This window comes from Meleagris gallopavo, chromosome 23 (genome assembly GCF_905368555.1).
Source record: "Meleagris gallopavo chromosome 23, MGAL_WU_HG_1.1, whole genome shotgun sequence".
NCBI classification, from domain to species: domain Eukaryota; kingdom Metazoa; phylum Chordata; class Aves; order Galliformes; family Phasianidae; genus Meleagris; species Meleagris gallopavo.
In genome coordinates, this window is record NC_139426.1 from 3,016,201 (window position 1) to 4,071,142 (window position 1,054,942).

Below are 1,054,942 nucleotides of genomic sequence, written 5' to 3' on the forward strand. Positions count from 1 at the left end.
CCCACCCTTCCCCTCCGTGGATGCTCCACTTAATTCTACAATTAAGGCCAGTCTGCAAATATTTCTTCTTCTCCCACTGTTGCTAGACACACACACTTACTGTGTGCTCTTCTGCTCCCATAGGATGGTGTTGTTCTTCACCATCCAGCAGACAGCCCTCCCCATACATACCCTGCTCATCCCATCACTAGCCCTTTTCTTGCCCCAGACATTTTGGTGGCAAATGGTTTTCCTACAGGAAAAGGTCTCCTGAAGGGCACCTTGCTGGGAAGGTCTTCTCTCTGACATCCACTCACGAAGCTCTACGACTTCCTAAGGTATGAATGGCTCCAGTGCTGCAAAATGCTTTTATTTCTTATGTGAATTTAATGTCTTTGGGAAAGAGCCAACCTAATAGAACTGAATGTAAAAGCTTTATAGGTACCAAACGGGTGCAGCAAAGTCTGGCAGAATATCTGTACATTGTCTTAACTGGAAGGCAAAAGCTCTGGGGGTCAGAGGGTCTTCATTTCCCAAGCAAGGAAGTCACCAGCTTTATGGACGAAGAGAGAAGCTTCTCCCTCTCCTCCCATCCTCATCTTCCTTTAGCAATTCTCTCCCTTTCTTTCCCTCACCGAGAGCTTTTGCTTCGCTACTCACTGTGTGCAGAATGCAATAATGTGATTAGAAGCTCCTGGCTGGCTGGTCACCCATCATTTTCATCTCTCTGCACTGCTTGGGTTTCTTTTCCTACCCAAACTGTGGGAGCTGGCCCAGCTTCGTGCCTGACCTGCAGTGCCACTGACGACGTGAGGTTTGTTTTGCCTTTGTTGGAAACGACTGCAATATTTGCTGTAGCAGACTGACTGTCAGTTCACGTGTCCCTCAGTGGTGCCACTGACCGCAGCCCTCCAGTTCTCTTGGCAGAAACGGTGAGGGGGGGAAGAAAAACCTAAAACAAACACATTTGTCTTAGATAAGCTGCTTGCACATGTGTTTTTCAAAAACAGAACGGTCTAGACAGGACCGGCAGTACAAATTTACTTTTCATCTTGCAAATGTTTCAAGACGCTCTGCACAATGTTGCCTGCATGGCTGCCTGTGAGCAGAGCATCGGTGCACACCGTGCTCAGAGCATTCCTGCTCTTGCAGTTTCCAGGTGCAAGGTCGTCCTCTGAGCTGGGAACACAACAACCTGCTCAGAATGAATCAATCTCCACAACCAGATCTAAGTTTCTAGGTGTATCTGTATCAGAGACACACTTGGAAGACCACATTTAAAAAAAAAAAAAGGGTAGACAAGAAAGCAGTGTGTGGGAAGGATGGATGCCTCGAGTCCGTGTGGCACAACCAGCCTCAAAAATGAGGTGCTGGACAGTGCTGCAATGAGCACAAATTCAGCCCCTTCTGCTCCATGCTTCCCCATGTGCCCCTTTGGCAAGTTGAGCACTGGCTGATGAAAATCAAGCTCTTCATCTCCTGTGCTGCAGCCCCACATTTGCAAAATCCACCTTTCAAAGAGTTGTTAAGATCTGGGATGAAAGCTGCTATTATGCCTTACAGTTAATTAGGTAATCATTATTATTTATTATCACGGGAGCGTCTGGAGAAATGGTATGAAAGCAGAATAGCAAGCTTGACCTTCTGTACTCACATCTCAATCTGGCTGGATATACAGACATTATTTATCACATGTTCCTTTGCTACCTGGAAAGTTCCTCACGAGAGGAGTCTGTTTGTTCTGCAAGAAGTTTGCAACAATCCAGAATGCCACAGCACAAATTCTGTGACGATGTATTACCATCATCAATAATAATTATCAGAAATCATGATAATTACCAGCAAAGCTGCCTGCTGCAGATAGCGACATCCATCTCAGAAGGACAGCTGTGCACAGAGGCTTGTCTGCTTGAGAGGAGTCCACCCGTTCACTCTGGAGGGTGGAAAACATCCAATGCAGGGCTCTGTGATGCTCCTGCTTACAGCAGATTTATGTCAGTGCAGCTCCTCTGACAGCAGCAGGATTGCTCTTCTGCACCAGGATCAGGGCCAGCTTCTCTGCAGGGGAAAAGAGAAGAGAAGCAAGCTGAACTGTCTGCGTTTGTGTCTGTGCCTCACACTGTGCCCTGTTCAAAGCAAGGCAGCACAGGGATGCTTCCCCCTTCCGTCAGCAGGGCCTGATGAGGGCAGGAAGAATTGCTCATGGCTCCATCCTTCATGTGGGCACATGGCAGCACAGACACTTCTCAGTTGAACACTCGTTCCTGTCGGGCAGGTAGGGATGCTGTCCCCATCCTTCAGGTGCACAGAGGCCCACAGCTGGAGAAGCTGGGAATACAGTCAAGAAAGCCCGGCTTCATAAGCCCTCAATACAGCTTGCAGATGGCACCCATAAACCACAGCAGTGAGGCCAGTCAGGCTGGTCATTTTGATGAACGAGTTCACACGCAGCCCCAAAGATCAGCATAGCAACACCCAAGCACAAAGGGAGCCTGATCCACAACTGCCCAGCGACCATTCTACAGGCTTCACCCCCAGCACACACCAGCAGGGCCCACCAGAATCGGACCCACGGGAGCAAGGAGGAGGCCCTGCTGTCTTATCCTGGACCAGGAATCCATTCTCAGAGGATTAATTATTTGTACTGTTTAAGCAAACACGAGCGCTTGTGGCGCAGGCTGAGTAGGGCTGCTCCTAATCGAAAACAGCCTGCTTGTTTATTTCCATTATTTTTTTTTCCCCATTGTCTATTTTGATGCTTGTAAAAAGCAAAGCTGGCAGCTGCGTGGCCGTGGTCTCCTTGCAGCAGCCTGCAAAGCCCCCATCAGCCAGGAAGGCACAGCAGAGACGCTGTGCACTCCCAGATCTCTCCCGTGCAAGGACTGCACGGCCAGACAGGTTACAGGGGAGAGTTATTAAAACCATCTGAACTTGAGCAATACTGGGCAGCTTGTAATATTATTTTTGTTAATGTAGCTGCTTATAGGCCCCAGTTTTTCTTTTATTTTTTTGGCACAGGACCGACCACATACCTAATGCTTGAACAAAAGTGGGAATACTGGAGGATTAGGAATACCTAAATTTATGGCAGGATTAGCTGGAGTTTTATCCTGCCTGACAAAGAACTAAAAAGCACAACCAAGAAGACATTCCAACCCCATTATCTCCTACCCCTGCTGTGAAGAATGCAGAAAAATCACACCCAAAAAATGAGTTTATGACATCCACTGGAGGTATGTCAGTCTGTGACCAGAAATCAGCATGTTAGTTGAATAATCCTACAGCAAAAACAGTAATAATTCTGTAAGAATTAGACAAAAAAAATTATTTCTTCGCTTGCTTACATCACTTCTGCATAAAACAAAGCTAATGAAAAGAGAACCAAGCCCAAAGAAAATATTTGGTTAGATCTCATTCCTCTGCCAAAGAAATTTACTGCTCAGCTTAATGGAGTAGGACCAGCACCAGAAATACCTGCGTCCTCCACGCAGCCCTATCACTCAGGGCTCTGTTTGGATGTTGGCTGAGAAATCAGCATGTCTGTGACCAGAACAAACCATCCAGGTGTTAATCCAGCACACATTTCCTAGGGCATGCTTCAACTTCCTTGCTCCTGAGCAGGGACATCAGCTGCATGCACCTCCTGGGGGTCTGGTGGCTCTCGGAGGGGGGGGGAGACAGGGACAGAAGTTGGGCTGGAGCCAGGCAAGAACAAGGGACAGAGCAGAAGGGGGAGGATGGGGAAGAACTGGGAGCTGATTTTTATATGGGAAGGTTCTCGGCACTGCTGCAAGCCACACACATGCACTTACAAAGCGTTTTCTCTTTAGAATTCCATATTTTTGAGACTTTGCTCATTTTAAACACACAGATCTTGCAATCCAGAGGAATGGGGGGGGGTAGGGGGGGTGGGAAGCACCAACAGTGCTATTTTTCAGCAGTAAACACTGGCTCACTGCAAGCCTGTGTAAAAGCATTTGAGAAGCACTAGCAGAGCAGAATAAAGCCCTCCTCCCCAGACCCAAAGCTTGGCTGGGGCAGCTCCAGCTCAGCCCCCCCCCAGCTCTGCCCATGGCTGCTGGGGGCAGCAGTGGGACCCCCAAGGACGGCCGCCCACCCACCACAGCTGGCAGCCAAAGGCACAGCCACGGAGCCAGCAGCAGTTCCAGACAGCACAGGAATGGGGGCAGCTTCCTGGAAAGAGACCCAGGGATGGTGGGGAACGATGGGGAGTTTTTGCCATCTCACCTCCCCATTTCTCTTTCCAGCAAACCAGCACAGTCCCTCTTTTGTGATAAGAGAGAGACAGTGGTGGAAGGTGCTAGGGGAGCTCATTCCACCTCGATATTTAAGGAGATAAAGTTGATTTCTTGCTATCTTTTTGTTTTTATTACTCCTGCAAAATGGTTGAAAACATTTAACAGTCTAGCTGTGACATAATGAGGGAGAGGAAAGGTTTCATATGGAGTGTTGATAATGGCTGAAGAACTGTGTCTTAGCAGAACTGTGTCTGCTCCAGCAGGTTAAATGTGACAATTATTCCTTATTTTCAAAAGCAGAGCTGGTTGGTTCAATGCTACATGAGGCTTAGACATGCAAGAAGAATGAGAAACACCGTGTATGTGAAGCCTGAACTAGAAAGTTTACCATGATCAAGACTATTCTGCACTACAAACCATACCCTACCCTCCCAACCTCCAGATCCTCTGATACAGGCTGCTTTCACCAAATTGCAACACTAGTGAGAAGAGCTGAGCTGTGCTGGAGAACATATTTATCATCTGAAATCTCTTGCCACCAGCACCCGAGCTGAACAATTACACTCTTAATAACAACTTCCAGGTAATAATTCAATAGATAGAAACTGAGCATTAATGGTTGTTCATCCCAACCTGCTGTGTTCTGCCTCTTGCATGGTGTTCCATAATTCATATGATCACACAATCCCTCTGCTGACCCATGGAGGCAGGAATTCACTCTCTGATATGGCCTGTAAGAAAAAACATTCGGATGCTTCAGCTTTTAAACATGCCACAGATGGAAAGTATTGTTGGTGGGGCGTTAACAGAAACTCTGCTGCCTCCTTCCTGAGTGCTGGCCACTGCTGGCAATAGCCTGACAGCACTCAGATAAGAGCTGAAAATTACAGGTTTGGATGATTAACTCCATTTCACCCGCAGATGTTCTGTATTGTAATGACTGAAAAAGAGACTGTCGTGATCATTGGGTCAGTGCTCCATGGTTTTACTTAGTTTGCATCTGCCTCTTGAAGAAGTTGGGCTCTGCAAGGTAGATGATGTGCCCATGTTGTGACAGCATCTGCTGAGCAGCACAAAGGACTCAGCTCTGGGAAATCATGAGCACAAGGACCGTGAGCTCTGGTAGGCTGAAAGAAAAAGGATTTAGCAAGTAATAAGGATGGGCATGTGCCCACATCCCAGTGACTTCAGTGGAGACCACTCACCTGTGTTAAGGGGCAGCTTTCCCCTCTGCTGTTCGTTAGCTCCAGCTGAAAGGAGGTTAGGAGGCATTGGGTTAGTGCACGTTTTCATAGCCACAGCGGGGTTAGCTGTGGGAGTTCCTTGTTTATTAGCTGCGTATTAAATATGCATGACAGTAAAAAGAAAACACTGAACGTGAATATAAATCCCTCTTCCATGCCAGACAGCCGTGCAGCTGAACTGTGGGCACTGAGACAGCATCTCCAAGCTGAGTCACATCCGTGCTATGCACCGTGCTGCTTCCCACCAAGGGAATGGCTGCAAAGGTTGACTGGAGGAGCAGAAGGAGCTCCAGCCCCTCTAACAGCCCACTGCCCAAATCCCTGGTGCTGGCAGCCTCGCTCTGGGCTCTGCCAATGGTCCCCGTGCTCCTGCATCCCCCCAGGGCTGCACCCATCCCAGTGCTGCCGTGCCTCCTGGTTGAAGGAGAGGCCTAAAATGGACACAGCTGAGGTCTTTTCTTGCTGTGCCTTCCCCTGGAAAGGCTGTCAAAGTCAACACGCTGCTGTGAGCTCCCAGTCTCACACTCAGTCGATCATTTCACAATCACTGTTACTCAGAGCCTCCGCCAAGAGCACCCAGCTCTGTGTGGCCAATCTGAGGTCACTCCTTTTGCATTTTAATTGACCACAGGAGCATTCCCCTTTGCTGTTACGATTACCATACAGATGAATTAATCGCCATCACCCCACACGGAATGTATTGTTTTTTTACATTATAGTACCTTTCTCTTTCACCTTTGCAGCCATCACCTCTGGTCACTCCTTCCCACTTTTGCTCTCCGTGAGTGTGCAGAGTTACAGCTGTGATGGAAAGCAGTCCTACATGGAAACAGAAGGGAAGGGCGTACGGGCTGTGATTAGAAAAGCACACACACATGTGCATGGAGCAGGCAGGGAGGTGATAAACCCCACCTATCTGTGGGGAAGGAAGGACTACATTAAGCATAAAAAAAGAAAAATACAGATATTGACCCAGTCCCCCCAACAAACTTGGTCTCCACCAAGCCTGCAGCTATAGGAAGAGCTGCCTGCTGTCTGTGCCAGACATGTGCAGCACCTTCTGCCTCGCTGAGTATTTTTCATTTTGGAAAAATTAACAAAAAAAATAATGATAATGAGAACCCTCTGTGGCTTTCTCAGCTCCGCTGCAAGGAATGGGATCCAGACAAACCGCTGGAGGGGAGGAAGGCTTTTGGATTCTGTGTTTTATTTTATTAGGTGTAAGTGAGTTATTTTGATGATGTTGGCAAGAAGTGGGAATAAAAAAGCCTTATGTAGCAGCAGCGCTGTCCCTTCTCAACCCACCTCCCCATGCACACGTGCACAGCTCAGCACCCACTGCCATGCAGCATGGGCAGCAAAGGCCCAGGGAGGCAAACTGACAGCCATGCCTCTGCATCCCGCAGTGCTCTGCTTTGCTGGGAGGCAGAAATGCTTTAAATTGAGTGGACCGGGCGGGGGGAAGGGTTGTTGTTGATTTAAACTGAAGCACGGAGGTAGGGAAGGAACAACAACACGTGCAAAGCCTCCAAGTTTTTTCCCCCCACCGCTGGGGATTGCACTCAGGGGATTTCCCATGAATGAGTGGCATTCCTTTCAAGCTGCCACGGAGCTCTCTGTGTGTGGTGACATCGTGGCTGAGCTGCACCACAGTGACAATGATGGGCAGCATCTGCCAGGCGTGAGGCCCCAGGGAAATCAGTGCTCCTTCCTGACACCTCTTACCTGCCGGCGGGGGGAGCGGGCTCCATCCTCTGCCCCTGAGCTTTGTGTGATCCTCGCAATCAGTCCTCCTGCTCATCAGTTCCCTGATCTGCAAAATATTCAGCGAGGTCACTGCCAGCTGGGACTTTACAACTATGGCCACATTTTACGCTGTAGCCAATCGGAGCTAAATGGAGACATGGGCTTGGATGCTACAGCTTAAAAAACACGGGAAGAAATAAAAAAGCTGTCTCTCCTTCAGCACTGTCAGTGCAAGGAGCAGATGCCTAAGATGTGAAGTACAATGCTGGGATAATTCGGAATATTTCACATTCTTTATGGCTGACATTGTACCCCCAGAGCAGGTCTCCCTGTGCAACCAAAAGCAGGCAGCACGCTTTGCAAGTCTGATGCTGAGTGAACACTTAAATGGGAAACACGAGAGGCAGATTCAAGGCCATTCAGAATTGCATTAAAGCATATCAGGGCTCCAGCTGCCCGTGTAGCAGCAGTGTCATCCTCCCGGGCACACTCCCTATGACAGGGATGTCTGTGTGGTCCAGAATGCCAGCAGGCTCCTCCCCTACCAGAGAAATCAGGGAAATCTGAGATCTGCTGTCTTCACGCTGCCAGGAAGGACCCAGAGCATGCCACAGAGTTTAAGTCATTTACAACCTAATTTGTGCAAAGATCTCAGTGATTGACCTGACTGCCTGCATGGGAGGGTGGTCCTGCGTGGTTGCTTGCGTGCGTACACATGTACATTCATGCAAACATATATATACATATATTAACATAAGGAACAGTTGGAATGAGCAGCAATTAAAATGAAATAAAAGCCAATCAGAGGCAAATACCTGTCTGCCAGTCCCTCCTTGCCAAGCTGGAGCTGGAACCATTCAACGAGGGAAGACAGGAGTGCTGCAGATCAGATGGGGTTTATTTTTAACTTCAGGGAAATATGGGCCATGTGTTTTTCAACTCACATTCTAAAATGCTCCTGAAGGACGAGCAGCATCTCACCACAGCTTCACTGGGTCTCAGCTCAGCATCAGTGCTGTGGGTCTTTCACTTCTGCACAGCCATCCTGCCCTTATATTTCAGCAGAAATACAAACTGTGGCACCATGCAAGGACTCGCAGCAATGTGGGCCTTGACTAACGTGTGGCACAGCAAGGACATCTGTCTGCAGGGGAAGGAGGGCACGAGGCCACTGCAGCAGAGATGCTGTGTGTGCTGGCAGCATCATCAGCTGAAGGAGAAGAGTTTCTACACCAGAAAATGTGAGTTTGAACTAAGCTTGAACAGGAACATTTCACTGGAACAGGTTGCCCAAGGAGGCTGTGGATGCCCCATCCCTGCAGGCATTCAAGGCCAGGCTGGATGTGGCTCTGGGCAGCCTGGGATGCTGGTCTGGCAACCTGCACATAGCAGGGGGTTGGGACTGGACAATCGTTGTGGTCCTTTTCAACCCAGGTCATTCTATGATTCTATGACTGAAGCAACAGCTCAGGTGAAAGAAAAGCAGGGTGTAACTCCAGCACAAAAACCAGAGGAGCTAAGGAGCTCAGAGCACTGCTTGCACCTTCGCTGCCTACAGAATGAGCGAGGAAGGGTCCTCACTGTGCTACAGAGCCCAGCTCCTCCCCTCCAGGACTTCTGATAAGGAGACATGTTGAGGGGGGATGTTTAATGAGCAGCCCTTTGTTTCTACTGCAATGCTTAATTAACGGGAGAGGTTCACACGTACAGCCAGAGTTAGAAATTCAAAGGAAGAAATAAATCAGTAACAGGTGCACATTCACCCAGGCATTTTAAGAAGAGGCCCATCAGACAGAGCCCTGCTATGCCCTTACACCCAAGCATTTTGCTCGCATGCCTCCCTGTCCTTTTCCATTCACCAGATTTTCACCATCTCCACTGATGAAGCTCCATGCTGCTCTAGCATCAGAAATATCTGGCCATCAATTCTGTTTTTACATTTGCTTTGAGCAGCTACACGCACTGTTATTAATCTTCCTGCCTCACAGACTGTGCCCTTAGGACCACCTGTGCTCTGGCTTTGCCCTCACACACTGCCCAGCCTGGGATGCATCCCAGTCCCCCTGCCCTGCTTTTCACTTCGTTTGAGGGAATCAAAGCTGAATGTCAGCTCTGTCTGTGCAGGTCAGGTGTTGGCTGGGGACCCACGGCACTCATTAATCAATGCTTACACTGAAATTGGTGCATGGTAATGCTGGGGGGGTGGGAAGGGGGTGGGGAGGTGCAGCGATACACCTGGAAAATACTCTTCCAGATGGGATCTCAGAATGGGACGTCTCAAGCCCTGGGCAAAGCCATCCAAGTAGGGGGTGCCTGATTTCCATCAGCCTTTCTTTGGGCTCCCAAGGACTGAAAGCAGAAAACAAAACACAGAGAAACAACACAAAAAGAATCAAAGCAAGAAAGGCATCGGCATCTCCAAAAACAAAACAAAACAAAACAAAAAAAAAAAGGAAAAGGGTGGGGAAACCTCCTCAGCATTGACAGCAGCGCTTTTTGAACTTCATTGGTGGCACAGTCTCACATTTCCAAGGCTCTTGACACAGGCGTTGGCTCCAGGGGTGAGACCATCTGCATCTCTGTTTTGCTGGGACTGCTTTCATGCCGAGGGCCGGGAAAGGGATGGAAAAGGATTCCATGAGAACGGCGTCTGAAGCTCCCACCCTCTTTCCCTGCTCCACCCCTCGCCCAGAGGGAGGGAGGGGAGGGCGAATGGAGAACTCCAACCCCATCCTGCTGCTTTCCAGTAGCAGCCAACAGCTGCACCACGCAGCGCTCACCCGACAGCCCCCACCCAGCCTGCAGGGACGTGTGGGGACATTCAGGATGGGAAGATCTAACCTGGTTATTGAGGAACACTTCCTACCAAAAGCAAACATCTCAGTGAAGGAAAATGCCGTCTCTCCGTTGAAGACATGGAAGATCACTGAGGTGAATGACTGCAGGACTGCAGGAAAGCCCCCCCCAGAGCATCCCTGCATTTGGGGAGTGATGCCAGGATGCGTTGCGGCGGTGCTGGCCTTCATTTTAGAGATGAAGCAACACGTGAAGAGAGGCAACAGACACAGGGCTCAGCTCCCAGCAAGCAGTGGCATTCAGCTCCAAGCAGCTGCCACTGAGCGAGGCGGGCTCTTGTCTCCATCAAAGCAACGTCTGCAGGGTCTGGAAGAGTCGGGGTGGGAGCTGCCTCACTGCTGGGGTAGGACTGGGAAGGGAGGCAGAGGCTAGCACAGTAACACTGGGAAAAATCTGCATTTCATTGTATTGAGAACTATTCTCACACTCCTAGAGCCAGCAGCTCTGCTCCATAGGCGTGCTAATCATCCGAGAGTCACTGGGGGAACCACTAGTGCCTGCCTCTGCTCGGGGGAACATGCAGACAGCTTTTCATTCCTGAGTTCCGTTTCCTCTCTACCCTTCCCTTTCCATTCTGGCTGGCCATGCAGATCACCCAAGCCTCCCTCCTGCCACGGTTGCTGCAGCAGCCCCTTCCTGAAACACTCTATGGGTGTAAAGCACTTAATTTTGCCCTGCCCGTGGGGCACCCTGCAGCACACAGTCTGCAGCCACATCAGCTGTGCTGACAGGACAGCATGCAGAGCTCTCAGCATTGCCAATGCAGTGCACGAGCCAAACCCTCCGAGCACCAACCACCCAAGCTCCGAGCACACCTTGCCCCTCTCTGGTCCTCCATGAAGCCTCCCTGCCCCACTGCTCACTCCATCCATCTTCATCCCCAAGCTCAGACTCCCTTACCTCTCACTGCTGGCAGCCCCACTCTGCAACCTCACCACTCTGCATCTTCTATTTCCACACACCGCATCCCACAGACCTCTCCCCTGCAGCTGTCACACACTGCTTTTCATTCCACACGTCGTTCAGACACCCCTCTCTTCCCCAGGTTCCTATCAATCAGTCCTGCCATACCTTTTTTACAAACCTTCCTGCCTATGCTTGCTCAGTCGCACTAATTAACGGCTCTCACTCACTCTTCCCCACGCTCTTCACCTGCAGCCTTGCACAAAGCCTTTTGCACAGCCCTGGCTGGCAGGGCCAGGTTGTCACTGTTCCTGGGATCCAAACAGCTGGGAACTGCCCCTCTGGAAGAATCCCTCAGCCCTTCTGAAGGCTGGAGGATGGATGCGTGACATCAGCCAGGCTGCTCGGGGAAGCGGTGCAGTCACCATCCCTGAAGGCATTCAAGAAACACACAGATGTGGCACTTGGGGACGTGGTGGGGACGGGTTGTTGGTCGGACGTGATGCTCCTGGAGGTCTTTTCCAGCCCTAATGATTGATTGTGTGATCTCGATGTATTTTTGCTGCCAGCCTCCCCGCTCACACACACTGTAACACCCCATGGCCCTCCCAACACCTCTGCACTCCGACCAGTGCTGCTGACTCTGTGGCCAACATGCCCCATTCCTGGCTGCTCAGAGCCCCACACTGAGGGACGCGGGGTCTCCTGGTTGCTGACCCCCTCACCAGAGGGAAATGTACATTTTACAGAGACAAAAGCGGGGGGGAAGAGAAAGCAGCACGTGGCAACAGCACAGAAAAAGGAAGGAGCTGGGCGAGATGCTCTGCGAGTGCCACCCCATCTCACTTTCCACCCGCAGCCCCCAGCATTTCGGTTTCAGTGCTGGGCTTTCCCCTTCCTCAGCCCACCCCGGGGAGGACTCCCAGCCCTCCAACACGCATTTTGTGCCGCAGAAACCCCCCCTGCCCTCCCACGCTCCATCTGGTTACGGTTTGCACCGTGACGCGTTTCCTCTGCGGTCTGTTTGCTTTTTTTAGCCAAACCCGAGAGAGGGAGCGAAACACCCTGTTTGCTTTGGGGATGTACCACCCCCACACACACACACGTTTGTTATGGAAGCTCTGCGTGGTGGGCTGGAGGAAGGTTGGCTCTTGTTTTTGTTATTTCTTTCCCCCCCCCCACCCCCGGTGAAGCGAATTACCGGAGTCCTGACGGCATCTGCTGTAGATTAGCAAAAGCTTTATGAGGCTGTTGATGTTGAAAAACATTGTCAGGTGATGATAAGGCAATGTGATTGGAGTGGTTTGGGTGGAAGGGAGCACCTCGGTGCCCTCGTGCCCAACAGCACTGAGCAGAGCCCGCTCCACACGCACCACGTCCTGGTGATGCCACGTGTGCTCAGCCCTTACAGCCCTGCATTACTTAGCAGGCACAGAAAATCAGAGCCTCCCAGCTCCTCACTCAAGTAGGTTAGTAACACACATGGATCTTAAGGCTGAAGGGAGTCCTGGGGACTGCTTTCCCAGCCCAGCTTAGCTCAGAGCCCACAGAGCCTGTGCCCGCTGTGAGCACAGCAGGAAGGAGACCTGAGCCCCCCAACTCCCAGCCCCAGGCAAACACAAGCTCTGGGATTTGTTGTGTCCCGTGCTTTGGCAGCTGACGGCTGCAACAGCCAAACATTCCCACTCAGTTCATGCTGCAAGTCTCTGCTCTTACCCAGCCCGCTATTTCAGCAGGAACAACACAGATGCTGTTGGCCTTCATTAAATATGTTTACAGTTTAAGCAGTCATTTACTAGAAGCTCTCCTCCTCCAAGGCTTACCCCACCTACACCGGGCCCTTATCCTCCCCAGAGATAAACTCTTACGTAGCTCAGATTCCTCCAGGAGCCATCTCCACCATGGCTGGGTGGGAGCTGCACTCTGTGCAGGGATGCAAAGCCCAGCAGCCGTCCCCAGCCCACCCTGTGATTGGCTCCATCAGCTCCAGCATGCATTTCAAACCTCCCTGGGTCACGGCCTCTTTGCCAAACGTGTGCATGTGCGCGCACAGCCCATTAATCCTCTTTACTCCAAGTTTGATTTAATTTATCATTAGGTTTGGATGAGTAATTTTATCCCGCGACACAATTCAAGGTGATAGATGAGACCTCGAGCAGGTGATGGCTCTGCTTCTCCCCCCCCTGCTCCCCCTCCAGAGAAAGCAGAGCCTGCAGGAGGAGATTCAGTGCTGCTCCGCTGCCCAGAGCTGAAGAGCACAGCCCTCAGCACCCAGCTGCCATGCATCATGCTGTATCCCAGCGTGCTGCACCACGCAGGTGAGCACTGCAGGTGCTGAGCGTAGCATGTAGTCGTGCTGTCTCAAGAGAGTGCTCATTCAAACCAAATTAGCCAACCTGCCTGCCTTCCTCAACCTGAATGATACTCCAAGGAGAAAACATTGCCTCTGCAGCAAGACCCTTGGTACGCTCAAATCCAAACATCGATAATGATGCATTCAGCTGTTCTGTTTTATTAAATTCCTTTAAGGACATGCCTTAGACTGTCGTGGTTTCCAAGCAGGTTGCCTTACTGCCACGCTACTTACAAGTCCTGTTTGACTGCACACTCCAAAATGCAAGGACCCAGGGGTACTCCTGTGTGCACTCTGGCACCCACTCATCCACGCAGAGAGGCGAGCACATGCACACACCTGTCTGCTGCAATACAGATGTGCAGTACGCACATGCACCGACACACACCACACCTTGAGGTGCACATTTTCATTCACCTCAACACACACATCCTTCCATTTGCTTCGTGGTTCTGTTGCAAAGCTCTTTTCAGGTCCCCTCTGCACCCACAGACACACACAAACATGCCTCAAAAGCCCAGCCATGGGCATGGCTCTCACCCAGCTGAGAGCTGCTCCATTTTATGGTTGCAGGGACTGCTGTGCCCCATGGCATCCCGTGAAGCCAGACATCCTTGGGGCAGCGTGGGTGCCCCCATTCCTTACCCTGCAGTGCCCCTCATGGCCACCTTGGGAAAGAATCACAAGTTGGAGTTGCGCAAGGACTGCAGCACGCGATGGTGATGTGCCACTTTGGATTCCCAATTACCAGAACCAAACACTTCCATGATCCATGCAGAGCCAGCAAATCGTGAGGCCTTGCTGCGTTAATGGACGCACATCAGAGGTTGCACAGTTGAGGAACGAAAGTGCAGAGAGACCCAGGGATGGTACTGAAAGGTACCCGAGGAGCTGAGCATGTTGGAAGTCCCTGGGATCTGGACTTGAATGACAGTATTGATATTACGATGCATAAAAAACGGAGGGATCTAAACAAGGCAGACTGCTCCCAGAAAAGAGCAGGAGATCTACGGACTGGGGATTGCAGCTCAGGGAAGCAGGAGGAGCATCCCACAGCAGTGCTGGCTGCAGGCGGAGCTGTGCTGGGTTTGCACAGAGGAAGGGGTTAATGAGAACAGACGAGAGAACAGCACAAAGAAAATGAGAAGTGACATTCTGGCCAACGGAGCATCTCCAGGCAGAGGAAAGGCCCAGAGAACTCAGTGCTTCTATTTTCTGCCCTGCCTGAGGATGAGCTCTGCGTTGAAGCTTCGCCTTTCATCTCCTTCCTGCATCTGAACAGAGCTGTGATGCCACAGTGAGGGTTCGTCTGAAAGCCTCTGACTGAACCCACACTTCTTGAGAGCTGCCCACCATCACACAGGGGAAGTGCTGTGGTTAAATCACCATAGGAAGGACTGCCTTCCACCTGCTGCCTTCCTGGGCAATTCCTCTGCCTGGCAAGGAGCAAGAAAGCACAGGGCAATTTGTAGGGCTTTTTGGTTTTCTGTTGGGAAGGAGCAAACCCCAAAGCCACAGTGCTGACCAGAGAGTCACCCTGGCTGCTGCAATGGACACCGGTGTGTGTGAGTTTCAGGGAAGGCAGGACAAAGTCAGGACGGCTCAGAAAAGAAGCATAACATTTTCCCAGCATCCCTGAGAAAGGCAGCTGCCCCCCTTAAGGTGTGGGACACTGGAATACAGTCCGTGCCATGAGGCTCAAATGGGAAATTAGAGTCAGTAGTAAGAAAATATGAGAAGAAACATATCTAGCAATAAAGACTCTTGTGAGCCAGAAGGATACACAACTAAGAAGGATGTATGCATGCTTATAAGCCTTTAGTCCACTTCAAGCAGTAAGAAAATTAACTGTGTACCTTCTCTTCTCCTTTGCCATGGAGGACAAGGGAGAGGCTCCTATTCAGAAAGCCCTTTCCAGAGGCAATCAGAACACAGCCTCAGCAGACACCAGAATCTCCATGGGAGAAGTTATGACTGGCTTATTGAAGGCCTGCTTAAGGGTAGAACAGCACAACATCGATAACCCAATGCTGCTAATTCAGCAAGACATCTTTAAGGGATGCAGTTTGCTGCTGAACAATGAACTATTTACAGTTCTCATTAAGCCCTATCAGCTTGAGAGCTTCACCTCAGCCCTTTACATAGTGGTGAATTTGATTCTTGCATACACACCCAAAATAAAAGCAAGAATAGCAAGAGCTGTGTATCAGTTAGCTGACAGCACGGGGTGATTGGAGCTGAGCAAAAAGGGCTCTGAGGAACCAAGCAGGTGCAGGGCCAGGGATGGCGAGGAGCATCCCAGAGGTGATGCTAACAGTGCATGTCAGGTACTGGTGTGAGTCAGGATGGATTTGTATCCTTTCCCATTCTCTCTCCACGGACAGAACGTCCAGCTAGAAAGAAAGCAGCAGTGTGACTTTCACTTCCCCAACAGCAATGCCAGAGCCCAGGGAGAACACAGCTCCACTCTGCTGCTGCTTGCCATGCAATCACATGGCTCTCCTGGGAGCACTTTTCATGCAGCCTTCACTCCTGCATGTCCAAGCCCCCCATCCTTCTCACTCCAAAGGAAAGGACCCCCGGATCCTTCTCTGCAGAGCTCCTCTCCAGCACCCAACCTGCACTGGTGCATGCAGTTATTCCCCCCCAGGTGCACAACTCTACCCTTGCTCTTGCTAAACCTCACCAGCTTCCTCCCTGTCCCACTCTCCAACCTGTTCAGGTCTTGTTGAGCAGCATCACAGCTTCCAGGTGCATCCTCCCTTCTAAAGAGGAGATGGAAAAGGATGGACAACCACAAGAACAGACTCGGGGGATGCAGGGTGTGAGCAGGTGGAATTTGGGAATGTCTCCTTCAGGTGGAGGCTTTTGGCCTGCATGCTCTGTAATTTAATTCTGAAAAGCATATTGTAAAGCAATGCGTTAGAGGGTGGTGGGCTGATGGTTGGGGTTTTTTTTGGAAGGAAATATTGACACTGCCTGCCGACAGCTTCCCAGAGGGGTGCAGTGTCAAAGCACATTAGCCTATTGCAAATGAAAAAACAGATGCAAAGTCTGAGGCCTGGGAGCAGCAACGGCAGCCCAAGCTTTGTGCATGCTAATTCAGCTTAAAGGAACACTCTTGTGTTCTTTGCTTGTAAGGCTTTTTTTTCCATCTCTTAGCTCTTTGTAGGAGCAACTTAGAAACGAACACCTCACACAGAGTCACAACCCAACACTGGAAACTGTACAGAGAGCCCAGGGAGAGAACAGAGCCACCTGAAGGCAGTAAGGCAGCACCAGGTCCTGCCCAGCACTGCACCACCCACCTGAGCTCAGACACTGCATGCATCACGTTGGGGAAAAGAGCAACAAGGCAGCTCCTCCTGCCCACCTGCATGGATAGAGAAAGCATTTTTCTGCCCAGCGCCAAAAGTCTGGATGGATACAGCATTGCCTTTACCTCAGGTTTAGCTCTGAAATGGAACTTGAGGAGTAAAATGGCACAACAGGCAGCTCCAATCTTGGAACTTCATCTCGGAAGGAGACAAGGAGCAGCAGTCTCTCGCAGGCAGGATGCACCAGGGAGCTCCAGCTCTGGCTCTGCTGCTCATGCACAGAGGTGGGCAGAGCTGACAAGGCTCCAGGCAGAGCCCAGCCAGCTGCAGCACAGCCATCCTGCCCTTCCATCTGCTAGGACAGGCTGCCAGCAGCCCTGGGAGCCTTCCCCCCATCGCTGGATAATGCAATGCAGGTGACACAGCACAGTAATAAAAATCCCAAGAGGAGCATCCCGAGGAGCCCTCCGTCCCCACTACACCCACACTCTGTAGGCAGTGCAGGACTGGTTTCCATGATGGTGCTGACAAGAAAGGAGGGCAGGGAAGCCCCTCACCAGGGTCTGTGGCTGCCTGGCTGTGCCTCCCCGCTGCTCCTGCCGTCCTCACGGTGATGGATGGCTATTGGTTCTGGCTTCACCCGACACAGAAATCTGTCACCTCATGCCAGGGAGACGTGACAGCAAATCCATCAACACGGAGCCAGCAGGCGCTGGCAGATCGCTTTCAAGGCCACCGGGGGCTGGAACCTTCCTCCCCCCCCCTCATTTCCACAAGTCTCAGTAAATCACCATCTGAACAAACCCATTACAGCACGCATCCAAACTCCAACAGCTCTGAATTTGTGTATTACTGCCTTGCTTTTGCAAGTGAAGTTATTTTTTCCACGAGTGAGTCGCTATCAGAGCTTCACACGTGGCTCTTTTTGTTACTACCAAAGCCTGGGTGCAAACTCCAGCAGGACATCACACGTACAAACGTTTTCCCTTCTGCTCCAAACGCACTGAGACACGATGACTGCCCGCGTGCCAATGCTGCTTCCAGCTCTCCAAGCTCCCCATGCTGGGGGGTCTGAAGCTGCTTAGCATTCCCCCTTCCTGAGGGCAGCCAGGGGCATCAGCATAATGAAGAGCAGCTTCTGCTCTTGCTCTGCCTCCTTGCAAAGGCACGAGGGGACACGCTGGTTGATTAAGAATTGCTTCTGACAAGCACGTTTCTGCCCAGGATGCAAAAAGGAGGAGGGTTGTGCTGGCCATGCCCCATTGCCCCACATCCCCACTGCACCACCTAATCCAGCACTGCTGCACAGCCACAAACGCTGCTCTGGGATGGGACACCCCAGAGGACATCCCAGGCACGGGATGATGAATGGGTTTGCAGATGCCGTGATCCAGCCAGAGGGCTGCTGGCCCAACGAACAGCACCTTCTGCTTCCTCCCAGGGACAGCCCAGCCCCAGCGCTGCTAACTTGCTGTAAATTTGACTGCCTTGCAGATTTAATATTTTAAATGCTGACCTCCTCATTGATTGCGTTCAGCCTTTAAAATCTTTAATTTACTTATTTATTTGGGTTTTCAGCCTCGCTTGCATTTGCAGCTAATTAAAAAGCTCATTAGTCTGCACCCCGAGCCAATTCCCTGGGCTTTATGTACTGTACACCATCCCTCCTGCAAGTCCAAGCCCCGGCTGTGCCTGCTCGCCTTGCTTCCTACCTCCCCAGCTTTATGAGGTGTTCCATATTTTGAATGCCAGTCCTCCTTCCCCTGATTATTTTGGGTTTTTTAAGTTACCATTTGCAGCAGCCTTCAGGAAACCCAGCAGCCGTGCTGGCCATACACAGGAACTGTGTCTCATATTCACTCACAGACCCAAGACATCGCCGTGCCAATCCGTGCCAGCACGCTCCTCGTGTTTGCATTCCACAAGGTTAAAACCAAAACCACTGCTGGTTTGGCTTCTGCAGCCATGCCTACAGAAAACACGGCAGGATTTCAGACTTTGCAGCCTCCCCGCTTCCCCACATCCACACCCCCTGTCTGAAACCGCCACCTCCTCCCCTACTTCTCACCCTGCAGGCTCTCTTCGCACCTACAAACCCATTTTGGTGCCAGGCAGCAGATTCCCAGCATCTGTCTGCCAGGGGATGGGTCCCACACCCACATCCCCCCCCCCCACGCACTGCAGTGCCGTGTCAGCAGCAGGTTATGCATTGCTGCAGGCATCACTAAGCCTGAAAAAGGCCAAAAGGGCTGCGGGTCCAACCTCTTATTCCCCACTGCTTTGCTTCTTTTCTTTCTTTCCTTGCTGGAACAGAGCCGTTCATCAGCCTGGCCTCGCACAGCTCTTCCTGGCGGTCACGGGCCCTGGCCCTCAGCCAAGGTCTATCCCAGGGGATGTTGGGAACGCTTTGAAAATTAAATCTCCCCAGCAGTCACGAGGCTGCAAATGCCACCAGGTTGCCTGACCTTCGGGTGCAACGCGGCAGGAGAAATGCAGAAGCGGCGGCAGCCGTTGGCCTGGGGCTGCCCTTGGGTAACTGCTGGGGAGAGCAACGCCGTGGGGAGCCGGGGCGTGGGGAGATGGGCTGCAAGCTGCATTTCAGGATCCTGTACCTGGGAGAAACTTTGCTTCAGGAGCGTTTCTGAGCGCTGCTGTCAGCCCAGGCAGCTGCAGCCAGTGGGAAAAGCAGAGAGAGCAGCCTGGAGGCAGCAGGCAGCTGCAGGTGCCTTCGTGCACTTTGTGATGGATACCCTGCAGGTCTCCAAAGTCTGCAATGGAGATGCTCCAGCTAATGCAACCTCTTCAGCTTGCCTCCTCCCTGCAGGGAGCCAAGCAGCCAAGCAGGAGGTTCTGGAGGGATTGATGGATGCAGGATGGACAGGAGATGCTTTGCGACTGGGTCCATCTGCCCTCTCCAGTTCAGAGCTCCCAGGGCTGAATGAGGCAAAGCACACATCTCAGAGCTCTGCAGCCCCAAGCCCTGCAGTGTGGACTATTTTGGTCTGGGGCTGGAGGCCTGGACGCTTCTGAGCATCACATTTGTGCAGCATTTCTCCTACGCTCCCTCCCTTTTCAGTCCCCCCAGAGCAGACCCAGATGGAACTCCCAGCCAGGGTGATTTGTAATTAGGACTCGATGGCTATTATTCCCTGACAGCTGAGAGCGGTATCCAGGCAGCCTGGTGGCCGCAGAAGGAATGTGGGGGGTTTAGGGAAGGAGGGATGATGTGAGTGCTTTTCAACCGTGCCATATTGCTCTAGCCTCAGTGACAGCATCCCACCTGCCAGGCCCGACTCCAAGGGCAGCGTCAGTGCAAAAGGGCAGAGCTGGGGAGCAGACTGGGGGGGGCAGAGAGCTCCCACCCAGCTAGGGCAGCCAGGACAGGACAGGCTGCTGAGCACGAGGTGCCAGCTCTGATTTCAGAGCTCATCCCCGGGCCGGCGCCAGCTGGGCTTCGTGTTGGAATTCCTCTGGGTGACGCACGGCTCCGGAGCGCAGCCCGAGATGGAGCAGGTGCCTGCATTTGCTGCGTGCACAGCTAGGCTTCCCAAAACAGAGCCTTCCTGCTTTAAAAAGCAACGCCTGGATCAAGGGGTCCATCCACATGTCTGCTGCAGCCCCTGCTCGGATTCTTCCCTGCCTGCTGCCACCAGAGCTGCGCTCCCTCCTGCTGGCAGGGAGTTTGGGTTAGGGGCCTGGCTGCCCCAGGTCCAGGCAGCTCCCACCAGCCCAACCCTGGGAGTTTCCCTCAAGATGGGAAAATCAGTTTGACTTTCCTAGCAAGCCAGCAATGCCCTGAGATGCTCCAGCCTTGCCCTTCGAGACTGCGCTCCTTCGCAGCACATCAGGCTTTGAAACGAGCACTAAATCTGTTAGACAAGCCGTAAGAAAAAGGTAAAACCCAACGCAAGCCATCACACAGGCAGCCTTCACCATCCAAGGACTCAGAACATTAACAGGGGCCAACGAGGGATACGAGTGCACCCCAGAAGACGGGCTGCATCCAGCAGCCATCCCCACGCTGTGCGCTGCACACCCCACGCAGCACCAACACTCCCCTTTTCCCAGCGCAGTCTGCACCCTGCTGGCTCAATACAATGTCAGATTTATTCCTGCTTGGAGACCTTTGGGCGGCCTCCCCTGCAGATCACACACTGCAGCCTCGGCACAGACGTTGGGTGGGGGGGGGAACGGAGGTTCTGTGCCCTCCTACACCGAGCGCTGCCAAGGCTGGAGGAAGTGAGTCAGGCTGGGGTGGGGGCTGTGGAGCTGGCGGACCCCCCCTGAGCGGCGGCTGGGCTCTGCCTAGGGATCAGTTCCTGTTTGTGTCCCAAGTGAATCATTCCCAGCAGCTGTCACCGTGCCTGCTGCACTCCTCATGTGCTTTCTATTAGCTGAGAAAACAAGCTGGGCTGCTCCCCAGCGTGTGGGGCTTGGCTGGGGGGGTGTGGGGGGGACCTGGGACAGCTGCCGTGCTGCTCCCCTTGCACCAGGCACTGCCAGCCCCAGGTCACCGTGCAGAGCACAGCCCTGCTCTGCCTGCTGCCCCAAACGCATTCACAGGCAGGATGACAGCCCGCGGTGTGCTGGGAGAAAAGGGGCTGAGGGTGCGCAGAGCGTGGCCAGGGACTGAAAGAGCACAAAGAGAACAGCTCAGGCTTCAGTCCCCTCCGGCGTGGGTGGCTCCCCTATGGGAAAAATGCTACGGCTGTGCTTTCCATCCTCAGCCAAAAATAATCAGCGAGCTGCGGGGGGCAGAGGGCCTGGGGGGGAGGGGGATTTCTCCTCTCAGGCTGCAGCTCATAATGAGAAACGCGTTCCTTCCCTCCCCACCTCTTCCCATACAGGCGCAGGGCCGGCTCCAGGAGACACGCAGTGTGAAGCCCAGACCAGCACTGCTCTGCTTGTCTTACAGACAGTCTGCAAGCTAAAATAGTATCTTGGTGCCTTCCTCCCATTGCTGCTCTCATTCCGGCCCCGTCGCATGTAGCACGAGGTAAATGAAAGACCCACAGGTATGGAGATGGAGGGAAGGGATGCTGTGCCACCAGCAAGGTGGGACCTGGACCGTCCTGACCACAGAGTGCCAAACTGAATACAAGCTCGTGTTACGCGGTGGCCGATGCACGCAGGTACATCACGGCTTCCAGCTTCTCCTCTCCAGGAGGCACTGCTGGGGCTGCTCCAGCACAGCACCTCTGCTTTCCCCGCAGTCCCACTGCTGACCCTGTGCTGTGATTGCTGTGTTTCCAACCACGGCACCTCCCAGCCAGCAGCTCGGCCTCTCTCCAGAGGATGCTCAGAGGAAAAGGCAGGTCAGAATAACCTTTCACCCTAAGCTCCTCAGCATCTCCCAGTCCGTGTCATTAGCTGCAGGATGCCAGGCTAATTGCCACCGTGCCAGGGATCTAACCGCTGTCCCCGGGGAGCAGCAGCAGAGCAGCACAGCTCTTCCTTAGCAGCAGAATTTCTCCATTTCCTTGGCTTCAAACCGTGCCTCTGTTCTACCCGCTCTCCACTGCGGCTCCAGCCGTGACTTCTAGGGAAGCCCAGCTGCCTCAGCAGGTCCGGGCTCGTTAATGAGCAATTAGCTCCTAGCCTAATTGGGCAGCAGAATGGCTAATGAGCCCAGCCACGGTTGTCTGTGCCCTCATTATCCCGTGCTCAGCCAGTGGTAACACTGAACTTCTGTCCCATTTCCGTCATGCCACGATCAGAGCAGTGCCTGGAAGCTCAGACGTGCCGGCGCTCGCTGCTCTGGGTGTCTTTGCTGCTTCCTGGAGCAGCTCCTCACCACCTTCCCCCAGCCCCTGTTCCTCCACCCAACAGGTCTTACACCTCTTTTGGTGTATTTCTATTTGCGATAAACAGACATCACGTATTTGCATCTGTGTAAATACAGATGGACACGTGCACGCACACCGGTGACAATGAATTCCTGCCTGAGGAACACGAGTGCTCAGAACAGCCACAGTGCAATGCACAACACCAACGTGCCCCGCTCCAGCACGTGCCAGCAAGGAGGGCCACCACCTTCCCCAGCTGCCAGGTTTTGGACAATCCAACTCACATCACCACGCTGCCAAACGCTTCATCACTGAACCGCTCTCCTTCTGGGACTGATGATTCCATCCTTCCTGCTCTGCTCTTGATAAGGCTTTCCAATGGCTGCTGATGGTTTCAAACGTGGCCCCTTCTGCCTCCAGGGTACCTTTTCATATTAGATTATCTCAACACATCACACCCACTTTTTAGTCGCTTCGCTGCCTCCCTGTTAAGAACCAAAATGAGTTTTCAACTGCTCTTTTGCCCTCGGAGGACTCGTGTGACCTTGCTTTTCCCCACCTAGCGGCTCTCCTCTTAGGTGCTCCATGGAATCAGTCTGTGTGAGAGCTCCCATCGCCTCCAAACAGCTGCACACGACGAGAATGTCACACCTCCATCTGAAACTTACTTCCATCAAACCATGTATTTTGGAACATCCTCACATCTTTCTTTGCCAGTGGGAAAAGAGAAGCACGGTGATGTGCACGGGTCTGACAGCAGCCCAAGGCTCCACGGGGCACTCAGCAAGCACAGCACGGTGTGTGCTTCCAAGTTTCTCCTTTTACTATGGGCTCCCCTTTCTCAGAAAGCTTTTGTGCAGCCCCGTTTGTCCCTCCTGGCTCCCCACCTCCTCTAGTTAATATTTTATTTATTGCATCCCACTGCTCACAAGTGAGCTCCTTCCCCAGTGGCTGCTAATTGGAGTGGGTGCCTTTCCAGAGCTTGTGGATGCAGGCAGAACACAGACATTGCAATTCACAGCCCTCAATACAGACTGCCCAAAGACACCACCTGAATGGATGCATTTTACCCCACAAGTCCAGGTATCAGCAAGCAAAATTAATATCACAATTTAACCTAGCAAACTCAGTCTCTAAACAGAATTAACAGCAGCCATCTCTCATCCCCTGCAGAAGGTGAGGACAGGCTGCCCAGCCCCATGCAGCATCACAGAAGAGGCAACTCAAAGCAGGCTCTGCTAAGGACGTGAATTTCCTCCCCCCACTCCAGCAGTGACTGCAAAGGTTGGTGCTCAGCTCCCCAGGGAAAGCTCCAAGCAGTTGCAACAGCTCTCCCAGTCCTGGGGACACAGCCTGCAGAGAACCCAGCACCAAACACCAACAAAATGAGCACCAAGTTCTGCCTGAATAAGCAGGGCAACCAACTGGGACAAAAAAGCATTTCACTGCTTGGATTCAACACCAAGACCGGACCCAAATGCACGTCCTGCTGGCAGATTTGCATGCACAAGTGGCACCAGGCACCAATTCAGCACACACATATACACACACTCACTGCGTTCACAGACACCACAGGTGCTGGCTGCTGCTTCCCCCTGCATCACTCCATGCTCCAGCACAGAGTGCTCTCTGCAGCACTGACAAAACACAGCTGGTATTCCCAGCACAGACAAGGCTCTGCTCCAACCCCCAAGAGTTTGCCACCGATAATTAGAGATATTGTAAAACACAGCTAATTACAACCGTCATTAATTTACTTTAAACCATTCTTTCTGACCGACTGCTGTGAGACCCTCAGCTCCTCCTGGAAACAGCCCACGGGTGGAGAGGGCTGCAGTCCTTTCCTGAGCATCTGCTGCCATCAGGTGGAGAACCTCACCCCGGCACCCAAGGCAGGGAAACAGGAACCAGGATTTAGGGCGAGTCGGCCTCTTTCCCTCTGTTTTATCCACAGGGAGAGCAGAACGTGGCTGGAATGTGCGGCAGAACCAGACAGAACCTGCATGGACTGGGGAAACCACTGACCCAAGCCCTGTGCACGTCAGGGGGCTCCTAGGGAGGCCTGGGGCCATGGACTGGTCCTCTCTCCAGTGACCTCTATACAAAAGCCAAGGACCAAAACCGAATCCAAGAGCCTGAGCTGTGCCCACCCCACGCAGCCTCACACCATTTTCCTCTTCTATTTCTCATTCCAGCAGAAGCACCAGCTTACAAAACAAACGTGGCCCTATTACCCCAGAACAATACGTTTGCAGTAAGCATATAAAAGACCATTTCTTGATAGGGATGAATTGATTGGGAGCATTAACTTGTAGCCACTTCTGACAGGCAGCCCGAGGCAGGGAACCAACATTTACATTTAGATGAAGGTGTTCCCAACAGCTCCTGTCCCCAGGTTTGTCTCCAGAAGGAATGAGTGAAACCAGGAGCTCTGCTGTCAGCAGCACAGAAGGACAACAAAGGAAAACAGCCCTGTGAGCACCACTGCTAGCACAGCGAGCTCTGAAGTCACAGCATCTGCAGCAAAGCAATGCCCAGCAGTGACACAAGAGCACCAGCACCAACTGCCCGAGGCCCCATTGGGTACAGCAGGGTTTGACGTGCAGGCTGAGAACGGTTGGCACTGCACAGACTCAGCGCTCCTGCAGAGCACCAACATCCCCCACCAGTGACCAAGAGCAGGCAGTGGTGCTGGCATTGAGAGGCTCCTTCACACCAGGACTATGCAATGCTTGAACGAATAAAAGCAACAGGTGCAAGAATAACCGATGCAATTATGCTTTACTGCTTTATCTGTCAGAAAGGTGTATGCATCCTGCCATCAGTCAGCTTCAGTCCAGTTTCCAGTTGGAAACCGAGCCACCAGAACAGGGTAGAAAAGGAATTATTTTCACCTGGGTAATCAATACCACCTGCAATAAAACTCAGAGCAGGGCAGGCCTCAACGCAGCAGCTTGATGGATAGAGGAGAGCAGAAAAAGGCAAATATCATGAAGCTGTGGCTGCACGTTCTCATGGCACGCATTCAGCAGCGCTACCAGGCCACAAACATTCGACTCCCTGACTTGAAATTGCCTGCGCTTTGCCATGAAGTTCCATTCAATCAATCTGCAATGGCAGACTTGCATCTCACACACCAGCAAATCCTCATGCAATGTGAAACGCAGCACTGCTATCACACAAAGCTCTTTTCCAAAGCCAATGCCCCAAGCCTCCCCATGCACACGGTTCCCAGTGCAGGATGCAGCCCTGCAGCTCCACGCTGTGAGCCAAGCAAGGCTGTGCAGAGCCCTTATGCTGGCATTCCCACATTGCACAAAGCAGCACCCAGGAGCAGAAAACACCCAGCAAAGCCATCCGCAGCAACGAGACCCATTTGTAAGACTCGCACCAAGCCAGCTGTGCATCTGCGCTGTGCTCTGGTGCAAGGAAAAGCCACTTGTTAACGACAGAGCTGTGCGTGCTCGCAGCAAAGCAGGGCGCGCTTGCAGATTCCCTCCCCCACTGCACACCTGTTGGCACTGCACGAACGGGGCTGTCCGTGGGGGTCCATCGCAGCAATGCAGGGTCGTCGGCTGCCTGAAGGACACTAAGGGACGCTGCCCGGTGCCGCGTTCCCCTCCATAAGCATGCAATACGCCGACGTTTCCTCCCAGCCCGGCGGTCCGCATGGCAGCTGGGCACGGCTCCTGCCCGCCCGCGCACTCTAGAACGTTCCAGGCCCTCCACAGCTAGGCCACCAGGTGGCGCACGCGAGCGTACACGCGCGCTGATTCCCGCCCGTGCCGTCAGATGGCGCTCGCGAGAGCACGTCTGGTAGTTCCCGCCCGTGCCGCCAGGTGGCGCTCGCGAGAGCACAACGCCTGGTAACTCCCACCCCTGCCGCCAGGTGGCGCTGGTGAGCGGCTCGCGCCCGCTGCTTCCCGGCTGCTCCTCAATGCAACGCCTCACAGCATTCACTTCACCGGCACAAAGTAACGCCTCTTAGAAAACGAAGCACGAAAATACCCCGTTCCTTCTGCATATAGAGCGTACCATTAACCCTACGTGAAGGCTGCCCGTCTTCATGAGTCATCAGGGCTGGCTTTCCGTTCCGTATCCTCCAACACCTTTGTTTCATATGCAAAACGAAAGGGAGATGACAGCACGCAGCCTTCTCCGCTCTGTGAATGAGAGCAGAACTGAAGGACCGCCCTGTTTTTCTACTCTTTACCACCTGATGCAGTGAGAGCTTCTCGCACAGCCCTCACTTTACCCCCCCGTGCTCACACCGTGCTTACAATGCATGACCACTGCAGACCACCCAACATCCCTGCACATCCACTCCTTCCCATGTGCCTTCCCCACTCGTGGCTGCACAGCACGCAGCAGCCCTGGGCAGGCTCTGAACTCTGGAGCTGGACGTGGTGCTGCTGTGTTGTGTGATAGAAATAAAATCATCTCCAAAGAGGAAAAAGTCAAGCTAAGGAAGAGGTGAGATGAGCTCTGAAACAGCAAGAACGGCCGTCCCACATTTCTCTGGATGGAAACAATCTCCTCCTACCCACAGCAATCAACAGACACATCTGCTTGCAGGCAGAACCTGGCTGCTGTAGTGTAGCTTGGTTTTATTTATGTCCACAAATATTTCAAAAAAATTACAAAATACTCAAATGGAGAGAACACAGAAGTCACGATTTCTGGGTTTCTACTCTGTTTACACTGTGTTATCCCATGGCAAACTACTCATATATACATTAAGCTTCAAGATATATATAAATGTAGCAGTCAGAATGTACACTCTGCTGTAACGGTGCAGTGAAACAAGCTCAACCATGACGACACAGAACAAGAGAGACTTCTCAAAAACACGAAAGCAAAATTGAAAACTTAAAACTTTCAAAACTGAGGAAAAACAAAAGAGAGATTTCTGAAAGAAAACCAGGTCTGGGTTGTTTGAACAGGGCATCCAACACCAGGATGGCTTCAAACGCCACTGCAGAGTAAAGCTGTAGTTAATCACAGGTCTAAAATGGAAGTTTCAGTGCTTTTTTGCTGAATGACGTGAACAAAAAAACCAACAAAATATTGGTGTTCATCTAAAAAAAGCTAAAAGCAAAAGGTAAAAACGCTGCTCAGAAGAAAGGAGTAATTCCCTTTCGGATGCCAGCACAGCAGTGCCCAAAGGAAGCCCACCATGCTGGGTGCCACACTGACCTCACAGCCTCCACATGCCAACACTGGCTGCTCCTGCTAACACCTTCAGAGCTCGTGCACAGGGCATGGAACTGATTACATGCTACTGCAGTTCCTTAGCATTGCGAAATCTGCAACAGAGGACACAAGAGGTCGGCAACTGAAATCACCCTCCTCTCCCTCCCTTCTATTCTTGCTGTACGTGGGCCCAGAAAACCCTGATGCAAGGTTTGAATTTGTCACTGGTGTTACAGAACACCTTTGGGCACTGATGCTGACGTTGGTCTGAGCGGTGGATAAAGCACTGTGCATGCCTTCCATCACAACGTGTCATTAACCACAACTTCAGCACACGTGGCTCAGTACAGTCCTATGACACAACCATCACATTTATAACAGTCTACAACAGCAGAGAGAGAGTGCTCGTGAGTTGAGAGAGGAAATGGGAAGCAGATGGCCAGCAGATTCAGATGTCCATTGGCTGCACCACCCTCTGCCCTGGCAAAAAAAAATAAAGAGAACAACCGAAAAACCAAACCAACCAAACATATGGAACAGTAAGAACACATAAAACCTCTCTGCCTAGGCAGCAAGCAGAGCTGTCTCTAAAATAATGCTCCCTGGCCTCCTGCGTGCCCCTCTCCTCTTCCCACCCACATGGGAACCAGCCAACAGGAGTTCTGCACGGACCTGTTGTGTTGGAGGCAGTAAATATTACTGTCCATGTATTATTATCTGAAGCCCAAAGCAGTAAGTTCCTGAGATACAGAACGTTTGTGGCAGTTAAAAAGTTTTTGCTTATAAAAACAGAATTCAAACGAAATGCAGACTGCTCTTTGCAAAACAGCTTAAAAACACTGAGTTGTCCACTCCTCCTTTCTTAAGAATGCATCAAACACAAGAGGCCAGGGAGAGCAAACCTCCAAAAATATGCACGGTATGAAGTTCTGGCTGTACTACTTTGAGCCATGGAGCATTTTAAAATAGAGATTTTAGAACGTGTTATTTCTTTGAACTCTTAGTTATCCTATGAGGGATAGCCTAAAACCAACGCAGTTAGATTTAAGTTCCAAAGGGTAAAGGGAAAGAGGTGTACGATGGCCATGCTGAAGACGAACCCCTGAAGTAGGGTAAGTGAGCTCCAAGGGACACCTGCACTGCTGAGAAACCCAACTCAACAGAAATCAGCTGCAGAAACAGAGATGTAACACTAACAGAAGAAACAAAAAACCAAGAACAGTCATTTGCAACATTATCCCTGCATCTCCCTTTAATGCTTATTGTTGATAACAAGCCAAATTTCAAGCTTTTACCCATTTGAAATTATTGATACCCATTGTTCCCTTTAATTAAAGGGATAACTATATATATTTTTTTTTATTAAAAAATCAACTCTGTATTCTGTCAATACCAGGTAGGAATTCACAACGTGTGATGTTACTGAAAATCAACATAAACGTTTCTGGAGTTTCGTTTTGTTTCGTTTCTCCCCTCTACCCAAAAAAGTTATTTACAGACTTAAAAAGCCATGCTGCAGAACTGAGCTCTCTTGAAAATTATGAAGATTCCCTACAATGTATTAAAATAAAAGTAATTTTTTTTTATTATTATAGCACTTGGATTCAGAGCTTGTTATGTCACCTACTTGCAATCCTTGTTTTTTTTTTTTTTTTGAAGTAGCTATGGATGCACTGAGTGTCTCTTCACGCACAGTGACTTGTGTTGTGAACCCAATCCTAGCACCTACTCAAAACAAACTAGGAAGAAAAAAAAAAAAAACCAAGGTTGCAGGAAGTTCTCTGAATATTCCACACAGTCCTGTATTTTCAATAGGCTTCTGAATACGTTGTCATGCAGGGAGACCCACACCAGTCTTGAGAAATCTTCTCTACAAATGAACGCTATGCTGATAAGTCTCTACTTGTTGGGCGGTTGTTTCTGTTTTAAATATATAAAGAAATCTTTATAAGATATTCTTTTCCTTTTGTAGCTCTTATTGTATGTAAAAATGTTCCACTCCTTCCCAAGGACTGGGGTTTCCATAGCCAGCATTACAAATAAATAATTTATTACAACTGTTTGTCGCCTTCTTTCTTCAGCCGACTGAAAGAGAAAGAAAACTCATTTTAACAAACCAAGGAGGTGTCATGACACTTCAGTGACAGCATGCCTTCCTGCCAACCTCACCTGGGCGCCCTGAAGGGAACAGAGGCTGCAGGATGGGCTTCTGAGCTCTCAGCACTAAATGAGGAGCGCTGTAACAGCAGCGATAACAGTGGCTGCTGTGGGAGGAAGCGATGACCTTTCGCTCCTTACAAGTGTGTGAGATCACTCGTGCCAGCTCATCAAGCTCCAGCTTGATCTGCAGTTGCAAGTGAAATGTCACTCAGCTCCAGGCAGAGCGGCTGCCCTCGTGGCATAAGGCCAGCGGGTGATTTTGGATAGCAGGAGCAAGTACAGAAACATCAGAGCGAAGCAGTGCGAGGCAGGTATTTAACATGCTGCTTCCTACACAGCCTTGCTACCTGCAGACACGTGGAATGACCTTTGCTAGGTGCTGAAGGCTTCCTCTTCTTAGCTGACATACCATTCAGTAGTCATTGCCCAAGAGGAAATAAGGTGCTGTGAGACAAGGCAGGCTGAGAAGAGAACCACTCCACTACCAACACTCTACAGCACTGTGGGGAGTAGTGGGCACTCTCAAATGTTAATTCAGGGTTTACATTACTCACACACACCCAATCTCCTTTTCCCTTTAGTCATTTCTTAAGATTCACTGATTTATGGAACTCCTTATCGCTTCTTGTTCATAAAGCTCTCACCCACCTTCCTCCTCCACTGCTCTCAAGGAAGACAAAGCAATGCAGCAGCAATCGTAACAAGAATCACGCTACAAAGCCCTGCAATGCATGACTCAATTCACTCAAGCCTCGTGCCAGCAGTGCGGGCCCAGCTTTCAACCTGCCCTATCATCAATGCCCTAATTAGGTCTAAGGGCCCTAATTAGCTTTAAGGGCAGCTTCACCAACCTTTCTAAGTGCATCAGGCCAATATCTCAGCACACGAGAAGAAAGGCATTCGTTCACAAGAAAAATCAGATGGAACGCAGAGAAAGATGAAGGAACCCTTAAGTCTCCACAAGCCCCCGGGGCACCTCTCACCTGTAATAATCTTCCTGACTTGGTAGATGACCACCATGCATGTGAGGATGCCCGTGCAACCACTGCTGCTCCATTGCCAGTCTCTGCAGCTCTGCTGACTGTGCATGCATGGCCTGCAGCTGGTGGGCTGCGGACATCGGAGGTGGAATGGCACCAGGCAGATCCCGAGGGTAAGGGGTACCTACAACACAGAGTTGTGCACTTGTACACTCTTTTGCTGTGAGGTCTGCAGAGAGCTGCCTCACAAAGCCTTTTTTTTTTTTTTCCTTTTTTTTTTTTCTTTTTTAACCTCCCCTAAAACGGAGACAGCAAACAAAACAAGGCAAATAAAAACCGACTTCAGTTGTAACTGAAGTTACAGCTCAACCCCACTGCCACACCTCCCAGGAAACAACGCTCCCAGCCAGAAGAAAAGCTGACAGCTCAGATCAAAGGGCAGCCTCCAACAAGGACCATAAAATGCTCTCACCAAAGACTGGATGTCGGAGCATTTCATGCTCATGAGGTGGCTGTCCTAGCAATGGGTTGGGGATGGTCCCAGGTGGGTAGGGGAAACGTGCCAAATGGGGTCCAGCTGCTAACGGATCCACCAGCGGGTGAACAGGTCCTGCTGAACCTTTAGAAGAAGGAAAGAAAGAAAGCAATCAACTGCTTGGGGAAGCATCACTCACTGCTGGGAGATCAAAAGCCCTGTTACCACTTGAGCTGGATCGGCATTTGGCCTAATTGGCGTGTAATTACCGGGAGCTTAGCTCCATCCAATTTGAAACCCACTTTTCTATCTTGAAGTGTTTGAAGTGACATCTGCTTGCCAAACAGTCTTAATTGTTAAAGCAACAACCCGAGGCTTTCAATTTCTACAAGAACAAGAAATCCACCAAGTGACAAAAAATAAAGTAACAAAACCACCCAAGCTTTCCTTCCATCATCCCCATGTGCACTGCAGCACAGCTTGCTTGCTGACCAGCCCTGCTCAGACTAGTGCAGGTGAACTGAGAAAAGTGAAATCTGTTCAATCCCGAGAACTTAAAAAAAAATGTCTGCTCTTACCTTTATTTGGTATTGCAATTTCTCTCCCCTGTATGTATACACAGATACATACTTAAATTGCTTATATAATTACCTTTCCCCCAGCTCAGAGTGCACTGTTATTCAGCAAACACCTTAAGCTGCCTGTCTCTGAACACAATAAACCTGCTCTTCAGTCCCTTCTTCTCAGCCACTTGCTCCACCTTCCACTGCACTGCTCCAGAACAAATAACAGGACAGTATCCAGACTTACCTGCACAGAGGCTGAACGACTTACCTGACAACAGCACAGACACCATCTATGACAAATCTCTTCTGCTATCAAGGGGCTATCAAAAACCTGCCTGAAACTGAGCCAGCCCATAATTTGTGCATTCTCAAGCAATGTTCACAGCTTTAGAAATGCTGACCCTCAGTGCTATCATCTCCTACCTGAAACACTCTCACCGCTTAATCTCACAAGACACTGCTGATTTCTTGCTACACAAATTGGCTTCTGCAACAGCATTCAAATTCTTCCCCTACTCAGAAAGAAGGGAAGGAAGCCGTGTTTAATGCATATGCTCCAAGGCAAAGCATGCTATATTTGCTTGCACAAACAGTACATTTGTTCCCAGAAGCACCAGGAGCTGCACTGTCAGTACTTGGACTTCTCTCGTTTTCCTTTCTTGGCTGCTCCTGCACCTGGTGCCCTGCTTGCAATGTTCTCTGTGATCTACTACCAGAAAAATTCTGCTTAGTGCCAGACTCACGATACCTCAGAGGAGCAACTGTGTAGCTTACTTTAGAAATGAACAAGGCACCAATTCATCCTGACACTACTGAATACCTTGGGAAAAACTTTTCCATATGTAAGAATACACTGTAACTAGAAAGATGCCAACCCATCAATTTAGATATTTCTTAGGAGAGTCGTGACAGGGAACTTCAGCTCAACTAAAGCCATGCGGTTGGCACGACAAACGGCTGAAGAGATCAAGTTCTCCTTGCTGCTTTCTTAAAAGCTCTTAAATACGTCTCACAGTGACAGTGCAGAGTCTAAACGGTATCACTGGAACAGGTTGCCCAAGGAGGCTGAGGATGCCCCATCCCTGCAGGCATTCAAGCCAGGCTGGATGTGGCTCTGGGCAGCCTGGGCTGGTGGCTGGCGACCTGCACACAGCAGGGGGTTGGAAATGGATGATCACTGTGGCCTTTTTCAACCCAGCCCACTCTACAATTCTACGATTCTATGATCACTGTACTGCTACTAGCATTTTCTTTATTACTGCCCTGCACCCTTTCATTAAAAAATAATGGTTTGCATTTCAGGTATCGCAATCTTATACTGCCCAAAAGCCACAGTTATATACAGGAAAACAAAGGACTCCTAACTCCAGGTTTTCGGGCAGAGGATCCAAGCAAACTGCTCAGCCAGCTGCCGGGCTCACCTTGATGGAGGGGATCCTGCTGATGTAGGTGTAAATGCGAATGTATGTGCGAATGTTGGTGATGGTGAGGCGTGACGTTGAACATCTGGAGCCGTGCCAATGGGTCGTTTGTCAGCGATGCCATCCGCTCCGCGTGTATTCTCTCAGCTGCCAGTCTGTCAGGGTAGCTCATTTCAGGCCGTAACTGCGGGCCTGCCAGTGCGAGTCTCTCTCTTTCGAGCGGGTTCAAACCCGGGTGGAAGGAAGCAAACGGGTGAGGTCCTGCCGTTGGGGGAATAGTCAGTGCACCGTGCCTGGCAAAATGCTCCATGGGGTTGGTGGCCGGGTGCAGCGCATCGAGCTCCGGGGGCTTCACCTCGAAGCCAGGTTTCATCCTCTCTCTCAGCTCCCTCTCCCGGATTTCTCGCTCCCGGATCTCCCTCTCCCGCAGCTCTCGTTCCCGGATGGTGGGATCCACGTTGTAGAGGCCGGGCATGTGGTAGGCCAGGAGGGGGTCGGTGGGGTTCAGGGGGACGAAGAAGGGATGGTTACGGTTTGTTGGAGACATGACGTGAGGACGGGCGTACTCGCTCAGCGTTCGTAGAGCAGGTGTGTCTGGGCCAATGTAAGGAGGGACGGCAGCGATGGTCGTCGGTGGGGGTTCAAAGGAAGGTCTCATGTGTGCTGGCCCACTGAGCTGCGACTCTCCGAGGCGGCCTTCGTGGGAGGAGCTGGATACTTTCTGCTGCACAAAGCGGGGAAGAGATGTTTAAGTTCAAGTCCTTTGGCTTACCAGCACTGGCATGCATTTCCCTCCTTGTGCTTTAAGTAACGCACTAGCAACCTCCCTGCCCTGTGGGCCCAAAGGTCATCGTTCCTTTCCAACGGAGTACCAGAACAAAAAACAAAGAATTAACTGTGCTCATTTTCTACAGTGAGACCGGAGCTTGGGAATTCCCATCATAAAAAATAAACAAGTTGTTTGTCTTTAATCAAGGTGCCTTCGGATTTAAAACCTTCGTATCCCTTTTTCAGCAATGATTTTGTGCCTGCACTGCAAAGGTAGTGGAAGTTACAGAGGATAATTCATTGTATCTACACCTACAGAGTGTTTTTCATATCTGAGCTTCTACTGCAAGTAATGTAAACACTTGGCCCAGTTATCCCCAGCTGCACTGGCTTCCCACATACAATTATAGGCCGGGAATAGAAACTCTCCACTTCCTTTAGAGAAGAAAGTGACAGGCAGGCTGGGAATGCCCAGAGCGGGTTGGCATTCACTTAACACACAGCTCCCATATTCACAGATACCTGGTTACACGTGTATTTAGGCACCTGTGGGGACGTGCACTTTGCAGTCACTATCCATGTCAACCCTCCTAAGCAGCTTTTAGCTACAAATAAACCTACCGCAGCTCTTTCTGCTTCTCTCTCACGCTCACGTTCTCTCTCTCTTTCCTTCTCTTTTTCCTTCTCTCTCTCCCTCTCTTCTCTGGCTTTCTGCTCCGCTTCCCTTTTGGCCTTTTCAATGGCCTCTTCTCTCTTCTTGGCCAGTTTGGATCCTGCCAGAGGCATGAAGTACAAATCTGCTCTCGAGCACGAATTGTAGCCACGGTCCAGGTGCTTATAAAACCTGAGGGAAACAAAACAGAAAGAGGTCAGCTCTGGGAAGGTAGAAGTCCGAAGTTTAAGAGCTGTATGTCAAGGAGGAAAAGTTATCACCGTACACTTGCAACAGCACTACCTGCTTCCCTGAAAGGGAATGAAAGGAAATAATTGTGCCAGGAGACAAAACAGACAAGCAAAGTACAATACTCCTCTCACAAGTACAACCTCTAATACCCTGCCTGAAGAAGCACCTTTACAGAGAAAAACAGCAAAGCCCTGATTAAAACAAGAGCTGACAAGACGCATGTGTAGGACACATTCACATCTCACTGAAGCTGATTTCTCACACGCATTCAGAAGCCTTCTTTTACAGTGTAAGGAGCCAACGTTTCAGTTGACTTCAATAAAAACTGATCCGCCAACATAAGGACAACAATTATGAGAGAAAGGAGAACTCTACCATGCAACATTCTCACTTCAGCTCAGCAAGCATTCCTCCAAGAACCAGGCATGGGAGGCAGGAAGATTCACTGATTTCCCTTAGCTATCTTTGGGAAGGGTGAAAGGGAACAGAGTCACTGCTCAATGCAGGGTCTGTACATCAGCAGAGGGAAGCCCTTAACAAGATCTTGACAAAAAGGAAAGCAATTCCACTGTGAGATGCAAGCTTTTGGGTCCTGCTGAAGAAGTGCACGTGCTGCCAACCTCCATACCTGGCGGACTGGCTGGCATGACTCGGTGTATCCACCACAGTTGGTTCTGGCGATGGACTCCGTGGTGGAGGCGGAGGGCTTTCTGGTTCCTCAGCCTCATCGGGAACCTCCTCTTTGATCTGGACAGGTGGCAGCGTGCAGGACGTCACCACCGGCACGCTCCCACTAGAAGCTGCTGACGTGGAGATGGAGGTCTGAAGCGGGATGCCGGGCACTGCAGGCGGCGTGGAAGTGGAGGGGCACGAAGGAGAGGTGATGGACGGTGGGGCTCCGGGGACAAAGGGATGCTGAGAAAAGGGGGGCTGCGAGGATACCTGGTGGAGTCCGGATGGGGGGTGAGCGGCGGATGGGGGAAGGCTCTGACTCTGGGTCAGGACGGGAGGCTGGGCTTGCGAGGACTGCAGCGGCTGGCTCTGAGGCATCAGCTGCAGGGGAGGAGGGTGCGCAGATGGAGGGTGGTGAGTGGAGAGGGAGCTCAGGGGTTTTAGAGCTGGTGGCGGAGGCAGGTTGGAGTTCATCGAGAACGGAGAAGGGCCGGAGAGATGAGGAGGGTGCTTGTGGGATGGAGGGGTGGGAAGCTGCGGGATGGGGGTGGTGGGGGGAGGCTTGATGTGAGGCATGGCCATGGGGGCGGGGGGCAGCGGCTGCTCCCGCGGAGGCTGGGCCTGCTGCAGCGGGGCTGCGGCTGGCAGGGAGGGCTGAGACACCTGCAGTGCAGAGTGGGAGTGAGACGGCGCTTGTGTCTGAAGGGGAACCTGAGACTGAGGAGACTGCGTGGGGAGCGAGAACGGCTGGGGGGGTACGGGATGAGGCAGCAGGGGCTGCGCCTGCAGGCTGTGCGGGGCAGGCTGGGGCTGAGCGTGCAGCGGAGGCTGCGAGTGGGGCTGCGACGAGGCTGGGGCGGGCTGGCTCTGCGATGCATTCAGAGGCTGCAGGGGCGGGTGAGGCGATGGCAGTCTCTGCGGGTGCAAAGCGGGGGCTTGCTGGATGTGGGAATGAGAAGGAGGTGGCGCGGGGGCCTGGGGCTGGCTGGGGGCCTGGGATGCTGGTGGTGAAACCTGCGGTGGAGCTGCAGAAGCACTCGTGGCCGCAGGCAGCGGTGCTGGCAGCTGAGCTGGGATAGGGGGCATGGGAGGAGGAGCCTGGCCGGAGCTGCTGGATGCCTGCAGCACTTGGGGCTGCGCCTGCAGCACTTGCTGCTGAGCGGATGAATCTGAGTCGCTCTCATTGTCTTGAGGGCTGGGGATGCTGGGTGACGTGCTCCGGTTATCCTGGTCGATGTCCTTGGGGTCGCTGCTCCCTTCGTCATTGACGCTGCGGCTGTCAGAGCTCTCACCTTCACCCTCACCCTCCGAGGGAGAGTTCGGCCTGCTGATCTCCTGCAGGAGAAGGGGAGAGCAACCAGTGAGTGTGAGGAACTGCATGCAGCGTGCCACAGAGAATCACCATGCACATGTGCTGGAGTGTCAGTAACACTCTCCAAATCTCATGGGACAAAGCAGCACAGGTGGTGCCACTACAGCACACCCAGTTCCAGGCCCCCCAGAACCAGAGATGGACACATGGGGAGAACCCAATGAAGGGCCCTGAGGCGAGTGCAGGGCTGGAGCAGATGCAAGGAGAGCTGGGGTGTCCCAGCCCGGAGAAGAGAAAGCTCAGCCCAGATACCATTAGATTTCAACAACTCCAGTGTTGTTCTAACTTGTCAAAGAAAAGGTAAAGCCAAATTTCAATTAAAAAAAAAAAAGAACTGAGGCGTGTGTGTGTGGGGAAATAAACTAAGTATGTTCCTCCTATATTGCTTAAGTATAAAACAAACAAACGGACTCCTGAACTTACCCTATGTTGTTCCACTGCTTTCCAACAGACGGAACACATTATAATATGGGTTGCTTTCTAGCCACAGATTAAGTTAAAATTTGCTGTGGCCTAAATTGGTTTTGTGTTTTGGGTTTGTTAGTGGATTTGCACTCCCTCCCACACTCAAATTGTTTCCAAAAATGAAAGTATTTCTCTGTGGGACTCACTTGAGTTTTGGATTTTTTGGCACTGGACCTTTCGGGCTCCTCTGTGTCCGACGCTGCCTTCTCCCGCTGCCTCTTGGAATTCTTCAGAGGAGAAGAAACCTCTTCTTTTATTTTCTGCCACAAATGAAGCAGAAGAGAACAGTTACCAGTGATGTAAACACAGAAGTAAATGAAACACAAGTCCCCGCTATCACGTTGAACACAAATTAACGAGAAGGGTTCCTATGGAGCAGGAGAACTTATCAGAAGTTGGGATCTCCAGAATTTAACACCAAGCCAAGTCAGCATTTGCTCAACTTCTTATTTTTTCCCGTCTTACAGAAAGGGCATGGATGGAGCACTCCTGCTAAGAGCCTGAAATAATAAATACTTATCTTTAACTCGCTGCTTTTCAATTTACAGTGCTTAATGCAAGCTTCCTTGTTCATCTGCCTTTGTTTTGTCAGTGCTCTCTTGGAAAAGCACTTAGTGAAACAGACTAAAGTGTCAGCTAGCTCTGAACATCAAGCAAACTGCATACAGCAAAACAGTAACAGAAGTAGTCTCAATTACTGCGCATTCATATTCCTTTATAAATAAAGATTAAGTACTGCTTAAGAAACCAAAACTGTCTACTTGTCTTGGATGTAGCATTTCTGATAGGTATTACTTCCATAAGCCTAACGCTTGCATTTGCATCTGAAAATGAAGGATTAATTTATCACAAGAGCAGTAAGGTTATGTGGGGATACTTTAATGGCTTTTATCACATCTATATGCACGGGAATAAAGCATCAGTGAGATGCATTATTAAATGTTTTGCACAGCTACACAAGTAGGGATTTCTGTGTCACTGAGAGATCCCCCGGCCCCCTCGAATCTGCATCTTATCAAGCTGATGGAAGAGGCCTCAGGTGCCCAGTTCTGACACAAAAGAAAGATGGGGAGATTTTACCTTGGTGGACTTCTTCACTGAATCTGCTTTGCTGTCATTACTGGAGGTGCTGGCAGCACTGGGAGAGTTGCGGCCGCTGGAACGGATGTCTTCATTAATGGGTGAGGCTCTACCATCAGGGCTGGCTGGCTGCTTTTTACGACCACTACGTAGTGTAGACATCTATTTGTGTAACAGACATAAAAGTTTATCCGAGTCAGCATTTGTTCAACTGATTTTTTCCTGCCTTACAAAAAGGGCATGGACAGAGCATTCCTGCTAAGAGCTCGAAAGAAGGAATAAATAAGAATACTTCATTCTTTTTTTTTTTTTTTTTTATAATTCTTCCTTGAAAGTTCATCTCAGCTTAAAAGTGAGGCAAATACTTACTGTGCCCACACCAAAACACTGAGTGTGGTGTACCTGAAGTACTGTCTGCTAGAAATGAGTGATGCTCCCTAAGCTGCTACTGTCTACATACTGAATTTTCTCTAAAAAAAAAAAGGAAAAAAATGTTTTTAAGTGTGCATACACACACAGGGGGTGAGGTGGGTGGAGACCTACAGTTCCATTAAAAAAATTATATATGTGTATGTACATATATATGTCTGTGGGCATGCAAAACAATCGAGGACCATCTAAGGCAACACCTCCCTTCTACAGAACAAGCAGAAATGTGGAAGAACCAACAGTGTGAAGCCTACCGAGCCTCGACTCCTCCTTGTCCTCATGCTATGCTTTCCACTAAGTCCATCATCTTCCTCTTTGACAGGCTTAAACATAAAGGGTGGAGGGTCTACGGGCTTCTCAATGGGTGGCAGCTCTCCGTACTTTTTGAAGTGAATACGACAATCTGTGCACAGTAGGATGTTTTCTCGACCGCCGTGGTGCCAGTCCTTGGAGGCTTGGGGCAGAAAAAGGAACAGCTTAGAAATATGCAATCTGCTAGATGGTCAGCATAAGGGTATTGCATTATTACAAAAACAAAGCAAAAAAAAAAACCCCAACCCACCAGGAAATCCACAGAACTACGGAAGTATCTGCTTTTCTACTTGCAGCTAATTGTGAAATCTCCACAAACTTTGCCCTGTTCCAAGCTTAATCTGCCTTTCAGTGCACAGCTTCTTCAACGTTCAATTTAAAAAATATTTGTTTACTTAAGCAACTTGAGCTCTGAAAATAACAGAGGAAGAAGTCTCATCTGCTCTACCTGGGAAGTGAGAGGCAGCTATTATTTTCCAAAGCTGTGGTTTCTTAAAAGAGAAGTGAACCGTGCACTTCTCATTTCCTTCCCTTACCATGGGGCTCCCACCACGCCACGCATGCACCCAAATGCAAGGCAGCCTCCATGTTGGTGCCCTATGAAGAAGTTTTGCATGGGACAGTCGCTGCTCAATGCTGATTTGTTGAGCACAAATGCATTACATCAAGAACTTTGTTTAGATTTGTAGATTTTACTGCATGGATGGTTACCTCCCAGGACACCCCACTGTCTCAGCAATAGTAATTTGCAGCCATAAGTCATTACCAACTCTGCTCTGAGTGCTGCATGTTTTAGCTGATTCAACCCCACGTTTTCTGAACAGTTGCACACACACAAGCACATGCTTGGATGAACCTGTGTAGAAAAGGCAGCAGCAGAGGGAGGGAAGCACAGCAAGAATCAGGCACATACTGGTTGTGAAGCAGTGACGGCAGGCGTAGCCCTTCAGCTCCTGTTCACTGTCCTCACTGTCGAAGTCATCTTCACTGGCCGAGCTCAAGTCCACTGAATAAGCAAAGAAAAAGAGGAGAAGAGGAAAAGAAAAAACAAAAATTCAGCAGGAATTTCTGTTTCTGCTTACCTGGCTGCAATAACCATCAGCAGTGAGGTTCTTGCTTAAATTCTGTGACTTCCTACAACCACCCTGCCTTGGCTGCCCATCGTATCAGATTCCGCAAACTAAACAAGACCTGCCCTGGTGAATCTACAGATGAAAAAAAAAAAGCATTCCAGGAATGTACAAAGTGATCCAATTATCCAATTCACGGAACTTTTGGTTTGGTAGATGATACCTGTCCAATTAAGCTGTTGTTCACCACTGTGCTAGCAAGAGAGGCAGTGTTCCTACAGAACAATTTAGGAGAGAAAGGAGCGTTGTGTCTAGAACCTGGTCAAATTTAGAAGAGGATCCTATTAGCTTTCCAGTCCTTACTGCGAGGCTCCTTGAGTTGCAACCTGTAGCAACATTACATCTTAAGAATGTCCCATTTCAAAGAAGCAGAGAACATGGCCCCAGCCACTTTCCTTTGCTGCAAGCAGTAACACATTATCTAACCATGATGCTGAGAGCTAAAAAGCACCACTTAAACCACAGAAAATCTGCAGACACCACAAACTTTACCCTTCCTTGTCTTCTAAAACAACTCTCGACCAAATCCTTCCTCGTTGAGAGCACTGCACTTTTCTAACTACTAATTATGAACTGACAATGTAATGGATCTGTAAATTGTCACAAGCAGAAAACTCTGTTGAGGGTATCACTCTGATGTGTGGCATCTTTTCTTCACATCTTTAATTAGAAAGAAACCTTTGATGCGAGACCACTGAATTTCTCAAGGTTCTGGGAGGCTGTTTTGTCATACATGCAGGTTACAGAGCGTTACAGCACTTGCCACTGGCACCTGCCATCAACTCATTGCTCTTCTAATCAACGCAGGGTCCTGTTTAACAACAGTAGCTGCTGGCACCACCACCACTTCTGCCTTAATTCTCATGAGTGTTTAAACCTCAACTGCACAGCTAACATCAGGCTACAACTTTGTTTCTTTGAGTAAGCTGATTTTTACTCTCATCTTGCAGTCAGATCCATACCCACCCTTCCAGCCACATCAACTCAGATGAGCTGTCTTGGACTGAGCTGTACAGCCAAGATCTGCACTTCTTGTGCACAAAGGAATGGCCACAAATCCTATCAATCTCAGCACGGAGCAGCTAGCAGTCCTTGCTATCTCACTAATACTCTCCCCACAATTCTCAGTCCTTCCCTACTTAACATACTCTCTACTACCCCCATATTAATAACGCTGTGTAAAATTCTGCCTTCCACACAGTGCCTTTTCTTTAAAAGGCACACAAAACGTGCTGTGTTTAGTCCACGGATGCCATCAGCCTTTGACAGAAACGTTTACATAAATGCACAACCACATTACTAACCATAACCTCTTACAACACAGCACATCTCGCTGGTTCGGGCAATTATTCTTTCTTTAGACTCTTCTGCTTCAATCAAGGCCAAAGCACTTCTATGATAAATGAAGACACAGGAGCACTGCCTGCAGCACCACATTGTGATAAAGCAGATGGAATGGTCACTGTGTAAAGATGAAAGGACTTCTCTTCTCTCCTTTTGCATTTTCTCATTCCCATTACAGTAATAAGCCTGGAGAAAGTGCCACACGAAACCAAGACAATTCAGCACCAGGGCAATGTTTCCATCCTAACACGATGCTTTTAACAACTACACACAGCACTGCTGATCAAAGATGCCTACCACATTCCAGCATAATGGTACAAGAACAGCAGAGGGCAGCTGCCTGAACTCCATTTCCTTGCCATATTCACTCGAAGGTACAGCACCACTATGTTACTGTCTCTCCATGTACCTAAACAAAGATAAATGCGTTGCTTTCAGCTTCCACTTACGGAATTCGCTGGAGGGGGGCCTGGAGGGAGTGTTGACTGGAGTGGAAGCAGTTCGAGTTTTAATTCTCCGAAACACAGCCTGCCTTCGATGCCTACGGTGGGCTCGAGAACTTGCTGCTTCAGGGGTTTTCTTCCAATAGTAATAGAAGGTGATTAGTTCTCCCTGCAAATACAGAAGGAATTTGTTAGAGGGGCAAGCAATTCTGACTTGTCAGCTTTTCTCCTCCCTCTTGCTCTATATATGTGCACACATGTTTTTACATGAAGCTTCACGATGCGTTTCAGCCAGAGAAAAGAATCCTTTAGATAGCACAGAAAAACTGCCGTTTGCTTTTGGGGGGGGGAGGGAGGCACAGAAGCAGCCAAAGGCCTTCTGCTGCCCTCCACCTTCACGGGAACAGAGGGCTGAAGTCTCCAGCCTGGCACTGCAGAGCCCCCAGGAGCCCCTGCTCTGCAGCTGCACAGCGTGTGGCTTTAATCTCCTTTCTCTTACTTTGAAAGCCCATCATTTCCTGGCAACTTGTCTGCCTCCAAGGGAGAAGGTGCTGCTCCTTTCAAGCTGCAAGAGGAAACGGAGGAACTCTGAGCAACCCCTTGGAAACTGGCATCAGCACCAACGCACCTGGGCTGCCCACAGAGAGGCTGAACTGCACTGTGTGCAACCAGAGCCCATAACCCCAGTGGGGCACATCACTCAATCTGAGGCTAATAAAGACACACCCTTAATCCAACCTCTCCCAAGGGCCTCAAACAAGCAATTACAGCTGTAACTAACATCTGCACCGCCGAAACACTTGTAAGACAAAAGGAGGATGTTGTTCTAGACATTAACCGCTGACATCTGAGACACTTGAAGGGTTTTATCCGTGCCTCATTCAAAAATAGAAACGCCAGGAAAAGAGCACAACCACGACTCTGGTTACTGGCAGAGGCAGCTGAGATGTGTTTCTGGAGGAACACAGAGCCCTGCTGCGTTGGCAGTGCCATTCCAGCTCCTGAGCAGCACGCTCCATGTCTGCCCGGTGCTGCTTGCTGGGCTGGGGCACCATTGGCACCAGGAGGCACACGGGGCTCTGCAGAGAAGCGTGGGCAATGCTGATCTGCACACAAAGCCTCTTACAAACGATGCCTATAAATTCATTGAGAGCAAACCTCAGGTGCCAGCACCAAGGAACAAGTCAGTAAATCGTCCGTCTGGATGTCGGTGAATTGACGTGTCCTCTGACATATGGCAATGGCAGGGTGGAATCCAATCTGTTTTCCTCCCATCATAAAAGAGGAAACGGGAACCTATTTGAGCTCTATTTACACACGGCGAACCCATCGGGTCCCAGGGGAAGTTTAACAACTCACGCCTGCACTCCATCATAAAAAAAGCTCGTTTAAGGAATGAAGAAATGGTGCGTGGTTATGAAAAACACCATTCTTGTGATCACAGCACTTTTCTTTTCCCTGAGAACCTCTCAGAACTGCACTCACAACCGAGCAGATAAAGCTGAAAGCAAAGTTTATTCAACAATGAACTGTGCCACCACTGCAATCCCTTTATCAGCGAGTGACTCAACTTCCCCACAGACAGCAGCTGAAGGCACAGGGGAAGCACAAACAGAAGATGCCAATGCTGCACGCACACACACTGCGCTGCAAAAATTCCACGCCAGATCTTATTAGCTGCCTGGCTATCCAATGCTGTATTGTCTACCTGGGGGATTAAAGCAGCCTGGAAGGATTAGAAGCAGCGCGCTGGGGCTGCACGGGTGGCAGCAGCTCAGCACAAAGGGAACCGTCGGGAAAGCCTCGGTTCTATCGACGGGAGGAAAACAGCTCCCAGCTTGGCTGCAAGAGAAGTCAAATGAACTTTAATCAAACATGCAGAGCGTGCGCTGCCGAACCCCGGCGCACATCAATTCAGGGAACAAAAGCTGCTGCAGAAATCAATAGCCTACTGAAACATTAACACAGGCGGGCATTGATCAAAAGGCCCGCTTACAAAAGGCAGCCTTGCAAATTAGCCCGTGTTTTTGCTTGCAAGCAAACAGAGAAGCACAAACATGAATGGCCTGTAACAATCATTTTGTTGTGGTGCTCTCAGCTCACCTCACCATGAGGCCCTGCAGCCGCACATCGCCCTGCAGCTCAGCTTGCACCCATCCCACAAGCTGCCAGCAGCTCACCCTCTTCCTATCTCCTGCCATGGCCATGCCACGCCACCCCACGCTGCAGGGACACAGAAAAAAGCCACGCTTCATATCCCTCTCCCTCAGTTCCAGGCTTTGAGTCTAAAGGGAAAGGAATGCTGCGGACCCACCGGCCAGGAGGTTCCCAACAGCCTCCATCCTCCCCAGCAGCACGCTGCCATCTATCAGCACTGAACCCCTCAGCCTTTCTCTTACATCTCCCCCCAGTCTCAGCTCCTGGCGCTCAGCCCACTTGTCCCAGCCACACTGCACAAGCCCAGGGCAGCCCTTATTGCCTCCTCCCCGCCTTGAACAAACTGCCAGCAGTGCAGCATGCCCTGCTCTCTCACTTATCACTGCTTTGCAAACGCACAGCACACAGTACAAGCTGTGCCCTGTGTTTGTGTTTAGTCTTGCCTTGGGTACACAAAGGCTCAGCCCTGCTGCAGCACCGCTCCCCGTCGCACAAATGCACCAACTTACCTTCAAGTATCTGTTGTGCTTTAACAGAGTGAGCAAACATCCTAATTGCTCTTTAATTTCCCCAGAGCCTAGCTCTGTCGGGAGAAAAAATATCAGGGGGGCAGCGAGGCTGTAATTAAACAGAAAAGGTAAACAACAACTCCCCCAAACAGCCCTACCACCAGCCGCAGCGGAGCAGAGGGGAACAGACTGTCCAGCTGTGGTCTTAATGAATTCACATCGGGATGTCACTGAGCCATTTCAGCTAATGCTGCACCTCTCCTGGACTGAACAGCCCCAGCATCACCACCAGCATCACCACCAGCATCACCACCAGCCCCAGTGGTGCCCACCCGGGCACATGGGCTGCACAACCATAGTGCTCAGCCTGGTCTACGTGGCTCTGTCAGCTGTGACAAATAGGTTTGCATATGTTCTAATTAAGCAGTAAGTCTCTGCAGCCTGTTCAGGAGCACTGATTAATGCCTGCATCGGAGTACTGCATAACCTAAAACATTACTGGAATGTTAAGAGAGGCTTTTAAAACCAAGCAATACCTTACTAATGCTACAAAAACCGAATTAAAAATCACACAGTGCTTTCTAAGGAATACCACGCAGGTCTCAGTGTATTTTGAGGGGCTCAGTATTTATCCAGCAGTCCCTCCAACCACTCACTATCTCCTGAACAGCTGCTCTCCTGCTCCCAACTCTCCCTGTTCTCATCGTGTCTCCCTGTCCTGCAAACAGCAAGGTAAGCCCCTGGTTTCATTTTGTACCTCCTGGCAAAACCATCTGGCTGAGTGAGAAGCAAAAGAGGTCGGTATGTGAGCACCCAGGCTAAGCCTCTGGGATTTCATGCCAAATTGTCAATGCACCCCCAATACTCATAGAGCTCCCTGGGAACCCAGCTGAGGCTCCATCTGTAATTTTTGGGTTTCCTTTTGGTATGGAAAAACCTGCCATCCAATACAGCTTCGTGCTTTCTCAGTGCTTTTGCCAGCTGAGCACTTCTGCCCTGCTCAGCCCTCACAGACACAGCAAGAGCTTCCACCTCCCCCAAATTACACCTTTACAGAAGCAAAGTACAACCACAGTGACCCCCCTCAAGCCACAGAACAGCCCACTGGTGACAGCCAGGCTCTAAAATTCCTCCAGCCATCACCACCAGGTTTACTGGGCTGGGCTCATCCCTGCCAAGGGCTGTTCCCCAGCAGCTCCTCTTCTGCCCTCAATACGAGCTGCTTTTCTCCTGGGTCAGTATCCCTGTTTCATTCCTACCACTTGGCTGTAGGGTTTCAGCAAACCACAGAGGAATCCAAATGTTATTGTGCACAGCCTGAAAGAACGTCTGTGTCAGGGCCCAGTGCCACACTTAACTGATGACTTCCACGCAGCCTATTTGCTAACTTTCTCCACTGTTTGCAATTAAGGTTGCAATATCCCAGCAGGAAATAAGATAACGAGCACGTCCCAGAAGGGACCCTTTGCTAACTTTTCTGGGTGAGCAGTTCTCGTTCCTCGTTTCTAGGGCTGGAAGCACCAGTTTGAGCAGCTCTGCACAACCAGCACAGAGCAAGGCACTGCTTTGTTCTGAGCCTCCGCCGCAGCTGGAAGCTGTTGACCCTCTCTCTCCAGCTGTATGTCATGCCAGAAGGAAAAGCAAGCTTTGTAATTACGGCTTCTTCCTCCAGAGACTCCTCTTTGTTAATCAGAGGCCCTGAGATCCCCAGGGGACTCGCAGGCTGCTGGCTGCATCCATGACTAATTATTAGATCCTCTCTAGATAGCATCGCAGCAGTTCCCCAGCACTGCCACCAGGTATGCCAGGCAGGGCTCTCTCTGGAGCTGGATCAATTAAGAGGTTATCAAAACAGCCCAAGAGTTAAGCACCTGCTCGCCTTACCCACATCTGTTAAGGACTTCTTTTCTACTCACTGCCCCTTCGCAGCTTCTCTTACCCAAATTTCTGGGAACTCTCACTCGCCCCATCCCAGCAATGCACGATCCAAGGCGAAGGTGTTGGCTGTGGCTCACGTGGGTGCACACATGAGAGAGCAGGCGTGCATCAGCAAGCCATAAAGCTGTTAAAGCGACCGCACTCCATCCCGTAAACATCCTTCTATTTATCTGTCCTTCATTACATGCGCAATCTTATTATCTCTGCGCATCCTCAAAGCGACAGCCGTCAGGGTCACCCCATAAAATATACATCGGCAGCGTTACATTTAATGACTGGAGCGGGAAGAAAAACGAAGGGTGGGAGGGGTGGAGGACTGCAGCTGCTTTAAAGGGATCATCAGTTAGATCTGTGCATTTCCTGAGGTGATAATTGAATGACAGTGGCTGGAGAGGAATCCATTTTTGAGCTTAAGAAAAGACTGTTAAGAAAAAAATGTTTTTGTACTGCAGCACATAATGGCTGCCGGAAAATGAGAACGGTTCCCTCGACCACAGCAGCTCCTCTGCTTTATGGCTTTTATGGGGCTGAACGTCACTGAGCTCACTCAGCAGCTCACACCGACCCCGAACACCGGCAGACTTTGGTAATTCTAGCTCAGAGCAGACTACGTTCTGTTGTGGCTCGCGTGCCAACTTCAATTCATTTAAATGAAAGCTCAATTTGCAAATGGGCACACGGGCACAAAGTGACATCTCGAGTGAAGGGACAGCAGCGTCCCGCGCTCTCCTTCAACTAAGTATTAAAAAATTAACTGTCATATTGTAATATTCAGCAAGGAGATTAATGCCCCTGCGTCTCAGCGAGGTGCTCACGCTCTCGCTTGTGTCTTCATTACTGCATGATGGCAATTGGACAAACAGAACCTTATGAAAACATGTCCTGAGATATGATTTCATCCCACTTGTTCCATCGCTGACTGCCTCACAGGAAGCACTGCAGACCTGTAATAAGGTACAGTGCTCCCAGCTGAGGGTCTGCACAAGGAGTGTGGCAGCTCACTGTCATCCCCCACCTGAGCAGCAGATGGATGGTCTGGAAAGCACCTCCCAACCACCAGGGTTTTCTCTTAGCTCCTCTGCAGGCAGATATGTGGGCCCAGTGGCTCTGCAGGTCCCCAGCTGTCCCAGCAATGATCCCAGCATGCTGCCCAGTCCTGGCTTCAGTGCTTCCCTGGGCAAGGCAACAGAAGCAACCAAAGTAAAAAGATGGAAACTCTGTCAGTTCCATCAGATTTTCCCCTTTTAACAGGACAAGAAGAGCTGAAAGGTAAATAAGGAATTAGTCATTTGTGTACTGAGTGTCAAACGCTGTAATTGCTTTCATTTCAATACAGCAATGAGAAACAAGGCCTGCTGCTGGGAGCCGCCAGCTCTGCTGCAGCCCCTGGTGTGCTGCACACTGCTGCGCTCCCATCTCTACGGAGCAGATGTTTCAGGTTTCCCAGACACATCTGTGATGAATCACACAAGGCTTGGCTTGTCAAACGTGAGCGTTATCTGCACTGACATGCAGCTTCCGCCCTTTGCAGCTCACCGCCCATAGGGGAGCTGCCGAGTTTCGACATTTATTGAAGCCGTATTTAAACAGACAGTGCTCAGAAAAATACCAAAAAATGACACAAGAGGCAACAAACTACATGAAATAACCCTCTTTGCTAATGAGGAAAGTGAAAATGAAATCATGCAAGCAGAGCAGAACCCGCTGTCTCTTTTTTACTGCAGCTGAAACCATTGCAACCAGTTGCTTTGTGATGAAAACTGCCCGAGCCCTGACTCCGTGCTGGAGACAGCTCAACCTGACCTCTATCCAAAGCCTTTGGGGCAGCCAAGCAGCACCTTAACAGGCCAATAAACCCTATTTTGCACCTGGAAGCGCTGAAGGAGCTGGTGCAGCCACTGCACTGGGACAGAGGGGCTCCTGCTCTCCTGCTCAGTCTGTTACGCACAAAGGAACAAACTTCCCACAAACAAAAGCTCTCTGACAGCCACCCCCGTCATTAAGCCTTGATTTTAAACAGACTCCGTCCGCTCGGATCCGATCCCTGCACAGCTGTTTTCCTTTTACTGCTCTCCAAGAACATTCCTCCAAAGCAGGAGATTTTCTAGATGAAGTGCAGAGGGCGCGGGGTGCTCCCAGCTCTTCCTGTTTATGGCAGCGATAGTGGAAATACGGCTCTCGAGGCAGGACATCAAACACAAAAAGGTGCCACATAAGCAGCTTATCCCTGGGTTACTGCTGTTCCTTCTGTCTCAAATTCTTTCTGTCAAGAAAAGAAGTCCGTAGCAAGGAAAACCCAACTAAAAGACAACAGTAAGAGTTACAAAGCTTTATGAGAAAGACCAATTCATTGCAGCTTACTGTAATGCCTACACATGAGTTCAGAAGTGAAAGGCATTGCTAATTCTCAGCAGCACAGAACTCAGAGGCAGGGGCAGAACTCAAGATTCCCACCAGTGGGAAAGCTCACCTTCTGATGGCTCTTTCTCCCAGTTTGGGCAGATTTCTGACCCAGTGATGACTGTGGTGCTAAAAAAGGTACCTTCACATATATGGAGATGGAAAAGCTGCTAACACAGAGGGCAGTGCTGGCAGAGCAAATGGCCACAGACCTTGTGGGCTTTGACACGGACTGTGATCAGCTCCTGAAGGGGTTTGGGAGATGGCTGCTGCCTCTCTCTGCACCTCACCCCATCCAGCACAAGCAGACCCTGCTGCGTGTGCCCAACAGCTCCCATCACCCTGTGCCCTGCCCTGGCCTTCTGGCACTGCCCATCCCTCATTACCAGCTCATTAACAAGCAGCTGTATCAGTAAGGGCCCCAGATTTCTTTGCTGTTACGTCCAGGCTGTGCCAACGTGCCTTGAAAGCCCAGGGAGGTCCCAGTCAGGTATTCCACGCACACCGAGCACTGCAGTCCTTATCCCTGCTCACACAGCGTGGTGATGCTTCCCAGGAGGCAGTGAGTGAGTTTAATTAGTGGCTTGTATTCACGTGGCAATCAAGGTGTCAGAAAGCAAAGGAGAAGCACTTACAATTGAGAACTTCAAAAGAACAACAACAACCAAGAGGTTACAACAACACTTGCTGGCCTCCTTCATAAACACGGAGCCTACTGGAGCACGTTTGTTCTTATGCACGTCCCAAAAGGATATTCTCCTTTTAAGTGATAAGCTGTAGCCACAACATTTCTAAAATTGTTGAGAGATGAATATTTCCAAGTTTGCCAGAGGGCAAGCTGCACTATTTGCAATAAAAGACAAACAGCTGCTCACAGCAGCACCCTGAGCTTCCAACAAGACAAAATGCTGACATTCTATCTTTCATCCCTATTTGCCACCAAGCTTCCCCACTGCACTTCTTCCCTCACTTTTGCTTCTCAGGAGCCATCTGCCCTCCTCTGTGGCCTTCTAGCAGACCTGTGGGCTCATACAGCAATGCCAGCACGACTCTTCAAAGACACAGCCCCAACGGGAGAGCTCTGTGCCACCAACACCTCGTGCTGGGTGTTCAGCACATGCCAGTCTGAGACGGGGGCTGCCAGACACCCACATGGGGGGGACACGTTCTGCTTCCAGCTGCGGAAGATTTCCCTTTGTGAAGCAACATTTATTAAGGCAGCGCTTGGGCTCAGGGCCAAACACACCAGGAGAACACATGTATTGCACAAGCGAATGTTTCCTTCAGCAATGGGTTTTCTCTGTGTGCTGCACATCCAGCTTGCAGGACGAAGGCTGGCTCAGAAAGGCCGTGCTGGCATCACGCTGCAAACCACTGGTGGGTGACATGGAAGAGCAGCAGCTTAGGGATCAGCAAGGCTGTGCAGCACACACACACAGAGCAGGACAGAAGTGATTCCAGGCAGGCCAGCCCAGCAGGCATAAAGAAAGACTGTGCTCTAAAACAAAGTGTTGGAAGGAGATCCTTGGTGGCTGACATCCTTCCAGTCTCTCTGAACGTGGAATCTCTGTGTTTTCCATATGAAATATTCAATAACCTAAGAATGCTCTCAGCTTTACGTGCAGTTCTCCATTAATTAGGAGCAAATCACAGCAGTGACAGCCATCTCAGCCCCTAAATGCAACTGCTGCTTCAAACAATTCATCACCTCAAGTTATTCAACAGCAACACTATTACCCTGCAACAGCTTTTCTGTTCAGCTTAACTCTTCCCTACCTGCTTGTCCAGCTTTTGGGCTGGCAGCACCATGTTATGCCAACCACAACCCCCAACCTCTGCCAATTCCACCCCTAATCTTGCCAGCTTAGGAAAGTCCAAAGAAACAGAAAACCAAGGACTGGAGACATAAGCTCCATGCAAATGGTATGAACAACAAAAACAAGAGGAGAAATACAGAAAACGATGCATTAGACAAATGGAATCACCTTCTGGTGTTATTAGCATCTCTCTCAAACATTCCATGAATCTTTCATGCACAAACAGGCAGCAGAGGCCCAAGGAACACCTGGTATTTCACTCAGGCGCGTAAAAATTTTTGCATTGGATATTTTACACCACATAAAAGCATCTGCAACTGCTCCGGGTCTGAGCACACCAAGCTATGGGCAGCAGCTGAGTGCCACAGCTCAGCTCTGCAGCAGGATGGATTCCAGGAGCCAAATGCCCATCGCTTTATCCTTTGGTGTTCAAGACACACAAACACCAGGTGAGGAAAAGAATGGGCAGCTCTCCTGGACATGAATAAGCTGCGACCATGCTGAGCTGCTTTGGGTTCTCCCCTTGGGTTCCCCCATTGGGCTCTGCAGGGTCATGGAGGAGAGAACACAGCAGTGCTCCGGGCCTGGAGAGATGGGCAGCTGTCACCCAACGCTAAGCAAGAGAAGCACTAAAGCAGAAAAAAAATGAGATCCCCAAGTTTCTAAACAGCTCAGCCATCTTGTTGGGAGAATTATAAACTCTGGAGTGATGTTTGCCATTAAAGTTTCAGCCATTGGCAGGACAGCTTTCTGACTGACACAAGTGACAGAACAACGCTGCTGTATGGTGTAACACAGTGTTTTTTTCCATTTTCCTCCAGGATTTCTGCTGCACAAGGATCCACTGCACCGTCGTCCAGATGGCATGGTGTGGAAGCATGCGTTATGCAGGGCTGGATAAATACCCCATTTTAAGCCACGTACAAAGGAAAACAAAAAAGCAACATCAACCCATGAAAAACTGAAGCAAACAAACAAGAAAAGCCAGCGACTTCTCAAGCATTCTTTTCATGCAGGGTGGGGATGGCCTGGCAGGTCTCACTTGTTAAGTGCAGAATGACTTCTCAGAAAGGGAGCAGCACATCTTTACACCCAGCACTCCTCTCACTGTCAGCATTGCTGTTAAACACATTAACACCACGCTCTGCACTCGGAGGAAGTCTCTGCCCGTGGCTGTGCACCCCAATGCTCAATCTTTGTTCATCTCCTATGAGCCAAACTTTCACAGCAGAGCTCAGCCCACCAGGCAATACTCCTCCTGAAAGACATTTTTATCTTCAAAAGCAACAGCATCAGAACCAAGGTAGGTTTGCCTATGAGAGAAATGTGGCACAGGACGTGCCAGAGAGAGAACCATGGAACCTGGAGCTAACTGGCCCCACACTTAAACATTAAAAGCAACTCTTACCAATATAAAGGAGTTGGGCTGCCCATAGGGCATCAGTGTGTGATCTCCAAAGGCTGACATTAACCGTACCCTTGAAAACTAATTTTTGGGAACAGCAGTGCTGTCACACGGCTGGGAGACCCTTCGTGCAAGCCTGCAGTGTTAGCAGACACAGGCAACGAATTTGGAACGATGGAGTTTTGTGCGTGTGTTGACTGTTGCTATAGCTTCGTTTTGTGGGGGAGTTGATTTATTTGCTTACAATTCGAAACAACAGTGTGACTTCCCCATGTTCCCATCAATCCCTCCCAACCTCCATGGCCCAAGGCGAGGAGGAACCAGAGAACAGTGGGGCACACGCAGTGCAATGGCCAGGTCCATGAGCAGGCACATTATGCTGCACATCAGTTTAACTTTCTGTAACCAAATGACATTTTTTCTGAACAAGTGTGCTAGCCAATCTTCCCACGTGGAAAAGCTGAAAGTGAGACCACAGCGCTTAAAAGCAAAATTAACTGCAATTTGAATGCTGCAAAGAGATACCTATGTGTATGATTGCTTTCCATTGAAGAAGGAACAATCAGAAAGAACAGTTATTTACTGCACGGATATAAAGACTTCTAAGGACGTTTGAATTACTGAATAGATTACACGTGGGGAAAGGTGAAAGCGCTACGAGGCACAGCATGGGTCACTCGTTTTGATCCATTACCTGCAGCACTCTGCAAATGACAACCCAACGCCCAACAAAACCCAGCAAAGCCTCAGTTAACACAGATTCATTCTCTTACAGTCACTCCTAGCAGATGATTACGCTGGATGCAGTAACACCCACAAGCAGAGCTCGACGAGGCACCAATTCCCATAGGACACTTTAAATTCAAAGTCCCCAAAGCATCCAAAGCTGTACCATATACAATTCCAAACTCAAACAGAGTTCTTATACTGGTTGTGTGTATTCACTTTGGGCTTTGATTTGTTTCTAAAAAGCACTGCAGGCCTTCTTCCTTTGCATTTCCCTCCTCAGAAGAAAGCTGCTGCTAACCCACCAGCTCTGCCCGCTCCCTGCAGAAAGCACTTGGGACACTGCAAGCAATAAGACAGGTTTTCCATTACTCATGTTCCTCTAACTCATCCACACTACCAGCAAAGCAGTCTCCAAACTGCATCCGTTCTCACTGTCACACACACAAAGGGAGCCTTTCTTGGTTCACCATCCAGTTTTCTCTGCAGTTTGCTTACTCATCAGGACCAAACCAGGCACCCAGAGGAGCCCCAGCAGGTGCACAGCCTGCAGCGTGCCAGCACCGACTGCTCGCCCCACACCCTGCCCATGCAGACTTTCAGAAGTGCTTCCAAGCGAACCAATACGAGCATCCTTACAAAAGGGCTCTTTAACCCACTGAAGGATGTAATTGAAGGGTGCACACTGGTTCTGTTCAGCAGACACAGGTGCCCACAGCCCGGGTTCTCAGTGCTGCAGCAGGCGTGCATCCCTGATGGATCCTGGAGCTGCCAGGAAGCCAGCAGCCTCCAAGCAGGCAACGTCAACATGAATTATAGTGACAAGAGGAAATAATGCAGAGGCAAGCAAGCTCTGGCAGCATCTAACTTACTTTCCTACCGCCCTTCAAGAACTCTTCTAATGGAACAAAATGGAAAGCACAGCCACCAACAGCCATGCACGAGCAGGGAGAGCCGCGTCGTCCCCTGCAAAGACTTCAACTGCAGACATTATCCCCATTAAAGGAATTACTTCTACCTAAGAGCCTTCCTTTGGCCAAGGGATTGTTACCACCCCAGGAAAGCTGCAAATGCTGGAGGCTGCTGAGCAGAGCGTTTGGAAGTAAGCTACACAATGGACTCTTTCAGCACTGGAGAAAAGATGATGCATTCCTGGAGAGAGAACAAAGCAAAAACACCCCAAAATCAGTAGCCCAGAGAACTTATTCCTCAGATAAGAAGTCCCAGCCACTCTCTTTTCTTCTTCCACTCCAACATGACCTTTAGGAAGGATGGGCTCAAAGAGCAGCATGCCAGGATGGCTGTTTATCTGCAGCCTGCAGGGCTCCTTCCCCATTCTCGGCACGAGATGGCAACTACAGAAATCATACACAATGTGAAGCCTGAGTTTAAGAATTTCCCATATCTTTTGTATGGAAGTTCATTTGAAAAGGTTAAAGCTATGCTTCAGTAATTCGAAAGAACAAAAAGTTAAGGCTGGTTTGGCAAAGGCAGACATATATAAAACTAAGCACTGAGTGGCAGTTCATGTGAATTTATTACGTATCATTTAAGTGCTCAAGCAATGAAAACTTGTGCAGCACAATTCCTAAATGTCAGCAGGGTGGGTTTTTTTTGAAGAGTGATGACTCAAGATTGTGTAAACACAGGATAAGCACTATGGGAGTAAATGGAGGAGGAGGGAAAATGCTAGAGCAATTTTCACTTAAATACTTAACAACCCCATTCATTTGTCTTTGGCAGCACTATTAATATGCTCTAAGGAGAAACATTCTGAAGATACGCAGAGCCAAGTGGGGTCACTCGTAATGACCAGCACCAGCAGCTTACAGTCTCCTTCTGCCTCTTTACAGCAGACACATGCCTATTAAACACAACTTGCAAAAGCAAATCCTGCCATGGTTCCATGGTTTCCTTCTGGCATGTTTCATTTCAACGCTTTGATTCCAAATACATCTCGGACAACTACGGGTTAAAACTCTCTGTTCAAGTCTAACCAAGACTTCAGGTCCCTCCTTTTCGTTCTGTATCTGAAAGCCATTTGCAGCATTTCTGAAAGGCTGCAAGTGCAAGACAGATAGAGATTCTTCTGAAACAAAAACATTACTCACCTTACGAGGATATAAATAATGGAGCGATAGGAAGGAGACCTATGCACCCACACTGAGCAGACAAATTCTTTTTAGAAGCTCTCACGCTCACAACAAAAGAATGTTCTAAAGCCAGGCAACAAAAATCCATCACATCAAATGGCACAGAATAAGAACATGAGCAGGAATTGTTAAATCAATACAACTTTAACACAGCACCGAAGGTGGAAAGCCTTTGTCCATGCCACTTCATCCTAACAAGGCGAAAGTCTAGATATGCAACCCACTGAGTTATTCTACATGCCAGATCTAATGCAACAGTGGGAATGGGGATGAATGCATTTTTCCATATCCTCTTTAAGCAAGCAGAATGTGCAAGGTTTATGGCACGTTTTTAATCACTTCTGCATCTGCAAGTTTATTAAATCCCTCAGAACAAAACTGAGGTCAAGATCAAAAAACCACTTATCTCTGCAAATTACCTTCTTCCATTATCTAAGCCATTATACGTTGCAAATATATTGCTCTAACGCAGTGAAAGGAAACCTAAGCAGAAAGCACAGTCCTTGTTGACATCCAAGCTGCAGAGCACACTGAAACGCGAGTGGATGTGAAGAATGCTGTGCAGGCCAGAAAGCTTACTGCACCAGGCAGCCAACGCTCAACTGATGGAGCCATGGTGCTTAGATGGTGTGCCCTCTCCTTCACAGGCAACATATAAAGCATATTTGAGGCTTTGAAAAACAATACGCAAGCACTGATAGTGGCAGAATCTCTCTTTTCCCCATCTTGGGCTGCTAAATTGAAACGATAGAGCATCATTTCCGAGTATCAAAACTGTTAGCTGGCAAAATCTGTAACAAGAGAGGCTAATGTTAAGGTACAGAGGACACCTATAGACTTAAAGGAAGGAAAAAGAACAGATGGGAAGCAACAGTAGTAAGGGTGCAAGAAGAAGAAAATAAAAAGGATTGGTTTTATGGCTCAGTGGATTTTCTTTTTTAGTTGGCAAGCTTTACTTCTCCAGCTCTCCCTACAGCAATTCAGGTTATCACGCTTTGGCAAGGATCACCTTCTGAGCCGTAACAAGAAAAAAAAGAGCCATAATTAAGCTTACCAAAAACAAAGCCATTCAGACAAAGTAACAAAAAGCAACACACGCATGTTCCCTGTACCACATCTTCCTTGCTGGCCAAAAGCCATGAGTTTTCATGACTTATTTCCCCCTCCCACCCCCTGGAATCTCGCAACAGTGCTCCCAGGGCCTGGCCAGAACACCTAGCTCCTCTCCGAGCTGAGTTTGTGTGAGGTCAGCTTTTCATGAGGTCAAAAACACAGCATGTGGAAAGCGTTACGGCTGTTATGTAGCAGAGGAGGTTCTTATAACTACTACTGTTCAACTCAGAAATCCTGGAGCTTCACAGATCATTAGAGGTTTCTGAACCGCAGAGAAGGGCAGAGTTAGCAGAATCAATCAGGAGTTCCTATGGGATGCACTGGTGCTCACATAACAAGGAGCACAGGGCACAACGCAGCCTCAGGAACCAAACAGGAGGACTTCTGCAACTGCACCAGGAAGGAGCTGGTTGCACTCTCCTTCAACATCAGGGTCTAGAGGCACTGCACAAAATAACTCAGCTTGTGTCAGGGAAACTGGCAGGAAGGGAAAAGGACAGAAAAGAGCTTGGGGTGGGAAGAGAGGAGGGGCAGCAAACTGGTCCAGCTTCTATTGACCAGGGGACCAGAACCAACATGGAGTTGCATTAGCACTGCTCACACCTTTCATCTTGTCATCAATCTTGTAGCACCTCAACTCCCAAGTGCTAAAATCCAGTAATTACAAGAGAATCGTGCTGCCTTTCCTGCGAGTTCCTAAGTTCATATTTGCAAAGAAATGGGGAACTGACAAATTTCATCTTGAAAGACAGAAACCAAAAGGAACTCCATCCCAACCTCTTACGACCTTTAAAAATGCGGGATTTCAAAAGCAGAAGGTTTCGTGGGGAACCTGCTTTGGTGACCTGACGTTCAAGCAATAGCTCAGCTCCAGCTGCACCACGCACTGCTGATCTCAGCCATGTGCTGCTGAGATGAGAGCCGTGGGTGCTTACCCCAAGAAGACATCATTTGCCTCTTTACACCCTGACAAGTTGAGTTCTCTCATACTCCTCAGTACTCTCCTTTCAGGAATATGAAGTAGAAATGGAAACACACCAGGTTTCAGCTTGTGATGTTAGATGTTGATGTTCCAGGCTTACAGGGTTCAGTATCACCTCCACTTTCCTTAAGCCACGGCCCCTACCTACAGAAGCCACTACTCTTAACTGCTTGTTCTCAGTTTGTTCCATGATCTGCATGATTCCAAGGAGCATTCCCTGGCAAGGGGAAATAAGAAAAGAAAAGAGCAATCAAGCACTGCTTCTTTTTTTACAGCTGGTTTGAAACAAAACTGACAAAATGAGTGCATCTGTCTACAGAAGTTACTATTGCCTTGCTCTCACAGTACACTTACAGCAGCATACTATGGGATATTTAGGCCTGAATGATGTATTTGGAGGCTGACGTTTTGCCAAGAGAAGCCTGCAGACAAACATAGCTCTTACGGTGCTATCTGGGGCACGAAGCAACCATTAACACACAGTGCTCTTCCAACCTGAGGCCTACATTGTGCTGTCTCCTTTGTTTCTTTTTCCTCCAGAAAGGACAACACCATCTCAGAATGCCATATTAATGCATGAAAAATAGTCTAACTTGTGATAAAACAGAGCCACGTATGTCTCCCATAGAATAAATGTCTCCCTTTCTCTATTAAGCCAGCTCAAGAAGCGGGCATCAGGCAGAATAAACGGACAAATTTCTTCCTGAAGTTACCCAAATTTTATAACTCTAACACTGCCCGAGGACAGGATGTTCCACAAACATCACTGTTGCTTCATACGACTTTTCTATTTCTGCCTTCTGAAGTTTTAATACCTTCAGTCACTAACTGGATGGGAAACAAACAAGAGATTGTTTGGTGCACAGCGCCCATGGAAAAGAACTTTGCCAAAGTGAAAGACTCAGCCACGAAAACGAGGGGTATGAACTCTCAGACAGACACCTATTTTTTGTAGCTGAGACTCATAGGACCTCAGGATCAGTATCTGAGGGTCTGACACGATCTGACTACAGCTGCAAAACAGAACATCTAAAGCCTTTTCTCACAGGGAAAGATAAACACAGAACTGAAGGTATGTAATTGCTGATGAACAAAAGCATTTTGGCCAGACTCTCATGCTCAAAAAGGAAAATTTACAATAAGAAAATAAACAAAACGATAAAAATGCCCTGCAATGGTGAGTTATGAACAGAGGTAAGGAAAAGTGCAGCACAAGGATGAGGAAGAGGCAGAGCAGCATTGTTCCCTCTCTGTAGAGAGAAAGACTGAGATAATACTGTATCAATTTCCCAAATCACCTTGGCTTAAGTCTTCCAACACATACTTTTCCCTACAAAGCAGAAATTGTCCTTGCTGGCTCTCTGACAGAACACAATGCAATCGCCTAATGGCCGCCTTTTGCTTGCGACAATCTTTCTCCTCCACCTCCCTCCAAACCTTCAGAGAAAAATAAACAATGGGTTTCAATCTTGTAAAGTAGGAGACAAAAACACAGTGCAAACAGAGCTGATTTATTACCCCTGCTGAATGCAACCTGAGAGCCCCACAGGCATGGTGAGCACACCTCTGTTCTGCTCCTCACCAACACAGGGCCCAGCACCAACAGCACCGCCGGGCTCCTCGTGGTGCTGTGAATTACCTTCAGAACACAGAAGTCAAATCACACGACGGAAAATGAAGTGCAAACCTCGAGAGACTTCACATGAATAAAAACAAAGCACAGGGAGTAATGTCCATCTTTGGCTCTCCTTGCTCTGAAATGGAGAGAGGCACAAAGGTTTGGGAAAGGCGCTGGGGCTCAGAAGATGGAAGCTGAGCCCTCAGTCACACAGCCAGCAATGCAGTGCTGCCCTTCCCACAGCACGGCTTGAAGGAGAGAAGAATATTTACCTCCAGAATACGTTGTGTTGAAAAAAGAAATGAGAGAAACAAGGGAGTACCCAGGCCAGCTTTCCAGATGGAGACAACACGGTGTGCACCAGAGGGAAACCACAACGCTTATGTCTCTTTAAGACCTCTCAAAGCCTTCTGGTTTATTATCCAATAAAACGGTGACATTTGCAATAGATTTAACAGTTAAACTCGAGAAAACAAGCCAAGGCGCAGTGAACACACAGACTGAACCCCATTTACGGCTGATCTGCTTTTAGCTTACCACTCAAATCCATGCACACCTCTGTCTGAGCTCAGCACCTCATGCAATGCTCTGCCTCGCTCCTTCTGCTCCCGGTGAGCAGTGAGAGCCGGGCTGTGTGTGCTGCATCACCTTAAAGCCAAACGGACCCAATCAGTTTGGCTGAAAAAATAACAACCAAAAATGAAAGCCCGTTCCCTGCAGAAGAGTTAGTTATGCAAACAACCCGGTGGTTTTACTTGCACAGGAAAAGAGAGCAACCAGGGCTTGGACCTGTGTTTGGGGCTGAGGCCCAGCAGGACATCGGCCATCCTCTTTAACACGCCAAGCCCAGGCCCTGCTGTAAGAACAAAACCCTCTATCTGCATCATCCCTGCGATGGAAGCACCAGCAGCAGTGAGCAGAGCAGGAATGAAAAGGAGCGGTGGCTGTTTATGTTGGCAGTCATTTCAAACTCTAATGGAAAATTTCAGCTCTGCCCGTGCTGAGGCGAAAGCAAGTTATTAAGGAAAAAGGTTCAGCTTTCAAGCAGAAAAGGCTTACACAGCTCGTCCCTTTCTGAACGCTTCTGCAGCAAGGAAAAGTCAGAAAATAATATGCCTGGACCAGGCAGTGTATTAACATCCCATCGTTTGGGGAATGTACCATCAAACAGAAAATATTTCCTCTGGGAAAGGAGAACGGTGATAACGCCCATGCTACAGACACCATTAAATTCAGCTGCTGTAAGTCATACCATGAAGAGTAAACACTAAGAAGCCAATGTAGGGCTAACTAATCACTTCGTACTCAGGGATTTCACCTAATTATCCCACTATCAAAGGAGAAAGGCATCTCTGCCATGTGTTTGCCCCCAGCACTTTGCAGGGCACTGTGCTGCCAGGAGCACGTGCACCCCACAAGCCCCACACACATGCACTGCACTGAAGAGCCACTCAGGAAGCCAATATTGTGGATTATGTAACACAAGATTAAGCATTAATGAGGCAAGAATAAAACTGTTTATCTAAACTCCAATCTAAAATTAAACAGAAGTTTATGCTGAAAGCTCACAGCGCTCACGATGCCTCCTAACACTAACAGTGGACAGCTTATTTAGTCTCAGAAATAAATCCCAACTGCATTTAATTTTGACAGAGGGATTTTACTACTGTAACAGGGAATGCTCTTCCTAAAGAATAAATTGATGTGTGTTTAGTCATTACATACAGAACAGAGCACACTGCAGGTATTTTGATCTAAGGAAAGCAGTCGATAGTCACTATTTTCCCTGACACTTTCAAGGCTAAATGCCCAACACCAAGCCGGAGGTGCAACTTTCTGATCTGCTGCTGCCTCCTGCTAAGGACATGACCAAGTCAGTGTGTCCACACAAGGGCTCCCTGTTCTCCTCTCACATCTGCCACCAGGCTCACCCAGGTCTTCAGCCTGCCCAGAAGACACAAGCAGACAAGGAGACCACGTGCACAGCCCCATACCATAGATCTTCACCAGTGAATGCAGGAGGAGCCATCAGAAAACATCAAGGCATTCAAGGAGGTGCCATCCCTTGATTTTTAAAATCTCTATTTTAAAAATAGGCTAGAATAAAAAAGGTTAGAAGTACTTCGGCCCATTCCCATGAAAAGTTTGGTGTTTCCTTAGCCTTATTCAACTGCAGCAATTGTGACAGCCACCTACTGACACACATCATTAGCCTGAAACTCACACAGAGCTGCTTGAAGAGACACACACATATGCCCCTCCACTTCTAGAGGCTAAAGAGTTGGACCTCTGCTGGCCAGAGACACATTGACTCCAAATGGGACTACAGAACTCCAATGAGAGAACAATCAGATCCTTTCTTCTGGGACTGCGGCCTCCAACAGCTCAGGCAACCTGTGACACCGACCCTAGGAGCCTACAGCCCTGCATTGGGGGACAGGCCTGGGATGAGAGCAGGAGCCAGCCCTGACCCTGAGCGAGCCAACAGTGTGACTCAGCCTCCTCCTCCCACAGCATCCAGGCTTCTGCTTACCTTGTGCACGTCCCTGGCACGGAGTTAAGCTATTTACAAGAACACAAAAAGTCAAGTCCCAACCTTGTAGGCATGTAAGCCCACTTAGCAAAGGTCTATCGCTGCTGGTCCTTCTGAAATGCTCAAATTCAAGTAGCTCACTGTAATCACCTGAGGAATTCAGAGCGGAGAACTGTTAACACTTTGAGAATCCCATACCACCAAGTTTTAGCAAATTAGCCCAAAACAGGAAGAAAAAGCATACACAAAACCAACTGGGATGATTACGAAACCTTGCTGCTAGCTGTTTAGCTTGCATCTCACAACACAGGAATCTAGATGGAAGTTATTAATGAAGACCGGTCACGTCACAACGACGTCTCCTCAAGTTCCTGGCATACCATGTGGAAGAATCAGGAGGGCTGCTAAGAGAGCAGGCTATTTCCCCAGCAGTGCCATTCAACTATGGCAGGAGCCACAACCAGAGGAAACTATCTGGGAGCATGGGGAAGGACGGAGACAAGAGGGCAGAGTTCAGCAGAAACCCAGCAAGTTTCAGATGCTGTATTTAAGCACCTTTTCTCCACTACATCCCCACTTAACACCGATGCAGCCTCAAAGCCATCCGCTTTCCTTAATCAACTTCAGCACTCCTGTTTCAGCAGGGGGCACGCTCAGATAAGAGCTGCTTTAGTTCCTGCGTCTCTTGCTCATAAAAGCTTGAAGAGAAAGAATGCTACAGCTGTTTACCCCCATGCCCACTGGGAACCTCCCTTCCACATAACTGCTTTGAAATAAACTGGGCTAGCGAAGACCTCAACAAAAATACTGCTTTGATACACAGTTGGTATTTTTTTTCATAAAGATCTTTTCTTGCTGGCTATTCATTTAGAATTAACTGTGTTTAAAAATATTGGAAAAACGTGTTAAGTTAGTTAAAATACACATAGGAACATAGGGTTCTTAACATGTTGACTGCAGAGAGAAAAAAAGCACAGGTGTAACTCAAATAGGACATCCCTCACTGTTTGTGAGGACGTGTACAGCGTGGCCTAATTCTCTTTGCTCACCACAGCTGCTGTGTACCTCCTGGTATTATGAAAGAAACACCGTCATGTTAATCCTCAGACTTCCTTTACGGTAACATCAACTTGTTTTAATACACGACAGGCCTACCTCCTGTATAATTTTGTATAATTTTGTATTTCTATCTTCTGCTAATGCAATAGTCTGAGTGCCGGGCTTAAGGAGGCATTAGGAGGAGTTCTTCCAGCATTAAAAGGAAAGCACTAGGGAAAAGCATGAAAATAAGGAAACTTTACTTTCAGTGGGTTTTCCAGAGAGTGAGAATCCCTGCCTGCCCTCCCTGCAGGCTGCAGGGACTAGTTAGGTAAAGCCTAACAGAAGAGAAGCGTGCAGGCTGTACTGACCCATAACCTGGTTTCCATTTAGGGCAAGTCACTTCAAGAATGTCCCCGTCTCATTTTCAAGCAGCTTCTGCAGGACGGAGGAGTTGCTGCAGCTCTCCTGTGAGCGTATAAATGACTTTACAGATTTACCTCATGTTAATACGCGGGCTAAACAGGAAAAGAAGGCCTTTTTTCCAGCATTTCTGGAATTGCTAAGGGGTTGCTTCATGCTGCAACAGAAGAACAACAAGCAAAGTATCTGAAATTATTCTGGGGATGAAAAAAAGTGCAGAGAAATTCATTCCACAGCCTTGTAATTTGCAATATTCCACATAATGAGGAAAAGCAAAGCTGGGTAGTCAGATATTATTTACTGCTGTCTTTATTCTGGGCGTCTTGCGATAGAAAAACTGCAGCAAGTTTTGTTTAGGGGAAAAAAAAAAAAAAAAAGTGGGAATTAAAAGAGCGCAGAAGGGGACCTGCAGGCAAAAATAGGAAACAGAGATTAAACAATCTGCTGCTGGTCAAAGGTTACTTGTAGATCAGTTACCACCAGGGGCTACAGCAGCCTGCTCCAAGCCACCAGCACACGGCTCCCAGTTGCTCCGAGTTAATATTTAGTCTTCCTTGAGCTAAAAATGGAGGCTTAACGAAACAAAAATCTAACACTTGAGCAATAACAGCCTGGATCACATTTCACACCACTTGCAAACCTTTTGCAGAGCCTTAGGCCTGATACCCCAGTGCAAGCAGCAGAAGCAGGGTCAGGCGCGTGCCCCCAGTTCTCAGCTTTAGTCTTCCTTTTCTCCTGCAGGCTCCTTTTCCCCACCGCAAAAAGGCACGTTATATTTAAAACCTATTTCAGTTCTCATTCAAACTTTAAAAGAGCACTCAGACCGTCAGTAACTTTACTATCAGCAGAATACCTTCTGACGTACATATTGATCTGTCCTAAATAAATGGTTAAGTATTACTGCAAAGAGGAAAGGAGTGCTGAAGCTGAAGGTGCGCTGCTAAGAAGCATTCTATTTCAGCTGTCCCCCTCCCCAAACCAGGCCTTCCTGCCCCAACCCGGACCAAATACCAAAGCTGAGTCTACCCACACTTGTTTGGCAATTAGATTTTCCTATCATTCTCAACGTAATCAGAGACCAACCGAGGCACCCCAGGAACCACTGCCCCCTCCCCTTCAATCTGATTCACCGCTCTCATTAACCATTTACTGACGCACGGCTGTGATATCACAGCACCACGTCACAAGAAGAGAACTGACACATCCTATGGTCTGTCAGAACCTTAAAAATGTTTTCACGGGGATGCTCTTTCCTACCAAACCTCCAGGTTCCACCAAAAAAAAAACCACAAAAAACACAAAGAACATTCTGAACATCCTCATCTCCATCATGCTCTAAATAAACAGCATCGCTAACGTAAATGCACTGACACTGCTAAAATACAGTCACTCTGCCCTGGTTTTTACCCACCGCTATCTGAATTCAGAACAAACACGAGCACTGCTCTCCCAAACCCTCCCGGCAGCTAAATGACACCTGCAGCACAGAAACCGAAGCTTCTAGAGACGCCGGGCGAGCAGCACTTGTGGGAAGCAAACCGCATTCCCCGGGCTTCCCAAAGCCTCTCTCTGCCCCCAAAGAAGCCTCGCTCTGCTCCCTGCCCACCCCGGGGTTTGCAGCAGAGCCGGGCAGCCGTGGAGCCGTGTGAAGTTGGAGGCACAGAGCAGTTCTGCAGCTGAAGTTCCACATTCGCTGCCCGCACGCTGCAGGAGACGAAGAGTTAAACGCGAGCACGGAGCGCGCAGGTCGGGGAGCAGCAGCACATACCTCATTCTTCCAGATTCAATTAGATTCTGTTTTGGTTTAGGCTTGCTTTAATTACCCGCTGCCATTTGAGCCCGACTCGGCGACATAAACGTATTATCCCCTCATAATGTCAGAATTTAAAATTAGATTTGCTCTCCAGAAATACACTCCGCGCTGCCTGAACGACTCCGTCCAGCACCGACGCCTTTACGTAACGCCTTTCACGCCCCAAAACCCCACAAACAGCCCCAAAAATCACAGCCACCTTCCCGCAGCTGTGCGCTCCTCTTCCCTCGGTGCCAGCAGAATTCAGTCGGGGTGGGAAGGGAACAGTAAGAGCGAGCACCGAAACAGCAGCAGAAAGGCGAATGACACAAAGTCTGGGTGTACTCACGGTCTCCTTATTCGGAAGCAACTCCTTTCGGATCCTGAAGAAGTTCTTGCCGTACTGCCTCAGCCCCTTAATGAACCGTTTCTGCGATAAAAGATAACAAAAAGGGCACGTCAGCAGGGGAAGGCAGAGCGCTCCCGGAGCGGCACGGCAGCCCGGGCACCGGGCGAGAGGGAGAGAGAGAAGTGCACACGTACGCAGGCGGGGAGGGACGGCGCCGCGCAGACACGGCCGAAATCACATCGGATTCCCTTCGGCGTCCGATCTCCGACGGCCGCGGCTCTGAGCGCAGTCGGTGCCGCAGCCAGCGCCGAGCCGAACCCGGCGGAGCTCCGCGCGGCCCCGAGCCGCTTCCCAACTCGGCAGAAGCGGAGAACGGCGAATGCGCGGCGGCGATTTCCCGGGGAGAAAAGTGATCCGAGCCCGCGGCGCGAGGGCCGGCAGCCCCACCGGCACAACCCGCGGCTCCCGAGGAGCCCCCCGAGCGCAGCCCCGGGGCCGAAGGAGGAGGAGGAGGGGAAGGAGGGGGATCCGGCGGTGCGGGGAGGGGGAGCGCGGCGATGGCGGGCGGCGGCGGAGCGGAGGGCCGGGCCGGGCGGGAGGCGGCCGCGGGCGCCCAGCATGTGATCGCGGCGGGGCTGGGCGGGTGCGCCGCAAAAGGCGGCCTGGATCGGCCCGGCCCCCCCGGCCCCGGCCCCGCGGAGCCGGGAAGCGGCGGCCGTGCTCGGATCGGGGCTGCGCCGCCTCCGCCCGAGGAGCCCCGAGCCGGGCCGGGGGCGGCTGGCCGCGCCCCAACGGTGTGCGGGATAGCAGAACGGCCGGGGGCGGAAGGGACCCTAACGATCCACATCTGGCCACGCCGGAGCGCAACCGCGACATTAAAACGCAGCACCGCGTGCCCCTGTCCTGAAGGGCCGGAGCTCGGCGTGCCCTTGCCCTAATAGCAATGCACACGCTGGCACGCACCAACTTCTGCCTACAGGGATGGCGGTAGGCGTCCCGGCCCCAACGTGCCAGGGAACGGTAATGCCCGAAGCAGAAACGCAGCTCTGGGGTCGGTTTAGTGCACGTTGGACCACATCTCTGTGCACACAGGCAGGTGCCACGGTGTGCGAGGGCAACGCGACTGAACAGGGCCCTCCTGAGCTCCCGGCACTGCCACCTCACCTCTATCATTCTGCTGATCTGCTCCCAAAGGGATCTGTCCTTACCTAACCCTGACCCTCCAAACCAGTAGGGCTGCAGGGTGAGCCAGGAACACGCCTGGTGCACGTGTGTGCTGGGAGCTTCCAGCCCTGCCAGCCTCTGCTCACAGCCACCAGCTGCATGTGCATGAAGGCTGCAGGAGAAAAGACTGGCAGCAAGGAAGCAGCCCAGCACAGGCAGAGAGCCGCAGAGCAACGTAAGAGCATCGTGCAGCAGGCAGTGCTCCGTACCTCTGGGCATTTAGCATGTGAAAGGCCTGCAGCTTCCAGGGCACTGAGGGGGAGGTCGCTCCATGGCTGGACCTCTACTGCTTCGTGCTTCCGGGCCAGCAAAGACGGCAGCAGCCCCTGGGAAAGCCAAGGAGCCCTCCTGCCTTTCCCCCAAAACAGCAAGGGGATCCCTGGCTGTGGCTCACTACGTCTTAACAACCACACACAAGCAGCAGCTCCCATCAACTTCAATAGAAAATCTACAACTTAGCAAGGCCTGGCTTTTGTTACTGCCTTTTTAAGAAGGAGTTTATTGTATTGTCCAATACTTCCTGTTCCAGTCCTCCATTAACTTGGGCATGGTGTTCAGTTCTGCCCCCACCTGCAGCAGGAACTACTTTTCTGCAGGTCAGGCACAACAGTGTGCCCCAAAGCGCTTTTAAATATTGAAGAAACAAATCGTTACCACATCAGTGACCTGTGGCTCTCCCGTGTGCCATCAAACAGGCTGCCTGGCAGCTGAGATTTTTTCCTCTCTGCACAAGTGATGTGCAACAAATGGCAGCACAATCGTGCGCTGGCAGAAGGCATCTGGCAACACCAGCACTGCCCTGTAGAACCAAGAGCCTTACAGCTACAGCTGCACAGGAGGGCAGCTCTGGTCAAACAGAAGGGGCTCTAAAGCACAACCATATGAAAATCCAAATTCTGTACTTTGAAAAATTAAGTGAAGCATTTCAATGCCGCCACTTAAGTGTTACTTGAAAATATTACTTATGACAGAACACTGTCAGCTTTACTGTTTGTGCTGTGGCTGAAGGCCATCCGTAACGCAGCTGACAAAAATGCTGTGGATAATTATTATTGTGAAGCAGCATTAGGAAATCCCATGGCTCGCTGGGCCAGTCAATACTGACAGCCCACAGAGATGTTTATGGAGTGGTTACCATGGCTATTGACCAGCCAGAACACGAGCTCTCCTCCTGCCATTTTATAATTTCAGTGGCCCCAGTAAAATTTATTAGATTCTACAGTATCCTGCTCCAATGTCTAAACAGGGAGCTATAAATAACCGGGGAAGAACAAGGAACAAGTATGCTAATGTTTGCATATGCGCTCCGTGCAGGTCCCATATTTTATCCCAAGAAACAAATATCATGACAAGATACACAAAGCCATTATGTTCTGACTAACAGAGCTCAGATGGCATGTTTATCAATGTGATGATAATGCCACTGCAAAGCTGCAGTTAAGGTTATGCGTCAGGGTTTCCATTATCAAGAGATTACAGCCTGGCAGGAAAAATGTGCTGCTGCGTGCTGAAATGCAGCACCCCGGGTTTAGCTGGGAACTGGGGCTCCCGCTTTGGTTTTCTTGTTTGCTGCAGAAATCTGAAGTTTAGCTGGCTCCAAAAGCACACGAGAACAACTCCTAGTGAAAAATAACCCCCTTAATCAATTTAAGAACTTCAAGCAGAAACCTCACGGGCTTCAGATGGGAAGGACAGGAGATAAAACTGTGAATTTTTAAGTGCTACTTATGCCTCTTCTGAGGTAATGCTTCAGTTGGGTTTAGATCAAATAAATTCTCCTTAAGAGGCTCCATGTGTTATTCCATTCCCTTCCCACGACTCCCACCTGGTTAATTAATGAAAAACACATTGTAATGCCACATATTTGCAAACACACAAACAGAGCTTGTGCTGTTCCTCCTTAATCCAACAAATACGGATTTCTTTCAATTTTTCTAAAAAAAAAAAAACATTTTTTTTAAAATCCCGTCTTTAGACCACATCCAAGAACAACAAGTTCTTCTCTCAAACCTTTCCTTAAATTATGAGTTTATAAAAAGGGAAGTTAGAATGGAAAACAGCACTTTTGTTTTATGACCACGGAAGCAATAGGTGCAGTGCACACTCTGAAGGGCCTAAGATTTGCAAGGCAGACAGCAGCTGAAGTTGTCACCATCTCCCACATTTAATGCACCTTATTAAGTTTTATGGCAAATGCAGTAAGAAGATTTACAGGGCTTTAATAGTTAACAGCAAATAAACACTAAATGCGTAAAAGCATCTTTATTTCCTAAATTTCCCAGGATGAGAAATTATGGCAGTTCTGAAAAGAAAATGAGATTTGGTCTCATCTGCAAAACTCAAAACGTGCAGCACGTTTATAGATGGCCCCAAACAATTTTTAGCATGCAGACATCGCATACGCACGCTGGCTGCATTTCAGCACGCAGAGTACATTTTATTAAAAGCTTGGCTGGGTTTTAACATTATATTTCGCTTATGTGTGTACAGCACAAATAAAGACATTTGCTGATAAGGTTAAATGACACATACTGTCCTCTAGGAACAGAAGTACCCCCATAGCTTCCATAAGATCCATAAGACAAGGTTCAGCCTGAAGATGCCAGCTCTCTTACAAAATTAACTTGCGTTATTCTTTTTTTTCCTCACCACATTAACTTGGCTATAGCCAAAAGTGATGCTAATGTTAGTGGTGTTCTCCCCTCCAAGGAGCTCTGTGCACTCAGAAGCAGGCAGGACCAGTGGGTAAGCTGCCTGGCACTGGGGGAGGACTCGTATCCCAAGGTAATGGGATATTCTGGGTTATGACAGAGTACAGAATGAGTACTGTAACCCTGCAAAGCTCACCTCAAACTCTGTGAAATCAGCCCATTGGGAAAGAACTGTCAAGGAAAACCTATATTCAGGCCTGCTGTGTTCCTTTAATACACCCCGCTGCTGGGAGAACAGGATATGCTTCAACCTCATCTGAACTTCCTTTGTTTTATTGTTTCCTGTCACTACCGTAACTCTGCTTAATGCTTTTTTAAATTTAATTTTGAAGTAGCCAGCACTTTTACCCTTAGCATTACATACTTGTGCTGCTGTTGATTACACCAGTTCACAGCAAGCTTGAAGGAATCACCCAGCTGGCAAACTTGTTTAATGCAAAGACTCCACGAGACTTCCCCAGGTGCCTCTGCAGTTCCCCTGGCTGTGGCGCTGCCTCAGGGACATGCACACATCTCACACCGACCAGCAGAGGCAGCTCAGATCTTTGGGGGAAGATCTGCCTTCAGCCTACAGCACCCAGGGGCTCTCAGGTTGGGGTGAGACTGCTCCGTCCCATGGGCAACATGCAGGTGATCACTTTGCAAAGCAGCAGAAGAGGACAGCTATATAAAAGCATGTGTGCATATTGTTTTTTGTAACTAAGATCATCCTTTGCCTCCTGATTATTTTATTCATTGAGCAGATTGCGACTTTAGTTCATACTACATACTAAAACCAAATTCACTCCTATTACATAGTGGTCCGCTTATTTTTCTTGTCAATTTATTACAACAATTGTATTACCGAGACAAAAAAAAGCATCCTTTAAGTTTTATAATATTTTGAAAATAAAAGGTCTTTTTTACTAAGTTAATTTACATCAAGATTTTACAGAAAACCCAACACACCGATGGTGCTCATTAGTAGCAACCTACAGAGGCTCTGATGTTCTCACTGGATTTTCATGTCACCTCTGAGCGTGCATTGCTGGTCATAGAGACATCATAAAAATCAGAGACATCATAAAAATCAGACACCCCTTAGGCCAGAAGAACACCCAGTCCTTTATAAGCAGTAACATGCAAGAAATACATCAGTGGAAAGGCTTTAAAGTGATAAACAACTAGCTGTCCTCCCATTTGGACCCACCTGAACGTGGAGCACTCAGCAGAGGGGCACCATGGAAGTGCAGAGGCGCCCAGCAGCCACCAGAGCCCGTTCCACACATCCCCGCCGTACACAGACTGAAAGTCATTAAGCAGAGTCCCTCAAGGGAATGCCAAAAGATCCTGAAATGATAATGATCCCCCTGCCATGGTGCTGCTCTGGTAGCTTTTGTTTTGAACAATAGATCTCCCATGATACCTCTCGCTTGCTGAAAATATTGGTATTAAGTGAGCGTGAGCACAGCTGTGTGTAAATTACATATATAAACAGATTAGATTTGTATATTTATACTGGATGCAAACACATTAATAGCACATTTGCATACACAGTTGGCTAAATGAGACTGCATGCAGAGCAGGATTACTAGTTACAAACACATTTACTTAGAATTCTCAATAAAGTATTTATGCAGCCATTCTGGAGGTCAGAGTGGATTCATCATCCCATCTCTCCTCCTTACAGTGATGTGCAAATGCTGCCCTGGAGGTGCCAGTCCCCCCCATGCTGGCCTGCAGATAAGACCATCCTGCAGGCAGCACAGCACAGCCTGACTGCTCACCTGAAGGTCCCCCAGATTTGCTCCTCTTTTATTTTCTCAGAAGTGATCTTTTAAGGGGTGAGAGAAACAAAACCGAGCAGGGTGTGAACTGCAGCCCAAACACCAGTTTTGCCCAGCTTGTCCTTCCCCTCTCTGCTTCACATCAAGGACCAATGCCAAACCCTGTAACAAAGGCAGCACACTCTGGGAGGTGACTGAAGCTTTCCCTGAGCTGGGCAGGATCCAACCATTCCTTTTTGAGATCCGGGCTGCTGGGATGCTGCTGACCCCACCACTATCCCTTGCTGTTTTACCAGCCACACTGTGATAGCTATTGCTAGAAAGCCAGGTCTACAATTTCCCCCAACCTGCTGGCAAGGCTTTTATTCTCTTGCAAGTACTGCACCTGTTTCTGTGAGAAGATGAGAAAGAAAACAAACCAACCGAAAAAAATAAATCAGTTACACATAAACAACAAGCACTCATTTTTGCTCTCCCTGTGGTCCCGCTGACAGCCAGCACTGGGTGTCTCATTGCACACCCCAACACCAAGGGCTGCCAGGCCATGGCCGCACTGCTGTACCGCACACAGCTGCGTGGCATGGCAGGGCCAAAGCTCCCACACAGTGCTGCCACGCAATGGGAATCAAAGGGCTGCTGTGAGGAACACGCGGCTCCTGCCTGCTCGCTAATTGCTGGGGAGCTGCGGGGAGGCCGCGCTCACACGGCGGGATCTGGTAAATGAGATCAAGTCTGCAGCGCGCCGAGAAAACCAACCTGAGAGCGGCCTGCAGCACACGTCATGCTGACGTACAGATCAGGACTCGGCTGGGTACGAATGCAGCAGCAGAACAGAAAAACCTGACTTTGCTTTCCCACCTTCCAGGAAAGCTGCTCGACAAACAGCCGTGACTTGCTCCCCTCGCAGCCCCCACACTCAGGCCAGCACCCAGAGCGCAGGCTGAGGGCCGCCAACTCAAGCCTGGCCCTGCAGAGCAGAAGCGACATGTAACACGTGCAGGCATTCCCCCGTGCTGCTGAGTGTAATCACTGCCACAGCACAAAACTGGGCACGCCAGCTTGCCCACGTCAGTAAGGAGCCGTGCCAGACAGCAGGGCCCACCTCCTGCAGGCCGCAGAGCTTCCCCAGCCACTGGCTCTGTTCTCATCCTCAGGAAGCGATCTCAACGTCACATCCCTGGTTCACCCCGAGCCACAGCCCAGTCCTCCCTGGGGGCAGAAGCCTTGAAAAACCACCAAACATGGGACTAGCACAGAAAGGGCCGGCTGTGACACGGCAGCTGACATTCCTGGTCCCCAAACACCCACCCACCCACCCTTCTACAGAGGCATTTTCAGAATTAAAGAGAATGTCCCATATTTTTTGTGACCCAGGCAAACAAAACCATTTGCTGCTGCCAAAAGACAACAGCAAGCTTCTGATTATACCTCAGATTACGGTTTCCTGCACACTGAGTCCCCTCTGATTACTTTAAGCTGCTGTTACAAAGTTGTCACACAACAAAGCCTTCTTGCACATCACATAAATAAACAGAGTTTAAAAAGAGTGGGACAGAGTTACTTCCCAAGGACATGCCTCCTTTCCCACTGGACATCTGAGAGGATCTCTCAAGATAGATAAGTAGCAGAAAGTCAGCACTTAACCTGCAAACTTCTATAAAAAAGGGTTGTTTTTTTGTTTCTTAAAGACTAATGCTCACCCACAAATGGTGAAAACGCACTTTCTTAACAAATATAAAAATATAAAAATAACAGTTCCAATGGTAATTTGTTTTGAGCAGGATGAAACAAGATGAAAGACAGAATCCAGCAGCAGAGATCCAAACAACACGTCTAACAGCATGTGCAACGTGAGCCAAAACCCAGCTGCACTCCTCACGCATCGCTTTGGAGCATCAGCCTTCTTCCTCCCCTTCTCCAAATCTCAATCACACGGAATACTGTAGGAAGCACCTCTGTCTGCTCACACAAAGCAGATCTCCATTAAATCTCCAACACTTAACACCCCGGCTCCAGGCACTAGCATGGGTGGGCACCAGGCCACAAAGCCAACAGCCAACCCGGGGCTTAACACAAAGTAAGCATAGCTTAAACATCCAAGTATTTCCATTTCCTTCCCTCTTTCATAGTGTCATTGCTGTCCTCCTGCACAGCGACACCGTGCACAAAAAGCTGCGCTCAGGCTACCTGCAATGTGCTGTATGATCCTTTCAAGATCCCATCACACTATTTCTAGTGGAAGTTCCCTATTGTGGAAATATTGCTCCTCTGGGATTTCGAGCGTTATTGTCAATTATTCTGGAGGCTGCATTTCTGCTGTCAAACAGCGACTTTCTGCAAATGACAGGAGGAAATGAACAAAACCATTTCAAGAACTCCCATGCTTTAGAGCAACGAACAGATCCAAGAATAATGAGACAAAATGGTGGCAAGAATCCCCAAGGAAATTACCCATATAGAGAGGCAAATATTTCTGCAGATGACTTGACCAAGTAAATAATTAAACAGCGGGGCTGTTTGCAGTTACAGTGCCCACATCTGAGTCCAAGCACCAAGACAGACCCCTGCAAACCTCCCAGATGTCTCAGGATACAACTACCGCTCACTGCAGAGTGATTGAGACAGCACAGCTGGCTGTAAGAAATACTAGCCACGACAAAAGTCAAATTCCAAGCTAGGAGATATTGTGAGAGCATTTCCTGTATTGAGCAGAAAGCAAACTCCATCCTGAACAGCAGTCCTGCATCCCGCTGCACTGCTCACAACAAAAATGGGATTGATGTTTCAAGAATTTGATAAGTTTGTATTTCGAGAAGTGAAAATTCAGTAATTTGCACTCCCACTTCGGATGGTACACTATCACAAAACCTGCAACACCTGAGACCAGAATGGGCATATCCAGAACAATCCAAATTTCATATAGCTCTTCAGTCATCTCAGATGTCTCAAAGTCCAAGATTACCACTCATTTTTGAACCCGTGTTTTTCAACCATCCCTGAAACCTCTATTATATGAAAATTCTGCTAGTCAAAATGTTAGAACGAGCAGTCTCTGGGGAGCCTAGGGACACAGCACTGTCCCCATGGAAAGGCAGCAGATTTAGCAAGTCAGCAAGCCCCCAGATCTATCAGCCGACCAGACAGCACAGCTTGCAGCTCCTGCTGGTGTGGGTGCAATCAGCAGGCAGCCTGGGCACCACAATCTGCATGAAGATGCTCCCGTCAAGGCTTATACACTGGTAGCTGAATTATCAGGACTGATTCTTTTCCTCCCTTTAGAACTACAAACCCTTTGCACTGGGAATTGAGTTCCTTGCAAGCTCCTGTGACACAAGAACCCACACTACAACCTGCATTGTTCAATTATCCATTCCATTTTTGTCCCAGGTATGTAAGATCACAGTGAGTGACTGATGCACTTCTGCTACACAGCCATCCAATTACTGAGGAAGACGTTGGCTCACACGGTGATCTTGGCGCTAACGTATAAGAGTAGCTTAAAAAAGCTGCAGATGATTCATAAGTTCCCTTTTTCTTTTGTGTAAGGGCCTCTGAATAAAAACATCTAGCGGGGGGAGAGGGAGGGAGACAACATGGTGCCAAATACGAAAAAATAATCCATGAATAAAAGAGGAAAGAAAAAAAGAATTGGAAACAAAGGACCAGGAACACACACATAACAAAGGGAAAGGTGTCAAAGGAACCACGAAGGGGGGGGTGGTGGTGGAGAAGCAGTGCTGAGATGCTGAAATTACTTCCCAGAGTAAATCTGGACAGTATCCTCCAAAACAGATTGAGTCCTTTGAACAGCCTGCACCCCAATAAAACAGAGGTGCCCCCTTTTCTTTCTCCTGTTCGTAACAAATGCAGGGGTTGATTTCAGGGCTTGACATTTCTGCAGTCTGGGTGGGGGCAGTGTGCCGGGATGCTTACTTGTCTCTTCAAAACACATAAGCCCCCGTCTGGTCAATCTCTCCACGTGGCCTAAAAGCTATATAAATCTGAGAGGATACCATGAATAGGGGCTGAGGGGAAAGAGTAAGGAAAGGAACAAAAGAGGAAGATGGTGGCTCGCAGACAAGAGGATGGGGGAGCAAGTGAGATAACAAGGGGCCAGTACAAGCTGAAGCAAAACCACAAACCCAGGCGTGATGCACACCGAGTTCTCACCACAGTATCTTCAAAACCACAGCTCATGAAAGTACAAAAGCAAGGCTGAAAAAGGAGCACGGAGTGGCAGCTTCTGATTGCACCCTCACCAGCAAAATGTGGCCTTTACGCAGCACTGAGAGGAGGAAGGAAGAGCAGAGCCAACTGCACCAAACCGCTGCAGGAGCGCACTTTATTTACCAGCTGCCCAGGGACTGCCTGGTCAGCTTCCTCTCTGCTGATGATACAAACATTTAAAAGGTACTTGGCTGCTATGAAACGGGAGACAGCATTCTTCCAAGGGGGCATTTCCACTCTCCAACCTATGCAGCTCCCCCAGCACTGGCAGGCGCTCAGCATCCCGCTGGATCAGCTCCTTATTTGCTGTCACATTCTCTTTATGGCAGTATAATCATTAGCTTTACTGGCGCTGTTACCCTTCTAACTAATTAGGAATCTTGGACGGATGCAGAAAATGATTAATATTTAGTCTCTACGCGCCTGCTACAGAAGCAGCCTATTATCAAACAAGTGACACCTCCACAAACTTAAATAAAATAATGGCTCCCATAGAGGGTTCAGAGCTGCTGACAGAATGGCAAGTGATTTAAGTAACAGAAAGCTGAGCAACTGGTGATGGATCACAGTTTTCTCTCGCACTCTGTTACAGCCTGTAATAGAACAAATGATCATTTTTCAGCCTAATTGAATATGGCCACCCCGCTTATGTGCAAAAGGAGACAAAGCTATCTAATTTGCTTCATTAAAATGCGTTTTTTTATGTCATCTGAAAGATTTAAAAAAAAAAAAACCGGTGCTGTTGATAGAGAAGATTAGAAAAATAAAATTTATCATGCAAACAGAACTTGCAAATGAGGTGTATCTTGGCATTCACACTGCTTATGCTTGTGTGGGAAAGATAAGTCCTGAGCGCTAAAGCACACAGAGCATCCATGTTGTGACAGTAATCACAGCTCCTTAAATAAGAACTATGTCACTATAGCAATTTGATGAAGAATTTTGTCATTTTCTGCTGTACCAGCCACTGGTCCCTACTAAATACGTCTGAGCTGAGCTGCCAGGCAGGATCATAGCAATTCCAGTGACAGTTGAGAAGTTACTCCAGTTTTGCAGTCGGGGTTTTTTTGGATAGCTATTAGAAAAATGAAAATAGCTGTTAAAAATCAGTCTTTTCTGACATCAAAATCAGAACTTAAGCAAGAGCAGCGTGTTTCAAAACCAACCTTACCTATGCTCAGACGTCCCTTTTCCATAAGTCACAACCACACGGTTTGGATTCTGCGCTGCAGTGGGAGCCTCGTCACAGCTCCCAGGGACACCGAGTCCCCAGCACAGAGGGCAGTGCTTCTGCTGCTCCTCCAGTGCCATTTTTGAAGGAGTTTTCTCTGTAAGTGACTAAGCCAGCACTTATGCCTCCCTTTTTTTTTTGTGAGCTAACACCTTCCATCAGCTCTAACAAGTTGCCACTTTCACAATTAAAATCCATTAGGAACGTGGTGGAGCCCATGGCAGCACACAGCAGGTGCCTGCATCCATCTCCTCTCCCCCTAAATTCTGTGCAACCACACATTTTCCCAATCCTGCACTCACATAAGACAAACACGAGGGCACAGCCCATCCTTCTGCCAAGCTGCAGTGCTTTTTGCTTTGGAGAACAAAGACAAAGAAGCAACATATGAAAACCTCTGCATCCTTTACAGCAAAAGGTGCTGCATCAGACACACCACACCAGAGGGCTTTTCACAGGGAAAGTCAAGGCTATGACAGCATGCCAAGGTTTCAAGAGGAAAAAAAAAAACAGCAAAGAAGTCATCTTGCTACGTCGGTGACAGTGTTATTCCTTAGGTTTTGGAGTTTCTTGGTGCATTTTCAAAGCAAATTCTTGGAGCAGCAAATTGCTGCTTCCCACAGCTCCCTCAGCACAAAGCAGAGATCTGCAGCTGCCTGTAAGCCCTGCGCTCCGGGCACTCACTGACACAGCTCTGCCAAAGGCAAGGTGTGCAGAGATGCTGGACGTGTCCACCACATGGAAAACCTCAGAGCACTCAGTGTAGTAATACGTATCCATGGAAAGTGCAGTTGGGTATTAAGGAGGTAAGGATCCCTTAGATTTCCATTTAACGCCTTAACTCTACCAAATCACTGACACGACAGGGCCACTGAAAGTATCTGAAATCAGCACCAGGACTGCAGGCTGTCACCACCCCCTGTGAGCCAGCAGACTTCCATAACCCACCTCTCCAAAGCGTTAAAAAGGTGAAGTTGAATTTAATTCACGCTCCTTAGAGCTGAATGAAAAAAATCTTCTGAAAACAGAGAGCTCAACGATATATTTAAATTAATACATTCTTTTCAAAGCCACAGAAAACCCTCACGCTATCCCAAACGCTGGGTTAACGCACAGCAAGGAGATGAGTCGGACAGCAACCCAAGGCCCATTCTTAAATTAGCATTCAGAAGGGGAAGCAAATTGAAACGTATCCTGTTAAGATTACCAAACCTAAAAGTTAACCGTGCTATTAACAAATACAGGTCGTCATTACAAAAATATAAACTTCAGAATTTGGGAATTAAGTGCATGTACAAAGAAGCAGAGAACAGACAGATCAGCGAGATGTAAGCAAGACAGCTTTGCTATGTGGTATCTTTTAGAAATTAAGTTAAAAAAAAACACCTGATAAAGGGGAAATCTACTCTGATTTCAATCAGTCCCATGGTTCTGCTTGCTGTGGTGAAAGCACCAACCCTACAGCCCTGCAGAAGGGCTCCCCGTCCCCTCCTGATGCTCTTGCTGCCAATGCTGTGCCTCAGTTTCCTCCTAGAGAAGAAGGGATGTAAGATGACGTTCCATTGGAAGCAGATTCTGGATCTCTCAGCAGGCAGAAGTCTGCATACGAGTGCGGAGCATGCAGACAGCCCTGATGGGGAGAAGCAGAAGCTGAGCCCCACGGCATGCAGGCAGCACCAGAGGCACTGTGTGCCCCACAGCACTGGGCAGCACGCTTTGTTCCAGCCCAGCCATGGGCTCACACCTCTGCACGACCCTGCTTGACGCGTGCGGACACCGAGCACTGCTCCAGCTCCGTTGCTAAGAAACTACCAGGATAGCTTTTTGGGCCCTCTTCATCTATAAAATAACCACTCTGCCCTATGGGAGAACAAATGCAATCTCTCAAGTCCCCCCAGTGTCTTGTTCTCGTTTTTAAATGAACACAGAAGGATGATGGAGGACGCCAGGCGGTGTAAGCCATCTCCATTTTTAAGACGCCCTTGAAAATGAGATGAAAAACATGGTTTCAACAATCAACCGCCGTCGTATTTATTAATCTTCCAAGCAGCAGATTCTTTCCCTGTGGCAACAGTGAGCTGCATGCACGTCTTCTGCCTATTACAGACCTTCCTGTAGGAAACAAAGCACAATACCAACTTCTGCGAGCACCTACCAGGTACTGAGCTTACAGCAGAGCTCAGAGCGTGGCTTCCCATCCCTGCACTCAAACAGCTTTCTAAGCCGTGGCAAGTGGCCAGTGTAAATATTTGCTGTGTTATTTTGGGGGATCAGCAGTATGGTAAGCACTTAATAGATAAAAATATTCCGCACCAAGGCAGAAAGACGACGAATCAAGAAACATATGGCAGCTAAAGCAAACAAAAAACCATAATGGTATTGTTAAGAAAAGGCTAACTTATGTGGCAGCTGTGGAAAGATCAAGATTAAGGAAAGCAGTGAAATCGCCCATTTTGAAGCCAAGGTCACCGATGGGATTTATAGATTTATCCCCGAAGGCAGTCTTTGCTGAACATGAAATGCTGAAATTATTATTATTTTTTTTTAACCTACCCCCACTCCGTTCGGGCTATCTCATTTGCTGGAGGCTTTTAAAATTCATTCCTCTTCACAGCTGGTTAAACAATGGAATCTTTCTGCAAACTAAAAGGACAAAATTGATTGCCCTACACAAACTTTTCTGCACGTATAATTGATTTTTAATTCACTGTCTCATTTCCGAAAGGACTTGACAATAAACTCGGTGCTGCATGTGCAAGATCGATCCCTTTAAACAATGGCTCGGATCAAATTCTGATGCAAGTTAATCACAACCAAAGAGATGGATACCCTTTGTCTAAAAAGCTGGTTTTAAGCTCAATTCACCTTCTCTCACCACATTATTTTCTGGCTGGATTACAGCACATCATTTCACATCTCCTTCAGCTGCAAGCTAACTGTAATTTATGCAACTTTTAAATAACCATTCTGTTTCTCAAGCAGAAAAGCCTGATCCTTCCTCAGTTACTTTTTACTGTTTTTTTTCTTCAGCTACAACTTCCTTCATTCTTACCTAAACAGAGCCCTTACTGGCCTGTGGCTTATCTGTAGTTTTGGGTGTTTGCAATATCAATCCTCCATTGAAAATTCTCGATTAATGCAGCAGCAGAAAGCACCATATGAGTCCTGAAGTCAGAGAGCATTCCTAGGAACTGCTACTACGAAGCCTTGCTTTCTGCTCTTGGTGGATAAAAAATTAAAGCTGAGAGGTAAGTGATATCTTAACCTCCTGGGCCCACCCATTACTCATGCCCTGCAATGCCAGCCTCCTTTGCACACATCCCTTTGGTTTCTTCTTCTTGCTATTTAGAGGCTCAGTTCCCATTTTGCTATGAATTACATTTTCTATATCTGCCACATAAACAGTAAATAAAATTCATGGTATTTTTGCCCCAGTAAGCAGCTCTGTCTTCCAGTGCCTCTGAAAAGCCTGGCTTCAAAGGAGCGAGCAAAGGAAACAAGGTTTTCCCGAGCAGATATTCCAAAAAGGGCAGATGAGAGACATCTGAAGATGATTTGAGGCAAAGAAGCCAGGCAAATAAATACGTATATTTTGCATAAGTAATGTCTTGACCAGCTCCACTGGATTACAAATACTCACACACACGTTTGGGAATTAGTTTGCCGTACCTCGTCATATTTGGCAGAAGGATCTCCACTTGTATTTTATGACAAATGAGCTTTAAGCTGAAGCCAGGTGTGGATATTTTAAAATTTATGAACGTGTAAATCCATGTACATGGCCAATTAAGGTTTATCACCAGCAAGGATTAACCATCCCTGCACATAAATGTAAGGGGCTGTTGGAATCTGGGTTGTTTACCTCAACTGCTCTACATCAAAAGCAACGTAAAATATTTAAAGGGCAGCATATTTCATGATAAAAGCCAGTTATCAAGGATGTCACAGCGTGTCATTGGCAGTTCTGCACGGAGATACACAAGTAAAACCTCCTTCCCATGGAACACTTTGCATTTTGAGAACTGAACATGGGACCGAGGGGAGGAGAAAAGGGAGGAAGAATCCAAGCAATAATGCAGAGCTGCCGCCTCCCCTGGCCTCCCTTAACTTTGGAACACCATCCTGAGTTGTAAAGGCCTCGTCAGTGTTCTTCATCATCAACATCTCCATGCTAATGAGGAGCACTGTTCCATGCAGCAAAAGCCTCCCTGCGCAATAACTGCAACACGCAGCAGCAGTGAACTCTGCCTTCAGCAAGCATGCATAAATAAACAGAATTAATAACTACCCAAGTGTGGACGGGTGACTTAATCTGTTTCGATTAGATGCAGCTCAGCCTGAGGCTTTTGTGTTATTTAAAATGTGTTCATCATGTTTAATTAAAAACCTAATAAACTAGAGGTTCTTTTAGTTCTGATTTGTATTTCTCTCTCCCCTAAGCCATATTGATTTGGTGCTACTTTTGATAAAAAGACAGAAAAAAGCACATTCTGGATATAAACAAAAACAGGAGAGAGAATCAGCAGAACAGCTGCACAAAGAACTGGGCTATTTCTGCCACCATCCCCAGTACGTAAGGCACAGCAGAATCGAGCACCATAAAATTAACAGAATTTAAGATGAACATTGTGCTCTTTGTAAGGACAGTCATTGGATAGGTTACCTATGGGCACATAAAGCTCACTTATGGACCTGGAGCAAGGGTGGGCTCAGCACTGTACCAAACAGCTCTGAAATGATGAAAGCCGCTTTCAGAGCACATTTAGCCTCACAAGGGTGGAAATCCTATTAGGACATGTTTTCTTGTGAAATATTTCCACTGAAACCACTTCAGAAAACACGGGTGTTTCAATCCCACCTAAACCAAAAGCACCAAATGACTGTGGTTCCAGGCCTGACATCTGGGAAAGGAAAGCAGCACATCCTTGAGACAAGCTCCAGAGTTTAAATAGAGGTGCTCACAGTTTCAGGCTCACTGTAGCCATTCTCCAAAGACAAAAAGCTCTGAATTCAATGTTTCAAAATACATTTTCAATGTCATTTTTGAAACGTTTCCAACTGGAGAAGACGAATTGCCCAGCACCACGCTATTCCTAATAGGGATTTTCTGACTGCTCCTATCAAGAACGCCTGGATTCCATCAAAGATGCACACTGAGCCATTTTTAGAGGTGCAAATGAGATGCAGGTAGAGTTCATTTCTCCTGCCATCAGCTCTGGCCCAAGCACTGCACCTACCTCATACTGCACTGCCTCCTGCTTGCAGCTCAGCACTACCAGGTCTGACGGCTGCTCTGCAGGGCACTGATGTTAGAAGCCAAGCTCTGCTCACCCAGCCACTGCTGGGATGGATGCTGTATGGTGGAGCAGCAGCTTTGCAAACAGGAAGCAGCTGCTGCCCGGGCTGCTCATAGATGCATCAGAGCAGAAGTTGTTTCAGCCGGTTCGATGAGGCAGCAGGGAAGACTGGTTTTCACAGCACACCCCTGAATTTACATACTGGAATGAGGAAGGTTAAAAATAGCCAAAGGTTTAGAAACCCAAGGGAGACAGCAAGCCTCCATCTTCATATTTACTGAGCCTTCCATTTAATTCAATCACTGGTAAATTTTATCCTCTATTTAATTTGATCTAAAGATCTGTAACCACTTCATCAGTAGCAAAAATAACTTCCATCCTTTATTTTAATCAGTCCCGATCACCGCGAGGCAGCTCTGACAGAATACTTTGGTCGCAGGCAGCAAAGTAGGCTTCATTAACAAGAAAGGCTGAGTCTTTAGGCAACACGTGGTCCACAGAAACAGTTAAAAGCTGATGGCAATAAATGTGAGCCGTTGGTACGGTGTTATATCATAAATACTATTAAGTACTGTGGAAAGCCATGCTGGACAAAGCCAGGCTATCACACGCACAACCAAATGAGCCTGGGGAGGGAAGGAGGGTACCAGAGGAGTCACACAGCACTGAGCTCCCTTCCCAGCCTCAGTTAAGGACATTAACCTGTCAGAGCTCGGTACTGATGCAGTACCTTCCTGCTTAAGACAAGTTACAGCAATTAACTGGGCAGTTCCCTACTGGGCCACGGGAAAAGATTAAACCCAACACGAACAGGGACACAGTTTGGATCCGGGTCTTCCACTTTCCTTCTGCAAAATACTCTGGCGTAGAGTCACCATGCAGCTGTAGCACTCTGCGTGTCACACAGGAAGAGCTTTCCTCAGGTTTGCAGAGCCAGCAGCAAGGAAACTTGCCTTGCAAGCCCCAGGAAGGCTCAGGAGTGCAGTACAGCTGCTTTAATCTGGAGTTTTCTACCAACTGCCAGGGACAAACAAGCTATGAAGTTCTGCAGGTGGAGCTTAGCCGTCTATAAATAAGAGCACAGTTTGATCTTTGGCTCTGCTGAGGCTGGAGGGCTGCCAAACGTTTCTGGAAACTTGGAAGGAACAGAACAGGAACAAATATGATAAAATGAGCTGCAACTGACAATGATTTATAGAGTTAATGATCATTATTCTGTACTCACAGGGTCTGCACTTTCAGAGTCATGTTTCACTTCTCAATAAACTACGCTTTTTCTTATTTGTAAGGTTTTATTCCTATCATTTAACGTTGATCAAAATCCCTGAGCTGCAGCAGCTCTGACATTCTCCGCATAGTGCAGCTGATGGAAAACACAAGGAGAGTGAAAAATACTCTGCACAGAAAAAAAGGAGTTGGCAGCGCACAATTCAACCGCTCTACGGAAAGAATGTGTGCAGAGAGCACAGGGAAGAGCAGTGCGAGTACAAACACACCAAACACAGGGCAGAGCACTTGAGGTATTTGTTCCAGCAGTCCTGCCCCAAACAAAATGCCCTGTGGTGACAAGATGACCGACAGCCTTATTAGGAAGCTGTGTTCAGCTTTTTTACTCCTCCTCTCCTCTGCCGCGCTGCTCTGCTGGCACACCATCCTCTTCCACTCCACCACTTCAGGCGCTCTCCTAACCACAAAGGCTCTTTGTTGGATTTCAGAGTAAGCCTGCTTCAAGACGGTTGGTTATGCAGCCCTGCCTACCCTCGTCTAGCTCTTACAGAACAGCGTGTCTAAGGGGAGAGTTGCTTTCCTATTTTACTGCACACCACAGCCTAATTACTGACCTACGAAACAACATTTCTCCATTTTCACAGGTTGTGCACACTGTGTGCAGCGTGCTGGGGAGGCACATTTCCTTACAGGTTACATCTCACACAAACCCACTGCGTTAAACACATTCAACATCAGCATCAGCATGCAAAATATTTTTAGGCTGCAATCCAAGTGAACTTGTTCAGCACTTTTCTACTGACGGGCAGCAACAAATGCACAAGCATTTCTCTGCTCACAATCAGACACGGAAGTGCTAGCTTAAGCCACAAGGTGTGATAAAATGGACTCCAAATGCTGCCAGAAAATGCAGCTTTTGCGAGAGATGCAGCAAATATTGCTATTTAGTCCGCAGAAATAAGAACCTGTTTGTTAACAAGCTGCCAGCAGCTTAACAATCGACTACTTGCTCCCAACTTCACGTGATTTATTGTTGTTTACAAGCCTACCAAACACTTCTATAAGCACAGTTGCATTATATCATACCTATAAAAATTAAGCCAGCAGCAAACTCACAACCGCAGCAATTAAACTGCAGAACAAACCAACCACAAGGAGAAGCTCCTTTGCCCTCTTAATTCCTGCACAGATACCATCTCCCCCACATTCCAGAAAAAGACAACCTCAAACCAATACCCCAGAGGGTATGCAACAACCTGCAAGTGCTGTAGAAAAGAACCAGCACTGGATGGGTGCAAATCCCCCAGCAATTTCAGCTCCCAACCATGAGAACGTAACACTGCACTGGGTATTTGCCCCAAATCCATCCTGTCCGTACATTATTTCAGACGTATCTTTGGATAAGATGGCTGCACTCTTTTCAGCAGAGTTTTGGGGCCTGACAGCTTCTACATACTTCAATGTAAATAGTGATGGTGTGATCCCACCTTTTGTCTTATCTTCTTTTGTTCTGTCCGTTGGCAAAGGCTCATTCATCAAGTACTACGCCAGTAAACAATTTCTAATATCTCATATGAGGGGGAAGGAGGGACTTAACCTCTGTGCAGGGGAAATCCTGCTATCTAACCTCCTTTTCGCCAGCCTGTGCTGGCACTACTGTAAGCCTCCTCCAATACCAGCAGGTCCAAATCAGGGATTTGTAATTGTCCTACTTTAATTAATGAACGGGGCCAGCCTGCCTGGAGGTGAAAGCAGAAGTTAAACTGAGAGCCCAGAGGTTTTCCAGCTGTTCTCCTACCCTACAGAGTCCTCACAAGTCGCTCAACCTTCTCCCCTCCTACTAACTCTCCTCCTCCCCTAACTCAGATTCGTGCAAAACTATCCTGCGTGACAAATTATTTGCCTTATTTCCCATAAAAATAACTTTAAAAAAAATTAAAGAGAAGGAAACACGAACTATAAGGCTGAGGGGAATATAATTCATTTCCCTACCACTTCATCTTCAGTCCAACACTTCTCAATCAGTTTGGGCACAGGCTTCTTCACCAAGCGCTGCAGGGCTTTTCCAGCATCGTAGTTACTTTCATGTAGCTAAAAAATAAAGACAAACAGAACGTTCAGTGGCATTAGCAGTGATCTGATATAGGAGAAAAACACTCAAAGGGGCCACATGAGATGTTCTACACCTCATTATTTCTACTGTTGATATATGAACTGAAATTTAAACAACCTGAAGGTAATTAGCATTTTATTAGTAGAAGAGAGAGCATTAAAACAAGTATGTTTTCCTCTCCCTTCCTGGATTTCTCCCAGATGACATTTGAGGCTGCTGAAGATCTGTGGTTGACTTTTAAAAATGTATCTTTTACATCAGAAACTCCAAGGAAATCTTAAACAGCTCCATCACGTTCCTTCCCAAAAGGAGCTGCCTTTTATGCAGCAACATTTTGTTTAGATCAGTGCAGCCAACTGGAAGGACCAACACACAGGAGGGATTAGAAGCCACGCAATGTCAAGTTTACCATCCAGAAAGATCTTCTGACAGATTTGTATTGCATTGCAAAGACCAATGTGTGGTTAAAAGACATATATGGAAAAGAAACGATCGCTACAGATGAGTACAGGAGTACATAAAGGCAACTAGGGATGTCTAAGTTGACATTACCATTTCAGATGGTCACAGCCTACAGCGTACCTTATTTTCTACCATAAAGTAGATATCTATTTGATCAAAAGCTGTCTGAAGCAGACAGCAGGCATTTAAATCAGGGTGAAGTAGAAAAAACAACCACACTGGGGGAAAAAAACATTCAGCAGTGAACCATGAGAATCTCCAGCTCTGAACTTGTGATAGAAAACACATAGCAGGCTCCTGATTTATTGCCTGTCCTATCCTCCAAGTACAGTGGGATTTAAGAAACCCAGAGGACAAGTCAGGAGCCTGCTCTACATCTTCTGAAAGTGATCTAAAAGAAAAAGACACATTGCTGGGATGACAGAAACTGAGTTATCTCCCCCCACCCGGAAGAATGATTTGCATGCAAACTTCCCTATAAAGACAAGCTAGTTTTTCTAACCAAGGTTATTGACCCTCAGACTTTTATAGACCCTGAAAAATGCATTCGCAATATGGGCAACCAAAATATGACTCCATACACTGATTACCTCCTGCTATTACTCTTGTCCAGAACTTATTCCAAGCCCTTTGCATCCCACTCTTCAAAAGCATCCATGCTGCTATTCCTGCAGCCCACTGCCCTCAGGAAACATTTCAACAAGTACAGCTCCTGAACTTTTCCCAAGACTGGAGAACTGAACAGGGATGGAGATAAAACTACTGAACAGTGGGGAGCTATTAACTACTTTGTCACTATTGATGCAGCTACACCAAAACCTGATTGCAGGAGCAGAAAAAAAACCTCACTTTTCTCATGTCAAAAGGCTCAAATCTTAGACCTGAATTCTGCTTCGAATAGAAATAGCATGAGATTGCTTTCTTACTGCTCACTTCAGCTCCCCGTACCTCAGCCAATTCAGAAATAGTGATTATGAACATCTGACAGCACTTGGAGCCCTTCCACCCAGGGCCACCTCCAAGCACACCGGTGTGATCTCCTATTTCCCTTTGTTTCAGCTCACACCATAAGCTCGTGGGGCACAACAACTTTTCCATACCAAGTCTTCATACTGAATGCAGTGGTGTGGTTCAGGGACTCCTGAAAGCTGCAATAAGTAAATTATGCCAACTAATTACCATCAAGTCTAGGTGATTCCTATCAAGAAAAGGAAAGAATTGTGAATCAGGATAGATAGGAGGGGAAAAGCAAATCACTCACCCTACAAGGTTTTGATTTTATTGAGACTAATAATAACAATTAATTTCCACTGAAAACCAGTTTTGAACAGTTGTCACAGTAAATAATGTCTGAGAAAGGTTTGTGCATTGACTCTGAAGGTCACTATACAAAAGTTGCAGAAGGAATGAAGCCAAATGGCAACTTAGTTCACTGAGAGGACATACACAGCAAAATATGGGCATGATGGACGTATGCAAAATGCTTCCTTAAGCAGAACCCCCCAGTTCTGAGCCACAGAGCAGAAGACTCAGCAGCTGAGCAGGGCTCTGCAGCTGTGGGAACAAAGCACATCTGTGCAGTGCCCACTTCTGCACCCTGCCTCGTCCGCTCACACCGCTGCAGGCTTTTATTAGCTGGTACAACTGTTAACACCCTTTTTTATTGAGAAAGTGAACTTATTGCAAAAAAAAAAAAAAAAAAAAGCCATAAGTGGGCAGGAAATTTCCCAGGCTGCAGTGCCCATCTCACACCAGGCACTGCAGTCTGTTGCAATGGGGCACTTTGCAAAGCGGTGGCATTGTGGGCCACAACACGATTGTCCCTGTTACTTCATCAGCATCTCAGCGTTCTGCCCACGGATGCCACAGAACAGACTGTGCCATTCTGCAGAGCCAATCCACCTGCAGTACAAAGCACACTAGGAATTACTTTTCCTTGTGAAGTCTCAATGTTATATTGGAAATAACAGCTAATTTATTCTATTCGCTGTGAAATTTCAGTTCCGAGTAATTTTGTGCTCCTCTGTAACACCTGCAAGCTGAGTTTCCAGAAAACAACTCAATAAACAATCCCTCCTGAACACCTGAAAGAGGCTCAAAGCCACACAAGACAGCAGTCAGCTGCAAAATCAGAAGCATCCTCCTGCATGCACAGCTCCTGCGGGGGGGATGGAAGCCTCATCAGCAAAGAATCAATTAGCACACAGTGGGCTGTACTCTGCACAGACTGGCTCAGATCTTCTAGTAACAGTAGGAACAGCTCTTGAACTGATAAGGTGTTCTCACCTCCAGCAAGTCACCGAGGCGTTCAGAATTTGCTTATACTTGAGGGACTCTTCTAAAGAAAGTTACGTGCTTCTAAGAATGAAAGGTCACTGCTGGCAAAGACCTCTGACAGCGATATGGAATGTGGGTTTAGAACAAACAAGCTGCACTTGGTCGCCTGAACTTTCTTCCCTTACCACCAGCTGAAATCAGGCTCACATTTGGAGCCGAGACCAATACTGCACTGATACTGGTGCCAGGTAACATCATGGGAACAAGGAAGAAAACTAGATCAGAATCATTTCCTACTTACTTGAGCATTTGATTTGGCACCTGTACAACTTGTACTCCATGCAGCAGATGCAACCGTATGCAGCATCACAGAAGGACCAGCTGCCAGAAGTCATTTCATGGCACACCAGGCCACCAGCAGCACATCCCATTGCCAGCCACTGCCTGAGAGTGCTTCATGGAGCCCACTTCCTCCAAACCCACTGCCACAGGTGACATTTCCCAGTGTACAACAGAGCATCCCAACACACAGCCTGTATGTATGTACACAACACTGGCTCCATGCAATTGGAGCAGGGATGTACCCCTGCATAAGCCCCAGTGATAAGAGCAGGCAGCCAAGGCAATGCCAACACACAGCACAAATATTCAAACAACACTATTTTAAACAGCTTTTATAACCTTTCTTTTTTCAAGCCTCCTGTGGTATGCACTACCTACCTGAAGACACAAAAATAAAGTCTTTTCTATAAAGCATGCACTGATTTTTCTCCTCATCTTCACTCCAGCACTGGGAGCACATCCATCCCAACATCAGGAGGACTGTTTGCTTTGCCAGCTCACCTTGCAAATGTTTTTTTTCCCAGCACACGCCACCACCTAAGAGATTTTTCACCTCGGAAATTCAGCAGTGTTTTGATAACAGTGCTTCTGTTCCCTCCCCCTCAAAAAACACACAGCGATGCCAAAGCCTCTGCGTATCCAGGAGGGGATCTTTGCTCTGCCAGCAGCACCTCCCTGAAAATGTGACTTTTACAGAGGGGAAAAATGCTTTAGGAAGCACCAGGACAATGCAGCAAAAGGAGACGTACATTTCTGGGCAAGAGCCAGAGTTAAATCTGCTTCCTTCAGCCTCGCTGACGGATCCTTCTCTGCTGATTGCCTTTGGTCATTTCATATATATGAGCGCTTTATTGGCAAGCAACTTGAACATATAAATAACAGCTAATGATGACTGCCTATGGTTTAATTAACTTCTGGTTGAACTTGTCAAGTATTGCTATAAACACGAGATTACCATCCTGTCACCAAGAGAATTACTGTTTTCGGTGTTAAAAATCTGCCATCTGAATTTCGAACCGCTGTGCTGTGATGTATGTACACAACTGCAACAAAAGGAATCAACACAAACGTACTCACACCTTAAAACAGAAAATAAAGCCATTTCTGCATCGCTGGGCCAGATTTTAGATTAAAGGCATTCTGAAAATGCACATATTCTGAAAGCCCATTTATATTCCAACAGCCATTAAACAACTCTGGATCACAGGGAAGCCTTATTAGCATCAGAGCTGCACATTACCACAAGGCTTCAAGTTTCCACCGCCGCCTCTCAGCTCAGCTGCCATTTTCTGTCTGTGTGATGTTGCAAATAAATTCTCCTCTTGGCATGGCTCAGCTGTCAGGCACCTCTGTTCAGTAATGAACCCATGAATTACATCTTGCAGCTCTGACATCTCTGGTCTCACTCATCAAAATATTGTTCTTCAATTGTAATTTATAACTTAATTTAAATGTCCCTTTTACTGTGACCTTTTTAGATCAGAATGGCATTGCATCTGGCAGCTTCTCCTTCGGCAAGGCATCCCATTGCAATTACAGTCATTATGATCCCCGTTGAAAAGCCCATCTGAGTTAGGCTGCATTCATGCTACAATATTAAATAATTGCAGTCCATTAAATATACCGTTAGATTCCAGAGGCCTTTTCTCCAAGGAAAAATTGCTACCATACAGTAATACTGTATTGCTGAGCTGCTTTCAAATAAACCCAGAACAGCCAATAAAGCAGAAGGGATTGTTCAGGCAGAACACATCTGTGGGGATGCAGACCTGTCCCCCCTTTCCAGGGCAGCACGAGAAGTCAGGGATCCTCAGCAGCCATGCACAAATCATCACTCATTGGGCACAGACACAAAGCCTGACCTGCACACACGAGGTAAATGCTACCAATGCTGCAAGAGCATTTTCAGCCTCGAGTCATACAGTTGAGTCGAAAGACATTTTTCACTGCTGTCAAGCAGGATACGGCAGCAGAATTGCAAAAGGGAACAGTATTTGTCTGGTACTGCATGGAAATATTTACATAACAGCCTGACTTAAGCACCAGCCATCTACGCAGGCTTCAGAATGTTGTGATTATTAAGGAGGGATTCGCTTCTCTCCCTGAAGCAGACAGTGGTCAGGATGCGCAGCTCTGTGCAGCCACAGCCAGCGTAACAAGGTAGGAAATAAAGAGGAGAGAAACAAAAAAGGCAACAAGGGAAGAGGAAAGAATGACTGCTTTGTGGCTTGAGCAGCCAGACCTGGATAAAGAACTCTGTGGGGGCTCCCTCTGGTGCCCAAGGACAACAGAAGCCTGGAGCCCCCAGGTACCCAACCTCCCACCTGCAGCCCGGGGACCTTGCTTGGCCACGGTGCCATCCCAGCTCTGGGATCTTACATGGACTTTCTCCCTAAGTGCAAGGCTAAGGAAGAGCATAACTCACACACCAGGCACTGCACAGCATCAGCCCAGCAGCTGGGAACACGGACTCATCCAAAAGAAAAACTAATAATAAGAAGAAATGCTAACATATATTTAAGTAATTTTTAATGCTTTCAACCTTGTCTGTAGTTAATGAACAAGAAAATCTTGTCCAAGGGCAAGTTGAAGCAGGGAGTAATTTGTCTGGGTGACATCTTGCTTCGAACTGTATTTCCTACCACTGATATTACACTGTCATATTTGTCACTCATAATGACGTGCTCCCATGTAACACAGTGTTACGAGAAGCCAGAACAACATTATTAACAAAGAGATGTGCACAGCACCAGCTGATGATTGCTTCATCTTCCTTCCACGCAGCAGGACACAAACCCAGGTGCTGGTACCTTCCTATCCTGTGAGCACAGAGCTGCTGGATCTTTGATTTTCCCAGCAAAAATAACATGCACTGAGAAATGACACAAACTCTGACTCACTCCTAGGGACAGCCTGCATAATGATATTCCCAGTTGTTTTTCTAGAGTCCATAGAACTGATTCCCTCACTACTTCCTGCTCTAATGCCACTCATTTCCCCACCACAGGAGTAAAGCACAGGGACAGAGGACCCATAGCATCAGGAGACAAGCCAGGCTGAGCTGCCCAAAGCCACGGAGCATGTGATGTGTGCCCCCAGTCACAGCAGCAGTGAAGGCAGAACCCTGAGAATGAATTATGATCTGGAATTCTGCATGACAGGTGGGCCAGGCTACATGCGTGTGTTCGGAGACATGGATCCATAAGTAAAACTTGCTGGCATCACAGCTGGCCATTTAAGAAGCCAATTCCACAACGTTTTCTTCCTTGTGCAGTGGAGAACCAAGCAGCACCAGATGCTTTGCCACAACAAACACACCGTTAGGGTGGGCCATGCACTTGCAAACAGAACATTGAGCAAAATAAGACAGTTAATTAAACTGGCCTGACTTGGAAAGGGGATGATTGCTAAGGAGTTCCTCATTTCAGTTAGCGTGGAACTGATAAAGCAAACAAAAAGCAATTGGCTCATTAAGTCCTGGCCATCCTGCATGATTTTCATCAATGATCCCCACAGATTTCTCATGCAGGTGGGGTTCCTGGGGGCTTTCTGATGGTGCTGTGATGCTATGATGGGTGATGCCTATCCACATTCCGAGTCCAGAAGGACTAAAGGAGACAAACTGCATTACTAAAGGGTATTAATTACAAAACTTTCACACTAACCATGCTGGCTCTGACAACACAATATGTTGCCCACAGTGACTCAAAGCAAGGCTTGAGAAAAACTCAAATTACCATTTCCATTTCACTTATTTAGGAGGGTTCTGGCTCAAAGCAAGGTGGTTCTGCAGATCTCAAGGTAAGGGGAACTGAGAAGTTATTAAAAAAAAGTTTCCACCATCTAACATTTCACCAATAAAAATGGTTTCATGCATTATTAGTTCAATTCTGAAACTGGAAAACAAGAAGCTTACAGAACATGCACTTTAGGTGACTAACATATTAGGGTTTAGTAGATCAAAAAAATTTATGAGCATAAATAAAAGATAAACATACACATTATAAAGTCCACATTCAGCTGACTGGTCTATGGCTGTGCAATAAAAAAGCCCACACTCTTGATACAAGGAAATCCAAGTCCTCCACCTGGTGTGTCCACCAGCACCCACCAGGAGGGCAAGAAACCCCAAAGGAAAACCTCCTCCCCAAGGGCTACAAAATCCCAACAGCCAAACCACGGAGCAGGAGTTGGAGCCTACCTGGAACATTAAGAATCATCACCTCAACGAGCTGATATATGCACATATACATTGCACTGTGCCTTCCGTGATCTTCATTTCTATCTGCTATAATTAATGATAAATCATTCCAGGGGCTACTGCAGCTGTTATTACAGGAATAAAACACTACCAAAGTAGCTTGTCAAGATTGATTTATATGAAGTGCTGCTCTGAAGTTTATTGGATTTCCATAATAAGAAATCATACCGTATCAATTTGTTTCCATTAATCTGCTGGGTTACACACCATAATTTCTAAACAAAAACACAACTTAGTGCAGGGTAATTTTCTCAGAAGTTATTTATCAGATACACCTGATATTTGTTTTAAAGAGAACAGAAAGACAGAAAAGGTACCATTTTGTCAGAACAACAAACTGCCCACCTAAACCATTCTGTTGGCAAAAGAGTGGACTCTGAGCAATCGCTGACTTCCATAAATATTCTCCCTACAAGACTATCACCCATAGGAAAGCACTTCTCCAGAAGAATTTAATGTGAGGAAGGGAATGTATTAACACCACTCGTGCACAGACCAGAAGCAAGATTAAATCAAACATCACACAAGCCTAAGGACTTTGCTGTTCAGATTAACATGAGGTGACTAGAAAACCACTACAGCGTAAGCCTTACTGCTATACATGAAGATGTGATGTGTGAGGGAAGCCATAATAGAGTCAAAAGAATTCTGCCAAAAGACAATCTAGCTCCTTAAATGAGTTACACTGCCAGTCTATGTAATGCTTTTACTTCAGAAGTGTGAAACTCCCCCATTCCTAAGATGAATCAGCACAGGTTTTCTAAAATAGATGTGCACCAGAAATACAGAGAGAAAAGGATCAGAAGAACAGAAATAAAATCTATCAGGATGAATGGAAGACTCAGATGAAGAAGTCTACAAGTGCAACTACAGCTCCACAGCTCCCAAGGGATTAAGGGGGCTAATTAAACTCGATAGTGAAGCAGTGAAGTTAAATGAATTTTCTGCAGTAGTCTTTTATTATAGATGACAAGGGGAAAGAAATTCCAATTCCGAAAGCTCTTTGATGATTATTGGCCTTAACAGAGATTTGAGTCTCTAAGAAGGATGTTAGGGAACAACTCAGAATGCTTGGGAGCAGTAAGCCACCAGAACCAGATGGCACCCATCCCAAGGGGAAGGAAGGAAACAAAATGTAAAGCAGATGAGAAACCGAAGAGGAGGCAGAACACAGACTTAACAGCAATTCCTCTCAAGCAGCATGGCAATCTCTAACACGCTGGCTGTCTCAAGTAAAGGAGCAAAGGACTGAGATTTACGTATTTGTCTCAGTTCTGAAGTGCACTCGGAAGAAATAAGACTCGACTCTGCAGATCTAGAAGTGAGAACAAAAAAGCATTTAATTGGGGTACAAAAATTCATCTTAGATTTCAGCTGGTTACACATGAGTGTATTGATTGTATTTAAATAATTTTGCAGAATAAGAATTAAAGTGCCGTTGCCTTTTATGAACACTACAGAAGTATATTTTAGATATTCTCTTCCACCCTCATCTGTTGCAAAAACCCAAACTGATGCACTCCATGAAATGCATGCAATTAAGTGCAAAGAAATAAAATCTAAACAAAGCAAGTGTTTTTAGTAAGCCAATCTTACACAAGCAATGACACATTAAGAATACAGCATTTTAACAAGTGTGGATATTGAGTTGTGTACACCTAATCACAGACCTGACATCCTCATCATGGAGCTGAGCACTTGGAAGCTGGCATACAGCTTGCACAGACTAACCTTGTTTTGATGTTCTGAATACAAGTCTCATGTACTGAGATGCTTTACTGAAAGAAGCAGTAAAGAATATTTAACAGCAGTGATTAATTTGATATATTCAGCTCCAGTCACTTTAATAAAAGCAAAGACCAACATGCTTACAATACCCTTTCTCTAAGCAAACAGATTATTTGGTCTCTGTTGCAATGATCATCGCTCAATTCCTGATGGGCATCACACCTGTCTGCAAGCTTTTAAGAATCTCATAAATTAACAGCTAAAATGATGCAACTGTAAATAATTAAACCCCAGCAAACAGAGGCAGACATAACAGTACTCAACATCAGCCACTATGCAGGAGGACAGCATCACTGGGTTTGGTTGGTATCACTAGGTGCTTTATTTTCACCTAATTAAAATAATTTATTTGAGCCACAGACATTGTGAGCAAAGTGACATATGAGTCACAGTGCTGGACACTGAGACAGAATATGCTTCAAACTATTTTTAGGAAAGGATGGCTTTAAAAACAAATCTGAAGCCACACATCATATCCTCCCTTGGCACTTCCACAAAAAACATGCTGAACTGAAGCTGCTCCCAGCCCTACCAGCTGTACATGGGCTCTGTACATTTCCACTGCCACTACCCTTAAAATGCTCTACAGATTTAGGTAGAAACTCATTCAGCACCAGGCACATCCCATCCTCTCCACAGTTTTCACAAGTGCACGTGATGAGAGATGTAACCCTTAACCACGAAAACAGGACAGAATTCAGCTGGCCAAGCCCAAGAGAAGGAAAAAATCTCTTACAGTGAGGGTGAGGAGGCACTGGAAGAGGTTGCCCAGAGACGTTGGTTGATGCCCCATCCCTGAAGACCTTCAAAGCAAGGCTGATTAAGACCCTGGGCAACCTGATGGGGCTGTGGTATCTCTGTTCACTGCAAGGCAGTTGGACTGGATGGCTTCAGAGGTCCCTTCCAACTCTGAGAGTTCTATGATTCTGTGAAATAACCTTTGTTCTCCTACAGCTAGAAGCTGAATGAACAACAGCCAGGGCAAGGGTTAGCTGGGTGAGCAGCCGCTCCAGCTGGTGTAATTGGCTCCAGTAGCTTCCCATAATGAGCATCCACATGCTCATCTTAAAGGCACCACCCAACAGTTTGTCGCTGTAGGTTAAGGTCTTTGAAACGTAGCTTGCATTTGAAAAAAGTTCAGTGTTAAGCCAATATCACACTCATATATTGTGATCCCCAAATCTACTTTAGCCACTAAATATTTCATGCATTACTCGCTTAAAGTACTCAAGAAATAAATGGGAAGACTGCTCTTCCTGACAGGAGCTCTGTATACTTACTGTATTGAGTGCATTAAGTGTAGTGTCATCACGGGAGGCTGCAACACAACCATCTTCTGTGGATCCTCCATCACACATGCCTGCAAAAGCTGCCATGCTCCTTTACAGTTTGAGGGGGAAAAAATTGAAATTTTCTTCAGCTTCTCTATGATGTACATGCCATGCAATACATAAGCAGTATATTTACACCTTAAATCACAAATTTCAAGGACTTGACGTACTGCAGAAACAATTAAGTAAAACAAGGCATCACACGAACATTTGGTATGCAGATCCATGTCACCTCAGCGTAGGAAATAACTCCAATGTAAAGTGGGTTTTATTAATTAGAGAATCTCCATTGCACTAGTACCACAGACTGATCAGAATTATGAGAGATACAAGCTATAGGCATGAGGGCATGGTCTCAAAGACAGCAAACTTGCTGTTGCTAATTTAGTTGTATTATGTTAAGAAGCCGACTTCAATTGCACATTCCTGACATCTCTAAATTCTTGCAAATGAATAATTCATTTACTCACATTCTGAATTATGAGGCCCCCTAACATTAGAGGTCTAGTATTTATTTATTTGATAAATCTAGCAGGCATGTCAGAGGTCTGCATAAGACTGAAACACAAATTAAGGCTCATTCAAAGAAAATAACCTTTGAGGGATCCTACCTATGCTGTCACAGTTAATCCACAATTAGCAGGTACTTCCTTTGTGCTATAGCATGTGTTTTCTCTATCATGCTGCACATGCTGCTGGCTGTGGGTTTACAATCCAAAAGCCACAGCAAACAGCAAGATTCTGGGTTGGCCGATCACCAAACCAGCACATCCTTGTATTGCACAGTTAACATCCACACTGAACCAAATCCTAACAAAAAGGAATGGCCACAGCCAACTGTTGCAGAGATGTGGCAGCCCACAGGTCCATCCTAAAGACATGGGAATCTCTTGGCTGTAATTACCTTGCTGCCCTAAGGTACATAAGTAAGTCACAGTCGTTGACTCCTGGCATCCACACAAGTTCTTCATGCTGTGTCACTGTGTCACCATCTGGGGAAGGAAAGGGCTGCAGATCAGGAAGCTTAGCCTGGGAGGAAAAAAAAAAGAATTCATACAGACATTACAGTTGTTAGCAATGTGTATCACATATGTAATCCTCTGCTATACAAGCTCAAATGCTGTTTAACAGTTCACTGGGAAAGATAGCTTTGTCTTGTCCAAAAGGTGCTGTTGCAACTCTGCTTGCCAGACTACAAGGTACCAGCCTGAAATAAGGCAAGAACATGGCTACCATATGTTTTACTTTAATACCTCAGTCAAAAATACGCCACACATCTGACATGGAGTTGAAAACAAAGTCCTCAGTCCTTAACAAGAACTCAAAGTGAAAAAGAAATTCTCTGAAAGTGAGATAGCTCAGTGAAACGAACTCTGCCACTAAGCATTACACTGCATGCAGAGACTCAATTAGCATCTTTAGTCATCTACTGCAATGGGATGAGATAGCTGAGAGCCTCCTCAGAAACAGCTTTTAAGCCCTATAATTACCTCCTATACTTACAGCACTAAACATATTTGAGAAGCAACATTTACACATAACCAGTAATTACAAGTCACAGGTTCAGATGTCTTTCATGTTCTGCTCTTTAATCTGTACTTTATTTTACTTCTTCCTTGGGCAAGTGGGCACGTCACTGACCTTCTCTTCTGGAAGAGATGCATTACAAACAAGCATTATATCAGCACGAGGCTGATTTCTGAGAGCTCTGCATGCTGGCAACTGCCTTCCAGCACCAAGGTGCTTCCACCAACACTTGCTCATCCTTCTGTGCCCTCGGAACAAGCTGAACGTAGAGATGCTCCTAAGAGAGGCTTCCTTGTGAACACCTCTGGTTAGCTGCTAGCCAGAGGTTTTCTCAGAACACTGAGTGGAGATCCACCACCCCTCTCCTCCCCTTCACAAAACTCAGATCGACACAGCACTCTGAAGCCTTTATGTGCATCCCTGCCTGCTGCCATGATATGAGCATAAGGTATCTGCATGCTGTGTGTCAAAAGGAGCAGCACCCTACCCTCTGCACCACCATGTAAGGAGAAGGAAGGCAGAATCCACTCCTAGGACCTCAGGTTTGGTTATGGATGCTTCTGGATACATACGAAGCCAAATCCAACCACCAGCCACTACTATCCTGAAGATTAAACTTCTTACTAAGGAACAGCTGAAGAACCTCCTGGAGGTGACAGTACCCAGCAACACTCAGAACAGGAATAAAAGAAGTATGGAAGTTTAAAATACTGAGCCCAGCAGAAGTATTCTGTATCAGTGGACCTTCCTTCTACATATTTTTCCATCCATACCTGCACTTGATAATTACACCTCACAGCATGCCTGATTGCTACCTGCCAAAATATTACATGAAATTTGAAATCGGAGTCGTTTTGGAGGTATCGTTTACAGCACTCCTGTTATGAGTGATGAAAATAATAATACAGATTCAATTGCCCAGAACTCTTCTCCTCTTACAAAGCACCCTGGAGGATGTCACATGAGTTATACAAACGTTTCCTATCAATAGTTGTTAAGAAAGATTGAAAATGAATACTAAACACGTGGATGCAAAAATACAACATTTGAACAGTGCTTTTTTTTTTTAATAATTACATAGAAAGTTTCTGATAAATACAAGTAAGATATAAAATGTGGCTTTCTATTGAGTGTGCATGTAAGAAACATTGCAGCGATCCCCCAGAATCGCCATGCCTCCCAGCTGGAAAGAATTTAGGCTCTCCTACATCCAAATGATGAGGGCAAAGCAGTGGGCAGCAGCAAACCTCCTGCCTAAAGGAGGAGGCAGCAGCATGGTGCTGCTAGCACACGGGGCCTGTTTGGAAAGAGGTCTACCCCTGGCAGCTGCCACACTGCTCTCTTGAAATACACAACAGTCCCACTGATCTCTGTGCTGAAGCACCACGGTTGCTCAATCTGTGCTGGCCATGCAGACAAATGAAGGGAGCATGCACAGGCTGCAAACAAAAGCACAGGTCAAGGAGGAGATGCAAAGCCACAGGCAGCCCTGCACGGAGCACAGCCACACACACAGCAGGGAGAACAAATGCACAGGGAATTCTGCACTAGGGCAGCTCTAACAACGGGTACGCCTGGGTCCTGTGTTGGTAGATGGACACATCAGGTATGCAGGTGTATCTCAACACACTCATGGTTCAGGAAAATCTTCAGCAGGTTTAGAGTCTCCCAACCCTGTAAATTCATCATGTGTTTCTCAAAAACCTGCTCTCTCTTTATTCGCTTCTAATAGAACTTCATTTTGTTCTCCACTGACTCCAGAGAAGAACTTCAAATGTCACAGGCAGCATTCTCCTAACTCAGCTATGTGCTGTGCAAATGAAAATTAAAAGAACTACTTTAAATATAATTAGAAACCAATACTAAAACATTTTTCAGTAATTTACTAACATACTGCTTGGTGGAAGTTAGCTGAGAATGCATTCTCTCCTATCTCCATGATGTGCCCACGATAGCTGCTTTCTGCTGTCTTTTCTTCCTGACTTCCAGTAGCCATTTAGATCCCTTCAATCTGATTCTGGAATCGATCCAACAACACTTTCACTAGTAAAAAAACCACGTAAGTAGCAACATTTGACATTGAATAATCTCGTTAGCTACGGAGTTCTAAGGAACTCCTGATTAACCTCAGAAGCTCGTTGTCTTTGAGTGTATACAATTCTAAGTAAGTGTGCACTAACAGGGTAAGTGCCTAGCAGCATGTCCTGCAGCTATTCAAGTACAAACAAAATCCCTTACCTGATGACTGGGTCCAACTCTGATTTCACCTTGGGTACTGTTTAGCCTCCTAATATAAAAAGAAAAACCAGTAATGAGAAAGAATTATGATTAATGAAACCTGGGATAATGGCCTGCATTTCTGTCATTGTATTTCCAATGCAAATGGAAAAGAAGCAAAAATAATACATTCTTTAAAGAGAAAAAAAAAAGATATACTCAGGAACATGACAGGCCACACTGCAAATGGCAAACAGCAACTGGAACTTTTAGTCCAACTGTTAGGGCAAGATGGAGGTAACTCCCAAGCACGACGTGACACCACAGCAGCAGGAAAGCATCGGGCAGTGATGCTGCAACACACATCTCCTCCTTTCTGATGTTTCCATGCAGTATAGAAATAACACTGATATCAGAGAGCCTCTACAAGCCCTCCCAGTGCCCCAGTGCCCAGCCAGCACCTCACCTCTGCTACAGCTACAACCCATGAACTGCCCATTGCAATGCCAAATCCGAACGCAGACGACATGCAAAGCACAAGCTATCAACAAGCACACAGGGATGGATGCCTTCCTTATGAACACCTTTATGGACATTTTCTTTCTAAATAATCTGTTAAGGAGTAATTTGGCTTATTCATGTTTGAAGAGCAGAGTTTTGTGTTAGCGGAATCTGCAAAAAATAATTCCTCTTCCAGATGAGCTCTGGAAAAACATTCAAGAGTTATTCTGTCATTCAGGATAATAAAACACATGTTTCCTCCTATGTTTTGTACAGAATTACCAGGGAACCGAGGATGAATAGAACTTTATCAGCGAAGTCTGCCCTTTATTACCATACAGACAGCAGGAAAGCACACCACCAGCGTTTCTTATTCACCCTGCTATGTTCATGGTGATGCAAAGTGATGAAGAGAAATGGTTTACTTTAAACCACAGAAATTCAAACCCACGACCAGAAAGTGCCAGCCCTGCACCAGGCTAACCACCCACAGCAGCAAACACTGCTACACATTAAAACCAGAGGGTTTTCTGACATGGATAGCTGCATGCCTTTATGAACACCTGCAATGTACTCCGACATTTTGAGATGAAAGTGTGCACTAAGCTTCACCTCACTGATCATTCTGACATCTTATTCCCAAGTGGGGAAACTACAGCAGTGCATGTGAACGGACCTTATCGAGGAGAACAGGACAGGAGGACCTGCCAGGCAGGAATTGAAACTGGTTCTGCAACACTCAGTCCTATGCTCGGGTGTCTGCAAGATGCTGCCTTCCTGGTACACCAATCTGCTCTCCAGCAGCACTTGCCAGAAGGCTCCTGAAAAGAACCTTCTCCAATGGACACTTCTGTGAGATGTGATCTGACACTGTCCTCTCATTTTCAGGTTATGCAGAGAAATTATTGAATTCAGAGCAGGGTTTGTATTTACAGCCAAGTTATAAATGAAATACGCACTTTCACGGCTGTAATGTGTCAGAATTCTTCCCTGTAAGGCACGAAAGGAAAGGCAACAACAAATGCTGATGCTCTTGCTTTACTCCCAAAGCACAGGTTCTAAAGCCATACACATCTATGCTAGTTGCTGCAAGTCAGGCTTGAGACATGTCTGTGCAGTTCCTGCCAGCTGCCATCCTTCACCCAAGCCAAAGGCTGTTGAAAAACAGAATGTATTTGTGCAAAGTTCACAATTTTTGGTTTAGGTAGGGGGAAAAAAGAAACAACACTCCAAATTCTCCCCCAACTCCCAGTTCCTTCGTTTGCATGACAGTGAATATTAATAATACAGCATCTCAGAATCAAGACTGCACATGCCCTAGCACCCTACAAGGAACAGCAAAGATAAAACAAAATCTTGGATGGGGTGATTCTTGTAACCGTGACAATACCGTGGCAGGGGAGAAATGGCCCTGTGTGCCCCCATCATCCAACTCAGCATCTGCTGGTGGCATTCCCACCCCCAGGGAACCCCAGGTAGGTAAGGGCTGTGCAGAACAGTGAGCACTGGGCAGGGGGTGGTCAGACCACGGGAGCTGCTTGCTCCAAGGGCACACAACATGTCGAATACTTTCAGACAGTTTCCATCTCCCCAGGAATGGATTTGCAAACGGAAAGAAACATTCTTGCTATGGAAACTGAAACGTACCGTAGAGTTGCAAGCCAAATTACATTGGTGGAGCACAATTACAATAATAATGGCGAGGCGATCCGTGTTTATTCTATGGGAAGGAAAAAAGGAGACCCAACACGGTATATGAAATCTGACACAAAAGAAACTGATGTAACAAAGCAGTATCCATAGCAACAACAACTTAATATTTCAGTCCTCTTCAGCTGCAGTGGATTAAATATAATGACAAGATGTTCCCTTTGAAAAGTAACCTGTTGCCATGGCAACGTTGTATTCTGAAAAGTAAACAGGGGCTGGTCAGGGAGAGATGGAAGCCTGCGACGGAATATCAAAGAGGCAGAAACCTCTCTAGCAGAGCAGGGCAGCACCAGCACCCACTGATCCCAGCAGAGCACAGCGAGGTGGGTCAGCTCCAAAGGCTTCGTCCCTGTGGTTCCAAGGAAAGGGGAGGGTGGAGGGTCGGGGCCGAGAGCAGCACTGCAGAGAGCAGTTCAGAGGTGAAGAGGAGAAAGGAGCAGGAGGAAGGCTGCCAACAACAGGTCCTGCAGTGAAGGAACGTGCCTATCCCCTGTTTGGTCACCTGCCTTCATCACGCAGGGAAGGACCACGGCATGGTGAGCAAAGGGGCTGAGCTGCCAGGGAGCAGCCAGGCCATCAGTGAGGATGGCTCAGGATCAGGCACTGCAGCACCAGCCGCTCTTACTGCACTGCCACAGCCATATGGAATTTCATGCTGCATATCTGCTGCAAAATCCCAGAGTTCAGAGGCAGAACCTAAGTGCTTTTGTGGGTTTTTTTTGCACAGCACTTCTCTGCACAGCCCCAGCTTTGAGCTGCCCTTGATGTGAGCACAAGGCAGTGCCCCAACGCAGCACACCCCATGGGCTCTGTGCTGGGCAGCCCGGCTTCTGAGAGCCAGCAGGCAGGGAGCAGACCTCCCAGGTCAGGGGTCACACGTACCAAGGGAAGCCTCTGAAACAGCACTGCTGCTGCTTTCATGCTTTCCCTTTTACCACTGAAGTACAGCAAGGAACGTGCCACGCACTAATTGCACTGCTCTGCCCTGCGATGGAGCAGTATCCTGTGCCATTCTTGGTGTAATCATTCTGATTCCACGCACTGAGGTGCTCCGTAATTATGCTTAGAAGGATACTTCAGAATGAAGATTTAAACGCATTCATTATTCTCATCTTCTGCACAGCTCTCTAAGGGTTTTCAAAACCTACTTTCTAAAACCCATTCCCTATTGCAACAGGTCCATATCACTTATGCAAAAGTACCTAGAAAACAAAAAAAGAAGTTTAAGATGGGAAACCAGGAGTGCCACCAGCCTCAGCAGCAGCTCTCCCCACCCCAACGCTCTTCAGAGGGATGAAAAAATGACTGCAGTCCAACCATAGTGATCATGAATGAGCTTATGAGGGCTTGAAGTATGACTGCATCCCCCCCAGAGCCCCACCTGGCAGGATGTTCTGCCTCACACTGCCCTGAGCAGCACAGCCAGGCCTCACACCGCAGCACCAGTCTTTGCCTGCTGAGCATTAGTGGTGCAGAATGCACAGGCACTGCTGCTCTGCAGCACCAGCACTCGTGGGATGTCAGCAGTGCTGCAAAGCAGACAGCCTCCAGCACAGCTCTGTCCCACGTCACAGCCCTGCTGCCTTCTCCAGACATCTGCTGAGAGACTGAACTACAGCTTGCTAACTTCTTTCTACAGTTATTTCCTACCATCAGAAATTTCTGCAATGTTGAGTTGCATAACTCCATGCGTCCAGCCTGCTCCGGTCTTAACACAGGGTTTGTTTGAAGGCACATTTTTCTAGAAGACCCACAACGCTCAGAAAATACTCTGGTCAGCCATGGGAAGTCAAGTTTACTTTAGAACCTGTTTGTAGCAGAGCATGATATAATAAAAAGTTGCATAAGCAATTTTCTGTTCCAACTGAAAAAAAAAAATCAGACCTGTGTTGCAGCCAAACCAACTCTTATGGGAACGCCTCTGGTGATTGCTCAATCCAAAGCAGGAATGAATATGCCTGCACCAACGTTTGCATCTCCTGCACGAGCTCAGACCTGCCTGCTGACTGTAGAGGGAGAGCCTGGGGGAGGCAGAGGGCTGAGCTTCCTGCTGCTCTCTGGGGAAGGAAGTGACTGCAGATGTTTGAGTCTGACAGGGAAGGCTTTTGCACAGTGTTATTTCAGCATCGGGTTTCTCCTTGAGAATTAAGGTTTTACATGGTCCTTAGAAGTACCATCCTCATGCAAAAAAGCAGGATGGAAGCAATCATGGCACAGCCAGGCCAAGAGCAAGTCAATGGGAGGAAACCAGCCCTCTCTCCATAGAGGAATCACTTACATGGGTAATGCTGAGCTTGCAGCCTCCACTGATCACCTCTTTCACGTGCCTACTTCCAAATAAAGACAACATCAGTACTTTGATCACAAGGCCAGAACAATTAGTCGGTGGAAACCCCTATTTCAACCATACTGGTTGGGAATACAAAGCCCTAATTAAAACAAATCACAGCCCAGAGAGCTGGAAGGCAGGAGGAAGAGGTAATCATACTGATGAAGAGTTTTGAAAGAACAAGAAATAAAGCCCAGAAATAATTTAAAAAAAAAAAAACAAGAACAAAAACAGGGCTATCAAGAACTTGGTCAGTATTTCTTCACCTGAAGAATGCAATACAAGCAGCAACCCAGAGAAATGGGCAACCTCAGAGAGCACTGTGGAGCTGCAGCTTCCAGCACACCTCTGCCAACAGGCTCTGCTGGCAGCACAGGGGCATCTGAGCAAGGACAGAGGGCCTCTGCAGCACAGCCACACCACTGGCAGCCCAGAGCAGGCAGGCTGAGCAAACCTCAGGAGCTCTGACACTAGAGGCAGGGAGCTGGTGGAGCTGACACCACCACGTCGTACCCACGAGTTCCCATGTGTGTGCAATTAAGCAAAGAATGCCTTATTTGGCAGATTATTCCAGCAGCGCTCGCTTTGCCCAATGCCATACTTGAACATGACAAACAGATTTGGTTTTGTAACAGCCTAGAGGTGCTTTCATCTTTGTCCACCTGTGCTATTTTAACTTAACCTGCAACCTGTAAAAATAAGCAGGACCAAATTCTTGTTTCAAGTTAAAAGTGGCATTTTTCTTCCAATCCTTTTTAAATGCATGTGCTGCTCATCAGTGAGTGCATGCTCTAAGCAGACCACTTGGTAACCCCCATCCCTCGCGTATTTCCCTTCTGCACACAAGAGAACATAAAAATGAAACGTAAGGACCAAGATGCCACAAGATCCCTGTGCAGCTGCAGAGCGGCGTTGTGTTTCTGGATGTATTTGAGTGGCTCCTTTATTAGGAATAAGAATGCTTCCCAGGCATACGGAGGGAACACAACTCTGCAGCGATTTAGTCAGGCTGAAGTTTAGGGGAGCATCATTTCTATAATTATTAGCACAGCTCTGCTTCAGCCAGTAACAAATATCAGCAGTGACCCACACCGTGTGAAGCACTCTGGATTTCTGCACTCCAATAGGTGCAAACAGTAAAGGGAACGTTATTTCAGACAGCATACAGAGCACCAGTGCAGGTGAAACCTAGCAGCCCTGCTCATCAGTCACTGCCTGCCCTCCAACACAAGGCAGGCAGTCCAGCAGTGACTACAGGTGGAGCAGTGACAGGTCAGCCTGCAGCTCGACATCACAGCACAGCCCTCCCTGCTCGCCCTACCCCAGCCCTCCTGCTTGCACCTGCTGCAGAGCTGAGCTTGCTCCTGCTCACCTGCCTCTCAGACCACATCCCATTTAGCAGCAACAAGTTGCTGTTGCCGGCCCCACACAAACCTCACAGCCAGCTGCAGGCACATTATCATTGCATGTACAGAGCCAGAGTCCTCTCCTTTATTCAGGAGGCTACAAATTCAACTAGCCTTCTAAGGTGCAGCTTGTCCAGCTGCCACAAGCCAAGCACCTCACTGCATACAACATTACCACATTTAGGATGCACAAGTGTTATTTGCATGCGGCTGACAGGCGAGCAGAACCACGCTGCTACTGGGATTTCTGATCCCCCGAGGAACAGCAGGATGGCTGCAGGGCCGACACCCCCCGGAATGCTGCAGGCCCCGGGCATCTCCTTTTGGGCAGCTCCCAGCATAGATGCCAAGAGGCTGGCATGCAGACAGCACGGCCAGAATGCAAACTGCACCACCGAGGGAGGGGGGGAAGGAAAATGGAAGAGGGGGGGGGGGGAAAAAGACGTCAGCGCAGACAGCTCCAGCATTTCGCTACATGCACCCCTGCGCCAGCAGATCCCCTGCTCCGTGCCCTCATGCAGAGCTGTGCAGCAAAGCTGGTGGGATTACAAGCTTCTGAGGAGCATGCAATAAGAAGGACATGATTTCATAAACATTGCAGAAGTCACAAATAACAGCAAAAATCAGCATTGCTTAGGGGAGGCCAGAGTGATGCAGCCTACCTGCAGGGGCTGAATGGATCATCCATGACTATGACAGGCTCTGGTGGGTTTAGATGTATTCCTGAACCTCCTACTTAACAGCTCAAACTCTGCCTTTTCCACTCTACCAACTCAAAATGGAGGCACATGCAGGCTGAGAGACCTCAGCGAGCTTTCACTGAGCTTGTGCTATGACCTAAGCCTGCACGCAGAACGCAGAAACTTCGCCCTCGGACTGCCGGCACTGAGCATGTGCTGTGACCCTCCCTCGGCCGCACGCCGCTCCCCACGCAATCAATCTCAGCCCGCTGGTGCCGTGCATACAGCAGGAGAAGGCTGCAGCTCCGCCAGCCAAGCTAGTGTGCAGTGTGCAGGGAAGTGGGGCCTTCGCCAGGGGCTCTGGGACAGCCAACGCGCTGAGCCCGAGACGCGCCTCAAGAGCTTTCTTTTTTCTTTCTTTTTTTTTTTTTTTTAATTCGAGTTCGTGATTGGCTTTTGAAAAATAGCAGTGGTTAAAAAGCTTAAAGGCTTTTGGAGATATGAGCGACAGAAGCTTCACATCGTGACACACAGCGTAAATGCAGCAGCACATTGATTCCCCTTCTCTCCTCCTCGTTCTGCCCTTATTTCTCTTCGTTCTGCCTTTGCTCTCTCCCTGCCCCTGCAGCTGTGACAGCCTGGGAGCAGCACTGCATGCCATGCCATGACCCCAGGAGCTGCCCAGCCTGGCTCTCTGCTGACACTTCCTCCTGCATGCTTCCATTCCTGCTCATTAGAATGATTATGAGCAACTTTCTTAGCTATGTATGTGCAAGAAATTAATCGTACCCCTCTCCCCTATGGCATAAAATGCTCTCATGAGAATCCCTGCCTCCACTTCAGACCAGATGCTTGAGTTTTACTTCCAGACTACAAAGGGACAAAAAGTTTGGTGATTACAAACTTGAGAAACAAAACAACACAGACCAAGCAAAGAGAACCAGGCCACGAACAATCACAGATTTCCTCTCCCAGGTGGATACACCTGTGGGTCTTCCCACCCTGCTGCCATCCCAAGCTTCCCTCTGCCCACCCTGTGCCCCTGCCCCATTCTGGGGATGCAGAACCAGTCCAAGCAAACCAAGCATCAGCTACCATGCGCCTACAGGACCTGCTGGACCCTCCCTGAGCTCACTCATCTGCCCAAAGATCTGTGTCCTGGCATACAGGAAAGATGGACTTAGCTCAAACGCAGGCTCTGTCAAAAAGGAGAAAGGCAGCAAACTCACAGGCAGACTGAGCACACTTCCCCACCTACTGACAAGAACAACATAACTACCCCATACATTCTGCACAGCCCCTACCTGCAGAGCACTTCTAAGTCAGAAGATTTAGGAGCACAGAAGTACCTAACCTCCATTCCAACAAAAGCTGAAAGGCACTTCTGGATTCCTTTCTTCTCATTCTAGACTGCTTTACTGTGCTTGAGGTGACAACATGTACTTGAGAAAAAGTTGTCTGCCATTATTTCATCCAGAGATAACCTCACAGACACAAGGAGCCAACGTGCAGCACGGGCCATCAGTCGGGGTGCTGTGAGCCAGCAGGCACAGTGAGCACAGGGCACAGGAGCTCAGCACCTCCTGCTTCCTGCCCTCTTTCATACCATACACACAGACCTTCATTTCATATACCTTCTTGATGGTATTTAAAATTGCTAAACTCTTTTCTTTTTCTAAATTGCACTTAATATATGCTGCAGAAATTGTCTTGTTTAAATAAACCACGACACAAACTGTCATAATGTTCTACTAAGTGTAGGCATAATGGGAACTCATTTCAAGGCTGTGCTTTGAGACATAAGGACGGATAGGGGTGACTATCTCACCCTCTCTCACTGCCCTAGGCACCGCAATACACATAGAATCAGAATATTCTGACTGCTAAAATGTAACCAGACAAAGGAATGAAAACACAAGAGCTCCCTACTCCTTTTTAGTCTGTTCACATTTTGGTTGTAGGTGTAAATTTCTTCTTGAACTTCAGTTATTTTCTAAAGGAGGGCATTCAGTAAATCCCACTTGCACACAACTGCATATTGGCTTCTTAAGACACACTTTTCTTATCTGTTCCTAGGCCTGAAACTTGTATTCCATTTGCCGTGTTTCCCATTGACAGGAGAAGGAACAAAAACTTGATTCAGACTTCTAATAGAATTCTCCTTGCAGACAAGGATGGAAGTAATCAGATTTATAGGTCCTCTCACTCAGCTCCCTTTTCTAATATCCCCCTTGTCTAGCAAACAAATTATTTTAAAGACTGAGTGTAAAAAAAAAAACATTCTTTCCCAGCTGGTTGCCCCTTCAGAGGAGATATTCCACAATGGAGAGCCTGAACACAGCTCACACCTGCCTGCAAGCCGATGAACACTCAGCTCAAGGTGTCAACACTCATTTTGACTTTTATATTCAACCACTGAACCGACGTGAGGATTACTGAAGGGTGTAAGCTTTCACCAAAATCCACAGCACAAAACCAGCTTCCCATCGCCTGTGAAGAAAAGTTACCCACACACACGCAGGGCTTCCTTCACATGCAGGCCTTGGGACATCTGTGAGCACACCAAAGCACTGGAAGTAGCTGGATTCCCAACACACCGAGAGGCCTGACAGAAACATCAGCACCTTGTGTGGAACACAAACTGAAAGCACTCAAAGGGAAATACAGCTTTGTAATGCAATCCAAACTCAAGGCAGCTTAGCCTAAGAATGCACCCTGTCCCACACTGCTACAGTCCAGCTGGGAGGGATTTATGGCCATATCCTGAGCTGTGCCTGTAACACATCCATGCTTCAAGGCACAAAAAGAGTCTTCCATGTTTACCATGTGACAATGAACACCAGAGTAGAAAGTCAGATCAAGTTCAAGACAAAGTTTTGTTGTCGTGGTAGGACACTTCCACCTCCAAAAGCCAAATACAGCTAGAAGAAGGTAGCAGCACATGTTGTAATGCAGTAGCAAACAGTTCAACAATGGGCCAAAGCAGCCCAAACTCAGGCCTTAAACTGAACATCCTGAGCCCAAAACAAGCTTAATAAGGCATGGCTGCAACCAAAGAGAAGACACAGAGCTGGCTGCCCTGAGTAATCAGCTGGGCACTAAGTGCAATGCTTTGTCACTTCATTGATCTCAGACTTTCTCTACGTAGAAATACTTGGAAGAATTAACAGCTATTTCCACATAAAGTGAGTTTAGAATTGCCTGACAGTTCTAGCACAAATGGCATTTTGCAATTATTAAACAGCAAACTCCAACACCAGTACAAATAGTTCATTTACTGTTCTCTGCCTCAAAATCAAAATGCACCGAAAAGTGAGGAAGTTAAAACAGGGGTCGAGCGTGACGCTGAGCATCAGAGATGTACCACAACAAACTTGGCCTTTTTGGACTTCTCCAAGAAAACACACAAACAGCATTACAAAAGCAATTTAACATAATATATTGCAAGATATTAATGGACTCTATGTGCTTTTTTCTCCCCGGAGCTCAGCAGCATACACTAGCAAGATTGCCTCCTAGAGACCTATACTGCCAAAACTTGCTATCAACATAGACTGAATCAATTCAAGGATTACACTTAATCCAATATCCTGCCTCAGACATACCGACAGCTTAAGACACTTCAGAGTAAGGTACAGGAAACCTCAGAAATAGGCAATTATGTAATAACACACACACAGTTTCTTCACAACTGCAAGCAGTTAGTGGTAGGCTATGCCTTGGAGCAAGAGGATTTACATTCCATTAAAAATTGTCCATCTATAATGTAACAATGCATTTATTTATTACTTGTATGCCTATCTAATTAAAGTAACTGTTGTTCTCGACAACATCCCGAGAAATAGATCCCTGTGTTGAAACTATACAGCATTCAGCCAGCACAGGCCTTCACCAATCTCCATCGATCTTACAGGCAAGCACTCAGAAAATGCCCCTAGCTAGCAAACTCTTTAGGACCGGGCTTGTAAGGTTGCTCTGAGTTGCAGAACTAAGCAGATGAAAATGACCTAAGCATCTGGACTCGAGAATAAGGAAGGTGTGAACCTAGCTGATAAAGGCAGCTCAGACAACACCCAGCAAGACTGCAAGGACCAGAAGAGTGTGCTGAACACACCTCCTTCATAGAAGCTTTAATTGCTAGAAAAGTTCCTCTCTATCTCAACTACACTCAAGGCCAGCAAAGCATCAAGTAGCTACTGGTAAGGAATCCCATAGGGGCAATTACATATGAATGCACATCTTCCACATTTAAAAACTCTCTGTATGATTTCTTAGAAGTGAAAGCTCCAGCACTGCTTACTAGAAGATGCATACGTATCTTACGAGCATTTTCCACAATGTGCACTTACTCAACAAGACACCTAACAATTCCTGCTACTGCTTGCACCCTCTAAAAATAAATCCACAGATCTAAATTGGGTACTTAAGCATTTATCAGGCACTATTTATATATATACACACACATACATATAAAATTTTATATATATATTAAATTCTACTTGTATAAAAAAAACATAGCAGGAACAGGCAGTTTCTCCTTCACATTCCCTCTACCCCACTTTCCTATCAGCATCCTGTTTGATTTCAGCTTTTCTCCCCTTTGAAAGGTTTCCTGTTCCTGCAGGTTCAAATCTGTGGTAAAGGTTGCCTTGAAAAGTCACTTCTCTTACCTCGTCTCTGGATTATAGCCCAGTATGTAGAAAAATGAATCCACTCTCGCTTTAAACTCTCTAGCAGCAAAAATGTCAGAGAAATGGGAGATGTTACACTTTCCCCTGAAAGAAAGAGGGAAGATGGTATTAGAGTTCTGTTGTAAATAAGTTCTTTTAATTAAACACCATGGTAATCTGTGCATGAGTCACAGTTCTCATATGCAAAATCCACATACAAGCCTGTTTTAACAAGACCCATGCAGTTTCCTCCCGTGGTGGCAATGGAAGACACAGCATGTCAGACTACATAGCACAAACACTCATTAACTCCCATTCAGCCAACAGGCTCCTGAAGAGTCCCACCTCCACCTGGTAGAGAAACAAACAGTGCCTGCCCTTGCAACACAATCATGAAAATGCCTTCTCTTTAAGGTTTATGCAGTCCTGCTATAGCTTTTTTCTTCTTACAATTAAGTCTTTAAGGAAGCTTCTAAAGTTCTACTGCCCACATGGCTTGGGAAGTTGGCCTTTTATTCAGAAAGCCATACAAGCTTCCAGTTCAGAACATTTTCAGCCAACTTCAAAATTGGTTTGATCCTTTCAAGTACAGAAAACAAACCACAGAACAGCAAGAACAGCAAACTGCTTCATAACAAACTCTCCCACACAACCTCAAGTACTGAAAGTGAGGGAAAAACACCAGGAGGACCAGCAAGGTGAGCAGGACAGAATCCACATGGCTATCCTGAGAGCTGGGGCTGCACACCACTGTCCCTGTGATGGCCTATAATTCTCAGCCAATTACCTTTCTGGCAAAGGGCAAAGTAGCAGTGAATGCTGCATGTGCCAAGCCATGCTGCAGTGGAATGTTAGCAGGGTGGAGATCTCCCACAGAGAAACACTGAAAAACAAACTTGCTCACTAGCATTTATTTTATCCCTCATGTCTGAATCTAGTTCCCCAGTTTGCTCCTAGTAAGGGATATTCCTTTTGGTATTTCACATGAAAGGTAAAGTTTAAGTTTCCTTCCAATAATTTACCTGACAGTCAATAATAACTGCTGGCCAAATAAGCTTGTATTATCTACATTCAGGAAAGCAAGACACAGTACTTCAGACAAGTAGCACTACACATTACTGGAGGGGATCCACGAGCATCCTCTAGCTCTTTCTGCTGGTTAGAGCAGAAGATTGGAAGTTACAGTCACTGGTTTTATTTCCTAGTTTGTCATCAACTCATTGTGTGACCCATTTGTTTGCAGAGAGCACAGAAATAATCTCATTTCATAGAAAATAAACTAGAATTTCAACTTAACCTCACTTCCAGGCATCCCAATGCACTCTGCTGCTGTTTGCTCTCCAACTGTAAGAGCCCCGGGTGCAATTACCCTCATGTGCTTTGTACACCAAAACTTACTTACAAGCATTAATTACAATTTGCTAAATAAAATCAAGAGAAGTAAATCTTTATCCTGCAGAGGTACATGATGCCATCTACAAGCCATGTAAAATTAACAAAAGAATGGAAAATGCAGAAGAGCATCCTTCACTTTTTTCAGAAAGGAAGAAGAAGAGGTTATTTTCCAAGTTTCCCTGGTATACAAACACTCCATCTTTTTCTTTAAGCAAGAAAACAGCAGGAACATAGAACTGAAGCTAGAATATCCCCATGAAAATTCCCCATACACAGCTCACTCTCTCTGTAGTTCAGTGACAATCAGGTTCCCAAGGCTGGTTCCTTCAGGCCAGCCCACCTCCTGCAACTCCTTTCCAAGCCCACTGACTTAACACAGGATGGCTGCATTCTGCAACACAAGGGCTGTGCTGTGGCATCAGATGGGATTACAGCACATCACTGGAATGTTTCAAGTTTATCAAACATCTTCTAATATACAAATCAAATATTTCTTCCCACCCTTGCAACAGAATTTTCTGCAAGTTTGTCTTTTAGCAGCTTCAGCAAAGTGACTCTGAACAAAGAAAATGTCTCCAGATGGTCCTGGTGAAACACCATCTGAGCATTATTATCAGAGAGATTATTCAATTTGCATTCTGACAATATCCATGCATGTTTGGCACGTTGAAAATCTGCTAAAATTAATGCCTCATGATTCCTATTTGGAAACATTAAGTAATGGTGCATCCCTCTGCTCAGCCAAAGGTCAGCAACTTCAGTTCAGCTCTCAGTGGGCAAAGAGGGCAGCAACCCCGTGGGAAGGAGAGCGTGCAGGGAACAATGCAGGAGCCCATTACCTCCTGTCTGTGCAGCCAGCTTTTAATGGAGCTCTCAGCTGAGCTTCGACAATGACAAGCGCCTCAGAGCAAAAGTCTTTAATGCAATTTATCAGGGCTGCATGCTAACAGTCACTTTCCAAAGAGAAGCTATTGTTAATGGTGAAATCAAACACGGAGGAGGGAAGGGTAGTATTTCTGCAGGAGCTGGCAATAATCTAAATTTGCAATGATGGGAAACAATATCTTCTGAGCAACATTGATTAACTGGGATTAAAATGAGATTGTAGAATTACAGCTCCTTCTTGAACGAGAACAGATAACACAAGTTAATTACTGCAGGAGACGAGGAGAAAGCTGAGCAGTATGCTAATGATCCCCAACCAAACCAGGAAAGGCTCCTCTCTCTCAGTAAGGTTTTTCTCATCCAGCTCAGAGATGCTGCACCACATCCTCTGCAGCTTACCTGAGGGCAGCAGCGTGGTAAGTGTCGACGTAGTCTGAAATGAAGAGCTCTCGGTTCTTGATAACTGGGTCTGTAATAACAAGCTCTCGTCCAGAGTCTGCCAGAAAGCAAAAACAAGAAACCTCAACACATCAGCTACAAACTGAAAGCATCCACCTTTACCATCTTGCAGGTGTTTCTCACAGCTCAAGGTCAGAGGATGCGTCTCAGACAGAACTCTCGGTGTTATGATGGCAAACACTCAAATTGCTCTACATAGCCTGCAAGGTAGGGAAATAATGTGGTACCCATTTTTGCAAGCCAATTTCCCTGCTGTATCTGAACTGCTGAAGGGAAGTTATGTTCACTTTTTGACAACGTGTTTATAATCCCCATGTATAAAGTTTTAAAGAAATTAGCGAGTTAGGTTTGTGCAGCTTTTGCTTAAAGCACAGGCCAAATATCCTTAATGCCTCCAGAAAGGAGAAGATATGCTCAGTTTTACATTGTCATGTAGCAAGAAGATGCTGTGTTGCACATTTTAAGCATCAATTTTGTCATCACTATTCACCTAAGAGTATCTTCAGAACCTTAACTGTTGCCTCAAGGAAATTCACCAATTACAGTAGAAATGTTATGTCTCCCCTAGAGGCAAGAGATAAATGACGCTGGAATATGTACTTAAGTTTCCTCCCCTGCTGCTATTAAACCAAAGAACACAATTGTTTTTGCAGAGAGAAAAGGAAGAAATTCAGCTAAGGTGCTACAAAGGTTCCAATGCTATTTTTGTTTTCTATTCTCTAGGACTTTAGCATAGGACCAAACAATTCAAGTATACGTGAAACACATCCGATTATAGCTGTGGTTACAAGACTTACATTGGTCGGAACAAACAAGGCAAGTAAATGCCATCACCCAATGCCTTGTCCTCATCAACAGTCCTTGCTTCACATCCATATGCAAAAGCATCACTGCTTTTCAGACTGCTAAAATTCAGAGAACAAATAAAGGCCTTACTCTAGAGAGCCTAACTTACCATTCTCATTGTGTCTGTCCTGAACCAAATGCTGATAGACTGAATCTGGGACTTCAGACTGGCGATAGTACCATTTGACATTCATAAGGAGATGGTCCCGTTTACTCTGAAAAAGAAGGTCTAAAGGCATTACTAAAAAGGAAATCAGGCTGCATCTGAGACAGTCTTCCAAAGTACAACATTTCTTTTTTCACTGAAGAAAGTCTGAGGTGAGGCTCAAAAGGGAGGAAAGTAGATTTCTATGGCCAGGAGACAAGGGCAACGTGCTAATGATAGACTGAATTTCAGAAGACAGGAACCTACTCCATTCTCACACAGCTGTATCTCTGTATCAGACCAGAAATACAATGGATACATTCACAAAAACTAAAAAGAAAAGAAAGGGATCAGGAAAAAGGCTGGAACTTGTGGCCTCACACAGCACGATCCCAGTCAGCTTGTTCCTACCAACCAGCCATACAGCCCGACACAGAACACCATCACCAGCACAATTCAATGACACCATACTTTACAGCTGCAACCAACAGACACTGAGGACAGACTGTTTCAGACACCATCGTAAAAGTTCCTTATTACACTCTCAGACACCAACGAACAGGAAACAGGATGCTGTACTTCAACCCCAATAATTACAGGCTCCGACACCCTGTAACACAAGTGGTACCAGACAGCCAACAGCAAAACTTACATAAAACCGTATCTTCCCCAGGAGCACCTTCTGCTTTTGAGCAACCAGTTATTACTTCATTGTTCTTAGGAGGAACCAAGCCTAAGTACCACTTCAAAGGAATGTTTAAATCCAGTTACGACAGTTTGCTTCAGTTCATCTCTGATGCCCTTGGTAGTCACTTCTTCCTGCTAATCCCAAACACCCAATGAGTCGGAGGAAGGCCTAAAGAGAAAGGAGCATCCCCAAAGGAAAGGAGGCAGCTGCACCACCACTGGGCCCTGAGCCACAGCTCTCTGCATCACCCTGTTCTCACCCCTGGCTCTCCATTTAATGGTTTGCTAATAGGTTACTGGGCCAGAAAGCTCCTACTGTCGCTCCTGTCCACATCAGCCTTGTTAGTGCAATATTTCCACCAATTACGCTCAATAAACACCACAAAAAATCTTTCCACTACGTCCACATTCCTCGAAGCCTTTCATAAAAGCACGTGTAATGCCACACAAGAACTGCTAGTGGCAGCATTGTGCCAGACAAAAGTGCATTACTCCAGCACATGTGCTGTTGTGCACAAAAATGCTCCGGATCACACGCGATGCACTGAGGAAACCCAAACTTACTGCTGGGTGTTTAACAGCACATTTGTAGGCAAAGATAAAAAAAAAAAACTTGCCTAATGCACGGAAGAAATCAAACAGGCAAAGTCTGGAAGGCAGAAATGGTGCTGCACACCGAGGCTGAACAGAGCAGGGTAGGCAGGGACAGCTTACACTGAGCAGGAGGACCCCAAGCTTCCATTCACCCCACTGCAGCCCACTGCCTTTCAACAGCAGGCACTGGGAAGCACTGCAGAGAAGCCCCAAACACCTGTGCATATGCAACCATGATGAAGGAAGACTACAAAATTCAATTTTGTTGGGTTCTCTCCTAGCCAACAAGCATTGTTTTGCCTTCTTAAACCCACAACCTGAGCCTCCCTCAGCACACAGAGGTCTGTGGGTGCTGCCCTGAGGTGTCAGGCTGGTTACTTCACAAGGACGTGCACAGAAAAGAGCAGGCGGGCCCTCACTCATCGAGTGTGACTGTTGGTGTTATTAATGCCATTACCGAGACTGCAGATAGCTGCACGTCAAATCCGGAATAGCAGAAACCACAAACAGCAAAGCTTTCTGGTGTCTCTTTCAGCCCAAAATAGATTCCTGGTGCTACAGAACTCCAACCTGAATGAAAATAGTGCCCACTGCTGCAGTTCTCCACAAGAACGTTGATTCTATGATTCTAACTCACCTGGGGTTCTATTGCTGCTGCTTTTGGCCTTTTTCCCTTCCCTCCCACCTCCCTTTTTCTGTTTTAAGTATGAAGCAGTTCTGGACATCCAACAAGATCAAGGCAAATCTGTAAATGGATTAAGGTATCCCTGTGCACAAACATCTGCTCAACCATTTACAAATCAAGGCCTCCTTTAAGGGCGTGGAGTGGAACAAAATCTTGCAGGTCCCCTTTAAAACCACACACGTACGGATTTCCACAGCATTTGCAACACCTCCAAGGTGCCAGTTTTCTTATAAAACACTTCAAAACAGAGCTCTGACACACTGCAGTTCACATCTGAAGAGATTTCATGTCCTCTCCCTGGTGTTATGAGAAACCAAAGCGTGCAAATGGTCGCAGATGTCCTGCAGATTCTCTCAGAGGGATTTGAACAGCATCCTTCATTACTTGCCCTATTTAGCTACCATGCTCAATCACAACTAGCTTTGGAAGCAATACACCAAATGCTGGAGCTGACAGATGGGCGCGCTGGGGCCGGTGAGCAGGAGCTATTTCAAAGAAACCAACAGCAAAATGGAAACACGGAAAAGAACATCTTTCCCTTCAAACGTGTTTTCAACAACCATTTTTTAACATAGGAAAAAAAAAACAAAACAGGATTCTAAGCTACCAAGGGTCTTCATGTTATTGTAATAGATGTTAAATATTTTAACAGCAGCTTCACTGATCAAAATAAATGTCTCATGCATTGTAGCAAAGAAGCTCTCATAGAACCCCCACTCAAAACCAGCTGAAATGAACAATTTAATGCATTTTTAACACTGCAGATTAACTCACTCCCTCTGGGACAGTGTTTGCCCTCCCAGAAAACTATTTTCCTCCATGCAAACAGCTCCAGTTACGCCTCAAGACGCAGCACTGGCCTGCTCCAATCCCAGTGTAATTTGACTTCCTCCACTTATCGACCCATGCAGCTGTCCCTGCTGAATCACTGCCTGCATTTCTGCTCCTGCTATACAAGTATTTCAACACTTACTCAATTCTGACATTTATGAATTTTCAGGAGGAGGGTGCGTGGTGGGGAATGGGGAGCAGTGGTGCCAGATCCCCTGGGCAGAGAGAGCGAGGGAACAGAGGTGAGAATGCTGGGCAATGAGGAGCTGCAGAAATACAGCTAGGGTCCCTTTCCTTCCCACTTTGCCTCAGCCTGTGTAATGCCACATTATCAGGATATCTTCTTCTAGGCTGCTTTCTAATTAAATAATAAGAAACCTGAACAGCTGTTTGTAAGCCAAGGAAATTCAGCTTGAAAATACAAAGGTCATTACTACAGATGAATGTTATTTTTGCAGCTTGATTATTTAATTTAGATGCATGCACATTAACAACTATCTCAATTACTTCTTGCAAGCACAGGAGAAATGTCAAAAAGGGAGAGCCACCAGCATGCTGCAAGAAACAAATGCTGAATAGGAGCACTAAGCACGGCAACACGCTCCTCCATCCCCCAAACACGGGGACCCCAGACGGCAGCCCCGCTCCGTTCCTGCCCTCTTAACCTGAACCAACACAAAGCCCCTCAACCTTTAAACCCCTGAGTGTTACCTAATGACTATTCCATCTACAAGAGCTTTTCTAATAGAAACATGCCTTGATGGCTTATCTCTGTGCACAAGGCAGGCCACAAAGCACGTCGGCTTGATTGAGCGCAGTAATGGCAGGCAGGAAATGAGAAGGCTTGGTTAAGCCGCGGATAATCGATCAGTATTCAGTGAAGTGTGAGCTGAGAATAAGCTGCCTGGGGTATCAAATATTGCTGTTTCCAGGGTAAGGTCCCATTTCTGTGATCTATGTAGGAGAAAGAATAATTTATTGACAAAACAATATAGGATTTTTTTTCCCCACAATGTCTTGCTCCTGACATTTTGCTATTGTTTACAGCAGGAATTTCTCTCCCGTCTCTTTTATTCACAAGTTGAACAGACAAAACAGCTTCTAGGATTCATAAAGTCACCTCAGCACTCTGGAAATTAATCCAGTCTTGTATACAAATAACTGTGAGACAGAGAACAGGTCTCACGCTCTCCTTCCCTGCATCCTGTCTGTTCCACTCAGCTGTGTACTGCACATGCAGCCCTGCAGCAGGGAACACAGGTCTGAGGCTCCGAGCCGCTCTGCTTTCCTGGGAATGCTATTTGGTCCATCAAGTTTGAAGCAGAACTGTTTGCAGTCGTGTAAAGCAGTATGGACAGGTTATTTGTAGGCAGGTGATTCCTGCAGAAGGAAGGAGGGGGGAGCAGACAGGTCCAGACGCACACCTGTAAATCTCAGACTGCACGTATACCTTATGCATGCATGTAAGTACAAACCAGGCATTATCTTGCCTACATCTTTTTACAATAGCAAATCAGAGACTTTTTGTAAAGCCAAAAACAGCCTTAAAACATAACTCGTAACAGCCTGCAAGGCTGTGCTTAGTGCCCTGCAGGAGGTGGACGTGTGGCCAGAACCTCCACACCCAGCTACCAGGGCTGGAGCCTTTGTGAAAACACCAGGTGATGTGTTACTTAGCTGCATGCTAATTCACGGGAGCTGCCATATGTTGTCTCCTAGTGTGGGTGGTTTGGCATTATAGTTGCTAGACTGTCTTAAAAAAAAATAGAAAAATAAAAAAAGCTACAGCCTTCAAAAGAAGCATGAAAGAAGCATACCATCACAACTCACTGTGATACAACAGGTTCTGTGGGTTGGCTATAGTAGTCACGAGGCAGGAATGCCAGGACATCAACGACAGACAGAAGATGAGAAAGAGCCATCAGAAACAGCCTGACAAATAGCACTGGAAGATGGCATTGGCCTTAGTGAGTTAAGCGGTGAAATCTGTCTCCTAAGGATGTAGGTCAGCGCAGCATTTCACGGCGCTTCAGCTAGATGTGCTTTTAAGACAAAGCTCGGCAAATTGAGCTCTCTGAAAGCATTTCCTCTTCCCTCTTCTGTCTGCTCATCACAGCCCTGCCTCCCCTCCACCCAAAACTTTTACTGAAAAAAATCAATACAGAATTGAAGTTATCAATCTCTCTTAATTTTATTTAGTGCTGCTCATAAATCATCCCACCCCCCCCACACACACACACAATTTCTGCTTTCCAGACGTCCAAAGCATCCTGAAACAATTACGCCAAAAATCAACCCCAGTCAGTCAAGAGCCAATACAGAGTTAATACTAAACCAAAACATAACCAGCATCATGCAAAACCAGCTTCTTCAGACATCCCTCACAGTGAAGTTGGCACATGGCCCTGTGCAAACCCCAGGCACTCGCCTGCTGGGCAGCTCCCCAGGTGCTTGAAATCACCCTGATAGAAACAGGACCACAAAGGAAAAGCCCTGAACTCCTAACATTGCACTTCTCTAAGATAATCCTCTCTAGTCTATCGATAAGAGCTTCATGCTCCAAGAGCCAGAAGCAGACCTGGAGAGCATCATCCTCCACGTACCTTCATCTCTTCTCCTGCTAATTATTTTCTCCCCATTTTGAAAACAATGTTCTGTAATCATCTGCTTACGCATGAATGCCAAAGGGTGCATATCAGCAATTCCCCCTAACACTGGGGCTGACATCGATCATGCTGAATGCCAATAACAGGATAGCCTCTGTGGATTAGGTGCCATATGAAAGGGAAACAAGGAACAGATGAGAATACCACGAAGCAAATTGCTGTTCCTTGCCAGGACCAAAGCCCAAGCAGAACAATAGCTCTAATAAGATATGTGCCACGAGCCAAGTAAAAGTTATGCCTGTCTGTGTAATCTTGGAAAAACAGCAAAAAAACAAGTCTGAAACAGCAAACGGAAACATTGTGCTTACACTTCACTATTTAAAGTGTGGTTAAAGAATAGGTAACTATCTAAAATCATACCCTCTGATAACACTTCTTAAAGGTACAGGACCGTTAAAATAAAACAAAGCGTCTTGCTGTCTACTGAGGCTCAAGACCAAAGAGAAATATGCCAAAAAATCAACTGTGTAAGTTACTGGTCCATGTTAGCTAATTACTTTCAGAACAACATAGATTAGCATGTGTAAAAACAATCTGTGCAGTTATATTCTAACACATGCAAACCAGAACTGGCCGAAATGAGACTGTGGGTACCTGAAAACTGGGACCAGATGGCCAGCGGGGCCCAAACAAGAACCTTAATTTGCACTTGCATTTCTTCCTCACCTTCACCTCTCAAAATTAATACCATCATCCCTACTTCCAGCTGGTGGCCAAAGCAGAGGATCAGAAACCAGCACGCCTACATTCCCCAACGCATCAAGCTTCAGAGATTAAATACACACTATTAAATATATATTTGTTCATAAGCTTTCAAGAGGTGAACAATCCAGAAAATCAAACTGCCTCATCCAGGTTTTCAAGGAGAAAAGAACATGACTCACCTCAGGTAATGACCACAAGCCATTTGTGCATCTTAAACAAACTGCAGTATTTTATCCACAAACTTCTGTGCTTTACTGGAAACAAAGCTGCTTACTGTGGCAAGACCTAGCAAGTTCCCTGTTTACATATAAAGGGAACACACTTATGGACACCACCACCATTAAAACCTCAGAGCAATTCTAACTGAGGAAAGATAATTTTGTCTTGTGGGGAAAAAAAAAAAAGAAGTAGTTACACATGGAAACTCACATGCTTAAAATAAAACTATCATAAGATCTTCCGTGAAGGTTCTGGGTCACTGCTTACTACCTCATTTAATCCCTTTGTGGTATCTTTCTGCTCCGTTTCCCTTTTATGTTCTCTGAATCCCATCTGTGGTTCATGGTGTCAGATGAGCTGAGAAGGGCATCAGTAACCGCCCTGTTACAGCACAGCTCCCCACAAACAGCCTGCCAGGGCTGGATGACGGCGTGTCCGCGTGGCTTTTCCCCTTCATAAAAGCTTCTTTGGGTCAAAACACTTCTTTCCCACACTGACTGCTCCTTTTTGGGGAAAAGGAGTGGCCGTCTATGCCAGTGATTCCAGGCCAGCCAAGCGTGTGTGTGGTTTGTGAAGGCTGTGTGGATGAACGTGGAGCATCACAGAGCCACGTGGCACAGCATAGCATTGAGCTCCCGGAGCCCAGGGGGGACCTGTTGGGCCTGCTGGGCCTCCCTGGTCTGCTCCCAGCTTGCTGGGCCTCCTCCCAGGCCTGCTGGTCCTGCTCACCCACAGAACATCATACCACACTCACACTGAACACACCTCAGCTGTTAATTCTACACACAGCGTGAAAACTCCGTACCAAACAAACAGCCACAAACAGGGGTGTGAATTCATTAATGGGCCATAATAAAAAGCAGCCACTGCAGAAAGCAGCGAGCACAGGTTTTGACAGCAGCATCTGTTTGCTGCTTCCACAAAGCAATGTGTTTCTTGCAGCAGATCTGGCAGCGGATTGATGGCAACCCTCCTTACCACACGGCCCTTTAGCACTGCCATTGCTGCACATCAAATACTCTGTGTCAGACGTAACAAGCAAACAGTTACCTGACAACTAATGGCATTACAAATGCATTTAACTAATCGTTGAATATATGCTGTGGTAATTAAATGCCATTAAGGATTTTTTTTTTTTTGAGCATTATCCTAAAGAAAAGCAATATTGAAATGAAGATAGCACTCGGAGCGTGCCTGACATTTGCCATTAAATGTCATTGATAGTGGATGGTTCACACCTAATTGCTGAGCACCACCAGCCGCAGCATCTTTCACTTCCATTAAAAGAAGCACCATGCAGCCGTGGGACTGTTTGATGTCATCGTATACAGTTTAAACAGATTTCTCACCTTTTAAATATCAAGGGGCCACATTTTCTTTAACACCTCTCTCTAAGGGGTTTTGCCTTTCAACTGGGAGATACCAAGAGCTGAAAGGATAGAACAATCAGAAGACAGTTTACTCTGCAAACCCAGCACAGGGCAGGAACAGTCACAGGGCTGTTAAAATATCACCTCGCTGTCTGGGGAATGTTATGACAGAGGAAACATTAAAACACCTCTGCAATCCAGCTCACCGTGGCAGTAGGTTGGCTTTTAAAATTAAATAAAACACAGTAAAAAAGGGGCTGATCAGCAGAATCTTGCGGTGACTATTTCACCACACAATCAAATGCTGCTACGGAGAAAAAACAGTGTGTTTGGAACATAAATGCATGAAAGTAAATGTTTCTTTGTGCAGATTCTGGGAGGATGCAAACATTTGTTTATGAAATGGTCAGTTACTTCAGTGCTTACATCCCCTAGGAAGCTGCACCTAACGTATGCTGTTCTAGAAAAAGCTGACATTTTAGACCAGAAAAAAAAAAAACCCACAATTTTCCACATATTTCATGTATTAGTGTGTTCAGAGATCGGCTGATAAACAAGGTCACGCCATCACCTTAATGAAAATCACAGTGTCAGGAATGACTGTGAAATAAAGCAGAGCAGCTATTCAGGAGAGAAGAACAGCAGCCTTAAAGGATGTCCATGGTGCAGAAGACATGACTGTACCTCTCTGCCACGGAGTTACAACAGACAGCTGCTATCTGCCACTCCATCAGTACCTAGCATTAGCAACACAATACATCATATTTTTTTCTTTGTATTTGTATGTAAATCAGTACTAAACAAATACACCCCAAGCCAGATCCACAGGCTACAATCTAATCTAAACCAGTAGATTGGAAAGATGCCCTCCATTCATCTGGAAATAGCTCGATATTGAAAATGCTAAAATCAGACATAACTACACCAGAGGACAAATGGATGTGTTTACCTGCTACGAGAGGAAAATGCTCAAAGGAAAAGTTGGGAGAGGGATACAAAGCAGAAAACCTTTTCTCGGGTGCTGAAAGTCACGTGTGACCAGACAGACAGATGAACCAAGATAGGAGTTATCTGAAATAAGAGGCTTCTTTTTAAACACACCGTACCAGAGACACCATCTGCACCCTCATTTGAGCTAAGATTAAAGTGAACGCAGACAGCCAAGCTAATAAACTATTCTAAAGCTAATAATTCGTCTTGGGCAATATAATCTGTAGAGCACTATAACAACCAAAGCTGCTAACAGCTTCCTTTTTAAAACAGTCAAGGTACTATTTCAAAAGGGAAGTGCTTTGAGAACTACCAGCAGTTCCATAAACCATTCCGTCCCCCTACAGAACTCAAACCAATTTGTACCAGAGCCATTAGACACAACCCATCTTCCTCAGACCCAAATACCCTTGACTCAGAAATCAGCACATATTGTTACTGTTAGTTTACACCTCTCACATTTTTCTAGGCACAAGGATTTATATAAAGCATACCATCCCTGCCCGCTTCTGTTAAGAAATGACACTGAAAACAACAGGACACCTGATAAAGAATTCCGTGCACAGCATTGCCTACAATTGCAGAAACTGGCAGAGTAGTTTACAAAAAGAAAAGTCACATAAAAATCAAATAAACCACCCCTACCAATTAATACTAAAACTTATTAAGGAAGTGAACATAAAGCCTTATTTGACTGTTTTGGAGATGGCTCATCATTTAGATCACTTTCCTTTGATCAAACACAATTTTCTCAGCACGCCTCACAAAATCGTTTTGGAAAGGCACCACCAGCTCAGCTCTTCCAATCGCATAACAGGAGTCTCACCTGAAAAAGGAACCAGAGATCACACAGCAAAACTGGATGCCCTCCCCCTCTTTGAGGCATACATTAGAGGGCAAAGCCTATTTAAAAACAATATTAAAGAATATATTTGAGAAACTTGTGCAACTGCTCTCTGCTTCGGCCATTTCACCTCTCTGCTTTGTACTTATTTGCTTGTACCAGGTACCAGGGCACATGCCACATGCCCTAAGGCTCAGAGATCTGCAGGAATGCTGCTGGGGCCTCCTGTGCTACTTGCAAAGAGAGGGAAAGGAAAGTCCCTGCTCACCAGGAGCCTGACCTAAAAGGCCTGCAGCCACCTGAGCGCTCCTTACCTCGGCGAAGAGAAATAAAATATTCATGCCCTGCCTCCAACTACACTGTGACAAGCCATTTTCCAACACTTACATTCCTGTGAACTACAGCACCCGTCCTACAAGTGATTTTCAATGAGCACGGTAATAAATGGATCTTTAATATGGTGCAATATTAGCTCAGATTTAAATATTTACTATGCAGTTTGCATATTTTATGTGTGAGCATGCTCAAGAGACTCCCTCAGCTGCTTGTTTTCCTCGTCCACCATCTTTGGTGACAAACAGCACCCATGGCTTCATTGCTTCAATGCACCCAACACCAAAAGGCACCAGCACCAAGCTGAGCCCCTGCCCAGCCCTGGGAGCAAGGGGATGCCCTGATAGGTGACACACAGCTGCACCATGACAGCTGCAGTGGACAGATGAAAGATTCACAGTGGTGTTTTACCGCAGCTCGTGGAATTTTGTACTTTGGGGCACGAAGGTTTTTGCTTCCAGGCTCAAACTGCTTCCCAAGTCCAACACTGGAAGGATGTTCTGTGGGCTCAGCAAACAGCGTCTGAATTCAGGACACCATTCTGAAAGAATTCCTTACAATTTGCCATAACGAATGCAGGGAAGCACTCGATCACAGTCTGCACAGCCCATAATAACATCCTTTGATCAGAAGCACAGCACTGGGAGCAAGAACTCCTATGCTTTTGAGCAATTTTGCAATACAAATATGCAAAACATTACAACCCATCAGGGCCAGAACGCCAACACCTTGAAATAATAGCTTCTTTTCAAACAACAGTTCTCAATCCTTCCAGCACCAAGGGAATGCCTTCCTGCTATGCACTGCACACACTGTGTGCTATTACATATCGTGCACCTTCTCTCTGCCTTGCTAGGTCCTAAGGTTCAGACATATCAAAGCACCTAAAGGACCTAATTGCCTCTTTTTTCCCTTTTCCTTTTTTTTTTTTTTTTTTTTTCCTTAAACAAGAAGAATATGAAAGCAGATTCTGAAGCTGGTCCTTGTTAGCAAGCCCATTTTCATCTCTTTAAACTCAAAGAGAGTAATTCCCTTGAAAATTGTCACAGCATTTTGGCAATCCATAAAGAGGAAGTTCAACAGCCTTAGGTCACTAATCATAACTACAGCAGATACAGAGCATAAATTACGTCTTAATATTTCACAGTAGTGAATCGTGTATATTCTTTTATCTTAATTACTCGATTCTTTCTATAAATCAAATATTCCAGACGGGTTTGCAGCCAGTAGGGTGTAAACAGCTACAATTCCTTTCTCTTGAGCGTTCCTGCTCCATCCCCTTCCTTTGGTGCAAGTGCCACATTAATTGTTCTTCCTACCACACTGTTTTATGGTGCAAGTGGCCTCACTCTACCCAGGACACTTTCCACCCGTGAAGCTGCCTACAATTTATGCAGCAGATAGAGCTGCTCTAGCATTTCTTAGATCCTCCAAGCACTTCATGAAGACACACGTTACCCTCACTCATGCACACAGGATGCAGATTTCCTAAGATGATTGCACTCACTATAATGCAGGCACTTGGGTGTTACTAAGCTATTGGAGCAAAGTTCATCTGAATCAGACATCACTGGCATTGTGACTGCAAGTCACAGCAGAAAGGATGGATCATTTCCTCCCCCAGTCATCAGTATGAGACATTGCCAGCAACAGCACCTTTAAAATTCAGTGTTGCGAGGAACTAAATTCATTATTTGACCTGCCAAAACCCTCACGCTGGCTGTGACTGGTAATGAATCCACTTCACAAACCTTAACTGTAAAAGAGAGCAAACAACACTGCACAAATACTGGCTGCAAAAGTTCCAAGAGCAGGACCCTGAAGTTCAACAGCCCTACTGATGTGTCTTACAGAAAAAGATCTGTAAACAGAACAAGCCTCCTTACAGCTGCAAGTCAGGTCTTATTTACAGCACCCCAGAACACAGCCTGCTGTGCTGCTCCTATTAATTGCTTCCAGCAAGGATCCCACGTGCACACCAAGATCAGGACACGGGGTTTCCTCCTGGAGTGAGGCTTGTCACCTTTTCCTGTGAGCTCTGAGAACTTCCAGACAGCTCCAGGACATCAGGGGGCACTTGATGCTCCTGCAGACAACTTCTGAGCATAGCATCACTTACAGCTCTCACAGTGCCTTACCTTGAAAGATGCCCTTACATTTAGACAGGTTTCTGCTCTCTTTGATGCTGTAATTACAATCAGCATTTTACTACTTGAAAAAAGGAAGTTCTCCAACTAAAAGGAAAACATTTTGTTTTGCACAGCGTCCCTTGGGTGTATCAACAGTACCTCCAGGTGCATGGATTAAGAGAAGCTTTACAGAACACAGCTTGTGTATTTTCCAAAAGGGAAAGAGCTCAAATTTAAGATTCACTCAGCAACAACTTTTTTTTTTTGGTTGTTTATTTTAATACTTTTGCATCGCTTTTATCTTTAAACTGTGCCAATAAACAGAACCTTGAAGGGATGGGTTAAAGAAAAGAAAAGCAAAACAAACCAGAAGTTCCGCTTCGACAGCAGAGCAGGATACTTTACGTGCTGCTAATTTAATTAAGAGGTTTTTTTCCTTTTAAATACCCTCCAATGGCCCAAAACGAACACAGACTGATTTAAAAATCAATCATTTTAATCAAAATTACAAGTTCAAATTCTCCCTGGATTGGTGTTCAGTGACTACAGAGTCAAAAACGCACATCCATCACATGCCTTCCTCTTCCTTGCTTCAAGTCCCAGGCTGGGAGAAGAACGGGTTGCCTCATTTATACAGCACACGAGCATTTCAGGCTGTGCAGTCAGGCAGCCATCCCCTGCACCCCATTTATGCTCTCCATACGGCCCCCAGGTGGAATTTTCCAGGCTCACCAGGCAGAGCTGACCTGGTGCATCCCACAGGTGCTGCACGAGGGGAGAGCTGCTGCCTCCTGCCACCCAGAGCAGCCATACAGAGAGCATCTCTGCTGTTCTCCTTCCATGTGCCAGCATTTCTGCACCTCTCACCAGCAGCCCGATGCAGGCCCATCTGAAGACCTTCCCCAGTGTTTTCTAACTGTACTAAATCAACGCCCTCTGACACAGCGCGGCGTGCCAACCTTAAATCTACAGAACACAGCCCAAATGATCACTGCCTGTGAGAAGAGACTCACTGCACAACAATCACCCAGCAAGAGTGGGGCAGCACCTGGGAACAGCCCCTCACAGCAGGGATGGGAAGGAAGCAGTGGGGAACACAGAGCAGGTGCCCAGTGCATACCTGCTGCCGAGCAACGCCCAGCACAGGGACCACAAACCAGATCCTTGTGGGCACAGACAGCAGCCACCAGCACACAGAGCCATAAAAACAAAGCTGTGCTACCAGGGCTGGAGGGGAACACAGCAGATCTTCGTGTCCCCCAGCAACAGCCAAGCAAGCAGCGAGGGATGGGATGCACTAAGATGTAGCCATCACAGTGACATCTCCCTTTCCCTACGGAAAACCGTTTTGAAAGTGGGAAAACAAATTTCCCTTAATGAATTATCTTCACGGGCTCATGAAGCATAACAGTGTACCTTTGGAGACTGAGCAGGGACACAGTGCTCAAGTACCCCCAAATGACCAGAGAGAAAATTTCCAACTGCGATAATCCTAAAGGTCAGAAGCGTTATTAAACATGACAGATGCCCTCGCTGTTCAACACCAGAGGACACGGCTGAATTTGTTCTAGTTCCATCTTCTCTTGCTACACGTAAAGCAGCAAATGAACCATTTAATGCATATTTAAAAAAAAAAAATAGAAATAACGTTTTGTCTCTCTCCATGTTTTAAGATGACAACTGCTGATTTATTTAGCAGACAATTATTTCACTCTCAGGTGTAGGAAATAAGCTTCACTCTGCTACAAGGGAACTAGGCAGTGCAAAAGAGAAGGTGCTGAGGACTGCAGCATTGTGAGAAATGCCTTAAAAATCTGAAAGCGTGGGCAAGTCAGATGCACAGGGGAACCACTTCTATCCTTCTACCTCCAGCCAAGCCACTGCTTTCATACGATGCATAACGTTGTAGGGAATGGGGGCATGGGGAGCATTAATGGGATTTATTTCAATCGTTCCTTCCTTCTTCCCTTTCTACTTTTAAATTAAGAAAAATAACAACAGCAATTTTGCAAGATGAGCATGGCATTCCACTACGACATTCAATCCTATTTTCGTCCCTGCTGTTCTCACAACTGCCCTTCCTGCTCTACACAGGAGTCAGCTCTCAAAAGCCAACAGCTTCACCCTGTCAGGCAGCAATCCATGGCACCATTGGTTTGCTCTGAGCACCACGTCCTCCCTCGGGAGGTACCTGGAGCCTGTGCCCTCAGCTGCCCGCTGGTGCAGAACATGCAGGGTGAGTGCATGAAAAAAAAAAATGCATTACGGGTTATTCTCCAGGATTATTTTTTTTTCCCCATATGTAACCCATATAAATGGTACAGCCTGGATTTCAGTTGTACGGAGCGTGGGCAGATGGAGGGGAATGGTGGAAGAGCTGGATTCGAGCCCTAAAACCACGTACAGACAGTCCTCACTCCCAGCTGTTTAATCCTTGTTCTCAACAGTGTTCCCATCTGCCTGAAACCCCAGATGTGAAGGCTGTCTCCCTTTCCAAAAGGCAATGATGCTGTTGTGACATAGGACACCATGCCATAGGAAATGAATTTGGTTGCAATGGGGCACTGCACCGTGAAATCTATGCAGGAAAAAAACCCAACACAACAGAAAACCCCCAAAAATCCTCAACGCTCTTGACTTGACAGTATAATGCCATGGATGGAGATAGAGATGGCTGCCAGCACAGCACAGCTCTGTGAGCAGCTTTGCAGCCCAAGACACGCTGGCTCAGCTCCTGCAGGAGAGCCAGGCTCTGCCCTGCCTTCAGAAAGCAGACAACAGGAGCAAGAACGCTGCTTTATTTTTCTATCAAGTTCAGTGCACATTAACCCCCAAACCCAGAGCAGCCTCGCTCTTCTTCCTACAGCTCAACCCCAGCTGAAAGGCATTCCCAACAGCTTGCTAATTTAACACACCAAAGGCAAGCAAATCAATTTGGCACTTAAGAACAGCCTGATGCTCCACACACACGTTTTGTTACACGGACGTGAGGAGCCCTCATCCTATTGCACAGCACAGTTCCAACCTGTGCAAAAATTCCAAGTGTCATCTGGGTAAAAGCAAATCACAAATCTATCGAGAAGCATTTTAAAAGGGAAGGGAATTATCAAAATGGATTCATATGCATCTGGAATGATTTAAATACAAAATGCCCAGCAAATCTCCCCGCTCCGCTGACAAATCACCAGCTGAGGTAAATCCCAGATAATGAAACATTGCAAGAAAGGCTCTATTTAATAATTTAGCTCCTGTCAAGGAGTTTGTATTGATTCTTGTTTTCAGCACAGGGAGAGAATGTTATCTTCAGCCTTACAGCTCAATGACAGCATCAGTGAATTTAATCACTGTGCAGCTCCTGCCATGCAATCCTTAAACTGTCACCTCTGATTCTCCATCATTCCTCGCTGCTCCCCTCCGAGCCCCCCACGCCCACATTTTCATACTAATCTCCTGCCCCACGCGTGCCCCTCTGTAATCACAGCAGCATTTCAATCTGCTCCACATTAGACGTAACAGCCAATCTCATTTGCAGTCTAAATTCTGGAGCTTAAATAATTCAGTGCTCCTTCAAACGTCTCACCCATCCGTCCGCCTCCCGGCAGCGCGCAGCCCGGTGTCCTGCAGCGCCCAGGGTGGGTGCAGGATGGGAACTGGGGGAGAAAGGACATCTTTCAGCCGGTCCCGGCTGCGAAGGAGAGACCCACCTGGAGAAGGCAGAATCTATATTCATCAGCAGTTTTTTTCCCCACACCAAAATGGAAAGGTCAGGCCGTCTCGTAACCGGCCAGGAAAAATTAGCCGCAAATTAATTCAGCCATGGTTCGGGAACAGAACATCAATTCATCTACAAACAGAGCGAGGCTTTTAAATACATCAACGCTTGTGGCTACAGCATCCTCACCCAGATATTTGCATTCAAAGCATCAGCGCCTATACAAGCACAGAGAGTGCCAGATCCCCGCTGTAACTGCTGCTAACACACGGGGCTGGATGTAGGAAGAATACAAAGGAGAGGAAGCACACACCGCATAATTTAGAAAAACAGATTTCTTTTCTTCTTTCCTCTTTATTCCCAGTGAGATGCAATCCTTTCCATTTTATAACCCTTTGGATCACAGTAAAACGATCCCAGAGGCCCTCACAGACAAGGTCATCATACACAGATTTTCTATTACAGGGCACTGGCGGCTCTTCACAACTGTCTTTTTATGCACTTCTGCCTTTCCATCCCGACTATAAATTGCTACAAGGCCCTGGGGCAATCCAGCTGCACGCTCCATTCAAATCAGGCTTCAAGGAGAAAGCAGCGCCGTCAAGATGCTTCAATCAAGTAAACACACAGGCACAAAGGGCAACCGCATCACAAATAATAATGTTTTCTTTCATAAGGCAAATTCACCATTTTTCTGTTTTAAAAGCACCGCAAGTTTCTCTCTGATGCTCAGATTCAAAGTGGAGCCCATTAGCATTTTAAATGTGACACCAAATTAAGTTGAAACATGATAAATCAGAAGCATGCTGCTAAAACCCATTTGCCGGTTGGGCTCTCGGAGGAAAAAAGGAAAACCTGAAAAAGGAAATCTGGGCTCATTTATCAAACACTGGAAATTCATATCAAGAAAGGTTTAAACAGGACAGGATTAGAGAGCAGATTTATCATCACTATTACTAGCAGAGGGCAAGGAGCATCAGCCCGTGGCACGGATGCAGGCAGCTCGTTAGCAGTGCCAGCAGCCGCTCAGTGCTGGGCTTTGGGGCACAGCCATGGGTGGCTGCTGCTGACCAACCTGCTGCTCCTTCTCCTGCCGTTCCCCTTCTGCAGAACCCAGTTACCCAACCAGCACCAGGTGCTGCAGCAGGAGCAAAGCTTTCAGTCCGATGTGAGGTCACACAGGTTTGCAAGCTCTCAGCACCCAAGGGCTGTGCTGTCAGCAGTGCACAGCACTGCTAGGCACAAACCGGAGCATCCCCAGCATGAAGCTTAAATCACACTGAAATCAGTGCTACCTCAACAAAGCTAAATTAACAAAAAAAAGCCCATTAGTGAAGACATCTGGTAGAGTAAAAAAAAAAAAGTTCAAGTAATAACACTGTCTGGAAACCTGTATTTTTTTTTTTTCCCCTCCTCCTGCAGCTCTATTACTGCACTGTATTAGATCTGTGCCTCTCTGGAACTTAATAGATCTGCACAGAGGAAGCTCTGCCAACTAGATCTGGTTCAGATCAGGCTACAGCAGGCTTGGCAGCGTTCTTGGCCTCTACAGAACAATCAATAACATCCCCTTTTATGCTGGGTTCTGCTGACTGTCAAAGAGCTACCAGGCTTCCTAGAGATGCCCCAGAGATACCACAGGCATGCTTTGCCTTGACCACCACACCTCTGTCCCCAGCACAGTATCTGAGAGATGTGGCAATCTTCTGGAGATGCTGTCATATGGAACAAACGCAAAGTTTGTCAAAATCCATGCAGCCACTGAAGGTCGCTATCAATGCAGCTAGTGCCCACCAGTGATGCAGGAAGTGCAAGTAAACTCTTAATCATGCAAAGGCAAAATGGATTAGAAGGCAAAAGCTGAGAAGTATGACCTAAGAAAAGAGATTTTAATCTCTTGGTCAAATGGAATAAGGAAGGACACAGAGCTCAAGAGAAACTGGACCAACCTTACTCTTGTTATTTGACCAGAAAATGAAGATAGACAAATTTCTGCATGTTTTCCCTGCCACCCTTCCCCCACCCATCCCCACATCCTACAACTTCTAAAGCCAAAAGGCCCCTGCACCGGGCAGCTGCTTTCTGAACCCAGCACTCAGATCTCAGCATGCAGCCAGAAGCTGCAACGTGCGCAACAGTTCTCTGCCCCCAGCTCCTGCATACCATCAGCTTTCTAAAGCAAAGCTCACGCAGATGAAAATAGCAGAACAGACCCGAGACATTATACCTTCAGAACACTGTTTCCTTACTCCTGACTCCCTTTGCTTGATTCCTAAACAAGCACAGGGTTTGCTTGGATCCTAAAGTAAGACTGTGCTAGAAAGGATTTGTATATTCAGAAGGGGAGCTTTTCACAGCAATTGTCATGGAGTGGCAAGGCTAAGTAAAAGCAAGTGGATTTGTACCTGCTGTGTCATCTTCCACCAAAAAAGACAAATGAAAGCTCCCCTAAGGGCACATTAGTTTGTACCCTGCAGAACCTTTCATATCACACTGCTCTGAACAACAAAAAAACCTTGAAAATTTGACTATCACACCTTTTCCTTCTAAAACGCAAGCTTACATTTCTCCTAAGTGGGGGAAAAAAGATGTAAAAATCCACTTTTGCACCTGAACAGCATGTAGAGCAATAGGAAAGGGAGGCTGAGTCGTACACACAGCCAAAATCTTCTGCTTTACCATAACCCAAATGATAACATACTTAATTAGCAGGCGACATTTCAAAGCTGTTGACTTTTTCTTCCCTGCTCCACTTGACACACTGAGCTGAAGGCAAAACAGGGCTGTGTTCCTGTTGCTATCTGGCACTAAGAGAGGAGAAATCAAGTGTCCTTTCCACTGTACATCTTTCTTCTCCCCAACAGTAAAATCAACAGTGACAAATGCACTGAAGACTCATCTTTGCAAGCACCATCAGCATCAAAGGGCTTCGGTGGCTTTTTGTTCTTTTTTTGGTTTTATCATTTCTGCAAGATTTTTTTTTTTTTTTTTTAACATATTATGTCAGTAAGAAAAACCCAGCAGGAAAATTGAAGAAATGGGAGTAGGCAAAGGAAAACAAAGGAATGATACTATTTCCATGTGAAAATGCACAAAATTGCCAGCAACACTGATGTCATATCCTTTGCATACTGAAAACTAAAAGATGGTGCAAAATGCCCGCACAGCTCTGCAAACAGCTGTAACTGCTGCATTAGACCAACTGTGACAAGGAGAAACTTTGGCTTTTGCTGCTGTTAACACCCCGGGGAACTAATGCAACTCAGCAAGACCTGCCCAGAACAGCAACCACTGCTTCATAATTCCATCCCAGCACAAAGGGACCTGGGAGGGCTGTCCAAGCAGGGCTGAGCTCTGAAGGCAAGGCAGTGGGACATCCAGCTGCAGGCCACACACTGATGGTACACACAGCTCAGCGCAGCCTGTGCTCCCCCAAACCCACCAGCAGCCACTGCTGCCCCATCCCAACCACTGCTCCCACCACAGAGCTGGATCTCCCATGAGTTACAAACCCTCATCACGAAGCAGAGCACAACTTGAACTCTACAGCCTGATTAACTACAGCTGCACGAGCACAGATCTCAGCCTTAAGAGCAGAATGACTCTTTCAGAAGCTAGTGGGATGACTGAGGAGCTACGGGACGAGGCACGGACCACCAGGCATTGCACCTCACTGCAGAAGGGGTGGGGAAAAGGAGGAGGAGGAGGAGGAGATGTGAAAATGTTTCTTACCAGTTTGAAGTCTTGAATGCTGCAGATGAAATACGGCGTATTCGGCCGGCGGCTTTCAATATATACGCAATCTTTAAAAAAACAAGATTTTAAAATAATGGAAATTAACTTCTGTACCTCAAAGAAAGAACATGAAAACAGGATAAATTAAAAACAGCCTATGCTTGGAAAGAGCCACCATTTCATTTGCATAACATAATTTATTCCAAGTGTGATCCATAAATAGAAACTAGATGCTTTATGATGATAAATAAGGAAATTAGCTGCATCATTTTGATTCGAGCAGACATTTTGCTAAGAAGACAAAAGAAAGTCATACGAGGCCCATTCTGAACCTGGTTAATAAAATGACCACGTCACAGCCTATGAACCAAAGTAAGATGGGAAACTAATCGAATCTTTTGTGGTTAACCTGGTATTAAGGACCCAGCACCAACATATTTTCTCTAATTGTAAAGAAAACCAAGGCAACCCATCGCAGATGAAATGCAGCACACTGAATTAGGTTTACCTCGGGGAAGAGCTGTGCTTTCTCCAATTACATTTGACACGACAGAAAGTGAGTCATTATTTTGGCTTGCTTTTGACAACCGGAGACCCTACAAGGTTGCCGCAAAATAAGGTATTTAAAAAAGCCTCAGCAATAACTGCTCCAGAAGCAGTGCCTCAGAATGAACCTACCCACAGAGGAGAAAGAACTGCTTCATTAAGGATAACGACCTGAGAAATCCATGCTCCCCCAGCCAAGCAGCCATCCAAGGGCAGCCCTGCTGGTATCTGCTGCCCTCAGAAGACACAAAGAACCCCTGCTGTTCTGTGAGGGATTCCCCCTGAACCTCAAGATTTCTACAGAGAAATATTCAAGTCCTTAGAGTATCAGAAGATGCATTTGGAAGCACAGCTAACACCCTGCTTCACCTCTGGGAAACCCTGGAAATTCTGCTTACACCACAGACACCCATTTCTGCCACAGAGGCAGGACCAGGAGGAAGAGCACAAAATGGCTCCAGCTTCTCTACCGCTCACTTCACATCTATGTATGGAATCATTTTTCCTTCATCTTCCTTTTCTGTATCCTCACCTTCCTCAATTCTCAGTCCCAATGTAAGTGTGCAAAACTGGGACAGCTCAGTTTGCACACCCAGAGGAAGGAACTGCAACACAGAGGCGTTCTGGTTTTACTGACCCAGGCTTTCCGTGCCGCCCTGGAGAGATGCTGGTCTGCAGGAGGTTACAAATCAGGTTGGTGTCAGAGCACATGAGCATCAAAGCCAGGCAGAAGGTCACCTTGATTTCTGCACTGCAAGGAGCTCCTCGCTGACAGCCCCAGCTTGCCTCAGCCCCATCCCCAGAGAGCCAGCAAACAGCTAAAAGCAATCACTTCAGCTGTCACCCAAACCCTGCTGCGACAGCTCAAATAGCTCGGGCTTTTAACAGAGAAATGGGAAAAGGTTACCCAGGCCTTCCTGTTCTTCAAAAGAAAATCCCCTTAACGCAACTACTATTTAGTGGTAGGCAATTCCTTGAATTAAAAAGCCTAAAGCCACGGAGGAGCACAAGTTCCCAGAAGAGATCTCATCTCACACAAGCACCCAGACCACGGGAGAGCATCCTCCTCTCCTCCCTCCAGCAACCAATCCCCACTGCCCATCTCAGCCACGGCAGCAGCTAAGCAAACCTGCAAGTGCCAAATTCCTGCATGCAACACCATCCAACGGGCTTCTTCACCAGGCCAGCCTCCATCTATCAACAAACGCCCTGCTCATCGTTTCACAGCAGCATTTAATAAAGTTAAATGAGCTTGACAAAATGAGTTTCTTTTTTAAGCTGGAAATACATTGCTTATTTTACAATAAGAATCAAAGATACAGGGTTAGGATCTGGATTATTCATTGCACCAATGTCAGCAACAGAGGGCACACACCTAACAGCTCAGGCTCTCCCCATCACCCTCGAGCAGGCCAACTGCATGCTTGTGCTGCTGCTTTTTACCACCTGCAATGTGACAAACCAAACATCTAACAGCAAGTCTCTAAAGAAACAGCAACTCTGTGGATGCTAAACGCACTAAAATTTTGAGGTTTTTTCATTTTTAATAGGAGAATTACAAACGTTTTTAAACAACAACCTCCAGTGTCTCTGTACAATTACGCAGAATTACACCCATTCAGATAGAGCAAAATTTGCCTCTCCCAAATGACCAATTTCAAGCTCCATATTTTCAAGCTAGGATAGTAGCAGCTGTTGCAACAGCATGCATATGTGCATTTTAAAAGCTTCAAATATCATATATGTAATCAACCATCAACACCAGAAGAACTGTAAGCTACTTAACTCATAACTCACATAGTACTTTTTACCCCAAATCCTCCAGCTCCCACGAAGACTCACAGCCTCCTGGGAGCTGAGACCAAACACAGCTTCTGTGCCTCCTCGTACTGACCCTGTGTGCTTCAGCTCAGCTTCTCCACAGCCCCAGGACCACACCACCCTGCAGCACTTTGCCACCCAGCACTCCCCAGCTCACCAGTGTGCACACAAAGCCCTGCTTGCTCCAACCAGAGGGTGATTCGGCTGTGTGGCGAAATGGATTCTCACTCCTTTGTAGGAAATTCTGCTGCATTCACTGGGGATAAAGAACTACAAGGTGGCAGATAAAAGAAAGTTCCGTGACCTTATTTTTCTTAATATCAGTCCTGCAGGCCTTGTGCCCGGATGCTGCCAGGCAGCACGCTGAGCAGGGACAAGCATCGCTTTGCAACGGCCCCACAAAGCCAAGGAACACAACCTGGCAGCAGCCATGGGCAGAGCAAACCCTGACTCATGAGTTCAAGGAAGAGAAGCACACCTGGCTGCCCGCCAGCAGCAGAAACAAAGATGACATCCCATTCAGATGCCTGCAAAGCAATCGAGGCTGTGCAGATAAGAGAACAAGTTAATTCAGGTGTAAAGCAATGCTACAAAAGATAGAAGCTGGAAGAATGCCAGAAGGGGAACAGTTATGGATGTGTCCACATTAGCCACTCAAAGCTCACCATAAAATGCAATTACTTGCATTTACCAGAGATCCAAACCACAAATACATCATTTTGAAGAAGAGCTCTGTGGACCAGGTGACAAAGGAAAGCTGCACATCGTTTCCTAAAGGCAACAAACCCCCATGGCTAAGGCTAATGCCCACAAAACACCTAACATGGGTCAGCAGCAGCTGCTCCCTACCTGACTGCACTGCCACGTGCTGCAGCACCTTTGCTCTACTCACCACAAATTGTGTAACACCTGAGCTCCAAACAGCTGCAGAGAGCTTGTGCACAGACATGGATCACATCAGCCAACTCCCAGCACTGCTGCTCAGGCTGCTTTGGGTTTGGGCATCTCTTACATCCTCAGTGCCCCATTTATCCAAGAGAAGCATCTGAAAGACTTGAAATCAGTTATCTCAACACTTCTCATTCCAGGGTGGGATTCACAACATTGGTGTATTTCAGACACATACTATTAATATTTGCCCCTAATAACATTCAGTGCTTTCCACTTCATAAAGCCCAATAAAAGCCAATCTGACCATAAACACCTTGCTATACATTTCTGCATTTGAACACACCTGAGTGGCACGTTCACAGAGGTTGCTCAACAGCAATACATAATGCCACAACCACTGATTTGCCACAGATACTGCCTCCCCCCCTGCAAGGAAAAGAGAGAGCAAGAAATCCCATGTTTCCTGCACAGCCAGTGGGTCTCACTGCCTGTCTCCATTTGCTTTCTATCCTATGCTGTGTAAAACCTGCCACTGGAGGCAAAGGATTTCTGTGACACATGGCAGGGAGTCATTACGCCTTTGGGCTTGTGACATTCACCAGATGTGCCCTGGTTCTGAAGGGTTACTTTAATATTCCCACACTAAAAGCTGCTTTTAAAATTAGAGCTGGCATACGCAGATTGAAAGATCTTTTGCTTTAAAAAAAAAAACAAAAAACAACCTCACTGAGCACAGGAACATTTATCAGCTTAAACGCAGCAGCTTACGTTGCAGCCATCTCCACAATTAATCCTGTTGGGTTTCAGCTAATTAGTGAGCACTTGCGCCATCCAAGTCAGAACACTGCAGGTGCCCTGCAGCAAACTTCCAGGAGATTCCTCAAAAGCCACTGGCAAGGCATCACCCACAGCCTCAGAAGGAAGTTTTTCACTCAGGGTGGTGAGGCACTGGAACAGGTTGCCCAAGAAGGCTGTGGATGCCCCATCCTTGGAGGCATTCAAGGCCAGGCTGGATGTGGCTCTGGGCAGCCTGGGCTGCTGGTTGGTGACCCTGCACATAGCAGGGGGTTGGAACCAGATGATCATTGTGGTCGTTTTCAACCCAGGTCATTCTGTGATTCTGTGCTTCTCACACTGCAAGCACGCAGACTGGTGCACACACACCTCCCAGTTCTGCCATCCCAGCAGCTCTCTGGGTCACACATCCCCTCCCTCACTTTGCTTTCCTTGGATATTCCACATTAGAGTCACACGTTCTGAAAGACAACGCACCAGATGCGCAGTCACTGCGCTAAGCACAACATGAAATGAGACAGAGCCGTGCAGGCACCAAGTTCCACGAGTCCATGCATCCACTAACAGCAACTAGCAGAGGCAGCAGGTCCAGCAAAGCAGTGCAAGCACCTGTTCCGCAGTCAGCCATCCAGCCAGCAAGCTGAAGCCACACTCTGTGTGCTTGCCTGTCCTGCTCTACCTCCATTAACACAGCCATAGGGAGGGGAGCGTTCCTTTACAAGCCCTGTGCAGCAGCTCTGCTCCGCCAGCACCACCCTGGGCTTGGGAGAAAAAAAAAAGAACGGAAGAAATGAAAAGGAAAAACCTCAACTGCTCCTCAGTGTTCTAATCATAGATTCCCAAATGCCTGAAAACAAAGGTCAGTAATGGAAACAGAGCTCTCACTGCAGCACACCTTGGGCACAATGCTTTAATGCCAGCCACAGAAATACAACGAAAAAACACATCGGGAACACCAGATACGTGGTTTTATCTAGAAAAATATTGCAGCTGACAGGTCGGGAGCTGTGCAGTTGCCTCTCTTCCCCCGTATGGCTGACAGCAAACAAATTGCAGTGCTGATCTCGCACTGTCACTTCCTGCTGAGCAGATTTCAAGCAGTGCTGCTCGCTCCCCGGCGCAGCACCACGCGCCGAGCTCTGCTCTGCAATAAATGGCTCGAGCAATTTACTGTGCTCATTTGAGGCTCGCAGGAGTATTCCTGATGCCTGGACTGTAGTTCTTATTTGGCAAATGATTTTATTATAAACTGGTATCATAGCGAATCCATTTTCTTTAAAGGGTTTCTGCTGCTGTTTAATGGACTGTCAGTATAATTTAGATTTCATCTATTTAAACTCATTCAAGCCTGGCCCCTGATTGTACAATAAATGGAACATATTTCTATTCAACAAAATTAATGACAGTTAATTGTAGGCTGCAGTCCCCAGCTTTATAAAGGCACGGGCTGCAGCACCTCCCACACCACTGAATTCTCCCCACAACAAAAGCAAAGGAGCTGTAGGTGCTCAGCCACCGGCTCAGCCCTGGGGATCCTCCCACCTGAGAATGGGCTTTTCTTCCTCCCAGCACCTGAAAAGGGAGGAAGGGAGCCATTAACAGTGCAGTCTGCTCCACAGTGGCCCCAAATCAAATCCCATGACAAGTCATTCCAATCCATTTCTTCCTGCTAAGTGTAAAATTCCAATTTTACAATTCCGCAGGAAAAAGGAAAAAAAACATCTTTTCCAACTTCTTAACAGATCTCAACAAGACTTGCCAGAACTTCAAGGTTTACAGAAGATACATATTCATAACACTTCTATTTTTATACTTGAATTCTGGCATGCCCACCTCTCTCAGCTGGTAAAGCTGTCAGAATAAATAGGAGGCAGCACCTGGAAGGCTGACAAGCACCCGAGCCATGTCAGACAGGAGCCAGTCACTGTCAAGGAGCGAGCCAAATCCCTGCACTTCCATCCTGCTGACACTCAGCAACCCAAATACCACCGAGCTGCTTATCACAAAGTGCTTCCTCCCCCTCCCTCTGTTTACTCTGTTACAAAACTGGCCGGTTGTCTGATAAAGCTGGTGGGGGTTTCCAGATTAAAACAACTATGTCAGCAATTTCCTCAGTTATAACAATGCCAAACATGCAGGGAACAATTCACAAGACAGAGCCAGGAGTGAAACAAAGCTCTGGAATTTGGAGGCCTGAACTGCTGCTGCTATGGAGGCAGGCGGGGGACGGAGAGGCAGCAGGAGGTCATCCTTGTCTCACCGGACCCCAGAGATGCATCACTGCTCCACTGCAGCTGGAAGCAGTGCTGGCCGCGCTCCATGGGATGGAGCTGAGCACCAGGGCTGCACGCCGGCCCCAAACGTGACCCTGGTGCCTCTCGATGTGACAGCACAACAACATCACGCTGTGGGCTCCGTGCCCGGCTGCTGACATGGACACAGACTTCAGAGTCCAAGCGTTCCCTTTGGAAAAGGGCCAAACACTGTAACTCAGAACATATCCAAGTGAAAACCATGTAAGAACTCCCTTGGATACCTTTGGTGACAAGTCAGCAGTGGTATTTTGCAACAGTATCTGACCTGCAAATCCAGCCTGCTCCATTCTCTGACAACAGCTCATGGAGTCAGGGACAGAAACACACAGGAATCCCAAAGTGACACCAACCTGCAGCTCTAGAAAAGTCCATACACATGTTCAGTTCTATCTTCCAGCAGCAATATCTGAACTATCCCCAGCATCGGGCCGTACCCACACGAAATATCCCACGGAGCAGCCTGGAACACCTGTGGCATACGAAGGGAAGTGCTGCAGTGCCACATGTGTTCTTACAGCCACAGCAAGAGGAAGGGCTGAGTGCTCAGACAGGCACTGCCAACACTGAACTGCACCTCACCGACTGCACTGCTTCCAGGTCCACCTGCAGGCTTTCTGCTCCTTAACATGGACTCACACACCTCTGCCACGTACAGATGAGGGAAAATAAAACACCTGGCTACTGCACTCACTGCAAAGGCTATGGCTAAACAAAGGCCAATATCACGTTATCACTGAACTACAGAGCTGGATATTCTAACTGGACACAGGAGCAGATGCTAGAAGACTGCCAGCCCACGTGGAGAAACACACGGCACAACCACGGATGGATGCTACTTAGAGACATCCTCTCACTGTACTCACGCTGCACTGAGCACAGATGAGGTGCAGCTCCTTCGCCTCGGTGCCCTCCCAGCTGCACAGAGCACTCGCATCACTTCAGCAGTCATCCTGGCCTAGGGAAAGATGCAGTCAGCTAACGCCTGGCTCTCCCAGCAGCAGCATTTCACCTTCCATTACCTCACATCAGCTCCTCTTGCTGAGGTGTTGTTTACATAGCTACTGATGTCACTGCAGAAACAGATCCTCATCAATCCTTTTAATCCCCGCAGATCCCTTTAAATGTTCCTACACAGGCAGAGCAAACAGTGCTGTCCTGGTCCACGGGTGACACACCAAGCCACCTGCTTCCCAAACCAGCCCAGACCTCCACCCAGCTCAGCTTTCCCAGTGCAGACTCACAGTGCCACCACAGTAATGTCACGACAGCAGTGGCACCAGCAGAGCCATTAGGTGCACTTGGGGAGCACTGCTCAACACCAAACCTCAATTCACTCTGTGCAACAAGAGTGACTTCCTTACCGTGACAAGAACAAGGTGAGAACTGCCAAGCAAATTAAAACCAGAGATGCAAAAGGAAGCGGAAGGGAGGTTGTGGAAATGGAGGGGGCAGATGGGGATGTGGGCCAGCAGCTTTCAGGACAGATCCATGTGAGTGCCAACACAACTAAGGAGATTAATTGCACAGTGTCATCTCTAAGCTCTACTCAAATTTAGATGCATGGTTTAAAGCTGTGCATATGTTCATTACGTCCATGCAAATTAATAAGAACAGTATTTGCACATTAACACAGCAGCATAACATGTTTGAAAAAAAAAAAATCTAAGGATCTTGATGATCTATTTATTTACAGTTACTGTTACTCAAATACAGGTGCTGAGTTTAGCACTAAGAAAATCAAGTGCTGGATTAAACACTGCGCAGCAGACAGAGGGAGACTGCAACTGAGGGCTTCACGGTACAAAACACAGACCTTCAGCATTCCTGATCACATCAGAGTATTTAAGAGATGGAATCAGACAAATGGAGAAGATTTCCCTTCCCTGAAGCCCTAAAGATGTAAGCTGGTGACAGCTATCCATTCCGCACACACCTTTAACATTCATCTTTCTACTCCTTGCTGGGTGAGTCTCATTGAGACTCTTCATCTCTCCCAAATTGTATGTAATTTATACCTTTAATTATACGCACATCTCCCTATATATAGCCTCCTAGCCAGAAGATGTAAGATTTTCTTCTGCAATATGCACTATAGTTCTTTTAGAATATATATTATGTGCTGAAGTGTGAATTCAGAAGCTTGCTCCTGTTAGGAAGTTATTCTTTAAGTTTTAAGAAGTATTAAAAATCTCAAACAGGTCCATGATGGTCCTATCCTTGCTCACACCCCTGCAGCACTGCACTACCAAGCACATGCTCACATTGCTCCTGCAGACCAATGTTAAAGCACAACGAGCAATGGGACAGTGGTACAGTACAGCTCCTGGGCTGGTTCCTACTGAAATAAGGTAACACCAGCAGAGAAAATGCAGAAAGAAAACGCAGACCTTTAATTCATCCATATGAGAGCTTCGTATCCCAGAGACAGAATCACACACATGGAAAGGGTGCACAGCCACCGCCTCCCCCACACGGGCAGCTACACCCCACACACAGGGCTCCAGCTATGTCTGTACATGGAGCTTTCTCCTCTGAATGGATTCTTGTGTGGGGAAACAACAAATGCTATCTGCTGCCTCCTTCCACAACCCTCCTGCAAAGGTGCAAGCTGTGCTTCCTGCTGCCCTGCAGACAAACCTCCAGCCAAGTGCCACTGCATCAGTGGTACACAGAGCACCGCAGCTCCTGAACAAAGCACTCATTCTCCTCCAATCTGCTACAGAATGAAATTGAGAGCACTGTGATTTTCCATCTTAATTTTACGCCAAGTCTTTCCGCGATGAAAGCCAGCATATCGCATTGTACTGCTGGGCCCACACAACAGCTGTTCCTAACATACTTGTATTTTTCATCCTCTGACACTGAAAATAAGATTGCTCCAAAGCTGATCCTTAGGCAGGCTCCCTATTGCTACTGCTCAAGCAACAGCTACCACTCAGCAACGAGCCCTGATGGAGAGGAAAAGACCGTTTCCAACTGTTCCAAAGATGCCACTGAAGCATTTCAGCAGGTGAGCTGTTCTGACAAACCTTTGTAGTTTGCTTCCACGTAGAATGACCAACTTCTGCACCCAAGTACACACAGGCCTATTTCTAGCACCCACCTGCAGCTTGTGCTGCACGAGTACAAGGGGCACTTGAGAGCATCTCCTGCAGCCACATCTGGATGGAGCACTTCAACCACTCACATTATTCACACAATGACATTTTAGTACTTGAGATACGCAGCTCATAGAAAATCAGACAAGCTTTTACCTCTGTAGTTTCATGGATTTTATTTGGAATTCATCTGATTTACTCCAGCAGCATTACTGTACCACAGCAATCATTTGACAAAGAGCAATATAAAACTGGCAGAGCCCCTTGCACTCTGAACAGTACAGTCCAAGATAATATTCCTCGTGGTGAAACAAACAACTGCAATTAACTACTAAAACGCAGCACGAATGAACACGGACTTTTTTGCTCAAAGAAGTACTACAACCAGGTGAATAGTCTCTGCAATTTTACTTTCAGGAACAAGTTAGCTGGCAGCAGCCACAGGTTACACCTCGAAACCTTACACGAGACTGAAAACCTCATGTGAACTTTGCAGCAACTGCATGGCACGTCCATGCATACATCCAGAGCATAATGCAAGCTGCTCACTGCTGTCCTCACACCAGACACCTTCTGACACCAGTGGGTTTGCTCAGTACACATCTTGCTGTGCACAAGCATTAGCTAGCTACTGGGAGGGCAGGGAAAGCAAATGAGATAATGGGTGAGAGATCTTACCTCACCTAATTTACTCCTCAAGGAGAAGAGATGAGGATTTCAACAAACAAAATGGATTTGCAGAACAGCTCAGAAATGGGGGGAAAATACCACCTCATCCAACCTCTAGCTCAGAAAATGTCTAGTTTCAAGTTCAGACCAATGTGCACAGCACACGGTCCAGTTCAACTTAAAATTTTTGGACACAGTTAACGGAGTAGAAAGTGAAAAAGGTGGCTCATTCTTAAAGGAAAGCTCACTTCCATCTCAACAAACGGGATATTATGACACGTATCTGTAAAGCTTTGTGTGCGCACCCATAATTGTCTCCAACGGGAACGTGACAACCTGCCCCCATACAAACACAGCTTGGAGCAGGAAGAGAGCAGAGCACAGCGTGTGCTGCAGCCAGCTAAGTGCACAAATAGCTGCAAGGCAAACGTAACACAGGAGCTTCTTACCTCCAGGCCTGTACACAACGTCATCCTCCGTGATGAAAGACGTGATTTCACCGTTGTCTGTTCTCTCGTATCGGGATTTCTTCTTGGGTGGTTTCTTTTTGCTCTTCTTCGTGGACTCCTCCGTGGTGGCACTGTTGTTGTCATTGTCCTCATCTTCGCTGTGGTCACTCTCTGCGTAATTCTTGGCACCTCCTTCCAACGTGCAGCTCCGCCGAGGACGCGAGTTCTCGCTCTCCCTCACCTTATCTCTCTTGTCTCGCTCCTTGTCCCGGTCTCTATCCCTGTCCTTCTCTTTGTCTTTGTCTTTTTCTTTGTCCGCTGTCATGATTCGCCACGTGCCTTCTTCTGTCCTCTCACGGCTGGGCCTCCGTGAAAGGTAGACAGTGAGCCTGGGCTTCAGTCTTCTGAATTTCTCACTCAAATCCAGGAAAAATTCAACCACTCCAACAACCCCAGCGTTTTAAAAAGGTTCTTGAAGGAGGAAGGGGGAGGAAAGAGGGGAAAAAGCCCGTGTTAATATTCGACATTCTTTCGATTTCTGAAAATACCCATTAAAACAAGAGGAACCCACACCCCAGAGTTACTTAGTACAGAAAATACAACGCTGCAAATACAAGACGGCCCTTTAAAGTACTTGTGGAAAGACAGCTTCACCCACCTTCCCAAAACCAGAGCGAGTGGTTTTACAACCAAGTTGTAACCCAGAGAGCACAGGAATGAATGAACTCAAAATAAAACAGTACTTAGAAAATTTGCTTCTCCACACATCATGCTTGCTTTACCACTAACAGAAGACAGGGAGGTGGATTTTATAAGCCACCAGCTTCACACACTCAGCTTCCTGCTGGGGAATAGAATGGGAAGAGATAATCCTATGCTTTTACCTCCTTGATCATTTAATCAATACACTTAAAATCAACTGCATTATTTTTTCCTTCAGTGCAAGCCTAGAGTAAGCAAGCCTGGATCCAGGATCCCCAAAGCACAGCCAAGAGCACAGAGGGGCTGCCCACCCAGCTCCCCCCACTGCCATCCCCAGCAGCCAAACTGCAGGCCAAACAGCACTGGCCCTGTGCAGCCACGTCTCATTATTCTTTTCACTCAAAATGGAGTTTCCTTCAAACGCCCTCTCTGTTGCTCAGATCAAAACGACCGTGCCTGCACTCTGCACGCTGCACCTCGCAGCAGCAGCCAGCAGCACTTTCTGTCTCCAGAGAGCCTTCTAGCAGCTAAGATATCTATCTTCCCATAGTCATCAATCCAGGGTAAGAGCTGGGAAACCCATCATTTTGCTTTGCAGAGAACAAAAAAAAAAAAAAACAAAACACACAAACCAAGAACAAGCAGAGAAGTACTCAAAACACTTCACACCTCTTCAGAAAAGATACCTGATACTCAGTACAAGAGAATGCCAACGCAGCTAGTCACAGCAGCATCTTACAATTACGGTTTGTCCTCCTGCAGCCTCTATTACTCCTCCCAGGAGTTCACACTGCTATCCTAAAACACAGTCCAGTCCCATCTTACACTGCACATTCTGTACCATTCATAAAAATAGAGCAGCTGTAACTCGAATTTGCGTACTAATTGTGTACCAGCCCCATTTCACCAGCACCCAACACACAACTCCCCAGGATGCTGCACTGCGACCAGGAACGACTGCGCTGAGCAGAAGGCTGCAGCACCTTCAGCACAAAACATGGGACCTAATGGGGCTGAATGCTGCATGTTAAGTGCCTGGAAGCACACTGAGGAAAGTAAAGGACTATTTTGATTTTTAAGGAGGCAGTGAAGCTGTGGATTTGAAGCCTACGACGTATTCCTGGCCCTGCAGACTATTGCTTCCAGCAATGGAAACAGTCACAGAGACAAATTGCTGTTACTGATACAGTTCAGGCTGGAGCTCGAATCTCTCGGGCATTTCCTGAATGAACCAATCATCCAGGTAAGAAACGATTCTATTTGCTTTCCTCCTCACAGCAGCTGCCGTCGTTCTGCCAACACACAGGGGAACCCAGAGCAGCTCCAGGAGAGACGGCCACAATGAACCTGTCAATTGCCAGGGAAGTTGCAGGGATAGTGATAGCAACAGTCCGTGGAGACTCAATAAGAAATGTCTTCCATTCCTAGAGGCTAGGAAACTCCTCAATAGCAAGCTTGAGGATTCGTTGTTTTCCCTCCCCCAACCCCTTACTGTTGTTACAACATAATTAAGAGAGCAAATAATCATTTATTTGGAATGAAAACAAATTACTTCCCCGGGGCTATCTAAAATTCCAAGCAGTGGTGTCTCAACCCGTGTACAGGAGATCTCTCTTGGAGACTAGAAACTGCAGGATACACAGGATGCCCCAAAGTTTTACTCAGTGGCCTCCAGGAATGGGTAAAAGCCAGCTGTGTGGGGCTGCAGCTCACAGGGGCTCAACTTCTGGGTTAGGAACAACACCAAGACACTGAATCCTAACAAAGAAGTTCTCCTTTCAGAGCCTCTCCTGTTGCTTCTCATTGTGCCTGTTATACTCATCATCTTCATCATATATGACTACACTCTGCAGTTATTAAAACTAGAATGCTGTTTACAGATTGATTTGGGAGAACATAAAGAAACAACAGAAGGAAGAGAAGAGTCACAGTGCCAGTCCTTTTGTCTTGTTCTTAGTGACATCAAGAATGAGGGAGAAATAAACCCAGAGCTGATGGTAACTGACAGATCATTCATCCGTATTAATTCAGCTGCATCTTGAAACATCCTGAGGTCTCTCTCAGATTCTTGAAATCTCAAGGAACCAGGAGGAGTTGTGCAAAGAATCTGAACGAGCAGCCACCACTGCACTGCAAGCTGCTCCTGCTCATCTTGGTTGTGAAAGCAGATTTCAGCTTTATGGAGCAGAGCATGCACGAGGATGCCAGAAGAGCAAAGAAAAGCTTCTTTCAGCTTCTAATTAAGCCAGTATTACCATAGAAAATATTCAGTAATCTTTCATCCAAGCGATGACCCAAACATGTTTTGAAGATTCCCGGATATATTTTGCCCCTCCAGTGAAATACAGCCCGTACACACCACAAATAACTGCACAGCATTACTGCCAGAGAAGCTCTGAGAAAAACGAGGCCAGCTCTGGGCACCGAGCTGCTGACCTGGCCCAACCACAGGCAGCTCGGTGGTCATTTCATGTCTGCACCTGGAAACCATCACCGGAGCCAAAGCACTGCAGCTCAGTGCACGTTAACACCAGCTAAGAGGTTTAAATACCTGAGGATTCGGGTTTTAAAGATAACGTGGAAGCAAGTCCAACAGAAATGCCATGAGGCCAGAACAGGGAGGCAACCAACCAGACACAGAAACCAAAAACATGAGAAGAGCTCCTTCTTGCTCTTTAAGCATGCCAGGCAGATAAATCTTTTGACAAGACTTGCTTGGTGACGTGTTAGCAGCCTTCATAAACACAACAGGACCATTCTTCTCTGAGTTCTCAGTCTCGTATTGCAAGATAGAAAGGCACTGTATTCCACTAATATCAGATTAAAGAAGTATGCTCTGCAACTGCCAGAATTTCAAGTCTTTCCAAGGAGTTTTTCTTATTTTTACATCCAGGAAGAATTCTGTAAGTTTATACACTTGTTTTTACTGCAAAGGACTAAACAACAAGAATTGGCCCATAAAGGCTCCCCCACACGTTATTGAGGTATGAAGAGCTGCCTTAAGAAAACCTTCAAGATCCTTGGTGAGAAGGGAACCTAACAGCGCTGAGGAGAGGAAATCTCAGCTCCATCAGCCACAGCACAGCGCTGAGCTGCAAGCATCCAAACACCTCCAGTGCTGTGTGTCAGAATGCACCCTCCTGCCTCAATCACACCCCAGGGCTGCCTGCACAGCTCTGCCTTCCTAACATCCCACTCCTGAGGCAGAGCTCATTAGCAGCACCAAGGGCTGACCTCTCTGCTGAGGCATGCAGTTTAACCTTTCTGTTCCAGAAAAGGCTGAGAGCATCTGTTATCAGCTTTCCCCCACATTCTTCCCCTATCTTCTGTTTGCTGTTGAAAACAGGAGTCGCAGGCATTCAGGTGACCAAGTATTTTGGGAGCTCATTCCACTAATAATGTGGTCAGCAATGAGCTCATTCTCTTCTTGCTTTCCTCTCCATCCCAAATCAACTATAAGAGACTCACTTTAAGACGTACCTCTTAGCAGTGGCCTTCCCCATCTCATTCATTGTGCTGGGAGCTCACAGCACAAACACAGCTCTGGAACACTTGGCCCAGCAGTGGTCATTACGAGTTCCATATTTACAGTTCAGAGCTCTTGTGAGCCATCTAAGCATGCACAGGTGTGTTCATTCACCTGGAACTGCTCCCCACTCGCCATCCCATCAGCACACAGCAGAACAGAGGCCCTCCCCGGTTGCAGCTCACAGCTCCAGAGGAAAGGCAGAAACCCACCATGTATCTCACGGCTGACCACAGCCTTATGTTTTCCCCTCCCTACCTGCAAGAGGACCTAAACTCAGTGAGCAGTGAGAACAAAACACAACAGCATGAAGCACAGAGGCAGATTGGAAGGCCAGGGATAAAACTAAGGTGCAATTACCAGCTATCACCTCCCCCCCAGAACTGCTGGCCCATATTCACAACAGTGACTGAGATGAGAACACCTACTTCTGGGCAGTTTTACACCCTGGCTTCCGTAAAAAGTAATGCAATCCCTAATGAACCCTGGGAGAAATGAGACTTGTTTAAGAGCAGCTACATACAAGTCAATAGTCTTAGGAAGTTTCTGTACAACCAACACTTCCCCAGATAAGTTAGCCAGAGTTGCAAGCTCCTCAGAACCCCTCAGGTGATTTCAGAGGGTGCTCTAATGGCCTCTCTAGTTGTAATTAGTGGGAGGGAGCAAGCAAGGAGCAACAGACAGTAAACACAACACCAGGGATTACTTCCTTGTCTCTGAAGCCAGTCAGGCTCATGTAAATGATTACAGCAATATAGGTCTGAGTAACACAAAGCAACAGTCCCACAGCACCACTTACAAACAAAGTTAAGACTTGTTAAAGCGTTCCTATAGTGCAGCAATGGGCTGTGGGGGAGGAAGGCCCACGGGGCTGCACAGAGCTGCTACTGCACTCAGAGCTGTTATCTGGGGAGCATCACATCACCTGGAGCCCAGACAACACCTGGCTGCTTAACAATACTTACAAAACAAAATTAGCAATTACTCTGTGACACACATTTATTTATTTATTAACACTATAGTTTTATCAGTCACGACTCCGCTTGCCTTCCAACAACTGCATCAAGCCAGCAGTGGGCCAGAGGACAGCTCAGCCAAGCAAGCACAAATAACAAGAGACAGCAAGTGAGAGGCAGGAGGAAAGCTCATGCCAGCAGCAGCCAACCTCTGTGCCAAGCCATGCACCAAGAGCTCCGTCACAGCTCCCAGTACATCACGTACCGCCAGAGATTCATCTGCTGAGAGAGGCACTGGAAGACAGATTTGTCAGATGTAAAAAGGAAGAGCTTGGTGCCATCCATGCAGATTCCTTGCAAGGCAAGTCTGTGGCAAAAAGATGATCTGTAACATGCTTAGTCAATGGGAAAAACACAAACATTAACAAATACTGCCCATTCCAACCAGGGAAACACCAACAAAGAAATCAAAGCAGCAAGAGAAATTCCTGGCACAACAGCAATGCTGAAGGGCACTGACATAAAGCGCAGTCATACATCCACTGCACAACAGCCCTGGCTTCAGCAGGAACACGTGATTATCAGTTCTGAGTACATCACACACCTAATGCCTGCCTGTGAAGCCTCAAGAAAGGAGCTCAGTGTAACATGAAAGCTTTCCCTCATGTGTACTTGGGCGAGACCAGAGCTGCAAAGGTCACACAAAGACCATGCAGATCTCTACCTGCTGTAACCAACTGCTGGGAATGTCCATCCTGTGTTTTACTTTGGCACTTCCACGTCTACATCTGAACAGCCATCTATTGTCATTCTCAGTACATACAGCTACGCCTTTGCATTTTCTTCTTAAATATCTGCCCTTTCAAACAAGCCTTTCATCTTCTAGAAAGCCTCAAAAATATCTTCATTTAAAGCACTCAAACTAAAACTAGACTGGGTTATTTTTGGGAAAGCCTTTCTTGGAGCAGCAAACAAAGGCCCAAGTCCTGCTCTTCAGCCACATTAGCAGTTTCATTCAACTCCACGCAACTGCTGACTTCAATTACCCAAAATGGAAGAACTGCAGGGTGGGCTCCTGGGCCAGGCTGAGCGACCAGACGTGGCCACAAACACAGCCATAATTCAATTTGGTGGTGTGGCTTCAACTTTCACAACAGTGGAAACGCAAAGAAATGCTGCTCTTCTAGCCTTACAACAAGGGGGAAAAAAAGAGTACAAAGTTACCGAAGGGCAACGGACATTCACAAGCCCTGGTTTTGTTGTCTACTGTTTTAACATGCTTTCACATAAGCAGTGATAGGAGGAATGCCTTTGATTTCAGAGCTGGTCTCACTTCCTTGGAGCAGCAGCTTGCTCCGAGTGACAGAGCAGTCAGCAGAGCTGCCCTACAAAGCCTCTCCCCAGCACAGAAGCCCTGTTGTAATCAGGAGATTAAGTGTGCTTATTCGTGTGTGAAATACTGACTTGATCTCTGTCTCACATTAGAGGCTGTCTACAGCAACCGGTCAGCAGATTCTTCATAATTTCCTAATGCTTCACAACTGCAATGTATTAAATTACATCTCACTTCCTTTAGTGCATTTACAGAATACAGTTAACAAGTGCCAGTATTTAAAGCAGCAAAACCTCACTGGTGGCAGTGTGATATGCATGGTGCCCACTCTCCAGCTCTGGGCAGAGGAATATCATTCCAAGAGCAAACACAAGAGCAACAAGTGTGGGCACAGAAAGCAGAGACCGAAGCACACCTGCAGTCCCAACCCACAGCACAGCTCATGGCCTCGCTGTATCCCATGCTGAAGATTATCCCATGTCCCTGACTTTATCTTCTTGCCTCTCCCAATAGCAAGGACTTGAATCACCCCGTAACATTAAGCCATGTTTCCCTCATTCACTGCACAGTCTTGTGCAATTGTAATTATTTCACTTGAATCAGAGGGGCAGTTTCCTCCCACACCATCATCGGCTGCGGCTGAACGTTGAAGATAACAAATGGTGGTGAACGGCTCGTTAGGAAATAGACCACCTCCTTATGTTGTAAGATTTTAGCACAAGAAGGGAACCACAGAAATCCCACAGACCATCTAAGCTAACAACAAGGGAAATGAGCAGACATAGCTTGTCTTAACATGGGACCATCCAGCAAACAGAAAACACTGTCTATGGCCACTTTCAGATCATAAATCTAAATCTCTACTACTTATAAACCTCCACTGCAACTCTCTCCCTGTCCAGCTGCCAGCTTCCACAGCACACACAAACACCAGATTTCTATTTATCCCATGGAATCCAACACAGTTTCTCACCTTGCAAGCCAGCGGATGGCTTTTCCCTCTGGTCTCATTCACTTCTCTCAAAGTCAGTGAACAAGCTTCCTTTTTTTTTTTTTTAAACCTTAAAATACCTCTTCCATGTGTATGTAGCACCAAACGTAACACAGAAATCCACTTACACAGTAACCATGTTATTGCTCCGAGCTGCTGATCAGCTCTGAAGAACCCCAGTTCAGAGCAATGCCCTTCCCAACCTCCTGCAGCCTTTCCCCACCCCAAGAAGAATTGCATCAGCAACCTGCTGACCACTGCTAATAAATCCACTTAAAAGCAGTTCATAACTGGCTGCGTTTTTCATGAGAAAAGGGAAGAAAATATTAAGAAACGCTTCAAATGATTAGTCTGCCTCTAATCTAAACCAAGAGGAAGTGTTTTAAGACTGCATGAAATAACTTCTGACTTCGGTCACACTTCAGACATTAAATTCTACTTCCAGTAGTCTCAGTGCAGACTCTTAACTATTGTATGACTGAAGTGATGGCATCTAATGTAACAGGATGAGGCAATATAGCTGGATTAATGTATTTAGGTCTGATCTTGTAAGCTGCTGAGCACAGTGATTTGCAAAATTAGACCATAAACCATTAAGTGTCGAACAAGTGATGCAAAGCGTTATTAAGCCGCACAAGAAGCGCGCTGGCCTCGTTCACACTGCAGCACTGCCACCCCCAGCAGCAGGGCTGTGCCACACACTGCCCTCTGCATCCCTGCACCCACACTTCTATCACACGCTTCTATCACAGCAGCCCCAGAGCAGAGCTCAGCAGCCTCCTGGCATGCAACCAAGTTCCCTCCTGCCACCCCGGCCCAGCCAGGAGCTGGCCAAGCACTGCTTCCCAGCACAGCAGGAGCAGAGGCACCCAGTGCCAGCTGCCCAGCAGTTGGAGCCCAATTAAACGTACCCAGCATTTCAGCCTGTTGTCTCCTGCAGTCCTGCGGCCTCTCCCAGGAGATAACTTATACAGCTTAGGTGAGATTTATTACCCGCTGACGAGCTCTTAACATATGCTGAATTATGATCTGGCCTCTGAATCAGAATGAACTTTGGTATGAGCAGGTATTTCAAAATGCAACTGCACTGAAGAAGGAATACGAAACATTTTCCAATGCAGTTTTAGTATCAAATTGCGTTGGTAAGCCATGAGAGAACAAGGGAACCTCCTACAAAAGAAATTCAGTTTTGTAGAAAACGACACCAGTGTTCATGGAGCAAGTCTGGTCTGGCTGGAGTTTCCTCAAGCTGTAAGCTATCCATGAGAGCAATGCAAAAAACACATTGCAGAACCTCATGCTTGAACTTCCAATGGTTATTTCAGCTGTGTCAGCAGCACTCAGCACCTTAATGAAGATGCAGGAACGCAGCACAGGCAGCCCTGTGTCTGGGAACCGCTGGAAGACACACAAGGCAGAACAGCACCCCGAGGTCAGCAACCCCCAGTTGTGCTTTGGAGCCCACAGCTGTACCTATTTCTCACATCAACAGTGTTTTAATCATAGCTTGGACCACTCATAACTCTCCATTCCAGAATGCACCTCTCCAACAACAGCAGCACGTACCACTGTAAAGGAGAACAGACCCAAGGTGAAGGATTACCAAACCTCACCGAAACCTATCCAAACAGATGGCATCATTTGTTTTTTTTAAATGCTCTTTAGCATTTACAGCTGGAAGTGACAAATAACCAACGTGCTTGGAATATGCAAATTGTAGGAACAACACAAAAGAGGACAATGTAATTTCTTTTAAAGACAGGCAGTCATAATGTTGAAACAGACTGCAACCAATTTTCATACACTATTCATAATTACTTTATTACACTGTGAAAGGGTAATCAGTTTCCAAATGATCTAATAACCTTGGGCTGCTCTTAACTCTTTTATATCAGTCTTAACTACAAACACAGGCTAGGTCTCCAGCTTGAAGGCAATTACAATGATCTAATATTAAACATGCAGGATAGTGATGTTCTTCCTCTCGTGCTCTCACACAAACCAGCACACGAGATTACCTAAGAGCATTCAATTAATAAGCAGGAACCGCTATATAGAAAAATCCATTCCCAGCTCTAATCTCAAAGGAATAGCTTTATTATCGGGAAAGGGAAATCTGATTTTTGGCTGCTTTGTTAGATTTCAGTAGGAAATGGAGCAAATGCAGTATGTTTTGACTGCCTGTAACAAGGGAGTTCTACGGGGTCCGTCACTATGGCAGACCTAAGGACGCGGGCTTTGTTCCACCCCATAAGTGCCTGAGTTGTGCTGACTCGTGCCACGGCTCAGTCATTTTCATAGCCGTGCGTGATCTAAGTTAACTACATGCCAATGCCACGTCCCATCAGCAGGCACTGACTCAACCTGAGAGCCCTCAAAGCACAGCAAACCACAGCTCCCTGCACTGCCAGGCCTCGTGCTGGGCTGCTGCAGTGCACCTGGGGAGGGCACCAGCAGCACGGAGCTCCAAGGGCAGAGGAAGTGGCATGTTGGTTCTATCAGAAGTAAACACATTAATTGCGCAGGCTGATTAGATTAAGAGGCTGAAACCTCCACGATGGAGAATGAGGGAACCTGAAGCTCCAACATCATGTTTATGTTACTGCTATCATTTTACAGCCCAGATAAACGAGCTGTGACGGAGCAATGCGTTACATTACCAATACAGTGGTTGAACTCTGAACTTCCTCCAGGCCCTAACAGCCACCAAAACAGCCCCCAACCTTCTGAAACAACATCAGCTCACACACAGAACCCAACATTCCATCTACCCAATGCCCTTCATTCTGAACAAGCTTATCAGACCCCAGATGCTGCAGAAACACTTACTGCGTATTAACAGGATCTCAGCTTTATCTCAAGACCAAGTCATTTTATCTCTCTAAATAAGTTCGAGAAGAAAACAGTACCAGAAGCAAAGCACACAGGGTTTTGCATGTTTCAAGAAGATTCAAATCAGCACCTGAGACAAAGCTAGTTACCCGTACCAAACCAGCATTACAGACACAAGGGTTCCCCCTCCTAAGCTTGGCAGGTTTGAGCACACCTTTACCCACCAAACAGGTCTTCAATTAAGCATTTTAAAAGAGAGTTGGGAAAATCTGCCAATACCTACCATCTAGTACCACTGCCACATTCCAAGACTGCTATTTCACACTGTATTCTTGTCTGAACTAAATCCATTCCTAGAGAAACCTAACCAGGCCAAAAGTTGCTATGAATTCCCCAACCATACAGATACACCATGAGCACCAAATTTACTGCCTCTGTTTATCTCGTGCTTTTGCTAACATTAGGAAAAAAGCACATTTCTAAACCCACCGTTGTAGAAAAACACATGCTTAGAATTACGAGCAAATGTACAAATCACAACCAAATTCTATTCCAGTAGCAAAATGTTTATCCAGTCACAGAGGCCTTTTCTTGGCAAAACTTGAAAATAAGTTTCCTAAAGAAGGCCAGCTGCCTTTAATTATTTACATTTGTCAGTGCTATTTGTTCACACCTTGCATCCAAGCAAGGGTCAGAACTCCAATCACAACCCCAGGCAAAGCTCAGTATAAATATTACTTTTGTCCTTTCTTCTGGAAAGAATTCCAGCTTTGTTATGGAATTTAAGTACAGAAAACAGGTAAACCTCTGATCCATTTACAGAGGTTTCATAAACAAAGCTAACCAGCTTACAAGAAGCTCCTCATGGTGCCTATCCTCTATTACTTAACCCAGCCTGACACATCAATAGCTGTTCTGCGTTCCCATAAATCACTGGCTGGCTCTTACTGAGCAGAGCCTTATGCCACAGGTTACACACAACTTCTGCTTCCTGAGCACCTGAGCTGCAGAGCTGCTTCTGCTTTCTGCTGCTGCACTCGGCTGAGCCTCAGTTGTGTCTTGTTTCACTAACAGCAGCAGGTCAGAAAGAAGTTCTGCTTACAAGCCAGCTACCCCTGCCCTGCAGCAGGGATGGGAACGGCCAGCAGAGAATCAGGCCAACAGCTGGGGCCTGTAACAAGCCCAGCCACCACGTTTAATCCGTTCATCTGTCAGAGGCTAGACTAATGCTGCAAAGAAACATCCTTAATTTGAAAATCCCTTGGGGAAAAACAGCATTTCGTGCACGACGATCATCAACACGTATCCATTTCTGCACCCTCTGTCTTCCTAATTGTTTTTGTTTCTTTGTAAACCAGTCAGCAGACCTCAGGTGAAACACCACATTAGCAGCACGTACCAACAGACTGCAAAAACATTGGTTTTTGCTGTTTCCCAATCCCATTTTACTCCTCTTGGAGCATACACAGCATCAACACAACTTCTCTCTATCTGCTTAAGGAATCCCAGAACCAAGAAACATCAGCACACACATGCTGACCTAGCAGCCAGGGGCAGCCCTATAAAGCTGTGTGCTCAGTGAAGAGCACATCTCCACAAGAGCAACCTCCTCACAGCCTGCAGCACCCCATGCCCCAGATAGCTGCTTTCTGCAGCTACAAACCCCAATCATACCTATCATCAGCAGTTAATAGGGACGCTCAGTGTGGCATTTCTGGACCAGAAGCTGTGCATCGGGCTAGATTTGCAGTCAGTCTGACTCGGTGGGGATGTGCCCTCTGTTCACCTGCTGCATGTGACCCATTCCATCTGCATTTCAGCAGCAGGAAGACTAATCTCAGCAGCCAACATGGAATGGCTCTGTTTCTATAGAGCTTTTCTATAGGTGTTGAATACAACAACCCTGTGAAGTGCTCCACCCACAGAGGTCCATCCCTGTGGCAGTAACAGCACAACCAGAAGCTGCAGCAGCTGCTGGGACCTCTGGGCTGTGCGTACGGGTTGGTGAAGGCTATGCTATCTAAAAACAAAGCCTTAGGATTAAAATTCAGTAACAAATAGCTTATATCTTCACGTGAAGTACAAACAGAAGCCCTCTGGGATGCGCTATTAAGCACACACACACAAGAAAACAAAAGTCCCACCTCATCACCTCTACGTAAAGAAGAGCTGAGACACCAAGAGAATCCCCACAACCTGCGGTAAAGCTGCAGACAGCCAACGCAGGCAGAACAGCTGCGTGCAGCACTGTGGTAATTACAATTAAGGGCTCATCCACTTCACATAGAAGCAGCTCACAGAGGCACAACAGAACCAACCGCCTGCCTGCACCGAGGGCCACAGCAACAGAGCTACAGGGGGATTCGAGGCACAGCCGCGGCTATTTGAAGTAAAACAAAGCACTATCAACTCTAACACACACTCATTCACACACACACAAAGGAAGCGGGAGGATACATGACGTCAGCCCTCGCCTCAATTCATAAATCCCAACCACAAGAAAAGATAAATTCTTCACTGCCTTTCTCTGGAAAGCTGCTCACACACAGCCCGAGTCTCACGGTGCACCAGAGTAACGCTGCTCCCCAGCAGGAGGGAGGAATGGTGGAATCCTCCCAGCACAGCCACATCCAACAGCTCATGCCACCTTCTGCTGCTCCCACTGAGCTCGATAAAAATAGTTGAAACGCTGCTAAATTACAGGGCTGGAAACACAAATAAGGGCTTTTAAACGCTGCTCCCACACGCTTCTCAACTTGCTGCTAAGCGCATGAAATGTCTGTCTTGTGATATTTACTAGGCTCTCTAAGTCCTGAAATACGCCGTCGTCTGTAAGAACAAAAAACTGACAAAAACACCGAGCTGGCTGCGCGGCTGGAACTAATTGCCTGCAGATTAATGGCTTTACATCGGCATAGCGCTCCTCTGTGTGCCGGGCTTTAAGTCCTGTTTACTTCCAGCTCCCAGAAGGTACATTGCTGGATATCTGAGAGTCCCTCAACCCAGCCGTGCTGCCTCACGTTGGGCTCCAACCAGGCCAGGGTGCCGTCGCAGGGGAGCACCGTGGGCACACAGCAGCCCGGCAGCCGCACGGGGAGCTCAGGTTGCGGTGCTTTGCTGCTCCAAAGGCTTTCTGTGTGGGGCGAGAGTGCTCCGTCCGGGCCAGCCCCAGCCCCTATCTCCTTATCCCATCTGCTTCAAGCAAGAAATTAAACACCGCACATCCGTTTAGCTTGTTGGATTTACAACAGAGAAGCGAAGCGAAACGGTCCGCACGCATCCTGAACTCCTCAGCCACCGAGTTGACCCAACTTTTCCCATAGGGTGAAACAACGCCCGGACAACAGCACGGCCCCAAATGCAAGGAGCCCCCGCGCTGCCTCCGGGGACGGAGCGGCCGCGGTCCCCCCTCGGCACAGCCGCGCCCCGGCACTCACCCGCTGGCGGCGGCGTCTCCCGAGGAGCGGCGAACAAAAGGAGGCCCCTCCGCCGGCCGCCCGGCGTGCAGGCAGCTGGGCCGGGAGCGGAGAGGCGGCGGAGCGAGCCTCGTCCCCCCGGGCCCGCCGCCACCCGCCCGGCAGCGGCAGGAGGCGGGCACGGAGCGCGGCCCGGCGGGCGGCGAGGGGGAAAACCCGGCGCGGAGCGCGGCCCCTCCGAACCGCCCGCACGGCGCGGGGGCCTGCCGGGAGCTCGGGGCTCCGGTCCGGCGGGTTCGTTCGAGCCGTTCTGCCGGAAAGCCTGCCTTCCTCCCCCCGCGTGAATTCGTCTGCTCGGGAAAAGCCGTTCGCCTTCATCGTACGTTTAAATCGGCCTTTCTGTTTTTTTTAATAGCGAGCGTTTACCTGCGGCCGTGCGGCGCGGCACGTAAGGTGCGCTGTGCGGTCGGCACGGAGCAGCGCACACTTCTGCCCTGCACGGCAAATCCAAGCGAAGATCTTACCAATAAGTAAATCGCAGCTGGAGCCCGGCCTGGAGGAACTGCCTCGGGATCAGCTCCAGCACCAAAGAGCTGCGAGAGAGCTGCAAACCTGCCCGGGCTGAAACCCAACCCTTGGGTCAGCACAAAGCAACCACGCGGCATCCATCCTCACTGCAATTTCCTAATCAAATGTGGCCCGACATCTGGCAAGCCACTGAAATTAACTGACTGCTCTAGCGTGTGCTGGAGGAAGTATCAGCTTCCCATGACTTCCAAAAGAGCTTCCCAGCAGAAAGTTCATTCAGGCCAAGTACCATTTATTTGCAAAAATACTATTTGATGGGATCTATTAAAACTGCCTTATCACTTTAGGACAGAGCTCCCTGCCACTCTGAACAACTACTCCTAGCAGACGGTGCGTGCTGGCAAAGCGCAATCGAAAAAACATAAACCTGTAGAACTTGTGTATCCCATTAGAACGCATACTGTTGGTGCACAGGTCGAGCACAGCAGAGCTGGAGAGCACTGCAGCCTCAGGTGCTGCCTGCAGAGCAGGGTGAACGAGGTGGGGCTTTGACAGTAGAGCCATCTGAAGTCCCATCTGGTTGTATGCAGCACATGGGAGGTTCCTGAATGAACGCAACCACTCCAGCATCCATCACTGCCATGGGGAGCAACTCAGCTTGCACTAATCGGCCTTCCTCCAGACACGTCATCTGCCCCCATTTCACACAGTAAAACAAAACCACACACCAAGTGCAGCCTCGAGCTCCATTTGCAACGGGCACTTTTCATCTTGCCTTTCAAAAATGGGTTGAACAAATATTTTCTTGGTCATTAAATCCATATTTGCCGCTTCCCAACACACCACGGCCGCATCCACTGCTTCTCACAAGCGTCCTTCCCAACCTGAGGCCTATCTCACCCGTGCTCAGGCCCAAGTCTGCCACGTACCGTGCTGACAGCGCTGCACAGATCCCACAGCTTCAAGGTGATGCCCACCAGCAGCACTGACAGAATTACACAGTATTTCACTCATCAGAGGAACAGCTCAAGGCCTACCAGATGTATATGCTCAAAACAGGCTGTAAACAGACTGAATGAGATTAGACTGACAGGATGGGAACTCATTTTCTCTTTAAAAGAGACATCCAGGGCAAAGAGCTCCACAAACACCCGCCAGCAGCTCACTGTGCCATCCAGCTCACTGGTTTAAAGCAGGTTCAAGTACACCACCTGCCTCGCACACACTGTACCAAAGCAATAAAGTAACTTAAATTCATTTTAAGAACACACGGAGATGTGATTGTGACAAGTGCTTTCTAACGTCACTTCCCAACTCAGGCAAGCAACAAGTGTCACACATTAAACCCCTGCTAAGCCAAACCTATTTTTAAAAGGAGACTTAATGCTGTTCTCAGCTTCACGTAAATCAAGCTCTCCCTTCAGGTTTAGAAACCGGGTGGAAGGAAGAGGAAGGGAATAGGTTCAAGGAGAACCAGCTAACAGCATTGCACTGCCGCAGCTCTGCTTCTCTTCTGTCACTTAATCCCAGTCCTCAGCACAAGTTTCCATACCATCACCGGCTGCGCACACATTCCCAGCCAGAACAGCAAGGCATTTCAGTCAAATGAGAAGCTTCAAGAAGGTGGTTTAAGCTCTGAAATCAGCCAGAGAACTCCCTGGGGGCAACGGTTACCTGGAGGCTCCTCTGCAGAGAGCAGCTCCAACCTGCTCACACCGTGCTATATATCCCAAACAAAACCTTTCATGAAGCAGAGGTGATATTTTGTTCCTTTGCAGATATGGACTGTTTTATCAGTACCAACGCAGCTAAGCATCACCCAGCTCCCAACAAAACAGCTCCTGCCACCTACAGAGTCCTTCAGACCTGCGTGAGCAGCACATGCACCTACACTTGTGTGGCAGTGTACACCTGGACACCCCATGGAAACACAAATCCATGTCCATGCAGCTTCGTGCCCAGCTCAGCTGCAGCAGCCCCAGTTAGGAGGGTGCTTTTCCACACTACCCAAAAGTCATCTCTCAGAGGAAATTCAGTGTAACATTACTATTGCTTCAGCACGATCCAAAGGCCAGCATTCATTCTGTAATCCAAACCAAAGGAGAATGTAAACTCTGCGGAGTTAAACACAGCACCTTGCCTGCTTCCTCTCCCACACGTTTCCATCTCTAGCAGCAACAGAGGCACCAAGTCAGCAGGTACAACTACTTCAATCTACTTCAGAAACGCCGTAATTTGGAACTGCCATTTTTTTAACCATTCCAGATCTCCCTAACAGAATCTGTATTCCTTCTGGACCAGGAACCTTCAGATTTTGGGGAGGCTGTTAGGTGGTTCTGTTCTAAGCCTCTGTTTACGCAGCACCAAACACAGATCCCGCTGAAGTGAACCAGTTCCTACTCCATCATGCATTTCATGGCTCAAAAGCCCCAATTTCCACTCTGTACTTACACAGCACTTGTATTCAGAAGACCTCACATCCACCTGCGAGCCCTTAGGAATCAACACTAAAATCCACCCCCAGGTCAGTGCTGGGGGCAGGACCCACTAACAGGACCACAGCACCGTCCACATCCAACTGCCCCAACTGCTGCCCCCCACAATTCCAGGCGCTGCTCCAACTGCCACCAGCCATCCTCTGGGCAGCCAGTACCACCTTCGGGCCCCACTCTTGATCTCTTGATTCCATCAGGAGCAAAGCATTGACATCCCTCTGAAAAACAAAGCAAATCGGTGTGCTGGCAGTACTCACTGCCAGCCCATACAACTGCTTGTGATTAAGTCACCTCGGGTTCGTTCTCAGCCCATCTGAAACCTGTGACGCAGCCCAAGGAAGGCTGCTGGTACAGTCAGCACATCACCTCAGCTGCAGAGTGGTGATAGAGACTTCAAGGACATGAAGGGAGCCCTGCAGAACTCCGCTCTGCACGCCTGAAAGAAATCCGCTGGGTTATTTTTATACAGCATCTTGGATGCATGCAGCATTTCTGTCACAGTAGGGAAGAGAGAAAACAAAAGTTGCTCCCCCAGGGAGCTGTGAAGACTGCTAAAGCAATTTCACATGCTGGAAATCTCCGGATTTTACAGAAAGACCGAGCTGAGGAAGTGTTGAGGAAAAAATGAAAAAATAAACAGTTGTTGTGGAGCCCACTAGGAGCTCTTTGTGATCTCAAGTCCCCACACAATTAAGTGAGCATTCAGAGCAGTGCCAGCCCGCAGCCTCCCCCTCCAAATGCCAAGAAGCCAAACTCCTGAGGCAGACAGACAGTGGGTGGGGAATGGAGCACCCTGCCTGTCCTGCTCAACTCAGGGCACAACTCAAGCACCAGGTCCAGTCCCAGACCCCAGCACCAGGGAGATGGGCACACAAGGAGAGCCCAAAGGGCCTTGAGGCTGAGCACAGGGCTGGAGCATCTGCCAGGACAGCTGGGAGCTGGGGCTGCTCTGCCTGGGGGAGAGGAACCGGACTGGGGGATCCCACCCCCATCTAGGAACACCTGGAAGGAACAGGGTCAGGCTCTGCCAAATGGTACCCAGGAAGAGGACACGGGTACAAAACGGAGCACGGGAGCTCCTCCAGAACACCAGAATACATCCTCACTGTGCTGGTGACCAAGCATTGGTACAGCCTGCCTGGAAAGTTGCTGGGGCTCCTTGCTGGGATCCTGTGGCTTCAACACAGCTACCGGAAAAGATGAACACAAGGAAGGGGCAGGGGACAGCTTTTTCCTTTCATGTTTTAAGCTGACTCTGGGACAGTGCTCCAAAGTAGCTGCACCTCCAGGAGGAGGAAAGCCAGCATGCTCACTTGGGGAAGAGCTGAGCAAAAAGTGATGAAAGGTCATTCAGATGACTGAGGTGAGGAACTTGGTGACTTGGCAGGATGTTTACAACAAAAGCTTTTATGTACTTTATCTAAGTATGTACGTACAAAACATAATCAATTCAGTTGGGATACTGTGACCAAGCTGCTAGAGAACAAGGAGCGAGACAAGCAACTTGAAACCCAGCTACAGCTCTGCATAGCAGGAAACCAAAACAAGGCAGGAGAGGCAGACACTGAAGCACAAAAAGTTCTGTCATCTGACATCTGTCAGAAAAATCCCTGCCCTGGAAAACTCCAAATTGCAGAATGATGCTGAGTAAACCAAAAACATCACAACAAAATCCAATTCTATCCACCAGATTGTGGTATGCATACAGCAATACCTCAACCTGCTCAGCAACTCCTTGAATTTAACTCTAAGGTGATGCACTGTTTATGTCTGAAGGTATGAAAGTAAAAAGGAAAACAAAAAGGACATTTGCTGAAAGCCACAACATAACAGGAAAAATTTACTTATGTGAAAATATAATACATTGATTGAAAAAGGTAATTAAATGTTAATTATCACAAGAAGCAGCAAGTTGAAACCTTCTGTAGGCAGCAGTGCTGTGGGTTGTACAAAAACCCATGGCAGGGGTATGCAGCTCAAGCACAGAAGGGAAGGAAGAAGCAAGCAAACATCTTTTCAACTCTATCAAAGCAGCTGTACAAGAGTGGAAACTTGCCCATTCTTCCCTCCAGTTTCAACTAAAAGTTACTTTGGGAATGGAAAATTTGATACCTCTATCAACAGCCTGTGGTATGTTTAAACTATTATAACACAAAGCATGCTCAGACTCACAAGCGAAAGGAAATGACTGCCAAATGCTTCCTTTACAACCTCTCCAAAATAAGACAGATTCCTTACCAAGAGATTTTCTCAACACACCACAAATAGCAGCCATGAGCACACAGACACACCAAGTTAGCTGTGGATTTACAGGCTCTCACTGAAGGCACGGCAGAGATAGAAAACATGACTGCAGCTCCTCACATTTTTCATATAATAATCATTTTCACATTCAAAAGCTTCAGAAATTCAATAGTTCTCCTTAAGTTACAATAAGCACAGGATGTGACTATAGCTATAACAATCTGTCCCTCCAGATGCACAGATACAACCTACAAACAGGAAATTTCTACTATGATCTTGAAGAAATGTTAACAGTTTGGAACCACGTGAGTGCAGTTCCGTTACAGGGGAAGAAACCCTTCAGTTCCCAAATCTATGGGAAAACATAGCAGGTATGGCAGTAACTCAGGCTCTGTTCCACACACCCCCGCTGCGTGGAATGAGGTGAGGGTGCTGAGCTCATTCCTGATCCCATTCCCTTCCACAAACTCATCTGTAAGAGCCAACAAGAGGCCAGCTTTCATCTCAGACATCAAAAACTGATTCTTCCTCCAATGGATGTCCCATCCCTGGAGGCATTCAAGGCCAGGCTGGATGTGGCTCTGGGCAGCCTGGGCTGCTGGTTGGTGACCCTGCACACAGCAGGGGGTTGGAACTGGATGAGTATTGTGGTCCTTTTCAACCCAGGCCATTCTGATTCTACATCCAAGAGCCTAGAGAAGCACACAGAGGTAAGAATCTCAACCAGATGTTAGCACGTGCCTATCTGCTACAGCTACAGCATCCTGCCTTAGGGAAGACCTTTTGTCCTACTGAATAATGTCTCTCTACACTTAGCAACACTCTGGAAAGAAATTTACAACTGTACAGCTCACGGAGCACTGTGAGCTCCCTTACATCATACACATTACATCAGCAGCTTGCTGGACTCATCTTTGTTTGCTGCTAGGACAGACAGAGGCTTACTGAAATAGGAACATCTCACACATAGCAGGCTTCAATGGAACAAAAGGCAGCAGAGCATTTGGATAGCCTTTATCAGCCAATTAGCAGGCAAAAAGGCCCTCCCAAATTATTCCCATACTATAGATGAAGAGGTGGCAATGAGTTAAGCATGCTTTACACTCCCTTGTTAAACACCCACCGCTGCAAACAGAGCCTGCTGTAAATGTTAATGTACATCAGCTCTGTGCTACTTGTCAAAACAAGGCACGTTTTCCTACCAGCACTGAACACAAGGGCTCACAAATGCTGCTTACATGACTGTTTGACATCCAGCTTCCTCCATGCAAAGGGCACATAGTTTGGCCACCCAGCTGCCCTCAGCTTCCCCATGTGCCATGGGGCTCTCCCCAGACCCACAGGCGTGTGTCAGCCTCGAGATGGAGGAAGGCTGCAGGGGAACGAGCCAATCTCTCCCTAACACCGCTCTTCCAATGAACCAACAGAATAAGAATTAACAGCAAAGGCATCCCAGGTCTTCTATTCAGGTTCTCTCCATACGACCTGGCAAGAAATCACAGCAATCCACAGGAAACACCGCTAAGAAAAGCAGAATACGTCATCTCCATCAGAGCAGGCAAACAAGCAATTTGGAGGGAAGTTGGTTCACCAGGTGAGAGCTATCTGCACAACTGTTTCAAAGCACATGCAGAAGTCTGCCAACATCAAAGTACCCCCCCCAAAAAAATCCAAATTGTGTTCCAGAAATGACATCTCTGATTAAATCAACTGCCTGCAGACTGCAAACCAAGCCCGAACTGAAATGCACACGCAGGTACCTATCAAAAGGCACTTCTATAAAACAAACATTCACTTAAGAAAATATTCACATGTTCTACATTAAACTTGCATGAAAAGCAAACATGCCTGGACAAAAGGAGAGCTTCACATGATGTGATGCAGGTTTCTGGAGTAACAACAAACAAGCAGCTTCACAGGCCCTGCATGGAGGCATAAGAAACCTCTTAAAACAAGCAGGGCTCCAAAGCAATCCATCTGTGACCGCCGCTGCTTCAATCAGGTCAGGCTGCAGCATGCCACCTAGTGTCAGTCTCCTTACACGAGTGGTGCTCAGGAAAAACAAAAACATCAAAACACTGGAAGCCCAAAGGAGCCACCGGGACCACACGCAGGTTTGGTTTTGCAGTTGTAAGTTTTAGGTCTTTAGGTCTCCCTTTGAGTTCCGACAACCGCCCAACCAAAAGGATGACAAAAGCCATAACTCGGGGATGTAAGCAGCACCACAGGCAGTTCTTCAGTAGACATATTTCCACTCCAACTAGCAATTCAATTCACCCAGACATGAGCTGCAGAGCAACAAAAACACTGTGCCATGAGCTTGGAAATGCCGAGGAGCACAGGCTGGTCCCCTGACATGCGATGCAAGGAATGTTAGAGGTGTTCTCTGTTTGGCCTATGAGCCATTATTCCATTCTGTTCTGAGCATCACGTCTATCCTTTCATTAGGTTAGCTACAGAACTGCTGAATTTTAATGCCAGTGGTTTATCAGTACCAAGGATACACGTACACCTCACGAGTTCATTAATAATCCATTAAGACGACTTGTATTAGAGCATGGCAGGCAACTTCCTCATGAAATGAAATCTGTTTCTTTGCCTTTTAAGATCTGAATGTGCCAAAGGTGGCATATCAAGATGTGAACGCAATTCAAGGGCTACACTTGCTGTTTCAATTTCCCTAACAAGTCATTAGGCAGTCACAGAACACGCGCTCTGTCATCCATTTCTTCCCTGTTTGTAACCTCCAGTCATTGCTTTAGAATGGAAGTGTTCAGAATACGTCCACAGCAATGTGTGCCTGTCTGTAACACGGACAGACGAGGGGAAAGGGTGAGTTCCCCCCAGATCAATGGCTGAAGACAGGAGGATGCCAACATGCAGCATGACACATGGCTGAAAGATGGCCTCAACAGGGCATTAATTGTCAGCAGTAAACATGAAAAAAGTCAGCTAGATTTGTAGAGAAGAAAGGGAACTGGAGAGCTCACTATTTCCATTCCCACGGGGATAAAGCACAGTTGTGAGTTGTGGTTAAATATTAACAGTGAATGCCAATTCAAGAAAGCAACACAGGAGCTGACTCCCTCACCTCCTCATGCAGGTGTGTAAGCAGTGGCTGCTTAGGCCTTGGCCCATTACCCAGTTTACAGGCTCAAAGGACACCAATCCCAGATCAAATCGAATTCCACTCCCAGCACCAGCCATACATTTTCAAAGGACGAGCAAAAGAACATGCAGGTGTCACAGTGCTGCTGTGGTTCCCTTTTGCTGCCTTCTCAATAAAATCCATACTTTGGAACGCCAGATGTGCAAGAGATGTATTTTGTCCACTGCAGTCCGCTCGTGTAAATGAGGTCAGCAGTAAGGCAGGCAGTGCTGCACGACTCCATCCCTGGAGCAAATGCACACAGTGCCTTTCGCGGCTTCCTCGATGAAGAAACCCATAATTAGATCTCATTTTTGTCAGCTCACTCAGTATGAAGATCCATACAACTGAGGGAGGGCTCTTAGACTCAGAAATCAAGCAGCTCCTAAGAATACCACTGCACCCGTTTCAGATTAAAGCCTTCAAAGCCTCCCCTCCATTAATCTACCCAAAGGCAGGAAGCACTGCGCTTTGCTCTTCAGTTTCAGAGCTTGGGTGGTGGTGGTTTTTCTTTTTTTTTCCTCCTTTTTTTCCTCTTTTTTTTTTTTTAAATAACCTTTAAGATTGCTCTCTGTTGATTAAACCATTTTCATGCTTCAGCGAGTTTGATTCCTATTAGTTCAGACTGCAGAGAGCGCATTGATTTTTACTATAGTCAGGATCAAGAGCAGTAACAGCTTTGCAAATTAAGCAACTGCTCACAACGTTAACTAGAAAAATACATCCAGGGCAATAACACACAAGCGTCCAGAGCACTCTTCTGTACCAACAAATGCTAGCAAACAAGCTTATAACAACTTTAACCTTAACACTTGAGAAAGGAGGCACTCCATGCACTGCAGCCTGCTCAGATCCTGTTAGCTCTGCTGATAAGGAGCCAGAACACTGAAAAAGGCTCTAAATTACCAACAGCTCGTCTTCCAGCTCCGAGTTGCCATCATCACACCATCCGAATCGCCACACTGGGCTTCAGCCCACTGAGCAGACATCACAACTGGAGTGCTCCGGTAGGCTGCTTGTTCTTCTCATCCTAAATGAAGCTTTTACACAAACAGATCTATGCAGTTCTTGTGTTACAGCCTTTCACAGAGCTGCACTGTAAATCAAATATTTTATTCCACAGCCTGCAGCTATTCCCACATTTAATAACTGACATGGGAGACAAGTTTTAATCTTCCATCAGCCTGAAACAATTACTATCCTCAAAACCACTCGAGTTGCAAGTAAAGATTACCAGTTCTGTATTACCTGAATGAATATTCAGGAGAAACATTTGCTTTTCCATAGGACACACTTGAAGAGCTCTCAGTACAACATCACAACACCACCCAGCATCCCCACACCAATTCCTGGCTTTGGTACCTGGACGGCCCAGCACTCCCAGCAGTCACACTTGACCTGGAAGGCAAGAAGCAAAGCTGTCCTGCTGCACAGGAGAAAGCCTCCAGCCAGGCTGCAAGGTGAGCCTTCTCCAGCCAGGAGCAGGAACTGCAACTTTATGTAATACCTTAAACTAGAGTGCAATTTTATTTTTAGATATTAGAGAAATAGTTCTCATGCTCGGAGAAAAATCTATTGAAAAGCTGTGTGTGACCCGCAAGCACGTCCTATTTTTTATGCAATTACTGCCAGCGGTCTTCTCGGGTTTTAAATTGCTTGTCAGGAGGAGATCAGCTTTTAATTTAGGACGTTACTCTGAGGGTCAGAGCAGTACTGCCAGCTCCATACCATGCTCAACACCAGGGCCACACAGGCAGCCCCTCACAGCCACCCAGGGCACAAAGGGATGGGTGCACAGCCGCTGCCTGCTGGAGCTGACAGCCATCCACCCTTGCTTCGGTGCAAGGAGGAACCATCCCTCCCCAGGATGACTCCTGTCAGATGTTTTGCTACCAGTTATTATGAGCTGCTAGAAAGGCACATTAACAACCACAGCAGGTCAAATCACCTCTTCTTGCTTTTGACTACCTTGAGGCAATAAAAAACCCTGCAATATTTCATCTCTTATCCAAGAAAGGAAAAAAAAAAATAAAAAAAAAGAATTATAGAAAACTAAACCACCATCCAGTCCGAGCCACTCATCCTTTTATTTATGCTCTATAAAAGCCTGAATGGCGCCCTCGGCCCCCCCCGGGGCTCTCATCACGTGACAGCGGTGGGCGGGGCGCTCCCTCCAGGCTCTCGTCACGTGATAGAAGTGGGCGGGGCGATTCCTCAAGGTTCTCATCACGTGACAGCGATAGGCGGGGCGTTCCCTCAAGGCTCTCCTCACGTGACGGCAGTGGGCGGGGCGCTCCCTCAGCACAGCGCAGGCCGGGAGCCGCGCGGTGCTGGAGCGCAGGGCGTTACGCGGAGCGCCCTCTGCAGCGGGACTGCAGGGCGGGCTGAACACGCAGCAGACGGATGTTTTTACAACACGCAGCAGCTTCACAAGACTAGAAGTTCCACTGGAAGGATGGTCTGCCTGCAAAGTTTTACAGTTTGACTATAACAAGTTTCTGATCCAACTATTGCTAAGTAAGAGCAGACAGCAAGCAGCCAAGCTTCTCATTCAGTATGCGTGCGCACTTTGCACCTTGTCTTCCACCCACTGCTGGTGTTTGGATAAAGCTTTCCTTCGCCCCAGCAGCAGCAGTTATGCTTCTCCTCAGAAGAGCAATGCCCAGGGGGGTGCTGGGGCTGTGCAGACAGGCGGCAGACAAACAGCCCTCACAAGTCTCCACTTATTTACAGCCCACAACAACAGCCCTACCTTCATAATACAAAATCCCTATAATGCACTTAATCCATTAAGGGAAAAATACCAACATACCCAGCTTAAAAAATGCTGAATTTTTCATGTTACGCGTCTATTAATTTTCTGCATCTCGACAGCTCATGTGAAAACCTGCTCCTGTTTGCCGACAAACCCATCACTTCACCAGTGCGAGGCCATTCCGAGAAGGCACGCCCTGCTCTGTAGCAGCTCAGTATGCAAACAACCTGAAGCACTGAGGCTCTCAGCTCTGCCCCAAGCACAAGTCAGCCTTGGGAAATGCAGCTGTTTTTAGCACTCCCAATTCATCACTTACAGAAACGTGGCTTGCTGTCCTTATCAGCCTTTTACCCAAATGCAGAGAGGCACGAGCTACTAGTTTTCATGTCCAAAAAGCACTAGAAGACTTACAAAAAGGTATATACTGTCTAACATGAGATTTCTACCTGAAACCTTGAGGGCACGAGCATCCTGACCTGAGCTTCCCTGGGCACAAACCCTTGCAAAGGCAGGCAGGCACGTAGTCTCAGGAGGTGACTCCTGAATGAAGACCTCAGCAGCATTACAACCTCAGATTTGATCGAGTGACAAGGTGTCCATGTCAGAGTGGTTCTTCCTTTAGATGTAGACGTTGAATAGATCTGCTACCATCCCTAAATAAACAGCAAGAAACAGATCCTCCCCTTACCAACCTCACACTGGTGGCAGCTCCAGCAGTGTCCCTTGCTGGGAGATGGGAGCCAGCAGCTACGTCAGGGAACACTGAGATGTCAGCAGAAAAAAAGAGATCTTTCCCCAAAATCCGCTTTGACAAAGCAAGCTATACCTCCAATTAAGATACCAAGCTATTCAAAAAAATCACTACGCCTCTCACTTTGAAGGAGGCTGAACTCGCTCGCATTGAATAAAGATTACATTTTGTTTTCTAAGACTTCACGCCTTGCTGCCTAATGAAGGGAAGAGGGAAGCTGCTACTGCCTGGGCTCACTGCGTCAGCCCAGCTGGGGATGAAGGGGCCATCCCTGAGTCCTTCAACATCAGCCACATCTCCAAGATTACCTCGCAGCCACACGAATGCCAGTTTTTAATTACTATTTTTAAGTAAAAGAGTCTAACGCATAAGACGTTAGTTACTTAATTAAAAATCCACTTAGTTATTAAACTACTATTAGAAGGCCCAATTGAATCTCAAATGAGGATAAGTTACTGTTGTGTGAAATACATCATTAAATTCTTGCTCATTGATTAGAAAGGATTTGCTCAAAGCAGGTACATGCAAAAGATAACAAAGGTACAAGAAAGGAGCTATGCAGACAGCATCTGACAAGTAACTGCTTATCAGTGCACAATTCTGTGTCCTATTCCATCCCAACCTGAATCCAGGGCAGCAGGGGGACACGACAAAGAACAGACCATAGAATTTAATGATGCCTTTGTGTTTTAGTACTACAAATCAAGCGGTTCCTGCTAGAGGCTTGGCTGCTGGCAGCGAGTTCCCTGATGCAAGCCATTTCTAGGGGGCTGCAAAAGCAATCTCAGCTCATAAGCACGGCTCATAACCCCCCGCTCCGTCCTGCAGTCTGAGGACCACATCATCATCTCTGGTGGAAAAGCAGGTAAACACACAAGGTCGTGCTCTTGAGCTTTGCTCACATATCTCATACAGCAGACACATCTCCTGTTTCAGAAAAATCTATGATTATCCTTCTAATCTTCCTTTGAAGGGGATATTCATCCTCCATCTAAAGGGATTCAGAAGGATCTCCTGAAAACTCTGCTTTTAGGCGCAGGCAGCAACTCTAAGAACTGTAAGGGCTGTAAGAATTCAGGGCTATCTTCAAACAGCCATTTCCTTGAAAATAAATCACAGGAGAAATGAGGAGTTAAAGCAAGGTGAGCTTTTTTGAACGAGCTCAACAAAGCCAGAAGGCTCAACAAGGCAGAAGATGCTTTGTCTCTCCATGCACTGCTAGGAAAATAAAGGAAAACCTCCACCACCCATGGAACCCATCTTCCATAGAGATGCTTAGTGAGAGGGAAGTGAACAAGGCCAAACCTCAGCTTGCAGCCATCACAGCCAACAGACCCAGGCTGAGCTGCTGGCACCACAAGGAGCAGCACCCAGAAACCCAAATACACGTTTTGTGTAATCAAAAGATGAGGCTGTGTCTGCCTTTAGAATTCTATGTGTGCTTCTTCTTAGCTTTCATCAATATAACTCAACTATCCCATATGCCCTTAAGAAATAGGAAAATACATCTGCGTGGGTAACCAATACACAAGAAAAGCAGATTGTTTACACCAGTTCAAACGAAGTTCCCAAACTTTCGCTGCCATCATCCTGCATGTCATTCATCTCTGGCAATATTCTGATGGAAACAAGTGACAAACAGCCCAAAACACCGCTGGGTTCATCATTTAATTTCTAAAGATGCTGGCTTCTGAGCCACGACAGCAATAAAAACACAGCTTCAAGATCTGAATTAAATGTCACACACAACTCACATGCCTATGCATTTCCTGTTCACTGCTCCCAAGTTTTGCACACATGAGGCTTGCAGCTTTATAGCAGTCGTTAACCCAAGAAGCAATTCAGGGTTTGAAACCAGTGGCCAACAACAGCATCCATCGGAGGACACGCACAGCCAGAGCTGTTAATAGCTACAAATCTTAAGCACATCTCTCAATACCAATTTCTCCTCCCAAGAGGATCGATAGCGTTGCCACAGTTCTTAGCATAAAGCATTTTTTTTTCCCTGTGAAGCCACTAGAAACAAGCAAAGCCCTGTTCATACAAAGCAGTACCTGAGATTCACCCAGCAGATCCGTGCTGTCAGTGGTTCTCCTCCTTTGCTAGAGGGCATTTCCTCACACCTCTCCTTTCCCTTTCACCTGACCAAAATAGAACGATGAAGGCAAGCCATTTACAGCTAGGAGAACTACCACTTATTAGCTGCTATTTTTAAACCAGCTACGCTGAAATTAAAAACGTATTCAAGAACTATGCCACAGCTTTCAGCAGCAACATTTATGCCTCCCACCGCCAAGTCTGCGCATCTTCCCCTCCTTCCCATTAATGTGTTTATCCAACCATAATTCCATTAGCATTATGTAACAGACAAGCTTCTTAGGTGTTTCATCACCACCTCACACCAAAGCCAGCCTGCTGCACATGAAGCCTGGCCCAAATGACTGCTGCCTTCCTGGGCTTTGCTGACCTACAAAAGTCTGGCTGATGTAGAACTGAAGTGACACCTTCAATTACAGTGCAGAACTGCCTGGACCCACAGCAGCCCTGCACGGTGCAGGATTGGGGCTCGTTGCCCAGCACTCCCTTCTTGCTCAGTCGTGCTCACTGCATGCCAGTGTGATCTGCGACAGCTCTGCTTCTTCCCTTAAGGAGAAGAATATCCAAAAAAATACTCCGTGTTTGTCAATTGTCCACCAGCTCTCATGCAGCACATACTATTTGCAGTTATGTCTGTAATTTGACATTAATTCCTTAATCTTCTTAAGCCAAGACAAGCTTGTGTATCATTATGAGGTTATTTAGAAGAGCACATTTCGAGTATTACATGATACATTTTATTAAGATAATCAGTTAACTCAAGGTCTGCTTTTTGTCATTCATACACCTAAAAAATAAATCAACCATCTTCGGAGAGCAATAAAAGATACATAAGAGCTATTGCTGCTATGTAATCCTCTTTCCTGCACTGTAGTATCTGGTAACAAGATTGTGGAGCTTTCACATTGGATCAGCAAGACTGTGACCTCTACTGACAGTTATTATAACCAGTGTTAATGCTCCAGCGATGGGCAGTGCAGCAATGCACACATTTCTGCTCTGCGGTGCAGATCCCACGCAGATCAGCTTCCCTCGCCCATCACTGCTGGCTTCTTGCTTGCATCAAAAAGCACGTGGATCAGATCCAGCAGTTTTAACGCTGCCTGCACAGCAGCACGCAACGCGAGGAGCGGGCTTCACCCAACCAACCTCCACTTCAGCAGCCTTTATTGCACCGCACCTCTGTCAGAGGTCAGAGCAAAGCAGGCCTTGCAGTCATCACGGGGCCCCTCAGGGCACTGATGGGGCCTTCTGCCATTCTGACTGCCAGATGACCATTTCTAATTAAATCATTCCTCTTCAAATACACACCAACAGCAGAAGCAACTCCCTCTAGCTAAAACAATCCGACAGTGAACGGCTGGCAACAGCATTAGCAGGCGTGCATTGCCTTCTTCAATGCCAAGTAAATAGAGACACACAGTAATAAAAACTGCACTTACATATAGTAAAATCTGACCTACAACTCATGCACTAACTGCTACAGCTAGCTTGCAATGAAAGCAAACCTAAATTAACCCAGCAGCAGCATACTTCTTGCTAGGTTTCCCATCATAATGCATTTTGTAGTTCCATGGGTAATGTTTCAGAACGTAGTTTTAGTCAAATATACACATAATTACATTAATCGATGACCCTGTAATTGCATTTTGCAATTTGATTTTTGACTCGTAAAGCTTTAATGGGTGAATTTGATAAACAGATACTCCCCGTTTTGAGTTCTTGGAAGGAGAATAAAGCTGAAAATCAATACCATTACAAAAAAAAGCCTGAATTATTTTAAATTTCAATATGTTTTCCAATTAAGGCTTACCTAGAAGACACAACCACTCGACAGAAAATGATTCTGCTGCGTCAATGAGGCAGCAAGTTCACCTCTGAATGAGACGACAAGAGCTGAGCACAGACCCAGACCTTCAGTGAGGGACGTTCTGCTCTTCAGAGTGGGACAGAACCCACATGGCTGCTTGTGGCAAAACACACTGAAAGGGGAAAAGGATGGCTCCTGCACTGCAGCACCCTGTTTCGAGAGCTTCTGAATCAAAGAGAGCTTCCCAGCAGCTCATCCTGCCTTGGAACGGCTTCTTCTCAAATGATTACAGTCATTTCCAGGAGAGGTCAACTACCAAAACCAAAGGAAATGCTATTTTAGAAAATTGTTTGCACCTCGTGCTCATCTAGTGGGCACAGGAACATTTCAATGCCTGCTCCTTCAAAACACCAAGAGAAACCACAGCACAGGGAATGCTGTGCCTCAGCACTTCTGCCTCTTTAAAAACACACTCACACCTCAACATGTGATTATTCTGCTGTTGTTTGGGGTACTGGAACCAAAAGCAAACGCTTAGCCCAGCACTGACTATAAGCTTCATTCTCTAACATGCAATTAGATAACTTCAAGAGATCCCTTTCAGGAATAGCTACTTCCCAGCCATTGCAGCCCAGGTCTGTTGCATAGCGTCTCCTGAACTACTACTGGAGACCTGGAAAACAGATTCCCTACAAACACAGGTTATCATGCCTTGCCCGGTGGCTTAACTGGCCAGCTGTAGGTGCTCACCTAACATGGACATCTCTGCCTTTCCCATAGCTTGGCCACTGGCTGCACCATGGTTAGAAAAGTGGTGTATTGACTGTGCTCTTGCCACATTACCATGTTATTTTGATACCTGTGAAAATCAGAGCCTTGTACTGCGAGCATCTCCCACCCACGGCGGGTGGGATTCAGACAGCAGCATTAGGCACAGCACTGTGAGGCAGTGTTTCTATATGCCATGCCAGCCAAGGCTGTGTAGATACCAAACACACTGCAAATGGAGCAAGTATTTCTTTTAATAAACCGCCACGGAAAGACTATGGAAAAAAAAAAAAAAAAACCCACAACGATTCAAGCTGAGGACATATTGATGGGTACAGAATCCTCCAGGCATTATGCAGCTCGCGCAGGCTCATGGATCAGTATTATTGCAGCAACCAGTGCCCGTCAGAGCCAATTACCCCGGGGACGTCCCTGCGTGAGGAGCGGGCTCTGCTGCTGCTGCGGAGCTGTCAGGGCTGCACACAGCGCCGAGGAGGGAGAGCTGAAGATCTGTCACAACCAATTACTGCCAATGTTTTATTTATGTCAGGATGCACCTGATCAGCGAACAATAAAGCCATTTTATACAAAGCGATTACAAAAGCAGAATGCAAAATGGCAACAACTGGTAGTGAAATTGCACGTAAACGCGGCACGTCCGCTAGCCACACAGCAACATGTGCAATAAATTCTGCAGGCTGAAGCTGTAACACGCAGATTTTAAAGCCTTTGACTCAAAATGTGGACTGCTTTTGTCCCCTGGGCTGCTTTAGTGGTTTTGTGGGCAAAAAGATGCAAGTCCATCCATGGAAATGGATGTGAGGAACGACAGGAAAGCAGAAAGGGAGAAACACACAGACGCAAGATGGGATCGAGTCCACAGAAGACGTTCTCTGTGCCATGTCAGCTTTTATTTCAGCTGCCCAACTCAAGTGACAGAAGAAGATGAGAGCAAGAGATCTGTGTTTTCAGTTCAGCCTGAAAGCTATCTCTGCTATTTACCAGCTGGAGATGGTCAACATTTCCAGCACCATTTCTCTGACCTCAGACTGCCTCAGTTCCCAGCAGAACTATGAGGGAAACATCCAAACTAATAAGGTGTTCTGAAATGCCAGAACTGAGTGATCTAATTAAGCCAAGTTCCCTTCATGCACCATCTGGAAGCCAAAGTTTTTCTTAGAAAGATCCCTTTCTAAACAATTGCAAATAAAAAACAGATTTATTAGATTCAAACCATTTCCTAAGCTCATGGACAGCTAAAAATTGATAGCACTTACTGCAAAGAGCTATCTCAATGTTGGCTTCTGCTCCTACTTGCTCTTGGATTTCACAGGCAGCAGCAGATCAGCCCACAGCCTTCAAGTACCTTCAGCCCAGACGTGCACATAATTAAACAGCACTCTGCAACAGCCTGGAGGGAGAGCAGCACACCAGCAGCCCAACAGTCCTGTTGGCCATGTCACATCCCCCATTGTGACAGCCACCTGGAGGGCATAAGAAGCCTAAAAATCATATTTTACAGCTACAAACCAAAATAAATAATACAAAAATCAAGATGACATAACAGCAATTACCTCGACTGCTATCAACACGGACAAAATGCAACAGCGTTTGAGTATGGTTTGTCGTGGAGGGGGTTGGCAAGAGTGCACGTAATTGGCATTGCTGACCTGCAATGAAAGTGGAGAGGAATGGCTGCTGGGTGCCAAGCAGGGGATTGGAGTGGGATTCCCCTTCTCTCTGCATCTTCTACGTGCAACAATTTTCACATGGTCCTTTGTTCACAGGTTACGTTCTGCACAAGCAGAGCTACACGATAAGATATTCATCTCAGAAACACAGCCTCTGTTGAGAGAGTTGTGTATATTTTGGTATAATACATTTTTTAAAATAATCTATCCTGCAGCAAAGATGTAGCTTATTGTTATAGAGCTAAATGAAAGGAGATCAATATTATTTTAATTTTTAAAGGTCTGTTTATGAAATGCAATCATCCTTCATTAAAAATGCAAGCTGTGCTTCACAAGAGGTTAGTGTAAATGATTCATAGTTTGATATCTTTCCAGTATGATCATCCTCTCACAGGAGGGCCCATCAGATGCTCCAGCACATCACAAGCTGCTATTATTAAGAAAATAGTCGTCCACGACAAAGAAGCTAACACGGTTTCAAACCCCATCCCACACTTCCTTACTGTCTGTGACCCACACACAGCCCCCAACCCGCTACCTGCCCCAGCTCCATGCTCGCAACGGAGCCAATGCTGCAGCCACAGCTCATCCTTCAACACCTCTGAAAAAACCCAAACGCTGACCACAATAAAGGAGAACCCAGACACACGCATTGCATCCAGGAAACGGCTTTTGCTTGAAGGAAAAAAACCCACACAACCCAAACCCACCCCACCACACACTGCATCGCATTACAGAAATAAATCAAATAGTTCAAACTCACTGAGCTGGACGTTGCAGTGGAGTTCTGCCCTGCCTTAGAATGAAAAGGAAATCTACACCTTCAACACTGGACTTCAATGAGTCCCAAAGAATGAAATCTTCAAAGTCAAAGCTGCACAGCATTAAACGAAAGAGCCTTCCATTTAGAAACCCCAATTGCAGCTCACCATTTCAAAATAGCAGCACTGGCTAATTATAACAGGAGGTTTTAACGAATAAATTCTTCATTACTAAACTCCAGTGTTCAATTTCCTTCACACGGATAAAGCACTGCTATGTTACAGCAATTACAAACACTGTGGATATACCAGTCACACACAAAAAGCTTGGTATCACAGAAATCCCCTTGAAAAAGCTCACCAGCTGCTACATTAAAGCACAGAATATAATGCTTATATTACAATAATGTCTGTAGAAGAAGTGTCCTTATGGTCCATTATACACAGATGCATGCAGCCTTTATCTGGCTCACAGATATTTCACCTTGCTATCTCCTCATGCATAACACACAGCAGCTCTGTTTGTGCCCATTACAAGACTATAGGCCAATAATTTTCATCTTTATTCTTTTCTCTCCAAAAGCACATCTGAGTTTAATATAACCGTGCTACCCTCACCCAGCATATTTATGTATGTGCTGCTGGAAATATACTTAATTAAGGGGATATTACACACTGTGGTGTCCGAGCTCCGGGTGCTCCCTAGAGAAGGCATCAGGTTTAGCCTTTCATACTTGACTGGGACACCTCTCCCCTACAAAAATATATTAAAATAAATATAAATATATAAATACAGCCAGTTCTGACAGAATGTTTTACAATGGAGTTGCAGAGGATATGCATTCAATCGCTCCATTTCCCAGAAGATTCATTACAGTTACATTAGAAAGTCAAATCAGGCAATTCTGCAGTCTGGTGAAAGCTAGCATATGAAAGCAGGTTAATACAAAAGAATTTCATTTTAAATAGAGGACATTTAGGACTTTTAAAAGCACCATTATGATAAAAATTTTAGGGTGTTTGTTCTGGCTTTAGAGCACGCTTTTCAAGCCTTGATTCAATGATGTCGCTGATTTCCAAAGGAATGAGGGAGGGGATGTTACATCTCCAAGGTTTGCCATCTTAATTATCCGCCTGCTTCCACACATCAGGGGGAATCACACTGCAGATGCCCTTCTCCGCTCAGCAGCCAGCACACAGCTAGCAGCTCCAGCTCTGCACCTGCCGTGCTGTGCACTGCACACCAGCAGGGACTGCAATCCAGGCCAAGGTGTTACTGACCACAAAACATGCCCTATTTGAGGCTTTCTTACAACAGAATTATTATATATAATTCTTGTGATTTGCAAACGCTGCATTCCGCCAAATGAACTGCTGACAGGGAATGCAATTTCTCATTAAACTAATAGAGATTGACACAAAGGAACCAAACATTTTTTGTTCAAAGCATTATTAGCTTACAAATATTGGCTTATCTGAAGGCAGTCAACTACATTTAGAACAATTCTCAATCACAAACAAGACACCTTCTACCAGAGCACAGGCACTGCCACATAAGCCATACACAGTGAGAAATCAACACCAGGAAAACAACTCAAGGCCACAGGACACAAAACCGCACATTTAAGGCCATGCAAGTCCTAAACAAAGCTAAGGAATCACAGAATGGCCAGGGTTGGAAGGGACCTCAAGGATCACAAATCTCCAACCCCCTGCCACATGCAGGGCCACCAACCTCCACATTTAACACCAGCCCAGGCTGCCCAGGGCCCCAACCAACCTGACCTTGAACACCTCAGGGATGGACAGGGCATCCACAGCCTCTCTGGCAGCTGTTCCAGCACCTCACCACTCTCATAGTAAAGAGCTTCCCCTTGATATCCAACCTAAATCTTCCCTCCCAATGGAGCTCCCATCTCTGCTACAGCGCTATGCACAGGGCCGGTTATGTGCTGTTTCAAGGCAAATGCACATCGGGTACAAATACACTGCATCCAACTAAGAGCCACGTCTGCCTTCAGTTTCACACATTTCAACTCAAGAGCTGTACAAAAAGTTATTAAAATTAATGCATCAAACTATCATAACTCAGTCTCTTTTATTACCGGTAATATTCCTTCTAAAATATTAGTCTGCTTGGCTGAACCAGCGTGTCTTTTTGAAAGTTGTCTTTGAAGATCAGAATCTCTTTAGCATAAGAAGTGAAACATGCCATCATGTTAATTTGACAAGGTAAAGGTGGGGGTGGAACACATCACTTCGAGTTAGTATTTCTGAAACCCAGACTGGTCTATTAATTTAAAATTTTTTAAAAAGAGCATTTTTCTCCCCTGGTTTCCACGTGATAATGGCAGTGAGGAGGTAAAGGAAAGACTGCATTACTCAGAGTACTTGAAAAATGAGGAAAGGATCAAGCTTGGCAAGTGACCCAAGAAAACACTTTCCATCTTAAACAGAACTAGGGGGTGAGGATAAACTGCTGCAGCACAAACGTTTCAGAATGATCCAGAGAGTATTCGTTTGCCCTTGTTTGCACAATAAATACATATATGTACACACACACAAAAGGTGGGGGTGCGAGCGTATGAAGCTGTGTTTTACCAACAAGAAATGCACAGCTGGGACATCTCAGTCCCTCCTGCGGCACAGATCACATGTGTAGCCACAACGTCGTGTTACCCAACACTGCTTTATCAAAGTGCAAAACAGAACACCCACACACACCAAGTTATCATACAGCGCAAAACAGCTCCAGGCCCTCATCAGCTGGCAGGAGTGTCACAGCCTTCTGATCTTTTATAACTGTTTATGATAACCTCACACATGCATATGCTGTACTGTCTAATCACCTGTTGCTGGCCCACCTGCTTTACACCAGGAAAAACAGGTACTGCACTTGAAAGACCTGGGGCTGCTCCACGTACCACTGTGCTTCAGGCAACCCAAGTTACCAGTCCTGCTGGTAAGCACTGACAGCCAGCCAAGCAGGGCTCCAGACTGCAGTTCCAACCTGTGCTGCTGTGCTCAGGAGCCTGGAGAGCAGCTCACTTCTTGGTCACCTTCCTAGCCAAGCTGGAAGCCAGAACACAAAAATCGAGGAGGTGATGGTACAGAACATGTCTAACATTACTCTTGGCAGCGGTAATCCCTTTGAAATCAGAAGCTCCATCTCCATACATATGTTAAGCTTCCTTCAGGACAAACACCCACATCTTACAGACATTCAAATGAACGCGTGCCAAATCTGAAGTCACAAAGTAAATAAAGTCACAGGAATTCTGCAATTACCACAGCCCCTGACTCCCCCAACACCAGATACAACCCTCCAACAAAAAGAACCATTTCAACAAGTAGCAGATAGCCTCCTTTTCATAATATTCACTCCATTTTTGAAAGCACATTCCTGCCCCTTACAGTTACAGAACAACTTCAAAAGCACAAACCCACTACACCATTTGCTTCAGTCTGCCCTCACCAATAACCTCCGAGTGCCAACTCCTCATCTGATCCCCAAGAGGCCCTGTAGGTGCTGCTGCTACTGGCTGAGCATCTTCTTTGTGCTGCTCCAGAACAGCACAGCCTGTCATGGAGCCAGCAGGACACACAGCAGCCGTATGGATATATTCCCTTTCTTGCTTCTTTGCAGAGACTTCTTCACCGTGGTTGCTCACAGCCCAGCACACTCCTCTATCCCAGCAGAGATCTTTGATGGCCAAGATATAAAACAATCCCACTCGGTTCAGAATAAGGCCCACCCTGCTTTATACCACAAGCCTCTATCAAGCATATCGCTGGGGTACAAGGCAATAAAATGGAAGTGCTCACAAGCCTTCCAATTGCACTCGTGTTCCTCAAAGGCATGTGTGGGAGGTCAGCCAACATACACTCAGTTGCACTGCAACCATTTCCTACAGTTCAATTCAAGAGATAATGGTATCAAAACACAATTGAAGAGAGAACCAAATGGGGCCCTTCTTATGTTTTATTTCTTATGTTCCATCTTCAAGGCCCAAAGTTTCCTTTAAGAGACAGTCAACCTGTGATGGTCATCATCTGGCCAGTCCTTTCCCTTTTAAAGACATCTTTCCATTCATTTCCCTTTCTCTTTTTCCCAGATCTCTTAACTATTAGCCAGGTAGATAAAACACTCTAAACAAAAACAATGCTTTCAGTATTGACCTTAATTTACCTTCTGAAAGGCTAAGTGCTCCAGGAAGCCAACAGGCACTTGAGCAGACTGTGACTGCAGCAGAGATTCAGGCTGCCCAGCATCCACTTTCCTGCTGCCAGAAGAAAAGGGAACAGAAAAACACACTGAGTGGGAAGGGGGAAAATGTTCACAACAAAGCCAGGTGCTGGTGTCATTCAATTCTACACGGCCACTGAGCACAACACACACAGAATGAGCAATCTTCAGTGCATCTCAGAAACCCTGAACTACTCGCTTTGAGATAAAGCTGCCAAAACACACCAGTATGCAAACACGAGAGTCAAACAACACATCAGAAGAGAAAGCTCTGTGCTCTCAGTCATGTCATCTTACTGTGTGTTTAACCTGGGGTTGACAACTGAAGCATGAGGCTTGCTGCATTCTTCTCTAGGAAAATAAAAAGGCTCTATAACTTGCAGACAGAAAGTTGGCTGGGGTTACTCTAGGGCAGCATGGACCAGTCCTAGAACACATTTCCTTCTGGTTTAAATCTTTCACAACAAGAACGCAAACACAGCAGAATTTAGCAGTCTATATGTTTTATAAACAAAATCCAGAGCTTGCAGTTGGACCTAAAACCACGTGGGGAGCTGCATGAAGCCCCTTGGTCTCAGCAGTGACACAGCAGGATCCTCCATCCCCAGCTATCCACACGCTGCCATTGGGGCAGGAGATCTGTCACAGTGACTGCTCTGTGTCCTGCTCAATTCAAATGTTTCCTGTCCTAGGAGGACACTCTGACAGCCTTGTAAATCTCCTCTTTACCCCTCTGCTTCCCTAATCCTCAGGAGAAAGTATAAGAACATGTTTTTTTAGTATCCTGAACTGTTCCAGTGATACATAACTCACATTTGAGAGCTAACATATGGTTCAAACAAGCATCAGATTGTTACATGCTTTTCATACCAGCCCTGGATAATCCCTGGGTTCCCAACATCTGTCTTGCATTTGTGATATAATTACACATTTATTTTGCCTTTTACTAGCTAAGTTTCATATATTGTTTACTTGATCCTAGGAATGGCTTTGCAGCAGCCAAGGGACATCCTACTCCTTATCACAGGCTTCGTTGGAGCTTACAGACGTCGGCAATTCTCCTGCTCACAGATTCAACTAATCACAGAATACAACTCCTCATAGCATCTCCCTACCTAAACAAACTCACTCTTCATACTCCATATAGGTCTAGACAAAAACAAATAAACAAAAAAAAACATAGCAGCATGAACAGTTGTTCTATAAAAACTTTTTAGAACTGCAAGAGAATGAAGAGTGCACTGGAAGGTGAGGAGGAGAACAAGGCATCAGTTTTTAATGTACCACTAAGAATTCAGTGTCAAAGCAGTGTCTGGGTGACACAACGTTGCAGCTGGTTTCATTTTCCTGTTCTTATGTTCAGAAAAGAAATTTTCCTTTTACGCTGTATTAAATACAGTACTTATTTTAGAATCTCAACAAATCTCTAGATCTTGCTAAACTTTAACGATTGAGAAGTTGTATTTAACGTTTTACAGGCTGGAGACACGTGATACACTAAATGCAGACAGAGCTGATGCTAATTTTGTTTCTATGTTCCCTTCTGACACACTCTTCTCAAAGCTGCTCCATTTGGAAGACAGAATGACCAATACAACCAGCACGACTAAGTTCAGGCATGTTTCTCCATGCTCAATTCAAAGTTAAGCTTCCCATCCACACTTCCTTCACTGAGCAAATTGCCACCAGGAAGCACGTCTGTGTTTTGCCCATCTGCATGAACAGGAAAAAAAGTTCTGGTTCTAAACAGTGATGCATTCACCACAAGTCGTGTGATGAAAGCCTGCTTTTGGAGGAGGCTTTGTTTTTTAAACAGACAGGGATTGTGCTTTCCCAGCACCAAGCAGAACACCACAAACGACGGCTGCTGTGTGAGCTGTCGCAGTGAGCCCACACACACCTCTCTCAATACAGGACTTCTCAACGCAGTCACAGCAAACAAGCCCCCATTCAGCAAGCTGGGCACGTGCCTCAGCCACCAGCAAACAGCAACCGCCATCGTGGGATGGAGAAGAGGCCGGACAAAGCTGAACTGGACGTGCTGTTAACACATCAGTTAGAACTGCCAGTCATCTCACGTGCCTCCAAACCTGAGGTGAGTGTATCAGCACACTGGGGACTCGGTGCTGACCTCGAGTTTCAGAATCATCATTTTGGAACAGTGGCCGTCAGCTCACGAACGAGGCACTGACCGCATGTGATGCATTTCTACAGCACCGCATCCCACTGCATGCTGTGGTTTTAATATATCCATTAATGACTTACCTGACTTGCAAGAACTCACCCCGTACGTTACCTTTATGTACCAGCATAAAGAGGCCATAAAACTCAGCAGATCCTTGTCTTCTGTGTTTGTTTTCCCCTTGTTGTAGCTCCAAGTTCCACAGCCTGCCTGGTACCCATTATTAAAAGCTAAACAGATGTTTACCCAAACTACCACCACTGTTAGTGAAGCATGCAGGAGCTGTTTATATCAGCACAGAATGGGTGCCATTTACTTATACTGCTTTAGGATGAATGGGAACCCCTAACAACGAAAGGCATTCAAGCGCAGCAACACTTGTTAATGTGTTTTGATAAGAAGAACCCACTGCATACCACTGTATGTCACAGCTCATTCTGAACAGATCTGGATGTGTACCATCACACCCAGCATCCAATGCTGACACATTATCTTAGCCCAGGATTCTTCTGCCTTCTCCATGAGGTCTGGCCCCAGCGCTGAGGATTTATGGGCCTGCTGTAATTGAAGCAATCTTCCCCAGAATACGTTCATTAGCTCTCCACACTCATTTGTGCCCTCTGTGCCTTACGTAGGACAAGGTTTGCCATTCCTGAATACTTTCCCAATTGCACCATTAAGACAATCACCACAAAACACAGAAACACCAAAACCTGAACTGCTTTAGAAAAACTGAAAGGGAAAACAACTAAATATCCTTTATTATTATTATTTTTAAGAGACAATCATTCCCAAACACAGCTTGGTTTGCTCAGCTACATCAGACTGAGAATTCAGATGCTTGCATTTTGCTTGCCTGCCATTACTGGCAAATTGAAGCTGAGAACAAACGCTGCGTAAGCAACAAATAATTTGACCAACATGCCAACAATCGCTTTAATCTCTTCCACTTCACCACTGATGAACCTTTTATGAACGTAATCTTCTAGAAGGTAACTGGTAATACGAGATAATCCCAGTACAAGTTTAATTAAAAATACAAACTACGTATAGCTCTGTGCTTACCAGCTCTCATTGCGAAAAGGCGAGAGCAGCAATTATTAATAGCTCTGTTAATCTGGCAAACTGAAGTGCACAGAAACGAGCTGGAGCAGCATTCAACAGAGCATTTCACACTGAAAAATTAGTTTCCACAAATTATAATTTGCCTTAGTTTAAGCATCAGAGCAGCTATTTTTAAACTGCTGAACTGAAGCGTGCTTACAGAGTTACAGATGCGGGTCTCCCACAGAAAACCCAGCACAAGATTGCTCATTGTTGCAAGCCACCACAGAATGTAAGGGGGGGAAGGAGGAAAGCAATTTTCCTGCCCAAGTAACACAGGATCTGAGCTGTAAGATGCAAGTCAACACAGATTTCATTCAAGTTTGGAATGCCAAGAGCTTTATTTGACCAGACACAAAATACATTTGCTATTTTTAAAGATACCTCACGCCATCATTTAACCAGAGCCTGCAATTCATGGGGACCTTTCACATCAAAAAAGACAGTCCCATACACATTCAAGCGCCAGCTCTTCAAATATCAACCACGAGCTCCCAAACTCCCCCAGGAATCACCCCACAGTTCTGCCCTGTCCTTCCAAACCCAGGCAGAGGCATTTCAAGCAGTGTGAAAGCCTCCAGAAAGCTTTTCCTCCACTGATTTTTAGCACACATGGTGCTAGCCACTAAGCCTGCTACTGATACAGAAACAGCCCCTCTCCTAACACCAACCCTGAACCCTTTTCTCATCTTCAACTCCCTAACTCTGAGCTTCATAACCATTGCAATAACACCAGAAATTCCTTTGAAAAGCACAAATGCCTCTAACGAACAAAGCCAACACACACAGGATAAAGGTACCCATAGGTGAGCTGTGACATCCTTCCCACTGAGGAGAAAACTTTCCAAACCAGTACATTTCTTCCATCAGCTTCTTTTGGATTAGACTCTGCCATGACCAAAGGCCCCGTGTGGACTCTTTGCACACCGTGAAAAAGAAGCCCCATCCTAGAGGGGAAAAATGACGTGTGGACAAGCTAGCCGAATTAAACCTGGTGATCTAATGCACGGTTCTTTAAGCTGTGACACTTCACTGAGAACTAAATGCATTGTAAATATTTCTCCCTCCTACAAGAGAGCATCGAGTTTCAGACAGCCGAGTTAGCAAAACAGAAGTGTGGGCAGCAGTACTGTCAAAAAAAAAAATGCAAGACTGTAACAGGCTTTGCCTTTCCAGGAATAGAGGCAACAAACAGTAACAGCCAAGTGCAACTGATGGCAACACAGCTGCTGGAGGGGCTGGGAGCAGAGCTGCAGGCATAGGGAGATCTTCAGGTGCTTCTCTTAGAGGATGGGATGCATTTCATTACCCAGTGCTGCCCGCTAATGTCAGGCGTTTTGCACACCCTTATCTCTATGCAGCTCCTCACTAATGTCAGAACCTCCAGCAGAAGCCTCTACAGTGCTCATTCCCCAGAGAAGCAGAGGTTTGTTTTGATACCAGCTTAAACAAAAATAAAAAAAAGAACACAGTAGAGACAGCACTTACAGCCCACCCTGACAGCCAATTTATCCAAATTCAGAAGTAATCAAATCACTACAGCAGGCGTATCAGCCACACACCACGCTCTGCAAGTTCCTCTGACAAACCTTTCCAGCAGCTACAGCCCTTCTGAACAGAGGTTCAGCTGCCACAGCTGCAGGAATCACAGTGCTATGGATGGCCACCCCTCAGTCTGATCTGTGCAAGCAGGAATGGGTGACCATGAGAATTGTCTGCACCAAGGAACTAAGCAGCAACCATCAGAGGGATGTGCATGAGATGCGGCTCAAATAAATCTCCCCACGTTGATCTTGCTAAATTTACAGTACGTTTTATTACGAAAGCACAGCCTGGAGAGAAAGGCTGCCCAAGCTCAGGAGCACATCCAGCCACGCAGAGAACAGACCTGGCTGGACTTCAAACAGAAAATCTGAGATCACAGAAGGATCAATCAGTTTTCTGCACTGCAAGTATTAATCTCTTCTGCTTAACCTTCGCCTCTGAAGCCCTTCCCTTCCTCTTCCCCAGGAATAAAAGGACTATTTCAGCCTTTTGCACACACCCACTGAACCACGTACTGCTTGGTAAGAGCTACATTTAAATGAGATTCTGCTTACTTTCCTACTACTTGCTGAAGAAACATTTTCAACAAAAGCAAACACATACATGGCAAACAACCTTTCCCAGGCTGACTGATGGGGGACATCACCTCTTACCATCTCGAAAAGCTCATTCAACATTTATGCCTTTACCTCTGTGTACCTGAAAGCAAAATCCCAATTTCATTCTCTGTATGGAGGTGGAGAGAACGTTACTCAGGATATATCCCCTGTATTGATTCAGAGCCTCTCTGAATGAGCAAGCAGTCAATTAGTAACAAGAGGGGGACTAAGTACAGGAGCTCTCCATTAGCAATACCTAAGAGACAACCTGTTATTACAAAGCATAACACTGCCTATTTTCTGCTAAAAACCCAGACAAGAAAACCAGGGAGCATCTCCTTTGAAATGGAGAAGTACCAAACAAGTATCAAAGACACATCACAACACAGCAGATGCAAAAAGCCTAACTCCCCGTGCTTCGTCATTATTTCAGAGTTCCTTTATATAAAAATTAACATCATCCCATGGAAGCTCTGCCACAGCACTGGTGTTCTGGGCCACCACCACCATCTAAACTCTTCTTAAGGACTGCCATGCAAGCCTTCCAGCCTCTCTTGTCTACTTACAGCAGCATGACCATTTACCATCTTCAGGAACTGAATACATGACCTAATTGAAATATCTGTGGGATTTGATACAGGAAACATGTTTAATTTCCAACAGGATGTTACAAACAAGAGGCATCATTCATTAATAATCTTCCCGGCCCTTCTTTTCAAGGATATCTAACATGCATTAGGGCATCGGAAAATCCCAGCATGGAAAAATGTGAATGTAATTTATCAGGACTCAGAAGGCTTTGCTACACATACACACGAGTAATTACCTTCCACATCATACTTACTAAACTTGTACTTTGGGACAAAAAGCTACGGAAGTAGTTATTGCATGAATAATTAGTTTAGGAAAGAGTGCAGGGCTCTCATGAATTGAAGTAAGCCTGCATGGAGAGAAGTGACACATAATGAGAACACCAGCAGGGCCACTTTCATTTGTTTCATAGATTACAAAGTGAGACAACAAAATTCAACAATAAAAGGCCGCATCGATTCAACACGAAGAGAAGCAGGAAATCATCAAATGACTTTTTCCCTCCACAAAATTAGGATTTACAATCACTGCACTACCTGCACCATCACCTTGTTGCTCCTACATCATCTGAAAGCTTTGATGGGAATGGCCAAACAGCAGCCACAAGTGCTCCAGCAGGTCAGAAGAGCAGCTGGATCCTACCTAGCTCTTCTTTCAAGAGCATATGGTAACATTTGTCTCAGACCTCCACTAATCCAAATATTATTCAGACCATCATCCAGAACCACGCATCGCAAAATCCCCCCAATTCCAAGAGACTGCATATAAACAGAAAAGCCCTAAATCTATTTTCTCTTTATTCAGACACTAGGCTGTTTTATTTTCCTCTGGGGCTTAGCAGAACTACTTGCATTACCATACTCCAGCCCACATTTCTTCAAAGCACTCTCGCCTTCCTTGGGTTATCCACATTTCACCCTTTTCTCTCAACTCCTTTGATTTAAGGCTTAACCTCTGGAACAATCTCCCACTCTACACTGGCCAGCCAACACTACATCAGCCATAAACCATCTCTCCACTGTCATCAGCTGAAAGCCCTCCGTGGCTCCTGCCCAGAGTTTAGCTGAATCAAGCAGGGAATATCAAGTTTACCATGGAAACTGCTCTGGAGAACAAGGGGGAGATTTCCTTCATTAACCACAGATACAGGGGGCAGATCACAGCAAGCTTAAGAACCAGAGCACCATAAACCAGCCTGTGTGTGCAATAATAAACAACTGCCATTTAAGTTTTAAAAATAAAAGCCATCAGAAATCAAACACTCAGCTCCAAACAGCCCTCTGGTAAGCCACGTTATCCCTGCTACCTCTTACCAGCTGGGCATTTGACTCTCAGATCTCCAAATGCTCTGGTACCTTTAGGTTCACGCACTGCCTGAACCTCACCTGAAGGGCTCACGCTGCAGGGCAAGCAGTGTAATTCAGTGGTCAGAGGCAGGTCTATTAAGTTTCATCAAGTGAAAATGAATGACCTTGAAGACATAAATTAGATTTCTGCATCTCGCTCCCAGTTTGTAAAAATGAGGATTAAGCGTTTAAGTCTCCTGCACCGACCTCATTAGCAGATCTCTAATGGAGGCACTGCGTTCATTTTTATGTAAGATGTGCCATTTTGGCACACAGAGAACATGGAACAGAAGAGTTGGGAACTCGACTACTGCTCTGCATTTTGATCACCTTCACAGCCCCTGGTTGATCCTCACTCCTAAATGAACCAAATCATGCGTGCACTTTTTTGAAGACATATAATTCTTAAACAAAAATATTTAATAACATCCAGCACAAAGCTTTTGATACCCCAACACCCTGTTAGTAGTTCATTAATAACTGAACTTGTCATCTCTCTTCAAACCAGAGCAGTAACTGCTCGCCTGCAATGCAGGGCAATCTCAGAAATACAGAGAATACTCGATACTCAGACACGGAGACCACCATACACAATTTCATTGTCTCTTCCATCACCCCGCATCACACAGCAGTGCAGCCATATGACTATGGGAGCCCTCAGGTCTAAAACAGCTCAGCCATGAGCTGGTGCTGCAGCACAGCAGTTCCAGAAGCAGCACAGAACAGACCCACCTCAGGCACAACTCTGCCCCAGTGCCTCCAACAGCAGCTCCAACACCACGAGTTCAATGCTCACATTTTGCCTCTCCTATCTCCATGCTTTCACCAGTTTCTCACTTAAAGAAACTGACAGCCTCTCTTCACTAGTGCACTGCCCAAATCCCAGGCAGCTCTGGTTAAGGCAACACCCAAGCCAGTCTGTCAACTCAGCAAGGCCCAGGCAGAACAGCACACACTGCTGACTCAAAGTACAGATGTTGAGGTGAGGTCCCAGGGGTTACAGGCACTCTGTGCTGAGTGCCCAGAGCTGTTTACCAAAGGAGGGAAGTAAGCAGGCTGCCCGAGTTGGATGTCAGGGGGAAATTCTTTACAGAGAGAGCGGTGAGGTGTTGGAACAGCTGCCCAGAGAGGCTGTGGATGCCCCATCCATCCCTGAGGTGTTCAAGGCCAGGTTGGATGGGGCCCTGGGCAGCCTGGGCTGGTGTTAAATGTGGAGGTTGGTGGCCCTGTCTGTGGCAGGGAGGTTGGAGATTTGTGATCCTTGAGTTCCTTTCCAACCCTGGCCATTCTGTGATTCTGAGAATTCAACATCCCTCATCCCTTGGAGACAGATGGCACCTTGCATACACTGCCTTTAGGGGCTCACCTTTACCATAGAGCTGCTAGCACTCATTGAGCTGCACTGCAACTTACTCTGCATTAACTCACATACAAGCCCTCACTGCATTTGAGGCACAAATAGGTACAGGTTAAGTGCACAGTGTGTGTGGCCAGCAAACCCCCAAATAGATTTCCCCCCCTCCATTCCCCTGCATTCAGTCAGCCTGCCACAGCTCCACGTACAGAAATCTGACTGCAGGATCAAGAGCTCACTACATAATATCTGCTTAAGAATTTAATATATGGCTCACAAGGAATCTGAGATCAAATAAGATCCATCAACTCTAAATTTCAGTCCCTTCAGATCAATTAGCCTTACTATAGGCACGGCACTTGTTGGAGACTCAGAATAAAACCCACCAAGAGCCATGCAGAGGAAAGTATCTATGAGCACGAGGTGACAGAACTTCCTTTCTCCTCCTTTAACCTGGTTTCTCACAGGGAAAACAAAACAAAAAGTCCCTGCTTCCCTCACTTCCTCCCCCCCCCCCACACCAGGAACTGCTGGTGCATAAATGAATTCCAACCTAGCCTACCACGACAGTCATCTCAGCAATAACCGACATTCCTGAAAGTTTTGTGCAGACCAGCAAACGGATGGGAAAAAACCACCTAATTACATCCCCACTAAGGGATGGCCAGACAGAACCCAGCATTTACACTGGCTGGGCAGCCACCAAAGCAGTGCATCCCTGCCTGCTCAGCTGCTACAAGGGCAGGGGAAGGAAGAAGGAACCAGATGCAGAAGGCAAACTTCAGGGCTCACGAGCTCTGCCTCTTGTAGAGAATTACTGGAACAGAAGCTTCATTAGCACTGCTGGTCAGGGAAATAAACACTCCCTACAAGCTTCATTGCAAGCACCAGAACGCACCACCCAACGCTCTGCACTGTGAATTGGAAACCTGGCTGCATAGTTAAACAGGCCTGACCTGTCGGGATCAGGGTTAAAAATAACACCACAGTAACATTTTTTAAATATACGCAAGTAAAACACATTAAGTAGGAGCTCAAAACAAACCAGCCATCACTTTCTGCCATTTTCCTTTGGATTTTACTGCCTCTCTCATTTCAGTTCTGCGAGAACAAAAGGCAGAGTTACAACAGTTACCTGGTTTGCAATAACTCCATCACAAGTTTGTTTGGGATCTAACAGAAGCACGCACTAAGCTGACCTGCATTTCCCAAGCTGCCCTTTTAACAGAAAAAAGGTACTGAGCACAAACACAACCCTTTATGCACACATCCAGAGCAGCACCAGCAGCTCCCACACGGCACACTGCACAGCCAAGAAAAGCCACCATCCCCATGAGCACAGAGGGCAGGAAGCCTGCTGCAGGCACCCACATCACTGCCACCTCACCATTCTGGATGCTCGGTGAGCTAAGCAGACACAGGCATTCAGAAAAAAGCCAACTACTGAGATGGGGAACGGGCAGCTAATATGTCCACCTGTTTGGGTTGTTTGTTTTTTTTTTGCCTTGGTAGAATCCTAAATCAAAAGGAGCCGACGTAGCATTCATATCTTGTTTGCTCCTTTGTTCATACATCAGCCTCTCTGAAAAGAGCAGCTGGGCACAGCCACCAGTGCTACAAAAGCTCGTGTACAACACCACAGGCAATTCAGCCTAAGGAGCACAAACCACACCGGGGTCCCTTTGCCCAGCAGCTCCATCAGCCCAAGGCTCAGCAGGACCTTCTGCCCAGCACCTTGCTGGCACCCAACGCCACCCAGCCCTGCAGAGGGACAGACCGTGCACCCCCTGCATCCCTGCTGCAGCTGAGCCACCTCACATTGGTGGAGAACAAGATCCCTTTCCAGAAGCTTTCAGAAAACAAACTCAGTGAACAAAGTTTGAGAAGGTTTTTTCCTTGTAACAGCTTTTACAATCCTGCTCTCCCCTTGTTGCTCGCTCACCGTATTTCAGGATGCTGTTCAGGATAACATCACAATGCAGTGTTTTCTACTCAGCATTATTTCCTTATAATCTGGAAATTAGCTACAAATCAAGCCCTGTGCCAGCACCACAGAGCACAGTGTGCTTCTGGAGCTTACGGTGTCCTTAAATATGGCAGGTAATGAAATCAAAGCCACCCTCAGGCAATCTTAATGTACCAACAGCTCTGCTGAGAAGATAACACAGGTTCTGCTGTGCTATTACAGAGCCTCTAACACATACTTGCAAAATTCTGTATGCTCAGAGCACATTTTTTCCTCCCACTCCCAAAAGTGAAATAACTTCTTTATGGGCAGAACAACGGCCCAGTATGGCTGGAACAGAGAGATGCATTCTGGAGCTATGATAGTACATTTAAAAATAGGATGTTATTTTAAATACCAACTAAACAGCAACATCAAAATAGCGTTTTTCTTACCTAAGCTGTAACCAGCATTAAGAATTACACATACAATCTCTGCTTGCAACTGTGAACTCTGTCAGTTATTGGCCTCGTGCTGCAGCAGCACTGAGCCCATTCCCAGAGCTCCACAAGACAGACTTCTGCAGCAACCAAAAACCCATCGAGGCACAACAAACTCCTGGATGCAAGGAAATAACCATCAGTTAACCCAGCTATGGAACTGTTACTGAAGGCAGCTCTGTCTCTCCAAGCTCCACTTACTTTTCCTGCTGGAGAACTGCACACTATTTAGCACAGGGACAGCAGGGCTCTGCCCAGATGGGAGCTCTCTCCCCTGGTCACACCACAGCACAAACTTAATGCCACTGGACTCAAAGCCACAAGAAGGCTGCACAAGTTCTGCACTGTGCTTCCTTCCACGTGCACTCAAATCACAGCATTTGTGCTGACAATGGCTTACAACGCTAAAAATATTGCTAGCCACAACAAAGCCTTCAATCCACGGGCAATCCCTTATTTGATCCAGGTAGGGAAGCTGAAGGAGAAAGCCACCTAGCTGGCTATAGCCAGGGCAGAGTTGGAAACGACTTGGAAAGCTCACGGTGCAGTCATTGCCCCACTCAGCTGTGACAGCCCTGCTGCCTCCTCTCCAGGCTTTACGCAGAGGACCCAACAGCCCAGCACTCACCATTTCATTCCCTCTTTGCACACCTGCCTGGTTCCCATTACCCCCCATTGCCCAGGACAGCCCCATGCTGCCCACACCTGACCCACGGCAGCTCCAACCCTCCCCTTCCACAGCCTCAGCATACGCTGCAGTTGTTGTTTCTAGAGATGCTGCCAAAAAACAAGCAGCATTAAGCAATCAAGAAAGGAAACTGTCTACACTGAAACCACCTTCTGGCCTCTGTGCACTTCCTTCAACTCCCATCATCCCAATGTGTTTATGGGAAGTGTTCTCCCCCCCAGACCCACACCCAGAGCTCAGGAGGAGCAGTTTCCCATTTCAGGGCTCTCTCTGGGGACAGGGGACATGGCAGAGCATGAGAAGAAGTTGAGAGGGGTTGAAAGGAGCACTCTGAGCCTCACCTCGCGTGCTCCCTCCTCTCTTCATGCTCACTCACAGAGAACGGAGCCAGCACCAGGAGGGAAGGAGGGAAAGCACACACAGTTTTGGCATCCTTCAGCTTCTCATTAGCTATTTTGGCTTTTCACAAGGTTACCGAAAGGCCATTCTAGAGAAGGAGGAAGGAGGTAGGAAATGCTCCCTGCTCTCTGTCTCCGCTCAAAGGAGAGGAGCTCTGTCTGTGCGAGCACAGTCCCAAACACAGCAGTGCACCGCACAGAACAATGAGCTCCAGCCCGGGCATTGTGTGCATCCACCTCCCTCCTCCCCTCCGGCACTCAGTAACCAACAACACGAGCCCTAAGATCGCCCTCATCTCCACCAGCCCCAGCCATAATCCTCCAGGACCAACTCAGGGAGAGAGGCCGAGGGAAGATGTATTTACCAGAAGTGCTTTTATTATTATAGAAACACTGCCACCCCTCTCAGCCACCACGGATTTCTCAATCCTAAGGGAGCAGCGCACATAAAACCAATGTTTGCCTAGTAATGCTAGAACTACAGAAAGCATTACACATCACCCATCCATCCGAGTGTTTGATGGGAGCCTTTTACAACGCATATTTCTTTTGACACAATGTTTGCTTTTATCCGGATGAAAGCTGTATTTAAGGCCATGCTACGTGAATGATGTCACCTAGGTTTGCTATGGGTAAGCCGGACTGGAGCAACGAGCTGAGGACGGGGCTGCCGGCACACGCACAGCACCGATCCGAGGCAGCGGTCAGCGCTGCGGGACGGCAGTGGGGCACGGCAATAGGGCACGTAATGGGGCACGGCAGAGGGGCGGCTCAAACCCCACGGCCGGGCAGGGAAAACTCCGCGTGCCAAATCCGTAACCCGGCACGAACTGCACCCGGCGTGCGAACGCAAACCCGAAGGAAGGCGCCCAACAATGAATCACATTGTTTTCCTCCGGCGGCCGCTTCTAGCGACGAACCCCCCCCTCCCCCCCAGAGCCGCCCGCATCCCGCTACTTCTGATCCCCGGCGGCTCCCGTCGCACTTCGGAAAGAGAACAACGGGAATACGAGGCCCGGGGAAGGGCGGCTCTCCCCCCGTTGCGGGACGTGCGTCTCGCCCGCTCGCTTCGCTCCCCGCAGCGCTCCGCGGCACCCCGCGCCTTCCTTTGTCTCCCCTCCCCTCGCACCGCCGGGCAACTCCGGCCTCTCCCAGGGAGCCGTTCCTCCGCTCGCTACGCCCGGTGGCGAAACAAAACAGAAAAAAAATGCACCAAAAAATAAAAAATTAAAATTAAAATAAAAAAAATTTTTAAAAAATTAGAAAATAAAACAAAAGAAAAGCAAAAGGCAGCCGGCGGAGCACCGCGTTGCCCCCAGCCCAGCAGCCCCACCGCCGGCCCTCCCCGCGCCCTCCTACCTCGGCGGGGTTACACCATCCGCGGCGGCTCCGGGTCGCTGCCGGGACAAAGCGGCGGCGGCAGCGGGGGCCGCTGCGAGGGGAGGAGGAGGAGAGGAGAGGAGAAGGCGGCGGGGAGCGGCTCCCCTCCGGCTGTGGGGCGGCGGTCGGTGGGGTCCCCGCGCGGTGCCTCAGCGGCGGCAGCCCAGGGGCATCGTCACGGGGAGAGCGGGAGCGGGGCGGGGGCCGGGCGGCGGGCTGGGGGCGCACAGCCGAGCGCTGCCTCCGCCTCTGCCTTCCTTCCCTCACACACGCACGCACGCACGCAGCAAGCGGGCACCCAGCAACGCAGCCAGGCCAGAGCCGCCTGCCAGTATGCCGCGTTCCTATTGGTGAAGAGGATGCAACACGTGACCCGGCAGGAAACCGGGACCAATCACGGGAGTGGATGGAAGTGATTTAAAAGAATAGGGGGAAGGCGGCGCGGGGGGGCGCCGGGCCGGGCAGAGCGGATCGGAGCGGGCGGAGCGCCACAAAGCCGGCCTGTCCCCGCCCGGCACCGGGACTGCGGACCGGGCCTCGGGACCTCGCAGCTCCCCGCCCTGCCCCGAGCCGCCTTCACGTTAAACGCCTCGAGCGCCGTGCAAGGTCTGCGCGGCAGTATGGGGAGCCGCGGTTAGGCCGCCCCGGTGCAGCAGCGGGGTTCAGAACGGGAGGGAGCGCTGCCCGGCCCCGAGCCCGACCGGCCTGACTGCGGGCATGAGGTGTGAGCGGGGCGAGGCCTCACCGCCCTCACAGTCCCAGCACGGCACCGCCGGCGCTGCCCGGGTCGTTCTTCGAATGTACGAACGGTTCTCAGCTTTGCGAGTAAAGGCTTTTCGAGCGCCTTCAGTGAACGCTGAACCGGCACGGAGCGAGGTGTCAGAGCTCTGCCACGTGCCTTTGTCTGGCAGAGGCTGCAGCCTGCCAGACCTCGTGGGCTGCACTGCTGGAAAGCTGAGGTTGCGTGTAATACAGCACTGGGTGCAGCAGTGATGGTGCTTCTCGTGGTGCTGTGCTTCTCGTGCTGTGGTTGCAGCAAGGAAGCTGTCAGAGCAATTCCCAATTACTGCGCAGCAATTAATAAAGCACCCGGTTGTGCAGGAGGCGCTCAGGCTTCTTTGGCTCTGAGCTATCACGCTGTCACAAAAGATAGCTACCTGTGCCATCAATAGAGCAAACTTGTTGTTTAACCTTAGCCTTAGCTTTCATCTGCAGGATGCAGGCCAGCAAAATAAATCACATGGCAGTAAAGGAAGTCACGCATTCTTCCCGGGGAGCTGAGAAATTTCATGTGGAATTACATCTCCTTTTCGAAAAAGTGTCAGGATCTGTCAGGATGGGTTTTGCCCTCAATTACACTCATGTAACCCCAACTGTTTGCTGTCTCTGTAAACTGCCTTCATGGCTGATTCCAGCGGTATCGCAGGAGAGACGTTTGAGGCTGTTAATGTTATTGCCTTTAGCAGAGGAAACTCTTTTTACTGAGGAGAAAGGCACATGCAAGAAGATCTGAGGTCTGCACATCAGAGGAATTTAGCTCGTCACTCTGGGCAAACAGGACAAATTTATTCCTGGTATAACTTCAGGGACATTTCCACCAGAGGTTGAGACACAGAGTTGATTGTGTTCTAATAACTAATTTAGATAAGCGTCTAAAAATGCACATCAGTTAAATGTCTGACACAGCCATTTTGGAAGCTGTGCTTTAGCTGTCCTTGATAGAGGCTGATTCCATCTCTCCTATTTTCTCTGCTAATTACAATTTCACGTTCCTCGGTCTCTGGATGTACACCTTAAGAGCTGTACAAATTGCCACAACGGCAGGCTTGCTTTCAGCTCTCTGCAGCCACCATCTCTGTGAAAGCAAAAATTCTCCACAGCAGTCCCTCCTCCCCCCTGCTGACCTCCGGGTGATCATTTGGATGATATATTTTGTTGTTAAACAAAAATAATCACGTTTGGGGGGGATTTCCTCTTATGTGGATGTTGTGTAACTAACATCTGTGTCCTCCTGAAATCCTCACAGGCAGCTGAAGTGCAGGAGCAGGTGATTATTCACAGCCAGTTACAGCAGGCAGCCCCACATCCTCATACCACGCACAACTGATCCAATTATAAGTTTGCTTCTTAGCCAGAGGATTGTTGCAGGAATAGCACTTGGAGAGTTTTCTTTGGCAAAGACGCAGCCCTCCCCGTGGACAATAATAAACAAAGCCACAGACCTTGTCCTGTAATCTTCTACCAGCTAAAGTGGCACGAGGTTTTAGTCAACATGGATGATCAAGGAAGATCCAAACATTGAAGAGAGATCATTGTCTCCCTATCTGGTGGCTGCAGGCTTGCATGGTTCACATCCCTCTGGAGAGAGACTGATGATGAAATTGCCAGGCATATCCTACATGTAAAATACTTTCAACACATATGGATTGTCTGTGTGAGACCCTAACAGGTCTCTAACAAGGCATTTTTTGACATCCTTGCAACGTTTCGTGTGTCTATCCCCTGGCACTCCTGGGAGGTACAGAAGTGCTGATGCAGAGGAAGGCTAATTGGCTAAATCCACACAGAGACTTAAATTCCAACATGCTACATAAGGTACCTACACAGAAAATTGTTAATCCTCAAAATCCTGTTCCTCACCCCTAAAGATCTGATGCAGCAACATTTCTGCTCCCTGAGTGCGCCGGATCCGAAGCACTGCTTCAGCGGCCAGCTGGAAATGCCTCTGTCTCAACTGCAGGCAAGGTCACACCACCATCCCATTGGCATTCCCAGCCCCACGGGGGCTGCCTGGCCCTGCTGCCTATTCAGGGGGCCGTGCAGCCTCTGTCTTGTGAGGACATTTGGCCAGGAAAAGGCTGGAGTGTGCCCTGCCTCGTCTGCTGCTTTTTCATCTTCCACGCTTTCACAAACCCGTCCCCCATCGCTGTGCCAGCTCCTTCAGCCTCTCAATGCACAGCCCTGCTCTGCCAGTCCTGCCTTCAGCATCCATTGAGGAAAAGATGCAGTAGAAACCACATATGATATCGTTACATTATGGAAAAATCATGCTGGGTTTTGTCTGTTACTTATCTGTATTCCTAAACACACATCTTCTTCATTAGGGGGAAAAAAAACAAATAAAGAGCCAGTGGCAAAATACCACTTTGTGAAGGGACAGAAAGCAAAACTGATGCAAAAGGAAAATCACTTTCAGACAAAATAGGTCAGCAATGCGTGAAGAGTTAAAGTGTTTCATGACAATTTCGCTGCCAAATCCAGATAACATTCACATGGGTGGAGAAAAGTACCTGTAGTGCAGCCAGCAGACCTGAGAATCACTCTGGAAGGGAATAAATACATTTACATAATAATGATGCGAAGCACTTCTGGTTTTATTAGAGTGATGCAAGAAGAACTCTCACCCTGGGCAAAGGAGGTTTCTGCACACAACTTTTGTCCCCTTTCAGATGCTGATCTGTTTCCTGCATGTGCATAAAACTTTCCTGACACTTCCCTTTTACTGTCAGCATATTGCACAGACCATGAACTTATCTGTTCAGTCAGTAGCCATGGAGGTTTATTACATGGATAATTGACTTAGTTCTGGCCTGGGTTGTTTTTTCTTTGCAGTTTTAGATTACATTTCTTTCCTCCTCCCTTTGCAAGCCCTTATAGCTGACATCCATACGTCAGCGTATGCGGTATATTTAACTTCTTTAAAGTATCTCCTTACAACTGTGTTCTAACACAGCTCTTTTTTTTTTTTTTAATAAGTGTTACTGAATGAAATAAAAATCTCTGAGAAAAATATCTGACAAGGAGCCATGAATAAAAATATACCAGAGCTGGGAAATCTGCAAACACCACCTCACCCCAACCAGCGAAAAGGAGAGACAGGGAGAGATTTTTTATGCCACAGTCATGAAATTCCAAACCATCTTGACCATGACAGATGAGCCAGGTTCCAACCTCAGCAATGCAGTAAAAACTCTGCTCTAATGAAACAGGCAAATGTCAATACACCGATTAGCAGGGAAGATAATATTCGGAGAGGCTTTTACAGATGACCTAACTCCACTCACAAACAGGATTATATTCTTTCTTTCCCTTTTGTAATATCTGAAAACCTGCCTTTAAAATGAAAACCATTCGCTGTGGGGCTTTTTCTGTTTTGTGTTGCTTACCGTAGAAATCTCAGGAATTTCAGATCTCATTTTCACTCATATTACAGGGGAGCTTTTTGGACTGCTTTAAGGACAATGCTCTGGGTGGATGGGAACCCTTCCCAGACACAGTTATCTCCATATACAACTGGCTGCATGGGTTGCAGTGAAAGCAAAAGTCATGTAAATGAGATTTGCATCAATTTGAGCACATTCCCACACATTCAAGCATGCAGAAAATTATAGTAGCTCAACGGAATCGGTTTAAAAGAATGGTGTTATTTGTTAGTCTGACACAACTTTCTAGAGACAGGTTGTGATTGTGCATTTCTCCAACTGTTTGCAGGAGGCAGTGATGTGTGCTCAGTTACCTGCTGTCCCTGGGTGTGAGTTCTCTGGGACTATAGCTTTGATTCAGAAACAATCCTTCTGAATATGGATGAATCAGGGTCTGCATCCCTCTCGGTCTTTGTCGAAGCTTTTACTGTAACAACTGACAAAGTGCTCCCAAAATATTTGGCTGTTGGCAAAATAAAGAGCTGACAACAAACTGCTCAGACTCCACGCTTCCCACCCAGCTCTCCTCATGTGCCTCGGATGCCAGCGCTCTGTGAACTCACCGTGGGAGGAAAGGAGGAAGGCACAGCCCTGGTGGCACACAGCACATCCCCACTTGGGTGTCTTCCTTTCCACTGTGCCACACTGGGTTCCCACATCACCTCCGTGCTCCTTCTCCCAGGGCCTGCTCTGTGTCTCAGCACGTGGCTCAGTCCCTGTAACCCTGCTGCGAAGTTTTGGATGCGCTGACAGCACACACAGCTCTGAAATGTCTATTTTTAAATATTCTGAAACATCTCTAGAAATGTTAAGTGTTATAAATTAGTTTCCTCGGGGAAATATATATATATATATTTCTTTTTATCTTTTAAAGGTTTTCCATTTCCCTGACTCAGACCATTTCCTGGTGGGTTCTGCATAATGAATATTAGCAGAGGTTGGCTTACCACAGTGTCTAGTGAGACTCATTTATCAAAGCCCAGGATGTGCGCCATGCAAAGGGGAAAAAAAATCCCATTGAAAATGAACAAAAAATTTCAGCCCTAACAATCTCTCCTCTCATTTCTGTATCCTTGGGTATGTTCCAGTGCACGCAGCGAGGAGGCAAAATGGCCATCTGCAGAACATGGGATGTATCTAAAGAGAGATTTGTACACCTTGAAAGTCACCGGTGCCGAAGCTGCGAGTGAATAATGGCACCGAGCGGGATTAATTGCATCAGCCCTCAGGGCACACTGCTGTGTCCTCTGCAAACCAGGGCACGGCCACAAGGCAATCCACGCAGCCGTTACTCTCGTTACAAGACCTGGTAAATAAAGAAAATACAACCAACTGACTTTGCACACCAGTAACACTCCAAACTGGAAGTAATCCTTTCAGAGTACTGCTAAGAGGATCCTAAGCAGCGTCTTCTGGAGTGTGTATTTGTGGTGTGTTAATGCACCTTTTTACTCCAAGCACCCCAGCCTTGTGTACAAGAGGCAGCTGAGCATGTGCACATAAACACACAAACACATGGGCATTTTTAGATCTGTTCCCACAGCCACGTGCAGGAAGGACAGAGGTAGGCTCATCCTCTTCCTACAAGCAGAACAGTGCCCGTTTTGCACAAGGTCACCATGAGCAGATGGGGAGCACAGGGAGATGTGGTGCTGGCAGCTCCATGCCTGGAGCAGGGCAGCACAGAGGCCAGCTCCTCTTCGCTGCCTGCTGCATCCAAGGCTTGCTCTTTGCTCAAAGGTTTACTCCAATGTTTTTGAGCCATCCTCTATTGCTAATGTGGAACACCTCATCCATGCACTTACTGCATTTCCACTGTAAATTCACTGCTTATCCGTTAGTGCAGAAAGCAGTAAATGGATTTACAAGCTTCTTTTCTTGTCCTCAGCGACTGACTTCACTTTAAACTGTTATAAATGGCCAAAGTGCAAGAGGCAGAGAGATGGATTGATTTCAGATTTGCATTTTTGTCCTTCCCTCTGCAAATGTGCTCCTCCAGGAGGAGGGTTCTGGCTCTTGCCTTCCCATTGTAGCTGCTCTTTCCCTGGCGTTGCAGGGATGTTACCTTTGATGATACATTTCAATATAGTTTTCTAAAGGGAGAGAAAAAATAGCGATGGAAATGGGAAAATTTCCATTTCAAGCACCGTTTCTGCTGCTACCACCTCCTTTTTCCCTTCAGCACTTGATGTCTTCAAAGCGCTACACAAAACCGAGCGAGGAATTCTGCCCACCTCTGCAACGAGTCGTCCATCCCCTGGGGCAGGTGGGCCACGGAGAGATGACACAACCCCAGGTCCCAGCACAGCTCCACAGCCAGGAGCCCACGAGCCACTGTCACCCACCTGGGGAGCACAGCCCTGTTCTTCTTTATCTCAAACAAGAGGATTTAGGTCTTGTTAATTAGTAGAGAAGTTGCCTAACAGCAGGGTCTGCCTATGGACATACACCTCTCCTGTTCAGGCTGCACATGCCTAGAAACACCTGCTTTCCAGATGCTGATGTGACAATGGGTTTTTCAGCTCTGAATTCAGGTAGTCCCACTGCCAGTGGTTTTACAGCCCATGGAGAAGGCACAATTTGCTCCTTTCAATCGCTGTTATTGTGGTAGAAGAGGAGAAGCAGGCTACAGAGCACAAAACCCATCGGCTGGGACTTGTTTGAGGTACCACAGCAAAAGGGACCGGTCAGCTTTGCAACAGAAGAGCAGGGCAGCAGCCTGGGAGCTTTTCTTTCTCAGCTTTTGTTTGCCTCAGTGACAGAAATAAACACTAAGAAACTGTGGAGGAAGGAGCACAGCCTGGAACCTGCCTCCACAGCAGCCCTGCAGCTCTGTTCTGATTAGTGAGCAGGACTTAGCAGGGATTACCCTCCAAAGTATTGCCTTAAGAGCTTCAGCATACCCTGCTTTTTTTTTATCCATTTGATTTTGCATGTAACTCACAACATGACGACTTCTCGTCACACTGAGAGAGAAGCAAAAAGACAACACAGATGTCTCAACCTGCATTTTGGTTTTAACAGCTGCCCAGCTAGCTGAATTAGCAGTGTCAGCCCTCTTGTTTTTCAGCACTGGACGCCTTCTAAATGCAATATATATTATTCAAGAACCTTCTGCAAAATTTCAGGGAGCGAGGACAAGCACGTATGATGAGACAGAGATAATGTCCACAGCAACCAGCCAAGGCACATTGGCATCTTGATGTATGGAGTTCTCAGTGCCCTTTGCTTTGAATAATGCAGCTGCTGCAGGACATCAGTGCCTCAGCCAGGCATTTTGCAGCTGGTGGGCCAGGATGACTCCTCAGCTTAAAGCACACCACAAAACGCTCACAGTGAGCACAGAGACTCAGCAACAAAGGTGCACGTTGGTTTCATGGGGTGAGGTGGTCAGGCAGCTCACGAGCTAAATGCACACAAAATGCAAGCTTCTGTCTCCCTGTGTGCACACACACCTCATCGGGTCACCCTGAAACAGAGACATTCAGCAATGTGGAACATCAGCAAAGAAAATGTTTTGCCTGGCAGGAAGCGTTTAGTTTCCTTGTTAGTTTGTTTTGAAAGCTTTCCTTAGGAGTTTTCAAAAGCAACATCTCTTGAAAACAAAGAGAGGGCAAATGTTTTGTTCTCAAAATGCTGACACAGAACACAGCATCACAGGAATAATACTTCGAGTTCAAATCATTTTTTGCCAAGTCTGTAAGCAGTTCCAGGTGGGCAGCAGCCAGCTTTGCCATCACTGCTGCCAGCAGGAGTGGAGCTGGCTGAAGGGATGCTCTGGGCAAGGAAGGAAACACTGCTCCTGAAAAATCCTCTCTATTCAGCACAGAGCAATGCTTGCTAGGACAGCCATCTGTGCAAAGGAACCACAGAGAGCATCTCTGCTGCTTGCAGAATGCCCCAGCTGGGGTGGTGCCCTCAGTCACTGCCAGAGGGAACGCCGTTCTCCACCACAGGACTCCTTTTCTCCAATTATTCTTTGGACAACCTTATGCATCTTGTTGCACTGAGAAGAACTACAAGGGCAGCGGCTGGGCTGCAAGGATGGGCAAGGGGAGGGCAGCATGCCTGCTACAGACACTGCTGTCAGCAAGGTGTCATTTTGCCTGGGCTTCGTCCCAGCTCTTTGTTTGGCAGGACTGGTTTGTGTTGCTTTTCTCCCCTGTAACTTAAGCCTGTAACTGCCAACCTAGATGATTAAAAGCACTTCTTAACAGAGCTAAGCTTGTGCATTGTATTAGAGACAGGAAGTTTTTCCCACACGCACAGTTCAAACATCAGGATGGCACAAGGAGATGATCTGGAGCTGGTGGTTTTCTTCCTAACAGTTCCCACCTGCTCAGAGAGGAATGCTGTAGCAGCAAGGCTTCTGGCATTTCACTCCCACACCCACCCGCTGCTCCTATCTACAAGGAAATCATCTCACCCAACAATACAAAGAGAGCAGTAATAAACACTTTCCAAGGGAGTGGTGGGACTACACTGGCGCCTGGCATGGCTTTTAAACCCAACTGTGAGAGGGAGCACGAGGCTGCAGCAGGCAGGCCGAGCTGGCTACTGCCTGCACAATCCACTCCCTGCATCCACCTTGAACCCCTGCAGCACAAACAGCAGCAGGACAGCAAAGCATCCTCCACACAAGGCAGAATATGGCTGTTGAGCTCCCATTTTGCATGCTCCTGCTGCTCACTGTACTGCAGCTTCTCCTGCAGCTGCTGGCTGAGGGTGCTGACACGTGTTTTTATGGCTGCAAATGCAGCCAGCAAGCTCCTTTCAAAGAAACATGGCTCGTCCCCAAAAGCCCTGCACCAAGCTGGGGAGACAAAGCAGGGCAGGCCAAGGCCCATTTCCAGGGATGCAGCAGGGCATGGTGGGGGCAGCGCTCACCGCAGAATCCCCAGGGATGCTTGCACTGCAGCTGGGCATGCAGAGTGAGACAGAGACATCATTGTGGGAGGGATGCTGGGGAGCATCCTGCCAGGTGCAAGCAGGAAGTGAAAAAACACTTGTTTGTGCTAGAGGCAATAAAATCAGAGCAAGCCCCAGGATTCAACTGAGCCAAGCAGCTCCTGGAGGAAGCAGAATCAATCGGCTGTTCAATTATAATTTTATTTCTTTTTAAAATCAATGATCTGGGAAGAAAGTCTCACATTTTTGAATAGCAAAGGAAAAAAAAAAAAAGGGGCATAAAAGGTAACAGGGATGGAGCATAGGCACTGAGCAATCCAGGATATCACCCTAGCCAATATTGTGTTCTGAACACGTAATAAAGCCAGGTCCCTGCTCTAGGGATAGAGCTGTTCCTGCAGGATGGCAGTTGGATAGTCAGCACCCTGCAGCAGCTCCACCAGAAGCAATTACGTGATTCACAGGCAAAATTACATGCAAAACAGAAGTGAGAAACAAGAAAAATCAGAAAACCAGAGAAGCAGAAAACATGCCTTGCCCTGACAGCTCCAGTTTCTGAATGATGTGCTGACTCCCCACCAGGGGCTAATGCCTTGGGAGAAAGCCTTGACACATTCAGCTTGCTATCAATTAGAGCAGGAGGGACCATTCCTTTCTGTCCACAACAAGCTCTCTGCTACAGGGCCAGTACAGGAACTAGAACTCACGATTTCTGGATTTCTGGAGGAAAATGATTAATAAGAGCTGGGCAGTTACCTCTGTGAACCTAGAAATAGAGCCAGAGGGAAATGGGAGATCTTTCCCACCCCAGCTCTTTGCATCACTCCATTATGTATCCTGTTACCTGAATAGCTCCCTGAAGTGCCACCTGCCTCTCCCTTCTGCTCATCAGTCATCTCTTCTGCCTGCTTCTCACTGCAGATCCGCTTTTGAGGCTGCCTGCTATTCTCAGAATAGCCTCCCAGTCCATGTTTGCTAAGCTGACGCCTCCTCCTCCTCCTCCATAGAGTGCCAGCCCTGCAAATTATTACAGTAATAAAGACACTGGCTGTGCTACATTTGCACTCTGTTATAAAGAACAGCCTTTCGAGCAGGAGCTCTGTGGGGACAGCACGGAGCAGTGAGGAGCTATGCAGCAGGACTGAGCCCTGATTAAGGAGCAGTCACAGCTTTCCTCCTCTCCAGCACTGCAGGTTTAGATTTTGATTTTCTGCTATCAAATCATGCTCCCTGTTCACTTATTCCCCTCACTCCAAAAACACACACACACACACACACACACACACACACACACACACAAAATTACCAATCATTCACATTTCTCCAACACACTTTAAATTCTTATCTACAAACCACAGTCCCACGTTCCAGCACTTTGCTATTCTGGTCTCTTTTCTTCCTTCAGAAGTAACTCCTTTCAATGCCATAGCCTCATTAGGTGCAGTTTGAATTGCCTGCAGCTGGAAGCACCTTGCTGATCTGGCCCAAATACTCTCTGATTTAACTTGAAAGCTTTATATAGCTCTGGTCTGATGGGACAGGGCAAGCACAGCCTTTGACATTGTGAGATTGTGTTGCTAGTGCAGAAAAGAGGATACGGCTCAACAGCATCTGACTTCATAGTGTTTGACATTAGAATCCAAGCAATGTTCTCCTAACCTTGCCCTTTTACATGTAAATTCCTGGTTGCTTTTTTTTTTTTTTTAATAATGACAAAACACTCAGTAATTGCATCTATAACTGTCCTCCATCTCCAACTGATATCAAAGTGTGAATGATGATGAATTAATACCTGGACTTTGATTCCAGTGTGGTTAATCAATACAAGTCTCATTTGACAGAGCTGGGTCCAACCCATGCACCTGAACAGAGGAACATTCCAGCTCTGGGAACTCACTCTTTCTCCCCCAGATTTCTATAACCATACACAAGTACAAAAGACCAGCCAGTGCTTGTGTGCATTTTCTCATCACTGATGTACTGCCAGGCAGGGTTTTGTCACCTCAGAGCAGCTGGTGAGCTGCTTTCCTAACTGTAATTTCTGGCTTTCTGTTGCTTATGAAGAGAAAACCTCCAGGTGTAAACACTGAGGCCAGGTAAGGTGGGCTGGGAATTGAGAATCCACTTTCAGGAGCAGCAGGTGAAAAACAACCACAGTTGCTGCTTCCTAACACAGTTATGCTAAAAAGCTTTCTAAACCATTCTGCATACATTACAAGCTTGCTGCTTTGACAGAAGAAATAAAATCCCTTGATAGGATTTGTGTGTAATTAGCTGGTATATTCATTTAACAGGTCTAATTCAGAGATCAGCTGTGTGTGAAAAGTGCACCAGGTTTCAAATCTGCATGGAGTGCAACCAGCTTAGACCAATGCCTCATGAAAGGACAATTTTGCACAGGAGGAAGCATTTACCATGGACTGAGCTACAGCTGGTAAATTTGGTATTTATAGCAAAGCTCTTCTTAAGAAGGGCTTGACAGAGGAGACAAATCTCATAAGGAGAAGCAGTTGCCAGCCATCCAACAAAGCAGGCATGTTGTCACTGCACAGTTATTGTCTTTGCTGCTTTGTTGCAGCAGCCAGCTGTGCCTGCATTTGCTCTCAAAGCCCAGCTGCTGAGCTGGCTGCAGGGCCAGGGCAAGTCAAAGCCATGGCTGGGGATGGAATGTACCTCAGTCCCCACAAGTGCTGCTCTGCACTCACTGCAACTCTGCAAAACACAGCTCTGGCTCCAAACAAACACAACCTGGACCAAAAGAGCTCAAACATCAAGGCTCTCCCTACTGTCAAAGTGAGCAGGTGGTAGGGCTATGGGCCACACTGCCCTCTGAGCCCAGCTTTGACAGGGGCTACTTGTGTCAGGAAAAAACTGCATCATACAAGACATCATTTTCCTCCCTCCATAGTTCTCCTTAGAGGAAAGATGCCAAGAACTCTTTTTTTCCTGAGGGGTGTTTAGCATTCTCTGCAACTTGCAGTTTCTCCAGTCTTCCTATCAAATAAAGTATTTTACAAGTGCCAACAACAGATGAGTCTTTCTAGTAAGAAAACATAGATCAATAGACACTATAGAAGCCTGGCCTGCCCATGAACAGCCCGCTGTGTGCTAAATCCTGTCACAGCCATTACTCATGCTAGCATGAGGCACAGCTAACATCTCTGGCAACTCACAGCTGTCTGTTTGGCTCTGTACTGGCAGGCCTGTACCCTTCTTCCCATCCTCTGCTGCACCTTGGTTTAGGGATGTTACAGCCCTCACAAATCATTTGGTAGCATTGTACTCTTCATAATGATTTCTGAAATCAAATCTATTTTCCCCAATCTTAACCTGAAGATGTTTAAATCAAGGTTTTGGAAGCAAGCACCTTGCAACATCAGGAGCATTAAGTGTCCATTTCCCTCCTTACTGATTTAAACTATAGAAGGTATAGAATTATTTGCAACCAAATGAAGCACTGCAACACAGGCAATGGCCACAATGGGGCACTGCTGTGCTCCTGACAACACTGATTTCCAGCCGTGGGTGCTTTGATTATTTGGACTTGAATAGCAGTCATTGAAGTGAATCAAATTCATCTCTTCCTCATAAATCAGTCATTATGGAAAAGATCATAAGCCCTAAGAGTTGGCTTTAACAACCCCTCCCTCAATTATGCACCATTTTCCCTGTCTGATAAGGTTTTACTATTCTAACTCCTCCCTGCTAAAGGCTCACCCGAACAGCACTGGTGGCACACTCTTCAGACAAAAAGGTATTCTTCATCTCCAAGATCAGCACTGACTGGGAACGAGCTGTACTTTGCAACTTCTCTCCCCACTGAAGCAGCAGAGCTGTGACCTGAACAAAGCTTTTGGAAATATAAGTATTAGCTCCTATGTCTTTGTTTACAGCCATCTGTTTTCCAACAGCTGGAAAGCCCCTGAAGTCTTCCTCCCTCCCCCCCGTGTGAAATGCAGTACCTAGCTGCTAATAGGGTAAAAATTAAGTGCAGCCATCACATCCATTTTCAATTATAACTAGTATTACAATGCTATTAATGAACATAAAACCAATTGCTGTATTTAACTAAGGTTTTAATTCAATATGGCACCCCACTCTTATTGGACTTTCTTGTGCTGTTAGATAAAAATCTTTACAAACTACACAACAATCTTCCAGAATCATTGCATTAACTTATTTGATGTATAGCTTTTCCCTTACCCCCCCCCCCCTTCAAGGGGCAAGGTTTTGCAACAGTACTGCTCCACAATTCAACTGAGGCTGCAAAATTCACTTGCAATATCACTGTCAGCTTCTTGCTATGCACCAAGGCTATCACTGAATTTCTTCACTACTGAAGAGATGAACAAGCAGACATCTGCAGCAGCCTATTGTAAATGTCAGTCACAGCACTCGCTAGGACACAACTCACCCTCTGCTATGTCAAGGAAGTCCTGAGCTTTCCTCTTCCCCTCCAGGATTATAATTGATCTCTTAGTTAGAAACCTACTCCTAGTCCTACTTCTACACAGCTAAATATATCCTTAAGGCTACTTCTTGATTACAGACATACATTCAACTAATTGTCTATTGGTCACAAAGAATTTAAATCCACCTCCCAGCCACAGTCCATCTCAGTCAGCACAACTTTAAACAGGACATGTTTAACAGAAGGTATCCATCTTCCTCAGCCTCTTCCAAAACAACTCAAGTCACACCTTGTTGGGTTGTTGGATGCTTTTATTTGTCACATGTAAAAACACTACTATTTGTGTTTGCAGGTACCTCTTACTGCATTGCAAGTCACAGCTCCAAACACTGAAGAACAGAGAAGAGTTTATGCCCAGTGTTAGAAGGTCGTGGCTCCAGAGATGTTTACCACACAAAATCCCACTGGGACTGTTCTAGAAAAGCAGTAGAGCATTGCAAGTAACAGATCAGAGCTGGTGAGAACACTAGGTAAAGGGGTCATCTAGGGGGAAGGGAGAGGACCTGCAAACTTAACTTCTTCCTTCAGCTGCCCTTATCTTTCTAATACAGGAAACTGTGATCTAAACAGGTGACTAGTGCTTTAAATCAGAACAGGGTTGTATGATCCAAACAGCTTAGTTGATACGAGGGTTCCTGAAGTTTCTTCCAGCAAAGCGGGCCTTGCTGCCAAGCTCCTCTTCAATTCTGATGGAAAGGCAACAAAATGCTGGTATGAGCAGTCAGTGTAGAGCTGCATTCGCACAACTGCGAGCCTTACACTGGACTACTTGATCTGCCTGGTGCTAACAATAATACAATACTACTAACAATACACAGTCACAAGTCCATTCCCTCCAGGTAGCTTCAGAACTCACAAATACTCCGCTACATTGGTTGCTACTCCTAAGTAATCCTGCTCAAACACTTCAAACTCTCATCCAAGGGAAATATCTCATGCAGAGAGGAGGACAATTTCTCAGAGAGATAATATCACAGGATGCTTTGTATAACATTCCTATTTTATCTCCACTTTGATAATAACTAATCCAACTCACCATTGAGCCAACCACCAACCCAGAAACATCTCTGCCGGTGTCAGTTTATGTACTTCTGCATCTCAGAAACCAAGCAGCTTAAGAGCAAGCTGGATCCAAATGCATTAATGCAGACCTATTTCATGTCCTAACTCACAATCTTTTTCCCACTGAGAGTCTCACCTCAACAGCTGGTTGTACTTGGCCAGGCGCTCAGATCGGCAAGGGGCACCAGTTTTGATCTGAAAGGGAAACCAAAATTCATCAGTAACTACAGCAGAAGCAAGGCCACAGATGCAAATAGAGCTACTCTATTCAGATCAATCAACACAATGGCAAGCTTTATTTCAGCATCAGTCTATGAATTCCTGTACACTCAACCAAGATAGAGTTTGGGAGAAGTAACCATTGTTCATTCACTAACAGATTCACTGCCTGGAAATCCTGACACACCTAATGGCATTTACTCAGATTTTTTTTTTTTTTTAATTCCTGGTTAAAGGTGAGTTTACACAAGATAGTATGTTCCAGTGTCACATTCCCATGAAGCAGATGATCTTCCTGCATATAGAAGCAGGAACTCTTCATGCCTTAAGTCACAGAATAGCCCACCTGCAATGCATCATGGCTTCATCATCACATTATCTAATCAAGCAAGAAGGCAAGTTACAGCAGCTACAGACACAAACCTGACCAGTGCAGAGACCAACCACCAGATCAGCAATGAAGGTATCTTCTGTTTCTCCAGAGCGGTGACTCACCATCACACCCCAGCCATTGGATTGGGCAAGCTTGCAACTGGAAGAGATAAGCAAAGTGTCACATCATCCTCATTTGCATAGCAGCCTTTGCTCTGGTGAGACTGCCAAACACTGGGTATTCCCAGATTTGGCAAGGCAGAACTGCTCTTCAGTACATGTGAAAGCTTAATGCCGCAGAGCTGCTTTTACACGTGCTTACACCTGGTGTCTGACATGCCTATATGATTTGAAGGATGTGAAGGTACAGGTTTTACTTGCCAATACTCTGAGTTAACAATTGTTCATCCCTTCACAAATGCCTCATCATCAGATTTCTATTCCATTAGACTCTGTTCAGCCCCCTCAGCTATACAATTTCTTATGCAACACAGGATCCCTTACCCTAGCATGGTAGAAAAGGGAGAACTTACGCTTGCAGAGACTCTGTCACAGAGCCAATCTGGTTGACCTTAAGGAGCAGGCAGTTGCAAGATTTCTCCTCCACAGCCTTGGCAATACGCTTTGGGTTGGTCACAGTCAGATCATCGCCAACCACCTGAATGCCAACACTGGCAGTGAACTTCTTCCAGGCAGCCCAGTCATCCTGGTCAAAAGGGTCTTCAATGGACACCACTGCAGAGGGACAGAAAGAGCTTTAGGGCACAGGCTGCTTTCAAACAAGTACTACCCACTCCAACTTCCAGGAAGCTCACTATTCTTGATCTGCACATAAGGGAGGCTGCACCTCAACTCTTCCTTCAGCAATCAATCCTTATTATCTGCTACTAATACGGGCCTGGAACTTTGGAACTTACATGGGTAGTTCTTCACAAAGCCCTTGTACAGATCAGCCAGCTGGTCAGGAGAAATGTATCTGCTGGGATCATCAGGGGATTTGAAGTCCAGGTCATATTTTCCATCACGGTAGAACTCTGAGGCAGCCACATCCATGCCAATGACAACCTTGTCAGAGTAGCCAGCCTTGCCAATAGCAGTCTTCAGCAACTCCAAAGCTGAAACATTGGAAGATAACTTTGAGATCTTGTTGAACACCTTAACACAAAGCTGTTCTTTTGCTAGGAGAACATTCACTTGGGCAAGAATTTCCACTACTCCCTACAAAAAGCCTGAAGGCCACACAGAAAAGGATCTTCTGAAATAACTGGAACAGGATACTACTTGAATACTGTACTCAAATTTTAATACCCCCAAGACAGCAATTGCTAGTCTCTTTAGGCAGGACTACAGTCCAAAAAGCTGAAGACTAGATGATACTACATCATCTTTCAGCTTTATGAATGTGGGCAGAAAGCAGTGACCATACTTAAATCCCTTTAAACCCCAGATCAGGTGCTGTTTGTAACAGAAAGTTACACCTAAATACTGACATACAATGCAATGCACAGCTTGCTACTGCACAGGGCACCTCCTCTTCACATCTGCTGTTCTCCTCTTGTACTGAGGAGTTAGATTGCCATTCCTGTACAAGTATCTACATACTACCCACTATGCTACTCTGCTTTAAGCAGAATCCAAGCAATGAAATCCAATACGTTCACAACCTGGAAGACTCTTTAAGCATTCCCAACTCCAAGCCTAACTGTCAGGTCAGCCAAGCTATTTACAGTAGGAAGCTTACATGAAGTGTTTTTAAAAGATACTAATATGTCATACAAGCTGCAAGAGCAGCTGCTGCCAGTAACACAGATTCCTTGGACTGTAATAGTCATCCAAAGTCATCTTCATTGAGGTCTGCTAGTGTACAGACCTTGTAAAAGCTGCATACTCCTGCAGGACTCAAACACACCAATTTCCAGTACTGGCTCCTCACCTTCGGTATCAGAAAAGGCAACTGCAGCTCAGAGGCCAACAATATAACTAGCAGCTTTAAACCACGCAAGTGATTACGGAGTTGTAGTACTGTACTGGCCTTACTATCACCTCCACACAGAAAGCAGAAAATAAGCCCTTTCTGGTGCACACTTTTTTGGTAGGAACAAGCATTTGACTTCCCATAAGACAGACTGTGTCCCCACTTCCCTGAAGGCCTCTGAACAGAGCTGTCTGGCTGTGGAGGCAGTGAATGCTTCAGCCTCCCAAGTTGACCTGAATGCAACCTCACACATTACCTATTACAGTTAAAATGTTCTTCTTTGTCAGCAAAAAGAAAACCACAGCAATTCCACTAAACTGTGACTACTGACATTAGAAAACCTCAACGACACACTGACATGCCCACACCACCCTTTTCAAGTGCTAAGTGCAAAGATTGCTTAAAGCCAGTACAGAAGTGGTAAGGAAGGCACACCACCTAGATTGGACTACATCCATATAAGATCTTAGAAATCTCCAGAGCAGAAGCAGAGCAAAGAAACAGCAGCAACTGGTTAGGTCTCCTCCCACACTAAGATCATTTTTACCTTCTTTATTTTCAAGGATATTGGGGGCAAAGCCACCCTCATCACCCACGTTGGTTGCATCCTTGCCATACTTCTCCTTGATAACATTCTTGAGATTGTGATAGACCTCTGCACCAATGCGCATTGCCTCCTTGAAGTTGTCAGCACCCACAGGGAGGATCATGAACTCCTGCATAGCCAGCTTGTTGCCAGCGTGGGAGCCACCGTTGATGACATTGAAAGCCTTGGAGAAATCCAAAGGAAAAGTCATTTAACATATTTCATTGTGAGCAGACAACAGCAAGAGATACTTCACTATCAAGATAATTTAACCCAAGACCAAATGGCATTGCAAGCACTTGGTCAGATCATGCCTCTAGCTAGTCTTATAAGGAAACTTACAGGAACAGGCAGAATGACTTCGGGGTTTCCAGCAAGGTCAGCAATGTGGCGGTACAGGGGGACACCCTTCTCAGCAGCACCAGCTTTGCAAACAGCCAGAGACACACCCAAGATGGCATTGGCACCAAATTTAGCTGAAATAGGAACAGATCGTATACAGAAATATTACATTCTCCTGAAGAGATTCAGCAATATCAGCACAATCATGGTCTCTGTTAGCTAAGTGCACAGCATAAGCCATTTACCTTACCAGAAGCAGTGTGCAGTACATTAGAACTATTCAACAGCTTTAATTTTTCATGCCTCAATACAACACAAAACCCACTTACATTTGTTCTCTGTTCCATCCATTTCCAGCATCAGTTTGTCTATCTTTTCTTGCTCCACCACATTGACATTCTGCAGAGAGAAACAGGCAAAACACTGTGTGAAGAGCAACATGGCTCAGAGAACTCCCACCTACCCACTGCAGCTTTATTTCCCTGGCAGGCATTAGGAACTGCTTAAGCACAACTACCAACAGTAATCTAGTTCTTACTGCTATCAAACAGCAGCTTCTTCTGGTCACTTCCAACACATCACAAGGCTGACCTAAGCTTGACACATCAAAAGCTTCTTTTATTCTTTGCATTCAGAGCTGTAAGGCCAGGCTCTCACTGTGGACAGAGTTACACTACTATGAGCCTGACCTGGGGGAAAGCTCCCATCTGTGAGCTCTGCTCCCTTACTGCAGGCTCAAAGACAACTGGCTTACAAGCCCATCTGTAACTCAATACATACTGTTAGGAATTGTAGCTGAGGATGTGCACTTTATGCATTATCACCATCTTGCCCCGTCATTTGCAGCTAAGGCTTAGTGCTCACAAAAGGCACAAGTGTCTCTCAAGTCAACTGCACGATGATTCATTTAAGACTACCTTCCAAATTAGCCTGGACAAAACCCAGCCACCATCATTGTGCCCCTCCTCTCACCCCCCTCCCCATTCAGCCACCCTTTCAAACAGAACGCAGGTTGCATCTTAAATGCACTGCACTGAGACTTCCAGGTGCTAAAGTGCTGCTGCACACTGCTGGAGATTCTTTTGATTAAGTGTTAGAGATGCAATCATTAAGGGAAGCAATTACTGTTGGTCAGTTTTTTCTCATGCACTCCAATACACAGGCTAACATCCCCCAGGTAATGCAGTTCCTGTAACTACTTCTAGAGAGAAAACACATCTGCTAGGATGCACTGGACTGGCATTAACTGATGTTAGCAGAAGACAGATTGCTCCTACCTTGCTAATCAGTGCAGGTGCAATTGTTTTATTGACGTGCTCAACAGCTTTTGAGACACCTGGAAAGAACAAGCAAATCAGACACTGGTCAACCACACTTGTTATGCAGGCATTAGTAGATGATCTCAATACCATCTCAATCTCATGCTATTCAAATCCCAGTTCAACCTGAGCTCACTGCTGAACATGTAAAGACACCACCTCAACTGAATGAAGTTGCATGAAGTAATCATCTAGAAATGCCTGCTGCAATGTTAGTTGCAAAACCATGCACTGGAGAAGTCTGTCCAAGTGACAAGGTTGCACTAAAAGCACATCCATTACCTGTGTGCACAATGCTGTCGCCAGGAACTCGTTAACATATTTAACAGCTCTGGATACACCTGACAGAAGCGAAATGGACAAGAGAATCAAGGAAGAGATGAAGGCTCACAGCCAAAGACAAAAAAAAAGTCAATCATGCAAGAAAAAGCAAAGGTCACAAATAGAGAAACAGACCTACAGGTCCCCAAGTGTCTGACACTGAGCAGTAGTCCAGAAACAAAAGAGTTCAGAGGGCAGAGAAAGTTGTGCAGCAGTCAGCCAGGCTGTGTTTTTGTTCTTCCCACCATGGTTTGATACTGCAGAATCAAATGCAGACCCAAACCTTGAGTGGCCAAATGACAGCATTTAGAGCAGGTTTTAGGATAGCCTACCATTGGCAGATTCTATGAGTGGGGGAAAGGAAAAAGGTTTTCCTGGAAGTTAGGCATCCAACAGCTCAGGCATTTATTTGCCATCGTTTTGTAGCACTACTGAAGCATCACCTTAGCACATGTATTTCACACTTGATGCAATGCCAAAGAAAATACAATGTCTGTACCCAGATGTAAGAATTCAAGTGGGCTGCTACCACAGCAAGGAAGAGCATGTGAACACAGCACCTTTTTAGTCTTTGTGGATCATTGCTAGGTAAAAACAAGAGCTCCAGCATCAACTTCTTTCCCATAAGCACAGATCAGTTGCCAGCTACCAACATCAGCCTAAGGAATGCTGTCATCCCTGCAGAGCATTTAAATATCCCTGGAAACCTAAGCTTCAGAACCTAATAAATGCTGATTAAGCATACCCTGAACTGCATTAATTGCCTTTCAGACATTTAAGTCTAGAAATTTATATTACAGAAGATCTTCCAGCTATCTATAACTCATTCCATATGGTGAGGTGTTTCTCAACTCGTTATTTGCCAGGTGATACAAAACCCTGAGCTGTGACAGCCTACTGAGGAAATTCAGACTATGCTGTCTAGTTAACTGCCCATGAAGAAGTGGCTACAGGATCAGGTTTAGCAGCTCTAAGCACACACACATTTAGCACACTGAGCTAAGTACACATTTATATTGCTCAGGGAAAAGATGCCTTAAGTGGATAGCAGAAGCTCTTCTGTTCTTTGGTATATTCAGTCATCTGCAGTTTATTTTGTACTGCAGCAGTAGTCATCATGGATCTTAAGCAGTAATTACCACTCTGACTGCTCTTAATAGGCACAAAATATTTCAGCTTACTTTCATCTGCCTGGCAAGGAAAGTTTGGAGTAAAGACAATTAACCTTACAACTGAGAGAACTGACTGTATAGAGTTGGAAACTATCACCAATACTTTTACATCAGCAAGTTAAAGTGGGGTCCTGCTGTCCAAGTCCTAAAAGTAACTGAAGAATTGCTACTAGGAAGTTTATTAATGTCCTCTTCGACACTGTTACTCGTTTCCCTCTGTGCTACTTTCTACACCAGTCTGTTGACTGGTTAGTTACTTTCCAGGACATCAGTCCACAGGCAATTAAAATATAATAACTAAAAACAAACTTCAGTATTATGACTATCCACAGTGAAAGACAAAGGTCAAATGGCTTTAGCTATGATGCAGCCTGAAATGGAAGCATTTCAGTGGTTCCTCTTGTAGTGTTGCATGTTTCCCATTGCCAGCAGTTGGCATGAACTACAGATTCAGGACTCTGCATGTTGGGATCTAATGAGTGTCTACTGTGACCACTGTAAAACATTTAACAATAGTGGTTTGAATTTTTTCTATTATGAGATCTGGTGACTAGCTGCAGTGAAGCACTCTTTGTACCTTACAGCAACATGTAAGGCAACAAAAAGTGCAACAGCTAAGTATGTCTCAGCATGCAGTACTACAGACACACTCAGCCAGCTGGCACACTTGAATTCCACATGCACTGCTGGAAGCAGTCACTCTGCCCAGGCCTCTGGGGAAACCCTGCAGTTTGTGCCTTACCTTCATTCCAGTTGCACAGCCTATGTGCAGGTATGCATATCTTACCTTTCATCACTTTCACCTCATTGCCATGCCTTGTACAGGCTATGGGAGGCAGTAAAGGAGCCCAGGTTTCTTCTAATGCAATCTAGCCTAACTTCAGCAGCAACGCTTCCACTGTAACTAGCCAAGCCGGGCACCCATATTCAGGTTTACCTTTTCCCAAGTAGCGTGTCTTGTCATTGTCACGAAGCTCCAGAGCTTCATAGATTCCAGTTGAGGCACCGCTGGGAACAGCAGCTCTGAACAGACCTGTTTATAACAAAAAACAATTGCCTTAGCACATGGAAAACCACCAAGCATGCTTCACCCACATCATCCCAACCTACTGCGTGCTTCCACCCACAGAGATAGGGGAGGTCATAGCTAAATCAGATCTTAGTGACCCTACACAATTTGTCTGCTCCATTAGTGTCACCAATTCTACAATGTCTCCCCACAGCAAGCTTTCACTCCCTCAGACAAATATATATTCTCTTCCTGTGTGAATTTCAACTGCGTGTTTGGAAAGCTACCCATTCACCTTCCAATACAGCAGGTTTATTCTACTTTTTCTACTATATCTACTTTTAAGGCCAGTCTAGCCACTGAGCTCTTAAGCTCTTGTGAGATGTGGCACATGAGACAATTCAGGGACCTGTTTTGCTCATCTGAGCTCTTCAGACCACTCATTCTTCCAATTAAGGGTGCTGAACTTCAAGAGCAAATTGGAGTCTGTTTGGCCTGTTGTTCAAAGATGCCAGCCTTCCATCTCCTGCCTTTCCCTTATCCCACTTAGGCCAAGAGCTTAGCAGGGGAAATCTCATTAAATGACTGCATTAATCTTTTGAGGCAAAAAGATCAGCTATTTAGTTAGTGTATTACTGCCATTGTATTTGCTCATTCCACTGAACCACACTGGTCTGTGTCTGTATAATGCCTCTGTCAGATCCTATCAAATATGGTACAAACAACTAACAGAAGCCAAGGAAAAATCATAATAATCAGAAATATAAGATGTTATATGTGAAAACCCAATTAGAGAAGATGCTGGGTCCTGCCTAATTACCTGTGCAGAGAAGAAAACCTTACCCAAGATTCAATTCCACAGCAGAAGACCTTCATTACAGAGCTTGAGAATTTAAACATGCTTAAGTGCAGTCAAACAGACTCAAACGAACATAGAAAAACTAAGTCCATTAGGAACTCCTTAGGGACAGGAAGAAGGTGTTAACTAAGTTGGCCAATGCTATCCAAGTTAAGCTCAGGACAAGGGGAGGGAGGCACATGGCACTGTTTGCATTAACACTTGTGCAACATAGAGAAACATTTACTAAGGACTCACCCTTGTTGGTGTAGAGGTCTACCTCAACAGTGGGATTTCCACGAGAATCAAAGATTTCACGGGCTTGGATCTTAAGAATGGACATCTTGAACACCTGCCAAAAGAGCTGAGCATTAATTCATAAACAGCAGTGACACCAGCAGTCACTGGAACAACTCAGAAACACTGCTTTACACTTTAAGTAAGAAAACATTTAGTACTTGACTGGAGCATTACACAAGGAGGAGAGGAACCTCGACCTAAGCAGGAAGAACCATCTAAAACCAGAAGTTTATATGCTCAGCATATAAAAGTAATCAGTCAAGTAATCCCAATACAGGAAATTTCTGCAGCTAGTTAGAATTCTTTTTGCTAAAAGACTCGAGGGCAACAGCTCTTAGTCTGCACAGCAGCTGTCCAGAGCCCAACGTAACCTGTCCTGAAATAGAAACAGACACCCACAGCTCTAACTAAGCACCAGCAGTTTTGCCCTTTCTTAAAAGGAACATATACAGGAATAGCCTTTCCTCTCACAGGGAAGACAGACCACCACAGCCTTTGAGAACTTCCTCCTGCCCCCATCTCACATCCCTACTTAAGAAAGGAATAAGTAAGGAATGCCTTATGTAAGCTTAGATAGTACTTTAAGAATCAAGTCAGATGAATGCCTGCAAGCCATGGACCAGCACCAAAACTAGTTCATCTGCAGAGAAAGCTCAGCTTCAGAACCATCTGGAAGCCACCTTCTGGCATGCCCGTGTGGGTGGCAGCTCTGTATGACAAAATGGTCACGAATCTCCCCTCAGTTACTGAGACGAGGCTCTCAGCAGTACTGCTGCTTGTACCAACACAGGAGGAAGGCAGTTTCACCACCTTTCTTCCTTCACAGGAAAGTTTTCCTCCCCCACATTAAAAGACAGGTAGCCATTCAGTTTGTCCCCCTGGAACAAACTGCCCTTCAAACTGCCTTGCCTCTGAGCTGTATAAGGCAGCTCAGATATTTTAGACACCCTCTGCCTTACTGTAAGGCTCACACCCTGACAGACGATACAACTGTCCTAAGAAGCAGAGCAGCTGGCTCCAACTGCCCTCCACGCAGTCTCTACTTAACTTCAATCAGTGAACATACAAGCTAGAGACAAATCCCTGCAACTTCCATGTTAGGAGTCTCATCTATGCAGATAGAGCTTTCTGCTACATTCTCCAAGCAACCACTAAGAAGAACAATCCCCACTTATCTGTGATCAGAAAAATGCTTTTGCAGCTTCTTCTACTGGCACCTGGTTCTGAAAAGGAAGGCAAGGCACAGCAGATCTGCTACAAGACATAAGGTGCTCTGTTCTCTGAGAGCACAGGCAGCTCACAAGGAAGTCTCACTGCAATGCAAGAACTGCCTGTTCACCTTCACAAAGGTGTCACCCCAGCAATACATGCTGGAGCTTCCACTGGTACCCCAGATCTGACATTACTCAAATGTCCTTGGAAATGACCTCCCCAATAGTCCCTCCCTGTTTCTTTCATAAGGAGGCATTTCACAGCACTGCACCATTCCAAGAATTCCCTGCGCTTTGCACTGCTGTATTCAAGAAACTGTTTTCCTACTGAGTTTTCCCCTGGGTAAAGCTGGTAGCATTCAGCTCACCACAAGCTATGGAGATGTGTTCTGCCTCCATCTGTGCAGATAGATGAAGGACCCACACACAGGCCTAGCTGCAGGAAGGCTAACTGTACACAAGTTTGGACAGTTGTGCGGCCTCTCCAGACCTTTGTACTTTGTGAAGGAGCTAGCCAAACACGCTGATAGCAGAGGGGTCGTTTATGCACATATTGCCTTAAACCTTGTTTTGTACTCTAATCTGCTAGCAAGGTCAGCGCCTCCCGTTGGCTTCCCAGGCCTCGCTGGCAGCAGCCATGTTGTTACCTCCTCCAAGGCCACATTACAGCCAAGGCATCAAGTCCTATCAGTCACCACCTACTCCCTGATGCTGTGCTCTGCACAGGGAATGCAGTACTCCAACAATAGAGCAGGCTCTAATTAAAGTTACAGTGATTTGCAAGCTCACTGCCAATTTTATTACCAAGAGATTAATGCATGAAAGCTGTTTTGCAGCCACGTTTCTCTTAACACGTGCATTTCTCTTCACACATCACTGCAAGAACCAGTACGGAGAATAAAAACCAGTAGTAGTTTGGCCACAGAACTAGCCTAATTAATTGAGAGTGCTTATCACAGAGCTGCCATGCAGTTATCAGTGACGCTTACACGCTTTAAGTCTGCAACTCTCATACGACCACCCTGAAAAAAAAAATAACCTTACTGCTCATTAATCCTTTACCTCACTGGCTTAAATCCTAGCCAACGCTCTGCCTGGACCAAACCCGGCACCTCCTGCTCTCATTCCCGCGTCCCACGTGGTTTCGGCTCACCAACGCAGCACGCTGTAAGGCAATTTAACACCGTGCGGCACGGGACGACTCAAAGCCTCACCGACTCCTTTCTCCCTCATCAAGATGGAGGCCTGGATCCGCAGCCTCGTGCTGCGTGCACCGCCTGCACCGCTTCCTGCCGCAGCCCTGCCCCGTGACTCAGCCGCGTGTAACGGCACACAGGCCAAGATCCCCTCGGCAGCCGCGGTTTTTCCGTACACGAATGCCCGCAGATAGGCATCGCTTTACGGGGGGCCGCGCCCCGCAGTGCCGCCTGCAGATAAACGGGATTGAATCCCGCCCGGAGAGCCCAAGCACCCAGATTTAGGCGCTGACGTAAGACATTCAGTATTTGACATGAAGCTGAAGGACATCCAGCGCCGCTAAAGAGGGGATAGGTCCAAAGCGCGACGTGCTGTTTAATCATTAAGAGACAGATGTTAATCGCCGCCGGGACGCACCGCGCTGCCGCCCCCCGCAGCCCAGCAGTTAGGCACGGGGCCCGCAGGCCCACCGACCGCCCAGCTCCGATCTGAGAGGAGCGGCGCTTGTGCTTCACCCAGCCGGGCAGCAGCACGCAGCTCTGCACAGCTCAGCTCAGTTCCCCCCACCGCCGCCCTCTTCCCAGCCCACCGCTCACCTCTCCACACCCGGCTCAACGCTAACTGAGAACGGGCAGCTGAGCGCACGCCAGCCTATACCCACCTCATGCAGATTAGTTGCCCACCTCCCACCTTCTATTGGCCAGCTCGGCCACCTACGGCTTCTCTATTGGGCGATTCTAACGCATGCTGATCTTCCATTGGTCGGCACCGCCTCGAGCCAGCGGCGATTCAGAGGGCGTGCGCTACGTGCCGAGGCTGCCTGCCCGGTTGTGCACACGGCGCGTGGAAAATCCCACTGTGGGGGGGGGGGGAGGCAGGAGGCGGGTTCACGGCGGGTGGCGGGAGCGCGCGCTGAGCGCGGGAAGCGGCGGTGCTGCGGTGCTGCGTGGAGTGGGGTGCGTGCAAGGAACGGGAGTTGGGTGTGCAGAAAGGTTTTTTTTTCTCCTTGCGCACCGAACCACTGCAGGTCTGCACAGAAAGCCAGGGACATCGACGCACAGGGTTTTTCTGCAGCTTTATGCGTGAAAAGGAATTGATTCTCGCGCGCGTGTGCGTGGGTATTGGGACGTTTATTTTGCTTGCAGTCTATGCAAAACCCAAACCTTTTGCAAGGACTCAGCTCGGTGCTGCAGTGCCCCTGAAATCACTGGCTGGGTGTAAAGGTAAAGGCATGCATGCACAGGAGGGGGTCCAGCCCAGCCCCCGGGCTGTAGGGAACAAAAGGTTCTGGCTGTGCACAAGGAACTGATGCCCCAAAGGCACGTGCTTGGGGACCAGTAAATGCATCAGAACAGGGCCCAACAGCAAGCCCTGGCGTTAGGAATTTGCCCAGAGAATATTGCACACAGCAGTATTGGCCAGGAAGTTAAAAAAAAAAACAACAAGAAAAGAACCCCAAACTGGAGCTGAACTGCTGCTTTATAGTCACATCTCTTGTTGCATGCCAACCCCCACAGCTGTGTGTCACGGCCTTTGTGTCACAGCCTTTGTGTCCCGCTCAGTGCAGAGCAAGCAAGCAGCGAGCACAGCATCCTCCTGCTTGCAGCAGCCGAGAGGTGAAGCTGCACCGTGCCACGTGGAGGCAAGCAGAGGTCCGGGCTGCTCTCAGCCATTACCCGGCCTGGCTCTGCTTTCCCTCTGTAGGGAAGAAATGAGAGCATCCCCGAGGCTATGAGCTGTCTGGCTGGCAGCTGTTCCTGTGGCAGTCCGGGCTTGTTACTGCTTAATGCTATCCTGAGCAGAATTTTTGGCAGGGGGGCACGTGGCTAATGGGCCACACTGGGAAGGAACACATTTTGGCATCTTAAAGATGTGCAGCTGTAATCTGCCCTGACAGCCCAGCAGCCCCACACCAACATACAGTGCTGGGCACCGATGGGGCGGAGGGAGAACATTTCTGGGCACCCACACAGCACTGCAAAACCTACCTGTGCTGCAAGGCCGGGTTGCACGATGTGCTATATGCAGTGCATGCAGCTTATTCCACTGCTTGCAAGTTGCTCATGGTTCCAACCACCAGGATGCTTGGGGAATGGAACCTCTGCAGGCCAGGGCTTGTTCCCCAGCTCAGTCATACACCCCAGCAGCTCCATGCAGAACAGGCTGCTTGCCAGGGCGTGAGCTTTTGCTCTGTGCATGTGTTTCCTTAAGACTGCGGGGATCTCTCTTCCTTCTTCAGTGCACAGCTGAAGGGCAAGTGCTCCTCAGCTCAGCTCTGCCAGCTGGGCCCTATTTCCATAGGATTCTTCCAAAAAGCAGTCCTGTGCACCAGCAGCCTCGCAATAAGGCCTTCCTGAGTGCATCTCCCACCTGCAGCCCTTGGGAGCTCCGAGGAGCGCTCGCTGGAAAGGTAACAGCACTGCCCATATTGCAGATCTTGCATGGCTTCTCAGCTGTTCTCTTCCAGGCAATCCAATCCCCTTCTGACTTTTTACCTTCTCATCCCCCTCTGCTTTCATGCTTTAGCCTTTCAGCCTCTGGGTGATGAAACATTGCTGATTTTAGGCATGAGAACAACAAAATGACCAGAGGTGACAGACTGATGTCTTTCTTAAAGGCACAGCTTCGCTCTTCCAGTTCTCCTCTGTCCTCCTGGGGTTTGGCAGACGGACTGCTGGGTGCTCTGGGAATGGTGTCAACCTCCTGACCTGTGGCACTGCCCAGCTGTGCTGCTCAGCCCGAGCAGGGTGATGCTACTAGAGTGCCTTTCCCAGCAGCTACCCATCAGAGATTGAGATCTGAGGGTAAACTGGAAGCTTTTGGAGCAGTTGGATGTGAATTCCAAGCTCTGTGCAACCTGAGCCCTGGTCTGGTCATCCTGCTGGTGGGCGAGTGGCCAGCTGCTGTTGGGAGATGGTGTTTGGTACTGAACCAAGAATGGGAGCCAGCAGACAGTATGGGTGAAACAAATAACAGCTCCTTTGTTGTCTGAATGAGTGCACAGCACTCATGCAAAAAAAAAAAAAAAGGCTATCAAGCAGGCTTCTCTGCTGCAAAACAGGTATGGCACAGACAGGGAGGATTTACATTTCCTTCTTGATGCTGTCCTGCCCTAAAAATCAACCAGGTTCTCATGGGAAATGCTCTCAGCTCCCGTTGCACAGGCTGTGGTGATGGCAGTGGGAGTGTGCAGCCTCTCCCAGTGTGCTGGTGGCATTGCCCACCCATCTGTCCACCAAGCCGTGCAGTGCTAGGGAATTAATGCTTGCACAGCCCTTTGCAGGTGCAAAGTGCAGTGGATGGGCTCATCCCAAACCTCACTGCATTGCCTCTGGCCACGGATGTCACAGCTGCTCAATGCGCCGTGCAGCTCATTTTGGGCAGCAGGGATGTGCTCTGGGGAAGTGCAGAGTACCTGCAGCCCTACTGAGGTCAGGTGAAACATCCCAGCTACAGCATGTTGCAAAAGTTGCACTAAGGATGAATTCCCTGCCAGCCCCAGCTCCCAGCTGTGGGCTGCTTTTATCCCAAGCCAATCAATGGAGTGCATAGGGTGATGGGCAACTGCGGGGTCACTGTACCCTCCTAGTGCAGCTCATGCTCTGTGCTGCCGTCTGGAATCCAGGAGTGCACCCAGGTATGAACACTGAAGTGTCTCCTCAGCAGATTTCAAGGTTTATTTACCCAAGCGGATCCACACGGATTAGGAAGTGCATCGCAGGGCACGTTTGGTTAGTTCAGCCCCAGCACAGTTCAGTGCAGCTGTCAAGATAAATGATTTCTTTAGGGGAGAGAAGGAAAAGTATGCATTTGCTTAATTAACTCCATATTATGGCAGTTCCCAAACATTAAACACATGCTGCACAAAACCGCCAACCAGGAGTGCCTTGCAAGGCTGCTTTTTGCTGGGCTGTGATGGCTGGGGAAGGCAAACATCTGGCAAGGTACTGAGCAGCTACAGGAGCCCACAGGAGCATCGGGGCACCCAAAGCCTCTCAGCTCTGATGTGAATCCCTCTAACAGCCAATGGGGCTTTGCAGAACCATACAGTCATTCCAGTTGAAAAAGAGCTCCAGGATAATCATTTTCAAAGGAGCCAAGTGCCTACAGCACACCGTGGGGCGGGATGGGAGCTGGAGGGGCTCAGCTGGGAGGAAATGGGCATTTTTGCTTCCTGGGTGTTCTTAAAGACAAGTGCTCCCCATCTCCATCTGGCTGCAGATGCAGGAAGAGATGCTCATCCCGACGGCCCTATTGCTGCTGCAGCTGCTGAGCTGCTCCCACGCCGTGCACTGGACCTACCGAGGTAACACAAAGGAGGAGGCTTTGGGATGGCTGCTGCTGCTGCCAGCTTGCTGAGGCGCTCACATTCCTGCTGTGCTGCAGAGGCAACACTCAGCTTGCTGCTCCTTTTGTTAGCAGCAGCTCTCCAGCGGGCAGCCAATTCATTCTGCTTTATTGCTGACTGTGTATCTTGGAAGGGGTTCTCTGGCTTTGTGCTGCACTGAGCCGTGAGGTGTCGGGGCTGGCAGATGGACGGGCTCAGATGAGGGGGAAAACCTTTATGATATCTTAGAGTAAAAGCTGCCCTCAGGGTGATCCTGGAAGGAAACGCGCTACCTACTGCTGGCTCCTTGTTTTATTGTGCAGGTCACAAAAAAGGGGCTCATCTCCGTATGTACAGATCTTGTGGAATGTTACGTGATTGTTAATTGTTTCAGGGGCTCGTTTGCAGAGCTCAGTGAAGCGAAGGGCCGCGCTGTGGCTGGGGCCCAGGCTGGGGGATGCTGAGGGCCTTAAGTTACTTTCTTTTCCAAACAATCACCTCTCCTTCCAACCCATCGCTGCAGGATTTGCACTCAGCGAGGGCACAGTCACTTGCTGATGATTCCCTGGCTGTAGCATGGATTGTCTCAAACAGACAGAACTCTAACAGTGATGGGTATGTGGCAACACACTGATGGGATGCAAGGAGAGGAAGTCACCCCAGTCACTTATAGCCACGACAGACATGGCATCAAAATTGCCACTCAGCCCTAAGATCTTAAATACAGCACTATGGAGAGTGCAAACAGTCCCATTGTGTTCAAGTAGTTGTGAGAAGTTCCAGCGCTCAAACCTCCGCAGGAAGGATTCCAGTCAGGGTTAGGAGGCTCAGAGCCACTGGAGGAAGGACAGGAGCCCACATGCCTGCTCTGCCATGCACTCACTTCCTCCATGGGTGGGCACGAGACGTGAGGCAGTGTGCTGTTACTGCCAGGCAGGCTTCACTTTGCAGCTCAGCAGCCCTGCAGACAAAATACTGTACATTTTCTTACTCCTGAGCAAGCAGCAGCTCCCACCACATGCTAATAACCTGTCTGCTCCTCCACACAGAGGGTGAGCTGGATGAAGAGCACTGGGGGCTGCACTTTGCTGCCTGTGCTGGCAAGCAGCAGTCTCCTATTGACATCCAGAGGAAGAAGGTGGTGCACAACGTGCAGCTGCTGCAGCTGGAGCTGAGCGGGTACAGCCGACCGCTGCAGGGGGACTTCACCATGACCAACAACGGGCACTCGGGTAAGGAGCAGGGTCAGTGCTGGAGGACATGCAATGCACAGTTCCCTTCAGCTGCACTTTGCAGGCAGCAGCGGTCCCTGCCCCGGTCCACACTGTGCTGCTGTGACCTGGGGGATGCTGGCAGCAAAGCGAAGGCATGCATTTTTGCAACGCAGATGTTGTTAATGGTACTTCTGGCCAGAAGCCCCAACCTTTGTTTGGGCCTCTGTAAGAGCCCTGCACCTGCTGAGCAGATGCCCTGGGAGAACATCAGACTCACATCATTGCAGGAATAGACTGCTGGGTTTGGCCATTTAAAATGCTGTTCAGTTTTGAACTTGCCCTCCTTGACTCTGCCATCTCACTTCATCCTGCACTCCAAGCTCAGCTCTTTTCCCCAGTCACACAGGAAACCTTTCCAGAAATGCATCTATAAACCAGGGAAATGAGAGGCAGTGACATCTCTGCAAGGTACTGTCTGTTACACATCATACAGGGATGGAAGGCAGCTGGAGCACAGCAGATGAGCCCCTTCTTTCAGTGCATTGACGACTGCAGCACTGAAGGAGCAAGTTTGGGGCTTACCGACTCCTCTCCGCATTCACAAAATGCATCCTTTGCCTTTGTGCAGTAGGAAGCAGAAGTGATGGGACAGATCTGCAGCTCAGCAGCGAGCTGGCATCCGATACTGTGTTCCATATAGTCAGACAGAGCAGTTGTCCTCCCTTTGAGCAACAGTTGGTGTTCAGCCCTCGGGAAGGGAAGCTGGAGCACAGCCCAGGCTCAGTGCCCTGCCTTTGGTCACGCAGGGCCTCTGAGCAAGGCTTTGCCATTAGGAGGTCCTGGATGCTGCCAGAGCATAATTCATTACCTAAATAATTCATCAGCTGGTGGTGGTGGGATAATGCTTTTGGACTACAGATGAGCAGCGAGAGAAGAACTGGCTAACAACCGCTTCAGGGGGACTGAGCACTTTCATGGCATTTGGAACATGAGGGGCCCAGTCAGTCTCTAATCCTCCCCCCCACAACGGTCCTTTCTTCTCTCTGCTGCACAGAGAAATCAATAGAGAGGGAGAGCAAGGAGCTGAAGAGATGAGAGATGCTGTCTTCAGAGAGAGACTGCTGTGATCATATTTCTACAGTCTGTCACGAACAGCACTCCTGTTTGTCTCCCACACAAACCTTGTGTTCAGCGAGCTCCCATACAGCACTGCCCAACTGCCTGCACACCAGTTCTGCAGGTTTAGCATTCACTTCTCGGACTGCACGTGTGTGCTTCCCCCATTCTCATATAACATCAAAACAGTGATGTGTGGGGCATTCTGATAAAGGCAGATGACAGTCTGTATGCACAGATACCATAAAAGCAGGCTTGGTTTTCCCACTGACTTCGGTAAGGGAAGATAGGATGGCAGTATTCCACAAGGAACTTCTAATGGAAAGCACTCAGCAGGAATCTAATGTAAAAAGTAAGGTGTGTGCTTACTCTCCACCACAGATCCCTTGGGATATCACACGGAAATGCATTCTCATCTTGTCTGCCTGTCAACAGCTAACAAACAAATAAACCTCTAGCCCAAGCTGTGAGTAACGATGTGCTCTTCAGCAAGGAGAGCTGCTATTTTATAACGTGCTCTGGGCTATTGCCCGGATGGGGCAATTTTCCATTCGCAGTATTCAGTTCAGCATGTTTAGCACCACAATATATGATTTGTGGCAGCACACCAGCAGAAAACCAACTTTTTGTAGTCCCATTGTGAATATCCTTCATAGAGAAACAAAGAGCTCTGCCTGCTCAGGCTCATGGGGCTCTGGCCCTGCACGGTGGTCCCAAGGAGATGCACATCCCAGAGCATGGAAAGTGATGGTGACAGGTTAGGTAAAGCCAGTCACTTGGCTGATTTCTTACTCCTCTGTTCTCCCTGGGAATAAAGACATTAATGAATGCATGCAGAGCTCAGCAAGATGTCATGTACTATGCCAAGAACAAACATTAAAGCATTTTTAGTGGTGCCTGAGAAAAAAAAAACAAAAAAACACACAGCTGCCCAGCTGGGAAACACCCTGCAGACACGGCTAGCAGAGCCAGCTCCACACTTATGGCCATCTCCAATCCTGTTTTTCAGTCCAGATTGATTTGCCACCCACCCTGTCCATCTCCCGTGGGCTCCCGCACCCCTACACCGCAGTGCAGATGCACCTGCACTGGGGAGGCCTGGACCTGGAGACCAGCGGCTCCGAGCACACGCTGGATGGGATGAGATACGTGGCAGAGGTACCTGCAAAGGAGGCTGGAGGGATGGGGCCAGGGAGGTTGGGATATAGTCTTTTAGGGTGATGAGGATGAGGAAATCTTTTGTCACCTCTTGCTCCATGGCCCTGTCTCTCTCCTGGCAGCTGCACATCGTCCATTACAACTCTGCAGACTACTCAAGCTTTGAAGAAGCCAAAGACAAACCCAATGGATTGGCGGTGCTTGCCTTCTTGTATGTGGTAGGTTTGACCCCTGGGAAGCTGAGCAATGACAGCCCATGGTCACTATTCATCCCACGCTGGGAATGGTCCAGCTGCCTGCAGTAGGGCTGCATGCCTGGCCTACAAGAAATTGAGGCTGAGCAGTGCTACTGAAGGCCAGGCAGCTCAGCAACCTTTCAACTCTCTATGCTGTGTTTAGGAAGGACACCTGGAGAATACCTACTACAGTGAATTCATTTCCAAACTGGCAAAAATCAGGTTTGCAGGTAAGAGCTGGGGTTGCCCTTCTCCATCCTGATGCTCTTTAAGCGTCTACATACGTACTGGGGCTGGGGACAGCCCTGCTGCTGGCTTTGCTCACAGCTAACGCTGCTTCTGTTTCCTTTTGAGGTCAGTCAACCAAGCTCACCTCTCTGGACGTCCAAGCCATGCTGCCAGAAAACCTCTCACACTTCTACAGGTACCAGGGCTCGCTCACAACCCCACCCTGCTCTGAAAGTGTCACCTGGACCGTTTTCGACTCTCCCATCATCCTGTCACATGCACAGGTACCTGGGGGCAGCTCAGCAGTTTCTCTTTCCTCCACGCTGTCCTTGCACACCAGTTTCATTCTCCATTCTCCACTGACCTAAGAAAAGAGCTTGCAGAACTACTGGGATCTCTCTCATAGGGCCTTAGGGATAGACTCGAAAGCAACTGGAAAAACTGGTGGCTGTTAGACCTGAGGTCTGTTGAGCAATAACAAGGCTCTGCTCAGCTGTTCAGCCATGATGAAGTACTAAAGAGACCAGCCAGAGTCAACAAGGTGAAAAGTACTACAAAAGAGGGAGAGAAGAAAAAAAAAATAATCATAAATGAGCCATTCAGGGCATTAAAATCATTGCAGAACAATTGGCACAATTCTAGAGAAGCATTTCTTTTCTCTTTGCATTTTGGCTGTACAGTGGGGGGTTTGTCTGTGCTCTGGCTGAGTTATTGCTGAGGACTTCGTTGTATGCAGGTCCCTGTGCTCAGAGCTCAGTGCTGCTGCACGGCAGGATGCCCAGCTCTGCCCTCCATCTGCCTTGTCAGCACAAAGGCTTTGGCAGAGAACAAATAGCAGCAGTAAAGTGAGCTTACGGGTGAGTCTTGCAGAGCAGTTCATCTTCTGTAATGAAAAAAAAAGCATCTAACTGTTTCCAGGAGAACAAGGTCAAGTGGAGATGACAGCAGCGGAGGATGACAGTGTGTTTGTGTTTAAAAATGAAATACTTTGTGGTGGGGAAGGCATTAGTGGGCACTCGTAATTAGGCAGTATACCGCAGAATAATTTCATCCATGCATAACGCTTAGCATTACTTCCTTCAGGCAAACACCTTCATCCACAGGACTCTGCTGATTAGAGCATTGACGTGCTGTTCCCTTCCTTGTCAGAGCTCGGGGAGAGACCCTCTCACAAACGACTGTGTTTAACCCCCAGCTGCAGGACCTGCCCTGCATTTCTAGGCTAAACTCTCGCTCCCGCTGCCCTTATAACAAGGCTGCCCTGCCCCCAGATCGGCCTGCTGGAGAACACCTTGCTGGACTGGCACAACAGGACGCTGCGCAACGACTACCGGCACGCACAGCCCCTGCACGGCCGCGTGGTGGAGGCCTCCTTCCAAGCCAGGCCCAGACAAGGTACGGGGCAGGAAGGAGCTGTGCTGCAAACTATTTCAATTAGGTAAAACTGTGATTGCAATCCCCAAGAACAGCTGTGTCCCTGCTGTGCATCTTGCTTCTGATGGTGTGGCAGCGCTCTGTTTTGGTGCACTGGAAGTGTCACACAGCCCAGGATTGGTGTTGTTCTGTGACTTCCCACAAGCAGTATGCTGAGTGTGCCTGCCTCTGCATGGGTGAAGCACACGAACCGGTGTACAAACAGCTCTGCCATGGCTAATGATCCAAGTGCTGTAATTAGGGCGATGCACTGCATTTTAAAACAAAGGTTTCCTCCGTACCTCCTGCAGACTGGAAGCAGAATTACCATGCATAGCTCCTGGCTCTCAGTAAGCCCCCATCTGTCTGATTGCTCTAGAACAATGCCAGCCAGAAGAACTCAGCCTCAAACTGGAACAAATCCAGACACAACTCCGAGACATGAAGAAAGAGTTCCTGAACGGAGTGAGCCACACAGGTAAGAAACACTCTGTTTCCAAGTCCAGCTTTCCTTCCAAGGATGGCCCAGGCCTGCTGTTCTCGATGGCATACATCATCAGCAGGTTTGGTACTGATGCGTGCAGGTAGAATCTTGTTCCATGTCTGGGTCAGCTGGAAGACTTCCATGAGCTACAGCATCATGAAACCCAGCCCAAATCTAGCACCTCTCCCAGCAACTGCAGCTTGTCCTGGAACATGTAAGCACAGGTTTACAAACAGGGAGGCATTAAAGCTCACTGTTCCCCCAGGATAAATAATCATTATCTTCATTTTACTAAAGATGGGAACAAAGGAAGGAAGGGGAAAAAAAAGGATTTTTCCCAAAGGAGTTGGGTGAAGGAGCCAAGCCAATAACCATGGCTGAGGCAGCCCCTGCCAGCACCTGTGGGTGTATTCCATAGGAGCTGGGCTCATTTGCAAGCACCAGAGAAGACGTAACAGCTGGCTTCTCAATCATTTCAGGTATTACATCCAGCACTTTTCCAGCTTTCTACTTCCCCATGGAAAACATTGAAAGTTTTGTGGAGGTTCGTCCCAGCCATGAGATGTCTCTCCAAGCCTTCACTCTGTGCTTCTGGACACAAGCCCAGCACGTGGGCACTCAGACTGTTCTCTCCTACTCTACACGGGAGAGGGACAACGAGCTGGTGATGACCACAGGCACAGACGTGGGACTGTGGATAGGAGGCCATTTTGTCAGCTTCCCCCTCTACCGCAAGGCACAGGACTGGCTGCATTACTGCATGGCGTGGGCTTCCCAGTCTGGAATAGCAAGTCTGTGGCTCAATGGAGCTGCTGGTGATGCAAAGAGCATCCAGAAAGGCTATGTGAGCCAGGCTGGAGGGAAGCTTGTCCTTGGAAAGGACAGAGACACTCTTCTTGGGACATTCTCCAATGGGTTTGCAGGGTGGATGACGCACGTGAACCTGTGGAGCCAAGTCCTCAGCCCTGCAGACATTCGGGCACTTGCACAGTGCAAAGCAGGAAAGCTGAAGGGAGATGTCATTGCATGGGGGGAAACCCCCGTGACCCTCTTTGGGGGGGTGGTGCTGGAGGCTGACACCAGCTGTCAGTGACCCCAATATATTTATTTTTTAAGCAGCTGAAGAATCCAAACTTCTTGCTGAAGAAACTGAGAAGGAAAGCTTGCTCCATCTGCTTGTTTTAGGTTAATTGCCTGTTTTCTCATTTACTTTATATAGGGTCACTAGGCACCTGCTTAGTGCTCCAGGTTGTTTTCCAAGCAGGTATGAGGTGGCAAAGCCTCCACTGGTCAGTGGGACAGAGGCAAAGAACAAAGCACAGTTCAACACCTTGCATCTGCACATCCCTCCCACTACTAGGTTAAGATTTCCACCCATGGACCTTCCTTTTGTATTCCACATGCCACTCTCTTTGGTTAGAGAAACAGTTCTCTCAAGCCAAAGTTTTCTCACTTCCCACATCCCATCTCCATTCTCAGTGCCTTTCCTGCATCATGCTTTATTCCCATTTATCACCAAGTCACTGCTGCTGTGGGTGTAGCACGTAGGAAAGTGTATGCAAAGGGCAGTGTGGCTCCCACACAGTCACTCGATGACAAGTCTTTGCTGTCAGTGGATGGAGACAGAGCATGGGAGCAGCTTCATTTCCAACAGGTGCACATCACAAGGCAAGACTGAGGGTCTGTATGAAGCTCATCTCCTAAGTTGAAGTACATCACATGAAGGGCTATACCAGGCTGTTGAATCATTCTGCTTTTTTTCCTCAACAGAGAGCAGCAACATTGCACAGTTAACTCTATTTCCACATGTTAAATAATTGAGTTAACCCTAAAATCCTTTACACTAATAAATATTTTAATAAATCCTCCATTTATCAGTGTGCACTTTTATTTCCCTGGTGAGTGAGCTCTGGTTCTTCAGTCTTGGCTCCTCCAAACCAGTTCAGCCTTCAGGTGGAGCTGTGCCCTTAGAGACACAACCAGACAGAACCATTCAAGGACCAAGCTTTAAACCACCTGAGAACTTTTTCAAGAAGCCAGATCCCTGAGAAATAAATTCCTTGGAAAACTATCTGTAGTGTCTCACACCAGGGTGCTTAAAGGCGGATCTAGACATGCTTGGAAACATGGCCCCACAGTCCCACAGGAATCTGCCCAAACCTGACCCCAGCACACAGCGAGTTCATCTCTGGGAATGAATGAGCTCCACCTCGCTCATATACACAGAGTGTACCTCTGGGGGCTATTAAAGGATTTAGGAGAGGGGCTGAAATTCTTTGGCAGCTTCTTAGTTCTTCAAGTTAGTTCTAGGGTGAGCACTAAGGAACAAAAGGAGCTATTTCTAAAGACTGGAGTGCCACAGGAACAACTGCGTATCAGCAGCCCATGAATAAGCACGGGCCAATGGAACACTCCTAAGCTCAAGAATAAGGCTCTGGAAGAACTCACCAGCAACAGTTAGCTTTCCAGGAGTCCGTCTGATGAGCAGGGTGGGGGTGAGATTAAAGTCATGTGCATTTCCAGTCCTATGGTCCTGCGCATAGGTGACAGGATACATGCCTCTAGGAACACATCTATCAGAGCACCTTGGTGCATCTGACACACTCTCCACTCAGAATACCAAGCACCAAAGGCCTGCTCTCACACATGCTGGACCCTCAAATTCATGTTCAAGGAATGGTCAAGGAATACAATGCGCTCCTTGCACATGAGTGACCAAAACCCAGCCCAGGTGCTGTTCCTTGTCATCTGAGATGTTCACTCAGGACATAAGGGGCATGCACCACACTGTGACATCAGTTCCTTGATCACAGGAACTGAGCTGACTGCAGGCATTGCCCCTTCCTAATGACAAATACAAGGAATGGGAAATTTGCTTCTGAAGTCAGCGTGCCACAAAGCAGAGTGGTCCTACTGATTACTCAGAATGAGAACAACCTTAAGACAGAATAAAGGCTTATTTGAAAACTTCTGTGGGAGTTGTGCAGAAAGTCTGAATGAAGGTCAGAATTGAGCCATATTCTTCCACTGATTAGATCCTGGAAAACACCTGGGCCAGGCCAAGTACTGGGTTGTGTCACAGATCAATGCCCGAAACTTCTGGCTTGTTTGCCTTCACACTTGGAACGGTCTGCAAATCCACCATCTGTTCTACATCTGTCTGAATCTCCACCTTGTTCCTCTTGGCCATGATTCTGTTAATTTCCATGAAGGTTTTATTCTTTGTCTCAGGTACAATGAAGAAGATGTAGATCACGGTGGCGAGGCATATACCACAGAAGATGAGGAAGCTGTAGGCCCCTAGACCAGCCTGAAGCAATGAAAGATGACAGAGCAAGAGTCAGGGCAATGCTCCAATTGTGGTCAGTACATGCCAGGGCATGCTGAATCCTGCAATAGCTATACATGCAGCCACAGGAACGTTCCTTCAAGTGGAACAACTCAAAGCTAGTGGTGGTTCAGGATCCTGCCTTCTGATATCACCAAGATGGATTTATTGAAAACCATCATGGATTTACTAAAAAAGGTGCCTAAGGGTGAGGGCCTGTCACACAAGTTCAAGTGAACTCACCAATTCCCCTTGCACAGGCTAAAATCAGTCATTATAGCAATTTATGGGTCACTTCTACTAGGATCACTGTGAACTGGTGACCCAGAGATCACTAATTTTGAGCTAAAGCCATGTGCCATGCCCAGCTCACACCTTACCTCCATGTAGAGGAACACGAGTCCCACTGTGAAGTTGCAGATCCAGTGCACAGAGCCACCCACCATGAAGGCAGCAGGCCGGGACGACTGCAGGAACATCTCAGTGATCATCACAAAGGGGATTGGACCTGGAAGAATTGTATGTATGGAAATCCTAAAGGTATCCCTACAGATGCAAGCACAGCTGGTAGGTCTCACCAATCTCAACATAGCTTTGCTCAAGATCTCACTGTACATCTCAGTACAAACTCAGTTGTGCCTTGGCTTTTCCTTTTGAAAGCCAGATGCTCCCCTGCCTCATGGGCACAGCACTCCGATCACTGGAGCACCAATCAGCCAGGTGCATGGCTGCACAAGAGGAATGTGACCAACCCCACAGAGCTCTTAGTTTGATGCTTAGTGTAATGCCTGCCTTTACCCAACCTGTGGAGAGGACTGGGCTAGCTTATGCATACTCACTGGCTCCAATAGCATGTCCAATGATGTAAATGATGACACACACTATGCTGAGGTAAGACATCCATGAGACAGTATTCTGTGAAGAATATAATCAGGAGTTAGAGTTGGTTCTCAGCTCAAAGTCACCAACACATTCAAGGTATTAATTGATAAAAGATTTGGGGGTGTTCAGAAGTCATCTCCTGTTGCCAGTTATGCCCAAGCTGACATGTCAAGCTGTTGAGCACATGCTCTGTGTACCACCTTTGCTTCCAACTAAGGATGCAACAGTCACGAACACAATAGGCAGGGAGAAGCATTCACATTGCAGCATCATGGCTCTGCCTGGGTTCACTTTGGATAGATATGCAGGTACTGAGAGACCTCCCACACCAACTCCAAAATACACCAGGAGCACCAGGGTGATGCAGCTACACACCTGGAGGTTGAGGGCCAAAGTCAACACTGCACAGGAGCCACAGCACAACCCAAAGCCAGCAAGCAGCAGGATTCTCCTCCCCAAGGACTCCACAATGAAAACCTGAAAGAGACAGAAGAGGGTAAGAGCTCAAATAATCAAAGCACAGAGCTTTATTCTACCCAATTCTATTAAGGTAATATTTGGCTATTAAGAAATGCAGTGAAATTTCCCCCATTTGCTAATGTAGGTGAGTAGGAAGTCACCCAGGAACTGCAAAAAGCCAGGCATGCCTCTTTTGGTACCCAGCTCCAGAGAGCTGTAGGGGAGCACTGCATGGCAAGAGGAGGGCAGAGCAGCCTGGAAACCAAACATCCAAAATGACTGAGGCTCAGAGAGCCCCAACAGAAACTTACAGCAAGGAAAGTCATGAGAACGTTGATGGCACCTATGGACACGGTGACATACTGAACGTTGTTGGTCTCCACACCTGCTGACAGGAAGATTCTGTCCGCATAGTAGAAGACCTGCAGCAAAACCAATTGTGTTTAAATGTGGCCAGAAGCAGAGCACAGGAATCCTATTCTGGTTGTTTCTACAATCCTAGAAGTGGAACCCAGGAATTCAAAAACTATTTCAGTACTGGAGATGTTGGTGTTAAGATCCAGACACAAGCATCTCACTCCAAAAACATCCCAACTACCCTTACAGGACAGCTGGACTCAGAACCACGCACATACTTAATTGGTACAGGTTAGGGTGATTCCCCCATAACATCACCCAGAACCAGTGTCCCTGGTGAAGGGAGCACTCCTGTCTCCTAGTTTCCAGCTCCTACACCAGTGCTGCCCCACACTGACTCCCATCCCGCCGTTACTCACTCCATTGATCCCTGAAAGCTGCTGGCCCATCATCATGACAACAATAGAGATGAGCTGCCAGCGCAGGCCTCTGAAGGTGCACAGGGTGAACACAGAGAGGTGTCCCTCTTCCTTTTCTGACTTGTCTTCTTGGCGCATTTCTTCTATTTCATCATCCACATCATCCCAGCCTCTCAAACACTGCAGAGCTGGTTGGGAGAGGAAGATGAGCTACAGACCCCAGAAAACTCTCCTGCTTTACATCAAGACATTGTAACATTCAAAGCCAGGGCAGTAGTACTGCTCAAATGATGGGAAGTCAGGAATTCATGGAAGCAAAGGAACAATGCTGCAAAAAGCCAACCACCAACAACACGTCAACTAAGGATTTCATGCTCTCTTGCTTTGTTGTTGGTTGCTGTCTGTCATGTCCTGCAGCCAGACTTCTGCCATTCCATCTCACCTTCCAGCAACAGGAGATGCCATACCTTGTCGTGCTTGATCCTCATTGCCCTTCTGTATTAGCAGATATCTGGGACTTTCAGGAAAAAAGGGCAATGTAAGGAGCTGTAATGCTGATGGGATCCCAGTGAGCCCCAGGAGCAAGGGCCAGCCTGCAACAAATGAGACAAGATGATGACTGGGAGAGATCTTTTCTCCATGGAGCCGACAGAGAATTTCCTGAGCCAGAGCTTTACCTTCAGCATGCCCAAGGATGCTGGTAAGGCCAAGGATCTGAGCTACGAGGATCCCAAGGGTGATGAAGAGCTGGGGTACTATCCCAATAGCACCTCTGAGATTTCTGGGGGACATTTCTCCCAGGAACATGGGAACCACGTTGGAGGCCAGACCTGTAGGCAGAGAACAAGGTCAGTCCTGCAGCTGCCTGATATCAGCACATTTACCATCTGCAGTAAGATGCTTTTTTTCCCTCTCATGCGTGAGATCAAAGTGATCCCTGGTAGACCACAGGACATATGCAAGCTTCACACTTGAACTCTTTTGCTCTGGCTGAAGATTTAACATTATCCATGTCAAGCAAAGAACCCTAACCTTTTTCTCTCTCTTCAGTAGGATGTTTGGAAAGCAAACTGAAAGGTAGAAGAGGAATTTCTGCTTTCTTCAGGGGCACAGTATTGTTAGCTGCAGTAACCCTGAAAGCTGCCAGTTCCCATACTTATGCTGTAAATCTTGGCATGCAAAACCCAAACTCTAGAAGTCAAATGACCAAACAACTCTTATCTTACATTGGTAACTAAGTTCCCAGCCTTCAAGTGCTAGGGGTTATAAAGGAGTTCAAGACATTATCTGAAGGCCAAAAGGCATAGAAACAAAATGTTAACACAACTGGAAAACATTATAAAATTAAATTCATGAGGTGTAGTGCTTAATGTTGACACTACAACAAACCTAATTGCCCTCATAAAAAAAGTGCTAGCAGTGACTTGTAGACCGGTGCCTCCAATGAACAATGGCTAATTGCTCAGAATTATGCTGATCAATGCCCATCACAGAAGGGCCCTTGGAGTTCCTCCTAGCTGCAAGGCCGTCCCTTTTGCGAGGAGGAACAACGCCAGGATTCTAAAGGAGCCCCAGGCTGGCTTGATTCAGCAGCCTCCCTTCCCCACAGCAGGGCTCAGGCAGCCCTGATTCTTCTGTCAGTTATCCATAATTGAAACTATTTGGAGGGATCCCTCCTACCAGCTCCATCTGTAGTCAGAGAAGCAATGCTAAGAGCAGCTGCTGGGCTTAAGAGAGCAAAAAGTCAAAACAAAACAGACTAGACATGTTTCCAGCCTTAGATCAACAACTGCAACTTGGGCATGTTATAACTGGGATTGTTTTCCTGTGCCAGTTTGTTTTCTCAGACACCCAAATTCACCCACAAACTACACAGCATATCAGTCTTGCTAAGCCAAAGCCAATTAATTAAATCTGAGTGGTGTCAGGACCCTCATTAGTGTGGCTTGGCAGGATCTCAGAGCAGCAGAGGGTGCCCAGCCATGTCAGGTGTGTGTTACTGCAGCTCCAGCACGGCCACCAAACCAACTCACACTCTGCCCCTTGGCTCCCCACTGGCCTTGCAAAAAAAAAAAAACAAACTAGTGACCCTGCACCCTTCACTTTCATGTTTTTTCACCTCTGCAGGAAGAACAACCAGTTCCAGGAGTGGATTACTGGATCTGGCATTCTATTGAATGATTCGAGCTTGTTTTTTATTACGTTTAAAAACAGCCTATCTGCTCTAAGACATCTGGGAAAACAGATGACCATCAGCAGGTTTCCAGGCTGATGGCACTCGTGCTGAGCAGATGCTGACTGCAGAGGGCAGCTGCAGCCACAAACATCTCAGTACAGCCCAGCCTTACTGCCACTGTCTGCTAGAGATCTGATACTTCTGCAACACATAGAGGAGAACTGTTACTTAAGCAAGCACAGAATTGCTATGCAGGTATATGGCTAAAATATGCTACCTGTGAAACCACCTGTTGTGCAAAAATCTTTCCATAGCAAAGAATATTAGGTTTACTGCTCTTCCTTTAGCATTCAACCTCTCACTCACCAGCATATATCCCCATGATAACACGGGAGATGATGATTACTTCAAAGGTTTTTGCTATCTCTGAGGTTCCCATAAGAACTGCAGCAACAATGGAGAAGAGGTTGTTTATCAGCAAGGTGCCTTTTCTGCAAAGCAACAGAAAGACAGAATCAGTTTATTTTTCTAAGACCTCCATAGCAGACAGACCCTCCGTTGCGTCACGCTGTTCAAAACCCAGAGGAGCTGCCATCCCAAAGACTAGCCAAAAGAAAACAGCTGTTGTCCCATTTTTCCCTGCAGGGAATGAAGAAAGCTCAGGATATGTGAGCAGCCGAGGCCTGCACGCAGCTCCCAGGACTTTCACCACTGCTGCCCACCTGGCTCAGAGCCCAGCACACAGCCTGGCCTTGACCAGACTGGAATCAAATAAATTCTCCTACACGTGAGAGACACCACATTCCCAAGTCCAGCACTGGGCTGACTGCTTTAGGATCGAGGCGGTGCGATGCCGCAGAGCTTGGTGAGCCGGAGCAACCGGTGAGGGCAGCCTTATCTGAGGCACACTGCTGTCACGTACCGGCCACAGTTGTTGACCAGAGGTCCCACTATGAGCGACCCAAAGAAGCCACCCAGAGGATACATGGACACAGTGAGGGACCACAGCAGTGTCTGGAAGCTCGCGTCCATGGAGACTCCGTGCCTGTTGATGTAGGTTTGGTTGTAGAAGTCTTGCATGTACTGGAATGAAATATGGAGCGTGCTTAGCAGCAAGCAGAACTTCTGTGTTGAAAAAGCTAATTTGTAATCAATGCCATAAAACTTTAAACAAGTGTCTTGATAAGACCAGAGCAGCCGAGTCAGAAAAGAATGCAAGGGAGAGCAGGGGAAGCCTTGCTTTATGCAAGTCATCCTGCCTTATTGGTTTGAAACAAATTATCCTGCCTTATCGGATCTGCCTGCTTCTCAGGAGGGAAGGCATTCCCCACACCCCATTGCTGCTGGGCACAAAGCCACGACACAGCCTCAGCACAACCCCTGTCCTCTGCCAGGGACCATTGCTCCCCAGTGCTCAGTGATTCCACACGTGGAACAGCACGAGGAGCTCAGACACCTGCCCTGAACCTGTAACCAAGCTCCTTCTCCACCCTGTGCTATTGAACCTCCTCCTCCATCACCATCCACATCCCAACCTACGGGGGCTGGAGAGTTGATCACGGACACGTTGTAGCCATACTGGAAGGATGATCCGAAGGCAGAGATCAGCGTTACCAGCGCAAGTGGAATTGTCAGTCTCTGCAGAAGGGAAAACACAAGCACTTCAGAATCAGGTTTGGCTTTCAAGCATAAATGGTATTGTGTAAAAACACAGAAATAACTTTTGCCTCACCAGTTGTATTTTTGGCTTTGTGTTATCCTACAAAGAAAGCCCAACTGATTGCTTTCATCCTAACTCCCTTTGTTCTGCTTGATTTGCACACAGTCACTACAGTAATTCATTCTACTCTTTCCCGGTATTGATGGATCATTTGGATGATTAACAATTTTCAAGTTACTACCCTTAGAATACCACCCTGCAGTGAGAAAGGAATTGCATGCAATTATTCCTTTTCCAACGTGCAAGTTATTGGTGCAATAAAGCAGGATGCTGCTGGAGAAGAGCTTTAAGAAGACAAGGTTCTAGGTGAAGCAGCAAGCCCCTTTCCTGCCCATTGTCCTCACCACAGTTATATCAACACACCACAGAGGCTTTCTGCAAACATTCAGCCACTGTTCCAGCCTCAGCCCACAGCCAGCCCTGCTTTGTTGACTGAGCTGCCTTTTTTTTTTTTTAATATAGCTCACCAATACATCTCACAACCACTGCCGCAATAAAACCACTTTCCATTCCCACTTCATTCTACTTTCTATCCTTTCACTATCCTTAACGCCTGCAAGTTTTGCATATCCCAGCACATAGCACGGGTCCCACACGGAGGAACTGACATGGCCCTCACTGAGCATTTGCCCTAACAGTGCTGGTGCTCATTGCCCTCCAGCTCTTCAGCAGCTCCTGCAGAGCTCTGCACACTCAGGGGCTGCAGGAGGTGGAAAAGCCAATCGATCTGCAGCAGGAGAAAGCAGAGCCTTCCAGCAACCACCTTCTACCAGTAGACTGTTGAGACAGTTGCAGTGGTGATGAAAAGCAGGCTGCTTCGCTGGCGTTAAGCAAATCCCCAGAGCTCAGAAGAGCTGCTGGTGTTAAATATACAAACACACCACTTTTAGGAAAACCTTCGGCACACAGGAGCGTTGTGCAAGAACCCACAAATGCTGCTTTTTGCAAGGCATCCCTCATCTAGAAACTTCTGCAGCCTAAAAAGGACTAGGAAGCAGGATAGAAAACACGCAGACAGAAGGGGAATTTCAGAGCTGCGTGGTAGGTCAGATGCACAGAGCAAACTGGGAGACTGCAGCAAGGCTGTGCTGCAGACAAACCGGGTTCAAAAACATACAAATCTCTGCTCTCCCTCTCTGTGGGTGCCCAATGAGGAGATCTTGGTCCCCTTCCTCTACAAACCTTCACAGCCCAAAGCTCGCTCAGCACCCACGGGAGGCAGAGCCGAGAACAGCCTGGTGTGCTTACCCCCTTCCTGCCTTCCTCCACGCTGGAGCTCTCCTGCTTTTCTCCGTTCATCTCCATTTTGGTGTTTGAATTGCAGATGCTGAGTCCAGACTTTTATAGCCAAAACAGACGACACAGGGGATGGAAACACCCTCCTTGGAAAGGAAACCCGCCCCGTGACGTTGAAGGAAGTGCCCAATCGATGGCCAGCTCTATCTGCCAAAGTCAGTAGATGGTTGTTGGGTCATTTCCCAATCCCGTGTGTCTTCTCCTGCACGTCTCCTTTCTCTTGCTGAATGTCACCAATGTCAGATGTTCTTGGGCCAGATCCAGACTCAAAGCAGAGCCAGCTGTAGGGGAAGCAACCTCATCTGCTACAGGAGGAGGGTGGACTTCTGGCCAAGGCTCCCAGAAGTGCCATTCCCCCAGCATTAGCATTCACAGCAAACTGACAGCAGGAGAGCTGCTGTTCACTGCAGCCACTGCCTGGCAACCACTGTGTTCCAGCAAAAATAGAACATTCCATGGAACCTCAGAGAGGGCTTTTGCCATGGGTCAGTGATAACCCTGAGCTGCACTAACCCTGCAGCCAGGTTGCACACCTCTACCCCCCGGCAGAAATACCACACCTGGTCCCACCCTGCAGAGCAGCTTGCTCTTGGTACAGCTGCAGACTGCAAATTCCACCTTCTTGGGTACATTCTTGCCAACACACAGAACGTGCTGCTTTTTACATCAAAGCATAACAGTTGCTTTCCTGCTCTGTGCAAGGTGCACCATGCTGCCGGCACAGCATTAGCCTCCTACACGAGGAGACTACCTAACGCAGGCCAGGACTTAGTTAACCATTAACTACAACTCTTAGAGTTTATCAGCACAATACAAAGTTCAGAGATACCCCTGGCAGCCTCAGTAACTGAAACCAAACCAAATTATCGGCCCTGCTGTCTTTAACACCCAGTTGAAGAAACGCTGATCTCGAGCCAGACACGCTTCATGCGTCCTGCATGCATTCCTCAGCTGGCTGCAGCCTCCCCACCTGATGAAGGCATCAGGTACACAATCTACTCAGCATATTTCTTTTGTCCTTGATTATCTTTTTGCACCCATTAGTAATATTACTGGATAGATATTTTAAAGGGCAAGGAACACGCAGTAGAAATAGTGAGGGCTCAGCAGGAGCGAAGCCAGGCACTGCTTCCTATAGGTGTACCTGCTAAAGCTGCTTATGTAAACGTTCAGTTGGCAGTAGGAAGTGATATATGTGGCCTTGTATTTGCAGGGCAGGGTGGACTAACTGGCTGTCAGCTCATACCGTAAGCAAAGCTTAGAAACTGGCAGGACTCTAAAAATAGAAAGGGGAACAGAGCCCTTCTGCTTCAGGGCAGGGAACGCAGTTCCAAGACTTCTGCTATTCATCCCTTCCTCGACCCGTCGTAATACGACGACCTCCACAACACTGTTGGGTCAGATTTTGTGACAAGTCATAGAATCATAGAATAACCCAGGTTGGAAGGGACTCACAAAAGCCAAGTCAATAATCTTCTTATGGAAACTGTCCTCAGTGGCTCACATCAAGATGCTCCCACATATCTATCCCTTGGGGCTTTAGCTGCACAGAGATGCAAACAGGATATCCATTGCACCAACAACTCTCACCCAGCCTCAGTATTCCCACTGGGGATCTGCAGCCAGCAGGTATTAACAGTGATACTGAAGGAGCTATTACCATCCTGCCTTCAAAAATTGTTCAAAGAGCCCCAAAATAAATGGGACAGCTTACTGTTACTATGCAGCTATTGTAGTTCTCACTTTCATAGATCTTTAGTTAGAAGAAGGCAATGACAGGTGAGTTATTCTGCCTCAAGGGTGGGGAATTTGCAAGGAAGACAAAAAATCCCTGCCCTTTGAAGAGTGCCATTCTTCCGGGAGCTCTGGGCAGGCTGACAGCTACTCCAATATTTGGTAATTGTGAAACAGAAGACTTTTCTGTCATGGTTTTTAAATTCTTTCCCTGAGCTTAAAGAAATAACCTTGACATAGATGGAAATCAAAAAGAAGATGCATTTGCCATCAGAACTCCTTCATCAGAGCATAAATATTTGCTTATGACAGCAGAATGCTTTGACTATTTGCCAATCACAGCGAGAGCCAGGCAGCATCATCCCTAAGGTGCCCATCAAGCCTGGGAGATGTCAATGAAGGGAGACAGGATGGGGAGCAAATCTTCTTGAACTTTCACAGTAATTGCAGGGCAATAACTGTTGCCTCCAACTGCTCAGATTGTTGGACTTGAGCAAAGAGCAGAGCCAGCACCAAGAGAGCCAACTTTGTAGGAATTTTACTATCACGTTTCTCTCAGCAAATCATCTGCCAGGCAGTGGCTGCCAGAACACAGTGCATTTGCCTGAAGGCATTAACCCAGCACTGCTATTTTCTCTCCTCTGCACTTGTCCACTGCATCCTCAGAGCTCCCACGCCAGCATGCAGGAACTGCTCACACCCAGCTCACAGCCAGACCCTACAACATCCTGCTATCTCTGCCAAAAGGGGGGCAAATATAATTAAAAGATGAGGCTTACCTGCCAGGAGAGTCAATCTGCTGACAACACATGAAGTTAAGAACAGCAGCAGCAAGCCATGGAAAAGCTGCCATTAGGCTGGGAGCTGCAGTGCCTGGGGTAAGGAGTCTCATTAGGAGACACTCCAACAGCACAGCCTGTCCATGAGTGACATGGGCAGCTCTTTCACTCACAGTTTGGGAAGGAACTGTATGTATAGAAGGGGTAAGTCAACACCACACATAGCCTCGAGCTACAGCAGGAGCCTCGAAGTGAGACATAATTTAGCAAACAAGTTATTTACCTGCAAACAAGTCACACATAGATACTGCTTTATTAGCTGTGTAGTGGCTTCTGGACAGGTAAGCAAGACATAGACATGGCGATCTGAATATCTATCAACAGTAAAAGCAGATCCTGGATAAAACAGGCCCATTTTGCAGATAATAGCAGCACACAAGAAGTTCTGCAACTAGGAGGCAAGCAAGACCCTATCCTGGCTGCACAAAGGCAGTACTGGGAGGCATCCTGCCAGCTTTCTTCCTTTTCCACGGCAATTGTCAGACCACCCCAGAAGAGCCTCACATCCCCCAGACAAGAACAGAGGGGCAGGCAGATCTGTGAACTTACCGGATTAGGCTCTGAGAACTGTCCAGTCCTTCCTCCATTGGCATGACTGTCTGCTGAAGCAGATGTTTCAGAAAGCACTGGAATGCTTGGATATTAAAGCTCCATCTGCACTTCGTTCAGCAGAAGCACCTGACTGCCCAAATGCCCACAGTGCCCTCTTGAACTTCAGTGGGTTTGCCTTTCTGTGCAGGACAGAAGCAGGGTTGTGCCAGCCAAGACTTGCCTTTTGCCACCTCGTGCCACTGCATCCAATTCTGTAGCTCCCTGCGGGTTTGCATGGATGAGAGTTTTTATCCTCTCCTTTCAACCACCCCAAGTCATCTTCATCTTCTGCCTGGTTGCCTTCCAGCTCTTTTTGTTTAACGAGCTCTGCTCTCTGCAGCCCTTTTTTTCCTTCTCCTCACCAGGCTCCACTCCTCCAGTCTGCAGCAGGCAGACAACACACTCCATACCTACAGCTCTTTCCATCTTGAGATCTTCAAAGCCACTCTGAACTTGTAAGACCCCCAGAAGAGCTGGTGGAAGCCAGCACGCAGCTCCTGCCCTGCATTCTAACACCAAGGCCAGGTCTGTGCGTTGGAGCAGCTGAGCAGAGGAGCTCCAAGGGGCAAAGTCACAGCAGTATTTAGGATAAATTAACTAAAAGACAACCCTTGAAGTGCAAGCTAACATTTTTTCAAAGGTTTGTAGACACAAGGCAGAGCATTGTCAGCAAATCCCCCTGACAGAGCAGCCAAAATACTGCAAGGAGCTGCCTATCACTTCTAACACTGCAGAACAAACAAACTTCCCTCTGCTTGCTCTCTGCAGCATCTGGACTCATTTCCTCGCTGGCCCTGCAGCGGGCCTCTAGCAGAGAACATTTCTGGATCAATTTGGGATACAATTCTAAGCTACAGAAAAGCAAATATCTCAGATGTGCAACCCTAGAAACAGACACAGTTGCTCAATCAGTTGTAAAAATAGCCATAGGCCTGCATCACTGCTTGCACTGGGGCTCAGCTCCTCCCAGTCCTGTGAGATGGATGAAGTTTTCAGCCAAGAAAAGCTCTGTCACTGCTTGGAGTGCATACAACTTACACAGCATTGCTCAGCTGACAGCCTGCCCCCCCCCTTTTTTTTTTTTTTTCCATAAAAATCTGAACTTTCTTCATTTGGACAAGGCCTGGGAAAGCTCCAGCTCTCACCAGCATTAGTCCCACACACTTTACAGCATGGTCTCACATGGAGGAAATTCAATTTGTATTTTCATTAGATAATGTTTGTAATCTTGCATAGCTGAAGAGCCACAGCCCATAAGGTCAACAGCATGTACGGAAAGCAAGGCCCACGCGCTTGGATCTTATCACAGTTCACAGCAATCGGCCAGTGGGAATCAAACATAATGCAGAGTGGTGAACAGGTTGCTCAAACTGATAAAAGATCGGAAAAGCTTTGTGTGCTATGCACACAAAAGAGGTATGAAGAAGCATTTGTCTACACAGACACAAGAGATTTGTCCTCCAGCACAACCTTTAAGGTACACACAAGAAACCTGAAGAAAGACCTTGGATCCATATTCTTCATGGCACTGAAGGCCCACCACAACACGCTTGAACAACACCTTGGTAAAGAAACAAAACTTTATTTTGTAGAAGTTGGAGAAAATACTTAAAAAAACACAAGCAAGGAGTCGTCAATAGGTTCAAACAGCACCTGCAAACAGCAAACAACAAACTGACACTTCCCAGCTCTGATCCAGCACCCACATGCCAAGAACAGAGCACAGCAGATGCACACTCCCTGCTGTGAGAAGACACCCAGATGTCCCCAGAGTTCAGACATCCCCAGCAGGCAGTAAGCATGCAGCCACCACAAACCTTGGGAACAGCCCATGACCACTGAGAGGAGGAATAAAGCATGAAGAGGAACCATCCATCTCCACCGCAAAACCAATGTCTGTCCATGTTCAAGTGAAGAGCGTGAGCCAGGCCAGAGCTCCCCAGCAGAGCTCACACACGAGGACTGGAACCCACACCCAGGGCAGTCCTATTCAGCAGCAACTAAAGTTTCCCTACACCCACATTCGCTCACCCCAGACCTCACAACACATTTGCCTTGTCAGACTGAAAAGCCAAACTCCAAATTTAAGATGTATGGTGGAACAAGAGGAGAAAGAAGGAAGAAAACCAGGAAGCTGGAGTGAGCCACACAGTATCTTCCAGAGGATCCTGAGCAAAGTCCAAGACTGCAGCAGCAGGGATCTGTACCCACAGGAGTGGGACATCTTCACTGTACTCGGCCGCTCCAGCAGTGCTTTTCCCCAGGCTTTAGCTCCCCCTGTGGGGCTCGGGGATGATCCCACACCTACACGAAATGAAGAACAGTTAAAACCCAGCATTTCCCCTGAGCCAGGACAACAGGATGGAACTCGAGGGGCATCCCCTGCAGCAGCTGAAAACAGGTATGGAGGATCCATTCCTAAAGCACAGCCAGGTACCCCAAGCTCAGCCATCTTCACAACTAGCTCAGAACAGAACTGCTCCAGTCCAGGTTTGATGGAAGATCTAAGTCATCTTCATGGGCACCTGATGCAGGGGACACTGCCCCAGCCCCTTCCCTGCCTCTGCACTTAGTACCAAAGGGGACCTGCCAGGAGCAGCCAAGGATTTCTACAATCCCATCTCCAGCCCTTCCTCACCAAACTTCCCCCTCATCCCACCACTGTGCTTCACTGTGATCAGCTTCAGTGGTAAACTAAAGACACCAGGAGGAGCTTCTCTGTAGGCTGTATCTTTTTCCCTGGCTGATGTACAAGAGGGCTTAAATACATTCATGTCTTAATCGGGAGAATGCTAAGTTTTCACTCAGAAAACAAGAGACTGCCTACTCGCATGAGCTCACTGTATCATTCAGCTGTTCTGCATGTTGTTAACGTAACTAAAATTAAACTAACAAGAGTAGAGTTTGAACAGTTGGGCGTTGGGAGCAGCGGGAGCCTGACAGCTGCCCTCTCTCCCCAGGCAGTTCATGAGCCTGCTGCTCTTTCTGCAAATGTTTGCTATAGAAAATACAAACAATTGTGTGTTGTTTTTTTTTAATTAAAAATCTGCCTTCTTGTTTTCCTCTAGGTTCTGTGGTCTAGAAGTAACAAAAATAGGAGTATGTGAGAGGATGGCTCACAGAGCTGGGACACCCCTCAGCCTTCTCTCCATGAGGCTGCTCCATGAGGCGGGGCAGCTCAGCCCAGCTCAATGCCTACCAAGGCAACGACATCACATAGCATCTGTGTACCTGAAACCACAAAGAACTGCTGCCAGGTTTCTGTTTCTGCACACTTCCTACATAAGCTTAGAGGAGTCACTGATCCTCTGCCTCCCTGTCACAGTAGAGGGATTGCATTACCACACTTGGGGCACTAAATAGATCTCAACTGTATAGTAGAGAAGAGATACATGCACGGCACGTGAAATCAAGAGCAGTCCCACAGGTGAACCCTTTTTCTCCCTCTGCCAACTGCTGTTTCCCAACCCTTTGCATTGGATTATGAAGCAGTGCATAGGCAAGTTACCCAGCAGGATGGAATCAGTGTCAAGACACGGGCAGAGGAGCTTCAGGTTGTAGGCAGCAGGGGCTTCGTCTGCTCGGGGTCCGGCACGTCCTCGCTCTCAGCAGGGCCTGGGTGCTGCCGGCTGCTGCTTGAGCTTCGCCAAGGCCAACCCACATCATCGTGGTGACAACAGCAAATGGCGGACAGCAGCCGAGCCCGGACCACACGCGTGCAGAGGACAAACATAACACAGTTGGCACCTCCTTGAAACGTGTTTCCAATTCCCTGCAAGGGCAAGAAAGGAATTAAGCAGTGCTATTCCTACTGGCACTTCCAAGAGAAGAGCACACGTCTGGGCAGACCAGCTGCAGTACTGTGAGTCAGCAACTTCCACCTACAAGAGGAAAACACCAAGGAAATTACAGCCTTGCATCCAAAAGCAGCACTGACTCTGCTGCAGGACAGGCATCCAGTGCTGCTGCTCTAAGTCTGCTGCCCTTCTCCTAGCAGCAGCCACACCGCTTGCAGCTACACTCAGTGCCCACTAGATGCTGCTGGAACAGCACTGCTGAGCATCCCAGAGCAGATGCTCCTGCCAGCCACTGCTGCATCCTGGCACAAAACGTGGTATTAAGAGCAACAGGGATTTATTCCCCTCCAAGATTTTCCTTCTAATGAATTGTCTCGACAATACTTACATGCAGGACAACCAGGACTGAATTTTGCACTGCAGGGGAGTTGCAGAGCGTCAGAATGAAGCGCACAGTGCTCCAGATGCGGAGGATGATGAAGATGACAGGGATGAGAATCAACTTCTTGTCTGCTGTGGAAGTCCATGGCTGAAGAGCAGGTGCACTTGAGAGAATGGGACGATACTCTAAGAGAGCTGCATGCTTTTGTGGAGATGGAAGAGAGACAGAAACGTGAACAAAAAGCTGGAAAGCCCCTTGTGTGCATATTGTATGCCACCCCCCTAGCAGCACTCCCACCATTTCTCAGGTTGTGCCAGAACCACCCCTGTAAAAACCATTAATAGAGCCCAAACCAGTTCTGGCTGGTGCTGCTCTTCCTTAAGAGCATGCTCTCCTCATAGGAAAAGGCTTCCCCAGTCCAGAAGGCCCTTTGTGCAGCTGCTCAGATCCTGCTATGATCACTGAGAGTGGCTCTCAGCGCTGCTCCCACCAGGGTCAGACAGGGAGTGCGAACAGGAGAGCAGAGCATGTCCCTGGCAAGCAGGAGGGTGAGCCTTGCTGGTGAGGATCAGCTTTCCAGGCAGTCACATTGCTATCTTCGACAGCTGCTGGAACATTGAGTCCTGTCTGCTTTGTGTCTGCTGGTGGTGACAGGCACGAGCAAACATGCCCCAGCTCCCCTGGGAAAGTTCAGGACTATGGTGGTCCTAGAGCTTGTTAGGGGGATTCTACCCTAACCAAAGCTGTGTTTGTCCATTACTATCACTGTGGCTTCACCACATCAAGAAGGTGTGCACTGGCAACATTTTTCAGTACATTATCTGATTTTGATGTTTTTTTGTTTGGTTAGGTAAGGCCAGGGGCTTGGTGCAAGTGGAACTGTATGGATGACTGATTACAATTTTGTCCTTCACACAGTTCCAGTTCCTACTGCAGGATTCACATTTCATTCCATAACCCTTAGGTTTTCAAGAGGCTTTTATATTCTTCTGGAGCAAAGTCACTGTGTAACGATGCTACAGGCTGCTGAATCAGCAGGGGATATATTTCAGCAGTGTACGAAGCAATTCCTGTCTATATAGCTGCTAAACACAGCAAAATGTTCAGAGCACCGGAGGATACAATCACATAATAAGCCTGTAACCTGAGCTGCGAGCAGCAAAGCACTCACCGCTCTATTGATGTGCCTTTTGATGAGGATATAGAGCACAGGCAGAGTCACATAGGCCAGTATCTCCCAAACTTTCCCCGTTAGCAGCATCCACAGCACTCGATCCTCTGCATCCAAGTTGACCCAACACCAGCCCACAGAAACATTGGAAGCATCGTAGCCAATCTTCTTCAGAGCCACAGCTGCAATCGTAATGGCAAGGGGGACTCCCCAGCTGTGGAAAGAACAAGCAGCAGGGTCATGCCGAGGACACAGTGCGTCCCCACACAGTCTAGGAGAAACAGAGCACCAGCACACCTGCATCAGGCCTAAGGGAAGTGACAGCAACAAGCAAGTATTTGACAGCACATTCATGAGGAATGCAAGCCCATGCAGTCCCATTTCAAATTCACTCTAGTAACCTGGGTTCTCATCCCAGAGGACACACAAAGGAAAGAAACATAATGATGTTCCATAATGAGGATCAGAACTAGAACCTGGCCTGTGCAGCAAGCAGTCAGGGTGCAGCAAGACAAGAGACATCCCATCCACTCCTCCCATCCCCTTCTGGGCTGGCTCAAGATTCAGCAAGCCAGAGCACACTGCAACATGATCATCCTGCAGGACCCAGCAGTGCAGGAGCAAGCTGGCCCATTCACAGCTCTCAAAACATAAGCAGTCAAATCCTACATTGGTTCGTAAGTGATGCTTGGCACAGGTGACAAAGAAATCTACCATCTGATTCTGTCGTTTCTGCAATATTTGTTTTGTTACTGTTGGTGATGGTAGTGGTGTATTGATTTTTTTGTTGGCTTTAAAGGGGGTACAGTTGATACTTTGAGAGCAAAATAATAGTTTCTGAAGGACAAAGGGAGAATTGTTTGTCAGGGAAAGCACTGGTGGCAACAGGATTTGAAGTAATTAAGCCAAGAGGAGCTAGTTTCACATTATTTGGAGCTGTGTTTTGACTTCAGCTTCTTTCCTGACAGCAGATGATAGTATAGGGAAGCATGTAGCAGAACAGTAACTGTGCTGACACGCATGGTTAATTCACTCAGCATCTCAGGCTGCCCACAAGAAGCCATAAGCAAACACTTGAAAGATTCCCCAAAGCCAAATGTAAAACACCCGAGCCCTTTTCCAGCTGCTGTAAATACCCAGGACTTTACAGTCCTGCCCTGGCCCATCACAGCTCACATCACTTCAAGGCTGTAACTCTGGCCTGCTCTCAGCTGAGCACACCTCCTGCCTTTCCCATATTCACCCTCCCAAAAAGCTTCTGCAGAGGCTTACAAGTTTATCAGTGGGTGAGAAATGCTTCAGAGAGCACAGACTGAGCTTCCAGCATGATCCTCCCAGTCTCTCCAGATGCATGAAGGAAAAAAGGAATGCATCAAGAAACTAATTTGCTTAAATAATTATCTTTACAGTGACCTGAAACTGAAAGAAAATGATACAGGAATATAAAACTGGGTCAAATTATTAAGTATAAACGTAAAAGAGAGCAGTGTGAGGACATATAGACACGTTAAGAGGCTACAGTATGGAACAGCAGACAGCCAGTGAGGGTCTGAAAAAAAAAAAAAAAAAAAAAAACCAAGAACACTAGAAATCAAGTATCCAACCAGTATAAGGAAAAATGGAGAACTGCCATACATCAGGAGCGTGATTTGTGCTTCCATTATCACTGCAGCAGCATATTGGGATCAGAAGGCTATCACAAGTACAAAGGATGACAAACTGAAAGGGAAGTTAGAAGGATTCTAGAGAAAAATCAGATGTTTCAAGGAACTTCATCTTTAGCTTATTTGGAAATGACTTAATAAAGTAGAAAGGAGAACAGACTCATGATTAGGTTTTTCTTGAGAACCCCTAGGGAACAGCTTACCAATACTGGAAAATACCAGTGCTTCATACTGATCTAGAAGAATCAGATCTGTACACAATATACACACCCAAAGTATGCTTGAAGACTGGAATTAAAAGGATTCAAGATAGCACAAAGAGGCAGAACCTCTGCTTTGAGCCTCTAAGGGTAATTATGTAAGTGGGCCTTAAATCTAAATGCTATCAGTGTGGGAGATAAAAGGGAAAACAGGCTGCAACTCCATCCCCAAGGCAGACACAACAGCACCTATTTCCCTCATACAGCACCCCACATCTATTAATACAAACACATACAACCCAGCATCTCATTCCAGATTAACAAGTACTGCATTCATGCAAGTTAAGACAAGAACCCTTACATCGCAGCTGCTCACGGCTTAAACCCTGCTGGTTTTCTTGTCCTCAGCATGCCTGGGGTCAAATTGCTTAACACCACATTTTGATTTACTCTGGACAGGTGCTTTTTTTTCCTCTCCCCCACCATTGGCTCTTGCAAGCAGGAGAGATTTGCTGCTGTCAGCCAGCACAGGTCAGATCCTACAGCAACATGCAGGCACTTCCCGCAGGGGAGCGGAGTTTTTGTTCTCCAAGAGAGAAAAGTCAGCTTCCAGAGATCCGAGCCCAGCTCAGGAGGTTCAGGCACACGCTGTAAACACAACTGCAGACCAAACCTGCTCCAATTGCTGCATTTTTCCAACCCAAACATTAACTGGGTACCAAAGTACCACCTGCTGATAGCAAGCAGGCTCTTTTGAGAGATGTTAGAAGCCAACAGCAGTGCACCAGGCAGCTCCCTTCAGCTGGCTTTAGCACTGAGCTACAGCTTTTATAAACTAAAAGACAGAACCACCAAGGGATCTCTGCACCTGAGGCAAGACACAGGGACAGAAATAGCCCTCTGAGGTCTCAGACCCAAAGAATCCTTCGTACTCTCTCAACATTTATAAACACTTGCAGAGCCCTATCACAAAGCATAGACACTGCAGAGGTCAACAGCAATTGCTATCAGAGACAAAGCCAGCAGCAATCCCAAGCTGTGATCTGCTCCACTCCTCATGCTCAGTTTGGATCAGGTGCTCTCACAGCAAAGAAACCATTACCCAACCAAGTGATGCTTTGAGATTCAGAAACCCAGAACAAGTGAGGCTGCCTGGAAACTTGCCCTCTGGATCCCACAGTTTGCACCTTACAAGTACTATGAATATTTTCAAAGCAAACTGTAAACTTGTTTTCAAAGCTCATCTGAGCTCAACACAAATTTAAAACCAAAGTGAAGCCTGCAGTTGCCCTGTGTGGCTCTAGGAGAGGTGAATACATTACCATAACTCGACTCAGCAAGGAACAAACCTGTTGATCAGGTTTCATCCTAGCAACGTGCTAATTTCCCTAAGAAAATTCCAGGTATTGACTTCCAGCAGATGTTTAGCTGGCTCTGCCCAGCTCTAAGAGCAAAGTGTTTGGTTATGCTCAGTGTCTGACACACGCTCATTGCTACAAACACTCGCCCAGTGAGTAACTGCTGGTGAGGACTGAGAAGCTCACAGAATCCAACAGAATCCTGTCCTGCCTCCCATCCCTTCCAAGCGTGTGTCTCAGCACAGCTCTTCACGCAGTGGTTGCTGTGTGACTGCATTGGCAACCTGCAAAGTGAGCTGCAGCAGCTCCTGGCTGTGCAGCACAACAAGATTTTCCAGCCATAACCACAGAATCCTCCTGGCTGCATTCTGAAGCACTGGAACGTGTGGGGGCAGCCCCCATCACGCACCATGCCCAGATTGTGTGTTTATGGGCAAGTTCTCAAGTAGTGATGGAAATGTAGGGAAGGGGAAGGAAGATGTGTCAGGAGGTGATGGGAAGAGGACAAGCCTGTGACGGTTTTCTCTGCTTTCCATACATCATAAGGCAGGATGATGCTCCAAACATCAGCTCTGTGCAGAAAGTGAGTTACTTACGAAGCAAAACCTGGTAATAGGGCTTACATGAAAGCTATGGATGCTGCCTTTTGAACGGAGCAAGCAGAGCTGAGTATTACCTTCAGCTGAAGATGGCATTTTATGAAGATCTGAAGGCAAATCTGGAAACTCACCAAGAAGCCCAAGGATGCTGAGTGACATTAAACCAGAGGGAGAAGTTTAAGCGCCAACCAGGTTCACATAGTGAGTGATGAGCAGACAAGAAAATTAGATGGAGGCACCTTGGGCTTCCCCATATGCAGACCTCGCCATCAAGCAGTGATTGCAACAGGTAGGGCAGAATTCAGCCTTTCCTCCCAGATTCCCACCTCACCTTGCTTGCCAGTCTTGCACTGGCCCACCTTTACCAGGACTCAACTCTAATCCCATCAGCTCCCAAGTAATGCAGTTGAAAATAAAAGGTGACATCCATTGAGAAGCAGACCAAAGAAAATGCACTGCTTTCCTTAATCTGATGCTTTTTTTCTTTTCCTTTAAACCCAATCATTCCTCACACAACTGTAGTGCGAAAGCCTGGCAGCACAGAGCACTGAGGGATCACTGTTGTGCTCAGCGCAGAGGTAGCACATGATTACCCAAGCTTAAATTGCATAATGAAGGCTTTTACTAAACATGATGTGGAAAATCAGCTCTCTGAACAGCAGAAACCAAGACACCGAGCTCCACTGTGGGCTGCTTTGTGTGCTTTCAATCAAATGTGCCAAAACAACCTTCCATGCTCTCCTTGCAGCACGCTGCTTGTGGTTGATGCTCTCCCTGGGTTACAGCAATCGCCCAGGGATGGGGAGACAGACAGACAGACTGCCAATGAGGGAAGTCTAGGAAACGGAGCTCAAGCAGAGCAGGGATTACAAATTAGTTTGAGGTGTGATTGCTGGGATGTGAGAGCAGGCAGCAGAGGGGAAGAAGCCAGGATTTTGAGTCGCTGCCACACTTTTGTGTGCCTTTAAGCCAACTATTTGAACATCTCCACGTCTTCTCCTGGATGTGGTAGTGGGGAATATCGGGGTGGGTTAGTTGGGAAGCAGCAAACCCCACATTCCAAAGGAAGCTGAGGAAGGCACCATATCCCTAAAGAGTGAGCAGGGGCCCGCAGGACCCACAGCACCCACCTCACGATGTGGAAGCAGCAGAGCAAGCCCGCGCCCGTGGGCGAGCCCCTCACAATGGTGACATAGAGGTAGAGGGCAACGGCCACGGTCCAGAAGAAAGAGCTGGTGTTGGAGAAGGTGGACAGGGCGCCCTGCAGCACGCAGTCCCACGAGGTCCCGTCGAAGTTCCGCAGCACCCCGTAGAAATAAGAGAGGGCAGACAGGAGGTCGGCCAAGGAGAGGTAGAGCAGGAGCTCCCGGGGACGGGTCCGCAGCTCCGGCCACAGGGCGTGGGTGCCCACCAGGAGCCCGGAGCCCAGCGCCGACAGCACGCACGAGGTCAGCACGGCCGCCCGCTCCGCCGCGTACAGCCGCGTGGGGGGCAGCGGCTGGGGCATGCCGGGCTGCGGCGGCGGGCGCCGGGTTGCGCGGGGAAAGAGAGGGAGGAGGGCGGCGGGGAGGGAGGAGGAGGGCCGGAGGAGGGCCGGGAGCGGCGGAGGGCCGCCCCGCCCCCGAGAAGCCCGCAGCCGGCTCGTTTCTTTCACACGAAGCCCACCCGGAGCGCCTGCTGCACGGGACGAGGGTTCTGCCATACGCCCACCCGGATCGACCGCAACAAACCACCGCCTCGAAGCCTTACTCGATTCCCTCGGTTTCAGCTCGGGTTCCAGCGGGGATCGGTACTGCTCTGTGCCTCGCTCCCTAACGCAGCTTCGTCCTTTTCTGGAGAGCAGCAGAACATCCCAGCGCTAATTTTAACGCGGCTTATTCTGACCCATAGAACCTGATGTCTCACCCCCTCCCAGCTTCTCTCAGCAACCAGAACCCATCCACCAGGCACATCCATCTCTGACAGAAAGATCTTCAAAAACAAGTTCAGTATTTGCATACTGCTTTCTGTCACAGTGCACTTTCAGTTTTACATCCCCATCTTCCAAACTTAGAAGGGGCTCCGCAACGTTTTATTTCTTGTATTTTGACCAGTTCTGCACTAAGAACTTTACATCCAAGTTTTTCAGGGTAACTAGGACTGAACTGCTTTCTTTTTTCATGATTTTTTGCACTATTAGCATTTTCCTGCACTGTCCAAATCCATTGCTTTTGCTCCAGATCCACATCCAAGGAAAAGCTGCACCAGCACTTTCCTGCAAGTTATTAGAAGGCCAAACTCTGCTCCACACAGGCTTGACATGCCTCTAGTTGCCTCAATGCACCTGCCACGTGCTTTCCTTCCTCCTGAAGATCCTCCTGCATACATTTTTCACCTTTAGCATTCAGCTATCAAATAGGCTCCCACGTTTAGAAGAAATGCATTTTAGAGCCTGACGCCCTCTGCATGATCTCCATAGGAAAAGGAACTTGCAGCAATGCAGACTCACTTTTCCCCTGAGCACAGTCTGACACCAAAACTCTCACTAAATGCTATTCCAGACTTTCTTTAGCTACCATCTGACCCTAAAAAAAAACACAACAAAACACATGACAAAGTTTTGTCAGTGCTGCATTCCCAGTGGTTGCTCTTATTTTTTTTGGCTTCCTCCTTTTTTTTGGTTTTCCTTCCTCCACTTTTACAGCACAAAAGAAACAAGGCACTCCTATAGCAAACATCCAGATGTGATGAAGATGACTCCATCTTCGGCCCCTGCTTCTGAGCATTGGGTTTTTGGGGGTGATGGATGTAGCTCTACAATACAGCCTCATTCAGAAGTCTTGCGAGATAATTCATTCCAACAACTCATAACCTGACCTAAACGTTTAAAATCATACAGAAGGGAATATCTGACATTTAAATCGGAATCTGACAATTAAGTTGGAAATGCAAATTCTGATTTTTACTGAGTTTTACTGAGAGTTTTACATTTTGCCCTCAGCAATCAGAAATTCACAGCACAGGCACAGGACCCGTTGCTGGATCTCTTCTGATTTTCTAGAAGGAGGAATACGGTTAATTTGTGCACACAAGGTATCACTCAGTAGCGGGGCATGCAGAGTCAGTGCTTCAAAACTGAGTAATAGAAGGCAGATCATTTCTTAAAGATTTGTGACATCTGCACACGCATGACTCAGAGCTTTCAATCATCATTTGGGGGCTGAAATCACAGCACTGTGCATCTCCCCTAGCTTGGTGCCAGTCAAACAAGACAGCTTTTGTTGGGGATAGAGACTATGGGAAAAGTACCTGAGCAGAAGTCCTGGGTTCTTTCCAGCTCCTCTGACACAGCTGTACACCAACTCTGCGTTCACCAAGGGCTGAGAAAACACGATTGCTCTGGACACTTCGGACACCGCATCACAGCTTCAGAGAACAAACGTGCAAGGAAGAGACTTAGCATCGCTTACAGCTGCGCACCTCCCAGCCCGATCCCTCTGCCCACGAGGGGTCACTGCCGCTCCAGGCTGCCACGTCCCGCAGCTGCAGCCGCCACAGCAGAGCTGGCGGCAAAGCAGAGCCCAGGGTTTCACTACAGGCTTCATGGAAAACACTCAGGGCTGCTGAAGAAACTCCAGAATGACCAGAGATGACGATCAGAGCACAGCTTCTTCAGCTTTAAAAGACTCAAGTAAGAAGTCTGCAGAACTGCCAGATGAAGGAGGAGATGTATCTATTTAGAACACTTACCAACAAGGCACAGCCAAACAGGTGCAGACATTGCAGCCAGCTCTCATGCAGCTCTTCTTGGGAGCTTTCAGAGATTTGAAGGGTTTTACTTGGCAAATACTGGGGTCAAACAGCTCTGCATTCACACGTGTAAGGTCACGCTGGAAGCTGGGCACAGTGGGAGGCTGTTATACACAGAACAGTTCTGTTGGAACCAAGATTGCAATACGTGTAGAAGTACAGAACACATACAGCAGTGAGGAGCTACACAGCCACGTGTGCTGCGTGCCCTGACTCCTTGTGCAGGAAGGCAGTTTTGGTGGAGAGCCCTGCACAGGTGACCCTTTTGGAAGGAATAATCTTAACAGAGCTACAGGAGAGAGCTTAACAGGAGAGCTCTGCCCCCAGATGGCAGCTCTAGCAAGTTCCTCTGAATTATAGGACTTCAGGAAGTAACAAATGCTATATGAATTCCCATTTTATCCCAATTATGCAAGACTGACCTCCTCTGCTGCTGCTACTTCCAGGTTAACACCATCATTCTCCTGCTTCCCACCCCTCTGGGGATCAACAAATGCGGTATGTGAAGTCATGGTGCTCCATCTCCTCTGCAACTGAGCTGCAACTGAGCAGAGTGCACACAGCTACCAAACCAAGGCACCTCACTGCTACCCAGCTCTGTGCTGCCTCTGCCCAGCAACCCAAGGGCTTCCCTTTCATCAGAGAGAGATGCTTAGTCATTGTAAGCAGCTTTCCATTAGCACTGAAAATGTGAAGTCAGGCTGCAGAGATTACAAAAAATTCAAGCCAGCAACTGAAAAAAAAAAAAAAAAAAAAAGGCACCGCAGCAAGGACAGTTTGATGTGGGCAGAATGTAATTAGCTACACTGCTGGAATGCAGCCAGCACAATCCATGAATTAAGGATGGCCCCAGTGTTGTGACAGTTTTTTCATTTCAAATTTAAATTAGGAGATTAATATGGGATGTTCCTGCTTGCTGTGGTTGAACAAAAATAAAGGCACTCACAGTCAAACCAAAGTACCACATTTAAGATGTTGGAGTTGTTGTCCATGTGTTTTTCTTAGAAAACAACAATAGCAACAAGAAAATAGGCTAAGCACTTGTATTTTGGGGATGCGACCTTTACCATAAATTGAATTAGAAGTATTCACAGTATCACACAACAGAAAGCTCTGCTTAGAGCCTGTGGTTTTAACACAGCTGAGACAAGGATATAAAAGCTAATAAGAAGTCCCCTGAAGTGGAAGTCACGAGGTTTGCCAGCTTCTCTGGTCCCTGTGCCAGAAGCCTTAGTCAAATCTTCACACAAGTCATCTGAAGTGCAAAGCAGCAAAGAGACAATTCTGCTGAGGGGAAATGGTGTAAAACAGAGCTCCGGAGATTAGATCTTTCATTAACGTGAGACCAATCAACCACTACAGCTCAGGGTCATCTTCAGATTCTGGAAACATGCAGTTAAGCACCACTTTGTACTCCTCACCCTCCTTCAGTGAACCAAGCAAAATGTTTGCATTTAATTCACGTGCAGATGCTGACTGCTCAGCTCCCACACTTGTGGGCAACTATTACCGTTTGTCTAACCAGGGAATCAGCCACATCACATCAATGACACTTAGTTTTCAGTGCTGTTTGCATCATGGGTTCCTTCCCAAGGTAGCAGAGAGCACATGGAATATAATCTGCAGTGACCCCCACTGTCAGACACACACTACTGTCCATCCTGGTTTGAACACTACTGCACCAAAGTTAAGGTTCAAAGCATTGTTATATACTGGAATTCAAACCTGCTAACTTTATTAACACAAAGTTGCTCAGGAATTACAGAGTACGTGAGACAGGCTGAGCCCCGAATGTTTGACCATTGCCCCAACCACATTCCAGTCATTGTATCATATGGAGTAGCATTGTTTTGGCCAAGAGCACTATAAAAGGCACTTACAGGGAATACAGAGAGGCACTATGCAGTGCAGTGATTTTTTAAAGCCATTTATTACCTATAATGCAGTAAAGTTAAAAAGCAGAACCACATCCTGCTTCTCCCCAGAAAGCATGGGACTGACTGCTATCTTTGCTCTATGAAGAACAAACCTAAAGCTAAAAAGCCATCAAAAGTAATAGCTGGTCAGGAAAGCTGGTGTACTAGCTCAAAACATTTGTCTTGTGACAAACACCCTGCAAAGGTAGAGATGAAGTTTCAGAAGAGTTGCAACAGAAGGATACTCTGCTCCCTTCTGGCCACCCATCTTCTAAGTGCAGAACTTTTACAGACAGTTCGTAAAGTTGCACAACTCCCTGTAATTGGTGCAATTATGTTCATGTCTGGAAAAAAAAGAAGGCATACAGATGTGTAGGCAACCAAAGTCATAGCTCGTGTTTTTAAAAAGGCTTAAGGTTTGACATCCCTGGATTATGACACCCAGCCAAGTCAGCAGGAACCATAGAATATTAAACAAAGCCAATCTCTTTGCGTCAGAATTAATGAAAACTCTCATTCTCTGCACAAGTACTGTAAGTTTCAACTAGATTTTGGCAAGGACTTGCCTTCTTCTGAGCTTGTGTAATTCCACCCCCCACCCCCCAACGCACACACAATAACTGCTATCATCTTAGATTTGTCTTCTCCAGAAATCTCCCTTGTCTCACTCCTACCTAGACAAGGTAAGGAGAAATAGCTGATTGCATCGCTAAAATCTAGCTCCTCCCCAGAAAGATCAGCTAAGTTCTTGGGTGCCTGACCACTGACTGCATATACTTGCCATACATACCTGCTGACCAGCAGCCAACAGAAATAAAGACTACAGGTGAGTTGTTCCCATAGCAGGCTCAAAGACAACTTGACATTACCAGCCTGAGCCTGAAGCTAAGATGAATTCTCCCTAAGAGCAGGCCCCTCTCCCAATAGTTAGTATTGCTTTTTCGCAGTGTTAGTAGCAGGAATTTTATTCTCAGTAATATTCATGTGGAAAGAAAAAAGGAATAGCAAATCAAATTGCAACATGTTTATCTTCTTTTCTTCATTTGTGCCTGATGCAGTGGCCACATCAAGCATCCTGCAGCATTTCTTACATGAGCCCTCTGTTCCTTCAGACAACCCAAGCTCCCATGCAACACAGTACATCTGGGCAGCAACTCAACCAGGATCCCCATCCACCTCTCATGCCAGGGAGATCTGAGGCAGGCCCAACAATGTGTAGCACTTCTAGGGCAGTATACTTGCTGATTGCTTCCTTAACTATTGCTCACAACAACCAGCTAAGACACTGCCAAAGAAACACTCACAGCTGGCATCACGCAAGGAGAGAAGTTAGGGCAGCATGTTCAGTCTTCTCCTTTCTTCTCATTCACAGAAGGCAAGAGTCTGGGGACAAAGAAAGAGTCAGTGATGCAACTGCAACAGTACTAATGGAAACAGCTCTCAAGGGAGCAGAGGCTCAGAGATATAAGCTGACAGATACTCTGTTCTTGACCACCAGTCTTGCATTACAAATACTAGCAAGATAAACCAGTTTTCATGTCTGCAATCCTTATCTCAGTTTCCAAATTTCACACAACACTGTTCAGGCAAGGCAGCACAACAATGAAGTGTTTCCAGATGCTTAATAGTTTAAAGCACAAGACTGTTTGAACTCTTGTTGGGTTCACTTGATTGCACAGCTTTGCTCTTATGTCACATGTGGTGTTAGAAGGAGAACTCATTGAAAACACAACCATCTGCAGAAAAATAAATGAAAAAGGGAACCTATACTCACATGTATTAAAGCCATTTGACTTCCCTATCATCCATGTGGAACAGCCTGAGTTGCTCTAGATGTGGTATTATCTGGCAATCCTGCACGCCTCAGTTCCTGGAAACATCTGAGCATGTGAGAAGGCAACCTTCAGGGCAAAGCAGTTCCTCAACTCTTACATCATAGCCTCACAAGCAGGTTATTACTCCTAGGGAGTCTTGTGTGACACTGCAATATAAAGGTAAAATATACTGTATGACTAGAAGTTCACTTTGGCTTTCATCAGCCCTCTATTTCTTTCAGTGAGGCTCTGGTAATGCTCCATACACATTCTGAAACATCTAAGCTTCTCTGTCCTAATGTTCCCAATGTTAGGAATTCCAAAAATTCAAAGATAAGTTTGCATTTGGATAGCAAGATACGGCACCATGACAAAATTCTTTCCCGCTCTCTGATTCACCTTGCATCAAGAATAAGAAGCCTTCCATCTCACAAAGAAAGGCAGGAGCTTCAGCTGAAAGGCAAGACTCAGCAATTGAATTGAGAAACAGATGTTAAATCCCAAGGCCCTGGCTGTCACTGAGCCTTCAGAATGGCATCTGCCATATATGCTCTTCCAGAAGACACACAGTAACCCAGGACAGACCTGTTGGGTTTATCACAAAGTCATGAGATGAAGTTCAGTGGCTTCCATTGAACAGTATGGCAGTGTAGTTGACAGAGGGAGCTCGTGCCCTTTATGTACTATCAGAGGTGACTGACAAAGATGAAATGAAGAACTGCAACTGCACACCAATCAAACGGTACAGCACAGAACAGATACCCACCAGGCACTGCGATAACAGAACAGCAGCTCCATTCCCTGTGTCCCAGAAGACAGCGGAGATTAATTAACAAATCACTTCTTGACTGTAAGCCTTTTCATCCTGAGGAAGAGAGCAAACAATTTCAAAACATCAGAATCAAGACCTGACAACAGTCCCTTCCTTCTTGCCCTGAAAACATGTCCCACTCTGGAACTAGCTGTCTGTTTAAACAATGACCTAATCATCCATCCTGCATTTCCCATCAGAATCAGAACAAACCAGACTACCTCAAAGGCAAATACCAGGTCAGGGACAAGCACAGCTACAGAAGAGCAAAGCAATCAGGTACAGAAGAGGAAGATACTACTTCATCTCTCATCCTCCTCTGGGGAGAAATGAGACTGCAGAATTGGCTGTTCTGGGAACTGTAAAACTTTTTTGAGCCACTAAAAATTAAGCACAACAGGGCCAGAGAAAGATGCTTTGGGGAACAGCCTTGTATCTGTGCAGCAGGCAGTGGTCCTGCTTTTAATTTTTCAAATCATTTGACATCTCCTCTGCTGCTTCTTACCTGTAGGAGTTCCGTTGCTTTAGGGAAAGCACAAATGAAACACTCAGTTGAAACTTTCTACTGCTGTGGGAGGACATGGACAGCTAGCTTTGAAGTCTCACAGGGAAACCAAGCAGTCTGGCTAGTTTGGAGCTGGAAGAACTCTACAAAAATGCTGGTCAATCAGCTGAGGATCTCTCTTGCTTCAGCAGCTTGTGCAACACCAAATCTTTTTCATCTCTCTTTTGTCCAAGTACCAGGCAAATTTACTGTTATTGTGTACACATGGACAGCATTCTGCTTTAGTGAATTGGGACTGGAAACAATGACAGCATAGAGCAGGTTAGCATGCTGGAGTACAATTTCAAGGCCAGGGGTGTCACTGGAAGCTTACACATCACACTTTCACCTGTATTTACCAGGTAAGGGCTACAAATTTCCCCTCAAAAGGCAGTTTCCCCTTTAGACTAGATAACACAAGACTTGCTTCACTTCACAGTGACCTCAGTGTTACCCTGTGGGTGACAAAGCAACAGGAACAAGTTTGCTGGATCACATAACAGTACACTGAATTGGCTTGTAAAGAAAGCACCACTATAAAACAAGCTGAGGGGTGTGGAGGACGGTAATTCTCTCCTGTTACGGAAATACTGCATTCCAAGAAAGGTAAAAAGTCCAGTCAGGTAAGATTTGCAGAATCACTGTCATCACTGAGCTATGTGATACCATAAGCTACATTTCATCAAGCACATTTATTTCAAGTTCACTCCCAGCATTGTCATCTTCCTTTTGTCAAGGAGAGTTTTAAGCTGCAACTGATCCACTCACAAGCCTTGAGCTGGGGTACCTGAACAATTACCCAAGGTTTTTTCGAAGGTGGAAACAACTGCTGGAAGCCTGATGCAAGCAGATCCTCTCTCACTGGGGATTCAAGTACTCCTGTTTTAAGGCAAAGCAAAGCTCAACTTTTACCTGTGAAACTTCTGGGTGAAACTCAGCAACAGGAAGAAACCCAAATGAAAAGATTAAATGACAGTTATCAAAGTTCAGAAATATTTATGTTAGAAGACACTCCTGCACATCAGCCAGCTCAACGGCCTACCTAAAGCAAGGCTAATTTCTAAACTAGATCAGGATACTCAATCTTTCCATACAGTTATTTCAGCAACCTTGTCCATTTCTACGCCACAGAATCAAAAGCTGTGTCTAGCTGAGTCTATTCTGCTGACTAGGATGAACTGCCATGCCAAGAAAAACCATCTTCAAGCTGCAGTAAACCTCCAGCAGTGGCTGTGTAACAAGAGCAAATTCTGTCCCATCTCCTAAAGCTGCTTGGCTTTGCTATTACCAGCCTTCAGGTAGAAGAGTAAACATCTTACTTCCCCAAATAGTTTTCCTGACTTGTAATTTAAAAGACAGGTTCCTCTTTTTAAGATAATACATTTGATAAATTCTGACTTTGATTTAACACATATCCCTACAATATGCAGATCTTGGGTTTTGGGTTTCTCCTCAATTTTACAAATTAGTTTTTATTATAATATCTCCTACTGTAACACCTGGGGGATGCAAACAAGTTGTCCATGAAACAGTTCTATGTTACAAATCTTAGAATGCTTGCTCAACATCAAGTTTCACAAGTGACAATCATACTTCTGTCACTTCTCATTCCCCAGCTTCCTACAGAATATTAATCCCCCAAGTACAAGACAAACTGCTTAACATCTCTCGTTAGCCTTCAATTAATCATACAGGAGAAGCTTTCCTTATGAGATGCACTGACAGAGCCCTAGAGGAGAGGTTTACCTGTTCCTTACAGTTCTGCAGGAGGTGATCCTGCAGGCAGCAGCACCCCAAGTCCATCGGAACTCTGGACAGACTCCAGCCTTCTGCTGCCGGCGCTGGGACGCTGTGCTCCAGGGAGGTGCAGACACCTGCTTCGTTATTCACAGCCACTGCTAACTCAGGCAGTTCCGGCTTTCTTGATAGAGCTGCAACTCCACCCCACCTTCTGCCACCAGGCCAGCCTCAAGGCTGTAGGAACACGGGGCAATGCCTTCGCAGTGAGTCACAGGCTGTCTGAAACAAAGCAGAACTAAGGGAAAGCAAAGCACACTACCAACTCCTTTCTGTAAAGCACAAAAATAGGCAAAAATTGCCCAGGATGGGTAAGCAGCAGGCAGATCAATGGGCATAAGGCAGAGCCCCAGCCTGCCACATTCCTAACCCTCCTGGTTTTCAGCTGGCCACTCAGCTCAGAGCAACGCAGCCTTTGGTCACAGGCTCACTTACTGCAGGTGAGCAGGGAACGAGCTGCAGTTTTGTAGCCCCTGATCATGTTGCAGATAGAAGCCAGATCTGCCTCAGCAGCTTCTTCCCACAAACCTTTCTGCACTCTGAGAAACTGAGAAATAGTAGAGAAAACTGAGGAAAGCAGTGCAGGTTACATTGCTACGACCTACAGGACAGCTGTGTCTATCAGCCAGAATCACCTCACCTCATCCATCCAGCAATACAGACACTAATGCTCTCACACCACGGTGCAGTTAAGGATACCCCTACGTTTCCTTCAGAGTAACAATCTTCTCCCGCCCCTTAAAAGGCATGGGAATTAAAATCTATCACATCTCATCCAAATCAATCTTCACTTGCAGGTCTCGCTGGGCCTTGCTAATCTCACTGGCTTATGCAATATTAAATCCCCACATTAAAACAAGAAAAAGCCATGCAATTATACACCTTGCTTACTGAGCTCCTCCACATGCAGCGCAGGAGAAACCCTCCCACACACAACTGGACTCATACCCTCTTCCACAGCAGAGTTAAGCAATTCATTTGCCAGGTTCGACCAGACACTACAGCAGCCTTCCAGTTCCTAATGGGAGCTAAAATAAAGCTAGAGAGGGGTCTGTTCCCAGGGAGCACAGTGACAGGGCAAGGGGTAACAGCTTTTATCTAAGAGAAGGTAGGCTTATATTAGAAGTAAGGAAGAAATTCTTCACTATGCAGATGGTAAGGCTGGCACAGGATGCCCAAAGAAGCTGTGAATTCCCCATACAGTTTGGATGAGGCCCATGGCAGAAGGGTTGGAACTGAATGATATTTAAGGTCTACTCCAACCCAAGCCATTCCAGGATTCTGTGCACCTTATCTTTTGATTTCACTTTTCTTTATCTGTGAAGCAAAATGCTCACTATTTCTGCATCCTAGTATATCCTGCTCTTCACCTCCAAACACCATTTAAGGAACTTTTTGTTGCCTTGTTTCCTCTTTCCTGAAGAAGCTCAGAGATATCCAGCACTCACATTTTCACTTCAATGGCAATCTCCTTAAAACAGCCCAGCCTCACTGTTAGGACAGCCAGCACCTGTGTTACCAAGAGAGCTGACACACCTTGGTGTTTCACGCACTGAACTTCCCACGTATTATCTCTTCCCTTTCCCTCACTCCCAAAGTTTATCTAATTTAAACAAAACCAAAACAAATTGAATTTCATCACCCAAAGACTTTAGCAGAAGCTCACATGCTGACATATATGCTCCATGACCATCTGTCAAATGCCATAACATTGGACCTTCCTGCATGGCATCTTAGAGAAGGGCTTTAGAAATTTGCTGTTTTGGAGCTTACAGAAACAGCTCACAGCTCTGCTAGCAGCTGAGCTCTCACATCCACACAAGTGGCATTAATCTCTGGAAACGTGGCACGGACAGAATGCTTTCCAGCAACGACTCCTGAAAAAGACAGATCTATCCAAGGCTGCAATACTAAAATAGCTCCTGGAAGTAAGGTTACTCCATCCTCTGGCTGGCTCCATTCTGCAGCAAAGAAAAGCACACCAGGCTGTCCTGGATTATTCAGTATATGAGGTGGGCAGAGCACAGTGCACTGCAGCTCTCAGGGCTGTGCACCACACCTAAGCACCCATGACTCATTAACCAAGCAATGCATGAGCATTAGCCAGAGATCATAAACCCGGATTCAAGAGCTGTCAGCAGCTCATGCCTACTCCGCATGTCGGTCAAGAAGCCCGTGGTTTTACAGCCTACATAGGCCTGGGAAAGACAAGGTTAACCAAATCAAGAAGTTTCTGACCTGCCCCCTGCAATTCCATCTGCTGGGACAGAGGAGACACCGCCAGAGTGACTCACAGCACACATTTCACTTTGTCACAGCAGTTCTGTCCTTTCCTGCTTATCAAGCACAGCTTCCTCCTTTGCCAGAACAATGAAGGATCTCTCAGCCTCCTTCTGAACTTGGCTCTTTCCTCTCTTTCAAACACAGACAGAAGTTGCCATCATCCTCTATGCTGAAAGGTGCTCCCCATCCACCATCAAACCATGGGGGAGACGTGAAGACCACGATTGTTTTCAGCACTTTCTGGCTTTCCCATCTGTGCAAGCAGATGAGGTGCACTCTGATAGCAAGGCTGGGGAAGGGCACTGTGCTGCCTGCAGCACAGCTAGGGAAGCTACCCTAGAATGGCAATTGTAACCAAGCAGTACATGTTCCCTTTCAGCTCCTGCAAAATAACCCATCTTATCTCTAGTCCACTACATGAAAAATTAAAAAGCATCCCACGCCACACGAAAATTATTAAGTCAATAATCAACCAAACTCTCTTTGGCTAAGTGGGAACTCCAAAGCACACTTAGCACGCATCATATAAAATACCAAAACAGACTGTACAGATCTGAGGTATATCTTGCTTACAAATCACATGATTTTGTATCATGGGTGAAAAAGTTAAGCATGGCTCTCTCTTCAAAATTCAGAGGAAAAACTTCACATTCATCCACCTCACTGAGATCTCCCAGATAGGCAGAATGGGAAACACCACCAAACACCAGAGCACAGGCCTGTGTTGGTGCACACAGATGCACTTCAATGAGCTCCAATGGGCTGCTACTGGCTTACCTCTGATCTGAAGTGACTCCTAGTTTTCTTCTTAAGTTCTCATCTGAGCCAGTCCTTCCCAGCAAGCCTTCACCTCCCGTGTAATCCAATAGCTGCCTAGATACCAGACAATACCACTGGGCAGTTTGCACAGACACCTGAAACTTCCCAACGAGCAGGTGAGCCATGCAGAGAACACCCCCAGGCAGGTATGGCTAAGGTGCTTTTGCTGCTCGATAGAAGGATCAACCAGAAGAGCTCTCTTTCCCCACGTTGCCCTTTCCGTTACAAGATGGTTATGAGAACAGCCCACAGAGCCAGCAGCAGCACTGGAAATAGGACGGAGAGAACAGTTGGTGCTCAGTGAGAGCAACGCAGCTGCCAGCTCCCCGCAGGGCACAAAACAGGGCACGGCCGCTTTTTTGGGCGCCGGTTCTTCCCGGGACCCCTCACCGGGCGCTCCATCTCAGCCTGCAGGCGAAAGGGCTACACAAAGGGAAAGCGAAGGGAGCGCAAAGCCAACGCCACACCCCGCTAACAGATCAGCTCCTCAGCGCGCTCCTGCGAGACCCCAGGACCTCGGGAAGCTCACCTCCGTGCCGCGCTCACATCCCGTGCAGCAGAGCAGGCGGGCAGCGCGGCACCGCCCGCACCTGGGGCTCATCCGTACGGAGCGGGGCGATCCCTGCGAGCGCACGGCCGGGCCGACGCCGAACAAGCCCGGACAAGTCCCACGGAAGCCTCTCCCCCGGGCTGCCGGCTCACACAGCTCCAGCCCCGCTGCCCGCCCCGGCTCACCGCGTGGCAGCGAGGGCTGGCTTTCGTCTCCCCCGAGGAAAGCCGCGTGGGGGGGATGAATGCGGGACTCTCCCTTAGCAAAGGAACGTAACGCAGCTTCGGTCACATCGCGGTCCCTGGTGGGACTACGGGGACTCGTGCTGCATCCACCGGCCGCAGGGGGGCGAAGGCTTCCCCTGCCAGCCACACTGCGATCCCGGCTCCCGTGCGAGGCTGCAGGAGGCCGGGACACCTCCATCCCCACAGCTGTTAACTGCTGTTGCACAGTGGATGCAAGGACGTCCCACGCCTGCTTCCTCTCAACCCTGCCGCTTTCGGTTCCTCCAGATGAACCCTTCGCTGCACTGTTTGTCTGCAGGCTGCTCCGAAGGTTTTATTTATTAAAAAAGAATTAAATTTGACAAGTCACTCTCTTGCAAGCTCAGCTAGACCCTGTCTGGCTCCACTGACTGAGCTGGACTTCCCCGGCTCTGCACGGCCTCCTGGTGTCAATCTGTACATTAGGAAAAGAAATTTGCAAGTTCCCTATTTGGAAGAGGGGCAAGAATAAAAATGGTTATAAAACAGGCTCCAGCACAGACATTTACTGTTCTCCCTTAGATTCCAAGTCCTCTTGGCCAGAGTAACACGCATAGGGGGGAAAAAGTCTGTTCTAGAAGCAAGAAAAGGGCTGAATGTAGGAGGAGGTTTGTGCCCAGCTGCCCTGAAATGCCAGCATCTCACTGTTAGCAAGGCAGTGGTTTGCCAAAGAATTAAAAATGTCTTATCTCTGCCTCTAAGCTAACAATTCCCACAGTTTTGATATAAAGAAGTACTTGTTGGCATATTTACAAACAGCAATTGACTGCACCTTCAATTTGGAAAGTGCCACAAACATCAGAGGTCAAGTGCCCCCACTCAGCAAGGCAGTATCCAGCAAGAGCTGGTTCTGATAGCCCAACTGAACACAGAAAGCTTTCAAAAAATAAAAAAGGCAACAATAGCTAGAAAGATGAAAGGTGGCTGAGGGAACCACACTGCATTGAGACAGCTTGGATTAATTTCTATTCTTGTGTGCATGAAATTACTTTACCCCAACCATTCTGTGCTGGGATCCCCCTGGTCCTGTAGAGCAGCCATCCACCCCTGCATCGCCTCACACAGGCTGCAGCTGCAGAGGAGCATCCCCAGGTGCACTCCTGAGGCTGAGCCAGCTCCAGGCTGCATGCTGCTTCCTTGGGGTTGGCGTTAGGGTATCACCACAGGTTAAGGCAGGCCTGGAAGCTACCTCTGAATGCAGGGTTTGAAGCCAAATGCTTGAGACTTGGCAAGAACAGGTGGGTATTAGTCTGACATAACCAAGGAGGTCTAAATGCTATGAATACACTTCATTTGCAGCCACCACAAAGCAAGGGAATTCTGATGGCTGCCCAGACAGTTCAGACACTTTATATTGAATAGAAAGATTAAGCTTAACAACCTCATTAAAGTGCACATATCTGGAAGCCAGCAATCCAAGGCTTCTCACCGGCATGCTGGCACCATGACTGAACAGGTTTTGAAGGCAGACTGGCATCCTGCCCCACCAGGGGCAACTGTTGCCTCTAAACTGAAAGAGCTGCCGCCACTTCAGAGCCATAATCCTTCCCAGGCTCATAAAAGATGGGTCTCACCAGTGGAAGCTCTCCAGAGCTCAGAAAGCAGCTGACAGATGTAGTTACAGCTCAGCTTACACTTGATGAGACTTTAAGGCCCCATGACTCTTAAGAAGCACTTGAACCCATCTCACTGACAGAGAGTGCCCTTATTGCTAAACCAAACTGCCTTCAGGCAACCTGCTTACAGGGTAGGAAGCACTTCTCAAAGAGAAATGCTGAATGCTGCTGCTCCATGACCGCAGCTGCACAACTGCAGCAGATGAAGGCAGAAAAACCCCAGCTGAAGGCCAACTGCGGAGATACAGCTTCAACTAAACAGAGAAACCCTGACAGGACGATAGGGACTGAAATTCAGTAGCTAGCTAATAGTGGTTTATTTAATCTTCAAATCAATGCGATTCATCTTTCCAGCATTCTGGTTCAACCCAACAAGCTATTAGACTAGCTAAATGATTTATCACTGCTCAGCTGTCAGATTACTTCAGTGGATCCCTTCCATTCTCAAACTCCAAAGAGCTATGATATAAAATGAGATTTACCTGAACTCATACATTACCTTCACAGTTATCCCCAATCACAATATCATGCGTTAATTAAAAACTTGTGCTGCATACAGACACCGGCAGTAGGTTTTAATGCCAGCTAAGAAAGATATGTAAGTACAGGGAGATTACCTACTCTCTCCACAGAGTGCAGCCAGTTTGTTGATCTCCATCCTGTATCCAAGACACAACACTCCACACTGCCACTTCACCTGCCAAGGGCAAAACAGTACCATCAGATGGCTGCATTTCTCCACACTATCTCAGTGTTTTCTTTGAGATCACAACCACTCTCCATCCATTCCAGCCTATCCCATCTAAAGGTACCACTACAGATTCAGAAGTCACTAACACATATCTCTCCCCTTAAAGAGGGCATTCCTTTAACATATACGCAAAAAAGTCTTCGGTAAACAGGTAAAGAATTCAGGCTTTCTCCGAGATACATTTCCAAGTTTTCTTCAGAAGAGCTGGTAAGCACAGCAGGACTCTGCAAACGTCAACTTCTGTCAAACACAGAAACCATTTGCCTTAAATGCAGCACTGGCCTGGTGACAGACATAAATATTGCATGTACAACATTTATTGTGTTCACAGTTGTATTTATTGTATAAAGAATTCATGCCTACTCAACAAGCCCTTTGGCATTGTCTCATGAGCACTTCCCAGAAGCTAAGTGTAAGATGGCTGAAACATAGCTCAAGGTCTTCATACAAACCTGACAAACCACAATAACCTGTTTTATATCTGCCTTTGTGGAAATATCTTGATTGGAGTCTAAGTCAGCAACATGTGAATGGGAAAGGCATCTAACTGCAGTGTCATATGCTTGAACAAGTGCCCTCAGTTTATCTCACCATACTTCAGCAGAGATGGATTAACTGTCTGTGTGCACAAGCTCATAGCCTGTGTTATCAGGAGTTAACACAAGTATCAGATCAGTGAGGGTGTGCTAGCCCGACTCAGATACCTCTTTATTTGCCATTGTCTGAGAGTATGAAGACATTTCATCTGCCAGCTGGACTTGAAATAACAGCTGGGGTCTAAGCATATCATCACTTCACTCACTGCTGAAGTTTTACCTGTAGCAATTGAGTGGATGAAGGCTGGAGACCAGGACTCACCCCGGACTTGAACATAAGCCTAAGAGAAGCTGCCAGAGGAGGACAACCCAATGACTTGACAGCTCAGATACAGATCCAGCTCTCTTGAGCTCCTTTGGAGGCTGTTTCTCCATAGGCTGTCTGCTGGTGCAGGTGCACATGCATACTTTGTAAAGGGTAATTATGGCTAATGAGACGGGGGCAAAGTCTCTTCAGTTGTACAGCCATCAATCCAGAGCAAAGTGACTGGTATCAGTGAACATACTGCTACTCAGCAGATGCACTGCAGACAGCCTCCACCACTACCCTTGGAGCAGTGCAAACATGAAGCCTACTTTAAGCTGAGGAAACATTTAGTAATTCTTTCAATCTAAGTAACAGCTTCTACAAAGAGCATCTGTTAGGGATGCTAGACAGCTGTTCAAAGTGAAGCGGTCTGCTGTGCTGCAGCAGAAAGCTAAGTTAGCATGGGAGAAAAAGGCATGGAGTAGCACAGTGATCACTTCTATTGTTCAATTTCCCGCAAGCCTAAAGGAACCTTTCCAGCAAGCCATGCCACATAGTTCCATTCTCCATAATATTTCACATAATGCCAGCTAAAGAACAAGTCTACCACTAAAGAAACCAGATCAGGATTAGAAAGACCTACATCCTTTCTCTGGCTGCAAAACTGCTAACACAGATTTTCAAGATCTAAAACTGCATGGAAGCAGCAATAGTCTTGCAACCCAAGAAATGTTCCCACAGGAAGTTACAGCTGCACCTATAGTCTGAATAAACTCCCATGTCCTCTGCATATAAACATATTCCTATCTCCAATTCATAAAAGTTTAGAGGAGAAAATGAATCAGATGAAGAGCTGAAACATCTAACAGTGAGCTTTGACATTAGAAGAAGCAAACAGCTGAGCCTGCAATCAGGTATTAGCAAGTGGACAGGGGCAGCTCCCAAAGAGGTCAGCACTGTTCCTCTCTGTCTTTGGCACACAGGCTGCTCTGTCACCCTGAGAGCATCATGCCCAGACAGTTTTGCTTTAAATTTTACATTCATGTTTCAAGCCTGTGTGGGTTCTAGTTATAGGCAGACAAAAATAGGCTTGCAACAGTCACCTTCTCTGTATTTCTGAGGCCAGTAAGTGTTTTCTTTAAAGAAAAGGTTATGTGAAGAATGAACACAACTTTCACCTAACTGCCATGGAACAAAGCCAGTATGAAACAACTTTTTTTTTTTTGTCTTCAGAGCAGAGGAAAAAAAATCACATAGAACAAGCACAGCTGCCAATGCTGGGTTTCCTTTTGCCTCACATACAATGAAAAAGTAACAAAATGAACTGCTGGAGCTCTGGCAGCAAGAACAGAAAGACTGTGATGAGGCAGGAGCCTGCAGAGCTCAGTGAGCCTTCTCAGTCCCTGTGTCCTGGCTGCCCACGTCGGGCTGCACAGATGGTACTGCAATTGCCAGCTGTGCTGGGTTTGAAAAGCCAAGTGATCAGTGAAGATGGTGGAGGAATGTATCTATAGATATCTCAGTAGTAATTTATGAAAGCATGTCTCATGTAAGAGTGAAGAAATACGATCTTAAAGATATTTTATTCAAAAGATGACCTCACAGGTGATGGTCTAATGTAGCAGTTACCCCTACTTACCACGTGCTAATTAGCTTCCCCCATCAGAACACAGCAGCTCAGGTACGTTATACTCATGCAGTGCCTCATTACATAGCCAAAAACGTGTTCAGACATCACCAAGAGCATCATCTCCCAGAAGCTCCTTGTCTCCAAGGACACCAGCAAATTCATTGCATTTGGTGGACAATTAGGCCTCACAACAGCCTGTGAACATTTCCCTGTTTAGCAGAAACAGAAGCACAACAATTAGCAGAAGGAACCACAGTAATTTAAGCACAAAGCAAGGGATGAAGATCCAGGTCATTGTTTCCAGTAATGACTGAAGCATCTGACTGCTCCATCTGAAGCACCCCATCCACTCTGGAGTCTTGATGGCCTTGTTCAGCCATGCACCAGTTGCAAAATCAGGATTTTCCTCTGATCATCTCTCTGCCTGCTGATCAGATATAAACTGAAGCAAGGACACACACATACCAGCTTTCCATGTGCCACACAGCAAAAGGCATGCAGAAATAAACACCAGGTGCAGCTATACCTCAACACATCAACATGGTTTGCAATGGCCCTGCTAGAAAGGACTTGTGCCAGATGGACTGAGACACTGAAGCTCCCAGCCAGGCAAAAGCCCAACATTGAGGCACTCTGACATATTCTACTTTCCTGCAGTGCAAATGCTGTCCCTGTAGACTCAGGCAGGAAAGCTGAATGACACAGCAGTCACGTTACTCCTGTAACAGCAGACAACTCTTCAGACAGCCTCTGATCTCCTCCAGAATCACATCTCTTCTCCCCAGTGTCACACTTACACGAGGACAGGGCCTGGGTGGCACAGGGATCCTGCTCATTAGCTGATGGAGCAGATGAAGAGCAGCAAGCTGAAGATCCAGCAGCAGATTAAAAAAAAAAACATAAGATGACAAATGGCAGACTTTTGTCCTAAGGTCACGAGAGCAGAGTCATAAGAAACTTAAGTCATTCAGTCAACTCCCTTGGGTAGGGTGAGGACTAACCACAGGTCACTAAGTTTGTTAGCATTTCCTCCACTTTCTTAGCATGCATATCAATACTTGACTTCTCCTCCTGCAGAGGAGAGTAGGGTCTCCATCAATCTCTTGCATGGCTTTACATGAAAATACTTTCAAATTCTCTCATTCAATTAATCTTTCCTTAGCATTTACCCTGTCAAGCATCCAACAGGGACTGAACTAAGAATAGTAGCCGAGGTGAAGGACAGTGCTTGCTGGTAGGATTAGCTGGAGCAATTACAGGTAGCAAATCTCTGCTATTCAAAGGTTTTATCATTAAGCAGCAAGAGATATGGCTCTTCTTGGTGAGGGATTTTTTTTTTTTTTTTTAAATTAGAGGAAGGTTGACAGAGCACAGAGCAGCTGCATGCATGCAACTCCGCATACGGCTGCCTCCCTCTGCTGGGGGACAGGCAGCCAGCAGCCCCTGAGGCATCACCACATGCATGTTCATTCCATGGCAGATGTTCCACCAGGGCTGCAGGCACCCAGGGTCACAGGGCTGCAGCAGTAAGGATGAGTGCAGATGCAGGAGTCCTTCAGAAGCACAGCAGGGGTTGCTCATCATGCTTTTTTCTACCAGTTCGCAAGGTGAACAGTCACTTTGCTCAAGCTGTTTGAGAGATCTTTTCTTCCTCCCTCTTTAGATTCCCAGACTGCAGGTACTTATTTTTGTTGCATGCTTCATATCTGCAGAAGAAATGAAACTGCCAGCCAGCCAGCAGTCAGGTCCAGTTCAGGTGCCCAGGTTGCAGAGCTGCATAGGGAGGGAAGTCCGTGCAGCAGCAGCTGCCTTCATAACAGGCAGTTGCACAGGGCCTGCAGTGATGACACATCTCTCTTTACCCTGGTCACACTTCCTCTACCATTGCTGCAGTACCGTGACTCCTCTTGACATGACTCCCATGCAGTAAGTGCTTTTCCCTAAATCAATCCTTGTCTCAATTCCCCACCCATTTCTGCAGCTTGGAGCCCATCCAGACAGCACTGCACAGAGTCATCAAGAACAGAACTGCAGCAGTTCAAAGCTGTTGAAAGCATGCAAGCAGAGGTCTCTGCATCCTTCTTGGCTGCAACTGCAGCCCTTCAGGACACAAAAAAAGAGCTCAGCTACAAATCTAGCTGTACAGGCACACAAATGCCAGCGCCTTGTTCACAGTTCTAGTGGCTGTTTTTAGATACTGTGCCATGCAAGTTGTTTATACAACAAAACACACCAACGTTGCCAGTAACTGGGCTCTGCATTAAGAGCTTTGTTACCAGAAGCACTCATCCCATGTAAATCTGAGTCAGTTTCTTAAAATAGAGAGCCTGAAAATAAATATCAGCTAAGTATTAATATCATGAATGCTATCTAGCAGCATAAACACATTCATCGCGTATGTGTTCAACTTGGACATTGTACAGGAATGGTCAGAACAGCAAAATTTGCTATTGCAAGTTTTTCTACATCTCAACTCCCCTGCAAACTTTGTTTCTCCCATGATAAGCAATTATTTTACTAACGCTGCAACAAACTGCAGATAATTCAAGCAAGTGTCCCTTCTCTATCTCAATATCGTGACTGCAGAATGAGGAGTTAAAGGTTAACATTAACCATTCAAAGGCCTTACCATGCCTTCCTGTAACTCCTTCCAGAGCACGGCGGCCAAACGCTGCTCTGCCTGCAGGCTGTGCCGCAGGGAGGTCCAGCTTGGAAGCAGCACAGTAGGACATCCCCTTTGAGAGCACTCCAGAATTCCGCAGACTGCAGCTGGCCCATAGAGCGCCGGGGTCATCTTCTACCCTGAGCTGCTTCAGCTGCAGTTCTTCTAGGAGGGGCAGAACAGGTATTCTGACTGTGCGGCCTGCAGGATGCCACATACTCTGCAGTAATCATATATTTGTTGGGGCGGGAGATGGGCAAAAATGGGCTACTATGAATTGAAGAGATTCAATTCCTAGTAGATAAGATGCATGAATTGCCATTTATCTTGTCTCAGTCCAGACACCCTGCGCATGCTGCAGCAACAACAGTCCAAGTGTCACCTGCACTGCATCAGCAGTTATCCATCTCCCTGCTCTGCACTCCTTTACCACCAACGTGCCGCTGAGCGATGCACTACATCCATCATTTCAGTCCCCAGAACACTAAAACATCCTGGCTCAGGCAGGTGCAGAGCAGATGCTGCAGTGGTGGCTCAGCACCCAACTTCAGTCCATTGCTTTGCTGCTTCTTCATCATGGCTGTTTCTGAAACTGCTATAATAAAACCTCTCGAGGAGATGCCCACAGGCAGCACCATCCCTCATTGCAACTGAAGGACATCCAGGAAAAGGACACTGCATTCTACTTGCAAACAAAGGGCAAGGGTCTTGGCCAACTCAATTGCTAAATGACTGTGGGGGGAGCAGAGGACAGGGGTTGGCTGTCACAGTGCTGGCAGCAGCATCTTTCAGTTGTTCCCCCCCACTTCCCTGCAATGTCCTTCGCTGAAGAGTTCAGATAGGGCTTTTGCTGCAGTGCATCAAAGAGAGGGTGACTTGCCAGCAAACCACTAAGAGTTCCCTCCTCTGCACTTCTCCCCCACCTAACCAGAGCAGAGGAGCTGACACGTGGTAATTGGAGGCTGAAGGACTGCCTCACCTGTCTGCAGGTCCCAGTCTCACTTGTACCACCACTCCTCTAAATTCCTCCAGGTACACTCAAGGATCCTGCTCAGTTTGACCCTTTGTGTGCCACGGCCTCATTTACACAGCTTCTCTGCAGAGCATCTCTTCCCTGAGAGATGCTGGTTCTACAGGCAAGAAGGCCTCAGAGCCAGGATCATATCCCAGTATTCAGCCTGAGGTCCATCCCCTCATGGCTGCGACCCCTCCTATCCCACAAGCTTGTCCACAGCCCAGGTTAACCCAGAGATGGGTTTCAGTGTACATTTTCCTCCTGCCTACCAGCTCAAGGACATTTGCTCCATGCCCATCTTTGCCTGGAGAGGTTCAAGTGTTGCTCTGAAGCACAGCGGGCACTCAAGCACTTCCACAAAAGGCACAAGGAGACAGGCTGCATGTTCTGCTGCCGACAGCACTGCTGCAGTGGCACAGCAGTTACTGCCACCAAAAAAGTAGATTTGTCACAATGCATAAAGTTGCACTCAGGCAGTCCCTATGAAAAGGGATGCGTAGGGAAGCACTTCTGAGCTTAGGAGCTATAGCAGCACCGCAGGGATGACCCCAACCAACATCTTCCCCACTGTTCTTCACCATCTGATAGCGACCTTCAAATCTGAAAATCTCTCCCCTTAATCCTCCCCAGTTTAATCAAAGTGTATTTAAACAGATGACTCTCCATCTTATTTGAATGAATACTTAGGAGTGATGCTAAACTGATGCTAAACTGCAATCCACATATTGTAATCTCCACTTTTTTCACCAACAATTCAAGGTCAGCAGCTCATTCAAGGCCAATTCTGTGCTCTTCTTGAATATCTCATTGAGCAAGGACCTCATTTTGTTTTCATGGAATTCAACAATTTTTGCTGCTACACCAAATGTGGAATAACTTCAGTGAGTACATCATTAATTTTGTTCCTTAAGAGCAGAGTACTTTCTGTTCATCACATGTAAGCTTTTCAAATGAAGTAAGCTTCACCCTCGGTTTATAAACAGTTATTTTCTGCAGAATATTGATGCAAATTAAAACCCATTTAGATTTGCCAAATTTCAGTTCTTGCTCACTCAGCAGTAGGGACTCTCCCTCCTAAAAAGACCAGTTGTCTGAAAAGCAGGGGAAAGGCACAAGGAGGGCAACTGAACAGCAAGCCTGCTGCAGCTCAGCTCTCCCAGCATAATTAGAAATTCTAACGGTTGAGCTGGAAAAATTACATCTTAAGGACATTTATGCCCAGGCATAGAAATAGAGGAGAAAAAAAAAACAACAAATATTAAGATTCCTGGCACATGGGAATTCTTGTGTTCACATGTCAGACGGGGATGGGCTGAAAGCAATTTACAGCAGCTGGTAAGGCTTTTTAATACACTGGTGCATCACACTGCACAACTGAGACAGCCAACAGCTCCTCCACCCCCTGCATTCCCCATCACTCCACATTCTGCAGTGCAAGAGCCAAGTGGAAGAATCTGCAGAGGTTTTGCAAGAAGCAGCCTCTCTCCCTTGCCCCACTCCAAATCTTTCAAGTTTGTGGAAAAAAAATGGGCAGAAGAGCTGAACGCCTGACAGTTATTGAGGAAGGGCAAGGTTATCTTCCTGAGCCAGCATTGCTAGTGGCCTTCCAGGTGAGGTCCACTAGCAATTTTTAAATTCCCCTTTGTAGAAGATAAGGGACCCTTCCTCGTATCACCTCAATTTCTCCTCTCAAAACCAAACCTCTTGCAAGAAAGCAATTCACAGCAAGTTTTCTGCAGTGCCACATAATACCCAGGGAGCATATATTTAATTAGGGGGGCAGGGGAAAAGAAGCACATTATCTTGGAAACAAGCAGGATTTGTAGAGCCTGTCATACATCCTGCTATTGCAGCACATCGTGTTTGACAAAGCACCATCAAGGGCAAGAGTTAAACTGTAGACATACCCAAATATTTAAAGGATTCATGCCTTTTGCAGTGGAGCACCACACAGAATCCATGACCTTCTCCTCCAAAAATACATGCTGTCATTTGACCCAGTCTTTCTTAACCATTTTGATACCAGCCATTGGAAATGGATAACAGAAAAAAATCACCATTTAAGTCCCACTCATTAAGCACGTGGTGGAACAGACTGCCCGAGCTCTGTGCCAATGCTGGCCTTAACCAAGAAGAATGTGGTGTGGCAGATCTTTAAGCTCATGAACCCTAAGAGCAGGCACTGGTGATAATCTTCCTTACAAGTTATAAAGCTAGTACTTGTTTCAAGATACCTTAGACAAAAACCAAACAACCAGCCGTGGCAGCCAGGCAGTCCAAATGTCAGAACTCATTCTAGCATTAATAGCAGCCAGAAAAACAAACAAACTTCTTGCCAGAACACAGAGGGGCATTAAAAGAGGAAATCAGCCAAAAAACAGTCCTTCACCAGATGCAGCACCATCTAGATTTCAGAAACACAATTTACACACTGACTCAGGCTTTTCAGTGCACTGACATGTTAAATTCATTCTTTCTGGATATTTATCACAGTGGATAACCCTGGGCATGGTACAGAAGCCCACAGTGGTACCAGAGGTGCTAGGAGCTCCTACTATGATTTAATGTGTACTGAAGATGCCTCAGGTGTGCAAAGCAAGATCTGCTGGGGCAGCATCAGGATGCAACAGGATGGGGTACATCTTCCTTCCTTCCTTCCCTCTCTCTGACACTCAGGTGTTGGCTCATCTTTTGCAACCTGACCTCCCATTGCTCAGCACAAAGGGGTTCTTTGCCCTTAGTTTGCTTTCAGTAGTATGTAATCAGTTATATTTCACCTGAAGAGATCACCACAGGATGACACTTCAGCACGGGCAAAACGCACAAGCTTCCATTCAGCTCATTTTTGCCCTGTCATCATTCTGACTTTCTATACCTGGTACAGTCATCCTGTCAGGTTGTTAAGGAGTCCTTTCAAAACCATCTTGTGCTCACCTCTAGAGAGCTGAACTCCAGAGGAGGCAGCCATTTCCCTGGCAGTACCCTTTTGTGACTTCTAACAAGTCTGATGAAGCCTGTTCTCCTGTCCAATCTGAGAGCAGTTTATTGTTTCTGCAACTTTTTTTTTTGTTGTAAGGGCACGGACTGATACACTTTCATGCTAGTTGCCTTCACAGCACCTATATCTTGGAGCACTCCATCAGCAATTTACACCAAGCCTGATATCAGCTCAGTTGCTACAATTTTGCTCCCATTCCAGCAATTAGAGCGGTTCTTCAAAAATGCCAAACTTAGGCATAAGTACCTCAAATGAAGTCTCTGAACTCATTAATATGATGACGTAAGGAAAACTTAAGTAACAGCCTTAGCAGTTAGCCGACACTTCTTGTCTCTGCATCACAACCAATTTGAGGTTCTCTATCACTTTAGCTTTTGATTTACATCACACAAAGTTAAAGGTTTGCTCCTTACGTTATCTGCGATTCCTTCTGCACTCTCAAAACAGAGGCCAGAGAGCCCTAATGGAAGCCCCACAGTTTCATTGCACATAACAAAGATTTTGCAGCTGATGATGCCCAGCGGCTCCTCTACCATCAGCTTGCGCTGCACGACCTTGAGAGATGGAGCTCTGGTCCCAGCTTCCCTCCTCTGCCATGAGGGTAACGCTTACCTTTCCTACAGATCTGCCTGACTTTTCCCAGTCCTTGTGCAAGTCTAAGATAAAAACCGCCATAATTATAGATGTAATCAATGTAAATACGCACTTACCACTCAAACAAAATTGTAGACAATTGCCTCTGCCTCAGCGGGGCCAAGAACACCCTTCCTGGTGGTGAGAGACATCACTAAAAAAGGGCAAGTCAAATACTTGGTCATTCCAGGCACCGCTAATGTCATCCAGCAGCAACTCCACGGCAGCCCCAGGGACCGAACATGGGCAGTGCGGTAACAACCAGCTGCTCAGTAGCTTTTCCCCCCCAACATGGGTACACAAAATGAAATCCCAATCTACAGGGATTTCAGCACAGCTCACTGCACTGCTATTTCAACAGAATCGGTAATTGCACAAACTGCATTTTTTTCCCCCTTCCCCCATTAATTCATACAGCTACAAAGTCTGTGGGATTGGCAAGAAGGTACCTTGCAGTTAGCAGAGGTGGTTTTAAAATAGGGAAACGCAAGTTGCTGCCAAGCACCTCCACGTCCAAGTGAATTTTTATACTTTGCAGGTATAAACACACTCCTCACACCATTAGCAAATAGCACGAGGAATGCACATTTCTCCCAGAAACGCGAGTTATATTCCTGGAGCAAAAGGCTGCGCTAAGGCATTTCCAGGTTAAATTTAACTTTTGAAGGCATTAATGCTCAGAGGACACGAGACCACCCTGCCTGGATTCACACGCTGCCTTCTAAAGGCCGATCGGCAGACACGAGCGCACAAGGACACGGCAGAAGGGCGCCGGAGCCGCGCTGTGCGGCGGGCACTGCGGGACTCCCTCGGCCCGGTGCCGGGGCACGGGGAGGGCGGCCGGGGGGGCTGCGGAGCGGGGCTGGGGCGGCCGGCGGGGCTCTGCGGCGCGGGGGGAGCGCCGGCTCCGCCGCACCCTTAAAGCCGCAGGATCCTGCGGGCTCCCGTTTCCCCTCCGCCCCCCCCGACCCCGATCCCGCCGCGCAGCCCCCGGCCGAGGGGTGACAGAGCGGAGAGGTGCGGGAGGAGGGGGATGCAGGAAGTTTCCTTTCGCGAAGTGCTGCATCAGCAGCGAGCCGGCGCGTCCTGATGCACTCCTGCAAAGGCGCTGCAGCTCAGCACGGGGCTCGGACTGCAGCACAACTGCACCAGCCCGGCGGCACTGAAATCCCACCACCTGACTGGAGCAGCCATGGGCAGAAAATGCAGAAACCGAGCTCCCGACGAGTAATTGCAGTGGGTTTGATTTGCTTTTTTCTTCTCGTTTTAAAAAGCAGATTAAATAATAATAATAATAATAATAATAATAATAATAATTTGTTCTGATTCAGCCTCCCTCACATCGGTCCCAAGGAGAATTAAAAAGGTAAAATGGAAATGAAATGGATTAAGTTTAATTAGCAGTCACCCACTGTAAGTTGGACTTGGTTTAATTCATATCAATTATAAGAGAGGAGGAAGGATTTCCCTTTAAAATGCCTCCTTCAAAAAAAAAAAAAAAAGGAAACAACAACCAAAAAAAGCATGCAAAGAAAAGATCTTCCGCTAAACCAGGTTAGGAAGCCCTCCTTCCCTCCCTCCAAAGTTGCCTCTCTTACCCCAAATCCACTCTGCAGAGCTCTGCTTTCTCAGAGATGAAGTGCTGTCTAGAGCAGCAAAAGTTGCAGACTGCTGCTCCTGCGAGGGAGGCAGGACCTGGCATAAGTAGTGCCAGACGGGTCCTCGCATTGAAGCGATGCCGGGGGAGCCCGGAGCTGCTCAGACAAGCAGGGAAAAAAAAGGGGGGAGGGGGAGTTAAAAAGTCTTAAATCCCTGACACTGCAAGAACCCTGATCCTATAGGATCGTGTCTGAAAAGCAAGCACTCGCTTCTCTGTACAGCCCCATTTCCTGACGAGGCAGAGACTCGAGCCGTTTGATTGCCTGCTGGGTTTTCTCACCTGGTGATGTTGCTCTATGTAAGGGAAGAAATGAAAAGTGAGTCAGACATCTGCAGATGTCTCTCAAGTGTGCTCTGCTCCCACCTGAGCCGGTCTGAATTTGGGGGGCAGGCTGGAACCCGTTCAGGAGCCAGCATGCCTCGGGCAGACAAGAGCTGGAAGGGAGCGTAGAGAAAGCCCCGACTTTGCTCAGTAAGGACAGGACGTGAGAAAAAGAATGGAGGATTTGCCGTCCCTGTAGTATTGCCAATGCAGGTCTTAACCAAATGAAAATCTGGACAGAAGCTGCAAGTGTTAGTATTACACCTGAAAAGCTGTCATAAAATTAACAAACATGCCAAGAAGCACACGGCTTCCACAAACATCTGACTGGTCTCATTTTCCTCCTGAGACGTAAAGCAGAGCAAAACCTGATCCAAAGATGTACTGCTAACTTCAGCAAAGCCACCCTGCCTTAAATGAGCTGAGGCCCAGGAAAGCCCCTTGCCCTGTGCAAATTTAATTCCTGCCCCTTACAGGATAGAAGGTTGCATCATTTCTCTCTCAACTACTCCACTCATGAAACCAGTGAAAGGGTACCTCTGACGGAGCTGGAAGAGCCCTGTTTTACAGTAGATTTGCTGTTTTCATGGCTGACAGATGCAACGAATCACAGAGACAACACAAGCCAGTCCATTCTCCTTGTGTTACCTGAATGGGAAAGTTAGAACTATAGCCCAGGGAAGAGATTGCTGAAGGTCCCAGTTACTGCTGGTTTCTACTTCTGTTATTCCAGGCTCCAGTGCTAAGCATAACAGAGAAAACAACTCACGCTCAAGGTTACGGCAGGATATTGCCAGGGGACACAGCTGAACCAGGCAGCATTTGTAATATTTAAGTGCCCTGCAGTGAACGGGCCCTGGAACCAGTTGCAGAGTGACAGTTTTGAAACATGTTAATTTTTCATCCACATACTCCAATGCACCACAGCAAAATGCCAAGTGTACACGAGGGTCAGACTAAATTTACTGCTGCCTTTTGGTATCACCACTGAAAGCTTTTGGATCAAGTTTTCAGATATGCTGATTAACTTCATCCAAGAGCCCTGGCACCAACTGAAAAACCTTTCCCTTCCTTTTCACCTTCATTGCTCCTCCATTTGGGGATTAGTTTTTGACTGGACCACCTAGCTGTTTCATAACCCAAATGCACAGGGTCCCTGTTTGTGCCAGGTAAGGTGCACTATGTGCAGATGGAGGTTTGCATTCAGCATACAAAGCATCACTGACACTTGCTCAGGAGAGATCTAGCTTAGGATTCAGGGGACTGAGTCCTGGATCCACTTTTTACCACTATAGTATAAATTTTTAATATATGCTTAATCCTCAACAGTTTACAACAGAAGAGCAAAGAGAAAGCTGGATACTCAACTCAGTATTTGTAATTATTTACACTTTGCTAACAGTATCGTAGTGCTGCAGTTATTGCATGGCAGAGCATAGAGGAGATACTCAGCATAAAGACACCCACTTCCTCTGCAACCTTCAGAGACACCCAGAAGAAGGCTAAAACCAGCAGCAAGAAGAGCATCTCCTGAATATCAAAGTCTTTCGCTGAGATTTGACATATCACTGCCAAGGTTTGGAAACATTGCTTTATTTCAGTGTTTCACAATACTTCAAGGCCACTCACTCTTCAAACCAGCAACACATAGTTAATCTGTAGTGGATAAGACGAGCAAAAACGCTGCTCTAATGAAACAAGGCTCCAATTGCAATATGCCAAAGAATGCACTGAGCAGCATACATCATCCCAACACTGCGCCAATTCACTGCTGCAACGCAGTCCATTAATAGCAACACAGTTATGCATCACAGTGCATTTCATTTCGTTACAGGAGGACAAAGATGTCACGATCAAGAAGGATTCTGTCGTTAAACTATCGATTTAATTTTAATGTGGCATTGAGATAAGAGCACAGGGCTATCGTTTAGACTTTGCTTTCCCATGCTGCTATTAGATAGCACAGAGAACCTTTGACTTTCCTCAGTTGTGTTCATGCAGCTCAGCTGTTCTGAGTGCAGCAGTGCTGGGCTGATCAGCATTTTGACATGCAGTGCAGCACAGCTCTATGCTGCATCGTGCCATCAGGTGCTGCCTGGGCCACTCTTTGTGTTAGACCATAAAAGTGATTTCTAGAAAGTGGTTTTGCCTCCATTAAATAGTTTCCAAAGCTTCCTGGACAGAAAAGTAACCATACTGCTATATGAAGCCTGGAATGAGTCAATGAGAAATCAATGGAAGAGGGGGACGCAGTCAAAGCGCTGCCCTGATAAAAACCAGGGCCTGAAGATGTGGAAAATAAAAGAGCAAAGATCAGCCTAGCTTAGGAAGCCTCCATCAATTTAAAGTTTTAATCTACCAGCCAATATTTACTTTAGGTCCCTAACTCTAAATCCTAACTAAGTACGTTTGGGGACCTTCAGGCAGCTCCGTAATTGCAGTGCTCCCCACACTTTACAAACCAGGAAAAGTGATTTCTCTCATATCCAGCCCTGAAGTTCAGAGCACACCTGCACTGCTCAGGGGACAAAGCATTGCCACAGCACAGCCAGGCCTTTAGGAGCTCAGGAGCTGAGCATTGCAAAAGATCTCGGGCACAGCCTGACAGCAACACAGCAAATTACCTGCCTCGTGCTTCTTCCAAAATATATTAACCCATTACAATATAGACTCAGAAACACTGGAGTTCCAAATCAGTCTGGGAGCCACACATGAAGCCTTCAGCTACTGAAAGCTCTGGGTGAAGCTGCTCCATTTCCTCAGTCCTCACACACAAGAGAAAGCTAGTATTCCCCTACATTACTATGAACAAAAACATTTAGCCTTACAAATTCCAAGCCCCTTCCTAGCCCCACTCAGCTCCAGACCAAATGGGAGACTGGAAACAGTTTGTTTCAGAGCAGAAATATCTGGGGAAGGTACCAGCACTTTATCTTTCATCTGATGACCAAGCTGACAAGAGAATCACTTCAGTAGAACAGAAAGCAGGCACAGCTGAATTGATCAGTTCTGTTCCAATTCAGTTTGAGCACGTGGTGAAGATGAGCTCTCCTCTCACCCCCCAACTCCTGTTCCCTCCTCACTGCTGGGAAGCGCTCACTCTGCAGTTGCATCCTGGCTGCTGAGGGATGCAGACCGCATCCTTGCTGCGGCAGTGCTGCATTGCTGCTGAAGGACTCGCCTGGCGTCTGTGACAGGAGCTTACAGCAGGGCATTAAGTCATGTTTTATTCCCATGGCTGCCTGAGGACAGCAGCAGAGAGGTAATTGCATTAGCTAGTAATGCCATTTACTCAAGCCTCCCAGCAAGCCAGCTGCATTAAGACACTTTGCTGCTCCACTCAGGTGGCACACCTGTGAGCCTCTCACTGGCCATGATCTCTGCAGCTTAAAAGCCACAGTTAAAAAAAAAAAGAGAGCAGACAAGCAATAGAACCAGAAGCTTTCAGTATTACTCTAATACTCTTTCACCTTGGAGTGGCTCAGCTTGACTTTGATGATAAGCCCTTTAGGAGCCAAACTACCCAGGCAGAAGCAGAGCAGCCAGGTCTTGGGAACAACACCTGTCCTCACTGCAACAGGCTGCTGTGAGCAGCACTGGGTCAGCCCTCCAGCCTCCCAGCATAGCTTTAATTACTGTCTCTAAGCTTTTTTCTTAAAATGGAATTTGGAGATTTCCCTCTTTCTGGATATTTTAGGCTTCCAGTGAGGATGTTTAACCATGCACTGCAGACCCAGAACTCATTAAGTACTACAGCCACTGACCTGACCTTGGAACCATAACAAAAACCCCTTTTCTTACTCTTTCCTACACCAGTTTGGGGACTGCTGTTATGACTTTTATCTTAGCACAGGCTCATTTTCTAGAAGCCACTAGCTAGTTTAACTTTATTTTCTAATAAGAACTCCAGCTGCTATACAGCTGTTCTTTATTGCTTCACAGCAGCAGTTAACAGCCTTACTCAAAGTCATACAGGCTTACTAGGCCAGGCCTTCAGAGCTTTCCTAAGGCTTAATGTGCTCAGCCCAGCCCCAGACCAGGCTGCAGCAGCATGACCAAGCAGGGCTCCTAGCTTAGGGAGCAGCACATAAGAAGTGTTGCAGAATAAAAAATCTGCAGAGATTGTTCAGTCATTAGCTCTAAGTCAGCAGTAGCAGGTGCCTTCACAGAGCAATAGCTTTTAAGTATATTTCTAGGCTACATCATCACACGCATGCCTTACCTCTCCAAGAGGTACAAACCCCCTCCTAGCCAAAGTTCAGCGCTCTGCATCCTGAATCTAGCTTGGGAGAACAGAACTGAAGGGCAGCTCAGTCCCACTACACTCAGCTCCAATTTTACATTGTTTTTCCTATTCTCAATCTTTAAAAACAAAACAAAAAAACACCACTTGCAGTTGCTATGCTCAAACACAGCCTTTACCTGCAGCACATAAGAATTTCCCAAACTGATAAGCCAGGCTTGTCAGGTTACTGCTTCCTACTCTAAAACACCTTCTCTCAAGACCAAACAGAACCTCTTCCTACAGCACTTTTATTTGCTAGTAGAACATCTAGCTCCTTAATAGACCGTTCCTTGCTAACAAACCTTTATTCCTTTATTGGCATCACGTGTGTCAGCTGTCGCACCGGACCTACTTCCCTTAAAGGAGCATGCAGCTGAGCATGCCTGAAAAGACACTGACAAAAGCATGCTTTCTTCTTGACAGAAGTACGTTCTGATCCAAACCATCATCCAGATAAAATCTTCCTTGCCCCAAATTATGAGATGTTAGAGCTCCTTAATGAAAAAGCTGAGATATTTTTAACATAGTCAAAAAACCTATTTTATCTTGACCTTCAGCTCAGAAATAGCTGCACCATTTTTTTTGGAGACTTAAAAAAAAAAAAAAAGAAAGAAAGAAAGAAAAAGACTGCATAAAGCAGGGTCCCCACATACAGTTCCTGCTTCAATATTTAAAGTTTGGCATAGTAGCTAGCTGGAGACTCTCAGCAGAAAATGTTAAACAACTGTCACTGCTCACAACCTCCAGCTCTATCTGTAATAATAGCAGGCTCAAGTGAGCAGGGCCTCAGCTGTTCGTCCCATTCACTGTGGCAGAGGCATGCAGCACCTCAACTATTTCTGCTCGAGTAGATGGCAGAGGCCATTTTTTCTTCAAGGGCACAAAGCAGACTGTAACAGGGCCTCCCACTTCCTGCTGCCTGCTGCACCAGATTCAGATTAGCTCCTGCAAGCCATGCAGCCTTGTCAGCAGGTCATTAATGGGTTAAGCACACAGCTCTGGGATATAGCATGGCTCCCCTAAGCTTCTTGCTAAGCATGCTGTGCAGTAACATCACACACTGTACTTAGGGGAGATCTCTGGTGCAAGACTGTTTTGTCCAGCTGACTCTTTCAGATGTGTTATTTATCCCCTCCCCAAGTTGAATTGGTTAAATTTCATCACTTGAGCTTTGCTTTTGATCCACCCTCTGTTGGGTTTCAGAAATAGAGCCACTGCTGGAGGCATTCTACCCAGTCCAAAGCTGCACCGGTAACACAGGAAGAGCCACAAAGCAATGTGCAGTGTGAATGAAGCAGGGCAGACTGCTGTCTCCTTCATCCCTAATTTGGACCTGCATCCTGCAAACAAACCTTGCTGACAGTCACCGGCACCTTCACAGTACTACAAAGGGTGTTTATGGAATTGGGCACACATGTAGAAGGAGGGATGAGCCTCCAGAACAGGACAGTAGAGAAGGTTATGACATCAGGAAGTTACACTGTAAATATAATTCAGTTATATCACAAATACGAGCTGGTGTCACCTGTAATGAGAGCCCTGGTGCAGCACTGAGCCCAATGCTGGCAGTCCCTGAGTCTGATTGCAGCCTGCTTGGGTCTGAGCAACAGCAGCTGTGCAGGTTTCTAAATGCTTACGGAATTTTCATCCAGGGAAATGATACTTATGGCATTGTTCACTCAAGTGAATTAGAAAACAGCAGTTGAGTTCCAGTGAAAGCTTTGCATTGCAGCAGGACATTCCACAGGAGCGTTCTGCTCTATGCATTCCCACTGGCTGGGGCAGTTTCATTTCTGTTTCTTTTCACTCCACCTTTCCCAAACCTGATGTGTCCAAAAGCACTGTCAGGAAGAACTGCAACATACCCCAGGATGTACCTCCCTTGTTTAGAAAATACGAGACCAGTGCTGTGGGTGCACACGTGGTTAGAAGGTGGCACACTACAGTCACAGTAATTTCAGAACACAGAGCAATGCAAGTAAACATAGGCATACAAAGATGTGGATATATATGCAGATAGGCAGGAAATTGAAACTGAAGAAAGCAGCTATGTTTTCCCTTATTTCGAGATGCTTCTGGCCTCAGTAAAGGCCTTGTTCTCACGGTACTTTAGGAACTTCTCCAGCCTCAGTGGGAGAGCCCGCAGCCCTGGCTGTCTCGAGATTCCCTCCCTCCCGACCGTTACAACCATCGACAGCCGCCGCCAACCACAAACTCTCGGAGCGCAGGGAGGAGCGCGGGGCGGGGCTTTGTGCCGGGCCCGCCCGCAGCCTCCGCTCCGCCACCGCGCCCCGCTGGCCGACCGTGGGTGGGTGGGAGGTGAGTGGGGCGCTGCGGGGCGGGAGGTGATGGGATAAAATGAGATGAGACGGGGGGATTCGGCTCCGAGTGGGGCTTCGCCTGGAGCGGGCGGCGTTTCCGGGGGGGGGCGGCGGCATCCGTGCTTCGTGTGCGGGGCTGGGCCGGGCATCCCGGAACCGGCGGGACCCCCCGCATGGGCGGTGCGGAGGGCAGCCCTTAGAGCAGCATCCTCCGTGCTTTTGGGTTCGGCTCACGCACCGACGCTCGGTGCCCAGCCCGCGTCCTTACCCCGCCGGTGCTCCGTCCGTCCCATCCGCTCCGTACCTGTCGCTCCTTCCTGCGTCTCCGGAAAGCTGAGGTCGGGCGGTGGCAGCTCGCACGCACCGTGGGGTCGGCGTTCGTCCCCGTTGCAGCCCGGCCCCGCTGACCGGGGTCCGTGCTCTGGGCCCGAGCTCCGCGTTGCGCTGCGATAGGGAACGGCACCGCGCTGGGCTCGGCCGGGCGCTGCCGTGTCTCGGCCTGCCCGTAACGGGAGCCTCCACGGTAAGCCGCTGACCTTTGCAGGAGCCGTTGGTGTCGCTCCTGTCCGCACACGCAGGAGGGCAGCGCTCTTCTGCTTCCCGGAGCATCTCAGTAATTCATGCGTTACACGTGCACAGCCTTGCGGGAGCCCCGGGCCACGCCGTGCGTCTGTTAATTGCTTTTTAAAGTGGGGATGCAGCAGTAGCAAACAAGATACCTTCCCTGTTACCAAACAGCGGGATATTATGCGAGATTTAAAACGAGCTGTTGTCAAATCAGGGCTATCACAGCTGTGCAGGTCGGTGCCCTGAGGCACGCTGCCCCATTAAACCCTCGTGCTTTGCATGCATGGGGCCCAGGCACCTTTTCTCTGCAACCTGATTGAGTAACTTGGTCCTGTTTGGTTGGGAAATTTGTAAAGGTTATTGCTTTTTAATGTGAATTCTGGTAATTATTTGATACAAGAGCAGTAAACAAACAGCCCTGTGTTTACTGTGCTGCTTTTGGGCCGTGTAGCAGCATTTTGCAATTGGGAGTGTTGTGAAACTGGCTTTGAGTTGGCTTGGAAATGCCATGTGACTGCGTGGCTGCATCTGCCAGCAAGCTCTGTGGTTAATTCACTTGTTTCGTTGGTTATGTGGAAAAGAATGACCCACCTAAGCCTTTCCCCTCCCATGCTGGGTAGCTGCACCTCGGCTGTGCTCTGTGCAGTGGGCAGCACGTCTAACTGCCTGGAGCAAAGGTTGTTCGAGTAAGTGTATTATCCTACTGCACTAGGGAACTTTGTCATCTACATTGTAACCCCCTAGTGGGTAAAAGAAAACCAAACTTCTGCTTAACATGATAATTATTTCTAGTGTGGGCAAAAGCTTCAGAACCTCACATCTGCCCCTGTGCAGTTGCCATCCAGTTGCTTGCTGGATTTAAGTGTATGTGTGGAGGTTAGAGGAAGGAGCAAGAGAGGGGAGGCAGTCACAACAGAGGAGTTGCACTATGGAGCTTTCTAGGGAAAGCAGAGGAGTCACAAATTGCCACAAGTTGCCTGCATTTTGCCCACTCAAAAACAGCAGCTGTGGATGAGCTGAGAGCTGGAATGTTGCTCTGTGACTTTGGTCATTTTTTCTTTGCTGTAATTGAGCCTTTCCTTCCATTTATCAGAAGGGGAACAAGCTGCCTTATCTTGCTTGCAAAATCCTGCTCACCTGACCATTGATCGTTGAGTCTGCAGCCACAGGAAGAGAGAGATTTGCAGTTGGGGCTATGAGGAAGATGAGTTTCCAGCTGCTTTTGCCACTGCATCTTTTGTAAAGCTCCTGTGTTACTCAGGTAAGTCTGCTGGGTACAGAAACATGAGATTTATGAAGACCAGTTCAAGCTAAGGGTAGGGAGAGATGCTCAGAAGTTTTGTTTGTTATTCTCTAGCTGACTTAGCTCCCATGTTGCTTTGTGATAGAATAGTGATTTCTGTGGGAGTTTTCCAGTGGGAGAACCAGTCAGAACTAGGACAACATCTGTGGTTCATCCCCTTTCCATTCAAAAGGAGTAAGGACCAGGCCTTTTTCTCCAGCTAGGAAACAACAATCCTAAGTAGGTCTGGGTAGATAGAAGCTAAGAACTTCTGTTTGTACAGCTGTTACTGTAATAGAGCCAGTGAAGTGTTTTCAGGCGTGCTATGAATGTTTTTTTCTGAGGATATGCTTTTCTGTCTCCCCTTGCCCACAGAAGGATAAGAACATTGCATTCATTCTCTTACCCAAGACCATTTTCCAGTTGTACTCTCACAAAGCTGCCATTTTAAAATGATGTAATCATACCAGTGCAAAGCTTAGTGAGACTACAGTTGCACCAGTATAGAGCTATCTACGTTTTCCTTATGCTATCAAAAAATGGTCTTTCCTACCTGCATCCATGCTATGTGGGTGTATTTTCCTACACAGGTAGTTAAACAGTCTAAACCTATTGACCAGAAGTAATACTTGTAATGGAACAGCAGGTTGGTATATTCACTTATTTCAGGATTTTTTTTTTTGTGAGCGAAGGTCTTTGCCCTGTTTCTAAGCATAAGAACTGGGTGTGTCATTTCTCTTAAAAGGAGCTTTATTTTGAATTAGGGAAACAAGACTAAATAAAGTAAAGTAAAGGGCTTTTTTGGCCAGGGAGACCAGCTGTTACCGGCTCAGCAATGAGTGGGTGCCCACATGCTCTTCTCTAACAGAAAGCTGCACTTGGCAGAACACAAACCCAGCATTGTTTCCTGGCTACATACACAACTGTCATGAGACAGCATCTAGACTGGCTCATGTCTAGACTTCGTTTTAAGGACTAAACTACTTCTTCCCATGTTGTTTTATTGGGCCATTTGTCTCCCAGTAGCTTGTTGAAACCTAATTCCGCTGTGTTCCTGAGAGTGGTGGTCCACATGAGTCATGAAAGTGCAGTGTATTAAAGGAGAGCCTGTGAACTGAACCTGCCAGTGGTCGTGCTTGTCTCTGAGCTGCTATGACAATATTGACATGAAGCAGGGCCAACAAAGCATAATGCCACTTGAGCAAAGTCCTAAACAGGATGTTGCTGAAAGCAGCAGCCTGAATTTGCTAGCATGTGCGTTCATTTGTAGCTGGGTCTGAAATCTGCATTAGAATGGCTTTTGGTTTCACAGTCTGAAGACATTGATAGCCCCTCATTAACTCGGCCTTCGAAGCAACTCTTGTGCTACTGAAAGATCGTAGGCACAGACTGATTTCCACTTCTTGGTATGCCCAAGGAGACTGCAGTCTTTCCAAGAGCTCCATTTCCTGCTGTGATTCAAATTGTGGAGGGGGAAAGGATTGTGGTTGGGTGGGGGATCCAGGCAGAAGACCTGGGTTTTGAGCCATGGGAGAAGAGGCACTTTACATTGTGTTTTGCAGTGTTATAACATGGACTGACTGATTTTCTTCTTTAATCTTGTTCTCTGTAGTGTTCCTGAACCTGCCTCCTCTCTCCCAAGATGCTCAGAAGAGTCCTGTGTACCATGTTGCTCGTAGGAGCCTTGCCATCGCTGGCTGAGGGGTCCCAGGGCCACATCTCTGTGGTCTTGCTGGGAGCCACAGGGGATTTAGCCAAGAAGTATTTGTGGCAGGGTCTGTTCCAGCTCTACATAGACCAAGTGAGCAGTGGCCACAGCTTCACCTTCCACGGGGCTGCGCTGACAGATCTGGAGCTGGGGCAGAAGCTGATGTTTGATGTGCTGAAGAAGCTGTCCTGTCCCCCAGATGAGTCTCCCAACAGGTGTGCTGTGCTCAAGGACCAATTCCTGAAGCTGAGCCAATACCACCAGCTAAAAACTGCTGAAAACTACACTGCACTGAACAGGGAGATTGGGATACTGCTTCACCAGGAGGGGCTGAAGGAGGCTGGAAGGATTTTCTACTTCTCAGTACCACCATTTGCCTACACAGAGATTGCCCGGCACATCAACAGCAGCTGCAGGCCGCCTCCAGGTGCCTGGCTGCGTGTGGTGCTGGAGAAACCTTTTGGCCATGACCTGGAATCAGCCCAGCAGATGGCTGCAGAGCTGACAAGCTTCTTCAGGGAAGAGGAAATGTACCGGGTGGACCACTACCTTGGCAAACAGGTAAGAAGCATGCAATGCTCAGCCCCCTCCAAGGCTGAGGGTGGCTGGGGGAGTGCATCAGCTCTGAATCTGATGGGAGTGATGGTCCCCTCTCAAATTCAGGCAGTGTCACTGAATGTGCTCCCAAGATCCATTGGTTTATGTTGCTCTGTCCTGTTGCTTATGCCCTGTAGTGTGTTGCTGTCTGTCCCCTCGCAGAGCAGACGAAATGTGCAGATGGGCTTTTCTCCAATTGTGATGAAGGTTCCCTCTCTAGTGGGAAGCCAGGGTGTAGGGTTAAACTGTGTGCGTCATAAGAGAGAGGTGCAGAATTCATCTGGTCTTCTCGACAAGGTCAGGGCTTTGGTTTTGCTGAGTAAGCCCTTTCCCTCTCACAGTTCTTCCATCTTACTACACACAAGCCCTTTGCTAGCTGTGGCTTCTAGAAGCAGTTTTTAATTTGATATGGTATGAAGCAGATGGGATGTTAGCTTTGTGAGATGACTGGAAGGCTTCATCCTGTCCTGTGCTCCAGGCAAGGTGCAGGGTCTGCCTGCTGTAAGGATGGCTCAGGATGTGCAGCACTGTATTGTCCCAGAGGAGATGCATCCAAGGACATGCCATCCTTGTTTTAGAGAAATGTAATAGCACATCTTAAAAGTAGCTTGCTCCAGCTGTGGCCCTGCGACCTGATTATAATCAGGTGCATGAACAAATATAAGGAGACCACCTCTGCTAAGAGGGCTTTTGTTTTGATTTGGTTTTGTTGTTGTTTCTTTTTTTTTCTTTTTTTACTGTTTTTTCTCCCAGGTGGCTTTAGTGCTGTAAGCACCTGATCTGATGCATTTCAGCTCTTTGGAGCTATGTGTTAGTCCTAGGATGGTCTGACTCAGCTCTTTGTCTTTTTAGGGATATAAACTGAGAGCCTTGTAGCTTGCTTTTCAGCCTTTTTCAGATGAAACCTCAGAATGCTTCAGCAAAACCTTTAATGTACAGTCAGTAGAGTGTTCTACTAGTACAGTGACTGTGTACCATCAACAGGAGCCTGTGATTTTTTTTTTCCTTACTCTCTCTCACTCTGCTCTCTGCTGTGTGGCCCTCTAGAGCTGGCCTCATCCTAGTGCTGGATGGGGCAATGAGGAGGAAATAGAGATGTGATAAGTTTTTGTTGGATCTTTAATGTTTCTTTTTGCAGGCTGTAGCTCATATCTTGCCTTTTCGAGATCAGAACTGTCAGTTTCTGGATCCAATTTGGAACCGACATCATGTGGAAAGAGTGGAGGTCGTCTTGAAGGAGACTGTGGATGCTAAAGGTTCGTGGAGCGAGTGTGCAAAGCTAGGGTAGCTAGGTGAGAGGGAGAACTAGCAGGCTTATTAATCATGTGACAGTGTTCCCGAGGCAGTGCTAGTGCAGAAACAAAAGTGCAGGTGGATGCCATGCTGCTCCCTGCAAATGGAGAGAGAATGTCTTATACTTTCTGCGCTAGGGGATGAATCACCTTCCAGGTAGTTTTGCTGCTTCCAAGAAAAGATTTCCATTGGAATTCGACTGCAGGTCAGTAAAAGCTTCACCTTTTTTCCTTTATGGAGCTTTGGAGGAATTTCAGGGAGCTTTCTGCAGTTCAGGGATCTTAGATCTCAGTAAGAAGCATTGCATTTGGAATTGATGCAATCTAAAACCACCTCTGTTCAGTGATGCGATAATCTGGCCATTTTATTGGCAATCTTTTTTTGTTCCTGTCCTGTTAGTTATCAAGCTAGTACTGAGTATACGTTTCTAGTATTCTTTGGAAGATGCTCTTGTATCTTTTGCTTGGGCATTGCTCAAACTGGCTTGTCAGTACCCAGGTCAGCCTGGTTTTGTCTGTCTCATTCATTTTCTCTGGATGCTAAGAGCCTTGCAGGGAGAAAAATTGAAGCCCAGAGTTGCTAGCATGGATATCCTGCTGAAGGACATGGCTGCAATCTCCCTGCAGTCCTGCAGCATCTGCTTTGCAGTGCTCAGCATAAAGCAATGGGGAAGGACTGCCACCCGCAGCAGTTCTTGGGATGTCAGGTGCCCTCAGTTCTGCAACATCAGGGTTGCTTTTCCACTCCCTCAACCACCTCTTCTACCTTCTTCCCTCCTTCTCACCCTCAGCAACCACAAACTCGATTAATGCGACTTTACCAGGCTCTGCAGAATGTTTGGTTTGGCAGCCTAGACCTCAGCTGGGACCTGATTTTGGGAGAGGGAAGCACTGCAGAGAGGTTTGGGGAGAACAGTGCTGTATGTGAGTAGTCCCAGCTACTCCCTGTGCCCTCCTCTCACTGAAAAACATTGTCATTTTTCCTTTGACGTCGTCATTCCTCTGTGTGGCTTCAGCTGCAGCCTGGCTCCTAGCAAATCTGCAGCATTGATTACACTAATGAATGTGCCTTTGGATTAGAGCAAGGCAGATAAACGTATCAATCAATAGGGGAAGCCTATGGCCATGATGTAGTCTGCAGTGTGCAGCCTGCTGCTGAAGGATTACAGAAAGGTATCTGCTTGAGTCATGTCTGTTAAAAGCACATTGTCTTTCTTCCCCTGAATGAGCAGTCAAGCAGGGGAGAAGCAGAGCTTTGTGCACAAAATTTTGTCTCTCAAGGGCATGGCCCAGCCAAAGCCTCCTGAGGACAGAAAATCAGGGGGAAAGAGGCAGAGAAGAGTGCTGCTCTTTCTGCCAGGGTGGAACCTTCAGTTTAGTAGCAGGGACTGAAGCCCTTCTGAAGGGAAAGGAGAGGCTTGATAGGTTCATGGTAACTTTTAGTTTAGAAGAAGAGCAGCACAAACCAGTTTTGGTCTTCTGGGCACGTGCATAGCACAAGCAGAAGGCAGGGCTGCAAAACGCTCAGTTCGTTTATCAGTATCTTACCTCCTCATTGTCCTCAGGCCGCACCAGTTTCTATGAGCAGTATGGAGTCATTCGGGACGTGCTGCAGAACCACCTCACTGAGGCCCTGATGTTCCTGACCATGGAGCTCCCAGGCAACCTGAGCAAGGCCGAAGAAGTCTTGCAGTGCAAGCTGCAGGCCCTGCAGTCCTTGCGAGGCCTGGAGAAACAGAGTGTTGTGCTGGGTCAGTATCAGGCGTATGCCAGCCATGTACAGGAGGAGCTGCAGAAGGGGCAGAACTATGTCAGCACAACACCGACCTTTGCAGGTGAGTTTTTTCTTCTGGGTTCTGGAGAGGGAGGAGTACTCTAGAGCCGAGGAGAGCAGGAGATGAGAATCCTCACTCCATGATACTGGACCTCACAGCTGACATGGGGGTAACTCCAGGCATCCACAGACATGATATCTTGGACCTGTAAAAACAGAACTATTGTCATTTTTGTTAACGGATACTGCTACAAATGGGAAGCACTGCATAAGAGCAAAGTACCTTTATTCTTGCTAAGGTCTGACTGTTATTTTTAGAAGTGGCCTGCAAACTCCTTTGCTTTCTTATAGAGTTGCTCTCTACATTGAAGGATAAAGCATTAGGAGTTCTTTGGTTGGTAGACCACCAGGCCACCTCTAGCTGTGCTGTGTTTTCTTAACATCAAAGGTTTTGTCTGAATGATATTCATGCTTAGAAATACTTTTCCTTCAAGACAAAAAGAGGTTAAGCAAGTAGGATACTTGGGAGGGAACACAGAGGGTACCTGGAGAGCAGTTAATCCTGTGCTGTTGTTAAAGAGCTAAATGTGGAGCAAGAGACACAGTAAATGCCAGGGTTTCTGGGAGGTAAGGAAGGAGAGTGGTGGCTAGATGACTGCTCCTCACAAATCTGCTTGCTGTTTAGGTGTCAAGTTGAATTTGGTAGCTGAGATCACTGTGTCATTTCAGGTGTGCTCGTCCACAGTGACAGCCTGCGTTGGGAAGGGGTTCCTTTCCTCCTTACTTCTGGAAAAGCTCTGGATGAACGGGTAGGTTATGTCCGGGTTCTCTTCAAGAACCGGGCCTACTGCACACAGAGTGAGGCTTTGAGGGATGCAGGGCACAGCCAGTGTAAACCCAAGCAGATTGTGTTCTACATTGGACATGGAGTGCTCAACACCCCAGCAGTGCTGGTGAGCAGGAACCTTTTCAGGCCCATCATGCCAAAAAGCAATTGGAGAGAAGTTGTAGGGCAGCCTGACCTGCACATTTTTGGACAGCCACTGTCTGATTACTACGTGTACAGCCCTGTGAAAGAGAGAGATGCGTATTCTGTCCTCATCTCCAACATCTACCATGGCAGGAAAGACTTCTTCATAACCACTGAGAATTTGCTGGCCTCCTGGGCATTCTGGACACCGCTGCTGAACAGCATTTCCCACCAGGCCCCCCGCCTCTACCCTGGTGGAGTGGAGAACCAGCACTACTTAGACTTTGAAATGGTGAGTGGGGAACTGGCATTCACAGTGGCAGAGCCAGTGGAATTGCTGAACCCCAGCGGGCCAATGCCAAGTGATTACAAGACGATCCAGTCGAAGTTCCGAAAAAGCCCCTTGGTCTCAGCATGGTCCGAGGTCTTGATTTCCCAGCTGGCTTCTGATGTCGAGAAGACAGCAAGCAGAGCCGTGGCACGCTCTGGGCAATTCCACCTGGCCCTCTCGGGCGGCTCAAGCCCGGTGGCCCTATTCCAAAGGCTGGCAAGACACCATTATGACTTCCCGTGGAGGCACACCCACCTCTGGCTGGTGGATGAGCGTTGTGTCCCACTCACTGACCCAGAGTCCAACTTCTTCAGCTTGCACAACCACCTCCTGCAGAACATCAGAGTTCCCTACTTCAATGTCCACCCCATGCCTGTGCACCTGCACCAGCGGCTCTGTGTGGAAGAGGATGGAGGCACAGAGCTGTATGCCAAGGAGATCGTGGCCCTGGTGGCCAACGCCAGCTTTGACCTGGTGCTGCTGGGGGTGGGCACTGATGGGCATACTGCCTCACTGTTCCCCCACTCTGAAAACGGCCTGGAAGGGGCTCAGGCTGTGGTACTGACTGAGAGCCCGGTCAAACCTCACCAGAGGATGAGCCTCAGTCTGCCCCTTATCAACAAGGCCCAGCAGGTGTTCGTCCTAGTTATGGGGAAGGGCAAACATGACATCACCACACAGATCAGCAGGGTGGGCCGTGAGCCAAGAAAATGGCCTATCTCGGGTGTCAGTCCCAGCTCAGGACAGCTGGTGTGGTACGTGGATTATGAAGCTCTGCTTGGATGATGTTCCTAGTGTCCCTTCTCTGTGGTTGCCCTGGCTCTTACAGCCTGGATTTTCCTATGCAGTGTCCTTGTTTTTCTGTTGCCAGCAGCAGGTTCTTCTCTGACAGAGTGCTGTCACCTTCTGGGAAATTGGTGGCCTGCAGTGCCTGTGGCATTTGAGCTCAGCTCAGTGTGCAGAGCTAAGCAAGAGCCAAGAGCCCAGTGCGGCACTGCTGGCTCTGCCAGGACTGAACCGTGACTTTGGACAGATTACCTCACCTTGAAGTGCCTCAGTTTTCTCCTCTCAGGCTTTTATGATTATTAACACTGAGCTACCTCGCAGACACAATGGGAGACAAATTAAATACCTGCCAGAAATTTTCTTTTTTATTCTCAGGTTTGAAGATGGACGTGGTAATGACATGTCTGTCTTCTGCTCAGCTTTGTCTGGGACGTTGGTGTGGCCTCAGCAAAATAAGTCTTGTGTGCACATGAGTTTGTTGTCTTATTCATTGCAGCCCATCATGATGTCAGCCAGCACAGACCATGGCTGGGCTCTCCTGCAGCTCTCATGGCATGTGTCCCCTAAATGCTGACACCAATTTGTGAGCTCTCTGTAGTTCTGGGTCTTTGCCAGTTGCCAAGCAGCAGGGGCTGAGTCTACACGCGGTAATTTGCTGCTTTCCTTAAGTGGGTAGCTGGTACCATGGGGGATGGAGAAGGAAACAACACTGCTTTTTAGGCTGTTAGAGTAATGGGGACAGGGTGAGGAACACAGCAGTTTACAAAGCTGTTATTTCCCTGCAGCACAATAATTATTGAGGGAAAACCTTGATGTTCAGAACAGTCATTTATGTTTAGCCAGCAAAGGAGTGGTGTTTTCCTTATCCATCTTCTGTGTTTATCTCATTCTCTAAAACATTTTTTGTCTGTCCTCGGAGTTGAAGTGTGCCATGCCATTCAGTGGCTTATAAAATTTCTGTGGGAGACAGCTTTAAAAACCATCCATGTGTCCTGTGTTACATTGTGCATTAAGGTAGTTACATGTTTGGGGATGGGGGTGGGATTTCAGCTCCAGGATACTGACTTAGAATGGCAGGGAATTTTCTCCATGCGTCCACTTTCAGTTGTTTGGTCTGATGTTTGGGTGGTCCTGTGTGGAGCCATGAGTTAGACTCGATGATTCTTATGGGTTCCTTCCAACTCGGGATATTCTGGATGGAGGTGGTGGGGCTGTGGGTGATGCAGGGACCCCAGTGCTGATGCAAAATGGCACTTGGACTCCAGAAAGCAGCAGTGAATTGTGTGGCATGGGGCTGTGCCACCCTTCACAGCTCTGTATCCTCCAGGAGAAAGTGGGATCCTCAGTAGTTGTGCCTGAAATTTGGTGACCCTTCACAGACCTGCAGTTCCACAGGATGTGGAAGGAAGGAGACTTTGTTTGAAGCAGCTGGATGATAAGTGTTGGCCTCAAAGCCTTCCCTGCATGGGGTATCTGCTGAATCCTGGTAAGGAGGATGCGAATCAGGCTGCAAATAATTGCTGTGGTCTGGCGGCACATGGAACGGTTTGAATGGCCCGTGCTCCCAGGTTCTCAAGTCCTTGCCTTTCAGCATAATGCTCATCTTAATGCAGAAATCAGAATTCTTATCCTCCGCTAATTGTGCAGATAAAAGAGTACTGAGCAACCTCCAGAGAGCCTGTTAGTTGTCAGCAGTCTCTAGGCAAACAGGGTCAGGGAGAGCATGAGTGGCAGAAACTGTGGGCTGCAGGAAGAGGCCAAATGCTCAGGGACTGGCTGTGGTTTCTGGCAGCCCCCTCCCATATGGTGCTGAAAAATGGCATTTTTTGTGCTGCAGCTGACTAAGCAGAGCTGAGCTGTCCCGATGCACATCACTTGGCTCTTGCGTGGTAAAGGATGGGACTTCTGGTGTAGTTATATCATCTGCAGAAGAAAGACGAGTGCCTTTCCTGGGCGGCTCTAACAACTGGGATGCTTGGTTATCCCTTTATTCTGTGTGTGCTCATCTGTACGTTTGCTGCTGCCTGTTTTGTGGTTTCAGCTGGCTTAACTACCAGCAGAAACACAAAAGGGTGAGAATAAATTGCAGGGGAAGAGAATAGCATAGAAATGCAGGAGGAAGGCAAGCACTGCAGGCACCTTAGTGCAAGTGAAGTCTGGAGTAAGAGAAGTTAGCTGGAATAAGTAGATGAGTGCTAGCAAACACTGGCTCTAAAATATACCACAGTGACTGAAACAGCTGTGCGGAGGAAGATGTGTTGGGTCTGGTATGTCCATAAATTTAAACGTCATTTTCCTCCTTTAAACAAAGTAGCCATGTTAACTTGAATCTAGTTCTTGTGTGCTTAGGGTGAGGGAACAAGTTATAACGAAAAATGGACCTATGTGAGAATAAATACGTTGTTACAAATGGCAGAATCTATTCCTACTTTACAAATACTGGCATTTGTGTTTTCTTGTTTCTGCACGTTCTTTTATAAAGTTTGATTGATACCTTTCAAAATAAACACTGATCTTTATTTCTAGAGGGGTTTATTTGCACTTCTAAATAACGTTGTTACCACTGCCAGCCCAAGAGCAGCTGTTCTTTAGAGCTGAAGATAGGGATCATTTGGGAGGTCCCCAATGGGCCACTCTGAAATTCATCCTGCCCTTATAAAAATCCATTAGAAACTTGTGTGTCTTTTCCTCAGTGAGCATAGCTGTTGGGGTTGCACTGTATATATATTTTTTCCACAGACGTTCCTTTTAAACTCTTTAATACTTAGCATTTGCCAAATGAGAAATAAATATTTTGCAATGTATAACATTTGTGACTGGCAAAAGAGATTGGGGATGGGAAGAAGGGCAGAACCAGCAACAAATCTGATGGAGAAGAATGGTAGAAATCCACTGGGCTATAGGCCAAGGAGCAGTGCTATTTTTATTTTGTGAAAGCTATTAATGGGAGGCGTGCACCTTCCTGAGGGATTGTGTATTAACCTTTCTTTGCAGAAGCAAATCCATGGAGTAACTGCTTAGAGTCTCTCTCTCCTAAGTGAATATTGAAAACAATTCCTTTTTTTTTTTTTTTTTAATGACAAATGGTTTCTTCATTGCATTCCTGTGATTCAGTGGTGTGATATTTACTGTTTTACAGAAAACTAACACTGGAATTCATTTTTTCTCACTGTAACTTTTATAACTCAAGCTGTAAAATCTTATTTTCCCATGAGTAAATTTTGTTTCCTTTCATGTTGTGTCATGAATAGAGATTTCTATTTATAAAAAAATAAATATTTTTTTAGCATTAATGTCTTTTAAGTTCTTTCAAAGCTTGACAGTCATCCTGTGGGCTTGATTTATTCCCTTGTGTGCCCCAATCCTGTTGGTGAGTTAAGTGTTAAAGCTCTCCTTGTGCAAAGAGGACATCATTGAATGTTCTGTAGTTTGAAAACAGGAGTCTTAATTATTTGCTCATACTGGCCAAGTCTTTTTTTTTTTTTTTTTTTTTTTTTTTTTTTTTTTGTCTGTATGATCTGAACAAGGCCAGGGCTTTTCAGAACAGGAGCAGTAAAGGCTGTTTCAAGGTAAGAAGATGTACCCAGCACCAGGACATGAAATGCCCAGTCCTGCTGGTGCCTAAGGTAAGTCTCCAGCTGGCAGTTCTGTCCTGCTGTGGTTCTGGTACTCTCCAGTGCTGTTAGCAGTGCTGAATTATCTGGGCAGCCCTTGTGTTTGGAGATGATGTCCAAGTGAGGAGGCTTAGTGCTCATGCCATAGGGCCTGGACAATGTTTTCTTACCCAGGTCAGAAATGCTTTAATTCTAGTTTAGAGAAAGTTTTATTCTAGTTCAGAAGTCAGTGCGTGTCACTGTAGAGAGATGCTCTGAGCAGTTACAGCATCACCGAATCCTCCTCAGACACAGTGAGCAGAGGCAGGTGGTAAGAGCAGCAAGACCTCCAGTGTCTTAATTATTTTGAAAACAAATTTTGTGATATTGTTCTTGCCTTCTCCTTCAGCCACAGCTAAGGACAGCCCTCAGTAGGATCTGTGCCTCCAGCCTCATTGCTTTCCTTAGCAGAGATTTGGTTTATTGCTTCCTTTCCACCAAACAGATGACCTTAAAAGGGGAAATAAGGGAAATAGTGGAGATCGAAAACAAGATCCCAAGACAAACTGCTTCGTGAGATGTCTGAGGGCAGCACAACTTGATGCCGCTCCCTGCAGATGCTGGCACGCTGTGCTGTAGCAAGGCAGCACCAGGCTCTCCTGGGAGCATCCCTGCAGGCTGTGCCTGGCCGTGCCCCTGCACTGCTCCCTGCAGCAGGACCGCTGTCTCTGTTTGACAGATTGCTCTACTGAGAAGAATTTCCCACATTAACTGTGTCCTGATGGTGCTCTGAGTAGACATCGCCTCATTTTTTCCTTAAACAGGGCTCCCTTTTTGTAGGCATCTCTACCCACAAAACAATTTGGGTCTTGTGTGAGCGGTGTTTGGCTCTGAGCAGCATTGGTGAAATGAGACCTTGTGCACAAAAACAAACAGTCAAGGAGGTTATTTTCTGTAGATCTCTGCTTATTTTTAGCAGGGTTTGGGCTTTTTTTTTTTTTTTTTTTTTTTTTTTTTTTTTTTTTTTTGCATGTTACTTTTCTTACATTGGGTGTATTTTATGAGCTGACACAGTACCTTGTGTGCTTGAAGACTTGGAGAAACTCCCCCCTGCTGCCTGCAGAAAGGAAGAGGATTGTGTCTCTGGATGATCTGTGGGGTACTGAAGCTGCAGTGGGCATCACTCAGCTAACTTGCCCTGAAGGAAGCCTGGGGCTGGGTGCTAGGGATGCAAGTAGGGAGAGGGAGGAAAGTTGAAGACAAGACCCAGTGCTCTCAGTATGCCTGGGGTGTGCATATCTCATCTGGGACAATGCTTGTGGGATGAACCTGATATTAAACAGCTTGATCTGGGAAAAGCAAATAGCAAACAGGAGGAAAAAAACTGTGGGCAGCTATATGGCTCCTGCTTGGTCCCACCTATCCACACATGGACCTCCTGCTCCTTTGTGGTCCTGCTGGCCCAGGGTTGGCATTGAGGAGCTGTGTGCAGGGTTCTGCCCTGATTCCCTGTGGCTGAGTCACCTTGCTTGCCAAGTTCCCCTTCCCTCTCAGTGCACAGCAATAATAAATCAGCTGCCCTGCAGGGATGTGGGGTGTTTCAAAGAGGCTGCAGGGAGGCTGCTAGAGGAACGGGGAGATTTTAGTCCCCAGGCTCCCTGCTGTGTGTGTTGAGTCACACTAATCAAACAATACCAGCAAGAGAATTTGCCAGGGAGCAGTAACAATCAAAATCTTCTCAGCACAAAGCCAGGGCCTTTCCTCATCGTTATTATCTGTTGCAAGCAGATGCTGCCTGGCATCGCCTCTCCTAGCAGCTGTATGACCAAACCGTCTGACAAACAAACCACCCACATGCTGCAGTGTTTTGACTTGCAGAGGGACGTTTCCTTTCCGAGCTCCTCTCTCGCAGTACTTAGGTCTCTGGAAGAAATGTGCATTGGAGACCAGCATGCCAGCAGCAGAGGGTGCTGCTCCCCTACACTGCGAGCGACTGCAGCAAGCACTGCACTGGCTCTTTCCAGTCTGCTTTCATGCCTTCCTTTCTTTTTCCCATCAAAATGGCCAGAAACTAAGTTTTCTGCTTCCCTGCTTCCACTGGCTTCTTGTGCACAGGCTGTGATGTGTGCTCAGCCTCCCACAGCCTTGTGCTGCACAGTGCAAGAAGCAAAGGGAGCGTTACGCCACGTCCTTCTTACTGCCAAGTGTTGTCCCAGCTCATAGAGGTGCTGTGGTTTTAGGGGAGTGCTTTCATGGAGAGCTAAAGCTGTGTCAGTAGTATGGCTAGCTCAGGGGCAGCTGGGCGGCCAGGTGGTGTTGGAAGGGTTGCTTCAAATAAAACAGAAGGTTTGGAGAATCAGACATCCCTGCTCATCAGGTGAACGTGAAACTCTCTTCTGGCCTCCTGCAAAATACCTGAAATCTGCTTTGTTTGTGAGGCAGGGTTTCATTTCACACAACAGCCTCACCTCATCCATTTTGTTGCAGTGGGCGAAGTGTTGTGTTGCCTGTGCTGAGGTCTGAACTCGCAAGAAGAGAGTAACAAAAATGAAAGTGACTTTGTTTTCTTTTTCTGTGAAGGATCCCTTGGGGATGCCTCTTTTTCCTCCATCATCCCACTCTTTCACAGCCTTTTCCATTGCACTGAGCCATCTTCCAGCTGAGGAGGGCCTGTCGATTGTCCTCTAAGCAGCTTGGCAGGATTTCTACCTCATGGGGCTGCTGTTTAACAGTCTCTTTCTCTGTTCTGCAGCACACTGGGCTACTTTGGCTTTGTTGCTGTACATTACAGACACTCATTGTTCCCTATCTGTCGCATTGTCTCCCTTAATTCCCACAGGCAGAGCCTGCACGTAGCACGTACGCGTTTCCAGGCAGTGTTTAGTCTCTCTGTCTCTCCAGAAAGCTGCATGGTTGCTGCCTGTCTGTCTTCATGCTCGTCCCCAGATGCAGAGTAATTGGATCAACTTTTTGGACACAGTCTGTCACTCTACTGCAAGGTTACTATCAGCCAGTCATACAGTGTACCTACAAGAGCTGCAGCAGCTGAGAGCTGTGCGTAGGGATCTTAGGAAGGATTTTGATGCTTAGCTTCAGATACTCAGAGTCCTGTTTATTACCTGCCACCAGACCCCATGGCTGATGTATGATACTGAATGCTGAGCAGAAGAAAGGAGGCTTGCCAAGTCATTTCTCCTTGCCCGCCTTTTAATAATCTTAGCATAAATTCACAGGGATGAGAGGTGGAAAAGTCTCTTTTAATCCAGACTTCATCCCCTGATAGTTTTCCAAACAGGCTTAGAGGGATTCCATTTGCAGGCCATAAACACCAGCGTTTGTCAGCGCCCCCCTCTGCTACTATTTGCTTCAAATGCAGAGGGTATTCAAAGCAGGTGATGATTAGCAATTCCTGCTTCTTAAGGAAGAGAGTAAAATATTAAGGAAATAATGGGAGACAAGATTCTGTAGGAGCTGTGATCTCATCTGGCTGGAAGCCACCACAAAGCTGAAAAGTTCTGCTTCAGCACTTGTCGCATCTGGTTTCCTCCAGCTTCCCCGCTGCTATTATCCCCTCCACCCCATCAACTCTCGTCCCTTTAAGGGACAGCAATTTCAGTTGAGGCAGGAAAGCCTTGCACAACTGGAATGAGCACACAAGAACATGAGAGACTGTGAGCCAGCCCTTGGACAAAGAAGATCAAGCCCAGGTGCCCCTTCTGGGCTCATCAGCACCAGATCCCAAAATGCTTCCGCACTGTTAAACCTGACTCCCTTCAGTGACAAGTTGTTTCAGAAAGCCACCTTTGCAGTAGTCTGGCAGGATTTCCGTGGTGCTGGTGCTAACAGGCTGAATTTCCGCAGTGACTCAGTGGAATGGATGCAGCAGCTTGGGTAAATTAAAATGGACTTGTATTTGCAGGGTGGGTCAATAAAAGATCTTTGCAACCCACCATATGGCACTTGTTAACCTGCTGTTTTCCCAAACTTGAGTGTGGCTGCCTCAGTGTGAACGAGAGATGAACTTAAGCAGTGTTAGCTGTGGAACAAAATATTCTGTTTCCATGGGTATGTTTTCGTGCACTTGTGTCCATAATTGGAAGTCACATAAAGAAAAGAGGATAAGAGAATCCTGTGCAGAGCAGCACTCACAGCACGGTGAGATGATCAGTCCTCATGTGAGAGAGCATCAGTCCCACCTGGAGGTACAACTTAGTTTCTCTCTTAGTTTATCTTCAATGTTCTTGGGAAAATGGCCTAAACTACTGCAATGTTCCCTTTTCTCAGGCCCAGACAGGTTAATGGATATTACAAAACCAGCCTGGGACCTGGGAGACCTCTCTTCCATTCCCACTGCTGGCACAGATCCCCTGCGTGCGACCTTGGACAAGTCATCCCTCAGTCTGAAAACAAGAATATCCTCTACTTGTGAGGGATGTAATGTGCTCTTGGCAAGATAAGGAAGTGCATAATGCACCACAATGTTTCTAAAGATATTTAAAGAAGTTTCACAGTGAGTGTGGAGCCATACTCCAATTTCATAGATGGAAAAAACAATTGTCAGAGGTCACTGGAAGCAAAAGGGCCAAGTGGAACTGGCCCAGCCCTGCTGAGGATGATAATGGTCTATGATTTAATGGTCAGCTTTAATTATCTAACCCTCCGATTCCTTAGAAGACCTTGCTTTTCACACATCACTTATATACTTTTGCCATATGAAAGACAATTTTGGACCCAAAATCACTAGTTGCCTTTTGACATTTTTTCAGACACAAAACTCGCTGTCTGTGGGGAAAAGGTGGAGTGCAATCCTATTGTGCTTTTTCCAGTTAATCTGATCCTGATCTTTTTCTGCAGAAGAAAGGTATGACAGCTCATAGATCCTTCCTTTTTGTCTGGAGTATCCCTGTATGGGTTTTGCTGAACAAGACTGTCTCCACCTCAGCTGCTACAAAAGAGGTCGGCCCAAATTTCAGCTTCTGAATGCTGCTTTCTATCCACCCTGAACACAGAAAAGTAAGGGGAGCCAACATTCAGGCTGAAGGAATCACATCACACCTCATGCTTTTCTCTTTGCTCTTTGCTTTTCTTTCTGCTTTGGCAGGACCATAACCTTTCTTACCTTGCTTTCACCATTCAGGCCTCAAGAAACAGATGTGTGCTGTGCAGAGAGGCAGCTCACGCCACTGTGGTGAAGCAGCAGAACAGCTGAATTTGCGGGCAGCTGAAGCCTGCTGAGTTTCCTACACAGTTCCCAGACCTCATTAACATCTCCTGGACTTGGTGCTGACATGTCTTTGCTGCTGCAGAAGGTACTCGTGCTGTGCTGACCAATTGATGAGCCCTGGGGAGCTGCAGTGAGGAGAACCTGCTTTTGGAATCCCCGTGGGTGAGACCTGGGGCTTCCTGAAGGCATCTAGCCCTGGTCACTGCTCTGTTATGCCCTGTGGCACAGAAGATGGGCAGGGGAAGGTCTTAGGGTGAGAGGAAATTTCCCCATCCAGGTGCCTAGGCATCAAGAGTTGCTGTTGGCCAGCTAATTAGCAACTGCCTTCCTAGATTATGAATTCATGTTAGCCTTTGCTCCTCTCTCGCATTACAGTAGCCTCCCACCTTGACGGTAACAAAACAAAGCCATCAAAGCAGGACTAGGTCAAAGCAGAGTAGTTTTGAAACTACTACATATTTAACAGGAAACTTCTCCCATTTCTACCTTGCAGGGTGTGACCTCACTAAAGATAAAGCAGCAGGGAGCTTATGGGCCCTGGGGACCATGCAGTTCTGTTTTAAATTGTGCATTAACGTGTGGCCCGTGAAACGTGGCCAAAAGTCTGCAGCCTCCCAGGGTTCAGCAAGTCCATACACCCAGGAATTACCTTCAGCATTGCTCAGCTCCCTGAGTCCCTAAGAGGAGCACAGAAAGGAGAATAGTGGGTGAGTACTGCAATTAAAGGGGAGGTAAGGAGAACACAGCTGCACGGTTACGGCTGTACCCTGTGCTGCAGACGAGCTTTGACAGAGACAAAAGCAAAGCCCTCTGCAAGCAGGGACATGCAAATAAAGACACCCAGCTTAACCCTTGGGGGTACCCACGCCACATGGCTCACCTCATTTATGACAATTCACCACTTTATAGCTGCAAGCTGTATTGCTACAGATGCTGAAACTGAACCATCTCAGAAATGTTACCTAGCCATTTGCTTTTTGGAATGAACAGTCGTACTTCACTGATTCATATTTCTAAACAAATCAGTTTTAAAAAAGGGAATACATCTCCTAGAGCTTTTGCAATGCAAATGTTGCAACGGTGCGTCCACCCATCAGGATGAAATTCATTAAACAGCGGCCAGACCGAGCAGCGCCCTTTTTCCCCACAAAGACCGAAACAGAGAGCGGACGAAAGGCGCCGTTTCGGTCATTCCTCGCGCAGAAAGGGCAGGGCGGACTCCGACGAGCTTCCACCCCAACCCCAGCGGGGCCGTACCGGAGCCCGCGGCCGCCCGCAGGGCAAACACGGCGGGGCCGCGGGCGGAGCGGCGGGCGGGGCGGTGGAAGGGGCGGGCGCGGCGCGGGCGCTAGCTGGGCCATGTGACGCGCGGCGCCCCACTCGCCGCGTCTGGCGCCGGGAGGAGCCGGGTGCTGCGGTGCAGCCTGCCCGCCGCGGCGGGGGCGGAGGGACGGGCGCTCGGCGGGGCGGCCCCGCGAGCGGGACCCGGCGCGGCCGCTGCCATGGGCCGGCGGGCGCCCTGGGAACGGTAGGAGCCGGCGGGGGCGGGCGGCGGGGGCTCGGCGGCCTTTTCCCGGGGCGGCGGCCGGCGAGCTCCGGGCTGCGGCGGCCTCTCCTTCCCCGCTTCCTTCTGCAGCGGGGCTTCTCTCGGCCGTGCGAGCTCCAGAAATCCGTGCCGGCTCCGAGATAACAATAACTAGAAAAACGAACGAACCGCTGGGCTGAGACCGGGCTTAGCGAGCCGGCGGTGCGGCTCGGGGGCTCTCTCGAGCTCGGCGCGGTTCGGGCACCGTCAGCCCCCCAGTTGACGTGGGGCCCGACCTGGGGCTGCCGGCTGCGGGTGGGCTGCGGGAACGGCTGGCACGGCTGTGTGCGGGTGTGCAGAATAAACGCTGCTCGTGTCGCTTAGACGGTGACTTGAAGTAAGTTGGGCTCGTTGAGGAAGTGGCGTTGTTTGTTCAGCGTCTGTGGTTGCAGTGCTGCGTTTGGTGGTCTCTGGAGCACACCTTGCAGGGCTTAATTTACATGTCAGCTTTTTTTTTTTTTTTTTTTTTACTGCGTAAATATGTGTTGGTATAATGGGAGCCTATATAACTCTCTAGCTGAAGTACCTGGAGCGTTAACTTAAAGGGAAAGTAAAGCTGCTGTAGCCTGGTGCAGATGTGTGGGTCTGTTGTGCCTGATGGAAAAGCAGGCAGGCTGCGACTGATGGGCACAAAGGCCGTGCCTGGGTGGAAATCTTTGCATTGAGCCATTGCTCCAGATAAGGAGGTTTACAGAATGATTACAAAGATGAAAGCTGCTGCCTGAGAAAAAGATTGATTTTTCTTTCCCTGGAAGTGATGTGGGATGAGTTTATGATCTTTTTGTCCCAGATGTGATCTTTTTCAGTGAAAGAGGTCTGGTTATAGGATCGACAGGGTCAAAGTACCTATTCTTAGCCTAGGAAGAAGGCTGCTTCTGCAGCGAGTCAGTCGGGAGGCTACTGGGAATGTGATGGAGCTGTGCTGCTGTTTACAAAGCAAGTGGCACTGTGAGAGGCACTTGACTGGCTTTGGAGCAGTCTTCCCTGGCCAACCGGCTGCTGGTGCGCCTGTCCCCTCCCCATTCATCAGCATGCCTGGCCTCCAGCCCTGCTGTGGCTCTCGGGGGTTCTGATGATGGATGCACAAAGCTGCAATTTATTCTTCTTCCCCTTAGTTCTATTGAAGACAAGGGATGAACTTCAGCAGCGTATTCCTCTGGGGGGCATTGTGTTGTTGCAGTACATCAGCAGCAAGCTTTCACAGCCCCTGTCCTGCTTTAGAGGTTACTGAATTGCACTGTGATGAGATTGGAGTTTGTTTGTAAACTTATGTTAGATGTTTCAGAGATGTGGTTTTGTGTTCCAGGAACTGGCTAACTGAGATGTGCTGTGTTTGTGTGGAGTCAGATCCCTGCAGCTGGATACTGGATGTGGAAAATATGCTCTGCTTGCTGCTCTTTTCTCCCTCTGCCCCTCTGTATTTCCTTTCCTCAGAAAAAGTGACTGAAGTCTGCAAAGGCTGCTCGTCTCTTCTAATCTGTCCTGAGGGTTAATTAAAAACTCATGGAGCTAGCCAAATTAAAAATCTGTCAACAGTGAGCTGGTCAGGATGTGGTGTATGCCAAGCTTTGTGAATGAGTGCAGACCACTGACAACCAATCTTCCAAGTTAGTGTTCTTCTTGCAGAACGTAGGATGAGGAAGAGAGTATGCTCTGTGGCTCTCTGATGTTCATGTTTCAGTCAGATCTCATGGCTGATGCTCCTGAATTGATGGAAGTGGTGTTTGAAGGCCAGCTGAGGCTGGCAGGCTCTGATACAGCCATATGAGCTGTGCCTACAGTTTTGGGATGAAGCCCAAATATATATATATTTATTTTGTGTAGATATATATATATATATATATTTATGTATATATACATACACAATGCATACACTGATTCAGTCTGGAGTCAGAGCTTACGTTGACAAGGGGAGAAAGCCCCTGCCAACACCAGCTAATCCTATCAATGAGCCCTCAGCAGGGCTATGCAGAAGTGCTCTGTTGGTGCAGCTTATTTTGCTGTCATGTGGAGAGAAGCTTCATAACTGGTAGAGTTATGGCAGCATTATAGCAGCACCTATATTAGACCTGCATGATTATGCTAACAAGCTCTTGACCTTACCAAAGGCTGATACACATGGCTGGCTGTGAAACTTGCTGCTCTGCTCCTCCATGTTTGCAGGCATGTGACAGGAGTTAGCAAATTAAGCTGCTGGTACAAGATACAAGTAAGACTCCAGTTGCTTTCAGGCAGAGATGTGTAATGCCTGCAGAATGCAAGTGAGTAAATGTCTGAGAACCAAGGTTGCCAAACTGCAGTCACCACTGCTTTGCTGGTGGTCACCATAGGATGGATTGATGTCAAGGTGCTGACTCACTTCCAGTTACTACGCAGCTTTGAACAACAAAAATCTTCCCCTGAGTTACTATTCCATGTGAGTAACTGTGACAACTGCCAGTGTTTCAGTAAATAATTACTGGGGGTGAAGCTGTCCTTGGTGAGGATGGGGTATATGCTGGAAGAAAAAGTCAAACACTTAGCAGAGTATGAGGAAAACCTAGGTTAGTACTAACTTCCAAGTATGTGGATGGGAATACTAAGCAGTATCACCTTTTCAAATAAAATGAAAATGGGGAAGGGATTGTTCATAGGTTATCAATTCTGCACAGTGGTAATGCTTTGGGAGCAGCTGAGCTAGAATAAATCAGCATGCTGGGTTGAGCAGGAAATTCTCTTCTGGCTGATCATTGGGTTGGGTGAAGCAGGGCCATCCAGCTTTCTGGGTGGGAAGCTGAATATGACAGGAGGCTGAAGGAAATTAATTCTTGTGCATGGAAGGGTGCCTTCCTGAGGGAATTACAGTGAAAATTAAGAGGGGCATTGTGTAAAACTGAAGTCTAATTTATAAATGGTCAAAGCAGGTTTTGGACTTGCTTTTTTAAAAACTAGAACCCTGTCAAGTCCAGATGAGAGGTGCAGCATCAAGATCTAGAACTTCAGTCTGTCATAATGCTGTGCTGAGCCATAAAAGAACACCTGTTTCTGGCGCATGGGTAAGGGATGATCTTCAGCAGTTTAGCTTATTGATTTGTTCTAGGTCCTCCCCAGCTGTGAGCTATTGCATTTTTTTGTTTAGTAAATGTGCAGTAAATGTGTCTAGTGCTGTGGATTGTTTACTGTGGCTCTGGGTAAGAAGTGCTGGAACATCTGGGTGGCAACAACACTGCTTGATATCACTGCAGTGTCCAAGAGAAGTCTTAATATTTATTCTTGTTTTGTAAAGATATCTGAAATTACCTCTGGCTCAAGCTGATCAGGTTTTTGACAGCTGTGTGTGTCTGTCTAGGCACACCGACTTGATTCTGATAAAGACTCTGTCAAAGGGAAACTAAATCAAGAAGTCTCTCTGCTCCAGCTCAGGCAGCCACTGAAGTTAGTCCTTGTCCATACAGATCCTGAAGTCTGAGGTTCTGCTAGCTGTATTAGTGGAAGAATGACTTGTACATTGGCATATTCAGTTTTGGGAGACTCTAACTGCTTTGCACGGGCTTCAGCTAAGTAGTTTGATAGGGATTTAAAAGCCAGTGACTTGCTGAGTAGTAGCTTATTAGCTAGTCACTAAATCTGCCCTGTCCCCATCCCCCTGAAATGGAGCTACAGTGTGATCTTGGAACAAACCTGCCTAAGAGCTCTGGAAGAAGCAGACTGAATTAGTATGGCACTGATCCTGAAGGGGCTCAGGAGTTGCTGATGCTCCAGTGTTGCCCATCTGGAAACTGTGTGTGACTGAGGAATGTTCTTACACACAGATTGCAGCTTAAATCCCAACTCTGGGTGTTCTGTAGCTTTGGGGTGATGTGAGCTGCCTCAGCTCTGTAGCATTTGAGGGAAGGAAATACAAGCAGACTTTCCCTGATAAGATGGATGTGATGTGAGCTGGATGCTATCTGGAGGTCCACCCCCTGCATACAAAGGGGGTGAGTAACAGTACAGAGAGAACATCAGCTGAGCTGTGATTAATGTCTTGCTGTCAAGTTGAAGTGGAGTAAAACTGACCTAGCTCTATGGACTGGTACTGCAGGCTGCCTTTTCCCCCTCTTTGGAAAGAGTATGGAGAGAAGAGCAGTTCTTTAGCTTGTTTACTGTGTTTGTGCTCTGGGCACAGACCACTGGCACAGACAGATTTTTTTTTTTTTTGTGGCATGTTGCCATGCCTGGGATGGGGCTTAAAGGTCCAGAGCTTTCTAGGCCAGCTGGTGCTTGTAGCAGTCTGACAGTGCTGTGTGTGCCCCAGGGAGTGTGGTTCAGAGGGATGAGCGCAGGGCTGTGAGCCAGGGACAGCTGTAGGCTAATCCTTTCTATACATCTGGCTTGATGTGTGGCCTTGCTTCAGTCGCTGGGTGTTTTGCTTTAAGGTTTTCAGGAAAGGAGAAAATAAAGCTAACGCTTTTCTTATCTGATCACCTTTGGCAAGGATGGTTGCTAAAACCAGGTTTTGTGTAATGGTATCTAACTTGTGGCTTATCCAAGCAGTTGGAGTAGAAAAGATTTAGGATGCACGGACTTGTGACAGTGGGATGGGGGTGACTCAAAATTTTTCCCTGTCCTCAGCATAGGAGCATCACAGCTGAGGGTGCTGCAGGCTTTCTGTTTGATTCACATGCGGGAAGACTTGCCTCCTCCTGATTGTCTGCATTGTTTAAGCAGAAAGACTTTTTCAGAATGAGCGTCTTTCTGATCCTAATAGAAACAGTGACCTGTCCTTGCCTTGCCTGTTCTTCTTAACTCTGGAGAATCTTGTTGACTAACCTTTTCTTACCGAATGCAGGCATTGCTAGTATTTTTCCTCTGCTAAAAAGAAAACTGAAGATGGATTTTTTTGTGTGTGTGTTGAAGGAGTGTTGCTACTGTGTAACACTGAAGCTTTTAACCTGCAAAACCTCCCCTGGGAGCCAGAAGCTTTTTGCATTTACAGAAAGCACAGCACGCAAACATCTGCCTGATTTCAAAGCAGGAGCAGAGACTTTTGACTTGAAGGAAGGTAGAGTCTGAATATGGAGTTATGAAACATGGGCTTTTTCTTCAAGCCTAGGAGGGGAGTTTGATGAAGCTTGTAAGTTGGAGCAGCTGTGTAGATGTTAGTTTCAGAATGATTTTTTTTGGATCACCAGTATGTTATCACGTCAGGAATCTGTCCTGAGGAGACTGCAGATGGGACCTTGATACCATAAATGTACAAAGGCACTTGGATGCACAAAAGCTACAGAAATAACTTGATTCTAAAGAACATGAGCCACTGATGGTAAACAGCCAACAAAATCAAGCAAAGGCTAAGGCTGGGCTGCTCTCTACATGAGAAGACTGCATTGGTCTCAGATGTTTAGAAATCTTTAGTTTAAACTATTGGCAACTTCACTGTGGATAACTTCTGATTTTAAGGACCTTCTGGAAGCTAAAGCCTGCGTTAAGCAGTGGTGTGAAACACATCTGGATTCCAGCTACGGTGTCTGAAGGCTTGAAGTGTCCTGGAGTTGGGCTGAGTGCATTTCTCACTTAGTCACTATGATTCTTTTTCATGTGGTGTTTAGGATCTTTGCATCTGCAGAATTGTAGCAGGGTGGGCTGTGAGGCAGGGAAGCAAGCAAAGGACTGCTTCTTAGTGTAAAGGATAACAACTCTTGAAATACTTCCAGACAGCAGTCTTGGTCTGCACTGTGGAAGAACTGGGACACCGAGTACGTGGTATGGAGGGGCTGCTGCTGTGTTGTCAGCTGTTCTGCATGAGACTATTTCAAGTCAATTTTTTCATAGGTATTTAAAGGCTAAGCGTTATTGAGCTTGGGTGATGAGGGAGGGATTGCTTTGTCCTATTCCAGTGCCAGGGCACTGGTGTGTTGGGACCTGAAGCTTCAGGTGGTGCCTGTGTGAAGAAACAACTGCTAGTTTGTGGAGCAGTTAGTTTCAGGGGAACCTGAAACTGGAGGACCAGCACTGAGGAACTTGAGTAGTTGCAGAAGAAATCCGCTGACACTTCTGCTGAAAAGAGATTTGTGGATTGTGTAGACTCAGAAAGAACCTGACTTGTCAAGGTATGGGCAGGCATTGCAGCTGCTTGGACTGTCTGTTGTGGGGCTGCTGATAGCCCTGAGCTGCTGCAGGTTGATGTGCTGTGGTGTTACCTGACGGCTTGCTGTCACAGCTGTGTGCTAATGGCTTGAGGGCTTGACTTCCTTGCTGGGTGTCCCACACAGTCTCACTACTAATGGTGTGGGGTGTTCCATTTGGCGTTTGTGCACTTCTAGCTGGAACAAACTGGAGGTGGGTGGTGGGAGTGAATCAACCTGAACATTTCTTTTTGTGTGAGCCAAGGCATTGCTTTCCTCTCTGCTATATCACAGCTGTGTCTCTCTTGCAGCAAAGATCAGATAGACATAAGTGGTTTCTGCCTCAGATTTGGCTCTGGTTTTGATTCAGGCACATGCATGTTTTAGATTTTGCTAGTGCAGCTTAGTTTGCAGCCTGAGAAGAAAAGGGGCAGAAGGACTGCATACATGGCACTGATTCCAGCAGGATATTGCTGTAAGGTTAGGTATGTGGCATGCTGTCTTGCCAACGTTCAGCTGTTGCTAGCTTTTGTAGAAGTAAAAAAAAAAAAAAAAAAAAAAAAAAAAAGTCAGTCAGTCTGATGTGAAGTGGCTGTGAGTTTGGGTAACAGTGAAAATTCAGGGGCAAACCAGCACAGTGATGTGCTACTAGTTGTCCAAGTTGTGGGTTCGATTTGTTGCACGTTGGCATTTGGGGAGAGGAAAAAAGGGAAAAGTGTTACTCTTATGTTTCTTAATACAAGCAAACTTAAGTGGCTAAGGTTCATCCTAGAATTTGGCAATACTATTGTCTTTTTATCTTTCTGAGTTTATCAGCTTCATGATATACTCGAGGACCAACAAAATGCAAAATAGCTTAACTTTCTGAATTCTGTGCTTGCAAGAAGGTACTGAAGGAACTCTGCTCTCCAGGAAGGTTCACTCTACACATTTCCTTACGTGCTTTTGATCCTCTGGGAGAGATGTGTGCCAAGTGACTGAAAGATGTTGCCTTCCAGTGAGATTGTTGGGGAGGGGCAGTTCATGTGCCGACGCAGGCCTAATTCTGCACTTCTGGCAGGAATCACATTAGAACTCCAGGCTTGGTATCTGAGTAATCAGATCATTGCCCAGTATGTGGACCCTGAACTGGATTTGCAAGAGGCACAGCTTTGTGTGTCAACACTTTAAGTGGGAGGGGACATCTGATGTGAGTGAGCCTGGAAGGAGCAGTAGCCCACATCTCCAGGCAGACAGATTGTGCAACTATCCTTGAGCTTGCTCCACAGTCAGAGCAGTACATGGTTTAACTAGAGGAAACTTGCCAAGTGTGCTGTCCCTCCAGGATGGCAGGTATGTCCAGATGTTCACCTACAAAGAATTCCAGTGAATCTGCTGCGTTAGTAAGTTTGTGAGGCTCAGAAGAGAATTTTGCTATTAAGTGTACTTATCTATGTACTTGGTGGTGTTTTTTCTAAGGATTTCCTGCTGTTCACTTTTTCTCCAGATATGGGTTTAGTTGCAACTTGTGAGGTACCTTCAGTCTGCCCTTTATTGTAGGGATGCTCTGATGTTCTCTCCCCAGACAGGTGACTATGTACAAGGGATCAGCTTGCTGCTCTGGGCACTATTACTGGCGTGGGCAAGCAGAAATTCTGTCAGTTAAACTTTGCTGTTGGGACATATGCCATGTCCACTGTCTAACTTCAGTAGAGAGAAGCAGCTTTGGGCTTTATGCCAGAGAGGCGACCTGTTTTCTTTTAGGCATCTAGAAGCATACAAGAGTGAGTTACATGGCTTATCAGCTGGACTCTTATGGGTTAAATGCAGCAACACTTCTGTCAAGTGGAGGATGACTGTTAATGGCTTTTCTGTGTCTGGGAAGAGACAAGATTTGAATGGCTCTTAGTTTTAAGTGAGAGGTAGTTTTCTCATGCAGGTAAAACCTTAGTGGAGCACTGGGGAGCTGAGTATGCTGTAGATCATGCATTAAGAAGGATGACTAATCCTCCCTTTGTATTTGAGGTTGGAGAATTACTTTCTATCTAATGGTCATTAAGGTGAATGAAAAGTAGTGCAGGAGTACATGTTTCCAGCAGTGTGCTCTTCTGTTGTCAGGAATCAGCTCTTGTCAAACCTTCAGAAATAAAATTGCCAGCCAGTCTCAGTTTCAAGACTGTTCTTGAAAGAACTCTTGGCCTGATGGGAATTTCAGTTTCAAGATGAAATAGTAGAGCAGGAGGCCTGCCAGTGACTTCACTGCTGAAATAGCTTTTGTGCTAATGGAGTGTTCCACATACTGTTAAATCTTGTTCTAGCATGTCTAAACCACTCACAGAGCAAGCCGGTCATGGAAATCCAGTTTGATCCAGGGTTGTGATGCTGAATGGGCATCAGGTGGAAGTCCTGTCAGTGTCCCTGAGTAGACAGACAAAGCAGGTGACCTAGCAGGTGGCAGGACAGCAGTGGTGAGGTGGCTTTTCAGGTTGCTGAATACAACCCTTTTTGCCTTCAAGCTTGATAGAAAAGCTGGGCAGTGTAGTTAGTACATTGCTAGATGCCTTTAGCCAGCCTGAAGATTTCTGCGCCAGCTAAAAGTCCTAGGCTGGGTCCTGGGTGGTACCCCAGAGCATTGGGATTATCAGCCAGGAACAGGTGTAGGATGAGTAAGTAGTTAATGTAATGAATTGACTGTAGGAACGATATAGCATGCTACGTTTTGTCTGATGTGAGGCTTTTAAGGAATCAAAATACGGTTGGGTGTGGTGGCTTTACTTGATATTCTAGGCTTCGGATATCCTGGACAGCATATGCTTATTCCATGTTTGGAAGGCTGTGGTGGACTGAACGGTGGGTGGCAGTGGCTGCCTTATTGCTTTTAAATTGATGCTTGTATGCAGCAAATCTTGGCTGAGCTGTATGAACCAGCTGGCCTCCTCAAAAGGAGTCAGGACTTCAGTGGCAGCTGAAAAAGAGGTGAACATACTTTGGCTGAGGCTGGCCAGCCTTAGAAAAGAGAGAAGCTTAGAGATACTGAAGGATTTAGTAGCTAGATAATTATGTCTTAAGAATTCTTACTTGTTAAACTCTGAAAATTCAAGGCATTTTATCTTTTTCCGCTTGCTCCCAGGTATACTGCATTTTTAGAACAGATCTCTTGTTCTTCCTCTTTATATACACTTCTTAAGTTCTTTTCATGTACTTCAAACTCAGTTTCCTAATTGGAAACTTTCCACTGATGTCATGGGAGCTTTCTGTGGCCCACATCAAATAGTTTGGTTCACCAGGAATTAAGTGACTGTACAAATGTTTGTATTAGACACTTATTTAGAAGACATGTTGATTTATGAGGACTTATGATGACTATGGTATGTTGGGAGATAGGTTGACTGTACAGGCTTTTGTGTTGTCTTTGAACTGTAAGAAGTACCAGCAGCTGTTTAATGCTCAGATAAGACAACGGAGGGCTGCTTACATCTAATGCACTTGCTCCATCATTGACTCTTGCAGTGTTTCTTATCTCTCACACTGGAGAGGTTTTTGAATATGTAACCTTAATGGAAAAGGCTCAGACAGCAATGTCTGGAATAGTCAGAGCAGAAAGCAGCCAGCTTAATTACAGGTACTGGAATTTCTGTTCTTGAGAGGAAACCCACAGTTTAGTCTGCTGAGAATCCCTAGGGAAGGAAGTAGGAGATGGTGAACATCTATGTTCTTCAAACTGTGCTTACTCAGGCTTCTGTGGTGGTGTCAGGGCACTTGGAAGGTAGAAAGAAAAGGAATAACTACTATCTTGGAATTTCCCCCAGTATACCTCTGACATCAAGGACCATCATCTCTTTCCTTCCCAGAAGGTGATTGTGCTCCTTTAAAATTGAAAGACCTTTGGAAAGCTGCCTGGGGTGGTATGGAGCCATCCTTATGAACTGATGTAGGTATCTTTGCAGTGGGCTGACTTAGCAGGTAATTTGCAAAACTTGCTGAGCTTCATTGCCATGTGTATCTTCCCTGTGAAATAAGTGAGCAGGACAAGTCTGTGCCTCTGAGATGGGCAATGGGGAAGTCTTCAACAAAGCCCAAACTGTGTTCAGTTACTCACTTTGCAGAGGGCAAAATACTTTTAAAAACTTAATGCTTTATCTGCATTACAGGAAGGCTGTAGGATGGCTTTGATATCTGCCATTGAGCTTATTGGTGGGCAGAAACTTTTCAGGCAAAGCATACGTAGATGCTTTTCCTTACTCTTTCCAGTAGTTTCAATATTGGACTGCTGTCAGAGTGAACCAACTAAAAAGCCAAAAGCATCCATACATAAACTGAGACCTCTAGGATGTTGCTCTGCCTTGAAAACAGGCTAACTGCTTGATCCCCAAAGGGGATTCCATTCCCTTTACACGCATTTTCCTTATAGTATCCTTTCTGAAACAGCTGTTGTAAAAGCTGTCATGGCTTCTTCATTTTTACAGAGCTTGTGCAAATAGGACTGTTCAGGAATGTATTTTTGAGTTTGACCTGAGACTAAGGGACAAATTCCTCTGCCAGCTCCTTGAACAGCCCCTCTGGACACTAACCAGTAATGAAGCAGCTGTGCACCTACAAAGTGTGTGTGTGTGTGTGTGTGTGCATTCTTGTTGCCACAATCTGTGTGCTTTAGTCTGTTTCACTTAGTTTCTCAGGTTTCAAATTTAATTTGTCTTGTTGCACTTATATGGGGACAAACCTTCAGACAGCCAGGCTAGAACAGCTTTCAGAAGTTCTGTTATGAGAAGCCTTGTGCAATTCAGGGTGATGTAAGAACCCAGCTGAAGCTTTTGGTAACTCTGCTTATCTCAAACAGTTGTAGTGATTTCCAAGGACCCTATCAGGTAATGGTGAAAGCAAAACATTGCATCATATTGAGACTGCCCAGCTGTAGCCTTCATTCACATGTGCAGCGTCTCTTCCTAATTATGGTATGTCCCAGGTCAATTATATTTAAACACAGTCTAACCATGCCCTTAATTTTTTTTGGCTAATGACAAGGCAGAAATCTAGTGAGGCATCATCCCAGAATGCTCTGCTTTGGGGAGTTTGTGTAAGTTCCAGTAAAGCTGGCAGTGTGAGCTGTCTCTTGTGTAATCTGTCTGCCAGGAGTATCCTCTTAGCTCAGCACTTTATTGAGAGTGGTTGTGGGGTGGTTTGTTGCCTTTCTGAGCATGCTGATGGAGTGGTTTGCTAAATGTTGACAAATATATCAGCACTAGTTTGCATATTTATCTGGCTATCTCTGTGAATTTTTTGCTCACATAAACAGTTTGAGTTGCACTGCTTCTGGTTGCTACTTCAGGAGTGAGGTTAGCACGTCATTTCCAGAGAACGGCAACGAATTGGGTCAGGCTGAGTGCACTGTGTTGGCTTCTCGTTTTTGCTCGATTGTTTCAAACATTTTAAAGGTTAGATAGAAATGCAGGTTTCCGTGTTAGCTGTAAAGGTAACTAATGGAAGGATGGAGATCATCAATGCAGAAATCCTTGGCTGAAATCAAGTGTGTACGCATGGTAGTTGAACGTGGGCAGCCAAAGCATACTTTGCTTTACATAGCATTTAGATTTTGTAAATCATATGGTGGATCCATGTTTTAGAGATAATTTTCATGTGAACTGCTTGTGCTTTGTACTGTTGTTCTGACTGGTCCCTTATGGGTCCTTCCATCAAGCCTTCATAGATAAAAAACTTTCTGCTGCTTAAAAAGTAGAGGAAAAAAGGCAAGAAAGCCTTTTCCTCACCAAAAGTGTCAGGATGGCAGGTTGTGAGTCTGTGTAAGAGGTGCTTGGGGGGACTTGTCTCAGAGGTACTGAGGCCAGAAGAACAAGGTGTTCAGCTATTCTTCTCCCTCTTTCAGTTATGTGAACAGAATGTAAGCTCTCACTTGATTACTTCACAATGAAAGCCCACTGTACAACACGAGGTGGCTGCACTTCCTCATAGCTTTTCCATGCTAGGAAGGCTGCTGTCGTCTGTCCTACTGTATGAACTGCCAGTAAATGTGATTAAAGGCTATGGAGATGCAGAGCACGGTTGTTGTACCCTTGATGCACTTCTGTGACAAACTTCAGTGCCTCTGTGCTGCTGTTACAGGTCTGGACTTGAGCACAGTATCTAAAAATTTGTATTATATAACAAACATGGTGATCCTGACTTGACTTTTTGCAGAGAACAGACAGTTCTAGGCAGACAAGAAATGCCAATGTTTTTTTCCTTTCTTTACTGGCTGTGTTGCAAACCATTTATGCCAAAACATTCTGGAGGCGTTCTGCCATGGTGCGACTCTGTTTCCTTTCTGCTGAGGGAGATCCCTAGGAAACTGCTTTCACTGGAGGCTTGGAAGGGAAGAGGGAATTGAAAGCTGTGGAGGGGGATGTTGTGGACTTGAGCAAGCCAAGGTGCTTGATTACATTGGGTAGCAGGTTTAGATTTGTCTAGACTCTTTACTTCAACTGGCTGTTGCAGTGGTTGGAGAAGAAAAATTGCATCTTCCGGCTATGTTGTTGGATTTAGAACGGGTTTTTCCATGGCTTTTATTATGTTTTAAGGCTTCTTGTTGTTCCCAGGTCAAACTTGAATAGAAAACATAAGACTGCTGCCAGCTTTCTGTCACAGACACCTTTTATCTTGCATTCATCTCTTCCAAGCAGATGCTGCTTTCACTTCTACTTCTTCCTACAGGACTGAAAGTAACAGCCCTTTGATGTAGAGGGAGAAATGGTATTTCAAAGCAAAGTACCTAGTGATCTTTGATAATAGAACTGTTTTTTGTGTTGAAGTTAATTCTGCATTCCTTCTGTGAAACTAATCTGAATGGTGGAAGCTCCCAATCCCTGTTTGCTGAGAGCTATCCCTCCTTGCTTGGGGACATCGTTGGCTGTTCTGTTTGGGGTAAGAGGTACAGATGAAGCTGGGCTCATCACCCTGGGGCTGCGCATGGGGAAGGCAGATGCCAGTGTGATGCAGTGTTCCTGCAGATTGTTTTCTTCCCAGTAGATAAGATGCAGTGATGGTTTAGTATTGCAAGAATGGCAGCCACGTAGCTCAAGGTGGAGCACAGCAGAGGAAAGGAGCTGAGGAGAACAAGTCTTCAGACGTTTCGTTGTGGTAGTGAAGCAATCCACAGCCTTCTTCCCAATCCACCCTGCCCTCCTAGCCTTCCTGTCTTCAAAGACTTGCACTGAGCGTGAGGTTTGTGTGAACATCCAGCTTTTGGCTTTCATCTTTTCCACTTAAAAAGATGAGTTCTGTTCCTGTAAGGTGGAGCACTTCCTAAAGGGTGATGTGGCTGAACTGCATGCATGGGAGTATTGTTTCCAAGGGGTGTGCTGAGCCTCACAGGGGGGGCCACTGATGGATTGTTCGTGGAGCAGGGAAATGGAGAATTCCCAAATTTAAGCTCGGACTGGTTTGGCAAGCGGTCAGGATACAGAAGAAATGATTGGCTGCCTTCATGTGGCATGTTGCAGGAGCTATCTGATGCAGAGTAGGCGCATCCTAAGTATAGGTTATTCAAGAGTAGAGGCTGGGGAATAATCCAAACATTTCTGGAGATGAATTGCAAAAGGCATTGTTTTGCAAGTAAATATGCTTTTTGCTGCTTTTTTATTTGTCAGACTTACTGAAGGAGGCCGGAGAAGGCTTTTTTTTCAGATAGTCAGATGCTGGACATATTAAAGAATCTGACCAGCTTTCAGGGTAGGAGGCCTAAACTTGATTTAAAGAGGCTGGGGTAATTGTGTGAACTTGTGCTCTGGATGCACGTGCAGGGGTGTTGACTTCTGAAAACATCCTTTGGCTAAGTGAATAGAACAGCTTTCTAAACAGTCTGTGAAAAAAGATCACTTCCTCAGTGACTCAACTGTCTCCTCTTGTGAGGTTTTTGTCTTCAGTAGCGACACCCTCAGTCTCCACAGACCTCAGGACAGGAAGGACCTGAATTTATAGTCTGAGTAAGCTGGGAAAGACCTATTGGGTGTTCATACATCAGGATGTGCCTTCATTCCTCTTTTTCAACATTTAACAAGCCCAGGATGAAGTGATCTGGCTAAATTGTGTAGAGAAAGGCTGATTTTTTTCTTTTTTTCCCATGTGACAAGGTAAGATGATAAAGACCTGTGAATACTTTAAATGTATGTTTAAATTGCTTTGTAATTCACTGTTGATTAAAAAGGCTGTACTACATGTTCTAAGATTTATTTGACCTGAGGATTAACACTAAGTGAAGCCTGAAACGAGCTGATTAAACTGGAATGACTTGAACGGAGAGGAGGATGTATAAATGCAAAGTGTAAAATTTCTCACCACAAAGAGAGTAAACCGTTGGAGCAGTTTGTCCATGGGTTGTGCAGTCTCTATTTGTGAAGGTTTATCAGAGTAAACCAGATAAAGCTCTGAGTAATCTTGTCCAACTCTGCTTTGAGGAAGAGACTGAACTAGAGACCTCCGGAGTTCCTTCTCACCCTGAAGTATTTAATGATTCTATGTGAGCATCTTGCTGTAGTGCTGTCAGTTGATTTTTGTAAGTGGATGCTGTCTTATTAGCTGATAGACAACAGGACTTAAATGTACAGCCAGGTTGCAACTTGTGATTTTTTTGTTGCTTGTTTCCCAGAAGGAAGTTAGTCAAAAAACCTTTCATAATTGATTCCTGTCCTATAAATCACACAAACAGATGAATTAATTTTTTCAATTTCAGCATCACCTCTGCTTTTAATCTCTCGTTAAAGACGTCTATGAAATGAAACTTTCTTGTCGTCTTATCTCAATGCCACAAGTGAGCTGCAAATGAAAATGTGATGCTGATTTCACTTAAACTTCTCCCATCTTCCAGCACTGCATACCTAGTCATGGTGAGTCCTTTTTGCACTGACAGTACACAAGGTGCTGATTTTAGCGTCATTGAGTTTGCAGCTCTGTCCTCTTTCATTTTGCAGTATTCTGTTTGTGGCTCATTAGGAACCTAATGCACTGCTGGGAGGGAGCAGAGATCTGCTGTTGGAATAGGCTGTTTTTTTTTTTTTTTTTTTTTTTTCGCCTTTGTGGCCCAAATTTCAGTTTTCTGTAGTGCTGATGAGCAGTACCAGTCACTTGCACAACTTCCCCTTTAGTATAGTTGTATTTGATGTAGATGTGTACTGTAGCTTCAGACACAGTAAGCCTATTTGAGGGCAGCAGGCTGAGTAATCTAGTGCTTGGCAGCTGCTCTGCTGTGGGGATTTTTGCTTTACTGCTAGCAGTGCTTGTGACATCTTTAAATGAAAAGAGGAAGGAGGAGGCTGTAGCTGGGCAACCTTAATATTGAAATAGCTCAAACTGCAGATGGTTTTCCTATGAGAAAAGAATCCTGCTGGCCTATGCATGTCGCAGACTGAATTGACTGTGTTACTTTTAGGAGTGGGACTTGAAACCCTTACTGTATCTTACATTTTTTGAGTCATGTATTTGAAAAGTGCTTTTGTGGACTGGAACACTTAAGTGTACATGGTATGATACAGCGAGGTTTAACTTGTCAGCCTATGGCTGGCAAGCCAAAGCAAGCTAGGATCCATGTTGCTTTCCCTGTTCCTTCAAACACCATGTATTTGAGAAAGGCTTTCTAAAAATCTTTCTAGGCCAAGGATAACTAGAATAGGAGGCTGACCTCCCCTGGACTTGGAAAGGATAGTACAAGATGCAGCTGTACCAATTGATCTGCTCTTTCCTGCTGTTGCCTAGGAAGGCAGGAGAAAGATGGGGAGTTCTGGCAAACGACTGCTGGGACCTTTAACATAGATTTCTTTTAACAGGGTTGCTGCTAGCAATAAACCATAGTGTGATCCCTTATTTAACTCCTTTCAAGGGGAAAGGAGGGCCTTGTAACTGGACTGTCTGTCTTATTGCCTTGTTTTGTCTGATCTTGCAGTCTTTGCAGAAAAGAGCTTGTAGTACAAGAATGGATACTTTCAACAGAGGTAGAAACATCAAGTTTCGTTCTTCCAACTCACTGTTCTCTTCCACGTTTTCATTCCTTAGCATTTTCTTATCAGTAGATACTTAAATGGATGTGAGGACTGGGCAGTGAGTTGTGCAGAGTGTAAAGTAGTAAATGGGGAAGTAACTGCAAGCATGGAGTTCTGCATAAGAAGATGTCTCACTATGGATTAGATGGACTTCTTTAATGCAAATAGCTCTGTACGTAAACATCTGCTGTCTACAACTAGTGGTCCAGTTGTGGAGGAAATGCTTTTCTAAATGCAGCTTATGTAGAGATGTTGCAGCTTCACTGCCAGAGGGAAGGAGAAAGAAACATGAGGCAGGAATGCCCACTTGGCCGGGTGTTTATTTTATACTTTGAATACCAGTGCTAAACAGTTGATTACTCCATCTATTGAATGTCTTCTGGAAGGTAGTGCAGCGAAAATATTTGTTGCTTGCTTTACTGGAGTTCATGATCAGTGGAAGTGAGACTTGGTTTGAGCAGCTATCTAACCTGCAGGTCCTGAAGAGTTCTTAGGTATTTCCCTGCTGGTTGCATTAGTACTTGGCTGTCTTGGAGCTGCTAAATTCTTAGTATGGTCTAAGGGTGATGTTATATGGTATCTGAACAGAAGCCTCAGTGAAATCCTTGGTTATAGAAGGGTTTTGCTGTTTTTGTTTTTTGTTTGTTTGTTTTTAGAAGAGGGGGGTGCTTTTAATTTGAAGACGATGTGGCAATAGAAAGGCAGCATGGAGTTGGTTGCTAAGGAAGAGGGAAGTTGTAAGACAAGTACTGTTAGACAGTGTGCTTGGTACTTCAGTCCCACAAACTAGTCTTTCAAGTGCAGCTTGTTTATTAAACTGGGGCTTTCTGTGCTTGCTGTGTGCCAAACAGATTTCAGCCTCACTGGGATGGGAGGCATCCCCTGGAAACACCACATGTTTACATGCAGAGTCTCAATAACATGAGAAAAAGTGACTGAGGTGGTCAGACAGGTTCAAAAGTATAAGAAAGGTGATCCTTTGGGGGTGGTGAAAGAGTCATGTGGTCTGCCTTCCTGCTAGCTGTATGACTGGTTTCCCATAGTCTGCAAACAGATCAGAGCTGTCTCTTGAGAGCATGCAAGGAAATTGGAACTGTGAAAAGCCTGTGTGTTGTGCAGGTGATTTCTGCTGTTGGAATTTCTATGTTAGCCTAGTTTTTCTCCTTGGAGTAAGCTCTCCCAAGACACCAAGACACTAGTGCTTTTTCCTTAAGGCATAGACTACACTGAACACTGCTTCCACATTGATTCAGTACAGCTCTACCAAAAAACTTTTATCTCAGTATAAGGAAATCCCATCCCCACAGAATGTATTCTTGGCACAAGTAGAAGAATCACTTGTCTGATGGATCTTGGCTGAAGGTGATACAGGATGTCTAGTATCTGACCAGATGTGGCCAGTGAGATGATAACATGGTATGCAGGAATTGTCTTGCCTGGTCTGTATAGTATTTGATCCTGTACTTCTGTGTTCTTTAAATGGGTATCTGCATGCTGGAACTGGAGGGCAAGATGCTCAGACAAGTGCCTCAGTGCTTCAGGTGGTAACAGCTTATGCTGCAGAATGACTGCTGACGGCTAACGTGTGCAAAGCACTTTGAGCAGGAATTGCGCTGAGCGTAAGAGCACAGTAATTGTAGTAATTTAGTAGTTTTTCTCCAGGCTTTCATCTGTGTTAGCTGCGCTGCTTTGTGACCTTGCTGCCATTTTTCCCCTGTGCCTTTCTCAGAGGAAGAAGGGGGTTGTGTGGGTTTTCCTACTTCTATAAAAACCATATGCAGGTGTTGTCCTCGCTCAGATAGAACTGCCAAGCCACAACTTTCTTGCTATTTCATCCAAAAGAATTGGTCTCCAAAAGTGCAGTGCTGTGGCTCAAAGCTGAACTCACTGTTTCTGATCTTAAGTAGCAGCAACATATCCCTACTACAGCCTGTCCACATCATCTGTGTTAAAAATGAGGAATGTCTGCAATCTACTTGCATGCATTGTTAACTTGAGAGCTGCAGAGAGATAGTTATTAGGCTGCTAGCTGAGCTGACCATCATCTGAGCGTATGCTAATCTGTCCTGTAGCATCAAGCATGATTTACACATTGTTTAGATTAGTTCTACCTGGAACGGGAGTTCATCCAATCAGTTCCCTGTGTTTGTAACAGCTGTCTGTAAATACTTGCTGGAAACTGTAAGTTTGAAGCTGCTCCTGGAAAATAGCATTTCACCAGTTGGCTACAGACAGATACTCTAGACTAGCAGGATGTTGGAGAAGAGCAAAGGGGAGAGGTATAAGGAAGGTCACTTACTGCAGCTGCAGATGTGGGACATGGGAAGGGACTCTGGCTATGTTTCTCAGCCCTTGGCTAAGATGCAGAGCTGTCAGTTGTGTGGGATGGTGAACTCAGGACTCCATCCTGTTTTACGAAGAAAGAGCTCAAGTCACTGGCTTTCTGTTCTGTTCAGTCAGCTCACTGTGTATTTTACCATGTCTTCTCTAAGGTTCCAAGATCAACTCAGCTACACTTACTGCGCCATGTAATGCTTATCCTGTCATGCAGGTGCTTGTATGCCTATCTGGCATGTTCTGCAAAGTTGGGGATGTTTGGAGTTCTGCTGCGTACTTGCGTGCTGGAAAACCACAGCAAATTGCCTAACTGCTTTTATCATGTCTGCTACAAGACCAATACACAAAATATTTCTAACCAAAGTCTCACTGTCATGAGTTTAGCACAGTGTTTGCTCTGTAACTGCCCCCATCCGTGAGTAAGAATGGAAAGGAAATGGACACATCATGAGACAAGGAGGTAAGAAGAAACTGCTGTAGTAATGCAGAGGTCTGTAGCCAGCTTTGCTACCTTTTGTCCTTGAAGGAAAGGCAGGTCTACAGCCCAGTATGTGTTAAAAAACAGTGCCGTCTGCAATACACTGGAGTATGTTCAGGCATGTGGGGTGGATGAGAGGTTATGGATTGTGCTGGTGGGCAAAGTCATTATGTCAGTATAGCATGCTGATCTTAGTGCTGTGCCTGTGAGTACATGTTAGTCATAAGTGGGAGAGGCTGAGGCAGAACACGTGTTTTGCTGTGGTTCTAAAAGCTCATTAAGGAAGAGTCTGTCACTAAGTACATGGTCTGAGTAAAAAATAGAGCCCAACAACTGCAGGCCATGTCTGTACTAAGACTTATTGGCCACCAAAGATGGGATCACCAGAGCAGTCAAATGGTTCCGAGCAGCTTCCTGAGAAGCTGTTTTGCAGAGCCTCGAAGAAACACCGTGTCTGGTCTGTGATTTGACGTTGGCATTCATGAGCTATCTGGGAGCTGTAAAGAATCTAATGACTTTCCTGAAATACCTACTAAATTTCCTCTGTAAGGAAAACCATCTTGAGTTCAATTCGAAGTTAAAGAAATACCTTAGTTTCTCTGAGGGTGGAGAGGGGGAAAGAAAGAATAGTTGTCATTTGTAACTAACATTCAACTGCGGAGATCTCTGGCAGAAACTGCAGAACTTTCTGCTTGAGCTCCTTCCATCATTACAAACACTTTGCAGAGTAACCTCTTTCGATGCTGCTAGATTCGGCAGCACTGCAGCTAGCAGGAGATTGCTAGGTAGGTGGATAGTGGAAACTATTTTGTTTCTGGTAGGTGGCTTATTTGAGGATGGGTTGTCCCTTTTTTCCCCCTAGGTTTTACTTCACTTGGATGTACTGATTTCTGAGTAACTTCAGTGCTCTGGAGACCCAACCACTCCATACAGGGCGTAAGAGGTTGTCTCTTTCAGTGTTTCAAAAAAAGAAAGCTTCTGCAGAAACCATCTGATCCAAGGAGATGATCACTGTATTTGTATAGACAAGCCAATACAAGCTGGTTCACAGCTGTGAACCAGTGTTATTCAATGACAGGCTCGTGGCTTTCTTCTTTAGCCTTTGCTGGTGCATCTCACAGTTATGCTAGCTGCTTAATGTACAAGAGTGCAGAGCTCTCGGTGTCTAGGACCATGAAACGTGCTGCTTAGTAGCTGAATGAGCATGCTGCCTTAGCGATGTGGCTTGTTAGCTTTGTAGCCTAGGTAGGTCGCTGCCAAATACTAAGCATCTTGTTCTCTCCATCCCTTGCATATCTTATGCACAGATATTTGCCAAGGGGCTCATTTTACTGGAGCTAAGATTTTTGCACTGTTACCAGACTTTTGTTACTGTCTGAAGTGCTTCTGGTCTTTCTTTCTAGTAAAGTTTGTAACTGAGTGAGGATGGCTTGCCAATACTTGACCTAATGAAAACATCTGTTTTCAGTGGCCGATTGAGTGCCTCACAGGTGCTTAAACAACAGCATGAGCTTTCCACCAAGTGTTTTTTGCTTTTCATTGTTTTGGTTGGGCTACTCCTAGAACTCCGAATGCTCTTTTGGGTTTTGAGTTGTGAACCATCCATGCCAAATGGAAACGTCAGCTCAGAGGTTGTTAATGGAACCAGCAGTGACAGTGAGTTTCTGAATGGCTGGTACAAATACTGGGGATGTGTGACTGGGACTTCAAGGGCTTTTGCTGCTAAGTTGTTTTCAAATTGAGCTGAAAATACGCACAGTACCTTGTTAAAATTCCTGTGTCACTTGGAGATATAGATACCTGAAATAACCTCCTACTATGTGATAAAACTTGCAGGGGAACAGCCTCTTGGCTTCAGATGAAACAGTGAGGACAGCTTGGCGAGTTTCTTTGGCTTACACGCAGTGCATTGATAGCCTAGATTGCATTTGTTGTGTGCTTAGATGAGGTGAATGAGTTTGAGTGCTGACATAGATAGCAATGAAGTGAATTGACTTCAAATGATAAACAGTGTTTTGAGTGTGGATGGCTTTTCTTAATCTAGCTATGTGAAATCATGTCTTGAGATTTTCCCCATGGGATCTGGGTGACATTAAGGAAGCAACTGAGGTTGATTTGATACCAGGCAATAATATCCTGTTGTGGATATCTAAGGCTGCTGTCTGCATGGCGTCAGCATGATTGGGTTCTTGGTTGCATTTGACCATCAGCTTAAGAGGCCATGGGCACAACAGAGGATGTTTCTGCTTTGTTGTACACAACATTTTGGTGAAGTGAACTGAAATGACTGCCCAAGTTTGGAGATGTCTGTAGTAGGTAAATACATGGCCTGATTCAGGCTGATTGCTAAATAGAAGAAGTTGGAAACCAACTCTGCTCTGACTACCATATGTGTTCTTTACAAAGCTCTGCAAAAAGCCATGTTTTTCCCATTGAGCTGCAAAGGACTCTGACACCTTCAACTGAAATGGTTTATCTCCTACCTTGATCTGTTTCTGGTATGCAGATGCTCTGAAGCTTAGGATGTCTTTATAGTACAGCAAATCATCTTGCTGTGAATAGCTAAACTGAGGGGGATGCTTAACTCCCTGAAATGAATAGTGAATGCTTTGCTCTGAGACCCTTTTGTAATTGTTCCAAAGCTTTTTAAGTCTAGAAGGCTAACAGAAAAACTGAAAATAGCATGGGAATAAAATAGTGCCATGGGAATGGGCATATATTTATAAAGCAGAGCAGAATTCCAGAGAGCCTGAGCTGTTGATGTGGTAGATAAAAGTACTCTCAGTGTTTGCATTTGTACTTAAACCTCTAGTGTTCAGAAGTTTTGGAGTAGCTGGATCCCTAATGTATCCTTTCATTTATGGCTGGCTGCATCTCATGTCAAGATAACCAGAGCATTAATCCATTAGTTAGGAAGGTAAGCATCTGTCTGTCCTGCTGAGGGAAAAGTGCCTATATTGTCTTGTGCATGAAGAAGCATAATTGTGCCTGCTGATTGTAGCACAAGATGCCACTCTACAGTTGTAGACCAGGTTAGTGCAGGACAGTAGAGCCAGCTCTGAACAGACGTGACTGTCTTGCCCTAAGGAGCTGTGTTGCCCCTGAATTTGGTATATGCTCAGTATCTGACCTGCTCTGTCTAGTTGACCTCTTTGTTGCAACCTCTTTCCCCCTTTATTTCTCTTTTTTCTGGCTACAATCCATCTTGTGTTATTAGGTTATTTGGGGAGTCATAACTAAGGCAAGTGATGAATGCTTGAGTTCAGGAAAGGGTGCTTTCTTCTTGAAGCAAGCAGTGAGGCATATCCTACCAAGTGTGTTTCAGTTGTCTGTCTTGTCTCTAACTGGTGATTCCCTTTGAGGTACAGCAGCCTTGAGAAAAATATGATAAAATCTTATATTGGCAGGAGGCAAAATAAATCATAATGAATGAAGCATTGTTTTGCTAATGGAGAGTACTGAATTGTATTCTCTTACTTCTCTTGAGCATTATGCTTCAAAATAGTCTGCAGCAATACTCCTGCAGTCTGGCAGCCTGCTTTGTTTTGGTTGTTGCTTCCTATACAGTGTTTTCACATGTACTGTACAGCTCTCAGGAAATCTCTGCCTCTTCTCCTCCTGCCAATGTTTTGTTCCTTTATCCTAATCAATGTTCCAACAGCTGAACTTGCCTATAGGCTTCCAAGTGTGCTGTAGCCAACACCTTGTTGACAGCCTTTGTCCATGTGCCATAGGCCTTGGGAATGCCAGATAGTTCTTCTGGTTCTTTCTGCAGAACAACACATGAGTCATTTGCAGCAGCCTGATGGTTTTTCTCCCAGCCTAAGCAAATTAGTTGCACCAAAACTTTTTAATAACTGTCGCATCCAGTCAGCATTAATATGCATCTCCTAGGAAAGGGTAAACTCCCAGCAGAGTGATTTCAGAAGTCTTATAATAGATTTGGTGTCAGCTTTGAGGTGTAAAACGGAAGCTCATACAAGCATGTGGGCTTAAAGACGGGACAGTGAGGACTGTCCCATCAGTGCCACGCACCTGAAGTCCACGAATAGTTTGCAATTAGCTATATTACAGCTTAATAATGTTTGTTGGGGTGAGACTTCTAAAGGATATCAAGAATTTTTCCTTTTTGCACTTGACAAATGATAAAGGAACAAGGAAAGGAAGAGGAGTCTTTCTTTTTAAGTATTACCAGATTTGAACGTGCTGTTCCCACAGCATCCCCCAAATTGCAGTAAGAAGCTGTAGGGAGGCTGATGAATTGATCCCTAACCTAGGGCATACGTAAACCTTCCCTGTTACCTTCTAGCTGAAGCCTTGCTGCTTATGTCCAGTAACCTTATTTTTAAACCAGACCTGATTCATGCTCTATTTTCTATGCCAGATGAGGTCCTGGTTGTGAGTAAGTGTTGTGACTGTAGCTGGCAGCAGCCCCGAGTGATTGCCTCACTTCAGGAAATGTTAAAATAACACTTTTTTTTCTTAGAAAGCTAGTTCGCTCCCCTCCCACTTTTAATTCTCCTAATAGCTGCCCCCAGTTTGGCAGCTGCCTGACAGAGGGTTGTTTGTGTTGCTGAGCGAGAGCAGAGCCACTCCAGTGGTTGCAGTGCTACAGTAGAGGTATGTGAAGTGAGCTGGGCAGGCAAGCTGGCTTCAGCTTTTTAGAGGGTTCTCTGAAATCTGGAAGGAAAACTGCTAACTGTGAGAAGAATCTTGCTCCTCCCTCTGCACTCTGCATCTCAGGCTGTGATTTTTTTTTTTATTTTTATTTTTTTTTCTCCTGGAGAAGAGGAGCTGAAGCTGCTTGCTTGAGATGGGCCATATGGAGGTGTAACTGCTCTTAGCACTACAGCAGTCCAGTGGAGTCAACAGTTGCTGGAATGGGGGTTGCCTGAGGCTGGATACAGCAGGTCTTATCTGCTGTTTTGTACTTGCGCAGTCAGGCCTTCAAGGTACTTTGCAAAGCTAGAGTGGGGCTGAGAACTCTCCTCCAACCTGTATCTATGGCTGTTTGGTCAGCTGATCCAGGGAAGGTTTGTAATTCTTCAAGTGGATCAACTCTCATTTTACTGCCCAGCTCCTGCCTTGTTTGATCTCTGTTCTGGTGAGATGGTTTGTGTTCAGTGCTGTTTTTATTTATCTTTTGGAACTGTTTGAGTGCTGAGGGAGGAACAAAAGCTATTTATGGCTGGATAACCCTGCCTGGCAATCCCTGTGTTTGCATGCCTGGGGTATATAGCCTTAACTTTTGGGGATGCTTGCATTGTAGGGGTTCCCCAAGAACTTTCATTTACAAATGTTAGCCAGAAAAGCCCTGGCATCATGGAACGTCTGTCAGATCTGGAAGCACTGTGTAGGAAGCACTAGAGTACCTGCTAGGAGAATGCCAAGTGCTAATCTTGTGTGTTATGTGAATAAGTTATTTTGGACCCTGAAAAAAAACATTGTAGGAACCAGGATTGTTTGCAGTGCCTGTTCTATTTGCAAACCTTAACTGTGATCCTCTTCTTGAGTTGGAATGTGAATGTATCCATCCTGAAATGCAGCCTGCTTTCCTTTTCCTGTAATGGAAACTGTATTGTGAATGACTTGCTTTCTCCTGAAGGCCAGTTCCAGCATCTAAAGCTGCGGAGAACTTTTACACTTTGCTGCTAGGTATGGCTCAGATTAAAGCTCTGCAGAGTAGTTTTCTGTATAAACCAGTCCCTTGTACTGGTCAGCTCCAGCAGGTTACTACAGAGCCCCAAAACACTGGAATTCTAAACTCAGATGTATATTTTAGAAATTTACTGAAGCTGTTTGGATTTTTTTTCTGGATATTAAATGCCTTGTGACTTTTTGCTCCTTCGTGGAGCCTTAGCTTGGAGAACTTCTCTAAGGGGGTTGGAAGGAGGTGGAATAGATAACACCAGTGGGCAGTCTGGTACTTCACTGAGAGGTTGTGCTCAGCCTGTCCTTGTTGTAGGAAGTAGAGCTGGTAGACAAAGCAAAGACAGTCCAGGAGTGCTGTAATCTCAGGCATTACTGCTCTCAGTCTTCTGTTAGAGAAGAAATCCTTTGCTCAAATTCTCCAGCTTGGATAATGATGTAAAACTAGGGACAGCTGTACAGTCTGACCGCAGATGAGCTCTCAAAGTTTAATAGTGTGGAAGTAAGGAGCAGTGCATTCTCTGGAAGAAGATAAGCTCCAGTAGCTGAATCCATAGCTCCTTTAGACAAGGGAGGAGGAACTCAAGTGCCTTTCTGAAGAGGACATTAGTGACTTAGAAATGAAATAGGCACTGTGCTATCTCTGCTTTGCAGGGTACACTGCTTAGGTGGTATGCGTTACCTTCGCTGGTGGAAAGGAAGGATGGATTGTCAAGATAAACAGATCGAGACTGTGCTTTGTAAATGTTGCATGCAAGGCTGTGTGTGGCAGTGTTTAACTTGTCTCTTGTTTTTCTTTCCATCCATTAGGCAATACTGACTAGTGGACATCTTGACAAGGTCTCCAAGCAACATTTTCTGTAGAGCTGAATGAAAGCAGAAGCAGCTGGGTGAATTGATGAGCTTGCCTTGGGAGCCTCTAAGTAGGCAAAATCAGAACCCACGATGGGTCAAAAGGTCACAGGTGGGATAAAGACTGTGGATATGAGGGACCCGGTATACAGACCATTGAAGCAGGAGCTCCACAGACTTGACTACAGCAAACCCACGCGTCTGGACTTGCTACTGGACATGCCTCCTGTATCCTATGAAGTCCAGTTATTGCATTCATGGAACAATGATGATCGCTCGCTGAATGTATTTGTGAAGGAGGATGATAAACTCATATTTCACCGGCATCCGGTGGCTCAGAGCACAGATGCTATCAGAGGCAAAGTGGGATACACACGAGGACTGCATGTGTGGCAGATAACGTGGGCGATGCGGCAGCGAGGCACACATGCTGTGGTAGGGGTGGCAACAGCAGATGCCCCTTTGCATTCTGTAGGGTACACCACACTTGTAGGAAATAACCATGAATCATGGGGATGGGACCTTGGGCGCAACAGACTGTACCATGATGGCAAGAACCAGCCAAGTAAAACCTATCCTGCCTTCCTAGAACCAGATGAAACTTTCATTGTGCCGGATTCCTTCCTGGTGGTTCTGGACATGGATGATGGGACACTGAGTTTCATTGTAGATGGGCAATATATGGGTGTTGCCTTTCGAGGACTTAAAGGGAAAAAGCTGTATCCAGTGGTAAGCGCAGTGTGGGGACACTGTGAAATAAGGATGCGCTACTTGAACGGACTTGACCGTGAGTATTATCTCTGTATTTGTTCTAGCAACCCAAATCTGTGTGCTGCTTATGTGCAAGTTTACTACACTGTCATTGAGGGTTTTCACTTTGTGGAAGAGGTGAGGATTTCATGTCAGCAGTAGGATTTAGAGAAATTTCCGAATCCTTAATGGCAATTGAAATAGAGCTTGTCTGACTGGGTAACATGTGCTGCTACTAATGCATTGCAGGGAGCAAGTAAAATTCAGGAAAGTAGTATAGTGAGAGAGGGTGATGCCAGTTGCTTATCTGGACTCTCAAGCCCTTTTATACTGCTACCAGAATGTCAAAAAAAAAGAACATTCCTGATGATAGTTGCAGTGTTTGCAATGTAATCTTTACAGGGAGCAGTCTCTGAGGGACAATTCTTGCAATGCCTTATGAAAGGACTTTGAAAATTCCCTGCAGGAAGGAGTGGGAAGATTGGTCCCTGTCTGAGGAAGTGGGAATGTCTCATCTTTGAAGAAAGTAGCTTGCTTCTTTCATGGCAGGCTGTTCTCATTTCTAGTGTGGGGGCTGGGTATTGTACCAGGCCAACTTGCATGCTAGGTCTTTTAGTATTAGTAACATCAATCCCTTGCTAAACTTAGTAATAGGTTTGGCTGCCCACATGTGCTGAAGTCTTATCTCTCATAAAGGTTCCCATTGGCCAGATTGTGACTCTGGATAGGATCCTCTGGATAGGATGGAGGAGAGAGGTGTGAAGGAAGTGGATGAAAATCTGGATCATTGTTACTGAAATAAAAATCAGGTGGTATTGATAATGAAAACCTGCTTTGGCAGCGGGGTTGGTCTCGATGATCTCTAGAAGTCCCTTCCAACCCCTACAATTCTGTGATTCTGTGAAAAAGGTAGTGATTCCCCTGCATTTCAGAACAGTGTCTGCCCAAAGGCTGTAGCACACCGGGCTTTTATTTGTGCTCAGAATGTATTTGTTCTAATGCTGGGCCAGCAGTGGCAAGCTCCTAGTGCTGGTGATGTGAGGTGCAGCCAAGTGGCACTGGGCACAGAAAACTGGGCTGTCAGACTAAGCAGAAAAGCCTTGTGAGAACATCAGTGTACAGTCCACAAGTACTCTGGGAAACATGCTTAAACGCGGGCTGACCCAGTGGAGGTACCAATACTGATACTTACCTGATGTGCCCTGTCTTAATGTGGGTAGAAAGCAACACACCCTGGTCAGACTAGGGAAAAAGGGCCGTATAGCATCTTCTGCTGCTTAAATGCTTCTGTTGAACAACTATTTCTTCTTATTCACTGATATGACAGCTATTCACTGACATTTCAGAGGAAGTTACTTTAAGGAACTTGCAGAAGTCAAAGTAAGCACTTGCTTACTGTAGGGATGTTGAAAAACTGTCTTAATGCTCAGTAAAAGGTGTATTCTTTCCATATATTTTTTTTCCTTCCTACAGTCAGCCTTCTTTCCATCAGCATTTTAGCAGATGAGCTTTTAGAGCAGGAGAGGCTGAATAACCCTGGAGAATTGCAATCTTTTGAACTGAGAGCTCTTGGCAAAGCATTTTCTCACCAACAAAAAGAACCTAGCTTATCCTGCCACGGCAGCTTACAGAATGGTAGTAGCTCCAGTAACCAGGTTTTTGGGAGGGTCAAATCCAAAACTTGCAGCTCCTTTCAGAGCCAGCAAGTCTGTGGAGCTGTCTGTGCAGAACTGCACTTAATAGGGAAACAGCCACCTCCTGTATTGGATTTGGTTGTAATGTGCTCTCGGCATAGGAGTGAATCATGGGCATGAGGCCAGGAATGACAGGACGCTATTTTGGCACATGTAGAAAGAAGGTGTCTGGCTCTAACCACTTCTCAGCATTCAATAGCTGCACTGTGTCCAGCGATTGTAGTGCTTGTGAATGGAAGAAGGTCAGATATGTGTGTGCTTTCTCTTCTGGTCTATCTTTGCGAAGACTGGATTATCAGTGCAAACTAGGTGAGGACAAAGTTCTTTTTCTTAATCTCTGTGGGAAGGTGATCTTCTCAGCTTTTAAGACTTTTAAATGGGAATTAGTTGTTAAGTTGATGTCTGTAGCCTTTGAAAAAAGTCCAGACCCCCTTGTCCCTTATGGCCACTGTCCTCTGGCTAGACAATATCTCTGTCCAAGCTATCTCCGTACGGAGCAAGAGGAGTAGAGATGGATTTGGAATAGGATGTATTTGTACTTCAGAGGGTACAGTTTTTAAGGCTAAGCTACACTGGCAAGTGCCAAAGGAATGTTGCCAGTAATAAGTTTCTCTGGTAGTATCACAGCCAGAACTGAGACGTGTAGTCCTGCTATACAGAGAGACCTGTGCCTGCCAATGAGGCAGCATGGATCTTGAAGTAGGTCATGAGCAGGCAAGAGCAGCAGTGCCTCGGGCTGAGTGTAGCTATGCTCTGCAGGAAGGCAACTGAGCAGCCCTGGGGCTACTCTCCAGCACAGAACATGGGTGACAAATTATAGGGCTTGGGAAGGAGCAGCACTGCCCTGCCAGATTTGATTGCTCTCCACCCACCTATTTTTGCAGAAGAGATGTACTTAGGGAGGTATGATGCCTCATTAATAATGCTTGAAGCACAAGGACAACTCTGGAGAACTGCTGTAAACAAACAAACAAAAACGTGCTGCAGCTTCCTCTGTAGAAGGTGGTAGCTTGTGATACTTAGCAGGGATTGACTGAGGGAAATAAGGCATTGGTCCAGCTCTCTGCTAACTAGAGGAGTTGGACCAATTTGAGTGCAACTCCTGTTACCAAGTCTCTCTTCGGCAAGTTCTCCTTTTCAGAATTCTTGCCAAAAACTAGATAAATTGCTTTCTCTGTTGCTTATTTGATTTTTTTTTTTTTTTTTTAATGTGGAGCAGTGTGATTGTTTACTTTTTCCAAAGCAGAATCAGGAGTGGTCTAATCAGAGACTACTGACAACACTTCTATCTGAGCTTTAGTGTTAGTTATTATCCTTGAGCCTGGAAGGAAGGGATTTGTGTCCACCTTATTGACAGAATGGCTTCTGGTAAGAAATACAGTAACATGATCATGCTTAGAAAATAAACAGCTGAGAGACTAGGAAAGCTCAAAGCAGCTGCATGAACAATCAGATTAATTTGGGTTGTAGTAGAAGCTGAAGCTGGTTGGCATCTATCAAAGTTTCTGAAAACTGCAGCTTCTCAGCCCAACTTATCCACAAAAATGCAAGTCTTTAGGTGTGTTTGGTCTAAGATGTCTCTAAGCTTTCTAATGATGCATGCTGAGCATCATTACTTGGCTTGAGATGCCTTTGTTTTAGGTGTCTCTTGGGGGAGGAGGGAAACCCCTCCCCCTTGAGCAGAGTGCAGGTGAGCTTGGACAGACTTGGTTTCTCACAGCTTCTGTTGGTCATCTGTACATTCCTTCTGTGCAGCTGTAATGTGTTCACTCTGGCTCTGACCTCTATCTCTTATGCTACAAATGACTCTTCAGCAACAAAGGACCCCACATACCCTGCCTGAAAAACTAGTATCATCTTGTTCAATAAGTGTATAAGATGCCAAAATAGTAGCCAAAGGCTTGTATTTTTCCCACGTTTTTGATGTATTGTGACATTTCCCATCAGAGCATTTCTTCCTATGAGTAATGACATGAAGCTTTGACATGCGGCTTTGCTTTCTTGGGAAGTATGTAGCATAAATGAAAGGGGAGACAGCTGTTATCCTATTATGTAAAAAACACATCAGTACTTCCTAGGTACTTTTACCACACGATGCTATCAAACTGTCTGCTGCAGTCTTTTACTTCAGTAAATCTTTTAAAGCTTTTTGGATTCTGCAGTGAAAGGCACAAGCTAGACCTTGTGCTCTAACTTTAATGAATGGTATTGCAGAGTATAAACTTTCTTCAGGGAATCTGAGTATCTTTTCCTTCACACAATTCTACAGGGATCTCATGCTCTGCCTGCGTGTTTGATGAGCTGAAGCTGCTGATTTGTGAATGCTGAACGGCTTGGGTTTTGTGAACAGGCCAGGCATTTGCGCATCTTGCTCAGTTTTTGTAGGGGGAGGGATTTTTAGAGTTAACAAAATGAATACGTAGCTTGTAGGTGGAGGTGTTAATGTCTTGGGTCTTTTCTTTTCCAGCTGAACCACTGCCTCTGATGGACTTGTGTCGGCGAGCTGTGAGGCTTGCTCTGGGCAAGGAAAGACTGAATGAGATCCCTACCCTGCCACTGCCAGCCTCCCTGAAGAGTTACCTGCTCTACCAATGACCTTCATGTTCTGGGACAGAGAGTTGAAACCAAGGCAAAATGTCTGGAGCTGACCCACTGGGCAGTGGGTTCACCACCCTCGTGTCATTGCTACTGTTGGAAATCCTTGGCCAAAGTACTCCTGTTACTGCTAAAAATCTCCATGTGCCCTTATTGGCAAGCTCTCAAGTAGTCTTTATTTTGTGATGGAGTGTTTTGTTCTTTGGAAGTCACTTCCCCAGCACAGTTTAAAAAAGGAAACTTAACAGAAGCTCTGTGCTTCCCTGCTTCTCCTGATAAAAGGCTGTACTGCATCCTTGGGGTCGTAGAGCCTGGGAGTGAGCCCTTCTTCTATAGCAGCTTAAGGGATGAGAATCGCTGGGGGAAGGGAAGGCACTAGGAGTGAATATCTTAAGACTAGGTGCTAAGAATGGAAAGGCATGGGGTGGCCAGTGGAATTGGGAAGAGTCTGGAATACCAAGAGGAAATCATTGCTGAGTTCTTAAAAACCAAAAAAAAAAACCCCTAACACCAAAACCTAGAACCCTTCCACCAGGATGCTTTATTTGAAGGAAGTGGTTATATTGCTCATGTCTGTCTCTGCCAGGACCTTTCACCATGTTCTAATGTTACTTCATAGAAAGTGAATCTTGCTTTCCTGTTTATCACCATCACCTTCTCAGTTCTCCTGCTCCATTCTCTGTCCTGCTGCTTCTGAGTGGGTGTCTCAGCTGATTGAACAGCCACCCCATGTCTTCACCTGCCCTCTTCCTCTTGAATTAAAGCTGTAGGTTTTAGTTTGGGATTCCTTGCTGATGTGGGGACAAAGAAGGGACAAATGTTTTCTGCAAAGCACTCCTCGGTGAGACAGGCTGGATGAGCTCTGACACTTGTTACACAGCTGTAGGTCTTGCCATCTTAGGTCTCCTTTCTGTTTAACCTGTTCCAGGCTAAAGCTTTAGAGAAACATAGTGGTTCTCTAATGACTTCCAGGAAATTTTCTTCCTGAATAGATCGCTTAGTTACCCAAACCAGGCTTTCTTCTACTGTAGACCATCAGCATAATCTCCACTTAGCTATGCAGCAGGAATAGTTCTGTTTCTTGCTTAGGGTTGGGGAAGTCATCCCAGAGAAGGCAGTAGCAATGTGACTACAGTAGTGCCATAGGAAGACCAGGAATGCAGAAAGTGGTTGCTGCAGAATGTAACATGAGACTTCAATGGGGTGAACTTCAGCAAGAAGAGAACCTCTCCAGAGCTGGGGTTTGGCAGGGGAGACTTTCAATAAACAGGACTAGCAATTCAGGCAAAATCAGCACATCCCAAATAGATTCTTGCCTCAGTAGCCAGGTAAAGAGAGGATGACACTCCTTTACTAGCAGGAGCTGCTCTCTTGACCTCTCCGCAGGTTACTATGCTGCCTTTCTGAGGTTATTTTGCACATTTCTTTGTCTTGAAAAAATGTTTGTATGGTTGTTTTTTTGTTTTTTTTTGTTTTTTTTTGCTCTTGAGTTATTCCCTCAGTTCTGTGTAGGTACAAATGAGTTTAGTTGTTGAAAATGTTAATATATATATTTGTGGTGTATGTATAAGAACATGTTTTAAACAGCTGCTGTAGGGTACCTTTTTAAAATTAAACTACTTGCATAGTATATTTTTAAAGCACAGAATTGGTGCCAAGACTGGGTGGGGTGTGATATGCCCCTTTCTTTTTTAAATCTAATATTTTATGATTTTTTTAACATAGGGGTTTGTACTAATTTCTGTTGCAGGGTGGGACACAAATTGCACAATAAAATACAGTGTGTATGGAACTCTACATGGTTGCCTTCAGCCTGAACCAGTGTCTTCCCTAACTCCTGGGAAGCAGCTGTGTTCTCCCCCACTTCTAATACTCTTATGCTCCTTTGTCTCCATCTCTTCTCACTTCTCCATTACATTTTGTACAGTTTTAAACTCTCACTTCCTATTTTATGGCTGTAGATAATACTCAATAACCTAATAAACTTTATTAAATATTGCTTGATGATACATTTATTTGTATGAAACGCTCAGTGTTTTCTACCCCTAGTGTCTGTGTGAATGGTGAGCTTCCTACTAAGAACCCAACTCCAACAGGAAGAATATCTTGAAGCTGGCATGTAAAAGTGATGTGCAGGTGGATGGCAAGGTGCAGCTAAGGTAGGGAGTGGGAAGCTGAGATTATGAGCCTGCTGCTAGTGCCTAAAGACAGCTGTTCAAAGTGGAGCTGAATAAAATTCGTGACTCATTACTCTACTGCACTCCTATTTGAGTGGATTCAATAGACTTCAATAGAGGGCTCCAGTTATCTTGTCAAACTTTATTCCTGTAATGCAGCAGACAAGCCTTATTTTTCTTCCAGGAGAGAGGCTCATGTGGAAACAAGGCTCTAACCTACCACTTTCGCCACCTGACTGCTCCTTTCCATCTTAGGAAGGGAGATGGTGAACAAAAGAAAGTAAAATAAAATGGTTCCTCAAGCCAGTAGCACAGCATGCCAACTAGTGGAAGTGCTGTGGTGGGTCAAGCCACGTGGTGGGAGCTGGCACTGGATCATATGCACTCAAGAAGTCTGACTTCAGTGCATTCTGGACGCTCTCAGCTTACCAGCTTGATTTAACTCAAGTCACCTGATATTAATTTGAGTCATTCCCTACCCACTGCTGTAAGTTGTGGTCAATTTTGACGGATCTGTTTGCACAGGAGGCTTCATTCCTGGTCTGTGAAGTGTTGTGGATTATACTGTTTCTGGAGCAGAAACTGTCTCTTGCTTGCTACTAGGGTCTTCAGTTTCTTCCACTTTCAATCTGAGCAGTATATAGGTGCTCTCAAATTCTATCAGCAGCTCCAGACAGACCAGAGCTGAGATGGCTTTGAACTTAACATCAGTTATGACGAAGACTTTACTTCTGCCTCCTGTCCTCATACTTTTCCATCTTGCCTGCAGCTACTAACTTGCGTGTGAAAAGCAAATGATTTCATCAGTTCACATAAACACTACAAAATGTGAGGCTCAAGTAAAGCTCAGAGGTATGCTCGTGAACTTCCTTATAAGGGTACTGGGTGAGAGAGATTTTTTTCTTTTTAAAAAAAAAAAGAAAAAAGAAAAAGTTCTTTCTTATCCATCTCCAATCATGGCAATAATTTTTTTGGATTTTGGAAGTCTTCATCTTGTTTGTTTTTCCCATTCATAGAAGACAATTGTTTGTGGATCCTAAGTAGTCAGCATGCTGAATAATTGCTGTTTTGTTCTGCTATGGGTAGTGGGTGACTTGAGTGAGATGTGTTTCTTGCCAGCTTCAGGGTAAGGCTGCCTCTGCTTTGCTGAAGTGTGACTTGGAGGGTTGCTGGGAGCACAGCAGGCTGGGGAGGGCCCGTAAGGTGGGGCAAGTGCAGAAGACTGAGAAATTAGTTCATGCTCAGCTCCAGACACCCAAACAGGCTTGTGTTCCAACTGCATGGAATATTTGAAATAAATGACCTGCTCAAGGCTGGGAGTTCGCAATGTTTATGTACAGCACCATGGTGACAGCGGAGGAAGTCATGAGATGGGGATTGGGCCTGCTGGAATCAACAAATGATATCACAGATTAGCAAATCCTAATGAATCAGTGGCTTTCTGCTTCCCCTCCTATTGCCTGCATGTGGCAGGCAGGCCTGCTCCTTTTTATGAGCAACATTAAAAGTTACAAGTCCTGGTTGTGCTGACTAGAGCCTACTTGAAAACTAATGCTCTTCCACTGGCCAGCATCTCTTATCTCTCTGCTGTTGCTGGCTAGCCATATTTGTGCATGTGGAACTTAGCTTCATGTTTTATGGGAGGTTTCTGGCTTTAGTAGTTTGATTGCTGTTGCCTTGCTGGTGATACAGGAGAACTGTGACAATCCTGCAGAGAATCTGGCCGTCGTGTTGCTGCTATGGGTAAGCAGGATCATAGCTTTTGTTCAAGCTGTGGCTTTGGTGAAAGTTATTTGAGTTTAGAAATGTGGAGAGGAAGCTTTCTCTGGATGCCTTTAGTAGCTGATAAGGAAGCATGTCAGTACTTTTAACAGTCATGTCAAAATTCCTTTCAAAAATAAAGCGTTCTTGGGTGCAGGTTAGCTTGTAGCACATCAGTGCTAGTAAGCATTCCTGCTGTAGGTCTTGGCCAGAGCTATGACAACATAAACAAAACAAAATTGTGAGGGGGGGAAGGACAGTTGCTGATTTTCTCCTTTATCTGTAGCGCTGACGCACATTGCTAATGAAACAATTTCTCTGAGCTCAAGCAATCTCCTGAACAGAGCCCAGCTATCAGGCTGTACCTGTCATGTTCTTACCCAATCTCTTCCAGACATTCTTCCTGTTCCCTGTGCCTGAGATGTACAAACTAGAAGCATTTGCATTATGCTTTTTTTTTTTTTAACATTGCAGTTGCACTTTCTTGCCTGAAGAAGTTAATACAACCATGAAAAGCTTTTGCAAGCGTGACTCTCCCATGTACTTCCTATGCAGAGCTAATGCTGTTGATCTTATGCCAACAACTATGTTGCAGTTGACGGGAGAGGGAAATACATAGTGATTTATTTAGTAAAGTTGATTAAAATTAAAAACCTAATCCAAAGCACAGCCTTTCTTGGCGTATGAAACAGTCCTGAAGGAAACAAAACTCATTCAATACTTGCACAAAGCACACTGAGCATTGATCCTATCCTTGCACGTGTTTTGATTTGAGATTATTGCAGGCTTGTCTGCCCTTCAGACAGAAAACTATTTGAAGCAGCTGCCAGATGTTTTGTCTGACTTGTGTTTTACAGCTTGCTTACTGCTTAGCATTGCTCTTCCCATCGGGTGTTCATGCTGCCCTTGTGCATTCTGTTCCTGTGGCATCTCGGTGCCAGTTTCCTGCCCGTCGCACTGCTCACATACACACGTAGCACAGGGAAGGTACAAGTCTGTGTGTTTTATTCATAGGCTCCGTATTGCACGTCTGCTGCCCAATCTGCTGGCCTCATCTGGGACCTTTTCTGGGACTAGCACAGACCAGCCACATTCCTTTGCTCACATGTTGCTGCAGCGTATAAAAGTTAAGGTGGTTTGCAGTCTCTTAAAAAAAAGCAGCCGTGGCCTGCACAAACAACCCTATTTGTATTCAGACCCTGCTATACAACACTGACCAGCTGCACTTTCTTCATGGCTTGGGCTGCCTTTTGGGTTACTGTAACTTAGCTGAGCAACAAGACTCTTCTCTCCTGTAAGTGAAGTGGGCAACAGATTCCCAAACACAATGAAGCAGATCAAATACCTCAGTATTTTTTCAGAATTACGATACATCTCAAGCAGGAGATGTCCCAGCCCAGCAGGGGTGCCTCCCCATTTCCCCGTGCTCACCCAGTTCCAGCAGCATCCCAGCCAGTTACAGTTTGTGTAAAGCCACTTGGCTGGGAGCAATGCGATGTGCCTGCAGATGTCTGTGCTCCTGTTCCACTCACACGTTCCTCCAAAGCCTCACCTACACAAATACAGTGTCTTAAGGCACAGAATGGATTTAATCTGTGGTTTTTCACTTTGTTCAGACTTGCATCTCATAGGAATCAGGGGGCTTCTCAGGTGCCTTGTGCTGTGTTTTCACATCTTGTATGATTGCTCTGCAGTCAGCAGCTTGTGTCCCAGGGAAGCCTAGTGATATGATGGTACTGGGGGGCACAGTCCAAGAAAGAGATGCTACTTCTGGATTGTCCTGGGACAATCCAGACCTTCTTGGTTGTCCTGGGAGTTCGAAAATACCTAATTTTATGGGCATCTACCCACATTTCACCTCACTACCTCTTGCAGAGCCACTAACTATTACTTAGAATGATCTAGCAGAATAGTACTGTCTGAAGCCTGCGTAAGAAAACATACCCTACAACTTCCTACTGCACAGGGCAAGTAAGAAGAGCAGGCAAGGAACACCTGCCTAAGATGGCATCAGGCCAGGATGCAGGTGTTGCTTTTCTTTTTCCTCTTACAAAAAAATACTGCAGGTTTCCCTCAGTTGAAGCTCTGACCAATTTGTTCACTACCTTTTCCCAAAGCAGGCACCTTGGGAGTGCAGGACTTCCTTGTAGACTGACCAGGTGGTTCATTGATCTGAAAGGTGAAGTGCTGCCTACTGAATCAATAACTTAATTTCCTGCCACACACGAGATGTTTCCTTTGGAATTGGACCACCTAAATTTGATAGGGTCTGTTCCTACTTAATTTGAGGTCCAACAAGAGGGAGACTTGAGGAGTAACAGCTGTAACCTCTGAATGCCATCTGTATTTTTCAAACTGTCTAGACATCTGGGTGGATTGCACACATTACCAGCAGAGCTAGTTGATCATGTCAAACTTTTTCTTTCTGTATAAGCCCCTTTTTGTTTTGTTTAATGAGCTATAAAGAAACCCAGGGGAAGACTGACTTCAATAGACAAGCGGGGAAATCTGATCGTTACGGCTGAGATTTTGACATTCTTCATTCTTACCTGGTGTACGCAGTGCACAAATTCCAGGATTTCAGAAATTATTGGCTGTGGTGTTTGATAATGATACTCTGACCCAGTGAAGCCTCAAAACAGGAAGATACATTTCTGCATGACATAGGCTCTGTGAAATGCTGTTACATGAAAAGATGACTGAAACAGTGCAGCACAGTAAGAAATTACAGTGCTGAAAATGAGATTTATGAAATGCTAAAAATGAATTTTAAATTGATTTAGTAAAGGAAAAGCTAGAAGAATGAGCACTCTTGAGTCCTTAGGAGTCATACTTCTTAGACAAATACAGAGGTTTTCAATTGTTCTTAACTGTTCTGAGAGATGCCAAGTATCTGTTCCAAAGTGATAAGATCATCATCATTAGAAAGCAGGTGACTTTTCATACACACTCTGATGCTCTAATTTGAATTACAAAATAGTCTTTAAAAATGCAAATAATCTTGGGGTTTAAATTGGAGACAGACATTTCTGGATAGGAAGCCATTCTGAGAAGATGCATCCTGAAGTTAGGACAGACTTCAGGTCGGTATGTAGATCTACGTGTAAGCAATGCCACACTAGATGTCTAGCATTTAGCACAAGGCACTTGTGTTTTCTTGTTTTTATGCCCGGGCTTGCTAACTATTTTTCAGACGTCGTAATCAAGACTTTAACCCTGACCTTCACTAAAATAAACCTGTTTTGTTCTTCAGGGCTGCCTGGCAGTAACACTGATCTAAAATACAGTTCAACAAAGACAAAACATTTATGATTCTCAATAAAGAGTCATGCAAATAAAGTATATTACGGTCATACAACTAGGATCTCTGCAACCTCAACAAGCTACAGAGCATTTCACAGAAAGTTTAACTTTGAGACTAGAAGAATCAGGTCCATCATTAAATACTGTCTCCTGAGACGTGTGTTCAACTATGCTTTCTAGAAGGGGCAAACACTCGAAAAGCAGGTTTAGCTTCAGAAAAACCTGAGATACAAAATGATTCTTGGTCAGAAAAAGACTTACTAATCTCTTAACAGATGCATTTGGCAAAGGCTCAGGATTGCCCCTGGGAAAATGAAGAAGAGGAAGAGATTTGGCCTGAGGGCTGGTTTGGTGCACATGGCCCCTATTTGAAGAAGGTCAGTAGGTATAAGCTGGCAAGTGAAAATAGGCCTGTGACCTTGTGGCATTTGTGAAATGGCAGGCTGGGAACCTGATCATTTATGGTGTTTTTCTTTGGTTGTTTTCCCAATAGTCAGCTGCTCCAAATGGTGCTAGAAATAGAGTGAGAGATGCTGCAGGGCTGCTGTCCATTTCTAAACCTTCTCAGATATCTTTCTTGCCAGATTCTCTTGGAGGGAGATTGTGTAATCAAACCGAGTTGCATGTAAAAACACGCTTGTGTACGTCCAGGCATGCAGGGTATTGCCAAAGTGGACAGACTGTCCTACTTGTGCCTGCCAGAAAAGTTGTGTTTTGTCCAGCGGAAAAGAAAACATCCTTTTCTCTCTGCACTTTGGAATTTGCCTCTTCAGACTCTGATCTCATTAGCATTTCCATACATAACAAGTTTGGCCATCTTGGGTCAGGACCATGGTTTAGCAAACTGAATCTTGCAACAGTAGCCAAGATTCAACCCTCCCCCAGAAAGTGGCAGAGGCATTCTCAGTAATGTGACTCACGCTTCAAGGATGGCTGAGACACACAGAGGAAGGGAGCAGGCAATTGTGTTGTAATACACGCTGGTTGTGTGCTGGTTGTTCTTTGTGCTTTAAAAGGAAGTCTCTGCCTATCAATAAAGTAGACAACAGTATAGAGTAGTTGAGTTTCATGACTAATATGTTTAATAGATCAATTTTATAACTCAGAGAATTGAGATAACTTGCACAAGGCTGTATGTGAGCTCTGTATCACAACTGGAATGCTCCAGGTGCACTCTGCAACCATCTTTCCTTGTAGGCTGTGCCATGTATCTGAAGGGGTTGATTTTTCAAGAACCTGGTACTTAAATACAGCCAAGTTTTTGCTATGTCTTGATTTCAATACTGATCCTAATTCAACATTGACTTTTTGTTCCCTTCTTTACTGCTTGCACTGGATGGGCAGATTTCCTAGGATTGTATTTAAACATGAGGCTACCAATTATAATTGGTAGTTTTATTAAGTATGGTCTGTATTCTGCATTCGTACTAGAATGGCTGCATGAAGAAAACCTACATTAGACAGTAATGAAGCAAAATACAAGGTCACAGCACTTGTTCTGAACTTGAGGATCATAGAACCCAAGGTTACTTCTCCCCTCATAGACCTCTGAGCCAAAATACCTTCAGATGGCTCAGAACTTCTGCCAGTCCTCCTCAGTCTAACTCTTGCCTCTGCCAGCACTGCACCAACACAGCCCATGAGCAGCCTGGTATTGCTGTGCTTTCCTGCAGCTGCAGTCTTATTGATTCAACAGTGCCTGTGTGGTTTGAGCACTGTAGCACTTCTCTAGCCAAGCACTTATGCACAAAGTCTAATGGTTCACTTAAATTTATCTGAACTTTCTGTTTCAACAAGGAGCCACTGGTTCTCTGTAAAATGGGTAGATCTCGTACCTTACTGTACTTTGCCTCCAAAGTTCAGCAACTGCTGTGTAAAATTATACTTGATCAAACTCTTTTTACACACTCTCATGGGTGATGGGACATGGCTCATTCAAGGGAAGGGAGCAGATGGAGCCCAGAACTTTGTTTTGCTCTTTTCCTGCTTAGTTCCACATCTGGAAACCTCCTATGCCTGCCAAACAGAGAAAATGAGAGTGGTGTGAAGGCCATACAGATGAGGTGGTTAGATGAGCCACTCCAAGTGCAGTACGCACTGATCTTACCTGGCAGAGCCTCCATGGAAGCAAAAGGAGAGACAGAATTCTTGCTAGCTTGCTTTGATTATTTTGCTCCAAGCAGAAATGAACACATTGTCAGAGATGGCAACGTTATGTTTTGCTGCAATTGTGACAACCAGAGACTCCCTACACAAAAATATAGCAGCTCCCATTTCCCAGGATTGTCTCAGATGAGAGAGCTGAGTAAGAGCTGCTCTTCCAATCCCTCCTTTCAGTTGGGTGAGTGATCAGTTTGTTTGGAAGATTCATTGTTTGGAGGCATATTGAAAGCAGCCAAACAAAGATGGAGAGAAAGCAAAAGATGTTTTCCTAAAGCCAAACTGTTGGGTTTCTTTTGTTTTGTTATGGTTTGGGTTTTTTTGGAGGGGGATGTATCTGAGAGAAGGAAGTTGTTTTGTTTTGTTTTGAGAGAAAACATCTCCATGGCCAAGACAAATGCAGATGCCTGCTCTAGATCTTGTTACTTTGGTCTCTTTGGGCCTCGTGTCAGTTCCCAGATTACTTTTACGAACTGTTTAATCTCATGGCTTTTATTTCCCCTCTAAATAAATGGTATTTCAAATTCCAGGATAACTTCAGATACTAATACCAGCTGTCTAGACAAAGAGCAGCCCACAGACATGGTCATAAATAAAAACAGTCTTGGGGCTTTGGGTTTTTTTTCTTCCTTCTCTTGACAAACTAACTTGCAGACACAGAGTGGCAGGAGAGGCTGGCTGTGTGAAGGCAGACACAGCTCTCTGCCATCTCTTGGAGATCAGATCTAGCTGGGGCCATGCCATGGGATGCTTGGCATCTCAGAAGCGTTTTGTTTCTTCATATGTAAATAGTTTTCAGATAAGGAACCAGGAGATAAAGCTTACACAGCACAGCTCCTAAGCTTCACAGAGAGCACAGGAGATGTTTTTATGCCTTACATGACTTCCATTATACACATCTTCAGCTGGCTTGTCCTGCTGAAGGGGGGGTTCATACAGCTGCTGTTCCTCATCACAGCAGTGCAGAGCCGCTGTGCAGCGCGCTCCAGAACTCGGTACCCTCAAGCTTTGAGAGGATACAAGAACGAACATTGTGCTAAGACCTACATTAAATTGTGAAAATCAACAACCTTTATAAAATGTGGACATGCAGCTCAGATTATCAAGGGAAATAGTGCATTTCTGTCTTTTTGTCAGCTTTTTTCTGTGCACCTGCAGACTTCTATTCATTCTACTGAGCAGCATTAATTGCCAGAAGTTTCTTTTGTAAGGTTTTTCAAAGCAAGCTGCAGTCAGTAAATAATTATTTTCCAGATTTAGCATCCAGTCTCACAAGATTGTTAGTAAGATCTGTTTTTTATGAAGTCGGAAAATTTTGGAAGAGAACAAATTATATGACTAATCTAAACAAAATCCCCAAGTCTGTGACAGAGAGATGAGTTGGACCAAGGACTGCTCTCCCTTTGCAGAGATGATCTCTGATCTCAATAGTTGTCTTGTTAAATTTCCCTTTCTGATGCTACTTAACAAAGAGTGGATGCTCATTTATCTAAGCATGCACAGATCTGCTTTTAATGGCTGAGCTGATGCTGAAGTGCACCAGGGGCTGAAGAACTAGATCACTTATTCCTGGAGTTATTCCACAGCTGATAATAGCATACTTTCACATTCTCCTTGGACCTGTCAATGGCTTCTCTGCAGGGCATGCACAGCCTGTCACAGATGGATGGGGGCATGCACACTCTGAGACAGCTTTCAGCTGCTTGACCTACCTTTTGGTACCAAAATGCATGAGAAAGGAAGGCAGGAGGGAAAATATAGGACATAAAGACTAGCAGAATTGTCTGATGGCTTGTTGGCCTGTACTGTGCTTGCTGCCATATGCCACTGTTGTAAGCATCTTGTTGCAGAAGAAAATTCTGTTTTTTTCCTCTTAACTGTGTGGTTTCTATTTTTAGGAAAACACAAACATTCGGAGCTGTCCCCATGTGTCCTACTTTTTGTGAGCCTGCTAGGAAGCCTTGGTGAACGCCTCCCAGAGGGAGCAGGCAGGGTGATGACTCCTGTGCTGCTAGGAACAGCTCACAGCCAGCTTCCTAAAAAAAACATGTTATCCGGACATCTGATGTGAGAGTTCAGTGCTAACAGTCAACGGGAGGGCTGCCTGGAACAAAGATGCAGAGCTGGCAAGAGCTAAGCCTGTAGGAGAACATGCTACATAAATATTATCACAGAACAGTCATCTACAGTAACAGCTCTCACTGAAGTGCTGCCTGCATGTTAAAAAAATGATGGCACTTAAAAAGGAATAAGGAAAAGAAACTAGGATTATACATGTCCTGATTATAGGAAATTCAAGATGCAATACTGTAAGTTTCATATAGCAAATTCAGACTCCTGGCAAAAGAAGCACATACGTATGTGACATATCTTTTACAAACACACGTACATGTTCACTCTCAGCTGTTCAACATTAAGAAATTGTATTTCTAGCTGCTTGGCAACAGAGTTGATTTATGCTCTTTGTTTCAAACTAGGGAGATACGCACAATGCTGTGTGAGAAGTGGTGTCTAAATCAGCCCATTAATGTTCTTACCTTTTTTTTATTGAGCTCTGCTTTCTAGATATTACACACCCAGCTCATTAGTGACCACCCAAGCTTCCTTGCAGAAGGTATTGGCTCTAATGTGACTCTGAACCACTCTCTTAGCATTGGAAGGATTCTGCCCACTGCATGCATTTCTCCTCAACAATCTCAGACACTGCCATGCCTCAGGAAGGCCTCTGCAGCAGCTACCATACACGCCCACCAGCTCAGCAGCAGAGACGAGTCTAACCCCTGCCATGATCCTGAAGTCGCTGTAAGAGAGGCACCCCATACTGATTCCCTTTCCATCTGCCCAAATAAGAGAGCTTAACTTCTGCTTGTATGAGTAAGAGAATTAAAAACACAACTGAAACCCCATTGGTTTTGGTTGTTTTTTTTTGTTGGTGTTGTGTTTCAGTGCAATCTGCAGCATCTCCCTGTGCTGGGTTCTGTGCAGTAAGCAGTTACCTATACTTCATGTGAAGGGGGTATAGATGGAAGGGAAGGAAACTGAAGCCGTCACAGAAGAAGTAAGATTAGCTGAGAATTCTACATATTTATATACCTTTCTTATCATTGTCAACACACTTATTAGCTTTAATTGTTTAAAATAACCCCTCATTTTCCAGATAAGCACACTGTGCAAGTTGGTATTATACACACATTGAAAACAACTGCTCACTTGTTCTCCCAACACATCTGAACTTTCTATTACAATACAAAGAGAACAATCACTTCCTACCTATCAGTAGCATCTCCTTCTATCCAGAAGTTTCATGGAAATAGTTAACATGAATTGAAAGAACTAACTTACAGCCCTAAGCAAGGTCTTTTCAGATTTTCACAGGAGAAGGCATGATAGAGGCTGTCAGGACCCCGAGGAGTATGCCTTACCAGGGACCTGAACAGATCTTTCCAACAGGCCTCTTACAGTAGGAACAGTTGAGCAGGAACCATTATAAAGGAACATCCATCACTGTCCTCACTCCCAGTGATGACTCATGTGGCCTTTGCTAAGTTGTGTAGAAGAGACGGAATTTATTGCTTGACTCTGGAAGACAGGACTGAGGGACTCGGGAAAGGAGCTGGAGTGGCATCTGCTGGAAACTGCCATGCTCTGAAGTAGACAAGATATTTGTGCACAACACACATGCTCTTCTGATCTGAAATAGCAGCTGTTCTTTATAAAAAACAGATGAGCAAAGCTACAGTGAAGGGCTTGTGCACTCACATAAACAGGAGATAATCGGCATACAACAGGACCAAGATATCAGGAAGACAAGGACTTGTTTTAAGGACTATTGTAATTTGGAACAGCCTTATGCTAAAGCCTACTGCTGTCAGTGGCAAAGCTAGATTAGCAGCCTCAGCCTTTGACTTTCTTTGGCCTCAGCACAGGAACACACTTTTTTCAGATTTTAGTACATCCTCCAATTTAAACACTCACATAGGTGATGTCTGTAAAGAACATCTGAACTGGCTGTTACTGCCACCAGTTTAAAAGGCAGTGCTCCTAAGAGAGAGTATAGGCAGGAAAAAACACACACCAAGAGGATCAGAAAGCTTAAGGAGCTTTCTGGGGGTTGTTTTCTTTTGACAAATAAGTAGGCAGTTATGTACTACAGGGCAAAAAAAACAAGGTTAAAACATTTATGTTCTCTTCTGTTTACATTTGAAGAATCATTCCCACACAATCGTATTCAACACAGATATTATTTCAAAAGAAGCAAAGTGATACAGCCTAATGGTTCCTGGCCAGAAAGAAATCCAGAACTCTCATTTTGTGGGAAATGTCAACATTTCAACATTTTTTCCAATACTGCCATTTTTAAGAAATCCCCAAATTCCTGCTGCTGACCAACCTTCCTGGCCAGCAGTACGAGCCACAGTGCCAAAACCCAGCAGAAAGGCTGCCTTTTCACAGCGTGCATGCACCATGTTTACAAAACCTGCCCTCTGTTTTTAGCTGACTCTTCAGGAGGATCTACAATTTCCTCAGCATTTCATTCCCAAAGTTCTTCACAAGCACGGGGTATTCCGAGCTGGATGTGCACCAAGGCAACCATCAGTCAAGACAATGACAAGAGGACCTCTTCTCCTCTGCATTGCCTTCTCACGACAACATTCTGGGGAGCATAATGTCAGCACTGTATATGCACCACTGGCCTCTGCAGGGTCCTTTCTTTGGGGTTATGATCTCAAGTAATTTTTAAATAAGAGTTCTATGGAAAAGGCCTATATATTCCACGTGTACCCATGGAGCCTGTCGTGGCACTGCTAAGGGAAATGGCGCTGTGATGTGAGGGCACTGACAGACATGACAGAAAACTGTTTTTTTTTTGGCATCATTTTGCTCATGATCTTATTAGGATTCAAAATCTAGACCGAGAGCTTTGTTCCAAATTGGACTGTCCAAAGGATAAGCCTAGGAATATATGTGAGAAGAATCAGAAGGGATTTTTTCACTGAATTTGCTGGAGCTGGAGCAGGGAAAAGATCTGAAATTCTTTTCCCAACTACAGTGAAAGGCCTGGGAGGCCGGGATGTTTTTTCCCTTCTTGTAGGAAACTGTCTGGCCCTCTTAGCCTTTCCAGAAGGTGTTGGCAGGTAGTGGAAATAGTATGGAGATGAGGAAGAGAACACTATTTCTATGGGCCGGTGTTGTTTCTAGACTGATACACATCACTACAGGGCAGCATCTGGATAGTGAACCCACAACACAGATTTCTGTAGGCCAGGGAAGAACTAATGAAATGTGTCCTACCATGGGATGTGATGCTTCTGCCAAAAAGATGTTCTGTCTCATGGCTGCCGGGTGCTTCCTCCTCTGGGCATCGGATGAGATCTACTTTTTTTCCTCTAGGAAGGTGAGGCGAGACTGGCCAGGAAGCTGGTGCCATTACAGCTGTCTCAGGAATTTCCCCATTCCCCGAGCAGCCAGGGCAGAGGAATAGGGAAAGGAGGGGGAACCCACAGATGGATTTTCCAGGTAACACCTGGTGAAAGAGGGACGATACAGTCTCACTCAGAACAATGGATTTGTTTTGAGCTGCTGTTCAGGAACTGACCTCTTTCCCCTCTCATCCTCTGAGCAAGTGATCTTTGAGGTCCTTGTTTTCTGTCTGCCCTCCCTCCCTGAGATGACCCTTTCCTCTCACTCAAAGCAGTGACGCACACAGTGTCCATCAGATTCCTCTGACATCAGCAACTCTAGGCTAGTTTCTTCCCAGTGTCTCTCAGGGTGCTGAAAGGCTGAGGGTGGACGCTCCTTGCAGAGGTCAGGTTATAGTCAGTTCTCTCTTAAATTGTGCTCCAGCTGCCTCTTCTTGCAGACAACTCAAGGCTTTTGGCAGATAAGTTGCTGAGTAAGGGCAGACATGTTTAGTTCCTGCTGAGCCCTTTCTGCAGGGCACACACACTTGGGAGATCAGTTGTTGCTGGTGCTGCAAGGAGAGGTGCAGCACTTGTTTGGGCTCTGGAGAAGGAAAGTGCAAGTGCAAACCTGGTTGGGAGGATACAGCTGCATCCGCTTGAGTGTACAGGCTGTAGAGGATACGGTCCTCCCTGTCAGGGACCTGTTGCAGTTCCACTGGCTGCTTTCTCCGGAAGCCATAGCTGTGATACACCCACTAGGAATGAATGTAGCTCACAGCTACTGTAATTAAAATATTATCTGAGCCCACAGTAACAGCACATCCCCTACTCACAGCCCCTCTGCTGAAATCCCAGCCAAAGAAATGAAGCGTGGGTAAGAGGCAAGGGAGCAAAATAAGAACCCCTTGTGAGAAGGGTCCCAGTGCTGTGTCTACCATCCTGGCATCCACATGTCTGCCTCTTGCCTCACACTGTGGATGTGCCCTCTGGGTGCCATAGAACATACAACACCGGCCCATTGCTGCTGTGGGATTTCAGCAGGTTGAGCTGCTATCACACAGACCTCGCTGTGCTGGCTGCTAGCCCAGGCTGTTGGATTAAGGCTGCAGTAGCATTCCATTTCACGAGTCCTATAGCACAGTAACCACTGCCACACCAACATGATGTTGTTAGGTCCCACAGATGTGCCAAAGAGACTGCATCCAGTTTTACTGCTCCTCTCTACAGCTTGGGTATTGGCTGTGTGGGCAAAACACCATCCCGGGCTTGCCTCCTCACATCCTTCATCACCTGAGCACATCCCTCGTGCCTTCACTGCCTTCTTGTCTCTGAGGAAGCCGGATCCCTGCTTGGGCTGCAGCCTGCTCCTGTCAGAGCGCCGGCCCCACACCGACCTCCTCAGGTACCCGCCCGGCTCTGTGAGGGCGGGAAGGAGCGGCGCGTGGCTGCGGCGCTCTGAAGGCGGGAAAGAGCGGCGCGCGACTGCGGGCTTTGAGGGCGGGAAGGGTCGGCGCGTGGCTGCAGGACGCGGAGGAGCCACTAGAGAGGAGTTCGGCGAAGCTCCACGTTCAGCTTCCCACAGCAGGGGAGATGGGTCAGTTCGGAAGCACGGTGAGTGTGTTTAGCTGAGAAGTTGAATCACTGGAGCAGCATTCTGATGGCTGCCTGTCCTGTGCTGAGGGCAGGAGAGACGTCCCCTTGGTCCCCGCTGGCTGAAGTGCCTGATACAGGTTGACTGAATCATCAGCCTCCTCCCTGCGCTCAGACTTCACAGCTGACAGCAATGGAGGGTTCTGGAAGCCCTCAGAGGAAGATGAGGGCCACCATCACCTGACACTTGCCAAGTCTTGATGCTCTTGGCCAGTCACAAAATGGCTGTGGTGCTTGGAGCACCTGGTGAGGAGGGCCTGGGTGGATGGGCAGAAGGATATGGAGATAGATAGAGCTGCCTCGTAAATTGGGAGTGGTGGAGGTCGTGCCTTCACACATACGGGAAATTAATTGCAGTGGAGTTTTTCAGGTAAGTTGTATGGTTGTTAGGGTCTTTGTTACAGGGAGGGGTGTCAGCACTGTATCACAGCGTGCTTCATCCTGCTTTACAGTAAAATATAAAAAGAATGAAAATAAAAGAGAAAAAAGCCTGGTCGTGCTGTCTGTATGAAGCAAAGGTTTGCTTCTCATTCTCTGTGCAGAGAAACAACCCTGGGAATGCTACCAGCAGCCAGAATGAGAGCTGTTTCCCAGTTGCTGTGCTTCCCGGAGTTGGCTGTCAGCAGTTCCCACCACGCAGGCAGGAGAGCTGGGTACACCTGACTGAGCAAGGAAGTGACTGGAGCTTTCAGCTGTTCTTCATGGCTGAGACCTGCCAGCATGGCCTCTGCGTAGAAATTCTCCTGGGAAGAGGCCAGAAAGGTAGTTTTCAAATTTTACGGTAACTGAAATCGCAGAAAAAGGCACAAAGAAGGGAAAGGGGTTTGTATCTTCTATAGTTTTTTATATCTTTTTTTATTTTTTGTCAAACTTGGCTTGGTTCTAATTAGATGATGCAAATTCTTCAGATGAACTCTGGGTCTGAGGGGGATATAAGGTTTTACAGTGCCCGGCGTGAGGTTGTGTGTTTTGTACCTTGTCTCCTAGCAGCAAAAACCACATGGATGTGAGAGGCTGTTTTATGATCCGCCAGGGCTGTTGTTGGACAGGTTACAGTGAGCAGAGTTATTCCAGCCGCGTTGGAATTGCTGCTCCCTCCCTCCTCTCATTCACTCACTCTCTCTCTCTTTTACCTGTCCACCTTTTCTTTCTTTTTTTCTTCTTTTTTTCTTCACCAAGCAAGTGTGAGAGAGGATGGGTGCTTTCATTCTCTTTGTATCAGAACTCTCCCACCGGACTTGGCTTCAACCTCCTTCTCATCTCGCTTGCAAACCCTTTTCTCTTGCTGGCTAGAATTTCACCAGGAATTTCTAAAAAGACAGTAAACTATGTTGGTTATTCTTTCATTTATTCATTTCTTCGGTGTCTCAAAAAAAAAAAAAAAAACAAAAAAAAAAACCACCAAAAACACAACAAAACAACTTTGCACTCATGCTGTGCAGCAACTTCCGTCAGGATTTCTAAACAGCTTGGCAAACATTAATCAGATGAGCCTCATAATGTCCCTGTGTAGGAGGGAAGGGCTGTCTATTCCACAGCTGGGGAAACTGAGGTGTAAAGAAGCAAAAACATTTTGGGTACACAGCATCTCAATCCTCCCTTGACCTGGTTGATTTCCTTTCTGGTGCTTTAACCTGCTCAAATTCATTCACTTCTTACCCCTTACTCTCTGACTGCAGTTTTTCCTGTCATTCAGTCTGATGGCTTTGCAAGTTTTGATTACAGAAACATCTTCCCACCTCTCTCCGCTATCCCATTCTCAGTCAGTGCTGGACAGACCTACCACTGAACTACATGAATATTTCATTTTGCTACTAAGGAGCTTTCAGAGAGAGTAGTTAGATCTTCATCAAAGCATCACAACAGCCTTCTGTATAGTTTGTTTCACACCACTCTCCTTATGCTGCCCTTGCTTTCCTATCTTCTGTTTGTTAGGCCAGAACTACATATTGACAGATTATCTTTGCATTTAGCACCAGTTCTGGTAGAGCCATTCAATGTAAGGCGCTACTGAATCGTTCCCCCTGGCTTTGGAAATATCACCTGCTCAATCTTTTCAGCTCACCTGAGGCTCAATCCAAAGAAAACTGAAAGAACTGTGACTGTTTCCATGGGCTTTAGAAGGCTTTGGGTTGTAATCCAAACCACACACCGAAAGCTTTCAGAGGCTTTTGAGTAAGAACCTTCCCTACCCTTCCCCTGAATTCACAAGGCTTCATGACAGATAATTCCCAGCTTCTTCACTGTTCTGCAAAACATAGAGGAGAAAAGTCCCAACAAAGGAAATGCGATTGCAGTGTAACTTCCTCTCTGTGGAATGCTTTTGACCTGTTGGATCAGCTTTCACCCACGCTTCTGCACAAGACTGAAATAATTAGTCAGGACAGGAGGGAGCAGAGAGCTGGAGGCATGGGCTGGGAGGCGGATTCATGATTAAAGATGAGATACTGAGATGAGTGCTGTCTCCAGACAATTAGAGATGCAGATGCAGAACACAAATCATGGTTATGGATGAAGAGCTGATAACATCAGATATGAAGTGTGGGTGCCCCTCCAAAACCGTGTGTGACCCAGCAGTGCAGTGATGAATGGTGTTGACTGCAGAGAGTAATTTTCATTACTTTTACCACTTCATTTAATTTAACCTGGATTTAGGCCCTTTGACCATCTGTCTTACCAAGCAGCTGTTAGTCCATTGCAGATGATTCTAACAAGAAGTTTTTAAGTCTTTAAGTTCTTGCAAGTTTGATTGAAATGACACCTGATCAAGGACAGAGCTCCTTGTTGTAGAAATCTCTGCTGGGAAGGAGTGGTTCAGTTCTCACCAGAAACTCTGGAATTAAATTTTACTTCCAACAAAGGAGCTGCAGCTTTTTACACTTGAAAAGATCCCAACCATCAGATGTACATCCACAAGAAACAAGGCTTCAATTAGATCCTCTGCTAATACAGAGATATATTTATAAAGAGCAGATCTGAAAGCTCTTGTAGATGAGGAATTGCTTGCTGCTTGTTATATAGAGAGAATTTATTTGATTTTCAGGCTAGCTCCCACATATCAGTTGACTTTTAAGTCTGCTGTATTGCTGTATCCTGTAAGAACCGGTGGTGTAACACACTTAATGATTTAATCTTCAAGGGTGCTAAGCACACTGCCTACCGTGAAGCTACAGGGACTTAGGGTTGCTCAGCATCACTGAAGCCTAAGCTAAAAATGCATGCTCCCAATTTTTTGCACATATCATATCTTCCATCCAAAGATCTCTTGCACACAGTAAAGGGTGGGCAAAGAATTATCAGCCCTATTTTGCAGCTGAGGAAATGAACACAGAAGGTCCCAAGGTGAGCCAGATGTAAAGCTTGAAAGCAGTTCAGTGGGAATCTGACTCCATTCCAGCTTATGTGTTGGGCTTTACAAGTCAGTATTAGTGGGCAGTTGAAATAGTGGTAAGGTGGTAGTTGCTCTGTCACACACCTGAAAGTTGGCCATCTCTAACTCATCTATTGAGTAAGGGGGTAAATCAGGAGAAGGATCACAACATGCATGTAATCTACTTTGTATTATTTCCTTAAGTATGTTACTGACCACTGTCAAAGAAAGAGACTTATTAGAAAAACAGTCCCAATGTGGCATTTATTATGTCTTTATGAATCCTGGAGCAAGAAGAAAACAGAAATCAGCTTATCTCCTTTCTACTCTTTAGAAGGGGAAACTCTGCGTGGCCCATGCCTTGTTGTAAGTGGAAACAGGTTGCTTACAGAAAGAAAGTCTGTTCTGAGATGAAACCATCTGGCTCAGCTCAGTCTTATCCAGCCCAGGCTGGGATTTGCACAAGTTGTTATCAGAATCCTCTGAGTGCTTGTTTCTATTCTGCCAAGGCTAGCACCAAGCTTTAATAGTGGGGGTGCTATTCACAATATATATGTATATATATGGGGGTAGGGAGGACTTGACTGATGGTGGTGATGGCTGATTGTAACAACAGCTATGTCCCATCATCAGTAAACTTACGGCCAGGCTATGACACATCGATCTCTCTCAGCATAAGTACCAGAGATGCCCTTTCAGTCCTACACACAAAGGATATGAAGATGAGAACCCTGTAGGCTGAGCTCTTGCCTTCACTCCTTAGATGGTTTTGGACCAGGGAAAACATTTTCATTTGTAAATGTCCTGAATGTTAGGGTTTTCAACTCTGCCTGGATGATTCCTGGACTGCAGTGAAAAGTGATGATGCCACTTAAGTTCAGGGGCTCCTTGGCTCACTGGAGTTTGCTGGTGGTACAGAATTTGACAAGATTAATTTTTCACTGCCGGAGGAAATATCCATTAGGAGCTTTTTTCCCTGCACAATCTGTTTACTGTGTGTGAAACAAGTCAGGTTGCAAGTCAACCAGAGTGGGAAGCTTCCAAAAGAAACACTCCAAAGAGTTTGCCTGTTTAATTTGTGATCATGAGGACACATGATTCAACATGTTAGAGACTACAAACCACTAACCCAAAGCACTACTTGGGGATATTTTGAATACAACTCTGCTCTTCTTCACGCTGGTATGTTACTTCCTTCCTGGTGATGATAGAAGTACAACTGGCTCTTTTTGGGTATGAATAAATCACCAGGAAAGTAAGCTGAGTGATGAGGACAATCAGCAAAGTTCTCTGTGGAGCAGATCTGCTCCCTGTTTTCTGCCAGGGTAGGACTGCTGGATGTGCATATGATACCTGCACACAGCTGGTGGCCAAATGCCACCCAGGCTAAAGATCAGAGACAGAAAAAATAGCTTTGCTTAGGAAGAGAAGGACAAGCATAAGAAATCCCCCTAATTACTGCAAATTACAGCCAAAACCACTTGAAAGCAGAGTAGTTCATGCTGGTTAAACAGACTTCATAAGTTGAAAATGTCATTTTTAATTAGTAAATCATTTTCTCAGAGTCACACAGACAGACTGGTGTAAACAACATACAGCCCCAGCAAGAGGTGCATGTCACGGTTGCTGGAAGCAAGCTGGATGTGCGGGAACCTCAGTGATGTGTTGTCTTAGGAGCCTTGTAACAGCTGGTGTTCTAGATTTAGGTAGAAGAGATGCTTCCAGGAGCAGAGACGACACTTGGACATGTTGGGAGCACAACTGGTGCACTTGTAGGATCTCATCTAGCACATAGAAACATATAGCTGGCTAAATTCATAGTGAATGGGCATCCACTACCCTTTTCTTATCACATCCTCCTTTCTTGAACAGTCTTCAACTGGAGATAATCTAGAGTTTGTACTATAAACTATTCTTAGAACTACGAATTATTCAGGTGATTGGAGGTCTGTGTTATGGGAATCCCTTGTTCTTTTTAGGTCAGGTTCAGACTCTGCCCTTAGGTGTAGATGTTGCTCTGGAGCACGGTATGGTTCCAGAGGGACTAGCCGCCATGGTTTGCAAGGGTTCAGTTCACCTCTGATTAAGTACAACAAATACAATGTGTATCTGCAACTAGCAATAAACATCCTTGTGATGTTTTGTATAGGAGAAACATTTTTTGTGAGCCAGGGTCCCTGTTACATTCCTTTTGCATGGCTCCTGACCATCAGGGAGAAAAGAGCAAAAGAGGCTACATGCTTAATTCTTACCCACGTCTCTAATTTTAAACACTGGTAGAAGTTATTGTAATGGATGGCACTGACTTCAGCAATCTCTTATGCTCACCTGCTCCAAAGTGAAAGGGCATAAGATGCAATCAAATCCAGCTGCATTGGAATGTCTGTCTGCTGACATAGATGAATTGATACCACAAGTGGAGTTGATCCAGCTCCTTGGACTGGTTCATCCCAACATCTTTGAAGTGATTCATGTTCATTTCTGATGTGATTTATACTAACAGCTGGAGTCACTTTTCTTGCTGCTCTGCCCCCTCGCTTTTGTTCTTCCTTGCTTCTTTCCCACTTTATCCTCTTCCTCCCTCTACTCTACTACTTTGCCTCCCTCCTTTTTCCACTGCACGTGGGGAGGATGACATCCACCTGCAGCCACCTCAGAGCGCTCTGTGCTGGGAGCAGGAGGGCTTCCTGCCAGAGTAGGGGCCAGACAGGTCACTGCTTCAGTCCTGCCCTGGCTCTGCTTCAGAGAGCTGAGGCAGACAGCATTGTGCGAGTGGTGCAGCCCACATGGCTTTGTGAAGACGCAAGAAATGGGCTGTAACTAATCAGGATTATACCATGATTAAATAAAAGGCAGGGAGAGAGAGATGGTGCCCTGCGTAAAGGAGAGAAAGAATAGCTGCAAGGTCCCTGAGGCCCTAATCTGCACAGGGAAGTACTGCTGTGATATTCTGCGGTGCCTTTTAGCCCCAGGCATTGCCTATATTTTCACTAAGACTGTTATTGCCATCCTCTGTATATCTCAAGCAAAAAATAAATAAAATACCTTTTTCTACTTACTGGGTCAGAACTAACCTGATTTTTCGAGGCCTTGTTAATATTTTAAAGAAATTGTTTGTGTTGAACTTCATGTTCAGATCCATGGGGGACTCATCTGGCCTCTCTGTGCTGTTCTGGATTTCTAGCTATGCTCTGCTCCCAGGAGACCTATGAGCAGTCATTAACAGTTTGTATACATGCTGTCCCATCTCATATTGTCTGTCTATTCAGCAGTGGCTAAAATACACAGCACAGCTTGTCTTTCTACATATAATGTCTTTTCAGTAGTAGGGACAGTTGCATTTATCTTTTGTGTTTGGTTCATGTGTAGGCAGTTCAAGGGAAGCAATGTGAAGAAACATGATCTAGTACAATGGTGTTTTCTAGACATATGCCAATATGCTATGCCTGACACTGTATATCCTGCTAGTTTTTTGAGTGCTCCCTAACACAGGACATGGCACCAATAGAAAGCTTCCAAGCTGTTTGAAGAAGTTCCAAGCTTCCAAGCTCATACCAAAGCTGATGCACTTTTTTTTCTTTCACTAAGAAGTAGTTTTTGCATTTGCCTGCATCACAAAAGCGTAAAAACATTTGTGTGCAGTAAAGCAAGACAGAAACAAGCCTGCTGTGGAGGGAGTGGGAGTCATTTCAGTTTCTCTACTGCCAGGAATATTTCATTTCTGTGTGAGGATATCACTTCTGTGTGAAATCCATTGGCCACCCACAAAGGCAGAGCCCTAAGGGTACCTTTCTGTTACATGATGTCTTTAAATCCTCTCAGTTCCTCAGAGTGAAGAGTCAACGCAAGGCTTGCCATTAGCATCTTCTGTACTAGTGTTCTCTAGCAGAATGCATGTAGCTGGCCAGCTGGTACAGCTGCCAGACACATTTTATCTGCAGCTATTATGCAGTGTTGGCACCCACAGCTGATACTGGCAAATAGGGCTGGTGTCCATTCCTGGCACTTCCTGGATTGCATGGGAGAGTTTTCCGTAACTTACTGTCAGGGAAGAATGTGCTCGTTAATTACTGCAGATGCAGATAGAGGCCTGCACTGTTGTCTTCTGACTTCATAGCACCCTGCAAGTCTGGCATGTAAATCTTCTCTGTGCTATCTAGGGAGGGACTACTCAGACCAGAAATGCGGCTTTCCAGAGTGCTGGCCTCTCACTGTACGCCTGCCACCAGACTCAGACAGATGCTCTGAGCCCACATAGCCTCCATGAGGAGCTTTAAAAATCATTTGATCAGTAATCTCTCTTTGAGAGTTTCCTGCTCATTTCAGGAGGCAAATCATCACCTGGTAAGACTGGCCACAATAATGAGAACAAGAGCGTTGTGCAGATCCTACATTAACACAGTTTGTTGGCCTCACTTAGTCAACACTTCCTTAGTAGGATTAGGAAGAGCAGTGGATGATGCTTAACAAGCGGAATTTTTCTACAGCTCTTTGTTCCATCCTCCTTACTTGTTGGAAGTAGACTGGATTTTATTCTTCTCCTTGCTATACTTAAATAGTAGTTTTTAAAGGAATCCATCCAAAAGACAGTTTCCAATCCAAACTCCATTGATGTCAAGGAGGAATTTCTGTAATTTCACAGGCAGAAAGTAGCTAACAGAATTAACTGTAACTCTAGCAGACCCTTCTCTTTGAATTTCCTGCTTAAAATGGTTAATTTTGATCACAGGGTCAACCTTTGCTTTTGCATGAAGTGTAGAATAACCTTATTACTGCCTGTTACAGAACTACTCTGTTTCCTACATGCAAGAGGGTGTGTATCTGATCTCATTTATTTCCAATTATGTCCACACATGCCCGTTTATCCTTGCTCTTGCAGAAGACTTTTATGCACAGCTAATTACACAGTGCATACAGAAGGTATTGTAATATCAACCTCAAATGTAATAGGGCAACTGCTTTACTTTACTTTACTTTTTACTCGTGCAGAAAGAGAAAAACCATTTTCTCTTCCATAGTTCTTCTAAAAGGTTTTTTATAGTGTTGTGCTTATGTATCTGAGATTTTGAAGAAGCACCTTTCTCAATGGCAGCATCCTCAAAAAACATGAGCCTAGCAGAAACCAAACCTTATTTTGAGATAAATCTTGGGTTTGTCCAGGCCATCTGCTGTCAAGTGTTGGTGCAGATGATCAGCCACAGAGCTGGAGGAGTTTCCAGTAAACATGGTTTCAGTCTCTCACATATAAGCTATACACTAACCACAACCACAGGCTATGGCAACTGTGGCAGCAGCAGACAGGAAGCAAGGAACATCTGGCCTTCAACTTCCTTTAAAGAGATTTAGTTTTAAGTTGTTTTCTTTTTTCTCTCTGTTGTCTTTACTGCTGTTCAGTAGGATCAAGCAGCACACAGAATCTGAAACTGCATACCTTGAGGTGCCAGAAGAGACAGACACTAGGGTCAGCCCAGCTTCTGCTGTGCCTTCATGAAGGGAGGGCTGACTGCTGACATGGCCCTGTGAAGGTCATCTTTACATACCCCTTCTCCTCCCCAGCTAAAAGAGTTCATTTCTGTGCCATTTCCATTTTCCCATGCTCCTCAAATCAAACACAGCCTCATGGACACAATAACAGCTCTATTCACAAGATGCTTTTTGGGCAATTAGGAATTTGCCTGGGCAGGATGTCACCTAGCCAAATAAATCTCTTTGTCTGAAATGTTTTAATTTGTTTTTACTTCCTGACTGGTGAACTTGTGGTTCATTTACGTATTTGTATATATTTTTGCCTTTTATTCTCAGGAGAAGCGTTTGAAATACAGGATCCTTTAGAAAGAACAAAGTCTATCAAGTGCGTTAGGAACAGAGATCATGCTGAGGCTGAATCGAGCTAACCTGAACAGTGCTGAGGAGTAGACTCCCAAGGATGCCTGTTACAGAAGGAAACTGAGGCACAGATCAATGAATTGGCTCATTGAACGGCAGTGAGAAGGACAGTATAGAGTTAGGAACAGAGCCACAGTCTCTTGAATTCCTGCCCAGAGCTTTTTTCACAGGGACACGGTGCTTCTGGGTTTGGATGTTGCCTAGTTTTTATGTTACTCTGTCTGCACAGGAAGCAGTTTACTCAAGTCATGAATAAACGTGAAAAGTGCTCAGCTTGATTTTTCTGTTTTCTTTCTAAACAACAGTCTCCCAAAATAAATGTTCCCTTGAGTCAGTTCAACTTCTGGTAGGAAGAGTTTCCACAAAGAAAAGACCTTTACCACTAGAATGGTACAAATGAGTGAGTCAAAATTTAAAAGCAGAATAGCCCTGCGATCATATAACATGCTATATTAAGAACTCTTGTAATCGAGTCTTCTGCTCAGTAACTTCTGAGAAAAGCTAGTACAGAGTCTTCAGGGGAAGACAGCACATTGTCCTCCCTTTCACCTGCACCTGAGTCTCCATAAAAGACAATTGTGTAATACTAATTTCTCTGTAATCCCAGCTACATCCTTGGAACCAGCACTGCTACCCTCCCAGCTTTTTTTTTACTACCTAAAAACAGTCTGCTATCAATTTTGGCTCCCTTGTCAAAGTTCCCATAGGCTGTGAGAAAAGGACTACTTGATGTGTGGCACTGCCCTTTCCTCAGTGGGTTCACTGGTGCTTCTGGCATATCTGTTCCTCAGTTTGTCTTGAGCAGCTCAGTGTTGTGACTTTCCAGTCCTTACTCATTTATCTCTACTATAACTTGACAGTACGCTCTTTAATGAGCACATCAGTACTTTAATTACTGTCACAAGGGCAGCACTACTTAGGCACCTCTCAATTTTATGTTAGAGTGTGCTTTCCAAACCACAGTGTCAGGAGAGAATCCTGATGGGCAGTGTTGTTGCTATAGTGAGTGTCTGAGTGTCTCTCACCCTGTCACATAAAATAAAGAAAGAGAATGGGAACTGGAAAGGAAGAAAACTTGGAAAGAGAGGTGTTAATACCCTGTGGTGCAGACACCTCTAGGAAGGAAGGAGAGAGTGAGACAGACCAAGAGTGGGAAATGCCATTTCCTGATAGGATAATGTTGGCTAACATGTTTGCTGTAGCGCAGACTTAGTGACCCCTGTCTGATAGCTATTTATAACTTCTCAACAATAATATTCTTATCACGAGGCCACAGTCAGTGTCTGCACACCAAGGAGGGGGGGAAACCAAACCAGAAGTAATGTTTTTTGCAACAAGAATAAGTGAATCACCAAGAACTTGATTCTCATTTGTGAGTGAGGCCATGGTTCAGCCAAATACTCAGAATCACAGAAAGGAACCCTGTGCTACCCACATACTGAGCAAATCGAAGGAATTAAATGCAAGCAGTCCTTAATTATGATAGGAGTAGAGCATAAGGTGAGAAGGTAGCCAGCAAATGTCTCACTAGGACGTTGCTGCTCTGTTGTATGTCTTAACTACATGTGGCTTGGAGTTCACAAGGGCTGGCTAAATAGATAGATTGTCTATGATGTTGAAAGGTGATCTTGCTTTACAGTGCAATTTATTATCTGTATGTCTATGGAATTAGATAACCTCTAGCACTGAAAATGAGAATTGTACAAAGCATTAATGTTAAATTCCTAGAAAGACTGTAGGAGACAAAAGGGGGTTCTGGCCAGAACTTAATCTTTTTGTGTAACAAATCTAATGATGGCAGCAGTTCACCAAGAGCCTTTCCCAGGCCAGCTGTCAGACTGTAGCTTGCAGAAGTGAGAAATCTGCTATCTGGGAGGCATGGTGTGAAATGCACTAAAAATCATAACTCTCAGTATAGTTCTGAAGTTGCTGCATTTTGAGTCAGGAGAAATCTGAAGATTTTTTTGCCTTTGTCCTTTCCATTTCTGTGCTCCAGTATTAATTAAATGGGCACATTAAGAAACTTGCATCTTTACATTAACTGCCTGGTGAAAATGAGTGGAAAAACTGCATGTCCTTTGGTTAGTTGGTTGGTTCTGAGAATAGGCAAAGGTTCTGGGTCAGCCAAAATCTGGTTGGCAGCTTTGCAACACAAAATGCTGGGGCTGTTTCCACCCAGAGGAACAGAGGATGGTCCATCACTATTTACCTCATGGATGATGCGATTCTATCAGCTGGAGTCTTAGCAGAGGAACTGAGTTGCACAGACCAGCCACTGCGCCATCCAGTTTTCTATTGTCACACAGCTGCGTTGACCATCTGTAGCTTACTTTAGGGAGCTGCTCTGGTTGGCAGGCATTATTATTTTGTCTAAACAGTCATAGGATCCAGAGTGATCCTCTTGCTCGGGGCTCAGGGTGACTGTTGAAGCTAGGGATGCAGGCACATGCTCTTGATTGACTTCCAGCCCCCCTTCATTTGTTGCACAGTTTGAAAAACAAGTAAAGAGAGAATGGGAGAAAAGAGAATGGGAGAAAAAGCCATGCTGGAGAGAGAAAAACAGCACAGCTGTCAGGAAAAAAATATATACAAACAAGTGGGCTAGAAGGAATAGGAGAGAAATAAAGACATTTCTTTAGTAGTGTCTCTAAGGCAGCTCTTCCCTCCTGGCAAAATACAGGAAGGACTTTCAGTTTTGGGCATGCAGCATTGTTCAAACTAATAAGTACTTCAGTGCTTAATATATTGGCCTCTGTTAGAATTTGTCCAGAGTTAGGAACAATTAGGAGGTGAGGAGAAGGCAGCTTGGAAGAACCAGGATGCAGGCTGGGATCCAGCATTAAAGAGAAGATAACATCAGTGAGGCTTAGGTACCAGAAACTGGGAGAGTACTGCTCACTTTTGCCAAACTTAGGTAGTGACAGAGTGTGAGGAAATGCTGTCTTTCTGCAAAATGTAGCTTCTGTTCAGATAGGAATAGCACTTGACCTAATCAGTAGAGTAAGATTGTGGAACGACAATTTAATGTACAGCAAGGAATTGAAGGAAAGGACTTAGTCAAGTTTTGCTGGCCCAGAGTGAGTAAGAGATGGCTGCAGTTCCACCAGGTTCCATCATTCCCAGTACCAGCTCAGTGCATGTGAGCCTGCTCACTCCCAGCCCTTGAGCATCTGCTGTTCTGGGAGGGGAAGGTGTTTTTGTTATTAAGCCAAACAGCTCTGCCTGTGTGGCAAGAGAATGACTCAAAAATGCCTTGGAAGCTGTGCTGTGGGTGATGACATCACTGGGCAAGTGCGTCACTACGGTGATCTCAGTGGGCTCATTAAAAGATAAATCTTAATAATGAGACAGGGAATACAATGATGCAAATCTCCAGCCGTGAGTGTGGGGAAGTGTGAGGGCTTTGGGAAGGGATAGAAGGAAAGCATGTTTGGGCACAAACAAGTTCTGGCTGTGATGCTCTTGGGCAAGCCTTGACTACTCCTGTAGGCATGTCCTTCACATGAGCCAGTGCCATTGAGGGATGGCCCTGGAGGGAGGACTCATTACTTTCCAGGTAAGGGTTTACCATTACAGTAGATGGTGAAAGGACATTTTACAGCCTACAGAGATCTGTCTTTCTCACTGATAGTCTTGGAAGGGGGGTAAGGAAACCTGAGCCCTGTTGCAAAGACAGCCAAGTGGACCTGTATAGTTCAGTGCAGACTTCCCTGAAATTTATCTGATCATGGCATCATGGTCTTCTGCAGCTGCCACCTGTCTGTGCCCCCATGCAAAGAAGCTGGATACTTTTATCAGTCTTATCATCTTTAAAGCCTTGAATTGTGTTTATATAGATGTGGCTTGCATTCATTAAAGAGCTGAGGTGTCTTCATCTCTACCTGTTTATCAACTTGCCCAGTTTGCTGGACAGAGAAAACGTGTTTGACATGCTCCCAGACTTGCCGGGCTCCTTTATACTGAGCTGTTCATCTGGTACTGATGGCAGAATGGAACCAACATAGAAGCAGGTGTCCATTACTCGGGGTTTCCAGGGAAAACTTGGGATGCCCAAGTAATGGAGAAAGGGAAAGACCACAGCCAACTGGCTGGAAAATTTGTGTAATAGACAGCTGGAGGGAGGCTGCTGCAGCTTTGCCATCATATCCTTAATGTTCTTTAACTGTCTGCCTTCTGGCTTTCAGAGTACCCTTCTTCTTTGAACTGTGAGGAGTCAAGGCTACAGGCTGGTTCAGAGAGAAATCATCTTTCTAGCAAGACTGCCTGGTTCCCTCAACGGTGCAGCCTTTCCAGATGAGCTGCAGTACACAAAGCTACCCATAGCTACCCAGCCCTCCTTACTTCCATAAGAGGAAAAAAAATACATGAAAGAGCATGACTTAGCATGACTTTTCATTGGCTATCTGGGCAGCCCTATTGCTTTGTATTTCTAGAGGCCACTGAGCTCCACTCTGCCAGTTAAAAACAAGGTAGACAAAGATCACTGCAAGACGACATGTTCATTTCCTTGGCAGAGCAGGGAATTATGGTCAGCCATCCAGCAGGTCAGTGTGGGTACAATGGGCAGGAGTGAGGTGAGATAGGAGCGTGGAATTTTTGAGGGGTGACAGTTTGGAAATCTGGTATTTTGAGCAATTCTTTTTTAGTCCTTTTTAGTTCTTTTAGTCCCTCTAGTCCTCCTTAATTCATTTAGTCCTTTTTTTCAGTCCTTTTCATCCTCAAAAAATAAAGGCAAAGTGGTATACATTTGCTTTTTTTGCTAGCTGTCACTGCAAAATTTTTCACTGAGCAACTGTGCCTTACTAGTTGGAATCTTTCACCCAATCTGCCCCCTCCTTGGCTGTTTTTTTCTCTGTTTTTGAAGAGATCTGGACTCAGTCCCTTTCACCTTCAAAGATGTTGTAGCTGGCCTTAGACAAATACCTTTGCTCTCTACATACACCTAGGAATGGTGCACTGGCTCACCTCACATAGGCATTACGATTTTAATACTTGGACACTCTGCTGCTACGGTCTTGCAGGCCTCTTCAGTTTCTTAGGTAATTTAAAACTATTCTTGTAGTGGAAGAAATGAAAATGGAGCAGGACTGGACCACAGCTAAAGAACTCAAAAGTGAATCCGAAAAGAAACAGGAAAAAGGTTTCAGAAGTTATAGAAATAGAGAAATGTATTTCAGCCTTCTACTTAACGTGGCTGGGGCAGGGAAAAACCCATTGCTGAAACCCAGAACCAGCAGAGGATGGAGAAAGCAGTAATTGCATTTGGAGGTTGCAGAGATATGGGAACACTGAAGAGAGCAAATGGAATTCCAGAGATTTTTCACGTGCAAATGGATATTTCCTTTGAGAGCCTCTAGACTAAATAATGCTCCTTGTGTCTCAGTGGACAATATATCCTGCTGACCTGGCAGCATCCTCTTAGTCCAACACAAACCAAGTAGTTCCCTGCAGCTGCTTGAAAAGGATAGAAAAGGGGAAGGAGAGGATGAAGAGAGGGTATGTGGATAATTCATCTCCTTCTTTATTGTTTCCCCTTGTCTCTGTCTCTCTCACATGTTTCTCTCTTTCCTATTTTTCATGCCTGCAAAGTCTCAGTGCTTTGATTTTACGCTGGAAGTCAGAAAAGCAATGATCTGTGCCATACAGATGGTTCTTTCAGATAAAGGCAACAGTACCTTCTGACCTTCATGTGTAGAAGTACAGATGGGTTGTAGCTTGACTGAGACTCTCACAGATGTTTGCAACTGCTTAGAGTTTCACAGTGATGGAAAATGGGCGCATTGAATACAGTGAATTCATTCTCCCTCCTACCTGATGTTAGTTTTGTATAAACTCAGAAGCAGTTGCTGATTTAGGGTGGGGGGATATTCCCAAATATATCTGGCTTATTAGATGTAATATGATCTGGGGCTGTAAGATGGGATTTCAGTTTTAGGCAGTATGCAAAATGTTATCCAAGCTGATGAATTTAAGGTCTTCACCAGCATTTTTTAACCTGAAATCCATAAATCCGTTATTTATTTCTGAGGCACCTGCCAAATGAGCTCAGAAGAAAAGATAACAGTTAGGAGGATTACTTCCACTTGTCAGGAGACAGTACATCTGTTGGGAAATTTTTAGGGCATCCTTAAAGCAAAAATAGTTGAAATGACTGATCTGTTTATTCATTGATGTATTCATTTTAAGCAATTGCTGTGTAATAACCAAGTAAAAAAATCTCCCATCTTTTTTTTCTGCTTATCTTTCCTTCTCTTTCTTTCTCCAGTAATTGAGTATAACTAGAAGAAATGTTTCTGCTTGTTTGTCTGTCTATCCCACCTCAAAAGACTGAACCACACTAAGGTGTTTCATGCTCACATTCAAGTGGCAAAACTCTGTCTTGATTCCCTGCTCTTTCAGGGAGTGCAGCAGCCTTTTGAGGTTAGACAGGAGTTACACTGTACAGCGCTGAGCTGGCCTATGGAGTCAACCAGGCTTTAGCTTGCTGCTTCCTGAGGTTATGGGCCAGTGAGCTTTCACATGGGCTTGGCCAATGTCGGCACACAGTATATTTAACAGCCAGCGCTCTGATGTGATGTGTGATCCTCTCTTCTGTCATTCATCCATCGCATAACAGCCCCACAATATGCCAAGAGTACTCTTGGCCTCCACATAAAACCCAGAAGAGGGAAGGAGTTCATGCAGCCTCCCTTGCACAGGTACAGGCAATTTGGATGTAAGGGTTCACTGTCCTTTAGCCAGAATACATGCCACCACTCGCGTGCTGCATGGGGAAAGCACTGATTTTACTTGTAACCCTGTCTTCAGTAGCAGAGGTTACTGCTACAGCTGTATTGGTTTGGCTTTAACAGGAAGCTAATGCCTGTTTATTCTTCCTTTCCAGCTTGATCTTTCAGCATTTCCCTGACCCATGCCTCTGTCTGCCTTGCCAGCCCCAGCACAACCTCAGCTCGGATCTGTCCATGCTAGTGAAGGTGAGTCTGTGATGTTTCGGGCCTCTTGCACTCAATGGTGCATTGAAGCACATCAGGAAAGGATAAGATCAGGTATTTCCTTTGGGCTGAGTGCCCAGTAGCTTTGGAGCAGGGGGAGGGTTTCCAAGGCCCCTTCAGAAAGCGGCGCTAGTGCTGCTCTGGCATGGCAGGAGGAGAGAGTTCTTCTGCCAAGTCTACTCTGGACCCCTGATCAAACACATTGGGGCACCTTCTTTGTGCTAGCAGATGAAAATGCTCCTCTCATGAACTTGGGTACCCACTGCCAAGTTTAGATACAGTCTAGACACAGTAGTTTATTTATAACCTTGGCACATGACGTGACAGGCAGTGGGGTATAAACAGCATTCAAACACGATGAGAAGTGGAGTTATTTATACATCAGGGTGCTGAATGTAGGGTACCACAGCCCCAAGGGCAGAGGTCACAGCTGACTTGAGGTAGGAAGCTGCCCAAATGGTGAGAGTGGGGACTTCTGAGAATTGGACGTAATCATTAAGATCACTGTCAAATCCCATACTTTTGCTTTAGCAAGACACAGACCAACCACAACTTGCTAATAATTTTGAGCTGCAATAGGTTTTTCCCAAAGAATAAATCCTGCTTCTATAAGAGGTGAGGAGGTAGTAAATGGCTCAGCCATTGCTTGAGATTTAGGCAAATGTCCATTTAATCACAACAGCAAAAATGTCTATGTTCAGTAGGTAATATTGGCAAGGATACTCTACTGACAGTTTGACTCTGTCCAATGGATTGAGTAGCTGCAGCTCTCTCACAAGACTAAGAACTGATTAATTCATGGCAGTAGCAGAAGTCAGCATCTGTATCACATCTTGAATATGAGAGAACGTAAGTACAGTGAACCTGTAGGCTGCTCAGGCTGTGAGGGAGTGAGGCATTACTGGACATACAGTCTTAGGAGCTTCTTGCAATTAATTCAATTTTATGTCACATAGATCCAGTCAAGCGAGGTTTAAGTGACATTGCCCTGAGTAATGTTGAGTAAAGATCTAGTTGGGAAGAGAGAAGAATGACAGTGATTCGCTCCAGAATTTTAGCCTAATAATGGATAAAAATGGATTGAATGGAAGGTTAATATCTATGAACCTCTTTGAGCTCTTGGACTGAAATGAGATGGAAGCACAATCTGTAGTTATTTGCCCAGGAGTCTGAGTTTTTCAGTCAGCTCTCTTGACTTCCTGTGGAACCTGCACCCTTTGAGCAAGTTCACAAGGTGATTTTAATTCCATCTTGGCTTCGATGCAGAAATCAGATAGAAGTTGAACCCCTTATACATTTCATCAGACAGTAGCTTTCGGGCATGTTGTGCAGTGTGGCTCAGTCATGTCTCAAGCCTCTCAGGACATGGTCACCCTGTGAGACAGGCTGCCTGAGCAAGCCAGACAAAGTGACAGGATCAATCAGTGGCAACAAGATGAATGAAGTCCCTATGTCAAGTCTTCCTCAGGTTTTGCCCTTCAGGAAGAGGAGTGTCACATCAAGAACTGGATATGACTGCTTTTTCCTCTCTTCATTTTGTTACAAAGAGATTTAGGTTACTGCCTCTAGGTGGGAAGAACCAGTTCTGCAGGTGATGGTGGGGAAGCAGAAGGGAAAGAGTAAGATTGCATTCGTGTGGCAATAAATATCCAACTGTGTCCTTTTTGTGACTTGCATGTCATGAGACACCTCAACCTTCCATCCTGGAAAGAAACTTCACAGTTATAATTGGCTTTAATAATAGCTTGCACAAACACAGTACTTTCCCCTGAAAGTCCCACACACTGAGCAAACATCTGTCAAGTCCTACAAACTTCTGCCCTCGATGCAGACATGTCACTGTCACTCGTAGATGAAGACAGATTATCCAAGTGGAAAGTATATTGTTCAAATGTTAGCTCAACCTACAAGTCAGAGAAAGATCAAAGAACTGAATCCTTTGGTGCTTTCACTACCAAAATGTCCCTTCTCCCCAGCAGGATTTTAAGGAAACTATTTTTCTATCCCATGAGATTAACCTTGCTTTCTCTATAGCTTTAAAACTGGGCCTCTAATTCTCTGCAGTTAAACACTTAGACAAAGTGAAGGACAAACAGCTCCTACTTAAAGCTGAAGTTTTTACATCAGCTTTGTAAAAGTCCAAAGTGAGAGGCCATCCTCCATTATATGCAGTAAGAAGAAGTTCAGCAAGAGAAAATTTTCCCATGTTGCAAGAACATGCCAACTCTCCATGCTGAATCTGATTTCACACTGCTATGCTCCCCAGAGAATTCTGCTTTTCAGTATCTGCTGCCTTCTCAGTAATGTGAAGGGAGGTCTCAGCACAGTTTGCTTCCTGCAGCATCTCGTCTTTGGAGGGAGAGGGGCAGACAACACAGTCCAGGAGCACTTGCAGATCTTGGAAGCTTCCTGGTGGGAAACCTATTTATCAGCAATCAGCACTGTGATTTGTCAGAATAGCATGGCCCCTCTCCTGCTCATCTGACCTGTGAGAAATGATGTCAGCCCAGGAAACTGAACTGGATTTAGACAGAGAAAGAAGTAGGTAGTGCAGCAAGCCACAGCATGTCTCAGTGGGCCAAATCCCACATCTGAGAGCCATAAATGCAACAGTGAGGGGGAAGTGTCAGCGTGAGAGTGCTGAATCATCTCATCCCAGAATAAGCCTTTGAGAGGTCACCCAGTTCATTCTCCTACACAAAGAGGGGAACAACTACCTCAACATCCTTCCTGGCATCTTGTTCACTGCACCTTTCAAGCTGCAAAGAACCAAGAACTCTCCCTCTGTTGACAAATATTTGCACCTTTATTGGGCTACTATTGAGCACATTGGGCAAACATCTTCTGAATGCTCCTGTGCTACACCTTAACTGTGTGCTGTGTGGGCAAATGTGGCTCCCAACAGAGAAAGCAGGACTATAAATTATCCCTGAGAAGTCCCTGACAGAGTATTAGAAACAGTTAACCTTTTACAAACCTTAGAAAGGTAAAGCAAGCATGCACCCATAATGGGGAGCACTACTGCTCCCTGACTTAATGCCATATCACATCTACCTGGCATCTTGCGTGGATCCAAACAAAGCCAACTTGTACTTTGCCATAGCAGAGGGATCCCCATGTTGCTGCTACTGCCTGCCTATGGCAATGGAGTTGCTTAGGCGTAAGAGATCATGAGGTTGTTTGGCTATGATCAGTAGGAAATAAGAGCAGATTCTGTCCCTGACATGATGCGTAGAGAAGATTGTGCAAAATTTAATTTACTTTTCAGGTCCAGCAGTTGAGCTTTCTGACAGCTTTTCTGGCTCCTTTTGTGTTGTTGAGTTGCAAAAGTTCCAGAGATCTTGACTCAGTGCTTCTTTTGCTTTTGGGAGGGAGAAAGAAAAGACAAAAACATGCATGAGAAATCTTCCCTTTCATGAAAAAAAACTGCAGCAAATACTGGTACTTTTCTTCCCCCACTGTGCATGTGCCCACAGAGCTTGCATGACTACTCTGAGATTAGTCTTAAAAAGCAAATAAAAATCTGAAGCAAACTTGGTTGCCATTGTACTGGCACATATCACTCAGCTCTTCCATAATTCCCATTCATGGAGTCAAACATTCCCTTATAGCAAGAATCCCAGCAGGGGGACGGTAAAAAAAATTGAGTAACAGTTTAAAAAAGTTGTATTTTGGAACCCCACCATCATCTCACAGTATTCAAAACTTGAAGAATTCCCAGGGATTACTTTGCCAGTGCCTGACTGAGAACAACCATCCAAGCAATAATTATTTCTGGTGGGGAAAAGATTTCCATCCATTCAGTACAAAAGGCCTCACCTTGGATTCCTGTGTACTTTTCTCCAAAATAGCTGAGAGGAGCTTTTGATGCAGAGAAGGTGTGAGATCTGACACATATTAGATGTGATCTGTTACAGAAGTGTTACCACACTTAAAATTGCAGATCTCAGTGTGGCCGGGTGGCAAATCTTGATCTTATGTGGCTATCCTGTGGCCTTGCCTCATCTGTAGGACGCCAGGGAGGAATGTTTTGAGTTACTGAGGGACTGATCCCTCACTTACTGGTGTGAGGTGCAGGGAAGGAGGAGTAGAATAAGAAAGAAAAGATATTTGGTGTGCTGGAAGTGCACAGCCAGCACCTAACTGAACTGCAACAGCACACACAGGCAGGAAGTATCTCTGTTTGCGGACACCAGTTAAAATGTGAGCTATAGTGCAACTACTGCCACAGAGATTACAAAAACCAAAAAGTGTCTGTATATTTATGAGCATGGAAGAATTCATACTGCTAAAATGGCTATGGTTTCCCTGTTTTGTTCTTGTTCCCTGTCCCCTATTCCATCAGTGACCACCAACACCAGGGGCACAACACTTAGGAGCCTTCTGCATGCTACTGCTTGTAACTTGACTTTCCTCATGCATTGAGACAGAAATCCATGCAAGGCCTCATTGCTTCAAGTCCCATTCACCCTCATTTTGCACAAAGAAACATGCAAATGTTTTTAGTTCCTTTTCTGATAGCATGTTGAGCCCGTGACACTGCAAGAAGTGTTTTGACTTGGAAGCTGAGCACACTTGGTATGAAGGCTACAGCAGGAACAGCAGGCTTGATGCAGTCTGGTTTATGCAGAGTATGTTCTGATGCCTCTGGCTCCAGTGAGTGAGCTGTCTGTGCTAGCAGTGAAGGATTGCTGAGTGCCTCCTACAGCTTTTATTCCAGCTTCTTTAACCCTTTGCACGGACTGGAAGGCTGTGTGTTTGAGTTCATCCATCTCAATTCAAGCTGTAGCTCTGAAGGTTAGTGTATGTACTGCAGGATTATGGCTGGTGCATGTCAAATGACACGTACTTTCTAAAGGATTCATCATGGAGCCTGCCTCAGCAGGTAGGGGAGTGCTGAGAGCTGGAATGGGTTTGCCTCATGGACTTGTATGTGTTTGGGGAAACTGAAGGGTGTGGGGTGTGCTGTGGGTTTTGTGTCAGGCGCTGTGTGCTGAATGAGGTGCCTGCCCAGGAATCTGGCTGGGAATGTTTCTCCTCCAAGCTTTCCAATATTTTGGGATGTCCTGGGGAGGCTTCAGAGCTCATTTCCTCTGCGCCTGGCACTAAGTCTGCTTCCCAGCTCTCCAGCAGCCACGCGAAGCTGCAGGGAGGCCATGAGGTGAGGCATGTTTGAGCTGTTACCTGGGCAACAGCTAAACATTGACTTTAAATAATAATTGTAAAATAACTTAACGTTGGAGCAATGAGGCAGGGGAGAGGGGGCTGCCACTGCCCATTGTCCCAGGGAGCCCCATAAAATCCTCAGTGAAAACCTACTTGCACAAGCCAAATTGGCTGAAGCTCAACCTGTGCTCAGAGCTCTTGACAAACTACACCCAGACAGAGGCACCATGGTGCCCTGGTCCTTTCAGATGGCCTTCTGCAGCATCACACCCAGCCACCTGCTCCTGACTGCCACATCTCTGTATTGTCTGTGGCTTTTACCAGGCTCTAGGTGGCTCCACAAAATACATAGAGGTGTAAAACTTTGCACACAGACTGTTTCCCAAGTGTTCTGGAGGCAGTAGAGCCTCTGAGCACACTGCTTCCAGTCTCTGAGCTGAAATCTGCGTCCCTTGCACACAAGAGATTTGCAGAGCTTTAGTCAGTGACAGGTTAATTTTTGAGTTCATCCTTGAAATGAACAGCAAAAGAAATGGAAAGCGCTGGGGTAGGTTGCAAGTATCACATGTTGGTTTATTGCTGTGGTTGGAGATGTAGGTATGAATGCTGGTAGCTAGGAACAGAGCACAACCTTCTGCATGGAAGTAGCCTTGGTACTACCAAGCATGGCTCTGTCAAGGCTTGCGTTTGTATTTTCAGTGGCAAAAGTTTAACTCAGGGGAAGCAAAAGGCTGACCCTGGATTTTTAGATGCTGGAGAAATGAGAGGGGGAAAAGAGCAGCAGTCTGTGAAGGAGCGGCTGCCTCTCTTCCTTGTCTTCTGTGCCTGTGTTCCGGGTAAAGAGAGAGAGAAATTTTCTGCAGCCCTTCCTGCCCAGGTGATAATTGTGGTGAGTGTTAGCACAGTTCATCAGATGCACAGGATACAGCAGGTACTGCTGGGATCACTGCTGCAGTTTTCCCTGCCTGTCTGAACTGTGTTAGTTGAAGGTGTTACACGCAAGCCAAACAGCAGATCTGAGGCAGATATCATCACTGGGGATCCAGCTCCCTGACTAGGTCTTAAGACACAAGAGCATTATCATGATGAATTAAGTTCTTCTGCAGTGTGTTTAGAATCGCATAAACTTGTTCCTAAGCACCCAGCCTTTCTGTATCACAGACATGTTACAGGACAGGACTCTGTTTGCTGCTCCTAGATTTACTGGAAAATGACTTGGCCAAGCTAGATTGTATAATATATAGTATTAAAATTACCAGCACTGTTCTATGTTCTAAATTACTATCACTGTACTATGGTAAAGCTGGCCATGGTGAAATGAGGACTTGCTTCCAGACAGATGGAGATGTAGCATTAGGTAGTCATGGGAGGGATCGGATTGTTTTTGACAAGCAGCATGATGTCACTTTCTTTCAGTCCCCTTTGGGTGGGATATATCAACAGGCTGCCATTTGCCTTGCATACAGTGACTAATTTCTTTTTAAAACCACTTATGCCGCTGCCCCTTCCCTGTTAACTCATCCTCATCTTTTGCCTTTTGTCATGGTTTCAGTCAGAGACAACAAAGAAGTATGAGCTGTATCAAATAATGGCATTTGCTGCAGGGTAACATTTTGCCAACGGGTGTGTTCTCACAACAGCCGACGTACCCTAAGATCAGATGCTGGCTGACACTGCAGCCAGCCAATTGCCAGCTCCTCCCACACATCTTTTCCCATCTATAATATAGGAATAATTATCCTTCTTTTATATAATTCATCCCCTTAGGCTGTGAGCCACGTACATCATGGGCTGGGCACCCAAAGGTACCCAGCACTGTGAGATTAAAACTGCTTTGGCAACCGGAGTCAGAAGAAACGTTATCACAACTGCAGTGGCAGATAGAGCCCATCCAGCATTTCCGTTACAGATTCTTGGCCTACATGTTAGAAAACAGTGTGGGCTGAAGGACCACATCTGGAGTTGACAGGCGTGAGTTACAAGAAGACGCTAGAGAACTCCCCAATTTGCCAACAGGTCCTCGTGCAGAATCCATTTATGGCAAGGTCTAAGATTAGCAAATGTTAAGTGGTTCTGAGGGGAAACACCAGCAGGTTGTTACTTGGTAGGCCAACAAAAGCTGGGCGTTAGGATGGCAGTTAGCACAGTGCAGTGGACAGATGGTTTGGTTTGGATAGCCATGTCAAAGCTGGAATGGCACCCAACAGCAGCAAGAGAAGTGGAAAATGCAAAATCCATTGTACAGTGAGATGCTAAGTACATTCCCTCCACCTGCACCCAGCTTTGTACTGTATTTGCCTGAGTAGCTCCTATAGATACACAAAGTCAGGACCAGGTCTGCTGCATGCCAAACTGCCATGGTAACAAAATCCAGCTCTCCTCCCAGAAGGGCTGGAACTGAAGTCTGACACAGCCCAAGGCTGATGGTGTATCTCATCAGCAGGTTGGAGAAGATGAGTATCAGCTGGTGTCACTCCCCACCCAGTGAGGCAGAGGACACTGGGATAAACCCACCCTAGATTTCTGTCTCTGAACAAGATGTTCTGGACTTGTACTACCACATGTTTAAAAAAAACCACAGCTATGTTTCTGTGTAAGTCAGGCAGGTGTTTTCACTCCTCTCTGTTTGGATGACTGCTGGAATTACACTAGGTCATTGTTTCTAATGAGGAGTGCTTGGGGTGGAGATTGAAAGAGAGGAATAAAGTCTAGGTGATCTTGGAAGTTAATTGCTGCCTGTGACTTCTGTTGATAAGGAGGAAAGCTTCCCTTAAAGACTATGTTTGCAATGACAGCATTGCAACTCTTTGAGCATGTCAGAATGTGCTGTGCCTTTCTGGAAAATGGGATTCTTGAGCTGCACATCTCTCAGAGTTTCTTTCTAATGGCAAAACTAGAATAGCTGAAAATGCTGGAATTGAATCTTTGTTTATAAAACTCTTCTAAAAGTAATGAATAGCATATATACAGGGCTTTGAGCGATCAGGTTCTGTTGAGGTATTAGAGACTTACTATTCAGAAAAGCTACTTAAGTAAGTCAGTTCTAGGACAGAAGTAAATGTTCTGTTGCTCTGCAGAAAACCTCAGCGGCAGCTGCATCAACCAAGGAGTGAACGTCTGCAAAGAGCTGTGGGCCCACTGAGCAGAGGAAGACCCTGACTAAGCCCCAGTTTGTTCTGTAAGCAGCTGTCTGTAGTGCTCTTCCACACCATCACAGTGAGGACACATCGGAATGCCTGGGGGCCTTGCTGCTGCTGCTGTGCTCCAGTTACCAGGGGTTTACCCTGCTGGTTAGGAAGTTCCAGCTCTTCTGCCCAAAGGCCTTTCCCCTCATTGGGCACAGGCATGTGAGGATGCTGATAGGAGTGAGGTCCCTAAGCGGGAGGAATTAGAGAAATGCAGATGGCAGAGAGATGTTGGATTCCTCTGTGTTTTGATTACTCACCAGAAGAGAATGCTGTGCTGTAGGCATAGAGACAAGGTATAAATGGGAAGTGTGTAGAAAAGGGGGGAGCCTCTCCCACCAAGAATATGAGCTTTGTACCCTATACTTCTCTGCTTTTCAGCCAGCCAGTAAAATGAAAAACATGTGAGGGGTGGAGCAGGAGGGCAGGGATTTATGGGTTGTTTTATAGGAGATGATATAAAATGCTTTTACTTCAAGTTCTCTATTGTGTTCATTTCCTCTCTCCTTCCCTTGCTTTTCTCTTAACCACATGCAGGACAGAGCTTGATCCAGGCTGTCTGCAGCCACAGCATAAATCTGCTTACAGAACCCCTGTGGTCCATGTCAACCCACCCCTTCCATGTCATTTATTGTGGCTTATTGGAAGGAGAAATGGAGCCAGGTGATGTCTCTGTGCTGTGGGCACTTCAGTCTTTGATGGCTCACCAACTCTTCCAGTATCTGTGCAGAAGTGTAGAGCTGTAATAATGGTGTACATCGTTAAAGTTCAAGAGCTTCAAAGTCTTGCAGGCACCACACACAACAATGCAACCTCTCACTGACGGTGAGCAGAGTCCCATCTCACAGAGGGTCCCATAGTCAGTGAAGATTAACAAGGTTATCTGTGCAATATCACTACATGGAGGTGATGTGACTGAGGTAGCTCATTACAGCAGTGACACCAATGGAGCCCTTCAGCATCAGGAAAAAGGGAAAAAAACTGAGCTTTGGAAACTCATTGACCTGTATATTGTTCTTGGATTTGGTCTCAGGAGAAATCCTGAGATATTTCAGGGCAATGCAACTTACTCTGGAGTTGGAAGGGGGATTTCTGGAAGGATCTTGTGATCAGCAATGTCAGATTTATGGGAAAAGATGCAAGGCTGATAAAGCTGTAACAATAGGACACCCAGTCTTCATGGGATTTATTGCTATACCCTGAGATCTGTATTGGCTCATTGCTCTTGTATCCACATTGTTACGTTACAGAGCACATTTAAATGAAAACCTTCATCTACTGAATAATAAAAAAAATGCACGAAAACATATGTTTGAATCATAGCTCTCATTTCTATAAAACTTAATCCAAATCCTGGGCTATTAGTCCAAGGAAGAGGTAAAGGAAGGAGCCCTGGAATTACTCAAGGAACCTTGCATGGTAAGGCTTGGAAAATGCTTGTTTGCAAATTTGTTGCTTAATTCTGGAGTGAAGACAGCAAAAATCAAGAGACAGGAAAGGTTGGAAAGGATCATTTAAAGCTAAGCTAATGATAATAAAAAAGCATATGTGGAATGTAATAAATCTGATGGGATGGGCAGCCATTTTGCTAGGCACTTTGCTGATGTTAGCTAATAAAACAGCAGAGTGTTTGGTAACTGAGGTCATCTCCTCTGTGCATTCCACCCTTACTTATATTATTTTTTTCCTCTTAAACCTTTTTATTTCTAAGGGAAAGATTCAATCAAGTGATGATGTGCAAATTCTGGGATGTGAGAGGTATTGTTGAAATGAAGCATATTTTATTGGAGTCTTATAAATATTTTGTTAGTTAAATTGCAGAGAAGCACAAACACAGGAAAAAAAAAGGATATGTAGATCACTGTCATATTGGAAAATTTCCCCACCTTGTGTCTGCTGTAATTCCACGCAGAGAACTGTGAGAGCATGTAGGTGATGCAGTCTATCACTATGATGCTATGGCCTGTTAAGTCACATATTTAGCTGTATTTAATTTAATTGTAGAGGGCTGGGTTTGATAACAATTGCTTTGTATTTGGGTTAGACAAAAAGGATAAAATCCAAAGAGAAGGAACGAGATGAAAAAAGATGGAGTGAAAAGGATGATGAAGGGTTTATTTGAAGGTAGTTGCTGTCCTTGGGGAGACAGGAGAATCTGCCTCCAACAAATTCTGTAGAGGGGTTGAGCTTTACCCTCTAAACTCAGCCTCAGTTCCATGAAGGTTCAAGGGCATTTGGTTTTGCTGTTGATCTGTTGCTTGCAGATTCACCGCATGGAAGGACTTTAAGGCTTCAGGGCTTGAGAATGGACTGGACTCGGACACTGGCACCTTGATGGCTCAGTATGAGTCCACCTTAAACAATTTAATTTGAGTAGGGAGGTAAAAGGAGAGATGTTGCCTGAAGGATGCTGTGCATGGTTAGTGACTCTCACACTTTGCTGTGCTGGAGCTGGAAAGTTCCTCTCAGATAGGCATGTTGCCCTGGGAGGGGGGGAATCACTGAATTAGAACCCTGTACCTTTTAATTCTCCCACCCAGCCCACTCCCCATTCATGAAATGTTTGATTGCTGAGCTCACTGCTGAATGGAGTCCAGGTAGCTCCTCAGTGGTTCAGCTGCTTGTCCTGGAGCCCTGGATCACAGGCTGTCCTCCCATATGTTTCCTATTAGGCCTAGTCTTGCCTGCAGAGAAACTGACTATGGGGATGAAGGGAAGCAGGCTCTTAGAGAGGGATGATGTTCCTCTTTTCCTTTGCTCTCCATGTCATTTCCCCAGAATTCAGGATTCTTTCTGCCTTTATTTGGCTCTATTGGTTAAGTTTGCACTGTACCACCATGGGTGGAGGAACTCTGTTCACCCACTGCATTTCTGTAAAGCTTGTTCTTGGGAAAAGGCTCTCATGGTCTCCTGGTATTCCTCACAGGCCTCTAGGAATTTCATTTGGCCTTTAAATGGAAAATTACTGAGGTGCTACATGTTTTTCTCGCCCACAGCGTAAGCATAGCTACAAGACCCCAGGGATTCCTTATGCTGGTGGCAGACATGGAGGTGTTCCTCCCGCAGTCAGTGGCTGGCACTCTCATCCAGCACTGAGCCAGGTGGTACACAGGAAGTCTTTTCACAGTCTCCCAGTTAACCCAGGGTTCTCCCAGCTCTCAGTCACTCATTCCAGACAATTAAACCTCCTATTCTTCCAGAGAGAGAAAACAAAAGACTGTAAATTCTTGGCTTCAGTGGCATCCTCTTACCACAAGCTCCTAAATCCAGTTCCATGTTATGTGGAAAAAAAATGATTTTCTTTTGTCATTTTTAATTTTACCCAGTTTCTCATTCTCTTGAATGCTCTTCTTATTCCTGTGCTGACAGTCTGACGCTCATGGTATTGGGTCAGCCCTGCAGTGGTTTCATGACAGTATTTAAAATGGTAGCAGCTGCTTCAAGTCTGTCTGTCCTCAGGGTCCTGAAAGTGGAACTAAGTCTGTCTTAGCAATGACAAGATGTTTGGGAACAGCAGCCAAGACTTGCAGCAGTCCAGGCTTCTCTGTTTGTAGCGTCTAAGCACTGCTGACTGGGAAACACACATGTTACAATAGACAGCTGACCTTTGGGCAAGCCAGTCTGTGCCCTGGCCTCATCCCTGCTTGCTCATTTTGTGCTGGCTGCCTTTGCGTTTCAGCTTTCCCCACATAATACAAGCGCAACAATTGCACGATACAACAGGTAGAAGGAATTCAAATTGTTTGTGTACACTTAGGGATGCTACTTAAATCACTCAAAAGACTCTTGACACAGTTTTGATGACAGAATGAATAGCCGGGTGAAATGTCTCCTTATTGTGTTTATAAAAATACATGTCCTGCGTGCTCCTACAGCCCTGGGCTTGGATACTCTTTTAGACACATGCTTCTCCCACAGCACCCCTCAAATTGTGAGCAATGACCTCAGCCATTTGTAGGGCAGCTGAGTGCTATTACTGTCTTCATCACCACCAGAAGTATTTCTTTGATGGTGCTCCTGGCAGGGATGCACTTTGGAAAAGAGCAGAGTTTCAGATATGTATCCGCCTTGTGATAGACACCCACTTACTGCACCCTTCCAGATTCCTTTCACCAGGTGCTCTGACAGTTTTAAGTTCAGACATTTAGTATCTTCAGGGAAGAAACATAATTCCTTGTGATCTTGCTCATCTGTGTTGCTGGTTTTAAACTGAATGCCAGAAAATTGCAAAATTGCAGGCATCTATCTGTTGTGTTGGACTTTTTTAGCAGTGTTTCATCAGGCTGAGGACTTGAGACAAAACTGCTACAGAAATGTCTGACCCAGCTCCAGCTGCAGTCAGTGGAAAAAGAGTAACTGACTGCAGTGGGAGCTGGATTAGAACCTAAAACAGTGAGTGCAGTGGTGCTGCGGTGTCTTTCATCTCAAAGCTGCTGGGTGGAATCCAGACTAGGCTGGTAATGGTTGGGAACTTGCCAGCTGCTAATGATGTGGAACAAGTTGGTGAGTCCATGCTCCAGTTTGTAGGAAGCCACCAGACAAAACAAGTCTCGTGAACAGCCAGCTCAACCCTTTCCTGGTTGGGTTCGTGCTGTACTGGCAAAAGAGTACTTCAGGAACTTACCCTCATGTGGCTCCTGTGGTGTCTGATTTGCTGAGGCCACAGTGCTTCTGTGCACATTTATCGTCATGAAATTCCCTAGAAATATTCTACATGCTATGAAAACAGTGTCTGGAACATAGTGCTTTCCCAGATCTCTCCTGCTGCTTTGATACAGTCATAGCATGACCACAAAACCGGTCTTCCTCCTTGGTTTCCCTGCATGTTGTCGCAGCTCCTGGAGTGAATACCTGCACTCTGCAGCGCTCTTTATTTCAGCTCCCATAGGTGAAGGGCTCTGTGTGATGAAAGAGCAGACATCTCTTAGTGTGCCAAGACCTCAAATTCAGCAGACTGCTGAACCAAGAAAGAGATTGACTTTCTAACAGTATCCCAGCAGCATGTGAAACGGTGTGAGAGATTGGATGACATGTACATAACAAGTAACATTTCTCCTGTTTTCAGAGCTATTCTGGAAAATGATGACAAGGAAGGAAAGCCAGCCTACTCACTTGAGGCGAGCAGATACAAGCCAACATACCTCTTCATTCCACCTGGAAAAGGAAAATGAGAGTAAAGGTGATGACAGCCAAAAAGCAGGTAATATTTTTGCTGTCCAGCTTAAACCAGTGAGGTGCTCAAACAGTGTTGATGGCTTTATTTTCCTGAGCTTCAGAAAAAGTTATTTCCACCTATGCTTTTTTAGAAATCATCTCTCCTTTGAGATGTGTTTCATGGACAGGAACAGGAGCCACAAAACAGTGTACTTTCAAAGTGTCCAGAGAGGTTGATAGTCAAATATAGGCAAAACGAGTTGCAGGCAGAGAAAATGTACAGGATCTGGTAAAGACCAATCTTGTGTGCCTAGTATCTCACTGCCCTAAGGTGGTTTTGCTTCTGACTTTGGTCTTACAGTGCTCTCTGCTGGGGAACGAGAGGTAGAGAAAAGCACAGCTGCAAGTATTTAGTCTAAAAGTCAGACAGGCACCTCAGGCTAAGGAATGGTGTGCAAATTTAGCTTATGTATTTCTCCAGGAAATTTTTACTACCTCCTCTGGCCCACTGGTATAAACGTGAATTAACAGTTCTCCAGGAATGTTTCTAACTGGTGCAGAAACATATGACAGAAATGTTTAACCATGCTCAGTAAAGCAGCAGTTATGTTGCGTGGCAGCAATCTCCAGGCAAACAAGCTTCTCTTACACCTTTGTGCATATTCAGGTTGCTAGGTCAAGGCACCTAGCTGGAACTGTGTGTAACAAACTTCTCACTGAGCTTGACAACACAATTAGAGTAGTCTTTTCTACCACTTTGCTGCTGGCAATGGTAAGCTGCAAATTTCATAATGATAATTTGCCATCTAGTGGAATATCATGCAATAGCATAAGTTGTTGCTCATCTAAGCTAGCAAAAGACCTGCTAAACTCAGATTAGATGCATGCAAGAGCTGAATACTTTAAAAAGTCCTTATAGGACTAATGAATCTCACGCAGAAAGTGAGAGGAAACAGGGAGATGCTGTGAGGCTGGCTTCCCTTATGGGTATTTTCTATAGCAGATTCTCTTAACATTTGTAAGACATCATAGGATGCGGAGCATACTTTGGACCAAAGGCTATAAACAGTATAAGGTTTGCTGACCTTTGTCTGTCCTGCCTTAGCCTAGCTCACACAGAAACAAAGGAAATGGAAATCTGTCCCTACAGCTTTAATATTAGGAGGTACAACCTGATGTGCCTCCTGCATACGTAACCCCACCACACCAGTCAGCAAACCAACTCGAAATGTGTTTAAAAACAGCTCAGCTCTGGACATATCCTTCCCTGGGTCTCAGGACACAGGCAGCCCTGCTAGAAGTCCTTGTCCAGACAGTTTTCTGGGAAGCTGTTTGGTGAGTGGCTGTCTTGAGCTACGCCTCCCTCACACCTCCCTGTGTGGGCTGCTGCCCAAGACAAAGAACTCTGGCTCTTCCCTCCTATCTGGCAGCTGCTCTTGCTCTTGTTTGGCCCTTTGCCTTGCAGACAAGCCCACTGCCCAGTTACCAAGTGACATTTGCATAATGTACACAGCATAAGGGCAGGGAAAGAGGAAAGGAACAGGAATAGCAACAGAAGAAAACAAGCTGAGGGAAAGGGCACCCATCGCACGTGCACATTCTGCGAGATCAGATTTCCCCATTTCTCTGTGCCAGTAAAACAGCTGACCAGACCTCTCATATGCCCCATTCACTGTTCTTCACAAACACTGATTTCCCTCTCCTTCCTCTTTGCCCCTTAAGTCAAACAGATTTTCTTCTGTCCCTCAGGTCTGGCTTCCTGTTTCTATGTTGTAAACCTGCTCAGGCTTAACCAACCCATTTGATCTAGGAGCTGTTTTCCCAAGTGTGCTGGTGGGTTGGAAATAACCTCCTGCCACATCACAGCTCTCCACAGATGGGTGTTTGTGCACATGTGCACACTGTGAGAAGGGCTGCTTTGTTTCTGTGGGACTGGGAACATAAAATTGCGGCTTAAGACTGGTTTTAATGTGGGGGGAGCTTTTCTTGGTTGGGCATGTGGGGAAATGGTTGGCCAAGTTGTGTCCATGTGTATGTATGTATGTGTGAGTGCTCTATGTGCGTGAATATGAGAGGCCAGTGCTCCCACAATTGTGCCTTTGACATTTATGGATACACGTAAAGAAAATACACCCCAGCTTTCACTGTGTATATATGTGTGCTTATGTGACTGCTTAGTTATTTGCATGTGAATATGCACCACTTTTACTTGGTAGGAAGCCTTAGCAAAGAAGTACAGAGAGCCAGTTGTGGTGACACTGATGTTTACAGATGCCATGGACGTGTTTTAATGCATATGCCTACCTGCATACGCAGGTGCTTTTGTCATTGTGATAAGGTCAGTGGTTTTATTGGTTGGGAAAAGGCACTTCAGACTACGTGGACCTCCAGATATCATGTGGCAGCCAAATGAATACTTCCAGCAAACAAAAGAGAGATGTTAATAGACTCATCTGCTTCCTGATAATCCTGCGAAGGTTGCCAGCTCGTTCTGAATCATCTCCTCACCAGATTTTTCTATTCTTAGATTAATTTGCATGAGCCGTTGGGATTATACTTTAAAGAAAGCTCTTCACTTATTTCACCCTTTGACAGGCCCGGCTTCCTTGAAATACTGACAGCAAATCCATGCCACTGTCTGGAGCTCTAGTCTATGTCCTACATTATCACAAAGAGTAGCTTTGTAGGACCTTGATGGCAACTTAGGATCCTCAGGATTCCAGGTTGTGCTGGGGCCAGATATCCTGAGCAGTGACTTGGCTTCAGATGCTTAATGCTGTGTTCATTCCTTAGTCTCAGCAAACCCTATAGACAGCCCACTAGATTAACTCTATTTCAGTACGCCGTCACCCTTCAGCCACCACACAAGATCTCAGAGGTAGATATTCTTTTTAGAACCTTGGTGTTCATCACCGTCACCTCACAAAGACACAGGAAGGTCTGAAGGACTGTTTTTGGAGACTGGGGTCCTCCCGAAAAGCACTGCCCCCATTGTGGACTGTGGTCTGCTCCATCTCTTGGTTTTAAGCCATTTTTTCCTCCAACTAGGAAAGCCTGAGGATATGCACAGAGACTTTGAACTCCTGCATCGCACAGCGTTGGGGCTGGAAGTTCAGCTTGTGCCAAGCTGGAGGCGTGAAGTTCATGTCTGGATCTCAATTGCAGTTAGGCTGTGTGTTCAGCTCGTTGTCACGGATAATAGAACATTTGTGTATATGGAAAAATGTGCAGACTTAGGGTCTTTTTGTAGATTTTAATCTTTTCCCCAGGATTTTAGCTTTAATGTAAAAAGCCAGACATTCCTAAGTGTCCTGGCTGTGAAATTCACCCACAGCGCATAAATTGATGGCTCCTATAGAGGAGCATAAATCACCGCACTGGGCCGGAGTTCTTCCACTGACTGCAGGGAACAAGAATTGAAAAAGCTTCGTGTCGTGTGCTCTTAAATCTGCTACCCATCTCTGCCAGGGCACCCTCACAAATAGCCCTGGATCGGATCCAGGTGTGCTAAGGGCTGTGGGAAGCTGCAGGTTTTGAACACATAAGTGGAAGTCGCGGTGATTTTCTTCGCTTGGATCAGCGAAACGGCGGAGGTGTTTCCTATGTTCTCACTGACTGTAAAACCAGAAGAGCCTTTTGCATAAACGACAGTCGGCCGTCGCCGCCACACCTGCGCGCGCAGAGAGCGGCGCGGGGGCGCTGTGAGGAACCGCCTCGCGGCCGCCGGCAGGAGGCGTTTCCCGCCCTGCGCGTCGCGCGCTCTCGTGTGACGCGTCGAGCGCCGCCCGCCGGCGTCACGTGCGCGCGCCGCGACCCGGCTCTGCTGGCAGCGGCCGGCCGGGCAGCCGGGGGCCGAGGCAGCGGCGGTATGGCGGGCGGCCCGCAGGAGAACACGCTGCTGCATCTCTTCGCCGGCGGGTGAGTGTGGAGGGCTGCTCCCGAGGGGAGCTCGGCGGCTGTAAGAAATCCCGGCACGCTCTGAGGGCGCGGTGCCGCGGCGGTCGGCTGCTTTTAATTCAAAACCTCGCTGGGCTGCCGGCAGCGGGCGGCGCGCCGTGATGGGCTGCGGGCGCTCGGATGGAGGGGTGGGAGTGGGAGCTGCGGCCCGTGGGCTCTGCCCGGAGGGCTCCTGACCCGAAAAGGGCCCGCTCGGTGAGAAAGAAAGAAAGAAAGAGATAGAAAAGGCCTTGGTGTTACTGAATGACGGACATGGCATGCCGGGATGCTGCTGCTGCTTTGTCTTTGCTTCTTCAAGGGGTTGTGAGTTTGCTGTGTCGACAGCTTGGGATGAAATAGACAAAAAAACACCCTGGTGAGATGGCCTATCGCGGTAATTTTAGTTGAAGTCTCGTGAAATCGTTATAATGTGGAAATTAAAAATAAAAAATCAAAAGTCCAGCAAGAAAATCCTACCCACCCACCTATTAGGTAGGTATGTAGTAGGTCTGTCCATGTCAGAAATCTTTTTTTTAATGGTTTAGGCACACTGAGCAGTGGGATAGCTGTAGTGCTTGCCAGCTGACAGTTCAGAAGCCCACATGAAATCTACTGTTAATCTGCTTAATAGCAGCCATTGCTGCTTCTGTTGCTAAATGGAGAGAGGAGGTTGGCCGTGAAGGAGTAAGTTATACATAAGTAATACAAATATTAAAGCCAACAAAGCCAAGTTTTTCAGACATACAGCCTTTCTTGTGCTGGCTAAAATAGTTGCATTGTTGTAAGTACTCTCTCCCTGTTGTTTTTCCATTCTCTGCTGGATCCTGTGCCAGAAACTGGACCTGGATGTGCCCATGCAGCCAGTTGGGACAGAAACAATGCCTCTCCAGAACTCCAGGTGTCCTCATGTAACTCCTTGCACAACAAATAAATTAGAATTGTAAACTCATTGGGGTTTTAATTTAACACTGAATGTTCAACATCTTCTTTAGTTATTTTGTAACAATCTCTACTTTCTCTTAAGATCTTAATAAGCATTTTATGGACTACTGCTGGGAAATCATTAGGTTCAAGCTGGTTTTGATAGAGCGTGGATGGAAGGAATAGAAGCACAACAGAGAATATCATCTTGGCCTCTTAGTTATAATAAGATTGATCCATTTTTAAAACAGTTTGGAAAGTATGGCATAGAGGAGAGGGATGGTCTTTTGGGGTATACAGGCCTTTACAGGTTAATTGTTGAAGCTGATTCTTGTTCTGAATGTGTTCAGGAGGCACAGAAAAATGCACCGTCATTTGTTTGGCTGTGATGTTACAGAAAGGACAGTGAGATAGCAAATGTAGTTTTCCTTCTTGTGCACCAGCTAATGCTAAGGTGTTTGCCCTGTGCAGATAAGGGTATGTGTGTATGTGCCCACCTGCTATCCCAACACAGTTCTGATTGTGTGTCCACATTTAATAATGCTGTTACCTCTGCTGTTCAAGTCAGAAATGCGGACCTCTTAGGGCTCACTGGATGGAACAACAAACTGAACGTCAGCTTCAAACTGCCATACAGAACCTGCAGAACTAGGTTCTGTATGACATAAAATTATCCCCTCCTGTAGAAGAAAGTGTTGGAAGCTCAGACTGCATTATAAGTTGTGTAAGATACTGAGCTTTGTTCCACAGTAAAACACTTTTTTGCAGGTGAAGCTAGAAGAGCTCATTCACTTAAATAATTTTGTTTGAGATTTACTGGTAGTACTACAGTAGCTTCTTGCAAAAATGAGTATGGGGTGGTGTGTCAGATCTCAAGGAAATGCAATGCAATTTCTTATGTGTGCACAAAAAAGGCAAGTCAGCTTACTTACAGATAGAAACAGTCATTGACTTCCTCTTGCTTGTTTTTCATTTTAAGATTTACAGTAATAACAGCAGGCCAAAAGCTCTTGGGATATTGATGGGAAGATGGCTGTGAGGGCAGGAAAGGTTTCTGAAGCAACAAATAGAGTGATGCTTATGTTGTACAACAAATGCAAGCTGCTTTCAAGTCTGGGTTCCTCCTTCCCTTCTGAAGTCAGTGGAGTTCTTATTTTTGTTTGGGGAAAACTTTGGCTCAGGATTCAGCAGATGTGACTTCATTTTGTCTTTCCAGCTGTAATAATATTGTTTGCTACAGGGATTTGCTAAGAAGTGATCTTTAGAGGCAGAGCAAAAACTGAACAAACTCCTTACTGTGATTTATTTGATAGAGGTACTGAGTGGTGTCTATTCCTGAACCTCAAGAAGAGGTTTTTTACTGAAACTAAAGGAACTGTTTCTATGAATAAAATCACATTTGTGACTTTTTTTCTGTTTGCTGTTGAGGCTTAACGCTGTAACTCCTTTCTGTTATTGCTGTGAAAGGCAACCTGAGACACCAAGCAAAGCTTCCTTAAGCCATCTGGAACGGAGCTGGAAGTGTACTTTGGAAAGGCTGACAATACCAGTAAATCTCAAACAAAATTATTTAAGTGAATGAGCTCCTTTAGCTTCACCTGCAAAAAAGTATTTTACCATGTAACAAAGCTCAGCATCTTGCACAACTTATAATACATTTGTAGAATGGAGAGAAGCAGCCTTGACCTGAAGTACTTATTTCTGTTATGCTGTGTATGGTATAGCCCTTAAGCTGATAATGAGATTTGCTGTCTTTCAGCTCCCTATCTAGTTTAGGTTCTCATCTGCTTGATGTAATTCAGTAACAGTGCATCAGCCTGAGGAACACCAAGTGCTGGCAGCAATACACACACCTGATAACAGCTGTATTTGCTAGAGGTGCTGTGAATGCTTTATATCTCAAAACCATAAAGAACAGTCTGTATTGTTTTGAAGATGCCTTTCCTATGGCTTCTGGGAATGCAGCACCTCATGTTGTTTACGCTCTTAATGATGCAATACTGGATATCAAACATGCAACCTGCTTCACTGCTTATACTGTGTGTTTCATGCTAGGCCATGTGGCACACATCAGAAAAACAGAATGAAATCCCTATCACAAATAAAATCATGGGGAAAATGGCTCATCTCAGTTTGCCTTCAAGGATAGTGCCACTGAATTTAGCTGAACAGAGTCCTGCATCCATCAGAGGGGCCCAGTCAGTAGCACCAAATGCAATAATCCCTGCTCTTAATTAAGTTAGTTGGCATCATCTATATCAGTTGTGCCAGTGGGTGCTGAGAGTTTATTTCAAATGCAAGTCATTGGTGTATTGGGGGTGGACTTTGTAAAAATAGAAAGCTGTCAGCGAGAGAACAGTTAAAATTGAATTTTGAGATTTACATTCTTGGCGTGGCTTTTACACAGAATGTTTTCTTTTTATGGAAGTAAATAATTTTTCTGCAACTCATAATGCACAGCACGCTGTATCTCCACAAACACTCAGCCCTTGGCTTGAGGATATGAAATGTGCTCCTGTGTTTGGACATGACAACTCAGAGATGTGTTTTACTGCTCCACTGGTAATGTATGCCTGGCTAATCGTGTCTCTAGAGGAAGTATTTGTAGCCTGAAGTACAAACACTGTTTTTTTTCTGGCAGTTTGCAATGGGCCCAAGCTGGTGCATTATTGGGTGTCTCACACTGAAGGGATCTGTGTGTGTGATGCATGCAGAGCAGGGCTGGGAGCCCATCGTCATGTGCTTGCTGTGTGACTGTGTGACTTTTGACTAAAGGCAGATTTAGAGATTGTTGGGCTTTTAGCAAGAGAGTAATCGTGGTGAACACTGCTCACATCTCTGGAACTGCAGTTCTGCATGGTGTCTCATTAAAAACCTCGTCCTAATCAGAATTAAGGCTTAAATCTGCAATTGAGGCAACACCTCCATCTTCCCAAATCAAATGGATTTGGCTGCATACTCACAGCTGAATCTTTCAGGGTTAGGGCTGTTTATGTAGCTGAGAGAGGCTGGTTGTTGTTTTTCCTTCCCAGATGAAGGTATTTGGAACACTGTAGGAATACAAAGTGTTTCTTTTATGCACAGCATGTTATTCAGCCATCTTTCTGGGAATCGAGCAACGTCAGGATTTAATGGAAACAAATTCCCACGTGGAGGAAAATCTGTTCATCTGAACAAGATGTCCAATACGTCAGAGTCCCTAGTAGAACTGTCTGCTGCTTATTTATATTTGGGGCATGGTTTGTGCATCCTATTGATGTTCTGAGAATTGCTCCTTTAGATAATGCTTTTTTCTTAAATGGCGTGCTGACAACATTCACTCTGATCTGTTAAAACTGACGATGCAGATGCTAATTCATTGTTTTGAATATCAAGGGATTACATATACATTCCCAGAAGTACTCAAGTATTCAAATCTGCATAAATTAACTGGATTATCAAACTAAAAGGATGAAATTCCAGAAGTGAGCCATGAAGAAAGAAGACAGCTGATGCAGGAGGGAACATGCCAGAGAGGCTAAAAAATGTTATGGCAAGATGTCACTGTAGTCTGAGCAGCTGGTGGGTCAGAAAAGGCAAATGGAATTTCAGTGTTGTGAATTTATGGAGTGTTAGTATGAAAGTGTTGTTCTGATGTTCATAAATGATGATAGAAAACACAGTAGTGTGGAGTTGGTAGATGAATTAGCTATTAAGGAAATGAAATTATTTTCATAGAACTCACTCAGACTTGCTGTTATTTGAGTGTTAATTATATACATTTATGTACTGAATATGTAGTGGGGAGAGTGGCAGCGTGGATCTGCAAGAGGAACTCTCAGAACACTTTGTCCTTGCATTTAAAGGTCTGAGCACTGGGGACATGAAAGGTTTTGCTGGAGAATCCATTCCTGGCCTGTTTCTCCCAGATCTGGGCTGAGGCATGTGAGTGACATGAGAAGCATCTAAAAAGACAGAAGGATAAACAGAAGTGATGCCCACCAGAGTGGCACTGACAGAACAAAAGGCTTGTGTCCAAGCTCTCCTTCAGTACACAGAGCAATCAGAGACCTGGTGAGGTCTCTGTAAACGCCGTCATTCTTGATCCCATGGCACACACCTAGTTCTATCAACAACTTTGTGACTTTATTCAACAATCAGATCTTAGTGGTCCGAAAAGAGATGAAGGCAGAGTTCTTTCTTACAGGATTTGTCACTCTGAATGTAAAGATTTTCTCAATTTGGTTAAGATTTCTCTCCCTTAATCAAGGAAGAGGAGGAAGCAAGACCTTAGAGGAGAAACTCACTGAAGTATTGCTGTTAAATCAGATTGCCAGACTTGGTCATATCAGCTTATTATTTTGGTTGATTATGTCTGAAATGCGCAGTGCTTAGAACCCAGGACCCTCAAGAATATTAGCCAACAATTGTTAGTGTTTAATGTAAGACATTGAGCAAGCACCAGATAATGCCTTTGTAAACTGGTATGTATTTTTTTGCTGCATTTTTTTGCCAATCTTTACCATTTTCCATGTGCTTAAAAATGATTCTCCTATTGAAGTAGTTCACATACAGAAAATACATGTTAGTACCTCTATTAACATCCTTTTGTAGTTCTCTGTTCCCAAACATGTATACAGAGTTCTTGCTACTCTAGCAAGGAATTCTTTACATGCAAATCAAAGGATGGGATTAGGTTTTTTCTTCCTCTCCCTCTCATGGAGAATTACTTAAATCACAAATTGACATTAACATCAAAGAAAGTTAAGTTGTAGATTTGTGCTGTTTTCCAAGGCAAGTCTAAACACAGGTTATTGAAGGAATAACATACTTAGATACTTGTACAAACAAAAAAAACATTTCCTTGTCAATTTGTTCAGTTGTAGGAAGTACCTTTGGAAAAGAAAAAAAACAACAAAACCTCTTAAGTCTTCTTAAATCAAAACGTGTTGGTTTAATAAAACTAAGTGTTCTTTTTAGTCATCCTCAGAATTATTTTTAGCTGTCAGGTTTCAAAGAAGAGACATTCAAATATGGTAGAGGAGCAGTGACAGAGTGTGAGATGTTTGACCAGGGTCACTGATGAGAGTTGGGTGTTGTGCACCTGTGTGTTCTTGGCCCAGTGTGTTTTTGTGAGCCACACCGACTGCCTTAAGATGAGCACAGCCTCTGCAGCAGAACAGGCAGCCCTAACGTGGCTCCCCAGGCTGTTGTAGCATAATATGAAGCTCAATGTGTTTTGGTGTAACAACCTTTGAACTCTTTCATTCAGCCTGTTAGCTAGCTTGGGGAATTTCCAACTTTTGCTCCCCCGTTTCTTATCGTGTGGCAATAGTGATGAGCAGCAATTACATTCAGGGCTAGTTTTATATTGAGGATCTTTATAGCTCTTTGATACAAGTAGATAGGTGATAGGAAGTAATGGCTGCTGGTGGTTGTCCATCACTGTACTGGAACATTCAGATATCATCCCAGTCTCAGTAAGAAACTGATGTGTGATCCTCACTGGCAACCTTAGCCGGCCTTCTTGGGAAAGGTGTAACAAGAGAGGGTTTGGAACCTTTTTTTTTTGTGCAGTGTAGTACAGAACATTGAATTCATTGTGTGAAACTCTACAGTAAAAAACAGTCAGCCCTGGGTAATGTAAAAAAGAGTGTGTCTGGAAATCATCAACCCTGATTCAGGTTTGTTTATTTTCTATTATGCCTTGAAATATATTTTTTATGATAGAGCTCTGTGCCAGGAGTGTGAGCTAGGTGAGTAGCAACAGATTGAAAAACCAAGCTTCCAGCCACCAGCAGTTTCTGTATTATCTGGTTATAGAGAAATCACGGGTTAAAGAAAGATGTTGAAAAAGCCCTAGAACAAGAAAAACATGGAGTGGGACAGTGATAAGAGCAGGATAACAACAGTTAGAAAACTTTAACACATGATACAATTCTTTAGAAATGTGGGCAAACCAAGTTAAATGCCCTTATTAAAACCATAGTTTGAATTGTTTCTGCCTGAGTTTATTTTCAGGTCGATACCTTTTAAGTAAGAGGATTTTATGCCAGGTGGGATTTTTTTTCTTTTATATATATATATATATATATATATATATAAAAAATAATGTGGATGTAGCACAGTGGCTCCCTGACCCCCTTCTGTTCAAGGAGAATCTCCCTTGGAGTGGCCTCCATTCAGTGAGTCAGAGCAGCCTGCAGTATCCAGGAGCTCAGTTCAGAGGTGTGTCACTGATACTGCCCATCAACCAGCCTTGTAACTCATCAGCATTAAGTTTCCAACACAACACCTGTTATCATAGTACAGGCTGGGCAAGGTGGGTGTGATGCACTCCAGATCACTGACACTCCTTATCTTGGAGAAATTTGACCTTCTTTTTAGAAGTTGCCTTGGAAAATGTCTGGCTGCTGCTTAGAGTGCAGCCTGAGCCATCTCACCTGCCTTTTCATCCCCATGCCCAGAGACATCCTAGTTTCTCACTCAGTTTCTCAGCTTGGATGTCTCAGAAAGAATAGGGAGGTGCTGGAACAGGCTGCCCAGACAGGTGGTAGGGTCACCATCCCTGGAGGTGTTTAAGGAAAGGGTAGATTTGGCTCTGAGGGATCTGATAAAGTGGGCAGTATTGGTGGTAGGTGGTAGGTGGCAGTTGGATTGGATGATCTTTTTCAACCTTAATAATTTTACGATTCTATAATCAGTGTACATCTGTAATGTTTCTGTGCTTCTGTTATCAGGCCGTGGGAATTCTAATTAATTATCTTTAGTAGCCTGAAGAACAGCAGCCTCCCTGTTCCCACCCTCCCTCGCATCCTTGCAGCTTCCCCACACCAGAAAAGTTCATAGCCATTGTTTTTAAGAGAACTTAACTTACAGTAGAGAGCTGTTGTAATCATAATTATTGAAATGGTGAAGAATGATATTGTTGTGTTTTCTGCGAGCAGTTTCTTAATCCCCAGTCGCTTGTTCTCATCTGCCAGCTTCCTGCTTCCCATAGGAAAAATCCATCCAAGGATATGTCAGTATTAGGACAACCACCTCTGAAACATGGGTGCTCTGAAGTTTTTACAGGCAGGATTCCAGCAGATGATCAGTCATGGATTTTTGTTGGAGTTGGGAATTGTTTTTGTGTTTCACCCTTCCAACTTCATCACTACATGGGATCATCATAAGTGATCATAAGTGTTTCTCAGCCTTCTCTGCCCTCCCACAGGGCTTGGGAACAGTCTCCTTTGCCTGATGTGGAAACAGCTCTGCTTCCTGTTAATTTATCCACAGTGTGGAGCAATTGGATTCAGTTATTCAGCTTTTATTTATGCTCTGTGCTCTTGTGACTTGCTATATCTGTGCAGCTACATTTTACTGACTGTCTTCTACTTAAATTGTGTTTTACAGATGTGGAGGAACGGTTGGTGCCATCTTTACTTGTCCCTTAGAAGTAATTAAGACTAGGCTCCAATCTTCAAAACTAGCCTTTCGGACTGTCTATTACCCACAAGTCCAGCTGGGGACCATCAGTGGTGAAGGAATGGTCAGGCCAACATCTGTTTCACCTGGGCTCTTTAGCGTTCTTAAGTGAGTACTGTTCCTCTGGTCCTTCAATGTTAATTGACACCAGTAATCTGAGTTTCGACTCCTCAGTTCAAACAAGGAATGCAAATTTTGCTCCAGACTTGCACTGCAAGGATGCATGTCAGTTAGGCTTTTGGATTCAGCAGTAGAAAGATAAATTATTCTTTTAAAAATACATAGAGTTCCTGAGTGTTCCTTTAAGCTCCCACAGAATTTTATTGCTAGCACTCAGAAGCTTTCTGAAGCACACTGATTTGGGTAAGTGTCTGGGAGTGTTATTTTTAATCTACTTTTGAGATTTTTGTAGTTATTATATTCTAGGAGTCAATACACACTGTGTACTCCAAGCCTTGTGTTTACTATGCTTTAGCTTGCAGGAACTATCAGAAAATATTCTTCAGGAAAAGGCCTCTTTTTTTTTTTTTTTTCCTTTTTTTTTTTTTTTTCTTTTTCAGTAGCAGGAAGACTTTGAGCAACAGAACAGGTAATCCTTTCTAGCTGAGGCCAATTCTTGGCACAGTGGTTGAAGGACTGAATGAACTATGCACTCTGTCTTTCCTGGAGCCATTCCCAATCTTCTCTGAGTAGCTGGAATGATACTTTTACTATTGCTGCCCATGCTATTTAACAGGTTGATGAAGTAAAGTTTTGATTTCTCTCTCTTGGAGCTTCATTTAAAGGTGAGAGTCTGTAGCCTTTCCTCCTTAATAGGCCAGTGTTGTAATGAGATTTCTGATTCTTTGTGTTTTGTGATGCAATCAGTCAGTCACTGATCCATCTTCAAAACTGGTCCTACTTGAGTGCTGATTTGAACTAGATGACCCCCAGAATTCTCTGATCCCTTATTATTGGGAGGAGCTGTTGACTCCATTGAGAGTGGGGAGGCCTTGCTGAAAGATGTAGACAAATCAGAGAGCTGGGCAATCACCAACCACAGGAAGTTTAAGAAGAGTGAGTGCTGAATTCAGCACATAAGAAGAGACAGCCCTGTCTATACATACAGAATTGGAAGGCCACGGTGAGGTTTCTCTGGAGCCTTCTCTCTCCGGGCTGAAAAAGCCCAGCCTGTCTTTGTAGCAGAGGTGCTCCAGCCCTCCTCTGGACTTGCTCCAAAAGATTTTATACATCTTTTTTATTCAGGGGGCTGCAGACCCAGGCACAGTACTTCAAATAGAGCCTCACAAGGGTAGAGAGGGACAACCATCTCCCTGGACCTATTGGGCACCCCTCTTTTGATGCAGTCCAGGAGTTGGCTGCATACTACAGTTGGCCTTCTGTGCCACAGTGCACACTGCTGACTCATGTTAAATTTTTCATCTATCAGGAGCCCCAAGTTGTCCTTAGCAGGGCTGCTCAGAGAGTTCTCCTAGTGTGTATGCATATGTGGAATTGCCCTGACTCAAGTGCAGCACCTTGCACTTGGCTTCCTTGAACCTCATTAAGATCACAAGGATCCACCTTTTGAGCTTGTTCAGGTCCCTTTAGATGAAATGCCTTCCTTCTGTATCAGCTGCACCTCTCAGCCTGGTGTCATCCACAAACCCTCTGAGGGTGCACTCAATCACATCATCTGTGTCTGATAAAGATGTTTAGAAGTACCAGTCCAAAGACAGATGCCCGGGGGACAGCACTTGCCACCAGCCTCCACCTGGACCCAGAACCATTGATCACAACCCAAAGTTATGGTTCAGACATCATGCAATGCATCGAGTTTATCTGGATCATTGAGCACATCGCAGGGTAATGCAGAAAGGTCCTGCTTAGATCAGGTAATAGAAAATACAGGCCAAAGAAAATACTGACTAGCAAAACAAGTTGAATGATTTATGTAAGGCCAACACACTTGGCAGGTTGCCTGAGGAGAAGCTGCACAGTTATGTAACAGCACAGTGCTAACTCAAATTCTCTGCAGAACTAGATGCCTAGAGTCATTCTGGGACTTGAGTTTCTGTTATAAACAGAGCTTCTTTCCCATGCCAAACACTTTGTATTCAGAGGTGAATCTACAGCAATTCGTGACCAAAAGTATAACTCAGTGCCAATTGCCTTTGATATTCTTCTTTCCCTTTCTACTTTTTCACCTTGCAGCACTGGACTAAAGACAGCTCTTACTAAAGGAAGTAATAACTTAAACATATGAGGCTGTTAATTTATTTCCTTTTCCCATCTTTCAGTAAGATCTCCCTTTTAGGGAGAGAAGAAATGGGTTAAAATTAGGTCAACCTTTTAATGTATTTATTAAGCTCATTAAATTTGGTTGACAAATCTTGATTTCATTTCACCTCAGAATTTCTGTGGTGACTATGATCTTGATTCCATTTTACTTGAGGAATTGCTCAGCTGCATGTATCACCACGTTTTTGACCTATTTAGTCCAGAGGATTAAGAAGTGAGAATGAAATAATCATGCAATCTGTCATTCCCTTGCTGACAGTGCCTGTGATGTACAGATAATGCTATTGATTGTGATCTGATGAAACACAAATGTATGAAGAAAGAGGAGTAAGTTAGATCTCTTATACTCTTACACCCCTTTCTCAATTCTGACCATACATACATGGCTGACCTGGATGTGACTTGGATCTTCTGTTTTAGGAAAACTGTATGGCTAAGGAAGCAGCCCTTTAGAGCCCTACATATAAAATTGTTCTAGAAGACTTAAAGATGCTGAATCTGAAAGCTCCTTAACTGCTGTAAATAGAAAAAAAAAGTAGGTACTCAGGAGGGCAGGTTAAGCCTGCTGCTGTATAGAAGCACTCCAGAAGGACAGGCTGTTTTTGTCTAATCCCTTTAAGATTCTCATGAGTCACCCCAGCTGGAAGCTGCAGTCGTGACTGTTAAATGACAAAGAAGGAGTAGTTGGTGGATCTGTCTCCTTGGAGACACTCAGCTTTGGAGTTTACACAGAAAGTTCTACTCCACTGCAGAAAAAAAAAAAAAAGAAAAGAAACAAAACATTTCAGGAGCTCCTATGTATCTTCTTCTGCCTAATGAGCTTGTTTTTGGAATCCGCAGGGAACATTCCCAACAGTGCTAATGACCTAGAAAGCAAACTGAGAGTTGGACAGTACAAACAGATGCACGTGAACTTCCCCTGGGACCTGATGTTATCTGGATTTTATTGCATGGTTTTCACGTGATGAGCCTTTATTTCTGTAGAGATCTACTGCAGCAGACTGTGCACTAAGCCCCAGTGATTACTGGACCATATCTGGCTCTCACTGGTGAATACTTGGCTGTTTACCAGTGTTTGGGTGTTAATTCAATCCTTCTGAATGTCTTCTGTTAATAGGGCAAATAATTGTGTAAAAGGAAGTCTTTTTCACCTGAGCAAGTGTAGAGCTTGACAGCTGGACTATCATAGAAGCTCTAGCTGAACATGCCTTCCAAGATGTGGGGAAAAATGAATGAAAACAGCTTTGAAAACTTGGGCTGTAACAGTTGCAGAACTACAGGAAAACATTATTTGATTGTTATCCTGCTTTACACCTGGTCATGAAATCTGGTGACACACAGGGGTAGTTCTGTAGTTTGTAGCATCCTCTGGTGTGTTGCTATGAACTCTTTTGAATACCCTCAAAACCAGAAGAGTTACTCTGAACTGCCTGGGGGAACAGCTTGTAGAAGGGTGCAGCATTCAACTTCCACTCTGGGGGGAAAAAAAAAAAAAAGTGACTAATTGTGAAAGGGTAAAGAGTGCTGGTGGTTTTAAATTTTTTGTGCCTCTATTCAGGCAACAGACTCCTGAACTGCTTAAATTTCTTGGATACAGAGAATGACAAAAGTATCTTTGTTCTTCAGTCAACTAATATTGGATTCTCTGTGAAGCTATTAAGTTCAATTCCTTTCAGCTTTCAAAAATGGAAATTATAACCTTCTGTCATATGACACAAATTCGCCTGCAGTGCACTGAAGTCTTACAGCACAGTGGTCTTTATTCAATAGTGTGTAATTCTGCTAATTTTCTTACGATTCTTTTGTGCAGTTTGAAAACTAGTAAGTTCACAATTAACATTGATTGCTTTAGCACAGTTCTTTTGACTGACTGTCTGCCAGAATAAGAAGCGTAACTTTTAACCTAAATGCTATCCTTTTTTTCCTCTGTTTGCTTTTATTTTAAGGTCAATTCTGGAAAAAGAAGGACCAAGGTCACTCTTCCGAGGTCTGGGTCCAAACTTGGTTGGAGTTGCACCATCGAGGTAAATAGTTAAGCTATTGCTAAAAGGCACATTTAAAGCATCAACTCGAATGTTGCAACCCATTTGCAATATAGAAGAATAGGTCATAAAATTATCCCATCCATAAACTGTGCTTTGCAAAGCATCAGACTTCACAGCTTTCGTGTCAACAAATAATTCTAAAAATCATCCTTACACTTGTTAGCACTGACTTTCACTTACATGTATCAGTAACTAATAAATTTACTACCTGTATCTAGTCAATATTCTCTTCTTAAAAGGATGGAATACTATGAAAGTCAGTACTGTTTTTTCTAACAATGAAACCTCAATCTGACGGATTTGTCATGTTTTGGCAAACTTCTGTATGTGTGTCTTAGCTGCTTGTTTTGATCTGTGCTTTCTGTTATCAGTGGAACTTTGTTCATGATGCTATCCTCAAAAAAATAATTAGGAGGGGGGAATATTTTAACGTATTAATACAAGTGTGTAAAACTGCTTTTAGTTTCAATCCAGGGTTAAGTGCTGCCAAGGCAACTATAGCTCTGACCAAATGTAGGGAAAACGTAGGCTCAGAGTGGGATGCTACAGACCCAAGGGTAGGAAATGTATTAAATGCCAGGGTTGGCATTAGTATCCAGTGTAACTTGCTTTAACAAGACCATGCTGCTTCACATTGCAGACTTGGTATGAAAGTAAGATATTTCTACCGTGTGGGTGTCAAGTCAGATAGTGGCACCTTAGAGGAAAAAAGCTTGTTATTCTTGCAGATGGAAACATCATACAGAGGCCCCATTTTAGAGAGTCTTGTTTTTTCTAGAGGAGGTAATACTGTAACATACCTAACTTGATGTCATGTGTATTATATTGCTTTTCATCTGTTTTTTGTTTGTTTTTCCACAGAGCTGTCTATTTTGCATGCTACTCCAAAGCCAAAGAGCGATTTAATGGCATTTTTGTACCCAACAGCAACATTGTGCATATCTGTTCTGCAGGTTCTGCAGGTATGTGTTTGCAATTCACTTTCCATGTGGTCTGCAGCAATACTCCAGCATCTGGCCCCTTAGCAGTACCTGCCATGCTTGTGTTGGTATCTGCATGGCTCTGAGATGCACCTTAACTTTTTGAAGTATGTATTCCAAGCTGTTATCAATACAAGACTTATTCTCAGTAGCTAGAAAATGAATGGAAGTTATCTTAAGATAGGGACTGGACTTTTAGTCTGTCAGTACAGGCTAATAGATAATTCCTGACTGTGGTCTGTGAATAGTTGTGACATCCGTACAAGTACAAGCTTATAGATCCAGAAGACATTGGTATGGAGGATCTGCTTTCTAGGAAATATATCCAGCAATCATCTCCATAATAGGATGGGATCAGGAGATGTACTGAGATTGTGAAACAACAGTATGTATAAGGTGTTCTTAATGAGCCAAAGTTCAGAGACTATAAATAAAATCTGTGAGTCTGGAAACATCTTGTTCTCTCACAAACAGACAGGAGTGCTGGCAGGATTGCTTTGAAGACTGTTAAGGAACACACTCTGAAGAGTTTAAATTGGTGTTTCATAACATTACTAAAAAGGGGTAGATTTGCTCTTCTTAGCATCTAGTTTGATTAACCACCTCTCTCTGCAATCTAAAGTTTGTAGCAAAGTTGTTGCACGTGTTTGTGCCTATGTACCAATTGACAATACAGTCATACTCTTGGCACAGTGCTTTCTATAGGCAAAGTATTCTTGTGAGTAAGTTATGGCAGTGTTATTTATTTATTCAAACTTCTCTGGTTTGGCCACGTTTATCATTGAGGGAAGGGTTTTAGGAATTGCTGGAGCAAATGAAACTGATAGAAACACATGCTTGAATGTCTTTCTAATTGAAGACTTTCAGTAAGAATGTTGTAAAACCATGCGCCAAGTGTTACAGCTGCAGACCTCTGAATAGTGGCATGACCTGATGCTCACCTCTAAAGGACAGGGACCCTTCCAGTGCTAGTGAAATATTCCAACATCAGCTTTTGGAGGAAGCCAAAGATAGACTTCACAGAGCTCGATGCCAGGAGCTTGCTAGCTCTTAGCTTACCTTGTTTGCAGAGGAGCTGTTTTACTGTTCAATGCTTCGTCATGTTTCTGAATTCTTGTTCACAAGTGAGGATAAAACTTTATTCCAATTGAAATGCTATAAAAATATTTCTGAATAGTTTAAAGCAAAAGTTAATAGACATCAGCGAGCCTTTGATATTGTTTTAGCCAAATTATTTTGGCTTGTTGTATTTTCTCCTCCCAGGATAAGGAAATAGCCTGTTCTCATTGGAAGAATACTGCAGAGCAGCTCCACTAATTCAAGTATCAGTCAGCAGAGTGATCATTAAAAATGTTTGCCAAACTGACCCCATAACTGTGGGTGGATTCAGTTAATGAGATAGCTCAATGGCACCACCTAGAGTCTTGGGGAGAACAAGACACTAATAAATGCTTGTTTTCCCTGTCTATTTTTTCTAAAACCCAGTCAGTAAGTAAGCTGTTTTGCCTACAGCATTGTTTAGGAACATGAAGTACATAGGTGCAGAAAGAAAGCCCTTAAGGCCGCTGGTTGATGCCTTCTGGAGCTTTCTTAATATAAGATAGTTCTCTGGCTGGAGACAGGTTAGAGGCTACATGCCTGTATGCTGTTTGAAACCTCAGCAGCTGGTAACTAGAACTGTCACTGCACAGTGTGTATAGTTCATGCTTGCTTGAACAATGGCAGTAGACTGCCTGAATTCATCTATACTTCTGTTTTTCTTTTCACTTTTTCAGCCTTTATCACAAATTCCCTGATGAATCCTATATGGATGGTGAAAACCAGAATGCAACTGGAACGGAAGTAAGTAACTGAAGGAGATGGGATGCTGCTAAATGGCTAAGGGAGCCTCTGGAAAACTCTGAAAAACTTAGATGTTTTTTTCTGATAGCTGTTTAGACTTTGGTAGATCTTGCTCTATTTCCCCAGTTCTCACTTTCATCTTTGAAGCTACCGTCCTGGTCATGCTGGATATTTAGCTTTTGGGTGTTGGTTTAATCTGATTCACAGCTTCTATAGAGGGATGTGGAATTTGCCTCCAGCCTGAGTTAGGTTCAGGTTTTGGTTCCAGTAAATTCCAGTAAAGTAAGGCATAGCATTAATTTGCCCTCAGATCTTGCTTTAGAAAGTCTTCTGAAGCTCAGGGGTTGGTGTTGAGGCTAAATACATCAGTGACTGAAGTGCTCTGATAGAGCAGTAATAGAGGCTATGGAAAGGTCAGGGGAGCTCACGTGGGAAGCCAAACATGGCTCACAGTCTTTGTCCCACTTGGCAACATCCCTTGTGCTGGCCCTAGACCATACAGATACATGTATTGCAGCAGCACACTGAGGTTGCTGATACACAGTTAAGTAGCTATAAGCAGAAAGAGTGATGTTTTTTAAATTCTAATGAAGCAGGATTTGTTTAATTTCATAAAATGTTCCAGAGGCAGCAAGAATCTGTTGCAGTGGTTTAATGTTCTCATACTTCCTTCAGCATTGTATCACAGTTAACCATACCTCCTGAAGGCAGAGGGGGAATTGGGCAGTACTTGTCTTCCACTTGGGTGATTCATGGTCACTGGTGGATATTGGAGCAATGAGGGATTAGGTAATAATGTGACTCGTTAGAAAGGAAATTCTTTCCTGCAAGAATGTCTTATGTGAAATAAGCAAGATCCTTTAAGACACCATCACTTATAGATAATTCATAAGCCTCAATTCCAGCACTTCACAGGGTGTCACCTTTGAGCTGAATGCTGCCTTATTAAAATGAAAGATTGTTTCTCGTGTAGGAGACTTATGTATCTCGGCCTGCTGAAGATAGCGTTAAGTGGAATTAGTAGTTTAATATAAAGCAGTGTCTCTTCAATGCTTACTGTCTTTTAAAGCACTGATGTGAACTGTCACAGACTAGTTAGAGCTGGAGCTGTAAGAATTATTACATGTATGTATAAATTTGCAGAGCCAAGTGTGGGTTCTCAGCATAACAGTTCTGCTCCATGCAGCTTTCTTAGAAGATTTTTGAAGTAAAACTTGTTAGAGAAACATTCTGTAGTTTTGAAAAGTATTGAAAGCCATCAGGTTTTTTTTGTTGTTGTTGTTTGTTTTAACCTTTATTCTCATTCTGGGCTCATTCTGTTTCCTGTTTTGCTGTTTTTGTTGTTTTTAGAGTCAGAGGTTCAAAACCAATGAATGCTCTGCAGTGTGCTAGATATGTTTACCAGATGGAAGGTATCCGTGGTTTTTATAGAGGATTGACTGCCTCCTATGCTGGGATTTCTGAGACCATTATCTGCTTTGCTATTTATGAAAGTTTAAAAAAGCACTTGAAGGAAGTCCAGCTGCCCTCTTCTTCTTCTAACGGAACCGAAAGGAGCTCCACAAACTTCTTTGGACTGATGTTTGCTGCTGCTGTTTCCAAGGGCTGTGCCTCTTGTATTGCTTATCCACATGGTATGTTAACTTTTCCATTTGTGACTGCAGAACAGCTGTTGCCTCTAATGCAAGGCAAACGATGAGTTTTATGGTTGTAAAATTCCTGTCTGTTTGAATGGCCTGTGCATGTTACTGTGGCATGTGCAAATGCACTGAGATTTTTAGTACTGTTCTTATTATTCCTGCCTAGCTACGTAGTGACTAGCATTTCCTCATTTCAAAGCTACACCAAAAAAATTGAGTGCCTATTGCATCCATTCTCACTAGTAGCCTCATCTATATGAGTCCCAACTGCTTTTAGGAGCTTTTATACATTTAGTTTATATGCAGACTGAATAATAGCATTGTGTGGTATTTGGAAGTAATTAAGTATTTAGAAGAATAAATAGGTGAATAAATAGGTGAAGGTATGTTTTCTGATCATCTGATTAACTGAATTTGCATCTGAAGTAATACAAACTCAGAATAGGGTGCATGCATGCAAATCGAGTGGTGGGAAACACTCAATGGGTAAAGAGTGGTGTTTCTGGAGAAATGAGTGACTGTCATTGTGGTTTTATACTGCAGTATTGGCTACGTGAGTATCAGTGAAGTGTTTCATTTTGTAGCAGCTTGACCAAGCAAATAATCCATTTTTTCTACATGGAAGGGCACCCCTCTTTAACATTCCTTCTTGCCTAAAGGACAAAGCACGCAGGATTTCACGTCTGAAAGCCCTGGCTGGCAAGCAATGGAGGCAGGGAAGTTTTAACATCTCTGGGCCTTGCATCCTTTTTTTTTTTTTTTGATCTTGGCATGTTTCTGGGAATGTGTAAGTCTTGTTAACCTTGGGCTGTTTTACTTTTCTGCAGAGGTCATACGGACACGGCTGCGAGAAGAAGGCACTAAGTACAAGGCGTTCATTCAGACAGCACGGCTGGTAGCACGTGAGGAAGGCTACCTCGCCTTCTATAGGGGACTTTTTGCCCAGCTCATCCGGCAGATACCAAACACAGCCATTGTGTTGTCCACTTACGAGTTAATTGTGTATCTGTTAGAAGACCGTGCAAAGTAGCAGAGCCAAGACTGCTGTTACTGACTGTAGACCAATTTCTTCGTTGAACAAATAGTCCTTAATGACTGACGCAGGTTGCATTGTTGGTGGAAGAACTACAAGTCTGTGATCACCTGCTGAATGTTTTCCTTTTGGATTCATGCTTTCTGAAAGGTTTTGAGTCATTAATGTTAATAGTTAATTATAACTTTTTTTTTTAACTTAATGATAATTAAGCAGCTACTAAATTAAATTACACTATTTAATTTAAGTATATGTTTGTCCTTTTCCTTAAGCACAGCCATTGTGGTCAAGGAATGTACCTCATACCATCAAGTGGTCTCTTGGACTCATGTTCATTAAAACTGTATTAAAACTGAAGAACTGGCTTGGAATTTTGAAACTTAAGTCTTCCTACCACTACTGTTGTGTCATCTTTTAGCACTAAAGTAAGCTTATGTCCAAATAACTTAGAGAGGTCTTCTAGTTTATTTGTGGTACATCACTTCTTGCTGTGTGAACATTCTGGAGCGTTCAAGAGGCACACCAGGATCTGTTAGAAAAGCCACTTACACTGGTAAAATTTGCAAAATAAGATTGTGGGAAGCTCTTCAGTAAAATGTCCTTAGTTACAGCACTGTGCATCTGTGCACTGGTGTTTGCAGACTGACCTGTCCTGACTTACTGCTTTTAGACCTTGCTTTTGTGAATGGCTGAGAGCATAAGGACAGTCAGTGTTTGAGGCTTGGCCGCCCTGTAGAAATTCCATGAGACGTGCTACCTTGGTCGTGTATCCTGCTAAGCCTTTTTCTACTGTGGAGCTGTTTTTTGTGTTTTTCAATGCTAGGGACCTGGAAAGTAGAAGAGAGGATAAGATAGGTCTCAAATACTACAATCTTTGAATGCAATTCTGGATTCTGCTTTACAATACAACATTCAGGAATAAATCCCTCTTTATTTGATGTCTTTGTAGAGCAGCACTTCTAGTGGAACTGAGATGGTCTGTTATCTCATGGTCATGTCCTGGAGTTACCACCAAAAAACCCACAAAGCCTGTGTAGATACTTTCTTTGTCATTATTTGATTTCTTAAAGAATGAAATAAGAAGGACCTGCCAGTCTTGTGCAACAGTGCTCACGTTTCACATTAATACAATATCTACACATCCCCTCCAAAAACACGATATTGAAGGGGAATTCTTCGACAGTACTCATGATATAGTTCTTACCTTTCAGTTATAAATGAAATATCCTACATAGTTGATCTGATTGGCCCTCTCTTGAACATTAAAATGTACTTTTAATTTCAGTAATACCTTTGCTGCTTGTATTGCAGTAGTAATTTGTGATTAAAAGATAGTCTGCATAATAATTCCTGAGAGAGCAGGATAAAATATTTTAGAACTTAAATAAGATCTGTGTTTTGCTTTGGTTATTCTGTGCTCTCCTATTCATTAGTGTCATTTGCTTTGACAGCTGAAACAAACACTGCAGCATTTGAGCCCAGCTTCAGTTTTCCCTGCTGTTGAACTGAACAATAAGCTTCTCATGATCTGAGCAGGTGTTGAGCTCTTGAGCATAAGCAAGTGTTCATGGACATCTTTGACTTCAAGGAGCATATACAGCAGAGATGTTTTTCGGACTTGGAAGGATCATGCAAAGCATTAAGAAACAGCCTGTTAGTGAGTAGGGTTGTCTTTTGTAAGACAGGTTAATATTTGGTTGCAGAAAACAATGGATTCAAACCTAGCTGAACCTAGCTGGTGACTGGTACTTGATGTCATATTTGACATCAGTGTGATGGAGGAGCACAGTGCAAATGATAGAATGTGTGTGTGCCTCATTATGAGGCAAAACAGTGCAAAAATAGCTGATTTCTATTATGTTTCACTGAAAAGAGCATATCATGTTACCCTTAAGCTAAAATAAGAAACAGTTGAGTAACTAAAAACTGACATGGAGATGATGCCATCTTTAATGGAGATGATGAGCAGTGAAAGCTTTAGTCTCTCTCTAGATGTCGAAACTGTCACACAGTACTGTTTCTATTTTTAAGAACCAGGACACTTGTGCTGCTGCTCTGAAACTTCTGAGGTTTGCTTTCTTGAATTAGTATTCCTGTGTAGTTACAGCACTCTGGCTCTCTTACAGTTAGTCACTTGTGTAGACCACTATCATTTAAGAATGGGGGAACTAAATGATACTGCAGAGGGATTTGGGACTCAGAGAAAGTGATTAGGTTTTTGCTTCAGCTAGTTCTGATGAAGGAGTTCTGGATTTCTGTAGTTCTTTAAGCTTTACTGCCAGCTGTGACAGAATTAGTCTTAATTTTAATTAAAAAAAAAAAAAAGAGTAGGGCGGGCAACCAGGACTAAGTCAGTTCCTGTTCATAAACGAGCAGTTAAATTGAAATTGAAAGCACATTATTGCTGCAATAGCATGAGCTCCTCAGGTTGGTTATTTTAACTTTGGAAACATTCCTTTGTTTTTTGAAGCTGTAGACAGTCTTCCCAAAAACCTTATGCTAAAAGACTCAGTGCCTTCCTTTGGCCGACCATGGTTGCCTTGACATTCCTCAAAATTATCTGCTTACTGACTGTTGTGATTCTTCTTGTATTGTGATTGTGCCCCTTGGCAGCATTTATAATTATTTTTGCAGAAGTTCTTTATTAGTTCCTTTAAGAGGGAAACTTTTGGTAAACGATGCATCTATGGTTGGACTGATAATACAGATACAGTCAGTAGGAAGGGAGGAAGGGCCTTCTGCAGAAAGAATAGACAAGCTTTTGAGTGCAGAAGGCTTGGAGTTCCTGCAGAAAGACTTGACGTGCCAAATGACTGGGTTGCACTTCCTCCTTCATTTGGTCTTATAAAACAGTCCCTAAATAATTCAGCTGAACAATGGAAGAAAGATGAAAAAAATTGCATCCCCCTCCCATTTATCAAGAGGAAATAATTACTGTTTATCTCATATTTCATATAATTCATTCCCATGCATAAGTGCGTGGAGATAGAAATGAGGTTAAGACCCCAACCACGCTTAAGCTTAGAAGCAGAGGTTACTTACAGCACAGTATCTGTCTGTGATGAGCTTTTCCTTCGCAATTAAACAGCTGAACTCAGATCTAAACTACTGCTCAGTTTTAGCTTTTTAAAAACAATGTTGGCACAACTTGGTTTGCCCACATTTTAAGCTTTTCTGTTCGTTGCACTGAAGGGTTTTTTTGTTTGTTTTCTTTAACCAGGAAAACAGCTGTGCAGTTTGAGGCAGGATCAATCTCATACCTCTTACCTTCACATAAAAGCAGGGCATGATTGTCAAGCCAACTTCTAGTTCTGTAAGAACAGTGACTCCCATCTGGACGTGCTGAGAGGGACAGAGCTGAAACAGGTATGGGTTATTTTGCTTTCTAGGGGAGAGCTGAGAGAGCCTGACTAGAGAACTGCTTGCATCAGACTCAGGGTCTTCCCATGAAGCCATAGTATCTATCTAACAATACAGAGGAAAGCCTACAGTGGCAGTTCTCAACCGCTGGCTCACAGGCTGCAAACTGCCTGCACAGCCCCTCCAGCTGCTGTTCCACTTGCCACAATGTGCCTTGGCTGAAGGGAGCTGTGATTTGCAGCGTGTTGCTTACAGCGTAGCACTGCTCAGGGAACACGGAAGGGAGCTCAGATCGGCAGGAAGGGGAGAGAGTGGAAGGGCTTTGTGTTTTCCAGAAGGGGGCGGCTACATGATGGGAAAGCACATCTGGTAAAGAGCTTATTCACAGAATCACAGAATGGCCAGGGTTGGAAGGGACCTCAAGGATCACAAATCTCCAATGCCTGCCACTTGCAGGGCCACCAACCTCCACATTTAATACCAGCCCAGGCTGCCCATGGCCCCATCCAGCCTGGCCTTGAACACCTCCAGGGATGGACGGGGCATCCACAGCCTCTCTGGGTTCCAGCACCTCAGCACTCTCTGTAAAGAACTTCCCCGACATCCAACTTAAATCTTCCCTCCCTCAACTTAAAACCATTTCCCCTTGTCCTGCAGCTATCAACCCTTTCAATTTCTTTATCGGTTTCACTTTCATAATTCTCTCAGCCACTATTTTACTTTCCTTGCCTGCCTCAAAGCCACATATCGATGTAAACGGCAACGTTCCCGTAAGCTCCCTGCTTTCCAACGTGCGCGAGAGGCCCTGGGAGAGACGATCCTTCTCTCGGAAGCCTTTCTCCAGGCCTGGGCGTGCAGCCGGGCCGCGCTGCGCTGCCGCAGCCTCCCTGCAGAGGGAGCTCGCTGTGCCTGGCGCCTCGGCATTCCCGCGTGTCAATGTAGGAAAGGAAAAAAAAAAAGCAGAGCGGAGCGGGCAGCCCCGGGCGCCGGGCCAGGCACGACGGCACCGCCGCCCCCCGGAACGGCCGGCAGCCCGGCGGCCGCCCCCGCCCCCGCGGCCACGATCTCGGCCTTTGCGGCGCTGACTCACGGCGCTACCGCCGCACGACTCCGGCCTTTCACGCCGCGCCGTGAGTCACGGCTCCCGCCCCCGAAGGACAGAGGGGCGGAGCGGCGGCGGCGGGGGGGCGGCCGAACCGCGTACAAAGCGGCGCCGGCGAGGTCACGGCGCCGGTGGTGGCGGCGGCGGCGGCGGGGGAGCGGCATGGACGGAGCCGGGGCGATGCTGGCCCGCTGCCCCGCCGCCGGGCTGGGCGTCACGGTGTGCGCCGCCGCCGCCGCCGGGCTGCTGCTGTACCGCATAGCGCGGAGGTACGGGCCGGATCGGAGGGAGCGGCGGGCGGGGCCGGATGGGGCCCGGCGGCGGGAAGGATCCGCGCGGGGCGGCGGCGCGGGGGCCTCGTGGGCCGGGGAGGTGGCGGGAGGGGAGCGGGGAAGAGGTTCCGCGTAGCCGAGGCTCTGCCCGGTGAAGGGCTGGGCGTGTTTCCCGCGTTCCCAGGAATCGCTCCGTGCCTTTGTGTTCCGAGGAGTCGGCTGCCGTGGGAGCCGCGCTTTAAAAAATACTCCGAACGTCTTTCCTTCCTCCGGGACGTAGGACGAGTCGCGAGGATCTCTGGAATCCCGGCGTTGGGTTTGGTTGTTAACGTGCTTCTGGTGCTCGGGACGAGGAGAGCGGTTTGCTTCCTGCGGAAGGTGTGATTGCTGTAGGGAGCAGAGCGCCGCGCCGTGCTGCGAGCTGGGAAGTCAGTTGTTTACCCGCCGCAGTCCTGTAGACGTTTTGTTCTGTGTGCAGCGTTTCCGACCTTAGGACAAAATTAAACAGATCGGTTAAAGCCGAAGTTTGAAAAGCATCTGGAGAGAGTTCAGGGTATGGGCTGCATGAAAGAGCTTAATTCTTAGACTGTAATCTAGCACGGTTGGAATGTGGGAATATACAGAACAAGAGGCGTGTTAGACTGTAACAGAACAGGCTGTTCCTCAGCTGAGCGCTGGGGTAAAAGAAGGCCCCATGGGCTCGTGGTGTGAAGGTTCCTGTCAGGTTTATGCTTCAAAACAGAAGCATGCTTCTATATCCACAACAAAACCCTTCAGGTCTGCTCTATTGTGTTTGCAGTTTATATGACCGTATCAAGCATCAGTGGTCTGTCAGCCTGTATGCAGGTATTGGCACTTCTGAGGCATATTTAGTAAAGGGTGGCCTAAAGCGATCCGAAGTGAAGCAGGTAGCTGGCTTTGACCCTATTGGCTCTCATGTGTCCTTTGAGGCCAAAGCTGGAATTTGTGCTTAAGTTTGTCAAAATGTCTCTGGAATGGGAAGCATTTCTTACCAAGTCCTTGTCGAGCTTTAAATAGTTCCATCATGTGATGCTGATAATTCTTTAGGGCTCTGCGTTTGTTTTTCAATCCCATTCCAGTGTTACTTTTTTGACTAAGTTAAATGAGTCCTCCAGAGTCAGTAAGGTAGCAGCTTCATAGGAGATGTAGGGATCCAGAGAGATGTGATGTTGCTTCTGCTGTTAGTGCAGTTCAGTTCCATTTTCAGAGCAAGTAAATACTATATAGGTAAGCAGAAGGTGACTTTTCCACAACAGTTTCTGCTTCCATAGAAAGGGTAATAAAGCTAATCTGAACAATTTAGTGCAAAGCAGTGCTGGCATAACTGTTAACATGTAGAGTTACACTGCTGTAACTGTGGCAGCATCCTACATGGTTGCTTTTTTTACCAAGGCAGGAAAGGAGTTGCTGTATACTCAGATAAGCAGGGCAGCTCCTTAAGGTTTACAAGTTTGGGCCAGAAATAAAAACTCTGATGTGTTTGTGGTCTTCCTTTGAGGTCACAGCATTGCAACTGGCTTCTTAGGTGTTCTTGGAAGTCCTTTGCTGAGTTCAGACCTGCAACTGTAGCCATTTTTCCTTCATTTTTTATGCCCCTCCTGATTGTTGGCTACTGACTTACTGCCAGGACCAACAGAGAGTACCTTGTGAGGGACTCTTTTCTGGGGCTATTCTGGTCAGTGGTGGCAGAGGCTGCTCATAGGAACCATCACTTGGATGCCTGCTGGAATCCAGACAGTTGGGATGCTTCTTTTCACAATGGGTCTGCCCTGGAAGACCCCTTTTGACAGCACAGCCTGGAATTGCAGGTCAGTGAGTGCCACCCAGAAGCTGAGCTTCCCTGACTGTGAGCTGAACTCAGCATCAAGTTCATTCATGCAAAAACCCTATGCATAGAAAATAGTCCAAACCTGCCAATTTTTCCACCTTGTTAGGGTGTGTGTGCTACTAGATTTAAAGCTGGTACAGCAAACGTGCAGTAATTCAATTGCTGTTTGCTGCTCACGTTTAACTTTGCAGAGTGGCTCTTTTGTCCAGGGAAGCTGATTCATGTTAATGCTGTGTTAGAATATAAACTCCTTGCAGGTGGTTTTCCTGCTGCTCTGTAAAGAATTGAGCACAGGTAGATTCTTATATAGGTTTTGCACTGCCTGTCTTCTCATAACGATGTCTGACTTCAGAAGCACTATGTGCTCTGGGTTATGATGTTCAGTCGCTGTGTGGATTCAGTGAAGATGTGAGTAGTTGAACATCTTTCAGTCTGTATTTGAGAGTCGGGCTCTTTTTTTGTTGTTGTTGTTCAAGTCCTGCCCAGTTACTAGAAAATTAGCACCCCACCTACATGTTCTTGCCTCAGATGACCTTTTTTTCTTCTTTCTGTATCCAGATTTTTAAAATTATTTTTATTTTTTTCCTCACGTTTCTATGGCAACAGATTATAGCGTTACAAAAGGAAGGATTATTGCTTTTTATCCTAAATAATCTAGGATGTAGCAATTTCTTTTGCATACATTGTGTGAGTGAATGGCAGCTATTTAACCCTTGATAGCACATCCTTAACTCCAAGCATGAGAAGAGGAATCCTGTTTGGTAAAGGTGGAAGGGTCTTGAGTGTATTAACAATTCAAATCCTGCTTTACTACTTTTTTCTGCTTTCCACCTCTGTGTTATCCATGAATTTAGTGCTTCTGTCTATTCCATCCTGTCACAGAAGAGGGAAGTAGAGGCTGAAGTACAGCATCTCTTCTTTTCACCAGTGCCAGAGGATGGCTCATCAGGGAGGGATGGAAGCACTTTGCTCCAGTGCCTCTATTAGTTCAAGGAGCTGTGCAGTGACCTACATCTGAGCATGGAATTTAGGTTGTGCTTGCTGTCAAAGTGCATGCTCAAGGCACAGTAGGATTTGTATTAGACTAGCATGCTAAATTCTTTGCATTATATGTTGACAGCTTTTACACTTAAGGTAGTGAGATGAAACTGGCACTACTAGGTGTTGCAGTCCATCCATTGTGTGGCTTTTTTACCTGGATCTTTGGTAGTGACAAGGGTAATGTGGACTAGCCACTTAATTTTCTGTGTTTCTTTTCTTTTTCTTCTTTCTCATGCCTGTCAGCTTCAGTGGTTGTATTTTTATCTCAGATTGCTTACTGTTTTGAGCCCCCTTGGCAATCAAGCAAAGAATTAAGTGGAGAACATTGATCTTAGGAGGGGCGTGGGAGTATACATCTATTTTGAGAAGAGAATCTGTCACCCTAGTAGCTCCAGCCATTTCCTTTCAGCATCTGGCAGGGAATCCTCTATGCACTCTTTGTGGCTTTGCGGGCTTCTTTCTGGTGCTTTGTTTCAAGTTTATCCTTGTTGTTCATATTTAAACAGGATGCTCAAGGATTTGATGTTTTACAAATCAATTTTCAAGACAAGGTCGTTGGAAATGGGAGTTGGGAAGAATCTTAATTATAGGCATCCAGCTGCAAGGGTCATTGCTGTAACAAAAGCCTGTGTAACTAAGGGGAGAACCACCTGCCTGTTTGGTTGCGGGGTTTCACATCTCTTCAGCATTCAGGTGTTTCTGTACAGAATGCTGCAACAGCAGAGGGCAAAGAGAAAGGAAGCTGCTCCCAACTTGGGCATTTTGGCTCCTGCTGTTTGCTCTCTAAGCTCTCACGAGCTGCCTTGCTCAGTTGATTTCAGATGTTTGATGTTTGCCTAGCAGCTCTGTTTTTGGGCACAGATCACTGTGTGGGGTCCTGTGTTGTTTTTTTCTCCTGACTGGGCCAACTTTTAGCAGCCATTCACCTGTCACAGCAGTGTATTTATGTATGTGCCCTATATGGACACCCTCCTGTAAAAGCTGTCTGGCTCTCACAGCTTCACGAAGCTGGGCAGCAAATGGGGCAGGCAGCAGCTGGACCTGTCTGTCTGCATGGCCACCAAGGCCAGTCCCTGCAGCTGCCCTCTCTTGGAGATGTGATTCTGGCTGATTATGATTAAGTCCAGACAGCTGAGCTGTGTTGATATGAAGCTTCTCCTTGGATATTGCTCCAGACTTGAAGACAAATGCAGAGCTTCTTGAGCAGACAGGATCAAGGGCCAACGTACTGAAGTTTTTTGTTGAACATTTGTCACAACCTCTAATGGCACCATGTCACAGCTGTTTCTCCTGCAGTAACTGTTTAAAAACAAACAAACAAAAAAAATCAAAACAAGGGGTTTATGGTCTGGGTGATTAGATTAGTCTTCATCTTTTCAGTTTCAGAATGTAAAAACTGGGGAAGGCCTGATGATTCCTCATTTCCTTCTTTTTAGCTTGAGCTGTTGGAAGAAACAGCTATTTACAGTGCCTGCAATTTGGGCTAATTTGATATGCATTTGTCCTTGAAAAATTCCGTGATAATCAAGGCAGGTAGCACTGTAGCAGTGAGCTCACTTCCTAGGTTTCTGAATACCGTCATACACAGTTTTTATGGACCGTTCCCAGGATCTTGTATATCAAGCAGATACTGTACTGTACTCTTTGTGAATATGAATGCTGGTGATTATGAACATGACTTCTATTCCCAAATGTACCTCTGGAAAAGCTAGTGAAGTGGTTTATTCACAAGGTTGTTATTAAAGTTCTGGCATGTCCACAGTACTAGCACAAAGAGATATTAGCATCAGGCAGGAATTTGTTTCTACTCTAGTTGTTCTTCTTTTCATTGCTAAGATAACTGGTGTGAGTCAGACAGTTAAACGTACTGAATGGGAAGGTTGGCTGTTATTCCAGGCTCTCTTACGGTTCCCTGTTTGAAAGCCATCGCTTTCCTTCACATCAGATCTGATGCTGATGCCTGACACGTTTCTGTTCCTAACAGGAAGAAGCCCACACATGTGACAGTGAACTGCTGGTTTTGTAATCAGGACACGGTGGTGCCATATGGGAATCGCAACTGCTGGGATTGCCCCAACTGCGAGCAGTACAACGGCTTCCAAGAGGTACTGTGATGAGTAGCCTGGAGCGTGGCTGGGGAGGTGCTCTGTGGCTGAATATCCAGCAGATTGACAGCTGGTGGCTCTGTGCTGAGCACCTACAATCAGCTGCTGAGTACACTTGTTCACATTTGAGAGAGCATCTGCGTGCATGGGGATGTGCTGACATGGAGTGGTGATGTCAAGGCCTTTGCCCTTTGAAACAGGGGAAGAAAATTTGTCATTTTCACCAGTATCTCTGAAAGTTGTTTTTTTTTTTTTTTTTTTAATATGGAATGATTATTCTTTTGTATTTTGGAATAGATGAATTGTGTCACATAGGGTGACAAATTACAAGGCCAAAAGCCAACAACTGCTTACAATGGATGTATAGAATAGTGGATGAGGAGAAGATCTGAAGTGTTTTTATCTCTTTTTCACTTTTCTTTTTGTTACTTAATTATGGAGTACAGAGCTTGGAGGATTTTGTTGTCAGCTAGAGAATACCTAACTTTGTTTTATATGATCTCACTTTTGTTTTTCCTTCTGGTTTCTTTTTGATTCTTTTCAGAATGGAGACTACAACAAGCCCATCCCCGCTCAGTACATGGAACACCTTAACCATGTTGTTTCAGGTGCTACAACTTTCTGTGATCCCACCAAACCACAGCAGTGGGTGAGCAGCCAAATTCTGCTTTGCAAGAAATGCAACAACCATCAAACTACAAAGATCAAACAGCTCGCTTCATTCTCACCAAGGGAGGAGGTAGGTCTTGGGTAGGGACTGGCATCATGGAAGGACATTCATCCTATGCTTTCCACATGGCAGGGCTGTGTGTCTTTTGTGGCCCTTCATCTACAGAGTCATAGAGTGGCTTGGGTTGGAAGGGACCCAAAGGACCATCCAGTTCCAGCCCCTCTGCCACGTGCTTTGCTGGGGGCAAGGGCTAGTCTAGTTTTCTGTCTTATCATCTGTGTTCATGAGATGTGAACAAAACTGGCAAAACCGGCTACAGAAAAATTGGCCACAAATTGGGGATTCCCATAAGAACAACAGAAGCTTTCTCTGTGTGCTGTATGTGTCTCTTCTGGTATATGGAGGCTTGGTGAGCTATATGGGAAGCTGATTGTATGGCTTGCCTCCAGTTTAGTATTCTTCAGATGTAGTTTCAGGACTTTTTCTGGAGTCTGGAAGCATGCCTCATTCGTGTGTCAAAAGTGAGCATAATAACTGGTAAGGGATCTGCAGTGCTCACCTACTTGTTTTTTTTTTTTTTTTTCCTATCATCAGGGCAAATATGATGAGGAGATTGAGGTGTATAAGCACCATCTGGAGCAGACCTACAAACTGTGTCGTCCATGCCAGGCTGCTGTGGAATATTACATAAAGCATCAGAATCGGCAGCTGCGGGCTCTGCTGCTCAGCCACCACTTCAAACGCCGTGAGACAGACAAGACCTATACTCAGGTATGTTGCAGGAGAGAAGAGGAAATTTAGGGGGAAGTACAGAAAAATCAGTGCCTCTGCACCTGAGTTTATAGCTGGGGGATATATCAGTGCTGGTGGCTGCCATGGGACTTTCTAAATCTGGGACCATGGGTGCATAACAGAAGTTTAGAAAAATGTGGAATAGTTTGCACAGATACTCCCTGTTGTTAATTTGATCTTTCTGTCTTGTTAGTGTCATTTAGGAGACTGTCTGAAATGTAATTATGAAAGAGTGGAATCAGAACGGTGGGACAGAGAAAAGGGGAGATAGGGAAGCTAAGTCGTGAGTACAGTGCAGGAAACTACAGAGTTCAGGAAAAAAGAAATAAGTATGACGGAAGGTGATCTCTGAGCTCTTTGGCTCAGTGCCCAGCAGACCTTGGCTTCTGCTTGTCATTCTGTTCTTTGCTACCCTACCACGTCCCATCCAGCATCAGTTCAGTACAGAGATGGACAAGGGCAAAACTGTTCAGTAAACCATACGGTCTAAGTAAAGCACCATTTCAAAACCTTACTGCAGTTTTTTTTTCAGCTTCTAACAAGAAGTTTTTCTCTTTCTCTGCAGAATTTGTGTTCATCTTCCTCTACTACTTCCATAACTACACCAGCTCAGGTGATATTTCTGCGGTTCTTGGCCTTCCTCAGCTGTGCTTTCCTGGTTCTGTTGGCTTTGTACGGATCAGGCGACCCCTTCTCACTCAATGCTGCAGTCCCTGCTCCTGTCTCTTCTAGTCCAGCATCTGTTCAGAACAGGACTGGCACGAGCTCACATGCAGACTTGGGAAATGACACTTCCATAACGATGGCAGGCTGGCAGGAACTGCTCCACATGCTCCCAGAACAGATGGTGGAGAACCTGAGCGCTGCATGGGATTACGGGAAGAATCATCAGATGGCAGTTGCTGTTCTTGGGTTGTTCACCTGCCTGCTAGCAATGTTCTTGGCTGGGCGGATCAGGTGGGTGTGCTCTTTACTTCTGTTCCAATTCAAGAAAAATTGCATTGGCGGTTTTGTCTTGCTCAGTGAGACATGGGGCAGCCCCAGAATGGCAAACATAGCCATAGTACTGGGTGGCACTGTTCTCCATGTTCTTCTTTGGATTTCTAGCAAGTTTAATAGCAGAGCTTACTTCTTTTGTGTCTTGATTCATTCCATTTAAGCTGGAATTACAGTGAATGTAAAGTTCCCAGTGCAACTGTGTCATCCATTGGAGAGCAAAACCAGTCTGTTGGGTGTTCTTAGCACAGCAGTGGGAAAGGCTGGTGGTGATACATCCCGCAGCACATGGCCTGCTCAGCCTTTGAACTTTCCCCACTTCTTCCCCAGCTTTTCCCTTCCCACCCCTTCCTCACAGCTATGGGATGGGGTTTGTTGAAGTTTCAACTCTTACCTTGTATCTTCATTGCTTGTTCTTGATTTTGTTGTTGTTGTTGTTTTTTTTTGACATTGCAGGCTCCGAAGAATTGATGCATTTGCTTCAGTCTTGTGGTTCATAGTGATGAGCCTGCATTTAGCTGAGAGGTACCTGAAGATGGAAACACCCAGCTGGCTAGATACGGCCAAATTTGGCACCACGTCCCTATGCTGCTTGGTGGGCTTCACTGCAGCAGTGGCAACGCGGAAATCAACGGGCCAGCGGAGATACCGGCCCCGAAGGTCAGAGCCAGAGCAGTGACACTGGGGGAAGGAGGAAAAAAGCCTTATGAACTCTGTGCGACTGGTGCTTCTCTCTCCTCCTTTTATTTTCTCTCCCTTTTATTATTATTTTTTTTTTTCATTAGAAAAGCAGTGAAGATCTTTCCTTCTTTTATATATAAATATATATATATTTTTTTTCCTGCCATCCTTGCTTCCCACTCTGTTAGCTGCTTGGAGCATTCCCACTGCTGGTGCTAGCCAAGGAAGCTTCTGCTGCTGCATCCCTTCTCCCTTACTTCTGAATCCTACGTCAGCAGTGCAAATATCCAACCTTTCCAAAGCCAGTTCTTCCAGCAACTGCTTCACAAACTGCTCCATAAATGCAGACTCCTTCCCATCCTGCTTCTCCAGCCAAAGAGATTCTGGCTTCTCCTGTCCTTCTGGTTCTTCTCACTGCCTGTCCATCCTTAGCCAGTCACAGAGGAATCCTCTTCCTTGATACTCCATGAGGCCTGGGCCACATTCAATTTTCTAATGGTGCTGGTCGCTTTAATTTCAAACTGATGGAAACTTGCCTCTGGATTCTGAGTCCTCCTGGCGTATGCTGTAGTAACACTGCATGGTGTGTGGGCATGCAAGGAGTGGATATTCATAGTCCATAACATTGTTCTTCTTGCCTTCCACTGTGTAGCATCACTTAACTGCATGCTGTCTTGCTCTGCTATTCTTCTGGGACTCCTATCTTAAATGAAAAGGAGGCTTGAAGTCCTTTTGACTGGAACTTCAATAATCTATTTTAAAGGGTGCTTTAAAAGGTGATGTAGCTGACAGTGTCCTGGTTAGATATCTGAAAATATTTTAGGCTTAATTTTCAGTTCTACCAGTGGCTGTTGTTTTTTGTGCTAGTTTTCTTTATTTGTTTGGGTTGTTTTCTTTTTTTTGTAAGAGGAGCCTCTGTGTAAAAGCACAACTGGATGAAGCTGTGTTCCTCTACTCCTGTAGCCTTAGAAAGAGAAGGTATACAGTACTTGCAACTCTATGCTGTGCTATATGGCTGACTTCTGCTGTATGTCACTACTTATCCAGTTAATGTTTTACTTAAAAGAAATGCAGGTTCCTGAGAACACAGATATGCTGTAGTAAGGGCTGGGAGCTTCTGCTGCAGGAGCCATAGCAATAGAAATGGATTATGTTTGTTACTGGAGGGAACGTGGGCTGTCTTAGTGGAAGTTGGCATTGGTACTAATGCACCTAAAGAAAGGGGCCTGGAAATTGTAACTTCTGAATTGAGAGCCTGGCAGCCCTCTGCTGAAAGCTTGGATGGCTGGGTTACTGCATAAACAGAATGAAGCTTGAGCTTGTTGGGTCCTTGATGGGTAAGCAGTCTGATTATCTTGTGCATTTTTTCTGTAAGGCACTCCACTGATTTTTCCCATCTGAATTCAGGTCTTGCAGTTGGAGATGGGCTTTCTAGAGAGAACAGCACCATTCCAGGAAATCTGCTGTTATATTCAGAATAGCAGGCAGAACATGCCATGGTGATAGTCTGATATGTTAGCTGGATGTCTTGATCTTCCTATGCATAAACTCTAAAATAATCAGAATGGAGCTCTCACTGTGAAGTTTCTGCATCTCCCACTGAAAGATCCAGATGCTCCTGGATACTGGAGAAGCAGGTGAACCGCTAAGAACATTATTTAAGGAAACAAAATAGGTTTCATAGCTTTCATAGTTATTGTTCTTCAAGCCAATACTCACTGTGAAAGCACAAATGTAGCACTAACAAAAATTCTGTAGAGATCCATTAACAGTAAGCCAAGTGAGCTGAGTGTGTCATGGGCAGGTACAGCTCCTGGAAGAAAGACTTTGTGCCTGTAACATAGCAGCTGGCATTGGAAGGGGACATGGAAACCTACTTCCCATATGTGCTCTTCTTTAGAAATGTTTTTAATGGTGCCTTCAAACAACTGCTGTATCCACCTCTAAGCCAGCGCAACACCTTTCTCCATTCTGGTGCTCACAAACGATGCTGTTCAGGTGGCTGCTTCTTTACACGTGCACAAAAGGGAACCAGCATCTTCGGAGCCTGGTTCTGCCCTTGTTTCCTGGTGCTTACCAATCCCAACCCAAAAGCTTTGTCTTCCAACTCCAAACTCCAGTTTTCCTTGTTCCAGTCTCAGGCTTCTAAAATGCTAAATAACAACTACTGTGTCTTATTTTCCATGAGGGCAATGGATATTTATTGAATTTAGAGTTTCTCTAAAGTAAATACTTATGAGGAGCCATGGGAGTTCATCAGAGCAGAAAAAGAGCCTGAAATGTGCACAGTCCTTAGTACTGGCTTAGACTTCTACAGTCACTCTGGCTCCTTTTTCTCACTATTAAGAGATTTAGTAGGAAGTGTGCCTTAAAAATCTGGTGTCTGTACCAGACCACAGGCTCCTCTGTCCTGTCAGCTAGTGGAAGAAGGGAGCAACATTAAGAAAGACAGCAGTAGGCTGGTGAAAAGATAGGAAGTAGCAAACAACTGCATATATTTTTGTAGATAGATGGTTTACCAGTGTCTACTCAGCCTTCCCTCCAGTGCACTGATCACTGCAATGTTTTCAGGCCTTGAAAACTCCTTACTGCAACTGTCCTTCCAACACAATTTTCCTGCAGTCATCTTCTCTTCAGAGAGTCGTGGACAAATCCACCTAATGAAATGGACGGTGGAACCACATCCAGTGCCAGCTCTGTCCTTCACTAAACTACATGCATGAAAGACCCAGATGACCTTATGTCTGTTATTGAAATAAGACCTCTGGCCTTTTTTCTGCTCCCTTCTTTGTCTTCAGTATTTCCCAGTTCACTTTTTAAAATGAAATGTGGGAAGGTACTCATTTTATATTAAGTTGTGATTGTCTTGTGCGTTTGCATACAGAACTTGAAGGTTCCTTCTGGCATGTGAGAAGCAGCTGGTCTTGCAGAGGTGAGCAGTTTCCCCTTGCTGCTCTGCTGTTAGCTATATCCAAATAGGGGGAGGAACCACGCTTTTAGAAGAGGAAAAAAGGGTGAGGTGAGGGAAAGTAGCTGACAAGTTGTTGAAGTATGTGGGAATGGTCTCAGTAACATCGTGCCTGGTTTCTAATGGCAATATCCTTTTTTTTTAGAAGGAATAAAATTGATCTGAATCTTCTTGCCCTGTAGCAGGGAAACTTGGTGGCAGCATGCAAAGGTGCTGATCAGCCTCTTCGGAAATTTTACTTTCAAGTGCTGAAAGGGCTGTGTCAGGTATTGCTTGGTCCTATTTCTTGTGGCCCCATAAGTCTGAGAAGCTGTTTTCTTCTCTTCTTTCTAGCAGTATTTTATTTTTTTTCTTTCAATTTATATATTCCCTGTATTTGCACTCTGAGCTCTGGCACTTTTTACACTTATTCTGTTCTTTTACATCATTCTTCTGTGCCTGATCTTTTCTCTTACTCTCTTGTCTTCTTTCCTATGCAGTGGTGTGATGGAATGTGGGGGGAGGTGTGCCCAAAATCCCTTGAGCAGGCAGTAGAACTGGGGGAAGGAGTGGGGTTTATACCGTGAAACCCAAATAATATTACTAAAAGAATATTTGAGGCAAGAACTCTTTGTCTTCACTTTATTCAAATTAATACAAGTGAAGTATGCTTACAGGTTGCAGTAATATTGCATTCAGAACACCAGAAAACTGCTTCGTTCTGTGGCCAGCCTGTACAACTGAAGCCTGGGTCTCTGCAGTGCTTTCTTCACCTTACAATTGAAGAATTTTTGGACTCTTAATTGGAAAAATTTTTAAAGCAAAACAAAATAACAAAACAGTTGTTGGAGTGTGACTCCTCATGCCAAAGAAGCTGTCTTTGCTTCAGACTTGAGCTTGTTTTCCCAGTGTTTGGTGCCTGAGCAAGTTGGTGCAGCTGCTGCTTCTGAAAACGAAAAACCTCAAAGCTTTAGGAACAAATATGCAGCAATTGCATTTCTGGTCTCTTAGAAGCTCTCTTTATGCCTTGCTTACATGTTTTGTTGGGGCTGATGGAATAGGAGGAGAGGGAAGCAAGAAAGAAAAGGACGTTTGTTTTATCAGTGGTTTATAAACTGCTAATATTAGATCTGTACCAGTTGTGTCCTTGGAGCTCCTCCTTAGACATTTAGGTCTGAAGAAGACGATTTTCAGTTATCAGTGTTTTACTATTGGCTATTTCTGGACAAAAATAGTTCTCTAGTTAAGGAAACTACTGCTGCCTTTACTGACACTGTTCCTGCAGAATCTGATTTCAATGCCAAATAGACTCTTCTAAACAATATGCCATGCTGTAGCTTCTGCAAGGAAGGTGCTTTACCAACCTCATGTCTTTCCTTGGGGTTCAGTTAAGAAATAGCTCAGCAGTTAGATGTGCCATCTGACTGCGGCAGGTTTCTTTCTCCCTCAGGCTCCAGCAGAAGGAAGTGCATACCAGCAGCTCAGTTATTCTGGTGCAAGCCTCACATCTGTGCATGGTGTCACTGTCCTTGCAAGGCTGAGATATTGATTTGTGTGACACATTTCCTTCTGCTGAGGGAAATAATAGCTACCAAAGGGCTGGTAACATACAAAAAAAACCACTATAAGAAATCATCCAGAACCACTTGGTTGGTGCTTTGAGCCTCTTATGTTCACTTAGAGGTATTTATATTTCGAGCTACAGAGAAACAGGTGGTAAGTAACCTGTGGTCACCAGATACAGCTCTGTTGCCTAAGGATTCTCCCAGCCATGCAGGCTAGACGATGCCAACACCATAACTCAACAGAATTAGAGGGTATTGGCCCCCAAAGCCTCTCATTTTAGGTGCTGCTTTTTGACTCTGGCCTTATGCTGTTGTCTGAACCACAGGATGGGAACTACAGAGTGGAGCTGAGCTGGTGAGGAGCTCTTAGTGAGTATGTGCCTCACTTAAAATCAAGCCTGCTCCAGCCCAACATGGCTGACTCTTAGCTCATATGGCGGCCGTGCCTGGCCTTCCAGCTCCAAAACACCTTGTGCCCTGCTCAGCAGAGTGAGATGCATAAAGGGGTCAAGGTGATTTTATTAAGTGCCTTTCCCTGGATGAACTTTTTGACAACACTACGTTGCTCTGCTTCAGTGGAACTGTTGCAGCTGCAGCTTGGGACAGCAATGCCTGCACGTCTGGCAGGATCACGCTTTTGTCCTGCATTTACCACCAGTGAGTGTGGGTGGGAATATGAGGGTACTTGGACTATACTCTTGGATTTTCATTGACTCTGCAGACACTATGAGGGTTGAAGTGAGAACCCAAAGCTAGCAACTGAGTAAGTATCTCTGCTGCTGCTGCTTTTGGTCTTCCTGAAGCCCTCCCTGATATCTGTGCATGCCAACTGACCCCTTCCTGACCTTTTACAATATTAGATATCCTGTATTTATATCCCATTCCTTTCTTTCTAATGACTTCTTCTTTCCTACGTCTGTGTTTTGCATGCCCTAGTGAACTGAGCTTGGGTGTGCCAAAGGGTGAGGACAGGAGAGGAATATAGCAATGGTGTAGTAGTGTTTTATTTTAACTCCAGTATTTTTTGAGTAAGCTGAAATGATGTGAAGCTAATAATCATGCTTAAATACTGTAGAAGTCATGTATGGATGTATTGTGGTCAAATTATTTATACTTATATAAACAGATCAAATTAATAGCTGGTTTCATTACTCCAGACTGACTCTGCTTGTGAAAGTGGGGAGTTGCAGAACATGGCTTTCAGTTTTTAAATAGCTGCCGTTGAAGTTGTGTGATCTCACGTGTAAACTTGTCAGTTCTTTCCAGGTGTGTCATCACCTGCATGTACACCTAAAGCTTCTTTGAGACTTGGCAGATGCTCTCACATGAAAGGGGCAGTACTCAGTCCTGAAGTGTACCAAGAGTACCCTGTAAAGCCTCATGGGACCAAAGCTATCGAGTACGCAGGCAGGGAAGAGGTCTCTGAACCTTCTGATTTTGCCAACGTCTGTGTTTTGTAGACATGGAATGTGTACACACCTTCGTGCCACCAGTTGGGGGGAGCTCAAATTGGTGCCAAACATCGCATCTGTATTCCAAAAGGTATCAGTGCAGGACCTGGCAGCTGGAGCCTTTTCAGCTTCAGTTCATCTCCCTCCCTTTTCACCTAAAGCAGAGTGACTTGTAGGAGAAAACAATTATTAGACTGAGCAGATGAAATTCCTAGCTCTGTTCTGGCATCAAAATCTTCATGTATTTGGGACCTGTGCTTTCTCAGCATTATTGTCCCTGCGTGCCTGCTTTTTATTTACCATATTGCTCTTTACTCCTGATTCTATCACCTTGACCAGAGGCACAGGTTATGGAACTGGCTGGTGGCCTGATGTAATGCAGCAGAACAGACAAGTGGCTGTATATCAGCTTGCAGAAACTTGCTTGTTTTGCAGCTAGCAATAAGCAAAGCAGCAGTGAGCTGCTTCTGCATTCTGTGCAGCAGCAATCTTGCTGTCTGCAGAACATAGTGCAGTTACACGGGAACAGTTTGTAGGTAAATTATAGTGGGAACTTGATTCCAAAGGAAACATTTTACCTAATGGTTGACAAGTGGTACCTTGACTGATTCCAGGCAGACAAACCTGGATACATACAGCAAGCTGCCTGACTCTTCACGTTACCTGTTGGCGTGAAGGGACCCATCTATAGTCTGTAGTCTGACCTGACCCATGCTCTCTCCCTGTCTCTCTCTCTATTCTGTGGGTGGTGCAGCATATCTGCAGTTAAAATGTGAATTTAAAACAAACACATGCTAACTTTGATAGGAGGGGGAGATATTTGGAGAGAGGAGGCTCTACTGGCAGGAGGTGCTTCTTCAGGACAGTGTACTGTCCCATGCCATGTAATGCACTTCTTTAATTTTCTGTTGGTTTTTTTTCTTTTTTCTTTTTTTTCTTCTCAAGTATCTGTGTAGAGGAATTGTGCCCAACTGTCTAGTAACGCTGTGATCATTGTAAACACTAATTACGATACCGATTTTGGATGTTCTCAATACTAAGTTCTGAAATAAATGGCTTCCGGGCCCTATTTCCACAAATCATCTGACTCCAGAGCCTTTTTTTTTCCCCCCCCTCTTCCTTTCTTGGTTACTTTTTCCACTTGCCAGAGCCACTTTTATCATGTACACAAATGGCTTGGAGAAATGCAGTCATCTGAGAGCAAAGGACTGTGATCTGACTGCTTCCTGCCTTATTGACCCTCTTGATTTTCTTGCTTTATTCCATTTGCTTCTGGAAGTTTTAGGTCTCCTGACCAATCTCATCCATCCCATGATAGCACCCCTGCCTCTTAGCAGCACCTGGGTCTCTTGACACAACAGTAGCAAACACTAGAGAAGAGTGCATAGAGAAGGATGAGAGTTTTGTCCATGTTACAGGAATTTATTCAGAGTAGAGCCATTCGTGGTCAGCCTTTAATCCTAAGGTATTGTGCTATCCTTAAGATTGTCCAACTCTTCCTTGGTAAATAGAAAAGTAGTTTTCTGGATGATTAATTGGCTGCCCAGAGGATTGGACGGCACTAACGTGTTGAGGTTGAGATTTGGGGTTGTTGAGTAGCAGAGACTTTGGAAGTCCAATCCAAAAAAGTAAAAATGCTACTGACAAGATTACAGTTAGAAGTGATGAATGACTGTAATGTATCCCATGCTCTTTCAGTGAAAACAGCCAAAAGTCAGTAAGTTAGAAATGCTGTTCTTCTGTGCAGCAAGGAGCTGTGTAAAGTTGGATCCTTTTGCACAAGAGTAGGAAAGGCACAAAGTTAGGAAAAAAGAGTAATGTTCACAAGTGATGCCCTGATCTGACCTTTCATAGACACTGCAGATATTGCTGTTTCTGAGATGAGCTGTATCATAGTGCTGACCTGCACTTCTTATTTCCTTCCAAATCCATTTTCCCTCTTGGAGGTCAGTATGTCCATTTGCTGTTCATGTCTGTATGTGTGGTGAGGCAAATGTCTCTGGATGTGCACCAAAGGACTCTGCACGTTTGCACTCTGCACATGACACCCTTCCCAGGTCCTCTGGAACCTGAAGAGGTTGGGCACTTTCTGCTGCAAGACTGACGAGTTCCTGGCTGCTGTTAAAGGCATGGCCTGCTTGCAAGCACCAGAGGCTGATTGGCTCAGATGTTGTTCAGCCTGATTGAGCTGGTCGGGATTGTTGATGTCTGCCTCATACTAGCAGATAAGTAGCTTTTTAAATTATGATCTTAAATCTGAACTGCTGCTTCTGCGTGCGCTAGCACTGTGTGATGTTGCTGCATCATATCTCTAATCTCCATGAGAGAGTGGCACGTGCATAAATCATCTGACAGCACTGAGATGTATTCCTCCACTCCCTGTCTTACTACTGGCTTTTCTCTGATAGATGAAAAACCAGGTTTCTATTCTCATCTGTCTCAGTGTTTTCATCAGAAGTGAGATTAAACCTCCAAATGTTGCAGTTTGATTACAGGCTGCAAAGTCTGGTATCTCCCTTTAAAAACGTATCTGTATATTCCCTCCATATTCTTTATTACTTCGTCATTGCTTATTTGACAAGAATATTGCCTGTTTCTAATTAAAGAACCTCACAGGAGATCCTTGAGGTATCTTGCTCAAATTCTAGACTTTTTCACGTATGTCACTCAGTTGTTAAAAAGTAAAACAAAGTTCCCATGTTTTCAGCATTGCATCCTTTTTAAAACAATCATTTAGAGGCTATGAGAACACAAGTGAGACTCCAAAGCAGATTCTGCTGGGGTAATGTGATGAATGGAGCTGCACTCATGGGTACTGATGTGTCTGCGAGGGGGAATGGGAAGAAGGTAGAAATTGGTGTCTCATTTTGTGAGAGATGGTTCACTCTGGGCTGATCCTTAAATCGTAAACCACCGCAAAGGTACATCACAAAATCTGAGTATCAGAAGTTAATTGCAGATTTATTTGCATATTAACTATATGCTGTGGCAGTTCTGACTGCAACAACTGCATAAAATGCCAAGTCCTGTCAGACAGTTACATTACCAGTAGAAGTTAGTGGTACTTAAAAACCAAGCTAACTGATGCAGGTATCTTTAAGTGCATTTTGTCAGTTCTCTCTCATCTTGTGTTCTCAGATTGGTATCACTGTTTTACAGCTCCCTTCTTTCACTTGCAAAGAACCTATTGGAAACAAAGATCTAGGAATTCAGTTCCATTACTATTGCCAATTGAAAGAGGCTGTGATAGAGATGGTGTTTTGTACATTAGAAGGGAGACACTGGAGAGAGTGCTGCAGGAGCACGGTTCCCTCTGCATGACTATAGTAGTACATATTAGTGGTTAATTATGATATATGAAGAAAGGAAAATGCAATGGCTTCGGCCTCAGTTTAGGATTGAGAAAGCCAGGTTTGTGTCTCTGTTCTATTGTAGGGTTTTTGTGTGACCCTGGACAAGTTCCTTAGCTTCTTTTTGCTTCTTCCTATCTGTGAGATGATGAGTCCAACAGAAATATAACAAAGGCAATTGTATCAAAGGGGCCTGCATGTTAGTTCTAAAATGGAAATGTGCCTAAATCTTTATCTAACTGTTCATAAAAACACTCTTCTCTGTGCTGGCGTCAGAGGTAAGATACTGATTCTGGTTTGTAAAGACAAGCAGATAACGGCTTGTTTCCCACAGGCACAAGATTTCTAAGTATGTACTTTACGTATGCATATAGCAAATATCAAGAACACTCTGTTATTGGTGTTCTGTGCATTTGGACTTTGTAAAACATTCTGATGATTTATATCAGAGTGATTTTCTCAGGGGAGAAGTCTAAGGACCTGAGATACTAAACTGTCCCACCATTTATTCCAGCCTGTATTGCAGAACGGGTCGGTGCACAATTTAATAAGGTTGAGCATTTCTTCCTTCCCCAGTTTCAAAGATGTAGAAATGTGCCCATAAGCTCAAAGCATTCTGTATCTTGTACTCCTGCACTGAAAAATAATGCAAACTTAGGGACACACCCAAGTTTTCCTATGCTAGAGATACAACCACCGTTGTAGCTCTAGTCCAAAAAAATCCCACAGATTTTTTTCTGTTCTGTTTAGGTTGTTGCATTCTGGGTCCCCTGGTTATAACTGAGAGGGAGTTACTGGAATGTCTCCATTCCTAAATGCTTGTCATGCCTGTCATTTACAGGTACTTCTCCGGGGATTCATTTACTCTGTTTCCCAATGGCACTGGGACTGGCTTCCCTTCCTCTACTACATCTCTCTTTGTCCCAACACCACCCAGTATTCTCCAGCTGACAAACCAGCAGCTCTTCAGGTCCCCACACAGAACTTCTTCTTCCTCTCTTCCTGGACGTCTCAACAGAGCACTCTCTCTGGGTACCATCCCCTCCTTGGCCAGAGCAGGTAAGGCAATGGAAAAAAGGAACCTGTTACATTTAGATTCTTTTCATTCCAAATATTTTGGGGGAGGATCACTTATTTTATTTCTAGAGACTATTGGGCAGATCTGTTCCACTGCACCTGGGAGAAGGTCATTATTCTGACTCTGGTATTGAGTCTACTTAGGAAAATGGAGACTTTTTTCTTGCCTAAACTTAACACCCCCCCCCCCTTCTGAGGTTGATGACAAGATGAAGCTGTTACCTTTTTCAAGGATAGATCCCTGGTAGCTGAGCCATCTAGGTTCAAGCTATTTTGTTTTTGCTTTTTAGATTCTGGCTACTTGTTCAGTGGAAGTCGACCAGCCTCACAATCATCTCAGTCCAAGGAATCTCCCACATCAGGTAATGCACTGAGGCTTCTGAGCAAGCATCTCTGCAGGATTTGCAGTGGGTGGATTGAAATGAGTGATTCCAATTTAATTCTTTCCTTCCTGCTCACATCACAGTGAAAGCACTGATGAAAATACTGCAGAAATAGTTCCAACTAAGATTGAGATTGCATTAAAATAAGATTTGGATATTCTTCTCCCTGGGAGAGCTTACACTGAAATCAGTGATACGAAGCAAGGATCCCTTCCCTACTCTACATGTGAGCTGAGATTATTTTGAAATGAGATTTAAAATTGTTTTTAGGGCAACTCTTCTGTTTTGCTCTCCTTCCCTAGCCCACAGAACTGGTAATTTAGCTCTGCCCTTTTGAACCTGTCTGTTGCACTCCTGACCCTGGGTGGATCATGGGCTGTTTGTGCTGCTGCAAATGCAGCAAACTAGTATACCTTATCCTTGAATGTACCAAGGTATATGTGGAATTTCTCTGTGTTTTGCAATGCACGAGAGAGAGAAACTGAATGAATTACGAATTATAGTACAAGGTACGTTGGTTGTTTGCAATTCCTGTTCTCTCTTCCTTAACAGCTGTTAAAGAAAACTGTGCCTCTTTTATCGGAGTTGTGATCTTTTTTTCTCTTCTGGGATATTTCCATTTCAGAGCACTTCTCCCTGCTGTCAGCCAGCTGTGCTCCCTCACGCATCCCCTCTCCAGCACCATCAGTGGCTGGCTCAGTGACTTCCAGCTCAGGTTCCCTGCGGTACCGCCGGCCTCTCATCAGCCCTGCCCGACTGAACCTGAAAGGACAGAAGCTGCTGCTTTTCCCATCTCAGAATGAGGCCCTGCTCACCCCAACCAGCTCAGAGGCGCACACCCACTCAGACAGCAACATCTTTACAACTGAGCTGTCCTCGTTTCCGAAAAAGAACCTCAGTGAGCGGGGAATGCATGGTATGCTGGCAGCGTGCTGCACTCCTGGAAATACATTTGTAGGATAGAGTTGGATTGCAAATAAAGTCGTGCATCATCTAGGGCGTATGGTAGATGGGAAACTTTTAACCATCACTCAGGTGGTGATGATTATTAGGTTACCAAAGCTCTCTTATGAATTCACTGGCCTGGAGAACCACTATTCTGCCAGAGCAGATGTCCTGTTCTCACTGAGTGGTGCCACAGGGATACTGCTGCCACTGCCCTTAGCCTTGTTTGTCAAGTTAAGGACCACGGTTCTGGTGATGCTGATATGGACAACTTATGAAACAAACTTGGCCTGTGTTTCCAGCTCCAATCCTCAATCTTTTCATGATTTTACCAGGCAAGCATTCATTACTCACAACCACCTTTAGGCTGCTAAATTGTACTGCTTTTGTCTTCCACTGGTGCCTTCTGAATTTTTATATCTCTTTTTGCAGATATGAGATCTGCTGTGGAAGGAGGCAGTATTTGCAGCAATAATTCCATCAGAAAGGAGGATCACTCATCACACTCATCTACCTGTGTGGTAGATACAACTACCAAAGGGGAAGATTTGGTGGGCTGGAGAGGTAAGTGCAAGTCTCATGGGCGCTTCACCGTGCCCATGAGGGCAACTGAGATCTTTCCTGTGGTAGTGATCTGATCTTGAGGTCAAAGAAATAAGTAGCAAAAGCGGTTCCTTTCTGCTATTTTAAACCCTTAACACAATTATTCCTATTCTTTGGGCCATTTGAAGAGTAGTGACAGCCAGAGTGCTCAACTGGGACAGAGGGCAAGAGGTGGGGATGTGGGTGTTTAGAAGAGGGACAAGATGAAAATAGAGCTAAGGAGTTCAGTGGAATCTTTCCTAACAGGAAAAGTGCTTCAGAAATTTCTGCTTACAGTGAAAACACTGGGCAAAGAGAGAATGCAGCATATGTTCTCCGTTATTTATCTCATCAGTTCTTTTAACATCTCCTCCTACTGTTCTTTCTCTCTTTGTATTCTCCTTTTCCACCAAGGTCATTTTGGTAACTCTGCTCTCCGAGGTCTGCTGGCAGTGAGTCTGACTCTCAATGCTATCTTCACATCAGCCTATGTCTACCGGAGCCTGCGCTGATTTGTGCCAACACTTCCTTTCTTACTGGTCCCACCTGCTTCCAAGAAGACTCCTTGACAAAATGAATTCAACCACGGTTTCATATCTAATGGCCGTGCCACTGGTGCATGCTGTTGGTTTTCATTGTTTTGTGTTTTTATAACGACTGTTTAGTCAGCTGTCATGACAAGGAACCCTATTGGCTGCTGCCATCACTTCCAGGTAGAACAGATCACAGGATTGTCCCTAGAGGTGGCGAGCAGAACTCTCAGAAAGCCCTAGCTCAAAGCCAGAGGCTGTTCAAATGTTTCATACGCTTTCTTTCAAATGAACTGACCCGAGACATGAGCCTGAAAAGGTGTAAGCTGCACTGTTAGGAATGTCCCCTCAGCTCTTTGTCCTGACATATTAACCTCATGCTGACGGTGCTAGAATTCTAGAATTAGAACAAATGAGCTGAAGAGGACACACGGCTTAGTAGTTGGTGCTGGGCTTTGTCTACAGTAACAGCATTCTCAGCTTCTTTGGCCAGTGGTTCCTCTTTTCCCTTTCCTTTGGCACTCTCTTCTCAATTATCCATGAACTTTTCTTTGGTTGTCTTAAGCTTGCCTGATCACATTGGTTACCCTGACAGCTCTGTCATATTTCTTGCATCTTATATGACCACGTGCTTCCACCCAGGCTCTGCCATGAGGCTACTCTCACCAACTGCCATTCTGATCTTATTGGTTCCCAGAAACTTCTCTGGTGCATACATCCAACCAGTGCTGTTGTAGGGATGTACAAATCTAAAACACACATCCTTTCGTGGTTTGCATTAGAGAGAAGAAACCTACATTTTATTTTGTGTTGGAGACATTAATTCTGTTGTAATAAGAAGGGATCCCCACTTGAAGGGCTTTAGCTCCCAACTCCAGCTGCTGCGGTTTTCACTGAAGGAGGAGTGGCATAGTTTGTTCTTGCTGTAAATTGCATGTATCTGTTGGGAGGTGCTTGAGGAGCTGTCTGATTGTATACATTGTGTAAAACTGGCTCCTCAGTCTGATACTGGGATTTGCAAAGTAATTATTTAAGATATTTCATAAATAAGTACCACGGTGCTCTTAGTGAGAGATGCCAGAGTTGCTTCTGGACAGTTCAGCTTTCTAGAAGGATAGTTTTTCTAACCCAAAGAAAGTAGCATTAGGTTCTCAAAAGCAGCTTATAGTTTGAGTGCTTCCACTTCTGGGTGAGTCATCAGCATGGCTTAGAGTTCAGGAGCCATGTAGAGTATCATGCTGAGCACTCAAAATTATTTAATACATCTTAGGAAAAAAAAAAAAAAAAAAAACAATCTTTATGCCTTGATTCTTAAATCCCAAATACAGAGAGGAGAACTACCAACATGCCAAGGATACCTGGTGAAAAGAAGCCAACTGGCATTAGCTGTGTATTTTCTGAAGCAGGTCTCACACTGTTAAGAGTTTTTTTTATTGTCTCTTCCTTTGGTCTCCTTTACCTCAAATGTCCTTTCTCTTTCCTTTCTCTTCATCCCATTGTCCTGTGTCTGCATCTTGAACTACAGTTAACCTTTCTGTGTCTTCCTCTTGGTCCTGCTTTTGTTCCCTTTACTGCACTCTTGCATGTGCACAGAAACACAGCATCTCTCTGCTGATAATTTTCTGCCCTACCCTAAATTTCACACCCTAGAATGATGATCACCCTTCCTTTCACTTAATTTTTTACTTGCATGTTTTATTGAGATCCTACCACAGCCTCACTCAGTCCCTCACATGAGCCAGACCCTAATCAGTATGCCATGTAACAAAGTGAGCAGGGCTTTACTGCTGCTGATTCAAGCTCTGCAAAATTAAATCTCCCTTTGTCTCTTCCATTTCTTCCTGCACTGTTTTAGCAGTCCACTTCCAGCCACTGCTCCCCATCCCTCCCTTGTTAGTGAGGCTAGTTGTTGCCTACTCTGCATCTTACATGCAGAGGACAGACCTCTGGCCACGCACTCATTGAGAGACTGCAGAGACCTGGCTGCCAGCACCCCTGTGCAGAGGTGTAGACCCAGGATAAACACCTGCAGCAGAAATAACTAGATGTGCTGCAGGTTGATGGTTAATTCTTTTGTAACTTGCATGAATTGTTACTTATAGCTGAACCTGACCCACAGTGTTGCTGTTATGAGCTTTTTATCCCCTTTATAGACTTGTGCAGGCTCACACAAGCATGTGTACAGGAAAGATGCTAGCAAACCAACATAGAAGCTTCTCCTTAGACCTGTGCTGTTTGCATTTGATGTTGTCCAGGTGTAATGTGTGACATCCCATTTGTGGATCCTTGTCCTGACTTCCAGCATACCCAGGGGCTGCCTATGCAGAGACAAGCCTGCCAGAAAATACAGTGGTTTTGCTTTTTATTATGCTGACAGAAGTGCACTGTGACTTCATGTATGCAAACTTCCTACTTTCACCTCCCAGTCTGCGCTGAGTTCATTTACCATCACACTCACCTGGGGCCCAAGTTGGTCTCTGTCTCTACCAGATTGCAATATAGAAATTCCCCTCCTTTCCAGCAACGAAGGAGCTGCACCCTCTGAATGCACCTCTTGTTGCCCAGAGCAGGAACGCTTTAAGCTGTTACTGCACTTCTGAATCCACTCACTGAAGCTGTTCTTAGATGAGCATTTGGAGACCGTGTCCAAAGCAATATAAAGACTTTGGATTTTATTGCTGAAGAGGGAAGACAACCAACTTTCTCATTCTGGTGCTAGAATACTCTCCAGTGGTGCTTTCACAGATGTGAAGCCTTTGCTTGAGTAGTACACAAGAGTACATGTGTGTATGTGTGTGCATGCATATGTATGACAACGTTTGGAGGGTTTCTTCATTTTGAAAGATCTGAACCCACGTTTGTCTTTATATTGTTGGCCTTAATCTAGCTCCTAGATACTGTGTCTATCTTGCTGCTGTTTTCTGTATGAAGCTGGTTTGGAGGAGAGGAAAGATCATCTGGTTCCCCTGTAAAATATTGTTGACTGGTGATGCTGATCTTCATACAGTGTTGTTTGGGGGTGAAATTTTATTTTTCTAATGTTTTTCCTACTCTAAAGAACTGTTGGAGTGTTTGGAACTGAAAAGATCATTATGAAATGGACTGTCTGATAAAGATTTTAGTGCTACTTAATAAAAACCACAATCAATCTTAAGGTGGAACATAAATGAGCTCCATTTCCATTCTCTGCCTTCCTCGGAACATTGTACTTCTTTGGGTGTGGGCTTGTTAGTTATGTTATGAGACTTGGTGAAGACTTTTAATGACTCTGTTGTTCTGAATTAGGAAAGATTTGGATTCTAGAACCTTGTTCCAGTTCTGCAGCCTTGGTGCAGTTTGGCAGATGCCATAGATGTTACACATGTACCTATTTGATGGGACGGATGGAACCAGTTGCTGATTTCTGAAAGTCATCACATCTTTTACCTAAAAGCTCAGACATGAAGTTGGTCATTGTGGCAATGTGGTGAAACTTATTGCTGGCATCCATAGGCCAGATTCATTGGAATTTTGCCTGTCTGCTCAAGCAACAAATTCAGCTTGTGAATGTTTTGTTCTCATTCTCTTCTTGGGTGGTGGGAACATCTTTAAACGCTGCTGAACTGCCTCGGTTCCTTTAAACAAGGCAGCTGAAATGAAGGGCTTGTGTTGCCTGTGGATGCTGCTATGTTCTTTTTCTTCCAGGTACCATTCCAGGAAATAACTGTGGTCTTAACCTCTATCACACACATCTGTTAGAAGGCTAGAAAGGGCCAGTTTGGCCAATGAGAGTTAAATTTTAATTACATATGTATATATACACATACACAGACGTGTGTGTATATATATGTATGTGAATATATGCACGTTGCAACAGAGAGTAATCATCACTGTTTTGAATGGAATTGGTATCTAGAGAGGGTGTGGAGGACAATTTTGAGTCCTAAACCTTATTTCCTGTGACAGAAACGCTGTATGTCATGTATGTGTACTTGTTTGGGGAGCTCTGACACTGTATAGTTTAGTTAAATTGTACTCCAGGGGGAGGAACTGTTCCTCGGAGGTTTTTAGTTCATACTTTGTGTTTAAAGAGGAATATTTTTCTTTAAAAAATAAAAATGGAAAAAATTTTCACCTTATAATGATTTTATTTCTTGGGGAGCTGAACGTTTTTGGGGGGTAGGGAGATGCTATTTGGGCTTGTGTGTGTCTGTGGTCAGATCAGCTTTGATCTCTTTGCTCTCATGAGACCTGAAAAGTGTTACGCTTTGAAAGCTTTCCTTCAGTTAAAGCAAAGTCATCTCCTGCTGAAACTTCTCAGGTGCTGCTGCACCTCCGAAAGGCATTGCTGTCTTGAGCTCACATAGGATAAGGACTGCCTTTAATGTTCCTGTTTCCTTGGAGCCCTGATCTTGTCTGCTGGCTGTAGGGTGGCCTGGTATCATCTCACACAAAACCACACAGGATTTCCAGTATTTCAGCAGACAGAGGGTGGAATAAAGGGGTTCTGAATGCAGGTGCTTTGTCCTGCTCTCTCCAGTCATCCTCCAAACGTGTACAGTCTGAGGAAACCCAAGAGGAACGTTTGTAAGGATGTAAGCTAAGAATAACAGACTGAGCATTTTCCTTCTCTTCCTCAGCTCTGTGCTACAACTTTTGGAGAAGAGGAATTGATGCCCCTCAGACCAGTGAGCCGTGAGTTCGTTTATCCATTTAACAGCGAGCAAAGAAAGGAGGGCTTATTAACCAGTGTCACTGCTAAGGCAGGGAACTGCCGTCCAACCGGGACTTCTTTACAGACACATTTGGACGCATCGGGTGTCCCGGTGGCGGCAGCGCTGCGCTCTGCTCAGCTGCTGCGGGTGGCGAACGGACCCGGCGTGGATCCGAATCCACGAATCCCGGCGTGCGGCTCGATGGCCCCGATGTGCCCGGGGCTGAACGGCCCCATCCTCCCCGCTGTGACCCCGTGCCCCCGAGCTGCCCGCCGCACCTGCCGCCTTCGCGCTCTGCCGCGCGTGGGTTTGCCGAGGCAATGCGCCGTCCTGACCCGCCCGCGACCCCCAGCCGCTCCGGGGATGGGGCGGGGAGGGAGGGAAAAGGGCTCGGGGGAGCGCGAGGGACAGAAGCGGCGGTGCCATGGGGGACGAGGCGCAGCTCCCCTCGGGCAGCCCGGCCCTGCAGAAGCCGCCTTACACCTACGCGGCTCTCATCGCCATGGCCATCCGGGCCAGCCCCGAGCAGCGCCTGCCGCTCAGCGGCATCTACAGCTACGTCTCGGGCCGCTTTCCCTATTACCGCCGCGGCCCTAAGGGCTGGCAGAACAGCATCCGCCACAACCTCAGCCTCAACCCCTGCTTCCTCCGCCTACCCCGCCGTTCCGGCGCTCCGCACCGCGGCGGCGAATGGGCTCTGGATCCCGCTTTCCAGGACGCGTTCCCGGGGGACGATCGCCGCCGCCGCCGCCGCTCGATCCTCCCCCCGCCGCCGCTCCCCGGCTGTCCGTGCGGAGCTCGCCCCGCTCTGCCCCGCGGCTGCCGCTGCTCCGAGCCGCCCGCCTGGATCCCGCCCTGCCGCCCCGGTGCCCGACAAGCGCTGCTCACCTGGAGCCCGTCCTGCTTCTCGGGCTGCCAACGAGCGCCGCCCGCCTGGAGCCCGCCCTGCTGCCCGCCCTGCTGCCCGGAGTCCCCGCAAGCGCCGCCCGCCTGGATCCCGGGGCCGTCCCCAGCGCTGCCCGCCGGTAGCTCGGCTTCGTCCCCGCTGCAGCCCGCCTGGCCGCTGCCCGGCGTCGCCTCTGCCGCCCAATGCCCGCCCGAGCCGGGCTCCCGCCGCCCTCTGGCCGCCAGCAGGGCCCCGGTGCTGCCCTGAGGTTTCCAGGTTCCGTTCTGCCCACTTTCCTGGTGATGCGACTTGTAGAGGTCCCGTCCATCAGAAGTGTGCGAAGGAAGATTGGCCTGGAAGATCCTTGTTGGTTGAGCAGAGCTCCGTTGCGCTGCAGTGGCTGAGATGTGCTGCTGTGTTTCACGGAGCTGTCTGGGAGATATCTGCACTACAGCGATTTGTCAGTTCAGATTTATTGGTGTTTGAGCCTTTAGACCACCCTAAAGGGGGCTGCAGAGCTTTGGCAGGCTCACCTGTGTGTTGTCTTCTTGAATCTGGAAGTATACATCAAGGGATGCCAGTCCTTGTGCAAGTGAAATTTGGCTTTGCTACAGGCACAATATTTTTGCAAGTGTCCTTAAACTCATTAACTCATTCTCGAGCTTTCATTTCAAGCTTTTATATATATATATAAATGGTATATGTACTTTTCAGTTTGATAGAGAAGAAAAATAACCAACCCACAAAGATCTTTGAAGTAATGCCAGGAATCTGATTGCTTTATATTTAAAGCAGAGCTGTATGAGGTTTTGTATACAGCCAGGGTTAATTTTATATTGCTGCTTCTTACAGATGTTTGCACACATTTGTTATTAACATTTTCCTTCTAAGTGATGCTCTATTTTATGAGGATGTTTTCCCCTTTTAATTTCAGAGTCATTTCTGTGCTTCCCCCTAAAAATAAGGCTCAGGGACAAAGTATACTTCCAGTAAAGGTTGTATTTCAGTTTGTTAAGGAAAAGTTCAAATACAGTTTGTGCAGAGCCAGCACTTTGTCATACTGACGTTTTATAAACTATTCAATACTCCTTGTAGGAGTTCATGTCTTCAGCAAGCACTTGGAACTGATTTTTTGTTCATCCTTAGAGAAGCTGGGGTTTAAACCCGGATTTGTAGTTTGTATTTTGCATTTTCTTGTACTTAAGAAATGATTCCAGACATTGCCTTTAAATTCTAACAATGCAATGTCAATAAAACATGGGAATGCTGTAAGATTCAGCCAGGTGACAGCTTTGAGGCTGTTCCTACAGGATGCACATTAAAGACATTGCAGTTCTGTTATTCCCCACGTTGCTCTCTGTCTCCCTGCAGTCACCCCGGTGCCCCCACGCTATCAAACCAATACAGCACCCCCAGCAGAACACAGCTATGAAAGAACTGATGCATGTTGAAGCTGGCAGTCAGTCTGTATGTAAGGACAACAAAGACCTCCAGAGCTTTGTTCTGGAGAAGTTTTTTGGTCCCTGTTGTGGTTTAGGTCATATATGAATAATGCAAGTTTGTGAAACTACTGCTGCTGTGTTTGGGGTATGAAGTTTGACCTCTGGACAGTCATTAATTCCACTGTGCACAGCAATTATGAAAATAAGAGTTTCTGAAAGTTGGTGTTTGTGTGTGTGTGTGTGTGTGTGTGTGTGTGTGTATGTGCTTCTCACCTTGTTTTTCCAGCTGAGTTTTGTTTCCTTGCCAGTTAGCATGACTTCACATTACTGGTTTACATGCTGGGGGAAAAAAGAAGCATCATCCCTTTCCCCCTCCTTGCCAGGGCTCCCCTAAGTTGTCCCGAGGGCTTTTGTCTGCTCCTTGCTTTCTGGCACCTGTGGCCACAGGCTGAGCCACCTCTGTCATGCAGTTGTGCACAGAGGCTGTGGAGCTGGGACTGCCAAGAGAGACCTCCTGAGCAGACTGCCTTGTGGGGAGTGCCTGCACGCACAAGAAAGGAGAACAAGAGCTGATTGCATTTCTGGAGGGGCTGTGCATGTTTTCCCCAGCTCACTCCTGCCAAGGGCAGGTGTCAGCAGCCCTGTTCAGGCCCTGGCAGCTGCAGTCCATCCACGCTAACGAGGCCCAGAAGCTTCTATGGGGGGTGTGTGGAGCAGCTCCTGGGTTTTATGCTTTCTGTTCCCCTCTAGGGAGATCTACCCCTGTCTTTTTGGATTTATCTTTTGGATTTGGGATTGCTTTTGAAGCATAGCTCTACGTGGTCCAGTGGTTACCTGGCAGGGCATGGGTTGGGTAAGTGATGGTTATTTCTTCTCTCCATCAGGGGCTGCTCCCTGCCTTCCCTGCTGCGGGTGCTATCTCTTCTGTGCGCTCACCAAACACATGGATAAGGCTGAATTTGTGAAGCTTCCTCTTTCCCCACTGCTCCTCTTGAAGCAAGAGATAGTAAGTGCATGAAGTGGATTGTATAGGCTCATGCTGGTGGTTCTTTGGAGGCTCTGTGCCCGCTCGTGGGGTGCTCAGCAGCTCTCTCAAATCTGGTGTGAGAGATGGAGTCACACATCTGCTGCAGTCTATGGGTGCTGTGTCAGGATGGTGTGTGCAGAGCGATCTTCTGCCCTCCTGCCTGCTGCCAGGGCCTGGGGCTCTGAAAGGGATCGGACTTCTAGCAACCTGTTTACATTGCTAAGAGTTATGGTTGTGCTTTATTGGTTCCACAGCTTTCCCGTTTGTGTTTGCCACTAGATGGTGCGTTTGTACCAGCACACCAAGGCTGGGGACTGATGTCAGTGAGGCTGCAATGGTCTTTGGTGATGATGACTGCATCTCCTTCTCTTCCAGAAAATGAAACGGGGAGGATGTGTAGGAGGAGTGTGAAAGGGAGATAGGAATGGATGTTCAGCTGCAGTGTTTCGTTCCCAGCAGCGTTCCCTGTTATCTTGGGCTTGGTTCGTTTTTCTTAAAGTGATGGCCCTTATGGATGTGTTCAAACAGATGTAGGCAGAATGTACTGCGTTCCTTGTGAAAACAGTAGGGGCACACAATGGGACAGATATCTGTGGTCCAATTATTAGGATTGCAGACTGCATTGGTAGGGACTTTGTGCTTTCCCCCTTTCACACTCCTTGTTTCTCCTGTTTTGTCACTTAATGCAACTGTGAATAAAAGAGGCACAGTTCCATTGGCAAAGTTAGGTCTCTTGCAGGAATGTGTTGGTGTGATTGCCACAGAGTGAATCATCTGTTCTAGCAGGCTCCTTTCTCCAGAGATCCTTCAACTGTAGGCAGGGATGCTCTCTTCCAAGGGATGATTCAGATCATTTAGATGAAGTCCCTGCTCTGAATCACTCTTTGTAGGAGCTCCTCTTCTCGTTAGTTATTTGAAAATTCAGAACAAACAGCCTAAGAGCACAGGAAGAGCTGGTGCCAGCACAGTGAGGTGCTGGGAATCTCCCTCGGTCTTGTTCAGGCACTCATGCACAGCCTTCTTGCTTCTGTGGTTGGAATAGAGAACTGCAGCACTGACTGCATTTAAATCAGAGAGATTGTTCATGGTTTGCATGGCTTTTCTAGCAGCTCTGAAGTACTGGGACCTCTCCTGTGTTTTGCATCCCACTCGCAGTGAAGGATCTTACTGGTGAGCTCCTTTCACTTGAGTTTGTCGAGAAACCTCGACCTCTGCTTATTTTTCTTCAAGTTTCTTCTTCCGTCAACATTCTTATTGGTTTTATAAATAAACCACAGCACAGCATATCCCTTTGCAAGCAATACAAAGTCTTTGAAAATGGCTATGAAAATACTACATGCTCCTTTCCCACCAGTGGGTACCAGACTGTTACATTCCTTTCCATTATATCATCTCACATCTGTCTTCACTTCTTTCCCTTATTGATTTTGAGCAACTGAAATAATAGTTCTATATGTCACTAGCAGTGGAAGAGAAAGACAGTTCGTCCATGCACTGTGCCGAATTAGTGCAGGTGTAGGAGAATTAATTGTCAGCATCCAAGCTAAGTGCAGAGTGGAGAGATGCTGTGCCAGTATCTCAGTGTTGAGGCCCATATCTGACCCTGAGCTGTCATTCAATATGGGATTGTTGGGTTATTTCATGGCTTTGTAATGTGAACTGTTACCTGCTGTGCTCAGATTGTGCATGTTTATCCCACCTGCATTTACTGAAATGTTAAGCATTAGTCTTCAAAAATGCTGGTCAAAGTGGTTCTTGGCTATATTTGTTTACTTTCCCATCTTTGCAGCAGCAGGATTCTTGTGACATTGCTTCTTTTCCTTTTATTCACTAAATTGATTGGCATAAAAATAGATGGCGTTATGTGCAGAGATAACGTTGAAAATACCTTGTATGATGTGGATGCCACAGCATTTACTTGTTTCTCAGGGATTTGCTTGGCATTTCTCTCCCCTGCTACCATATTTTTGCCTCTAACTGATGTTTTCTCATCTCCACCCTTTTCATCTCTCAGCCTGAAACGATAAGGGTGCGAGCAATGAAGGCTCCAATAAAAGAGGAACCCGTTGACAGAAGTTGCCAACAGAGGGTGGACTGGGGAAGCTGTGAATGCAGAGCCATTAACAAACTGACCTCTGCTCCTCTGCAATAGCAGATTGCATGCAGTCCTGCCTTTTCTGCCATGCTGAAAGACAGCAGATGCCAGGACTGGAGCTGACAGTGAAGTGTAGCAGTCTTACTGGGTGTCTCTGATACTCCACAAACTGTGGGTTTATTCTGCCTGTCTTGATGTCAGCCACACTCCCATCTCCTTCCCCCAGACCTGCAGAATCAAGTGAGAAACACTTCCTTCACGCTGCTGGATTTCCCCTCCTGCAGTGGCTCTCTGGCCATGCAGCTCCGTAACCAGTTTCCCGTCAAGAGCAAAAGTACAGTGTTTCTCACCAAAAACGTGGCCTGTGGTAAGGGGGTGGGAAGGGAAGAGGAGGTGGGGTGCGTGCTGGGGGAGCTGTTGCTGCTGCAGTTTCATGCCTCTATCTGTATTCTTTCTCTTCTCTGCATGGCTTCCTGTTTTTTCACACCACTGCTCTTTGAAACAACAAGCTGCAAGGGAGGACGGGGGTGGAGGTTAGAAAGCTGGAAGAAGCCTCTGGCAAGGCTTGAGAAACGTTGGTGCTGGCTCTGGAAGAGGTAGCACGTGTTCCTGTGTTTCTCTGGGTGAGATCCTGCTGCTGTGCATCAGAGAAGTGGCCCTCTGAGAGGTGATGCTGTGGTATACACGTGCTGCTCAGATGTGTGTTGCTTGATGCTATGAGATTGCAACAGAACTACCCAGTCACTTTCCCGTTTGGAAGTTGTCTTCCTGGGTTGCTCTTGAATGGACAAAATTAGGATTTGCTCTAAGCTTAGGCATGCAGCTGTAGTAGTCAGATGTAGTCCGTGTCAGGATAGAGCTGAAAAACAAATCACCACTTCTGATTCCTGCAGCATTTGTGTAAAATGAGCAACCATCTTGGCCAAAGGGGAGCATTTCTGTGCTGCCTTACCTTACCATGACCTTGGGCAGTTAGCAACTTATACAGAGGCTGGACAACAGTCTGATTTTCTCAGAGAAGTTGTTCCCAAATTGTGAGCCAGGCAGCAATTGCTAACGTTTTGCAAATATTAGTGACAATTCTGACAAGCCCTGACGTCTGGTTTCCAGGTGCCTGGCAGCATTCATAGAATACCAAGAAGCACTAGGAACTTTGCTGTTGGTGTAGTTCCTCTGTTTACTTTCCTCTTTATTGTGAGAGAGGGAAATGGTATGTTGAATCATCATTGAGGGCAGAATGTGAAGAAAGATATCTCTAGGACATCACTTGCATGAAGGAGTTGCACTATGGGTTGCCTTGCTTGAATCAACCCAAACTGAATTTTATTACCAACATTGTTTGAAAACATTTATTCCCATTTCTCACAGATCTATCATCTGTAACACTCTGCTCTCTTTGGTTAAATCCAAAACTCGCCTCCATTAGATGGATAACCTGCAGGTTGAGGGAGCTGTTTTACCATATAGGTCTACTTATACCATATTGACTTTGGTGTCTGAACTGTGTTCTTGCTCAGCCCTGTGTGCTTCGGAGAGAGGCACAAGAAGGCCTGTGCTTAAGGTCAGTATGACTGGTGCAGAACGAGAGATTAATTTTCTTATGAAATCAGTGTTGCTGCTTTGTCTGGCAGTGAGTCAAAAGATAAATTCTTTTGAAGCAAAAAGATCTTGAGGAGTGGAGCTTGATGGCTGCAGATAAATTTGTTCCAATGTGACATGAGTGTTTCCCAGACACTACTTTTACTCACTTATTGGTTTGCTAACATGTTGCTAAGTGACTTGAAAAGCACCTCTTCTTGACTGCAGGGTCTAGAAGAAGGTAAATAGAGGATTGAGTCTCAAAGGCTTGTTCTGGCAATGGCTCCTCTCTGCAAGGGGCAGATGGGCAGCCAGCAGAGCACAGCTGCTCTTGGAGTTCCTCATTTGCCAGACAGTGCTGCAGGAAGAAGATGAAAAATGGGAAAGATTGCATCAATCATTGAGCCTTGTAAAAAATAATTAGTGAGACAACAGCAGGCAAATGGGCAGGGAGGAGGAGAGAAGCAGCTGTCAAAGCACAGAAAGATAGCACGGGGTTGGAGATAGAAAAGGAAGGGGAATTGGATAAGATGCCCCTTTAATCAGCCACTGGGGAGTGACATAGGAAATTAGTGTATGAGCTTTGCATGTGGATTTGAACAGGGCAAGGACAGAGGGGACATTGCCTTTGAATTGTCCTCTCTTTGCTGTCATCAGACTCTTGCAGATAAAGCCATTTTTATTGCTTGTTCTCAGCTGATGTTACTGGTGGTAGCTGATCTGATCATGGAATCAGGAGAGGCAGGAACAGCTCGGGCAAATGTTTGCTAAGTAGCAGAGGGGTTGCCTGTTTTTTTGGTAGCTGGTCTGTCACCAGAACTGTAAATGAACTGGACGGACTGCTGCTTGGTCCTGGTTACCAACTGATAGGAGTGAGCTTCCATTAGGATTTAATTACCTTCTTCTTTCTACAGCTCCCCCAGAGGCACCAGCAACATATGAATGATTTTTGCACTGTAATGCTGTGGTCTCTGCTTTGTGGGCAGGGCTGTCGACGGTGACACAAGAATGCAGTCAGTAAGATTTAGCAGTGACTCTGCTGTGTGCTGAATGTAACTTTGTCACTGCTGATTTCACGGTGATGCTCACTCATATTCTCCAGATCAATTCCTAGAGTCACTACATTCCTCGATTTGTTTCTTGCTACTTGTCTTCCTGGCACATCTGTCTAGGATTTAGCAGATGCTCTCTTTGTCCTCCTGGAAAGCTGCATCTGATTGGCCTCCTACCTGCCTCTCTACAATCTCTTTTCTACCTTACCTAAGCAGTTGTTTTGTTTCGGTTTTGTAAATGTGTGCAATGCTTGCAGGTAGCATAAAAACTACAGCTTTAAAGGAAGCAGCTCATCGGTTGGCTATTCCCAACTCTCCCAGCAGAACGTTGGTCTTGACATGGGGTGACCAACCAGAAAGGGTAGAAGGGCATTTTAGGGTCAAGACCCATTACAGCCAGGTGACTTATGAGCCCTTGTAACCTGGAGAACTACTGATGTGCTCCCTTCCTTCAGGGAGAGCCAACTGCACATATGCAGCAGAGGGTGATTCAGTCACCCATGATAAGATCTAACAGATGTATCTTCACCAAAGTAAATAAACAAGTATCAGCAGAAAAGTAATGGCTGTCTTTTAGTAGAGCTCTGTAGCCTCTCTGCAAAGGAAAGTTTCAGGGAAATTTTGGGGGAATTTAGACACATGCAATCAGAGCTGCTGACTCTTTATTCACAGCAGAGAAAAACATGCTCAGAGTTGGTTCTTTTTTTTTTCCCCCTTTTTGTCACCTTTCTCTATCTTTCTGTGAACGAGAATCAATGTGACTGATTTTAATTCTCTTAAAGACTGATCCCAAGGCAGTAAGCAGGGAGTATAGCTGGGCAGCTTATCCTCTGTGTCTTCTCCTGGTGCTGCCAGCATGGAGTGGTCTGTGCTGGGTGCTCTGGTGAAAGGTTGTAATGGCACAGCAGTAAAAGCCTGCATGGCATCATCAGGAGCTCAGTGTTAGGACAAGTCCAGTGTGAGAGCTAGTACGAGGTGAGTGTGACAGGCTGGGAAATGGCTCAGAAAGAGAAATGCTTCTGTAAAAGGAGAAGTCTGAGGAGGAGGAAGGAGGTATTTTTAGTGCCACAGGGCTTGCGAATTTATTTTGCTTTTGCCACAAAAGGAATCACGTGTGTAGTAGCTAGGTACGTTTTTGTTGGGGGCTTTTGGGGTTGGGGAGGAAATAAATGCCTTTAAAGGCCTGTTTTCTTTGCAAGCTTTTCTTTAGAGAATTGAGGGAGCATCTTGGCTCCTCAGAGTGTCCCAAAGAAACCTGGTCAGCAAACAGTAGTCATGGCAGAGGCAGGTGGGAAATGCCACCATCAGGGATTCCTTGGGGCTTGGCGACCTGCTGGGCATCTGGCTGGTGAGCCACACTTCTAGCAAGTAGATAACACAGAGCCAACAATGCCTTTTGTTGTGGTTACCTTCTGCCCTCTCTTCTGCAGCCTGCTTTGCTCAGCAATTGCTGGTGCAGTATTGCAAGTCACAGGCATCTGAACTGTAGGAGACAGTCTCTGTACTACAGGCAGGTCAGCACCATTGAGCTTGTTGGACTGCATGGAAGCCAATGCTTCCCAGAGAAACATCTCAAGTCCTGGCATCTCTGGCTCTTCAGAGCAAAGCAAGCAGAGCTCCCTGCTGTTCACATGAGAGCTGCTCTTTGGCTGAGAATACCACAGTCTGAATGGTGCAGAGAAGCTCATCTCTGCTGGCACTAATATAAATGGCATAGTTCTCTTTTCTGGTGCTTTGTTCCTGCTAATTCTTTCAAAACTCTACTTCCTAGAAGTAGGTTTTCATTGTCAGGGCATTAGAAACAAGCTACATCCTCTAGTGTAGTACTCTAGCAAATGACTGTTTTTGGTCCACGTTTTCAAGAGGTTTCCACATGGACAATATCTTCAATTGAAACTCCATTTCATTCTTAGAGTCATACTAAGCAGTGTGGCGTGGCAGCACACTATGGCAATATTTCAGTGCTGCACATGCTATGTGCCCACAAGGTTGGTAGGGAAGAGGCTGCACAAATTAATCTTTTTTTTTTTTTTTTAACCATTAGATTTCCAAGTCTGATTTTGAAAGCCTCATCTTGGCCCAGTTGCCAATGATCTCAGTGGAACCATCCATCTCCTTCTGGGCAGCCAAGCATTGTGCCTCTTGCTGCTTGGGAGCTCTGCTAACCGTACATTCCTGTCACTGTCCTCTTACCCCTGTCATGCCCTCATTTTATTGGGGAGGATTTGTTTGTGTCTTTCCACCTGTTGCCTTTAGAACAAATAGCAAATTGAAAATCTGGCTCCTTACTGTAGCCAATTTATTGCAGCTGCTCAAAACATCACCCAGCAAGTGGGCAGGAGGAAGGAAATGAGAGGTTGAGTTTTTTCCTGTTGCAAGTAACCAGGAAATAAAATAGGAAATTCAATGCAACGTTATCATCTCACGGAGCCCCAGCAGCACCATGGGCTGCAGGTGCTGTTCTGCAGCTTCCATCTGATGATCTGTTTCTCTTGGTGTCAGGGCAAAGCTGGACTTATGGTCTTGGTGGTAGTGCAGAGATGGGTTAGAAGAGGAACTTCCAGGCAGCCTAGATAAGACCAACATTTTATCTTTCCTGTTGAAAAAAGATGAGTGTAGGGGAGTGTGAGTTGCTGTGTCCTTGTCATGCTAACACATGACATGTGAAAGTGAGAATTGTATTAAATATCTTCACAGTTTTCTAACCAAATAATGGAGTCGTTGGGTATGTGAAGGTGTGTAGGCTGAGGGTAATTTGTGGTATGTTGCATTTCACCTGGGAAAATGGAGAAGTTGCTTAGGTGCTTTGTTTCTCAGAACTACACGAAATATGAATATGAAGGTAGACTGCAAACCCTCCTTAGTAAGAAATCAAGACTGTCTGCTTGTGGAAACTACCATCATTCAATTGATTTAATAAGTGAAGTGATAATCAATGTCACTGACCAGTATGGAGGGTTTTGTTGTCTCTTTAGGAGTAGATTACCTGCTAGACTTTGAGACTTTCTTCTCTTCTTAATTTTCGATTAATTTCTTAATTTACCTCAAATTAGACCTTGATATCTTTGCAGCATGATCCTGAAACCTGAAGGAAATGGTGTTTTGGGTGTTGAAGGAAGTTGAGTTCCCAGAGTGAGGTGTTTTGGCTTGGAAAGGCAGCACTTAGGATGATGCCATGCACAACCTATGCTCAGAAAGAAGAAAAACCCAATGACACACAATTTTAGTGGAAGAATCTGCCTTTTTTGTTTCCTTTTATTGTAATCAATTAAGTCCCAGAGAAAAGAAGCAAACTCTGCAACTATTGGTGATCAAAAATTCCAGACAACCCAAAAGGATGTGGTATAAGAGTGGGAGTGAGTTGGGTTTTTTGTCAATAATGCAGATGCAACGCTTATCTAAAACTCACTTTGTGTGTCTTGCTGTGCTGTTTTGCATGCTGTTCATCCCTTCGTGCATGCAAAGTGCCACATGCATGCTCTTGGGCAGCACCTTTCCACCCAGCACAGCAGTGTGCTGCTAACTGTTGTCTTGTGGATCTGGGTAGGGGTGAATGGGGGGAGCTGCCAACCATATGCTGAGGGACCTGGCAGAAAAGTATAAAATTCAGCTTTAACTCTGACTGTTTTTCCACTGGCCCAAGCTCATTGTATCAGTCTCTGCATCACTGGGTAGATGATTTATGAGTATCATACAAAACAGACCAGTAGGGTATCAGATGTTATAATTTGTGAATCAGTAATGCTAATCTCTTAACTGATTTGATGCTCAGCATCACTGTTCCTTCTTTCCTGGAGTGAAACCAAGGCTGTAGCATGGCTGTGGTGTGGAAAAGGGCAGAGTGAGGTGTGCACAAGTCCTCTGAGGCAGCAAATTGAGCTGCAGAAGTGCAGCCTACTGATGTGAGGGGACCCTAGCCTGCCTCAAATCCCCGTCAGAATAAACAGTGGAGCACTTTATTTTATTTTGAGAGCCACTCAGCCTTGTAGCACAGAGTGTAAGTGCTTAATATAATTAATGGCTGTCCAGTACGATTTCCCAGTTCTGTTTAGGCTGGCTGGAATGTTGGCTTCTGTGAAACACATCTTCTCTTTGTAAGTATTTTTAAGACTTAATAAAAACAAACATAATCTATTTTTGGACCAGAATTGGAGGACAGAAAAATGTTGCACCTTCCTGCTACCAAAAGATATCATTTTTCCTTCGGAGCCTTTCCCAGGGTGAAAGTTGTAGCTTTACCTCCAGCCATGTAAATGATGCTTCATTAGTTTGCCTCAGGTGGAAATTCCCCTTTTCACAAATGGAAATTTTACTCTGCTTACGGTTAAAGGAGGAAAAAAAAAAAAATTTTCTTTCAGCCAAAGCCAAGCTGTCGCTTTTGGAGGAAAAGGAGAAAATAAAATTCTCCCTGGACGTTCCTTCTCTCCTTGCTGCTGATGGTGATTCATGCAATGGCCTCTGCCACTCAGTTCTGACTCTTAAGTAATTTTTCAGGTGGTTGTTAAAATTCTTGCAGCATTTGTCACTGGCATCTGCCCCGTTTTGTAATGTGATACACATATTCTGTTTATTGTGCAGAGAGAGAGTGTATTTAGGCTCTGGATACTGCTTAATTTTGAATATACGCCCCACGCATCAAATAAAACTAAACAAACAAAAACCACCCAAACATAGCAAACCCATGAGCTTGTGCAAAATATTGGGTGCAGGCACCTGCATCTGCCTTCAGTGTGCAGACAGCCACCCACACAGGGCCTGTGAGATCCGGTCTGACTGGAAACAGTTATTAAGGACCCCCAAGATCCCAAAACTCAGAAGGTGATGGACTTATTTTTAATGTTCTGAGTTGATCACTGAGGTCCAATTTTGTATTTTTTTGGACACCCGGCACTCGTGTGAACTTAAACTGGACTTCTGAGTGTAGGGAGAGTGGGTGCTGCCTTTCTTTTGACAGCAAAGGATCCAGAATCCCCCAGCAGTAGTCTCGAGATGAAATAGTGTGGTTTAGTTAAGCAGGCAGTTACAACTCAGAATGGAAATTTGTGGTTTTATAGGTCGCTTATTTGCTGCTAAAAGAAATGCTCCCAAGAAAATGAGGTGCAAAACAAAAAGAGGAAAGTTGTTTGTCCCTTGTGAAGAACTGATAGTGAGAAAAGAGATGCTCTGTGCTTCTGCTGGACTCGTTTTGTTTCAGCAGCAGTAAATTTCTGAGAGGCATTCCTTGTGTAGGGGACAAATGTGTGTGCAGATGCAATTCTATTTCAAAGCAGTGAAGAAATAAATATCTTGTGTTGACACAGATGCTTTGAACCTCTGTAGCACCACCAGTTAAAGACCTCAGATGACTTTTACAACAACAAAGCTTTGCAAAATGCCCTGTGAGAGGCGGAAGTTATGTTATCTGTATTCTGCATACAGAGAAACAGGTGAAACAGCTTATTAAAGACCACAGCACCAGTGCCAGTAAGAGTTAGGATGTGGGCACCTGATGCCAGGTCCTGCACTTGAAAGCAGTAAGTCTTGGGGTTTTGAAGCAGCGTGTGTAATTTTGGGGTGATTTCTTTGATGGTGTTGATTTGCTTTTGTGTTATGTTGTTTTGTTTTTTTCCCCAAACTATTTTCATGCATCTCTGCAGTCAGAAACCCAAACCGTGTCCCCAGCGTCTCACAGAACTGGGTCAGCAGCATCTCCCCCAGTCTAGCATTTGACTAATACTTCCCTTGTGTTCTCTGGGATGTTGAGCTTCTTGCACCGCCACCAATTACATGAACTCACTTTTTCCTCCATGCAGTGCTTCAGCACGTGTTGAAGTTGTTTCTTCATTAGAATTTCAAAGTTACAACCAAGGAGTATCAAGCCTGGTCTCCTGATTCACTTTATAGCCTCCTAAGGAGAGTGCCTGCAGGTATTTTTCTCCTTCAGAAGTCCTGGACTTTTGCTGATGATCAAGATAAGAAGCTTAGCTGCTTGTTGCAACTAAACTCAGGTTTAGGTCAGTTATTTCCTCTGCATATAAGGAAATGTGCATTGTTCTCAAGTCCATGATGCCCTTCATTGAAATGCACAGTCACGCAAACCAAACACTGTTTTCACCTGGGCAAGGATGCCAGCACATTCCTGCTGAGGGCTGCAGTGGTGAGCTGAGTACGTTGCCATTCCCTCCCTCTGTCACTCAGGCAGACCCAGGCTTTAACGCTGCTTGAACAAACAGGCTGCTCAATTCCTCGAATCCTATCCCTGATAATTCACCATCAGCTTCTGTACGGCTCATGGGAAGACCTTACTTCATGGGTTATTTGTTTGATGTCCATCAAATGAAGAGAAAAACGTGCAGAAGCTTTGTTGTGGTTTTCTGCTCCAAAATAGCTCTCTTGTGTCAATAACAACAAGCAAACTATGGCCTTGTTTTTGAAAGAAAAACAATTCATATTAAAACTACCATGTGGTCAGCTGACCCAAAGCCCAAGCAATGAAATAACTGCTGTGTTTTTCTCGAAAGAGATATCCCTGTGCTGGGAGGCTTCCTTGAGTGAAGGTGAAGACTGGGAAAAAAGCAGCAGCTGTTTCAGGGTTGGTTTAGGACGCATGGGTCAGGATGTGGGCTTCACGATGTGAGGAGCTGGGTGTTCAGCAAGCCCTTCAACACTGTTAGTGGGGTTCCGCAGCCCATACTTGGTAAAGGATGGCAAATGTGCTTGTGACCCCTCGTTTCCTTCTCTCCCTTGTGCCCAGCTGAGGATGTGCCGTTTTGGTGGGACTTGAGCTGTGGGAATGTGGACCTGAGACGTGTGATAATGACCTTGAGAGAGGTGGTGGTGGTTTTAGCCCTCATTTTAAGAAGGTGTGCTGGTGAATTTCTCCTCTCGGTTTTATTCAACACAGCCTTTTGCTGGTTTCTGTTCTCTCCGTAGACCATTGTGAAGGGTTACCAGCCCACAGTCCTTGTGGTAAATCTGTTTCCTAACATTTGCTCTTCCTTGGAGAAATCTTCCATGTGCTCTCCTTTCCAGTCGTCATCTCCTTGAGCTCCCACCCATCAGGTTTCCAGTGCACATCACCTCCCAACCTGCCTGAATTACTCTGTACCAAACTGTTAGCTTCAGTAACCATTTCATCCACTTTTCTTCTCCCCTCTGCGGGGGGGTAAGAATTACAAGTAAATTTACATTATCCTAGTAGAACAAGTCCTTTGGTAAGGACACTAGAGAGCTAATCTGATTTTTATTTTTTCCTTTTTTTTTTTTTTTTCCCCACCCTCCCCCACTATCTTCCTACGTAACTTTTGGGAATTCATTTCTGCATCTCAGTTTTTTCACACGTCAAGGACAAAGGAGGAAAAGCCTGGGTGTGCAGAGGTTATGGTACCATTCCACCTAGAGCCTTGTTAAGCAGTACAAACAAGTATATGTATTCTGAATGCATTAATAATGAAAAGCAGAGGTTGTTAGCAGTGCTGTATTGCCTTCAAATGGCAATTTGTCAGAGCTGGTGCTGCTGTGCTTCCAGTGCTAGTTGGGAACCTGCTTTCCTGGGATGGATGTTTGCTCCATAATGGTGATGAGCAAGCTGTGCACGCTACCTCCAGTGTCGTACCACAGCAGGGATTGCTGTATGAATCATACAGAGCTTGACATGAAAATGGTGGATTCACATCTGAATTTCACCAACAAAGTTGAGTGTTGGACCTGCAGTTGGTTTGGATTAGTCAGTGCTTTCCTGAGAGCACTGGCACTGATTTTTCAAACGAGGAAGGTCTGTTCTTCCTCTTTTGGCTCTGCTTGAGCCAACACCTGTAAGATACAGAGGTATTACAGCGTTTATGAAGTTCATTATAACTAGTGAAGCCTTCAGCTCTCCTCCCTTCCACTCAGTGTGCACATTGCTAGCTTCAAGAAAAGCCTGACATACGTGGGTTCCAAGAAACCCCCACAAAGAACGAGAAGCCAGCATTGAGCTGTCACTGAGCTGTGTGCGAGAAGCAAAAAGAAATGATGGTCCTCAGTGTGTGCTCTTGGTGTGACCATGGGTTTCTCTCTGCTCTTACTGGTGAGGCTGCTGCTCTCCTCCTGCAGCCGGCGGGGATCGCTGCCGTATGCTTCTGGTGGCCGTGATCTTATTTTGTATCCTGTGGCCAAGAAAACTTCTTTTGACTTTTAAATAAGAGCAAGTTACCTGCCATATTTACAGACCAACTGCATAGCTGATGCAAAAACGCGGTTGCCCGCCTGTTTGGTAGTGTTAACCACATGGAGCAAATAGTTTCAACTCTCCTAAAACTGCTCTGGCTTCCTGTTTGCTTTGTGGTGCAATTAAATGTGGCTTTTTTCTTTCTTTCTCATTTATTTATTTTGAGTAAGTGGAGGGTAAGAGGATACAAATCCTCGCCTTATCGCTTCTGCCTGCAGTGAATACCTACGTGCTGTTAGTTGCCAATATCCAGGTGGTTCAGGAGCTGCAGGCTGACACAGTGCTTTTCTCTCCAGGTGTCCACAGGCAGTGCTGTAAACACAAGGTGCCATGACGATGTTATTTGCTTGTTGTCATCCTCCCTCTGTTCCCTTCCCCTCTAGAAGCCAGCCAGCTGCTCCATCCAGGCTACAGCCAGCAGCAATGTTCTTGTGCACCAGAGAAGGATTAGGAAGGGAGAAATTTAGGAGCCTTACACTTGATGTTTCCAACCGCGTCCACTGTGCAAAGGGATGCTGGGCAGACCGTGCAAGTATGGTGGACCTGGAGCAGAGATGACAGAAACAACCTGCAAAGGGATGTGCGGATAAATGCCAAGAGAAGGAGCTATACAAGACTGGTAACTAAGGGCATGGAGATGGTGTGCTGGTTTAACACTGGTGCATGCCTCGTGTAGGACGCGCTGGCAGTGCCACACAGATACCTCTGACTGCTTTTTTCCTTCAAACTCCATAGCTCTTTTCTCTCAATAACCCAGAGGGAAAGCAGGAACCCACCTTCCCTTCCTGGACGTCTCCCATCCTTACCCTGGTGCATTGCAACTGCTTTCTGACTTTCAGTTCCCTTTCCCCCTCCCAGCAGCGTGTTGTCCAATGCCTTGCAGGCAGATGTCCTGCAGTGCTGTGCCGCGTGTGGGCCTGGGAGCTGCTAAGCAGAAAAGCTGTTGAAAGAGAAGAAAAAAAAAAAAAAAAAAAGAGCGGAACAGAAACCAGAATTCCAGTAAACAGTCTGTTAAAAATATCCGCAGCACATGTCAGGGGTAACAATTTAAAATAGGCAGTTTCTGAGCTTTGAAAGGTCACAGTAAGACGTGGTGGATTCAAACAGAGCTGAGAACGTTTTGACAGTCACAGTTTGTACTGATGCTGAGCCGCATCGCCAACTGGTAACGTTCAGGGAACCAAATGAGTCAGATCGTGAAAATAACGAGCTTTCCTTGGATTATAACATGGAAAAAGCCTGAGCTTATACCTTAATGGTGCGCCATGCGAGCTTTAGGAAAAATGGTCATTTCGGGGCTTGTAAAAATGCTTGTTTCCATGCGCGGGGCCGAGGCGATCCGAGCGCAGCTCCGCGCTCACAGATCCGCTCTCCGCCCCACGGCACGAGCTGACATCTCTCAAACGAGCGGATTCCCTTTCGGTACCGAACTGCTGCTGAAAGCGTAAGGAGGCCCGGAGCGGCCCGCGGAGCGCTGAGACGCGGTTGAGGCCTCGGGGCTGCACGCGTGACCGTGCTTAAACCCTTCGGGCTGCAGCCGCGCAGTGCTGGCGATGGCGGCAACTCCGGGCCGGCGGGAGCGGCCGCCGCTGCGGGCATCGCGTCTCCGTCGCGCCTTTTGTGCACGCGAGCTGCGCGCGCCGTTTGCAGCCGATGCCCGACGGGGCGGCGCTTTGCAGCCGGTGCCCGGGCGCGGGGCGGGGCGGGGCCGGCAGCAGGGCCGGGCCGGGAGCCCGGCGGGCACGGGAGTGCGGAGCAGGTGAGCGGGGTGGGGGGTTGACGGGGGGTCACCTCAGCCCCCCCGCCCCCCGGGGCGCCTCAGCGCGGGGTGTTTGGCCCCGTCTGGCCGCGTTCTCCGCGGGGAATAAAGCCCCGCTCAGCGCTGCGCGTGCTGCTCGGCATCCCGTAGCAGATCCCGAGGAAAACCGGTTCTGTTTTACGAGGATGCGATATTTCCGGGCTGCGGGTTGGGGATGTGCGGGGTGAGCTCATGCAGCCGGCACCTCAGGGCGCGCGGGCGGAGGCGGTGCTGAGCCCGGCCTCGTCCTGCAGCCCTGCGCGTTCGGTCCGTCGGTGCCCGCCGTGCCGTGTTGTGCCATGCCGTGCAATGCCGTGTTGTGCCATGCCGTGCAATGCCGTGTTGTGCCATGCCGTGCAATGCCGTGCCCCCCAGCGGCTTTCCGCTCCCTTGGCACCTCTGTGCCGTTCGTACTTCGGACGGGAGCCCAGCAGTGTGAGGTTGGATGCGTGGTGCTCAAGGGTCAGTAGGAACATACGGTTTGTTTGTGTCTGCGAGATGCATCTGGGTGTCTGGTGTCGTCAGCTGCAAAAAGGCTAATTTCAGCGAGCTGCTCTCGTTATCACAACTTCCTCCATCTCCCGGACTGTGCCCGTGCTGGCAGTAGCAGTAGCAGTAGCAATAGCGGTAGCAGCAGCCCTGCAGCACACCCCGCCGCCTGGCAGCATCCTTTGCACGGTCCGCCTGTGCACGTGAGGGAACCGAAACGCAGAGGAGTCGGTTGTTCAAAGTCACGCATCAAACGACTGCCGGGCTTGGGAATGGAACTTTACAAGCTGTCGGGTTTTGAGCTCTTGCTTTAACCGCTAAATGTGCCGTTTTCCACTAGATGCTTCCTCAGACAACAACCGAAAACATAGCTGGTTGACTCTGACTTGCCTGAAAGGCTGCTTAAAGTTTCCAGCAGGGCACGGCTCTGGAACCCTCAGGTGCTTTCCGTACTCCCTGCTGTTCCTCTGCCTCTCTCTAGCAGTGCCGATTTCTTCCCAGACGAGGTATGGCTTTACATTTCTGTTTCTCTTGAGCTGCTTTACCAGCACTGCTCTCCCCCCCACTCTGGCTATTCCTTGCAGTTGTATTGGAGGTCCTGCTGAGCCTGAGTGATGTATATTGCTCTGATGCTCTTTGCTGAGTTGCTCTGCAGCTGGGAGCCCCACAGAACTGCAGCCTGTTGTTATCACCATGTATACATTCTGCTTTCCTATCTCTCTCCTTGCTGACAACCCCTTTCATCATCGGTCCTGCACGCAAACGAGGTTAGCTCCAGTTTGGATTGCATTAGTGTAATTCTGCTTCCTATTGCTTTTCTTTGTGAGCCTGTTTGACGGGCATGTGTATGTGTAAGGCAGGCACTGAGCACAGTAAATGCTCAAAATGTGGGTGTGTTTATTTCAGAAAGGGAAGGGCACAAGCCAAGAGATTCTTTGGATCGAGCGGTTGTGCAAGGCCTGCTCCCCGTGTGTTTCGTGTAGATAGAGTAGCTGTGCACTATGGAAAGGTCATTGTTCTCTGCTGACATCTCTGTGTGCTGAAGGTGCTGACTGTGCTCTGTAAATGGTGGTTTGTTTGGTCTCTGGTAGGAAGGGGATGCTCTGCAGTGTTTCAGAGGCCTGAAACACTGGGGTGTGTGATTTCGTCCCTTGCCTGGTTATCCTGAGCGGATTCCATTATAGATCTGATTCAGCCTAATGTTTGTGTAAGCAAAATAATGAGTAGATGTCATTAATCAGGGGCTTAGAATTCTCTAATAAAAGGCATCGTGGGAACAGCACAACTGTGGAACTGGAGGAACAGCAAAGGACCACTGAGAGATCATGAGTCAGTGCGTGGAATTGTGTGGCAGGATCAATCTGTAAAGCAAAAACTGGTAATAAGAGAAATCTTTATTTTTATTTTTATACTTGGTAGAGGTAGAAGTTTTATTATGGTAAACCAAATACAGGTTATGATAGTCTAAATTATGGTTTGAGGAATTGAACCCTGAGCATAGAAAAGCTTTAATTTCAGGTGGTGGTAAGTGCTTGCATGCTTCTCTCCACTTTCTCAAGGGCTCCTGTTTTTTTTCCTGCTGAGTTTGTGGTCCAAGTGTTAGCTTGTGTGGATGTGTTGGAGGAAGCGGGCAGAGCTGTGTTGCAAATCAAGTCTATGTTGAAGGTGCAGCACAGTCCCAGGAACTGAAAGAGGGCAGAGGTGGCTCAGCTGGGATGCTGATGTGTATTTCAGAGTGTACTAAATGGAAATTGTAAAGGAAACACTTTTTTGATATGTGAGAGCACAGGAGTTCTTGTGTCAAATCTGCTCTATGAATGCTTTCTCCGGAATGGATGATGATTGCAAGGCAGCAAAGCTGTTCTTGTGGTGGAAAGAGCTGCAGCCAGTTGGATGTGGCAGGAGGTGGCTGGGAGTCCTCTGTCCTGCTGGCTCTGTTCTGAGCTGGTGCCTTGAATGGGGCAGCACAGCAGGCTCTTGCACCTCTGCAAACAAGCAGGTGTTTTAGCACCTTTTACCACACGTGTGTTTGTTCTCAGGTGGATAAACAGGTTGTCAATACTTATCAGCAAGCAGGGCTGCTAAGGCCAGTCCCACCATTAGTTGCATCCACATCCTGGGAATTGTTACATTAGGCCATAAGGTTAAGCAGATTCAGCACGCTTTTTCTGTCATTAATCTGGGTGACTGCCACTTGGGTGCAGCTATTCAGCCAGCTCTGCCCCCCAGTGCTCCTTCCTCCCATCATGGTGTGACTTGCTTGCACACCTGGGGCCATGCTGACACGCTCTGAGAATTTTCCCAGTCTGTTCTTTAAGGAAAACTTGTGGCTTACTTTTGTAAGTCCATTAGTGCTCAAATAACTTGCCTTTCCCCACAGTGTGCGGTATTTCACCCCGTGACTGCCACCAAAAAACCCAGCCTGAGCTTAGACACCTTGAGAAGGTTCATTGACTGCATCTGTGAGAATGTAGTCTTGATTCACCTCTGCTACGTGTGTGGTTGTGTGCTAAAAACCTGCCAAGCACGTGTGTACGTAGAATTTCCCATCGTCTCCTCCCCCTGCAGTTGATGCCTGCAATGAAAGCAGTTTCCTGCTGTCTCCCACACTGCACCCATCACCTGTATGCTCCTCACCACTCATTTCTTATAAACTTGAAAGGTAGTTTTTGTAGTCCCAAGGTTTAGTAATTCTGTCATCTGCTTGTAGGCGTTTGAGCTTCCGTGTCTGTGTAAGGCAGCAGCCTCACAGAGGTTTGTGGAACACTGCTCCCTTTGTGATCTGATCGCCCGTTGCTTTTTTTTTTCCCCCCCTCTTTCAATAGCAGTTCTACGTTGTAAACACCAGAGTTGTACTTAATACATTTTCTATAGGAGATGTGTTAGAGTCTTTTATGGTAGCTGCTGGCTTGTTAAATACCGACCAGGTAATTTCACACGTGTCTGTTACACTCTGCAGAGATTGGATTTTCATTGCAACTCTGCATTCCTTTGGAATATCCACCTCGTCTTCTGTTGGCACAATCTCTGTACACCCCAAGATATGTGTGATTCTCTGGAAAGACAAGGTCCTGAGGGATTGGAACTTGGCCTCGTAATGCCACAGCCTCAGGCACGGTGCTTTGTGTCTGATGGGATTTTGCATCAGGCAGAAATCCTCAGCAGGACGAAGCAGCTTTGGCTATTATTGTGCCTTCTGCCTCTGGTTGTCAGCAGGGTGATGGCAGTTTGCTGCTTTTGTTACTATTGGGCTGAGGCAGCAGATATTGTACAAATGTGCTGGGTTTATTGTTAATGAGCAGAGGACTAGGCAAGCTTGTTTTGCTTTATTCAAACTTGTAGACTTTGCCTCCTCCCCCTTTTACTTCCCTCCCTTTTAAGGCACATGGGTGGTTTTGTGGTCTCTGTATCCGGTCTCTGTGTGATACAGCATGTGTGCTGAGGAAGCAGGACAGATAAAACATAGCTCTTATTTCTGGGAATCCTTACCTCACTGCTGGTGGGGAAGTGTTGTGCTCCCAGGCACTGCAGATAAGATGCTGGGCTCCTTGTCGTGCTGAAGCACGGGGCTGGCTCACAAGGGGCTGCCAGCAGTACTTCATGATTTGGGAGACCCAAATCCTCAGCAGCATGTTGCTTGATGTCTAAGTTTGTACACCAGCTGACAGCTGCAAAGCCATGTTTTAAGTTGTGAGGTTAGCAGTTTTTGTGCTGCTTTTATAGGCTGAAGATAAGTGACTGTCAGAATTGCTCAGGGCATGTGCAGGGATGAATTCAGAACTAGCAAAGAGTCGGAGGAAACAGGGTTTTATATTGCTATAGTATTTTGTGCATGGACAAATGGATGGAGCTTGAGGGTTCCTGACCTGAGGGTTCCTGAGGGTTCAACTGACTTTGACATTATGTGTCTTTAAGAGAGAAACCATACTATGGACCTCTGCTGAACACCTTTTGTTTTAGTCATTCACGTGTGCATTTATCCGTGTTTGTACCTGAAAGTGGAAAATGAATGGATGCAGATGGAATTAACAAACTTGCTGTGGTTGCCTTGGCCTTACATTTCACTTTTCCTATACTTTCAGAGGTGGATTATGCAGTGGAATATTATTTGGTTTTGTTTTAAGGATGATGCATGCAGACTCAGAACCAGCAACAAGAATATTCCTGTGGCTTAAAGGCTCTGGACTGGAAGTTTAACTAAGGTGCCAATTTTCCTGAGCTGTGGAAGATGTGATAACCTTCCTTTCTTTGGGTCCTTCTGGATATTAACTTTGTGCAAAGCCCGGCACAGGTTTGCACTGTGCCCTGTTACTTGGTTGGAATCTGCAGTCTTTTTTTCTCTTTTCTTGCAGGTTGTAGCTAAGCAGTGAGCAGGATGCCCCCGGGCATTTACTGCCCTATGGAATTCTGGTCCAAGGGAGAAAACCAAAACATCCAGGTCGACTTTCTGCTGCCAACAGGCATATACTTGAACCTCTCTGTGCCCTGCAATGCCAGCTTGGGCACCATCAAACAGGTAACAGCCTTGATCACTCTCATTTGCAGCTTCCTGCAACAAGGAGTCTGCTTTTGGGAGCGTGTGAGGAGCTGTGTTGGGTCTTAATGCCAGCTGGGTTTCCACTACATTGCTCTGAGACAGCTTCTTGTGAGAGCCTCTGCAACCCACTAAATGTACATCTAGCTGCTGAGGCTGCCAGCAACAGGGTGCTGATGCTGCTGCCAATGTGTTGGGCTTTATTCACTGGGTACTGAGGTGTGAATTAGTTTTTGAGTGACTGCAGGATGAGTGCAGACATGAGCTGGCAACACAGGGCTTGAGTAGCATTTTTGATGCTGCTTCCCTGAGCCAGCCAGTCACTGACATTGGATCTTTTGTTAGCAGTGCTCTTGTCTATGCAGACTCAAGGAAGAGAGGTGCTCCAAATAGATGAGTTAAGGTGCTGGACTCAGTGTTCATCGTGTCAGCCCTGCATCACAGCAACTGAACAGTGAAAACTGAGAAGTGACAGAATTTAATTTGAGGAATGAAATGCTGTTGCGAAACCATGTGTTAAAGAAATGATACTTTTCTTATTTCCCTGGGCAGAAAGTGTGGTTAGGAGAGAGTGAAGGAAAATAGAATGTAGAAGTTTTTTTTCTGCAGCAGCAACCTGGCCTAGATGAGTCACAGATCACAAGGGACAGAAGCACAGTGCCAGATTATTCCCAGTTTTCTCGTACTGCAGTTTTCAGGCCCAAAATAAGTAAATAAATAAATAAAGGGCAAGTGGAGCTGATTGGTTCCAGCTGTTAAGTTGCAGGTCTGCGTTTTACTGGGTCAGCTGGAGGCCCATCAGCTGCAGGGCTGCGTCTCCTACAGCGTGTGCTTAGGAAGGGAGCAAAGGAGTGGAATATCAGTAGTTGTGTGGAAGTGTCACCCATTGGGAGCACTTGATGGAGTTCAGAAGACTTGGGAAAAGTTCTTGGCTCTGTCACAGATTTCATTATACTGGAGGTGAACTACTTAATCTGCTCTTCCCTCCAGTGGCAGTAATACCTCCATTTCACAAGGCTCTCAGTCAGCAGGCACTTACTGCCAGGTATTCAGATGGGAGTTATTTAAATACGGAGGTCAAGAGATTTTTTTGTGCTTGGAACAAATGGCAAGAGAAGAGAAAAGCAAGTCGGTTAAAGGCACTTGCAAATAAATCTACCCAGATTTATTACCCAAATCTTCAGCAGAAGTTGGAGTTGCCAGACTTGGCTGAAAATACTGCCTGTGATTGCAGGTGCAGGGATGTTGAGAGAAGGTGGAAAGTGAGGCTATGGGATGGCAGAAGGAGGAAGATGAGGTCCTGGCAGTGCAGCAGTAGTTTCACTGTGCTGTTGGTCTGTCCCAGGTGGTGTGGAAGCACGCTCAGTATGAGCCTCTCTACCATATGCTCAGTGATCCCGAGGCCTACGTCTTCACGTGCATCAACCAGACAGCCGAACAGCAAGAGCTGGAGGATGAGCAGCGGCGCCTTTGTGACATCCAACCCTTCCTGCCCGTCCTGCGGCTCGTGGCTCGAGAAGGTGACAGAGTCAAGAAGCTTATTAACTCCCAAATCAGCCTGCTTATTGGGAAAGGTCAGTTCCCTCATCGCTGGTCTCACCAGGAGCGTGGCAGGGCTGCTGGCCGTGGGTGATGTGCGCCTCTGTCCTAGATGGCATTATTATTTATGGAATAGCAATGGAATCTTGCTGACATGGTAGATGAAATAAGCAGGACTTTAAGCAAGACTTCTCTGTAGTGCTTGTAGTAAGGGAATAGCGTGTATGGAAATGCAAGAAGGGCAGTTTTTCCTTCTGACAGAGTGACATAGTATTGTGTCTTTACTACACAATAGCAGTTGCTTATTTACTCCCTGCAATTGTGCAGAGTGAATGAGCAATTACTGGCAGCTTGGCTGACTTGACTCTTTTTTTTTTTTTTTTTTTTTTTTTTAACAAATATTAAGTATGTGTTTAGGAAGATTGTTTCACAGTCATTTGATTATCACCAGCTTAATCCCCCAAGGGGTACAAGTGCTTATTTCATCTTTTTTTCTTAACCTCCACACAGGTTTGCACGAATTTGACTCTGTGCAGGATCCAGAGGTGAATGATTTCCGCACCAAAATGTGCCAATTCTGTGAGGAGAGAGCAGCAAAGCGGCAGCAGCTCAGCTGGGCAGCTTGGATGGAGTACAACTTTCCCTTGCAGCTTGAACCCATGGCCAAAGGCCTTGGAACTGGACTCTTGCACACACCCACCAAGAACATTTTTGTCAACGTCAAGTTTCAGTCTGGCGGGGTAAAGCATCAGTCTTTCTGTGGCATTGTTTGACTTGTTTGTGTTTCCCCTCGGGTACCAATTAGCTGGTGACTGAAATTGCTGTATGCACACATGATGGAAAGCTTTTTGCTTATGGATCAGAGAGAAACACAGAAGCCAGCCCAGCATAGTCTGCTTGCAGGTGTTGATCTGTGGTGCCTATGGGGCCCTGTTCTTGCCTGCTGCCCTTGGTTAATGTGAGTTTTGCATGTTGTGCCTGGCCATGAAGCAAGAGCCACCTCTAGGAGAGAATAGCTTGAGCACAATGACCTCAGCCACTATCTGCTTTGCTGGTGGAATAGCAGTGGGAAGATTTTATTTTATTATTTAGTAACTAACAGCCACATGTACTGGTGGTTGTGTTTATACTGGACTTAAAAGTATTAATTTCCAGCCCTGTGCTTGCGCTGCTGAAACATAATTCCTGCCCAGGTTGGCAAACATCCCTACTTATTTGCTACAGGGGTGGGAGGGTGAATACTTTGGCCTCACTGTCCTTCCCTTTATTGTCAGTAACGGGAATCTTGTTGCCTCCCAGCTGAGCTACTGCTGCTTCTTGTGCTGATTTCAGCTCTTTGCTGGTATTTGACAGTCCATGCTGTGTTGTTGGGGTTGTAGGAGAGCTTCACTTTCCAGATCTCCCCAAATGAGTTCCCCATCACGTTAATGAGCTATGCTGTCAAGAAGCAGGCTACTGTCTTCCGACACGAGACAATGGAGAACCCGGAGGACTACACACTGCAGGTGAATGGGAAGTATGAATATCTCTATGGGAACTACCCCCTGTACCAGTTCCAGGTGAGCCTTTTGTCTTGCTTTGATAAAAGAGAGTCTGTTCCCCTTTGTACTCTTCTTGGTGGGAGGGTGGGTTGAGACATGTTCTCCATCAAAGAGACACTGCTGTTTACAGGAATGCAGCACACTGATGGCAAGACCTGGGTGCTGCTTAGGGCAAGGGGTACTTCTAGCAACCTGACAGGTCCTTATGGTTTTGGAAGCTAGTGATCTAAGCCTGTTGCTGGGTGCCAAGAGTGGTGTAAATGTCTTTATAGCTTATATTTCTTGTTTTCATGGTGGACTAGAGGTTTGCCTTTTGAAAGCTGAACAAGTAATTCCCTACTCTGTATTCCCTGGCAGGGCAAAGTGTGGCTGTATGTGCTGAATCCCCAGCAGTTTTCTCCAATGCAGCCTTTTGAGTCAGTTGATGAAATGTCAGGTGCAAGGCATGTCACATTTTTGGCTATGGCAATGTGAGACCAGGGAGATGCTGGTTTAAAAAAACAAGAGGAAGTACATTAAAATGGAATTTTGGTTGTTACTGTGTCTTTTCCATAATTTCTTGTTATGTATTTCTGCTTCAGCAGTTCTGATTTGCTTGACTTCGCATGCCTGCCTGGCTCTGTTTCATGCTGACTCTCTCCTCTCTTTGCAGTACATTCGTAGCTGCCTGCACCGAGGCTTAACACCCCACCTGACTATGGTACACTCATCCACTATTATTGCTATGAGAGATGAGCAGGTCAACAGTATTGCCAACCCCCCAAAGATGGCAGTGAAGCCTCCCCCACTCCCTAAGAAAAAGGTAAAAGGGCACAGTGACTGAGCCAGGTCCCTGTTAACTGGTATATTGATGGAGATGCTAATGTTGGTCTTGGAATGGCAGCTAGTTCTCCTCACTGCTCTCGGGGCGGGTTATTCTCCAGGGTTTAAGGGCTGAGGGTTCCAGTCAGCCTTCCAGATCCCTCCATACCTGCCTTAGTTGTGACAGAATACTGCTCACCTGCAGTACAGTGCTCTTTTGTGTTAGGGTCAAAAGCATGTGATGAGTGATGAGAACTGCTGCTGGCTTGAGAAGCTTTTGCGTCTATTTCTAATCAGAACCCTTTCCTCCTTCTAGCCTAACTATGGTTCTCTCTGGTCCTTGGAGCAGTCTTTCTACATTGAACTAGTGCAAGGCAGCAAGGTCAATGCAGATGAGAGAATGAAGGTAGGTACTGCAGTTCTGGGTTTTCGTTTTGTGTTTTGGCTTTTTTGCTTTCCCATTTGCATCTGTCTTTGTTTGTTTGTGCTAAGGAAAGCAGAGGCCGACAGCTTGATCTCACGTGAGCCTCCATTATGCTTCATTCAGCACTTGGGTAGTTCCTAAGATGCAGTACAACAGGAAGGGGGAAGGGAACTTGCTAGGCAGCAGCTCAGCAGCAGAGAAATGCATTCCCCTGCAAGAGTTTGTGAGTAACAAACAGCTGCTCCTGTGCAGTGATGCTGCTTGACAGAGGTGTGGAGATGCAGGGAAGTTTGCTAAAGTGGAGGAGGAGAAATCCAGCTCTGAGAAGAAGAATGATGGGAGATGTTGTGACTGCTAGAGTGTGCTGTGATTTGGGTTAGCTAGCAGTGCTGCAAGAGGAGGTCATGCTGGAGATGAGCCTGGCCTGTAGCTGTACCATAGTCTGGCAGGCTGCAGGAGCGGTGCAGGTTGCAGACACAAATGTGCTGGCATTGCACTGCAAGCCTGCTCTGACAAACCAGTCTTTGGGTGTCCTGTGCTGCTAATTTTTCTCTTTGGCATATGCACTGGCCAGCTCCTGGTGCCTGCCTTGCTTTTTCAGTGTGACATGTTCCTGAGGTTTTGCAGCATCTCAGTGGGTGAGGTTTGCTGAATATTTATATTGCTTGGCTTCACAGGATGAAACATGTATTATTCTTACCAATTAATTACCCAAGCATTTTGCAATGCTTTTGCAAGTTTACGTAAAGTGAAAAGATAACAGCACTCTTACTGAAGTGGAGTAAAAGTGGGTATTAAGGGGCTTAGTGTCTTGGTAAATCAGAGGAAAGAAACAGGAGTTGGGCATCCTGCTTTCAGGAGTAGACACCCTGTCCCATTCTGCTTCTAGTCATGGTTTTTTTGCAGACAGGTCAAGTCCCTGTGGATTCATGGTATTCTTATTTCTTCTCCCCTCAGCTGGTGGTGCAGGCAGGTCTCTTTCATGGCAATGAGATGCTGTGCAAAATGGTGTCAAGCTCTGAAGTGAACGTGTGCTCAGAGCCAGTGTGGAAGCAGAGGCTGGATTTTGATATTAATATCTGTGATCTCCCTCGTATGGCACGGCTCTGCTTTGCACTCTACGCTGTCATCGAGAAGGCAAAGAAAGCACGATCCACCAAGAAGAAGTCCAAGAAAGCTGTAAGTAAAGCCAATATGAGGTTGAGCCAGGCTTGCCAGAGCTGCAGGGCACAGGACACCATTCTGAGCCAAGTGCCCATTGCTTTCAGATTACTGTGAATAAAAGAGCTGAGAGGATGATCACCAGAAACTTCCTCGCAGGAACAGGAAGCTGAGGAGTGGCTGCCCATAGGGAAGGATGCTTTAACTGTAATTTCTTCTTCAGAAAAGCTATTAAGAAACATACTCAACATCAGAATGCACACAAAGAGGAATCATTTGTTAGTTTTGCTGTTTTGCTGTTCCACAACTTCCTTGTTTTGCAGTCGAGGTTAAAGCCTTACTCTATGCTACATCCTCTTTTATTAGAAAGGTCTTTTATGCAAGTCTCCAAGGAGCAAGTTAACAGCTAAGAATGGGGAAGAACATGAGTAATGTAAGCACTAGTTGCAGCAGAGCTCTAGGTGAGGTAAAAGCAAAGTGTGGGACTTTGAAGGCTATTGTCCAGGTGCTGCAAACTGCAGATGGAAAGTGTCACATCGCTTTGGCAGCTCTTGTGCTGAGTTTCTGAATTAGAGAGGCAATGATATTTCTCACCTTGCCTCTATTTCAAAACTTCTAACCCATTAATAACAGTAATTCAATAAGAGAAGATCTAAGTGGAATGGAATTGCTGGTTTCCCAGCATTATACCTTAAGTAAGCATACCTCTAGCTCTTTGTATGTGAGTTTTCTTTGTGAGCAACAAATGTGTCTATTCCTCTGTAAATGAGTGTTTCTGCAGCCATAAAAACACAGTTGCCATGCTTTAAACAGAGGATTTAGTCATGGTAACTTTTCTAGAGTGCAGAGAAATGAGGGACTGACAAATGCAATCCCAGAAGATTTTATGAAGCCTTGGTTCTCCCAGCCCCTCTTCATGGCTGGCATCTTTGCTGAGCCTCATTGTGTTGTTGACATAAGAAGGCTCTCAGGGTTACGGTGCTTTACTGTCTGGAGAGCAACAGTTGACCCATGAGTCCTATTTGCATGGACCAGTTTCCAGGTTGGAAGCTTCAGACTGGTAACATCTTGTTACCTTTTCACCTTGTTATTGTTTTCTTTTTGTGTGTTTATTTGCTTTTTAAAAAAAAAAAAACAACTGAAGAATAGCAGAACTCCAGTTCCTGCTGGAGGCTTGCCTTGAACAGAATGTCTCATTCATCCACAGGCTGCATTTTTGTGGTCACATAGGAGCAATTCTCAGTTTCGAGGCAGTCAGAAGGAAATTTTGCTGCTCTGATTGATAAAACAAGACCAGCTCAGTTAGCTGGGTTGTCAAGAGGAGTAGTTCATGTGTGTTCTGTAATGGGGAAAAGTGGTGCCTTCTGATGAGCTTTTATTGTAAAGTTATGGTATTTGCTGGAGTTGAGCTTTGCAGAAGTGGAGCTGATCACACGTTTGGGCTGCTCAGATCTCATTTAGAACCATTGTTAACTGGAGGTTCCAGTCAAAGCATGTCCTGATTTTTGTTAGATTATCTTTTTGCTTGCTTTGCTTAAAGTACTCAGATAAATACATGCGTGTTGTTTGTCTGTGTGGACTGTGCAGAGCAGATAGGTGGGACTAAGTCATTTATTATCACAAAAACAGGCGAGCCTGCAGACTGGCTGGGATGAGTCAGAGCTTTAATGTCACTGCTTGGCTTTCAGTGTTTCTGTAAGTCATGCAGGAGATATTTCTGTCCTTATGATGCTGAATCGTTTCTTTGCTGGACTTTATCCACCAAAAATCTCGCCGTGCTCTTTGGCAGGCTTTGTGCTGTGGTTTGATGTCATACAGAGTCTGTTAGACAAGGTTATTGCTGGTGGTGGTGTGTGTAGCTTTTCCCTGCAGTCTGAAAGCTGATGTCTCAAATAAGATTTTACAGAAGATGATTAGTCTAATCAAATCAACACCAGAGGTTTGTGAGAGGCCGCTTGGAAGCGATTCATTTTGTTTCATTAGGGAGAAATGCTGACACAGCTAACTCCACCAAGTTTGGTGCACCTTCTGGGCAAGCCTGATGTATTCTCTAGAATATCTCAGTGGAACAAGATGCCTCCATGTGAATTCCTTCAAATGTTACACAGTTTGTGCGTGTCTCACTACAATTTGGTCTCACAGACTCTTTGCAAGTCAGTTTCTGTGCTGATGTACGCTCAAGCCTTGTTTTCTGAGCAGCCAAGTGAAATGCTGGTTTTGCTAAACTGTTACATGAAGTAAACTGTTCCATTTGAGGAACCTGAGCACAGGAAATCTTAGGTCACTCGTGGAACACGTCTGTTTGCTCTGGTGGCAGGGAGATGGTTTCTCTTTCTTGGCCATGCCCCAGTCACTTTACTTGCACCTCCCAAATGAGGCTGGCTTGTGTGACTGGGTTGGGCTTGGGCCTTTGGGTGTTGTTTTTTTTGTTTGTTTAGTTGGGTGATTTTGGTGGGGGGCTGGTGTTGTTTTGTTTCTTGTTGTTGGGAGGAGGGTGAAAGGGTTGGGTTGGGATTGGCAGCATGAAGTTTGTCATCTGTAGTTAGGTAGCGTTCATTATTGCACAAAAGAAGCCAACATTTTTTCTTCCTTTTATCAGATATACTTTGCATTCTCTGTCTGGTGTTCTGAGGGCATGTTAACTCATTTTCCTATTTCAAAATTGAGGCTCTTCTCTCTCCCCTCAAGCCTTGAAATACATAAAGGATATAAGATGTGGTTCCTTCAAATATCATTGAGTATAGAATTTAAGGCTACATTGGAAACTTAGAGAATCTTCAGCTTACAAAATATTGGGTGATGAAGCTTCAGACATTTGTAGGGAGTGTTTGGTGCCATTCAACCACTAGGATTTAGTAAGTATCTGAATTTGATGCTATCCTGTACTCAGGATATCTTTTAGAATGCCAAAGGTTGGCAGCAGGCATGGCTGCTTGGGGGGGCGTGAGTTCTTTCAGCATCTTTTTGAGGGGATGCCTAGATGCTCTAGAATGGAAAGTTACCCACCTGCTGTATTCTGTATAGCAATTTGCAGACTTGGAAGAAATTAAGGAGATAATATAACTTTTTAGTCCTGGCTATTGTAAGGGATTTGCTTTGCATAGGGATATCTCATACTCTTTCGCTGCTCTTTCCTTCCCTCAGTTTTCCAAATACAGCACTCACATAAGCTTTTCTCTTTGCTTTTCAGGACTGCCCCATTGCCTGGGTGAATGTCATGCTCTTTGATTATAAGGACCAGCTGAAAACAGGGGAGTGCTGCTTGCACATGTGGTCATCCTTCCCAGGTATGTCAGGAGCTAATGCTGCTGTGTGTTTCTGTCTCTAGCTTCTGCCACAAAGATGGGATCTGCCCTGCATTCTCCATTGCTGTCCAGTAGGTTGCAGGAGTGGCCTACTGGTGCTGCGTTAACTCTCTGTGCTGGCAGTTCCAGTACCTTTACTGCTCTGTATTATAGCCATGCCAAGGTGAAGGCCTTGTTTTACTTGGCATTGCACACGTGACTTAAGAGGCTGCTGCAGTCCTAAAGATGCCATTTATACTTCAGTGCTTTGAGAGGTTGGGAAAATGAAATGACCTGCTCAGGGCCAGAGCTTTCTGCTCTGACCAGTGACAGAGCTGGAAGCAGTCCTGTGCTCTGCTTTCTGGACCAAAGCTTCAACAGAGAGGATTTATGGATTTATGTGCTTTGCTTTTCAGATGAGAAAGGTGAACTTCTGAACCCCATGGGCACAGTGCAGTGCAACCCCAACACAGAAAGTGCAGCAGCCTTAGTCATCTGCTTCCCCAACGTTGCATCACATCCTGTGTATTACCCATCATTTGAGCAGGTAGGGAACATGGATGTTTTCTTGAGAGGCAAACATTAGCTTTTTAGTGCAGGAGCACACACTTTTGGGCAACTGTCTGCAGAGACCAGGTACAAACAAACTTGATTAATGGATAGAAAATAAAAAAAATGACCTTTTCTGTTAACTAGTAATGGATCTTTGAATGTGTAGTTTTGCTCGCTCTGAATTTCTAAAGTAAGACTGCTCTCATCCACGGGCATTTGTTTGCAAATGGATTTAACTGAGCTGCCTTCAAACTGCAGGCAGCACTATAGAATGGAAGAGAAATAAAGGGAAGATGAGTGAGAGAGCTCCCTGCCTTTTAGCACAGAATAATAACATGCTGTGTGGTATGAGAATTTTCCATCTGTCACAACAGCTGGCCACACTTCTGAAGTGGAAGCAGAAATGTACCCATTGCAGGAAAGGAAGGAGATCTGCTCTGCCACGGACTCATCCGTGATGCATCTTCTGGCTTAGCAGTTTTAACAGATTGCTAGCATGCAAGGTTCCTTGGGCAGTGCTGGCTGTTTGGGAAGCACATGCTGGTTGTAGGAGCATGGAGTGGTTCCTGTTAACCTGGAGTTTAGTGAGCCAGCGCTCCGTGCATGGACCATGTGTGTGTGCAGATGTGCTTTTCTTGGGAGGAAGGATCTTGATTCTCATCACTGCTGGGGAAAGGGACATCATCTGCAGTTGGGTTGTCCCTTTACTTCCTACGTCAGGGCTGTGAGAGGGGCAACTCCCTTCTTCAGATGTGGCGAGTCTCTAATGAGCATAAATGCCTGAAATGATAGCAGGTTGGAAGTACAAAGGAAAGGAGGAGCCTTTCTCAGAATCTATGTTTGTGTTCCAGCTGCTGGAGTTGGGGAGGAATGGAGAACAACCCCGCTCTGCACCAGAAGATCCAGAGGAGGTGAGTCTCTGGCTTCAGCTTTTCTGCTGAGTGCAGGCTATGTGCAAGCCTGGCTTCCTAGATTAAGTCATATCTCCATCTTACTCCCGACCAGCATTTTTCACTATACCCCAGTCTTTCTGCATCTCTCTGGGCTGAGCAAGGCCTTTGGGTTGAGGCTGAGCCCTCTGTATGCTCTTTGCTGTGATTCCCATGAGCAGAAGCTGCAACTGAAGGAAATACTGGAGCGGAGGAGCCACACTGAGCTCTATGAGCATGAGAAAGATCTGGTGTGGAAGATGAGATATGATATCCGTGACCAATATCCACAAGCTTTGGCAAAGCTCCTTACCATCACCAAATGGAACAAGCACGAAGATGTGGCCCAGGTGAGGATGCTGGAGTTGGCAGCATGATTTTATGAATTTTTCTGTGTCTATTCCCCTGTTATGTCTGAAAGGCCAGCAGTGCCCTTGTGCAGGTGGGTTTGGCATCACTGGGGCTCAGCAAAATTTTCCATTCTCTCCCAGTTGCTGTTGAACACCTTTGTATGCTGAGTGGCACCTAGTCAAGCTCTGTGTCTCAGCCCCACTACTTGTCAGTTAGGAGCAGTGTCCATCTATACTCACTGCCAGAGCTTTAACAGGAACCTCTAAAGGTCCCCTTCCAGTCTACACTGTTATGCTACAGAGCAGTGCTTTTTCCAGAGACTGGCATTTGATACGATGTCTGCAAACTGACTCTGAGGCATCTGTAGTGACTAGGATAGTTTCCCACCACACAAAGGATCTGCTCTTCCAGCAGTAGAACTTTTAATCAGTCTTAATTTTTCCTTTTTCTTCTTAATTACAGATGATTTCCCTGCTTCAGACCTGGCCAGAGTTGCCTGTCCTGAATGCCTTGGAGCTGTTGGATTTTAGCTTCCCTGACCGTTACGTTGGCTCCTTTGCTATCAACTCATTAAAGAAGCTGACGTAAGTGTTCATCACGAGGGATTTGCAGAGCCCCTGTCTGTGTATGCTCAGGGCTGCGGAGGAGGACCGTGAATGAGGCTGACAGCCTTTTCTGTGCTGTTCTTGTAAGCATACTCATTGCAGTACAGATGAGGTTATCTTTTATTTTTTCTTTCTGTCCACAGAGATCACGAATTGTTCCAATATCTGCTGCAGCTTGTCCAGGTGCTCAAGTATGAATCCTACTTAGACTGTGAATTAACCAAGTTCCTGCTGGACAGGGCTCTATCCAACCGTAAGATCGGCCACTTCTTGTTCTGGCACCTCAGGTAAGAGCAGATGTTTTGGGCTATTGCTTAATAATCAAGTGAGACCAGGGTTTACTGGATTCCTCATTGCACTGTGAAATGAGATAGCAAGCACTTTGGCACACATGGATGCCAGGGTATTTATCTAAGGGCACTTGGCTGGCATCTTTCACCCAAGCATTGATGGGACTTTGCTGACATGATTACCAAACCCCAGGAGCTGCTGTTTGCTATTTGAGAGACTGAAAAACACAATATTTTTTTGGTTGATTGGTTTTGGATTGTTTGTTTGTTGAACAGAGAGGTGGCAGAGAGGGGAGTTGTATTGGTTGGATTTAGGTTCTGTTTTTGGAACTTTTATCTGTATACCCAGAGTAGAAAATTACTTTGGACATCCCTTGCCACTTGCCAGTTCCAAGCCATAGGCTCAGAATCATCCTTACTCCTTAAATAATCTTCTCAATTAAGTGGTTAGCATTTTAATGACAAAGATGTCTCACAACTTTAAGAGCAGTCTTAGCACCTTCTGGGGTGGGTGTTCTATTTTTTTTCTTTTCTACTAGATGCACAAAATCTAAACAGCAGCTAACATCTCCTACAACCCCCTACTCCCCTCCCCTCCCCCCCCACACATACATGCTTTATGGTGACATGAATGGGAGAGTTAGGATTTGCTGTGGTAGTCAGGTTTGCTTTAACCTCCCTTCTTCCTCTAGGTCAGAAATGCACGTCCCTGCAGTTGCCTTGAGGTTTGGCTTGATCCTCGAAGCATATTGCAGAGGCAGCACCCACCATATGAAGGTTTTGATGAAACAGGTAAGAATTGCTTTTAGCTATAAGGTTGTCATCCCTGTTGCTTGGAGCTGGTTCTCAGCTCTTCGATTTTTCAATTTAATATTATCAGTAATACAGAAAGAGCCTTGCAGCTGCTATATTGTTTTTGGCATATCCTATTAAGAGCCTGGAGTTCCCCATCATGTGTGACTTTGCTCATCTCTTACTCACCATCACATGTCCCAAACTGCAAGATTTGTCTAGGATGGCTTGAAATGCTCAGACTGCTGTTATTAGATGAGTTGAATGAATTGCCATTTAGTAGGATATCATTAAAATTCACTGCCTGATTTGGTGCAGTGCATTCTTTCTTTCAGTTGCCATGTGGAGGTAATCTTGTTCATTACTGACTCTAAACCTTTATTTGTCAGGATCACAGTAGCTACTTCAGACATGGGGGACTGCATATATGAAGTCAGAGCTAAGATGTGCCCACAGACTAATGCTGTGTTTGTTTTTAGGACAGAATGGTGCTTTTGGGTAACCAGAACTCCATAGAGCAGGGGCTATAGATTCTTATGCTTGTAGCCAGTGCACCTCACATCTTCCTCTGGTGCTTGACACTGTTCATTATTCCTGGTCTTTAGGACTGTAGTCATTACCTTGCAATGTATTTGTGCCCAGCAAAATATCCACAACTGATTATGAACTTCTCTAAAGCAGAAAGTTTAAATTTGTTCTGTTGCAATTCATGAAATTGCCACACGTTGAGGAGTAAATAAGAAATACAAGCAATTTCTGCATTTCACAGTGGGTTTTTCTAATTCTTGCACTTTCTTCAGGCATTTCCTATTTGTTAACCCTACTCTATTCATCCATTTCTTTGCAGGGAGAAGCACTCAGCAAGATGAAAGCTCTGAATGAGTTTGTTAAATTGAGTTCTCCAAAGGCCACCAAGCCTCAAGCCAAGGAGATGATGCATGTGTGCATGAAGCAGGAAACTTACCTCGAAGCACTTTCCCACCTCCAGTCCCCTCTGAACCCCAGCATTATCCTCACTGAAGTTTGGTAAGTAATATAGCTGCATCTCTTCCTCCTTCTGTGCTGCAGGTTTTGCTCAGCAGTAGAGCCAGGTTTCTGGTTACTCTGAGGCCCTCTTTTCTCATGGCAGTTGGTTCTCAGCTCTTAGACTTTCCAATTTAATGTTTTCTCTGTCCATTAGCAATTTTGGATGCTGTTGAAATTGCAGCTTAGATGCAAACATTTCTAATAGGTAGAAACACTGATAGTATTTTTGTTTCCCCTAGTGTGGATCAGTGCACGTTTATGGATTCCAAGATGAAGCCCTTATGGATTGTTTTTAATAATGAAGAGACAGGTGGAGGTGGAGTGGGTATCATTTTTAAAAATGGAGATGGTAAGTCTTTAAGGATATGCTTTCTAGGCATGATAGTCTCAAGTATTTATTGTGGTGAATGGGCCTAAGTATGGACCTTTTAAGATGTCGTGTCAGCAAGCACTGCGAGTGTGTTGGAGATGTTTGACAGAAAGCTGGAGGTGTAGTAAATTCTGATATAAATAAAATATTTTAGCACAGTTGTACCAGTTACTGATAACTGGATACTCCCACGCACAGTGAAAAGGAACCCGCTGTGAGGGCCTTGCAGGGTTCCTGCTGGTACTGCTCCTGTTGGCAGTGGCCAGAGCTCACTTCTAGGGAAGTGCTACACTGTCTGCTGTGGTAAGAGTTGTGGCAAAGTGAAGCAGTATTTATCTCCATTAGATACATCAACTCAGACAGGAGTAGCAGTAACTTTACCCTGGTGCTAAGCTATTCAGCTCTGAAAACATTCTTTGCTTGCAAGACAGAGGTGGCAAAGGCCCTTCTAGCATTGTGCTGCAAGGGCAGAACAAGTTTAGCATGCAAGAAAACAGGAGGGGAAAATAGGTACCTAATGAACCTTTCTTCCTTTGTAACACTGCACAGATCTTCGTCAGGACATGCTGACTCTGCAGATGATCCAGCTGATGGATGTCCTGTGGAAGCAGGAGGGCCTGGACCTGAGGTGAGTAATGTGCATACAGGTGTCTGGCTGCAATGATAGGTCATGTGGGTGCAGCTGTTTTGCTCGCAAACTGCTTTTGTCTCTGCCAGGTCCATCCAGTATTCTGAGGTTTGAAGGTGCTGAGGGGTAGGAAATGCAGTGAGAAGGGAGGAAGAAGAGTTGGGACATTGGAAATTCCCAACTAAATACACTGTGAGGGAGAAGGGACGCAGGCAGTTTAAGCTAGAACTCTGCAGCTGCTTCCACACAGCATGGTTTAGGGAAGGATGAAGTATGGAGGACAAAACTAAAATATAGTCCTGCAGCAGAGGCTGTGGAAATTCACTGGCAGCAAGCAGAAGTTGGTGATGTGTGCTGTTACTGAACTTGAAGTTCATGGCTGGCGCTAGAGCCAGGGCTCCACAACTGTTAAGTTGGGATATAAGTTGTATCGGGCTTAAATCAGACTCACAGAATCACACAGAATGGCCAGGGTTGGAAGGGACCTCAAGGATCACGAATCTCCAACCCCCTGCCACATGAGGGCCACCAACCTCCACATTTAATACCAGCCCAGGCTGCCCAGGGCCCCATCCAACCTGGCCTTGAACACCTCCAGAGCATCCACAGCCTCTCTGGGCAAATGTTCCAGCACCTCACCAGTCTCTCTGACTCTTACTAATTTCCTATTAAACCATAGTTATGCTGCATTTTTGTCCATGTGAAGAATAAATCAGTGCTTGGTAGCTGGCTTAGACAAGCTGCCAGATGGAAGATCCTCTGTCTTCTGTGCATCCCAACTGCCCTTCATGCTTCTGAAGCACAGGAGGTGAAGGTGGTTGTGTGTTCAGTGATGCGGTTCCATCTGCTGGCTCAACACACTGAAGAACTGCAGGATTTTCCTTGGTTCCAATTTGAAGCTTAGGCTAAAAGGACAGTTTATCTCTACCAATTTGCTCTTGATATGGCAGACAGGGGAAAGCTGGAAAATCGAGACAGCTCAATTGCAGGCAGGATTTCAGCAGAAGGGTTTCTTTCGTCTCTGCAGGATGACTCCTTATGGCTGCCTCTCCACAGGAGACAAGACTGGGCTGATAGAAGTAGTCATGCATTCTGATACCATCGCTAACATCCAGCTGAACAAGAGCAACATGGCTGCCACTGCAGCCTTCAACAAGGATGCACTGCTAAACTGGCTGAAATCCAAGAACCCAGGGTATGCGGACTTAGCTTTTACTCAGTGCTGCTTTGCTACTTCCTTCCAGGGAGAGACAAGCTTCTTTTTTGCTTTCCTCAATGTTTTCTTTCAGTTATGCATGTTTCCAACCTGTCCTGTGAGATCTCTTGCAGCTCTGCAACCTAGCAGAGTAAGAGGGGATCTGAGTTAATACTGAGTAGTTTAGTTGAGATTGGGGACAGAATTATTGGCCTGATCTCTCTAGTTATGGATAGTTTTTACTCCAGCTGCTTCTTGTATAGCAGATGACTGGAAAATGCTACAGAAAGTGATTCAGGCATGTAATTCTCTTACCTTCTGCAGGTCAGAAGGGTGGGAGAAATCTTTAAAAACATCCTTCCCAGCTGTGAAGCACTGGTATTCAAAGTCATCTTTTTTTCTTTAGCGATGCTTTAGAACAAGCTATAGAGGAGTTCACTCTTTCCTGTGCGGGGTACTGCGTGGCAACGTATGTGCTGGGGATCGGTGACCGGCACAGCGACAACATCATGATCCGGGAAACTGGCCAGGTATGGGGCTTGAGTGCTGCTGTTGAAGTACTGGAAGAGGTGCATGAATGCTGCTTAGCAATGGTTGGAAATATCCCAGTGCAATTCTGCTGCTAAGGGATGCAGCTTCCAGCAGAGACAGACTGGACAAATAGTCTCAATAGCTTCCATCACGGAGAGGGTAAATATAGCTTCAGAATTTGAATATTCTTCTCTAAAAGTGCCACTGCTACCAGCTGTCAAAGTAATCTCTTGTCTGGCTGCTGTTAATTTTGAAGTTAAACCTCAGACCTAAAATCATTTGCAGATACAAACCTGAGCACTATACTTAGCAGCTGAAGACTTACTTGGCTTCAGCAGAATTACAGATTGCTTGTAGTTGCAAGATAAGAGCCTCAGTTACTTGTCCAAGATTTTTATAGCTTTCCTAGGAAAAAGACTTTTAAAATGATTGCGTGTGATCAGTATGGTTATAATTTCACTCTGATACTGCAAGGACTGCAGAGCCACTGTGTCATTCATTAACAAGACAGTAACCTCCATTCCTGGGCTATGGTTAGCAGCAGCCCTTATGGAGGATTGCCTCTTCTGACAACATAAAAAACAATGCTGGAGAAGAAGCCTCTGCAGCTTTCTTCAGAGCAGTGGTGCTCAGTGATTTGCCCACCTGGGGGAGCTGATGCTCTGCTGTATGCAGGTTTGGGGTTTGTATACCTTTTGGGTTTTACAGCAGCTCTGCAAAACGTACATGATTGTGCTGTGACCTTCCTTCCCATCATTGTACTGGTGATGAGAATGCTTCACTTGCTTTATAGCTGTTTGGTTTTTTGTGGGGGAAGCTGTACCTGAAGAAGTAACATTTGGTAGCAACTTCAAAACAGATCTTATTTTCACATGTTGTCTGGGACTCCAGACTGCACGGGTAGGATAAGACAGCATAAAAAAAAAAAAAAACATTTTTTTCAGCTATACCAAGTCCTGAAGAGGCAGGTAGCTCTCTAATTACACTAGAGAATATTTTGGCAAGTAAACATTGCCACTTCTCCCAGAGAAGTGCCAGGGGACAGGTCAGTTTTCTCCTTCCCAGAATGCTATGGTCCGTATCTTTCGAATATAGTATCTGAGGAGCAGTACTATTCTGAAAACAATTTTTTCTTCCTTTTTTCCAGCTGTTCCATATTGATTTTGGTCACTTTTTGGGAAACTTCAAGACCAAATTTGGTATTAATAGAGAACGAGTTCCTTTCATCTTAACCTATGATTTTGTGCACGTCATCCAGCAAGGAAAAACAAACAACAGTGAGAAGTTTGAAAGGTAAGGGTTAGCAGTTTAATTTTGACGTAAGATTTTTAAGGTCTGAATTCTCTGAAGTTAATTCCACTATTCCCACCATTAGAGCTACCTACAAAGCAGCATAACAACAATTCTGGAATACAGAAGTTAGTATAAAATGAACATGAAGTGCTCATTACTCATTTTGGAAGCATTTGGGATGTTACACTCTTGCTTGTGGTAACAAAACCCCTCTGTAGTCTTCCATAATTCTGTATTCTGCCTCATTTTCCTTTCTGAACAGATTCAGGGGTTATTGTGAAAAGGCCTACATGATTCTGAGGCGCCACGGTCCTCTCTTCCTGCACCTGTTTGCACTGATGAAAGCTGCTGGCCTGCCAGAGCTCAGCTGCTCTAAGGACATTCAGTACCTGAAGGTAAGAAAAATAGAACCCAGATGTGGCTGAAACTTAATACCTGGTTGTGTACTTCAGGGAAAAGAAGGTGGAAAGTTCTTCGAAGCACCTGAACACCAAAAAATGAGTAAATGTCCATGGCTCCCATGTAGGATGTCAGAAATGGCAGGTACTGGTGCTCAGGGAAGAAATCCAGGGAATTTCAGGGAAGAAATCCATCAGATTCTTCATTGCAGAGGTAGTAAAGCATGTTGTGAACCAGCTTGCAGGGAAGGATGCAGCTCTTTGGTTGAGCACTAATTCCTTTTCCCAGCTTGCCTCCTTAAATTTAATAACCTAGCTCTGTCCATCTGAAAGAGAGAGGCTTTGAACAAGAGCACCAAGAAACCTAATGCTTCCTTACTCCTAAATTACAAGTAGGACAGATGTATTGCAATGAAAAATCTTGTGCAACTTTGCTAAGTGTTTAAAACGATTAACAGCTATTTGTCTCCTATTTAGTGTTCTTTTCAATGCATACTTTCTTAAGTAAATAGTTTGGTAGTTTAGCAGTTAATTATTCAGGTGTTCAGTGAGGCTATACTGAATTCTGCCTCTTACCCTCAGGATTCCCTAGCTCTTGGTAAAACGGATGAAGAGGCACTGAAACACTTCAGACTCAAGTTTAATGAAGCCCTGCGAGAGAGCTGGAAAACCAAAGTGAACTGGCTGGCACACAATGTATCCAAAGATAACAGACAGTAGAGGGATGGAGTCAGCCTGCACACTTGCTCCAAAAGAATGTACAACCACTTGCACTGAATCCAATGATTACAGACTGGTTTTAGAAGACTGATGAATGTTGCCGTGCTTAAGATCCCTCACCTGTGGTTCCAGAGATCACATCTTTCTGCCTAACTGAAAGTTGTTGGACTGTCATAAACTGCCTAATCATGCCTGCACCAGATCTTTGGGTGGCAAGGGAGAGGCACAAGGCAATAAAATTACTGCAAACAGTGAAAGGTAGGTAGATGTACCGTATCCTTAACAACTTGTTAAGTTTCAAATACATCTTCTAATGGAAGAGTTCAGGCAGTTTCAATATACTTTGAAGTCAGTAAGTGTGCTAACATGTCTATTTTTATTTTCTTGACAATTCAGCTAAACACTGAACAGCTACTCTGCTGTAGCTCTTATAGCACAGCTGTTGTAGGCCTCTACCATTACAGCTCAGGCTTTAACTCACTACGTCCTACCCTGTTTCAGTGTACACCAAGCCTAAATCTCCTCTGAAACTAACTTGTACGAACTTTTTATTCTGCACTGTGACAGAATTAAAAAGTAAATCCATACCATCACATTACTGTCTCTCTGCTGCAGATGCCAGAGAGCTCTGAGATGCTGCCTAAAATCTCACACCTCGAGAAGAGGTGCCTGGGTTGGCCTAACTTGAGTTAGATATGTTCGTTTGCTTTCTTAAAGCAGACCTTAGATTAAACTCAGCCAGCTTCTTGTTTTCTGCATTCGTTCTGTTTTTAAGCCTGAAAACATTAAAATTGCACTGTGCCAACAGGCATGTACCATTTGTTGCTGAATGTACCTCCTAGTGGGGTGTTACAGCTAGTTTGCCACCTCTAAAGCATACATGGAGGGCAATGGCCTGCACTTATGTACTTACTGGAATACAACACTGTAACCCAGTGTCAGATGGACATATGGTAGCACTCTGTGCTTAAGTTATTTGGCCAGTCTGCTTTCCTGTGTAAAGATAGAGGAGTGCCAGATGAGTGGGTTTAGTATTGAAAAATTGCATCTCAGTTCATCTGAAAAGTTTGGTCCCTGCTCTCTTCAGCCATATGCTCTCAGCTGAGGCACGCAGCTCTGTTTGTTAGTAGAGCTGGGGTGCAAAGACTGTGAGTGGGAAGGTCAGCCAAAGAACAAGGTGCAGTCATCTGTGCTGGTACCTACACTGGACAAACTGTTCCAGCCTTCTGCTGTTGCCACAGCTGCCTTTGTCTCTTTACCAAGGAAATCTGTCCCCTGTCCCACAAGGTGCTGTTAATCATGTATTTCTACTCTTGTGTTGTATTTTTGTCTCCAGCTAATGTCCTCACCTGGTGGGCAGTTCTGAGCACTGGTGTTGCATAGGGACAGATGAACAGGAGCCACTGCTGTCCCTCAGTGCCTCCCATGAGCAAACTGAGGTGCATCAAACAGGCTGCAGCCTATGGGTCATGATGGAAGATAAGCAGTCTGGTTAGTATCTGCTTCCTTTAGCAGTTCCCTGGGGTGCTTCCCTTCCATTCCCTGTGTTCTTCACATCATCATGTTCCTCAAGAGGTGCTACCATTTCTATCTTTTAAAGAATGACTGTCAGATTTTCACGACATCCCTGAAGTTGAATTAGCTCTTTGATTTGTATGCCCTGACCTGGGTTGAGCAATGGTTGATTTACAGGATTCAAGTAGATAAAAAGAAACAAAGGCACTTCCTATCCTTTTTTCCAAGCAACAAAAAACATGTCAAATAATGGACTACTCTCATGTAAATTTAAGCTTTTGTGCCTGGTTTGAGTTAATTTTGCCAAACATTTTCTCAAAAATAGCTAGTTTAGGGCAGATGCTGAACTTGCCTATTTTTTCCCAGTACATCTTCCCTGTTATGGGGTAAATTTCATTTGTTTTTGCAACTAGGACTTAAGTATAACTTGTTCTTGATTTTTTTTTAGCTCTTTTTACTACATTAAAATGAGGTGCCTGTACTTCAGAGAAAACAAATGAATAAACAGCATCCCTATGCTGCAGGGTAAGCCCAGTGCTTTTTTAAAAGCATGAGTTCAAATAGATTTGTTCTTCATCAGCTGCACGACTAAGTTATTACTGCCTCAAAGTAACTCCTACCTCTGTAGAAAGTAACAGTAGATATAATATTTGTCAGTGAATGGAACAACACAGTATAATTACTTTCTCTGATATGTTTGTTTCCTATGTCTATGATATAATTCATGGTTTCCTTGAATTGAACAGCAGTCAGTGAGTGATCTCAGGTTTCAAACGCATATTTGTAATTACAATTGCAAGTCATAAATTTGTTCATACAAATTACGAGTAATCCACCTGAGATGTTCTTTTAGCCAATGTTTTAAGTATTATAAGGATAACTTATTTGCAGTGCCAGTTGATGCCAACTACTCTAATCCTTTAGTGCTTTTTTTGTTTTGCTAAGACTCAGATTTGTGGAGACTGAGCATTCTGCACTCCATCTTATTGGAATAATACAGAAAACATGCCACAGTCACAGAATACGTAAGGTAGGAAGAGATCCTAATTAATGACTACATGGGAAATGCAAAAGCAATCTCTTTCAATTGCTTTGCTATTAGAAACAAATACTGTAGAATTTGGAGCTCTTTGAAAACTAATCTGACAATGAGAAAACAATATTGCACACACTTAAGTTACTGCTTCCTCAGTAGGGAGGAAAAATTATAAAACCTCAACACACATTTACTCTGTGCTCCCTCCTTGGGGGTGGTGTGCCTGGACTCTGCTTGCAGAGGTGCCTGTGGCCACACAACTTTGCTGTATCTAAAGAAACTAGGTAAATATTGCTGTTTCCTTATTAAATTAACTGATGGTGCAGACAGCATGCAGAAATATTAGGCCACAAGCAAGCTGAGAGGCAGTGCGACCACAGTAATCTTATGGGAGGGAAGAAACATGCTACAAAACTGTAAATATAAACACAATTATCTTACACTGCTATAAGCAGGGAAACCAGGATCCCGTGTCATACTGCAGCAAGGCAGTTTTACCTAGCAGGTTCCTTGGGTGTGCTCAAGTACTTTGATCACAGGCTCACAGCAGTTCCTACCTGCTTACAGAAGTACAAAGCAGCAGTGGCTCCTGTCATCTGTCCTTCCATTGTAAAAGTGCAATAAAACAAAGCTGTATCAGCATCAACTGCTAGAGCTGAGCCATTCCAAAGGCGTCTCAATTCAGCACAGTTTTACAGCTAGGTTACACCATCAACAAAGCTGATTTTCCTACAAGCAGTAAAAATGTTGATGAGTCATTGAGTGGATTTCCTCCCTTGTACACCCCTGGGACAGCATCTTGATGGAGCTCTGATGGCTGCACCTGGCAGCAAAGAGCTGCTGTCTCCAGCTTTACACAATAACTCACCTGATGCTTTCCAGAGAGTTGAACTGTACTAAAGATGAAAACTTAAATCATTTTCAAAGATATTATGTTTCACTGTAAATAAGTATCTTCTGCTTTATAAATATGCTCCGTGATCCTCCTTTCTATTTATTTAGAGATGTTTTTTTGTGATTTTTAACTCTGTATAAACTGATTGTTCTTATTTTGTTGCCTTTGAAAAAGAAAAGTATTTTTTTAAGACAAACCGTGGTTCTGTAACAAGAGTGTGTTCACTTGTTTAACTTTTCGGTTGCTCTAGGTACGTGTTTTGTAAATAAATAAAAAAGGATTAAATTGCACACCAATGGATGCCCCAGTGCTCCTACATGTGACAGATCAACAAAAACAAAACCAGCTCTACTTCTAGGCCAACAAATATACAGTTAGGGTGATTTCACTCAACTCTATTCCATTCAGGAAGAAATAAATGCAAGCAACCTTTAGAACCAGAAATTTATTGTAGCTTATAGACTTTCCAAACTGACCTTTTACCAATATATGCATCTGAAGAGTTATACCCACAGTGGCTACTAACTGCATCAGGACGTTCACAACCTCTCAGTATTACCATTAACTCATGATCAGCTTTAGTCTAAAATACAGCAGCTACAGTGACAGTATATGGAAAGATAAGTTTTCTACACATTAACACAAGACAACTGTCAGACATAAGTTAAAAGTTTCCCAGTTAACTTAAAACTAGCAGTTATATTACCACGTAAGTAGTCAAAACCATTTCCCCATTTTAGAAATCTAAAATTTTACATTTAAAAAAAAAAAAAACCAACACAAAAAAAAAACCAACAAACAAACGAAAAAAAACCACAATAAGCTCATTGGGTGGGTTCTCCCTCATGCTTCCAGGTCCATCTAGTATTGTAAAAGGCACTCCACAGAGTCAAATCTGTTACCCCCAGGTAAAACCCACCATTAGATCCCATTACAGCCATCAGGAGGCAAGATGCGTAATAGAGAAGAAGTCTGCTCTGAAAATCAAAACTACAAACATCTGGACCAATCTTTATCTTTCTGAGTTATGACCCTTTTCCTCCCGCTCCTTTCCCACCATTTGGCTTGCTCCTCTAGCAGGCTTATCCAGTGCAACGTTTCCCTGCTGGGTACTGTTGGCCACTAAGGAGCCTGCTGTGACATGGGGCTGTGTGCACCTGGAACATGGGCAGATTACATACAAAAAAAATGGAACTTTGCTTACCGTGCTGAGGAGTGAATGGAGTCCTACTTTCCTGTTACAAGCAAAGCAAGTTACTCTTTAATCCACCTCCAAACATAAAAAAAAAAAAAACAAACAAATCAAGTAAGCAGGTATTCATTATTTGAGGCTCTGCATAGGACAAATAAAGTTAAATGGACAAGTCCTGCCTTTCAGAAAACTAGCACTCTCCACCATGGGGTCATAACTTACTTTTCGTACCTTTCAGTCATTTTAAAAAAGTCCTTTGCAATTCCAAGTTCAAACTTTCATCGGAAACAACCAAAATCAGCCATGACTTGGAATAGTATTAATGTGATTCCCAAGGTTTTCTGGTTGGATAATTTATTCTATAGTTTCACCAGCAGGAAAACACAATTACTAAGTGTAAACAAAGGCTTAATACACCAACAGTCCAAGTTACTGTACAAGGAGCTACAGGGAATGAGCAGGAGTGTGTTAATAGGAATGGTATCAGCTATGCCCCAAACCCTCCCATTCCCAAATGAGAAAAACTGAACAGTCAATAAAAAACACCTCAATATCTATCTATGTAGACTGGTAGCCAAGGTGTGCAGATACACAGCTCGCAGGCTTTCCAGCTTCAGTCACCAGTGGGACAACCAATCAACTAAACAAAATGCACTCTACCAGCAACGCCAACAGACCATCGCTGCACCACAGGCAGCTTTGCTGTAGGCAGGTGCTGTGACAGCACATACAGCCTGATTTGCCCACCATCCACGTAGTGTTCTTCTCCCAATAACTTAAACAGTGCTTATGCTAAAACTTCACTGGAAAATTTTTAAAAAATTACAAAACAACAAGAAAACAAACCAACAAACTGTTAGGCAGGGCAGTTGAACCTCTGCAGAAGTTCCTAAAAGCCTTTACAGTTTCTCATAAGCTTGTCTGTTCCCTCTGCAAATATAAAGGAAATTGGAGACCGAAAAAAAAAGAAAATCCAGAGCGGGGCATGAGTGAACATGGCAGTCAAGGCCAAGGACACTGCATTACTGACACACCTACATTAGATAACTGTGCCCGTGCTCCTGCTGCAGCAGTATGAGACTTGTATTATTTCATGCTTCATGATTTTTTACTTTAGCATGTTTTAAACCCCAATCCCTGTTTTCACTACCACAAATGACATAATTACATAATTCCAATATATTTACAAAATATTAAAAAGTCTGTTAATCTTCTACATATTAACCTCATTCTGCCACTTTACACATGCACTAACTTGGGAAAAAAATTAAAAGAAATCAACAGGCTGAAATGAGCAGCTTTACCCTTTGTCAACAAGCAATCTTTGCATCTTTCAGAAAGACAAAAAGGAACAAAGCTGGAATTGTTTCACAGAGCAAAAAAAAAAAAAGTTCAGAAATTCATGTGCAATGGCTACAGATCTGCAGTCACTTAGCTGAGATGACATGACGAAAAAGTGCAGGGTGGTTCCTCACATAGTGTAAAAAAATCCAGTCACTGAGGCATGGCTGAGGGAAAAGAGGTGCTAACTACAACTCTAGAAACAGCATCAGGAACTAGCTGACAGAACACAAACACTGGGGTGTGTGTTGGTTGAATCTACTGGCCAGAATGATTTTTTTTTTTTTTTAAACACCATGAATCCTTGGGAACAATGGAGTGCATTACAGTGGAGTCTTCTAGAGCAGAAACAAAGACAAAGGAACAGCTAGAATCAATAACTGAGGGTAGAGTCATCCCATTCCAGCTGTTGCTGTCTATTAACATTCTGTTGGTCCTCCTCCTGCTCGCCTTCTTCTTCCTCACTGCTTTCAGACTCTGCACTAGTGATGTCATCCTCTTCTCCATCTTCGCTTTCCTCTTCCTCTTCCTCCTCCTCTTCTTCACTGCTATGCTGATCCTCGTAAGTCTGTTAAGACAAAAATCAGCTGCTGATACCATTCTGGCCAAAATTCCTTTAATTCTTTTGAATTTGAGCACTTACTGAAAAAGAGCTATTAATTTTTTATTGTTTGAAAAGTTCAGTAGTAATTAGGCAACTAGAAAATAAAAAGTTAAATAAGCTCATTAAAATAGTTCTGGTTCTGCACCATTCCTATCAATCCTGTCACACTAAGCAAACTCACTCAAGTACAAACCAGTACTTCAAATTCTACCAGAAAAGGATCTTTCAGTATGTTACATGAGTAACATTAAGATTGCACATTTTTCTTGTGATTTTCTATAAATTCAGATGTCAACCATGGCAGACAGAAACATCAATATCATAAATACAGATGGTGTTTCAACACTTCTGTACTTCGGGGAAAAAAGCTGATGGTGATGAAGGCTGCATATAGCACTGAAAGATCAGTGTTAGACACTGACCTGTAACACCAGATGCTGGAGTTCAGTAATTCCTGCCCCATTCCGTATCACAAAGCTACAGGCCATGCCCCAAACATTGAAGGAACAGGTTCCGTTGAAGGAACAGGTGTGCAGGTAGTTATTACATCTGTACCTTCAGTGGCAGGAAACAATAGTGGGTTGAGCCTAAAAACCCATCTCTTGAACAAATGGCTTAGGAGTTGGTGCAAACGCAGGAGTTTTGGTTTTTTTGATCATGGGGCAATTTACTCGGCACCTGGCATGATGGCTGCAGATGGATGCAGCCTGTCTTCACGGGGAAAGAGGGTTCTAGCTGAGGAACTGGCGGGACTTATTGACAGGTGTTTAAACTAGGTATGAAGGGGGAAGGGGACAAAATGACGACCGCTGGGACTGAGGGGGCAGTTCGAGGCTCCAAACAGGACTTGATGGGTGGAGACAGTGGAGTTCAAAGGCTTGGAGAGAGGTGGAGGGATGCTGCTTCTCTTAAGTGCCTGTATACTAATGCGCGTAGCATGGGGAATAAACAGGAAGAGCTGGAGTTCTGCGTGCGGTCGCAAGGTCATGATCTCATCGCGATCACGGAGACGTGGTGGGACAGCTTGCATGACTGGAATGTTGTCATGGAGGGCTATGTGCTTTTTAGGAAAGATCGGCTGGCTAGGCGGGGTGGTGGAGTTGCTCTTTATGTGAGAGAGCAGCTAGAATGTATTGAACTTCACTTGGGGGAGAGTGATGTAGCAGTGGAGAGCTTATGGGTGAGAATCAAGGGGCAGGCTGGTAAGGGTGACACTGTTGTGGGGGTGTACTACAGGCCCCCTGATCAGGATGAGGAGGCTGATGAGGCCTTCCGAAAGCAACTGGATGTAGCGTCACGTTCCCAGGCACTGGTGCTTATGGGGGACTTCAATTATCCAGATATTTGCTGGATGACCAACATAGCCAGGCACGCACGGTCCAGACGGTTCTTGCAGTGTGTTGAAGACAACTTTCTGATGCAGGTGGTGGAGGAACCGACGCGGGGAGGGGTGTTACTGGACCTTATTTTCACCAACAGGGATGGACTTGTTAAGGAAGTAAAGGTAGGGGGCAGTTTGGGTTGTAGTGATCATGAGATGGTGGAGTTCAAGATCCTGAGCGGAAGAAGCAAAGCAATAAGTAGGATTGCTACCCTGGACTTTAGGAGAGCCAACTTCGATCTCTTCCGGGACCTACTTGGAGCTATCCCGTGGGCTCGGGTGTTAGAAGGTAAGGGGGCCTCTGAGAGCTGGTCAGCATTTAAACAGCTCTTCTTCCAAGCTCAGGATCGGTGCGTCCCTGTGAACAAGAAATCGGGAAAAGGTGGCAGGAGACCTTTGTGGATGAGCAAGGAGCTCATGCGCAAGCTCAAAGGAAAGAAGAAGGTCCATGAAATGTGGAAAAAGGGTCTGATCACTTGGGAAGAATATAGGAATGTAGTCAGGGCCTGCAGGGATGCGACGAGGAAGGCTAAAGCCCGTCTGGAATTGAATCTGGCTAAAGTGATAAAGGATAATAAAAAAGGCTTCTTCAAGTATGTTAATAGCAAAAGGAAAACTAGGGAGAATGTGGGCCCCTTACTAAGTGAGGGGGGGGTCCTCGTAACGGGGGATGCTGAGAAGGCAGAGATACTGAATGCCTTCTTTACTTCTGTCTTCAGTGAAAAGGCTCCCCTGCAGGAATCCCACACCCTGGAGGTTAGGGAGAGGGTCTGGGGAATGGGAGACTTCCCTTTAGTCAGGAAAGAGGATGTGCGTGAGCGCCTAGGCAGTACTAAGGTCCACAAGTCCATGGGACCTGATGGGGTGCATCCACGTGTGCTGAGGGAGCTGGCGGAGGTCATTGCCGAACCGCTCTCCATCATTTTTGAGAGGTCTTGGACAACAGGGGAGGTCCCTGAAGACTGGAGGATAGCCAATGTCACTCCGGTCTTCAAAAAGGGCAAGAAGGAAGATCCGGGTAATTATAGGCCTGTCAGCCTCACCTCCGTCCCTGGAAAGGTGATGGAACAGCTTGTGCTGGATACCATCTCCAGACAACTGGGAGAAAAGGAGGTTATCAGGAGTAGTCAGCATGGGTTCACCAAGGGGAGGTCGTGCTCGACCAACTTGGTGGCCTTCTATGATGCTGTCACATGCTGGGTGGATGGGGGAAGAGCGGTAGATGTAATCTACCTTGATTTTAGAAAGGCGTTTGATACTGTCTCCCACGACATCCTTATAACAAAGCTGAGGAAGTGTGGGATAGACGAGTGGACAGTGAGGTGGGTTGAGAACTGGCTGACTGGCAGAGCGCAGAGGGTCGTCGTTGGTGGTGCAGAGTCTGGCTGGAGACCTGTAACCAGTGGTGTCCCCCAGGGGTCTGTGCTGGGTCCGGTCTTGTTCAACATCTTCATCAATGACCTTGATGAGGGGATAGTGGCCACCCTCAGCAAGTTTGCTGATGATACGAAGTTGGGAGGATTGGCTGACACGCCTGAAGGCTGTGCTGCCATTCAGCGAGACCTGGACAGGCTGGAGAGCTGGGCAGTAAGAAACCGGATGAGGTTCAACACAAGCAAGTGTAGGGTCTTACACCTAGGGAGGAAGAATTGCATGCACCAATACAGGCTGGGGGATGAGCTGCTGGAGAGGAGCTCTGCAGAGAGGGACCTGGGCGTCCTGGTGGACGACAGATTGGCCATGAGCCAGCAGTGTGCCCTCGTGGCCAAAAAGGCCAATGGCATTCTGGGGTGCATTAAAAAGAGCGTGTCCAGCAGGTCGAGGGAGGTGATCCTCCCCCTCTACTCTGCCCTGGTAAGGCCTCATCTGGAGTACTGTGTCCAGTTCTGGGCTCCCCAGTACAAAAAAGACAGGGATCTCTTGGAAAGAGTCCAGCGGAGGGCCACAAAGATGGTGAAGGGCCTGGAGCATCTCCCCTATGAAGAAAGGCTAAGTAAACTGGGTCTGTTTAGCCTTGAGAAAAGAAGACTGAGAGGGGACCTGATCCAGGTTTATAAATATCTGAGGTGTGGCGGCCATAGTGGTGAGGCCAGTCTCTTTTCAGTGGTACGTGGAGACAGGACGAGGGGAAACGGACATAAGCTGCAGCATAGGAAGTTTCGCACGAATGTGCGTAAGAACTTCTTCACGGTGAGGGTGACGGAGCACTGGAACAGGCTGCCCAGGGAGGTTGTGGAGTCTCCTTCTCTGGAGATATTCAAGTCTCGCCTGGACGCCTACCTGTGCGACCTGGTGTAGGGAACCTGCTTTGGCAGGGGGGTTGGTCTCGATGATCTCTAGAGGTCCCTTCCAACCCCTACAATTCTGTGATTCTGTGATTCTGTGATTCTGTGAACATAACTGCTCCTGTTATTTGTCACTTTGGAGCATCAATTAAAAACTCACAGTGCTAACATCTGTTCTCTCTGTGTTCTATGGTTGCTTTTGCTCTACTCTCTGTCCATGTACAGTCATACCAGTTAAAACTGAAAGAGGGCATTTTTTGTGAACTTTTTTTTGCTGAGACACCAGTCTTACTTCCATAGGATTCACAGTGATGGTCAATGCAGAGTCATCCCAGTCCATCTCATTTTCCTTTCCAGTGTCCTGGTCACGCATCGTTCGCTGATGTGCAGCTCTGATTCTGAACACTCCCAGAATGATCATAAAAACCAGGAAACTCACACAAACTACAATCACAACAGTGGCTGTACTTGGAACAACTGCAACAACAGAAAAGGATTTTCTTAGATGATATTGATACACAATTTTTACATAATGGCAATAATTAATTCTGTGTTCCCATCAGCTACAAGAGGGAAATGGCATTATAAAAATAATATAGGTAGCTTCACAGAGGCAGTTTACATAAGGCCACTGAAAAGTCTGTAGAACTCACTGAGGAAATAACTGCAATTCTTTCCTTGTGCTATTTGTAAGAAATAATGTCCCTGTTCCTCACAGTTCTTTATTTAGTTCTTACAGGCTCTGTTAAGAACAGTACACCTCCTGTTTTCCAACATGTGCACCAGCAGAGCTGCCCTCCTAGCAGGGAGATATTTTGTAGATCTCTAGCAATCTGCTGCTCTCTGTTTGGGCAACAGCACAATAGGATCAAGAAGCTGCTTACATTTATTAGTCCAACACAGTGATTTAACTCTGGGGGGAGGGAAAAAAAGTCTCTCTGCAACAAGAAGCCTCCGCATCAGTTTAACACCAGAAAAAAAAAAAATCAGCAGAACTTCTGTGACTGAGAATTCTCACCTGAAAATGGATGAGGGTTAGCTAGGTTGTGACCAGACAGATCAACAAACGTGTGGTGCACAGGATGTACAAACTGTGGTTGTGCAGCTATGTGATTAGCGTGTTCAACGGGGTTAGCTGTGTGGATAACATTCACCTGAGTACAAAAGGAAACAATTAAAATCCAGAAATACAAGGTGACCTTTCAAGAGACAAAAAAAAAAAAAAAAGGGGGGGGGAGGGGGTGGAGAGGAAAGATTTCTTAATTTGCCTGAGTAATCATCTAATTCTTAATGACCACAGCTATGATTTGTCACAGAGAACAAGCATTCCAACCAGTAGTTCCTCCTATGTTAGCTTCATGTCATATAATTCTGCAGTTCTGAGCTTTCAACTCTGGTTTAGTTGGTCTGGCAAAGTTTTTGCAGAGACATCAGTATTTGAGAATAACCCAGGTAAAGCCAGCTCATTATCCAATTCAGTAGCCAGCCATTTTAATTCTGAAATAACAGTATATAAAAATGTATGACACATTAATTACACTCTCTTCCTTCCCATCTTTTGTTATTCTGTCATTTATCTTCAGCTAACAGCAAAGAGAAAATCTGTATTACAAACCAAGGATTAAGGTAAAACTTCTCTCTACAGTTTAACCCATGCTTAGCATAGCTGGCTTTTAACAACTGCAAACTTATTGTCACACGGCATATCTCATGTTTCCTTGCCAAACACACAGAGCTAAATATACCTCTGCTTTGGGAGACTGTTGTGATACAGGGTACCTGACCAGCTGCACTACAGGAAGAGAGCAAATTCAGTACAGAAAAGGAAAGCATTTGCAGTTCAATAGTCTGGGAAGATCCCAACTCAAGCTCAGAGAATTTCCTCAGGAAACCAAGCCACATTAATTAGTTAGGCTCTGTAATCTAACTTCCCAGCCCACCATATCCACTCAACTAATGCTAAATACAGCTGCTAAATTTCACTGTCACCCTTTTGGTCAGCTTCAAAAAACAGGAATTCAAACTCAGAGCTGAAAGATGCAGAGGTACACGACAGTTCCACTCAACATAATTTCACGTTCCAGAAGCTGAAATAATTAGCTTCTATTCTACTGCAGAAGAAATGCAACTCTAGCCTATGCTTTTACATAAGTGCTTACTATCAGTGTTTGAAGGATCACACAATCTAAATAGTAAAGGGCTCAGTAAATCCATTTACAGAAACCTGTGAGTTATACATGAAAGCTACTCAAGTCTCTGGTCAGCACAGCATTTCTAATAGTTCCTTCACATTTCTTTTCCCCCAAAATTTATATGCTGTCTTTCAAATTCAATGTTTCTGCCTTCACGCTTTCGTCAGCCATATTACTTCTGCTACGACACAACAGTTTCCACAATTGCTTCACCTCTGTTTAGGCTGCCTCACTTAAAGATGAAATGTAGGATTAAGAGAACATACATAAAATACTGCTTGAGATGCACAAGTTCGTTAATATCTACAGGACAAAAATCTTAATGATTTATTCATCAATAATCCATCAGTTGAGGCAACAACTATCATCCATCCATCCCTCCAGACACTACACCTCCCAGAGCAATCAGAAGAGCTCACATACCTCTACTTTAAACTCGTTGCTGACATAGCGCCCATTAAGCTCAGAACAAACCAATTTGAACTTTCTATCAAAAAGAGAAACGGTGTGCCAGTTTCTGTAGCGTATCAAATGCAAAACTTCCTCATAGCTAGCCATTGTATCAACTCCTGCAGAGAGAGAAACAAGAAAAACAATTACTTTGTAAAAGCCTAGTGCAACACCATGTACTCTACATCACACTTCCTTCCTTTGAACAAGTTTTCTTGGCAGATAGATTTTCAGTCAGCAGAATCAAAAGTAACACTGTTATGGCAGATGGACACACGTGGCTTTACTGAAATTTGCGGTGTTACTTTGTGGTAAAATCTGAGATTCACATGGCCTGTAAAATCTTTTCTTTTGAATGTATAACAGACTCTGAAAACAAGAAGAAAGGAATGATGCACACTCCATACCACTGGATTATCTGTGCAAGAAGAAAGCCTTTTCTAGGGGGCAAAGTATACTTCATTTTCACAGTTAAGTAGTAACCTGCAATTTATAGGACACCAAGTGTCCAAAGAAAGGAGATTCTAGAATGACCTATGTTGTAGAATCAGTTTTCCACAAAACAGTGCAAACAACTCTGAGCCTGAAATTCCAGTAAAAAAAAATGAGCTATTTGGAGTAAAGTGTTACAAGCCATCTATTGAGCACACTGATTTCAGACCTTTCCTGCATGAGCAAAAGAACTAAGTCCCACCTGTGATGATCATGCCAAGGTTGGAACTACTCATCTCAATGCCTTTCTGCTGTAATCGTGTCATGTCAACCTCCAGGCTTTCTTGATCTTGATTTAGTTCTTCTCCAACCACCGTCACCTCACACGTATCCAGGTTATGCATGATTTCTTCAGAAACCAAAGACTCTTGTACTAAAAAGTAGAGGAACCGCCAAGGAGATGAGTAGAAACAAAGACGAGTCGACACACTATAAAATATCCCATGCAAACACTACTCTTCTTTCAAATAAAACATTAAGATCTGGGCCTGAAGTAAAGAGACCAAGTATCCAAGGTCTAAAGATAAATAAGGGATTATTTGCATGGCCTGGACTTACTACCATTTCCAGGAAAATTTCTGTTAGCTCAGAGCAGAATACTTACACTTTTTCCCAAGCAATACACATCTTGTTTCCCCTACTAGATTCTGACTGCAGGAGAAATCCATGTTGCTTTGCAAGAGGAAGATCCTCCAACATGATCACAAAATAGAATAGGGGTAAGCAAGAGCTAAGAGCAGAAATGATGTTACCTGTAGGATCTTCATCCCCATCTCCATCTGGCTCCACCTCCCGTGTAATGGTGCTTATTATGCGAAGCTCAGGGAAGAGGGAAATGCCCTCAGAACTCTCAAACTCTGAAGCAGATCGGGCAAAATGGTTGATGCCACTCAGGCTGATTTTTGGTTCCTCTGGTTGCAAGACCATTACATATCCCTCCACAGAAGGAATAGAGACGCAGGCCTCTTCATTGAAACACCTATGAGATACAGAAGCACAATCAAGGTAGCTATTTGAAAGGGAGGCGCAATTATGCACAGTAATTACTTAATAAATTAGAAAAGCTCTATCTCAGACCCAGGAGTCTCAGATAAATTCATCAACTGTGTTGGAAGAATTCCCCAGCAAGGGAACAATCTTACTATTAACTTTTACTTACATTTAACATTTTGCCCCATTTTCTATGCTATGACTAACAGTACAGATAATAACTTTATTGAAGCTTGTGACACTGGGTATGTCCTCTCACTGATAAATCTCTCACCTCTTACATCTTCCTTACTACATCCTTAGGAAGAAAAGAGCAGTATTGGGAACAACTGTCATATTCAAATGTGACAGTAGATACAGTAGAAGTCTTTGGTGTATCAGAACTGAGATTTGTCAACATTTTTTCAGGCCTCAATATCACCATACAGGAAAGTATTATTTCAGCACTAGAACATACTTGACAGTACTGGTGATTTTAAGCCTCCGGATTCCAGGTGTGGGGAATTGGCGAGAATTCAGATAGGAAATGTGCTGCATGGCCTTATCAACTCTGTCAATATCATCCCCTTCTATGGTCACTGCTGACTGACTAGGGTTCATGTGGATCTGAAATTACAGAAGAGAGAAAAAAAAGGGGACGCAAACAGAAAAATGATCAGGTAATTAAAACAGAAGTTCAGCCCCGTTTACAGGTAAGCGCTGGGATAGTTACAGCTGTATTCAAAGCAGTGAGGACATTATTTATGGCCTTGTGCTTCACTTCCTTCTTCCAGTCAAATATGCTGAGTATTTTCTCCTTCAGAAAGGAAAATCTAGGTACTTGTAACAGTTCTGATGTGAAGTAGTAAGATAGACAGACAGCTAATATGAAAGATAAATTTAGCTTTGTTCATGCAACCTTACTATGAAAAATAATAATAATTAAAAAAAAAAAAAGATATCTAAGTCGGATTAATTCTACTAAGCTGCTTGTTAAGAATCTCTATCTGGTGTAGCTGATAAAACAGAGGCTTTCAAATACCCAATTTCTTTTCTCAAGTTCCAGAGAACACTATAACTTTCACTTTTAAACTCCGCTATGACCATGTCTATACTAGAAAGATTTGCTAGTTTTCATTTTAATGCAACGTGCCACAATTAAATAAACCTATTTTAGTTAGGATGCCCCTAATTAACTACTCGCAAAATGTGCATCTATTATGAGCAGAGTAACATGCATAGTCCCCTTCATTAATACGTGACTTTACCTTCACGCCTTTGCCAACACCATCAGCAATTTGCAAATCCAGTCCCTCCTTGCAGGTATACAGGCAATCTATCACTTTCTTGTTTTCCAGTTTACCAGAACGAATCATCAAACCTGCCAGATTGCCTCGGAAGAACTGAGCCATGCGGAGCTCACCACCTTCAGAAAGAAAGAAAAGAAAAATCTTTAAAAGATGTTGATTTTTTTTTTTTTTTCCACTTCTCTTTTATAAAATAACGAATTTGCTTTGTGGCTCCACAGTACATTATAGACATGCATGTTAGTTTTTCATCCATTCTGGGTGTTAACCTTGTCATTACATTCAAGCATACAGAAAGAATTAAACAGTTCACCATGCACATGGCCTTCAAAACATGACGGTGTGACCATCTTGAACTGTTATTTCCATAGCAAGAATTTCTTTTGCTCATACAGCGAGGTGGTGTTCAGAACCAAATAAGTGAACCAAATCCTGAATTCTCACAATCAGGTACTAACTCCAGTTAGAGTTTTCCCTATAAAAGCAGTAGTGCCTACCATGGTAGGAGCCAACAGCATCAGTCCTCAAGCTATTAACTCTCTAGACTAAGCCAATCATTTCAGGCTCTATTTACACTCAAAGGAGAGAAATAAACTTCATAGCATCACTCAGGCTGTGAGACAGTGGTACAGGCTGCCCAGAGAGGCAGTGGATGCCCCGCTCTTGGAAACACCCAGGGCCAGTCTGGACTTGACTCCGAGCACCTGACTGAGCTGTAGGCATCCCTGTTCATTGCAGTTGGACCAGATGGCCTCTAAGGATCCCTTCCAACTCAAACAATTCTATGATCCAGCTCATCCTGTAGGAATATCTAAGAGTTAATGAGTCCTCTCTAACCAAGTCATCTTCTCTGCATGGAATTAAAGCAAGGAGTTTAAACTCAAGTCACTCAGTTTTACACACCTACATTAATTGCAGTCTTCTAAGCATCTGACATATTTGATTTTTTTGATTACACCAAATGATCACCAAGTGAACTAGCAACTAGCAGCCATAGGACTCCACCTGCAAATTTGTATTTCAAAGTCATCACTTAGTAAGCTAAGAGATTTTTATAAAGGTGTCTATGCTTGTTTTGAAGATTCTGGGCGATGAAAGATCCCTGACATAACTCAGAAGTTTTCAGTAGTTAATTGCTGTGTTATAAATCTTAGTTCCAGTTTAGACTTGCAGAGCTCCAGAATCTAGTTCCTGGATTCAGTTACATCCTTGCCAAACTAAAACATGATGCACAGCTAGAAATCTCAGTTTTATTTAGACCATTTCAAGATATTTAAACTATACAGAACAAACTTGCCTTGACTCAAGACAAAAAAAAAATCCACTGAACTATAAAAGTCTAAGAAAATAAAACCCTGAAGCCAACCAGACCTAACTGGGAGCAAAAAGGTTTTCTCATCAAATGAGTATCCAATCCACTGCCAATTATGAGAAGGAATTGTTTATATATCAGCAATCTGATGTAAATATGAAATTGTTTGAGTAGGAAGCAGGACTATCCAATTTCAAAGATCCTTCTCAAACTACAGAATGTCTATGCTATGCACAAACATACCTTCATGCATATATGTACACTCATATAGGATGAGGTGTATTTATATTTTAACAAAACTGGATTAAATAAATTGTAGCTAAATAAATTTGCATCAGCAACTTATTTTACACCACTTCACTGCAATCAAATGGTGGCAAATTTGTACATGGGTGTGCAATTGGTTGGAAAAAAAAAAAAAGAAACAATGAAAAAAAAAATCAGCTGGTAAAGCTCTGGAAATAAAGGCACAATGAAGAAACAAGCCTAGGAGAGGATTACGTGAAGGTCAATGGCCCAAATGCTATGCCTGCATTTCATGCTGTGTGTGAGATGAAGCAATGTCTTGGCTTAAAAATGAAATAAAACAGTAGGGAAAAAACTCCAGCAACCTGCAGAGGTCTCAGGCAGGGTTTCATTGTCATTTTCATTTCCTGTATATTCTGTAGAAGAGCAAGACAAAGAATAGGACAAGAGGGAAGCGACCAGGTCGTTACAGTTTAGCAAATTCTCTCTTGGGTCACAGAAAATAAACACCACCACTGTTCCTCAGAAGTAGCATTCATGGCAAGACAATTTACTATTGATGAGATCACCAATGAGATGCAGGTCTAACAACTGACACAGCTTTCCTCTAATAATAATAATATTATCATATGTACCAACCTGTCAATTTATCAGATGGAAGTGTGCAAAACAAACAAACAAATAAAAAAAAACCAACAGACACCAACAAACCAAAACAGAAAAAAACCCACCCCAAAAAGAGCTTTTAACCTTCTTAAATAAATATTAAAGGCACACAATTTCTAGAGCTGTATATATATCTATACGTGCTGTATATATATCTATCTATCTTTGGGCAGCCTGCCTTATTTAACAATGTTTGTAAGGCAAAGTTCATGGCCTTGTGCTCTAACTTCACTCTTTTGTCAAATCTCTTTTTCCTTTTGTGTTTAATTGCCTACAAATCAGACCTTTGGTGGAAACTTTTAAAAGGCAGACCAACGAGTTCTTGTCTTCCAGACTATGGAAGTTCCAGTCTGTTGTTATTAAAAAGTAGACTCACATTGGAAGAAATTAAAGAATCATATCATGTTGCCAGTATGAAAGCACAGAAGTTTGTAAATTAAATGCTTTTGTTATAATGCAGAGCATATAGAAGCCATTACACAATCCATATACTCAGCTAGAACTTGGTTCCCAGTCTCATGAAAACCAGCCACTCTAGTTTCCCCATGAGCTAAAACAGATAGTTGGAAAGTTACAAACAGAATATGAGATGAATTATGGGGAAAATAACTAACTGACTCAAAGTGACAACAAAAAGGATTTAACACTAAAGTGACATAAATGCTGAAAGATAGTGAACTTCCCACAAATATTGTTTGATGGAGAAAATATTTTGATTATTTAACCTCCATTCACACTTCAAACCCTTAACATTCAAAAAAAAAAAAAAAAAAAAAAAAAAGAGAAACATTATAAAACCTGAGACCATTAATTTGATAGAAATGTTCCAAGTTTTCCATTTGTCAATCACTCAGAAGCTACTTCTCTGCATTATGGCAGACTGCAACTACAGTCTACATTCTGAACTACAATAAAACAGGAATGATTTAGCACTGCTCTGACCCAAAAGATCAATTCATACCACCTAGGATGTAATTTAGTCAGCCAGCCAAACATTTCAGTTCAGGACTGCAAAGCAAGAACTTTGCTACAGGGATCTTTAGCAATCAGCTATCAGTGCTCCACAGTCAGATGCTTGCTACCTTTTTTCTTCAAGGTTTGCAGATTAGATTTCACAAAAACTGGAGAAAATGAATCAGCATTTTACAGCTTGCAGAATTTTGTCATTTAACCAGAGTCTGTACGTAATAAAGCAGATGCTTCTTATATTTCTATAAGCAACTGATAAAATACCCAAGAGACAGCACCACTGTGTTGCTTTTAGCTGAATTGTCTACTGGCTACACTTTGATTTATGAGATCACTTCTTCTAAAACGTGCCGTTCAACCTACTTGAAATTAGCATTCTCCATAATAAGACCTTACAACTGCTCTTAAGAAGTTATCTATCTGTATCCTCACACATACCAGAGAAACTTCAAGGTAATGCTACTTGTTGAGTAGCTTTGTCATTCATACACACACACAGCCAGTAAACAAACAAACCTACTCGTGGAAAAAATGACTAAGAAGAAATATCAGATAACAAAAATCATACCCAAAAATATTCAGCAAGAAACATTAGAAGTTATCTTTCATGCAACAGAAAGATTAACTATGTATTGCTAGGCTAACCACAAAGATCTCATTATAAAAAAAAAAAAAGACCTAATTAAGTGTATTAACAATTGTAAACAGTTACCTTGCCAGCAGGCCCCAACTACTAGCTGAGTTTCTATTTTTGAAGGATGAAGCGGATAATCTTCAGTCACTGGGAAAGGATCATATGAAACACCATCTACATAAAGTGTCACTGCAGGAAATTCAACATTGAGGACGTAATGGTGCCATTCTTTGTCACAAACCTAAATAAAAAAAAGTATTAAAAATTGTTTTAATATTAAAAAAAAAAAGATTGCAATTGAATAACCGGATCTGATGCACATTTTGCAAATGTCCTCATGTGGAGATTTACCATTAAAACAACACACATTGCTCTGTACAGAACATAGGATATTTCATGCTATCTTACAGTGTATCTCATGTCAGGTAGCTGATGAGACCCTGCAGGCTGAAAAAGCACAAAAAATATTTAGTGTCTTTTGTATCATTCTTCACGATCACAATCATCATTAATTCACAGCAAATGGTAATAATACCAAAGAAAAGAGTTGGTATTATAGCACCTGCTTTCAAATGTAAAATAATTAAGATTGGATGAACCAAAAGAACACAGACAACTCTTATCCCAAACAGGAAGAAAGTATCTGCATCCCTAAGGGGCATATTACTCTATTCCTGTGGAGTAAATACCTAATTATGCAAATTGACCCATCCCTATTTACGATATGTGTATCTACTGCTGGCAATGTGTAACATGTCACAGACTTTATTCCACTGTGAAGAATCATTAAGAATTTCTTCTGTTATGCCATTAAACACTTTGATCTGCAACAGTGCTGCAAGCTCAGAAGTAATTGTTATAAACAAACTGGAATGCTCACGCCCCCTGTTTCCATATGCATTGTGTTATTGTGTAGTTAGTGAAGATAACTGACAAGACAGATGAAGTTTGGCATTTTATTTTCATATATAAATCCACACTTCACTGCCTTTCAGGACAATGGCTTGGACTTTATTTCATGAGCATCCCACTGGATTGAATGAAAGCACTAAAGTAGCAAGTCAAAATTAAGTTGAACAGGTATAGCTGCATCTATCCCTGACATTCATCACAAAGTAAACAGCACTGGGTCCTGCAGAACTCGGTATCAGGAGTCTGGAGTTGTAAAAAATACTTCTTAATAATTATCTTACTGGAGAGTTTAGGCTCCCATGTTTTTTCACTGCATTCTATCATTTTACCAGGCATTCCAAACTTACTTGATTTAGCTTCCAGTGGAATTCTGCAGGCTTGTATGTCTTTCCCTCTGAAGGATCTTGTCGGAAGAGGAAAACAAGGCGGCAGTTGTGCAGGTACAGCGTGTAGTGGTGTCGATTCATATCTGCACAAGAGTTTCAAGTATTGTCATTGTCTCCTTTAACTATTAGGCACTCAAAAAATAATTCACCAGTTCTGAATATTTCTATGTAAATGCGCCAGTAATTGATAAACAAATGCACAAGCAAATCAGACATGTTAAGAGAGACAGCATCTCCACCTAGAAAAAATATATACTGCAGTTAATGCTGATTTTTGGCAGTATCAAGAATAAGGCTATTTGTGGACTGCTGGAACAATACGCCTACCACGATGAAAGGAAATGCATTACAAAATTACAAAAACAAGCCTGACTCATTTCAGCTGAAGCTAGATAATTTAAGTGCACATCTCTACAGGTAAGTACAGTAAAGAACAGCTTTGCAGTCCACTTCCTTTCACTTCCAAGAAAAACCTAGAGAAATCACTTCAGGTTCCCACATATGCTACCATAGTTCATAAAAACAAAACTCAACAAATTAGACTGTTCATACACGATGTACTGACAAACCTGTCTTGTCTGAATTGCAAAGAATTGTCTCCTTCTCTTTGGTTCCAGGCCCATGCCTCATCCACACTGAAATCATGAAGGGTTCTTTCAGATTGACTGTGACAACACCATCTGGAATCTTCACAGCCTGTGTGCCATTGAACTCAAAGACTTGGTCACTGTCGTGACCATTATCAGTAGGAAGTCCTATCGTCCAGTTCGCAGCACTACTTGGAGAAGGAAGCAGTTCAGCTGTGCCAGAAGCAGCACCTGCAGTAAAAATGCTCACATGAAAACAAGGCAGTGACTAGAAAGATCACAGCTAGCTTCATATCAAACAGCTTCTAATGAGCATTAGTTTTGCAGTGCCAACTGTCAGTATTATGCATTATCATCACATATCAGGCAATTTCTTATTGAATAATAAGGCACTAACATTAGACATATCTAATATTACAATGTCTTCCATATGCTTAATTTCTGGGTAGCTTACTGATCTCATTGAAAATGCAGAACTTTACTTTGCCTTTATCTCAGGAACCATTACACTAATATCATTTGTCCCTCACACCCATGAAAATAATGTCTTTTTCTTGTCACTATGGTAGCTGTAAGATTAATATCCACCCAGCTGAAGAAGTCTGAATAAGAACGCCACACTGAAGCCAAGCATCCCCTCTCAGTTCACCGACTAATAAGACTGCATATCTTTTAACATAATATTCAGTCTACAATAAGCACTTTATCATAACAAAAAAGCATTCTTACCACAGAGTCTGTGAATGGATTTCTCAGAATAGGTGTCTCTATCGCAGCCTTTCCCAATATGATTGGTTTCTAGTTCAACTGTTGCCTGAACTGAGGTTATTGGCTCATCACATGTCTCCAAACGCATACTTGGGAAGAGTGCTAAAGAACCAGTACCGGGTTCATATTCTATTCTTTTGCTCCAACCTGTATAATTATTCAAAGAAACAACATTAACAAAAAACCCACCTCCTATTTAACTGAACGCACTGGCAAAGCAGATAGGAAGGAGCTCAAACTAACCTTGCCAGCCAGGCTTGCACGTAGGCTTAATGCTAATTTTAACCAATACATCCTCAGCAGCTCTCTTCTTCCCACAGTCATACGCAGTTACTGTCAGTTTATACTGATGCTCTTTGCCATAGCTCAACTTTTCTGTGTTTTTGATATAACCTGGCAAAAAAAAAAAAAGAAGTTATATTCCAGAAATGAATATTTCAGGGTCACTGCTGTGTTAAATCCATACAGGTACTATCTGTGTACTTCATACTGGTAACAAGACTTTAGCAGCCAAACAGACAAATGAATTAGACTACCTGTGCTTTCAATGCTAGACATAAGGTCCAGATATTTTAAAATTATACATATCCAGAAGATAAGTACAAATATACAGAACAACAAGTATATACTTATCAGGCTCATCATAGTATATTACATTGCATTATATAATATACATATATATGTATAATATTTAATAATATTATATTTCTCCAAAATAAACTATTCACATGTGGTAACTGGTAAATAAACTCTATCAGGTTATCTGTTTCATCTGCAAAGCTTTAGAAATGTGAATACCCACAAAAATTCAAACTAAAGCCTGATAAAAACTGTCTTGTTTTGCTTAATCAGGCTCCTTGGACCCCTGGAAATGGTCCACAGATCACAGACTGAATGGAAATGACCTAAACAAAACACTACACTTCAAACCCAATACCCACAACACTGTAAACTTCAGAGCCACAAGAAGTAAGCATCTCACATGGAAAAAGCACACTAACAGAATCCTAGTTTTGAAAGCTGTTCAGCAAAAGAAAACTACAGGGGGAAAAAAAAAAAAAAAAAAAGCTTACTAAGAGCTGGTTTAAAATGTAGTACAGCTCTTTTTTTGTTGTTTATTTTGGAAAGTATTTTACAGGAAACAAAAGGTGCAAACTACCTGCTCCTTGCATCAGTAGACAGTCACTATACTACGCACTGAAAGACATCTCACTTTTTATTATAAACATGTCCATTTAACTGCATCCTAGGAAAGGGTTAAAGCAGGGTTGCTGCAGCTTTATGCTGATCAATTTGAAGCCCTCTGCCTAAGGCAGTGACTGACAGTAATTCCCATTCTGTCTTGCATCACATTCTTACCATCCTTGTCAATAGCAAAAGGAACATCCGGAGTTACAATTTCATAGTTGCAGATCTGGCTGAACTGAGGTGAACAATCTGCATCCACTGCTTCCACTTTCAGAATGTTATCATACCTCTTCCCTTCAATAACCGTTGCTTTGTACGATTTCTCTTTGAACACGGGAGAATACTCATTAACATCATTCACCTGAATGTGTACTGTGGCTCTGGAAATAAAACACCAAGGTCAGTTTTCTTTACAGTGCAGATCTCCCATTTTTGTGTGGGGTCTGATAGAACTCTCATTTACAGATGAAACTACTCCAGAATTTAAGCTCCCTGAGGGACGTCACCAATTACTAACAAGACTAAAAATCTAACTGGAAAAGCACTGAATATTTTCCCCATGTGTTGCTATGTAATTCTGTGTAGTTCCAATCCGTTGTTTACTATTGCTGTTTAAAATTAGAGAACCAATATTGCAACTACTAAGCTGCTGCCACTTTCAAGAAATATAACAAAGTACAGCTGTGACAAAATAGGCATTTAGTTCTGATAGCAGTACAATTCTTTCAGCTCTCTTCTGCTGTCAGAGTATGTGATATCAACATCTAATTTTTATTTCATGTGAGTAAGAATGACAGACATGACTAGTCTTAGACTAAGAGCTCAGTCAAGTGCCTTTGATTAGCTTTCTTTTCATAATGAGGCACTGAGTGCTGTACATCAGTGAAAACTGATTTATTTCCTGGATATAGGACTGATAGATGAAGACAATTTAAATGAAAAAAAATTGCAGTAGCAAGATGCACTGTAACACACATACAGCAAGCTAAATAATCCTAACCAGGTTGGGTCAAGAAAAGGTGAATAGTGAAAAGTATAAAAGTATCTGAAATGTAAATAAAGAACCCAATCTCCACAGCCCCTGTGTAAAAGCAAACGACTTAAAATGCTTATGTTAAGAAAGTATCTTTAAGGTTTTCTTTTATCCTGCATACCCAACCAATTGCACCAACAGAAGGCTTTGTGTAGCAAACACTGCTTGTACTCCTGACTAAAGTAGCAGCCACAAGAAAATAGCAACAGTGGTTTGCAGGTACAGGTCTTAGGAACCCATTATTTTTCCATGGCAAAAGAAGAACTGCAGAACACAGTCCTGGATCACAGAGCAACGCTGTAATGACAGCTTCACCAATCCCAGCTGTCTTAGCTCACTACACAGAGAAATCTGCACAGCCATAACACTGCATCACCTGGCAACCATACACATCACACCTCTACCAAGGAAGCTGTGTTTTGCCTGCTCAGAAAGGCAGAAGATTGGCCACTTGTGTGCCAGACAGTTCAACTATTTATTTATCATTCATGCACTTACATGAGATGCCTAGGATAAGGTATTTCTGAATATATACCAAAGAGATTGACTGGCTGCCTTTTTGTTAGGAACTTTCCCAATTCTACTTTTGTTACCTTTTCTCTAGCCTACATATTTTGATAAAACTCATATTTTAGATTTATACACATTGTTCTGGATCTATCAAAAAGGAAGTTTATATCTCAAACAACCTGCACAGGCACAAAAATACATTCCAGCTGTACAGTGAGGAGAAGGAACTATACTACAACACTGAACTGAGCAATTCCAGCCATCCAAACAAAATGATAACTGCCATCTTTTTGTTTCAGATCTTTCTTCAAAAGTAAAATTGAGTGTCAAATAGAAATTCAACTGGAATACCTATTTTCCACCAGTGTAACCCTAAACAAGATAACTTTCTGCTGTGTATTTGAAGCAGCTATATCTATACAGCTATGGAATAACAACTGTATTTGTCTCCAAGATGACTGCTGGTAAACCAGTCCTCATCTTGTTTGTGTCCCTCTTTACTTTGCACTGAAGTAATCTTCCACATGCTTGGCAGATGTTGACACCAGGGTGTTGTTATTCGGTTACTTGCAAGTCAACTTCTAGAGCCATTAAATTGTGGTTTATTCTTTAGATGAAGACTGCTTTGTTCCCATCCTTTAATCTAGGCAGAGAAGAACCTTATGCTATTGATCTTGCTTTTTAGGGTGAGGCCAGCTGGAAACAATAGCAATATGTATTCTTTTCCATTTTGTCATGGCTTATTGAACTAGAATTTTTGTCTTAAAAATTGAATTCTGAAACAATGTCCATAGCTGGTATCCCATGTGGAGTCTTTATATCAAGTCAGATGTTAAATATTTCAAGAGCATTCAGAGATGTGGAGGGTAAAGTAGTATCATTGAGAATACAATTAGAGATATCAAAACAGTTCATTTCCATTTTGCTACTATTTATATTGCCATAATATGAAAGTCTTCCACTACTAACACTTGGTTTGCATTTACTCCAAACACACAGGACATAAATCACCAGGAACAGGAGACCAGTTGAAACCAAACTTCCCCTCAGCCAACCACAGATTCACTTACTTGTGGGATTTTTTTGCATTTGCTCCATCTGGTCCCTTCCCACAGTCATAGGCCTGTATGGTGAACGTGTAGTCCTTCTGTAGTTCACAGTCGAGTTTTTCTTTGGAGCGTATTATTCCCTCACCAGTGGATTTATCCACTACCACTGCTTCAAAGGGGACATTTTGCCCATGAATTTTAAATCCACAAATCTCACCTACAGATTCAAAGCAACAGAGGTTAGAACTGGTCAAAATCACTACGCTTCTTTTTTTTTTTTTTTTTTTTTTTTTTTTTTTTTTTTTAAATGAATGACCAAATAGTTTGCAGCCAAGGGTTTGTGAGGGTCTGTGGACAAAGCAAGAGCACTGTGCTTTAAAATGGGTGATTTCTGGGAACTTTAGTAAAAAGAAGCATATGTCTGCCTTCCAAGCAACTCGTTTACTTGCATCCATTCATGCAGGAGTACAAAAGAGAAAAAGAGAAATGTAGACAGGCATTTCACAGGAGTACTTGAGATAGCTCTAGGGTAAGAGTAGAACTTATGAGAGCACACAGCCAAGGCCACTTGTAATCTCTTCTATGCCAAGCTACTGGGAATAGCTGGGCAGCTTGTTTATTTTGACCAGAGCAAAAGGTTAAAATGCACAGTTACTAGTCAAGGGATGAGAAAGCTTCAAGGACAGGTTCAGCACCTTAATTACAGAAATTCTGTCAACAGATCAATGAACAAAGTCTTCCTGTGCAATGTACCTGACTAAAATTAGGGAATCAAAATAAACTACTGAATGAGAAAGGTAGAAATACCAACTTCTCAGGCATCCATTTCAACAGCTATCTACTAGCAGACCAAACTTCTTAATCGAGAAAGCTCTCACAAGGGACAATTTGGTAGGCTTTCCTTTCCATTCAATCTCTTCATCCTAATGCACTTGAAGTGAAGCTCCTTGTCCATCATTCTAAAACATGTCTGAGCTTGAGATTACGTTACAAGTCACCTTGCTGGCGCAGATGGGTCAATCTGTCAGCAGGTAATGAGGACTGAGCCCTTGCTGATCCACCTGCACTAACAAAAGCCACCCAACCTTTGATCAGCTGTGCTGTGTTTTTACCTGTATAACTTGTTATGAAAGGGATTCTCTTACACCAACATTAAATACTAGTTTATTATAACTGCAGTGGTATCACAGTACCAAGAAGACATTCCTACTACAGATACACCTACAATTATTTTAAAAATGCACTTGATTGAGATTTTAAGCTACTGAAATACATACTAGAAGAAGCATACTGCACACAAGGTGGTAATAATGCTTTGGCACCAATAAATTTTACCAAGCACGTGAAAAAACAATGTCCAAAAAAAGTAAGCTATCAGTGAAAACATCAGAAAATGTTCGTTTTCCCCAAATCATCAGTGCCCACAGAATGTACAGTGATCCCCAATGGTTCAAATGGATGTCTGATGTACAGATATTTCTAACCAAGGGTTTGGTTACATAACAATTTTTATCGATATATTTTAAAATAGAAAAGAACTGGGAGAATAAATGGGACAAAGAGCATGACAGGATCTTCTGTTTAAGTGCTGATTCCCCATTTCATAACCAAAGTTAGTGGGTTAATATTCATAAAAGGGATAGAAAGAACCCTTTATCACCTTCTTTGGTGACTGTCACCTCAAAACTCTCTAAAGGGAGAAAAGATAAACCCAAGTCAGTAATACAGGAGAGGCTGAAAAGGGAACAAATAAGGAAAAGGCAGAGATGCACACATTACACAGAAAAACTTTGGAAAAAAAAAAAGTCTTTTACAATTCCAGTGGTGATTTGTTGTAACTGTTACCATTTTAGAGTTTTAGTTCTGTTAAATATGATTTAACCTTTTATCTCCAGATTATCATTCGTAGAACTCTGAAGTCAGAGATTTAAATTGCAGGCTTATCTACAGGCTTTTTGTTTTTTAAAGAATTCAACTGCTAACCAAGAAATGTTGCAAATTCCACGTTGAGAAATTATCCATAAAGTTGAATTTTCATCAAAATTTATCACTATTTTTCTATTTAAAGACAGGGTAGATACTTTAAACAAACTTTTAGCTATTCTACTGAAAACTCCATGTTGCTGAAACTAAAGCCACTTCATATTCCTCTTTTGATCTCCAGTAATTAAAAAATAAAAATAAACAGTCATTGGATGTTTGTGCCTCCAAACCATATTTTATCTGTATAGGCTGCAGCATTTGCAAAGTTTAAGTACTGTATCAAACTCAACATGAGGGAGCTGAATTAAACATGGACACACTCAAGTTTGACCCTAATGATGATACAAGCTTTAACTGAAGACATTTGGGCAATTAGGAGGAGTTTGTATATTTCCTTAGCAGTGCATTTCTTTTCCAGGTTCAACAACCAACCAACACTTTCTACCATTTTACTGGTGTAAGATGACTGCATGAGGCACCCTGAAAGGCTTCAGAATTGTAATGAAGATTAAAATTGTGATAATTAACCATGTTCTTCACTCCATCGTAAGTTATGACTTTGTTCAAACCCCATACTACCACCTTTTACAGATCATCTAACATACTAATTATTTTTTTCCTGATTATCATTATCTTTGACCTGAATTGCAATATAGCACAGCAGATTTGTACCCTTAAAATCACCTTAGGCAAATCTCCTTTTAATTCTCACATCTTTCCAACAACTTGCAGTTTTCCAGCTCTGTGTTCCAGAGCTGCCTCAGAAAGAGATGGAGCACTAGAACTGCAGAGAAGTATTTTTTCTTAAAAGGCAACTTTCTAGCAAAAATACCATTAAGAAAAAATGTAATGTAACCTGATTTGTAGTCCTTCTTTTCTAAAGGAGCCAGTTTCTGAAATAACTCTCATTAAGCCCTCCCTGAAGTCCACATCAGGTAACCCCTAGATTTATAATCAGCTCTTTATTTTAATGCACACATACACTGCCTCTCTGAGACATCCTCACAATTTAATTCTGTCTATTTTTACATAGTATATAAATACAACCCTGGATTTTAATATGGCAATAGGGTCATTCATGAACATCTTATGCTGCTTCAGTGTGTGGCTGACATCACTGGTTAATGATAACTGACAATCCACCTGCAAGAAATCTCCTGTGCACTCCAGGACTTCTAACCTTGACAAGTACACACTGGGTGTGAAACATGAAGGTTACTGGAAAAATATATGAAGGGAACACGAAAGCAGAAAGCCTGGTATGGGAGGAAGAGGGAGAAGTGTGTTAATGTAGCAGTTACCCATCTGGGACAAAGGGAGGCTGGTTAACTACTGGTCACTTCATAACAACCTGTAGTGGCCTTTAGCTCAGGCACCAACTCCAGTTTTGGCTGTTAAGACATTCAGGCTTCCAAGCAAAGACATAAGTAAGCTTTTCAGTTAATATCCATGTGTCTCCAGATGCTTTTTAGGGCACAAAGCTCTTGTTCAAGGTGTACTAGAGATCAATGCCTTCCAGATATTTCCCAGAACAACAATTGACCCAACATAATTGTATTTTCCACTTCACGCTAATGAGATTAACAAAAATCCCTTTTATTACTGCATGGGCAAAGTACTTCAAACTGTACAAGCTACAGTGCCTAAGAACTACAGGGTTACCTATGGTAAAAGTGCACTAAAGAAGCAAATGCACAGCTCCCATCTCTTTTCTCCAAAATGTCAGATTTTGACATTTAGAACTGTTTCAAGACAAATAAGACAACTTACAGATGAATACACCCATACGTGGATGATATTCCTTTTCATCTCAGTTATGAAATGCATATATTTATGGTAGAGGTGGTAGAGGTGAAGATTTTCTATGATAATAGAATTTTTTGCACTGATTTTTTTTTTTTCCACTGCCATTGAGCAAGCTCAGTCCCATGCAAGGTATTTAGTGGCAAATGTGTTCCCTAAGGTTCCATGCTATGTCACATATACACGCCACTTGTTCTGGTTTCACCTTGAAGTTGAGATTCACTGCTGAAATGAATTTCTCTCTCTCCTCATTCTTAAAGAGAATAAAGATAGACCTGTAATTGGATTTTTATTTGATACATTGGGAACTGTTCAGCCAAGCGCCATGTCAGTGGGATAGAACTTTCAGAGTGTTCTGACTCAGCTGTACTTACAGTTGAAAAATTATCTCCCTTCACAGATATGGCTGCACACTGCACTTGATGTACGTTTGTTGAATTACTCCTTGGATGTGACAAGATCAAATCCACAGATTACACAGTGGCATTCATCCTCTCCACATATTGTTTCCTTACAGCCACCATCCAGCTGAGCACTGCATTCACGCCGGCCTGCTGCAGACAGGATGTCAGCACAGCTCCCTGCCCTAACCAAACAAGGGCTGGCAGCACAGCATGGAAATGTGGTGCTCACCCACCAGCCCACTGCACTGCACATCTCCAGGGAAAGGCAGATAAAAGGTTTGGTGGATTTTGTTTGATTTTAAAAGAGCAAATTCGGATTCTGCAAAACTATTTTCAAAGCTCTATTCGTATTCATGCTCTAAGTTAAGAATTCCTAACCCCCACAAAAATGATTCTTGCATCCCAGATCAGTAGAGCAAACTATGTATTGTGACCATGTTTTTCTCCTGGTTTGGGAGGGCAGGGGAACCAGAACCTTATGACAGATGCACCAACAGTTCAAGAAACTTTTCCTTCCACAAAGGAAACACTTCAAACCTTTGGCTACTAAGTAAGACCCTCAGCAATACACATTCAGCTAAGTGAAGACATTCAGATACAACAGTTTGCTTCAAATCCAATACAAAGTCAGTTCCATTTTGCACGGTGAATGGAAAATCTCTACTAAGAGTTTCTAACATTAAACTGATTTTAGACATGAATTATGCTAACGTACAATAAAAAATGTTGTTGTCCTTTATTTTATGATCAAATTCCAGCATGACTCAATTTGTAACAGAGAGAAGTTTCAGTGAAGAACTAGGAAGGTCATTGTCTTCCCAAGCAGATCCATAACAAATACAGAAGATTGATGCCAGAGGGTCTCTGTGAATTACAGAGCCAGCACATGTGAATTCAAATTCTGCCTTCAAAAGTGTATTGTTTCAGATGCAAGAGCTCACCAACTTATTCTAGAAATAGATGTCTAAAAAAACAGTATTTTTGCACACCTAAGTGTAAGGATCCTACCCACAGCAGAGTAAAGCAGTGAGATACTCCTCCTCCTTGCCCCACAGTTTGTGTACTACAGAGCATTTAATGAACTATTTTCAAGATGTTTTGACATGCTCACATTTAAAGTGAAGCAAAAGATTATTTCAAATATTTTAAAACTACAGACAGTTCAGAAGGGTTGAGAGCTCAATTAGGAGGCACAGTTAATTAAAATATCCAACCTTCTGAAGCGTGAACAAATCTGATTTGCAATACCCATATACTACTTAGGGCTGAAATAAGCATTTAATCCTGAAAATGCTTTGTTTTGCTGTGAGAACATGCTGTCACTAACCTAATGGGTTTCTCACACGTAAACACCCACATAGATGCTGCTGGACAATAACAACACTATTCTCCATTCTAGGACATGGCTACCAAACCACCAACTAAAATTGGTAATGCTGATTCAACAGCACTCCCACATCTGGTCTCCTCAAAGACAGATTCAAGTATTGTTCCATTTCATGGTAGACATAAAAAACATTTATTTAAGCAACTAATCTGCAAGTATAGAGTTTAAGCCTGTGTTGACCACTACAATTAACTTAAATACCTGCAGGTGCTGGATAGTGCTTCTCAAACATGGTTTGCTAATATTTTGTCAGACCATGGGAACACCCTTCCATAATAATGGATCCAGTTAATGAGTGAATATTCTTGCATGGTAGATTCCAGAAGAAAAACCCACCAATAAACAACAAACACTACAGCAGAATTTTGTAAGAGAACTGCTGGCTGTCAGTCCTATGTCAAAAGTGAAAAGCTAGCATATGTTTGGCAAATGGCTTTTGTATCATCTCCTATATGATTTGTTAGAGGAGAAAAAAGCCTTCAAACAGTGCTAAACCACTGAGGTATACAGGAGATAGAAGACCTGAATTCATCATTTTCAAGCAAACAGTACTATCTGTGCTTTAGTGCTCTGATCTGAATCAGAAAAAAACAAAGCAAAAGGAATGATGTTTCATCTGCATCATTCAAGCTGCAAATCTCAGTCCAGAGATGCTCATGTAGCTGAACAGCACCTACAAGAAAAGATCTCTTCAACTCTACTCCACTAATCTAACAAGAGATTGTAAGATTATGAACAGTCAGCTTACTTCTACATCTCCTCAGGCAGTATTAAGCCAGTACCAGTGAAAAACTCCATTATCAAAGAAGATACTCTGCACAGCAGCAAGACGAGCTCAAACCCACTTACACAACATTCAGACTCTTCCCAGATGCAGGAACCTGCTTACGTTTAGGAAAACTTCAGAAGAGCCAAGCTTCCCTCCACAATTCTGCCCAAAATTAAACAAGAGGTCAGATTTCTAGCACTATCTCATAGCTAAAGGAACCTTAGCCATAAAATACATTACATCATTAAATAAGTCTCAAGCTTCACAATTCTGACATTGAAAAAAAAAAAAAGTGCTGAGAATAATGTTCTCTTACGTCACCTCTGCTCTCTGACACTGACCAAACTGTGAAATATCAGTGATTCTTTGAGTAGAAGAAGCTTTCCTCTTCTTCACATTTTCTAAAACACTCCAAAATGCTACACAAACTTATCACAGAAAGCCTGAATTTTCACAGAAACTTCCAAAAAAGCCAAATACTGCAGAAAGGAAATGCAATCTTAATTTTACTAATGTCAGTCTATTAAGACACAAATTGAATGCTCTAAGAAAACTGAAAACTGTTTGGAATGAGAAGGAAATGTGCATTTCAGAACTACAAACAATGCTGTGAAATGTGGAATCTGGAGGACTGAAGAAGTTAGATGCTGTGCAAAGGAATTCAGAAAAAGTAACACACATGCAATTGAAAGAGTATCTGCAATATACACTATTCTCCACTTGGGTATGTGAATATGGCTGTAAATATCAAATAAAACCATGGTCCATGCATGGGTATTTCCTAGGATCTGTAAGCTACAAACATGACACTGCTGTTAGGGAAAATACAACACAGTATTTGCCATCAAGATAGCATTCCCACTTCTTAAAAAATAAAGCTAGATAATTTATTTACCTGCAAAACGCAAAGGTGCATCTTTGTCCAGGGCTATTAAAGGGGGGTCCAAGAGAACTGTGTTGTCGTTTTCTGTGACTATCCCATGATACGTCGTTTCAATCCATGGCTTATGCTTGTTAACTGAAAGGGGAAAAAAAAAAATCCAGGTTAACATTTTTGAAACTAAGGCCTTCTAAAAAAAAAAACTCCTTATAACACCGCCTTCATTTTTGTTTTCTGAATCCGAAGCACTATTTTACTAAATTCAAACATTTGAGACAAAATCCTGGCCAGGTACGTTCAGAAGAGTCCACAGTCCCTGTAGGCTTCCCAAAAGTAACTCAGATCTAAATTAGTTTCTTTTAAATATGCTGGGATTTAAGATGGCCCTCAAGTGCAATTCAAAAACCTTTTTAACAGCGATGGGGAGCTGCTCTCAGCAGTGCCAAACATCACGCCAGAAAAAGCCAAATTCAGTAGCAGACAAGAAAAGACTGGCCAACAGGAGACACCAGGGGGCTGCTGAAACTGCTTCCCTCCAGCCCGGAAAACTTGGCATCTGGTTGGTGGATTATTCTTCAGAGAACAGGAACTAATAGTCAACACTTTGCATAGTTTCAACATTTTTTTTCGTGTGTGTGTTTATTGTTATTATTACTAAGAGAGCAGATAGAGATCAAAAGGAGAGCTGCAGGAACTCTACTGAAGCTGTGGAGCTATGTCAGGGCAAGGAAACAACACAGGAGAGGCTACAGAAAAGGGCAAGGTGCAAGTACAGCACTTCCATATCTCTGCTGCAGAGGTGCAAAGCAGATGATCCGTGCCCTCTGCTTTTGCAGATTTGCACTTTAGTTTTCTTTAATCCAGCACACATCTGCATGGGACCAAAACCTCAGGCCCTTTATGATATCTAATAGGATGCCTTGAGATCTGAGTAGCATCCCAACCTGTTGTATCACCTCTTTAGTAGTTGCTTGAGGAGACACTGAAGCTCCTCCCAAGTACTGCCCATAGAAGCATTCTTCAGCTCTGCGCACAACAATCTGTAAAGCAATGGCCAGAGCATGTTTAAGACAACAGGTCTTCCTCTGCTGTTAGCTTTATCAGCTTGAAAAAAAAGAGTTTTTGTAGAACATCATGAAAGATATGAGACAAAATCATGTGTTACCTACCAGATCCTCAGCTCCTATATGACAACCCAATGAGAGAAAGCCTTTCTTATTAATTATCTTTACAAAACACTTGCTAAATACAGCTCATAGAAACAGTGCATGTGGTTAACAACTACTTTTTCTTGACATCTGAATATATTTTTTTTGGTCTGGTTCTCTTCATGCTGAGTTTCCAAGTGCACCAGTTCTACCAGTTCTGTTTTGGGCAATGTGTATTTGTCACTTCATAAAACCTCTCAGACTATCGTGCACTCTTCTTGCTTACTGAATTAATACTATTTCCCTCCAGATCTAATTCTGGAAGGCTGTATGTATCTAGCTGCTTGAAACCTCTGGAAAACATTCACTTGGAGGCCCTGAAAACTGTTCCTTACCATACAAAACCATGCCAGCATCAGCAGATGATGCAGCCACGCATAAGAAAAGCCTTGTTAGATGTTCTAACAAACATACAAAAAACATGTCATTACTGATATCATCCAGATTTTGGTCTTTATGAGATATAATACTTACAGCCTCTAAAATAAGAGCCTGTGCAATCACACCCAAGTCTGCATGATAGAAAGTACACTGCTGTGCAGTTCAGTCCTGCTGCCTCAGCCTGCAGAATTACACAAGTGGACTGTCAAAGTGGCAGAGGCACAATGCTAACCCAGACACTGCAATGCGTTCAAGATGTCTGTCGTGTACTTACCCTGAGAAATTTAAAGAAAGAGAAATAAAAGGACACTGAGATGTTTAAACATAGATTCAGGGAACTCATACAGGAAACCATAACATTCTCTCCATCCACTTTCATCTGCCATCTTTTACTGGTTAGTGGCAACAAACTGGTAGAGGGTAAAACCTCTTCATACACAATGATGCAGCAGGAGAGAATTCGCAATGAACTATTTTAACACAAAGAGTGTTTAATTATTGTCTTGTGGTTTTACTCAATATGGCAGCACTATCTTTATTGCCTCAGAGCGCTCACACGGGCACGATTTCAACATTCAGCACAGCACACAGCCAGCTAAATGTCAGCTCACCCAGAAGTACACTGCAGCACCCTCCAAGGAACTTGGTGTTTTAGAACAAACTTCTTCACATTCAAAGGGTCCAACACATCATTCTGCCCTGAGAGGGAAGGCACCCATGTCTGTTACAGTATAGGTCTCTAACTGAAGCACACCTCCTCATCCAAACCTGCTCTAAAACAAAAGTGCTTTGCTCATACAGCTCTGGCAGTCAGAAACACGAGGATGCAGCTGTGTATTTCTGTTGTTGGTGTAGCTCTGGCTGTTATTAAATAGCTGAACATCTCATATGACTGAGTTCTCTTCTGCTCATCTTCACCTTCTCAAGACCCAGCACAAAAATACCAGCACAGATCTCTGACAGAAAAAAAAAAAAAAAAAGCATCTCCATTCTAATGCTTCTAAACATAGATAATATGTATTTTTTAAAGCCTTGACAAAACTTCTCCTAATTTAGCAAGTTATGATAAATCCCATTACAGTCAGATAGGGAGTTCTACAAAAGCTTAAAGTACCATAACCACATATGAACACAATTATGATGAGTATGCTAAGCATCTGCAAAGCCTAGTGAACCTTCAAACAGGCCCAGTTAAAAGCAAAGTCATGTCATTTTATTGTGCTGCAGACAATAAAATCATAAAGCTTAAACCCCTTTGTGTTTAGGAAGGCTAAAACGTCGCTGGATTTTAAAGCATAAAGCTTAAATCCCTCTGTGTTTATGAAGGCTAAACATCACAGGATTTTAAATCACACACTGAACTAATTGCTGAATATCCAGGAAAGGCCCCTTATCCGTACTTGTGATCTCCTGACTCCAGCACAACCACACAGTGTAAGAAATTCTCAAGCTAGCATTTGAAAGATGAGGCCAAGCTTATGAGTAATTCATTAATGCTTCCCTTGAAACAACTGCAGAATTGAAGCAAGAATGATTCTGATGTCAGTTGGCTTCAATGATGTTAAGTGCTAGACTGACAGCTACCCTCTCACTTCTTTTTTTCCTCTGAAAACATCACAAAACTCCTGAAATCTGGAGAGAAAGTTGTCCACAGCCACACTGTTAACTTCAAACTGAAACACTCAGTCTGTTCCAAGCTTGACACTTAGTGCCCTGAGCTGTTAATCTCCTGCCATGTAAGTGGGATAAACTACGCTGCTTCCCCTGAAATACAATATTCACACTATTTGTGAGTGCCTCCATTGGAATCTGCTGTAAATCCCAACCAGCACTGAATGCAGTCAAGTGGAGGGGGAAGCCTCCCTGGCACATCACGGCAAGTTGCCTTCTACTTAGCGGTCAGTGACCAAACATCTTTCAGAACAGATAACCTACCTCCTTTTCCCCAGCAGCAAATTGAGCACTACATCTCACATTAAAGCTTTTATTGCTGCCAGGCAATGGCTGAACGTGCATCTGCAAGGTGAGCATGAGCAGCCTGGCCAATTTGGATCTGAAGATAATTGCACTCAGTTTCTCATGATACCGAACAGACCAACGTCCACTAATATCAACTATCAACTAATATCAACAACTCCTGGCTGTTCTCAGAAAGGAGATGTTTCTTAAAGGAAGGATGCTCCTCCAACAACAGTGGCTGATGGTACAGAACGCAGTCCATCAGATCAATTAGCAGCATTTCCTCCTGCTGCTTACAAGAATTAAGGAATGCAAATTAATGTGTTGATAAGTCAATGGAGTTCAGGGCTAGCCTGGAAACTTCAGGCAAAAGCTCCAGTCTTAAACTAACCAAATGAATTCAGTTCTACTATTTGAATGTAAACACATTTAATGTACTTCTCTAAGTCCCTTCTGAGGCCTTCAGTTATCTCCTTAGAAGTGGTCAAAAGTTCATTTGACTTAAGTGGGATCTGGCATCTACGTAACTGGAGATTTAGATGCACCTCAACCAGAAAGAACTGCAGCTGACAATATTTGTTTTTTTCTTCTGTATAATTATTTCAAGTATATGGTGCTGCTTAGCCATGCTACATAACTTCAGAATTAGATCAAGATGATGTCAAAACAAATTTGTGTGAATTAACTGATAAAACATGTTTGAACAAACTCAATAAAAACTGTTAGAGTTATACAGCTACATCCACATCCACTCTCATCATCTGGTGACAGTGGATAAACTTAAAACATTTGCTTTTAAAATCCAGCTCACTTCATGAAAATTCCAGAAGTGCATAAAAAGAGAAAGATGTTCTGTCAATTCAGATGAATTGCCCTCAGTGAACTGAGTAAGCAATCCTTGATTCCTGCCCTGAAGGGCTGACAAAATTTTTGATTACTGAGCATCTTCTGCACAACTGCCTGCCTCCTGGTGCAAGAGAATACAAGCACGCCTTTCAGAGACAATGAAACCTCCACAGGCCTTACCTTGAATATGCATAAGTCAGTACTGCTCTGATGAAACTGCAAGTAATATCAGTAAGAGAACAAGGTTTGTGTAGTAGGTAACCAGAGGAAAAAACAGCTCTGCCAAGGAGAAAAGGATGTAGAAAGGAAAACATACTTTCTCCACCCTGAAAGCAAAGTCTAAGAAAGGGTGTAGCATGGTCTGATTGTGGTGTGTTCTGTTCCTGCCTAGTGTCACCAGCCTGCAAGTCACAGCTGTGCCTCCATTTTCTATCAGAAAAGGGTGAGGATTAACCTTGCATATAAACAACTTGAAATACATCAGTGATAATGAAAAGCTTTCTTTCTTTAAGTAGGTCTTATCATAGCTAGAATTTTACCAAAACTCATCTCGCAGTCATATATAAACAATGGGATAAAACCGAACACGAGTGCAGCTAAACCACAAATCTATAGCTTGGGTTTGAAAGACAAACTACAATTTCTGTTCCTGGGACATAAAAACTGTAGGCTGTAACTGCGGGATGCACTGTGGTTGGGTAAGGGCAGGGATGGGCACTCATTGACATTACCCTTTAAGATTCTCAGCTGAAGGAAAAGCAGGAGGTGGAAATTCATCCCACAGTTCCACATCTCTGTCTCAGATCCTTACAAGGAGCCCTTGTAACTTATGCTCTGGGGGCTGAACTGTCACACACTGGGTGCATGAGGTAACTAACCTTTATAAATTATCAGTGCTTATGGCTCAAATCCACACAATTAACAATAATCCTCCAAGCACTACATTCACAACCAAGGGCCGTAAGAACAGAAAACATAAGCCTCTATCCATAACCATTACTTTAATGCATGTTCTCTTAAATATTGCCAGTAACAGGAACAGAAATCACTTTCTGTGGTCATATTTTCCAACTTCATTCCTTGAAAGGTAATCTTATTTACAAATAGATCAAACATCACCTCAGTAGAGCCAGCACTTCTGGCTCTACTTGTCCACTCCTTTTAGCAGCAACTTGTTTTCTATCTGAATACAAAGCGAGCGAGATGAGGCCTAATACTCCAAACAAAAGACAGAAAGACAGATCTTCCAAGGCGCTGAGGCTTCCAATAATCCATTCTTAAAGCTCCTAAGGAGGTTTAGTTCCTATCGAAGCCAATGGGAGTCAAGCAGCATGAGTCAAAGGAACCAGGAATGCAAAACAAGATTTAAGACCAAGGCTTCCCACTTACTGAACTCACTCGTGTTTCAAGATATCGCTTCTGTCTCTGACAGTAACGATAATGCAACAAGATGGATGCTCCTTAATATCACAAACAATATTTCATACAGACTTCTCTGAATGCAACTTAATAGAATGAGAGATAAGGGTCAGAAAAATTATATGAGTGTTTTTGTTCAGAAAAAGTCAATGACTACTTAAGTTTTTTTCCTACCCTGCGAAACAGCTTCATAGCTATGAGCCACCAAGCTATTAGATATTTACATCTTCACAGCACAAAGAGCTGTTTTAACCCAAATACCAGAATTCTATCAATCTTTTTGGGAGGAGGTGATCACATTATGCTGTCCTGAACCCTGGCCTGGGTTTAACTTCAGGCCTTCTAACTTCCATGAAAAACAGAAGTCCTGGAGCCTAGCTTCTGTCCTTCTCTAAATAGATAGATAGATAGATGGATCTTCCCAGTGATCTGAAAAAGGTGGTTTAAAGTCTACAAAAACATGGAGATCTCAAACCAAAGCCATAACTAAGAGTCTGGCCAGGTTTCTATTGATAAATTTTCCTGATAACTTGGCAGACAGCACAGCTTGCAGCCCAATGATCTGGGAAAAGACAACTGGCACACCAGCATTCCAAACATGCAGTACATTATGCTAGCTCAGAACACCACATCTCCTCCATTTCAATTTCCATAGCAGAGTTATGTTTTATATATAATGAGTGAAGAAACAGATGAATTTTCCTGCTCGTTACTTGATCTGAACAGATGATTCTCTGCTGTGTCTTCTACAAACCATGTATCACATGAAGATTTAGCATTGGTTACTTCTGCCTCTTCTCAGTGTTTTTTTTTTGTTTTTTTTTTTTTACTTACTAAAAGCTTAGGGGGGATAAAAACAGCATCCTCCCCAGTTGTCTTTTCATTATGCTTTTGTGTATCCTTACCTTTCCCTCTCTCTAAAAGGGAGAAGGAAATCTCCCCACCAACCCCACATTACACAGGCTGTTACCGTGCCAAAGAAACATCTGCAGTAAAGCAGCGGTAGCAACAATGTGGTTTGTGGTTTGGATTTAAGACCTTCATAGCACCAAGTAACTTCCTGAAAAAAAAAAAAAAAAGAAAAAAAAAAATCACAAAATAGCAAAGCTTCCTTGAGATACTGTTACTTTGATTAATAAATACTCTGCCTAAATGACCATAAGGCAGATGGGGTCCAAGCAGCACAGAGGAATAACACTCAAACTGATGTCTAACTATGGAAGAAGCAGACACATCAGAGGCACTGCCTTCTCTGCAGAGCCACACCACGCCAATTCTTATTCAGTTCTGTTGATAAATTACTCCACTTTTGATAGAAAATACCTCAATGTCCTGCTAACTACTGCTTCCCACTGCAATGTTAGTCAAACTACTCTGAAATATTTGGGTCTACCAGACCAATTACCAGATGAATTCAGCTGAATTAAACATTTTGCATCAACTGGACAGAAATATCTTTAAAATTGATACAACGCTTCACACTACTTAAAGCTCACACCTAACTTTTGTGCAAGATCACAATCCACCAAAAGCTATTTCTGTTCCTTTCCTTTATCACAAAAGGAAATGGTTTTCAGCACTCTGCTCTACCCACAGGAATATACAGGACTTGAGAATGAAATCCACTGTCTGATCCAGTATTTCTACTCCATTTCTGCTCGTTACCAGGTCAAGCACAACTCTCTTTCTACCGCGTAAAAGAAATCTGAATTCTCTCATTTCCAAGGACTTTTAAAATTATAAATAGAGGGAGCTCTGCTTGAAGGAAATGGAACTGACAATAGAGCACAAAATGGGAAGATTACTATAAATGCTTCCAAACAAACATTTCTCCTAACAACATGGAAATGAAAGCAAGAAGCCCTAGCAGCTCTCCCTCATGTAAGTATTCTCCAGAGTTCTCTTGCCATTAGACAGAGCTTCACATAACACTCCTTACAGACCTACCAAAACGTCACAGAATGAAGGCAATGGTGTGCATCAGGCCAAATCTGGGCTCACTGGGTAACTCAGGTTTGTGTGATGGAGTTTAACAACACAAGACACACAGAGCAGCCTTGGGGAACAGACGGAAGGCAGAGCTCTGGACAAGCTGCAGAAGGGCCAATGCACAGCACTGCTCCCTCAGCTCATCCTTCACCTTTAGGTACATCGAGATTTCTTCGGAGCAGTTTTTGAGCTTGGTATTTCAAATGGTGGAAAAGCCCATTAATGCAATGCCATGTTTCCACAACGGGGTGGTTAAAAAAAAAATAAAAAAAATCTGTCTCTAAGAAGAGCAGCGAATAAATAGGCTGTACTTAAAGAGATGTTGTGCGGGTTAATTATGGTCACATTTACACAGCTGGCAGCCTCCTTCATTACAGGAGCAGCTTCTCGATCCTCCGTGGGGAAACTGCAGCAAGATGCATCCCTAGCGACTTATCTTTAACACCAACTTCCCCTCCATCCACTCGCAAGCCATTTTAAAGCCAGCCACGGTCCTAATCTGCATTCAAACCAAATGCCGGCTCTCAGCTCCGCCACACGATCGGGCGGTCCCGGGATAACCTTCAGGTGCGCAGCCCTGCAATGCGTATCTGCGGCTCCGCTCCGCCGCGCCGATCGATGGCCGCGAGGCCACCGCCAACGACCGCCGCGCGGCCTCGGGCCGGTCGTTATCGCCCACCGCCGCGCAGCGTTCTTTACGTAAGCCTCAAGGTTAGGCTCCGCGGGGGCTCGAGCCAGAACCCCGGCACGGCTTCAAACCGACGCCTTCCAAAAGACCGGAGAAAGCGAGCGACGCTCGCAGCAAGGCACGACCCCGGCACGGGGCGGGCGCGCCGCTTCACCTTCCCCGCAACAAGTGCCGATCTCAGCCCGGGGTGCTGCTGAGGCGGCGTTACGTAAGGGCCCGGTCCGCCAGCACCGAACGACCTCCGGGCTGCGGGCGCGCAGGTGAGCCCCGCCGCCGCCCCTCCATCACGGCGCCGCAGGTGCGGCCCCCCCACAGGGCTCGTCCCACGCGAAGGACGCGGAGGACACCGCGCTCCCCCCGCCTCCCTCAGCCCCGCAGCCCGCACCCTTCGCCCTCCCCTTCCCCGAGGTGCCGCGCAGCCTCCCCCGCCCGCCCGCGGCTCTGTTTACCTCGAGCGGCCGCGGCTCCTCCGCAGAGCAGCGCGGCCAGCAGCAGCAGGCGGCGGGCGGGGGGCGGCATGGCAGCGCGGAGTGGTGAGGGGCAGCGCGCAGCCCCGGCTGCGGGGAGGCTGTGGCGCCCCCGCTGGTCCGGGCTCCGCTCTGCGTGCGCCGGGCGGAGGGCTCCGCTCGGCCCCGAGGAGGAGGAGGAGGAGGAAGGGGAGGGAGGAGAAGCGCTGCGCTGCCCCGCTCCGCTCGGCTTTTCTCTCCTCCCCTCCCCTCCCGCCCGCCCTCGCCTCGCTGCTGCGCGGCGCCCCGCGAGCGGCACCTAAAATGGCGGCCGCCCCCCCTCCGTGCCGCGCGCCGTTACCAAGCGGAGGGAGCGAACCAACGGCGCGGGCGGGGGGCGCGGGAGAAGCCATGTGAGGGCGGGGGAGGGGCGGGAGGAGCCCCGCCGGGCGCTACGGGAACGCGGGCGCAGCTGCGGGGCGAGGCGATGGGTTTTTTGCGCAGCTGAGGAGGCGGCTGGTTGTCCGCAGCCGAGCTGAGCACGGACTGTCGAGAAGAGCAACGTTGCGGCAAGAGTTAAAGCCCCGATGGAACCATTTAAATATGCTGTTAGTGCTCATATTGCACCCAAAAAAAAAAAAAAAAAATTAAAAAAGAAAAAAAGCTGAGGTTTCACTAACCCAAATCAGCGAGGGCAGCGGAGGGGCACGGAGCAACCAGCAGGCACCTGCCGGACCCAACCCTGCATCCTGCCGGGATGCACAGCTACCACCGGCAGCAGCTCCACCTGAACGCTGTGCGCTGTGGGAAACCCTCCATGCCACACTTCTGCCAAGGCACAGGGCTGCAAGTTCTGTCTGGGAAAATCTGCAAGTGCTACCAAAAAAATATCAATGAATAGGAATAAATCAAATCGAACCTGTGCTGTAATAGAAAAGCTCTTGGCGTTCTGGTCAAGGGTTGCAATTAGAAGGTGCTTAACGAGAAGAAGAAATGCCATCGTCAGAGTTTGGATGGAGAAAATGCACCCAAGACTTTTCATACTTAGATACGACTGCTTGTGTTTCATACCTATTAGCCATTCCACTCCCACGGGGAAATAAAAATAAAATCCAGAACATTAAAGATCCCAGAGATGAGGTGTGTATTCTAAACCATTGTGACTTCAATATCAAGACACTGTTTGCAGCAAGAGATCAAACTGGCAAGACAATGCATTTGGATATTCCAGAGGCTGCAGTGCCCCCACCAAGGCTTTTCCATCCATAAACCAGCCAACCTTACATAAATTTGCCAGCACGATGATGTGCAGAGAAGAGGAATTTCAAGAGAAATACATCATGGTCCAGTACAACAAATGGTGCTCCAGTTCCTCTCCTGTGCTATGAAACCATCCCCTCACCAAGCCACCAAGCAGTCACGTTCGTTCCATTGACTGCATGCTGTAAGGCCACCTGCTCACCAGCAGCTAAGACATTTTCTTTTTTTAAAGGTAAAGCCTCAGTCTAAACCCCCTTGGTTTCTCAGCCTAACATATGCTGGATGGCAGATCGTGTCAGAAGAAGCCTGTAGCCCATCTGTTGCCAGATAGCTGAGTCCTTACATTCTGCCAACGCAGCTTCAGCTGACAGCATGCTACATCATCTATTTTTCTTTTGTACAAAGAGTAGAAGGGCTGTCCAGCTCAGCACGACTCTCTCACTGACTTAATGCATGGAGAACCACCGCATGAGTATGGATCTGCAAGGCGAGAGGTTAAGGTGTTTGTCAGTGGTGTAAGCATGATCTAAACAATCTTTTGCATAAGTAATTACTTTGAGTTAGGAATATAGTGGAGTTTGAATACCAATAAAAAACTATTTGAAGAGGGCTTCGAAGTCAGAGGCCAACTGGCATGTAGATATATACAAACCCATAATCTAACACAATTTCTGCAAAATAATACATTTTTACCTTTAATCTGCAGATCAGACCAGATTCATTCATCTTGGCAGAGAAAGAACAGAATTTGTCCCATAGTCCACTCAGTATAACACATTAACATAGGGAAGAACGCTCCACCTTTAGAATCATAAAGGTTGGAAAAGATTACCAAGAGCATCCAGCACAACCCCAGACCATCTCCATCCCCTTCATCCTTCAGCACCACGCAGTTGCCCTTCTGAAAACCTCCATGGACCTCTGACCACGGTGAGAAGGGATTTCGGTGTTACCATCCTGACTCATCTAAATGATTCCAAATAAAAAAGACATTGTTAAGACAAGAAATGCTATATCCAGGTAAGCTTCATTTATTGCACGGTGACACTGTCAGCTCAGAGAAATTCATCAGCTGAATCAGTCTTGACGAAACTGGGCAAGTTCCAAGGCAGGAGAAGGCATTGATTGCATCTTCCTCTGAGCAAAACTCCTCCGAAGCAGCTGTGACTAAGGCACTGATTCAGTAAAGCCAACAGGCCATATCTTAAGCTCAGCTAGATGATTTTGCTTGGGTAGATGACTAACTGGTTTGAACTGGCACGTCAGTGGTTGAGGAACTAGTGATATGGGAGCATTCCATCTGCAGCAGAGAAGAGAAATTAAAAGCGATCCGTGTCACCACAGATGTTCCACTGGCACTTAATCCAGAAGCAGAGAAAATAAAACATCCTCTCAATGCCTTTCATATTACAGAACTGGATTTAAATTGCCCACTGTGAAGCTATGCACCAGTCCTATTTGCTGCTAAACAGCCGCTATGCTGCTTGCCAGAGGTAGCTGCCTTTCACAAGCTGCCAGAGATTCTCACTTGCTCTAAATGCCACATGCCATTATTTCAGAGAAATTCACAGCACCAACTTCAGCACCTTCATTTTTACCACCTATCTCCCTCCTACTCTCCGACCTGCTTCTCGAGCTCAAAAAACACATTGATTTTGATTTTATTAGTAAGCAACAAAACTGGAACAAATGGCTCCTGGCAGAACATGCTTTCTGTTACAGCTGAAAAACTATCAGACTGATGCCCTTGAAATGCACAGTGTGACTAATGCCCAGCTTGCAAGGACCCAGGGGGACACATATTTATTGCACTTTTCAGAATGGAGCTGAGCAGCCAGAAATGAAAAGATAAGGTGATAGGTAAAGATGAATGTGGTAGCCTGCTTGCTGCTCAAAGGAAGATGGTGCATACTATACATAGAGAGGGATGTGAGGCACACTGAATGAAGTAACCAGCAAACCTGTGTCTGATTGTTACATCTCAGGCTCATGATTTTGAATGCACTCAGAATGTGCAGTGTATCTAGATTGTAACTCTGGACCCTTGTTCCAAAGGAGACCTGAGGGGAAAGGGTTCAGGCTTCAAATAGTCTGGAAATGAGTTGAAAAAATGGTCTGGTCTTTAAATAAAGAGAATAAAACTGGCCTTGGTTTTGATTTTTGTCTCAGTCCTTCAATTAATGTATGCATATTAGCTTTCCTCCCAAATATGATTGCTTTTAAAGAGAAGTCAAACCCAGAACCCAGCTGCATCTCATCTATGGAGCATTTGCTTTATCACAGCTGCCCTGAAACCAGTGCTGAAAGGAGACCAATTGCCATAGAGACTATGCTGTAAAGTAATTAAGCTCATGATAGAATTGCATGCACAGCCAAGCAAAATATTACATGAAGACAACAACAGAGCAGTTTCTGAGAATCTGTACTTCAGCTCCACTCCAGGTCCTTCCACTCCCACCTACATCTTTTCCAGCCTTGCTATCCCTAAATACACAGACTTGCAATCTTCTCAACATAAAGAGGCATTAAAGCATTTTTAAATTTGGTGGATGATAATTTTGTCTTTTTTAATGCTTTGGAACCTGAGTGTATATATTAGAGGGGAGAGAATTAGGGGACTGGTTTTCTCTGCACTTGAGCATTTCTAGAAGTGCTTTGATCATGTGTGAGAATTGATTTAGGCAATGCAAATGAAGGCCCTGGCAATCTGAAGCAGCAAATCTTCTCCCCTGACACTTCTGAACATTCAGAGAATTCTCAACAAGCCACTGAAGTATGGGTTTATCAGAGAGACAAAAAGAAAACAGCATAAGCGAAGAAGCACATAGAAACGACTGCTTCCTCAACAAAAGCACCAGCATTAGCAATCCTTCCATCTTGCTCATTACTTTTTTCCTGTCCAGAGTTACCTTCTCTTGCAAAATATGCTTCCAGAAATGTGAAAGCAATGAAGGAAAGGTGCAAGTCTTTCTGCAGTAAGAGATAGGCTGCATATTCTGCAACACCATGATAATATTTTACAACTCATTAGCACCTACCATCCTAGGATCTCCAAGCATTTTACAAGCATTAATTAATGCACTCTCACAAGGCTTCTGAGGAGCAGAAAGGCAGGTGTCTGTGATGACAGGTGCGTTACAGCAGAGTAAGACCATTTCTAGCTTTTCTATTTGCATTTTCAGGAAAGCAGAAAGACTGTAACACTCTGAAACACCTTGAACCATGTGCACAAACAAGATTTTAGATAAAAAAAACAGACTTGACTTAAGGACCTGAGGAAAATTGAGGTGTAATTAAAAAAAAGTTCTGTCTTTCCATCTGGTACCACAATAGCTATCATAAGCTGGATGAGATGAATCAGAGTGGAGTCTGAATGAAATGGGACTGGTTCCTTACGAGATTGATTTCCTTATTCCAAGGGGTACTGGGGCCTCCTAAATCCCCGAAATCACTGCAGCCTCCAAACAGCATTCAATCAATTATTTATAAAGCTCAGTAAGACACTGCTGAAGACAAAGAGGGAGAGAGTACAGCAAGAGAAACAGGCAGCAGAAAAGTGATTGTGCTAATCACCCACTAACACAATAAAAGAAGAATTAGGTATATTCCAGACAAGACATTCCAGAATGCATGTCCGTGGAAAACAAGGACTCCTGTGGTTCTATGCTGCCTTACTGTGCAAACCTGTTCTGAAGAGCAGCACAGCAAGCCTTGGCCATGTTAACAACTGCTTTAACTTCCTCATTTATGCATGGAACTGAACGAGTGACTTACTTTGTTAGGAAAAAAAAAGAAAAAAAAAAAAAAAAAAAAAAAAGAGCAGCCTTGGGTTGCCTTTCAAGTTCTGTCCTAAATTGTCCCTCTGGGTCAAGGACTAATCCTTTCCTTACATATTTATCTGAAAACATAATGGAGTCACAAACAGCACATAAAATAATGGATAGACAAACTTACATTTCTGGAAATACTTCCAATATTTGCACTAAATAGGGAAACAGCGTTTAAAACATTCAGCATGCAATTTTAATTTTATATTTAGGACCATGGTACTCATTGGACTTCTGGTCACACAGTGACGTTTTCCTCTTCTCTCTGCTTGCTTTGCTGGGAGGAAGAGCAGAGCTATGAGCACTGGCACTGCCATCCCTGAGAGCCATACAGGAATGTAAAGGCATTCTCTGAATTCATTACTGTGCCCCACAATATGATTCTGTCTTTGTGAGAGCAAGAAAATGGATGTTAATTTATTCCTCACTGCTAATTTGAAAAGGAGCACAAACACAAGAGTTCCATTGCAGAGACTTCTACCAAGGGTATAGTTTAAGTCCAATTACGTGCTATTAGTACATTTGCTCTTTGTTCCTTTGGCATATTAATTACATGTCTGGTATTTTGGTAATTAACACATTTATACTCTTTATTTTCCCCTTCGGTTAGACAATATTCTTGCATTTTATTTAGATAAGTAATTTTACGTAGGTAAAAGGAGCCAAATTATTACATATTAGTGAAATCTAGCAATAGGTTTTTAAGTGAGCTTTACAGAGAAGGTTCAGCAATGCTCTTCAGCAAGAAGAAAAGCAGATGCTCTCCTGTTGGGCTGCAGTCTCAAAGGCTTCTAAAGGGAAACCAAATTACAAGCCTCCAGTTGTACAAGCAGCACTGTAATCACTGGCTGCAGCAGCAGAGCTGTACGGATGGGACCAGCACTTCCACACACTGCTCTATCTGCAGTGTTATCATGGCAAGATCTCTCATCTCCCACTGACAGCCATTAAAATCAATGACAATTTAGAAAAAAAGAGAAAAGTTACAACAGAGAGTCAGCCAAGATGGTTTACAATTTACAAATGAACACTCAGCAGGGAGGACGTTCCTAGGAAACATTCAGGAACAAAAAATGCTTGCTTACCACCATAAGACAACAGAGTCAGTAGCTTTCTTTGACTAAATTAAATAGTTATAGGTGTACTCCACAAACACCTACAAGAGATTTCTTTCCCTTAAGACTAATTCCTTTCTGTATGTGCTTGTTTGGAGAAGGAGGAAAAAGATGATCAAAATATTTTGTATTCCTGCAACAGGCAGAAAATTAATAGCATATTGTCTGGCACCATCCCTCCTCCCCAGGTCCAGATCTCCAATGCAGGAAGCAGAGGTGTCACCCAGCAGAACGAATGTCACTCATTCATTCCAGAGACAGCAGCGGACATTCATTATTTACTGCTATCTGGGGCAAGTCTTACCAAAAAGGAAATCTGAGGATTGTTTATAATGGCAAAATGCCTCAAACCGTGCCTGCTTCCACTACTGTTATTATTTCATCTCCCCCACCCCCTAATTGTACTGCATTGCCTTCAAGTCCCTTGGGGAAGAAGAGAAATAAAACCTCAGTAGGCAAGCATCAGTGTTGAAAAAGCTTGTTCTGCCTTTCCTGAAAACACCATCTGGAATATTTTTTATTTTGAAGGTTGACTAGTAGACCAAAATTATCTACAAGGGCTCTCTGAAGGACTGCTGTCATCATTATTTCCTATACAGGCCAAAAAAGAACCCAGCACCACCAGAACCACCCCAAGCTGATCTCAATACCCAACCCAACTGTACTGACCCCATTCAGATGGCTCTTGCTGTACATATGCACAAAGGAAGGTTTGAGAAGGGAGACAGGGCTGCTGTGCTGTTCCTTACAGTACCACTGACTGATTCTACCCGCAGACAAGTCCTTTAATCTCCCTATGCCTCATTTATCCTCTCAATTTAATGCCAGTTGCCTATTCCGCAAGGATGTAGCAAGACTTCATTAACAAATGTTTGTAAGATCCTGGGACAAAAGCGTCTCTAGAAATTCTGTGTGTTATTTTCATTTAGGCAGCATTTATCAACTCCCTACCATTAAATGACCACACATACCTCAAACCACGACTCCCATTTCCAAAGCAATCTTGAGATGCACAAGAACTGATATTTTAAACACACTACGCTATAACAAGTATTCAGAATCAAGAATATTATGCAAGATCAATGTTACTGACGAGGTCTTCTGAGACAGAGTTCTAGTTGCCATCTTTTCCACATCACATTTGCTTTTTATAAACCAAAAAAAAAAAAAAAAAACCCAACCAAAATGTGCCATTCTTTGTCTTGCAGTTGGTTTCAAGCAAACTGTTGCTCATGACATGAAGTCCTCGTTCAAATTCATCTTATCTGGCAAGACCAGTCTATGGGTCTGGGTCTTCCAAAGTCCCAAAGCATTTCACACACTGATATATTAAAGGCTCACGAACCTCTGCAGGGCACTGTGAATACCTTTGCTGTCTAGTTGCTGAAGAAAATGATTAATTAAGTTCCTGTGCATCAGTCATAAAAAGCATCTGAGCTACAATTAAGAATTGATATCTCAATTTCTGAGCTCATCTTTTAAGCCTGTTGCTTTAAAAAGTGCTTTTCAAAACTACCTGCTCCAGGAGGAAAGCCTCCTCTTGCTTGCTACCTTTTTTCTAAAATTCCAGTGCTCAAAGCATCTTCCCAGCAGCACTTTGGCTATTTACAGTCTCATCAGACAAGAGTGCAGCTAAATCCTTTGTCCTTTCACATATTTACTTTGATTCTGACACATACCAGTTGTGACCCTTCCTCGCAGTAAGCCCCTGCCCTCCTGGCCTTCACTCTAATTGCAGATTTGCTAATCATGTTTTGATCACCCACCCCTCTAATCACTAACCACGGAGCCAGGCCCGCTGTCAGCGAAGAAGAGCATAACACATAAGCGCCATGCTTGTGTTGTCGTCCTTATGGAAGGGATCAGAGGATTAAGAGGAACAGTCAACCCTGATTAATGCTGCTGAGTGGGTGAGAGCTCTTTGCCAATGGCAGGGGCTGATTGCCTCCCCGTGGGGAGCTCGCAGGCAGACAGTCTCCCTGCAAGGACACGTCTGCCTGCTGGTTTTAATGCTCGCTGTGCTCTGCAACAGAAAGGAGGTTAAGCGCTGACCCTGTCTCTCTAAGTGGCAAACTGTCCTGGGGTGAAAAGGCTTTTTAAAGCAGTGGAATACTGTTCTGGGAACAACTGAAGATCAGCACAGGTTTGTATCTATCACTGACTCAGCCCTCCACCAGCAGGAAAACTTTACTGAATTCCGTTCAGTGGCTTTTCCACAGGCTGAATATGAATCACCAAGGCACTGCCTCACCTTAAAAGGGAGCCAGCAAGGAGCTGTATTGTTTTAGCAAAGCACAAAACAAACACACAGGGAGCTAAGAGCCAGCAGAGCCAACATCACTGCGGTCTGTACTCAGCACTAAGGTAAGGATGTCCCCCCGCCCCCATCCAACCTAATAAACGTAAGTGAATCCCAGTGATTTACAATAATTACCCCATCCCAACATGCTCTGCTTTAATGTATCTGTCAGACTGTTAACTCCATGTTTTCCTCACACCAGTGGTAGAAAACTTTCCTAGGGAGCTCTGCTGTACTGGTTACATGTGCACTTCTGCAGAATCCATTTCTGCTGGACCCAACCCAGGCAGAAGGGCCATCCTTCCTGTCACCTAGACTTCCATTCAGCAGTCATTCATTTCCATTCCACCTGTAGTTTTCCACATTTTAGGATTTTCCTCGTTTTCATTATGGACAATGAGCCTTCTTATCTTTTCCTCTTCTGGTTTAGCCACTATTCTGTACCAGTCAGAAGCTGAACAAGCAGAGCAGTGCATTGTCTTCTGCCAAGAAAGCTGGGGAGGGAAAGGGGGGGCTGTAAACCCCCTGCTGTGGGAAGCCACAGAAATACAGAGCTTTGCATTGCATTTTAACAACACAAGTTCTTCCATGTTTACTGCCAGTTCTGTGATACATTACCCACCGAATGCAAGTAAAAAGCTTATCAGAGGAGACAGGCATATCATCCTGTCTGAAGCTCAGCTTACACAGGCACCTTCCTGCAGTGTGAGGAGCAGCCTCTGGGAACGGCTGCAGTCTGTGCAGCATGAAAATGCAACTCAGGATAGGTCAAATATATATACTGACCTGGCTAAAAAGTGAGTGCCTGCTGTTCACCAATTTCAATAGGAGGTATATGATGGAAGCTACACTTCCAGAGGCTCTGCAACAGCTGAAGAGTTCTCACAAGTTCTCTCATGAAGCAGCATGCACAGATCTACTCTTTCTGCCTGAGTAAACAGGAGAAAAAAAAAATAGAGGTAGCATCTTCTCTACTCACCAAAGCCATGATTTATGTACAAGATTATCAGATGGCATCCTAACCCTGATGGAGCAGTTCAGATTAGAGATTTGGGTTATTTTCTAAAATAATGTCACCAGTAACCAGTGAGACATCCCAGAGGGAAAAGATACTTGAGCAATGAGGGGAAAAGAAAAACGGAATATCTGTAGAATAGCTATTTTTTCAGTGAAAGGCACACAAAGCCACACATCATACGCTAGATATGCACAAAAGAGCTCAGCATTAGAACATTTTCATACCCTTTTCCCTCAAGCATCTCTGCTCCCTTTGCTGCCCAACTCTCGTTCTGCCTGACAGCTCCTTAATCACAGTATCTCTTTCACATGCATAGAGTATTATTTAACCTGCAGCACAGAGGAAAATACATGTATAACCTACTGTTTTTTTCCCTTTAATCTCTCTCTTTTTCCCCCTTGCTGCTCCCCTTCTCTTTTCAGTAGCTCGGAGCAAGAATGGTATTAACAATCTTCATAAAGATTAATTCAGGTCCAGACAGGAACCAACTCTGCACTGTGTTGAGATAGGAGACTAAAGAAAGAAAACACATGATCTCTTTTTTCTACCCAGGTGGCAAAAAACATTATCCATCAGATCACAAAGGCAGCATAGCATCTCCTGCAAGAATGTCAGAACGTGTCATTTCATTTTAGAACACCCCTAAGTGATATCTATCTAATCGTACTTGCATTTGAGATAGCTTCGTGGCTTTGCTCTACAGCAACCAGACACAGTTGAATTTAATGCTTCATCTGCCCAAGTTGAATTCAAGGTGTTGACTTTAAGCTCTAAGCTCTACCAGGTCTAGGACCACTATGTCAAAGACCTCCTTCTTTGTGATCCATCTCACCGCTACTTAAGCAGAAATGCTTTTGCTGACAAATTCTCCATTTAAATCTCTAAGGACACAAGAAAGGACGTGGAAGGACACGCACTATGAATCTCCACATACACAGCAGTGCTACCCTGCTAACTGGATTATTTACCAGAGCAGGTACGTGAGCTCTGCTCACGTTGGTGTCTGTAAACCTTCAGACAGCCTTTCCTGCTTGTTACCAGCATGCAGCCCATCCAAACACTTCTCAGCTAGTTAAATCTTGCCCTCTTTTGACAATGGTCACGTAGCTGTACCAGCCAGGATGATAACGTCCAAATGTCCCCCTTAGCTTCAAATGATTGTGACTTCAAGGTCGGGGCCAGAACAGAACAAAAGGCTCTGTCCACCCATGCGGTACAAGCAGCTGAGCGTGCTACAGAACCAGCATGCAGCACGGATATTTTAGAGGACTGGGAAACCTGGAGCTGCTGGCGAGGCAAGTCAAAAGCTTAAGATTCTGTCCACTTTAATTACCATCTTTCTCCAGGCTCAAAGCAGCTTATGAGAAGACAACAGTGACAGAGAATCCTCCTCTTATGCGTCCACCTACAGAAATTAATCCATTCCTGACCTGCCTCTATCTTCCTCCTCGCACACATCAGAGATTTAGTAGAATCTTGCCAATAGAAAAGACACCAAACAGAGCACAGATTATTTTGTGATCTGTTTTACTTGACTGGCTGTGATCAGGCACCGGGCACCTGCTTCCAGCATGAACTCTGGACACGGATTGGGAAAAATGTAGTGGCTCCAGCCACTTGTGGTACACGACAAAAGACTGCAGGACAATGCTTGGCTACCACTGTCCATTCCACTCACGTTCGATGTGATTTCCATTGTGCCCTCAATTAGGAGGTCACACATAAAGCTGAAAATGAATTACAGTGCATAGTTTGTAGCCAGACAAGCTTCTATGTCACTGCATGATCAAATAACTTCATGCATTCTCCTGTCTTACGGGATAAATGTAAACGTGCAATAACATGCAAACAAAAGCAACTGGTGAGCACAGCTGTAGAGTTGCATTTTAATTCTGATGTATCTCTATACTACTGAGGACTGAGTTGTCTTTTTCTGACCCTGTTGGGTCTGCTGCATTTTTAACTCCACCAGAGTAACTATTCGAGGTGAAAAACTAAAGAAGTAGAGATGCATTAGTTCAGGGTTGGAGTTGGTAGTGAAGTTGTAAAACACAGGCTCAGAGTTGGCTTTCTGCATTTTACAGGTGAGCATTTAGTAGCAAGGAGAACCAACCTGGAATAAGCCAAGGCAGCAAAAAGCTCGGTGCACGTAACTATTTCATGCTGATACATGAGGCAATTTGTGAGCAAGCCAAGCTAAAAAGATTCAAAAAAACAACAAAAAAAAAAAAGCCAACAAACCCAACTTTTTTTCCAAAATAAACAAATTCCCAAATTGAAGTGCTTCAGGCTACAAAGGAAGCCAGTCAGATTGTTTATAACATTCTGCAGGAATTCTGCTCAGGGCAACTCAGCTGCTAACTAAATGAAAGCAGAGCTCAGAAGACAGAGTAGGTGATATCTTTTCTGTCTTTGTATGGCAACTGCTATAGTCTGACAGCAAACAGATCCAAGCTCTTCTCTTACCACGGTGAGCAATAACAACGCTCCTCGCTGTATGCAGCACATCCACATTTGTAAATGTAAAAAGCATCAGCAACAAAAGGAAGGTGAAGGAAAATTGTACTGCAAGATGTCTGTATGGACACACCATACTTATACAGCAAGTCTAAAGCAGGCCTGGAAGAACCACAACAACGCAGTGACCTATTCACTACAGCTTGAAAGTTACATAGGATAAAGATTTGCAGGATGCAGCACTAAACTGATTTTGTTGCACCACAGATTGCAAGGAAAAAAACTGCCCAGCAAATACTTGTCAGCACTATGTCTGTGTGACTCACGGTTACCAAAATGTGACTCATTATAATGTATTTATGTATTTATGCTGGACGTGGCTCTGGGCAGCCTGGTCTGGTGGTTGGTGACCCTGCACATGGCAGGGGGGGTTGAAACAAGATGATCACTGAGGTCCTTTTCAACCCGGGCCATTTTGTGAGTCTATGACTTAAAAGCTGGTCTCACGTGAGAGCATTTACACTGTAAGAGTTTACTGAAATAATGGAGCCTGGCATGCTGACAGGATCCTTAACACTTCTCTGCAGCAGAAGGAAGGTGAACTTAAAACATTGACTTGAAAATACGTTTTAAAATAATTTTTTATTTCCTGATGAACTGTGAACAGGGAAGAACTTCCCCTGCACACAACACACACCTCTGACTACAGCGCTGAACAACAAATGTGTCCAGCTGAATTGTGATGTTGAACAGGCTGATCTCGGGCGAGCTGCAGATCATATTGCTGTCAGTTGATCTGAAAATCAACAACGTGAAGCAAAAATTCCACCAAGGCAGCAACTATGCAATTCTGCAGTGATCCTGGCACTCTTCTAGCTAAAATAACTGTAGTTTTTAAAAAAGCTTCTTAAAAGATTTGTATTAACAACTAAGCTTTGGAATACTTTGTTACTGATCAAGAACAGTGAGATAAAGATGTTTTCTTCTGTAGAAACTGAATATGATTGAAGATTTGTTAAACCTTCAGAGATTGCTCTTAGTGCACTGCTGGTTTCTGCTACTGCCAGCTCTGCCACACAGTCCTTTAGGAGCAAGAGACCAAAAAAGCCCAAGGACTGATCTTAAAATAACTTACATCACAGATTGCCCTCCTTGCTCAGGCATTCAGTACATCTTCTATAAAATAATTTCTAATACAAATTCATTGGAATCAAAGCTTTCAACTTTTGGCCTTTCCCCTCCCCCCATTTTCCCAGTATATTACAAGAACACTGATAACTCCAGACATAACACTGCTCTGCTCTTGTAACAGAATTCTCAAGAGCTATAGAAATTTATCCTACATATGACCCTGAAGCCTTATTGAGGATGATCTTGGCTATGTGTGACGGGGGTGTTTGAATTTCATGGGCCATTTAATCTTTAGCCTTCACCAGAACTATTTAGGCTGCTGGTGAATTAGAAATACCGACCTTATGAAACCGAAACAGATTTAAGGGTTAAGCATTAAAAACTTTCACACAGGCAAGAGAAGGTAACAACTTACGTTGACTACTTACCTGATAGAAACAACAGCATCTAAAATCTTAATTTATTCATGGTCCAGCCTCTTTCAGACAACAGCTCCTTCCCAAGTGTTGCTATGCCACCAGCTCATGTCCTGCTACTCTCGGGTTTATTGCAGGACCTGGGAGAATCAATCTAAAGGCTTATATGAATGGCAAGGAGTCTCATTTTCCTTTACAATGAGCAGTGCTCACAGACACAGTGACCTTTACTGACAATTACAGCAATTGCTGCCCATCTGGAGAGCGATGAGAGGGGAATCCAATTCAGCTCTAAATCTTTTCCACAAGTTTTGGAAAACACTGTGCATGGAAAGGCAGATTATAAGCCTGTTAAGATAAGAAAAGTTGAACAGCACGTTTGGAACATCTGAAGGAACAAGTCATCCCAAGAAGACATCCTAAAGGACGTGTGCTTTTTGAACTGAATGCTTTGAGCACAATTTGGTTGGTAGTTGAACTGCACAGATTTTTGTATTTATAAATATCTTTCTCTGTAGGTCTGTGCTAACCTCTGTCCTGTCCAGCACTGCATTTCTTCCCCCTATCAATAACAGTTGGCCTAGGAAGACAGAAGCAAAAGGTAAAGATGGAGAAATTTGTATGTGCAATAAACAAGTCAGCTGTGTACTCTGTGCAGGTTCCTCTCCCTCCCAATTAATCCAGGCTCTGCAGTGTTAATAGGTGTTTAGCTTCCATAGCAGGAAGATAAATAATTAGACATATAATTCAAGGGGAATATCAGGAAGTCATTTTTTCCACTACTTTCTCCCTGATTTATATAGCAATCATTTATTATAAACATTCTGGCCCTGATTTAAAGGTAAGAAATCATTTGTCAGGAGCCGAAGAGCACACAGGTAACAAAGGCAGCACAAATATTCTCAAGAGACCAGATTTCTTCCAGGTTCTGGATCCCAAAGCACACTGTTACACAACATGCTGACATTTCTCAGTGTATCCTCAACACGTTACTCATAATCCAAGACTGGAGTCTACATCAAAGTCTCCCACAGAGGTGAAGCAAACATTTCCATTTAGTTGGTCAGCAGTATAAGAAATGGGTAAGAAACAAGAGAAGCTATTAAAATCTGTACTTTTTTCCCCCAGCAGATACATCTTCAGCGAAAAGATTAAACCACAAACACTTCACTTTTCTCCTTGAAAAGATTCAACAGCTCAGAAATGCCACAGATACACAGGGAGGAAGCACATTAGCTTGACAGTGACAGGCCACCACAACCCAGCCCACTCCTACCAGCCAGCATCAGAACTACTCATCTCCCCTTGAATTAACCCTTCATGGCCTGCCCAGTTTACGATAAAATTGAGATTGAAGTGCCTCTCAGGCAATCAAGTCAAGATGTAAAGAATCATTTGGGCTTGTTCCTGGTTTATTTTAATGAAATCATTTCTTATTCAGCCCCAGCAAACAGGGGGTAAAGAGAAACTTCCACAATGAACCTTACGAAGCTGTAACAGAATCAGAAGGATCTTCTTTCATAAAAGGATGTACAGTTGTTCTCATTACATATTTATTTGCTCACGATAAATTCCCTCCTCATGCTCACAAGTCCATTCTTCCTTTTGCACGCATTCTATGGTTTCTTTCAAGCTCTTCCCCCCACTGTGAGACCACAACAGCATCCTGTTGTCAGAACTTCTTGCCATGAAAAAGGGTCACGTTGTCACAGATTCCAGAGCTGTTACTCCAAATAATTAACCACCACATGAAAAGAGCCAGCAACAGGTGAATGAATGGATTTCTGCTTTAATAGGTTTTCAAACATCTTAAAATCAGTGCAACCCATGGGAAAATCTGGAAGTATTGTACAAATGACCTGCACACACCAGAGGAAATGAAGTGCTAGGTTTTAGGCAGCAGTGCTTGGAATTTTAGGCTTCTGATAGTCTATGTGCAGATTCCTGAACAGTCAGTGCACTAATTTCACTGCAGGTTTTTAAGTTTGTAAATGCATCTGTATGTGTCTGAAGGCCCTGCAACTACTAAATAGTAAACCTGAGTGTCACTCGTCACTCACCATTGGACAGCTTAATGCAGTGCTGCTGCCTCTTGGACCAGTGCCTAGAGAAAAATGCTATTATCCAGGATCTAGATAATTTCCATCTCACCAAACAGTCTCAGGGAGCCAAACCACATATAATTTTTCAAGTGACTAGGAACTTAGTTTATTAAAGCCCAGTGAAAGTTGGCTATAAATTAACGATCATTAATTTTCCCTTGTATGAGAGCTAGTCTCGTGCAGCAATTAAAAGGTTAAAGTGGAACTATATGCTGTATTTTAAACAAGTTCACATATTCTCTATACAAATTTGGCAAATTCACGTCACAGCCATAGATCTCATTCTTGCAATTCCTGCAAAATACCTACAGCTCCTCTGTCAGAAGCAAAGAGTGAAGCCACCTGAACAACCAGATTAACCAGGAGTTCACAGCACAGCCCACACAGAAGCACAGAATGGCCGGTGATCTCCATGTTCCAGCTGAAACAGGTAGGCTTACTGAACTAAACACACTTTCAACACATGCTCCCAAAAGAGCTCGAGGCCACAGAGCAGATGAGTATGGAAAAACTGATGGCATCAGAAACACTGCAGACAAGAGGGAAGGAAAAACATGATTTCAAAGCCAATCAGAAACAAACAAAAACAAACAAGCAAGCGTGTATACATGTATAGATGTAATAAATATTGCAAAGCACATTTGTCTTTTTCCCCAAGTCAGTAAGGATAAAGTAATAGCCAACGCACCAAAACATCAGCCTTCTGCAATGAAAATGTTGATGTCAGCAAAACACCTGCAAGCCAACTGAAGATAAAGCATTTGCATTGTCAACCAACCACAACTTGCTTCCAGTTCTACGCCGCCAAATCAAACCCTCTTCAAATTCACCTTGACCTAAATAAGCACCACAGCATGAAAAGCTTCTTTAGAAGTAGGATGTCAAGAGACTTTAGAATAGAAAATAAAATAAGAGAAAAGGTTTTCATTGGTCAAGTTTAAAAATTGTCTTCCTTTAGCCAATCACAGTCTGTCCCTTTGAGCCAATCAAAAATACACCTTTAGGTTTGTCCTTACTTAACACAGCCCAGTTGAGTAGCAAAAACTTATAGGAACAGATGGCTGTGAGATGCATTCTGAGGGTTGGGCTAAGGGAAGCAAAATTACAAAGGAGGAGAACAACCATGGAAAACTTAGGGTGGGCAAAGGAACTTATTAATGCTCAGCCATCCTCCTCTATCTTCAGGAATCACACTGTTCTCTCCAGTTCTGTGTCATTCAGGTGTCCTGTAATTACTGTCTTCTATCTTCTGTCTCTGACCTGGAAAATGCCATCACAACATCCTCAGCACCTGTAATAGAGACAGAAGAATGTGTGCCATGATTACTTCTGTTAAAGAACAGTAGATAAATGCAGATAAACTGTAATCCTGTACGTGCATAAAATCAACAGGAAAGAAAAGAGCACAGAGAGAACAGAAGGCTGTGTTTGCTTATTTTTGATCTGGGACTTACCTTTGCTAAGCAATTTTTTTTCCCCTAATCTAAAGAAATCTCTTCCAGAAGAATTCAGTGTGTGGACTCAGTTCTTCAATTCTTTTCCTCAATTGAGGCCATCAGCTAGGTTACTGCCATCAAAACTCATGTCCTCTAACGTGCTATTACCTTCCTGTGAACCATCTCCAAGTCTTCCATCATATTTCAAGTGGGCACTTATAGCAGGAAGCCCTAAACAGCTGGAGAATCATGTCTGATAAAGGCTTGTAAAGAGCATTCCATGCTACGCTCTCATTCTTCAAAAAGATAACACAAGATATTTGGAAGAAAAAAAAAAAAATCAGCTTCCTAGACTTCCTGAATATAGAGCATGATCTAACAGGCATTAAGGAGAAACTTCTTCAGGACAATGGGGAAATAAAAGCACATCACGTGGTAGTGTCAAATCAGCAATTTAAATCAATATCTCTTGTCTAGACAAGAACTGGGAAAGAACCCTGAAGGGCTGAATGCAACATTTTTCATTTCTGGTAAAAATTCGATCCTCAACAAAGTCAGATAAAAGCAAATGCTCTCTTTCATCTGTAGATTCTCTAACAGCATTTATTTAATCAATTAGAAAATATGATGAAACCACCAGTCACTGTCTGTATAATTTCTAAAAATCAAATGATCTGAGACACTTAAGCACAACAGATGACTCAAAATGACCATTTTAGCCTTCATTAATTAATTTGGTCTGCCTGGGATAATTTTGCTTAATAAGGTTTTCCTCAAAGCCTCTATTAAAGGATTAGACAACCAAGTAGGAAATGCTATGAGCAACGCTGCCTGCCTGTGCCATTCAGATCACTGATCAGCTTTGCAGATATCTTTTACCAGGCTTTGGAAAGCTCAGATTCAGCATGGATGGAGCATCAGCACATGAAGTTCTCCAGAGCCTTCCACCTGCAGTACATCCAGCAGCAGATTTCAGCTGTGTGCCCCAAGCAACTTGCCCTGTACCCTTGCACACAAGGTAAAAGAGGGCTAACAAGAAGTCCTCATCTGTTACAGCTGTATGAATGCCAGCCAGAATGTCACTTCTCAGTTCTCTAGTTTGCTCTTTAGTTGTGACACAGAAAGAAAAAAGGACTTAAAAGGAGAGAAAGAGAAGGTGATTAATTCCCCCCTGCTAATACCCTTAAAAGCTAAATCAGTGCTTATGAAATGTGACTACATTTATTTTTACACACTTCACAATTTATTTGCTTTATGTACTCAAAGGAAGAAATATTAAGTACGGAGCAGTAATTTGTTTTTCATATGCAGGGCCCACATTTTCTAGAACTACATCAAAAACCGCTGCTGCGCTCCCTCTTGCCAACACATAGAAGCCCTGTGGCCTTCTCACTTTTCATCTCCTCCACAAACTGTTTTTTCCTTGATCAAAACACTAATGGCACCCAGCACCAGAATCCAGCGCTGAATTCACAAGTTGCCATGATGATATTTTTTCTTCTAAGACCATAAATACAACAGCCACTGGCCTCTACAGGAAAAAGATTTTACTTCTAAAGACTCTGAAAAAACAAGCCTGTGCCAAAAAGAGAGAGGGAGTAACGATACTGAAATCATTAGCAAAGCAAGTTCACATGAAGCACAGCCTATGCCTCTGCATTTTGTATGCATCCCCTTTCAAGCTGCAGAGGCTTTGCTATGTGAGCCCAGAGCAGCTGGAGCAGCCTAGCAACAGCAACATCAGTGCTGACGTCGCACGGGCACGGAGATGAGCTGGATTATCTAACAGATGTTGATTGTTTTCCTGACATCTCCCCTCTCTACAGGCTAAATATGAACGAAATCATTTTTACAGGCACTCTCATGAATTTCCCGTAGCAATATCATTCCCTACCAGCTGCACAGCCCCACAAACCCACTGGGCAGCACTCCTGCCTGCCCTGAGCAAGCCCAGCTCTCGGTGCTGCTCTCTGCACAGCTTGCTGTGGTGACCCAACAGCAGTTGGAAACACATGATGAGCAGAAATAGCTCTCGGCAAAGGACGCCGGGAATTCTGCAGTTCATTCTGGCTTTACAATCAAAATAGCTCTCACCAAAGTGCAGGTTCTCACTTCACCAGTTCCTGTTCTCACATTCTGGGCCCATGTGGCACAGCCTCAATGCCAGTGACACTGTCAGCATGAGCTGGTAATGTGCCATTTGCCTGGACTCAACAGGAGAAGAGAACAGAAGCAGCACAGCTTGCCAATACAATCAGAAAGCAGAAAAAGTCAAATTATACAATGATGTTCTATTTGGAAGAATAAAGCAAGACTAAAGAATACAGCATAAAAATGTGGCAAATACTTAAATGCCCATAGCATTACTGCATTACTACTAGGTATGTACGCATCCTAGATGACAATGGAGACCAATGGGATGGAGAATTAGCCTGGAATTCAAGGCTGCAGTCTTCCACAACCAAAGCTAACAGCACAGAAGCTACTTCAGCATTCCTGCCTTGTCACTGATGTAATTACAATAACTGCAGTTTTAAAGTTGCATGAACTCATGAAGAAAACACCTTGGAGGCTTTTTTGCCCCATACAAGATCAGTAAAGAATGAACTTTATGCATATTTTATGCAACTTTATGCATAACTCTGAGCAAGCAGTATTACTTCCAGCTCCCTCCTCAGATCCTTTCTCTATTGCAGCAGAAGAACCAATGGTTTCATCTGCAGGAAATACATGCAAAGTACCATTTGCAAGAGCCTCAGGCAATCGCATTACAAAGGACCATTTGATGCATCAAATAAAAGCTAATACCTTCAAGGCAGACCATTGAGCAGCTAGGTAACCCCAAGGCACAGCAGCCAGCAGAACAGCACCCACCTCGTGTGCCTCAGAGCAGTGCCAGTCTGCCAGCTCACCTCACCCCCTGTCGTCTCCAATACAAACAGAAAGGTTCCAGCAAATGAGTTTGTCAAGCATTTTGAGTTCCTCAAAGAGAAGGCACTGTGTGATTTTGAGAAGCATATCTAGTGTTATTTCAGTGATCTGAAAGCAGAATGAAAAGCTTCTCTGCTGCATAATATCCATCTTGCTTGAGTAAGGGCAAAAGTGCACTCTGCTATTGAAAGGGATACTCTTCCAGGAGCCACTTGGTAGGCAATACTTCTGAAGATACCTTGTAGCCAAAAAACAAAACCCGGAGACACTTCTCTAGAAATAGTCCATCCATGTTTCTCAGCACAAGAGCAGGTTTTGTTCCCATCCAGTCCTGAAACCCAAGCTAGACAGAGCTAAATGAAACCCATGGAGTAAGGCTGCTCATTAAGCACTTCTATAGCCACTTGTTTGTATTTCTACATGAGCACATGTCCAGAGAATGGAGTAGGGGTTTCTATGCACTGAAAGGAAAGCAGGGATTAAAGTACTAATTAATAAGGCCTCTGCAACAGTCTCACTCAGCTCCCACAGAGGATGTTTTCTTCCTAATCAAGTAAAAAATTGAAAAACCAGAGCACAGGTTATAAAGTTAAGCTGCACATTGCCAGAAATCTGCAACCAAGACAATAGGACTGTGGGCCATGTTTACTTTTTGCACATCCTCCACTGAGCTTTGCACTTCCACTAATTAATGTATAGAACAATGGAGGTACACGTATACCTGACGTGTACCCTGCACTCTATACACACAACTCCTCCCTGCACAAACCTCTCCTTTTCTGGGCACGCATTTCTACACTGAAATAGGGACTTGCATTTGCCCAACAGAATACCTGTCATCCTCCTTAATGAGCAAAACATTCATTGCCTCAAAATCTTGAACGCAAAAATGCTTTTCCCACTTCTGCCTTACACTTTCACACCCCTATCCCTCCTACAGTTAACAACATTTAACTTGTACCTTTCCAGAGCAAGGATGCACTGGCAGCAACATCAAGCCAGTAGGGTACAAGCTGGATTAAGAACACGCTGCCTTGACCCCAGGCAAGATGTTACCTTCTGCTGCTAGGTCCAAGTGTTCTTGAAATGATGTACAGATACGTACAACTGTTTTGTTTACAGCCACCTGCAAAATTAATAAACCTGAACAGCTTTCGGAGATCAGAAAGGTAAGTGTGCTATGAATGTCAGAAGGATGCCAAATGGAAAATATCTATATCTATATCTCTATCTTTTTGCTTTCCCCAAGATCTTTAAATATACATTCCTTTAATCACCATCCAGCAATTGCATGCTAAACATTAACTCTTCTGTGAACCTCTCAGTATTAATATCCTGCTAGTCTGGCATTCTAAAAATACAACGTGCTGCTGAAAGGAGGAACGCAGTCAGACATGCATGGTGTTCAGAGGGAAGGAAACACTCTGTGCTAAGAAGAGCTCTAATATCTCGATTTCTCCACCACTATCTGGTATTTCTGCAGTCCTCCTGTTAACTCCATGAGCAGCCTAGATCCATTTTTAATACCCCACCATCCAGAGAGTGTGTCTAACCCAGCCAAGGCGTGTGCCTGCATCTCAGCACTGCCCTCCCTAAGGGACTGGCTTTCTTCAAGAACCAGCATGACACTCCTGTTGCTATAGGAACAACAGTGCTGTAATCACCAAGGTCTTAGTATAATTCACATATTGGGCTTACTAGCTGCATAGCTTCCATTTTCAGATATACCACAGAGCAGTGACTCAAGGCAGCCAAGTGCTAGCCTACCATTTAGCAATTTAAGCAACTGAGAAGCAGGATTTTTTTTTTCCCCTCCAGATGTTTCTGTGTACTTCACTTCCTGAGAAGTGTTTTGCTTATGTTAAAAACATGTAAAAAAGCTTCAGTTTCATCGTTTCAAGCTCAAGAAACTTAACGAGGCTGAGCTGCTCTAGTTGATGCTGCAATGCAGGGAAGAAGACTAACAAGCTGTATCTTGAAACAGCTCCTGATCAAATCCTCCCCTCCAGCACAGACACTGTTTGCAGAGGGATGGCTTCAGGTTCCTCAGTTATTCCTGGAGCCATGAAAACAAAAACAACAACAAAACCTACAGGTGTCAGCTAAAAAAAGTCCTTCAGCAAAGAAAAATGTCATATATTTTGCACTTCCATATATGTGTTAACAATATTACAGAAATGATTTAAAACCAAAATGGCTATAATGTTAAATCAACAATGTGGTACGAAGGTTTAGGCTCTTGATTAATGTTAAATTCATGTATTAAATGGTTCAGGAGAGAGTTGGAATAGAAAGAATTATTTTAAGACTGAAATATTTATCTGTGAATCTTGAATGACTACAATACGTTGCTCTAATATATGCTGCTTTGCAAAAGTGAAGTTTGAAACACATACAGATAGCAAAAGGAAATGGGTGCAGTTCTATCTGCTGGAATACTGCAGAAAGCCATCAGTTATTCCCCTGTGATCTACACAAATACATCCAGCAATGCAATCAGCTCAACTCAACCCCCAGGCACTGTCACATTGCTGCAACTATGCATGGACACAGCGACCACAGGAAGTCATTCTGCAACCAAACAGACTCAACTAAGGAGCTGACAGATCTGTATCAAAGCCAGCAGGGAGCACCACACAGAGACCAGCTCAGCGGTCTCACCTTGGGTAACTTCTGTGAGGGACCACAGGGAGACAGCCACTCTAAGACAGTATTTCATGGATACACAACAAGATAAAAATTAATGAGACTGTGATGTACTTACAAAACTCAAGACCATCCACCTGCATTCTTAACGAAAACAAAATAGAGCTTTCTGCATATGTGGGTCCAGACTGCAGCACGTTTGATGCACTAACATGTGCAGATCTGTACCAAAGCTTTTGGGGTCAAGAAGGTCATTCCCTTTTTGGGAAAGAAAAGAGTATAAAATAGTTTTCTGCCCCATGTGTGCCTGCTGGAGAAAAAGGCCTCTAACGACTGGTGGAGCTGGAAGCAACTGGTCCTTTTATTGGAAGGAAGATTGTGAAATCACTAACCTAGAAAGTCTTTGTAAGTAATTCCTTAATATCAACACCTCTTAGTGTGTGTGTGGCAAACTGCATAAAGACTAAAAAAATCTTTCAGAGGAAACAAACATTAGAGAAGTAGGGAAGAAAACTCCTTTAAGCAACCTTGAAGAAAATAAAGCATTAGAGTACCTCAGTGCTGGGACCTGGGATAGTGTTTTTCGGTGCAAGATAATGCCATCTAGTGGAGATGAAATCTCCCTTTAGGTGGCAAACTGGACACCTACAGAGTTTTTCCAATCTATTTTGGATAACTTCATGATGAATATAAGCAATGGTTCATCTACACTAAGTTACAGCCAAAGGGTCCTGGTGACTGGTGCTGAAGAAAAACCGTGGAAGGAAAAAGAGCAAAGAGCAGTGTTAGCATAACTACTACAAACCTGCAGAAATTTTCTGGGGATCAAAGTCCTGAGCAATAAATTACAGTTGCTTACACCTTTACAGCATGCTGCAGCTTCACCTTCCTCCAAAGAAAATGTTATTTGGCTGGTTTCCTCATTACAATTTTTCTTCGTGCTAAGTTCCAATTAATTTGGAAAGATGGCATATTTGGTTACGGAAAGGACTGATGGCTTTTTCCACCTCTCTGAAGAGTTAAATATTTTCTTTCTTCTGTTTTCTTCTACAAAGAAAAACCTTTATGGTGAGGCCAACAGTTTAATTATAACTTGGGAGGATTGAAGGTGGATCACAGGGTCAAATCACACAAGAAAGACAGCAGCATCAGATCAGATCAAAGTGAGCATTAACATGGAGGATTTCACTTCCCTAGGGAAGAAGTCTAAAGAATTCTCAAGAATTTATAGAGAACGATGACAGAAATCATTTGGCATCTGTACAAGTCTGGAACAAAGACAACTTTTTGAACGAAGTATAAAGTTCTTAGATTTCCTGTATTGCTTGATTAAGGAGTCTAGATAAACAACTAACTGTTGATCTGTTGATCTCTCTTTTGATTCAGTTTAAAATTTATGTCAATACTCATTTTTTCAGCTGCAAGTTTATGGCCTGTATCAGAAAGAGCATCCTTTGGGGGTTCTTCTTAATGTTATCTTAACAGATTGAAAGCAACCAGAAGCACAATACTTTGAGCTTTCTCTACAACACCGCATCAGGAATCCTGAAGCACTCCAACAATATTAGAATGAAGTCTCCAAAGCCCTCTGAAAAGAAAACAGTTGGCTAATTTTACAGATAATAAAACCAGACAGCTTAGACAAAGAAGTTAGATGAAGATGTATAGGAACACAGCTGTGCAAGTATCTCTGTCCTCTGGCTGGACTCCGGTTCTCAGTATCTCTTCATTGCCAAAGTTGAGACCATTCAGCATACTTTTTTCTTTTTTTTATTTTAAACTGTGTGAAATGTAACTGTTTTAGGAATAAAGTTGACAAAAGCCAATTGCTGGAGGCAGCATCACAGCTCTCTGGTAACAAATGCAGTTGTTCTTATCTCAATGTGTTCCTCAGTTTTTGAGAAGAAAGTGGCAAATTTTCATTTGAGATTGGCAGAAAAGTTTAGGAATTCTGAGCCAAAATACACAAGCATCTCTATCTGCATCAATCCCCCAGCTATGTGAGGAATGAATACACGCTTAGAAGTGCAAGTCTATACAGGTTTTCTTATGGTTTTCTAAATGTCTCAGATCTATATTAAATTTCTCCTCAACTCAGTTATTTCCAGCACAAGAAAAAATTTCCTCCCAAACCAAATCCCACATTATGAATGTGATCTGGCATAGGGCCTACATGAAGAGGAAAAAAAAGCCATGCAGAAAGCAGCATTCAGTTCAGAACAGATCTGCAGCTTCAGAATAACATCACAGAATTATTTACCAAGACTTCTGTAAAGAATTCACAAAAGCAACACCTACTTCATCTCCTTAATAGGAACCCAAACAAACCCAATTAAAATAACACCGTATGGCAACTAACAAAAATAGTTTATTAAACAGATCACAATTTACCAGGACAAGTATGGAAGTTTCACAGCAGCAGTTATCTCTGTCTGTACCATACCTCAAAAGTCTGAGTTCTGTTGAACATTACACTCCAGTTCTTCTCCAAAGATTAGAGCAAAAAAAATGAATTACATACCTCAAATAGCAAGATGAGCTTAAATAGGAAGTATATTATTACACAAAGATAGGAACCTAAATTCAGTATTTTCTGCAACTCTTCTCACAAATGAAATGAACACAAGGCAAACAAACCCAGCACTCACCCTGATCAATTGAGTGTTGAGGCAGCTGGCTAAGTTGGCTATTCACTACACCTGCATATGTGCGCAAGAACTCCTCTTCACTGGCAGTCAGCTGAAAACGTACAAAGAGTTGGTCAGCAGAAAGGAAAATGAAGAAAAATTCAAGATATCATCTATGACTTTCCAGTAGGAAACATCAGAGTTACCTCTACTTTAATCTTCAACCACTTAAGCTAACTATTACTCAGATAAATTGTAATGCCAGCGAGGCTACAGCTGCAAACTGGTACATCCCACATTCATTGAGAGATTCAAAGTCACTTTCAAACAGTCACCTTATTTTCCTGGTTTCACAATAATGAAAAATTTTGCTGGAAATAAGAGACATAATCAGATGTTCAGATTTAGATTCAAGCACCACAACCCTCATACTTATGCAAAAAAAAAAAAAAAACAAACACCAACCTCAATTGTATTTAATCACAGGATAACAGCTAAATCAGTGAGAGCTAAAACAACTCAGTAATAAAGCCAGACCATCACCTACCCATCTCAGTGAGCACTACCTCAATTATTACAAAATTACATCTGGAAAGCCACAAAGCACAGGCTGTGACAGAGTGTCTTACATTTGATCCCATCTTCCTCAGCATGAGTAGGACTCTCACTTTCTGCTGAATGTACATCTCCTCCGGACTCTTTCCGGGGACGCCCTCACGGTTCATTCCCCTCCTGCCAGCTCCTGGATTTCCTGGAGATGTGATAAGATCAGAATAAGACAAATCAAAACAGAGAATGGGGTATAATAGGAACAACAGGCAAGTTTAATTCCTGAACTATTTTTCAGCAGCAGGCAGAACACTTACTGACTACAAGTGTGAAGAATCATAAGCTTCACCAGAGAAATCCTTGAAAAAAATCTGAATAATTGAATTGGGCCTTGCTCAACTCAGGGACTGAAAGAGGCTGATGTTCAAACATTACTGGCTCATTATCTGTTGTTACATTACTGCAGAAGTAGAGAAAGAGCTACGTGAATCCTCGATGAAAGAATTACTGACAGAGGAGCTGTGTTTTTGTTTCTCCTCTACATAAATAACAACAGCCAACATGAAAACAGGATGCAGAACACACAGCCATGAAGCACACGCTGGATAATAAAAGTAGATGAAATGTTAACTCTTAAGCCTGAAGTCTTCTGTTTTTACAACACACCTACGGTTTAAGAATGGAAGTGATATGGAATATCTACCAATAGGTGGCGCTACATACAAGCATCAAGAAAATGCCACTGCATGCCAGCTCAGGAGATCACACTCAGTATCCCACTACACACTGGGCATTACAAAGATCTAAATCAAAGATCTGCACTAAATACATTTAGTTATTCATGTTTTTCCCCATGACAGCCTTCAAGTCGTTTGTTAATTTATCAAATACTTTAAAAGAGGTGATGTAATGTTTCTATTTTAAATCTGGTTCTTCCAAAGCATATTTTAACTGAGATAGATTCATCATGACCTACATGTTTAATAGGAAGAACAAAAAAATATGAAACCTTCCCATTCAGGAAATACCTTACAAAGGCAGTAGCAACATGGGGGGAAAAAAAAAGTACTCAGACAAGTCAAAAGCTACTGCAACACATGTATAAAGTAAGATTACAGAGCAATAGTGCTTTGCTCTTCATTTACTGCACAGACTGGGTCAAAGTCTCAGCAACCACAGTTTTTCCTATTTGTCAGTTAAAAAAGTAGGACAACAGTCTTAAAACGATACTGAGACTGAAAAACACCTCTCCATTGCTGCTACATGCAGATGCTCTTCAGGATGACAAATGCTACCCACCATATATGTTGTGCAATTACATCAGGACATTTCCACAACCACTTGCAAAACCGGTCTATGCTCTAAAACAATACAACCCATCTTTAGAAAAGAAGGATTGGAAAGCCTTATTGAAGTCCTTACCCACTTGGCTTTCCCAAGAAAGTTAAATTAATTTGCCATACATCATGCAATGTGACCAGCAGAATTTCCCTAACCCTGCAATCCTTTTTCTGGTACACAAATCAGGAAAGTTCCCTCATCCCCACCCTGCCCACTCCCAAGTGAGTACAACATTAAGAACTTTCCCTGCCAACATACCTGCTTCTAAAAACCACAGAAGATCAGATAATCCACGTGCTCACTCCCAACTTTGCCAGATTTGGAGAAAGAAGTATGAGAAAACAGCCCTGTGAAAACAAAGAAGCAAAACATTACAGGAACATAAAAAGCTGAGACCTAGAAAAAGAAAAAAAAGCAGAAAACTTTACCTAATACCTTTGGCAGCTCAGTTTGCTTTATATCAAGGTGTAGCCAAAATTCCTAACAGCAAAGCTTTGCCTGGAGTTCGTAGGGCCTTTCTTATATTTAAAGAGTAAGTTTTTTAAAGGTAACTCATTCTACATCTGCAAGATTCATACCCTGTACATACCAGTGACACTCCCAATCACTAGAGAATGGGAGGCATTCAAGCTTTGCAGCCCTCGAGAAGCTTTAAGCACAAAAGCCAACAGAAGTAGTGACATGTAATTTCTTCTAGATTAAAAAAAACAGGCGTAGCTTACCAAAGATTTGAGGAAAACTATGGAGAAATGGAAAGCATGGTGACTTCGACCAAAATTACTGTTTTCAACTATGCATATGTTATGTGAATATAGTAATTACAAGACTGGCATTTGAATGCTGGGCCAGAAAGTCTTCTGCACAAAATTTTTCAGACCAACCTCAGTGTTCAGCCAACAACAGCTAACAGTTACATGTTCTTATTTCTTTCTTTTGGACTTGTGACAGGTATCCGTGGCACATTTCACATCTGACACTGGGTACCAGGGCTCAAGAAGAGTTTACAACTCTTCCTGTCCATCATGTTAGCACGTAAGACAAATGATTCAAGCTCACAAACGGAGTGGTAGTTCAAGTCTTCAGTAACCACAGAATGGCTTGGGTAGGAAGGGACCTCAGGGTCCCTCAGGGTCACCACTGTGACCCCTCAGCCCAGGCAGGGTTATGTGCTATGAAATAGCAAGAGCCTGCTACTCAGGACAGCATCACAGCTAGAAGTGTGTTTTAATTACCATAAGCTGCTGTACTCAAGTATCTGGTTAGAGACGATGCACACATCCACAGCATTTGTTAACAAACTCCAGTTTACAATTATTAAACATATTCTCCTTTCTTTTTTTTTCCCCCTCTTTAAATGTCAGTATGTAAAAGCAGAGCTAGACTAATGAAATGTCCTTTAGGGCTGTTCACTGCCCCATGCAGAGGTCATTACTAGCAGAGAAACAAGGAAGGGGTAGCTCCTACCACTCAATATTCTGTATACCAGATTCATCAGAGAAAAAGGCTGCATTCAAAACACTGCTAGCTTCACCCAGATGTTCTCTGCAGCAGCTCTAACTAACAAGTGCTGGAGGCAGCTGAGCTTTAGCATTTTATCATTTAAAAGAATCATTTCACCTCTCCAGAGGAGAGAAATCGCTTGAGTTATCTAAATCATACCTTGTTATTTAGCTCTCACTGTTCTTGCCCTCTAAATATGCAGTCCCAAGGAATATCATCTGCAGCACTGACAACAGGACCATTTGCAGTAACTAATTGCTGTTCTCATTCCTACACACCTCAAAGTAACCCCATGCAGTGTGCAGATATTCCTGCACACCTGTGAGAGCTGCTTCCTAAAGGAAAAGCCGAGCTCATAGGAGCAAACCACTTCTGAGACGTGTTACATCCTACTCGCAGTAACACAGTATTTATGGCTACCATTAAAACCCCCAATCCTCCCCTAAATCACTAACATTATGCATTTGTTGTATTTAACACCAAACACAAATCAGAACTGGAAGATGAAATGTTTTCCCAGCCCTGTAAATTCAGGAATTCAGCAAATCAATGGGCAGAGCACCACGCCTGCACGCTGTATCTTGAGAGCTTCCCTGCTAACCTATAGTGTGAGTGTTCTGCGTGACATGCACCTTCACTGCTAAAGGTCCAAAATGACTGAAGAAAGCCAAATAAATCACATCATTACTTTTTCTAAAATGCACAAAACACAACTACGAGACCTGGTGACTTTGTTGTACCAACCAATTCCTAGCTATTACGAACATCAGCTCACACATCCACCATTTTCATTTATACACCAACACTTTCCTGTTCATCTCCAACAAATCCTAAGAAATAAGATCTAAAAATATTTTGCAACTGTGTGTTTTAGGGGTGGGAGGGAAGAAGTGCAAAATATGAGAAAGTTCAGCAAGACAGCTGAGGAACAGCTGAATCATCACCAGAACGAGTTACACTCACAATATCTCAAGCCCCAACAGACCTGTCTGCTGCACAGCAACCCACCCAGAGCACTTCTCAGCTCTGGTTAATTCTTCCTTTCAGTTACAATTACCCTCTGTCCTCACTCATACCCACATTTTGCTCCTGCCCAGCCGCTGCTCATCCTGCCAGTGCCCAGCTCTGACTTGCTGTCCCTCTGTCTCCACAAGTGGTGAAGAGAAAGAATGAGAAAATCCCTGAAAGACAAGATATTGATCTGTGTGATCCCAAACAGGGAGATGGAATAACATAACATACCAGGCTAAAGGAATTTCCACTGCGTTAATTGAGCACGAATGCTGCTCATTCAAGAGAACGATCAAGGCATGGGCCTAGGAAAATGTGAATCTAGAAACAAATGTAGGTTGTCAGCCACACCTCCTTTTCAGTTAAAAAAAGATTCAGCTGGATGAATAACAATTTCAACCTAAATTTTCTGCAGAAGAAGTGCCTTTCACGCTCAGTAAGCAGAACACAAAACCATCCAGAAACCCCATCGCACTTCCATTGGCACTTACTGGTCTAAGCCAAGAAATACAGGGGTTTCAGCTCAATTCCTGGCAGTCTACCCTGAATTACTACTGTTAAAGGAAGAGATGCCACAAGGTGATGAAGCCATCAGTACACGCTGTTCTACCGGCCTGGAACTGGTCTCTCCGGGTATGACGGTTCAGCAAGGTGAACTGCGAAGCTCAGCACCTCATCCGCTTGGCAGATAAGAACAACTTCCTCCCTTCTGAAAAAGACCAGGCTGTGCATTTCAAAAGCTGTCCTTTAGGCTGCAACAATTGTATCTCTCACTAAACTGCGTTAAATGACTAAATCCTTTATGTTGGTCCCTCTGCATCCAACAGGCTGTGAAATGGACATAACTGGGTCACCTCATTTTCCCCTGCTTGGCACACACAGGGAATGAAACTTGGTTCTCATTTATATTTAATATGATTCACAAGACAGAATAATGAATGAGGAAGCCCCACATATTACATCCAAATCTGCCAGCCCAGCTTTGCCAAAGTGTCAAATTTGGGTTTAAAACACATGGTCTCCCTTTTCCAAGCAGCAAACCTTAAAAAAAGCTGCCCCATCCATCACTCTGCCTGCAGAAGGGCTGGGTGAGCATCGCAGGAATGTTCTCTGCTTGGCCAGGCCCAATATGTGGACTGGGCAGAGCCCTGCATGCCTGACATCCCTGCTCCCAGCCCTCTGCCTACCCAGCAGTGGAAGCAGCAGACACGAGCCTCTGCCTTTACAAAAGGAAGAGTTTAAACACCACCTCGTTCACCGAAGGACTGAAGTTGCACTTCCTAGAGAGGCAGTAAATTGGGATAAGAGTAAAATGGGCTTATTTTGGAACCAGTAGGTCTATGTGCATCTGAGAAGTAGGGCTACTTTGTGGTTATGTTGACAAGAGGACTAAGTATTAACTTTTCTGCTAACGGAAAGGATGCTCCCTCACCTGTCCACATTGCTCATGGCCATGAAAACTTCATCATGAAAAGAAAAAATCCCTCTCAAAAGCAAATGGAAGAACCACACAGGGTTTCCTTCAACCACTAACCCTGCACACAACCATACAGTAATACACAGATTAAAATATTACCTTTCCAGCTCACCACCTCCCACCTTTTTCCTAACTAGATTTAGAACATCAGTGGCACTGTTCACACATTTAAAAAAACAGAGATGGGAGAACTCTGGACACAAACCCAGCTGAGCAGCTCTGTTTGATGAACAGATGGAAACAGCTCCTAAGGAAACTCGGGCTTGCTGGCCAGAGCTGCTCTGACTGAGCTCTTTCAGTCAAGGAGGATTCCAGCACACAGCAACCAACAAGGACAGATTTATAACCATTTTCTTCGCTTCCACCTCCTTTCCTTCCAACTCAAAACCTGGGAGGGCTTTTTTTTTTTTTTTTTTCTGGGCACAGCCACAGAAAAATTTATTATAAACAATTTCTCAACTCCTGACACCCCTGCCTCTTCCCCCCAGAAAATGAACCAAAGGACATCTCATATCCCAACAGGAAAAAAAACAGATTTCAGAAACGAACGTTTGCAAATTTGGCACAAAGCAAGTTACTGCAGCACCCTGCTTCAGCTTAAAGGCCGTGCTTACTTCATGCAACACACCAACCAAAAAGCCAGGTGAGCTTTTGTTCCTTCTGTTGGTTATTTCCCCCAACACTTTTCTAACGCTGACATTCTTAACGCCCCCACCTTACTGGTATGGAAAGCAGCACAGTGGAACTGAGCAGCCTGCACAGCCTAGATTGAGGGCGAAATAGGCAGTAAAGTGTCAGTAATTGTAATATTTTACATATTCAATCTTAATAATTTAGGGCACTTAAAGCAGCCACCTGACAATCTCTTTAAGATGTAGGTTACAGCTGCTTACCTTTTTAATATACTCTATTATTTCTAGATGCAACCAAACAGAATCCAATAGGAGCTGGTTCAGCTACAGAAACAGCTTTCTCTTCAATCTGTTCTGTTGGAGGCAGCAAAAAATCTCAGTTATTGGGATAGGATTATAAAGGCTCAGATAAGGAGTTATGGTGAACAACCCAACCATCAGAGATTTCATTTGCACTGCACAAATGGAGTTAACAGCTGGGATGAGGAGGTCCCCTTCACTCTCTGATATCATTACCCAAGGTGAAGCTGCCAGCTCCCACCACCACACCACTGCATACTCAGTGGTTAAAATACAGTCATGCTGGCAAATTCCAAGCGTAAAGGGATGCAGCACCTTGAAGCCTTGTTAATTTCCAAATACTGTTTTACAGAGAGCAGCTTGAGCACTGAAAGTTCTCCAAGCTGGAGCCCAAAACCTCCAGTCAGGAAGCAGAGTCTGCAAAATCCTGCTAACAATTTTCCTCTAATTCTATCTGACTCATGACCTTCGGTCGCAGGCAGCTGGAGGCTGGATTAATTTCCATCTCCAGAGGGATATGGCAAGGAAGAATTCATAACAGCTACCTATTTATAGGTGAACAATAAGAGCTGAAGTATTTGTCTATTTTTGTCTTATTGTTTTAAATCCAGCATTATCTTCTACTTTATCACAGAACCTGGACCCAGCGTCAGATTTCAGTCCATTTCCAGCTGGAACTCCAATGATAAATTCACATCTCTTCAGTGTAAGAATTTGACTCAAACAAAACCACTGCAGTCCTCCATCTTCAAGAAGGTAACAGCCCAAACCACTGCCACAGTTTAATAAAGTTACTCTTACATCAACGCTCAAAGCTGCCATCCTACTTTTACAATCACCATTTTCATGGATTTACAGCTCGTGTCCTGACCTTCAGGCACACACAAACCAGATTCATGCTGGCTGCCTTAGCACAGCAGCAAAAACACAGAAGACATCTCTCACACCTCATGTGTTTAAAAGAGGTGGCACAGTTTTTTGGCAGTCACCTTGAAGCCTCTGAAATTAAATGTATTAACAGCAACAAAACCTTTGAAGATTTCAATCTCCAAGGTATTCATACTTCAAAAAAGGAATTTGCCAAAAATGCTTCAAAAAGTTACAAAACGTAGCAATAGCAGTTAATACTCAAATTTTATCCCAAGCCAAAGAAACAACTTTTAAGTAGCACTGCAATACTTTACTTCAGCCAAGATGATCTCCAACAGCTGAAACGAAGCGTTGCTCTTGTCCTGATCACCAGCACCTCTCTCAGAGGCTCGCTGCACCTCTTCCCTTATTTATAACAAAGCTACAAACCTTCTACACAGGAAACTAGGCCATAATGATAGATAGCTAATGACTTTAACTACTGGGTATCCCAAACAACAGAATCATGGCTGTAAAAAACAAAAGTGTTACGCATCCATCATCAAGACAAAACAATGCTTTCCATTGAACTCCTTATAAATATTCTAGCTTTTCAGAAAGAGAAAACCAAGTTTACAACGTGCCAGACAACTTGAGATACCTGAAGACACTGGTTTCGTTTCCATAGTTTGAACTTAATTTGAATCAAACTAGTGAAAACAACAAGCACCAGAAATAAGTAACAATGTTATCAATACCTCACTAGAATCAAAATATTTTCCATTTAAAAACTGCATAAAACAAGAGAAGTCAGAAAAAAATATATCCCATATAACATCTCCACCAATGAAGTATGGTGTTTTTGGATTACAGACACCAAGGTCAGACTCCTGTAGCACATGTCTGCCCTGTGTTCATTTCAGGAACAGCCCCAAGGGAATGCACAATCACACACATGGAGTACAAGGAGCATCCAGACCAACAACTGCGGTCATACGACCTTCTTGTGAACTCAGCATTAAGACTGAAATCATGTTTTCAAAGCTCTGCAAGAAGTCATAACATCAAACTTGCAATCTTCTGAAGACTTACAGACCATCAGCATTATAAGTGGGTTTTCCTGAAGACTGCCATTAATGTTACAGAAACCAAACTCAATAGGCTATAATGCAACTTAATTCATGGGACGCAAACGCCCTACGCCATAAACACTGAAAGGATTAAGTGAACATAGAAGCAATAAATCAGTTCAGTCTTCCTAACAAACCTAAAATAAGCCTATCATAGCTTCATAATCCTCCTACCCAATAGAGTACAGTGTCAAAATTGATGCAAGCATCTGTGGATGCCCAAGGTGTACGATGGTTTTTCTGCATTCCTCAGTAACTCTCAAGTGGCTTGAAATGGAACACAGAGCACAAACACACGTGAACAATTGTACATTCAGAATTACCAGGCAGCACTAATGGAGAAACACTTCAGTATCTGTTTCCAGCATTTCAATACTGTAATTGCATTCAGATTTATGAAATTAAACTGCTGTTAACCTCTGGATAGCGCAAAAAAATCATGTTTCAACCTCCATTAACAAAAAGGCAAGTGACATTACTAACAGTCACAAACCCACATGGAGCGGTCCGAAACCAGAACACACAGAACACCAGTAACTACCTGTAAGCAATTAAAATAACAATCATATGCAACTTCAACTAACGAGCCTGCAGTAACAGCCCCCTAAACCCAGAAGTGCCATATTTAGAGCCAAGCTTCTGAGGTCCAGTGACCAAGTTTTCAGCACGCTGCATTGTTCTGGTAAACCAGAGATGGTGAGCAGTGCCTACTGCATGTGTTTCCCTGCACTATTCCACTTGCTGAAGCACCATTATACTTACAGGCAGTTCTTTGGTACTCATCAGCACAGTATCTTTCTACAGATGCCCAGCATATTTGAGATAGCTTTCAATTCAAAACGTGACTTACGTTGCCCTGTAATTTGTACGGACATCTGAACACCATAATGACAGATCACATGCATTTCACACTGACAAGAACTACAACTCTTTTATAGCAGAGATTATGGCTAACTGGATTTCTTTTGGTAAAGCAATTAAAACGTGAGCTGTTATTAGGCTGGTGACTAGCATTTTAATGTTTTGCAATACTGCAGCAAAATACAGTGTCAGAACCAAGGACACTTTGAGATTAATAGCTGTTGACTACCAGCACTGCCTTACCATTCTGGCTTCATACATCAATACTGGCTGTAAAACACTGATGAATACATCTCTTCCAACACCTACTCACCTTGCCCTTCAAAGGCAAAGAAAAAAGAATATCACAATCCTGTGCTACTTTCTGCATAATAATAATAAAAAAAAACCACACAACCAAAGAAGTGCTTTCAGTTTTGAACCTATATAGCTTAGGTTTTTAAGCCATTTGAAGAGCTATTTCATTAATACATCCTGTTTAAAGTCAAGAATTAATGACCATTTGCCTAACGCAAATATGTTCCCTGATCAGACGTTTTTCAATATCCAGAGCACAGAACCTTTTGTCTCCTCAATCATATGGTAACATCATTGATATTAGTGGACAATATGGGCAAGAGACCTCCATTCCTAGGACCTTCATAAAAGAATGCCAGTGAGAGCTTTTCTCGGTCATTTACTAGCTTGGTCTATAGAGCTCTTCTAACTCCTCGTGCAGAAGCATGCCAGCTCACCTCTTCTCTGAAGGATTGACTAACAACATGAAAAGGGATTTGGTTGCCTCCTTTAGGCCACCAAAGATGGAGAGAGCACAAAGGAAGAAAAGCAACTTGTCAATTCTAACGTTTAATCTTTGCAAACTTAACACGAATTCTCAGTTACAAAGCAATATTACTGCTGACATTTTGCTACCTCTAGTTTTTGGTAAAGCGAGATTACAAGGAAGGAACTCATGCCTCCAAGGGACTTCCTATTTCTCAGGAACAGGGATGCAATTTCCTTCCTCCCCACTCACAATTTTGTACATACAGTTAATTATATTAGCCCTAAACTGTGAAATAATCCTGTATGAGGTCACTGTCTGACAGCACTCCCCCACTAACATGCAGACAGCTTGGAGAGAGGCACGCACTGACTGCAAGTTCTCTAAGGGTTGTGGTTGTGAAGCCCCACTCAGGGCTGGAGCAGAACCACAGGAACCAAGAACCACAGGCTGAAAGCACTCTTGTTAAAGGCACCCAAACCGAGCCTCGTGGAAAGCTGAAGGTACAACTGCCTGGCAAGTGTCACTTATTCAGAGATTAACAAAATTCAGCACTTAAAACTCATGGTTTCACAGTATCATATATGTAAGGAGACACAGAAGTTCCATTCTAGCAAGAATACGGGCATCACACATGCAATAAAACTTACTGTGACTAATCCAACTCCAATTATATGAATACTAACAGAAGGTGTTAGCTCGGGGACCATTAAAAACAACACTAAAGACCAGGCAGATTCTTTTCCAAGTTAAAAACTGTGAGATTTCACACTTGCCAGAGCTTCCTGAGGAACACACTGTATGCAACAGGCAGAAGATGACAGAATGGGACAAAAGGAATCACTGCAGGTCAAGACAGATTTCTGCCCTTTCCAAACTGTTAGTGCAATCACAGTACATCCTTATTAGCATCAACAGAAGCAAGGAGCTTGTGGCAGTTATGTCAAAAATTGCAGCTACTTAGAAAATGAAATGGATGTATTAAAAGCAAAGTGCCAAAACCATTTCTTCACACATATGCACTATTACACAAAGGATATTATTTAAGGATTAAAGTATCTTTCGTAGAAGCCAGTGAACTAAGAATCACGGCAGTAAAATGTGAGAAAAGTTCTGCAAAAAGCTGTACGTGATTTGTGAAAGATTCATTCTGCAGCCATCTGTAGCTGCTGACCAATATGCAGTATAAAAGTTCTCTTAAAAAAATGGCAGTTCTGACCTGTGGAGTTAAGCAAACACTTTCCCAAATTCCACATAAACCAATGAGTATTATTTGGCATCTACATGCATTCCTGCCAAAAAAGCAGCTAAGCTGATGTGAATGCTCCTACTTTTCTCCATTTGGCATCAATTCCTATAGCTAATTATATTTTAAGTGTATTATTACTGATCATTTCTGCATCAACATCCACTTTCCACATTTATCTTCAAGCCTGATATTACCCTCCTGGACCAACTGAGCAAGCCACCAAGACACAACGAAATCATCAACATCCCATGTAAGACACAGCACAAACAATCTCAGTTCAATTATTACAGCAGCAGATGTCAGAGAGCAATGGAACTGCACCATTCCCCTCCCAGTTGCACTAAAGGCCTCCATTGGTAATTTACTTCAAGTTGCTTCAGCCTTTACACTCTCACTCTGCAGCAAAGATTTAGGTCACATTTCCTTCAAGTGTACATGGGTGTGTGTACACTTTGTTAAAACTCAAAGAAATTAATTAAAAGCTCCTCACTGACTTCTGTGTGCATTAAATCAAGACTTAGGTGAGTTCAAACGCAAAGCAATTATACTTAATTAAACATCACAACATTCTTGTGAATTAGTCAACTCATTTTTATAGAAGGATAAATTGAGTTGAAGTCTCAGAGCTTGCTCATGGTCACACAGAGCTGATTGCTTAAGTTGCTTCTATTTTTGTTACTTACGCTCATCACGCATTGAGAAAGTGGTTTCTAAAAATCAAATATGCTCTTGGTCTAAATGCAGGAAACAGAACGATTCTAGTGCAATAGAATCTGCTGGCTACAGTTCTGCTCCTCAGTCAATGGAATTCTGCCAGTTCAAATCCAAGTTTTTAGAGCTCTTTCTGTATCAATTTAACTCCAGATGAGATTTTTGGGCATTTGGGTTTGCTTCTGAAACACAGGTTCAGATGTGATGTTCCGTAAAACATGAAGGATGGTCACTGAGAAGCAGAGGGATGGTCACTCTTCTTAAATTCAAACTGGCATTTCAACTATATATAAGCACTATTATATTCCATCGAATCAATACTAGTGAGCAGAAACCATTAATTCCCTTTCTCCCTTTTTAGGAACATTTGTTACATACCTTTCTCCCAGCACTGTGTCTCCCAACAAACCTCAGAATGAGTATCCCACTCATTCAATTACCAGCTGAAGTTCCTCATTTGTCCAATCTTTGATTTTTTCTCACCTACCAGAGCAGAATGAGCAAAACCAACAGTGCTGTCTCACTGCTTTCTGGTTTTGGCCAATTGAAGACATTGGGAGAAAGAACTGTAAGCTTCATCCATTCTTAAGAGACAGAATAGCATTGAGAACAGTAATAAAACATTGTTTGGTTTTTGTTTTCCCACATGAATTTAAGTTTGTCAGTACCAAGATTTTTATTAAATGTAAAGCTTATGAGTATCATGTTTCTCTCACATACATACAACCAAAGCTATCTGACCACCACCATTTCTTAGGATGTGGTAGGTAACAAAACGCTGTTATACTAGTTTACATCTTCACTACATATCAGCATCAAAACATGACCATATTCCAGGGCTAGTCACATATTGGCATACTTGCAAATGAAATTAATACTTTCCCAGCAAACCCAATCACTCAAACTGGAAACAACCTATAGATTGATACCTTCAGAAAGAATCTTACAAGACATGACAGACTTTGGTTCATCTACTAGAAAAATATACAGGACCAACAGGTTTTAAAGAGGGCTCAGTGAAAACTATTAAGTGTTATGTTTCTTTCCTGCTCTTTATATCTTTGTTTTTACAAACTGAAAGTTTATTTTGGGCTTAATATCCTACCATTCCATTTCAGAAGTACCATTCTGAGCTGTAACAGGCGAAACACAGAACACGGCTGACTACTTTTATCATCACTGTTAAGATATTTGGAAGCCTACTACAAAGTCGTTGACTCTCACTATCTGAAAAGCTAAGTATAAGCATCTTGTAGCTATCCACTTGGGTCAACAAAAGAAGGAATCCCTCCCTTCTTAAAAAGCCTCTATGGGAAGTTTCTCCATTCATACTCAACAGAAGCTTACCAAAGCTTCTGTATGCACTCCATTTTGGTGCATCTTTGACACCTGAAACTAGGTCAGACGCTCAGGAGGGATGCTTCATAGCCAACAACAAGCTTAAGAATCAAAATATTTACTGAAGGTATATATCAGATACATGTGATAAATGTGCTGTAGAGAAAAAAAAAATCACTCCTATTAAGTTATTACAAATAGATATCTCCAAATTAGCAGTTCTCAAAGCAAGTCATCAGCCCTTAGCAGCGGTCTCACCTCATTCAATACACACAGTTGTTTGGTTTTGGAACCTACTAGTACTAACTGATTCTTGTTCAGATGACAGAAGCTTCAATCAGTATTGTAAGCAAAGAAATAACTCCTCTGCTCACAGATCTCTACTGTCTGTGCAGCACATGAAGCCCCTACACACAACTGCAAGCAGGCACATAGATGAGGGACAGCAGTGCTCCACCTGATGTGCACACATTGCCCAGACTCCTATCAGGCTGCAGGACCATTTTCTGAGGATTACAGTGCCCTCCCAGTTGGATGCAACGGAACACTGAAAGCACTTGTGTTAACTTCTCATAACTCCTCTGGCAATGCTTCAAATGAACTAAACCAATGCTATGCTAACTGAAGCAGTTGTGGGTAAGTCATAAAACTTCATCCAATCACTGCCAGTTAACTTTTTGGAAGTGGCCTTTACTCCGTCATTCACCCAGGCCTGCTGGCTTCCTTGTAGCTTTTTCACTCTTACACTGCACCACCACATCAACTAAAAGAGCATTCAAATCACCTCACCAACAATTCTAAGTTGTATAGAAGAAGATTCCAATAGGAATTCCAATAAGGGATGATGCTTTCTCAGCTAATGCCAAAATGAAGCACCTCCAGTCTAGCTGAAGTACACTGGTCGCTATCTTCCATCTGATTCTACTTGCAATCTTCAAAATAAGACAGAGAAGCTCGGGTTTACAAAAGATGCAAACCTGGGCTTTGTCAATTTAAAGGTCTCCTACTTCCAAAATAAAGTTCTTTTAAGTGCACAGCCTCATTCCCATCATTTTACATAATGTTTCTCCTTCAGCATGCTACCTTATATCACACATGAGCTCTGAAAATATCAAGGGCAAAAGGAGTTGACAGCTTGCAAGTTCATGGACCAACAACAATTAAACAGGAAATATGGATTTTGTAATATATATATATATATTTTTTTTTAAGGTGATGTTGCCCAAGCACTCCAAAGATGTGGTCATCACCATAGAAGTCAAGTTGGAGGAAAAATCTAAGCACATCTAACATCCCCCCTGTGTCTGGCCTGGTGGCTTTTATTAACCATCACATCACATCTGCAGAATGTCTTCCTCTCATCCCAGAGAGCATCAAAGCTTACTTTGTTAAATGTACCAAGATGAGGAACGGTCAAATAAAAGATGATATACAGCAGAACAAAACACCCTCCTCTTGAGGGGAGAGAAAACAAACATCAGTCTACAAGTCAAACATACCCTGATGAAGGGCATCTGGATGTTACGCAGAAACTCTCATCTGTTGTCTGCTTTCTAGCATGCAAGTGCATTCTGATTTGGAAATTGATGCTGCTCACGCATCTTTCCAAGATAGAGCTACGGGCAGCCTGCAGACACTGCCCATCTTTACGCCCAGTATAAAGTTAGAGTGCAGCTTCAGATGCTCTAGAAGACCCTGAGCAGACACGCAGCTTGGAGTCATGCCAGATTACCCACAGAAGTCCACCATCCAACACACACCACGGCGGGTGCTGGCTCCGAGGCACGGAGGGCTGCAGAAGCCTCACGGAGGTGACACCAGCGGTCCCACCGCCCCCAGCACACGCTGACGAGGGAATTGCTTCACGCAGCCATTTCTGGGCTGGGACCCAGCCGCCCTGAGCCAGGGTGCCACATGACGTAAGGGATGATGCCAGAAAACGAGCAGGGCACCTCCCGTACCTGTGCGCCGGGGCCACGGCCTCGCAGCGTCCGCCCGCTCCTCAGGTGGCCGTGGCCGTGGCCGGGCCCGGGGGTGCGGGGAGTCCCTGGGTTGCGGCCCCGCACCGGGCCGGGGACAGGAGGGGGCTCGGGAGCCGGCGCGGAGGCCTGGGGCGGCGGGCGGCCCGGGCGAGAGCCTTTGTTCCCGGCCGGGCGCCGCGCACAAAGGGCGGCCGCGCTCACCTGCGTGCGGGGCCGGGCCGGCCCCGGCGGTGGTGCGGTGCGGGCGGCGGTGGGCGCGGGCGAGCGGAGCCGTGCGGAGCGGAGAGGAGCGGCCGCCTCCTCCGTCGTGACTCACCGCGGCGGCCCGACGAGGCAGGGAGGGACGGAGGGAGGCGCCTGGGCGGCTCCGGGGGAGGGACCCGCCGCGTCCCCGCGCCCAGGGCAGCGGCGGCGCCGCAGGCACCACCCGAGAGCCGGCCGGGAGGAAGGGGCGGGGCCAGGCGGAGAGGGGCGGGACAGCAACGGGGGCGGGGCCAGGAGGGAAAGAGGGCGTGGTCAGTAGGAAAGGGGGCGGGGCCACCCGCAGCTGTAGGCACCGACTGCGGCCGGGCGCTGACCTGCAGGAGCGTCCTTTGAAGCCGTCCCTGCAGTGCCAGATGTCCCCGCGAACTCCCTCCTTCCCTCTCGCTGTCCCGGGCAGTGCGGCAGGGCTGAGGAGCACCGCTCCGGTTGTGCCGCATCAGACAAATCGCGTTCATGTTAAGCCAGGCGAGTGGCCGCTTTCCCGGAGTGCTCCACTAAGACTGTAAAGACACTGCAAAATTCAAACTCAAGCTTATCCAGCAAACGCAGAACCTGCTATCTTCCAAGACCCTCCCGCTTGTTCCAGCACTACCGGAGGCCCTATCTTAAGTCTCGGCACAGACCAAAGCAGAGTAACAGCACAGTGACCAGGGAGGAAATAGGAGTAACTGAAGACGAACCACGAATGTGGCTCTGTTCTGTCACCCAGCTGCATTTCCCTTCCCTGCTGAGCTGAACAGCAGTGCTGCTTCCCTCTAATTCCCACCAGTGAGGACAGCAAGCACACAAAGCCTTTTTATCTAAGTGTTATTTACTAAAAGGCGTCTGTTTTCTGCTTGGTATTTAACTTAATTGCATAAAAACAGTCACAGCAAGAAATAGGTGGCACTTCCTTTAACAGCTTGCTACTTAATGACATCAAAGCTCGATGCCACTGAAATCCATACCCCACTGCCAGTTAATGAAGGTCTTAACATGAAAGCCTATGCAAAGAGCAAACCCAAGCTGCTGACAGGAACAGAAATGGTGCAAATACATTGGGATCTGAGATCACTAGCAGATACCCACAGCACAGCAGGCAGTAATGATAATTAATTATTTAAGAAAAGAACACAGGAGCACCAGCATAAGCTGAAAAAATATGCAGAAGCATCGCTCTGGGATCCTCCAGTTGGATTACTGTTAATTAGCACAGTACACGAGTCTGAGGGAAATTTCCAAGAGCATCTTATGGCAGCGTACGATTAAGCCATCATCTGTATCTTTGCTATACTATCAATTTTCTTCCTGTTAGCATCATGGACAAAACACAATTTCACAATAAAGTACTGTTTGGCTTTCCTATCCTAGTTTAATTCTAATTTAGCTGGCTGACTGTAAACAGCATAATGCAATCTTATATAGCATCAGTGTAACACATTGCATTAATTTTTGCAGACAGAGATGCTATTTAGCTCCTTCTACCCTTCAAGAGTTTTGCTTTCTTAAAACAACTGACTTTAGATCAGCTTCTGACTCACCTTCTTTTGCTACCAACAAGCTTATTGCAAAAGTTCGGCTTTCAAGCAAGGTCACATCTTGTCATTTTACAGTCACTTTTACTGTCAAAGAATACGATGGATGCTCCATCCTCCTAACTCTGACAAAGATTTAGTAGAACACTGTTCATAGAATCACAGAATCGTTCCATTTGGAAGGGACTTTTAAAAATCATCTAGTTCTACTTCCCTGCAATGAACAGGGACATCTACAGCTACATCAGGTTGCTCAATCTGGTCCAGCCTGGCCTTCATGTTCCCTAGGAACACATGGATCTTCATAAAATAAACAGAAGATGCAAGTGCACTGCATCGTCTTAACCATCGTCACCCCACTTGCTGGGAACAAAACAGCTCATCAGTAGGGTCAGTTTTCCTTGTATTGTACAACTGTTGGATATTACGTCATGAAAATCTAACAGATTAATTGGACTTTTCTTTTCAATATCTTCTAATCACTTTCTCTATTTAATGAGGCTGATGTTAGTTCTAATAAGCCACAACTTCACAAACCCTTCTCCCTTGAATCTCCGCTTGAGTTAGAAAAAATACTTTCTACGCACTCTTTCTCTGATCTCCAATTCTCTTAATCAGCTCTGAAATTCATTTAGGATTCCTTCACAGTACAGCTGCTTCCAGCCTCCAAGTTCCTCCGCATTTGTTGGCATCTCTCTCTCATTAAGGGCCTGCAGCAGCATCTGTACACACAAGCCTTGCTTTCATTATTCATCTGACTTAACCATGCAACAGTAATGAAAACTGCATTGCTCTCAAAGATGCGTATGGTACCAAACAAGGGAATTGTTTTTAATTTGAAATCTTTTCTTCTTTTGGTAAACTTTTATGCTTCAGACTTAGGCTGACAATTCCTGTCTGTCCAAATCATCCTGATGCAGAAACAGTTTGGCAGTTCCTGAAGCAGCTCCACCCTCACTCACGTTTTTTCACACATGGTACTCTGTAGGGGCAGAAGGAGGTCCACAGCAGTAGGTTGAAATTCCCATGGCATCCCAGGTAATTAAATAAATAGTTAAGCTGCCTGAGTTGTCATATTTAATGTTCAAGGAGGCACAATCACAGATTTTAAAGGCATGAACAAAAAAGCCCCTTAATGTAAAAAAGAAAAAAAACAAAGAGGCTAGAACTTAAATCTCCTTGTTAATCCGGGTTTCAACTGTACAGTGCAAAACCTTCTCAGCTCTATGCTTTATTCCAGACCAGAACTACTTCCCCATTATACTTAGTACTTACAAAGTTGCAAAGTACATTTTTATATGATAACATTACAGAGCTTAATTTCAGGCTCCCTCTTACAAGGATATTAAATGAATAAACAAAAGAGAAGATTTTTAACATTAACACTTTGTTGCACTGGATTTTGCAGGTGGCTCTGCCTGGGGGTTTTCAATACATCTGTGATTATTACTGACCCATTTTTGGAGGCACGCTGAAAACACAATCTTAAACATTACCAAGCAGCAAACTATTATGACAAGAAAGAAACACCCATGATCAGAACTTGATTGTAAATACATCTATCGTCAACATCTATCCAAGACATTAAAATGTGTTAAACTACAGCAGACATTTCAGTGCATGATCAAGAAATACCACGTGTATATTTATATCCTAAATATAACCTTTTGTCTTCGTTTTGTCTTGTAAGACCTCATTTCAGAGAGATTTATTTATTCTGAAACATTACTTATTCTGAACACGTACTGACAGACACTTCAGGCCTTCCTCCTCAGATGCTCCAACCACCAGCGGCTCCCATGTGACTGAGGTGGGAAACTTGGATATTTAGAAGCTGTGGGTGAGAAAACTTGGCCAATATCCACTAACCCTCCCTCTGGTGCGAAAACACAACAGAACTTTGGACAGCAAGGCAAGGTGGCACGCGTTCCACAACTCCTGCAGCAAAACACTGCTAGGAGCACTTCTACTCTTCTCTCACATGTAGCTAAGCAGAGCGAACTGACAAAAGAGTTTACTCTGTAAAACAAAAGACTTATCTGAACTTGGGAAGCATGATTTAAAAAACAACTGCAGTAGGGAATCGAAAAGGATGCCTGCAGGCTGACTTTCAGATGTTCACAATGTAAAACCTCTATTTGTCCTTTTCCAGTATGGCCTGTATAGAAAAAAAATAAAGGAATATGTTTTAATTTGGTTCCCATTCCTGCTACTAATGATATAGCCTTCAACGCCTGGTAGGGTGTAATTAATACAAACGTTACATCATTAATAGGGAATTGTCTATCAAAATGAACTTAATTTTAACAGGAAAGGTAACCTGATAAACTAATAAGGGATTTCTTAAAGGAAAAATACAAGATCCTTTAAGACAAAGGTAATTGTTACTTCTCCATTTAAGATCAAAGAAGGAAGGAGTACAAGGAGACAAAAACAGATCATTTGAAGCTTCAGTTTGCTCTCTAACACTTTTTTCTTTTTTTCTTTTTTTTAAGCTTAGTACAACCTCTAGATTCACCCTATAGAGAAAAAAGATGAAAAAAGGGATGTTATACACAGCCCAAAAGAACTCTGGGCAACTTTGCTGAATGTGTTTAAAGCTACTGAACTTCACAATTTTTATTTCAGAAGTAAAATGATAAACAAAAAACAAAGCACTTTTAATCTTCAAAGTAATGTATGATCAATGCAGCTTCACAGCACTTGATTGTCAAGTATCATAATCTGTATTTTACTCTGGGAGGAAAAGATGCATAGAGAATAAGTGATCTGCCCGGGTCTAATGAAAACAAGGATGGAACTCAAACATCACAAGCTTGTACGTTAAACCACAAAAATCACACTTCCACCTAGAAGCTTTTCTTTTGTTACCAATTTTTATTTGAGCAAATGATTATTATAATAAATAGAACACTTTTTTTTTTTTTTTTCCAGCCCCTGGAGAAACATCAGATACACTGATGGAGGTACATCTCAGGATTATTTGGCTGTATCTTCAGTATAGCACACCAATTACTTTTCTACACCTCTGACATTCATCTAAACACTTCAAGCAGGTTACCTTAAAGAACTATCTGCTAGGGCCAACATATAAATAGCTTCATACTGGCAACACCTTCCTGGTTAAATTACATTTATAGCCAAACACCCCACTGGAAATAACCAGCCTCTGGGTTAGAGCTGTGCTTTCTGGAAGGGAAGTTTGACTGGGTAAACTGAATCTTTCAATACCCTTGGTCTTTCCTCTGCCTCATCTTTGCCCATCTAAATCACAAAGGATCTTTTCAAGAGGAGAAGCAGCACAACATTAAGATGATATTGAGTCAAAGATCAGTTTAATGATAACTCTACAACTGCCTGCAGTACGGGAAGTTTGAAGAAAAAGAAAAAGCTGAAATGTTTGCAAATCAATTTTAAAAGTTTTGTCTAGAAATGTACACCTCCCTAAAACTGCAAGGAAAGATTTCCATTTAATTGTACAGTAAACTTATTGTGATCTAGGGGATTGCTGAGAGATTTCATTTAAATGTTAATGCTGCCAGCAGTTTGGGAGAGGGAAAAGAGTTACTTAGCACCAGTAATGAGCAGAAAAAAAAGAAGGCAGCTACAGTCCCCATGGACTGTTTTGTTTTTAATAACTTTATAGACTGTCTAATAACATCTTTAGTAAGCTGTTCTCAGCTATAAAGCTGCAGTCAGCCTTTGTCAGAGAAGATAATGCTGCCCCAGACAGGAAAACAATTCTGATATGATGCACAAAAGACCTCCATCTAAACAGAAGTTTCTTAAAAAACAGAAATAGAAAATCCGTTAGTTCAAGAGGCAAATTATGCAGCCCATGCTGTGTATTCTTTCACTTCTGAAAGACTAGATTTCAAAATGTTATCTATTTTAGCAAAAGTATTCTAAAACTCCCATTTTCTGGTTTATTTTACTCCAGGTCCTAACTTACGATTAGACAAACTTATTTACAATGTACTCATTCCCTGTAAATGCCATCTAAATTAAGACTGATCATGTTAATTTTCTGTTTATAGTTCATGTTACCCACTGATTCTAAGTGACAGACATTGCAGTGGGCCATTGAAATTTAAGACTTTATTCATTCCACTTGCTTTAATGGCAGTTCTCACTGAGGCTCAGGGGCTTGCAGAAAAGCCTGAGATACTCACACAGTAGTTCCACTATATTGACAGGATTCCCCAGAACAGCAGGTCACCTTCATCCTTATAGATCCCACCTATATCCTTTTCTCTAGCTAGTGGTAGGATAGAATAAGAAGGAGAACAAGTATGAAATTCAATTAAGAAACATCTTGTTGTTTTTCCTGATATAATTAGATCAGTACCTGAATGTATGCCAACGGTAAAGCAAACTTGAAATGCAAACTACAAAACCTAAAAAATCTGAGGCTTCCAGTGAGCTCAACTAATTCAGAACTAACAAGTCCGGAATGACAATGTGAAGGTGCCAGTACAGCAAGAAAAAGATATTTCACACTGATTTCACAAAGAAATATGAAACATAGTTTCTCAAAAAGTCAAACACAGATCTAAAGTCTCAAGTAGTATTCTCCACAATCAGAGCTAAAAATATGACCAGATTTTAAATCCTCCTACGCTCTGAAATGATTCAGGATTCTAACCTCCCTGTGGAGGCAGTGAGTGACCTTCCCCTCTGCGCAGCAGCACCACCTGATAATTAGACAGCTACACTTGCACCAATTATGTAATGAGACCTTTCTCCCTTTTTTTTTTTTTTTTTTTTTTAAACTTGTTTCTACTTCGTTGCTATTCTGTGCTACCTCAGAAATCCTGGGAAGTAACGGTAGCACGCAGTTCTATACCCAGAACTCAAGTAAGAGGTCAACAGAAAGGGCTTTCTCATTGCCATTTCCTAGCAATGCCCTGTCATTTCAATAGACGAGGTTAAATTACTCCAGAAATCTCCCCACAGGGCTTCCATTGTTTGTCAATCACGGCCAGGATACAATGGCATTCATTCATGTGCACAGCAAACAAGTAGACAAGGGCCAACCATCAGCATACAGTCTCATTTTGGTTCTTCTGCAAACAGTTTGTAGAAAGATGGCATTTCAAATAAACCACGTCAAATTTTAAAATATGCAAATTCCTAGTGTATAATAATTAGTAGGGAGCCTGAATAAAATTTAAGAGTTTGAGAGCAATTACAATTACAATACAACTTATTCTTTAGGACTGTTCCTGAAAAAGATCGCCTGCTACAACAATATGCAAAAAGAGTATGTTTTAATAGTTAGAGAAATACAGAAAATAGAGAAATTCAGAAAAGTTGAAAATAGCTGATTCTTTTCAAAGACAGTCATAAGAAGGTTGTTTTCAGAGTACCACTTAGCATTTAACCTCAGAACTTATGTTACTGAGGGGTACACAGACACCAATGTTCCAAAGTGCACTTTAAGGCTGCTTACTTCATATCTTCTGGTTAAGAACCCAAGAGGCTTAAGGTTTGTTGATGAGTTGTTAGTTTTTTGCAACATCTTAAAAATAGAAAAAAAAACAACTATTACAATATGACCAAAGTCCAATTCTGCTGACAACAGGAGAGACTCAAGTCTCACACACCTCTTCACTGCTTTGCCTTCTCTACTTCAAAGTTTGCTAGAGCGAAGACTTTGTCTCCTGATCCTTTGAGAGGAAAAAAACATTTTTATTAGTATTAGTAGAAATGGTATTTTAGAGAATTTCCTTATAAACAAATAAAGCAAAACATCCAAGATCAAAAGAAATCAAACCTACATTTTGAAAACTAGAACACTTGAGCTCATTTAAAGAAAAAAAAAAAAAAAAAAAGGAGACATGCTGGATTTGACAGGTCTGAAGCTAGCTATGCAGAGAGCTTCTAATGAAGTACCCTTTTGAACAAAGGGATTCCCACCTTGCCTGCACTCTCAGAAAGAAGAGTACTGAGAGTTAGGTCAGAAAACCAGTTCATTTGTACCCTGACCTACTCTGGCACATTCCTGCCAGTTATAGTTCTTTCATCACAACTCTAACTGTACTAATAGAATGAACTGCCATGCTTATTTAATGTATAATGTAAGTGAACTTTTGGTCTTGTCAACATGATTAGAGTTAAGACAATCACAGCAAGAAGAGTGCTTTAAACTATATTTTGACAGTGTGCCAGTAACTGCAGAATTCTCTGCATCAAGTAGAGAAAAAGGCTCTCCTGAAGAGTAATTAAAAGTATTGTTATTTAATTCTGAGAGCGATATTGTCTGCTTGAGAGAGAGCATTTAAGCCTTCAGCATTAGGGAAACATTCAGCATTCTATGGCCAGCTGTTACTTGGTTTATTTGCTGCATAGCTGTTCCCTCATTGACAGTGTATCACAGTTTCATTGTTAATAAAATAGAAAAGTGTACATCAAAAATTACTGGCATCAATCTTTTGCTTGTATTTTCCTTTTAATAGAGAATCACTGGCATTTATATCTGTTGCTGTTCAAAGAGGCAATGCAGTCAGGATTTATGAGAATGAAAACTCACCAAGGTCAGAAGAGACTTTCTCAAACTGGCTCAGGGCTGCACCTGCATTTGCTGACAAGAAGGTTTCATCCTCTTGTGTCAGCTAAATGAAAAAAAGGCCATAACTGTGAACTTGCTATCTTACCTGTGCATATTCCCACCATCTATAAATATGAAATACAACAGATTACAGGGGCTATCAATTTGCAGCTTCATCTAATAGTAAAAGCCAAAGTAAAAATGCAAGTTATTGTCCCTACCACTGAATTTCTTCCTCAACACTGTCTGTCAGCCACACAAGGGCAGCATACACATACCACTAAGTCTCAGGACCTCCAGTGATCATTTTTGATTCAATGGTCACCATGCACCTCTGTACCACAACTATGCAAAGGCTGTTAATTACTTTTTTTGTCAAGTGATCCATACAGTAAAGAGTTAAGATCTTAATGTGCTTTGTATCACCTACCAGTGAGAGCAAAAACAGCCGCTGCTAGCTTTGACCACATTAACAGTCAGTGACCTAGAAAATGGTCTCTTCCTTACAGTGCTGTGAACCATCAGTGACATTTACACATGTAGATTCTGCTTTTATGTTTATGCTCTGATGTCTTCGTGACAGGTGCCCATAAAATATTTATAATAATGAAGCAATAATCTACATCTGGAAGGTGCAGATATTCTATGTTAAAATTTGCTCATTTGAATAGCCTCAGATAAATATTCTGACTAAATTAAAGCAGAATTAAACATGTAAAGCCATTCATAGTTATTATATCAGTTTCATACTTAAGAATAGAGGCCACAGTAGACCACCAGGTTAGAACTGGGGAAAAAGTATTCGTTTCCTACCTTAGCTATGTTTTGTAAGCAAGCATCTATTACACTGTGCAGATAAACATGTATCTATCAACTATTTTTTTTTTAAACCTTCAGAACAGAAATATTCTTACAGGCAGACCTGTGTGAAGTAGGCTACTGACCATTTTAAGAGATAAAGAGACTGTCAAAGCATAACATAGAGGCGCATGTGAGGTGACCCAAGGAACTCATAACAGGAGGGTTAGATATCTTCATATATTTTAGGTAGCAGTTTTAGTTAGCCTTTCTAATTATTGCCAAATTATTTTTTTTCCACTAACAATCTAGCAATAAAAATATCCATAGTGAAAACATTTGCTAATGTACTCCCTTGATCTTTTCCATTACATTTCCTCATTTCCTAACTAGGAAAATATAGCAGAGATACCAGCAACCCATTTCCTTCATATACCTTTAACAAGAAGAAACAACTTCTCTTCCTCCCTCTAGTGGTAAAAGAAAAAAGAACAATCAAAAAACGAAAAACAACCTGGGATTGTTCTGCACACTGATGTACTTACTGGGGGATCACAAGGTTTACCACCTATTTCTCAAAGTTATTTATCTTACATCAAGAAATAGGTATTACCAATAATACAGAATTAAGTTAGAGCTTAAAGTATGTCAGGAGCATTAGATAGCTCCTCCCAGGTTGAGAGGTGGTAGTTAGCTAATAACAACTTGTATTGCAGCCTCCTCATGTATTGGCACCTTGCACCAGCTTCTATGTGATCCACTCACATGGCCTGACAATGACAGCTTCTTAAATTTGTCTCATATAAATGTATGATACTATTTGACATATGTTTAGTACAAGTGCTTCAGGATGGTTACTGCCACACTTGACGATCATTAAAAAAGTTGTAATTTCTTATTTTAGTTCTTTAAAATCAATCTGCAGTATATAAATGTCTATTCACCAGCTAGCTATCATACCAACACTTTACCTTCTCACCAAGCTTCCTGAGAGCAGTCAGGATTTCAACTTTCTGTTGTGTGTACAGGTCTCGTCCCAACTTCCCGACCATTAGGTCTCGGTCCATCTGTATACCAAGGGAAAAAAATACTTTAAGCTTCCCATTAATTCCAATCTCTTCTTGCAAACATTACAGATTGAAGCATCTAGTTCAAATGAACAGTTTTTACAGTAAAACAGAAGCAGTCACCTCTGCCAACTTTGTCCTCAATTGCCTTGGTTGTTTCTTTGCAAACATTCTAATTACTTCTGGAGTTTTAAATGCTTGGCTGATGGCTGCCTGTATTGCCTGCAAGGAAAAGAAGAAAAATGACCAGAACTAATAGCAATCATAATCTATAGCTGCATGATAAGATTAATGAAGGCTGGAAAGCATCATTAATATCCTCTGAATCATTTGATGAGAGCTTTTCTTTGTTTGTATAACCATAGAACTGAGATGACAAAAACAAAACATTTGTGCAGGCTTTAAAAAAATCCACTAATTGGTGCAATCATTCTGAGAACATGATATGAAACTTATAATTAGAATCTAGGTCTTAATTAAACTCCCAACATCTTCCTGATATTAACATAACACAAGTGGATGTGCTACGCTATCTTTAGAGGTTTTAATGCCCACACTGATGACTACAGTTCTTCCAAGGGTAAGCAGAACGTAATTGATGGTGCCAATCTCCTGCTGCCATTCAAACTCCTCTAAGAAATGTCAGAGCTATTATATTAAATCTCACAACGTGTTTGGACAAATCATGATGTCTCTAGAAATAAAAACTTAAAACATTTGGCTCAGAAGAAACAAATCATGCTTTCATTAAACACTTGAAAAGACAAGATGGATCAGAAGTTTGCAAGTCAGAATAAAAAAGATCACTAAGGAACTTAAATTAGAGTCACTTCTACAGCCTTTGCATTTGGACTTGGATCAATCTCTGAAATGCAAACCAGTAACATGAACACAGGAAATGTTATCTTCACCCTTAGCAAACAGGCACGAACTCTCCACATACAGTCCTGGATTTTCCTTCACATCTTTTATATTATTAAATATGTTTTTCTAATATTCAGGCCTTGCTGTTTCCCACGTTTTTTCCTCTCCAATAGTAGGTTTCCCATGTGCCTGTCTAGATATTACAGAAGACCATCTATATCTACTGTTTCACTGAGTCCAGACAGAATTCAACCTAGTTTTAGGTAACACACAGGGTAGACAGACCTGAATGAGAATCAGACTCACCAATTGCATGCCGCTGAGCTCATCCACCAACGTCATATCGCCAGACATAATCTTCTTCAGTGAGTCATTGATCTCACTCAGCTGTTCTAGAGTTTCTTTCTTGGTTTCTTCATACTCATCTGCATCTAGCTCCTCTCTAAAGAGGATCCAACAAGACATGTTAATTCATAGAATTAAATCTGAGTTGTAACATGGAGACAAGCACATAAAGATGCACCATGAAGCACGCTTCCTCATACATAAAAATTCACAACCAAAGCACCTGTAATCATAAGACAAAGCAATATGGACACAAAAGTAATTAACTGCTATTAAAAAAGCATATAAGTTAAAAAATTCCACTGAAATACAACATTTCAAAGATAACATTAATAATTATTTTTGCCCCAGTGTCCTGGTTTCAGCTGGAACAGAGTTGATTTTCTTCATAGTTTGGTACAATGCTTTTCCACCAGGCAACAGAATGACCTTAATAAGAAAATCTTTTAAAGTCACATTGACTACCTGACACCTTATAATTAGAAAAATAGAGCCACTGCGAAACACAAACCAAATGCTAGACTTATGAAAGGTGCAGTTCTCATCTGCCAACAAATTCAGAAAAATATTCACCTTTAAAAGGAAAGCATCCACTATTATTACCTGCATTCCTCCAGATCTTGAAGCTGCTGCATTAGTCTGTCCAACTGCTCTTCCAAGTTTTGTTTCAGTTTACTGGTCTCTGTTGTTCCTCTTGAAGCCATTGCCAAGTTTCATAAGAAAATTTTAAGTTGTTACATAACAATCCTAGAAGAAATAATATTTTATTGCTGTGGATCAAGAGCTTGAGAGGGGTTTTAAAACAATTCCAGTATCAACATATAAGACCTCAATGATGGAATATCTAGTAAAAGCACTTTGAGACACCAACAATGGAAATACAGAAATGTTAGGCTGTTGGTTTGTTTGGTTATTTTTTTTGTAGAAAAAGTCATAGTCCAGATAATAACTCAAACAGCCATAGCACATGGAAACATCTGTGAAACCAATTACCAAATACTGATATCCTCATGTCCTTTATACACAACAACAGGCTCTTACTAAATCTTTCAGGTTGGAGAAGTCCCTTAAGATCATCACATCCAACCACCAATCTGATACTACTCCATCCACCAGAAATCCATGCCCCTAAGCCTCCTGTTCATACATCTCTTCAAAACCTCTGTGCTGTGTGACTCTGCACTGCCCTGGGCAGCCGGCACCAGCACCTAACCACCCTTATCCTTCCTGGTGTCACTAAACCTCCCCTCGTGCAACTCGAGGCCATCGCTTCACATCCCATTCAACCTCTTTATCTTCTCTTCAACTGCCCCTCAGGGAACCATTCAAGAAACAATAATCCAGACTGAGCTTTCTGAACCGCGCAAACACCTTAAATAAAATCATCACCCGTAGAAAACTAGAGCACTCTAGGGGAAATTCCTGCTGCCTCGGCTGTTCAATAGGCCGCAGCAGACGACCCAAACGGCATGCTCGGCAACACCTCGCTTCCAGCCCGGCCGAGCGGCACGTCCTTCGCTTAGCAGCAGCGGCTCGCGCAAACCGCACGAGGAAACACGATCCTCCCGCTGTCACGGCACGGCAGAGATAACGGAAGGACTGGGGGAGGAGACAGGAACGGACGGAACAGAAGCGCAGCTCGCCACCCGAGGCCCATCTGCGGCTCTCATCCTCCTCAACGCTCCGCCGGTGCCGGAGGTGAGGTAACGCCGGCCCAGCACGCGGTTCCCAAGCTCGGCCCGCCCCACCGCGCACCGCCGACCCCGCAGCCTCACCTGGGGCAGGCCGGCGCCGCCGGGACCGCGGGGAAAGGCGCCGCGGCGGAGCGGAGCGGCTTCCGGCGCACCCGGCCAATCGGAGCGCGGCGCGGCGCGGCCCGAGGGCGCGGGGCTGGCGGGGTGAGGCCGGGCCGGGAGGGGCTGCGCCGGGGCCGCGCTTTGGCAGCCTCCGCTGTCGTGGGAGGAGACTGCAGGGACGGAGCCGCAGCTGGGGCGCCTAGTAGAAAGTTAACGCAAACGGAGACCGATATTCTGTAAGTACGTAAAATACGTAAACGTATTAAACGTTTGCCTCTAAAATACAAAAATCGGTCAACGTGTGCTCACCGCTACCTGCTTGTCCTTGGATGGAAACGGGTTTCAGAGCTGGGCCAAGCTCTGCCGTGGGCACGGCCTGCTGGATTGCACTGTGGTGCAGCTAAGTACCGTCACGGCTGTGAGCAGCACAGCTATTAGCGGTGGCATCCCGTATGAGCATGGTGGGCCTATATATAAACATGTAAGGACAGGATCATGTGCATCACAGAGCACCTCTTCCCCCTTATGAAGATGGGAATACAATCCAGGCTGTCCTACGCGTACTTAAAAATGGACTGACAGCAGTTGTGCTTTGTTTTTTCTTGAGTCTGTACAGAGAGGCACCAACATTAATATTTGGCACGAGGGAATATTGCCAGCAGTCTCACACCCAGCTGTTCATTTTGCCATAGCGCGTGCATACAGAGCTCTTCCCAAAGTCAGAGCTGTACCAAGGTCACTTTGTGCAGAGCAGATCCCAACTGTGAAGGTGCTGTGCAGGTTCTAAGGGTGACAAAGCAGCAGTGGGAGTCACAGCAATACCTCTGTCCTGCGCTCTGTTCTCCACAACCACACAAGGTTGTTTTCTGTGCAAATAGTCTTCAACAGAGTGTGCCAGTGCAGATGAGGAAACAATATGTACAAGCGGTAACACTCCCATCTTCAATGCAGACACACAAGGTGCTACAAGGTGTCCGTATGTGAATTAATGGCTACCTGCTTCTAAGGAGTGTGAAAAAGTATGAAAAAGGATATTAGATAACACCAGAAAAGGCACAATACATTTCCATCTTAAAATCTTCCATTATTTTTGCCCTTGCTCTCTTTTTTTTTTTTTTTGAACAGAAAATCAATCCTTTTCCAGTTTGCAGGAGTCACTTTTTTTAGAAAGGGGACCTTTCTGCATTACAAAGACGAGTTCAGCTCCTTCCCTTGCCTGTTCCCATGGTAATTCTTGTAGCCGAGGCTAGACTCTATTCCTACTTACACTGAGCCCTACAAACGCTGAACTACTCTGCAGCATTAAAGAATATTTTAAAAGTTTGTGAAACTCCTGAAAGCATAGAGAAGTCCTAAAACTTGCAAAATGTACCTCATAACATGCCTTGCAAGAATTCCTTCTATTCAAGGGCTATTTGAAGTTAGGAGACAGAAGCTGTTTGAAGATTTAGCTGTGATGAGATCTCAACACCGTGGGGGGAAGCGAGCATCTCTGTCTCTTTGTAAAGGAGGCTGAATGTGAGGCTGACCTTGGGATTTTTCCAGGCATTGATATTACTGTAAAAATAAGAGCAGACTATTCAGCACCCAACACAGATGTCTCAAACATCTCACAAATAGCAACAGCAGAAGGACAGCCCATAATATATTCCAGTTTTCATTTTCTTTCATTTGCTTGCCCTGCAGTTGGGGGCTTTAATGATCTCTCTTCATTTGTTTGTTTATTTTGTTGCTATTTTTTATGAGCTGTCCATTGTCACTGAGCTTCCTGAAAATGCCTCCTCCTTTTGCATGTAGGAGGGACACACAACTGTTAAGATAACATACAAGGCAAATCCAGCTTCACACGTCTATTACTTATGTTTTTCCTCCTAGCATGCTCATTTCTGTCAATATCTTTTACTTCTGAAGTGCAACAGAAAAATTCTTTCTGCAACGTGAAGTCTCTGTTGTCACATCATTTTACCCAGGGATTGCCAGAAAGAAAGGTGAGCTTAATTTGTTAAAAGATGGATAACGTGGTATCACATGAGCAATCACAGGCCAGATGCTAACAGAAAGAAAACACAGTCTTCAATCTGATCTTTAAATCATCTTCACATGATAGAAATAACTACTTTGTAATCTCCTTCTTGCAGTAACCAGGCTGGTAACTAGAACCAACCTTCTGCACTTGGCGCTGTAGCCACGAGGAATGGCAATGGAAGATCCTGACAGGAAGACAGAAGTAGTGCTGCTGGCCTGTGGGTCCTTCAATCCCATTACCAACATGCATCTGAGGCTATTTGAGCTGGCTAAAGACTATCTCCATGAGACAGGTAGGATGGTAATTGATATCATTTAAAATAGCTCTCTACTGAGATACTTACACAGCTATTTTTGGAAAACTAATTAAGTATTGAAGCTACTGAGTGTATATCATTCCTACTAAATGCTGTAGGCTAAATACATGAATGAACATTCTCATGTGTTTGCTGCCTTTTTCTAATTGTAATGAGCTAAGGCACAGGTTCTTTGATTTTTCTTTCTGGAATTAGAAAGGCACAAGTAGATGTCATTAAATATATATTTCCCAAATTTCTTATTTAATTGTGCCACCTCATACAGTGGCAGAAATATATAGTACTTTTCCACTGGGCTGCTTATAGGATCTGTCACTGGTGCTCTGAGAGACTACAGTGATTAATGTGTTTGTAATGGCTTACATACAATACTCTGGAAATAACATCTGCTCACACATTTTTTGTGTTCTTGTGTGATGGGATGATGTGTTTTGTTTTTTTTCCCCCCCCCCCAACAGGAAAATACAAAGTAATCAAAGGAATAATTTCACCAGTAGGTGATGCATATAAGAAGAAGGGTCTGATCAGTGCTGATCACCGAGTAACTATGGCAAAATTAGCCACCAACAGCTCAGATTGGGTGGAAGTTGATGACTGGGAAAGCAGCCAGAGTGAGTGGTTGGAAACAGTAAAAGTTTTAAGGTACTTTTCTGCAAATCCTAAAAATCTTAAGAACCAACAGAAGGATAAGGAATGGTGTTAGCTGTAGACGTTAGAGTGATAGCAGGCTACCCCCAAACCATACTGAACAGACTCACTGAAGTAAAAAGCACTACTTATATAAATATTGTAAACAAAGGATTGCACCATTAGTCTAAAAGATACACAGAATGAGCCCATGAACAATTTGTATGTTTATATGTATTTTCTTAGGATCTATTCAGTTTTTGTACCGAAAATATATTCTTGAGGAAAGAAAAGAGACTAGAATAGGGTGTACATAAGCTATGCAAGTTTCTCTCACTTGAGTCTGTGTTACACTGCCCATTTGTGTATGTAAAGGCTGGCATTAAGATCAGTTTACAGTAACATTTTCTTACATTTTACTTTTTTACTCTTTCAGTCATTGTTACATTCACTGAGGTTCTTCTCAAAATGAACTTCAGTTTAAATAAACCCTGCAGTCATTGTTTGACATCTTTACACTTGCACCATCTTACAAGCCAGCTCTCACAACTCCCTCTTCCAGCAGCTCCCTTCTTGGATGGGTTTCTGTGGAGGTACTACAAGAGGAAGTGGTGAAAGGTCATTTAGTAGGCTGTATTTAGAATACTCTTCCCTGTATTCTTCTGTATCTAAAATACCCGTGTTTTGCAGGCACCATCATGAAAAGCTTTCATCCCCTGATACTACCATTAGTCTGCAGAATGCTTTACCTTTAACAAAGCCAGGACGGAAGAGGAAACAAGAACCAAATAGGCACGACCCCATTAAGAAGAAAAATCAGAGTCCAGATGGAAAAAGTTAAGTCTGTTTGCAAATTGAATGCTTAACAGTAGTTGCTATTTCAAAGGAGCTGTGCAGATGAGTAATTTTTCTTTCCATGCTAGTTCTTGTTGCTGATTTCACTGAAGAAGGTTATTCACCAAGATCCCATAGCATACAGCAGTAGGCTTTGCAACAAGAAGACTGTAAGAATAAAATACATCAGACAAAAAAATATTCAAGTTAATGGAAATTTAGCTGGAAAAAGTCAGAGCTATCCATTTCTTCTATACAACTTTGCTATACTCCAACTACAGCTAGAATTTTAGAATGTAAACTATAAATGATCCAAGAAAGGAAAATAGTAAACCTCAAAATTCAGGATGCATCTGGGTAGAGGGTCATTTTATGGGTTTCTGTAACCTTTTTCTCTTCTGCTCAGAAAAATTATATATTAAAAGGTACTAACTGTAAGTTATATGCTCTGGATCTTTTTTATTTCATTCCATTGTCTCATCTTAACCAAGACAAGAGAGGTAACCTAGATATTAAGTGTCCCCATCACATTAGCTGAAGTCTGGCTACCTGAAGTATACCGTTTCTTACTTATTTCTCTGCCTTAAGATGTCCCACAGGTTAAACTGCTTTGTGGAAGTGACGTGCTGGAATCCTTTGGGATCCCCAATCTGTGGAAGTTGGAGGACATCACTGAAATTATACAAAATTATGGCCTTGTATGCATCAGTAGGGCTGGAAACAGCATTCAGAAATTCATCTATGAATCTGATATTTTGTGGAAATATAAGAACAACATTCATCTCGTGGAAGAATGGATCACAAATGACATTTCATCCACCAAAATCAGGAGAGCACTGCGGAGAGGACAGAGCATTCGTTACCTGGTGCCTGACGTGGTGCGGGCGTACATAGAGAAAAATGATCTGTACAGTCTAGAGAGCGAAGACAGGAATGCTGGGGTTACCTTGGCTCCTTTACAGAAAAATGCAAGTGATTCTAAGAACTAGCAGGCACTTTACAGATAATTTGCTTTCTGGTGTGAAAAGATAATTGCCCAGTATACGAGGATGGTTTTTTTTGTTTGTTTGTTTTTTTAAATCAATAGCAAGCAAATTGTATGGCTTCAGTAGATGTGTAGCTGCTGACAAGGTTTGGTTTGTTTAACATGGGGGCCTATATAATCTTTATTTCATAAAATTCAATAAGATTTTCACATCTAGATACAGTGTCACAGTTCAGTGAACTAAATACAAGGATTTACCATAGTGTATGAGAATTACAAATATGAACAAAGCAAGTGTTCTGATTTAGCTCAGACTACTCTGACTGAAAATAGGAAACAACTCAGTGTTATAAGTAGCAAAGCCATCTTACTTTGCAATACACTACTTCTGAGAGTAAATCTGCAATAATTTTTTTTTTTTTTTTTTTTTTTTAAACTGCTCACACATGATGCAACTTAAAGAAATTATTTGGCTGCATCCTGTGGAAGGAAGAAATTACTGCTGGGTGCTAGCTATACCGTGCTTTCAGTCGCTTGCCTTTCAAATATGAAGCCTGTTTGTTTGCTGTCATGCAATTTGCACCCCAAATGCCTCATGCTTTAGTTTTTCATTCACGTTTCCAGAGCTCTAGATTAAGTTCAGCAGTATTTCTCATGTGAGAATACACCTACTTCAAAAACTGGTTTATAGCCATTGATTTAATGTATATAAGTTAATAACAGCATAATTGCAGATTCTCATATCATTCTCCTTTTATTTCCAATAACAACTGAGTCTTTACTTTTAAGCCAAACAGAGAGATAGAATTGTTTGCTGCTACTGGAATTGAGAAGAAATAGTTGGATGGTAGGAACATATATAAGCAAAATGGTTTTCTTTGCTGGAAACCTGATTTCGAATATTACAAAATATTGTCTCTATTATATCAGTATAAACTAGAGAGGCACTATGAATGCCATGGCAATTGACTCGTACTTCCCTTTCTTTGCTGCCATCCCCTTTTTTTTTTTTTTTTTTTTTTTTTTTTTTAAGATTATGTGCCTGACTAGAAGTGTCAAGATGCTATCAGGTCAACAGCTTTCTCACAGTACCTCTCCACAGCAAATCTGTTCGCATTTTTCAGATTCACAAAGCCAACAGAATGAGAGATTCTGAGATGTGCAGGGCTCCTATAGAAGAGGAGTCAACACTTCAGTGGGAAGAGCTGTAGTCTGCAGTGCAGCCAGGATCAGGGATGCACACCTGGAGCCTCACATAATATTTTGCAGTTACCACAGAGCAGAACCCGTTCTTCCAGATTCAGCCTGCATAAGTGGCCATTACGGAGAACATACAAGGAGATCAAAACCGAATCAGAACTAAGCAGGTCATCTGTAACTGTATGGTGACATAAGATAGCTGCAAGGATTCTTTTTTTTCCCCCCCCCCCCGGGTGATTCCTGCATTAAAAGTGCTCATTCCCCTGGAGCTTAGGCAAGCTTACACTGTCTTTTGATAAGGAGGCTGGGTTCATGCATAATCAATGGTAGTAATGGTACTGAAGGACATGTTAAGCACCTCTGTCATGCTTCAGCAATCAAAATGCCATTGAAGATTGAATTTAAACTATATTATTGATGGTTCATGGAAAAGAACAAGATCTGTATTTCTTTTCTGTCTGCCGTCTCCGTGGCAGATAAGAGCAAAGAACAAGATTTAATTTAATTACTCAACTCAGTGTGTTTCTGAATAAACAGAGCAGATCTATTGAGTGGGAAAGCACCCTATTTATGTGGTCACTTTTCAGCATAAAAAAATGTGCTTTAGGTTTACTCTTGTAAATAATGACACTGGTGTGTATGGGTATACTTTGTGCAACTCTAGAGAAACTGCATATTTAAAAGTAATAATAATAATTTAATGCTTCATGAAGCACTGATTAGCAGACACTTCTATTTCACCGCATTTTCATGTAGTTACACATGATGGTTTTTTTTTTCAATAAAATAAACTGCATGTAATATGCTAGTTTTAGTCATTAACCAAATATGATGTCTGTTGATTGCATGACTTTTAAGTGGGAAGAACCTTGTCAGTAGAGTTTTTTCCATACAAAACGAACGTTGTTCAAAAATTGCAATGAATATAGATCTTATGTTTTACCAGCCAGATCCAGAAACCTCCATTACAACACTGGAAGTACAGACAGTACTGGAAGACAGACAGTACACACACAGAGAATTTACTGTTCTAATCAGTTCTGAATAGCAGCATGTAGTTAGTGAAGCATCATAATCCAGAGTGATAAAGAGGTAAAACTTCCAAGAGTGGACTTTATCTAGAGAGAATCTATATTCTTCAAAATGTAAAGTTGGTGAATAATGCAGTTCATTGAACTTCTTTATAGAAGTTACAACATATTCATAGATGTTCTGTAAAATAAATTGCTTTCTTTTCTTGTTTTAGTTTTATACATTATTGCATTTGATTCTGTGGTAGTAAGAGAACAGAGGGCTCATATCACACATTCAGATTGAATTATTTTACAAACACTACAACAGCAATAGGAGCACTTTATCTGCTTCTGAATTGTGTTAGATGCTCAGTGCTGCACAGCAATTAAGATAAAAATGAAAAATGAGTCTTGACATGAAAAACAGGAGAATTTGTAAGGGAAGGATAACTGAACCATCACAGGACAGTAGGTAGCTCTTACAAAAGTTCCACAGCCGGCTCCTTGGATTACACTTGAAATAGTATTGCTAGGACCCTCAATAAGTCTTAGTCTGAAATTCTACACTGATGTAATGTTTCTTTCTGTAAATCCTGGCAATCTGCAGAATCTTAGTTTTGAACTACAACTTTAATCCAGATTTCTACAGAGGATTTATCCAAGTACGGATTTCTCTTTTCTTGGAAGAGACAGTAGCACACCATAGAGCTCTTCAAGTATCACAACTTCGTAGTAACAAGCTGTGGGTGAAATGTTACTATCTGAGTCCAGGAAGAGTGTTCATTTGCATTCCTCTGTGCCAGTCCTAGTTAAGTATATGCTGGAGAACAATATCCATCTGCAAACAGGAAAGAAGCTTTGACGTCTTCATTTCCTACCCACGTGATTCTGTGTCGTACAGGTGAAACTTTGCTCCAGAAATGTAGCTAAAGTTCAGTGAAACAATCTTCACTGCAAAATATTATCCTTTTACTCAGACTACCCTGAATAGATAGAAGTAGCAGCTCCGAGTTTTCACATTCAGACTCAAAACAGCGAGTTCTCTTTGAGGAAATACAATCATTCAGTTTAGAAGGGACCTTAAAGGCAATCTACTTCCAACCCCCTTGCCATGGGCAGGCACACATCCAACTAGTTCAGGCTGCTCAGAGCCACATTCAACCCAGCCTTGAGTATTTCTGGGGACGAGATATCCACGGCTTCTCTGGGCAGCACCTTGCAGTGCTTCAACTCCCCACAGTGAAGAAAATTCACTATATCTTTCTCATATTTAATCAAAATTTACCCTCTAGCCTAAAGCCATTACCCTTTGTCCTATAACTACATGCCCTTGTAAAAAGTCTCTCACAAGCTCTCTTGTAGGCTCCCCTTTCAGTTCTGGAAGGATGCTATATCACCTCTTCAGATTCTTTTCTTCAGGTTAAAGAAATGCAACTCTCCTCTAGAAAACTCACGGATACAGCTGTAGAATTGTGAACAGACCTCAGGCCTCTAGATCTGTCATTTCAGCCTTAGTTGTTACATAAGCTTCCTGTCTGGTAAAGTACCTGAGAAAACAGAATTTTGCATTCATTCTGCACATTCTGCCTGAGTCTGGGTCTTGGTTCAGATAGAACATAAGTAACAGAAGAAGCCAGAACATCAACAGCTAAACTGTGGCACAGAGTTTTATGAAGGGTCACATCAAAGAATAACGTGCAAATAAGATTTGCCTTCCACCTTTCCTGTTACAGCTGCCCACTATTCACTACAGACACAAACCAATGAGATATACTGATTACTTCTATTGCTCTGAAGTACAGCTTTAAGATTTACTGATACAGCCCCATGGGTAGATCTCCTTTCAAAAAAAAAAAAATAAAAAAATCTAGATTTCAAATCATAAACCCTCAGACTGAATGTGCACACAAGAAATTTTAGGAATGACAAATTGTGTCCATGATACCTTTTAAAAGATACAAAATAGACAGAAACTGTTTAAATCAGTTTTCGGTTTGTGCTGTGACTCTTGAGTTAATAACATTTGCTCCATACAAAGATTTCGGAAACTGTGAACTTTTCCCTCCAACGCAGGCAGTGCTCATTTACAAATATTCCCTTTCCTATTGGCTCAGCAGCAGTACCCCTCCCCTCCACCATCAGTGCTCTCAGACACAATCCCACCCACGGTCTCTCATATAAGGCCTGGTTGGAAATCTGTTTCTTAACTTCTGCTTTTGGACAGGGGTTGACTGTTACTCCTTCTCACAGCCTAGCAATGCCTGTGGATTTCAGTGGAACCTGGAACCTTGTCAGTAATGACAACTTTGAAGGCTACATGACAGCTTTAGGTAGGTGAAAAGACCTAATCCTATTCTTCTCTCTTCCCCTGTGAGGGGCCTCCTGCATTTTAATTGTTTGAATTCTTCTAAAACCCAGATATTGATGATTTCTCCCCGCCTCCCCCCCTAAAATATAGTAGAAGGATATTTGCTAGCTGATTAATGACACAGCATTAGCTATCAGTTCAGCCTGTCACCCAGGTATCCTTGCAGCCTTCAGGGATGTAACAGGTACCAGGCTGGGACAAGTACAACTTTCATACACCTTCTTTCAGAGATAGGGAAGAGCTCTCTGTCAACCGACCTTCTTTTGCTTTTCAGGACAGACTTACAGAAACTGCCTCACAAGAAACCATGCCACGTCATTCCTTTCCTCTTTAGGGATAATGAAAGACCATTAACTGTTATTCCTTGTAGCTAATAAGTAGGGAGTTCTTGGCGTCTGGGTGTATGGGAAGAGACCAAATGTTCAAGAACATGCCTTAACTGCGGAACATAGCACCGCTGGGGGAGTGGAAATAAAAACAAGAACAACAAAACCAAATTTGCATAGCAGTAAGTCAAACCATCCCTAAGAAATGCTTCTGGAAGCAATACAGGTAAATCCCAGCTGTTGGAACACCCAGTGAGCAGTACAACTCTCACTGGCTTTTTTCTTCTGTCAAAGGTATTGACTTTGCAACACGCAAAATAGCAAAAATGCTGAAGCCTCAGAAGGTGATCAAACAGGATGGTGATTCATTTTCCATCCATACCACAAGCACGTTCAGAGACTACATGCTCCAATTTAAAATTGGTGAAGAATTTGAAGAAGACAATAAAGGCTTGGATAACAGAAAATGCAAGGTAAGACTGAATAATTCAAAAATCAATGTGCTCTTACACAAGGAAGATGCTGTAGTTAGCCTTGTTATCTGGATTTAAATTGTTTCAATAATACTATTTTTAACACAGTGTAGATGCAAGAGCCTGAGTTAGTGATTAGAAGTTCCACATTCCCTCAGCAACAGTATTTAATTTAGGTACATTTTATCAAGGAAGAAAGGATACTGTCTACTAGACATTTCAGAACTGAGGTAACACAAACACTTGGTTTCTTTTTAACAGAGCCTGGTTACCTGGGATGATGACAAACTTATCTGTGTCCAGGCTGGGGAGAAGAAGAACAGGGGCTGGACTCACTGGCTCGAAGGAGATGACCTCCATTTGGTATTTGATTTACTTCAGAACTGTCTCTAGGTGACAAAAAATGTAACCTGTATTGTAGTCATAATGTGCAAATTGTCTTCCACCTCAATAATACACGGAATAGTACATAAGGAACACGTTTTGCTTTCAGCTAGTTTAGCTGAATCCAGAATTGTAGGGGTTGAAAAGGACCTCTAGAGATCACCAAGTTCAACCCACAATATAATTTACCTGTTTCATTCTTATTCATCTTGCACAGCCAAATGCAGAATGTTAAGCATAACTTAGCACAGCAGCTCAGTGATGGTCAGTGGGCATAGCAAAATATGTCTTCTCCTTTGGAGACTGTTCCTTTGGTTACTATGTATGGTTTTTTGTTTGTTTTTGTAGGAGCTTCGTTGTGAGAATCAAATATGTAAGCAAGTATTCAAGAGAGCTTAAATATCAGCATTGGTTCCAACATGGAAAGACAGCTATACACAGGAGGTCATGCGTTCAGGTGTCCAGTGATAACTGAAAATACAAAACCCGATTTCCTTCTAAATAAACAATCTGTTTCTGTCTCAGGAAATACTATTGGTTGTTAGCAGTGTTAAAGACCTGATTTTTACTAATAAACACCACAAAACATCTTAAGTACCTGTCTTCTGAATGTGTTTTTGAGAGGGGGGAAAATCCCAAATTGTAAGCGATGTGGTGCTTTGTGGTTAACTAGTCACCTAGATCAAAACAAGAACCATTCCCACTTACATAAGGGCATGACAAGATCAAACAAAACAGGAAGTACAGTTTAAACTTGTGTAACTCTAGGAATGGTAAAAAGTTAAGATTCCCACCAAGGATGTAACTTTACTATTAAAATGCTTCTTTCCTTACACGGATACACACTGGTACTTCGGGAGCAGTTAACTGCTCCCACTAACTCTCAAATGAGTAATGCAAAGCCTTGCTTTGCTTTCCAAACAATGAAGTTCAGCTTACCACAGGAAGTCAGTCAGTGACCACATTCCCCGATAACAAAGATAGGTCTGAGCAATCACATAAGTTTCAGTTTGTGAAATAATTTGATGCTATCAGCACATATAGAAAGTAGAAAATAACACTGCTCCTGGTGAGGCTTATTCGCGTGCATTTGTTCCATTTTCTAGCATACTTTCCTATGCAACAATTCACAAGGTCAAAAACAATAAGAATTAACTCATGTAAATAAGTGGCCAGATCAACATGTGAAATGAGCTGCTACATCCCCTGGGTAACACTAACAGCACACAGGTCCTATCGCTGAAGTTTAATCTAAATTATTGAGCTTCAGATTTAATTACGATTCTGTTTTTCACAGGAACTCAACTTATCCTCAACCCTTTCAGAGATAAGTAGTACAACTCATTATTTAGGTATCTCTTCCTCACTGTCAGCTCTGTTGAAGCTGGGAAAACTTTTAATTAGATCAATATCCCAGATAACTACCAGAGGACTCGAAATGTGCCTTCCAAAACATGAAGAAAAGTCCTAGTACACCTTAGGAGTCAGGACAGGGACATTTGGAGGACTGGGTGCAAAACATGGAATATATTTAATGAATTCCAATGGTGCATTCGCTTTGGAACTGAGTGCTGGTTCTATTTGGTTGGAAGCAAGATTTATGATACCACAGAATTTAATATAAACAACGCTTTCATACAGCAAACATGCTCTGTCACCTCTACCACCAACATATTGTAGCAGTCATAGACTTTGCTACTCCATTAGATGGCACCACTGCAACAGAATGCATTTTCATTTGAAGTGTAGTGAAACCCACCAGCAATACTTCAAGTATTAAATATTGCAGATGTGTGCAAGTCACAAAGCTTAAAATCATGTATTCCAATCATCTGTGCATGAGAAGCATCAAGAGGTTGTGACAGCCTTAAGAAATCTGTTAGTACAAAGAGAGACAACAAGTAGAAATCAGAGAAATATAATCTTCAACTCATGTGACTATAAATATTACATTTTGGTAGTAAGGCTACTATAGAGAAGGCTTTACTATTAAAAATGTAGAAGAGGTGCTATCAATTACATTCCTTTTTTTACATTGCTATCTTCCTACTTCAAATGGATGATTTGAAAGCAGGCAATGCTACGCCCAGCTCACTGGAGGATGATTTGTAGTTGCTGAGGAAGAGACAAGGAGCCAGTGACAGAACTGCTCACAGTAAATTAACTAAATTCACACACTTAAAAAAAAAAAATACAAGTTAACCATCTTGAAATGCCAAGTGAAAGAAATGAGGGAACAGTCCTGTGTTCTGTAACTGAGGAAGAAAGGAGACAGTAAGGTAACTTCTGCCAAGAAACTAAACCAGGATCCCCACAGCTCCAGAATTGAAAGACAGGAACAGAACTCACCAGGGAGACACTGGGTTTTATTACAAAGTGTTTCAGCTCCATTATCTCACCACAGCTTTAATAGTGAAACCCTTCCAGCAACCATCTGTTGCATTTTGCAGGCAGCACCAGTGCTGAGGATGTGACTTTAAGATGTGTTCTCTGCACAGAGCAGATGGGTGAAGGGCTCTGTGCTCCTTCTGGACCTTACAGCCACAACAGACAGAGGAAATTCAAAAGAATAGTTGAGACTCACACTCCATAGAACGCTTCTTTTAAGTACATGTGGAAGAAATGACACACGGGTGGTATATGGAGATGCAAGGAGACACCTTTACACCACTAATGTTGCTGAGTTTTACTCATAAGTATATACCTAAATTTCTAAGACACATAATTGGGGGTAGTTCCCTAACAACCCCCCCACCTGTATTCCATAGCAGCAGCCATCCTCAGAAAAAGAAAAAGGAAGAGAAAGAAAGGAATATTTTACACATAAGTATCACTTCGAGGCATAACGAGAGGACGCGATGCAGAAAAGCTTGTGCTGTTTCACAGGAAGAAAACAAAATACCTCAGGTTCAAAGGAGCCGGGCAGGAGTACGGAAACGGGCTCCATCCCTCCGTGGTAACGACGAGGTAAAGCCCACGGCATCTTTGAAGAGAAGCGGGCAGGCACGTACAGACCCACTCGGCGCCTCGACAACTGGCACACCAATACTCCCACCTCCAGGCGGGCGATGAGCGATCCTCTCACGGCTTCCCGCCCTTACGGCCACCCCCGTTGCCATGGCGCCCCCAAGCCCCGCCCCTCCCGCCGCGCCACGACGCGCCGCCGCGAGCCCTGCCCCTCCCTCACCCCTCCCGCCGTTCCCCATTGGCCGCCGCCGCGCGCGGCCCGGCATGCCCGGCTCCCTCGGAGGCCTCATGTGACCCACCCCCAAGATGGCCGTCCCGTCTTGTTTTGATGAATAATCTCTGCGCGGGGCAACGGCCGCGGCGCGGGAGGGAGCTGAGGCCGAGGGGCGCGGGCGGGCGCACGGCGCGCGGCGGGCGGCTCCTCACGTGGGCGCGGCGGGAGCCCGGGCGCGGGCGGGCGGCGAGCCGGGGGCGGCGGCAGAGCGGTCGGCTGCCGGCGGGCGAGGCGAGGCCGCCCCGGCGATGCCCTTGTGAGGCGCGGAGGCGGCCGGAGAGCGCTCCGCGGAGCTGCCCGTCGGCGGGGCGGAGGAAAGCGCCCGCCCTCCCTCCGCGTTCACCATTAAGAGGAAGGCGATGGAGGAGCTGAGCGCGGACGAGGTGAGGCGGAGTGCCGGGGCGCGGGGCCCGGCGGTGCTGCTGTCCCGGCCGCTCGCCTCGGTGCTTCGTTCGGAGCGCAGCTTTGTGCTGAGCGCCGGCGCTCCGTGCGCCTCCCGGGTGTGATTTCCAAAACGATGATCGAATCTTTCTTTTATCCGTAGCGAAACGCTTAAAATACCGCTTTGTCAGAGGAGCGAGATGCGGACCGCGCGCCTGGTGCCGTTTTGTTTCCTCACTGTCGCTTGGTTGCGGTCCTAAGGCGCTTCATGGCCGATCGCTGCTCTGACCGGGCCTGCTTGGCAATTGCGCGGTCGCTTCTTATTGTCATGGAAGAGCTGAAGTCTGTCAGTCTGTCAATCTGTCTGTCTGAGGACTCCTTCGCACCTCTGCTTTGCTGTTCTCAATGCGGTGCAGCCCAGATCGCAGTTAGGCTGTACAGAAAGCAGCATTCTCACTGAGGTGTTTCTGTCTTACATCGTGTGTGAGTTCTGACTGAAAACCCCTTATCTGGCAGTAGCCGAACTTGAAATTAGCTGCAAGGCTCCTGTAGGTGAGGTTATCTCTTTGTATTCAACTGTATTAAGTGTGCAAGTCACAGATCTTAGCTCTCAAAGAGGAGAGATGAATGCAATCGATGGCTGGCGTTGTGATGTAGAATGCATGTTAACTTCAGATGTTTCCCACTGCTGTCTCTCGCTGAAGTTTTCTCTGTGTTTACTTTGTTAAAGCACCAGAGGGAGGTGGTGGAGTCACCGATCCTGGAGGTGTCCAAGAAACGTTCGGATTTTGTGTTGAGGGACATGGTTTAGTGAGAACTGTTGGTGATGGGTGGGTGGTTGAACTGGATGATCTTGTAGGCCTTTTCCAACCTTGGTGTTTCTGTGATTCTATGAAAGTTGTCTTTCATTACAGCCCATACCGAAACCATCAGGGATCTGGGAGAAGCAAAAATTTTCTTTTTGGTGTGAATTTTAGTGTGAGTTTGATAAGCTTGATAATATTGTGAGAATTGGGAAATGTGTAGGAAAAAGCAAAGTCAAGCCGAGTATGGCATGAAGTGGGACAGAATGAGGTGAATTTGGTGTCTTTCGTGTACAGCTGTTGAGTAGCTTGGAGTTGTGCTGTGTGCCTATGGATCATGAGCAACATCCCCAGGAAATGATGCATGCCTTAAGCTTGGTTAACATGCTGTAAGAATACAAATTACAAACTGCAAAGAATTCCAATTACACCTTATTGTACAAAGGTAGGATTTCTTCTCTGGCTGCAGAAGTAGAAACATTTTCTTTAGAAGCTCATGAAGCAGTTTCTACTAAAACAGATGTTGGCTGTGAAATTATGTATAAATCTGAGCTGAGGTGCTTGAGCCCAAGGGAGCAGTTCTGCCTGTATGCTTACAGCTCTGCCGTGTGCTTCAGTTATCAGCTGCCTTTAACAGGCTGCTATTTTTACATTGGTTGTCGCAACATGTCCAGCTAACAACTTTTTGGAAGCCCATTAAGATCAAAAATGTATTTCTGAAAGTTACTGTCCCAAGACCAAATGTATCCAGCAAGAACTGTAGAAATTAATAACATGATGCCTTTTCCATTTATCCAATTAGATTTTTTTTTTTTTTTTTCATTAAGCTTTTAAACTGTGTATTATGGTGAAGGGAAGGTAGGTTATGGAACAAACAGTGCTGATGTAGTAATTGGTACCAAATAACTTGTTGCTGTTGGGCAATGTAGTGACACAGTGCTTGTCATAGGTTGCTGTTGCAAGCAGTGCTGCTGAAATCAAGGGTTAGGCATTGTTGAGGGTATCCTAAATGCTCCCAATAAAATAATAAATATAAAAAAGCCCCACGTGTTACACCATGGTGTTGTAGTTAGTCATGCAATCCGAAGTGAAGCCAGGTTGTTTTGACTTTGAACTCCCGCAGCTCTGTCACACTCTTTGTGCTACGTGGAGGCAGCGGGCTGCAGCCCAGCGCTGTGCAAACACTGCGTCCTGCAGGCCCAGCACAAGGCCGGTGGCACTGTGCTGTCCCCATTGCACTGCCCACATCCTGGCCCATGCAGTGTCCGGGCACGAACGAATGAACTGGACAGAAGGTGTGCGTCAGTTCCATGCTGTATTTGCGTGCTCCCATTTCAGCCTGTGGCTTTGTTTTTCTGGCATAGTATTGTTGTTTCTTTGCCTTTTTTTCCCCTTAAGTCTCAAATTTTCAAATGAAATTTCAAGTTTCCTTGAAAATTTTATGTAAATCTAGAGAAGTATGATGACTCGGGGCATCAGAGCAGCCAAACCCAGTTCTTTATCACTCACCTTTGAGAAACCTGTCTCTTTCGGTATACTTGGAGTTGATTGGTGATTTGTCAGTCTTAAGTGGGTAGGGAAATTCTTGAATTGGTTTGAATTGCAGAACTTTATCATCCCAGTGTCCAGGCAAGTTTCTTCATTATGTTCCCTTCTTCAGAAATTTCTTCAGGGCAGGTTACAGTCTAGAGCATTGGTCTGTATGAAAGGTCAGTGCTTAATGGCCTAGGGGTTTAACAAGTGACCTCCTGCTTGAATAATATCGACCACAGCTGGTTGTGACGTAGCTCTGGTGTTGCTATTGCCTGCTGCTGTAGGTGAAGAAGTGTGGGGTGGCACAAAAGAGCTCACTTACCTGCTTGATGCAGAGAGCATCTGAGCAAATCGTACCCTGTGAGGGATGTGGCCTTGATTGAGTCATCAAGGTTTGACCGTGTTTGAGAATAAATGTATACGTTTCTTGATTAGCATTAACCTTTGGGCGTATTTTTCTGTGCCTCTCTCTCCACGTATAGTTCCAAATCTGATGTCTGATTTAATTTGATCTGTTCTTCCTCCTCTTTGAGTAGTTTTCACAGACCATTATGTGACTGCAGCAATGTCGCGTAGACATGGACTTGACACAGATTTTTCTTCACTCTTTAACTTCCCCAGCAGTTCTAGAGGATTGTGAGCAGAAATGCAAACTGAGGAATTATACCAGTGCTTGGGGATCTCAGTACCAATAGGGAATAACGTGAGCTTGTGTGGGGAGTGGACATCCAACTTTTACTCCGTGCTTGTTTTCTTTGTACCAGAAGCTTTTGTATCAGATTCTCTGAGGGAGCCTATAATTATGGATAATTTCTTCTATATTTTTCATTTTTTTGCTTCAAGTTTCATGGTTCTCAAATACGAGTGTTGTGAGCTTTATCTTATATTAGCATTATGCGATCACAAATGAGTTTTAATAAATAGTTTCCCAAAGGCAAATACTGCACTGCCCTACTAGTAACATGAAAACTGATTTTCCAAAACTCCGTTTGGTCAGACTGCTCCAGGTAATGGCAGGTTGCTATTGACTGTCTTCATTTGCCTCTCGAGACACTCCTGGCCAGCAGGTGACAGGTAGATTTCTAGTGTTGCAAAGCTCTTTCAGATAGTATTGCATACAATCTTCTCTTAATAAAGTTCAGTTGGATCATCTTAAGCAGAATTTTGTTATTAGTGTTATGTGGTGTGAAATGAAGCTAAAGGTCATGTTCCTTTTAGTCCTTTTTATTAGATTAACATGGTTTGTTTCATCAAATGCCACAATAACTCAGGAGGTGTGTTAGAGGTTTTGAAACTGCTGAATGGTAAATGTTAGACTCGTCTTACACAACTGTTAGAGGGTTGGACACAGAATTCTCAAGTGCAAATGGGTTTTCCAAGGCAGCAAATACATACTTAATAAATAAGCATCAAGTATTGTTGTGCAGAACAGAGAAATGGCAATAAGAGATGCAGATGGTAGGTTTTCAAGCAACCATCTGTATTTGCAGTGTTGCAGGAGGGGATACCGTGCCATTTAGGAGACCCTGTGGTGGAAGACTATGGAGTGTGCGTGTATGTACGTGCAAATGAATTTTTCTGTTTGTTTGATATCCTTTGTGCAGATCCGTCGAAGGCGCCTTGCCCGGCTGGCAGGTGGACCATCGTCCCAGCCCAGCACACCGCTCACATCGCCGCAGAGAGAGACCCCACCTGGGCCACCTGCAGCAGCTCCGACCCCGGGGCCATCCCATAGCCTCGGCCTCAATGTCCACAGCATGACCCCAGCTACCTCGCCCATTGGTGCATCAGGTAGGCTGGCCTTTGGGGCAGCAATGATTATTGCCTGCTTGTCGGATGTTATTGTGTGACCCCTCATGTTCGGAGCATGAATGCTGTTATTGCCACTATTTCTGCTATCATAAAAATAACTTTCTGAAAGAAACACTCTGAATTGGTCACTGAAGGTACTCAAGTCTTCATCTTACCGAGTATAAATGGATTGTTAAAATTCTTCTCCAGGCGTCAGTAAAACTAAGGATAATATTTGAAGTCTTCACAAAAACTGATTGAGTGTAATTCTATTAACAAATAGTACAGTAAGAAAGCCAGTCTCCCCTTTCTCCTTGATAAAATTTCAGGCTTGCAACACAATTTTTATTGATAGACTCCTATATACGTTTTAGCAATCGGTGCCAAGTTCATTTCTGATCTTTAATTACTGGTGTTTGGCACAATTAAAAGTAGCGGGCTATGACTGTGCTCTACACGAGAATCAAGTATTTGCTTTCTTGTTTGTGTTGCAGTATTTTTGAAAAGATGAAGGTTTTCCCAATTCCAGTATTTGCTGCAATGAGGACAAGTAGGATATTTACAAATAGCATTTACTTCAGACCATATGAGGTTCCTTATCTATTAAAATCAGACAAATGCAGAAAGTATGCAAAGTGGGGAGGATCTGAGGTGTCTGGAAGGGGCTGCTTTCTGCATATTTTGTTGTGTTGTATTGAGAGCAGGCCAGAGAAAAGCTACCAAAAGCATTTCCTGAGCAAATCTCGTACGGTTGGAATTTAACGCTGCGTATTGTCGTTGTGATGATAGACAGCAACCCAGAAGCAAAGATGTCTTTATTTATTTTGCGAATAGTACAGAGTTCGCTTACCACGTTCACTCAGCCTGTGGTTACAGGACTATTTTAATCCCTCTTAGGTCTGGCTCTTGCTGAAAGGTGCCTTTCTCTCTGCCTCTCCCTCTGCTGTCAGTAGCAAATGTGTGGTGAGGACTTAATCCAGGTGGAAACTAACCCACAAAAAATTAATGGTTAGTTTTCAAGCAGATACACAATTGTATAAGTGCTAATGCCAACAGAACAGGAGGTGTGGAAGCACCTACCTGAAGCAGAAATGTTCATATTCTGGCAGACTGGTTTACTGTGGTTTGAAGTGGTTGTACAGTCAAGACTTTAGAGACTCCTGTGGTATGGATTCATCTGTCTGCATTGGACAGTTGCTAATTACACAGATAAAATTTTGATCAGAAGAAACAGAAGGTATCTAGGCAGTGGATTGCTTGTTTCCTATAGTGCCAGTCATTGCAGCAATTCAATAATGTGTGTTTGCACATCACAATTGGGGATATGGTTAAATTGGGGGAATAAATCAGGAAGAAAGTGTTCACAACTGATTATCTGCTGAATTTATTTAGCTTAAATGAGGACTTGGCTAACACTGTGTGCCTTGCAGGAGTTCCTTTGCAGTAGTAGACTAAAATGACTGCAGAGGATTTTAATTTATTTGGACATACAGAAAGCAGCCCCAGCAGAACAATGTCCTTGCAAGCATCAATTTTTATATGAAGTTGTTTGGGATCAGAGTCATACATCAATTTCATGGAATGTGTGCTCACTTATTTCATGTGACATTTTTAAAATACTTTGGAGATCCTAGAAATAGTGTTTCAGTGACAGCCCTGCATAGTGGGCCTGTGATCTTCATAATTTCTGCATGCTATTTGCTTGCATTTATGGTTGTTTTTTTTCTTTTTTTAAGGAAAACTGGAACTTCAGGTGTCAGTTGTTTTATTGTATGCCTCATCCATCACAGCTCAGATACAATTAAATTCTGGAAGATTTATTGTGAAAAGATGGTAGGTAGACAGTTGGCTTAAAGAGGCCTTTTAATGAGTGCTCCAGGTCAAGCTGATTTTCCTGGCAGTGGGAGTGAGACCCCAAGGGAATGCAGAACAACCCTCTTCACCGTGATAAAACCTTGTTTTCTCTAGTTCCTTTATCCACCTGTTTGGGAAGAGGTGGGAGGTTTTGTGCCTTGGCAAGACTCATGGAAGACTGTCTCTTTCTCTGTGAGGTAATGAGAGAAAACCAGGCTGTAACTGGGATATCTTGAATCAGTGGTGTGCTGGAGTACCTGAAGCCAGCCTTTCTCTGTCATGGACAGTGTATTTCTGCTAGGTGTTATTTGTGGGGAAATTACATCACTGAAGTTCTGCTTTTGAAAGTTGCCTTTATTTAGTTTGCAACCCAATTGAACTCAGTCCAGAGGCTGTGCTTGATATTTCTACATCCTTAGGTTCCGTGCAGAGTTTGTGTTGGGCCTTGGGGATTTTCCCCTCCTGCAAAGACTTCCAGTATCAGAACTGCAATATCCATGCCTAAAATTTCAGGACTGGATGAAACAGTTGTCCATTTAGAAATAGACTTGACATTTTCCTGTTTCCTGGGTGAAGTCTTTTGCAGGCGTTTAATATTGGCATATGAGTAGTTAAGTGATAATTCACTTTTCTTGGAGGATCTTGTCTCCTATCTCTTCCTCTTCATAGAGAAAAACTAAAATGTAAATTCAGCAAGTATTTTGTGGTGGACACCAGTTAGGTGTGCATTTTGTGTTGTCCTACCATACGGCAGTGTACTTTTAGGTGGCTCCAGTTACAGAATATGACTGTTTAAATATTCTGCTTGTTAAATTCTTCTCTGAATACCAATTATTGTTTTCCATTTTTTTTATCTGAAGGCCTGAGGGGTTTTGATATACTAATTCCCAATCTAATACATGGGGAAATTAAATATAAATTGTTTCTATGCACAGGAACGTAGAGCATGAGTTGGAATGGTGCAGGGAAGCTACTTTTCCTACTTCCCATGCTGAATTCCACCAACTGTCTTCTAAATGATTTTTTCCTTTTGCTTTTTTTTTTTTTTTTTTTTTAATGATTTGGGAAGCATTCAGAATGTGTTACCGCTGGGACAAGTTGGCACTCCTCAGTAGTGACACAAACAGAGTTGGTGCTGGAATTTAAAAATAGGTTGTGAATCTGGTCTTACACTTCCCACCTGAAACCTAATACTCTTTAGGGAATGTCTTGTAAACAGCAAGCGAGGAACCTAGAGGAGTAAATTCACTGCTCTGTTCTTTTTAAGCAGACAAACTAATACTGCCTTTCTCTGGAGGTTTTCCTTCAAGGAGTTTGGCTGCTGATGTGCAAGTACCTGACATGGATGAGACTACAATTGCATCTTTCAATTAAAACTATTTTAATATTAAACACAACTTGAGCCAGTGTCACTGGATAGAAATTTTAGGAATAGACTACACTTGAGAGCCCTCCCCATTTAGATGGTTGTAGGACTCATTCAGCTTTCAGTGTTAACACTTTTTCTGCATTGCTTGTAATTATATATGTCTTTCCTCATGTCTTTCTGGTCTGTAATGCTTCTCCAAAGAATCTTAATTGCAAAGTGAATCCATTACTTTGTACCTTAAAGCTCATCAGCCATTCTCCAAAGCCATGTTGTATATTGCTGTATATATTGTATATATATATTGCATTTGTTGGTGTTACACTTACTAGTGCATGCTGCTGGGACTTGTTGGATGCTTATCTTGTTCTTGTGGAGAAGGAAAAATAGTGATAATTTCTTAGTAAATTGTGGGAGAATTTGTCTAATGGGACAACTGACAGAATTTGTATTAGTTGTCCTGTATCCTCACTCAAGCTGACCCCATTGTGATGGTGCTGTTTGGGTAGGATTGACTTGCAGGAAAATCATGGCAATGTCTTAGGGTTGCACCCAAAGCAGTCGTAGGAGAGCTCAGTTGACCACCAAGTTCAGCCCTTTGTCTTGCACGTAAGAGGACAAGGCTTCTGCAAGACAAGAGCTTGGAGAAAGCTGTAAGCAGCCTTTCTCAGATCTGAGGTGGGACGAAAATATTACTTGGTTCTATTGATAAAGATGAAAATGAAAGAGTAGTGTCTGTACAGAGGCAGTTGATGCTACGTGTTTGTAACCTTCCTGCAGACTTTCTGGAATTGGGAATGTGGCACTCATTTGTGCTGTTGTTTTTTTTTTTTTTTTTTTTTTTTTTTAATTTAAAGTATTTTTATTTTTTTTTTAATGTTATTCATGCATTTGTTAAAAATGCTTCAAAATCCCACTGTGAACCAATTTGATCTTCCAGGGGTCTGCATTGGATGTTCTGTGTACGTTGCATTTTAGTGTATGGATTTGAAGCACTCTTCTCAATTAATGAGACTGGAGAAGGGAGAAAGCACGTTGAGTGAAAGGGCCTAGTGTCCCTTTATCTTCTCTCTAGCTTCTTTCTGAGCACTGTTACAAATCCATGCTAATTGATTAACTTGTTGGAGTCAAATTTAAGTATTACTCAAATCTGACATCATTCACTTAGCTACGCTGTATGCAGGCTTTAAAACCAAGTGGTTTTCTAGAGCTATTTATTATGAAATGAGTCTCTGAGCACTTAATGCAGAATTCATTTTGTTCTCTGTGTTATAATACAGGTAAGCATTTCTATATTGCTACTGTAAAGAGTGGTTGAAAATACAATTCTCTGTAGTCAAATGTGATTTTTATTAGCATTATTTCTTGTTACTAAGAATGCTTAACAGCAGATTGAAAACCAGTATTTCCTCACCTTTTCCATCCATGTATTTTTCCATCCGTGCATTCTCATCTCTGTGGTAATAACCTTGATGGTGCTTTTTTTTAGGAGTAGCCCACCGAAGCCAGAGCAGCGAAGGAGTGAGTTCTCTCAGCAGTTCTCCATCAAACAGCCTTGAAACACAATCTCAGTCTCTCTCTCGGTCTCAGAGTATGGATATTGATAGTGTCTCCTGTGAAAAAAGGTAAAAATTAAAAGAAATGATGATGATGAAAAAATCAGCATGTATAAACTAGCAAATACTGCACCTTGCTAATCATCAAAAGCACTCGGACGAAGAAAATAGTCTGCTTTTTCTCGCCTCCAACCAAGTTAATGCAATAGGTTTAAATGCTTAAAAATGACACACTGTTCAGACCATTGTAATGCTGTCTCTAGTCTGTCTTTCATGGTAACTCATGACCTGAAATGATGAAAGACAAAGTGTCATCTTAGATGTTAAATGGTGAGCATATCTGCTGGGAATGATCAAACTGCTCTATTTAAAAGAGCGTACATTATGGAATGTGATGGCTGTGTGGCTTGTATTGCCTGCTGAAGAAATCTAGTACTGTGTTTTTTGAATTCAGAATAAGTGTAATTTGAGAAGTATTTATCAACCTGTGACTTTTAATTGCTGTTTGTGTGTATGGCTGTTCCTATTGCACTGGCTTTTTCTTTGCTGCGTAAGATGACATTCCTTCTGTCAGCATCCTACAGAGGACATCTTACAGCATTTTGCAAGCTGATGGACTTTTCCTCTTGTTTCCACTTGCAGTATGTCCCAGGTAGATGTGGATTCGGGAATTGAGAACATGGAAGTGGATGAGAATGATCGCAGGGAGAAAAGAAGTCTGACTGATAAGGTTAGCTTGTTTACGTTGGCCTTTCTCTTCCAGATTACAGATGTAGTTTATTGTAATGTTGATTGTCAGAATTTTATGACAAACCTCTTGAAATTAGGCAATTTGGCTATAACTGTGCTAGTTGTTTTTTTCATACGCTATAGTAGCATATGCTTCTATTATGTAGAAGTTCATTTTGTGTTTGTTTTACAAAGATTTCATCTCAGACTATGTGAATTCTGCCTTTTTTTTTTTTTTTTACTTTACTGAATTTTTCCATACTAACATGCTGTTACCCGAGTGCAGCTTTGCAGTCTGTGATGTTCCTTGATTTTTGCCTTGTTTCTCTTTCTTGGTTTTCTCTTCTTTCTCAAAATGGACAACGTTTTTTGGAAAAGCTTCTTAACTAGAACTGTTTATGGCTAAGTATCCCAAAAAGTGAAACTGGAACAGGAACAAGGGTTTAGAATGGAGGGCTGATGTAGAATATTAGCTTGCAGTGAGTTCAGCAACCTCTCTGTTTTGAATGTGCTCTTTTGAGAAGCTGGAGTGAGCTTTCAGATGTCATCTATGGAAAAACTTCTGCACTGAATTTCCTCATAAAAATTTATGGGAAGGAAAAAAAAAAATCAGGACCTCTAATATCAGAGCTCTATTTGGAACTTCTCAGAAATAGGTCTATTAATGATTTTTGGAAACTGAAGAAAATGCTTTATTTATATCCTACAAAAGTCATCTATTCGTGTCCTTATCTATTTTTTTTAATATACAGTAAGCCTGAATAAATGCTTCTTAAGATACTTTTGAAGAATTTTGCTTATTATTTATATAGCTTTTAGGAGCATGCTGAGTACTGCTGAAGTAATGCTGTGTAATAGGATTTTCTTCTTAATGTTATATGAAAATAAGAATGTTTAGCTATTGAGGTTTAGACAGGAGGCAGAACTATTTTAAGTAGAAAGAGGAAGAAAGCAGATACAAGGCTTTAATTCACTTGTAAGATTTTCTCTTTGTCATTTGATTTTAAGGTCCATGTGAAATAAAGCCCCAAAGAAATTGGACATTGGGGTAGGGAAGTTTCTACAGTTCTTGCAGTGCTCAGTAGATGCCTTTTGTTTATTCCTGATCTGTCAGTAGAAGGCTCTGTTGGGAGAAGCCTGGCTTCATGCCATCCAGCAATAACCCTGCTGCAGAATCCTCTCCAGTCAACCCCTAGCTGCAAAGCAGGCAGCTGGACAGCTTGCATTGTGCTGCTGTGAAATAAACAGCTTGGAATCAAGGACAGTCTTCAGTGGGGAGGGACTCAGTGGAAAGTAAAGTAAAGCTCTGCCAACTTGGCTCATTTCCTTGTAGCTTTTTGATGTCTCCAAATACATAAGTGAATAGGAGACAGTGTAAGCCTCACTTGTGAGCAAAAATGTTTCTATTGCCTGTTATCTGCATTGGAAATGGTATCAGTAATAAAGCCTTCTCTGCAGAAGTAAGTTCAAGAGGTAGAATTACATGAAAGTCTGTACAGTACCAGTAGAATAATGAATCAGAATGTGTTAATGACTCAGCATCTATGGTTTGTGAAACGGTTTGAAGAAAAGCATCTGAAAAGGTGCTGATAGTTGCTGGAAATCTCTGTGCAGTCAAGGATTACCACTGCAATGATGTGATGTCCAATTAAGGGAAAAAACTTCTCTGTGTTGCCCATTTTTATCAACCTACATTTTGTTCTTCCCCACTTCTAACAAGCTGTTCAAAGAAGACCTGTGTGTGATACATTTGTGACTTGACCAGTGTAGTTATAATTAATGCAAATAAGTTTATTTTATTTTATTTTTTCCCCCTAACGGAGGAACCTCTGTCTGGGTCTGAGGTATCCGAGGAGCAAGCTTTACAGCTGGTCTGTAAAATCTTCAGAGTCTCTTGGAAGGACCGAGACAGAGATGTTATCTTCCTGAATTCTCTCTCTGCTCAGTTTAAGCAGAACCCAAAAGAAGGTAGGAATCTGAGTTGCTAGCACTGTTTGAGGTGGTTTCACTTGGGTGGCATGTTCTTTAGCTTTTTGTCTCTTTGCTTGATTTCAGTGTAAGGAAAAAAGTTCATCTGGTGCCAATAGTTGTAAGCAGGAAATGGGATACCCGGAAAGGATCATGGGAAAGATTGGTCGTATTTTTTGGTCTACTCAGTCGTTGTGATCTCACTGGTTATTTCTTCTGTTGTCACACCAATGTGATGATACTGCAGTGTTGCTGGATTTTTTCAGAAAGCTTTTACTTACTTAAAGGGTCATCATAATCAACATTTAATGGTCCCTGTGATAAGCTAAGAGTTTCAGACTATATTATATAATGTTACATTTTACCGGTTATGGATTCAAATTTTTTCTTATCTGGGTATATGTGGTTTTGTGTGCATTCTTCTTTCACTGCATGTCTTGCCCAAAGCAGTAGTAGAGTGGGAAAATATGAGAGATTGACAAGGCAGTGAGTAGTAGCAACATCAGGTCACCTATGATCTTTGGTACTTTCCACAAGAGTTATAATTATGTGTAGTTGTATCTTCACAACCTAGTTAATACAGACAACAGTAGTTGTAAGCTTCAGTTGCTTTTGCTAAGAGAAGCACTTGGTTCACGCTTGCAAATTACTTTCTTCCTTAGTTGAAATCTCTGATATTTACATCTCTGACTAATATGTTGTTGAAGGGAGTAAACAGGAGTACTAAATCACTTCTTTTATTCCCAACAGTGTTTTCGGATTTTAAGGACTTGATCGGACAGATCTTGATGGAAGTGCTGATGATGTCTACCCAGTCAAGGGATGAAAACCCATTTGCCAGTCTGACAGCTACATCACAGCCAATTGCTGCAACTGCCCGGTCTCCTGACAGAAGCCTGATTTTAAACACGGGCTCCAACCCAGGAACCAGCCCTATGTTCTGTAATGTGGGCTCCTTTGGTTCCAGTTCATTATCCAGGTGACTTCTAACTGAATATTGATCTCACTTGAATATTGATTCGTAGACTTAGAGAGGCATAAAAATATCCCAAGAGCAATAAATAGAATAGATTTTAGAAGTTTTTCACTGTTTTCCTTGTGAATGTCCCTGCAGTCTCACCTTTTTTGGTTACATTGCCATGTCTAGAAGAAGCATATTTGACAGGGTAAAGCCGTGTAGTTGGTTCCTTCTGAGAAGAAACTCTAATTTACATCAGCGAAGGCTGAGGCTCTTAATGTGTGAATTGCAACATAGTTTTATTTAGCATTAGTAAAAAGGATTAATGTGTGTGAGCTGCAGAACCAGAACTGAAGAGTCATTTGAAGGGGAAGGGCATCTGCTGCTCATTTTATCTTTTTCACACTTTTTCTTCATATCCTAAATGATTGCTTTTTTTTTTTTCTTTTTTTTTTTTTTCTTTTTCCCCTGTAACTGGTTTAGTCTCTATGGGACTAGTCCAGCTCCTACTACCAATTTCACAAGCTATGTACCAATGACTGGTTCATCTCTTACCCCACCAGCCAGTTCAGTTGCCAACACATCTGTGCCTTCCATTACTGTCAGCTCTCACCTCACAGCAACCAGCCCTTCTTGGACCCAGCCTTCCTCTCCGAGGTACCGGCCATATACTGTTGCCCATTCTGGAGGCTTTTCAGCTTCTTCTACCCCACGTTCCTTGAATATTTCCATCCCAACTAGTTCAAGTCCTCCAGTCATGGCTGCTAGCCCTCCAGCCATGCTGCTCACTGCACCCAGACAGAGACCCACGACCATGGGTCCGCCTTTGTTTACTGCTTCACCCAGTACCTTGCGCAGGCGTTCATCTTTACTGAACAGGATTCCTTCTAGGTATTTCACAAGAACAAAAGAGTTTTAATGAGTGCTGTGCAGGGTGTGGCATGATCATGCAATTTGGAAGAACTCTTGTTTGTGCTGAGCTCACCCTACTCACCTGGAGTTGATTTTCTGTTTCATTTTGTGCTAATACTTTGACTTGCTAACATGCACTCTTTGCCAAAAATCTGTAAGCTGGCTCTGTGAGCATTTGAGGAATAATGCAGTTACTTTAATGGTAACGATATTGTATCTATTTCCTGCTCGTTTTACATCCATCCCATTTAAACTATTATGATTCTATGATAAGCTATTAGCTTTCTGTTCATTTGCTTCTGCTGGACAATAAACCAAGCAGACATCCTGCTCTGAAATCAGTTTTCTCAGTAGGGCTGTAGCTGATTTGCTGAAAGCTGTTAAATGTTGGACTGTGTTAGGTTTGATTCCCTAGTACATATATTTAAATCACAGATTAGTCTGTTTTTGTAGGGTAGGCCAAGTACTACTGCATTCTATCTCTGGCTGCTCCTAGAGTCTCTGTTCACTGCAGGAGGGATAACTGAACAGGCAAGGTTCAGTAGCTTACAACAAATTTTGCCTCAATAAAATCTTCAAAATTATTTTTACATTGTTTGGTTGTGAATGTATGGTGTTTTGGTATGTGAATAACTCATAGTGTCATGGAGCATGGTAGTATTGTCTTAGTTTTTACTAATATGAGCTGCCTGGCTGCATGCTTAGAGAAGACAGTTTTTGGCAGACTTAAAAGAAAAGCTGTTTGTTCTTTCCTTTTGGTGTAAAGAAAAACAATCTGATGGCCTTTTTCATTTCTGTTGTGGTAGTATATACGACAACCCTTTCTCCCTCCTCTTCCTTGGCGTTTCTGATGTGTCTGAGGACAGTAGTGACGAAGAAAATGAAGATGATGATTTTTCTTGTGTCCAGTTTGGGTCCAGGTATCGGAGCAAGAGAATGTAACCTGTATGTCTGGTTGTGTAGGAACTAACAGTATGAGTAGTGCCAAGTGTTTTTCAAAGTAACTTGGGAAATGAGTAAAGCCAAGCAGGTGACCAGGGTTGTTTGTAAGAAGGTATATAACACATGTAATGAATGCTAGTTAGTCAGCTTGCCTTTTTTTTTTTTCCTTTGAAGAGATGACTGGGATTAAGGAAATGTTAATCATGCTGCCTTTTAAGTTTAATGAGCACAGTTTCTGAAATGTTGTTTGAACTGAACTCCTCATTGACTGTGTGTGAGTAGGAGGAGTACTGTTTACCCATGGTTGTAATTTTAAAACCAGTGGTACATCATGTTGCATATTCTCCTATCAAAAATTGGAACATGAGGACATTGATTAAAATGTAATGGAAAAAAGCCAGCTGATGCTAAGGGAGTTGTTCTGCTGTAGATTGCTTGGCAGCTGAGATCTCTCCTCTATCTGATAAAGAAAACACCTGAAAGTTGGAGCTCCTGGGGACTGTGACTGTGGTGCACAGCAGGGTGTTCTGCTGTAAAACAGAGGCTTAGAAGTCAGAGCAAAAACCTTCCACTTGTGTGACTCTGAGATAGATGGAAACAAACTGAGGGTTATTCCTAGTTCTGTTTGGAGGCTGCAAAAATAACGCAGCCTGCAGGACACCAGGCATGCCAAGGAAAACAAAGTTTTTGGAGTAGGATCAGGGTAGGATCTTTAGTTTTACCTCCCATTGCTGAGTGTGCTTGCAATGTCTTGTCTGATGCAGAATGTTTTCTCATTAAATATGAAGTTTTGGTGTGAAAAAAAGGCAGCCCTCCTTCAGGACAGTTTGTCATATCCAAGTGGTTTGTGTTCTTTGTTGATGAAAATGTTTCTTTTCTTTGCCCTTTAAAATCTGGTGCTTATCATCTTCATCGCATGCACTACAACTTCTGAAGAAATGCCTGATTCTTTTGGATCAATTCAAATTGGAGAAAGAGGATCTATTTTGTGCAAAACCATGTATTTCAGGAAAACTTTCTGAAAAATGATACTTGTGTAGTCTTGCTAGTAGCCAGAATGTTTCCTCTGAACATTCCGGTTCCTGATTATGACTGGCAGTGATTTGGAGATGCCCTCTGGCACATTGTCTTGTTCTAATAGGCAGAGCCAGTGGCAGTTTCCTAATGTCTAAGGGCAGCACAGTCTGAGTTATAAACCCTACGTGCATGGTAACAACTGGGAGGGAAGGACTCCTTCCAGGCTTCCAATCCTTTGTGAAGTATTTAAGTTAAAGCAGAACTGAAGGAAAAGCTAATTGCTTGAACCTTTTAATATTAGACTAGGTCTAGACTTTAGGAATTATTCTGGGATGTCGGGGAATGCCCTAAAAGACTTGGTATGAGATAATCTTTCCCCCTCCAGTGTTTGTCTGTGGTTATTCCTGTGGCATGTCGGGACGCTACAGCTAAAATCAGTTAACTAGAATACCTTCTGCTGGCATCTCCTTCTTTTCCTTTCCATCTAATTTCAGATGAGAGAACCTGGTAACAAAGGTTTATTCTTTGTTTGTGTGCGTACTTGGAATTTAGGTTTGTTTTTTGCCACTGTTTTATTTATTCTCTTCAATATTAGTTAGCAGTTTTATCTTAATATTAGATTGAGTTGCATGGCCTTTGGTAGGGATTTCTGAGGCTGCTATGCTTCTGGAATCTTGGTTTCTTTATTATGTCCTGGCATTCTACAGACAGCAATAAGATGTTAAGTTATGAACACAGTGACTGTACAGTTATGCAACAACTTGCAGTCTGAAAATAGCAAGGCATTCAGTATGTGTGTGGAGGATGTATGAGGTCTGCATTGGAATAATTTCAGTTACTGCTGCAGTGAAATCATTAACAGAATGACTAATTATAGAAATAGTAGTTCTAATACAAATTGCTGTTCTTAAAAGAGAAACTTAAAAGCTGAATGTGAGAAGTCAGGTCTAGAAGAAGCAATAAAAAATAGAGGTATGGTTTCATGGTAACCCTGTACTACCTCATTAGAGATACGAGGGTTAGAGTTAATTGCAGAACTGAAAACAATTATCTCTGCAAAAGAAACTATTGTTACCAGAATTTTTGTTAGCGTGCTCAGCTGCCAAATGCTTATCAAGTAATAACCTTTGTGTGAGTTATTGATTGGACTGTAAAGCTTGTGCAATAGCTTTGTACAGCTTGATTATTACAGCATAAATTATTTTACAGCGTATAGGAAGTTACACTTTGTAGTCTAAACATGTTTTTTAAAAAGCTGCATATAAGAAGAAATACTGTTATTTTCTCAGTTTAAGGTCTTGGACTTGTAAAGGGGTCTTTATTTAAATCCACCTTGATCTTGCACCAATTTTCTTCAGTGAAGAACAGTAGTAGAGCATCCATGTGTTTTTTTCTTTGTTTCATGTTTACAATACTGCTGTTTTAATCTTTTTCCCCTGCAGCTGCATTGCTTACCAACATGGCATATCTTACTATAAGGGAATCAAAATGAACTGAGTTGAAATTAAATAATCTCAAATGTGGAAATGGTAAATGAAACAGTTGCTTGGATACATAGCCTCCTGTTTTTGATTCTCCTCCCTTGGAATACATAACACGATTATCTGTAGCTCTCATGCATAAGTCAAAGTCTCGTCTTTGCAGTTGGAGGCTTTTACATTCTTTTGGCAAGTTTGAGAGTTGGTGGAGGTTCATAACTTCTTGAATGTTATGACAGAGACCATAGGAGCTGTGCAGAGATGGCATCACTGCAAGGAAGTGCTGTGATGTTCCAGGGCTTGTAGCAGTGTTGACATCAAGTATGACATTTAAAGGCTGTTCACTTCCAGTGTTGCTGTGTGATAAAAAGATTGATTCCCACTAAGTTTTTGTGCCTAATTGCTATTCTGATACCTTATTCATTTAACAGAGTTATTGATTCTTTGGTCATGTTACAGTGCAGCTGACTTTTTTTTTTTTGAGTTGGACAAATTCTGTGGAGAGCTCATAGAAATGGTCTTAATTATTGAGAAGGCTGTGTGCCTGTTGGAACGGAGTCCTCAGAGAATTGACAGGTGGTCAGGAGCTCGTGAGTTACTTGGTTGTGCAGCACCAAAGAGCTGGACCTAACGCTCTGTTTCTTTTTTTTATGTGTGTGTTTTAAAGTGTGGGAGGCTCTGGCAGCTCAAGTGTTTGCGATTCCTGCAGTGACCATTTCACCATTGAAAACTGTAAGGAGACAGAGATGCTGAACTACCTCATTGAGTGTTTTGACCGGGTTGGAATAGAGGAGAGAAAAGCACCAAAGGTATATTTAAGAACATCATTTTTGAGCCTTCTATGTTTTATGTACCTAAAACAAGCAGAGCTAGAAGTTACCTTTCCTCTTTGGAGGGTAGCCTTCTGCTGCATTTTATTGGCATTTATTCCATGTAAAGCATACTCCTGTGAGAGGCTTCTGTATTTTCCTATAAGCTTTTACTTGTAAGGAAAAAGGAACAGACAGCTCTTTATGTGTGGTCTGAAAGATTTTTAGCTGTAATCCTGCTAATCTGAGATTGCATATTATATCCATACTGCACAAATGGAGAAATTGATCGTATTTCCTGTTCTGTCACTGAATTTTGTGTTAAAATGACTTTAATTTTGTCAGATGTGTAGCCAGCCAACAGTGAGTCAGTTACTGAGCAACATACGATCGCAGTGCATTTCACATGCTGCTTTGGTGCTCCAGGGATCCTTAACGCAACCAAGGTAAATACAGCTGATGTTGAACAGGAAAGTTAGATTGTTTTCTTTTGAGATTTATCTTTTTCTTCTGAAGATTAGGTAAGGAAACTTAAGATCAGTTTTTGGAGCAGGATACACGTATGTGCCAGAGGAATCACTTATTGCTTTACCACTGGATAGTGTTGTTCCCACTCATGGAAAGAAGTTCAAGTTACTCTGGGTTTGCTTTCAGATGCTTCTATTATCTTGAAAGCTGCACCAGTTATCCTTTGTGCTGTGAGACTAGTTTTGTCTTTACATGAGCCAATGTTGCTATTGGAGTAGTTTTATGTATGTAATAAAGAAAAAAAGATACTTCAGAAACTTAGGGAGCAGTTAAAAGCAATGACTGCAGTAATTCAGAAAACACTAACTTTAAGTTCTTAATGCTAGTCCAACAACAAAAAATGTTGTTCTTTCACTAGTTGAGCATAACAAAGGGTCCTTTCATGAGAGAGGAGTAAAGGGACAACCAATTACTACACTGAAGCCGTTATTTTCTTCTGACCTCATTAAATGAAAGTGTGATGTTGGCAGCAGCATCTGCTTCAGAATAATCTCTACACAAGTAACTACAGAAGGCAAGGCTGGTTACTTCTGAAAGGAGCAGGTGTCCACATATTGATGATCTGCTTTCTGGCACATCTTCAAATGTGCTGACTTGGATGTTTTTCCTGCATATAATCAATAGCTTTGGATTTTTTTTGCACAAATAAAGGTCATTGCAGCAGCAGTCTTTGCTGGTACCATATATGCTGTGTAGGAATCTCCCATTTGGCTTCATCCAAGAATTGGTGAGAACAACTTACCAAGATGAAGAGGTGTTCAAACAGGTAAGACATTAATTAATTAAAAAAAAAAAAAAAGTGGAATTGTAGGATCTTAACTACTTGCCATATCCAGGGGGTGCATTTTCAAAGGTTTATTCTGCATCTCACACTTCTAGGTCTGTTATTTCAAGGCCTAACAAACTGTTAAACAAATAGAGTTTGTTTTTTAACTCATAATGTTGAGAAAAGATTGACTTTCACTATTTTGTGATTCTAGTTATTAAAAATGTATTTGTTAATAAGCAGCACAGGCTTACGTAGACGTTGAAGTGTGCTAACTCAGAGCATGTCTGCATACAGTGTTGATCTATATTACAGGGTTGATCTTGAGTTTTTATCTTTCTGTTTTAATACAAAAATAAAAATATGCAAGCCAACACACTTCAATAATTATTTATATTTATTTATTTTTAGTTTCTTGAATAGTTTTCATCTAGGGTACTAAGAACATTTTATAAATCATTGACCTTTTCCAGAGGAGGTGACTAAAAAGTAGAAGCTTATTCTGTGTGTCAGGGTAGTACTCTGAGATAATACAAATTTGTAACTTTATACATTTAATAGTTAAGACACAACATTAGCACACTTCAGGTCCATATAACATTAAAGCAGGTCACGAAGGTTGTAACAATCTTTCTTAGTAGTATTGGGCAACTCAGCAATAAAGATGGGGACTTTTAGAATAGCATTTGATTTCTCATGTTTTGAAAAAAAAAGTTATCTAAAAAACTGTTACTACCTTTTTGTGGGGGAGCAGTTGTCAGAGTGGTGTGATTGGGGCTTAAGGCTGGATATCATTACTTTTGGTTAGTAAGCTCCTGCCATGTTTCCTCTTTTAACAATCCTTTACTGCTGCTTGGTATCTTTACTCTTGCCACAATTAAAATTTCCCAGCACAAAACCAACATGACACATGAAAATCTGAGCAATGTGATTTCCTCAAGCATACAGGCATACTGGTCATTACTCTGAGAGCTGCCAAACCGTTGGAGACCTCCATGGTGCTTCTGTGTGTTCATGTGCATAATTAACATGCAATTCAGGGATCTTATCTCAGAGCTTTAAGCAGAACAGTTGGCTGAAAGATGGGTATTTTTAGCATTAATACCATTATGCATTCAGGCATTGAAATGTCACTTGACATTGACCTAACTGAGAGAAATTCAGATGAAAGGTCTTTATTTTTTCTGTTATGTGCTTGCAGTATCTAAAGAGTGAGTGTGCGTTTCATGCAGTTACTTGGTCATTAGAATTATTTTTTAATTATTTTATTTATTTGTTTGTTTTTACAGATCTTTATCCCCATCCTGCAAGGCCTGGCTATAGCTTCCAAAGAGTGCTCCCTTGATAGTGACAATTTTAAGTATCCCCTTATGGTAAGGACTGTTCTTTTCTAGATGATTTTCTTAATGATTACTGGTAATAGGCAAATTCTATGCAAGCTAATGTACTTTGCCATTTTTGGACTCTGTTTGGCTTATTTCAAACTTCATGCTGGAAGTTATGTGAGTGTAATGCCCATAACACCTACATTTAAGGCACAGCAGACTTTGTGTAATGGGCTATTAAAATATTTATCTGAGTTGCTTTACGTAAAACAAATCGAATGTAGGGATTTCATCATGCATGCCAGTTAAACACTGTGGATGCTAAACTTCTCCAAATTTATGTCTGGGAAATAAGGAATAATATCCATACCAATATTTGTTGCTCTTCTGGCAAGTTAAAATCTATTGCATTAAAACCAACAGTATATGATTTGATGGCTGTGTGCTGTAGGAAAATACTGTAATATCCCCTGTTTTGTTGTTGTTTCTTTTAAGTGCATATTTTAGTTCCTAGATTTTTCCCTCCTGCTGTTTTTATTGACAAAACAAATCTTTTGAACACCATGCTTGACCACAAAAGAGCAAGCTAAATTCTTGACTAAACTAAGTGTTGTCAGCTAGCACTTTCAGATCTTAAGATCTGAATCGTGCCAAAAAAAGGCTGTTCTTTATATCTTGGGTTTCATTTGTACCTGGGGAAATAAACTCGACTGGGATGTGTGCTGGAAATCAAACTAAGTGACTGGAACACTTCTGCAAAACAGCCATATTCTCTTGTTCAGTTTTCCTGTTGTTCTGGTGTTTGCTTCTCGATCACTTAAATTGCAAACTGTTGCAAATTTGTTGGTCAGGAAGAGTAAGAACTATTTGAAAATAAAATTCAATTTTGATAATCTTTAGTTGCACAGTGTTCACCAAAAAGTTGGAATAGTAGTTACCAGCTGTGGTGTAATTGAGGTATGAGAACATGTAACAGGAGAAGTTGGATATGTGAAAGCCTTCAGTATTCTTGTGTTTTCAAAATTGTCTGTTATAACTACTTTCTTTTTTCTGTGCTGCAGTGTAAAGTGAGTTAGAGATCTGGGATAGGATTCTTTGTTTCTGGCTACTGTGTTCATCTGACATTTTTCCACTCTGACTCAAAAGACAAAGGCCTTGCTGTATGTATAGTACAATTGCTCTATTTATTATTGTTACTGACTTTTATGTGGCAGTTCAGGAGTCCAGCAAAGACACTGTTATGTTGTGATCAAGCAAATAATTTGCACAGCTAATTTTGAAACAAGTGCAATAACTTATTATGGTGTGAGACATTAGCTTTTTTGAGACAGATGGAAACAGATGTAAAAACTAAGTAGGGGAGCAGGGTGTTCTCTAGCTTTTTTTGGACCTCTTCAACATTTGATGGAATTTTTTCCACTGGTTAAGGGAAAAAAGGTTTGATTTATTTTATTTTTTTTTACTACTGTTTTTTTTTCAGCTGTTTATTATGTTCAGCTTGTTATTCTTAAGTAAACTGTCTGCGAATTATACACAAGTAATCTTTTTTTGCAATTTTCTTGTAGGCATTATGTGAACTTTGCGAAATCAAGTTTGGAAAAACACACCCCATGTGCAGTTTGGTAAGTGTATCTAAACTGATTTTTCTAAGTAAAACTTACTCTGTTGGTTAATGTGTTTCATGTTGATAATGTTCTTTATAATTCTAAAGAAGAGCTACTGTAATGGCTAATGCTCAGTGGTAGCTTAAAGTAGTCTTGTAATGGAAGTCCTTTCTCTGTGAGAATGTAGAAAAGCTGTTATGAAGGTGACTTAGATTTCTGAAATACCAAGGAGATGTTTCCATTTAGATCACAGCATGACTGAATTTTGAAGAATTGAGGGCATGTGGTAAAACACTGTAAGGTGACAGTGCAGGTAAAGGAGTATGGCTGACATGGCAGCTTTATGATCAGTTTGCTATTTCTCATATTTTCTAGGTTGTCTCTTTGCCCTTGTGGCTGCCTAAATCTTTAAGCACGGGTGCAGGAAGAGAGCTACAGAGACTTTCCTATCTTGGAGCCTTCTTCAGTCTCTCTGTCTTTGCTGAAGATGATGTAAGTGTTCTAGAGGGAGACTGACAGTATGGTTTGTTCTTAGTGCTTGATATGTTCAGCAATATTCATTCCACTTTCAGAACAAAGTTGTTGAAAAGTACTTCTCAGGACCTGCCATCACTCTTGAAAACACCCGAGTTGTTAGCCAGTCCTTGCAGCATTACCTGGAACTAGCGAGGGTAAGTGTCCTTGTATTTAAAGAACTGCAAAAATATTGTTTTTTTTTTTTTGTCTTAACAAAAATTAATAATATCATCTAAAAGAATCTAGATTTTGTATTAAACAATAAATCTCTCAGGATATGGCTGAAGGTAATTAGGTAAAAAGGTTGGTGAGTGCTGTAAGCCTGTCTCTGAGGTTGTAAGCCACTTCAGACTGTATTAGAACACTTAGTCGTGGATTGTAGTTAATGTTAAAGGATGAATTAAGAAATAAACCACCGAACTTCTGCTTAGTTGTGTGCACTAGTCTTACATATGCTTCTTTTACATAACTATTGTCATAGCTTATGTTTCCATATAATCTTGACAAATAAGATTGTAGCAGTAGTTGTTGAGAGTGGAATTTGTTTCTATAAAAATATAGAAAAACAGAAAGCAGGAATGGTGAGAAGTATGTGCAACCTAACAGAACTTTTACTTGGAATTGCAGCAAGAGCTGTTCAAGATTCTGCATAGTATTTTACTGAATGGTGAAACTCGAGAGGCAGCTCTCAGTTACATGGCAGCTGTTGTCAACACCAACATGAAAAAGGCACAAATGCAGGTAAATAAAGGCAGCGCTCTTTTTTGACAGATGGATCTTGTTAGTGGGTAAATAACAGTAGATGGTTGCTTCAGTGGTGATTCTTGAGTGATATACAGAAGAATTTTGATTTTTGTACTGTGACGGCAAGAGGTCAAGCCATCGGTCATCTCTTCAAGTATGTTTCCCATTTCTGAAATGATTCTATGGTATCTACTTGATCAATTTGTGCTATTTACTATCTTAGAATTACCATATCCTGATGTTAATGAGAATGACTGTTTGAATAAGAACCATAGAGAAAGATAATTCATTAAGTGACTAAATGACCTTCCAGCTGTCAGGAGGACCTTCACACAGATCCAAATTCTTCCTCACTTCTTTTTCTTTAAATTCTTGCTTGATTTATGTTGAATACTGTTCAAGCAGCAGAAAATATCTTTATACTTCTAAGTTTAGATCTTTAACTATTTGCTTTCTTACTCTGCAGACAGATGATCGTTTGGTGTCTACAGATGGTTTTATGCTCAACTTCCTATGGGTACTGCAGCAACTAAGTATGAAGATCAAGCTGGAAACGGTTGATCCCATGTACATATTTCATCCCAGGTGTCGTATTGACCTCCCAACAGATGAGACGAGAGTGAAAGCAACAATGGAGGATGTTACAGCCTGGATTGCTGAGCTTTGTGAGTACTGTATTAATAGAGCACTATTGTTACTGTCTACTCATATTTGCTTTAAAAAAAAATTGAATTTAAGGTCTTGCCCCTCTTAAGGCAGTTCATATTTTTAATTTATTCACTTGTACTGTTGATTTGTTTACTTGTTTTGTAGGCAGGGATCCGTCTCCATTTTCTGATCCAAAATTCCCAACTGAATGTTTCTTCTTAACCCTGCACGCCCATCATCTCTCCATCCTGCCAAGCTGCCGTCGGTACATACGCAGACTGCGAGCCATCAGGGAACTCAACAGGTTAGAAGTTGTTCTCTCATAGTATGTGTGAGAGTGCACTGCTGGTCCAGCAATGTCTTTATTTCACCACAGTGGTAGGTCCTGCAAACTTGATGGAAATTACAATGACAATTTGAGTAAAGCTGTTGCTGAGTAGAAAACTTAACTGTTTGCTAATCTGATGCTTTTGACAGTTACAGATTGCTTACATTATGAGACTGTGGCTTGCATCAGGAATTCAAATAATAGTGGCAGGGAGGTTATTACTTACCCAAGGCAGCTCAAACTGGTGAGAAGACCATTCTATTTAAGAGAATTGAATTGATCTTTAAAGCGCTTTAGAATTTATGACTAAACTTTGCTTGTTAATCTGGGGTGTGGTTGATGGTGTGTAGACATCAATGTTCTGAGCTCTTTAGCATATTGCATGGAAATTTACATATTTGATAAAGGAATGCAGGTAGATGACTTACAGTTCTGGAAACAACTGTATTAGCTGTGCTTGTGCAGTGTTTTGTGTCCCAGAAGATGCATGTGGTGTTCCCATGGCTTTTGGGGGAGGGAGTGACCAGTTGTACAGCCTGTAAAAAGGCTTCAGCAGTGAATTCTCAGTGCTGCCCATGTGCCTGTATTTTAGCACGAGGTTTACCATTTTACAAATTATAAATAGTTAAAGTTAAGATGTTGTCAGGAAGATACTGCTGTTTTCCATTTCTCCTGGGGTAAAGCCAAACAGACTTTTATATTTGCTCAACCTCGAAGAATACTCTGTTAAAATTAGAACAGATTTTTGGATCATCAGTATTTTCCATTGTTTATAATTGCACTCACTGCATTTTGGTAAATGTTCCTTGGCAATAATGCCATGTGTTCATCACAGGATTTTTGGATTGCATTCATAGTGATTTCATTTTTTGTTTTAAAAGCACACTCAGGCCAAGACACTGAGAAGCTGCAGAAAGCAGGGCAGGAAGAGTCAGTGTACTTTAAAGAAAAAAATATTTTCAAATAAACAGGCTGAATTAGTTGTAAATAAGCTACACATTTGGCTTGAAAAAGAAATTACTACTTTTCCTTATTTAGAATTGTTGAGAATGCTGCCTATGCAGCAGTCTCCATGTAGTGCTGCAGTGTTGAAGAGCTCTTGAAGGCATGTACGTTGGAGCTAGTTTATGTGGGATATTTGAATGCACACTGCAGATGTTCTATCTGCATTTGCAAAAGCAATTTATTTGTCTTGTGATGATGAGTAACTTCTATAATTAGCTTTTTCCCCCACTTTTCTCAATCTTTCCTCTCTCTTTAGCAGATAAGTAGATTAATGCCTTGCAGATGGCACTAGGTAGCCCCTCTGTCATGATAACCAAAGATTGCGTATGGTTTTCAGGACTGTTGAAGATCTGAAAAACAATGAAAGTCAATGGAAGGATTCTCCTCTGGCTACCAGACACAGGGAGATGCTAAAACGTTGCAAGACGCAGCTTAAGGTTTGTGAGTGGTTTGGGTTGAAACTAATTATCTTTGTTAAGCTTTCTGTATGTTTATTTCTTTTGAATGTTTCAGTGCAGCTTTCTATTGAAGTTTCTTGAAATGGATACTTTTGAATCTATGCACTGAGTGAGCTTGTTAAAATGTGTTGTGACTGCATTCATGTAGTGTTTGATAATATATAACATTAATAGTGACTTAAAATCTCCAAATAATGCCAAGATTAATTCAGCCCTTATTCCTGAGAAATAAGGCAGTAGTATAATGTTGTGATTTGTTTAGGGGTAGCTGTATGCACAATCCATGCATGGTGATAGAACTCTGGGCCTCTGTACACTTTGCCATAATGCACAAATACTTTGCTTAGTTAGGATAAGATTGGCCATGTTATTATGTTGTCCTGTCCTGGATTAATTTTTTTTGCGTCTTCTGCAGAAACTGGTGAGGTGCAAGGCTTGTGCAGATGCTGGTTTGCTGGATGAGAACTTTCTCAGGAGATGTCTGAATTTCTATGGCATGGTGATCCAACTGATGCTTCGCATCCTCGATCCCGCCTATCCCAAGTGAGCATTGGGGTAAATTGTATCAAAGATATTATGGTAGATTATTTACTGAATTATCTACTTTAATTCAGCAGTTCTATTTTATTTTTTTTAGTCTTTATGTTCTTATGTAAATGTTCCTTTGATTATTTTTTCAGTGACATACACTCATATTGAATATGTCTTATTTGTAGTTTAAGGTTTAACTGGAGGATGTGGGGTGTTGGGGAAGCAACCCACAGATGTGTTTAGTAGATCTGAAGCACTGGCATTGACCTTCTAAAAAATCTGTCACATCTTTTATAATGTTTTTTTGTAGGTGAACTCCATAAGAGAGCTCATATTGCTTTGTGCCTAGCCCAGGAGTTTCACTATCCTTTCTGTTGTATTTTTTATTCTGCAGCATAAAATTGCCTTTAACGCTTGAAGTTCCGAAAGTATTTGCAGCATTGCCAGAGTTTTACGTGGAAGATGTTGCTGAATTTTTATTTTTTATTGTACAGTGAGTAAAAGTTATTTCTAAAGAAAGTCTGTTCTACCCTTTACCCGTGGCAGGGAGTGTCCACACAAATAACTTAGGGTGTGAATGTAGTTTGCTAGCTATTTTGTAGTTGTCATGCTGTTTAATAACTTCTAAGATTATGGTGTTGGCAGGAATTATTGCAGATATAATGCCTAGTTGACCTCCTTTTAACCTAAATTATTCCATGATATTGATCTGCCTTCTCAGGTAAGCAAGCTCAGAAGTTTTCTCTTTCAGTTTTGCCCTGAAGAATTTTCTTAATGATTTTGATCTTAAGACCATTTAATTTTATGATAGGGTTAATTGTTGCTAACCTCGCAATCCCAGCCTGGTCAACAACATTAATTATCACTAGATTAATTAAAAAAAAAAAAAAAAAAAAAGAAAAGAAAAAAAAAAGGCTTAAGTAGTACAAAACTGCCTCCATTACAAACCTACAGGGATTAAATGCATTTGTTTAATTGTAGCTGTTCAGAAAGGCATGGATACTATTTGGATGTAATCCTGGAGTTCTGAAGCTGATTACTTTCTTCCTGATAACGTGCCTTAAAGTTCAGACTGTACTGTGGTGCGTGAGGAGGAGAGGAGTGGTTGCTTTTGCTTTCCTGAGGTGCTGTTGTAGCAGTACTCCATAGCAAATCTGCTATTATGTGCAGCAGAGGATTTCATCACATTTCAGAAGAGAATGTTTGGAACTGGGGCTAAAATCCAGCTGCTAGTGGACAGCTGGCAAGACTTCTTGGAAGAGTAATAATGTCGTGTCTATAGAGAAAGGCAGGAAAATATGATAAAAATGACTTAAGCTTTTCCTGTTGTTAATGAGATAGCTGAAAGTGTATGGTAAACATTGTTTGGAATACAGGGCTGGGTTTTTTCATTTTGTTTTCCTTATCTCTACTTTTTCAGATATGCTCCTCAGGTGCTTTATGAGCCCTGTACTCAGGACATAGTGATGTTCCTTGTTGTGATGCTGTGCAACCAGAATTACATCCGAAATCCTTATTTAGTAGCCAAGCTGGTGGAGGTGATGTTCATGACCAATCCAGCTGTTCAGCCCCGAACACAGAAGTTCTTTGAAATGATTGAGAATCATCCTCTCTCCACTAAATTGTTAGTTCCCTCCTTAATGAAATTTTACACAGGTAAGCAATTCACTGATGTGAATGTACAGTAAGTAGTAAGAATTATAAGGCACAAAGCAGTGTTAGGTGTTGAGAACCTCTTACACAAAAAATCAAAGTCAAGATAGGTCTTGGATCTTGGACAGACATAGTTTTGTTGCTCAGCAGTCAGGAGTCCTTCCACAGTCTGCTGTGCATTGACAAATTTTAGCACTGTATCTCGATGTGGTTATTGCTTGTGTGGTATTTAGATTCCAAACTGGAAAGCTGCTTTGTTTTCTAAGGGAGTATTGGGATTTATAACTAATTTTGAAAATCCTGTAGATTTATATGCTTTGCATTACTAGAAACAACTGCTTTTGCTGCAAAATTTCCAGAGTTTGTTATTACTTAAATTCTGGAGCATGGAACAGAATGGAGTTGAATACAACAGAAGGTGTGTTTCCTGACACTTTTCTTCAGAATTCAGTTTGGTTCTTAACTGGGAAGTGAACAGTGATCCTGTAAGTAGATGTTAAGGTGGAAGTTTCTGAACAGGAATTTTCTCTCTTAAAGCTTGGTGTTTGAAGGTCATCACACTGGAAACAGTAGGAGAGAGATGTAGTGTGTTGCACAGTAATCATTGTGGGAGACTTATTTTCAGTTCTAGGATCTTCTGTTCTAGATCCAGTTTTCTTTTTCAGATGTTGAGCATACTGGAGCAACTAGTGAATTCTATGACAAGTTTACGATCCGCTACCACATCAGCACCATTTTCAAAAGCCTTTGGCAGAATATAGCTCACCATGGTACATTTATGGAAGAGTTCAAGTGAGTAAGAAATTGTGTATGGTGCTGCTTACTGTCATGCGAACTGTTGAGGAGGCCATTGCCATTGGGAATGGGTGATGCCACTTGCCATTGTGTTTTAAATGACAGCGCTTCCACTAGAACTGGTGTATCTAAACGCTGAGCTCTGGACACCATGATCAACTTGGCTTGGGGAATGGGGTCATTGTTCAGAATATACAGTGCAGCAGGTGTGTTGCTGGGGTTGCAGTCTGCTCTGCACACCCGTCTACTCTGCAGTGATAACTGTGTTTCAATGTTTTCAGCTCTGGGAAGCAGTTTGTTCGCTACATCAACATGCTGATAAATGACACAACTTTCTTGCTGGATGAGAGTCTGGAATCCCTAAAACGTATCCATGAAGTGCAAGAGGAGATGAAGAATAAAGAACAATGGGACCTGCTGCCCAGGGTGAACAGAGCTGTTTTTCAAAGTGCCCTTTACTTCTTTTTTAATTTTTTAATACAAGACCATTGTTTTTTTGTTTTTTGTTTTTTATAAATAAGAGGCAGCATCAAAGAGCTGCTCCTGAGAAGCAGTTCAGAATGCTTTTTCTTGCTGTCAGTATGGCTGTGGTCACTCTGGATGACATTCTGCAAAAACAAACAAACAAAAAAAAACCCACCATCCTTCTGCATAGTTATATTGTGGCTAGCAAACAGTACTATGTGAAGTGGAAATAGTAAGAAGTTTAAAATTGATGTGCACTTAAAAACCTACATGGAGAAATTAGGACTTAAGTGTTTTTGAAGGAGGTTTTGGAAGTTGCTCACAAGTTGGATTGACTACAAGAAAATGGTGCTTTTATTTTGTTAATGCATTGATCCTGTGTAGCTTTGCCACAGACTACTGAAGTACTGCAGCTCAGATTTTAGCCTGATTAAACAATAATCACGTGTGTTGACTCACTGATGTCAGGTATTTCTATTTTAAGGTTATCGATTTAAAAGAAAATGTAAAGATCTTGTTTGTTAAATTTATTCTGGTTTGTTCTTGTGAAGCCTTTGTTCCTGTCGGTGCCTGCTAGTGAGGTAAAGCCATTACTGTAGTGACAAAATGAGCTGGTACATAATCTACAGATTGTTCCAGTGTGATGCGTTTACTTACGGTGGTACACAAACTAGGAAGAACCTTTCTTGGCTCAGAATTCAAGCTGCTCTTCAAGTATTGACATTTGGATGGAAGGGAAACGTAACCCGGTTTTGTAGTTGTGAGGAGTGGTTCTGGGATGTAAGCAGACTTATAAAACTTGGACTTCTGTAATACCACTGATACTCATCTTTAGTGTTGCAGAATTCTAAAGAGTTAGTGCAGCCTCTAGTAATAGGTAAAAAAAAAAAAAAAGTAAGCTGTGTCTCAAGTTAAAAGTGTATTATGTTGACTTGAATTGCAGTGTGTACTTCTGCCTGCATAGATTAGCAATGTGGCCATTAAGGTTTTCGTTCTTGATTGGTGATGAGGAAGGAAATTCTATGAACTTAACCTTGTAACCACTGAATATTTATTTTCTAGGATCAGCAGCAGGCTCGGCAGTCGCAGCTGGCTCAGGATGAGCGTGTCTCTCGTTCATATCTTGCCCTGGCAACAGAAACTGTTGATATGTTCCATATCCTTACCAAGCAGGTTCAAAAGCCTTTTCTCAGACCTGTAAGTCCTACTCAGATTTAACTTAGTACCTACTTTCTCTAACAGCTCTTCTTTTGGATAATGCCTTGGAAATGTTTGGTGGCCCTTTGTCTCCCTTCTCTTCTTTCTCCAATTCCAACTCTATTGAAATTTGCTCTTGAAGTTACTTAGTTATTACTTGAGTCACTGAGGTGGTGTGATTCTTCTAGACAAGAGCTGTTTGCACTACTTGTATTTTTTTTTATGGAGAGTGTGCCTAAAGAAAAGACACTTTGTGCAAGCCTACGAAATGATAATTACATTGGTTAATAATTCCTGATCTGGCTGTATACAAATCTGATCATAATCTGTGTTATTACTGCCTTTGTGCTATGGTCTGTTTTACTTTGCTCTTATAGGAACTTGGACCACGATTGGCTGCTATGCTGAACTTTAACTTGCAGCAGCTATGCGGCCCAAAGTGCCGTGACCTAAAAGTTGAAAACCCTGAGAAATATGGGTTTGAACCAAAGAAGCTGTTGGACCAGCTGACTGATATTTATCTACAGCTAGATTGTGCTCGTTTTGCTAAAGCAATTGCTGATGATCAGGTGAGCTCCAAAAATATAAGGGGGTTTGGGTGACAGCATTGTGCACAAACAAGGCTTTGCAGAATACTCTAGAAGAGTTTCATTTTACTTGCATGCTGCCACCTGGTTTCCATCATATGTGTTGGCAATTTATTTTCTTTGCAAATCATCTCTGTATTCTCTCTGCCCTTGGTAGATTGGTATATTTTCAAGGGGTTTTGAAAAGGAGCAGAGCCACAAACTTCCATAGCACTTCACAGAGGAAAATTCCTATTTTGTTAGTTGCTTATAAGCTGCAGCCCCATTGTAAAGCAGCAGAAGTACCCAGCCTTGAATTGCAAGTGGGGAAACTGAAGTGATTGTGTCCTGACTGCCCCTTCTGCTTCCTCACCAAGGACACACACAAAGGTAGAGCTGATGCTGAGAGCAAGAGCCTTTTTTAACAATCCAAAATTCATTCATAGACTAAGTTTCCAAATCATATACCCACTTTCTATGAAGGGCCACTTAATTATTCAAGTGGGGGGAGTAACTATTTGGAAATTTTGAGGAAAAGTCCAACTGGTTAACTGCTACTGCCATTTAAAGTTTAATAAACAGATAGAAAACTGCTTGATCATGGTAGCATCTCTCAAAAGTATTTTGATGAGTCTCCCATTGCAAATCTCAGCACGTATTAGCAGGAATCTGAAAACATTGACGAAGCCTGGCTTATTTCCAGAGTTCTTTTCTCTCTGAGCTAGTGAAGAGTTTGAGTGGGCACCGTGTGTCCTAAGTAGAGAACGGTATTTCTTGGAGTCAGGTAGCATATTCTCCTTTCCCAAAGAAAGTAGAAACCTGTAAGTTCCACTGCATTACATTTTGTCGTCAGACTCAGCCTTGCGCTGAAGTTGAATAACAATTTTTATTAAAAGAACATTGTCTAGACTATTAAAAGGCAATCAAAACATGGCATTGTGAAGCTAAAAGCAAGTGGCGCTGTAGAACATAAGCAGCTTTCAGGACCTTGCCTATTTTATTTTTTTAGTTATTTAGTGAGATGAAAGCAATGTTTGTTTCAGTCAAAACCACAGGATGGGCAGTTGTTTCTCTGTATTTTCTACTACGTAGCTGTGAAGTTGTGAGCAGCAGGCAATTCCTGCAGAGTGCTGCATGCTGCACCAGTTGGAAAGCAAGGGTTTGGTGCTTGAAAGAGTCGTCTTACTAGTTTGGCAGCAGGGTTGTTTTTCATGTTAGGAGGAGCTGGTGCTTTTTTTTTTTTTTTTTTTAATATTGCATTGTGCATTATCAGAGAAGTTAAGAGATCATCAGTATCTAACAAACTGCATGGTATCAGTTAGCATATTTTTGTAAGATGTACTTCACTATTCAATTATACCATGGATGGGCTGTTTAATCACATTTTTAGCTGTTGTTTTCAAGCTGTTTTAAATTGAGGCTTTATTTTTTTTCCAAGTATGTGAATGTAAATCAAGGGATACAGAGCCATGCCTTTACCAGTATATGTCGGTTGAGTTGTTTCCTACCATGTGGGAGAGAATACCAACCACAACAAAAGATTTAAATGCACTGCTTCTGCTCTGTGTGGCAGACAACTCCAGGGTCTGAATTTGTTTCTTTTTGAGAATAATAAACACTGCTGCTTTCAGGGGAAAGATGCATATGAAATATGTAACCTCTACTCCTTGAATGTTAAACCCTGAAAGCTGTTGCATCAGTCTTTTTTTTTGACTATGGTATTCTCTTAACAGCCAGGATGAAGTGGGCTGTTAATGAACCTGAAGATCCCCAAGAGGTGCTGAGAGGGTATTTCTGCTGATGTAAAGAGCAGTTCTTTTGCTGCCTTCATGTACAATGGTTGGAGAATTAGGGTTTAAAAAAAGCTTTTATGCGATATTTTTGGCCAAGACTGGTGAGGTGAAGAATACGGACAGATGTTACAAGACAAATATTTAATCTAAGGAACAGTGCTAATAATTATAGTCAGCCTCTCTGAATGCCTGAACCATTTTGATTAGTTGGTATTGTCTTCTAATGTGTTTTTTTTCTACCAAACAGTTTCTACAGTAGTAATGAGCAGTATAAAAGCACAAGTGTAACCCAAAGCTGATATTTTTGTGCTAGATGAAGTGTTCTGTACATTATGATTTTCTGTCTCACATAATCTGAGGTTTTATTGATCCCTCCTTCTGAAGTTTTTAAAAAGCATTAAAAGGTCTGTAGAATTTCTGTGGCATATTAGGATACTGCAGCTCAGCAAAGTTTTATGCTTTGCTTGTAGAGGTCCTACAGCAAAGAGCTCTTTGAGGAGGTCATATCAAAGATGAGAAAGGCTGGAATCAAATCAACCATAGCAATAGAAAAATTCAAACTTCTGGCAGAGAAAGTGGAAGAGATTGTTGCCAAGAATGCCCGTGCAGAAATTGATTACAGCGATGCTCCGGATGAATTCAGAGGCAAGTTGATTTTTCTAAATACTGAATTGTTAGACCAAGACAGATTTGTTTTGTTATTTTGTTTCTAAGTATGATTATGTATTAGTATGTATGAGACTGGGTTTATATCCTTCTCCATTTCGATTAAATTAGCCAATTAAGAGAGACAAAGGGTGTTTGTTTTGTTTTGTTTTTTTTCCCCTGGAACTGCACTGTCCAATCCAAGCCTTGTTTTCACTGCATTCACTGTAGTTTAAAACAGTAAGGAAAAAACAATCTGAAATATGGTGAAAATGGCTAATGCTTAACCTTTGTACTGTTTTTCCCTTTCTGTATTGGGACTAAATCCACTGCTCATTTTAACTTGCTGCTGCTTTTACCTATTTTCTGTAACTTCAGCAATACAGCTGATTGGAGACTGAGTATCAGTTCTGTGCAGTAGGTCTCTGTTCAGGTGAAGCTTTCATCTGTTGTTTTCAATGTGATGATTGTGTCCTCAGATCCACTCATGGACACTCTGATGACTGATCCTGTGAGGTTGCCATCTGGAACTATTATGGACAGGTCAATCATCCTGAGGCATCTGTTGAATTCTTCCACTGATCCCTTCAATCGTCAGACACTGACAGAAAATATGCTGGAACCAGGTAACCTTGCTTCTAAGTTGGTGATGGACCTGTTGAATGGGGGAAGCAACGTGTGTGCATTTTCTGTTCCATATAATTTCAGAAGATAGCACCGAGGCCTCACTAGAACTAACAGTTCTTGAATTTCAACTTGCATGGAATGCTTAATTCCTTATTTCTCCTTTTTCTGAAAATAAAATTGAACCACCCTTGAGTTCATAACTACTGGGCTAATGAATATTGTTATGTTAGGTAAACGGGTAATTCACTTACTTAAAGCTGTGCAGAAAATCCATTGATAGAAGAAAATAGTAGCAGATATTCCTGATTGGGTTTCTAGGAAACGACTTGCTATTAGTCATGAGAAGCAGCATTACTAAATAATTGAACTACCAAGTTAATTATTTTTTTTTCTCTTCCTTACCTTATTAGTGCCAGAACTTAAAGAGCAAATCCAAGCCTGGATGAGAGACAAGCAGAATGCTGACCATTAAGAGTTCCCTTGCAGTGCACGCCAATACCAGTGGGAAGAGCAGGGCGTGGGCTGTTGGCTGACACTGGGGCAGTTACACTTGGAAAGCTGCTGATGGGATTAGCACGCCCACTGGCATAACTTGCTGTAGCGACCAGAAGCATGTGGACAAGAAGAAAAGCAGCTTAAATCTTGTACATATATTTAAGTGATAACGATGGTCAATAACACGGAGGACAAATTAGGAAGTTGCTTATGTTACAAAACTGTCCTTCAGTATGTCACGTTTTGGAGTTTTTACAGCTGAATTATTTTAGCAATGATGAATGGATCAGGGCAGCATCCCTTCAACCTTATTTTTTACAGCCGGATATCCGTTAATTTGATTGTGGTTAGAACCTTGGACATTTTGCTGCTAAAATAACTTTTTCCTCTTTCCCTCCCTTCTTCCAACCATCAGACCTGCACTGCTGTCTTTTTTTTTTTTTAATGCAGAAAAAAATCCCTGTGAAGAAACAAAATCATTCCCCTGCCCTCAAAAGAATATACTCTGTGCGATAACTGTGCCTGCAACAAAGTGTTAATTTTGGGATCGTATTTTTATATTATGCATATTCACATATTTGTTTTTTTAATTGGTGTTAGAAGACATGAGGATAATTTGCAAAAGGCAAAGATTTGACATGTGAATTTTAAGTTCTGTTATCTGAGATGTCCCGCTATGCTGATCAAGATGCTCTGGTATTTTTGAAAGGCCTTGATACTGAGATACATTACAACAGCTGCCAAGAATTAGATGCTTGAGAATACGAGGATTTCAGTGACTTTTTAAAGAAAGAAAATCCATTCTTTTATCGCTGCAGATATAATATATGCTAAGTGACAGTTCTGAGCCGTTAGAGCTTGTCTGCAGAGAGCAGATCCTTTTATTCTGAGGCTGCATTTTTGGGGGCAGGGGTCATTTTTTATGTTGCTTACCAGTTTGTATCCATGGCTTGGCCTTACCAAAGCAAAAAGGGTGCAGGAAATGTAGAATTACATTTTTTTTTTCTTTATTTTTTTTTCCTTTTTTTTTTAAGAAAAGAGATTAAAAACATTCACAAACATTTTTGTATTACTGCCCCCTACTTCTGATACTTGAATTTCCTTTTTAAAAAGGATTTGAAACCACAGTGTTTTAAAATTAAGTCTGTAAAAAAAAGGTTGTTTTTCTTTTATTTGTTTTTCGCTGTGTCCTCTGTTCAGTTCCTGACTCTTGAACTACAATAAATGATGATACACACTCGCAGAAAGCGTTTCCTTTGTCCATCATTCCTTTGAATCAATGAGAGCAGCAAAAGTACAGACGTTTGGGTGGCATTACTCATGCTTACTGATTGTGAGTTAGGACCTGCTGATAACAAACATCTCGATGTGGAAAAACGAACACAGGTGTTAGCAGTACTTCAAATTAATGAATTTTCCTAATAGACTGAATCTTGGTGCCAAGGCCTCAGGGGAAGTTTTGGTTAGGTTGTGTATATCCCGTGCTGTGAGTATGGAATTTTAAGTTAAATTATTTTTTTTTCCCAAGGATGCTGGGAGCATTCCAGAGCTTTCATCTCCATGGCCTGTTGGAACAGAGGAATGTGTGTTATGCTTATTCTAGCTCCCTATTACAAATCCCTCCCACAAATTCACATCTTTCTCTTCTTCTCCTCTGAAAGTCACAGGACAAAGCCAGCTATGCTGTCATTTTCCAGCTGTTATTCGGCACCCAAATCCATCAAGGTTTATAATGTGGTAGGATGGTACGTAGCAAGCTATACCTTTTCAGTAGGCTTTTTTTTTTTTTTTTTTTGTCTTTTTTAATGAAGAGGTAATGATTTTTTTTGCATGAAAACTCTCATGAGTGTTCAGTAAGAGATTAGCTCTGTGGGTAAACATGAAGTTTTTGTTAGTGTGCTAAACTGAAGCGTATCAAGCATTCAATTGCTCCACATAAAAGGTTTGTTTGAAGAAATTCGGGTTGTTTCCCTTAACCTTCTACAAAAGGAAGAAATAGAAGCATTTTCACATGGCCGAGGTTAGAGGAATTGCTAGGATGAGTTTGGTGCAGGCAGCGGTACAATACAGTGCAATTGGTTCTTCATCACAATTTACACTGGGGAAATGGCAACATTTACATCTGAGTCAGCTGTTTGCTTCTGGCAGCGAGGGTGGACCGAGGCTCCTAATAGCAGGATGTGAGAATATTACTTAATTTAACCGCTTGCGTTAGAGAAGAGTGATATACGCTGAATATCTCAGAAAATGTTATAATGGTGGAAATGGGAAACCCCGCCCGCTGCTGGCGGGATGCCCCGAGGCGGGCACTGCCTCAGCGGCGGGGACGCGCCCTCACGGCGGGCGGGGTGAGGACGCGCCCTCACGGCGCTCTTTGCGGATTAAAAGAGGGCGGAGGAGGATTCTGCCACGAGCTGTGATTGGTGCGTCGGCGGAGGAGCCAATCCCGTTCGTCCCGAGGATCGCGGAGGGATTGATTCGGGAGGCGGAGCCTTCCATTGAGGACGGGTATTTCTGAGCTGCGATTGGCTCGCAGCTGTGTCAGGCTGATGATTGGCAGCTAGAGGGGCGGGCGGCGGTCGTCCCGCGCGTGGCGATTGGTCAACAACGGGGCAGCGCGGGCAGCGGAGAGCGGCTATTGGCTGGGAAGACGTTTCACCCTCCCCCTCGGAGGCGGGGCCGCGTGCAGAGAGCCGCGATTCTGTCAGTGTGGGAGCGGCGCGGTCGGGAGCGGACCGCTGTGCCGCTTCTCCCTCCCGCGGCCTTTCTCTCCTCCCTCCCCTCCCTCTCTCCCTTTTCCTTTCCCGCTGTCTTCTCGCTCTCTCCCGGCGGCGGGCGGGCCTCTCGGCGGAGGCGGCGAATTGTGATGGGGGAGGCCGCTTTCTTCCCTTTCCCCCGCCCCACTCTGCGCTCCTTCTCCCACCCCAGCCGCTGACAGCGCCGGCGGCCCCGCACCGCCCGCTACCCTCGGACCCCCGCGGCGGCCGTCCGCAGGTGAGGGGCGCTCGGCGCCGAGGGAGAGCGGCACAACGGCGACGCGGGGGGAGACGGAGGGGGGTGGAGAGCTCCGCCGGGAGCCGTAATGCGGAGCGGAGGCCGCTTGTTTACGCGCTGCCCGGCGGGGGGAGCGGGGGCCGCCGCGGGTGGGCTGCGGCTCGGCGAGCGGGGCGGGCGCGGGGCCCGGAGCCGTCGGGGCAGCGCCGCAAGGCCCCGCCTCACTGGTGTCTGTGCGGGCGTTCCATCCCGGCCGCGCTTCCGTCCCCGGCGGTGCGGCCTTTTCCACGCCCGGCGTCGCGGGTGTCACCGAGGTTCGCCGTCCTTCGGGCTCAGCGTCGCTACTCGGGATGCGGGCGCGGCCCTTATGCCGGCTGCGGGGTGTGCGGAGCCGGAGGGGTGCGGGGGTGGATGGATGGGTGAGTGGATGGATGGATGACGCTTCCAGGGCGCCCGCCTTGTGTCTGAGCAGCGCCAGGTAGTGGCTCTGCCCCGGCTGCAGCGCGGTGCGGTTCGAGGCAGCCATGTTGGGCTGGGGAGCTGCCGGCGCTCAGAGCCCAGGCGGGGGGCCGGGACTGGCATCGTGGGCAGAACGGGGGGGTGAAACGGAGAGCGGCGTTCAGTGCGTGCTGATGGACGTTCAGTGCGTGCTGACGGCTGCTTTCTGTCTGCTCTCTGAATCGCGGAATCAAGCCCTGAAAGACATTTGTGCCGTTTATTTATTTATTTGTTTGTTTTCAAAGAGCATTCTCTTCATTTCCATCTCCTCCCCACATGTTTATACCATCTGACTCTGCACCTCTTCTGTCCAGCGTTACCGCTCTGTAGCAAAGTCCCAGGGCAGCGATTTGCGGTGTGTGAGTTCAGCTGATATGTCAGACCATCAGCACTACCCGATCCTCAGAGGGGGACCTAAATTTGGATCCCCCGCCGCCCCCCTGTTGGCAACCCCTGCTGCTCTGAACAGCTGTTTTGCTCACTTTCCACACACTAATCTCTGGGCCCGTTCCTTGCCTTTCTTTAGAGCTGCTGTGTGGTTAAGTTACACATGTAGGAAGCAATTTTTCTGTTTAAAAGTTGGCACGTTTTCTGGTAGGCTGGTAGGCATCTCATATTGTTTCTTGCCCAGATAGGACTTGGTGGTTGACTGTTGAATAAAAGCAATACTTGTGTGTGTGAACCTTGTTTTTGTAACAGCTTTGGATTGGTTACAAACACTTGATGATGTAAATAAAATTTTGACCCTTTAAACCCCTGTTTTGCTTGTAACAATCTCAGAAAAAAAACAATACATTCTGAATTGATTCAGAACTTCAGAATGCATCCAAGGTTCCAGGTTCCAATGAGGTTCCAATGTTTATTTATGCATTTGGGTGGAGGCCCAAGTGTAGTTGCAGGTGCTTTGAGATCATAAGTGGTGATTGACCAATGTGGTTGTGTTTGGCGGAGTGAATAGCAGAAAACAGACAAGGGATCCAGGTGATTTGTTTAATGATACGTTATAACAATGAAACCTTGGTGTGCGACTTGTAGGACTTGGTGGGTGGTGGATATCATTTTGTAATAGTCTAGTGTAAAATTAATATGAAGGCTTTGCTTTTGTGCTGACAGAGCTCACCAGATGCGTGGGTACTGCCAGTGGGGTATTGCATCAAGCACTCATACAGTTCCTTTCTCGATCCTCTGTTGGATTCATACAGAGCAAACACTGAAAGCTACACAACTGGTAGATCCTTTTCAAGATGCAGAATGATTCATTCCACCCCGAACAGCAGCCTTAGAAGCCTAGAAGGAACATATGCAAGACAGCTTCATTTTCTTAAGGTTGTTCTTCTAAATCTGTCCCACGGGCTGTGTTACACATCTTCACTTACTGCTGAAGTTGTGTCTCTTCTTACTGCTCCTAGGCAGTGTTCTGTAGTACTCCATGGTACTTCTGGGAAACACGAACCTTGAAAAACCAGTTGTAGTTTATTTCTAGCTGTACAACGTGGACTTGTTTTGCCTTGTTGTGTAATTCCGTGTGGTGAAGGCCTTTATAAAACGTTATGACGAGTCAGTAAACTTTAAAAGAAAAAAAAAGGTTTATGAACTTTAAAAGAAAAAAAAAGGTTTATGGGAAGCCTGGAAAAATACGTGGTCCTGGGGCTAGTTGTCTTGTAATTGAAACTAAACCTTGTGTAGCGAGGTGTTCTTGTGAGCATCAGAAATCCATGGGCATCTGCAAGTTGGGATTTTGTCCAGCTGTGAGAAGGGGCAGAACTGTGAGTGAAACAAAAGTGAGTGTGTGCCATTTTAGAGGAGCATACCAAAGAGGGTTGGTACCTTCGGAAGTGTATTATTGGTTTTGGTGTTTTAGTGCCATTGGTTTTGTGCTCTGCGCTTCTTTACAGCTCTTAGAACAAGGCTGTCGTTTAGCCGGTGCGTGTGCAGCCGCTGGTGATGTCCTTCTCGTGTTCTCTGGTTGTGAATGTGGTGTTTACTCATGGAATTGGTTCCCCATATTTTCGGTGTGCGGTTTGTTGAGAGCGCTGATTTTTGTGGGTTGAAGTGACAGCACAGTCAGGTTGCTTAAGGCGCTCTGAGAGGATGTTTTGCTTCCGCAGTCAGCGTGTTGTTCTCCAGCTGCTGTTTGACAGGAGTGGGGATGATAGCACTTGGGGAAAGCGCTGCTGGTGGTGAGGCTGTACCTGCTGGTGACCTGTGCTGCTTTGGCACTGCATTGCCGTGCTGAAGAATCCTGTTCTGATGCCATCCCTGACTGTCCTGTGACTGCTTCTGGTAGTCTGAAGGGTTAAAAAACAGTAGAAGGGAGAAGCTTTTGATTCAGTATTGTACAGATCTAGCCTAATGTATGTATGTTTTAAGCTCCTTTTCTGTTGTTTGTTGGGTATTTTTGAAGATATGGTAGAAGAGGAGAGATCCAAGATGGCTATTGTGCAAGACAAAGGATTTGCACAGCAAACCTCCAGGTCAGTCAGCTGCTTATCATGCAGCAGGATGCGTTCCTGGAGCTGCAGTTTCCCTCTGCTGCCAGGCACTTTGGAAAGCAGTTCTGGCAGTTACTGCTGTTGGAGGTAACTAGCATTACATGGCCTTGTATTACCAGGAGCCAGGAGCTTTGTTTTCCATAATGTGTTCTGCTGTGTGTAAGAATAAAGTGCCCGACTGCATCTATTTAATTTTGCTTACTCCAACAGTAGATGATAATTTTTTTTACTCGTCCCTTGATTGCTATTTGCCAATAGCAGTTTGTGTGAGGTGAGAGCTCTGCTCGCTCCTTCTCTCTTTGCAGGGCCTCCCCATGGCACCGTGTTGCTCTCACAACTCCCTTGGCCGGTTGTGAGAGCTGGATGCTGCCCTGCAGGATGGTTATAGGATAGAATTAAGTAGCAGATACAGTTATGCCTTCCACTAAGATATTTTTATAGGCTATCTTATTTACAGCCTTAGTTCTTCCTTTTGCTGAGCTGTTAAATCAGTGATGCCTCCAAGTTGTCTCTGATGGCTCCTCTGAATCCCCACTTCCCATTTCTGCTTTAGCCAAATGTATCTCATAGACCAGGCATTTATCAGGAGCACTTTCTGTTGTGTTTGGTTGTAAATTTCTCTTGAAAAAGCAGCTGCTTGCAGCAATTAGTCCAGCAGATCTGAGCTGTGGTTCTGAGGTGCACACAACTTCTTGAAAAGCAGATGATTCTTCCACTCCATCGTGTTTTCCAGCTTCCTGTGTGTGTTGGTTACCTGCAGAGATAGAAGCAGTACCTTAAGAGGTGTTTTGTGGAAGGGTAACGTAAACAACTTCGGATGTGGGACTTTTCAGTATGAAGGGAAAATCCTTAAATTTCATAACTGCTGTTATAAGAGCACATTGTGTTGTTTCCACATCTCTTCATTATTGCCCTTACCTCCACTTATTGGTCCTTGTCATGGGTTTCATGTTAATATTGGTAGTTGGGGGAAAGGAAGATGAGAATCACCCACCCAGCCCATGTTGGGTGGCCTTTCCATAATCCAAGCCCTTAGAAATCAGCCACCAGTTTTCTGTTGTCCCGTGCTGTAGCACACCCTATGGACACTCTGCAGCCCCTTTTATTTCTGTAGCCTGGTGAAGAAAACTCCTGAGCTTGGAGTTGGTCACAGTGCTGTGAACTTGGCGTTAACAGAGACTGAATTTGATAGGATTCTTGAGTTGTGTTTTGGATGCAGAGCATTGAGTTGGCCGTGTGTGGCAATGCTCCTGTGCTCTAGCAGCAATTCTCAGGGTCAGCTGAGTAATGCCACCAGGCTGTACCCAGATTAGTCTGTCCCTTAGCTCTCCCGAGGGCACAGGTACTTACATGGGATGGAATTAGGAAGGGAGAGCATCATTTCCACTTGGGAGATAATCAGAAGGTGATAATGAAGGTGTAAACTTGGCACACACACACACTTAGTAATACTTAACCTCTGTGAAACGCCCACAGAATCTCCTTTAAACTTTGCAAATCATGCAATTCATTCCCATTACCTCTTTGCTGTAGTCTATTTAAGTTTGTAATGCAACTTCTTCATCTCTTACTAAATGATGAGATGCAGAGCTGTAATAACTGACTGCCTTGGAACTACTCGTTATACCACTTTGCTGTGTCACTGCAATATCACTGAAATTCTGTTGGTTTGTTCCTGTGGGTTTTCCAAACCTTGTAGTCTGCTGAGAGACCTCTGGTACCTGCTGGAATAAGAAATGTTTTCTTCTGCTGCTTCTGCTTGGTGGAGTAATTTAATTTCCATCTCCACCATGTGATGGCATTAATGAAGTAATGCGGTTTTATCAAGATCTTGTCCTGTGTGAAGATGTCATCGCTTGAATTGAGCATTTACCTACCAGCTGGAGAACAGCAGAGCTGAACTGCTTTTGATCTGCTAGTATGCTTTGTGATCTTGTAGCATTATGACTACATGACGTGGGTGTTTCTTTGTGCGGAGTACAGCAAGCCATGGAGCAAGCTTTCAGGTCTTGGATGCTGACTAGTGCAGAGTAGAGTTGTGTCTGTGTTCACTGGGGTTCGAGGTAGGGATGGCTCTGTGAGTACAACCAGATTCACCTGATCCCTCAATCCTTTCTTCAGCAATGGCCGTGGCAGATCTTTGTATATATGGGTAAACCCATTGTATCATCATGCCTTCTCAATGTAGCCTTCCAGGTTCCAGGCTATGGCATGGATACTTTCCTAGCCACAGTGGTGGCTTTGTTTTTTAGTAGACCTTGATGCCTTCTTTTTGAAATCTGTCTTATTGGTTCTTGAGCCCTAAACTTCAATACTTACAGTATCATGTGGCATTATGTCAGACTTCTTAATGGTAAACTAGATGCAAAACTTTCTTCTTCTAATGGGAGGGGTTGTTTGGGTGCAGTGCAATTGAACCAAGCATTATTATTTGTACATTGCAGAACTGTATCAGGTGGATGTGCCTTGAGGTTGGGGTTGTGGATGTGATGAATAGTTTGCTCCCTACTGAAGTGCATCATCATGAGATGTGGCAGGTAGCATTTGGACAAGTGCTTTGATAGTAAATGAAGATGAACTCAATGATGAACATTTGTGGGAGACAGAGATAGTAATATTTACCTGAAGGCAATAATTTTTGATTCCTCTTCATCCCTATGGAATAGCCCTCTAATCACTAGATACACAAGTAGTTAATGAGTTCCTTTTTTTTTTTTTTTCCTTTGGGAAAAAGATTCCCAGGAGTGCAGAGGGTTCTTTAAGGTTGATTGCTGCACCCTTTTGTCTGGATTGGGGTGTATGAAGAGTCAGCGTGGGACGTCTCATCACACTTGTGTTGGTTTTACTCATATTGCTAATGCTTTGTGGCAGCAAGAGTTGACAGCTAGGGAACATAGCTATGTGGTAGATGGCAGCTAGCTCATTCTGAAATCTAAGCAGCTGTATCTTTACTGCTAAAATTATCTTTGTTAGGTTAAGCCTAACACATGTTGCAACCAGATCTTCCATTTGGTATTAGCGCCCCTTTCTTTCTGGGAAGAAAACCAAGCAATGAAAACAAATCTGCTTATATGCTTCAAAAGAGCTGCCTTGGATGACAGAAACTTTTGAATAGGGAGACAGCATGCAGGTGCTGTTAAGTGTATTTCCAGTTATGGCTTTGAAGTAGCAGCTTGTTGCATGGGAAGGGTGTTTGCAGGGAGGATTTAAAGTCAAGCTATTTTGTACAACCCTTTTTTTTTTTTTTATCAGCACAGTGAATGCAGGAGTTGTAAATAACCAAATTACTTTTTTTCTTTTTAGAAAACGCCAGCAAGAAGGTAAACTTGAAGGATTGTGACCTCTTCCACGTAATATCTTGGCTGTACAACAAGCAGCCAGAATGTCGGGGGCTTCTGTGAAGGTGGCTGTTCGGGTCCGGCCCTTCAACTCTCGAGAAACCAGCAAAGAATCCAAATGTATCATCCAGATGCAAGGCAATTCTACCAGTAAGTTGATTTAAGCACAGAAAGGCCTCTCCCTATTCTCTCTCCCTGATTAATCCTCTTCTTTTTATCAGTCTAAACTCCTTAGTGTGTACTTTACAGCATCTAGAATTACTGTTTTAGTGGACCTTCATGTCTTCTGAGACTGTTGCAAATGAAACTATCTCAAAATCTAACTAGAAAGCATAAATCACAAGTTTGATGTTGTTGTTCATGGTGTTTGCTTGTGAGCAGTTGTGAATTCTGCAGAAAGATTAGGATACCCAAGTGAAAACCTCTTTGTTTTGTCTATATTGGAATGACAGATGTAGAAGTATGTTACAGGCCACTCTATCATAATTCTTGTGGTGTGGTTCCTGCCTGAGTCTGCTGCTTTCCTTCCTGGTGTGCATATTTGGCAATCAGTGCTTGTATCATGGAGCATAGTATGAGTGAGAAAACAGAGGAGAAATTCCCTTTAAGTTTTAAGCTTTCCAGTCTAGATGGCAAAATAAAAGACTTAACACTTTTAATTTGTTAGAAATTAAGACTATTAAATTGTTATTCTGGGTCAAATTTGGAGGGTAAGACTCATCTTGGAGTAACTGAACATGGACACACCATTGATTGATTTTTTTTTTTTATGCTTCAGAAGGTCAAGGCAGTTCAGATACCATTTTCTGCAGTGTCACATACTCTTCTTACTGTATTTTTTACTGTCAAGTAATCAAGTAATATCTTCTTGTCCATAACCTAAGGAATTAGCATTCCAAGAGTACTGAGTTACTCCACTGTTTGATTACTTGAGTATTTACTCATGCCTTTTAATAAAAAGGAGGCTGCATTCAGGCTTCCTCACTTCTTTTTTCTTATCTAAGGTTGTACTTTGGCCTGCTTCTGCAATGACATCTGATTGTGGCGTCGTTAAATCATGTATGGTGTGTTTTATTTTCATTGAAAGTGAGGCGTCATGCAGAAAAGACTCCTTGCTTTTCAGTGCAATAAACTCTTATCTTTAGGCCCCATGTAGAATGTTGCTGGCAAAACAATTTTTATTGGATTTTCAAGTTTCCATTAAAAATGAGCGGAAAAAAGAAACGTTTAGCAGTGATCTGTTGTAGAAACAGATCCTTGCATCCAGACATTGCCCGCCAACTTTTAGGCCAAAACAGTGCAGAGGGGAAGAACTGTGGATACCATGAGATGGCATTCATTATGGAAATGCCACCAAGCTCTGAAATACAGCAGCACTGCTGGGTGCCTCTGCAGTAGGCTTTCGTATTGCTGTCATGATGTGACAGCAATCATTTTACAAGCTCAGGATTGTTGAACTCCAGGAGCCTGTGGAAACTATTTGTGGTACAATGACAGGGGTGATCACTGAATCTCTGTCCATCTGTCAACTGATAGGGCAAAAACACCAGTTCTGTTTCTCAGTGCTGGAATTGCACTGCAGAGGCTCTTGAATGCCCAAGAAACTGCATCAGCTTTCAAAAGGAGGAAAACACTTCAGGATTTATGTAGTTGGAAACTTATGTATGGCTTTTGCTATATTTTGTGTTCTGGAAATGTTTGATCAGTGGCCTTTTATTCGAGTCCTATGGCTGTGATACAAGATGGGTGGTAGGACAGATGGTCAGGTTGAAGTCATCAGGGCTATTACAGGCTGTGGGAAAGGAACCATCAGTTTCAGCAGTCTGTCAGTCTGCTGTTCTTCCCCACATTGCCCTCTTTGAGGAGAAATACAGCACGCAGCTGTAGACAGTAGTTTTCTTCATTAGATGCTATTATATACTCTTAATAACTAAGCATTTCTGTTTCAACTTATCCGTAGTTTAAACTTTAATTAAGTAGCTTTGTGCACTGGTAGAAACGTACAGGAATGTGTGGGCTGTGGCTCAATAACTGAACTAATGAAATATGCAGAAGTATCTAAAGCTGAATGTAATGAATGCAGTCGTGCTCCTGCAAGAAGTGCTTTTGCCCTGAGTGATCAGGGCTTCTGCTTTTCCCTCTGAAGAAGGCAGTGTATGGAAACTTTGAAACCAGTACTTGGCACACCCTGCTTGTTTGTTCTACTGATTTTTCTGACTTCTTTGTTGTTCTTTATAGTTGCAGAAGGCGGCGATCTGCAGCATCTTGCACTTAAAGAATTGTCAGAGTGCATCACTGTGTCTTTCTGTTTTTGAAATATACGTTGCAGGAATGAAATTCTGCAGTCCAGCTGAAGTCACATGTGCTGACTGCATTAAGGGGCTGGTATTTTGGCAGAAAGCCTGTGCTGCTCAGATCATATCTGATTGCAGATGGTATCCGTTTGAATCATGCTGTCAGAAGTTCTGCAGTGGAAATGGGAGAACTGAGGGTAGAATGGAAGACAATAGTGGGATTCCTAAACATGGGAGTTTAGGAACAGCAAAATCCTACTACTGAAGGACTTAATCAGTGAATGTGAAATGATTTCCAAAGACAACATAGTGTTACCATCAAATTATTAGATAAAAACCAAAGCAAACGAAAGATGAAACATTTCCTGAGAGGAACTTCTTTTAAGAAAGAGCATCCTTGTTTTTTGTTGTAACTTCTGGAACCTTAGGAAAAAATCAAGACTTTTTAAAAGCATTTGCTATGCACACAGATTCAGGTGACCTAAATGCTTTGTTTTCCTTTGGATTTCAGTTCTGAAGGGCACATCTATTGCCCCTTGTACAGAGGCAGCCAGCAGTACAAACCTGTGCCCAGAAACCCATGCACACAGACCCTCTGGGTCAGGGCACAGCGTAGCTGTTTGGAGCACTGCCCTTGGGTCAGTCAGCAGTGCTGGGCTTCCTGGTGAGGGATACGAGTGCCTGGAGGGAAAAGTTAATGGGCTCTGAAGACTTCTTATATTGATAATTAACTCCCTGGGGTGATCTCTCTGCTGGCAGTCCTTACACTGTGTAATACATTGTTCCTTCCTTCTGCTGCTATTGCAGATAGAAAATTTTCATATGAAACTTAATATCGGACTTTCAAGTTGCTTTTGTGATGGTGTTTTGTTGATTAAAATCCCACACAGTACTGAAGCAGACTGGAGCTTCTGCAGTTTATCTTTGAGACAGTTCCTTTTCGTTTTGGCAGTCTCTAAATTTGGAAGATTATCTGCTTTTGTATTTCTTTAGTTTACTGGATAGATGGCTTAACGTGCTTGAGGTTAAACTCACCAGTGGCTTTTGGAAATAAGATTTCAATGGCAGATCTTGAACCTCTGGATGTCAGCGTATCTTGTTTGGATATGTTTTATCTTTATCTCTTGCTTTTTTAATTTTGCCTTCAGAATGGTGTACATCGATGCATCTTACCTGCAGTGTGCTCAGCAGTCAGTCCTTTTCCTAAATTATTGTTTTTATGAGTGGAAAACCATCCTGCTGCATAATAGATGGGGTAAGAGGAGAGCTGTAGATCTGAAAGTATTTTCTATCAGCAGTTCTTAGATTTCAAAAACGAATAGATAAAATGTGAACAACATGGGCAGCTGCTCCCATGGTGATTGAATCATAGAGTCAGGATGAACTGTTGTGTGTTCAGAGAGCATCCCAGTGCTGTGGTGGTCTTGTGGTGCTTTGGTTTTGTTTTTGATAAGCCTGCTGTCCATTAAAAAGAACAACACGTCAATAAAAGTTAAAGTGAAGCAGAGGTTCAAGTTAGCAAGTGCAGGACTGCTCAGGTAGCCTTGGGTAGCTGTGTCTTAATGGCCTGGTCTTTTAAAAAGCTGAACAAGCATATAGGAAAGCATGGTGAAGGAAGGAAATGAGGAATTATTTTACTTGGATGTTCTCTGTAACTGGTCGTGATGAATTAAAACAGGTTTTGGTGTCCTGAGTGCACTGCAACCTGTGGGTGCCAGTGAAAGCAGTGTGTGCCAAGTGCACCTGCACAGCCGAGGTGTATCTGAAGGTGGGAGTGCAGCCAGCCCTTCAGGCCAGCTCTGATGATGGCCTGTTTGGGGCTTTTAACTCGGCGTTGCTCTCTGTAGCTGTGTGATGTTCAAAAGTTTTTTTTGTGGACTGCTTAAGGTATTTTGTACTTAATGAAAGTAGGGACAGTGGAGCAGCCCCGTCTGCCAGGAACAATAGTCACAGCTGCTGCTGTAGGCAGATGGCAACTTGGGTTCTCAAGCAGGCGTCCTTGGTGGCAGAAAAGCTTTGTAAGGCATTCTGAGTTTAATTTATAGAGCTTGAGGGACAAAATACAACTTTTTTTTTTATTATTTCTAATGATTTGTTTTCATTATGTGTCTCTAAAATCTATTAACCACATGCAAAGAAGCCTACTCCAAAAGGTGAAAAACAAAACCAACTAGAATTTGCTGATCTTTTGCTTTCTCATTTAACTTTTGAGTCTTTTCTGAATGAAAAGGCACACTGAATGGAAAAGAAATGCTATTGTGTAATAACAGCAAGTTGGTTTTCTTTTGAAGTAGCCTTCCATTACTGTGGTTTGGATAGTTTCATTAAAGAGTTTGTATCATGGAAATAACCTTTGGTTTAAATCCCTGATGGGAGAAGTCCTTAATGAGAAACTGGCTGTTATTTAGGCTGGCACTGAGGGTAGCAAAGTAGTGTGGGAATTTGTGTAGTGACTGCTACACAGGTAGGAAAGGCAAGTGAGGGACTTTGTGGGAGTTGTCTTACCTAAATACGTTTTTCCTCCACTTAAAATCCGCAAATGAGACAGTGTAGGTGGGAGAGTTCAGTTTTGATTCTCAATCTATTTTCTTCAAGTGACTGATTGTAGGTATCAGCAAAAATGAGCCCATTTCTGATATGCTTTGTGCCTGCCAAGGAGCAGGCATGAGTTCTTACAGCTCATCTTGTTTAGTTTGTTTTCTGCATACAGCTTGCTTCTGTTCCTGTATGTTTGCCTCTTGAGGTTGTGTTGGGAAGATAAACTCGTGGAGTAAAGTCACTTAAGCCTCGCCCAGGTTTTCCTGGTCTGTAAATGCTCATAACTGTGGTTACAGTGAATTGTCCGTGAATGAGTGCTTGTTCAGTGTGTTAATGCTACCACGCAAACACAGACACTGTCAACACAGGCAGTTCTGTGGGTCCTGGGGAAGATGCCTTGCAGGAGAGGTTGTGTTGGGAAGTGATTGGAAAGACAAGTGAAAGAAGTGGAGTTTACTGAAGTTCTTTGAAGATCTCCTCTGATGTCAGTTACTCCGTTTGTTCCAAGTCCCACAGGAGGCAAGGGAAGGCCTGAATGCAGGCTTGGCTCAAGGAGAAGATGGAGGCAATTTTCTTTGCATTTCTGTTATTTCTGTTTGCAGTGAGAACTGCTTTTAATAATCCAACATTTTCACTACACGAATCTTTTAAACTACTAAGACTGGTGGAACAGCCTCCCCAGGTTTCTTTTAATGCAGTGCTGGCAATGTGACTGAAGGTCAAAACAACCTTTGCAGAAGGCCAGCAGCTTTTGGAGGTGCCATCAAGTGAAAGTAGAAAGCGAGGGATGAGTTTGTGTTATTCTGCAGCAAAAAACACAGGAGAGAAGAATTGAGCACGACTCCAAGCGTTGACCCCCAGCTTCTGCAGCAGGCCAGTGTCAGGTTATTGAATGGCAGTGGAGTCCTGGGGTGTTTTGGTTCAGCTTTGTGGGTGGCTGGAGCTGTGTGGTTCGGCTTGCTCCCACTTGATGCACAGCCTGCCGGCATGCTGCTCTCCCAGGATGCCAGCTGCAGTGCTGGTATTTATAGCAGTGGGATCTGCAGGAGCAGCTGAGGATGAGAGCAGCTTTCCAGCAGCTTCTGTGAGCCAGCCTTTGCCTCGCTCTGGTGCTGCTGAGCACAATGCCCTCCCCCATCCAACCTTTCTTCCAGTACAAGGCTGAAATTCCACAGCAGGGAGAGAATCCGGTTGAATTCCAAATGAGCTGTTCTTAGCTTCTATTTGGTTTCCTTTCCTTTTAATGATTTGAAAAATGCAAACAATGCTTTGAAAAGGAGGCACTGTTTTACAAGCTGGAAGTGTCCATTTCCCTTCATTTATCTCTTGTAATAACAACCTTGAAAGTCTCTTTATAAAGCAGTATGGCCATATATCTGATTGCAACGTATGCCTAGGAAAGAAGCCTGTATTAAACGTGGTTTTGTGGGGTATTATTCACATCCCAGCACATAAGAATGCCTGCTCCACCCTGCTCTCAGCAAGCACCGTGTTCCCATTGTTGGCATTCCAGGCTACAGATGGCGCAGATATACTTTCCAGACACGCACATTTTGGGATACTTTTATTATTAATTTGGTCTTGTGGGTTTGATTCTAAAAGTCTTTAAGATCATTGACCTCGTTTAAATTGATTATTCAGACGTAAAACTGCTGCTTATATTTAAATAGAATTTCAAGAAGGCACAGAATTAGTTGGTACTTGTTTCCCCAAATTTTGCTGAAGAAAACATAGCCGTGCCAAAGTTCTGCCTAGCTCAACTCCTGAACTCCTAGCTGCTCCTTCACCAATGATGAGTGAGAACTTAAGTGAGGACAGGACAGTGCCTTTTCTGCTTGCTGTTATCTCTTCATACGTGTTGGTATTTGGTAGGAATGTGCTCTGGGTAGGTTACTGCTGCCATTAGGAGAATTACTGAGGCTGGTGTGAATGCTGTTCTGTCAGATGACAATTCATTTTAACTGGTTCTATTTCCTATGTGGGAATAAAGGAGTCTTTGTGCCTTCTGTCTTGATGGATGGGTAGGAATACAGGAATGGACAATGTGAATGACAGGACAGAGAATGCATTGCACAAATGATGGGAGTTTGGTTTCTGCAATTCCATACCATTGATGTTGAACCACAGCTTCTGCAGCAGGCCAGTGTCAGGTTATTGAATGGCAGTGGAGTTCTGGGGTGACGTCCACCATTACTGGGTTTTACTTTTTAATTGCAATTGATAGGAGGGTGGTTTTTTATTTTTTTTATTTTTCTTATTGAATCTATCGGTCTGCTTTCCTCTCCTCCCCAGCACAGACTGTATGTCAGCTAATCCCAGGATTTAGCCCAAGTTAATTCTGTCTGCTAGTGTATATCTGAAGGGCAAACTGCAGTTATCCAGTTCTGTGCTGGAGTGCCCTACAGAGTGACTAATATGTGGCATGTCTGATGTCAGTGTGCCCTGCAGGGAGAGTCTCAGTGCTCGTGGAGGTGGAGCTGCTCAATCTGGTGACTTGACTTAAAGGCAGTGAGGAATAAGAAGACCTGCATTTCTCAACTCTTGTATGCTTTGCACCCTTTCCCCATTCCATGAGTGTATTTCTTGTTATAAATGTAAAATGAAGTGCATATTTGTGTGTTTTTTGGATATAAACTTGAACAAATCAGAGCTGCATTGTAAGGCACAAAAATTTAAAATGACCATTGGAACAGCAAACTGTCTCTATACTGAAGCTCTCTGTCAAAGTTTGCAAACAATTTTTGCTGAAATGCGAAACTAGAAGTGAATTTGATCCTATCAACCTGAAAGACTGAAAGCATGAGTTATTTTTGTGCTAGCTGATGGAGCAGGTGGTGGGTGGTATGGGAGTGTTGGTTAAGGAACAGAGATTTAGAGGTTGGAGTGTGGAAGAACATCATGCCAAGCAATGAAGTTTTCTGTTAAGTAAAGGCATATGAGATCAAAAGCTTTGTGAGGATGGGTTTGTTGTTGTTAATACCACACATCCAAAATTATAATTCCTTCGTTGATTGTGTTCCAACTTTCTGCTTATCTTTTGTTAGACAATGCTGTTCCTACTATAAACTTTTCCTTTACAAAGACTAATTGGTTAAAATATGTGGGTTGTGTCTTGTAATCTAAATCTGCACTGTGAGCCATCTGTTGTGTTTTGAAAAAATCCTTTTTTTGTAGCTATCCACACATATGAACTGCATCTGAAAATGAAGAAGTAGCTGGGAGAGGGGGAAAACAAGTCTGTCATTTCTATTGTATTAGTTGATTAAGTGCAGGAGCAGAACTGGCATTGTTCTCTGTGTTTGGGGGAGTGTGGGAACAGAAGGTGATATGAGAATCTGTAGTGTTGCTGGGTATTGGGCCATAGGTCACTCTTTATCCATTCTTGCCCCTGTAGTCTTCCAATTGTGTTAATGGCACAGGATCTCTTTGGATAAGAAGACTCCAAGAAAGTCATGGCAACCTTTCTAAAGCTTTGGAGCCCACTTCTGGTTTTGGCAGTTGCACTGTTATGGGAGCAGCACCCGTGAGCTGTGTTTGAGTTCTGAATTGCTCTGTGGGAATCTCCTGTTCTCTTTCCTCAGAGGTGACTGTGATTGCTTATTCTGATCTGTTTGCAGAGTTACTCAGTTGTGTGTGCTTTGTGTGCTTCTCAGGCACGTTTTCTGGCAAGCTGTATGTACAGAGTATGGAGTATAAACTGAGATGACAACTGCTGATTTGTGTGTTATCATTTCATAGTACACTTCAGAAAATCACATTTGCAAAAGAGATCAGAATAATGCAATTGCTTATGTAATGATACACAACTTGAGGTTATTTGGTGTGAGGAAGCTTAGTGCAAAGCTGTTGATTTCCTTACCTTTTTATCAGTGCTATGTAAAAATTCCTGCAGAATTTGCCTCTCTGTGTTGGGATGGCAGAGTTCTGAATTAGTTGCATGTAACTTGTTTCAGTAGCAGTGGTGTAGGAGATAGTGATTTTGTAGAGCATCCCCTGCCAATTTCTGTTCAATGTAGAAACCTTAACTTGTGGAAAGCTGTAGGATTCCAAATGAGCGAAGAAATTGGCTCTTGGTAAAGCAGGGGGCCTGAAAAAGGGATTGAGTTTCACAGGCATTGGCTGCTGAGGCCGACTCCAACATGCAGAGCTGCTACACTGATGGTAACTAATTATAGCTGCAGCACAAAGCGTTAGTGTCAGGCTGCAGACAGAAAAGTTAATTGCCACGTTGGACCTTTGAAATATCAAATAAACAATTTTATTCTGTAAGATAAAAAGGCCATTAATGTGTTCCTGCTGTGATCGTCTGCCTTATTGCCTTTCTTATTTCCTGAGGCTCTGTAATTAAACCATTAGCTTGTGTACCATGCCGAGAGTCTGCTGTGGTGAGAGGGGATAGATGATGACCTATTTCGTGATTTACTAATATGGCACGTCTTGGCCTTGCACAGTTTAAAAACCAAACAAAATAACTGAGAAGCTTTTACTGTTCTTGTGGGTGTTGGGGATGCTGGAAGCGATGCTTTTACTTCTTAATTCTATTTGTTTCCTTGTTAGTTGAAAAAAACCAGCTTGCTGCATGAAATCAGCGTTGTCTGCTCAGTCTAATTTGATCATGCTTGGCTTTTTTTCCCCTCCAATCTGGTGTATGAAACTTGAGGATAAAGCTTACCTGTGGTATAACAAGTCTTCTATCTGACTTCAGAAATATCTGTGAGCTTCATCTAGTGGTCCTCCCAGAGTTGGCCCTTGGCACAATAGACACCTTCCAGTTAGGTCAGTTGCTTTAATTTCATTTCCTGGTTTTTTCTTGATGCCTCACCATCTTCTTTCAGGTTTCACAGCTTGCCTTATGACGCATCTTATCACTCAATCCAAATTCAGACTGCGTTGACCATGACAGATGCTAGCAGCTTCATGCTTCGTGTGCGAAAAGAGGGTTTCAGTCTGCATGAAATCAGTTGAAGTTGTAATCTTGTTTTCTCAGTTGTTCTGCCCTTCTGGATTTCTTTGCAGACAGACAGGATTCCATTAAACCAGTGGTACTGAAGACAGTGTCGACTGTATGTAAGGAATCAAAATAAGGATAAAAAGAATTCAAGCTTGAACCTGAAACTGAGTGAAAAGGCTGCGTTTGGATCAGTCGTGAGGGACAGCATGCAGAGCTGCTGGCAGCCAGGAGGTTTCCTCTGCCCTGTTCCTGTTCTGTGGAAGGTTTTGGCCAGGCAGCTGCATTCCCAGCCTCTGACAGAGCTGCTTTCTTTCACGTTATTCTCCCTTTCCTAATATGCTTCTGATGATATACTTTGCAGAAATGCGCATCCTAGAAAGTAGTTTTCAAGACGTGGAACTTAATTTGAAAGAGTTCAGAGAAGCCTAATTAAAAAAAAAAATAAAATAAAAAGGTGAAGCACCACTAGCCTAAATCCTGGAGTCTGAGCATCACTCTGTGAACGTGATGGATCAGATTTGAGTTGTAAGGGCAGGTGGATAGTGCTCTGCCTGACACTGAGCGTGCTGCACTGCTGGAGACCTTTCATAGGTGGTCAGCATGCTTTCATGAACAGCAAGTTGAGTGAAAAATTAGGTATTTTTGTGACTAAATGTTGTGATACTTGCATTTTTTAAGCTATTAGTGTGTAATGTGTGTTTTCACGTCAAACTCCTTTTTGAATAATGCTAACATTTATGCTGCTGCTGCTTGTTCTGTTTCCTGTTTCTGACACAGTAGAATCTTAATTTAACTTTCTTCCTTGGAGAGAACAAATGCTTTGGCCAAGAGAAGTGACTTTTATATTTGTAGATGACAAAATAAGAATTAAAAAGACTTACGAATAATTGTTATTTCAGTGTAGGCTCTAAAAAGAGACACATCAGCCATGCCATGGAGATTGAGATCAAAGCTTTGTGGTTGCAAATTAATTGTCACGGGAGTTGCCAGCAATATTTGTATGTGTTCCTGTATCTGCTTTGAATTGTTATGCAATACATAGGGATGGGTTCTATTTATTGCTGCTTGCTTTCTGCTTTTAATAGTTAAATTACTTTCCCTGGAGCCCTCAACCCACCATGATTGAATGGTGCTCATTCCTGAAGGACACACTGAAATGGTTTGTGGACTGGTTCTGGTACTGTTTTTGTGCACATGGTGAAGGACATGATTTCATTCTTGCCTTCTGGAGCTTTGATGGTTCAGTAATTGAATGAGGAGCAGGAGAAGTTATGTTCCAGGCTGCTAGAAGTTGCACTGAAAGAGAGCTGCTTGAGATTTGTGCAGAGAGATTGTCTTGTGGATTTATTCACTTCAGAATTGATTTACTACTGTGTTGTAGATGCAGCATTACTGCTGCTTGGTCAAGGGGAGCAAGGGAAATGGGAGCCATACATGAATGCTTAGGTTATTGGTTTGGTATGCGTTGATGCCCGTGTTGCTATCCAAAGCTGCACGTGTTTTTGCCATGTGATGCTGTACGGGTGTGAAGCAATGTTATTTGTTGGCTTTGCACGTCTGTCAGCTCTTACACAGCAAGAATGTCAGCACAAGGTGCATCCAAGTGAAAATGAAGTTGACCACGGGAAAGAGTAGCAACTGTTGCTATTTGCTATCCACACAGCGAGCCTTTCTCCATAATGTAGTTTTGGACTGCGGTGCTGCTCAGGGGGTCAGCATCTGGCAGAGTGATTACATTTTGAAGGGAATTCTGTAACCACATTTTCAGAGACTTCAGTGCAACGTCTTAAGATCATAATGCCTGAAATGGAAAGGGTGGTGGGTGTTGCAGTTTGTTTCTGATTTGATTTCTCCCATGAAGCAGGAGAAGTCCCCATCTCCCAGAAGCACAGCCTTGCTGGCCTGAATACATGAGAAACAGCCATCCTTTGCTAAGGCTGACTGATATTGGAATGCAAGTTTTCCCCAGCAAGACTGTCACCACCTGTGTGTATTCTTTCTTCTTTGTAGATTTTTGTTTGCATATATCTTAATTAGTATAATATCTCCAAAGGCAAACGGCTGCTGTGGGTGCAGGTGGACATGTGGTTTGTCTGATTTTGATAGTCTCAGGAGTATGTCTTTTTAAAATCCTATTTATGTAGATGATTTTGAAAACAGCTGGTGGAAACGATCTTGTAAGTATTTCCTACAATACAGACTTGAAAAGAAGAAGCAATAGTAGAGATTTACTTGTGCAGCAAGAGCTGTGCTTATAAACTGCTCTCTGTGGCATACCAATCTGCAGGAGTCCTGTATGTCTTTGAAATGGCAGCTGAATCTGTTGGCAGAGGTTACTTGGTTAGGGGGAACAGCACCTAAAATATACCTTGAAGAGCATTTCATTAATTGTAGGGGATGCATGTATGTGGATCAAATATTGAAAATAATTCCGGGAGCTGAGCAAATAAAAAGAGCGTAACAGTTACAGGTGTACTGATAGAAAAGTGGGGTTTTTGTTGTGTGTTGTGGATTCTAGAGGTCTTTGTATTTTCATTCCTCCTTCTTGTTAATGTCCCTCAACTCCTAAAAGCCTTTCCCATTCTACGTGCCAAAGGAGCAGCATGACCTACTTCAGGCTTTCTATAGAACAGAAGAATTTTGTTTAGCAGCATCATTCCTTTTAGGAGTGCATTTCCTTGGAAGATATGAGTCTGGTGCTTCAGTCTTATTACTCCTGAGTGGTGTGGGGATACTCAGGGACAGATTGAGGCTCAGCAGACTCATTAAGTATGCTCCTAAATGTCAAGTTAGCTAAATGTTTGAATTGTATTTCCTATAGGTATTATCAACCCAAAGAATCCCAAGGAAGCGCCAAAGTCCTTCAGCTTTGACTACTCTTATTGGTCCCACACATCGGTAAGTTCTTTTACAAGGAAACCAGTTTTCCTTACCTGGCTTGATTTAACTGCTTGCTTGTTTTGACTGCTCCAACCCTGTCAGGTGTTCCTGCACTGTGTCTCTCACCCTCATTAAGACTGAAAGCTTGAGAGAGGGCAAATCTAAGCTCTTAGAGTTTAATAGCAAGTTGTGGGTATTTGAAAGATTATTTAAAATATTCAGCAAGAGTTTTAAGTGTTTTAAGGGTGCACGTGAACCAGAGTTACTTCAGTTCTATTTGTATGTGGCTGAAAGCTGCTCATGTTCTGCAGTTCAAAGAAAGATGTGGTCTGTGTTCCCTTGGCACATCTGGAAAAGGCAGAGTAGTGACCTGTGTTTCTGATAGCTGCAAAAGCAATAAACTCTCCCATCGAGCTCCTCTGCCCCACCCTCCTGCAAATTAGTGCTAAGGTCTTGCTGACTTCCAGTAATTGTTCTAAAGCAGAACTGTGTTGATCTGCCATCAACCCCTCCCCTGCCTTTTTTCTCAAAAAATGTAGAAAGAATGGGTAATGCTTTTCTCTCCGTTTTTAGTTTTAGCTATTTGGATTGTGCAAATGTGACAATATTGGAGTAAATCTGTGGCCAGCAAGGATACTTTCTTGACAAAAACCAAGGAAAATTTGGATTTGTGCAGCCCTTTTTGTGAATCTTCCTACTGAATATCCTGATTCCAAAGCAGCTGTGCAAATGAATTATGGGATCAGTTGAAGGAATGTTAAGAGCACATTAAGTACCAAAAATCAGCAGATGGGCTGCATCAAGGAAAAGAACTGATCTGAGAGCCTTGAGTCTAACATTAGAATGTTATCCCAGCTAGATTTTGTCCTGGTTTCAGGAGCAATTAATGTTAAAGTCCAACATTTCAGGAAGAGAAAATACTAGGTTAATAATATCACAGTGACATTCTCCTACAAAATCAAATTGCAGAGCAATTTATGTTATGTATGTTAGCTGTGCAGTCTGCTCTGGTTTGTGCAACTTAAAACATCTGCATTGCTAGAGTGATAATTTTTTCCAATATTGGTTGGAGTCTGACAGTACAGTGCCTCAGTGCTTGACATGTACTGCATAAAAACCAGAGGATTCATGCCTTTAGTTTGTGAAGTTTTGTTTTGAGCAGGTTCTGTGTTTGCTCTGAGATCTGGCAAGTTTATTTTTTTACACTGTAATTGTTTTGATTTTTTTTTTTTCATTGCATATGCAGCACTGCTCATTTTAATCAGACAGTAGTGGTGGTAGTGCTTTATCCAAAGTGCAGCAGAAACTTTTCAGTCAGGTATTTGAAGATGATGCCTCAATTTGTCCTTCTGCAACTTTGTCACTGCATCTGTGGTCAAGTTTATGTTGTTTGGTTTTGTTTGTTTGGTTTTGCTTTGCTTTGATACTGGGATGAATTGCTTTAAAGTAGCCCTGCCTTGAATCTAACCATAGAAAAATGTTTTGGTATGTTGTCCTTGGCTGATTCAGTTACTTGATAGTTTGAAATATGTATTAAGGGATTTTTGGAGTCATCATTGCAATTACTGAGCTTGCAAATTGAAACCTGGATTGGTTGCATGCAGTGGAATAGGACAGCTGCCAGAAAATGCTGTCTGTTTCTAACGATTCATCTACACTCTTGTAGTCTAAAAAAACTCAACAGCTTTGGCTTCTCTTTTCCCCCTCCTGAGCCACAGTCAGGAGCAGCTGCTCCAGGATTTTGTGACTTCCAGACCTTCTTAGTTTGTTTGTATCCTCTCTCCAAACTCTACTTTTGATGTTTTTCCTCTCTCCATTCCAAGCACCTTGAATCATGTTTGTCAGTGATCTTGTACAAAACATGCCCAGTAGTGTCAGCAGTGTTCACAAACCAAAATGATTTCTTTTCTTAGGGAGGTTGCTTCCTCAGCTGTGCTGGAGTGGAGTTGCCAAGGCTGTCATTCTGCTTCAGCTGGTATTGTTTTGGGAAAAATCTGTGGAAAAATGTGCTCTCTTTGCCTTTTCCCGAGAGAATTGACCCACAAGATAGATTAATTGCTTTTTGAAATGTTACGTGAAAGGGAGAAGACTGTTCTGATCCTGTTTTTGTGTCTTTTCAGCCCGAAGATCCCTGCTTTGCATCTCAGAGCCGTGTGTACAATGATATTGGGAAGGAGATGTTGCTGCATGCCTTTGAGGGTTACAATGTATGCATTTTTGCCTATGGACAAACTGGAGCTGGGAAATCCTACACAATGATGGGCAAACAGGAGGAGAGCCAAGCAGGGATAATCCCCCAGGTACGACAAAACCCAGAAGGGACTTATTTTTTTTTTTTTAGAGCATGTTCAGATACTTACTGTCCAATACAGTTATTTTTTTAATATTGCGATAGCAATTCCCACACAACAACAGTTTCTTTTTGAACTGAAAGAAACTTACTCTGGAAAAGAGCACTGAGTAATTTTGTCTCCATTGTTGCATTTTAAAAATTGTACCATATGCTCTCTGTCTGCTCTTCTGCATCCAATTTCTCTCCTTCACCAACAAACTGGTAAATGGAGGTGTCCTGTTCAGTCTCCTCTGACTATAACGAGGTCAGCACGTCACATCTTTTCATTTAGTAGGAATTCAGGTGACAGTGCTGACAAATCTGGCATAAAGCTTTTGTGGAAACAAATTTCTCAAAGTTAGAAACCTAATAATATATTGATGCATTTGATAATTTGGGGAGGAAATTATTTAAGCCACAGACCCCAATAAAGTATATGAGAAATGTTCTGGTCCCACCTGGAATTGTGTATGTAGATTATTTTGAAGTCATGTTGGAAGAGTATATTTGTGCACATCTGGTGGGATGATGTGATTAAAGACATGATTATTGAAAGTGTTTCGTTTCTCTTGCAGATATAAAGTATCAACATAACAGGTGAAATTAGTTGAAAATGTGTCAGAACAGCTTGGTGCTAAAATTATTTTGATTTGTGGTCTTGATATTCCTGTTTCTGTAAAGTCAAATTTGTATGGATTAAAGAGTGTTCTAAAAAAATACTTAATGTTCCTGTAGATGCAGTAATGCTCTTTATCTACCAGTTTCTAAACAAAGTAATTTCCCTCCGATTTCACTGAGGTCTCCTTATGAAGAAACAAAATGATTTATGTATTCAGAGAGAACCTGTAGAATCTGTTCCCTCTTGTCACGTATGCAGAGGGCACAGCACAGCCGCTTTCTGAGTAATACAGGTTGTTGACATTAAATTTCTTTGTGTTGGCAAAACTCCTCGATCTGTCTTCCTGTCTTGTAGTGTGATGTTTTAGACTGTAACCATGTGTTGGCTGAATTACTTCAAAGTACATGCTTTAAATTTGCCTGCGTTTTCCATGTAATTTATTTTCCATGCAGTGGCCAGTAGATATGTGTTCCCAGGTCCTCTTTGTATGCACATCCCTCTGTCCTCATGCTTTTTAATCTTCCTGCACAGATCCATGCGTTTGCCAACTGTTCATTCTTTTTCTTCCTTAAATTTATATCTTAATTTTGTATCTCTTGCTTGATTTAACTTTAGAGGAGTGCTACTGAAATAGTACAATGCTGAGTGACTGAAGCATTCTTTGTATGGAGATGCTGTTAACTGAATTTTGATACTATCTGCCTATTGATTTAAATCCGGGTCCTGAACCTTAAACATACCAGTGAATTGGCACAGGATTATTCTTTTAAGGATAAACAGGCTAGTGTAGGATTAAGTATTTTAATCACGAGTTCCTAAAATTCTTACTTCCAATTTTGGTTATTTAGTGTATTAATGTTATAACGGATTATTCTTCCAATTTTGTGTTACAGAATATTAGTATTGGTTAAACCTTGAAGAATTGAAATGCTTTATAAAATAAATTATCAAGGCTGGATGATAATGACAGATAATTGGGGTTAAGTATCTTCCTAGTGACGCTGTTCATTGTGATACAATCTGTTCTTTTTCTTTCTCTGCCAAATTAATGACATGTCATTGTAGTTACTTCTTATTACTCAGTAAGATCTAATTTCTGATTTGGTTTTAATCTCTTTCCAGCTATGTGAAGAATTGTTTGAGAAAATCAATGACAACAGCAATGAAGAGATGTCGTACTCTGTAGAGGTGAGTGTGGTGAGGAATAAAAGAACATCTGTGTGCTGGACATCAAACTATACCACCAGCCTTAACAATCATTAAATGATCTTTGCCAATTCCTGTTTTCAGGTGAGTTACATGGAGATTTATTGTGAGAGAGTCAGAGACTTGTTGAACCCGAAGAACAAAGGCAATTTGCGGGTGCGAGAGCATCCTCTGCTTGGCCCTTACGTGGAAGATCTGTCCAAGTTAGCAGTCACATCTTACACAGACATTGCAGACCTCATGGATGCTGGAAACAAAGCCAGGTTGGTGGCAGTAGCATGTTGCATACTTCTATTTGCTATGGGTTTATGTGACACGCAGCACAAATTTTAAATAAGTGGTATAATGGTGTTGCAAATCACTATGGATACTTAAGGCTTGTAGTGTCTTTAAATTAAATAATGGGTAATTCTACTGGCTTTTAAGTCAGCCTTTTGGTATAAATAAGTAGTTTCTTTCCTTCACTCAAATGATCAGGACTAAAGTTGGCTTTACAACTTTAGGTTCTTATTTGCTGTTGGTTGTCATTTATATACAGTATGCTTCATTGATGTGAATGTCATTTGTATTCTCTTACATGTTAGTGTTGGGTAGGTCAGTAAGTACACAGACTAAGCAAACTCTGAACTGTGCTAAAGCTGGAAAGAATTGAGGACTGAAAAATAAGTGCAAATGAGCTGTGATCCTCTGCAGCTGCACTGAGTCCTGCAGGTTGTTGTACTTGCAGCACAGAGGCTGCTGTTTTCTGAGAGTATCTGTGTGTGTTCATCTTCTAGGACTGTGGCAGCTACCAACATGAATGAAACTAGCAGTCGCTCTCACGCTGTGTTTACAATTGTCTTTACTCAGAAGAAACACGATGCAGAAACTGATCTTTCCACAGAGAAGGTATGTTACAGATGAGAAGTGGGAAGAATTTAAGCCTTAAGGAGTAGGTTCTATGGGGAGAGAGATATGAAAGGAGTTTTGAGGATTTCCCCCATCTTAGTTACGACAGTTTTTGATGTCCCTGGAGTCAGGGTGTCATGTAAGTTTGTTTACCTTCGAGATTCTTATGTTACCTTTAGCAGTAAGTTTCTTTTCACCTCAGTTCATGTCAGCAGGCCTCAACCTCTTTTTTTAGGTAATCTAAAGTATAGTGATGTTTAAAAGAGTGTAATTCTGGGTGCTTCTTATCCACAAGATAATAATAATAATTATCAAACTAATTGCATGTGAAAACTTTAGTTTTAAGCACCCCATGGTTGTTTTTAGGCAGAGTTTCTCTCATGCTGTAGGATTTTTTGAAGTTACTTAATTTCTTATGTTAGTTTGACAAGGACTAATTCCAGTTGTTCTTTCTTTCTTCAGGTCAGCAAGATCAGCCTTGTGGATCTGGCAGGGAGCGAGCGAGCTGATTCAACTGGTGCCAAAGGAACCCGATTAAAGGTATTGGGCCACTGATGTATGGGGAAAAAAGGGAAGTGGGTGCACAAGCAGTGTAAGAGTTGCAATTATAAGTTTGGGGAAAAAATGGCTATGGAAGTAAAGACTGAAGTTTGCAGAGATTCATGATTGAAAAATAAGATTTACTAATGCTGGATTCTGTTTTCCCAGGAAGGAGCAAATATAAACAAATCTCTCACGACTCTGGGCAAAGTTATTTCAGCATTGGCAGAGGTGGTAAGTACAGCATTCAGTTATCTGCAACATCCTTTCCTAGTAAGACTGAGACAGTGAGAGTACAGCAGAGTCATTCACTGTTCTTGACCTGGCATTATCAGTGAAATCAGCTCTGGGTATGTCCTAAGCATCTTACAGAGCCTGCTGGAAACTATTTCAAGGTAGTTGGAAGCATTAGTTTATTTAGCTTTGAAGAAGCCTTTTCAAAATGAGTCTGCATATGTAAATGATGTGTTTATATAACAAGCTTTCAGTTCTGCAGAGCCATAGTAGTATTTCTGTTGAAAAGAATAATTCTGGAAATGTAACTGCGTATTTCTTGTTAAAATACTAAAATGTCATATGTTAGAAATAGCAGTTTGATCATCACAGACTTTTTTTCAATGCAAAGACTTAATGCGTTTAGTTGATTAAACATACAGTAATCCAAACACAGTTTTGTAGGTTCAGAAATGTACTTCCTCTTGTGCTTTTTTATTCAACTAATATTAAGAAAAAACAGAACAACAAAATGGTGAATTACTGCTGCTTTTAAAAGTGAGTTCTCAATAGCTTGGGACAGGTTGAATGTACTTAAGTGCTGCTTAGTTTTTTTTGTTTTTATTTTAATGAAACTTATTGTAATTCATGGGGCTTCTCAATAAAAGGATGCTACCCAAACTAACATGCAAACATAAGCTCTATTAAGAAGCTCATCATTTATTGTCTTCTGATTTCTTTAATGCTTTCAACTTAGGATAACTGCACCAGCAAGGTAGGATGGTCAGAGTGTTGTTTTGTTTGACCAGCTGTGAAATTTTATGGTCTTCACTTTGGAACCAATGAGCAAGGATCTTTCTTGAGAAATTACTGTGTTATAAAGAATTGCTATGAAATGTGAGAATGGTCGATACTGAAATTCAAAAAATACTTAGGTTGGAGATAAGGACATGAAAAACACCCACAAGTATATTTTGGGAGTGTTTCTTTACTACGTCCCTTCTCCTGATTTGGCGAATTAGCTTGGGAATACTTACCTTTTAGGCAGGAAAACCTTATTTGGTTTTGTGCTTCTGTGCTCCGTGATTTTTTCTTTACCTGTGCAATAGATTGCAGGCAATTGTCTGTTCTGAGTTTTCTAAAGTGACATGGAAAATTTTGCAAGCTTTAGCATCTGATGCTTAGCCACTGTACTTAATTTTACTTGTCTGTTTTAAGGTTACTCACTTTTGACAAGGGGCAAAGAGGTGCCTTTTCAGCACCTTTTGAGTGTTCAGTGAGCACCTGTGTTCATTTTCCATTCAGTGTTTATTTTTCAGGTTTTTCTTGTTTGTTCTTTTACCTTGTAGAGTAAAAAAAAGAAGAAGACGGACTTCATACCATACAGAGATTCTGTACTGACATGGCTTCTTCGAGAAAATCTAGGTATGGCTGACTTTACCTGTGCCAGTATGGAAAGAAATTCTCAGTAAATTCTCAGAATGTTTTTAATTCACTTAAATTTGTATTTTTTATGGGTTTATATATTTTAACAGTCAAATCTGAATCTCATGTTTCACCTTTTTTTAGAGCTGCAGCTTTGCTGCAGGATTTTTGTGCGTTTGTTAGTTATGTGGAATGCAGCTGAGTTCTGTACTTTATGGAACATACTGATATTTAGATTGTAGTGCTCAGACTGTGCACTGTGGTGTTGTCTAAAACTTCATCTGCTCTGTTACAGGTGGTAATTCCCGAACTGCTATGGTTGCTGCTTTGAGCCCAGCAGATATCAACTACGATGAAACTTTGAGCACTTTAAGGTACAGTTGTTTCATCTGAGATGGATATGGGTAACTGTCTACCAGACACATGCTATCTTTCAAATTTTTGGTTAATATAAATTGAAAAACCTCTAGGAAAGAAAACTCTATAATGGAAAAAATGCAATTATCCCAAAAGGGGGAAACTGATGTATTGTGTGTAAGCGGGGAAACTAGGAGTTAATTGCCTACTTCGAGTTTGAAATGTCAAACTCATCTTCTCCTGCTCTTTTCTAGTGTGGTCACTGGAATTGAGCATTTTACTTGAACTGAGGCTTCAGAGCAGTCAGTGATAGGGGAGAAAATTCTGTTATGCATGGTGCACCTTGTTAATGCATCTTGTATAGATCTTGAAGACTTGTTCTTTTTGTAGCAGTACTCTGTATTAAGTAGAAATTCTTCTGATGTCAATCTATGTTACTGCATTCCTGTGTTTTTTGATTGGTTCCAGATATGCTGATCGTGCAAAACAGATTAAATGCAATGCTGTTATCAATGAAGATCCAAATGCCAAGCTGGTGCGTGAGCTGAAGGAGGAGGTGACAAGGCTTAAGGATCTCTTGCGTGCCCAAGGGCTGGGAGATATCATTGACAGTAAGTGGGTTAAACAGACCTTGCCATCTTGGGTTTAGTCTCTCCTCTTATAGAGGGGAGGGAGAGCTTGGCCTGCCATAGAATGTTGAAACTGGGTGGAGAAGCCACTGTTAAACTTGGAACAACATTTTAGGAATGGCCTCTTCTGTCTTTAAATAACTCATCCTAGGATCAGTCTCTGTAGTGTTAATAGGTCACTTTCAAACTCTCAAGGAAAAGCATGGAGTTGGATTTTCCTATTGCAATGGAAATAATTTTACTGTAATAGAACTTTCACATTCAAGAGTTGCCTTGGTGAGTTATGAAGGCTGTTTTGTCTGGCTGCTGATAAAAGAAGGATAATTGTGATGTAGCAACTGATTTCATATTTAGAAAGCAAGCATATTTTCCCATTTCTTGAAGGCTAAAGCTCATTAGTTGATACCTGGCTTTGGTACCGTCCTTGCTCAGAAAAGAAAACGATGCCTAATTCCTGTTAGACCATGCCCTTACTGTCAAAGCATTCGTCATCTCAAGATTTACTTACTTTGAAACAGTTGCATGTAAATAAAATACTAAATTATTTTGGGGCAAGAGCTGGAGTTAAGTCAGTAGAGCTCTATTGTGCTGGTTTGTTTTGCCAGCATTCTCGTAAAGCTCTGGAACAAAATTATGCCTCACTTATTGTATAAATGTTTCTATCTGCTTATTTTCAAGAGATGAGGGCCATGAGGAAATGAAATGCATGAGAACACCTGTTTGGTGGAGTTTGTTTGTTGGTTCTAGATCAAAACTGAAAAAAAATGCTACTGAAAACTGTGTATTATATCTTTAAGCATGGAGTAGTAATCTCTTCCCTTCCTGTGTCACTGGTGAATCTTCAATTTTGATCCTTCTTGTATTTTCCCTCCTGCTTCCCTTCAGTTGATCCAATGGGAGATGAATACTCTGGAAGTGGAGGCAAATGTGTGTATTGTGTGGTTCTCTTCTTAACCTGCTTTTTCTGGGTCAGCTTTTAACTGAGCTTTGCATGCCAGCATTTCTCACAGGGAAATCCCAGACAGAACCCTCGTTGTGGAACGTTATACAGTCTCATGGAAACTAGCTTAACCAGCTCAAATTAAGTCGGCAGTCAAAAAAAAAAAAAAAAAGTGCAAAGTTTAAAATACAGCATATGTTCATTGCTTGCTCTCTGGCAGAATACAGGAGGGAGAGTGGTCATGATTTAGCCTGTTTCCATGACAGCTGACGTTTTGTATTTGAACTAGAATTTTTTTCTCAAATCTTTTGTGTTTCTCAGCTGAAACAGCTTCTGCTCATTTAGCTTCCTAACCTTTTAACTTCTCTTTACCACTTAGAAGTATTTATTTGAAATGTGTTGATTAATTCAAGATGAAATAGTATTAGATCCTCCTGGAGACTGAGGTTTATTCTATGTAGCCTCTTTAGACAAGAAGTTGTTACACATCTTGTACTGATAAAGGTTCCTTATTTGAGCTGTAATGGTTGGTGATGATTAGTTTGCTAGGGTTAGAAACACTCAACAAATATCATTTTATTTCTGTTCTGCTGCTTGCCTTTATGGAAGGGAAATATACTAAGTCCATTACAAGTGAGATGTCTGATATGTATGCAGTGTAAACTTTGCGTTGGCAGATTTTGCTTTAAACTCTCAACCAGTCTTCTTCCCCCTCACTTGAAAACAGTATCAGCTAGAAGAGATCTGTCTGAAATTTCCTGAAATCAAAGCTACTGGTGATGTAAAGACTCATCCTGGCCTTGTCTTATGTTCTGATGCTGCTTCCAGCGTGTGCATATGTCATCTGTTAAAGCTGCAGCCTCCAGGAGGAGTGTGCATGGTGTTGAGGGTTTTGGTTCTTAATGATCACAGCAACTGCGAAAGCTACTGCGAGTGCCACCTCCTTCATCTCCAGGAGTGCATGTGTCTCCTGGCCTTTCGAGACTTCATCATCCTCCCTGCTCTGCCATGTCTGCTTTCCTCATCCTGATGGCATTCCCTTTCCTTAACCTGCCTTTCTTTTGTTAACCTTCCACCCTTGCTTCCTTTATTCGCAGATGGTGGTTTTCAAACTGATTAGGTGCAACCAAGAGGCCCAAATAGAATGCTCAGATATTAGATTTACCATAGCAGGGCTGGTCAGGGTAGAAGTTGAGGAGATGTAGAAGGACATGGAGACTTATGCAGTGTCTGTCTGAGCGTCTCTTATTTTTCTGGAAGTGAAACCCTTATTCATAATTTGCAAGGCCTGATTTCACTTCTTTATTAAGAAAAGTACTTTGAAGGATTTGTTTGAGCTAGAAGTTAAAACCATTGAAATTATTAAAACTGAGCTGTTTAGTTGTTACAAAATATTTTTTGTGATTATTCTGAGGACGTGGTTTACAGACATTTGAGAAGCCAAGTTAGATCAAAATAAATTGCCTCTGGATGTTTTAAAATCATTCATGTGCCTTCATCTTGTTTCCTGCCTTTAAAGGAGGTATTTTTCAGGTCTCTGTTTATTCAGGCTCCAAAGGCTGCCTTATAACTTTTTATTTTGTCTTCTTGTAAATGAAGACAAAAAGCTTTAAACCATCTTCTGTGGTACTTCTGTCAGAGCCTCAGCAGATACTTCACTGATTACGTATTTGAGATGGCCATTTTTGAGATGGAGAGGATGAAGAGGGAGGCACAACCACCTTACTGTGAACTTATGTTCTTTCCTCTTGTGATGGGCTGACAGGTCGCTTAGATGCTGACAGCATGTAGGGAGGAATTAGCTGGTAGTCTTTGTGGTCTCGGTGGTTCATGATCACTACTTTGAATTAAAGGAGTCTGGAGAGTAACATTTTGCTGAGTTAAAGGAGTTGGTGTATATTCAGGCTTCAGCCTATCAGTAATTGCTCCTGTTCTGACCTTCATGGTGCACAGCAGCTTAACGTTCGTTTAGGAATAAGGCAGTTTATTTTTGGTGAGTGTAATTTATTTTTTCAAGCTTTTTTTGTTCAGAGTGATTTATGGCACAGCCCTTTCTAGTAATCCTCAGGGTCTGATTTGAGATGTTTATCATACCTAGTGATGTGAAGGGATTTGTTTCAGAACTGCCATCTAAAAATTACAAAACTTGTTTTGTCGCTGCTTAAATGCTTTCCTCTTATACTGGTGTTTCCTTCCTATCTTCCTCTTTCTTGTTCCTTCCCTCCTCCTATTTTCCTTTTGCCCGTCTCTGCCTTCCCTCTGTCTGTGTGTCTCTCTCAGATCTGAAAGATTTTCAGAACAATAAGCATAGATACTTGCTAGCCACCGAGAATCAACGTCCTGGCAATTTTTCCACAGCCTCCATGGGGTCCCTCACTGCCTCTCCGTCCTCCTGCTCTCTCAGTAGTCAGGTGGGCTTAACATCTGTGTCCAGTATACAGGAAAGAATCATGTCAACGCCTGGAGGAGAAGAGGCAATTGAGCGTTTGAAGGCAAGTATTGCTGTGGATTAAACAGGCTGTTATTTGGGTCTTTGCAAAGGTTAAACAGTGTCAGAAGTGGGAGAACGTTCAGCCAAGAATATATGCAGTATGCTGCTGTTTCCATAGGAAGTTGTCTGAAACTCACTTGTACCCTAAAAAATGCATTTTACTGAAATGAGTTAGAGGCTGTGTTTGTGTACAGCCTTTTCTGCTCAGATTATTTGATTTTAACTGTAGCCTGGAGCTGCCACTAAATTCAAAATTGTGATCTTGGTTCTTGTTTGTAGGTCTTTTGATACAATGGCAATTATGGGAAATTTGAACTTAAATATAGACTTGAAGAGGCCTGGTCAGCACTAGAGTGGACTAGGTCTGACTAGCAAATACAGTCAGCTTTCAGAAAACCAAATTACCCCAAAGTTGAAAAAAGGAGGCAGAATAATCCTGCCACTGTTGTGTTCACCCAGCCCCCACAGATTAAAATGTGAAGCACACAGAATAGCATGCTTTATCCAGACAATAGCAGCCTTGTCCCAATTCTGCACAGAATTGAACCGCATCAAAAGTGCATTACAGTGAAGTATTTCTTTATTTCACCGAAGGCCCCCCCCAATCTCCATGGGCGGATGAGTGGGGAAAGCTGGCTCTGTTGAATCTGTGCTTCATTCTCATGTCTTGTCCATGAGACACTGCCACAGGGATTGCAATGGGCTGGAACACACACCACATATCCCTTTCTTGTTAGGAACTTGCTGTTACCATGGAAATAATGGTGTGCTCTCTGTGGCTCCCTGGCATCCAGTTGCTGAATGATGTCTGTAAATTAGGATTTTAAAGAAAAAAGAAATTTTTAGGTGGTTCAAATTAAAGTCTGATTGAGGTTAGATACAAAGTCTTCTTTTCTTTTTGGCTTCCTTTCAAGGCTGTTAATTCTTTTAAAAATTAAGGAAGACAACTTAGTGATTTAAAGCACTGAATATGTTTTGTACCTCAAATTAAATTGAGATCTAGCATCGAGCATCAATGTTAATTATGTTGTATTTTATGTAGAGAACATTGAGAACACTGTAAAACAGCTTTTGGGATTTTTACACAGGAATCTGAGAAGATCATTGCAGAGCTGAATGAAACGTGGGAAGAGAAGCTGAGGAAAACAGAGGCCATTAGGATGGAAAGGTCAGGAATTAGAAATGCTGTAGATGTGAATTGTTTTTAGAAAATGGATAATGTTGCTCTGTTGAAAAGCAATGGAACAGCAGAATGGGGCTTAGTGATAATTCTGCTGGTCTTCGTATTATGTGTAACGACAGGGGCAGTGCTGAGAGAATGCCATATTCTTTCTCATGTTTTCTAAAGTTAAAGTGTTTGGATAATGTCCTAAGCTGCTACATCAGCTTCTGTTGTGAAGCAGCATATGGTCCTGGTCTCTTTCTTCCTCCTTTTTCTCACATTACAAAAACATTGGCAGTGAATTTAAACAGCAAAGATGAAACTTTTAGTACCAGAATTCCTTACGTTGTGGAACAACTTCAGCTTTCCAGCTGTGGTTTGATTTGCATCTAAAGCAATAAGACATGCTTAAACATTGTCAGAATGTGGTTGGAACAAAACTAAGTGCTATTTATTCAGTACTTTGGAATTCTCATAATTGATCCATGAGCTGTGGAAGTCTTGACTGCATTATGTTGATGATGCTCAGAGTTGAGTTCACCACCCCCCACTTCCTTCACCCTGGTCCTCCTCTCCCCAAAACAAACAAACAAACCTCTCCCAAATAAAAACAACAACAAAAGAAGTACAACCCACCAGAAAAACCTTAACCAATCAATTGTCCCCAAATCCCAAACAAAAGCAATTGAGGGCTGTGTAAAAGAAATTTCACTTTCATTTTGGGAGTTTTCTTAAGAGATTTAAAGACCGTGGGAGTACTTAGGAAAAAATAACAGTTTGCCAGGTTCTTACTCTTCTCTGTTGGAGTTACTGTTGTGCTTTGTCAAGATCAAGAATAGTGTATGACATGAAGAGTTTGTCTGTCCCCACACAATCCCTTTTAGGTCTTCAGGAAAGAATGCTTTTTATATTGGACCAGGAAGAGCCAGATAAATCTTAGTAAATTAACAAATCATGGTTGCTCATTTTTAATTATATGTCTAAATTCAGAACAGCCTTTACATTCATTGCCACCTTAAGGAAGATTAATGTTCTAAATGATACTCACTTTTTGATACTCCACTGCACTGAAATGTTGTCAGATCTCTCTTGTTGTTCTTATTCCTCCTATAAACTCTGGAGCTCAAGTTTGGAAACTTGCCCTATGCTGATAAGGTGGCAGCAGCCCTAGCAAGGTCGGTGGGTAGGCTGGTTGAAAGCACAGTGTATTTCATAATGAAACTGAGAGCTTCTATTGATCACAGATTATCTTCTGAAGCCTAAAATGTGGTAAATAATTTGCTTTGCTTTTCCAGGGAGGCATTGTTGGCAGAAATGGGAGTTGCCATTCGGGAAGATGGAGGAACACTGGGAGTCTTTTCTCCTAAAAAGGTAGGGAAAACTGATAATTTTCAAATCATGTCTGTCAATGGCTGGTTGGTCATCTTGCAGGATGAGGATGATGAGGAAACTGCTATTCACAGAAGGGCTTGTATCCATGTAAGGTACTGGAAACTGTAGGTAGTAAGCTCCTTTTACGTTATATTTTTGAAAATAGCTTGAGTGTTAGAATACATCAAAACACTAAGCATCTAAGAATAATTTTACCTATAGCAGTGAGGTTGGATGCTGCTTCTTATGAAACTGATGAGACGTGCTTCTAGGCAGCTGTGTAAAACTTACTGTGTGCCATAGCATAGTGTGCTGTGCACTAGCCTGATGTGCTAATGAAATGGGAGAGCAGTATGAAAACTTCACAGATTTCTGATATCCCAAAATGGTTGAAGTATGTACTTTCCTTTAGAAAAGTCTAAATTAATAATAATAAATTAATAAATTAATGCTACAAATATAAAACGGTCTGCTTAGTAAAGAATTACTAAATGAAAGGAAAATAATATTCTTTCTTGTATCTCAAATATCTCATGAGTTAGTAACACAGGGTAGTATGTGAGTGTGAACAGTTCATACTCAAGTGTGTAATAAATTGAATCTAAGGGTAAAGGGGACCTATCTACAGGCAGAGGACAGAATAATTGGTTAAAATGTTTGATAGGTTCAAGTGTTGTATTTGGAGGAGGTAGAGCTCTGGTTTTGGTCTCCAGAAGTGTGTAAGGTCTGTAGTGGTGTTAATTCATTGAGTGTTCTACATGTTTCCTTCTCTGATGTTATGGATCCTAATCTCCTTTTAGATTTTCCCTCAGAGACCATCAACTCTTTTTGATGACTCTTTTGATGCATTTTCAGCTGATCAGGTTTGTTCATAAGCACCACCTGAGATGAGTAGTTGCTTTGGTAGTAGTTACTATTTATTTTACCCCTAGAGGATTTATTAGAAGTAGTAAAGCTTCTGACCTAGTCCTGTTAGCTTCTTTTCCTTGCTGTCCATGCAGTTCAGATTTATTAGTTATCCTCCTGATAATTATGGCTGCTGTTGTGCACATGTAGGTGATGAAAATTTTGAATTTGTTTACAAAGATTCAACACTTCAAGGTACCTGCACAAATACAACAGCAGCACTGTTTTTAGCAGCTGAGCAGTAAATTGAAGCGTCAAGGAGGTCAATTTTGCCCACTTTACAAATTAAAAGGTATCACATTTGGTCACCATAGCTGTGTTTATGCATTTTGTCTTTGATGACAGGAAACTATTCGATATTAATTGTGGAAATTTAATTATGCTCTCATGAAAGATTGGAGCTGAGAAAATCCTTCAGTTCATGCTTCAGCAATGCTATCCAGGAGAATACTGAAGACATAATGGTGTTTGGATGGGGTTGCAGTCAGATGATCTTTGAGGTCCCTTTCAACCCAAGTCATTCTGATTCTGTGAATAATTGATCACAGAATAAGCAAGCAGCAAGTTTAGACAGCATCAATTTCAAGCTGATGAGTTTTATTTGTCATAAAGCTCTTTATGGAGCGTGATGGACCAATTCAGAATTTGAACCTAGTGTATCAAGTGAGATGCCAAAATGTGCGTGTAGAACATATAGCAAAGTGTCAAGTTGTCTACTGACAGTGTTGCTTTCTGAAGTTTTCTCTTGATTGAAGACGCTCATGCAACTCTGAATGTATTTCAGTGCTGTGAACAGAGACGATGGTATGGCATATGTTTGGCTACAGTTCTAGGTTCCCTCTTTATTTTTTTAGGGGATAAAAATAATCTCTGGTTAGTTTATGGAAGCTCAGAAGTTGCTAACTGTTCACAATGAAATTCTTTGTTGGTTGAATAAGTCTAGATGTCTGTGGCTCAATGGAAGACTGTGTGCTATTAACATTTCTATCAAGTAGTCTTTTTTGTAGCTAGAATAAATTGATGGAAACAGCATTTCCAAGGAATCTTAGGCAAATTTATCTTTTTTTTTACTTAATTTATTCTAATTGAGAGTAATAGAATGAAAGGAGGCTTATTAACACTTATTTTTCTTTTATCATTTTTCTTTCTTTGTTTAACCACTTTTGCCTTTCTTTTGTGCTTATGCTTACTGCTATCTCACTGGCTAGATTTTCACACCAAGGCCATGTGACTTGTTTGCTGATTCCAATGGGGTTTTTTCACCAAAGAAGGTTGGTTTGTAGTAACTGTAGTATATTTAAATCTAGTAAAACTTTAGATTAAGAGCTCTTTAGCTGTTTGTATCAGTTGGTAGTTCTAGATTTTCTTTTGACTTCAGTGAACTTTGCTGTATGAATACCTGGCCTAAATTGCCTGAGAAAAGCCATAGTTGATTCTGCATCAGTTGCAAAATTTTTCTTGAGCACCCATTTCTGCTGTTGGATATTCTGTATCCAAGTTTACTTTCCAAGGAATTGTTATGTTTTTAACTGAAGCCATAACTATTCCCTCTTTCTCTTTTGTCTGAAATATCAACTAATCAGAGCTGTGCTTCTGCTGTTAACCTTGTGAGGCTTTTCAGTATTACAGGAGGTTATTTTTGAAGAGACGGATAATGGAGTAACCTGGATGTGCATAGCAAAACTGCTGGACTATGATACACTCTCCACAGCTGTGGGAAGAAACCTAGAAGTAGCTCTTCAATTCTTAATTACCTTTACTTTTTCTATTTCAGACTCCTCATCTTGTAAACCTTAATGAAGATCCACTCATGTCTGAATGTCTGCTCTACTACATCAAAGATGGTATTACCAGGTGAGGGTTGGTATTAATATGCTCTGAAGTCTGGTTTGCTTGCTTGTGTTCTTATGCTGGAGACTCCTTGACATTAAATAATAATTGCTCCTTGAGTTATTTAGTTTCTAGGTATAAGTGAAGCATGGCATTTGCTGTAGGTGAGAAAAGCACAGAAATGGATTTTCCCTAAAGTTTACTTTGTGCTTTATAAGTAATATCTGCAGTCACTGTGCTTTATTAGATATTTATTATTGCACTGGGCAGTAAAAGAAAGTAGAATATCCCTTTTAATATATAGTCAAACAAAAGGAGTGAAGTGCACTGGAAATGCCTTTGAGATTTTGATGGTGGAGAATTGAAAGCCACAGTATTTGACAGAAGCAACCAGCATATGGCTGAGCATTCAATTCATAGAAATAAACTATTATCCATGCCTCTTCTGCTGTCTTATTGAATGCAACACCTTCTTATCTTTGTAACAAATGAACTTGTCCATTTTTGTAATAGCTCTTATCTAGAAGTTCTCAAACATTTGACTTCAGAATGGACATATATCTTCATGCTTCTGGGGTTTGACATTGTGGACTTCTATGGATATTTCTGGGCTATATTTTACTACAATACTACAGAATTGTAGAAACTGTCTGACTTGCTCTTGAAATGTTTTCCGTTTGACTCAGGGTTGGCCAAGCTGATGCTGAGCGAAGGCAAGACATCGTATTGAGTGGGGCTCATATCAAAGAAGAGCACTGTATCTTTCGAAGTGAGAGGAACAACAATGGTGAAGGTGAAAGCTACTTTTCTTAGCCAAGTGCTGCTGAGTTTTTACATCATTTTTTACTTGTTAATTGGTCATAGAATACTTAATTTAAATATTCTCTCAGCTTTGACTGTTTTCTTGAGTCTTGGTGGAACAAAGTAAAATTGGGGTAATGTTCAAATTGCAGCCTTTTGATAGGTAACTGGTTTTGGTTACCTGTCACCATGAAAATTCAAACAGAAAATTACTAGCAATAACTATCCTCTGCATTATTGAGTTATTGCTGGAGTTCTATTTTTATTAAGCATTGTAGCATTGAGGAGTGATTCACTTGCATTTTGGTGTTAATAGGAAGAGTCAGAAAATGAGAGGTCTCTAGGGTTTGCATGCTTTGCAGTTTCTGTACAGTGCTCTCTGAAGTCTCATTTGTTGCTGCTCTCTTTGTAGTTATTGTTACTTTGGAGCCTTGCGAACGATCAGAAACTTATGTTAATGGCAAGCGGGTTGTGCAGCCTGTGCAACTGCGTTCAGGTAAGAAATGTTAGAATAGGTTGGATTTTTCTTTTCTGGACTCCACATCTAAGGATTGTACATATGTGACATTTACATCATTCGTAGAGAATGTTGAGTGCTATTAAAGCGCAGTAGTGCAAACTTCCTTGGAGTGCAGCTTTTAAGCAGAAGTTAGCATTTTTCTCGTCAGCAATTCCTTTTCCTTCATTCTTTGCTGCACTAACTGTAAGCATATTTAAATATTCAGTGCCACGCAGCATCCTGCTTGTCCTTCTGCTTACCCTGATGTTATTCCAGTACATTCTTGCCCAAACCTATTGCCCTTGGCAGTCTCAGTGAGACAGAGCAGACAGACTGCCAGCTGCTGATGGAAAATTCCCAGCTTCTTGGCAAAGCTAAGATATGACCCTCTGCAGGAGTACAGCAGCTTCTCTTTGCTCTCATTAGATTTCATACTCAATCCTCTACATTCCTTTAGAAAGACATATGGGGAAAGAATTAGGGGAAGGAAGTGACTTCCCTAAATTATGATCTTTAACCCATCTTTAACCAGCGGTTAAAAACAAACATCTCAATTTGTTTTTCACAAAGTTATAACCAAGTATTTGCATGTAACAAGACGTATTGACTTCAGCACAGTCCTGAAGTTGTTCTGTGCCTGCATGTGGTTCACACTGAAAATTGCGACTGTATCATTTAGTAATTACTTTAATTAAACTAAAAAAAGATATTTTTTCTTCTTTCCTTCTGCATCTGGACAATTGACTTACCAGAAAAATTCAGATACGGCTTTTGAAATCATTAAAAGCTTGCATTTTGTCAATATATTGACAAGAGGAATTCTGATTACTCTGGAGGTCTACTTGCTAGAATGAGGTTCTATTTTTATTTTTGCTGCATTAATATGTTGTATGGGAGAGCAGAGAAACTTTACTGTTGTCTCCATCTTTGTGAGTATCTTATGTCCCTAGGATGTAGCTGAAAAATAATATTACGTTTCTTCAGCTCTTTCCCACATTGGTTAAAAGAAGCTATGAAATCCTTCCATAAATCTTACTGATGAGGACTCAAATTAATATACACATAAAGCACATTTTTAAGAAAAGTATGCATTCCTATTTTGAAGTTAGACTTTTCTAAGCTGAGGTGTTTCTATTTAAGTGACTATTGCCCATGTTTTGGTGGTGTCACTGAAAGAGAGGAATGGGTTTCAATGAACATTCTGTTTGTTCCAGCTGTGTTCCTCAGTGACCAAGTCTGTCCTTTAATTTTTGATAAACCCTGCAGAACATTTGATTGGACCTCAGAGGGTGAAGCTGTCCTCTGTGAGCAATGCTTTATATTACCAGTGGCTTGTTTTTAACAAACAAAATATTCTTGTTTTCCTTGTCACCTAGTAACTCAAATGTCTACCAAAGTCCTTACTGAGCAGTCTTCTCTGTTGCTACCACACAAGAAGATAGATGGAATGAATGATTCAGTGATGTTTTTTTAATTGCTTTGGAATCCTGAAAGCATTAATTTCTGTTGCTATTTTTAGGAAATCGTATCATCATGGGTAAAAACCACGTCTTCCGATTCAACCACCCAGAGCAAGCACGAGCAGAAAGAGAGAAAACTCCATCAGCTGAGACTCCCTCTGAGCCTGTTGACTGGACGTTTGCTCAGAGGGAGCTTCTGGAGAAGCAGGGCATTGACATGAAGCAAGAGATGGAGAAAAGGTATTAAAGGAACTAAGAATTTCTATTTGCAGCAACAAAGATACAGCTGTTGGCTATGGGAGTGGTTTCATGGCAAACCTAAAACTGATGTCTGATGTACGTATGCAAGACTTCTAAGTGAGGCTTCCAAAAATAAACATTGGCGTTACAGTACTCTTCATCTGTCAGCGTATTCCAGTGCTTGTTCTGCCATGTGTTGTCACTGCTACCCCTAGTGAAAGTTCAGAAAAATTCCTCAACCTTACTCGAGTGTTTCAACTCTCTGTCTCCTTTTAAAATAAGTAAATAAATAAATAGATCCCATTTAACCACCTGCCCTGAACTCTAGACCAGGTTGCAGTGAAGGACTGCTCTGCAACATTTCTTTAGATTCATTTCTGTAGCAGTCTATTAGACCTCTCCTGTGTAACAAATTAAATCCTCTTAATTGATTGAAGGGGATTCTTAATCCCAGTCAGTTGTGATTTATTATTTATTTACTTTAGATTTTAAAGGGGCAAAGAGGACAGTAGCTGTATAGCAAAAAGGAATTCCTTTTAAACTGAACTATTTTTACTCTTGTTGTTTTAAACTAATTAAGTGTAGTTTAGTTGTATATAGTAACTATAGTTGTATATAGTAACACCAACGTGAAAATAATGACCTCTGCCTACTTCTGTCATTTTATCTTTAGATTACAAGAAATGGAGATTTTGTATAAGAAGGAGAAGGAGGAAGCAGATCTCTTGTTGGAGCAGCAAAGGCTGGTATGTGTCCTTACTTCAGATTAACTATACCTTTGGCAAACAGTGATTCCTATCCTTGCTTATCTGAAAGTTTAGGAAACCTGCTTGGGTTGTCTGCACAATGCAGTTATCCCTTTGCTGTCAAATAATTGTCTACAATGGATTATGATCAGTGTGAGTGAGCTTATTCATGTTAATTTAGGGTTGTAGTTGACAGTGAAGAGGTTTTAAGCAGCCTTTTGTGGGGGCAGGTTTCTTGAATTGTAGGCTTAAAGAAGGGCATCTCTATGCTCTTATGTTTTTTGAAGTTCCTGTTCAGTAGTCTAATCAACTTCTTGGGGTGTTTGCCTTGATTTTTGTTTTGGATCACCAGAAGGTACTAATTTTGTGCTGCCAAAGAGGTTCCTAGACCAATTATATGCTAGGTTTATTTTTTTGAATAATGTCTGAAAATGTTGCTGCATTGTGCATGTTTTAACCCTTTTCCCTTCCCCTGCATGGTAAGGTTCTTAATGCTACACCTGCTGATGGTGGGGTTGTGACTAGGGAACAAGTGTGCAAAGGGAATTTTAACTCCTTCAGAAGAATGGGAATTCCACAATTTCACCTATTTCTTTAACAAGAAATCTGATAAGCTTTCTGATATAGGAAGACCTCAGACTTTCAAGAAAAGTACTTTCTGAAGTTTATTACAAATAGAAATGCGTGCAATTTCCAAGCGTTTAAAAATGTGACTAAGACCAGAAATGAAGTTTAGATTTCCTTAAGAAATCCAAGTCTCCTGATTTTGCTTTAACTATTCTAGTGTGTCTTTTAGTTAGAATTCAAATGTAATTGTGCCTTAATTACCATAGAAATTCCAAAATCACAGTTGAATTGTTTCTATTGTGAGTTTGAGGCTCCTGAAAACTTAAATTGCAAGTTAAATTGCATGTTGGGATTTAAACCACTTAATGCTTCTTTCAGAAGCAAAGTGGAGCAGGGTACTGGCTTCCAAATGTAGAAGCTACATCACTTATTATTTATATTGTACAGTGCACTTGAAGCTTTCTCCATTTCTAACAATTCCATGACAAGGGACTAGTCTCTTGAATGGAGAGGAGTTGCTGTAGACTTTGAGCCAAAGCAAACTTAGTTCAGAAAAGAGGCTGATGTGACACTAATGTTTCTTCAACTTTATAATTAAAATTCGTGTAGCTGAAAGCATTGCTTCAAAAAAAAAAAAAAGTGTTGACAGTATCAGAGGAGATAAAAGTCATGCAGTTTCATCCCTTAAATTGTGATGGCTGGCATGCGTAAAGCTGCTGGATGAATTGGCTGTGTGGGGATCTGCTGCAAATGAGGCTGCGTTGATACAAGCTTTGTGAAGGGAGATTTGTTGCCCTGTATACTCATGATTAGGGGAAGATTATTAGTTTTCTGTCTAATGCCATACTGTAGTTACTGTTTTCTTTAAGCTTCTTGTAATTTTTCTGATCACTTAACGGGCAAAGGTGAAAGACGATCCCTCATGCATTACCAGTGCATTCCTGAAGGGCAGGTTTCCTAGCTGTAAGGATCATAATAAATGAGACCAGTGGCCTATTGATCAGGATACTGCTTTTCACACTGCTTAATGAGAATGCTCCAGATGACAGCTAGACTTCTTGATGCATTTCTGTGTCACTGTACAGAGAGACTCTGCAGAGTCAGGAATGGACAGGATTGATGGCTTACAACAGCAATGATTGGGAATTGTAATGATTGGGAAATCTGGGGGTGCCTTCCAATTGTTCTGTTGCTGTACTTAACGGTTACATTACCATAATATCCAACTACTCTCAGGTCCTTTATCTTACTACTATACAAGATTTATTTTTGAATATTTATATTCTTGTTCTAAATGAGATTAGAATCTTGGATATAAGATGCTGGCTAATTCAGTGTACCAAACTGTTTTGGTTTTGTCCTGAGATGCCAACAAACTAGGGCATTAATTTATAGTTAGATGCACTGCATAAAAAAGATAATTTTTGGAGGGCAAGGGCTACTATTTCCGACAAACATATATGCCTTGCTGGCATTACATGGAAATAGAAATAATCATTCACCACTTGTCAAGTTGAATGTGAAAAGATGTTTAGTAGAACTAAAATCCTGGCTTTCTTGGTCATTATGCCTTTGCAGAGACCACTTACTTTTAGAGTACGGGTATGTACTTACGTTAATTAGGTTGGTTAATCTCTGAGTGCATGTAAGACAAAGTCCACATAGTGTCTCTTAATCATCTTTTTATATGCAACACATCAATTTACCCATCAATAATAGTATGGAAATTTTGTAACTATGAGAATAACCCTGTGGATCTCATGCCTTAATGTTTGAGTAGTTTGTGTTTGCCTTTCTGGACCTCTTCTTGAGCCTGCAGTTTGTACAGTGTTTTCCTCCAGGACACCTTTCATTTCTGCTGCAGTATGCAGTTTGTTAGATGCTTTTTCCTTAGGCTACAGATTTTGTCAGCTGTAAAATCATGGGGAATTTGCTCTGTTTCTAGTCTGATGTTGCGACCGAAAGTGGTAGAAGTTGTTCTTAAATATTGAACATACGTAAGGTCACAAGTGGCTCAGAAAAATGAATCCTAGGCTGTAGAGCTTGTTGACCATAGGGCAGAACAATATTTCTTACTTCCTTTCATTGTTCCTGAGACAAATTATACTGTATTCCCTGTTCTGTGTGGCCTTCTACCAGGAACCTGTGGTTTGTAGTTGATGACCTGGGTTTCCTTCGGTTTTAGTCTAACTGGCAGTTACTGTTCCTGAATTCTCGTGTATTATAACTCGGTGTGAAAAACAGGGACACTAGAGATTCATTGGAGACTGACTGCTTTGTTTAATTGAAGTCAATGTGGGATCTAGTGGATAACATTAATACATAGGACTTTTCTTACTTGTTGAAGAGGTATCTTAAATTAGTGATTTCTTTGGAAAAAAAAAGTAGTCTGACTTTAATTCCTGGTGACAGTAAGCAATAATGGGGGATATGCTTAACTTTGGTGCAGTATACCTGAACAAACATTCCTAGCATATGGAAACCTGAAGCACTGCTCATTCCAAATCATTTAGCAACAGATGGAAAACTTGTAATGAAGAAGCAAAACCAATATAACTCTTAGCAAGTATGTGGAAGCTCCAGGCTCTAGGGCTTGAGAAGAGGACAAGTCAAGGATATAAAATTGAGAATTTGTATTAAAACAATTGAAATTAAAAACCAAAAAAGTTACTACTGCTACATTCTTCTGAAACTCATTCTTCGGACAGTCAAGACCTGTTTGTGTTTCTAAAACTAAACAAGGTGGCAAATGGAAAACAAACACCTCTGAAACTCTGGTTCTGGATATCCTTTTAGCTTGTAGCAAGTCTTGAAGTATGAACCACTGTCTTCACCTGTCCTAGTGGCACTTACAATCCTTTTAACACTGAACCTTTCAACTGCTTCTGTTTCATTTTTTTTCTTATTGTCTAACCCTTCTCTGGCTGCTGTTGTAGTGAAGCGGATTCTAAACTTGAGCATCCCTGCAACTATGTGCAACGTTACTAACCAGTGTTAACCCGACTTACTCTGGCTGCTCATGACATCTTCTGTGATGGCTGTTACATTCACCTACCTGGGGAGGATTTGCTGAAAGAAGCAACAGCAGTAACCAAGGCAAATGTGTGTGGCGGGGATTTGCATGTCCTTGTAGCATGTATGAAGTGCAGTTTTCACTTGGTTTTTATTTTTATTCAGGAACTTGTTGTTTTTTTTTTTTCTTGTTGCATATATAAAGATTTTTGGAAGGGACCGGGAGGGAAGAGTTTAGATTACCTGATATTTTGAGATGATAAGATTTCTAAGAATAATGTTAATTTAGTGAAGAGATCCAATTTTGATAGTCCATGACTCTCGAAGATGTGTTTGTCCTAACACTCAGTCTTCAGGGACTGCCTTATCACTTGTTCTATTTTGATTTTTTTATTTAGTTTTCTTTGCCTGCTACTTCTTGTTTAGCTTTTCCATTTTCTTACAATTTTAATTTTGGTTATTTTGGGGCCACTTCTTGATTTTTGTTTTTCCAAAGGATGCAGACTCTGATAGTGGGGATGATTCGGACAAGAGATCGTGTGAGGAGAGTTGGAGACTGATCACTTCCCTGAGAGAGAAGCTGCCCCCCAGCAAGCTCCAAACCATTGTAAAAAAGTGTGGCCTCCCCAGCAGTGGGAAGAAACGAGAGCCTATTAAAATGTACCAGATCCCCCAACGCCGACGCCTTAGCAAAGACTCCAAATGGGTTACCATCTCAGACTTAAAGATCCAGGCTGTGAAAGAGATATGCTATGAGGTAGCGCTCAATGACTTCAGGCACACTAGACAGGAGATTGAGGCTTTGGCCATTGTTAAAATGAAGGAGCTTTGTGCCATGTATGGGAAAAAAGATCCAAATGAGCGTGAATCATGGCGAGCTGTTGCCCGTGATGTCTGGGATACGGTAGGAGTTGGAGATGAGAAAATTGAAGATGTTATGGCCAACGGTAAAGGAATAACTGATGTGGATGACCTTAAGGTGCATATAGACAAGCTGGAAGATATTTTGCAAGAAGTGAAGAAGCAGAATAACATGAAGGATGAAGAGATAAAAGTTCTTAGAAATAAGATGCTAAAAATGGAGAAGGTATTACCTCTGATAGGGTCTGCAGAGAAAGCTCAGGCAGCTGTGGCTAACGCTAAGTCTCCAAACTCTGCTGGTGTAGCGGATGTGGACAAGAAGCCCACAGATGACATAAGAAGAAGTGACAATGATGAACTTGCTAAAGAGGAGCGTGTTTCTCAGCTAATGGCAGGTGACCCAGCTTTCAGACGTGGGCGATTACGTTGGATGAGGCAAGAACAGATTCGATTTAAAAATCTGCAGCAGCAGGAAATAGCGAAACAGCTTCGTCGACAAAATATGCCTCACCGGTTTATCCCGCCTGAAAACCGCAAGCCCCGGTTTCCTTTCAAAAGCAACCCCAAACATAGGAACTCGTGGAGTCCAGGTACTCATATAATTATCACAGAGGATGAAGTTATTGAGGTTAGAATTCCAAAAGATGACGATAAGAGCAAAGATGAAAACAAAGAAAAAGAAAGTAGAGGTGCTTCTAAAGACCCTCAGCAGCTGTGGAATCTTTATGGCCCCCAGAGGAATCAAGATAATATCCAGATTAACAGGCAGCAGCTGAACGCGCAGTCACAGCCTAGCAATCAGCAGCAGCCATCGCCTCAGTTGCGCTGGAGAAGCAATTCTCTCAACAACGGCTCTCAAAAAACCCTGCGGCGTCAGACCTCGGGCTCATCCGAATCCCTGTGCAGCGGGCAGCAGAACCCAGACCTGCAGACTTTCCAGCAGAAGCGGCACATCCACCAGCACCGCCAGCCTTACTGCAGCCCCGGCGCTGGAGGCGGCGCGGAAGGCAATGCAGCCAACAGCCACCCCAGACAGACTGAGCGGCCCAACCACTACAACCAGTTTGTGACACCCCCGCGGATGAGGCGCCAGTTCTCGGCACCGAACCTCAAAGCGGGCAGAGAGACCACAGTCTGAGCAGTTGGCCAAGGCTAGTCTTGGGGAGGAGAGAAGCAGGGGCAATGCTGGCTTCTTTTGAAACGGCCAGGATTGGCTTTGCTTCTGTCTTGGGTTTGGCCAGGTCGAACTTGAGTAATTTGGCACAAGGTACCGGCCCTTCAGCCCGTTTGGTTTGCATGTGACTTGGTGCAGTTCTAACAGCATCGATGGGAAGAAAATTCTGAAAAATTGTAAGCACATTCTCCATAGACTAGAAGATTTGGAGGGAGGGACGTGGACGGGAGAACTTCTCTGCTAGCACATTTACCAATTTTTTTTGTGTGTGTCTTGGAGTATTTTTCTAATGTTGAAAATATTGTCTGGAACTTACAAAGTACTGCCTTCCTCCTGTGTTTTATGTAGACAATCAAAAGAGGAATTTAGTTTATAGCATTGAATGTTTCTTGTGCCTTTTTTCTTTTTTTTTTTCTTTTTTTAAATAAGGAAACTGACCCTCTGTTTTTAAATTGATCTGGCTCTTCAGTACAGCATTTTCCACTCTTAACTCAAATTCTTAATAATTATCTATAAACCAAAAGTTGGCTGACAAGATGTGGCTTTTTGTGTAGAGAAAGGAGGAAGAGCTGTTGGGCCACAACAGTCCTGAGCAGGACATGGTTTTGTCCTTCTGCTGAACTTCATAATTGTTGGTATGAAATTGCTGTGACAGTTAAACTTGTCTGAATGGAATTTTATGTCAGAATATATATATGATTGAAGCAATAATTTGGAAATAAGATTTTTCTAATTCCCATCGCATCTCTAAGTGGAATAGTTTTTAATTATTACACGGGGTTGTGAAAAGGATCTGGGATTTTTTGGTTCTCTGAATGGTGCAGAAAGAAACCTCATAGAGCTAATTCTTACTTTAGGTTTCCAGTTTTCTTGGGCTGTGAGTCTGGGGATACTCTTGAAGTAGTTATTCATAGGAAGATGTATAGATTGCTACTTTGAATTGGCTGGGATTGAGACAGGAGAACACGACTGTTTCATCCTAATGTGGTACCTCATCTTAGTGCCTTTGGTCTTGGATTTATACCCCTGTTTCAAGACTTGTTTTAACCAAGGAGAAGTTCACATATAGGAGAGAATAATATTAGTTTTCCTTCTCCCCACACTCAAAGTGCAAGTTAGAAATTTGAATATCTATTTTTAATCTGAAGCGTCTGTAATTGCAAGTGGTTTTCCGTAAAACAAATGTTTGCAGATCTCACTTCAGATTGTTTCAAACAAATTACAGAAAAAATGCTAATTAAGAAATAACTTCTATAAATTCGGGATTTTATCCCACTTTTAATTATAAGCCTCTTTTCTTTCTGAATTTCTGAAAGTGCAAAGTAAAATAGAACGTATTTCTGAGAATCAGTGGACAAAACGTAAGCCAATGTAAAGCTTTGAGGAGAACTTATTTTTGCTGTTAACTTGAAAAAAAAAAAAAAAAAAATTAAAAACCCACCATGGCTGCTATGCCAGATTTGGTGAGATTGATCCACTTTGCAGTGCATTTGTACAGCTGAATGACTTGTGCTGTTTTGCACGAATATCCTTGATTTACTTGAGGTTGCTTGTTTTGTTTTGGTTGAAATAGGAGCCCTACTGGTAATCATTACTTCTACATGTTTCAACATAGCTGAAGAAAAGTAGGAAGTGCCTCAAGCTTACTTTCCTTTTTGTTTTTGTTTCATGTCCTATCCTTTTTTTTCCCAACTGTGCATGGTATGAGTGCTGGTTGTAACACATGGCAACCATGCATCATTTGTGTATTGTTTAATCAAGCGTTAACACTGCAGCCTCTGCACACGTGTTACTGATAGAACACTGCCCTCTGATACAGGAGATCCAGAGTCAGTCCTCTGACAGCCCTACCAGAATGATCCCACCATTTGGGATGGGTTTGTTTTCCCAACAGATTTAATTTGTTCACCTGTGGCGTTGAAGTTTGCATTTGTCTCATGCTTTATCCTACTTGAACATAGTAATTAAAACATCGTGTCCAGAATTGCCTTGATTCTTCAAGTAAAACCTTGTAGATGAGCAATACTTCGAGCCTGAGACAAATTTGCAAAATGACATTTTGGGCTGCAAGTACTGTGCTGTTGCCTTTCTGTTGAGAATTTGGTTTTAGCAGTGCACTGTGCTTTACCCTTGAGGTGCACAGAGTTCTTTCACATCCTTAGGAAGGCTTGGGCTCTTTTAAAATGTGGAAAATCCTTTCAGCTCTGTGGGAATACATGATTAGGGGTGCATTAAGTGGTAAGAGAAGAACAAATCAGTATTTTCTTGTCTCATTTGTCTGTTGAGGATTGTGGCTACCTCTGCAAAGTCTCCACGTGATTTGAGGTCCACACAAGCACACGTACTGACATGAGGCTGAAAATCCTGCTATTTGTTGCTTAAGTACTGAAGGCTTGTTTTTTGCCAACTTCTGAGAAGAAATACCTCTAAGTGCCTGGATGGTGATGACAAAAATGAACAGTAGGTTACCATCAATCTGCTGCCTCACTGTTTTAGTGCAGAGCTAGAGCAACAGCCCTGCTTGTGTCCTTGTCTTGTGGTTTGATGACAAAGAAATAGGAGCAGAGGCTGTCAGGATAGAGTCCAAGGATAGAGTCAAAGGAGGCAGCTTTCTTCCTGAGTTTTAGAAGGATACTATGCAAGTGAAACTTGGGGGAAAAAAAAATCCTTTAAAATAGTTAGTCACTTTTAGAATTGAGTATTAATGAAAGTGAAGTGCCTCGTCTTAAAAGGGAAGCAGTGTGAGAACTCATGGATCTCCTTGTAGCAGTCAGAGATACGCACACTTCTCACTTTTATTTGCCCAGTAGTGCAGAATGAACACTAATGCAGCTGCTTGCGTAGAATACTGTGTGAAAAGGCATTCAGGTTAACAGAAATGTTGCATCCATGATGGGAGTGCTGTTGTAGTAAGTTTGATTGCCATTGCTAAGTGCTGATGTGCTGTCTGCTTTGACAGCTGGCTAATATCCACCTGTGCCATAGTGATCATTTCTTAAATATCCTTATGGCTCACTAGGAACACGTGGATTAGGGATTGGGTGGGGAAACGCATGCCACTAATGCTCCTCTGATTGACTTTAACATCCTTTCTCACGCCATGTGGATGCAGGGATCTGTCGAATTAGAGGATGCTATTTTTATCAGTGCGTTCAGCACGGTATCAATATTTCTCTCACTGTTTGTCCTTTATCCCTTATATGTTAAAAGTTTGTCCTTTATATGTTGAGATTTGACGTTGACACTATCCTTTGAAACTCTTGAGAAGCTGCCAAATAAGAATTCTATGCTGTGTGCCCATTTGTACTGTAAAGAAAGCAGTGAACTGCCTTTGAATTAAATGGGATTTTTGGATCTGTCCATTGTTTTAAGAGAAAAGCAATTTTTGGATTGTCTTAAGAGCAAGGATCTGCCTCGTGAAAGCAGAACTGGTTTGTATTGTAACAAGTGCTCTTTCAATAAACTATGAAATACTCTTGTAAGTGTCAGACTTGTCTCAGTAAAATGGAAATGAAACTTGCAGGCTTGGCCTGATTTTATGTCTTGTCTTGGGGTTGGTTTTATTCTAGCTCAGTTAAATTTAAGGTTTCCCTTATTATTCCTCAGTCTGATTCTTGTAAACCCATCCACCTTGAAGTTTCTGCTGTAAACTTGTGAGAAAAGAGCTTACGAAGATTTGCATCTACTGCTGCAGTTTGTATAAATAAAGAACAATGGCAGTGCAAGCAGTTACAAGTCATGCAGCTCTTCAGTGCAGTCCCACTGCAGCATTTTATATGCTGTTTGTCCAAATCCTGGAAGAAAATGCGGAGCTGGCTATTTGAAATAGGCTTTTTTGTGTACCTCAGTTATGGGAGGGATTTGAATACAACCCAGTACCTCTGCAGACACCACTTGGGTTCGGAGCACTCCAGCTGATAACAAGGTTCTGATTTAAAAGCTGGTCTGGTCTGATTCTTACAGCTTTGGCCTAGTCTGAGTGCAGGGGATTTTCTGTTGGTACTGACAATAATGTGTGTATAACCACTAAGCAGATCTGGAAAACCTGCTCTGGAGAGCTGTGTCTCAGCAGAGCAAACCAGCCCTTTTTACAGCCTAGTCAGTGCACCTTCTGTAAGCAAACCAACCTGAAATTCACCCTCCTTCTATTGCTCAGGGCCAGTTACTTTAAGTACTGCCATTGTATCAAGTGCCAGGAGGCAGCCAGAGTGCTGTTTTTCTGCTTAGATAAGTGGCACCCATTTCTTACTTATGTTGTGGGACAATAAACTTCAGTTCTTCTGCTTAGTTCTAAAAGTAATGGGTATTTTGTTAGTGTGGAGATGTTAAAAAATAAAATAAAATAAAATTTCAAATATTTATGTGTTTAAATGTACAAATGATGCATTTACTTGATTCAGAAGTCTGAAAGTACAGTAAAGATGAGAAGCAAGCCTGGTTTTGAGTGAATTAATGCAGCAGGTTTGTTTTCTCATTCTGAAAGGAGCGTTTCACAATGGAACCCCTTTTATCTTACTTGAAATGTGGCATTATCTACATGGATGGGGGGGAGGGGGGGGGTGAAGACCAAAGAGGATGCTTTCGTGTTAACGAATTTTTGTGAATACTGTGGGTATTTCAGAGCTATAGATACATCTGAAGCAAGTTCATTAAGTGTGGAGTAGCTTTATGGTGAACTGTTGAGAATTCCAGAAGTAATGTCAAAATAAGGACTTCTGTCCATTCAGTGTGTGCTTCTCTTGCTGCTGGGCCACAACTTGTGTGCGTGCACACAGCAGATATGGGTGCAGAAGGAGGAGCACGAAAGTAGGGTGTCATACAGAGGCTGCTTGTCTTTAATAGTTTGGTTTCCTCTTCTTGAAGCCATGGGGTGTGTAGGATCTTCACTAATTAAAGTTTGACACTTTCAGCATGTTCTAAGAGCGCAGCTACCATTTATTAATGGCACCTCCAGGAAATATCACTTACAATAATGCCTTTAAGATCCATCTTCTTTCAGAATACTCCCTAAAGGTTTTTGACTGATACTTTGTCACCATGTGATCGCACCAAATTTAACAGTATTGAATATTTTTCTTGCTGTGGGAGAACAAAGTAATGGAACTATTCAAGTGGGAGACTCCAGCAGAATGGGAGGACAGTGCAAAGCTTTTCCTCTGTAGCTGTCAGTCTTTAAAACTGCATCACTGCAAGCAGTACATTGGGAAGAGTTTTAGGACTTTGGACTGTGGAAGAGAGGAGATGGGAATAAGAGATGAGTGATTGCAAGAATTCTCCTTAATAACTCTGTAATGCTCCTACTGAATTGTTGGATATTTGTCCCCTTATCCTTGTAGAAAAACCTTAAGGAGTGGATTTACCTTGTAACACATGCCAAAGGATTAACTTGAAAACTATGAGGCAGGCTCTGGGGTCAGGAGGATGGTGACTATCTATTCTAAATATCTTAAAAGAACTGTGAAAAATAGGAATTGGTGTGAAAAAAAATACAGAGCGGTGGGAAGCACTTGCTTTACCAGCAAAGACAAAAATGGTTGTAGTAGCATTTATTTCATGGCATGAAGATGTTGAACAGGAAACCTCTCTGCCCGTATGACTTAGCCCCAAACACACACATGCCTATGGAACTGGGGTATAGAGTTCTGTAAGCCTTGTCCTTCCCTTTGGAAGAACTTCCTGGGTCTGTCTATTGGATAAAGGCATGGAATGCATTTAGAGTTAACACACTTCTGCCTTAACAAGCTCAGCCTTTTTTTGAAGTAATATTTCATCTTCTGCTGTATTAAATACAGCACTTACACCTCTGGAAGGGAAGTATAATTGAAAACAAAATGCCATTTTTCTAGAATTTGAAATAAATTTAATTATATCAAAAGACAGAACAATGGTGCTGATAATCTTTCTGTTTGAGAATATGAAGCTGAATAATCCTCTTATTTATTTCCATTCTCTTCTTTGTCTGTCTCTCATGTTCCTGCAAGCATGCTCCTGAAAATCCTTCACCAAAAAAAACTAATCCTGAACATTTTCTTCTTACAGCTGTTTTGAGCACGGATATCTGATGGTTTAAAAAGAACAGCAACAGTGTCTTGGTTGTGTTGGCCTCTGCCTACTGTCTCTCTATTTTCCAAGGGCAGATTATACTAAAACAATAGTTGTTAGCCTGTGACAGAGATGTCTTTATGTATCTGTTCTTTGTCTGTCATTCCATCTGATGTTTGTGTCTCTTGGCTGTTCTTGCTTTCGTCTGTCCTCCTACACAGTATCTCCTCTCTCCCCACAGGACTATGAGAGTAAGCTGCAGGCCTTGCAGAAGCAGGTGGAGACACGATCCTTGGCAGCTGAAACAACAGAGGAGGAGGAAGAGGAGGAGGAAGGTGAGTTTGGAGCTGAAAACAATTTGGGCACAATCAAGCTTAAACGAACAGTTGCTATAACATCTCCTGCAAAAGATAAAATGTAAATATTCTCAATATGTAATTATCACAGTATAAAAATGGAAAGTATGTATTCATAGAGTGACCCACATAAATAGTTGATCCATATCCTCAAAATCAATCGATGTATAAACTAGCTTAGTTTAATTATAAGCTTTGATTTGGCGATTTTGAATTTGAAGGAATCTGTCTCTTGGTACTAGTGGAGTTAGAGTATCTTAAATATACCTGTATCTTTTGTTTCCTTCTTCTGATTTTTGAATTTACTTTTTTTTCCTTCTTCATAGGAATTCTTATGTACTGTAATGTCCCTAAATAATTTCTTGACAATAGACAGAGCTGTATTAGTTCTGTAATACTTGTTTTCATTCCTGTGTTTTAGCTCTTAATGATTGCTAACTGATTTAAAATAATAGAAATAGGATGTTTTTGTTTTCTGTCCCATATCCTCTTACTTGATATTTTAACTCCGGTGCCAGTAGTGAGAAAAATGGAATCTAGCTTTTCCTTGCTGAATAGTCAAAGTGCAGATTTCTGTTTTATGTTTTTGTTTCCCAGAAAAGCTATTGAGAATTTGATGGCACAGCCAGCAGTAGTGTTTGGTATTGCATGTGATGGCTTAGTGTTCTCTTTCTTTACTCTTGCTAGTGACCTGGACACGACACGAGTATGAGCTCGCTCAGTGGGCTTTCAGGAAATGGAAGTTCCATCAGTTCACTTCATTGAGGGATCAGCTCTGGGGAAATGCTGTATATCTGAAAGAAGCCAATGCGATCAGCGTAGAATTAAAGAAAAAGGTAGAAGCATGCAAAGTATCCTTTTGAATTTTCTGATTCATTGCTGTTGACTGTGTAGTCCTCCTTTAAATGCTGAGACTCTTACTGTCTTTAAACTTACATGTTTTTAAATTACTGGTTTGGGCTTTAAAGGGTTCAGACAATCACAGACCTCACTGATACAGACTTCTGGTTGAATGAGTATCTTATGCAGATTTGATGGATATTCTGCTCTTCGTTTCCCTTACGCGGTTCCTGTCCATATCATAAACACATGTGCATGCAGATTTCCCCTGGGGCCTCGGTTTTCCTTTTCAGTTAAAACTTCATGTGGTCAATTATTTCCCTAAGAGAAAGTGAATGCTGCAGGGTATGCTAAATCTGTAGTTTTCCAGACCTCTGCTAGCTTTGTAAGAGTAAGCTATGTGTATTCAGCTGAAAAATGTTTTAAAACAAACAAACAAACAAATCACACGAATTAACAAAACTGAGTCTACTCACAGAAGCAGAATTCAAACTTCCATCGTACATTGCGTTGGGTTATGCCTGTCCCCTTTGTGATACTGATATCTGATTTCTCTGAACTTATTTTCCATTCAGGTACAGTTTCAGTTTGTCCTGCTGACTGACACCCTCTACTCACCACTGCCACCAGAGCTTTTGCCCCCTGAGATGGAGAAGACCCAGGACAACAGGCCGTTTCCCCGGACAGTGGTAGCTGTGGAAGTCCAGGATCTGAAGAATGGAGCAACGCATTACTGGTCCTTAGAAAAACTCAAGTATGCAAATGTTTCTGGAGAACAAACTTCTTTATGTCCAAAGAGCTTCACTGAAAAATTTCGTCCTTTGCTGTTCATTCTCTGTTTTATTTGGCTTTCTGTGTCATCCCAAATGCCAGCTTTGCAGACAGTACAGTGTGTTATAAATGCCAGCTTTCTGTGAAAACTGCCTTAAATTACCAAGCAACATAGTATGATACAAAAAAAAAAAGCAAAAAATATTCAAAACTCGATGTCAAAGAAGCATAGTTAGAAGTTTGAATTGAATCCAGCATATATGTACTCTTCAGAAAAAAACTTGTTTCTTGGTTTGTGGGTGCAGCCTGCAAATATTTTCCCAAATCCCTTCCGTGTCATGAGTTTCATACAGAAATCAGTGCTACACACTCCTCTGTTTTATGTTTTTCTTTCCCTATTTGTAATTTGGTATAGGTGAATTTTTGTTATTGTTTTTTTTTCTTCCCCCTCTCTGTATTAACTTTTGAATCCTTCTTTCTTCTGTGCAGGCAGCGGTTGGACCTGATGCGTGAGATGTATGACCGAGCTGGGGAAATGGCATCCAGCACACAGGATGAGAGTGAAAGCACAATGACAGGCAGTGACCCCTTTTATGATCGGTTTCACTGGTTCAAGCTGGTTGGAAGGTATGTGATGATAACCTCAGCTTCTGGTACAGCTCTCCTCAGTGCGTGGATGGGATTAACTCTGAATGTGGTTGTAAGCTGTAGAGCTGCTTAGTGTCTGTTTTGTGTGCTGTCTTACAGGGATTTTTGACAGTCTGAAACTATCGTGAAGAGCAGAAACTGTTCTTTTTACAGTTGCCAGTCCTGGTATAATGTTGTAGACTCTGATTTAACTGAACGCCAAGTAAGCTCTAACCTTATTTTTTTTTATAAAGTTGCCTAGCTAAGTGCTTTCTAAAGTCATTGGAGGAGTGCACAGAGAATATGAAGAACACTGGAACGGATGGGAAAAGTGGTCCAGCGCCTTACTTACGCATGTGGTTCAAATAATTTAAGTTCTTCTGAAACAAGGATTACCTAATGGCTGCATCTTGACGATATTTCTATTTACAAAAGTCATGCATGTTGGAAATAAGAATTGTTCTGTTAAATGGATGTGCTGTCAGTATCTGTATGTTCACCCATCTTCGTATTCATTTCCTGTTTATTCAAACTCGGTCCAAGGATGCTCTTTTTCCTGGCTCTGTTAGCAATTCCATTCCTTATGTTTCATTCCATTTGAGATGGTTTGAAGCCTTTGCTTGTTGTTCACCTGGGTTCTGTGCTGATGGCAACAGGCGATTGTTAAATGAAGCATTCTTCTTTCCCCCCTCACTGTGTTAATCAGTATTCCATTAACTGATATCTAGCTCCCCCATTTTCCATGGCTGCGTGAATGAGCGTCTTGCTGATCGCACGCCCTCCCCCACTTTCTCCACGGCTGACTCTGACATCACTGAACTGGCTGATGAGCAGCAGGATGAGATGGAGGACTTTGATGATGAGGCCTTTGTGGATGATACTGGCTCCGACGCTGGAACAGAGGAGGGATCAGACCTCTTCAATGATGGGCACGACCCGTTTTACGACCGATCCCCTTGGTTCATTTTAGTGGGAAGGTTGGTGAGGTTACTGTGAGAATGGCCAAAAGGGACCAGCTCTTGCTGTAGGTTGCAGTGTCTATGCCTTGTGTTGCATAGAATATCTGTGCAAGCAGCCAAAATAGCCATCTGCATAAATTGGAACTATAGAAGAATGAATATGGTTTAACACCTAAGTTTTAAATTCTACTGTTGGAGGCCATGAAGGCCAAAGTAATAATTGAGAAAACAGTATTTAGGTGTGACAGTGAATATATTTCTAGTTACAGACAAGTGTCACAGCATAGAATGAATGTGGTTTTGCTTCTGTATGGTGTTTAAGCCTTATTTATAGCAGTGCTCTATTTAGCCATTGCAAGATGATGAAGGTGATATTGTACTGTCTGATTTTCTCATATAGAAGAGAATATCAAAATATGGTGGGAACACTTTAAATCTAGTTCATTACATTTATTTTTGGAAAAATCGTCTAGCATCTTCTGTGTGGGAAGAGAAAATGGCATTTGGAGAAGAGAGAGTGGCTCTTTCTGGATGAGGAAGAGTATTCTTTGAGATTGATTTTCAGTTTGTGTGACTCAGACTGTGTCGTGTAGCAAAAGGTTATCATCGTTATAAATCACTGGCTGCTGTGTTTATCGGTGTGTTTCCCATATGCTATGCTTGAATTTCCACAACAAGCTGGCCTAATGTATTTTAGACATCTTATTTGTTCGGTTTTACCAATCCAGATGTGATTAAGGTGTTATCAGACCTCAATCTGTGCTGTGGACCAGAAGTACAGCAAGTTACATTAAAAAAACCTCCTACTTCCTATTATTACTCCACAGATAGTCTTGATCAAATGAGTAGCAACATATAAGTCATGGCAAGAAACTGAAAGATTGTATGTAGTGACTTTTCTCCCCTTTGTTCTGGTACCACTCACCCAACTACATTTTTTCTTATTGGTCCCTATGTGAGCCAGTCTGCTTGCAAAGCAGAAGGCAGGTGGTCAACACAGCTGTTGTATGAAATATGAGGGGGTGAAGCTGCGTGGCAGGTGGAAAGGAGGAACAAAAGAGGAGGAACCGGAGCTTTTCTGTGATTGTAAGAAGGGAAGATGATCCTGGTTAGTAAAGTGGGATCTTTTATACGGTTTCTTCACATGCAGGAAACTCAGCTGCATTATTTGTAAAAATGAGGGTCTGTTTGTTCTTCTGAAAAGAACAACAAAAGAAGCTTTTAGATTAGTTCAGCTGTATTGTGTAACCTCGTTCTTTGTCTGTAGTGCATCTATTAACCAATTGCAATTAAAACTTGAAACTCTCTTGATCTTATTGTCAAAACAAAAATTATGGTTCTAGAGGTGCAAGTAACTACAGCAGTCGTCTTTGATCTCTGTGAATTTGCACCCTTATGTGCAATGTCTGATAATGTCTTAAATAAAACTTAATGTTCAGGTTAATGTGATCCACAGGAGTCGTTTTGGGCAAGCCCAAGGCTTGGTAGTGGCTGTCAGCTGGTTAAAGCACACGTGCACTGTTTGCAAAGGCGAGGCTGCTTTCTGTGACAGTGCTGGCATCCTGGGCGCCTTCTCTTGTGCTTGTTCTTTCAGCACAGGGCTGTCAGTGCTTGGGAAAAAGTTGGACTATTCATCTTTATTTCACAGACTTCAGGAAACACAAGCTGAGCAAAGCAGCGTACAGTGAGAGCAGTTGTGCTTCCTGGCAGTTACACAGCTTGCTTCCCATTTCCATGAGTTAAGAAGAATACTGAGCTCTGCCTGCAGACATTCATAAGAAGCTGCAGCAGTTAAGGGAACTGTCCTGAACCATGTAAGCTGCGTGTAATAAAGGGCTTTGCTTGCGTTGTTGATTGTGTTGAGGAGTGAAACTTTGTAGTATTTTTGATCGGAGATTTTTTTCCCATTTGTTGGTTAGATTCCTTGTGTTTTCCTGGTGTGCTGATTCTGTCAGCAGAAAGTTATTTAACCCCAATCAGCAGAAACAGCTTTGATTTCTCATTGTATTACAGCATAAGGATTCTACTTTTGGACAGTGTATCTTAGAGTGTCAGAGAATGTGTCCATCTAGGTAGCTGTTATCTTGAGCACATGATAGCGTTCAGTTTATAACAAAACCAACATTCTTGTGTGCTTTTGATTAACCGTATACTGTTTTACATGCTGTGTAACATGGGACAAAGGAAGAAAATTTTAAATTTTCTTTGTATCAGCAATAGTGACTTCAGGTCATGAAGGAGAGGATAAGGAGAGATTGATCATGTAGTTGTCCAACTCCTTGGCCATCGTGGTATTTTTTTTTTCTTTCGTCTGCTCTGTGATGGCTTTCTATTTTTACTGTAATTAAGGAAGAAAGAAAAGGGGGTAAAAAAGAGCTGGTCCCTTTAGCCATCTCTTGATGGCATGTTGAGATGTTTTTAAGGTTGATTCCTTTAAGTTGTGTGACATACCAAACATTTGCTGTTTTTAAGGGAGGTGGGAGAGGATGATGGGACACTTTAAATCTTGACCTGTCCATTTAAAAATATCCGTTGTCATTCTGAGTTCTGTTGGTTTTGTTTGATTTCCAGTTTGTGTTTGTTAAATTTCATTTCTAGTTCTTGTTGTGAGTATGCTATTTTACCTCACCAATTTTTCTGCTAATCCAACTCCCCCCTTTCAGTCTGCTGGGCTGAGGTGCAGGGGGGGACACATTATGGGTTGTCTGGGGAGTGGGAGTCCCCCCAGGTGTGGGGAAGAGGAGAAGGATAACCTTAATATTTCATCCACTCCAACCTGATGCTGACTTAGGATGAAGCAGAAGGAATGGCACCCAAGGGAGCATTGCAGCATAGAATTGCTCTTTCCTCTGCACAGCACACGTATGGTGGCTCTCCATTCTACAGAAGATAGCATCGACTTCATCAAAGAGGAAGCTGAAGACTTTTTGCATTATGTGCTTTCCTTTCTCTAAGTTAAAATGGTTGAAGTGAGCTGGGTAGCTGGATGGAAAGGCATTAAGGGCGATGAGAAATACTTCTTTCTTTGGCTTTCTGCTGAGGTGGCAAAAGTGCAGTTGTTAGTAAAGCTGAATGCTTTGGCAGCTGTACATTGAATAGCAGCTTCAGAACTTGAGTCTTATGTTCAAAAATATATTTTTCATGCAGTTAAAATTTTTACTTTCTAGTAGTTTGGCTTTGGAGTGGGAAGGCTTCTGTACTGAGTGCTGCTATTGGTTATGAAACCGTTGCTTGTGTACGTACTGGTACAGTATTCCTTTACGTAGGGAAAAATATCTGCTCTTCCTCCTTTCAAATGTGGTTTTCAAAGTCTTTTTCCTGATGAGCCCAGAAACTGCCTTCCTGACAGCCATCCCTCATCTGGTCTGAGTGAACAATTCTGCTCTGTTAGTGTGGGGCTGTTCTTTTTGCATGGTGGGATGCTGCTTTTTCAAATGAGCACTGCCTGAAGTTTCAAAGCTGAAAACAAAAACGCTTCCTTAGGGGGCAAAAAATAATCCAATTTTGTTACTTGGAAATTTAATATCTCCTCCTTCCCCTGCTTTATCAGTGTTTACCTCACTTGGGAGCAGACTGAAAAGGAGTTAGATCCTAATCGTAGTCAAATGTTAAGTTGCAGTTTTTGTCATTGTATCACTTTAATTTGTTTTGGTTTGTTACTTTTAGAGCTTTATTAATCATCCTCTTTTCTGTTGTGTTTTGTCACCATTTCATTTTCAGTAGTGTTATTTTGATCTCTTTGGTTCACAGCTGACACATCTATTGCCTTGTCATTCCATGATGATTCATTCTGACAGCAGGCATGGGAACCCATGGAGGAGCACTTACCTTTCCTAGCTTTGGTTCTTAGCTATGTGTCACGAGCAACTGAATTGGGATGAATTTGGAACCAATGCAGTGATGGCACCACGCAGAGGCAGTGAACATTCTGAGCTCTCTGTCCTGCTTTGTCATGCAGGACTTTCCCAGTGAATGTTAAACTAGCAAATTTATAAACCTGAGAAATTAATTATGCTTATTAAAGATTAATAAAAAGGACTGCAAGCAGCAAATCCAGCTAAACAAATCACTGAAGTTTCAGTATAACTTAATTTGCACGAGTTCATAATAATTCCCTACATAATTAGTTAGCCACTTTTAATTTAGCGACTGGTAAAATTATTGGTTAAACTTCTATCCATCTCAGCCATCTGAACTCTGAAGCTGCCCACTTAGATCACTTTTCCTCTTTTTTTCCCCTTGTTGGGAACCATCTCTTACCTGCCTTGCTGGGCTTCTCCACATTTCAAGTTTTGCTCGAGCTGATTGCTCTGAAGGGTGGTATTAATAATTTCTGCAATTCACTGCAGGAACTTAAAGTGACTTGATAATGTTAGTCTAATTTATAATTAAAATATATAAATAAAACATAATAACTGTACAAAATAAACCCTTCTTGTAGTTATATATGATTTTGCATGTTACTGTATAGCAGGATTGGCCTGTGCTGGCCCCAAATGCTGTTATTCGTACCATAAACTGTGATTTCTAAATGGTTGCTATAGAGTAAGTTGTGTTTTTTAAGGACAGAAATGTAGTACTTGAAGGATATTTATCAGTCTTCCGCTATCCATGCACTCACTGAGCCTTCCAGGAAACCTGGCAGATGAGTTTTCATTTACTGGGGAATTTCTGATTCCTCTGCATACAATGTTATCTAATGTATGTAGAAAACATTCAGTCAAATTTCAGTTTAAAGGAGTGTTTTTAGCTGCTCGCTAAAATATTTGAGGCTGTGTGCACACAGAATATAAATTCCCTTTTGATTTATTTAAAAACTATGCTTGTAGGGTGGAAAAATTAAAAAAAAAAAAAAAAAATCTTTATATGTAGTAGTTCCTTAGTAGACTTCAACCATCTTGTTAACAGCTCTGTTTACAACTGTAGCACATCTAAAATTATCTTTAAAAAGCCATCACCTTACATGTTCTCCTTCATATGTTTTGTAACTCACTAATATAAGCCCTCTGTCTCAGGTTTACTGTGTTCTAGAGTGTTCTGTGGCTTTGCTTAGCCTTGACTCTGCCGAGGAGCCCTGTGTGAGCAATGTGGATACAAGACCACAGTACAGGTCTAACAGATGGAACAAAGTAAACTGTCTGAAGATTTGAATGTCCCATTAGCCAAGCAAATGCTGCAGTCTGGTTTTGCAGACGATGGCCTAATGCTGTTTGTGTTTTCTTTCCTTCTTATTACCAGAGCATTTGTATACCTGAGCAATCTGCTGTACCCCGTGCCTCTGATTCACCGAGTAGCTGTTGTTAGTGAGAAGGGAGAAGTACGAGGATTTCTGCGAGTAGCAGTGCAAGCTATAGCAGGTGAGGCACTCAGTGAGCTTTACTTTGCAGCTCTTTGGTGCACTGTGTATGGCTGCAGCTTTAAAAAAAAAAACAGTCCAACATTCTCTCTTAAACCTAAATCATTGTAGTGTTTCGAAGAACACTTTCTCTTTGTTATTAAGTTGCTATTGAAACTTTTTCATCAGTGTAATCATGTGGACCAAGTGTGGATAAACCTTGAAATAATGATACTGACCAGAGGCTTTGAACATGGTAATGGAATGCAACGCTGCTTTTTAAGTCAGCACAAAATAAAGTAAAGGTTCTTTTTTCTGACACCCAGTGTAAACAGCACACAAGGGTACATGCAAGTCTGATAATTGTGGTGACTCGCAAAAAATAAAATGTATTCTGTTTGTTCCTCTTAAACCACCCTTCTGAGTAATGTGTAGAAGTGTACTCCATCATTCTCTGGCTGAATAGCATGTAAAGAAGCTCCTAGTATTCAGCCTAATATAAACAAAATTCAGTAGCAGTTTTCCACTTCATTGCCTCACTAAAATATGCAGAGAAAGTAGGTAACATGCTGGAGCAGGGTAGATATGGAGTTGTTAACGAATGTGAACTGCCATTGTATGCATGCCAGAGCCTTCTAGTCACCTGCTAACAGTGGTTTTTTACCATGAAATCATCCAGTTGAGTTTTACTCTGGTAGTTATCCGTGTTTCATCAATGCTGGTAAGACCACAGATGCTTCCCATCATTTGTCTTTTTTAGCAGTGGCTACATGCCAACATTTCTTTATTTAGGTATGGTAACCTTGGAAGTTTCTCTCTCCATGGGAATGTGATGAAATCTCAGACCTTGAAGATGCATGAGAATCACTCTAGCAGGGGCTAAAACAGCAACTGAAATAAAATCTACATTAATGTGTACAATAGACTTATTTCTAGTTTAGTTTGGTCTCCATGGCATTGTCGTCCAAATAAATGGATGATATAAAGGAATACACTGTGACTGTTAGAAGTTGAAACGTGAGCATGTCTTGAAAAAGCGCTGTGGCTTTATTTGGTCTCTAGGTGAAGTTTCAAAGCACATTCTGAATCTTGAATTTCTCCTGTAAGAATGCATTTACTGTAGCTGGCATTTAACCAGGCCTCCTTGTTGGTACTCTCCATAAGGAGGGGGATGTGAAAGGGACAGACCGTATGGACAAGAACCATCTTTCAAACTTGTGTTATGTGTTTGTGGAGCTTTGCTAGTGTGATTGCTTTACTTATGACTAGATAATTTTAGATGGCAGTTTATATCAATGTAGGTATACCCCCCATGAGGGTCATTGTATTATGTTAAGGTCAACTGTAATAACTAGATATAAACAAGTAATAAGAATGAGTATTAAGGTCATTTTGCATTCAGAAGCCTCTGTGAAGTTTAGGTATTTTCACAGTTAAACCTGGTGGCCTGTCTTGATCTCCCACACTGAAGAGTTCTGTTATCAGTTGACTGCTTTTCTCTGCTCTTCCCCCATTATGTTTTTTTCCTTTCTTCTTGATGTTTTTTAGCTGATGAAGAAGCCCCTGATTATGGATCTGGTATTCGGCAGTCAGGCACAGCTAAAATTTCATTTGATAATGAATATTTTGATAAGGTAAGTGTTAAAATTTTAATTAAGTGTCTTTGAGCACAATAGCTTGTGCTTCTAAGAGAAATATTAATTCAAACAGGAAGAAGGACGTGGGAAAACAGGAAGCTGCAGGCATCTGTTAAATGCAAATTCACTTAATTTTTCAGAGTGATTTTTCTGCTGTCGCGATGACTCGGTCTGGACTTTCATTGGAAGAATTAAGAATTGTGGAAGGGCAGGGACAGAATTCAGAGGTTATCACTCCTCCAGAGGAGATAAACAGAATGAATGAGCTAGGTAAGCAAGAAATATGAAGCATTGTTTTTTGAGAACCCAAGGAGAATTTTGGGTAATTTCAGTCAGTGATAAAAAAAAGGATTTGGGATGTCCTTAAAAAGCATGATTAATTGGGAGAAGTTATTACTAATGCATTGCATATGGCAGATGCCAAGTTCTTTGTTTGAAGAACTATGCAGAACGACTGTTTCTGTGTACTTTGGGCTTTTTGTTATCATAAAAAGCAATTTGAATGTGTGTTGGGAATACATTGCTGCCCGAAGGAATATTTTTAAGGAGAAAAAAAAAAAACAAACCAGCAATCAAAACACAAAAAATCACCCAAACAAAGGTTTAACACTGTGGGCTGTTCGTTTCTTTCAGACCTGAAGTCATCCACTCTGCTGGATGGAAAAATGACTATGGAAGGGTTCACTGAAGAAATTGGTAATCACTTGAAGCTGGGAAGTGTGTTTACCTTCCGTGTGACAGTGCTGCAGGCCAGCGGCATCCTTCCTGAATATGCAGACATTTTCTGCCAGTTCAAGTAAGAATTTACTCTTATTTGCATTAGACAATGGATGGTTTAATAATGAGCACAAATAATAACGGGCAACAAAGGGTCTGATGGAGAGCTTTTCAAAGCTGTGGTGCAGCAGAGAAAAACACTGTTGGTTATCAGAATTCCTGCTGTGAACAATGCCTGCCTTGTGTTAGTGTGGTGTCAAGGAGTAAAGTCTTGCGGAAAGGAATTAAGAATCACTGGGCTCTTGAATTGGTTTGTTTTCAGGGTTTTGTTTGAATTTTTCCTGTTTAATTGCCAATATTCAAATGCCCAGGCACAAAATATATGTGACCCTTGCGTAAATCGATATCTCTCTGGTAAAAGTGCTGTTTGATTTAGTCTCTTAGGATACAATTTTGGTATCATAAAACCAAAACAGGAGTGTATATGAGAATTGTGGTCCCAAAGATTCTAAGCTGTACATGACTGTCATCCAACTCCCTATAAACCTCTGGCGGACTAAATGTATGAGTTTACTTTTGGTGTTGGGTTCACAGCACAGCAGTCTCCATTAACCTGTTTTTTTATGTGCTTTTTCATTTTTAAAAAGCTTTTTACACCGTCATGATGAAGCTTTCTCAACAGAACCTCTTAAAAACAATGGTCGAGGGACTCCACTTGGGTTTTACCATGTTCAGAATGTAAGTACAACTTCTAAGGAATAGTGAGTGATTGTTACAGCACTGGGGAGTTGTGTGTATCCTTCCTGTTAAGCTCCTGAGAGGTGTGTAGGAAGAGGAGGGGCAAGGGGAATTACTAAGAATAGACAGTAGGAGGAGTGATCAGATGGATGATGTAATCCCCAGTGGAGAACAAATTACAGAATGATTCTATGTGGAAGATTTAACTCCACTGTTTTGCATCTATTTCCTGCCTTTAAAATCTCTGTTCCCATTCCAGGATGTTCAATGAAAGCAGTCCAGAATTCAGGAAGTGAAATATGTATGAATAGCAGTTCTCATGATCTCAAATGAACAGAATAAATCTGTTGTCATGAACCATGGAATTGCTTTGCTGCAAGTAGCTTCTGCTACTTGAAATGCATCACACTGAGGCTTTCAGTTTTTTCTTTACTAGAGATAAGAATTAATCCTTAGAACTAAAAGGAATGCAGCTACTTTTTTTTTTTTTTTTTTTTTTTACTAAGAGCTCCTCTAAACAGTGTGAATACTGTAGACTACTAAAATTGTAATTCACATTTTTGAGGCTTCTTTTCCGTTTGCTTCAATTTCTTTCCTTATTTGTTTAACAGATTGCTGTGGAAGTGACAGAATCATTTGTGGAGTACATCAAAACAAAGCCTATTGTTTTTGAAGTCTTTGGACATTACCAGCAGCATCCTCTACATCTGCAAGGACAGGATCTCAATAGGTATTGTTTGCTGTTCTGGCATAAAGGCTGATGTGATATTGTTCAGGTTACTTCTGCAGTTCAGGCAGTTTTTCATACTCCTGAAGTTATATAGCTGCACCCTCCTGAGCAGGGATTCTGACTAACGTTCATGTGCTGGCAGAGACCTGCTTACCCAGCAGAGTGTATTTTGTTAATGAGTGATGGGATTGTCTTACCATGTCAAACACAGATTGCTGCTCTGCTGATACTGCAGCATCCACCCTACAAACACTGGCAGTAGCATATTGCTGGAGGACTTAGATCCACTTAGTTCTGGGTAAATCCTCATGCTCTGCAAGGTGCAGTATTTCCTCAGAACAAGCGGCCTGGTGCATAAAGATAAGATGAAAAAGGAAGAGAGGCAAAATTAAGGGGGAAACAAAAGGCTTTCAATATATTCCACGTTTTGGAAGTACTGAGCATTTGAATGTTTGGATTTGGAGAGAGGACCTCTAATCCCCTTCTTCAGCAGTTTAAGGGAGAGGAGGCTGGTTGGATTACTTGATCTGGTTAGCACTCCTGCTGAAAGCAGCAGCTGCGAAGAAGCAGCTTGTGCAAATTTTAAGAGAAAATGTCAGTAGAGGCTTGTGCCCTTTCCTAGAGATATTTTGGGAAATGTCTGTTACCCAGTTAAATTTTCGGTGCAGGATGAGGGTGGAGTAGTAGGAGAGTATAAATAGCTATTTTTCCTCAATAGTTAGAATTAATTAAGTAGAAAAAGGATTTGTGTTAGTCAGAGAAGTGTGCTGAGTCCACTTGTTGTGACTGGTGATATTTCCATAAGATTGTGGGAGTCCTTTTAAAGACATACACTAGTGTGTTTATGTGTGTCTGTACCTATTTGTATATAACTTTGCTTAGCTGCCTCTAAAAATTCTGTCTTCATTTCTCTATAGCCCTCCACAGCCTTCTCGAAGATTCTTTCCTCCCCCTATGCCACTCTCAAAGCCAGGTGAGAACAGTTCTCCAATTCTGTGCATCACGTGTTTGTGTGACAAGGAAAATGAAGGTTTAGTTGTACATGTGAGCCAGTGAGGGCACCAAGAAAAGAAATGGAGTGAACTCTGCAAAGGGCATCGGATCCATCTTTGTCTATCTTTCTCTTTATATATTCAACCTCTTCTTGCAGTAAATGCACCTTGGGTCATTAAAGGGCAGAATTCCTCTCGTGAGGTGTTAAATGTGTTCCATGAGTTCTGGCTGTGACTCTCCATGTGCTTACTGAGCACTTGTCTGGAAATATACTTATTCATTAATCACTGTCTTTCTGCTGCATGACGTTTTTGATCACTGAGCCAGTCTTGTTGAAATGATTCTTGTTTTTCTTTGCTTTATTTTAACAATGCATGCTGAACTCTTCTGGTGGTTTTTTTTTTTTCCCCATTTCATCTCATACTCCTTCTGCTTAATCTCACCTGCATGTTTCTACCCTCGCTGTTTTTGTGTGTTCCATTCCCTTTGCAGACCACGAAAGAAAAATTGAATTAATTAGGTATCTTATGTCTGGCTATGTAAACGTGCATGTGCTGAACACACTATCCGAGCATGCCAACGTGCTTGCATCCTCTGCTGTGGCTGCTTTCCAGGATGGGGCTGACCAGCTGCCACCCTTTCTGTTTCTGCCTGTTCCCAGCTGTCAGAGTGAGCGGGCTCCTAAACGAGATGGTTAGTAGCCAAATTTGATCTACAGTAGAGGTAGAAGTAGTCTTAAAACGTGCTTCAGGAATCCTTGTTCCTTATTGTTATCTTGAAGTATTCTTGGGTGTAAAATTGCTGCGGCTACAATACAGAAAAGATGATGCCATGTTTATGTTCAGGGTTATGCTAGAGAAAATAAGCTCCAGGATGCTAAGTATCAAGATTCTTCTGTGGCCCTGTGTTTGTTCCCCAAAATCTCCCAGAGCTCTGTTTTCATATCTTCTGTAAATAATCTTGAAATGTTCTTGATGAGAGAAAGCAGATATAGAGGAGCCATTCTGCTGCGTTCTTTACAGGCTTCTGTTTTGTTCATCATGTTTTGTTACTACTTGGTGTGTACAGTGCTGATCCTTTCTTACTCTGAATTAAATTTTATTCAGCTTCTTTAAGTGCAAATTTTATCACAACCGGTATGGGAGACAAGCTCTTTGCAACATAGAAGCGAAGACCACATTTTTAAGTTCTTAATTTACTTTCTTCTGTGAGGAAGGGAAAGTGCATTCTGTGTTAAATAAAATATTGCAGATTAAGAGACCAATTCTGAACTCCAAACTGTTAAACAGTAAAGTAGTGGTGGACATCTGAGGAAACTTTTCCCGTGAAGCTGCAGACTTCTGTTACATACTTTTACGAGTTTTTTTTCCTCCATACACTTCTGTTTTATTGTGATTTTTATTTCTATTATTTTTTTTATCTAAGTTACCTGTATTGATACCAGCACTTTGAAGAATAGTGCTGTAAACCTTATCATCATGGAACAAAATGTGATCTGAACATGTGCACAGAATACATAGTCTTTATAAACCATTCTTTTTTCTTTCTTTAAGTGCCAGCTACAAAGCTAAATACTATGAGCAAACCCAGCTTGGGCCAGAGTGTGAGCAAATACGACCTTCTTGTCTGGTTTGAGATCAGTGAATTGGAGCCAACTGGCGAGTAAGTCAAGCATTAATCATTCCTGTTTTAAGAACAGTGGTTAATAGGAAGTAGATGTTTTACCTTCTTCTGTTCAGATAATGGTCTCTGGATGGAGTTGGAATTAGATGATCTTTGAGGTTCCTTTCAACCCAAGTCATTCTGTGACAAGGTGGCTGTTTAGCAGTCATCATCTGAAGGTAGTCTGGCTTATGTTATTTTTGTCTCTGTCTAGTTTGTATCAAAGGGGTATAAATTCTGCTGATGTTTGTTGTCCTCATTGAAAAGGATTGAAGAGACAGAATTGGCATTCCTTAACACTTGAAGTCTCTCTCCATTTGAAAGCCCAATAGCATCCCCAACAGGGCTGGAGTCATTTTTTTTTTTTCCTGTGCTTAGGCCATGAATTTAAATTACTTGCAGAGACTTGGCTAGATGACTTCTGTAGTATATTTTATGTTAACCTCTGCAAAGCAGAAAGTCTTGCCCTGACAAGTCTTCAGACATGATACTGAGAAGTGAGTTCCACAGAGTTTTCCAGATTGGACATGAGGAAATGGTCTCATGTTTCTCCAGAGCAGGTTTAGATTGGATGTCATGGAGAATTTCTTCACTCTGAGTGGTGGTTAAGCACTGGTACTGCTGCCCAGGGCAGTGGTGGAATCCCCATCTCTGAATGTATGTAGGTCACTCTGAAAGTATGTCTCCTACTTACTTCCATGGAAACTACAGCAGATAAGAAGAGCACAATAACACTATTTGACAGAGCAAATTGGTTATAAAACACTATTTTTCAATATAGTCACCACCATTAGCCGTGCGTTTTTATCAGCAATGAACAAATCCTTTGTAAATGTTGGTAGAAGCAGTCTTATTTCTTCAGATATTATACAGAGAGGTAAATGTTGGTGGCAGAATACGGATTACTGTTGCAGTGCTATTATGTTTTTCCTGCATGCTGATTTCTGTGTCTCACACAGGTATATTCCTGCTATTGTGGACCACACTGGATGCCTGCCTTGTCAGGGGACATTCCTGCTTCACCAGGTACTCATGAAGGCTGTAGAGCAGCAAGTTTCATCTCTGCAGGGGATTAGAGTGCTAATGATAGATTTTTGCCTCTCTCATGTCTTTTCCTTTCCTGTACAGCTGTCTAATGATAGCTGTAGGGTCAGCCATCTATCAGTCTGAATTTAGTCTGTAAGCTTTGAGCACTGTGGAGAATGTTTGACCTCTGGTATAGTGCTGTTTCCTGTGATTATCGGTGTGCATTCTAATCACAAAAGATGAAAGTCTTTTTAAAAAACACCAGCTGAGTGCCTCTGGTGTTCTCTAACTTCTGCACCAGGATCACTGAAAGAGTGTGTGGACTCAGATTTCCTTTTTTTTTTTTTTCTTACTGCATATGGCTGTAAGACAGATCTGTACAATGACCACATCTCAGTGCATTTTAAATGCTTGTAATTAATCACAAATACTACTGTAATAATTCTTAATAATAATTTGTCTTTAGCTGGATTCAAAAGACAGTCCTAGTTCAATATTGTTCATAGACTTTGTTTTTCTCTGCGTTCAAATTCCCAGTTCACTTTCAGAGACTTTACTGTTGACTTTGCACTTACTCTCTTTCTTAGATGGATAGGAAAACTCTTTAGCTTGGGAATAATGGTTGTATTTCAGTTATTTCCTTAATAAAACAAAGAATTTTGATCTATGTGTTTTTACAGCGTAAGTGCAAAAGAGATGATAGTGTGTGGGGTGGGAATACTTCCCCAGTATAAATTTTTGGTTTTGAACTCTACCAGGGAATCCAACGTAGAATCACAGTCACCATTATCCACGAGAAAGGCAATGAGTTGCACTGGAAAGATGTACGAGAGCTGGTTGTTGGTAAGTGTGTTCTGCTGTGTGTGTTGTTGTGTGAAGAAGAAAAAGTGCTAATGGTAATTTCTCTTCAAGTCTTTCTCTGCTGTCTTAATCAGTATTGGATATGGGAGGAGTTGGATCTGGAAGAAAAACTTAAATCTTGCAGTTTTCACTTAAATCTGCTGCTTTAATCACAGTCTGAAATTTGGAAAAACAGTTTATTTCTGTATTTCAAGATTTAATTGATTTCCCCCTTCTCCCCTTATCAGGACGTATAAGAAACAAAGCAGAAGTAGATGAAGCTGCTGTGGATGCTATTTTGTCTTTGAATATTATCTCTGCAAAATACCTGAAGTCATCTCACAGCTCCAATAGGTAAGTATGATGTAAAGAGACTCTTTTTAGCAGGAATCTAAAATTCCTCTGATGTGAAGCATTGGTAGAATGTTTGAAAAACTGTGAATGTTGCTAATGGTTAAATGCAGAATTCCGTGGGCGCAGGGTATGCAGGCAGAGAATGAGTGCTACAGTAGTTTCTAGATAAAGCTGAAGTCTGTTCTTCTACATAAAAGATACTCTGATAATGCATTTGGATGACTTTCCACTTGTAAGGACAGTTATGGGAGGAAGGAAAGGCTTGAGAGAGTCTCAGAATTCAGGCCAGAACTTGTAAAGTGACATTAAGGCTTGTTGCTAGAATAAAGCATTGTAAGAAGGGCCATATCAGAGGGATACATTTATGGCTGCATGAATACCTGTGTTAGTTCTGAAACAAGCATGTGATGAATTAAGCAAGAGCCATGCTTTTTAAATTAAACTTCATAGTTTATGGATTTATAAAGATGTTTCACAAATCGACTCGAATTCTGATAAGGTGATGTTTGTTCCATGTAACTGCACTGCAATCATTCGGGCAACAGCAGGGCTCCACTCTGAGATGCTTTTGGCTGCATATATCTCCTCATTTGAGTGCACTGCTGCGAAGATCAGCTAGACTCCTTGATGTTTTGCTCCAGTGTCTGTAACGAAGGGCAGTGAAGCAGAGTGCTGTGTTGCTGGCAAAGTCTGTTCCTGCTCTGACATAACCAAGTCACTTGACGGCTCCGTGGCTCCACTTAGCTGGTGCAAAGCTGGAATATCTCTGAAATGTATCTGAGCCTTTGGAGGGAGAGGGGTTGTCTGGGAGCTTGTCTCTGCAGCAGCTGTTGAATTCTGGAGGCATTGTGCTTCCAGGCAATGAAACAGCCTCTAATTTCCTTTTCCATCAGAGGCTTGGACTTTGAAATACCACTGCAATATTAAAGGTGGGATCAGGATGCTGCTCCTGCCAACTGAAAGTTTTCCTGCCACCTAGTGTTTATAAACATGTACAGTGACAGTATTTTTAGCAGTTATCTCTTGCCTCTTTGTAGAATTGGATATTTTACTTCTAGTGTATTTGAAATAATGAATCAGTATCTCTGGGACTTGAAGATTTCCAGTCTGATACTACTGGGTCTGCAGTGGAGAAGTGCTGTACCTTCTGTGCTCTAGCAGTTTCAAGAAACTCTTGTATAGCTCTGTAGTTTCTTATCAAGAAGGCTGCTTGGACGGATGAAGGATGAGGATTGGTGTAATGAGACTGCTGACCATCTCAATGAAGTGCCAAAGTTTAACATGGGAGATGAGTTCATGGCAGGGTGGTGGTGTGCAATTGAAGCTCTGATCCATGTCTTATGTTTGTTCATTGTCCACAGACTTGTTTTATGGTGTTTTTGTTTTGTCAGCCTTTTCTGTTCCTCTCGGCTGTTGCTTCTCTGTTCTGCTTTTGGCTGCACTAACCAAAGCTCTTTCTGTGTTTTTACAGGCTCTTTCTTGATAAGGATATGCCTAGGTATTTTCTGTTTGCTTCTCTTGCACATAAAGATTCTTGAAAATAGAATGCTTTATGTATTTTGTATTGCTGCCATCTCCTTTTTAGTTAATGAATGTCGTTAGCGCACAGCTTAGCTCTTGTAGAAGTAGTACATCTCCTCCTGCCCCTTGTCAGGGATTTATTCAGGTAAAATTCAGTAAAGAATGTGCGAAGATAAATTTTCCTTCGCACACAGTAGGCAGCTTCCATAGGTGAGTCTTTCTGATTCTCAGAATGTACTGTCACAATGCAGTCCCTATTCATGGTCCTTCATAGTTCTCTTCCTTTGTTCTGTGTCAAAACTAGATTTGGAATTTCTTACTGTCTTTGACTCTGTAATGCTTGCCATGTTTGAAGCACCAAGGCAAGAGCTGAATGATTGAGTTACTTGAAATTCCAGCTCACAGTTGCACTGAACAAAAAGCTGTGGCTGCCATGTGACTGGCATTCAGCCTCCACTCTTAGGTTGGATTTGCATATGAAATTTAACCATGTGGTTGCTACTTCTTAGTTTACCAGTTGGCAAAGAAGCGAGACGTTTAGTAGCTGCTCAGACTGGATTCCTCTTTCACCTTCCAGGTTTTCCTGTGGATCACAGCCAAGCGTGCTGGCTGCACAGTCTCGGGCAATGTGCAGTCTGCTTTCTGAGTTCTGCCTGTTTGAAAAAGAGAAGGCTTAAGTCTTCAGTGCTTTCAATTAACCACCTTTAACTAACACTAAAATCCACTTAAAAATCATTTCTGACTGTACATTGGTGCCTTCCACGTGTTTCTCCTCTTTCCTGTGCTTTGCTTTTTCTGTGCTCTATTTTACTACTCATGTTTGCTATACAGAAAGAGGTTTGCTCACTTCCATTTCGTTGTCTCTGTGACTATTCTAGCAAGTTCTGGTTTGGACAGACAGGCCTGTGTATATTTATCTTCCTGGCTAGACAAAATCCAATAGGGTATCTGTCTCAAAGCTGTGTTTGACTCCAACTTGACATTGATCCAAAAAGCACCATTTTGCTAAGGGAGCATTTAGTGCTTAATGTTTATGCCTCCTTTGGTGTAAAAAAAAAAAAAAAAAACTGAAACAGGTGCTGTATCCCAGAATGCTGAGACTTTTTTCCAGAGGAACATAAATGAAATCAGACTCTACCTGTGAGAAAGGAGAGAGCTTGTTTTCTGAAGCCTCTGTTAGAGAGTGCAGTTTTGACACCATAAATTAGGACTTCGATGTCTTTTGTGTGATGCTGTCTCTCACCTTTTACCTGAACAAATGAACTTTCCTGATTGCTGCAGTAGAACTGTGGGAGGCTTCAGCTCCTTTCTTGCCATGTACAAATCAAAGAGATTTCTTTAGAAAGTTTGCATTAGATCTGCAAGTTTTCACTTGAAACTATTAAGGAAATGGAAAGAAGTTTTTATTGCTTGAGTTCAGGACTTATCCCTGCCTGTCAATCATTCTGATTAGCTATCAGAAACTGCTGGTTTTATATCACTGTCACAAAGATGTCTTCTGTTACTAAATGCCAGTCTTATAATATGATATGGGGTTAGCGTTGATTTAAAATGAATTAATCTTCCCATACACTTTGGAGATCCATCTGGGCTGATTTGCACTTGAATCAATAGAGAGAAGCTCTGTTTAGAAACAGTCTTCCCTGTGGTGTTACAATAGCTTTTATTCTCTTCTACATTCCTACTTTTGTCTTTTATGTGAGCCTTTCTGAAAACAAGCAATAGCATCTTATGCCAAACTATTTGCAGTAGAAGTAATCTTGAGAAAGAAGAAAGATGTTTTTGCTTCAAGTATTTGTTGTGCAGACCACTGTGGTCAGTAACTGTTGCGTTGGATGGTGGTGAGGAAGAATTTTGCCTGACCAGTGAGAGGGAGGGGTGCAGAGGAACTCTGTTGAGCTCTTACTGTGCTTTTTTTCCAGGACCTTTTATCGGTTTGAAGCAGTTTGGGATAGCTCCTTGCATAACTCCCTTCTCCTCAATCGAGTGACTCCGTATGGAGAGAAGATATATATGACCCTTTCTGCTTACCTGGAGGTTAGAATTCTGAGTTTTCTTTTCTGGTTGTTGCTCATACAGAACCACTGGAAACAGCAGGCAGTGTGTATCTGAGAACTGAAATCCTGAAGCCAGTGGAAGTCTGTATTAATTTTCTGAGAACGAAGTGGAAAAACCTATTCCCAATTAACATATTGAAGGCATTAGTGCCTCACAACCAATGTGAGGTGAAACTGATGACCTTATTACCTTTCTATGCCTCATTTTATCTATCTTTCTATCTTTAAATCTTTTGATGTACTACCAGTGTTGCAAACAGCAGCCTAGCTGTTGGTTTTGTGAGATGCTGCTGTTCTCTGTAATACAATTATTTCACCCACAAGATGCATCAAGATGATTTTAACATTCTCGTTCGTGAAAGCACATACCAAAAACCCCACCAAACACCCAAACAAGAATAATTTCAAGAAGCTGTCCTACTAAAAAAGAGAAGTTGTATAACTTAGCAAAGTTGTCTGCAGACACTCATTCATTCTTTTTTTTTTTTTTTTTTCTTAGCTTGACCACTGCATTCAGCCTGCTGTTATAACAAAGGATGTTTGTATGGTCTTTTATTCACGTGATGCCAAGATCTCTCCGCCACGATCGCTGCGCAATCTCTTTGGCAGTGGCTACTCCAAATCTCCAGATTCGTAAGTGGAGTTGGTACTTTTGCTGTTTGGTGTTAGATGCCCTGGGAAGGGCACGGTGAGAAGGTCTGCCTTAGCTAATATTTCTCCAGTCTGGTTTTGAGCTTTTTTTTCTTACTTGCTTTTCAGTGAAACTCATGGCTTGTCTCTCTAATGGCCCTATTTCAACCTTATGTCTGCACAGCTGGGACAGGAGATCCATATTTCAAGCCTGTATATTGGTGATCCTGATCCCAACTGAAAGCTGCTGTTGCAATGGCAGTTTTTAATGGGGATTAAAAAAATAAAAAATAAAAATTGAGGGTAATGCCATGTTTAGAGATCTTGCAGCATGTCCTGGCTATTTTCTGTTAAATGTAGTTCTAGAAAGGATTTAATCTTCAACTTCCATTTGGGGACACAAAACTAAAGCTACTCTACATTATTTTTGAAGATAATATTTTTTTTCTCCTTTGTTTTCTTGTGAACAGCAATCGAGTGACTGGGATCTATGAACTAAGTTTATGCAAAATGGCAGACACAGGAAGTCCCGGTAAGCAGTTACAGGAGTATATGTATTAAAGGTACTGTGAACTGAAATAGTAGAGTAAAAATCCTAGGCAGAACAGAGTAAATCTTTCTGTCTTGATGGGAAGCAGTTTCTGCATTTCATAGGAGTGACAGAACGTTAATGGCAGTAAACAGAAAATACCTGAATGAAGCAAGAAAGCCAAATTAGACACAACCTCTCTGATGTGTGATTGCTGTTAAAGAACATATCGCCTTGTGCGTTTCCTGCCAGACAGCAGCGGGTTGATTCATTGCAGATTGCTGATTGACAAGTGCTTCTTGGTGCTTTCCCTCAGACTATGTTTTTAAAAAGCGTGCTATTATTTCTGACTGCTCAGGAATGCAGAGGAGGAGGAGGAAAGTCCTGGATACATCTGTGGCATACGTGCGTGGAGAGGAGAACCTGGCAGGCTGGAGGCCCCGAGGAGACAGCCTCATTCTGGAACATCAGTGGGAATTGGAGAAACTAGAGCTGCTGCATGAGGTATGTGAAGAGAGCAAGTGAAAGCAAAAGGGCTGCTGTACGTCTGAGTTTGCATTTAGTGTAGGTACTGCCTGACCTTCTGAGCTGAGCAGTTCCCAAATCTGAGTTTATTCTCAAAGTTGAGATTTAAATATGTTCTCTTACAGAGTAGATGGAATCTACTCTGTTTACTTGTGTGAATCTTACAAGGACACGAGAATTAAGTGGGTGTAAACTATAGAGAGTGTCCTGGATCAGGTGATACTCATTTCTTTTCTTTTATTTTCTAGGTGGAAAAAACTCGGCATTTCCTTTTGCTTCGTGAAAAGCTTGGTGACAGCATCCCCAAGTCTCTGAGCGACTCGTTGTCTCCCAGTCTGAGTAGTGGAACCCTCAGCACCTCCACCAGCATTTCCTCCCAGATTTCCACCACCACATTTGAGAGTGCTGTGACGCCCAGTGAGAGCAGTGGCTATGACTCAACAGACATAGAAAGTCTGGTGGATCGTGAGAAGGAGCTGGCCACCAAGGTATAACATAGGAGAAAAGCAGCAAGGGTCTGAGTAGAGTTACTAAAGATGAAGAAGTATATGAACTTCCCAGATAATGTGGTGAATTTCATTAGATGTTTTATAAACTAAACTTCACAATTTTAACAAGAGAAGTGGTTATTCCCCTTTTCTTCTGTTTTTTTTTTTTTCCACTTTAGAATTTCCATATTTTCTCGGGGTTCCCAAATGTGTCACAGATTGCCTTGCTCTAATTTCCCTGAAAAGGTAAAATTAAAATCCTTTTCTTTGTTTTTCCTCCTCTCAGTGTCTACAGCTTCTGACTCACACTTTCAATCGGGAGTTTAACCAAGTGTACAACAGCATCAGTGACTGTAAGGTAAGGACTTCATACAGTACAATATGCTATATTTGTAGAACAATAACAATATATTTGTAGATTGTAGAATCTGTTGATGGTATGAAGAGACTGAGCAGTTTGTATTAGCTCCCTTTAAATGCAGTCTGTTTGAAGTACTTGGCTACTCAGTATCAGGTTCCAGAGACTATTGAAGGAATTTAGAGGTGATGTGAACTTGAACAATGGTAGAGCTTCTAGCTCATCAGCAGACTGGAGGTGCTTATATAATTGTATCCACTTTCCCTATGCAAAAAAATTTATCACTCTTAAGAATATTGGCAGTAGGAACAGGTAACACCACATGGCAAACCAGGCAACCTGATATTCTGTTGAGAAAGTCAAAGTGGGAATAACTGGAAATAGCAAGCAGTGCGTATGAAACTGCTGTATCTTAACCCAGAGATGGGTTTATTCCAGTTTTATGCAAGAATTTATTATACCACTGAGTAGGGAAATACTTTTCTATTGTCTGAGCCTTCTGCACATGAAATACTGCATTCTAGCTAGCCAGCTGCCAAAAAATCTCTCTGATATTTTGTGTGTATGTGTCCCTGTAGTTGTCTGATATTTCCCCCATTGGACGGGACCCATCAGTGTCAAGTTTCAGCAGTGCTACCCTCACACCTTCATCTACCTGTCCTTCTCTGGTGGATTCAAGATGCAATTCAATTGATCAGAAGTAAGTACAGGATGTGGATAATAGAAATAGTTCTTAGTATTTCTCGTTAACTCGTTGCTGTTTTCTGAGTTTTCCCCATTCCTCCTTTTCTCTACATTGGATATCTCTCTGTGTAGAACTGTGCCTTACCATTTGCAGTTGCTGCACAGTTATTCTCTTCCCACTGTTTTCTACTTCTGAGACGATTTTATCCTTTGTGGTGAAAGAACATTCAGATGTGTTGTTCTGAGGATCAGTGCATCTTTGACAAGTGGAGTCCACAAGTTTGTTTTTTGTTGTGTTTTTTTTTTTGAGGTCTTTTAAAAATCTCTTTTTCTCAGCTGTATCGATAGATGAATTGGAAATAACTACCTTTGTTCTTTCTCTGTTTAACATCTGTGAGAGGAGTACTAAGTAACCACCAAACTGTAGTAAGATATGTTTCTGTATTGTGACTGCGTTTTACAAGAGAAACAAGGCAGAAGTAGCTGGAAATTGCTTACTGACAGTTACTACTTATCTCCCTACAACAGTTTATTCCACACATTTGAAAGGAAGTTATGTTTAATATTGTACAGAAGGCTCCCAATGTCATACAAAAAGTTTGGACTGGAAGATGAAGCTCGCAAGACAGGCTAGGTTGTAGATGTGCTTTTAAATTCTGTTGTCAGATTCAGTTGCTTTTTGTGATTTACTTTTTTCTCCACCCTTTTTTTTTTCCTTTTCTTTTTTTTTTTTTTCATTTAAAGGACACCAGAAGCAAATTCTCGTGCCTCCAGTCCCTGTCCTGAGATGGAGCAGTTCCATATAATTCCTGCAGTAGAAAGTTCCTATCTTGCCAGAGCTGGAAAGAATGAATTCCTGAATCTCGTTCCTGATATTGAGGAAATCAGACCAGGGTATACTTTCAGTTCTCGTAGCTGTTATCTTGGCTTCCTGCATGTTGTCACAAGGGCTTATGAGACTTATAGGTTCCATACTCCACTTAAGGATGGTAAACAGGTGACAGCAAGTGGGGGGCAGAATTGCTAAGAGTTATACTGATATTTGATGTCTGCAGAATTCATTTCCTGCACTACTAACTCACTTTCTAATGACCTAAATGTAATATTTTTTTTTACCATCAAAACTATGGCTAAGAGTCACTGAAGTAGAGATCTCTATGGGTCCTTTCTCTGTCAGACTTTTAAATGGTTCTTGATGACAAAATTCAGATTGCTGTAGAAAAACTTTTTTTTGTCTGGAACATTAAGAAAATATTAGGGACCAAATCCTGTGTAGTGTTTGCAGTTCATAGAAGTATGTAGTAGGTGCCTTCTGTAGGGGAAAACCTATTCATATTTATCTGTGGTGTTTTTTTTCTTTGGTTTGTTTGTTTTGCCAGCTCTGTGGTGTCAAAGAAAGGATACCTCCACTTCAAAGAGCCACTCTCCAGCTCCTGGGCCAAGCACTTTGTGGTGGTCCGCCGTCCCTATGTTTTTATTTACAACAGTGACAAAGATCCTGTGGAAAGAGGGCTCATAAACTTATCCACGGCTCAGGTGGAATACAGTGAGGACCAGCAGGCGATGGTAAAGGTCAGTCTGAGAGCAGTTGTTGTTGTTTCATATATAAAGCAGGATCATCACTACAGGTAGTAGCGCATCCATAATATCCTGTGCGTCATTTCTGGTCCGTTTTAGAGACTTCTCTGGCATCTGATATTTCTGCCCACATGGTTCCCAATTTGTTCAAGATTCTTATGATTTGTACATAATTCTGTGAGAGACTGAAGCTAACTGCTGGGCTGAATTGTATTTGGTTTTATGAGCATTTGTTGGTACAATGGCCCGGTTAGTTTTTTGTTGTTTTTTTTTTAACACAGACATCCTATTTGTGTTCAAAAAAAAAAATCAAATTAACTTTACTAGTCCATCCCAACAGCTCTTAAAATCCACATGCTTGAATAAAAACTTTTGTGGATGATGTCCCCTTTGTCTGACTAGTAATATCCTGGAAATGACCATGAAACTTAAAGGAAAGACCTTAGGTCTTGTGTATTTTAGAAAATGGACGTAGCACTCTCTTCCTGAAGGAGGGATCGTGCATCAGCTTCGTGTCTGTAGGCTTCATTATTTTAATTGTCCTCAATATTGCAGACACCCAACACCTTTGGTGTATGCACAAAGCATCGTGGGGTCCTGCTCCAGGCCATCAATGACAAAGACATGAATGACTGGTTATACGCCTTCAATCCACTTCTTGCTGGCACGATACGGTAAGAGGCAATTCCTGAGCAGACAAAGAGCTTAAAAATAGTCATAAAAAAGCAGGCAGTTTGTCACAGAATTGAGCCTTGTTTTGAAGAAATGGACAGGATGGTTAAGCTGAAGGGAAGCAAAGGAGTGTGCAATAAAAAAGAAAAAAAAATTGAAGAAATGCAGTGGTTGCTGCTTTGGCTTGTGACATTATTAATATACGTGTACAATCTAAATATGCTGTCCAGTGTCAAATGTTACTTAACAGTGCCTTAAAAGAACCCATCATCCTTCAATGAAGCACAGCAGAAGAATGAACAGTCTTTCTGGTTATAGCTCATGATAGATTTTACTTTCTAAACTTGTAAAGTAAGCTAGGACTGTATTAAAGAACAAAAGATGGAGAAACTCTGGGGAAGGGAGAAAAGTCCACATCCCGAATTCAACAAATGGTTTTTCACTTCTTTCTTGTGCAGGTCCAAATTGGCTCGAAGACGGACAGGCCAGCTGAAGTACTGAGTCCATGTAATGTTCTCATCTGTTCTCCCTAACTCCTATTCTGATAGATAAAAGTGTTACCTTTCATTTTCTCTTTGTGATTCTTGACAGTTTCTCTTGTATGTAATCCTGTGGCTTAACAACCCCTACCTTCCCACCTCCTCCATTGCATTTTCTAGATATTCTAACACTACTTTGTTTCTTTTCACTTGTGCAGAGAATCCTACTAGTAGCATGTGGCCAAACAAAAAGGAGGAAAAAAAACCTGATTATGCACGACTCTAAAAAGAAAAAAAGATTTTTTTCCTTTAACAATTGTTTTTTCACTCCAGCTGACCTTCTGCTGTCTGTCCCACTGTACATTGTTGTCTGTCTAGAATGCTACAGGTTTTTCATTTGATTCGTGACTTGGCAATAGTCACTGGTTCCCTCAGGGCAAAGTGCTATGCCAGGGAAAGATTATTCCTTCTATGTAGACATTACCCAGTCAGGAACTACAATAGCTCCTCAGGCTTTCCAGCCTCTGAATTAAACTCTTTTGAAAGCTGACATTGGATAAATCTATCTGGGCAGACTGGACTTTGGACTTGGTGCAAGTTTTTGAGCTCTCTGAGTCTAACGGCCTGGAAAGAAGTAGGGAAGGAATCTGGAGGGGCTGGCTGCAGTGATCTGCCTTTCCATGTTCACTGTGGGGGTGCAGGTGAGCAGTGCTTGCCTCTAACTCTTCCACTAAAACGTAATGCTGTTCTGCCTTTGAGCTGAGCAGACAGAACTGCTAATGTGAGGATAAACCAAAATATATTATATTAGGTAGAATCCCTGAAGTTTTAGATGCTCACTCGCATTTGTTGCAGGTGGAAGGAACCAGCGTGGTGGTTTCCTGGAGCCTTTTCAGGAGACACCACAGGAGGGCGACATCTCCCCTTTCTGCTTTTAGTTCAGCCTTTCTAGTTCCTGTAGTGACAGTTCTCACCTCCTGGAAGACATTTACACTTGTAATCGGTTTGTTAGGGAAGACAGCTCTTTGGCATCATTCTGAAATGCCTACTTTATGCATGGATCCTGTCCCTGCAATGTTCAGCTCCCATCCCGTCTGTCAATGGGGAAAAGTATCCACTGTCTACAGAATGCTTTCTGGACTTTGCACTTGCAGTATTCTTCAGGGAACAGCAGGATACTTTCACTTCCTTTTGGAATAATTGTTGAATGTCTCTTAATCTACCTGCTGCAATTCTCATTAGCTAACCTCCTTAGTTATTAATTTCAGAAATTATCCTTCCTTGAGGACAGATCAGGTGGACTTTGATCCTGGTCAGTGTGGTGTGACAGTTTGCTGCTTGGAGATCAGCTGGGTGGTGTTGGTTCTTGACCTGCTATGGAAGTTCTCTCTGGGGCAGAGCTTTGCTCCTTGCATCAGGAAAGGAAGGCAGAATGAGTTTCCTTTCTGAGAAGTGAACTCATCTTTCTTACTTAGGTTTTTAAGGAGGTTGGAGGCTTTTGTTTGTTTTATTTTCTGTATTTCAGACTATTACGCTGTAGTTTCGTGACTTGGATGCTGGTAGGGCAAACATACCAGGATTTCACCCCGAGGTTCCTTACTCTTGAGTAGAGATGAAAGAGTTTCATGCCAGCATGACAGTAGGTACATCTAGGGGAAAAAAAAATCGTGATTCCAGCTCAGGAAGGTCATTTTAATTCAGATCACTCATCGCCAGGTCACCCCATGCCTTGGGACTTCTGTGGCCAAAAGTATATGTGGGACTGCCATCAGCTGAGCAATTTTTTTATTAGCTTTATGGGTTTTTCATTCAATAAAATGCAATGCATACTGGGACCTCCTAAACGCATAGCTGGAAAGGGGAGATGGAGTCTGATACTTGCTAGGGCATATCCTTATTTATCAGTATAGTATTCAAATTAAATAATGTGCTCATCCCATCTCCTATGGTCCTTGGATTTATTTCAGAACTGGAACCCAGAGCGTGTGTGTGTCCTGGGGACCCAGGAATGTAGTAGAGAGGATTTGTTTTGTTTTGGTTTTGTCTTGTTGAGTGTGTGCAACTCTCAATACAGTGGTGGTAGTTCTTTGTTTTGCAATGGACGATATGCACTTGCAGTGTGTGGATGCTAAGACTGCTAGTGCTGGCAGTGGGCTCCTCGAGCTGCAGCTAAGCTGATTTCAAGGTGTATTGAGAATGAAGTAGATGGATTTTAAGCACTAAGTTGTTACTGCCGCCATCACCACTATTTGCCATGGAAGTGGAACCAGTCTGAGGAGGACTAGCAATCTCAGTGGTGGTATTATGTGACGCACTGACAGATAAAAAGTTTTGTTTTTATCTTTTCTTTTTTAATCTAGAAGAAAACTAGTTTTCTAAGTCTTTGCTTTGGATAAACCAGAAAATGAACTGTGGGTAAATAAACATTGCATAGAAACACGATTAAAGGATTGTCCTTTGAAAACAGGAGGAGACGGTTGCTTATTTTATACAGAGCTGGAGATGTGACAGTTGTATTACATAAGTGTCTTATAACAGAAGATTCCAAGCAGCTTCTTATGACTTGGTGTCTGTGTGGATAACAGGTCATCAGAAGAACAGAATTCTATTTTGAACCATCAGTATCTCTTAGAGCTGCATACTCTTGACAAAATCAATTCTCATGTAGAGTTCAAGTGGGCATTACTGTTTCTGGGTCTGACCTAAATACAGATTTTTGCCAATTACTGAGGCATTGGTTTCCCTACTTAAAACTGGATGACTGAAATGAAAATTTTCTTTAAAATGAAAGCAAAGCAAAAAAAGAAAAGCAAATTTCTATTCACATCAAAGCTCTTTTGATCTAACCCAACAGTTAAAAAAAAATTCTGTTTAGAAACTGAACAAGAATGGAAAAACGTGCCAAGCTGCCTTCTGCTGACATTTAAAAACCCACTCTTGGTTACCTACTACATGCTTGTGGAGTCCTGGAGTCAGACAGCTCTCAGGACCCAACCACTGGGCACCAGGCATCCTGCTGGGGGTCTGCCAGCCCACTGAGCAGAAACACTGCTGGTAAACCTGACAGGCATTTCTTAAACAGATTTGGAAGTGAAACTGTGCCACAGTTTGGGTTTTTTTATGTTCCTGAGTAAATGGGAGGAGAAATGGCCCAATGAAAATCGTGTCATTTGTAATAGAGCTTCCTGGGTATTTTTAAACTAAACCTTCTATACTGTATTTTGGAAATGCACTTTAAGTACCTGTTGAAAGAAGATTCCTATATTCTAGGATGCAGAAAGGAAGGTAATATTATTTCCAAACCACTGAGAACTGTGTTTGTTTTCTTTTGCTAGTGTGTGATAGTTCTGATTACTGATCAGCAAGATATTTCAAAGCAAAGACTTGTACCTTTTGCTGCTTGTTATCTAATTTACAGGGATTTAATTTTATGTAATGTATTGTATATTTATACATCTGTAATTAATTGCACATTAGATAAGAAAGAGGATTAGCTTTAGAATAACACCTGTTGGTACTCTCCAATAACTAATACTGCCTATGCATTGCATCTTTCTGGTACTCTTACACAGCCTTAGTTTGTGTTAGTTTATACTGTGGTGGTGTTTTTGTTGAACATGCAGTTGTTCACCTGCTGCTCGAAGGAAGGATACTAATGCTGCTCTGGAACGGTTTGCTGAATGTACTTGAAAATGGATCTCTAACGTGTGCGTTGCATCTCTCCATTGTGGTTAATAACACGAATACGTGGTCTGAACTGTACTGTATGTAGCAGGAATGTATTAATTTTGTGCTTCTTTGTTTAAAAACATCAGGTGTTCAAGAACAGGATGGAGATTTTTTTGTTCAGAAGGCCATTTATGCGTTCTAAGTGTTCGAAATCAAAACTAGTCCAACTAAAACCAGATGGTTGTGTCCAATGTCAATTGGAACAGTTTTTAAATTAACAGGAGCAGACACACGTGTTCAGAAAATGGAGGGTGTGGGGGTCCTCACTCTCCAGTTTGTACTGTTGCCAAGGTAATGGTCTGATCCTGAGCAGTACTGGCTACCTCTTGCTCACGTTGAAACATAGAGTGGAAGCAGAGGGAGTCTTGGATGATCAGCGCTTCCCAGGATCAGCTCTTAATTTCCCACTCTGCTTGTTCATACTTCATGTGCAGTTGATTAATGTTCTTGACTTTGGACATTAGACATGCTGTTGCACTGAAATACATCTTTTCTTTTAATTGCGGTTCTCATTTCTGTTCAACCTCTCTGTACACAAGGTATACAAGGTATACGCTGTATAAGTGGCCTTCTTGAACAAATCTCTTTGCAAACTGATTTCATCCCAGCGAAGGAGTGCATCAGCAACACTGTACATTAATTTCAGATTTTCATTTTCATGTTTTATTTTGTAAATATCTGATGTTTGGAGCTCGAGTATACAAAATGTAAATATAGTTCATGTATTTGTACTAATTCTGATCCATTTGCTGTATAGCCTTAGGTGTGCAATGCAAATATTATCTAACTGTGTATGGTAACCTTGCACCACTGAATTGTTAGTGAACGAGGTGAAACAATAAAGGTACAACCAGTGCATTAGCAGGTATAACGTGTGCTCCTTTTAGTATGATTTAATTACTAGTATTTAATGCATTGTTTTCAAAGTCTATCCTGAGCAAGCTTATGCTTCTGTCGAAAGAAATTTGCCTCAGCTATTCTTGAGAAAGTTGAAAGGCCCTCCTTATCTTTTGTTGTTCTCTTCCTTCTGCTATGCTCTGCAGCATTTCTGAGCAACATTTAGATCATCCAAATAATCAAAAGACGATTTTGCTCAACAGATAAAGGCTGTAGTAGTGCAGCCAAAACTGAGTGTGCTTATCTGAGAGTGCTGGCCAAGGACAACAGGAGTGAGTGAACTCCAGCCACCGAACCCCAACAGCCACGTGTGAGCTGCCAGCTGTGGGGAATGGGGGTGGGGGCACCCAGCAGTCCTGTGAGCCGTCCTTGTTGGGAAGTGAGCCTTGTGCTTAACTGGGCCAGCTGTGCGGGGGGCTGCTGTGGGGGGGGCTGCATCCCCTCCCCTCCCCTCCCCTCCTGGCGTGCAGCTGCAGGCACCGTTCCTCAGCTCTTTTTGCCTCCTTTCTCACTGTGGTACTTGCGGCAGTGATGGCAGCGGGGTACAGTTTTCCAACCCTGGTGTTTTGGCAATTAATGCTGTTTAATTAAAGGAGAGAGGAAACAAGAGTTGCAAGGCATCCAGGCAGACGGGAGGCCCCGGGGTGGGTGTCGGCTGCCAACATCTGTGGGTTTGTACGCGGGCGGGTGCCTGAAGCGCAAATCTGCGGCCTGCCGCCCTCCTGCGGGTTTGGCTGCTGAGGAAACCTCTGCAGTGCCAGCAGCCCTCGGCCGCGCCGCCCCTCTCCCGGCCCCGGGGGCTGCCATGCCCGCGTAGGGCTTCGGAGGCTCTTCCGTCTGTCCGTCCCGGGGCTCAGGCCCGGCGCCGTGTCGCACTCCCGTCCCTTTAAGGGGGCGAGGCGTTCGGCGCTGCGCTCCTCGGGCCTGAGCCGTCGCCCCATGGGCGGGAAGGCGGCGCTGGGCGGGATCAGCCAATGGGCGCGCTCCGTTCCGCCCCCCCCCCGTCCCGTGCGGCTGAGGGAGCGAGCGGCGCGCGCCGCGGCCGTCCGTCAGTGAGAGCCGTCTGTGAGACCGGCAGCGCCGCCGCCATGGCCGAGTGAGTGCGGGTGTCGGGCTGTCCTCGGGCGGGGCCAGGGGCGGGAGGGGACTGCCTGGCCGTCTCCGGGGATGGCCGCGAAGCCGGGATGCGCTGCCCGCCTCAGGGAGCGGCCCTGCCGAGCGGAGCCCGGGCGGCGTTCCGCCCTGCGTTTGAGGCAGCGCTCCCGGCCTCCCCCGGCCGCCAGGCCGCTTCGTGCGGAACGCGGCAGCTCCGGGAGGGGGGCGGGCGGGAAGGGCGCCGCCGGGCGCTGGGTCGGAGCGCGCTGACGGCCCGCGGCCTCTGCCTGGGTTCGGATCCCCGAGCAGAACTGGAATTGCCCATGGTGGGACCGGAGCTGCCGGTTCCCGAGGGAGGAACGGCCCAGCGGGGCATGGTGTGCCCCGGATCGCTGCTGGTGCCTGACGTTTGTGGTTCTCTTCCTTCCCAGAGCTGATATTGCGTTGATCGGACTGGCCGTGATGGGTCAGAACCTGATTCTGAACATGAACGATCACGGCTTTGTGGTAAGTGAAAGAAAACGTCGTGCAGAAGGGCTGGCTCAGTAGCTCCTAGGGCCGGAGCTCAGCGTTTTGTTTTTCTTCTTGTGATGCCCTGATGGGTGGTGTTTCCTCCTTTTAATCCTAACCCCAGCTGCCCTTTGAGAAAAGCAGCCTGGCGTGCCTGTACTTGGTCAGCTACCTGGTGCCTTGGCTGTCTATAAGTGTGCTTTTTCTCTTAAGTTTGCTTTGGGCTTGGCCATTAATAAAAGGCTCCTAAGGCTCCTGCAATGACATGCTACAGGGCTCGTGTCTACTCAGCGTCTTTGGGTGGAAGCAGGAGAACGCATTATGTTGAACCTTATTTATATAACCTTTAGCCTGAGCTCAAGTAACCTTTCAGCTGTCAGCTTTAGTAACTTGTTTTCTTGCTCCTCCAGGTCTGTGCTTTTAACAGGACGGTTTCCAAAGTGGATGACTTTCTGGCCAATGAGGCCAAAGGAACCAAAGTGATCGGTGCTCACAGCCTGGAGGAGATGGTCTCCAAGCTAAAGAAGCCTCGTCGCATCATCTTGCTGGTGAAGGCTGGAAGTGCAGTGGATGATTTCATCAATAAATTAGTGAGGCAGATGTTCTTTCTAATTGTGAATTCTCTGTCTCTTGGGGAAGTTTCCTCTGGAAGGTCTCAATTGTTTGTCAGTACTGAATCTTTGAGTCCAGTGAAAAGACAAAACGCAGATTTATTTTTTCGTAGGTGCCGTTGTTGGAGACCGGGGACATCATAATTGATGGTGGGAATTCTGAGTATAGAGATACCACGGTAAGCCTGTTTTCTGCCCAAAATGGATGGATAAAATACACTTCCCATGATTTTTTTCTCCTCCAATCATGAGAACAGTTGGCCAATAAGATGCCATCTTCCCTTAGGAAGGCCAGACTGAGTTCTCATCGCTGAACTAGATTATACATTCTAATAAACCGTAGTTTCTGCAATATGTAGGGACTGTTCTGTAAGTATATCTTATAGAAATTTTCCAGATCATCAAAGATTATTTTTATTGACAGCTTTTAAGAGATTGAAGGCTCTTAGAAAACATCTTGTTACAGTCTTGTGGAGTTTTCAGGGAGATGAGAACATCGGAGGATATTTGTTGAATTGGTTGGGTCTTGAAATGCAGGTTCTGAAGTGGTGTGGACAATATTACATTAGTTATTGTGTCTCTGTCCTACGGGACTGCTGGAAAATGCAATAAGACAGAATAGCTGCTTTGGCTGTCTTGGTAACAAAAACAGAAGAGCAGTGATCTGGTTCTTCAATCTTTTTTTTTTTTTTTTTTAAAGGCCTAGGTATGAGCAGACTTCTTAGTGTGTCTGGGATGACTGTGTTAACAGTGTTGCAAGTAATTTAGTATTTCTGCACATTAGAGAGGTATTGCTGTCAGCCCTTTTGCTTTTGCATTCTTATCTTGGATAAGCAACTTGGGCAATCAGAGTGAAAAACAGTTCTTAAATGAGGTTTAATACTTGGAGAGCTTGCAGCTCTGCTTATGAATCTCAGGCTGTGTTTCTCTCCCACTCGAAGGGAATTAATTTCCCATACAGTTATCCATGATTGCACCTTTGCTCTGTAATGAAATCAGCAACTTGAGCTTATTCTGCCTCCCTCATATCTCAGCACACAGCATGTGTCACCTGGCACTTAATCCTGAGATGTTTCCAGCCTCAGTACTGCACTTTTCTACCTGTTGGTTATGAGGAATTTGTTCTCTCTGCATGACTCTTTTGCAAGGATCTGTGTCAGAGAAGCACTGAGTTTCCTAACGCTCACTTTTGAGTATGCATGAGCATTGTCTGAAGTTGTTTGGTAGCACGTCTAAAGCAGAGCTGAAAACCTGATTTCAGGTCTGGTTTACTAACTTTTGTTTGTAAGACTCTGGTATTAAAAGATATGTAACTGACTTTTTGTTGTTGTTCCAGAGGCGCTGTAAGGAGCTGCTGAAAAAAGGCCTCTTATTTGTTGGCAGTGGTGTTAGTGGTGGAGAGGAGGGGGCGAGGTATGGTCCTTCACTCATGCCGGGAGGATCCAAAGAAGCCTGGTAAGCATGAGCTGGTAGATTCTTCAGACTGGTCTGCAACAATCATTCGGTTCGTGTTGAGAGCTGAAGGAAGGAAGGAGGAGGGGCGTGGGTGTGGAGAGAACAAGATACGTTGCCTTCTTACTTCCTCAAGGTTCAGGATTTCTCAACATAGCTGGAGTCACCAGCCAGTGCCAGATTTTTTATAGCAAGAAAAAACAAGTCAGGTTTTTCTTTCTGGAACTCACAGGCAAAAGTAATACTCACAGAAATCTAGAGGGAGAAATACATGGGAGGGAGAAAGTACTTCTTTTTGAATTTAAGCAAAATTCCTGTCTGTTGTTTGTGAACCTCTGGATCACCCTGGATTATTTTTTGTAACTATTAAACAGAATATTACTTTGCTTCAGCTCTGCCACTGATGCTCTTGGAGTATGAATTCTACCATAACCCACCTTCGTTTCCCCATGTGTAAAATGGAGAAAGTAATATTTGAACACCTTCAGGTCCAGTAAGGTTGACTGAGCAATACTTTTAAATGTGTAACATGGTCTGTCCCCTTTTCTTGCAAGCAGTATCTAGTTCTGGGGAAAGCATACTCTACTTTGTGACAGTACTGTGTGATGTGTTGTCGGCCTGCCTGCATGCCCTCATCCCATTCCTACAGAAGGATGGATTTTTCTCCTGTGATGGTTGTATCCTCTTACCTGCTGAGCCATGTTATTTCTGTCCACAGGCCACATATCAAGACCATATTTCAAAGCATTGCTGCTAAAGTGGGATCTGGGGAACCTTGTTGTGACTGGGTAAATATTAATTTGATACTGCCCTTATGCTTATGCTGTGTATCATGCATAAAATGCAGTTAAAGCTATCCACATTGCTACGTGGGTTTTCTGGCTGCCTGCCTTCAGTTCAGATTGACCAACTCTGAGATGTTATCCAATCCAATAGGAGAAAAATGTTTCATGGCTGGGTCATGTGGTGGGGAAGCAAAGCAGATCTGTGATTGCACTGACAGCGTTTTCTGTTAGCGCTGGGTTTGTGAAGCTTTATTGGAGAGAAGGAATCCATAGATAGGTATTAAATACTGAAAATGGTGACAGCAGTATTACTGATGGCTTTTTTTTCTTTTCTGTATTTCTTGACAGGTAGGAGAGGAGGGTGCTGGACACTTTGTGAAGATGGTGCACAATGGGATTGAATATGGAGACATGCAGTTGATCTGTGAGGCCTACCACCTGATGAAAGATGTTGTGGGCATGGACCACGATGAGATGTCACAGGTGATTTGCAGTTTTTTAGTGTCTTCCCTTCCTGAGCCATGCTGGCTGGCTGCACTTGATAGAGGCAGCTGGGCTTAGTTAAAGCTGCTGTGTGTGTGTAAAGTTAATTTTTCTGACTTTGGCCAAGGCCAGGTGCACAGAGTGCCTGAACTTCAAATAGCTGTGAGGTAGGGAGCACTTACACTTGAGCGTTTACAGATGTTTAAATTCTCCTGTTCTGCAGTTGATTTCTCCTTAGGAAGCAACATCTTGCCTGGCAAAAGCTAGTAAAACCAGTAACTGAGCTAATATGAGAGCTCCTTCTGCAAGCATATGTATGCATCTGTGTTTCTACGTACATCAGTGAATCAGTAAATATGTGTTAGATAACACAGTAAATTGGTGTGTACTATGTATCTGTCTGCCTGAACTTTTTCTCCTCTTTCAGGTATTTGAGGAATGGAATAAGACTGAACTGGACTCTTTCCTGATTGAAATCACAGCCAATATTCTCAAATTCAAAGATAAGGATGGCAAATACCTCCTTCCAAAGATCAGGGACAGTGCAGGACAAAAAGGCACTGGGAAGTGGACAGCAATTTCTGCCCTGGAATATGGAGTCCCTGTCACTCTCATAGGTAAACAGCCTTGTCTTTCCTACCTGCACATGGCATATCACACTAAGGAATATTGTAATAATAGTAATAATAATAATAAAAAAAAGCAATGGGGAAATCCAAAACTTTGTTCCTTGACCACTGCTTGGTAAGTTCTTGTTTTTCAGATGTCTTCTTAAACATTTCCTTCTCCTATTTTTATGATTCACTGCAAGTAGACAAAAACACAGGGACTGGACTGTGCTGGTTTTGTGCCTAATAAGGCTGCTCATCAAAACCCAAAGATGATGAGAATGTATCTTGTAATTCCTTCAGATTGTATCCCTAAAAGATATAAGAATGTACCTGCTCACATACAGCCCTAACTCTGTGGTATCTGCACTTCTTTGCAGCCTGGCTCAGCATTGTGACACAGGAGTTGTAACACTTTTAGAATAATCTCTTAACCACAGGGCTGATGTAGGCTTTCCCTTTGAGTAAATAAGATGACTCAGTTTTTTAGTCTCAGGTTGGCTTTTTTTCTTGCTTTCTCCCCTGTTTTTCTGTTGCCTGAATATTCAAGTCGTGTTTCCTTGGAAGATAAACTGTATTCAATATACTGAAAAGAATAACTGGCGTGATAGCTCTGAGGGAAATGTGTCTGCATTGCAACAATGTGTTTTTACAAAGCAAGCTTTGTAAATGGTTTTTGTGTTCTGCCACAGTTACAAACTGTCAGTTGTAGGCTTGAAAGATAGAATTTCTCACTTGCGCCCTTGTGATGTTCCTTGGTTTAGTGTTCCTGCGAAGACTGAGGGTGGAGGAGACACTCCCTGGTTAGTCCTACCCAGTGCCCGGGTGCACTGTTAGGTAATGATCAGTGGATAAGGAAGTACACGCAACAGTCCTGCAAACATGGCCATTCCTAGGGCAGTTTCTGTGTGACTATTGCATAAGCATGACTTGCAGTCTTCTTGTGAAGGCAGAGTCATGCTACCTCTGCTTTTTCGTAACACCTTTCCCTTCCTCCCTCCTTTTCCTCCTAAGCTGTAGAAGGAAGTTTTTGCAGAAATGGAGAGGAGCGTGTTCTGATTTTGATACAGTCTGTTAATCCTTCAGCAGGGAAGGACCAGAGTCCTGTACAAATGTGACTCCTCCTTCTTTTTTTTAATTCACAACTGTTTTTAAGGAGGAAGAAGAGTTCAATATGAAAGCTTTCTTTTTCTTTTTAATCACTCTTTAATTTCCTTTTTAATTGCTTTCCCCCTATCAGACTCTGGAAAGAAAACTTTTTATTTTTATTCTCATTTAACCATGCTATTTTCAATTGCAAATAAATACAACCTGAAACAGCATGATTAGAAATAGAGTGAGTCAGAGTCAGGTCAAGAGGTTGGCATTCAGGCTTACTCCTTAGGAGCTGAAGACACGACTTGGCTCCCTCCTTAGCCCTGGAGAATGATGTTCAGTAATCTGCTTAGTGGTGTTATAAAACCATCTAGTGGGCTTCTGAAAACTGATGTTGTGAGCCTACTGGATTTATCGAGTTTATTTCCCTGTGTAAGTTAACTTCTTTGTTCAAATCTGCTGATTTGATTTTAGATGTGCTTTCTGTGGATTTTTGATCATTTCAAAGCTGTGTCAGCCAGTATTTACTCAGTGGCTGTGCTGGCTGCCAGACTGATCCCTCAGTAACAGCTGAAACAGTTTGTACACTTCTTTCCACGTGGCTCTGTTTCACTATGAGCAGTGGCAGTCGCTATGTAATAGTACATTACTCAGACCTTAGTGGTGGTACTGATCTTACTAATTCTCTGTTCTTTCCTACCCTACCCAAAGGTGAGGCTGTGTTTGCACGGTGCCTGTCGTCCCTCAAGGATGAGAGAGTGCAGGCCAGTAAGCTGCTGAATGGGCCTAAATTGACTCAATTTAGTGGGAACAAGAAGGCATTTCTTGAGGACATACGCAAGGTGAGTCATTGTGTTTGCCAGAGCACTCTATTAAAGCTGCTGGTCAGAACAAGTTGTGGATGCTGTAAACTGTGATGAGGGGCTCGGGTCTACTTCTCATTCAACTTTGCAGGTTCAATTCTATTATTTTGTTTGTTTTAGGCCCTGTATGCTTCCAAGATTATCTCCTACGCTCAAGGCTTCATGCTGCTGAGACAAGCAGCCAAAGAATTTGGCTGGACACTGAATTATGGTGGCATTGCACTGATGTGGAGGGGAGGCTGCATCATCAGAAGGTAATTGAGATGAAGAGGTGGTGTAGTTGCTGAGGGGCGAAGAGGAGGCAACTTACTTCATGCAGTGCTAGACTGAGAAGCCTAGAGATAAGAAAATCCATGGATTTAACCTGTTGGTAAGATTCTGGGAATCTGTTTCTATAGTCAGCATTAGAGATTACAGATGACGTCAGTTTTCTGGTGGCTTAGCTACCACAGATTTTCATAGGCTGAGTCAAGTCTTGGCATTTAAGGTACACAGTTTGATTTCTGGTTTGTATGTATTCTCCCTAGTGTGTTCCTGGGAAAAATCAAAGATGCTTTTGATCGAAACCCTGAACTTCAGAATTTGCTGTTGGATGATTTCTTTAAGACAGCTGTAGAAAAATGCCAGGTGAGTTCCCAAAGAAGGAAAAACAAAAAAACAGCAATAAATAGTCTGAACTTCTGCACTTTGTTTCCATCACAACTTTATTTTATCAGAAAAATGAAAAGGTGGGAAGAACTTCTTTGAATCCTATTTATGCAGCATCCTTAATCCCAAAGATTTCTAACCAGTCTTCAGACTATTCGTGTATTTTTCCTGCACACATTTCTGATCAGGAATTAATCATTTATGGCTTTGAGGTATCCTTTAATAGAACATACCAGTCTTGGAAGATTAGGATGAGAAATAAGCCATATAATTGGAGGTGGTTGAAATAGTACAAGAAAATTATTGAGATTCAAATTAGAATTTTTCAACATGCCAAGGTTGGTGACCTATCCTTCAAAATACCTACAAATGCCACTTGCCTCTTTTTCATCAAAAAGCTGAAAAGCGGTAGTGCTAAATAAAGAAAAAGGGTTTTGCACCACTTTATAAATGATCATCCAGGTATATCAAGCAGCAAATCGAGATCTCGCATAATATTATAAGGTACATTATCAATGTCAAGATAATACAGGAGCAAATAAACATATCATCATTGTTGTACCATGGTTCTTCTCTTTAGTTCTAGAGAAGCTACCATTAAAAACTAAAGATTTCCACTGTACCATTACAGAAGAACCCTAAGCAGGAAGGTAGCAGTTCAGTAGAACCACAGTGTCAGGAAAAATCGTCTAGCCTGTATGAGCATTCTCATCACTGCCAGGTGCCTTGTGCCTGCTGCGCTTGGACTTCAGTGGTACAAAGTATCACACTTTGTTCTAGTTGTTTGCAGTAGCACCGAAATAACAACGTGTCAAACCAACCATTCATTAGACTGTCCAAACAGTGCCCTGATTTGGGTGGGAGATGACAGGCAGAACTAAAAACTGATTATCTGGACAACAAAGAAGTCTTATCATTAATAACTCATTTTATTGAAACTGATTATTCCATGGAGGTTCCTAAATCAGGTGTACAGCTGAAATAATGATTATCTGTCTGAAGCAACATGCTGATTTCTTATGTTTGGGTGGTGGCTGTGTGCTTGATTAGGTGTCCTGAAAATGCCTCACTGTGTTCATGTTCTTAGGATGTGCTGATGATTTGTAAAGAAACAACATTCTTGTCTCAATTGTCATTGGACTGCATGTGAAGTATATGCCTGCACTTTTATTTGCTTGATTGCTGACTGGCTCACTTGCTATTATTTTGGATCAACCTTTTTGTGTTAAATCAGGAATATATCACTGCATTTGCTCAGACTTAGATTTCACATATAATGTGAAATTGCACACAGTGTTAAACTGGAATGGTGTACGTGCTAACATGTATGTTTCTCTTTTTTGTTCTTTTTTTTTTTTTTCTCCCCTTCCCCTCTGGCCCAGGACTCCTGGCGACATGTAATCAGTACTGGAGTCCAGCGTGGTATTCCTATGCCCTGCTTCACTACAGCACTTTCTTTTTATGATGGATACAGACATGAAGTGCTGCCAGCTAACCTGATCCAGGTAGGTGCCTGAAATAGTGTGGTAGATCTATCTACTGAAATATCAGCATGTTATTATTTAATTACTGATCTAAGGATCGTGATGGCAGTTATCTCATGGTCGCTCCACCACTGTAAAAATGTAGGCATTGATTGCCTAATATACTTCAAAACCTGAAATTTAAGCCAATAAGATGCTATGAGATATCAGTCCATAGAATACAAGAGGCAGTGGTATGACAGTGCCCAGTGTGTATTAATATTCCATCTCTAAAGCAGGGAGTAGTGTTGCTTTTGGATAAAAATGTTTTGTTTAAAAACAAACAAACAAAAAAAAAAAAACATACATATCTTTAGAGTTCTGGATGTATGTAAGTCTTTCAGGCTTGTACATGTCAGAAAGAATACAGTTGTCTTTCTGTGAAACTGCTGATTAGTAGATTTTAATAAATGTTTTATTGTAGTCTTTCCTAATAATGATGCAATAGTTTTGAATGTTGTACTGGAGTCAGATTTCATTTCTTGAATTCATATGCTCATGTGTCAGTGTGTGCTATTTCCACTACTTGTGTGGCTGTCATATACATGTGTCTTTTTATGTTGTGTGTGTGTGTTCTTATTCTAGGCTCAGCGTGATTACTTTGGTGCACATACATATGAGTTATTATCGAAGCCAGGTGTATTTATCCATACTAACTGGACAGGCCATGGAGGAAATGTGTCCTCTTCTGCCTACAATGTCTAATGGAAATATTCCCTCTTGAAGCTGAGATACTATAGATCTCAGATATTCCTCTGTGAACACCCCTTTTTACTGTATTGTGTTAGAACTTGCATTTGCACACTTTTGTAATAACTTGTGGGTATATTTCACATATATAAGAAAGCTAAATAAACCTGCTTGTACGTATGTTGAGATGTTTTTTTTTTTTTTTCCTTTGCTGCTGGCTAAAATGTCTTTGAACAGAATTTTAATGTGCTAATTCTTAATGCGTTTTAATGTGCTAATATTTTTATTGTATTATAGTGCATAAACTCATAGAATCAAGATAGAGAAGCCTGCAGTTCAATAATTGCTAAAGTGGAGAGTGGCAGACAGTCAGCACAGTAACGCTGCATGAGATTCCAGGGAGGTAAAGAGTTTTTCTTCTTGTTGGTTCACAGCAGTCAGCGGCTGGGTTTTTGAAGATTGATTTCTGGGTATTCACCTGCACGGGGTCCTGCACACTGCAAGCTGCTTCTTGTGAAAGGATGAAGGGTGGGATGGGGCATGGGAAACTTTGGTACAGATTAGAGGTGTCAAGACAGGTCTGGCTGTCAGTTCTCTGTGCAGCTGCAGTTCCCTGCTGATTCTTCCTAGCCATGTGTTGTGCCTCCTCCTGCCCCGGGCCAAGTAAAATAACCTGCAGCAGCATGCAAGATTGGCTCTGCTTTTCATCTAATCCCAACGTTTTAAGGACTGTTGAAAATTTACCTGAATGCTTGCACCTTTATTTCGCAGAACTGTCGTGCAATATGTTTTGAGCTGTGAACTGATGTGTGGATTAATTTTGTGCTCCCTTTAGCAGGAAAGCTGCTCAGCAGCTGAGTGCCAGTGTGATTTAACAAGGGATTGCTTATGATTTAAAGCAACTTTTTGTAGATCTAGGGGTTCTCTGTAACACCAATGTGTTATTGCAGGCACTGGCACCTGAAGTGCTGTGGAAGTTTAAGCAGTTGCTGTTCAGGTGCTTTGTGTTACAATTCTCTGTGGTGAGCAGGAACGGCTCTGCCCGGCGTTACAGCGGAACTCCGCGTGCGCAGAGGCGTTTTGGGGCGGAACGGGATGCTTCCACGCGTCCATCCCAGTACGCCTTATAAACCCACCCGGTTCCAGCCGTGCCTGCGGGGCTGAGGGAGCTGCCGGGGGGGGGCGGGGCCCAACATGGCGGCGGCGCGGCCCCGCCTCAGCGCTGGGCGGGAAACTTCAGGCGGGCGGGCGATGGAGGCGGCGGGCGGCGAGCAGCGGGAGCTGCTCATCCAGGTGCGGCGGGGCCGCCTCTTGTCCTTCTGGTCCCCCCGCCCGTGCTCGGGGGGGCCCGGCTGGAACAAGATGGAGCCGGGGCGGGGGGCCCCGCGCGGGTGAAGCGCTGTGTGCGCCGGGCGGGCTGCGGGCTGAGCTGTGCGGGGCCGTCTTGCAGAGGCTGCGGGCCGCGGTGCACTACACGACGGGCTGCCTGTGCCAGGGCGTCGCTGAGGACAAGGGCGTGCTGTTCAGCAAGCAAACCGTCGCCGCCATATCCGAGATCACCTTCAGGCAGTGCGGTACGTCTGCGTGTTACCCTGCGGCCCAACGGCAGCTGCTGGGGATGAGCTGCGCTAAGAGAAAGAGCCTCGGGCTGTCAGTGACGCAGAGCTTCTTGTGTCGTGACTTTACAGCTACAAGAAATAGTCATTCTGTTTTTCTTACCTCGAAAAAGCACTTAAATGTATGCGAAGTACTCGCGGCCCATCTGCCTCTGCAGCAGTGATGTGTGAGAACAAGCTGTGGTCGCTTCTTGTAACTTAATTTGACAATTTGCCATTGCACCTTTGTATTAGAGCATCACGTAGCTCTTCCAAATCAGATGCAACATTCTAAAATACAACATGTCTCTCTCTTTTTTTCTCCAGAAAACTTTGCAAGAGACCTCGAGATGTTTGCCAGGTATGTTTGCCAGGACATTGTGAAGGCATTTTTGTATTAGCCTGAATTAAATAATGTCCCATGCTGGAAGGGACCTTAAGGATCATCGAGTCCAGCCCCTGTCTCCATCAGACCACCCAAACATCAGGCAATACATCTGATTTTAATTGCATAATCTTTAAAATGCATCTTGCAATTCTTTTTTAAGGTTTTAAAGAGCAATCTTGGCTGATTAAATAGTTACTGTGTAATTAAGAAATAGACATGCTGCTATTGGTTCTTCCTCATCTTGGAAGTCCACATGTGCAGCATGTTTGATTATTTAGATTAGCGAACTGCATATAATTGTCAGCTGTGTTGATGTGTAGTGGTGCTGGGTGGTTTGGGAGTGACAGATGCTTGCTAGCATACCTGTGGTTCGACTGGTTGCTCCAAGGAGGTAAGGGAATGTTTAAGGAGTCTGTGTCTGAGTGAAAACCAACTCAGTAACACACTGGGAAGTCAGAGTGAGTGGCAGTGCCTGATGTTCTGGTTACTGAACGCTACTGTTTCTACATATGTGTATTTGGATGTATGCATATGTGACTCAGCACACAAAATCCTTTTTACAAAAGATGGGTATTGTTGGTTTACTGGGTCCATATTAGGCCCCATTAGTTAAATGTTCTGCGTGACTTTTTACACCTGGAGTTAGCAAACACATCAAGAAGTGTTTTTAAATTATATGCAGGCATGCAAAGCGAAGCACAATCACTTCAGAAGACGTGAAGCTTTTGGCTAGAAGGAGCAATTCTTTGGTGAGATTCACTGTATTTTCTGTCTTACAACTTCCTCATACCTGTTGATTAATTCCTAAGAGCATCTGAGTGAAGGCTTTAAATGTTGAAGCAGCTGTTGTTTAAGCAGTTTAACTGGTTTATAGATGATGGATGGGCATGATCCCATGATTTGTTTTAATTTTCATCACATTTTTCTTCATGATACTATGCCTCACTGTGGGCATCTGATCGCAATTTAAGCAACAATGCTGTGGTTGCAGTAGAGCTTCTGATGTTCCAAATGTACGAATACAATAAACAAGCACTATATTTTTCCTGACATTGTATTCCTTTATTTTAGCCTAAGGTCAGACACAGTTTGCACCCACGTCAAGGTGCTGGGTCTCCTAGTAGGATTAACATAAGGGTGATTCAGTTCATTTCTCTTATGTGCTGGCCTATAGGAGGAGGCTTATCTTTGCTTTTTAGGAACTTTACAGTATAAATTGGTGCTGCTTTTAAAAACAGAACTGCAAATGAAGTTTTGAAGGCTAAATTGAATGCTAACTTTCATTTTATGCATTTTTTTTCCCCTTATGTGTGATTTAAACTATGCAACAAGAACTCAGAGTGAAAGGGCATAGTAAAGGCTAAGACTGGAGCTGAATTTTTTGTTCTTAATAATTGTGCACTATTTATGTCAAGGTCTAATGTTCCTCATTAGACCACTGATTAGTTTATTTTTCTCAGCTTAAGTACATCACCCAGAAGAGTGAAGAGCTTGCATCAAGTAGCATGGAACAAAAGGAGAAGAAGAAGAAGTCCAGTGCAGCTAAGGGAAAGAGAATTGAGGAAAATGAAACACCTGTGACTGAAAGTGAAGATTCTAACATGGCATGATTTACCTTTCAATAACTTCTCTGGTCTTCCCTTACTATCCTAGAAGACCAAGGTTAGCCTGCCAGTGATTGCTCTTGCAGGTTAGCAAGCTTAATGATTTTTTTTTTTTATGTAAATGTGCTTAGTTACATTTTCTTGTTCCAAAAATGAAAGGACTGTCAGATTTCAACAAAGTTTACAGCCAAAATGCCTTAATTGTTCACTAAACAAAACCTTACTGTTATTAAGAAGAAACTCCTTTATTGATAGAATTTAAAGCCAAGCATATCCACTGAGCATATTCATACCTCAGTATGTGCAACTCCCTGCAAAGGACAATTTAATTTCTCCAATAATTTTTTTACCTCTTCCTCACTTCCATTTCTGATAGATTTGTTTAGATATTATAAACATTTTCCTTTTTAATAGCCGTATCTCTTGTTGTCTTGGCAATTAAAGCATATTCTGTGTCATTTCTCTCCTGTGATTTTGTTGATGTACAGTAATCACCTCCAAGAAGTTGTGTGACACTTTCTAAACGTTGCGGAATACGGCCCTCTTAGTGGTGGTCGGAAATCACTATTGCCCTCTGCTGGTCTGATACGGGCTTCCCAAACGCTGACTAAAAACGAATTCCTCCTACCTTCAGATCTACATTTCACAATGGCACTTTTAAATATTCTCCTGTTTCCCAGTCCAGAACTGCTCCACCTCCAGGAATAAGATAATTTTTTAAATTAATTATTCTACTGACTAATGCAGAGTAATCTAGGTAGATGATGATAAACTGTAGAGATTCTGTATTCAACAGAAAATCTTTCCTCTTGCTGGTGTTTCCTTACTTTTCATATTTTATTTTATTTTATTTTAATAATGTCCCTATACATTACTTGCTTTCCTGAAGTTTGTGAGGCTTTGTGTGTTGTCATATATACTGGTCATCAGCCCACTTCATATAGGAGATGCAAGAGTATGTGATGTTTTAAGGAAGAAATCATTAACACAGTTGAAGACCATTAATTGAGGCTACTCATTCATGGCAAATGTATTTCTGAGAAAGGAACCTGTTACAAGGTAGGTTTGTTTACTTGGATGTGTAAATAATGAAGATTAAGTTGGGGCTTTGATATTCTAAATGTTTTGTCATTAACAGAGCAAAGCAGCAGCCACCCCAGCTTTTGTCTTCTGGCAATGTTCAAGACCTGTGCTGCATCCCTCCCTCCTGAGCACCTATAAGATGTTCATACTTATGAATCACGTGCAGCACTGTTCCTATGTTTAAATTTTAAAACTTCTTAAAGGAATTACATCAAGGAAATGCTAATTTTTGCATAGTTAGGGAATTTGCAGCTTAACTGAGCTAAAGTGAATCAAACACTTTTCATCTACAAAACATACATCTAATCTAGTGTTAAATTAAATTACAGAGCATGGTTTGTTTCTCCTGATTTGCATATGCTAGATAAGCAGAGTGACCAAATATCATTTTTTGCTTTGATCTACGCTTCTGTCTCTAATGGAGATGGTGCTTCAATTGTCTGTTGTCCTCAGCTAAAATCTGTCACTTCTGACCAAACACTTGTGCATGTAACACTGCTGGTATATGGACGGTGCTGGCTGAAAGCTGGAGGTTGTGTACTGAAAAGTTCTGTGATTGTTTGATGTAGAAACACTAGATCTGGCAGTAGCTCTTTGTTTTCACTGACAGAATTCTAGCTCTGAACTGACATTCAGAATATAATGATCAGAAGGCTACCCTAAAAAAAAAAGCCAATTTATAAGGATAATTGAACTGCTACATTTAAAAATGCCATTAATTGAGGTATTTTAGTTTTCAGCTTTGATTGATTGCACTGTTGAAATAGATCCAAGCAGCAGTACATAAACTTGACCATTAAAAAATGATTTTTCATAGAAATTAGGGGATGAGATACAGCACTGAAGTCCGTTAGCCTATTAGCTAATTGCTTCTCATTTTTCACTGAGACATTTGAAGAATGTTGACTATAAGAGAGCTTTAAGGAGAGCTAAGTACTAAGTATGTGCTCTTTGCAGATGATTCAAATTACTCCTGAAAGTTAAGCTGAAAGCTGAACTGCAGCTCCCATCAGCTTATAAAAGTCTGATTATTTTGTTACTGTAACAGAATGATTAAGAAAAAAAGTATCTGTTTAATTCAGACTATGCTAGGCCACGTTAATAATTTAATTCTGAAGTTTAAGAACTGCAATATTGAATAACTTGCAGGCATCTAAGCTCTAACCTTGGTAACAGAAAAAAAGAAAGAACAGCAGTGAAAGCCCTCTATTTGTTTTCTTAAAGTTAGATTTGAAGGATCATCACTGCCTTCTACAAGAAGTATCAGCATGGTCTCTGTGACTTCCAGCTCAGAATTTGCCTGAAGTAGGTGAGTTCAATATTCCTAATACATGCAGGATGTCAGCAATTATGCTATCTGTTATTTTAGATATATGTGAAAAAGCTCCGGGTAAAATCCTCCTTTCCTCTTGTACAGCATGAGCAGTAGGATTTCCATTGCTAAGCTGAGCTAGAAAAAAGCAAAGTATTGCAGCCTTGAGCAAGATTGATAAAATAGTTGATAACAGGAAGAATGTGAGTCATGAGCTCACAGAAAAAGCCTGCTGACAGCTAGTATGCCCAGTGCACTCAGTGTAATGAGCTCTCAGTGTAATAGAGCATGCTTCAAAAATTGTTTATGGACAGCCATATACGCTCTTTCATAAAGGCTTGAACATAAAAAGACTGTAATAAGTAGCTATTAAAAACAGCAGGAAACTCTTTTACCTGCCATGGCCTGCAATGTTACAAGCCAGAAATATATACTGTAAGAAGCAATTACATGCCTTGGCAAAACAGGCTTCAAGGTGACTGCAAGCTTCCCTCCAATTCCAGTCAAATCTCAGTGGGTACTTGCCCAGACACACTGAACTGGCAAGGATACATAATAATTACACAGGCAGTGTAACTTTGTATGTGCCACAATCCAACTCAAATCTTCATACAGTGGGTTCGCCTGAATGCCTGCTGTAGCAGTACTTAGCAGAAGGCAGCCTGCCCCATTTAAAGTTATGTTCAGTCAGTGGGTTTTGCGTGGTAACAGAAAACACTGATAGCTACAAAAACATTAGGTTCTATCTTACCTTTCAGATTATTTCATGTCCATCTCCCAAAACTGAGAGTTCTGCTGTAATGTTCACACTGGTGTGAATGCACCTGTATTTCCACAACATTTTTGAGTGAGTAGAATAGGGAACACTTCTGTATTTAAGTTCTTCTACAGTCCTTAACATAATACTATACTTACTGGCACATTCTTTAATCATAGCAGCCACATCAAAATTAATCCAACATTTTAGTAAAAAAGAGTTTTAAAGACATGATAATTCATTCAATTTAAAAATAAGCAGGTTAATACAGAGGTGTCATGATGATATACCGATGGTTAGAATACAGACAGGCCAAATACAAGTCTTCTGCCCCACAGCCATTCAAAACAAGCATTTCCACTTTACCTGTTCTACAAATTAGTGCTTGCACTACACTGAAAGATGCAGGAGTTTTTTACATGAAAAATAAACAAACAAAAAAATCCCCACAACCACAACAAAAAAAAAAACACAGAAGAAATTTTGATTTTACTTTAACTGGTAAGATTAGCATGAGAATTCCAAGTGCCTAGATGCCAGGCTGGAGATTAAAGGAAGCAGCTGGAAAAACTGCACAATGCTAATATCACAATAAATCCCTCAAAAAAAAAACACCAAAAAAACAAAAAAAAACATTCTGTGTTCAGTGAGCAATGATCAAAATGCCTGCTTTCTGTTCATTAATGATGTAAATAATTTTCATCCTTTCTGCTGAAAATTGTGGGAAGGTGAGCAAACTGCCTGAGGCTTCAGAGCTAGATCAGCATTATCAGATGGAATTTTCTGGCTCCCACCCCAACGAGCTATTCAAAGCTGAACTCTTACACGCTGTGCTTAGCAATACCATTGTTTTACTACTCTGCAAAAAATCCAAATCCCTTTGGTTACACATGATTTGAATCATCACAAGTATTTATGCCTCAGGACAATGTCCAAATTTTAGTTTTCTGCAGCCAGACCACAGTATGACCAGCAAACTATGGCTCCCAGGACATACCTTATTTCTGTTGGTTCTAATTATTAAAAAAAAAAAAAAAGCAACCCACAACTACTTGCATTTCCCTGACACTTGAGGCAGAAGTATAGTCTTATTTTTTGCGTTTTGAACTAAGCCCATCTCCACAAGGTAGTGCTTTCTTGCCCCTTGATGTGCTCCTCAGGGAGTGCAAAGTCTGCACTTGCTGTAGACGCTTGGAGAGCTCCTGATCACAGGCTTGTTGTACAGCTTCAGCTTTCTGCTTGTCCCAGCCTAAAGCTGCAGCCAGGGCTTGTGTGTCTTCTTTCACCACCAGCTGTAAGAGACAGACTTGTAACAGTGCTGCCCACATGCTCTAACACCACAACCCTCTGCCCCCACACACAGCAGTAATGAGACATTTTAATTTAATGCCAATTTGGTGTTGAAGATGTTTCCAGCTTACATCTTGTATCTCTTAGGCTAATGTATTTTTCTTTATATCCTACCAGTACTTAGAGCTCTATGAAGTACTTGAAGCTCTATGTTCAAACTAGCGGAAAGCAGTTACTTTGTTTCTGCAGCAGAGAAAAGTGAGATTAACAATTTAATATAATCACTTTCTCCTGGCTAATTTACTCACTTTCCTTTTTGTGCCCCAGAGGCTTCCCCTCTCAACCCTTCCTCCCAAGAGGAGAGATTTGCCATGGTTGTATACATGATTGTATGATCCTCACCCACCTCTAGAGTCTGACTGTCCAAGCAGAGCTCTGGGGCAGGTTTCTCTTTCAAAACAGCAAAGATCTGGTTACTGAGGGCTGTTCTGGCTGAAGTCCCTGCACTGCTGGTACCTGTGTCAACCACATCCATCTCCTTTCCCGGTGCGCTCTCAGACTCTGAAAAACAGAAGAATCATCACAGCCACATGCACAGGACAGGAAGCGTGGCCCAGACTGCATTGTTCTTTTTGAGATTAGTTATGCAGCCTCTAATTTAGGAAATCCATAATATTAAGGATGACTACACTATGTAAGCTTTTCCCCATATTCTATTTTCAGGCACTGTAAGCAATGTGACAGCAGTGAAAGGACTCCTGGCCTCTCCCATTCAGAGAACTCTTCCACTACACCTGCTATTCAATCAGTGATGTTAATAGCAAGTGACTCGCCCCAGTCCTTCTTCCACTTATTTATCCCATTCAACTCTTTCAGGCTTCTCTGAAAACTCCTTTTTCAGCATCCTAATGTTCCCTACCTGCTACTTTGCTTAAGATGTTGTCTTCATTTTTCAAGGCCTCTAAGTAGAGTTCCAGGAGCTGCTTTGACTGACGTTCCTCTTCTCGTCTGTCCAGCACCTGCTGCAGGGTGTCCTGCAATACCTGGGTTTTGGCTTGACTTTGGGCAAGTTCCTCTGCCAGATCTGAACATGGTACATCAACAAGCACCTTAAAACAATAGGAGTGCTCCTGTTATATGGACTGAGTGATTGAGCAATTCCATCACACTGATTACAGCACAAACAACAAGCCTGAATGACAGAGCCTCCACCTTTGTGAAACCTTGTGTATTTCACAAGGTTTTCACAGCAGTCAGCCTGGTTATGAAAAGCTGCGGTGGCATTCCAGCAGCCCAGAGATATTCAGGAAGGTATAGAATTGTGCATTTTTAGCATGATGATTTTTTGCCTGACAATTCCAGGCAATCAAAGTACCAATTCTTAAGCGAGTGTGGAAGCACACAAAAGAAAGCCAGCAGGCTGGCACTTAGGAATCTGCATGCTGCAAGAAGGGGCAGAATCACAAAGACATGCTGTAAGAGATAATCAGTGGTTTAGAGCATCTTCCTCTGGCACTTGTGCTGTCAGTGGAAAAGGGATCCTCCTCAAGGAGAAATTTCACTTTAGCACCACAGCCAAAGAAACAACAGCTGAATTAAGCTTTGAGATCTGATTTACTTATTCTGTTCTGTGCCATCTTTTGCAAAATATGGACAGGCTTGGTCCCTGCTTGGTCCTCCCCTCTGTACCTGCAGGTCTTCTTCAGACATCAGGATGATGTTGGCCAGGTCACCCTTCAGCTGCCGGGCCAGCTGCCTCCACCTCTCTGCACCGCTGTCCACTTCATCCGCAGGCTCTGAGAGCCACGTCGATCTGCATTCTGCCATTAACATCATCAGCCAAAAGATGAAAACACAAAGCTATCGAGATCGGAACGAGAGCCATTACCTCTCATTTACAGTTATTTAACGCTGCTTTTTTTTAAGCGGTGTAAAAACCGGACGGTGACATCTCTCACGGAGCAGCTCCTTGCTAAAATGAGGCTCTCTGGCTTGGCCTCCCCGTTCAGCTGATCGAGGGCGTAAAATCTGGGGCAGTTTGCCTCCTTTCCGGGGCCCTTTCTCGCTCTCACAGCCCCGCTCGTACCCGGCAGCTCCGCTCGCCGCCCCCATTTCTCCCCGCCGGGAAGAGCCGCCCCGCGCCGCCGCTACCTGCGCTCCTCCCGGACCACCTCTCGCCCTTGGCCAGCGCCACGAACTTGGTGTTGGATGGCAGGCACAGGAAATAGTCCTCGTCGTCCACGATGGTGCCATCCTCCGCCAGCACCAAGGTGATGGGCCGCCCGTCCTCGCCGATAGCCAGAGCGCGGCCAGCTGCGCGCAGAGAAACGTTCAGTGCCGTTAGCGCCGGCCCCGGGCTCTTTCAGGGGCCGTGCCCGGGAAGCGCCGCCGCTCACCCTTGTCGCGCAGCTCCCGCAGGCAGGAGGCGGCCAGCCCGTGCTGCTCGCTCCCGTCGCCCCGCCGCACCACGCACGGCTTCATTCGCGCCGCCATGGCTGCGGAGGGGCGGCGCTCGGCGAGTAGTTCCGCGGCCGCCTTAAAGGGACAGGCGGCCCGGGCCGCGGCGAAGGGCGTCGGTGGCGCATCGGTAGCGCGGCGCTCGGCTCGTGCTGCCTGCGGCGCTACCGGCGGCGGGGAGGGCGAACCATCGCCTGGGCGGGCATGGATTAGCCGGGCCTGGTAAGATGGCCTCCTCGGAGCAAGCGGAGCAGCCCAGCCAGGTACGCGGGGCCGGCGCTCTGCCCGCTCTGCTCGGCCAGCGGGGCGGGCGGGCAGGGCCGGGGCGCCGCCACCTCCGCGGGGGAGCGGTCGAGGGGAGGGCTGCGGGCTGCTGGCCGCGGGCTGCTGGCCTCGGCTCGCCCCGCCGCCTCCTCGTGAGCCGGGGCTCGCGCCGGCCCTCTGCGCTCCCGCCCCCCGCGCGCGGCCTCAGCGCCAACCGCCGTTCGCGCACCGCTCCCCCTCACGGCGGTCACCGGCGGTCGCTCCCGGGCCGCTGAGGCGCGGAGCTCTGCGGGAAGCGCGGCCTCGAGGGGCGGAGGAGGGGAGGAGGTTCCCGCCTGGGAGCGGCTGCCCGGGCCTTGGGGAGCTCTGTGTGTGTGGGGAGGTAAAGCAGTCGGATGGGGGGAAAAGAAGTCGGAACGAACCAACGCAAAGCTCGAGCAGAGAGAAGTGAGGCAGTGCGCGTGTCAGGTGGGTTTGCACGTCAAGTGGACGAAGTGATTCTGCCTTGCAGCAGCTGGGGAGAAACATCCTTGAAGCAGTGGCACCAAAGGGCACAGCAATGACGGGAGCGATGCAAACGCTGCCCACAAGTGAGTGAGGGGTGTTGGGAGAGGCACCGGTGTGTTGGCGTGACTGGGTGCTCGGGGCAGGTACTGGAATCACTGGGGTTTCATAAATTGGGCCCTGAAGCAAATGGGGGAGGCAGATGGCAACACGGTGGAGTTGCACTCTTTGTGGGTTTCCAGCCAGCTGTGTTTGGGTTGGAGGGGACCCCCAAAGGGTTTGCCATGGGACTGAGAGTGCAGTGTGACCATGTGTCACCACCCTGCCAGCCGAGCCCAGGTGCAGGGACCTGGCAGCTCTCTGATGGAGTGCTGTGCAGTACCACAGGAAGGCTGTAAAACCATCCTTGTGGCGGTTGCAGAAAAGCCTTTTCTTGCAGGTGAAGGCTGTGGGAGGAACAGGGAGGAAAACAGCAAATCTGCTTTGCTTTTATGCGTAGTCATTCACATCTGTTCTTGTTTGACTGAATCACCATGCACCTTTCTATTGGACTGAAGAAGCAAAGTTTGTAGGGAGCATTGCTGAGCTAAATGGAGATGGAAATAAATTCCATAAAGCTTGTGCTCTGACTAACTGTGTGAGCCCCCAGGCTGTGAAAGGCCCCGTTATCAGGCTGCTGGTCGGCTTGCTGAGCAGTTCTGCACTGGCCATGTGCTTTCATCAGTAGCAGCTTGAGGTGCAGGCACAGCAGCCTGTTCCTCGTGCTCTGGGTGAGTGCCGTCAACAGGAGGAAACCTGAAACATTCTCAGACTGATTTGTAAGCCACTGGGCAGTCTCTGAGGCAGCTGTCTGCAGGTTTCCGATAAAAAAGTCTGCTTAATTGGTAAATGTGATTGCCTGAGAGACATTTGGGTTCCCATGGTATCACGTACACTCACTGCACCCTTTAAATCTCTTTTTTATACTTCTTTAGTATTGCTTTGCATTTTGGATGCAGGCTGTTGGAAAATAACTTTTTGCCACAGAGAAGCCGCTATGTCTAGCTCCTGTGAAGAGGGAGTGGGTTCCAAGCCACTACAGGAGAAAATGGTCACTTTACTGCTCCCCTGCTGGGTTCTGTAACGTTGTATGGAAAAGCAACAGCACATCATTTGTGTCCCGTGTGCCTTATGGCCTGTCATGACCTCCTTATGGCAGATCCTTTGGTGTTGTGCTTGGTTTGGGTACAGGAGGTACTGGTGGGTTTAGCTGCAGGACAGCCATGCTCTTGCACCAGGAGCAGCCCTGTTTGTACTGAAATTCTTCCTTCCCCATGTTGTGTGTTAGCATGGGACAGAAAGGTTGTTCTGTCCAAGGCTGTCAGTGCCTGCTCTCCTCCCCCATTCTCTGACATTGATTGCATATCTTCATCCAGAACTACAGCTGGGGAGCGTTCAGTGTCCTCAAATCTGATTAGATTGGGTGGGATTGGAGAGAAACCAGCAGGTTTGGCCAGAAACAAGGAGTGTAATCTGCAATTAAAGGATATGTAGCACAGTAGATGATTTCTTAAGGGGACAATTTTGCAATAAAGCTTTTTATCTTTTTATTTTGTACCAGAATGTGAATACCACTCGTGATATGCAGCCACTGCAGTTTTGACACTGGTACCAATGCATGTAAGAGGTTGTCCTTGTAACACATTAAAAGTGTAAAGAACTTTAAAAATATATTTATTTTCTACCCCTGATCATGTTTGTTTATTTGTGGTCAGACACTCAACACAAGCCTGCGAATGGTAGAACTGTCTTGCTTAACATGTTTATGTTCAGATCCTATCATCTGCTATTACAAATCTAGTTAGTTTAGATGCTGCAAAGGGAGCGTCTGATATCTTTTGCCTTACTGTCTGTTTTGTCTCATTTGTCTCATTCTCATGAATTAATGTATTGCCTCAAGCATTGCAGAGAGTGGTGTTGCAGCACAGATGAAATCATTGACATAGATAGGATTATGCTCTGAAGGCAATAAACGTTTCTGCTACAGATTTTAAATAATTTATTTTGTTTAGAAATCATATTCCCTGGGCTTTTTAGTAATGTATTCACTTAATAAAACAGCAAAATAAAGAAAAAACACAGAAGAGCCCCTAAAAGTGAAGGGTGATCAAGAAGATGATGTGGGCTGTGATCAGAGTAACCAATTTCTGGCCTCTCTGGGCTATCAGAATTTCTTTGATGCTGAGTACTTGGACCATATATTGGAGAGTGTGGTTGGCTCAGGCAGCAGCAGCCCAGGCCCAAATCTTGTTTTCTTTCTAAAGCTTCACTGTACCCACTTTGGGCCCAGTCTGCCATCTAGCTGTGGCTTGCCTTCACAAAGGGAAATAATTAAATTTCAAAGATGTTGAGAAGTGCCTGGTTTCTTGCTCCAGAGTTGCACATCTCTAGTTGCATCACTAGTTGATGTGTAGCTGAATTTTCCTCCCCTCTTGCCTCAAGCTCTGGAGGGCTTAGCCTTGGAATTTTCTGCTGTGTGCCTCTTAAAGAATGGTTTATGGTATGGGATATTTGGTCTCTGGACTGTGATGGCCATTGCTTTGGTGAACACAGGCTATTGAACAGCCATCGCATAGAAAGGATGGATTCTTCCCGACTTATCTCAGAGCTCCCATGTGCCAGAGGGTTGCTGTGCTCTGCCTTATGACCAGTTCCTTTACTGTCACTGTGCCTCGTGTGCAGAGATACTGCAGGAAGGGAATGCAGATCTCATTTAAGCTGTTGGTAGCCTTGGACAGTACAATCAAAATACTATGAATTATCCAGCTAATCAAATAGGCCATCGGGCTGTTTACAAGCACATCAGAATTTTTGAGTATGTGCTTTCAGAACTTTGACCTACCCACATACTAGATATTTTCCCACATTAACCTGGGCTTCATTCCAGATGCTCTTCGGGCAGTTTCCCAGGTTGGCTAAATGCTGCCTGTGGCAGTCTGTAAGTGCTGGTGCAGCTCCTGAAAGCAGAACAGATGTGCTCCTGTGCATGGGAGGCTCTGGGACTTTTCTGGAGCTGCGAATCCCATGGAGGTCAGTGCAAGAGAATGGCTTATTTCTGTGTAGCTTTGCTCCTTGCAGCTCTCTTCATAGTCAGCTTAAGTAGTTCAAATGCTTTGGATTTTCCTTAAAATGTGCATATTCTTAGAAAACCCAACACTTAACCCACGTGTCTTGATGGAACAGTTCAGTGGAAGTAGCTGTAGGTGCCTTTTGGAAGCATTCAGCAGCACTGTCTCCTTTGTCTCAACACTTCTGACCCTGACAGCAGGTACACTGTGTGTATGGAGATAGGAGCTCAGCCACAAACTTGAAGGGAGAAGTGCCCTTTTCTTACAGTCACGTGGCATTGCCTCCACCACACCGGTCAGCGTGATTCAGGTATGGTGTGGAAATGGTATTTGCAGTCATTGAGATGAACTGATAGCGGCTGATAGATAAACATTGGGCAAAGCAAAACTGGAGGTGGCTGCACGGAGAAAGGCCAGGAGCCTCCAGAGATCACTGCCTTGCTGTGGGAGCTGGCTGGGCCTGCGGAGGATGTGCCTGGGTCTGGAAGAAGCAGAGTTGGATATATTTGTGTTACTGGCACCCTCTTGTGGCAAATACTTATTTCTGTATATTTTGGGGTGTTGTTTAGAAAAAAGAGACTTGAGCTGCTTTGAAGGTGTGATGTATTGCATAAGAGTGCATGTAGTTGGAGGTCAAGAAGTCACTTAAGGACTTTGTGGTACCACTAGATAGGTTTAGCTTTCACTGTACTCAATGAATAGGATCTCCTTTCTCTAAGTGAGCCTCAAAATGTGTCTTCTTTACCATCATTATTAGTATTTCTTTTTAACCATTGAGGCAACCAGTACATGACAGTTTCCCTTAGGAAAAAAACACAGTGAAGGCAGTACAGTTTAGCCCATCTGAACACACATGAATCCCATTAGAAGGTAGACAGTTGATAGAAGATTTTTATGCCAAAGTGAAGTGTCTGTACCTTGGGAGAGCTGATGAGACATGGTGGTTATGCAGTGATCAAAATTGCAGGCATAACAAATGCATGAATGGAAACTCCTGAATTTTAAGTGTGATCCATCTTTAGACTTGCTGTCCTGCCTGCATCCCATAGCTTCCCTTTTACTGCTGTGTACCACCCTTCCCTGGTGTGCAAGGTGGGGTGCTCAGCATCTGATGACACTGGTGTTGCTCAGGTGCTGTGGGCTATACTTAAATCATCATTGCTTTGAAACCTGTAGAGGAATCAGATTGGATGGGGCCCTGGGCAGCCTGGGCTGGTATTAAATGTGGAAGTTGGTGGCCCTGCATGTGGCAGGGGGTTGGAGATTCAGGATCCTTGAGGTCCCTTCCAACTCTGGCCATTCTGTGATTCTGTGATCATGCAGAAAACAAAGGTGCATTACAGGTGATGAAAATGGGAGGTGCTCAGTGTCAAGTTTAGGTCTAGAGGAGGAAAAAGAACCAGAGAATTAGAGCAAAGTACCTTTGCATCCACTTCTGTAGCAATACTTTGGGCTGCTTCTGTCCAGTATCTATTCAATCATCTCAAAAACCTCTGCAGCTGTTCAGGACTTACTGGGTCCCTTGGAAACCAATCTCAGTGCTCTCTGGCTTCCTCTAGCAAGCTCTGCCTATTTGCAGGGTTCTGTTTAAATGACGACTGCTGGAACTAATTTTCTGTGCGACCCAGGCAGGCCTTTTGGTCTTCAGTTCACCACTGAGCTTCTGCTAATAGCAGAAAAACGTGCGTCTGCCCAAATCCTGCGCGTACAACGGGCGGTCCGAACAGACGAGCATTTCTAATCGTGTCCATCGGGTGGCGATGTAACCTCACTCTTCCTTTTGCTTTTCAGGCCGGCTCCAGTCCTGCGACTGAAAATGCAGCATCTCGGGAGCCTCTGGTAAGTTCTTCTAGCAGCAGCACGTAATTTCTTGCTAATACTACAATATATGAGTTGTTCTCTTTGCTACATCGTTTTGGAAAAAAAAAAGAAAAAAGGAGTTGGCTCTTTGTGAAAAAGGTATAAACTGCTTAATGTTGCCATGCTGCTGACCTGTGAATTCTGCAGTCTGTGGCCATGACCTCCTGTCTTTCCATGGGTTAGACGTGGCTCACCTACGCCTCTGAGTTTATCCGAGCACAAAGTCAGCACCATGCAGGGGCCACCTGTACTAAGTGCGTGCAATGTGTGCTCCTGAGAACTGCTTATTTAATAAGGAGTCTGAAAAAGAAACTGCAGCATAATTTGAGCAGATATTCTTTGGGTTATTGTCTAATAAAACAACTTCTGCTGCTCGGTGCCTCACTTGAGCTGTGTTTACTCTCAGATACACTCAACTGGGAAGTGTTTGGCAGCTGATAGTGCATGTCGTCCAGTGCTTGGATTCTAGACCTGGTTTGAGAAGAGCTCGGGGATTTATTTTTTATATGAGGAGTGCTAAGAGAACCCTGTTTTGTTTTTATGGTGATGGAGCTTGGGAAGTGAGACATCAGCCTTCTGAGCTGCAGCCATTCCTTTTACAACCTTATTTTTTTTTTCTTTTTCCCCTCTTACTCTTCAGCCCTCTATAACTTTGCCAAAAATCTTAGCCTTTCTCAATGTCCTGAGCACATCGTCTGTTTCTATGAGTTTCTTCTTTGGCTTTCCTTTGGTGCTCGTGGTGAATACAGGGTGTCTATGGTGAGAAGGCTCAAGTACTTTCTGTAATGGCATAGTGCAGGTCATGGCAAAATGTTTTTACTTTGTAACTCTTATCTGGAGAACCCGGGAGTTAATTTTTATAGGAGAGAGATGTGAGTAAAGACTGTGAAGTGGGAAGGGTCAGTAAAATACATCTAATGAGAGGGCTGCTAAAGAATTCTATTAAACACTGCATTGAAAATCTCCCTACCCTTGTAACATTGAGCAATCTCTGATAGCATAGACATCTGTATGTGAGATTACCCAGAGTCATTACTGACAAAGATAACACACCAGCTTTGTGATGGATTTGGTGTCTTTTCCTTTTTCCTTCCCACATGAAGCCTATAGCTGGCAGCACATCATCACAGCTTGTGCTGGTCAACAGTGCTTTCTCAAAGCAGATTCTAACAATACGTTTGATTTAATTAATTTCTTACTCTGTATGCACCTAAAGAATTGCTCAGAGGAAGCACATGGCAGCTGTGTATCTTTGTGTGGATATGTATTTGTACATGTGTACAAATATTTATGAATGTAAAGAACTCCAAAGTAAACTGTAGTCTCATAATGTTGAGTCTTGCATGTGAGCTAATTAGGGCCCTTTGAAAAGTGGAGTCTTTCTCCTTATTTTTTCATTATTTGTCTTTTATATTAAGCTCTCACAGCTTCTGTCACGTTCGCTTCAGAGCCGTTATTGTTTCCAGCTGGTAGAAGCCTTATTAAAGGAGTGGTGCAGTTCTGTCAGCCAGATGACCCGAGTTCCACCGCACTGCTGTGGCTTCTCTGCAGCCAGGATCGTGCATGCTGCCTTCTAACGTGTGCAGCAGCTCTGGGTCCGTAAGGCGGCCTCGTGGGCACACAGCACCGTGTCAGAAAAGTGTTTACGGAAACAACAGAACAAACCATGGCGTGAGTCCAACAAATGGCTCCGTATGGGAAAGCCGTGAGCTCGGGCAGATTGCTGCTGACTTCAGATCTAGTGTGAAAGAGTTGAGGAAGAATATGTCTTAAGACTCTTACAGAGTCTAGAGCAGAGAGAAAAGAATCTCATGACCAAATTCTGTGCTGCCCCCCCCCCCCATTGCCTTTATTGACTTAACTGGTAGCTGAAAGGGCTGGCGTTTTTAAGGGCTGAGATCTGTGTTGGATGTATTAATGGTGTGCAATGGAATCGGAGCATCTTGTGCTGTGTCAGCAGATGTCATGATGGGCTCAAGCTGGTTTTGCATTGCATTTGTGATTTTAATGAGTACTGCATCCTGCACAGTACTAAATACCTTCTGCTCTGTGCCTGGTGGCACTGTCTTCCACGTACCATGTTAGCCTGCAGCTTTCGAGGGGAACTCAGGAAAAGCAACGGATTCCAGTTATTTACAAGAAGATGTCTATATTCTCCAAGATCACCCAACCAGGTGCTGTCTGACACCAAGGTTTATCACGTTACTGAGGCCTTCAGAATGGAGCCCTGCAGACTCATGTCACACTCCTAACTGCTACTGCATGACTCTTGCTGCTCACTCAGGCACGTGCTGTTCTGAACTACCAAAGTGGAGATAAGGGGCTCCACACCCGTGCCATTAATCCCCTGAGTTATCCAGTGTCCTTACAATAAACTGTCCCAACTGAAAAATGCCCCCTAATGAGAGGTCATTGTGTTACAGTACTGACAGTGGAGAATGAGTTGGAGGGGGGATGGGCAGAGCTATAATTTTTGCAGTAGAGAGCGGACACTCATTTCCCTAGCTGTCGGTCTTGGCCCATTAAAATCTGCCGTGTAGCTCCATAGTGGGAAGTGTAACCTTGTGTTAGCAGAGTGTCAGCATCTCGCTCCGCTGCTGTTTACAGCCACGTTTGTCATCGTCAGTGCAGGATCAGCTTCTCCTTGAGTCCAGCTTCTCAGTGAACATTGCTGCATCCCTTCTGCTTCCCCCAGCTTTTGTGCGTGCAGCCACCTCCGATAATCCTCTGGGCACTTGTGGGATTGGAATAGGGTTGTCTTGGTGCAGCTGCTCAAAGCAAGGTTCTGGAATGTGTAAAATACATCACTATATAGGACAAAACCACTTCCTTTCTCATTAGAACGCTAGAAAATAGCCTTTTCTTGAATCTTTATTTCCCCTGATCTCATTTCTCTCTTTACTGTAATGACTTAGTCTTTTCTGCTTCTTTTTAGCTTGTTTCGACTGTCCCCAGCAGTCTTGCAGCTCTTTAAACATTCTGTGCTGCTTTTGAGATGCTTTCAGTAGCTGAATCTGTTTGCTGTTGGCGTTTGCTTTTTGCCCAATCTGCTTCAGTCTAAACGGTAGCTATGAAGGCGATGCTTGTGAGAGCCCCTGACAGGAGCCTGGGTTGTAAGGAAAACCAAACGGAACAGTTTATAAGTGAGGTCTTCCCACATGGCTCCGTAAAATTAAGCAGATGCTTACTTTTAGTTTTTATTTTTTCCTGCCATGAAATAGGCTCATTCTTCTTTCTGATGCTGTAAGAAGTACTAGTTGTAAATACAAAATATTCCTTGTGATTGTAAATCACTGGCTTGGTTAGAAAACTGCAGGATTGTGGTGTGAAGAGCATTCTCTTTTGCAGAACCATTTAAATTTTCTTCTTTTACTGTTAGCATGTGCTGTTTCTTTCTGTTTCTTACTGCAGGTGCTAGCAGTTAGCACTGAAATGTGGACATTTTATTCCTTTTTTTACAGGCTGTCAAAAGTACAAGGTAATGAGAAGTACTGCTGCTTCTATGGCAATTAGTGTAGAATTTGTTGTCTTTAGCCATGTGAACCAAATGGGGGGATGAGGAAAGGTTACAGAATTGCGCTGTAAGATGTGGAAGAGCTCATTGGTGCTAATGAGAATGCCCAATCCATTTTTGATGAACAAGTCATTGGACACATTGCAAATCTTTATCTTCTCCTTATAAAGTAATAGATGCCGTCTTACAGCTCTATCAAACCCTATAAGAAAGTAAGGGGTTTCCTTTTAAAGATTTTCCTCTGCTTGAAATTGTGGTGATTTTTTTTCTTAAATAAAGGCATGAAAGGTGTTTTCAATGAGAAACTTATACAGAGGTTTCTGGAACATACTCTTGCAGTAGGGATTCTATGTGATCCTCACGCCTTACTTTCAAGTTTAAAGATCCCAGTCTAGATTTGTAGATTTCTTTCGGAAGGATTTTTGTTTTCAGGGATGCCCTGAGGGACAGGAGTGTTCAGGATGGACAACACATCGCACGCTTCTGCTTTCCTTTTTCCCACCCTTTGTTGTTTAACACAAGATTTATACCTGTTTGCTGTACAAATTTTCTGTTTGCCACAGTGGGTTTGTTCAGAGAGGTGGCCTACACTGAATAATTCTCTAAAAGTAAATCTGTCCGGAGGGGATTTCCAGACAGCCGGAGTCAGTAGGCAACTAACTTATAGCCCCCAGCGAAACATTAGTCAGGGTAATTTAGCACTGTCAGCAGGAGGGAGAGAGAGACTATCAGCCCGGTGACCTCCTGTACAGGCAGTAACCCTAATGGTGTGATAATGCTTCCGTTTGTTTGGGGAGCTCCTGAATGTGTTGCTGTGGATTCCCAGTGTTGGACAATAATTCCATCAGACTGTGCAGGGCGATTGCTGCACAGATTGCAGCTTTGCAGGGCCAGGAGCACTGAGCTGGAAGTGTACAACTTCCTTATGCAGTACTTTGGTTTGCTGCAAAGAGAATTCTTGCACAGACCTCCTGCACTTGACCTTTTGATAAGTTTGAGGTTGTTTTTGCCTTTTTTTGTCTTTTACAACTGGGACTTTGTTAACTTCTGTTGCACGTGCAAAATGTCCTCCCTTAAAATGTCAATTCCTTTTGCTTCTTGATTTAGACAAACACATTATATGTGCAAAACATGCAGATGCAAATTTACGTAGAGAGCATCATTAAAGGAGTACTGTCACATCCAGTTAAATTGCCTGTCTGAGGCCAGTGGGAAAGTTTCCATGGAATTCTTTTGAATCCCAATTTTTAAAGAGGGTGAAGTGTAATAATTTGGGATATAACTTCTGCTGTAGCAGTAATTACATGCTACCATGTGAAAGGTAGGCACTTGCAGTATGACAAGCCAAAGCAGGATAAGACCTTATCAAACTGTACAAAATGGAATGATGCCTTTGCCTGTCCTGAATTGCTCCCTGGTTAAGAGACCAGGTAGAGCCAGTGGGTGAGGCAGCACAACTAGGCAGGCACACTCACCTTCACCACTAGCAGCATGGTAAGTTAGCAGCTTATGGTCTTTGCACTTGTGCAGAAGAGAGTTCTGAAAGCAGTTCTCGACTCCTTTTCAGACAAACCAATATTACTGCTGAGGAAACTTTGAAGATGTTTTTAAAATAGTTGTAATACTCCAAAAATACTGGCACCCACTTAGGAAATATTTAACATTGCTTGATGTTTACCCTTGAGAAAAATGAATTTCATTCCTCTGTTTATGCTCACCTGATGTTTTGGGGATCTAAACGTGCTACACCTATGAGCAATGTTTTATAGGCCGTGCTCTGCTTTGCTGCCAGCTGGTGGCTCCGTGCAGGTTGGCAGCCCAGCCCTGCCTGCTTACACAGGGAGTGCTTTGTGCCCCAGCTGCTGGAAAGGGGAGCTGTTAATTTCAAAGAGGTGGTGGCACACAGCAAGGAGGTGCTTGCACTGTGTGTGCTTTGGTGATGATGAGCTGTGGGATCAAGGTGAGATAATAATGCCATCTCAGTTCCGTGTGTGGATAACATGCTATGTGCAGAACAACTTGTAGAGGGCAGCAATTGCCCGCAATTTTTTTCTGCTTTGGGAGAGGAGAGACCAGCTTAAGAACTTCTCGGGAGTGTCTGCCTTTTTAGCTTCTTGAAATAACTTTATGTAGGAGACTGGTTCTTCGGAGTGCCTCTTGACTCCGTGTTATTAAATTCCTAACCTGGAGAGTGTTGCCAGAGATTCTTAATTCCTCTCCTCTAATACCACTGAGCAGTTGGACTCCTTTTGCCCTTATCCAGATGCTATGTCATTGTTACTGCAATCAAAAAGAGTCAGTCTTGTGACAGCTAGTGACTCTCATGAGATTATAACTGCTTACACGTGATAACTTTCTTAATTTCTTGGCTTCCTTCTACTTTTACCTAAGAGATCACGCCGTAAGAAAAACTTGCAATATCTACAGCGTCTGTGTATTGCCTCAGAGTACAGGACACACTGCGTCTTCATCGCGGTAGAACATGGTAGCTGAGGCACAAAAGACAGAATGAATTATTCAAGAACTTGAAAGAACTTTCCCCGGCTTTGATGCGCAGGAATACATCCCTCAGATACTTCTGATGCCAGCTCCTTCAGAAGAGAGATTTGCAAAACGAGGGTGTTGGTATAATTCTTAGATTGGGAGCTCCCAAGCAACTTGTTAGAGGCTTTCCCTATATTTATCTGTAGGGCACTTCAATTAAAAATCTTCCAAACATCTGAATACTTTTGTTTGTTTGTTGTGTGTACGTAGTTCTTCTCCCTGATCGTCCCAACCACGTCGTCTTTCCTGCTGTGATCCCAGAGCACACCACAGCTATTTTGACAGTTGCATTTCTGGACAAGTAGCAGTGCAGATCTGCGTAGCTCTTTAGTAAAAGGATTTTACATTTGGAGAGACGCAAGAGGGATAACATCATATCGTCAGCCACACTCACAGTATGCCCTGCTTTTTTGCATTGTTTTACACCTTTTGGTCAGAGCAGGATCGTCGTCTGCTGTCAGCTCTGAGTGCTTTGCCAGGTGTTCTGAATGGCCCGAGTGATGTTTGTTCATAGGGATACAATTCCACAGCTGAGCACATCTTGCTCCAGTGAAACTTCCGTGCTGTGCAGTGAGAATTTTCTGCCTTCCTTCTATCTTGCTTCTCCTGTTTGTTGTGTGTGCCACCCCAAGCGATTCCTTTCCTCCTTAAGCATCTGCACCCTTCAGATGTTTGCAGACAGTCATCACATCTTTTCTCCTTTCCCCACCCCCATTCTGATCTCTTAGCCAAGCTCTACATATTTAGCTCATTTAATCTTTCCTCATAAGTCAGAGCTGTAATTGACAGCTCTGACACGAAGAGTCGCATTGGTTACACACGCTGCCAACAGGATATAAATACTTTCTGTGCAATGATTGAGAATTATAGTCGAGACTGAGATGAGCCCCCCTTTCCCCCTTGACACTATATTTTTGACAACCCTTTTCTGAACATCAGGTTGCCACGATCTTGTAAAGATGGATTTAGTTCTCACTCCAGTGGTCAGCTACCCGAGCACCCGGTGTGGCTCAGATAAGTGGTATCAGGTCACTTGGGACGTTCACTGCTAAGGCCTCATGGGATTTCATTCTGATCCTAAATTCTTACAGAGGAGGCTGTCTTCTCTCTACTGCCAGCCTTGCAGAGGCCTGGGGCTGCTGGTGGTCCCTTCTTGCAAGGCAGAGAGCCTCATGTAGAGCCATGGGATCTTGGTCTGCATGTGCAAAATGAGAGCAGTGTTGCAGCCGCTGCTCTGTGTGTTTATGCAGTGCCACAGGAAGGCTCACAGTGCTGCATTGGCAGGGATCTGTTATTCAGATGCTCTTGGCACTCATGTTCCTCTCCTCTATTGCCAAGAGGAAGCTCAGAATGCTATTGATCCGATTGGCATAGCTGTGAAGAGGTTCAGGACTCTTGTTTATACATGTCAGATCTGGGAAGAGGCTTTTAGCCCAACCCAGAAAGGTACTGCACTGGAAGAGGTAGCTCTGTACTGCATGTCCATGTGCTGGTACATCCAGATCTGTTTCCAGCTAAACAGATGTGGAGCTGCTTTAGATGACTTGTCTCCTCATGTTGGCTGCGTTCTGTTCAAGAAGATAGGTGCAGCTGACAAAGGTTGGGGAACAGGGAAATTAATTATCTTGCTTCTAATGTAGTGTTCTGTGAAGCTTCATATGATGCAGCTTCCCCAGTGGGGCTAGTTCACAAACATTACATGTATTATTGCAAAGCACGCAACATAAAGAGAGCATTTATGAAAGGGAATATCAGAGGAAACATTATCGCAGAGACCTTTATAGCCTTTCCATTATTATGGTTTAAATCTTGACATGGTCTTTATTTGCAATGACACTGGGACCAGTAAAGAAGTGTTCTTTCTCTTCCCCTCCCCTCCCCTTTCTCCCATCTCCTTTTCATTCTTTTTTCCACATCCTGTTCTGAAGCTGTGGTGCAGAGATACAAATCGTTAACCATGCAAGTAGTCGGAGAGCCAGGTTTCACTTTGTGTGGAATCAGCCCCTTTTGACTCAGAAGTTGGAAACCAGATGACTCAGTGTTGTGCATGTTTGTTGTTTTTAATAACTGTCGTTTTGCAAAAGATGTTCAAAGCTTCAAACCATGACTTCTAGGGGTGGCGTGTATTTATTTTTAATTTGGGAGGCTATAAGTTGGAATGTGTTTGTAGCTCCACTCTTCCCTTAAAGTCTGAGGTAAAATAACATCAGGCATTGACAATGGGAAAGATTTTAGAGAGCGTTTTTTTTTTCCTGTTACCTGAAAAAAATATTCATTTTCTTGATCAATTCCTTGCAAAGGGTCCAGGTGCCAAACATCTGGTGGGACTGCAGATCCCTCTTTTTTGTTGTTGTTTTTTAAATACATACCCAAAGGGACAGGTTCCTCAAAAGGAAAGCAGACAGATGTCTTTAATTTGTGGAGTTTTAAAGAATAAATGCCATTCCTGTTTGTTGTTCCAACTTCTAACAAAATTGTCATCTATCTCCATTTTCTTATAGGAAACCAGCAAATGTGGTATTTTAGTGGCAGAACTCCCTATCAATAAAATCTCTTGACAGTATGGAAAATGTGAAAATATGTACATATTTTATTTTCTAGTGATTTATCACTGCTTTTACAACAATTTGTAAATTATAAGCCCAATATTAAGTGCTGTATGTTTGTTTGGCGGTGTACTTTATAATTTAACCCAAGAAGTGCTGCTGTACTTTGCTGGAATTCTACAGGTTTGTTCTGGAAGTCAGCCAACTCACAGTGAACATCTGTAGGCACTCCATCACAGAAGAACAGAGTGATACCAGTATGAAGTCTGTGTGCAGGAGAGCAGAATGTGACCCTGGTTACAAAACCAGCATGTTTTTATCCAGATATAGAAAGCTCTGTTCTGCCTCATGGCGGAATTCACTGTGGTCGTGGATTTTCCTGCAGTTCAGTTGTCAGATTTGAATGTTTTACAGCCATTCCTTGTCGTGATTTATATGACCATCTTTTGCCATTGTTATTGCAGCATGGAGTGCTGTGGCACAGTGCACGGTTCCTAGCCCACCGCAGCCTGTTGCTTCTGGTTAGGGAATAAAAACCACCGCCAGTGGCTGATGGAAGGCAGAGAATTCAAGTTTGGGTTCTGCTGGCAGTGGGGATGGGGCAGTTCTGTCGCAGTGACAGTGCTAGGAGAAGCCTTGTTCCATTGCTCTGAGGAAATTTGGGTCTGTGCTGACTGCTCGTGGCCAGCTGTGGTCTGCCTCGTTTGTTATTCACATCTCAAAGAAGCAAGTTTTGGACTTTGTTTTTCAAAAAGAAGGTAACACTTGTGAAAGTCAGCTATGTGGGACGCCCGGCGTGGCACGAGGAGATGAGGAGAGCTCAGTCCTGCCTGCTTGGATGCCTGACTTCCCTCTGAAGCTGCCAAGAAGGATGCCAGTTTTTCCATTTAGTTGACTGTTGTATAGACCTTAAAAGGGAAGGTTTTAATGCAGTTGGCTGCTATATAGACTGTTAAAGGGAAGTTATTTATTTTAACTGGCTGCCGTATGGATTATTGCAAGGGCACTTCTTCAGCTGCAGCTGCTGTATTGACTAGTGAGCGTGCCGGGCCGTATTGCTAGTAGCTGTCATATTGACTGTTACAGAAAAGATCTGTATTTAAGCCATAGCACTGCACTGGGATCTCCCAGGCAGGATATTAATGCTAATTCATCTGCTCACCCCCTGCTGTGAGTGTTATTTGTTTAAATCTGTAGAATCCCACAGCGCGTTTATATCCTCGCTAGAGTGAGCTCCGCTCCCTGTAATTATTTAACATTATATGCTGATATAAATTGTAACAGTTAAAGAATGGTAATGAGTAGCAAAAAAACACAAACTTAACCTTAGAAATGGCAGAGTCAGCTCTTAAAACAACAGCCAGCAACTTTCGCTGTTCTCTGCCTTTTCCCAAGTCCATATGCACAGTATTGTGCATACATTACGTGTGTGCGTGTGTGTTCATGCTCGCACTGGCAGCTGTGCCAGGCAGGGCTGTAATTATGCAGAACGTACTGTGAAACTTATGCACACACTCGTAATTACATACAGTGCCTACGTACAGCAAGTTTTATCTCTCTGCAGCTCGGCTTCTTGATGGGTTGCTCTGATAGGTGCTGGAGCGGGGGCTGCCGTGCCGGGAGGGTGCGGGGGTCGGCGGAGAGCCGAAGGGTGTCACTGTTGCTCCGTGCAGGCTCTGCTGCCGGTGGGTTTGTCTGGCAGTAAAAGCTGGACTTTGGAAGTAGTATTTTTGGCTATAAACATCTACAGCATTCACACATAATTTATATGTAAAGTGCATGTCCGTGCAGCTCCGCTTATGTGTGGGTGGAGTGAGTGGAGGCAGTTCCATTGTGCGTTAGCTGACTTTTTTTCCCCAGTTTCTCTTGCCTTCTATAGCATTTTTGTCCCAAAGTGGCATGCGGGGTGGCCAGCTGCTGGTTACATTCTGCTTCAGAGACTTCTGCTGTTCATCAGCGGAGGTGACCCGATTCCTGTGTGAAATCTGCCTGTGAACATAAAAGTAGGGGCACGTTTTTAATTTTAAGGAAAAAAAAATTACGGTGTGCACTGTTGTGGTGTAGAAATGACAAAATTACAGTTGCTGTAGATTTTTGAAGACCTTCAGAGCTGTTGGACTTAAAAGGTACTGCAAGAGCTCATTGACAAAGCAGGTTTGCATGAAAACAGTTCATCAATACCATATGGAAACTTTCACCGATTGAAAATGGAAATTAGAGAGAAAACCCATGTAAATAGCAAAGCAAATGTATTTTGCAAAGACTTCTTTGTACCGTCCGTCCCTTCTGATTTCAGGTAGGGAGTGGAAGCTGGCGTACAGGCTCAGCTTGTACTTGATTTGCAGAGCAGCGTGATGGTCTGTTGGGCTGCGTTGGCAGCATGGACCTGTGCCAGACTTCACCACAATTCATACTGTGTCAGTTTAATAAATGCACTACTTAAATTATGAAATTACAAAAGAAAAAAGAGAATGCACTTATTCAGACTCTTAATACATTAAAAATAAGGCATTAAAACACTGCCTTTCTTTTTTTTTCCTTCCAGAATCAATAATGAACAGGAAGGGTTGTAGACATTAACAGTCATGGACATTCAAACTCTTATACATAAATTATCTTAGAAAAATGCACATAAGACTTGAATAATGTAAATACATTAATGCATTTAATAATTTAAACATTAAAGCGCATGCAGGAATTCGTGGCAGAAGCTGTTCTGAGATAAGGAACGGTCCTGGAAGTTGTGTGTCCCAAGATCGATGGCTGGTTTCTCCTTGAGAAACTCTCTGGGGAAGTTGAGCTGTGCAAGCGGAGTGACCGCCTGGCCTGAGAAATCCAGGGCGTTCAGCAGCTCTTCTGCTTTTTACCTCCCATTCTCTTACCTCCACATGCAGGAACACACACATGCAGAACATCCCATGGTCCAGAAAAGGCCAGTGTGCATTTTGACATTTCTCTTTTGCATGTGTGCTGCAGTTTGACCGTGAATGGGATGAAATAGCTTCAAAGAATATCTCGGCTAGAGGTAAAAACCCACCAAATGCTATAGAAACTGCCTGCAGGAGGTCGCAGGGCTGTCTGCTTCCATGCAGGGCAGGTAGGAAAAACTGTTTGGACATTACGTGGGTTCTGATCTACCTGTTCTCTTGGGAGGCAGGAAGGTGGAGTGCTAAATACAAAGAGCAAGGTGGGGATCCTCGTCTTCTAGGGCTTTGCACGGACCTGTAATTCAGACTGCATCCCAGCTGCTGGTGCAACAATGTCAGCTGGGGAGAGGGAGGCTTGGGGAAGTAGTGCTCTCCAGGAATGCTCATCTCATTCTTGGAGCCCTGAAAACCATAAGGTTGGTTCCAGCGTAACAGCAACCAAGGGATTTGTTCTGTTCTTGCCTCTGCTCTCCTCTGGACTGAACACCTTCAGGGCTGTAGTAGTACCCAGCTGGCCTGCCAGGGACTCCCCATGCCAGGTGTTTTCCTGAGATTTTAGAGCTGTGTAATTTTTGCGGATGTAATTAGGTTTGAAAGGTGTTGCAGGAACCCCTCATGCCATGTCCCGTGGCTCACGGCCTGGCTTTCTTTGCCTTTTCTGCTGGGAAGAGGACAGGTGCTTTGGAGGTCATTGGTAACCACAGTCCCACTCACAAAGTGATGTAAGTTATCCTGCTTAGGCCTAGATACTGAAATGATGGAACTAATAAAACAGAGCTTAGTCTGATCCCAAAGGGAGAAGAGTTGGGTTGGTTAATTAAAGGAGCCTGGCACGGGGTACCTAGTAATTATAGGTGCAAGAAGTCTGAATTTGAAGAGAACAGTACAGCTGGAGAAGGATAGGGAGGCACCCAGAACTCTGCAGGCGGTGGGCAAGAATGCAGCAAAACCAGATCTGGAAATCAGAGTCTGGCAGAATTCCTTGGTGAATTCTTATTTATGCCATTTTTTAATGAGGACCTGAATCTCTCCTTATGCATTTATGTTTTTGCATGCGCATGCGTACATACAATTCCAGTTACACCCTATGGCTAAGAGGGTGATTTTATTAAAGACCAGAAGAGTGAGAGACAGATGTTTTAAGAGACACAGGCCTTGCCTGTAGTGGTTTGGAATAATTAATGCTGACTGCTGCATTGGTTACATTATCAATGATGCTACTTTATCTTGAGCATCGTCTCATCACCCATGAGTCTGTATCACTGTAGGGCAGAGCTTTTAAAGGCAAAGGGGCTGAAGCCACCAGGACCAGCTGGGAAACTGCTTCTAAACTCTTATGTAGATGCAGGGTGGGGAACAGTGCTATGTCATCACCTGCTCCTCTTTATAGTTAAGTTCCTTAAAGTAGTGTTTCTCAAAGTTAGGTTATGACCCCCACAGGGATGCAAAAGGCTTCAAAGGAAGTCACCAAGTTACTAGCCAGTAAACAGCTTTCAACTCTTAATTGCTATCAGGAGTTCTGTTTCTCCTAGTTTGAAGAGTTAGCATTTATTCCAGTAACTCTCATTTTCCTGAAGGAGCTTGCTGCCATTTCAGCCTCAGGAATGTGGGATGAGCCACCAGGATAGATGAGTGCAAAAGGAGTCAAGCCTGCCTAAAGTTTGAGAAGCAGTGCTTTAGCAAATGTTACTTTCAAGGGATGAGATCTGCAAATGTTCTCTGAAATGGGTCTATTAACTTTACCTGATGAAAGATAAAGACAGTTATTTTGTCCCCAATGGAGTTCTCAGCAGTCCCCATCTGGGGCAGGTAGGACTGTCTGTGCGGAAAAGTATCATTTGTTTTACTGCTCAGGAGTAAATAATGTGTGTAGGAGACTATAGCTCTTGTTCCAGCCTAATAGCTGACTTGCTGTATGCTGGTGGATGGATCACGCTAAGAAATGGAATGCCAGCACAGAACAAGAGAAGCACCAGTTTTGCCATGATAAAGAAGATGTTCTGCAGCAGAAAATGTGAGAGTTTGACTTGTGTATTGACTTGTGCATGTGCTGCTTGGCTGTTGTAACTGTAAAACAAATGTCTACTTGGGACACCTTTTTTTTCTTTTATATATGTTGCAGTAGAACAGGGGAATGTTTATGGTCAGCTGACCGGACCTTATAGCTTCTGACCACCTGCACAAAGCCAGAGCTGAATGCCTTTGATTTTCCCATTGCAAGCAGGCAGCACCCCTCTGTGCCTGGAATACGTTGTGAGCCTCCCACGTCTCAGAGAGAGAGGCATCGATGGTGGTAGGAATGGGGTGTGTCCTGCACACGTGGGAAGCTCCTGCAGGGGATTTTTCATAATCCAGGGCCTGCTGAGGAGAGGACTTGAGTGATGGGATGCTCTGGACGGGGCCTGCAGGGAAAACGAAGGAGTGGGTGGGGATCTCCCTAGGCTCTCACGGCTTAACGGCCACATTTAACTGGATTTAAGAGGCGTAAGCATTTCTAGTAAATCTGCAATATCACAACCTGCTTTCTGCTTTTCCAGCTTTGTCTCCATGGGGGTATTCCATGCATTATCCCATTTCACAGCCTGAACTTTTGCCCCTATTTAGAGGATTACATGGGGCAGAAATGTAAGAAGAAAGGGAATCTTGCCACTATCCCACCCCATTATCTCTGTAACTCTGTATCTATCTCACTGTCAGTTCTCACAGGAGCCAAGCCTTCTGCTTTCCAAAACCTTGCTATGAAATTGCTGATTCAAGCAGGTAGCAACTTGAGGACTCCTTGCAGGATAAACGCCTCTTGCTTGCTCCCATGGCACTGGGATTTCCTCTCTGATTTATCATGCTCAGGTCTGCTGATGCCCCTTGACATAACTGTGCATGCTGCGGTGGTGTGAACGTCACTTATATATGCCATATTCGTTTCTGGAAACGTGGTGGGAGTGTAGGACAACTGAAACAACATATCCTGCTGAGAGAAGAGGGAAGGATAGCCTGGCTCTTCCTTTCGCAGCCTCTTGTGGTGGGATGAAGGTTTTGACAGCCTAATTCAGCATTTAGAGGAAGACAGAGCCAAGCAGAAAGGTTCCCCCCCACCCACTCCTTACAGCCCAGCTGTGACAAACTGTCAGATAATTAACAAATCAAGACCTCCTATTAGCCTTGTCCCCGACGCACTGAAGCAGCTCCTATGTTGCATGTGTCCTTTAGCAAATGTCTGTACTTTATGGCTACAGAGTGAGGTAGTGAGATCGCTTCAGAAAGGCAAAGGGTTCTATAATGTGCCAGAGTGCAGATGTTTCCAGGAGTGGAAGAAGTTGTCTCCAAAAGAAAATGGTAGACAGTGGATGGGAGAAGTGTGCTGTGTCTGGGTGGGACCTACTGTAACTGCACAGTGTGGTGGTATGGGGTGTCTTCTAGGAATAAAGGGGCGAAAAACGTGTGGAATTATTGAGTCCTTCTGATTTTTACAGAAAATGACATAAATTGAAACAGCAGTTGATAGCTGTGGTTGGTGTTGTTGTTTTGTTTCGTTTTACTGGACTAACCAAGACTATAACAATTACAAGCCAAGAAATGTGGGTTGTAGTACAAAAAGATGTAATGCTAAGGCCTTAGTATAGTGCTGTGGATATTACGTTGGTGCCCTTTTGTTTCTGCCTTCATGTTGTTGAAGCACCATAGATCAGCCCCAAGTAAGTCGTCTTTACTTTGGCTCCACACATCTGAAGAATGAGGAAGGCTGTCAGTATCCTTCTAGTTAAAGATGTTAAATACACCCAAGCCATTGGTTCCAGAGTCTAACGCATGTTAAAGGAGAGAGTGAGATCTAATTGCATCAAAGCTACTCTTAAGTTCATGTATGTGGAGCCCATCAAGCTGAAAGCATCCAGACAGCATCTGCTGTTATCAAATCACTCTTGAGTCGAGCTAATTAAAATAGAGCTTCATTTTTCTGAACCATTGTTTGGCAGGAATTCGAAACAGATCTAACCCAATTTCTGTGTGTTTATGAGCCTTTATTATATCAAAAGTACTTTTCTGTAAATGTACAGGGCAGTGTTAAATGAATTGATCCGCACTGTATCACTGTAGATGCACTATGGACTTCCTAATGATTTCTGTTCTATTTTTTTCCAGATATACCCCAGAAAGCTTGCTTTGTCCCTTATCGTGTCATCTTCTTTCTCTCTTTTCCTTTCTGTCTCGCTCTCAAGGAAGTAAATGTCCTTGTATTCCTTTATTTCATATCCTCCTCCTCCACTCTGTTGGGATTTTTTGTATTATTAAAACATTTACACATTTGCTGCCACATGCAAACGCAGAATAATAAAACAGGACTCTTTATACTCCAAACAGGAGCAGAGGATCTCTCACCACAGATTCTTACCCAGTGCTCATCCCTGTTGATCACGAGGGAAGGAGCGGAGGGGAATCTAAATGTTGCTATGTTTAACTGTTTGGTATGGTGGTTTTTTTCCTTCTTTTTTCTTTTTAAAGCATTTTACATTTCAGCATGCAGATCCCAGGTACCACCTTCCTCTTTATAATGTGCTACATATCAAATACAAAAGTTAGAAACATAGAAATTGCTCCCTGAAGACAAGTGATACTCTGGGGCATCTGAAAGCTAATTTGTGAATATTTGCTGCAGAAAGAGAATACCACACATAGGGCCAGGCAGTTCTGAGCGTGTGAGTGTGACTAGCAGCCCAGTGAAACAAAGAAGGCAGAAAATAACTGTTTTGCTGGCACCCGGTCCTTGCAGTCTGAGCACTCTTCTTCTCATACCGTTAAGGCTTAAATTTATTTCTAAGCAGTGGGTTCATACTAAGGAAAAGGATCTTAAGATTTAGCTTTAGATTAAAATCCTTTCAGTGATCTGTCAGGAAATCTCCCTTAAAAGGCAGTAAAGACTACAGGACTTTTAAAAATAAATGGGCAAAATACGAAAAAGTGAATAGGAGAGAACAGTCCGACAATAGCTGAAAGACAGGAAATGAGGCCTTTTAATTTTTCTGTCCTTTTGTGTAGTTTGAGGAAATTTGCTGCTTCTAACTCAATTAAATTACGTTGGAATGGAATTTCAGTGCATTATATTTTGCATTTAATGCAGGCTACTCTGAATGTGTATACTCAGCTCCTCTGTGTAAAGCTTAAGAGCAGCACACATAGATTGATACCGGAAGCAAGTTTGGCATTTTGCTGTAAGCAAACCAATGATAAGGTTCTGTGAGATGCTCCCAAACTTATCAAGTGTTATCTCGTGCTCTGTGGTTTTAGAGAGATGAAGAAAATTGTTACTCAGAAGATTGGTCTCCTGCTCATTGACTGTTACCCTCTTCTGATTTCTCTTTTAAAAAAAACGAAGTGAATTTAATGCTGACAAAAAGCAGCAGGGTCACAGTATGCAGAAAGACAAAGCCTTGAGTGGAGCATGGGCATTGCACTGTGTGCTTTTTGTCGAGTCTGGTAAAGGAGACCGAGGAGGAGGGCACTACTGTGAGGGACTTGGCTCACCTCACTCTCTATTCATCCCCTCTCCTCTCTTTTGAGCCCACCGAGGTGGGCAGGAGCTGCTTGCTTGTCCACCAACCACCTTGTGAGTGCGGTCAGTTTTCCAGCAAAGGGCTACAATACAATGGCTTTGAGAGAGGAATTTTTGGTAGAACACAGCAAAGGAGGTAAATCCTGATTCCCTTTAATGGAAGAGTAATTCAAACAGTATTTCTGGTCACATCACAGCGAGTACAGAATGAATGTGTGGTAGCTAAGAATATCTTCATGGGCTCCCCAGCATTTCCTGCCCCTGCAATAGTTGCTGTGGCTGCTGCTGCAGAAGGAAGCTTGCCATTCTAGCAAGAAGCACACGTTCCCTTTTCGTTTTACAACAACAACAACAAAGTCAAGCATTTGGTCTAAGGATCCAAAAGCCCAGGAAATGCATCTCTCGGGCTCCTCGTCAATTTGGAACCTAATGAAATATAGAAAATACTCAATAAAAGCGCCTTTATTACTTTAAATGTTTAAATGTGGAGTTTTTAGCCATCAGGTTAATGTTTTTGTATCATTTTTTGATTTGATTGTGAGCACTTTTCCAGGTATCTCTACCACTTGAGCACTAATTGGATTTCCACAGATAAACGGTGCTAGCTGCAGCCCTTACATCACTGCGTTTTTACTTCATCATCATTTTATTTGTTTTTACTGTAAAGGTTAATAAATCTTGGTATGTTTAGAGTATGAAACAAGGCAGGCAGGCTAAGAACCGCAGTGTGGAGGGGTGAAGTTTATATGCTGCTTTCTCAAATCTGAGGGGTGGAAGGAGAAGCAGCAAGCCTTCTGTGGCATGTCTAATGGGCTGCTGGGTGTGTTAGTCAGCCAACTGGTGCTCCATAATCTTCAAGATAAAAAGCGTTGATCTCTCCACTAGTTCTCAGACAGAACTGTAAGGCATTTGAATTGGGTTACCATTGATTTAAGGTGGGGTGAGGACTCAGTAGCATGGATCTGCTTAAAAAGGGAGATGTGGAAATTATATTATTTAATATTTTAAGGAAAATTTGAAGCTTTACAGTGCAAGTGCACCTGAGTTCCCTCTGGATTTTAAAGGAGGATCATATAGAATTCCTTAACTAATTGAATGCAGATTTTAGTCAAGACTTGGATTGCAAATAAATTTCAGTAAGAATTGACCAGAATCCCACACACTTGCTGTCTCACCTATTTGTCCAAGAAGTCATGTATTTTTTACCAGTCTCACAATTTCCTGGAAGGTGGGCATGAATTCCTACCACAGGGAAGCTGCTGCAGCATCACCCTCAGCTTCCAGCAGTGTGCAAGCCCTCGTTGGTCTGACAGGGTTAAAATTGTGTATTTCAAACATTTCCTCCCACTTTTGGACTTTGTAGGCTTAACAGCAATAGATCGAACAGCCTGTACTTGAGCCAAAGCAGCTGTGAAGGCTGAATCTTCTTTCTTCTGTTACAAAGCCAGAATGCTGCTGTGGATCAGCACGGCCCTGAGCTCAGTGCCAGCACTGCTGCAGGGTCCAGCTCTCTACGTCCTTACCTTCCTGCTGATCCCTTGCTGTGGAGCGGACCCAGATTTCAGAGAGGTTGCTGATGTTCTCTGCAGCATTCATCAAGGAAAAAGCTGTTTTCTTTTTTTCCTGAAGTGAGTAATTGTTTATTAATTTTTCAGCACATAAGGCGTATAATTATGATAGTCCCTGACATGTGCTGGCTGTGCCAAGGTTTAAGGAAAACAAAAACCAGTAGAATTGCAATTTTGAACCTCTGATTTTGTAGATCTCCCTGGTTTGAACCCGAATTTCCATGTCAAAAGTAGGCAGGAGCACCCTGACTTAAGTGTAATTAGAACTAATTCTCTTAGACATTTTAATTTAGTTTAGGATTGGGGGAGTCTTATTCGAGCGTTTCAAGAGAGAGAAGTTGCTGATCAGTATGCGTGATTTTTTGTGCATGCAGGTTGCTGCATTGGAGCAGCATCCTGATTTTTTCCTGCCACCTATATGCTTTGTTTCTTTAAACAGTGAATGTAACACATCCGTGCAAAATGCCAAATTGACCCCATGGGAAAGCAAACTCATTCTTTGTAGAATATTAATGGCTTGGGCAGCTCCGGTGGAAACATTCCCCATGTTAGCCCTTATTTTGTGTTTTGTTCCTGTTCTAGAGGAAGCATCCTCCGGAGGTGACAGGGAAGCTCAGTTGCTTTTGGAATTGCTCATGCAAGTGCCTGCTTATGAAGGAGAAATTTTGTGATGTGTGCTTTTTTCTGTTGAGAACTGGACAAAGACAAGGGACGCAGCTGCTTTTGAATCTATAAAATTATTACATTTGTAATCCCTATAGATAGGCAGCTCTGGCCAATCACATTTCTTGTCCCTTACTTACTTTTTCCCTTAATGGGGCAATTAACAGCAGGAACAAAGTGCATGGTCTGCTCAGCCTTTATTATTTGTGCTGCAATAAGTGACTAGGAGGCCAGTTGCAGACCAGCACCAGGCACTCTGCAAACACAGGGTAAAAAGACAATTCTTGTCCCAAAGAGCTCTAAGTACAATATTAAATTTACATTAAGGTCCTCCAGTATTCTAAGCCTTTCTCCTTTTGATATTACTTCCCAACTGCTGTGGTTTGCATGATTTATTGGGCACCTGTCACAATTTCTAGCTTCTTTCGTGTTTCCTGCATGAAACCTTTTGTTTGCTAGGTTCTGGTGATCCAAATAGCTTCCTCCTGTATCTCCTTTTGTATTCTCACTTTAGATCTTCCATGCAGTAATGCCAGCACAGCCCATTGACTTCACCCCCAGGAATTGGGGTTTTGTTGCAGGAGGGAAAGCACCCTGTTTCTAAGCTGTATTTCCTATGGAGCTATTAAGTGAATTTCCCAGGGCTCTCTGAAATGGGATTCTTGAAAAGAGAAATTGAAGGAAGGATAGCTTGCTGATTTTTCATGTACATTTGAGTTATTTCAGTCTGAAGTGCCTTTACTATCTTCTTCCACAGATGGGATATATTTTCAATTCTCTTGCATTAAATTTCAACCATTGTATTACTAGCATTTACTGATCTCTTGACTATGGAATTAGGAGATCTAAGTGAGCCTGAACAATGATCCTGTTCTGCTGCTTCTCTTTGATTGATGTGGCCTTCTGGAGCCTTCAATAGCTGTTTTAGTACTCAGCACAGTTGTTAGATGTGACATAGGCTTCCTATACTTAAGTCATCTTCAAGCTCCCTAGCATGTGAATGAAGCTCCAGCAGTCCTTGTCTGCCCTGCAGTGAAAAGAATGAAGATGTGGTAAATTACTGCTTCGTTGTTTTTAATCCTTGTGTGTGCCTGTGAAGATAGCAGGGTGAAAGAGTTTTCTTTCACCAGTGGTTGTAAGCAAGCTCCCTAGGACTGGCCATAGGGGGAGAGAAGGGAAGGTGAGAGCTGGAGGTGCTGCCGTCTGTTCCCCTGAAGACTGTGTCATGCATTTTATTTAGTTGTAGAGCCACAGGATGATCTCACAGTTCTGCTGTAGTGAGCATCTTGGACACTGAGTCATTACATTCCTTTGGAGTGATTCAACTCAACAACTTGACACTCGCATTAATTTTACGGTGCAGATCCCTCAGCTTCCTTCTGTAAGCGGAGGAGAGCACGATGTGTGAATTGGGTGCTGTCCTGAAAAGCTACAAGATCACGTTCTCTTCAGTCAGTTCTAACCTTTCACCATCCCTCCAGCAGCTTTCCTAGGTTTTGTTGAGTTGCTTTGTTAACCTGACTGTAGCACGCTGGTTTCACCCACGCTTGGAAGCTGGATGCCCTGCCTTCTTGCATGAGATGCTGACCTCTGTGTCCGTATATTATCTGCAGGGATCCCATGCGCTCAGCTCTGAGGTTACTGCCATTTTTGTGTAAACATAACTTCAAATAATTTGCTGTCCGCTGGATCGCAGCATTATCTTCCCTCCCCCCATCTCATCTTGCTGTAATACCTTCTTTGGTGGTACTGGTGATTATAAGAAGCTTGCAACTTCATTTTAGGCAGGAGTACAAAAAGGGGATTTCTTTTAAGGTTTACATTTCCTCTGAAAGTGAGATTGTATCTTCCTTTCTCAATTAAAAATTAACTCTAGAAGAAATGTTTGTGCTACGTATTGGGTAGCATTTATTACGGCCATGTTATCAGTTTAAGACGCGCGGTTTGCTGCTGTGCTTGTGTTTCTCACAAGGTGTTTTCCCATCATTTATTGCTGCCTGCAACAGTTGATGTGGGGTTAAGCCTGATGTTCCAGCAACTCATTTGGAGATGTTCCTTTCAGAGCTACAGGCACACATAGCACGTTTTCTATCTGCCTGTAAGTACAGTTTATTGTGCGCTTCTTTTCAAGCATGGCAAAGGTTTCTTCTCCATAGTTTTATGAATGTATTACCAGAACGAGTATTATTTCTGATAAAAAGAGAGGAATTTTGTCAAGATGTCCACTCTGTTCTAAATTGAATCAGAAGAAACTGAAGATGGCAGAGATATTTCACTTTGAAAGGTGGCTACTACACAGACGAAGTTGCTCCTTTTCATAAGGGCTTTCATTCCATATATCATCGTGTTTTAAGAGAGACTTGGGTCAATAATACCATGCTTTAGAATTCCCTAAATACATATTTACACAATAGACCTTAAAATATATTAGTCTATCATGTCAGCTCCTGTACACTTCTATCAGAGATGTTTTATGTCCTTAACATATGATACAATAAAACTTTATTTTATGTAGCGTTTTTCACACAAATTGTATCCTGAAATGCATCGTGGGGTTAAATAAGACTCTCACAAGGTTAAAATTAAAGAAGCTGGAGGGTGCAGGGAAATTAAGGGGTTTGCATGGGGAATATTTACGTAAGTGAACAGTGGGAATCTGGATAGAGAGACCGCGGAGCCGGGAGGGCACGGCTGTCAAACACTGCCCGCCGGGTCCGGGGAGGGCGAGAGGGTGCGAGGGAGACGTGAGGCGTGTGCTCCTGGAACAAAGAAACCGAGAGCGGGGCTGTGCGGAGACCCTTCCGAGAGAGAGCAGCAGAAAAGAAGAAGGGAACGCCTGGGGAAGGGAGGGTGGGCGGGCGGCCGGGGCCGCGGCACACAGCCGTGCTCACTGTGGGCAGCGGGCTGGCGGGCCGTGCTGCGAGGGCAGCCGGGCTCGGGCGGCTCGGCTCGGCTCGGCTCGGCTCGGGCTGCTGCCGCCCGCTCCCAGAACGGCGTTTCTTGGTCACCCTGCGAATGTAAATGAAGCAAGGTTTTTGTGTGTGCGATAATTATAGATAAATGTATTTAAAGTAGATCTGGATTTTGTAGTCCTCGGGAAAAAGAGGAAGAGTAATTTTTTTCCCCCCCGTCCCTGTCATGTGTTCATTTTAATGAGCAATTTTAAAAAATTGAAAATAAAAGAGGAAAATGAATAGGTGTTGAACCAGCCTGTGATATGTAAATGCCAACTAGTAATTACCTAAAACCTCAATTTTCTTTCTGTTTCATCTTGCAAAACATTTCATTTCCACCGAGTGAAAACACTTCATTTGGGCCCGGCTGCCGGAGCTGCGGCGCGCCTCGGCTAGGGGGAGTCGTGGCTCCGCGCTGCGCCCCAGGGCGCGCGGCCTGAGGGCGGCGGGGGGCGGCGGGAGCGCGGGCGCTGCCGCTTCCACTCAGCTCGCAGCCGCGGAGCTCTCGGCGGGCTGTGCCCGGCACCCGGCCTTGGCCCTCCGTACTTCTTGCGACCCCTTTTTTCTTTCCTTTTGCCTCGTGCTCCCGGATCCTGCCCCTCGGGTTCGGTTTGGATCTTGCTCGTTCTTTGCTTTTGTCCTCCCTGATTCTGACTCGCGCGAATCTTGCTTTGAGCTGTATTCATTTTGCTTTTTGCTCTATTTTATATGAGGGCTTTTTCTTATTTAAAAACTTTTTTTTCTGCACAACCTGGACATGTGCCAAACTTTGTCATTTTCTGAGTTACCTCACACTAGGAATAAATTCCCGATTCTGCCCTGGTTTCAGTGGAGCCGGAGGAGCTTTGGAGAGCTCCTCTCCCTGGACGATCCCTCTGGGGGAGCGCAGCCCCCATGGGACGCCCCAGGGCTCATCCTGCGAGGAGCACAGCGGTGTCCCAGGACCCGGCCCCTTGAGCTGTGCCTGGAATTGCGAGCACAGTGCCTCTTTAGTGAGATATATGGCTTCATAATTAGCCCCTTGCATTTTTTCACGAGTGCTAGCATCAGCGTTCTATGATGTGTTTCTCTGATTAACAGCTGCTTTGCAACTATATCCGTGTGCCGCCGATAACGATGTTTGTCAAGTTGGTCCTGACAGAGCACTGATTTCTTGCTAAAATGCGGCATTTCTGTTGGAAGGGGTTTTCTTGCTCGTCGCAGCGCCAGGCTTTTAAGTCAGCCCTTGTTAAAACGTAAGTTGGCTTTAGCCTGACGCTTGTTAACAGGATTCTGGGTATCTCCTTTAGAGTAGGAGTGCAGAAACCTTTCACAGACAATTTAATCTTCTGAGCCTTGCAAACGTACAGCCGTACACTGAGGGGGTGTTGCTGTAGGCTAATATATTGATCAGTTCCATTTGCCCTATGGCTGTGGCCTTCTGCTCTGGCTGAAATAGGCTGAGCGTTTGTTGATACTGCCATATTACTGTTTTTTAATATACTGGGAAAAAAATTAATTCCAACTTCTTTTACATACGTCATGTATATTGCCAGTGTTGATTGCTTCCGCACATGTAATGTAAACTGTCTGTGCATAGTTCATGGCCTGTGCCGCCTCTGCTTAATGAAAAGAAGTGTTGCATTTAAACAGATACAGATCCACTCAGAAAGACAAAATACCATCCTCTGCAACGTATAATTCAGCCCCAACCTTTACATCACAGGTCATCTCAAAGTCTCAGTCTATCAACAAACGCTGTTTAGTAATAACCTACAGAAGGTTCCCAGCATTGGGAAATGTGTCAGAGCTCTTTCTGGCTGCACTCCCGGCAGCTTCCAATTCTCTTTTCTGTGTCGACCTCTGGTACCAAACCCTGTGGAGCTTTTAGTGATGAGGGTGTTTTGTTTTCCATTTTTGTCGTTTTAGGGTTGTTTAGGGTTGTTTGTAGTTGGTTGTTTTTTTTTCTTTCAGATGGTAGAAAGAAGGCATTTGCCATTGCATTTTAAATTTCACGGTTTATTTTTCTAATGCAAGTAACTGATAAAGTAGCTTAGATTGCTTTCCTGCAGCGTTGAGCATACTAAGAAATAAGGTTGATTTCCCCATTAACACCAAAGGGAGGGGAATTAGGAACGAGGGACCTTGGCTGTAACAGCAAAGTGCCGTGCTTTGGCCCGGAATTTCACTGGCTTGCTGCACTCCCACAACATCTGCAATAAAGTTCCTGCCTCCGTTTTATATCTTTGACATTGAAGCAGAATATTTGGCCTGAATTTATGCAATTTGGCCAGGCGCAAATACAATCCACGAAGAGTCGCATTCATCTTCTAATTAGAAAATCAAACTGTAGGATAAGACCTGCAGCGGGGTTCCGCCCACCGGCACCAGTCAGAACCCCATCTGTGAGCACCGCAGAGCAGCGCACATCTCTGCAATTCACTGCCTTCTGAACACCAGCTATGCTATTCAGTGAAACACGTAACCGATCCTCTAGATGAAACCAGTCTGCTGGCCAGGCTGTGCTGGCAGTCTGAGAATCACAGTAGTGATACAGTGCACATTATTTGGCAGTGTCCTAATGGCAGAAAAATTCGGAGAAGCGTTACAAACGCTACAGAAATAGTACAGAGCAGTGTTTGCAGCTGAGTCAGAGTGCTATTTGCTGCATGGTTTTTTCAGGGTTGCATCTTCTCCCTCCTTTTTCTGATTTTTTAGACTGTGGGCTGCTGTTGCCCTTTGTATGCAAAGAAAATGATCCATGGAAGGCTGGAAAGTTCCTGGGTGTGCATATTGAAAATACTGGCATTTTGACACGGCCAGGATTGGTTCTTGAGTTGCTCACGTATGGGAGATGAATGGGGGAAATGCAGAAGTTTCGGCTCAGCCTGCAGGAGGAAACGCAAACACAAATAGGAGAGTGCGGCCTTATCGGATGGAGGAGTTGGGGATTTTCTTTCTATAAAGTTTGTTATTGCCTGTAATTTTATGTTGTTTAAGATTAAACACTTTGTGAATAATGCAGGAAATGATGCAGGGAAGAGATAAACCAGAAGTTTATTTTGGAGGGAATTTTACTACTGAAATGTTTACATTTTTTTACTAGGCAAAAATAAGTTTTAATAAAGAGTTAGAATCAATAAAACGTTAAAAGGGTTGTGATTAAAATAGCACAATGAAAAATACCGTTCATTTCTTACAGGCTGTTTTGTGCTTAAAACCTGATAATTAAAGCTGAAAGCTCGCTGGCTTCCAGGTCTGCAGGCCCTTTTGTGCCTGCATCTCCTCGCTGAACGTGGGAGGGAGTGTTGAGGAGTTCCTGAAGAAACAAACAAGTAATTACTGTTAGGAGGAAAGTGGGTTTGATATGTTCGCCTATCTGTTGGTTTGCTCTTTTGGGCATCTTTCTTATTCAGCATGTTACCTGAAGGTTATTAGTTGGTGTGCTTTGTATTCCTGCATCCAGCACAGCAATATCGGCTGTGATTTGCCTGTCGCCTGCGTGCAGCCAGAGAGATCAAATACACGTCAGTGAAACCAAAATGTGCTTTATGGGGGGTGTTGTGCTGTAGTGTTTTATGGTTCAAAATCACTGAATGTAAACTTAAAAATAATGAAGGAAAATAAGAAAAGGGAAAGAATGAAAAATACCTCCTGCATTTTATCCCCCCAACTTCAAAGAGCACCGGGACTTTGTCAAATTCCCGTTAAAATAAATATGTCAATTTCATCTCTCTTCCAAATTCATTTATCATGCTTTTTTAAAAGGTGTTTTCTGCTTTACCTGATGTTTAAATTGGATTCTCTCGTTTATGCTGTTCTTTGCTGTATCCCCCATGTTTTTCTTAAATGAATTAGTAATGACAGCGTACTCCATCATACCCTCTCTACAGCCACTTTAAGGGAAGCCTGGTGATCTAAACCTTTTAACCTATTAAAGATGATTTTCCCCAATTGAATCAGACCCACCACAGGTGTAATAACTAATCATTTAAACTACACCTGCTATTATGTATTTTTAAGCCATTATGTGTGTTGGATAGATGATAATTCATGTTTATTGCATTGTCCAATGGATCCGTTTTGCCTACACTAGCCTGATTAATGTATTTAAAGAAATAAGAGATGCAATTTAAAAAAAAAAAAAAAAAAGAAACATTGATGGAATGCACTGAAGAGTACATTGAAAGTGCCATTAAACCCATCAGAACTTTGCTCTCTGACCAGAAATGCATATTCGAAGGGTTTGATTCAAACACAGAATGAAACTTAGTGATTTTAATAGTGATGCTATTTTTCATTCTTCTGCTGTGAAAATTTTTGAAAACCTTTTTGGAACAGAATTCTTGAAACTCTGTGAAGTTGAATTCTTCAGGACTTACCTAACATAGCGCTGACGTGTGCCACCATTTTAGGAGAAGGCATAGGGCGCTGTTTGGGGGGGAAAAAAGCTCTGGTCTTTGGAAATGCAGGGTTATTTTTAGCTAGAGTGGAAGGAATTCATCTCTTCCACCAGCTCACGTGGAAGGTCCATTGCCGAAGTGCCGTTAACTTCAGGCAAATTATTCTCCTTGATGCCACAGGCAGAACAGATGCCTTTGTACAGAGGTGAATTGAATCAGCTGTTTTCCACCAGTGCAGCAACATGTAATAACGTGTGTAATCATACAGGAGGGTATGTGGAAAATTGACCTCTGCCACATGAACAGAAAAAGGAAATACCTTCCACTGGCACTAAATCCTAATGCAAAAAACTGATGCTATTGTTGTTGATGCTGTTCAGTATTATCCCAGACTTCATCCTTTGTTTGGATAAGTGGTTTGTTTTAAGTGCTATGACACCTTAAAGAAGCACGTAGAGGAAGTCAGTCATTAGACAAAAATAATCTGTGATTTCTACCAGGGTGGAACATGAAGTAACCGCTCACCAAGCCATTTATGTCATGAAAAGTGACTTTATTTATTTATTTATTTTCTGTTGTTGTTGTGTGATCCAAAACATGGGAAGTTGCTTCTTTTCCAGTCATGATGAGCTAAGGTTTATTTATTGCTAGCAGTTCAATTGGAATGATGGCAGAAAAGGCCTGAATCTCTTAAAATCTGCAGGGAGCAGTCAGATAGAAAAGAAATGTTCTTCCTAGTAACAGTCTGTTGTTGCAGATCGCATGTAATGTTTGGAGGCTGCCATTAGCTATAGGAGCCAGACAAGATAAGGAGATCACTACAAATGACAGAAACCTCCAAGAATCTTAATGGAGACTTTTGTACAGGTTGAGCTGCTGAAAGAGCAATTCAAAAAGAAACTTCTAGGTTGAAATAGCATTACTGTTCTGATGAGAGTGAAGCCACAAACTGATGTTCATTGAACTATTTCTGAAAGTTGGATTGGTGTCAGCTCCAGACTCTCTCCATGTGTTAGATGCAGTGCCTTCCTTTGCAGTGCAGAATGCATAATGAGAAGTATGAATCTGACCATTCCTAACTTCAATCTTTTTCTCTCTTCTCTTTCTCCAACCCTCCTCATCAGATTGTGACAGCAGTGAAATTTTTACAGAATCCCCGAGTCCGCCAAAGTCCAATTGCAACCAGAAGAGCATTTCTGAAGAAGAAAGGTATGGACTCTTTACGTCTGTGGTCTACTGATAATGGGGGAGTTTGGCTTAGGGATAAAGCTAAGGAGTATTGCTATGGAATATTGGATGCTGAGGACTAAGTGGGTAGTCTGTCTGAGAAAAAGATGTGAAGTTTATAAAAAATACCACTCTCTTTTCTTCCACACTGACTAGAGCAATATTGGCTCCAGATGTGGAATTGTAAAATACAGAAGACACATTGGAAGTTCTCACGTTAACGATTATTGCATGTTTTCTGAGATGAGGATGGTTTGGAGTTGTGGATGAGTTGATCAGTTCTAGCCTTGGTGGCATTGGCTTTAGAATGACCAACTTTGAGGTGAAAAGGTCGAATGTTTCTGAAGAGAGCCAGGCAGAGGATGAAGGGCAGAGGACTTTGTGAAAGTAAACAAGGTCAGGGTAAGGTCGAGCTTGGGGTCAGCCTGGCTTTCAGGCTGAAATGGTAAACTGCTGGCTGGGTTTACTTGTTTTCTGTAGTAGAAACAGAATAGATCCTGACAAATTCTATGTTGTCTTAGACAGGTGGAACATACTTTTTCCATTGCCTACTTGAGAATTTATTTTACTTTCTGATTCTTCAAAAACTACCTTTTGTTTATTTTTTTCTTTATATTAAAGTGTTTTGTCAAGAGCTTACAGTGCATGTCAGGTGAAGTTCATTCCGTATAATGCTCCCTTCCATTTTATGCTACATTTCTAGGACCACATTGCTTAGATCTTTAATGTAAGATGCAGATAATTAGGGCAGTCTTACCTTGGAGTTAATTACATGCACTGTGGAACACTTAAAGCAGTTGCAACGATGCTCCAGACTTCAGAGGGGAGTGACCCATGTAAACACTGAAGATATGAGTGCTTCAGAGTACATCAAATTCTATAGCCAAGGATCTTGGGTTTTAACAAGTAGAGAAGCCTATGGAACACATGTTAACCTGCTTGAGGATATGAACTATTTATTGAGATGCCTGAGACCTGATATCATGAGATGGAGAGTTTAAGAATATGTTTTGCTCTGCTCATCTTGGACACCAAAGGACGTAGAAGGCCACGGCAGTTCTGTGTTTTAGCAATGTTGTCATGACAAGTAGTTCATGGGTACATCAGTTCTAATGTGGTCATCTCACTGCTTGTCCTACTGCCAGTTAGAGAGTGTTCCAGCCGCATGCTTAGGTAAGTTGCTTGCCCTGCCCTGCCATCAGGATGGCATTAAAATTTGGAGCCTGTTGGCCGCTGTGCTCCATGAGTTTTTCCTTGAAATATGTGGACCTACAGGGAGTAATTAATCATAAAAGCTTGGGGATTTCAACTCTATCATCGAAGCAATGAAGCACGGGAAAGCTGAGCCTAAAAGCTGTGCTGATTACCCGGGGTAACCTGATACAAAATCTATTGTTGCCGAGAGATCCTTAGCCCCCAGTATATCGTGCAATATTATAACTGCCTGATCTTCTCCTGTGCTGACAATGACCAGTTATTCCTCATTTTCTCTCTCAACACAGCTGGGTTAGAATTTCATTTGCAGAAGGTATTTAGAGCAATTTAGAGACAAATGTCTCTGGTGTTTGCTCTGCACTTCCCCACCGCAGGCTTCGCTGAACAGTTTTTAGTATCAGGAGCTCCATCTAATCTGTTTAATTTTAATAAATCCCTGACTGGGAGAAGAGGAAGGGTGGGGAGATGGAGGCAGAGAGAAACTGTGGCCCGACTAATACTTCTTATGAATTACTTGTCTAATAATTACTAAACAGCAGAAATGGTTTGGTATAGCTGTTTGTATGCTCCTGTTTGTTAATTAGCTCTCCTTCCCTTTGTGCTAATTATTTGTTTGAAAACTTAACAGTAGGAGGTGGGAAGGAGCAGGGTCCAGTCGTGCTTGTACCCAGCAGTCATTGGAAATATGGCCATATGGAATCTGAGCACTGAGCTTACAACGTGATCCCTGTCCAGTGCTCGAGAGCAAAGGGTTCCTGCTGTCATTGTATCTATGTGCTTTAGCACAGGGGGCAATTATTCCTGAAACTGTTGTGTTGTGGCTAAATCCAGTCTAGATAAATGAGAGATGACTTGGCTGTTCCTGCAGTCATTGTACTCCCAGTGACTATGCTTATCCCCATTCACAGAAAGTTGGACCATCTGCTAGAAAAGTCTTCACTGCCAGTCCAAAAAGCATTTTAGTACAGAACTCATTTAAGTTAAAAGAGCTTAAGTAAAAATAAATGTTGTAGGGAGTCATGCAGAGCATGCAGAGATGCCCCTCTGGCTTGGTCCAGACTTCTTCCAGCAGAACGTGCCACGTAAGAGAGAGCTTTGGCCTTTTTATGGCACTGGTTCTAGTTAAAAACTGGACCCTGTGTATGGGAATGCAGAGGGAGGCCATGTGCCCTGCCCTTGCAGCAGCCTCTTGCTATCCCTGCTTCAGCCTATGTGAACTACAGGAGTAGGGCTGGAGCATGAGCTGTGAGTGAGCTTTCAGGTCCTGCAGTCTTTTTGCCTAGGAAGTTTCCCTTCTGAGACTTGCAGAGATGGTTCTGCTTTGAATTATGATTTCTTTTTCTTTTTTTTTTTTTTTTTTTAACCTAAAAATTCCAATCAAATTTTACTTTATTTTAATAGTATGTAATATAGGAACTGAAGTTCTCAGTACGTTTCACCGGCTGCACTGGGTTTGGTTCCTTGTGAAACAGTAGTTGCAGCAGCTGAAAGTAGCCTGTCCTGGTTACTCATCACAGGTCAGGGGTTTGCTGAACTGCTCTCGGGAGGCTGGTCTGACTCTGCTGATGACAGTTGGGAGAGTGAGGGTGTCCTCGATTTGTAAAAAGGTCTTTCAAAAGTCAAATGAGATTTCTGTGTTGTCTTGAGTACTTTCAAACTCCCAAATACAGAGACATTAATGAGAAACATGAAGTTATTAGAATCATTTATCATTTTCTTTGAAGCTTACACTGGCATTTTGTGTAATTTATGACATTTCCTCCTTTTTATCATGAACTTCTTCAGATGAAGGGAAAAACAGCTGTTTCCCTTCAGAGTATCTGAAAGAAAAGAAAGAAAAAAGATGCTGTTTGTTTTTTGTCCAACTCGCTGATTCTGCTGATGACATGCCACAGAATCAGCGGCGCCTTGGGAATAATTAGACAACATGTGGGGCTTAAACCCTTGTGGAAATGTGTCTGTCATCTAACTGTTGTGCCTCAGATGTCCTGTATTGCTCAGCTACCCATCCACTAACTCATGTGGCTTGTTAATTTTGTGTACTCCAAATCTGTAACTTCTGGCAGGATAGTCAGGGTGGAAGTGCACAAAGCATGTGGAGGGCCTTTACTTGGGGTGCTGGTCTTGTGGGCCCGGGAGGGGAGTAACTGCTAGGTTGTAACTTCTTACATAGCCTCCAATTAAGCATTTTTTCCTTGGTTGCTGGCTCTGTTCATTTGTAAAATGAGCACAGCAATGCCTTCCTGGTGTGGGTTTGTGGCAAAAAGCACACAAGGAGCTCAGAAATGAGTTACAGGTGAGTGGAATTGCAGCGAGGAGAAGTAAATTTATCATTGTTGAGTTGAATTGGTTGGGAAGGAGTCCACTTGGAAGGCTGAGCAGTTTGGAGGAGACATGCTACCTGGTTTACTGTTGTTTATTCATATGTATATACAAAACCCTTGCTTGTCAAACTCTTGCTTGGTGGGATGTGCTGAAGGCTGCTGGGAGTGTTGCCCTTTTACTGGTGTGCTGTCTAGTAATCTGTTTCATTACTTGGGCAGATAGGAAAAGAATTACTGCACAACATTTTCATGTGGGCCTTGCAGTTTTTTGCAGTGCATCAGGGTCAGACTGTGGTGATTTCTGAAGAGATGAATAAATAATTCAACTGTACACGCCTCTTCCCAATGAGAGCTTGAAGATACCTGACTCCCTGGAAAGAAATGCTGTCAGCCCCAGAATATCCAGTAGAAAACCAAGTGAATTTTCTTCTTTCTGTAGTCTACATTCTTGGAAGTTGAACTTCTGTCTTTTCTTCTTTGCCAAAGAAACCAAAGTAGATCACCTTGAGGACCTGAGAGAAGGGGGCACAGCCTACTGCTGGAGGGCTTTAAAGGAAGTAAATTCTTCAGCACATTTCAATTTCACCCTCTTTTATTACTTTTCTTTTTTATAATTTAAGTCCATTTCACGAGGCAGTTTGCATGTCCTTGAATGGAATCTCGTTACCATGAAAGCTTTTTTAGCATTGATTTCATAACAGTCTTAATTTAATAGCGCCGTCATTACTGAGAAGCCCTGAGAGTGAGGCCCTGGCTTTCCAGGTCACTGACCTTTTAATTACAAACCTTGTTCTGATGGCCAGGTTATCGACTGGACGGCTCCCAGCTTCTGCCCCCAGTATGAAGATGAAAATAACTGCCTTTCCTCCCCCACTTCCAGAAAAGGGAGGAAAAGAAAAGTAACCTCTTGTGTTTCCAAAATTAATTTTCTCCTTCAGCTTTACTTTGTAATTAATTCTTTAACATGTCTTAGTGAAGCTCAAACAGTTTTTACAAAGCTTTTTCTACAGTGCAAGCTGATAGAGTCCAGTGACAATTCATGCAAAAAACTGTAGTTAGTAACCTGTGTTGTCAAGATACCTACTTGTACTTAGGATACCTAGTTGTAGCCATGGCCTTCCAAAGCTTATGCTTCCCTAGAAATACCGGTTTTAATACAAGAATGTGTGACTAGGCCGTAAGTGTAAAGTATTAAAGGAATGCTAGGTGACTTGTCCTTCTCTTCAAACATGCTGGCAGGATACGGATTTAAAAGACGATGAAGAAATGGAGTGAAGGCCTGACTTAACTGCACAACTGATTGTGTGAGTGAACACTTGTCCTGTTTTGTATGTGCAGGTAGGGCAGCTTGTCCTCTGGTTGACCGATGAGTGTTCTGTGCCTGGCTAGACGTCATCACTTGCACATGCAAACCTGCAAGTGAGAGCTGGAATTTTTTAAAAAATTGCGAGAATGTACTTAGTATATTTAAGCATCTAGAACAACCGACTTTGGCACAGAATGAGAGAAAAGCTACTTCGTTGGTAGAACCAGGGAGTATATGCTTTCTGATTATTAAAGGAGTTTGGAACAGGTGTTCAAGTGGCATAGATGAAGTCTAACAGCTTGTGCTAGACGTACAAAAATGATTGTACAGGTTAAAGGGAAGTCAAAGAGCATTCTGCATTTTCATAATGCTTTTCATTTAAGGATCCTGGAGCACGTTGTACCCATTAACCACTGAAACTTTGCAGCTATTTGCATCAAGCATATTTGATGATGTGTATTGGGTTATCTACATCTCACTGGGCTTTCTGGTGAAAAGCATCCATCTCTGGGTTTGACAGTCAGGACAGCAGCTGTCGAGTGTCACTACACTGTTTTTAGGGGAGGAAATGAAGAACGCTTTGTCTAAGTGATGTTGAATTTACTAAGATTCTTGAAAAGCACTATGAAATATATTATTACTACTAGTGTTTAGTCCTCTGTTTATGACTTTGGAAGACAGCTAATGTAATTTATATATTCTGCTTAAAGAAAAACGTGTCCTATACCTGATTGTGCTACCAGTTGGTTCTTTAGGTGCCACCCATGCAAGTTTTGGATTAGTATAGCTCTGCATAATTGGTTGTATCCTAAAGGATCTCATTAGAGACCCAGAGAATGAAGAGTGAAAGAATGATTGCTTTCAGTGATAACAAGCTCACAATGTTCCTATCTGAATAAGCGCTAGTGGTTATCACTTCTGTTTCTGGTACTTGACTGCCTGTCCAATGCTGGTAATGTTCAACATACAAGGAAGATTTCCACTGCTGGAGTCTCATGATCTGGAGGAATAAATGTGCTGATGATCTAAAAACTAGTGCCACAGTGGTGTATTTTGTATTAGTTGCCTTCTTTTTCCTTCCTGAAAAGTGATTGAGAATCTCTATCCATCAGATGTCCTGCCAATCTTCTGTGTGCATATCTGTCACCTGCTGTTCAGCACCAGCCTATTCATCTTGCTGCCTCTTTCCCCCCATCAGTTTTACTACTGCTCGTGTTATCCATACTTGTCATGAACTCTACAGATTTCCTTGGCTTGTGTGCCAAGAAGAGAGCTGCAACAAGAATGGTAACAAAATGGGATCAAGCGATCCACCTGAAGACATGAAGGTAGAGAATCAGATACACTGATTCTTTGGAGTCAGGGTTTTTGGAAGAAAATCTTTGTAATGGATAGAAAGCTATTACTATAATTCCTCAAGATTTGGAAGCAAGTTTGGAAGAAGAAGGTATTTAGTACATAACCATGTGGAGAAATTGATTCAGATCTCAACTTTGACTTGTCCCAGTCACTAGTGATTCAAAAGAGGGTGGAAAAACACCCGCTGCAAGTTTAGGCATAACTAGGAGTATGGCAGTGTGTACAAAGGAAGTCAGTCCTTTCTGTTTGCAACCTGATAGTGTTTAGAATAGCCAGATGATTAAGAAAAATGTGTGCATCTGTGTGTTGATAGAAACTCTACTTGCTTACAAATGAGTTTGTTATTTTAGAAGAACATTGTACTCAGTGTACGTTTCATTGTTTTGTAACAATTGTTTTTTCATGGCTCAATAGTATTTAGAAACAAGGTTGAACAATACATTTTGATTCCACTGTAAATTCTGAGTTTTGAAATGTTTTAATATTTAAATGGTGTTAGCATTTAAAATATCAGATTATCTAATGAAATACTATTGATCCATCAGATCAGTCTGTATGGCTTGAGCCTTTTATATTGTAGTCGATAATAAGAGATTGATATAATGAAATAATATGCATCATAATATTACAATTAAAATATTCAAAAAAATGTTTATTTGAATTGTAGTAATAAAATGGTTACTTCTCACTGGAACAGTTCGGGTTGCTTTGAAGGAACACTTTCTGTATGAAATGCTGTGCTGTCATGGGTTAATTAGCTCTACTTGGAACTAAGAAATTCGTCATAGAAATGCTTTTCACCAGCAGGAGAAGGCATCATCATTGCTATTGGATAGCTCCAACAAGCTTGTCATCTCACACTGTCCATGTGAACATGCTGGCTGTGACCTCTTTAGTATGCTGATGCGCAGGAGGGGAAGAAGTCTGGTTTGGGCCTGGTTGGAGGGCAAAGAAAAGTCAGGGAAAACTTGAGGCTACCAGTCTGCAGACTTTATTGCTTTAAAGAAGATTGTTTCAAAGGGCTTTGATTCAAGCTCTGCTATTCAATAGTAGAAACATGGAAATATTAGTGACTTTTTCTTTGGTTTCTTATGTGGAAGATTGAGGAGCTGCATTACAAGAGATACTCCTTTGATGATAATGGTGTTGTGAAGAAGCCATTCAGGGAGACTCTCAAATTCCATGTCCTGTAAGTGCACATTTGTGAGCTCTGTAACAAAGGCTGGAAGTCGCATTAGTGGTAACATCCTCTCTCTTTCACTTCAGGTTCAACCTACGGTGATCTTGAACCATTTAGGTATACGCTGCGCAGAACAAGAGAGGTGATTCATTTAGATTACATTAGATAAACAGTGTGCTACATCTCCTGTTTCTCTTGGGCCATGAAAATTCCAGTGTAGAGTCCAGAATCACCTTTGATGTGATTTTGTAGCTTGAAAATTATTGATAAATTGGAACAGACTGTTTTGGTTCATGGGAAATTGCATACGCTCTAAAATATCAGTTGTAGGCTTAATTTTAAAAAAATAATTAGAATGTCATGGGTTTAATAGTGTCTCTCCACTTGGCGATCTGACAGTAACTGCGTAATGTAAAAGAGCTGTTAAAAATGGCTTTGCAAAATTAACTTCTATTGCTCCATGAGTGTGTTTTGAGTCATATTTGTCTTGTTTACTGTCAAAATAATATTTCCATTCCTGGTAGCATTTCAAAACCAATATGATTACAGCAGAGTGGGTTGAGGTCTGTTCTGGAAGATGATGCAAAAGTAGTCAGCGGTATTCTGAGTCCTGAAATAGTTAGCCTTAGTAGTGGGCAAAAAGGACCCAGTTCCTGAGTCCAACTTGTAAATTAACACATCCTTTATCATGTTCTTAAGTGAAAATAAATACAGATTGCCAAAAGAAAAGCACCTTTGTAGTTGCAGTCTAAAAGCAGACATGGAAGATCTGAGGATAGACGACATACTTGGCTTTGGGCAAGATGCTTGTTCTCAGCTTGCCCACCTGTGAAATGGAGTTAATTACCACTTTTGTATCAGTGGCAGTTAGATATGTTTTAACTATGTTAATAAACTGCTTTTATACGCTTGTTTTGGAATTGTTGATGCTGTAGTGTGTTTTGTGATTGTTGAAGCTGCTTGCTGCAGTAAGAGCCACTCTTTACAGAGAATTTACTTCCATCAGGTTTGTATGGGAGGGGAGAGCTGCAAACTTGAGAATGTCAGGATGTCAAGGCTTGGGCACATTGCGTGCAATCCTAATCCAGCCCTGCAGCTTTGACCTTTGAAGCAAGCTTCACCTTGAGACAGATGAAGAAATCTAGTTTTTGTTTGTATAAAAATATTTTTGCTACAGAGGGAATTTGCTCTCTGTGGTCATTCAGCCCAGGGCTTCCCCACAGTCTTCCTGGAGCAAATAAAGGAATTCAGTTCCTGATCTGCTCTGTGAATGAACCTGGTATCGTAAGTCTAAAGAGACAGCCTTCTCTCTTGGGGCTAAAACAAGGAGTGGAGTGTAATTAGGTTAATCTGTGTTGCTCTTCTGCTGAAATCCATCTCAGACCTAATGATACTTTCCTGCTAGGAAAGATAAAAGAAGTTCGTGCATGAGATAATTCTGTAGGATCTCTTAGACAACATCTCTGCTGTGTTTAAAACACTAGGTCTTGGATGCACACAGACATGAAATCCTATTATTTACTTTTCTGCTACACACTGTTCCCTCTTAATTCTCATTTGGAAAGCAATCATTCTTTTCTTAGCTAAAAGTAGAATTTAGTCTTTGCTTCATTCTTTCCTATCCTTTCTGATGAGTCCAGGCGAGACTACGCTCCCCTAGGAGGAGAGCAGAGAATTCATTCTCAATGAAATCTGAGGCTCTCTTAAGTAAAAGCTGTTGACTTTGTCATTCTGTGCAAATGTGCATTGCTTTTAGCAAGACAATAAAGGGTAAATGGGGTGATCTCTGCTCCTGTGGAGAGGTCGGGTGGTTACATTACACAATCTTCTAGAGCATCTTGCAGCAAATACATGGGTTATATTAAAAGTTGCAATCATATCATTTTTTAAAAGTAAATTGCTGACCTTATGCAGTGGAATCAGCTTTATTGAATTTCGCCAAAAATGCGTTTATAATCCCCTCCCTGCCCCCGCATACACATGATATTCATGTCCTTGCTGCCCATGTGGAAATGTCCTCTTTTTATGGTGATAAAATTAAATTTGTCTTTGTCTCTGCCTTGCCTCACCTTTTAAGATTCCATTCTTAAGAGACACCGGTGGATATCTGTACCAGGGAATGAAGATGGGCAATATCCCTGCATGGGTGGCTGGCTGATCGTGAGCCAGCTGCCACGGAACAAATAAATAAGCTTTTCACATTTAGAGGACAAATAAAGTTGAGAACAGGTGTAATATGGGTATTTTTCTACCCATAGTATGGCCTTAGCATAGATAAGGATTTATTTTTACTTGGAATTAGTTATGCTTTGCTTCTAGATTATTTTTCTAACTGCCATGCAATACAAAATGTAAAATCCACATGTAGTTGTACTGCACAGGTAATGTATGTTGTGTCTTCCTCACCATAAAGCTGTCTATAGTCCGTGGCCGCCTGCAACCCCCTCCCTGAAATCACCGAGGAGAAAACAAAACAAGTGTTTTGCAGCACGCTCAAGAATTTAACAAATATGTCTTTCATATTTGTATACCACTGTGCAAATTCAAAGTACTCTACAAATATTAACTGACAAATCCATCCAGCTTTTGTGGAATGGCAAGATGATAAGATGCATTTCATGTTCTTCTGTTTACGTTTGCTCTTCTTGGTTAGACCTTTACAATTTGCAACCTCCAAACTTTGGTGGGAAGCAAAGGAAGTACCATCACCATGCTGGATGGGGAAACTGATTCAGAGGTGTTAGGAACAGTTAGATGTGAGGTAATCCTGACTGCCATACTGTGTGACACTCTGTGAGGTACTGATGCTTTCGGCATTCTCAGTAGAGTTACTCAGGGCACTGTAGTGTTTATCCTCAGCTGCTTTGGGGGCAGGGGTTGAGTTAGTTGGGTTCAACAAAGCTGACCCAAACCACCCAAGTAAATGGAGGCAGCCTGGCCTCTGTGGTGCTTGCATGCATCCCTTCCTGCAACAGCTCCCAGCCTGAATTCCTTTGTATGGAGCGTTTAAAAGATGAGTTGCTCAGAGAAGAATATCAGAATATCATTGCTCCCAAACCTCAAGGAAGCAGGAGGATGCAGCTGTTAAACTCAGAAATACAAAATGCATGTTTAAAAGATGATTCTGTGTGTGTTTAAAAAAGAGAGCGAGAGAGAATTCAAGGGAACCAAAAAATAGCAGCTTCCATTACTGTAATTAAATGGCAGCATTTAACCTATCAGGTCGTTGCGTGTATGTGAGAGACGAGCAGGGAGCTGCATCTGAAATGATCACCGTCTTCCTTGGGGGATAGAGTAGTTAAATAATTTGTTTGTGAGGTGTGAGCTTAGTGTCGGGTAAAGTGTGTGTGTGTGTGTGTGTGTGTGTGTGTGTGTGTGTGTCCGTGCATCCCAGGAGCTGGGGCTGCCTGCATGTGCACTGCAGGTACCCCAAAGTGGAATTTAGTAGCGCGGCCTGCAAGCTGCTCCTGCCCGGTTGGCAGGGCATCCACAGAGTCAGGGCCTCCCCGCTCCCAAGTATTGCATCAGAAAAGCAGAGCTCATTCCATAGGAGGCCACCTGAGACAGATGAGATTGACACTAAAAGAAAACCTAAAAGGAGGAAATCGCAGTCCTTTTGATGAACTTCATCTACTGTGCTGCTGCAGTGGGTGATGAGCAGTTCTTCCTGGTGGGCCTGGCACAGGGGAGCACGGGGCTCCCAGCTTAAGGCCGCTCTGAGCCCTGCCCCTCACAATGTCCCAGGGCAGCTCTGCCCCTCATCCATTTCTATCTCTGAGGTGATTCCTTTGCTTAGGGGCAATTTCCTGCCTCTGGAACTCCAGCATCTTCACTCACACACATGAGCTGATAGCAGTTGCAAGCTTCTTGCTGATCCGGCTGCCTCACCTACTGATCTGGCTTGCTTGATGTTACAGCTACGTGCCTGTACATGTTTCTTAATATTCCCTCCATGTTCTCTGTGAGTTCCTGTGTAGCCACTCCTGTTCTAACTCCTGGGCCGGAACTTGTTGAGGCACTGGAGGACAGCAGTCTTCAAGAAATGCAGTTTGGGATTCCCATTTTGAACATTCAGCTCCCACAACTGGATTTTGAGGGCAGTGCTTGCTCAAAGGCAAAGAAACATCTGTATTTTAGCACCTAGTGAAAGCACAGCACGGATTTGTTAAAATCCTAAAGTGTTACTGAAGATGATCTACAAGCACACAAAAAAAAAGAAAAAGAAATAAAGGCTAAACTTCTTACTTGAATAAATTAGTCGTTGCAAATGCTTTACCTTGGCTCAAGTGCATATATTGTGTGTACAGGTTCTTGGAACCATCAGCTATGCTTTGTACCCGATAATTGTCACGTCAGTCTCAAATGTTCTACAAAGGATTTTGTGTAACATCGTTCCTGTTTTACAGATGTAGAAACTGAGGCAGATGGAGGTTAAGTGACCTATGCAAGGTCAATAGCAAGGCTGGGAATAGAACCCAAATGTGTAGAGGCTTTTTATTATACTAATAAGGAAACTCTGGAGGTGTGTTTGGCATGGTAATCGGAACCCCAGAGAACCAGAAGCAGTTAGGATGTTCTCTGCATGTCCTGAGGGAGCAATGATGAAACTCCTGTTGTACCTTACCACTCCAGTTCTCCGTGTGTGGTCACCAGAGTTTTTCCACCGCTTACCCTCGTTATTTTTAGTACTGTTAGCAGTAGTCGTCCTCTGGGCGTTTTATCCAGACTCCTTTAATTTTCTCTAGAGTTGCTGAAGGAACATAGGGAGAAAAAAATAGCGATAAACAATCCAAAAGATGAAAAATGATCTTCTGAAGCCATTCTGCTGTTTTGTTGACTTGTCCCCTAATGTTTTTTGTCTTCGCTCGTCTTTTATCCTGAAGGTCCCTGCCTGAATGTGTAATCTTGATTTCTTGAAAGTTCACTTGCTATTGTTTCTTTCTTCTCCACCCAAGGTTAACATCCTGTGTGGTGACATAGATGGTTGTTGTCCAAATGGATGCAATGTAACCAACAAAATTGTGCAGGGTGGGTGGAGGAATATTTATACAGTTGTGTTAAAAATTACAAAGTAGGTTTGCCTTTTAAACAGAAGGTATTTCAACGCTTATTGGCAGCATCAGCCTTTAATTTTACAGGTGGCTAGCTTTGTAGTAGTATTCAGCAAACAATATTTTAATGGCATGTAAAAAATTTCTCTAAAACAAAAGAAAGAAGAACAAGGATGATTTATAATCTGTAATGAATACTTGCTGACGTGTCTTTTTAAATAGTGTATGGGTGTCTCTGTCTTTCTTGGGGAAACGTAAACTGGATTTACCTGAAATGTTTGTGCCATAATAATCAAATATATAGTACTTAGATGTGTTTTTCTTCATAGAGCTTATCTCCTCCGTGCTGTGATGTTTGACTCCTAGGCGTCTGACATTGATTCTGCTTCATAGGAACTGGGTTGGAGGAACAAAGTCACTTTGTAAAGTCGGGAGAAAGTATGTCAGAAAAAGTGCTCAGATTTCTGTGTTCATGGCTGCTTACTCTGTGTTCCTTTCTCTACATTTCCATGTATTATCCCATTCCTGCTTGCAAAGATTTTCCAGTTTTCTTAGACATCCAGCTGTTCTCATTGCTCCCTGTAGCAGTGCTTTGGGAGGACAGGGTAGCACTGCTGTCCTGTGTACTCCGTGTTCCCGTCCTGTGCATTCTTCAGGAGCTAGAAGTTCATTAAGCGTATATTTTATGTGATTTTTCATGTGATGTTGAGATGAATGGGCTTGTTGTTTTCTTTCTCTTGCTCTTTACTTTGCAGGTAGCCTTTGTCTGCAGAGGGTACTCGGATGGCATTGTCTAATGTGCAGATGTTCTTCCTGCTGTGTAATTCCAGAATAAATACAGAACCAGGGATGGTGCATTAGAATGACTTTCTCATTCTTGTATACAAAATTAAGTCATCCTTCAGATATCCTGACAAATCTGGTTAAAGAATTGCTTAGGATGGCTTGAAGTTACTTTTCTTTTACACAGTTCCTTTCTTTTGAACTCAGAGTTGGGGAAAAAAAAAAGGAGTCTGGTTCTAGAATTTCACACCAGCCTGTTCCAGTAATAACAAATCAGCAGTGGCTTCTGGTCAGGAGTTATTCCACATTAGAGCCAGTTTGCTCGGTCAGATCTGCTCGGTCCTGGGCTGTATTTGGCTCATTCTCCTGGCTGGCCTGCTTCTTTTCTGCTGTGGTTATAGCAGATGTGTTGGGCTGCAGCTGCCTGTCTGACTGCAGATCCTCCACAGTGACTCCTTCTACTTCACTGCCAGAATTCTCGTGTTGTGCAAGTTCAGGTTGTTTCCTTTGAGGTGGAAATGCAGTGTAAAATTAGAGTTCTGAAGGCAGAAAACCGAACCTCTTAAATTGCCAATTTTACCTCACCTGAATTTAGGACAACCTTTGTCTTTTTCTTTAAAAGACCCTAAAGATGTCATCACAGATCAAAGAGTAGCCAAAGGCCGATCATTTTGTTGCTATTGCTCAACAAGCTGTTTAACAAAATATTTTTCTTACACATTAAGTGAAAGTATATGAAACACAAATGTTCTCTGAGATAGCTATTTTTAAAATCTGTGGTAACAAAGTCAAGCTATTAAATTTTTGAAGTTATATGCAGTGTTCCAAACAGCTTTGCCCTTGGAAATGAACCTGTAGAAAAATTTAGTATCTTTTCACATTCATAGAATGTTTTTTATTGTATTTTTCACTGTAATAAAGACAAAATTTCATAGACCTGCTGTAGATTGCGGGTAAGTTGCTTCCTTTATGCATACCCTCCTATATTTCACCCCTGCTAGTCTCTCATTCACATAGACTGGTGAGTGTTCGGGGCCTGGCTACCTTCTGGCACAGTGAGTGCCTTCTGGGGCATTAAGGAGTGCTGTGATCCTGGTAATGAAGATCAGAACTGTCACCATGAGACTTGTTTCTCTGTAGGAATAACAGCAAGCATTAGCAGATCACAGGTTGGAGTATGCTTGGAAACTTATGCATTTGGGGTATCTGATGTTTGTTTTCTCTGAATGCATAGCTTTATTTCTAGGGAGGTTGTCAGCGGTGGTAGCAAATTATGGCAGCACTATGGTTTCTGGAGTAGCATCTTTCATTATCTGGATATTCTGCCCTCTGCAGTCTTCTTCTAAACTAATGATAGAGCCTTGGTTATGTTCCATTCCTGATAAATTACCTGATAAATTGGCATCTTGGCATAGTCTTCAAAGCCTTCAAACCCAAGGAATAAATTCATTTGAAATAACTTAAAATATGCAGGGGTTTTTGTTCCCCAAGGTAGTATTCTTACATCAGGTGCTGGCTGAATGGGATGTCCTGCATTCCAGTCTTACAGCATTGGCTTCCAGCTCAGCCACATGTTGCCTCTTCATCACTGTATGTCACAGGCAGGTGCTGATATATTCCACCAGTGTCCACTTGAAAGAGATTTTCTAACAGATACTGTTCTTCTTGCGTGTGATAGCAGAAAGGAAAGCGACCTGAGGATGATGACAAAAGGAAATCCCTCCTTGCTGATCATGGTATTCTTAGAATGCCTCTGTAATACAGACGGTGCTTCAGGAAGAGCTCCCCAAGACTGAAGTCTCACTGTATTTCTGCGTAGCCCAGTTGCACAGGAACGTAGCTGGGCTTTGTAAGGAAGCTTCTGGTACTGCACTTCAGGTTTCTGAGGCATGTTCTGTTTGATTTAGAGTCATGTTGCTGGCTGCCCTTTTTGTACTTTGAACTTTGTGTGAAGCAAAAATTGTGCCTGCTGAATTATGTGGGCTGCTAGCTGAAGATTTGCTGTAGATTAATTCAAAAATGAGGCGTCCAAATCCTGTTAAGGCTGTGATAATAACTGCACCTATTAGGACTTCTGCATTTCAGATCCTGGGTGTTGTTCCTCCTACTCTCCTCCTGGTGCTTCAGTCCCTGAAATACATAGCGTAGTATTGGGAACTTTCACTTGAGGTATCCCTTTTTTTTTTCCTGTGTGGAGCAGAGATACCATACTTCATATGAGCAAGGAGCTTTCTTTGCTTAGAAGAGGAAGTCCTGACCTCTCTTAGTGCAAGTGGAGCCGTATCTTCCCTGCCTTGAAACTAGCAGGGAAATACATTTTGTGCTGGTGTATAATGCTGTGATTTATGCTATGATATACTTAGTGATATCACAATGTCCTTTTGCCTTTGTGTTTGATTTTTTTTTCCTCTTAATGAATTTCAGTGGCAGCGTTGTCAGTGAACAGAGGTATTTACCCCAAATGCCCGTAGGACAGTGAGGCATTTTCTCTGCTGCCTTGGAGGAGACCTGGGCATTCTTTTCATTTTCCTATTAATCTTATTGCAAGTTTGTGTGTTTTTTTTTCTACACCTTTCCTCCTCCATTGGAAATAGTATTAACTAGGGAGATATCTTTAAATAGGAAACGACTGGAAGGAAGCACGTTTCTCTCTTGTCTGAATGCACAAACATGTTACACGCAAACATGGACGAGTGATCAGAAGCAACTTTTTCATTGTCTATTTTGAACTTCCCTTATATAGAAAAAGAAGAGAAAAAGTTGTAGTACTTGTTTGAGTTTTTTCCATTCCAAAACATGCCACGCAAGTAGGTTGCCCTTTCTTATTCAGAGTGAAAATACTTTGATCCAGTTTTCTGAAGACAATACTCATTTCATGAGAATATTTAATCAGTAGAAAATAGGGAGGATTTAGTTTGTTTGTTTAGTATTTAACCAAGTGAATAAGGCAGATTAGGGGAGGGGGGGGGACTGGACCCATAAACAAGGTGATATATAATATTTTTTTTCGTTCTCCTTTTAAATAAATACCGATCAGCTTTATGTTCGGAGACAATAGGAGCCGTTGGCTTAAATTTGCAGTTTACTGTATTTATGGCTGTAATATCAAGGTGCTGCCGTCGTAATTTCATGCCCCAATGAGAAGAGCAAGGTCGAAGCAAATGCTTCCATCGGCATCTGCTAACACACTAACTCATAAACAAGGCCCGGCTGGATCAGGTGGCACGGAATAATACAGGCTAATGAAATACAGCACAGCTTTCCATTACTGTTAGTTTTTACAGTGTCGTCATTACGTGTAATTTATGTTTAAAAAATTCAATTTTATACAAGGCTCTGGGAAATAGGGGTCTGCAGGTCACCCGACGACTTTTAACTGCTCTGAGAGTCCTTATTGCACTCCACTGTTCCAACAAAAATGTTAATAATAAATAAAAAAATTCCTCTTTTTCTTTTTCTCTGGTTTGCATATCTTGCTCTGTCCTTTTAATTACAAGTGGCCTAAGGAGAGTTCGGGGCTCTGGCTGGTGTCGGGAGTTATCCTCTTTACTGATGCTCCCAGAGGGGGGTTACTATCTGCTTGCTTTTCTTTCCTCTATCAATCACCTAGGGTCCTGTAAATGGAGTAAACACAGCTGAGGAGAGGGAGATACTTAACAACCTCTCTCCCAAACCCTCACCCTCTGACATTGCCCTCCTCTCCTCCATTACACTTCATTTTATTATAGACTCCAAAAAGCCTGGTCAGGAAGAGAAACTGCTGCCAGGTTTATTTATTTATTTATATTTGTAATGCCAACGGACTTTTTGGTTTTAACCTCTTCCTCCCTGCTTGGCTGGCTTGAATTCTTAGCACTGCATTGTCAGACAGGTTTTCCTTCTTTACAGTGTTACTGTGTTACTGAGCTCTGAGCACTTTTATCAGTTCTAAATAGAAGTATATCATGTTTCTTAAAGATTGGAAGTGCATAATTAGCAGTCTCCTGGATGAATTAAGCAGTAAGGATTCAAAGCCCTTTCAGTAACTTCTGAAATGGTTTTTATTGTTTGCATTTTTCTGCCAAATAATTGAGACCACTGATTTTCACTTTGATGTTTGGGTGTCTTTCCACAATATTTCAGTTGGAAGTGCAGCAATAGGATGTTTACATTCAAATAGAGGGTTGTAGCGTAAACGCAGGGTAAGGAAAAGAAATCAGTGATGTTTCTGAGACCTCAGGTTATGTTCCAATGTCAGGTTGGGTTTGGTCTCATGAAAGCCCCATGAACGATAGTGGAAGAGAACAGATTGGGAGAGTGTGCCTTTTGACTTCTAGAAATGTGTTGAACTAAGCACAGGATGGACCACAGCACAAACAGAGTCACACAGCACTGCATGTAGCCGACTGAACAGGTGGAATCATTAGTCTGGATCAGATCCCAGAAGGTTTTTATGATGATTCTTTTAAAATGTGTCCATGTTCTTTCTGAGCAGGGTTGACACAGTGGCTTCCAGGAACAGGAGTGTAATGCATTTTCGAGATGTCTGCAGTAGGTCTTCCTTTCAGTCACGTGCTCCCGTGCACAAGCTTGGTGTGGTCGTGTAGTTTACTGTCACTAAACAAGTTGTCCAGATCTATTTTGTTTTCTTCTGACTAGAAAGTGTGTGCACATGTAGGGCAAAAAAACAGGAAACCCACTTTGCTTGTCTCTGAAGAAGGGGAGGTGTGATGATGGCTCCAGGGCGGTCTGCCAGAGAGGTAATAAAGGTGGAAAAACACAAAAGACACTTAATTCTTTCCACCAGAATATTTTCTGTCTTCCTAACCAGAATTTTTATCCATGCAACGAATGCTGCCTTTGGCTTGGGAAAATCTGACGTGAATTACTGGATTGAGCAAAGCAAGGAAGAATAGGAGAAAAGAGATAAAGGCTCAGTGGATGGGAAAGGAAGAAAGGGTTGTCACTGATGTGTCAGAGAAGATGAAAAACCTTAACAGTTCATCTAGTTAAGCTCATGCAAGGGTTTTGCATTGCAGTTAAATGGTGCTGTGTTTTGTCCAGAAAATGGAGAGGGATGGATTTATATTTATTGGGCTCACATCTCCTGAATTTTAGTTTCTGACTGTGCCAGAGGTCTGGTTCTGCCCTTGGAGCACCTCTCATATCTGTATGTCTCACTTCCTCATCTGCGGAGTGTGCCTAACAGTACTCCTCTACTTGAGAGTGATTATGAGAGGAAAAACATTTTAATGTACACAAGGTCCTTAAATTAACTAGCAGTGGATATTATAAAAGGACAGAAGTTCTTGGGCAGAGGGGCTTTTTGTGCAATACCAAAGGTGGATGTTTTGACAACCCATTTTATTCTCTAGTTCTGTGTTTGACTACAATTTACAGAGGCTGAGTGATCCCTAAAACAGAGCGGCAGCAGTGGCAATCACAAAGGAGGGTCAGCGAGGACCTTGGAATGCAAAACAGTCGTGGGCGCTGGATAATTCAAATCAACACTCTGAAGCTTGGAAAGGAAATTTTAAGGCTTTGTGAAAATTATGACTAATTCTTTGCTAAGGCTGTGGTGCAGAAGAGGAATGAGATGGATGGTTGGGGGAAGGGAATAGGTTTGCATTCTGTAGGGCTGTGAAGACAGCTTCCTTGCATCCTTCTCCTCAGCTCAGTCCTTGCTCAGTACCCTCTGCGGTTAGATTATTCCTTGCAGATAGCAATCAACTGGAAGGAAGTGTGTGTCTAATTTGCATGAGATTATTTAAAACAAAAAAAAAGGTCTGCATTAGTCAGGGTGATGGTAAACAACGCAAAGAGATGCCTTTTATAATATAGCTGTGGCTCAGCTTTCAAAGCCAAATATAATTCACTTACAATTGGCAGTTTCCTTTATTGTTCCTTTTAACCTTTTGCATTCTGCATGGTCTTGATCTTGCTGAAACTTTAGGACGACTGAAACATTTGTTTTCTGAAGCGTTGAGAAAATGGATGCAGAGCAATTCTTCTGTTAAAGTGGGGTTACATTAAACACAAAGCTCTGGTTTTCGTGGCACAGCTTTGGCATCCAGGGGAAGTGATGTTATTTTGGAGTTACCAACTTCTTGCTAGATTCAAACATTGCATGGATCGGGGTTGCTTAATCCAGTGATAGAAGAACTATGATAAAATTCAGCTTGGTGAGATATTGGAGTGGGTGACATTTGGGGCTGATTTAGAAACTCACACTTTTCTATGCAATTAATACATAGAGGTTGAATAATTTGGGGCACAGAAAACTCACTCATACTGTATGCATACATGGGTGTAGGTGGTGAATCTGAAAAAAAATCAGTCCAAAGGGAGTTCTGATGAGTTACTTCTAAATGCCCAAAGACAGCCTTAGAATATCTCCTACATTTTTGTTCGTGTATGCTAAAAGTGACAGCCATGAAGACAAGAATATTTCTGAAAGCACAGCAGCCTGGGTGCAGTGCAGATTCTTTCCCTATGTATGCTTAAGGAATCAGCTCTGAGAGATCTCTCCCTTGACGCTTGGAGGCCTCGATGGCAGCACCTTGGAAACGTCTTGTTCAGGTGAATAAAAAGGAGGTGTTCCAAGGTGACAGCACTCCTGGTCTTCTCCGGTAATGAGGAAGGGAGGTAGCTGTGATGTTCTTTTGTATGATACCTCCAGTACCACGACTGAGAGCTTCATAGGGCAGAGTAGTCCAGGGAGGTAATGACAATTTTAATTTGCACTACACTGAACTCAAAAGGTTTTCCGTCATTCTGTTATTCGTGTTGGCTTTTTCTTCACCACGTGGCAGGGTTTTAATGGAAGCAGAGATACTTGGGTGTCACTAGCTGACAAACTCGCTATAATACTAGGAGGGCATTTTACCTGCAAAAGACTTTAGGTCTTTTCGCAAGCAAGATGAGAGTCAAAGGGGCAGCAGCATGGTTGGGAAGCAGTGAGCGTTGTTTCCTGCTCATTTGTAGAATGAGAAAAGGATCCTCTGTACTCCCAAATGCTCCTAAGTGTTAAAGATTTTCAGATTTGTTATCCTTGCATGGAAGGAGAACAAAACTACCCCCACTCTAGTAGCGAGGAGCTACATTTGCAGCCAGCAGCCTATATTATCTTGTGTGTCTGTCTCCATCTTGATGAGATTCCATAGCTGCTAGAGATCTGCAGCGCTGGCATCTGTTTATGCTTTCTCCTATATTGAATAATTAGAAACTGGTTAAAACAGTTTCTTTCCTATTAGGACTTATCTTTTTAACATGGATTAGACACTGCTTTTGTGACCAGAACAGTAGGCTGAGCTGATGTGTCCATGTGCCTTTTATTACTCTCACTGCAACTCTTGTTCCCTTCTGCTGTGTGTGGTTTTGGTTCCTTACTATTTGAGGCGTGCATCAAATAAAAAAAAAAAGGGGAGGGGGATTTGATCAGACTGCAGGACCAGGGAATAGGAGCTCCAGGTTCCTGGTGCTGCTTCTGACACTGGCAGTACTCCGTGATGTAACCCACCCAACTTTCTCTTCACAGACCTCGAGTGGAGATGATGAAGAGAAAGAATTCACCCATTTTCTCCCACTGCTGTCATATTCACACTTAATCCCCGCAGCACCCGTGTGAGAATCAAGTAGTCTGCTCCTTCTTTTCTCAATCTATTCCCTTGAATCTGTAGCTGCACTTCCAACCTCTGGATGTTTTTTCATGCACGCTGCATGGGCAGTAGAAAGCCTCGAGTCGCTTCAGATGTTTCTTATATCAGGAGTGCTGGCATTCTATCTGCTTCTGTGCAGGAAAATAACATACAAATAACAGCCAGCTGTCCTGCCCCACATCACGGTTGCCATCTGAGTGCTGAGTTCTTTTTCTAGAGGATGTTTTCTCCTGTTAGGAAAAATAATCCAGCTGTGCTTCTTTCTTCGCAGATGCTGGTCATCATGAATCCCGTAGCTGCTTTTCTTTTCCCCCTTGTTGGCCAAATCCTTTCCACATATTGTGGCCAATTACAGATGGTCATCCTGGCGTTTCCTGATGGCAGGAGTGACTGCACCAACGTGTTCCATGTGTGCAGTGTGACTGCAGCTCTGCGTGAAATAAAACCCAGGCTGCCCTAGGGCAGTCTAATCAGGCAGCAGTAGGCTGGGGCGATGCTGAGCTGAAAGTTTGGGCTTGGCCTTGTTTTGATCTGTTTTGTTATAGTTTTATTTCCTCCTTGCATTCTGTGTCCCATTCATACTAATCACAGTCAGTCCTGATTTTTTCTTTTTATTTCTGCATTTGTCATAAAATAAAGCAAATTATTCCCGTCTTCGGAAACGATCTAGACTAATTAGTCGTCTAACCCAATAATTAGTTTTTTGTTTCCCTGTCTGTTTTCATGCATTATTGTTAGTTTTTTCCCCTCTTTTTTTTTTTTACACCATTACAGATTAAAATGAGCCACATTTGCAGTTGATGGTATCTTTTTTTCGGAGGAAGAATGGAGAATTGCAATAGAAAGCTACTTCAAAAGCAGCAATAAACTCAAGGATAAATTAAGGAAATTGAATGAGCCACATTTGGAAGCAGCGTTGAGGCTAATATTCTGTCGCTTAAGGTTAAATTGCAGCAGAGAAAGAGGGAGAGATTCCAGTGAATCCAAAATTGGGGAGGCAGTACTGCTCAAGTTGGTGACAAAATTCTTTGCAGCTTGAAAAGGTTCTGCCTTCCTTCGGAATTTAATTATGTGTGCATCAAGTGGGTAAAGGTGCTAAAAATGATCTCATTTCCTCTGCTCCCCCAGGCCTGACAGATGAAGAAATTGACCTGGCTTTTCAGCAGTCGGGCACCAGCGCGGATGAGCCGCAGTCCCCAGGTCCTTCTTCACAGCTGGTGCCAGCTCAGCCTGCTCACCCTGTGCTATATAGTAAGTAACCCCTTGAAAAGCATTTCTGGGCCTAGATTTCAGTTCCAATAACACTGTAATTTTTGTCAGAATCAGATACTGAATGTTACTTTGTGTGCTCTCCATACCTATTGATGTCTGCTGCGAGATGGAGCTAAAAAAGCATATTACTGCACAAGGAAAATGTGATACAAATGATCATGGTCTACAAAAATAAAATCCAACACAAACCAGCCTATGACGCCTCTTGTCATGAAAGGTTATAGTCAATAGAAATTAGCTTCTGACTTGCTCTAAGGACTTGAAAAAGCATTTATCTAGCGTGGGACAAAGTTTTCCCTTCTAAAACTATGGGTCATGCTTCCCTTCATCAGTAGGATTTCCTAACATATAGATCATAGTATACAATAGTGCTGATAGATTCTTGGATGGAAGGTGATATAAAAGTGCATCATTATTTCATCTGTGCTTGAGAACTTATTTTCTTAACAAGCCAAGCAGCTGAACAGTTAATGCCTTGAATAGTTACTTGAAAGCAGTTTATTTTCAGCAGGAATAGTAGACTAGAATATAATGTCTTCTGGACTTAGTCTGTGACTTCCCACGTGTGAGTTTAAGGTCTGGCACATTGGACTGCAGTGTGACTGAGTTTTAAGAGTGCTCTGAAGTTACAAATAATAATGACCATTTAGGAGTGGTGCTTATTTTTATCAAGATTTCTATCTTCAGTCTTAATGAAAGAGGTGACAGCAGAAATGCTGCGTAGACAGAGTGAATAGGATTGTATGATTTTGTGTACAAAATGTACTCCCAGAGAATTTTTAAAGTCCCAACATAATCTCTGTAGGCTTAAAATTTACATATACATTTGCATTTTAAAATAAACCTCGCAAAAAAGTATCTAAGCTCCAAACAATAAAAACCAAAGTACACACCATTAAAAATCCATCAAAAGAAGCTGTTCAGCTCACATGTGTGGCTGGCAGTTTGCAAAGCACTTTGCTTACCTGCTGAGTATTAGGAATTGGATTCTGATATTGTTCCTAAGCAGTTCTAGCTCAGATACTGACCAGGGTAACAGTCTGCTCAGGGCTGTGTTTATTAGTTTATGACACAGGTTTGCTACTGTTAGAGATAATACTGGACTCGTTCTCTGAGTTTTGAAATACTCTGGTTTGCTACAATCTGGGAAGAAAAACATTTGTGATGGCGTCCAGCTCAGAGCTGGAATATTTCTTACAGTTGTACTGGGGTGTGCTGGTGAGCTCCAGGACTGCATTCTGCCTGCTAATAATACCTGAAGTTCATAGAACATGCCAGAAAAGCAAAGTCTGAAGAAACAGCAAAATTGCTGAAGAATCAATGTCAGATCCCTGTTGTGCCATCACTTGGTCGTTCAGCTGTCACCCATCAGAACTGAACAATGCAAGAGTTGATCTTCTCTTACTTTGCAGTGTTCTGCTAATACGAGGACAGCAGGAAAGAAGTGTGCAATTCAAACTGGAAAGCACTGTTGTTGTTCACCCTTACAGCTTTATCAATTTTTCCCTCTTTTACTATTTTGGTTTTCCTCAGAGCACCAGCTTCCTATTTCTTGTTAGTAGGTTAAGAATCTTAACTAATATTTAAAAATCAAACAGTTCCCAGGAGCTGCTCCAAAGAGAGCTTAGAAAATATTATTCTGTAATGCTTAGAAACTGAAGGTGAATAAAAATACCACCAAAGCCAAGGTTTTTTTAGGAGTTTTGATTGTAAACTTATGCTCTAGCTTTGTGATCTGATTAATGCTTTTTAAGTAATCTGAACCAAAAGCTTCTGCCTGTGAGCCAGGCTTGTTTAGCAGCCCACAACATCTGGGAAGCAGTGGCAGTAGGTTGATTGGATACTGTTGTTCCTCTCCTCTCCAGCCATTCTTGGTAGACCTTCTGTTTAATCTTTAAATGGATGTATAAAAAGAAGAAATAGCTGGATATGTAGGTTGCTCCGAAAGTAATGCCTCCCATTGCTTTCACTGGAAACTACAACACCTACAAAAGGCACAGTAATGCTATTTGATAGAGCAGATTCTCAGCTACAAAGCAGTATTTTTCCATTTACCATTACCTGTGTATTTTCACCAGTAATAAACAGGAACCTGCGTGCTGCACTCGTACAAATCTGCACCAGCAGAAGTGACTGCTGTCAACATCAGCACTGCTGAAATGCACCAGCCACCACCTCACTGTGCTCACCTCCACCATTTGGTCGACATAAACACTCAGCGAGTGTCAATGAATGTCAATAGCTAAAGGACTAATGAAATAGGTAGACTGCTAAATCCAAAGGTTGATTTGTGGGTGGGAACGTCTTAATACTGAAAGTGGTGACAAGATTATTGGTTACATGTGCTTCTTCTGTAGATGACATCTGAGTTTCTTGTGAAGCAGCAGCTGATGTGCTGGAGGTTAGGTCTCAGAGACTGGGAAACACTTTGTGTTTGATTTTAAAATTTTTTCTGAGTAATCTTGACACCTCTAGACCAAATCCTGACACTAGAGAGAGGAAATTTCAGAGCAAAAAGAAGAGAAATTGTTGAGATACCGTGCTGCAAAGCACTAACTAGTGACTTGTGAAACCTAATTTCTCTTTGTTCCCCTGCCACCAAGCTGTTCATGTTTAAGGACTGTTAGAACAGTGGGTTACAGGTGCAGAAGTTCAAGGTGGCTTCAGAACCATCTCAGGAGTTCATGCCAAGCAAACAGCTGAGTTGGTGATCTTGCCAGCAGCTCCAGTGTAAGATGTCCACTCTTGTGAGTCAGAGCAATAAATCCTGTGCGCATTTTTTTATTTTATTTGCTTGATCTTCTCCTGCTGCAGTCAGCTCAGGCTTTTTGAAGTTGCAGGAAATAATGTATACCACATAAATACTTCCTTTTGCTCAAATTCTACTGCTGGTCTACATATTACTCAACGTTCAAGTCTTTCATTGGAAATAACTCATGTCAGTGCTTTCTTTAAGAGTTCAAGAAGTGTGTTTGTACACATTCACAGTAACATAGTTCTTATATGCTGAACTGGGTTTGGTTTAAGTAACTTCAGGGGGAAAGAGAGAAGAGTGATGCTTTGAAAGTTTCTTGACGCTGTATTTTAGCCTAATATGATCTCTACTATTTCCCCTCCCTGTTCTGGAGGAGTAACTCCTTCCCTCTGGTTTGTACTTTTGCCAAGAGGTGTCAAAACTGCTTAAAAAAAAAAAAAAAAAAAAAGCTTAAAAAAAAGCTTGAATTTGATTAATGTAGAGAAACAAGACTTTGCCTGACTGATAATAAAACTGATAAATGACATTTGAATTACTTGTAGCGGTAATTTATTACATAAAATATCTTTTATTTGACATGCGATTAGTTGCTGGAAGCATCACTCAATCTGACTAGTTTAAACATGCTCTAAAATGAACCTCCAGTAAAAAAAAAAAAACCACACACACACGAAAAAAAACCAGGGTTGTCTGCTATTGGCGTTATGAAATATACTAATCCAGCAGTGAGGACAAAAATCTGACTTTAAATATTTAAATGATTAATTGGGTTTATATATTTTTCTACCTTTCTAACCTTTCTAATTACACACAAACTCAGGGGAGTTCCTGGGCGAGGTGTGCAGAGCGGTGTGCTGCTTGCTGGTACTGCCTCTCTCTTCCCCATGGTGTTTATGGTCTCCATGCATGCTATTCTGTAGAGATTTTACACAGCCTTTAAAATAAGGTGTGATGGGCTCTCTTGCCTTTTGGATCTCCTCCTGCCCCTGTGTCTTCATTAGGAAGGAGGCTGTAAAACACAGGCTGCTTTTTCCTACAATTAAAAATGGTGACTGGAATCCAGACTCCTGTTGCTCTTTCCCCATCTCCTCTGCATGGGTTCACTGTTTGCTCTCTGAAAATCACCTTTTCTGGCCTCAGTTTCTGTGGTTTTATATGTGGTTGTTAGTGAGGGGCTGACCTTACTTGGATGCACGAAGCCTAATTAATTGATGTCAAGAAAACTAATTCTGAGGTGAGTGGGGATCTTCAAAATAGTGTTTGCTCAGGAAGTGCAATTTGCAGTTGCTGCTACAAATGAAACGGACTTAAGCTGGAGAAAACATCGGTGTCCTTCCCAGGATTTCTGAGGCAGAAAGGTTCAGTGCCTACCTGGTTCCTGTGCCTATTCAGGAAGGCTTTCATTGCCCACAGGCTTGCTGGGCTATGAGTGCTTCTTCGCTTTCTCTGAATTTTTTTCCCAGCTTTACAAGTGGGGAATTTGAAGTCAGTGTGAGCTGAGCCACTTGGAGCCCTCCCTCCACTGCAGACAGAAGGAAGATGGAATGTGGATTCCAGGCAGAGCTGTGACATTCTTCACAGCATCGTAATATTGATGTGGTCAATGCACAGTCTTTACTGTGTCCCTCACGCACTGAGTTTTCCTCTCCACCCCCCTTTTTTTTTTTTTCTGCCACAAGACAGAATTATTTCACACATCTCTAAAACGAGTAAAATGGCATTTCAGCTTCTTGTCTTTATAGACTCTCTGAACTTTAGGAAAGATCAATCTGGTCCCTTTTCATTAATAATGAAAACCAGGGGGCAATAAAATGTTCTTAGCTCCAGCATTGCAAGAACAAGGGAGAGATGAGAGAGGTGAAAGGGCAGAGGGGTGGGTGCTACAGGTGTGCCCATCCTGCCCTGAGGTCACTGCTGCTGGGGACAGCCCAGGACAGGCTGCAGCTGGACACACTGACCTCTGAACTTCATTAACCATGTGCAGTAGGCAGCTCAGCACTGTCAGGGAAAGATGCTTTCAGTCAGGAGTTCAAGGCAGAAATTGGACACTGGGGGGAATTCAGAGTTCGGGTACCAGAAACAGCCATGGGAGCAGAGTGAGGATGGGGAGCTGGGGTGGAGGGCTGGGATTTGCAGCAAGACCAGCCAAAGATCATTTTAAATCCTGACATGTACGCAGCCAGTTACTGCAGCTTAGCTGATGTGTGTTAATTCATTATGTTAAAAAGTTATGATAATTTGATCGTGTGCCTAAGTTCCAATACAGCAGCCAAATCAGCCCCAAATACTGCTGGTGTTACTATTTGGGGATTCTGGCAGAGCTGCTTTAATTTGTTCAGATTTCTGTCCAGTGGATAATCTGAGAAACTGTATCATAAATGTAGAAGAAGGTGGAGGTGCCAGTGGTTGGGTCAGTGCCTGTCTGGAGGACCTGAGGGCTGGGATTGGGAATAATTGTTGCAGTGAAATTCCTGAGGAAGATCTCTGCAATAGGTGAACAAAGCAGAAAGGAGACGATCTTCCAGCCATGTCAGCCAGCTAAGCACAAATTGAAACTTCGGAGAACAGACTGCGTTCCCTAGACATTGCAGGTCACATATAGAGTTGGATCTGTCTGGTTAGAGACTGCACACCAGCCTCCTCCTCATCAGTTCTGCCCACATCCTGCCACTGAACTTCAGGAAAGATCACTCTGCATCCTCTTTATTAAAGAAAACCGGGGGCAGTGGAAGATTCATTAAGGGAACTGTGAGGGAGGTGAAAAGATGAAGCTGGTGAAAACTATAGGTGTCTTCTGATTCTGCTTGGAGGAGCAGTCTGTGCCATGTCTGCTTTGTTCTGCTGAGTCTTTATGCTCCTTTGCAGAGTTGTATGTTACATGTCTCAAGTTTTTCTCTTCCCCTTTAGCTGTCTCTCTTTAGATATTTAATTGCATGTTTTGTCTTTGCTATTTGTATGTGCTTTGATCCCTATTCACAATAACAGGCTTGAAAGACACTATATCCTTCCTTATTGAAAGGGTCTGTAACTGCTGATACGGTGTTTATAGACCCATTTATTGCCCTGGCAGTTTTTTGTTCTTCCACTTAACACTTCCTTCTTCCTTTTTTCTGCACTCTTCTGAGGCTTTGGCTTTGTCCTCAATTTGTAAAAATTGCAGTACTGAGAGGAAGTGGTATTCAAGTAATGAGTTAACCTTAGCTAGCACTGACACCACAGTTGTCTGGGTACATGCATTAAGGTTCAGAGTGTCTTTTGCAAGGAAAGAATAGGGAGAAACAGTTGTTGTGATTTGTCTCCCTTTGACACCTTGAGCAAGGCCACTGTCAATGAAGAGGTCTGGAAAGATGTTTCAGTGTTGTAGGGTTTGGAGCCTACATGCTGTACCTGAAGGCTACCAGCATCCTAATGCCCCATCCATTAAGTCTGTGCCTGCTAAGAAACAGAACTAGCATTGTTCAGTGCTTTTTTTACTGATAAAATGGGCATACTGGGAGAACAGTTGAAAATGTTGTGACCTGCACTTCTTCCCATGATTATTTCTTGATTTTCACTTTTAGATCCACCTGGCTCCAGATGGCGAGATTATGGGGCTTTGGCTATCATAATGGCAGGAATTGCATTTGGCTTCCACCAACTTTACAAGGTAATATTTCTCTCACTTCTCCCAAAGGCTTACTCTGTACTCTGAGAAGATGATGTTATGCTGCTTGTGTCCAAATGCTCGGGTTGGTTCTAAGCTGGTGAAGCATCTCAGCTCTTGCTGCCACCGCCACTGGTATATCTGAGAAATGTAGGCACTTCACATGAAAATGTACAGTCAAAAAATGGCAAGCAGTCAAATAATTTTCAGCAGTGGATCTCTTAACTGCTAGAAGCAAGGTCATTTTCATCACATATATAAATAAAAACTTATTGAAACTGAGCACAGGTCAGTAAAGGGATTTTCTCAGCATGGGCCAGCAGATATTACTGTCATATCCACAGCCTAATGGTTTGTGCACTGCTGATCCTGCACCCTGCATTAACAAAGTCTTCTTTGACTGGTTGGAAGGTTGAAAGAAGGTGCTAACTGCCAGCTCTGCCATACATCCCATAGTTATATTCCAGAGAGCTTGGACCAGCATAGAGCAAGTGTGTGTTCTCTTGTGTATCACAGAGGCAGGAGCCTCTCCTTACTTCTTGTGCAGTGTTTCTCTCATTTAACATACTTGTTCACTCTGGATTTACTTTTCAGCATTGTGGTAGGTGACATTAGATAATGCTACAGCCTTTTTTAGTATAAATCAAGAGTTGGCCTTGTTTTTTTTTAACTAAATTTCTTATCCCATCTTCTCATTAATTTTCTGGATCTTAAAGTAAGAGAAGGAGGCCAGATTTAGCAACGTATTTTATCTATGCAAGCAAAGTTACACAACTTAAGAGGATGGCTTTTTCTGAGCTATGGTATCCTCTTGTTTTTTATGTTAAAGAAGTGATGCCAGCTTTACTGATGTGGCTGATCAGTGTCCAGAGAGATGTTCGGACAACAGCTGCTGGGCCTTGCAGATCTTAACACATTGCTGTTACTAAGTGACACATATCTAACACATATTGATGATTTACATAAAATTTTTGGCATAATGTCACTAATGCTATTAATACATCCTATTGCTGGTTTTTTTGTTTACAGATTTTGCTTTGCTGTCTATCCAAACCTCATAAGACATACTGTGCGCCCAACAGAGACCCATATTGTTTTATAGGAGTAAGAAATCTTTGGAGACAGTTGATAAATTCCCTCTGCCCTTCATGGCATTTTGAGGGAATTTGCAAATAGTGATTTCTACATGAAAGACAGGATGGTAGGATAAGGCATAGTTGTCCATGTGTGTTCTGTAAGAACTAAAAGAGAACTGCTCATGAAAGTCATCAAAAGCTATTTAGTTTTCAGAATGTCTGAGTGCAAACATATGTGCACACAGACACATTGTGAGGGCAAGAGCTGTGTACAGCAACAGTGAAATCTTAAACCAGTGCTATTAAGTGTAAAAGAGTGCTGTCCCACACGTGTCAGTTTGGATAATGAGCTCTGTCTCAGAAAGGGTTCTGAATGCATGCCCTACGTGTGTGTGCACGCAATCAAAAGCCAGGGTGAAGAAGAGTTGATAGATGCCAGTAGGGTTGTATCCACATCCTAGAGCATTCTTCTCTCATTCCTTTTCACCTGCTGTTTGTTGGACGTGGCTGTGCTCATCTTAGAGTGCATATTCAATTCCTATGAGTAGTGCTGGCAGAAGGATCTGTGGTATGTAGGGGAGAGTTGTGACCTGTTAGGCTAAAACCATCCTCTGCAAGGGCAGAATGATGTAGGTTTCGTGGCTGTGTGATCTGCCTCCCTTCCTATGGTACCTAGCTTCTCACTCCCTTTAGTCAGATTCCTCAGTTCTCTCCTACTGTTCTTAACTTTGCTCCATCTCTGTTTCTTCAGATCTCTGCTTTCCCCTCCACTACTCTAACCCTCCCATGCCAGGGTTCCCAACATGTTATAACAACTTTTGTTCCCTCTCTTGTGCTTCCTCTGTCCTTTCAAGGTCCTTTCCCTTCTTCGTCCAACTTCATTTTTTGCCTTGTTGATACAGCTCAAATACTGTTAACACCCTTACGTTTGCAAGCATAACATCTGAAATTGTATCCTATATGTCATCGTTTTTTCTCTAGACGTAGTTGTCCCAGGAGACATTAGACAGAGTTATGAGCTGCACCCCCAAAACACAACCACAAAACTCATATCTTTTTTTCTGCAATTTCTCTTAATGCCTACGTTAGAAGGAATTTCTTCCTTCAGCCAGGTGTGTGGATAAATGATCCCTGGCTCTGTGATAAAGACTGAGGTTTGCATAGTGGGCTTTGAGATCGTTTCAGAAAGATTAGAAATTTGTTTTGCATATCCCTGTTTCCTAAAAAAATATATGTGCTCCGTGCAGAAATACCTACTCCCTCTCATCATGGGAGGCAAAGAAGATAGGAAACAACTTCAGAGGATTGAGTCAAACATTGCTGAGATGAGTGGCAGCGTGACACAGACAGGTAAAGATTAATGACTCCATCAATTCACCCCTCAAAGCCTTTCTCCCTGTATCCTCCATTCTGCCAAGACCCCCACCCTCTTCTTTCCCTACATCTCCACTTTATGTGGTGACTTCATTTATCTGCTCTGAGAATCTGTTCACATTTGCAAATGAAGCCGCCGTCATTTCGGTTTAATTTGAAATTGCTTGTTTACTGTCGGCGCGGCCTCAATTAATTATGTTTTTACGGAAAGGCTCCCAACCTCAGAATATTAATAAGGGGAATAAAATGACAGCCTTTCGGAGGGCTGTAAAGTTCATTTTTAATTTCTGCTTCTCTGATGTTTTCTGGGCTTTTTTTTTTTTTGGTGTTTTCCCCCCAGTTTCCATCTGAAAATCCAGCGCTGGGTCAGGAGAGTCTGTAATTACTGTGCCTCCCTGACCCTGGCCACCTTCTCTGTTATTGACTCTATAGGGTGCCTGTTCATTACCTGATGCCCTAATGATGGTCTGGATTAGCTGTTACCTGTCATACCAATAGAGTTTTTAATTTTATTTTATTTTATCAGCTTGTTTACTGCCTGGAAGCTTTGGATAAAGTGCCAAAGTAGAAAAAGTTCTCCTGCAACTGGAGTTGGAGTCTAGCAGTTGTTGATCAGTATTTGCTGTGATGTAGGAGGGAAATACTGGGTGTTCTCTTGAATTAAAAGGAAAAACAGACAAAGAATATGCAGTTGATGGGATGGAAAAGCAGTGTGATTTTCATTAGTGTTTGCTAGAGGTATCGGGGTGAAAAAGCTGGTGGGCTGAAAGCAGGAGGATGCTAATTACACTTCTTAGTGGCGGGTGTGAAGATAAGCATCTTTCATTTCTCATGATACCCTGAGGTCAGTCCTGAGACCAGCCTCGTTCCAGGCTGGAGCTAGCCCCAGAGTTTGCTTGTGTGAGGCCCGAGATAGATAAATGATACAAACATTGTGTAAGTTCAGGGAGATGTACAAATCATAAACCAATATAATTAGAAGGGAGAGGTTTTAGACGGATATACTGTGGGCTATAGACATCTATACAATGGAAAGATAAACTAGAAATACTGGAGGTTAGATGCAGTGCAGGTAGATTACCCGTAGTGCAGATAAATCATATGGATTAAAGTGAGCAGGCGGGCATAGATAAATTAGATATAGTAGGAATAGAGGCATCTTTGTAGTAAGACAGCAGGAAGGACGTGTGTGTATGTATCTCAGTTTAACACTCTCCTGCTTTTTCCCTCGCAGTGACTCAGTTACAGACAACTTTAGCAGCTGTCCAAGAAATGCTAATCCAGCAACAACAGAAAATCCAGGAGCTCACCCAAGAACTGGCTGCTTCCAAGGTATCCGCCTCCAGTTCCTCACTTTTAGGACATTACCTAGAAGATGCCTGGCTTCTTCTGCGTCCTCATGAAAAGCACCTCATTAGGTTCACAATCCAGCCTTCATCTGTAACGTCCCCCACCAGTATCTTTGCATCTTATATCAACATAGGCTGTTTAAAACACTGGATTCTAACTGGCTACCCAATGAAATATGGGGGCTGCTCCAAAAGTAATGCCTCCTGTTTTATTATGTTGGTCCACGATGTCAGAGGTGGATGTTGGTGGGATGGCAGTAGAGGTTAAACCTTCCCACCAACATTCTGTTACGTTCAGCTGCTGTGTGACAGATGGCAGCAGAGAGGCAGTCTGACAGAATGGCTTCTGGCATGGAAGTGTGTATGAAGCAAAGGTGCGTAGCTGAATTCCTCCATGTAAAAAAATGCATCCATTGACATTCATTAACGTTTGCTGAACATAAGTTTATGTAAATCAAATGGTGGACGTGAACACAGTGAGGTGGTGGATAGTGCAGTTCAGCAGTAGCAAGAGTGGTCACTTCTACTAGAGCAGATTTTTAAGAGCACAGCATGCAGTCTCGTGTTCATTGGTGGCAACAGTTCATAGCTAATGGTGGTGTCTGTGTTGAAAAATAGTGTTTTGTAGCTGAGAGTTTGCCCTATCAAATAGTGTTAGTACTCCTTATATCTGTTGTAGTTCTTCTTATTATATGGAAATAAATGGTCAGTTTATTTTGGCAGTAAAGCCACTGGTTCTGGCTGGTTTGTATCCTTACCTGTGTTTTTAGATAACAATTTTAACCAAAATAGTTTCTTTCTGGCAATGAGACAATACTATTTATCTCTGAACTAATTTGCAGCTATTGGCCTAAGCATTCTGTCAGCCATTAGATGCTGGTTAGATGTGAGTTGGGATGGATTTAAACCAGTCAGGCAGAGATGGCACCTTCCTTTCACTAATAAATTTGGGATTATTCAGGTTCCAGTAATCTTTCAGTATTCTTTGTACAGGGAGAGACTCTTGGTTCTACTATTAAATCCCTTACACAATGCCTTGTAATCTTCTCTCTGTAGCATGAGTACTTGACTTCTCCCCGTACCTATTCTTTAATCTCATACAAACCCTTTGATGGTGTGTAACTGGTGGGCCACAGCTGACTATGTGGTGTGCACACTGTACAGTAGGAATCCCTCAGTGGCACAGCTGTAAACCCAACCATGAAAGTCAGTTTATGGTCACAACACTCTACTTCAATTTTCCTTGGGAACTGTGGCCTGTCAGTGGCCTGGAGCCAGTCCGGAAATTGGAAAACTGTTTTCAGGTCGTAAGTGTTAAGATTAAGGCCACATGTTGAGCTTTAAGAAGGGAAAAGGGCATAAGAGTCTTGGTGGTTTAGAAAGTCTTAAAGAAGTTTTTCCTGCCCCCCTTCCGCCCCCCACACTGAAATGGTAGCACACATTGTTATGATATCTAAACCTCATGTGTACAAAGACAAACTTGGGCAACCCCACAAACCAAAGAATAAAAGCTGTGTTTTCTCAGCTGTAATGTAAGTTTTTATATCTGCTTTTCAAACTCCTACTGGCATGCTGTAAAAAATTAAAAAGAGGGACTTTAAGTAATTAAAAAACGTACATAAAAATTCAAGGCTTGAGTTTTCTACAACTGTTTTTAAAGAGACTGGCTAAAAAGCCCCAGATGTCAGATTTTATTTCTAAATCCTAGGCATCTGGCACCATATGTGTTTTGGAAATTTGAGTCCTTTGCAGGCCAGTGAGTGGAAATCACTCCCTTGTTAACGTGCTGCTGTAGCTTTCAAGGTCTTGGAGAGCCAGAACAGTGGCTCCTGGATTCTTGCTGTCTGAGGGCTGGGAGTGTGAATCTCAAGGGAACACATCTGTGTATATCACAGCTACGACAGGCTGAGCTGCTCCCTGGGTTGGTAGCCCAGAAGTCCCTGTGCAGGGTGCTGGCTGTGGAGGTGCTCAGGGCTGCCCAGCACTGGGGGAATTCTGATTGTGGTGAGTCTGGGGTGGTAAGGAGAAACCAGCAGTCCTGGCTGCAGCTCATAGGAGCTGGCAAGAAGGAGGTTTTGTTATTCCAGTCCTGGCTTCCTTCATCGGAGAATTTACAAGGATTATCTCTGGAGAAACTCTCATAAATGCATTCGTTCCTATTGGCTTTTAGCAGCAATTACTGTGGGAAGTGTTAGAAGTGAGTGTTCTCTGGTCCCATGCTCAGCCCATCACTGCAGGAGTTGGTACAGTGTTTGGATGGGGGTAGTCGTAATGTGGTCTCTCTTTCAGGATGATGTTCCCATTTTTCAAGTTCCCAAAAGGGTTAAAAAAAAAAATGCAGAAAGTATTATGTGCAGCATGTTCTCTTCTGTTGTTACCTTACTCTAATTTCTGCCTGATATCCCATAGCAATTCAGATGCAGTGCTGACAGCAGCTTCCACGAGTTACTTACCATCTTTCCCCACCAAACTGCATTCATTGCTTTGAAATATCTGAGAGACAGTGCCTAGTCCAGCTGCTTCCTGGAGATACAATCTGGTAACTCAAGTGTAGCTCTGTTCAGATCTAGTGCAGAAAGTTTTTGGAGCTTTCAGGCGTAATTTATCAGTCCACCTCTAAGCACCACAGAATGCAGGTAATTGACTCTTTATTTCATGATCTAGGAGAAATGAGGGTGTCGTTTTAAACCAGTTGTTAATATGCAATATTTGAATCTATTGCCTCAGCTAAGTGTAGTAATAGAAAAGAGAAAAAGGGCCTGATTCGGTGCAACTCCCACTGCCTGTCTGGATCCTAGTGCTCTAGAAATCATTCCATAGGTCAGTGTCAAATAATTTGGTTTACATCTTTGTGTTTTCTTCTTTGTCTGACATATTGGTGAAAAGCATGCTGTACAGAGCTTGCTTCATCTGAATTCTCAGTAGTGCTGGCTGCCTTCTACAGAAAAAAAAAAAAAGGTCCCCTTGAGATGCTTCAGCAGTGGTTGTTAGAAACAAGATTAATTAGTCCCCAAAACTAAAAGCAAATATTTGAATTGTTGGAGCGCATTGAAACAGTTATTAGTTCTGATCGTTGTGGGGATCTTTAAGGTTCTTCATTGTGGAAGTTATTTTGCTCTGATCTGAGATTTTAAAGGATAGAGTTTATCCTCAGCACTTGAGATTCCCAAATGGGAGGAGAGGGAAGATGAGATAGAAAAAAGGTGACATTTTTGAGCTATATCTGGGTTCATGCTTTGATCTTTGCATCTTTTTTTCTATGTTATAGGCCACAACTTCCACTAACTGGATTCTGGAGTCACAGAATATTAATGAATTGAAATCTGAGATCTACTCATTAAAAGGACTCCTCCTGAACCGGTATGGATGGAATATATTGGTAGAAGATGATTGTGTGGGGAAGGGTTGCTTTCTGGGATTCTCTCAATCATAGAGAGGAAAAGCATTTCCAGCAGGAACTAGCTCTGTATCCTGTTATTGCTATTTTAATAATACCACTCCACTATCACTTTCTATTTGCAGGTCTCAAAATGCTTTTCAAATTTGCCTTAAATCACAGAGTGCTCTGCGTAATTAATAATTACTAAGATTTTTCCTTTTTGTTTCTGATAGAGAAATTCTCTGCCATTCCCAACAGGGAGGATGCCTTCCACCTGGTTTGAGGGGTTGACTGCATCTGAGCTGGCCACCTCTGTTCTGTTGTAGAGAGAACCAGTGGTGGATGCAGTTCATGTGATCTGTTCATGTTTAGGGACAACTGGGTCAAATGACACTTCAGCAGAACCTGTTCTTCTCCACTGGCTCGCTCAGGCATAGACTTATTATACAATGGATGTCTGAAATGATAGTAATACAAATCCCAACCTATGGGATAAGTTATAAGAGGAGGATCAGATCTCAGTGTTTATCAGCTGTGGATCCTTTGATATGAGTCCCTAACTTCCTTCTTCACACAAATTAGTCTTCCTTGGCACAAAGTCTTTCTGCTGAATACTGATGGCCAGCAGTAGAGAAGCAGCAGCTCTCCAGAGTGGGCAAGGGTGAGAGCTATCATTAGGGAAAAATCACTCTTTTATGCAGCTTTAGGGATAAAAATTGTTTTAGTTTTCAGTTTCCAAAAAAAAAGGCAAATGATTCTGCAGTGAGGAGGCAGCAGCAACACTGGAGCCCAGAAAGACTCCAGAATGAATTTGCTGATTGCATTTATGATACTGGTTGAATGCAGACATTCGCTTATTGAGCTCTCAGGAGATGGAGGCTAGATCAGCAGAGTTCTTCCATGGCCAGTAGTGGCAGTGAGAAGAGGGAGTTGAGAGCAACTACTTTTCCTAGTTAAGCATATGAAAATTAACTCTGTTGTGCACAAGCACTCGCTGTTAGAGTGTAACCAGCTTTGATCTGCTCTGCTTTTACCCAAGGCACAGCCAGTTCACCTGAGGGGCATGAGAATCCCCTCCACACAGCATCCCAGACATGAATCTGATACCTTTTCATATTCCCATTTTGCACGTACAAAAGCAAGGATGCATGGGGAGTACCAAACCAGACATGCTTTTCTGATTTACTCTTCACGATGGATCACTTTCTGAGGGCACTACCACTCCCTACTGGACTTAAATTTGTCCTTTTTGGAATTTAAATTCTCCTTTTAGAGATGGGCATTAGCTTGGCACTGTCAAATCCTTAAAGTCCACCTGGAGAGGACTCACTGAGGACAGTGCAGCCATATTTTCAGCTGGAGCAAGTCAGTATCTCTCCATTCAAATCAGAGAAGCTAAGGCAGTTTGCAGCAGCCAGGATCTGGCCCAAACATGTAAAGTGCGTGCTGGGACTAGGAGATGGAGTCTGGACTGTAATAAGGCAGCATGCAATAGCTGTGTATCACAGTGGAAGCGAGAGCCAGGTGGTGAAATTTCTTGGCGGAGGCACAAGGAGCAGATTTCTCTGACTTCTTACTCCAGTGGGAATTTTCCTTTCCAATTAATTAGTGATTGTTTTATAAGGGACACCCATGTCTTTCCAGAGGCAGCATTCCTGACTGCTAGCTTACTCTGTGAAATTGGCCAAACAAGATCAGTTCAGACTCAATTACCGGTTGCTTGTAAAGCGCTTTGAGATTCTGGCTGAAGAAATGAAGTGGCCTTGTTCTTGTTCATTGAAGTCTCAGTCCTGTTTTACATGGCTTCCCCAGTACAAATACTGTTCTCTCTAATGACAACCCCTCTGTTTTTAATAAAAACCTCTTTCTCTTCTTTTCTTCCCTCCCTTCTCTCCCCTAAGGAGGCAGTTTCCTCCCTCCCCTTCAGCCCCTAAGATCCCATCATGGCAGATCCCAGTGAAGCCAAGCTCACCCTCCAACCCCGTTGTCGCCAACCACAACAGCAGCAGTGACATCTCACCTGTCAGCAATGAGTCCACCACCTCCTCACCGGTCAAGGAGAACCACAGTCCTGAGGGTTCGAAGGTCAGCTGCCATCTGCTGAGCACCGAGGAAGGCAACAAGGCAGTGATTGATGTCAAGAGCCAAGTGCGGATGGAGGTGCAGGGTGAGGAGGAGAAAAGGGAAAACAAAAGGAATGAAGAAGAAGAGGAGGACGATGAGGATGATGACGTGAGCCACGTGGATGAGGAGGAATGTATGGGTGTCCAGACTGAGGACCGGAGAGGAGGGGATGGGCAAATTAATGAGCAAGTAGAAAAGCTACGAAGACCTGAGGGGGCCAGCAATGAGAATGAGATTGACTAAGGCACCCTGGCTTCTGCTGATGCTGCTGTACATCTTCCCCAGCCTCCTGCACTGTCCCTGGTGCTCTCCCATTTTGTGGAGTGCCACCATCCCTTCCAGTGATTCTTCCATGATTGACCTTGAGCAGGGTCGTGATTGCCTGGTGAACAAGGTGGGCCGTTTCACCACATGGCTGTGCAGCGTTGCAGTGGCTTCTTCTCCCCTCCCAGGCCCACCTTCCCCCCATGAGCTGGGGTCACTGCCTAGGCTGGAAGACCAATCGCCTTACCGTGCACCACAGCAACAGAATAAGTCCCCTTACAAAAACATCCAGCATCTCCTGAAGTGGTCGGCCTCTTTGCTACATCCCAGAGTCCTTCTATCCCGTTTCAGAAACCTATCTGCCCTGAAGTCTTTGATTTCACAAGCCTTTAATCCCCACATAATCCCCAAAACAGTTCTCGCTGTTTCCCAAAATACCCCTCAATTTTATTTCTCAAACTAATTGGTATTCTATTGCCAAAAAAATAACATTTTAATTCCTCACCAGATCTCAGTCTCAGCCACCTTCTTCCAAGCCTTATGCCAAGCTTCAAATTCCTGAAACTACCTAGTATTTGAGAGCACTAAATTTCTGGTGGGGTCCAAGGAACACTATTTCCACCCCACGTGCTCTCTTCCATTCATCAAAGTGGCCTCTTGCTAGGGACCGAGTCCAGGTTTCATGGCCACAGTAAAATGCATGAGAACAGGTGGCTTTGTTACTGATTGCTCCCCTGTAAAAGGACATCTTAAAAGATGACCCCACTCGTGGCAATTACTCCCCTTCTTCCTCCAAAGACAAGGAGCTAGCATCAGTTTTTGACATCTTTTATAGCTGTCCTGAATGAGATGATATCAGATGCTGAAATAAGTGGTTAATTTTGAATCTTTGCAATGGATCTGAGCTTGTTTTTCTCCCTAAGTGAGGAGAAAACCCATATTAAATGATCAGCTGAGACCTGCACCTACCCAGTGACAGGCACCTGCTTCAGCAAGGCAGTCTTTACAAGAGAGAGAACAATTCCAGCTCTGAGGTACACCACAGGCCCTCTTGCCCAGTCTAGCCATTATTTTTTTTTTTGCCTTTTTGGGGCTATATACAAATCAAAATGGTGAATTTTGAAACCTCTCATTTGCAGCATTGTGTTCTCAGCTGTTAAAATGGTGGTGTCCAATTATATTACTCACTGCATCAGAGCCTCTTAGCGGAGCAATTCTTGTAACAACTGAGTCTCACTGTCCTCACTAAGCAAGCGTGCTCGTCCGTGTGATCATGTATAGATTTCAAATATAAAATATGATTGTATATAATTGTAATAAATATGAGTTACCACTATTTAACACCAGGCTGTTACTGGATTACTGTGGCTCTTTTTTGGGGGAGAAATATACAGGGTGCCAAAGGGAGGAAAGTGGGCGCATTATGGAAATTCAGTCCTTTTCAAATGTTTTCTTGATGGTTGGTTTATTTTCTAGCTGCTCCAGTCCTAGGTTATGTCAGCAGGAGGCAGCGCAGAGAATGGTGGAAATGCAATACACAGTACAGTGCAGATAGCTGCGACAGCACCGTAATTCTAGGCTGCCTCCATTGTTGCAGAGGGTGAGATGGTGGATCATCGGTGAGTAAAATGCAGCTCCTCTGGTCCCCTTCCTCCCAGCAGGAGGCTCTGCAGGGTGCAGAATGCAACGCCGCACTCCATTCCACCCCAGCAGCAGGAGGTGCTGAAGGCAGTGTGTGAGATATCCCATGGCCCTCAGCCTTATCTGCCAGCAGAGAATGCAGTGCCACGTCCCGTGACTGCTCTGAGCCCTGCCATGTCAGTACAGAAGCCATTGAAAGAAGTGGAGTCCAGCATTTGCAGCTACTGCAGTCCCATCTTTGTTCAACAGAAGTATTTGGCTCCCTCCTAAAAAAGAGGGATTTACTTGATTCCTGAGTATTTGGGTGTCTGGTACACAGTGACATTTTCCTGCTCAGGGGGAGCGAAAGGAACCTTCATATTACTGTATTTAGACCTGCTGCTGGATGTGATGATTTCTCATTCCTTAAATGGACGAATATCTTCCCCAGGAGTGAGTGTGTGTGTGTGTGTGTGTGTGTGTGTGTGTGTCTCCGCTGTTTAACGTTCACAAAGAACGTCACATTTAGCTAAAACAGGGCAAATTTGAAAGTGTTTAAAAGGACAGATTTGTATTAGGAGATGGCACTTTTCATTTCTCCAAGCCAAGAATCTTTGTGAAAAGAAAACACGACTGAACACGAGGATGTAATGAAAAAGTATTGTCCTGCCTGTGTACATTTTATATACATAGAAGGTTTTGAAAATAGAAAGTGCCTGGACAACAGCAGTTGGTGAAATGTGGAAAATATGTTGCTGAGGTATGTGCCTTGCAAAGTGACTTACGAGGTTTACAATACAACCATCTCTGAGGGTTCGTTTTTTCCCCCTTTTCCTTCATGTTACCCATATTCAATCCATTTACCATTAAATTTCTGCAGAGTAAAAGGTAAGATTTCCTCAACTGCCCTTTCCACTCTCTTAGCTTTTGCTTCTTACGGCCTTTACCAGCTGAATAGGTCATGTTTTGTCCTTTCCCCAACCAGATACAAGTCCCAGCAAATTCCCTCAGAGTCCACAGCTGAAAAAAAACCATCTCTGAGCCTCCTGATGGGTCCTATGTACTTTGTTGAAGCGACCTAACCCTCCAGCATAGAATTTGGAAGAAGCCAGACCTTCTTAGCAGCTGGTATTTTTGGGAGTCATGAGTAACTCCTCAGTCTCTCCTTTCTTGTCTCTTAGTAGCACAGCAGGAGTTTTAGGGCAAGTATTTTGGTCTTGATGAACCGCACTGACTGCTAACTTGTGATTATTATTATTATTATTATTGCTAAAAAGCTCGTATAAGCTTCTTATATGAGCTGTTGTGTGAAATGTTTAGCCCACCGGACAGTAGACACTGAGAGTGCTATCATGTTGGCTGAAAGATGACCAGGTAGTCAGCCCTTTTTCTGCACACAGAATAAGGCAGCACAAGCAGTCACCCACCCTCTGGCTTACTCAAGGACTGTATTTTAATGTAACCAGCCTTGGTTTTGGCACAGAAAGAAAAGTAACAACATGGGTAGGTGGGTGCAGTGGGTTTACTGCATGGTTTCTATAGGTTTTTGGTACTGAGAAGAGAGAGAGTGAAGAGAACTAGCTTCCTCTGAACAGTGTCATTTGAGCACATAGCAGTGAAACCCTTTGAGCCTGTGCTCTCCCCTAGGGGGGATAATGTCAGGCTGGCACTTTCCAGTAATTTGAGGATATAAAAACTCCCCTTTCAATAGCTGCAAGAGAACATGGGGAGCTCAAAAAATGTGACAAAGTGGGAAAGGATTAAGTGAGACACGGCTCCTGATCCTCTTTGTCCAACCCTCCTCACCCCCAGGTGTAACCAGTTGGCCCTACGTGCGCCTTTGTCAGAATCAAGAGTTCTTTTATTGCCTTTTGCATGCCCAGGGTGTAACCTAGCAGCATTTGAGATCAGAAGGGATGGACTGCAGGGTCCCCCATGATCTTGCTGTTTGCTGCCCAACGTTTTACAGAACATTTTACTTGTAGTGTGCCTCAGTTTTCCCACATGATGGCAAAAGTACCATCTGGTGTGTACTGGGATGTGACAAATAAAAGCTACAGAGAAAGCAACTTTAGGAAGCAGATTTCATGCTAGGTCCTGCAGCTGACACAAACTCCCCTTACTGGCTGTGCCCTGTGGTGCAGTGATTGCAGCCCCCTGCCCAGCTGCAGCTACTCTCTTTGATTGCCTGGCTCCTATGGCCTGGACTGCACAGCTGTGGGTGATGAGCTGAACCACCCTCTGGGTTTAGAGGCAGACATTTTAGATGTGCTCTTTGTACAGTGGAGCTGAGCTGCTTCTAGCAGGTAAGTGGTTTTTAAATATTTTCTTTCTTACTTTTGTCCCTAGTGGAGTGGGTGAATGGGGGAGAATGGGCTGTTTTTCAGGGGTACCTCACTCCAGTGTGAGGTTTACTGGAGGGTAGCAGCAGGGAAAGCTGAGTTGCTGCCTGGGGTAGGGCTGAGGGAAAAAACAGTCTGCTTTGCTGCTTGTTTGTAATGCTTGCTACGGAAATAGAGGCTGCCTTTGCCTTCTCTTTGGTGGGGCTGTGTGATACCTGAAGAAACCTGGGCTGGATAGCAAGGCCAGGTAGCTTTTTGTTGCACACCTGCTGTACCGGAGTCAAGATTTGGAAGGTTGTTCTGTGTGGTGGAGCCTCATGTACAGCACCAGTTATATGTGGTGGTGACCCAGCATGCCAAAACCTGGTACCAAGCTTCAGCTAAGTGCCTTCCAATCTGGGCTTTGAGCTCTGCCCCACTGCAAGTGTACACCTTGTAAGGGGCATGGCCTCCAGGAGCTGAGAACATAAATAAAGCAATGCTGGGAGGTGAAAAGGAGGAAATTATTTACCTGAGGGCACAGAGAGAGCGTCCAGCTTTCTTAATTTTCCCTTTCATCCTCACATCTCCCAGATCATTATGCTTCCTCAGGAGTCAGGCTCTGAAGGCACCTTTTGAGCTGTGTCCATCTGTTATACTGATGGAAGTCTGGACCTTATCACTGCCTGTGCTGTCAGGAGAAAAAAAAAAAAAAAAAAAGTAAATAAAATAGTGGAAGTGTACCTAAATTGAATTCATGGGGAGCTGGAAGGATACAGGGAGAGTCCAGGTCCTCCTCTTGCTGAGCACTGGAGGCTCTGAGCTGCGCACTTGTGGATCGAGGGGCTGGCATGGTCTCTCCCAGCTCAGGGAAAAAAACAATCCCATCCTCAAAAGGGAGCAAGCACTAACCTAATAAAGGCACCAGCTGGACGAAAGGAAAACCGGCTCTTTGGAAAAAAAAAAAAAAAAAAAAATCCTTTCATTAGAAAAATAATATATTTCATCCTAATAAGGTAAAAATATTTGAAATGGGGCAGAAGTGAGCACTAGGCAGCATCTGTCAGGCCCTTTCTGGAAAGGGGAAGATTATTAAACTCAATTATAATTTATTTTTGTAAAGTGTCTTTCAGACTAAAAATCTCCCCAGATGCTTTGCAAGGACTGCTCAGGGGTTACTTACAGCATGGAGCATCTCAGAGTGCCCCTCTTCCCTCCAAGCCCCGCTTTTCTGCATCTACTGAAGGATTTAACCCTTCAGGTTTTTCTCTTCTGTTTTTGTGCGGGTTATGGGAGATCTTTTATGATGTGAGCTGCAAGAACATGCCCAAGGAGTAGAGGGGCAGTTGAGGTTGCACTGTTTTTCTGTTTTACATTAAATACTTGCATTTCTCTAGGGCAGCTCCTCCTGAGTGAGGAGGTGATTGGTTGGTTAGGATTGATTCAGAGCATCCAGGACTACCACTGGCTTCTTTGTTGCCTATTTTTCTTTTTGTGTCTGTCCCTTTGCCAGCCTGCTTGTCCATCTCAGTCACTTTATCTGCCTGGTGTGTCTGGTTTGTCAGCCCTCCTGCTGCTGGTTCCAGCCTGCTGCCATGCTGCCTGTCTCCTCTTGCCCCATGCTTTTCCCTTTTGCTCTCTACACTTCAGACACAGACTGCTTCCAACTTTATCCATTCCCTTTGATAAGCTAGCTAGGTTTTATCTGTGTGGAGCCAGAGTAACACCTCTTTAAAATTAATTTCTGTAACTGATTTAATTTAAAGTTGAGTGGATGTTCCTCCATCCCTCTGAACAAGTTTGCTTTATTTAAAGCATTTCAAACTGATGTGTACATGCACAAAAGACTGTGTGTTAAACTGCTGCCATCCTCCAATGCAGATGCATGGTTTGGTGTTTCCTGTCCTGGTACAGCATGAACAGCAGGTTTCATCTCTGCCTGCCTGCCTGTTTGCTTCTATGGCTTTGTTTGTTCCTTGCTGTATGGTGATAGCAGCCCTTCCCAGCAGCAGACACAGGTTCAGATGGGGGCAGGCAGTGGGTACAGGACTGTGGGTGACAGAGGGGCTCAGGGCTGTTGGTACCAGGAGCATGAGACTGCCCTGTGGGAAGGGAAGGGAGCAGGCTGGGCTCCTTAGTCTGCCTGTCAGATAAATCTTTGTCTGTTTACTTAAATCCTCAGTGTTTCTTCATTTGTTTGTTTAAAAGTTTCCCTGCCAAAAAAGAGCAAAAGGAAGGAGGGAAGCTGCCTCCATGGGCCACCCCCTCAGCCAGGATGGGGCTGGGGTACTTTGGGGACAGGAGGAGCAGAGGTGGCAGAGCACCCTGCAGCCTGGGGACACGGCCCTGCTCCCATCTGCAGAGCACCCAGGTGAGGGACCCAGCAAGCTCCTCCTTGCCACCAAGAACTTGTCCTCCCTCATATTGTTTTCTCTCCCCACAATAAGTGAGACAAAAGAGAAAGTAAACAAAAATCTTGCAAGGTCATGAAAAACTGGAAGTGCATTACATACCCACAGCTTATGACTGTACCGGGCATAGTAAACATCACCCCTGCAGGTCCTTCACATGCTGGTGTGTGCTGTCAACCAGACTAGGGGCTTCCCTTCTCCTCTCTTGAGTACTATGCAAACCTGCATACCCTGCAGAAAATAGGCATGTACAAGAATGCATACACATAGTCATGTGTGCTCTCACTCTTTCTCAATTTGTTCAAATTAAACTTAAGTTTATCATTGATTTGTAGAGAGACGGGGATCTTTTATTTGTGTATATGTGTGTACGTGAAACTCCAAAGTTTTTGGTGATCTACATGCTTTTTTGTTTGCAATGGGGACGAGCTGCTCGTTGACTTTCAGAGAGGTCTTAAAAGTTCATGTTCCAATTGAAGATGAAACAAGATTTTATTGTCTAGTTGCAGCAGCTTCAGTCTTCAATGGAATGCAGGTGGGGGGAAAAGGAAGAGGGAGATCTGCTTAGCTTCTCTCCTTCCACTTTCCTCCAGAGCTCCCTCTGTGAAATGCCTTCCAGTGATCTTGCAGGATGGCACCCGTGGGTTTGTAAAGCATTGTGCCTGACTGCACCAACTCAGCTGGGCCCTGAGCGGTCTGTGTGCACTGTGCAGCAGGGCTGTTGTGCCAAAACTTACTTTATGGAAGGGTTTGTGCTTTGTATTTGTAGAATCATAGAATGGCCTGGGTTGAAAAGGACCGCAATGATCATCCAGTTCCGACCCCCCTGCTATGTGCAGGGTTGCCAGCCACCAGACCAGGCTGCCCAGAACCACATTCAGCCTGGCCTTGATGCCTGGCCAATGCAGACTCGTAGCCAGGGACCCTGACTGCTGCTCATCTATGCTGAAATTCCATTCCAAATTTCATTCTCTAGAGGTATGGAGATGGGCTTGTTTAACAGACCTATCTCCCCAGCAAGTCTCCTGTCCTTTCTTGAAGTCAGCATGCTGCGTGAAGCCAGTGCTGAGCCTCAGTCCTTGCAAGCTCTGAGTTATGCCCAGTATGTGTTGTGCGTCATAACAGCTGCCTTTCCTCTACCAGTAAGCGTCAGAATTCTGAATTTCCTTCTGCCTGGGTGTAGGAGGCATTGTGTGAGTAACCATCCTCCCAGGCCTGCTTTTCTGCACTTGGTGTTCAGCTGAGCAAGCTGTGAGGAGTTTCTGTGGGCACTGGTGGCTCTGCACACCTGCTGGTGACTGCTGGGCATCCTGTGCTCACAGCTCCTGTGGGACAGCTGCCTGCTGAAGAGGAGCGCAGTCTGGAGCTGATGAGCTTGTAAGAAAGATTGCTGCAAATTGAATGAGTGCCTGCTGCAGTATGGAAACGTTCCTTGTTGGTCTGGACATAAGGAGAGGTGTAACCCGAAGTACTGTTTTCCTAGTAACCCACATAAATGTCCTTGCTAGGCTCTGTAAGAAGTACTGGGACAAATTGTGATGATCATCTTTCAGAGCCACCAGGATGGCCATTACCCTTACTGTAGGCCACCACTGATAGTCTGTTGCCTTTATTTCTGTCTGCATTGGCCCATGTGGCTCAGCAAGGACAGGTCTCTGTGCTAAGGCTGGTTTGTGTAATGACATCTGAAAAACAGGATGATGGGAAGCAGCAGCAGAACCATCTGGTCTCCCATTCTGTGTCCTAGAATACTTGGAATGCTTCTTCGTTTGAGGTAGTTGAACTTTTGCTGCCTGTTTTGGTTTTAAGTCTTATGAATCATATGGAAAGGGAAAGCAGGGCTCTATTTGGGCTGGGCTGGTGCTGAGGGATATTCCTGCTGAGGGTGCCTGTGCTGGTGGCTGCTGCGTGCTGCTTGTCATGTGCTGAAAAGCCAATGTCCTGTGCCTCTGTAAAGCAGGCAGCGTAGTTTTGTGAATACATGTTAACTGTGGGGTTCTGTGCTCAAAAAATGCTGTTACAGGGATGGGCTTGATGTAATCAGTGTACAGTAGCAGCAACAGTGCCCGGTTGTTGTCCAGACCTTAAAGCGAGCTGCCTCACTGGGTGTCTGCTGCCCTCCCTCCCCGAGGCTCTGAGTGCAGTGGATGCAGAGCTGCAGCATCATCCATCGCAAGGGCTTGGAAGGAATGCAGTAGTGAGGCTTTGATTTGTTCAACTCGCTGCTTCTCCCTCGAATTTAGCCATTCTCTTATGAAGGGCAGTGAGAGTTCTACAGAGAGCAGGCAAGTTCCAGCAGGAGCTTCCAAGCTGTGTCGTGTCATGTCCCCTCAGAAACACTGTGATGTAAAAATCCCCTTTTGCTGTGGGCAGAGCTCCAGAGAGAGCAAACCTCTGCTCTGAGGTCGGATTAGGAGCATGTTCAGATAATGACATCTGAAAACAGGATGGCTGGGAGCTGCAGCAGAGCAACCACGGGGCTTTGAAAGAGAGAGGAGTCTAATCCTCTCTGCTAATAAGGAGGCAGCTGCTGCCAGTGCATGGGGCTCAGCAGGCTCTGCTGTGCTTCTCCTGGGTTCTCTGACCGGTGGCAGAGGGCAGCAGGCTTAGACACCCAGCTGCTTTCATTGTGGGGAAGAGCAAAGCAGGAGGAGTTTGCTTTGCTTTCTTTGGGTAAAATGAGAACTTTGCCACTGTTCCTTGCCTCCTCAAAGCAGCTTGTTGAGATCCTTGTCAAATGGTACCTGCTGCCTGTGCTATCTGCCTCATACAGCAGGTGGGGAAAGCCTGTTTCCAGAGCTGCTGAGGAAGGGCCCAGCCTTGGCGTTTGTTCAGGTGGAACAGTGGGGACAAACTGCACTGAGCACCCAGGGTTTATCTTACCTGTTGTTCCTTTGCAGCTGGCGCTCACGACTGCTGGCTCGGCTGCTCCAAGGCAGTGCTGTAGCAGTGTGGATGGAAGGACAAAATCTGCTCTGAAAAGGACTTTCTCATCCCCAACGGCAGTCACTTCTCTCTGCCAACACGTGGCACGTGCAAGTGATAGCAGCAGGAGGAAGCTACAGAGGGGCCAGGTAAGGAATGCTTCCTTTTAGATCTTGGATGTGTAGTGTACGGTTTTGTGTAGCCTTGTGAAGTTCTATCACGATACATGGCTTCAGCATTGCATTTTGGTTCTTGTCAATGAGATGACTGGTCCCACGCCTTCCATGCAGACAGGATGGCCCATTCATACTCCTTGTTTCTCTTTTGATAGTGTGATAATCGCACAGCTCTAAATTTAGAGGGCTTTGGATGCCACTGTAAGGTTTCCAGTGGGTTCCAGCAAGTATGGTGCTACCGTGGGTCCCAGTTTGCCACCCTAAGTTTGCAGACTGAGGTGGGAAGGGAGAAGTCAGAATGCAAGCGGCTGCATCTCTAATTCACATCCCCCATCAGCAAATCACGGAGGCGTAAGCATCGCCTATTTCCTCCTATGGGGAAAGTTTGAGGGAACTGGGATTGTTTAGCGTGGAGAAGAGAAGCCTCCAGGGAGACCTCATTGTGGCCTTCCTTGAAGGGAGCGTATAAACGGGAGGGGGAATGAGGGTGGATAGTGATAGGACAAGGGGGAATTGTTTAAAACTGAGATGGGAGGTTTAGGTTGGATATTAGGAGGGAGTTTTTCACACAGGGTGGTGAAGCACTGGAACAGGTTGCCCAAGGAGGCTGTGGATGCCCCATCCCTGCAGGCATCCAAGGCCAGGCTGGATGTGGCTCTGGGCAGCCTGGGCTGCTGGTTGGTGACCTGCACACAGCAGGGGGTTGGAACCAGACAATCACTGTGGTCCTTTTCAACCCAGGCCATTCTGTGATTCTATGACTGATCGCCTCCATCACTGCCCTGGTGAACACTTCAAATGGAACTACAGCAAGGCTGCTTAAAAAGTTTGAGGCCAGAGTCCATAAAAAGAGAACTCTGTTCTTTTTGCACTTATCACCGCAGTGCTGGTGCTAAAAGTGGCTGTTAAAGGGGTGTGGGGGCATTACCAGGGCTGTGGTGCTTTAAAAGACCTGAACTGCTCTGAGATGTGTCAGCTGTCCAAAAAATAAAACACCTCCTCAATCAAGAAGACAACTCCATCACTTGAAATTTTGTTGGTTTTTTTTTCCAGTTTTTATTGAGTGAAAATGTCAAACCTTGCATCAGTCATGCAAAAAAAAAAAAAAAAAAATCAAATAAATAAAACACATATATTAAATTTCTAATAGCACTAAATTCAAGTGGAAAAATATTCAGTTCTTAATAACGCAGGTGCTGAAGAGACCAGATTCAAGTAAATCAGAGCACACCGTCCTGTTTAGGGTGTTTTTTTTTTTTTTTTTTCACTTTCTGCATTTTTGTCTCAAAACCTATATATATATCTATATATCTATATATATGTATATACATATAGATATATACACACACACATATATATGTGCATACATATTATTTTTATATTTATATATATACACATACATATTTATAAAACATTAAAAAGAGCATTGGTGGTTCAAGCATTTATTTCCCCCCTCCCCCACAGAAAGAAAAAAATAAAACAACAACAAAACAAAAAAAAATTACACATTTAAAATTCAAAATGAGCTAGCAATGGCTTATAGTCCTAGTGTGCAATATGGATATTACAAAAGGCTAGAATTCTCCCTCTTTGTCTTTTTTTGTCTTTTTTTTTTTTTTTTTAGTTTTTTGAAATTTTTTTTTTTTTTTTTTTTTGCTACATTGGAAAAAAGTTTTTCTTTTTTTTTTTTTTCTTTACAAAATTCCTTCCACGCAGACTTTAATCCAGTTGAGTTTGTGGCTAGAAAGAACCATCTAGTCAATAGTTTTCATTTCGTTTTTTGCTCCTCAGCAGTGAATGGTAGCAGAATCAGGAGGGTCCATCCCAAGGATTATTTTGTTTGTTTTTCGTTTTGTTTTGGACAGAACAGTGCCATTTCCTCTCTCCTCTTTCCCCCCTCCTCACACAGTTTGTTCTCTCTCTCTGGTCATTCTTTAAGCACTTACAGCATCATTGTTAATGGTTCTGTTGATACGATCGCATGAAGCGAAGAACCACCTCTCTGCAAGGGGCACCTCTGTGCAGTTGGGGCCTTTGTTCAGAAAAGCACTTAAGCGTGGGCTTCAACCTGCTGCAGCTCAAAAAGCGTCTGCTTAAGAGTTTTGCTGAATTAAAGCCTGAGCATGGCAGAAAAAGATGGGCTTAACTTTCTAGATGTCTTGTTGTTGTTGCAAAGATGGACACAGGGAGAGCTTTGCAGGTACAGGGCTTGGGAAGGCAGAGCTGCACACACCAGACAGGGCCGTGGGGCACAGGTCAGTGTGAGCCTCTTGGGACAGGACCTGCATTCCCTGTGCCAGCTCCTGGAGGAGAGGTGATAAAGGATTGGGAGAAAGACCGAGACACTGGGGAGAAGTCAGGTGCCTTGAGGGGGAAGGTGGTGTGCATAGATAAATATGGGCCCCTCTGGCGTACTGAGCCGCGTGGAAGGAGGTGTGGAACAGCTCTGCTTCAGCACAGGCCCCAAGCAAAGAGCTGCTGAGCGCAGCTGCCAGGGAATCCCTTCCCCTCTCCTCTGTGCCTCGGCCTTCTCCTACTGCCTTGTGGTGGTTCAGTAGTGCAGCTCGGTGGGATGGGCTGGGGTAGAGGTACAGACACTGCATGCAGCAGCAGGCGTGGCTCCTCTGTCCCCTGTGGTACTGAGGGGCCCAAGGGAGTGCCTGCCTTGCTGCTGTGAGCAGCCCTGCTAGCTGTGCTCAGAGGACGGGGTGTGAGGGCAGGGGCTCCGTGCTGACCCCACAGAAGTCAGTGAAAACATCTGGTTTGCAAGATGGGGCCTGTGTTACAGCTGAGGGGCTCCCTGCAGCCCATCACCATACGATGTGAGTGGCTGAATATGGGAAAAACGGACAAGTACGGAACCTGCAGCAATGCCATTAAAGCAAAGGTCTTCACCCCATCCCAGTTCTAGAAATTCCAGGTCTCTGTTCCCACACTCAGCCCCGGAAGCAGGAGCTTCGTTACGTTCAGGAGTTGGTCTGTGCTAGAAAATACACAGCAGAGGGCAGGGGATATACCAAACAAAACAAAAACAAACAAAAGAATGAAACCCTGTAAAAATAAAAGCCACACAAAATAACTGATAGAGGAAAAGAATTCCAAAGTATTAAATAAACTACAAACTAGTAATAACAATATTTCATTTGTTTTCATTTGTTTCATCTCTACAAAATTCAAGTTAAAATTCGGAATCGTGCAGCTCCGTCAGTGCTAGGAGTGTGAAGTCAGCCTCAAACCACGGAGTTAAGGCCCCCCTCCCCTGCCACCCCCTACAAACAAACACTACATTGAAAAAAAAAAAAGAAAAAAAGAAAAAGAAAAAAAATTGCACACAATTAACCGTATCTAAGGGCTTTACAGAAGGCAGGTGACCCCCCCCTCATCCCCCTGGCATTGGTTGTTTCTCTTTTGTTCTATATATAGTAATAACCTTTACAGAAAAAAATACTGTACAACTTCTTAATTTTTTTTTTGCCTTTCCTTTTGAAACATCATCTGAACATTCTGTCCCCACGTGTACGCAGCCGTGCTGCTTGTTTATAAATCAGACCTGATCTACACCAGTTCCTAAGGGAAATAATTAAAAAAAAAAAACAAAAAAAAACAACCTCAACTCCTTGAGGCCTTTATCGGTTCAGGGTTGAAACAAACCGTGGGGATCCCTTGGAGCTGAAGTGCTTGAGGAGGGGCTGCACATAAGGAGAAAAAAAAAAACCAACTAGGCTTAAAGAGAAAAAGGGACTCAGCTCAGACACAAGGAACCTTTTGCCAGGCTGGTGCACTTACAGACTGGCACTGAAAGAGCTACGACCAGAATGAATCTGTACGGCCGGTCCTCCTGGAGCCGTGTGGATGCAGAGAAGCCCTCTCTCTCACACTCTGGTGAGGATTTGGGGTCAGACAGCTACAATCTCACCTGCCCGAGTCCTGGGCAGTCTCCTGTAGTGTGTGTTCCCAGCCTGAGCTAGGAAAAGAGAGCAGGGAGGAGACGAGCTTGTGACCAGGGAAAGCCCAAGCTGCTGGAGGCAGCAGGTCCCAGCTTACTAAATTCCATTTACTCATGCAATGCCTGAACTATCAGCCCTACTCAGGAAAATTTATCAGCATGGACACAGAAATGCATCATTTTTTAGCTGGTCTGCATCCTGGCCTCTGCTGGCATCTCCCCACATCTTTCTGTGCTGTGTAGCCTGCGCTAGCCTCGTGTTTTGTGGCTGCAAGAATCAAGGCTGGGCAAATAACTTTGTGGGTGCTGCAGAATGGTCCCCACCCAGTGCTGAGCAAAGAAGTGGGACGTCCCACATGGGATCCTGAATGCCTGTCTGCCTTTTCCCTCTTCAGTGCTGCCTTCACCCTCTTCTGGAAGTCACCAGAGCTACATTTTAGTCCGTGCATTAAGCCCACCTCCAGTGAAAGGCAGGGGAGGAGGGCCTGGGGTGGGGACATACCTGTCATCGAGTGACTGCGTGGGGCAGAGAGCAAGTAGTATTTTCAGTTAACGGCTGGGATGCTCTCCTGCGAGCACAGTGCTCCTTGTGCTGCACTGTGGCACAGTGTGTCAGCTCACAACCTCCTGACTCTACCGAGTCCTCCTGAGATGGGGATACTGAAGCACCACAAAAAAGCCTCACCCTCAACAGAGGGAAAGCACCTGGGGTTGGGATGAGATGGAACTGGATGGGAGTTGAACCCCAGCCCTCCAGTGTGACAAACCCTTTAACTGCCCGCTGTGCCCTTCCCCAGTTACTTCAGCTCAATCCCTACAGGCGGAACAGCAGGGATGGGGAGAGGTGCCTTACAGCTGTAGACAGAGAAAGTTTTACAATATAAATAGCATTCAAAATTATTATCATTAATAGTAAAAAGGATCTGGAAGAACAGAGGAGTGTCCCATTCCCACCCCTGCTCATTCATTAATGCATCCTCATTTGCGTGACAATAAATACCCACTCCCACCCTCTGCTGTCTGATGCCATCCATTTAATGCTGGAGAAAGAAGAGAGAGAGAGGGAGAAAGGTGGGGGAGAGAGAGCACCCCTCGTCCCCCTCCTTCCCACTGGCAAAAACTGAGCTAGTTGTCTTTGTGACACCAATTCCTTGCATATTATATATGTGTGTGTGTGTGTACATTATATATATAGAAGAGACACACACACAAATATATATTTCTACAATTCATTACCTGTTGTTCCCACCCACCCCCCTCCAAGAAGTGGAGATTATTATTAATATCGTACAACTGAAAACATGGAAAAAAAAAACCCAGAAAGAAAAATGGGGGGACAGAACCCCACCCATAACAAAGGGTCCCCAGATGGGCGCAGGCCCCATGCACCTTTCAGGAGACAAGGAAAAGCAGCTGGTACCCTCAAGGTTCATGTCCATATAAAAGGGTACTTTTTTGCTGCATCCTGCCCCTGTGTTCTGTGATCTGCAGAATGAAGCAATGCAGCACCAGTCCCGCTGCGAACCTGTCTCTCTTATGGGGCCTGTGGAGTATAGGTTTCCTTCCTTCCTCTCTCTCGTGTGTGTGGCACGGAGTTTGTATTTCATTTGCCGTCCCAATCTTTGTTCTTGCCTCATGTGGGGTCCCCTAAGTAATTCTGTAAGATCAAAACCAAACCACTGCTGCTGTTGTCTCTAGGATTAAGGAGAAGCTGCTGGAGCAACCGTAGAGGCTAGGGCAGCAGCGGGAGCCGGAGCAGGAGCTGAGGCTGGAGGAAGGGCAGGAGCTGCCTCGTCCTGCGGCCTGGAAGCATCACCATGGTCTGTGGAAGAAGAAGCACCCTCCTCTGGTTCCCCATCATCTTTAGTGGCCAGGCCCTCAGGGTCAGGCAGCGATTCTTCAGAATCTGTGTTCAGGTCTTCCTCTTCGTCATCCTCCTCGTCGTCATCATCATCATCCTCCTCTTCATCATCCTCTTCTTCTTCGTTCATCTCCTCCTCATCGTCCTCTTCATCCTCTTGGGAAGAGTCATCTTCATCCTCCACCTCACCAGAGCCTGATGCCGCTGCCCCTGGCTCCTGAGGGGCGGCCCCAGCTCTGCTCGGGGAGGGCCCTTCAGCGACTTCTGACTGCTTCTTGCTGAGGTCCAGGGAGTCATTGAGGCCCACGCCAGCCGCGTTCTGCAGGAAGAAGAGGGAGCTGCTGTTGTTGTCAGTGCTGAGGTTGAGGGAACTGTCCAGGTTGATGGAAGAGTTCTGGATGTCGTACTCGAGAGTGGAGTGGGCGAGGCCTTCAGGGCCAGGAGAGATGGCAGGCAGCTCCCCTCGCTCCTGCTTCTCGTGTTTGCGCTTGTGCGAGTCCATCTGCGACATGCCCACCACCGTGTGTTTGCAGCCAGGGTAGGTGCAGTGGAAGTGGGAGCACTTGAGTTTGTACTTGCAGTCGGGCACCTCGCAGTCCACGCTCGAGCTGAACTGGCAGAAGCCGGCAGCACTGATGACATCCTGCTTGCCGTGGTGCTTACGGTGGGCTGTCACCTTAGTGCTGTCAGTGCAGCGGAAGCCACAACGCAGACAGTGGAAGTGTGTGCTATTGCCAGAGAACTGACAGTCTGGGAAGTTGCAACTCAGTGAAGACTTGAAGCGCTTGAAATCATCCAATACCAGGTTGTCAACGCGGTCGTGGTGCTGGGCGTGCTTATACATGTGGGTACGGCCGCAGAACTTATAGCCACAATTCTCCCGCGTGCAGTGGTAGTGGGTAACCTTGAGAGAGAATTGGCAGCTGGAGTCCTTGCAGTCCTCGTAGAGGTCGTAGCGCCGAAATCCCTCCAGCATCATCCCTTCATCCAGCATCTTGCGTGAGGATGCAGTCTTGCGGCGCTTGCCAAACGGGGACATGTCCTCAATAATCCAGAAACGCTTTTTGGCCCCCGAGGCAGTTGGCATAGTGATGGTATTCCCTGAGGAGAAAAAGTGAAGAGTGCTATTGCTGACAGGTCTCTCCTCATCCCCTAACTGTCCTGGCAAGTTCTCTATTTGCACAGGCAACACCACAACAGTCCCCCCCCCAGCAGCTCATCTCCCAGGCTCCCAGTAAGCCTCAGCTCCGGGACCCCTGGCTGACTGGTGCTGCACATCACTTCCTTTGATTTTCAGCACATCCCCCCTTGCCTCCAATTGCCACTCTTGTATAACTTAATATTATCCAAATACCGTTGCTCCTTCTCTGTTTTGCAACTCTGAGAGTTTCTCCTGCTGCTCAGTTATCTCCAGTCCTGCTTTCCTCTTAAACTAAACTTTAATGCAGAGGAGTTGGCTTCTTTCAGTCCAAGGGCCGATGTGTTTTACAGCAGTTCATTGTGGTTCAAGTAGTAAATGAATTTAAGCCTTTTAAAACCAGCAGGTGTACACTGCTTTCCCCTATCCAGGCTCCTTGTGAGCAGGACACCATAACACACTGCAACTGTCAAGGACAGGCAGGAAGTGGAGGAAGATCCCATGCATGATTGAAAGTGCAAGGGGGGGAATTTATAGAAATAGGATGGACTTTGGCCAGGAGACTGCAACATCCCTCACTGTAATGAGCCTACATATTACGATGAGTGCACTTAGAAAGACAGATGGACAGATGTTCAATGGGGCCAATTCTCATCACCACTAGCCAGCGGACTCCAAGAGAAAATACCAGTTCTACAGCTTTCCCATGGGTCTCAAAAATCACATGATGCCCCTAGTAAATAAAGAGCCCTCATCTATCTTCCAGTTTCATTCACAGGGCCAGCATAACTGGCTATGCTCATGTCCCCTAGGATCCAGCTGACATCAAGGACTCGACCTCATTATATCTATTAACTTTTTTTTCTTCTCTGCTTACTATTTCCAGAATCAAAATCTCCAGGACCAACATGCAGCAAAGGAGGTTGGAGGCAAGAAGAATTTCACACCAGGTGCAAAACTGTGAGTGTAATTGGAAATTATAGCTTGCAATTAAAACACACTTTTTTCCTTCTTTGTCCTCCATCTTCATGCTGAAATTACCATCCTTTTAAAGAGAGGCACAATTTGAGACATGCAGTGCATGGGACCTGAGAATCCAGAGCAGCCTGCATCCTCGTCTAGGAGACTGAGGAAACAGTCATTTGTTTGAATGCTGTGGGATTGTTTTTTCCTTGCTGACAAGCAGGTATAAAGCAATGGATGCTATTTTTGCCATACCTGGCTTGTTAGCTTACAACTCTTTAGATGAAAGGATTTGGACAGTTATCCAAGGAAGCTTCCAAACGTTAAACATTCACCATACTGAAAGGTGCAGATCTACAGGCAGGGTAGCAGCAACCTGACCTCCCCATATAGTGGCATCCTGGTGTGCCTGGGCTATACAGGTTGCTGTGTGAGCAGAGAGCAAAAGATCTTTCACATCCATTTGTTATGTGCACTTGTGCTCAAACTGCAAATAAGAGCACCAGTTTGGGGCATGCATGGTGAGATTATTGTGGTGAAACTGCATGCAAAGGCTAATTTAACTAGCTGCCAGTGAAAGAGTAGCTTTCTATCACTGCTTATTTTCTACTGGCAATAGAGTCCGTGACCAGATCATTCTGCATCCCCCCTTGCAAATGTATTGTAAAACCTTCTCTGCTCCTAGGCACACCTGGACAAATCCCTGCTATCGACATCAACTCCTTCCTCCCTCACCTACAAGAAATTACAGCCAAACCACCATGTATGGATGTTATTCTTGTTTGCCTTCAGATAGTACTACAGGATAAGGCATTGTAAAGAGAAGACAGAATATCTGGGAAATAAACAGAATTTGGGATCTGACCTGTTTAAAACTCCATGCATCTGCTCAGCTTCTACAACAGCCCAAACAGATGTGCTTAAAACTTCAGCTGAACCAATTTTGTTTTCCTTATACAGCAAAGTTTCAGAACAAGGGTATGAAAAAGAAGATAACCTGCTACACTCATCAGCCATTAGACAGCGGTCAGTCCCTAATGCTCAGATATTATAAACCTCAGCAGATTTAATCCCAATCAAATCTCAATGGAAAGTACATGCCAAAAGGTTGTCTTTTCAACTAATAACAATGTAAACATTTCAAAAAAACTATATGAAGATCAATAGGTAAAAACAAAAGAAACTTAAACATGTGTAATTAGAGGAAAGAACAGCACAAAGTAAGATATTATAGGTAACATGCAAATCAGTTAAAAATACAGTTTAGCATGTATTTTGGTCACTGGAAAACACTGCTCTGGACAGGGGGTGGATGCTTCTCCAGCCAAATCCCATGACAAAAACCTCTGAACTTCCAAGCAGAGCTGGTCCTCCAGCCATACTCCCCACCATTCGCCCCAGATTTGCATGTTACTACACATGCACACACTAAAGCTGGCAGGAAGAATGACTGGGACATTTATAGGCTGCCAGAATCCTCTTTAGTGTGAAACAAATATGCTCTTGATTAACTAGAAAAGAGCTGGGAGTTGGGAAAAGAAGCCAAAGCTGAGACACACCCTAAAAACCATTCCAGCCAGAATGAGAATCCCCAGCCTGAGCCACCTCTGATCTTAGTCACACATGGGAAACATGGCAGCTTGAAACTAAAGCTCTAAATGTATTTTCTGCAGCTGTAAGAGCAGCTGCAAACAGTGAGTGTGAGAAACAGCCTGAGATGTCTGATGATGTCATCAAAGTGACACTGACTGTACTTCCCTCTGTTACTTGTGCTGAGGAAAGCAGCCCTGAATTTTATGGTTTTATATGTGAACAGGAAGCAGTGAGGCTGAAAGGAGCTATAAAACTATTGGAGTTGGGTACCCTGTCAAACATCTACCTACCAAGATGTGTGCAACACTAATAGGCACTGGGCTAGGTGGCCCTGAAGTTCTAATGCAGAAGTCCAAGTTCATTAATGCTACAAGAGCAAAGTTTTGCTTTGTGACCATCCTGCTGTTATCAAGAGGTGAAAAGTGAATTTTTACTATGGATTATTGTTCGATTTCTCTCATAGTTTGGAGTTGGCTTGAAAATTCTGAGGTATCTGAATTTTTCACAATGATTTGCTCTGCTTTTTGGCTGCCCTTCATAGCTGTGGTTACATGTCAGCAGACAAATGGAGCAGGCACGGAAGGGCCCTTGGATAATGTTAAGTGAGACACAGAGTGACAAAGGCTTTTTTTTTTTTTAACTGACTCAAAAGGTGCAGAGAAAAACGTGGGCAAGGTGAATGGGGAAGGAGATGGGCAAAGGACACTAGGAGAGAAAGCAAAGTGTTACCTGCTGCATCCTGCACTAAGGGAACGTCACTTTTTACTGGAGTTGGAGTGGCAATGATGGGCGAAAACCCAGTGGTGCTGGCGGCAGGCATGACAATGCCTCTGCTGGATCCAAGAGTGGCACTGAGCAGAGAGTATGAGAGACAAGATGGAGAGAAAAGATACGGGAGGGTGGGAATGGGAGACCTAAGCAGGGCTTGTGAGAAAGATGGAGGCAGAGGTGGAGGTTGAGGTTGTGGTGCATTGTGGGTAGCATCATCGGCAGCAGCAGTGGCAGTAGAAGGAACCAGGCAGCCTGGAGAACGTGGAGAGAAAAAAAGAAAAGCAGAAAAAAAGGAAAACAAAAACAAGAAACAAACAAAAAGAAAAAAAGAAAAAATAAAATGAGAACCCAAGAGCGGAAGCAGTATGATGAAAATGGAAAATACGTTAACAAATGTATGAAACAGAACTGTAACAGAGAAGAAACAGAAGGTGAGGAACTGACAGCATCAGGAAGAGGAAGGTTGTCTCTGCAGAAGGTGAGGTGGCTTTAATGGCATGGAGGAGCAGCCACAGGCTTTCAAGCAGAAATTCCTGCTTGTCTGGTCCTTGCACATTTCTGTGGTGCCAGCTCGTACCAACTAACAACCATGAGCCCTGTCTCAGCTTTGGGCAGGGGCAGTTGCTCACTACCTGGGTAGCAGCGAGGGGCCTTTTCCTAGGAAAAGTGACTTGCTGGGATGGTGCTGGAGAGAATGCCAGAAATCACTGTCCCACCAAAACTCTTTGGAGGAGCTTTAATGCCATGGCGCATCCACTGTCACAATGCAGCAGTGCTCATATGATGGTAACACATGGTTAGATGTGCTATATTATAGCCTTCATATTTGTGCTATGGGAATGCAAAGCAGGAGAATGTACGTGAGATTAAAGCAAATTCAGGGAGGCAGACTATCTAGAACACACCTCACACTGGGAAGGACAGCTGAGAGATCCCTGAATCCACACTAGATGGTAACAGAATTCGTAAGAGAAACTAGACTTCTGAAGAGATAACTATGTAACACAGGGCAGGAGGAGATGGCTGCTCGTTATCCTTGCAAGCAGGAAATAATGGCAGAAACTTATTTCCAAAAAGAGGAGAATGATGGAGGTCTCCTCTGTGTAACACTTTGAAAAGTGGCACAATGGTTTCTGCACAAGAAGGGGAGCTCAGCGAGCTGCTGTTACGTGGTGCTTTCCAAAGATGGGGTAGTCTTTTTTCCCCTTCTGTATCTAATATTTGCTATTATACAGCCTTTCTGTACCTCAACACTATTAAAAAAAAGTGCCTGACTTCACATGCTGCACAAAAAAACCCCAAATGATAACTGGGGAAATGTCAGAGACAGAAAGAGCCCCACTTTTTTTTTTTTTTTTTTTTTTTTTTTTAAAGCAACTATACAACTAGATCCAGTTCAAGACATGGGATAAAAACCTCTGTCCAGGGGAGAAGAAAGATGCACTGTTAGTTCATGGACCCTTGAGGTGCACGTTCTGATGTATCTCTTCTCCCAATGATGGAGGGAGCTAAGTTATATAAGACACTACCATGAAACAAATGCAGTTTATATTTTAAGGTGCAGTTGTCCTTTGTTCTCTCTTCATGAGTTAATCTCCCAAGAGAGCAGGTAACTGACTATCCATTTCACCCCTTTCTGTCTTACCTGCTGATGTACTTTCATTGCCCACTGGAGTGCTGGAGCAGCTGCGGTCCATATTAGAAGATTCAGAGGAGATTCCCCCAGGGCTACAGCCAGTGTAATCCATGTACTCATCTGTTTCAGTGTCCATCATGCTCGGGGGTCCCTGAAAGGAAGCTGGGGTTCCTGATGAGGCTGGGCTGGGTGCCATGCTGCCAACCTGGGGGAGATTTTCATTTCTTGGAGTGTGGCCAATAACCTGCAGCAAGAAAGCAGGATGGGACTTTCACACCAAAAGCAAGATGCCAAGACCAAAACCATCTGTCGGCACGTTTATTTCTCTCTGCCACTGCTCATGAGGAATAAATGGAACATGTTCATGAGTGAAACCCATGGCACCGTGGCTAGCAGCATGCATCTTCCTTCACTGGGAGCTCAGAACATTAAACTTGGCACATGTATCCTGGTATGTGAACTGTGATGTGCTCAGAGGCTGGGAGTGTTAATCTTGGCAATGATATCCTGGTGCACGGATTCTGATGCATTCAAAAACAGGAGGCGTTAATCTCGGCACTGCTGTCTTATGGTGGTAGGTCCTGCTGCATTTAGGGACTGGGAGTATGACTAGTGGCCTTAGTGCCTGCCTGCTGAGACATAGCAGTGGGATCACAGGCAGAAACCAGTGACCTCAGTGTGTGCTGCTGTGCTCATACAGCTGCTGTGAGCTGATCACCACTGGATAGTTGCACCTGGACAGGTAACCAGAAGCAGTGCATAACCAAACGTATCAACAAGTGCCTACTAAGCCCTAAGGAATGGAGAAAACTGGAGTTGGGATATAAAAATACAGAATGGCAGTGGCAGTATAGCATGTAGCTTTGCTATACACAACTTCAGTAGCAGCAGTTAGTGGAATTAACCAATTAACTTACTGACAGGGAAGGACAACTAAAGGACCTCTCATTCCCATGTTGTGGAATGAAAGGGGGTTCCCATCTTGCTTTTACAGATGGCACCTTTTGCTTTACACATACCAGACAATGTCCTAAGGGGTAGATCAGTCGCAAGGGTTTAAATAAAGCTTGCTTGTTTCATCTCCTAAGTCTGGGGACGTTAAAGCAGGGATAAGAGGAGCAAAGAGGACGTTGCAGGACTGCTGCCATTCTGAGCAAGTGGTCAATGCTGCAATTTGAATTTATTTGTGCAACAGACAAACCAGTTGCTTTCAGCTGTGTTAGAAAAAAGTGACTGCACTGCCCTGCATAACTCCCAGTCAGCAGAGAAATGTTGAGACTGGTATGCCTCCCAGCTGAGGTAGAAGCAGCAAATAATTCTTTATGTGCAACAGGAAATGTTTGCTTTAACCAGCATGTTCAATTCTTCCACATCCTAAGCACTTCAATTTTAATAAGCCAATTGGTGTATACTGAAGAGAGCAGGGAAGGAGTGCAAGTTGTAAATATGAATATTTCAGTGTTATCCTTTGAAATGTTTCTCTGTACTACTCACAAGGAAAGGCTGTTTAGATTAAGTAATGCTTTGATGTCTATGCTTTATCATCTCTCCTCATATTACAGAAGTCAAAACAGCCAAAGCTAGCTTAGGTGAACTCATGCATCCCAGGTGTGCTCCTCAGTACAGACACGTATCCTTAAGACTTTGGCTATGAGTGCCTTGGAATTAATGCAGTTCTGCAGCAAGTAACCAATGGTTCTGCCACTAGTCAGATCTACAATGTAAAAAAACCAGTGAGTCACCTGAGTAGGAACACGATCAAAATTCTTCCCCAGCATCCTTCTCATGTGCTTTCTGGCATGGGATGTCATTTGGTGCTTCAGCAGGAAGGAGAACTGGCAGCCTTCTCGAATACAGTGGAAGTGGCTGTTCACCTGGTTGTATTTGCAACCTGCAGACACAGAGCCTACGTATGTAGTACATGAAAGGTACCAAGAAGAAGACAGACCATAAGGAAGACCAGGACAAGACTGCTGTTATATGGATTTCTGTTGGATTGGAGATTATGAGTGTCAGGGGCTCTTCAGGAGTCATGAATGAAAACAGCAGGTTTTTTTTTTTTTTTTTTGGTTTTTTTTTTGCCTATTCAGCAACTGAGAAAGAGGGTTACATTTAAGAAGGGGACCAGCAGCAGACTAGTCCCATCCGTCTTTGTTTTGTTATAGAGAAAGTAACCATTATGTTTAGTAGTGCCCAATACTCCCCAGTCTTAGCCACTACATTTTCTTTTCCAAAAGGAATAAAACCAAGACATTTGACTGTATTGTCACATTTACAATTGACACACACAACTGACTACATCACAAGTAGATTTGAAAGGAAAAGTTCTTTTTCTCCCTTTTACTATGCTCTCTGAACAGATGAGCAGTCTCTTAGAAGCACCAGCTCCGGGACAGGACAGTGTACACTCCCTGGTCAGACAGAAAAAGCTAGGAAGTGTTTACTGCCACTCCAAATTAGCAGTGTAATAGGGGCAGCCACTAAACAACAATTTATATAGCGTGTGGTATACCACACTGCACAGAATCATAGAATACCCCGAGTTGGAAAGGACCTATAACACATTCTGCTCCTTGCAGAAACTGCCGTGTATGCTGGGAGTCTGTGTGTCTTGTTAACAGACTATCCTGAATAGCTGCATTCTGTAGCAGACAAATAATGGCTTATTGCTCTGTTTTTACTGCAGCATCAACAGTCAGGTTGTGTCTGTTCTCCATCATCCCCTGATACACACACAGGCATAGAGCCCCAGCTGTATTCATCTATCTACACCCACCTGCCTTTACTTACATACACATATACAGGTTTCACTCTCTCTGTACGTATATACAAATACACCTATACTTACATACACAAAAACATATCATATTAATCTACTGATCTAATGTGTGTGTGTTCACCAACTTTCACAGCCCCTCAAGCAGGCCAGTGTTTTTGCACCTGCTGTATGCACAATTAACCTACAACAGAGAGCTGCACAGCACAACAAACATGCGTTTACATGCTGGTATGCTCATCTACACCCACACAAGCACATCCACCTACCCCATCCAGCATGCTCCCTGTCTCTACGTAGGCCATAGCAGAGTGCTGGCTAAACATACATTTAACACATGGCAAGCCCAAGCTATGGGCATATGTTCATCCCAGTGGATGCGTGTACCCCTCCGACCCCAAAATAAACACTGCTGACACATGCACAGCCATCTCCCTGCCAAGCAGCTCCTGAATCACCCAGCCCATCTTTAGCTCACAGACAGCGTTTTATGTGCAAGCCAAGTTGGTGTTTGTTTAGGTATTCCACTCCCCCACAGCCCCACCTCGTTTGTCCTCCCCATCACGTCGCTGTTCTTCAGGATGAAGAACAAACAGGGCTGGTGGGATTGAAACGGTATCAGCAAAGGGCAGGTGAAGGCTCGCCTGTTACCAAGGCAGCCGTGTAGGCTGGGTGTCATGTATCACTGTCCTGCTTTGTCTAACCCCTTCTATCACCCGAAACGCCTGAAGTTGAGTAAATAACAGCAACTGCTGAATCCAGTGACATGTGTAAATGAGACCTAGGTGAGTACTGGCTCTGGAGTGTTGACACTCATTACCCCAGTTACCACAAACAAGTTGCCGTTTGGGTACAAATTGCTGCTGTTTGGTTCTGCTTACTGTGGCTGTTACCCTGCAATGCTCAAGAAAAAACAACATCAGGCAGGAGGAATGGACAAGAACGTCAAACATGTTATTCCAAACCCCACTATGATTCAGCCTTAAGCCAGGACCAATAGGAGGATTGGCTTTGTGATAACAGCAAGGCAAAAGGCAACGGAGCAAGTCCTGGGAGGTGAGGATGGAGCTGTGCTGTAGCTTTCCCTAGGGACTGCCTCCAGCACAGAGTGCTGCGCTTCAGCTCCAGGATACCTCCCTGGGAACGTGTTCTGCTTTCTGCTGTTGCACGTTTGTTTTACCAGCTTTACACTAGAGGCTCTTAGATTTAATAACTGCTATAGTGCTGCTAATAGTTTTGGCAAATGGGCAAGCCGTGGTCTGAGGCTGTGTGCACGGCAGGTTTCCTTTGGCTGTGTGCTGGTGCAGGGCTGCAATGAAGGCACAGCACTCACTCTCTGCTGCTCACAGACAGCTGTGCAGAACAGGGTCAGGAGAAAGGAGCAGTTTACTGCACGTCCTTCTCTATACTTCTGTCTCAGGTTATTTACCCTTTGGCTTTCAGTATGCAGCCCTGGCAACAGCAACAGAAAAGCAAAAGTCATCTGAAGTTGCGTGGAGTCAGGCACGGCCACAGCCAGAGGTCGATACAGCAGGACCTCTGCATGAGAGTCTCATCAGAACAGACATTTCCCATATGCTGCTTTTACTCTTAAGAGCAACCTTCAACTCTGCCCAAGACAAGCAGCAGATCCAAAGACTGCAAAGTCTTCCCCCAAAGAACAAGAAAAATAAATATTTTCAAATGGCCTTTAAAATCAAAAGGAAGAACAAAGGGGAACCTGTATCTCCAAACAAGTGTGTGTGTATGTACATAAAATCCTCTGTACTACAGCTCCTAGTCATTTAAGATCTTTGATCTATTTGAGAAAATAGGAATCCTCATGCCTCAACACAGGGAGATCAGGAACTGATTTCTGGTTGATTCTGTTTCTCGTTTAGTAATTTAATTAGTCTAACTCATATGTTTAACTCATTCCATTCTCACCCTGGGCGTAGGAAAGACATGCAAAGGGTGAGGGAGAAAGAAGACAACTCACCTAATCTGCCACATTCTTCTCGCTTGGTGAAATACTTGAAGCCATTGGCTGCCCTTCTCTCTGCCTTCTCATGTTTCTTCACGTGCCAGGGCAGCTTGGTGGTGATGTTAGTCACAAAGTAGCAGCCAGGACGAAGGCAGTGGTAATGCCCTCGCATCCTGAATTCACAGTGCTGGAGGAGAGCAAAAAGGTGGATTGCTTAAAGCATACATCAAACAAATGCACTCTCGTTTGCCTGCTGCTAATGCTGTCCCTCTGAGAGAAGAGAGGTATGAGCTGATACTCTGGATTACGTCCACTTTATTTTCCATGAGCCACAAGGCAAACTTGTTCCCTGTCATGTATTCTGCACTGCACTGTTCTACCCTGAAATATCCCAAATCCCAGCCAAGATTCCATTACTTACTCTTGTGTGTTTCCCCAGTAGTCAGAGAATTTCACTTTATTTCATCCTGCATCTCTGAGCTCATCTGAGCTACCTTGCCCACCCAAGTCACACATAAAAAGCAGTGGGATTTCTTGTTCAGTTGAAACCCAACAGTAGATCAAGTAATTAAGATCTTTCTTCCACGGATCTGTCAGACCAGGAATGAAACCCTTGGCTTCAGTTCCTACTGCACTGCCTACTTGTTCCTGCCCACACTCCTCCTGCACACATCCTCAGGAAGGGACTCTTTGAATTACTCTTACCTGGTTTGGACAGAGACACTGCAGAGAATAGTAAGCAAACTGGTCTCGCACATTCACCAAATTGTTGTTGGGGTTGATGTGGTCCAGGCAGTGGGATTCTGCTTTGCCAGAGGTTTTGCACACATACTTGCAGTTCCCAAAGAGACAGTGGAAGTGGAATTTATTGGCATACTTGCAGTCCGTTGCCAGGCAGGGATCACTGGAATACATCCAAAACCCAATCATCACCTTCACTCATTTCACACATTTGTTTCTTTGCCAACATTTAATTCAAGGGGAGCCCAGCTGAAGTCTCTGTTCCAAACATGGCCTACAGATTTCCCATAGCCTCCTTTCTTTTTAATAAAATTGATGCTGGCAATACTACTGCAACTCTAACAACTTCATGCACTTTCTTAATTAAGATTATTAAAATACAGCAATGCATAGTGGGATCTGTAGTTTCTAAGGGCCACGATTCTAATTTAAAGCTTTCTTTCAAGATCCAATCCTCAGTGGTAATTCAGACACCTTGTAATCACAATGGTAAATGCCAGGTCTTGCCCTAGTTAGAAAAAATCTGCAGTCTTGTTAAACACCAAAGTGATTTTGGCTCCTGAATCCCCCCTGCTTTTGAACTGTGCACACAGAGGTCAGATAGGAGGTAGCTGAACACTGATCTCTTGGATCCTGAGCACTGTATCCAATGTTACTTACTCAGAGAGATGAAAAATAATTAATACACTTCTTTGAAAGCAGACAGATGACTGTCAGTGCATGGCCCGGAGTGTGATAGTCCATCAGCCTCAACAACTAAGTTGCAATGCCCAACCTGACTGTAGACTCCTGAGGCCTTCTGTAAACCACCTAACTTCTGCCCATCTGTATACCAGGAACAGAACCATCATCACAGCACCGTACTCTTAGTTACCTTACAGCTGTTAAGATGCTACGCTCCCTCTGTTGCCTTTAGCATCAGAAATATGGCAAAGAGCATTTATTTCTGTTTACCTTCCATGAGGTATAAAAAAAAAAAAAAAGAGGCTCCAGTGATACGTTCAGAAAGTTTATTTCTCCTCTGAACTCTTATCTAAAAGTGCTCCCAGATGTACTGGAAAATCCTGCTGTATTTTTTTTCCCCCACTAGCACAGCTGAGGCTATGTTCTAGAGCTTATAGAAGCAAGTTTTCTTCAAGATAAAGCCTAGTGTGTCTGCTGGACAGAAGGCATCTCAGTGGGTGAATACAGAAGTAGAATACAACTCCAAGGAGTGGTAAAGAGGGGACTGCAAAATTGGAGAGGACACAGGGATGCAAGCAGCAACTCCAACAACTTACTTCTCCTGGAACTGGAGAAATCCGGGTTTGACCTGAGGCTTGGCGTTCTCCAGGGAAGTCGTAGCCAAGGGTGAGGTTGCCAGGTTAGGCACTGATGCTGGAATCTGAGGCATTTGGGGTATGGTTGAAGCCAGCTGCTTCCAAGCTAGCAGTGTGGGGGCAGAGGGTACAGTTGCTGGGCTTGGGGTGGGCACGTCGAGGGCTGGAGCACTCGCCATGGTGGCAGATGTAGCAGATGGTGACGAAGGGCCCAGTGAAGCCTTACTGTCAGTAGCAGTTGAGAAGGGAGACTCAGAGTTACTTTTCACAGCCCCACCCTCGGTTCGGAAGTGAAAACTGCAAAGAGACAGTGTAATTTGGACATAACATCAAGCACTGCATATAACACAATTAAACATCAACAAAACACGGCTGCAGTCTATAAGCAAACTAGCTGAGTGAAACCTTAAAAGGGACTCTGCCCATTTTGTGGACAGTTGTAGGGCCTTCTGAGAAGATCCGTGAGGAGAAGGGAATTCATTAGGTGGGGTGCAGTAAGAAAGGTCTAATACTGTGTTAAAAATCAGAGCAGCGCAAGAATGGCTGCAGCCAGCAAGATCAGTACAACTAAGGGTCGCTTCCCACAGCTGGTGAGAAGCCAGTCATTTGTAGTAGTGAACCACAGGGAAACATCCAACTCCAGAGACCAACTGTGCTGACAGATCCTCCTACCCTAAACTTCACCACATCCCCTTCCCTCCAAACCTCATCAGACGCAGTCATGCGGCCAGCTGCCAAAGGCCACACTCACTCTTTGCTCAGGCTAATCTTCCTTTGCCTTTAAAAGGAACGTGCCATGGGATTAAACTACAGATTATGTCCTGTACAGAGAAAATTTGCAGCATCCCAGCCTTCCTCTGATAGTTCCCTCACTGTGACAATGGGAGCATATCTCATCTTCATTCTTCACACAAGAGTCACTTGGAGCTGAGCATGCTGCACAGCTGCTGTTACAAGACAGGCCATGACACCTAGTTCTGGCTACCAAAGCCTGGGCTGTCTGCTGCTTTCCAAAATTATTCAAGAGTTTGCAATACAGAATAATGCAAGGAGAGCAGGAGGTTGCTGTCGAGCTGGACACTTTGGTTCCTTTCAAGAGCCTTACCGGTATGATGCCAACATCTTAAAACCACATGAATAAAGGGCTAGGGAAGGCTTGTTAAAAAAAGATTTGTCATGACAAGAAAAATAAAATGCTTTCCACACTGCAGTGAAGGGAAGCTGTCCGCTCTACAACACGTCTGCATCCAGCCACAACAGTTGGGGCTTACAGGCTCCTTTCCCCTCTTACATTCTGTACTTTCTTTGCATCTGGTGTACTTGTATGCTGAGAAATATGGGTCTCCTTGAACATACCATCAAGTAGGCTACAGAAAAACACAAATGCCCAATTCTCTACCTTGCCAGTGCTGCACAAGATGTCAGTCACAAACTGTAATACTACACTGTGAAAGTACATCAATAATAGTGAGGTGGCAAAGTCCGAGGCTTCAGCAAATGAGGACAAGCCCATAATGCTGCAGCTGTGGATGCAGAAACAAAGGAAGAAAATTTGCTTACCTTTAGAAGGCCTCAGGCAGGCAGGGATCTCCAGTGAGATACCCTCACCTCCACTGCCAGCCCTTAAAACGAGGGCTGGGAAGGGGTGGATCCTGGCTCCAGCCCTTCTGGTCACTCAGTGCATTTGCGTGCACCTGAGCTCCCTTGGGTCAGCCCTGCCTTCCCACCAGGTGCTCAATCACTGGTGCAACCCATGACTTAGCATTTCCACTACACAAACAGAGCACATTTATTGTGAAACAAAGAGGTGTTCTGCAGAAACATTAGCTGAACACATTTACACAGGGAATGAGGGGATGCCCAAATGGCTGCTGTAGGACTGCTCTGAGGTGAGTTCCTCAGTGAGGCCTCTCCTCCTGCACTGTGTGGTTTCCCAAAGCCAGAGCTCTCCTACTCACTTGGCATGCTTGATGGCTCCATCCAAAGTGCTGAAGAGGGCACCGCATTCCTCCACGACACAGTGGAAGTGCACCTTATGCAGAAAGTCGCACTGCGCATCGCAGAAATCCTTGGTACCAAACCTGGCCAAAGCAAACAAACAGGCATCTTACAGAAGGCCCCAGCAACAGACGTGGAAGAAACATTTTTTGTTTCTCAACTCTAATAGCATCCTATTTTCTCATGTCACTGTCCCTGCTGCACAGACTGGCACTGCTGTTGGATCGTGGCTGGTTACACAGATGTGAACACAGAGAACTTTTCCTCAATTGCTTTTGACTGAGGAACTCGCATTCACTTTTAGTAGAAGCGAAATACAGAACAAATCTGATAAAAAGATGAAAAACCATCAGTGTTCTTGAGCTTCTGTGTACAAAAGTCAGAGCTCTGGGGGAAGATCAAAGATTAGTAAATCTGCCTGAATTTACTGGGAGTAGCAAAGAGAATCGAACAAGGGAATCTAGGTCCAGAACACTCCCACCCATGCACACTGGCAACAACAGGCTATCACATGGATGGGAGAAACAGGAGAAACAAAGCATCACCTATACAGCAATTACAGCCTAATATGCCGAGAGAATCGTACAGTCCCTAAGTACACATCTAAAGTACATCATCTAAAGCCATCTCAGAGGAACTGGTCAAGAGGAGAAAAACAAGCAAGAACGGTTTCACTGCTCATCCACTGCTGAGATTCTCCAAACTTAATGGCAGCAGCATAGTACATGTGATTTCAGGAAACTTCAGAATGGAGAAATCAAGTGAAAAATGCTGGCAGGAAGGATCTGAAACTTAACAGGGGAATCTTGCATAATTAAGGTACAACAGACTACAATTGCTCTGATGAGCAGGAAAGCAAGAAACAAACAGCAGCCTGCATGGTCCCAGGGGGAACCTCCTAACAATCTGAAGGTAGAGAAAGAAGAAAAAAATAAAAATAAAAAATCATGTACTGGAGATGAAAAGGCCAGTGGATGTAGAACATATGCAGTCAGTTAAGGCTCGCAGGGAGAAGATGGCGGAAAGTAAAGGTATGATAAGAGAAGAGATAAGAAACCAAGTTACTGCAAGCTAAAGGGCTTCTTTTATCAAGGTCGAGAGGTTTTGTACTTAGAAAAAAAGCCTGATAAATATGCCAGGGAGGTGATGAGTCGAAAGCAGCCGCCTTATAAAATATGCTTTGGACAAGGAAACTAAAGACAAGACAGACAATTAGGGCTGAAATGAAGACCTCCTAGAAGAGCAGATAAAGAGACTGGTTGGAAAATATAAATATGTACAAATCAGCCAGTCTGGGTGATGCATGTCCTGAAGCGCAATGGAAATTAACTCACAAACTGACTGCATTACTATTTGTTATTTTTTAAGCCATAGAGAAGAGGGAGATACTAGAAAACTGGGAAAAAAAAAAAAAAATCTAGGCACTGATTCTTTGAAAAGAGAAAAAGGCAAGTGATCTTTGGCAATTATCATACCTCTAGTCTTAACTTCTCCTTCCAGTAAAGTAATGGAACAAATATTAAGAGGGAGGAGAAAATCATTAAACATCTAGAGGATAAAGGAACAACGAGCAATAAACAGCATCGGGATTGTAAAGAATAAATCTTACTAGACAAATTTAATTGCTTTTTTTGATAGAATTACAAAATTAGTGGATGAAGGGATGCAATATATTTGGATTTTAGTAAAGCGTTTTGATACAGTCTTGCATATGCTTAGAATTAATTCAAGTTGGCTTGGATGGGAAAGCTACCACATGGATTGAGAACTGGCTGAAGGACCGTAAAGAAAAGCTTATGACAAACAGCTCTGTATCGAGCTGGGAGGAGGCATCTTGTGAATGCTGCAAGGATGACTTTGGCTAGGTCTGAGCTTATTTAACATCTTCATTAGCAATCTAGGAGAAGGAGTAAATAGTGTGCTAATGAAATTCACAGAAGATACTAAACTGGGAGGAGTTGGCAACACCAGTGCTGGAGGAGAGAAATAACAGAGAGGCCTTGCAAGACATGGGGGAAGGTTCCAATCTGACAGTCATATTTGGAGAAAACAGCTAATACATCTGGGGGGTGAGGAGAGTGTTTTTATACATAGAGGACTCATAAGAACAACCTTACCAACAGTCATGTTTAGCAGTTGGTGATAAGCATGATACACATACGTAATGAAATATAGATGCAAACAAGGCAGCACAATTTTGAGCTGCATGTATGGGGCAGGAAGCTTGTTACATGTCTGTTGTAGTGATACAGGAGTGGCAGCCCAATTCTGCGCCCTCTGTGGGAACAGCCAGAACGATGACAACAGCAACAACATGATCAGCAAGCTGAAGGGACTAATTTACAAAGTCAGATTAAAGGAAGTAAAAGCTTCATTAAATGATATGCTAAAAGTCTGTGACTATCTGAAGGGGGTGAACTCCAATTGTGGAAAAGAATTATCTGCTGTAGTTCAAGGGGATATAACTAGAACTGCAATAAAATCATGGAAAGGGAAATTCAGGCAGCACACCATGAAGAAAGATCCTGACAGACAAATGCATTACATGGTAGAATAATGCTCCCAGAAACAAGAGAACAGCTTGGCATAATTAAAACTAGGCTGGACAAAATGTCTACAAGTGGACTGCGGGGAAAGATCTCACATTGGCCAGGGGCAGATGGACTAGAGGACCTTCTAGTCTTTTCCATCAAAGTCTGTGATTTTCAAAGTGTCCACAGGCATTTGTAGGCAACTATCTGTGTCAGAGCACCAACAGATATGTGTCTGCCTGGGTGTATCTGTGTATGCTCAAAGCGTGTGTCTGTCTGGGCATGTATGTGCCTGTGTCCGTGTGTGGGTGAGTTTTGTATCTGTTCCATTTTCCTTTCAAGCCTTATTGTCTGCAAGAAAAACAGCAGAAACCATGCAGTTCCCATACCTCCTTGGACTCCCTGTTTTGCCCCACTCCTACAATCAGATGGAATTCCACAGCATTTTAAGGCTTATATACTCCATGCCTAACAACTAAATGGGGTGTAACAGTGATCTGGAGGTATAAGCAAACTACAGTTGGTGCCCAGCTCTTGCAGACTGGAAAGTGATGAGGAGCTAAGGAGGTGCTGTGGCAAACAGTGCTAAGTGAAGGTCTGAGAACTCAGCATTCAAATTTGGACTAATGAGCCAGACACCTTTCAAAGGACATCATTTCCCTTTCCTCTGTTACCACTCCCACGCCCTCCTTACCGGCGCAGGTACATCTTCCATGGCTCAGAGAGCTTCTCCTGGACAAGCGCCTTCACTGCCTTGCCCAAGTATTGCGTTGGCTCCCCAGCCCCAGCCTGGCTGCCATCTCCTTCTGTCTTAATGTTCAGCAGGTTGCCAAGGCTGGCACTGGTCTTGGACATCTGGAATGAGAACACACACACTGCATCAAACCCAGCTTGCAGCTGTGGACACTGCTGGTTTGGACAGTTCTGGGACAGTCCTATGGAAAGCTGTGCCTTCAAAGAGAGAAGACAAGAAGTCTGTGCAGGCTGCCCCAATTTCATCAGCACAGCTTAATAACACTTCACTCTCGGGCATCCTCCCCCCAACTGTCACAAAGTACATGGCTCCCATCTGGTATTCATGTCTCCTGTGTGAAGAAATGAAGCATCTGTGCCACACACTGAGGAACTGAGGTGAAGGGAGACAGGCCCTGTTTGAGTATGGAAAAGGTGCACAGATGCTGGTGCAGTCTGAATCAGTAATTACCCAACACAGCTCCTACAGAATGCTGGGCTCTGGGTGCAGAGCCAGTGGTAGAAATGATAGGCTCTCGTTCATCCAGAATCATCTCACCCTAGCTGCAAGGATGTCTCTTTATTGAAAGGGATCATCAAGAATTTATGTGGAAGAAAATAAAAAATTTTTAGAAAATCTCAATTGTGAAAAAAATTCTGGGCCATAAAAGTCCTCAGCAAATTCTTACTGATTTCACTGAAGAACTTGTTTCACTCTCTGTGCTCAGTGTACCTCATTCACAGCACAGGACACAGACCCATAACCCTGCGTGGAAGGCTTGAAACAGATTCTGCACTGAGAAGCCTTGGAGGTGTGGGATGAAAAGAGGACATTTACTCCAGAGTGCTGGAGAGAAAATGTTCTTTCCTAACGAATGCACGGTTCCCCAGGCCAGGTCCTGCTTTGCTGCTCTCTCAATTACCTCCAGTAACAACACTGAAATTCACAGTGTGAATAAAATCCAGGATTAGGCCTAATACTTGCACTATGAACTCCACCCACTTCAGGATCTCAAAGCCCTTTATAAATATCAGTTAATTAAGCCTGACAGCCCCCCTAAATAAACTGCAGCACGCTACAGGAACCCTGGCTGCTTGAGGCTCCTTAATGCCCCCTGAAGGTAAAGCCCCTGCTGCTCTGTGCAGACTGCAGCTTTTTATGGCTGAAGGCAGGTATTCAGCTTGTCTTTTTTTCCTTGGTGCTGGCCATTCAATTTCTGTAAAGGTTTTTTTTGTTGTTGTTTTTTTTTCCTAGACAATTAAGCAAGGTTTCCTCTACCAAACGGTGCATTCCTGAGCATACAGAGCTTAGGTCTGCAATCCTCAGCCTTGGAATGGGCTCCTTCTGACCGGTGGCTGCTTTATGTCATCTTTTAATCCTATTCCCACCTTCAAAAAAAAAAAAACAAACCTGAAGAACTGTGTTCTACACTTATGCTGCACTTATTCTGCACAACATAAATAATCCTCATGTTGTGCTGCAAACCTTTGTGCCATACCTCCGTGCAGGGCTACGACACAAACAAATGCTTATTTCTAAACACAGAATTTCAAGTGAAATATCTTCTGGAAGATACCTTCCTTCGCTCAGGATCCCCAGCTGCAGATGTACTAAATACATGTATTCACTAGAGAAAGAACTGCATATTTGGAATCACTAGAAGGACAGCACACAGAAAGGAAATTAAGTTTAAAAGGTACCACCAGAAATCCAACGTAACAAAACCAGTGGTGAAGGAAAGTGGTGTAAACAACATGGGAAAATGTGTGATGAAATAAGAGAGAAAGGAGCTGAGGCTACCAAAGTCACTCTGCCCTCTCCTGAGGGTTATATGGCCTCGATGCATGCAGTGCCCAGAGCCAAGGGGATGGCAATTGCTATGCCTGTAAAACCTATCACAGTGGAATATTAAGGCAAGGCTCAAAGGCGGCCCTGATCTCTAATGCAGTTGTATACAACAGGAAAATTCATCTTTGTACAGTAAAATTTATCATGTGAAAGGGAAATATATATTTGAGATGATGTATAATTTAAGGAAAAAGTAAGGAAAAAGAAACTGCATTATTTAAAATAAATATTCTAGAACATGGTAAAGTGGGCTCTGCTGGACACCATTATTCACACCAGAAAGGCAGCAATTGATGATTCCAGCTCAAAACTTATAATTTTTTTCTTCTTCTCTTCCATAAAAACAAATGATTCTCTCCTCCCCCAGTGAAAGAAAATGTTTTCAAGTTAAAAAAATAAAAATTAAAAAAAAAAAAAAAAAGAGTAACTATAAAAAGAGAGCGAGAGAAGTTGCCAGGTTCTGGGAATAAAAATGGGAAAAAAAAATCTTTCAGAGCCCTCCTCCATCTAGAAAGGATGAAAAAAAAGGTGTCAGAGGCTGCAATATATTTCTTCAGCCAGTTCATTAAATTAATTCGTAAGCAGTGGCTCTGAAATTATACCCGATGAAAAATGGTCTCAAAATTTAAATGGTACAAACTCATCTTATTAGAGGCAAAACATTAAAAAACAAACGCATCTCTTCCCCCCTCCCTCCCCGCCATCGCAGCTTTAATTTCTCTTGGTGGGGGGAATGAAAGGCGTTTGATGGATGGCTCTTACCTTATTCATAAGCGAGGATAAAAGAGATGAATTTGCCGAGACTGTGTGGCCATTTGATTCATTACTGGAACACACAAACCAACAGGGTTTAGTTAAGATGTGCACAGAGACTGTGAGCACTGAGATCAATCCTTCTCCCTTCAAGCTGCCTCACTCCTCACCTGCTGCATCCAGAGGAAGAGAATGATGCCCTCCCTCCCTTGGGCAGGCCAAACTCTTCCTCGTGATAGCCAAGATGGAGACACAGAGGTTCCAAGTTTACTGAATTACTCTTTCACCTACTAAACAACCCAGACCTCTTCCCCCAGTTCCCACACCATCACCTTTTTTATCAGCTAACTCACAGCCTTTTCACTCCTTTGTCCTGACAGAACTTCCACAGATGTGCTGCAGAACTAGGGGGGCTGCTGACCAAGGACTCATACTGCCAGAGGCACAGCCTCTCTGCAACAGCAGAACAAGGAAGGCCCCACATCTTACAGCCACAGCTGCACATGCAGAAAGGCAATTCTAGCATTTGATGAGAAGCCAGGAGTAGTTGCAGATGACTGCAATTGCTAGGGTCCTTATTTGAGGCTTGCTTAAGTACAGTAGGGGAAGGAACACATCAAGGATCAAAGTGGAGCAGGCCTGGTTATCCCCAGTATCAATTCCACTGCAGTTTTAGAATCACAGAACCATTAAGGTTGGAAAAGACCACTGGGATCACCGAGTCCAACAGTGAACCCATCCCCACCAAGCCCACTAACCCTGTCCTACAGTGCCACATCTCCAGTTCTTGAACACCTCTAGGGATGGTGACTGCCACTTCCCTGCAGGCCCTGTGCCAACACAGGGTGATCCCCAACCTCTCCTATTCTGAGGTTTTGGACAAGTGAAACTGAGTCTTTGAGAGGCAAAACACACAACTGTGGGTTAGCACAGTTCACCAATTGTTCTGTGTATCCAATTGGGCCAGTTGTCCTTGCAGACTCAATTCACTGCCCTGATGCACTGATGCAGAAGTTCCTGCAACGTGTGGTGCAGGAGCAGCCTTCAGCCCACTGGCATGCAGATCTCAGTAAGTAAAAGAACAGCTTTGTCAGTGGTTTTTCTGAGAGGAGCACAGGAGGTGAAGCTCTTATCATGGAGCGTTCATGAGCCCCAAGAACCAGGTGGGAACACAAACCTAAAGGGCAGCATAGAGAGCCTCCCTGCCCCCGGGTTGGGTGTCTAACCAAGCTGCTGTGCAGCCTGACCACTGCAAAGCGTTGTGTCCCCTTGGGTTACAGGTACAGCAACTTCTCAGAGCTCGGTGCTACACAGAACTAAGTGCGCTGCCTCTGCATGTCACTCACCCGTGGTCCTTGACACTCAGGTCCAAGCTGTGCTCCTGCAAGGACTCCTGCCCACCGGCAGAGGATGATCCCATGGCCTCCGCCGGCTCTTGCTTCACCTGGACTGGGTTGAACCGCCCGGGAGCTGCTGCTTGTCCATTCCCTGCTCGAGAGAGACACCGAGATTGAAGGGAAAAGTGGAAATGGAAGAAGTAGGCCTGAGATGGGCAGCAAATAAAAAAGTTGGATCACTATCAGAACTGCACAAATGGAAAAAGCACAGAAAAAAGAGTGGGGGGAGGGAAGTGCCGGGATTGCTGGTCAGCGTTTATTGCCGAGCTGACATGATAGGTTCTGACGTCCACTCCAGTGTGGAAATTCTTCAAGTGATAATTATTGCAAAATTATGTCAAAGTTGTCCAGGCTATGGGCCCTTTAAAGGAGAAGGGCGGAAGGAGCGTGGGGGAGACCTGATTCTCTGCACAAACTGTCATAACTAATTTGCGGGGCTGCCTCTTAAGCGTTTATTAAAGACTCCGTTAATGCTGAAGCAATGTGGCAGCTTTCGACTGCTGGCCAGGCCCCGGCCCCGGCCCCAGTCCCAGCGTTGCCGTAGCGACGGCCGGGCGCCATCGTGCCTCCCAGCAGGAGCATCTGCCCGGCGGGCGAGCGGGGCGGCAGCCACTGGGCACGGCCCGACCCACAGCTGGGGGACTGGGGGGCACGGTGCCATGCCTGTGGCATGGACATCCAGATTAAAAGAAAGGAGGAAGAACTGGAGAACAAATTAAAGGGAAAAAAATTAAGAAGAGCAAAGAAAAAAGGAGGGAAAAAAAGTTGCTGACAGGAACATGTCTGCGGAGCTTTCTTCCACAATCCCCAAGTGACTAAAATATTAATTTGCCCTCCGGCAGTACAGCTGACGGCAAGCTGCTTCTCAGCCAGCAAGTGGCATTTTATTAAAAAATAAAGGAAAATAGTTCCCTCAATGACCTTTCTCTGCTTTAGGAAACAATTTTTCAAATAATTTCAAAAGCATGGCGCAGATCCCCTCCCCTTTCAGCAGAGTGCCTCATCCCATGCTCAGGAGCGGTGCTGACAGAGCCCAGCTCAGGCCCAGGGGGCAGCGCCATGCTGGGTGCTGCCAGGCGGACCCCCCCAAACCCACACTGCTGATTGTAATCAGCAGGAGGCCATGGGGGGCACCTGGTGCTCTGCTGGGAGCCCTCCAGCCACCTAGGCCTAAGGGGCAGCACGCCCCGTTCACTCGGCCATGCAGATAGCCAGGCTCCACAGGAAACCATGCCAAGATTGCCTTTGAGGGTTCCCTTCCTCCAAGGGTTAGCTGCCATTCAAGGGTCATCTGGACACGACAAAATTTCTTCTCCCAGAGCTGCTCCTTTATTACTCCCTTCCCACTCCCAGGGGGCCCCTCATTCTCTCCTCTCCGGATCATCAGGCACGCTTGTTCCTCCCACTGCTAGGACAACTGATGATGGCAACTCACCTGCTTCAAGTGCCACAGAGGGCTTGAGTGCAGCCGCTGCCAGCCTGGCCATCATCGGGGAGATTAACCCCTTGCTAGCAGAGATCCTTTCCATTATGGATGCTACTGGAGCTGGAGAAGAAGTAGCTGAAGGCTCACCAGATCCTGAGATGGCCTGGGATGAGGAATCTGTGGGAGCAGATGATGTTGGATTGGTGCCAGATGAACCAGCAGTCATCAGGTTAGCGGAGCTGGCAGGAAGTGGTGTGGAGACTCGGCTGGGGATGATGGGGAAGAAGGATCCAGCCGCTCCAGGAAGTGCTGAGTTGGAGAGTGCCAGAGCCAAGGGAATATTGCTGGGAAGAGCCTGGGAGAGCAGGCCGGAGATCTTGGTGGCTGGTGTCATGCTGTTGGCAGGCTTGCTGACCTGTGAGGAAGCAAGCTCAGCAGCAGAGGAGGGTGCAGCTGGGACTATGAGAGAAACGGAAGACTGCTGACTGGTGGGAGAGGCACTCAGGCTGGAGTTCTTTGAGCTCATTGCAGAGAAGTCAATAAGGTCATCATTACTGGACTCCTCTTGCTCATTATCCTTGGGTCCCAGGAGAGAGGCAGGCAGGCCCAGCACTCCCGAGCTGCGGATGTGCCGGCGCTCATGCTTGCGTTTGTGGGAGGTCATCTGGCTGGTGGAGGTAAAGGTGAAGCCACAGCCTGCCCTTATGCAGTGAAAGTGGTTGGTGGCCTTGCTGTAGACACAGCCCTCATACTTGCATTCCTCATACTTGTAGAACTTCTTGAAGCCATCCTTGGCATAGGCATCATCTTTGATGTGGTAGCTCTTGTGCTTCTCAATGTCACACTTGTTCTTGAAGGTGAAGGTGCACCCAGGTCGCCTGCAAGGGCATCGAGGAGGAGAGAGTGGTTGCCGTGTGGGCCAGGAGCACAGTGCAACTGCTGTCACATGCCACCCTCTGGGACAAGGACGGCAGCCAGTATGAGGCAGTGGCCCTGGCTACAAAGGGGCTGAAGAGTTTTATGTAAGTTAACCTGCAACACCAAGTCAAGCAAAAAGTGCTGTTGTATGAGACAGCTTGGCAGCCATCCCCACTATGAGGAACAGCCAGCATAACGTGGGGATGCGCCCACCACTGCAAGTGCCAACCGAAACAGCGGCTAAAGAGAACTAAGGTACCAACTACGTTTTTCCACTCTTCCTGAGAACATGAGAAATCAATAGAAGAGCGTTTGTGTACAGAAGGTAGAATCTGGCTCTGAAAGGGATGAGCTGGCTGGAGAGAACTCTAGCATGAAAGTGCCATTAGCAGTGTATTAGTGTCCCCCTGAGTTGAACTCTGGCATGAATTGAGCACTGTGATCTCCTTCCCAAATGATTCCTGGATGTCTTTTCTTTCTTTCCTCACATCACCACAGACAAGCCACCTGTGTTCTGTGCTAAGATCCTGGCAATCACATCTGCCCTGGAGCATGAGCCCTCTCAAGAGCAGCACTGAGAAGGCCACACCAGGGAAGACTGAGTCCCTGTGTACACTCCTGAATTCCTGACTTGGCAGGAGGCAAACATCCATCTGCCTCCATCTCAGAGGCAGGATCCCTGCTGTTCCCAGCTATCTCACCTGCAGTGAAAATGAGTGGTTTTCTGCCCGTAGAACTGGCATTCCACAGTACCACAGTCCTCCGTGGCGCGGAACCGCTGAAACCCGTCGTTGATGAGCTGTGTGTTCTTCTTGTGAAAATTCTCATGGGTCATCACGTCAGAGGTGCTCGTATAGACCTTGTTACAGCCCACCTACCCCAAGCAAAACAGGCAGTCGTCAGCACAGTGTTTTAACGTCCCACCATGATCTTATTAACATCAGCAATAATAAACAGATGAGCACCACACGTACATTTAACAGTTCCATTTGGGCATTTCTCCTAGAGCATTAAGTCATCAGTTTAATTCCCCATCTAAAGACTGAAACATTGTCATGAACAAAAACAGAACTCCCAGGGTACAAAACAGAAAAAAAGAGGAGGATGCAAAGGGATAGAAGCCCAGCTACAAATAACTGTGACTGTTTGGGGAGAAGGCAAGCAGGGTTCCCACTGTTCAGAAGACTGACAGATACCATTACTTTTTGTCATCTTGGGGCGACATGGGATGGAGTAGGACTTGCATCTATTAGAAGAAACTGAAATCGCCTGGGAATGAGTTATTTCCCTCCTTTCTTTCTCGGAAAAAGGCAGAGTGGTGCAACATGAGGCCAATCTTTTGAGCTTGCAACACAAGGGTTTCATTTGAGCAAAGCACAAACCCTACGTTCAGCTGATTTAGCAAACTGGTGGCGCTTTTCCCTGCTGCCTGTTCAAGACTATTGCTTCTACAATTTTAAACTCGGGCAGCAAATGGGAATGGTGTGACGAGGACGGAATGCTGAAAACCTGCCTTCCGCTGGGTAAAGCGGGCAACTTTGCCATATTGAGTAAAAAAACACTGGAATCTGAAAACGTCCTCAGCCCTGCTGAGGGAGGATTTTTTTTTTTCCCTTTTCTTCTCCAGCACAACGTGTGCCAATGCCTGCACCATCTCATAAGTGAAGAGAACGAAAACACCACCTCTCAGTTCAGCCCAGGTTGATTCAAACAGGCAATAACAAAACCCATGACAAATACCCAGGAAAAAAAGGATCTCCAGCTATTTCCAATATAAAAGAGCCTCTCTCTCTCTGCACTGACACCTTGAAAAAAGACAGACCCTGCACGGCATTAAAAAAAAGAATTAAACAAAAACCTCCTTAGGAATAATTTGCAATGCAGCTCTTGGTGCTAAAGCCTAAAAAAATGTCAGTTTATATAAACAACTAACTGAATTTTATCCACACCAATTATGGACATAAAGAAAAAAAACCCCACGAGATGGATGGCACAAATCCTGCCATTTAAGCAATATTTTCTTTAATTGAGGGTTTATGTTCAGACACCTTTCCTGTAAGGCACTGCTTACATGGGCATTGCTTCACTGGAAGACAGTGGGCACGGTGTGGAATTACCCATATATAGTTGTGTAAAAGAGGGTCTCTATTCTAACTCAGAGTGACTTAAAGCTTGTACTCTAGAAAATTAAACAAGTCTCATCCTGGTCAATTGAAGAAAATGAGTGATGAATATTACGGAAGAATAACAGAAAATGTCCTCAAGAGAAAGTCACACGAAGTTCCCCATTTATCAAAAGCCTGTAAGCACGTGCTTCAAGCAGCCCCTATTCAGGACAGCACTTGAGTGCATGCCTAACGTTTAAGTATGTGCTTAAGCCCCATTGACTTCAGAAAGCTTACCTGACTTCAAGTCAAACATATGCTTAAGTCTATCCCAGCAAAGCATTTAAGCATGTGATTAAGGCCTTGTGACTTTAACTGTGGTCTTAAACTGTTGGGATTGCGCTGGAAGGGAGACATGGGTCACAAAAGCTTTCATCAAGTGCTGCTTGATTATTTTGTTTCGTACTACAGCACATGATTCAGGCCACAATTTTAATGAAACAAGCAGGTATCAAACCCTCTAATCTGAGGCACAATCAGAGGAAGACCTGAATAACTTGGTGTGTCCATGTCAGAAAAACAGCAGAGGGGTCACGGTCACACCTGGGCAGCAGCCCCTGGTCTGGGAACACCACTGTTGGCTCCTGAATCAAAGCTCCCAGCTGACAGTACAGACATGTTAACTCCAGTTCCATTGGCAGAGGAGATGGGGAACCAGGGGTGTCAAGTCTAGGTATGTGACATAAAAATCTAATTACTTTAGAAACTGATTACAGAGGAAACGAACCCAGTGTTAAAGGGCAGATGTTCCATAGAAAAGCCTGATTTCAGGGGAGCACCAGATCAGTTTGGTAGCAGCAGAACAGTGGTGCCAAAAGATGTCCCCAAATCTCAGAGAAGGGACTGTCTTGAACCAGCGAAGTCCAAGACAACCTTGAGCCCTGCTTTGCCTCACTGCATGGACGGGGCTTCCACACCCAGAAAACCCTTCACCCTGCCCAGCACTCGGCAGGAAGGTCAAGGAGCAGTCTCTTTGGAGAAGGGCCTGGATCAGAAGCAAACAGGAGCTCAGAGCAGTGAAGTTAGGGCTCCTTTGCTCTCTGGCAAAGACGGGCTGGGTTGTTAGATGTGAAGGTGTCCCTCAGCCCAGCAAGGACACAGCTCCACTCATCTCGTATGCTACCACTCAGTCCCCGGTCTGGCCGTTACCTGCATGCAGTGGTAGTGTGTGCTTTTCCCATTCAGGTGGCAGCCGTGATAGTACACACTGCAGTCATCCAAGGGGCTGAAGCGCATGAAGCCGTGCTGGAGGGAATTATCACGTTTCTTGTGCATGTTGTAATGCCGAATCACATCCTGTTTACTAGTGAATCTCTGGAGAGATACAGAGACAGACAGAGTGAGACACACGTGAAGGGAGTGGGTGAGTAATCCTGGGAGCAGGGTTTGTTGTTGTTGTTAATAAACTTCTGGTACCAGCAGTCTAAAGCTCAGCAGCAGTCATCCCAAGAGAGTCAAAGTAGAGACCAACTGTGTGTCCGTATTTTCTCAATAAAGGGAAAGCGTATGCACATGAAAACCTTTAAACATCATAAACATGACACTGGGGTGATGTTCAGAATATGCTCCCTGCAGCTTTAAGACCGCAATTCTTCTAACATAATTTTAGCTGCTACTATCTCGAGGACTGCTATAGTTAGAAAGCAAGCCAGCAAACTACACAGCCTGCAAGAGAGACATCCAAGCTCCCAGATCCCTCACTGCAGTGGTTAGTGAGACACTGGCTGCCACATTCATGTCAGACTAGAAACTGGGAAAAACACTCTTTTTCAGCATCTTCCTGGTGTCGGTTGTCTGCCACCCCTTAGGAAAATGAAGACATAGAATTTTCTTCTGGTGACAGATATGCTGGTAGCAGAGCTCAGAGCCAGATCTGGATGACCAGAAGATCCCTCCCATCCTCTACCTGCCTGAAGTAATGAGGGGATAGCCCACTCTCAGAGAAGGATAAGTGCCTTTAAAATGAAGCTTTTCATTTCTATTTCCCACAGACATCAATATTTAACAGAGAAGGTGGGAAAGTAAATCTGATTTTTTAAAAGAAATCAATATCCATTTATTTTGAGGAGTAATTGAAAAGCCCTGCATTCTAATGTTTAACAACTTTTCTAGTCTCCCTCACAGGAAACAAATGATTATCGCTTCCACTCTCTCCTTCTATAATATCAATCCTGATCAATCTCGCTGGTATTGGCATGGGAATAGATGGATACAGATTTCAACAGGAATCCCTTGGAGGCCGGAGGTATGATTTCCCTGGGTGTACATACAGGATTGCTATTGCCAATCATCGTTAATTTGTGCCCACTTATTACAGAGCGTTACTTATTATAAAATATATCTCAGCCATAAAATAATTTGCATTTTAAAAAGCAGCCTAAATCCTTATTCCCTGCGAGACCAGACAGCTCCTTTGCAAGCAGCTCCCAGACTCTTTAGGAAATAATCATGAGACCAATCACAATAATAGGTTTTTCTGTCTTTCTATTCTTTATGTTTCTCTCTTTCCTGGTGCACAGATATCTGTCACAGCTGGGACAGACTCATCTCAATTACTGAGTGCTAGGAGGACCACAGTGTGCATCCCAGAAAAAACCCTCCTCTGATCAATAGAAACCCACAGGCAAACTCAGCAGAGCCAGATCAGCTTCTCGTGCTGTGGTCAGGCTCTCACTCCCATGCGACCAGAAGGTCTCCCGGGTAGGGCAGAAGTTGTGTCTCATGCACAGCAGAGGCCAACTCTGGGATTCCCTCTTACACACTCTCAGCCTGACCACAGAAATGGCAGAGTCAAGCTCACAGACCTGGGAAGAGGGTAAACACTCGGCACGTGATGCAGCTTGCTTTGACGTTGCTGCCCTGGCAGATCTCCCAGCAATTACAGCATCGGACATGCTCCTGCCCCCAGCTCTCCCCACAGATGCCGGCCTGCTGCTGGTCTTATTGGGTGTTTTGTTGCAGCTACTGCCCCTGCAGCCTCACTTGGGCAGCAGGACGGGAAGAGCCAGGCTAACAGAACAGCATGCCCTGCTTCCAACCACAATTTGTACCAAGGAAGAATTTATCCTCCTGCTTTCACTGGTGTAAATCTGGAGTAGTTCCCACTGGCTTGAGCTGATCGATACTCTAGCAAATTCAAAATCTATCTTGCTCTCTTTTTAGAGCAGAAGAGTGATGACACGTGCTTGCACGAGGGAGGACAGCACAGAGGACATGCACCTCCCCTAGGCAGGACCCTTCCCACCTGGCGGCTGTGCCATGATACTCCTTCCTTTACCTGGTAGTTGCACTCTGGGTCAAGGCAGTGGTAATGTTCTCGGTACTGGTATGCACAGTGTATGTGTCCACAGTGCTGGCTGCCAGAAAACCTGTGTGCACGAGAGGAGGACAGGAGAACAGAGAATGAAATGGTGTCCTGAGAGCAGTGTCTGTGAGCAAGGTACAAACAGAGTGAGTCCCACTCCTGCCTTCATCCCATGTGGCCAGGGCATCCAAACCCACCTGCTTTATCACCTCTGAGGACAGTGACCCCTCCCACTTTTCTTTTCTTATTTGTCTCTATTTAAACAGGTGTTTCCTGAGAAAGATCCTTCCGGGCTTTTACCTCCTGAATCTGCATATGTTTTTCTTTGAAATTCACCTCTATTACCTCAAAGTTGCTTACTTGTGGAAAAGTAAGAAAGGAATTAAATATCACACAATTCTGGAATTCTCATTAGTGAGTTTGGATAGCTCAGCAGTGAGTTTCAGAAACCTCCCACACCACAAGGAAACAAATGAACATCGGTCACACACGTCTACCAGGATCACAGAAAGCTCAGAAATTCATTAGTGCAAGTTATGTCTCCATTTGGTGTCATGCTACAGAGGAGGCTGCAACCTGCAGAGCGGAGGGGAAGCCAGGAAGGCAGTGCAACATCGTGGCAAGATCATATGGGAACTGAGTATGATGGAGAGAGCAATGGAAGACAAGGAGAGATGGGTCAGCAGGAGCAGAGCGAAGCGCCTCTACCCTGTGTGCAGATTCTTCCCGTGCACAGCTGATGGTTATTTTCCATGTGGATGTAGTATTTGCTCACAACAAAACAGCGCAAGGCAAAGCCAAAGGATTTTCAGCTTGCCCTTAAGAGCAGTTAGGAGTAGGGCACCCACTCCATGCTGCCTTTCATGCAGCAAATCTGCGTAATTCCTGACATAAAGGGTGAGAAAAAAGGCAGCGAGGCCACATGGTAGCTGCAGACAAATGGACAGTGCACTGAGTGTGCTGACAGACAGATCAGTGATTGGCAAAGGAGGATGCTGTGGTGCCAGGCTGATCCGTGCAGAGATCTTCAGTGCGTATACCTGGGGAACCCAGAGGAGCTGAAGAGCTTGAAAGGGAAAAGCAGGGAGGGAAGGGGACTCAGAGGGGAAACATTCAGAGATAAAGTGCCATCTGCTCAAAGGTTCCTCCCGTCACTTCATGCTAAATGCACCGGGAGCGCAGATGATAAAGGGCATCAGAAAGAAACAAGGAAGGGCAACAGGGAAAGGGGAAAAAAGGAGGAGTGAGGGTGTCCTGGGGCAGCAGAGGAAGGGGCAGGAGCAGGAGAGACGGCGGAGCACCAAAATGCAAGGTAACGTTAAGCTGCAGGACAGGAAAAGGAGCCAGGATGGAGAGCAGCACTAAATAAGGCATTTCTGGAGTGCAGTGAGGAAGAGGAGGTCAACTGCAGAGACAGCAGGGCCTCCTGGAGACGGAGAGGGGATTTAATTGACAGAAAAGGTAGACGTTGCTAAAAAATTAAATTACTTTTTTTCCTCGGCATTCACAAAAGGAGACAGGGACAGATGCCAGGAGCAGACATGCCCTTCCCTGGGGAAGGAGAAGAAATACCGCAGGAAATCGGGATCACGTCAGAACAGGTGATTGAGAAACTGGAACAAACCCTGGCAGTGGAGAAGAAACAACCCACAAAGCAAACAGCAACGCTAGCTGCACAAACAGAGGGCACGAAACAGCACTGAGGGAACTGGTCCTGCTGGTCTGGGGCTTGTGGAAAGGCCAAGGAGCTGTGGGATGGCACGGGGAGAGCAAAGAACTGTGCAGGGCTGGGGAGATGGGGTGTGCGGGCCAAAGGGACACTCGGCACAGGCAGAGCTCAGGGAGAGCTGCCCCAAAGAGCATTGAGGGTAAGGATAATGCAGCAGAGATGCCAGCTGCAGCAGAAAGGCTGGACACCAAAGAACTCTGCAGGCAGCTGAGCATGCGGGGCGCTGGGGGAAGGATGGAAGCAGCACACACAGCTCGGAAGGGACGGGCTGCTCCTTCAGCCTGCAGGTTGAGGTTCCTAAAGGGTTATCTTTATCCTGTGTTTCTTCTGACACTTGAAACAGTTCAAAGCTATTAATTTTTAAAGCACAGCAGCTGTTTAGCTTTTTCATAACAGGAAAGCTCACCCAGCACACACTCACTTACACACATACACACGTGCCCATTTCCATGCACATGCATCAACACCCCGATTCATTTACATGACCGTCCACACAATTTCCATGCACACAAACAGGTGTGAGCACACACACATCTGATTGCAAACTCAGGCCATTTCATCACGCTGATATGCAAATCCAAACTCCTAAGCTGTGAGTACAGGCACAGATTCATTTCACAAGTACACCTCCCTCCCCTTCCCTCACTTTAATCTCTGTGCTTTTTTTTTTCTGGCCAAAGAACCAGTCTTGATCTGGCAAGAGTTAGAAAGAAAAACCAAGGATAAATAAATAATAATAAAAATAATAAATAAAGGAGTCAGCATGCTTAGTGAGTGTTTACAGACTCATTACCCTGTAACGATGATGTGAAAGAAGGAAGAAAAAAACCCACCCCAATTACAAGGGGGGGAGGAAACCCACACAGAAATAAATATTTAAGCAAGTGCTGCCAGAAGCACCATCTGCTGAGGCACTAATAATAATAATAATAATTTTTTTTCTGTGGTCTTTTTTTTTTTTTTTAAATTATAAATATAGAGAAAAACAAAAAATAAAAAAAAAACCAACCCACCCCAAACTAGCTAAGTAAGAGGTTTTGTTTTGTTGTGTGAGAGAATGGATTATCCCTGGGCAGCTTTTGGCAATGGCTCTGGCAAACTCATTAAGCTAATTATGCAGCGCAGACATACAGTGTCGTGTCTCTCTTCCCCCCCTACCCCCTCATTTTAAGGCTTAGAACTGTTTTTAAAATTGTGTGTAAATGGAAGGGATGTGGCTGGGCCGCCAGCGGGCGGCTTGCGGAGCTCTTTGAGCAGGATGTGGTGTCCCTGCGCTGTCTCAGCAGCCTGCTCGGTTACCTGCCCAGGGGAAGGGGCTCACCGAGCACTGTGAGCAGTGGATGCGGTGTGGGGTTCGAGCAGGGCTGTGTGAGAGGGGAGCTGGGGACACAGAGAGCAGCATCTTCTCTGAGAGAAACCGAGCAGACTCAGCAATCAAAGGGCGCTGCTCCTTCTGCGCCGTGCAGCCATGGGCCCAAAGCCTGCCTTCCTTCCTGTGCCCTCCCAGGAGGTGGTGAGCTGCTGTGTGCACCAGAGGAGCTGCATGCGAGTGACCTCCCGCTCCCCTTCTGCATTAGAAGGCATGTGGGCAAAAGGGCTCCAGGGGCATCACTTGCCCCCATCCTCCTGCCCTGCCCATGTGCCGAATCCTCCCTGCAGCTCCCCAGCTGCTGTCTCCCCCAGGAAGCCCCCGCAGTCTCGGGCAAGATGGGGAAGCACAGTGCACCTTCCCCTCCCCTCCTGTTCCCCATGTGCTGGTGGGAACAAATCCTTCAGCTGTATTTGTGGAGAGAAGTGCTTGCTGGTGGCTCTGTACACAAGGGGCTCTCACAGTGAGCTCCCTGATAGCACCGAGGATTCAGGGGCTGGGAGCTGAGGCTGGGAGCAGAGGCTGATGAGCTCCAAAGCAGGCAGGTGTTCTGCAGTAATCTCCTCTGTCCCTCTGGCTCTGATGGCATTACTCTGTGCCACCGCTGCAGCCTGAGCTCCTTTTCAGCACTGCTCATTCCTGTTTGGCCAGAGCTCAGCCGAGGTGCCCCAGCCTGCAACAACCAGCGAGGGTTTTCAAGTAACAGAGCTGCAGAATATCCCCTACTGGGCTGAGACCTGCCCAAACTCGATTCACTTGTGGATTCCTCCCAGCCTAGGCTCTCAGGACGAGATGTCCTTCTGCCTCCAGTGGGCACGGGCACAGCGGGAGAAAAGGCTGGAACTGGCACAGCACCGGGCACAGAGTGACAGCTGAGACACGGCGCTCCCATTTACATCACAGGCTTCTGCAGTGAAACATTTTTCCACTATTTGTCACAAGTCTAGCAGCTCTGGGGAGCCGAGCACACTCTTGGCATGCCTGTACACCTCTCACAGCTACTGCTATCCCGAGCAGGGGAACAGAGTGAGCACAGATGCCAGAGGGAAATGGAAGTGCCAACAGCTGGTTTTAAACACTTGGGCCAGATGGACAAACCTCATCTCTCCAAGGCCCCTTCCACCCCCTTTCTCCCAGCCCTCTCACCAAGAAAGAAGACAGTTTTGCCTACCTGGCAATATACTTCTGGTAAATATTTACATCTTCGCTGACGGTGGGTTTGTCAGTGGGTAATCCATTCCTAGGGAGAAACAGAGGACAGAGCTGGTCAGCAGCAGGGGCAGACACAGCTCCTTGCTTCTGCACAGCACCACACACCAGGAGGGAGGTGACCACACACCACGTGCAAACCAGGGATGGAAACATGAAGACAAAGGCCTCCCCAAAGCACCTTGCAATACTGCCCATATTTACACAGATGGGGCAGCAGAGGCATTTATTTTAATCTCTAAAAAACAACCGGACACCCATGCCACATGAGCTTGGATTACTTGGCACTAGTTGGAAACATAAAAATTACATCCTCACTGAGTTCTGCAAGAGGAAAAAGAGCTCCGGGGCAGGCTAAGCCCACCTGAGACATAGTGACCCATCAGCACAATCCTGGTTTCAACGAGGACACCTTTGTCCAGGTTCACTCAGAGCAGGTAGATGAGTTCCTAACATTGAATGGTTGAGTTTCAACCTGTGCTATATGTGGATATGCATAATTCCTACCAGGTTAGTGGGTTTCAGTGGGGACTGAATTAGAAGCCAGGTCCCAGAGAGAAGTTAGCACAAACAACAGGTTGCCTTCTTTAACCACAGAAGCCTGTCTGTAGCAAGCAGCCCGGAGGAAAAGGACCAGAGCCACTTCCGAGTTCCATGTGAGCATGAGAAAGGAAATAAAACTGGAATCCCCAGGCGGACGGAGGCTCACAGCCTCCACGCACCACTCTGTGGTGGCCACTGAGCAGCTGAGTGCTCAGGATACTGCAGGCACAGAGGCTCTGGCCACGTCACCCATCACAACAAGGCACGGTGCCTACAGGAATATTTACAGCCGTGTTTTTTAGTAATAGCAGTCCCTGCCTGCCATCTGGAGCACGTACCAGGTTCTTCTCATGCGGGGGGCCAGATAATAATCTTTTACCCTTTCTTGACCCTAACCACAGAGCTCCCACATCTGTCTGCAGGCAGCTGGGGCATGGCTGCCTCACACAAAGGCAGGATCACCAGCTCTGCCCACCAGTCAGGGAAATGTGCCACTGATAAATCAGTGGCATGTCAAATCAGAAAGCTTTTTAGGCAGTTTGACTCTTTTTCAAAAGATTCTCATTACAGAAAGACCCGTATCAGCCCTGGCACTCTCGCTGCCCCATGGTATTTAAACACAGTCATCCCTGGTACACGCACTGTGCAGTTGTGTCTGTGCCCCTCGGGTATGTGTGCAGCTCTTCTACAGCTACCAGCCTGGGAAGCCAAACTACACAGTAACACAAAGTTTGGCAAGGCCGTTGACTATCTCTATTCAGTCAATGGCATCACTGCAGAGATTGCCAGCGATGTGTAAGAGGTCATTAGTGGTATTTGGGCTAATGAGTTTGCCCAGTCTGCAGGGTAACTGAATCACATCCATTTGTGTAAGGAACAAGCACATTGAGAAGACACACAGGCCCAGTCTCATAAAAGTACACGTATGCCTAATTCCTGTAAAATGAATGGGAATTAGGCACAGAAATATTTGGGATGTTCTAAGACATTCAAAGGCTCCCTCTCTATCATTCAGCAGAGTTTTGCCACTGAGTTAAATGGAAGCAAGAATTGGTTTCTCACAGCATGGCTGGCTGCCTGGGGCACTGGAGGAAGAGGAAAGGAAGCAGTTATGATCTTGACCTCAGAGCGCTGACAGCACCATGTCCCCTTATCTCTCCTTTCAGCATATGAGCCCAGGAGCTAGCAGGCTCTGGATTCATGGCTGTGACTGCTGAGGGCAGGCCACATCCTCAGCACAAGACAGAGATGGAGAGTGTGACAGAGGAACAGACACAGAGAGCAAAAAGAAACATCTCATTAACAGTGCAGTACGTATCAGTACATGGACTATGATTTGCTACTGACCCATGCACTCGCTAACACAAAGCTAAGAACAGTGGGAGGACACTTACTTCACTGTAGAGACTGTTCCAGTTGTGATGGAGTCTGTCTTGGAGAAAGTCGACTTCAGGTACTCAGGAGTGTTGAATGGCAAGGAGACAGCCTGCTCCGGGCCGGCCATGGGAGTGCTGCTGGGGGTGCTGGCGAGAGGAGTAGGGGCCAGGCTGGGTGTTGGAGCTTTCACCTGAGTGAGTTTCTGAATGTTCCTCACATCGTACTTGGAAGGCCGGCCCACCTTGCCCGTCTTGAAGGCGATGGCTCCTCCCATGTCTGGGCTGCCTTCCCCAGGCTTGAAAAGGTGCAAGTACTTGACATTTTCTAGGTCATACTTGGAGGCCTTCTTATAAGTGTTGCCATTCTGTGGCCTGATGCTCTCACCTGTCTTCAGCTTCTGAATGAAGAAGTCGTATTTGGAGGCCCGTGACATCAGGCCCTGCATCTGGGAACTGCTGGGAGAGGGCAGCGGTAGGATGGTGGCTTTGGTCTCCGTCAGCATGGAGGCATCTGGACCTGGCAGCCGAATGGGCTGTGCCAGCACCGAGGAAGCTTCTTTGCCCAGCTTGGAGCCCAGCTCCTCAGATTTGGCCAAGTGCATGGGCCAGGAGAGCTGCTCTCCAGCCTTGAGCTTGCGGATGTACTCCTCATACTTGGAGAATCGAGCTCGCTTGCTCATGGCATCCTCGCCAGGGAGAGAGGCTGCAGCTGCGGTGGCCTCTGAGGTAGCAGCGTTCAGCTTGTCGAAGCTGATCTTGCGGGCCAGCTCATCCCGCATGTTCTGGTCATCGTAGCCAAACATGCCCAGGAATTCATTCATGGTGGTGGCAGCGTAATCTCGCAGCGACGAAGCTTCCCCTGCAGAGAACCAGAAGGAGAGAGTCATGCAAGGGGTTGATTTTTCTTCTCCTCCCATACCAGCACTGGTAGTGAGGAGGGGGGTTAGGAGGAGAGGGGAGCATGATCTACTGACGTTTGGCTCACTTGTTAGGTTTTACGACTCTTAAATTAATTTGTTTTAAAAAAAAAGTAATTAATACTGGGGTAAAATAAAAAGAGTTCATCAATGCCAGGAAAATCAATTTCCTAAATGTTCTAGCCGATGGCTTTTCAGTACATTAAACAAAGTTTCATAAATGTCTCTGCACTCTCGCCTTGGCCTAATATGAAGAAAAAGTAATTTTACTGGAAGTGAGACCAATGCCAATATGCTGAGGTTTATGCGGATCTGTCCTTGTGTGAGTGTGTGTGTGCACGGACAGACCCACGGAGGACAGGCTGCAATGCTGGTGACCATACGGGTACAGCAGGAGAGGGCAGAGTGGGGCGGTGCTGAGCGGGCAAGGGAGGCAGAAGAGGTGGGGATGAAGGAAGGTAGGGCTGCACGCCTGAACAGCTCGTGGGAAGGAGAGAGGGAAAGGAGTGGAGAAGGCAAGTCAAAGGCAGGATGGTTCCAGTGGTCGCTGCAGTCCTTCTTGCAGTTCTCTTCAGCCAGCTTTCTCCCAGTGACTGGGGAGTTTCTCCTTGCCACACTCCAAGAGAGAGCAGTTCAGTGAGGGCAGTGGAAACCTACTGGCTGCATCCTGAGCATCCAAGAACAGCTCCAAGAAAAGGGGAAAGCCTGCACAGGTGCCAAATGGATGCAGCATTCTCTCCATCAGCATTTGGGCTGAGGACAGATGAGCTCCCCATGTAGGCTTCAGAGAGAGGAGGTGTGTTCCCTCCAGTGAGTGGGGAAGGGGCAGGAGGGGTTGCTCTGCCTGGGGGCACCAGGAGACCAAGCAAAAGCTCTTCCCGGGTTCTCTCCCTCCCCTATTCCCCTTCCTGGGCCACCAGGAGGGGAAGAACACACATCTGGAGGTCACCCAATATCAGTATAAAGAGGAAATACAGATTGTTCTGATGTGGCAGCTTGGACTCATTTGGGCTTCAGTCTGACAGTGTTTCTCCTCCTCCTCATCTCTCTCTTGCTTTCTCCTGCAGAGTAAAGATTTACTGTGTGCAGCAGTCCTTCAGACCTCCCCCATCATCCTTTCCACTCACTCACATGAGCTCTGGGGTAGGCAGGCTACCACAGGAGCACCAGCAGGGGCACAGGAAGCAGGTGGAGGATCTAAGCACTGGGTGCAAAGCTCAGACCCAGACAGCACAGCCTTGGAAAAGAAGGCATTGAGCCACAAAAGTTGTTAACAGACCCCAAGCATGAAAACAGACCTATGAACTGGGGAGCTGATAGCCTATAATGCCACACGCCTGGGCATGCATTTACACAAGCACTTCTGCACGCACAAGTGCCAGTCAATGAGCAATCTCACAATTTAGCAGCCATCAGCTTGCACAAATCTGCTTCCACAGGACTATGAGGAGGAAGAGACTGCCTCGAACAGGCACTAAAATGTGCATGTCTGTGAGGGTCACATTCCTGTGTCAATACTGCTCGACACAGCTGACTTCACAGAGTAGAACTGCTGCTGCACCAGTTCCCTGGGTACGTGAGAAAGGCCGCACACAGAACATGGCTGCAGCCTGCAAGCAGCACGATGCAGGCACTCTGCCCAGTGCTGGAGTTTGCTTCAGCCCCAGATCAGCCGCCAGTTCCGGGCAGTTAGAACCATCATCCTGCATGGGATTTTGGGATGCCCAATTTCAGAACAGGCATCCTGACAGGTATGGAGTGGGCAGCACAGAATCAGCCCCACAGAGCCCAACAACAAGCCTTGTACCCAATACTCAGTAACAAGACTGGTGCAGAATTCAGATGCACAACCCAAGACCATTGGGAAGGGTGAGCTTTCAGATTTTCTTATGAGTTTTGCAAAGCCTGAGCATGAGCTCAGATTTCAGCACCCCAGATCTAATCCCCTCATGCCCCAGAGCATCCTGCATTGTCTATCTCCCTTTGCTCAGGTTTGGTTCTGGATGACTGCAATACCTCCCCCGAAGAACGGCTTTGTGAGTGTTGCTGTCATTTCTCATCCACGTTCAGATGGAACCTTGGCCAGCTCCCGCTGCCTAGAGAGCACACCTTCACTCACCCACCAACACACCCCTACAGCCCTGACAACCTCCACGTTTTTGTAGCTAGGCAGAAGGCTGGGGGCTCTTCTGCTGGAGGCAGACAGGCTGAGACCCTTCCAACCCACTCTTGTTACCGAGCAGACAGACAGCTCTCCCATACCCGTGTGCAGACAGAAGTGAAGCAGAAGGACAGCGGCTGAGAAACAAATCCCTGTGAAAAGTGAGCAGCCCTCCCCCTGCATCGCATTTTTCTCTCCCCTTCTGTGTGATAACAAAAGGGCTCCCTCTCCCCTCGCTGCCGCTCTCCATTTGTGGGCATTGCCAAAGAGCAGAGATCTGCGAGTCTCAGAGCAGCTATCGTATCACAAAGGATCCGGAGCTAGCAAAAAAGGGGCTAAAAATAGCCTGCAGCAGCACACTATATATGGAAGGAAAAGCAAAACAGCCCAAATGGAGCTCAAGGTCTGGATCCTGGGGGATGGGGCATCCCAGCCAGGGCTCTGTCCTTTATCCTGCTCAGGAGGGGGATGTGGAAATCTGGGGGCAGTAGGATAACGCAAGAGAAACTGGCACTTGTCATGCACATTCTTCCAAGTGGGGTCTCCCCGGGAAATCTAGAAGAGAAATATTCCCTTTGAAAGGAATATTTTGAAGGCCAGTATTCCCTTTCTGAGAGAGACAGCCCACAAGCTAAGAAAAGAAAACTTTGAAAACTTGCACACAGGAAAGCTCCTGGTGACTGCTTTAGAACAGTGTGAAAGTAATGGGCAGAGGTAAGAACATGGGACTGTGCAGGAAAACTCCCCCAGTACACTGCGGAAAGGGATCCCGGTCAGAGCCTGTACCAGGAGTGTAAATGCTATATATAAATGTATGTGGAGAAGAGTGGGTCAGTCAGGGTGCAGGAGAGGGTGCGTGAATGAATGAGGAAACACTGCGCGTGGGCAGGTCAGAGGCTGACACACATCCCTTGCCGGCCGCTGGCTCTGCAGCTCCTGGAGGGAGGCACGCAGTGAGGCTCAGCATCGACTCCTCGGTCCTTGCGTGTTCCCCATGGGCATTAGCTGTCTTGTTTCAAAGCATGAGGACCAAAGAGCATGGATCAAGCCTCTGCAGACTCCTGCATGATGCCCAGCAAGCCCCACTGTGTGACCCTGGAAGGAGAGAGTGGTGGCAGGAATACTTTGTCCTCTCCAGCACAACAGATCCTTCACACTGTGCTTTCCAGGGAATCGCTGCCATCAACATTTACACCAGGCTTCCCGAAGCAGACGACCAAGACCCAGCAGCACATCCTTTGCATGTCAAACCCCCAGTGGCTCTGTATATGAACCCCACGTGCCATTACCTGCCCCCTGTCCAGCCCCCTGTGACAGCTCACAGATCTTTGTGCAATCCTCTGACAGCACAGCCCTTTCAAGGGATATCACTGACAACTCCTACTTGACAAAATACCTCAGTTCCTTCTCATTTTCCACAGGTTGGCAATGTATTTTGACATTCTAGGTTCCCCTCCTTTTAGTTTTCATGGCAAATAAAAGCTGCAAATGTGGGCTAAAGGGAATTAAAACAAACTGAAAACTGAGTCCAGGCACAATCACCTTGTGTCTGGGAACGACAAGGGCTTTCCTATCAAAGGAAACTGAAGGTCACACTTTTCCTCATTGATCTTGCAATGTTTGTTAATTACTCTGTCACTGATGTGGCGAAGGATAATTAAACAGCTCTGTTTATATCTTATATGCATAATTATGTGCGCTGCCACTGAACTCGTGAAGACTAGAGAATGTGCCTCTCCAGAAGGGGAACGGACAGACGGAGATGAGTTTAGGCTGCATTATTAACAGGAGGAGGAAAACACAGGCACACACAAAAGGAGGAAAGTTTGATGGATTCACAAAGTGCTGAGATCAGGGGAGGGTGCACACAGGTGGAGCAGATTAGGGGGGGATCTTTCAATTATGGATCCAACCCAGCCGAGTGACAAATCGGGGGAGGGAGCTGCTGCCCTAATAGAGAGAATTCAATCTGTCCTAAGCTTCTTCTGAGGCTTAGCACTAATATGGCCCCAAAAAATCAATCTGGGGGCCTGCGTATCAGAAAACGAGCAAGAAACTCAGCTGGGGTTTTCCCCAGTAGCTGTGGCTGAACACAGATTTTGAATGAGGTAAATAAATAAGACATGAGCTATATGAAAATAGGAAATGCATACGCAGGCTGGGGGAAGACTCTTTACAACGACACCCAAGTCAGCGCCCAGTTCAGAAGTGGGGGCTGTGCAGTTTTGAGAAGAGCAGCTCTGCTGGGCAGGAGATGGAGCTGCTGTGTGTTACCCCTAACAAGGCAGGAGTGCCAGGGCAGCCCTTGTGGAGGGGCCAGTGCTGGGTGGCAGCAGCCAGGGGAACAGGGGAAGCAGTGATGGAGCATGGGCATCTGTTAGAGGTTTCTGTTTGGCACAGCCCTTGGGTCAGCTTTCAGCTCAGAGGGTATCACTGCTGGGTAAAGTACAACTGGTGGGCACAAGCACGCTTACACACTCTATGTGAGAACAAATATCTAGGGAAGATCTACTCTACCATGGGATCTTTGGTCTGGGAAGAGACCCAGACACATCCACCCTGCTAAGGGAGGGTACTCTGAAGCAGAAACAAAATGGTCATGCTCCCAAAATCAAAATACCCAGCAGCCAGGCAGGCCTCTGCTAGGGGACTTGGGGTCTCTGGCTTTCTCCTGGGCAGACACAGCCAGCAGAAGCTTGCCCTTTCCCTTGAAACATGTGGCCAAGTCACTGCCCCATGGAGGGGTGGGTGGCAGGGCCTTACCTGAGGTGGTTCCCAGCTTGGAGGCCGCCTCGCTGGAGGCGCGGTACGCGTCATCCTTGGAGGCCGCCCCGTCGGAATCCCTGTCGTCCAGGAATGTGCCATCCTGTGAGCCCCTCAGCACGTCTGCCTCGTCCCCGTTGTCCTCCTCATCGCTGCAGCCCTTGGGCTGCACCATGTAGACCCCTTCAGGCGGCACCTCCGCACCCTCGGCGCCCCGGCATTCCTTGCCCTCGGCCCGCCCCAGCAAAGGCTCCTCGTACTCCCCGTTCACCCACTTCTCGATCACCTCCCTCCTCTTGTCCTCCTCGATCTTCTGCACGTGGCTGAGTCCGTCTGAAAACTCAGTCCCTGACTCCTTGGTCCCGGGCTGAGGCAGATCCTTGTTGCTGCTCTCCCGCTGCGGCCCTTTGTCCGCACGCGCCTGCTCGGCTCCCCCGTGGTCGAAGACAACCTGGCGGCTCAGCTTGGCACAGATTGCATTTAGCTTCAGGCCGCCTTTGCGCTTGGCAGCCATTGTGGGTTTTCCTGAGGTTGCGTCAGTGCATATAGTTCTTTCAGCTGGAAGGAGAGAGGGGAAAGAAGCGAGGAAGGGCATTAGAAGGATCAGAAATGGCCGTTCCCAACCCACAGGCCTTCACACAGGCCATAGTTGTCCCAGGAAGGATGGGATGGAGTCTTTGTAAGCTCAGAGCTGAAGCTCGGGCTGCAGAGTTGGCGCTCCCGACCTCTGTTCCCAACAGAGGGTCTCAATGGAGGCTGGACCTGGTTATGAGATTGGGCTTGGCTCAGAAAGCCCCAACACCTCAGGCAAATGAATGCAGTACAGACTGGTCTGCTGGGAGCCTTGCTGCTGCATCCTTCATCCTGCAGCACTACCTGCCCCCAGCCCCATCCCCAAAATGACACAGCTCCAAGCACATGTAACAGTTTCCCACTGTATGGGTGGTGAGTTCACTTTGTAGCCTTTATTTACAGGCTCAGTGCAGAACAACTATGGGGCATGGAGAATCAGTACAGAGAGCAGAGAACCAGTATGAAGTAGGGAGAACCCATATGGGTGATGGGAGCACTGTGCTGAGCTCTGCTGGGTGTGAGGCAGCTGAATGGAAGCAAACCGCCTGGGGTGGCATCAGCTGATCAGCCCCTGTGACTGCTTGCTCTGCTCTCACACACACAGGAAATTCTGCTCTCACACTTCCCAGCACAATCAGCTAATTAGTGGAGGTTTGTTATTTTAATGTAGTTTATTCATATGTGACAGCTAGTAAAGGAGGGGTGAGAGAATGTGGGGGGAGAAAGGAAGAAGGTGAGGTCTTAACTTCAAGGTCATGGAGAAGCTTGAACTAAACGGTCCCTATCACAGAGTCACTCACATAATTGCACCTCACCAACAATTAACAGGATTCAATCGCAAAAAAAAAACAAAAAACAAAAAAACAAAACAAAAAAAAAACCCCACACAACGAAAACCTGATTCTAAAGCAGTTGTGTTGTCTCATTTCTCTTTTTATTTACGGTCCCTGCGAGAGGCACTCGGAGTGAGCAGGGTGACGGGTCCCAAAGCAGAGGTGTCAGCGTGGGCTCCTGGGTCCCTGCATGCTGCGACAGGGAGGTGCTGCTCCACAGAAGCACGCTGAGATTAATCAGACCCCCTACGATGCACCCAGAAGCCATCGTGACAGCCTCTAATCCCGTAACATGACAGCCCAATACAAACACACTGAAACTTTAGACCTGCTGTCCAAGAGCCAGAGAGTGGCTGCTTAGCGTAAACTCCTGACAGCTTCAGACACGCTTTCCCGTCACAGGAATACCCCCCTGACAAATCTATCAGCCTCCCACACAAAGTGAGGCAAAATGCTTTTCTACCGTCCTGAATGCATCCCCCCTCTGCCCCAACTGCATCCCTGCCCCTGCAGAGCTGCTCCCAGCCATGTGCCTGCAACAGCAGCAGGTGTGAGCCATGCACGTGTGGCTTCCAGCATCCCATTTCCCCCAGGCACCCCTCGCACACCTCCCCACGCATCTCCCTTTCACACATCCCCCTGCACACAGCCTCGTGCCTACAGATGGGCGCCCGCAATGCTGCCGAAGTCTCTGCATGTTGGCACCTTCCTTTCCCATCACATTCCCGCTCTATTTAGGGCAGAAAGTGCCGGCCGCTCCCGTGCGCAGCAGTACCGCGCTGGGATTCTGGGGAGGCTGCTGTGAGCTCCAGCTGGAGCCTGGCCAGGACCCCGACAGCTCACTGTGTGCACTCGGCAGGGGGCCAGCAGTGCAGTGGGGCAGGTGGCCGGGGCCAGGGCAGCCACTGACCCCAGTGCTTCCTTGTCCTAGCAATCAGGACAGCCGCTGTGATGGGTGCAGGAAAGAAGGCACGCAGCCACCCACTGCCCCCACCCCGCAGGCACGGCAGGTCCCATTATGCTGGGCTGGAGGTGAGCAGCCAAGTGAGCGCACCAGACGGCAAATGAATATATAAATATTTATCCAAAGGAAGAGGGGAGCAGACGTTCCCGAGGCTGCACTTGCTGCGTACGCAGCAGCTCCAGGGAGCCTGCAACTTGTCTTCTGGCCCCATGGCACATACACCCCAATCCTGTCCCTTTGGCCCCCCCAGCTCCTGCCCTTCCCTCTTGCACCTATGCTGTCCCCTCTCCTGTACTTGATTGCTTATTTTTAGCATGGTGATGCTCTTCTTTAACAATCTGAGCATCTTTCTGTGAAGTCTAAGTTAAAAATAAAGCAAGTTTAGAAAACTTACCTTTCCCATGATCTACCAAGCCAACCCTCCCAAAGACCATCTCTCCATCCCACCTGTGCCCGTGTGACTGCAGGGAATCAGAACTCCCCTCTCCTCTTGCCAACTCTGCTGCCAGCTCTCAGCAAGCCGGTGCATCTCTATCTCCCCATCCCTGATTTCCTTGTCTATGGGGCAGCAGGGACATTGGCAGTATCTGCATTTCTCCTTTAGGCCGACAGCTTCCAACAGAGAAGGGAAACTCGGCTGGCAGAGAACCACTGAGAACGGCACTGGGGCTGGACGGGAGCAGAGCATCCTCACACGTCCAGGTAGGGGTGCAGCAGGAGGGCCCTGGATCCATGAGTCCCTGCCCCAGCCCCCTCCCCACTCCACAACACGCCAGGTCACCCCGTGTCCACACTGTGCTGTTTAAAGATTCTCAGCTAAGTAAACATCCCCCTTCATTTTCTTCTTCCAAATAGAAATGTTTTGATTTTGCATCAATCTGAGGAAGCCATTTATAACCTGAGCCTGTCACGGGGACTTTTCATCTCTGCCCAGGACGAACTCTCCCACATGCTCTATTTACACTGAGTGCTTCCTCTGAAAACAATGCCACCAGCAGCACGCCTGCCACCCCCTCCCCACGCCCTGCCACCAGATAGCGGCTGCCCTGCACCATCCTCAGGACATCGCTCCCTTCAAGTAGGAGCACAAGGCCCAGCAATGCTATGGGCTGGGGACAAAGGACCCTGATTTGGAAGAGAGGGGTGCTGAGCCCGGGAGTGGGAACCCTGTGGGATGGGGCAGGGCAGGGCAGGAGAGCTGAGGGCTATGCCTTGGGATGGGACACAGGATGGGGAGGGCCAGCGCGGCGGCACTTCAGAGGGCCGGGCACGTCGAACAGATGGAGCTTTCATATTCTTATTGAAGAGTTTTCAGCCCAGCTGAGCAGCTCCGTTCAGGAGGGAGGTCCCAGCGCCAGCTTTCCAGGAGCTGCAAGCTCTCATTCGATTAATTATTAACAGTATTATTTGGGGCGGGGAGGGGGAGGGAAGGAGGGCCCACACGCTGCATGGGCCTTTTCTTTTTTTAACCACTGTGGTTCGAGTCCAGCATGGCAGCAGAAAGCTGCAGCCGTGCCCCAGCCATGCCCAGAGCAGTGGATAGCAGCCGGGCACAGCCCCTGCAGGGACATCTCCCCTGGCACTGGAGCCCTACGCCAGCCCAGGCAGCCCCAGCCCAGCCACGGTGTGAGAGTGGATGCAGTGTGTGTGCTTTCCCCTCTCTGGTTTATCAATAAAACATTTTATTGCTTTTAGCCCAGGAAATGACCTTGGATTAGTGGATGCTGCCTCTTCTGCCTGGCCTTGGGGACTTCAGTGAGGCTCTTTAGCAGCCCTGCGTCCTGCCCACATGTCAGCATGGAGCGAGGGGAAGCCCTGGGTGCACACAGAGGAGCAGCAGAGCACAGTGAGCCATCCTCCTGCCTTCCCCACTGCGCTGCGCTGCGCTGCCCATCCACCAAGGGGCAAAGGGAAGTCCTTGAGCTGTAGCACGGTCCCCAAAGCCTGCATGGTGCTGAGCTACAAGCCAGCCTCTCTGTCCACGTCCCCTCCCATCATCCCAAGCACACAATTCTGCCCCAGGACGACTTGTGCCCCATGCAGAGCTGAACCCCCTGGGACCAGGCAGCCTGCAGCCTGGCCTCTGCCACCCCCACGCCCGCTCCCTGCAGCCGCGTCCGCCTCAAGAGTGAGCCCTAAAGTGTTAACGGCGATTGGTGAAATGGCACAGCAGATTGCTACAATAAATAATTTACTGATATTTATAAATATTCAAATCAGCAGGCTTCAGAAATTGAAAGGGGGGGGCTGAGATGATGGGGAAGGGAGCACACACGCGCGTGCGTGTGTTTGTGTGTGTATGTAGAGGGAGGGGGGACAAACATTAATTCCCAGGTTCTCCAAATTCATTTGAGGACTGTTTCTCATTTCAAACAAATATTAAATCTTTTGGTGTCAGACCTCCAAATAAAGCACTGAGCGGAATGTTGGGCACCTGCAGCTCCGTCCCCTCGGGTGGCTGTGGGCAGGGTGGGGAGCGGTGCCACCGCCCCAGCTCAATGCCAGTCCTCATCCAGGGCAGAAACTGCCACTGCTGCCACCAATTAGCCGCAGGGCTCATGGCTTTCACTCCTTGCTCTGTAAGGAAGTTCAGTTTCAGGGGTCGAAGCAGGAGGTTCAAGGTTAGGAGTCCTGGCATAGTGTCACTGCCAACCCCCAGCTCTCTGTGCAGAGGAGGAGTGAGGATGAAGACCCACACAGCTGAATCCCACGCCTTTCACTGAGGTACGTGGTTAGTGGGCGCAGAGGGGATGGGCTGGGGTCAAACTTTGCAATCTTAGAGCTCTGTTCCAACCTTAACGATGCTATGATTCTATGAATAACTGGATCTCTGAGCTCACCCTGAGCCCTCCTGCACGCCCCGCTGAGCCCTGGGACGGCTGCAGGAGGTGATCCTGTGTCCTGCCCCATAGCACCCCACTGGCAACGCCAGGCTCCAGCATGGGGCGAATTTCCCCAGATGAGTAATGGCTTTTCTAATGCACGGGCAGGCTGTCAGCTTCCCTACTCCCAGTGTTTTATGGGTTTAACTGAACGGCTCTGAACTCCCTAGTAAGAAATAAAGTTATCCCTCAGCGTCCCTTCTAAACATTTCACTCAGTGCAAACGGTGTTTAAGAAAAATGAGGACATATTTCTTCTTAAGGATGCAGTATCCCCCTTCAGAGGCCTAATTTATGCCATATATCACTGGCCAGGGAGAGGAAGGCAGTGCAGACCTCACACCAGGAGTGAGCTGCGCCCGGCCGTCCCTCCTTGTCCCACAGCCCAGCACTGAGCTTGGGGGCTGCCATGAGCCCAGGAGCAGCAGCAGGCACTTGTTGGAGTGCCACTACTGGAGGCACTTTCAGTGCAGGGCCAGTGATGGAACGCTCCAGTTTGCTGCTCTTGGTGCCATGCAGGCCTGCGTGCAGCCCCCAGGCCTTAGAGCTGTTCCTTCAGGTGGTACGGAGCTGAGAGAAGTGCCTGCACTGGTCCAGCTCCTCGTCCTCGCCTTATTTATTTATTATTAATTTTTTAGCTCAGTTAAAAGGTTTACTATCCTAAGTAGCCTCACTCAGCCTAAGTAAGTCCATAAATCACATGGGCCTGCTGACATCACGGCCCTGCCATCAATCTGCCCACAGGTTGTGCAGAACACAGGGGAAGAAGCCAAGAGATGGGTGGGATGCAATGGGGCACACAGTGCCTGGGTGTGGGGCTGCCTCAATGGGTGAGCTCCAGGCTCCTCAGGTAGGGCCCTACGCTCACCGGGAGGCAGCAAAAGAGCACCTTCAGCACCCTGAAGCTCAGCCCTAATTGCTGGGGAACTGAATGTTTGCTGCACCACTGCAGCAAAACAGGCAGAAAAGTTGATTGCTGTGGCCTCACAGGGTGCTGTTCCCTGGGCCCATGCCCTGCCTTTTGCTGCTCTCTCTGCCTGTCATCAAAGCTCATCTCCCCATTTCCCATCCCCAGCAGTGTGACCACGCACTGCGAGCGCCTGGTGGGTCACACACACACACACACACCAATGCAGCCATGTGGGTGCCACACCGTGTGCGAGCTGGCACAGCAGCACAGACCGACATCCCACACCCGTGAGTGCTCGGCTGCAGCCCAGCACGGTGACACACGGCAACACGCGGCGCGCACCTCCCGCAGCACGCAGAGCTCCGCAGGCTCTGGTGAGCTCGGCACGCTCAGCAGTTGGCAATCCCTGCCGGCCGTGCTCTGCTCCGTGCTGTGAGCACACAGCCCTCCATGCCCGCTGCTCCCTGGCCCCTCGCACCCCCCAGGCCGTGTCCCCGCTGGGTGCCCCAGACGGCTCCGCACCTCTCCCTCGCTCGCTCCCTTCCGCTCGCATCTTTTCATGAACTCTATTTCTCTTTCCTTTCTGAAAACAACTGAGCTGTAAATACTGTTTAACCTTCTCCCCCCCTTCCCCCCTCCCCTCCGCACTATAAAAACACAAATATGCCATAACTCAGCTGGCTCAGCCGCCGCGCCTCCAACATGCCCTGCTCCAGGCCTCTCAGGAAGGTCATAACAAACGACTTTCCGATTCAGTGCTCCTGAAATAATTTTGTGTATTAAAACCTGAATCTGCACTTTCTGGACCGAAAGCCTCTCTTAATTATGGCGAGCGTCCTTGGGATGGACAGTGATCCTTCACCGCCGCACCAGCAGCCAACCGCAGAGGCAGCGCCTGCCGGCTCCCCGCCGCCCCCCCGCCCCGGCCCCCCTGCTCCCGCGCCCCCCCGCCTTCCCTTTGCCCAATCTGTTTTCAAAGTGTGTCTGTCCTTTATTAAATTGTTTTCTTTTCCACATTATCAGTTGCCATGGAGACCTCATCTCTCGGATTATTTGAATTTCATTATATCTATTGATTTGGGAGCATTTCATCTTTTTTATTGTTTTTCTGTCAATTTTCAAAACGAATAACCATCTAATTTGCGTCAGTGCTGATTATGTTTGTCCCTCAATAGAGGTCGGCAGCTGCGTCGGGGAAACAAATCAATGGGAAACCATCATAAACCTCCCCAGTACAATCTCCAGGATATGTGGGTGACATTCCACGCCTGCGAGGAACACTCATCATATCCAAACTTCTTCCTTGCCTTTTTGCCTTCCCCCCTTCTTTCTGCCGGTTCCCCCACGCCGGGCTCTGCCGGCCCATGCTGTCACATCACACCCCGCTCACTGCACGCACGGACACGGCCGGTTTTGGAGCTTCACATCGGGAGGGAGCCAGGCGAGAAGAGGGGGAAGGAATTACATTTTTTTTTTTTAGGTAAGAAAGACGGGAAGGAGAGAACAGAATGACGAGAGAAAGATAGAAGAGGAAAAGTGGATCGGGATTGCAAATTGCTTACTATGTTTTTTTTTTAAATAATTTATGCAATTTTAAGCATTTATGTATAAATTTTTTAATAAGCCACCCTGGAGCAAAATAGCCATTAACATCCCGATGTCCTTCTGTCCAATGGGCTCGTGTGCAGGATCAATTTCCGAGAGTACTTTCCTTTTTTTTTATGACATGATAAAATGCTTTTAAAGCAACTTACACAAATATGGAAATTTTTTTTCCCCTCCTCTTTTTTTTTTTTTTTTTTTTTTTTTATAACAGCCTCCACTTATTCACTAGGGAGAGAGCGAGTGTGTGCGCCGGGGAGGGCAGTTGGCAGAAGGATAGACCCAGCCCTAACTGGAACGGACCTGCCTGTCCTTCTAACAAGGGCATAAACTTTCATTAGCGATGCACACAGTCAAAGGCAATTTAGGGAAACGCGCTGTACAGAAAAGGAAAACCTCAGCGGTTTTTATACAGCGGCTCCTTGGCTCCGTCCAGGGGGCTCTATCCTTGAGCTTGGCTCACGCTCGCCATCAAAGTGACCCCACCAGGGGTGGCAGTGGGGACAGGGACGATGCTGGGGCTGTATGGGGACAGCGGTTTCTTGCCCCATAGCCACCTAGTGCCATCCTCTGGCCCAACACTTGGCCCAGGTGGAGGCTCAGCCGCCCAGCTCCGGTCACGGGGAGCACAAGTCCACTGCCTTGTTGGGGTGCAAGGACAGTGCAGGCCCACGGATTTAACAGCACTGGGACTTTGCTGGGACCTGCACAGAACGGACAGGCACCTGCCCCACAGGCAGCACTTGGGGGCATTTGAACGAGGAGAAAAAAAATAATTAAAAAAATCAAATCAGGGGCAGGCCATGCTCAGCTCAAAAAGCACAAAGTGCCGAGAACAGCAAAGCCAATCAATAACAATCACAGCGCAGCAGAGAGCGAGGGAAGCGTGAATGGTTTTGGCTGCTCCCTGTGCGCCCGGAACACACGGCCCAGCTCCAGCACGGCCGCAGTCACAGCTCACAGAGCAGCGGGCTCCTGGCGCAGGGCTGATGCTGGGGAAGGTTCCTGCTGTCCCCAGGGCTCAGAGCCCTAAACCCCACATTCTGCTCCCCCTACTCTGCACTGGAGCCCCTTCCCCCCATCACAGCACTGCTGGGACCAGTCGTGGTGATCAGCAGACATGAAATCTGCCCACAAACACACAACCAGGGTTCTCCCTTCTCCTGCTCTTGGGTCACTCCTCACCCAGATTTGGGGATTTCACTGCAGCACCAAGAGGTCAGTAGGAGTTAAGAGGTTTTCAGATCATGTCTGTTACTCTCTTGCGTGTAGGCAGAGCGACATACAGCCCAGCCAAACCTGGAGCTGACTTTAGCATTGTGGCACAGAGATACCAGGAACGGCCCAGGCAGTGCACCGGGGAGAACAAGGCAGCATTTGCCAGCCTGAACGTCCATTTGTCCACAGGACGCAGGCTCTCTTATCTACAGCACACCAGCATCTGTTTCAGCACAGCTACTTAGAAACTTAACCAGGGGAGGAAGCGCTGAAAAGAAGGGGAAAGTCTCTGGTGTGGGTCAGAATAATTAGGCTGAGCTCAAATTGGCTTTAGGCATCTGCTGCTGCCTGAGCGACACCGAGCCATGCTGCCTCCCCCAGGCTGGGACAGAGGGACATGGAGGGGAGGCACGGGGGAACACAGGGTGGGGGGACACAGGGCGAGGGGACGCGCTGTGCACAGTGCAGGGTGTCTCTGGGAACAGGGTGGCTTCTGCTGGAGCCATAGAGCCTCCTCGCCCCACTGCCATTAAAGCCGGGAGAAAAGAGGCCAGACAGAGAGATTGAGATGAGCCATTTCCCCAACAAACTTGCTTCCCTTTTTCATTCGCTCCTTTCTTTTTTTCTCCCTTTAACTGTCATTAAAATAACAAGTTTCTGTTACAGTCTAAACATTCCCACATTGTATAAAGGGTTATGTTACACCAGAGTCACTGCCGGGCCCAGTGTTTGCACAAAAACCTCACTGCAGGTCCCCCCTCCTGACGAAGTGACTTATTAAAGTTTAAACAGTAATTAACAGAACAATAAAAATAAAGGGATGTTTGGGGAGTCGTAGTGCACACAGGGTTTTTGGCAGTGCCAGCACTTTTCAGTGCCCTGCGCTGGCAGCAAAAAAACGGCTGCAAAACCAGGGGCAGAGTTTGGGATTGTGGTGCTGGGAAGGGGCTGGGGCCGCAGGGCCATCCCAGCCCGGGGTGAGGTGCAGAGGGGGCAGGGAACAGGACGAGGGGACAAGGATGGGGATGGACATTGCAGAGTGCCCCGGTAGGAGGCCGGGTCAATATTGGTGCTCACCACCAGCCCTGGGCTCCAGCTGCGCTCTGGATGAGCCCCCAAAAGCTGACTTTTGGGAACTGTGCCTCTGAAAGCAAGTGTGGACTTTGGGGGAAGCAACTCTTCTACTTAAGTGAGAGTGGGGAGGAGGAAATGCAACTCCTGAGCAAAACCCCGAGAAGAGCAGGAGAGCCTGTGATGCTGTAGGACAGAGCTCAGGAGCCACTCCTTGTTTGGGAGAAGGAAGGAGAAGACATGTGAGTAAGGCAGTCCTGTGCAGGAGGCTTTCAGCCACAGATCTGATGGTGTGAGAGCAACCTAGGGTCGCTGTCAGCAGCATCCCAGCTCCTCCCAGCACTAAAGGCCTTGCAAGCCCACGGAAATGGACTCAGCAGGCTCCTGCAAGAGCAAGGCTGCTTCTCCTCCGGCTTTGTTCCCAACGCAATCATCTGCCTTGCCCAGGATGAGCTCGAGAGCAGGTGAGGAGGGTTGGAGTTTAGGTTGTCAGCCCTCCCTGCTACCCAACACGCAGCTATGCAGAAAGATCTCATTTGAAGATATTTTTGGTGCCTATTGTAACTATTCTCAAATGTTTGCCTTAGTAGCTCACAGTGCTCGTTGGCTCTCACCCTGACGGGTGACTCAGTACACACAGCATTGTGCAGCCCCATGTTTGCTAAATCTCTTCCAGTACAACTGCTCAATTTGCAAACAAAAAGACAGCTCCTTATGGGTGGATCTTATGTGCAATGTGAACTTGGGGAGCGTGACTCCCACACAGCCCATGCCAAGCCCCTTCCTGGGGTGCTGGGGTGCAGGGCTGCAGGAGGGGGCCAAGTCTCCCCAGGTACACGTGTTGCAACGTGGGAATGCAGAGATGGTCCAAAAAATGTCCTCCAAAAGCCACTGACTTGGCCCTAGAGCAGCTCATGAAGCTGATTCCTTCTCTTTGTTGCCTCTGCTAGTGACAAGGACTCTGTCACCTGCTGCCTCGATGTATTGTGCACTTGGCTCTGCAGCTGCAGAGTTGGTGCTGCAGGGCAAAGGGGCTGAAAAGCAAGACACATTTCAAGCTCCTCAAAGTCAACAGGCCTCATTCTACTTCCAGCAGCTCGGTGATTTACAGCTCAACATTAATGCTCACGAATATCCACCAACAGTTACCCCTGGTGCGGGAAAGGCAGGAGCTCAATTCTCCTGAACTGAAGGCAGGTGTTAAAAATGTGACTTCCCAGGCAGTTTCACTGGTGATTTTTAATGAGCTGTTTTCTAGGCACTAGGGGAGTGAGGGACATGGGGGCTTCCTGATCCCACTCACATTGAAGTGACAGAAAAGGCAGGGCACCAAAGTGGAACTTCTCATCCCCTCCACCCAGTGACAGGACATCCCCATCCCCAGCTCTGCAGTCCCAGCTGAAGGGAGATGTGCTGAGCCAGCCCAGATCAGTGTCAGCACAAGAGAAGGAGCCCCTCAGTCAGCACCCATATACACTTTCCTCAGCCATGTCCAAGGAGCCTTTGAGTCAGAACTGAGCACAGCTTTGCACAGGAGCCTCAAGCATTTTTGATTGCAGGAAGACACTCCTGTGCACTTCCAACACTGCGTTCAGGACATCTCTACAGCATGGCCAGTAACTTCCTGTAGGGAATGTTACGTGAGAAAATTATCTAATGCACTCTTAGTCATCTGGCCCTGCAACCTGCAGAGGGAAAAAGGAGCAGCCAGCCTTGCTTCAGTATGGACCTGCTTCCAGACAGCACTGGCTTCAGATACCATTATCAGTATTGGCCTGGTCCACGTCCCAGAACTCGAACTCTCTTTCAATTAACAGGCCCTGAGATTATTCAGACTATTCTTGCTGTTACATTCAATGATATTTGCAATGAACACAGAAGATCAGCATCGCCGTGTCCCGCAGAACCCACATTTAGCTGAACACAGAGCCAAGGGCATGTTTCGAGTGCTGCATCTTCACCTAACTGCTTCTGCGAGGCTTATGGGACCCATCCCACCAGCAAGGGCTTTGATATGTCATACATTTTTATCAGTATGTATTTGAAATATCATGTGGGAACCAGCACTCTAAAATCTGGGTCTTACCTCCTTTTTAGAATGGACTTGAAACAAAAAAGAAGCAAGCCTGCTGGCACACTCAGCCTTCAGCACTATCTTCAATCAGAGAAGCCTAATTATACCCATTACACTGATGAGGACGCACTGGCACAAAGCTACGCATTCACAAGGCTACAGATACCAAGCAAATCAGTGGCAGAGCTGGAAATAAACCTAGGGATGGTGGTGACAGACTCGTCACCCACCCGGATTGGCCATGGGTCAGCGGGATACGGAGCTGGGGAAGAGCCCCCCACTTCCACCGGCAGGGTGACAGCTTCACAGCAGGGCTGGGCCACCAGGAGCCCCTGCAGCCCCACAGACGGTGCATGGATGAGTCGTCTGCTCCTCCTGAAGCTGCTTAACCAATTCCTGCATGCGAGTCCTCGCAGCGAGTTCCAGCCTGATCTGTGTGAGCATTAACCAACCCCCAGCATGTAAAGCCCAGAGATTGTCCTGGGCATCGAGGCCAGCGTTTGCCCTGACCTCTCCCTGCCAGGTGCTGGGTGCTCAGGTCTAAGAAAGGCTGCAGAATCCCTCGGGATTGAGAGTCATTACATAAACAATACAATAGGATCACGGCGGTAATTGTAGAAGTGCCTGAAGTCTTGGCACTGGAGCCCGCCGTGGCAAGGGCCTCTAAATGGAGACCCAAACAAAACAAACAAAAGCCCCAACTCTGTCAGCACTTAATGAACAATAATAAACAATAAATAATAACCCTACCAGCCAACCTAGAAAGACAGATGTGAGACACCGGAACGGCTCTGTGGAAACACTGACCCTATAGCAGCCGCCTTCCCTCCTCACCTCGTGGCTCGCAGAGCCGAGACCACTGGGTACCAGGTTGGAGTCAGAGGGGATACTGAGGTCTCAGCAGAGCAGGCACCCATGGTGAGATGCATGAGAGCCACAGCCTGGCCCTCCTGGCTCAGTACCTTCACCTGCTCAGCACGCACCGATCACTGCTTCATTGCAGGATCTCTCCGTGAGCTGTGAAGGCAAAAAGCAGCAGAGGGAACACAGCAAGGTGGGAGCCCAGAGCTGCATCCTGCAGCGCCGGCACCGCCTCGGTGCAAGGTCCACAATGGGACAGTGGGAGCTCTGTGGGCAGGGACCAGGCTGAAAGCAGGGCCTAATTTAAGTATTTTTATAACTCGGTGCTTGTGACAGTGGATTTAGCAGTTGCCAGCCATCTGGAATAAAGAATTACAGCCACCTCCCTAATCCTATATTGCCTAAACCCTAAAGCTGGTTATGGTGCAAGGATGAGGCAGCAGGCTGGGAGGAGGCAGGGAAGGCAAGGGGGGGAGAGAGAAGGGTGTGCAGGAAAATTCCCAAACTCATCTTGTTTCCCTGGGGTGCCAGGAGGTCCAAGAAGCACCACGAGTATTTTTGCTGGGAATCCAGTGAAGATGGGGCAAAGGAAAAGGGGGGAGAAAGGAGCTGAGGAGCCCTCCAGGACCACCCCACTGCCTGCGCTGCACACACGCACGCAGAGGCTTACTGGTCCGCACAGGGCTGTCAGGTAAATTAGATCTGAAAGCTGACAATTTCTGACCATATTTCCTTGATTATTTCAAACAAATGCACACCAGCCGCTGTAAGGAGATTAAAGTGACATAAACGTCCCGAGTGGGAGGAGGGAGGGCAGAGAATTCAGGTCACCCCCATCCGTCCCCCATTTGACAGCCGCTATATCGCTATCCAATCCAATAAAAAAATCCCCCTCTTTTGCTTTAATTAATTTTACAGCTAGCTTGCTTAATTACTTTCAATCAAAATCCTCCTGCCATCGCAAAATTAGAGATGGTTGAGCTCCATTAGCCTAAATTCTTCATTTCCATATAGAAAGAGGCTCCCTCGGCAAAGCCAAGAGGGCTCCCTCCCGCTCACACCGCCATCGGACAGACGCCCATCCATCCTTCCATCTGCCTTCAGCTCCTGGGCAGGACCGGGGGAGCAGAGCCAGCCTCGTCCCCACCACCCGCTCCCACAGAGGGACACGGGCTTCCCTGCTCTGCCCTCCCACCTCTACACACGCAGAGGAAAGGATGCCGTGGGCAGGTTGCCTTCCATCTGCCCGCTGCAGGGCCTGCTACCTTCCCCGGGAGCATCTGGCACCAGTGGCTGCCAGAAACATGACCCGCAGTCCACAGAGCTGCAACATTCCCAGCCTCCTGCGCGCGCCATTTGCACCTCTTTCCTGCAAACACAAATCATGAGCTGTCCTATTTCAGGCTAACGTAGAGCAGCCCCAACTGGTCTCATGGCCGCGAAACCTCCTCAGGAGCTCAGGGAGGGGCTGTGATGAAGCCACACAGGGCCGGAAGGGCAGCAGGAACCCAAAGGGAGCAGAGAGCTGGGCATGCAGGAGAACCAGCTCTATCCCAGGCATTGGCAGGCGTTGGGGAGAACCACCCAGCTGCAGGCTGGCACTCATCCCTCCCTTCTTCTCTGCTTCCCTATGGCCTCCTCCTATCCCATCACAAAGCACAACACCCTGGGAAGCACCTGGAGCAGCAGCACAGTCCCATCTCCCAGCACCCAGCACCCACCCACCACACAGGGCTGGGGGGACTCACAGGAGCAGGAAGCCCCGCTCGCTGGGAAGACGGGTCAGACCTTGCTTCCATCCAACAAAACCAAGGAGAGCCAAACACAGACCTGTTTTGTTTATAAGCTTAAAACTGAATCCAATGGCGCATCTACCTGGGGATTTTAGATTAAATGGTTTAAGAAACTCAAATAGGCTTTTTAATCTGGTCAAATAAAAAGAGCCCCAAAGAAGCAAAGAATTCACCCTGACGCTGGGAAGACTGCGGGGCAGGACGGCTTTCCAATGCTCCACAGCACCTCCCCGCCCTGGCATGGGACATTGTGTATTTGCCAAAATGTGGAAGCCCAGGATCCACCCTGTTCTTCATGTTCCCATGGACAACCCACTCACACCACATAGTGTTTTCCCCATCCTGTCGAGGCCCTTCCCCCTAATATTAACCTGGCAGCACGCAAGCATGGTTCCAGCCCTGCAGCACCAGTGCCAGTCAAAAGCAGCCCAAGTACCCAAATCCCTAATCTCCATGCAGTGCATTTGAGCACTGAGCAACCTCTCTGCATGGTGGGCCAGCAGATGTGGAGCACAGCAGAATGGCCGAAGTGAAGGATTCAGCAAAGGGACATCAGCCCTGCAGGACCTGGGGAGCTTGAGCAGTGCCTGCATCTGAATCCTGCCAAAGGGCAGGAAGCAAAAGGCTCCTTCCTGTGCCACATCTCATCACCCTTTGACCCCCAACATCTCCTGTCCCCCATAGCCATGCTTCAGCTCTAGAATGGCTCAGAATCAGCCTTGCCCTGCACACGCTCTGCAATGAAATTCCCGACTTGTGTCTCGCCTGCTCCAATGCTCAGAACAGCTGGGACAATAGAACAGAAAGGCCCTAAATCCACCAGACTCACCCTAAATAGCAGTGGCCCATAATTTCCCCTGACATCCAGGAGCTTGTTATTCTTTCCCCTCGTCGCCTGGCTGGAGCTGTTCAGACCCATCAGTGTTATTCTATGCATTAAATAGGAAAAAAAACACAACCCAACAACAACCCAGAGAGTTTTCCAGCCTGCCCAGCATGGCAGAAGGGGCACATCCCCAGCTGGGCTGGGGGAAGAGGGGAGAACCAAGGTCTAAGACTGCACCAGGACCCCCAGACAGACCCCTTCCTCTGTCCCCATCTCTGCAGCCTGTCATTGCCACAGGGAGCTTTCACTGCAGCAGCTTGGGGTTGGGGTTTTTGGTGTTTTTTTTTTTTTTTTCCAAGCCAGCTCCAGCTGATTAAGGACCTGCAACAGGATGTAGGGATTACTGTGAACCTGGCTCGGGATCAGCTGGGGCACAGAGCCAATAGAGAGAGCGAGGATTGCCCCCAGCCTGGCTGCCAAGCCGGCACTCGTCCTGTTGGGAGGCTGTGAGGGCTGAGCTCGTGCTGGAACAAGGCCCCTGTCCTCACTGGCTCTGCCGGGGAATGGCCTGAAGCCCACGCTGAAAAACGTGCCCACAGGAAGGGACGGGCGGTGGGGATGATGGAGACGCAGCTTAGAGGGCTCGCTGGCGAGAAAAAGTCCCATACGGACAAGCTCACCCTGGGTTAAAGGGTGGTGTGAGAGGCAGGAGCATCCCCCACCTCCTGCACTGAGCTGGCCATGCCCTGGGATTCCCTGTGCCTCCTCCAGCGCTGCGCTGGATCTGAGGCAGTAACACACGGCAGAACACTGTGCTGAGCTCCCAGCCAGGAAGAAGTGCTCTGGGAAGGCAGTAATCTCAGCTGGCATGCACAGCACAGCAGGGTCTGGCTTCTGGGGAGGCATCGAGAGCAGAATTAGCTTCAAGGGGGTTTGGGGGCTTCTTTTAATTCTGTGAATCTGATTCCTGCTTGGACCAGCAGCAGCCTCCAGCATCCTTCTAAAGTGACTGTCATTACAGTACTGCTGTTCCCGGGGGAACATGTCCCCATGCTCAGCTCTCCCCCCACTCGCTGCTGCTCTCCTGCCACTGCCCCCAGACCCCTTGCAGCACAGAAACTCCAGCGTCAGCTCCTGCCGGCCTGGGGCTGTGGGGGGAAGGCAGGGCTGCATATTGCAGGCGGAGGCCGCTGGGATACCATTGAAAGCCGCTAAATATGACCAGGTTAGCACTTTAGTCTTTAATGGCAGGTCACCATTAATAAACCTAGGGCCCCAGGGTGTAGTACAAGCCTCCCTCCCCCCTCGCCCCGAAATACTCATTTCATTAACTTCACTGTACGTGGCGCTCGGCACCTGTCAGAGCTACAGCAGCCAGGAGCTGGGCGAGGGGTAAGGACGTCTTGGGGCAGAGCCACAGCTTGCTCCTACCCTCCTGGCCCTGGGGAAGCCAAAGGAGGTGGCTGTACCCCATCCCATCCCATTCCATCACTGCATCCCACTCCAGCACTCCATCCTAAAAGACTGTACTAACAAGGACAGCCCCAGACCCAGGGCTGGCCCTCAGGAAGTCGCTTTGTGTCACCATGCCTGGCATTCCACGTCTGCAGAAAGATGACAGCAGCACTGATGGCCGTGAGGGGAAGAAGGGCAGAGGGGAATTACCTTGCATCTGGGCTCTTGTAAAATAAAAGGCATTGTGCAAACAGGAAAAGCCAGGTCCTGCCCGCGGGGCTGCTGGGTGACCAGAGGATTGCCCCAGGACATGAGATGAACGGGGCCATCGCAGCAAAGCAGGGCTATCACCACCCCAGCCCCGCTCGCCCCTGTGGCTGCCAGTCCCCAGGGCTGCAGCAAGAGGACACAGAGGGACAAGATGAGGAACAGCATGAGGCCAGCAGCTTCCTGGTGGGAAGGTGTGAGGGAAGAAGGGACAAATGCGATGCCCCAGCTGCCAAAAATCCCACAGCAAGACTCTATCGATCTGCCCTACTTGGCAACTGAAGCTGCAGTCACCGTCTGTGGTGCCAGATCGATACAACCTGGGCGGACAGGGAGGGAGAGGCACTTTTAAGGGAAGGCAGAGTCTTGAAAGGGAAGTGTTTTGATTTTCAGAACGCCTGAAGAGTCAAGGAAGAGAAAACACCAGGACTGAGGCTGCAGTTTGGTTTGGACTTGCTTCAAATACATACTAAGCCCTCTGTGCTGGCCCCGGGACCTCCTGCGCATGCCACGAGGGGCCAGAGCCGGGCTGGAAGCACCTCTGGCCCTGTGGGTGCCCCCAGACCCTCCCCATGGCCAACAGCTGGCCTGGGGTCCCTGTGCAACCCAAAGGACCCCTGGGGACACTGCCGAGCCCTATTGGGCAGGGCCTGGCACTCGCAAGTCCAAGCAAAGGCCTCAGTACTGACACCAGGCGACACAGACACAGCGTCCAAACACCCCGTAACGCACCCTCAGCTCACTCTGTGCCCCCAGCCCCACGAGGGCAATGAGGGAAGGCCTAGGACAGGGCTGCTCCTGTGGCCCAGCGCTGGGCCAGATCCTCGGGCCTCACCTCTAAACGCCCTTCAGACGGCCCCGGCGCGGGAGGGGAACTGCAGTTGTTCCAACGCTTCTCGCTCAGCACAACAACTGTTGCGGTCCTTTTAGCACAAACCCAGCAACTGTTCCCAAAAGTGTGGCCTCCCTCAGCTCCCGGCCTTTCAAAAAAAATCCCCAACAAGCGATCTCCAAAATGCCAGCTTCTGAGTCAGGGCAAAAATGTTGTTAACAAAAACATCACTCAGGGGTGGGACACCTGCTCCCTGACAAGCAACTGGCCCGGCTGCCCGTGGTTGGCGTATTACATCAGGCCCCAAAAAGAGCCGGGGACGGGAGGGAGAAGGGGAGAGAGTGGAAAAGAACAGACAGAGGGAGGGTGACAGCAGCAGGAGGCACAGAGATAAAGGCGGGAGGAGAGGGGAGGCAGGGGAGACGGGCGGGTGTGAGAGCAAGCGAGACGAGAGGGGTGAGCGGGCGGCAGTGGGGCATATGGCAGCGGGAGCACAGATAGGAATGGTGTGCAGGGAGTGGGAAACTAGGAGGGGTAACAGGGCATGGGGAGAGGGCAGAAAGAGTGGGTATAGCAAAGGAAAAAGGGTGCGATGAGAGAGGAGAGATGTGAGGGGTCATGGAGGGAAAGGGAGAAAGGGACAGAAAAGGAAAAAGGAATAAAAGAAATAAACAGGGGGGAAGGAGGGAAAGATGTCTATTAAAAACCTCAGTGCATAACACAAAATGTCAGGGTTTATAGCTTCATTCTTGGCATTGCTGGTACTGAGAACCCCACACAGAAATGTCACTGCTTGTCATGTTTAATCACCTGCTATTTGTTAACACCTTCGCTGCAAGGAGTCTGCCCCTCACCCCTCGCAGGCGTTCCTTTTGGAGGAGAAACTGCAAAAACACAGCTCTGCCTCCCTGCTGCCCGCAGCTAGCCCCAGCCAGCCCCCAGCCCCAGCCTGGCCCTGCTCTGCCGCTCTGGGGTGGGCACTGACACTGGAAGGAGCACAGGGCAGTGCTGTGGCAGTGGGGCTGCTTTGTGGGCAGGGGGCTTCAGGGCAGGGAAAGGGGATGGGAGCAGAGGGAAAGGCTGAGCTGAGTGAGCTGCCACGTGGGTAAGTGCAAGGAGTGCCTGTCCTCCCTCAGGGATGTGCTGAAGGGCCCCGTAACACACACGTATCCCTTCAAGTCTGGGATTCTCCTATCTGTTTGCTTGAACAGCAACTGTCACACGAAAGCAAACATCCAAAGCTATTAAACATGCAGTTACAGTTCCTCGCTGTGGCACCTGTGCTGGTGACTTTACTCTGCTTCCTTCCCGTGCCTTTGACCCCATCCCATATTCACACTGGTTTTCCCCAGGGCTGACGCTTCCCACCTAGCTGCTGGACTCGGGATCAGCACCAGGCAAGGCTTTTCCCTAATATTTCACACATCCCGATTGGAAAGAAACCCAAAGAGCTCTGCCCTGCACAGCAGGGTTCTATCATGTGAGCAGTGAAAATCTAACTGTATATTTTACACACTTACCAAAATAAATAAATCATCCCCCCAACCCAAAAGAACAATCTAAAGCTGGGTGTGCAAAGGTGACTAGAGCAGCAACTTTCTTTTAACCCAAGAACTGTCTCAACACAAATGCCAGCTCAGCTTCAGCACATTCCCAACTGGTCCCAGGGAAGCTGGACTTCCTCTCTTGGAAACCAACAGCATTTGGGGAGCTGAAGAAATGACAACAGCATGAGCTGTGAGGGGACCCAGAGGCATGTCCTGCCCAACAACGGGCAGCAGCACCATGGGCTGCAGCTGCAGGACTGGGGGCTTCCCACCAACACTAAGGACATGCTGGAGGAACATCCCGAGCAGGAAAAGAAGCAGAAGTGCAGAAGGGCAGCGCTTCCCTCTCCTACCCATACAGTATGGTTTTTAATCCAGTTTAGATCACCCAGAACAAGCGAGATGAGAACCCCAGAGCCCAGCACAGGTGGCTCTGGAAGCCCAGCCTCAGGCCTTACAGCCCGGTCCCCAGCAGGGGTGGGGGCAGATGCGACTCGCAGTGGTGGCAGGGACGTGTGCCCCTGCCCCACGGAGCCACCTGATCCTATTCTGGGAACGGGAACAGCACACAGGCCTCCCGCTGGCCCCTCGCCAGGGATAGAATTCACCCTTCTGAACGCAGGCCAAGATGATCTAAAGCGACTACTGACTTCGTTGCCCAACTCGAGGCACCTTACATGGGCTGATTTTTCAAGTGTCACTGCTCAGCACTGCAGGGACCCGGCCTCTCTGAGATGCCAAATGCTCTGTGTCCAGCCACCACGTCAAGCAGGGAGACGACCGCTCCTCTCCTTTGTGATCACTTCCAGCCTGGTTAGACCTTTCATCTTTTATCCCTCTCCTCTCCTTTTTCCTTGTTCTTTTCTTTTGCAGCTTTTTATGTATTTCTCCCAGTTTTCCTCCCTCTCCAGCCCTCAAGGTCATGCCGCTCATTTCCACACTGAATATTTACTCAGCGAGCCAGGTCCTTTCACAGGCGCTTACCACAAATATGCTTTCTGATAAAGTCTGCAGAAAAGAAACTATAAAGCCTCAAACAACACCAGAAATACATTCAAAAATCCAAACAGGGCAGTATGGGCTGTTAAGGGATAAGGTAACTCAGCGGAGAAAGCCAGCATGTAAAACCCACTTGGAGAGAGGTTGTGCCACTTCCTTGCATCTCCACCATTTGCAGCAGCGAGCCCTTCCCTCACACAGGGCAGTCCCTGTGACACCGCAGGCTGTGATGTCTGGGGTTGTTAGCTGTGAGTCCACGACTGCGGTGTGCTGAGCACAGCACTGCTCTACAGTGCAGGACCAAGATGCGTTGAGCCACACTCACCAGGCACCAGCACCACTGGCATCAGTTAGAGCAGGAATAGCACACACAATGAAATGTGGGAGCAGACGTTTGGTTCTCCAGCACCACTAAAGTAAACTAAAGAGAATCTGCAGGTTACAAGTCTTTCTAGAAGGTTGCAGCCCTGAAATAAGAGTTGCAAAAACAGTCCGATTCCAAGCGCTTTTGGCCAACTCACTGCTAGCAGTGCAGCGATGGTGAGTGAAGCACGGGGATGGCTGTAACACCATCCTAAAAGGTACCAAGGCAGGATGCTGGCAGCCAGATCCCTGCTGGGGACCAGTGGGTGTCACCATGCTGCGCAGGCCCCTGCCACAACCCTGGCACGGTCAGTCTCGTCCTGCTGTGTGCAGCTCACCCTCCCTCTCTCCCAGTGCGCACATGGCTTTAATGTTTTTATTACCTGTTTGACTCGCTGCCTTATTGCTTCTCCTCTTAATGGGGCTGTAACCGTGGAAACGAGGAATAAACGGCCACCAGAAAATGAGATGATTAAACAGGTCACCCTGGCAAAACAAACTCAGTGCTCGCACAGCCCGGGCTGCGGACGCGGCTCCTGCCCAGGGCCGGGCGGAGGGCACAGGGCCGTGTGGCAGTGGGAGCAGAGCACCATCCCACCCACTGTGTCCTGGGGAGCAGCGCCAAGGGACGGTGCTCCACACCTCGGGGCGGCCACGCGAGTAACAGCACGGCTTGCTCAGGGAAGACGGAGGAGAACGAGGACAAGACGCATCCATGTAACAGGGAAAAAATAGCAGCTATTATGAATATAAATAGGCTGGACTAGAATCAAAACACAAGTCTGAGACAAGTTGTTGTCCTCTGCTGTTCCTGTGGCTGCCCATGCTCGCCTCGTGGCAGCTCCCAACAAGGGGCAGACAGCCCTTGCTGTCCCCATGTCCCAACACAACAGCTGCAGCACCCTGACTATGACCTCAATGGCCAGGCTGTGCTTGCTGGTGCTGGGAGAGCAGAGCTCTGTTCCAAGCCCAGCCACATGTCCCAGGTGATGCAGGACATTGAGAGGCACGGACCTAGTAGGTAGCTGAGGTGTCAGAAGGCAGAGCATGGCCCCAGACCCCTCGTGTCAGCTAGGCAAGGTGCCCATGAAGCTCTGCACCCCTGGGCTGACACCTGAATGCAAGGTCCCTCCCTCAGCCAAGCCAAGAGGCAACACAGCGCAGACCGAAATGGTGTTGAGAACAAAAATAAAACCCCAAAATAAACACACCGCAATCCAAAAAGCCCGATCATAAACCCTCATTCAAAGGAGCGAGGCTGCTGCCAGCAGCTCATCCTGCCCCGACCTGCCTGACGCCAGACAAGCTGGGTGCTGGCAGTCTGGGAAGCGCGGGCTGAGCTCGCCGCACCACGAGCAGCAAATTCAGGAGAAGTTGGAACTGCAAAGTCTGGCGAGGTGGGGATGAGAGACAACTGCTCGAAGCACGCCGGCGAGTGGTTGTGCTTTCTTTCAAAAAAAACAGCAGGTGGTTTATGAAAAGGGCCTTATTCTTTACAGTAATTTGAGCCATATTTCATTGTTTGATAGAAAAATCATAATATTCATGACCTCCTTTAACTGGAAGAAGTTCACTCATCTGAATATCAGCCCACAGACAAATGGGGAAATGAAAAATAAAAAGAGCAAGATGATGCAAGGCAGGCGGAGAGGGAAGAAAAGGAAAGGAAAGGCAGACCCAGAGGTAGAATGGGAAGTCCAGGAGGGTGACAAAAAGCAAAGGACTGTGTGAAAGTGAAGAGGGAGGAGGACACAAAGGAAAGCTATTTTGCAAGAAGACTTAAAAAGTCTGGCACAAAAAGGGGCTGAGAAAAGCAAGAATGAAACGCTAAAGCCACAGTGAGAGAAGCAAGGGAGCCTCTCTGAAAGTTTCCTGGTGCATGGAAGAACTTTGCAGAACTAAGGTCCTGCCCTACTGAGCTCCAGTTAATAACATTCACATGAAGAAGTACCAGGCCCTCTCCCCAGCCTTTGCTCCCCCACCCTCTTCTGACTCGGCCCTCCTCTGCCAACATCCGCTGCCTGTCTCAGGACACGCAGATGGTGATGGCTCCAGGAGCTGCTTCCTCTGCTCCCCCTGCTCTGAGGGCTGCATGGAGCAGAGCTGCCAGCCACGAACGGCACTGCGTGCTCCAGGGCTGAGCCCGACAGCACAAGGGGTGGGCAAAGATCCGAAGGATTTGGCTCAAAACACACCAAGGAGAGCATGAGGAAGACCTAACACATGTCCACAGTATTTGATCTGGCCCAAAGAAGGGAGGTCTGGGCTGAGATTTGGAGCTGCTTGAGCTTCCCCTGGTCAGAGGCTACAGGAGAGGAGTGTGGGGCTGTAAGGAGGAGGAGGAAGAAGAGAGGAGGAAGGCCTGGGTGGGTCTGCTCCAGGAGTGGATTCATCCAGGCATCGTGCTGGCAAACACCATGTGGAGAGGTGGAGCTGCTTTAATGAGAAGATGCTTCTATGACTCAGGCCTCAAAGGGATTGGGACTTTATTATTTTATTTTTCCATAATAAATTATGCCCTGGGATGCCAGGTCTCGCCGGGTTTTTCTGGAAATACCAGACAAAAGCTGGTGTTGCTACCTGGCTTTTGACAGTTTCCCATGTATGGAAGCTGAGTTCCCGGTTCATCCCCTGCCCGTCCCTGCCAGCCTCGCTGACGCAGAGCCTCCCTGCGGGTCCTCCTGCCCACCCCAATGCCACAGCCACGGGGACACGGAGCTGCCACAGCCCAGCGCTGCGCCCCGGCCTCTCCTCCCTGCACCCCACGTGGCCGGCAGCCAGCTCCTCGCTTATCTCCATCGCTGCAGCACCCAGCCCTGGCTCTGGGCTGCTCAGAGGAGGGTGATTATGCCCACTTTATAGATTAGAGTTACAATCCCACACTGAACCCTCTGCCACGGCTCCCAGACCTGTTCTGGAGCTTCCCTGGTTAGATTTAGGCTGAACGTGGTGCCTGTTCAGCTCAAATCCTTGCGCTGCAAAAAACCCTGCTCCTGCTGACCACTCATCACAATGGTGACAGACACAGAAGCAGAACACGGAGCAAGGCGATACCTCAAGAAGGCACCTGGAGAACACAAACCTCAGCCCAACCCACCCGGTGCATGTGAGCGTCCACGTGAGCATCCAGGAGCGTGGAAGTGTCCATGGCTGAGATGCTCAAGCTGGACCAGGTGATGGGATGTAGGTGTTGGGTGTGGGGAACATCAACAGCAGTGCTCCAGCAGAGCTTGGCGTTTCCACCCATTTCACAAGAGGCCCTGCTAAAATGTCACCTTTCCAAGAGCAAAACATGTGCTTGTAGGTGAATCATCCTTTCACACCCCAAAACCAAGAATGAGTGGCAAAATTCTCTAGTGAGGCACCAAATCCCCAAAGGATAGCCATGAAGTGCAGCTAGTGACTTCAGTCTTACCACCCTTTTTCCTTGCATCTCCTCTCCACCCCTTGCTCTCCCTTGCCAACCTACATAGGTTATTCAGCTTTTCTCCTGAGCATGAAACTGCCATAGGACTGGAAGCCTGGAGCAGTTCCCCAGCCTCCAGCAGTTTTCTGGTTGTGCATCCCCATGGCAAAGCAAACACACGCCTTCACCCCCAGCTCCCCGACACGCTGAGCACTCCCTGAGATAGCCAGGAGAGGAGGACAGCAAATGTGCAAGTGAGGAATTCTTTGGGAAATCTAAGTGAGAACATATGGTACACGAGTGAAGCGCAGGATTTTGCCTCTCTGTAACTATTTATCCCCCGAAAGGCTCAGCGGGCTCTTCTACTTTCTACAGTGACTGCATAAGCAAAGGGGAACTTGAGAAAGAAGGGACAGAGACAGGTCCACAGCCACTCAAGCAGGACCAGGATGAGAAGCTGCAAGTTTTCCTTCTGCAATTGGCGTCTGCCTCCATCTCCCCTGTGAGAGGAAACAGAGAGCAACAAGGTCCTGGTCCGAAGGGCTCTCAATCCTCAGAATGGATTTTACCTGTCTCTGAAAGCTGCCTCCATCTCTCACCCCCCGTCTCTTTCTCCTCAGGGAAATCAGTCTAAAAGGGGCTAATGGAACAATGTCCCTCTCTCTCCCCCCTCTCATTTTCTCTTTTTTTTTTTTTTATTAGCATTTGTGGAATTTATTCCCAAACTCTCCTAATCTTTCGTACACAACCATTTGATTTGCATAACCCAGCCCCCTCTCATAAAAACTGGCTGCTAGTTTAATTAAAAAATGTAAATTTGCTGTCATCTCGGGGCCTGGTGAATTAGGACGACATCGGCATTTTTTATTGCTGAAGACGTCCAAATTGATCCAGTCCGCGCTGAACCGGAGGGGAGGAGACGGGGCCGCGTGGGACTCGGGCTGCAGGTCCTGCCCCTCCCTGCTGCCAGCAGAGCCCCCCTGGCCCCTCTTGGCTCTGCAAAGAGCAGCTGAGGACGAGGAGGTGAGCTGCAGCGGATGGGGCAGCGTCACCCTGCTGTGCCATCGTCCCAGGAGTTGTGCCCGGATAGCACTGGGGCTCACTGAGCCCTGTGAGCCATGGGATGTGGGACACACAGCATCCAGCTCTGCTTACTGCGGCCTCCTTGCTGCTTTCTGGAGACTTTCTGCCAACTTTTCATAGGGACAGCCTAGGGGACCGACTGAGGGCTGGAAGCAGGTCGGGCAGTCTCAGAATATAGAGAAACTGATGGTGTGGAGACTGCTCACGAAAAACTTTCCCCTTCCCAGCACAGGATCTGTCCCGTTCACAGCTGCTTCCCACACGCGTTGTCCTCCCAGTGCTGTTGTGCAGCACGAGGCCGCAGCAGACCCCTCTGTTTGCTTACAAGGAACGTAGCTCACAAGGAGCAGGTCACAGGCAGGACAGAGTGCAGGCAGGAAGCAGGAGCTTGTTAACCCAGGACTGATTTTCTAGTCTTCCTGCAAGTTAGTGCTCTCTAGCACCAAACCAGCAGGAAAACACCTATGGACTGCAGCTGGCTCTGCTCTTCAGGAACCAGCTGGGCCCTTCCAGTGCTGCAGTGGGCAGGTTAAGCCCTGCCCGGGTCGGTAATTCTGAATTGGAAGGGTCTTGGTGGGTGGGTGTAGGCATTCGGATGCTCTGTGCCCAGCAAGCATCCTATGATGAGCAGAATTCCCAAACCAACTGTGGGACCTGGCTGCAGAGCAGCGATACCAACTTCAGCTGAGCCAACCAGCTCTCCAAAAATCTGCACAGCCAAAACAAAGCAAAAAAATCCCTGGCACCAACCCAGAGATGTTCCCATCAGTGGGTGTTACAAAGAGCAGTAACAAAACGGAGTCACAAACTGACCCTCTGGGTGGGAAATGAGGTGTTTCTCAATCCATCCACTATAGGTTCCTTGGTGTCCATTCCGAGATCAGATCCTGTAATCTCATACCAAGGTTAATTAGGCTGGGGAACAGTTTCCCAAAGGAAGTGACAGGTGCCCAGTCACTCAGGATATTTACAACCTGGCTTGCAGAACACCACATGTAAGGAACATCTCACCACGGTCCTGAGTGTATGGACTCTGTCCATGAATTCTTTCCAACTCCTGACCCTGCGAAAGCTGCTGGCCCTGGAACATCAACCCCAGCACCACCAGATCCGAGAAGCCCTGGGAGAAGCAGGCTGTTGGAGCCCACAGACCTGGTCCCACTGGGACTGAGCCCCAGCCTTGCCTGTGCCAGGCAGCAGCTGGCGCACGCAGCCTCAAGCACTGCCTCCGGGGAGCTGCAGCCGCGGGGCTTGGAGAGAATTCAGGAGGTGGTGAGGAGGGAAATCAGCTGCCCAAGCAGATAAGGGTTAGAGGTGGTGATTATGGGGCAGGTCTTTGCCCTGAGATCATGACAAGACGGGTTCACCCACACGCAGACCATAATGCTGACTTAAACAGATCTCTGGATCTTCATTTCCATGGCTCGTTGCAGCCCCGCGTTCCCACAGCAGAGCACTGAAACCCACTCTCCCCACGCAGCGGTGGGCAGGTTGGCGAGCATCGCTCCCGAGACCACGGAAGTCCCCTGGGGCACACACTGGTTCTGCTGTCCCTTTTAGTGCACAGAGAGCAGCTAGCAAGAGCCACTCTACTACCCATGCCGAGCCCACGGCACCCAGCTCGTCCCATTGCCATCCTGTCTGGGGACAGAGAGCTGTCTGTGACTCTTTAAAGCCGTCACCCTCCCGCACACCCCAGCTCTCACGCTGCCCACACTCCTGGATGCAGCGGGGAGCAGCCGCACGCCCACGGCAGGGCCCAGCACCGAGTCCATAGAGCTGGGTCCTGGGGGACACCAAACAGGCAAGTACATAAATAGACAAATAAATGGATAGATACATAAAACGAACGATGACAAAATTATCCTCTCCATCAAAGTATCTGAGTACATAGTTCAGGCCCAGTCAATCATCAACCAGTTTATTACCACCTTACTCCTCATTAAAAAAAAAAAAAAAAAAAAACAACAACCCAACCACACACACAGACAGGAGCCCGGCACCCACTGCCCTCACTGAGGTGCTCGCAGGCACGGCCTGCCCAGCCCATGGCTGCCATTTGAGGCACTCTGGGGTCGTGCCACGGCTGCCAACGAGCAGGTGACAGCGGGTCCTCACCTCACCACCTTGTGAAGCCCCTGTGGAGCCCTGCCCTGGATGCCCAGTGCCCACAGGCCCTGCAGACATCCATCCCATCCCTGTGCCCAGCAGCACGCTGCCCACCTGCCCTGGCCGAGTAGCAGAGCAGGACTACAGAAAGCCACACATCGGCCCCAGAGGGACCCGAACCCCCACCCGCCCCACTGCGGGCACCGGGAGGGTGGGGAGCTCAACATGGCCCACGGGACAGGACGAAAACAAACCCATCCCAGATATGCCCGGGTTGGAAAAAAATACTCATTAAATGTAATAAGCAGCCTCCTCATCCGCCACAGCCTCGTCCCAAATAAATTAAATTCCTTTTCATTTAGACAGCACGGGAACCTGACAGGCAACCTTCACCAACCAGACGCCCAAGCTAAGCAGGGGAAAGAAATGAAAGAGAAAACAGCCCACACAACTCACAGCAAAGAGCGCGGAATCGTCGCAAAACCCCCGCGAACTTCCCCTCCGCGTCCCGCCGGGCTGCCGGGAAGCACGGAGCCGGCCGGGGTCCCGGGGCGCGAGGGAGGCACGGAGCGACTTCCGCGGGGCGAGCGAAAGAAAAGTGAAAGAGCGAGGTGCGAGCGGCGGCACCTGGCGGGCCCGGCCAAGTTCGGGGCGCGGCGGCGGAGCCCAGCACCGGCACCGGCACCCGGGGACAGCGCCCGGCCGGAGCGCGGCGCGGCGGGTCCCGCTCTGTACGGCGGTGCCGGTGCCGGTCCGGGTCCCGCAGCGCCGCGCCGGGCCCGCACCGAGCGGCGGGGGGCCGAGGGGGGGCAGGAAAAGGACAATTGCGCCGTACTTACCATAGTCGGAGAGACGAAAGCCGAATTCACTTAAATAATCAACTTTCATAATACTTAATTAACGCCTAATTGCAGCTGATTGCCGCCGAATAACAAGTTGGTCACAGCCCTGATGTCATCGCCGTGCCGGTCCTGCCCGAGTCACTTGGGCAGCGGGGCCGGGGGCGGGCGCCGGGCGCGGGGGGGGGCGGGGCTCGGTGCGGGAGGCCACGCCCAGCGGAGGAGCGGGGGCAGGTGCGGGGCTGTGCGGGGCCGTGCGGGGCGGGGCCGGAGAGCGGGGCCGGTGCGGGGCCGCAGCGCGGCTGAGCGCAGTGCCGGGCGGTGCGGGGCGGCAGAGCCCGGCCCGGGCACTTTTTCTTCTATTTCCTTTCTTATTTCCCTCCCCCCTCTCCCCCCTTACCTACTTATTTATTTTTGCATTGAATTTCCTCATCTTTCCCCTTGTTTTATTTTTCTAAGTAGCAAAAAAAAAAAAAAAAAAAAAACACGCCAGGGAGGTTCCGAGAGGTGCGTTGGGTAAACACGGCGAGGAGCCTGCTTCTCTCAGACAAACGAGCAGCTTATTTAGCCGATTAAGCCGGCACTGCGAGGCTGCTTTGGGGCATGCTGCCGAACCCTTCCCACAATGTGCTCAGCACGGCTCGGCCCGCTGCGCTGGGGAAATCGAGGCACAGTGCTGGCATCACTGGGACCACAGCTGTGCCGGCTTCTCCCAGAACACCTGAGCACGGCCTGGCAAAATGGAGCCACCGGGACGCCTGGGGAGAGAGGGAGCCAGGGCAGGTGTCACCAGGGATGGTGTCACCAGGTCCCGTGTCACCAGGCCCCCAGCAGCCTCCCCCCACCCTACCAGCCCCAAGTGGCTGCACTTGGCCTTGACACCCGCCAGGTTTGGGGCACTGGATGCCCCATCACTTCATTGCCCGTTGCACTTCTCCATTTCCACTTCTATGGACTCACAGCACTGGGGATGGTGCTGCTGCCAAGGACGGGACGCCCACACACCACCCATGCCACCCCTGGCGGTCTCCCCGCCGCCCCTCCCTGCTGCCACGGTGCTTTTTCAGGTGAAGTCCACGCCCTGCAGCTGACGCAACGGCAAGGCCCGATTTCCTATCTCCCCATCTCCAGTCACAGGATCGGGCTTTATTTCCCCATCCTCCCTCCTTTGCCTCTTACCCAAGAACAGCCGGGCTTTGTGCCCATCGAGGACCCCACATCAGGGCACCCATGTTCCTCTGCCCCAGCCTCGGCCACCCTTTGGTGGCAGGTGAATGCCGCTCGTCCCTTCCCACCCTCCCAGGGGTGTCGGGAGCTCTCGGTAATTAATGTTTGCCAGGTGCTCAGAGATCCTCAGATGAAAAGTGCGATGGGAGGGGGAAGGATGATTAATTTATTATTATTATTACAGTTTAACGCTTTCCCCACAGACGGTGCGCTGGGGCTGAGTGGGGGGTGAGTCACACCCGTACGTGGGGTATCCCCCTCCACGCATCTCCCCTTTGTTTCTTTACTCCGAGCCCTTTTTGTTGGCAGCTCCTGGCTGGGCTGACCCCGGGGCCACGCTGGGGCTCCGCGTGGGCTCCTGGCGCTGCCGTGCAGATTGCAGGTTGGAGATCTGGCAGCGCCGCGTGCCTCCTGCTCCTGCTCGGGGAGTTTATTAGGCAAATGCTCTTTCCCTGTTTCTGTAATTTTGTTTGATTTCTGTTTTGTCAAGGGAGGTGCCTGGAGGCCTTGGGGCCTGGGCAGCAGGAGGAGACAATCCAAGCTTTCTTTCCCTTTCCTCCTCCTTCCCTCCTTCCCTCTCCGTTCAGTTTCAGTCCCATTACTGGCACACGGTGCCTGAGAGCTCCCAACAAGCCCATGCCCAGCCTCCATGTGCCACGTGCTGTCCCTCAGCCTCCATTCCCGATGTGGGGCTGTCAGCCCCCAGCACCTGGGAGCCAAACTCTGCATCTCTTGACCAATTAGTTGCAATTTACTGCAGGGATTAAAAGCGCAGCCTGAGGAGCCCAGGGAGCGGACGGCACAGCCTGGGCACCACAGAGCAGAACCAGCCCCGAGCTGCAGGACGGAGCCCCGCATGGCACAAGGGACAGCAGGACGGCCCCACGGCACCGCTGCCCGAGGGCAGAGCCAGAGCCGGGCAGAGCTCTTCCCACAGGGCAGGGGGCACAGAAGGGCGATCTGCGCCCACAGCACCAAGAGCAGAGAAGGGCCGCAGGGCTGCAGGCGGTGGGACCTCTCCCCCGGGATGAAGCGGCACAGGGAGGGGACACGGAATCCCCTCAGCGTGGCACGGTGACAAGCGCCAGCAGGGCGCTACCTGTGCTGGAACTGCACGAGCTGACCCCGCTGTGCCACGAGGCCGCGGAGCAGCACGTTGCTAAACACGTGGGTGACACCACACAGAGCCAGGGCACGAGGACACGTGCGGGGCCGAGCGACAGGCAGAGCGCGGCGCGATGCGGCCCCGCGGGAGCTCCATTGAGGCCGTCGGGGTGCAGGAGCAGCGGCGGGCGGGAAGTGTGAGGCAGACGCAGCGATTGCATTACTGCAGGAGCCCGGGCTGGCAGTGCCGAGCTATCGTCCCCGTAATCCTGTTAGCCAGCAATCTCCATTCCGAAAGAGCTTCATTTCTTTGTGAATATTTGTAAACTAGATATCTAATGGAAAATTATAGGAAAATTATAGTGAAATTCATGACGAAGAAATCCGATTAGCCCTAATTCAATTATACCATCTTAGCCCACACAGCACATTTCCCATTTTTTTCCCATAAATACCAATGCCAGGGGTCCGGGTAATCAAATAAAATTGAAAATCATCTTCCCATTAAATTCAATTAGCTGCAATTTCTAAAGCCTATCAGAGATTTTAATTACTAAATTATAAAATTCTCCAATGCTAAATTGAAACTAAAAAAATTGCACATCCTTGTGTTTCATAAGAAAAAAACCTCGCAGAAACCTTGAAAAATACCCTTCTCCTCCCAGCAGCGCCCACGTGAGCGCAGGGCTGGGGCGGCCTCAGCGTGAGCTGTGCACGAGGGCACGAGCCAGGCCTTGGGAAGCAGGCAGCGCCCAAGGAGGGATGGAGTGGGAGCCCAATGCAAGGCCCAAACCCAGCGCCGGGTGCAGCACTGGGGAGGCCGGCAGGCCCAGCAGCGCCTTTGCTTCCTTTCCCCAAATGAGCTCAGCTGTGCCAGGGCCAGGCAACGCGCTGCCATGGAGGAGCTGCAACGAGTTCTGCCCACAGCTGCACTCCGTGGGGCAGTTCCTCACTGTGCCAAAGCCAGGGCGGATTGCTGCTGGTGCCCAGAGGGGAGCACAGGGCAGATGCTAGCTTCGTGCTTTTGATAAAGCTCCTTGAATAACAGCCATGCAAGCCTGGTCCTGACACCGAATTCAGGGAAGCTGGAGCCTTCAGCAAACTGATTTAGCTCAAAGCACTGCTTCAGTGAACACGTGGGATGTTTGGGAGCAGGGGGATGTGATCACACTCAGAGGCCCTCAGTTCTGAACGCTCACCAAAAAGGCAGAGGGGAACCCACAGAGCCGTGCCCCTCGGGGACCCACAGAGCACTGCGGTGCCAAAGGGGCCGTGTGCTGTGTGAGCAGTGGGAGGAGAGCAGCTCTCCAACTACAGCCTGACCCTCCCCAGGGCAGCCGGGATTTTCTGCCAGCACTTCCATGGGGGGACCCTCATGGGTTCATTTGTACGCTACCACAAATGAGCGCAGCTCCCAGCAGCCATCAGCAGGCACTGCGGCAGCCCCGAACCAGGCCGATACTCGGGTTAATTTACTGGGCGCCCGAAAGTTGCCAGCAGGGAGTTGCCCGCAAACAGAACAACAACAAAAAAAGTTAATGATCTGGGCTTTTTCTTTAATAAATAGGCAAACTGGCTGAGCCGGATTGTTGGCTGGGATTTGTCTCCCCTTTATCACCCTGGAGCTTCTGTGACACATTCTCCAAATCATCAGCATTTTGCAATTTGAGGTCGTTACCAAATACTATTTTTTTGCCAAGGAAGGGAGAAAAATAAATTAATAATGAAGGAGCCCAAGCAGGGAGAGGCTGCGGCTGGATGGCTCTGCCACCTCCGCGGGGATTGCTCAGGACCTGGCGCCCGCCCAGCGCGCACCTCGGCCGCCGGCTCACCCAGGAATGTGGGGCCGGCACCCCGGCGCTGCTGGGTTTTACTACGAATTAATCAAAGTCTCCTCTGCAAACGTCTAACTCGAAATCACCGCCGGCTGAGCTGCCGGCACAGTGCCCTCCGTCGCAGGGTTGGGCGCAGGGAGATCACCGGGTGAAGAGCTGAAGGGGTTCCCTCTGCGCACAGCTCCCGGCACTGCGAGCGTCGGCCTCTCCCAGCCGGAGGGGAATGGATTTCCCGCAGCCCTCTCCTGCACGCAGCAGGTAACCGCACAGACGCTCAAGATGCGTGGGGATAAATCTGCTGCGCTGCCCGACTGGCGCGCACTCGCACTGGAGAGCGATCTGCCTTGACAGCCAGCCTGCTGCGGACGGCTCAGCGCCACGTTTGCTGTGCGTGTGGCTGCGGGTCCATCTCCACGCATGCACGCTTGTGCACACGAGTGTGCGCAGCCCGGGGCACCCCGTGTGCACCCGTGCCGTTGGGTGCTGTGCGGCTGTCCGTGCTGCGGTGCGACGGCTGTGTCGGTGTGCGCCCATCTCTGCAGCACCGAGCACCCGCCCCATCCCCAGCACGGCCCCGCAGCGCTGCCCTGAGCCGAGGGTGAGCTCCCTTCCCCTCTCTGCGCTCCGCCTGTCTCGCAGCCCTCGTATTTTCAGTGCTCACCAGACCGTGAATTCACCTTCATACCAGTTACAGGGTTATTTAGCCGCTCCCGCCGCTGCTAGCCAGCCGGCAGCACAGCCGGGCAGGGCTCCTCTCCCCCCACGCACACCCACCGGCAGCACCGGGCAGGGCACCGCGCCCAGGGACACCGCTGCCCTCCAGCACGCCCTGCCCTGACCCACAGCTACGCTGGGAAACGGCAGCGGGGCAGCAGGGCAGGAGTTACAGCCGGGATGGAGGGGAGGAAACCCCCCCGGCCAGCAGAAGAAGGCGCGTGGTTCGGCTCCGCGCAGCCCAGCGAGCAGCAGCCGGCACCGGCGCGCTCCCCTGAACTCAGCCGGGATCTCCGCGCGGCCGCAAAAGCCGAGCTGCGATGCCGCGAGGCGGTCTGGGGACGGTGGGAAACGTTCCACGGCGGCACGTGGGTGCGGGGCCCAGCAGCGCATCTCGCTCCGCTCCTCGCTGTGCCCGACGGGGGGTCGCGGGGGGCGGTGCGGGACGCAGCCAGGAGGCGCTGGGCGCTCCCCGCGCTACCTGCCCTGCCCGGCCCTGCCAAGGAGAGCTCCATGCGAACAATAGATCAATAGAGCCCCCGCCTCTCTGGAAGGAAAACAAACACCCGGATCACCGCAAATTAGAGAATGTTTCGCTTCACTTCATCCAAACAGGCTGACAATTTTTTTGGGTTGTTGCCACGGCGACAGAATAACACAGCGTTCAGCCTGTTGCAGAACAATCAATTAAGTTAATGCCTCGGAGTGCCTGTTTACTCTTCCATTTAGGAGGTGCTGCTCTCGCTCGCTTTCTCTCTCGCTCGTTTTAGATTTCTCATTCTTTTCTTCCTGCTCCTATTCTTTCTCTATTTAACCTAAAACAAAGCCCCTCCCCTCAGCCACCTCCTAGCTTGTGCAGAGCCTCCCACTTTCCGCGGTCATCACCTGGAATAAAGTTTTTTCCTCTCTCTGACTCTTGTCCTTCCTCCTCTCCCCCCAGAACACTGCGCACTGGGAATTTGTCCCCGTGCCCGGTGTGTCGGGGGCCCGCAGGCTCCGTCAGTGCCAGCTCTGAGCATTTGGGCTCCCCGCAGCCCTCCCAGGATGCTGCAGCTCCTCTGAAGTTATCCCAAACCATCCCGCCATGGCTGTTCTTACACTGTGAGCCGTAACGTTTTTGTCTTTAAATCCCCAGGAAAAGAGTCTCTCCGTCCCCCCCCCCCCCAACTCCTGATAAAATTGAAGGAAAAAGCAAAGGCAAATGTGACGTGGAAATACGTGGATTCCACCACGTAGCCATCTCACCCTGCAGTCAGCAACAAGTGCCCGTGGTAATTCAGCACAGTGCAGGCAGAGGAGCAGCGAGCTGGGACATGTGGCTGTGGGGCCGAGCCCGACCCCTCTGCGCCTGCCCCATAGAGATCCGTGTGGGACCACGGGCACGCTCCCTCTCCCCTCCCCGAGACGAAGTTGTCAGCAGAAGCTGCTGGAGCAAGGGCTCGTTGACTGCTCCCTGTCCATTACAGCCCAGATTATAAGCATATTGCACAGTGCTCTCTGCACGGTGCTGGGGAAATCCAATACGCTGAAAGGTTAATGCAATCAATTAGGGTGACAAGGAAGTAGAGTAAAGCCTTCCGAGTAGATGAAAGGGAGAGAGATGGAGACAGAGAAAAGCAAAGAGAAGCGGGGGGTGAAAGGAGCAGAGGAAGATGGGTGGGAGGAGGAGGAAGGAGGCATGCAGGGCTCGTGCTGCAGATGGCAGGGTGCTGCAGATGGCAACAAGGTCGGGGTGCTGCGATCCCCGGGAACCAGAGCCCCGCATCCCGGTTCCTCCTGCCCTCTGCCTCAGCCCTGATCTGACTGCCACCAGCCCGGCGCAGGGCACGCAGCCCAGAGCAGCCCCATCCCTCCCTGCTGCCCTAGGGCTGCCTCAGCTCCCGCTCCCTGACCCCAAACTGCGCCCAACTTCATTAACCCGGGCGGCCAGGGCAGCCAGCACGGCCCCCTCCCACCGCTGCTCCGCTCGCGTTGCAGCCTGGCCTGGGAGAACGTGACACCAGCTCATTAGGACAAATTATTACTCTATAACCCCTGCCGCAATGTCCCTTAATATGCCTATTTAGCAAGAGACAAGTCCTGGTGGGCTCCTCGCCACTAAAACAACCTCACAAATCACCAGAGGCGCAAGCACTGCGATCGGTGCTGCTGGGGCAGCTGTACCCCAGGGGGGCTGGAGGGGCACAGCCTTTCTCAGAGGGCTAAAGGAAGCCCTTGGGCTGCTCTGGGGGTAGGGAGTCCCTGCACAACTCAGTGTCAATGCAACCAGGTGAGTAATCTGCTGGGAAAGTGTTCTGGGATGGCCACAGAAAGTGCTGGAGCTGCTTCACTTTGCTGAACCCCTGCCTCCCTCTGTCCCCCAGCACTGGTGCCAGTGTGATGCTCCATCTGGGGACCTACAGAAGCCAAACATCTCCTGCGGTTCCCTGTAATCCCCCTGAATCAGTGCCTGTCTGCACAAATGGGGGTGCAGTGCCACTTGCATCTCGTGCAGGACTGGGCTGATTCAGAGACTGCAGAACCTCTGTAATATAGGGCACAGCGAGTGAGATGTCACAGGGAAGACAGAAGCACAGGCAGACGTTGGGGGAAGGCAGCTGTTGAGCAGGGATGGGGGGTGTGAGGCAGCTGGGCTGGTCTGTGGGAGAAGAAAAAGGTGGAAAGAAAACAGTGAACTATGAGAAAAGAGCAACAGCAAGAAGAGAGAGGGAGAAGGGTGAAGGAAACAAACAGTGCCATTGCTGGAAAGAGGGAGTGAGGAAGAAATGGAAGGAAAAAAGAAAAAGTGCAGTAAGTGTGTGATGCTGGGCGCAGAGGAGAGCAGAATGAGTGCGAATGGAGAGACAAGGGACCTGGGGCAGAAAGGAGGAGGCTGGAAGAGAAAAGAGCAAGAAGAGCCATGCGGCGAGGAGCGCGCGGGTGAGGCCGGGCGCTGTCACCAGGGTTGTGAAGCATGAAAAGGGAAGAATCCGCCCGCTCCTTTCAGCGCTCAGAGCATGGCGCTCGCTGCTGACCTACACTGTGCCCGGCTGTGATCACGTTTTCAGGGCCACTGCCTGCCGATCCCAAACAATGATGGGGAGCCTTTGAAGTCAGAGAAAGAAGCCGCAATGTGAACAGGGGGCTTTTTTTTTTTTTTTTTTTTTTTTTTAAGGACAGGAGTAAGGAGGGAGGAAAAGGAAAGGCTGGCAGGGCGGGGGAAGGCTGGGGGAGAGGTTGCGAGGACAAAACCGAGAGTTGCTCTCAGTGGGGTGTCCCGAAACGAGAGAGACAAAAAGAAAACAAACAGTTTATGAGTAGGGCACATGCTGCCTGTGTCTGCGTGCCCCGCGCTGCCGGCCCCCCCGGCTCCCAGGGAGGCTTCTGTTCCCCAGCAATGATGGATGGACGCACAGGGCCATTCAGGCCCGCTGTCTTACGGCGGCGATATTTACATAACATTAGCCTTCCACCGGTCACCTCTGACACTGCCCAGCCTGGTTCGGGGCCCCCCCGGCTCCCCAGGCACCCCTCTGGTCCCACTCAGACGCCAGCTCCCTGCCTGGGGTCCCCATGCCACAGGGCTGCACTGGGAGCAGACGGCACGGGGAGCATGGCCACGTCTGCCCCAGCACCATCCCAGGTTGTGTCGGTGCTTGGCAATGCTCTGCAGCGCCAGCACAGAGGGACAGCAGCCTGGAGTGGCACCTCTTTGCTCAGTGGTTTGGAGAGGTGATCACCTTTCACATCCTCTGACTTTAACAAGCGTAAACTGAGTGACTACCCAGCTCTGGTAACTACATTGCTTTTTGTTCAGCCAGGGTGTGTGTAAGAGAAAACCCAGAGAAGTCAGCCTTCAGCTGAAGACACAGAGTGCTTCCATCCTACCAGCACAGTGCTGCAGTCTGAGCAGATACAAACGTGCCAGATGAGAGGGGAGGGCGCACATGGCCATCTGAAACTATGTGAACTGAGCTCAGCAAAACCTCACGGTGGACAGATTGCATCCGATTCACTGAACGGCCCTTATCCATCTCCCACCAGCCCACATGGCTGAACATAAAGCGGCGCACTCCTCACCAAAGCCCTTACACACTTTTATCTGTAAAGACTGAGACAGCAGAGAAGATATTGAGGAAAACCCAAAGTGATAAAATCAGGTGCCCAGAACAACTGCTATACAAAGACAAAGACGGGATTAGGAGACACATGGGCCATGTCTGCATTAGACCTTCTTCTCTTCGCATCTGTCTTTACAATTAATGATGGTCCAGTCCCAGAAGTTCTAGTGCAGACACAGTCACAAAGAGCAGACCATGACGGTGAGACAAGCAGAGGAAAAGAGAACCCAGGAGGGCGTAGTGACATACCCATTGCAGTCTGAAGTCTCTCCTACCTTTCGGAGATTTCAAGGTCTGGTTTCTTGCCTGGTTTTTAGCTCTAAATTCACTTCATCCTGGAGAGGGAAGAAAAAGGATGCAGTTAATACATGAAGCACGCCTGACCAAGCACCACGCTGATGAAACCTCACAGCACCCAGCTATGAGCATTACCAGCATGGGGCACTCAGACGAAGTGCTCTCCTGCTCCTGGCTGTACCACACAGTGCTGTGCATGCCATCAGACACCTGGTGTCCCTGCATTCAGCACAAAGAGCAGCTCCTGCTGGTGTGGGTCCTGCACCCAGGCACCAAGGCAGACCTGGTGCCCACAGACTGCCTGCATACCCACAGTGCCCACACACACAGTGCTCTCCGCTCCGTGACAAATATTCCCTTTGCAGTCCTCTCACTTCCCCTGCTGACCCCCAGAGGTCCCCTATGGGGCACAGGGTGAAGGAGTGTGGGGTGGGATCCTGCAGCAGTGAGCCCCCGGCCCTCATCTGTGCTTCTTCCTTCCTGGATAAAGCAGAGAGCAAGGAAGAAAGAGAAAAGGGACAGGGGAAAAAAAAGTCACAGCAAAACACATGAAAAGTAAATTGAATTATTTAAAACCATATGTTCCAAAAATGTGACAGAGCATAAAAGCCGTGCCGTGAGACTTCCGGAGGGGGTTATCCTGCACAGCAGGGTGGGAGGAGAGCTCGCCTGGGGAAGGATGGTGGCACAGCAGCAGCTGGGGACTTCCCTCCCCCAGGGCTGTGAGGTGGCACAGAGCAGAGAGTGGCTTCAGCTCAGCAGCGGCGTCCGGCCCACCCTGCAGTCTCTGTAGTGCAGGGTTGCCAAAGCTGCTGTCACAACTGCCTGTGATGTGGCAGTGAAATTAAAACCGGCCTGAGGTCAGGCATGGGGAGCCTGTGGCTGCACTGGGAGCACCAGCTGGCAGCATGTCCCTCCCCAGGATGCAGCACCGTGCAACCCGCTCAGCCCTGGTGCATCCCCCCTTTGCCCCACGGAGGGCACAGGTGATAAGGATGTAGCTCTAGGAAGAGCATGCTGCAACTGCTGCTTGCCCCTGCCCCTGGGGGCCCTGGTACTCTGTGCTACTGCTGCCACTCGTGCTGCATCAGTGCCAGGATGCTGCGCTAAAGACAGGTGGGGGGGGTGCTGGCTGGGACCCAGAGCTGGAAGGAGCTGGTGAGATATCCCAGATAGCGTGATGGACATGGAGCTGGGGATCCCTTGGGGCATGGAAGATGCACAACCAGCCCAGCTCCTTCCTTCCCCACTCACACCTCAGGGCTGACCCAGCTGAAGACAGCAGTACCAGCTCCCCAGCCTGGAGTCCTTCTGTCTTTGGGCTCTCTGTCCCTTCTCCCACCTTTTTCTTCCTTTTGTTCTTTCTTGCTTGCTCTTCCCATTCTGTCATGCTCCTTTTTTCTCTCTCCCTTTGTTCCCCCCCTCCTTCCGAGCTCTCTGTACAACTCTCCTTGCCTTCCCGGCTTTACACCCTCACCCCGTGCACGGTCAATTCTTCAGATGGAGTTTTTAATTGTTTTTTTTTACTCCCCTTCTTTCGGTCGCAGCTTATCAATGATGCAAGAGGAATAACGCCAATTTACTTAGAATGTGTAATCCCCAAATCAGATTGGGGGATTGTATGAGGCAATATGACCTTGCATATGTCTCCATTAAAGCCAGCCAGGCCTCCTCTTGTATTCTGTGTTCCCAGTACATATTTAGACAGATAACGCTAATTGTACTTGACATGTCCTCTTAAGGATGGACTCTTCCCTCCCCCAGCTCTGCCTGCTTCCCAGCCTGACAATGCGCCAGAGCAGAGCCCTCTTGCTCACAGCAAGGCACGGCATGGCATGGCACGGCATGGCACTCACTGGGCTGGCAGGGTGGGCACCAGTTTGGGTGCAAAGCACTTGGCCCCCAGGAGCTCTCCTCACCACCATGCAGCCATGGAGAGGAGCAGGGGAGGGGGAAGCACTGCGGGACACGGCTAATCTGAGATTACATGCTGCTCCTGGGACAATCTTAAATTCTCCAGAAAAAACAGCAGCGTGCTGCCAGCTCTGAAGCCGCAGGTGCCACCTCGCCCTGCCCAGGCCTCCCTGTGCTCCAGCTGTGCTCCCGCTTCCTTCCCTGCCCTGAGCCGAGGGCTGACTCCGTCCCGGGCTGGAGAGATGCAAACCTTCCTAGGACAGCCCCCAGTCATCACCACAGCCCCTCCACAATGGCACAGACCCCAGAGATTTCAGACCAAGAGAGATCCACTCGCCATCCCCCTGCCAAGGAAAACAGCCCACACCTCCCAGCTCCCATGCCAAGCTCTGCAGGTAAATATTTCTATCTGGATCCCAGCTCCAACTCCTCAAAAGCACCCAGCAGAAACCCAGGTGCCTCACACCCACCCATGCAGGGCTGCTCTGGACTGGTGAGCAGGATGCAGGAGGAGGAGGGAGCTCCTTCCAGGGAAGCCAGTCGAGCCAAACTTCGCCAAAGTGGACTCAGATTTTTTTCCCCTTGACACAACATCCTAATTCGACTTTTTCAGTATCTTTCCTTCAACAACCTTTTTTCCTTCCTCCCCTTCCTACCCGGCAACTGCGCATTTATTAATTCATGAGGCACTAATTAGTTCTTTGTTTAATTTTGTGTTAAACAGACTGACCGGAATGATAACGACTTGCAGCGTTGCATTACGGTCCCCAACCGCCCCTGTTTTCTGACAACAAGGGAGCGCAGTGAGACTGGCGTGATGAACCCCAATTCCCACTCCAGTTGCACTTCATTAAGTCAAAATGTGACAAGAAGCTTAGAGAGCAACTTTCAGATCGGATCGCACATAACAATTGGGCAGGAAACTTTCCGAGGGGGAAGCGGGAGCGGCACTCGCAGCGAAGGCTGGCACTGAGCGATTCCCCCGCGCCTGCCTTAAAGGAGCCGGCCGACGCAGGGCTGCAGGCACGCCGGTGAGGAAGAGGAGGGGAAGGCAGCAGCCAAGGCGAGTGCTCAGAGGCAGGAGGCAGCTTTGCATTCTGCTTGCCCCAGCTGGGCTTGTCACAATGGATGCACCACTGAGGGCTGCGGTGGGATGATCCCACACCTGTGTCTCTTGGAGCTAAGGCTCCCTGCCTCAGTTTCCCTCCCTGGCTGACCCCAGCCACTGTTCACAAACTACACGGCTGCAATGAGTACAGCCGACTGCAAAGGGAGAGGCTGAATGCTGGCCAACATGTGGGTGACGTACGGATGGTATGGGGTCTGGGTCATCACCAGGCTCAGCTGGATCCGCCCCAGTCCTGCTGGCACACATCCTGCATGTGGCTAATGCCTCGAGCACCTTGGCTCACAGCAATGCAGTGAGTGCAGCCTAAGGGGAAGTGAAAAGGGCCTTAACACTGCCCCATATGAGGCAAAGTGGGCAGGAAAAGAAAAGCTCTCAAGCACTCAGGACATGGAGGCTTTGTAGCAGTTCAAAATGCATCCTCTGCTCCTTCAGGGACAGCAGCGGTGGGAATAAGCTGAGATCACACGAAAGCGACATGAGATGGGAGGTCCCAGTGCTTCTCCTAGCAGGTGTTTCTCCACCCTTCTCCCTCACTTCTCTTCCTGCAGCAGCAGACTTGTCCCCAGCCTTGTTCTGAAGGGACTCAAAGCTCTGCTGAGTGCAAACCTTTGGCAAAGCCACGTGTGGGACCTGAGGGTCACACTGCGGCTGGGGAGTGACACAAGTGTGGCGAGCAGAACTACGTCTGAGCAGCATGAGAACTAAGACTAGCTCCCTGAGCCTCAGGGACATCAGTGTACCTAAAGGCACCACCAGAACACCCACCTGGGTGAGCCTTATACATGCAGGTGCTTGGGGAAGGAGCCAGCCTGCAGCAGGCTATCACAGCATGGCATTTGCCAGCACATCTACAGCTGAGAAACACACGGAGCTGTGCAAGCAGACGTGTTTGCACTGCCTTCCATCTCTCATGAATCTGGAATGCAGCAGGGAACCTCTGTGGCTGACAAAAAGGCTGTTCCTGCATGACACAATTCCCAGGAAGACATCAGATCTCTCTGATTTCAATCCTACACGTGCTCTGGATACCATTAAAAGGCATATGTAGATATTAACACTACGCTGGAGGTTCAGACCAGCGTCCACAAAGGGCAAACACACCCATTAACACCTTGGCTGCTTGGGGGAAAATGCATGCACTGACAGAAACTCGTGTTTTCCTGGCTTTCCTGTCTTGGCTGCCATTATGACAAGGCAGCACCAGCAGTGTAATTCTGACCAACTCCATCCACTGGCTGTGAGGGCTACGCAGTAACCAACGGTGTCAGCAAAGTTTTGTGTTGAAAATGAGGATAGCAAGTGTCTGTCCCTTCCTCCTCCAGCAAGATGCTGAACTGCCCTAGACTCCAACCCAATCCTCTTTAACCACAACTCTCCCCCAGGATTACGAGCCCGCTGCCCCCCTCCTCTTCCCCTCCATCTGTCTGGGAGCAGCCTGGGACCGAGTGCTCTTCCCAGCTCTGGGAGAACCCTGCCGTTTCTCTCTCATAAAAAAGAAAAATGAGAGCTATAAAAAAGGCGAAGAAAAGAAAAGCAAAGCAAAGGGAAATCACGGCCAAGGAAGAAAAGAGCAAAGCCCTCCCTTTCCTCTCCACTCCAGCCCATTACCTGGCTTTGGCACCAGGTAGGGCCACCTGTTTCATGGCTGCTGAGGGTCCCTGGGCACTGGGGGACCCTATGTCCACATCTGGAGAGCAGAGCCCAGCTCACTTCAAGGAAGACAATGCAAAAAGAAGGAGAACGGGTTTGAGGTGGTAGAACAGCATGGCGGCCATCCTGCTGTCAACCAACCCTATCTGGAGGCAACCTTACTGCTCAATGGCCGTTGGAGCCAGACACAGGACAACAGGACAGGAGATGGCAGCCCTGAGGGTCACATCAATGGCCCACAGATGTCCTGAGGAGCCCACCTCACCTCCTGCCCAGCATCTGCCAGCCATCCTCAAACTGGCACACGCAGCCTTGGGCTGGCTCCCGCTAATTTGCTGTCAGGCTGCCTAAGCAAACCAATTAAAACTAATCATTAATTATAAAGAAAAAAAAAAAAAAAAAGAGAGAGAGAAAGAGAATGGAAAAAAAGACCAGGCACAAATGGAGAACTGGAGAGGGCAGGGGGAAAGGTGGCCCAGAGTTGCAGACGGGCGCAGGGCTGGGGAGCATTGCAGGCCTGGGCCATGTTGAACCCTCACAGAGCAACGGCCTCAGCTGGGGATGGGGAAGGGGCCGTGATGAAAAGCCCCTGATTATGCGGGTTTGGCGGGGCACGGCGCACAGCCGCCTGTCCTGCTGGCTCCCCACGAGCTGCAGTGGCGGGGAACCCCGGCAGCTGTCAGCACGGCCCAGCACGCGCGCGCTTCCCAAGGCTGCGGGCGCGGGGGCTCGAGGCCGAGCAGGGCTGGCGGGGAGGTGGGGGCAGCGCCATGGAAACGGGGCCTTTCCTGGGGAAACGCGCTGCCGGCCCCCCGGCCCCTTTTGAGGAGCTGTCAGGACCCTGAGTGAGTGTCACACGACCCAAGGACCAGGCGTGACCAAGCCTATTTTCTGCCTCAAATTTGATTGATTAAAAAACTTTTTAGGAAAACCATGTTAAAAGACAAAAAAAAAAAAAAAAAAAGGGGGAAAAATAAAAAAAGAAAAAGGAGAAAAGAAAAAAATGAAACAGAAAAGGGACAAGGGGGTGGGGGAAGAGGGAAAAGCCTCTGCACTGGGTTTCCCTGGCAATAGCACCAGGGGACAAGTGTCAGAGGCGGATAAACAGCATAACCAGGCCGAAAATAAAGGTCAAAGGAAGCATGAAACTTAACACAACGGTGATTAAGATAATGATGAAGCAGGGGACCCCAGAAAAAAAAAAAATCAGCCTGACAAACAGAAACATACAGATAGGCTCCAAGGGCTAGCCCAGGAGAACGGCCCGTGGGAAGAGGAGCAGGGGCTGGCAGGGCTTGGGGGAACCCAGACGGGCAAAAATGGCAAAAAATGGAGAGGAGAAGGAGGGGGGCTGTGGTCTGCCCCAGGATGGACGTGGCAGGTGGAGGCCAGCTCTCTCTGCAGCCCTGATATGCTGTCCTGGCCGAGCAGCGCTTGAATTTGCAACCAAATTCCTCAGAAGAGTTTCCCTGATGCTGGGAGCACAGCCCAGGCAGGCGCAGGCTGTGGCAGCTCTGGCCCGGTGCTGGGCTCCTTGCATCCCAGGGACACTGAGCGGGACGCTGCCAAGAGGCAGTGGAGCAATTGCAGCATTCACCATCTCCCTCCTCTGCAATGTGAGGTTTCAGAGCTTGTGCCCTGTAAGGCCCTGGGCACGAAGGGGTTCTGCACCACATTCCCAGCAGTGACAGGAGCTCTCCAACTCCGTTTGCTTCTCTGAGTCTGCACAACTTGCCCACATCCCTCACAAACACGGTGTCCCTCCTGCTGAGGACCTACAGAAAGTCATTCTGAGTTGGGAATGTTTCTCCACACAGCACTTGTCATGAGGGAGAGCAAAGAAGGCCTGAAAAAGCGATGCATGTATCCCTCTAAAAACACACACATGCACTCGTCATTTTGTCAGAAAGCTGTTTTCCTTCAAATGTATTTCACAAAATTTCTAGCGTGAATTCACATGCTCCCCCCCCTTTCCCCATCATTCGTATTCACAGCCTTTTGTAGGGAACCACGCAATGAAAGCACCAAGGTTCTGCTGGGGGGCTCCGGGCAGCCCAGACCCCCAGGAGCACAGCAGCACTTGGGCAGCTCGGCATCCTCACACCTCAGGCCCAGCCACACAATGCTGAGTGTCATCAGAACCACCATGCCGATCTCTGGCATAAGTGCCTAAAAAATGTGATTTGAAAAATAATAATAGAAAGCAGGGCCTTTTTTAATTTCATTTTTGAGCCATTACGGTTCATGTTTTCATTCTTTTTTTTTTTCCTCCTTGGCAATCAGAAGAGCTAGAAATGCGATTAAAAAGAAAAAAACCCAAACAAATAATGAAAGCTGAGATTCTCATTTGGTCTCCTGCGTCCAGAAACAGAGACTTTGAGGGAAAACACCAAATGTCCTTAGGCCTTAGGGTAAAATGAAAGGCTGGCGATGCTATGTTTTGTTTTATGGCATTATGAAATGTACAGTAAGTCTACGATACTGAAGATATTTGTAAATATTTCCCCACGTTCTCCTCCCTGCACACCCATAACAAAGACTGGACACAGCCCTGCACCAGGGCAGGCAGAGGCCAGGAAAGATGCAAGCCCTGTGATGACAGAGGTGGCATTCTATGCACAGGATCCCAGGACAGATGGGGAACCTGAAGATTCCACGCACGGGTGTAAGGTTACCACCACTCAGCAATGAGAAAACTGCTTTTATCTAAACCTCTTTTGCAATTGTCAGTGGAAACAACACTCTGCATTTCTAAAAGCTTTATGAGCGCACACCAGTTTCACTTTCATGGTGATTCCTCATTTGAAAGGAAAGCACAGCCACTCTGGAAACCAACAGAGTGCAGAAAAGGAGCAGGACAGCCAGGTAGAGAGCAGGAGTGAGTGCTGGACTCACCCGTTCATGCTGTCCTCTGGACAGACCCTGCAGTGCCTCGCAGGTCGGGCACGTGCCACGGCCTCAGGTTCTGCGGGCAATGGGCTCGCAGGGAACACGTGCCCCTGCACATGTGGGACCAAAGAACCGCCCACACCTTGCCAACATGTGCAGAGCACACACAACTCCCTCACCATGGCCGAGGAACTGTCAGGAGAACACAAGCAAAAGCTGCTTCTTGACAGCGAGTCATTTATATTTTAGCTTCGTTCCATTATCCTAACGAATCCTTCATCAGCAGATGCAATATTAACAGCAGAAAATCAGCTCATTACATCCGGGGGGATTTCATCAAGTTGACAATCATATATGCAGCTACCCGAGCCTGGAGAGGACAGTGCTTTCCTTATTTAGTTATCTCAGCTTCGTCTTGGAGGCTTTCTCTTTCTTTCTTTTGGGGGCGAGCATTGATGGTTGGAGGACATTTCCCAACCGACCGCCAGATGCTACAGCTCGTAGCAGGCTGGCCCACGGACAGATGCCCTCAGCTGGGAAAAGCTCCAACCCTTCCACATCAGTTGCAACTGTGAAAGGCAAAAAAACCCAACTCAGTCTGTAACCTCTAGACTGTGAGGGCATTTCTCTGTGGATTCAGGCTCTGGGAGGGGTCTGCATTCTGTCCAACTCCTGACTGTGCCTGTGGACATCTGGATCCTCACCCAACCATGATGCCCCCAAAGGAGTAAGATGCATTGAAACAGAGTGCCTTTTTTTGCTGAACGAGGCAAGCAATAGAGGAGGCAGTCCAGATGAATCAAAAGGGAGGAGAAGGGAGCAACAGGGAGAGCGGAAGGATGAGTACAGAAGATGGTGTGCCTTTGCCACCAGGTCGAGCAGAGGCTGGGGACTTTAGCTCTGCTCGAGAGCTAACTGAGTTCCCAGAGCTCCTCTCCACCAGGGGATGAAGCTGGCACAGGACACAGAGCTTGCACTGCAGGTAGCCCACATGAAGACGTGTCTCTGCTGCCCAGCCTCAGACTCCCAGCTGAAGGCAGAAGGTGGCTGCCGGGACCAGTGCTCCCATTTCCTCCTCCAGCTCAGAGGGGGCTGGGATGGGCATTTTACATTTTCCCAGCCAGGCCTGGATTTCTGCACAGCAAGGAATATTTTCCCGGGACGTCAACTCCAATCTCTGCCGCGCTCTGACAGATTTAAGCTCTGGTTTGTCCGACAACATCCCAAAGTGTAAGGAACTGGGGGCAGACTCTCTAATCAGGCTGTAGGACAAAGGCCTGCTCTGACCCTGTCACTTCCACTTACTCCTGCTGCCTGTCGGGCTCCCCACCCTCTCGCAGCCTCCTGCCCACCCGGCTGCCCTCCCCTCCCTGCACAGCTGGGCTAATCCTGCTCCTCCCGCGTCCAGCGCAAATCCTCCCCAGAGTAAACCAATCCTGGGAATTTTTATTAGATTATCAGCCTGCCGGCTCAGTGCTGGCTGGACTAATCCTAATCAGGACTGATTTCTATTAGCCAGCTTTGGGGAGGAGCTGTGCCGTGCCAGCACCCCAGCCCCACGCTTGGGGAGCCCGAGGCCATTTTCCCTGTTCTGCTCCAATTTTCCTTTCAGAAAGGACAAGATTCAGTCTGGGAACACAAAGCCTGCCCAGGGGCTGTGTGTGCAGAGTGGCACCAGGCAGCCACAGGGCAAACCCCAACCAGCTCACTGTTCCATGAGATCCGGGTGTCCCAGCCCCTCCAGCCCTGCTCGTAGCTGGCACAGGCCAGCCAGGGCTGCTCAGCACCGTGCTGGAAGATGCTTTGTGGCATGGGGACACAAGCCTGCTGGGGGGCAGCTGGAGATGATGGGCTCATTTCAGACAAGACAAGCGCAGCAGCTTGAGTGACCAGGACAGAGTTTGCAGGGCTGGCTGAGTCAGCAAGGTCTCCATGCCCAATTACCCATGCCCAAAGCAATCTACTCTCACTTCCCTCCCCATTTTATCACAGCAAACAGGAGTGTTTCTTTCCAAACCCCATCCCTGTCTCTGAAAGTGACCTCAATGAAAATGTCTGCTCTGGACTGAGACTGGTGAAAGTTTTGCTGCCGACTTAACAGGATTTGAGTCAAGCCACAGCAGCAGCCGGAGCAGCAGGTGACAAGGAGGGTGCTGTGTCCCTGCTTCCGTCCGCCGTCCCATCCGTTGCTCTGTGCTGAAAGCACAGCTATTACCAGCAGCCCCCAGGGGACTCCAATGCACTTCGGAGTGCAGCCAGCTGCACCACAGCCACTCCAGTGCCGTGCACAGATCAGCCGGAGAGGACACTGGAATGCCTCTTCCCAAAGTGACCTGGGATCTTCAAAACCTTCCAGAGAAGAGGGGTCAGTGAAACCTAATTGCTGTTAAGCCTCTGCTAAATTTGTCTGCCCACCCTCAAGCAGGCACAGATGCAGCATCTCTGTGCTGTCTTCCAAAGGAGAGTGAGTTGCCTGCAGGACCGAATGCCTTGGTGCTTGAGTGAGCAGGCTGCTCACACACAGCAGCTCGAGGGGCAGAAATGCGGTGGACAGGGATTTGAGCAAGCCAAAGATGCCCTGGGCTGAGACCAAGCCTCAGCTCAGGGACATCAATGTAACTCACACATACCAGGATGGAACTTGGAGCAGCTCAAGCCCTCTCTGCTTTCCAGCCACGCTTACAGTGCAGCCCCACTCTAGTAGGTGGCAAAGTTTCCTAAGAGAGAGCTAACTAGATCCGGCTGGAAGCAGAGGCTGCAGCAGGCTTTCTGATGACAGAGAGAGAAATAGGGGACTTGGTCCAAACCCTGCAGAAACCACATCAAAAAGGGATGTGGGTGAGAGCCAAGAGCAGATGATCCAACTGTGCACGGGCTGTGTGTGTGTGCTGGTGTGCGCGCGTGCATGCAAGCAGAGAAGAAGAATCAAAAGAAAGAGAGAAAGGAAAGAGGAGGAGTAAGAATGAACAGAAGGATGGAAAGAAAAGGTGTGGAGGCACGAGAGCAGGAAGAGATCAGAATTGTTCCAATGTGTGTGGCCTGCTTGCAGGCACGCAATTAACAACAAAACATGGTAACAATATATAATTGATGGCATGTGTGAACGATAAACACAAATCAGGAGGAACCCTGAGCCTGGCTCTCACTCCTTTCCGCTCAGGTCCCAAAGTGCTGTAGAAGCACAGGACAGCCCTGGCTCACCACAGCAGGGCACTACCATGGGGCTGGGGGCAGATCTGTGGCTGGAGACCCAGTGCTGCTGGGTGATCTCCAAAGAAAGGTTGAGCCCAAGTAGAAGCAAAGCAGCATAAGCATCACATGATGCAATCCAGCTCAGCTCCCTGCTCAGCAGTGCCTCAGAAAGCCACTGCCAGCATACCCAACGGAAGAGTTTTCTGACTTGGTCTCGCTGCAGGGCATCCCCACGGCACAGTCTGCAGTGGTGCCCAACCTGCCTGTCCTCCTGTTTGTGGGATGTGACCTCAGGTAAAGGAGATGGGACCCCAGACCCACCCCTTTCTGGGATCCAGAGCTGGAGGGACGAAGACGGAACATGAGTGCCTTTGCATGTGGAAGAATAGGTCATGTGCTAAGTGCTGGCTGAGAATGCTCGAGTACCCAATGCTGAAAGAACTGGAGAACAATGATGTGCAACGAAGTGGGAGAAACAGCAGAACCTGAGAGAACTGAGGTGAACAGTGGGGACACAGATGAACGGGATGAGTGCTGGGAGCAAGAGTGCTTCAGTCCTTTAGCAGAGCGAGGACATTCTGTGACTCAACCTCACAGCACCATGAGCCAGGCCATCCCACGTGCAACCAGGGAATATTCAGACATTCCTCCCCCCATTCCCTCTTTTTTTTTTTTTTCCCCCTCCAATTTATCAGCAGATTGTGTGGAGCCGAGTGGCGCTCGCCTCACCCTGCTAAATAAAGCTTTGGTATTTCTGATAAAGCCATCAAATTCCTTATCATGCTGACACAAAGAGCATTTAAAGAGACACACACACTCCAGCACCTTCTACTTTCTCACTCCAGGCGCCTTGGGGAACCTTTCCGTGCAGGGGGGGCTGCCCCCAGCACAGTGCCACCTCTGGGGAGCTGGGCAGATCCCATCCTGGCCCCCAGGACAGCACAGGCTGAGATGGGGCATCCACAAAAATGCTCTACAGCAAAAGTATCGACAGCCAGAAAACCCTATGGCAAAGCCAAGCATCTGCAGGTGCTGTTAGATCAGGACAAGGAGAAGAGAACTAGAGACTTCGGGCTGTCAGAAGACACAGCTGAACGCCTCTCGGATGAGCTTTTCCTCGTGCTGGCCCTGCCTGGCTGTGAAGGGATGGTGCCATGCCGCAGTCGGACTTTGGCACTGCCTTCCCCTGCCGCACCGAAACCCGCCCAGCTCCACACGCTGAGCAGCTCTGGCAGCCCCCGCTCCCTCCCCGCAAACACAGCCCGCAGTCATGCTCTCTCCTCTTTGCCACGGTGCCGGCTGTTGTTTAACCTTCAAATTTATTATTTTTAATTATTTTGATTTATAAAAGCGTGCGGCAGTTAAAACCACATTAAATAAACTCGGTGTTACGGCGCTTAACAAACACACATAACTTTGGACTTCTGAGGACTCCATAAAATAATCAGCTGCCTGGAAGTCGCTGCAGCCGCCCGCCTGCACCCGCCCAGACGCGCTCTTGCCTGGCCAGGCTTCCCCAGCACCACCACCACCTGCACCCAGTGCAGACCCCAACGACCCCTCTCCATCTACAGCCCCCAGCTGCTCTCTGTCCTCCCTTGGCTTTCTGCCCTGCTCTATCTGAGTAATCCAGTTTCAACCTTCTTTATCCCAGAAGATGTCCCACCCTGTGTAGGCACCGCTGTGATTTCAGCAGGAGAGCTCAGAAGCATTTGGTACCATAACCAAAAGTGTTTGGGCTCTGCTGCCTGGGCTGTATCCCAGCAAACAAGGGGAGCGAAGGAGGAACGAGGAAAGAGGGATAAGGGACAAAAGGAATAAAAAAGTGAGAGCACCACTCTGACCAACCCCATCCTGCAGGAAAGGGATGCTGAATCCCACTGCTTCAGGACTGGACCCAACGCCTGGCACAGGAGCTGTGCCCCAGTCACTGCTGAGGGCAGGAGCATACACAGCCACCGCCAGCTCCTCCTCTCTGTTCCCAGCTTTGAGGAGCAATAAAACCTTCTGACGCTTTACATCCCCATCACCTGCTGCTTCCCAGGCCGGCAGGGCCATCCCCGAACTCGGTGGGTGGGCCTGACACACGCAGAAAGTTGAGGGAAGAGCCGCGCGCTCCCCTGTTCCATTGGCATCTGCAGTAAAACATCAGTGATTTACACAGGAAGTAGGTGAAGAGCAATTATAATTGATTGGGAATCATTTCCTGATGGTGTCTGGATGTGATTGATGGTGCCGGCCGACTGCTAAAGGACAGCAGGCGCTGAGGGGAGACAATCTGCAGCTCTTGCCCACGCTTCTAACCACGGAACCCTGTGCTCCCCACACCTCTTTTGACCCACTCTGCCCATGGCTCCAGCCCTGGGGCCACCAGTCCCCCGGTGCTGGCATCGCTCTGGTGCTCCACGGTCTGGAGCTGCTGCTCCCTGCGGCAGGAATGGCCTCGGAAGCTCTGTGCTTCACCTGGGAACCAGGGAACCCTCCGCATGCGTGCACACAGCCTGCAAGCTGCTGCTGTGAAATGCAAGGCAGCACTTCACACCTGCTGCAACGCACCGTGCCATCCCACAGGCACCATGCATCTCTCATATGTAAAAGCAAAAATTCACAAACAAAACCCTTTAGCCTGAAGTCACAACTAAGCACCCATACACGTGCCCCACGCCAACTTCTGCACCCAAGCAGAAGCGCTGTGAACTTTTCTAGGAACCACCACCCAATGTGAAAGGTGTTGGGAGGCTGCAGCGATGGGAGAGATCTACGAACGGGGAAACGCAGTCACTGCAGATTACTGTGATGGGCTGAGAGAGCCCCGTCCTCAGCGGGGACAAGGAGGAGCTGGGAGCTGCACACCCCCTGCACCAAGCACAGCATGCTGTATAGGACAGAAGGTGATATTTTGCCTCCACCTGAGCTCAGCTGAAGAATTTTTAGGCAGATAGTCGTGTTGTGGTTGTGTGACTCTTTTTGTTCCCATTGAGCATTTGCACATCTCTTACTGGGGCACACACTGTGTAGAGCCCCCCCATCTGCAGTTTGGTTTCGCTCTCCCCAAAGGCTCCTGCGTGTCCTGCACATGCCAGGGCTGGGAGGGGACACACAGGTGATAAATATAAAGGCTGCAGGACAGGGGGGCTGGGGGTGTTTGCAAGGAGGGGGGAGGATAGGAAGGGGGCCGGGTCACAAACTGCCCACGGTCACCACTGCTGTCAATAAATTCTGCATTCACTTTACTTTCCGACAGGGATTCATTCCCTAATATGGAGCTGGAAGCTTTCTGGGTTATTTCGAGTGTGTGTGATAAAGTTCCCTGGATACTGATGGCTTCCTAGGATCAGGATTCTGATAATAATAAAAAAAAGAAAACAGCAACATGCCTCGATGTGTGCGGTGAAGAGAGGAGCCCTGCCTAATGCAGCTCTTATTGCAGCCTGGGGCAGGGCAGGGGCTGAGGCATCCTTGGGCAGATCTGTTGTGTGCCAAAGCCTTTGGTGCCTGGACCCAGCACCCCGTGCCCCTTCCAGGCTGCTCCGAGGGGTCTGACTGCTCTTGCACCCTGCGGACACGCAGTGGGCTGGGCCAAAACCCACCCACTGAAAGGAAAGCACTGTTCAGAGCAAAGGTTTCACCTCCTGATGGTGTGTCTGGGTTGGCTGTGCAAGAGACAAGGACAGATCTCAGGTCCTTAGAGCAGCCCTAAAACTGGGGGTTATCCTGGCTTCCCCACTTCCTGGCACAGCCCTGCGATGCGGCACCAACTCCCACTTCTCCAGCTGATGTCCTCAAGCCTGCACACAGCTCACCAGGACCTGTTTAGCCTGAGCCTCTGCTTCGCCCACGCAGCTCCGAGCAGAGCCATGTTGCCATGCAGGGAACTGCCCTGAGCCAAGGGATGGAGAAGTCACAAAGCTGAAGCCACGGCCACAGCTGTGGAGCAGCTCATCCTCGGGGACGCTGCAGGAGCTGGGCTTGGAAGGGCTCGGTCCGGAGCAGAGGGCGAGGACAGGAGGCAGCCTGGGGGCAGCGGTGCCACCCCGAAGGCACTCACCCACCCCGCAGTGACGTGAGATGGAAACCCACGCTCACATCGTGCTCACAGTGGTTTCAGGATAACACGTTTTACCTGGAATTCGCAGCAGGCACGGAGCTGCTTGCGGTCCCGCACCGCAGCGCAGCTAACAAGCGGGAACTTGCTAATCTGCCATAACGTGATCATTTACATTCATGCGAACGTACCCTTGGATCCCATTGCAGCGTTAACCTCAGTGTCCTGGCCAAAATCCATCTCAAGCCACTGCATGCTGCCTACAGAAATTCCCCAGACGGTTTCAAAAGTAGAGGGTCAGGTTCCCCCTCCTGCCCTGGGCTGCTGGGCAGCGCCGCTGCCAAAACAAAGGGAAAAATGACTCCAGGTCTGGACTAGGGGTAGAAACACAGAAGTTGAGGCGTGAGCCCTTCTTACTGCAGCTACATCACTGCCCACCTCTGCTGGGGGCACCAGGGAAGGTTTTTCCCTGCTCCAAACGACAGCTGGAGAGCTGGAGAGGAAGGGCGCTGCGGAAGCACGGCTGTGGCTGCCCACCCCAACCACGGCCCTGAGAACAAAGCTATGTGGGGCTGATGCTGCACTCTGCGCGCTGCTCCATGCCCATCACTTATTTATTTATATCAGTGACATCCAGCTCCGGGCCGTAAGGGGTTAACCACAGCACTGCTTTCTCTGCCTTCGCTCTACCTCAATTTCCACTGCTCCCATCACCTTCCTCCCCCACCCCCTGATCTTATGAAAAAAACCCATCAAAATAACTATTTTATGTCTCCAAATATGCAGATCATTTTCTTTAATGAAAGATGCTTGACGTCTCCGATCCAATTAATATGCAAATGCAGGCGAGGATTTATTTGTGACATTCTGTCTGGGTGAGAGAAAACAAAAAAGGCCTGTTAACCAAAACACTAATTGCTGTGACTGATTGTCACATATCATCATTTTCATAGGATCTCCTCCATCCCTGGCTTGCAGGGAGCTGTGAACCAGGACTCGGAGCTGAGCAGAAACCAAGGAGAAACAGGACAATGCTACCTGCCCAGCACGCGTGGCACGGCCCTGCAGCTCCTCAGCCCCAGGAGCCACGGGCACTGGGCTGCTTTGCTCCCTCTGCACTGCCACAACTTGTGGGACTGCATTTAGGGCTTGCAGCGGGGTTGGGAAGCAGTGTGAGTCTGGGAGAGGTGCCCCAGGAGATGCACCCTGCTGGGACCTTGCCCAGCTCAGCACTTCTGGGCCACATTCTCAACTCCAAGAATTCCCCGTAAGTCAGCAGCTCAACCGGGAAGTGGGTTTGATGCAAAGACACTGAACCGAATGCCGCGGACCTGGGGAACAGCACACCCAAACTTTCTCAGGTGCCCTGACACATTCAGCAGACCTTGCCATACAGGCTGCCCAGGGACATGGTGGGGTCAGCATCCCTGCAGACGTTTAAGAAACGTGGAGATGTGGCACCGAAGGACATGGCTCACAGGGCACGGCAGGGACGCGATGACGGTTGGACGGGATGGTCTGAGAGGTCTTGTTCAACCTTAATGATTCAATGATTCTGTAACTCTGTGAATGGGCACAGCAGCGATGGGCAGATGGTTGGAATAGATGAGCTCAGAAGTCTTCTCCAACCCTAATAATTCCACAGTTCTATGCACTAAGCACTGCTTGCCACTGCGCCTTCTCTCCACCCACCACAAAACACCAAGGTTCCAGCAGGTGTTTGACACCCATCCCAGGGAACCCAACGGGGAGCTGACCACCCATACAACACCTCCTGCACTCACAGCCACCACAGTGACAGCGATGCACCAAACACCGGCGCTGGGTCCGTTCTGCCGGCACGAAGCAGCGAGTCACACTGCTGGGACTTCAGGGAGATCAGGTTTAGGCAAACACAAAGCACATACAAATCTGACTGTGAGTATTTTCCTGCCATTACCTCCCACGTAAGGAATTGCTGGAATTGCCACGGGGAGATTCTGTGATTATGAGCAGAAAGGGCATCAATCAGGCCAAGTCTCTATTCAGCTGACTCCCATCCATTGAAAGAAGTCTGGGAACGTTTGATCTAGGAGTCGGAGCGCAGCACTGCGAGGCGGGTGCAGCACCACTCCCTGCCCTGCCAAAGGCTCCTGAACACCTGTAAATTATTCATTTAACTTTTCCTGTGACTCGATTTCCCCTTTGCTTGAAGAAAGCAATAAAGTTTGCTTGCCTTGCATGAGGTCTGAACTTTCACTGATCCTCACAAGAGGATCAAGGGAATGTGAACTGGATAGCACCTTGACTGCCAAAGAGTGCTTGTCTTCCTCATGCCTTCCTCCACCTCAACAGCTTTGAATTTCACAGAACTGTAGAACTGTAGAATGGTTTGGGTTGAAGGGACCTCAAAGATCATCTAGTTCCAACCCCCTGCTGCACCCACCACATCAACCTGCCCATGGCCCCATCCAACCTGGTCTTGAGCACCTCCAGGATGGGGCATCTTGCAAATCTCCATGAACTCTGCACACTACTGAAAGCAGAACCCTGACATCATTAAAGCTCTGAAGAAAAATCTGGGTCTTAATGAAGCCAGGAGGAGTGCTGCCATCCATTCCAACAGAGACATACTCCGTGCTGATAGGGCAGGTTGGAGCTCTAACACATTTCAGCTTATTAGTGCAGACCTGAGGTGCTCTCCTGGGTTTGGCCTGACCAGCCATATCAAAATTAATTTTTACCTTTTCTACACAAGACTTTTCATAAAGGTTAGCAAACAACCGTTCTATACAAATCCTTTTCTTCTTCATTGCAAAGAGAAGACCCAGGAGATGAACTCTGCAGAGAGCAGGAAAACAATTTCTGCTTTTAACCACAATGCTTTGACATATGGTTTAAAACCGAGCCAGGCCAAAAGGGACCAAGAGTTCCAAGTGGTGGCTGTACAGAGCACGGAGCTGTGCTCAACGCCTGCCTCCACACCTACCCCTCCAACAGGTCAGAGCAGCTGCATGGGGCGTGCGAAGGAATCTCAGAGAAAATACAAATCTATGATGGTACTGATAAAAATTTCCCAGCGCAGGCAAGAATAGGAGATGGACAGTGCCAGGTATTCAGGCCTGAAGCAGGAAAACCTACAGATGCAGATGAAGCGCAACGTGCTCCAAGACTTCCTGCACCTCCAGATTCCTTGATGGAGCAGAACTGGGGACATCGCCCTCCAAAGTGCTCGTATCCCTCAGTGCAATTCAGTGACACATTTCCTGATAAAGTCAACTTCCAGGGGATCTGGCGCACAGACAGCCGAGGCAAGGGAGTCGGCGCTGGGCTGAGCACCCTTGCAAGGCAGGGACGCACAAAACCGAGCAGTCAGCACGCTCGTCCTTCCAGCAGCCCTGGATTGCTCCCAGGTGGGATGTCTGCTGCACCCCGTCACCCAGCTCTGGGGTAAGGCGGCTCTACGCTGGAAGAGGAAAGGGCCCTGAGGAGATGCCTGAGGGATTTGGTGGGCTGGGAACCCGGAAACCGTCTGGGATGTGGGTGGAGAGATCAGTGCTAAATAGCAGAGCTGTGACACATACACTTTCCATTCATCAAAGTCCAGGGAGAAGAAAAAAGCCATGGTTTTCCCTGCACACATGGGGAACCAAAGCACAGAGAGCACCCAAGGAACCCACCCTGGAGCACTGGCCCCAGCCCGCTCCAGGCACGTTATCTCAGCTGCACACATGGGGCACGAACAGGGCGAGCGATTTGCTTCAGATCAACAAAAACTTGGCACAGGAGAGAGCTACTGAGACAAATCTCAGATCTCCTGAGCCCCAAGATAACGCTGTAACAGCCTCCATTTGTCAGGAAAGGCTCCCAGTTCTGTGATTCAGCTTGTTCATTAGCCCTCCCCAAGAGCTTGATCCATTCTGGCTTTCCTGAATGCTGAACAAGTGGCAGAGCAGTTCTGAAAGCCATCAATGATGAGCAGGAGTATGCTCAGCACACTGATGTCAGGGCTGGACATACCCCATGGAGATCCCTCCAACCACAGTATGCCCAGCACTCCTGCAATCCTACATGAACTCTTGCAATCCTACAGGAAGGCCTGCAATCCTGCAGGCAAGAGGAGCTCTCCCAGGAGGAATGGAGCAGCACAAAAACTCTGGAAAGAGGCTCTGACAGCAGTTGTCCTTGGGTCCCCACTCCTGTTGTAGTGCCTTTGGGGTGACACTGAATGCCTTACAGCATACCCACGATGCAAGGGGAAGGAGGTGAGGAACAGAGAGAGCAGCACCACAACACAGAGCAGCCAGGCCAGTGCCCCCACCTCATGCCATGGAGGTGGCTGCCCAGGGGACTCCTCAGCCTGAGGACCTCTGGGGGCACGGCCCTGTGTCCAGCCCCGCGGAGCAGGGGGCAGAGCCCTGTGTGCTGCTGTGTCCCACCGCCCGCAGAGGGGCAGAAGTGCAGCGACGCAGGAGGGGCACAGAGAGGATCAGAGTGGGGGCTGGTAAACAGCTCCCCCCATCCCCAGTCCCAGCACTTTGAAGATCCGTGTGTTTTGAATTTAATTTTGATTTTCTCGACTTCAGCAGATTAAAGTTGAAATAACCTACAAATTACTTAATGTGTTGTAAATCTTCTGAAATTAAGGCCTAATGGGTAACACATGTCGGCAGGCAGGAGACGCAGAGGGGAAGCAGGGGTTCTCACCAGCACGAGGAACAGGGCCGCGAGCCAACGGGGAGGGGCTGAGTGACCCCCACCACCTCTGGGGGTGCAGAGCAGCCACCCCTGTGCTGGGGGAGGGGGGGGGGGACTGGGTGACACCAGGAGCTGTGCAGGACACGGCTGCTCCCAGGTCCTCAGTGCACCGCCTCCAACCCAGGGCCACCCCCACGCACCTGCCCAGGGCCGCTCGCTCCCCCCGCAGCCACAGTGCTGCTGCCCGCCCCCCCTCCTCGCCAGCAGATTTCTCTCAAGTGTGCTGCCATATGGTTCCAGTTAAGCCCCATATTTTTTCTTGTCGATGGAAAAGACACACTTTCCTCTGTGCCAGACAGTTTACAGATTGCTCCGTTGGCTCAATTTCTTATTGGATTTCTCAAAAAAACTGACATTTTAAATTAATTTACAGCCACAACAAAAAGAGTTCAGAATTTTAATGGTGTTGTAAGTAATTTTTAGGTAATCCATTCCAGATTTTGATATTAACCTTTGAATGGGAGTTCACGCAGCTACTATGTTACAGCACTTTGGTGGGACTGGGGAGGGGGCGGAGGTGGGCTGGAGGCGGAGGTAATTTACTGCATGGGAAAGCGCATGGCACCGCGGGGCTGCCACTGTGCCCATCCCAGCACCGGGCTGCCACCACCACCCCACGGCCACCAGTCCTCTACGGGCACCTGAGGGACAGCTGAAAGGCGGAGAGAGAGACAACAACCTACCGTGAGAGGGATGAAGGAAGGAAACCAAGCAGCAAACAACAGAAGGAAAAGGAAGAAAGAGCAAACGAGAGAGCTAACAACGGAGAGAACAAATTGAGGAAGAAAGGAAGGAAATTAACAAATAATTAAGAACAGATGAATGCGAGAACTGAGACTGAGAGTGACAAAGATGCAAAGAAGAGACAGCCCCGCTCCTGCTGTGCCAGGCCAGCAGCTGTGTGCCATGGATGGGCAATGCCCGCAGCAGCACGGCTGCCCTCACACGCCCGTCCCGCTCCCTCTGCCTGGAAATCCCTCTCCAGCTGTGGACGGTGCCGCCCGGCACTGCGCTGACACCACGACTGCCAAACCAACCGAGACCAAGGGGGGGCTGAGCAGCCTTCGCCAGCGCTTTGCTAAGCTCTGGCACCAAGCAGACAGTGGCTGGACTCAGTGCCAACTTACTACAAGAGCAAATTTTTAGCATTCCTCCCCTCCAGGAGTTACACAAGGAAGAACCTCGAGCAGAAACGTGAAGCCCGAGGCCTGCCCAGCCCGGGCACTACCGCAGGACAAAGGGCCGTCCCACAGACAGGGCAGGCACGGGGCTGGGATGAGGCACGGGGACGCTCCTTCTGCTCCCTCCCTCACCCCCAGCACCCTGAGGGCACTGGGCGCTGCACCCGCTGGGTGCCGTGTGGCTGAGCGGAGATGGCCCAGCGCCACGTGCCACGTTCTGATCCACTGGGCACAGCGCCATGGGCAGAGGGACGCAGACGCCCCTCGGCTCAGCGCCAGGCTGGGGCTGGATGCCCCCTGGCACTGTGCCGGGTGTGAAGGGATTCTCCCTGTGGCACTCTGCCAGGAGGGTCCGAGCTCCTGGGCCTGGGGAACACCGACCCGACGGCACCCAACGCAGCCGGGGCCCAGCGCACCCTCGGCCGGTGATTGACTGGAGCCAGTTGCTATGCCGACCCCAATGTGAACAAACCCAACTATTTGCGTTGCTGTTTTACAACTGTGGCCAGTGTCACATGAGCGGGAGCCGGCTGGGGGCCCAGGGACACAAAGGCAAATGGCTTTTTAATGGAGTGTCCTGCCAGCACTTGAAGACTCAATAAAGAGGAGCTGGCGAGACCCCTCCGTGAGGAAGGCCCCGTGCTCAGGGTCAGGGCCCCTTTGTAGAGCCGCGCCGCGCTGGGAAAGTTTGGAGCAGCCAAAAAGCCACCCACTGACCGGCCATGGGCTGCCTGCAGGGGCACCGAACTGTCCCTGCTGTGCTCCAGTGGCATCAGCTCCAGGCACTGTCCTGGAAACCTTCCCACATGTAAGCAATGGGGGCACCACCCTGGGCCCCTTTCAGATGGAAGTGATGGGGTGATGGGGGCTCTCCCCAGCCCTGCACCGTGCTCACACTGCTCCAATGCCAGGGCTGATTCTTACAGAAGCTATAATTATGTTATAGAGTTCCTGTGTAGGCTGCTGAGGTTTATTAATTAATCCTGCTTGGTCTCACCCCAGGCAGGGCCCTAGCCTCGTGCGGAGATGTGGAATTTTCCAGGAAAACTTGAAAATTGCCATGGAGGAGAGGAAAATGTTTGGCCTCGGCCCATAGGGCGTTGGGTGGAGCAGGGCTCAACCCCAGGATCCTGCTGAGGGGTGAGGACACCCCAGGCAGCGCTGTCCCACCAGCATGACCCCTCCTAAAGGAAGCCCCCAAACACAGCATGGGGATCCACTGCCCCTCTGCTCTGTGTTGTGAGACCTCACCAGGAGCACTGCATCCAGAGTGGAGTCCTCAGTACAAGAGAGACACGGAGCTACTGAAGTGCATCCAGAGGAGGGCTACTAAAAATGGTCCCAGGGATGGAAGACCTCTCTGTGAGGGCAGGCTGAGAGCTGGGGCTGTGCAGCTGGAGAAGGGAAGGCTGCGGGGAGAGCTGAGAGCGGCCTGTCAGTATCTTAGGGGCTGTAAGAAGGAAGGGGACAGCACCTTTAGCAGTCTGTTGTGACAGGACACAGGGAAATGGTTCTGAACTAAAAGAGTGGTGAGGCACTGGCACAGGCCGCCCAGAGAGGTGGTGATGCCCCATCCCTGCAGACACCCAAGGTCAGGCTGGGGGGCTCTGAGCACTGATGGAACCATGGGTGTCCCTGTGCACTGCAGGGCAGTGGGACCAGATGGCCTTTAGAGGTCCCTCCCAACCCAAATGGTTCTATGATTCTTGATCCAAAGCGAGGAGCCACCAGCGCTCGGTCACCTCCCAATGGATGCTCCACATTGACCAACCCAACCACTTGAGAAACAGCAGCGAGGCGGCAGAGCACAAACAAATCGCCCTGGAGGAGCCGTCCCTCCTCGGCGCACCACCCACAGTGGGATCTGAGCGTGTCTGGCTCTGCCCTGGCTTTGCCTCTTGCCTTAAATTACATGAACTCAGTGCATCCAGGAGCAGAGCTTCCACCCCAAGAAAGTAAAGGTGAGTCAGTGATCAACAAAATAAAGAGAAAAAGGCACTAATTGGCGAGCACCTGCCTGCAAGGAGTGGGAAAAATACCAAAAAAAAACAAACCAAACCAACCAACCAACCTTTAGGAAAACAAAATGCACCGACATCTTTTTATTTTGTTTTTTTTCGGTAATTATACTAAAGATGAAAAACTCATAATAAACATCTCCCAGTCCCCACCTGCTAACAGTAATTATAATAGACTCAACAATAAATGGTAAAGCAGAGCAGTGCTGCATCTCGGGAATTCTCTAGGGTATGTGGATTAGCTCGGAAAGCCTGAATGATTAAAATACACTAATTAAAATTTTGTGTTCCTTGGTAACTCGTCTGCCTGGGCCCCTGGTGTTGGCAAAATGGGAATTAACGTGACAAAAGCAACACAGAGGGTTTTTGTTTTAAATAAAGAAGGGGGGGGAAGATCTATATAAACAAGTTCTCTCTGCGCGCACACCAATTCAGAGGGACACAAACTCTTTGGGAAGGAGCGCAGCGGAGAGCTGGGCGTTGGGATGGAGCCGTCCCGCACCGCCCCGCTCGCCCCAAAACGGCACCGAGGAGAGCTTGGCAGAGAGGAGGAGGAAGGCAGAGCCGGAGCCGAGCGGGGTCAGCACTGCTCGGAGCTCTTCCAGCACAACTCCAGCCCTGAGCCGTGCGGGGAAGCCCCGGTGCAGGACGCCTTCCGCGCCGTCTCCCTCGCGCATTCCTCCACGGACGCGTCTGCCCCACTCCCTACCAAAGCAAACAGGACTTTGGGATAGCGCACCACAGCTTCTACCCCACTGCAGATACACAAAAGAAATTGAACACTTTTGGGTTGCCCTTAGCAACCTAATTGCATCAGTACATTGCACACAGGAGCCAAAGTAACTGAATTTTGATGAAAAGACGGCGGTAATTTACGGCATCACGAAATTAGTTGTCATAGCGACGGGTTAATTACATCTCAAATTAACAATGCAAGTGTGGTGAAATTAAATATAAATCATATTTTCTGCATAAATTATAGGGGTTGATTAGACCGGGGCTCGGGGAGAGGGAAAGGTTGAGCCGCCATGGGCCTACGCAGCTTTCTGAGCCGACGAGAGAGTCTCCTGGAAACACCGGGAGAAGACGGAGCAGGGGGGAAATGGAGAAGTGTCAGAGCAGCACTGCGCTGCCTCACAGCTCCGCACCACAGAGGGGACGGAGCAGCGCCCGCACGCAGGGAGCTGCCGGCTCACAGCCTGCACTGCAGCTGGCTGTGGGTCGGTGTGGGCACCGCTGGGGCTGCACCGCCTCTGTGCAGGGCGATGCTGGAAGGAGAAGCCTCTGCTTCCTTCACTGCACGAAGCAAGGGCTGATAAAGGGAGGAAATCCCTTCTGGGCTGCAGGAATGTAAGCAGGGAGGGGGCTTTGGTGGGTGCCCCCAGCAGTACTGGGAAGCGGTCAGTTAGGGCAGAGGGGGAACAGCCAGGTGTTTCAGAGCAGCTCCTTGCCTGAGATGTGTTTGGCACCGTGCCCCTGTGGTGTGGGGACCACGCTGGAGTCTGCAGCACTCACACCGTCTACAGCCCCAAGGAGCCATGGGGCTGCTCCATTAAACTCCTGGTGACCCGCAGCGAGCGCGTGGCGTTGCCGCTCACAGTGAGAGGCAGCCAACAGCAAGCAGTGAGGCCATCCGCACACAGCCCTTCCCTCCACGCCGCCCTCGCAGAGCTCAGTGACAAACCTCCATAGGCCGCATGCAGCCCCCAGCTTTCTGCTGCAGGTCTGTCTTCCAGCCCAGCCCCGCGACTCATGTCTGGAACAGCCCAGCTAGAGGTGCACGGCTCTTTGGGGTCTTCAGAAAAATCCCCATTCTCTCGCACTTCCAATTCTTCACTTATTCCACACCTTCCCAGACCCAAAGCCCCGCTGTGCCCATGCACTGTCCCATCTCACTGTGCTCTCGCCCCAGCAGCACCCAGCTGAGAGCTCCTACCACACTTCACCTGGGTTCAGGCTGAGGAATTTCTCAACTGGGGATTTTTCTGTTATTTTTTTCAGAGGGGAAGAAGGAGAGCATATGAAAGAAAGGAAGGAAAAAGCCTAAAAGTAAAAAGCCCTCTGGTCCTGGCAGCCGGCATGATCGATGGCGGTGGATTTGCATGTACATTTCATTAATTTTTCAGCATGCATTTTATTTATCTATGCGCCATACATCTGCTGAAGTTTATATACTTGATAATATATAAATATAGACACACAGCAATCAATACGACATCCGCTTCGCAGAAGCTTCCATTAGCCCCCCGCCCCCTCCCCTTTCCCTTCCTCATTTCCACAACCTGCTGCCTGGGCACCTTGTGCTCTGCCATCGGTTTCCGATTTTCATTAGCGGTGCAGCCCTCCCCATTCACGCAGGCCGGGGAAGTCTCTCCCCAGCCGTGTCAATGGGCTTCCCACTGCAGTGCCAGAACGGGGCCACAACAATGGTGAGGACAGAGCCCACCTGGGCCACCACCCCGCTGCATCCCTGCTGGCGGGCAGCAGGAGGGAGCTGAAGACCTCATACTTTTGGTTGTCTGCTTCCCTACCCCATCCCACCATATCCAAACTCCTTCATCCCGTTGCATCCTCGCTTTTTGGGGTGTGTGTGGGGAGAGGAGGGCTGGCACCACTCTGTGCTCCGCTCTCAACCTACCGGCCTGCCGGCCCCCTTCCCAGCCCACTCTCCAGCTTTACAGAAAGAGGTGCTGCTGATTCTTGATTCATCTTCATCACAGTCTTGATCTGAAACGAGTAGCTCTGTGTGCAGGTAACATCCCCAGCCCGGAGCACACACAGCACGCAGGACAAGAGCTGAAGTAGGAAAGCACACAGCTTGCACAGCACCTCACAGCACAGGGAAATACAACTGGGCAATTTATTAAAGCAGAATAACTCTTCTATTATTATTATAACTGACCACAAACAAATCAGTTCAAAGCCCGGGGAAAAGTACAAACAACTTCCCCCCTGTTTTATGATGTAAAAAAGATGTTTTTGCAGGCAAGACGACAAAGGGAAAGCAGAGCACAGGAACTGAAGCCCAAGAGCATCTTCTCCATCCACCAGCCACACAACCTCCTTCCCACCCTCTCCTCTCTCTGCACCCCGCTCTCCTGCAGCAGCTCTGTGCCACACGATGAGAGCTGAGGCTGCAGCAGCCATGGGGATCCTCCAGGCAGGGCCTGCAGTGCTTGCAATGAACACCGTCCAGCAGGCGGAGGGGAGCCAAGGGGACGGAGGCTGAAAGTAAATAAATGATGCCTGCGCCTTTAAAAGAATTTTCATTTATAGGCTCTTCTCTTCTTCCACCATTTCAGTGATCTATATGCAAATATGCTAATGAATGCAAATTAAGACACCACTTTTAGTCCCAATTTAATAGAAAGCATTAAAATACCTCTTTTTTTTTTTTTTTTTTTCCAAAAAAACTCCATATGCATGAAGGAAGGGCTTTTTAAAATTTATTTTTTAATATATTTTTTTTTTCTTTTTAACTTTTTGTTAAAGTCACATCCAGCAGCAAACACACCATCAAAATGCTGGTGACGAGGAGGGGAAATCTGAGTGACATTTCCAGGTGCCAATTACCGGGATCTCGTTCCCTCCTGGGAGGACTTCATTCGTTCTGCGTGGGTTTAAAGGTGCTCCCAGGGCCGGTAGAGCGGCTCTCACCCATCTTCAATGGGATGAACCCAATGTGGCACCCACTGCAGTGCTGGGTGACACCGTGCAGAGGGACATGCGATGTGGTTGTCCTTTAGAAGGGACCAATAGCCCAGGGCCGGGGGGCTCTGACCCCAAAAGGCTCCTGACATCTCCTATCCCTGCACTTGGCTTTGCTCAGCCCGGTGAAACAAACCCAAACCTCCCCAAATCAACAGCTGCAGCGTTACGTTGTGTTAGCTCCGCTGTCAGAGCCCACAGAACACAAACTCTGACTCATCCTTTTTGAAATACCCCAAACACAAATCTTTCCACTCAAGCAGAATCATGTTTTTACTAAAACTTGTTGAGATCAAAAAACTAAATGAAGTAACAGCCCAACCTTCCACAAATCCAAAGTTCCTCTGTTTACAAACAGAAAGCCCGTTTTCCTCCAAGCGCTTCACTTGGGCGTTTGCTAAATGAGGTTCCTGCACGCACCAACTTCTCACTTACAGCTGCCATTTCATTTCACTTGAAAATCTAAGCTTGGAAACCGTGTAAAATTGGAGTGGCTGCCTTTGCTGAAGCCAACGTGACGTTCAGAGCATCTGTGCACACCGTCACCGCAGTCCCCGTGTTCCACAGCCAGGCTGGAGCACGCAGGCGAATCCTGCCCCTTGCTGCATGTCCTTGCAGCTGCCCCGAGCGCAGCATTTTCAAGGGAAAACTGTGTTAACAGCAATCGATAGACAAAGCGAGCAACCGGCTGCGTGACACAGTTCTTCCTGGACGAGATAGGGGAAAAAACATCGGGCGCTATGCTGGGATGAGCAGCGAACCGCTGCTGTCCTGCAGCTGCCACCCACGGGGACCCGGCCAGTCATTGTGACCGCAGTGAGGTTCAACAAGGCCAAGGGCAAGGTGTGGGACGAGCAGCAGGCAGCCCGACGCGGCGGGGGGCACCCAGCTCAGTGCAGGGGTCAGAACGAGGTGGTCGCTGAGGTCCCTTCCAACCGCAGCCATCCCGTGTGGGTCCCAAACCAAGCAGCAGCCTCACCTTGCTGCTGATCCCGGCCCACAGCCCAGCAGTCCCGGCGCCGGCTCACCGCACTGCGTGCTGCAGGGAACATGAAAGCACGGCGCTCGCAGGCTGTGCCGACATGACCGGGCACATCTCCGAGTGTTTGTGGCATGGAGCAGCTATTTAGATATTTACAGGGAATATGTTTGGCTGCTGCCAAACCCTACGTTTTATTGTCAGAAAAAACAAACCCGAGCACCGAAACTTGTCTTCAAATGGAAGCTTGCACAGAAGAGAGTGATTTCCCCATCAAACCAGTTTTATTAGATATAAATATCTCATTATTTGCACCAAGTCCTGGGTTACCAAATGTTTTAAATTCAACTTTTGTATCATGTGTAGGAGTCTTTATATAAAAGAGCAGCATATCTACATATATTGAAATGACTGATTTAAATTCCACTTGAAATACTGTTCCTTTTTCTTTTTCCTACATTTATACAATAAAGATTCAACAAACAAACAAAAAGAAGGAATGAGGCACGCTTTGTGTGCTGCTAGGAGTTCTGCCTTCGAGCATCTCTCTCTCCAGCAATGGCATCAATGAGGTGCTCACAACTCTGCATTCTCCTGCACATTTTCTTCCTAGACAGGTTTTCCTACGCCTCAGTGCTGCCTCTGCACCTTTGGAGATGCAATATCCACAGAAACGCTTTTCAAATCTGCTCAGGATTGACCGAATCCCTCCAAACAGAGTTCACTAAGTCATTAAACATCCCCAACCCTGCACCCTGAGCTGACAGGTAGAGCATGGCACACGGACCCCAAGTCACACACAAAGTCATGATAACTCAAAGCCCCAGCTGCCCCACGCAGCAAAAAACAGACACTGATCTACATCCACACACGCTCCATAGGCATATGCCCACACAACAAACACCCAGGCAGGATTAAAACGCACACAAACAGCCTGATAAATGCACATCTCAGCCATCCATCCATACATCACCTACCCAAACCACAAGAAACAGAGCCTAAATATAAACTCCTCCCCAACAATACACAAACATCCCCCAAAAACACACCACGCAGCGGACGCCTGCCAAGTATCATCACAAATGCACACAGCAAATACGTTCTTCAAAACACACAACTCGTCAGAGGCAGCCCGCAACTGCACAGAAAGGAGCTTGATGGAAGGGCTCAGCTCTTCCCTTCCAGAGTGGGGAAAATGAGGCAGAGAGGGAAGGAGAGCAGGCAGGAGGAGGTGGGGAGGGATGCGAATCAGGCTGTCACCTGCAGATCCATTTTCATCCAGAATTAATGCACCAAAGTTCTGTAGTTATACTCTGAACAGTTTCCAGCAGACAAGGAGCACTGTGGTGGGTGCAGGCAGGTCAGGAACCCAGGCACGCACTGGAGATGCTGCACCAAGGTGCTGGAGGGAAGAACGGACAGAAGGAGCTCTTTTAGGCTGCTAAGGAGTTGCACTCCATACCAGTACTCAGGGAGCGAGGCCTTGGAATGGGGGCTGAGCACAGAGACCCCACACAGCCCTATGGGGAACGCATCGTAGGGCAGACGGGCACAGCAGCACCTGCACCAGTACCTCTGGCTCACAGCCCACAGCTCCTGCAGCCACCAAGCTCAGAGCACAGCTCTGCAGAGCAGCCATGAGCTCCATGCTGGCCCTGTGCTCCTCCCGTGCGGATCGATGCGCCCTTACCTCGGCTCCCATACCCTGGAGGGGATGCTATGGCTGGGGCGGGGGAGGAAGAACTGAGAGCAAACAACAGCAACAGGAACAGAGTTGAGCCATTTCAATTATTCATATGCCAGATGGATTCTTTTCCTGCCCTTCTTCTTTTTTTTTTTTTTTCTATAAAAATAAAAAGCTGAGGGAGAGAAGTGATGTTTGGGGAGAGAAGGGAGGAAAACATATTTTCCCCAAAACAAAGTGCAGAAAAGAGAGGGGAAAGCCCCAGCATACCCATCTCTGTGCTGGGAGACCACAGGGAGTGTGAGAGTTTCCACTCACTGGGAAACTGGCAGAGGACTGATCTTTTATTTTACAGCCATAGAGCAAAACACAAGGAGAAAGTGCATGAAAAAAGAGGAACGAAGGATGGTGACAGAGAGAGAAAGGGACATGGAATGAAAGAGAAAGGGAGAGCGAGAGACAGCAGAGAGAGGGAGGGGGCAGGCAGAAGAGGGCTTTGACCTTCTGTGAAGGATATAAAAAATCCAGTAGCCTCAGGGGACACCCAACTATCTAGCATATTGCTGTTAAAATGTCTGCAAAATTTAATACACTTGGCATGCCATCTAATCAGTCCTTGGAAACCACGGTTTTTCTCCCTCCTGCACTTCAACCGTCTCAGTCCTCCCGCATTTGGGAACAAGGCTGGCTACCTGCAGGTGATGAAGTTTGGTGCGTGTTGGGGGTTTCATTCACATTTTGGTGGGGGTTTCTTTTAGAAGCAAATGGCTGTCATTTTCCCCTTAAAAAAAAAAATAAAGTTTGCAGCAATTCCTGCATGTTGAAGAGCTGCTGGATGGATGATAACATTGCAGCACATGGGCACGTGTGCATGCAGAGTGATGGGTAGCAGAGGATGGATGGACACAGCATCCATCCTCCATCCATGTCTGTGCACCTGGCAGCTCCTGGCTGCGTTGTCCCCTTCTCTGCAGATGGAGCCTGGGGAGAGGGAAGGCAAAGGAGTAAAGCACAAAGGTGGATGGAACTGAGAGCTGTCCCTGCAGGAAAAGGAGGTGCCAAGGAGACACTAAAGGGACAGGAAAGGCCATGGATTCACAAGACTACGGAGAGCAGAGATGAAAGCTTAAATCAAGATGTGGGCCCCCAGATCTGACCCAGCTCTGTCAAAATTCTGCTCAGTAAAAAAGTTAATTGCTGAGGAGCCAAATAAAAGAAACCCCACAGGCTGAAAACTGTTCCGAGTCTTTAATTAGCCAAAAACACAAAGAGGTTACAGGAAAATGAGAGTTTAAGAGGGGATCCCAGGAGAGTGCCTGCGATACCCCGCCTCCCCTCCTCACCAAACAGCCGGGGTAAGGCCAAGGCAGCTGCTCTGACAGCAGATCTGGGAGCAGCATTTGGGGCTGTTTGCTTTGTGCTGCCCAGCCATGAGAGCTCAGCCAGGGAACCTGGGGGCTGCAGCCCCAGCTCTGACACAGGAACAGCCTTCCCCTGCCTGCACACAGCCACTGACTCTCTGACCCCACAAAGACATAAGAAACAAACTGCCCCTAGAGCCCAACCCTCAGAAAATAAATAAATAAATAAATAAATAAAGCAAAAAGAAGTGACAGGTTGGAAGGAGTTTGTTCTTCAATACGCTGAATGGTCATCCAAAGCAACCAACGTACCCATTTTTTGCTAACTTCCACCTGCAGGTTGAGAGCCCTTCCCAATCCCCATGCACACAGGTAACCATCTAAAACCACGCTCTCAGGTCCCCAGAAGCTTGCCAGCCATTTATTTTTAAAGCAGCAGAAGAAACAAGATATAGATGACATATGGAGCAGTGCTAGAGAGCTGAGCTCCTCTGCCCTCACCCATAGCACGCAGCTTGTCCCTCAATTTCTGCCCATGGCAATAAGATGGGGTTTGGAGGCACCCACACAGTTCTCCTCCTCACTCCTTCCATAGAGGGCTCAGCAGAAGAAGCCCATGCACTCACTGAAGGCACCCATGGCACAGACAGAGGACACACAAACTGGATGCAAGGAGTAAGAGCCCAGTGCAACGGGTCTGTGACCTGCGTTGGGCGATGGTTGCGAGCCCACTGAGCTCACAGTCCTCCCGATTAAAGACTTCATGCGTGAGAACCCCAAAGTGCCTGAACCAGAAAGCAGCCCCATATGGAGGAAGCATCCGGCCCATCCTCGCTTCCAGGCTGATTCCACCCTGCTCCTGCCTACCCCTTCCCCTGGGGCCTATCTAGCTGGGAAATCGCAGACAATCGGGGCGGCTGTTCCAGCCAATTTCCTTCAGGGAACCTGCAACTTCCTCCTGGGACTGTCCTGTGGCTCCGTGCTGCCTCGCAGGGGAAGGCGATGGCTGCAGAGCCGCCCACGCTGCTCTCCGAGGGTCACAAATCTGACGGACGCGATTCGGACACGACAGAGGTGGAGGAGGGTTGAAGAATGCACTGCTAACAGTAGGAAACGCGGGCAAACAGAGGCACAACGCAAACAGAAAGAGGGAGGTACTCCAGCAGGCTGTAAATTCATATTTCTAATTACTTCCTCGTGTTTTTCAGCACTCCTCAGTCAAGTTTGATTAAAATTCCTTTCAAGGGAAGACGCTCCATGGAGAGCTACGACAGAGCAGTAGCTCATGGTGCTGGCACAATGCTGGAGATGGGCGCAGTGCTGGGGCAGCCAGCCCCACCTGCAGCACAGCCACAGGGGTCACCCGGATGCCCCTAGCACAGCTGTGGTGGCTCTGCCTGTCCCCCTGGACCAAGAGAACCCCATGCTACTCCCATCCAAGTCCTAGAAGCGAGGAGGAATGCAGGACACACGCAATCGACGATGCGCTGACACACAAACAACTGATAAAAAAAAAAACAAAACAGAACACAGAGCACCTTCTGTAATTAAGTTGCTCTCCATCTTGTAGGAGTGCATACAATACACAGGTCACGGTGATGAGTCCCAACTGCTCCTCAGGCTTCTGCTCCCTCCCCAACCCACCTGCACCCAGCCTGTAGCAGGGGACATTGGGACAAGATGAGGAGGAGGAGGCAGGAGAGTTCCAGCTGCACCTCCAACCCTATGCTCCGGCTTAGGGCCCAGCACAGTGCTGCCTAACGCTACACTGGTTGCAAGCAAGACAACATTCCCACGCAGGCAAGCAAGGACAGAGGTCTTGCTCTTCACTCGAAGTGCTTGCACGATGCAAACGGAAAGGTGAGCAAAGCAACAGGCAGAGGGAGACCACGCAGTTACCATGTTACACCTGTGATACTGCAACCTGAGCCAGCAAGGTGCACGCAGTGCAGCAATGCAGATGAACACGACCACCTGAACTTGGGAGCAGGGACCACGTGCCATGGGAGCAGGGCAGTGCCAGGTGCAAGAAGGCAGCAGCTGTGCTGCATGGCTGCAGGGAGCACAGCAAAGCCATACACCACATCCTCCCCAATGGGAAAGTGCAGGCGTTGTGCCTGGGGAGGGAACCTCTTCTCCAAGAAAGCCAGGGCGGTGCGAGAGCGCCTCTGACTCTAAAGTCATCCAAGTTTCTGAGGCAATTAATTTATTGCTGAAAGAAGGAGCAGGAAGAACAATAAAAGAGCTTTTGTACTTAGGGTGGGGCAGGAGCATGGGAAGTCGTTTCAGAGAGTGAGGAGTTGGGGGCAAACAAAAACAAAAAAATATAAATAAACTGACTGACAAGCTTACAAGAAAAGCCACATTTTTAACATTCTTAATCCCCAGAATAAACACACAGGGAACAGCAAGGACAGGGCTGTCGGTCCTCGGAGATCACCAGGAGACACCGTGGCAGTGCCAAGGCAGGAGAGGGTGTGTCTGCAGGGACACAGGGCACAGCACAGCCAAATCACAGCAGACGCTCACTTGGACCTTCCATCTCTCTGCTCCTGCATTTCCTGCTCTCTGTATCACACAACAAACGCACCACCAGCCGCACGTGCCCAGCAGTGCAAAGCACTTGAGGAGATTGGCCCCTTTCTCCCTCAGCTGGCTGCCCTACCAAGAGTCTAGCCACACAGTGCTGTGCCCCCAGACCCACATTCAGCTGCTCCTCCCCCCCCCCCAAAGCACCCTTCAATTTCCTCCAGAAGAGCAGGAGTTAAGTGCCTGGTTTTAGTGGTAGGAGCCACGTTCAGAAAGGGATTGAATTTGCGCGTGGTGCAGCCGGTTCCCTGTTTATTAATAAGCTATTTATCATTGGTGTTGCTTTTAATACCATTTTGGCTTAATGTTGTTAATGAAATATAAATACTCGCACTAATGATGTTGGTCAGGAGGCAGCGTGGGCCACCGGCGGCTCTGCAGGAGGGAGGCCAAACCGCGGCTGTGTGCACGAGCAGCTGTGACTACACGATGGCAGCCCGGCTTCCGCACGGCCCCACAGCACGGCTGGGACTCAGGAGGCTGAGATAGAACATGCAACACTGGTGGAAGGGCAGGGAGAGGTTTCCAATGGCTGTGACCCACCACAGCAGCCCCAGTGGGATGGGGATCAATCCTTCCAAGATCACAGCATGCAGCTGGGGACCCTGTGAGATAACTCGCTAGATGGAGATATGTAAAAGAAGAAGTTGGATGGGTTGTGTTTGCTTAATGCAGTCACCCCACCGGCTCAACTCCCCCCAGAGCAGCTCCCACAGGAGCCCGGGTCCCTTTGGCAACAGGGTGTTCCCAGCACCCGCACTGGGCTGCCTGCAGGGCTGGGATGAGGCAGGAGGAGCACATCCGGCTCCCAGGGCTGCCCTGTAGCCCCAATGCACTCCTGTCCCCATAGCTGCTTGGAGCACAACTCTAGGCAAGGGTTTGGGGCTTGCTCCAGGGATGCAGAGACCTCACCCAGGTTGCTTTCCATTAGCTTGTGTCTGGCACCATCATTGGGCAAGGATTATGGATCTCCCTAAGGCGGCTTTTGGAAATCCCACCATGCATTGCAATTTGCATTAAAGCAGTCCCTAGAGAGACTAGAGGACTGGGTATACACACTCAGCAGCAGCCCCAGCCCAGGAGGCTGCAAGACACTCACAACAGACAAGAGCTTTGGGACAGGTCAGTGGCAGAGGCATAGAAAAGCCATGCCCAAGGCTGCTGCTCTACCCAACAAGCACACGCCAAGTGGACCTTTACCAGCTCATCCCAAGCCTCTACAAGCCTGCAGAGCAAATCCATGCTCATGCATCAGGAGCCAACTCCAAGCCCGGACAGGGCCTGAAGAACCACCAAGGAGGCAAATCTGGAGAAGAAAACCTACTGCTTCCTGTCTTCAGACTGCTTTCCTAATAACAGCTCATCTTGCTCCAAGCAGACTCACTCAGCAGCAGGGAAGCAGGCAGTGGAGGACACCACCGAAGGGCGCAGCAGGACCATGCCAGCAGAAGTCCTGAGTGATGATGGGTCGGCGTGCAGTGATAGCGTGCCCTCACCATGAAACGATCCCGTGCTCCTCTGACAACAGAGTTGGGCACCACCTCCTCCTGAGGAGCACCACCACTTCACACTGCTCCTTTAAGGCGCCGTCTTTCAATTTGGTGCTCCCCCTCTCCCCTCCTCAACCAACTGATTTATTAGTTTACATCTCATAAATTGTCACCCCTCGCCTCCCCCTTCGCCCTCCCGGCTGCCATAAATCCCCTGCAGGGCCTCGTCACCCCACCGTGCGCAGCGCAGCCCCCTGCCCCCCCAAAGTCACCTCTGCGTCCCCAGGGAGCACGGGGCTCATTTGCTGGGGGTTTGGCCTGGCTCGTCTCAGCAGCTAATCCCTTGGGTGGCTCCTGTCAGATTATTAATTAGCTAAAGCGGATCGGCCCTGGAACAACATGCGGTTGGACTTCAGATAAAACAGGACGGCAGAGGCTTGGCGTGTCGTCGTTAAAGGGATATCATCCCTTTTTCTTCCTGCCTTCTAGGGTGGGAGGAGGATGAGGAAGAGCAGAGCCCCCCCCCACGTTGCTCAGCTCTCTGCTCACAGGGCTGGAAGCTCCATCCCTTCTTTGCCCTGTGGCAGCTAAACTTCTCTAGATGCCAGAGGGAAAGGCTGCGAGGAGCAGAAGCGATACTGGAGCTCACCTCCTCACTCCCTTCCCACTTTGGATTGTTTTGACTCAAACCGGTGAAGCTGAAATATCGAGTCACAACGGCACTAAACTTCATTACAAGCTCTTAACACAGATTACTTAATAAAAAACAGGCTGCTTTAATTGCTTTTCCCCCATTAGCATTTCTGGAGGAGAAAACTCTGATTAATTTGAAGAGGCACGTTGCCCCCAGCCCTGCAAATCAGACCTCTTTCCCACACAGCCCTGTCCGGAAGAGCATCCCAGAGAGCCCAAATCTGCAGGACTCCAAAAAACAAAGGGACTGACGGCCTGGAGGAACAGATGGGAGTAATGGAGTGAAGCAAACAAGGGAAAGAAAAATCTCCTCTCCTTTCTGGTGAACCCATAAAAAGCAGCACAGGGGAATGCAGAAGGAGGAGGAAGAAGAGGAGAGGACATTGGAACTGCTTCCATGGGCCACATCTTGCCGACCTCGCAGTGCTCACTGGTTTTCTTAAACCCGGAGATGCTGCAAGTTTCATAAGACTTTTGTTTCATACAATATATGCACACTGCTCACCCCCGCTGCCCCGCTTAGCAGGGCACAGCAACCTGAAACGTGATCTCAGCACATCCCAAACACACAGAAATCTTGGTATTACTCAGTCTTACAACTGGGGGAGGAGGAGAGAAGCTTTTGACTTCTGGAAGGACAAGGCTAGCAATACTGTTTGCTCATTTTACTTTCAAACTCACCTCAGTTTGTCCTCTCCTCTTTTCTCGCGTATCTGCTATTAACGAACAACTAAGACAAACTCAGCAAGAATCCGAAGAAAGACACTGGGACACATCATAAACCGCCCTGGCAGAAATCAGGATCCTCCTGCTGGCTGGAAATGCAGTTCTGCTGTTTTACATCAGCAGATGGCTTACCTGTAGCTCTTAATGGTTAATATATAACTGCAGCAACAACAACAACAAAAAAAAAGCCCCAGCATTAATACATAATTTGTCAGAGGCAATATGCTAAAACAGCCTTTCCATATTCAACCCAAGCAGTGAGATAAGCCTCACCTGCAGCCCTGCCCCATGGGCTGAGCAGCAGCTCTGGAACGAACGTCTGTGGAAGACGTCAGAGAACAGATCCCATTCATATTACACTATTTGTTCATTTTTCACTTTTTTCCCCCCCCCCCACTTTATCAACAGATTTCCAAGAATGACATTCTGAACACACATTTCCCTCATGCACTCATGACATACTCTGTGCTGATTGCTCCAAGTGCTTTCCAACCCTGAGGAACCTCAGCAGACCAGTGTCCCTTTGGCTCACACATTGACAGATGAGGCCCCAAATCCCTACAGAGCCAAACAGGACCCTAAACGCAGAGCCCTGCGACCCAGCAATCTCTGATCTGGCTGTCTCATTGAGGTACCCAAAAATATCTGCCTGCAGCCCAGCTGAGAACTGCTCTGGGATCTGGGAAGGATAGGAAGAAATGCTGTCAGATGGTTAAAAGGAATCAGGAGATCTGGCTTCTCCTCCCAGCTCTGCTTCTGAGTCATTATTAGCATAAAATCAGGTTTGTTATATCACTGACGCTTGAGTAAATAAACCAAGACTCATCACTGTGTTTTTGTTTTGCAATACCTCAGTGGGCTCCTCTCTACAAATAAACACTATTAACGCTCATTGCAATGGCAGGCAGATGAGGAAGGAGAGCGATAAAAGCACCTAGGACATCTAAAACCTCCATGAAGAGCAGCAGGGTGAAGTCACAGCTGTTTGAAGATACCAACTTCCACAGAACAGGCATTTAAAAAGGCAACTCCTTCCTGGGGGACAAAGCAACAAGTCGCACCCACAGGCGCGACTGAGCCGATGGGTAAGAGACTGAGAACATCATGATCCTCTTCCAAGCAACCAAAGGTGAAATCCTGACTCCGACAAATCAGAACTCATGCTTGCTTGCACAGCACCATTATTTAATCTCCCTAAAGTTGGGGTGTGAAAGCAAGAAGCCTTGAGAAGGAGATGGCCGTCTTCATCAGCAACAGCTCCAGAACACCAGAACAGCACAGAACAGGAGAATGACCAAAGGTGGCAATGAAAGCAAAGCCTGAATGTAAGAAGACCTGGCTCAGTCCCACCTCCTCCAGCACAGAGCACCTTTGTTCCATCTGCATTTTTGGGGCAGCATGGCTTGCTGTGTAACACGCTGCCAGCCCTCACTTAAGCACCGGCCCTCTTTAGGGCTAAGCTGCTGCAGGCACCCACACACGTGAGCTCCTCAGGCCACGGGACGAGTCCAGCTGGCTCCTTGCTGCAGGACCTCTTCACCTGCTGCACTGCAGCCAACGATCACCCATCATGTGCACTGCTGGAAGTGCAAACCCAGGCCCTGCCCTCAACCTCTGGACCTTTTCAACTCACATAGATGCATGTGCCGGACCCACCCTCTGTTTGGAGGCTGCACCAGGCTCACCATCACCTTCGAGAGAAGTGAGCTAAGGAGCACCAGGATCACGCCTCTGTCCCGCGGCCAGGACAGCCCCATGGGCACACTGCCCTCCTTCCACTTCCCCCCTTCCGCTTCCCACAGCCGCCAACCAAACATCTGATCGAAGGCCCGGGGGAGAGAGTCAGAACTGTCCAGTCTGGTTACAAGTGAAGGTCATTGATCTAGTGCAGACCAGGGATGCGGAAAACAGGGAGGGAGGAGAAAACCCTCAGAGGGAGCAGAGAGAGAGAGGCAGAGCAGAGCGTGCGCAGGGAGGGGCGGCGGAAGTGGCTGAAGCGCGGTTTCACACTCCCAGACCCAAGGGCTGTTGTCAACCCGTCCTTCACGCTCACATCTTGTCACACTAGAGGTCAGGTCTCCCAAGCGTTCCTGGAGAGCTGAGCTAGCCCATATGGCAGGCAATATGTTAACAATATGGATCAGCTGCTCGTCAGGGCCTGAGCAGATGGATGTGACAACCCCGCTCTGAGCCCAGGCAGACTTTGAGCATCCTCCCTCTCCACCTCACTGAAGAGCTCTGCCCAGGAACTGCTGCCCACAGCCCCACGGTGGCAGTGGGAGCACCCACCCAGCTCTGCAGGACGGGCACAGTGCTGGTCACGCTGCCACGGACAGGGCCCAGGTCAGGCTCCTCAGAATGGAAGGGCCTCGCCACGGCAGATCTAGGCGACCAACTCCCATGCAGAGCACTGTGGCAGATACTGCGCTCAGATACGGGGATGTGGCATGTTACCACCAGATGCCACACGTTGCAGTCTAGACTGAGTTTTGTAACTGCCTGGGAAAATTCTCTCTCACAGAACAAGTAATACATAAATAGATGTATATTTTAATGGGCAAGCTAAACTCCTCCTGGCAAAGGCAGGCAAGCTGATTTCGTACACAGGCAGGTAAATTTCCACAATGATTTTGCAAGGCTGTTTCATATTCCCCAGCCCAGCTCCGAGGAAGGCAGCGCTCCCACCTCCCAGATCTCAGCACAGCAACCCCCACATTTACGTCTGCTACCAAAATGAAGCATGGGGAAACACTTTGCAAATTCAAACTGGTATTTCTAATCATTTTTCCATGGATTTTTCTGTTTTTATTCTGCAGATAAGACTATGCCATCAAGTGAACACGAAAAAAATCCCTCCCAACCGTTCTAGCTGTAGGACTGAGCAACCATGTGTGCTATAAACAGAAAGTGAAACAGCAAGCACAGCCTAGGGATGGGCTCTGGAGAACATGCACACAGCCTCCATAGCCCAAAGTCAGTAGAGCTTGTTTTGAAAGCAGAAGCCATACAACTTGCTCCAGGGCTGCAAAGAGGAACACGGGATTTCTGGTCCAGAGCATGAGTGAACACAAAGCCACATGCCTGAGAGGCTCAGAGTATCTCCCTTCACTGAAGTGATGCCTGTAGAACTAGGGGAACCTCATGAAACAGCTGGAGTTCAGGGAAATGTTTCTGTTGTCTTTAATGAGCTGCCATCTCCCAGAAAGCAGCCCCTGAAGGACATGACTGCGTACAGACAAAGCATCCTGTAGCTGTTAGAAGGCAAACATCACTATGGATCACTAAGCTGCAAGAACCCAAATCTTAAGGTTCACTTTAGGAATTCCTGATACTGTGTCCTGCACCTGCCTCGTCTCAGAGGCACTGCTCATCCCAGGGCTCTCAATACCACAAAGCTATGCCAGCAGAAAGCAGCAAGGAAGGTCAAAGGACAAGCTCCCTCCAATAGGAAAATAAACCCAAGTCCATACAGCGGCTTTCTCATCAGCTTTTCTCCTTTTCCTCCTGGATACAAGGTCTCTCTGAAGAGTCACATAGGGACGTATAACAGAAAGCTCACCTGCTGCACTCAAATTTGAGAGCTCCTATCTTATTTCTTAAAATGTCAAGGATCCTAACAGGCCAGCACCCCACTCCCTTGGGCAGAGCTCCAATTTGGGAAGCTCCTGTCACACCAGAGGCCTGGCAAGATGCATGCCAGTGCTCTAAAAGGGGACAAGCACTAGAGTGGCTCACAGGGATAAAAGCCAGAGTTCTCTACATTAATAGTTCAAAATCAAGCTGTCCAAATAAAGCATGCCAGACCCTGGAGGAGTTTCAGCACAAGGAAGGTGTGGAAAGGCACAACTCGCCCATCTCCCATCCAGTGGCACACTTTATTTTCTGGCAGGTTTGCTGAAAGCACTCAATTCTGTAGGCTCTGAGCACGTGGCAGGCACTAAGCCCTGCTGAGCCTTAGAGGATCATGGCTGTTGCTCTTTATGATAGGACACTCAGAACATGAGTAAATACCCCCGTGTCGCATACAGGATGGACAGGGATAGTGAAGGCCCAGGTCAGCACCTCAGCCCCGTGACTTTTCTCCTCTTCCTTTGTACTGAGCCAGTACAGCTCCTCCATCCTGATCCTTCCAGCTCAGGTCTCAGCCTTATCTGTGACTCACAGCAGCTCTGGCCACACTGCATTGCTCAGTTATCATGTAAGGCACAGCAGAAAAATCAGAGCAACACAATGATACACAGGCACTCCGGGTTGAAGATCTTCACTGAAACATCACCATCCACAATGGACACAGTACAGAACAGCCCCTAACATTACTGCAAACAAATCACAGAATGCTTTGGTTAAAAGCAATCGTAAAGATCCCCAGGTTAGACAAAACATCACACGCAGCCCAGGCACTGCCAGAATTCTCAGCCCCTTCCATCTGCAGCAGCATGGCAGCACCACCAGGTACCTCCCAGATCCTCAAGGCATTGGGAAAAGTTGCATTACTCTCAACTGTTATCTTATAACTGCTTTCTTCCAAGCCATGCTTTGCCATACCTTTCTTTGTAGAGAAGTTGCAACAGGAGCCAAGCAGTAAAGAAGGTAAAAAAGCTTTTAGAAACAAAGTTCCACCCCCACAAAACTCTTCTGAGTTTCCCACCGTGACCACAGATGTCCTCAAACTCCTCTTCTTCTGTGTGACAAGTCAATCAGAAACCATCCCACACAATACTTACCCAGGGGACTCCTGTGGCAGCCCAGCAACACCACTCAGCTAATTGCTAGCACTGCTAGCAGCTCGCGTGGAAGGTGCTGGCAATGGGAGGCAGTTACTGGGACCAGCGTGTTGCTGTGTCAGGTGGGTTCCTACGTCCATGCAGAAACAAGTAGCGAGGCCGAGGGCTACTTGTAAGCCAGCTCAAGCCAAACCAACCCCACCCATGATACATCTCTGACCCAAATAATGACTTCCAGCATTTCATCCAAACTTCATAGGCCAGAGGTTTCCCAGGGACTCAAGTGGAGGCTCTGGAGAGCAAAAACCACTCCAGTCCTACTTCAGAGGAGCAAGAACAATCAAAATTCAGTACCTTGCATTGAGAAGTCACAGGCTTCAAGGTCCATTCCAGTGTACAGAGTGGGGAGAGAAGTCAGGATCGCTGTTTCGGAGGCAATCTCAGGTGAAGACAAGGAATTTGATGGCTTCTCTTCACTTGGTGAAGTCTCTTTGCCCTGAGGAGAGATTCAAAAAGGAAATGATATTCCCTACCGAGCAGTACCAGAGCTCAGGTGAATCACAAGCAATGACGCTGCCCTCAAATGCCACAGCCACCCACAGATCTCAGCCCTCAGCTGCTCGCAGCGCCCAGCAAGGCAAGGTGTTGCACACCCTGCCCAGCATCGCATCTCGGTGCCCATCCCAAGCGCGCTGCCGGCAGCTCAGAGACCAAAGCACCGACCCCTGGGTGACCATCAGAGGACCACCCGGTGGGCGCTCCAACTTTCCCCAGAGAAAAATCCAGGTCAAGCAGTGGCAGCAGCAGCCTGCAGTGCTAAGCCACTTACTGAAAGCTTCCCCCAGCCAGCCCAGCATCGCGGCACACGTGAGACCACGACGCATCGCTCCTCGTGGCAGATCGGCGCTCACATCACAGCCATAGGCAGCACAGAGCTCGGCTCCCCAGCCCCTGCCACCTTACAGACAGAACCACACCAGACAAAGGAAGAATTATTATTTCCAGTTTAGCAAGGTACACGCTAATTAAGTGACTTGTCAAAGGTCACTTGGCAAATCCGAGGCAGAGCTGGGATCCAAACAAAACCTCACAGATTTCGGTCCAACAGCCGGCCACCACAACTCCCTCTTCATACTCTCCTCAGATGCACGTTTCCACCTCTGCAGCAAGTTTCACCCCTCTCCCCACTCTCCCTACACAGTTAAGACACTTCCCTTTCATTTCCTGCATTGGAGGAAATGGATAAATACACAGATTGAAAGAACAAGAACTTTTACCTCACTTCCAAACTAAAACCGTGCCGTAGCTCCGACATGAGACAGGAGCTTCGGACTCTTCTGGGAGGTGGGACTGCTGGACAGGAGGATTTGGGTGATGTTTGTGCTTTTCTTTGTTTTGTTTTGTTTTTTTAAAGTTTCCATCAGACAAAAATAAAAGAGGCAAAACAAAAGAGGGTTGTGAGATCAATCCATGATAGGTGCTGGGCCAAAGAAAATGGAGCCAAAGGAGTCAGCACCCTGTAACCAGCAACCTTTGTGTCAATTTAAGCAAATATTGTGGCGTTTCCATGGCAATCCCTGTTTTGAATATCCACTACACTCACTTTTTAAAGGGCTTTTCCTGTTTGCGTTTCAACTTCAAAACCTGTAAATATTTTCAGCCTTAACAGATCCCTACCTCCCCCAGCGTCTGAAAGCAGATACAATCGGAGCCAACACGAAGCCCTCTGCCTGCAGCCCCCAGAGCTGTGGAAGCTCCCAGCAGAAGCAGGCTGGCAGCATCAGGGCCAGAGCCCCGTCCTGCTTACCACAGCAGCTCCAGGAAACCACCTCCTGCTTTTTCCAAACCAGCAATGGAAACACAGCCCTGCACACGCACAGCACGGGTCCAAGGCACGCTGCAGGTGTGCACGAGCCCCTGCCACCCTGCCAGCTGCAGCCACCTCTGCTCCAACTCCTCCTCATGATCTAGGGCTCAGGCCATCCTGCATCCATGCAACCCGATGTGATTTATGCCACACTGCGCCATATGCAAGCAGGAATGGAGAAGTCAACTTTGTCCTCGCTTGCAGCCTGGGGTTGGGTTTAAGTCCTCCAGCAGCAACTTGCAGGATGCCTGCCCCATCACCCTGTGCTTGCTCCACCATTGCAGAGCCCACAGGGAAAGCCCTGCTGGGACGTGCCTGCCTGGCTATCACCTGCCAGAGCTGCACCCAGCTGCTGCTGACCCTGTGCAGGGGCTCGAGGCCCAGCACACAGAGCTCCAGCCCCTCCTGCTGCCGTGGGAGCGCACTGGTTAATTTGGAGTTTCCTGGCTGAGATGGATGGGTGCCAGGCCTCAAATGTTGGCTTAGTGTAATTTTTGGGAAATCAATTTCCTTTGTTGTTTTTTTTTTTTTCTTTGCTTTTTTTTTTTTTTAAAGCTTTTTTTTTTTTTCTCCCTCTTAATTTAAATGGAAAAGTCAGAGTACTTGAATGGGTGCCAGCGCAGGACCATCCATCCCAGCACCACAGCTCCCACGAGCACTCTGCAGGTACTGCAGTGTACGTACAGAACCACCACAGACACAGACACAAACACAGTGACCCGGAGCCACTACGCCAACAGCCACCAGGGCAGCACCAACCACATCACTGCTCCTCCTGCACAGCCAGCTGACACCACAGGCAGCTGATGCACGATACCTGCTGCCCTGGCCCAACTCCAGCTCAGGTAATTACATCCCACAGCAGTTTCAGCTGGATATTTTATCCCTTCTTCACTTCCGGCCCCGTACGGCTGCACCGGGCGTTGTTAAAGCACCGTCCAGATCCACCCCGGATGTGAGTGCGTGGAGGGAATTCAGCACATCCCAGCGCAGAGCCCGCTGCACAGCAAACAGCCTCCTCTGCTCACACATGGGGACAAACCTTCTCACACATCCCATAATACTCCCAAGAACGACACGCAGAGCTGGGGAAACAGCCCTGGCATGGCACACTGGGGAGCTGCTGCTTCAGGCTGAACGTTACCTGGCTCATGGGCATCGGGCTGGAACAGATATTCACTGCGCAGCCACCAGCAAGCTGGGAGAAATTAAACCTCTGGGGTGAGGCTGACAGCACAGCCCATTCTACAGACAGCACGGTGCCACCAGCCCCACAGGTGAGGACATGGTTCTTTCCTTGTCATGCTGTGTTTTGGCTTTGCCCATGGCCACCCAACACATAAGGAAACAGCCCCCTGCCAGGGCTGCACTGAGGGCCCCACGCTCATCATCAGGTTCCATCAGAGTTTTGTTCTGTGTCTTCTGCCATCTCCTTTCAGAAGGTTCTGATGCAGATCCTCACCCAGTGTAAAATCAGTGCAGTTTCATTGGCTTCAGTGAAGTCATGCCAACTTATACAAGTTGAGGATCCATCCCTCTGAGTTACTGGAGCTGCCAGTTCTTCCTTTGGATAATCCCCAGGGTGATCTCATGGCAAGCAGAAGCACAGGCCCAGCCAGCCGGGCAGGCTCAGCTGCACTCCCCTACCAGGAGGAGTGCTGGTGGGCAGATCATCCACTGCTCCTACCAGAACCCAGAGTGAGTTCCTCCAGCCTTAAGATGTTGGTTTTCTCCCACCTCTTCTCCAAGGAATCACACAATCACAGAATCAAAGTTCAAAATTGCCACTAAGATCATCTAGTCCATCATCAACCCATTCCCACCGTGCCCACTGTGTCCCTCAGTGCCACACCTTCAGGGATGGGGACTCCACCTGTCCCAAGGAAGAGTGCCCAGGGCCGTGCAGCCACAACCCCACGGACCCCAACCCCACTCCCTGCACCACGGCTGCTGTGCACACAGGAACACAGCACAGCTTCAGCACAAGAACTTTCTGTGCTCCACCCTCACAAGTCCTTCACTATCCCCCCAGAGCAATTTTCTAGGCAACAGCGCGGTTGCATTCCCTTCCCTATCTCCTAATAAATATCACGCTAAGCAAGATGAGTATCTTCTTCCCAGACCAAGCGGCATGACCCACTTTCTGAATCAGGGCAGATGCAATTGGGCCCTGGAGTCCTGGACCCCTCCCAAAGCAGGAGATTTTGTAACAATTACAGCAAGAAACAGAAGGAATAGAAAAGTAATAAGTGATCGAAGAGCGTGGGGTAATTATTGCTACTCGCCATCCTACATGCTGGCATTTTCCTGGGACACTGAAGCAACAGCCCCATGCACATCCACACATCTCTCCTCCACTGCCCTACATTCCTCAAAAGTAACAGGCCCCACATCACGGGTCGTGGCTCAAGCTGGGACAGACACTGTACCCTCACCCCACACACCGATCTCAACCTCTCCCCTCCCCTTTACCCCTCCCCAGTACCAAGGAGGAGCAGAGGTCCAAACCCACCAGCATGAGCCCACCTCAAATGGCCTTCTTCTAGTCCCAGCAGTGCCATTTGGCCCAGGAGCAGCTCCACATCTTCCCAGAGGTGGTTGCATGTGCTCAGACTCTGACCCAGTGGGCATGGAGACAATTACCGAGAGGTGGAGAAAACGTCAGCAGCGCTTTCACTGCTGGAACCCACAAATAAAACATCCCTCCCACAGGAGCACAGGGCTCTATGGCCAAAAGCACATAGCAAACCCCATGCCAAAGAGGTCCCATATGTCCAAACCGGCCCTGCCCTGAGCTCAGCCACAGGGCACAGCCTCACATCTCTGGGCATGGCCACCTGCCCAGAGCACAGGGTGCAAAGGGCCCACAGCCCGAAGGGATGAGCCCCTGAGCCATGGATGTATGTGCTCCATTCACTGCCACAGCAGTGCCCACCTACAGCCACCTTCCTTGGCTGACACAGTGACATGCTGAAGGCACATCCACAGCCATTCTGCTTTGGTTAAATAAAAGAACTTCAGAAGAAAACAGAAAAAGCCTTTCACCCAAAATTCAGAGATAAAAAAAAAAAAAAAAAAGGGGGGGGGGAGAAGAAATCTTCATCTTAATTCAAAAATCCTATTCGATGTGTCGTGGCACGAAAATGTTTTTCACTGCATTTTTTCAGTGTGATCTCATGCACCCTGCAACCAGGGTACGCCCAAAACACCAGGTATTTTATGGGACACAAACAGAGCGCAAACATACACAATTAAAAAAAAAAAAAGGGATTGGTAAATATTTAAATTAATCAGAGCTGGCATCTGTGCAGCCTCCCCTCCCTGAGAGAGGGATGTTTGCAGCTCTGAAAACAGAAAAGTGAATGGTGTGACCTTTTCCTCGGCGCTCGCTGGGGCAGTGTGGGCACCTCCTGGCTGCCATGCAGCAGCGGGGCTGGGGGTCAGGGCAGCCCCCAATGGGACGGGGCTGCTCTGAGCTGTGTGCTGCCTGCTCTGAAATGCAAAGGTTTTGTTGGTTTCTTTGACTTCTTTTCAGTTTAATTGTTGGAGGAGTTGATGAAGCTGTTTGCCAAAACACAATCGACTCCAGGGAGCCAGCTTACACAAAAAGGGTGTGTCGGCAGCCGGGCCGGGCAGCCATGGAAACCACCAGCACCTTTTTGCATTTGCCCAGGTGAAGGCAGAGCTCTGCGGATGGCTTTGTGCAATCGGCAGAGCTGCGAGGAAGAGTGCAAGCGAAGGGCCCGGAGCAGCACGCACACGTTGCCCAACAGCGCGGTCACACAGCGTGAGCCCCCAGGCACGTGGTTGGGGCAGTTTGTCCCACGAGGGCGGGCGGCCAACAGGCCCTGCCGGCATTCCTCTCAGCCCTCAAAAAGAAAACAGAGAATTCCTCAGAAGCAGTGGCTGCAGAGAGCAATATGGGGCAGCCAGTGCCATCCAGCTGCTCCCAGTGCCAGCCCCTCCTGCTGCAGGGAGACTGCTCTGAGCTCTGCGGATGGGAGATCAGCCCGCCGACTGCTGAGGACAGCATGGCGACAGCGTTAAAGGCAGTCTGGGCGATGGGGTTTCACCCTCGCTGCCGGGATGCATGGAAGTGAGCAGAGAGCACGGGACCCTCCAGCAGAGGAGCACAGGGCTCTGTACAACCTGGGAAGGATCATCCAGCACAGACAGCCCCAGGAACAGCTCAGGCTCACCTTGAAAATCGGCGGGTCAGGGCAGGCAGGGAGACACAACTCTCCTCCTGTGGTTCGACTTCATGAAAATCTGATCTCAGCCCTTGGTCCCTGCCCAAGCCCACAATAGGCTCCGAGGCCATCCCAAAGGCAACTGTGCCTAAAGGCACTCGATACCCAATTCGACACACGATGGTTTCACAGCACGGCCGTTTCCCAACTGGCACATCAGCCCCTGCCCGCACAGCAGGTACCAGCGGTGCTTGCAGGTAGGCTTTGCCAGCTCTGCACAGGGCTCACATGGGCACTGATGTGTCTCTTGGTGCAAGGAAAGAGGGCAGCCGACCACTGCTTTATGATGCGCAGCACAGGGCAGGCTCCAGCCCGACCCAAGCATCGCCCACAGCCCAGCAAAGCTCTGGGGGCACCTGGCAGGGCTGCGCTGTGGGCAAATGCCGGTAAGGCTCAGTGGTGCGTCAGCCCTTCTGGCATCAACCTCCCCAACTCATTCAAATATTTCCCTTTTTTTTTTTTTTTTTCTAATTTAATGTTCCCTATAATTCATCTGTCCCAAAAGATAATCAATAGAGGCCGTAATGAAAATTTGAGCCATATTTTATGATCCGCTGCAGGAGAAAGGGCCACATCAGCAGGACGAGCCTTGGCTCCCAGCAGTGTTCCACGCCCGCCCGCCAGCCACGGCCCCTCAGCCGGGCACCACACCAACCCCATACCTGAGTGGGCAGCGGGGAGGAGAGAGCACATCGCAGTGCTGTGCAGATCCCACTGGGCAAATCCCAAATCCCACGGCATTCCCAGCACCCCCAGCGACCACCATCCCAGTGCTCACACGTGGCCAAAGCCCCCATCCTGTTCCCGGCAGCCCCGCAGCACCGATTCCCAGCAACGGTCCCCGTCCTCCCTGTGAAGGCTGTGGCATATTTCATTGCCTGAAGCTGCCGCGTCCGCAGGGAGCCGGAGGTAACAAAACTGACCAAAGGAGAAATATCTGAAGCGAAAGGCCAGGGTGAGGAATTTATAACAGCAGCTAAGGCAGCAAAAATACAAGCGCCTGACCACAGGCTGCCCTCCCATGTGCAGAGGGCAGGAGGCTGCGGAGCGCAGCCAGGAGCCACGCTCCTGAAGGCAGAGCACTGACACCAGGTGCCCAGCAGCGCTCCAGGCACGGGGTATAAGGGCCTGCAGCCTCTGCTCCCCTCGTGCGGGCGGTGGTCTCTGGGTCAGGCCCTTCTCACACCGACTCAGCCCAGGGGCACTGTGTGGGTATTGCTGTGACACTGCCTGCCAGCAATGCTCTCAGTCCTGCCTGAAGGTACGGATCAGCGGCCTCAATCCCCATTGCCTCTGCTCAGTAGCAGCCATTTATTTCCACCTTTCCTTTCTCTTGGAAACTTAGAAATAAACTTAAAAAAAAATAACTAAGTACAACAAGACCCCAATTAAATTTTGCTTCCAGTATATAAGCAAGGTGACTGATTTGCAGATGCGCAACTATAATTCCAAGGCATGCAGCTCGCTACATAACACAGGACAGGGGAGCTGAACCCCACACTGCTGGGAGCAGCACTGCAGTGTCACCACGCGCCCCTCCTGGTGCACCCCAGGAAGGGTCCCTGCACAGCCCAGCACACAGGGATGCACGGCAGCTGTCGCAGTCTCTGCCTTGCCCCAGCTCTGAACTGGTGACCCTTACTAATATCATCCAGTCCCTTGATATCCTCGGGGAGCAATCAGCACATTTTATTAACCCGGCCAATTTTAGAAGTGCACACGCAGTATTCTGGTTACTCTCTCCAGCTCTGCATTACGGGGCCATTTCACTGCACGCCGCTCAGCGTGCTCCGGCTCTCCCAGGACACGGCGCGTACTGCTGCCTGCAGACACTGCTCACAGCAGGAAAATCTGACCTAACAGAAAGCCTCCGAGATCCCCACCACCAAATCCATTTTTTAAAATGACACGTTTCCACCTATTGGTCCCCAGAGTGAACTAATTGCTTTTGCTAGTTTTAAAAGCCAGAGTTATTTCACTGAAAAGAAATGAGTAACTGCACGGGAACTCGGAGACAGCCTCGGCTTTCTGAGCTGAAATCACCACGGATGCAGACATCTCTGCTGCCCAATGGAGGACATCTCTGTTTCATGGGGGAATTCTTTCCTTTGCAGGGATGTGGGGACAACAAGGGGTTAAAGTAACTTGACCAAACACGGAGCAATTCAGCCAGAGCCAGCAAAAGATAAGATTTCTGTCTGTGCTCTAACCACTAGGCTATCCCCTTCTTTGCTAAATGAAATCCTCTGTCTAAGGGCACACTGCTACTTACACTCACAGACTATTCCTTTGGTTTGGTTGCTGTTTTGTTGCTATTCTTCCCATTGTCAGCCCACAGCCAGCCTTACACACACCTGCCTGGCACACAGACTGGAGAGCAACCTGCAGTCCCAAACAAACCTCACAGAGTACAAATCACACACAGAAACAAAGTCCAAAAGAATTACACACACAAAAAAAGGGCACACGTGTTCAGAAACCTGTACTTACCTGCACCAAGGAGCAAAGAGACACTCAGGGCAGCGAAGCACACCCCAGGCCATACCCATCACGTCATGGCTGTGACCACACAGCCCCTCTAAGAGCACTGAGATCCCTCTCAGGTAGGAGCAGCTCAGCCCCACTGATTGCTGGGACCTCGTTAGCTCCAACTGCTTCCCCAGCTGGGTGAACTGCCTTTCCATGAGGCTCAGCTGTCTTGCAAACAAACCACAGCTGAAGGTGACCACTGCTAATTTTTTACCATCCTTTCCACAATGCAATAACTCCCAAGTGCTCCACAGAGTAAATTCCCCTCTCTTTTTTTCCTTCCTTAACAGTATCTCACAGGTGCAGATTCTGAAAGGTGTGGATAAGAAGCTGCCTCACGCCGACTTACAGCTCAGCGACCTCCAAAGTGCTCATTTTTATTTGGATTTTGCAGAAATTTGTTACTAATTAAGTGAAACTGCGCCAAAATAATTGCGGATCCCACAGGCTATCAGTTTAACAGCCACATCTCAAGTTAAACTGTATAAATGTTTTATATGCAAAAGGCAGTAGATTATATAATACAAACACATCCACCTTCTCCCCTCGTTCAGCACACGTGCCCCAGGTTCCCCTTGGACAGCAAGGAGAGAAGTCGGTGCCACTGTGTGCTGGGAGGTCTGTGCTGTCTGTTTACACCATAAACGAAGTCGGGAAAACTTGTTTAAAGCCAGCACTTTCCCTGCCAGCTTGCTGTTTAATGGATGTTTTCCTCTCAAGATTTTTATTTATAAAGATCCTCTTTTGTTTTCCAAACCTAGGGTTTATGGAGGAAACGTTCTGCCCTCAAATCACCATCTCCAGGCAGAGGAAAGCAGCTTAGGACATTGCCCGCTTATTGCGCACACACCTCTACATGGAGATTCTTAATCTTCACCCACCCAAGATTAAGACAACACAAATTATGAAATCGATACCAATACAAACAGCAACATCTATTACAGTTTCAATGTTTTCGTTATATTTTCTCTGAACTATGAAAGCGGAGTGATTTTAATGTGATTGTTGTTGTTTGTGCAGAGCAAATCTGCTGTTTGATGCCGGCAGTACTTATGCAAATGCCCCGCTTTCCCCATACAAACCTGTCCTCTGACTCCTCGTGTGAGTAAAGACAATATTGAGTGTTTGCGAGATGAGGATCCATTTATATTTAGGGCTCCATTACTGATCAGGAGGCAGAGTGTCCTTACGGCAGATATAAATTACAGTTACACTAATTTCAGGGCCTTCAGTCTCTGTCCTGGTGATGCAGCAGAAGAGCTTTCGAATAAAGGAGATTCTTCTCTGGCAGCAGTTTCACTTCTTTTCTTTCATTAACCACGACCTATCCTATATATATTTATCTATGTTTCCCCTCCATATGCCTGTCTGAATGCCTCTTCGAGGTGTAACGCTCCTGCACTAAGATTCAAACACAACAAATCAAAAATCATTTTGCAAGCAATGACAACAGGCCCTTCCAGAAGTTACATCACGTAACAAGTCACGCAATTAAACTTTAATGAAAAAAACTAAAAACAAAAACCCTGAGAAGCCCCTGGTGCTTGCTTTGTCTTCCAAACAATCCATCACGGAAATGCAGGACGTTAAAATGGAAGAACCTCTGACTAAAGCTGCGTCGTAAACCATTTTTTTCCTAATGAATTCCACCTCTTTACTCCACTGAATCAGCAGAGCCGGATGGAATTTCTCTCCTCTCAGTACAAAGGGATGTGCTGCTGATAGAACTGGTAAGCCATGCACAGCACCTCCCTCCTGCCCCCATGCCTGCTGTTCCCCAAGGCCAAGCAGCGTCCCAGGCCAGCACCTGCAAACCTGTGGGGCTGTGCTGCTGCAATGGATGAGCAGAGCAGGTCCTGTGGCAGCTAGAAACGTCCGTGCACGTGCACACTTCTCCTGGAAACAGAAGTACCAACATAGCTCCACCACATTTCTCATCACCTGCAGCTTCGGGAGGACTCAGCTGGAGCTGAAAGGGTCAGACACAGCTGCTCCTCTTTTTCAGCCCCACCTTACGCTTCTATTTTTCCAGACCTACAAATGACATCCCTTTAAAACCAAACCTTTTATCCCATGTATGCTGAGATTGCATCATTTGATGAAAGGTAACTGCAGTTTACGTAAGGACAGGAGGATGGAAAGTGGGACCCAGGAGCAGAAGTGCCCACGCAGTGGCACAGCTCAGCTTAGGAGCAGGGCAGCCCTTCCAGCAGCAGGAGACGCAGGGGGACAACCCCAGCCTCCTGAGCCCGTCACACAGTTTGTCCCCATGTCAGGATTTCTGTATTTTCTACAGTCCGTGATAAAACCAAACCTTAAAGTGAATTTATCATATCTGATGTAGTTTATTTCTCAACATTTCTTTTTCCTATTTCTGGGTTCCTTGAACCCTAAGCTGTTATATCTGCACTGCAGAGGGAATATGAAATAATTTTAAAATGTGGGCCAGAAAAATGCACGAGAAAAAAAAGGAAAATTTTCTTAGTTATGGTTTTCTCTTTAAGGAATTTTCTCCGTTTATATAATAAAGGAGAGTTTGGCCCAATCAGTAACACTATTCCTTCTTCTAACTGCCAAAAAGGATTTCACCTTCTAAGACGGTGTTTCTGCATTATATGAAGTTATTTTCAATGAAACCCCCATTTGAATAGCATTTTTTTTTACACTTCACCATACTGTGTTACAAAAGCCAACATCTGCAGAGCGTTACCCCACAGCCACAGAACACTCCTCCCAAGGCCAGGTCTCTGCCACCAGGAGCCTGGGACACTCAGAAACTACAGCACCACAGCAAGAAGGCCAACAAGCCCACGTCACAACCCACAGAGAGCAGATGTGCCAGGTAACTGCTTCACTGCCTGGGGAAAAGGCAGGGCTCCCCTATGGGCCAGAAACACAAGCACCACTCAACAGGCACTACAAGCAACGGCAGTTTATGTGAGAATGCAGTCAGGTCTTTTGCCCTGCAAAGTGTCCCAAGAATGAGCTATGTGAAAAGACCACATTGCTTTCCCATCTGAATTTGCCAAAGAGGAACAGATTTGGTCAGGGTGCAGCGTATTTCTGTTGTTGGAAGGAAGGCCTTGCTCCAGCACACCATCCCACCCATGTGGCATCAACGGGGAAGAAGAGATCCCACCAAACAGGAGCCGGGCTGGGCTGTGAAGCCTGGGATTAGGCACCTGAAAGCCACCTGAGAAAGCAGAGGGTGAACGCACAGCTCCTCCCACCTGCCAAACAGCCACTGCTGACCCAATGCTCAGCCATGCCTTATGGAGGCACAAGGGCCAAGGATGGGAAGGAGGGACAGGAGAGTGGGACATAGGGAACTGGACGGCTCTCATACCTCAAGAAGAGCTTTAAGCACTAACCTAACTCAAATACACCTTCATTCCCACCCTGGAGCTGTCTGGACTCCTGAGGATGGCCAGCCACGAGCCCAAGCCCACCACCCGATGCCCGAACAGGAGGAGCAGAACACTGACGGGTCGGGGGATTCCCACGCTGCCTCCACCGCGCTCAGCCCGGAGCCAGGAAGAGCCGCACGGGGAGACCAAACCTGCCCTGCAAAGTCCCAACTCCAAGTCATGCAAATCCCAGCCTCCCTCCGAGCGCTGATACCAGCACAGGGACTGACTTCATCGAACGGATGGAGGAAATGGGGAAAGGGGGGGGGGGGCCCTGCTGCCTACACACAAACACACACACCCCACCTCAGGCAATGGAGGGGGTGTGAATAATGGAGCAGGTTCAGCAGCCAACAGCGTTCGGGGTCGGGTTAGTAATCCTCTCTTTCCATTTCCGCTTGCTATTTGATGTAATTATCGTTTTTGATTGAAATCCACCCGGACTGTAACCCCTCTGCTTAATGTACTGCTTAAATCCTTGGGTACACAACCACGCTGCTCCCCAGACTCGCTTGGAATAGGAAACCATTTCAATGCCAAAAATAAGTCGCTGCTTTCTTTGGTAACACCCTCGGTCTTGGCTCAGTTTCTGCCCCATCCACCGAAGGAGATGGGCAGGGAGTGACACCAATGGGCCAGCAGCTCTGTGCTGTGTGCCAAGCCTGCACAAGGCTTCACCGACTCGCTGTGCTTTGTTAAAGCGCTCGGACAGGTTGCACAGTGGCAACGGGACATGGAGCCTGGCCCAAACCCCCAGAGAGTTTGCTGCCCTCCAGCCGAAGCTTCATTCCGTTTTCACACACAGTGGTTTCCATCCTGAAAGGCCTCTTGAGGCTACAACGAACAGATGATATTCATAATCCACGGGAAAGCTGGGAGATCTACCCATCTGCAAGATCAGATAGACAGAGCTGGTTTTTCCTCTCCAGCTCCCTCTGTACCACTTGGCCAGACCAGCAGGCCAGCCACAAACGAGCACCTGGCAATTAGAGCTCATAGCAGGAGCAGCCCACAGCAGTGTGCCTGCTGGCAGCAGGATCACCAGTACCTGAGGACAGAACCTGCCCAGGAATAAGCAGTGCTTCAGGTACCCACTGGTCTGCTACCAGAAAGCGAATGGATCTCGGAGGACTTCCACCTCTTCTGTACTTCAGCTACATACAAACCTGATGTACATACACACCTTGCCCCAGCTGCAAGGCAGAGCCATACAGGACAATGAGAGAAGGTACAACTTCACTCAGAAGATCCAGAAAAAACTTAGTTTCACCTATATGGCAAAGGGTCAGTTCCCTTCATGTTAGTGTTGCTTGAAGACTGAGCTATGTGCTTGGGTGAAAATGATTAAACAACTCAGAGCCCTCCCCAAGACCAGAATGGGACCGCTGGTATCTGAAAAGTGATGTTACAGCGGCTGTTCTACATCCCCATCTGCACCAGGAGAAGGAAGTTTTCAGAATTACCTCATGAGATTTTGAGATCCACTGCAGAAACTTGGACGAGTCCAAGAAAGCTGCTGAGCTTTGGATGCCTCTGCACCCGGAGACGCCTGGCTGCGAGCAGCAGGCAGCCAAGCCAGCACAGAACCTTTGGAACCAAACACAGCTCTCCAGATCCTCTCTCTGTGTCTCAGTTTTGCCCTTTACATCAACACATACATCAAGGCCAAGCAGTGGCAAAGCAGTGGCATCACAACAGTGCTACAATAAACAACTTCCCGGTGGGGAAAGGCAGCAGACAACGTGCCACTCCTGCCCACGTCACCCCAAAGAGGAGCCTTGGCTGAAGGCAGAGGTCATGGAGACAGCCTCTGTGCTGGAGGCACCTCTGCTGGCAGCGCTGTGACTCAGCGGTGAATTAGAGCCGGATGGGCTGGGCCATGGCAGGAAGATGGAGACAGCAAAGCAGGAGGAAGAGAGGAGCGCAGGCAATGGGAGCAGCGGGGTTCCCCTGGGCTGGGAAGTAAAACCTGCCCAGAGCTCCGTGCTTCTAGGAACACTGCAGCACCAGCTGGGCTCCGGTTACTGTCACCCGTCCATCAGCAGGAAGCACGGAGCAGGCAAGGGACGCTCTGCACTGTGCCCACGGTCCACCCTCAGCCCCTTTGGGACACAAAATGAAAGCAGCTCATCAGCAGAAAGCTCTGCGTGGCAGCTCTCCCACCTGCCCCACCTGCGCTCCCGGTGGTCCCAGGCAGCAGCTCCCTCTCTCTCCTATCAGACATCTCTGTCTCTCTGAAATATTCAGATGATTTGGTTTTGTCCTCTTCTCCCCCACATCAAATCCTCCCCCTGCTCATGGAAGCGGTGGATTTCACCCAGGCAAAGGAGGCTAATTTACACCCTTCAGGGTTTAAAATAGCAGTGGCGTAAATGAAAAGTCCAATTTCTTCAAATTTGCATTGTAAAACCATCCTTCAACTTCCTTGAAATAAATTTTACTATTTTATTAGTGCAAACAAAATGGTAATAAAACACTAATACAGCGCCTTGTATCCAGGGGAAGAGCTAAAATTAACATAGACCGAGCAGTGTTTGCTATTACATTCAATTACCTTTTTACTTGAGATTTACATTCTCATCCCCTTAATCTCCATAGTGGTGGCTTTGAAATCGTTCCCCACAGTCGTTCCTGCGCATGGAGCAGCAGCAGAACACTGCTCACCCATCACCCCCACTCCCACTGCCAGCACCCACTGCCAATCCCCCTTTAGAACCCTCAGCCCCGCTCCCCAGAGCAGCACTCACTGCCTCCGTGAGGCTGCAGTCTTCATTTCCCAGCTCAAGGCAAACCAACCAACAGCTCCGTGTTCCACGGTTGCCTTTCATCCGGCACTGGGAAACGTCCCTTCCTTCTCAGCTTCGAGCTGCGGTGCAGACAAGTTTTATTACCTCCATCGTACAGATGCAAAAACTAAGGTAAAGACTGAGGACCACAGCCTGAATGCAGCAGCTCTCAGTGTAAATCTGAAGAGCGTACGTTGTATGGCAGTGCTCTAGCTCTCAGCTGGGACCTGAAGATGAGGCTCTGCTCCGCGGTCACTTAACTGGGATCCCAGTTACCTGACTGGGATTGCATCCTGCAGCCTGAGGCCCCGCAGCAGCAGCTCTCCTCGCAGAGAAGAGTCACAGCATCATAGAATCAGTGAGGTTGGAGAAGCCCACTAAGACCACTGAGTCCAACCACCAACCACCAGCCCAGGGCTGGCTGAGCAAACTCAGCATGAAGAAAGGCTGCTAAGGATGCAAATGCAATACAGGGAATCCACTTTCCCAGCACCAAGGAAAAGCATTTTCGGATTTTTTTCACCTAACACAGTAGCCCTTACCAAAAGAAAGGCAAGACTTGGGGAAGACACAGCTGGGAAGCACAGCATCACCAGCACAGGGAGAGCTGCATGCAGTGACAACAGCTGAGCTTTTCCTTCTCATGTGCTGAAGCCTGCCCACCTCCCCCCACACACTGCAGCCAGTGCCTGCCCCATGGGTGACACCCCAACAGTGCAAAGCAGTGCCCAAGCAAGCTGCACCAAGCACCGTGTGCCATCTTTCTAGCCTGGCCAAGGGTCAACTCAGCAGCCCTTCATCCCAGATGTTCCAGTGCTATGGGATCACTGCAACACTGCAGACAGCCATGGAGAAGGAAAGGGCAATTTGAGAAGGCACCAGGCAGCACCTCGAGAAGAGCCCCAACGGTACCCAGAGCAACCACCTATGGGCCAGCTGCAACCTCCCTGCTGGACACAGCTCTGCCTGAACCCATCTTATTCCATACAGCACAAAGCCATGTAACTTCTAGTGCCTCTTAGGCAGCTGTCCCACGATTCCCAATTCTCCTTTTGAAAGAACACCATTGCAGGAGATACAACAGAGATTTCAGACCAACAAGAAGCTGCTCAGAATCTTCCCGTGACTGGGAGGTCCATTTCCTAGCACTTCATGGTTTTCTGGAGTCTTCTTGGCAGCATCCCTGACAGCTGCCTCCGAAGTCATCTTCCTTTTCTCATCAACAAAACCTTCTGTTTCTGCTTTTCAATCCACAACTTGCATGTCTGTGCTCTAAACAGCTCATCTGGCCCTCTGGAGCACACATCCTTTATCCTCCTATCCATCCTTCAGGATGGCAGGAGGGGAAGGACCATGCAAAGCATCAGCCAACTGCACAACCCTACACCAAGTGGTAAGTGCCCCCCTGCAAAGGACAAACGTGTCCCCAGGAAACCTTTCCTACATCCACCTTGCAGAAGGCAGCACACAAAGGCCCCAATGCAAACAAAATTATCACCAGACACCTGACCAAAACAAAAACCTCAAACAATAACAAGTAGGAAGAAGAAAGCTGCCCAGGAGCGCGGGGCTGAGGTCGGTTTCAGCTGCTCTTCTGCTCCTTTTTTCTGTTCTCTTCCCCCTGCTCCCCTGAACAAAAGGAAGTTTGTTGTCAGGCTCAAACATTTCCTGGGCCTTGTCTGAGTTCCACCTTGTTTTCTTTTTTTCTCCCCACCTTGTACAAATAAAGCAAAAACCAACTGGCACCACCTGTGATGAAAGGACAACTAAATGCAGAATTTTATCTTTTCATTCTTTTCTCCCCTCTCTTTTTTTTTTTACCCTTTTTCTTGGCCAGGAGTTTTGGGCAAAGGACAAAAGGTATTGTTGGGTAAGCATAATTCCAGCAGCTGAGTCACGCTAAGATACTGAAGAGCTGGCGGCCGAGGGGGTAAAGGAAGCCAAGCTGCTGCTTCGCTAAATGCAATGAAAATGCCAGTACTGCTGCCAGCCCCGCCAGCCCACAGCACGAGGGGCAACAGCAGAAAATCCAATAAAACCCTGGTACAAATCTCATCACCTAAGAAATCTCCTGATGGAAGACCGTAGCACGGAGGAGGGCGGACACGCTCCTCCCTGCAGACTGCAGAAAAAGGTCACCGTAAAGACACTTACGATCCTTACTTCTGACAAGAGAAGGTCCCGATGCCCCCAGGCAGCCTGGATGCCCCACACAGCCGGACCTGCCAACCCCAGGGCAGGAGCTGGCACGGCTGCGGGCACTGCTGGCACTGACCATCCGCACACCGCTCAGGGCCCCAAGTAGGCGCTTGCTCAGAGCCCGTTTAAAAGCACGCTGCAGACCCTGCAACTCAATGGTACATTTGGGGGAGCTGGAGAGCTGCTGTTTGTTTATTTTATGATGCACTTTGGTCTCTCTCAGTTGCGCTGTTATCCTACACCTGTTCGCTCTCCTTTCTCTGGGCTGATAACAGACGCATGTTGTGCAGAATGGGAGCCTGGCCGGCTCCTTTTGTTTTTAATGAGACACGTGCATCTGGTTCCAGACTATCAATGCTCAGGGTCAGGGAAGAGGCAGAAAGCTTCCCTGAGCTCAGCTCCACATGGAGCAAGGTCCTCAGCTGAGTCCCAAGAGGACAAGTGTCCACGTGTGGGCCAACCCCCTCCCCCGTCTCCTTTTGGGACCGTGTTTGTTGCATTGCTGCTTCACTTCTAAAGCAGCCCTGGCTTCTTTCAACAGCTCTGGCATCATTTCATGGCAGACCCCATGACACACGGAGGCGGCTGAGAACAAGGAACCATGCTTTTCCAGGAACAGAGAATCCAGAATTTCTGGTTTATACATTTTCCCATCTGGATTTGTTTTGCTGTTCATAGGGTAGATCACCAGAGATAAGAAAAGAAACGTAAAGAAATATCAGCGCAGTGGCAGCCCCAGCGGGCACAGATGAATTTCTTGCGTGTCACAATCTCCTGTTTGGGCAGAATTTTGAATGCGTTTTCCAACAGCAACACTGATAACCTGGCATCACCCCCAGGGCTGTTTCAGCACGGCTCTGCCCACGGGTTCTGCAGAGCAGGAGCGGAGCAGCTCGGACATGCCCGCTCTCAGGACGGTCTCCACGAAGACGTGGTAACTTCTCTGCCACCCGTGTGGCAAAAGTCAAAACTGGTCGAGAGGTTGTAGGACAAAACTCATTAGAAGAGCCTAGAGATTAGCAGTTTGTTACTTGACGCTGCTGGAATAAAAGAGTGTGATGGGAAGATCCCGTGTGGCACAGGAAGCAATGAGGAGGTCAGCCCACGGAACAGAGCGCAGCGCTTCATCTCTCCTTCGTGGCCCAGAGCCCAGGGAGGAAACCCCAGGGATGGCAGCCACTGGTCCAGCACAGCCCCTGGCCTCACCCCGCTGCCCACTGCTCACCGCAGATCAAGGTTTGGGCAGTGAAAGCAGCAGAGGAGCACAGCCAAGGAGCAGCAACACCGCGCGCTGGTCCTCCCTGCCAGCCCGAAGCAGGCAGCTGAATTTACACAGCAAGGACAACGCGGTGCAGGCAGCGCAGCGGCTGTCAGCTGGGAGCCTCCGCACGCTGAGCTCCCGGTTAAATGTTTTCATCAAAACCAGAGCGAGAAAGTGCAGAGCAAACACAGCCAATTAGAGGCTGGGATGAAGCTTCTGCCAGCAGAGCTTCCAGAGGGGCATGAGTCACCTTAACCCTTTGGGAGCCAGAGCAGTGCAGCTCCGTGGGGGGGAGGAGGAAGACGGAGAGGAACTCTCCACGCACCTTCTATTCGCATCTCCTTGAGCTCATCTGGGTGTAGGAAGTGTCGTTCCGAGACAAAAGGATTTGTCCTGGACAAAATGCTTCCCCTCCAAAACCACGGTGATGCACAACCTTGGTAGGTACAGTGCACTTCCCCAGCTGCTGTGAATTGCCCGATTCCTTAACATTTAAGTGGTTATCAAAATTTAATTGTGTTATTGGGCTAACTTCCCTTTCAAATTATGAAGCAAATAACATGCTTCTGTTTGCAGAGGGATTCCGTGCCGACAAGCCAAAAGTTCAACTCTCTAGGAGCATCCAACATTGCGACACCAGAGGTGCTCAGAGCTCGGAGCCTTCTGCAGCAACAACCCCAACCCAGAGCCAGGCTGCTGCTCGCAGTCGCTCACACCAACACCCTCTCCTCCAGGTCGCACATGTACCAAATTCTGCATAGCTCTGCACAGCTGCTGCTGCCGCAATGGGCTTCGGCACGGGCTGCAGGGCTCTCCCCAGCCACGCTCCTCATCTTGCGCCCAGGCATCCGCCCAACACACGGGAGCTAAATCAGAGAGGACAAATTAACACTTATGGCAGCAAGAGCCCTTCCACACAGGGGACAGTTGGAGCAGCCTGGTGCAGCCCAGCGCCATGCAGTTCCATATCCATAGCTGGGCCCCTGAAGTTGGGCATTTCAGGCATACCATGGCCACTGGAGCAGACGGCTTCAGATCCTGCTGAGCCAGCTTGTGGCTGCATTCAAAACTGAGTAAATTCACAGCTGTAAGCTGGGAGTTTATACAACCCGTAACTTGTTAGGGATGGCTGACCAAGCCAGAACGATCGCTCCCCAGCCGACAGGGCTCTTATTGGTTAGACCTCTGTGCGCCTGGCAGGTTTTATTATTTTTCTTTCCCTTTTGTTTTTGCATTACGAGGCGGGTGGGGGGGGAAGGCAGGACAGGAAACATCTATTTTTGTTCCTTTCCTCATCAAAGACAAATTGCAATGGAACCTCAGGCTCAGCCCACTACGGACTCCCCAGCACACCAGTGACCAGCTCTGGGGACAGGGCTGTCGCATTTTCCTCTCTCCGCGCAGTGCTGCGGTGTGAACAGCTCCAAAGCACTCACTGAAACATCACCAGGCTGCTGTCACTGCTGGCACCTCATGCACGGCTGCTCGCCTCAATTCTTACCTGTGCTCGCACCCCGTAACGCTGCTGTGCTCCCAGCACACGTGGGCTGCATTGCATTCGGTGCATGAAGCACAGCGCCCTGCACAGACCTCCCTGGGCTCCCTGCAGCTGAGCACTCCGCACAGGACCTACCAGCAGCAGTGCATGCAGCACGACTCTGATGGGAACAACACAGCACCACGCGCTGTGCTGCAGCGTGAGCTGTCTGCTCAGGGGAAAGCGTGGCATCTGACAGCCTCAGCCTAAAATCCTCTTTTTCTCACAACACGGTCCCAGTTCTCACCCAAATTGACTTTTTAGAAGGAATCTCAAATCACAGCTGGGCCGGATGAAGGGCCGAGGGATCTCCTGGCACTCTGTGAGCACATCCCAGGCGAGGACGGCCCTGCAGTGCCAGAGATGTGTTTGGCCACCATGCAGGAAAACTAAATGAATGGGGACCTGTAGTGAAGTCGTAAATGGGGAACTGAAAAAGGAGAAATTTCCCTTCTCCTCGCTCTGCAAGCAGGGATCACACTGCCTGCTGCCGCTCCCACAGGTTAAAATACTTAAGTCCTCCAAGGTGCAGCTTAATTTTCTTTTTTAAAAAAGAAAAGTGTCAGTCTAATTAGATAAATCCTCCTAGCACGTGGCCTGGAGTTCGTCATGGAAATTAACCTCCTTGAAAGATCACAGTGACTGAAATAAGAAACTGTGTGTTTTGGCATAGTGCAGTGAAATGGGAGATGCAGGCTGCATTTCATACACCTTCCTTTCATACACCGTCCGCGTTTCATATCTGCCCTACTGGCCCTTCGCTCGGCACCAACACTTTATCTCCAAACGCCTGTTTGCAAATCGCTGCTGAGAGGTTGCAGTAACCCCTGGGAGAGATTTTGCTGGCAGTGTGAAAGGACATTGCTCCCAGTGTGAAGCTGGGCTGCTGGAGGAGGGCTTGGCACCGGCAACCCTCCAGGAGGATGCTTTGCAAACAGTGGCACCGGGAGCAGTGCTGCCAACCCAGTGCCTGGTGCACACAGTGTGATGCTGCACAGTTTGGGGCCGGGCTGGAGATGGCTGGGAACAGAACTGGGCTGCTCTGTGCCATTGGGAAATGCTGCCCTCTCCCATCCCAGCAGCACTCAGCTTTTGTTCCACATCCATTTCCACTCTGCGTGGCACAGCACAACGCGTTTAGTACACATCCCAAGACCCAAATACTCCTTCCATGCCGAGGGGCTCAGCACGCTGCACTTTGAGGACAGTGCCCAAAACCAAAAGCCTCTTTAAAAGCCACAGTGCCCACCACCGCCCTCCCTCCGTGCCTGGGTGCTGGCACATTCCATGCCCCACTGCTCCCAGCCCTGGGCTCAGCCCCACGCATGCGGAAGGATCCGGAGCAGCCTCAGAGACCCACTCCGAGGTGACTTCTTGCATTGTCATCGAGATGACAGGCCCTATGGCTCCCAATCTGGAAGCAACCTATTTTATTTCCAAACAGCGTCACTGGTGGCGGAACAAAAATAGGAGAGAAAACCCTTTGCACTCCCAGCACAGGGCTGAGGAACCAGGATGAACTCAGCCCTAATGTAGTTTCTCAGTGGTTCACTGCCAAGCCCCGCTGTTCTATTAGTAATAACTTAATACCTAATAATATTACCAATGTAACACTTAACCTTGAAGCCAAGCACCTGGACCCAGAAAATCGGCATTTAGCAAGGCTTCCATTCATTGCATTCGGCTTCTCCTTCATGCCAGCTGATCACAGCTCCTTCCCACCCGCTCCGAGGGACGCGGAGCCTCGTAAGAAAGATAACGCTTAATGCCGGCCAGGAGCCACGGGCCGAGCACGCTGCGGGAGGAGAGCGCTGCACGTGCCGGAGGTGGACCCGGGGAGGGCAGAGAGGAGCCGCCGGGCGCGCGGCTCGACGGCTGAATCCACCGCACGGCCCGAAGGCGTCTCCGCGTTTTGCCGGCAGCCCGAGTCGGAAGCAGGAGCCCACCGGCAGCCGGAGCGAGCAGAGCCTCGAACGCAGCCACCTAGTGTCCGCCTGAGCCCGCGGGAAGCGGGGCACGGAGCCGGGGGGCTGCGGGGCACGGGGCCGCACGGCACGGGCAGGAGGTGCGGAGCAGCGCCCAGCGCTCCCGGCCCCGCGGACTCGGAGGAGCGCGGTGCGAGCAGCGCCTCGTGCCCCCGTCAAACGCCAGCGCTTCGCGGCCCCGCGGCTCACGGAGGTCTCCTCCGAACTCGCGGCCAACTTTCCCATCCCAGGCCCTGCAGCCCGACCCACGGCCCCTTCCCCTCCAGCCGCCTCCATCCCCGCTCCCGCGGAGCCCCCTCCTCCACGCTCTCTTTCTCTGTGTCCTCGAGACTCCTCTCACCTTGAGGAGTGTTAGGATTACCCAGCATTTACACTCAATGCTCCTCTTTATTCCTTAAGACTTATTAAGAATGATAATGAGCTCCAAAGCAGTGACACGTCTCTCTCTCTCCCCCTCTGCCGCTCGCTCTCTCTCTACGTGCCTTTTCCGTCAAAGGCACACAGGACAAATCCGACCAAAAAAAAAAAAAAAAAAAAAAAAAACTTGACAATATGGATCAAGGACAGATGAGGATTTATATCCCACAAATCCAGTCTTTTTTGTTTTTATTATTTCCACTCAAATTCCACCCCCTCCTCTTCTCGCTCACGTTCTCCCCCCTCTACTCCAAGCCTTTTGGACGTCAAACGAGAACGACGAAGAGGAGCAGCAAAGCTGCTTGCCTGGAAAACCTCGTTAACGTGGAGCTCTTAAATGGTTGATTAATTTTAGCAAAATTTACGACGCTCTCTTGCTTTCCTTTGAAGCCGCAGTCCTACGCACCACAAGTAACTTTCAGACCCTCCCGTGAGCCCCCGGATCCCAATTTAGGCACACACAGAGCGGTCCTGCAGCGGTGAGAGCCGCATTCCTCCAGCACGGCCCAACCTGGGGCTCCCAAACTGCAGCCATCCCACGTCCCACCACGATCTAAAAATCACCGCTCTGCTCTTCCAAAGCAGACAGAATGGGAGCCTCGGCAGAAGTCCCCAGCTCTGGGCTCTCGGCACACCAGGGCTCTCCTAAAGCCACCTTCAAACCTGCTGCACTTTGCCAGAGGGAAAAACCCAGCTGAAGGAAATGCAGCGTAGAGATTTATCCGTATCCTCAACTCCTCTTCAGCATCTCTGCCATCTCCCCGGCTTCCCCCAGCCGGTATTTGCTTTTATGCTTTGTCTCCCTCTGCTAGGCTCTGCTTTTCTGATATAGACATCAGGAGGTTAAGGGCTCAATTACCAACTCGGCGAAGCCTCAGCTTCGCGTCACTTCGGGTTTCTCTGCTGCTCTTTGGAAATACACCACAAAAGCTGCTCTCCTCCTCGGCCTTCCCTGCCCTCAGCTCTCACTGCCCGCTCCCCATGCGTGCACCCACAGCTCTGCGTGGGGTGGATGGGTGAGCAGGTCTGGGAGATGGGAGCGTTAGCACCGATAGCCCTGTGAGCGCCCAGCCAGGCTGCACGCGAGGCTTTCGCCTTCAGAGACCTAAAGGAACATCCACATGGAACTGACAAAATGGGATTCGCGTGGTTCTAATTAGCCCCAGCCTGTGGAAAAATGGGAAGGAAGCGGCTCTTTGATTAACGTTACAAACCAGAGAGGAAACAGATTTTAGAAGTTAAAGTAGCAGCGCTGTGGAATACAGAATCATTACAGCACTCATTTCTGGTACCTGCTTCACTCAGATGGGCTGGGGATTCTTTGGGGTTTTTTTCCACAAGATGCAAGTAAAAGCTTTTGTTTATGGAACTGCACTGCTCCCTTATCTCCCAAGGAATGTATATAGCCGGGCCACGTAGGAATCCTTCTGAAAATGAAATGAGCAAAACCAAAGAGGGCTGATGGGCTGCGGGAGAACCCCCAGCACAGCGATGGCAGCAGGGCAGCGCCAGCAGGGCAGGGAGCGGAGCCGTGGGCTGTGGGGCTGCTGCAGGCTCCTGGCAGGATGGGGCAATTTGCAAGGAGCTCTGCAAAGTCACCGTGCAAGTTTGCTTGGGCTTGAAAAGAAAAAGGAAATAAGTTTTTTTTTTTCTTTTTTTCCAGCTAGCTTGATTGTTTTGGGTGGAGCTCGAGCGTGTGTGTATATACGCCGTATATAAAAATGAATTACTAATTCTTTCCTGGAAACTGTTTGAATTGCAATCTGTAAGATACAAAAACACACCTTTATTTTAACACTGATTTTCATGCAGATAGAAGAAGGGGGGGGGGAAAGGGGGGGGAAGAGTGAAGGCAGGGTGCTTTTCCCAGGGGCTGGTGGACCCCCCCAGCAGCAACACAGCCCTGCACAGCCCCACACAGCCCTGCATTGCCCCACATTGCCCTGCACAGCCCCACGTTGCCCTGCATTGCCCCACACAGCCCCACATTGCCCAGCGGTGCCCCGCACAGCCCCCGGCTGCAGCTCCGCGCTCTGCTCTGTTTGGGGCTCTGCTCTGAAACTGTGAGAATGACAACGTCATGTGTGCAGAAAGCTGACACTTAGAGCTTTTAAAAAGAAATGAGGAAAAATAAGCTGTTGACTTCTCGGTTAAAGTATTTTCTTGTTCTAACTCATGTTCTTATGTCACTGGGCTAAAAAAAAAAAAAAGAGGGAGAGGGAGAGAGAGATATGACTTTCCTTGAATGATCTGTTTAACCTAAGCCAGAGGAAAAAAAAAGAAGTCATTAATTACTTATGTGAGCTATTGCTTCTGAAAGACAATAAACCTGCCTGGTCGCCATGGATATGACATATTTGCTCTGAAAACAACACAATAATTAGCAAAGGGGAAAGATACAAGGAGAATATGCAAACTCCTGAGTTTAAAGCCATAGTGTTTCCTTTTTTTTTCCCCCCTCCTCTTTTTACTTTTCGGAGTCAATTCTGTTTGCAATTCAAATCAAACAAATAAATAGAAGACTGAAAAAAAAAAAAAAATTAAATGATCCGCCACATTCAGAATGAGGAGGGGGGGAAAAAAAAAAAAAAAAGAGAGAGAAAAACGAAGAAGGAAAAAAAAGAGAAAGTCTAGAATGGACACAGCTCATCCCCACCGAGGTGCAATACGTCTGTGTGGGCACATGTGAAATATATGCACAGAGACACACGCAAACATCTGCGAGTTGTGAGGGCTGTGGGCACCGGCTCCCGTGGGATTATTCCTTTATTTCTAAGAGGGGCACAGGGAGGAAAAGCAGCCCTGGCCGAGGCGGTGGCAGCGCTCTGGAGCTGTGTGGGCAGGCGGTGGTGAGGGGCTGTGCTCACAGCTCATCACACCGCAGGTTTCCATCCCAGCCCTCCAACTTTGCTCCAGCACCCACAGCACTGCGCCCACCTGCACCGTCACACAAACCCCTCTTCTCTCCCAGCTCCTGCACTTTTATGAAGTGCCATTCCAGCCAAGCAATGCGAGGGGTAAGTTAACAAACCGCCCAAACTGAGCTGTGTGTGCAGAGACCCTCGGAAATAACATCGTGGGGAAAATGTTTTTTAGGTTTCTCTCTCATTAAGATGAGACAAAGACTATTAAAACCTCCCCTAATGCGATAGCTTTCTGGATTCTGACCTTCCACATTTAGCAACCAAGTAATAAAAACACCCCAACCGGTGCTTTATCTGCAGAGATATTTGACTTTGAACTTATTTTAACATTACAAAGACTTGGGAGGTATAAAAATAACAGGATAGTCGCCACAAGTTTCTGTTGCTGTTGTTGTTGTTGTTGTTTTCACCGCTAAAAAAACCCTTAGAACAAAATAAGCAGATTAAGGAAACATCCCCCTAATTTACCAGACTCTTTTTCTGTTGTGTTTTTTTTTTTTTTTAAACAATAGTTTTTAGCCGGACGCTTTGATCTTGAAAGGGTTCTGCTATCTCGTGTGATGAGGGAGGAAAAATGATCTGTTTTAAATGATGATGCAAAAAAAAAAAAGGATCAAAGCCTCGACTTTCTGTTGGCCATAATAAGCTCCGTCTCGCACAAAGCTTCAACTTCAGACTTTAATATATAAAATATACGGGAGCCCAATAAAAGCTCTCCAAAGGTACAAAGTCTGCAAACAAAAGGGGACGCTGCTCCTTTAAACGTTTTAGTGCATATGGAGTTTGATTTCTGAAAGAGATCAGTTTAACATCTCCATAGAAACCAGCAACAGATTATCATCAACAGAATAAATAACTAGTCTAATAAATTAAACAGGAGCCATAAGATCTGGAAACTTGATTACCGAACTTGGACAATATTCCCCCATAAACTCTTCCCCACCACCTTTCGGGCGGCGGCGGCGCATCAATAAAGGGGCGGTGGGCGCCGAGCGGCGCTCCGCAACTGCGAGGGAACTCCGGCTCCTCCGGCACCGGCAGCGAGCGCGGCGATCGAGGACCGAACCGCACCGCTCAACTTCGGGCTCGGAGGGGCCGAGCGGCCGCGGGAAGTTTGCGGGGCCGCAGGTGCGGGACGCCGCTCCGACGGAGTTCGCCCCGCGCGGTGCGCGCCGGCCCCGGGGCAGCGGAGCGGCGCCCGCCCGATGTCCGCCCGCCCGGGACGGTCCCGGCACCGCCGCCGCTCTCCTTTTTCGGCCGCCCCCCCCCCCTCCGGCCCCGACCCCGCGGCCGCCGCTGAGTGACGGCTCGGCCACCTGTTCCCGGCCCGGCGCCTCCAAACATGGGCAGCGGCTCCCCCGGGAGCCCCGGCCCCGCAGCCCTCCGGCCCCGCAGCCCCCCGCCGCGCAACGGGGGAGAGGGGACGCGGAGGGGAGAGAGGAGGGAGGGAGGGAGACAGAGAGAGAGAGAGAGAGAGAAAGGGAAGGCGCTGGAGGGGGGGAAAACTTCCTGGCTCCGGATGGCAAATCAGCTGCGCATTCTGCAAATGCCACCGGGTAAAAATAACCTGCCGCTGCCGCCGCCGCCGCGCACCCAGGGGGCCGGGCACCCCCCGCCCCGAGCAACGCGGCCCCCGCCCGCCCCGCCGGGGTGCCGAGGGTCCCGCTGCGGGTCCCGCTGCGGGCGCCGCTCGCCGCAAACTTCCCCGCGCCGTCCCCACCGCCGCCCGCTGCCGGCCGCTCCGCCGCCGCTCTCCCAACTCCGCCGCCCCCCGCGCCGCGACCGCCGGGGCAACGCGGGGCTCCGTTACCTGCGGCGCGGGGACACGTGTTGCCCGGTGCCCGTGAATAAAATACAGTCATTAAAAAAAAAAAACAACCACCACCACAAAAAAAAAAACAAAAAAAAAAACAAAAAAAACTCCTGCCGGTGCCGTGCGCTCCCCCGGGCTGCGCTGCCCGGTGCCCACCTGCCGAGCCCGCGGGCCGAGCCGGGGCTGCTGGGGGCGGCGGGCCGGCCGCGGCCGGGCTTACCTGCACTTGGGGCTGCTTTGGGTGACTTTCCAAGTCGGGGGAAATGTGTGTGTGTTTGGGATGGAAGCTGCAGCGCGCATGCGCCATCAAACTTGCCCTGATCCCGGATTTTTCCTCCTCGCGCTCCCCTTTGCTTTGATTATTGAATTTTCCTATTTCTAACAGGAGGGCGGGCGGCGCGCAAAACCCGGCCTGGAGCCGCCGCCGCCCGCCCCGGCCCGCCCGGGGAGGGACGGGGGCGGCCAGGCGGCGCGGAGCGGACTCGCTCCCCGGGCGGAGGGCGGCCGGGCACGGCGGAGCGCCCGCAAAACCCGGAGCGGATCGCCCTGCCCGGCGGGGACAGCGCGGCTCCGCGCCCCCGCGCCCGCACCGAGCCCGGCGTCCCGCGCGGCGCTGCCGGCACGGGGAGCTGCGCTCACCGCGGTTCCCTACGGCTGAACCCCACCGACAGCGCCGGGGCTTATCCATTTCTGTATTCCCGGCTGATGTCAGTAAGCACAACGCTCAGTTTCTATGTTACAAACTTCCAAACTTTGTTTTGTTTTGTTTTCTTTTCTTTTGCTGACACTCGGTTTGGGTGTTACTCAAATCCAGAACAAACCACGCTGTGCTGCATCTGTGTGCGAGGCTGGGGGTGTCCGGCCGGGCTGCAGCCAAGTGGGCAGCGCTGCAGGTTGGATCCACAGGGGTTTCCTCTCCCCACGAGCACTCACCTGGATCTCAGCACTGCGCTGCAAAACCTCTGCTTTTCAGCTCTACCCACTTCCTCAGCCCTGTCTTTCAACCACTTAGGCTGTAGTTACTTCGGCACAATCTGCAGCTGCAGCCCTGCCAAAGCACCCACCCGTGGGTCCCTCTGCAGGGTGCAATGCCCCACTCGGGGCTGCTGGAGGGCGAGTGCTGCCCACAGCCCCTCCACCCACAGCCTGGGAGCCCTGTGGTGGCACACACACGTTCACACACTCACACACAAACTCACACTCACGCACAGCCCCTTGCAGGAGCTCTCCACCTGTTGTTTCCAGCCTGCTGTTCACATTTTGGGGCAGAAACCTGGCTTTTGTGCTGGATTTACTGGCACCTTGCACAATTGGGGCCCAGCTCTGCAATGGCGGCTCCTACGTGCTATTGCCACACACGTAAATAATAACAATAATTAATAATAATAGGCTAATTCCTCTGATTTCGCTGTGACTACTCATGTGAGTAAAAGTGACTCATCGACGTGAGTGTTTGCAGGACTGCTGCCAGCTCCTGAGCTTTTATTGTGAGTCCTCCAATATTTGGAGCTCTGCTTTGATCCACAGCTCTGGAATGACATGTTTCTAGCAGCCACGTTTATGCAAGGAGCTCGGCCACGCGGCCTTGTGCTCCCCAAAGTCGAGTAGGAACCTTCCAAAGGAATGGGTTCTCAACAGCTTTGGAGAAAATCCCGCAGCCAGGCAGCTGGGGTGGGGCAGACTCATGGATTTTGAGCAGGGATGTTCAGCAACACGCATCCATTCAGCTCAGTATTGAGGTCCTGTAAGCATGGGGAGTCTCACAAGGCTGTGCTGACGGGACACAGTGCTGTGCAAATACTCGGAGCGTTTCACCTGTCTGCATCTGCAGAATTCAGGCTCTTGTTTATCTGCATATTGTTTGGTATTTGTTATTCTGTACTTACTTGGTTGTATCTGCTCACAATAAGAAAGCAGGAAAATGGGGATATAAAGGGGGGGATAATTGAAGTAAATAGGACTGCGTGAGATAGTTACAGGAACTGTGGCAAGTATTTATAAAATCCTAACATTACAAAGCCCAAACCTGTTGAATCTGTATGCTGGAGAGACACTGCCAGAGTACAGCCCATGTGCTGCTGAATGTCAGTGACCCAGCTCCTGGTGCAAAAGTATGAAAGAGCAGGTCCCAAGCTATGGATTCTTCTCCTTATGAGGCATCCCTGAAGAATGAAGGGTTGGGAGAAGAGGGCCCTTTAATTAAGTCTGAATCGTTATTTTTAATTGCATTTACTTCTTATTATTTTCTCTTCTTTGCTTTTTTGCATTTCTCTCATCTGAGGTGCTGAGCACGGCAGCCATCCCCTTGCTGGGACGCTGCAGAGCACCACGGCGCTGCCCTCCTTGGGGCACAGCGTGGTGACATGTGCTTTGCAGAGCTCTTTGCACCGCCCGCTGCCCCCCAGGCAGCCCCCAGCCCAGCCTGCCCCTCAGCTCCCTGTGCTGCTTGCAGAGCCCTGTCGCAGTGCTCGCTGCTGCCTTCTGACCTTTCTGTCCCTGCTTGCTGAAGTTCGCCCACACAGAGCCCCGCTCAGCCCAAGGCTGGTGCCTGCCATGCTACTCCTTCCCAGTAAAGGCTCCTCCATCAGATAGAGCATGAGGTAATGACACCTTGCACAGCCTGGTCTAGATAGAAATAAAATAATTTAGCAAATTGCAAATGATGCATACTTAACTATTTATGCAGCATCTTCCTGTCATCAACCCAAAGCAATTTTACTTCCGCGTTGAACAGAGGATGAAAATGTTGTATAGATTTAACCATTGCAGGAGTTCCTTTTAAGTGGTGCAGTAATCTCTCTCCAGCTAATTTAGTGTTGTAATAAGGCACCACCCTGAGAAGTCTTTTGTGTTCTTGTGTCAATACTGCCCCCAAACCATAAGCGCTGGCATCTGCATCTATCATAAAAGTGGGTCTGAAATACAGAAAGACTGAGGAAGGAGCCAGATGGCCATTGGTGACGCAATCTCAAGAGTCTTTTTCCACTTCTGGACGCACTGATTCCACTCTGATGCCCACTAAAATACAACTTTCTTTCTGACCAAACCCACACTATGGTTTAGAAGCACCATCAAACCCAACAGGGAGCGTAAGCAGAGCGAGGTGTGCCTGGGAGCGGGCAGCTCAGCACTGCTCTGCTCCTGTCCAGTGGAGGTTCCTTGCACATTGCCCAGGGTCTGACCTGCCCCAGGCCTCTTCAGTCCCACTGGGATTGAAGACCTGTTCAGTTCCAACCACATCTCTCATTTTTCTCCATTCTTTTTTCAGTGTACAACTCAACAGTGGGAAAATTCCAAAAGGAATCATGGACATCATCATTCCATTTCCCTTCTGGTTTTCTTTACCAGATTTCCTATAACCACTGAGACCTCACACAGCTATGGGTCCTACCTTCACTACTTTCTGTCTGCCTGGACATTTACCAGACATGCTGGCTGCATGAGGCCATTGGCAGCTCCCATTCCTCATGCCTCTCCATCTCCCAGCAGGTTCCACGTACTCCCAGTTAGTTCCCATAGCATGCAGCTCCGTCATCAGCTGCTCCCCTTGCGGAGAGGACATCCTGCTCACTGCAAACTTACTGCCCATAACATATTGGTGTTATTGGTATTATAACACATAATTCAAATAAATTTCCACAGACTGAAATTGTAGGACACCTTTCGTGCTATTTATCATTCAGTAATTAGAAATAGTAACATCCAAGCTCATTATTGGATATGTTAGCTGTCCAAAACTCGCAGCTAAATCCAGAAACTTCCCTCTCAGCCCCAGCTTTGGGAACGGTTCCCTCACTGGGGACCACTGGGAGGCTGGGGGGCTTTTCTGCCCATGCTGGGTGGGTGTCTGCAGCCTGTGTAGGGTCACGCAGCAAGGACCTACCATGCACCTCCCTGCTGGGGAGCCGTGACAGCCAGGACAGGGCTCAGAACACACACCCATCTGGTTCAGCTGTGCATCTGCAGCCTGAGAAAATTGTCCTTAGCCTTAAAAAATTACTCACCCAAGAAAAACAGTGCTAAGACAACACAAGAAGGCCAGGATTAAAATTATAAAAGCCCAGAAATTCACGCTGAAGGCTTTGATTCTGTCCTCAGCTCACCCTGCTGTGATAGGGTACTTGGAGGGGGGATGGAGGGCTGCTCATTAACTCCCCAAAGGAGCACCTGATCTCTGGGAGGTGAGGAGGAGGCCGAGGTCTCACCTACCAAAGTGCTCCGGGCCGGTCTGTGCTCCATACAGACACCTCCACAGCCACCACCAGGTGCCACAAGGGACCCTCACCAGCCCCAGGTGCCTCCCAGAACCTCTTCTCCTGCTTTACAACTTGCTGCAAGAATGAAGAAACCACCCTGACACGTACTAGAAAACTCTTGTGGATTTAGTTTGTTTCGTAATGGAAAATGAAAAGTAATTGCAAAGGAGGAGGAGGCATTTTTTCAACTGCAAACATAATATTATCTGCTTTCATTTTTTTATCGTAAGAGTGGCACAAGCAGTTACAGAATGTCATGTGGCCATTGTTTGTCAAGTGCTGTTTTCTCACAGCAGCTGATGGAAGGAGCGGGGCAGCCCGCACCACGTCCCGCATTGCTTCACTGGCAGCAGTGGGGCAACACGTGTTTGTACCGGAGGGGATCAGGCCCTGCTTTTGAAACGTCTCACTTTTGTTTAGAAATATATATATAAAGACTATCAGTATGCAAGCATACAATAAATGTGTGTGAGGCATGCTGCAGGTGCACAGACTGATACTGATTTTTGGCTGGCATAAATTAGGGGAGATAAGAATTTGCTCAGAATCCATTCTTATCTGCTTTATTTGCCTTAAATCTGTGCAGAGGTTCAAGCAGAACTCCTGGCACTTAGCCGGCTGTATCTGGCAGTTAAAGCCAGCTCTGCCCCAAAATTTCCCACTGTTCTGTGTGCCTGGGTAACGTGCACTGCTTTGGGGCTCGGTTCTAAGAGAGGCCACTAAAGGCAATACATAAAGGTAGAAGAAAACAATAATAAATAAGCACCAACAATAATAAAACTGAAATTCAAGTGTGAAGTTGTATGTTTGTAATAGCCTGCCTGTGTTCGAAAATAATCAACTAAATAGCAGTAAATAATAAAAATTTATATTAACAATTCATTTGTGCTGATACAGACCTTCAAGTTAGAGTTCATTATATTAATTTACTAATTAATTAAGGCCTACATCACCTGGCATCTACACAGGTTTTATTACACTTTATAGATGGAAAAACTTAAGAGGTTTGCCTAGGGACACGGTGAATCAGTGGCAGAGCTGGACACAGAACTGGAATATCCTCTGCAGCTCGACGTCTGTTTACAGCACCACGCTGTCCTGATTTTCCAACTAATTTAGTCCAACAGATGCAATTCTCAGTGTGGAGACTTGAATTGGGGTGCAAGAGGGAGTTATTTTGTTTGAGCTGAAATCAGTCCTTAATTATATCAAGCTAGTTATATAAATGCAGTTTTAAAAATACCCTTGTAGGCATCTTGCATCTCAGGACACTGACTTGAAAGCACACCTTTGGTGTAAGGGCTGCTGTTTCCAGGCAGGCCCCACATCCCAGCCTCTCTCTGCGTCCCTCCCATCCCCTCTGCACCAGCAAACTCCACACAGTGAGGCGTGCAATTTGGAATGCCTTCCACCGAACACAGATGTGTCCTGATTTTGCTTCGAGACAGAGTTCCCACCATTTATTTGGGCCTTTTAATAACCGGTTTGTGCTTCAACGCCAGGCTTTGTGACCAACTTCCATTTATCTATGGGTCTGCCTGAAATCCGATCCTTCCAATACATGTCCTGGGCTGAACCTCGCTGCCCTGTGGTCACCCCACACTTCCTGGGCAAGAACAGGTCACTATGTTACCTCCCGTTGGCACTGGAGCACAGGCACCAGGACCCGCTTGGCCCTCTCCTTTTCCCCATAGCAGCCCAACGTGATGTCATGCAGGGTTCATCGGGAGGAATGGAGGCAAGGCAGGGGCTGAGGAATGCATGGGAACTGCAGAGGATAATGGGAAACGTTATTTATGGCCTGAGCGCAGAAAACCTCCCTGCCTCCCCCCGTGCCAACAGACGAACCCATGTCCAGTAATGACAAAGTCATTACCTTTTTATTATTTTTCAATAGGGTTCAGATGTAGCGTGTCGATTCCTTACAGCCTGCCCCGATGGCTCGGGGCTCCCGTCTCTCTGGGAACATGCAGGTGAGTGGGTGTGGAGTCACCAGCCCTGCTCCCAGAATTTGGGCCTTTCCCTCCCAGCAGCCTGTTATCTCCCTTATTAAGGGTGAATTATAATGTTTCCCTCCTTCCCAAGAGGCATTTGGGACTACAATAAAGGCATTGTGAGAACTGCCGCAAGATCAAAGTGGGGATCCCATTGGAGAAGTTCAGCACAGTGCTGTTCCTGATAAGATACGGGTTTGGGGGCTCTTAATAGAAACTGTAGCCTTTTTAATACATTTTTCTAGCATGAACGCTGTCCTTGAAAAAAGCATTTTCTCACGTGGAAATCATAGAATGACGTGATCCTCACATACTGAAAAGGCTGAAATCCGTTTGGATGAGTTGGCTTTTCAAGCCTTCCGTCCCAACGTCCCATGAGAAGTCTGTGTCCCGACAAGCTTTGTGCTCACTCTTTCCCCATGGCTCCTTCTCCTCCTCCTCCAACCAGCCTTGTACCTCCACTCCTTTTTTCCTGCCTTTAATGCTCCATCCAGGCTTGTCTGCCTCCTGCTTCTCCATGGCCACCCCCCACTTGGTACTCCCAAGAAGACCCCGTGTGCAGTGTGCTAACCCACGTAGCTCTCTGGGATTTATTTGGAGATCTGCTGCTGGTTTATTTATTTCCCTGTCAGCACACCCGGCGAGGCCCGTGTGGCAGGAGATGTGAGGGGAGGTGATTATGGGAGACTATTTCCCCTCTCCACTCATTCACAACAAACAAAGAGCAATGATTGATGATTAAAAATGCATTCTCTGGGCTTGTTTTCTTTTGTTTTACCATTATGGAGATATTATAAATACTGAATACTAATCAATCCAGACCTGGCGGGACCTCGTAGACCTGCAATCCAAGGGCTTTGCTCTGCCTCACAACCTCTGCAGCTCTCCCTTCCCTCCTTTGTCTCTAAACCAAACACCCGGGGTCTTCCAGCCCAACCGAAAGGATCAGCTCAGCTGTGGATGAGCCCACGGGGCCTTTTGGGACTGTGCTCCCCCCACCAGGGCATCCACGCATCAGGCACCGTGCACCCGGCCGTCCCCTGAGGTGGGGTGAAAGCAGAAACCCAACTCCTGATCAAAGGCAAATTTCTCTGATTTAGGAAGTGCAGAGTGCCACAGATTTGCCTTCCAAGGAGATGCCCTGTGAGAGCAGAGGAGATGAGGAAGTCTCCTCCCAATCCACTCAGTGCTGCTCGCAGCAGGGCTGCAGCCCTCCCTGGGCATTACTGTGCAAAAGCCAGCGTGCCACATCTGATTCCACAGCATTACACAATGTCCACATAAACAGCAAACTCGGTGGCGCTTGCATTCTTTTCTCTTTATTCAGTCAAATTAACTGCTTTCTCTTTCTCTTTTTTTCCCTCTCTTTCTCTCCGGCTCGTTCAAAACAAAGCCACATTGCACCAGACACTGCAAAAACTGCTCAAAATCCATTCTGAATGGGAAAATTCCTCTCCACTTCGGCCTAAGCTACTCATTTCCACGTCAGTGTCCCACCTCCCCCACACAGGCGGTGGGAGCAGTCAGGCTGTGGCAGGGCTTCACCAGGTCAGCTCCCTGCACTGCTCTGTGCTGTACAGGAGCACCCCAGGCACGGCCACAGAGCCCAAAGCTGGCAGGGCCACTCTGCTCGGGCAGCTCGCATTACAGAGAACAAACTGCAGTGGGCACTGACACACATTTTTCATAACGTGCTTAGAACCAGCCCTGGAATAGCTGAGCTCAGCTGGAGCATATCAGGAAGGAGAAGGAAGAGAATTTGAGCTGGGCTAGCAAGAAATTTTAGTCTGAACCATATGGCAAGAAACTGCAGTGTGTTCTTATCTTGAAGCCCGAGGATTTATTTTATGCACATAATTCCCTGATCATCTTGATGTGGCATCTATCTCAGAGGAGGATGGTGTTACACTATCTCACCAGCACTGCTGGAAGTTGACAATCTCTCTATCATCTTAACTTTCTTAAATAATTTTAAATATATATCTGTCTTTATAAAATATCAAGGACCTGATCCCATTGAAGTCTGGGAAAGAAGTCTAATCAGTTTCAATGGGCGCTTGGATCAAGCACACGGTCGTTCATTACTCTTTTTACATATTGTATCTCTGCGTTCCATCTTTGCATGCCACTCTCCTCCAGCATGCACAGGATCTTCCTCTCCCTTTGAAATCAGTGAAATTTTTCCACCAGAACAGCATTTCTTTGTAATCCGTGGGCAAAAATGGAAGCCACCGCTCCCAAGTAACAAGGAAGCCTAAAATGCTGATTCTTAGCCAATACTTTATCCCTCTGCATCTGCACATTTACCTCCTTCCCCCTGCCCAGGGCACTGTGAAACCAACTTGCAGTGAAAGGGGCTTTGCAGCAGGCAGTGATAATTAATACGTTTCAGATTTTTTAGGTTAGCCTTGAGCCTGCAAACAACCTTCACTTGCAGTGTAATTACAGCAGTTCACCAACACATGCCGCCTCGCAGGCTTGTTGCACCAGGTTCAGCACGCAGGCTGGTTCAGGCCACTCTTTGCTGAGCCTCTGCAGTGGAATTCTATCTTTACCCAGTGGTCTGTTCAAAGGAAATATTGTTATTGCTGTATTTTCAAACATGTACACTTTCACCCAAAAGATCCTAACTCTTCTGGCAGTTTGTTTCAATGATACCACTTAGCGTAAGCTTGGCAGAAACAGCCCTGCATGTATATGCATGCCTGTATGTATATGTATGCACAAGCACTACACCCACACGCACCAGTTACTAATCCATTGGCTGATGTATTTATGGCTATTTTTCCTATAAACCACTGCCCTCTAAGAGGCTTACAGCCTTCTGCAACCACAGGAGGTGCTTGTTTGCTTCAGCAGCGAAAGGCTGCACTTCAGAAAGAGAAAGGCTCCATCTGTAACCTCACTCGAGGACGGTGACCTTCGTGTAATTAAAGAGTCGATTTAAGAGCCCAGTTTTGGAGATGTCACCTTTCAGTTCTGCTTTGCTGGCAGCCTGGTTGATACCCTGGGCACCCACGTCCCCGCAGCCACAGTGACCCCCAGAGCCAATCCCAGGGAACCACAGGAACCCCTCCTGCTCCACCTTCCCATGCCCGCTCCCTTCTCTCTCCTTTAGGTGTTTGGTTTTTTTTTTCTTTTTCCAAATTCTTAACTCCTAGGAAACAAGAGATCGTGATCATTTTTATCGTGGTGAAGTCAAAAGGCAGCAGTCAGAAGCTGGATCACAGGATGAGCCCAGAAAGTTTGCTCCAGGTGTGCTCAAGAGGTGTGAGACGCTGCGTGGTCCCACGTGAACTCATTGCAGAGCCTGCTTTCTGCCACACAGAACAGAGCCCAGGGCAGTTCCCCAGCCCGTGGTATGGAAGAGGTCATGAGAAAGAAAATCGCAATGGTCCGAGGAGTCTGAATCAGATTACACGGTGTGACAGCACTGCACCATACAGTGCTGGTTAAAGATACCCCAGCCACTGCTAAGTAAGTATGGTAAGTAGTGGAAAATTATACCGGGCAGATCACTGCACTCATACAGCCGTGCTCTTCTGATATCAAGCTAGTCAGGTATCTCTGCAGGCGCTGCACTGAGCGGGATACACTCACAACAAATCCTGCAGCCGGTGCCCGCATTGCTTTCCACTCCGTGCCTCCACTCCTCGTCTGTAAAATGGGGGGAAAATCACCGCGGCACTCAGAAGGAGCCGTGCGACCGATGTGTGTCCCGAAACCTCACAGAAGGGCAATTTGTTGTTTTCCTTATTTTCCTGTGATCACACTATTCCCACAGGGATTGTTTATTTCTCAGCTCCGGGTTTCAATTTATTTATTTCTCATTGTGTACCGGGTTTCCATACAGAGCAATTTCCACTAGCAAAGACTGAAGGGACTATTTTCCCTTTCCAGCTTCAACTTAACAAACGTATAGGCTGATAAATCCTCTTGTGAAAATCCTACAGGGTGAAACAGGCGACAGATCAAAGGGAAGGAACATTTGTCCTCTGGTGCGATACCAAAACCAGCAGAGCTTCCTCCCCTTCAGAAAATCATCCTTCAGAAGTGCTCCCGTCCCACCCTCCCACTCCCAGTTCCCAGACCCGGTCTCCTGACTTTGCCACACGTCTCTGCCAGCCCCATTAGCATGAAGGGTTCGACTTCCTTGAGAGAAACACCTCTGAACCAGGCAGGAAATGAGCCAGAGGAGGGACAGCACTGGATCCTGGTTCTGGGTTCCTACCCGAAGCTGTTTCTCTACGAGTCCACTCCAAAGCAACCTGAGAAAGTAGATTCTACAGTTAAGCCTTGCAAAGAGACAGGAAAAGTCCGGGATCGCCGGTTTGCTAAAGGGACGTACAGATTCTGCCAAGCTCGGAATGAGTGCAGTTCCATCAGCTGTGCCCCTCCAGACCACGCAGTGCCCGAGCACCTACTGACCAGCACAGCACCGAAGTAAAACACAACTCCTTGAGCCGACATAAATGCCAACATGGCCCAAGCAGCACATTTTACTCAGCAACTATGCTGCCAATTAGCGTAGCGCCTTTGCTAGTAACTTATTAAGCCGAGGTTTGACTTGAATCATTCCCTAGAATTAATAAATTTGGCTTGCTGCTTCTGCAGACGTGCTGCCTTCCCATGGATTTGAACAGTTTATCAGTTTCAGCGGCTCACAGTGACAAAGTGGGCTGTCACGGCACACACCAACCTGCCCCAGCACGGCCCTGCAAAGCAGAGCACGCGGGGCTAACTTCCACGCAGGGAAATGGCAAAGCAGTGCAAATTAAAATAGCCTTTGCCTCTCGCTAATAAAATTAAACCCTGCGATAATCAACGCTTAGGGCACGCATCTCCAAACCCACTGTGTAATTCCAGGGGCTCAGTGGGAGCAGCCATCGGAAATCCCTGTAGGCGCTTTTCTAAAAACACCTCCTGTGAGCACAGCTAAAATAGGGAAAACAATTCAGGTGAAAAATTAAAAGGAAAACTCCAGAAAGCGCAGGTGAGACGCAGCTGCTTATCAGCCCAAAAGGGTGGGGAAGATAATTTATTGCTATAAAGTGGACTTCTGTTCTCTTACCTGTGAATGTTATCATTTTTGATAAGCGATATACACGCATATTTTATATTTCTATGTTAAAAAAAAAAACACAAAACAACCAAAGTAAAATTATATCATAATAAAGGCTGGTAACGGCAAGGCCGGGTCGCCCATGGAGGCAGGTGTGTGTGTTCATGAAACACTCCTTCCTCCCTGTCCCAAAGAGCTGCCATACAGCCTGGTCACGAGCTGAAGTTACTGTAAACATGGCCTTCTAAAGTCACCAAAAAAGTTCAGCACCCCTTGCAGGAACGATCAGCTTACACCATCTAATTTTTCTGTCTGACTAATACATTCAGTCAGATATCATTTCCTGCTCACAGACAGTTTCTCAACTCAACCCAGCTTTCTCCCTCTTATTTCTGGGCTCTTTCTTCAATCCTTCTGCCCCATCTCTGCTCCGTTTCTCCATTGTGATCATTATCAAACCGCTTCCCCCGAGCTTTTTCCCTACACAAAGCTGAACACCTTTACGGGTATCTCCAGTTCCCTTTGACCCAAACCATGTGAGCCTCATTCACTTTATATGCCAGAAAACCCCTTCCACAGCTACCAGGAACACTGAGCTCCCAGCAAATCTCATGACCTGCCAGCAGCAGCTCAGTTACCCATCTGTGGGCAGGATGGTAAATCAGTGGCAGCCTCCAGAGATGGGGGTGAGCAGAGTGCCCATCAGGGACAAACACACACCGTCTGTGTGATGGTGAGGAGCTGTGCTGTGCACCCACTGTCCATCCCGCTGCACTCTGGGGTGGGGAAAGGCAAGGAAGGGGCTACTTTAAGAGTATCACCGAGTGCTTGCAGCATTGCACTCATCTGCTGCTGCCCACACATCTGTACTGTCCCCAGAGGGCAAGAGAGCCCGAAATATTTGAAGATGGGCAAAATGCAAACAACCCCAGCCCCCAACAAGGGGTGGCTCTGATCCAGACACCTGTCCCTTCTGCAAGTCTCAATTTGGCTTATTCTCAGCGGGCTGGCTCAGGGAGGCTCGCTGCAGGAAATCTGCCCTGATCTCAGAGGGCTTTTACAGCTCCGTGGTCCCAGCAGCTCTCGGAGCAGCGGGGTGGGTGAGCACGCTTTGCCCCCCGTGTCACGCGGCCTGAAGGAGAAGCTGTCCTAGCAGCCCGTGTGCTGTGAGCCTGCAGCCCCTTGGATGATCCTGGCTGGAATGTCACTAGTCCCAGTAAAGCTCCCTGCAGACAGAAAGGGGAAATAGCTCTGCACTCTGTTCCACTCCTGCACCCAAACATGGTATCTGCGTCCAGGGAACAATGACTTAAAAAGGACTTCAAAAACAGGCATTATTTGTCATCTGGAAGGGCTATAAAAAGAAACACTTCTCAAGTAGTGAGTGTGAATACCATTACTTTACAGATTCAAGGGAAAAAAAGTTGATAACCTTGGGGAGACCTGACCTTCAAACAGGTTCAAATAACTTTGCCATGCTTTCCCTTCCTCTCTCCCACACAAGCACAAAATTACATACGTGCATGTGCTCCCACACATACATACTCCCACACGAATGCACATTTGTAGGCATGCACGTGCCCCCCTCACACACAAAAAGCCTCCTACATGTTCTCATACACAGGTATTTCCATGCATTCACATTTCCACACGTATTTCTGCACCCACAGCAGCACTCTCGTGCACATATACACGTGTGCACAGACCCACATGCACTGCACACACGTATATACACACATGTGTGCACACACATCCGATGACACGCAAAACATAACATGCAAGCACAGTACCATAATTGCAAATGAAAAATCAGAGCTCTCAGCACTGAGTGTATTGGAATTTGTTTTGGAAAGGAATTCCAGCGTTTGTTTCATACCCAGATGTTTGAATCATCAAAATACAATCCCGTGAATTTACATAGTTAAAAATCAGACTCCCTAAAAAGCAAAAGCCCTTACTTTTGCAGTTTCCCATCCCTTCAAATTCAGCTTTCTAGGCAGCCTGGATCAGCAGAAGATCCTAACAACACCTTCCAAGAGCTGCACACCTACCCGAGGACATTCACACCCAGAGCAGGGCTCTGCAGGACCTCACTGCTGCAGCTGAGCCCTCGAGCCGACACCAGGGCAGACCTGTGGGGCTGGTGTCCCACCACTGCACGTTTGAGGTCGGCCACCTCCATCTCCTCTGCGTGTGCTGGGGTACAGCTATGATCCTCCGTCAGCCAGACCATGCAGTGAGCTTATCGTCACGCACGACACCAAAAGCAAGGAGCCCACATTTGCTACTGCAGTGCAGGGAAGGAGGCAGGAGATTCACAACACAGGTACATTTCCAAGGCTGGACTGTACGGCTGCACTCCGAGTGGATATCACTCTGTATGGTACCACCCTGTCACCTTTTGCCAGAAACGACTGGATCCACAACAGGTGGATATTCTGCTTGGGTAGAAGACACAACACGTATGTTTTGAAAATGAAATCTATCCAGCACAGTATTATTTCACAGGTATGGGAACTGAGAAAAAGAATGTGGTAATGTTTTCCCTTGGACCATGTAGTAAAGAATGTGCCACTGCAGAGCAGGGTGAGGAACTAAGAAATCCTGTTTCCTAGATCCTGCTATAACCATTAGATAATACACAGTGTCCCTCCTTCCTAGGGAAAACAATGATTTCAGCCTTTCCGTAAAGGGTGAGTTTGGAGGAAGGTGGGGCTATGGTGGCTTTGCACTTGCTCCTACTGCAAGGTGTGCTGCTGCGTGGCACCCAGAGCTCGCTTAGCTCCATGTAAAAGGGGAAGGGGGCAAAGCAGACAGGACACAGCCCAGGACCGGGTGCTCAACTGCTTGTTGCTGCTCTCTGTCAGAAGAGAGGCCTTTGCTGGGTCAGACAGCAACTGCAGAACTTGGGCTAACAACCCAAAGCCCAGTCCCACCCCCTCCATCCGCACCCACAGGCCTCAGCTGCTGGCTCCCTGCAGCTGCTGCCCAGGCTCTGAGGAGCAACACAAAGCACAAATCTGCCTCTGGAGGGCTCCCAGCACAGGCTGCCGTGGGGTTGGGGCCGGTGCCATTGAAGTGCCCTGCTCTATCACACAGGGCTCTGCAAACTCACTGCGGCTCTACAAACCAGGCTTGCTGTCCTGCAGAGCTGACAGGATGGTGCTCCAGCACCCATGCTCTCTCTAGCAGTCACAGTGCAATGTCTTCTCCACACAACTGAAACCAGACAAGCCATCCAAAACCCGGTAAAGACTTTTCTGACCTCTGCTTTCTGTGGCAGCCGTACACCTATACTTAGAGAACTGACTTGATTGCTCTTCAGTGGGTTTCACAAAGGGAAGCAGGACAATCAGCAGGTTGGATGGAAAGAGAAGACACCAGAGCTGCTGCTGCTGGTCTGAAAGGCCTTCTCCTACTTTGACCAGAGATAATCGAGCTGCCATGGAAACAAGAAGCAATGACAACTGTCATGTGAAAATTGCCTATGAGAAGAGCTGTCGGACTCTGAGAAGCTCTGTGTGTTGGGAAGCAACGCGATGTGAAAATGTTCCTACTGGCCCAGACTGTAAGAGAAGTGTCTGCTGACTTTTAGAAAGAGTAAGAACACCCCATGGTCTGGATGACTGCTAGAAATACCCATCTTGGTGAACTACTGCAAAGGCTGTTTCCACTTGTAAAACAATAGGATGATCCCTCGGAGCTGGTCTGGCCGTACAACTGGGAGCTCCTTTTGGCTGGGGAGCCATCAGGAAAGGTCTGTGTCTCATTCAGCCTCAGAGTATTTCCAGCTTTAGAGCAGAAATGATATTAAGACCTTCACAGTTTGCTCCAAAGGATGTGACAAAAGGTCCCAGAAATCTTGTGAATGGCCAGCGGTGTCATTGAGCACAGCCTGCCTCTGCTGGCATCAAGGATGTGATAAAAATCCTGCAGTGGAATGGTAGTGAAGCAGAAATTAAAAGAAAAAAAAAAAAAACACTCTAGTGCCTGACATTCTTTTTAGGATGCCAATAAAAGATAATGTTACCTGTAAAATGTGCAAGCTGCTTCTAGCACTGTGCCTCCCTCTCTCCTACGCCCTTCTTCTGAATTTGTGCTGCCCCTGCAGTGGGCAGAAATACTGGAGAAAAGAGCATGAGGGCAAGAATCCCACAGATCTGTATCTCTGCTGTTTTTCTAACAGCCTGTCAAACACGGGCAGGTACGGGAAAAGATGGGGAGATCAGACTGGGAGAAGAAACCACGGCCAGCACAGCAGAGAGGATCCACTGTGTCCAATTCAGCTGTGGGAGCTCTGGTGGGTTATTTCCCTGCGCAAACCACTTCAGCTCTTGTGTAGTGCGAGGCAAGTTCAAGGACATGTGCTTTGATTTGGAAAAAATCCCATTTGTAAGAGACAGAAAGAAACTTCAGTTAGGTGCTTGGAAAGTTTGGCTGCACCTATTTTTGCTTCCATTTCCCAGAGCTTTTGGGATGCTCCCACTATGGTATTACCATATGCAATATAGATTAAATACAACTCTGTGCTGATTCGATGAATTTCATCAGAGGATCTCACAGAGTTTGCAAATTAATTAATTAAACTCTCATGGCACCCTACTGCTCGTATCACCATCTTATTTAGATGGCAGTGGCAGCACTAGGAGCGAGCTGCCTTGCTCTGGACCAGCCAGGAGGGCTGCAGAAAAGCTGGAAAAGCTCTCTGTGGGGCTGATGCATCGCCCCTTCCTCCTGGTGAGACCAATTCCCTCCCTGCCCATCACCACACGGGCTGAAGATCTCTGTTGCAGCCCAAAACAACATGAAATAGTTCAGCAGAGGAGAAATGTTGTGGGAGGGTGCAGAATTGCTTTTGGGCAGCAGCCTCATCGTTAGGAGGGGCACAGTGGGCAAAGAGCAGGGCTTTACTCCTTGGTCTGAACTGCACATCTCATGCCTACAAGACTTTTCTAATTGGCAGAGGACACCTTGGACTCCGCTGCTTTCATCTGCTTTGCAGCGCCTCCAGTGAACAGGATTTATCTCAAAGAGGCATTTCCTATGGGAGACTGCTGTGGTGCCTTTAAGATTTGGAGTGATGCCCTCTGAAAGGGAAGCAAGAATATTTCAGAGGGACTCTATCCTTCAGGAAAAAAGCCCAAACTGTGTCTTTCCAAGATGGGGTCAGCTCCTCAGCCCTTTATCTGGAAGCACTTACTACACAATTAATGGAAGGAACTCTCATCAAATGAGGGACAAATCATAAAATTAGGGAGATGGAAATTAGGCATGGACAAATGATCCAGGTGCAGGGGAGATTTATGGGGGAGGTTGTATTATAGCTAATGATTTCTGCTAATGATCCTCCAAAGTATAAAGTGGCACAGAGCCCACTCTCAATGGGACGAGTGAAAATCCTGTGTGCAGAGTGAAGGGCATTCCTCTCTGGAGGGGAAGCTGAACCCACAGCACAGCAGCCACGGCCGACTGCTCTCTGCTGGCCCAGGGCCGCTGCCTGGGATGCTGGCTGGCCAAGGGCTGAAGAACAGTGAGGACCTTTCGTGGAAGTCACCAAAAGCAGCACCTTTCCCTATACCTCTCTCTCAGCTGCTCCGAGAACATCCTATCCCAGCTCACATCCTTTCCTCCAAGTAGCTTCTCAGCAGCACTGAACAGACGGAGGTTCCCTGCCATCTCCACCAAACTCAGCCAGACTCTGACAGCCAACACCATGGAGGGGCCCTGTTCCTTCCCAGCTCTCCACTCCCCTGAAAGCAGCCTGTCCCAGACAGTAAATGATGGCAATGAAACAGGGCAGGTCAGGTGAAGAGCTGGCATTCACCAGGAAGGGTCTGCCTCATGGGCTAAGACATTTCATTAGCTCCTTCATTTTCTCTTTGAGAATCCCTCCTGCTGGCAGTTTTTCACCTTCCATCTGCAGAGCTCTGTCCAAGCCTGCAAGTCACTGCTCTGGCTCTAGCAGAGCTCAGGTGAGCGTGTGTTCTTCACCAAGACTCAGCTGGCACACGGTGAGCTCCTCGCTTCCTACTCCAGCATTACATCCCTCCTTATTGCTCCTCTCACCTGCAGAGGCTGAGCCTCAGCCTGCAGCAGCTTTCCACATCACCAGAGCTCCTTTTGGCATTTACACCAGTGTGGGCTTGCCTAAACCAGCATTCCTCTCTTGTTCCCTGTACCAAACCCTTGCTGATGTCCTCTGCTATGTCATTCTCCAGCTCCCAGCAAAGTCTGGGTCCGGAAGAGCCATGAAGACCCTCTGCCATCTTTTGGGACGAGGAGTGTAATCCCAAGAACTAAGGCTCTAGAACTGGGCTGTACACTTGCCTCTGCCCCCAGCCACAGCATCCCACCTCTTAGTGCCTCTGAGGAAATAATGATCATTGCGAAATGACCTCTTCCACACAAAGCTTTGATATCTGGGGATAGCAGCGAGGCTACTACCAGCTAATCCATGTGGAGGATGTTATTAATGATTTGTAACAATTGAACTCTTAGCAAGCAATTCAGCAACTATTTTCAGCCTCCAAGGTGGCATTATTCCAAACCTTAAGGATGTTTTTCACAGGAAACAAAAATTATAGGATCTGAGTTTCTGGAAGAAAATATAGGATGAGAGAGTTGCAGGGGCTTGGAGCTCCTCGCCTACTGTAAGGAAAGGGAAAAAAAAGGACAATTAGAGCCGTGCTGCCCTGCGCTCCCCTGGGAGCCCATCCTGCCAGCTCCAGTGATTGGTGGTTCACACTATTACTTCACTGTTCTTGGAGTAATAAAAATTCCTGGTGAATTTCATTTGGAGCTCTGATCACAAATGGCACAATGATTCTCAGAAATACGGGCAGGATCAGATGCCAAACAGCACCAAGTGAAATCTGCTGAGCTGGTGGGTTTGTGCATTGTACATTATTTTTTTGTTTTTTTGGAGGGGGGGGGGGTTGGCTTTTTTTTTCCCTAAAGGAATTGGATCTATATTCTACAGGGAGGAGCTGAAAAAGAAAAATGAAGGAACAGGGGGAAACATGCAAGAGAAAAGAAAAAAGATTCAAGAGTGTACAAGACAGAGGACATGGAGGTGATGTTTCAGCTTCACTGAACACTGCAGAGCAGGAGGCAATGCTTAAGCCAGTACATCAGTAGACCTTGTCAGTGATAAAGGCTGGCAAGCAGGAGAGGCACGAAGGAGATATGCTGGGTCTTAGGGCACATGGCAGCACAGGAGGGCTGGAGATGGAAGGAGAGAGTTGTTCAGTCCTTTCTGTCCCATCTTCCAGTGGACCCCTCCAATCTCTTCAGACTCTTCTCTGAAGGCTTCCCTGAGGCTTCTTTCTATTGAGGCTCTGATGGGTCTGTCCTGCATTGTCATTAATCACAGTCAGGGTCCTAGCCTAGCCTGTAATTTGGTACATAGAGTGTGCTTCAAAAGCCCTCCTGTACCCACAGCCTTTGAAGGAACAGTGCTTTCAGAAAGACCAAGTAGAGCTTCAAGGTTTCCCCTCCTCCTGCTGGGAAGGATTCAATCAACACTGACTGCAATCATGAGCCACACACCTTAGAAATAAAGTGTCTCAAGGAAAGGAAAAGACTGAAGATTAACGGACAATAAAAACGAAGAATATGATAAAGAAAATGATCCCCAATATTATATTGGTGTCCTGTCTTCTCTCTCCCGTGTAATGTCACCCTTCTCCTTAAACCTGCCAGGATGAGGACTTTTCATGTAATTGTTTTCCTGATGGAATTCTTGTTTCCTTTTTTCCTTTCTCCCCATTAAGGAGGTAATGTTGAGCAGTTCTCCCACAGCAGAGACCTCCATCACAACCACCACAACTACTGAGTACTCTGTTTCCAACAGAAATATCATTTATGAAGACAAAAGGGACTACTGAGATCACCTAAAGGGGATTATCTGTGTAAAGACCATCATGCTACACGCTGAGAACTAGCTCACACTTCAGTGCAGTTCAGTCCTAGAGGCCAGTTATTGCTGACCCATTCTCTCCTGGGCCAGCTCCTTTAACAAGCAAAGTTCGTATCTCAGTCATCACCTGATTTTGCCTTAGGGTAGAAGATGGACTACATACCTTCCTTCCTCCCAGGAGATTTTCTGTTCATTTCTATGAATATCATGTTGGAAAGCATTCCTTTGGGTCAAGCTCACATCCACCTTGAGCTTCTTTTAGAGAAGAACAGTGTACGTACCAGCCCACTCATTTTTCCTGCTGCATTTCCATATTTCACTCCCTTTAGGATAGTACAAGCTCTGACCATAGGAGCCTCCTCCTGCAGCCCTTACCAACACATTAGAGACCCTCTGAAATAAATGGCAGCGTAGCAGCCTGCTGGAAGCTGAGACCTCTCAGCTGTGGGTTACAGGACTGTATACACCGTGCAATTTGTACGTCCGTAGTGGTATTGATCACAGCATTTGTAATGTTTCTCCGTATACAAAGAGCAAACGGATGCTGTCAGTCAGAATAACATTCATTTCAGATTACATGAATGAACTAACCATAAGCCAAACCTCCATGAGACAGCTGTGTGTGTGAGGATGGCTCTCCCTGTCTTTCTCTTTCCTCTGGCATGCTACAAGAAAATTAACACAAAATAGTCCTTAAGAGCTAACAAAGTGCAAATAATGCTTAGCTTTTGTGTAGCGCTTTTCATTTGCAAATCTCCTGGTAAACTTCACTGCCCATGGTGCAGAGGCAGCCAGGGGCCATGGAGGGGCACAGCCGTGTGCCTGAGGCTGCAAAGCAAGAATGGGAGCCGGTGGGAGTCTGCAGCATCCCCAACAGCCAGGTGGGAGCCTCTGAGCCCAGCAGTCACACAGCCATGTGGGTGAGACCCGCTGGTGGCTCACACCGAAGGCCTCTCTCTTTGCACGCCTGCTCTTTAACTTCTTTGTCCTCCTGTCTGATTTTATTCCCAAGCCCAGATGGACATGATTACCACGATTACTCACACATCACCGTAAGGTGAAATACACAGCTTCACCCCACTGACTAAGAAAATAAATAGGACTCTCTCCCCACCACCTACACCCACTCCCACATCTCCTCCAAACTCGAAATAAAAAACCTGCAAAAAGATTCCCGATGGCTTTGTCAAGGAGGGGGGATGGTGAGGATTGGTACAGTATATAACATCTCAGCTCTCCCGGATCAGTCACGCTTCCTAATTCAATAAGGTGAGAAGGAGCATAATTTGATCATATTTGTTTTGCATCACTGCAAAAACAGAAAATGAGGGGCTGCAGAGCCGCACCAATTTACTTCATCCGACCTTGATTAAAAGAAAATTAATTGCCGCATCTCTCAGGATATCTCAGGCAGCAGCCAATGGCTCTCCAGAATGGCACAAAAAAAAAGAAAAAAGAAAAAAACAGGGAGCGAGGCACAGAGAATCTTTGCCCTTTCATCTCGTAGCACAACTGTCTTATTGGAAGCGTTGGCAGGAGGAGGGAGAAAACCAAGTGCTCGGGAAAGCATGGAGAAGAGAAGGCAATGCGAGTTTGCCAAGGTTTTCAGCCTGAATTTCCCTTCTGGGCTCAGCACAACACATACCTGACTGCTGGGACTGCAGCAGTCTCCCAAGGTCTGGCTTGGGAGGCCACAGAAGCAAAGCTGGGAGGTTTTGAAGGCAAGACGTGGCTCAGGGCAGCTGGCAGTAGGGCGTGGAGGCTTTTCTTGCTGTACTTCCCCATTCACTCGGAGCCAGGTCTGTGCTAGGAATTATTTATGGTAAAGTCAATTAGGGCCGTGATTTTTTAACTGCATTTCTACGCTACCAAGAGCTGTAGTGAAGCAGCAGTGATACAGGAATCAAAATGCTTTTACCAAGATAGCTGATTTCCCTCAAGAAACTAATTTAAGTCATGCCAAGCCAACAAAAGCACTCTTTGGCGGATCCAAGCTGTGTCTCTCTAGTACAATGCACCGACAGCAACACCAGCCAACACGTCCTACTGTCAATTAGGAGAGCCAGTAAGATGGTGTAATGAGCCTGGGTAGTCTTAAAGGAGGAGAGGGAGAAAGAGCCAACTTGGGGAGGTACCCAAGAAGGCTAGAGATCCCCCATCAGCTTCGGCCTTACCCCCTCCAAGTGAAGGAGGGAATCGAGCTGCCCACGGTGCCACTGCGCTTGCTGGGCCAAGCGTGCCTCACTCCACGTCTGCACAGTGAGCAGAGATTGACCTCAACAGGCAGCAGACGGCCTTGTGAGAAGATCTCACGGAATTCCAACTGGAGAGAGGAGTCTTCTGAAGAGCCGTGGTCATAAAGTCAGTGCCTCCCCGAACCACAACTCCTTAAGATACTTAGAAGAGTGAGGCCCAAAGGCAGAAGTATTTGTGTTCAAAACAACATACATCTCTTTCTTGTTTGGTCCTTTGGGTTCAGCCATCTGAGCCACTGTTCAGGGGAGAGGGGTCTGTTCCCATTCTCAGACCTCACATGAAACTCTCACACAAAATTTCTGATGAGAAAAATGGTGACAACTCCGGCTGATCCAGTGCAATTATCAGATCAGAAGCGCCTGCTGCAATCCCACTCAAATCTGTATTAAAAATTCATTTCAAGTGTTCCTTTTTTTTTTTTTTTTCCCTTTAGCTGCAAGTAGAAGAATTTACCCATCAGTTTTATTAGGAAATAAAAGGGTACATTTTTCTAAGCAATGCACTGGAATTTAGATGGACCATAATGACGACTAGTGCTGGTGTCAGAAAGGATATGTCTGTCCTCGGCACCCAAATACCCATCCATCCCACTGCACACACTGCTGTATTAGCTATAACCCAAGCAAAGCTAAATCTTAGATTCTGAATACCTTAGAAATACAGAATTAGAAGGGAGCTCCGGAGGTCACATAGTGCAGGACCAACTGTGCCAACACCATCCTTGTTTGCCAGCCCGCTCTTATACTCTTCCTTGGATGGAGATTGCACGGCCTGCCCAGACAACCTATTCCAATGTGTAACTGTTCTTATCATAGGAAAGGTTTTTTATATTGGCTAATTTGAATCTTGCTGCAATTCAATCCCATTATTTCTTACAATTGAATTCCCACTTCGTGGACTTCATCCCTTTCACATGAACATTTCTGCAAAAGTGTCAAAGTTTTCATAACTGAACATTTCCAAATTCATCCTGATAAATGTCAGCCCAGAGCATGTAGAAACAGGAGAGATGAGGTAAAAAGGAAACCAAACAGATCACTCCACAGACAGAAGACTTCTGTGTCACAGAAGAATCCCAATTAAGAAACAAAGTTTTTAAATTATGTTTTTACAAAAAAAAAATTAAATGAAAGGTTTGTTCTTTCCATGCCAACCCTACTGGAACGCTGTAGCTCACTGAACTTCACAATCTGTTCTTTTGGAATGGATAATAAACTTTTTTTTTTTTTTTTAATTGCTTAAGAGTCCTGATTTAAGCATAACCTTTGGGCAGTCAGCAAGCCCATTCTGTACCCTGAAATCAGAGGAGTGATCCTGCGGGGATTTGCTCCATGCATGAAGTCAGATTTCACCCAGATTCACAGATGCAGAGTAGAACTTGGGCCACAACTAGGACAAATGAGTACAAAGAGCAAAACTGCAAGCAGGTCTGAGTTTCTGAACGCTTTGGGATGCACAGATACTGCTGGGCTATCACAGGGCTATGGACAGCAAACACGAGACATGATGGGTCTGCACGATGCTCCATCCCCACTTACCCAAGCAGCAGCGTGCCAACAAGGACAGCTTCCCAGCTGGGCTCCTACAGTCCCACTCATGATCCCCAGCCTACCAGAGAATTGGATTTCACTCACAAAATGGTGGGAATCTGCTCGTTTGAATGAACTGATCCTTTGGGTGCACATACTGTGCAGGGTTTTGCAGAGAAAAGGACAGTTTTAAGCACGGGTTCTGCAACATCTGAGCGGGCACTCAGCAGTGTGCAGTGCTGTGCAAACTCGAGTCACTTTGGCTGAGGCCAAAGGAGCTCTGCACCAGAACTGCAGTGTGTACACACGTGTTTGAAGAATCAGGGACCCAGGGAGCAGTGTAGGGAAACAAACACACTTTATATATGAAATCAAATTAACACTCTTTCAGTCACGCAGACAGTGGAGCCAACCAACCATGAGAGTTACAGTGGAATCAACTTAATTAGCACTCCTGTTTTTAACTGAGCAGTCCTTCTCCTCCAGAAAAACTCTGTGGGCTTTAATGGAAATGGAGTTCCACAGAAATTTCCCTTTGTTCAAATGTGGTACAGTTCAGCTTTTGAATCGTTCCACAGATTGCTACAGGAAAGACAGAACTCTGTACTGAGCAGACAGTCCAACAACAGGACACACACAAACATGCAAGGGTATGCAAGTATTTGTAGAGACAAAGGCAAGGTTTGTAAGCTATGGATCTGCAAGTTACCAAAGATCTCAGCATGGGGGCAACCAGGAACTAAGACAAGGCTTCTGCTCACTATTATAATCTGCAGAAGTCTTCATGTAAAGGTGAATGAATTTATCATTACAATTTAGGGATGCACATGCAACTCAAGATATTTCAATAAAATCTTTGTGCACTTGCAGAACTATTTGGAGCAGCAAGGTAGGCACAGCCTCTGCTTTTATTCTGAGTATGCATTTATTCTGAGCTTTGAATTTAAAAGATAGCAAGCATGCATAAGCATATATGCACTGTGCATATGTTGCACGAATATTTGTGGGCTCTAGTGTGTGCAGGCACATGTGTGCACATAAACATATGTTTGTGGTGTAAGAGATGCAGTGGGGGGCTACCAGCATTGAGACCATATGTGCTCTTATATAGAACACGTGTCCCAGAAGAAACCATCCTGGTGTTCTTTCTCTGCTCTCCAAGGTTAAGTTAAATAAAACAAAGAAAGCAGTTTCCCTTCTCAATAATTCATGGCTTTCTTTAATAGCCCATCTTAAAAAGATACATAATTCCTCCCAATTTTTTGATACACTAATTACCCAGCTCTAAAACCAATGGTGTTCTGCACCTGACCTAAGTGATACATTATCTGGAAACCCCTTCTAGCCCAGACTCAGAACCATTTGCTTTCACCATACATCACTTTTGCGTTTGTTTTTCACGCTGTTTATCCCCATCTATCCCTTGAGCTCCAGACCCCGATCCCGTTAGCTGGAAGTCAACAGTACAATTCCAGGGGAGCACCAGAACTTGAGGAGCACCCAGATCTCCTTTTTCAGCTTTATTCCTTTCAATAGGAAAAGTCCTTGCTAAAGCAACCAGCAACAGCAACACATTGCACCGATACACTCATGAGCCCGCATTCCCAAAGATCTTAAAGCACTCCAACAAACTACCCAGACAAGTATTTGCTAGCTCAGTAAATCTCAAATCGCTTTCCAAAAGAAGTTCATATTACTTGCCTCATTTTACAGATGATGAAACTGAGGCAACTGGCATAAAACAACCTGACCTCTGCCAATGGGCGAGGGGCAGAAGGGAGGAAGCCCGTCACCACCCAGGCCTCCAGGCTCCACCAGCTTGGCCCTGCTGCCCACCACTGCCCTTTGAGCCCTGCAGCTGTCCTTGTGGTGGAGCACAACTGCTGCTGCCCAGCCCACAGAACAGCCAGGCCAGAGCAGCCTGGAATAGGAAGCGAGGGAGCAGCCTCTTTGTAGCTGAGAGGGCCAGGAAAGTTTAAAGAGGTTGAATGCAGCTCCTCACGGTGAAATTTGCCCACCATTCCTTGGCTGTTATTACTGTGAAAAGTGCTACCAGATCCTCATCGTCAAACAGTAAGAAAATCCCTGGAAGAGCAGAGAGAATCCCCAATGCAGTGACTCGAGTTGGGTATTAGGAAATATTTCCCCTCATTAAGAAGCAGTCAGCTGTTGGAGGAGCAGCACAGTCACTGTCCATGGAGGTGTCCAAGAAATGTGGAGATGTGGCACTGAGGGACGTGGGCACGGTGGGGATGGGTTGATGGTTGGATTAGATCTTGGAGGTCTTTTCCAAACTTAATGAGTCTATGAATCTCTGATTCTACGATCCTGATACCGACTGAATGAGCAGCACCATTTCCACACATTCTTGTGGCATCAGAACGGAAGCTGTTGAAATTCTGCTCTCAGATGTGGCTGCTAAGTACCCGAATATCTAACCCCATCAGGACAGAAGTGTAAGAGGGTACCTTTGTACACACGTGGCATTGGAGCAACCTGTGTGAGCCATGAATGCGGTCAGCAAGTCACGTTGATGTAAGCATGTCTGCACTGCTGCAGTGTGGGCATGGCATGGAGCTGCACGACTGCATTCTGCCCCAGCTGAGCAGAGGCAGGGACTGAGTGCAGGGCATTCAGCACAAGAACAACAACAACAACAACAACAAAAAACCAAGCCCCAAACTAACATTTGCTGGCTGGCAGCTTATTCTTATTCTTTCATGGACTTGCCTCCAGAAGGGGACAAAACCCATTTCTGTCTTCCCTGCATTTCTGCATGTGGGTGTGTGGGGTAGGGGAGGGATACGTGCTGTGGCTGCAGGGCACACATGTACCTTCAGTGCCCAATGGCCCAAACTCTGTAATGTGAATCCTCTACTTCCAAAGCACAATCTGTGTGCATTTGTGCATTCGGTAAGTGTGTGTCACAGTGTAGTAGGTGTAACTCTGCGTCTGCAGCAGTATTATATGTGCTTGTGAGTACAGTAGGTGTGGTGTATATGTACAGTACAGCATGTGTTTGGATTCTGGGAGTAGGGGATGTTTAGTAATTAAATCCCTTTTCATCCTTCTGCACCTGTCTCCTTCTGAAAACTGAGAGAACAGACGTCAACCGGGACAAGGGCTGGATTGAATACAGCCAATTCTGAAACATTTATTAGCTTGTGACACCACTCAATGGAGGAGAAGGAATGCTGGCTAATCCACCCAGCAAGTGCTCACTTGGTGGAGGGGCATTTTTCTACAGTGCCTCATTATATTTCAACTACTGTCCTCTTTGTCAAAAATGGAATGATTTTAATTTGTGTCTATATTTGTTTTCAAATGCTTTTGCTAGTAACCAGAGATTTCAGAGCACTGGGTTCTAGGCTTACCTCCTGGACACGCACAGCTTTCTGGACATGTTACAGAGCTGCAGAAGAGCTTCTGCTTTATGAGTGCATTTCCCTCACATTGCACTCTTCTACCTTCCACTCGTACTCGTGACAGCCAGGCAAAGTACTGAACAGAGAGCAGACACCTTAAATTCCCTACTTTTGTGTGCATACACCTGCACATCTCTCTCGATTTGTAATGCAACACAGTGCTCCCCGCAGCACCCCAGACAAGTGCCCCAGTGTAAGGAAACCCCACTGGAAATGGAAGTTACCTGCTCTTTCTTCAGGCTATAGCAGGGCACTGGTCAATGCCTGACTGTACAGGAGTCAGCAAATTTGCTTGGATTAGTGACTCCAAATTGACTTTAGTGTCAAGAACAATTGTATATGGTTTAAGCCATGGAGATCCAGATGTTAAGTCTCCCTACATTTGGGAGTTTTTGCACTTGGGCTCCAGCCTGCTGTGCCCAGAGAACCACAGCAGTTACAGAGCATCTTAACCCAGCAGACTGCTCCCAGTGAGTGCCAGAACAACTGCCACAGCCTGAGTTACCTTATGTATGTACAGACAGCATATGGCTGTGCAGTCCTGCATCTTTCCGTGTATACAGCAGGCATCCATGTGTGCACTTACAGTCATATGCCTACATGCAAGCTTGATGTTATTCTGGTTTGCTGCAGATGTCCACACCTTAATCCCTGAGAAATGATGATAATTTTTGAATGTAAACTACTCTGAGGGCAGGACTTTACAGCACAGAGGAACGGTTCAAGCAGAGCAAAGATAAAGCCTGGCCCATTCAGCAGCATATGGAAACGTTCTTTAACGTTTTAGCTCATTAGGTGTGCAGCTTATACCCATCCCTCCCAATGACACCACTGCTGGGCACAGCTTGTCCCTTCTGAGACAGGGCTCAGGGCCCTGTGAGAGAAGTTCAGTCCAGAGGCTGCATTTAGCTGAAAGGGAGGACTGGACTTTGAATTCTAGCAGGGAGCACAACCTGCCCACACCACAGGCAGAGTGGGGACGTCCTGGGGAGCAGCTTCACCAAGGCAGAAAATATCCAGCGATCCTCAAGGAGCTCAGAATTAACCTTCTCTTTAGGGTCTCTTGAGGATGCCAGCTAGAAGCACATGCTGCAAATCCCTGAGCAGGGATGGGGCTTAAAAAGTTTTCTTACCAGCACCGCACAAAAAGAATAAAAAAAGAAAAGGCAAGACTGACAACAAATCCCACTGTGTGAGGCTTATTCTGGATGGTTTTGGCATGATGCATCGTTGCAACTGTTGTATTTGAGCAGTAATTAGACGTGGCCCTGGGGGATGGCAAGTGCATTAGAAGGGACTGGGCTCACTATGAGCCAAATGGCTGCTCTTATTGTTCTCTGCAGGGTACTTAGGATATTCCTAGAACCCGGTCCTTCCATAATGCTGCAGAAAAGGCACTGCAGCATGAGACCTGCAGCGGCACCAACCCCCTACGTCTGACAAAACCTGCCCATGTTAGCACTTCCATGTGCTCCACACACTCATTTCCCTGACCACATGGACACACGCAATTCACCATAGTGGAGCAGCCCGGCTCCTCCTTCCCAGCAACATGCTCACTCTTCTGCAAACTGTTATATACACAACAACAGGTATACCTGAAAGCCATTTTCAGTGTCAAGGATGGACAGCATGAGGCTTGAAAGCCAAAGCACCTCATGACCATTGATTCTGTCATTATCTTCGCCTCCACACCCACTGATAATATTCAGTCATTTTCCCAATTGATCACATTGGGTTCCTCATAGCTATTGACTCCTAGTTGTGGAGTTATTCTCTTTGTCCTACAGTACACCATCACACGAGCTTCCAAACAACACAGCATGTATTGACTGTATCAGATATTCCCTGTCCCACCAATTCCACTGATTCGCTGCACTGAGCATATTGGGCCTTCCTGTCTCATTTGCTATATTGGTTTTCTCAGCTGTACCAATTATATCGGTATTTTCCTGTCTCAGTGGTTATAGCCAATCACTTTTACAAGGATACTGAGATCCAGTTATCAATGATTATATTGGAACCAAAGTGCCTGCTATGTCCTGCTGTCTCAGTGACCTCACAGCATCTTTTCACCAAACATCACACTGGCACGTGGTATTCTGTATGATACGACAGTCTATACCAAAACTCACTTAGGCACTTAGGAAATTTGGTTTCCTTTCAAACTTTCACATTTAATAAACAAACAATGCCATGCAGTCGCAAGAACAAACAGAGAAAGAAATATTATTCCCCATAGGTGAATGCCTCTTGACCCTAATTCAGAACTTCTGTTCAGATCATATTGCAGCTAAATGGAGGGAACAGTGCCATTAGGACTCTCTTACAAAGATGGAAGACTCATCTGTGTCTTGACCTCAGCTCTGGCGGTGCTCGCTCACAGAAGGAAATTAATATCTCAGACGAGTTTCCCCTCCTCAAGACCCTAACGTTTTGAAGACAGATGAAAAGCAGTCAGTGTAATACACGCAATACACCAAGAATTAGGAGAACAGGCTAATTTTAAGCAATTCCAGGCAAGTATGAGACTGTTCACAGTTCACAGCAATACCTGTCCCTGCTCTGCTCGGTGCCACCAACCTGCCATTGACATACTAGCAAGACCTCCATTAGAAGTGAAGAGATTCTGGCTGGGCATCTCCCACTTGTGACAAAAGCCTCCTAAAAATCTGCCAGCCAGGCAGACCCAGCACCCAGAACCTACCAGAATCAATCCCAGGGTCAGTGCGTGGGACAGCCCAGGAATGTCATGCTGATGGAGGTCACGGTGAGAACCGTTCCACTCTGTGCCTCTCTCCCAAGCTTACAAGGGCCACCTAAAAGGGACAGCAGTCCCCAGACTATGGCCACACCATCCCTCCTTGCAGATGAGCCAGGCTCTGTTGACTGTATCGGGGCCTATATACTACTTTCCAGAGTGCTTCCCCTTTAAGACACGACTGTGCAGCCTTTATTTGCTTGTTGAAACTGTTCAGTTTTAGGACAGGGGGGGAGGTCACACCTGTTGTGGAACTTGATAGAAGGCTTATTTATAAACTTTCAGAGCTTGGGATTCTTGCAGAGCTGAATGCGCTGATGTCCGGAGGGGAAGGTCACCGAAATGCTTGTTTATAAAAGCAGCAGCAACTGGAAAAACCATAAAAGTCTGAAATGATGAAATTAACAAGCTATTTGATCAGGCGCATCGGCTATGTGCTCTGTAGTCAGCCAGAAAAGCCTTGCACGTAAGAGCCTGTCCTGCTGGCTGCTGCCCCGAAATTCTCCTTCAGAGAGGTGAATGCATTGCACCCGAAGAGGGCAAAAAATAATCAGCTGCTTACTACAGTCTACTTTTGGGTCCCTGGCTGGTCCAGTCTTAATTTGACCTTGCATGGAAAGGAGAAAGCCTACTCCGCACTTGGTATCACAGCTAATCCACCCTTTAGTTTCGCAGCTTCAAAGAGCTGCACCGCTTGTTAACACGCAGTGTTCTTACAGCCAGGAGTCAGTCACACCCCAAAAATCTGCCACTGTCTGGGGGGTGGTGGTGACTGCTGTCTTCAGAAACACTTGTGGATTTGTGCAAAAAATGCTGCACGAAGGGTGTTGGATTTGTTTGTGTGTTTATGTTGCTGTTTGAAAAAGCATTTAAAATATTACAGTTGGGAGAGAAGAGGAATTAAAACTTCTCTGGGGTTCCAGCTTTATTTCTATTCTCGTTCCAGAGTAAAGCAAATGTTAAAGATCTCCTTTTCTCCTCTTTCTTCTTAGTTATCTGTATATGTCAGAATCCTGGTTTAACGAAAGCTTCATTTTCACTTGGTGACTGATGGCTGAACAGGTGGCTTCTGAGTTCACAAGTGTCAGATGAACAAGCAGTTTAGAAATGGACAATTTGCAGCTCACTTTCTCTTGCTGACGGCCCTTTTTCTGTTGACAGATTCTTGCCCCTTCCAGCCAACCATGTACACAGAATCTGCCCTCCACCCCCGGTGAAAAAGGCTTCAAGGGAAAAAGCAGCACTGTGAGAGGAAAGAAGATGGGCTCTTGGGGACTCCTTGCCATAAAATGAAAGAACTTGAAGGCGTGCTTGCCAGCTCAGCCTACTTGGGTGTAATTTATAAGAAGGTCAGGATTTCGTGCTTCGTTTTCTTTCCTGGAAAGCTTGTTTGCTTGATTGGATTTTTCTGTGCTAGGTGATGGGATGCCAGAACCAGCCCCAGTGACTGACCGCAGCACATGGGAAGTTTGTTCATATTTCAGAGCCAGCAAACCCTCCCCACAAACCTTCTACCTGGCCGCAGCTGACCAGCATCCTATGAGAAATATGGCCAAGCAGGGGATTCCGAAAGGTGAACCCATAGCTGCTCCCCTGCCTCTTTGTGATGAAGTCCCTCAGTTATTCTCGTAGGGTGGTACACAGCTTTCTGTGGAAGCTCACGCAAAGCACAGCATCCCATTCCCACCACACTCCCAGCACTGTGACCCAGGGACCCAGACCTGGTAGGAGCAAGCAGAGCTGGCCCTGCCACCAGCCTGCCACAAAGAGTCCTGTTGAGGCCAAGGGAGAGCCTGGGAACATGGGCAGGGTTGTGAAGGTCCCTGAGTGCTGCCCAAGCTGACCAGACGCCCTCCTGCCATACCTTGACATCAGCAGGGCCTCACCAAACGTTGTATTTCATTAATTAATTCACATACCAAAATCAAGATAGCCTTGTTTTGAAACTTGCATCTTAAAAGTATGGATTTACCTAAGGTAGCAGTCACTTTCCTAATGTTTGGCTATGGGCAAGTAACTTAAGAGCTGTTTTTGACAGGATCTTAGAGGCTCTTGGTACCAATTTTTCAAAAGGATTTAGATGCCTTTGAAAGGTAAGTGCCCAGAGGGGTCTTAAAATTTTCAAGGCAGGCTACATTAAAATCAGTTGGATTTACGTGCCTATCTCAAACAGTTTTGATAATCTACGAGGTGCCTATCAGAATGTTCAGATAAAGAGAGCACTTTGAAAGTCTGACACTTATGGACTCGAGGAATTGTAATCTAGAGAACACATCTCTCTGACTTTCAGGCACATTTAAACTCCTAAGGCTCTCTCAGAAATGAAACTTAGGATCCTAAGTCACTTAAGTGCTTAAAAAATGTTGCTCTGTGTCTGTACGAGCTGGATGAGGACAGATGAGTGGGGAAGGATTAGATGCACACATCTGTCTTTCCGTGGAGCTCTCATAACACTTGAGCGTCTGTGCATATGGATAAAGGTGGATTGATGAGTGCATGACCATATGCATGAGTGTGTAATACGGCCGATTGGATGGGACAGGGAGGAACAAAAATTGGGTGGAAGTGACAGGTGATTACATGGATAAATAACATCATCTTGCTGAACATTTATTTAGTGCTTTTCATCCAAAGGTACCCTTAAGTGCTTTACAAACTGTTATGGATATAAGAATGACTTCACCAGCCACAGCAGCTCTTTAAGAGTACACAGCCAAATTATATGATCAAGTTATGACCAGAAATGAAGAGTATCAAGTCCTGCTGAAATTGCCTAGAATTTTTGGCCATCAGCCATTTAGGACTCAGTCAATATTCCCAGGTCTGAGTTGTTGCACTGGGAGAAAGTGGTATGGAAAGCTAAGCAAGACAAATGGGAAGGACTTGGTTTTTGAGGCCATTTGAAAAGAAGCACTGACAACAGCAGGAGCTGGGGAAACTGGTTCAGCATTAATGCCGGGAGGAGAGGGAACTACCACTGCCTCCATGGGTGGCAAAAGGGAAGCCGGGGTGGGAGATGGCTGTATGGTATGTTAAATGGGAACAAAGAGAGAGGAGTTTGTTTGAAATAAAGCGTCACAAAAAGAAAAGGAGCAGATTGGAAATGGATGAGAGACCCGAGGGAGAGGGATAGTTCACACCTGGAAGGTTTCCACCACTGTCTGAAGCTCCAGCCCACGTTCTCCCTGGGTGGAGATCCCATCTCTCCCCACGTTAGCTAACTGAGGTTCTTTCTCTGGGCAGCACACGCACTCCAAACAGGGCAATTGGTGCCAGCTGCTTTCTTGCCAAACAGTGGAGTTAAAAGCTGTACAAAGTCATAGACAGTAAACAATGAAACAGAAACGACAACAGCAGCTTCTCCTGCTGCCTCCACCTCTGCTTCTTCCCTGACTCTTTCACACCCTTTCCTCCCTCTGTCTGCCAAAGGGATGAAAAGATGATTGAATCCATACTCTGTGGCACAGCCTGGGGAGAAGCAGCTGCCCAGTATATAAATTTATTTCAGTACAGCAGATGAATAAAGACTACTATTAGAGTACAACCTCAAACTGCCGGGCACTGAGCAAACAGGGAACGTGTTCATCTTCTCTTCTACTCTTTTAGCTGCATTTCCTCTATCCACAGCACCAGTATCTCATCCAAGTTTAATGCTAGTGAGGTAGTGTCAGGAAAGAGTAGTATTTTTGTACACTAACCTGTACAGAAGCCTTCTCCACCAGGAGGAGGTTTTTTGGAAACGCTGTCTTTGCAATGTATATTTTCCTCATCATCTTGAGAAGACAGAGACCTGCTGAGCAGATCATGCAAGGAGCCAGCTCTATCCTATAGGCATAACGAAGAAAATCCTACAGGCGTGGTAAATGAGTGCTGGTTCTTCAATGCGGGGTGATCTGTCCTTGGGTAAGGACTTGACTTTGGGGATTGAGGCAGTGGAAGATGAGTGCCTTACAGAACCGTTGGCAGCAATGCACGTTGCCAGTATCAGATGAAATCCACTGATCTCTGCACTGCTCTCTTCCCTTTACCACTCCTGCAGCACTAACGCTGCTCGCTGTGATCTCTGCCCGCACCAAGATGCTGCTTTGGGAAGTAGTGCCTATTGAGCTTTATTGAGACAAAGACTCATCCAGTGCAACTGTACAGCAAGAGCCCAGGCATGCAGATGGTTACTCTGACAAAACGATACTCCTGGTGGTAGAGATTATTTCCTTGGAGGATGGGGTATAAGCTGCACTGGCTCATGTGCTCACAGGCCTGATAAGTGAGGTCAGAGAGGGGAGGCTCCCAGGGCACAGCTGCACGGATATACACCAATCAGCCCTTGCTATCCACAAGCTTAGCTCCGAAACTATTCACATTTAGTACAGCTCTCATTAGGTCTCATAACTGGATCGCACCAACATAAACAACTAGAAGTCCATGCTAAGATGTTTTTAAAACAGGGAGGGAGGACGATCTCATTTTTAAAGCACTGAGCTGTGATCAGGAGCTGCAGCTTCATTTCCTAGCCCTGCCAAGCCTTCATGCTTAGCCTGGACAAGCCACTTCCTCAGCCTTCAGTGGTAGGTCAGAGGAGCAGAGAATTGGCTACCAGTGGCTATCAGTTGCCATAGAACAAGGGGTATGGCCTTGGAAAGACTGCTAGGAAATCATGTTCTGCCACGCTCACCCATTTGGGTATCTGCTGGGTCTCTGGAGAGCACCAAGTTTCTTCTGCTTGAGCTTCTGAGGGTGCTGATGAACATCCCATGGTGCCCAACTGAGTTTCTGTGTGGTTTTGTCTGCAAGTCACAAATGCTTTTCTCTGTCTCTGGGATGACTATGCAGGCAGGAATGGGCCCTTCCCCTGTCTGAGTCTGCTTTCATTTCTCAGTAGGTACTCCCTTGTGCACAAACACTCTTTGATACGGTGCTTCTGCCTTAGCCTGGATTGTTGATGTTTGCAAGCAGAATTCACTCTCCTTGTGAGGAAACAAATGTCCCGTGCCTTTGCGTGTCTGTCAGGAAGTGAAACTGCCTCAGTGTTCTTCCGAGCGTCCTGCCCTGAATTTCTGAACAACTAGGAGTCAGTGGAGGACCTTCCCAAGCACGTTCTACGGTACCTGAGTGCTTGTACTTCTCTCTGCTCTTTCACTAACCTTGTGCCACACTCACTGAGAACGATGGAGGTCCACAGTGCCTTACACAAGAAGTGTCTGCATTTGTGTACGTGTCATCACATTTTTACAACTGCATATCACTATGTTTGACAGCATATATCAGTATGTGCACCTGTTTAACTGTATTTGTGCTTGCCCTTTTTTTTGGCTTTGCGTGAGATTCTGTGAACATATCCTTTTCCATGCTTTTCCACGACAGATGTGCATCTTTTTTCTGGGTAAGTACATCAATATAAGAAGTGTCCTTTCGATGTTCATCTTGCTCTTCATATGTTCCCTTGTACTCGTGCTGGAGTGCTCACGCAGGCGTCTTTCAGCATAGTTGTGCCTCAATATTTGTTCTGAGCTGTGTGTCTTTTCCTGTCCATTTAATTCACTGGCTCTGACTGCGTGCTTCTCTCTGTATTTTCTTGCTGCTTCCCCCACGCCATTACCTGGGTTTGTGCATGTATGTACCTCCCAGTGTTTATTGTCCAAGGGTTGTTTTTTTGATGGTGTGGGTAGTGGTGAAATTGTTGGTCGTTTTGCTTTGTATTTCTCTATGTTTTCCCTATGTTTGCATAAAGTAGATGCAGACTACAATTTGGCGATGAATTCTATGAATACTAATCTTAGGCTACCCTTGACCCCGAGGTCAGCTAAAGATCAAAAACAAACCATTTAATATTTTCCTTTTGCAGATCAATAGAAGCATAAATTCACTCTCAATGACAACCATAATTTCAAACAGATCTATAGGAGGCATGCATGCATTTCCAGGAGGAGCCACTCACGCCTGTTGGGGAGCGCAAGAAAAAGAGTTTCTGTGTTGTTGTGCGGTTGGTTTGTTGGTTTTGTGTGTGTGTGTTGGTTTTTTGTTTTTTTTTTTTACCATTGAATCTCTTTTGCCCTTTTTTTTTATTGCTCTGAAATGCTATTTTCAGCAGCTGCTGTCATATAAATATCTCTTGTTTTTCTTCTCCTCTTTCCCTCCTGGTGAAAAGGGCAGGGGACCTATTGAAAATTCTGCTTTATCTCTTTCAGGAGAGTTCAAGTGCGGGTCGAACAATCGATTCCTCCTCCTTTTCTTTTTTAAGTTTCCTGTCGTTCTTTTGCCCAGATCAGCACTGAAGGAAAATAGGAAGGGCAGCCTGGTGTGTGCACGTCTCTACAGCCAGAGCCAGAACGCACACGAGTGTGTGTGTGTGTGAGGATGTTCTACGTACACCAACACACACACACGTGCACACACACACACGTACGTTTGCTCCTGCCTGTCTGTGTGCACCAAACACTGCAGCGTTCTTACAGGACAAGTATTTCAGACACGGGAAAAACGCTGGGAAGTGGGAAAAGTTTGGAAGCGGTGCTCGGTTCTAAGCTGGAATATTAACCCCAAAAGCTTTTAAGGAAGTGCCGTAAGATCCCAGACAGTTCCTACAATTTTCCACGTGGGGGAAAAGAGGGTTATTCTGCGAGCGGCATTGTTCCAGCACCATAAATTCAGCTGATTATCCACAAACCTTAAGGCTGCGTTTAGTCTCATAAAGGTACTTTTCCAACATTTTCACCAAAGCAGAGTGGTGGGAGGGGACCAGGAATGGGGGGGGGGGGGGGGGAGGAAGAGACAGAAATATAAAAAAAGCAAAACAAATGACACCATTAATCTGCCTGGATTTTCCACCTCATAGAACAATCTGTTTAGGAATGACTGAAATAAAGTGGAATGTGGTTTAGATATTTTTTTTTTCCCCTTTACAATCTCTCTCTCTGCAAATTCCTTGTTTATGGAGAAACACTGAAAACAGGAGTTAGTCCCACCAACCCCTTAGCAAATAAAGGGGGGGGGGGGGAAGCACCATAAGCACAAGGGAAGAAGGAGGGGGGGTTTGCTTTGTGTAGGAAATAAAGACCGTAAAGTGAGGACTTTTATTGCTGGCAATCAGAGTATTGCTGCTGGCAGTGGCTAAAGGTGGAAAGCAAAGATGATTTAATTTATAGAAAGGACAAAGATGTCATGTAGCAGATTTAATCACTGAAAAGAAAAAAAGAAAAAAAAAACCCAGCTAACGTCATAATTTACATTTTGGGATAATAAAGAAGAACGAAAGAAAGGAACAACTGAAAAACCCTGAATGGGTGCAAAAAAATAAACCAAGGAAGATAAATAGATTTGCCTGTAAAACTAATAAATTTAAAAACAAAACCAGAAAGCAAAACACAGCCCCTTGAAAGTGCTGGTAAAATGGACCATCGATTTTGGAATTCATCTGCATTTTGTATTTTAATAATGCTTACTCTCTCTCTCTCCCTCTCTCTCTTTTGCAAAATATAAAAGCTGATCTGATAAATATTAATTTGAACCATCATAATGTATTTGAAAATTCCAGCTAAAATGTCACCACATGGAACATTAATGTAATATTTCAAGGCCCTGAGAGCAATACTCATATTGATTGCATTTATTTCACTCTAGGGAGGAGAAATAATTCTTCAATGTGGGACACATCTGGTAGCCAAAGATGCAAAAGGCTGAGGGTGGAAACGCAAAATTATATTGAAAAAAAAAAAACCCAACAATAACGTGACCCCCCAAAACAAAACAGAAGTGCAAGAGAAGCTGATAAGCACAACCCATTGCATCTTGTCTTTCAGTTGCAGCAATTGTGTTTGGTTTTTTTTTTCAAAATATTTCTCTTTGGATTTTTAGTTTGAGGAAAATAACTACAAAAAAATCAGAAAATGAGAAAAATTCCCACCATGAATTTTCTGGCAGGAAATCCAACAAGATCATCACAACTCAAAAGAAAGAATGCGTGTAACTGGGCTGCTTATTGGAAACACAGCAGACAGAGAAGAGGCAGAGGCAGAGAAGGCAGCGCAGCAGTTAATTCTGTGCAACTTTGACAGAGGTTTCCAAGAAAGATGCTCTTATCTGAAGAGCATCCTCTGGGGCTGGCAGTTCGAACTTTGTGACGGTGGGAACCCAAACGTGTGCGAGATCGGCGCTATTTTCCTGTGATTCTGCAGAAGGAGCACGGAGACACTGCCTGTCTGGAGTCCCATAAAACAGATCTTTTCCCTGTCATTAAGAATATTGATGTTCATTAGGCCCGGGCGTCAATGAGTCTTTGTGCAAATGAAACGAAATCTGAGTCAAATTGTGACCCTGAGTCCAACACGTAACCGCGCATCGGCTGCACTCGGGGGTGGGGGACGAGAGGCTCCCCAGCACCAAAAATCCACAGCCCCAACTATGAGACAAAAACCATCCCCCACGGAAGATAGGGGTTGCCCCAGCTCCTGGCAGAGCATCATCACTTCTGCAGGTAAAGCTCTTTCCTTACAATTTGCTGCGAGGGCCCTTCTCCCGCTGCCCTGAGTCTGAGCCTGATGTTTCTGCTGTACAAACTCGGGGCTAATAAAGCAAGCTCGAGCCTCGTAATTCATGGCAAGGCGCTTTGACGGAGCACTTTCAGTGTTAACAGTGTGACGGGCGCTTTTTGGAGCTAATGTCTCACTGATATTAACGGCCGTGCCCACAGAGCAAAATCTGCAATGTAAAAGCGAGTGGCTTGCTAAATATTTACAAGCTTGCACATCTTGCTGTCCCATTCATTTCCTTGACCTTTCATGCAGGGGGATGGGGATGGCGAAGGAGATGCCAGGGAATGGGCCCTCCAGAGGTACAAACGTGCTGCAGCCAAATTGGCTCCCCGGCCTCAGATAGCAAGACCTTGAACCGTGGCTCTGCTCCGTTCTGCCAGCAGTTCATAAAATTAGATCAAGAAAAGCTACCGTGGGCAGCGGGCAGGTTGGGGTCAGAACTTTCAGACCAGGGATGGAGGAATGCCTCCTGAAAGGAGAATGGAGATCTACCTGTGCTGGGGCCGCTCAGATCTCAGAGCGCATTGATTTGAGGCACAGCTGCTCCCGGAGGAAGGCAGCGTTCCCCAGGAATCACAGCCAGGAACGTATCAAGGAGACTTCTCAGTTCTGCATCCAGCTCTGCCACTGACCTGCTGGCTGATCTCAGACAAGTCGTTTCCCATCTCTGCACCTCCGTTTCTCTGACAGTGTTTAAAATAAATTAAAAAAAAAAAAAAAGGGTGTAGCAAACCCTCCCACATGAAGACGAGAGAGGGCATTGTGAGGCTTGTTTAATGCTTAGAAAGCACTTTGAGATCTTCAGATAGAAAGCATTACACGAGAGCCAAGTATTATAATTAAACTTTATATAACCGGGCTTTGTAGAAACCTCGTGGGCAGGAGCAGAGCTGCGGTACCTGCAGCCCCGTGCAGCCTGCCTGCGGGCCGCGGGGCAGCGACGGGTGCGTGGTGCCACTGCTGTGCCAAAATATCGGGGTGCGCGGACTGCCAGGCTGCGGGCCAGCGGCTCCGAGCCGAGCCGAGCCGAGCCGAGCCGAGCCTCCGAGCCGCCGCTCCGGCGTGCCCTGGGCGCCCCCTGCTGCCCGCCCCCGGGGCCCAGCAGTGCGGGAGCCGCCGCTCGGCCGCGAAACGCAGCTGGCGCGATGCCCCTCGGCTGTGGGCTCGGTATGGGCTCGCGGCACTGCCCCGCTGCACGGCCCCGGCTGAGTGGCGGATGGAGCGCAGCTTTCAAGGAGCGGTTGGTAAGGGATGATTTAATGAAGCCCACCAGCAGCTGAAGTCCTCGAACAGAGCAGAGCGTGCTGCGAGGTTTCGGTGGGGAGTTCCAGGCACGAAGGGCCAGAAAGACTTCAGTGCAGCATTAACCACTCCATTAAGGGACAAATCTACACAAGTCAGCCTTTCCTGCAGATAAATGCAGTCCCCAGCCGGACACATCAGCCCATCTCTCCCCAGAGATGCACTGTCCCCAGAATGACTTTTATTGGCAGATTTGGTTTTTGGACTGTGCCTGAGTGGGAGAAATTAATTCCCTGCAGCTGGCCTGCCCCTGCTCCCTGCAAATCCCCACGCTCAGAGCAGGCAACTGCGCTGCTTCCTCCAGGCAGAAAAAGACCAGGATTAACACTTTCCCTGCTGCCCTACACAAGACTACAGCAAACTACAGGGACTGCACCCAACAAAGGCCATCATCGCACTGCACAGAACCATAAACTGAGCACAGCTGGGCGCTCGGGGTGCTCCAAACAACTCACAGCACGCCGGGTGACCCTCAGGAATCACAGATGCAGCAAATGATCCCCCAGTCCTTCAGTTAGCGCATGAGAAAAGTCTCTCCTCACCATCTCTTGCCTGCTTGCAGTTTCTTCCCTTGTCATTTACAGACGTACCAGGGCAGGATGGAGCTCCTCTAGCAAATGAGCTCCTTTGGGCTTCCACTGAGCACATCCCTAAGAGCAGGGCATTAAACAGGGCTGTGACAGAAAGGCTACGGCCAGTCTTTACATGAGTGACCTCAGGCCTGGGTCACAGCAAGCACGGTTTCGGAGCACTCTGTACTCCCCTGAAAGGCAGCACCTGTCTGGCAGCCTGAGCAGCAGGAAGAGCCAGGACAGGATGAGCAGGTCAGGAGGGAGACGCAGCGCAGAGCAGCGTGTCTGTGGGAGCCTGCACCCTGCATGCCAGCTCCCGGGGTGCGTCAGGCCCACACAGAGGGCGATAAGCAGCAGAGCCTGGGGCGGTGCGCAGGGCTCAGGATTTCTTTCTCAGGATTCTTGATAGGCCCAGAAATGGGCTCTGAGCGTGAAGACCAGTCCAGGTAGATGAAATTAGCTGTGGGGTTTTCCTAGTGCTCCTGGGAAGGAGGGCAGAAAGACCATTGCAGGCTGAGAGCAAAGTCCTTGGATCTCCAAAGCTCAAGACCCAACTTGCAATCTGAGAATTCCAAGATATTCGTATTAACAAAAGTAGTTGTCTCGGAGCTCCTCTGAGCACTGCCTTTCCCCCTGCTGACCCTCCCCAGGCCCCCAGAGGCCCAGCAGCATCCCCCACACCGGCAGCGTCGGGCGCTTCCTGGGCGGCTGCGCCTCTGCTCCAGGCACGGCCCCAGAGCCTGTGGATGTGCTTGCTGCCATCAAAGGCAGCCCCACCTTGAGGCTAAGCTTCAGAGTGCCTCATCGTGGCCCACATCTCCAAGATTAATGACTGCCTACACTAGGACTTCTCCTTTATCCCAAGATGATCCCAATGCATATTTCACATCTGCATGCTGCTGAGCTCCATTCCTCATGCCTTCCTCACCCAGTTCTACTCCCTGCACCCCACCCAAGCCAACTTTTCTTCTTTTTCTATTTCTGCCACACCCACTTTATACTTGTTGCTGTACCAAGAGTGGCATTGCAAGCCAAAGTCCCCAAGTACTTCTGCCATTTCCTAATTACTCCCAGGACTCCACCTCTCCCAGGAGGCCTGTGTACAACTTTCCCACAATTAGTGGAAGTGTCAGCAGCAGGAGTGTAAGACAAACCACACAGTGGTTTGGACCCTGGGCTCCTACGTTTGGAGCACCAAGCTGGCTTGTTTGGAGTCTAGGACTGATGCACTAGAGGCATGCAGAAAACATCACCAAAAACTCAGTATCGTGCCATGCAATTCATGTATCTGCCTTCTTCTCTAGCACTGCTGCCCATCCATGGGGTCCCTTCCTAGAGAAATCTGAGATATCTTCCACTGATGTGCAAAGCAGCGCAGGTCTGTGGTGCTCCGTGCTTCACTGCTGCGGCTGCAGCACAGCAAGACAGAGTGATGCATGGGGATGGTGCTCAGTACATTAATAAATAATCACCTCTCCCATGCTCTGCAGGAGAGCGTGACTTCACAGTGATGTGTGTGAATGTCACACCGGCCCTAGGAGAGCTGTGCTTTGACTGCTAGCTGTGTTCCCGAGGGGCCAGCTTCTCCTTTGCTCTCCCACCTGATTGAGGTAAGAGGCTGCACCAGTTACTGCATGCAGACGAAGGAATATTTCACCAGCTCCATGCACTTTTTTGCTGCCGTCACGCTGCAAAGGTTTTCTGACACAGGCTACAGAGTCACATTCTCTCCTTTCTGTCCCAGACGTAATGACTGATGGAAGCATGAAGTCACCTGGCACTGCAGCCTCCTGCCCAACAGGATCCCTGCTGCCTCAGTCTCTTCTGAGGTACTGCCTGCACCAGCAGAGCAGGATGGGGAAGGAAAGGTCTGTATCACACTCTTTTGCATTCTGCTCTGCTGAATCCAGGGACGAGAGGCAGTTTTTCCAGGACAGATGAGAAACACTGGCAGATCAGATCAATAGTTAGGGTACTCTGAAATTTAAGCTTCTGCTGGAAAGCCTTGCAGACTCGTGGCTCTGCAAGCAGCAAAGGACCAGCTCGGGTTAGCATCTAAGATACAAAGCAGTGACAGATACACGCTAAGACTGGTACACCTAGCTGAGCTTGACCCCCGTGAACCTTGCAGCAGTTTATCTCATGCTGTGTCAGACCTTTGCTTAATGCAGCCATCCTTCTCTGAACTGAGCCCACGCTGACATTACTGTGCTGCTTCCTTTCTTCGCTCTGCACTGAGGTGTCACCTCCCGCAGGGATCTGCTGCACCCCTCCAGGGCAGAACTCCCTAAGCACCCTGGAAAGACTAAGCTGCACAACCTCAGCTAAGTGAGAGCTGTGCTCCACATCGGGCATGGGATCCGATCAGAAAATATTAGACGTCTCCTTTATTGCTCTCTAATGGATCTGACCAAACATTTCCAAGCATTTGCCCCATCCCTGTCCATTCTGTTACCTTACACCCACAACCTGGTTCTCCTCCACTCCCCACCACAAACTCATTCAGCTTCCTGGCAGGGTAAGGAGGAATGTGGGCAAAACAGCAGAACTTAATAGAAGTATGTAAGTACCACATACAAGTATTGTGGCAAGACAGGGAATGGGTCAGTGCGTAAATGTGAAGGCTCCTAGAAGGCAGCAACTGTTTTGTCCCAACGCACTGCTGCCCTCCATCCTTCTCGAAGGGAGGGAGATTTCCCCTGTATCCTCTACAGGCATCACATCTCTGGCTCACCTCATTTACTCAGCTAGTGCATGTTTTATTAATCTGGAGTCTCGACAAGGTTCTTTACTTCTATTAATTTATTAATATTGCTAATTAAATATCATATTCGCAAATGTAAATTTCCTAATAGTGTCCCTTCCATTTTCGAATTTAAAAAAAAAGAAAAAGCAGCAGCAGCTTGTTAGTCAATTGAAAGCAGTTCAGTCTAATCAGAAGAGTGGGGGTGTCTCGTGTCTGCAGTGAGGGATGGCCACAGTTACCTTGCTTTTGGGCAAATATCCTCCCTTCCTCCATCATTTTGAGCTACCGGATTTCAAAGCAGCAACAAGACGAGGTGCATGGAGTAAAAAGGGGAAGGAAGAAAAGGAAAGCAGGGAGTTGTGTACACAGGAATAGGTGCCAGGAAAATACTCTAGAAATTGGCACAGCAGCACCGATAGGAGCAGGGGCAGCGTGCAGTCAGACCCCCAAGACTGCACTGGTTATAAAGGAAGGAATAATTCAAGAGGCAGCCTGCAAGCCTGGGGCATGGCTGCTTCTGTATGGAAGGGTGATGGGAGCAAATCAGCCCCTCTGGAGGAGCGTGCCCCCCCTGCAGAAGGAAGGGTGACAGAGGGACATCCAACACCAGGGCTACATTCTGCATATTCCCTTCCTGAAGCTTTCATCTATGTATTTATATATATATTTTTAGGCAGTTGTGATAATTCGAGTGTTGGGATGACTGGGCTGGTGTTGCATTAAGGAAAGTTTTAAAAATACATTATATCGTTTTTATTATTAATGGTAATGATATGGGTCTCCTCGTTATCTTTCTTTTGTTATGAGCACTGTAATCTGAGGATGCTGTGGCATGAAATGGATAATGCAGGGGTACTGCTAGATTTGGTTCCGTTTTAAAATTCTGTCCATCTTGATATTTACTAGCAGAAGCCAGGACAACAATGACATTTTGTTGCCTTTAGAAAGGGAGTTAACAAAAGCTAAGAAATCTTTTTTGTTTGTTTTTTTCCTCCCCCTTTCTGCCTTCATTCTGCAAAGCAGACTTGGGTAAAAAGAACATTATGCTCAAATTGTACAGGGGGAGAAACAGAAGGTAAAATCCAAATCCTAAGGGTAATGCTGAATGTGTCTTCACATCTCCTCCCTTTGTTGAACTCTAAACCATTTGCATGAAGGCACAAAGCAGTAGCAGAAATTCGGGCATCAAACTCAAGCTTCAATCTCTTGCTTTAGATGCTAAAAGCTGCCCTAACACAGACCATGAAAGCATTAGAAGGGTATGCTGAACCAAGGAAAATACAAATCACAGCCTCTCAGCAGGTGACTTCTTTCTATACACAGGAAAGAATTCTAAACTGTACATCCTTGGATGGCTTCAGGATCCCTAATAAAGGCCAGAGAACTGACCAGGGCACGAGCAGATTCCAGTCAATGGCTCAGTGGTGACAGCCGTTCAGTCAGATGTAAGTCAGATCTACAGCTTCTGGGACACAGCTGGAGATGAGGTCCCAGCCTGAACATCTGTGCTGACTCACAGCAGCTGCCCAGCTTTCCCTGGTGCCTTGCCTGTCCACATGTAAGGCTGGGGAGGACAAATGCTTTGCAGGCCAGGCAGAGGGGGCTGTTGTTTTAACAGGTGGAGGAGCTGGTCTCAAGGAAGGAGAAGGGGGGCAGGCAGCCACAACAAAACCCTTCTTGGTCTCGCACGCAAAACAGAGAACACAAAAATCCCTGGCTGGAATTGGAAAGAACTGGTTCTTGTCACCTCGTGCCCACTGGTTTCGAGCTGTTCGCGATCTCTGTTGACACAAACACCATTTTCTCTGTGTCCCAGCACGTGTAACTGAGCGGGGCTGCGATGGGGAGACAGCACTGCCCCCCAGTCAGCGCTCACTGACAGCCTCATCTCAGCTCCAGGAGCGTTGCCTTGGTGTTGGCTTCTGATGCCTTGTTATCTCCCCAGTTTGAGAAAGTATAGAGCTCACCTCTCTGCGTAGATGTAATAGGGGAGGACATCACCTTAATTCCACCTCCATTAGACCTCAGAGAGTCGACTGTGACCCCACTAACCTCATCAATATTCAAAAGCTTAACAAAAAAAGGCTATAACTGGGGAAGTCAGAAATAATGTAATGCAGTATTGATTATTTTATGGTACGATTAGGTGTAATTACATCTCTCAAATTTTATTTTAATGTTACTTTCTACTACTTTTAGCCTTTTAAAATTATCCAAAACATCTCCATTTAATGGAACGAACATGCCTTCAATTTAAATGTGAAACACTCTTTTTCTGCTAAAGTGTGACCTCAATATATTTGAAAACATAAATTACTGCTATGTATAAACCATAAAAAATGAATGATGAATTTAATTCTGGTGAAGCGTGAGGGACTGGGAATGCAATGGGGAAATACTGTTTATCCAGAGGGTGCAACCCAGGTGGAGAGGAGGCGAAACATGACCTTCTCTAACGCTGGATGGGACGCCACATCTGAAGGACTTGACTTTGGACTTAGACTAAGGGCAACAATAATTTACTCCCTCGATCAAGTCCTTAACAGGCGTTGATCAGCATAGTTTTGTTGCAGTCAAAGGAGTTATGCTTATTTACAGCAATGGAGATTTCGGTCCACTGTATTTGCTAGGTATTTGATTCCCTCCAGCTGTGTCAGGCACACAGAGGTGATGCTATGGTCAGACACCCATGGGTTAACCTCCAGCTTCTCAAGCCTCTTTGCACTGCCAGACTGGTGTAAAATGACCTTTGCATAAACAAGAGCAGTGCCCAAAAAGCTCAGCTGAACCCTCCCATCTCTCACTTGACCACCTCACCCATTATTAGGACTAATTACATTCATTACTTCGGACCTCGGAGCCTTCGCCATGAGCTGGGGCTCCATTACTGAAGAGATGAGACAGCTGAGCGTCCCTGCTCAACCTCCACTACTGAGCCTTGTCTCACACACCCACATTTGGGTCCCTGCATGTTATCACAAGAGATATTTTTATAAATAATGATAGCCCGGAACTGCTTCTCTCGGTGACCACAAACAGGGATGATGTGTTCTCCTGGGTCCCCTGTTTTAAATGGAATCTAAACCTGGACTTCACCAGTGCTCTACAGGCCTCTGAGCATTTACTGTGCAAAGATAAGTTCTGACTTCGTATTCATAACATCCTCAACCTCCACCAACAAATATTTCCCTATTTTATCTCTAACAGGCAGGGAAGGAAGAAAGCCAGAAGTGTGGGAAAAAGTTCAAGTTTATGCTTGAGGAAAGAGTAGCTAGAAGGGTCACTGATAACAGCCTTAGAGCTCCTTTGGGCCAGTGTGAGTGACAGACTGGTAGATTAAAGTAATTTTCATATTAGTTCCCTCCCCACCTCCTGCCTTTCACTCACTGAAATCATTTAAGTTTTTTATATCACTGGGGGGGGATATGGAAAGTGTGTAGGAGGAAAAATTAGAAAGACAGACAATTGAAACTGCTGGAGAATCTGGGCTTCTGTGCCTCAGGACTCTGCAAAATCATATATATCACTTACTACACTCTGCTTACCAATTCTCCCCCTTAAATCCATCCATAGAATCAGGAGAAAAAGCTCAGATCTTATCTGCAGACTTGGAAATCCCAAAGGATTTTCAAGGAAAGATACCAGCCCTGCTCACCAATACATGACAACAGAGAGGTGGTATCACACTGACTGCCCCCATGCTCCAAGAATGGATTTTGCCCTTCTACATCATCTTGACAGTCTAGAACATGCTGTGACCTGTGCAGCCTACTGTACTCTCAAAGGAGCAACTTTAGCAACAGGTACAAAAGACAAAGTTCAGCCTCTGCCACAAGAGCAACACAAGGTTTGTTGAAAAGCAAGCAATTCATTTGAGGAAGACTAAAAGCAGCATGAAGTCTTACAGCAGAAAACTCACAGAGATCCAGTTAGAGGGATACTTGAAGGAGCAGCATTCTCAAACATTAAGCTAAACTGAAGTCCAGAAAGCAGAGCTAAGTTTATTGAGTGGGTTTTCACTGGCACAGTTGGATCAGCTCTGGTCAAATTGTGCATATTCACTGAGAAGACTAAATTTAAATTATGTGATTTAAATTACGTGAAGCAAAATAAATATGTAGTTTGATTGTCAAGTCTGGCTAATTTCTGAACTTAAGCTTCTTGAAACTCACATATCCTCCTCATAACACTTGTTCAAACTGAAAACAGAATGAGCTGCGTTAACTGCTAATTGCTGGGATCACTCCTGGCAGCTTTGTAAGGCTGGTCCTTGTTCCAGAACAACTAATATGGTCTTACCATGAAGGACCTGCCTGTTTAATCCACAACTTTTCAAAAATACCTGCCAGCAGTTCAGTGAAATCAGCAGCCAATTCCCTAAACATCCCAGGATGCTCATCAGCTGGATTTGCTGATTTGTTGCTATCCATTCTTTCAAGTGTTCCCTTATCTGCTTTACATCAACAGCCAGGGTGCCAAGATGCTCATTACTTCCTAATGGTCCATATTCCATTTCTATATTTTTCTTCTTAAAGACCAATTAAAAAAAAAAGTTAAGTAGTTCAGCCATTTTAGAATCACCATTGATTCCAGCTCTCTCCTAATTTATTAATGGGCTTACCTTCTCTCTCATATTTCTTTCCCCCAATATACTTGGAAGAGCTCTCATTATTTATTGTGGCCCTTTGGGCCAACATTAACTCATTCCTCTTCCTACCTACACTGAAAGCTGGAAAGGTTTCTCCATTTGCCTGCTAGTTTCTTCCCCATTGCTGGATGAGTTCAGATATTAAAGGTTTTCCAATCTGAAAACCCAGGGAGTTCTGTCATTCTTCTAGTCAAGCCACACCAATCTTGGAGATAAAAAAAAAAGAATTCAAAACATGAGCATGTTCTAGCATCTCAGGAACACAGAAATGGCACAGTATTGCATAAGGAGTCTATTACTTGAGAAATGAGTGCTTTAGAGAAAAGCACAAGGAACCCCACAAAATTGGAGTCAAATAATTTGACTCCAAAGATGATTTCATAAGAAGCAAGCAAAACAAATGGAATACAGCATCATTTCCATTTTTTCTCAGTATTTTGAGAGAATCTCAGTCTGTGAGAATGGTTGCGTTGGCTGCCAGGATTTACAGGATTTTCTCTCTTTTCAGATGAGCAAATTATTCATAAGACTGAAGTAGGGAAATCCATTCCTCCCTGGCCACAATCAAGTTTCACATCAATTAGGCAAATTGGCATGAGGTTTAACATTTTCCCACTTACTCAAGTACTATGAAAACAAACCCCTAAATTGATATCCAAATGAGCCCTGCCCTGTAAAACAACTTCAGGAAGAGCTTTAGAAGGTAAAAATGTAAACCAGAAAGACGTCAGTACATCAGATCAGCCAAAGACGACAAGAACACGGACAGACCATCTTCAAGCATTGTATTTCACACAGACAGGCAGCACTGAGAGAACTCACAGCCATAAGAACTCACAAGAGTTCACAACGGGTATTCACAAGCCTGTTCTAGAGCAAAATTCTTTCTACAAGCATTTCTGACACCTGTTCTGTAAAGGAAATAAGAAAGGATGCCTGTGGAAGCATGACTGAAAGGTGCTCATGTATTTCTGTATCCACACACACATATGTACACTTGCATACAGCAGAATGCCTCTCCCTTACACGCATACAGAGCTTCCTCTTTCACCACTGCTTGTGACAACCCACAGGTTTGCACTGATGGCACAGAAAGGCTCACACCTGCATTTCACAGCCACTATTCCAGGCCATGTACAGCCTCTGCTCTTGTACTGACCCTCTGACTTAGATTTAGAGCAGGAAAACTAAGGAACAGCTTGCAACTGTGCTTACTCCAGATTTACCCGTCATTTTATAAGCCTCATCCTCAGAGCAGAAGTGTAATCCAGCAAGCAGTGCTAATCTCAAGGCAGTTCCAATCCCTGGGGACAGTCAAGACCCTGCTTCCCATTTAAAGAACACGCAGTGACTGGTTAGGCAAATTGTGTGCCTGCATTTCCTATGAATATCCCTGACCATCTATTCCCAGCTCTGTTTTCTATTTAAAGTCGGCATGATGGATGCTTGGAGAGATGCTGTACGCTCATTCCTAACAGAGTACCGGTATCAATCCTCCTGAGATAATTCAATTTATCCATTATCATTATCTGTAGTAGAGTAGCACCTAGATGCCATACAGCTCCGATAGGCACATGATGCAGCTCCTATCCAGAAGGAAGGAAAAAAATCCAAACGCACAGGCCTGCAGAGAAGGAAAACAGAAGCACAGGGAGGAAAAGCTTTCCTCCTCTTAACCAGTCCAACCCAGCATGCCCACGGCAGAGTTACACAGCCAGGAGTGCTGATCTTTAGTCCAAATTATTAACAAGTACAACAGGAACAACTAAAGGCTCAAGTTGTACTCTTTGAGCACACATAACTCGTTACCAAACAAGATGGGTCACCATCTTCCCTGCCCTGATGCTTCTCTTCTTTACTGCATCAGCACTGAATGGCAAAGAAACTCCAAATATAGCAGCACAGAAATCTCTTGCCTATTCCCTACTTGCTGGCAAAAAGCTTGTTTTGATATTTGCAGGAGTTAATTTGGTCTTCCCGATATGATCTCAGACACACCCCAGTGACACTTACACCCACAGCCACAGAGGCTGATAAAATCATCAGCTGACTTCTCAGCTCAGCAGCAGCCTTTTTCACCCGTTTCTAGGATTATGAAATACATATTTTGTGTGGCTGGCTAATGCCAAAGTTACAAAATCCATGTAATTAAGATTAATTTAAGAGCTGGATTGGATCAGCTTGTGGCATCCACCCATTAATTAAAAGAAACACTTTGAATTTCAAGCGGCTGCCTTAATATTTCACTCCATGCTGGCACTGTTAACCTCAAGTTGGCAAGCAGAATGAAAGTGCCCAGGTGTGAGAGGCTGGGGGCCATTGGTTAAGCAAGGTTGCCTGCACTGGGAGACAGATGCCCTCTTCTGGAAGGTGTGTACACTCTGTCTCACAACTCAGTGTTTGCACGAATACATGTATGTGTACTCCACCCAATACACAGCAAAGCATAAAATCTACATTCGTTTACAGAGAATTACGAGACACATCTTGCCAATGCTACACATGCTGCACACAGATGCTTACCTGCAAGGATGACACGTCTCACTACTGTGAATGTTTATGATTTTTTTTCCAAAAAGGTTGGTCTTTTTTTAAGCACATACATGTACTAGCTCTATATACAAGTAAATCATGTCCACGTGTGCAACATTTTATAAGCCATGCAATGAGAACACTGAAATGGGTATGCATTCAAAGCTGTAGCTATTTCAACCAGAGTAGAGAAAAAACCAGTGACAACTATTTCACGGTAAGTTTACATGGATGGCTTTGAAGGCTCTTTGGGGGAGCCTTCTTGCCCAACTCATCTCATATTTCCATAAAAGCTGACCATTGTTATTACCCATTTGCATTGTCCTGGCATCTGAAGTCTTAAACAATCTGTCATTGCTTTTGTTGTATAAACAAAGAAGGGAATCTACTTATTGCCCTGAAGAGCTTACAGTCTAAGCTACAGAGCATTAAAACCACACTATATGCTGAAATGTAAAACTTCAGGTCCCAAGATTACCTTTCATTTGGAATGGTTCCACTTATCCCTCGGGAATGAAATGAGAAATAACACAGATTTGGAATAACTTAGATTTTCAATTTGACTACGTTGATCACCTCATGCATATATGGGAATATGAACAAAGATACACATATGCACCTTGGGACATACTGATGTATATGCATAAAAGCACATTAATTCAAAGAGGAAGTTAATTTCTGAGAGATGATGTACACACACAAAGCACGTCAGATGTACGAGGCTGTGGAACGATGTGCACACACACCAGGAGACTGCATTTCTACCAACATAAGAACATGGCTATAAAGGTCCTTAAGCAAACTTGCTGGAGAAGATGCAGACTATGTGTAAACAGCTGGAACAATGCATAAGAGCAAATGTTTTTACTTACTGTCATAATGTATGAAAAACTTAAGAATCTCTTCCAAACCCAGATTTTCTCTTAGATTCTACAGCTGCTGAGTCTATTTGTTTTATGTATATTTTATAATCTGAACTGCTGTCATGCAAAGACATTATTTTAACTCATTTAGAATAAAATTTCTCCCTTCTCTTTACAACAGTGTCCTATCTTCTCTGTGGGCAGAACACACTTCAGCCCAACAGAGCATGCTGCTCTCTTCAGCACCTCCTGTTGGGTGCAGTTAGACTGGTCTTTCTCAGATATATTCTATCATTTAACCTATGGCCTGTGGCTGAATCAGAGATAAGTCCCTCATAACATCTTCTACTAGATGAGATGTAAACCAGCCACTGCCTTCCTGCCTTATTCTCTCTATATCATTCCATCAGCATCAGAGCTGAGTGCTTGGCTTTGATCAAACTACTAGTTTCCCTTCCAGACATCATCATGATCCATATCCAACTCTCCTTCAGCAGGGCAGGCTTCAACCCCCTGATTAGCTGCTTTGTATTTGCAGAACTGTGGCAAGTACAGGCTAGATGAGAACTTGCATGTGTTTAATATAATCTAAGTAACTGAACAAGTACTGGATTTAATTCATTTAACAGATTGGTTATTCCCAATTATATCATTCTTCTCTCCTCTCTCTCCTGAGATCTTGATCAACAGAAGCAATTGAGCTCCTTACATTATTTCAAATACTAAATCAATTATTGGACTAGAAAAAAAAAAAATCATATAGAAATACAGGTACAACTTTACCTGCCTTGTGAAATGCAGCCACATCTGGAGTGCAATACAGCAGAGGTTCAGAGCACAACAAAACTGCGGTCCAGTGAATCTGCAAGGGAAAAGAGTTGGATTAACATAATGTCCTGTACCAACTACATTGGTTAGCAACAGATTTTTTTTAAATAGTCATTTCCGCATTTTTGCAACTAATATCCGAAAGCCAGGTAGGGGTGAGAGGACTTATTCAAGCTTATCAGCAGGTGATCCAGCAGCAGTTAGAGCAGAAGCTAGAGCTGAGGAGCTATAAAGCACTGTCTGTTTTTCCAGCACCTCTGCTCAGTTATGCTTAAGAGTACCATGAAATCTTCAGCAACCAGCAATGACCAGAAGGTCACCCAAATGACACTGCAGAAGCTGCTGTAACTAATAACCAAAACAAGTTTCCATGGTGAGGGTTATGAGGGTTATAAGACAGTCGCTTCTTCTCACAGTCACAGATCTCTTCACTGCTAATGGTCACCAAATTTACCTGCACCTGAGGCCAGCACATGGAAGCAGATTTTAAGGTGTCAGTGTACTCTACATGTGTTCTTATTCTTGGGGAAAATGTTCATGATTATTTCATTTTGTGGCAGTAATGGAAAATACATTTTAGTGCTTGTGTTCTGCATTTGCAATTCATGTTCCCATACATGATTACATTAAGTCTGTGTTCTGTCATTTTTGATGAATGTAGCTTGTTTTCTGTAAAAAACAGACTCTGGGATGAAAAGTGACAGAAGTGAAGCTGTAACAAAGGATGATCAATTTTTTATGGCCAGCCCCAAATGCAGAGGAAGTCCCTGAATGTCTCTCTGAAGCTGGGGACCCTTCAGTCATGGGCTGCAGTTTGACCCATTCCTGTCACCACACTGCAGTCACAGGGCAACAGTGGCTAACGTTCTGCCTTTTCTTTTTGTCTAAGTTGATGAACTAGCTTTTCATTAATAGATCAGTGGCAGAGAGCACTTCAGTCTCTGCAAGCAAGTTTCAGCAGGTAGAGAGCAAGCAGCATGGCAAAGGGCAGCAGGTAGGTTTGATTCACCTACTGGCACAGCAGCATCTATGATCCTTGCACAGAGTAACAAACACAGACCCTGGAGCTGGGGCTGTCTCCCCCACAGTCAAAAAGCAATGAAACTCGAGGAGAAAAAAAGGCATGAAGAAGAGAACTGATTTACTCAGAAATAAGTGTTGGAGGCTCCACTAGAGTTTGTCAGGATAGCTGCACTAAAGATGACATCCTAAAGGACTTAATTTCCCAATGCGTGCAGACAGGAAAATCAGAGTAATGCAAGTCGAGAGGCTTTGGCTGATCTTATTTAGACTGAGCACTCGAAATAAAGAAACATTGGTCCCACGTACTTGTAGGGACAAAGGGTTCTGCTGATAGCAGTTCCAAAACCTGCCTGTGTGTTGGTTCTGTTCAGACAGCCATGAGCCAGATTCTGATCTCTGAGACTCAACAGTACCCTGCAGTAGCAGAGCTGACACTGATATTTTCCTCCCTGCAAAAGCTGGGAATAAGGCCTCCTGGCACACAACCCATGCTTACTCTGCCATTCACATTTCTTACTCAGGCTACGGTGGAAGAAGTTGAGGGGCTGCTGGGTTTGCTCACTCTCCCCCTCCTTGGGGACATGTGCTCACCATAAGCAGATGGTTTCAGAGATTAAGTTCTAAGGAGGCATTAGCAGGAATATCTGCACACAGCACCCCTGCAGCTGCCTGGCCTCACACCTGTTCTAAGTTTCACAGCTTTCAAAGAATCAGTGTTCAAGGCTTTTTCGCCCTTTCCTTTTTTGGAAAATAGAAGCTTTTAGGGTTACTGAAGAGCGGGATTTTACACAGACCGAGAGGTTTCTCCCCTCTTTTCCCCATAGCTGCACCTCGGTCTGGATTTTTGGCTATTATCATCAGGCTCTGAAAGAAAGTCAGATTGTTTCCCTCCTCCAGAAATTCCAACAGCAAGGAGTGCTGCAGCTCTCAGACAGATCTAACAAGAAAAGGGCAGAAGGCAGCACCGTGGGCCGTCACAGTGGTCTCTGGCTGCTGGGCACTCAGTTGAAGCATGTCTCTGCAGGTTCTGCACTGCTGAACACAATGCTGCAAGGCTCTGTGGTTTCCTAAATGAAGGCGGAGGTTCTGAGCTTGAGTCACTCTTTGCAGGAAAGGAATCTCCCTTCCTAAGAGGAATTCAGACGCAGTGTAATCTATTACCTGGAAATTCATAAACAAAGAAATATCAGCAAAGCAACCATGCCAGAATGTCTCTTTGGGTCAGCCATACACCCCAGGTGATCCACAGCCCTTTTAGCTTAGTGTCACCTCCGTTCTCCTATACAAGTGGCCTTGGTTCTCATTCCCTCTCCTGAGCACAATCCAGTTAGGAATACTCATGAAGGGGATGTCATCGAAAACTGGCAGCTGACAGCCAAAAATATTCCGGGCAAAAGCCTGAGCATCAAATAAAAACAAAAGGGGGAGAAGCAGCAGACAGAAATGAGATAGAAGAGGAGAGGCTGGCACAAGAAGCTGGAAAGAGACTGAAAATTCAGGAGGGAGATGAAGAAATTTAGACTTCACGTAGCAAGAGAAGGAGGAACAAATGTGTAGAGGACAAAGATGGCCAAACATGGGCGATTCTGCTGTCCCACCAAACACCCCTCAGTGCCCCGTGCCAGCAGTGCTCTCTGCTCATTAGCAACGTGCCATCTGCCTCTGTCACTGCCAAAACACCAACCCCAGCAATCAGTGGAGATTTGTTGGTGACATCTGTTGGGACAGTCCACAGATACCAGTGGCTTCTCACTGCGCACACTTGCTTGAAGCAATGTTCAGCTGGTATTCAGGAGTACTCAGCTGACCCCTGCACCCACACGCACCCCTAACAGCAGGACAACAGGCAGCTTCTCCACTCCTTCTGCCCCAGCTTGGCCATCACACAACACAGGACCACAAAGCCACGTCTCACCTGCAAGGCACAGCTGCCCTGCTTGCCGTGCCCCTGTTTCCAGGTGAGGGTTTCTCCCAACCCTTTTCCAAGCTGTCCAGAAGCTTGCCCTCCAGCTCCCACAGCGACCGCCCTCCAGGCAAACGTGCCAGCAGGGATGGTGGCCCAGCTGCCTGGTGGTTTGGAAGAACAAAGATGTAAACTCCTCCCCCTCCATCTACCATAGTAAGAGGGTGATCCTGAAAATAGAACCACGGGCTTAAAAATGTGAGCTGCAGAAAGTATTTAGCTGACACAGAAAAATAAAAAATAAAAAGGAAAGAACCACATTAGGCAGGGCAGGAAATTCCTGCTGCTGTGTCACATGTGGCTAAGCAGGATCTATGTGCAGGGAGGACACGCAAAAGCTTCAGTGTTTTTTGCTGCTAGTTATTTCCCTGGCTATTTCCCTGCTCACACCTCTTGGAGCAGAGAGGGCTCTTCTGGGATGCACACCTCCATCTCCAGCTATGCCTCTGCACTCCCATCGAGGTGTGCGTTCAGCAGCAGGTTCCACTAAAGCCAAAGTGTCCGTGCCAGTCGTGTCCCAGCAGAACCAATGCACCACACCCAAATGCTCAGGTCTAAATATTTCCTACAGTGTTTCTGTATTTGAAATAAATAAATAAATAAGTAAATAAATAAATAAATAAATAAATAAAAATAATTTAAAAAAAACACCACAGGAAAAAAAAAACAGTGAAATCCATGAGATGAACAGCATTGACCATGATAGGAACACACCAGATTCCACATCTACTCTTTGACGCTTTGGAGAAGCTCAGTCATTATTTACAGAGAAAAAATACTAAGCAAAACACAACATTAAGTTCCCAGAAATCACCTCATAATTGCTGCAAGAGTTGTCCTGTGCCTCCCTGTTTCTTAGAGAGGTCTGTCACCCTTTCCTTTCTTCACTACCAGATACAAGATGGGCAGTATCCAGTACCAGGGTTATAAACGTGCTCTCTACAGACCAATGGAAGAGCCAGCACAGGGGCTCCAGCACTGCTGGAGAAGAGGTGAAAGTGGCTCCTGCCTAGCAAGGAAAGGAATGTCTTTCTTCCTTCCCTCAAATGAACGAGCAAACTTTTCAAATCACAGTGGCCTGACATGCAGAATGGTTGCATGACATCCCGGTTGCCTTTTTCTACCATTTTTATCCACTTATAGGATTTCACAGCTTTGCTTGAGACCCCAGTGCAGCAGGAGCTGACACTTCCCCCATGAGGACAAAATCAGTTTTGATGCAACACCAGAAACTTCTGTAGAAAACAATTCCAATTAATTAAGGTGAAATATGTAATATAAATTCAAGGAGTCGTGTTAATATGGCATGAAGGGCTCCTGAGCAGTAGCCTAGGGACCAAAGGTAGGCAGTTTCTACCCACCTCAGCAAACCTCTGCCCTCCCTCCACCACCAGGCACACGCCATTACTCACACCACACTTGATCAATTGCCAGCTGCTGCTTCCAGTCCCCTACAGTGCCCTGCTTTACACAGCATCACAAGGATGCTCTTTACAGCCAGCACCACCCAGTGATACAACTACGTCCTCTTCATTACACAACAGACTGCCCAACCTCTGCTGGTCTACTGGCCATCTCCTCACATCGGATCGAAGCCTGCTGTGCAAAACTGGTGGCTCACCACAGTGACAGCAGAGTCAATAACACACCGATGGCATCAAGTTCTATGGCTCTGGTAACACATCAGTGCTATTACTTTAGATTCTGACGCCTGACAGTTTTTACCTCCTTGCCCATCAGAGGCCCTCAGGATGCCAGTGGGAGGAAGAAAACAGCCACAGAGGTTGGGCAGAGGATCCAGCATTAGAAACCCCAAAACCAGCTCCCAGCTCTGCCACTGTGCCGTAATTATCTCACCCACCAGTGCCTCAGTTTCCCCATCTGCCAAATGAGGACAATGATAACGACCTACCTCAGCAGGCTGGGATTCGGATGGGTTAGCGACCAGCGCTACAGAAAGACCCCCCACCACCAACCAACCCAGCCTGGCACTGGAGGAGCCGAGGGCACCGCATCCTCCCCTCCTCTCACTCCCTCACCGATCCTGCTAAGGAGAAAACTGCTTGCCAGAGCCCTGCCTGCGACTGCGCAAGTGTCCAGTCAGCTCCATCCTCATCGAACCATCCTGCGTCTATTTGATAAAGACGAATATTGCTTTTTAAATAAATATAAAAACTCTGCTTCCTCCTTGGCGAGTTCATTTTGAGTCATTTTATCTCTTTCCTCCCCCTAGATTTTTCCCCAAATAATGTGATTAAGTGAGTCAGCGTTCTGCTTTCCCTGACAGCCTCTGGATTTAATTCAGTTTGAGGACTGTGACCTTTGACTCCTTTTTACTATACTAACCCAGCTAAGAGAACACTTAGCGATTTCTCTGCTTCCTACTGGGAGAGAATCTGGTGGGGGCGAGGAGGGGGAGGAGGGGAGAAGGGAGGAGGAAGAGAAACAAACTTTCACATAAAATTATGGTATATGGATAATTGAGAAGTTTAAAAACATGAATCTAATTGTGCTGTCCCTTGAGAAGCAGATATTGAGCCATCCTATAAAAGGCTTGGAGTATCCCAATGGTGATTTATTGCTAAATCCTAGTATTTTTCAATACATTATAGTTTTTAAATTGTGTTTAAATTGAGTGTAGAAGAGCAGAGGCCATTAGGAGATGCAGAAATGATGATTATATTTAAATATTCATGCACGCAGTACCTTATTATTGAATCTGAACACTAACAAAATCAATATTAAGTGCGGTTTGACATGAATTTATTTATGAATTTCGACTTTCTAAGTACTGTATTTTTTCACTCAAAAATTGTGAGTATAATGTAGTAATGATATCAAAACAGAGTGTCAGGGAGCATTAGCTAAGGAGGTTATAAACCTCCGTATTATAGGGCCCCATATCGCCCTCAAAAGTGCTTAGTGCACAAAACCAAAATGTTTTTTTTTTTTTTTGAAACACGTAAATACACACACACACACACACACACACACACACACACACACACTCAGAAATAGGAAGGAAATTCTCCATCGGAAATTGCACTGCAGTGGCTTTGATTGCTCTCAGAGCCTGCTTCAGGGACCAGGCAAACTGGGATTTGAAGACAGGCAACTGTGAATGGAGCACTCCGGGTATGTGGTTTGTGGGTGCACTCTGGTGCTCCGAGGGGAAGCTGGCAGAGAGAGAACAGCCCGCAGGCACGGCACACGGGCAGGGGCCCCGCCGGAGAGGAACCCCATCTATCAGCCTCCACCAGGAACCCGCAGCTCCCTCCCATCAGCAGTGCTGGGTCACTCACGCTGCCATCCCAGGTGGCAAGCAGGCAGAATTACTCAAGTATTCTCATTCAGAGCCTGGTGGTGAGCGGCATTCATAGAGGCTGGTCAGTCTGGTGGAAAAGGATGCCCCGGCTCCGTTCATAAAAGGAGTGCCAGCAAAGCAAATGGAAACAAGCTGAGGGTTCTAGCAGTAAGCAACATGCAGTATGGCAGGCATCCTGAGCAGCTCTCAAAGCAACACAAAAACTGGGAAAATGGAAACCATCACCCTTCCTCCTCTGTCAGCAAAGCTCCTGAAGCTAGGCACTTGGTGCCATTCATTTACTTCAGATCAGTTCGTGCCATGGTTGGTAGGGTTTTATATGGAGCTCTCTCTCCCTTCAGCTTAGACAGTCAGATGCTGTGGAAGACAGAAGCCTTTGCTGCACTGGGGAGGGGATGAGGAAAATTTCAGGCTAAAGCCTTGACAGAAGGATCACAGCAGGGCTGTGTTCATCTATCTACAGATAAGTGATATATATTAGAAGCTGCTTCCCTTTCTCCTCCACCAATTCATTTCAAATGTGAGAGGGATTTATTTGCTATTGACAGGAACCTGGCCTGAGCCCTCTACCCTGCACTGTGCAATCCGCCCCTGCTTCCAGCCTCGGTTCCAAACACCACGCAGCCCACAGGAGGAGACACTCATCCCACTTCCTTCTTCAGCACAGCGCACTCCTGCCCTGGCAACACTCCCGGTGGAAAGGGCTGTCCTTTCCTCTTAAGAGCCGTATCCCTTACGAGTGTCAGACTACTTAGGCTACATGACAAAACAATTCTGGTCGCTCTCAGTCCGGTTCTTGGTCAGAAGCCCACAGGGGCAGCAATAGATACTGTGGCAGAAGGCTTTTCTGACTCATTGCTTTCTACACACTGACCACAAGAACCATCTTTTGTCTTTCGTTTTGAACCGAGAACGGGAACCAAAACTTACTGAATCCAATGCAAAGTCATCTTGCCTTCAGTAATACTAAAGCCCAGTTACTGAAAGAGTTAATACTTAAGAATGCTTGAGCATTTCAGTTGAAGCAGACTGTCAAATGACCACAGCCCCAACATATACATAATTTGCTCAGATCTCTAAAATATCAAGTGCTGGCAAGCAAGAAAGGAATGCAGAGCAAACTGGGCAGCACAGAACAGCACTGCAGTCCTAAGGAAAATCTCTTCAACAAGAGAAGCCCTTCGGAAAGGCGAACAGTGAAGTGCAAACCCCGAAATTCTTCTTCTGATGTAGAATTTCTGCTCAGATTAATCTTTTCTTCCTCTTTCCTGTCTCCTTATTGTCAGGCTTGCGTCTCTTCTTTGCTCATGCTAGCATTTCCCAGTACAGCCTGCCAGGCTCTTAATGGATTGGCAACGTTCTTCAGGGACTGGAATTGACACAGAAATCCATGTAAAGTATCCCCTCTCGGAAGGGGTTTGATCATGGAGCACTGACATGATGGCAGATCACACTGCGCACACAGGGGCCGCACACAACAGGGCAAGCAGCAGCAAAAACATCACTCATTAAAATTAATTCCTTTCTCATTTTCATCTTAAAAGGAACGCTCAGATTTAGTGGTCTCAGCTGAGTCTCCGATGGATAGAGATCTGCATTAACAGAGCCCAGCATACCCAGTTTGACTTGGTTTGTGCTCTGCAGAATGGATTAATTTGCTGAATTTTCCAGGAGTAAGAACCAGTGGAGGAGCCCAGTACTAAGAACACACCATTGGAAAAGACTCTGTGAACAAGCCAGTGAAGTTCTTATTACTGCATGCATCCACATTATATCATCTCTTAGGTAAACCAAGGGCAGAGGCGTAGGATTCCAGTGACCACCTGTCTCTGATGAAGAGTCATCATCTGTAAGGTCTGAGAGCTCTCTGCTCCATAAGGGACCCAGCAACGATGGCAACTGGCTGTCAGAAGCCAAAGTCTCCATCTAGGCTGGGAAATCACAGTACCCAACACAATACAAGCATATGAGGAAGACATTTTCCATTCTATGTTCTATCTGCAGAATCTAAGTGCTTTACACGTAGAAAAAAAGAAAAAAAAAAACATTTTGTAAATGTAATGCACAGAACAAGTGATGTGCCCAAGGTACACAAAGCTTGCAGCAGAGTTTGGAATCAAGACTGGCTAAGTGCATGTGCCAGCATACTGCCTTAACCACAAGATCTTGATTCTGAACTCAAAATATAACCTTGGTAAGAGATGCAGCATAAAGGGCACTGAAGAACATTTATCACCTAACCTCACTGTTAAGCTTTTGGTAAAAATAGTCAGGTCTTAACCATACTGTGGTTCCATCAGTGCTACCCTTCTGTGGTTAAGAGCAGGACATGCCCTGGAAGAGGACACCAGGCTGAAGTGTCACTGACCCAGGTACAGCAAACCCACTTTTCCCATGAGATCTTCTTCCCAGAAATGCTGAACACCATCTTGGAAGCTCCGCACACAAGAGATGTCTAATGCTGGCATTATTTCTAACACTAACAACTCGTTAAGTTTTTCCACTGTGCATCTGTATCAATATTTTAACACAACTGTTACAAGGAAAATTGCTTTTTTTGTGTGTCTGTCTCCTCCCTCTCCTACTCTCTCATTAAATCAGCATGACAGATTTCAGCCTATTCCATAACTAAGTGAATATCTCGGAAATTTAAAATCCCCAAAGCACAGTGACGGGTTCTGAAAGCTTTCTAGTTGTGCAGAGGATGAACAAACTGGACGGGCTTCGATCGTCACCTCCCCTTATTGTAACTACATGCAGGCTGCCATCAGAGAGCTCCAAAAAAATGGGATCAGCCTGAACCTCAACAGGAGATACAGAACGCAGTGCACAACTTAACAGCCACGAGACTCAGCTGTATGACCACAGAAGGGCTGATCTCTCAGTTGGCTCACCTTGATGCAAGAGACGACAAAGGGGGGATCCATAACTCTATAACAGAAGTCAGACATCAGGATATGGACGACCAGATCTACAGATGGAATGAAAAGGTGCCATCCAGACCGTTTCCCAGTATCTGCAGACCAGCCATTTACTGGTGTTTGGAGATATGACTAAAATGCATTAATGAAAGATAATTACCTCAGATCAGCATAGACAAAACAGGCTGCAGTGGGGGCAATGAGCAAACTATTCTCAAGAAGAGCCAGGGGAAAAAAAAAAAAAAAACACTCATTAGGGAACTGATTAAAAAAGCCCCAAGAAGAAATTGGAGGTCTTTGATATGGAATATCCACCAGCATTTTTAAGGTGGGGGTGAAGAAAATGCTATGACCAAGGGGGGGAAAAAAAAAAAACAAAACATACCTGCTTTTCCAGTAAATCGATGTATTTCGCTCTAATTTTATTAGGAATATAAAAGGAGCCTTTAGAAAAGTGCTTAGAGAGCAGAAAGAAAAAAAGAAGAGATAGGGAAGGCTAGCAGTGGAAACATTAGTCTGTCTGTATTAGGAATCCCATACTCACATTTTATTGTTACTGTCAGGATGCAAAAGGCAGCGCTTAAAACAAAATAATACATAATGTATTACAGGGGCATAAACATCAGCAGTCATTTTTATTTTAAAAAGAAAATGCAAAAAAAATATGGAGATAGCTTGCAGGGGAAGGATCTGAGGCACAGCATTTATATCTGTGTCCACTGAGATAATCAAAAAGGTATTAGAGCAGCTGATGGAAGGGTACCACAAAGGACTCCTCAGCAGTTTACCACTGCTCTCATTACAAGGTGGCTGTAGAAGCTCATTCAAAGAAATCACGGGGGTCCATTTTTAGATTGGTTTGGTATTTATTCTGCCTCCAAAAATGAGATATTTAGGGAAATAACCCCACGTTTTTTGAATAATTAGTAAAGAAAATGGGTTTTGTACTTTTAGCAAAACATTGGCCCATATTCTAGGAGTGAAAGGGTGTGGAAAGAAAGAAGACAGATGCAGAAATACAGTCACTGATGCTTTTCAGCCAGCTCTTCTCAACCATTAATTTTCTGTCGTGCTTGCCTTACGTATTTTAACTTCTGTTCTTCTAGTGCCAGCTCCCTTACTCTGCCTCTGCACAGCACACCTAACACGTCCGATTCCACATCCAGTATCTTTTGTCACTGCCACAGTATAAATAAAGCAGCTTTATGACAACTGCCTGACACAGAAGTAATGCATGTGTCATCTATCTTGCTTGGTGGAGCTACCAGGGGAAGGCCAGGTCCCACTGCAGCAAGGACCCTCCTCTGCACAGACTTCAGTTGCCAAATTCCTCTTCCTGCACAGTGGGTGTTTGAATCAGTCCTGCTGTTTTCTTCAGGACTGCTTACTTACAGGGCTTGAACTGCACAACTGGCTCCAACAGCCTTGTTCAGCTTCCTGGTTCTGTGTGTTCACCAGAGAGAAGAGACTCCTTCCCTTCAGAAGTCTCCAGAGCCACACCTGCCTTGAGAGCAGTTGCTAAATTCAGGAATGCAAAGATCACCAGGTGAGTACAACAGGGGCAAGCGTAAGCGAGATGCAACGAAGAAGCAATATTTATTGCAAGCACAGAAAATATCCCCTTTAAATATTTCAGTTGACAGCTGGATCTAACATCACCCAGAACAGCTGGATCCAGGCACATCCTCACTAAACAAAAAAAACAAACAAAACAAACAGCTTCTCCCTCTCATTCCCTGCGACTCTCTGAAGGTCTCAGAGGTACCAGATCCCCCCGTTTCCCTACCTGGTTGTGGTTTGTCACAACATATCATGCACACTAACATGGCACAGCCACAGTTTGCTGATGGGATAATGTCAAGAGGATGTGACTGCTGGTGGCCTGAATGGGCAGTCACCTGGGGGACAAGGAAAGAGGACAGGAGATGCAGATTGGCCGGGAGGTTGGGGAGAAGGAAGCTAGAAAAGAAACATGATAAGCAGAAAATAAGTAATAATAAAGAAGTAAGCACAGCAAGAAAACAAAGCTAGGGAAAATATTTACCTCAAGCAGGAATGCAATGATCTTATTTTAAAAAGCCTCCCACAGTAGACCACAACGTATACATCTGCCAGTGCTGTGCACATTTACTGTACAAAGCGGGGTAAATGAGATGTCACAGAGCAAATACAGGGATAAAAATCAAACTTGCTGTACTTACTGATTTCAAATGACCTGGAAAAAGGGTCTGCTTCAGCAGCCAGGAATTATTGACAACCAGTTTGGAAGTCCCATATGGAGAATCACATGCACCAGAAAGTGATGAATTATAGAGTTCTGGAGGAGCTGCTCTTGAGAACTGGAGAGGGGTTGACACACAAAGCTAGGTGTCATCCCTAAATGCACTGCTTGCTTCAATTCTCAGCACCTTAAATTAGCTGCAATGCTTAATGGTTTAACAGAAATAATTAAGGATACCTCTCTCAAAATAAGAGGTCTGGAATTGATCAGCATTAATGGGACTCTGCATTGCGTTCAGTTTTTCTATGAAGATACTTTGCTGATTTCAGGTTGTCTTAGAGGATAATGGTTCCCACAGTGAAAATAGTCGTATGCACACAGGAATCCTCTGTCTGTGAGAGAACTGTAGGTGGAAAACTAGAGCCAAGGCACAGCAAGGGAGTAGGTATGCAGCCATGCCACTGGACAGAACTACTTCACGAGCAGCTGCTTTAAGTCAGGCCTGAAGGGCAGAGAGCTGTACAGGGATGAGCTCATTGTGTACCTGCTCCTGGACAGCCTTTGCACTCTCCCTCCTCTCACTAAAAATTATATTCTTTAAATTAAAAACCAGAAAGAAAACAAATTCCAGATAAGATACGGATTGCATGGTCTGAAAATTCTGCCCACAACCCAGAAGACCGTCTTCTCCTCCCTCCTCTCATACCAGCTCATCTCTGTGACATTTTTCCACTTCATAGATCTCTTCCTTTATTGCTGGAAACACAAGGGCCTGCAAGCACAGTCACTGAGAGGCAGAGCTGGGAAACAGCCCCTGGGGGACTGGGCGAAAAACAGTTCCTGAAAAGCCTGCATACCAAGCCAGAGGCATCTTCTCATTGAGGTACAAAGCAAGCAAAGGCCTTATATTGACTGCAACTGCACGAGGGTTCTTGGCACCATCTAGTGCCAAGAAAAGACACTACGGAAATAATGCAAGAGAGGAGAGAGACTTGCAGTATGCTAGGACAATCTGCTTGGGTAGCGGGGACTGGCAGCACAAGAAGGCCACAGCGCTCATCATCTCCAGACATTTGTGTGCAGTGGATTCCTCCTCGTAGCACACTAACAGGAGGAGATGCTACGTTAGGGAAGGGATGATGGTATTTGCCTGGAGCGCATTACCTGCTGCTATTAGAGGCAGCTCTGCTAGTACAGGTGGGGCTGTACACACCAAGGAGCATATAGAGCCCCCCACCATCCTGCCAACAGCGTGAAGATGGTTAATGACAGCTTTCAGAGTGGGTACCGAAGTCCGAAACGCTCTGAGAAATCCTGAAACCCTGAGCTGCAAGTGAAGTTGCGTCAGCCATACGGTGATAAAGGTTCTCCTCAGGCACAGGTAGCTGTGACAGGAAAATAGTGCCAGGAAACCCACGAGAGTGGACCGAATTGGATTAAATCAGAGTGAGAAATGTACAGGGGTTGAGTTAGGTGAAAGAGAGGGATGAGAAGAGCAGGAGACAACTCAGAAAGTGACTTGACTTGGATACACTGTCCAAGCAGTAAAAGACAAGGAGGATCCCAGACCTTTTTTGTGGTAAACCTCTACTGCACACAAACACAAATGGCAGAGATGCAGATTCTAGGAATGTCACAGGTGGAAACCAGACCAGAACTGCACAAACTGCAATGATTTTCAGACCCTGCAGTGAATTAGAAGATGCAACATGGTGCTAAGAAAATCAGGTAAGTTTTTACTAGATGTTCAGCTCACCACCCATCCCTTACTTCTAACATGAGCAGCTGCCATAAGGGTGCAGAGTCTAAAGCCCAATCCGAAGGAGTGCCATTGGTTGTGCTGAAAAATGGATTGGTCTTTCTGGAGTCCTCTTCCTGCCTCACTAAGCAGTAAAAGAATAGAGAAGATGACAAGTTAATATCAAGGCCACAGACTGTACAAAAATGGATCTGACATAGAGTGTAACTATCACTTATGAGCAAGGAAAGTCATCAGGGTGCATTACTCATCCACTTCCCTTCTCTCCTGTACAGCAAGAAAAATAAACAGTTGCCAAAGTTATACAAAACAATCAGCATTTAAAGCTAAACAAGGCTTCTTGTTTTTCAAGCTTTCCTGGAGCCACCATGCTTCCTGTCCAGGCACATCATCTTTCATCCTTTCTGAACATAGTCATCGCCACCAAGCACGTGGAACTGCAATGATACTGAGCATAGTACAGAACTTCAAAGACAGCAGACAGCTATCACCTGGAAAAGGCTGGTGGCTTGTGATGTTGACAAATTGGGGCATGTGCGTTTTGGAAGACTTCAAGCATCACTCCTGCCTGCAGACCTCAGGAAGCAAGTGAAGGAATCAATGAACTACCCAGGAGTAATGTTCTCAAATCAACTCAGCTCTTCACATTTCTTAGGGAAGCAAGCCAAAGACCATGCTGAGGTCTTAACCACAGGGCCCAGCTACTCCGTGGACATGAAAGACGCCAGGGCAGTTTCCCAAAATGCAGGTGTTAGCTTTGGCTTCCTTGACCAGTATTTACCTTCCTCTGTGCTGTTACAAAGCAGCCTTTCCATGAAGGTAAGGAATAGATTCCCAGGGGAATGCAGGTGCCTAATTCCAGTTTCACTGGGATTAAGAGCTGAGTATCTAGATCTGGTGCATGGAGCTTCAGGATCCCTGTCAGGCAAGTGAGTGTGGAGGAGTATGAGGCCCATTCTACCTTGTCTTGAAACCCATGTTATCATTCACTCCACATAAAGCAGTTCCGAAAAGCTCCCATGCCAAAACTCCCCACTTACACAACAAGATCATGATTTACATTCACTTTGCTAGGGTGCAAACGATAGCCTGTGGTGCAAGGAAGCAGTAGGGATCCTGATCTTGTGACAGTTAAATGAGAAATCACTGCAATGGCAATAGATCAGCAAATGTGAGTACAATCCTGACACACGCAATGCTCAGCACTGGCAGCATGCAGAACAGTGCAAGAGGATCCATTCTGCAGTCTTGTCTCCTTTAAGGACACGGACACATGCAGCTTTAAGTGCTTTAAGCAGCTAATTAGGGTGTCTTCCCCTCCTTTATCCCACAAGATGATAATTGCATTATAAAAATGAATATGTAACTAAGCAGAAACCACAGGAACGGTGATGGCAGAAAAGGAGATGGAACCGGCAGCAGTCTCACTCCAGTCACAGGTGGAAGCCCTCACATTAGAGGGACCAGTGCTCCAGTGCGGTTTCTGTAGCCGTGGGGAGGAAAACCTCGAAAAAGCCCCACATCATTTAGAGTCACAAGAGTCAGCGAATGGTTTAGTGCTTAAACAATCGATGTCAGGAAGAGAGAAGATCCGTGAGAGTGTCCGCCTCTTGCTCTCCGTGCATACATCTCCCCAGAACATCTAGTCATCAGGGTAATTTAGAGAGGGGGAAAAAAAAAAGAGAGAAAAAAACCAGACAGACTTGGCATGGCCTAACTGGGACTATCACTGTAATTGTGGAAGGAAGTGAGAACATATCAGCAGGGCCCTGGGGAGTAAGGAGCAAAGTAAAGGGGAATGGAGACTGCATTTGTGGGACCCTGTGAAGCTGAAGACGTGTCAGAGAGCAGCACAGCGATGCCTGAGGGTGGAGCAGAGCGGAGGCACTTACATCCTCCTGAAACAGCAAAGAGCAGAGATCTCAGCTGCAAGCACAGCCTCACTGCTCCCACTCTCCGTTTCCCTCAGTAGCTCGCAGCACAGATGACCAGGCACCTGGGCACACTCCCTGTGCAGCCACAGCCCCCCTTTCAAACCTGAACAGCCGCAGGGATGAATACCTTCGTGCTTTCAAAGAGGGAAGGGGGTGCTCCTCCTTCCTGCTGCCAGTTCCTCACTGCCCCCTGTGCACAGGCGGCTTCTATTCTGCCGGTCCATTCTTCCAGATCCAGTGCATTATTATGAACCCTCCAGCACACACAGTTAATTAGGGAAAATATCCTTTCTAGCAATTTAAATGATTTTGGCATTTTCAGGAGGGCACATGTAATATTCAAATTACTTCCACTCTGCGCTGCCTTGTCTTGCCTGGCTCATCTTCCCAGGTGAATTTGTAGTCTCTGAAATGCTCTAATTTCCCACACAAGCCATGTCAAATATAATTTTGGTGCAAAGTTAGTAATTATACGTAACATCAGTCTGATGTTAAAAACACTGAAAAATTTAGCAAGAAGAGACGAATAGAGAGACACAAGTCTGAGACCAACGAACGAAAGGCGTGCGGCCCCCTTAGTATTTGTGCTCTTTAATTAATAATAGCATGTTTTCAGGAACTGAAAGGACGTGTTTCCCGAACTGACTGGAATTCACTTATGTCCCAATTACACTGTCTCAGCAAAGAACTTTGGTCAGGTCTCACTGAAGAGCTACAGCTAAACCAGAAGTAAAATCCAGGCTCCCCACTGACATCCATCACAGCTGCAAGAAGAGCAGAAATCTCAGCCTTGGGTTCAAACCCAGAGATTAGATTGCCTCCTCCTCCACCACCTCTGCTGCAGAACCTCTCTGGAAGGAGTCAGATTTGCATCAGTGAGTCATCAAGGGTATGGATATGTATTAGAATATATGTAATTATAACTGCTGGCCCCAAAGTATTGGGCAAACAGTTTAACAGACTTGTTCCTTGGCTCCAAAGAGAAGAATTAACATGAAGACTGAATTATCTGACCCTATAATCAGCTCTTCCCCAAGGATGCCTGGTCTGCCTATTTAAAGGAGCATCTCAACTCCACTTGCTTTTTGACACCATTATCCCAGTACTCTGGCTATCTGTCAAATCCAGTTGAGAAACTCTGAATTAACCCATTCCACTCTAAAATTCATGTCTGCTGGAACTTCTGGGAACCACTCAGCAATTTATTCTGAACTTCTTGTTCCCAGTAATCCATTTGTGGTGTTAATACGTTGTGGAAGGGAAAACTCAAGTATTTGATCACTGCTGCAACAGTAGTTGTTGGCTCACAGGAGAAACTGGACCCAACCACGTAAGGAAAACTTAATTTTGATCCCAAATTTATGACAGTGGTCAGGAACCATAATATGTATGGAACCATGTATGTAAATTCAGTGCATTCAAGTAAGAGTTTGACTCCAAAGGATGAAGTGAGAGCCACTGAATAGAAGCTGTTGTTTTAGATGAACAAGGTCTTACAAAAACAGATGAAGTCTCAAATCTGAAGCTCCTGCATTCATATACAAACTCTGCTTTTATCATACACTACCTTACACATGCTTGTACGCAGGAATTCAAGAGCAAGTCTTGAATTTCAGTCTCATTAGTGTTTGTTATTTCACACCCCTCTCCTACTTCAATCCCACATTACAGAAAAGGATGAGATCCCTTGTTTTGGAGAATGAACATTCCCTGGCTTTGTAGCTCACTCCACCTACTGCCTTCAAAGCAGTTCCAATTTCTTACACCCTTTTTCATTCTCTCGAGTTTGTGCTGCTCACTTCACAGTGGCTGGCTGTGTGTAAACACACCACACTCAGACCACATGGGCCAAAGAAAGCCAGAAACTTTCATGATAGTTTTGTAAAGAGATGAAAGAAGATCTATGCATCTCCAAGCAAGAAATGAGCAGGACTGGCTTATGGATCCAGAAAGTAGAACCACAGTCCTGTTAGGGGCAACGTGAGTATCTACTGCAGGGCGAGGAGACAAAAGAAGGGGCAGGCTGGAAAAGGGAAAGGTCTACAGAGGATTAAAATATATCATCTGAACCAACATACACTGATATTACCTAGACAGTGATATGTTCATTATGAGGTAAAGCAGAATCGTAATCACAGAATGGCCTGGGTTGAAAAGGACCACAGTGATCGTCTGGTTCCAACCCCCTGCTGTGTGCAGGTCACCAACCAGCAGCCCAGGCTGCCCAGAGCCACATCCAGCCTGGCCTTGAATGCCTGCAGGGATGGGGCATCCACAGCCTCCTTGGGCAACCTGTTCCAGTGCTTCACCACCCTGAGTGAAAAACTTCCTCCTAATATCCAACCTAAACCTCCCCTGCCTCAGTTTAAGACCAAACTAAAGTAAACGTGACTATAACTGCCTATTGGAGCTTACTGCATTTATAGATGTAGAGGCAAAACGAGACAAAACCAACCGGGAAGGGCAAACGTGGGTCGTTAGTTGGTGTGCTTGGTGTGTTTTTAAGACTTGTTGGGATCACTGTTAAGTCATTAGGGATCCTTTAAGTTCTGCCAGCCTTTCAGGAAGCAGTTGTACACTACGTTGAGCCATCACTTTACACCCATATACTGCTTGCAAACTCTTAGGAGGCATCTTTCTAACCTCTGAGAACAGCGGGATCTCACTGCATCCACTGAGCCAACGTTCATTATTCAACCCATTACAGCACAACACTAGACAGTCACTGGCTTTGCCCATTGGCTAGAACACAAGAAGGCATGATCATATACTAAATAAAGAACCATGCAAGTAAATGCAATCAATGTGGAGAACCTATTTAGTTGCTGCTCTTGAACATCTGGCCTTGGCACTGCTGGTTCTGGTACAAAATCCCTACCTCACTATTTTATTGCTCACTGCGTCCATTCCAAGTTACCATGGGCTGCTCACAGGTGCACTCACTGCCCACATCTCGCTGAGCTACAAAAGCAGTTTTACTGAATGCATTCCACGTCAAAATGTTCACATATAGCCCTTCATCAAATGCCTTCTACTACTGCCTCAGCTGCGTCAAAGTACTACAGCATCAACAGGCACATCAGAAATAACCCTTCCCTCCAAAATGCTTTTACTTCAGCTTACATGACTCTACCCGGGAGTCACCAAGTGGCACAGATACAAGGGCAGAATAAAGGCATCAAAAAGCTTGGAAAAACTTTAAGGATACGGAACCACAACTTCAGGAAAGTCATCACAAACATCTCAAGTCCAGGCTGAGCACGATGGGTTCAGTTCAGCATGACCATGGTCCTTTCCAAAGCAGGAATGGCAGCACACCATGCCAATTTTGTGAGAATCTCATACTAGCATTTGGACTTTGCCCTCAGTATATCTGTGATGATTTATACCTCATATTAACAGATCCTAAAACTTGTTTTTTAAACCGTAAAATCTTCAGAGTATGCCCATGACTTTATACTTTTGCACATTATCTGTTGATAAACACTGCAAAGCTGAGTTTTACAGTGTCCTGAAGACCCTTGGATAAAAGCAGCTTTACAAATGTAAATTGTGATTCTGCAGGGCTTCTCCTCCTTGGTTTTAAATGACAATATGCAAGACACAGAAGAATAGGAAAAAAGATGACGTGAATTCCAAGTTCCCAAATGTTGAGCAGCTCTCCTTGCCATTTTGAGTCAGATCTGCCTTTGTATCCAGTGGCAGGCCAGGATGTGCAGAGTTAGTTGGATGAATAAACAGTTCCTTCACTGCCATGGCAATGGTGCAAACACACTGGCAGACGACGTGCCAAAGGAAATTGTCATAAAACACCAATTGGTCAATTCTGTTCAGTTTCCAAGCAAAGGTTATGCAAGCTGGTAGGAAAGTGACTCACCAAGGAACCAATTTTCATTTTCTTCAGGAAAATAAAACATTTTCTCTACAGCTAAAACTGTGTTTTGCAGATTTAGTCTTCTCAACTTCAGACCTTTCTCCTTCACAGGCATGAAAACTCTTACTTTCACAGAATTCCAGTATTCCCAGTGTAGTTTAAACTCTGCCAGGATATTAGGAACAAAGGGCGAGCAACATCCCAGTGCTTGGATTATTTTCATCTGTTTCTTAGGAAGCAGTCAGCCCCAGCCTGGACAAACTGCCTCACTTTCACAGGTATTCCTTATCAAGTGTTCTGCAGGGTGACTGCAAGGTGAGCTAAGAACATGGGATATATTTCCACGCTCTGCTCTCCAGCTACAACTTCCAGCTAGGAAACAATCTTTACAGACGTGCAGCATTTCTTACTGTTCCACTGATGCACCAGGATAGCTTTCCCTCTTGCAAACAGAAATGCCAGAAGTGATGCTCGTGCCTGTGAACTCATTCAGACACCAAGTTGGGAACTTTCTAACCTCTCCTTCATACTACTAAGCAAAGAACATCCTATGCTAAACACCACCACTACCAAAATGAAATCCAGCTTTTTCTTTCACAGCTATTTCGGTTTTGTGGGCTACATTTATTGAAGAGTCTGGGAAAGGGGGAGGAGGAAATTCTGCTCTGTCAGATGAGAAGCTGCTCCCTTGGCCTGCTTTGTAAGGTACCCATTTGACTACACTCTCCCATGCGTGGTCTGCTACTGCTTGGGGTGGCCAGCTAACAAAACTCTTCTGCAAACCTTTCTGAGTCCTGTCAACACTGCATCTCATCTGGTTTAATGTAAACCAGAAACTCACCCTCCATCCCCAGAAGGGGTCAGATACAGTTGTAAACCATGAGAGTGCTGACAGGGACTTCAGCAATATGCTCCTGTTGTATCATTAGGTCCATATTCACTGCATCTCGTGCTGCTCCTGGATGCTATCTAGGTTCATCCTGATGCCAGAGACGTTCCGGAGACAGTCAGGGACTTCTTCCTAACTCACACAATTACAGTATGCCCTATCCCTCCCTGTAAACTTCACATTTGCACTATGCTAAGACAACATAAAACCATCCAGTCAAAAAATTGGAGCATGTCCTTCATCTGTCCCGTGCTCAGATGGCACAATTGAGAATGAAACTCTTCCTGACAAGCCCTTATCGATTTGCCAGCTGATGGGGACATGCAAAAAGGCAGAATTATTTTCTAGATTAAGCAGAGACCCTTGGTCTGCACCAAAGACAACAAAAATCAGCAGAAAACAGTGATGGGTTTCAGTGGATACTGACCATAAGAGCAGGCTCTGAACGAACAGCAGAAGAGCAACAGTTTCACCCACAAATACTCACAGTTAACAGATGAAAGCCGGCAATAGTATTTGCGTGATAAGGGGAGCCAGTCCTTTAAAAATTAAGCCTGTGCTAGTATCAGACCACGAGAAAGTTCCATGGCTTCCTTATAAAACATACTGATCTCCCTTATGTTCTTTCCCACCCAGGATAATTTGCCAAATAACTGTTCCATCTAAGCCAGTGGTGGGGAAGCAAACAGTTGGGAAGGGGATTTTGCCCATTACAAATGTCCTGTGGTCTGGCACAAAATAAAGGAGCCACTGATCATTGTCTTCAAAGCCTCAAAGAATGTAATGCTAGCAGAAGTTAATTCTGGACTCCTTGCTTAGAGAGTATGAAGGAAGGGAGCAAGTGCCAGGGGAGAAACTGATTTCCCGTCACTTCATTATTACCAGAATCAAATAAGCAAAAAAACCTCACACACCGGGCTTTTATAATCATGAGATCTGGAAATGAATACATTGGATCACTTTGTACTGACCTGACTTCAGAGCCTTTACAGTGACGTAATTTCAAACCTCTCTTGTAGACCATTGCTGTCAGAATTTGCCTTTGATTCATGTAAGTTTAAAAAAAAGGAAAACACCTCATCTAATCCCCGGACTCCACCGCTAGGACTTTAAGGAAAATGCCCACCCAGACCAACTGCACTCATTACTGTCTCCTGAGGCCTGAAGACAAGATATTTATTAAGTATGGGGCCAGAATCAGGCACAGAAAAGCTGAGATGCAGCCACAGTGAGTTGCATTTCAGGTTTTGATACCTAAAATGGACTTCACGGCACGTTACCATCATTCTATGTTTTAATTTTCATAGACAATTAAACTAAGACTCAGAATAAAAATCAAGTGCACCTTTAGCCAGCAGTGCTTACTCACAAGTTAGGCTACAGCCTACACTTATGAATATGGCTTATTCAAGGAGCGTGGTTGTACGACAAAGGACCCAACTCAAAGTCTTCCTGCTTCAGCAGGTGATGAGACAGCTAAATTTGGGACACGTTAGTGGCTGTGACTATGAAACAGCAGAACGTGTCTCCTACCCCGCTGCTGAAACCCAGCTCTGACACCCAGCCAGCCTGTTACCAGCATGATGTAATCCAGCAGCATCTCATCAACTGCTGCCACCCTCTGCCTTCCCCCACCCTCAACACTGGAGGATATGTCAGAGCAAAAACATCTCTGCATTTCTGATCTCCCTGGGGTCACATCTGTTTCGAGTCAGACCTCCCATTTGGTTCCAATCCACTGATTTCCTGCTACTGTCCATGAAAAAGAGTGTGACTCTGTGGCTTCCCCTGGGTGTAATGGTCTAATCTGTACCTTGTTGCGCACTGTAGAAGGGAGGGGGAAATCAGAGCTACTTGGGAGCAGATTTCTCTTCTCTTACGATTGCATCCTGTTCTTATGCAAAGCACCTTTATTCTTGCTTGCAGTGGCAGCCCCAGATGTCCTGGTGCCCTCCCCATCTCATCCATATTTCTCCGGCCTCCTAATTGAATCCATCCCTGGCTGGGACAGGCTTTCCTCATTATGATGAGCTGGATCCAATCTACTTCCTCCCCTCCATCTCCCAGTCTTTCCTTGTGAACACAGCACAGAGCTTCTGTGAGCAGATGACTGCACCAGTGAACTGTTCTTGCAGCTACTGTAATGCTGCTCAGGAGGCTGACAGAGCAGGAAAGCCCCAGATAGGTACAAGGTGGTGAAGGCATCTTCTTTGCCAAGGTTCTGGCTAAAGCCAAGGCTCACTTTAGTCCTTAGAAATAATACCTAGTTATTCGAATGTATGGCTTTTAAAGCCATTTATCTAAAACATCAGGGTTTTGCAGTTGGTGAAGTAGCCCAAGAGTTCTCACAAGACCAGTGGCAGAATCCAGGAGTTTAACAGGTCTCTTCCATCTTCATCTGATGCACTACCCACAAAGTGACACTTTCTTCCTGTAGCAGACCAGTGCCTCTGTGCAAAGTTTCTCCCTTGCCCTGAACAAGGTAGGGCAGCACGAACAGAACAAATTATTGTTTTTCACCCTTATGCACTCCCTGAAGATCACAGTAGAATTCAGTCCCCTTCCCTTCTTTATCCTTCGGCACATTACCTAAGATAGTGCAGCACAGATTACCCTGTACAATACATACAGACACCCAAGATTTCTTTGAATGCTCTAGTTAGGGAAGAAGGAGCAATATTGTAGTACTAAGACACTGAAGATGACTCTACTGTGAAGTTACATTAGTCTGGGCAGAGCATTACATTATACGTTGGCTTTGGTAACATACCTGGCTTGTCTACAGCTAGCTAGCTTATCATTACATGGTACTGTATTAGCATGTGCAGGCACAGCCATCACTTACATCAGGGTAAGTAAATGCAGGGAAAGCTGAGGCACAAAGGCTTAGCTGTACTGACTTCCAGGCAAGTCCTCAAGAATGTTGCAAGGAGAACTAGTACTGCAAACTTCCCAAGTGACACTGCTTTAACTACTAATCCACTCTCCTACTGCAATAAGCATATCTGGATTTCATCAGAGCCTTGATATTATTTAAAAAAAAAAAAAAAAAAAATCTGAATCTTTGGAAAAAAACATCCAGGACAAAGCCTCTATCTAGAGGCTTTTCTACACCTTCGGTAGTGAAAGATGCTGCTATCATCGTCACTGGAAAAGATCTTAAGTCAATAGTACAAGCAATGATCTATAGGGCAAATGCATGTTTGTTATGCAATAATTTGGATCCACAGAGGAATTCCATATGTGACCTCCCCTCTGGTGACCAGAAGTTCCCACCTTGGCAGTGATCCTGGAGCCCTGTGCCTACAGGCTCAGCAGCATGCAAAGGGAGGGTGGACGCTGGAGGAGTAATGGGATCGTCAGCCGCCGAGGCTGCTGCTTGGCACGCCGACAATGTTTGTTTGCACCTCTTTGAAGATGAGAGATGAAAGTGGCGCCCACATGGGCTGCCTTTGATTAGCTTCTTATTTTTAACATTGCAGCTGCGATTATTTTTCTTTTTCTTGAAGCATTTCTTCCCCAGCACTAGAAACTCTGAGGTTCCCTTCTCGAGGGAGGTTCAACTTCAAGGAAACATAACAAAGAGAAGTGTGAATGTAAAGGAGACTGGACAACTCGGGGCCAAGGGGGATTTATGTCATTTTATTTTTAATTTTACTTCCATTTTTTTCCCCAATCCCCCATCCTCTACGGGTCTCAGAAAGAAAATACTTGTTTACTTCTTTTTTAATAGGGAAAATAAATGAGTCCTGGGATTGTACAGAGCTGTCATGAAGAGGAAAATGTCTAATGGTTCAATTCCCAGCTCTGTCACTGAACCACTCTGGGACTCGGGGAAAAGTCAGTTTGCCCATCTGTAAAATGGGATTTATAATGCGTTGCCTCTCGTGGGTATCGAAGGAGTACAAGCACCATTGATGGAATGCTTCATGCACCTTGGATAGAAGGGGCAATAGCCCTGTGAAGTGCTGTCCTTAATAGATGCTTAGAGGAGTTTCCTTCACTGTGGTACTTATCTGACCACAGCAGCTGAGTGCCTCACAGCTACTGATGGATTTTATTCTATTACCTCTCTGCATTGTAGAGTTGTTGCATAGGAGAATAAGGCAAATTGAATGAAACGGGCTGTCACAAAGAGAATCTGTGGCAAAGCCAGGGACTAATCCTGTATTTCCTAGATTTCTGCCACATCCATTAGATCTTCCTCATAGCTGAGCAAATCTCACAGTCTGGAGGCATGGAGAAAAGCCTCCTTCCCTTCTTCCTACATTTGCTAGTCACGCCATGGCTCTCTTCCTACTGCCTAAGGAGCAAGTGGTCTGAAAAGGGAGTCAATGTTTGTTGCACATTTCTTTATTTCCTATGACAGCATTTGTTTGTTTTTGTCACATTTGATTGAACATTATTTTACCCAGGAACTTGGTCAGATGTTAATCCAGTTATCTGCAATAGATGCTCTAGCTTTAATGATGCAACACCTATGGAAGAGCATGATAAACATTTTCCTTATTTTCAGGATCAATTTACAAAGACACTAAAGAGCTATATATATAGACAACATCTGAAGAAACTTCTAGTAATCAGTACTTGCAGAAGCAGCTTCACAAAGCCTGACCACTCATAGTAGTTCAATTTTGACTTCTGTCAGATGGCATTATAAAAAGTGGCAAGCAGAACTTGATGGCAACATTAATAAGAGAAAAATCCAGAATAGGGGTAAGAGGAACAGCCAAAAAGGATAAGTAACATCACGTTCTCAATACTCATGCTCTTCAAAAGGAAAAGAAAGAAGGAGAAGAAAAAAAAAAAAAAACCACAACCATGCATTTGCATTTATTTCTCTATTTTATCTATCAAGACATTTTCAGCTAAGGAACGATGGGAGCACACAGCTTGAATAAGAAACTGCTGCATTCCTACACAAATCCAACCAACTCTGAAAGCAAAATGCTTCTACCAAACAAAGTACCTGCTAAACTCTCTAAAATTCATTTCAGTCCACCGTGACTCAATGCAGCCCTGGCACAGCCCCAAAAAGCCTGACCTAATCCAGTCAATGCATATAGTTCACCTCGGTCTTCTCACTGCTGTGAGATTTCACCTGCTTGCAGGAAACAAGGTGCGCGGTTGTCCCAGCCCAGCACGCTGCCCAGAGAAGTCCAAGCACCCCAACAACGTCTTCTTCAACGCAGCCTCCCACCAAGCCATAAGCCAGCCCTATGGGCTACTTGCAAGATATTACGAAAAGATTACTTGTACAAGATAGCTTGTAAAATATCCCAACTTTATGTTCACCCCCAGAGAGGTAACATATTCCAGCTCAACTCCCTCCAGCCTCTCTGACTCCAGAACGTTAAATTAACCCCCTGCCAAATTTACTACAAGCCATCTGACCATACCATTTAGCCACTGTAAAGACAAAATCTATATCTAGCTGCAGCCAGGAAAGCAGGCAACTCTGTTGAAAACCTATTTATATCACTCAAGGAGATCAATGGAGAGCCCAGGCCTGGAGGCCAGCGACCTTGGATTGACACAAAACTTAAAGGAAAAAATTAATGGAATCAGCTCACGAGACCATGGCTGCTATATCCTAAGGATTCAGAGCCTGCCCGACAGCTTGCTGATTAAGTAAACATGCTTAAGTACAGATAGATTTTTGGAAACAGAGTAAATACTCACCTGCTGCTGGTGCAGGAGCACAGCACAGAGCTGCTTCTGCATGGAGCCCAATGGCCGCCCGCCCAGCTGGCTCCTCACACTAACACTAACCATGGCTCTCTTTCGGTCCCAGACACCAGCAGGACTGCTGGGACCCCAGGGGTGGCATTTGCAGAAATCTCTCCTTGGGACACTCTGAAGTGAGGCTCCAGTAAGTTCTCCACAGCTGCATCCAGAACATGCTCCCTCAGGGACCTCGCTGAGGAAAGCTCCGAGGAGACAACAGAAGAAAACCAGGGGAAAAAAAAAAAAGAAAAAAAAAAAAAAAAGTTGCCTGTAGCAGGCTGCAGGCTACACATGCTGAGAAAGACTTTTCAGATTTAGGATTTCTCAGTTTTGTCCTAGCCCTTCCACAGCTGTCCCAACATGGGGCTGCAACCACCCCCCAAGATGGCCTCTAGCAGCTCCAAAGTGGTGGCCAGAGGAAGTTCCCTCTCCTTTGTTCCTGGGTCAGCTGTGCAGGTGATGAGACCAGGTGGTGCTGCACAGGCAATTAGACCAGGGTCCTACACAAATAACGAGGTAAGGAGGACCCAGAGCAGCACAGTAACCCTGCTGGGCTGGCTAAAAAAGGCTGGAAGTCTCCTCACATGGCACTGCTCTGAGGCAGCTCCAGCAGAGCCATGGCTGCCATGGCTGTTGGAAACCATCAGTCAGGTGCAAATTCCAGCCCAGTGCTACCATGAAGGGTGTTTGGAGGTTGGAGTAAAGCCTGTGCCCTGTCACAGTTGGCCCTGATGGCAAAGAAAGCTCCCAGGTGGATCTGCCCCACCTGGCTGGGCGGGGGCTATGTGATCAGCTCCATGGAGAGGTTATGTGGTACTTTTGTTTATTTTTCAAGTCAAAAGATAAAAAAAATGGGATTCTAGAAGCAGCAGGTGGCAGGGATAGTGATATTCAGAGGGAGGAAAACACAGAGAGATGAGTTTTGTTTCTGGAGAAGCCACTGCCTGCTAGCACAGTGCTGGCTGTAAGATGCCTCTGCTGCCTTCTGCGCCTCTCGCTTCCCTTCAGCTTAAGGTTTGGGGTTATTTTCTTCTTTAACTTAAGCTCTTCAACATAAAGGACTTCATTTAATGGTTTCTTCTGGGTGAGAAAAGCAGGAGGCTGATCCCAGGCTGGGACCAGTAGCTCCCACTTGAGGTCCAGCATCAGCCCAGCTGGCTGCCGGAGCAGAGCTGGCTGCCACATTGTGGCCCGCTTCTCCATATGTCACATCTGGCTGATGTAAAACACACATGTTTTGACTGAAGCTTTTTCTTTAAAATGCCAACATTAAAGGAAGGTTTGCTTTGTAAAACTGAAACTGTAAAACTCTTCTGAAACCCAATCTGGGGGATTAAAAGAACCACATGAAAAGGGATAAATATGACCTGGACATTCACTTCCTTTGCAGAAGTTCGCTGAACATGTGCCTCCCAGCCTGTCAGGGTGAGATGCGACCTTCTCTTGTTTGCAGAAGGAGATTGAGAAAAAAAGAGGGAAAAAAAAAGAAGACGGGAAACTATGAAATGACAGCTCTTCATATTCCATGGCTAAATTCAGGGACACTTTTCTTTACAGTGGTGTCTCATATACCCAAAAGTAGAAAAATACAACTGGTAGCAAAAGTACTTAATATACAACCTGTTCTTCACTGTCTGCAGTTATACAGAGCTTGATCCCCATTTTAGCTGGGAGTCAGTGGCAGAACTCCTTTGGATTTCAGTGGGAATAAGATCAGACCTAAAGATAGTATGGACTGAGTCCAAAGATTCTCTGATGTGCAGAAGAAACACATGGATAGACAAGCAGATCTTCAGTTAGTCAAAAAATGGCTCACTTTCAAACAAATGCAAGATGTTTGCATTGCCCATTTCAAGTACATAGCTGGATTTGACAAAACAACGTAAATCTTATGGAAATTAATGAAGTCAGTTAAGGATTCTCTGTATTTGTTTCTCAGGTTTTGGATCTTTAAGAGGATTTTTACAGATTTTCTTTCCATGAGGGAACTGTTAGAAACTTCATATTTTTCAAAAACAAAGCCGACATTCTGATTTATTACAGTATGATTTCACAGGATAAGATTTAAAGAAAACAAACACAATACATTAATCACTTGTTCTCAAAATAATTTTCTAATCTGAGGTCTCAATGAACTGTTATTGCAGAGGACAAAAGGCAATATCATGTAAAACTAAGCATTTCCATTTTGTTTTGGCAAAACAATGTCCCTTTTTCTTGGTGTAGATCTAAAAGCCATCTATGCATTAATTTGGGATCACGTTTTTCCCCACATGGACAATGCTTTTAAGTGACCCTGAAAGTAACATTAATTGTCCAACGGTCATAACTGAGAGAAACACGGCTGTCATATACAGGGAGCACAGCACTGAATCTAAGGCAGAATTACAACAGGAAAGAAAAAAGTTGGGAATCTGCATGAGGTGCTATGGAGCACCTTCCTGCACCACTGGCTCGTAACTGATGCAGCAGCTGATCCTGTGGATGCACATGCAGGGTCCAGTTTGAATCTGAGTTCGAAACCCACTGTAGCTTGGGGTGCTTGAGTCAAGACTTTGTCGGTTCCAGCCAACTGCAATGTTTTTTTTCTTAACTTCGGAAGCGAATAAGCCTGGATTGTTACTACTGTTCTTTGACACTATTGTTTCTGTGTACAGTATAGATAGATACCCATTGACTTTCCCCCCAGGTTCATCTGCTGAGGATTGGAGGTGGAAAAACAGCCTCATGTGCAGACATGGGGGTGGGACACAATTCCTATCCAGCAGCAGAGGGGGGAATGATTTTTGAAATACTCTCTGAACTGGGTTTGATCTTTGAGATGGAAATTAATCTTTTCTGCTTAAAAGCAGTGGTTTCCTAATTCCTATAGAAGTCTTCTACAACCTCTATTATTGAACAGAGTTATTGTTTTGTTGTTGTTCTTTTGTGTTTTTCTTAGGAAAAAAAATCCACCAACTTTTCTGAGTAGTCTTAGTCAAATTTGGAAGGAAAAAAAAAAAAAGAAGTAAAAAGAAATAAAACCTCTCTCATAGTTCCAAGCCATAATCCAAAGCAGAACAGATGAGTTTTGAAGTTGTTGATGGAGAAAGACCATCTCTGGAGCGCTTTCCAAATCCAGTGGACAGTTCCTCAGTCATTTCCAAGCTGGAAAGAGGCCATTTTATGAACCAGAAAGCATCCATTTTCTGTGTTAGTCCTGAGCCAGAGAGGCTAGTGTCTGAGTCAGTTCCAGGGGGAATGTTTGGCATTTTTCCAGGCTTAGGAGTGTTGCTATCACAGCAATTGTTTGGTGATGCCATCCCAATAAAGCTTCATTATGGTGTTCCTCTTTCTATAAACTTCAGTGCCCTCCAGTGTCCCCAGCAATCACTTATCTAATATTAGGATATTAAAAAATATGGAAAGATTTTAAAGAGACTTATTAAAATGCAATTAGCAGCGTGTACGACTTAAGCAGTGAGATTATTTTAAAAAACGACTTGATTGTGTGGAATGCCATGCACCTTACAGAGATAATAAAGCTGCCAATCAAGTCCATTTTCAAATTAGGAAATTTTCATTCTTTTTTTACAGCCCCCTAAGTGAATATTAAAACTGATTATTAACCTCAGAGTGTAGTAGCGGCCCCTAAGCCTGTAAGCTCAAAAAGAGAGGTTTCATAACTGTAGGTAGCCTGGGCTTCATTCCCCATTTGGACTGGGATGTCTGAGCTTATTTAAAGGGACAGTGTTCACCCTTTGAATAAAGAGCCGTGAAAAACCTGGATGGAACCCTTCTGTGGGAAGGGGCAAGGCTCCAGATCTTGGCATTGCAACTCAGGCTGAAGCACGCTGTCCACAGTGACCCTGCCTGGATATTACACAGCAGTTTTGCCACGAATAAACTGAAGATAAGGGTGCCCCCTCATGTCCGCTCTGTGAATCCCACCAAATCTTACAGCTCCTTAGCATTCAGCTTTTGCTTTAAGATTTGCTGATTGAATGCATGTGGGAACACACACCCTTGTCGTACTCAGGTAGCTGTGCACAGGTGCTCAGCTGTTCTCATGTTATTACTGCTGTATGTAAAAAATACATAACTGGCTTTGCCTTTTTATTTTTCATCCTCCCGAGAGTCAAACAAGTGCAACAGTTCCTGCTATTTGACTTTGCTGGCGCTTGTATTTTACTTATAAAAAATGAATCTTGCTCTGGGAGGTTGTCACCTCGCCCTGATGTGTTACTCCTGCAGCTCTTCACTCTGCTGTCAATGATTTAATGACACTGCCTGGATTTCCCTTCCCAAGCTCGCAAACTGGAAGTGGTGAATTCTTGAGAAGGCAGCAAGCTGTTTCTTGACTTGAATACTTTATTTTGGGGCTTAGGAGGGGCTATTCACTGATTCTGACTGCAGCAGTATATTTTGGCATGTGCTTCACTGTAAGTGTTTGCATACATTTACCTTTGCTGATCTCTCTAGGACCACACACAGGCTTGAAGATAGGCACTCTAGTATTGTATCAGACTGCTGCCAGCCCACCTGCTGCTCTGTAGGAGTGACAGTCCAGGCAATATTTGAACAGGGAGAATGTGACTGAGTTTGTAAGTATCCAGGATATCAGTGATTTGACTAGCACGTGAATCTTGTGACCGTAGCTCCCTCTAGAATCTAGCTATGGCACCTGGACCTACTTAACAGTTTGCATGAAAGCTATCTACGGATCTTTTCAAAGTTATCTGCTTGGGTTGGATAATGGGGGTTAGGAGGATGACAAACTGGGTTAATAGAACATCAGCAAGAGGCAGGTTTTAGTCTAGAATGAGTCTCAAGTGAGACAAGTTTAATGGCCAGGGTTCTGCCTTGATCTTGAACTGGTATTTGTCTACACTGCTGAATAACCACAAGTGATCCAGTATAACAGAGTAACTGACAATCCAGTTCAGGCAACATTACTGGAGGAGGAGGAAAGATGCTACTGCCTCTTCAGAATCTTATCAGTTAATAAATGCTGGAGGAACAGGAGCCACAGAGATGGTGGTATACTTTTCAGGTCTCTGGGCTGAAAAGAAGCACCTCCAGCACACTGAATGTCTTGCGCTGCTGCTCAAGTTGGCAGCGTGCCTCTCTTCTGCTCCCCAGTGCCTGGAGGAAGTATTTTTATGGCTCACCCATGGAGTAGGTGTGGGTGGGAATGTATAGAGTAGTTTGGTATCCACAGCAGGAGGAACATAATATTGGTGATATTTTGGAACTCTGATGGCTAGGAGAGAAAGAAATGCAGTCAACTAGGACAGAGGTAAAGACACATGGAGGATGAGGAAGGTGTGCTGCAGTTGAATTAGTAGAACTGAGTTCTGAAAAATAACTTTTTTTTTTGTCCATTTCCATTTAAAGAAAATATTTACTGCTATGCAAATTTTATGTTAATTGGAACCACACTAGAATTAAGGAGTGGTAATGGACATATTTGGGTTTCTGAGATATGAAGTGTATAGTCATGACAGGACAGTAAACAACTCATTTATTAACATATTCTAAAATTAGATGAAGCAAAAAACAATTTCAGAAATACTAAGATAATTCCTGGCAGAGCAGAAAGATTACTGAAAAGGTTTGAGTAAGCACTGCAAATGGGTGATTGCCAGGCTGGGAAGCAAACCTCCAAAAGCATGAAGACTTTGTCCCAGAAGCTGCCTTGCATTCCTTGATTAGGATCAGCTTCAAGAAAAGCCTTACCATGGGTGCTGACAGAGCCAGACATGAAAAGACCACGCTCTACATGATGCCAACTTGCCAGCTGCAGCTTTGACAGTAGGAACTGCCCTGCAAGTCTCTACTCCAGAAACTCACAGCACCATTACACAAATGGCAAAGCAGCAGTAGGAAGCTGGCATGCAGCAATCAAATAAGTTATGTTAAACAACTAAAGAACTGACCCAGCCACTGCCTGCAGAGGCTTACTGAGCCAGAAAGTTTTGATCAAATATTCCTGAATGCGGAAGAAGTGAAAAACTAGATATCCCAGAGTTTACTCCTTTGCTCTTATCCTCTCCTAAAAAAATAGATATGGAAAAGCTGAGATCGAAATTTGGATTTTTTTTTCTTTTGTTAGAAGAGGGGAGAGGGAGGAATATTGAAAGTTCTTCACTGGAAAAGAGCAGATCCAAAACCTCAGACCTCCTCTGTGCTTTCCTAACCCAAGCTGTGCTGCAGCATCCCCAGCTCCCCCAGGTTTGCCTCGCTGCAGCTCAGCAGTGCCCTCCAGGTGTCAGCCTTGCACTTCGCATTCATTTCCATCCCTCACCCGCATCTCCAGTGAAGGCCTGAGTTCAGCAGAGATCGTTGACAAGAGATTATCAGAGTTCTTAGAATATTTAATGCATTCCCTAATTTCATTTCAGGACAACAAGCTGAAAGAACCCTGTCCTACAAGGCCTCCTCACAACTGCACAGCTCTGAATGCTGTTGTCTAAGGGACGGTATCTAAATGGGCCCATTAGCTTTGCACAGTATCTGCCAAGGGAGCTGTGAACATCTGCCAGCCCAGGAACAGTTCAGCAGCCAAGACTTTCACTGAAGATTTGTTGGTTGTTTTTTTTTTTTTTTTTTTTTTTTTTAAGGATGTAATGGACACGAGTGTCCTTTCTTTGGCCTTAATTTCTAACCACTTCCCAAGATACTAAAAGCTTCTGCTCTCCTTTGCACTTTGCTACATAAATCAGAATTACACTAACATTTTTCTCAATTGGATCTTGCAGTAGTAAAGCCACTGGAGGTGAGAATGAAGACGAGCACGTGCAGGCCCACCACATGATCTAACCCTGCTCTGACTGCAGGATGAATATTGGTGGCAGTGCAGTTGCTTTAGGAATAGCATAGTGGGAAAGACGGGAAATATTTAAATGGTGACCGTCAGACACACCTAAATGTAGGACTGGGCAGATAGTCAGGATGTCAGAACTAAGATTCCCTTCAGGATGGTGCTGAAGTTTATAATGTTGCTCAGAATTGCTACAAATCGATAGGAAATTCACATTTGAGATGCTTCGTTAGAATTATCTGTGTGGGCAATAATAGTGAAATCTTTTGGCAGCAGGAAGGGAGTGATGTCAAAGTGCAATGGGTGGGGGGAAGCTTGCAAAGATACAACATTTGGTTCAAACAGAACTGTCTTTCAATTTATTGAGTGGAAATAAGGATCTCAGTGGAGTCTGCTTACCTCGTAGGTCTTGAGATGACATGCATGGATGAGAAACAGGGCTGAGTTGAGGTGGTTAAGCCTGTGGCACAGGCCGCAGAAGAACTAACAGGTAGCAGCAATTTTCAGTAAATACAGAGCCAGGAAGGCTTCACATACGGGCTGATGATGGGTCCAAAGGTCTGTGGTGCATTAACTGTCATGACACAACCAGAAAATAAAATAATGAACGCTGTTCCCCATAAGGTCTTCCAAAAAATCTGTGTCTTGAGATTTTTGCATGTTTTAGGAGAAGGTTTGCAATGACAGCATCGTTCTGGGCATCACCCGTTTCTCACTATGAACATCAAGAATGACCTTGGGCAAACTGGCTTACCTCAGTTTTCCAAACAGCTGTGTAACATTAATAGGTCAGTGTTCAGTTAATTGCATTATAAATGGAAAGACACTAAAAAGACATGAAAACATTCAGAAAGCAAGACAGAAATCAGTCACCTCTGGCAGTTTCAGTAGCACAAGAAGTCCATTTGATCACATCCAGTAGCTCTCATCAGGAACGACTTTCTCTCCTACATGCATTAGTTCCCCCCTTTCCACAGCTGTCAACAATTTCTCACATAAAGGTCTCGCTTTTCTTTCAGTATCACCTGTATTAAGGCCAATTATGTGTTCTCTTCCTTTCCTTCTTGAAAGTCATTTACATGAAGAATCGCAGAGCTAAGGTTAGAGATACTGGGGGAGGGAATGCAGAAATATAAAAGTGGAAATTTGGGTGGGCTTCAATTTATGGTGGACAGCCAAAGAACGAATGTCTGATGTCACAGTAAATCATTTATATTGCAAATGATTTAAAATAATGAAAACCCATATGCATTAAATTTTGCCCTGTACATCCATTTGACATATTTTAAGTAGACAAAAGATAGATTTTACATAAATCTTTCGTAAATGTTCTTTAAAAAAATATCACCAAGTAGACAGTACAACCAAACCATTTTAAAAGTCTTTGTCTCATACTTGAGCTTCTGCTTCAATGCGCATGGTTGCAAAAAATTATGCCCACTCTTAGAGAGGAAAGAAGAAAAAAAAAAAAGAAAAAAATAAGGAAAGCCCAACAAAATAGCTTTTAAATTGAGTCTGGCAAATTTATCCTTTACAATATTCGAATTTACAGGAATAGTTGCTCAAGTTTACCCAAGCCACCTATGGTTTTAGCATTGAAGGAGTCTATTTCCAACTGCAGGTGTAAATACCAATGTTTGTATTCACTGCAAACCAGGTGCAGGTGTAAGGACCTGAAGCTAGCTCCCCAGCACAGCTCCCTGTCTATGGATTTGTCCTTTGGTTTGTGGCAACCTATGCTGATGGAGATTCACACTCTCCTGTGCTGGGCGTTACTGCATAATCTAGAAAGCCTGAATCCTAGCTGCAGTACACTGTACAAAGCAAATTCCTTTGGAAGATGCCTGCCACATCTTCACCAGGAACTTAGTTCTGAGACCTACTAGGTGCTTCTGAGAACCACAGGCAGACATTCTTCCCAGGCTCTGCTGTGGATGGGCCAGAAAAACTAGGGAGGTGACTTGCAGATGGTTTGCTGGTTCTGCCAAACAAAACAGAATGAAGTTAATTTCTGCATTCTCCATGTACAAGATGCAAACGTTGGGCAGTTCCCACAGGTGAAGATGTCAGACGCTATGTGCTGTTCTGCTTTGAACCCTGATTTTCAGCTTCTAAAAGCAAGACTCCCATATATGATCACAGTCACAAACTCCGCTAACTTAAATCCTCCAACCACGTTGTCTATCCGCAATCTAAAACAAAAGGGTGATATTCGATGCTAGCCTCACAATGCCTGCCATTTGTCTGCGAACCTAGAACACAAAACCAGAGAAAACATTCCCCAAGACACTGCTCTGTCTCAGTAGACAAGTAAGAATTAGCAACTGTGTCAGCAGGAGCTGGAACACTACAGTACTGCTGCTTGCTCAGTATAACAAGCAAGTCGTTTGTGCTCGGGTCCTGCTCGGCCTCCCGCTTCCATGGCTTCCACCCACTGTCTGTAGCTCACAGCTCAGAAACAAAGGTAGCAGTCATCACCAAACTGCCAGCAGATGCTGCAGAGCTGAGAGCGGTGTCACCACTGCTGCCTTTCCTGCACATTTTCTCCTTGCCAAGTGCATCCTTCTGTAGATGAGGGGTCTGGGAAACCACACCTGGATGGCTAACCCCAGCTTTCTCAACAGAACACAAGCAAATCAGCCTCACTCCCACAGACATTCATCACCGATTCTGATAGTTTCTTCTTCCTCTAAAACTCAGCATCTGTCTGGCAGTAAAACAAGCAGCAGCAGTTTCACTTTGTAGTGTAGCAGAGGAAGAAAGCCAGAGTTTTTCTTCCAAACAGCTACAAGTGCTGGAAGGTCCCAGGCTAACAGGCACCACGTCCTTCTGGCTCCCTGCAACAGTCAAGCACGCAAATCATTTGGCTTCAGTTGTGCTTGCTGTGAGCTTGAAAAACACATCAGCAGTTCCAATCAGTTTTGGAAGAGTTAAATAAATAAGGACAGGAAATAAGGAACAAGAAAACCATCTCAGGTGGATTTAAAATGAAATAATTGAAATGGTGGCCTTTTAGGATCATGGGAAAGTTGCTTGCAGTATGTCAGGTGCTGTAATGAAGTCTTAGAACTGCTTCAGCAAAGGGGATTAGGAAGAGCACTGCTGTGAGAACAATGGACTGAGAGCTCTTTCCAGGTATTTTACATGGGTGGAAGCTGCTTATTATGTTTAAGAGAAGCTCTTCTGTAAGAAGTTGTTTCTAGGCTGCTAGGTATTAGTAAATTTTTTTTACATAAATATTTCATTTGCAGTTTATCAGAGTTTAATATACCATTTGTGATCCTGTGTAAGACTACTGCAGAGCTGATGCAAGACTGGTCTCAGCACCAAGGGTTAAAAAACACTGAAGCCATAGATTTTCATGTTTTCATTCCCTGTCCCTGAGGGCCTGTTACTGCACTGCAGTGGGTTTGCTGGCAGGACTGTTACTGCCCACCTGGAAATGAAGGCAGAACATCACCAGCCTTACACCCAGCTAGGGTGGGATAGTTTGGCTGTGACTGTAAGATATGGCTCCGTGTGTTCTCCTCAAAGAGAGGGTCTGGTGAGGTTTTTAATCTTTATATTGGGAAGCTCCCAGTAAAAGCTTTTTATGTGTATGTAAAGCAAAGTTTTCCTTTGCTTGTGTGCGGAAAGTTCTGCTTATGGTAGACATTTCTGGGGAAAGGAGGAAGTAATTACTGCAAATGTCCTTGTGATGAAAGCTATGAAAGCTTCTTCAAAGAGAAAGGGAGAAAGATAAGTATTGTAAAGCACTGCTCTTCTGTGTGTGAATGGATTTTCAGCTGTAGCTAGGAAAATGAAATATTACTGATCTTGCCCTCTTGGGAGGGAACAGTATCTGATATACAACCTGCTTAATTGAAGGCTCAAATGGCCCTAAATGACAAAGAGAAATAAGTAACTGAAGAGCATCCTGTTCCTTTAGGTAAATACGTGCAAGGTGGGCTTTACTTGGTGCACGTGGTAGGGAGAATTGCGCTTATAAAGGAGCAGAGTAAGGCTGACTGAAAGGGTGCAGGCTCTTTTTTTCTTGCTATATGTAGTCAGAATGAGAACCAACATAGAGAATGTGACCTTTAAGTTGCTCAGATTTCTCTACAGAGAACCCTTCTCCAACATCAAGAGAGGGGAAATTGTGATTGTCTCTCCCACTAAGAGTGAGAGATGCACCTTACTTACTATTGGCAAAACCAAGCCAGAATCTGATTACACTGAAATGCCATCATTATTTAAATCCTTTTTACTGATCTAACTGAAGTTAGAAATAGGCCTGAGTACTCCCTGCTTATCTGTTTTGCTTGTTTGTTTGTTTAATCATGAGGTTATATTTGGATGCTCATTGATATTGGTTTTTCACCCCAAGTGCTTTTGGGAAAGAGAACAAACAGCTGATCATTACGGAGTTTGTTTTTACCCCTGAGCACGCTTAACCTAGAGCAGCAAATAGTTACTGTATTGCATTTTCTTTTTTTCCTATGGGCACACTTAACTCGATGCACATGATGGCTAGTACCATGGTACTGCATTTGGCTGCACCCATGGGCGCTGTGAATTGCCAGTGTGAGAGAACTGGTGAATTAACTAGTTGCCTACCTGCTGGTGTAGTTACTTCAAGAGAAATACTGCTGGTTTTTGCTTAACTTATATCTAATAAACATGCAAATAAACAGTAGGAAAACACTGCAATAATCCCTGTTTTTACAGAAAACATCCCATTTGTTTAATTCTAAGGTTGGTTGTTGCAAAATCTGAGGAATGAGCTCTGGAGGCCAGAGTCTCTCTTGTGAATAATCACCTTTCTTCCCTTTCCCTGTGCAGACAACAAGCTCACTGCCCTCCTCTAGCTCTTACCTGCACAAATCTAGCACAGGGTTGATGTTTACTCTGCTCATTAATAAGATTACCAGCAGATGCTTTGTCAGATAGAGGTCACTTTGGCTGAGTGCCACGACAACCTTTTCAAAATAGCATGATTGCTAAACTATAGCTTTGACTTGAAATGGTGCAGTAGGTAATGTTGACATGCTGCAATTACCGCTCAGTCCTCACAGCATGTTCAGACAACACTGACTACCTCCGTGCTGATTTGGCAACACCAGAACTGGGTTTGGGACGCGTCTTGTGGATGGCTGGAAAATGTAGGAATTTCAAGAGAACGCCTACATGAAGCATTAGCTTATCTCATCAGCCTGAATCTTGTCAGTCGCTCTCAGAACTCTGTAGAAAAATGGTAATTAAATGATAAGGCTGAGTCTAAAGCTACGAGGGCATAGATGGGCCAGGTTTCGATGGTGCCAGAGCCAATTTTTACAATTGCAAATTTTAAGTGGGAGCCTTAAATACTCAGCAATTCTCTGCATTGATGCAAGGAACTGGATTGGCCCTTCCTAGCAGTAGTCACCTACCTTTACTAATATTTTTTTTTTTTTTTTTTTTTTTTGGAGAGAGAGAGAGAGAGATGCAAGGGAAGTCAAGCTAGGTGGGAGCACAGCCCATGTGTAGATAGGAGGAGAGGCATCAAGAACAGGTGAGGAAGACAAGAGCTGCAAGGAGCTGCTTTCCTTACCGAAGCACGGTTGAGCCCCCTTAGCCCTGCTGCCTGCACACAGCTGTGCACACGGGGCTGCTGGGCTGTGAGCACAGCACGCACACAGTCCTGCACAGAGGCAGCTTTACCTCAGGGAGCCAGAACAGCAGCAGCAGGACGAGTGTCCTTTAGCTATCATGGCTTTGGATTCAGGAGATCGCTATACAGTATGCGGAGGTTTAACTTCCCTTTAAGTAAATAAAAACTGGGCTTACAAAGGATTAAGCCCTTTATAGCAAACAGTGCTACACTAGCCAGCATGACC

The 1,054,942-nt window shown here is 45.5% G+C and overlaps 24 protein-coding genes and 3 long non-coding RNA genes across 87 annotated transcripts; 16 read left to right on the top strand and 11 right to left on the bottom strand.

Moving 5' to 3' along the window:
- Positions 1-793: 793 nt before the first annotated feature.
- LOC104914127 (uncharacterized) lies at positions 794-26,905 on the bottom strand. 2 transcript variants are annotated; one of them, XM_085242322.1, is made up of 7 exons: positions 25,956-26,905; positions 8,044-8,107; positions 7,208-7,295; positions 6,205-6,301; positions 4,872-4,969; positions 1,819-2,037; positions 794-931 (listed from the first exon to the last, which is right to left on the bottom strand). In XM_085242322.1, the coding sequence occupies exons 2-6, from the start codon at positions 8,083-8,085 to the stop codon at positions 1,970-1,972; spliced, it is 393 nt and encodes a 130-aa protein (XP_085098448.1). In that variant the 5' UTR covers positions 8,086-8,107; positions 25,956-26,905; the 3' UTR covers positions 794-931; positions 1,819-1,969. The 2 variants fall into 2 exon arrangements, with proteins under 2 accessions (XP_085098448.1, XP_085098447.1); XM_085242321.1 differs by lacking the exon at positions 8,044-8,107.
- A 125-nt stretch (positions 26,906-27,030) lies between these two features.
- Positions 27,031-195,215, bottom strand: RERE (arginine-glutamic acid dipeptide repeats). 7 transcript variants are annotated; one of them, XM_085242304.1, is made up of 22 exons: positions 194,883-195,215; positions 144,222-144,692; positions 133,635-133,705; positions 114,102-114,207; positions 113,087-113,183; positions 110,408-110,512; positions 99,133-99,181; positions 96,272-96,396; positions 95,317-95,416; positions 84,786-84,884; positions 65,111-65,191; positions 42,164-42,326; positions 40,154-40,246; positions 39,183-39,382; positions 38,500-38,661; positions 37,566-37,679; positions 35,539-36,917; positions 34,628-34,850; positions 33,239-33,959; positions 31,249-31,395; positions 30,780-30,960; positions 27,031-29,721 (listed from the first exon to the last, which is right to left on the bottom strand). In XM_085242304.1, exons 2-22 carry the CDS (start codon positions 144,544-144,546, stop codon positions 29,688-29,690), a joined length of 4,575 nt encoding a protein of 1,524 aa, XP_085098430.1. In that variant the 5' UTR covers positions 144,547-144,692; positions 194,883-195,215; the 3' UTR covers positions 27,031-29,687. The 7 variants fall into 7 exon arrangements, with proteins under 7 accessions (XP_085098430.1, XP_085098428.1, XP_085098429.1 ...); XM_085242302.1 differs by having other exon boundaries at positions 33,239-33,962; XM_085242303.1 differs by lacking the exon at positions 194,883-195,215 and adding an exon at positions 157,999-158,147 and having other exon boundaries at positions 33,239-33,962.
- Positions 195,216-208,714: 13,499 nt separating this feature from the next.
- On the bottom strand, positions 208,715-221,111 carry ENO1 (enolase 1). Of its 4 annotated transcripts, none has more exons than XM_010722760.3 (12): positions 221,004-221,111; positions 217,958-218,051; positions 216,790-216,885; positions 214,642-214,700; positions 213,370-213,439; positions 213,041-213,174; positions 212,660-212,882; positions 211,055-211,252; positions 210,671-210,872; positions 210,189-210,297; positions 209,683-209,741; positions 208,715-209,170 (listed from the first exon to the last, which is right to left on the bottom strand). In XM_010722760.3, the coding sequence occupies exons 2-12, from the start codon at positions 218,040-218,042 to the stop codon at positions 209,101-209,103; spliced, it is 1,305 nt and encodes a 434-aa protein (XP_010721062.1). In that variant the 5' UTR covers positions 218,043-218,051; positions 221,004-221,111; the 3' UTR covers positions 208,715-209,100. The 4 variants fall into 4 exon arrangements, with proteins under 4 accessions (XP_010721062.1, XP_010721061.1, XP_085098671.1 ...); XM_010722759.3 differs by lacking the exon at positions 214,642-214,700 and adding an exon at positions 214,318-214,376 and having other exon boundaries at positions 221,004-221,107; XM_085242545.1 differs by lacking the exons at positions 214,642-214,700; positions 221,004-221,111 and adding exons at positions 214,318-214,376; positions 220,200-220,238.
- A 1,434-nt stretch (positions 221,112-222,545) lies between these two features.
- Positions 222,546-232,451, top strand: CA6 (carbonic anhydrase 6). Of its 3 annotated transcripts, none has more exons than XM_085242541.1 (11): positions 222,546-222,817; positions 224,629-224,713; positions 225,784-225,966; positions 228,074-228,222; positions 228,345-228,440; positions 228,622-228,688; positions 228,813-228,970; positions 229,958-230,081; positions 230,479-230,577; positions 230,663-230,797; positions 231,063-232,451. In XM_085242541.1, the coding sequence occupies exons 2-11, from the start codon at positions 224,629-224,631 to the stop codon at positions 231,674-231,676; spliced, it is 1,710 nt and encodes a 569-aa protein (XP_085098667.1). In that variant the 5' UTR covers positions 222,546-222,817; the 3' UTR covers positions 231,677-232,451. The 3 variants fall into 3 exon arrangements, with proteins under 3 accessions (XP_085098667.1, XP_085098668.1, XP_085098669.1); XM_085242542.1 differs by having other exon boundaries at positions 222,548-222,817; positions 230,684-230,797; XM_085242543.1 differs by lacking the exon at positions 230,663-230,797 and having other exon boundaries at positions 222,557-222,817.
- On the bottom strand, positions 232,421-241,641 carry LOC100544886 (solute carrier family 2, facilitated glucose transporter member 5). The gene is made up of 12 exons (XM_010722761.4): positions 241,173-241,641; positions 239,744-239,842; positions 239,127-239,287; positions 238,571-238,695; positions 236,706-236,858; positions 236,496-236,621; positions 236,029-236,216; positions 235,564-235,674; positions 235,169-235,270; positions 234,751-234,826; positions 234,292-234,419; positions 232,421-233,893 (listed from the first exon to the last, which is right to left on the bottom strand). The coding sequence occupies exons 1-12, from the start codon at positions 241,227-241,229 to the stop codon at positions 233,660-233,662; spliced, it is 1,560 nt and encodes a 519-aa protein (XP_010721063.1). The 5' UTR covers positions 241,230-241,641; the 3' UTR covers positions 232,421-233,659.
- Positions 241,642-245,946: 4,305 nt separating this feature from the next.
- Positions 245,947-268,309, bottom strand: GPR157 (G protein-coupled receptor 157). Of its 20 annotated transcripts, none has more exons than XM_085242551.1 (15): positions 267,858-268,225; positions 267,287-267,382; positions 264,176-264,448; positions 261,841-261,939; positions 261,035-261,241; positions 260,565-260,643; positions 259,506-259,604; positions 258,855-259,020; positions 257,767-257,882; positions 257,285-257,448; positions 256,844-256,960; positions 249,735-249,948; positions 248,570-248,764; positions 247,893-248,156; positions 245,947-246,688 (listed from the first exon to the last, which is right to left on the bottom strand). In XM_085242551.1, exons 9-14 carry the CDS (start codon positions 257,854-257,856, stop codon positions 247,935-247,937), a joined length of 1,002 nt encoding a protein of 333 aa, XP_085098677.1. In that variant the 5' UTR covers positions 257,857-257,882; positions 258,855-259,020; positions 259,506-259,604; positions 260,565-260,643; positions 261,035-261,241; positions 261,841-261,939; positions 264,176-264,448; positions 267,287-267,382; positions 267,858-268,225; the 3' UTR covers positions 245,947-246,688; positions 247,893-247,934. The 20 variants fall into 20 exon arrangements, 16 of the variants coding, with proteins under 16 accessions (XP_085098677.1, XP_085098676.1, XP_085098681.1 ...); XM_085242550.1 differs by having other exon boundaries at positions 257,767-257,888; XM_085242555.1 differs by adding an exon at positions 262,391-262,685 and having other exon boundaries at positions 257,767-259,020.
- Positions 268,310-288,761: 20,452 nt separating this feature from the next.
- Positions 288,762-301,476, top strand: H6PD (hexose-6-phosphate dehydrogenase/glucose 1-dehydrogenase). 2 transcript variants are annotated; one of them, XM_085242540.1, is made up of 6 exons: positions 288,762-288,874; positions 290,537-290,704; positions 292,338-292,994; positions 294,169-294,286; positions 295,888-296,157; positions 296,826-301,476. In XM_085242540.1, the coding sequence occupies exons 3-6, from the start codon at positions 292,368-292,370 to the stop codon at positions 298,181-298,183; spliced, it is 2,373 nt and encodes a 790-aa protein (XP_085098666.1). In that variant the 5' UTR covers positions 288,762-288,874; positions 290,537-290,704; positions 292,338-292,367; the 3' UTR covers positions 298,184-301,476. The 2 variants fall into 2 exon arrangements, with proteins under 2 accessions (XP_085098666.1, XP_003212309.2); XM_003212261.4 differs by lacking the exon at positions 288,762-288,874 and adding an exon at positions 288,984-289,399.
- Positions 301,477-308,328: 6,852 nt separating this feature from the next.
- On the top strand, positions 308,329-341,028 carry SPSB1 (splA/ryanodine receptor domain and SOCS box containing 1). 3 transcript variants are annotated; one of them, XM_085242245.1, is made up of 3 exons: positions 308,329-308,528; positions 333,950-334,778; positions 338,903-341,028. In XM_085242245.1, exons 2-3 carry the CDS (start codon positions 334,085-334,087, stop codon positions 339,028-339,030), a joined length of 822 nt encoding a protein of 273 aa, XP_085098371.1. In that variant the 5' UTR covers positions 308,329-308,528; positions 333,950-334,084; the 3' UTR covers positions 339,031-341,028. The 3 variants fall into 3 exon arrangements, with proteins under 3 accessions (XP_085098371.1, XP_085098372.1, XP_085098373.1); XM_085242246.1 differs by lacking the exon at positions 308,329-308,528 and adding an exon at positions 322,585-322,773; XM_085242247.1 differs by lacking the exon at positions 308,329-308,528 and adding an exon at positions 323,384-323,526.
- A 47,971-nt stretch (positions 341,029-388,999) lies between these two features.
- SLC25A33 (solute carrier family 25 member 33) lies at positions 389,000-407,609 on the top strand. The gene is made up of 7 exons (XM_085242658.1): positions 389,000-389,154; positions 397,471-397,650; positions 401,769-401,846; positions 402,729-402,829; positions 404,623-404,689; positions 406,040-406,323; positions 407,157-407,609. Exons 1-7 carry the CDS (start codon positions 389,105-389,107, stop codon positions 407,357-407,359), a joined length of 963 nt encoding a protein of 320 aa, XP_085098784.1. The 5' UTR covers positions 389,000-389,104; the 3' UTR covers positions 407,360-407,609.
- Positions 407,610-411,844: 4,235 nt separating this feature from the next.
- On the top strand, positions 411,845-437,181 carry TMEM201 (transmembrane protein 201). 2 transcript variants are annotated; one of them, XM_085242657.1, is made up of 11 exons: positions 411,845-412,093; positions 416,971-417,091; positions 417,636-417,830; positions 418,356-418,532; positions 419,119-419,510; positions 420,006-420,209; positions 430,385-430,602; positions 430,911-430,982; positions 431,629-431,919; positions 432,381-432,512; positions 432,945-437,181. In XM_085242657.1, the coding sequence occupies exons 1-11, from the start codon at positions 411,987-411,989 to the stop codon at positions 433,040-433,042; spliced, it is 2,007 nt and encodes a 668-aa protein (XP_085098783.1). In that variant the 5' UTR covers positions 411,845-411,986; the 3' UTR covers positions 433,043-437,181. The 2 variants fall into 2 exon arrangements, with proteins under 2 accessions (XP_085098783.1, XP_031412574.2); XM_031556714.2 differs by lacking the exon at positions 411,845-412,093 and adding an exon at positions 412,326-412,474.
- An 899-nt stretch (positions 437,182-438,080) lies between these two features.
- LOC146542884 (uncharacterized) lies at positions 438,081-439,025 on the top strand. Its single transcript, XM_085242659.1, has one exon. The coding sequence runs from the start codon at positions 438,179-438,181 to the stop codon at positions 438,905-438,907; it is 729 nt and encodes a 242-aa protein (XP_085098785.1). The 5' UTR covers positions 438,081-438,178; the 3' UTR covers positions 438,908-439,025.
- A 16,632-nt stretch (positions 439,026-455,657) lies between these two features.
- PIK3CD (phosphatidylinositol-4,5-bisphosphate 3-kinase catalytic subunit delta) lies at positions 455,658-484,021 on the top strand. 4 transcript variants are annotated; one of them, XR_014887852.1, is made up of 24 exons: positions 455,658-455,781; positions 460,662-460,825; positions 462,189-462,417; positions 462,893-463,122; positions 463,762-463,941; positions 464,576-464,725; positions 465,041-465,130; positions 466,106-466,327; positions 469,500-469,596; positions 470,010-470,140; positions 470,997-471,056; positions 471,257-471,424; positions 471,888-472,009; positions 472,174-472,317; positions 473,013-473,112; positions 473,960-474,138; positions 474,378-474,487; positions 475,058-475,136; positions 476,164-476,331; positions 476,738-476,861; positions 478,010-478,155; positions 478,418-478,550; positions 479,136-479,531; positions 480,610-484,021. XR_014887852.1 is itself a non-coding variant. In XM_085242324.1 (23 exons), exons 2-23 carry the CDS (start codon positions 460,685-460,687, stop codon positions 479,271-479,273), a joined length of 3,141 nt encoding a protein of 1,046 aa, XP_085098450.1. In that variant the 5' UTR covers positions 455,658-455,781; positions 460,662-460,684; the 3' UTR covers positions 479,274-484,021. The 4 variants fall into 4 exon arrangements, 3 of the variants coding, with proteins under 3 accessions (XP_085098450.1, XP_085098451.1, XP_010721054.1); XM_085242324.1 differs by having other exon boundaries at positions 479,136-484,021; XM_085242325.1 differs by having other exon boundaries at positions 462,189-462,363; positions 479,136-484,021.
- CLSTN1 (calsyntenin 1) lies at positions 483,150-521,695 on the bottom strand. 4 transcript variants are annotated; one of them, XM_085242326.1, is made up of 19 exons: positions 521,358-521,695; positions 512,434-512,556; positions 506,853-506,882; positions 505,214-505,409; positions 502,772-502,980; positions 501,656-501,805; positions 501,374-501,559; positions 500,627-500,875; positions 500,019-500,140; positions 498,838-499,000; positions 496,856-496,906; positions 494,894-495,051; positions 494,104-494,252; positions 493,409-493,635; positions 492,859-493,029; positions 492,138-492,283; positions 490,541-490,676; positions 489,815-489,999; positions 483,150-485,820 (listed from the first exon to the last, which is right to left on the bottom strand). In XM_085242326.1, the coding sequence occupies exons 1-19, from the start codon at positions 521,425-521,427 to the stop codon at positions 485,626-485,628; spliced, it is 2,916 nt and encodes a 971-aa protein (XP_085098452.1). In that variant the 5' UTR covers positions 521,428-521,695; the 3' UTR covers positions 483,150-485,625. The 4 variants fall into 4 exon arrangements, with proteins under 4 accessions (XP_085098452.1, XP_085098453.1, XP_085098454.1 ...); XM_085242327.1 differs by lacking the exon at positions 506,853-506,882; XM_085242328.1 differs by lacking the exon at positions 496,856-496,906 and having other exon boundaries at positions 521,358-521,694.
- Positions 521,696-536,650: 14,955 nt separating this feature from the next.
- On the bottom strand, positions 536,651-562,769 carry CTNNBIP1 (catenin beta interacting protein 1). 2 transcript variants are annotated; one of them, XM_085242330.1, is made up of 5 exons: positions 562,514-562,769; positions 548,768-548,856; positions 547,249-547,370; positions 546,641-546,731; positions 536,651-538,270 (listed from the first exon to the last, which is right to left on the bottom strand). In XM_085242330.1, the coding sequence occupies exons 3-5, from the start codon at positions 547,342-547,344 to the stop codon at positions 538,212-538,214; spliced, it is 246 nt and encodes an 81-aa protein (XP_085098456.1). In that variant the 5' UTR covers positions 547,345-547,370; positions 548,768-548,856; positions 562,514-562,769; the 3' UTR covers positions 536,651-538,211. The 2 variants fall into 2 exon arrangements, with proteins under 2 accessions (XP_085098456.1, XP_085098457.1); XM_085242331.1 differs by lacking the exon at positions 562,514-562,769 and adding an exon at positions 562,292-562,315.
- Positions 562,770-565,153: 2,384 nt separating this feature from the next.
- On the bottom strand, positions 565,154-589,174 carry LZIC (leucine zipper and CTNNBIP1 domain containing). 5 transcript variants are annotated; one of them, XM_085242357.1, is made up of 8 exons: positions 575,490-575,623; positions 574,318-574,461; positions 573,676-573,811; positions 572,629-572,727; positions 572,410-572,505; positions 570,623-570,704; positions 569,697-569,759; positions 565,154-566,248 (listed from the first exon to the last, which is right to left on the bottom strand). In XM_085242357.1, exons 2-7 carry the CDS (start codon positions 574,416-574,418, stop codon positions 569,701-569,703), a joined length of 573 nt encoding a protein of 190 aa, XP_085098483.1. In that variant the 5' UTR covers positions 574,419-574,461; positions 575,490-575,623; the 3' UTR covers positions 565,154-566,248; positions 569,697-569,700. The 5 variants fall into 5 exon arrangements, with proteins under 5 accessions (XP_085098483.1, XP_085098482.1, XP_085098481.1 ...); XM_085242356.1 differs by lacking the exon at positions 565,154-566,248 and adding an exon at positions 569,344-569,611; XM_085242355.1 differs by lacking the exons at positions 565,154-566,248; positions 575,490-575,623 and adding an exon at positions 588,965-589,174 and having other exon boundaries at positions 569,344-569,759.
- Positions 575,605-582,325, top strand: NMNAT1 (nicotinamide nucleotide adenylyltransferase 1). Its single transcript, XM_085242353.1, has 5 exons — positions 575,605-575,746; positions 577,649-577,828; positions 578,311-578,494; positions 579,170-579,315; positions 579,902-582,325. The coding sequence occupies exons 2-5, from the start codon at positions 577,705-577,707 to the stop codon at positions 580,300-580,302; spliced, it is 855 nt and encodes a 284-aa protein (XP_085098479.1). The 5' UTR covers positions 575,605-575,746; positions 577,649-577,704; the 3' UTR covers positions 580,303-582,325.
- On the top strand, positions 583,107-586,643 carry RBP7 (retinol binding protein 7). Its single transcript, XM_010722747.4, has 4 exons — positions 583,107-584,841; positions 585,500-585,678; positions 585,940-586,041; positions 586,411-586,643. Exons 1-4 carry the CDS (start codon positions 584,769-584,771, stop codon positions 586,459-586,461), a joined length of 405 nt encoding a protein of 134 aa, XP_010721049.1. The 5' UTR covers positions 583,107-584,768; the 3' UTR covers positions 586,462-586,643.
- A 100-nt stretch (positions 589,175-589,274) lies between the features above and the next one.
- Positions 589,275-625,336, top strand: UBE4B (ubiquitination factor E4B). Of its 4 annotated transcripts, none has more exons than XM_085242347.1 (29): positions 589,275-589,686; positions 593,625-593,811; positions 598,521-598,656; positions 599,230-599,317; positions 601,140-601,284; positions 602,035-602,263; positions 602,726-603,133; positions 603,961-604,074; positions 607,259-607,400; positions 607,746-607,846; positions 608,580-608,694; positions 609,984-610,067; positions 611,585-611,641; positions 611,999-612,115; positions 612,196-612,294; positions 612,767-612,880; positions 613,350-613,548; positions 613,697-613,835; positions 615,202-615,301; positions 615,738-615,865; positions 616,248-616,346; positions 617,274-617,509; positions 618,172-618,298; positions 618,583-618,727; positions 619,829-619,963; positions 620,341-620,532; positions 622,793-622,967; positions 623,447-623,593; positions 624,005-625,336. In XM_085242347.1, exons 1-29 carry the CDS (start codon positions 589,663-589,665, stop codon positions 624,064-624,066), a joined length of 4,044 nt encoding a protein of 1,347 aa, XP_085098473.1. In that variant the 5' UTR covers positions 589,275-589,662; the 3' UTR covers positions 624,067-625,336. The 4 variants fall into 4 exon arrangements, with proteins under 4 accessions (XP_085098473.1, XP_085098472.1, XP_085098475.1 ...); XM_085242346.1 differs by having other exon boundaries at positions 599,230-599,316; positions 601,136-601,284; XM_085242349.1 differs by lacking the exons at positions 602,726-603,133; positions 603,961-604,074 and having other exon boundaries at positions 589,276-589,686.
- A 1,438-nt stretch (positions 625,337-626,774) lies between these two features.
- KIF1B (kinesin family member 1B) lies at positions 626,775-710,091 on the top strand. 7 transcript variants are annotated; one of them, XM_085242338.1, is made up of 48 exons: positions 626,775-627,083; positions 633,377-633,561; positions 646,016-646,092; positions 648,195-648,374; positions 650,148-650,213; positions 650,316-650,494; positions 651,008-651,119; positions 651,582-651,659; positions 651,828-651,893; positions 653,222-653,297; positions 653,593-653,671; positions 654,123-654,265; positions 655,169-655,210; positions 657,504-657,715; positions 658,803-658,882; positions 660,172-660,247; positions 662,928-663,007; positions 663,670-663,776; positions 664,197-664,280; positions 665,803-665,983; positions 666,657-666,729; positions 678,627-678,720; positions 679,429-679,577; positions 680,157-680,335; positions 680,842-680,979; positions 681,708-681,956; positions 687,177-687,295; positions 688,822-688,907; positions 689,051-689,180; positions 689,544-689,706; positions 690,275-690,365; positions 690,977-691,095; positions 692,013-692,068; positions 693,642-693,750; positions 694,710-694,776; positions 695,535-695,619; positions 695,865-695,970; positions 699,414-699,528; positions 700,048-700,181; positions 700,649-700,710; positions 701,066-701,211; positions 701,481-701,720; positions 702,007-702,078; positions 702,657-702,778; positions 703,507-703,656; positions 704,142-704,334; positions 704,896-705,014; positions 705,471-710,091. In XM_085242338.1, exons 2-48 carry the CDS (start codon positions 633,456-633,458, stop codon positions 705,511-705,513), a joined length of 5,433 nt encoding a protein of 1,810 aa, XP_085098464.1. In that variant the 5' UTR covers positions 626,775-627,083; positions 633,377-633,455; the 3' UTR covers positions 705,514-710,091. The 7 variants fall into 7 exon arrangements, with proteins under 7 accessions (XP_085098464.1, XP_085098468.1, XP_085098470.1 ...); XM_085242342.1 differs by having other exon boundaries at positions 657,582-657,715; XM_085242340.1 differs by lacking the exon at positions 626,775-627,083 and adding an exon at positions 627,370-627,502.
- Positions 710,092-711,077: 986 nt separating this feature from the next.
- On the top strand, positions 711,078-720,660 carry PGD (phosphogluconate dehydrogenase). The gene is made up of 13 exons (XM_085242350.1): positions 711,078-711,213; positions 711,644-711,719; positions 712,133-712,312; positions 712,447-712,512; positions 713,670-713,788; positions 714,504-714,573; positions 714,919-715,053; positions 715,481-715,670; positions 717,468-717,598; positions 717,740-717,873; positions 718,147-718,246; positions 719,650-719,772; positions 720,376-720,660. The coding sequence occupies exons 1-13, from the start codon at positions 711,092-711,094 to the stop codon at positions 720,493-720,495; spliced, it is 1,566 nt and encodes a 521-aa protein (XP_085098476.1). The 5' UTR covers positions 711,078-711,091; the 3' UTR covers positions 720,496-720,660.
- A 957-nt stretch (positions 720,661-721,617) lies between these two features.
- CENPS (centromere protein S) lies at positions 721,618-724,525 on the top strand. Its single transcript, XM_085242358.1, has 5 exons — positions 721,618-721,773; positions 721,931-722,054; positions 722,403-722,436; positions 723,146-723,212; positions 723,924-724,525. The coding sequence occupies exons 1-5, from the start codon at positions 721,675-721,677 to the stop codon at positions 724,071-724,073; spliced, it is 474 nt and encodes a 157-aa protein (XP_085098484.1). The 5' UTR covers positions 721,618-721,674; the 3' UTR covers positions 724,074-724,525.
- Positions 724,526-727,365: 2,840 nt separating this feature from the next.
- On the bottom strand, positions 727,366-731,118 carry DFFA (DNA fragmentation factor subunit alpha). Its single transcript, XM_085242352.1, has 6 exons — positions 730,906-731,118; positions 730,661-730,822; positions 730,199-730,329; positions 729,429-729,618; positions 728,916-729,070; positions 727,366-728,511 (listed from the first exon to the last, which is right to left on the bottom strand). Exons 1-6 carry the CDS (start codon positions 731,000-731,002, stop codon positions 728,308-728,310), a joined length of 939 nt encoding a protein of 312 aa, XP_085098478.1. The 5' UTR covers positions 731,003-731,118; the 3' UTR covers positions 727,366-728,307.
- On the top strand, positions 731,095-804,003 carry PEX14 (peroxisomal biogenesis factor 14). The gene is made up of 9 exons (XM_085242351.1): positions 731,095-731,229; positions 736,633-736,680; positions 764,469-764,553; positions 786,555-786,677; positions 793,014-793,099; positions 795,420-795,522; positions 796,781-796,878; positions 800,164-800,255; positions 802,176-804,003. Exons 1-9 carry the CDS (start codon positions 731,194-731,196, stop codon positions 802,639-802,641), a joined length of 1,137 nt encoding a protein of 378 aa, XP_085098477.1. The 5' UTR covers positions 731,095-731,193; the 3' UTR covers positions 802,642-804,003.
- Positions 803,730-807,679, bottom strand: LOC146542885 (uncharacterized). Its single transcript, XR_014887853.1, has 2 exons — positions 807,136-807,679; positions 803,730-804,569 (listed from the first exon to the last, which is right to left on the bottom strand). It is a non-coding gene; the product is annotated as an uncharacterized LOC146542885 (long non-coding RNA).
- Positions 806,295-821,031, top strand: LOC146542886 (uncharacterized). Its single transcript, XR_014887854.1, has 4 exons — positions 806,295-806,588; positions 811,915-812,088; positions 819,947-820,020; positions 820,709-821,031. It is a non-coding gene; the product is annotated as an uncharacterized LOC146542886 (long non-coding RNA).
- On the bottom strand, positions 813,788-965,892 carry CASZ1 (castor zinc finger 1). Of its 6 annotated transcripts, none has more exons than XM_085242336.1 (21): positions 965,650-965,892; positions 938,809-938,950; positions 897,724-897,783; positions 859,963-860,520; positions 854,140-854,980; positions 852,165-852,233; positions 847,869-847,959; positions 845,741-845,905; positions 843,128-843,300; positions 841,518-842,386; positions 840,032-840,173; positions 838,695-838,758; positions 836,046-836,206; positions 832,781-832,903; positions 830,784-831,119; positions 829,468-829,666; positions 828,778-828,949; positions 825,766-825,914; positions 824,033-824,267; positions 822,346-822,639; positions 813,788-819,023 (listed from the first exon to the last, which is right to left on the bottom strand). In XM_085242336.1, exons 4-21 carry the CDS (start codon positions 860,474-860,476, stop codon positions 817,762-817,764), a joined length of 5,859 nt encoding a protein of 1,952 aa, XP_085098462.1. In that variant the 5' UTR covers positions 860,477-860,520; positions 897,724-897,783; positions 938,809-938,950; positions 965,650-965,892; the 3' UTR covers positions 813,788-817,761. The 6 variants fall into 6 exon arrangements, with proteins under 6 accessions (XP_085098462.1, XP_085098459.1, XP_085098461.1 ...); XM_085242333.1 differs by having other exon boundaries at positions 897,698-897,783; XM_085242335.1 differs by lacking the exon at positions 965,650-965,892 and adding an exon at positions 965,427-965,637 and having other exon boundaries at positions 897,698-897,783.
- A 33,626-nt stretch (positions 965,893-999,518) lies between these two features.
- LOC146542887 (uncharacterized) lies at positions 999,519-1,003,777 on the top strand. The gene is made up of 3 exons (XR_014887851.1): positions 999,519-999,731; positions 1,000,892-1,001,321; positions 1,002,482-1,003,777. It is a non-coding gene; the product is annotated as an uncharacterized LOC146542887 (long non-coding RNA).
- Positions 1,003,778-1,054,942: the final 51,165 nt, after the last annotated feature.

Excerpts from the sequence above, each read along its gene's own strand:
- LZIC (XM_085242357.1), bottom strand. The coding sequence starts at position 574,418 with ATGGCTTCAAGAGGAACAACAGAGACCAGTAAACTGAAACAAAACTTG. Across the intron at positions 572,506-572,628 it reads TGAGGACAAAGTTGGCAGAG|ATGGACCGAGACCTAATGGT; the intron begins GTGACTGCTTCT and ends CTTGGTATACAG. Across the intron at positions 569,760-570,622 it reads GAAAGTCTCTTCTGACCTTG|GATCAGGAGACAAAGTCTTC; the intron begins GTGAGTTTTCAT and ends TTCCTCTCAAAG.
- CA6 (XM_085242541.1), top strand. The coding sequence starts at position 224,629 with ATGCAGGAAGAGATGCTCATCCCGACGGCCCTATTGCTGCTGCAGCTG. Across the intron at positions 230,578-230,662 it reads GAACGGAGTGAGCCACACAG|GTTTGGTACTGATGCGTGCA; the intron begins GTAAGAAACACT and ends CATCATCAGCAG. Across the intron at positions 230,798-231,062 it reads TGCAGCTTGTCCTGGAACAT|GTATTACATCCAGCACTTTT; the intron begins GTAAGCACAGGT and ends CAATCATTTCAG.
- GPR157 (XM_010722850.4), bottom strand. The coding sequence starts at position 255,257 with ATGGCAGAACCCTCGTCCCGTGCAGCAGGCGCTCCGGGTGGGCTTCGT. Across the intron at positions 249,949-254,685 it reads TGCTGCTTCCACATCGTGAG|CTGGGGAGTCCCCCTTGCCA; the intron begins GTGGGTGCTGTG and ends TTCTTTCCACAG. Across the intron at positions 248,765-249,734 it reads AAAGGCACATCAATAGAGCG|CATGCAGCTCTCTTAGAGTA; the intron begins GTGAGTGCTTTG and ends TCTCCACAAAAG.
- RBP7 (XM_010722747.4), top strand. The coding sequence starts at position 584,769 with ATGCCTGTGGATTTCAGTGGAACCTGGAACCTTGTCAGTAATGACAAC. Across the intron at positions 584,842-585,499 it reads AGGCTACATGACAGCTTTAG|GTATTGACTTTGCAACACGC; the intron begins GTAGGTGAAAAG and ends CTTCTGTCAAAG. Across the intron at positions 585,679-585,939 it reads TGGATAACAGAAAATGCAAG|AGCCTGGTTACCTGGGATGA; the intron begins GTAAGACTGAAT and ends TCTTTTTAACAG.
- TMEM201 (XM_085242657.1), top strand. The coding sequence starts at position 411,987 with ATGGACGGAGCCGGGGCGATGCTGGCCCGCTGCCCCGCCGCCGGGCTG. Across the intron at positions 420,210-430,384 it reads CGGAGATACCGGCCCCGAAG|GTACTTCTCCGGGGATTCAT; the intron begins GTCAGAGCCAGA and ends TGTCATTTACAG. Across the intron at positions 430,983-431,628 it reads CAAGGAATCTCCCACATCAG|AGCACTTCTCCCTGCTGTCA; the intron begins GTAATGCACTGA and ends TTTCCATTTCAG.
- PIK3CD (XM_085242324.1), top strand. The coding sequence starts at position 460,685 with ATGCCCCCGGGCATTTACTGCCCTATGGAATTCTGGTCCAAGGGAGAA. Across the intron at positions 466,328-469,499 it reads AGAAGAAGTCCAAGAAAGCT|GACTGCCCCATTGCCTGGGT; the intron begins GTAAGTAAAGCC and ends TTTGCTTTTCAG. Across the intron at positions 478,156-478,417 it reads AACAGTGAGAAGTTTGAAAG|ATTCAGGGGTTATTGTGAAA; the intron begins GTAAGGGTTAGC and ends CTTTCTGAACAG.
- CTNNBIP1 (XM_085242330.1), bottom strand. The coding sequence starts at position 547,344 with ATGAACCGTGAGGGCGTCCCCGGAAAGAGTCCGGAGGAGATGTACATT. Across the intron at positions 546,732-547,248 it reads TGAGGAAGATGGGATCAAAT|CTGACTGCCAGTGAAGAGGA; the intron begins GTAAGACACTCT and ends GTACGTTTTCAG. Across the intron at positions 538,271-546,640 it reads TCAACACTCAATTGATCAGG|GTGCTGAGGATGTTGTGATG; the intron begins GTGAGTGCTGGG and ends TCTCTATTACAG.
- LOC100544886 (XM_010722761.4), bottom strand. The coding sequence starts at position 241,229 with ATGGAGATGAACGGAGAAAAGCAGGAGAGCTCCAGCGTGGAGGAAGGC. Across the intron at positions 236,217-236,495 it reads TGAGGATCAAGCACGACAAG|CTCTGCAGTGTTTGAGAGGC; the intron begins GTATGGCATCTC and ends TCTCCCAACCAG. Across the intron at positions 235,675-236,028 it reads AGCTTTCAGGGATCAATGGA|GTCTTCTACTATGCGGACAG; the intron begins GTGAGTAACGGC and ends GTTTTGCTGCAG.
- PGD (XM_085242350.1), top strand. The coding sequence starts at position 711,092 with ATGGGCGCGCTCCGTTCCGCCCCCCCCCCGTCCCGTGCGGCTGAGGGA. Across the intron at positions 711,214-711,643 it reads AGCGCCGCCGCCATGGCCGA|AGCTGATATTGCGTTGATCG; the intron begins GTGAGTGCGGGT and ends CTTCCTTCCCAG. Across the intron at positions 714,574-714,918 it reads GGGAACCTTGTTGTGACTGG|GTAGGAGAGGAGGGTGCTGG; the intron begins GTAAATATTAAT and ends ATTTCTTGACAG.
- KIF1B (XM_085242338.1), top strand. The coding sequence starts at position 633,456 with ATGTCGGGGGCTTCTGTGAAGGTGGCTGTTCGGGTCCGGCCCTTCAAC. Across the intron at positions 650,214-650,315 it reads AGATGTCGTACTCTGTAGAG|GTGAGTTACATGGAGATTTA; the intron begins GTGAGTGTGGTG and ends TCCTGTTTTCAG. Across the intron at positions 655,211-657,503 it reads CTCTGGAAGTGGAGGCAAAT|ATCTGAAAGATTTTCAGAAC; the intron begins GTGTGTATTGTG and ends TGTCTCTCTCAG.
- CLSTN1 (XM_085242326.1), bottom strand. The coding sequence starts at position 521,427 with ATGCCGCCCCCCGCCCGCCGCCTGCTGCTGCTGGCCGCGCTGCTCTGC. Across the intron at positions 501,806-502,771 it reads TTTTGCTATTGACAAGGATG|GTTATATCAAAAACACAGAA; the intron begins GTAAGAATGTGA and ends TTTTTTTGCCAG. Across the intron at positions 493,636-494,103 it reads AAAATCACCAGTACTGTCAA|GTGTTTCAATGAAGAGGCCT; the intron begins GTATGTTCTAGT and ends TGTATCTCATAG.
- DFFA (XM_085242352.1), bottom strand. The coding sequence starts at position 731,002 with ATGGCGGCGCGAATGAAGCCGTGCGTGGTGCGGCGGGGCGACGGGAGC. Across the intron at positions 729,071-729,428 it reads CATCTTAAGCAAAGTAGCAG|AGTCTGAGAGCGCACCGGGA; the intron begins GTAGGGAACATT and ends TCTGTTTTTCAG. Across the intron at positions 728,512-728,915 it reads TGGACAGTCAGACTCTAGAG|CTGGTGGTGAAAGAAGACAC; the intron begins GTGGGTGAGGAT and ends TGTCTCTTACAG.
- PEX14 (XM_085242351.1), top strand. The coding sequence starts at position 731,194 with ATGGCCTCCTCGGAGCAAGCGGAGCAGCCCAGCCAG. Across the intron at positions 786,678-793,013 it reads TGCTCACCCTGTGCTATATA|ATCCACCTGGCTCCAGATGG; the intron begins GTAAGTAACCCC and ends TTTCACTTTTAG. Across the intron at positions 793,100-795,419 it reads GCTTCCACCAACTTTACAAG|AAATACCTACTCCCTCTCAT; the intron begins GTAATATTTCTC and ends TGCTCCGTGCAG.
- NMNAT1 (XM_085242353.1), top strand. The coding sequence starts at position 577,705 with ATGGCAATGGAAGATCCTGACAGGAAGACAGAAGTAGTGCTGCTGGCC. Across the intron at positions 578,495-579,169 it reads GAAACAGTAAAAGTTTTAAG|GCACCATCATGAAAAGCTTT; the intron begins GTACTTTTCTGC and ends CGTGTTTTGCAG. Across the intron at positions 579,316-579,901 it reads TCAGAGTCCAGATGGAAAAA|ATGTCCCACAGGTTAAACTG; the intron begins GTTAAGTCTGTT and ends CTCTGCCTTAAG.
- SLC25A33 (XM_085242658.1), top strand. The coding sequence starts at position 389,105 with ATGGCGGGCGGCCCGCAGGAGAACACGCTGCTGCATCTCTTCGCCGGC. Across the intron at positions 389,155-397,470 it reads CTGCATCTCTTCGCCGGCGG|ATGTGGAGGAACGGTTGGTG; the intron begins GTGAGTGTGGAG and ends TGTGTTTTACAG. Across the intron at positions 404,690-406,039 it reads AGAATGCAACTGGAACGGAA|AGTCAGAGGTTCAAAACCAA; the intron begins GTAAGTAACTGA and ends TGTTGTTTTTAG.
- UBE4B (XM_085242346.1), top strand. The coding sequence starts at position 589,663 with ATGGAGGAGCTGAGCGCGGACGAG. Across the intron at positions 620,533-622,792 it reads AAGCAATTGCTGATGATCAG|AGGTCCTACAGCAAAGAGCT; the intron begins GTGAGCTCCAAA and ends CTTTGCTTGTAG. Across the intron at positions 623,594-624,004 it reads AGAAAATATGCTGGAACCAG|TGCCAGAACTTAAAGAGCAA; the intron begins GTAACCTTGCTT and ends TTACCTTATTAG.
- H6PD (XM_085242540.1), top strand. The coding sequence starts at position 292,368 with ATGCTCAGAAGAGTCCTGTGTACCATGTTGCTCGTAGGAGCCTTGCCA. Across the intron at positions 292,995-294,168 it reads ACCACTACCTTGGCAAACAG|GCTGTAGCTCATATCTTGCC; the intron begins GTAAGAAGCATG and ends TTCTTTTTGCAG. Across the intron at positions 296,158-296,825 it reads CACAACACCGACCTTTGCAG|GTGTGCTCGTCCACAGTGAC; the intron begins GTGAGTTTTTTC and ends GTGTCATTTCAG.
- CENPS (XM_085242358.1), top strand. The coding sequence starts at position 721,675 with ATGGCGGCGGCGCGGCCCCGCCTCAGCGCTGGGCGGGAAACTTCAGGC. Across the intron at positions 721,774-721,930 it reads AGCGGGAGCTGCTCATCCAG|AGGCTGCGGGCCGCGGTGCA; the intron begins GTGCGGCGGGGC and ends GCCGTCTTGCAG. Across the intron at positions 722,437-723,145 it reads GACCTCGAGATGTTTGCCAG|GCATGCAAAGCGAAGCACAA; the intron begins GTATGTTTGCCA and ends AATTATATGCAG.
- ENO1 (XM_085242545.1), bottom strand. The coding sequence starts at position 220,223 with ATGAGAGTTGCAGACTTAAAGCGT. Across the intron at positions 213,440-214,317 it reads CACCTGCACTGATTAGCAAG|AATGTCAATGTGGTGGAGCA; the intron begins GTAGGAGCAATC and ends TTCTCTCTGCAG. Across the intron at positions 213,175-213,369 it reads GGATGGAACAGAGAACAAAT|CTAAATTTGGTGCCAATGCC; the intron begins GTAAGTGGGTTT and ends TTCCTATTTCAG.
- CASZ1 (XM_085242332.1), bottom strand. The coding sequence starts at position 888,517 with ATGAAAGTTGATTATTTAAGTGAATTCGGCTTTCGTCTCTCCGACTAT. Across the intron at positions 845,906-847,868 it reads ACCCAGAGTGCAACTACCAG|AGATTCACTAGTAAACAGGA; the intron begins GTAAAGGAAGGA and ends GTATCTCTCCAG. Across the intron at positions 843,301-845,740 it reads CACACTACCACTGCATGCAG|GTGGGCTGTAACAAGGTCTA; the intron begins GTAACGGCCAGA and ends TGCTTGGGGTAG.
- LOC146542884 (XM_085242659.1), top strand. The coding sequence starts at position 438,179 with ATGGGGGACGAGGCGCAGCTCCCCTCGGGCAGCCCGGCCCTGCAGAAG.
- RERE (XM_085242302.1), bottom strand. The coding sequence starts at position 144,546 with ATGACAGCGGACAAAGAAAAAGACAAAGACAAAGAGAAGGACAGGGAT. Across the intron at positions 114,208-133,634 it reads GCATTCAAGACTTCAAACTG|AGTAAACGGGACCATCTCCT; the intron begins GTAAGAAACATT and ends CTTCTTTTTCAG. Across the intron at positions 40,247-42,163 it reads GCCCCCCTCCAGCGAATTCC|TGGACTTGAGCTCGGCCAGT; the intron begins GTAAGTGGAAGC and ends TTGCTTATTCAG.
- LOC104914127 (XM_085242321.1), bottom strand. The coding sequence starts at position 26,114 with ATGCGGACCGCCGGGCTGGGAGGAAACGTCGGCGTATTGCATGCTTAT. Across the intron at positions 7,296-25,955 it reads CGTTCGTGCAGTGCCAACAG|ATCAGGGAACTGATGAGCAG; the intron begins GTGTGCAGTGGG and ends AATATTTTGCAG. Across the intron at positions 2,038-4,871 it reads CAAGAGGCAGAACACAGCAG|AGAAGCTGGCCCTGATCCTG; the intron begins GTTGGGATGAAC and ends TTTCCCCTGCAG.
- SPSB1 (XM_085242245.1), top strand. The coding sequence starts at position 334,085 with ATGGGTCAAAAGGTCACAGGTGGGATAAAGACTGTGGATATGAGGGAC. Across the intron at positions 334,779-338,902 it reads CTACTTGAACGGACTTGACC|CTGAACCACTGCCTCTGATG; the intron begins GTGAGTATTATC and ends TTTCTTTTCCAG.